This window comes from Phacochoerus africanus, chromosome 16 (genome assembly GCF_016906955.1).
Source record: "Phacochoerus africanus isolate WHEZ1 chromosome 16, ROS_Pafr_v1, whole genome shotgun sequence".
NCBI lineage: Eukaryota > Metazoa > Chordata > Mammalia > Artiodactyla > Suidae > Phacochoerus > Phacochoerus africanus.
In genome coordinates this window covers 25,994,458-27,107,443 of record NC_062559.1, presented here as the reverse complement: position 1 = coordinate 27,107,443, position 1,112,986 = coordinate 25,994,458, and the positions used below count along the sequence as shown (strand labels likewise).

Sequence of the window (1,112,986 nt, the reverse complement as noted above, 5' to 3'; positions counted from 1 at the left end):
GTTACTCATTTCCTGTGTTGTTATGTGATTGTCATCCCTGTTATCCCTCTTTGAATCAGGGAGAAGAATCTGTAGTTCTTACCATTAACATACACATATCCTTATCTCTTAAATTATTGTTGCAGTCCTGGCAGAATCACAATGCCGTTCAGACCATATATCAGGTAATATCAGCTTTGTTTAAACCAAAATTAATTGATACTGATTTTTCTTTGAATAAAAAGGGGTATTTCTCGAAGGAAATGCTGATTTTTTAATTTCATTTGAATTTTTAAGACTTCTTTAGCAGAAGCCCAAGGAATCATAACATCACTAATAAACACATTATCTTTTGCCTTTACTGTTACCCTTCCTATTTAGGAATGCAAAAGTCCATAAAACTTATGATGAGTTACCTCATTTTTATGCAAACAGTATCCTCTTTTTGGAGAAAGGCTCAATAGAACGTAAAGAAAAATTATTCTTAAACTGGAGTTTAGAAAGCAATGTGGCAGAATAAGCCTAGTGCAGGGAAAGCAGGTGGAGTAGTTTGCCAGTGGCCAGAGACTTCTTAGAACTTGGACTACAGCCATGGGAAGCAGCATCTTTCATTTTCTTAGTTACAATCCATATCTCTTCTTTTATGAAGTATCTGCTCAGATCTTTACATTGCACTTGGTAAAGTCATTATGTATCATCTCTATAAGTCCATAATCAATGTGTGTTTTGAAAATATTTTCTTCTGTCTCATCATTTAATTTTCAGATTCTTTCAAAGAGCTGAAGTTTTCAATCTTGTTGGAGTCCAGCTTTTCCTTTTATTTATGAACTTTGCTTTTCGAGTCCCTTCTAGGAAAGCAATGGTCAGTTTTTTCCCTATATTTTCTTAGAAAAGATGTATAGTTTTATGTTCACACTTAGGTTTATAATCCATTTTTTTGGTGTGTGTACATGTGTGTGTGAAGTGAGGAATTTGCCAAAGTTCACTTTTTAAAATATGTTTTTTGAGATGTTCCAGCACAATTTCTGGAAAAGCCTATACTTTCTACATGCAGTTTATTTCACAAATTCTCTGAAAATCAATTGACAATATATGTAGGGGTATCTTTCTGGACTCTAATTTCTCTTCCATTGATTATTGTGTCAATAGCTCATTGTCTTGTTTATGGTAGCTTATGGCAAGCCTTGAAATTAAATAATGAGAATCTTCTAAGTGTTTTCTTCTGTTTCAAAATTATGTTAACAAATTTAGTTCCTCTGCCTTTCTATACAAAGTTTTAAATACATTTGCATTATACAAAAAAATACCTCTGGTATTTTGATTGTGATTGAGTAAAATTGATGAGTTGTTTGGGAAAAATTGGTATTCCTATTGAGAATTTAATCCACAAAAAGATATATCTTTCCACTTTTTAGATTTTTTAAGAGTTTCTTTGATTCTTCTTATTGGAGTTTTATGCATTTTTGTGTACTGATATTACACATATTTTGTTGAATTTATGTCTAAGTATTTCATGTTTTCTGACACAATATTTCTTTATTCTTCTTTTATATCAGTAGGACCTGTAGAAGTCTGTCAACCTTTTAACTCCTGATGTTATAATTTGTGTCTTCTCTCTTTTCCTTCATCAGTCTGATGTTTCTGATCTTCTCAAAGAAGCAGATTTTGATTTCCTTGATTTTATCTATGGTATTTGTTTTATTAGTTTTAACTTTGATCTTCTGCTAGGTTGTAGTGTATGTTTATGGTTTGAGGATATGTGATTGAGTCAATCTAGTCAAGAGGTTGTGTTATTGCACTATGGTTACTTTCAGTGTAAAAATATCCTCAAATATTGCTAACATTACATATATGCTTACTTGAAAGCTGGAATACTAGAGGATTTATCTCAGTGTTTACACTCCTCCCCCAGATTGTGTCCTTACAAATTTAAATGGTGTTAAATAAAATATCATAAGAAAGTTAACAATAAAGTTGTTGATTTTAAATGGTAGTAATGAATATATAGGTTATACCATGTTGATGCAAAATGTTCCTTTTTCAGTGGAACCATGCAGCAATTTTTTTGTTAATATGACTATTTTTTTTCAATGAAGTATCATTGATTTAAAACGTTGTGTTAGTTCTGGTGTACAACAAAGTCAGTCGGTTATATATACATATATATATGATATTATACATGTTATATATATAAATGTGTATTTATATGCAATATATATTATATTAATTTGCAGTATTTGTGTTATTTTAATATTGTTTTCCATATGGTTTATTAAGGGATCTTGAATACAGTTTCCTATGCTGTGTAGTAAGACCTCGTTGTTTATCTCTTTTACATATAGTAATTTGTATCTGCTAGTCCCAAATTCCTAATTTATCCCTCTCCAACCATTTCCCCCTTTCGTAACCAGAAATTTTTCCTTTTTATCTGGGAATTTTTTTCTGTTTTGAAATTTGTCTCATATTTTAGATTCTACATATAAATGATATCACATGGTATCTGTCTTTCTCTTTCTGACTTACTTCATTTCCATCCCTGTTGTGGCAAATGGCATTATTTCATTCTTTTTTATACCACATCTTTTTTATGCATTCTTCTTTTGATGGACATTTATTTAGGTTGTTTCCATGTCCTGACTATTGTAATTAGTGCTACTGTGAACATAGAGGTGCATGTATGCTTTCGAATTAGAGTTTTCTCCAGATATATGTGCAGGAGTGGGATTTCTGGATCATATGGCAACTCTATTTTTAGTTTTTATTTAAGTTTTTAACCTCCATACTGTTCTCATAGTGGTTGTACCAATTTACATTCTCGCCAACAGTGTAGGAGAGTTCCCTTTTCTTTATATTCTCTCCAGCATTTCTTATATGTAGATTTTTAATGATGGCCATTCTGTCTGGTATGAGATGATACTTCACTGTGGTTTTGATTTATATTCCTCTAATAAGTAGAAATGTTGAACATCTTTTCATGTGCTTATTGGCCATCTGTATAAGATGGCTTTCAAGTATCATCTTTTCTTATCAAGACTAGCAAAGATTGCATAGATGGCACAGCCAGGATAAAGATATTTTCATAAGTCTCACTTGTAATTTGATTAATATTTATGAAGTGGATATTAAAATTTTATATTAAGCATATTCATCTATATACAAAGACCATACTTCATGTGCATGTGTGTGCGCGCACGCACACACACACACACGTACTCACACACACATCCCTATACATATATCAAGACTATTTAGTAGATGTTTACTTTAGTGCACAGGTAAGTATGATTTGTAATCATCATATTGACACATGATCAAGTATTACAGTTTCTGCTTACATTATAATACCCATGAAATTTCATTCACATTGAGATTTAACACCTTGAAATAATTTGAGAAACAAATGGAGCTAAAAATAAATGTTAGAGTTTTAGTTGTTTATATCAGTACTAAATCATGGGGTTAAAATGTCTAAAATGTTTTTCAGACATTAAGAACTAATAATTTTCCAGTAAGCAACTATGATGCAGGTATGGTACTAGCGAATGCTGAGTTGGAAGAAAACAAAACTGAATAGAAAGAGATGTAGTTTGCAGTGCTATTCTGAGAAAGTTTTAGTCATTCTATGAGAACCCCAGAGCAAGGAAACCCATTAAAGGATTTCTGTTTCGGTGGGAATATACCAGATATAGTATTTAATTCTCATAGTCATTATTTAGAAAGAATCTGGGGAGGACATAACTCAATTTGAGTGCTGTGATGGTTACCAAAGCTGTTATATATACCAAAGGATCTCTAGTAGCTATACACCTCAGGGCAGTTTTTTATTGATAGGAGACCTGAGGAGAACACCTCCATTTTTGCCATTAAAAATAATAAGCAAATACTAGAAAATTACGACTGACTAGACTAAGAAAAGTAAAAAATTATGTATATAAAGTTGAATTGTTGATGTAAGCCAGAAAAAATAAGGTTAACCCTACTATATTAACACTACTTTATTAAAGTGATTCATGGGCCAAAGCCTTACTCAGAATTTAAAATGTGTTCATTGAGTTATGCGTAAGTTTATCTGTCAGACAGCCATGAGATAAAACTTTCAATTGTTTCATAGGCTTTAAAATGCAACTTTAAATGTTTCTAGGAATTTATAATCTGTTCAAAACTAAATATTATGAATAACTTGGGAATAACTATATTGTGTTATCAGATATATGGGAGGATCATATTTTTTAAATGTTAATGCAGAAGAAAATGTTAAGAAATAGTTCATTATCACTCATGAATAAACTTTAAATCTTGGATACAATAAATGATATAAAATTTCTAAGAAAGGACAGATGTTTACACTGTTTATGATTTAGAAATCATACATTTCTAATGGTGCCATATAATATTAATGAAGTGAATTGTTTTACAAATCAGAATAAAATTTATGAAAAGTTCTTTTAACCTCTGGATCCTATGCAAAGTCTTGGGAAAAAAAAGATGGAAAACACTACTAAGGCTGAACACAGTAACTCTCTTTCTTGGAAATTATTCAAAGCAGATATTCAGTGCAAATACTGATGTATATTTATGAATAAAATAGGATATTTTTATTAAAGAAGAATAAAAATTATAAAAATAAATTATGGTAAAGCTTTTCCCTAGGGTATTTTGTATTTTATTTTAACAATTTAACATTTCAGTATCAATAAACTGTCTTTAAAAATGTAGGGGAGTTTCTTGAAATTTGTAATAATTGCTTTCAGATTTGTCTCATAATTTGTTTCAGGCACTGGATAGATTTGTTGTTTTGATAATGTGCTCTTTGGTAAAGTCAGGAGATACAACAATGTGTGGCCACCTACTTTAAATGCTCTCAGAACATGCAGATATTTAAAACTGCCTCATTTTACGGCTTGTGGGACAAATGAGCTCTCACTAGCCATCCCTGTGTTCTTATGGGGCCTCTCCAATAGCATAGGCAGAGGAATATCTACTTTGGGTGGCCCCTGGGGCTCTTACCATACCCCCTGGACATTGAAGGTTGTATTTCATGGCTCTCTTGCTGAATTCTCCTTGCCCACCCCTCACCACCACCATGACCCTTTTGTACAGGGTATATGATGGCTAAACCCACATGGATTCCTCTCTTGTGTCCACAAGAAGCATTCACCCACCCCTTGCCCTAACTGGACCAGTTCCAAAAGAGTAGCAGCCTTCGCTCTCTAGCTTTTTTTCAGAAGCAAGTCATCAGCCCTTCCTTTGTCCTTTAGAAGTACCCTACTGTCTGTCTGCTTTGTTTTTCACTGTTATGAGTCAGCCTGCTAACTGTGGCTAGTCCATGAACAAGGAATACTTTTCAAGCTCTTTGAGGGAACCCCTGCTCCATTGATAATTTTCACTTGTATCATTTACGCTATTGAAAAATTAATTAAACTGAGAAGGAAATATATTCTAGTATTGTTTCACTTTTCAGTAAGTGGAATAAACATAATATTTGGGGATGGTAGAAGAGGAACATTTAATTTACCTGGAGATAGATCATAGATTTTAATAACCTGAAGAATTTTCAGTAAAAAAATTGTGTCATCTGTAAATTATATATAGAGAGAGGTTATTGGTATATTTACTAATTACCAGAATGCTCCCATGTTTTGACTTTCATACCTTTTGGTACTACTGTATGTATAAACTAAATGAATTTTAAAGCATGTCACGGTTGACTTCTAAACTTTAAGCCACAATGACTATAATCATACTTTCTGATTTTATGATGTATTCAATTAACTCAAAAACAATGTAGCCATAGAGATTATGATATGTGCACAGTAATTTAATTTACTGCTTAAGACTCATTGCCCTAATCAAGAATTCACAGTCCATATTAATTTTTAGCTGAAAGACCACTTTCCACATACAGCTGCTATGAGCCTCAGTTATTGTTATTTTAATCCTCACCAGTAACTTTACTACAATTAAATTCTCATAGCACAGGGAAATGTATCTATAGAACAGGGAACTATATCTATAGCAAAGGGAATTCTATCTAGTCACTTGTGATGGAACATGATGGAGGATAATGTGAGAAAAAGAATATATATGTATGAATGACTGGGTCACTTGGCTGTACAGTAGAAATTGACAGAACACTGAAAACCAACTTAATAGAAAAAATAAAAATCATAAAAAATAATAAATTCTCATCAATGATATTAATGACTTGTTACCTAGTGAAAATTAGAAATTGGCTTTCTGAGGAAATTAGTAAATGCAATATATGCTAACTGGTTTACATATTTTGTTGACATACTCACCTTCACCCAGCATTAATTGGCCTAAAAATCTGTCAGCCTTGTATGAGTCTATATACACAGGCATCAATCCCTACGCTTGGTTGTTAAGGCCCTTAGTACAAAGAGTTTTGGTTTCCAAAACCAGCCTGTGAAATATAGTCCATTTGCCTTAGGTAATCTTTCATGAAAAGTTTTAAAAACACCCAAAGGTAAGAGTCCCTAAGCCCACAGAATAGTTTGCTTGAGTTTGATTCCTATTGACTGGTAAATGTCTGTGTAATGGAACTAGGTCAGACAGGCCATTTGCCTAACAGCTTTCAACTTGCTATCAACTCTGTCTGACTATTGAAGATCTACACACTGTAGTCTAGTTCAAAACAGCAGTGGAAGGGAAGAAGTGAAGGAATTGTGGAAAGGGGAGTGTCTAGCAAGGCTCACACAGAAGATGGTTTTTCAGCCAAGTATTAAAAATGATTAAGATTTTGCCAGTTGACTAGAACATATAAGGAAAATATTTAGCACATAGAATTTTTCTATGTAGATTAATTTTTCTATGTAATTTTTCTGTGTATGTTGAGGGGATGTGATTTATTCAGGAAACTAAACTATGGCTGAAATTTAAGGATTTTAAGATAAAAGTACAAGTGGGGGCTAGGGGCTGCACTATAAAGAGGTCTATGTAGTATACCTCAGTGTTTTTCAGACTTTTTGACTGCAACTAGTGCAGTCAGGAGGGGTAGGCCAGCAGCTGGTGGGCAGCACATGAGCTGAATCATGGAATCTGCGCTTGCCCTTGCCCAGCTGTGTGCTGCATGACACCTGCACATGCCAAAAGGAGAGCAATATTAAATAGCAAAAAAAAAAAATACATGGCAGGCTGAGAGAGAGACTGTGGAAGAAAGAAAATTGTATTACCTTTAAGAGCAATTTTACCTGCTTTTTAACCCGAAGTACCACATTTGAAATATTCATTTGGTCCCCAAATTATGTTATGTGCAAAAAGAACTATCCAATAGAAATACTGTGCAAGCCACATATGTAATTTAAAATTTCCTAGTAGCAACACAAATAAAAAGGAATGTGTGAAATTATTTTAATGTTTACTTAACTCAATATATCCAAAATATTAGCAGAATAATTAATAATTAAAATATAAAATATTAATGGACTATTTTACTTTTTTATTTCCACCAAGTTTTTGTGGTGTGTTATATTTTATACTTACAGATTATCTTAATTTGAACTAGCCACATTTAGAGGAGTCAGTAGTCACGTGAAATTTGTCATCACTATCTTGGGTAATAGGGCTCTAAAAAGCGGGGAATGCTGGGAGGTTTCATGCTAGTTTATGAGGTCCAATTTGATTTTTAGGGAGATCTCACTCTCTTAGTAGTGCAGAGAATGAAGTTGTGAGACCAGAAGCAAGAAAAATCACACATTAGCTTTTGCAATTGGGGGCAGGGCAGATTTGAGATGTAAATGGGTAGAATTATCAGGACTTGGACACTTATTTCATGTGTTTGTGGTAATAAAAAAGAGAAAATAAATAGATTAGAATGATTGCGAGGTTCGTGAACTTGGTGCTGTGTGGGGGGTGGAGGGGTGCCATTCATTAGGATAACGCATCCAGGATGAGAGCCACAGTACACTTTCAGTCTTTTTTTTTTAAGTTGACCATTTATAGTCTGTTGTTATCAGAGCACCTAAGATATTCCTTGATTAATAATGTTCTAATAAAACTAATCCTGGGCAATGCACTGGTGATTTAGAATTGACAACTTTGTAAGTTACTTGATCCAGTGGATTCTGCCTAACATAATCTCGAAGGGTTAGATTCAGAGCCAACCCCATGGATAGAACATAGCAATCATTAGAATGGACCAGCTTCTTAATGAACATGTAAGAAAATTAATCTAGTGAAATTGGGTGACTTCTCAAATCCTTTTTATTCAGACACAAACTAGAACTAAATTCCTCCCATCTTAGTGTTTTTCCCTCTTCTAGGACTTTCCTTAAAATTTATTCTCTGTTCTTGGCTTTACCTTATACTTTTACAGTAAGATTTTTTTTTTGTCTTTTTTTTTTGGCTATTTATTGGGCCGCTCCCGCGGCATATGGAGGTTCCCAGGCTAGGGGTCGAATCAGAGCTGTAGCCACCGGCCTACGCCAGAGCCACAGCAACACCGGATCGTTAACCCACTGAGCAAGGGCAGGGACCGAACCTGCAACCTCATGGTTCCTAGTCGGATTCGTTAACCACTGCGCCACGACGGGAACTCCTATTTGATCAAAATTTAGTTTCACTTTAAAAGCTCCACACTTTCACCTTTTATGTCTTCTTTCGATTCTCTCTGGAAGATGTGCCCTTCTCTTTGTGAGAACTAGTATCTTGCCCATTCTCTGGCTCTCACCGGCTTTTCATTCTTCCTAGATCAATTGTGTTGTTCCATTTGCTTTTTGAAATCAATATTTTGAGATGTCAGCATGTAGTCTGTAAAAACTTCTCTTGGTTATTTATATTGCTGCATATCTTTGTTTAAAGGCTACATTTCTATATTGAATTGGTCAAGGTGGAAAAAGAATAAAAAATGATCTTTAGCTTTGGGTAAAATATATATGAACATATTCTGAATAGTTCAGTTTTTCTACCTCAAAAAATACATTTGCCCCACTGAAATAATCAGTATTAAAATCCAGTATGCAAAAACAACTTAAAACACTGCAATGTAGTATTGAGGCTTATATTTGTTAGGTGCAAACTGTCGTGTGAGAATGTATATTCCTTGTGTGTACATGGATTTTTATGTGTTATTTAACTCTGTTTAATGTGATAGAGAAAATACAGACTGAACTATGAGTCTAATAGGGACATTAGAGAATGTCTATATAATGCACATTTCTACATGCAGTGAACTTAAGTTTTGAACAAGAACTATTATGTAAACTCTATTCTTTCAAAAACACTGGAAGCTAATAAACTTTCTGAATCCTTGAAAATCTAAAATATTTTTAGCTAGTTAGCCCACTTAATCATTAAGTAAAGAATCATAGGTTAAACTTAACTTCTTCAAAAACTTTTGTATCCATTACTCTGTGTCATCAACTTAAGCAGTTGTCTCCAAGCAAACTTAAACTTGGATAGCAGTAGAGGGAGCAATGATGATCTAAAAGATAAGAAAGGAATTTGAGAACAGAAAAAAAAAAAAAACAGAAACTTTCCAGTCTAATATTCCTATTTCAGGGAGTTAATTCTACTGAAGACTAGACAAACAAAAATAAACAAACTTAAGGAGCTTCTAATTCACTCACTTTTATTACTTTTTATATCTATCTGCAAGGTCTTTACAGATTTTATTTTTTCTTGACAATGACTGGGAAGGTTGAGGTGAGTGAATCCAAGATAGCTCCATCATAACAAGTATGACCTTAGAACAAACATTCTGTCTCTCTCCATTTTAATTTTTACAGATATTTAATGAAAAATATTTTCAGTGTTTCTTTTGACTCTTACGTTATGAGTCAGTATCTTGGTGTCTCAGAATGTTAGAATATCATCATATGTATGCAAATCATAGGACAAGAGAATTTGGAGGGGACAGATAGGGGTTGAATCTTGGTCTTATCATTTATCACACATATGGCTGGACAAACAGAAATCACATAGCCTCACAAAACCTTTGCTTTCTCATCTGTAGAACAAAAAAGTCATGTTTTACAGAATTTGTGTGGAATTTATTGATTATTCATTTAAAATGCTGAGAATTGTGTAAGTTACAACTTAGACACTGTAAAAAGGAGGTTTTTATAAATAAGTTTTGGGCTAGAGTTGAAGTTTAGGCCTTTATGTATCAAAACTTTCATTTTTAAGCATATATTATAAATATTTCTGCAAAAAAGATTGTGCTTTATGTCCTTCAGGAACACAGTAATATAAAGTGTCAGGATTCTACACTGGGTCTGAAGGACCCTGGCGTAATTAGGACTGTCTCAGAGAGCGGAAGCAAAGGGAAAGGAAAAATTTGCACAGCTCCCTGCTTAAATCCATACATTTTATGTGTATCCCTATTTAAACACCAGAGTTTTATGGAATTTTTGAGAAAACTGGGTTTTGCTACTTAAAAATGAACCAAAAATAAAACAAAACAAATGTTAGTGTAGAACACTTAATGAAATAAGCTTATTTAAAATGTACAACTTGGAGTTAAAATATGGCTCAGCAGGTTAAGGACCCAACATTGTCTCTTTGAGGATGCAGGTTCAATCCCTAACCTTGCTTAGGGGTTAAGGATCTGGCATTGCTGTAAGCTATGGTATAGGTCCCAGATGTGGTCAGATCTGTTGTTTCTAGGGCTGTGGCATAGGACTCAGCTGCAGCTTTGATTTGACCCTGGCTTGGGAACTTCCACATCCTGCAAGTGTGGCCATAAAGATAAAAAAGAAAAACAAACAAATAAATAATAAAATGTACAACTTGATAAAGTTGTAACATGTATACACTATGAAAGCATCACCACAATGTCAATAATGAAAAATTTATCACACTTTTGATAAAAAATAAATTTTTATTAAAGGCAGAAAAAGTTGAAGTACTTACTTGATATAGGAAATAGATGTTCATATTAAAAATCATTTTCCTCAAGATCTTGCTCTCTGTGTATTGTAGGTTTGTTATCGCTGATAGCCAAAACAAAATAAATAGTTCTACAGAATTTTCAGATGGCCTGCTTTTCTGCAAGATTTGCTAAAAAAATAAACATAATGCTAAACGAGTGATTTTGTTTGAAGTAAAAGGAAAGTTTATTTAATGTATCTTTAACTGAGCAAGTTCATGCAACATTAAACCTTTTGTAAAGCTCCCTGGAATTGGCTTGGTAATGTAATTCTGTTTACTGAGAGGAATTGGATTCAGACATCCTTTCCAGTTAAGGGATTAGCAGTATCACTAATGACTAGTCAGTTGTTGAGGTGAGCACAAATTTAAACCAAGAGTGATTGCTTATGTACATGGCTCAATTGCTGGCTCACATTCCCAGTTAGAGAAAGCACTAATGCATTAATTCTAATACTCCACTAAGCAATATAGAAGTGTTATATGCTTGTTATATGCTATATCAACTCTGGAGGAAAAAAAACTTTAAAGTACCAGTATGTGAATTTATTGTACTTCCTACTATTGCTTCTGCCAAGGGGCAAGCATCTATTTATCTGTCATGTAAATAATCACATCTGATTAGGCATTGAAATAGTATTTATAAACATTTACCCTTAAATTAAAATACTGAATAAATTAACCTCATGAGGACACCAAACTGCCCAGTTAAATTTGTTACTTAATCTGACCAGAGACTACTTAAAACAATAGGACCTAATTATATTTCTTGAGACTTCAGAATATAATTTTAATAATTCTAAACATCCACTTAATTTATCATGAGTTTTAATAACATTTTGTTCATCAAAACTTACACATGGATAAAATAGCCATCATAATAACAAAATGGTGCTCTCTATATGTTCTTAATCCATAGATGTTCTAAGATAGACATACATCTCAAATAAACATATAAAGAAGGCATGGACAATTCTAATCCTTTGTGCACAGATAACTTTTTACTTATTTCAGAGAATCTCTAGGGAAAATGTGAAAATATAGGTAGTATACTATGTGGTATGGTAAGAAAACCAATTTAGAATTCTTACCCCCAAAGATTGAATAACTATCTTATATCTGCATTATTCTTGCTTCTCCAAATCCTATTGTTATATTTAGCTCATATTATACTTTGTATGATAAATTCACAGAATTTTATGAACATATCTCTATGACTATAAATCTCTATGACCATTTTCAATAAATAGCTTTATGATTATAATTATAAAATCCAAAACAAATATTATACATGATGCTTATTAAGTAATATGCTAGACTATGCATAAGATTGAAAAAACAATATAATGAAGAGAAAGGAAAAGAGGAAAGAGGAAAAAAGGAGGATGGGGGAGGCAGGAGCATATATTGGCCCTGTGTACTAATTAATGGCTTATCTTCTAGTATGATATGATTAAAAACTACTTTGTGCCACTTTTTCCTGAATTCAAAAATAATAAGTATTAAATAATATATGAGATAGCAGTCCTCTGATATGGAGTGTGGTTCGAATTGACAAGAACAGGTTATTTTGACTGTAACTTAAATATTCAGCCTTTTCAAGTTACATGCATATTCTTTATCTCATCAATTTATCTTGTAAAAATGCACCCCAAAGATAAATTTGTACAAGTCCAATAGATATATAACTTTGGGGTAGATATATAACTACCCCAAATATAACTTATCACAGCATTGTTTAAAAATTAAAAAATATAAAACAATCTGTGAGGAAACTAATTCAGAGGGAACTGATTGTTACTCCTATATAATGTCATACTAAGTAACCATTTAAGAAATAAAATAGATTTATACATATTACTGTGAAAATGTCAAATTACTCATGATTAAATGGGAAAAAGTCATTTAACTCACATATAGAATGATTGTCTCATATGTAGTTTAAAAATCTATAGTCATGGATATGTTTTGTATGTATACAAAATTTGTAATGATGCATAAGAATGATGTAATGCCATTTCTTTGAGTACATAGGTGTTGGAATAGTTGGATATGAAATCCAGACCTTTTTGTTTTACTTCATAAACTTTTATTTATATTTTATAAGCATCAACTTTTTGTTTTCTAAATAAATATCTCTGTGGCTTCCAATTAACCTCTTGTTTTTATGATTGTTATTCTTCTCTGCCTAATCTTAGAGAGGAGGAAGAATTCCTTTGAAGTTGAATTTAGTTGGCATATTGTATCATGTGGCTAAAATAATGGCAATCATTTTGGTAATTAAAAAAGAGATTGAAAACAAGAAGTAAAGGATTCTGGTTCTTCTGCTATGAGATAAAACTTGTAACAGATATTCTGGGAGTGCCTTAATGAAACCAGGAAAGATTGGTAGAATAGAGGTATTTGGGAGCAATTAATAAACAGAACTAAAAATGATACAAATACAAAACACTATCAAAATTTAATTTACTACCAAATGTCTCCTGATGAAGCTGAATTCAGTAAGAATGAGCATAAGAAAAATGATACTAGGTAACTGTAGAAAACGTGTATGGAGGGGGGTCATAGGACCAGGATTTCTTAGTATTTTCTCAAAGGGCTATGAGGGTGCTCCAGAACTCCACCAAAGATCGCAGTGTTAAATATTTTAAAATAGATTAAATAATTTTCAATATCCTGGCACAGACTGTTGGTGAATTAGTATTAACAAAGTATCCCCAGTAGTGTAGGGAGATGCCAGTTATCTAAACAGAAATATTCCTAGTTTTGAAAAAGACAATTCATGATGCACTCATAAATAATTTTTTTTTTTTTTTTTTGCTAAAAATTTTACTCACAGATCTTGTAATTTAGATTCCTCCATAATGTATCTACTGGGAAAAATTAGAAATAACTGCCTCGGAGTTCCTGTCGTGGCGCAGTGGTTGACGAATCCGACTAGGAACCATGAGGTTGCAGGTTCCGTCCCTGCCCTTGCTCAGTGGGTTAACGATCCGGCGTTGCCGTGAGCTATGGTGTAGGTTGCAGACGCGGCTCGGATCCCGCGTTGCTGTGGCTCTGGCATAGGCCGGTGGCTACAGCTCCGATTCAGCCCCTAGCCTGGGAACCTCCATATGCCGTGGGAGCAGCCCAAGAAATAGCAACAACAATAACAACAACAAAAAAGACAAAAAAAAAAAGAAAAGAAATAACTGCCTCTTTAAATATATAAACTACGAATTAATACATTGATTTTCTCATTATAAGTTAGTTAAATTAAGCATGAGTTCAGTGCCTTTAGATCAATGGATGGTGTTGATATTTTAAATTTGAGAAACCTGAAGACCTGTGCTAAACTTAGAAGACTTTAATAAGATTCAAACACCAGATGATGCCTCCTCTGAGCAGCTGGTCAAACAGCCTCTCTCTTATTGCCAACTTATTAACAGAAAAATCCCAGACATGACCCTGGTAGAGTGGTATTTGAGATCTGTTGAAACTGTATTCAGTTTTCGTGGAAAAAAAAGTTTTCCTTCATAGCGCTTCATCAGTAGATAAAATGAAACAGGTTTATACTGAGTAAAAATAAGACTTGCTTCTACTGCTCAAGGTTTGATAAACAGTTGTGAACAACAGGATAAAACTAATATAAACTATGACAAGTTATTTTCTAATTTAGTGAAGAAACATGGAATTTTTAAAACTTACTCAAAATCAGATCAAATTTCTAGCATACTTTGAACATGCTGTCTCTTCCAAAATGTCAAGGAAAATCAATCCTTGTGGAACAAACTCACCTCAGGTGTTATGTCGGGGAACAAAGGAAAATATAGAGATGTGACCTGTCTACTAATATGTCAAATCCCAGATCCCATTTAACATCTGCAATGCCCAGTTTTTCTATGTTTTACGCTATGAAAACAACTACTCTAAATTTTTAATTTTTCAGATACTCTTCTGATTGGATGGGGGGAGTCATTTTTTATATGCAATGATTTTAAACTTTAATAATTTTCTATAAACAGAACACTTTAATATCCACTTTGTGTAATAATATTGAATTTTTATGTGATACATATATTCCAGTTAACCTAAGGAGTGCATAATTGGATGGATGGATGAGTATTTACAATCTCAGTTTTTCGAGGGGCAGTCATCTAAAATTATAGGCCCTTTCTTTGCCGATCATACTCTACCTTCACAAATTATAAAATCAGGTTTCTCAGGCCAATATTCATTATAAAGACCAGGTGTCTTTCTGTCCTGGCTATTTCACAACTAATCATTGCTATTCTTTCAGCATGGTAGAAGCATCACTCAGAAAAGTTGTTTAACTTTATTTTATTAATCAGAAGGGGTTATGAATTATATGAAACTGAGTATTGCATTACATGAATTAAATATTGGCATCTAATTAGAGATACTAAAAATTGCTCATTTTTTTACTATAAGGGTCAGTATTTGTTTTAATTACATTGAAGGAAAAATAATACCCTGAATGATATATAATATATAATAATTAATAAACATAACCTCAATTAAATAGAGTTGGGAGACCAAAAAGGGAAGCTCTCTTGCTCAGACATGATAGCAGAGCCCAACAAGAATTGGAAAGACTCTTTCCTAGCAAGCTCTCAGCCGGTGAAAAATACCATAGCTCCCCCACCTTCCTTCACCTCCTCTGTAAAAGTGCTCTCTGTAGGGGAACTTGAATGTGACTTGCAATGGTTGCAGATTCCAAATTGTGATTCTCTGCTGATTTCAAAGACACCCATCTTTGCCGGAGAAATACCTGGCAGTCTATTTCTGGCTAACAAATAAAAATTCAGTTATGTCTTTAATCTTGTTGTTTTTTATTTTTTTTTTAATAATCATGCTGTTTGAACCAAGTCATTAGATAATTTGATATGAGATAAATTAAATTCATATATCAAAGCTGTTGACACTAGAAATGTAAGCTGCTGTTCTCACTGCTGATGCTATAGTTTTATTATTAAGCACTGGAGATGGTCTAATCAGATAATTAACACAACAGTCAGTTATTTCTAGAAAGACTTATGGACTAAACATAAATTACTCTGAAACCATGTTCATTAACGTTAGTATATATGTCTTTAAAACATAATTAACTCAGTTCCTCACACTTTATATAGCATGTCAAACAATTCAATTGCTTAGTGTTACAGTTGGCATCAAGTTGATCTTTGAGGCCTTATCAGACCCATCTTAGAGGAGTTCACAGCCATGTTTCATTGTAAGGCCTTCCTGCACTTGTACATGGGCAAAGGCATAAATGAATGAAGTTCACCGAGGCTGAGAACAACGTGAACAACCTGCTGTCCAAGTATCAGCTTTACCAGGACAATACAGCCAAGAAGGATGGCAAGTTTGAGGAGGAGGCAGAGGTGGAGGTGCCTAGAGATGTCTATACCAGGAGAAGCATGGAAGCCATGTGCTGCACTCTCTTCACTCACAGCCTGTTCTCTGACAGCCGAGTCTTACTGTGTGTGCACTTGCACTTCTTCCTGTCTCAACATCACTCAAGCAATTTCATAGTGAAAAAAAATTTTTTTCACTTTCTTGCAGTGAGGTCAGATGTATTCCTATAGATGTTATCAAAGTTGTGCAGTAAGACACTGGTGTGAAGAATTGCTAATTTCTGAGAATAAGACCCAACAGTAATTGTGTCTGAAATTACCAGTGGCATTTTTACACAGAACTAGAACAAATAATTGTAAATTTTGTATGGAAACATAATAGACTCCAAAAAGCTGAAACAGTCTTGAGAAAGAACAGAGCTGGACGTATATCCCCTGACTGCAGACTATGCTACAGAGTTAAAGCAATCAAAGTCAGTATGGGACGAGCACAAAAATAGGTGCATAGAATAGAGAGCTCAGAAATACACCCACACACATATGGCCAATTAATCTACAATAAAGGAAATAAGAATATACAATGGGGAAAAGGTCTCTTCAGTAAGTGGTACTGGGAAAACTGGATGGCTGCATTTAAAAGAATGAAATTAGAATGTTATCTAGTACCATATTAAAAAATAAACTAAAAAGTGAATTAAATACCTGAATTTAAGGCTAGAAACCATAAAACTCCTAAAAGAAAACAGAATACTCTTTGACATAAACCATAGCACTATTTTTTTTTTTTTGCTCTGTCTCCCAAGGCAAAGGAAACAAAAACAAATATAAACAAATGATACCTAATTAAATTTAAAAGCTTTTGCTGAGCAGATTAAACCATTGACAAAACAAAAAGACAACCTGCTGAATGGGAAACAATATTTGCAAATGGTATGACTGATAAGGGTTTAATATCCAACTGTATAAACAGCTTATACAACTCAACACCAAAAAAACAAACTGCCTTACTAAAAATGGGCAGAAGGGAGTTTCTTCTCTGGTACAGCAGAAACGAATCCGACTAGGAACTATGAGATTTCGGGTTCTATTCCTGGCCTCGCTTATTGTGTTGAGGATCCAGTGTTGTCCTGAGCTGTGGTGTAGGTCGCAGATGTGGCTCAGATCCTGTGTTGCTGTGGCTATGGTGTAGGCTGGCAGCTGTAGCTCCAATTTGACCCCTAGCCTGAGAACCTCCATATGCCACAAATGTTGCCCTAAAAAGCCAAAAAAAAAAAATGGGCAAAAGACCTGAACAGACGTTTTTCCAAAGAAGATAGACATGGCCAATAGGTGCATAAAAAGATGTTCAACATTGCTAATCAGATAAGGTAGATGCACTTATTTTATAGTAGTGTTATTTACAAAAGCCAAGACAGGGTAGCAACCTGTCCATCAACAGATGAAAGGATAAAGAAGACATCAAACACACACACAGTGGAATAATACTCGGCCATAAAAAATGAAAATTTGCCATTTGCAGCAACATGAATAGACCTGGAGAGTATTATGTTTAGTGAAGTAAGTCGGACAAAGAATAAATACCATAAGTTATCACTTATATGTGGAATCTAAAAGAATACAAACAAATGAATATAATAAAACAGAAACAGACTCACTAGAGTGCCAACTAGTGTATACCAATGGGACAGGAAAGAGAGAGGAGCAAGGTTGGGTTAGAGGATTAAGAGATACAAACTACTATGTATAAATAAATAAGCTACAAGCATATATTGTATAGATTATATAAATTTTTTTAATTACAAAAAAAGTGCCAGAAGATACTGGTGTAAAGAATTAATAATATATGAGAGAGTAAGGCAGCAGTAATTATGTATGTAATCTTTAAAAATAATAATATTGAGTTCATCTGCTAAATACACAAATAGATTTTATGGAGCCAGTTTTACTTGGGTGCTGCAGAGTTAACAGATGTTTCTTGAAATGAATGATAAGTAGTATTAAATTGGGTTCTGTCCCTGGCCAGATGGCTGGGGATGAGACAGAAAAAGGCAGACAGGAGAGGCTTCAGTTGGAGGGGCCTAGCTGGGGTGAGCCATGACCCTCAAGGATCCAAGGGCATAGGCTCCTGGAAGACAGCACCTCTGAGCACCCAGGCAATACAGGCTAGGGCTGATTGTCACAGCCAAGTCTCAGTACCTTCCATCTGGGACAGCCACCCACTAACATGCAATCTAACAGACACATGGAAGTTCGTCTTACCCCCACCTCCCAGGCGTGCCCCTAACAAGAGTTTTAAATTCTAAAAACAGTAACCATTCTCCTTCGCCTCAATTTGGACAACTCTGAAGGGTCTCCCAGCTCCCTAGCTCTAATGACATAAGCTGAAGCCTCTTGTGAATGCATCACAGTTTAATGTCTTATCTACCCAGTCCCACTTCTGTCTTCTTCTCACTGGTGATGTTCCTGAGTGAGAATACTCTTAAACTTAGTGCCTGAAGGTCTCTGTCTCATGATCTATTTCCCAAGAAACCCAACATAAGAAACTTCTCTATAATCTAGTTCCTAAAAACACAAGAATCTTGGTAACTCATTCTGTCTCTGCATTCTAAGAATTATAAATAATTTTTGATAAACATTTATCTTATTCTCTCTAAAGCCTCTGGACTCATTTCTCCATGGAAATAAGGGGTCTTACCATTTTTGTGTTTGAGATATAATTATTCAAAATAATTTTCTACAATTACACTTAGTAGTTACAAGTTTGCCTAAAATAAAATACTTTATTATCATCAAAATAAGAGGACATTTATTAGAAATACTACTTTGATTATAACAAGAGAAAAGCATGCTAACTACAACCCATCCATTGAATTTCTGATCAATTTTTTTGACATCCGTAGATATTGGTAATACTGTTTAATCACTCTTAGATTTGATGGTCTTTCTCTTAGAACACACCAAATAAGGGAATTATATGTTAGGTCTCTGTTATTTGGAGAACCAGCAAACCTCAGTTTTCTCAGCAAGCTCAGTCTTCCTAATTTCTGTGCTAGCATAGTCCTGCCATTTAGGATAGCTGCTAAACCTTGCCAGCTGGATGGTAACAGCATGGGATGAAATTGTTCTTCAACACTAGCCTTTGTGAAAAAAAGAGGCCAGAATTTAGAAGTGAATCTGGAGATTTTATGTGGGAAAACCCAAGTTTTATCAGAAACTATTAATGACCCATATAATAAATAAATGACATGAGTTACTAGGCTCCTGAGTTTTATGACCTGTAATTATAGACACGTGGCTTGGGTTAGATTTCCTAGGAGATAGGTAAATATTGTGTAATTTACATAACATGTTTTGCTGGAATCTCACAAGAAGGTACCGAAGCATCTAGTCAATCTGAGAGTTTCTGAAAATTTGCAATTAAAACCATCCAAGGAATTAAAAGGAAAGTGATGTTGGATACAATAAGAAATCCAAAGTATTTATCTTTACAGAACCAAAACCAGCTTGAAACTAGTGCCATTTCACTAAGGTTTCAGATGTTGGAAAATATTCAAAATATATTTACTACTTGGAAGGAAAACCATCTGAGTTGTCTGTATGGGTTAAGCAAGTGACATAGACTCATATTGTGTGGGCTTTAATCCTGGCAAGATGATACTTCTTAGATTACTAAACCTGAAAGAAGAATGTTTCTCATTTGTGAATTATGGACAATAATAATACTTACCTCTTAAGTTCTTTGGAGTTTTAAAGTGATAACTATAAATTATTTATATAGCATAGATTCTAGTATTTAGTAGTCATTCAGTAAATTTAAACTTATTTTTAGTGCTAAAACAGGCCCTAGATCATGACTAATGGCCATTGTTTGGGGAACACTTCTTTTTTGGCTTTACTAATTTTAATACCCCCAAAATGTTCAACAAGTTATATGTTATGCATAAAGTATCACACATGCTCTGAGAAATTCATGTTAGAATACTCTATACTGCCTTAGGGCTTATGCTGTATTAAGTGGGGGAACAGGCAGCAGGTTTATTAGTGCAATAAAATGGTATTTTTTTTCTTTTTACAAGTTTTGTTTTTTTAAAATATGTGAGTCTAAGTGGTATGGGAGGACATGGATGGGTTTATTTCAATAAGGACATAAGAAAGGGCTTCATGGGATGCAACATAGAAGTGGAGTCATGAAGAATTATACTGTTATGTTAATTAACAAACAGGCCATGGATACTATGTTTCAGGTTTAGAAAATAGCACTAGCAAATACCCAGAGATAAAAGACAATATGGCCAGAGAACAGAAGATAAGTGAGGAACTTCTTGGGAAAAGACTATGGATAGGCAAACAAGGGCCAAGTCTTTAAGAACTTATAGTTCTTATCCATGTGGTTATCCATAATCTTGTAGTTATTATCCATGTGCGAAGAAAAAATAACCTTCTGTATGGTCTTAAACAGAGTTTAAAGTCAGATGATTAAGTTTTGAACATAATAGCATGTGATATATTCACTCTGTTGGGATAGTAAGTGGATGGGGCTTGAAGAAGTATAATTTGATAACAGGGAGATCACTTAGGAAAAGGTGATAGAAGGAAAAGATAAGTAATTCAGCCTGGGAAATATGAGAAAGCAGATGATTCAGGAGGTGAATAGAAAGTGTAATGACAGGAATTGATAGTTAACTGGAATTTGAGATTGGAATAGTGGAGTAGTTAACTATCACACATTTTTCAAAATAGTGTCATTCACTAGGGTAAAGAAAACAATTTGGGGGAGAAGACCAAAAGATCAGTTTGGTTATGATAAAATTATCAGATTTGCCAAAGGCAAGGTGGCCTTGTAGACATGCAAACTTGCCTACCTCTAACAGGGTGTGGGATGCATTTTTATTACATGCATAAGATAATCTGGTTTTGGCCTGCTTTTCTCACTGTTTCTTGCCCTATTCTACATGCAACTTGTGTTGAACCAGTATGACTCATGACAAAGCAAAACCCAATATTATTTGTTTTATCTTTTTTAAGTTTTGTTGTTGTTTTTTCCTTATCCTTGGAAGAAAGTTCTGGCCTTTTGCTTTCTCTTTTTATTCTCAAGTACTGCAGTAGGAGTAGCAATCTCAAAGTTGCTAATACATGAAAATGTCCAGTCCTGTGTATTATTTGCAATCTGCAACTTGAATCTGGGCTAAACCTTCTCCCCTCCTTCAGCTTGAAGGATGGAAGATTAAAGTAACAATGAAGATTTGATTATTTTGCTTTCTACTCTCACCTGGCACAATTCTAACTGGTTTTCTAGTTTGATTATAGTTCCAGTTTCCTACAGGAAGTAAACCAGAGGGTCATAGAGACAGGGCAATTCTGACTTGGCTGATGGCACTATAGCTATTTCTTTCAAAGTTCTCTATTGTGTTCCTTTCTGCTCTAACAATCCTGGTAGAGGCCTTATGTGACACTTTTCTCAATAATCTTCAAAACTTTCTTCTTTCTCTTGAGGATCCCATTCCTTCAAGGGGATCGAGGACGAAAGACAACTATACTCATCTCCCTTGCATTGTCATATATTGCCCACAGCACACTCACACCATGCCTTTACAAGCTTTAGGATCCCAGGCAAATAGCAAATCAGCATGGCTCTTTCAGCTCCCTGCCCTCCAGCATCTCATCAACCTGGCCCTTCTTTTATCTTCTAGGTTTTCATAGCATCAGACCCTAGAGTTGTGGTTTCGCCTTCTCAGTCCTGAGTCAGGCACCATTATGTTCTCTCCGCAGTAGATGGAACCATTTCATAACTCTCCAAGCGTTTCCCTTGAAACTTTGAGGTTAGAGAGTATGTTGCCCCAACATCTTTCCTCTGCTGTTGTTCCTCTGGAGAACAGTTGTTCTCCAGATAGATCTCTAGGACATTTTCACCATTTTCTCTATAAACCCCTGACGTCTGAGGGATTCCAGAGGTATGGGAGAGTTTTTAACAACCATTTCTCTATAGGTTTATATTTGTATTGGAAGCATGTATTTCACATACCCACAATGGTATTTTCTATATAAAGTCCATTTTAACATTATTTTATTTTGTGTTTTATATTCCTAAATCCTTTATTTAAAAGGATCCACACTATATACAAAAATTAAAAGCTTGAGCTACAAAGCTCTTTAAAACATAATTAATCTCTGTCCTTGAGATCTGAAAGATCGGTGTATGAAAAAGAGCTGTAGAGGCTAGAAGAGAGCGGTAAACCATGTGTTGTAGAACTAGAGTAGAAGAAATAGCAAATTCTTAAAGTAGTTTGAAGAAATTTCAGAAGCTAGAGCTATAAAACCTGTTAAAAGATGATTAATTTTTATCTTTGACATCAGGAAGTAAGGTATTTGAAAAAGAGGTATAAGTACTATAAAAGAAGCATGTACATTGAGTTATGAAAATGACTGAAGAGGAGTTCCTGTTGTGGCTCAGTGGTAAATGAATCTGACTAGGAACCATGAGGTTGCGGGTTCGATCCCTGGCCTTGCTTGGTGGGTTAAGGATCCGGAGTTGCCGTGAGCTGTGGTGTAGGTCGCAGACACGGCTCGGATCTGGCGTTGCTGTGACTGTGGTATAGGCTGGAAGCTACAGCTCCGATTAGACCCCCTAGCCTGGTTAATCTCCATATGCCTTGGGAGCAGCCCTAGAAAAGGCAAAAAAAAAAAAAAAAAGAAAAAGGAAATGATTGAAGAAATAGCAAATTCCTAACAGGAAATAATTAGATAAAACTTAAAGGCGAAAATAATATTTGAGTTGAACTTTAAAAAATGTATATTATTTCATTGGTACATTTCATCTCAGTTATTGGAAACATAGTCCCTTACTATCATTCTTAATCACCCACTTATGATAAGAACCTACTTAATTGAAATAATTCCAGACAAATCAATATGGCAGTTTAATTACAAAGTTGTTTTAAGATAAAACAACCCTTGTAACTAAGTATTCATCTTCAATTACTCTTTTTAAGGTATTTTATAATAAAAATATAAATTTCATAGGTGAAAAAGAAAGCCTCATTGTGAGTTACCTATAGTGAAATGGATCATTAAAAAATAATATTTTCCCAATAATGTTCCCTTCAGTCTATTTAATTACTGTTTACTATTACATTGAAAGCTATGTTGGTGGCCTAGCAGTTAAGGATTAGGTATTGTCAATTCTGTGGTTCAGATTTGATTCCTGGCCTAAGAACTTGCACATGCAATGGGCACAGCCAAAAAGAAAAGCTGTGTCACTGCTACCATTGTTATCATTTTTCTTGATTTTTAAAAACGCTAACGTTGAGGAGTTCACGTTGTGGCTCAGTGGTTAACAAATCCAACTAGGAACCATGAGGTTGCGGGTTCGATCCCTGGCCTTGCTCAGTGGGTTAAGGATCCGGTGTTGCCGTGAGCTGTGGTGTAGGTCACAGACGCAGCTTGATCGGATCCCACATTGCTATGGCTCTGGCGTAGGCTGGTGGCTACAGCTCCAATTAGACCCCTAGCCTGGGAACCTCCATATGCCGCAGGAGCAGACCTAGAAAAGACAAAAAGACAAAAAAAAAAAAGCTGACATTGAATATCTGTGACCTAAATATTACCTAAACTAAAAATTATTTTGAGGTTTCCATGTGTATTTGTTATAGACTAGAATATATATATATGTATGTATATAATACATTTTATGCATATATATGTGTGTGTATGTGTGTGTGTGTATAATAATGATAGCTAACATGTTCTGTGGATTTATTCTCGGCCATGGTTTTTGCTAAGGTACTTACATGTACTTACCATTCAATTTTCACACAATCTTTTGAATCCAGCTGTTATGATCATTCCCATTATACAGATTAACATGTGAGGCTCAGAAACATTAACTAATTTCCCAAAGTTATGTCAAATAATTAGGACCCAGGTTCTAGTACAGGCAGGCTAAGTCCAGTTCTATTTTCTTGACCACTACAACCTGTGGCTTCCTCTACTTTCCAACTCAGATCAACAAAATAGTCTGGAATTTTTATGTGATTTTTATTTTATATACTTTGCTTCATTCCATTGTTACTTCTTATGGAGTTAGATTTGAGGAAAATGTATAGCCTATTAGCAGAAAAAAAATACAATTCATAAAAATCCTCATAGACCGTTTCCTTTGGAGGAAAAGTACATTTTAACTATGCATGGTGAAACTAGAGATCTTTTAGCCTATTATAGTCAGTTCATAATAGTAATTTCACTTTGAAAAAGAAAAAATAATTTCACTTATAAAAATAGTAATTGTTCAAAATCAATTAAAAGCACTTATTATAGCATCAAGCTCAGTATAAGTGCATAACGGATCTGAATGGATAAGTGGATGGACGGGGTGAACGAGTGGGCCATGCTCCTTACGGGTTAATACAGTTAGTATGTGTGTGGTTGTTATGTGTGTAAATTGGATTTAATGTAGCTGTCCATGCACTTACCCCTGTTTATCTATGTGACTAAATAGCTGACATCTGTTTCCCTTTTCCCTCTCATTTCTTACATATTTAACTCTTAGTGTGTCTGTTTTTCCTAAGATATGTGTTTTTCTCTATTTCTACTTTCCCTTATATCTCTGCATAATTTGTGTATCATTAAGGAAGGAAGAAGGTGATAACCAATCTGTGTGTCTGCATCTGTCTGTCTGTCTCTCTCTCCTCATAGGCATAACACTGGTCATGAATACAGTCTTCTCCTATTCCATACCTCTTTGAAGTTAGTATAGAGCAAATAGTTAAGCATGATCAATTTGAAAGATATCAGATTTTTAGCCTGCTCAAGAGAACTGTATGTTTGGGTCCAACCCCTTGGAACAGGGCTCTGGGCAGCCATGTTGCACACCCTACTGAAAATGAGAACCTGTATCAGTTATTAGTAAATTACTATCAGGAATGAAGAAGACATGACAATATACGTACAGAGAAAAAAAAAAGCCTCCACAGATTTATGAAGCTTTTTCATATATAAAACTGAATAGACTTTTGGAGAGTGCTTCAGAAGAAAGTGTGTGTGTGTGTGTGTGTGTGTGTGTGTGTGTACAAATGCATACACATTTGTTCTGATATTCCAGTTGGTACAGGTAAGCTTCATTTTGCTGTTAATCATTTCTGCACAGGAAAGCTGGCTTATTTTAACAGTAATAAATCAGTAAAAGCTCTTTTTTTTAATCAATACTCAGAGTATAGTTTTGCCCACAGGGTAGAATACAAACCATCACATAAGAGGAGCAGCCCTATCCCAATAAAACAAAAATGGTATGTACTACATAAACATAGGTGAAAAATAAAATAAATACACAAGGAGAAGCAAGAAATGTCAATGTCAACTACTGACTCTCTGTGCAGTGGCTAAAGGTTGTCCAGCTTATATGAAATCTATGATTGATTCTCATTTACTTGGAAGAATTTTATTATACCCAAAGGGAGAGTTAAAGGATTACTGCTCTTATGGCAATCAAAACACCAGGAATAAAAGTCCCACTGGGGAAACAAATATTTTAATAATCTATTATATATCCACAGCAGTATCACTGCAGTAAAATGTCATGGATAACTGAGCTATTTCAACCTTTAATTTCCACACTGCTTAGGTTAGCATTCTAAATCAGACAACCAAGGGATCCCTAGAGCCCTTGCTATTAAGACCAAATGCATTTCAAGAAATTGCATCGCTAGAGTTTTACCATTCAAAAAGCATTTTACACAGAGTTTGACTGCGTTTCCATAGGTTTTATGGTTTCTCTCTCTCTTGCATCTTCTGTGGGGATAGTAAGCTATGAATATGACTGATTGTGGCACAATTTTGTAAATCCCTAACAAAGCTATCATGGCATTGATACATTACATTACATTAACATAGGCATGTTTATGTGCCAGTTCCAATTTTTAAGAAAATAATAGATACATCCATTTTCCTAGGAGTGGCAAAATAAAAAGACTATAAAAATCAGGTGGAGGAAGCCAACAAATAAGTGTTTAGGAGAACATTTAGAAAGTCTGAAAAATAAGAATGGAATTAAACATTTATCAATAATTCCTTCAAAGCCATTTTTAACAAAAATTAATACCTTTCAAGAAATTTGTTCTGGAGAATCAAGAACTTAAGAAATAAAGTTCATATTGTCTTGAACAATGACTTTTACTGTCTTTAGTCATGCATCTCAAAAAGCTCTTTTAACAAAGTTGATCAAAGTCCATCAATTCCTTTCACAAGCAATCCCTTGTTGCAAAATAGTGAAACTCTACCCTTTGCATGAAAGAGAGACCAAAAGAGCCAAGACAAGGAATTCTGGCCAAGTAGTTAGATCAGGTTGCAGAGGCCAAGAGCTGACTGCAGTATTTTGGAAACAAGTTTCTGGTTACTGAAACTATATAGAAATGAGCCAGTGTGTGAAATGTGCAGCCTTTAACTAGGTCATTTCAAAAGCAAAAACCTGAAATTTAAAAGTAAAAATTTATATCCCTCTGCTGGTGTTGAATTGTTAAGCATCCTTTACACTTGCATGAAGCAGCAAAAAAGTTTATCGCCTAAATCTATTTGTTTCCTCTCTAATAAGGGGATATCCAACTGAATCTGAGTTAAGTGCTCAGTTATAAATTTAAATGCCCCTTTCCCCCTTACAGAGGTATAGAGGTAGAATTGCAGCTACTGCCCAGTTCTGGAATAAGACTAGATGCAGCTTTTCCACCTGGACTCCTCTGCAAGGAAATAAAATTAACTGTACAGGAAGGGAGAATAAATCAAATAATAGGCTTTAACTTTAGGTTAAATAGGTAACTTTATTGCCACCAAGGAATTCTTACTCATGGCTCAGAGCGTGCAGAAGTCATAGGACAGATGCTAGAAAATAACATCTCAAAGTGCATCAGCTAAAATGTAATAACCATTGGAAATTATAAATAACAGGAAAAATTAGAAAATATAATCATTGAAATATATAAACTGCATCAAGGAGAGACAAATCTATTCAAATTATACTTTAGACTTCTCTGATGTATTTCTTTTCAGCTTCAGTAAGTAAACTGGCATGTGTTGCGGTAAAATCAGCAATGACACATATCCATTCAACCAAAGTCAGTCTATATGTCAGTTCAGCTAACAGTCTGATATATGTAGGCATCAACCATCACCTACAAAAATTAAAAACTGCCCATACACATAATATTAGAGCATATATCATTATAATAGAACTAGAGTCAGAGTTCTTTAGTTTGACATTCTAACTTATAAGAACCTCTTTTCCTAGAAATGTATGGACAATATTTCATAGAAAGTAGAGAAGTGATTGATTTAAACCATTAAGAGGATAAAACAGATTTCTCAACTCATGGAGTCATGTAGGAGGAGATGTAAACCACAAACTAGTGTTTACTTTCAACTATCATTACTAATATTTGTTCTTTTTAATAACACAAAATTCCCTGAATGAAACATATATGAAATGCTCAACTCCAACTTTTACATTTAAAGTGGGCCCTTGCTAACTAAACTGGCACCTACTTGGCAATTTCAACTAGGTGGACCCCACTTAAATTGTTAATAGCTAAATTCTTATCCTTATATCTGTCTCCTCTAGAGCATTTTCCCCTTGGTTTCCAAATGCACAATAAATCAAAGCAGCTGAAATTTGCCTTTAAAAGAAATTTGTCTGGCAGTAGTTAAAAGGAAAGATGACTCATGTAACATCTAGGAAAAATAAAAACAAATCAGTAACGTAAGAAAAAAACAGCCATTTCTAGTTCTATTATATGATGGCATCAATTTGCACAGTCCCACTTCCCTCAGTAGGTTTTATGAATATTTTAAAGAGTTAATAAGATGTACAGATGCAAAATGTTAAATCATTGATACATTTATTTATATTATTAATAAATTATTATTGAGAACCTATGTAGAAAGGGCCAGAAAAATATAATGACTAAGCCACACCAGATGTAATACAGACCTTTGTGGAACTATATAGTTAAGAAACTAGAGCGAGAGTGTAATATATTACCAAATCACCAAAAAAAATAAAATTCAAACTCTCCATGGATTTAAATAGAATGTAAGAGTAGGAAAATACTAATCAGTGAGCCCAATTCTGTCTCCATAAATTTTATCTCACCTTTGGAAGATTCTAGGTTACAGCTCTGGCTCAAGTATGAACAAAAATCTCATCTTCTTATTCCTCTCGATATAACTGAGAAAATCTATATTTTTCAGTCTACAGTATACAAAGAAAAACTGAAAATAAATATTATGAATAAAAACAAATACTTATTCCAGGTTACAAAATGCCTGTTTCTCATAACATAACATGTCCTCAGAATATGAGGATGCTTTGCCAACCTGATTACTGTCTGTGTGGTTTTCCTCTGTCCCTAAAGAGTTTAAAGTCTTTTACTTCCAAAACTCCTGCCCATTCTCCATACTGGAAGTTAACCATTTCACCAGCTCCTAAGCAAACTAGACATCTTTGATTTCTAAATTTACTATCAAGAGGTTCAGAATCTCATTCTTCAGTTCACTTTCAGGTCCCTTTCTTAGTTTGGATTCCATGAGTATTCTTCCCACAAGTACATTTTTGATGGATCCCATGAATAATTACACTCTCTTCTGGGACCTCAATGAATAATTTTTTTTTAAAAAAAGACTCTTCCCTCAGTACAGAGCCAACTATAAAACTAAAATAACAGTTACAACTGGCAGCTAGAGAGTCATTCCATTCTCTCATGAAGTCCTTCATTCTCACATCAAGCTAGACTTGTAAATAAAAAATCATAACACAGTTAGGCAGGGAAACATGATGGAGAGCAAAAGGAAGGAGCTGAGGGAGACTTTGCAGAAAGATGGACCAACCACCAGGTCATGAAGAACGAGGAGAGGCCCTGTAGTAACTGGCAGTGAAGAGCATTATAAGCACCGGAAATAACATGTAGAAAACAGAAGCTGCAGCTACACGCTTATGCCACAACCACAGCAATGAGGATCCGAGCTGCACTGTGACCTATGCTGCAGCTTGCGGCAACACCAGATCCTTAACCAAATGATTGAGGCAAAGGATCAAACACCTTTTTCTTTTTTAAATTTAGGTACTCAATAATCATTTCTATAATAATGTGCATTTGGAAAATGGGTATGTTTCATGTAGTTAGGATATGGCACAATTGAGAGGCTAATGGAGAAAGTAGAAAATCAAAATTGGTAGAGCGTGCTTGGATCACAAAGACTCAGGTCTCACTAAGTAATGTGCACTGTATTCTTTAGGCAGTGTATGAAATATGAAGGGGATTAGGTTTTGTGTGTGTGTGTGTGTGGTTTTTGTTTTTATACTTTAGCAAATATATTTTTACTTTTTGAAAAAAAATTGTGTTCAACTTTGTGTTATTGAAAGATTTCTTTAGGAACTGTAATGTACTGGTATGTGGAAATTCTTATGTACTAATTTGGAGAATTAAGAGGTAATAGCTGTAATCCAGATTATTATGCCTTGAATCAAAGAGGTAATAGAAGAAAATAAAGGGAAAAATATTAGTCGCTATATACATACATACATACACATACATGTGCGTGTATGTATATACATACGCACACATATATAACTCAGAATATATTATTTGAGAAATATACATTACTCAGAGTATATTATTTAAATAAGAATATTTGTTCATTTTGGAGATATATATATAACATAATATTTTGATAATATTTTTACATTAAAGGAAAGTATTTTCTCATTTTAAAGTCTTATATTCATTGTCTGAACTCGGGATAAATGAAGTTTGAACATATTGCATTATAATACATTTTATGACAAACCATTACATTTTGAGGGCATTCAGAAAATAGAAAATATGTATGAATCCTAACACACAAACACTTTTCCATACACACATATAGACGAGTTGCAAATCTAGAGAAGGTAGAAATAAAATTTAAAGCTAAAACTAAAAATTAGTAAAGTGCAAATATACAATAACCCTTAAATGGGTCATCTTAGAAAATAAAAAATTGATGTGTGGAACATACTTATAATTAGTATTTTAGTAATTATTATATTTTAACATGATATGAACTAATGTACATTCAAATCAGCTACTGATAAAATGACTTCCCTTAGAATTCCTCTACATAGAATAAGAAAAGAGATAAGCATGCTATTTATAAAATCCAACGTGAGCGGATTTCTAACAATAGGTTCTGCCTAACTCGTATTACATAGTCTATCCTCAGACTAAATTTAATCATGATATACTATCCTTCCAATTTAGGTACTCTACTCAGTGCCTAAAATACAAAGTTAATGAATAAGACATGGTGTCTGTCTTTTAGGATCGACCAAATAATGCCTGTGGTCAAGGTTGGGGAGGGGTGGTTGAATTAGATACAGAGCTAGCCTCATGTCCAGACTCACCAACAGACTGAAAGTGATTTGAACATTCATTGGATTTCTAGGCTGTTCAAAGACTATTAATAATGAAAATTTTTAGAGATAGATGTTTCCAGTCGAAATTATAGTCCCAAGAACATCTTTATGGTTTAGAATGTTGCCTTCTGCAAGTTGAACCAATTTCAGGCTTTCATGTATTAGAGAGCTCTGTTGTGTTCTCTATTTAGAGTATGTCATAAAGTTAATTAGGCCAAAATAGGGTGCTGACGTACCTTGCACATCTAAAAGCCACTCTTTAATGGTGATTTTCTTTCTTCCCTGACTGTATCCCCATTTAGATCAGTCCAAAGCTACAGCATTGGTCACAATGACAAGCATTCAGAGAAGTTGGATAATTCAGTATTATCTATCTAGTCCAAACAACTGGAAAATATTCAGACTGAAAATTTCCTAAACTTGTCCTTAATACAAGAGTCATATTTTTTAATCTTTACATGATATAGCACATGTTTATAGAAGACCCTCCTTGAAGGAAAGAGTGGAAGACCAGTAATATTATCTTCAAATATGAACAAACTACTTATTTCCTATAACCTGACTAGTTTCAGTGTATTAATTCAGTATTTTTAGAGTAAATATTTAAATGTAGTTTTGTTGTACTGTCTAAGGTTAGAAAATATCAAAGGTGCTTTCCTGTATTACTGGCAATTATCATCCCGGAGCAGAGTTCATTAAATAAAGGTGATTTGGGAGTTCCCGCTGTGGCACAGCAGAAACGAATCCAACCAGTATCCATGAGGATGCAGATTCGATCCCTGGCCTCTCTCAGGCGATCCAGCATTTCGGTGAGCTGTGGTGGAGGGCTCTGACCTGGCATTGCTGTGGCTGTGGTATAGGCCGGCAGCTACAGCTCAGATTTAACCCCTAGCCTGGAAACTTCCATATGCTGCAAGTGTGACCTTATATAGATAGACAGACAGACAGATAGATAGATAGATAGACAGATAAAGGTGATATGTTTATTTAGGTAGCTTAGACCTTTGTTTCTTAAGTTCTGAAGTCTGTTATCTATGCCAATTAAATATGCAAAATATAAGGTATTTATTTCCATTATGAGATTTCTGAGTCTATGCTGAAACTGTAGATTTAAGGTTTCTACAAGCCCTCTGAGGCATCTGGATTGGAAATGTTGAGTTAGAAGTGTTTAAATAACAATTAGTATTGAAGTATAATTTCTGTGGTTTCAAGTATCTGACCATATACTATGCCGATATCTCTAGTCAGTTTCCTTTGTTTCCTTTCCATTTTTGCCCTGTTAATGTCTTGGTTCACACAAGGGATTTATGTTAGAAAGGTTATTATTTGAGGAAGTTCAGGGAATGCTGGCTTCTGTACATGAAATATGAGCAAATGAATTGTTCCCTTTAGCTTCCTGCAAAGAGTCATATAGCAGTGCTACTCTGAACAAGAATTCAGCTCTCAGTAATGTGCCTTTGTCATTTATTGAATATTTCATTATGTATGAGGACATGTTCTAACTTTGTTTACCAGTCTGCTTCCTTTTGCTAAATTTCACAATCTTAAAAGGTCTTGGGAGTTGGAAACAACTGAACACTCTGTTGAGATTTGTGACTGTCATCCGTCTGGTTAGAATTACTCATAGATCTTGCAAGAGTAGCAGAGATGCATCCGTTATAACCGTCAGTCAGGATGGTCATTAAGCACTTTCTGCAGTCGAGATTGCTGTGCCAGATGGTACTTCAGGAGCAATAGACAATGCACTCCAAACTGCCAAGCATTTGTTCCATGCCATTTTAACTTAGGGCTGGTACAAGAATAAAATAAAGCAAAAGTACCTGTGAGAGTAAAACTAGAAATGGCTTTCTTACCCCAGGCTCTTTTATTTACATACAAGAACATTATCAATCCTTGCATTTTGAAATGTATATCATCTAATGATTTATACTCATCTGTAAAGACGTTGGTTAGTTTACAAAAATGTACTCTCTGCTACTACACTCCAAGATTTTTCTCAAGATGGCATTTTGTAGTTTAAGAAGAAGTTCCTTTTAGAGCAACATGAGTTTGACTTGCATTGTAATAACCAAATACTTAGATGGCCCTCCCGTAGTAAATGATAAATACTGCTTAATGGTACTCAGTGATGGGTAAGTGTTATTTACCCTTTAAAACTAAAATTATGCCTTAAAACCTCTCTGCGGAATATGCAGAATCCTTGGACATAATCAAAAGAATGAAGTGGATCCCATGGGGTCAAAACCTGATTTCTCATCTTCCAATGACAGCCCTCAGGTCTCTGGCTCTAATTAATAGAAATTACCTTAATTCTTTATGTTCTTTCATTCATTTTACCAACTCAATCACATTGTCCAATCAGTATCTTCACAGTTACTCAGATAGCTCCCATGAGGCTTAGTTACCTCCTATTTTCCTTAGTTTCCTAGGCCTATTTTCTTCTTCAAATACTCACTATTATATCTCACATGAAGTCCTTTCTTTTCAATGAAGGCTTCTCAATCCCCAATCCAATTGGACCTTTTTCCAGATCTGTTCATTCCCTTCATAACACTATGAAGAGAGAAATAATTATATTTTTAAAAGTTAAAAACCAAAGAGAAAAGAGAATGGGTAGTGTACTCTTGCAGACATCAATCCAATGATATCTGGCTGGTCTTCAAGTGATTTTTTTCTTTAAGCACCTTCACCCTTCTTCCAGAGATCTTGTTCTTTCTTTTACCCAAGCTCTGTTCATATCCACCACAAGAAGCGCCTCCTTTATTCACCATTCATCTCCCATGGTCATGCTGTTAGAATAAAGGGAAGATAGGCGGAAGGCCTTCCCTGGAATGTGTGCTCCCACTCTCTCCTCTGTCTCTCTCTCTCTCCCTCCCTCACCTTCTCTCTCCCTCCCTCCCTCTTTCTCTCTCTCCCCCCCAACTTCCTCCCCTCCCTTCTCTCCCTCTCTTCCTCCCCTCCTCCCTCTCCCTCCCCACCCCCGCCGTGGTCTCTCAAATGTGAACATAGGAAAGAAAATTCTCCCCTGTGAGAATTTAGGGTATATGAGTTTGGAACTAATGGTGGCCAAGTGTTCACCTCATAGAGAAGATAACCTGGAAAATAGAGTCAATGTACCAGAGCCAAAAATTAGCATACAATTCATACCATTCTGAGTCTAGTTCTAAGGTCAGATTCTTCCCTTCCCATATCTTGTGTAAGCTGTTTTGAATTTGGTTCTGACCTTTGAATTTTAAAATCCCTGTATAATACTCACCACAAAGGTCAACATGATTTCTGAACATAGTCCTTGGAAAACATTCCTGTAATTATGGCAACTGTGTTTTGGAAATTAGAAAACATAGTTTTCCTCATTGGAAATAAAACTTCGTCTAGCTATAAGAAAATAAAATCACTTTTGAATTTAGAGAATACACTGTGTAATATTAGGAAGTAAATATAGTAAGGTAATTCAAATAGCTATTGGTTTAATGAAGATAAGCAATTGCTGAGTTAATAAAATGAAAATGTATCTTAGTAGAGGATTTAGCTAATGTAGCATATATATACCTTATATATATGCCTTATGTATACCTCTGTGTGTATATACACACACACATATACACATGTATATATGTATATATGCATGTTTCTCATATATATGATAAAAATATAAAGATGCATATTAGATGAACCAGAAATATGACTGTGTAATTGTACAGTACATAGCCTTTAAATTATGTTCTATAAATATATTTTTTATATTCTATGAATATCTTTTCTATTGAAGCTTTAGGAGAAGGTCAAGGCTCATTAAAATTTCTCATTTCTTAACTTTTGTTCCTTTTCTACATATCTAGTTTGGTTTATGTAAAAAAATTATATGTGTATAGTATTTTTACAGTGATTTGAAAAACTTGCAAAAGATAGAAGAAAAAAGTAAAAAAAAAATTACTAATGATTCCACAACTGATAGGTAATTGTTGAGAGTTTTGCTGTTAAAAATATTGGAATTTTCAGAGAACTCAGAAATAACCTAATGATGATGCTCATCTGTCTTCCTCAGAATCATTACGAAGTATAAAGACACAAGGAAACAATATAGGAAACAGGGTTTGGGGGTTTATTACCTGTGTTTTGCCTAAGTCATATCTCCCTGATTGAATATATAGGAATATAGAGCTAAGGCGTAAGTAATGTCTCCTCTACTCCTCGGAACACATATTGCCAGAAGCAACAGATATGAAAACAATGACATACAAGACCCTTATTGAGTTCGTTACTTGCAAATATTTTATCCCATTCTGAGTGTTGTCTTTTCACTTTCCTAATCATGTTGTTTGAAGCACAAGGCTTTTAATTTTAAGGAAGTCCAATTTGAATATCTTTTGTTTCTCGTTATTAATCTCTGTACTTATGATATTTGTATATATTTCTTTTAATAGATCTATCAGTTTAATACGTCTGCTGTCTTCAGCTTATACCAGTGAAAATGTAAAAAAAAAAAAAAAAAAGGAATCAAGCCAACAGGAGTTCATTTACTCTCTCACATCCCTTATGAACATAATCTACAAAATTCTGGCTATAATATCTGTACAGAAGAGCAGACTGAAATTTTGAGGTGAAGCTGATGCAGACTTAAACATATTTAGGATATCTCTAGGAAATTGTTAAGGTAAGGTTGCTGGAATCATAAAGGAGTGTATGTTTTAGATAGTTTGATGGATAGCTGGTACATAGTTTACATTTTGGGGGGAAGGTGGAACCTCAGGGCTTGAGAGATGGGAAATCAAAATAGTGACCATTTTCATGTATAGCTTCTGAAAACCTATTGGTCATGCTTTGAAACACATTAAAAAATCTAAATTAAAAATAAAAGGTAGATTTGTTGAATAAATGAATGGATAAAGACATTGATAAACTTTAACCTGCCCCTTATTTTCTTCTAAAATATCTCTTAAGCATGAAAGAGAGAGAGAAAAGGGGAATTTCATATAGGCTTTATGCTTCTGTGGATAATAATTTTGGAGAGTCTGTAGGGATAGTTTAGTATGGTCTAGAGATAATACCCCCACTTTATTAGCTCCAAGGCAGCAATTCTCTTTCTTGTGCTATTTTTATCAATTTGATTTCAGATATATGCTTAATTCATAAAATGAGTTTAAAACCTCTCCACTTTTTTTTTCCTATTGAGGACCCTTGTCCATATTTTTAGTGTGGTACAGAGAACTTTTTCCCCTTATCTACCCTCTCAAGGGTCACTCCTGTGATTTTGTTGTGTTATGTGACACAAGAAACTTAGAATATGTAATACTCAAATTACAGTATTACTAAATAGTACTGATAAACTGACATAAAAACAGGAGATTATCCCAGGTTATCTGGAGTCTATCTTAAAGGAAGAAGAGAAAGTCAAAAAATGAAAAGAAATCAGGGAGATCCACCAGCAGGTGAAATCAGAGAGATTCTTGTGAAAAGGACCCACTGTTGCTTACCTGAAAATGGAGATGTCTGAGGACCTTATGGAAAATATAAGAGGGGAGTGAATTCTGCTAATAACTAGTGATTGTGAAATGGGACCCAGAGCCCCAGATGAGAACAATAGATCCAACTGACACCTGATTTCAACCTCTTTTGTTCTTTAGCAGAGAATCCCAAGCTGTGCTAGACTTCCATCCTGTAGAAACTGAGATACTGACAAAGGGGTTCATTTCAAGATGCTAAATTTACAGTAATTTGTTACATAGAAATAGAAAATTAATTGAATTAGCTTAATTCTAATGGAGAGAACTTTATGATATCTCTTACCTAATACTGTAGACATTCTTAGCTATATAGAGAGTGAGATCTTCCCTAAGAATTAGGAAGGAAATGTACATGAGTGAAATCAAAGCTGACAATTCCTCTGTGTTAATTAAGTACCAAGTAGCTAGTGAGGTGTCTGCTTAGCCTTACCTAGAGATCATCTTTTCCCTATACATGAACCCATGTAGCTCCAGACAAAGGTGTTCATACAATGACTAAATAATCAATTACCCTTTTCACAGTAATTAGAATGAGGGGAGTTCCCATCCTGGCTCAGCAGGAAACAAATCTGACTAGTATCCTTGAGGATGCAGGTTAGATCCCTGGCCTCACTCAGTGAGTTAAGGATGTGACATTGCTGTGAGCTGTGGTGTAGGTCTCAGACATGGTTCAGATCTGGCGTTGCTATGGCTGTGGTGTGGGCTGGCAGCTGTAGCTCCGATTCAGCCTGGGAACCTCTATATGCTGTGGGTATAGCCCTAAAAAAACAAAACAAAACAAAAAAGAATGAGGGAGAGCAGCCTGGCCCACAGTGCCTTTATGAAGGCTTGGAAAAATAACATTCATTCCAGACTTGGAATGGTGGAAATGTAAAAATCTCAAGACCTATGACAAATTCTGTTTTATTATGGGTGGATTGGTAATCAGAAGAGAATACTTTTTATTTCCTATGGCTGTTCAAACTTTTGTTAATGTACCTTTCCAAAACCTGACACAGTATTTTACACAATATTCCTGATGAGACTAGAGAAAGAGAAGAATGCTGTGGCCAATGGGACAGTATGCTTTGTACCAGGAGAAACATCCATTGTAACTATTTGATAACACTGAAGAGATGCATGGAGGTGCAGAGATGAGGAGTCACGTTTCAGTTGTGCCCACAAATGGGGAAGTATGTAAGTCAAGAGGCTGGGCATATAGGAAGCATCAGTTAGGCAAGTCCAAAAAGAGAACAGTTCAGATTCATCAGGGAAAGAGTCTCGCTGCAGCACTGGGTTTAGGTGCAGACAGATGGATAGAGAGGTTGGAATTTTGCAAGGTGGTGAATGTAGGGCAAGAGCTGCTAACTGGTCCTGTGGGGAATTCTGAGGTGAGAGAGGGGAGGCGAATATATTTATGGGGTGGTGGTTCAGAACCCATACCCTTGGATAAAACGGACCACAGCTTGAATGTAGGTTCTGTCGGCCACTAAGCTGTGTGTCTTTAGGAAAGCTCTTTACCTTTCTTATTTGCAGTTTTTGAACCTGGAAAATGAGGATAAGGATAAAATATTTGTCTTAAGTTTGTGGTGAGAGGAACAAAGATGCACAGACCACCATGCAATGACGAACTAAGGATCAAACAATTATTATAAGATAAATATGTGAAAAAATGAATTTTGTGAAGCTTGCAAAAATAAAAAGGTTTGTTAATATGAAGTATATAAAAAGGATTGTGACCATATATTTTATTTTTATTTTTAAAATTTTATTCAAATGTAGTTGACTTACAGTGTTATGTTAGCTTCAGCTGTGCAGCAAAGCGATTGTTATACAACACATATATCCATTCTTTTTCAGAAACTTTTCCATGTAGATTATTACAGAATATTGAGCAGAGTTCCTTGTGCCTTGTTGGTTATCTGTTTTGTATATGGTAGTGTGTATATGTTAATTCCAAACTCTTTTTTTATCCATCTGCCCAGAGTTTCTTGGTAACCATAGTGTGCTTTGGAAATTTAGAGTCTGTTCCTGTTTTATAAATAAGTTCATATATACATTTTAAATGTTACCAATAACAAATACAAAAATATAGTACATATGCTGATTAGGCCAAATAATGCCATATACTAAAGTTTTGATCAAAATACAACTTTGCTGCTGTACGGTTGGTTTACTCTCTTCAGAATGTTTTAGCTAAAGGTTAATTGCAAGGAATATCAATGTCTACCACTATAATTATTTCTTTCTACATTTTAATTGTTAAGAAACATTATCTGTACTTAAGGTGATTATTAATTTATCTTCCAAACAAGGACACTTAAGAAATTTTCAAATGTGTTAAAAACAATTAGCAGGTACTATTTGACTTATTTAGGGCCAAATGAGAATATTTAGGCAAATAGCTATCCTAGCTAAAGAATCCTAAATGTTTGTTTAGAATTGCTTGATGGATATAAGAAAAGTAAAATGGCATCAGTCTGACTTGGAGCTTCAGAATTATTTAAATTGTTTCAATACTACCGCCATTCCTTTGCACCCCACACCGTCACTGAAAACAATCATAGGCCATGTTTATGATCAGATTTCGTAAAAATAATAATTTTTTGCTTTGTTTTTAAAGTAAGTAAAATACAGAGGGAGTAGGGGGAAGGATTCTCTGAAGGTAGCAGCTCAAGTATTTCCTATCTTTTCTTCGTTTTTAACTCCATCTCATCTACATCTCCCAAGAAAAGCAGCCTTTGACCCCAACAGATTAGTGTGCTAGAGTTGGAATGAGTGAGTGAGACCTCAGAGCCTACTGGACTCTAATAGGGTGAGCAAGTACCGACAATTTCCCCCCTCCCCTCTGGTATGAATAAAAATGTAAGTGTTAGTTAAAGACCTAGAGTATCAAAAGGGAAGAAGTCATTGTTTCAACCGTGTCCTCAGAAATGAAATTCCCACAGTGTCCCTGGTCTCTGGACATACTAGAATGGAGAGAAGCACAATAAGTTTGCTATCCTCTCCTCCCTGGCTCTAGAACTGGAAGACAGTGTGAAGACCAGACAGGAGACAGTCCTCCTTGGGTCTGGACAGGCATTGGCCACCTGCCTGCTGAGCAAAGTCAGCCATAGATCACGGTCTATGGTGCCTTTAAGCTACCACGAAACATGATATAAGTCATCCAATATCAGGGCCCAATTTCCAAGGAACAAATAACTAAAATAAAATTCATTCAAAAAATGAATAAACATAAATCCATGTTTTTTCCTCTAGTCTAAAGCTAGAGCTTGGGGAAATCACAATTAATATCGCAGCTTTTCTCCCCTTGGTTTAGACTCAATTGAGACTGACAAAAGAGCACAAATGGAGAATAATGTTTTATTAAAAGTGCTGATATTAGAGGATGAAGTTTAGATGTACAGCAAAAATAAGCATGCTGATGTTGAAACCTCAAATTAGATAAACTTTCCTACGTACCCAGTGGACAAAGGCTAGGCTCTCCACATGAGGATCTTTTTTAAACTTGGGATTGACTGCAATGTATCTTTTCTATATGTATCAAACTCCCAAAAGGTAGGAAGATGAGAAAGCTGAATTACACAAGCCAGTTATTTCCAATATGGAGGGATCAGGTAATTCATTCCCTCTGTACAATTAAAGAATAAGTAAGGATGGGGCAATGGGTTAAGGGTGTTTAGGGGAAAATTCATACTTGGAATGTGAAAGATACATTCTTCCAGCATCCCACTGCCATAGCAGCCCTAACATTTAGTAATTAGCCACCTAGAAAATGATTTAATAAAATTTTACTTTCAAAAATGCCTAAACTAAGAAATAAATTTAATAAGAAAACCACAGTACTTAAAAACCCCCTCAAAAGACAATTAATTTGAATAATAGTAAGACAAACTTGAATGGCATATAAGGCTTTATTGTAGTATAACAAATTCAAATGTATCAGTTCAAAACATAATCCAGTTATTTCCACAGTTTCCTTCCTAGCCCTTTGAGCCTCAGTTATGATATCTTTATGATTTTGCAGAGTGAAGGGCCAGTGAGGCGTCACTCTGGCTTTAAAGGATGGAAGGGTTGGGCTTCAGGCAGGAGTTAGAAACTCTATAGTGCAGATATTGTTGATGATTTTAATTTCTTTTTCTTTCCATATAAACGTTATTTTATAAAATAAAATTTATTTAATAAATTTATTTTATTTTATTATTTTATTTTACTATTTAAGGCCACACCTATGGCACATGGAGGCTCCCAGGCCAGGGTTTGAACCAGAGCCACAGTTGCTGACCCACGCCACAGGCACAGCAACATCAGATAAGAGCTGCGTCTGTGACCCACCATACAGCTCACCGCAATGCCAGATCCCCAACCCAGTAATCAAGGCTAGGGATTGAACCCACAACCCCATGGTTCCCAGTCAGATTTGTTTCTGCTGCGCAACAACAGGAACTCCTCCATATAGATTTTAGAATCAGTTTATCAATATCTACAAAATAGCCTGCTGAGAGTTTGATCCATATTGCATTGGATCTATAGATCAGGTTGAGAAGAATTAGGATTTTAACAATAACGAGTCATGTGATTCATAAACATGAACTCTCTCCATTTATTTAGTTCTATTTTATCAGTGTTTTATAGTTTTTCTCATACATCCTGTACATATAGATTTACATATAAGTATTAATATATAAGGATATTTAAAAAGTAATTTTCCACCTCTCATTCTTTGTTTGAAAATAATTACTTGTTATGTCTGGCCAGCTGAAGGTATAGCCAGCCTAGAATAATCCATTTTAACTATGTAGTTCTTTTCTTGACTTCTTAATCAATAGCTAGTGGCATAAACAGGGCAGTTGCTTCATTCTGGAGGAAGCTGACTCTCGCTATGCCCATTTTCCTTATTAAATGTCAGTCATTCTGATAGAGGTGACTCACATTAGGATCAGGCATTTTTATTTTGGTAATCATAGTGTTTAGACATAAGTGATACTGATGTAAAATAATAATTCTTCATCTATTTGTGTTTCTTTTCATTATTGATTACCTATTTCAGAATGTTCCAATTCAGTCACCTTTTGTTCTTTCATTAAACTAGAACACATAGTTAAGTCAATATTTATGAAAATATCCTGAAACATAGTAATTCTCTCAGTGAACATAATTCAACTTTGGTTCTGTGATATCTATCAACCTATCTATCTAATCTATCACTTGTGACGTTTCTAGTGTTTAATTTCAATTTTGTCATTTTTGTTGGAGGTTATTTTATGTCAATAGGAAATCTAAGCACCCAGGCTTTCACTTTAAGATATTAAAAGAAAGCAATTTGATAGAATAATCAAAGCTATATATGAACCAGAAATTAAAAGGAAAATAAATATTCAATTACCAAGAAATTTTTTTCACCTTTTTGTAATTCAAATAAGACAAGTTGGCCACTTTTAAAAGGACTTAGTTCAAAGCCAAAAACAAGACAATAACAAAGAAAAGCTAGGTTTTCATTATGCAATGTTTGTTTCTTCTCTGATGCTGGGTTATGAAGCTGAAGGTTTTCTCCCCTGTTCATTTGCTATACATAAAAAGAATAAGCTAAAAACCTAGCAATGGTGAGTATTTTCTCCAGGGAACACTGAAAGTTTCTATTTTATGAATTTTTCTGTAGCTCTGCAATTCATCAAGATCGAATGCAGCAATGCAGATGGAATTTAGGCAATGCAGACAGAGTAGAGCTATAAGGAAGTAGTCAAGATCCATTCCACTTACCATTTAATGTGATTCTTTCACTTTTATTTTTAGGCTGTAGGCTCCTTTCTAGCACTTTTGTTCAACTCTTCCTTGAGCTTTATATCTGTTTTATGAAGTTTTCACTCCATCTTTGGAACAACTGATCTGTTATTTCCTTTATGAAAACTACTACTGAGGGAAATGAAGCTGTCCACAAACCAATAAGTGTAATTGTGGTCTCATTTTTCAATCTATAAGTTTCTCTGAACTTACTGTTCCTTTTCCTCAGCCCAGGTTTGATATATAAATGTATAATTATTTATCATGATAATGATAACTGAAATTGAGTTCCAAAGAAGTAAAGTGATATAGTTTGTTTCTCAAAATTTGTGTCTCAAAAGCAGACTGTTTAAAAAAAAGTATAAACCCACAATTAGATTGTTTTGATATTAAAACTTTAAGGCAAATAGGAAAAATTGATTCATGTGTCTAAAGATGACTTAGATTTCCATTTAACTCAAACTTAGCACAAAATCAAAATGCTAAAAATGTGAAGATATCAGGCTGAGGACTTTAAAAATATGGGCAATTAATTTATAGATGTTAGGTACCTCCGCAGTAAGAGCTAATTTGAAATTTGTTGCCTTTAGCTATTATAGCAAGTGTGTGTGATGTTGACCAAATTACCGAGTTTTTTGGCTAACAAAACTCTTAGGAAATAGTACTCTTTTTTCTGACACTTTCCTGATTCACTGAACGTCATTCAGATTACCTACAAATATTAATTTAATAAACCACTAGCAAACCACATAATTTAATGAGAGTCTTACAGTAATCTGGGAACTATGCAATTCCCACATGGATGCTGTCAAAAATAAATCCATCTTATAGGGATGGCGATTGCTTGCTAATGAACCCACAGTGCCCTGAAGCACAAGCATATGACCCTAGCAGTAATGGTGATGATGTGTTTAATCACTTTAGTCTAGTGGCTTTTAGAAAAGATAAATATAATGGGAAATGTGTTTTAAAATGTACCAAGGAGACATTTTGGTTTACTGAACATAGAATTTACATTTATAGGAGTTTTGAAATTAGTGTTTGCAACAGTAAAGTAGCTATTTAAGATTTGACATTCCCCAGAGCAGGATGTCCAAAGGGGCAATGTTTATTGCTAATAGATTTTAATTCCCTATATTTCCAAAGCTATTATATGCAGTATTGCCTCACAGAAAATGTGGACACAAAGCCCTTTCTGTACTCATTTTAATGTTGATATTGAGTATAATTAGCAGCAAGAAATTTTGGTTAGTTTCTTGAAGTCTAAACTAAAACACAAGAAATGAATTACATTGGATTTAAACTTTCACCTAGAAGGAAAAGTTAACCCTAAAGAATAACAATCTATGTATTAAAATCAAATCCTATTAGAAAAGGCACAAGTGACTCATAGATTTTTTTTTTTTTAAATCAGTTTGGGAATATTTCCTTCTGATCCTAGTTTACATTAGTGTTGTTTTATTGTGAATCGTGTTCAATTTGGAGAAGTGCATTTTCTGCAGCTATGGATAAAATTATATGATTTTTCTTCTTTATTTGTTTAATATGGTTACTGGCATTGATTGCTTTTCACATGCTACACAACCTTGCTTTCCTATAATGAAACTCCTTGGCATGAGTTATTTCCCTTTTTATAAATTGGCGTATTTCACTTCTATAACTTTATTAAGAAATGTGTTTCTTTGTTCACCAAATACTTTATTTTTGTGTGTAAATAATTTGCTGTTCTTGTAAATTTGTTTGGGGAGTTTGGAGGCATTGTTCTGCTGGCTTCTGAATTTAAATTTGGTTTTATTTCCTTCTCTGATATTTTCTGAAAGAGTTGACATAGGATTGTTATGATTTTTTCCTTAAGTATTTGATCAGATTCATTATAACGACAGTCCTAGAGTTGTATTTTAGGGAAGATTTTATTTTGTTCAAATTCAATTTTATTATCAGCTATGAGATTATTTAAAATCTTCTCATATCTGTTTTGATCATTTTTGGTTGTCAAGGTTTTTGTCCATTTCAACTAAGTGTTCAAATTTATTGGTATAAATTAGTTCCTAATATCTCCTTTTAATAAATTGAATATGTAATCTCTTGTGATGTACCTTTTACTTATTGTGAATTTACTTGGATGTGAAAAATTTTAGGCAAATATCCAAAAAGTAAACATGCATCAAAACATCCATGCAATGTGAGATTCTTTCTGTATGTTTTGATCAAGCCTCTGAAAAAACAGACATAGACAATGATAATGGAAGTGTGTGTGTGTGTGTGTGTGTGTGTGTACAAACACTTGTTGCTGTATTGGACAACTCAAGATGGCATATTCTTATGAAAAATCACTACTTCCCCCGTTAAATGTCTCAAGGTTAAAGGACCCTGGAATCAACTATGTCCACTTAGATTGTTCTCCGAAGTTAAAAAAAATAAACTGAAAATTTACCTTTATCAGAGTAGGCAATAGGATGTATTTATTCTTGTTATTCTATACTGTGTAATTGATCTCCTGTTCTGCATGAATTTAAATGGGAGTTTGTGAAATGTTTGGAATAGTCACCACTCCATAAAAACAGTAGAAACACAATTCACTAAAGAACATAACCCTTTATCTTTATTTCCCAGGGAATAAAAATAATCTCAGATCACTGATGCAGTGAAGTATCTGCTTTATTTTTTAAAGGTTTTTGTCTTTTTAGGGCCTCACCCACAGCATATGGAAGTTCCCAGGGTAGGGGTTCAATCAGGGCTGCAGCTGCCAGCCTATGCCACAGCCACAGCAATGCCAGATCTGAGCCAATGTCTATGACCTACACCACAGCTCACAGCAAGGATGGATCCTTTACCCACTGAGCGAAGCCAGGGATCAAAACTGCATTCTTATGGTTGCTAGTCAGAGTCATTTCTGCTGAGCCACAACAGGAACTCCTATATCTGCTTTATAACCTGAGGATTTTTAGTGCTATAATATTTTTTCCAAAATATTGTAAAGAGTAATTTTTTTTTCTAAAATACTTTAGAATATTTAGATAAAATACTTTATCATAGTTACACTTTTCTGTTCCTTTATCCTCACTTTATTTTTTTTTTACCCAGGTGAGTAATAGCCAAATGATTTTGTATTTAAAAAAAAAAACTTTTATTTTCCATTACCTTTGGAATACAATTTACATTATTTAAAAATGCAAAATAAACATTAAACTCTTTTTGTAAGAATTTTTTGCATGGAGGAAATCATATCTATTTAATCCAGACATTAATCATTTATTTTATCTTTAATCATATGTATAGTTTTTGAGTAGAAAAGCAAAAGGAGAATAGTTTTAATAGAGAACTATATCTGCATATACAAACAGATTTTAGGGAAAATATGTTTTTCTAAGAATAGGAAATATTAGCTATTTTTGAAACTATCTAATATTGTCTTAGCTTTCACCACCAATACATTTTGCCTCATTTACCAGAGCAGTGTGTGTGTGTGTGTGTGTGTGTGTGTGTGTGTATTGTTTATTATGGTCAAGAGATATATATACACAGGTATACATCAAGGGCTACATTTCTTTTGTAATTTTAATTTGATTTAATTTTTAAAATTTTTCTGAAGTATAGTTGATTTATCATGTTGTGTTAATTTTTGTTGTAGGGCAAAATAATTCATTAATTCAGCAAAGTATTCAAAGTAATTCAATATATATATTGAATACTATTCATAGTATTCACCGTTATGGTTTATCCTAGGATATTGAATACAGTTTCCTATGCTATACAGTAGGACCTTATTGTTTATCCATCCTATATATAATAATTTGCATCTGCCAATCCCAAACTCTCAATCCTGCCCTCCTGTCCACCCCCTTCTCCACCCCCTTCTCTTTGAAAGACTCAAGTTGTTCTCTATATCTGTGAGTCTGTTTCTGTTTCATAGACTTGTTAATTTGTGTCATATTTTAGATTCCACATATAAGTGATATCATATGGCATTTGTCTTTCTCCTTCTGACTTACTTCACTTAGTATGATGATCTCTAGATCCATCTATGTTGCTGCAAATGGCAGTATTTCATTCTTTTTTATGGTTGAGTAATATATCATTGTGTGTGTGTGTACATATGTACTCCATATCTTCTTTATCCATTCACCTGTTGATGGACATTTAGGTTGTTTCTATATCTTGGCTATTTTAAATGGTGTTGTGAAGAACATTAGGGTGCATGTATCTTTTCAAATTATAATTTTGTCTGGATATATACCCGGGAATAGGATTGCTGGATCATATGGCAACTCTATTTTTAGTTTTTTGAGGAACCTGTATTCTGTTTTCCCTAGTGGCTGCACCAATTTGCACTCCTACCAACAGTGTTGGAGGGTTCCCTTTACTCCAAACCCTCTCCAGAATTTGTTATCTGTAGACTTTTAGTGATGGCCATTCTGACCAGTGTGAGGTGGTATCTTGTAGTTTTTATTTGTATGTCTCTAATAATTTGTGATGTTGAAAATTTTTTCATGTGCCTGTGGCCATCCATATATCTTCTTTGGAGAAATGTATATTGAGGTCTCTGCCCATTTTTAAATTGTTTTTGTTTCTTTGTTGGTTCATTTGTTTGTTTATGGAGTTGTCTATGCTTTTTAAAAAAAATTTATTTTGGAATTCAATCCCTTGTCATTTGCATCATTAGCAAATATTTTTTCCCCAATCTGTAGGTGTTTTTACATTTTGCTTATGATTTCTTTTGCTGTGCAAAAACCTAAAAATTTTATTAGGTCCCATTTGTTTATTCCCCATTTTATATTCTCGCCTCCTTTGTCAAAGATTAATTGACCATAGTTGTGTGGGTTTATTTCTGGGCTCTCTATTCCATTCCATTGATCCGTATGTCTGTTTTTATCATATACCATGCTGTTTTGATTACTAAAGCTTTGTGGTATTTCTGGAGTCTAGAAAGGTTATGCCTCCAGCTTTGTTCGTACTTTGGTAATTCTTGGTCATTTATGGTTCCATATAAGTTTTATGATTATTTATTCCCATTCTGTGAAAAATGTTACAGGTAATTTGATAGGGATCACATTAAATCTATAGATTGCTTTGGGTAGTATGGCCATTTTAACAATATTAATTTTTCTATTCCAGAAACATGGGATATATTTTCATTTTGTTGAGTCATCTTACATTTCTTTTATTAATGTTTGATAGTTCTCAGCATATAAATCTTTCACCTATATATATAGGTATATATCTTTCAGCATATAAACCTTACCAAAATTGTCATGAGTTTATTGGCATTGGTAAGGTTTATTCCTAGGTCATTTTAAAAGGGATTCCTTGTTTACATTTCCTTTCTAATGTTTCATTGTTAGTGTGAGGAAATGTAACTGATTTCTCTATGTTAATCCTATATCCTGCTACCTTGCTGAATTCATTTATTAGTTCTAGTAGGAGTGTGTGTGTGTGTGTTTTGGATTCTTTAGGGTTGTCTATATGCAGTATTACGTTGTCTGTATATAATAATAATTTTATCTCTCCAGCCCTATATTCTTAAACTGGTAATATCTCGGTACCCAAAATGAATATTGAAGTTGTGTATTCATTCCTCATACTGCCTTATGGATGATGTTCATAATTTAATAATGATTGAGTGTATACAACTCATCATTTTAAATAGATCTTAAAGTCTTTAATATTATCAAGTGTCTAGTTCATATTTCTTTTTCTTATTACCTAGAATGTCATCTCACTCTTAAATCTAATGCCTGTAGAACAGTAAGTTTGAGATAGGATTTTGTAAAATTTTAGTCTTAGAAAAGACTTTGAAGACAATCTTGTTCATATGCCTCACATCAACATAAATTTCATATTTTTTGGTAGATGATTACTTGAACTTATATATACTTCTAGTAAAAAAAAAAGGATTCATTATAACCCTGCCCTACCTAAAGAAATCTAATACATCCATATCTATAAGACTAGATGTAGCCTTGTTACTTCACATCCTCCGTTTTCCACATCTTGTCCCACTTCCCCCTGTATTCTCCAAATATAGATCATACATGGATAACCTTTTTTTTGTTATGACTCAAGCAAATAAATACAGAAGAGTGCTCTTCAATTAGTTCATAACAATAATTGTACCAGCACAATCTTGCCAACACAGGATACTAAATAACCAAATGGTGCTGGCCACAAATATATTGTACATGCCACTATATTGGTGTATTCAAGCTAGATATCATTCCTGAAAACATACGAAGTAATGCTCAAATGGAAAATAGAAAAAATTTTAAAGATATATGTACCAAATGTTCTGCAAAAATCACATTTGATTTTCATAGCACACTATAAAGAAAATATTACTCTCTCTGTTACTCACACTAGGATACTTAGGCTTTGTGAGATAAAGTTATTTGTGAGTAACTTCAGAAGATAGAATGAGAATATAAATCTTGAATTCATGTTTGGTCTGTTTGTTACATCCAATACAAAAACTGAACAAAAAGTAAAAGAATTAACCTAATTTCATAATGGTCAAAAGACAAAACATGGGAGCTCTCTGGTGGCTCATTGAGTTAAGGATCTGGTATTGTCACTGCTGTGGTTCAGGTCAATGCTCTGGCATTGGTTCAAGCTCTGGCCTTTGATCTTCTGCATGCTGTGGGTGTGGCAAAAAAAAAAAAGATAAACAGTATTTTTCTTCTTCCATTGTGATTTTACTTCAAGGCTAATTAGAACTAATTTGGATTAAGAAAATTGTCACAAGCATTTTTGTACACTTTGCTTTTTTTTTTCTTGGAGTAGGGGGTCTTGCAGTAAGGGAGTATCATTCATAAAAATGAATGAGCCATGACCGCAACTGCAAATGGAGATGAGGCACATGCAAATGTGGTGTGCAGGAGGAGAGTTCTGCAGATGTGGCAATGTCACACAGCACCTGAGCTGTTCTCTGTCACCACACTTCTCTTCATTGTCCTCAGCCAGGCTTCCTATTGAACCCCCTCCCCAGTGAGGTATCTGGTTTTAGCCTAAGGTACCTCATACCTAAGAACACCTCCACCGAGCCTCAACCCCCATTATGCTTCCCACCAGCACACTTCACATTTTATAAATATGTCTTGTAATAGATACTCAATATTTCCACCCATTGTCTATTTTCTCCACTCTTTTTAACTTTTCAGAACTTTATTCAAAATATATTGCTTGTTTATAATATATATTTGTACTTTAGACAATAAAGTATATAATTGAACTTCTGGACAGTAAAATTCAATCACCTTTCTAAATATGAAAACTAGTGACTTTAAGAATACATATTAAATTTAAATATAAAACAAATCTAAGAATTTATAAGATTAGTAATATTTAGATAAGCTTTTAAATAGGACTAAAGTTATTAAAATTAAAATTTTATAATAAAAGTGTGATTTACAGAGGTTTCTAAGTTATTGATTTGGTTCATTTGTGAAAATCATGTTTCCTATATAAAAACAACTGCAAAACTCTCCGTAATTTTAGTTCATTTGGCACTCACTAAATCTTGCTAAGGAGCTATGTAGTAGACAAAATATGAGCATACATGGGTCCCAATAAAAACATTCTTAAGAAAAGCTAAAAATGTTTTAAGTATAGCAAATTTTATGAGTTTGGAGTTCAGTGCATCTCCTTTATTAAACATATTTTTGTAGTACAGTAATCTTGTGAGAAAAAATTATATCAGGAACATTCAAGTATATTTTATCAAGGCATTCAGTTTTTTTTTTGTAGCCTGGAAGAGAATGAGTTACAGAATTTCTTCAAGGCTGATGGAATTAGGTTAATGGTGAAACCTACAAAATAGTACGCTAGAGTCCCCAAATTCAAGCCTCATAAAGCATATTTATATGTGTTTACAAATCATGCAACATGATATTATGCCTGAGGGATGTGATTAAATAATTGTTAACAAATGTTAATAAGAAACTCAGGCATATAACTTGTTTTATTCAGCTGAAAAAACAGCGCTTAAACTCCAAATGTGCTCCATCCCCCCACTTTCCAAATATAGCTGATAGCTCTCCAGGGTGTTTCCCATCACCAACAAACAACTAACTACCTGGGTTTAGCCTCAGACTCCACAGGTTTAAGGGCTCAGTCCTACAAGCGCGCCCTCACGCAGATGCCTGTCCAGGTACTGAGTTCCCGGACAACCCACCCTTCTCGGGCTTAGCTACAAAGTCAGGTGTTTCCCAAAACTCTCCCCACCCCTGTGAGGTTGGTAATTTGCTAGAAAGACTCACAGAATTCAGGAAGACAGTTCACTTACAATTTCCAGTTTATTATAAAAGCCAGAACTCAGGAGCAGATAAGAGGCAGAAATACATAGGACAAGACAGGTTGTGGGGGGTGAGTGTGTGTGTGTGTATGTGTGTGTGTGTGTGTGTGTGTGTGTGTGTGTCTGCGCATGTGCAAGTGCAGAGTTGCCGTGCCTTCTCTGGGGGTTTGACAACTTTCCACCCCACCCTAGTACCTTGCAGTGTTTGCCAACCCAGAAGATCTTCAAGTCCTATTATTGGAGGGTTTTTAAAGAGCTCCATTTCCACGCATCCTTTCCCTTTCCCAGGGGAAGTTGATAGGTGGGGCTGGAAGTTCCAACTCATCACTTGGCCTTTCTGGTGACCAGCCCCATCCTGAGGCTATCTAGGAATTCCACCTAAATCCTCTCATTAGTATAAAGTCCACTGTAATCTGAAGGGGCTTACTCTGAATAACAAAAGATACTCCTGTCACTCAAGATTCCTAGAATTTCAGGAGCTCTGTGCTAGGAACAGATAATTCTTAATATACCACAAGGCCCCTTCAAATTTCTCAAATGCTTATTGTAATCACATACATAAGCCTGAAACAGTACTCTCACTGCCCAGCAAACCCCTCCCCCGCCGCTGCAATGTATCAGCTCTAGCAACAGCCCTGTGGCTGTAGTGTACCAGCTCCAGCAGCTCTGTGGCTTCAGTGTATCAGCTCTTTTACCCAGTGAGAAACCAACTGAGTTGGAGAACTCAGGTTTATTTACATCGGCCAACTCGGAGAAGATCGCTTTCCAGCATCTAGCCCTGAAGAAGGGTTTCACAGGCTTTTATGGGCTAACTCTTCTGGGTCCGTGGTTGGCTGGGCAGACCCAAGTAAGAACAGGCAGGGTTGTAATTGCAGAAGCAGCTGTACAGAAGCAGATGTGTGAGGGAGGGGCGGTGAGGGCCAGTTGGCTGGACTTTGCTTAGTCATCATGGCCGATCCTTTCTACCTTTTTCTCAGGACATTTTCTCCTTCATCACAAGCCTAATATTCGACATGATTACTGAGATAGTTACCATATTTATTATCTCCATAAAACCCCATATCTCTAACTCTTATATGAACAGGTTCAGTCAGGAACATGTATCCACCTTTCCACATACACACACACACACACACACACAATTTGGAAGTGATGAAAGTTGGGCTTTCAGACATTGTAGCTATTTGACTTCTGCCTATGTTTTTCTTTTCTTTTTATTTATGAAACTTAATCAAATAAGAAAAATTAGTTCAGAAGGTACTAATAAAAACATTTCTTCCCCTAAAATTAATGTGTCTATTTTCCTCTAAAAGGTGGTATGCAGTAAGATTTAGCAAATTCTTATTTAAAAAGATAAGAAGTTGAAGTTTGATTTTAAAATATCTATGGTTGAGCAAGTATATACTCCACTTATACAAATTAACTTTATAGCATGTTAATAATTATTGCATGATAAAGTAGAGATTCAGTTATTGTACATTTTGTGGAAGACTCAGAGTGGAAAAATATCAGAAATAATTTCAAAATTTGCATCTGTATTAATCTTATATGGCAGTTACTAATGAGATATCCTCTACAAATGACCTGGAAATCTGACTGAGTGGCTAAAAAAAAAAGGTGGGAGGTATTAATTGATAAATGCCATTGCAGAAGAGCAGATCTTTGAATAAATGTACAAAGTAGACATTTAGGGTGAATAGTACAATTCTTCTTGTGTCAAAAGAATCTTTTTTCAAATATTTAAACTACTATTGATGATTTGGCACCAAAAATGGGGCTGGCAGAAGCTACTTGGAGCCATTTGTTGGGCTCTAAGATTATATTTTTATGACCACAAACTCACCTTCTCAAACTGGAGCAAGTCATTTCAGCACCATTATATTTAACAAGCAATAGCTAAATGAATCAGTGTTGAATAACATGAGCCAACTTAAGACCTTTCAAGAGCAGAAGAGCTAGCTAGGAAATAACATTTTCTAACAAAATCAAAGGGAAAATAGCCCATCCAGTGTATATCCCAGCCCAATTATTGCAAATCTCCACGTGGCCACCTGAATGGAGGTGGCCAATCAATTTAAAAATGATCACCGATGTAAATATTACCCCTCATGTGTTAATGATTCTGTCATGGTGGGAAAACTAAAATTCACTTGTTGAATATCCTAACATTGAAACCATGTATTTGCATTCAACTTATGACTTGCACTAGGTGAATATTGTAGCTATCAATTAATTGCCTCTTTTCTTTTAGTTGGCAATGACTGTTTTTAGAGTTGTCAAAGAATTGCCATTAACTCACTTAGAGCCCTCATTTCTATTTATGTCAAGTATATATATATCTATATATGTCAAATATATATATTCAGTTTATGACACTTAGTAGAAGGTGATTTTTAATGTAAAAATCATTTCTCTGAGATAAATAAAAATACACTGTGCAAACACAAATATAAATGGTCACTTATTAAAAGGAAAAAACTGTCAATCATTACATTTCCAATTTTTAAAAAGTTTATTAATCCCATTTCAGGAAAGCTGCCAAATAAAGCCATTCTAAATTAGATTCCTAGTATGTCTTGCCCCTCTAAATTTATTTTTTCCTAAAGCTGTGCTTGAATGTATAATCCAATATTGCACAACAAAATAACACAAGAAGCATAGGAATTTCATAGTAGACTTTCACATTTTCTTTGATAAAAAATTTTGTTTTGTTTTTGTGCATTTCAACACAATCTTCAGTTAATGAATTATTATATGGGAAGTACCACCTTGAAATGTATGTGTAGGAAGAAGAAATGAATATTAAGTTCATTACTTTACAAACCTCATGCCATAACTAGGATTTGCCAAGGATTTTATTCAGTTTGTTATTTGTATGTAGTGACCATTCAGACAGTAGTTTTTTCATGCCACCTCTCAAACCCTCACCAAGTTGACTGCTTCATCTCTTTCTGTTTTGTCTGGCTCAAGATGTTAGAAGATGGAAAATGAGTGAAAGGAGTTTGTGGATGTAGAGATCTCACTCCGATCTAGGTGACAATGAAACAGCATCCATCAATACTTGCCATCTTCCAAAGGCCAACAATAAAGAAACCAGAAACAGTTGAAACAGTGTAGGATGAGATGAGCTATTTAGGGACATTGAGAAGAATGTTACCTTTGCCACTCTACTAAAGCCAGAGGTGTTAGAGTATGACAATGAGACATTTCCTGTGCAAAACTGATTTAGTTCCGTCATTCCAGTACCTGGTTTTCCTGGAATGTGAAGGACGGGTTTGATTGACTAATGTTAGTCATTTTATATTTGGTACAGAAAAATGGCCATTTTATATTCAGTGAGAAGGATGGGTCTGATGGACCAACATTAGCCATTTTATATTCGGTACAGAAAAATTCCCCCCCAGCTGATTTTAAGGATTATAAACTAATGCCAATAATTTTTAATAATTCTAAAGCATTTTACATATATTTTTTAATTACATAAACTATATATTACTTAACGTTTTAATCAGCATCTTTTGGCATGATACTTACGTAATGAAATATGTAAGGTTATCATTGTGCTTTTAGTATTTAAAATGGATTACCTGATTTTATGTTACTTCAGGATAAAAGTGTCAGTACCGCTTAGAATGATTTCACACACCTAAATGTGAATAAAAATGCAATGACTAGAGATAATTGTCAACCTTTTTTGTACTATGCAATCCACTATGGCAAATGTGACAACAACGTTTCACAGCTCAAAAAGTGCATTAGACCGTTCAGGACAAGATGACGTACTTCCAATCTCAGAGGCAGTGGCCATCTTTTTAAAAATCAGCTCTGCAGCCACCTCTTGAAGGCTTACATCATTCTGACTTCCTGTAGTCTAAACACTGTCATTGCAGGGCTGTTCTGAATGTAGCCTGAGGTACCAAGCAGAGAACATTTACTAGGCCTTTGCTATGTTTGGAGCGAATGAGGTTAATATTTTCCCTCAGCAGTGAAGAGCTGCAGGCCTCTGTCATTGATACAGAGACTGCCAGGGAGAGGGAAGCAGTGCAGGGAATTACTTTTCCCTTTTCCCTCTTTGCACAGTGTGACGGATATGTCTAAAAGGATACGGCGATTTAGCTTGGAAACTGGGTGTAAGATTAAATTTCGTACTTTTTCTCTCCTCTCTGCAGATTAAAACCCATCTGCTACCTTCAAGGCAACAACTTGTCTTTGAGATTCAATTCTTTATTTTCTCTGGGGAAATACAAACACTAACTTGATCTTTATTTAGCAGTAATCTCTAAAATGTAGCACATGTACACAATTACAATAACTTTGTAGCCGCTCTCTAAGGTTCCTCAGCACCTAAAGAGAATGCTATGGATGCTGATATTGAATTGGTCAGTTTACTATCATATCCCTTTATTCATTCGGTTCGCTTAGTCTCTAGCATTTTTGATCAGTAAGAATCAACTACCTGTCAGAAGTGTAGGTATCTGGGAAAAGTACGTAGATAATATATGGTTCACATCTAGGAGTGTAGGTCAGGGAAAAGGTAAACATATGAGCAAATAATCATAATATGACTCACAGGTGGAATGTCTGAAGTGTGAAAAAATAGAGCCTGAGGCACAAGTTTCTAAATCTTTAAATCCTATCCTTCATAGGCTACTTATTCTACATAAACATGTGTTATATAATAATTTTTATATTTTATATTGTTAAATTATATATATATATATATATTTTATATATAACCATGACAGTATGACAAGGTCAAGGAAACAGTTTCTACTTGAACTTTTTTGACTACTATCTTTTTTGACTAAAATGTGATGATAGACTTGGGGTGACTGACACTGGAACACACAGAGACGATCTCTTTGTGAGGTTCAGGTTTACATTAGGGCTGAGAAACAAAGCAGGTTTTTTGAAAAAAATATATATATAATTAAATTTGAGCCCCTTATATTTCAACACATTGGTAGAAAGACAAAAACTTCCCAGGAAGAACATACCATGCAGAAATCAAATTCAAACCCAAGAGAGCCAAGAAGCTTTGCCTCTTGCCTTGCAGAGTGCTAGGCTTCATTTCCTGGACCATTAAAGCAAAAGCATGGAGAACCAACCCCAGACTCATGTACTTCTTAGGCCTCATAGAAGGAAAGTTTAGGTAATAGAAGAGCAAGAGAGGAGAGGGTTGTTGAGTGGCTGAATGGCTCTGCCAAATTTCTCCAGCCTTTTAGGAAAAATAAAACAAAGAAGTCACTTAAGAGACTATTCGAAAGGCTAACCGTGGCACTTGTAAAATTCAGAGTGTTACTACTCCATATTTCAGAGTAGAATGAGATAGGAATGGGTTAAAGGAGAAAGTTGAGCTCCCCTAAAAGCCCACATATTATAATAGAGATATCTGTGGTGGTTTGAAGCAGGAAGAGGCTATAAATTAACTCTTGGTGGGTAGTTAAGAGAAAGGAGCATACAGGACAAACCACTGCCCCACAACTGGAGAGAGACTGGTGAATACAGGGAATACTGCTTACCAGAGTAAGTGTAAGCTCCACAGAAATGGTATTGGCGTGGGGAAACCCGAACTGTAATTGATGAATATCTGGAGGCTTGGGGTGAACAACAGTGAAAGTTAAAAGCTCCCTGGGGATCTATTCATACAGAGGCTCCTACAATTTTTTTTTTTTTTGAGATTTACTACCAGGTTCTTAACAGTAAATATAATAGAAAAGTCTCCTGATCCTTGCAATGGAGGAGTGGGGGAGGAACCATTTTGAAATACGCTAGAGCTCTCTGTTTTTTAACAAGGCCTGTCTCCTTCGGGAAAAGAACCAAATTAATCAAAGCCTAACCTGCCAGGCTATTAGCAGAGCATAACAGACATGGGGAAAGGGAAAAAACCAACCCAAGCCCCCTCTAGCCTTCTACGTGGGAGAAGGGAAATTTACATATTTTCATCTATAGCTTTCTTTTTTTCCAACTAAGGAAAAGAAAAAAACTGAGAGACACTTGTAATGTTCACAGTCCAAAGACATAGGCTTACTAAGAGACAGACCTAATCGTAGGTCTATAGTATGATCCTCCATCCCCACACTACTAAAGGCCTATTTAAGCATTTTCTTTTACCCAGGGCACCTTGTCCTGCTATCAAGAAAAATTACAAGGAATACCAGAGGTCCTAAAACAATATGAAGAGACAGAGCAAGCACAGATGCCATTCCATTTAATAGTCACATTCAGAAGATGGCTGTGCACCCTACACCAGTGCATGCTGGTAGGATAAGCTGATCATACCCTAATTATCCTTGACTCAATACCTCTGACTAAAGTGCTTAGAACTCAGCTCAGGTTTCATTAGCCAGTTATATAAAACAGCATAGGTTTTCTGTCATTTTACTGATTAACTCAGGCTGCCTGTAACAGCATACCAAAAACCACTTGGCTTAAATAACAGAAATTTATTGTCTCAAAGTTCTCAAGCCTAGAAGTCTGAGATCAATATGTTGGCAGCTTTGGTGCCTTCTGAGGGCTTTAAGGCAAAATCGGTTCCATCCTTCTCTCCTAGCTCCTGATGGTTTTCTGGCAATCTTCGTCATTCCTGGCTTGTATAATGGCAGTCTTACTGTGCCTTCACATTGTCGTCTTCAGGTATGGGTCTCTTTGCTTCATATGCCATTGTTTTTATAAGGACACCAGTTATATGGAGTTAGGGACTCACCCTACTCCATTGTGATCTCATCTTAGCCACTTGCATCTGCAATGACCCTATTTCTAAAAAGATCTTATTTTGAGGTGCTAGGGGTTAGAATTTCAATACAGGAATTTCACAGTAGCACAGTTCAACTCACAGCAGTTATCTTCCCCATCAGTTTGTTGTTCAGCATCTATTAAAACTAGCAGAATGTGCCTCAGGCCTAAATCGATATTTAAGGATTGCTTTGCCTTGCTTTCACAGAAAACACATGAGTATATATACACATATATGCATATATATTATGCATAATATTATAGAATATGTTGAGGTATTATTTGAATCTGTTTCTCTTCCTGGCCTCATTAAGACTGCTAGTGTGCCTTTTCATCATTGCTTCTTTTCCCAGAGGCAATAGCTTTCATCATGTAAATAAACAATAAGAGATAAAATAATTTTTAAATGAGAATATCTGCTCTAGTGCAATCTATTATTTAGTCACTACTAATACCTATATCTGTAATTTTCAGATTTTAATATGGCATATATAGTTTTTATATTTCTACCTAAGATTTATTTGCTACATAATTATAATAAAATCTATCATTTCACACATAGAAGAGTTCATTAATCAGCACACACTCTACTGCCTTCCTGATATATTTACTCTGGAGCTCTTAAATACCTTAGTTATGAGAATTAGAACATATTAAGCTAATAATTTTTCCTGGGCTCATAAAGTCATTTGATGACTTGTCCTTCAGAACATATTTATGACTGGTGAAGAATATACCCAAATACCAACTACTGCTTATCTATAATACCAAAGTAAATTATTAATAGATAACATTAAGACAAATGCTTAATCTACCAATGACAAAATTAGGTTGTCATGGTTATTTCCTTCACAGGTGCAGAGATATAAATACAAATGAAGTAAGAATGTTAATTTTTAAACTTTGAAATTGGTTTTCTATATTAAAAGAGTCTAAATGTCCTACAGAATTCAGTTCAAGGTTCATCTGTTTACTCAGTCTGTTGCCTGAGGGAGTGTGGAAGGAGAAAATTTATTTGAAAAGAAAATTAGATAATCACTGGGGGGAGTTGATTGAATGCTGCCAAAGTGTCAGCAAGTTGCTTCTTTAATTTATGGTTTTAATCATACAAAGTTGGCCAGAGCTGGGAAATGTGCACATATTTTAACCAATATGCCAAGTTTCAAAGATCTAACATTAAACTTTGCTCAACTGAAGTATTAATACTATATTCAAAGTTTTATTCATTTTTTTCATTGTTATCCTTTCATTTATTCATTTGTTAAATAATTATTGAACATTTGCCTTGTACAGTGCCTGGAGATCTGATTGCCCCACAGGTTAGTAATGCATTGGGAATACACAACAAGGGATTTGTTGTACAGGACGTCAAGAAAGCCATTTTAGGAGCTCTCTTCTGGTGTAGCTGGTTAAGGATCCTGTGTTGTCACTGCAGTAGCTTGGATCACTGCTATGGTGTTAGTTCAGTCCCTGGCCTGGAAAAGTCCACATGCTGCATGCCTAGGGGGTAAGGCCAAAAAAAAAAAAAAAAAAAATGAAAAGAGAGACAGAAGGGATTTTCAGACAAAATTATATCTCTGCTAAGTCGCTAAGTCTAAAGGGATGGTTAGGAATTAGCCAGGTAAAGTTGTCTGGGATAGGGGAAAAAATGTTGGATGAGAGAGGGAACCAAATATTTTAGCAGAGCAAATAACATATATAAAGATCTAGAGCAAGCAAGGACTATGGTACATTCTGATTTCAGCTAGCTGGCATGTGGGATGGAGGGGGAGCATGATGCAAGTAGGCATATGTAGCATTTCTGCCATGTAAAAGAAAATTAGAATATGTGATGATTGAAGTAGGAAGCCAATGAGGAGTTTTTATTTGTGAAAAATATAAGCAGATTAGCATTTTACAAAGATCACTCCAGCTATGGAGTGGAGAATGCATTGAATGGAAAAATAACTAGAGGCCAGAAGACAACATGGTTTTTCCTGTAAAATATTAGTGGTGCTTTGTGCCTGGCAACTAGGCTATGAATAACAAAGACAGGAAGTAATAGCTGTAAAAATACATATTGAATATTGAATTTTTGTGCTGTTGATGTGCATAAGAAAAGAAATTGGAGTCAAGAACATAACCAGCTTTGTGAGTTTGAAAAGAAGTGATAATTCTATCCAAACCAAGAATAACAAATCAATGTAGATTCAGACTAAGAAGGATTTTTGCTCATCTGTAATCCTTTCCTTCAATCTATTCAGGCCGCTATAACAAATAACCACAGGCAGGATGGCTTATAAACAACATTAAGTATATTTCTCACAGTTCCAGAAGCTGGAAATTCCAAGATCAAGACCCCAGCAGATTCAATGTCTGATAAGGGCCTGCTTTCTGGTTCATAGAAGGCACCTTCTAGCTGTAACTGCACATGGCAGAAGGGAAGGGGGAGATTTTTTGGACCTCATTTATAAGGGTACTTATCACCTCCCAAAGGCTCCGACTCCTAATACCATCTCATATGTTAGTGTTTCAAGGTATGAACTTTAGGAGGACGTAGACATTCAGACTATAGCACTCATGTTCTAAAAAGTGCCGTAAGTTTTAAAATTATGCATATGATGTTGGTGTTGGGTTCAAGAGTGGCAAGAATGCCACAGTTTTGTCACGCTCCCATCTCTCTTATTATAGACTTCATCAGAACCTTTTGTTTTCCAAAAAGTTCTGTGGTTTACATATTAGGAATTCACCTAAGTGTACAATCAATCTTGCCTTAGTAAATTTATAGGCTTATGTAATTATCACCATCATCCAGTTTAAGAACATTCCATCACCTCAAAAAAAGTTGCCAGTCATTCTAGTTATTCCCATTCCCACAGTCTACTCTATACAACCAATGATCAGTTTCTAGCTCTAAATTTGCCTTTAATGGATGTTTGGTATAAATGGAATTATACAATATATAATCCTTTTCAGTCTGGCTTTTTTTTCACTTTGTGAAACATGTTTTGATTCATCTATTTTGTGGCATGTATCAGTAGTTATCCTTTTAACTGTTATTATTCCCTTGTATAGATAAATCACATTTTTCATTCACCACTTTACTGACAGTTTTTGGCTGTTATGGAAAATGCTGCAAAGAATATTTGCAGGTATGTCTTTATATACATGGATATATACTTTATTTAACTTTATTTTTGATCCTAGAAATGGAATTGGTAGGTTGTATGGTAAGTTTCTGTTTGACTATTTAAGAAACTGCCAAATGATTTTCTAAGATGACAGCATCATTTTACATTCCTACCAGGAGTGTACGTGAGTTCCAGTTTCCCCACATGCTTACCAGTATTTAATACTGTCTGTCATTGCATTATAGACTCTGCATGTAAGAGTTAAATAATATTCCATGGAGGTTTTAATTTGAATTTCCATAATCATTAATTTTTGAGCATCTTTGTGTGTGTGTGTGTTAGTCATTCCTATATTTCCTCAGTAAAATTTCTAATAATTTTACTCATTTGTAAAATTGTGTTGTTTTCTTACTAAGTTGTGAGAGTTCTGAATATATACTTTGGATACATATCTCTGATCAAATATAAAACTATAAAACTTGGAAAATGAGATACATAATTTTATGCATCATGTAAAGTAAGAGTCAGTTCTTTTTTATTCATGTGAACATACATTTATCCTAGTACCATTGGTAGAAAACTCTACTTTTCCCCATGAAACTATTTTGGCACATTTATCAAAAATTAGTTTATTATAAAATAAAAGATTATTTCTCAACTGTCGATTCTTTTTTATCGTTTACTTGCCAATCCTTGCCCCAATATCAAAATGTCTGATTATTCTTGCTTTATAGTAATGAAATAAGGTAGTTAAGTGCTTCAATTTGTTCCTTTTCAACATCATTTTTGCTATTTTAGGTCCTTTGCATTTCCATATGCTTTTAAGAACAGTTTATCAATTTCTATAAGGATTGCATTGCATTTTTAGATCACTTTGGAGGAAAATTATCATCTTGACAGTGTCATGTCTTTTAACCTGTGAATGTTTATTCAGATTTTCATTAATTTCTTTCAGCAATATTTTGTTTTTAGTTTAGTTCCACATCTCTTGTTAAATTTATTTCTAAAAATTTATTTCTAAACATTTATTTCTAAATGTTTTCTTAATTTTATTTCTGAATTAAATGTTGCTACCATTTAGAAATACACTTGGTTTTTATAAATCTATCTTGTATGATCTTTAATTCTTTAAGATTATTTACATACAAGATCCTATCTTTTGCAAATAGAATTTTACTTCTCTTCAATTTATGTGCTATTTATTTCATTCACTTAATTTCACTGGCTAAAACCTCAAGTAGAATGTTAATTAGATCAAAGTAATGAGAAATAACCTCCTTCCTTTTTCCTGGTCTTAAAGCACTCAGCATTTTCAGCATCAAGTTTAATGATAGTTTTTGCTTTTTCACAAATGCCCTTTATCAGGTGACGGAAGTTCTTTCTACTGCTAGTTTGTAGGAAGTATATTGTTGTTGTCAAATGCTTTTTCTGCACCTGTTAGGATGTGATTTTTGTTCTTTATTCTATTAACATGATCAATAAATGATTAAATGATTTTCAGATATTAAACAAACTTTGCGTTCAAGTTGGTCATGGTGCCTAATCTCTTTTATATGTTGCCAAATGAATTGTTAGAATATTTTATTGAAGATTTTTGCAGCTATATTCATGAGGGACATTAGACAGTAGTTTTATATTCTTGCAGTATATCTGTCTGAGTATGATTTAAGAGTAATAAATATTGGCCTCATAAAATGAGCTAATTGGAAGATATTCCATCTTGTTTTATTTTCAAAAGGTCTTTGGTTATTTGGTGTTATTTCTCTGTCAAACATTTGGTATAATTAATAGAATTCACCAGTTAAGACATCATTTTTTTTTTCTTTGTGGCAAGGTTTTTTAATGACTAATTCAGCTTCTATGTTATATAGTGTATTCATGTTTTCTATTTCTTCTTAAATTTGTTTTAATAATTTGTTACCTTCTAGGAGTTTTTCTACTCAATCAAAGTTATCTAATTTATTTTCTTTAACTTTCAGTATTCCCAAATAATTATTTTAATCACTACATGCTGGTAGGGAAACCCTCTCTTTAATTTTTACTTTTGGTGACTTGAACTGTTTTATACATTATTCCAATTCAATCTAGCTAAAGGCTTGTTAGTTTTGATAATCATCTTAGAGGATGAAGTTTTGGCATCATTAAATCTTCCATATTTCTATTTTATTGCTTTATGTTTTAATCATTATTTCTTTCCTTTTTCTTCTTTAGTGTTGTCTTGCTTTTGTTCTGGTTTCGTAATCTGTAATCTTAATTATTACTTTGAGACTTTTCTCTTTTTCTGATACAACGAATTTAAAGTTATGAGTACCCAAAAAATTTGCAATGTTGCCTTTCTTTTAATTCATTCTAGTATTCCTTATAATGTCATTTTTGCCAGGTTACCCAGAAGTATTTTGTTTAACTTCCAAATATTTAGAGATAACCCATATTCTATCCTATTTTTAAATTCCTATTTAATTTTTGTGGTCAGAGCATACTTGGTATGATTTAAATTACTTCAAATATATTGAGATCTCTTTTATAGCCTAGTCTAAGATCTGTTCTGGAATATGTTCTGTGAGTGCTTAAAATAAATGTATATCCTACAGTTGCTGAGTACTGTATTCTATATACGTCAATACTTTACTAGTCTTCTTGCTGATTATAGTTCTAGTTATTTTGTCAGTTACTAACAAAGGGTATTGAAATCTCATAATTATTGCCAAATTATTTCTTTCTGCTTCCAATTTCTTTAGTTTCTGTTTCAAGTAGTTTGCAATTCTTCTGGATATGTATACTTACAATTATTATTTTCCTAGTCAATTGACTAATCATTATTAAATGCCACTCTTTCTCCCTAGAAGTATTATGTCTCTCTGTATATACAGGTACCCTATATATAGGTACCCCTGTATATATAGGTACCCATATAGGGTACCTATATTCTGTGTATATAGGAATATGTCTATTTTGACTGATAATAACAAAGCCACTCTAGCTTTCTAATATGTACCCCAATATATCTTTTTCCACATTTTTGCTTCCAGCTTCTTTGTATTTTGAGCCTATTGGATATATTTCATAGATGGTGTAAGTTGGATTTTCCTTTTTTATCCAATCTGATAATTTCTGCCTTTTGAATGGGATGCTTAGAACTTCCACACTTAAGATAATTATTTATATGGTTGGATTTGCATTTGCCATTTTGCTCTTTGTTTTTTATGTTTTCTCTTTTTTGTTTCTTTGTTTCTTCTTTGCTGCCTTCATTAGTGTTACACAATTATATTTAGTGTACTTTTAAAATTTCTCTGTAATGTTTTATGCTGTTTTTTAGTTACCTTTTAGTGACTTACCTAGCGATCAAAATATGCATTTTAACTTCAGTGTGGACACACATAGCTTCAGCCAGGAATATGTTTACTCCAACAAAGTTTCATCCTCAGGCTGGTAGATGACTCCTGATAATTTGCCATTAAGATCGTCACTTCCATCAACAGTGTCTCTGGGTGTAGGTATTTTTTGCCAATCTAAACTGCATGAGTCTTTTGTTGACTATGGCAATGATGCTTGACTGCCCTGTCCTGACAGAACCTCTGACTGACTGAGCTGAAGTTGGAGGGGACTTGAAAGGAATAGACCCAAAAGAATGTCACAAACTACCACTGTTCTTACTTGTACTTAAGCAATTTTTAAGAATAAATGTCTCTCGTATTATTTGTAAGACTTGGGTTGATATCCAGAGTGGTGAAATGGTTGTTTTTGTAAACTTTTTTCATCTGTCCTTTTTTTTTTGGAAAGGAATTATTGACCATTTCTCTTAGACATGTTAGAAAATCCCTTACCCATACTTTTGGAACATAGCTATAAGACCTTGGATAATGCAGAGTAACTGAGGTTTGTACTATGCTAAATGCTAAGGAAAAGATATAACTTTTCTGAGGGTAGAATACACAAAACAGCTTAATGAGATAGTCACCTCTTTGTTTACAGCAGCTTAGGAGGTAAACATTAAGTGTATCTGTAGATAAATCACATTTGGAAAATATTCCAAAGTATGATTATTACAGCTCTGTGTGTTATTTCTCTTGGTTCTTGACCATGTACAGCAAGGATTTGGAGCAGTGGGCTGTCTGGTGGGGGACCGTTCCCACTAGGAAGTGCTGCAGCAACGCTGGGATAGAGGCAATAGTCTATCCACACAGCATTAGGGAGGGAAGCAGGAAGGATCCAGGCCGGAGTGTTCCATTCTGGAAGGGAGGAGGTTATTCCCCTTAAAGTGACAGCATCTTAGGTATAAAGTTACAGCTCTCATTAGGGTGCTTTTAAAGGGGCAATTCTCAGTCCATCTCTCAGAACTAAAAGCACTGCCACCATGGGTTGCCCTGGAGATCACAATCAAGTTTGAATCAAGTTCACCAGAATAAAGTGTACAGCAAATTTATTCACACCTTCAGAGAGAGTGGTCCACCCTGAAGTAGGGACTGGCCCCTTTCACAATTGGGTCTTCCTTTATATCCCCATGCTGCAGACTTGATCGGGGACCTGATTTCTCCCACGCCAGGCCCACTAATTTCTCCTGTCCCAGACCCCTACACCATGTTTAAGGGCTGAATATTGTTTGATCTCGCTATGGCCAATATGTGATCTTCTGATTGCTCTTGGGCAGGAAACCTTATTTGCATGGGGAACAGGTTATATTGGGGGGGGGGAGCCAAAGTCCTTCCCTACTAGGGAGTGAGCAGGAGCAGGCCAGGTTGTTCAAAGTTGGGGAAGGGGTGATGATATGGGTCTGGTAATTCTTGTCTTGGCTAGAGGCTTTTGGTTTCGATCTCCTTGAAGGGGACTTGAAGTCTATAACATGATGACCTGTTCTTTTGGTCATGGTATCATCACTTTGTCAGTATTAATGTCTAGAAATGCTAAATGATATTTAAATTGGACAAGAATTTGAATGTTAGTTTCTGATACTTGCTTACTTGACGAATGGCCTATGCAATACTGATGATAGCTGGAAAAAAAAAAAACCAAAAACCAAAAACCAAAAACCACTGCCTCATTTCTTCAAATACCCACTTAGTTTCAAGTGATCAGTGGTTTGTTTGCAGACGGATAATAATGGAATAAGTTAGGGAGGAGAAATAGAGTTTGAACCTGAGTATGTTATCAGTCTACTTATGCATCTTGTCTTTATCAACATTTTTAAAAACATGACAAATCTACAGATAGGGATAAATGTATTGACAAAGACATGTTCATTTGGTCCTGCAAGTGAAGATGGATATTTTCAGGGTAGATATCTTTAATTCATATATGTGTCTAATAATTACGTACTGATGCCTAATTTATTGGATATTATGTAATTGTTGAAAGGTCTGGGAACGAATAGGAAGTAGTCCCAGCCTTCATGGGCTTTATGACAAATAAAGGACCATGTTAACCTGTTATTGCAATCATTTTGTGAATGAAGCTGTATTGGCAATCTGTCAGAGTCTTACTAGGAAGTGAAAGGAGATTGGCTAACTATACCTGGGTCAGGAGCAGATGGTCAGCAAGGACTCACAACATTATATGCTGTGAAAGGATTTGCTGTGCTCACATGGAACAAGGAAGTAAAATTTTCTTCACATAGCCACATTATGGACAACATCATCACCATTGTCACCATCTAAAATGTATATATTTATAAATATTGTGTATTTGATAAGTATATTTATGGCTCAGTTACTTTTCAATTCCTAAGTACTGATGCACAATTTCTCTATTGTTTAGAGTTTACAATTTGAAAGTAATTATAGGTACGAGAAATGCTGCTACCTAATAGCATTTGAGGAAATATTTTGCTTTATTCCTTTAGCAGTAACTATTTACTGAAGATACACAAACCATTTTTTTGTGCTGATTTGCCTTCATCTTTCAGTGCTGCCTATTTATTTTATTTCTGTAAAGAAAATAACATTTTTCCCAATTTGATTTTTTAGTTTAGCTTTTGGTGTGTTCCCATATATCTGTGTCATTTACAGTGATATAGCTTAATATTCAATCAAGCATTCAGAAATGAGATAATTCATTTACAAGCCAAATAGCAAATTTCAAGGACATTTTATGACAATCAAACCATTTAAAATTATCAAAACTATTAACTTCATTCTGGCATCTTATATTCAATGCTGAACAGCTTCTTAAAAGGCAATACTATTTCAAATTGTGATATCTAGTATCCAATTCAATACATTGTTGTTTTCTTTACATTTTCATTTATTTTTTTTACGGTAGTCTGTTACACCTTCCAAAGAGAAGAAATTTTCCGTTGCTGCTTACCAAGAGTGATGCAAATCATTTACATAAAGCATAATATCAGGTGATGCAAAACATCTTAAAACTTTCTAGCTAATTTTCTTTTAAAAGTCCTTGTATATTTCAGACTTCAAGCAACCATGTACTTCTAGAGGATTTTCTGTGCTCTATTTGGTTCCAAGTAATCATGACCAGGAAAGCTGGCTTGACCCAGCAAAATTAGAAATGTGTTAATGTTTCAAAGAAAGGCAGGCATAGTAAGATTGAATACTTACACCAATAGAAATTACAATTAACACTATGATACAAACTAAGCTTCAGGTGATGGTGATACAGACCATTCAAGTGCAAGCAATCACTGAAAAAAATAAAGTGACATTTAGCAGGTGAACATGACTCAATGAGCTGTGAAAATCAATTAACTGAAAATAGCCTCTTCCAAAGAAGTGAAAGGGATACAAATGAATCACACTTTAACCTTTAACCCATGTTTGTCCTGAATTATACCTGCTAAACAGTGCTCAAAATTTGTCATGCCTTTTCCCTAAAGGCTATTTTTGAGAGCTAAGTATATGTGGACACCTTCCCTACACACACACACACACGGTGCACACATATCCAAATACATCTGTCTTTGACATTCTTTGCCCACTAACTTAAAATTATCTTCAACCATAAGACTTTAATTACATCTAGACAAAATCTTGCTCCAAATTTAACTTATCAAAATGGGCCCATGTATACTTTTTGCACATCTAAAGTTAATGCGAATGTGTTCATTAGTAAGCTATTCTATGGCTAGCCCTACCTTGACTTTACAGAAAATATTAAAAAAATATAAAACAAGAATATATGCCAAGTCACTGAACTTTCATTTCCTCTACTCTTCCTCCTTTTCTATTCTACATTTATTTTTCCTTTCTTCTTTCTCTATTTTTCACTTCCTCTCTCCTTTCTTCTGATACTAAAATCATCATAAGGAGTCATACATTCTCATTGAGAAGATACATTTTATGGGGATTTATTGGTAGTTACCGTATGTGTAATATTGTGGCCAAAAAAGAATAGGTAATTGAATTTAACCTTAACAAAAAGAATTTAAATTTAGCTATTAGCAGTAGATAAATGAAAATAATAAAAATAAGTTTAAAAATGTATTTACTGTTTAGAAGGTTGTTTTATATTAATTGTAAACTTTCACATTTTTTAAGATTTTAAACTCAAAGTGTAGTTTAAGAAACAGTCATTACAATATAGTTGCTAAAATTCAATCGTAGAAAATTTTCAAGCATATATGATCCTTCATTCAGCAGCTAAAGACTCAGTGCTACAGTTACTACTGATTGCTTAGAACATCTTGCTAGAAAATATGTGACCAAAATTTACCAATTCAGAAGAATTACTTCCACTGAGCTATTGTGTGTGTATATATATATTATACATATATATATATTTATAAACTCCTAATCATAAGCATCAGGTTCAGTTTAACAGTCATTAAGTGCAAGGAAGAGAACATATATTTAAGACAGCTTACTATCCAGGCTGCTTTCTGACATCATACTAGAAGTTAGCTGTTCCAAGGTTGATCATTTTAGGGTGTCAGGGATGCTATCTAAGGCCCAAGGTCTTTCTAGGTTTTTGCCATTATTGGTATAACAACTTTATTCCTCAGGTCAACATCCATGGTTATAAATGGCTGCTGCAACTCCAGAATGATATTCACTTAAAAATGTACCTCGAGAGAGAATTTTTCTCCTCTCCTTATTCTTTTCCTTTTTTATTCTTATTTATCATTTTCTTGTTGACTACATTTTATTCTTTAATTAGGTGATTTTCAATGAAAATTTGCTGTACACATAACCTATATTATTGTTACTTTGTCAGATTGTGTTTGGCACTTTTTTCTCCAAATGATAAAAATAAGATGCTACCAGAATATCAGGAAGGAATGGATGCTGGGTTGATATAAAACAGTGCCTGCTATTGAATCCTTTATGTTAAAGACAAACAAGGGAACATATTTTTAGAACATTATTAATTTTTTTAAAAAAATTATTAATGCATAGTTGATTTACAATATTGTGTTTAAGGTATGTTGCCAAGTGATTTGGTTACATATACATATATATTTTTCCTATTATTTTCCATTATAGTTTATTATAAGATATTAAATATAGTTCCCTGCGTAATATAGTACATCCTTGTTTACCTATTTTATATATATTAGTGTGTATCCTTTAATCTCATACTCTCAATTTATCCCTCTCCCGCTGCTTCTACTTTGGTAACTGTAAACTTGTTTCCTATTTCTATGCATCTCTTTCTGTTTTGTTAATAAGTTCATTTGTACTATTTGTTAGATTCTATATATAAATGATATAATATGTATCTGTCTACATGACCCTTTTTATGTATTATTGGATTCAGTTTGCTAATATTTTGTTGAGAATTTTTGCATCAATATTCAAGAAAAATATAGGCCTGTAATTGTCTTTTTTGGTTTTCTCTTTAGTTTGGGTATCAGGATTATGGTAGATTCATAGAATAACTTTAGGAGTATCTTCTCCTCTTCAGTCTTTTGGAAGAGTTTGAGAAGGATGGATATATATTTCTCTTTGTATGTTAGGTATAATTTCCCAGTGAAGCCATCTGGTCATGGACTTTTATTTGCAGGGAGGTGTTTTTGTTTCATTCTGCTTTGTTTTTTATTACAGATGTTATTTCACTTCTAATGATTGATCTGTTCAAATTATCTGTTTCTTCTTGATTCAGTTTTGGCAAGCTGTATGTTTCTAGAAACTTGTCCATTTCTTCTAGGTTGTCCATTTTGTTGGCATATAACTGTTCATAATCTTTTCTTGTATATTTTGTATTTCTTCAATACTGATTGTCATTTCTGCTCTTCCACTTTTGTTTTTTCGGTAAAACATTTTTGTATTGATAAAGAGCAACTGATATTTATAGCCCTATACAGTAGTCATGCTAATCTCATATGAGAGGCAATGTGACCTAGCAAGAAAAGAATGGAGACAGAAACATGTAGGCTATGTTCTAGTCTATGAATATAAAAAGCTGAGCAATGACTTTCTCACCTATAAAATAGGGGAAGAAAAGGGTATGTGTGAGGACTGTTATAAGATATTCACAGAAATGCAGAGAGAGAATGAAGGGATTACTTTTCTAATGCAACACTTGGGGATTTTAAACAGATGGAAAAAACATGATTTCTTGAAAGAGCTGCCATGGAACTAGAGACTCTTGAGTGAGTGTTCTCTTTACAGTGAATTGTAGAGATGGGTGCTCTGTAATCTCTAGCATGACTAAATCAGGGACTTTTTAGGAAGGGATAATGGAATTTATAGGTTTAGCTCTAAGAGACAATGATGGCCTGGATGTCTTCCAACAAGAATCAGTGCTAGTGTTAACAGCAATTCCAAGCTAAGTTAGGAACAACAACTACCAGCAGGAACGGCCAATAGCTGCTGGCTTGCTGCCAAAAGCAACTGCTTGGATTGCTTGATTGAAATAGTGGGAATCCATTTGTGGGGCTGAAGGTAAGCCTCACTACTTTCTTTAAATATTCAGAGAATGTTACATTGAGAATTAATCAGCTCAATGCACATTCTTATTTGGGAGCTAGGTAGACAAAATGGTTGATATTTCTTTGTTAGCCTCAATAAAAAGAGAAAATTACAATTGCTTAGCAGGAGTCTATGTGGAATAAGAAACCCAAAAATGTCTATTGAGGATTTGGATTATCCAAATAGACTATAGTATCTCTCCCATTTTGCTGGACGGAAGCATGTGTCCTGAGGAAAGGGACTGTGTGAGTAAATAGTTAATTATTTTCAACACAGTTAGTTCCCATAATTAGACATGGTAATATGGAAATACTTTTAGTGATTTGGTCCACATTTACATGGACTCTGTAAGGTTTTATCGTCTTATAAAAAGGTGTGTTAAAGTGATGTTTTTAACAATACCAAGAGTGTTCTCACCAGAAAATAGTAAATTTTTAAATTTTCAACTAAGAAAATTAAATATATTAGCTCATGTTCATAGTGCTATTTTGATGAAATGAAAGTTAGAGGCATAAATATTAATGATATATGTAATACATATATAATATATATATTAATTTAAACAGAGTTAAGAACTCATTCAGGGATGTTTTTGGCCTTTTGAAATGACTTTAGGATAAGCTAACACTAATAATGCCAATATATTTGCTTTGAAAAAACATTATTTGGTGTTTTTGCTGTGGCACAGTGGGTTAAGGACTCAGTGTTGCTGTAGCTATGGCATGGGTTGCAGCTGCAGTTCAGATTTGATCCCTGGGCTGGGAATTTCCATATGCCCCAGCTGCAGCTGGGGAAAAAAAAAAAAGCTTATTCTTTATTTTGATTTGAAGAAATTAAAGATTTTGAATATATTTCATTTTCAAATACTCAGCTTGATTTCAAACAATATACTCTAAATAAGATTCTAATAATTGTTCAATGCTATTACTTCCCCTTTTTAGAGTTTCAGTAATCAGACATAGCTTAAAGCTACACTATCTTCTAATCCCTTGCTGCCTAAAAGTTCCAGTGAGACCTCAAAAATAAGATACAGTATTTCTAGTAAGCAATATACCTTCACACTGTGATTGTCAAGAGAATATTCACTTAGTTTGAAAAGCTTCACCTTTTCTAATGCATAGAATACTGCCTTAAGGACTTTCACATACTTTTGTCAGGTGAATTTTAGATGCAGTTATTGTAAAATTTAATAATGCAGAATACTTGTGAGTAGATGCATAATTCGTATTCTAGTAATTCAAGTACTAAAATGTGTAGGAGAGTAAAAAAGAAAAAATGACATGCAATTTGGCCCTTTGAATGTGTGATTGTTGGTAATAATGAAAAGTCAGGTCTACTGAACTTTATCTAATATAAGATGTCTTCTTTCTTTTTAAAGATATTTCACATGCATTATATCATTAATATTGCCATCATTATCAATAGCTTCAAAACTGAACAGTATTAATGAAAGTAAAATGTTCACTGTTGGAGTTTGATCCTAAAGAAATATACCAATATGTAAGTTTGCTTCTGAACATATATTTTATACATTCACACATGTATGTACCCCCAAAACTTCTAATTCATAGGAAATGGTTGATTTTCTCATTGTTTAGATTAGTTACTTTTTAGTTATGTTTGCTGAATGTGATCTAGTAACTCTTATCATAGCTTTTAATAGTCTACCAGTTCTGCTGAGGACCCACAATCTATACCATTCAGGTATTAAGCCTCTTGTTTCGTTTCTGTAAAAATACTTTTGTGTGGCAAGGAATCTTATTAGCCCAATTCATCCACTGCTGCTGGCATTCCTCCTCTCTTCCTCTTCCACTTCCTCCTCATTATCCTCCCTTATCTCTTTTTAAATCCAGTTGTGTTTTTAAGTGTCTAAGACCTCAAGTATATGAGCTGGGCATATCTGAGTTAAGGATAAAATTTGGTCAGGGTGCAGGAAGCCTTCTTTCTCCATGTAGGTATGGATGGATGGACCCTAGGCAGTTTGCTATAGGCCACTAGATTCTCTAGATTTGTCCTGTTATTTTTCATTAGCATAAATCCAAACACTCTCCCAAAGCTCCCTCATCATGATTTTAGTGTTCTCTAACTCGCTAGCCATTGATAATAACTGTGGGCTTTTCTTACCACAGCAGTTTACAGTTTTCTGTCCTGATCTGTGTTTTCTGTCTCTACCACAGTAACTCAATACTGATCCCCAGTTGTTCCAAGGACAATCTTAATGTACTTTCTTAACTATAGTTACTTATTTAACAAGTACTAATCTTGTCCAGTTTTTCATTTGTTTATGGTGAGTGGATATGTCTAATACCTGATGATATCTCATGATCCACAAAACATCTTTTAACACATAAGGACCTATGTTTAGTAACTGAGGCTCAGTTTTCGCAGTTTTATTAGGTAGAGAATGTAACATAGTATTGTCAGAATGATAAGGCAGATTTAGAAAGGAACTGGCATTTACTCATCATCTAGGACTTTTCGGGGATGGAAATGTAGCAACAGAGTAATATGACAAAATATAGTCAACAGGATAAGGCAAATCTCTACCCCAGGGTAAAGGAAATCATAAATATAGGTAGTGTTATCATCCTAGGGAGAGCCCAATTGCTTAATAAAATAGATCACTCATTACACCCCAGAAAGTTCACCGAAGTTAAAGCTTGGTTTTACATACTGAGGCACATGATGAAAACCTGTTCCTGAAGCACCTTATAAAGGCAGTCTTTGATACAGGGAATGATGTAGGAGTCCAGTGATCAAAACAGAGAGTTACATCCTTGCTTAGACCTAAATAGAAATAAAGAAACAATCAGCCTTTAAATTGAGACTTTTTTTAAAAGTCCTGCAAATAGGCTAGTCTGACAACTGTAATTTAGCTGAGGGCATGAAGGTGTTTAATAGCTGTGCAGGAACTAGGGAAAATGGATTCTGGGGTAATGACATGATGAGCTGCTAATAGCTCATTTTGGGGATTTACATTTCTTTAACTTAGGTTAGAATGTTTCTACATCCCTAAAACAGCAAGGGTAGATATTTACCTCCAAGATTCATTAAGTACACTTACTTGTGAAGCCTAGACATTGCTAAGCCTTTCCTTTTCTATTTGATGGTATTTAAATAATAAGGTCACTTGTGAAAATCTAGCCCACACACATGTGGCCATGGATATTTTATGTAAATCCTTTGTAAATCTTAGTTTGCAGCTGTCTTCAGTAGAGATCATTGGAGAACCAATATACAGGGTTTTTGTTAAATATAAATGAAAATGTGTTTATAGTGACTGATACATAGCCCTATATAAATATTAACTATGCCTAATAGTTGGAATATATGCCCCATGCAATAAAACTAAATTATTTTGTTAACATACTGATAAGTTGGCCTGATAAAATATCAGGTTAACTTAATTATTTTTTTGGCTTTTTAGGGCCATACCCATGGCATATGGAAGTTCCCAGGCTAGGGGTTGATTTGGAGCTGTAGCTGCTGGCCTGTGCCACCAGACACAGCCACAGCAATGTGGGATCTGAGCCACATTTGCAACCTACACTACAGCTCACAGTAATGCCAGATTCTTAACCCACTGAGTGAGGCCAGAGATCAAACCTGTGTCCTCGTGGATACTTGTCAGATTTGTTACCACTGAGCCATGATGGGAACTCCCAGGATAACAATTTTATTAACATATGACTTTTCTATGTCCTCTGAGTAGAATTAAATGCAATATTAAAACAGAAGAGCATGATATTAAAATATCACATATCTGACATAAAGATATTTATCCACTGCACACTTACCTCAAGAGGATTTTGGTAAATGATGTTTTTGACTCTTTCCTAGAGCGGTATGACATAAAGTAGAAACTTTTAAATGAAATAAAATATTATTACATTTTTACCTAAAAATGGAAGAAAAATTATAAAGCTAATTACATTTTGGTATAAATAGTTTATTCTTAAAAAAGACTACTAGAAAAATACTTTTAAGATGATTTTTAATCTTCTAGGAAATCAGAAACTCTTCTAAACTTTCTAAGGACTTTCTGTTACCATGACACAGGAGTTATTATCTATTAGGATAAAGAGTCTTTAATTTAAAAAAAAAAAAAGAGTCTTTAATTATCAAGAGTCCATTATGGAGTTTTCATTTTGTCTTAGCAGGTTATGAACCTGACTAGTATCCATGAGCATGTGGGTTCAACCCCCGGCCTCACTCAGTGGGTTAAGGATCTGGCATTGCTGTTAGCAACAGCATAGGTCACAGATGTGGCTCAGATCCTGAAGTGAAGGCCAACAGCTGCAGCATTCAATTCCTAGCCTGGGAACTTCCATATGCTAAAAGCCCTAAAAAGCAAAAACAAAAAAACAAAAAAACTGTCAGTTATAAATTATGTATCTGTACTTGCAATGATATAAAATTCCTTATATTTTTATTATAAATAATATAATTATTTAAATATTAACTTGGATATAAAAGTTTATATTGCTGAGAGGAAGAACTATTAAACAAACAAACAAACAAAAATTAGTTGTTACCCAAAGCAACTGAGGTCTTAAATGCTAGATAATTAATAAACTAATTTGTGTTAATAATTAAGGTGACTATTTTAACATCAATAAGAAATAGAAGAAAATATAAAATAAAATTTTCCCTAGATTAATATCAAAATGCTTTCTAAGGTTTACTTAACTGAGAAAAATTAAATTATTCCATGGTAGAGAATGATTAATTTACAAAGCAAACAACATGAGGACAAAGTTTCTTTCCACTTTTGATTCTATCAAAGATCCAAGCCCACATTTGACAGACAAAGCTAGCTATTTTCACTCTGAAGACAGGCAAATAAATATTCAACTGAGGATTTTCTTCTGATTTCCTGCATTTTCTTGAACAGAGTTAATAATGACATTAGTTTAACATTCTTGTATCAGAAAATATAAGTGAAAATAAGATCTTCAGTTACCATATTAATATTTATTTTTAAAGTGCATATATCACCTGTCAATTAGTTATTTTATTACTAAGATTTTAAGTTTGATTCAACAAAACCAATATGTTAGTATCTGTTTATTAAGTAATTATCACATATTCACACATACTTTTCAAACCACTAGTAAAATAGCTGCATAAATAGTCTTCTATACTAAGCTAATCTAAATTTTTAAATATTTTATTGTAAAATCAATGACAAATGAGATATTAAATTATGTTGACACAAATAAACTTGACTCTTAACATTGTAATTTTTCCTTTGTAAAATCCCTGTAAAACTAACAGAAAAAGAGTCATCCAATATCTAGCTGAAGGAAACACATTTAACCATCATGATCAATTTAGAAATATGCTCTATTACATGTTAGATAAAATCCAAGCAGATAATATATTTAAAATTTTTTCTTCCCTAGATTTTTAAAAATTAACTTCGTGATTATGGTATATTTTATGTCAATTGGGATTGACGTAAAATTAATAAATGTCTATTGAGCATTTCAAATAATTTACATCATCCTTCCAAGGATTGTGTTGCTTGGTGAATGTCAAAGACTGTGTTAGGGGATTTGGTATTGAAGACACCAAAGTAGCTTCCTGACTTTGTTTGCTTCTCATGCTAGTTGCTTCTGTAGAAAGAGCAAAAACAGAAAAAGAAATGCAAATTATAATATGTGAACATGGATTGAAATAGAGGGAATAAAAGAATGGCATAATTTAGGTAAAATTGTTAGAGATGAGCTATCTGACTTGTTATTTTAAACTGACACAAAAATAGACTTAAACATAATACATGGAGAGGAAAAAAAATCTAGCTAAAAGAAAAACCGTATACAGAGATATTGACTTATGAAAAAGATGGCTATTTGTGAAATTGACAGTTACATATGTGATGAAAATGTAATTGTCAAGTCAGGAGGTATGAAAGTACCTGAAAGTTTAGTCTACTTGCAAGCTATTAGATTAATCTGCCAGACTTGTATTGGTACCAACAGAAGACATGAGATTCCTGGGTCAGAGACAAAAAAGACAAATTTTTTAACAGCAGCATTTGCAGGTATCAGAATAAGTGTCAGTTCCTTAAGTCTCAGTATAACAGACCAATGTCCTGAGGGTCAAATGTTCCCTGTACACTGAGTGGGAAAGGAATGTTGATATTAGAAAGTTCAAAATTATGTAAGGATTGTTGGCAAACTTGTTTATACCCACACTCTGGAGAGAAATCTTACCTACTCTGGAATACCATGCAGATCTGTTCTAAGGGAGGGAGATATCTCTGTCCTTACCATCCAAGGCTGTCTGCTATGCATACATTCTTGAAAAGAAAATACAGAATAAATTAGTTATTAAAATCTTATTGTTCAGTAATGAACTGGCACAAAAGAGAGGGAAACTATTTGGATGGGGACAAATTATTTAATACTTTGTAGGCCATGAAAGTGAGTTAGGTTTTGTTTTTTTTTTGGTTGCATTGAAGGAATTTGCATTAAAAAGGGTTAGGGGAGTTCCCATGTGGCTCAGTGGTAATGACTCCAACTAGGATCCATGAAGACACAGGTATGATCCCTGCCCTTGCTCAGTGGGTTAAGGAATTGCCATGAGCTGTGGTGTAGGTCACAGACACACTTGGGTCTTGGCTGTGGCTGTGGTGTAGGCCAGCAGCTACAAATCCGACTCGACCCCTAGCCTGGGAATTTCCATGCACTGTGGGTGTGGCCCTAAAAAAAAAAGGATTAGGCATATTCCAATTTATATTGTTAGTAATTTTGTTGTTATTCAGAGAATCAATTGGAGAGAAGCAATAAAGAGGGAGAAGCAAGAAGATTAGTTAAAATGCAATTGGTTTATATGCACAAGAAATAATGGTAACAAAAGTAAAATGGTAGAGCTATAAATAGAGCAGAGGGTATGTATGTATAGATATAGTTTTTTCAATTTATTTTATTGAAGTATTGTTGGTTTACAGTGTGTTAATTTCTTCTGTATAGCAAAATAATTCATTATTCATTATATTCCTTTTCATATTCTTTTCTAATATTACAGAATATGGAATATAGTTCCCTCTGCTATACAGTAGACCTTGTTGTTTATCCATTCAATACATAATAGTTTACACCTGCTCATCCCAAACTCCCAATCCATCCTACCCCCACCATCTTTTGACCTTGGCAACCACAAGTCTGTTCTCTATGTCTATGCGTCTGTTTCTGTTCTTAGATAAGTTCATCTGTGCCATATTTTATATTTCCACAAATAAGTGATATCATATGGTATTTGTCTTTCTCTTTCTGACTTACTTCATTTAGTGTGATAATCTCTGTGTATCAGTTTGCTGCTCATGGCCCTATTTATTTCATTCTTTTTTATGGCAGAGAAATATTCTGTGTATGTGTGTGTATCAAATTTTCTTTATCCATTCATCTTTCACTGGGCACCTAGGTTGTTTCCATTTCTTGGTTACTATAAATAGCGCTGCTATAAATGCAGAAGTACATATTTTTTTGAATTATAGTTTTGTCTGGTTATATTTCCGGAAGTGGGATTGCTGGATCATATGTCAATTCTCTTTTTTTTTTTGCCTTTTCTAAGGCCGCTTCTGTGGCATATGGAGGTTCGAGGCTAGGGGTCTAATTGGAGCTATAGCCACCAGCCTACACCAGAGCCACAGCAACGTGGGATCCGAGCCACGTCTGCAACCTACACCACAGCTCATGGCAACGCCGGATCCTTAACCCACTGAGCAAGGACAGGGATCGAACCTGCAACCTCATGGTTCCTAGTCGGATTCGTTAACCACTGCACCAGCATGGGAACTCCTGGCAATTCTATTATTAGTTCTTTGAGAAACCTCCAAACTGTTTGCAAAATGTCTGCAACAATTTATATTCCCACCAACGGGAGAAGGGTTCCCTTTTCTGCACAGCCTCTCCAGAATTTCCCATCTGTAGACACTTTAATGATGGCCATTCTGACCATTGTGAGGTGGTTCCAAAGAAGATATATTTAAAAAAATAATATTGGAATCACAGAGTTGGGATGAAATTTTCATGAATTGAACACAAAGAGCAAGGAAAGAATAGAAAAAGAGAGGGAAACCAGAAACAGTATTATATTTGTGCATGAAAAACTAGGTGGGTAATGTTTCTATTTGATGAGAGAGCAGAATGGAACATTGAGGATACATTTGAGGGGAAAAGTATTCTTCAACCCTGTAAATGCTAAGATTTTTGTTAGACATCAAAATGGAGACATGCAAATACATTTGCATATTTAAATGTATATATCAGAAAGTGCTTTTAGTTTTCCAATCATCAGCCATAAGAATATATAAAAGTTCATGAGAAAGTGATCGAATAGGGAGAGAGAGAGATCAAACAAGATGGAAATCTGCAAAATAAAAAATATTAAATATTGTATAGAAAAAAATGAATCAGTGAAAAAGAGAAAAAAAGAAAAATATTTACAGTAAAGACAAGACATAATAGTGCCAAAGGAAGCATTATTCACCTTAATGTAGTAATTGCCCCTGAAAAATCAAAATGAAACAGGGACAGAGAAGAGAGAAGTGTGGTTGGGTAACCCTAACAAGAGTTGGCATAAAATGATGACAACATAAAATCATGGCTATTTCTTCTAGGAGTTTGCTGTTAAGAGAGAAAGAGAGGCCAAGGTAATTTTATAGTACAAGTTGCCATGTAATATGAGGGAAAGAAAGATATACTCCTGATGAAAATATCTGTGTCGGCTTTCTACAAAGTGTATTTTTTCAACTTTGCCAAGTATTTTTTCCTGTAATTGCATGTATATATAAATATAATATGGGATAAAATGGATACTTATAATTATAGATTCTTGAGGCATGCTCTGTATTTTGCTAGTCCTACTGATTAGATTCAGTATACCTTCAATCTTTTAAAACAGTGTTTATTAACATGATAAAAAGGTATTATGTTTCAGTTTTATATTTTCATGTATATCCTCTTATTAAACTAAGATTTTGCAGAGCATAAACATGACTTTTTACCTTTGTAAACCAAGTATAGAGTTCTTGTGATCTAATAACCTCCTGAGTAGTAACTTCTTAGAGATAAATAGATGACTGTATGAATGGCTAGCTGACAGTGACATTTTAAATGGAGATTAAAAGAGTGGAATGAGTATAAATGGAAGGTATAGAAGTAGAGTGAAGATAATTTTCCACTTAGCAGAGTACTTTGAGAAAAGGCTTAGGGATAGAAGACAGCAAAATATGTTATGTAAAATTATGGTGGCTGGAAGTAGAGGTACATGATGAAGAGAAAATGTGGTTCCAATTAAGATTGGAAAAATTGTAGAAACCAAATCAGAATCTTTAGGCAATGGAGTGTACTGACCAGATTTATTTTTCTAGGCAGATACAGGCAGTAGTTGGGAAACTCATAGTCAAGGCGTAATAATCAAAGGGGAGTTCAATGACTGGAGATTTAATGTTAGAACACTGATGAATACAGCATGTGTGAAAAAAGAAAAAAAAAACTAGCATGTTTTAGTTAAAGTTTGAGATTCACTGGAGCATTTATGTAATATCTGGTAGTAATTCTAAAATATGAATATGGGGTTTGGAAGACAAATTTGGAAGTCAGTTTCATTAACATGGTAACATTATTTCCTCTATTACTGCTGAGTATTCTAGAAATTGGTGCACCTTAAAAACTTAAATATTAGAGTATTTAGTTGAAAATCATTTAAACCAACTATTAGGTATCACTGTAATAGACACTGGAGATATAAATATGATTAGGAATCTTTTAATAAGCAACTTGAAGGGAGATGGTTTTCAAGCTTAAAGACCCACACGTGTTCATGTACATACATATACACACACTAAAATAATACTCTTATTTCAAATCTTACACATAAAGGTGATAATTTTATATGGTAATCCCATTTATAGAACTAATTAAAATTATAAAAAGTAAACATAAAAGAATACTAAGAGAAAATTATTAAAGGAGAAATAATTTCATAATTTCATAATTTTTGAGAATGTAGTAAGTGAGATGCACATTAACTATAGAGTTGAAATTTGTGATTGGAGGGTTGGCTTTCTCCACTAATTTGCTTTCATATTTTTGGGAGAGTAGAGCCAGTCAACATTATCACTGTCCTCTTCACACAATTTTTAACAGCTTCAGTATGCTTTCCAGGATAAATTGTGCCTGAGAGAGACTCCCGAGCTGGGAAGTTTTTTGTTGGCTGTTTCTCATGGAACAGATCAACAAATTGCCACTATTATTGGCCAAGGGTTTCTCTTCAATCATATTAAGTGATTGAAAGAATATCTGTAGGTCATTTGCAATGTCATGAGCATAACATGCTCTTTCGAAAGGTCAAAGAACATTTGATTTTTAAAATAAATTAATCTTTTAAATGTTCGTTTCTATTAGAGCTAAACTCATTACAATTAATGTAACCAACACTAGTTGAATTGACTGTAAAGAAAAAAGAACCTCAACTCATGTCTAATGTTTTGAGTCTGGTATTGCATATTTGTTTTCTGAATTGATAATGGGGCAATTCAATTAACCTTTTGCACATGATATGTGTTGGTATAAGCAATTTATTTTTGCCATCTGTTTCACATTACAGGATCAGATTCAGTGATGATATTATCATCATGTAGAAAGTATTTAAATATGCTAGGCAGTTGCTTAATTTACGTGTATTTTTAATGTTTAGAATAATTTTCCTGAGATTTTAAGTGCTTATAATCTTTGTTAGCTACATCAGTTAATGACAGCACAACTTCCGCTTGGTTGGAATACATATTTTAAATACCACAAGATAAATTTCCTCTTCAAATATACTAAATGACTACTGTAGAATTGACCTTGAAAATGATTTGCACTTTTTGAGGAACTGTTTACTTGGAGCATAACAGCTGTATTGATGGGATGCGTGTGTGTGTGTGTGTGTGTGGCAGGGAATCATAAGCCAACAGTAACCCTTTGATAACTTCAAGCTCTTCATAAGTATCTTGAGGGTATAAAAGTTAAGGCATTAGTGAATTCTTATCAGTATGTTTGTTTTATCATGATTATTAAACCTGTTACATTCAGTTTTAGTGAAATGTTAATTTTTGTACTGGTGAATATTATTTTCCTAAAATTCTCATCCATTGATCCAGATGAGACAAAATGTGACCTCCTTAACATCTTACTACTCCATCCTCTGACTTCTCTGTCCCAAGACAGGTTGCATCACCCCCATTACTAAGAGTTTTCAGAGTTACAAGTGCAGGTCTCTCATAGACACCCAGAGTTCAGTCCCAAACTTTATTCAGTAATAGGTCATTTATTTTAACAGTATTTCAAGCATTGGGATATATATTTGAAGAAATATAGACTTCTCAGTAATAGTCAAATAAGTCTATCCTCTCTGTCAATATTTATAATTTCTAATTTCACTAACCATCCCTCCAAAATATATTTACCTGAGGTAGTAACTATCTTAAAATTTCTTTCTACATGGCAAAACCCTTCAGATAACAGGTAACTAAATCTCTAAATTCGTTAAATAAAAATTTACCTGATATTATTAGGAAACATTGTGTCTAGTAATTTTATATAGAAAAACACTCAAAGTATCATCAGTATTTTGGAAATGTAGTATTTAAAGTCTTGTCTGGGGAGTTCTCGTTGTGGCTCAGCACCTAACTTAGTGTTGGTGAGGATGTGGGTTCGATACCTAGCTTTGCTCAGTGGGCTAAGGATCCAGCATTGCCACAAACTGTGGCATAGGCCACAGATGCGGCTTGGATCCAGCATTGCTGTGGCTGTGGTGTAGGCCTGCAGCTGTAGCTCCAATTCTGCCTCTGGCCTAGGGACTTCATATGTTTCAGGTGCAACCTAACCAAAAATAAAATAAAAAATAAGGTCTTATCATTACCAGTCAAAAAGGAAAGCACTAGGGTTTTTTTTTTCCTTTTAATATTTAAAATTTCCAAATGAATTATAAAATTCCTAAAATGATTTATTTATCAGAGTAGAACTTCATTTAATATATTTATATTATCTGCTTCAATATCTTAGAAGCTAAAAGGTAACTGGATCATGAAGTCTATTAAGGCATTATGATACTTATTTGTATGTTGTGTAATTGCTTTCGTTAATATAATTTATCATCTATAGAAGCCAAGATTCATCAGTGTTCCATGTTTATTATGAAAATAATTAATGTGATATTGGTCCTAACTCAGATTTTGACATTAACATTTAGCTTTAGCATTAATGTAAATTTTGGAATGATTTAACCAAATGACCCAAGGATTTTAATATGCTTTAAAGAGCATAGCGATCTCTTGTTGGCTTTAGAGACATATTCAATAATAAAATTAAAATGTATAAGTCCTAGACTTTAGGAGATTTTGAGAGCTTAGCATAAATAAGCAAATATGTTTTAAATGATGTCGTGACACAGCTGATATATTTATTACAACTTGCATTTTTGCAAATGCTCCACAGGTCTGGTGCCTGTGGCAGTAAATGATTTAACCATCAGCTTGTAAATGACTTTGGAAATTAGTTGGAGGTTAATTCTCTGCCTCATTGGCCCCCCAAAATGGACAAACAGTAATTGATTTTGATAGCATTCACCAAGTACCTTCCCTTATTGAATAATGGAGTAGTGCTCACAGAGACAGCCCCAGGATACAGGAACAATTAACTGGGTATCAATGAGATGTCATTAAGAGCTTATGCTTGTGCACTTAATCAATCTCTGCCTACCTTTAGCAGTTGTATTACTTTAGAGAAACTACAAAAATGTTTGTATTTTGTACCAAATATTTTACACTTAAAGTATCCTGGGTAGATTCTGGTAACTATTTAAAGTAGTTACCAGAACAGGGATCTAATTATAATAATCATCTTTATTGAAATAATGAACCTAATATATCTCATCACTACCAGTGTATATATATGATACTGAATTTATTAGAAATAATAAAACCAATATTGAATCCATCATAGGTATTGCGGTAGACATAATAATCCCTTCCTTACACCCAAAGATAGCCACTTGCAAATCCCCAAACCTTGTAACATGTGGCAAAAGGCCTTTGCAGGTCTAATTAGGAATCTTGAAATGGAAAGATTACCTTGGGTTATCAAAATGAGCCTAATATAATCATAGGGGTCCTTGTAAGTGAATAAGGGAATCAGGAGGGTTAGTCTGAGGAAAAGTTGAAGATGCTATGCTTTTGACTTTGAAGACAGAGGAAGGGACTGTGAGCCAAAGAATGTTGAGACCTCCAGAAGCTTGAAGAAGGAAGAGAACAGATGATCTCTGAGGTCTATGAGGGAATATAGCTCTGTCAAAAACTTGATTTTAGCTAAATGAAACCTTCATGCTTCCAACCTCCAAAGCTGTAAGACAATAAATGTTTATTGTATTAAGCCACTATGTTTGTGGTAATTTGTTACAGCAGCAGTAGGGAATATGTAAGCACATCAAGTTGAAAAATTTTGTGATACTCTTGATGACTGAGGAGGACATAATAAACCATTGTTAAGTCGTTACTATGTGCTAATCAGCATGTTATGTAACTTCTTTGTGTAATTTAGCAAACACTCTATCTATAGATTTGGTTGTCATCTCCATTTTACCTGTGTCAAAACAAAGATTATGAGAGTTTATATAAATTGTTGAGACAGATCTATGGCTAAATCTAGAATTCTAACAAGGGAAGTCAGATATGGAAGACAGTGCTCTGAGCCACCAAAATATTCTGTCTTCTTCTTATTGGAATTCAACCTAACTCTTCAAGACTCCAAATATTGTAGAAATATAATTTAAAATAATCAACTGAAAAGGAGTCTTCTATTTCCATGATATTCAAATAGGGATTATAAAGGTTACAAATCAAAAAGATATTACTCCTGTCCTCAGAAATGTTATGCTCTTTTTGAAACTTGTACAGTCTGGAGTATTCAGATGAACTTTTGTATCTTTAATTAAAATCTGAAATTGAATGCTAGTCCTTGGCCTAGTGTTTCTATATTTCAATTAAATAATTAGGGAGAATGAATGATATCATGTTTTGCAAAGTGTCCAAACAGTGAGGAGAAATATTAAATTGAATCTAGGTCCATCGTAAGCTCTCAGGTCTCTCCTACTTAAGAGGCTTGTTGCAATTTGTCATTTACCTCAATTCCATTTGAATATACAACTCTGAATCTTTCATACGGCGAAGGTTTGTGTTTGTGAAGTAGCATGATTGTCAGAGCCAAATTTACCTATGAATAATTCAAGATATGAAGTGTTTTAGGCATCAGTTTCCTCACTGGTAAGAACTGAGGTTCAAAAGACTTCCTTTTTAAGTTAGCATGTAATTTAAATGAAGTGGTGGCCATAATGCACCTAGGACAGTGCCAGAAACTCGAAAAATAATTACTACTATTCTGTATTCTGTATTTTTTAAAGTATTAATTAGCATAAGCTCTAATTTCATCTCAGTTTATGGGGTTTGTGAGATACAATTTAGGTTGTATTTCTGAAAGTCTTACCAACCAGATCTGCCTGCTTAAATTCTATGCCCTTCTGCCTTTCTGAAATTATTTTTGGGAAAGAAAGGGGGCTCTTCCTTCTTTAGTGCTCCTAATTCTCTGAACTGTTTTTGACATAGCAGAGTTCAGGGTCTTTAGAGGCTGGAGAGTGCTGCTAAAAGGTCTATTTGGCCTAATGGTTGGGGTGTAATTGCTCCTCAGTCCTACGGCTTTACTGGAAGACTATTACTGCTCTCTCAGAGTCAGAGCTGGCTGTTTAAACAATGAAATTTTCTCAACATAGGCCTTTACTGACAATTTTCCTCTCTGTAATTGAGGCTGCTGTCTCTGTGAATGCAGTTTATTTTCTTCTTTTAGGTGGTTAATGGCTATTGCAGTTCTTTCAGAGATGCTGCAAAGGGTTGAGTATAGTTTTCTTCTGCCCTTGCCTACCTCTTAATATGAATAGCAGTTGGTTTTCAGATATAAAATACAACAGGAAAACATTCTCAAACAATAGATTCTGACTTAAAATTTTTAATACTATGGTTCCTTTTACATTTCATCCTTGAGATATTTGGAAAGGTATTTTTGTTATGATTTCTATTTTATTATTTTACCAAAAAGTTTGCTTACCACATTTTATTTCTACTTGGCTACTTTCTATACTTTGTTGTGTTTTTTCCTTATGATTGAATCTTTTTTTTTTTTTTCAGGGCTGCACCTGTGGCATGTGGAGGTTCCCAGGCTAGGGGTCCAATCGGAGCTACAGCTGCCAGCCTGCGCCACAGCCACAGCAATGCCAGATCCGAACCGCGTCTGCGACCTACACCACAGCTCGCAGTAAGGCCAGATCCCCAACCCACTGAGCATGGCCAGGGATGGAACTCGCAATCGCATGGTTCCTAGTTGGATTCGTTTCCATGGCACCATGTCGGGAACTCCTGATTGAATCTTAATCTTGATAATTTATAAATATTTGAATGAATAAATGAATGAATAAAAACACAGCTAGAACATCCAGAACAGACTTAAAAATATTTCCAGACTCTGATCCACTTTGTACTTCATCCGATTACTGTAAAATTCTAAGTTATATTTTCCTAACAATAATAACAATCCATCTTTTATATTTGTCTCAACAGTATTCACTGTTAAGACCTTCTTTCTAGGTCTGGATCTCAAACAATGTGGAAAGTATCATTTCTATTAACTGTTTTAGTACCTGGAGGATGATGTTTCGGGAGATCATAATGGTATTTGTTGGAATTTATTAATGAAATGTTATTATGTATTTACTTTAATCTATTTTAAAATAGAATCTTCCCCAAGTAGCATTGCTTTCTTAGTTTAAATAGTGGTTTTTGATGATGTATAGTTGTCAGTTAACATATTAATGGATTAATGAACAAATGAGTGAATTGTGTAAATTTATATCAAATTCTGAAGAGTATTTTATATATGTAGTATATAGGAATTAAATTAGTAGATTCACAAAACAACTTTTATCCAATATACCTAGAGGCAATATTCCTATAATTTTTATATACTTTGCTCATCATATTAATAGCATAATTTAAGGTCAGTGTGATCATAGTTACTTTATAGATGTGAAAAGAGAGTAAAGACTCAACATGTATTCATGCTCAGAATGTTAGGTGGCAAAAATGGGGTGATTTCCATTATTGCAAGGATAATATCTTATCCAAATCAAATGTGACTAAGGAAGGAAGTGCTTTGATGAAATATCATTAATGAGTATAATTTTAATTACTAATGTGACACCTTGTTTTTCCATGTATAAGTGTAAGTGGGATGGTATTAAATATAGCCAGGCAAATTTCACTGAGATGTTTCCTTATCTGTATAAGGTACAATGTCAATACCTTCAGTTTCTTCACTTCAAAATATTTTTTGGTCTCTCAAGAGTATGTCACACAAATTATTCTCTTGTTTCCTTCTTCTCCAGTTTTTTTCATTGACTTCTCAGAAGCTACTTGAAATGGTTTTCCTGTCACTGCTGTTATCCCCATTACAACAATGAAGGATTCTGATTAAAGTTATTTTCTTCCTTTATATGTCCAGCTGCCAATCCATGTTCTCTTCCACAGAGAAGTGGATAGAAGTTAAAGAACTCACCTTTCTCTACCTGTCTCATACTGTTACTTGGGTACCAAAAATGTAACATTTATATTTCACAGAGTCCTTCATGAAATAAAGTTGCTTTGTTTTCTTTATACAGACATTATCTTTACAGATTTTCTCCAAACGATATAGCCATGAGATTGTGGTGACTACACAGTTTTGACTACATGAGAAAAACCACACAGTGACATCTAGGGTTTCACATAAGCCCACCCACAAAATCTTCTTTGTTCCAACAATAAACTCTCCATTAGATACCTCCAGGATGGCTCCATTTGCTATATTACATTAGAGAAGTATTTTGGAGCCAGAGATAAGAGATATGTTAGGCAGTATTTGCACTGAAACCTCACTGAAATTAAAAGTATCCATAAATGACTTTTGAAGTTGTCTTTTGTAGAACATGTGCAAATGCTAATGAAGAAAATTAACAAAAGAAGAAGTTCTTACAAAACATTTTTATAGCTGGTGCTTAGAATGTTTAATATTTCTCTGAATTTAAGTTTTTAGCTAAAAGGAAAGGAAAAGAAGCCTATGGGATTTATGGTCATTTCCATAATAGGCTGACTTGCTTAATCTACTCTTTTACTTAGTACTTTCAATAAGAAGGTAATTTTGTTTACCCTGGCAGCAATAAGGTCTAAAACTAAGATCAAGATAAAAATTATGTTAGACTCTTCATTTACTCTTATTTTTATATAAGTTGAAATTAAAGCTTATATTTTTAAAAAGCACAAGATTATTAATTATGCTCTAATGACTTTTTCTAATAATTTAGGGTATGCCTATGAATTTAATGAAAGTGTGAAAAATAATACTTTTCACATTAAAAAAATTGTATCATTTGTCTCAAAATATCTTTACATTCTCATTAATGGCTAAAGAAATAAGATGCGCTAATATATAGATGAGTCATAATTGGATAATCCCTTTATAACTTTTCATACAGGTGTCACAATAATACCTATTTTTTCTTCAATTTTAAGGTGCCTAGGGATATTACTAAGAAGCAATTTATACAAGCTCATAGTTAGTATACATATATATGGAATCAATCAGTCATCTATCTATCTACTTACCTATCTGCTTATCTGTTTATGTGTCTACCACTGTCAATGTCATTGAGACTGTAAACAGCAAGGAGGCTGAGTATAACATCTAAGTCACGTCAGAGAAACAAAATCATGGGGAGAAGAAACTCTGTGTTTTAAGTTGGAATATTCAAATAGGAGAAATAAAAAAGTGAAAAAGATTGCAGGATACAAATATCCACTCCTTCAAAACGTTTGTATGTTTTATGCATTGAACAAAATATAAATTAGCTTATTTTTTGTTTGAAATCATTGCTGTAGCTGCCACTAAAACTGTAGCATCACTTGCAATTATGTATTTTGTTGAATTAAAGAAAAATAGTCAAATAATTATTGTCTCTGCTTTTTGTAATGTAAATAATAAAACATAGTATTGGTATGTCCTTTTAAAATTAATGCTGGGTTTGACATATTTAAGTTTGATCTAATTGGATGACACACTGCAATTCAGACAGAACAAGGTACTAAAGTTTCACCTGAATTAAATTTAGAGCTGAAGGTGAGACTTACCAGCATACCTTTTTTCAGAAAAGTATAAGGCTTTTATGTATGTTGACATCTAATACTTTGCAGAAATTGCTCTGGGAAAGGAACCTTACTAATAAGGCTACATTGTCTTCTGTTTATTAGAAGTCTTGCTTCTAATGAATCCATCTTCACTTTTATTGTATTTTCTATAGAATAGAAAGAACTTAATGAATACTAGCTTAACATGTGCAATGTTAAGATTATTCAGATTGATAGAATATTTTAAATGCTATCTGTTGTTTGGCTTTATATTTTGCCTTTTACTCATGCATGAAATGAAGGTTTTAGAAAAAGTATTATTTCCTTTAAATAGGAAATCAATAATATGTTTGGCTGTTGTGTTACATTTGTTACAAACAATGATTTGATTGAGAAAAATAATAACATTGATGCTTTAAACATCAATGCAGACATTACTTTTAAAGAGATGTTGCAGAAATTTCAAATCTTTCAAATAAGTAAAGTTATTTTGCTTTTTTTTCCCCATGGCTCATCAGTAACTAAGCATAGTTATTCATTTTCTTTAAGTCAATCTTGAAAACTCTCTGAGCTCAAAATGATCAATTTGTGGCAGACATTGAAAGCACTTCAGATTATCTTTCTTTTGGATCTTAACTGAGTTTTGACATATGGCTCCTGAGAGTTTGAAAAAATAAATTAATTTCTGAATTCTGTTTAAAGTGCTGGAGTTTCTGAGTTTTGTTAACATTTAAAATCATTCCCCTGTTTTTGTTCTCCTTATTTCTGTAATATAGGATCTTTTTTAAATGAAATTGCTGTTGTAAAAACACAGTTAAAGTAACATACCTATAGTTTTAACTTGTCAAAACATTCAATTATACTGTTAAACATAAAATATTAACAAATATTAACATTAAATCAAGTGTCATAAATTAAAGTAAAATCAGGTATCTCAGTTACCTACCTCTTTATTTCATGTTGTCATCAATCACAGATAATCAATAATCCATCGGCAAGCTGAGCCACCACCTCTACTCAGCAATTGCAATGCTTGATGAGGCAGGTGGAGATGGGGCTAATCTCCACTAACTTTTACCCTTTCTTCTGGTGTCAGCAGCATCCTGTAGAAGCTGGGTCTACACATATTGAGCATCAATAAAGCTAAATAAGTGATTGGAAGTGGAGTTATTTGGCACTCTACCATTCTCCCTGACTTTTCCTGGTTTTAGCAGTGGCCACTGTGTATTGAGCTTACACCTGCATGAAAAGGTAAGTTGGTGCCCTACTTTTTCGGGGAAGGCGTTGGCAGGATTGATGTGTCTGAAGTCCCACTTTGCCTATCTGCAATGAGGTCAAGTGTGTGAATCAGAAGGTAAAGTGTGTGAGGTCAAGTGTGTGAATCAATGTGAATCAGAAGGGCTTCTCAGTGAGAAGCTGAGCATATACACCTACCCAGCTATCATACTGTACAACAAAAATGGTTTTCTTGTAAAAAAGAGTCATCATGTACAAACATCCAGGATACAATAGAAAAACACAACTTTTGCCAAGAACAAGACAAATCACACTTTAATGAGAAAATATAGTAAAATATGACACACCAAGATAATTCAGATATTGGAATTAACCACAATTACATATTTGCTTAAAATATGAAAAAAAAATCTCAGCAAAGAAAAAAATCATGGAAAGGAATCAAATGGAAATTATAGAACTGAAAAATGAAATAACATATTTTTCAATATTGTAGTAAATGTTCAATAGTAGAATGGAAAGGAAAGATGGTAAAATCAATGAACTTGAAGGCAGATCAAGAGAATTTACTCAATCTAAAAAACATAGAGGAGACAGACTTTTAAAAAGGACTGAGAAAATATTCAAAGAAATAATTAGAAACTTCCAGTACTTGGAAAGAGATGTATACAAGTTCAAAAAGCCAAGTGAACTTTATGTAGGATAACCAAATAAATCAACACCAAAACATCATAATTAAACTTCTGAAAACAAAATGCAAGGAAAAAGTATTGAAAGAAACCAGAGAGAAAGCAAATTACTTTTAGAGAGCCATCACACTGAATGAGAGCAGACTTTCAGTCTGAAACCATGGAGGCCAGAGGAAGTGGCATAGCATCAATGTCTGAAAAAGCACCGTTAACAGTGAATTTGTAAGAGATTCTTCATGAATGAAAGGAAAATAAATACATTTACAGATGCAGGAAAGTAGGAAGAAAAAAAAATATTGACAGTTCTACCATAAAGACTGGTTATAGAAATTTTTCTAAACAGAAAGGAAATGATAACAGAAGGCTTAGAGGCTTTTTAATGAGTAAAAAATCAGTAAGTATAGTAGACTTCTTTTCCCTGGATTTCTGAAATCATATGTACCAGTTGAAGCAAATATAACACCTATGATGGAGTTTTCATTGCATATAGCAGTAATATCTAAGTCAGTTTCATTTAAAATGGGGGAAAGATAAAAGTAATTAAATGCAAGTCGTTTCTATACTTCACTTAAAGTACTAAAATGACACTACCAGTAGACTATTATGTACATAATATATTATGCATATAATCTATTATCATTGTTTATACTGCATATAAAACAAATATGATATCAAAATTAAATTTAGGTAATCAACATAAAAATTAAATATAGACAAATCCGCAATCATAGCAGAAATCTAACAGACCTTTCCAATAGCTAGTATAACAAGCAGGAAAAAAAATCACCAAGGATAAAGAAGATCTGAACACTGATATATTTACACAATATGTAAACAAAGGACACAAAACCCAATAATAACAGACTTCAAATTCTTTTTAAGAGCAGAGAGAACATTTACCCAAACCAACCCTGTTTGGTTGGGATGTAAAACTCTCTAAACAAATTTAAAAGATTTAACTCATCAATCTCATGTCCTCTAATCACATGGCATTAAATTAGAAATCAATAACAAAAATATAAACAGAAATCTTAACTCTCTTGATATTAAATGACATATGCATAACTCAACTAAGGAAATATTTTTAAAATATTTCAGTGAATTACCATTGCATAAAGAAGTATTAACACTTATGAAATGTAGCAAAAGCTATGAACGGAAAGAAATTCATGGCCATAAAACAATTATTTAGAAAAATAAAATAAGAAATGAATATCTGTGATAAAGCATAAATTTCAGGAAGGAAAAAACTCGTTAAAAATTAGAAGAAAATGTAATGGTTTTAGTGATTTGCAGAAGTAAGTGAAATTGAAACAAACATGTACAGAAAATCAACAAAGCAAAAGTTATTTCTTTGGAATTTAAAACTGATTAAACTATTAGTAATTTCTACTGCACAGCAAAGTGATTCAGTTATACACATCTTATTTTTTGTATTCTTTTTCATTATGGTTTCTCACAGGATATTGAGTATAGTTCCCTGTGCTATAAAATAAGATCTTGTTGTCTATTCATTCTATGAATAATAATTTGCATCTGCTAAACCCAGATTCCTAATCCTTCTCCCTCCCATCTCTTCCTCCTTGGCAACCATAGTCTGTTCTCTATATCTGTGAGTCTGTGTCTGTTTCATAGATAAGTTCATTTGTGTTGTATTTTAGATTCCACATATAAATGATATCATATGATATTTGTCTTTGTCTTTCCCTAACTTAACTTTGCTTAGGAAAATAATCTCTAGGTCCATCAATGTTGCTGCAAGTGGCATTATTATTTTTTATGGCTGAGTAGCACTCCATTGTTTTATGAATATACATACATACCACATTTTTTTTCCCATTTCTAGGGCTGTTCCCACAGCATATGGAGGTTCCCAGGCTAGGGGTCTAATCATAGTTATAGCCGCCAGCCTACACCAGAGCCACAGCAATGCAGGTTCCCAGCCGCCTCTGAGACCTACACCACAGCTCATGGCACCACCGTATCCTTAACCCAATGAGCGAGGCTGGGGATCGAACCCGCAACCTCATGGTTCCTGGTCGGATTCGTTAACCACTGAGCCACGACGGGAACTCCCATGCCACATCTTTTTTATCCAGTCATCTGATGATGGACATTTTGGTAGTTTCTATGTCTTGGTTATTATAAATAGTGCTGCTTTGAACATTGGGATGCATATATCTTTTTGAATTATAGCTTTGTCTGGATATCTGCCCAGGAGTGGGATTGCTGGGTCAAATAGAAACTCTGTTTTTAGTTTTTTGAGGAACTTTCACGCTGTTTTCCATAATGGCTGCAACAATTTAAATTCCCACCAACAGTATAATAGGCTTTTCTTTTCTCCACACCTTCTCTGTAAAAAAAATGCTAGTAATTCTGATTTGTTTAAAAATAGAATGGATATAAATATTAACAAGTATTAGAGAGAGAATGGCATCTCTATTATAAATTCTAAAGTCTAAAAGGATAATAAGAGAAAAAATTCAGCAAATTAATTTGACGCTTTGAATGAAATACACCAATCTTTGGAAAATGCAGCTTAACAAAACTGATGGAATGATAAAAGAGGAAAATCAGATTGGCCCATATTTGAATAGTTTAATATCCAATATTCAAATATACCTACGTATATCTTTTAAAAAATTCCCTTCCTTCAAAGAAAACTCCAGTACCAGGTAGCATCAATATTAAATTCTTCCAAAAATTTGGCAAATAAATAATGTTAACCTTTTACATCTTTCAGAGGAGAAAAAGATATTTTTTTTCTGTTTTTATGAGGGTAATATATAAATGTAACTGAAATTGGATAAAGATTGTTTTGGGAGAAAACAAAATTTCATTTCATAATCAGTAATGCAAATTCTTAAAAAATAGCAAAACAAAATCAAGGATATATAAAAATCACATGTATCACAACTTGCATTTATTTCAAGAATGCAGTGGCAGTTCAGCCTTTGAAAATCATAGAACAGGAAGTAAAACAGCCATTGATAGATTGATTCATTTTTTTTATGAAAATTGAGATGGTATTTTTAAATTGATATGAAATTATAAAAAGCTAGGTATAGTCAAAGCAATAGTAAAGAAAAATAAATTTGGATGACTGTCAAATTAAACCCACTCCAAAGTTATAATTAATAAAATGATATGTTATTAGTCCAAGAATATAAATAGACAAAAACAATAGAGAACTTGTGTTTATCAATTATACCATTACGAGAATGAAAGGTCATGAATGTAATAGACATCATTCTCAGTTCATCCATCCATTAGGTCCAGTAGATTATAAAATATATCACAAATATCAATAAAAATGAACATAAAACTTTATAAATAATTGCAAAATTTGATTAAATACATTGCAAGTGAAATCACTCAAATTCTGATGTCTATAAATGTAATAATACTATTACATTGTGTTTAATACTGTTGTCTCTTTTGCTAAAATAGCGAAAAGTTTTGGAATTTAAGCCAATTTAAATAAAGATATTAATAGGTATTATTCCAATAGATTTCTCACTTGAGTATCTCCACATTTTACTGTATTCTCCTAACATCAGCACCATATAGTAATGTAAGAGCGTACTGACTATGTTTCATTTTATGTTGACAAGTTTTTGTCTTTAAGCACTTCAGATTGTCATTCCATTGCCTACTTGTTTACATATCATTTGATAAGTTCTATTGGTTATTTTGTTTGTTTGTTTTTTCCCCTATATGTAATGTATCCTATGTATTTTCTGACTTCCTTTAAGATCTCACTTTTCTTCATGGTTTTTCATAGTTTTAATTGAATATGTCTTGGTGTGTATTTCTTTGTGTTGATATTGCTTATAGTTCATTGAACTTATTTGATCCATGTGTTGATTACCTTCAATAAGTCTGGAAATTTTTTGAATATTATTTATTTAAATATGTTCTTATCCTCCTCTTCTACTTAAAAAAATTATATTAAGATATTTCAAACTATTTTATTTTTTCCTACAATTGACTTATTCTCACCTCAGTTTTGTTTTGTTTTGTTTAAGAAAGTTACCATTGACCTTTTTTCGGTTCAAAGATTATTTTCCTATGTTGTCCAATTTTGTGTTAAGCCTATTCAGGAACTTTTTATAAAATTTTAACTGTTGTTTTTGGAGATTTGGAAATTCCATATTTTTAATTTAAATATCTTATGTTTCTGTACTCCTGATGTTCATGTTTTCCTTTAAATTATTGAACTCATATCTGTTTTGAACATAATGCATTTTAAAGTTTTTGATCTTAAATTTCTATACCTATTGTTTTCTTGTTCTGTTTCTATTGGTTGGTTTTTTCTCATACTTCTGTGTTGTAATTTCTCCTTCCTTGAATATCTACTATTTTTTCAAATTTTATACTGAATGTTTTGGTATGTGCATCTGTGTGTATGTACACATACAGTCTTTTAAAAATATTTGCGGGCACTTAATTTACTATGTGCATCACTTTGAACTCTTCATTTTTTTCTAAACTTGTAGAGAACACCAAGAATAATTATTACTCTAGGACTACTTTTGCTATATCCCAGTTTTCAACAGTGTGTCTTCACTCTGGCTAATTGAGACCCCAACAACTCCCAGACGTCATAAGCTCTTGTTATGCTCTAGCTTATTGCTTCTTGATATTGCTCTCTGACTGTCATTGTCCAATCTCACTCTAATTACGTACAGAATCATGTTCCGCCAGACTGAAAAGTATTCTAATACTCTTAAAGATATTTCTTTTGCTCTAGGTTTAAAAACCTCTTACCTCTCTGTCTCTCTGGTACTCTTGACAAAAAACACAAACTACTTCCACTCCTCATCACTCATTAAACCCTCCCTCCTCAAAAAACCAAACAAAAAACAAAAACTCTTTTATACCCCTCCTGGCTTTGTGAACTGGAAAGTGTTTTGTCAGGTAGAAAACCTGTACTTTTATAGGGCTTAATTCATTATACATATTTTTTATCCCTTGAGAATAATAGTCCCAAGTTGCCAAATTTATTATGTTAAAAAATCTTTAAAGAAATTAAGAATTGGAATTCCTGTCGTGGCTCAGCGGAAACGAATCTGACTAGCATCCATGAGGATGCATGTTCAATCCCTGGCCTCACTCAGTGGGTTAATGATCCAGTGTTGCTGTGAGCTGTGGTGTAGGTCACAGATGTGGCTTGGATCCGGCATTGCTGTGACTGTGGTATAGGCCAGCAGTTACAGCTCCAATTTGACCCCTAGCCTGGGAACCTCAATGTACCATGGGTGCTGCCTTAGAAAGACAAAAAAAAATAAATTTAAGAATTATATTGTGCCCAACAGTTATCAAACACAGCAGATTATTTTTAATAGAACATTTTATGCCGAAGAAAACTAAAGAACAGATTTAAATTTAATATCATTATGATTTTCCTCATGTGGCCATATAAGAGTTAAATGTGAAATGATGTAAATAATGAAAATAAGCCACCTGAAAATTCTATTTTATTTACATATTTTTCAAATTTAGTTTTACTGCAAACTCAACAGAGCATAAAAAACATGGAGCTATTCAGTGAGGGGAAGATAATGTTAATGAGAGAAATTGAATTTCCTATTTATATATTGCCTTCATATTGAGTATATCTCCAACAATGTATGAAATATTGAATTACGTACTGGCAGCACAGTACAATGTCTTTATGCAGAGAAATACTAATTTGCCATTATTAAATCTATAGGCTCTTTACCAATTTTTTCATTACTTAAACAGTCGATAAAGAGAAACTATAAATACGTATAGATTGAGGGATAGATGGCAGAACAGAATATTTTTTAAAGGTCAGTTTTGTAGTCTTTTCAGTACCATAACTAGCATTTATATAGTACATTGCAGTTAACAATGTTTACACATGTATCATTTGATTTGAGACGCCTCTAAACTTTGTGAAGACTATTAATACTGAAATTGCACTTCATTTTTGAATAGTATTTGGGTGATGTTAAATTACTTATTCAAACTAGTATATGTGTTAGTAGCCAAAGTAGGAAAGTGTACCTTTCTTCTAATTCTGTGATGCCTAATAGTGCAATCACTATACAGATGTGTCTAAATTTAAATTCATAAATTTAAATAAAATTATAAGTTCTGTTCCCCAGTCTCAATAGTTATTTTAAAGTGCTCAGCCACCACATATGTAGAAAGCACTATGAGGAAATAAAAAAGAAGCAAGTAGGAGTTCCCATCGTGGCTCAGCAGTTAGTCAACCCCACTAGCATCCGTGGCCCCACCCAGTGGGTTAAGGACCCAGCATTGCTGTGAGCTGTGGTGTAGGCTGGTAGCTACAGCTCCGATTGGACCTCTAGCCTGGGAACCTCCATATGCTGCAGGTACGGCACTAAAAAGAAAAAAATCCAAAAAAAAAGGTAGAAGCAAGTAAGATAGTCTTGGGGTCTCTGTGAAACCTTAGTGATGATGTTTCTGCTGCTTTTGGAAAGTAAATGATTGTAGGCTATAGAGTGAAAGGTAGGGGAAAGACAATGTGTTCTAAACAGAAGGAAACGTGTGCCAAGTTGGAGAGAGATGGGCAAACTTGACCACCCAAGGCCCTGTGATATATTTAATACCAGCAGGGCATACCAAGGGGGTTGTGTATACAAGAAGACTATTATGAGGTCGGAGAGTTAAATAGAAGCCAGATTAGGAATGACTTTGCATCACGAACTGAAGATTTATGCTTTTTTTCCTTGAAGGCTATTTTTGAAGGTTACAAGTTGGAGTGTCAGGATTTAACGTATGCCTCCGAAAGATTCCTTTGGCAAGAGTATGGATAATGCATTATTGGCAGACAACACTGGAGGAGATGATCCATCCAATCATTAGGCTGCTGGTGTAATCTAGACAAGAGATGCCTTAGCTAAGGCAGAAAGAGCGGAGATGGATAAAAGAGGACAGTTTCCAAAACTATGTATAAAGGAATGAATCTATCAGTGAATACAACAGAGTGGGTTTTCTTAGTCTTTATCATTAAAAATTATATTCATTTTGTTTTAACAAGGTCTCAAAATATATGTTGATACACACCATTTTGCATATATAATGCAAAATATATGATTGTAAGGATTTATAAAAGTTCAACATTTTTCTATTATATACTATTTTTAAACATTCTGTTATTTCTCCAGAGCCAATTCTTGACTATACTGGGAAAACAATGATACGTATAACAAAGATTTGATGCAAAATTATTATATGACATTGGTAAAAACTGAAAACATGATGAGAAGAAAAATACCTGGAAGGCTGCCATACTCAATAACCAAGTATTTGGCCTTTCAAATCCGAGTATCCAAAGTCAGTTTAACAAGAGGGAGTAAAACTGAATTTGTAGGAATTAAAACATAAGCTTTCCAAATTTAGAACTGAAATTGAATGATTGCATTATTCATTTTACAAATATTTCACAAAGAATTTCTTATGTATTCTCTTCACCCAGAAACTAGATGTAAGTGATGCAAATATACTTTCCATTTTGATTCCATGTTTCTAGAACATCAGAATAGAAAATCCTCAATCAGTTTTACCAGGTAGATTTCAAAATTTCACTCAGGGACATTAATATAAACATTTTCTGAATTTAAAATTGAATTTGTGTTATTACATTATTCGTTTATTCTTGTGCAAATATTTATGGAGCCCCTGCTATGTGTACTTTTGCAGCCAAGAGCTAGTAAATGAGAATGAAGGTATGGTTCCTAACTCCATTGAATCTGCAGGCTGAGATATGGCTTCTATACTATCCAGCTAACTGGCAAGGAAGTCACTGAAGAATGCTGCATGCTATGCTAGGAGCTTCAAATATGTTATCTTATACAACTTTGGGTAAGGTTGATGTGATTTATGCATACAAAAGTTTTCTTTTAAAAAAGGAGAGGGAAATCCTGTGCAATGTCATTAATTTTAAGTGTTAGAGCTTATATTCATATCCAGAAGTAATTTTAATCTTTTCCTACACCATGTATTTTAAGTATCAAATTTACATTTTAAAGTTTATTATATTCTATATAATTATATAATATATGTGTACTTTTTTCAAGTCATTGATTCACCTTCACTTCTTCTAAATGAAAAGGAAATCTAAAATCTATAGAAAAAAATGCAGAAGCAATAGCAGTTCTATACAAGAACTTTGATAAGGTTTTGGTAATCTTATCTCCAAAGTTTTGCTAGCAATACTCACTTCCTTTCTACCATAAAATTGTCTGACAAAAAAGAAATCTGACATCTGATTAGCCAGATGGCCCTGTGGTGGCAGCATTTCAGGTCCAGGGCAGATCTGTTACTGCCCACAAAGTCACTCAGGTGGATAAAGAAAATATGCATTATTAATTTACTGACTATGATAGGCTTTTTACTAAACACTCACAGTTTTATTTGACTAAAATTACACGTGGAAATGCCAACCCATCTTTTTATAGGCAGCCTTTAAAACATTAAGTACTTGTTTAAAATGAAAGGAAAACGGAGTAATCTGTGCCCTGTATTCTCATTTACAAGGCAACATCCCCTGAGCAGAGACAGTTGGTTTGAAGGAATCTCCTGAGTAGCACAAAACACCAACAGACTAAAATTATTTTCCAGTACATCACCTTCAAGCTGGTGCCTAGTTCCTGTCACTTTACCTTATGCTTGCTTCTGATCTCCATATTGTGCCTGTTGCCTTCATTTGCCTCAGGAATTTACAAAAAAAAAAAAAAATCTGCTATAATTTCCCAAAAGTAATTCCTTGGAGGTCAGTTTTCATTGAGAGAGCTTATTTTTTTCTTCATTCTTATATTCTTAACAATTAATAATTGCATGCCAAGTGGACTAAATATTGATGGCTGTTAATATTTTCTCCTAGAAGAACACACTCTCTAAATTTCTAAGTTTCAAAATTCTGGTGTAGAGTGTGGTGTATCTTAAATGCCACATCCTTCATCAGTCACTCCTTGATTCTGTCCTTTGACATCCATATATCTTTTTTTCACTCTCTCAAATGTCAATTATTATATATTACGGTGTCCCATGAGAATTTATCCATTACTAATCTATAGTACCTTCAAGGGAAGATATTTATTTTACATTTATAGGCACCAATTCCAAACTCTCTAGAGCTACATTTTAGTAATAGTATATTGTCAATAAATGTTGCATTGAATGGAGAAACTTAAAATAATTCATTAACCATTTTAATTCAATTTTATTACTCTTAAAATGAATTTTTGAATGTATGGATACTCCAGAATATATTAACTGTATATTTTTCTTAATACCATAATTCATAGAGAATATATTCCACATTTCATTCTGCTTCAAAAATAAACATTATAATAGGATAACTTCACTTAGAACAATAAAATTCTAAATAATTTTGGGAATTATTTTCAGATTGATCATGAATAAAATAATGATATTTTCTTCATTGTTGTATTTGAAAATATGACATTGTAAGCCATCAAATACATTTTCCCATAAATAGGATTTCTATTATTTTATAAAGTTTGATCAGTTATCCACCAAGTTTGCTTAATTTATTACCTTGATTGAACTTAAATATGTCAACTGTCTTAAGAGATTAACAGTATTTGAATCAAAATTCATAATATAATCTGTGATTACCTATGTATTTACTCTGTGTAGTAAATAGCAGGAGAATAATCAACTCTTCTAAATGCCCTCACATTTTCTTTAATCCCATTTATAACTGAAAAAGTTACCTATTCTGCCCCTTTGCCTATTCTATATGGCTGATGATATTGAATAGTGTTGCAAGAATTGTGTCAAACAAATGTGTAATTCATGTATTTATAAAATTCCAATTTCCATATTCCTAAAATTTTATTCTAGAAGAATATTCTAATGTCAATTAAAATTAAATTCCTACTTGGGATCCATTGAAACCAAAAAGTCCAAATAAAAAGAGGGGAAAAGTCATCTAAAGATGGTCAGCCATTCAAAATTTCCAAATCGGTTAATAAAGAAAGTGGTGTCATTATTTCATGACTTGCTGGGAATTTCATAGTAGCATACCACCATTTTTAGTGAGAGTTTTGAAAAATTAGCAGTCAGGTGAAGAGAAAACACAATGCAAGGCATTCATTGCTTAGAATGAAATTATTGGATCTTAGCATCACTCTTGAGAATCAGGAAATTTGAAATTGAGATCATGAATGTTACACCAATGTGTAACAATCATTTGGAATCTTAGCCAGACCAGCCAGTCATCGAGGATTGATGGTTGTGTGCACTAGGTATAAAAATCCTTATTCCAGGGAGCATTCAATTTCATTAATATTATGTGAAGACTGAATGGAGTGGGAGGCTTAGAGAGCAAGTTGAGTAGTTCAACTGGGAAAACAATGTAATGCATAATGTGTCATTTTTATACAAAATAAGTGCAAATTTATTATGTAGAGGAAAAGAGTTAACATTAGTTTTTCTCATATGAAAATACGGTTTAAAATAAATTTCAAGATATAGGGAAAAGGAATCAAATTTCAGTTGTAATATCGCCCTTCTGGGATAAAATATATTTACTTGCTTCTGCATATGTTTCACCACAAGTATTTGTAAGTCACTGCTATAAAATGTTCTGATATCAAGGGATTGTGAATTTTCCCCATAAATGTTGAGGTTTAGTACATGAAGTTAATGCCCAGAATTATGGACAATCTGAAATTTTACCCTACTTTCAAGCTAACAAGTTAGCCTGCTGTTTGTTCGTGAATGCTAGAAGAAGACACACAACTCGTTGGTCAGAGTCAAAGAACTTTATTACTCATTGCACAGCAGGCAGCATAACCTTCATGTTCATGCCAGTTTCCCTTGTCCATCAAGTACCACAGGGGTGATGCAGAATGGCCCAGAAAGTTTCTGCTTATGCCTATGCCTGAACCTAACCTTTGCTCCAGAAGGAGACATTATCTTTCTTATACTGAATAGTAAATAAACATATATTCAGCTCTGTGATGAGGCAAAACCTCTTATCTTTTAAGTATTTTTACTATATCATTAAAAAAAAAAAGTCCAGAATAAAAGTTGACAGTGTGGCTGTTTACAAGAAATGCAAAACGCAAAGGGATCCATGGAGAATCGTTTCCAACAATACCCATCCCTCCTTTCTAGAATGTCTTTGTTCCTGGGGAAAATTGTCCTATGAGTATGCTCTTTTATTGCCCACTCTAATTAATCAGACTGAAACAATATAGGACACAATCACTTTAACTGTCTTATGCAATATTTAATTCAGGCTATTTATTAGCAGGACTCCAAGGGTAAAATGAAACAAATCTCATTTTGAAATTAACCTCAAACATGACTCCTACTCTCCCAGACCAAAACTGGTGAAAAAAATCAAATACTCTACCTTGACTCTCAAGCAGGAAGGGTAGAATAGTTCCTCTTATTTTTCAGGAACCTATGATATTCCCTTCCTAGGTGAATGGATTCTCTCTCCACTGTGCAAAATCAATGTGTCCCATTGCAGTACTTTGCACTTTACCTTTGTCTCACTCCTCATCACTTTCATCCATATTTTTTGTTCTTTTGGACAAAAACTTTGAGTTAATTGAAAAAAATGATCATGGCATTTTTACGGAATTTACAAACTCACACTGGGTATCCCACGTTGGACCGTATGAACCAATGGAATGGAACCTGTTGAGCAGGATTCTTAACCAAGTGCTCATGTCACTCCAACAAAAGAATCTAGGTAGCTAAGCCAGAATTAAGTTTGAATGCCCTAAGCTTGCTTTGGCTAAGCTACCACCCACTGGTTATAAAAGCCAAGATCCTGAGGTCGCCATTAAGTGAAATAAAGAAACATCATGGCCAAGAAATGCCAGATGGAATTCTGAATTTTCAAAACAAGGTGATATAATATCCAAAGCTTTTTCCTACTTTTTACACAGGAAGTGACTAAGACAATCCCTTTTTGGTGACAACACATTCAATGACCAGACTGCCTTACTTAGGTGCAGGGCAAGAAGAAATGAAGAAGATTGGGTCTGAAATCATCTCAAATAATTTTTTTTAGGGCTGCACCCTCAGTATATGGAAGTTCCCAGGCTAGAGGTCAAGTCAGAGCTGCAGCCACAACAACTCGGGATCTGAGCCACGTCTGTGACACACACCACAGCTCACGGCCTCACTGGATCCTTAATGCACTGAGTGAGACCAGGGATCGAACCTGCATCCTCATGGATCCCAGTTGGGTTTGCTTCTGCTGAGCCACAAAGGGAACTCCTCAAATTAATTTTTGAGGAGCTCATTCTAACATTCTTAACTAGAAAATGCTATGGATTGTAGGGAGTTTGGAATTTCCATGAACTACCTTGTCTGTTAGTCTATTTTTGAGTTGCTTTTCTGATTAAAAAGACAAACAAACATTATTTTCAGGCTAAAATTGATAATAAATCTGAAAATATGACATAGATTAGTTTCAGTGTTCAAAACAGTATGCCCAGAGTTAGTTGACAGGAATAGAAACACTATACCCTGAAAAATACACAGTATTTCTAATAAAAATCTATGAAGGATAGAATGAAGACATTTTCAGAGAATTTCAAGTTTCACAATGCGGCCACAGATGTAGATGGCTAAAATGATGTGTGAACAGTGATCATTGAAGATAGTAACTAAAAGGCAATAGTGTCCAATAGGACATCCATGTAGACTTTTTTATGTACCCATGACACTGGTATGAATACGCTCTAAGTGCCAAATCATCAGAGAATTTTAGGGAACAACTCAGTTCCCTGAATTAACAGTAATGAGAAAGGATAGTTTATTCAAATACATCAAGTTTAAGGTGGATTAAAAGCAAAATAAGCAGGGTATCTGTACAGGTTTAAAGGAAAGGTAAATGCTTAAAGGCAGATTTGTATAAGAAATATGTGAGAAGAAAAATCACAGTATAAATTGAGTATGATATGTCAGTGGAAATATAAGGCCTCAGAGCTATAAAGGAATTTTAATATCACCTCCTGCAATGCCTACATTAAACCTTGTGAACAGATGATTAAATAATATGTATATACTTTTTTTTGCCTACATGTATTTGATAGGCAAAATATTACTGGCTGATAATGACATCATTGTGCTTCTTCTCTCTGATAAAAATGTACAGGGCATTATCTAAATGATGAAACATATGTTAGAACAGCTGCTTCTAAGTTTAAACAAAATATAGTATAGCATTTTTTGCCTTTGAATACAGACAAATAGTAAAAATTCTGGTGATTAAGATGGATTATGCCTATTTTCGTTGAAAAGTAAAATGTCCTAATATGAAGTTGGAGTTGAATAGTAAAAGGAATTTAAATTTTAACTCATTCCAAAAATGTAGCATAGTCAAATATTATTTCAAATTTCCTTTAAAACATTTAATACAATGGAAAGGGCATATATGCACATATGTCACTTTCACAGTGTTTACTCTTTACTTTTTTTCACTTTAATATAAATTTAAAAATAGGATTTTTATTGTAATTTATTTAAAATTATAGCTAGGAAAAATAATTTATTATATGTAATTATATGAATTATATATAGTATTATATGTTACTTAAATCTTGCTTGGATCAAGTCTTAAAGGCTCAGGCTGTGCAAATGACTTTTTATTAAAGCTAAGGATTTATTATAGGCTATATTAACAAGTAATGAATTTGTCAAACACTGCTTAGATATGTATTGCCTGTTTTTTCCTTGGGTGGGAAAAATACATGAACATCACATGGATTGCAAAAGAAGGAATTTGCTGACTGAAAAGCAGTGCAAGAAGTAATATTATGCCTACACTAATAGATAAAAATTGCATGAGTTTTTGTGTTCATGTATACACTTGGGGAAAGATCTGTTCCAGGGTTCTCATTGTCTTATAAATAGGCATAACTTGTGCTAGAACTTTCCTCTATGTCTTTGTATCATTTTCCCTCTGTACGTGACTCTTTCTTGTCATGTGACCCTGGTTATATTTGATTAAGGGTCTACCCCATTTTGATGTATCTTCATCTTACCTAATTATATCTACAATGACCCTACTTTCAACAAAGGTCACATTCTCAGGTACTAGGGGTTAGGACTTTAAGATGGATTTCGGTGGGACTTAAATCATAACATTATTTTAACTGTTGAATTTATTGGCATGAAATTATTTATAATATTATCTTATTATTCTGTTAGTGTCTGCAGGACCTGTAGAGATGGTCCCTATTTCAATTTTGAAGTTCATAATTTATCCCTCTTTCTCAAATTTTGGAATATGAGTTTTGTTTACTTAGCCTCTGTTAAAAAGAAATATTTCATAATTTTTTGCTTCTCAAAAACCTATCTTTTAAAATTCCATGTAACAAACAATATATATTTTTTTCAAAAATAAGGGGAGAAAAGAAGAGTGATTATACGTGATTAAATTTCTTCATTACTCAAATATTTTTGGTGAAAGGCTTGCAGTGAGCAGGTACTCTTCTCATTGCTGATAGTTTCCTTAAACAATGTGATGATCTCATTAACTAAGTTTTCCTCTTTCTTTTCCCCATTAATCTAAAGGAATTTACTTTGCTCTTTAAAAAATAAGAAAGAAATCTCTATCACAAATATAATTTTTTCATTTGTGACAACCAAATATGTGCTTAAATAGAACATTACAGAAACACAAAACAGTCATGAAAATATTTTAAATAGTTCACTCACCATGTAATCCCTGATTTTCAAGGGATCTTCCACTCCATTTAATACTGCATGCGTGCACACTGTGTGCTCTAAAATGGGTCAATTTGGGCATGAGTTAGATGGAATTCTTTTCTGCACAATGATATTCATACGAATTATGACTATAAAACTTCACTTAGATTTAGTTTCTTTTTTATATTCTAAGTTTAAATGCATTGAAATGAAAGGTGACAAAAACTTTATCAAGACCTGTCAAAATTATTTTACTTGATTTCAATCAATTTAATGTTTTCTATTTATAAATGAATTGGAGTGAGTATCACACACTGAATTAGCTTCATTTTTGAATTCTGCTACAGAATTTAAGATAGTTAAATTGAATATCTGAAAATACTGTATTCAGCTAGTCATTAACCATGATGTATTCTTCTTAGTTATATATTTTATATATTTCTTTATGCTTCTTTATAAAGGAATGAGATAAAAGATTTTAATGAAATTCAATTAATATGGTCTGAGCTTTTTCTCCTGGTTAGAGTTAAAGGATTTGGGAGGAAAAAAATCACACTGGTAAACTGCTATTTTCGTCATATCATGCAAGATTATACTCTCTACATGATTTAAGATGATTGATGTTTACCTGATATTGTGCCTTACGTAGTTTTTGCCAGGTTTCTTTATACACATTTTTTTCTTCCTTTTTTCTGTGGGAAAAAGTTAAAAGGCATATCCCAAATTCAAGGAGATGTTATCCTTCTTTTCTTGTAGGATAGAATCTCTTCAAAATTTATTGGTTATCTTCTGCATGAGAGATTTGTCTCTTCATCATTTTAATTTACTTGGTCATTTACTGATATTAAAATGGACAGTTTTATTTTCAATTTTGGAATATTATTCTATAACCCATATAGACAGTCATGTAATCTTTGAACACAGACAATTTTATTTTTTTCCTTACCAATCTGTATTCCTTTCTTTCCTTATTTCACTAGCAAGGAGTTCAATTTAATGTTCAATAAGGAAGTGGATGTGAAAATGCTTGCCTATTTCCAGTCTTAGGAGGAAATCAACTAGGTTCTCACTATCAAGTATGGTTGTGTGTAAGATTTTTGGTAAATATCTTTTTTTTTTTTGTCTTTTTGACTTTTCTAGGGCCACTCCCATGGCATATGGAGGTTCCCAGGCTAGGGGTCTAATCGGAGCTGTAGCCTCTGGCCTATGCCACAGACAGCAACGCAGGATCCAAGCTGCATTTGCGACCTACACCACAATCATGGCAACGCCAGATCCTTCACCCACTGAGCAAGGCAAGGGATTGAACCTGCAACCTCATGGTTCCCAGTCGGATTCATTAACCACTGAGCCACGATGGGAACTCTGGTAAATATCTTTAATTAAGTTGAGAAGTTTTCCCACTATCCCTAGATTGCTGAATTTTTATTGTGAATGATTATTGGATTTTGTTAAATTTCTCTTCTGCTTCCACTAAAGTAATCACGATTATTCTACTTTAATATGTTGATATAAGGATGTATTGATTTTCTTCTCTTCTAAAAAACAATTTATTAAGGTATGATAGCTATAGCTAAATCTGTATGTACTGGATGTATACAACTTGATGAATTTGTGGGTAGATATACATTTATGAAGGCATCACCACAATCTGTTCCATAAACATAAGAAACACCTTTACAAGTTTCCTCTTTTATTCATCATTTTGTGTGTATGAGAGTGACAAGAATACAACATAAGATTGACCCTCTTAGTGAATGTTTAACCGTATAATACAGTATTGTTAACTACAGTCACTATGCTGTACATTAGGTCTCTAGGACTTACTTATCTTGCTTAATTGAAACTTTGTACTCTGTGATAAATATCTCCACATTCCCTTTGTCCTAACTCTTGGCAATCCCCATAGTACTCTCTGCTTCTGTGAATTTGTCTATTCCGGATTCATCATGTAAGTAATATATGATGATAGCGTTTGTCCTGTGTCCAGCTTATTTTAGCATAAGATTCACCATATTGATCCATATTGTTGCAAATGGCAGGATTTACTTATTTGAACACTAAGCGATATTTTACTATATGTATTTAGCATATTTTCTTTATCCACTCATCTGCCAATAGATATTTAGATTACTTCCATGTTTTAGTTATTGTGAAAATTTTGCACTGTGTATGGAAATGCAGATATCTCTTTGAGATCCTGTCTCAATTCTTTTGAATATATACCCAAGTGTGGATTCACTGGATCACATAGTTTTTTGGTGAACCTCCATACTGTTTTCCCTACTGGTTGCTTACATTCCCACCAACAGTGTATAGGATTCTATTTTATCTACAACACTTACCTTTTGTTTTTATTTTTGATAGTAGCCATGTGTGATAAGACATCTCATTGTGGTTTTGATTTGCATTTCCTTGAGTATTAGTGATGTTGAGCATATTTTCATATAACTGTTGGACATCTGTATGTCTTCTTTGGAGAAAATCAGTTTTATTTCTATTTTTGTCTTTTTCATTTTGTGATCAGATTATTTCTGGGTTAGTTGTTTGTTTCTATTGATTTGAAGGATTATCTTATTGATTTTGGTATTAACACTTTATCAGATATATGAATTTACAAATATTTTCTCCCAATTCCACAAGTTGCTTTTTCATTTTGTTGGTTGCTTTCTGTCCTGTGCAGGAGCTTTTTGGTTTGATGTAAACCACATACCTGTTTTTGCTTTTGTTTTCTATGCTTCTGGTGTCATACCCAAGAAATCATTGCTAAGATCAGTATCAAGAAGTTCTTCCCTTATGTTTCTGTCTGGGAGTCTTATGGTTTTCAATCTTACATTTAAGTCTTTAATCCATTTTGAGCTGATCTTTGTGTATGATATAAGAATACAGTTTCATTCTTTTTTTTTTTTTTTTTTAGTGACTGCTCCTGTAGCACATGGAAGTTCCTGGGCTAGTGACCAAATCCTAGCCACAGCAGTTAAAACCCACTATTGTACCAGGCTGAGAATTTAACCCATACCTCCACAGCAACCAGAGCTCCTGCTGTCAGATTTTTAACCCATTGCACAGGGACAGGGAACTCTCAGTTTCATTCTTTTGTATGCAAATATCCTGTTTTCCAGACATCATTTATTGAAGAGACTATTTTTTTGTTCCATTTTGTAATCTTGGCCTCTCTGTCAAGGATCATCTAATATTAGGTGTTGATTTATTTCTGTACTCTATTATGTTCCACTGGTCTATGTGTCTGTTTTTATGCCATACCATATTGCTTTGATTTTGTAACATATTTGAAATCAGGAAATATGCCTCCAGCTTTGTTCTTCTCATGCAGAATTCCTTTGGGTATTTGTGGTATTTTGTGGCTTTACATGAATTTTAGGATTGTTTTTATATTTTTGTTTAAAAATGTCATTGGAATATTGATTTAGGGTGCATTGAGTAGGTAGATTACTGCATCTTTAACCTCTTTCATTAGTGTTTTATAATTTTAAGTGTTTTATAATTTTAAGTCTTTCACCTCCTTGGTTAAGATTATTCCCAAGTATTTTATTTTGCTTTTTATATAATTGTAATTAGGATTGTTTTCTTGATTTTCTTTTCAGATATTTTGTTGTTGGTGCATAGAAATGTAACTGATTTTTTTTTTTGGATTTTTTTTTTTATTTTTATTTTTTATTTTCCCACTGTACAGCAAGGGGGTCAGGTTATCCTTACATGTATACATTACAATTACATTTTCCCCCCAGCCTTTCTTCTGTTGCAACATGAGTATCTAGACAAAGTTCTCAATGCTATTCAGCAGGATCTCCTTGTAAATCTATTCTAACTGATTTTTTTTAATGTTGATTTTTGTATACTCCAGCTTTGCTGAATTTGATTATTAGTTCTAATAGTTTTTTTTTTTTCATTGTAGAGTCTTTAGTGTTTTCTACAGATAAGAACATGTCATCTCTGATCAGAGACAATTTGTCTTGCCTTCCAATTTGGATGCCTATTATTTATTTTTCTTGCCTAATTACTCTAGCGAGGACTTCAAGTATTTAGTTGATATTTTAATATTGAACTAGACTTCTGAATGTCAAACTCCAAAGTGGGATAATTCCAATTTGGCCTTGGTATATCATTATTTTAATATGTTCAAATGCATTTTAATTTGCTAATATTTTTTAAAGATTATGTTTATGAAAGATATTGGTCTGTAGTTTTCCTTTCTTCCAGTGTCTTTATCTTGCATTCATATTACCATAATGATAGCTTAATAGACTGATTTAGGAAGTATTATTTCTGCTTCTATAAAAAACTGATATAATTTATTTATTAAATATTATGTATATTTAGCCACTGAAACCTTCTGAGCAAGGTTACTTTCTCCTTTTGAATGTTATTAATTATTGATCCATTTTCTTATATCTGGATCTACTCAGATTATCTGTTTCTGCTTACTTGAGTTTTGGCAGACTATGTCATTTCATATAAATTATCAAAATGTGAGCATAGAATTGTTCAAAATGTTAATTTAGTACCATTTTAGTACATGGAATCAATCACAATGGCCTTAGTACCTTTCTGATAAAAATTATTTGTTTTTCTCTTTTTTCTTGGTTAACATGGCTAGTTTTAATCAAAATCATTGCTCTTTCTTTTAATTTTGTTGATTTTCTTTATTATTTTGATATTTTCAATATATGCTCTAATTTTTATTATTTATTTCTTTTTGCCTATTTAAGTTTATATTTCTCTTATTTCTGAAATATCCTAAGGTAGAAACTTAGATTATGGATTTTATCTCTTTCTTTGTTTCTAAAGTAATTATTAATATTGTATTGAAATTACCATATTTGCAATTGTTTTGTACTTGTTTAACATTTCTTTTTTGTACATTCTCATATTCCTCATTATATGTTTAAATAAAGCATTTTATATGTTTCAATTTTCTTTTTTTTCTTAGCATATCAATTTTACTTTTAAAATATCTTAGTGGTTTCTTACAACTTACTGTGTGTATTTATAACTATGTCCAATGTCAAATAACACTGTGTGATTGATAGATAGTACAAGTACCTTATAACAAATTGTCCCCAATTCCTGCCTCTCATTTTTTATAATATTGCTATTATTCCATAAGCTATAATCAGACTAAATTACATTCCCTAAGAATGAGCTATAGTCCAATAAGCTTATATTTCATAAGCTATACTAGAATATATTTCTGTTCTTAGTATTTTAAACAGTTATATATTCATACAACTAAGAATAGGGAAAATAAAAAATTTAAATTTATCCTTATTCCCTCTCTATTGCTCTTCCATTGTTTATGTAGATTAGTTTCTGATGTATATCATTTTTCTTTTCTTTGAAAACCTTTTAAAATATTTCTTTCAATGCAGATCTACTGAAAACAAGCCCTCTGCTTTTGCTTGCTATAGGAAGTTTGTATTAGTTTGCTCAAGCTGCATAACAAAATATCATAAACTGGGTGGCTTAAACAACAGTAATCATTTCTCACAGTTCTGAGGGCAAGAAGCCTAAGATCAAGGTACCAGCAGGCTTGGCATCTGGCGAAGGCTTTCTTCTTGAGTTGCAGATGTCTTTCTTCTTGCTCTGACTTTACACTGCCTTTCCTAGGTGCATATGGGTGGAGAGAGAGAAAGAGGAAGCAAACATTCTGTTATATTTTCTGATAAAGGCACTAATCCCATTATGAGGGACCTACCAATGTGACTTTATCTAAATCTAATTGCATTCCAAAGACAATTACTGTCACATTGGAGATTAGGGCTTCCATGTATGAATTTTGGGATAACAATTTTTTCCATAACATTTTTTAAATCTCCTTTATTTTGAAGGATTATTTCACTGGATGCAAAATCCTAGGTTGATGGATTTTCCTTTCAACACTTTATTTCATTTTAATCTCTTCTTGCTTGCAAGTTTTCTGACAACAAATATGATGAAATTCTTATTCTTGCTTCTTTCTTGTTTAGTTACTTTTTTGTTGTTTTGTTTTGCTTTGCTTTTTTACTCCCTGATTTTTTTCATGATTTGCTTTTTGACTTTCTGAAAATTGAATATGACATTTCTACATGTAAAACTTTTTGAAATTGTTCTCCTTTAATTCTCAGTGCTTCTTGGATTTGTGGTTTTGCTTCTATCATTAATTGTAGAAAAAATCTCAGCAATCATTTTTGAAATATTTATTCATACTTTTCTGTCTTCCTTTGTTTTCAGATTATTCATATGTTACAACTTTTGTAAATGTCCTTCACTTCTTGGATGTTCTCTTTTATTATTTTTTTCATTCTTTCTTTTCTTTTTATATCTCAGTTTGGTAAATTTCTATTGACATATCTTCAAGCCCATTGATTCTTTCCTCAGACATTATTATTCCATTTATGAGCCTATCAAAGATGCTCGCTTATCTTACCTTTTTTTTTCTTTAGTCCTTCCTTTTGATTCCCTTGAGTTTCAATCTGCTTGTTTATATTACTCATATGTTCTTATATGTTGATATATTTTTAATTAGATCCTTTACCCTTAGTATATTATACATTTTTAATTAGATCCTTTACCCTTACATTTTTAATTAGATACATTTTTAATTAGATCCTTTACCCTTAGTATATTATACATTGTTATTTTAAATTACAGGTGTAGTCATTCTAAAATTCATGTCACACTGAGTCTGGTTCAGTTGCTTACTCTATCTTCAGATTTTTTCTCCTTTTAGCATGTCTTGTAATTTTTGTTGCAGGCCAGACATAATGTAATAGGTAGTAAAAATTAAGGTAAATAGGGCTTTAATGTGAGAGTTTATGGGGATCTTCCTAGGAAATACACTGTTCTTACTGTGTTCTGTAGCTATAGCTCTCTGAGGCTTCAATTTCTTCTGCTGGCTTTTTGTTTGTTTCTCCTGTTGTCTTTGGTTTTCATAATTTTTTCTTAAATATAATGTTAGCCTTATAGTCTTTCAACTGTTATCCTTTGTTATTATACAGGAGCCCTGTTGGTGTTTTGGTGAGAGGCAATGAAAGGAATGTGTTCTATATTTCTATAATTTGGTCCCAGTTTTTAGTGGTGTTTTGTGCCTAGGCTGTGATCTTCATAAGTACTTCTCGGCATCCATCTCCATTGTAGGTGATATAGCAAAACTAGAGGGGACTAAACTTAGGTATTTCTTTTCCCCCCGCATTAGTTAGGTTCTGGTAAAGTAGTTTCCCTTGAGGGAAGTTGAAGAACAGAAAGTTCCATTTATTTATTCCATTTATTTCAAATGGTTACTATTCCCCTCTCTGTGGCAAGCACAAAGGATTTTTCTCCAGTGTTCATCATACTGAGGCTCCTAGAGATAAAATTCATTAAAATGCGGGGCTTCCCCTGAGTCTAAGTGTACCTGGTGAAGTTTTTAACTCTTAAACTGAGAGTTTGCCATCTATGCTGAGTATCCAACAATTTGTCAGTTCCAGTTTAAGTGTTGCTGTCAGAACTGGATGCAAGAGTGGGTTTCTGCTCCTGGTTTTCTATTACCCAGCAAGCAGTGATTCTTTGTACTGCCTTTTCTCTCCAGTTTTGCTAGGTGACTTTGATTCTCTAATGGATCTAAGAAGAGATACCAATTTTTAGTGTGTTTAACTAATTTTGTTATAAGAATGAGAGCAAGAACTTCCAAACACTTTATAGAGAGGCAGGAATTGGAAGTCTCCAATATTTGAAATTAATGTGTTTTAAAATTTGTGTGCTATTCTATTTTGTCATGAAAACTAATTTTATCCAAACTTCCAAACTCCTTGCAATCAAGAGCGTTTCTATGGAAGACACCTATTACACTATGAAGAAACAATCAAATTTAAAATATGTGTGTGTGCGTGTATTATATAAAATTTATCAGAGCCCTCTTTTGCACCATCTCAGATACTCTGGGCCACCTTTGCACCTTTGCCTCTTTGTGTGTGCTGTACCCAACCTAACACATGTGCAACCTGATCACCTGTCACCTAATGCCCCTGACGCTCACAGAACTAAGTTTCAGTACTCATCCACACTTGCACAATATACAAGTTAAGAGGATTTATCCCCATGAGGAAGAGCTTTGAACAATGGGAGAAAGAGGCATGAGAATAAATTTTTCCTCCCTCTTCTCTTTGCAGGATTGTCTTAATAAGGGGTATATGTGGCTTCTTGAAACAGAATACTTCCAAGTCAAGCTGTCAGATAAACTTAGAAATGGTCAGATCAATAACGAATTCATGTAGGGCTCTCTCCTCCCATACTTTGTTCCTCTTATACTTCATTAATGTGCACCTAGTTAAAAGCACAAATATACTCTGCCTAATGCTCTTTCCCCAGGGGATCTCAGGACAAATAGATAGAAAACAAACAGAAAAAGAATTATAGAATGTTTTTATTCCTAAATGAAATCTAGTGATATTTACTTTGTGTAATGTTTGAATTTCTAAATACATGTGATAACTGAAATTAGATTTCTGCAATTAGCACCTTAATTTGCCTTGCTTTGAAATGTGGATCTGGGAATTATCACCTTCCAGATGCAGATTTTCTGGATTATACTGAAGAACAAAGATATAAACATATGGGAAAATGTTAATGTGAGACAATTATGTGCAAAAAAAACACCTTTATTGTAGATCTTTTTCTTTAAAAATTTATTCCTAATGCTTTATTTTAGAAAAATTAAAATAAATCCACACTTTATATCAGTGTGGATTTAATAATGCTTTGATGAAAATAAATAATTGCAAATGTGTATGAAAAATGTTAAAACCAATTCAAAAGAGTATTTTAGATACCCTGAAAGCTAATATTACTTTATTTTATGACTAAATTATGTAATAATTTATTTCTATTCCTTCAATGTTTTCACTTTTCATCTAAACACTTATTAGATTTTAATCAAGATTAGTATTATAATTATGGTTATGATATATGTTTTATTGAAGTCCTTAGGTCTTTAATATTACTCTCTATTCATCTTTCTCTCTACCTTTATATATTTTCTATTTCTTTATCTACTTATATATGCAAATAAACCTTGTCAATATGTAAGTTCAAAAAAATATTTTGAGGAGTCATCCAAATTGTTATATGTTAAAAATTTTTAAGAAAATATATATAATGAGAGTGATCCCTGGGGCTCTAGGTAGAATTGAATTATTTTCTTCATATCATCATTGCAATTTAATGTATTCTTATATTGATGATTTATATGCTGTTGGACTATATTTTATATACAGCAAATGCAGAACTTACACACCAAGTTCTATTTTATTTCCTTGTTATTATTTTAATTAAATGGGTATTTTGCAGTTTTAATATAGAGCTGTTTTCTTTTCAAAGTTTTATATAGCATGAATTAATTCATTAGCAAATCATAGTTAATAATGTAACATTTAACCATTGTAATTTATTTCTGTCTGCAGTCTAATTTTAAATTCTACTGCTTATTTCTCTTATAAACAATGGTCAATTTCTAAACTAAATTTAAGACTGTATTTCCCTAAGTCTGATATCTTATCTGAAACACTCTTCTATCCCTCGATATTCTCATCTTTTTTCAAAGTGTGTCAAGTTCCTCTGTGACTGATGACATCAAAAGCAAAAGGAAGTGAAATGAATAATGGCAATACCTTTAGAATGCTAAAAATTCATATAGAATTTTCATGTTCAGTAGATACCTACTTCTGCCTCCTTTTCTTACTGGTCTAAAAATTAGCTATCAAACATATTAAATGGAAATTTACATTTCTGGAGGCATTTATAACAAAATTAATGAATCTCAAACATTAAGAAAAAAAATCCAAACCCATAGAATTACATTCATATGGAATTTATACACAGCCCAAATTAGCTATGGCCTTAGAAATCACAGTATGCGGTGAGGGAGGGAAAATGTGGGAAGAGGAAAATTTACTCCAAAGAGGCAAGAGGGTAATATCCTAGATATATAAGATGATCTCTGAGGTGTTGTATGTCTGCTGTTTAAGCCATTCAGTGTGTGTTGTTTTATTACCTGGGCTGCAGGCCTACACCATGTCCACAGCAACACCAGATCCATCCGAGCCACATCTGTCACCTATACTTCAGCTTGCAGCAACCCTGGATCCTTAACCCACTGAGTGAAGCCAGGGATCTCAACTGCATCCTCAGGGACACTATGTAGGTTCTTAACCTGCTGAGCCACAACAGGAACTTCTATAACCTTAACTACCTTTTTAAAGGCCCTGTCTCCATATACATTTACACTGGGGATTAGAACTTGAAACTAAGATTTTGAAGGGTGTAGGGGGGTCATAATTCATTACATAGTAAGAGAGTAGAGCGGTACATTCAATTTTCAAACCCCACACGATAGATCACTTAAGAACTGTGCATTTTATCTTCTGCTTATTCGACATAATTTTTTTTGAGGGGAGGCGGGCAGAATGCCATGATGAAGAAATTCAGAGGTTGACATTAGCCATATGAGGGTATAGTCTTCATTTGAGTGACTTTGATATTTGTATTGTTTTCAAGATATGCAAAAACCTGGTCATATGTAAAGAATAACAAATAATATTGGAGATATATATGTGTGTGTGTGTTTGTCTGTATGTGTGTGTATTTTGCTGCTTAAAGATACTTTTATCTGTCAATGTTGATGGGCTACTCTTTGCTAGTGAGATGTTAAAGAGGACTTGAAGCCTTGAGATTTCGTATGTTGACTGAATCACCCAGCATAATCTGGGGTGTTATAATTCGAAATGTGATTTAAAAATATGAACTGGCCGAAACTTGCATATAAGTGAAATGGCTTACATGATCTATGACTGTACTATATGTGCATGAAATCAAGCGCCATAGAAGAAAAAAGGGTGTATGAAACAGTAATAGACAGGCTTGCGAGGCTTCCTTCTTCATCCCCATTAGCCACTCAGGTACAGGGCATTCAATGACGTATATTTTGCTGTTTTATTGCCAATTTTAATGAAGTGTTATAAAAGCTTTCTTTTCAGTTACAGGAAAGTCTAATGATTCGGTAAATCCAATAAATTTGCTGGAAATTTTTTTTCTGTTACAGAAAACTGTTCAGTAGCAACGCTGTAGGTCACCCATACATTGCACTGAAAATCCTAATCTGATTCTTAGCTCTTATCATGTAGGTTAAGAAAAATTCCATTTTATAACTGAGAGGATTTTCCATTAACACGAGTAAAAGTTGCTCATTAAAATGATGATTTGTATCTATTTGCAAAATAGTTAAATATTTCTATAATTGTATATGTTAATTATACTGTTTTCTTCATCACAGATCTTATGATGGTATCTCCAGGATATAGGGATCATTCACAAGAAGTATATATGTGATAATGAAAGTTCTAGAGATGTTTCCTGTGGTAGTCTAGAGACCAGCTCATTGAATGTTTATTTTTTATTTTATTTATTTATTTATTTTTGTCTTTTTAGAGCTGCACCCCCAGCATATGGAGGTTCCCAGGCTAGGGATCAAATCGGAGCTGTAGCTTCCAGCCTATGCCACAGCTACAGCAATATGGGATCTGAGCAGCATCTGTGACCTACACCATAGCTCACAGCAATGCTGGATCCTTAACCCACTGAGCAAGGTTGGGCGGGGATCGAACCTGTGTCCTCATAGATGCTAGTCAGGTTCATTTCCACTGAGCCATGATGGGGACTCCCTCATTGACTGTTTTCAGAGAGTATCTCATCCAAACTTATAAAGCTGGTATTTTCAAACTTGCTCTTAATGGAAAAAAAAAAATCAAGGTCCTTGTTCATCAGCTTGAATCCAGTATACTTTGAATATTATGTTATGATTGTGATGGTACTGTGTTTGTAGGAATAGGCACTTGTAATTCTAATTTAGTCTGTATTAAGAGGTATGAAGCATTCGTTTTTGGGACAATCAATGTAGATATGAGGAGAAGGCATGAAGAGATGATATATTTTATCTGTAGAACAAGTGTGTAACAATGATCACCAAGAACCTAATCTAGCTTAAACTATATGTGATACTCAAGCATTCACTATCAAACATGCTGGGAGAAATGCTGGGAAAGCTCCATGGCATAGCTAAAATCAATAAAATGTTGGCATTAATTCCTTGTGTATAGGCTAGTCAATCTAATAAATTAGATATTTAGCAAATATTTTAGAATAAATTAGCAAAAACACAGCTGTTTCTTATTTACAAATTACCATTATGTCTTTGAAAACTGAATGACATTGTATTTTATTTTCAGCAATAAAGGAGGTTTAGATGCCTTTGTTGGAGAAGAATACATTTGAAATACATTACATATGATGATAATCCAGTCTTGCTTTGGCCAGCCACTTTTGAAAGAAAACTGCCAAATTCCATGAGACTGAGTTGTAAACAATAGTTGTGGATGGGTAATGCCTTGTGAAGAATAGGAATTTTTAAATTACAATAACTGGGAATAATGGTTTGCCTCTACACAACAATAATGCTGAAATAATGTTGCTTTAGCTGTTTGCAAAACAGCTTATTTCACAAGCTAACTAGCATTAAGCAGAGTATATATTTAGAGTGCTGAGTAGTTAATCAGAAGAGGAGATGATGAAACTAATGAAAATTCAAACTGAAGGCATTGTGATGTTAAAACACATACCCAGACACTCCACACCCCTCGCCCCCACACATTGGTGGTGGGGGGGGTGTAGAAATAAATGTGTAGGTCTCCTACCTGAGAAGATAAAAATACCTTTATTTAGCATAGATTAAAAGGAAATTATGGGCAAAAAAAGTTTTACCCAGGGAGAAAGTAATTTCCATGGAAGATTTATACTTCTTTTATTCAAATGCTGCTCTGTAAAATCTTCTGTAAAATGCATTTCTTTACTATAAGGAAGCTGACTTTATAACCTGATGAACCTTGGTTCAGCATTTAATCACAAATAGATGAAGATTAAACACATCCTCTGCTGTTTATCTTATGTGTAATATTTCTGTTTTATTTCATTCATTTTAAAATGATGACTACCTTTCTTTCAAATTCTTATATAACTGAGCTTATCTCTAGAAATCTGGAAAGTAACCTTTGCCCTAAAGGCTTATATAATTTTTTTTTAAATGAAAAACTTGAGAGAATTGGATATATTCATAAAATATTTAATTTTGTTAGGATGAGTTTTTTCAGCAGTTTACATACCACCAATAAAAGATTAGTGCTCTGAGAGAAAGGACATCACATCAACCTAAACAATCAGAAATATGACTTTTTTATGCTTTTGCTTTTGTTCTCTTTACTCTTCTTTAAGGGAGGTTCCTATTTTGATACCCATGACATGGAATACTTTTTCAAATTTTAACGAGAGAAATGCATTAACATCAATTCAGAGAGGAAAAGTATGGCTTTGGCTCAGTTTGTTTTGTTTTACTTTATAATAATGAAGTTAAGAAATGCAGTGAGACTATAATTACTTTAAGTTTCTTACTTATTAGAGTCACAAAAATTCAGTAGTTCTGCTTTGGTCAAAAGGCTTTACTGGGTTCTTAATGAATGCCAACTCTCAAGTTCCAGTAGTGAGAGCAGGAGCACTAGCCAGAGAGAATTAGGAGAAAAGGGAGAGTTCCTGTCATGACTCAGCACGTTTTGAACCCAATCAGCACGTTTTGAACCCAAGTAGTCTTCATGTGGATGCGGGTTTGATCCCTGGCCTCGCTCAGTGGGTTAAGGATCTGGCTTCACTTTTAACTGAGGGAGCCTGCATTGCTGTGGCTGTGGCATAGGCTAGCAGCTGCAGCTCTGATTAGACCCCTAGGCTGGAAATTAAGGCTCTAAGATGCGGCCCATCAAAAACAATGCACTTGGGGACATTAGACCTGATATCTTCTCCTGGTAAAATTAATAAATCCTGTCTTCTGGTATATCTACACAGATATTAGATTTGCTCCCCTCCCCTCAGGTTTGCTGTGAAAAACAAATTAATCATAAGTGTAAGAATTTTATGTTGCCTAGATAATTACATTTTAAATTGTAGAACTGTTTTTAGAACAGAGGACTAGAAGTAACTCTGCCCTGGTAATCTTCCTGTTACTCATACAGAAGTTACACATAAATTTTTTTGAAAGGCCCAAAATAATGCTTAAAATAACAAGGCATGTTCTACTGCTGGGGCAGTGGTGGTATTCTCTGAAAGGAAATTCTGTGAAAAAGGTAGCAAATTGAAAATGTTTACATCTAGTGAACATTGGAAAAAGTGTTAGTTCCTATCTTTTCTGACGCTCTTAAAAAAGGCCATTTTTGAAAGATGCAGAACTATTTGAGTGTCATGTGATTTTCAGATATCATTCTGTGGGCTTTGTCCTTTCAGTCAGACCAAATGTTGTCCTCTACCTCCCCTATGGATCGGTGAACTAAGCAGTCATTGAAGATATTAACTAGATGGGAGCCTTCTCTGCATCCTTGCCTTAAATATCAATATATAATAATTCCAAAGTGAGAGCGTGAGGAAGAGGGGCATTGCAGTTGAAAATCTAAACCCAGCTGAATGAGAAAATGAGCTCCCCATGCTCCCATTATATTTCCCCTCGGCTTTAGCACAAATACTACCTTCACTATTCACTCAGAATTGGTGATTAAAAACCCCTTCCTGTGCTAGGACCCATTCAAATAGAGTGAAAAGATAAATCGTTTCCAGTAGTTGTATGCCTCTTTCCCTTTGGCTTCCTTATAGCCATGTAGACACCCCAACATATGATCTAAGGGAAAGCAAGCAAAGGGATCTGGCATTGTCCCGAGAATGCTTCTGCTCTCCTACCTTCTAGCTGTGTGACTTCTATTTTCTGTGTCTTTCAGTGAACTGAGATCAAGAATACTGCAACACCAGATGGATTAAAATGATGAAACCAAATGAAATAAAAACTATAAAACATAAATGGAGGGGGCTCCCGTCTTGTGGCTCAGTGGTTGGAGGGTCCGACTGGAAACCAGGGGGACGTGGGTTTGGTCCCTGACCTTGTTCGGTGGGTTGGGGATCTGGTGTTGCCATGGGCTGAGATGTGGGTCACAGACGGGGTTCAGATCCCAAGTTGCTGTGGCAGTGGCATAGGTCGCTGGCTGCAGCTCCAATTCAGCCCCTAGCCTGAGAGCCTCCGTGTGCTGCAGGTGCAGCCCTAGAAAGAGACAAAAGGACAAAAAAAAAAAGAAAATGTAAATGGACAATATTTTAACGTTTTCTGAAATGTTACACTGAGAACAAAATAATGTCAACTTATTGAGGGACATTAGAGAATAATGAGTTGAAATGGAAATCGGTAGACCTAGAGATGTGGATTTGAGGTTAGACACTGCTGCTGTTTCCGTTGTTGGAGGAAGTCAGTAAAAGCTGTTTTTCCCAGGGTAGAAGTGGATATAGGACCATCATGGTATCAATACACCTCCAAGCAAGTAACATCGTATAAGAGTTTAGGCTGCTCTGGCATCAGAAACTCTTCTTATGCTGTTCTTCATATTTAAGATGGGACAATGAGTTAAAGATTTTGTAAACCCACCTTTGCATAGCAGCCTTTACTTAAACATTCAAAACCTAAATTTATAGGCAAATTTCATTTCTGGGATATGCGCCTCTATAAATGCTTTATTAAAAACCTTTTAAACTCTTGCCAATATTCCATATGTTTTCCTTCAGACAAGTATACTGAAAACTTTGTTAGATGAACAGGAATTATAATATTCCTCAGTTTCTGAATTTTCCATTTAAGACAAGATATAAACACCTAACAAATGTGAAAACAAATCAAAATGTTAGCATTATATCTTTAAACAAGATATAAATAACGATGGTAGTCGAGGTGCAATTTCTTAAATTTCTGTAAAATTTAAATTACTGTTTATATCGTTTTCCTTCACCCCAAAGTGTTTCTTTTAGAATTTTAACAAATATGGTCTATTAATCTACACAGGAAAAATATTGACAGAATCACTATAACCTTCTTGCAAAATTATTTAGCTCTTTTATAACTCTAGAACAGTAGAAATGATTGAAAGCCTTGCACTTATTTCTGTGAGAAATATGTAAGTAGATATATGGTTTTAAATGGTTTAAAAAGTAATAATGACTAAAAAATTTCCCATTAACAGTGGACTCATTTCTCTATGTGGTGCCTAAATGTGGAGCCTCAGAGTTGTCACTGAAAGAAGTAGACCATTCAGGCATAAAGGAGTTTTCATTGTGGCTCAGCAGGTGAAGATCCTGACACAGTGTCCGCAAGGATGCGGGGTCAATCCCTCAGTGGGTTGGGATCCGGTGTTGCCACACGCTGAAGCGTAGGCCAGCAGCTGTAGCTCCAGTTCAACCTGGGAACTTTCATATGCCGCAGGTGCAGCCATAAAAAATAAAAATTAAAAAAAAGTGGTATTCTGCTTTTTTCTTCACCCTCTTGTATGGTTTTCTTTGCTCTGCTCTGTAGTGTTCAGGAATAATGCGTTGTCTCTAAAAGAAAGGGTGGGTGTAGGAATTGGGCAGGAAGGAATAGTTAAGCCATGACTTGTAAGTATACATAGAAGCAGAGAATATGCCATTTTCATTTTTAGCAGGAGACCACCTTTTTTCTTTTTTTAATTATCAAAATGATCCTGTTTCATTCTTTTATAATACGTAATTGTCATGGAGGTATGAGGTGTGATTTTACTACATATGCATTAATGATATTTCAAAAATAACTTCATTTCTCCTATATCTTACAAACCTCCTTATGCTCTAATATGAATAATTTGGATTTTATGTTTTGTCAGGTAATTACATCATCTTTTAGCTGCATTCAGATTTTGTGTTCATTAAATTTTATTATATCAAAAAAATCCACACTTGCTACATACAGACATCAGTAGATACAAATGTCAGTAACTTAACCGAAACTCCAACAGGTTGAGTCAGAAAATTCACTGTTTGAATTTAGGAATTGCATCCTAAGAGAGAAAGCGTCTGATTCCTTCAGCTTCCCAGCGTAACTTACTGGCCAAGCAAAATATTGTAATGAGAATATCTCCTGGAGCATTTGACTTTCAACTTTAAATTAATTCAACTTTAGTTCCTATTTTCCAGAATGAGAAGTTGATTAGAGAAAAATGAGTGTTAGTGCTCAGGGCAAGATGTCCCAAAATGTGACTTAATGGCATATTGATTGTTTTGAATTAAAGTTACTTCAGAAACCACCGATGCAAGAGGGACACTTTGACCATTCTGTCTCCCTGAAAGCAGGAAATAAATCTCCCACGTGAAAAGTACACTCTCTGCATCTGTGGGTCGCGCCCTTACCCCCAGAGATAGGGAATTTGGGGCTCAGAAGCCTCTAGAAACAAACTTTGTTACTTTTAAATTTTACTATCCTAAGCCCAGGCTCTGTTGAGAGTCCTCGCTAGTTTCTCTGTTCTGTCAGTTCCTCACAAGTTTTTATTTCTTTCTCTAAAATATATAAAAGCTACCAGCTTTGGTGACTGCTTGGGTCCCATTTCTGTGAGACCTCCATGTGCACAAATTGAAATTTGCTTCTTTTTCTCTGGATAATCTGCTTGTGTGAACATTATTATTATTCCAGCCAAAGGAACGCAAGAGCGGCCCAGGGAGGAAATTCCCCTCTCCCCAACATAAGGAAGGAATACTTTGGGAATCAGATGATCAGTATTCTCGGGACAATTATGTCACCAGTTAGTTCTTTGACATTGACCAGAATCCCAAAACTCTCTTCTTTGTATTTTTTTAAATCTCAAAGTGGACGGTTACCTTGTTTCACGTTTTTCACAGCACTATTATGAGAACAGCATAAGAAGTACTTTCAAGATCGTTGAAGTCTATAAAGGACTGTACTGACATCGAGCAGTTATTAATGAAAATACAGGACTGTATAATGTGCTTTACAGTAATTTGTTAACAATCAGAAATCAACATTAACTGATATCTCTAAGTAACAATAAAATGTCTCCAAGTAACAAAAATGTTACAATTATCTTCTCAAACCCTGATTAGCCTTCTGTATTAGAGCAATGTTAACTCTGTTTTACTGTATTCAGATTTTCAAATCCTAATGTTAATACTGAGGTCCTGGTAACATTAATTCACGAGCCATTATTATGCATGCAACACTGATAAAGCAATATTTAAGAATCAGGTAAAGAATCTGATGTACATAAATCAATATGCAAGAATTAGGTAAATAACAGATTATTCTAAAATATTTATTTACTGTCCAGGATTGTGCATGCACAGAGGAAAGAGGATCTAAAGATGCTGAGAAAGTAGCCATCTGCAAGCCAAGGGAGTGGCCTCAGGAGAAATCAAACCTCATTGTTACCTCGATATTGGACTTCCAGCCAAGGTGACAAGCAAGGTTTGATTTCTTCTGAGGCCTCTCACCTTGGCTTGAAGATGATCTTTCTTCTGTGCCTGCTAAGGATTGCTGGTTCCTCATTGTATGTCCAAATTTCGTCTTCTTACCAGGACACCAGTCCTGGATTCAGGCCCACAAGTGTGCTCTCATTTAACCTTAACTTCTGCTTTCAAGGCCCCATCTCCAAATACAGTCACATTCTGAGGTAATGGGAACTAGGACATCAAAATACACATTTTGAGGAGATATAATTCACTCATAAGAGTGTAAGAATGAAGCTCAAGCCTAAGATATGTAAGGGAAATAAAATTCAGTAAATGATATATATGTGAAGACTCTGAGAGTTACCTTTTAAATTGAAGCCTTTTATTGATATATTTTCAATGTAATTTCTGAATTATAATTACTAATTAATGTTTAGATTGATCATGTAATTATTTTGTTTTACTGTTTTTTTATTCTCTCATTTTTATCTTCTTTGGATTTAATCATATATTTTTTTTTATTATTTCAATAGTCCTCCTCTGTTGTCTTGTTAATGATTTTTTCTATCCCTTAAGTTGTTATCTGAAATATGAATACATTCATTTATCCTTGCCACTCTAGCCACCAAATAAGAATTATTATGTTTTCCATTTTCCGGTTGACTCCAGGATCTTTATTCCTTTCTACCACCCTTATTCTGTTTATACTCTTCTGGCCACGTATTTTAGTTCTACTTATAATTTAAGCCCTAGAATAGACCATTATTATTACTGCATTTTAAGTCAATAATCATTCATATGATCCATAATTTTGCCCTTCCCCTTTTAATTCCCATCTTTCTGTCTGCAGTAATTTTCCTTGGTGTGAAGAACTTTCTTTCTCATAGATATTTTACTTAGGAAAAAAACATCATGATGAATTATACTAATTACATAGAAATAGTTTTATTTATCTTAAGTTTAAAGGATAGTTTTGAAGGTGTGTAATTGAAGATAGTAATTCCCTTTCAACATTTTAAGGTATCTTGACATTTTTCTGTGGCTTCCATCTTTCTAAGTCAGCTTTCAGTACTTTCGGAGTTGTAACTTCTAAGATAATGTATTTTTTTTATTCTGAGTCTACTATTCTTTTTTCTTAGATTTTCAGCAGTTTTACTGTGATGTGCTTCGGTGTGTGTGTTTATCCAGCTTCAGTTCAGAACCAGTTATGTATATCTATGTATATAGTTTTGATCTTGTGTATCACTTATTGGCAAATTCCAGGATATTATTTAACTATAATTCATATTATTTTTTCCCTCTAACATGCTTCCAGAACCCAGTCATCAAATCTCATATGTGTCCAACAGTCTTCATATTTTCCCTTATTCCATGTTTATAGATCCTCCTTTGATTCAGTGTATCAGTGCGTCCTGCACCAAGGACGAATATCATTTGTCTCAGCTAGTGATGACATTCCCATTTTGTTTCCAGATTTTATCTCCAGTGTCCTCCTCGTACCAGAGATTTCTGATTCTTCCTGGCTAAAGAAATCAAGCCTCTTGTGGAAATAAAAAAATAACTTTTTGCCTCATTCCTTTCTTCCACTAGGAAGATTGGTGAAAGGGTATGATGCCTGGATTTAATGCAGCTAATTTGTGAGTTTGAAGCTAAAGTGTGAGAATAAAGATTAATATGTTAAAGATGGTTAGGTAATATATTTAAACATTTTGAACCCCTAATGCCATATAATGATTCAGCCACCAAACCTGTAAATATCCTCCTCTAGTCTTCTTGCTATGTTAAAGGACTTTATTGCTCAGCTATCATCAGTTATGTTTTTATGACTTAAAACCATCAGATGTAGATGAGGAGATGTCCAGATAGTTATGGAAAGATTTAGAAGGGAATGTATGTTCCCAGGTAGAATTGTCTGTTTATGCTAAGATACAAAGGCAGAAGGAAAAGTTATACTAAGGAACCTATGTATAACCCAGAACTGATGCTGATAGTAAGGCTGACTAGCACATGTATGGGTACTTCATAACTATAGATTTTCATTGTAAATGATCACCCTGGTGAAAGCATACCAGTGGGATGGTGCAGTGAGTCTACAAGTACAAAGGCTAGTTAGGATATTATGGCATTATTATAAGTTTTGAATGCAGGTGAACATAATGGAATGGAGAGGAGCTATTTGTTACATAAACATTTATTTTGTACTTGAACGGGATTTGGTTATTTATAGTGTTAAATGGATTGCTAATATAGGAAAGGGAATAATGAAAGGTATCTTCCAGATTTGTAACTTAAATAATTATGTGGATAATGATACAATTGATTAAAAAGGGAAAAGAATACAAGAAAGGAATAGGCTTTTTTTTTTTACTAGTGCCAGTGTGAAGTAGTCAAAAAACTTAGAGAAAACTTGTTTACCCATTTGTAAAATGAAATAGTGCTGGATGAAAATCCAATTTATTTTTCCAGCTTCAAATCTTTGTTATTCAAATATAATACCATCACAAATACATTAATTAAGTTTTTCTGTTTAATTTTATCCCAAATAATATTATCCTATTAAAATTACCAAATAATAGTCATACTTAGCATGCACTAAATAATAGTTATAATAAAATTTAATGCAGAAAATATGACTAAAACACATAATTAATCAATAATACATATAAAACTATCAATTCAAATATAGAAAAGTGAAAGAAACTGATCATAAAATAAATATACTACCAGCCAGTGGTAGCTTCTCCAAGGCTATAAAGAGAGTTAAAATTATAATCTACTCTTATCATCTTCTAGATTAATCTCCTACCTCCTTCTCCCTCTAAGCATTCAGAAATATTTTAAGCTCTAGTCACACAAAACTACTTAATGTTTGTAATTAAAACAAACTGGGGTGTGTGTGTGTGTGTGTGTGTGTGTGTGTGTGTGTGTGTATTATGTAGGGTGTGCAGATATTTTATTTCAGTTGGCTCTCCTAAACTATATCCATATTTTTCTTCATTTCATCTTGTGAACATCGTCTGGCAACTTGCTTCCAATAAGTGCTACACTTTCTCAAAGTCTTTGCTTACCAGCCTATCTGGAAGCTTCTACTCAGAATTCAAGATTGCGTTGAACATCTCTCCGTGGAAGACCTTCACAGATCTCCCTCCCCCATGTAAGATTGGCTACTCATTTATGTGTGTGTGTCTCATGCAACTTTCCATATTCCTCCATCACAACCCATTTCTTGCCATATTGCAAATCATGTTGCCCTGTGCCACCCTTATGAATCTCTAGGATACTTTAGTGAGGAGACTTTTTTTTCTCTTTTCGGTAAAGGCAATGAGGTAAAAAATAAGATTGAAACAAGGTGTTTGGGAGGACAGGATTGGCAATGGATTGGACAATTCTGTTGTCCATTCAGAAACCTCCAGTTATGCCTTAGACACTTGAACCATTTCAACATAAAAAATAAATAACTACCCATTCACCCAGTGTCAAATCATTCAATGTCCCCTTTTTGTTTCAGTAGCAAGTTTAACACTGACCCTGCTATGTAGGGCATTTTGTTTATTTTGAGATTGTGTAGGCATCCAAAACAGATTGTGTTACATTATCACATGCAAAAAGAATATATTAATTGTTCTTGTCTTTGCTTATTTTTAAAACTGAGATGTTACAGCAGTGTAAATTTTAAAGCAAAATACAATGTCGACACTGCAGACGTGGGTCTGCCTATTGTTATGGCAGTGTTAGGGAGTTTAATTTGTTTGGGACTTTAGTGATAACAATAGAAAGATTAAATATTGTTCATCCTATGAATTAAAATAACTCAAATATTAATAATTAACCCTCAGCTATTTTCAATGATACCAAAGACATGATAAATGTATGATAATTATCTTAATCATTTTTGACACACCACTGTAGCTTTATTTTTATTCTCACATATTACTACATCATTATTCTATATATAGGGAAAGAGCAAGTTCAGCCATTGCCTAAACTCCCACATGTCTGGACTAGAGCCAAGGAATATAGTATAATGCAGTTATATTTATTTAAATTAAAAATTTTGAATGAAGTGACAACGTTCAATAATAACGGACATCCTTTGAAATTCTCACTGCTCTCAATATTTTTAGCATGATATTGTCTTAGAATGAAAACTAAAAATAAATGAACCATCACAAATTGTATGTAAAATTATGAGTTCTTTTTATCTGGACAGCTAAATAAGAAGCATTTCAAGTAAATAGTATGTGTTACTCTTGTAGAGGAAAATATGCCTATTAATACAGAGAATGGATTTGCCCTTTCAGATTTGGCCATGTGTGTTACTTCTTAGCATAAATTAATAGAATGAAGTTTGGATAGTGATTTCTCATAGGAGGAAGAATGGGATTTTAAAAGAGTGAAAGAGTGGAATTTTATTTTTAAACCTATAATTTTATGAATGGGCTTCTGTTTTGATTTGGATCATTTGTTAATTCCTATTGAAATGTGGTAGAAAACATTGCAATCATTTAAATTAATCACTGAAGCTTGTAGTGTATTTTTAATGAACATGTGAGTATCGAATAAGAAGGAAGTAGGATTGTAAAGCCAAACAATTAACTTTTATTCAGGTATGTTTTTATTTTTATTTTCAATCTCTGGATTGAGTCTTCTTGAAGATGATTTATAATTGATTTGTACATAATATCTTCCTCTGCTTTTACTTCCTTTAAAGTCATTCACAACTTAGAATAGATTTACAAGGAGATCCTGCTGAATAGCATTGAGAACTTTGTCTAGATACTCATGTTGCAGCAGAAGAAAGGGTGGGGGAAAAATGTAATTGTAATGTATACATGTAAGGATAACCTGACCCCCTTGCTGTACAGTGGGAAAATAAAAAAAATAAAAATAAAAAAAACAAATAAAAAAGAAAAAAAAAAGTCATTCATCACTTAAGTAGCTTGTCCCACCTGCCACTGCCCATCATTAAAATTTATGCCTATATTATAGAAAGATAATAATTACCTCAGTTTTATAGAATTTCTTAAATGTCTTTCTGTATGATTTTAAATGTAATATTAGTTTTCACTACAAATGAACCTTCTCTCTGCTCCTTTATCATTCTAGATAAACTTAAGCTGTCTTAATGCATTCAACTGTACAATTTTAGACTGCTTTTGTCTTTTGAGTTGAATTCCTCTGTAAACTTCCTTGGCATATGCTATATTGAAAAGCCCAAAGAAAATTTAAATATGTTATTTTAAAATAGTTAATGTGATAGGCAAATAATGAATACCCAAAGATGTCTGCGTTGTAATCCCCCAAACCTGTGAATATATTGCCTTATGGGGAAAAGAGACTTTGCAAGAATGATTTAGTATTTGAAATAGGGAGATTATTTTGGATTATTTGGGCGGGTACAGTGTAATTATAAGGATCCTTATACTTTAGTCTATTAAAGTCTTATTCTTCAAAAACATAAAATAATTTTTATGTAATTACCTTATATTCAATTATAATGGATCATGGTCCTACAAACTTTTATATCTAATTTTGATAATATTCATCAATAATTATTCGATATTGATTACTTAATAGTTCAGACCTGAAAGATTAGGTCTTTTTGGTTATTAGCTATTAAATTGTCTTTGAAATGGATAAATTCCACTAAAAAAATGACAAAAATTTCCAAAGCTGTGTGGTTGAGAAGTAAATATCATACCCTATTTTGAATATTTGTAAATCAAAACTCTATAAAAATCAAGTTTATTTTAAAAAGGGAAAACTGTCTAATTGATTATAAAAATCCTTGATGTTTTATAAGGATTCTAATAGAATTTATTTATTAGAATGAAAGTAATCGGTATGGCTCTTTTGTTTTTTTATGGCTACACCCATGACCCATGGCATATGGAAGTTCCTGCGCCAGGGATCTAATCCTAGCTGCAGCTGGCAGTGCCAGATCCTTAACCCACTGTGCTGGGCCAGAGCTTGAACCCATGCCTCTGCAGCAACCTGAGCTGCTATAGTCAGATTCCTAACCCACTGTGCCACAGTAGGAACTTTCCTTTTTTTAAAAAAAAATTATGAATGTGCATTTTGATGAACTGCACTTAGTTCATGACCACACAACTCCCTATGAATTAGTCTGAGTCTGAATATAATATTTTTATATAAATGTATTTAAATGATCTGTATGTATGACTCAAGCTGAATTGGTTGATTTATTTTATTGAAATAGTTAATTTTAAACCACATGAAAAATATCATTATTTTGTCAATGTATTAGCTTCCTTGGGCTGCTGTAAAAAATTACCACAAACTGAGTGTACTGAAAGAAGAAAAGTTTATTCTCCTATAATTCCAGGGGTCAGAAGTCCCAAAGTAAGATGTCAGCTGGGCTATACTCATCAGTTGAACCTCTAGAAGAGATCCCATTCCTTGTCTTTCCTTGATTCTGGTGGCTTTCCCACATCCCTGGGCTTTTGTCTCTAGTTTGGCACTGTCTGCATGTAGTCTTTCCTCTGCTTGTCTCTTATAAGAATACTTGTCACTGGATTTAGAGCCTACCCAGATAACCCAGGATGATCTCACCTCAGATATTCTTAACTTAGTTATTGCAAAGACCCCACTTCCAAATAAGGTCACATTTATAGGTTCTAAGGATTGCCTATGGAAATATCTCTTTTTTTTTTTTTTGAGGGAGGGAGACATCACTAATAGTTTAACCATAGTCACTTGTTTTTAAGTTTCAAGCTCAAACTCTTTAGGAAATTCAAACAAAATGTGACTCCAACATCATCATCTTTGCAAAATAGACATGCAATTTCTGACCAAGGTAGGCTCAACATCCCCCTCAGCTTGATGAAACTTAGGTTTTCTCCTGACCATAGGGACTTCACCTCTCTTTTCTTGGATATTTATATTAGAACAATTGCAATTGGAAATTCTTTCTCTGCCCACTAAAGTGTATATCTTCTCTAAGATATCTTCTCTTTTGCAACCATCAAGAATGGAGTTCCCATTGTGGAGCAGCAGTTTCAATCCCTGGCCTAGCTAAACTCGAGCATTGCCGTGAGCTGTGGTGTTAAGTTGCTGCCTCGGCTTGGAGCCCACGTTTCTGTGGCTGTGGTGTAGGCTGGCAGCCATAGGCCTGATTTGACCCTGGCCTGGGAACTTCCATATGCTGAAGGTGTGGCCCTAAAAAAGCAAAAAAGAAAAAAAGAAAGGAAGGAAGGAAGATAGTGCCCCTATTTCCAAGGGTCAGTTAGCAAACACAGATGACCTAATCCCATAAACCAGCTCCCTCCTCCATTGTCTTGCACTGATTTTTCAGTAGCTCACTGTAGCTCTTCGAAATTCCCTCACCTTTTGTTACTTTAGAATTGATTTCAATCTTTCTAATTTCAAAGCTGTCTCTGCCTGTTTAACCTCTTTGTGCAACCTTTCTTTGACATTTCTCACTATACACGCAAATACCCAAGCTAATTACTGTGCTGAGTTCACCTGCTCTCTCTCCCCTTTATCTCCAACAACCAATCAACATTTTTCCAGTCAGTTTAGCCTCTTGCAAGTCTCAGATGGATCTTTTCCCCATGCTAATGCCATTGCCTTAGTTCATAATTGAACCACTCCTGGTCTGGCTGTCTGAAAAATCTTTGCAAAGTTTTCCCTACTTCGAGTTTATCTCTCTTACAATCAATTCTAATTTCCTGACTAGAATTCCTTTGCTAAAAACAAAATCTATCATCTTGTCACTTCCCTTTTTCAATATCTCTGATGACTTTTCACTGCATATTGTGTAAAGTCAAGAGTCTTGAGAACAATGTGGTGGTTTGTAATCTGTCACTTGTCCAAGGTGAACTATATTTTCCAGAATCCCCCTTCACTATATGTTTCTCTGTTAGACTTGGCCAAAAATTAATTTTGAGAAATATTTGCAAAGGCAGAAGCAACATCCAGCAAGTGAAGAAACAGGCCACCTTCTCTGAAGGTCATCATGCCTAGATGTATTGGCATGCAAACAAAGAAATGCTGTCCTTATTTTATCCTTACTCTACCCCATTCTGTGACCAGCTCTTCCTTCTGATTGCCAGTCCTGGTGAACAACAGCAGCCAGTAGCTATCCAGATGTGATAGCTTTCTGTAGGTCTCCTTACCACTTTCACTTTATAACCCTATTCTGGCAGATGGATATGGCCATCTTCCAAGATTTGCCTGCTAACTCCATGTCCACACGCACCATTGTTTCTGGAAGGCTAGTCAGTGCCTTTATAATAAATCTTCAAATTCCCCTTCTTAATTCTTACTTTCCCAACTTTTTCCCACAATTGGGTTAGGTCTATTACTATAATACTCACAATGTTTCTGCTTCCTTAATTGAACTTTAACTGTTAAAGATGATTTTAGAATGAACACAAACTTATCTTTACTTACTCTTCCAAACCCGGAAGGTCATATTATAATGACCTTGGTTCGTTTGTTTATGCTCTTCCCTTTACCTAAATGCAGATAATGTTTTTCTTACTTCCATCTTCTGCTTGGTGATCTCCCACACATCCTTTAAGATACTGATTCATATGCCATGGAAAGACATCTACCTATCCCAGCCATAGATGGCATCATTTCGCTCTACTCTTTTTTTTTTTTTTTTTTTTTCGGCTCCTTAGGGCTGCACCAGTGGCATATGGAGGTTCCCAGGCCAGGGGTCCAAAAAAAGCTACAACTGCCGGCATGTGTAATAGCCACAGCAACTGTAGGATCTGAGCTGAGTCTGTAGCCTACACCACAGCTCATGGCAATGCAGGATCCTGACCCACTGAGCGAGGCCAGGGATTGAACCCACATCCTCATAAATTCTAGTCGGATTTGTTTCCACTGCACCATGAAAGGAACCCTCTTGCTCTATTCTTTAAATTTCATTTTATTTTGTGTTTTTGACTTTTTTCTTCTTTTATTATGTCTGTTAACAAACAAGACATTAAGTATCTGACTCAGTGATACTAATACCTTATTTTGGACAATATGTTTCTTAATTATGATTGTTCTATCACAGTATTGGACACAAAGTCATTTTTCAATAATTTAGTCAGGTTTAAATAGCATCTAATTTTGTATTTGTTTAGAAGTAGATTTTTAAAAATTATTTAAAATTGCTAAAATTTGTGATAATTTCTCCTTTGAATATAATAATTTATATGTACATACTTTGTGAAATCCCTTTGTTGTGGTCATTTTTATCTGTGACTGATTTCCCCCACTAAATTAATAGTATTTGAATGAAGCACATCATATACATGCAAAGACCTTTTTGAATTACTGGAATGTTCACAATATAGAGTGATGTGTAAGTCTTATATAGCTTAGTTCAATCAGCAGGTTGAAATTAGACAATTAACTTTCAGAAGAAAACTACAAACACAGGAAAACTCCAGCTGATTACAACTTTTAACATGCTTTATTCTGTTTTCCCTAAGGTATCAACCACTCAAATTAAAATTATCCAGGGAGTTCCCGTTGTGGCGCAGTGGTTAACGAATCCGACTAGGAACCACGAGGTTGCGGGTTCAATCCCTGCCCTTGCTCAGTGGGTTAACCATCCGGCGTTGCCGTGAGCTGTGGTGTAGATTGCAGATGCGGCTGGGATCCAGCGTTGCTGTGGCTCTGGCGTAGGCCGGTGGCTACAGCTCCGATTCGACCCCTAGCCTGGGAACCTCCATATGCGGTGGGAGTGGCCCAAGAAAAGGCAAAAAGACCAAAAAAAAAAATTATCCAGCTGTTAAGTTCTGAATTCATCTATGGCTAGCACATATTCATCTAAGTTGAAAAGCTTTTTCATAGATGATTTTGTTTTCACACATTAGTTGTAAACATGTATGATGCTTTAATTCCTGTGCCGCCTTTAGGTAGCAGATGTTGTCAGTTGACCTTTGTTAACTTCTTCACCAGTTGTGATTTTGTGGGTGGACTGCTCAGATTTTGTTTCGGTTCAGTGGCTCCATAAATTTTTTTGAACCTGTTTTGAGAAAAATCATGTCCTTGATTCTAGACATGCTAAAGCCAGAACCAGATTTATTGATAGGAAAAATAGAAAAAAGAAGAGTTTGGTGATAATGAAAGCCTGAGAGCAAGAGGAAAAAAAAAAAATCCCTTATGTCAGTAGTTTCCAACCTGTGGGCTTTTGATGCCTAGGAAACCTTGAGCCTATTGCAATCAAACTGTAAATCAAACCATTCATCAGTCATCTTCTGTAGATGGTTTGAATAACTTTTCCTATGCATATATGAGTTTTCAAAGTATATAGATGCTATGACTGGTAATATGTACTTTGTTGTAATTGTGCATTTTATAATGCATTTTTCCAATGTACAGTTGCTAAAAGGAAAATTATTGTCTTGCATGATCTATTAAGACTGCCCAGTATGTGTCCTTATGTTTTATTAGATTGGAAAGTACTGCTTTATACAACTGAAATACCTATAGTGTGTTTACCATGTCTAGCCAACTGAGTAATAGCTGCAGAGTAAGAACTTGTAAGTAACAAATAATGTATGTTTGTAAATTCCTACTTAGAATATTACACATTACCCCTTAAAAATAATTCAAAAGAATACTTCCAAATAATAATGCCAAAATATGTTCACCAAATCCATTTTTTTTGCCATTAATTCAAATTTACCATCAACCTCAAACCCAATCATTCTGAAGAGAAATGTTCATGAACAATCAAATTCAAGACTAAGACAGAAATTTTAGGTATGGGACCCAAATGAAAAATGAAAATGAGGCAGGCATTCAATAGTCTATTTTCAAAACTTGGTTTTTTGCCTTTTAAAAAAAAATCTTTGTTTTAGCCTGTAATATCAAAGTTAAGGTAAAGTTTTATCTATTTATAAAAAAAAATTCTAACCAAGTATTCTAGAATATCTGTAATATATTTTTACCTTTCTTGTCCTTAGAGTTAGGCTCTAAACTGCCAACTTGTCAGTGAGAATCCAGTGAAGTTCATTGTGGAGTTTTGGATTCCATTCAGTTTAAATTTTTAAATACATTTAAGATGTCCTTTTAAACACACACAGTTGTAGTACATTTAATCATAGTTCAGGCATCTTCAAAAACAATGTCCCCTAAAATATTGCTTATTGAATCACATTTTGTATAAAAACAAAAATTGTCATATTTATAAAATATGGGTAAGTCCTCAGACTAAACGCAGACAGAAGGTGCTTAGGATATTACTGGAAGAGGGACCTTGACATCCACTCAGTAAATGACCAAAGCTCTAGTGCCAAAGGTCAATTGAAGTCCCTAGTGAGTGACTCATCTCTTCCATCTGTGCTGAATTTTCCATTGCTTTATTATATAAACAGGTCACTGTACCATTGTAACAATAGTTTATATCATGTCACATAATTATCTTTTGGGGGAGTTGGAATAAAGATCCAGCCTCTTAGCAATTTTAATGATGATAATACAATATTGATATATTCATTATCCTGTACATTAGATCTCTAGGACTTATTTGCTACTAGTTGAACATTTGAAAGAAATTTTAAAAGTGGGTTGTGAACTATTTCTTACAAGTTTTCCCCTGAATCATTTATGTATTCTAGCTCTTCAGTTAGCATGTCTCCTCCTTTATCTTTTTAATATACTTGGATTCCAAATAAAAAATCACATTTCAAAGAGTTTTACCTTTTCTTAAAATTAACCTGTAAAATTAATCTGAAAATTCCAACAAAAATTTTTAAGAAACTTGGCAAACTCTAATCCATGTAGAAAGGTAAATAAGCATTATACCAAACATTTTTTAAAAAATAATAATAAAAAATAAGTTAATTGTCCTATCAAATGTCAAGACAAGTTTAATAACTGTAGTCACTGAAATAACATAATATTGGTACAGATATGGGAAAATATATCAGTTCAGTAAAAAAAGTGATTCAGTAATAGAATTTCAGCACATGAGTACTATTCATTCTCAAATACAATACCTGATGTTGGAGTCACCTGATTTTTTCACTTTAAAAAAATGCAAAAAGGGATCTCCACTTCTTTATATTCTCATAACAAGAATCCAAACAATAAAATTAAACAATAAATATGTTAGGAGAAAATAGTGCAGAATTATTTATGAAGTTATTGCAGGAAAGAATTTTTAATACAATTAGAACAGTAAATAAATAAATTATTGGTATGTTTTCCTAAATATGTGTAACATCTATAAGACTAAGTGCATAATAAGCAAAGTTTGAAAAACAAATGTATACAGAAGTATAATTATGAACATATGTTTAACCTTCCTATTAATCAGTTTTACCAACAGCAAGTTACAGTTCTTTACCTATTTGATAATGTATTGGACACCCTTTCAGTTTCTTTCCATCACCTCAGTCTTTCTCTCTAAATAAGCAGTGGTTATTAAGAATTCATGGAAGGATTCACTTTCACCTTAAAGCCACCCTAGCTGGAATACCAAACTAAGCAAACTTCTTTGAGTCTTTACTTGATACTATGGCTTCCACTCACCCTATAGCTATCGGACTGAAAGGAAATGCCCCACTGTGGACACTGAGGTATGCTTCAGGAGTGCCCATCACAGGGCAAGATAATGCAAACCGTGGTTAAAAGGTGCTGCGAACTTCAGCAAATGAGGAAATTTGAGGTAAAAGAGAACCACACAAATAAATGTGTCCTCCTCTCTCACCACTGGGCACTGCTCCAAGGTGTAGTTCTTTTTTTGAGAATTTTCTAAGTGAGTAATGATCACATCATTTGAATGCCTTGCTCTTCTCCTTTGAAGCTAGTGGTAAAGAGAACTCAGAATTCTTTTCTGTTTCTGTTCCTACCTGCACACATACCCCTCCCCAGACACCTTTATTATAATTTGCTAGGGTTTGCCCCTACCAAATAAAACGTCCCCTGCTGACCTCTGCCCCAGCCTCTGCCTTCTGGAGAACCCAGACTAAGATAATACCAAGTATGCCTGAGGGGGTAAAAAATACAGTTCTCTGAGGCCATTCCAGATATACTCTTTCTACAAAGTTTGATTCTTAGACAGCCCAATAGGAGTATATAAATTAGTATGATCATTTTTTGGCAAGACCTATTAAAATTAAAACAATTTACTTATCCTGCAATGCCAGTACTGAATGTGCATCCTAGAAAGTAAATGTATGTGTACAAAAGTGGCCATATTTTAAAATGATGATTGATAAATTTTCCTAACAGAAAAACATGTAAACAATCTGAATGCCCATCTGAAAGAAGCCATATATTATCACTACATATTCATGATTCCATTTATATCAAATTCTGGAAAAATCAACAATATAGAACCAGAAAACAAAGAAGTGCTTTTAAGGGGTAAGGGATGACAGCTGGGCTTTGACTGCAAAGGAGCACAGAGAGTCAATGGAAATGTTCTATATCATGTTTGTATAGGTATTTCTATTATTATATACAAGCAGTACAACCAGGTTGAACACTTAAAATCGGTAGATTTTATTGCTTTATATTTCAATAAAGCTGATTAAAAATATAGAGTATGGTAATGATAAATATGTAGTGGGTTAAGAATCCAACATTGTCACTGCAGCAGCTGGGGTTGCTGCTGTAGCACAGGTTCAATCCATGGCCTGGGAATTTCCACAAACCTCAGGCATGGGCAAAAAGTAAATGAACAAATAAAAGATAACATCTTGCTCATTTAGGTTGTTGGATTCAATTTCATGAAGAGTAATAAGACCAACTTTTCTGTGTAATACTTAGAATGAACACTAATATTGCTTAGCCTGTGAGCTATTTATTGTGTTGTTCTATTTCTGCATCTCAAGGCAAGAAATATCACCCCAAGCATTTTATTTTTCCCAACTCTTCTAAGGAGAATAATAATAATAATATCCACTTTTAGAAGTTGTTTTAATAGTTGATGTTAAGAGAAGAATAAGAAAGGGAAAACATAAAGGGCGAGTTGCAAAAGCTATATTTAGATTCTAAAGACAACCATGAAAACCCACTGACATATCTATAAAGTCATAAATAAAGCATAAACCATTAAGAGAAAAAAATACAAATGAAAATTTTAAAATAAATAGGTGACCAGAGGAGATTATGATTGAGGGCTCAATTGTGTCTCTCCTCCAAAGGCCAGGGCTGAGGGTAGAAGAAGCTGTTAAAAAATTAAGCTCATTAGGCCCTACACATCCACCCAGATATCACTTCCACATTTTCAAATACATTTTTTGAACACACATAATCAATAGAACACCACATTGATCCTTTGACTCTAGAATAAGATCTCATGTAGTAAAATGTCCAACAAGTCCTTGAACTTCCCTAGTCAATATTTCAACATGGTACAGAGATGGCAGACACTATGGATCCACTAGCCCTGCCATATAACATCTAGAAGTTGCCAGTTAATAGTGATTAGTTGGCCTCTTAGAGGTGCAAATTAGATGCTAGCTTAAAGATGACATTCTGCATGTATGCAACACAGTTCTTCAGGATGTGACTACCTCTTATACTAATACCAGTTTTGTGGTACTGTGTCTCTAAAAGATATTACTTATGGGTTCAATAATCAAGTGGTACAAAAAAAAAAAGAAGTAGAGCTAATGACACTTACCTAATTAAACCCATTCTGAGAATTTGTGCTTTTCATCCCTCAACTTTAGTATAAAACATGGGTTCCTTGGTAAAATGTCTAGTAGTTCAATTTCACATTTGTTGTAATCTCTAGGTTTTGTAAGAGTCAGACTCATGATGAAAACATATCTCTGCATTTTTTAATTTCCTAAGAATTGTACCTTATAGTAGACATGAAACTTGGAATATGATCCTATAATGCTCTCATTCCCATTGGGTTTCACTTTCCTCATGTAAAAAATCAAAGACTTGGTTATTAGTAGTGGTCTTAAAACTGTGATTTTAATGAGTTTTATTCCTTGAGTTTAACTGGGGTATTCTGTGATCCATATTGTTTTTGTTTTTCTTTACAGAGAAATTAAGCTAATAAATAAAATATGCTCAATTTTGTTTTTCTCCCCATTTTGTCTTTAAAACATTAGCATTTAGTTCTTCTATTTTGTATCATTAAATACAAAGTAATCTGACTTGCAAAGATTATATCCATGATTATCACATTGATTGACTACATCAGTAATTCGTGATGTTCTTTAAGGAACCCTGTGACCTCCAGGTACTTTACCTCATGGTCAATTTTGAGAACAACTAAAACTCATGATTATTAATGTCCTTTCCAGCTTTACATTTTAATAAGAATCTGCCATCTGTTTCCATTTTTCACATGTTCTTATAGCACCTGCTGATATTAATAGTTCCCTCTAATGTAATGGCTAAAGGCATCTGTATATGTATTTGTGAGAATCATAATGCAAAGTGCCTATTTGAATAAGTCACTCGTTGATTTATCGTAAGTCTCAGGAGTTTTCCTGACAATGGGATATTTTTGTATAGAAATGTAGGAAAAATGTTCTTTCTTATATCCACACAAGATGGTTTTAAGGTATCTAGTATCATTTCTATTTGAACTTTTTAAGAAGTCTTTTTGAGATTTACTGAGAAAGTGATTACGATACATTTCCTTTCTTGTAATGGTGAAAATGTATATACTTTTCACATTCACTTAGCTTTAAAAGAGCTAAATAGATTTTCCTTTAATCCTAAAAGAAAATTATCTCAGAGTTGAATAAAATCATAGAAAGCTTATGCTGGGGAAGAACTTTTAAGAAGTTTATGACCCAGATAGAGAATTGTAAAAATAAATGTTCTATATCATTTGCTATCTCTAGTACACATCTGAACACAGATAGATTTGATATATCTGCCTGTGTTCTCATGTTATATACACATATCATTTATACTGAGTCCCTAATTTCACATGAGCATAAAATGCCATCCAGGAAAGAATTTTAAAGCAAAATGAATTAAGCATGTAGGCTAGGAAATGGTTTATGTGGTTATGGGACTGATTTTTTTTTCTTTTTTCTTTTTCTCTTTTTAGGGCTGCATCCAAGGCATTTGGAAGTTCCAAGGCTAGGGGTGGAATCAGAGCTGTAGCTGCTGGCCTATGCCACAGCCGCAGCAATGCCAGATCTGAGCCACTTCTGCAAACTACACCATAGCTCATGGCAACACTGAATCCTTAACCAACTGCATGAGGCCAGGGGTCAAACCTGCATCCTCCTGGGTACTAGTCAGGTTTGTTACCACTGAGCCACAATGGGAACTCCACTATAGGACTGATTTTATCAAGAGGTTATATCTAAATACCAGCTTAGGTCTATGCACAGTAGGCTGATACTAGGTCAAATCAGAAACCTAGGTTCCAATGTGCTATAGTTAGTCTATTTTAGTCTACTTTATTCATACCAGGCATTGACACGAACCATGAGTGGACTTATTATTGTTCCATTGGGAACTCAGATTCTATTGGATAATGTCATCGTTTGCCCTGTAATTCTTTCCATACTAAGGCCATTTTTTTTTTTTTGTAGTCAATTCTCAATTTGTTTGTGCCCCGTGTATGTCTTTGTGTAAACTTTTTATTCTAAATGTATTTGATCAGTGAGTATTCTTATTCATTCTACTCATTCAAGACTACGATAGATATAAAAATAGAGATTATAGAAGAGATTTAAAACCAAGAATTCAAGAAACCTACATGTTTGTTTTATTTGAGGAAATAACACATCAACTAAACACTTTCTCCACATGTAGTTGTTCCACGTGGTTTTTGAACTGTGGCCCTGAACAAGGAACCCTAATACAGACACTCTCTAATAGAGTGTGGAGCTAGCTGGAGAATAATACATGCAACACATGGCTGGCATGGTTTCCTTCATCCTCTTTCCTGTGCCTTCAAGTTATAACTGAGCCTCTTTTCCACAAATTACAAGCAACCAAATCTTCCTTTGAGGTTTAACTTTTAATTATCCCCAAGGCTTAGGATGCTAATAACTGATTCTTTCAAAGAGCACAGATCATCAAGTCCTCATTCTCCACAACTGTGCTCCAGTCTTAGCCTCAACCCCACAGAAGTTCCTTAAGGCTAGGGGCGGGGAAACCTTTCAGTACTTTCTAAATAAATGCTCTTAGTGTCTTGACCTAGCATTTGAAATTTTTCACTTAATTTTCTTCCCTAATAGCCCCACATCACAGCTAGGCTAAGCACCATGCCCCAGAAGAAAAAATAAATAGAGTAAGGTACATTTCTCACGTAACTCCATCATTACACAAGCAATTTTTTCTCAGTCTCCTTCTGGGAAAATTCTTTCTCCTTCTTACAGATTTCAGACAGAGTGAAAGTAGAATCTAATAATAATATGAAGGAGGAAAAAAAATCAACCTGCATGTGTGCATATGTATTCAAAGTTAAAGTGACCCTTGTTTTTCTAAACAGTGAGTGTGTAAAGCCTTAAAATTGTCCAAAATGAGAGCTTATCACTGTGAGTTTCCCCAGGTCAGTGGAATGATGGAAATTATCTCCTAACACAGGATCTGGAACATACAAATGAATGACGAAGTAATCAAATGCCAGCAGCCTTCCAAATACCAATTCTGTGTGTGCGTGTGTGTGTGTGTATGTACTTTCAAATAATATGGATGGTATTGAACTTCTCTTTCTTTCCCTAACTCAGCAAATATTTTAAGTCCCTACACTGTATCAATGCATTATGGGAGAGGAATAAAATGGCAGTTAATTAAATAATCCTTACTCTAATGTAACTTACAGTCTCAGGGGAGAGATATTAATATTAACATTTCAGTGAATGTCTCTAAGAGGATTCCTGGCCTCATCTGCAGAGTTAGCAAGGCTTCACAAAAGTGACATTTCTGTTGAAATCTGAAGAAAAGGTAGAGTTGTAGGCAAAGATGTGGAAAGATTTTTATACTTAGAGAATATCAAGGGGAAGAGCCAGGCAGTGTAAGGGGCATGGCACTTGAAAGCCAATGTGTTTCAAATGCAAGTTCAAGAAATTAAAGTAAGCGGAGTGAAGGAAATCAAGGAATGAAGAATGTGAAGCTAAAGGAGCTAGAAGAAGCCATACCATGCACAATGCAGGGCCACACATGTGAACTCCTCAAAACCTGTCCTCACCCTCAGGAATGTCTTACTGCTCCCCTGTGACCAAACTATGGGCACACATTTCCATTGTGACTAATGTGCACATTCTTGTTTGCATTGTTCTTTATTGATTTATGTTAGTATATTTTATTTGTTATGTTAATGTAATGATATATTTATGTTTCTTTTATACTTTTATTATAGTTGATTTACAATTTTCTATCAATTTCTGCTGTACAGCAAAGTGACACAGTTTTACATACATGTCAATTCTTTTTCTCACTTCATCCACCACCATGTTCCATCACAAGCGATTAGATGTAGTTCCCTATGTTTTACAGCAGTATGTCATTGCTTATCCACTCCAGATGCAATGGTTTTCGTCTACTAACCCCAAACTCCCAGTCCATCCCTCTCCCTTCACCTCCTTCTTGGCAACCACAAGACTGTTCTCCATGTCCATGAGTTTGTTTCTTTTTTGTAGATAGGTTCATTTATCTAGGTTCATTTATAGGTGCCATTCCACTTATATCTGGAAGATTCCAGATATAAGTGGTATCATACGGTATTTGTCTTTCTCTTTCTGACTGACTTCACTTAGTATGAGAGTCTCTAGTCCCATCCATGTTGCTACAAATGGCATTATTCTGTTCTTTTCTATGGCTGAGTACTAATCCATTGTGTATATATACAACATCTTCTTAATCCATTCATATGCTGATGGACACTTAGGTAGTTTCCTTATCTTTGCTATTGTGAATAGTGCTGCAATGAACTTAGAGATACCTGTATCTATTTCAGTGAAAGTTTTTTCAAGATATATGCCCAGAGGTGGGATTGCTGAATCATGTTAGTTCTATCTTTAGTTATCTGAGATACCTCCATACTGTTTTCCTTAGTGGTTGTACCAATTTACATTCCCATCTACAGTGTGTGGGGGGTTCCTTTTCTCCATACCCTCCTCAGTATTTATTATTTGTAGACATGCTAATGATGGCCATTCTGATTCATGTGAAGTGGTACCTCATTGTAGTATTGATTTGCATTTCTCTAATAATCAGTGATGTTGAGTATTTTTTCATGTACCTGTTGGTCATCTCTATGTCCTTTGGAGAAATTTCCATTCAGGTCTTTTACCATTTTTCGATTGGGTTATTTTCGTCTTTTGCTGTTGAGTTGTATGGGTTGTTTGTATGTTTTGGAGATTAAGACCTTGTCAGTTGCATTATTTGCAACTATTTTCTCCCATTCCATAGATTGCCTTTTTTTTTTATGGTTTCCTTTGCTGTGCAAAAGCGAAATTTGATTAGGTATCATTAGTTTACTTCTGTTTTTATTTCTATTGCTTTGGGAGAATAACCTAAAAAAAAAAATTGTATGGTTGGTGTCAGTGTTTTGCCTGTGTTCTCTTCTAGGAGTTTGATGGTATCTTGCTTTACATTTAAGTATTTAAGCTATTTTGAGTTTATTTTTGTGCATGGTGTGAGGTGTATTCTAGTTTCATTTATTTACCATGCAACAGTCCATTTTTTCCCAGCACCACTTGCTACAGAGACTGTTTTTTCCCCCATTATATTTTGCCTCCTTTGTCAAAGATTAACTGATCATAAGTGTCTGGGTTTATTTCTGGGTTCTCTAATCTGTTCCATTGGTCTGTATGTCTGTTTTGGTACCAGTACCACACTGTCTTATGTACTGCAGCTTTGTAGTATTATCTGATGTCTGGAGAGTTATGCCTCCTGCTTGGTTTTTTGTTCCTCCCCCTACCGCCTCAGGATTGCTTTGACAATTCTGGGTCTTTTATGATTCCATATAAAATTTTGGATAATTTGATCTAGTTCTGTGAAAAATGTCATGAGAATTTGATATGGATTGAATTAAATTTGTAGATTGCTTTGAGTAGTATGACCATTTTAATGACATTAATTCTTCCAATCCAGGATCATGGAATATCTTTCCATTTCTTTGAATCCTCTTTAATGTCCTTGATTAATGTTTTATAGTTCTTGGCATATGAGTTTCACCTGTCCCTGGTCAGGTTTATTCCTAGGTATTTAATTTTAAAAAGTACTGTATTTTTATATTCCTTTTTTTTTCTTTTTTTTTAGGGACACACCTGTGGCATATGGAAGTTCCCAGGCTAGGGATCGAATTGGAGCTGTAGCTGCCAGCCTAGGCCACAGCCACAGCAACGCAGGATGCAAGCCACATCTGCAACCTATACCAACCTTAACTCACTGAGTGAGGCCAGGGGTTAAACCCACATCTTCATGGATTCTAGTCAGGTTTGTTAACTGCTGGGCCACTAAGGGAACTCCTTTGTATTCATTTTATAATATTTTATTGTTAGTATACAGAAATGCAACCAATTTCTGAATATTAATCTTATGTCCTGCTACTTTGCTGAATTCATTGATCAGTTCAAATAGTTTTTGTGTGGAGTCCTTAGGGTTTTCTCTATTTAGTATCATGTCATCTCCATAGAGTTACAATTTTACCTCTTCTTTTCCAACTTGGATACCTCTTTTTCTTTTGTTTGATTTCTGTGGCTAGGTCTTCTAATACTATGTTGAATAAAAGTGGTGAGAGTGGGCATTCTTGTCTTCTTCCAGGTTCTAATTGGATGGCTTTCAGCTTTTATCCATTGAGTATTGTATTGGCTGTTGGTTTGTCATAAATGGCTTTGATTATGTTAAGGTATATTCCCTCTATTCCAACTTTGGTAAGAGTTTTTATCATGAATGGATGTTGGATTTTGTCAAATGCTTTTTTGCATCTCTTGGGATGATCATGTGGTTTTTGACTTTTCTTTTGTAAATGGGGTGTATGGCATTGATTGATTTGTGTGTTTTGAACCATCCTTGTGAACTTGGGATGAATCCCATTTGGTCCTGGTGTATGATCTTTTCTATATATTGTTGAATTCAGTTGGCTAAATTTTTTTTGAGAATTTTTGTGTCTATATTCATCAAAATATTAGCCCATACTTATCTTTTTTGGTAGTATCTTTGTCTAGTTTTCATATTATAGTAATGATGTCTTCATAGAATGTCTTTGGGATTATTCCTTCTTCTTCAACCTTTCAGAAAAGTTTAAGAAGGATGGATGTAAGTTCTGTGTGTTTGGTAGAATTTGCCTGTGAAGCCATCTGGTCCTGAACTTTTGTTTGTAGGGAGTGTTTTTACGACATATTCAATTTCATTTCTAGTGATCAGACCGTTCAATTGAACTATTTTTTCTTGATTCAGTTTTGACAGGCTATATGTCTCTAGAAAGTTATTCATTTCTTCTAGGTTGTCAAATTTGTTGGCATATAATTGTTCATAGTATTCTTTTGTGGGTTTTTTTTTTGTTTTTGTTTTTGTATTTCTGCAGTATCCATTAAGATTTAATCCTTTTTCACTTTTTATTTCATTTATTTGAATTCTTTTTCTTCTCTTCTTGGTGAATCTGGCCAGGGGTTAGTCAGTTTTGTTTATGCTTTCAAAGAACCAGCTCTTGGTTTTATTGATTTTTTTCTATTTTTTTAATCTCTATTTTATTGATTTCCTCTCTGATCTTTATGTTCTTCTTCCTTCTGCTGACTTTAGATTTTGTTTGCTCTTCTTTTTCTAATTCTTTTAGGTGGTAGGTTAAGTTGTTGATTTGAAGTTTTTCTTCTTTTTTGAGGAAGCCCTGTATCACTATGAATTTCTCTCTAAGCACTGCTTTTGTGGCATCCCAAAGATCTGAATGCTGTTTTCATTATCATTTGTCTCAAGGTATTTTTTAATTTCCCTTTTGATTTCCTCATTGACATGTTGTTTTTCAGTAGCATGTTGTTTACTCTCCATATAGTCATTTTTTATTCATTGCTTTTCAGTAGCATGTTGTTTACTCTCCATATAGTCATTTTTTATTCATTGCTTTTCCTGTGGTTGATTTCTAGTTTCATGCCATTGTTGTCAGAGAAGATGCTTGAGATAATTTCTATACTCTTAAATTTGTTGAGGTTAGTTTTGTGCCCCGATTTGTTGTCAATCCTTAAGAATGCTCCATGTGCACTTGAAAAGTGTATATTCTGCTTTTTTTGGATGTAATGTCCTGAAAATGTGAATTAAGTCTAACTTTTCTACTGTGTCATTTAGGATCTCTGTTACCTTATTGATTTTATGTCTAGAGGATCTGTGTCCTATATCTGAGTGCTCCTATATTAGGGGAATATATATTGACAAGCGTAATATCCTCTTCTTTAATTGATCCTTTTATCATTAGTGTCCTTCTTTGTCTTTCTTTATGACCTTCTTTTTCAGTCTGTTTTGTCTGATATGAACATTGTAACTCCTGCTTTCCTGTTTTATCCATTTGCATGAAGTATCTTTTCCCATCCCCTCACTTTCAATTTATATGTGTCCTTTGCCCTAAGATGAGTCTCTTGTAGGCAGCATATTGTAGGCTCTTGTTTTGTTTTTTTGTTTTTGTTTTTGTTTTATTTCTTAGGGTGACATTCACAGCGTATATATACAGGCTAGGGGTCAAAGTATTGCTGGGTAGAGTATTCTAGGCTGCAGATTTTTCTGTTTCAGAACTCTGAATATATCATTCCACTCTCGTCTAGTCTGTAGTGTTTCTGTAGAGAAATCAGCTGATAGACTTATGGGTGTTCTGTTATAATTAATGCTTTGTGTTTCTCTTGTTGCCTTTAGAATCTTCTCTTTATCTTTTGCCATTTTTATTATAATATGTCTTGGTGTGGGTATGTTTGAGTTCAACCTGTTTGGGGCCCTTTATGCTTCCTGTGTCTTGATATCTGCTTCCTTTAGATTTGGAAAGTTTTCAGCCATAATTTCTTCAAATGTATTTTTAATTTCCTTTTCTTCTTTTCCATCTGAATCCCTGTTATGTGTAGGTTGGCTTGCTTTATATTATCTTATATCTCTTATATTGCTTTCATATTTTTTCATTTGGTTTTCTGTCTGCTGTCCTGATTGGGTAATTTCCATTATTCTATCTTCCTAGTCACTAATTCATTCCTCTGCATTATTCATTCTGCTCTTTAAGTATATCTATTTTTATATTAATTTGAAAGTATATGTTTTTATTTATGTATGTATTTATTTATGTATGTATTTTATATTAATTTGAATGTATATGTTTTTATGTATTTATTTTTAATTGAGGTATATTTGAGTAACAATGTTATGTTAGTTTCAGGTGTACATCAATTTGATTCAGTTATATGCATATATTTTATCAGATTCTTTTCCCTTGTAAGTTATTACCAAATATTGAGTATACTACCCTGAAATATACAGTACATCTTATTAGTTATCTGTTTTATATATGATAGTGTCTATATGCTAATCCCAAACTCCTAAATTTTATCTCCCTCCTTTCCCTTTTGTAACCATAAGCTTGTTTTCTATATCTCTAGTTCTATATCTGTTATGAATTTCATTTTTATAATTTTTTTAGATTCCACATATAAGTGGTCTCATATGATATTTGTCTTTATGTCAGGCTTACTTAATAATCTCTGGGTCCCTCCATGAAATGGCATTATTTCATCATTTTTATGGCTAAGCAATATTCCTTTGTGTATATATAACATATCTTCTTTACCTATTTATCTCTTGGTGGACACTTTTTATTTCCATGTCTTGGCTATTGTAAATAATGCTACAATGAACATTTGGGTACATGTATCTTTTTGAATTATGGTTTTCTCTGGATATATGCCCAGGAATGGGATTGCCAGATCATATGGTTAGCTCTATTTTTATTTTTTTAAGGAACCTCCATACTGTTTTTGTAGTGGGTGTACCAATTTATATTCCTGTCAACAGTATAGGAAGGTTCTTTTTCCTCCATACCCTCTCTAGAATTTATTATTAGTAGACTTTTTGATGATGGCAATTGTGACTGATGTGAGGTGATACGTCATTGTAGTTTTGATTTGCATGTTTCTAATCATTAGCAATGTTGAACATCTTTTTTTTTTCAGTGATTACAATTATTTTAATAGTCTTGAAATATATAAATTTATTGAGAAATACACATAACACAGTGGTTCAATTATATACCTGATGAATAATACGTAGAAATATAACATTGCAGTTTAAAAAAATGAAAAATAAAGTTCTTAACAAACTTTAAGCTACATTTGAATGCCCTGGTTTCAGCAATGCAAGATCCTGATCCATTGTGTTTTCACATGAACACTCTGACCACTTTAACACAATGAAGAGCAAATGAATATCTTTTAATGTGCCTTTTGGCCATCTTCTTTGGTATGTCTTTAGAGAAATGTCTATTTGGATCTTATGCTCATTTTTTGATTGGGTTGTTTGTTTTTGTTGATATTGAGCTGTATGAACTCTTTGTATATTTTTAGATATTAATCCCTTGTTGGCCACAGCATTTGCAAATATTTTCTCCCATTCTTTGTCATTTTTTCCTTTTGTTTAAGGTTTCTTTTGCTGTGCAAAAGCTTTTAATTTTGACTAGGTCCCATTTGTTTATTTTTACTACTCTAGAAGATGGAACCAAAAAGATATTGCTGTGATTTATGTTAGAGAGTGTTCTGCCTATGATTTTCTCTAGGAGTTTTATAGTAACCTGTCCTACATTTAAGTCTTTAATCTATTTTGAATTTATTTTTGTGTATGGTGTTACAGAATGTTCTAATTTCATTCTTTACTTGTAGTTCTCAAGAAGTAATAAATAAAATATAAATATAAAATCAAATATATGTAAATATAATATATAAGTACACATTTTAATTTAAAAGCCCATTTTATTTGAGTATCCATGATGTGTATTTTAATTATTTATACTCTCTTTTCTCTACCATTCATTCTCTTACAATTTATTGCTATAAAATTCAGAAGTTAGAAAATTACAAATCTCACATTATCTGATAAAACACATGCATATAAGATATACAAAGTCCTTGAAAATCAGGAATAAGAACAAAAACCAAACTAAAAGTGGGAAAAAGTTCTAAACATGTATCACACCAGATAATATATGCATATGGCAAATAACCGTATGAAAAGATACTCAATAATATTTGTGACCAGACAATTTCATATTAAAACAACATTTATATACCACTACATGCAAATAAAATGGCTAAAAAAACAAAACCAGCAATACCACATTCTTCGAGGGTTAATAGAAACTCTCATTCATTGCTGGTAAGAATGCAAAAAGGTAAAGCTACTTTGGAAGATTGAATGACAGATCTATAAAGCTTCTTCTTTAGCTGTTCTATCATTGTTGGACATTTAGATTTCTTCCATACCTTGGCATTTGTAAAATAATGCTACTGAAAACATTGAGGTGCATATATCTTTTCAAATTAATATTTTCATTTGGGGGGGTAATCTATCCAGGAGAAGAATTGCCAGATCATATGGCAATTCTATTCTTAGTTTTTTTGAAAGACATTATTGTTTTCCACATTGGCTGTACCAATTTGCATTCCCATCAACAGTGTACAAGGGTTCCCTTTTCTCCACACCCCTACTAACATTTGTTATTTGTGGTCTTTTTGATGATAACCATTCTTACATGTTTGAGGTGATAGTTCATCGTGGTTTTGATTTTCATTTACTTAATGATTAGAAGTGTTGAGCATCTTTTCATGCGCCTGTTGGCCATCTGCATTTTCTCTTTGGAAAAATGGTCAGTTCTTCTGCTTATTTTTTAACCAGATTGGGTTTTTTTTTGGTATTGAGTTTTATGACCTATTTATATATGTTGGATATTAACCTCTTATCAGTCATATCATTTGTTAATGTTTTCTCCCATTCAGTAGTTTTAGACACTATATTTTTAAAACTTCTCTTTTTGTGAATTTAGAATGCAGTGCAAAATTCCTGAATATATTCAATCAATTTACCTTGTTTTAGGGAAATCTCATTAGATATGTCTAAATGACACTTTTAACTTGATCTTTATAAGGCCCACAGGGAAATATATTAAGAAAATTTCCACCCATAGTACAGACTAAAATTTTAATAGCAAGCAACAATATTATTCAATTAAAATAATATTGATTCAACATCAATATCAAGGGTAGGTGCCATTTCAGTTTCATTTACTTCTTTTTGGCACCTGATAGTGTTAAAATATTTTTTTCGATTATCTATCACAAATATTGTAATTAAATCTCCATAAGAGAAGGGTCCTTGCTTGTTCTCTGCTGAACTCTTCCAAGATAGAATAATGTATGTCATATTATAGAAAATGATGCTTAGTAAATTAGTGGCTTTATTTTTTTATTTTTAGTGCTAATATATTGGTTTTTTTATTATCACCTAACTTCAGTGTAAGTAATCTATAAGTGACCTGAGGATTACGATGGTAATTCTGATTTTGTTATGAATATTAACCCTACGGTAAGCCAAAACTCCTACTATTAGAATCTAGTAACTATGACAGAAGAATTAAAAACATGTCTTACTAAGTTGAAAGATAAGAAACTGCCTTATGGGGCGTCCCCCTTAATTTGTTCTATTCTGGAATCATTATGAGAGAATGCTCTTCTCTTTGAGCTATATTTTGTTCTGCTTTTTTTTTTTGGTTTGCATTTTTCATACTTTTGTGAAATTAAGTTTGATTTATAGAATGTCAACCCATAGGCCAGTCGAAGTTAATATTGAACTGAAGCGGTAAAAATAAATAGAAGTCAGAAGGAATTATTAAAGGGAATGGAAAATATTGGGAGTAAATGAGGATTAACTGATTCGTTAAGTGAACTCTGGTAAGAAAATAATGATGAGTTAATGGACAATAAGGAAAAAAGAGATGTTATGAGAGACCATGATCAGATACAGAAAATTCATATTCTTCTAAACCAGGCGAAATTTTAAGTGAAGATATCATCTACTTTCTAAAATTCTTAAAAAATCTCAGGTTTACGTGTTGGTAGGAATGTAAATTGACATAGCTGCTACGGAAAGTAGTATGTAGATTCCCAGAAATTTAAAAATAGAAGTTGCTTAAAGACTTAAATATAAGACAAGACACCATCAATCTCCTGGAAGAGAACATAGGCAAAACATTCTCTGACATCAACGTTACAAATGTTTTCTCAGGTCAGTCTCCCAAGGCAGCAGAAATAAAAGCAAAAATAAACTAATGGGACCTAATCAAACTGAGAAGCTTTTGCACAGCAATGGAAACCAAAAAGAAAACAAAAAGACAACTTATAGAATGGGAGATAATAGTTTCAAATGATGCAACTGACAAGAGCTTAATCTCTAGAATATACAAGCAATTTGTACAACTCAACATCAAAAAAGCCAGTTGAAAAAAGGGCAAAAGACCTGAATAGACATTTTTCCAAGGAAGATATACAGATGGCCAACAAGCACTTGAAACAATGCTCAATATCCCTGATTATTAGAGAAAGGCAAATCAAAACTACCACGAGTTACCATCTCACACCAGGCAGAATGGCCATCATTAATAAGTTCACAAATAACAAATGCTGGAGTGGGTGTGGAGAAAAGGGACCCTCCTGCACATTGGTGGGAATGTAAGCTGGTACAACCAGTATGGAGAACAATATGGAGATACCTTAGAAATCTATACATAGAACTACCATATACCCAGAAATCCCACTCTTGGGCATATATTCGGACAAAACTCTACTTTTTTTTGTCTTTTTGCCTTTTCTTGGGCCACTCCCACAGCATATGGAGATTCCCAGGCTAGGGGTCGAATTGGAGCTGTAGCCTCTGGCCTACACCAGAGCCACAGCAACTTGTGATCCAAGCCGCATCTGCGACCTACACCACAGCTCACGGCAACGCCAGATTCTTAGCCCACTGAGCAAGGCCAGAGATCGAACCCACAGCCTCATGGTACCTAGTTGGATTCGTTAACCACTGAGCTACAATGGGAACTCCCAAAACTCTACTTTCAAAAGACACATGCACCCACATGTTCATTGCAGTTCTATTCACAATAGCCAAGACATAGCAACAACCTAAATGTCCACTGACAGATCATTGGATTAGGAAGATGTGGTATATATACACAGTGTAATACTACTCAGCCATAAAAAGAACAAAATAATGCCATTTTCAGCAACATAGTTGGAACTAGAGACTCTCATACTGAGTGAAATAAGTCAGAAAGAGAAGGACAAATACCATTTGATATCACTTATATCTGGAATCTAATATAAGGCACACATGAACCTTTCCACATAAAAGAAAATCATGGACTTGGAGAATAGACTTGTGGTTGCCAAGAGGAAGGGAGTGGGAAGGGGTGGTTGGAGAGCTTGGGGTTAATAGATACAAACTATTGCCTTTGGAATGGATTAGCAATGAGATCCTGCTGTGTAGCACTGGGAACTATGTCTAGTCACTTATGATGGAGCATGATAATGCACGAAAATAGAATGTGTACATGTACGTGTAACTGGGTCACCATGCTGTACAGTAGAAAAAAAAATCGTACTGTGGAAATAAGTATTAAAATAATAGTAATAATAAAAATAGAGCTAGTATAAGATCCAACCTTTCCACTCCTCAGTATTTATACAAACAAAACTGGAATACTAATTAGAAAAGGTAACTATACCCCCTTTGTTCATTGTAATATTATTTATAATAGCCAAAATGTGGAAGCAATGTAAGTGACTATCAATAGATAAACAGATAAAGAAGGTTTGTGTATATACAGAAACACAATGGATTACTGAAAAAACCTTTCTATTTGTGACAACATGGATGAACCTAGAGGATATTATGCTAAGTGAAATAAGTCAGAAAAGGACAATTGCTTTTTCAACTATATATGGAATGTAAAAAACAAAACCAATTAACACAAAACAGAAACAGAGTTATAGAGAACATACAGAAGGTTGCTGGGGCGGGGAAGGGGGGTTGAGGGAGAAAAAAATAGATGAGGAAGATTAAAAGATATAAATTTCCTGTTGCAAGATAAATGAGTACTGGTTATGAAATGTACAGCGTGGGAATATAGTTAATAATTATGTAAATATGTGAATGGCAACATATGTCTCAACTTAATTGTAGTGATCATTTTGAAATGTATAGAAACATTGATTCACTATGTTGTAAAACAGGAAATATTATAGATTTGTAGGTCAATTATACTTAAAAAAAAATGAACTCATAGAAAAAGAGATCAGATTTGTGGTTACCAGAGTCAAAGTGTAGGGGGAGGGAAAATTAGATGAAGGCAGCCAAAAGGTGCAGAGCTTTCAGTTATAAGATAAATCTTACTAGTGTTGTAATGTACAACATGATAAGTAAAATTAACACTGTTGTATGTTAAGAGATTAAACCCTATGACGTCTCATGACAAGGTGATTTTCTTTCTGTTTCTTTAATTCTGTATTTAAGAAGATGGATGGTTGATAAACATGGTATGTGTAGGTCATATCATTATCCTGTATACCTTAAACATACAGTGCTTCATGACAGTTATATCTCAATAAAACTGGGAGGAAAAAAACTCATGTTTGATGAAACATCATAGGAGGAACTTTTCAACTCCAGTCAAGAAAGGATTGGTTTATCTTTAATGTTCAAAGGAATATTTAAATGTAGAGTCACCACTTTTACCTTAGAAGTGCTAAAATAACTAATTAGAAAAAAATTTCATTTATTCACAATAGATGTTTTATATCAAAGGTAAACTAACAGTTTTGGAAAGGAGAGGCATTATAGTGTAGCTTAAGAGAATGCAATGTTAATAGATTGACTGCTTGTTATGATTTCTAGATTTGCCACATTCAAATTGTGTGATTTTTGGAATTACCAAAACATTCTATGTCTCCATTTAATCAGCTTTGATGTGAGGGAATATTAGAGCACATCCATTTTGTTTGCTATGATAATAGAAATGACATATGTAAAGAATGTAGAATAGAACATAACACAAAATAAGATCTTAATATATCTTTTTTTATTGTTTTGCAAACAAATATTTGTAAGATTCTACCAGTCAAGGAATAAAAATAAAATCAATGCTTGTCTAAACAGGAAAAACAACTGATAATACCGCTTGAGTTATTCAGGATATGCAACAAGTATGCACAATTTAAAATTATTGCTCACTTTTTGTGCTAAGAACCCCAGAGCATTCTGGAATTAATCAAATAAATACATTGAGGGAGTTCATTTGTGACACAGTAGGTTAAGAATCTGGTATTTTCACTGCAGTCGCTTGGGTCCCTGCTGTGTCACGGGTTCAGTTCCTGGCTTGGGAACATCCACATGCCAAAAGAAGAAAAGAGACATTGAGTCACAAGTTCCAATATAATGAATTTGAGGATACAAAAATATTTTTATCATTTTATTCCAGGTATCACAAAATGTATTACTTAAATAACCATTATTTTCAAATAAAATTGGTTTGGAACTATACTTCAAATCATTCTGAATCTTCCCAAGAGGTGTCCTAACTGTATCAACTGTGAATCAATCTGATTTTGTCCCTAGGGTCTATTTTTTCTACAAAGAGCTTTCAAAAACCTGTGTGGGTTAGTCAACAAAGAAAACAGAGCCAAGATCAAAGGACTTTAAAAGACATTCAATGAATGTTTTAAAGAATGAAGTGAAATTTAAAAGTTAATCGCTGAAATATTATTAAGATAATTTTATATAATATTGTTTTTTAGACAATTTAAAACATTTTGTCTAGAACCCTATAACCAGCATCACCAAAACTGACTGATTATGTAAATCAAATGAAACAAATTCTTTCCTCTAAAGCTTGTTAAATGGTTTAAATCTCATTCGCATGAACTTAATATTGAAAAGTTTGAGACAAAAGTGTACACATGAAGGAAATAAAGAAAAAAGTAATGATAAAAGGTGTAATAAAAGGAAGAAATAACAGTATTGAAAACAGGAAGAAAACTGGGAATAAGAAGACAAATAGTAGGACAAGAAGAGAAAATAAGGATAGTGGAAATAGGTATATTAGAAAGGAGAAAAACGACTCTTGGAAGTTGTTTCTATGGAAACTGGCCCAATAGAATTTTGGCCTTGCAAGCCTCTTGAATCAGGAGAAAAAAAAAAAGAGGTAGTTAAGATTAAATTTTAAGGGATTCTAAAGTTTTTCAGACCCACAAAGAAGGCTTATTCTTACCACATAAAAATGCATCAGTGAGAATGGGTACTCCATCTCCAAGTCTAAACTCTGATGGCTTCACATTTAAGTGTCCTTAGTGAGGACAGTGTAAGCACACAAATTCCTCCAAATATTGACGGATTTTATATGAAGCATTTTATTTTGCATAGGTAATACATATTTGAAAACCATGTATTAATATTTAATGTTATTTTCAAATTTACATTTATCTACTTTGTAAATAGGTTATAACAAAGGATATAGAACATAACATTGCAACTACAGAAAACAGGTTTTCTTCCAAGACACCTTAACTTATGTTGGTACAGATATAAATCAAATTTTATGTCAGATTTTGTGTGTGTGTGTGTATACGGAAGGTAACAATCTACTCATTTCCTTACTTCACCTAATGACTTTTGAGTTCCTATACTGAATTAGACAAGGTACTATAAGAGAAGAATGAAATAACAACAACAGAAAAGATGTCAATATAATGAAACCTACAGTCTGGAAGAAGATGGGAATACTAATTTAGATGCAAAATAGCAACAGAGGCTCTATGAAGCAAGTATCGCAAGGTTTCATGAGAAGCCGTGTGAGAGTACATGACCTAGTGTGAAAGGATAGTGAAGACTTCAATGAGGAAAGGACATTTTAGTAGAGACTTGAAGGATGAGGCGTGAACAGGCAAGAACATGGAATGCAAAGATGAAAAAGACCAAGAACATCAGGATCACAGCAATTTTGTGGGACTAAAGGAAAGTCAGTGTGGCTAAAATGCAGGTATATGGTAGAGAAGCATGTAGGCAAAAATAGGTTTGAAGGGACCATACTGGATGGAATTGCACTCATTGATAGAATATTTGTGGACAGCTGTACCTTAAAATGATTGTGTATATTCATACGTGATCCAGTGTGGCTCTGTATGTATTGAGATCTTCAAAAATCTTTTGTTTTTAGCACAAAGAACTTGAGGATATTTAACCAGATTTGGCCCTAACAATTTAGTGCTTTTTGATGCTATTATCAATGGCAATTTTATTTGAATTCCCAATGCATTGTTATAGAAGTAAAAATTGATTCTTATACACAGGTAATTTTATCCAGCAGCCTTGCTAAATAATTCAGTTTGTGAAGTGATACCTAATACAGATCTTTATCTTTTTGAAATTGTCTATTCTTGCATTTGTTGTTTTTAATTCCAATGCTGGGAAGTTGTCATAGAATAAATATAGTTGGAGAACTTGTAATACCAGAACATCTCTCTCACTGCCTTTGGGAAAACTCCCTACAAACCCAGTCTCTGGTTGAGTTGAGCCTTGGTAAGGAACAGCTGGTCCTAGATTTCAGTAAGTAGACTTATGATCCCCAAGCTTCTTTTTCCAAACACAATTAAGCAGAGAACTGATCATTTATCCAGAAATCTATTGCATTGCAAACAGTTCTGAAAAATGTCTTACATTCGACTAAAATGGAAAAAAAAAATCTTAAATCCAAATGAGAAATCCTTTGATTGAATTAACTAATTAATTATTTTGAGTTGCTTTACCTTTCTTTTCCACTTTATAGTTTAAAACTTAAAATGTTCTGGTGTTTTAAATTGTTGTAAAAACTTGACAATGAAAATGTCTGCTCCAGAGAGAAAACAAAAATGTGTTTTGATATTTTTTTTTCAGAAAACATTATGACTATTATTGTCCAGTAAGATTATGACTTACCAGTTGTGTATAATTATTTATTGTGAAACTTAAAGCTTGTTACACATAGACAAAAATTCTAAATGTTTTATAGCGTGATTTCTTATTAATCCAACTCATTGAGACTAATACAAGTGTTTATCATCTGGTACTGAAAGTTAAGGGTAGGGTTAAACTCAAGAGGCACATGAAACCTATTATTTTAGTTTATCATTGTTATTATTTAAAGCTTAATTATAGCAGATCTTGCTGGCAGCATTTTATTATAGGCACAGTTTTTCAGGAGTTTATGACTCAATGGTTTGAATTCACATAAGAACAAAACAGCACACAAAATTGTCAGCCTGTATTTAATTTGTTTGCTAAAAAAAAAAGGAATTAATTGGGTAAGTTATTTTAAACACAAATTATACAGAAAATAAATGTGTATAAATTAATTCACATTTTTTCCAAGATCCATATTTTATTGTCACAAAAAATAAAAAAAGTTAATTTAAAAATATGAATTTTTTCAGTTAACTCCAGTCTTCAATTGCAGTTTTGTATAACTGAATTTTAAATAATTGTAATTACTATGATTATTAATAGTAATTCTAAAAATACTATTTTGCACACAAATATACCCCTAACATATGTTTAAAAGGACACTAGGTAGACACTGGTAGAATCATTGTTCCTCAGAAATACTTGAGACCTGTAAAATAGTAACAACCTGAAAGTACCTGATAATTTTATAAACCAAAAACTGGATTAAATATACCAAGAGGGTTATATATAAATTGTTTTGAAAAATCATGTTTTCTGCTGTATGAAAAAAGTCCCATTTATTAACATAATATTTTTTTATACTCTGACTTAAAATGTGACAGAATAATTAGGGAAAATATAGACCATCATTATTATGAAATAGAATGTAGCATAATACATGTGACTAGGATGCCTTACACTGTATAATAATTGTTGATGGCATTAGAGGCATTCACTCGGTCTCACTGCAATGACATTGCAGTACAGTCTATGAAAACACCAACAAATAACGACTTTTTTTAAAAGACAAAAATCTTTGAAAAGATCAATAAAAAATGGTAAATGTTTAGGAAGACTGACCAAAACAAAGAACTGAGAAAGAGAAGATACAAATTACTAACGTGAGGAATAAAACAGGTTATATCACTTTAGACAATGCAGACACCAAAAAAGATAATAAGGAAATAATACTAAATCTAAATATCAAAATTGAGTGATTTTTATAAAACAGGCAAATTCCTTGAAAAGTACAAACTGACACAAAATCATCCAATATAAAATAGATAATGTTATAACACTATAATTTTCAATTAAGACATTGAAATCATCATTTTAAAAATGCCTCAAAAATAAATCTCCTGACCCTGGTGATTTACTGGACAATTCTACCAAATATTTTATTTTATTTTATTTTATTTATTTTATTTTATTTTATTTTATTTTATTTTATTTTATTTTATTTTATTTATTTTGCTTTTTAGGGCTTCACCCACAGCATATGGAAATTCCCAGGCTAGGGATCAAATCCAAGCTACAGCTGCTGGCCTACACCACAGCTACAGCAACGCAGGATCTAAGCCACATCCGCTGCCTACACCACAGCTCACGGTGTTAACCCCCTGAGCAAGGCCAGGGATTGAACCCACATCATCATGGATCCTATTTGGGTTTGTTAAATGCTGAGCCACAAAGAGAACTCCCTCTACCAAATATTTGAAAATGAGTTAACAACCAAGTCTATACTACTTTCTCCAGAAAATAGAAAAGATAAATCTGCTTGCTTCCTAATTCTGTAAATCCAGAATTATCCTGACTTTAAAACCATACAAAGTCAGTCTAAAACACACACACATACACTCCTCCAAAACCCTCATGATCTATAGGCTAATATCTTTAATGAATGTAGATACAAAATTCTACAAAAATATTAGCAAATAGAATTCAGCAATACATAAAATTAATTATATACCATGACCAAATGGGGTTTATTCTTGGGATGCAAGGCTAGCTATATATTTGAAAAGCAATCAGTCTAGTCCAAAAAAACAAGAGGCTGAAAAAGAGAAAAATCACATAATCATGTTTCTTAATGCAGAAGAATCTGTTGGCAAAATTCAACATCCATTCTAGATAGAGAACAAATTTCTGAAAAAAAAGAATAGAGAATTTCCTTAAGTTGATAAAGTACATCTACAAAAACCTGACATTATATTTCACAAAGACTTAATGCTTTCCTCCTAAAATAAGAAACAAGGCAGTGATGTTCACTTTCACCACTCTTATTGGTGACATAAATGACATGGTATTGGTGCTTCTAGCTAGGGAAACAGAAAGGAAAAGGGAACAAAAATTATAAAGTTTGGAAAGGAAGAAATAAGGCCATCTTTTGTTGTTTGTTTTGTTGATGTCAGGTTATCTATGTAGAAAATCCAAAGGAATTATTTAAAAAATCTTAAAAATAGTGAATTCAGCAAGGTCACAGGATACAGGATTAACATACAAAGCTCAGTGGTATTTCTATGTACTGTAAATAGACATCAAAATCAAATAGTGAATTCAGCAAGGTCACAGGATACAGGATTAACATACAAAGCTCAGTGGTATTTCTATGTACTGTAAATAGACATCAAAATCAATAATACAATGCCATTCACAGTTACTCAAAACATGAAATAATTTGGTGTAAATCTTTTTAAAAACGTAGAAAATGTATCTGCTGAGAACTACAAAACATTAATTAAAGAAATCATAGGTCTAAATTATGAGAGATGAACCTTATTTATGGATTGGAAGACTCAATAGAGTAAAGATATCAATTCTTCTCACATTCATGATTAACACAATTCTTATCAAAATATCAGTAAGATACTTTGTAAATATAAGCAAGATTATTCTAAATGGATATATGTAAATGTAAAGGAACTAACTGCTGAAATAATTTGGAAAAAGTAAGGTGGGATAAATCACTATCCAATTTCTAGACTTAAATAGGTATAATAATCAAGATTGTGTGGTATTTGTGGATATATAGACACATAGATCAATAAATTATAATATATTCTAATAGCATAGAAAACCCAGAAATGAACCTGCAGAAGTATGGCCACCTGGTATTTTTGACAAATGTGCAAAAGCACTTTGGTGTAAGAGTAGATTTTTCAACAAATGGTGTTGGAACAATTATATCCATAGGCTAAATAAGTAAAATGAAATGAAGTAAAACCTTGCTTTACCATATTTTATTCACAAATTAACTCAAGAGTGGGTCACAGATTTAAATATAAGATGCAAAGCAATAAAACTTTAAAAGTTAAAGCATTAGAAAATCTTGAGGATCTTAGGCTTGGTAAAGAGTTCTTAAACATGACTCCAAAAGCACAATAAATAAAATAATTGATAAGTAGGACTTCATCTAATCAAAATTTTACTATGTGAAAGACCCTGTTAAGAGGATTAAAAAGCAAGATATTAAGTGGGAGAAACTATTTGAAACCACATTATGTAACAATAGGAAACATATCTAGAATATGTAAAGAACTCTCAAAACTCAACAGTACAAAAATCAAACAAATCCAAACACAAAATGGACCAAAGATGTGAAAAGATATTTCACAGAAAATTATATGCAGTTGGCTAATAAGCACATGATAAGCCTTCCAACATCATTAACCATAAAAGCAAAGCAAATTAAGGCAATGATGATATATCACTACACATATATTAGAACAGCTAAAATTTTAACTGAAACAGGGTAAGTGGCATCAAGGATGCAGATAAACTACATCTCATGCATTGCTGGTAGATGCAAGTAAAATGATACAGCTACTCTGGAAAACATTCTGGAAATTTCTTAAAAAGTTTAACATACATAGTAACTGGTCTTCTAGGTTCTGTTTGTTTGTTCCCAGAGAAATGAAAACCTATGTCCCCACAAATACTTGTATATAATTATTCATAGCAGTTTTATTTGCAATAGCCAAAAAAGTAAAAACACCAAAATGTCTCTCAATAGATAAAAAATTAAAAACAACTGCCATATACCCATACCATGGAATACTTCTAATAAATAACAAGTAATTATCTATGGATACATAAAACAACTTGAATGGCTCTTAAAGCTATTATGTTGAGGGTAAAAACCTGTCTCAAAAGTTACCAGTGTATGACTTAATTTGTATAACCTTCTGGAAATAACAAAATTATAGAGATGAAAAATACATTGTGGCTTGCCAGCTATTAGGAATAGTCAGCTAGGCATATGTTTGATTATGAAAGAATATCCTGAGAGAGATTTTTGTTTCATGTAATAGTCTCGTATCTACATTGTGATGTTGGTTATACAAATCTGTATATGTGACCATGACATAGAATTTTAAACATACATTCTATCAACGTCAAATTTCTTGTTTGTATATTGTAATTAGTAAGATGTACCCATTGGGGGAAACTGGGTAACAGGTACAAGACTCCTCTCTGTATTATCTTTGCAACTTCCTTTGAGTATATAAATATCCCCCCCCCCAAAAAAAGCAAATAAACCTACTAACATCTACACAGCTGGAAATGTAACTCAGTGCTCTTTCAGAGGTATTCTGGAGGTTCATAGCAGTTGAATAGTTAAATAAGAGTTATTAGATCTGAGAATTTTAAAAGGATTATTTTCCTAGTACTTGATTTGTAATTTTATGTAATTATAGAGTGTTACTTTATATTCTTTGTCAATTCCTACTATTATTGAAAGAATTTCAGTTGATCTTTAATTATAACAATTACAATTGAAAATTGTACCAGCATCTTAAAATTTATTACTGAAGTGCATTTTAATAAATTTAAGCAGATCATAGTTAAAATTAAATACACATTTTCCTTTGGAAAATCAAATCACTTTTGCCACAATATATTAAAATTTTTTTTAATCCAACATTTGATGAAATCAAAATTATCAATAAACCCAAAACAAAATAACATGTCTATATTAACTCAAGGATTAAAAGTCATAACACACTGAGGACAACACAGATGTTGCACTAAAAATGCAACATCTATCATAAAATGTGGAGGAATTCCTAGTATCTGTGAATATGCATGCAAATAAAAGCTTTGCAGCATTGCCAGGCATTGTGTGACAGCTGGTCTTGGCAGAATGCTGAATAAAATCTTTAGTTAAATTTAACTATGTGCTATTTTTTTAGGAAATGATTGTCGAATTCTGTAATACTAATAAGTCTCTTAGTAGATTAATAGTGAGTAATTCTTAGCCTTACTAAAAGGAAACATCTGTGGGATTTCATGCCACTGCTTGTGACAACTGAAGCAGTAATTTACGTTTTTACATCAGGTCTCTGCTCTTTTGAGATACATTCTTCTGGTCTTTTTCAAGGGTAGCATATCTTAGGATCCTTCATTCACTTGGTGGGCTTTTGTATTATACTTTGGAGGCCTAGATGCTGGCAAGGTGTAAGATTAAACTTATTCTCAAAAACAAAGAGAGAATATTTGTTCTAATTCTATTTCTTTCTGATATTGGTTTATTCTTTGTTTTCTAGCGTTCAATAGAAATGTAACTCTGTTTTCAAAAATGAATCTATCATTATGCCTAGTCTGTGCTCATAGTATCAAACTTTTGTTTAGCAGTAATCAGTAAAAATCTGACTTGTGAAGAGCTAATAATTTCAGATAATTGCGAACTAATCTTCTAGCTCTATATGAGAAAATATTCTATTAAAGAAAATTTATATAGCTAATAATTTAATGTATTAAGTACATATGTCTGAATTAAAGCTTTCAAATATATATATATATATAAAATGTCAGTCTGGTATAACTATGATAAATGAACTTAAATATGGTTATTCATCAAAAGTGAAAAAGATATAGAAAAGTACTTCAGAATAACTACAACTCAATATTAAACTTGCCTTTTTGCCTAGGCTGAGAAAAAAAAAAGCTTACCTTATAAATAATTTTTAAATGTCCTAGGGATTATTTAGCATCAGCTATATTTATTGTTAGTAATATTTTCTCAGTTTATATATAAAAATATTTTAAAATCACATTTTATACTGCTTATGAAGAAATCTAAAAGACTACATCATTAATGAAATAAGATTATGTTTATTGAAATAATGCTGATGGCGATTTTAGAAATAATTTTGTTAATGGGAGAGTGATTCACTGTTGGCGAGACATTTAGACCTCTTGACATCATCAGGGATGGCTTACTAGATTCCCCAGAGCTTCTTAGTGTACTCTTTGACAGTTGTATAAAAGTAGAGATAGTAGGAGTTCCCATCATGGTGCAGCGGAAACGAATCCACCTAGGAACCATGAGGTTGCAGGTTTGATCCCTGGCCTCTCTCAGTGGGTTGGGGATCCGGCATTGCTGTGAGCTGTAGTGTGGGTTGCAGAGGCAGCTTGGATTTGGCATTGCTGTGGCTGTGGCATGGGCCGGCAGCTACAGCTCCGATTAGACCCCTAGCCTGGGAACTTCCATGTGCCATGGGAGTGGCCCTAAAAAAGACAAAAGACAAAAAATAAAATAAAATTTAAAAATAAAAGTAGAGATAGTAATGTCTGCCAGTTATCTTCAAAGGAAATAGAGAATGTTAAATACAGTTTGGCATTTCAAATTTGGTTAAAGGAAAAGAGGACTGGTACAGATTTTTGTCCTTAAAATTCAATTTAGGAAAATCCTACAAGAAAAAAATAATTTCTAAACAGGAGTAAATAGGTAAAGTAATTTATAATACACAACAAAATAAGACACATTAAAGAGAATGAATCCATTGTACTTCTCACTGACTGTGTCAAATAACTATCTTAGGTAAAAATTTAGCATATCATGTTCTGCTGGAGTGGAGCGGGATTAGATCAGCTGGAAATTTGATGGACTTTTCTAAGTTATTCTGAAATTTTGTCTGATAATTAGCAATAAACTAAAAACAAAATCCACAATTACCAATAATTATATCTCACCCTCTTCTTCTCTGGTGACCAAGAGTTTACTCTGTATCTATGAGTTCTATTGTTTTGTTTTGCTTTTTAGATTCCATATATAAATGAAATCATACTTTCTTTCTCTGACTTAATTAGCACAATACCTTCTAGGCCACAAATGTAACCATAAATGGCAAGATTTCATTCTTTTTTATGGCTGAGTAATATTTTCATATATATTAATATATTCTATATACTTTATCCATTCATCCATTGATGGACTCCTAAGCTGTTTCCATATCTTGGCCATTATAAATAATACCACAATGGATATAGTGTTTCCTTTAGTGTTTTTGAAATAATTTTTGTGTTAATATTGTTTTTGTTTTTTCTTGTAGTTTTGATAAATACCCACAAGTAGAATTGTTGGATGGTATGGTAGTTCTTTTTGATCCAGTTTTCCCAGCACTATTTATTGAAGAGACTTCCTTTCTCATTGTATATTCTTGGCTACTTTGTTTTATATTAATTTTGTGTTTCCAGGCTCTCTACTCTGTTCCATTGATCTTTTTGTCTGTTTTTGTGCCAGTACATAGAGTTTTGATTACTTTAGCTCTGTCATGTAGTTTGAAAACAGAGAGTGTGATATCTCCAGCTTTGTTATTTATTCATAAGATTACTTTGTCTATTGGGGGTCTTTTGTGGTTTGATATAAATTTTAGGATGGTTTCTTCCAGTTTTGTAAAAAAAAAAAAAAAGCCATTGGTACTTTTCTAGGGATTGCATTGAATCTGAAGATTGTCTTGGGTAGTATAGACATTTTAACAATATCATTTTTTCAATCCATGAACATGGTATATCTTTCAATTTATTTGTGTCATCTCAAGTTTTCTCATCCATGTCTTCTAGTTTTCAGAGCACAGATCTTTCACCCCCTTGGTTATATTTATTGTGAGGCATTTTTATCTTTTTGAAAAAATTATACATATGATTTTTTTTCTTATTTTCTTTCTGACAGTTGCTGCTAGTGTACAGACATACCAAATTTCTATATATTAATTTTGTATCCTGCAACTTTACTTAATTAATTCTAATATATATTTTAGTAGTGTATTGTCATGTCATCTGTAAATAGTCACAGATTTAATTCTTACTTTCCAAATTTTATTCTATTTCTTTTTATTATCTGATTGATATTGATATCTGTTTCCAATACTATGTTGAATAAAACAGGTGATAGTGTGCATCCTTGTCTTCTTCCTAACCTTAGAGGAAAGATTTCAACTTTTCACTGTTGAGTGTTATGTTAGCTGTGGGTTGGTTATATGTGGGCTTTATTATGTTGAGGTTTGTTCCTCTATACCTAATTTGTGGAGAGTTTTTATCATAAATAGATGTTGAATTTTTTTAAATGCCTTTTCTGCATCTATTTAGAAGGTCATATGATTTTTATCCTTTATTTTGTTAATATTGTTTATCACATAGATTGATTTGTGAGTATTGAATGATCTGCATTCTGGAATAATCCTACTTAATCTTGGGTATCATCCTTTTAATGAGTTATTGAATTTGATTTGGTAATATTTTGTTGAGGATTTTTGTATCTATGTTTATCAGTTGTATTGTGTGTGTGGTATCTCTGTCTGTTTGGCATTAGGGCAATGCTGGCTTAGTAGAATGAGTTTGGAAGCATTTCCTTATTTTCAAATTTTGGGAATAGTTTCAGAAATATAAGCATCAGCTTTTTTTTTTTTTTTTCCCCTCAGTGGCCACACCCACAGCATATGGAAATTTCCAGGCCAGGAGTTGAATCTTAGCCACAACTGGCAATGGCAGATCCTTTGAAACCACACCTCTGCACCAACGTGAGCCACTGAAGTCAGATTCTTTACCCACTGTGCCATGGCATGTACTCCTCAACTCTTCTTTAAATGTTTGGTAGAATTCACTTTGAAGCCATCTAGTCCTGGACTTCTGTTTATTAGGATTTTTTGTTTACTGGTTCAGTTTCTTACTAGTGATTCGTCTGCTCACATTTTCTCTTTCTTCTTGATTCAGTCTTAGGAAATTGTACGTTTCTAGGAATTTGTCCATTTCTTCTACCTTATCCAATTTCTTGACATATAATGTTCATATCAATCTCTTATGATCATTTATATTTCTGTAGTTGACTATAATTTCTCCTCTTATTTCTGATTTCATTTATTCAATTCCTTTTTTTTTTTTGATGAATCTGGCAACAAGTTTATCAATGTTGGTTATATTTTCAAAGAAACAGCTCTTAGTTTTATTGACCCTTAACTTAAAAGTAAGGACTTGTTATGTCTTCCCTTTTAGAAACACCATTTTTTTTTCTTTTTAGTTCCTGGAGAATAGTTTATCTTATTTATATTAAATTATAAATGTGACTACTAAATATATACTTTCTGGTATCAAGATGATAAGACCAAATGGCATGATTTTAGATAAAGGAGTATAGCTCCAACCAGAAAACAATTAACCATATTTAGATATTTTACAATAAGCAGTGCCAAATTGTTATTGCTCATAAAGTTTAAAAGATGTGATTGTGATGGTTGCACCTAATAAGCAATTAATGAAATGCAATCTCAAGTCTGTGATTCTGAATGTAAGAAAAATACTATTCTATAATTTTGAATTTATGTATGGTAACTACTAATTAATTTCAGAAGAAAAAAATTCTTGTAGGAATTTTATTAACAGTGTATTTTTGCCTAAAAGTTCTGTATGTTTGCAATTGCTATTTGAGTCTATCTCCAGTGCCCATATTTCACATTGAAATATATTAGATCAAGTAGAAGTATACATTTATTATTTTCAAAAATATCAGATTATTTTATGTCATTTCTTTCTCAACTCTACTGAAAGCAGATCATTAAACAACAAGAATATTGTCACAAAAATTAAAAACAAAGTAGAAAGCAAAAAGTTGGTGTTGGGAGACTTTTTGGAAAGGTTAGTAGAACCAATTGGCTAAATTGATAGCTACTGAACACAAATACATATCACATCAGGTTGTGCAAAGAACAAGGATAAATGTAATTACTGTTATACAACATGTGCTCATTGTTGCAGGGGGAGCCAATTCATTTGTCAGAATCTCTGCCCATGCCCTTCTCTCTGGGCATCCTTCTGCTGCCTATCAGACTCTGACAATGTGCTGGTCACTATGAATGATCGCTCACTTCCCACTGGGATCAATGATAGGTATTCATTGTCAATTTTCCTTAGAACAATAATATATAAAGTAAATGTTGCTATGGTTTTACAAATACAAAGTCCCCAGAAATGTTCTTCCAAAATAATACTGAAAAAAAGACTAGCATTTATACAATGGTTTGCTTTGTTTTTTTTTGTTTTGTTTTGCTTTAAATCACATGTATTACCTAAGAGTTTCTGCTGCAGGAAAAACTGACATTATAGCAAACTCTTTTTTAAAAGGTAAGTTTTCAAGAAACAATAGTAAGAATTATTTAGTCTTATAAAAATACTATTTTCTAAAAGCATTTAACTGACTCTTTTCAGTACTCCTATAAGAAACAATGGTAAGAATTATTTAGTCTTATAAAAATACTATTTTCTAAAAGTATTTATCTGACTCTTTTCAGTACTCCTATGACTCAAATTTCCTTCAAAATCACTCAAATATTGAAATTCTCTTCAAAATCTTCTAAAGCTGAGAGTTGCCATTGTGACTCAGCAGGTTAAGAACCATAAGGATGTGGGTTAGATCCCAGGCCTGGATCAGTGAGTTAGGGATCTGGTGTTACCTCAACTTGTGGCATAGGTCATAGATGCAGCTCAGATCCTGTGTTGCTGTGGCTGTGGTGTAGGAAGGCAGCTGCAGTTCCGATTCAACCCGGGGCCCTGGAACTTCCAGATGCCGCAGGTGCACCCCTAAAAAGAAAAAAAAGGAATCTTCTAAAGCTATCTTCTAAGTCATTATACATTTACTGGGAGCTTAATTATAGTAGTGTCTATAACCATGAAAATATAGTCTTTGTGGAAATGTAAACTTCATTGAACACGTATTGTTAAAAACAAAATGTACAATATGTTCTGATTTGGAAGGAGACAATTTTTAAAGAATTAGGGGATATAGGCAGGTATAAAATCATGCTAAAGATAATTATGATTTTCACAGGCTATTCATAATATCTTGTAATATAAATATCTATAGTTTACATCAATTATAATTTCTACTAGGGACTAAAGTAAAATGGTTCTGCTGGAGTTTGTCTTTTACTTTTATTAGGTTTAGAGTTAATGATCATTCTTGATAAGTTAAAAAATTAGATGCTATTACAATATATTAAAAAGATGCCATTTCAGTTGTGATGTGTTTGAGATGATATATTTTATTTATTTATTTATCTTTTCTAGGGCCACATCTGTGGCATATGGAGCTTCCCATGGTAGGGGTCTAATCGGAACTGTAGCCTCTGGCCTACACCAGAGGCACAGCAACACCAGATCCGAGCCGAGTCTGTGACCTATACCACAGCTCATGGCATCGCTGGATCCTTAACCCACGAGCAAGGCCAGGGATTGAACTCAAAACCTCATGGTTCCTAGTCAGATTCGTTAACCACTGAGCCATGATGGGAACTCCAAGGTGATATATTTTAGAAAACAGACACTCACATTTTGAAATTAATTGCAGTGCCAGCCATGGAATGGAAGATGCTTTCTGAAGTTATATCAGTGTCAATATGAATGAAAATTACTGTTCACAACACATCATAGTGGTCCACAGATGGCCACAAGAAGTAGGCTAACCCCTAACTAGTCTCACAAAGCTTTCTGAAATTAGCATGAAATGTATTTACCTTCTCAATCCATTCATATACACTTTTTCATCCCAGAAAGTGTGCATTTAGTAGCCACCTTTCTCACTTAATTCTAATGGTATAAACTGTTCTCCAGGGAATAAAGAAGCAAAAAAGAAAAATGATGTTTCTAAAAGCAAAAACATTTAAATCCTTGCTCTTAAAATATAGATCACTCAAATGAAAAATGTTCTTAAGAGGAACTTGGGAATGACTATTTTTTTTACAGAAAATAAATATAAATCAGTATTACTGAAGATAGCCCTACATAGCAGAAAATACTCAGATGAATGTCTTTGAACATTAAAATGTAATAATTTAAGGTTATGGATCAGTGGCTAGAAACACACAGAATCCACACACTCCCACTCTATTTGTTCCAGTCACAGAAGAACCTATTAACTATAGTCTATCTGCTGGGATACCTTCCTATCAGAATATTTGGAGAATTCTGTGTGGTGGTTTTAAGCTAAAAATAACTGAGGATTTAGATTCTCCAGAGACCACCTTGCTTACTCACTATGCAAGGGTTTGAGAAGTTTTGAATCATTTGTGCTGACAGGCCCTAGATTTGCCCTTTTCAGGTCGAGAGTTTGTTGTCTTCTAAGTATTGTCCAATTTTTAATGGTATTTTTGTAATCCTCCAGGGACCAGTGTGTAATTCTTTGGTTTGTAAGGTCCTTCCCATGACTAAGGGTGATACACAGGAAGTTTATAATCTAGAGTTGGTTAAAGATGAAATATTCGGCATTGTTTTCTATTCTTTTAAAAACTCTGATAATGGAAGTGTCTCTAAGATAGAGTTCCTTAGTTTGATAGAGTACTTAGCTTTTGTAGCATTTTGTATTATCAGATAGCACTCAGAATTATTTTCATAAACTGAGATATAAAGCAAAAATAAAAATGAACTCGACAGTTCCCTTGTGGCTCAGTGGTTAACGGATCCGACTAGGAACCATGAGGTTGCGGGTTTGATCCTTGGCCTTGCTCGGTGGGTTAAGGATCCGGTGTTGCCATGAGCTGTGGTGTAGGTTGCAGATGTAGCTCGGATCCCGCGGTGCTGTGGCTCTGGTGTAGGCTGGCAGATACAGCTCCAATTCAACCCCTCGCCTGGGAACCTCCATATGCCGCAGCAGTGGCCCAAGAATGGCAAAAAGACCAAAAAAAAAAAAAAAAGGAACTCAAGGGTTCATATGTTAGGCAATCAGAAGAAATTTGTGGAAATCATAGGCCTGAGAAATATTGCTTATATTCTTGGGGGGAGAGCAGGGTTCAGCTATCATTTTTGGCAAAAGACCAAGTCACAATTTTGTGATAGCACATTGTTTGAAAGTCATGTTTGGATAGTTGGGAATAAAATGAAAGGTATAACTTCAAATAGTTATTTATGATACTAGTTATACAACTGTTATTTTTACCAGTTAAAATCTTGGGATTTAAGTTCAGGTAGGCTATCCTGGCTCTAAGAATGACCAGACAATATGGCACTTGAACATGTTACTTAACTGCATCAAGACATATATATGATAGTGAATGAAGATAAAAATCTCATAGGAGTATTGTGAAATTCAAACTTTACAATGCATGTGATGTTTCAGCACATATATAACACATTTTTTTAACTACCAACTTCATTTTTGGATTTCAGTGGTCTGAATTTGCACTATATATTTCCAATTCTAAATTGCTTATTTATATTTACATTCATCGAAATCACTGTTTATTCTTTAACAAACTATCAATACTAGTTTGTAAACTGAGTTTTTTAAACAAAATTTTATTGATATATAGTTGATTTACAATGTTGTGTTAGTTTTAGCTGTATAGCAAAGTGATTCAGAGTTGCTGCATCATATGGCAACTCTATTTATAGTTTTTGAAGGAACTTTCATACTGTTTTTCATATTGGCCCTACCAGTTTACATTCCCGCTAACAGTGTGGGAGGGTTCCCCTTTCTCTGCACCATCTCTAGCACTTGTTATTTGTAAATTTTTTGATGATGGCTATTCTGACCAGTGTGAGGTAATACCTCATTGTAGTTTTTTTTTTTATCTTTTTTCTTTTTTTTTTTATTTTCCCACTGTACAGCAAGGGGCTTATCAGACACAACTTAGAATAGATTTACAAGGAGATCCTGCTGAGTAGCATTGAGAACTTTGTCTAGATACTCATGTTGCAACAGAAGAAAGGGTGGGGGGAAAAAATGTAATGTCATTGTAGTTTTGACTTGCATTGTTCTAATAATTAGCGATGTTGAACATCTTTTCATGTGCCTTTTGGCTCTCTACATGTCTTCTTTGCAGAAATGTCTGGGTTTGTTTTTTTGTTTGTTTGTTTGTTTGTTTGTTTGTTTTCCATTTTAAATAGAAACCTGTATTTACAACAACATCCAACATGATCAACAAAGGAGTCATAGCTCACTACCCAACCATCTCATAAGTTATCCCATGCGGTTTGAATCCTCTGCAGTGTAAATAATGATTTAGTTTTTTTTTTTAAAGCAACATCTAATGTAAGCTTGATTAAAAGTGAATTCATCTGCAATACTCTAAGTCAATTCCTGAGTATTTAAATGTTGCTCTCAGAATGATATTTCCATCTTCTTCAAAAATAGGATATTTTTGGTACCTTTCAGCCTTTTTTTTGTTTTGATATTTATTCAGCAGTTAGTTGTAACTTTGGTGTTTTTGAGAGAGTAGGTGAGTTCAAGTCCTTCTACTCCACCATCTTGTCTCTGTTAATTATGAATCCATCATATTTGCAGGTAGATCAGCTTTCTCTTTTGGAATGTAAAACTGGACCTCACTGTGAGCCATAGAGTAGAATTAATTATGTTCAATTTCCTGTGTGGGCTTGTACTCCTGTCCACGTGTTATAAATTTGGGATGGTCTTTTGCAGGATTTTGTGTTTGCTCTGAATTAGTTAGTTACCAATAAATTGTTCTTCCTCTCCTTTTTTTTTTCTTGTCCTCTGTGCTGAGTCTAATCTCACTGGCACATGGGTGACCCATGCAGAACCCACACACCAGGCCATTTAGAACAAGTTCCTAGAGGGAAGGGCTGCACCCACACCTCACTCCACATCTTATAGTTTTCAGAGTACAAGTCTTTGCCTCTTTAGATAGGTTTATTCCTACGTATTTTATTATTTTCAATGCAATGGTAAATAGGATTGTTTCCTTAATTTTTCTTTCCAATCTTTCTTTGTTAGTGTGTAGAAATGCAACATATTTCTGTGTTAATTTTGTATGCTGAAACCTTACTGAATTCATTGCTAACCTCTCATAGTTTTCTGGTAGCATCTTTAGTATTTTATATGTATAGTATCATGCCATCTTTAAGCAGTGATAGTTGGCAAGAGCGAGAGTTCCTGCTGTGGTGCAATGCAAATGAATTTGACTAGGAACCATAAGGTTGTGGGTTTGATCCTTGGCCTTGCTCAGTGGGTTAAGGATCCGGTGTTGCCATGAGCTGTGGTGTAGGACACAGACACAGCTCGGATCTGGCATTGCTGTGGCTGTGGCTTAGGCCAGCAGCCGTAGCTCCAATTGGACCCCTAGCCTGGGAACCTCCATATGCCAGGGAAAAAAAGAGAAAAAAAGTGGCAAGAGTGGACACCTTTCTCTTTCTTGTTCCTGATCTTAGAGGAAATGCTTTCAGTTTTCACCAGTGAGTATGATATTAGCTGTGAGTTTGTCATATATGGCCTTTATAACGTTGACACATTTTTTTTCTTGAAATTTAGCTGCTATTATCATTGTCATCACCATCATCATTATTATTGTTATCATTTGTTCATCCTTTTATCCACTGTAAAATCACACATAGTAAACCTGCTCAGATAAATTTCTTCACATTTGCTAAGTTGAATAAAATATCAACATTGATTCTATTTTATATTACGTTAGGGGAATGTTACCCCTTCTTCCTACCTAATGTTTAGCATATTGGCAAACATCCAGTTTTGAAGATACTGATGTACAGGTCTCACCTAATGATACCATCTGTGCTGAGACTGATGCCACTAGATAAAAACTGCATTAAGAATAAACTTTAGAAATCAATGTTAAGAACCTACATAACATAAATAATATGTACATGTAATACAGGAGAATAATATGTAAAATTCTATTCCCCACAATTTTTTTTTAATTTAACTGAAAGAGCTAATTTTTCTTTTCTATAAAGACGGTGGCAAAAGCACATAATCTTAGCACTGAATGTGATGCAATGATATTTGGAAAAGGAAAAGAATCCATCATATTTGCAGGTAGATCAGCTTTCTCTTTTGGAATATAAAACTGGACCTCACTGTGAGCCATAGAGTAGAATACCTAATGCATCCTGTTATTTTATGGCATTGCATGGAAAGTGAAGTAACAAGTTCCATTTATGTGATTTATTATATGTGTGTATTTAATAAAATTCTTAATTTCTCAAAGCTTCGGTACTTTCAGCTATAAGGATAATCATGTGAATTTTCTAGCTCACTAGTATCAAATAACAAAACTGTCAAAGATCAAATAAGGTCAACACATTAAAGTATATAAAATATTAAGCAGGTGTTCTAATTATAGCCGATATGATATGATTTTAACTGTTTAATAACTTGGGTTTTTAATAGAAATATATATACTCTAAATTAAATATGTTCTCTTCCATCTTTATCCATTAACTTCTGTATTTATTTGTTTTATTGCTTTCTCAATGTCTTTTTGTATACTAGGGAGTTTTATTTTCTCATCTATATTTCTATTTTCTCCCTAGATACCAGACTCGTCCTTGTGAGATACTCATATATTACTCTCTGTCCACTGAGGCATCTGCTGAAATGACGACTTTTAGTACTCATGTCTTCTAGTTTGTACTATGATAACTTTAAGTCCTAGTAATATCTTACCATCCAAATTTTCTTTCTCTCAAACCCAAGGTTTATATTTATTCTCTTGTTATTTCTCAGTAACTTCTCCACTACACTCTAGAGGACTGACATTTGTCTGTTCTTCTCACGCAGGGAATTCAGAATTCTGAGCGACTGCCTTCAGGCATTTACCTAAACAACTTAGTGACCGATTGCCCAAGAGGGTTTCTTTTCTTTAGTCTACCCCATTTGGATCCTTTGTTTGAAGAGTTTGAGCTTCTTAAGGAAGAAACGGGAGTCTCTTTTAAAATAGCCACACAAATAAGGCCACCTCCATTAAATTACTGTCCTAATTTCCAGTTACCCTGCAAGCTGACTGACTCTTGCTTTTAAGCCAAAAAAATTCTATCTCAGATACATGCGATTTTCCCCACACCCTGAGGATGCACATGAAACTGTAAGTTCTCTGTTCAAGTATCAGATTTTACTTTATCAAAGCCAGGTTTTGAAATTGAAAAAAAGTGACCTTAATGTTTTTTCTCTCCCCAGGTCTCTGTAAATCATTTCATCCTTGCTTTCAAAATTTTATTCTATATTAAGATTCCAAACATCTGGTTAGGAGATCAATTGACTTCTTTGTACTTTCTTGGTTCTTTCATATCCTCTTTCCTAAGGTGAATGAGTAAGTGCCCTTGAAGTGAAGAAGAATGTCATTGACTGTTAGGAGAAAAGAGGAATTCAAAGGCCATGTACTAGTTCTCTATAGGGCTTCCATAACAAAGTACCAGAAAGTTGGGTGGCTTAAATAACAGAAATGTGTTGTCTTACAGTAATGGGGTATCACAAGATATTGACTGTGTTGGTTCCTTCCAAGGGCTGTAAGGGACAAGCCATTCCATGACCCTCTCGTAGTTAGTGATGATTTGCTGGCCATCTTTGGTACTCCTAGGCGCATCGCCCCAATCCCTGCCTTCCGATTTACAAGGCATTCTCCTTGAATATGTGCCCATGTGCAAATTTCTCCTTTGTGTAAGTACACCAGTCACTTTGAATTAGGGGCATACCCTACTTTAACATAATCAGTTAAATTGACCTCAATTTAACTGATTATGTTTGCAATGACCCTATTTCCAAATAAGGACACATTATGAGATGCTGAAAATTAGAGCTCTAGTGTATGAATTTTGGGGGGATAAAATTCTCATAATAGGCCTCAAGGACACAAACTTCCTTAGTATATCTGCATTCTGTTTTGCCATGAATTATCCTTAAGAGTTACTCAGCATACCTTTTCATTATCAATGTATACCCTGTAATTCTGTATAAATCTTTGCAATTTATAATAAAAATGCTGGGTTTTACCCTTTGTGTTCTCTTTATTCACCAAGAGGAGAGGATGCTCATACCAATCTTTTAACAAGGAAGCTACACTTACCCACAGATATCTATACAGGTGCTATTAAAAAGAAAGTCATAAAGGAGGGAGGGGGAGGGAGTGGGGTGGATTGGGAGCTTGGGGTTAATAGATACAGACTATTGCCTTTGGAATGGATTAGCAATGAGATCCTGCTGTGTAGCACTGGGAACTATGTCTAGTCACTTATGATGGAGCATGATAATGTGAGAAAAAAGAATGTATACATATATGTGTAACTGGGTCACCATGCTGTACAATAGGAAAAAAAATAATGTATTGGGGAAAGAAAAAGAAAAGAAAAGAAGAAAGTTATAATAAAAATAAAAGCAATAATGAATATATCATTTCTCGTTCCATACATCAGATAAAAATTAGCTTTTGATACTTTTGACTATTGTAAATTTCCTTTTTTGTTCCTAGTATTTATCATATAATAAAGAGCAGCAACTTTTATTTTCTGTGAGCCACACGGGAAGTCTGAGAGCAGCAACTTCTAGAAGAAAAGTATCTTCCTACACAAATTATCCTATTTCTCATGAAGTAAAGACATCTAAACAAACTATGTGTAGTTTGAAGAATAAAAAGTCTATTAAGATTATAACCATCCTGGAGTTCCCATTGTGGCTCATCAGGTTAAGAATCCAACTAGTATCCGTGAGGATGAGGGTTTGATCCCTGGCCTTTCTCAGTGGGTTAAGGATCTGGCATTCTCCCAAGCTGCAGCGCAAGTCATAGATGCCACTTGGATCCTGCATTACTGTGCTGTTGTGTAGGCTGGCTGCTGTAGCTCCCATATGACCCCTGGGAACATTCATGTGGCACAAATGAGGCCCTAAAAATTTTTGTTAAAAATTATAGCCATCCCAATGAGGTGGTATCTCATTGTAGTTTAATTGGCATTTCCCTGATGATTAGTGATGTTGAGCACCTTTTTATACACCTGTTAGCCATTTGTATGTCTTCTTGGTAAAAATGTCTACGCAGGTCCTTCATCCATTTTTCAACTGGGTTATTTTGGGGGGTGGGGGTTGAATTATATGAGTTGTTAACATATTTTGAATAATAGGTCATTATAAGTTATATGGTTTGCAAATATTTTATCCTATTCTGTAGGTTGCTTTTCATTTTGTTGATTATTTGCTGTCCATATTATTCAGTCATTCAAAAAAAGAAAATATTGCCATTTTCAATAACATAGATGAAATTGAAGTTTATGATGGTAAGTAAAAAAATGCAGTCAGAAAAAGAAAAATACTTTATGATCTCACTTTTATGTGAAGTTCAAAATGTCAAATTCATAACCACAGTGTAAATGGTAATTACCGGAGACTGTGGAGTGTGGAAAATGGGGAGGTGTTAGTCAAAGAGTATGAAATTTCTGTTATGAGATAAATGAGTTTGGGGGATTTAATGTACCATACAGCAACTATAGTTAATAATATTGTATACTTTAAATTTGCTAAGAAAATAGCTCTTAAATAATCTCACCACATTTTAATAAAATGATTGTGTGAAGTGATATGTGTTCATTAGCTTGGTTGTGGCAGTCATTTCACAATATATCATATATCAAATAGCAAACATCAATTTGTATGCCTTAAATATATACAATTTTTTCCTGTCAGTTATTCCCCAATAAATCTGGAAAAATAATGAAAAAATAATAGTTTATTTTAAAAGTTAAAATAGGTGTTAACTCAGATTTTCTTTCAACAATGTATATTTCTATTTATTACTCATTCTTCTTTAATCCATGATCTTGTTGTTAAAAAACAAAATTATTGTGCTCCTTCTATATACTCTATTATCAAAAACACTAGGTCTGTGTTTTTAATTTTACTAATATAGAATTATTTTTATAATGCTGTATGAATTTTCAATCCACATACACTACACATATTAAGTGTAAGGAGCAGGTACCAACTTTATCTCTCTCTTCCAAAAGTGGAGAATAATTTACAAAGAATATAAGCAAGAAAAACAGAATTTATGTACTCATAAAAATCACTCCATCTAGGTAATTCTGAGGAGATGGTATGAGGTCAAAATATATTTTTATATATTTCTGACTTTTTCTTATTTTGACACATGAATGAGAGCTTGGATGAATGCATGATTCTAGGGCCATGGCATTTTTCACAAGAATAATTAAAATTCTCTATTATTTTCTTTGTAATTGATATTTTGAAGGAATAAATAAGTGCCTGGCTAGATTTTTATTTTATTAAAAGTAATCTGATTTTACTTACATATACGTATGGAATTTATTCTGGAAAAAAGTCAACTGGCAAGGAAAAATTATGAAGATATTTGTTGCAGTGTCAGGAAATAATGTCCCATAAATATTTTCAAGTTACCTCACATTCAGGGCTTACTGAGCAAAGATTACTGACAACCTACGTGAAGGATGACTGAAGGAAAAATGAGCCTTGGAAGTTAAATATGGAGACCTTCTGAGAGATTTATAGACAGTCTGCTCTGGAGCCATTTGTTTACATTCCAGGGGTTTTAAACCTAGAGACCTTCCCCTCTTTCCAGAGAGTATTTATTTATATTCCAGAGCAAACATCAATTTCTTTCCATCTCTGGGGAGGCAGGTGTACCAGCCACTTTATATAAGCTCCCGGTTTCATATTCGGAGTTGCTCCCTTATGATATATACCTTACATCTGCTTTTATCCCATCACCCTGTGGTGATTTGGGACATGGAAGCTGGCACAAGGTATTCTGTGAATAATTGGAAGGCTGTCTCTGATCCCAAGGTACTACTGACTGATCCTGTGGTGTGTGTGTGTGTGTGTTATAGTAATGTACAGTTGTGCAAGTAGGGTAATATCTCAGAATCTGTCATAGTTTGAGACTGGATAACTACAATGGATACAAAATTTAAAAGTGTAAGCCCTATAAAAGTATGATGTAGAGCTGCATGGATCAGTCAACCTTGATGGTTCTAAAACATAATGTAGAGAAAGAAAAAGTTACCAAATAATACAGGGTTTTTGATATAATTTTCATTAAATGCAATTTGTATTTTTAGTATTATATGAGAATATTCAAATCTGCTCAACAAAACCAGAGAAAAACAGAACAGTGAAACACATAAGAAGCGAAGCAAATATAGAAAATGAGCTGATGGCTTTGTTCAGTAGACTAGTTAGCGAGCTATCCCTATAATCAGGACGACTTTACCTGGTATCTCTTTGACAGGGTAAGTATCCTTGTGCTGACATCTTCATCCTGTTGAGTTCCTTACTCAAACTTTAAATTTGGCCCCGTAAACCACCATGAATTGGGAAGATTGATGTGGCAGAGGAAGATGCAGTATATATTGTGTATCCCAAGATTCACATGGTTTGATCTTTCATCTTATGTCATTGCTTTCACCCTGCCTTGTGCTATATGTTTTTAACTGATATTATAAAATATGTGATTCAAAAATTTTATTTTGGCCTATTCTATAACCTCTGGACTAGATTGCCTTAGAATGTGCTTTGAGCCTTCCATTACTTAACAGTAATTTCTCACATGTTATTAAAATACCAAATAATACTATGTATTATCTGTTGGTCATGGGTTTTTTTGTTTGTTTTTGTTTTTGTTTTTGTGTTTTGGCTGTACCCATGGCATATGAAAGTTCCTGGGCTAGGGATCAAATCCAAGACATGCTGTGACCTGTGCAGCAGCTGCAACAATGCCAGATCCTTAACCCATTGTGCCACAGTGGAAACTCCCTGTTGGTCATGTTTTATTACATAAGAAGGGGATAAAGAAGGACATACTAAATGCATTTAAATGGTTATCATGAGAAAACATATAGGAGTATGGGATGGGGGTTCATATTTATAGAGAGACTTAATTTTACAAGTATTACTCTTAGTTCTAAGAAGAAGAATTTAAAGACATGGAAATAATTTGAGTCTTGGATAATTAAATCTATGCTGAACTGTTGAGATAAAATCATTTCTAGTGCATTGAGAAGTTGGTACAGAGGATATCAGAATAGTAAATATAGAAATTTTATTTCAGAAGTTTGGTTTTAAAGGAAAAGACAAATATTAGGGAGTGTCTGAAGGAAGAGCAGGATTGGAAAAAGTTTCTATTGGTATTTGTCTTGTTAGTTTTAAGTCTGGGAAAGCATATATAAATGCTATTCAGAATAATCTGATAGATAAAACTTTAAGATATGGCAGCATGATGGAATACTTTAAAGCAAAAGTTCCCTTGTGAATATAAAGAGGAGGGTGTACAGAGCAAAAATGAGAATATATTGCCATGAAATTTGAAGAAATGTACCTAGATAATTATAAGTCTGAAAGAAGAAAAATACAAATATTGTGATAGAACACTAAGGGACATATCCTTTAAGAAAGGTAAAAAGTTGAGGAGGTGGTAGCAGGTTAAATATTTCAAAACTATAGTGAAGTTTTTGCTGGTATTTGTAAATATTTAAAGCACTAAGTGATTTTTTTAAAATAGCAGGATTAGCATACTTTTGAGTCTTATTAAGGTTGATAACCATTACTTAAATAGGTGTGGAAATATAATGGAAATTTTTCTCCAAAAGTATTCAGCATATCAGGACAGCCATGAAGATAGAGTGGGGTTGTAGGCTTTTGTCACTTTAACATAAAAAAGAAAGTGGATGAAAGACCTTCAGGATACTGCCAAGAGACTATTAGAATGGTAGACATAAATTTTACACAGGAAAATAATGGATGGAGAAAGAGTAAAGTCATAGAATGTATCTTGTTTACTACCACATTATAATTAATCTTGATACAGTCTGAAGAAAGTCCCTTCATTTCTTCTCCAAATATTTTTTGTCTATGCTTGGATCATTGTTCTTAATATAAATTAAGGATTGTCATTATTCTTAATCCCACTAATATTCTTTTGGGAAATTGTACAGGAAATACTCCAAGTTTTAAAACTATTCTGTGATGACTTGTCTCCATTGAGCTTTCACATCCATGAATGCAATATTATCTCATTTGCTCAACTTTATTTTCTTGAATAATTTATAATTTTCTTAATAATGTTTTATACATGTATTTTGCTAAATATTTTTTACCTTATAATTTTAGTTGTTAGGCAAAGTAATAGTTTTTCTAAATCACTTTTTTAAATTTGTGGCCGACATATAGAAATGATGTGTATGTTTTGCTCACAAGTATAGCCCACTTATTAAATTTTTTCATAATTATTGCTGTTTTCAGATTTTTGAAATTTTATGTAGGCAAATCATGTGCTCTTTAATAATGACAGAAATTCTAATTAGAGTGGAATGTCTCAGCAATACACCCTGATAAAATGAAAATGATGTGTATAGGAACCTACCATTCGAGCAACAAAGGATGGGGACTATGAGGATGTTCATTTCATCTACGGACAATGTCATATCTCACAAGTTTCTTTTGTATTAATGGCTGAGCCATAGTAGAGTTAAAAAGCACTGACTTTGTAATATCCCTAATATCTGAGAGATATGTGGAAATAGTAATTACAAGGACCAAAGATCTTTGTGGTTTTTTTAAACTATATGTATTGAAGACAAATTTAGAGGCATAGAACAGAAAATTACTAACGTGATGGGTAAGGAAGAACCTATGGTAGGTTGTATAGAGACCCTCATCTTCTACAGTTTAAGGAGAGACTATGCTGAAGACCAGGCAAACAACTTGATAATAAGAGTGTCCAAATTTTAGAAAAGGCTGCGTTCACAGATTCAGCAAGTTTCTAACCAAAGCTGAGGCTCTTAGTGAAAGTAACTAGACTCCGAAGTTTGGGGTGAGGGCCCAAACCTTATATGGATGGGTAAGCTTGAAAATATTGAACCCCTGGAGTTCCCATCATGGCGCAGTGGAAACAAACCTGACTAGGAACCATGAGGTTGTGGGTTCGATCCCTGGCCTCGCTTGGTGGGTTAAGGATCTGGCGTTGCCGTGAGCTGTGGGTAGGTCTCAGATGAGGCTCAGATCTGATGTTGCTGTTGCTGTGGCTGTGGCATAGGCCGGCAGCTACAGCTCCGATTAGACCCCTAGCCTGGGAACCTCCATATGCCACAGGTGCAGCCCTAAAAGGACAAAAGACAAATATATGTTGAACCCCTGATTCCCATCTGCAATGCCAAATGATGGCATTGAGCTCCTCCTTGATTAATTCTTTGTAGATGCCTTACAAGATAATATTTGTCTTCCTCAAGACTTTGTCCCTCTTCCATCTTAGTCACTAGCCAATAACAAAAGGGTCTCAGCATGGTTCATTGGAGGATATGGACTAGTGCAGGCTCTGCTAAGGAAGAAAATGAATCATTCATAAAAGAAATAGCAGGACCTGGATAATGGAGAGTTATCCATTATGGAGAGTGTATAATGGAGAGTTAGTTGATGTAGGGGCAACTCCTGTTTCAGTTGCTAATGCCTCTGGAGTTTTCCTAACGAGATGCTGGGATGACACTTGGAATGTTGGAAAAAGTTATTGCTCATAATGTATGAGGTAGAAATATCAGAACTATCTTGGCAGACTTTTAAGGGAGGAATCAAATATACATTAGAATAAAACTATTTTATAAGACCCAAGGATTATATAAGATCCAGATGATTATGTTCTTTGGGAAATTCCAGAATTCACCCCCTTTAAGTGCAACAATAAGGAATTCATGAGTGAGTGTGTCACTTGCACTGTTTAGAAGTTCCTAAATGGTCACAATTGATGGTAGGAGATGCTTTTAATATCTGGGGATAACCAATGATGAACAAAGAGATTTGCAAATGAACTGGGGCAGGAACTTGACCTATGGGAATCTCTGTGAATATAAGATTGCATTTTCTAAAATTTCTTCTCACATATTTAAGAATGTAAGTATGAGATATTAGGAGATAGTTGATAATGGAAAAAGAGGCAGAAAAATTCAGAGAAGAGACAATACACATTAATATTACCACTAGTTTGCTCAAAATCTTCAGAGGACCCAGGATGGTTATCCAGTTGGTTGTGCTGCATTGTTTTTTGAATTGCCTTCCAGTTCAAATGAATCACTGTTTTGAGTTTATCTCCTTTGTAAAAGGCTTTGTTCAATGTATGATATCTAGTTTCATGGCTATGCTATCATTTTTCTTTATTTTCTTCCATCTGTTACAGTTAGTCTTCTTTCCATTATATAATTTAAATCTCATCTCTCAAAATATCCTACCTGCCACATTGTGTCATCTATTTCTGTTTATGGGTGTTTTGGTAAACGTCACAGTGTATCTACGGTACCCATATGTCTAGGCTTAAAGATGATGTTGAAACTTTATTCTCATTCCCTTAGAGAAAGGCAATGTGGAGATTCAATGTAAAAAAAGTCCCTTTAGAAATGTGTACTGTGTGTATGTATATATAAATTCATATATTTTGAAGAAAAGTTGTAAGCATATTTTTCCTAAAACATAGCTCATCTTTATATAATAAGAAATTAAGGGTTTTGACCATATGTGCTTTCTTCCTGCAACCTTTACTTCTGAGAGAACTGATATGACCTACTCAGTAAAAAAAGAGAAGCTTTGTGAATTTTCCTGTAAATTGGGATGCATGTCTAGTACTTTCCAGCTAATTTGACTATTGGAGTGGTATTACATGATCAGTCAGCTCTCTCAAACATTGCTATGCTGAAACATTGTGTTAAATCTCTGCAGCTACAAAACTGCAAAACTTAATGTGTAGATTTGAAACACCATCTGCATGATTCTTTTTAGGAATTTTTTTTTCCATTTCTTTTGTTAAAGTGTTTTTTTTGTGTTGTTCTTTTACTTCCCTAATTTAGATACTAAACCACATCCAGATGTCCACTTTATGTCAAATTACCATAGTCTCAGAAATACAATTTTATTGAAGTCAAAATTAGTTCTTAGGTGCTGAATAAGAATGCTTACATAAAGAAAATTATATTATTCAAAATAGCATACCTCTAATTATATTCTTAACATGTGATTTGAAGTTGTTAATATCCTTCTTGTACATATTACATTCTTACATTCATTTTTATGAAATACATTAATTTCCTCATTATAAAATATTTTGACTAGAGTGTAGAATGCATAGAAGAATTTTCTCAGCATCTTTTGAGGTTATACATGTAGTCGTCTGAAAATAAAAGTCTCATGGAGAGTCACCAATGATTTAATTGTTTATATAATAATTTCTTTTTATTTAAAAATAAAATTTAAAAATTTATATCCCTGAATTTAATAAAATATTGGTATCCCACATTTCCGTAATAAGTATGGAATTTATAATACATAAAATTATGCTTTTTTATTTTTTCCATTTAACTTTGAAATGCTGATTCCCCTTTCCCCACAGTCTCTCAATTCAGAAGCTCTGTATCATCAAAGTGAATCAGTTATTCCATGGAAACAACAGATATGCTATTGTGGGCTTCTTTTGCTACTACAAGAAATAAGAAGGGTGTAAAAATACCTATAAATGTGTAATGTTTTCCAAACTGGAAAATATAAATATTAGAAGAATTATCATTTTTAACAGAACTTTATTCAGCACCTTCAGGGGTCCTTGTATTACCATTATAGATAATGCAGATAATTTCCCTTTATGTTCCTTATTACATTGCCTGAAGAGATTTTTCCCTTTTAGAATTCACTTAATGAGAAACTTATAAAATATAAATTAAAAGGCTAATTAAGAAAGCAACAGTAAAGACAAGGATGTCCATTCTCACCACTTTTATTCAATATATCTTTGGAATTCCTAGCCATGGCAGTCAGACAAGAAAAAGAAATAAAAGGAATCCAAATTGGAAAAGAAGAAGTAAAACTTTGTTTTTTTGCAGATGACATGATACTACACATAGGAACTCCTAAGAGGAAACTATTAAAATTCATCAATGAATTTGATAAAGTTGCAGGATACAAAATTAATACACAGAAATCTCTTGCAACCTCTGACTTCAAACTATTCTGCAAAGCAGCAGAAATCAAAACAGTATGGTATGGTACAAAAACCAGAACTATAAATCAATGGAACAAGATAAAAATGCCAGAAATAAACCCACACACCTATGGTCAACTAATCTATGACAAAGAGGCAAGAATATACAGTGGAGGAAAGACATCTCTTCAATAAATCATGCTAGGAAAACTGGACAGCTACAGGTAAAAGAATAAAATTAGAATATTTTCAACACCATACACAAAAATAAACTCAAAATGGATTAAAGACCTAAACATTAGGCCAAATAATATAAACTCCTAGAGGAACACATAGGCAGAACACTCTTTGACATAAATCTCAGCAATATCTTGTTTGATCCACCTCCTAAAGTAATGACAATAAAAACAAAGGTAAACAAATGGGACCTAATTAAACTTAAAAGCTTTTGTGTAGCAAAGGAAACCATAAAAAATGCAACCCACAGAATGGGAGAAAATTTTTGCAAATGAAGCAAACTGCAAGAGATTAATTTCCAAAATATATAAGTATCTCATAAGGCTTAATATCAAAAAACAAACAACCCAGTCAAAAAATGGTCAGATGATCTAAATAGACATTTCTTCAAAGAAGACATAGATGGCCAAAAAGCATATGAAAAAATGCTCAACGTCACTAATTATTAGAAAAATGCAAATGAAATCACAGTGAGGAATCACCTCACACAAGTCAGAATGACCATCATCAAAAAGTCTACAAATGATAAATGCTGTGGGGATGGGAGGGGGAAGAAAAGAGAACATCGTACACTATTGTTGAGAATGTAAACTGGTGCAACCACTATGAAGAACAGCATGGAAGGTCCTTAAAAAGCTAAATATTGAACTGCTATATGATCCAGCAATACCATTCCTAGGCATCTATCTGGTGAAAACCATAATGCAAAAAAATACATGCACTCCAATGTTCATTGCAGCACTATTTAAAATAAGCAAGACATGGAAATGACCTAAATGTCTATAAACAGAGAAATGGATAAAGAAGACCTGGTTCATATATACAATCGAATATTATCCAGCCATTTAAAAGAATGAATGGATGGAGATTATCATACTAAGTGAAGTCAGACAATGTCAAATATCATATGAGATCACATATGTTGAAACTAATAAAAAATGACACAAAAGAACTTACTCACAAAACAGAAACAGACTCAAAGACTTTGAAACCAAAGCATTAGGGGAAGGGATAATTAGGAGTTTGGGATTAACATATATGCATTACTACATGTAAAATAAATAACAAGGACCTTCTGTATAGCACAAGGAGATCTAAATATTTTGTAATAATCTATATCAGAAAAATGAATGGATATATGTATATGTATAACTGATTCACTTTGCTGTGCGCTTGAAACTAATACAGCATTGTAAGTCAACTATACTCCAATAAAATTTTTTAAAAAACCATAAGATACCACTATACACCTATGAGAATAGCTAAAATGAAAAGATCGACCACAATATGGAATCACGGTCAAGGTGGACCTGCTGTATAGCACAGGGAACGCCACTCAATATTCTATGATAACCTACGGGGAAAGAATCCGAAAAAAGAATCCATGTATATGCATAACTGAATCACTTTGCTGTACAGCAGAAATGACTATGACATTGTAAATCAACTCTACCGCAATAAAACTTTAAAAAAAAGCAACAATAACAAAAATGTTTTTTAAATATAAAAATAATAGCAATTGGGTAAAAAATGATTCCTTTTTCTTGGAAATAAACTAAGTATTGTTTTACATATCTGCCTAAGAAACCCACTAAATGCAAATAATTCTCAGACAAGGTGTATCAAGACTTTAAAATGGTAAAGTTCTAAGAAGCCATCCTATTAAAAAAAATAGAAAATAAAAAAGATAACCCCCTTGAAAACAGTTATCAGATTCTCAGTTATCTCTATCTACATGGAGCAGAGATTTTAAAAATTAATATTGAAAAAAGAACAAAAATTATTTTAGCAACAACAAATGTAGTCATATGTTCTCTTAAACTTTATCAGAATGACCAATGGATTTCAGATTCTATCAAATATATTGCTTTAGGTACTTTTTTTTCTTCAAATTCTATACTCCAGACTTAGGCAGAATGAGTCTTATTTTCTCAGAGATGTGTGCTGCTGATTATCAGTGAAAAGCAGCTGAAGTCACATATCTTTGTCTTCTTTTTTCTAGTTTTCTTTCCATTTGAATATTTTAAATTGCTTTCTGATTAATATCTCTGTGTGCCTGAGTTTTAGGAATAATAAAAGGGAAACAGATAAATCAAGACTATTCTGATAAAATTTTTGTTTTAAACTATGGATACCCTATGGATTTTATAATAGCTGTTAGACAGGTAATGTCCATTTATTCTGCATGCTGAGCTTTTGGTGAAGAGATCCTATTGACCTTTAATTGAATACTGATTTTTTTTTGATGTTTACAAACTTGAATAATCCTCTCCCTGTTAGTGAGAATGAGACTTGTGACTTACGTCTAACTAATAAAATGTGACAAAGATGATGGGATTTCACGCCTATAATTATGGTATATTATGTAAGATTCAATCTTCCTAGTAAATTCACTCCCTCTATACTGGGGACTTCGAGCAATTTGTCATGAATTAAGTGGCCATGTTGCAGAAGTCTACATGACAAGGAACCTAAGATGTTCTAAGAGCTGAGTGTAGCCACAAAGAAACAAAATCTCACAGTTATGAAGCTAAAAGGAAATGATAACTGCTGAGCAACAGACAACTTGAAAAGATTCTTTGTCTAGAAGTCTGATAAGACCACCTCCCTCACTGACAGACAGATTGCATCCTGATGAAAATCTGAAGCAGAGAATTTGTTAAGTCATGAACAGACTCTGGCCTATGGAAACTGAGAGATGATAAATGTGTGTTGTTTTAAGCTGTGTGTGTGATAATTTTTTACATAGCAATAGAAAATTATTACACAGATCTACGTACATTAACTTAGTCAAATATCCAATGACTCTTATGAGTCAGTTGCCTACATTTTTCTAATGAGAAAACTAAGGATAAGAGAAACTAAGTACCTTATTCAAGTTCATAGAGTTAGTAAATATCTGAGCCAGGATAGCAAGGGCTGCTATCTCAATATTTCATATTCTAAACAACCTGCTATATTCTTTTGCTAAAATATAGTTATCAGAAATTTGACTTACTAGCAAAGAATACAAATTCTTCTTTATACATTCAATAAATGTGACTTATGAACTGTTACATATATATGTGTGTGTATATATATATACTATTGTTCCGGTAGTATAACACAAAAGTACAAGGTTGATTTTACCATGAAGTTAAAAAAATATAATTTAATGTGATTTAGTTCAAATTATTTAATAAAATTAAACACGTATTTAGAAGTAAGCTTTAATTATTTGGTTAGGTGGCAGCTGAAAATACTAGATGGCCTTAGGTGGTTCTCAGGTGGACTTCTGTCTCTATGCATATCTCAAGCTATTTTTACATGATAATCTCAGAGCAGGAAGAAAATGAGATCAGAAGAGGTAATGCTTCTTGAGCCCTTGCTTAGATTCACACCGGATTCAATTCTGTGAATTCTGTTGATCAAAGCAAGTTCCAAAGTCAAGGGAAGGGAAATAGTAATTACCTTTTAATGGGAGGAGCTTCAAATGATTTATGGTCACTTTAATATTGCACCCAAATAATCCTGAAGATGACTCCTGTGCCTGTGATCAAAATAAAATTGGTAGGAACTAACTACACAAAGGAAATCATTAGAGGAAGAGCATTCTTTCTAATCAGAATATAATAAAAGCAAATGGCGTATACACAGAAATTGAAGCTGCCTAACTTTAGAATGTCAAGAAAAAAATATGGTACATCATCTCCACAAGGTGGTGTATACTTTTTGGAAATTTGAGAAGTTACCTTGATGCAAATGTATATTCTAACCATACACTGAATTATTAAACAATATGGAGAGAATATCATGTGTGATCACAAGTGTTGATGTGCAAAATGAATTATGTGAACATATTTTATGAAAAGGAAATTATATTTGCGACATACTTGCATTACAGGGGCATATTCATCTTATAACTGCCTCCCATCCTACCTCTTTTCCATTCATTTATAAAAACACACAAATTCTAAAAGTTTTCTTAGGGCAGAGTTATTTTATACATAAATATAATATGTATATATGCATATGTATGTGTGTTTATAACCCACTAGGTATATATATACATACATATTTATTTATAACACTCCATAGATCTTAATACAGTTCTTAATAGAGTAAAGGTTTTTAACAAACATTTAGCCTAAATGTAATTGATATTTTTTAAATGGTAGAAGAAAGATCAAATACTTTAGAGAGGTTACTACATCACTCGGCAATGAAGCAGAATTTGGAGTTCCCATCGTGGTGCAGCAGAAACGAATCTCACTAGGAACCATGAGGTTGCGGGTTCGATACCTGGCCTCACTCAGTGGGTTAAGGATCCAGCGTTGCCATGAGCTGTGGGATAGTTCGCAGACATAGCTCAGATCTGGCATTGCTGTGGCTCTGGCGTAGGCCGGAGGCTACAGCTCTAATTAGACCCCTAGCCTGGGAACAAAAAAAAAAAAAAGAAAGAAACGAAGCAGAATTCTAAACTGGCCTCCCAAGATCAGTGCCCCTGGTATACGTGTCTGAATAATTCAAGATACTGTGAATCTGATGGATTTTATTCCCATGACAAGGATACTTCATATGTCATTATAGACTTTAAGGAAATGAGATTATCCAGGCAGACTTGACCTAATTGTGCGAATCTTTGAAATCTTGATCGAGAGGTCAGAGACAGGAAGTCAGAGATTCTAAGCATGAGAGGGATTCAACAATGTAATGAAATTACTCCTGGCCTTGAAGACAAAAGGGTAATCTCTCAGCCCACAGAGAGACTTAATTCTGCCAGCAACCTGAATAAACTTAGATGAAAACCCTAGCTCCAGGTGAGATGGTGCCTGTGACACATTAATTTCTGACTTTTGAGACAGTGAGCAGAAAACCCTGGTACACCAAGCTCAGTAGTCCAATTTCTGACCTATGGATCATGACCGAGTACCTTTGATAACTGAGTACCTCTGATACCATCACAGTTTCCTCAGTCCCTGTCTCACCTTAGCAAAGCATTGGAATGGCAGATGTTTTACAGATTTATTGTAGCCAACGTACATTTTCAGAGAGGGAGTGAGAGAACTCATGTGCGCTCGGGTTAAAAAACAGGGCCTGACTCATTCTGCAATAGTCTTTATATCCCACAATGGGACCTGAGAGGAGACCCAATTTGATCTTATGATTGGTCTTGGGCAGGATTCCTTATTTGAATGGGGAACAGGTTATAGGGTGGCCTGGTGAGGAATGGGAGACATTCCAGGCTGGTCAAGGTAGCGGGGAAGAGTATTATAATGAGACATGTCTAGAGGCTTTGAGGTTTAATCTCTTGGAAGGGACTTGAAGCCTCTAACACTTTGGTATTGTTTTTAGCTACCAAGTTTGTGGTGATTTGTTACAGCAGCAATAGAAAACTAATGTACCCAAGAAAGAATTAAATTAAAGGAATTAAAATACATAAATATGCTAAAATCATCATTCGTTGTCACCTTATTCTATAGTCTCTGCAAATTAATAATAACAGTTTTTTAGATGGTAAGATAAGTTAAATAATACGGAGTCTATTTCCTACATAATTCCTTGTCAATACTTATAGACTGCAAGGCAAAGATAACATCAGCTACTCTTAAAAAGTTATGTCAATATTAATTTAAGAGGTCTTTTGCACAAATGTTGGTATTGATAAATTGATTTTGCTCTTCTCATTCATTTAGTTTACAGACTATATAACATGCATCCTTTAAATTATGTATGTGAATATTTGTGTTTCTAATAGTTATCAGTCATTCGCAAGATGAATGTAAATGACAATTTCACAATGCATGCTTTAGATCTACAGAAAAAAAAGAGATAAAATAAAATATAATCTAGGTGACCAAAAGTTTTCTGTACTGAAAATACCATTAAATATTTATATGCTTTTGAGCAGAATGTGCTTCTGTCCCAAAGCAACTATTGATCTGTGTACTACTTTCTTCTAATAAATGGTTTCACCTTAAATTCTACTCAGTTCATGGTTTTACACAGATCACTTATCATGTTCATTTAAATGACTGGGATTTGTATTCTCACATTTCTCAAAGGTTTGATTAAATTTTGCCCTGAAATAAAGTATATATTTCATATCCATCTAAGTAAATTCAACGAGGTTATATTGATTTATAATCTTTAAGCACAGATTACTTCTTGTTTTCCTCTATCCTAAATTCTGCCCAGGCCACTGTTAGTGGGCAATTGCAGTGGCTAATGGCTTGATTCTTGTAGAAATGGAATTGCAGATAGTATTTAGTATTTAGTATTTTTTTTTTTTTTGGCTGGCATGCAGGAATTCCTGGGCCTGAGATCGAACCTGAGCCACAGCATTGACAACACCGAATCCTTAACCACTGGGTCCCTAGGGAACTCCCAGACAGTTCTTCTCTACATTCACATTTTATACCCTTCCTTTGTTTTCTTTTTCTTCAAAACAGATATCATACCTGAGTTTATAAATTACTTTCCTTTGTCTTTTTATGCTTTTGTTTTCTTAGGATGTAATTTCCACAAAGGCATAAACATTATCTTATTCTCTGCCTCCCCCCCCCAACGCCCCCACCTAGAATAGTGCTTAGCATCAAGTACACACTCATGAAAATTGACCAAACAACGTAATGGTTAAAATTACTTACAAATTAACTACGCTAGAGGCTGCCAAGAAATCAATGCATGAGAAAGTAAAGGTGGTGAGTGTGGGAAATTTTGCTAAGAATTTAGCTATGACAACAGAGTACAAAGGGAGGTTGAATTTTGCATCATGGAATATTACAGCACTTAGTACCTTTTCAGAAATGTTCACCGGTTGATGGAGTAGAGGAGTTACTTACAGGAGAATCAATTTCTTAGGCAAGAAGAATGGGGTCTCACTATAACCCAAGGCTCCATACTTCTAATGAAAGTGGAATAAAGCCAGAATTTGTAGGTGAGATGTAGGTAGACTGATAAATCTGAGGTGGAGAAATCAGGCTGTTATAGTACTGTTTCTATTTTCTTAGTGAAATTGGAAACACCGTCATGAGTAAGATTATGACAAAGCAGTTATAAGGTTATTGAATATCAAAGGAGAAGCTGTAACAGTGGAGAAACAGAGAAACTGAACAAGAGGAGGCAGTTACTTAGAAACACTTTTGAAGTTCATGGCCAGGAGCACTGTGATCCAATAAAAGACTGACTCTTAGTCTGATGATTATAGAATGATTCCCTCCCCCCACCTCTTGCGACCTATCAACATGGATCCAGAGTTATAGGAGGGGATTACCGCTGAAAAAGTGAAAATCTTCAACTTTATTTAAGAAGTTCTCAAACAAAAGACAACAGAGGAGGGAAAAACAAGGACGCTCAAGGAATTTGAAATCCCGGGCACCTACAGCTACAGCAAACATTTAAAACATCCCAGTTCCTAGCCAGGTTTACACAACACCTCACCCTAAAGGCAGTGAACTAAAAATGCCACCTGCCTGTCAGAAACAGAGTATGCTAACAGCCACTACAGCCAACCCTGACCGTGAGCCCTGAGGAAACTCAGGATGGAAAACATGCCTGATGTTGAATCATCAGACATTGCAGCTGCCTCCCACCCTTGTAGTGCACCCTGAGGAAACAGGTTAAGAAAACACAAGATACTGGCCCAGATAGTTGATATTAAAGGAGCCCAGTCTCTTGTACCTTCCCATACATGGAAAAGGGCTAAATTCTTGAACTTGGGACATCTGGTTGTCTTTTATTAACAGCACTCTTTTGATGTTCTGAATACCTAGGCTTTGCTGCAAAACGTCCTAAAAATCTTTGCTCCCCCACCTTGTCTCTTGGAGCAGTTCCTCAGAGCAACCTGAGATGCTGAGTCCCAGATCTTAAATCCTCCATTTTGTCCACCAAATAAAACATAACTCTCAATTTGCAGGTTGTAACTTTTTTTTTTTTTTAGTCAACAAGGCCTATTTATCTTAGAGCCTTTTACCCAATAGATTTAACAGAAAAATATAAAACATGAGAAATGGCAGATCTACATAAAGAAAGATCATCCAAAAAGAGTGAATGAAGTAAAATAAGGCTGACATGTTTCTTATTCTTAAATGATCTAAAGGCAGTCCCTTGTTTAGAATAATAATAGTAACAATATATTGGGTGAATATATCATATGAATAAAGGATATGAATATGACATCATATCTTAAGGGATGAGAGTGAAGAACTGAGGAAACAGTATCAAGTACCTTTATGACACTTGATGGTGCACTGAGTTTAGTCAAACACATATATGGGAAATTCTAGGGCAACTATTTTTAGAAAGATTTCTAAAAATTTTTAAAAAAATTAATATCGCTAAGAGAAAAATGGTATCATATAAAATAGTTAAAACCAGGAAAAGCCAAAAAAAAAGAGGATAAAGAAAAAGAATATAAGAAAACAGCTCTACACAAATATTACTCCAACCATATTGATAATTGCTTTAAATGTTAAAGGTATGAATATAAACAAAAATGCAACCAATAGAACACAATTACAGATATGGTGAATGTTAAATGATAGAGGTAATCAGGGTAGATAAAAAGAAACAAGGCCCAAGTATATGTTATCTTCATGAAACTGTTACTGTCACAGTTTCCTCCATCTGGTCCCTGTCTCACCTTATCAAAGCGCTGGAACGGCAGACATTTAACAAATTTACTCCATTTTCAGAAAGGATGAGAGGACTCATATGCACGCAGGTTAAAAAAGGAGGGCCCGACTCCCTCTGCAATAGTCTCTATACTCCACAATGGGACCTAAGAGGAGACCCAGTTTGATCTTCTGATTGGTCCTGGGCTGGATACCTTATTTGCATGGGAAACAGGTTATATGGTGGCCTGGTGAGGAATGGGAGACATTCCTTCTCTAGCAGGGAGTGAGCAGCCCAGGCTGGTCAAGGTGGGGGAAGGGGCATTATAATGAGACCTGTCCAGAGGCTTTGGGGGTTAATCTCCTGGAAGGGGACTTGAAGCCTGTCACAAAACCAAGTATAAATATAAAGAATCAGATAGGTTAAAAGCAATGGGATAGGAAAAAGACATACCATGCTAACACTAATTAAAGGAAAGCTGGTATAGTTGTATTAATTCAGATAAGACTTCACAAAAAAAAAAGAAAAAGTATGAGGGAACAAAAGGGACATTACATGATGATTAGTGGATCAACTGTTTAAAACATTTATAAAGATTTTTTCAAAGTGGAAAGACGGATATGGAGACTTACGAAGCGATGCCGTTACTGGTGATGATAAGTTCTAAACTAGGACCATGGAGGGATGGATGGCACCGTCACCAGGAATGTTGCCAGCAGTCTGATGAAGGGGAAGGTAGTGAGAGATGGGCTAAAATAGTCAAGTAAAGAACCAGTGGATGAATGACACAGGGATGGGGTTTGAGGATGAGGAGAAAAGACAGAGAAGTAGGAATAAGGAGCAAAACCAACAGATAATCCAACCTTTAGACATTTTACCTGAAATGTGGGAAAAAGGAAAAAATAGGAAAATGCTTATCCAAACTTGGAAGAAGAAATTCAGTGTACAGTGTGTTATTGGGCCATAGTTTTCACTTGGAGCAGAAGAGTGTTGGGAATATGGAGGAGAAAACTGGATAACTTTGGGGTATAAATGGATTATAGGGGACTATTAATCACCTGAAAGGCCTGAAATTTCAGTGGTGAATGAGATAAACAGTGAGGAAATACATATGAAATTAGTTCTGATGGTCTTTTAGAGAAAGATGATAACCAAGTTCTGCTTTTAGGCTTAGAGTTGATTAGGGGTTTGTAGTTTTTCCTGTAGTGGCACAAATGATGAATTCAGGCACAAAGATAGGTGGCAGGGTAATCTTTAGACCTTTCTTAAAACTCACAGAACTATGTGCAGTTTGCAGGCCTAATATGTGTGCATAAGTGTGCAGTAGAGAAATTGTATTCTCTTCATTTTAGGGTTCATATTTTAGGTTCATTATTTTAATTAAAAAGTGTCAATACATTAACTATCAATTGTAATAAAAAATACAGACTGGAGTTCCTGTCTTGGATTAGCAGAAACAAATCTGACTAGCATCCATGAGAACCCAGGCTTGAACCCGTCCTTGGGTTGAGGATCTGGTATTGCCATGAGCCGTGCTATAGGTCACAGATGCAGCTCGGATTCCACATTGCTGTGGCTGTGGTGGAGGCTAGCAACTAAGGCTCAGATTCAACCCTAAAAAGACAAACAAAAAAAAAGTATATGTATATATATATATGTATATATATATATACACAGAGAGAGAGAGAGAGAGAACCTAAAAATCTCTAGTGAGATGGTATCCATACAACTACTTCCTATCCCCAGCACACACAAGTTTAGCATAAACATCATTATTTATATGCATTCAGATGTATTTCACACATGGTTTTCTGAATAAACCTTAGCATATTTAAAGAGCTTTGTTTTCCTGCATATTACACTTGCATATTTGGTTATTTTCCTTCTGCTTTAGAATGATTTTTTATAGGTACAAGTAATAGTTACAGTGTTGTCTGAGAGAATAAAAAACATGATACTCAAATTGAAATAAAAGGGAGCATTTGATGTGGGTATGAGAAACTGAGATAATCATGTATATTTTCATTTGAGATAATAAATCAGGAAGATTTTTTATTGTTTCAAGGCGTGTTATTAGGGAGAATGCACAATTTCATTTTCTGGTATGGTAGTAACTGCCAATCCTGTTAGCAGTATGACTTAATTTAGTTTGATGTGAAAGAATTACTTCTGAAATTTGTCACTAGTCACCTTTATACCGGAAATTCTGAATTTGTATAAAGTCCTGACAAGATCCAGAATTTATTCTGATTTTACTCACAAGGAACTTAGAAAGGAAATTTCATCTCTCAAGGCTTAGATAGGCTTATTTTTTTTAATTCTCTATGTACTCAAATTTTTTTATATATTTATTTATTTATTTTTCCACTGTGTAGCATGGGGACCAGGTTATACATACATGTATACATACTTTTTCCTCCCACTGTTGTGTTGTAAGTATCTAGACATAGTTCTCAATGCTACACAGCAGGACCTCATTGTAAATCCATTCCAAGAGCAATAGTTTGCATCTGTTAACCCCAATCTCCCAACCCCTCCCACTCCCTCCGTCTCCCCCTGGAGCAGCCACAAGTCTATTCTCCAAGTCTATGATTTTCTTTTCTGTGGAAAGATTCATTTGTACTGTATATTAGATTCCAGATATAAGTGATATCATATGCTATTTGTCTTTCTCTTTCTGACTTATTGCACTCAGTATGAGAGCCTCTAGTTCCATCCACATTGCTGCAAATGGCATTATATGGTTCTTTTTTATGGCTGAGTAGTATTCCATTGTGTATATATACCACATCTTCCTAATCCAATCGTCTGTCAATGGACATTTGGGTTGTTTCCATGTCTTGGCTATTGTGAATAGTGCTGCAATGAACATGTGGGTACGATGCAACAGACAAGGGCTTAATCTCTAGAATATGCAAGCAACTTATACAACTCAAGAGCAAAAAAGCCAACCACCCCAATGGAAAAATGGGCAAAAGACATGAATAGACCATTCTCCAAGGAAGATATACAGATGGCCAACAAGCACATGAAAAAATGCTCAACATCCCTGATTATTAGAGAAATGCAAATCAAAACTACCATGAGATACCACCTCACACCAGTCAGAATAGCCATCATTAATAAGTCCACAAATAACAAATGCTAGAGGGGGTGTGGAGAAAAGGGACCCTCCTGCACTGTTGGTGGGAATGTAAACTGGTACAGCCACTATGAAGAACAGTATGGAGGTATCTTAGAAATCTATACAGAGAACTAGCATATGGCTTAGCAATCCCACTCTTGGACATATATCTGGACAAATATTGATTAAATAATAATGAGGGGAAAATGAACTTGTATTTAACCAATATTTTTAAAGTAAATTATATGAATATATATTAATGAGATAGAAAAAAGGAAAATATATGTATAGGCTTTATGATACCTAAATAGAATTTAAAAATAGATCTTTCAGTACTTAAATACATATATCTTAAATCTTGCAAAGTATTCAAATGCAACTTTAATTCTATTCAGTAAAACGTATGACTTAATTGTGTGATGTAATTAAAATGCTAAAGGTAGTAGCATTTTGAGGTGGAAGTTGTTACAGATGAATTAAAATTTAAGAATGCAAAAATGGCTACAAAGCAAGAACATACTAGAAATAAGAACCTTATAGAAGTACAGGCTAGGAAAATATAATCATACTTTTTTCGCAAAGAAAGGACGAGTTGGTAATCCTCTAGTGGCTCAGCAGGTTAAGAACCTGACTAGTATCCATTAGGATGCAAGTTCGATTCCTGGCCTCGCTCAGTGGGTTAAGGATTTGGCATTGCCACAAGCTGCAGCAGGTATGGGTCACAGATGTGACTTGGATCCAGTGTTGCTGTGGCTATGGTATAGATCAGCAGATACAGTTCCAATTCAGCCCCTAGCCTGGAAACTCCCATATGCCACAAATGTGGCCCTAAAAAGAAAAAGAAAAAAAAAAGATACAAGTTGCTAGAGAATCAGTCTACTTTTGGAGGAACAGAGTTTTGGGAATTAGAAGTCAGAAGACACAAGGGAACTGGGAATATCAGAAATATGAAATCAAAGGCATATAACATTACAGAAAAATGTATATTATGGAGTTATGACAGTCAATGATCCCACAATTTTTATTTCCTTAATGACAAACAGCGCTACGGCCATCTCTTTATATACTTATTTTACATCAGTGTATCTTTTTTGTTGTCATTTGTCATATGTTTCGCCCATTTTTAACAGGTCATTTGTTTTGTTATTAAGTTTTAACTGTTTGTTTTTTTAGTTTTTTTACATTCTGGATACAAGTTTATTAGATATATCATTTGCAAATATTTTCTTTGAGTTTTAGCTCCTCTTTTCATTCTGTTGAGACTGTCTTTCCCAGAAAAAAATGTTTTTAAATTTTGATAAAGATTGAAAAATATAATTTTCTTCTCTTATGGATTGTGATTTGATATTGTATCTTAGCTCCATTACCAATCCAGTGTCATACAGATATTTGCTTTGGTCTTGATAAATGAAGGTTTATAATCTATATGTCGGTCCTTCTACAATTACCACAATGTGTTAGTAACCGAAGTTGGAGTTAAATCATAATGAGTCTTATGGTTTTGTTTCTATATTTTAAAAATTGTTTTTGCCATTCTATTGCTTTTTTAGAATTTGAATTTCTGGAATTTTGACTGGGAGGGCACTGAACCTATATATTAAATTAGAAAGACTTGACAACTTAACAATGTTGATTTTTCTAATCCATGATCATAGAACATTTTTCCATCTACTTAAATATTCTTTAGTTTCTATTATTAGTGTTTGCATTTCTAAATATAGATCCTGCACAATTATTGTCAAATTTAGATATAAATTTTATGTATTAATTTCCAATTAATTATAATATATATGTATTTTAAATTAATATATGCACATTCTTATATTAAGGCATTAAAACATTTGTTTTCATACATTTCTATTGATATGAAAGATTTAGAATACTATTAATCAATTATTGTTTGGATTTGTAAATGTAAAATTATGCCTCCTGGAAAAATAGAATTACCCTTACTCAAATAGCCAACAGGGTTAGACTCTATATCCGTATTTTGGTTGTGACTTGAGTGGAATATATTGTCCTTATTATAAGCTTTGTCCTGAAATAACTATGATTCAAATGTGCTTATGGATTCACATGTATCTTCAGCATAATGCAGGTGCTTTGTACATAATTGACCCAGAAATTGGAAGAGGTCCCAGTTTCAAATATTTCAGGATTACAGCAGGTCATGAAAAGATTCCTTAAGATATGTAAGGCTTCTGGTAAAAAATTAGTCATATTAAATTCCCATTTAAAAATTTTTAAATTGTTTTCCTCTGATTCTACAATACAAAATAACAAAATTATATAATAAACTATATAAAACTGTATAATTTCCATTCTTTGAGATAAAAATATTTTTGGAAGCTGGCTTCTCAAGTTAGACCAGTATATCTTCCACTTCTTTTGCTTAAGGTGTGTTTGTTTCACAGCTTTATGATTATATTATGCATGAGATTACAAAATCTCATTTTATCAAGAAGATAATTGATTTAGATTCTCTTACTAAACATTTTTATATTTAAATCTTATTTCCCACTATTTTTATATATTGTTCTTTCTTTCCAAATTAACTACCAGCTAATTTTTATACACACCAAATATATCCCTGCTTTGAGGATTTGTCCCTGTAATTTCTTCTACCTTATCTATCTAGATTCTCATATATTCACTTCTATTCCTTTTCATGTTCAAATTCTTTCCATGCTACTAGACTCAAATCAAATGTAATCCCATTTCATTAAACATCTTCATGTGTAAAGGGAACAATCATTCAGCCATTTTATCTATCACAGAACTTTACAATTTCATACCACATTGTGACACACTCAACTCTCTTTTATAACTTTTGCATATAGATATATTTATATATGTGCTTTTATATATGGTGTATATATATTTTTCTCATCATATACTATAATATTCTTTGCATTAGAGTCCACTAAATTGTATGTGTATTCTATTGCATATAATCACACAGAGTCAGTAAGAATAAAGTATGTATAGATATTTAAGCTAGATGGCTTATGTAGGTTAACGAAAAAATATAGCTCTAATACTCAGAGGTAAAAGTAGCTCTAACACATGGAGAAGTATGGCAAATGAGTTGTTTATTAAACTATATATATATATATATATATATACACATATATATGTATACATATATATATTAGGGCTATATTTGTGGCATGTATATACACATATATATGTATATATATATATATTAGGGCTATATTTGTGGCATGTGGAAGTTCTCAGGCTAGGGGTTGAATCAGAGCTGCAGCTGGTGATGTATACCACAGCCAAAGCAACACTGGATCTGAGCCACATCTGTGACCTATGCCACAGCTTTGAGCAACACTGGATCCTTAACCCACTGATCAAGGCCAGGGATCGAACTTGCAACCTCACAGAGACTATATTGGGTCCTTAATCCAGAAATTTTATAAATATCTCCCAATACCACTTTATTACTTCTAGATATTACTAACATTTCTCTAAAAACAAATAAATAACATGGCACTAAATCACCCCTCAGGACCTTATAAGTGCTTTTTCGGATTGGATTAAATTTATTCTCATTGGGATTTGTTTTATACACCATAAGATCGCCTATTTAGAGGAAATACAGAGTTGCCATTAGCTATCCAGGACAGATTTTTCTCATCAGGACTCAAGCTTTTGTACCATTAGTCAATGTCAGGTAAAAAGCTTTAATGTTAAGACAGATAAAAAAGGAAATTTAGTGTTTTATTACTGAACAAATTCATGATAGAGTTCTTTATATATGCTATTTACCAATATTGTTCTTACCCACTGAAACCTAAAATAAATTTAAAATATCTTTGTATTTCATTTAATGCCATCATTACTATTTATAGATGCTTTTCGTTCAAACGTGAAAAGCATTTATTCTTTTTTTCTACGAACCAAGACCTGAGCTGTAAGAAATATAACATCAAGTAAGAGATTTTTTTATCTTCTAGAATGTACAGATCTAATGAGAAAGATAGTATAAGTAAATAATTGCTAAAATATAATAAATGCTGTTTTAGAACTTCACTCAAGGATTATGGGATATTAGTAAGGAATCAGAGTATTTAAACTTGAAATTGTTGGGCCAAATAGGAGATCGGAATAAAGGAAAACAGTGTGGAGCTATTTTATACATGAGACTTATTGAAGTTTTTAATAATATTTTAGTAAATTTTAAACGTTTTAGATATTTTGAAACTATTTCATTTATGTGTGTATGACCATATATATATCCATATATGTCTCCTATTTGATTCACTATTAGCACTGTTTTATGATATGAAGAGTTATCACTGTGTCAGATGAACTGGCCATCTGAATTTCCAATTTAAGATTCATTATCACCTTGTCATCTCTCACTTGAAGAATCTAGTGTATCCCTACTGCTGTTTGAACTTCTAGGGGAGTCATCAAGGCATTCTCTCAAAATATCCTTCTAAAAAGTACATTGATTCTGGTTGTTTATGTCATCAAAACATATATTTCTTTGTCTATTTCTTTAAAAGTTCTATAGAAAATGACAAATCACCTGTGCTAAGATGGCAGCAGTTTAAATTTTGATTCCAAATTTCCAGTATTATTTCTAACAATGGTCTCGAATGCTTTAACCATGGAATAATTAACAGTAGAATTTTCAGATTATATAATGATGATCCTTTCTGGTTAGTATATATGCTCAAAACACTCACAGTTAATCCTTTCTAAAGTTCTTTAAGTGCCAAGCACAAATAATAGCCACTTAGCAGGAAGGGGCAGGGGGGAGTGAGATATAGAAGAAAGAGTGCTTATCTGGGTTCACTTTCTGCATCTCCTTGTGAACTAAATATAGAATACTGATCAATTTGGTTAAACATTCTTTTTTCTTCACCTTGAGTATGAAGTATAGTTATACTATGAGATATTTTTATTGAAGTATAGTTGCTTTACAATATTGTAATCTCTGCTGTAGAGCAAAGTGATTGTTATATGTTTTATATATACTCTTTTTATATAATCTTTTCTATAATAGCTTATCATAAGATATTGAATAAGTCCTCTGTGCTGTACAGTAGGATCTTGTTTTTTATCCCCTTCATGTATAATAGTTTACATCTGATAACCCCAACCTCCAACTCCATCCTTGCCCAATTCCCTCCCCTTTGCAACCACAAGTCTGTTCTCCTTGTCCGTGAGTCTGTTTCTGTTTCATAGATAGGTTCATTTGTGTCATATTTTAGATTTCACATATAAGTGATATCATATGGTATTTGTCTTTCTCTTTGTGATTCACTTAGTATGATAATCTCTAGTTGCATCCAGATTGCTGTGAATGGCATGATTTCATTCTTTTTTATGACTGAGTAGTATTCCATTATATATTCTTATATTTATTAAGTCCCATTTATTTTTGTTTTTATTTCTCTTACCTTGGCTGTCCTTTAATAGCCACTACTGGCTTTACAAAAAAAATGACCCTTTCCCCCTATTTTCCTTTTTCTATCCTTTATCTTCCAATGTTTTAGTTACATTATTTCTACTTTGTCACAATGTATAACATTGCACATTATATTCCACCATCACCCTCACTTCACCTTTGTCTCATATGTACATTCATATATTTTAATGTCCACTATCAGTCCTATTGATGAAGTTTTCCCATCATCATTTGTCTAAATGAAGCTTACAATGTAGTATAGAGTTTGACAAGCTATGTTCTGGGTTAAATATGGTCCACCATGTATTTTTATGAATAGTGTTATGTTGGAATATGGTCATTCCCACTTGTTTACATATTTTCTGTATCTACTTTCACACTAAAATGAAAAACTTACAGAGTGGCAACAAAGAGCACACAACTGACAAAAGGAAAATTACTTCTTGTCAGACCATTAACAAAAAAGTTTGTTGACCTCTGGTCTCATATATTTCTCAGAAAAGCTAATTGGTTCAGAAATCTCGAAGTTCTTGTGTGTCAAAAGAAAGCTGATTTAATATAGACTTGATGCTTTAATTGGAGCTTAGATTGACTGCATGTAGAATTATGGGTTCACCTTTTTCTTTTTCTTTTTTTTCCCTATGCAACTCCTTTTTCCCCTTGCTTTCATGGTGGCCTTGAAAATTCTGGTGCTAGTATAATTTTTGTGCCTTTGCGTTATTTTATCTTCTTTTCCTAAAGGGTTTGAAGGAATCAATTTTTTAAATCCATAATAATGATTATTTCTCTGTCTTCTAGTTCCACTATTTAATCATATATATATTATGGAGAGAGAGGGAGGTGGATAGATAGGTGTAGATATAATCTCCTTTCATTTCATTATCTGATTATCCAGATGTTTTCTTGTGTGTCTTCAATTCTTTTATTAAAGTTTTCATTTGAGTTACTTCTCTCTTGAGTCATGTAATTTATTCTTCATAAGTGAGGTAATTTTCTCTTCTTCTATCACTTCTTAGAATTCAGTCAACTCTTATTTTCTCCTTATTTTTGTTCACTCTACTTTTTAGGTTTTTAAAATATAATTTGAAGTGACTTTCCAATTCCTTACATGAATGATTTCATTCTCCTACACAGTTGTTTCTCTTGGATAAGGGGAGGATTTGAGGTGTGAGATTGTATTTTTTGTTTTGTTTTCTAAAATAATTCCTATGGACTTTATTTTCCCTTTATTAATTTTGTGACACTGGTATGTTTTATAAGATTCCTGGTTTAATAGCACCCTTTTCTGTCAGTTTAGCACAATATAAGCACTTTAGTGATAACTTTTTGGTCTGTTTAAACCTAAAGTTACTTTTATATTGTAAGACACTAAAGTTTCCATTTTTTTTTCCCTGCCTTTTTTTCTTCCTTTCATTTTGCTTCTTCTTGTTCTTTTTTTTCAATCTTTCAGAGCTATGTATTTGGAAGACAGGTCTTTTAAAACATTCCTGTCTTCTAATATCACCTTTTGCTAGCAAATCTCTTCTATTTTCAAAGCAGTTTTTTGGGGAATATGTGCTTATTCATATAAGTTAGTTTACATAAAATTTTTATTTATATACATAAAGGTACAATATAATGTGTTAAAGACAGTTTAACTAATGGAATTACATTAAATACTTACATCAATTCTCATGTCATATAAATGCAAATTCTTTCCAGTCAGCAAAAGTGACTTTTACCTCTTCAAAGGTATTGGTCTTGTACCATGTCTTCCTATGTGCTTGCTTTAATCTGATTCTGGCTGACAGGTTTGCTTTTTTAATATTGGTTTTCCTCTTTTTACAGTAGTCCCACTATATTGTTTCTTTGGTAGTTGAGATACTCTCCAAAAATGTATTTTAATTTTATAATTAAAATGATAACCCTGTCTAAAACTGGTTTTTTTGAAGACAATTAATGTTGACTAAAAAAATCCTTGACGGAGTTCCCATCGTGGCGCAGTGGTTAATGAATCCGACTAGGAACCATGAGGTTGTGGGTTCGATCCTTGGCCTCACTCAGTGGGTTAAGGATCCGGCGTTGCCGTGAGCTGTGGTGTAAGTCTCAGACGCGGCTCGGATCCTGCGTTGCTGTGGCTCTGGCGTAGGCTAGCAGCTACAGCTCGGATTCGACCCCTAGCCTGGGAACCTCCATGTGCTGCAGGAGCGGCCCCAAGAAATGGCAAAAAGACAAAAAAAAAAAAAAAAACCCTTGGTGGATGTTAAAGTATACCATCAACAAATAAAATCCTACTGAAATAACTATAATTAGGATAATAATTTGCAAAATACAATTTTCAGATATGCCACATTTAGAAGAGAACAATACATGACAACTTTATATAATTAGAGACTTTGAACATTTTCTCTGTTTCAGGTGATTCTGTCTTTACACATATTAAACACTTGTAAAAATTAAAACACTGAAGAAGCGTATTCATAATTTCTTCCAAACTGGCCACTTTTCATTAAGTATATCTGACTTGAATATAAAATATACCATTTTATTATAATAAAATACACTTATATATTTGTTTGATAATAAAACCAATCAAGTTTATCAACACATCTACCCTAATGGTGTCTATTAAATAAAAGTTAATTTTTATTAAGTATATTAAACATGTATTCAAAATGATGCATGATTTTATATATCAAAGAATACTTAAATCATTCCTTACTGTATAACTGGCAGTGATGCCATAGTTACCTGTATGTCAAAACAAAATTCACAGGGTACCAAATACAGTACTTTTAGAAAGGTATTAGAAAATCCTGAAAAATACAAACCTAACTACCAGAAAGGAATTCCTTTATTTTGGGTTTAAACTTCATTAATTTCATTTTTCATGCAGATATTATTTCTATATTAATGCAGTTTTAGAATTACCATTTGTATAATTACATCATTTTTTTATCCTCTGACTATCCACATAGAGGTGTTGACTATTCAAAAATTGTTCTGCTTGCTAGAAGACCACCCAAAGCTGTGTTTTCCTCTTTTGTTCTATCTCTGTCCCCCTCACTTTTTCATGCCTCTTTCTCAATCATTTTTTCTTCAGATGCACTTTTTTATTCCTTTTCTCCATATTTTTAATAACTAGATTTCATTTAAAGTTCTCTTTGTGTTCTTTCAACTCAATAATTTTAAAGGAGGTCAAGATAGAAATCTAAAAGGATGAGAAAGGTATGCTGGTATTATTTACTAAAAATCTGTAATATTTATGTAATAAGTTATAAAAAGGCCTTTTAGGGATAAATTTTATTTGATTTTTTTTGTCTTTTTTTTTTTTTTTTTTTTTTTTAGAACCACACCAGCAGCATATGGAAGTTCCCACAGCAGGGATCGAATTGGAGCTACAGCTGCTGGCCTACACAACAGCCAGAGCAACACCAGATCTGAGCCATGTTTGCAACCTACACTACAGCTCAGGGCAACACCAGATCCTTAACCCACTGAGCAAGGCCATGGATTGTACCTGCATCCTCATGGATACTAGACAGGTTTGTGAACTGTTGAGCCATGATGTAACTCCAAGGGATACATAAATTTTAAATAAGGACGTATCTGACGGTTTTTTGTCAAAAACTAAAATATGGGGTCAAATGGCATAACATAAAGTGGTATTCATGAGATCAGTGTTAAAAATGATGTATTCTAAACCTAGAGAAATAAATAAATACAAGTAGAAACATCTTTATTTTTCCACATCCACTTCAAAGTAAGCTTTTCACCTAAAGTTGCATTTCAGTCATATCAAGAAAACTGCTAGAAACCATCTGTGACTAGATTACTATACCATTAGTTAATGCAGTTAATTTTGAGTAAGAAACACATATCAGGACAATCAATACAGAAGAGTAATGTTTCCTTATCTATGGCCATTCAATACATCAATATTAATAGACTTTAACTTACCCAAGTTAAGTTTTAGCCCACTAAATAAAGTTTTGTAAATTGTTGTGCCCAGCTTATTATGATTGGATATGCATTTATATAGCCCTTGGGCTGTTTATGTTGTCATATTCTCACTTTAATACATATACTCTTATGCCATTGATGACATGATCTTTTCAACAGCAAACATAAAAATAAAAGCAAAACAAAATCTCCAATATAGCAACCATTCGCTAACTGACTACTTCTCTGATTTAATATCTCTCTCAATTTCCAATTGAGCTTTGATCAATACAAATGAGATAAAATCATCACATGCTCTATCCCATGATAACAGGGAAAATTATTTAGTAGAACACTTTTGTTTTAGCAAGGTGTGTTCGATTGTATTTTCATGTCACTTATGTATGATGTATGATGTCTTTTGTTTTCGCATATCGCATCCTTATAGCTGTGACAATGTACAGCATGCGGACTGTAGTAAATACTATTGTCTTGGTTCCCAGTCAGATTCATTTCTGCTGCGCTGCAATGGGAACTCCTAATAGTATTGTCTTGGGTATTTGAAAGTTGCTAAGAGATTAGATCTTATAAATTCTCATCTCAAGAAAAAAATATTTGTAACTATTATGGTGACAAATATTAACTAGACTTAAAGAGGCCACTTTACAATATATAGATACAATATATATAAAGTAAAATATATACAAATATCAAATCATAATGATGTACACCTGAAACTGACACAATGCTCTATGTGAGTTATACCTCAAAAAAAGATGTAAGATTTTTGAGTGGGGATATATAATTATAGTAAAAATAATATTTCATTAACCCATGAATAAAGAAAAAAGGCAATGAATATGTACTTACTATACTGTATAAAAATTGGTTGCAATATATAGAGGAATTTAAAATATACATAGTACTAAACTACATGAAAATCTTGCAAAATTGAAAGGGGTAAATTAATTTAAAGTATTCCAAAGTTCTACTCTATTGCAGAATTGGTAAAATAAATGGTTTTCATTGACTACAACATTCAAGAAGGCATGTTGTACATCTATTGAAAATAATTTGAATTATGCCACTATTGAATTCAATTTTCTATATTTGTTAATTAGGCAAAATTTATCAGTGTGTTAGATCTTTTATAAACTGAAATAATACTTTTGTTTCTGTTGAGAGAGGTGCATTAATATCTCATACTATCATTGTAGATTCTTTTATTTTTCTTTTTAATTCTGCCAAGTTATGATTAATATCATTTAAAGCTATCTCTTATGAGTATATAGATTTAAAATTGTGATATCTCTCTGCTGAATTAGCTATCTTATTCTGAGATGTCCTTATTTTTCTCTATTAATGTTTCTTGACACAAAATTTATGTGTTTATGTTTGTATAGCAAAAAAGTTATCCCTTTGTTCTGTGTTTGCATTATAAATCTTTTTTCATTCATTTGTATTTGTTTTTTCTCAGTGTTTATATTTTGAGTGTTCCTTGTATTGTGTGTATATTTATTTTTTTTTCCCACTCTCAAATCTTAGTCTTTTATATGGATTAGTCAGTCTACATGTATTTTATCTCCTGATAATAGTTGTCTTTCTATCATCCTTCTATTTGTTTTCTTTTGTTTAGCAAAGTCAAGAACACGAAATGCTGATGTATATAATAATGAAGGTCTCAAACAATATCAAAAGTTTGCAATCACTCAGGAATTTTTCTTTGACCAGAAAGAAATTAAACTAGACCTAGGTGGAGTTCCCGTCGTGGCGCAGTGGTTAACGAATCTGATTAGGAACCATGAGGTTGCGGGTTCGGTCCCTGCCCTTGCTCAGTGGGTTAAGGATCCGGCGTTGCCGTGAGCTGTGGTGTAGGTTGCAGACGCGGCTCGGATCCCGCGTTGCTGTGGCTCTGGCGTAGGCCAGTGGCTACAGCTCCGATTGGACCCCTAGCTTGGGAACCTCCATATGCCAAGGGAGCGGCCCAAGAAATGGCAAAAAGACAAAAATAAATAAATAAATAAATAAATAATAAAATAAAATAAAAATAATAAAATAAAAAATAAATTTAAAAAAATGAACTAGACCTAGGTAATAAATCCCCTATTACATACACAATAAACAATATACATTTATAGAATGAAGGAACAAAAATAATTTACAATGGAAATTATAAAATAATTGAAAAAGAAGTTACTAAACTAATAAGTACAGTCAAATGTCAATTACTTTCTCCAATTTATAAACATAATGTAACATTAAATCTTTCAAATTATTGAGGAAAAAATGCTCCAAAGCTAACCTGATCTTATTTTATTTAGTCCGTTTTCATTCAATGTAATGATACTTGACATTATAAAATTATCAATAATGCTTACTAGAGTAGGAACTATGAAAAGTACGGAGAATCAAAAAACAGAAATAGGAAATTAAAAAAATAGTATCCGTAGTATCTTTATTGATTGACTATGAAGGAAGAGGAAGAATAAATGGTAAAATAAGTGATGGTGGCCTGGACTCCAGCATGGGCTCTTCATACTTCCATTGAGAAGGCATACTGGAAAAGCAAGTTGATAAGCTGATTTGAATTAAGTTGACATGATAAATTCAAGAAGAGATGGCCCGTAGCAGTCAGAGATATGAGAGGCAGGTCTAGTTGGTAGAAATAAATTTGCAAGTCATAAGACATTTATAGTAAATCAAGACGGTAAGTGAAGTCGGTGAGATGCTTAGAAAGTATTGCGAGTGAGAATACGCGTGTCCCCGAGGATCACTGCTATCTATTGTACATGCCACAGACGTAAGCATGCAAGTTTCTTGCAGAAGCAGAAGCCAATGAAGCATAAAGAAAACCCAGAGAGTGTAGTAGTCTGGGAGACAGGAGAAGGCAGTGTTTTCCAAAGTGGGGAGAGGCCAAAAGTGTGGAGTCAAGTGGTCCTATAATCACAGAATATCAAAATTTTTATGTATACCTTTCAAGAAAATAAAACTCCTTCCAGGCATTGACTCTGTATTTTCAAAACTGCCCACAACAGAGTTCTAAGAAATGAAATCAGTTCTTACATACACATATTTTTTTTTAATCAAGAAGACAGTCCAGGTTGCTAAGAAGTAAAGAAATGCACAAAATTATTTTTGAACTTTTCCACAAATGCTTAACTGAAAGAAAAAATGTAAGCTGATTTTCTGATACTTTGTAGCAAAATAGGAAAAGGAAGATTTATATTTATGTTCTCTACACTTTTTACTGCCTTTACCAATTCTTTTTTTTTTTTTATTTTCCCATTTTTTCGGTCCTCTCTGTGAGTTGAAATTCAATTTAAAGCAAAGTAAGGATGAATGAAGCATTGGACCCAACGAGTGCACTGCCAACATACACAGGATTTTCAATGGCCAATTTTTCACACTGTTTGAAGGAAGTGAAATATTAGTATTCATCTCACATAGGAAGTAAGCTGAAAAGGCACAGTTACACTTTTTAGTCTGCTTGTTGTTTTTTTGAAGTGTAAACTCACAAACTGTAGTTATAGAGAGGAATACAAAATGCATGGAACAGAAACTGGATTGTTTTATCTGTTAAGTGCAGGATCTATGCACTAGGCATCTACCTGAAAGGTTTGACATGCAGTTAAGAATGCCATCTATTTTAACTAGTTGATTAATATTCATAAAATGTATTGGTAAACTAAATAGATACTATATAGAGGGAAGTGGGGGTGGGAGGAGAGAGTGTCTGCTTCTTTGTTCATACATCAATCATTTGTATAAAAACAAGCTAAACATAACATTAGCCTGAGCTTCTGAGCCCTGGAAGACCTTAGCTGATATAGAATAGGAAAAAAAACTTTATAGAAAAATTTGGGACTATGCTTTGCAACCTCAGATATTGTCTATTTAATTCTTACATAAACATCTGGGGAAAATGTTATAGTCCAATTATTATGAGCCTCTCAACTTACAGAAATAACAACAACAACCAAAAAACCCTGTCTCTCCTCAGTTCCATCTATATATACCAATTGATACTACCAAAATAGAACAGGTGTTTCCTTTTTCTTTACCCATCATAATATGAGCCTTTCAATAAAAAAATTATATTGGCTTATTACTACCTTAAAAAAAAGAAATTTAAATAACATTTCCAAAGAAAAAATATTTCATGGCTAAAAAGGATACTTTTATTAAAGTGTTTAATTTGAAATACAGTGTGTTTAAACAAATGCCTAAAATAAATAGATCATTTCTGTGATTATTGAAGTTAAAAGTGATTCAGTTTATTTCAACTAATTGAACAAATATGCATTGCCTTTCAATAATACATATATGGCATTGTACTGGGTGGTAGGAAGATATTAAATAAGACAGAGACTTAGTCTTGCCCTCAAGAAGTTTATGGTCCAATAGGGGAGAGAAATTTTAAAGCACAGCTGACTGGAAAATCGCAGAAGATGAGACAGGTGCCATAACAGTGTTGCACTGATAAAGTAAACACTTATAGTCTGTACATTCATTCAATGTTTACATTACTCCTTTGTGTGGTCTGAGAGGACTCATAAAGTTCCTTTTCTTATTCCAATATAAGAGCCAAAAGGAAATGGATATAAATTTTTCAGTGTTATTTCTGGTGATGCTGACACTGGAAAATTTAATTTAATGTAAAAGCCAAATGGATCTGATAACCCCCTTCCATCGATATTACCACAGATATCTCACCTGAGAGATAATTTGGACCTGCGAAGTAACCACTCTTACCCAGATCATTGCCTAACCCGAGGCCAAGATGGAGAAGGAAAGCTAGACAATTACTTAAATTTAGCACACCCAACCATGAAATGTCCTCGATCAGCTAGGTGAATCCTTTGATATCCAATAAATGCATAAGAAGAAAAGAACAGACTATCAAGAGAATTCATAGAGAAAAACCCTCCACAAGAAAACAGAGGGGATGCTAAGCCTAGCCCTGAATGCCTCCCAGGATTTGGATCTCTTAAACATTGAAATTTAGCCTTAAGTCCATGTTTTTCCTTTGTGGAAATGCTCACATAAAACTAACCACTATTCCTTTATGAGAACTCCATGGACCATTTGTGGTCAAGATTATCTACTCCCCAAAAGATGATAATCTACTCTATATCAAATGCTACGTTCGTAATAAAGTTCAGAATTCTTAATTAAAGTACAAAAATTCTCCATGAGTTTTAGCATTTTTCTTACAATGAGTACCTTCTTGACAATATGAATTCAAGTTCAGTTTATTATTTGCATACAGCAGTACCAAGAGAAGAAGAAATAATGCCTTCAGAGATAGATATGGGATAAAATAAGTGCCTTGGAATACTTACTCTTATCAGTTTTTTCTCTTTAATTTTGAGAGATGAATCATCTAAGCAGAGCAGTGCCCTTCCTAAAGACATCTCCCCATGAACTCCTTTTGAATTTTCCTAGTCATGTTTACAGTGGAGAATTAATGACTAGTCTCCCAAAGGAATTCCACCACCCTAGGGCAATCTATGACAAATGCATCCATAAATCTGTTAGATTACTGCAGTGTTGATATTCCAGGTCTAAGCTGAGGAGATAAGTGTTATAGACAGAATTGTCTCCCCTACAGTTCATAGGTAGAAGCACTAACACTCAATGTGACTATACGTGGAGTTGGGGGTTTTAAAGAAGTAATTAAATTTATATGAGATCATAAAGGTAAAGCCCTAATCCAATATGATTGGTTCCCTTATGGGAAGAGGGAAAAAAACCAAGGGTGTATGCAAAGAGAAAAGGACCTGTGAGGATACATGAAGAAGATGGACATCTGCAAGACAATGATAGAGGCCCCAGTAGAAATCAAACCTGCCAACACCTTGATTTTGGACTTCCAAATTCCACACTGTAAGAAAATAATATTTATTTTTATGCCATCCTGTATATGGTATTTTGTTATAGCAGCACTGGCAAATTAATACAATAAATACTTGGCTATCCTTGAAAATCATTATGTTGCATGAAATATCAGAATTAGTAAACCCTTTCAGACACCAAATATGTGGAGGGCGCATTTTCACAGACCTAAATCAAACCTAAAGTCTTGTGTTTTTTTTAATTTTAAACTTTAATTGATATAAAATGTATATGTTTGAAATGCACATATCTAAAATATTCAAATTAATATTGTTTGCAAACATGTACACCGTATAACCTGTACCTCTATCAAGCTATAAATATTTTTATGAATAGAGACATTCTTTCTTCCCCCATGAAATCTTTTCCTGTACCCTGTAGACAATCCCAATACTTATCTTTTATCACCAAATATTAATTTTGCCTGTTTTTGAACCCCATATAAATAAAACCATAGAGGATATTATTTCTAATATATGGAATTCTTTTGCTCAGCATTATATTTCGTGATTCAATGAAGTTGTACAAAAGTAGTTTATTCTTTATCAGTGCAGAGTAATATTGCAATGAATGAGTGTACCAAAATGTTTATCCATTCTCCTGGGTATACTTTAGTGTTTTTCCCAGCTTTATGAAAAAAATTAACTTGTTCATTATTTTTATCTTTGTTTCTGTGCAAAAAAAAAGTTTTAAAAAATGTTATATTCAAGCTTATGAGTAATATTGCTTTGTATTATATATTTTTTTCTTGTAATGTCCTTTATAGGTCTTGATATTGGGATATGCTGGCCTCATAAAAGTGTTAAAAATTGTTTTCTCACCATATAATTCCTCAAAAATACATAAGTTTGTGTAAGATTGGTATTTTTACTTCTGGTAAAACCAACTGGTTCATTTTTCATATGGGAAGGTTAACTATGTCAAACTTAATTTCTAAACAGATACAGAAATATTCAGATATATTTCTTCTTGTGTCAATTTTGATGTTATTTTTTTCAAATCATTTTTTTCATTTATTTCAAGTTGTCAAATATATTGTCATCATAGTATCATTATATCACCCTAATAATATCCTTCTATCATCTGTAACTTTACCTCTTCCTTTCCTGGCTCTGATAATTTGTTCTCTATCATTCTCTCTTTTACAGAAATAGTCATTCTAAGGATTTATACATTTTATTAATCTGTTGAGTCAATAAATGGAAACTGGAATTGTTTCTGCTGAGTGATTGGATTTAAAATCACTCTAGGATTTTAATTGCACAGAGTAGAAGTAGCCCAAGAACTTGACCTTGTCCTGACAAACTGCTTTCCTTCTGAGTAAAAGAAATACCGCAAATGATATGGAATGACTTGAGTCTAGTGACAAAGTGAATTTCTTTCCACAATTTGCTTCTAAGTAGTAAAAATTATGGCCACTTGGATTGTATTACATTTCTATGTTTAATGCTTACACGTATAAGTATATCATTGTTGCTTTATAATGTATAAATACAGCTTTTATATTTTTAGGATTTCACCTGTACATCCAACAAACTCAAACTATTCTACGCTGAGTCCCATATTCCCTCAAGATCTATAACACAACAGCACATTTTCTTTTGAAAAGTTAAAAAATATGAAGTGGACTAAACTGATATGTAGTCTGTTTTATACTGTCTCAGTAATTATAGCATAAGGTAAAAATACATAGCTAAGATAGTCTCTTAGGCATTGATAACTAAAATCAAGGGTGACCCCCTTAAAATAGGCTTACTTTTAGTTCTTTCAAATATACAATGATGTAGAAATTTTAAAATACCAAGAAAAGTTGACTAGTTACTTTGAAAAGCTTTAATCTTCTATTTATTAAAAAATTAACATTCAAATATTACCTGAATTACCTTCTTAAAATACCCTTTCTTTTTAGATACATGGGGGGATATTTCAGAGTTACACCTAAGATTGGGAAGCAAGGTGTTTTAATCCCCTTTGTTACCTTTTTTTGATGAAAAATATTGCCTATGTTTAGATCTGCTCATATTAGTCACAAAGTTATTTCATTATTTGAGGTGGATACAATAAATGGATCATTTTCAATTAGTAATATTGGAGAGCAAGGTGGCACAAACGGAGTAGATTATTACAAACCTTACATATTGTATTTGTTGAAATAATATAAAATTTTATCCTTTCAGAAGAGACATTTATCACTCCGTGACTAAACAGTCCTAGAGTATTTTAATACTTAATTCTTTGTTTCCTATGAGGGAGAAAATACCATTGATTATAGAGTAGCTATTAGAAGACTTTAGGGTTTAAGAAATGTGACTAAGAGTCTTCTTGAACAAATACATATAATAAAAATGCATGACTTCCAAATTCATAATCTCATATTTTGAGCATTGCATACAAGACGTTCATGTTGTTGCAGAGTACCTGCATTGATTTTTATTTTGTAATATACAAGAAGTAAATAATTTTTTTGGTAAATGTGAGTAATCTCTTGGTGAGGATGAGTCAGCCACTACCCAAAAGTCTAGCTACCAAGTTAAAATAAATGTATGTCTAGTCAGATTGAATTTTAACCTATATCTAAACATTGATTATCAAGCAGGCATAAAATAATATTTAAATTTTTCTGTAATCTGGATGAAGTTCTAGCCACCTGTTGTTAAGACCACATTTTTTACTAATAATTTATTTGATGTGAACAAGTCCATATTCTGAAGGCACTTTGAGTTAACCTTATTAGTTTCATTGATCATCTTCAGAATCCTCCAATTCAAGATAATCCAAGAACTTTAAGAAACAAGTCTAGTGTGTTAGCCTAAGATTATAAACTTCACAATTTCTAAAGTCTTTTTATTCTGTCCTTGCAAAGGTAAAGATTGTTTCAATGACGTGTAGAAAATTCATGTCTTTGACTCTACTTATTTAAAATGTATACACAAAAACAACAACAAAAACATTTCTAACATCCTTTATTCCAGTCAAAAAGCCACTGCTGTTGATCAGATAGAGAGATAAATGAAGCACTTTCAGCAGCCACATATACAGTGGGATTTTTCTAATTAGAATGCTAACTAAATACCTCTCAGATATAAATTTATAATTAAGAAATCTGAGTAATCCTAGAATGCAACTTTAACTAATGAGTGTGTACTATTACATTGCCTATGCTTATTTTAAAGTACACTTCATACTTCAAAGCATCTGCCATTCAGGAATATAATTTTTGAGTCCATATAGACTCATGGGAAAAGTAACTTCTGTCACATAAGCTATAAAATAGTGAGCCTGGAAGGGCAACCATTTAAAGTACTGCACTTGGAATATATCACGAATGAAATGCATGGACTTTTACAACTTATTCTTAATGTTATAGAGAGATCACAGAAACCCAAACCATGGTTTAGGCAATATGTTAATGCTTAAATTATGTGTGGGTTCCACATGTTTTTCCAGAGATTTACCTTGTAACTTGAAATGTATTGAAAGTGATAGCTCGTGAATGGAGGACACATGGCAAGGATGACTAAATTATCCTCTCTGTTCGATTTGAGAACAGAAGGAAGCAGTGGGCAATTTTGTAACTATCCAGTTCTTGATATGAGGAAACAATCTCAGGCCATGCTTAGACCAAGACTGGTCTGGAGCAGATGAGTAGAATCAATCTTTGTCAAATGTCTATTACTCAGCCTTAAGAACATGAAAATGGACCACAATCTAGGCCATGTTGCACAGTTTTCATTCATATTTAGAATTTCATGTAAGTTTTCTTGTAAGTTTTTTAAGGTTTTGCTAAATAGGGAAAATAGAACAATGCAAAATCTCAGAGTATTTCATTTAATTTGGTATAAGGTTGTTTGAAGAAGGAGGAAGGAAAAAAAAACATAGCAAAGGCTATTGATTTAACTTCTTACCCACTTAATTTACCTTATTGAGGTATAACACATTTTTATAGACTATTTAAACATTAGTAAGAATTTTTTTTCCCATTCTCCCAGAAAGAAAAGTCATAGTATTGGATGCAGATAACAGTATGTTAATGAGTTCTTGGGTGAAAAACTAAATGCTAACTAAATGGCACAAGTCAATATAAATAGCCATATGTTTCAAAGGTTATAGAAACGTCTCACTATAGTTTAAATAATGAACAAATTATTACATGTGCTTGGGAGTGCCTCATTAATTTATTAAAATAAAATCCAGTCATTATTTCCAAAATCACAAGCTTGTTTTTAATTACTAAATAATTATAAAGTACCATTATTTGTACAATCTGTTTAAAAGGAAAGAGAGTTATGGGAGATCCTAGGATGTGTTTTTTAATTTTATTGGCATATAGCTGACTTAAAATGTTACATTACGAGTTCCCACTGTGGCATAGTATTAAGTAATGAATCCGGCTAGTATCCATGAGGATGCAGGTTTGATCTCTGGTCCTGCTTAGTGGGTTAAGGCTCTGGCATTGCTGTGAGCTGTGGCAAAGTCCAGCAGCTACAGCTCCAATTTGACCCCTAGCTTGGGTACTTCCATATGACACGGGTATGGCCCTAAAAAGCAAACAAAAACAAAAGCAAACCAAACCAAACCAAAACAAAGAACAGTTGCGTTAGTTTCAGCTATACAGCAAAGTGAATCAGTTACACACATACCTATATCCATTCTTTTTTCCTAGACAGGTTATGACAATCTATTGAATAAATTTCCCTGTTCTATAAAGTAAGTTCTTGTTAATTATCTATTTTATACAGTAGTGTGTACATGTTATTCCCATCCTCCTAATTTATCTCTCTCCCCTATGGTTTTCCCTATGGTAACCATAATTTGATTTTGAAATCTGTGAGTTTGTTTCTGTTTTATAAATAAGGTTTTTTGTATCATTTTTATTAAATTCCACATATAAGTGATATCATATGATATTTATCTTTCTCTGTCTGACTTACTTCACTTGGTGTGATAATCTCTAAATACATTCATGTTGCTGCAAATGACATTATTTTGTTCTATTTTATGGCTGAGTAGTACTCCATTGTATAATGTACCACATCTTCTTTATCCGTTACTCTAAAATGTACATTTAGGTTGTTTCCATATCTTGGCTACTGAGAATAGTGCTTCAGTGAACATTAGGGGTGCATTCATCGTTTCAAATTATGGTTTTCCCTAGATGACCAGTAGTGGGATTGCTGGATCATATGGAATTTCTACATTTTTAAGGAATATCTATACTGTCTTCCATAGTGGCTGCACCAATTTAAATCCCTACTAACAGTATAGGGGAATACCTGTTTCTCCACACGCTCATCAGAATTTATTGTTTGTAGACATTTTAACAACTGCCATTCTGACTGGTGAGAGGTGATACTTCATTGTAGCTTTGATTTGCATTTCTCTAATACTTAGTGATGTTGAATATATTCTCGTGTTTTTTTTAGCCATCTGTCTGTCTTCTTTGGAAAAAGAAGGTATATTTACACTTTTTGCCCATTTTCTGATTGTGTTGTATGTTTTCTTGATATAAATCTGTGTGAGATATTCGTGTATTTTGGAGATTAATCGCTCGTCAGTTGCTTTGTTTGCAAAGATTTTTTTCCCCTTTCTGTGTGTTGTATTTTCGTTTTTTTATAGTATCCTTTGCTGTGCAAAAGCTTTTAAATTTAATTAGGTTCCATTTGTTTGTTTTTGTTTTTATCCTCATTAGTCAAGGAGGAGGATCAAAAAAGATATTTCTGCAATTTATGTAAAGAGTGTTCTGCCAGTGTTATCTTTTAGGAGTCTTATGGTATCTGGCCCTATGTTTGTCTTTAATCCATTTTAAGTTTATTTTTATTTACAGTGTTAGAAAATGTTCTAACTTCATTCTTTTACATGTAGCCATCCAGTTTTCCTAGCACTATTTATTGAAGAGATTGTCTTTATTCCATTGTATATTATTGCCTCCTTTGTCATATATTAGTTGACCATAGGTGTGTGGGTTTTTTTCTGGGCTTTCTATCCTGTTCCACTGATTTATATTTCTGTGCATGTGCCAGTACCACACTGTATTGAGGAATATAGTTTTGTAGTGTAGTTTAAAGTCAGGCAGCCTGATTCCCCCAGTTCTAGTTTTCAAGTATGCTCTATTTAGGGTCTTTTGTGTTTCCATACAAATTTGAAAATATTTTGCTATAGTTCTGTGAAGAATGTTATTGGTAATTTGATAAGTATTTCATTGAATCTGTAAATTACCTTTGGTGGTATAGTCATTATGACAATATTAATTCTTCCAAAACAAGGGCATTTTTTGATATGTATTCTCTGATTTTTATACCCAAATGGGCTTTGAATTTATAATAGTTTCCATTTTCCTCTATTTTCTCCTATATCCGCCTCAGTTCCTTTAAGGATCTTTAATTGAAAAATAATTTCTTAATAATCAAGCAGGAAGTGGTCCATAAATACCTCAAAAACAGCCAATTTATAACCCGTAGTATATTGCTCCAACTGACAAATCCACTAACTTCAACACCAATTCTTATGTGATAACATAAAATTCTAAGGGTCTTTATTTCCAGTAGTTAGCAATTAACCATTAAAAATGGCTCCAGCACAAAAATGTCAAACCTGAATATGAAATTCAGATGTGGTCTAGCTTTTCAATGAATACAAACCCATTCTCAACCTATCACACTCATCAATTACAGGATGATGTTCAAACTAGTAATGTTGAATTCATAATTAGTTCCTGTGTGAAGGCTAAGGTACAATAAACTAGTCAGAAAACTTATTAGACAAAAATAAATATCAACCGTGGGAAACCATATTCAAAAGATGTGGAGAACAGGCAACTTGGTTCTATTCCTCTGGCATTCTTCAGATATTCAGAGGTATCTGCTGCCTTCAAACAGTTGAAAATCTTCACTGTACTTTTGTAATTTTGAAAGATTCCCCTGCTTTTCACATTTCTTTTTCTACTTTTATCCCATCTTAAAATTACACTTTGAAACGTTTGAACATGAACAGTGAGACCACAGGGAAATCAGGCCATGGATGAATTTTTCTTTCATTTTTTATTTAACCAAAGAAAACTTCATCTAGCCTCGGAACATACGGAAACTTAATTAAGCCTCAGTCTCCATGTCTCTGAAGCTCAAGGAAACTTAAAAAAAAAAAAAAAAAGGTGCTTACATGATCTGCTTCAGAGCTTTGAGGGTCAGCTGTTACATCTCTAAATTTCAAGTCTCAGGCAAATGAATGTCACAGAGGAAAAAATAAAATATCTTATAAGAATTGAATCTCTGTTATATGTAAACAATCTGGAATTTATAAGATTCTTTTCTGGAATATCAGCACCATGGCAGAAAGCGAAACCTCAGGCCCTCCTCACCCCCAACCCCACCCCCAACAGAGACATGATTCAACAACAATAAACAAAACAATTCCCTTTGTTAGAAATCCATATAACAGTTAAGAGGCTTCTACACTCTGGGTGAGCACAAAACGAGCCATACTGAAGTTGATAGGAAATTTTATGGTATTTATTTTCCATAGCTCTTCCCTTTGGCTAAGGGCTGCATGATCCACTGGAAAAAAACTCCCAGTTCCCAGCTTCTTGGAGAGAGAAGGGAAGACTAGAATGTAAGTTCAATGTGAAGACATGAGGGACTGGTTTCTGTCTTGCCTGAATTAAGTCACTGACAGAAAAGGGTGTCAGAATAACTGCTGAGAACAAAGGTGAAGGTTTGGCTTAGCATGTACTCAACTTACCTTAGTCCCTACCTCCATCTCAGTGTGGAATGGGTGGAAGAAACCCCCCAACTCCTGGTTTCTCCCTAAGTAACATGCTTCCAACAATCTGGCTTTTCTGAGGACTGCTCGAGGGACTGGTTTCTGTCTTGCCTGTCTTGGAGTGCTGACAGGATCCAATGTACACTGGGTGCCCAAAGATTGCTGAGAACGAGAGTGCTAGGCAGCTTGCTGTTGAACCAGGAGACCTGCTGTACAGATGATAGAATCCTTCCCATACAGCTGTGCATGTCCATATGCAGATGGAGGCAGAAATTAGAATAATGCACTACAGGCCAAGGAATATGAAGGATTTTTGAAAGGCAGGTGATGCCATGAGAGTCAAGAGAGGACTCTTCTTTGGAGCCTTCAGAGGGAATGTGGCCCTGCTGACACCTTGATTTGAACTTTTAGCCTTCATAACTGTGATAGTATAATTTTCTCTTCTCATCTAGTTTGTGGTCACTTTTATAGCAGTCCAGGGAAACTAATACCCCACCAAGTGCAATGATTATAAAAGTGTTGATGGTCCATTGGAGGAAATTTTTTATACTACTGAAATAAAATTAGTATTCATCCTAACTAGATTGTTTTAAGGTAAGTTGCTAATTGAAATCACAATGAAACCAGTGAGAGTATACTTCAAAAATATACAGCCAAAAAAAAAAAAAAACAGGTAAATTGTCCCTTACAAAACATCTTTTTAACACAAAAGAGAAAAATATTAGTGCAACAGAGTTTCAAAATATATAGAAAAAAAGTGAAAATACAAATGGCAAAGACAGCTTCTACTTTATTAGGAATTACATTAAATGTAAATGGATTAAACACACCAATCAAGAGGTAAAGATTAGCAGAATGGATAAATAAAATCTATATACTTATGGTCCCTGATTTAATATGTCTAGACATAATTTTAAACTTTACCATGGTGTGAAAGCAATATTCATTCAGAGAAAATTTACTTCAAATTTTGAATTTTGATCTTTTCTGAGGCTAGTGCTATGCAGTAAGATACTCTCTTGTGATGCTGGGCAGTGACAGAGAGCCATAGCTCTCAGTCAGCCATGTGATTCCATGGGTAAACAACCATATATTTATGACCAACCTGTACCCATACAGCCATTCTAGTTTTTGTTGTTGTTTGCCTGAAGCACAAGTGCTGATGTGGAAGCAGAAGCAAGTTACATGAGATATTCAACACTTTATTATTAAATAGACTTTGTTTTAGATATTTTTGCCCCACTGTAAGCTAATGTAAATGTTCTGAGCACATTTAATCTAGGCTAAGTTAGGTTCTGATGATCTGCACGTTATTAAATGCATTCAACTCACAGCATTTTCAATTTATGATAGGTTTATCAGAATGTAACAACATTGCAAGTCAAGGATCTATATATGTACATGAGACAGAGGAAGAGAAAAGTCAGTTGAAACCCATCTGGAGAGGACTCACCATTCTAGGTTTCATTAAGAGCATTCATGGATCATGGAAAGATGTCAAAATAGCAACATTAACAAGAGATTGGAAAAAGTTGATTCCAGTCCTCATGGATGACTTAGATGGGGTTAAGACTATAGTAGAAGAAGCAATTGCAGATGTGGTGGAAATAATACAAGAACTAGAATTTGAAGTGAAGCTTGAAAATGTGACTGAATTGCTACAATCCAGTGTTGCAATAGATGAGAAATTGTTTCTTATGGATGAACAAGGAAAGTAATTTCTCCAGATGGAATCTGCTCCTTGTGAAGATGTTGTGAAGATTGTTTAAATGACAATAAAGGATTTAGAATATTACGTAAACATAGTTAATAAAGGAGTACAAGGTTTAAGAAGATTGACTCCAAATTTGAAAGAAGTTCTACTGTGGGTAAAATGCTATCAAACAGCATTTCATGCTACAGAAAAATTGCTCATGAAAGACACAGACAGTCAGTGCAGCAGACTTAATTTTTTTCTGATTTTAAGAAATTGCCACAGCCACACAAACCTTCAGCAACCACCACTCTGATCAGCATCAAGGCAAAAGCTACCACCAGCGAAAAGATTACAACTTACTGAGGGCTAAGATGATAGTTAGCATTTTTCAGTAACAAAGCCTTTTTAATTAAAGGATATATTTTTTAGACATAATATTGCATACTTACTAGACTACAGTATAATATAAAGATGACTTTTTATGTGAACTGAAAATGAAAAAATTCATGTAATCACTTTATTGTGATGTTTGCTTTATGGAAACAAACCTGCAATATTGCTGAGTCATGCCTGTATTAGCTTGTTTCTGATCCAAGATTCAATCCACAATCTCAATTTGCATTTAGTTTTTATGACTTTTTATTGCCCTACATTCCTCTAAATCTTTGTCTTTCATGATGTTTATATATTTATATACATTTATATTTTGATTTTCCCTGAGTAACAGAACAGCAAGCATTCCCCTTAACCCCAAAAGGGGAAACTAAGGGGAGGGTTTCAGTGAAAGATCAGTTTAATGTTACAGTAGTTATGTTGCAAGGCCTAAGGTAAGCATATTCATTTTTTTGTGGCTATATTAAGTTACTACACATGGCAGGTAAAAGCAAAATATCTATATTATCTTATATTTTCTATAGGCCAGAAATCTGCTCACAGCTTAGCTGGATTCTCTGCTTAGAATCTTATAAGATTGTAATCAAGGTCTTGACCAGGCTACTTTCTTATGTGGAAGTTTGACTGGGAAAGAATCTGCTTCCAAGCTCCTTCAGTGGTAAGAATTCATTTTTTTGTGGTTCTAGGATTAAGATGCTCAGCTATGGGGGCCTGCAGTTCTCAGATGTATGGCTCTCCTTATAGTTCATCTCACATATAGTAACTTACTTTTTCAAAGCCAGCAAAGGAGAATCTTTCTCTCCCTCCAGATCGTCAAAACAGTCTTATATCACGTAATATAATCATGAAAGTGCTATTCCATCAGCTTTCCTGGGTAGCATGGCCTAATTAAGGGTAATATCTCATCACGTTTGCCACATTCTTCTACTTAGAAGCAAGTCATAAATCCTTCCCACACATAAGGGTAAGGGATTGCACAATGGTTTGAGCATCTAGAGGTGGTATTATTGGGGATCATGGTAGGGTCTGTCTGAGAAAAAAAGTGAGATATTGAATTATCAGTTACTTTCAAACATTTGGTTTTCATAGGATAAATTAAAGTTGTTCATAAATTTTGGAATCATTAGCAACTTTAAAAAAATGGTATTTGAAAACAAGAGGTCACTGAAGGAATTAGTTATATATTGAAAAGAGGGTTGAAGAGTACAACTCTATTCACTCCAACAAGGAGAAATGGAAAAATTAATAAAGGAACAGTTAGGTGGTAATACCAAAAAAAGCAAACAAACCAAACAGTGTATTAAACAAAGAGAAGAAAGGTCTTCTGAAGGGACGAGAGATTGTGGCAGGGATGCCTGAGTTTTAAAAGTTCACTCTTTTTTTTTTGTCTTTTTTTGTGATTTCTTGGGCCGCTCCTGCGGCATGTGGAGGTTCCCAGGCTAAGGGTGGAATCGGAGATGTAGCCGTGGGCCTACACCAGAGCCGCAGCAACATGGGATCTGAGCCACATCTGTGACTACACCACAGCTCACGGCAACGCCGGATCCTTAACCCGCTGAGCGAGGCCAGGGATCGAACCCGCAACCTCATGGTTCCTAGTCGGATTCGCTAACCACTATGCCACGACGGGAACTCCTAATAGTTTGCTCTTGATTGAGATTAGAATTCTGGAGTTGATTGACAGCTTCGAAAGGAGCTAGTACGTATGAGTACTGCTAATAAATGCCCAACAGAATGAATTTCTAAGAAACCATAAAGAAGGGAATTAGAGAAAGCAAGATTAGATGAAAATAATGTTGTTCCTCCAAACAATAAAAGCTTTGTTATATTTTTAAGTAAGATATTTATGGTTACAAAAATTTTTTAAAAAGAGTAGATGACACTTTCATGAAAGTTGTTTCTAATAGAGGAAACAGAGGAAGTGTGGTTAGAGAGGAAGTGGTGTCAAGAGAAGGCTTTTGTTTGGTTTTAAGAGAGAGGAAATTACAAGATGTTTATATGCCATTAAATATGACTTAGCAGTGAAGGAAATTTTGATGATGTTCATGGTCTGAATACCCCCCCCACACCCACCCAATTCATAGGTTGAAATCCTAGCTCCTAAAGAGGATGATATAAGGAGGTGGGGCTTTGGGAGATACTAAGGTCATGAGGGTGGAGTCTTCATAAACAGAATTAGCGTTCTTATAAAAGAGGCTCCAGAGAGAGTCTATCTGCCCTCTGCCATTTGAGGACATGGTGAAGAATTAGCAGGCGTTGCACTAGGAAGCAGAAAGGATCTTCAACCGGAACATGACCACGTTCGTGCCTTGATCTCAGACTTTGATTCTCCAGAACTGTGAACAAATTTCTGCTCTCTAAAAGCCACCCACTCAGTCTGAGGTATTTTGCAATAGCAGCCTTGGTGGACAATGATGTAGGGAAAAGAGTGAAGGGTAAGAGTGGAATGATGGCCTGAATAATGACAAGAAGAAATGTAGTGTCCAAGTGGAGGTGATGCCCTTACTTAGAAGGACAAAGTGTGACATGAGGGTTTTTATTACGAGATTTTCTAAGCATGAGCAGTAGTGGAAGTCAAACTGCAACAGAGGCAAAAAAAAAAATAAAATGTTTTTTGAAATTCTAGCCATCCTCGTCATTGTGAAGTGGTATTTCATTGTGATTTTGATTTGCATTTCCCTAGTGACTAATGATGTTGAACATCCTTTTTTGTGCTTATTGGCCATTTGTATAACTTCTTTGAAGTATGTCTGTAACTTAATTGCTTAAAAAAAATTCAGGAGTTCCCTGGTGGCCCAGAGGGTTAAGGATCCAGCATTGTCACTGCTGTGGCATGATTTCCTTCCCTAGCCCTGGAACTTCCATGTGCCACAGGCATAGCTAAATTAGTAAATAATTAAATCAAAAATTATTATTTTATGTTTTTACATTGAGAGATGATAATTTATTATATAAGTTGACTGGATCATCTATATTACTACTTTCGTTTATAGGCATTTTAATCATTCTCTTTTTATTATTCTGCTTTTCCTACACCATCCAGTCCTTTAAGTAAAACCTTATGCCATGTGTGCTTAAACATTTATTTTAAACTGTTTTCAACTCACAGTTATATTTTTCTATTATTTTTCTGTTTCTGTGGCTAGGCTCTGATCTTCCTGACATCAGGGAATGTAAACAACTTATTATTATATACACCTATTTAAAATTATTATTTATTAAAGTTAAATAAATTAACTTAGGACTTTGGTTTCAGATCATCTGAAATAACAAAATTATTACCCTCCATCTTAAGCAGATAAACTTGCTGGCTACTATCTCTCTGGAATACTAAGAGCAGTATCGCACAATCTAAAAACCGTTGAGGGAGAACAATTAAATAAAATATCTTGATACTGACTGAGTTTAGTAAAAAGGGCCAGAAAGGAGTAATAGACAAAAAAGTAACTCTGATAGTCTCTGAAAATAGAATCCTATACCTCACATTTATTTTGTGTAGATATCTACTGGCAAACATAGACGAAGTCTTCAGGTATTGCTGAAAGGTACATTTTTATTGATGTTCACCTAATTCTGTGTCTACAAAAAAAACTATAAAATGAAAGTGATAGGTAATGTGGAAATATAAAAAGGAGGGCCAGGAGTCCCCACTGTGGCACAGCAGGTTAAGGATCCGGTGTTGTCTTTGAGGTTGCATGGGTTTGATCCCTGGCCCAGTGCAGTGGATCCAAAATCACATGAGAACCAGGAGTTCCCACTGTGGCACAACAGGTTAAGGATCCGGTGCTGTTTCTGAGGTGATATGGGTTTGATCCCTGGCCCAGTGCAGTGGATCCAGCACAGTTGCTGCAGTTGTGGCATAGGTTGCAACTCTGGCTCATATTCAATCCCTGAACTGAGAACTTCCATATGCTGCAGGGGTGGCCAAGAGAAAAAAAAAGAGAGAGAGAGAGAGTGAGAAAGACAAAGTCAGAAAAAAAATTAAGATGAAATAAAAGAACAGTAAAAAAAAAACAAAAGAAAAAGGCAAATAAGCTAGAAAGGAAAATGAGAGAGAAATGAATCAATCTAAGGAAGTCTGAATAAAGATGAAGGAGAAAATGATTAATGATAATTACCATGTGTCTCAAACACCTTAGTGTGTCTGCCACATAGTAATTATTCAATAAGTGATAGATCCCCATCCCCTTTCATATTTAATTTTTAATTTTTTTTGGCTGCACATGTGGCATGCAGAATGATTAATAAAGTCTTATAGAAGACAGAAGTGAGAATTATAAAGAATGCTGCAGTTCAAGGAAACAAGCAAATGAAAATTCCTCTAGTCAAACAATCTCCATTTTGTCCTCTTACCTAAAATTAACCCTAGTAAATATTACTGAAATTATGAAATGAGGGGAGTTCTCGTCGTGGCTCCGTGGTTAACGAATCCGACTAGGAACCAGGAGGTTGCGGGTTCGATCCCTGGCCTTGCTCAGTGGATTAACGATCCAGCGTTGCCGTGAGCTGTGGTGTAGGTCGCAGACGTGGCTTGGATCCCGTGTTGCTGTGGCTCTGGCGTAGGCCAGTGGCTGCAGCTCCAATTCGACCCCTAGCCTGGGAACCTCCATATGCCACGGGAGCGGCCCAAGAAATCACAAAAAAAGACAAAAAAAAAATTATGAAGTGAATTCACTGTCATTTTGAAGTAGTTTCTTGGTAAAGAGAGACCACTGATATAAAGCAAAGCAAAGTGTGTTTTTAGTGCTGGTTCTACCATTTGTCAGTTGGGTAACATTTGGCCAGACACTTAAAGTTATGTTCTTGTTTTCCCGAGGGGGTGACTCTTTATTGCTGTAAATTTTTACTTATTTGTGTATATTTATTTGTCATTCTTTCACTCACACCATCATTTATTTTCTTAATTAAACAATCAAGGAATCTATCACCAAAACCAAAAATTGAAAACATTACTGATAATTCAGCTCTACTTCTGTGCTCTTTCCCACCTCTCCCGTTGTCTCCTCCCTCCCTCTTAAAGGCAGCCCCATCCTGGATTTTAGATTGATTGTGCCCTTGCTTTTCATTTGATGCATAGTTTTATGAGACAAATAAGTAAATCAAAAATTAACTATTATTCTTCCTTTTGCACATGGAAAACAGTAATCCATGAGTCACTGTCTTAATATTTTCTGCGAGTATCTTGTCCATATTTAAGGTTTATCTTTTCAATTTCTTTGAGGTGATTGATAAACAGAAGTTCCTATTTTAATGCAGCTAATCTCATTAATTTGGTTAGCAATGAGGATAATGATACTAATCATGCAACTGCGAAGTTTTCAATAATTAAAGTTAATTTTGTGCCTACCTTAGTGTCTGACACACATAGTAATTATTCAATAAATGATAGATCCCACCCCCTTTATTTTTTATTTTATTTCTAATTTTTTTTTTTTTTTTTTTTTTTTTTGCTGCACATGTGTCATGCAGAAGTTCCCAGGGCAGGGAACAAAGAAACAAATATACATTCAATATATTCATAATTCCACTGTAATTTATATACTTTAGGTTTTCAAATTATTGAGATGTGAGAATGCACCACACACACACACACACACACACACACTAGAAAGATGGGTTTTGTCAAAGACTGTTTCTTTGAAAGCTGTAGTGAGCAACTCATTAACTTAGAGAAGCAAAGATGAAGATGAAGGAAGAGTGGAAGGGAGAAGGTAGCAAATGAAGAAGAAAGCAAAATGGAATGAGAGAAAAAGGAGGAGGAGGAGGGGGAGGTAGAAGGTAACAACGTCCTTATATGTGTGTGTGTATTTCACATACATGTATATTTTCTTCTCCCAGAACCAACCCATTATAACTAATTGCCTCTAGTCTTCTTTCTAAATTTTCAGATGATCTTTTCAAAGTAGAACTACTCCTTACCATAACAACTGATGGTTCATTATACATGTTGTTCTTCTGGGAGTCTACCTTTGTGAATAATGAGGGAACTCACTGATAAAGTGGGTCTTTTGTGTGTCAAAATATTTGCCCATAACGCAATTGCAAATGTTCTTTTTTTTAACCTTAATAGCACTCTTTAATTCTATAGATTTGTATCTATAGAATTAATAATTATAGGTGGATAATTCTATAGATGGACATAGATGTTTTAGTTCCATAAATTTATTTAGGTTTGAATTAAATATTTTATAATTAAAAACTAAAGTTAATTAAAACCCTCAAACATAACATTTAATCTGCATTGAAATAATTCTCAAACTCTGAAAGGAAAGGAAATCTGTTCTCAAATTATAAATCTTTTTTTATTATTAGAACTTTTTGCTTAGTATTTGATGATGTATACTTTTTTGGTATAATCTCATAATTCTTAGATATTTCAAAATGAGAAAATAGACCTGCTTCATGTGGAAGAAATAAATACTCAGTGAGGCCACAAACTCTGGAGGAACATGTTTGAGGCATTCCTAAATTTCAAATGCTACATTTGTATCAAATATCACAAGAATGATATCAGCTAGGGAGACCTTTATAAAACACAAAACCTTCTGGTTAATAAAATGAATCAAACTAAATGGTGCTTTTTGACCTTTAGCACAATTTGGAGAACATTAATGCTTGTGGCTGATAACAAGTCAATCATTTATATAATGATATCCATTAGACCTCATGGGTATCAAAGGCATTATTCATGTCTATTAATCAGCTGCTTTGGCTAAGCCTAGCTAATTTCTTTCCCCTGTGCCCCAAGTATCGTTAGTAACATATTACTCCCATCACTCAAAAAGCTTCATGATGAACCTCTGCCATTGTTTGGTATGCGTTACCTCCTTGGCATTATTAAAAGGTGTTGTTTTATTATTTATATATGCAACCTAATTGTTTTTCAGCTGAGAACATTAAGAAAATAAATCTGTCATACAAATGTATGAAGGGACAAATAACTCACAACTGTTTTACAGGAATCAATTACCCTGATTACTCCAAGTACAGTATGTGACTTGGTAAAGGGTTTAACAAGGCCTATATTTCTTTTATCTGCTGGACTAAGGAGAGTTTTCCACCATTCCTTGGTAGAATTAAGTTCGATCTTCCTCAACTATTAACAGAAAAAGATTCAGTGCCATGGCTTCAAATATTCAGCGCATTTCCTACACTTGTTTACAAGTGATGAGTGCAGGTTTAACTAGAGAAAAGAAAGTTGGATAATGGTGACCTCCAGAAACACAAAGAAGTGATGAAGACTCCATCTTTAATAAAATTGAAAATATGTGAAAGTAGAAGTCCTTAAAATTGAATAGCAGAATTCTGGGAATATGGCTTATAGGCATATGCTGGAAGTTACTAAAATCTCCTAAATACAGTTCTCAAATGAATACCTTAAAAATCATTAATACAAAAGTCATAATCTTATCGCTGCTATTGACACATCAACCCATCTAAGAAGAGATTGCAGTAGTGATAGTAACATGCATTGCATTCTTACACTGATAAATGTTTACTTGCATTATTTCATATACTCTGAACAATCCTATTACATAGGCTGTGTTAATTTGCATGTGCTATAGATTAACAAACTGAAGGTTAGAAAAGTCAAGGTTCATACAGCTATTGACAGAATAGGGATTCAAATCCAGATCAGTCAGACTTCAGAGCCAGAGAACACTACATCATTCTTATCATTCACTTTGACCCAGTAATTAAAATTCTAATAATAAAACCAAAGGAAGTGAGAAATATTGAAACAGCTGAATTAAGCAATTTTAGAAATAATGCCACAATGTTAAGTTTTTAAGAACTAAAAGTTTTTTAAAAACTGTGAAGAATATTACCTTCAAAAAACTTAAAAAATTTGGGGAGCTCCCCCGTGGTTCAGCAGGTAAAGAATCTGGCATTTTCACTGCTGTGGCTCCAGTGACAGCTATGGTGTGTTTGATCCCTGGCCTAGGAACTTCTGAATATTGTGTGCATGGCCAAAAAAATTTGTGCATACATTGTCTTTATTAAAGAATACATATTTATTAAATCAGTATTGCTCAAGTTAATGTATATTTATGGATAAAAATGTATTGTTATCTATCTCTTAATCACTACAGCCAAACAATTTTCTCATGTAATATCTTAAAAATTGCTACTCTCTGTTAAAGATGGTTTAAAGTTGTTTTTTTCTGCAGAACAGAAAATCTCACAAGGCAAATATCAGACTTCCATCATTTATTTCCATCCCTCAGGGAACAGTTTCTTTCATTGCCTTGTGTCCATTGCCTTGCAAACCATTGTTTCATTTATTTTATTTGTTTTAATGGTGTTTAAGGAAGGAGAGTAAATCTAATCCCTGTTAATCTCTCTGATTCAGAAGTGAAGGTGGGATCGCTCTTTATACATCTCTGAGTCTCTGTCTTCCCTGTACTCTCTATAAATTTGTTTAAGTACCTGATACACTTTATTATCAAAGTTGTCAATAATTTTCTATTTGAATTAAATTAGGGTAATTAGTCTTCTAAATTACCAGTTTTCTTCTTCATAGCTCAGTTTGAGAAGAACATTTTATTTTTTATCCATTCAATGCGTATTTATTTTACTGTATACCTATCCTATATAACATGTTATAAGTGCTGATAAAAAATTAAGAAAAGGGAGTTCCCATTTTGGTTCAGCAGAAACGAACCCAACTAGAATCCATGAGGATGCAGGTTCAGTCCCTGGCCTTGCTCAGTGGATTAAGGATCCCAGCATTGCTGTGTGCTCAGATCTCACATTGCTGTGCCAGTGGGGTAGGCCAGCACATGCAGCTCTGATTTGAGCCCTAGCTTGGGAACTTCCATATGCCACAGGTATGGCCCTAAAAAGCAAAATAAATAAATAAATATAAAATATATAAGAAAAGATCCAATGAAAATCCTTGCTAAACTAGACCCGATATTTAGGAAGAGGAAAGGATGAAAAAATAGCACATAAAACTGAGTGAAATAAACAATGTGTTAGATGAAGATATGCAATGGTAAAAGGGGAAGATGTTAGAAGGTATAAATTTTTTTATGACTTTAGACAAAGGGGTCTGTAGTGGCCTCACAGAGAAGTTGACATTTGCAAAAAGACCCAAAAGATGAAAGGAAGTAAACATGAGGAAACCAGGAAGCATTCCCCTCGGTAGGGCTTTGTGCTCCTGAGGATAGGGTATGCCTGGTGTAAGTGAAAATTAATCATCAGGGATTGTCTCTAACCCTGATACACACAGCAAAATTAAAATTAATTGTTTTGCTAAATTTAAAATAAAGGTGTTGCTTTTTTAGAGGTGTGTATGTTTGTGTGTGTGTGTGTGTGTGTGTATACATATGTAATTGCGGAAACATTTTAAAATTGCTAACAAAAACTATTTATGGTGTTTTATATTAATACACTCTTTTACATACAAACATTTCACTTTATTTTAATAATCACTGTCTGTGTTTGGGTCTGGATTATTATTATCCCCATTTTTACATGGCAAAACTAGCACTCTGAAAGGTTAGGTGATTCAGGAATCTCACGCAGTTAGCAAGTATCCCATACGAGATTTCAACTCCTGTCTTCTGCCCTCAGAATCAACGTTAGTTCCATCTCCTGGTGTTGTCTCCATTGTTCTGTAATCTCTCTGCAAAACTTTATATCAGTGATACATTTCTGTACATAAAAAATCCTTACAGCAAAGAAGCAAACAGAATTATAAAGAAATGATGATACAATGGAAAGTGTATAGAACTGTGGTCATAGCCCTGTGATTACTCTCCCTCTTAAAGCTTTGAATTGACAGCCTTTTTCTAAGAATTGAATTCCTCCAGTGCATGGAAATATTATTCCTAATTACAAAAGAATATTATTCCTTTTCTCTTAAAATATCGAAGACTTGCTATTACTTTTCCTCGTTTTATTTTCTCTTTTATATCATTCTGCTCTCCATTAGCCAAATGCTGTCTGTTATCCTCCTTTTTTAGTGTTTGCATCTGAATGGGCAAATGTATTTGTTTTCCCCTTAACTATGGTAGCTTATTAAAATTCACATAGGTGTTCGCATTGTGACTCAGTGGCTCAGTGGGTTAAGGACCTGACATTGTCTCTGAGAGGATGCAGGTTTGAGACCTGGCCTCATTCAGTGTGTTAAGGATCAGATGTTGCGACAGACCGTGGGGTAGCCTGCAGATGTACCTCAAATCCAGTGTTGCCATAGCTGTGGTGTAGGCCTCAGCTGCAGCTCTGATTTGACTCCTAGCCCAGGAACTTACATATGCAGCAGGTGTGGCCATAAAAAGAAAAAAAAAAGAAACAAAAACAAACAAAATTAACTTGTATGTGTATGCATGATTTCTTTCTTTCTATTTTTCTTGTCTTTTTTAGGGCCATACCCATGGTATAGGGAGGTTCCCAGGCTAGGGGTTGAATCAGAGCTACAGCTGCTGGCCTACACAACAGCCAGAGCAACACCAGATCTGAGCCATGTTTGCAACCTACACTACAGCTCAGGGCAACACCAGATCCTTAACCTGCTGAGTGAGGCCAGGAATTGAACCTACATCCTCATGGATGCTAGTCAGATTTGTTTCCGCTGAGCCACGATGAGAACTCCATGATTTCTTTATGTATATATGAACCTTAATGTATATTGAAATGTTCTGGTTGTCATTATGTATATCATTTGGAACTATAGAGAATGGAGTTCCCGCCATGGTTCAGCGGTTAACTAACCCAACTAGCATCCATGAGGACATGGGTTGGATCCCTGGGCTCGCTCAGTGGGTTAAGGATATGGCATTGCCATGAGCTGGGGTGTAGCTTGCAGATGTGACTCGGATCTCACATTGCTGTGGCTCTGATTCGACCCCTAGCCTGGGAACATCCAAATGCCATGGGTGCGGCTCTAAAAAAGACAAAAGAAAAAAAAAGGGAATTATACAGAAATTCGTGTACTTCATTTAGTTCTGTACAGACGTTAATGGTTAATATACCATTGATACAAAAGAAAAAAAATATCAATCTTACTCTATCCTATAAATTCATTAATATTAATAATGATATCTGATCCACATTTGCTGTGTTAAGCTAGGAATTTCTTAAAATTCTAATTTCATATGTGTATTTCCCATAGATATATGAAACAAATTAATGAAAATATTTAAGATTTTATACTTACCTCCAAGAGCTAAGTAGAACAAGAAGGTATATAAGAAAACTCATGCATTGGAATAATGTAATTGTACAAGATAATGATCATTTTATTAGGGCTTTCTTTACCCTAGTTACTGCATTAAATGTAAATATTTTAAATGATAATTTGTTTCATGTTATTTGATCATATGTTTAGTTTTATGATTCTTGTGCATTGTCATATAATTATTTGTGTAAAATATATAGTACATTTGTGTGTGTATTTGTGCATGAGTGTGTTAGATTTTAACTCCCTTAAGTGCAATATTAAGTCCTGGCTGTCAATTTTTTTGTTTGATTTTTTGTCTTTTTTAGGGCCGTACCTGTGGAATATGGAGGTTCCCAGGCTAGGGGTCTAATCAGAACTGTAGCCCCAGCCTATGCCACATCCACAGCAATGCAGAATCGGAGCCACGTCTGCGATCTACACCACAGCTCACGGCAACGCCGGATCCTTAACCCACTGAGCAAGGCCAAGGATTGAACCTGCAACATCATGGTTCCTACTCGGATTCGTTAACCACTGAGCTACGACGGGAACTCCTATCAATTTTTTAAAATTTTTACTCAGTTCTTATTATGGAAGTTCCCCTTCTGTCCCTAGTATAATACTTAGCATGTAGTAGCAGTCACCTGACTTATGTTTCTCCAGTTGGAATTCTGATTTTTTCCCTACTTGGGAAAATGTATGTTTATTTAAAGTCTAATCCTTCTAGGATCAAAAATGAGCCTCAGGAATTATATAATACATTTGTGAATCTTGATGGATAATAGTAGTCTCTTCACATGAATCATGTAAAATGTATATGCAAAATATAGCAAATTCCCTCAAAATAGCATGTAGGAGTGTCCAGATCTAGGATTTCCACCCACAGAGCATGATTAGGTACAAGAATATAATGCAAAAGTTGAAATTAGACTTACAATCCAGAGAGTGAGTGAAGTACATTATTTTGTTAAACCATTTTATTGATGTAAAACTGATATGTTAAAAAGTTGTACATACTTAATATATACAACTCCATGAGTTTGTATCAACCTGTGAAACCATCACCACCATCAAAGACATAAGCATATCTATCACCTCCAAAACTTTCCTCCTGCTCCCTTTGTTATTTTTTTGCATGTGTGGTAAAGAAGAATTAGTGTAAGATCCAACCTCTTAGTAAATTTTAAAGATACAGTGCAATCTTGTAGCCACAGGTACTATACTGTACAGTAGCATATATTGTTCATCTTGTGTAACTGAAACTCTCTACCCTTTGACCAACACTTCCCCCTGCCCAGGACCCACAGTGCCTGGCCACCTCCATTCTATTCTGATTCTGTGTATGTGACTACTTAACTGAAACTTTCTTAGAATAACTTAACTCAAAACGTATACCATGACAATAATGATAATGAGAAATTTCTGATTTGTTAATAAAATAAGACACTAATGAAATATCCATGATCTCAAACTCTAAAACAATTAGAAAATGTTGTTTAAGGGATGTAGGAACAAGTAGGATGGCAGGAAGAGGAACAAGTTAATGCACCCCAGTGTTCACTGCAGCCCTGTTTACAATAGCCAAGACATGGAAGCAACCTAAACGGATAAAGAAGATGCGGTGCAGGAGTTGCTGTCGTGGCTCAGTGGAAACAAATCTGACTAGTATCCATGAGGACGTAGGTTCGATCCTGCCTCACTCAATGCGTTAAGGATCTGGCATTGCCGTGAGCTGTGGTGTAGGTCGAAGATGTGGCTCAGATCTGGTGTTGCTGTAGCTGTGGTGTAGGCTGGCAGCTGCAGCTGCGATTCAGCCCCTAGCCTGGGAGTCTCCATATGCTGTGGGTGGCCCTAAAAAGGCCAAAAAAAAAAAGAGAGAAGAAGAAGATGTGTTGCTTATATACAAGGGAATATTAGCCATAAAAAGCAATGAAACAATGCCATTGCATGATGGATGCAACACGGATGGACCTAGGAGCTATCATACTAAGTGAAGTTAGGGAAAGATAAACATCATATTATATCCCTAATATATGTGGGGTCTAAACAGGATACAGATAAACTTATTTGTAGAACAGAAACAGACTGTAAAAAACTTATGGTTACCAAAGGTAACAGGTGAGAGGGAGGAGGGTGGACAAGAGATTTGGTATTGGCTTGTCCAAAGGGTACCTGCTGTATAGCACAGAGAACTCTAACCAGTATTCTGTGATAATCTATGTGGAAAAAGAGTCAGAGAGAATGGATATGTATACATTTATGACTGGGTCATTTGGTTGTACAGCAGAAATTATCACAGCCTTATAAATTAATTATACTTCAATAAAACTTAAAAAAAAATAAACTATATATGAGTTCTGCAGCCAAAAAAAATTCTCATAACTTTGATAAAAGGGAGGCTTAAGGGGAAAAATAAAAGCTAAAGACCTCCATTATAAAGAAGTTACAGATTTAAGGTAAAAATAGACCTCTTTCCCTCTATTCCACTTCCTAGGTGTTAGATATTTCAAAGACTCAGTAGATTTTTTATTACTAGTCATTACCTTGAATTATCAGTTACCTCAAAGCATTAATGATTACAAATGCTAAAGAAATTTTGATAACCTCAATGTGATACAGCAACACTTTTCCAGTTTTTTAACTAGATTTCTTTTCTTTGCTAATGTCCAATTAAATTATTTTTACTCTCACTAATTTATTGTACCCATATTTTGACCTTAGATGAAGCTCACCTCTTACATGTATTTTCTAGACTAGACACCAATTTCTTGATTTTTTTAATACTTTTACATACTTAACCTTTGTTTTAATTTAAAAATCATTTATGCCAAAAAATACTGGTTATAATGTTAGATATATGTTTTTATTTTTAAATAGCCTCCTCTAATGGTTTTTCTGCTTTTAAAGTCTTCATCTTCTTCATCTTTTCCTCTCCAGTTTATAGAGTCAGAGATTTGAATGTCAATTTAAGGTATTTCAGACGGAATTTTAGAAAGTTAGAAGTAAGCCTGAAGTGTCCTAGAATGAGACATTCAACTTTGATATCAATCATCCTTGACTGTTAAAAATTTATTTTTGTTAATATCCTGAATTTTGTGATGACGAAGCTTAAAAACTTCATTAAAGAAATGCGTAAATCCAGAAAGAAGATGTATTAATTTATAGTCAAATAGAGTCAAGCAGACCACTTGACTGGCCCTGTACATTCTCCCCTCATAGGCAGGCTACGTGGAAAACTTAAAGATGAGAGAGAGTTTTGCTTGATTTATATTGACTCATAGCATTGTAAATATATGGAGGACATATTAAATGTGCCTTTACACACCGCTCTTCTTAAACACAGTTACTCATTCCTTCCGCTTCTGCAAACATACACATTCAGTTTGATATGCACATGTACATAAAAATGCACATAAAACATAATATACACATACAATTTGATAAAATTCTTAAGGTGGTGATAGCTTTAGCCTGGAAAATTTTCATGTTCTATGAGACATATTTCTAGTTACAGGCTTTCCCATGTGATGGCATTAGGAGGTGAGGCCTTTGGGAGCCGATTAGGTCCTGAGGGTAGAGTCTTCAATAATGGGATGAGTGCTCTTATAAGAGACTGTATGATTTAATATTTATCACTGTGGATCCAGTTGTTGAGTATTGAATTATCAGTTTTTTTGGAAGAAATAAATTTTGAGGCGGTGTGGGAGGAAGGAATATATTTTATAAAACATTACGATGAAGCTTATGACTGACCTTTGAAGTTTAAAGTACATTGTTAAAACATCCCTAAGGGACAGTTAAGGGAATTACCATACAATAAGAGAAACATGTGAGCATGACAAGGGTTACAGTGTAGATTTTGTCTTTATCAAATGAACTTAAAGGAACAGGTTCCAGAGTTTGAATGGAAGAGCCTGCAGCAGTTGTTCCGCATCTGCTTGTTGCTGTTTACGTTCCTTTCTTGAGTCCTCATCTTCATAAGATTTTGGCAGGTACCTGTTGAACACTCCTGTGTCATGGTCAGGACAGGATCAGAGGCCATCAGTTCTGACAACCTAATTGTCTGTTTTCTTCTGGCTTTTGCCATAACTACTGCCGCCTCTTGATTTACAGGCAAAACCACCTACAAAAATAAGTCTTTTGTGGCTTATCTAAGAATAATACAGAAAATTATGCTGTTACTTTTGGTGAAGAAAATCAATTTTGTGTAATTTCTTTCAACCTAAAGAAAACGTGAATTTTGTTTAGTTTTAAAAAGGAGAGACTATGGAGAGTTCCCTTGATTCTTCCCCCAGGTGAGGATAACCCTTGAGAAGTCCGATGCCTGAAAGAGGACACTCGTGGGACCATGTTGACCCCCTGATCTCAGACTTCCAGCCTCCAGGACTATGTAAAATAAATTTCTGGTTTTTATAAGCCACCAAGTCTGTGGTATTTTGTGATGACAGCCCCATCCACTAAGGCATTTTCCAATTTTTAACTTAATGCACAATTGTTTTACCTTACTGAGATCATGGGGAGCAGACACCGATGGGCAGGTCTTCATGACTGCAAAAGTTTTATTTTTGTTTTTAGATTTTTATTATATGTCAAATATTATTTTTTCCTCTTTCTACCTTTTTGTTTATTTATTTAATTTATTCACATTGTAGTTCTTAACATAGATATTGTTAATATAAAGATTTGCTGATAGCAGCAACTGAACTGATTTCATGACAACTTAATACAAACCGTGCACAACTAAAATCTAACTTGATGAAATTATACCTTCTTATTTGTGATTATTAATTTATCCTAATATTTAGTATTTTATTTTTTATTTTTTTATTACTCAAATGAATTTATCACATCTGTAGTTACATAATGATCATAACAATCTGATTTCACAGGATTTTCATCCCACAGCCCAAGCACATCCCCCACCCCCAAACTGCCTCCTCTGGAGACCATAAGTTTTTCAATGTCTGTCAGTCAGCATCTGTTCTGCAAAGAAGTTAAGTCTGTCCTTTTTTCAGATTCCACATGTCAACGAAAGCATTTGATGTTGGTGTCTCATTGTATGGCTGACTTCACTTAGCATGATAGTTTCTAAGTCCATCCATGTTGCTAAAAATGCCAGTATTTCATTCTTTTTAATGGCTGAGTAATATTCCATTGTGTATATGTACCACATCTTCTTAATCCACTCCTCTGTTGATGGACATTTAGGTTGTTTCCATGTCTTGGTTATTGTAAATAGTGCTGCAATGAACATTGGAGTACATGTGTCTTTGCGAGTCATGGTTTTCTCTGGATAGATGCCCAGGAGTGGGATTGCTGGATCAAATGGTAGTTCTATTTTTAGTTTTCTGAGGACTCTCCATACTGCTTTCCACAGTGGTTGCACCAATTTCCAATCCCACCCACAATGTACTAGGGTTCCTTTTTCTCCACACTCTCTCCAGCACTTATTGTTTGTAGACTTTTGGATGATGGCCATTCTGGCTGGTGTAAGGTGGTACCTCATAGTGGTTTTGATTTACATTTCTCTAATAATGAGTGATGTTGAACATCTTTTCATGTGTTTTTTGGCCACCCGTATGTCCTAATATTTAGTATTTTAATAGAAGAAAATTTTTTCATGTGCTTTCTCCTACATTTTAAAATCTATTTAAGGGAAATTTATTTTTCAATCTATTATTATGGGGATAAATGACTATAATTTGGCACAAGGGAGGAGTCTGGCAGTGGTAATGTTCTATTGCTTTATATGGAGAATTTCTATGTAGGGGACATTCTTTCAATCTTTGTAAATATTCACCAAGGTTTACAGTGTACATTTTATGCATATAAGTGATTCTTAAAAAAAATTATTTAAATACATTTAGGGGTTATCTGTAATTTATACAATGAAATCTTTACATGAATTTGAAGTTTATAAACAGCATCATTAATCTGAATATTAATAGAGGCAATTATATTTAGACTCATGTATTTACAGATTTTTTAAAGATGGAAAACACTAGAGTCATCTATTTTTGACTCTCAAATTATGTAAAAGAGCAAAAGGGCCTTATAAAAATTATAGAGTTAATTAGCAGAAGAACTAGAATTAGAAACTAACTCACTGGATAATATTCTCTTTTGATGTATTCAAAAATAATATCTAGGTTATTCTGCAATTTAGCTTACTTAGGAAAACAGTCATATAGCCACTCCAAAGAGGATAAATAAAAGCTTAGGTATAATACAAAGTCTGAAATAATTGGTTATCTCTCATTTTTTAAACCTCATTTTAATTTACTTTTCATAATTACTATGTTCTCCCTGATCTGAAGTTTTTACATCATGGGCCGCCATGAAGTAGTGTAAACAGTTTTGGATGGATACAATGTCATATTGTCACCAATTTCATGATTATGAATAATATTCTGAAGTTTAGATGACAACCAATTTATTAGAATTGCTGAAAGGACATGCACTTCATGTTGAAAGTACATTTTTATATATATATTGGTACATGAAATCTAATTTTATGTTCATTCCATTGATAAATTTACGGATTTAATTTCCATTCTACTGTCTCATCTTCTATTATAAGCCATGATCTCTATAATAGGATTAGGAAAACTCAGGCTGACATATAAGCTAGCACTATTTCTTCTGGGACACTCAGAGGTCACTATACCATTGTGATCTTTTATAGAGCAATGTATAATTAAACTGGAACTTTTTCCACAGAATATTATAAGAGATAAAATACTTAGTAAGTTTCCAAAACGATTAAACATTTATACAAGAATAGCATATGCTAGGCTAAAAATAAAGGCTATTAATAAAAGCTTTTATGCAGTATTGCTGTCATCAAATCCATCTGTCCCTGTGAGGACTCAGCATGTTCATTCTGGTGCCAAGAGAGTTGTCCTGTGTTGCAAGGGCATCGAATGACCTACCACCCCTGCATACAGTCCTATCTCTGTATTCTTTCAGTTGGATGACTGAGGCCTAACAGAAAGAATCCTGAGATCTTCATTTCAGGTGCCATTTTGTCCCAATGGTTTTTTTGAAGTTAAATATATCTTTTAAAGAGCTAATACTACTACTTACTCATATTTATTCATACATGGGATATCTATGGTAATTTGGAGCTCATCCTCCAAAGTGATTTACTCTATTATTATCTATAATTGTTAGAAGTGTTGTCTTATATTAAATCAAAATGTGTTGTCTTATTGTTTCTATCGAGTGTTCCTTAACTACCTTAGTTTACAAAGAATAAATTGCAACTTTATTTTCTACTAAATTTCATGGATAAGCATTTATTAAATGTCAATGAGATTATATAAATGTACATGATGATATCCTCAGTGGTATAATGTGGAGGACAGATATGAACATCAGTAATTAAAACATAATAGACTAAGTGCTATGTGGAGGTATGTATAGAATGGGGGAGGGGACAGGAAAAAACTGACCTAGAAAGGATTAGTGATGGAGAATGGTACTCTAATGGAGGAAAAAATATGCCAAAGACATGGGGCCTGGCCATATTCAAACACCTTAAAACATTTATATATTATTAATCATTTGATTCTGACAGTTAAAAAATGCAATTTTATAAGTCTGTTTTGTTTGATATGTTTTTAAGTTTATCAATAAATCTAAAAGATTTTCCTTTCATCATATTTTAGCTGGCCAATACCTTCTTAATTTGGGAGCCACATGGGACCGTACAGCTAAGGTCTTGCCTGGCATTGGTTGATGTAGAGATAAATACAGTATCAAAGAATTTATTACTGTTTGTTAGAATTTGAAGCAAATATGAAAATATTTGATAGGATTCATAACACTTAATATATATGTACATATATGTTGTGTGAAAAGTGAAGGTCTACAAGAGATGTATATTTTATTTTATACAAATTTAAATCCAGTTCATAGATTATGAATTCAAATCAAGTCATGAATGACTGATGGGAAGAAAAAGCTGAAATCTGTTTGAAGTGATATTAGAAGAGTCAAGGAATTTTAAAAGTATCTCTTTCTTCATGTATTTTATGATAACTTTGTATGGTGTGTAACATATAAAAATATTGAATCACTATGTTGTGTACCTTAAACTAATATAATATTGTAAGTCTACTGTACCTCAATAAATAAAATAAAACAAAAAGAAAAAAAAAATCTGTACAGGTAAACTCTAGACTGCTAGGAGGTAAATGTGAGTTGACCTGGTACAAGTAAAAAGGAATGTATTTAAAGTTTCTAGCTTATAATCATTTTCATTTGGGAAATTATATTTCTTCCCAGTTCCTCTCCATAAAAATTAAAGAAGCTTTTTTTAATGCAAAATAAATTACATAGTAAATATTGTAATTAAGTTTAGAAGGAGATAGGCTTTATTGGAAAGGTGATTTGTGAGTATTTCATGAATTTAATCCAGTCAAGAATCTGGCACTCAAGTCTCATGCAGAAGTTTTGATTGACTGAACTACCCATCAAATGGGAACTAATTTGAAAAATACTGTTACAACTGAATAATAAAATACCAAGAAACTATTAAAATGAGCAAGGTAAATGTACACTAAGCTCCTGTTTATGTATGTTTAATGTATTATATGTTCATATATATATGGTTATTTGTATTTGGCCAATTTAGAAGTAATGTACAATGTGTTCATGATGGATTGCTTCTCCAGGGATCTTAGAAAAAAAGTGAATTACTTTTTCATTGGCTATTACAAAGTCATCAGTAAGATGGCACCTTTTCTACTGTTTGCACTCTTACATTAATGTACCCTTTCTGTTTTGTTTTGTTTCTTAATATTCTTGATGAAAACTAACAAAAAAGAAGGAGAGGAAGAGAAGGATGAACTGAACTTTTCCATAGGGAGGATTATTGGAGAGAACAAATTCTGTGGCTGGAAGAACTTGGAAGTGAGGACAGTAAGAAAGATATTTAACGAGAATTTCAAATTTGCATCATGTTCAATGCTGTTTCTCCATGTGGACCTATAGATTTTGAAAAAGTGGATAGTTTGGGTATGATTTTATTTTTATTTTTTTGGAAGTTGTAAGAAGAGTTAATGTTTTGCCAAGGATGGTGAGTGAAAGGAAAGGAGTCATGTCATGAGGACCAGGGCTACAACAGCCATCTCTGCCACTGTGATGTTTGACTATTAGAGCTTTGACATTCCAATGACACTTCATGTTTTGTCATCATTAGAGATGGTAACCAAGAATATGGCTATCACATAAAGACGTGCATGCAGGAGTTCCCGTCGTGGCTCAGTGGTTAACGAATCCGACTAGGAACCATGAGGTCGTGGGTTTGATCCCTGGCCTTTCTCAGTGGGTTAAGGATCCGGCATTGCCATGAGCTATGGTGTAGGTCGCAAATGCAGCTCGGATCCCGCGTTGCTGTGGCCCGGTGTAGGCCGGCGGCTACAGCTCCAATTCGACCCCTAGTCTGGAAACCTCTGCTGCGGGAGCGGCCCAAGAGATGACAAAAAGACCAAAAAAAAAAAAAAAAGTGCACGTATACTAATAGAAGATAGTTTCTCCTTGATGTCTCTAAAATACATTCTATGTTTTAGCTTTAAAAAATTATTGGCTATAATTGAACTTTTCCAGTATGTTTTTACCACATATTCATCATGGAAAGACGATGTACTCAGAGTTCCCGTTGTGGTGCCCTGGTTTAAGAAATGACTGCAGAGTCTTGGGTGGCTGCAAAAGTGTGTCTTCCATCCCCCGCTGGGTGCAGTGTGTTAAAAGGGTCCAGCATTGATGCAGCCGAAGTGTAGGTTGCAGGTGCAGCTTGGATTCAATCCCTGGCCCTGGAACTTCCAGGCATGCCGCAGGTGTGGCCATAATAAATAAATAAATAAAGATTTTCCCTTCTGGGTTTTAAATATACTGCAACATTTACCATAGCTATATTACTGGAAAAGCAAAAGATAAGCAATAATATGAATATAGAGAACATCCAAGAAGGAAGGCTACAAGGTATAAATAAAAAAATAGAAAATAAATCATAAAATAATATGATTGAGTCCTTTATGGACTCAATTTATTGTTTTGCCATAGTATATTTATATACCTTTCTTCCCTAGCAGATTATAACATCCTCCTAGAAGGCAGCACCCTTGTCTTAATAGTGTTTATATCCTCATTATCTGGTAACGTTGCTACATACAATTTGTACAGTAAATATTTGTTGAATGGCTACAGATTACTTAATATAGGTTTTTAAGGAAATGTTTTTCAAGACTACGATAGGTGGTTACAACTGCACACTCCAACTCAAACAGATTTGGCACATGTTTCCATCAAAATATGTAATAGAATTAGATATTTGAAAATCTAGAAGAAACCCCAATGTTAAGTATATTCCACATCAGTAATATTAGAATAAAACATATCAGATATAAATTCTAATTTAGTTTTAAAATATGGTTTTAAAGCTGTTTTGTGTTGTATTCAAGTTGTTATTCTGCGTAAATGTAAAATATTTAGATTTGATGAAATACTTTTTAAGAACAAAAGAGTAAGAACACTGCCAGTTGCAATTAGTACATTAATTAAAGTTGAAAACAAACCCAAAATAAAATGAGAAACATTGATAAAAATTAATATTTTACCCATCTCTTGTTTCATGTATTTTTCCACCCTATAGGATTCTAAAAGACCTAAAAGAAAGTACAACGTGAAACATTGTATCTTTTGCAATTGAGTGAAGCTAAGATTTGGAGCCAAAGAACTCACAAGGGACATGAAGGTCTGGCTTCTCACTTCCTCTCCAGCCTTATGGCTCAGATTTTCTCTTGTGTATCTTATCTTCCTCCCAGGTCAAATTCCCTGTTCCCTCATCATATTGGGCAATCATTCTTAGATACTGTCCTCTCTAAATTCAAACTTCAAATTCTCCTGTTTCTCAGCTATGTTCCCCCAATTCAAACCCTTATGATCCCCCAAATTCCACATATGCTTCCCTCTGACATCCAGTCTTTTTTGCCAAGTGCAATCTCCGTTCTCTTTTTAGATCCCGTTTAAGTAAAACCTTTCATAGAAGCCTCAAGCAAGAGTTGTTTATCCACTCCAAGAGCCTGGACTTTCTACTTAGCACTCAGGCTAAATATCTTCATCATTGGTCTGCTTATCCCTCTCATCCATTAGACCTGGACTTCTTAAGAATAGAGTGCAGTGTTATTCATCAATGCTTTCCCAGGCCCAAAACAACATCCAGAACATAAAGGGCATTCAATCAATCGTAAACGCCTCTATGAATGATAAATGCACCGTTGAAAACAGTGTAGATAAACTTGGAACCCAGATTTAAATAGTGTGTAAGCAACTCAATAATACAGTTATTATAGCTTATGGAAAGAAAGGTCTTTTAGAAGATGGCTGAGAATAAAGAAGTTCAGAGGGGATCCATTTTCTAAGGATGTCACATCAAAATTTTAATGAGTCAGTGTCATGGGTTAAATTGCATCCCCTTCTCTCTTGAATTTGTACAGTGAAGTCTAACCCAAATAGCTCAGGTTGTGACCGTATTTAGACAAAGGGCCTTTGTAGAGGAAATCAAGTTAATGACATCATTAAAGTAGGCACTAGTCCATTAAGACCAGTGTCCTTCTAAAAAGGGGAAGTCTGGACAGAGAGAAATGAATATAGGGAAGACAATGTGGAGAGACATAAGGAGAAGACAACCATCTACAGCCAAGGGAAGAAGCCTGGGGTAGATATTGTCCTCATGCCTCTCAGGAGGAAATATTAGTAGGTCAGTCCTATGTTGATCTCAGATTTTTGGCTGTCAGAATGAAAACATTTCTGTTGTTTAAGCTGCCTGCTCTGGGGTACTTTGTTAAAGTGGCCTCCACAAACTAATACAATGAGCAATGACTTACATGTCAAAAGGATATAGTAAATGCCAATATTTGATTCTTGCCTAGCTTTGGTAATGACTTCCCCTTTTAGTCATCTAGAGTGTACTGTCTCAGGCCATAAATTAAATTTCACATATTTTTCCTCAATTTTTTTTTTGTTTTTTTTTCTCATTTCTGTCTTTAACATGTTGTAAGATTTGATTTGTTGGAACTGTTTCTTCTTTAGAAGTATGAACTGAATGACCCTGAAACAGCAGTGTTTGCAGCAGCCTTTGTTGAAGATTCTTAAGGAGAATGGCACTTGAAGAAATCAAGTAGAAGTCAGATATTTGCAGTCCTCAGGGATACTTTGGTGCCTTGTGAAAGTCCAATTATTTCTTCCTCTTTATAGAATTTTTCCTCTACTTAGAAAATGGTGTTTTATTTTTCTTTTAAATCACATAAATTATTAATTACAATGGAATTATGAGTATCTCAAAATTATGGCACTGCAAAACTCATTAAATGAAATTTCTCTGCTTAGTAATAGGAGTTGGATTGATAATGAAATAATTAAATAAGTTTTATAATGGCACTTACTATAATTGGTCAATGTATAAACTGTTGAAACTTAACTTTTATATTTTCCCATGATACTGAAAAGGTATCATGGCAACAGTTTATTTATACAGTCAAAAATATAGCAAGTTGAAAATGGCTTTAGATAAATCAGTTATTTTTGGCAACATCATAAAGTGAGATAATAAAGATACTATGAAACAATGTATTTTTTCTTAAATCTCTTAATTTTTTAATAACCAGATTATCTGCAAAAATGCAAAACTATACCATCAAGTCATCTTACTGTCTTTTAATTTTTCTTAATTTTATTGACTGTTATATCAGAGAATACAAATTTTATGCCAAACCGCCTATTTTTAATTCTAGTTATATGTGCTATAGATCAGTTGAGACAAACAGATTATTGGCCTTGAATAAAGTTAATAAACCTCATTAATTTGGCTTTCCATTTTAGTGGGTAATTCTCATAAGTCTGGGATATGGTGGTTGTATTAGTTTGCTAAGGCTATCATAACAAAAATACTACAGTTATGAATTAAACTACATAAATCTACTCTTTCACAGTTCTGGAGGCCAGATGTCAAAGATCAAGGTGCCAGTATGCATGCAGGGTGATATGAGAACTCTGTTCAGAGCCAAATGCGTTGAAATTAAGGAATGTTCTTTAACAATAGTTATGTAGAAAAAACATGGCAGAGCATTCTAGACCAAAAGGAATTCAGACTCAAATGATGAGAATGGATTAGATGATGAGACATTCAAGGATGCATTAGTGGGTCAGCATGCTTAGAACATTGAAGTAGAAAAGAGGATGGAATAATAGGCAGATCACATACACACGGATGTGTAAGTAATAATACATACTTTGATATCTCATTGAAGACTATTCGGAAGATGATGGTCTAGAGGAGTAAGTTGTTTCTGTAAATGATCAAAGATGAACAGATACATGAAGTATTTAGAAGGTAAAATCGGGAGTTCCCATCGTGGTGCCAGTGGTTAACGAATCCGACTAGGAACCATGAGGTTGTGGGTTCGATCCCTAGCCTTGCTCAGTGGGTTAATGATCCAGCATTGCCGTGAGCTGTGGTGTAGGTTGCAGACGCGGCTCAGATCCCGCGTTGCTGTGGCTCTGGCATAGGCTGGCAGCTGCAGCTCCAATTAGATCCCTGGCCTGGGAACCTCCATATGCCGTGGGAGTTGCCCAAGAAATGGCAAAAAGACAAAAAAAAAGTAGAAGGTAAAATCGATTTGACTAATTGACTGGACAGTTGGATTTTTCGTATAAACATGATGGAAGTTTCAAGGGGGAGTTAGGTAAGTTTCAAGGGTTGAGTTAGGTAAGTGGTTACTCAACCACTCTGTGTTCTTGAGAAGAAATAATTAACACAACAGGTCTGTTCAATTCAGTTCCTGATCATCTGTTACCATCATGATGGCCCTTGATCAAATGCTGAAAATTAAACTATTAGAAAGTTCTTATGATTGCTTGGCACTGGTGTGTATTGTTTCATGCCCAGAGCAGCAGTGGGTCAAGATGAATCAGGTTGTTACCATGATTAGAAAGAAACATGAGGATTCATTATCTGTACCTACTCACTGGTTTGGGAGTTTGCATCATGACTGTCTTGGACTCCAAGATGCAAGTGGACTTCCCTGTGCAAGGATATCTCACTCATTTTGCTGCAGATGGCAGCCAGAGAGACAGATGTGTCCATGAAGTTCCCACAAAGGAAGATAGGGAAAGCTCTCTTTTGACCTGTCTAATCTCAATCTCTATGTGTGTTTGCACTACCTTTCCTGCACTGTAGTCATTGCTATAAAAAATCACAGCTACAAGTATAATTTACCCTGAGACATGTGATTCCTTCCAGTGAACCAGTGAGTGAGCTGTGGTAGGAATATAGATATGGCCCTTGATTCCAACTCTACTTCACAGGTTTATTTTGAGAGTGAAAATAATTAATATACTTGAGATACTTATTAAACAATTATTTGGAAAATATATAAGAAATAAATGGGTTAGTTATTGTTACTTTTAAAAAACTTTTAAATTTTAGTGGCTATTTGCTCAAATAGATAAAATCCTACTATTTAAGGCTTTCTATGAAAAAAATAGCAAAATCTGAGCTTCCTGGGTTAGTAGCTTAAAAATATATGAAAAGGGGATGAACACAAAGGGAAAGCATTTCAAAGTGCACTTATAATTACTGAATTTATGTGAAAACCATGTTTTTTTAGTTTATGTTCACTGTTGGTTGACAATATATAAGTGGTTTCAGTATATATGCTGCCTATCCATGGAACTATATCGCTGTGTTAACATTAATAAATTCTAGGTTTGGCTTTATAGCCGTTAGTCTCTAACAGTGTGTTTTTATCATTTAATTAAAGAATAGTGAAAAGTGATATTAACCCTAATGAAATGAGCAAGTTTGTCTTATACCAAAGCTAAAAATGCAACTGTTGTAGTGCTGACAAGAGTTGATTCAATGAAATGAAAACACCATCTGTGCTGAGAAGACATATACCTGTTAGGATGATTTTCTTCTCAACAGCCCCTTGTTTACAGTGTAAGTGAATTTTATATCGATATAAAGTGTGAGTTTACTGCTGCAGAAGTCCATAACGTGGGAGATAGACACACTGAAAAACCTAAGATTGATTATCCTTGTAAAAGCATCAACACAGCATGCACCAGTGAACATGCTATAAAGGATGGAAGGGGTAGAAGCATATTTACATTCACCAGATGTAAAATCTTGCACTGTATGTTCTGGGGGACCATTTTCAAACCTTCTCCATATGAGAAATTTTAAAATGTCAAAAATCTAATAATTAAAGGTAAAAGTAGCATCTGATTTAAAAATTTCTAATAAGATATAAGCCATCATTCTAAATTCTTGTAATGGTGCTTTATGATACAGTGGTAGTAAGCAGTATCTGCATATCATTTTACAATGCATGTTTACTTTCCAGATTCATTCCAGAAAGATTAAAAAATGCTATATCGAATGAGGCATCACGATGGTGATAGTAATCATGATATAATCGCAAAGCAATAAAGACATACTCATACTCAGACCTAGCACTGGGAAGTATTTAAATACATTTAGTTTGTGAGTATATCATTTAATGGCCACCATATTCATGAGGATTAAGAAGAACCAACATTACCAAACTTTGTGGGGTCCTTCCTCTAAGCTCTAGGTTCTTCTAAACCCCACCTCTGCCCTGTTGCTCCCAAACCCTCGAATAGCTTGCTGCCTTCTGGAGTTACTATCTCTCTAGGTTCACCTTGGGATCTCATTTGCCCTTTCAGCTCTCCAATACCTTATTACCTAATTTCTTCTATAAAATCCCCTCCTTTGAATTCTCAGTGTGATTTCTATTTTCCTGCCTGGCCTCTGACCACTGCCGTCAGACATGATTGAAATCACATATTCCTTCTTAAAATTCAGTTCGATTCATTTCAAGAAGTATTTATTGAGGGCATAAACTGTCAGGCACCATTACACAGGTAAAGAAACCACAGTCCTCACATTAGACAAGCTGAAAGTAGATTGTCCTCAGCAGCCTGTGCAGTCTGCCTGCTCCTCTGCTTATACTTCAAGCCACACCCTTAAGGCACCAATACCAACAGTAATCCTCAATGCAGTTTTGAAACATAACTGCTATTATCGCCACCCAGTGAAGATATTTCAATACTATTTCTTCTAACCTCCTAATTTAATTTTATTCTTTGCTTTTTGAAGATATATATGTTTTTCAACTCAACTCCTTTAAGAAAAATATTAAATCTATTTTAGCTGAGAGGCAACCCATCCAAAATAAAAGTAATAAAGGTGAGTTTGGGGGGAAGATTTAACGGTCTTTAACCAGGCATATTTATGGTAACATATATGTAGACTTAATAGGAGTTGAGAATCATTATCTCAACTTAGCATTTGTGAAGATTTTATTCTCACTATTAATTCTGAATTGAAATTAATTTCTCTCCAATGAAATGGTCTGTTCTAATACCTAGTGAAGCTATGTGTAGTAAAAGAATTCATACTTTAACGTGTGTTCAGATCTGAAAGATGGCCAGCAAATAGCTACCTCTTTTTTCTGATTCTTTCAAACTCAGGGTTACTGATAATTGCTTTTCAAGTTCAACATGCAGAGTACTTGCTGGAAAATGAATTATCTTGGATTCAAGTGGCTGGAAACAGCTGTTTCCAGTGTTAGCTGGTTGGAGAACTATTTGGTATTTCCTTTCCTGTCACTTAGAGTACCAACCACTGTACCATGTCAGTGTCATGGCTGGCCAACTAAAGCTTCCATGAAGCCCACCGACATTGTCAATAGGAAACATGGTAAAGTATAGGTTAGATATGTAAGAAATAATTGTAGGAAAGAAATTGATTTATTGGGATGTTCTTGCTACAATGATTTTTGTACTTTTGTGTAGAGTAAGTCTACTGTTTATTTATGTGGTTAGTTATAAAAAAACTTTAATTTTGCAAGAATATCTTTTTGTAGCACTTACTTCAAAAACAGGAAAGTCATGTTTAATGTAAATTTAAATGCCAAATTCAATACTCAAGGAACTTGAGGATGGACATGTAACGTGCCCTTATTGCTATTTACTATTCTATGTAGGCATAGATATCACTTTTTTATGAACACCAGATGTCACAAATCTTCCTAAAAAGCATCACCATTTATTTTATAAGCTTACAGTCATTTTAAGAAGAAAATTTAATACATGCTGTTGCAGAAGGTTCAATTATATATCGCTCTGTGAAGCATTACTTTTCATTTAGATCAAATGGCTGTTCTTCTAAATCAATTTTGCTTCTTTCTGACTCCACATTTTCTTGTATATGAATAAAGACTATACAAGTTTTAGATCCACTAGCTGAGAATCTCACATACAGTTGAATGATGCACTGGATATTTTGAAAAGGAAATAGTGTACTTAGTATTTTTACCCTCTGTAATATATGCCACATGGGACAGAAAAATCCATGAAGTATAAGTAGAAGGAAAAAGGGAGTACGGAAAGATAAAGATAAATTATTGTTTCATAATATACTGTTCACATTGGGAAGGATTTTTAGTTTCTCCATTTCATTACTTCTCTCCCATTTCCTGCTGTTTTATTAACTGCTAAATCCTCTTGGTATCCTTTCTATTTCAACAGCTATCACTTGTGACTTTTAATACCTGAGGTATGTGCTATTATAATATCATTCAAATATTCATTGACTATAAGTAAAATGGACATAATGGCAAAGAAACATGAAGTCAGTGCTTAGAACTGTGCCTGACTCAAAAAAGATGTTGAATAAATATTTGATGAATGCACAAAAGGAGAAGATAGAATGTTGGGGGGAAATATGTTTTTAAAAATGCAATAAAGATAAAGCACTTTAGAAAGCACAATAAGAATCATTAACTTCAGGGCTGAAAGTTGTAAGTCAATGGCAAAATAAATTGATTTATACAAATTTCATGTGTGTGCATCACTGTAATTATACACAATGGTTTTCATGAAACAGTTTGAAAACAAGGACCTATTTTCATCTTAAGGAACCTGAAATATCATTCCTTTAAATAGTCATTTGTTTCCTATTACATCCACCTTTACAGAGCTGTAGATTTAGTTCACATAAATATAGTTCAATTGCTGATTCCGACTCAGTCTGTTGAGAGCTCCTGCTGAAGCTGGGGAAGATGGGCTCCTTTAGTTTTGATAATCCTCTACCAAGTGCTATATCTCAACTCTCACCCTCCATGTTCTAATTAGCAACCCATTATTACTACATATGGCTTTTAACCTTTATGGCCATGCATCATGTTTATTTTCATTGTTAAAACTGATAGTAATGCAAGCTCTTTTGATAGAGGCAATTCATTTAAGTGAACATACACATTCTTGATCTCGACAATCTCATGCAATAAATCCCGATTCCCTTTGCTTCTCTTTATATCTTTGGATCTTACAGCAATATAAAATCACAACCACAGTATCTACTGGCAAGAATAAAGAGAGAGTTGCCAGTTTTTCCCTATCGCAGAGGGAGGGTTACACACTTCCATTAAGTGCTCTGAAACAATCTGGGGGTCACCTTTCCATAAAGTTTGTACCGACCCCCTAAATCATGAGTGGTATGTCCTTTCAACTTATGTCTTCATTTTATTTCTATCTTGAATAAATCTGATTTGTAAGTCTCTTTTTTTAAAAAAAATGAATTCTTATTTATTAGAGTACATTTGTGAAATCCCTTTATTTTTAATTCAGTTGAAAAATACATGCCTTTAGGACTGAAACTATGTTTATATATTTATGTTCCTATCTCACAGCATCTATCAAAATAATTTTTACATATTAGCTACTTAAAATCTTTTTAATTAATAAATTGATGAATCAAAAATCATGTCTTAATTAGGCATATCAGCTTAGGCATGTCAGTTTAACAACATCTATAGTACTTAATTTTATGGTGACATTTATTTTTTTATTTATCAAAAATGTACTTAGTGCCTAATATATTGTGATTCTGTGGCATTGGGAGTTAAAAATACTAAACAGTAACAAAACATAATTTCATGGAGACACTGTGAATTCTTCCTGGTTCAGTGACAGCAGTTCTGCACTACATTTAAAGTATCTTGTTGAGGTAAGACTTTGTTCACATTATTGGGACAAATTATTTTTTCTCTGTCCTGTGTTGTGGTTGTGTGAAGTCCTTCTGCAGTTTTTGTGGTGCACTCTGCAAATTGGATCACCCACATTAATCCAAATTCCTTCTTTCCTTAATTTTTTTCTATGAGGAACCTGAAAGTTAAATATACAGTTTCTCAGCTTTGTTCTACACCTAAGGGTAGCCATATGACATAATTTTGAGCAAGAGGATATAAAGAAATAACTTCAGTAATAAGTTCTAGGAAATGTTTTCTTTCCCAACAAAAGGTAAAGAAGCAATTGAGGTTATCGTTTTGACTGTCCACTTTTACAGCCTTAAGATGGGATTTCATGATCAGAACCAGAAAAATGTCTTGTGATGGGGCAGTCACGGACAGTCGTCAAATGGAACCAAAAACCATGAAAAGCGTCAGTCTGTAACGGCATCATTGAACAGCTGATCCAACATCAGCAACTGCCTCCTTCAGACTTCCTGTGAGTAAGGAAAATAAAATCCAAGTTAGTTAAATCATGAGAGTTAGGTTTTCTTTTACTTGCAGCTGAGTACATTCCTACTGATTCACAGTACAATATGGATAACTCTTATTATTATTTTTAATCATTTCACACAGCATGGCATAACTAACTAAGGAGAAATCACTAATTTGCTTTGTTAGGAACAATAATATTGTCTCTAAGATGTCTTATAATTTATAGGGGAAAATCATTTTGCATTGTAGATTTATTAAAAATAACCAGAGTCAGAAATATGTCAGTTACAAGCAGCATTCCATCAATAAATTAAAGTCATTCTGATTTGGTAAGGAGGGAGGGGCAGAATTTTTTCTTCTTTAGAAGTACAACACTTATTGAAAAATGACAGGAGGTGCAAATACAGTGTGGCTGGTGATATTTTTCTCTTCCTCTATAAGAAAAGATGTATGAAACTACAAGCCAATTTTTCTTCGGTGCTGAGAAATTGAGACTGGATAGCTAGGGAGAGCTGAGCACATTCAAGCAGAACAAAAATGCCATCAAAAGACTCCCCAATAAAACCTTAGCAAAAGAAAGCAAGCTACAGGCCCAGGGATTTTCAAAAACGTATAGAATTACAAGGAAGCAAGGTGTTAAAATTTATTTTTGATAGAAGAAGAGGTAAAAGGAGAAAAAGTACATTGTTATCAAAGAATAATATTTGAAATAGTGAAAAGGAACCAGGCTATACCTTGTTATTTGTACTAACTTAAAGCAGAAATATATTTAATAATTTTTTAAAATATGCTAATTGCGGTTTTGAACAGAGTAGTCCTCTCTGTAATGACTAGAAATTAGTCATTTAATTTAAAAATTATGTCCCAGTAGTGCCTTACAAATACTCATACCTTAAATATTTTTAAACATAAAATATAAAAATATAGTTGTCTCCATTTAAGATAGGCATAGATATCCATTTTCAGAATTAAAAGTATATTTCACGTTTTATCCATGCTTAAGTAGCAAGAAGAGCAAATTATTATTATAAAGTTTTACAAATTATTCAACCCAGTTTTCATTAATATAAGACCTCTTTTTCCTTTATTCATATTTATCAGTTTGTATGTTCTTTAAAATACATAACTAATCATAGGTATAACTAGCATAGACAGAATGGTGTAAAAAATTATATACTAGGAGTTCCCATCATGGTGCAGGGGTTAATGAATCTGACTAGGAACCATGGGGTTGCAGGTTCAATCCCTGGCCTTGCTCAGTGGGTTAAGGAGCCAGCATTGCCGTGAGCTGTGGTGTAGGTCACAGATGCGGCTTGGATCCTGCATTGCTGTGGCTGTGGCTTAGGCCAGTGGCTACAGCTCCGATTAGACCCCTAGCCTGGAAACCTCCATATGCCGCGGGAGCAGTCCTAGAAAAGGCAAAAAGACAAAAAAAAATAAATAAATAAAAATTAAAAATAATATAAATATATAGCTGAACTAATGAGAGCATTGAGTCCATGGGCATGTTAGTAAAGTTATAGAAATAGTTCTAATTGAACAATTATGAAAGCAAAAGGGGTATTAACTGGATGGGACACTAGGAAGTAGATACAAACTGTAACAATCCCAGGAAAACCTGGAAGTATATTCACCCTATTAACTCTGAACATTCAGTATGGTGAGCATCCATTAACTTGTTATAGGTAAATGGGGTTGTAGGATCTGTTGTAGGAATTTGGAGATGCAAATAAAGGCAGTTTACTGTTAGGTGGTGTTATTTACTTTCAAGTTCATAGAAAAAGTTAAATCAACAGAGTTGCATACACATTTTTATGTGATGTGTATTCTGTTTACTTGTATAAAGAGTTTATGGTGGAATATAAGAAGCATAGTCATTTGAGTTGGATTACTCTTTTTATGTAATGACTTTTTTTTTTGGCCACACTTGCAACATGTGGAAGTCCCAGGCCAGGAACTGAACCCACATCACAGCAGTGACCCAAGTCACTGCAGTGACAATGCCAGGTTCTTAACCCACTGTGCCACAAGAGAACACCTCATTTAATGGCACTGACTTGAAATAACATGTAATTCACATTCCTAAAATGCTGCAAAGACCTTTCTAATTTTGTGGGTCATTCTATCCAAGAGAAAGGTCTTTCACCAGATGTTGCTGTTGTCTCTTTAAAAGGCTAGTAGCACAATCGTTCCTGAAGTCTACGCATCATAGATTAAGTGGACAACGTGTGTAATATGAGATCTGCTACAGTTCATCCACAAATTATAAAAACAATTTTAGTTGGAACTGGGCACAAGCGCTTCTTTTAGGACTAACTCAAATCAATTTCCTTTTTTTTTTTGCCATTTCCACCTGCCTTCAATCTTTCTCAACATTTTCACTCCTATAGATGTTAAGGTTGATGTTTTAAATGTAAATTGCACTGTATAAGATACTGCTTTTATGTTTCCTTTGGTTCTTACTTGAATAGTGAATGATTATGAAATGCATGGAAAATAAATTAAAGATTCATAGGCACAAGAGAAAGGAAAAGCAATCATTTAATCATCTAACTCTGTCTCACTACAAGAATGGGGTTTTCTCCTCATGTACTTTAGTCTCTCTTTTGTGACAATTAGAGATAATAATAGTTATAATTTTAGAAGTGCACCATTCCAGATTCTTATGTTTTCCCTTTTCATATTAAAAACAAGATTTCATGTCATTTTCTGGCGAAATTAAGATATTTAACTTCTCTCAAACCACTTCTCAGATGATGTTTCAACAGTTCGCTTATTCTGTGACAGATAATTCATAGGAATCATTTTGTTTACAGTTAAATTCTGCTTCTAAAAGAAGGGAGGCCTTCATTTTTTTCTGTTTTTTCTCTCACGTTTTCATTGGAATGTTCAAAATACATTTCACGTTTCTTTGTGTAAACTTGTCTAGTAGTAATTATCCAAACTCCATCTGGTAGAAAGATTCTGCTAGAACTGATGAAGCTAGAGTAAAACAGATTCTGAAGGATAATTTCATCTCAATTATTATTTTATAAATGAAATATATAGCCTTCTCCTCCATTCACCAATTAAACATCTCCCCCTCTCCCTCACCTTCTTCCTTTCACCTTCTTCCCATCTTTTCTTCCTCTCCTTCTGCACACACTCACTCACTCCACACACACAGACACACGTACTCTTAGCCCTGAAACTCATGAGAGCTGCTTGTAGGTACATGACACATCACCTCTAAATATTTAGAATATATCTGTCCACCCCCCCAAAAAAGACAGTCTCCTTCATAACCACAATATAATTATCAACTCTGGAAATGTAACTGTATCATTGTTAGTACTTATTATATAACAAAATTCAAATTTCTAGAAATTACCCCAGAATAAAAAAAAGGATTTGTCATGATTCTTCAGTCTCCTTTATTCCACACAGGTCTCTCATTTCTTTGGTATTTCATGGCATTGAAATATTTGAAGAATCAAGACTTGTTGTTTTGCAGCATGAATTTAAGCAGGTATATAGGATCGTTTCTTCATTATTATGTTTCTTCATTATAATCATTATTACTATATTCAGGTTAAACACTTTTGGCAGAGGTTCCACACAAATGGTACTATGTCTTCAATACACTACCTCAGAAAAATATATCTTTTTTTGATAGTGAGAACCCTGTTTCCAAAAAAAACCCAATATATTAACCTACTTGCTCATACAAATAGATTTGACTTAAAATAGTTTTATTATTGTCTCTCCAATTCTACAAACAACAGCAAGGCTAGTAATTAACTTCAAGATTTAGAATATATCTACTGAGAATCTCACAAGTTCCATGTTCAAAGATACTTGAATTAATTTTTTTCTTTTATGTAGTTATCAATTTTATATAAGGTTATATTTATTGTTTTGCATTTCTATTTAATTTTTAGGCATTTTTTTCCATTCTGTGCATTTAATTTTCCTTTTTAAATATGGAAAATGTTCCTATAATTTAAAAAGTAAAATTATATAAAAAGTTATACTCAAAGGAATTCCATCCCCTTTACTGTCCATTACCTACTCCTGCTTAACCTATTTGTTGACAATCAGATTTTTCCTGGTTTATTGCTTTTTTGTTTCTTTTTTTGCAAAATATACTTTTTGCTATACAGAATTATATTGTATATACATTTTCATAAAAATAGCATTATTAATTTGTCTTTAGCATCGGACAATGTAAGGATGATTGAAAAAATTTAAAACAGGTTTAAGAATTTGTGATATTGATCTTTTTCATCTCTCATAAATTACTCACACAGATCTAAGGATTTAAAAAAAAAATGTTTGCTAAAGGAAATGTAGTGTTCTAGTTCTCCTCTATTCACTAAATAGTTTAGCAGCAAAATAAGTTTCAGCTGACATTGGCAGCTACCTTGATGGATGCAACCTTTGAATTTTCTGTTTTGGATTCAATCATCTAGGCAACTGCATGATCCACCTTTGTTTTGTGCATTCATATCCAACACATGTTGAATGTGCCACATGCCAGGAGGGGCTAAGTTTTCTACACTCTTTTTTTTAATTTTTACAACAAATCTTAATTTTTCCTATCCTGTAATTAAGAAATGTAAGTCTCAACTTGGGTTTTGTTTTTCGTTTTTAATCAGTGAGTGCTTTTCTATTTTGCCTCTTCTGTAAACTGTAAGAAATTATTAAAATCCAGAAAGATTTGAGGCCCACTTGTTTTTAAACAAATGACAATTAAGAACTTGAACTACGAGCTGTGTGTTCATAGTAACAAAGTAGTGGTTGCAAAATAACTGAGTACTGAGATGTACATATCTCATACACTCCATGCAATCTCGGAAAGGGGAAACTTGAAGTACTGTACACTGTTTGTCTTTCTTTTATTTAACTCTGCCAATGGACTAGTCAAAGAAAATGAAAAGTGAGTAATCTCAGGAAGACAATACTTCCTTTGATAAGTGCTCCCAAATATGTATTCTGTGGTCAGTTAAACTTAAAATTCACTTAGAATATGTTTTTTTCAACCTCCTATACAAGGAAAAAAATTTGTGTTGGGACTGGAGAGTAAAAATAATTTTTTTTCTCATAAGGGGGAATATTTATTATTTATTTATTTATTTATTTATTTATTTTCTTTCTAGGGTCACACCCATGGCATATGGAAGTTCCCAGGAGCTAGGGATCCCAATACCACAGCCACAGCAATACAGGACCCAAGCCACATCTGCACCCTACACCACAGCTCATGACAATGCCAGATCCTTAACCCACCGAGGGAGGCCAGAGATCACACCTCCATCCCCTAGTCAGGTTTTTAACCCACTGAGCCACAATAGGAACTCCAAAATTTTTATTTTAAATGGATGAAAATATATGTAATATCCTATAGCTTTTATATAGGAATTCTACTTTTATGAATCTGTTCATAAATATATGTATACCTTTTTTAATGAAAGTTTTGTTTGGATATATGCCCAAGAGTGGGATTGCTGGGCCATGTGGTAGTTCTATATTTATTTTTCTGTGGTATCTCCATACTGTTTTCCATATGGTTGTACCAATTTACATTCCCACCAACAGTGTAGGAATGATCCCTTTTCTCCACATCCTCTCCAGCATTTGTTATTTGTTGACTTTATTAATGATGGCCATTCTGACTGGTGTGAGGTGGTACCTCATAATAGTTTTGATATACATTTCTCTAGTGATGTCATTATGCATTTCCCTAGTGATGTTGAGCATTTTTTTCATATATATGTCTTCTTTGGAGAAGTGTCTAATCAGGTCTTCTGTACATTTTTCAATTGAGTTGTTTTTTTTTTTTCCTGTTGAGTTGTATAATTTGTTTGTATATTTTAGAAATTAAGCCCTTGTCAGTTGCATCATTTGAGACTATTTTCTCTCATTTCATAGGTTGTCTTTTTGCTTATTTTTAATGGTTTCCTTTGCTGCGCAAAAGCTTGTCAGTTTGATTAGGCCCCATTGGTTTATTTTTGCTTTTATTTCTGTTGCCTTGGGAGACTGACCTAAGAAAACATTTGTACAGTTGGTGTCAGAGAATGTTTTGCCATGTTCTCTTCTAGGCATTTTATGGTGTCTTGCCTTACATTGCAGCACCATTCATAATAGCCAAGACATAGAAACAACCTAAATGTCCATTGACAGATGAGTGGGTTAAGAAGATGTGGAATACTACTCAGCCATTAAAAAAATAATAATGCCATTTGCAGCAACATAGATGGAACTAGAGACTGTCATTACTAAGTCAAGTAAGTTAGAAAGAGAAAGACAAATACCATATGGTATTACTTATATGTAGAATCTAATATACAGCACAAATGAACCTTTCCACAGAAAAGAAACTCATGGGCTTGGGGAACAGACTTGTGGTTGCCAAGGGGGAGGGGAGGGGAGGGAGTGGAATGGAGTAGAAGCTTGGGGTTAATAGATTCCAACTATTGCATTTGGAGTGGATAAGCAATGAGATTTGCTGTATAGCACAGGGAACTATATCTAGTCATATGTAATGGAAATCAATTATATTGGAAAAAATTAAAATCTTAAAAAATAAGTATATGTGAACAAAAGTTTATACTATAATCTATCTTTACATTAGGTTAATGTAGCCATCATTATTATGCAAATATTCTATATTTTTAAAAACATTTTTTCTCATATTTATAAATGCTTATCTTGGGGCATTTTTTTCTTGTTTTCGTTTTTATACTTCTGCTTTCAAATTATTTCTCCTTAGTTCATGTTAACATTTATGATTTAATCATTACCCAGTGACTACTGTGGATTGAATTATATTTCTCAAAATGATATGTTAACATCCTAACCCCAGGTAACTTATTTGGAAATACGGTCTTTGCAGATGTAACCAAGTTAAAATGAGGTCATGCTAGGTTTGGATAGCCCATAAATCCAATGTCAAGAACATTATTAGGAGAGGGAAATTTGTACACACTCAGATACTCATGGGGGAAAGATGCTCCCATGAAGGGAGAAGCATAAATTGGACTGATGTATCTGCAAGCAAGGGAAGCCAAGGTTGGCCAGCCGCTCCCAGAAGCCAGGAGAAGAAGGAAGGATTCTACCCCTAAGGATTTAAAGGGAGCAGGGTCCTGCCAAACTCTTTGACTTAGAACTTCTAGCCTTCAGAACTGTGAGAGAATTTTTCTGTTGTTTTCATCCACCCAGTATATGGTATTTTATTACAACAGCCCTAGGAAATGGGTATGGTAATTAATAGCCTGCTCTCTCTTGCTCTCAGCTTTTCATATGCACATTCCAAACACATTCCAGAATCTCTCTGTTTCTCACACTCCAGGCAATGTTCCCTGTCTGTCCAATCAGAACAATTCTGGGCAAAAACATTTCTCCCAAAATAACTGACTCACTGAATTCAGATGAACCAAGAAAGCAAAAAGTTGAATTTACTTTACAGCTTTTCCTCCAAATTCATGTGTCTTACCGCTACTTCCTATCTTAACTATCTCTCTTTTTTAAACAGCTTTGTTGCAGTATAACTGATATACAAAGAACTGTCTATACCAGTACAATTTGAAGAGTTTGGATATATGCAAACACTTATGATAGGATTACCATGATCAAGATAAAAGACATATCCAACGCTTCCTGGAGTTTCCTTGTGTGCATTGGTTTTGCTTTTATTTTTTACAGGTAACACTTTCATTTTGAATTCACCTTGAGACACTTGTTGCCTTGAAGGCTCCCCAGAGCTCATAGTTGCTATCATGGAACACAGGGCCTCTCAGATCCTGTGGGCCTCATTACAAAATGGCCTTGCCTTCCTGGCAGTGTCACACTGTGGAATATTGACCCTAAAATCAAAGTGTCTGTGCCACTCCATGCTTTTTGACCATTAACCATCCAGTGATGATGAAAGAGATTTATTTTCTATTCCTCCCCTCGTAATGTGAAAATAAAAGATAGAAAACAAAATGAATCATCCTTAATTAATATTTGCATTATTAGAAACCAGTGCAAATATTATCTTTACAAGTGCTACATGTTTAAAGAAAAGGTATATAGCTTTCACTACTAGGAAAAAAGCTAAAATTTATAGCACAGAGAAAGGTAAAATTGAGAAAAGTTGACATTAGAGAGTATCTGGGCATTGTTTGTCAGTTTCTAAATTATTTTTGCCTGGTGCATTCCTTCAAACATTGGACAATAGCAAGTAGGTATAATTCATGACACACCCTAAGGGGCTGGCTATTTTCTAGTAAATTAACCATAACAAATGGAAACAATAGCAGACATTCTCCTTACACAGATTCAGATTTAGAATGAAAGTCATTGACACACACTTAACATACAAAATAATATGAATGAGAATCTTCTATGGAAAATTAGGATAAAATGACCATATTTGCTGAACCACTTAGAACATTTGGTGAAATTAGAAACACATTTACATTTACCTCATTCAACTATGAATCCCACCAGCACTTTATATTTTGTGTATTTGATTTTAGACTATTATTTTTTACATCTGTGTTTGTGAACTTAGATTTCAAGTGAATTACAAAAGTAACAGAAACGACTGTTTTAAATGAACTTGTCAAATATCCTGAAACTATGTAAAATAATCTAAGCAAAATCTTGATCAGAATCAGGAGATGTGCTAAATAGAAGCATTTTGAAAATGAGCTTTCTCAGGACAGTGCAAGAGTCACTGTTTTATCAGTAGTAGCAACTTTCATTCCTGACAGTCTGTCCCCCCTGAGTTTGTTTCCTACAACAATTTCAGTACATTAGTACTCTACATCCTGTCATGAGGAATGTAATAACACTAAAAAGTCTTCAGTCCCAACCACATATGGTGCCCAGAAGCTTTGTATATATTCAGCAGCACATCGAGCTCTGTGTTACTGATATGAATCAAATGCTGCTTTTTCCCATGCCTTAGTATATCATTGGGCTTTGCAAAAATTGGTATTTATCTTCTGTGTTTATTTATTTATTTATTTTTTGGTCTTTTTTTTTTGCTATTTCTTGGGCCGCTCCCGGGGCATATGGAGGTTCCCAGGCTAAGGGTTGAATCAGAGCTGTAGCCACCGGCCAACGCCAGAGCCACACCGAGCCGCGTCTGCAACCTACACCGCAGCTCACAGCAACGCCGGATCGTTAACCCACTGAGCAAGGGCAGGAATCGAACCCACAACCTCATGGTTCCTAGTCGGATTTGTTAACCACTGCGCCACGACAGGAACTCCTATCTTCTGTGTTTAAAATGAGGTAAAAGGGAGAGAGAAACTATTTGAATCAATAAAATCTATGACATTAACTATTTAGGGAAGATAAATAATTATTAACCAAATAAGGTTAAGTAGAGGTCCTGTTGGTCGTACCTTAATGGGAAAAAAGGCTTTTACTTACTGTCTTTTTATGTAGAATGATGTATTGGGAAGCTCAGGCATTTCATCTGTAACTTTATATTTTGGGAATATATTTTTCTTTTCATTTTAGGGTTACATAAATGAGGTTTAGCTTGGTCATAATAGAATACACACTGATTTCTCATAACTAGATTCAGTTAATAATAATTTAAAGAATGTGTTCAGTACAGAGTCATTGGAGACTATTGAAAAAGTTCAACAGACATTAGTAAGAATATGTAGAAATCTAATAACTTAAGAATTAACTTATACTTTTAGTAAATTTGTTATAGTTGTAGCAGAAATTAATTCAATGCTGCACACGTGAAATTAATGCAATCTTCTAAGTAGACTATACTTCATTAAAACTTTTAAAGGGATATTTTAAAAAATATAATTCAAATTTTGGTTAATTTTTTTCTTTTTTTTTTCTTTTTAGGACCACACTCATGGCATATAGAAGTTCCCAGGCTAGGGGTCAAATTGGAGCTGTAGCCGCTGGCCTACACCTCAGTCACAGCAACACCAGATCTGTGCTGAGTTTGTGAACTACACCACAGTTCAGGGCAACACGGGATCCTTAACCCACTGAGCGAGACCAGGGTTTGAACCTGCCTCCTCAAGGATGCTAATCAGATTCATTAACACTGAGTCACAATGGGAACTCATGACTATGTAATAACTTTCTTAAAGTCAATTACGGAAAATATATACAGCCTTTTATTTTTTTAGCCAAGTTCATGAGTGCATAGCATATTATATCTGTTTGAATTGTTGAATTTTACCAGTTTAAACTGGATGTAAAGAGATTTTTAAAATGTGATGACAGTTCAGTCAAAGCAGAGAAATCAACATATAGAAAGACATGGGAAGGGAAAAGAAAGCCAATCATTTACAGTCTTTCTAGTTATTCAAGATGGATATATTGTAGAATGCATGGACAGACAATGCTTTTAAGAAATGAGCATTTCTTAAAAGATGTTAAAAGAGCATTTCTTAAAGGAGCATTTCTTGAAAGACATTACATGCCAAAAAACTGGCACTTTATCAAAGTGCTTTTATCAAAGGCTATGAGGAAACTCAAAGGAATTTAAGCAGAGAAGTAATAGAATCACATTTGCATTTCAGAAACATTAGTAAGATACCTTGTTAAGAATGGCTGTGAGGAGTAATTGCTGGTAGGAAGAGGTGGTTTGCAAGTTTGGGTAGGGCAGGATACTTTTTCTTGAGTTATTTTCCCTCCTTAAAAGAACTTGAATCTGGAGTAATAGTCTCAATTGCTTATATCTATAGCAAAAGTGTTCATGTGTTGATTGGATGGTTCAAAGGCTATATTCTAACCCCAGAATTCTGAAGAGGTATATGGCTCATCCCATTGTTTGCAATAAACCCAAGAAATATGGGAGCAAGCAGGCCTCTGTTAGTGTATATTATCTAAACAATGCAGATGTTATCGTAAATTCAGTGAGATTCTAGAAGTGCTCAGTTCAAGTGTCTTGAAGTGGCAGGCAAAATGCATTTGAAGAGACTCACAATTTTGTGACCATCCAAGCTCCAAGGGACCCATTGTTAGAGGTTCCAGGGACTGTTGTCTGTAACCCTAGGGCATGACACCTGTCAACAGTGAGGGCCAAATAAAACTTACTAAACTTTTGATGTATTCTCCTACCAACACATGCACACATTTTTGTAGATAATGGCTAGATTCTGCCTTGCAATATAAATGTAGGATTAGGAAAAAATGGTATTTACTCCAGTAAGAAATTATTGGAAGTCATATAGTCTCATCCAGACAAGGAATATCAAAAGCCTGGGACAAAGATACTCTTTGAGAAACAGGTTATATGCTTTTTGATATTATGTTCTTCACATTTTAAATTTCCCTGTTTTATGAGAGAAGGATATGCCTACAACAAGCAAATGTCCTGCCGATGCCAGATCTTAGGATATGCACATCACAAATACATGAATTAATACCAAAGAGTATTAATTCTTTAAGAAAAGAGCAAACCATTTCCTGGTCCTTGCATGAAAGAGGATAGAATATCCAGAGGGAGGATGAGATGTGAGATTCTTCTGTTTTTCCTGCCTTTTGTCATGGAGTTGTGTTATGCCACTGGCATGACATATAAAGAAGGTTCAGACAGGACTAGGTTTAGGGATATGACAGCTTACATGCAGCAATGACATGAGCAGCAGCAGAAAATATTCAGTAGACTATGTTGTAGCTTAAATGCTAATTTTTTAATTTATTTTTTTCTTTCTTTCATTTAAAAATTAATATGTTGACATCTCAATTCCCAGTATGTGACTTATTTGGAGATTTCACAGATGTGATCAAGTTAAAATGTGATTATTAGAGTGGACCCTAATCCAATCAAACTTTTGTCCTTATAAGGAGGGAAAATTTAGACACAGAGCAATGCATAGAAGGAAGATAATATCAAGAGACAAGGAGAAGATGACCATCAGCAAGCAAAGAACAGAAGCCTGGAACAAATCCTGCCCTCAAAGCCCTCAAAAGGAATCAATTCTGTCAACACCTTGATTTTGGATTTCTAGGGTCCAGAGCTGTTGGGATTTCTGTTTAAGGGACAGTCAATAGTACTTTGTTACAGCAGTGCTAGGAAACAGATGTAGTATCTTTTCTCCTTCTGTTTCATAAATAGTATCTCTCCACCTACAAGGGATTGAATTTAGTCATGAGCTACTTTTTCCAGTGGACCAAATGAAGCTCTAATATCTGAATGCATATTTATATTCTTTTTCATGATCAGTTTCATGGTATGGCTGTTAGTAAAAGTCTCCATCAAAACAGACGTGGAGAAACACAGAAGAGTTAAGGTAACTGTGAATATGCAGTCTAAAAGAGAAAAGACCAAGAGGTAAATCAGAATATGGTTGAAACTGAAGAATGGATTTTCCGTAGTAAAGACTGACCCCATACACACACACAGAAATACATATATATGCATTTAATTTACACAAGATTTTTTTCTTCATTAGCCTTTTATTATAAGCCATGTTCTTCTAGAACCATGTGTGGACTTATATGTGAAAAAATCAAATGCATCAATGGATAAAATACACAGCACAAAAAGCAGTATTGCATTCCAGTGTTCGTACTAGAGACAGTGAACACCCAGGGAAAAGCTCCTCTGGCCCGCAAACACTTAGAAGCATTGTTTAATTATTTGGTTATGTAAGTAAGTAGTTATAGATTCAAATATTTAGCTAGTTGTATTTACATATATGTAGAATGAAGGCAAAGGAAAGGAAGTTTAGGATTCATAGCTCAAGTCAAATCTTTTTTTCGTAATTTCAAATGTCCTAGGGAAATTACATTAAGTGTAATCATAAAGGTGAAACACTATGTTTCAGAATAATTGCTTTTTTTTTTTTTTTTTTGCCATTTCTTGGGCTGCTCCCGCGGCATATGGAGGTTCCCAGGCTAGGGGTAGAATCGGAGCTGTAGCCGTCGGCCTACGCCAGAGCCACAGCAACGCAGGATCCGAGCCGTGTCTGCGACCTACACCACAGCTCATGGCAACGCCGGATCGTTAACCCACTGAGCAAGGTCAGGGATCAAACCCGCAACCTCATGGTTCCTAGTCGGATTCCTTAACCACTACACCACAATGGGAACTCCCATAATTGCATGTTTTAAACCTGGAATAACAGAATTACCGTCTTAGAACAAGGAGAGCAGAAAGCAGAGGTAGAAACCACTAAAATAGTAGTTTGTAGCTTGAGCATAATTATCTCCATTTCATGAACTTGTTTGTGGTTTAAGTTGCTTGGTGTAATTATTTTAAGTCATTTCATTTTTTATTCATTTAGATATATTTTACATGTTGTGTATATAGAGCCAAACTAGCTAAAATTATGGAATTGTGCAAATAACTGATAGTGTATATCTGTGTTTTCCAAGTATGAGGTTTTTATTCCAACCCATTCGACATGAACATTGGCAACCAACTGTGTATCAGAAAATATTGTTGGAGATGGCAATACAGCAGTTGACAAAAAAGACGAAGATCTGTTTCCAGAAAAATAAATATGAAAAGAATTATGCACTGTGTCAGAAACCAAATTGAAAAGAGAAACATGTATTTGTTCCTTTTCACTCCAGAGTTTTTAATGTTCTTAGAAAATGTATGGATATTATGAATTCATAGATTAAAATGCAAATCCAGATGGAAACTGTAACCTGCATGCTGGGAATGCTAAGTACCAGGCTGTATTGGGAATTAAGGCCTGGCAGATGATGGATGGCTACAGCATTGTTTCACTTAATGAAGTGGCTATTGAAGCCTAAAAGTGGAAAGATGACAAGGGAGAATTGAGTACTTTTGTCTTTGGAAGAAGAAAAAGCTTTACAACGTTATAGCAAGAAGAACTGAATCACTACTTTTTGAACTTCATTAATCTTTTCCATGAAAATCTATCTCATTGTCAAGCATTTCAATAGCTACTTTGGGAAAATGCTTTGCTTCTTTATGATGGAACCAATGCTTTCATTGTCCTGAAGCCCCTGTGATGTTTAACCTTCATAGAAATACTGAAAAAATGTGCAATGCTCTGGAGAAACCAGTGTGAAGATTCCAAAAATGGTACCATAGGGACAGGCAAAACGTGTGCCTCATGGGGCAGATTTTTTTTTATTAATTTGTTTCTGAAAACAACAACACATGGGAGAGGAAAATAGTGTTACTAGGAATTTTCATGCAGAGATGTTTATTCTTGAGTAAAAGAAATAGCTTTTGAAATTGTTCTAGTGAAATATTTTCTGTAGGTTGATATTAAGGTTTAACAACACAAACTCTTAAGAGTAGTCAAAAGGCTAATCTAAATGTCATAACAAAAAATACATCATGAAAACACACTCCTACAGCAGTCAAAGCATTTTGCAGCCCCAATCCCTAAAGCTTTGCAGAATCCCAATTAATATCTATTTTAATACAAAGAAAGCAGGAAAATAATGCATGTGAATTACCCAAGACTCCTTCCTTTGGAAAATATTCAAAATCCAGCATTGCTTCCCTCATTTAATATTAAAATATGGACTTTAATAAACCAAAAAGCATTTTTCAAATAAGAATATATAAGCAACAAATTTATTTTAAATGAATACTTATTATTCATCTTTTTTTTTCTTTTGCAAACCAAAGGGAGACAGTTTTGAGTTGTGATATGTAGCCAATTAAATCATTTTGGTGTTCTAACATAGCTTGCTTGTATCATACTCTGCCTTCACAATGCCTTGATGTTTTGTCTTTAAGACAACTCTATTTCCTTTTTAATCACAGGTATTATTTTCAGCTTCATTTTCCCCCATTGGTTCCTGCATCTGTGTGGTGGGTGGAACTGGCTCTGTATCAGTTCCAACCCTTTAATGATAGGGATCACAGACTAAAAAAACATAGCAGTGTGGGGGAGGCAGAAAATGAGGACAAAGTCTGCTGTTGGCCTAATACTTTGCCTTAAAAAATATAGCATGGTGTTCCTGGAGGTTATTATTCTTCTAGCATTCAAAAGAGAATTTAGAAAATCTGAGTTACTGGTTGCCTTTTATTATTTTGATTTAGGCTCATACAAAGAATAGGCCAAATAGAAACACTACTTTCATCTGATTATAAATGTGAACATACCGAATAAATAATCTAGTGAAAAAGAACCTTACAAATGAGAAAAGAAAGAAAAATGTGTTTTAAAAAATTTTAACTGTTAGCCATATTTCCCCCAAATGTTCTTTGAAATATAACTGGCAGCAAGATTAATCCAGAATTTAGTTCTTTGGCTATTCACACAAAGGAGAACATAAATTATTAATTACAGAATTTCAGTTACAAAGTCATTTGAATCTAATTTTGTTTTGGCTTTTTTGGTTTTATTAGATCAACATGAAAAATACAACTAAACATAATGTTAAAGATTCAGGGACTTAAAATTAAGCAGATCTAACCTGGAAATTAGACAAAAGTAATTTATAAAGATTTCTTCTTTTATATTATTTTCCCTTAAAACTTTATTAAACAATTTTTAAATCTATTTAGGGTTTCTGTTTTCAGCTCTGACATATAAAGACCTTGGGAATTGTTACTCCCCTACATACAAGAAAAAGCTGGACAAACTAAAAATCAATGACTCTTCTTGAGCCAGAGAAGTTTCCACAGGCAAATGCAGAAAGTCACAGCTGAGACTTTTTTACCTGGAGCCAAAGCTTCTGAAACTGAAACCATAAACTGGTAGGTCACTTAAATGGTGATTTTGAAGAATTTCGGGGGGGGTGATGCTGCATGGCTAGCATCTGAGTGAGAAAGTACACTGATACTTTCCTGGGCTTTACCACCAGGAAACCAGGAATCCTAAAGTGTTCTTAGGGTAAAAATTCAAGAAAGATCACCTGAGGGCCTAACATGGGGGAGTAACTATTGTGAAATACCTAGACTGTTCTCTAAGACAAAGGCTTATTTCCCAGGAGAATCATTATCAGATCCTTGCCCCCAGAGCAGTAAAGGAAGGGCATTCTTGTCACTCTCTTTTTTTTTTTAATTTATTTTTTATTTTTATTTGCCCCAACACCCTTTTTTTTTTTCCACTGTACAGCACGGGGACCCAGTTACACATACATATATACATAATTTTTTTCTCCCATTGTCATGCTACATTGTAAGTATCTAGAAATAGTTCACAGTGCTATACAGCAGGATCTCATTGTAAATCCATTCCATGAGCAATAGTTCGCATCCACTGACCCCAAGCTCCCAATCCCTCACACTCCCTTCCCCTCGCCCCGTGCAACCACAAATCTATTCTCCAAGTCTGTGATTTTGTTTTCTGTGGAAAGGTTCATTTGTGCTGCATATTAGATACCAGATATGAGTGATATCATATCGTATTTGTCATTCTCTTTCTGACTTATTTCACTCAGTATGAGAGTCTCTAGTTCCACCCATGTTGCTGCAAATGACATTATTTTGTTCTTTTTATGGCTGAGTAGTATTCCATTGTGTGTATATACCACATCTTCCTAATCCAATCGTCTGTCAATGGACATTTGTGTTGTTTCTATGTCTTGTCTATTGTGAATATTGCTGCAATGAATATGCAGTTGCATGTGTCTTTTTTAAGGAAAGTTTTGTCCAAATATATGCCCAAGAGTGGGATTGCTGGATCATATGGTAGTTCTATGTATAGATTTCTAAGCTACCTCCGTACTGTTCTCTATAGTGGCTGTACCAGCTTACATTCCCACCAACAGTGCAGGAGGGTTCCCTTTTCTTTATAACCCCTCCAGCCCCTGTTATTTGTGGACTTATTAATGATGGCCACTCTTACTGATGTGAGGTGGTATCTCCTGGTTGTTTTGATTTGCATTTCTCTAATAAACAGGGATGTTGAGCATTTTTTCATGTGCTTGCCAACAAGCACATTCTTGTCACTGTTGCTCACTATCCTTCCTGTTCTGCCTGAGAGAGGGGAAAGCTACATAAAAGGAAAACATGTAATGGTCATAGACCAGAGGCAATAGTCAGTAAAAGACTGAGACTTAATTGGAAAACTAATGCTTCTCTCTCAGACACCTTACCTCTTCACCAATAGAGCTCCAGGGTAAATAGTAGATTATAGAGGAAAGAGATGTGAGACACAGCTGCACAGAAGGAGTGCTTAGGGAAGCCCCAAACCAAAAGAATTGATGAGACAGGAACATTGGAAGAATGTAGTTTCTGGAATATATATAGCTACTGCATATATTAAACAGTGTCCAAATCCTCGACACATTAACATAAGTCTACACACTAATGGCTCATTTACCTTAATCATTATCACTTGAAAAACATGTTTGGCTTTCAACAAAATATTACAAGGCACACCAAAAGACAGGAAAAGACAAAGTTTGTGAAGCCAAACAACCATCAACACAGAGCTTAGATATGACATCAGTGCTGGAATTATCAGAGTGGGAATTTGAAACAATGATCAATATGTTAAGGGCTATGATGGAAAAAGTAGACAACATGCAAAAAGCAGATGGGCAATATAAGCATAGACATAGGAATTTAGGAAAATAATATGAAATAAATGATGGAAATATAATACATTGTTAACAAAGAAGGAAAGCATTTGATAAACTCACTAACAGGCTCAACAAGACCAAAGAAAACAAAACTTGGAGATACTGCCGATAGAAATTTAACAAATAGACATGCAAAGAAAAATTAATAAGTGAAACAAAACAGAATATCCAACATATTTCAAAAGATAATTTCTAAAAGTGTTAGATGTCATTGGAGCACCAGCAGGAGAAGAATGAGAGAATAGAGCTATGAATATTTAAAGTAATAATAGCTGAAACATTTTAAAAAGAATTATAGCAGTTCTTTAAAATCGCTTTCAGAAAATAGAACAGAAAAATACTTCCTAACTCATTCTATGTGGCCAGATACAAAAATCTGACAAAAACATTACCAAAGAGGAAAACTATAAATTTATATCTCTCATAATATAGAGACAAGAATTCTCAACAAAATATTAAGAAATTGAACCTGACACTGTATAAAAAGAATTGTACACCATAAGCAAGTGGGATTTATCCCAAGGATACAAGGTTGGCACAGTCTTAAAAATTCAGTTAGTATAATCCATCAATCACATCAGCACATACAGAGAAGGCATTTGACAAAAATCCAACACCCATTCATGATTTTTAAAACTCTCAGTAAACTGGGAATAGAAATTTTCTCATTAGATAAAAACTATCTACAAAAATCCTATAGCTAGCATCATACTTAATAGTGAGAGACTCAAATCTTTCCCACTAAGATCAGGTACAAAGCAGGGATGTACCCTCTCCAAACTCCTTTAAAACATCATGCTGGAAGAACTAGCCAATCCGTTAAAACAAGAAAAGGAAGTTAAAAATATACAAATAAGGAATGAAGGAATAAACTTCCTTGTTCACAGATGACATTACTATTAGAAAATCTGAAAGTATAAAATAAATTAATTAAAAGGTATACAGATAGAAAAAGAAATAAAACATTTTATTTATGTGACATTTGTCTATGTATAAAATCCAAAAGAATCAATAAGCAACTAATGAGCAATTATGGCAACATTAGAGGATAGAAGGTTAATGTACAAATTTAATCATTTTCTAATATACTAGCAATAAACCCTTGGGATTTGAAACTAATAAAATAATACCATTTACAATAACAGTGAAAATGAAATACACGGTAATATTTAACAAAACTTCCAAAGGACCACTATGTGAAAAACTACAAAAACTGATAAAAATAATCAATGAAGATATCAATAAGTGGAGAAATGTTCTATGTTCCTGGATTCGGAGAATCAATATTGTTAAGATGTCAACTCTTCCCAATTTGATCTGTAAATTTAGTGCTCTCGGTCATAATCCCAAAAGCTATTTTGTAGGTATCCACAAAGTGATTCTAATGTTGATATGGAAAGACAAAAATTCTAGAGTAGCTCACACAATACTGAAGATGAAGAAGATAGATGAAACACCCACACTACCCAATTTTTAGACATATCGTATGTCAACAGTAACCAAGGCAGCATAGTGGTAACGAAAGTATAGACAGAAGACATGGGTAGGAGACTATAGAATATATTAGAGAAATCAGAAATAGACCAACATGAATATAATCAAATCACATTTGAAGAAGAGGGAATAATGATCCAATGGCAATAATACCTCTCTGCTCTAGATACTTAATGACAGAGGATAATGCACAATATAAAAATATTATTATTCATAGTAATTGGAATGTGGTTAGGTATTCTCAGAACTTATACATGTTTTATTTAATTACTATGACATCTTGGTAAGTATTAATGATATTATTATTACTCTGATTATTATGGCTTAAGGAACCAAGTCTAAGAATAGTTATGTAATTTATCCCATATTACACAGTTAATGGTGGTATCATAATTCATATCTAAGATGGACTATATCTACATTTCATGCTCTATATATGCCATTGTATTTAATAGCCAATTAAGAATTTCCCATTGTGACTCAGCGGTGATGAACCTGACTAATATCCATGAGGGTGCATGTTTGATATCTGGCCCTGCTCCCTGGGTTAAGGATCCCATGTTGCTGTGAGCTATGATGTTAGGTTGCAGGTGCAATTCGGATCCTGTGTTGCTGTGGCTGTGGTGTAGGCTGGCAGCTGCAGCTCCAAGCCTGGGACACATAACCTGGGAACTTCCATATGCCACGGGCACAGCCCTAAAAAAAAAGTCATTAAGCAGGTAGATGGAAGTGCAGAAAGGAAAAAAACAAAGTCGTGAAGTAGGACTGTACCCAAGGGCACTCTGGGTCAAACCTTGGGAGCAAAGTATGATAATCAGGATTTTGAATCCTGATGGGTGTTGAGGGCTTAAAATGATTCATACAGGATGATTGACTAGTTAATGTTACTGCTTGAAGTTCAGTATTGGGGTGGGCCCTTAGCCCAATATTAAGGTCACAGAAGAGTGCTTAGCAAAGAGGCGTGGGCACACACAATACTGGTGTCATGTACGTATTTCGATATGAAAGAAAGAAAACTCATTGGATAAAACTTAGAAGTATAGGTATTGCATAGTGTGCAAGTTAAAGGCAGAATTCACTTATTGCACAGAGCTATGTGCTGTGTCTGGTATAGCTAGATAGTATGTAGTGTGAATTATGCTCCATGGAAAAGCAATCCTACATCTTTAATTCTCAACAAACTTCTAGGGAAGGGAGATAAATATTCCATGTTACAATAATGACCTTGTTAGATAGTGGGTCTTCCAGAGAAATGATTTCTTATCAGTTTGTTTTGATATGACGATGCTGAGACATGTGTCCTTGTTAAGCAACTAAGAAAGAAGAAATTAGTCTAGGATATTCAGATTTGCCTTTCCTAAAAATAATGTCTTGAGTCAAATGCTTACAGCAAGCAATAGGCGAATGAAGCCAGAAGGCAGCTACATACACTCGATTAGGATGTGAATCCAGTAAGTCATTAATTTTATAGCTAGCATTCTCATTATCATCCTTGGTAAATTGTTGTAAAAAATAGATATTAGGGACCTCATAGTATAGTTAGGATATAGAAAAATCCAGAAAACCTTTGCATCTATGGTAACTACAAAAATACCCCAAAAGAAATTATTAGTCAAAATGTTTTATAACCTAATAAAGAGTAGTGGATACAATAAAGCATTGACTAAGTAAATTCCAGAGAGAAATAGTTTATATCTCATGGCAGTTTCCATTCCTGAATAGGTTTGCCTGGCTATATGTATACATGACACAAAGGAGCAGCCTGGCCAAGTTAGTAACAATGTTCAAAGAAAAGGAGAAACCATGAGGATATTAATAGTAGCAGGAGCTGGCAGAATATGGAAGAGCATCATGTATAAAAATAAGCAATGAGGTCTGAACAATCCACCCATACAAGGGAGAAGAAAGCAGAGAGAAATCACAGGATCCTGTACATTTTTTTTTTCTGCCCTTGAATTCTAGGATCTTACTGGAGTTTTATCCTTTAGGCACTAAAAATATCTGAATATTGCAGTGCAGATCTCCCAGTTTGAATACGTACGAGGTCAAGAAGCTGTTGAGGGCATAGAATGTTGAAAGTTGGCCTAATCACAGGTGAACTCAATCTAATTATAGTTCTGGGCCATCACTTTTTTTAACACAACTCTAGGAAGAATCTGAAAAATTGGCTCTTAACTTCAATCACAGTAAAGAGAAAAGGGCTTCCAATTCTGAGAAAGTCAACAAAACAAAATTACAATAATTATGTCTTTATTATTTTGTAACTAATATATGGATTAAAATTATGGAAACATATAAAATGTGCAAAAAAGCCTGAAAAGGAACACTTAAACAATTAAAGACATTGACAATAGAAATAGACTTATAGATGAAATTTACTTATAAACTTATTAGGATTAGCAGAGAAGATTTTAATGCACCCATTATAAATATGTAAAATAACTTAATAGAGGGAATAATAGATGAAGATTTGAAGGTTTCAGGAGAGGAATAGAAATTCTAAGTAAGAAAGAGATAGCAATTAAAAAATCAAAAATTAACTGAGTGGTTTAAGAACATATTGAAGACAACAGAGGAAAAAAATCAATTTAACAAAAATGTCACATACTTCCAAGGGGAGAGGAGAAAGATGCTGGGTAGAGAAATCATTGGAAATTAGTGACCTGTATTTTAAAACTTTGATGTATAACATCAACCAAGATATCTGGGAAGCTCTAAATATCTAAAGTAGAATAAATACAAAGCCAAAGGTATCCAGGGATATCATACTCAAATAGCTGAAAACCAAAATTAAGGTTAAACACACCTAGAGAAAAAAAAAAAAAAACTACATGGCAGGTAACAATAATGATGATGATGACAGACTTTTCACTAGAATTAATAGGAGCCAACATAAAATGCAGTCAAGTTTTTTAAATAATAAAAGAAGAATAAAAGGTCAAATACAATTAATTGAAAATTATCTATTTTCAGTGAATTTATCCATAAAACATGTTTTTTTCATCAAAATGTGGAAAGTTAATAAGGAATGGGAATCCACAGACTAGGAGAAAATATTTTATGAATATTGGTAATATTTATAATTTGTACATTTATAATAAATGAAAATATGTGGATGTGGCAAATAAATTATATTATGAATATATAAACAATTATATAAATGGATAACTAACAAACAGTCCCCACATGAGCAAAAATCTTGAACAGATGTTTCACGAATGGAAGTATGAAAATGCCCAATAAGCAGAGGAAGTTGTATATAGTCTTAGTAGAGAAATTCAAAATAAATCCATCCGAAGATATCACTCTATGTTCTCTCAGAATTAAAAATACCCCTGAAATATTAAAAAGCTTAATACACAAAATTTTAACAAGAGTGTAGGTCCATTATAACTCTCAAACATTAATGGTGGGAGTATAAAATAATATCATTTTGTAAGGAGTTTCTTTGAAAGATACCACTTTTAGTATCATATTAATTATCATTATCTCAAGGGAACCTAAATTCATATTTTGTAATAGAGTTTTTCAAACCAGTTTTTTCCTAAAAATTGACAGGTTTATCTATATGATGCATAAGTTAACAATTGCCAAAGCTATTTAGAAAAACGAATGATGATTTTGAGGAAAAAAAAAAAAAGGAATAGCATATGATATTCCTCAAAGCAAGAGTTAATATAAAGCTGTAATAATTAAGTCATTGTGTTATGGTTCATTGATCAACAAGTACTTTTAATAAATTAAAATAAAGGGTCAAAAAGACTTCTCATGAGAAAATTTATATGACAGGGATCAGGGGAGGCTTTCCAATAAATTTCCCTGAGTCAATTGGTTTTGCAGAAGAAATAAATAAATTCTGATTTAACACTATAAATAGAAAATATTTTTGGTTGGCATCTAATTCTAAATTTCAAAAGTGAAACTTTGACATTTTTGAAGAAAATCTTGTAGTGTCTTTATGACATAAATTTTAAAATCATTTAAAAACAGGACACATAATACACAGACCACATAGAAAAAAAATTTAGCTCCATTAGATGTATGAAAAATATCACCATAAACAATATACAAACCAAGCAACATACATATGGAAGTTAATTTGCAGTGCATTATTAACAAAAAGTGGAGCCAATATAAGAATATCTCATACACATAAATAGGAAAAATATATGACCCAATTGAAAAATTAGGGAAGACTACGAATCATCAATTCAGAAGAAAAACAAAAAGTCAAAATCTACAAGTGATGCTCACAGTCTTCTCAGAATCTGATATCCAATATAAATTTTAAATAAAAAATATTTGTGAAAAGTTGAGTGTAAGCAATAAGCATATGAGGTTTAGGTGTCAAATTATGGAAACTTCACATAGTAGTGGAAGAAGTGTAATTTTGTAGAGGCATTTTTGAGAGTGATCTCAAGAGTAATTTTAAAAATCAGAGTTCCCATAGTGTCTCAGTAGTAATGAACTGGACTAGTATCCCTGAGAATGCGGATTCGTTCCCTGGATCCTGCGTTACCAAGAGTTGCTGTGGCTGTTGCGTAGGCCAGCGGCTACAGCTCCAATTCGACCCCTAGACTGGGAACTTCCACATGCTGCGGGAGTGGCCCTAAAAATACAAAAAAATAAAAAATAATTTAAAAAGCACATATTACCCTAAAATTCCACCTTTAGGAGTATCACATGAACAAGAAAACATTTCAAGAATGTTTATCACACTATTGTTTGTAAGGGTAGTCACTTGGAAAACAGCCTACATTTCTGTCAGTAGGAGTATAGACAAATGTATATGCTTTTTACAATGAAATGATAAATAGCAATGAATATGAATGAACTTGAGCTACTTACATGTATTGATACGGATAAACTGATCCAGAATCAAATGTCAGTGAGGCAAGTTTCAGAGTGACGACAACGCCACAATAAAATATGTATATTTTATGGAGTTATACATATAGCATGATATGAGAATATTTTTGGAATAATAAAATTCAAATTTGGAAAAATTGATATTTTATAAGGGAGTAGAGAAGGGTGTACAGGGCCCTTCACATGTATCTTTAATGCATAAATAATGCATCAACAAATCAGGCATTTAGAGAACAAAATGTTAAAGTTAATATATCTGGATGGTAGGTTTGAGGTGGTATGTATTATTGTTTCCAAGACTCAATGACTGATAATTTTGGATTGAGAGGGAGAGAGATGGAGGGGAAGAGAGGGAGGGAAGGAGGGAGATAGGAAAGAGGGAGAAGAGGAGAAGGAGGAGAAGAAATAAATACGATAAAAGGGCTGTGTTGCTAAAATGCATCAGGCCACTCTATATTTTTTAACGCGAATAGGACGTCTGTGGCAAATATCGTGAATAGCTGCATTAGAGTCTGGTTTAACCAATCTTTGTTAAAGTTTGTAACATTGTATTACATGTAGAAAATGACCTCTTTTTTTTTTTTCCTTCGGTGTTTTAGGGCCACACTTGCGGCATATGGAAGTTCCCAGACAAGGCATTGAAGCAGAGCTACCACTGCCGGCCTACACCACAGCTCTTGGCAATGCCGGATCCTGACCCACTAAGCAAGGCCAGGGATTGAACCTGCATCCTCATGGATACTAATCAGATTTGTTTCCACTGCACAATAGGAACTCTGAAAATGCCTATTTCTGTGTAGGTCATCAATTCCAATTGAAATCCAGCTACATATTATATTGTTTAGCTACTTATGCCTGAATTTTAATGATCTTACTTTGTCATCCAGTGCATTTCTCAAAACTTGTTCCCATTCTCTTCAACATTTTTTCCCCTAAATTTAACCTTAGCCAATTTATATCCTTAATGTTCTCTGGAGTTTGGGAATATAGCATTCTGTGTTTCTCCTACAACCTAATTAAATTTTACTCAGTTCTCAGAATTCTTTCCAAATCCCATCATTTGGAATTAATATCTAACATAGCATTGTGTTTGTACTTCTATCAAAGCACTTACAATATGTCTGGCATTTAGACATATGTCTGTCTCTTGCATTAGTTTATGAACTCGTGGAGGACAAAAACTGCATTGTGTGATTTTATGTCCTCTGGTTTGCTTTGCACTGTGATTTGTTTGTAATGGTGTCCTTACTGGCTTACTGAATAGAGGGCAGGTGGAAAGGGTTCTATGCTACCACAAAGGTTTCATCGGTGTTGATTTTTTTTTGCCTTATAGGAAAAAGAGAGACATGAGAAAACTAACATTCAGTTTTTACACGTGTCATGGTACGGTGTATGTTTGGATAAATAATTTTCTAGAGAAGTGGTTTTAACATACTGAGACTATGTTTTCCAAAAATTCTTTGTACTTTTATCCCTTTGTTCAGTATTTAGAAAGAATTGATAACTTTCTGTATTCACAGGGCATATGTACTTGAAGTTGTAACCGCAACATCTTAAAAGAAATCAATAAAACTTAAGAGAATTTTTTGAAGCTTTGAGTTGTTTTTCTCTATTGAGAGAAATTTTTTAAAAGTGTTTCTGAAATCTAAAATTCTGTTCCAGAGGCTCAATGCTAAAACTTAATAAAACAGAAACTAAAGTATTTTAAATTAAAAAAAAAAAGTAGAGCGAGTAATACTATAAAGTGATAAAAGAGCAAGTGCCTGACTACCCAAGGGAATAAATCACCTTCTGGAGAGAAGTGAAAACGTAAGAATTGGGAAAAAGGAACCAGGAAGTGCAGAACAGATGTGGCCTATCCACAGGTGAAGATGTTTTCACCAGATAAAGGCACCTAAACCCCAACTTGATTAAGGGATCTTGGGAAGGTATAAAGTGTGCCCAAGTTCTAGAAGTCATGCAATGTGAAACACGTATTGTTCTCAGTTGCGAATTATCAAGATTCGTTTTGCACATTGCTATCAAAATCCTTCCAAGTTATTATTGATAACTTCTCCTTCCTTTTTCCTAGCCAATAATGCAAATTCAAGCCATTAAGAAAGCAGGAAAGGCCGTAAAATGGATTGAAAATGTGTTGGAAGACATAAACCCCAAACTATTTTTAGAAACAGATTGTGGCATGCTTGGCACTTAAAATTCTGAATGCATAAAAATGATAATTCCCAGAAATACACTGAACACTTTGAAAAGTCTCTTGAGATGTTAAGAAAAATACAGTTTTGATCAATTTGGTGAATTTAGTACCTGAAAAATTTGGAAAAAGTCAAGTTTGTTATATGAAAAATTTGTGATGAGGGAACTAATTAGATTGACATGGTGTTCAGGGACTTGTTATTAAACAGCTTTCTTTAGCACTTTGACATGACTTTCCTGGATGGCAGGTGGGTGTTTTGTTATAGTTTCCCCATAAGTATGGAGCCTCTGTATGATTTGTATGGAGCTGAGTCTCATTCTTGCTTTAATATACATATTTATCAATACAAGCTAAGTTTGGTATCTGAATAATCTCTTTGTTATTTGATATTATCTTGGTTCTTGGTAGGATGACTGATTTTCAAGTGAAATATGCATGTTTTAGGAATTACACTTGATCCTGCTTAAATATTTTAGCTGATTTGCTTTGACACCACATGCTGGGAAAAAGGAAGGAATGTGGTCTTATTTCTGCTGAGTGCAGTAAAACTCCAGCTTCTCCACTGGGCCTCCATTGACACTAGCGAGGGAAGAACTCCCCATTACCCCTGACTAGAAGTGGGCATTCCAGCTCCCATCAGGAATCCACTGATACCACCAGGAAGGAGGTTGACTTGTTACTGTAAGGAAGTGGGGAAAGTCTTAGCTCTCCACCTCTCCATTGGCTGCCTCTGGCCTAGGCCCCAGTTAGGAGGAGAGGGATGCTCCATTACAGACAGGTGGGGGTAGAAGTGCATTCTCTCCTTGGTCTTCCCTGACACGTGGTTAAAATTCAACTAGATGTTGCCATCTGTTTTGGTACTTCTCTGAATGTATGTCATTCTCTAGTAAGATATGCATCTTCCTACCACCTGATGGGCTGAAAGTCCTTACTTAGCACCTTGGAAACCACCTCAAAGAGGTGACTGGTGCACCTCATTATAGCCTGTTGAGAATGGAAGCCTAGGTCATCCTTGCTGGTCATGCATCAATGTAGATGGGCCATGAAACCTAGATACTTAAACATTCTGAATGTTCCTGTTAAAGTGTTTTGTTCTGTTTAGTTGTTTTTTGAAGTTAACATTTAAATAGGTAGACTTTCAGTAGCTCTCCCTCCATAGTGTGAGAGGGCCTCAGCCAATCAGGAGAGGGCTTGTAGAATAAAAGCTGACCTCGCCCAGGCAAGTGGGGATTCTCCTGACAGCCTTCCTTTAGGCTGCAACTCTTCCCAGAGTCTCCAGCTTGTGGGCCTACTCCATCAGATGTTGGATTCACCCAGCCTTCACCATCATGTGAGCAAACTCTGTAAAATAAATCTTTGCCTCTCTCTGTGTATATATAATCTTGTTTGTTGCATTTCTCTGGAGAACCCTAAGACAGAGTCCTGCTTGCTTCTGGGTAGGGATGAGAATAATGGTTTTTTTCTGTGGTGTTTGAATGGAGTAGAGTATTTTGTAAAAGTCTTCTATTTTGCTCCTTTAATGGCTACAGAGGGCAAATTTCTAATAAGTTGCTGAAATAGCATCAGTAATAGGTATTTCTCTGTAGGCAGTATTGAAGAATTTGGGTGGCTTCTCAGGTTTCTTCAGTGAATATTGTGGTTTTCTTTTGGTAAAAGTGCAATTTCTTTAATAGAGGGTATATTTTTTGGAGAGAATATTGTGTTTTCTAATTTATAGGTACTCTTTTGTTTCTATGGAACTTTAATCTCCTTCTTGCTTTCTTTTTCTCTTTACCACCTCCTCAAAGAATTCTTTCTCTTCCCTATAACCATTATCTTCCTTAGACTTCACTTCTAGCCTTCGATTCCCAGAAACTAACTTTTCATTCACTAAGATTCAGAGTTTTTCTTAGTGTTTTTCCATTAAGAATAGAATTCTCTCACAAAAGTGGTATTTATCTGCTTATCACCACTTGGCCCCCATTACTATCTCTGATAATCCATACACTAGGCTGGAACTCATTTTATGGTTTGGGATGATTATTTCTCTGCACCCATATATATCGAATATCATGGTATCCTTGTAGGTGAGGTCTGTGTAATTGTCTTTTTGCTCTCTTTGTTAACATGGTTTAAATATATGTGAAGGGTTTAATATTTAGGATAATTTATTATGATAAATTTATCAGTAATTATGATAAAAAGGAAACAGAATACAGCAATTTAAATTATTGCCGATAATAGTCACTTAAGACCTTTTAAAGGCTTTCTAAAAGCCTCATAAACTCCTTGCCTCTTTAAAAAACAAATAATCATTGTAACATACTTTTTAAAATATTGCTAGTACTTACAGGCACGACATATCTTTTCTATGATAAAAGTGAATGCTGTGGATGTTTTATTCCTGAGTCTGTTGGTCAATTAATAAAACTCAGAGACACATTTTTAATCACTCATTCTACTGTCCTTGTAGTTGCTTCAGTTCATATCTTTGATCACGGATTGTATTCGTCTTCTATTGCTTCCCTAATTTCTACAACCTTAGCAATTTAACATAACTTAAGATTCCTATCTCACAGCTCTGAGATTGGATAAACTGGTTGGTTACTCAGCTCAGGGGTTCACAGGGCTAATGTTGGCTGGGTAGGCCATTATTGGGAAGCTCTGAGAATTTGTTTCAAGCTCATTCAGAATGTTAATAAAGCTCCGTTCTTTGAGGCCTTAGGCCTGAGATCCTTATTCTCTTGCTAGCAAATAGCTCAGTTACGGCATTGAGTCCCTAGAGGCTTGTTTTTGGTCACTGAACCTAGAACCCTGCCTCTCAGAGCAGCAGTCATTCATCAAATCCTTCTGAGGGCTGGAGCATTCTGATTTCCCTTTCGACTCTTCTGCTTCCAGCTGGAGATGGTTCTGTTTTTAAGGATCAGGCATTATGGGATCCACCTGATAATCTAGGCTACTCTCCCTATTTTAAGGTCTGTAAATTCACTTTTTGCCTTGCCATAAAGCATTCATAGGTTATAAGAGACATCTTCGGAGACCACCTGTCTACCACATAATAAATTTTAGGCTGCCCATTTAAATAAATACCTCTCTGGTTTCATTATTGAAATCCTTCCAAATCCTCTAGTGGATGCTAATTGATTATACTAACCATTACCTAGTTAAGTCATGCATTGTCTCCAATCAACTAGTAGATAATTGCATATGGAAAAACCATTAGAAAATATTTTCCATAGGTTTAAAATATTCATTTAGCTTGACTCCCCTTTAAGCAGTCAGTGCATTTGAAAATTTAGTTTCAGTAATTATTTAGCTAGCTCCTTCCTTATATGAAAAAATGTATTTTCAATGATTTTTAGAATCTCATGTGATATTCTCAGTCTTTTCACCTATCATGTTTCAGTTTACACCTAATCACTCTAATAACACTCTATATTTGTATATTGCTTTAAAGTTCACAGGTGCTTAAAATACACAATCCAGTTCAGTCCTTAAATAATTGTGCCATTTTCTGGTAAAGACTGTCAGAGATGCAGAGAACTTAAAATCACAACTCTTAAATACAACTGAGGATTAGGCACATGTTTTGTTATGCCAAGTTAATGTATCATTAATCTGTAGTTAACTAAAAATGGTTTGCTTCTGTCCACTTAAGCCAAATCTCATTTTGCAAAACTTTTTGTGCATGCCACATTTTATGAAAACTCTGATACCTTGTATATATTTTACTTGAAATTTCAAACTATTTTTATAATGCCTATTGATTATTTCTAATTATATTATCAGTTATTTTCTAAAATTAAATATAGGTGAGACATTTATTTGTATTCTCAATATCATGTACTGTTTATCAATTAAAAGAAGTTCAGGACATTTCCCCACCAAGAAATTTCTCGAACAACTCAAAGTCTTATATCAAGTCAGTTTAATAACTATTTATTGACTATATAGTTATTTTAAGTCTTAGGCTAAAAGCTGGAAGAATTAAAGATGAGAAAAGTATGATCACTGCCTTCAAAAAAATGATCTTTCAAGAAACAGGTAATTGTATTTCTACCACAAAATTCTCCAAATTGAGGATAGGAACAATTACCATTCCATTCTCTTTGAAGGCCCAATTGGAAAACAAAATGTATCCAAGATATTAAAAGATATTGAGTCAGTTTTCCTCATAAGGTACTGATGCAAAAGCCCTACGCAAAGTAGTTACCATAAAAAAGCTATATACCATGTTTAATATGTCATGACTCTCTAAGGTTGATACTAGGAATACAAGGTTGCTTTACATTACAGAATCAATCAGGATTTTTTTTTTTTAAACTACATAACAAGATTTGGTCATCTCCCACTTTCCAGTAATAGTTCCCTTGCTTCCTTCTGAACTCAAGCCTGTTTTCCAAGTTCAAATTTCTACTCAGTCTGTTCAAGGCAATTTATATCTTCTCTATCATGCTCTTCAACATCCACCAGCCTCCATCCTATGCATGACTCAAAGCTACTTCCACAATTTAGGTATTTGTTAAGAGTAGCAACCCCACTTTCTGGTATCAAAATTTGCATTAACTTCTCATTGCTGTCTAACAAATTACCACCAGCATAGTGGTTTAAAATAGTACATACTATTTCATTTTTCTGAGCGGCAGTGGAGTCCTCTCTCTGCTTGGGAGTCTGTCAAGGTTTCAGTTGGATTGTGTTCTCATTTGGAGGTTTGTGTGGGAAAGAATCCATTTCCAAGATTGCTCAGTTTGTTGGCAGAATTCATTTTTTGTGTGGTTCCAACACCTAGGGCCACAGCTTCTTGCTAGCCTTTCCTAGAGGCCACATGCATTTTGTTGCATGTGTTTACTTTGCTAATATGATCCCTTAAACTAGCAATAAGAGTTTCTAGCCATCTGGCTGGCAAAATAAAGGAATATAAAATGCAATATAATCAGCGGAATGACACTCCATCACCATTGCCATATACTTTTGATTATCAACAAGTTATAGGTGCTACCTGCACTCCAAATAAGGGGATTTAATAATACCTGGGCACAGGGACTGTTGGGGATCACCATTAGTCTGACTGCCATACTTTGCAAAATGGAATTTTCTGAGACTTTTTATGCTTGAATGAATGTGTTGAATTTTGTCAAGTGTATTTACAAATTCAAATTCAGTACAAATTCAGTGTATTTACCGAATCTATCATAATTTTTTTCTTACTATTAATGTGGAAAACTGTACTGATAACTTCGTGATAAACAAATTTTACATCCTAAGATAAACTCACTTGATCAAGATATATTTTTTATATATTTAGATTCTGATTTTAAAATTTTGTTAAGGTTTTTTGTATGTAAGCTTCAGAGAATTATTTTTCTTGTGATAAGATGTCAGCTTTTAATATCACAGTTATGCTAGCATTATAAAAATAAAGTGGGAAGTAGGATATGTTTCCTTTTTCTATTTTAAAAAATAGATATAGGATTGGCATTCTCATTTTAATTGTTACTGGGCTTGACTTCTGAACCACTCCAGCCTTGGAGTTGTCTTAATGGGAGACTCCTTAATTAAAAATTTTTACACATATATACCATGCAGATTTAAAAATTCATTTTGTGTGAGTTTCAAAAAGTTTTGCTTTTTAAGGGAGTTTCTCATTTCATCTGTTGAATTTACTGACGTAAAGTCTCATAATATCCCCCTGTTCTTTAAATGTCTGTATGAATTGCAGTGATAACCCTTTGTTGATTTTAAATACTGATGATTTGTATCTGGTTTTTGTTTTGGACTGAATGCATCCCCCTGCAAATCACAAGTAAGGCCCTAATTCCCAGTCTGAGGGTATTTGGATGGGGCCTTTGGGAGGTAGTTAGGTGTAGAGGAGGTCATGAGGGTGAAGCCCCTGTGGTGCGATTAGTGCTTTTACAAGAAGAGGAAGAAACACTAGAGCTTAACCCTCTCATCTGTGTGAGGACAGGGTGAGAAGGCAGCCATCTGCAAGCCGACCATGTTGGCACTGTCTTCTGGAGGCTGCAAATCCAGGATGGTGCCAGCATGGATTTCCAGCCTCCCAGAACTGTGCAAAATAAATGTCCGTTGTTGAAGCCACCCAGTCTATGGTATTTTGTTATGGCAGCCCAAGCAAGCTAATAGAGTTTCTTCTTTTGAGTAGTATTTCTGGGGTCTTATCAATTTTAATAGTCTGTTCAGATAATGATTTCAAGCTTTACCTTTCCCTATTAGTTGTCCATTTTATTTTGAATACTGTTCTATGTTATTTTTTCTATAGTTTTCTTTAGGGTTAGATTTTATCTTCTAGCTTAGTTGGTTGGACATTAAAACCATAATTTTAAGTCTTTTGTCTTTTGTAATATTGATGTTTAATTTTGTTTTCCTCTAGTCACTGCTTTACTGTAATTGTTTCAACACAATTTTTTTTCTTTTGAAATAACTTATTTAAAATCATTAAGTATTTCTCTTCTGATTCCTCCTTGATGCATGTTTATTTAGATGAGTGTTATTTCCTACATGTATAGGGATTCCCACATGTTTAGGGAGTTTTTTTACATGACTTATTGTTAATGGTTTTTGGTTTTTAATTCTGACTGTGTTCTTATGAGAAATCCTTTAGAAATCTATTGAGATTTATTTTATACCCCTGAAAATATTCAATCTAGGTAAACAATCAAGTGTACCTAAAAATAACACGTATTCAACAGGTACTGAATAAAGTAATCCGTAAAGTTAGTTCAAGGGATTAATACTGGATTTTTAGATTTTTTGATATAGTTACCTTTCTGTTTATTAACCAATTAGTTATTAAGAAATGACTGTTAAATCTTCAGTATTGTAAATTTGTCTTTCTATGTTTGTCTTTTATTTCTGTCAATTTATGCTTTATGAATTTTAATACATGAACAGATATTTCACTTTCCTAGTAAATTGCTCCTATTATTATATAATATTCCTCTTAAGTGTTATAATACCTTTTACTTTGAAGCCTCGTATATCTGATATTAAAATAGGCCAGTTCTTCTATGCTTGCCCTTTGCTAGATGTTTTATTTTCCATCAGTTATTTTCAACATGTCTGTGTTTTTATTTAAAATTTGTATTAAAAGCATCTAGTTACATTTTTTTTAATCTAGTTCACAGACCATAAAATAGGATGTTAAGTCTATATATGGTAAATTCTTGCTTTGATAATAGAGAATTATCTTTACCATCTTGCTAATTGCTTTTTAATTCCATTCTATGGTGTTTCCCCTGTTCTTCCATTTCCTGTCTTCCTTTGGGTTACTGAGAATTCTGGAGTTCTATTTGGTTTCCTCTACAGTCTCCTTGGTTCCCCTTTGTATTTTTAGTTGCTCTAGACCTAACGATGTGCACCCTCATCTTCTCAGAGTCCGTTTTTGATCAAGTCTTCAAACTTTGCATTCCACGCTGACATTTCATGCTTCTCAATTTTCACTCAGCTCTTCCTATTTCCATTCCCTGCTTCCAACTTGCTACTTCACAAATGTAATGACCCTTAAACCCCATAGTAATTCTATTTACATGTCCCACATCCTTTGTGTGACCGTTATGTATTTTTAGCTTCCACACATATTTTAATACCATTTTACTGAACTATCACTTTTGGTTCAAATTGTTAACTTTCTTTCAAGAAAATGATAGTGTATTCCTCTGTTATCAGCCTTATATTTATCATTTCTTGTGTTCATTCTTTTTCACAGATGAGATTTTTCTTTTTGATGTCATTTGCCTTCAACCTGAAAGGCACCTTGTAGGTTTCACTATAGTGTATTTTCTGTGCTTGCAAGGAATATTTTTATGTTTGGATTTTTGTTTACAGTCTTATTTTTTTTAAATGGCTTAATATTGATATATAATATTGGAATTATAGTTTTTCTTTTTTTCACTTAGCTATTTTAAAGATTTTATTCTGTTGCTTTCCTAGGGAAGTCAGCTGTCATTGTTACCCCTGTTTCCTGGTAGATCATGTTTCTTTTATCTCTGACTGCTTTAATTTGGTTTTTCTTTACATTTGGTGTCCACCCATATGACTCTGATATCATTAGATATGATTCTATTTATAAATTGAGATATATAAAGTTTTGGAGGTTATATGTCATTATATCTTAACCTGATTTTCTAACTTTGTTCCCAGACATTCTGACACTCCAATTATGTGCAGGACAGAAAACTTAATATGTCCCATTGTTTACAAAGGCACTGTTAACTAATTGATATGCCTCCTGGTTCTTTGTCTTTTACCATTTCTAATCTATGGGAAGCCAACTCAAAAACTTTAAATTTCTGATAACTGTACCTTTCCAACCTAAAAGGTCCTATTGATTCCTTTTTTTTATAATTTATGTTACTCTGAAAATATTCTGCATTGTTTCACTCATTAAGAATCTATTTTGTCTATTTTCACCTTTACATAATCCTTAAACTGTAAAATCTTTATCTGCTATATTCATCATCACCTGGTTTATCCTGGATTCAGTCTCTGTTGCCATTTTTTGTTTTGTTTTTTTTCCGACTATGAATTATAGTTTAAATCTGTTAACTTTTGGATGAAACATTGGGCATTTTGAATAAAACATTGGGCATTCTGAATTTTGTTATTTCAATAATCTTGATTCTTAGAATAGCAGGCATTTGAAATAGTGGTTGATCAGTTTGGGCTTATTTCCCAAGCTCCTCTCCCTTTGCTGGGCTCAACTCCCTTGTGAATTTGGTCAGGGCTTCGTTAGGTCTTATTAATGCAGGTCTGAAATACAGTGCTGATTCCTAAGGTTCCTCAGAAAGAATATGGAGATATTAAGAAGATGTAACGATAAATGTTGACTATGATGCCAGACCAGATTCTGGCTTCTGCACCTTCAGCTTAGTGGACGTCAGTGCTCTGCTTGGGTTTTATTTCTCTGTGCCGCATGGGAACATTGTCTTAAGCCATGCAACTGTGGGTGGGCCCACCTCATTAGTGTCTCTTCTTTCAGACATTCATGGTCTCATACAACCTGTTGTCCACTTTTTAAAACTAATTACATAAGTTTTGAACAGTATTATAGCTGTTTATAGTGCATATAACAGTTTTTCCTTCCTGGCTCAAAGCAGAATTCTTGATCTTTTTTCACAGTTATTTGCCAAGTCAAAAAAAAAAAGGTGTTACTGTTTTCAGCAGTGATGATACCATTGATGTAAATATTTCAAAGTAACTAGTGATAGTAGTTATTAATATACTTGTAATTATCATTTTTTGCCACAGGACGTAGGGAATCACAGTAAAATAGTAAAGATTTTTAAGAATCCTGATAAGGGCATGATTTCTCTTAGGAACTGAAAAATCTGCTCCCATTACCTGCTTTGTAAGACTATCCCAAACCTTAATTCAGAGAGAGTAAGTTGGATTAAATGGCAGCTAATTGGTGGTGCCTGCTGGAGTGCCTTGTTAAGATCACTGAAGAAACATCCCGTATTATGAAAAGCATGTGACTTGCTAGCATGCAGCGCTCCAACAGTGTTAGTACATAGTACTTTATTACAATTCTTGCATTGCTCATCTACATAAATTATAGAGACAAAAGTCTCAATCATGCTAAGAGTATTTTGGATTTTTTTTGTAGGAAAATGTGCACCATTCTATTACTGGGTACTGTGAACCAATTGTTGAGTGCATAGTTCTTCCACAGTTACAGAAAATCAACCTTAAAAGGCTGAGAAAAAGATCCTTCTTAGAAATAAAAAAGGTATCTCAATCAACTTCAAATGCAAGCTAATTTCAGGACTTTTGGGTTCTGACAAGAGTCATCTCTACCCAGCAAAACCCATGGTGTATTGTAAGAATCTTCTTTGCTTCTTTTGTTTGAATCCTATTAACATGAATTCATGTTGGCAGTAATGTATGGGTTAGTATGTATGAAGACCAGTTGTGAACATGGTCAACTATCAGTTATTTGATGAAATGATGCTGGGATTAGAAAACAGGAGTTTCACAAATTGCCTCGAATGTTTCCGTTGACTATGAGAGCCAGCTAAAGGTAACAAAGAACAGAAGAATATCTGATTTTGTGCAGCTCTGTCATTTAAAAGTGTTGATACATGTTAATATATTTGACTTCACATTAACTCTGAGGGCAAATTGGTCAAGAATGATTATTTCCCTTTTACAGTTGAGCAGAGAAGTAATTTGCATTGAGTCTCCTGGGTTGGAGCGTTCATAGTCGAGATTCCTGAATCCAAATGCAGTGGTTCTTTTCTTTCTGCTATACTATCCCTTTACTCTAGCAAATATTTCCTTGCATGGGATTAAAGCATCCAGTGTTGCCACTGTGGCATAGGTTATAGAGGTGGCTTGGATCTGACCTCTAGCCTGGAAACTGCATATGCTACAGGTTGGGAAAGGGGGGAAGTGGTGTAGGGAACAGATGGGAAAAATAGGAGTCCATTCATTATTTCAATAGTTGGAACTCTGTGATTTGAAGGTTGGTATAATATATACATTTTTCATTACTTTAAAATAAAAATTGCAGATAGAATAATGTCGGTCATGTTTACTATAGCTAAAAAGAAAAAATTCCCCCAGATGAGTATACTTTAAAGTATTTGGAAACCGCAGTACCAAGACTCTACATAGAAAGAAACATTTTATTTTTGTGTTACTGGGTAAGTTGAAAGTGATATGACTGTGTTTTCTTTAAAAATATTATTAGCAGATCCACTAATATGGTACCTCCCATTAGTAAAATTCTGTGGAGCCCCCCGCCCCCCACCACCACAGCATTCCCAGCAGAGTTTAACTCTGAATAAGAATATATAGTTATTTGGGAGGGTGAAATTAGAAAGTTTGGAGGGCATAAAGTTAAAACCTCAGCTTTGCCACTTATAATTCATATGAGGTCAAGTAAATTATAGAATCTCTCTGAGCCTGTTTCAAAATTTTATTAAAGAAAAATGAAGTTAGTATTTAAGGATTTAAACCATGTTATCACATTTTAAGATACATGCTAAGTGCTTCTGATTTCTAAAAAGACTCAATAAACTATAGACATAATGTTTGTCACTGCTGACGAGTTGTATGACCTTTGAGAAACAAGAAACCAGGTTATGGTTTCTGTTTCAGTTTTCCTAACTATTTAATAAAACACCACCCACTTCCCTTCTACCTTGGAAGAATGAGAAGATCAGACAAGGTTGCTGGCTTGATGCCCAAACTCTTCACTTCAGTTCACTTGGGAATTAACAACCTTGATATGAAGAAAAAAAAGAAAAACCATTTTTCTCTCTGAAAGAAAGGTTCTCTAAAGCAGTATAACAGTATTCTCTTACCTGCTGTCGCAAGTAGCTTTTTACCCATAAAAAGTATGCTCTGAAGATTGTGTAATACACATATATAACACATAGGCAGATGCACAGACACATTCTGCAAATGACTTTTCTTGAGTTTTCAAAGCAGTTACTCATGGGAGTTTTCAAAGCAGTTACTCGTGGGAAAAGTATTTGAATGTAGAAGTTATTTTTATATCTTGTGACCAAAAAAGAAATAGTTCACCAAAGCCACAGCTGATTTAGGAATTTATGTAAAATGCCTGGTCAGCTATAGTTTAAAACATGTCTTTTTGTATGTTATCTTATGTTCCCAAGCAGTGTTTTATCCAGAAGATAAAAAGTTCCAGAATGCATTCTAGAGCTATAACACATATGGGAAATCTAATGTATTTACCATAATCTAATCTTTTAAAAATAGTTGATATGAAGTGCTGCTTTCTTTTCTTTTCAACATTCAACTCATTTCCTCCTGGCTTTATTGAACTGATGAATAAAAATTGTGTATATTTAAAGTGTACATTTTAAGGTGTTTGTTTTGTCTTTTTAGGGCCACACCATGGCATATGGAAGTTCCCAGGCTAGGGGTCTAATCGGAACTGTAGTTGCCCGCATAGGCCACAGCCACAGCAATGCCATGTACACTACAGCTCATGGCAAAGCCAGATCCTTAACCCCCTGAGCGAGGCCAGGATCAACCCATGTACTCATGGCTACTAGTTGGGTTCATTACCGCTGAGCCACGAGGGGAACTCCTGCATTTTGATGCTTTAATCCATGTGTATTAGGTGAAATGATTCCTACAACAAGATGACTTAACATATCCATTGCCTCCTTACCAATTTTATTTATTTTTTGTAAGAATTCTAAAGTTTTACCCTTGACATAATTCAAGTACACCATACATCATTCTTAAATATGGTAACCATGCTGTACCTTAGATCCGCAGAATTTGTTAATCTTATATCTGAAATTTTGTACCCTTTGACCAACATCTGCCATGTCCCCCACCCTCCAGCCCCTGGTAACTGTTATTTACTCTGGTTCTATGTGTTTGCCTTTTTTAGATTCCACATACAAATGAGATCATGTAGCATTTGTCTTTTTGTATCTAGCTTATTTCATGGAGCATAATATCCTCCAGGTTTAGCTATGTTCTTGAAAATGGCAGGATTTCCTTTTTTTATGGCTAAGATTCCAGTGTGTGTTATGTGTTGACTCCAGGATTTATTTATCCATTCATCCATCTATGGACATTTAGGTTGCTTTCATGTCCCTGGCTATTGTAAATAATGCCGCAGTGAACACAGAGTCAGATAACATTTCTAGTTAGTTTTTTTATTAATTATGGATAAATATCTAGAAATGGAGTTGATAGATCATAATTGTATTTTGGGGTTTTGTTTTTTGTTTTTTGTTTTTTGTTTTGCTTTTTAGGGCCACATATGGAGGTTCCCAGGCTAGGGGTCAAATCAGAGCTACAGCCACAGCAAAGTGACATCCAGACCATGTCTAAAACCTCTACTCAGAGCTTAAGTGCCGGATCCTTAACCCCCTGAGCGAGGCCAGGGATCAAACTCACAAGCTCATGGTTACCAGCTGGATTCATTTCTGCTGCGCCACAATGCAAACTCCTAATTCTATTTTTAATTTTTTCATGAACCTCCATACTGTTTCCATAGTGGCTAAACCAATTTACATTTCTACCAACAATTCACAAAGATTTCATTTTTTCCACATCTTTGCCAACACTTGCTGTTTCTTGTCTTTTTTGATAATAACTATTCTAACGTGTTAGATGATATCTTACTTTGATTTCTGTTTTCCTACTGATTAATGAGGGTGAGCATCTTTTCATGTACCTATTCCCATCTATTCAGAAAGAGTCTGTTTAATTCTCTTGTCCATTTTTAAATTTTTTATTTTTTGCTTTTTTGGGCTACACCCATGGCATATGGAAGTTCCCGGGCTAGGGGGTCTAATCGGAGCTGCATCTGCCAACCTACGCCATAGCCACAGCAACACCAGATCCAAACAGAGTCTGCAACCTACACCACAATTCACAGCAGCGCTGGACCCTTAACCCACTGAGTGAGGCCAGAGATCAAACCCATATCCTGTGGATACTGTTTGAGCTCATTACCACTGAGATACAATAGGAACTCCTCTTTTTTTTTTACATTTTTTAATTGGATAAGATTAGCTACCACAGCGTGGTCTTCACCTTCAGTGAATATCCTTGAAGTCGTCCATATGGAACATGGAGAAGAGATCAAGGGGCAGGAGCTGCTTGACTTGAAATATTCACATTACCTAAAAGCCAAAACCTTTAATACTTCAAAATGCAGTGTTTCTAGGGGTCTTACAAGGGATATGATCATTTGCAAATCACAAAGTCATTTCATTAGAGAATCTCAATTCACAATGCCCTAAGTTATCTGATTTCCTATATGCTTCCTTCCATTCATGATAAAGTTTACCAGAGATCATTTTTATGAAAAGCAATATTGCCTAGTAATCATGTTTATATAATGTCACCCTTATTATGTTAAATAGTTGGCCATTTAACTGAAGTTCAAATTCTTATACAAAAGGAAATCTGTCCTTTGCTCATAGATTCCCTATAGATCATATAACATCCAGGGAGAAAGAGTTCCAAGAAGAGGCAATGGCCAGTGCCAAGAATCTAACTCAAAAATAAATGTCTGGAATGTTTGAACAACAGTGAGAAACCAAGAAGTTAGAACATGAGTAAGAGGTAGATAAAGGTAGAAGATATTGGCCCTTATAGATAGTAGAAGACTTTGATTTTGACTTTAAAGTATAAAAAGAGGGGAGTTCCCGTCGTGGTGCAGTGGTTAACAAATCCGACTAGAAACCATGAGGTTGCGGGTTCGGTCCCTGCCCTTGCTCAGTGGGTTAACGATCCGGCGTTGCCGTGAGCTGTGGTGTAGGTTGCAGACGCGGCTCGGATCCCGCGTTGCTGTGGCTCTGGCGCAGGCCAGTGGCTACAGCTCCGATTCAACCCCTAGCCTGGGAACCTCCATGTGCCGCGAGAGCGGCCCAAGAAAAATGGCAAAAAGACCAAAAAAAAAAAAAGTATAAAAAGATAGCAAAAATGTTAAAGAAAATTATGAGCTTGTATTTCTATATTCCAAATAATAAGATTGTCATGAGGATAAATATGTAAGAAAAATGTTGTATTTTGCTTTCAGCTTAATCATCACATGTTGGAATGTTAGAATTTCTTTAAATTCCTTGCTTGGTATCTTAGGAACTTTTAAAAGTTTTGTTAATTGAGGTGTTGATTTACAATATTATCTTGGTTTCAGGTGTACAACAGAATAATTAAATACTTTTATAGATTGTACTTCATTTAAAGTTATTATAAATTAATGGCTACATTTCCCTGTGCTGTGTGCAATGTAAGTTATTTTTGTGGCTTGTTTTATGCTTGGGGGCATGAGATGAAGAGACGTAAATTTCTGTCTCTTCCCTTTCCCTTCCCTCTCTCTCCTGGGAACTACTGTCTTACACTGTATTTGTGAGTCTGTTTTCCTATATACATTCATTTCTTTTATTTTTTATTTTACACATATGACTAAAAACGACAAGTATTTTTTGACTTAACTAAGCATAATACTCTCTCAGTCCACCCACATTGTTGCAAATGACAGAATTTCATTCCTTTTTAAAAACTGTTTTTAATTGAAGTGTAGTTAATTTACAATGTTGTATTAGTTTCACTATATAGCAAAGTAACTTAGTTAAATATATATGAGTATATAAATATATATGTATTCATATTCTTTTCCATTATAGGTTATTATAAGATACTAAGTATAGTTCCCTGTGCTACACAGTAGGTCCTTGTGGGTTATCTATATTATATATAGTAGAGTATATATGTTAATTCCCCCAAATACTAATTTACCTCCCCATTCCCACTATCCCCTTCAGTTAGCATGAATTTGTTTTCTATGTCTGAGTCTATTTCTTTTTTGTAAATAGCTACATTTGTATCATTTTCTTAAGATTCCACATATATATGATATCATCAATATTTGTCTTGGACTTTCTTCACTTAGTATGATAATCTCTAGGTCCATCCATGTTACTGCAAATGGCATTATTTCATTTTTTTCTATGGATTAGTAGTATTCCATTGTATAAATGTACCATAGCTTCTTTAGCCATTCATCTGTCAGTGGGCATTTAGGTTGCTTTCATATCCTGGCTATTTTGAATACTGCTGCTGTGAACATTGGGGTGGGTATTTCTTTTCAAATTAGTGTTTCCATTTTCTTCAGATACATCTAGAAGTGGAATTCCTGGATCATATAGTAGTTCTATTTTTAGTTTTTTGAGGAACCTCCAAACCTCCATATGATTTACCATATTGGCTATACAAATTGACATTTCCTATAAACAGTGTGCTAGGTTTCCGTTTTCTCCACATCCTTGCCAACATTTGTTATTTGTAGACTTTTTGAAGATAACCATTTTGACACGTATGAGGTGATATCTCATTGTGGTTCTGATTTGCATTTCTCTGATTAGCAATGCTGAGCATTTTTTCATGTGCCTATTGGCCATCTATATATCTTCACTGGAAAAAAAAATTATTCAAGTCTTCTCCTCTTTTTTATTTTTTATTTTGATACAGAGTTTTATGAGCTGTTTATGTATTTTGGATATTACCCTTTATTGGTCACATCATTTACAAATATTTTCTCCCTTTCAGTAGGTTGTTTTGGTATCTTATTAGCTTTTATGCCACCCTTATTTCTTGTTCAAACATGAGCCTTAGGCACTCAGGATTGGTTTTTAAGGTTCAAACAGTTGCAAACTTTTTCTTCTTGAAAAGCAGTTTGTTTAGTAATATTGTAAATACGTAAGTAGTAAATATAATACAATAAATGTAAATGCTTAGTAGCCTTCTGATCTATTTGCTTTTATGAAGTTTCACATTATGATAACATTGTTCTCATACTTAACTTGTTCACTCATACCAATTTCTCTATTTCATTTTAAATATACCTCTCTCTAATCTAAAAACTGTAGGCTTGGGGGGGTGGGGAGAACGGCCACTGTAATATTTCAGAGTCACTTTGCTTAACCGAATAGTCCTAATTGGCCTTGGTTGCATAGATATTTTCAGTCTTTTTTCCACCTGTTTGGGGAATAGAAGCAAGTCAACTATCTAGACTCTTTTTTTTTCCATTTTTTTTATTACTCAAATGAATTTATCACATCTGTAGTTACATAATGATCATAACAATTTGATTTCACAGGATTTCCATCCCATAGCCCAGGCACATCCCATAAGTTTTTCAATGTCTGTGAGTCAGCATCTGTTCTGCAAAGAAGTTCTGTCTGTCCTTTTTTCAGATTCCACATGTCAGTGAAAGCATTTGATGTTGGTGTCTCATTGTATGGCTGACTTCACTTGGCATGATCGTTTCTAAGTCCATCCATGTTGCTAAAAATGCCAGTTTTTCATTCTTTTTAATGGCTGAGTAATATTCCATTGTGTATATGTACCACATCTTCTTGATCCACTCCTCTGTCGATGGACATTTAGGTTGTTTCCATGTCTTGGCTATTGTAAATAGTGCTGCAATGAACATCAGAATACATGTGACGGAGTTCCCATCGTGGCGCAGTGGTTAACGAATCCGACTAGGAACCATGAGGTTGCAGGTTCGGTCCCTGCCCTTGCTCAGTGGGTTGACGACCCGGCATTGCCATGAGCTGTGATGTAGGTTGCAGATGCGGCTCGGATCCCACATTGCTGTGGCTCTGGCGTAGGCCAGTGGCTACAGCTCCAATTGGACCCCTAACCTGGGAACCTCCATATGCTGCAGGAGCGGCTCAAGAAAAGGCAAAAAGACAAAAAAAAAAAAAAGAATGCATGTCTTTGCGAGTCGTGGTTTTCTCTGGATAGATGCCCAGGAGTGGGATTGCTGGATCAAATGGTAGTTCTATGTTTAGTTTTCTGAGGACTCTCCATACTGCTTTCCACAGTGGTTGCACTAATTTACAATCCCACCAACAGTGTACTAGGGTTCCTTTTTCTCCACACTCTCTCCAGCACTTATTGTTTGTAGACTTTTGGATGATGGCCATTCTGGCTGGTGTAAGGTGGTACCTCATAGTGGTTTTGATTTGCATTTCTCAATAATGAGTCATGTTGAACATCTTTTCATGTGTTTCTTGGCCATCTGTATGTCTTCTTTGGAGAATTGTCTGTTTAGATCTTCTGCAATTTTTTGATAGGCTTGTTTGTTTTTTTGGTATGGAGCTGCAGAAGTTGTTTATAAATTTTGGAGATTAATCCCTTGTCAGTCGATTCACTTGCAAATATTTTCTCCCATTCTGTGGGTTGTCTTTTTGTGTTGTTTAGGGTTTCCTTTGCTGTGCAGAAACTTTGAAGTTTGATTAGATCCCATTTGTTTATTTTTCTTTTTATTGTCAATACTCTGATAGGTGGATCTGAGAAGATGTTGCTGTCGCTAATGTTGGAGAGTGTTTGGCCTATGTTTTCCTCTAGGAGTTTGATAGTGTCTGGTCTTATATCTAGGGCTTTAATCCATTTGGAGTTTATTTTTGTGTATGGTGTTAGGGAGTGTTCTAATTTCATTCTTTTCCATGTGGCTGCCCAGTTTTCCCAGCACCACTTATTGAACAAGCTGTCTTTTCTCCATTGTATAGTCTTGCCTCCTTTGTCATAGATGAGTTGGCTATAGGTGCATGGGTTTAATTCTGGGCTTTCTATCCTGTTCCACTGATCTATATGTCTGTCTTTGTGCCAGTACCATGCAGTTTTGACGACTGTTGCTTTGTAGTATAGTCTGAAGTCTGGGAGCCTGATTCCTCCAGCTCCATTTTTCTTTTTCAGGATGTCTTTGGCTATTCTGGGTCTTTTGTGCTTCTAAACAAACTTTAAAATATTTTGTTCAAGTTCTGTGAAAAATGTCCTTGGTAATTTGATAGGGATTGCAGTGAATCTGTAGATTGCCTTAAGTAGTATAGTCATTTTGATAATATTAACTTTTACAATCCATGAGCATGGTATATCTTTCCATCTATTTGTGTCATCTTTGATTTCTTTCATCAGTGGCTTGTAGTTTTCAGAGTATACGACAAACCCACAGTGAACATCATTCTCAATGGTAAAAAGCTGAAAGAATTCCTGCTGAGATCAGGAACAAGACAAGGATGTCCGCTCTCACCACTGCTCTTCAACATAGTTCTGGAAGTCCTAGCCACAGCAATCAGAGAAGTAGAAGAAATAAAAGGAGTCCAAATTGGAAAGGAAGAAGTAAAACTATTGCTATTTGCAGATGACATGATACTATACCTAGAGAATCCTAAAGACTCTACCAGAAAACTGTTAGAGCTCATCCATGAATTCGGCAAAGTCTCAGGATACAAAATCAATACACAGAAATCGACAGTGTTTCTATATACTAACAATGAAAAAGCAGAAAAGGAAATTAGGGAAGCAATCCCGTTTACCATCACATCCAAAAGAATAAAATACCTAGGAGTAAACCTACCTAAAGAAACAAAAGACCTATACTCTAGACTCTTTCTTTTTTATAATTTATTTTTCCATTCTTTATTAGAGTGTAGTTTGTTTACAATGTGCCAATTTCTGCTGTACAGCAAAGTGACTTAGTAGTACATATATACATTCTTTTTTTAATTATTATTTTCTATCATGTCTAGCCCAGGAGACTGGATATAATTCCCTGTGCTATACAGTAGGAAATTTTCTTTCCATTCTAAATGTAATAGTTTGCAACTAGTAAATCCAAACTCCCAGTCCATCCCATTACTTTGGCAACCACAAGTCTATTCTCCATGTCTGTGAATCTATTTCTGTTCTGTTTGTGGTTGCATCATTAGCAACTATTTTCTCCTATTCCACAGGTTTCTTTGTTTGTTTGCTTTGTTTTGTTTTGTTTTGCTTGCTTGTTTGTTTGTTTGATGGTTTCCTTTGCTCTGCAAAAGCTTGTAAGTGTGATTAGGCCCCCTGGTTTATTTTCGTTTTAATTTATATTGCCTTGGGATTTTGACCTAAAAACATTTGTGTGGTTGATATCAGAATGTTTTGCCTATGTTCTCTTCTAGGAGTGTGATGGTGTCTTATCACGTTTAAGTCTTTAAGCCATTTTGAGTTTATTTTTGTCCGTTGTTTGAGGGTGTGTTCTAGTTTTACCGACTTACATGCGGCTGTCCAGTTTTCCCAGAACCACTTGCTTGAGAGACTGTTTTTCCCCCTCTGTTATATTCTTGCCGCCTCTGTTGAAGATTAGTTGACCATAGGTGTCTGGGTTTACTTCTGGGTCCTCTATTCTGTTCCATTGGTCCATATGTTTGTTTTTGTACCAGTATCACACCATCTTGATTACTGTAGCTTTGTAATACTGCCTGAAGTCTGGAAGCATGAGTCCTCCTGCTTGCCTTATTTTTCTTCAGGATTGTTTTGGCAATTCTGGGTATTTTATGGTTCCATATAAATTTTGGAATCATTTGTTCTAGTTCTGTGAAAAACATGATGGGTAATTTGATAGGGATTGCATTAAATTTGTAGATTGCTTTGGGTAATATGGACATTTTAACAACATTAATTCTTCTACTCCTGGAACATGGAATATTTTTCAATTTCTTTGAATCCAATTTACTTTCCTTGATTAATGTTTTATAGTTCTCAGCATATTAAGACTTTTACCTCCATGGTCAGGTTTACTCCTAAGTGTATATTTTTTTTGGGGGGGTGATTTTAAAGGGTTTTGTATTTTTATATTCCTTTTCTAATATTTCATTGTTAGTATATATAAATGCAACCAATTTCTGAATTAATTTTGTGAACATTTGCTGTTACTTTGCTGAATTCGTTGATCAGCTCGAGTACTTTTTGTGTAGCATCCTCAGGGTTTTCTAATATATAGTATTAACAGAAAGGTTTTCATATATAGTATCTGCATAGAGTGAAAGTTTTACCTCTTCCCTTCCAATTTGGATACCTTTTATTTCTTCCATATGTCTGATTGCTGTGGCTAGGGCTTCCAATATGATGTTGAATAAAAGTGATGAGAGTGGGCATCCTTTTCTTATTCCAGATTTTAATGGGAAGGCTTTCAGCTTTTCTCTGTTGAGTATTATAGTGGCTGTGGGTTTGTCATAAATGGCTTTTATTATGTTTAGATATGTTCCTCTATACCCACTCTGGTAAGAATTTTATCATGAAGGGATGTTGAATTTTGTCAAATGATTTTTTTTTGCATCTATTGAGATGATCATGTGGTTTTTGACTTTTCTTTTGTTAACGTGGTATATGACATCGATTGATTTGCATATGTTGAACCATCCTTTTAAACTTGGGATGAAACCTGCTTGGTCATGATGTGTGATCTTCTTTGTGTTGTTGGATTCATTTGGCTAAAATTTTGTTGAGAATTTCTGTGTCTATATTCATCAAAGATATTAGCCTATAATTTTCTTTCTTGGTAATATCTTTGGTTTTGGTGCTAGGGTGATAGTGGCATCACAGAATATCTTTGGAAAGGTTCCTTCTTCAACCTTTTAGAAAAGTTTAAGAAGGATGGGTATAAGTTCTTCTTGTATGTTTGGTAGAATTCGCCTGTGAAGCCATCTAGTTCTGGACTTTTGTTTGTAAGAAGTATTTTTATTACATGTTTGATTTCATTGCTAGTGATTGGTCTGTTCAAATGATCTATGTCTTCTTGATTCAGTTTTGGCAGCTATATGTCTCTAGAAAGTTGTCCATTTCTTATAGCTTGTCAAATCTGTTGGCATCTAATTGTTCATAGTATTCTTCTATGTGTTTTTTTTGTTTTTTGTTTTTTGTTTTCTGCTGTGTCAGTTGAGATTGCTCCTTTTTCATTTCTTGTTCCGTTTGAGTTCTTTCTCTCCTCTCTTTGGTAAGTCTGACCAAAGGTTTGTCAATTTTGTTTACCTTTTCAAAGAACCAGCTCTTGGTTTTATTGATTTTTTTTTTCTATTGTTTTTTAAATCTGTATTTTATTGCTTTCTTTCTGTTCTTTATGATTCCCTTCCTTCTGCTGACTTCAGGTTTTGTTTGTTCTTCCTTTTCTAAATCTTTTAGGTAGTAGGTTAAGTTGTTGATCTGATATTTTTCTTCTTTTTTGAGGAAGGCCTCTATCACTATTAACTTCCATCTAAGCACTGCTTTTGTGGCATCCCATAGATTTTGAATTGTTGTGTTTTCATTATCATTTGTTTTAAAGTACTTTTTTATTTCCCTTTCAATTTCTTCATTGACCTATTGGTTTTTTAGTAGCATGTTCTTTAGTTTCTTTATAGTCAATTTTTTTCTCACTTATTTTCCTGTAGTTGATTTCTAGTTTCATACCATTGTGGTCAGAAAAGATGCTTGAAATAATTTCTTCTATTCTCTTAAATTTGTTGTTAGTTTTGTGCCTCAGTATGTGATCAATCCTTAAAAATGCTCCAGGTGCTTTTGAAAAGAATGTATATTCTTTTTACTTTGTTTTTTCATTTTGATGTAATGTCCTAAAAATATCAAGTAAGGCTAACAGCTCTATTGTGCCATTTAGGATCTTCCTTGCCTTGTTGACTTTCTGTCTAGAGGATCTGTCTATTGATGTGAGTTGGGGTGTTATAATCTCATACAAGTATTGTATTCCCATCAATTTCTCCTTTTATGTCTTTTAGTATTGGTTGTATGTATTTGGGTGCTCCTATATAGGGGACATATATATTGACAAGTGTAATATCCACTTCTTGATTTGATCTTTTATCATTAAATAGTGTCCTTATTCATCTTTCTTTATGGACTTTGTTTTAAAGTCTATTTTGTCTGATATGAGTATTGCATCTCCTGCTTTCCTGTCATATCTATTCACATGAAATAATTTTTTCCATCCCCTCACTTTCAATTTATATGTGTCCCTTGCCTTAAAGTACATCTCCTGTAGACAGCCTATCATAGGCTCTTTTTTTTTCTCTCTAGTCTGCCACTCTGTCTTTCAATTGGGGCATTAAGTCCATTGACATTTAAGGTAATTATTGATAAATACATATATGTTGCCATTTTAAACATTGTTTTCCAGTTGATTCTATGTTTCTCCTTTATTTCTTTCATTTTTGTTTGGATGATTTCCTTTTACTTTATGCTTGTTAATTTTTCTTTTTAGTTTTTGTGAATGTATTGTTTGGTTTTGATTTGTTTGGCCCTGTTTTTCAGGTATGTTAACCTTTTCATATATCTGCTTGCTTTAGCCTGATAGTCAAATAGGCTCAAACACATTGTAAAAACAAACAAAGAGTCTAGATTTTCTTACTTCCTTCCCCACAATTTATGATTTTGATGTCCTCATTTAAAATCTTCATGTTTATCCTTTTGCTGTCCTTGTGTTTATTCTTGCTTTTACAATAGATCCCCCCTCCCCTTTAGATCTGTATACTGGCTTATTTAAGGCTATTTAAGGGTGGCTTTCCAATTGTGATTTCCTACATCCTATATCTTCTTATTTCTTTCTTATTTATAGGAGACCTCTCAGTGTTTCTTTTAGAATGGGTTTAATATTGCTGTATTCTTTAATTTTTGTTTATAGGAGAAATTCTTTATTTATCCTTCTATTTTAAATGATATTTGTGATGGGCAGAATATTCTAGGCTGAAAAATTTTCCCTTTTAGAATTTTGAATATATTTTGCCACTCTTTTCTGGGCTGTAGTGTTTCTAAAAATAAATCAGCTGATAGCATTATGAGGTGGGGGTTCCCTTATAATTAAGTCTTTTTCTTTTTGCTGCCTTTAGAATCCTTTCCTTATCTTTAACTTTTGCCGTTTTTATTATAATATGTCTTGGTGTGGGCTTGTTTGGGCCCTCTGTGGTTCCTGTACCTTGATGTCTGTTTCCTTTAGATTTGGAAGGTTTTCAGCCATAAGTTCTTAAAATATATTTTCAATTCCCTTTTCTTTTTCTTCTCCTTCTGGAATCCCTATTACGCATAGATCAGTCTGCTTTATATTATCCCATAGATCTCTTATATTGCTTTCATGTTTCCTCATTTGATTTTCTATCTGATCTCCTGACTGGTGATTTCAGTTATTCTATCTTCCACGTCCCATATTCATTCCTCTGCATTATTCATTCTACTCTTTAATGCCTTTAATTCAGCTTGCCTCTCTACAAATGAATTTTCTAATATTTCTTTACTCATCCTTATATTTTCTAGTTCCTTTCTAAAGTAACCTGCCTTACTCTTCATATCTGCTCTTAATTCCTTCACTGCTCTTAATTCCTTCAGAATTTTCACTATCACATTTTTGAACTTGGTGTTTGTTAGATGGTAGAGGTCTTTTTGGTTATTTGCTCCTTCAGAGGAATTCTCCTGTTCTTTTAACTGGGAATTGTTCCTGAGCATCTTCATTCTGCTTATATTTTTCTCATTCTGTGAGTTTAGGGAAGAAAACTACTGCAGTCTTGGAGGGCTATTTATATGCAAGAGAGCCCCTAGGTATTTTGTGAGGGCTTACCTTTTATTTTATTTTATTTTTTGGCATGAGGGCTTTTGGTTTGTATGCTTGCTGTCTCTTTCCTCAGTGTGTGCAGGGTGTTATCCCCTTGAAAGGTGTTGTGCTGGTGTACAGTCTGTATATGCTTCCTAGGAGATAGAGGCAATGGTCAGAGCTTGTAGCCAGTGCCTGGTTGCTGGGCCTTGATGGTGGCAAGGACCCATGGGGGAGATGAGCCAGCTGCTCCTGGTTGTAGGGTACTGGGAAGTGGCAGTGACATTCAGGCAGGTGTTGGCAGTGCCCAGAGCATTCGGCAGTGGCAACAGCAGGGTGTGTGCATTCCCAGGGGAGTGAGAGCAATAATGGGTGGTGCTTGGTTACAAAGCCCTTCTCTGTGGTGTCCCTGATGTGTCTTGGGCTGAAGGTGGTGCCTATTCATGGACCCCTCATGGTCCAGAGGTGGCAGTGTCAACCCCTGGAGTCTGAGATGGCTGGGGCATTTTGCCCCCACCACTTGTAGCCAGTGCAAGAGCCACCCTGTTGACTCCAGCCCATGCAAGAGGAGTACTGCCACCCAAGATCCCATGCAACAGGTGCCCTGCCACTTAAAAGTCTGTGCCTGCTCAGAAAAAGATATTCCTATGGTGGTCCCACCCCTCCTCCTCTCACCCTCCTCAGCAATGGCACTTTGTTTCTCCTGCAGGACAGACCTCCTCTTGCACCTTCTCCCTTGGCTCTGGTGCTCTGCTCCCCAGCCCATGTGTCCTGCCCCTTATCCCCTCAGGCTGTCTCCACACAGCCAATCCTAGTTCTATCCCCAGAACTGACATCTGGAGCCTGAGTCTCGGCATCTAACCCCTGCCCGAGTGTCTTGGGCTGTGGTGTCCAAGGGGCAGTGGTACTGATTGTCTACATGGCTCTCTCTCTGCTTTGCCCTCCTCAATCTGGCTGCTATGCTTTTCTCCGGGACTTTGAGGTTCCCTCTCCATCCATGGTGATCTCCCTGTCAGCCTCCCAGGGTACAGATTCCTTTCCTCTTTAACAGCTTCCTCTCAGGAGTTCTAATTCATTTCCTGATTCCTCTTTTTCCTCTCCTCTCTCTCTCCTTTTTTTTTTTTTTCCTTCTTTCCGGTTATGTGGAGAGTTTCTTGCCCTTTTGGAGGTTTAAGGTTTTCTGCCAGCATTTGGTAGATGTTCTTTGTGAATCATTCTACATGTAGGTTTTTTTTTTTTTGATGTGTTTGTGGGAGAAGGTAAGCACCCCATCTTACTTCTTTGCCACTGTGATCTCACTCAGAAACCAGTTTGAACTTTGAGAGAAGATAGAATGTGAGATGAACCCCACATTCACCCAGGTCTCTGTTCCAAGCCCTCAGGAAATAAAAACTGAGTGTAGGGTGAGGTAACCAAAAGATGCTGCAGGTAGCCCAAAGAGTATGATTGTCTCACAGGGTAGAGAAGATAGAGATTATGGTTCAGGGCTATTGATGAGGAGTTTGTGAGAAGGCATACTAAAATGAGAAAGCTGTTCACCTTGAGCAGAGAGTTGAAACCCAGATGTGCCATGATAAAAGATGAAGGGCCAAAGTCTAGAGTATAGAAGATATCTTAGGACTAAGGAGTGGTAGGTGGGTGGGGGGACTAAAATAAACCTGCATTAATATAGAAGAAATAAAAGCCTGACAACAATCAGGAAATTGATTATGAATTTACCTACGTACCTGAACAAAATTCAGTATCATTTAAATGAAGACAACACAAAATATATTCCCTAGCATATATCATATATAATGTTTGGCATACAATTAAACCTTACTAGATAAGTGAAAAAGCAAACAAATTTTACCTCTGAACAAATATATATATGTATGTGTGTGTGTATATATGCATATATATACACATACACAGAAAGAGTAGATACTGTATATGACAGAAAGGGATTTTTAAAGCAACTTTTATAAATACATTTACTGCCTTAAGAAAAGATGAAAATAATAGGTGAACAGATAGGGAAGCAAAGCAAGTAAATAGAAATTTTATAAATAGAAATTCAAATATAATCTTAAATATAAAATTGAATGGATGGTTTATAATAAAAATTGGAGCAGGTTGAGGCCATCAGAAGAAAATAACAGTGGTAAATGGAGACATATCATTTTAAATTATCCAAACTGAAGAGAAGAAAGCAAGAGATAAAAAGATGATCAGCAAACTGTGGGATATTATCACATGATCCAAAATATGCTTAATGGGATCAGAATAGGAAAAAAAGAAATTTCAACCTATAGTTTTTTAGAAGTCTGTGAAACCCAAAGAAGAAAGGTGATTGGGATATATTATAGCCAAAAACATGTATAAAGAAAATGTCTTAAGCATTTGCAGAAAAAAATATTACTGATGGGTGGTGAGGAGTCTGGGGAAGACAATATAAGTAATGGGTGACTTAACAAAAAAAGGGAGCTGGAAGACAATGAGATGACATGCTTAATTTGCTAAAAGGAATAAAAATTATTTCAATCCAGATACCTCTAAACAGCCTGAATGAATCTTCAAAGAAATGAGAGTAAAATAGATTTTCAAATAACCAAATGCTATAAAAATTTAAAGAGCAATATATATCTTTGGTGTATTAAATCCTAAAGATAATACTTCATACTGAAGGAAAATGGTAGCATAAGGAACCTGGGATCTCAGGGGAGGTGAGTAAGGGGAGAATGCACTGGAAATGGTAAATATGTGAGTAATATAAATGGCTTTCTTTACTAATTTCTCCTAAACTGACCTGCATCTATGATTCATAATGTATATAGAAATAAGTAACTGACAACACTAACACACTGGATGCATGAAAATAAGTTACATTGTCAACATTTCTTTATATTTTTTACAACATAATAAAATATAAAGCCAATTTCACTTATGGTACAAATGCCAATTATTTAACCAATATTAGCAAATTAAACTCAGCAATAAAAAGTAATGATATAATCCAGGGGATTATTCCAGGAATCTGCTGGCTTCTTTCACATTTTGTTTTTGGTTTTTACATTTGAAAATAGTTCATTACATTTACAGGATAAATAACAAAATCATTGATTTTAATAAATCAATAACAACATTTGAAAAAGCAATAAGCATAGTGTCTCTCAACTATCTACACAAAAGGAAATTCATCCATTTAATAATTACCAAAAAGCTCTTATAATATCATAAGACTGTTTTCCTCCATAAATTGGGTTCAAGACAAGGATAAACACTTTTATTCAACATTTTATTCAATACTTCTATTGAAAGAGTGAAACTATTTCCAATAAGATAGAGAATAACTCAAAGGATGTCAGCTCTCACTGCCATTTAATATTTTACTTTAATTCTAGCCAGAGAAGTAATTGAAAATAAAATTTATAAAGGACTATTAATTGTGAAGGTACAGGTAAAACTGTCCTGATATGCTGATAATGTAATTATTTCCCTAGAAGTACTAGGTAATTTTATATATGCATATGTGTATTTATATGTATAGATAATGAACTGATAAGTGTGGTTGCTTGGTTCAAGACCAATATAACCATATACATTGTATGTTTATATAAACGTTGGGGACAACTTGAAATAAAATTTTAAATCAATTCCATTTTTAATAGTATCATAAAAACCTTAGAAATAAACTTAAGGAAGTCATATTAATTCTGAGAATTTTCTGAAATTCTAAACATTGGAAATTTTAAAATGTTTACTAAAATAAAAAAACCCACCTAAATAAATATTTACTATTTATAGATTTAAAAACTTGAAAAGATAATGACATTTCTCTACTTTTTGTATGATCAACATGAATGCAAAAAAAAATATCCACAGAATTTGTTTGGAAGTTAGCAAGCTCATTATATAAACTATTTTAATACATAAAAGTTTTAGAATAGGAAACTTGAAGGCCTTTCTAATAAGCTAACATCAAATCCTACACCAAGAAACGAGTGATTGTATCCTCCAACCAGTGATCTCCAGTTTACTTGTTAATATGCATGACCTACTAAGTCCTAGTGGCATCCCAGTGAGGAATATATAAACTTGGTATAAATAAGAAAAACCAAAAAAAAAAAAACATTTTCTAGATTAAATCTATGACATCAGCAGTAAAAGTTTCAATAGTTTATCAAAGTAATAAGTTTAGTTTGTCCAACCTTACATTACCTTATATCTTATGTATTTTTTCTATAAATTATGCAAATCAAATTAATTATGTGATTTGAAAAACTGAAGGTAACTGACAATTATGAATATCATTATCCTCCTATGCATAAAGAAATGCATTTTATAGCAATACCAGTACTGAGTTGAACCTGATTTCATGTTAATGCAGTCACTTAGCTTTCATTTCACAGTGCTGAAGACATTTATTGAAATTCTTTCTGAGAGTATTTTTGGAATTTAAGAATTTAGAGGCCTAATTGATGAATCTACATGAATATAAAAAGTCTAAAAAATTAAAGATCCAATTTAACAGACAATTAGGAAATTGGAGCTTTGGTAAAAACAGGAAAATAGCTGAAATGTTCAAGGATATGCAAATATTTATTTTCAAACTGGATAGAAGGTCACTGCAAGAGATAATGAAAGAATGAACTTATTCTGAGCTGAGCTGCTTTGGTGTTACAGTAATCGTAGGTTTTAAAAAATTCTAAATTAAAGGAAACATTTTTATAGAGTTACAGATTTTATGTGCATGAATCACCTTTAAAATGTGAGTGCCTATAGAATATTTTTGCATATATCACAAGGTTCCTCTATGATGATTCAGTATCAAGAGGAACTGATTGACCTAGAAGTATATCATATGTCTCTACATAAACCCATATTATTTGGGGGTATGAATTGCATGTATTTGTGATAATGTGGCAAAACTCCGGATAATGTTGAATCTACATGGTTCTGTGAGCATATTTTCATGAATCTACTTGAATCAAACTTGAACAACCCTCAACCATACAACATATGTTAATACTGGAGTCAAAATTGTAATTATTCTCTCTACCTCTCCACATACACTGATAATAGTTCAGCATATAAAAATACTGTACCTAAATTTCTTCACTCAAATTGATAAATTCAGGATTCTAACATTAAACTTTTTAACTATTAAAGGTTTATTATGGCAATGCTAATTGATAGTTTATTAGCTAACATGCTATAGTTTATCACCCTAGTTATTTAGGAAAGAAGAGAGATATTTGGCAGATTATGCAATCAATAATGGCAACGAATCTCTTCTATAGAAGACCCATCTCTCATTTTACTATTAGAAATTTGACACTTAGAAATTTGGAGTGAATTTAACCAAACTCCTACAGTATAATGTTTACAGAATCATTCCTCCCACAGCACTGCTTATCAAATAGACTCATCCAATATGAGGAAGTGCTCTGAAATTACCCCTGATTGTATATCCAAAGAGAAAATTTAGCCTGTAGTAATCTAGAATCTTAAAAGAATAATTTTACTAAGATTATGTCTAATGAAAGTATATTAAATTTAAAAAAACACAAAGTTTAAATGAGAAGTATAGGTTAGGGCACATATATCATATGTGATAGAGGGCAAAGAGGGAGCTCTATACCTAAAGAAAAATTGAAAAATACTAAAAATAAACCTATATTTTCACCAATATATAATGTGAAAAATCTGGGGATTTAGCTTCCAGTATAACAGACAAGAAGCTGAGCATTCAAAGAAAGCCATTGATGACTTCAAGTTTCATCACACATACAGAAAGAACTGAATCCTGACTGCATATATTCATGGATATTAAAATAAGTGAGAAAATGTATTGGGAAATCATTAAAGGCTTTTGTGTTCCCTCTGCAGTCAACTCATTTTTTTCTTTTCCGTAGCAAGGGCCCTGTTTCCATGAGTACTAAAGAAGATACATTACCTCTGAGAATATAGGGGTTTTTTTGTTTTTTGTTTTTTTTTAAAATATCTGTCTGGGAGTTCCTATTGTGGCACAGCAGAAGCCATGAGGTATCCATGAGGATGCAGATTCGATTCCTGGCCTTGCTCAGTGGTTCAGGAATCCAGCTTTGCCATGACCTGTGGTGACTGGACCCATAGCTGCAGCTCTGATTGGACCCCTAGCCTGGGAATTTCCATATGCTGAAGATGTGGCCATTTAAAAAAAAAAGGCAAAAAATACATCTGTCATAGATAGAAAAGATTTTTTTTTTAATTGTGACCTGTATAGAGTCTCAGCTTAGGCTTATAAATCATTTGTTCACACATAATTTAGGGTTCCTGATACTAAATAGCTTATGGCTATACCTTTCAATATATATTTACTTCTTTGTATTCTTTGTCTGTACCAAAGTGAGCCATCATTTTTTTGAGCATAGTTCATTATATACATATACAATGAGAATCAATAACATTATAAGCTTTTAACATGTGCTGTGTCTGCTGCTCAGTATTTGGGATATATTACTGCATTATTGCATCCAACAAAGTGTGGGGCAGATGCTATTGTTAGCACCAGTTTACAAATAAAGAAAAATGGAACTTTGAAGATCATAGTAACTTGTCTAAGGTCAGAAAGCTAGTAGATTCTGGATTCAGGAACAGAGCTCATACAAACTGAACCAAAAATCAACCTGAAATCATTACGCTCTGTTCTATGTGAATATATTCATTTTTTAGTTGGACATTTTTTTTTTCATGAATCAGTAATACCTCCAAGCAAAACCCTTAAAAAGTAAACTATAGGTTTGACTGTATACAAGAGTAACCTCAAATTTATAGTAGCTAGTACAATTTTTACTCTTGCACGAATATAGGTCTAAGCCTTGCAGGGATGCTTCTGGCTATGCCGTGTCCAGAATCCCATAATGCCAGTCTTTCCCTTCCTGATTCCTAGATTATGAGGTTTGTTCTAATTTCCATGATATACAATGTCAGCCATATTTCCATATTCTCAGAAGCTGAACGAAAGAGAATGAAGATGAAAAAATGTTGAATTGAAACAAATAGACTGCCAGATATTTCTCCAGCAGAGATTGGTTTACTTGGGATCTGCAGAGAATTGTAGTTCAGGGTCTGCAACCATGATGAGCCATGTGTTAGTTCCAATATGACAAGTCCACCAGAAGCAACAGTTGAGATGGAGTTTAGGGTACAGGATGTTAATTAGCAATAATGTCTCTGAAAGGAAGAGGGAGGAAGCAGAATCAATCAGAGGATGAAGCCACACTGTGATGCAAATTTCTCAGAGATTTGATCAGTTTTAGTGAAAGATCTGGAGCAAGTATTGCCTGGCAGAGTTACTGTGTAATGATCTGAAATTCCAGACCTTTCTAGCTGTGTCTAGCTGTTTCTAGATGTGATTAGCCTTAAGAAAGGTGTGACTTGGGCAAAGTTGAGGCATTGGTCATCAAATATATTGTGTCCTCCCTATTTCTTTTTCTAGCACCCTAGTGGCTGGTCCATGGGATATATTTTGATCAATCCTTTGTGAACTGAATTATCTTGTGTGACTTCCAAAGTGGAGCAACACATTCTTATGTAGACCTTCCTGAGCTCTTTTTCTTCCCTCCAGCATAGTTATCAGCAGCTTATGAGATAATGGTTGTTCAATCAGTCTCCTTATCTGAAAGACTGTGGGGAGCGGAGCCCTCCACTGATCCATGTTAAACATACAAATGAATAAGTACACAATTCAGATTTGGAAATATCACAGTACATATTAATCTATCCTCATAGATATCCTCAAGTTTTCTTTAATAATAGAATTTTTTTTACATTTAGATCGACATATTCATGTACTTTCTCCCAAAAGATTGTGTCCAGATAGAAGACATACATTTTATGCATCTTTTTTAAAGTATACTTTAAAGGTCTAGTCCGATAAACCTTTTTTTATTTTCAAAAATTGAGGTATCATTGACATAAGATAATATTAGCTTCATATGTAGAACATCATGATTCAATATTTGTATGTTAAGTAATCATAATAGCTCCAGGTAACATCCTTAACAATACATAGTTAAAAATTTTTTCTCATGATGTAGATTTAACATTTATTATCTTACCACTTTTCAAATATACAAGGCAATATTATTAATTACAGTTGCCACACTGTATAGTACATCCCCATGACTTATTTATTTTATAACTGGAAGTTTGTGCCTTGTCACCATTTATCTTACCTCCACCTCCCCCACCACCACCTCTGGCAACCACCTTTCTATTCTCTTTTCTATAAACTCGGTTTTTGTTTTGAGGGGTACTTTTAGATTTTACATGTGAGATCATATGGCATTTATTTCTTTGTCTGACATTTCATTTAGCATAATGCCCTTAAAGTCCATCTACATGCCATGAATCACAAAGTTTCCTTCTTTTTTATGGCTCAATAATATTCCATTGTATATAGATATATATACAGATAATCTATAGTTATATACATATCTATGTATAGAAATAGCCAGTTTATTTATTCATTTATCAGTCGATGGACGCTTTGGTGTTTTCCATATCTTGGCTATTGTAATTAATGCTGTTAACAAACATGAGATACATATATCCTTTTGAATTAGTGTCTACATTTTCTTTGGGTAAATAATCAGAAATGGATTTGCTGGATCATATGGTAGGTCTACATTTAATTTTTTGAGGAGCCTCCAAACTGTTTTCCACAATAGCTGCATCAATTTATTTCCTAACAACAGTGCACAAGAATTCCCTTTTTTCCACCTCTTTACCAACACTTGTTATTACTTGCCTTTTTTTTATAATAGCCTTTGTAACAGGTGTGAGATGTTATCTCATTGTGGTTTTGATTTGTATTTCCCTAAAGATTAGTGAGGCTGAGCATCTTTTCATGTGCTTGGCCTTGTCTATGTCTTCCCCATGGGAAATTTTCTAAGTCCTTTATCCATTTTTAAATTGGATTGTCTACTTTTTTGTTCTTGAGTTGTATGAATTCTTTATATGTTTTGGATGTTAATCTTTTATCAGATATATCATTTGCAGATATTTTCTCCCATTCTGTAGGTTGCCTTTTCTTTCTTTCTTTTTTTTTTTTTTTTTGGTTTCCCTTTTTACACAGCTTTTTAGTTTGATGTTGTAGTCCCATATTTATTTTTGCTTCTGTTGACTTTGCTTTTGGAGTCACCTCAAAAAAAAAAAAAAAATCACCAGGACAAATGTCAAAGAACTTACTGTCTATCTTTCCTTCTAGGAGTTTCAAGATTTCAGATTTTATGTTCAAGTTTTTAATCCATTTTGAGGTGATTTTTGCATATGTTGTAAAATAGTAATCCAGTTTCCTTCACATTCATGTGACTGTCCAGTTTTTCCAATACCATTTAGTGAAGAGACTGTCTTTTTCCCCATTGCATGTTCGTGGCTACTTTGTTGTAAATTATTGACTATATATGCTTGGGTTTATTTGGGGATTCTTTATTCAGTTTCATTGATCTAGGTTTCTCCTGTTTTGCTTACTATAGCTTTCTAATATAGCTTGAAATCAGAGAGTGTGCTGCCTCCAGCTTTGTTTCTCAAGATTGCTTTGGCTATTAGGAATTTTTTATGGTTCTCTATAAATGTAAGGTTGTTCGTACTATTTTTGTGAAAAATGCCATTGAAATTTTGATAGGGATTGCACTGATTGCTGGGTGATATGGACATTTTAACAGTATTCTTCCAATTAATGAGCATGGAACATCTTTCCATTTATTTTTGTTTCCTTCAATTTCTTTTATCAGTGCCTTATAGATTTCAGTGTATTGGTTTTGCCTTCTTGGTTAATTTTTCCTAGGTATTTTTTTTGATGCAGTTGTGTATAGGGTTGTTTTCTTAATTTCTCTTTGAGAGGTTTTTATTAGTGTATTAGTCTGATAAGCATTTAAGCAAAATCCTAGATGTGATGAAGACAATAAGTGCAATTCTGAATATACAAGATAGTGCACACAGTTCAGCCAATTAATATGCATTGTCAGTGAATGTTTTTGAAAGGAAAGGAGATGGATGTTGATGTAGCATATGTACAAAAATATATATACTGGATCCACTGCATAGCACATAATCAAAGTTGAGACCCAAAACAATTTATTTAACTTTCTTTGAGAAGCATAGGAAAAACTGTCAAAGGGAGAATAGGAGAAATTAATAGGTGGTATGAGAAATTAAAGCTGAATAGGGAACTGAGGTGAGCCTATCAAACTCACCATTTTAACTCTTAGCTGAGTTCTGAAGAAACAAGACAGATGGGTTTTCCCCTCATTTAAATTCCTACAGTATGCATTGTCTATACAATTCACTTGTCAACTAATCCCTTGCTGCTTGTGAGCTTTCATATTGTCTTTAGAAGTCATTTATAACATGCATTGCACATTTATTTGTATCTTATCTCTTTTTCCTAAATAGGCAGCCATTTGAAAGCAGAAACTCTATGGGTTATATTGCCAAAATGTCCTGTGTTATATGACACAGAACCTAGTGATATATTAGAAACAATTTAGTATTGAAAGTCAGTATTTTTCTATATTCAAATACTGGCTCCACTATTTTATTCTCTGTGATCAGAAGTTCCATAGTCATGTTAACAAACTGTGTAGACAAAAATGGGTAAGAGAATGTGCTTTTCCCAGATGCCTTAACAAATGGAGAAGTGGAAGTTATTTATCTCATGCCCAAATTATATCAATAAACGCCTGTATTGTCTTTATCAATATAATCAGATGGCCATTGTGTCTCAATTCATCAACACAGAAAATGTGATTCTTGTATTACTGCTGACTTGGATATACTTGGGAAAGTCACTTTGAATTCTCTGATTCTTTGTTTTACATGTGAAAATGACAGAAAACAACATTAAAGCTTGTATTTTATCGCCTACTTCTCCATTTGTTCCTCAGAACAAAGTAAATATGTAAACAAACTACCTCTATTACGACTTCTATTTTTAAGATGAAAAACAAAGGCATTAAAGGATATGTCACTTACATTTCATAAGTGAATAAAATGGGATTTGAATTTAGGCTAAATCTTAAATTTCTTCAGTCTCTAAGTTAAATTGTTCTAATGGATGAAATTATCTATAGGTTTAAATATAACATGGATTAGAAAATAGAGAAAGGGCTGACATTTAAACAATAATGGTGAAAATAAATTAATTCATCTTTGTCTTTGAAGTTAGACTAAATCTAAACTTCCTTGTTATAATACCTCCAAGAAAACAGTCCTGTCGGGGCCTATGTTAGATTGTCCCCAAATGTATTCCAATGGCACATTTATTATTTTGAGGTAAAGTTACTAAGGAAATGGCCAAGGCAAAAGGGACATTCTGATCTGTCTCCCTGAAAGCAGGAAATAAATCTCTCAGGTGAAATGTATCCCTCCCACATCTTGAGAAAGAAACATACCCTCATCACGAAAGATGTGGAATTCATGCCTAGAAATCTATTTAAACAAACCTGTTAACTTTAATTTACCCTAGGCCCAAACTCTATTTAGATTTTTCACTAATTGGGCGCCCAAAACCTAAATTTCATTTTCCTGTCGATTCCTAATAAATACATTGTTTCTTTGTCTTAAAGGTATAAAAGCTGCCTACTTTGGCCACTTCTCAAGTCCCATTTCAATGGTACCTCCATACACGTGAATTAAAATGTGTTTCTTTCTTTATCTCCTGTTAAACTGTCTTGTGTCAATTTCATTATTAGTCCAGCCACAAGAAATCAAGAATACCTCTCCAGAGGAAATTTCCCTCTCTGACAGTTACCATGGAAAATAAATACATAATATTACCTGAGTTTTTAATATGGGCTATTTAAAAGAAGCTAACATAATCTAAACTAACATAATACAATACAAACCAATCTCAATTATATGAAATGAGGTAAATGATGTAAGATAATCGTAAAATAAATGGGAGTTAAAATAAGCAACAGTATGAGTATTTCTAGGGTACATTTTGTGTTCCAAAACCTTGAACTATGAGGTAATTATAATTATCATCCAACTTGGTGTTTTTTTGTTTTTTTTTTGAGAATTGCTGATATTTGAGTAAAGAACAGAGCTCCTGTCCTCTATTAGATTGATGAATATTTTTATATATACCTTTGACTTTTTAAAAAACAACTGCCTTTCTTCTCTAGGAGTCAAAAAATCTGAAACATATTCCACTAATTTAAAGCATTAAATCTTTGATATAGCGGCCACATGCATGTAGGTAATGTGAATAATTTGTAGGAAAATGAGTAAAAGTTGGTTCATCTCCTGTCCCATAAAATATGAACTTGTTCATGCTTTCATCTTACTTTGCAAAGTGAAAACCTGTCATTCTTAAGAAATGTGATAAACATGTTTATTTAAAACTTGTTTTTGAACATGTTGTTTTTGAGAAAAGTTTAAAAGTGGAAAACATGTTTTTACCTGAAAAGCATGTAACGTAAATAAGATGTTTGCATGGGAAAGAAAGCACAGGAAAACAGTAACAAGATCTATGCTATGACCCACTGGCTCCTGTGATCCCCCCAGGCCTTGGCTAAAAGTTATAGTATATGGTCTGCCTACTAGTACTCCCACTGAGCTTTGAGCACCAAACATTAACCCCCTTTGTCTCTAGTGGAGAATCAGATATTCTGTGGGTGGTGACATGTTAACTGTGAAGCAGTTGCATGGTCCTTTTCAAGACAAAAATAAAATGAAATCTTGCTAGTGCAGTTGTGACTCAAAGGTTGCTGTAATTCAAAGGTGATGAGAGGCTGACCATTCCTGATGATACAGTGTATCCCTATACCCTTCCTCTTCGTGAGTTCACTGCCTCAGCTACTTGAAGAAAATATACATAAATCTTAGACTAACTGGGTGTGCTTGTCATCAGGGGCATCTCTGATATTGTCTGCCTTTTTGTGTCTTAAACTTAAGCCTAGAGCCCTCATGTGATGATGATAGACAGATAGGTAGGGCAAAAATATGGTAAAATGTAAAAGCTTAACTGCCAGGAGATGACCCACCTGGTCTTAGTTCTGCAGATTGTCTGCCTGGTAGAAACACTAGTGATGAAGGGTCTCTGACAGCTAGAGCAATGATTTAAAGATTTTAAATAGAAGGAATAATGTAAACATAAAATATTTTAAATTGAAGGAATAACATCAATAATAAAATAAACATAAACAAAAGTTTCTATGACTTCGTATAAAAGGCATAAAACTTATCTCATAGCTTAGGGCAGAACTACAAAATATAAGGAAAGGATTCTGCTGTGAGTCAGGAGCATCAAAAGCTCCACTGGCCCTACTTATTTAAAGGAAGAAGATACTGATTTCTAGTGGATCAAGATGTAGAGCTAGAGATGACAGATACAATTAAAAATCAAAAAATGGGAGTTCCAATCATGGCTAAGCAATAATGAACCCAACTAGTATCCACAGGTTCCATCCCTGGCCTCTCTCAGTGGGTTGAGGCTCCTGCATTCCCGTGAGCTGTGGCATAGGTCGCAGATGTGGCTTGGATCCCGCATTGCTATATAGGCCAGCAGGTACCGCTCCGATTTGACCCCTAGCCTAAGAACTTTCTTATGCCACAGGGGCAGGCCCCCCCCCCAAAAAAAAAAATTCAAAAACGATTGTCACGCATAAAAATATCACCAAGTCTCTACGGAGGTGGGTGTTCAAAGATTGGAAACATGGATAGCCTAAGCCTAATAAAGCCATCAAAATCCATCATAGCAGCTATTGGATTAGTAACCATATTGATAGAATTAGATGGATATATATATTCATCACAACCAGAAGGGTATAGAGGAGTGACTTCTATATGTAGACAGAACAGAATGAATTTAAAAGATTGTATTGGGGTCTATATTACCAACAAACCAAAACTAAATTATGTAGCATTAGATTAAAGCTGCCCTAAAAAAAATTGAGGGACTGATAGATGGCTTTGAAAATGACTAAGAAAATGCTCAGTGTAAGTCTTATGCTTGAAAAATTAAATATAAAAAGAAAACATTATCTATGCAGACATACATGTGTGTGTGCACGTGTTCAGCCTTTATTTATGAAGAAATATAGAGGAAAAGCATCTTGAAACCCATAATTAATAGGAATAACCCTAAAGACAAAATGTTATTTACTTATAGATAGCATGAAGCAATGTTCATATATAATAAAAAATGATAATTCAGTGGCCAAAGGAAGAATGAAAACAAGAAAACACCCTTAACTGAAAACATTTTATGCCAGTAATACCTAAATACTGGTAGAAACCAAAATGTTAGAAAAAGCTATGGAAGTACTGCTAGAAAAGTCAAGAGTCTTATATTGAAACTGATGCTTGGATTAAAAAACAAGACAAGAATATAGGAGAAAAAAATAATATACTCTAGCCTTTAGGATTATAAGTCATTTAAACCTTCATATTAGGAAATAAATGACCTAGAGTTATGTTTGATCAGGTCAGTGGAATTGCCTCTAAACAACCATAACCATTTCAATTAAGTTCCAATATGATAAAGAAGAAAATCAGTATGATTGACAGATATGTAGAGACTCACATATAACAACAATTGTAGGGCAAGGTAACCATTGAGAATGAAAAGAAGAGCTAAAACGAAGGTTTCCTGAAGAACAATAACCAAACAATAGGAAAGTGATTAATGGGGACAGTTTTCAGGATGGCCATTAAAAAATATGAATTTGTAAAAATAGCAATTTATTAATGAATAACAGGGATGGATAGTATTTGGGGGGGAAAACTCAGGAAAACTGGGAATAAATAAAATTTAACAGCACATAAGATTAAAATATATACAATCTTATAGCCAGACTGTAAATACTCATCAATATAATATGAGGAATATTGAAAGATATCATAAAATAATATATCTTTTAGAAAAACTTTGAACAAGCATTATGTCCATATAACTCTCCATTTGGCAAACAAATGCCTATGGAAACTAGATAGTGGTTTTTTGGACCATTTTCTTTTACTATAACTTTTTCCTTTTTTTTCCTCTAAGTTTTTATCTATAAACAAAACAAAAGTATTGGAAACATATGCTTCAAATGGGGAGAAAGAGTTTTCTGTTGCTTTTAGGAATAAATAGAACATGTCACTGAAATAGCGGGCTCACTACACAAGGGATAATAATTAGACAGGCTTTCAAACAGCCCCTAAAATGCATGTCAATAGTATTTTTGTGCAGTGTAGATTTTGCAATACTAGTAGCATAAAAAAAAATCACGCCTACTTTGTTTTGCAAAGAAAGTTGCCTTATACACAATTACAAGATTAACATAAGGCTGTATAAGGAATCTAGCAGTTGAAAACAATCTATAGAGAGAGAATTTAATTAAGAATTAAAAAGAAAGTGTAGGGGATAGAAAGTGAGATTTTCTTGAAACTTCTAGGTTCTTGACTGAGACCCCTGTGATAAAAACCTGATTAAAAGGAGAAAAAACAAACAGAAGTTTCATAACATGTAACCTCCTCTTTACATGTGAGAGACCCAGGAAAGTAACTCCCTGAAATGGCCCAAGCCCCCACTCTTAAGTAGCATTTCCGGATAAGGACAAAAGAAGATGTTGGGAGGTAGAGGGGCAAGTTATAGAGAGCTATCAGGAAAAGCATAGTAAACAGAGGGTAAGGTTGTATGTATTTAGGTCAAACCCTTCTCTATTGATAAGGATGACTCAATCTCTAGAAACTCTTCTCTTTCTAGTACAGGGAGGGAGACACACTTACCAATGGAGTGGTCCCTTATAAATGTAAATTTCTCTTATAAAAGGGTAACTTCTACTAGTTTTCAGAGCTTTTCCTTTGTCTGCTGTTTTACATAATCAGCCTAAAATAGTTCCTATGCCAAAGATGCATATTTTGGGGTGGCAAATTCAGGATTGATAGCAAAATATTCTATTGATATCATGACCAAGAGTGGGGGGAATAAGCAGTAGATAATTAAGAAATAAAAGATAATAAGTGCCTGGCTACAAATTAGAGGTTAATATATATTACAAATGCAAATAAAATTGGCACAAAATATGATCAAAGCTTGGGAAGTTAATTTACAACTGTATACATAGAGAATTTGGGAAATTTATTTAACACTAAGAAGTTTGTGTTTCCATTTCAAGGGGAAATGAAGACAAACCTTAGAATACATCTTTAGGTCTTAATGACTGGACAGGCCCAGATTTATTTTGCCTTTGGGGAGATATATTTATATTCTTGAAGATAAAAGTGACAACCCTGGGTTCTAACCACTCCATCCAAGGAGCAAAGGATTTTCTCTCTCTTTTCAGAAGGGGTCAGTGGGAGGTAGCTATGTCTTTCTCTTGTAAATAGAGCAACCCACTTTCCTCTGTTGCCTATGACTTTGTGTCAGTAAAATATAAGACCTGGTTTTTATTGTGTCACCCCAAGTATACAAATAGGCCCATAGGAAAGCAGTGTCATTGTCTACTGAGTTTATACTACTGAGCACAATGTAAGAGCTATGAATTTAAGCTTATTCAGTATTCTACTGAGGACTATAGCCTGGGAAACAGCCTCTTGGTAACTCCAAGAGAATTGTTCTGTGGAGATAGAAGAGAAGCCAGGATGGATAGATGGATGGATGGATGGATGGATAGAAATATATGGATTTTGGCAGGCATCTCAGTAATAGTTTGCTGCTAGTCCCAAGGAATAGATATCTCAGTTAATGATTTTAGTGCTTTTACTATGTATAGGAAGATGTGAGAATCCGGGTTCATTAAAAATTCTTCCTGAGATTCATATCTATCTGTCTAAGGGGGCTGTTTTTCTAAAACACAGAGTGCCTCATATTATTTTTCATTCTGAATTCCTCTCAGGTGCACTACTGGTCAACAACCACAGTGGTTACTTGACCCCTGTAGAACTAGATGGTGAAGAATATTCTTTGTTTTACGTCATTATTTGCTTTTTTATCTAATAATGATACTATGCCCCGATACAAAGCAGTTTGTATGTACATTCAGGATAAAAACAATATGATGATTACTGAAAATACAACAAGGGCTCTTACTAAAGTCCAAGAGAAAACAATGTTAAGTATAGTAGATGTCTTCCCAGGAGTAGGGATACGCCACATGAATATCTAAGAATTATTCATTACCTACTTCAAAAGGATTAATTAACACTTTGGAAGTTGTCATTGGATAAAATTGTAGGTTTCTAATCACTGAGTCAGAACCAGGGATTTATTTCATAGCTAAAGTAGTTCAAAATTGGACTAACAGGGAGTTCCTTCCATGGCTCAGCCATTAACAAATCCAACTAGGAGTCATAAGGTTATGGGTACTATCCCTGGCGCCTCTCTCAGTGGATTAAGGGTCTGGCATTGCCCTGAGCTGCGGCGTAGGTCACAGATGAAGCTCAGATCCCGCATTGCTGTGGCTGTGGCATAGGCTGGCAGCTATAGCTCTGATTTGACCCCTAACCTGGGAACCTCTATATGCCACATGTGTGGACCTAAAAAGCAAAAAAATAAAATAAAATAAAAAGAATTGGATTAACGGAAATAGTATTAGGAGTTTTCCTTGTGGCTCAGTGGAAACAAATCCAACTAGTATCCATGAGGATATGAGTTCTACCCCTGGCCTCCCTCAGTGGGTTAAGGATCCGGAGTTGCCTTGAACTGTGATATAATTTGAAAATGTGCCTTCGATGGAACCTGCGTTGATGTGGCTGTGGCAAAGCTCTGCAGTTGCTGCTACAATTCGAACCCTAGCCTAGGAACTTCCATATACCACAGGTGAGGCCCTGGAAAAAAAATGATATTATGTGGAATTTGTACCTACCTTCTATCCCCATAGCAAAGAATAAAGAAGTAGAATGAGCTATTAATATAAAGAAAAAAATAGCTTCAAGATAAATTAATGAAAAATTGATGTAAATACTGCCAGATTTCTATTAAATAACTAGGAAAATATAAAAAGGATAAATTTACTTTCTTCAATATAGATCGTCCATATATTCCTGGAATTATTTCACCTTTGACTAGGAGAATTAGGTCCACTTAGTGTGTATATATATATAATATATATAAATTATGGAGTAAATGACAAAAATTATATGTGATTCCTGTCAAGATGATAGCCAGGGTAGCCATCCCCTGCCCTGTACAAGCAGGATAACAGTTGAAAAATAATTTTCTATAAAGAAGTGAAAATACTCTATGTTGTTTTCTAGACAGATATTTTCATTAAAATCATATTTTCTTTTACAAGCAACAATTTAGAGTTTTATGAGATTAGTTATAATGAACAACTTGCTGACCCCCAATTCTGAACAGTTTTGAAAAGTTTACATGATATAGTTAATATGTAATTGCAAATTTCCATATCTTGTTCCAAAACTGGTTATTAAACGATCATGCAGAAATAAAATACAATTGATGTTTTTATTAGAATGAGTTTTTTTAAACAATTTTTCAAATCTGGGTCTAGTTATAGACCAACATGTAGCAATTACAAGATTTGCGAAACTACCGACAGTCCTTTAGCATCACCTCATTTATATGTTGATGAAGCTTACTAATGTTTTGGAACAATCAAACCAACAGTTATATTACTTAAGGGAAACAACTTGTTTATTCCTCAACAGACACCCTAGTAACATTAATTTTTAATCACTTTAGTGATGACTTTAAATATTTTCAGTCACTGAAAATACAGCTAAATATATTACACTCTTTTAGGTACTATGTAGAAATGATTGCTCTCTCTGTGGATTAATTTCTGAAATACTGCCATCTTGTGGTATTCTTCACAGAACCTCTACGAGTCATAAGGACTTTTTCTGAAAACAAAAATTGTTCTCTAATGAGATAAATAGAGAGACCCCAAGAGAAACCTAGGGAGTAGAAATAACCTTTATCTTATCAGTTATGAAATATCTCTGTAGTACTCAGGTAGGTTGGGGGTTCTAGTTCAGTATTTCAGAAACAAACCAAAAAAAAGTTATTTGCTTATACATTTTTTAATAGGAAATAATTCAAGAAGTCAAATCAAAGACTAATATTCTCTGGAGAAGAGAACCTTCTGTTTTGTCTCAGTCCAATATATTTCAGTATAACAACCACTTATTGAGTATACTTTATATAAGTTTTACACATTATTTGGCAAACAAACAGGGGACAGTGGCTACATTTTGATTTCCTTTTGTAGTCTGGACAGTGTCCGGTTTCATTTGCATTGTGATTTGAGCTGTCAAGTTGCAGGGGGATATATTCTTAGTTTGACACAGTTGAAGTGTTTTATGATCCAGGATTATTTAAATTTTCTTCACTCTGTCTAGCCACAGCATATAGAGATAAAACTAATAGACAAGTTTTAGCTTACAGTCTTTCATTTTATCACTGAAATATGATTATTTTAGTTTAATTTAATTGTTCTCTTATTTACTAGTTTGACTCTAAATTAAGCTCAACTGTTTACAAAAAGCAGAGTTAGTAAAAAGATACTCAACATGATTTTGAAAACCACTTCAAAACTTTTTGAGAAATTACTGCCAAAATCACAGCCTCCATTTGAGTTTATAAACTCAAACATGTTAATTCAAATGATGTTATGTTCATTCACCATTTATTTTGTAGAGGTTCTTTGCTCCATAAAATATTAAATAAACATAATCAAACTATTGTCAAATTTTAGCTCAAGGAAGGAGAATTTCTGTGGCTTTAGAAAATGCACCAAGAGCATTTCTGAATTGAGAGCATAAGAACAACTTCTGTAAACACTTTTAAGATCGGATTAGGCTTCCTCCGGTAACTGAAGCAGAAGGAAGCATTTTCAAAATGATGCCAGGGTAAAATGCCCTTAAGCTTTGCGAATTGAAGCAGCTTTCACACAATAAAAGGAAAACTCCCTATGAGGCAACTTTGCCCTTGCTCTCAAGACACTCTTTCATTTTCTGCAGCAGAAATTAATGTGAGCACTATCAATGAACTCAACCTTGTAATAAGCTCTGCTTATGTCTTTGCCAAACGTTTTGTATATCTCTGCATCCCGTCCAAAAAATTCAAGTGCTTTTACTTTCCACTATGAAACTAACTTACCGAGAAACCTCAGTATTTTCCTTCAGCGTTGAACCCCTGACCCTGAAACATAATCAGGAATATTATTGCTCTTACTTTTCTTGTCTCTTCAAATGCTTAATTTCTAAGTAATCAATTTTAATAAGAGGGGGTATCCTACTGGTTTTGAATAAGTACCACCGTGGATATGGCAAGACCAAAATAATCTGTTTGCATATGAATGATACAGCCTCTCCACTAATGCTCATGATTGTTAATATTTTAGTTCAAAATAACATTTGAATATAATCCACAATGTGAAAGAAAAGCAATTTTTACAGATAATTCAAGCATGATTAGAAATGACAAAATGAATGAGAATCTTAGCAAAATGGCACTTGATAAAAACATATAATTATTTCTTTTTTTCCAGTGTTTTTGAGATATAATTGTCATACAGCATTGTATAAGCTTATGGTGTACAGCATAATAATTTGACTTAAATACATCATGAAATGATTCTCTCAGTAAGTAGAGTGAACATTCATCGTCTCATAGAGATACAAAATTAAAGAGAAGAAAAATGTTTTCCTTGTGATCAGAACTCTTAGGATTTACTCTTAACCAACTTTCATGTATAACATACAGCAGTGTTAATTATATTTACCATGTTTTACGATTATATCCTCTGTACTTATTTATCTTATAACTGCAAGTTTGTGCATTTTTGGCTGCCTTCATCTCGTTACCCCGTCCCCACCCCCTGCCTCTGGTAACCACAAATTTGATCTTTTTCGCTAACTTTGTTTTTCATTTGAAGTATAACTGACCTATGACACTATGTTAGTTCCTGTTATACAACATAGTGATTTGATAGTTCTACACATTTCAAAATGATCACCAGGATAAGTCTAGTTATGATATGTCACCATTCAAAGATAATTACAGAGTTCCCATTGTGGCTTAATGGGTTAAGGACCCTGCATAGTCTCCATGAAGTTGTGGATTCAATGCCTGGCTTCACTCAGTGGGTTAAGAATCCATTGCCACAAGCTGCACAATAGATCACAGATGCAGCTCAGATCTGGCATTGCTCTGGCTGTGGCATAGGCTGGCAGCTGCAGCTCTAGCTCAGGTTCGACCCCTAGCCCAGGAACTTCTATATGTTCCAGGTGCATCCATTAAAAAAAGGACGGGAGGAGCACAAGATATTACATCGTTATTGACTGTATTCTCTGTACTATACATTTCATACTCCTGATTCATTTGTTTTGCAAGTGGAAATTTGTATCTCTTAAATTTTCCTCATAGATTTTTCCTCCTCCCAGCTCTCTCACCTCTGGTAGCAACCTATTTGTGTCTACAGCTCAGTTTCTATTTTGTTATGTTTGTTTTATTTTTTAGATTCCATAAAAAAGTGAAATCATATAGTATTTGTCTTACTCAGATTTATTCCACTTAGCACAAGTAAAGTGGGTTCATCCATGTTGTAGAAAATAGCAGTATTTCATTATTTTATATGGCTGAGTAATATTCTGGTGTCTTTACTCATTGATCTATCAATGGGCACTTAGGTTGCTTGCATATCTTGCCAACTGTAGATAACACATCTATGGAAACTGACATACATATGCATCTTTACTAGTGATTGTTTTTGTTTTTTGGGGTTTTTTGGATAAATATCCAGGAGTGAAATTGCTAGATCATATATTAGTTCTGTTTTTAATTTTTGAGCATACACCTGATATTACATACATATAAAAAGGTGCTGTATTATATTATGGTTTGTGTAATATAAAGGTACATTATACCTCAAAAACTGCCTATATTAATTATGTTAATATAAAATATTACAGATGGAGTTAAATATTTCTAGAAAACATGAAAATTGTAAAATAATTTAAGTATCTTCAATGCAAGTCTTTTGGGAATAAAAATCTGTATATTTAATATATAGATATTAAGATACATGTAAGTTCTTTAAAAGATACATATATATTTTTTGAAACAAGTATTTTGTAGAAGTCATTCTGAACATAAAGCCGAGAAGATGCCAAAAAATAACATGTATTTAATTAAATGATAAGCAGAAACTCAAATATTCTCTGTTAAAAGGTAATCAGACATATATTAAAATGTTTGAGTTTGTGCATACATCCATTGGAATCTCACAGTGTCAAACCAAAGATGGTTAGGGTAGCTCCAGAGAATCTGGGAGAGCAGTTTAGATAGAGAAGATCAGGAAGCAAAGCAAAGAAATTGATTGGCTATAGCTTAAGCAATTGGCTCATTTAGTAAAGCTTAGTTAGTTGGTTGTGACTGTCCTTAAGTTTTATTTTTGAGTACATTAATTCTGACTTAGGTTTTGTTTTGCTTGCATAGGGTATCAAGACATTATAGCCACCTCGTTCTAATGGCCTCTTTGTTTAAATACTTTAAGAGATTTTAAGTCATTAAATGTGTTTTTTTTTTTAGACAGGATGGAAAAGTTTTGCTGAAATCTATCCTTAAAACTTTTTGTTGTTTGTTTGCTTGTTTTTGGTGTTTTGTTTTGTTTTTTCCATCAACCCAATAGTGAGAAGAAGAAAAATTTATCCTTCTTTGGAATAGATATAAACATGACCTGAAATTGTCCCTTCAAACGTACTTACAAAGACATGAAATGATTAATAATAATTATTTATGAGTAAATCACTATAGAAAAATAGTTCATTCTTTCTAAATAATTAGAACTAACCTAAAATAAAATAATTTCAGCTTATGTAATTATGAAGAAAATATCCACAGTGAAACATAGATTTGTTCATCCAGTCATGTAATATCATTTGTAATAAACATTTGAAACCTGAATGAGTTAAACTTTGCGACTGGAAAACCATTCATTGAAATTCTCTGATATATGGGACCTTTGTGGAAATACTTTATTAAATTTTTTTCTAAAATTAATGTTAACCATTGTGAATATAAATTTCAAAAGCATAAGAATTTTTCAAATTTAAGAAATTAGATCAGACTTAGTGAAACTGGCTAACTGCTTTAACTTCTGCAGTGTTCTAGCCCAGTTTCAAGTTTTCAGGGCTCAAATCTAGAGTGTCCTCTCTGCACTATGGCATATGGAGGTGACAACCACTTCAAACTATCCTGGGCAGGTCAACACATGTGTAGTAGGCAATTAATAGTGAACGAACAGAATTCTGGGAATGAAAGGAGAATGTGGAACTTTTCCTCTGTCTGGGCAGTTATTAAGCAAGAATTCAGGATAAATTCCATAAGGGAAAAGAAACAGTAGTAAATTTGGCATTTATTTATTAGTCATTCAACTTTTATATAGTACCTTTTGTGCAATAATTTATTCAGCTTTTAGAAAGCCATGTGTTTGGGAGTTAAACGAAACAGCATTCAGATTCTAACCAGAGCTCTTGCTTATATTTTCCTCTCTGTCAAACCTGCAAGTACTGCATTCAGATGGTCAATATCAACATAATCTTTAACAACCACAGGTGTGTCCTTGAAATAGACCAATTAACAACCATTTCCTCATCACATTTCTTTCCAGTGCTGAAGAGAATATGATGGTGGATACAAATGGAGATAATTAATTGAAAAACCAAACATTTTCCTAAAATTTCCTGTATACGTCCCTAAAATCTTTGATTTATGATTTTATTAATTGAATATTCAAATCCCTTCTATAGATTCTAGGAAGCATAAATTAAAAGTGGGGATAGAGACAAAGGACTTTGATTTTCATGTATATATATTTTTTCACTGTTACATTTTGTTTTAAAGAAAAATGTATCAATATGCTTGGGTAATTTTCAGCTTTGCAAATCACTGTACTTTATATAAATTCAAGCTTGTCTAGTAACATAGTAAAAGAGAAATAATATATCCATAATTAATTTTAAAATTTGGATACTACATGATTTTTTTCTAAGACCTGTGGATGTAAATATCATTTTCTCTAATGTTTACATCTGTAGTATTTAATAAATTGTTTTGTAAAGAAAGCTATATTTCTTAATGTTTATTTAATTTGTTAAACTATTCCTATTCTTTCATTTAGTTCAGAGACATATTTAGAATAACTTAGTAATAGGTATTTCCATTACTTAATATGTTAGTGATCCCATCTCTTAACAGTTTTTTTCTCCAAGCACTACCATGAAATATAACAGGAATGCGTGGGTGAAGAAAACTTTTGGGAAGGCCAGGGAAGATGCTTATGAGATGTAATTGCTGACCATTTTGCTGTGTTTGTTCCTGGCTTGGTTTAAAGAGTGTTGCCTAAATTTTCTCTGTTGTTATTTTTGGGTGTTAACTTCTGTATCTTTCTTTTTCTTTCCCACCATCCCAACTTTATGTAAAATAGCATCTTTCAAATACTGCATTTCTCTTTGCCCATAAATCTTTTAGATACTATTTATTTTTTAGCCTTTTTGCTTTTGCAGCATATTATGTTTAGTACTATTGAACTGGGAAGTATATCATGTTGTGTCAGATCACAAATATGTTATCAAATAAATTGCTTGGCATGGGTAATTAATATGGTATGTATTTAACATCATTAATGACAAACTCTGGGCTTTATAATGGTTTTCCATAAGGAAGGAAGAGTTAAGGAAGGAAGAGTTTTTGTATGTTCTGATTATTTATAAGAAAAAAGGCTATTAATTCTATTGATATCTTTTTTTTTTTTTGTCTTTTTGCTATTTCTTGGGCGGCTCCCACGGCATAGGGAGGTTCCCAGGCTAGGGATCCAACCGGAGCTGGAGCCACCGGCCTAGGCCAGAGCCACAGCAATGCGGGATCCCAGCCGCATCTGCAACCTACACCACAGCTCACAGCAACGTGGAATCCTCAACCCACTGAGCAAGGTCAGGGATTGAACCCGCAACCTCATAGTTCCTAGTCGGATTCATTAACCACTGAGCCACAACGGGAACTCCAATTCTATTGATATCTATTGATGATTCAGTGTTGAGATCATAGGACTGGAAATTGGAACTTCTGTTATTGGCATCATTGATGACAACGTTTTCCCTCAGTGAACAGGTCATTTAACCTTTTCTTGCTTCAGTATCATCCACACATGTGAAGACATGTCCATTTGTACAAGCCAATATAAAATGAATGTTAAGTTACAAATCGGCAATTTTGACCAACTTCCTGTTATCCATGGGTGTGATTTACACATAGAAAAGGAAGTGAAGTTAGTATCACTTAAAATAAAAATAGGAGTTCCCATCGTGGCTCAGTGGTTAATGAATCTGACTAGGAACCATGAGGTTGCGGGTTCGATCCCTGACCTTGCTCAGTGGGTTGAGGATTCTGCGTTGCCGTGAGCTGTGGTATAGGTTGCAGACTTGGCTTGGATCCTGTGTTGCTGTGGCTCTGACGTAGGCCAGCGGCTACAGCTCAGATTCGACCCCTAGCCTGGGAACTTCCATATGCTGTGAGTGCGGCCCTAGAAAAGGCAAAAAGGCAAAAATAAAATAAAATAAAATAAAATAAAAATATATGCAAGGTAAAATAAGTTAATATAAGTATTATTTGTATAGAATAGATTATATTACACAAAATACAAATTCATTCACTCACGAATCTAGAAAAATTGCCAGTGAAAATTCATCATTATATTTTCATAAAGACTGGTTATGATTAGGCATCTGATAAAATTAGTTTTTCAATGGTATACATTATTGCACTTATGACTTAACAGCAAATATAACCATGCAAACTTAGTTGAATTTTTGAAGATTTAATCATTTAGAACATATTTTTTGCACATTTCTCTTAATCTAAATAATTTGAATTTCCTTTCCTTCCCTTCATTTTTTAATTTTTTATTAACCTGGACAGTGGCTTAGAATATGTTAGCATTACAATTCTGTAAACCAATGTATGTGACAAATTTATGTGACGTATTTTTACTTTTACCTGCCCCAGCAAAGATGACTCATACATGCATGTGTATTTTGTTTGGGTTTATGGTTTTATGTTTATAAGGTATCTAGTTGAGCTAAAATTGGCTATCAGCATTGTTCTTATAATGAGTTTCTATAAAATCAAAATAATAGGAAACTTGAGGCATTATAACAAAAAAGAATCTTTAAATGGATTGTCATATACCTAAAACCTAGATTAGTTTTAAAATCCTCAGAAGCAAATTAAAATTAAGATTATAAAACAATAAATGAGATTAATGATTTTTTTAAACTAAGGTGATCAGAAATAAAAAGGAAGATAGATGAGCTGATAAATTTTTGGTTCAAAACTATCTAATGCTTTTAAAAAGTAAGTGGCAGGTTTTGCTTTTTTTTTTTCTTTGTCTTTTTGCCTTTTTCTGGGGCTGTTCCCATGGCATATGGAGGTTCCCAGGCTAGGGGTCAAATCGGAGCTGTAGCCACTGGCCTATGCCAGAGCCACAGCAACTCGGGATCCGAGCCACGTCAGCAACCTACACCACAGCTCACGGCAACACCAGATCCTTAACCTGCTGAGGAAGGCCAGGGATGGAACCTGCAACCTCATGGTTCCTAGTCGGATTTGTTAACCACTGAGCCGCGACGGGAACTTCAGGTTTTGTATTTTAGAAAACAGAATCAGTAATGTTGAAGGCAAAATTGAGAAAATTTCCTATAATGGAAAGGCAAAGCAAAATTTAAAAGGTACGAATAGGAAACTTAATACACAAGGATAACCGGTATGAATAAATTTGGACTTTATAAAATAAACATCTTTATTTTTTACCTCTTCAAACAAGCTTCCTTGAATATCCTTTTCCTGTCTCTTGTTGATACTTTGGACTTAGTCTACAGCTGTCTATTCATGTTCATTAATAAGAACACTATCCCTCTGGTAATTAAGACTCACTTTGTAATTAAAATGAGTTTCCTGTGGTCTGAGCTATCCCTTCAATCGTATACCCAGCTCAGTGTTTGTCCCTCACTTTATCATAGACTTGATTTGTGGCCAATACACTAGCAACAAGAAGGATTCTTTTCTTCTTTCCATCCTTATTTTTCACTCTATTTCGCACAACCTCCACCTTGTTTTGTTCTTCATTTGCCAAAGAAAAAATGAGGTGAGGGAAGGTTAAGGAGGCTGATTCTTCTTTTCTTTTTTTCTGGTAGGCGTTCCCAATATTGCCACAGGTGTTGCGTTTGTCTGTAGGAACTTACCCCATTGAAGAGTGTTCTGATATGGAAGATTCCCCTGGTTGTGACAGCTTGTTATGCACAACCTGCAGATGTCATTCTCCACAGTATATACCACAGCATCTGGCTACAGGGGACCAGCTGTCTGGGATGGAGCAATGCCAAGAGAGCTCAAGCTCAGCTCCTTCCTGTGCATCCACACTGCCTGTGTTAGGGTCATAACCATTTGCCATTCCAAAGGGGGGACTAGTGACTCCATCCTTGGATCCTCTCTCCACCCTCTTTATTACCCAGCCTCCCAGGAAGATATGTTAGAGTCTTCGCAGAAATCTTACCACACTTTACTCCCATGGCAGCTCCATAGTGAGACGCCTGAAATTTTGTGGGCATCCTCAAAAATCCATGAACAATTTTTATGGACTCCTCATGATTTGGCTTGAGAAGGAAAGAGCCATTCCTTTATCTAAGGGAAGAAGATGGGACGCAAAGCAAAAACAAAGAAAAAAAAAAGGAAAGAAGAATAATACTCTCAACTTGAATTCATAATGTATTTTGGTATGTAAAGTACAATCTAATTATGAGCAAAAATGTTCTGAGGACTTGCTAATGCCTAGTCCTTATTGCCAAGTGTAGCATTTTGCCCTGTTAGCACCTCACATTTATGTAATATTTTTCAGTTTTTAAAGTACAGTCAATCATCCCTTGGTCCTAGAACCAACACGGGGGATTGGTTCCAGGACCCCTGAGAATACCAAAATCTCTAGATGCTCAAGTCCCTTAGTAAATTGGAGTAGGATTTCCATATAACCTACACACATCTTTCCTGCATACTTTAAATCGTTTTTAGATTACTTACAGTACCCAATATAATGTAATGCCAGCTAAGTAGTCACAGGCATGTTGAAGACTCAAATTTAGCTTTTTGGAATTTTCTTAAATTTTTTTCTAAATATTTTGATCTGTGGTTGGTTGGGTGTGGAAACCATAGATAAAAAGGGTAAATGGTATATTCACTCTCATGGTTTCATGTAAATTTCACATAAAACTCTAAAAAGAGGTATGGAAGACATTTTTAATTTAAGATTTACAAGTAAGGAAATGGAGGTTCAGATAAATTAAGTGATTTCCCATGGCTAAGCAGCTACTAAGTCAGAAGGCAGCTCTTCCTAAATTTTGTATGCTATTATTTCCAATTCTCCCTCAGCTCAAATTAATTATAAATGTGATTCGTATAAATATAAAGCAATCAGATCCTATTTGAATGTTGAACTTCCATAATGCTAAACCAAGTATTCTAACATTTGTACCATGGGTTATATTTTTTTAAAGTCATAGAAGAAAAATAAATGCATTATATTATACCCATGCTTGATAAACAAGAGACTTGAGGAAGAGACTTCCTGCTTTATGCAAGCAAAGTTTCATTGCCCCAGTTAAATAGATACACTTGACTAAAGAGTTTCAAGCAAGTGGCTAACTCATTCTTTACTTTGCTTGTCATGCATTTGTAAGTATGTATTTATATATGTATGCATATGTATACAGTTTACATTATATTGAACATCCTTTTATTTACATATGAAAACTACATTTGGAAATAGTTATTTTATATTTAAAAAATCTGTCCTTTCAGACAAAAAATATGAAGAAAAAATTAATCTGCCATTCAAGACATTCAGAGCCCAGGACTCATGTTTGTACAAATCCCATTCCATTTAATTATATGTAGGGAATCACAAATACATTTACTGAATTAGTATAAAAAGAAATTCATCTATATTTTTAAAATTCTTAGATCATGATAAAAATTTTTTAGGACAAAGCAGTACAGTTTTTAAAATTTCTAATCAGTATTACCCCGAATGTATATTACACAAATGTAGCACATCTTTGTAGACTATTTTATTTAACTGTCTGGACAGAGACAATTTTACCAGAAATATAAAATCCATTAGATAGTGAATGAGTAAATCTTAGGAAGAAAAAAAACCAAATACACTGTTTGGCAATCTATGCGTCTTTTTTTTTTTTTCCTCTAACGTTAAAGGACAGCTACAACCAAATCACATATAGATATTTGTCTACTCATTAAGTCTGTGTGTATTTCTTATGCTTCAGAACAAATGTCCTCAAATAGTGCATGGTAATTGATAATTCTTGACCTCTTGCCTGAGGAGTTTCTGAACTAGTTGCCAGAGTAGGACCCTTACTTCCTCCATACTTACCACTCACTGCCCTGCCAGCTTTTCCACTTGACAACAGAAAGCTTGCCTTTGGCTTGTAAACAGTGTGCTAAGGCTAATCACATAAAATTGAGGTCCTCATAATACATCATGAGGAGATGAGTTTTAGTGAAACTGGTAGCCATTAAAGTGAAAGATTCTTATAAAACAGTTTGTCTGTGTGCGTGTGTGGGAAAGCAAAAGCAGTGGAAGTGCACAAAAAGCAAAAATCAAATTTGCATTCTTCTAGCTTTTCTAGAGAAGGCGTCTGAAACAAGCAAGTCATTTAAATTCCTAGGCTTTCTCATCCTAGAATTCTGTATTCTCTCAAACCATTTCTTATTTAACTAAAGTCCCAGAGGCTAGAAGACTGCCAAAAAGTATAGTATTTCTCACTCATGGACCTAGAGTAATTCCCAAATTGTACCATGTATTGCCAGTTGTTTATTGTAAACATGAAGATAGTGAAATTCCAACTACTATAAAAAACAAATTGAAGTCCTGTGAGGTTGAAGGTAAACATTACAGTTTCAGCTGTGTCCACCAGCTGGCTGGAGTGGACTAGCTGAGATGATTGATTTTTATACTTTTGTTTTTTGGCCTTCAACAGCATTTCTTCAACAGAGCCTTCTGTTCTAGTGTAAAAGTTAATCATTGGAATATTTTGAATATTCAAGTAAGATGTAATTATCATGTCTTCTGTGAAAATTAAAGAATATAATTTGCCCTTGGAGAAAATTTAGTCTTTATAATAAGTGCAAAACATCCTTTGTGACATTTGTGATGCCATTGAGAATTAGTATCTTAATTATATATCATATATAAAGTATATAATCTATATTTATTGTTGTTTATTGCTGATGTGATGGGTGAGACCATAGATAAATGAGGGTATTTCTAGATTGCTGTAATATATTCCTCTTTAGAAGTCTCAGTGACTTTAAAGGTTACCAACAAAGAAAATTAACTTCTATATCAAATCATTTTTCATGCTATTTTTTTTTTTTTTTGCTATTTCTTGGGCCACTCCCACGGCATATGAGGTTCCCAGCCTAGGGGTCAAATCGGAGCCGTAGCCACTGGCCTAGCCAGAGCCACAGCAACGCGGGATCTGAGCCGCGTCTGCAACCTACACCACAGCTCATGGCAACGCCGGATCCTTAACCCACTGAGCAAGGGCAGGGACCGAACCCGCAACCTCATGGTTCCTAGTCGGATTCGTTAACCACTGCGCCACGACGGGAACTCCATGCTATTTTATTTTTTACTAATTGTATCTCTCTAGTAACTAGTTGCAGGACATCTAGTTCACACCAGCTAGATCACTAACAGAATTTATTATCTTGCTTACCTAAAAAATCTAAAGGTGGGAGTCCCACCGTGGCTCAGCGAAAACAAATCTGACTAGTATCCATGAGGACACAGGTTCTCAATCCCTGGCCTCGCTTACTATGTTAAGGATCCCATGTTGGTATGAGCTGTGGTATAGGTTGCAGATGCAGCTCTGACCTGGTGTTGCTATGGCTGTGGCATGGGCCAGTGGCTACAGCTCCGATTCGACCCCTAGCCTGGGAACCTCCATATGCCACAGGTGTAGCCCTAAAAAGACCAAAAAAAAAAAAAAATCTAGGTAATACTGATTCAAATAGAGCTTAGTTCTTTGCTTAAACTTGATATAGGTCTTTTTGATCTTTTTATATTTCTGTTCAGCTAGCTTTGTACTCAGATTCTAAAACAGCCTCCATCTTTATACACATACAACCAGTAAAAACAAAGGACACTTTAAATAAAAACAAAAACAAACTACTTAGCGTTCATACTTTCTGCCTAAATACATTCACATATATCTGTTTGTGTATATATGTGTATATATCATATATATCCAAAAGGACATTATAATCTCATCTAGTCATAACATCCAGCTCCAAATCCGGGATTTTTAGGTGATGTTAAGCTCAGCTATAAGTCATAAACATCTGATAACTTAAAATTAAATTGTATATTTATTCAGCCACAAATGTAATAAATATCTAAAAGGAGAAAAATACAGGGTTAATTTTTTTTTAATTTAAGAAGAGAGGATAATAACCATCACATCACTTTATTAGTAATTCATATGATGTATGTGTGCATAGCACATATATCCTAAAATATAGAAATGAAGGAACTCCCCAAAATGGCAATGAACTATTTTATGTTTGTTGCTGTTGTTGTTTTGTGTTTTTCCATTATCTGTACCCCTTATTTATTCTTATTCATTTTGAAAATATCTGAGATAAACATACAGATGAACTTCCATTCCACCAAGTGTAGTGCTTAGTGGTCAATGTCTTCTAAGCATGGTTGGAGTGGGCAGGTGGAAAATAGCCTGAGGGTTTTGCTAATGCAGATATTTTGTAGACCAGCCTTCAAAGATATAATTTTGCTAATCTTTTGTCAAATATAACTTATGGTTTTTTTAATAGCTTCTTAGTTTATTTTGACTGAAATCCATTCTAATTAAGCAATGTTGGAGATCTTGCCCACTTATACTTTTCTGTCTAGAAATTTCTCTCTGGTCCACAAGCTTCTGCTCTGGTTATCCTGTTAGGATTCATGTTCTGGTTTCCACTCGGACTGATTGCTCCTTCTTAGCTTCTACCCCCATTTTAACCACTGACTTGGGAAATTCAAAATAATGGCCAAATGAGTTACACGGGGGCACAGACTGTATCTCTTCTATAATATAGGCAGAGAGTTTATGAAAGGAGTTTTATTAAATAAATCCAGGAAAATCCAGATTTCTTTCATATTATCATCTTATTATTATTCCTAAACTTGTCTTTTAATATTATTTTGGTTCCTAGTATTGGTCTCCTCTGATCTTAGCAGTTTCCAGGTTGAATTAAGTAATCTTGGATTGTAAAACACAAGAATAATTGTTTTCTTGTTTTATCTTTATATTTTCAGGAAGTTTACTTTCTTAGCTTTGATCCTCTGGGAAACATACTGAGTAAAAAATTAAGGTATAATGTTTTATTATAGGGGTTAATTCCAAAACTATGAGAAAGATGGTGAAAAGTGAAACAAAGGAAACATGTTGTGTCTCCATCCTCTTTTGCTACTTTCTTATGTGAACCTTTGTTTATTTTTCAGCAGGAATTTTTTCAGAAACAAAAATATTTCTAAGATTATCCATTAGAAGATTTAGGTTTCTTTTTGTAAGTTTAGTTTATTATTCTGTTTTAATTACTTATTATGAGTTTGTCCTTAATGTCTGTATTTAATGCATCACTATTTTTAATGGTTGCAATCGCAAGAGGTCCATTTCCAGAAAGAAGAGCTAAACGCCAGATTATAAAGCTAAAATATGGAGACCAGAAAATGTCTAAGAGTGGGCATTTCTTTCTTTCTCAACTTGCTTATCATCAGTGCTACCTTTGATGTCTGTCTTCCTCTATTTTTCTGCCTTATAGTGCTTAATGTTGATAGCCCTCTGTCTAATACTGATAAGAAGAGTTGCAAAAATATGTAGTTTTGTTTTTTTAATCTACCATAATCTGAAACTATAATATCTACGCTAAGACAGATTTTCAATGTGATGATAGTAACTGCCTCTTAAAGCTTCTTCTGTGTTCTATAAGGCTTAAATCTTTACTTGCTTTGATTTACCAAAACTCTCATCATTATCTTTCTTTATTTAAGGGTTTTGCAAGGCTATTGTAATAATTTGTTTTATGTGATGGTTTCTTTTATGGGAGTAGCGACAGTACAGGTGGAAAGGAATTGAAAGATTTAAGATTTATTTGGGGTATAGAAATGATAGGGTATAGAAATGTAGTAAGTACATAAGAGAAAGAAAGAAATTATTAGCTTAAGTTTAGGCTAATTAAGGGAATGGCAGTTCCTATGGTATAATCTTATTCATACTCACACACAAGTTGGTTCCATCATTACATTTCTTGATTCTAACATATTCAGACTCAATAACTACAGTTTTAAGTATTTGTGTATCTAGTAATCATGTCCTATATTATCATAATGATTTATTAACATTTTTGAAATTTGTTAAAATTGAATATTTTTATAAATGTTTCTTAGAATGGCATTATCTAATTTTACCTTAAAAATCATATTAAGATGTTTGGGGAATGATGATAAGCCTATAAATTAATATTTGTAAATAAGATATCTGATTTGCATCTCTAACTTTCTAAAATATTTTTTATATTTCTCAGTAATATTTTAAAATGTATAAGCCCCATCATTTTTGTTCCTTTTAAATAAATTGATTCCCCAATTTTTTCTCATTTATTATTGCTAGCATAAGGAAATATGCTGTTAGTCATTTATATTTATAGAATTTTTATACTTTTTCTCTCCAACAGATATCCTCTTTTTAACTGTCATCATTTAATTTTTCATCCTTCTGGAAAAATTAGTAAAAGATAATGATAGTAATAATAGGATTGTTACCTGTATTTTTATGTTGAATAAGAATACTTCAGGTATTTCTTATTTTTTGTTATAATCACTCCTCATTTGTGACTATTCTTAGAGTAATTTTGCAGAAACAGCAGAGTTCTCCAAAGGAAGAACTATTATTTTTAAAGAATAGCATTCAAATTATGTAAATAGCCATTCAGATGTAAGTATTTCAAATTATCAAAATGTTGATAACTTTAAGAAATAGTCCCTGGTATCCCCAATCTCAGTGTCCAAGTATAGTTTGGCCACCCTTTCTGAAGTTTTTACCACACCAGATTCTGTATCTCATGGTGCCAGGACCATAGAGTAATTTATCTGGAGCTGAAACCATTTCAGGCCACACAGATCTTTCAGATTACTGGCTAGGAATTAAAGAAAAAAAATAGAGGAGGAGTGAAGTGGAGAATATAAACTACCCAAGTGTGATAATTTAAGTGATGGAGAGGAGTATGTTTACAGACTCACTGAGATATATTTTCCGATGTGTTGAAGGAACACAGTTTGGCTAAGGGGGTTGAAAGAATAGCAGTAGAGCAAAGGGAATTATTTATGAGATCTCAGAAAGCTAGTGGTTGTTCATTTACAAAGCCCAACAACCTGAAGCAAACAACATGGAATTTCAGCCATAATAGTACTGGAGCTTTTGAATAAAACAAGAGAAATGTCTGATGACTCTGATGCACAGGAATATAAGCTTCAATGTTTATAAAAATCAGCGGGAGTCATTGAAATCAGGCATGAGATACACTTAATTCTTATGGAGAGTCTTTCTATGAGTAAATGGAGCCTAGATACAGAAAAAGGTAGAATTGGTTTTATGCTTAAGAGAATTATTTTTGTTGTTTACAAATAATATTAGTAGATCAATAGGATATTTCTGTAGGAATCTTGAGGGAATTGCAAAAAAAATGATTGAGAAAGTCCTTATATATAATTTCATAAACTTAGTAATAATTTTCTTTTTCACAATCCTATGCCAGACTCATTTTTTGTTGACTCTAATAAAAAAGATCTGTCTTTCATTATTTCAAATGAGAATATTTAAGAACAGAGAAGGAACATGTTCATGTTGAAAGAGCACCCGAAACTTGTTCAAGGTCACAGAAAAAGACTTAGAAACAAAAAAGATACCTTGAAATTTTCCTGAGATTTTAAATAGAGTAGGAAGAGAGGAGATTCAGTTAATTTTAATTAAGATACCAACACAAAAAAACCTTTTAATAAGAATGACTACACATATAAAATTTTCTTTCAGTGTTTGTTCCTATGTTCCAGACAGTGGCAGTGGCAAATCCAAGTTTTGTAGGAGCTTAAACCTAGACAATTAGGAGAAAAAATATAGGTTAAAAAAATTATTTTTAAAAGTTATACATGGTAAAGTATACTTAGCACAAATCATAATATACTATAAATTTAAAGTACCTGACACATGACACAAACTTAATAAAATTCAAATATTTATATTGATTCTGTGACATACTATACATTATTTTGTTAGTCATCTTTTAGACAGTTATTTTATGATATTTATACAGACAAAATAATGTTTTCCCCCCATTTCATTGATTAAAATTTGTTTTTTTATTTTTGATAATTGTTAAATTTTACTCATCTCCAAAACTTGTCAATGTCCTGAGAACATAAACTTCTGGTCATCGTGGAGTAACAGATTTACTCCGTCGTCGTCTTCTTTTTTTTTTTTTTGTCTTTTTGCCATTTCTTGGGCCGCTCCCGCAGCATATGAATGTTCCCAGGCTAGGGGTCAAATCGGAGCTGTGGCCCCCGGCCTACGCCAGAGCCACAGCAACGCAGGATCCGAGCCATGTCTGCGACCCACACCACAGCTCATGGCAACGCTGGATCATTAACACACTGAGCAAGGGCAGGGATGGAACCCGCAACCTCATGGTTCCTAGTCGGATTCGTTAACCACTGCACCACGACGGGAACTCCTCTGTCTTCCTAAATAACAAAAAAGCAGGGGAAAATGTATGAAAAGAATGGCCAGACACTGGAAAATAGATAGTAAAGACAATAGTTCCTGTGAGAAGGAAAGCTAATGAAGTTATCTGCGGATTATATCCAGCAGATCACCTGGGGAGAAGGCTTTGGCCACAGCAAAGGAAGTTTGCTGAGTTGTGGAAATAGTTCAGTGATTAGGGAAACCACTGTGGCAACAAATGAAAAAAGTCATTGGATGAGGGCCAGGACTTTAAGAAACATGAAGTCCTTTAGGTAAAATGAAAACGATACTAGATGGAAAGCTAAATCTACACAAAATATGATGATTACTGAACATGGTGTATGGTGAATATAAAATATTATTTTCTTATTTAAAAATTATTCTAAAAATTTCAAAGCTCATAGCAAATTTTATTTTTAACAAGTATTATGGAGTGTATGGCATCTGCTGAAGTAAAATATGACGACATCATGAATACCAGGTTAGGAAAAACGGAAGTATACTGTGGTATATACTTATACTGTATGTGAAATGAAACAATGTTATTTGAGCATTGAATATAAAACTAATACATACTGTGAGCCCTAAGATAACCAAAAAACCAAAACAAAAATATAAGAATAAAAAATGCAGTGACATAATTAAAACAGAATAATACAAATAATAAAAAAAAATGAAGAAGATAAAATAGGTGGAAAAAACAGAAAACATTTCCTAACATGTTGGATTTAAATCCAAATATATTAATAATCAGAGCTTGCAGTTGGTTTAAACATCCAAATTAAAAGGCAGAGACTCTCAGTTTGGATTAAAATATTTAAAACAACTGCTGTAAAAAAAGGCACAACCATCTGAGGAGTCAACTAGTTTAAGAATGGAAAAAGATATATACCATGCTTTGCCGAGACCAGCTCAGCAGGATGGGGCTGAAGAACAGGTGCTGTGGAACTTAAGGAAAAAAAGTTAACATAAAACAAGACACAGAGACATTTATCTTAAGTAAAGGTGGGAACTGGGGACTCAAGGTCTCAGGGGCCAAGAGCCCTGCCTCAAGAAACCACACTGCTTTTATTGTGCTCAAAGGAAAAGGGGGGTGTAGGTGCAGGATATAGGGGTTTTTTTTTATTATTTTATAAGTTCTTTTGTTATTTTAAAAGTCACTTAGCTGGTAGATGGTTAAACTTTTACTCTAAACTTTAGGCACTTAAGAATCATTAGCATTTGAGTTAGCTATCTATGCATAGCATTTCAGAGAATCCTCACTGTGCTTCTGCAAATGGCATGCCTGTTTGCAGCAACCCTTTGTGCATAGGTTTGCATCTTGGTTCTCTTTGCTAATGCATATTCTGCTAATGACCACTCATAAACCACTTGGCCATGAGGTTCCTCTTTCTCTTATACTTTAGTGGACATATCATGCTTGTGCAAATGGTGTGCCAATCTGCACAGGCTCGGTGTGCCTAGACCAATGTATTATGTCCTCATTCAGCTGACCCCACGAATAACCCATGCCTTTAGGTCTTCATTCTTAAGCTTAAGTCATTTACCATCACTGTGACTGTTTCTCAAGCAGGAAGATGGGACAAAGTAAGGAAGGACAAGATGGAGTTTTCAGCAAAGAGGCTAAGAAAATATTATAAAAACATGTCTTGCAACAATGCTTATACTAATGGAAATAAAATTGATCTGGCTATATTATCACACAAGGTATATTCTAAACTAAGGAGTGAAATCAGGAATTAAGCAGATTTTTATAGCAACATAGGAGTTGATACATCAAAAGAACATACAATTCTAAATGTTTATTCATCTAATAAAAATTTCAAACTACGTAAAAAGATAAGATCAAAAGGAACAACAGATAAACCCAAATTATTATGGGGCTTTCTCACCCTCCACTCAATAAAAACAAACATAGAAAAATTTTAGGACAGAAAATTTGAACAAAAAATGAACTGAATCAACTAGCAGATATTTGTCACTCAACAAAAGCAGAATATCCATTCTTTTCAAGTGCACACAGAGCACTTGCCAAAATAGGTTATATTCTGTATAATTTTTTAAATTATCAGTAATTGTAGAAGTTTTCAAATTATTTTGTGTGTTCCCTGCCCATGATTAAACTAGAAGAGAAAGAAAAAATATCTCCCAAATATTTGGACTAACCCACATCCTTATAAATTGCCAATGGTTTACAGAAGAAATCAGAGGGGACATATAGAGCATAATGACCTGAAAAAAAAAATGAAAATAGGATGTATCAAATTCTGTGGGCAGCAGATAAAAAAATTAGAGGAAAGTTTTAGGGCTAAATACTCAGAAAGGAAAAGAAAGTCTCATGAATACTTTAAGGTTTTTTTTTTTTTTTTGAACAAATTGGAAATGAACAAAATAAATCAAGAGTAAAGAAATAATGAGCAAAAATCAAAAACAATAGAATAATTAAGGAAATAGATAAAATCAAAGGTGTTTCTTGGCAGCTTCAAGAAAAATAAAAATTTCTCAATTAAGTGAGGGATATGGAGAGAAGTAACAGGTTATGATCAAGAATATAAAAAAGGAATTGCTACATGTTTTAGAAATATTAAATGGACTTAAATTTTTAAAAATATCTACCCTTCAGGAGCTCCTGCTGTGGCACAACAGGATTGGCGGTGTCTGGGGAGCACTGGGACACGGGTTCAATCCCTGGCCCAGCACAGTGAATTAAGGATCTGGTGTTGTCACAGTGTGCCTTAGGTTGTGACTGTAGCTCACATCTGGTCCCTGGCCTGGGAACTCCATATTCTGTGGGGTGGCCAAAAATGAAAAAAAAAAAAAAAATCTACCCTTCAAGGTTACCATTAAGATAATGAAAAAACTGGACACAGATTAGAAGAAAATATTCCAAAACACGTATTTGGTAAAATATTTGCATTCAGAATACATAATTTTCAAGCTCAATTTAAAAAGTATACTTTTAAAATGTAAGTAAAAGCATTTGAGCATCAATTTACTAAACAGCTATTAAGACAGCAAAGAAATGCATTAAAAGATACCCTCATTAATGCTTAAGGAAATGCAGATTTAATAAAAAAAATCACTAGATAGCTTTTCAGAGAGATAGCTAACAATAACAAAACAAAATTAAAAATCCCGGAGTTCCCACTGTGGTGCAGTGAGTTAAGGATCCAGTGTTGTTCTTGCAGTGGCACACAGGTTCAATCCCTGGCCTAGTGTAGATAGGTTAAAGGATCTGGCATTGCTGCAGCTGTGACGTAGATTGCAGCTGTGGCTTAAAGTTGATCCTTGGCCCAGTAATTTCCATATGGTATGGGTGCAGAAGGAAGAAAATATTTGCAAACACCAGTTATGGTGGAAATGTGCAATAATCGTAATCATATATTGTTGGTGGGAACACAAACTGAGGCAACCCCTTTGGAAAATATTTTGGTAGTTCCTTTTCAATTTAAGCATACACCTATCATTTGACCAAGTAGTCCCACAATTAGCTATTTATGTAAGGGAATTGAAAACATATGTTTACCAAAAATCTGTACAAATGTTAATAGTGTCTTTATAAACTCCCCCAAATGGAAACAACCAAAATGTCCTTTGAGCAGTGAATGGACAGTATTACACTGACACAATAAAATAGCACTTAGCAATAAATGCAAAGTCCATATTCAGTTTCAATGTAGATTACATCACAAATGCATTATGCACAGTGACAGAAGACAGACGTACTCAATGTTCAGATGAGTGTAAATGTACACTCATACAGTGCAAATGCATTGCCATTGTGCTTGTGTAATCATTGCTATATATTTTACTTCTACATATGCTCACATAATTGTTATGTAAATACATGGAAGTTATATGGATATGTAATAGTGTAAGTGTATGTCTCACTTTCTAGGAAACTTCCACTGTTTTCTCAATGAACTGTAATTCTCAACAGAAGTTTATGAGAATACCAATTGCTCCAAAGCCTTACCAATTCTTGGTATGGTCAATTTTGTTGTTTAATTTCAGCTTTCTAATGTATTTATAGTGGCATACCATTTTGGTAAAATTTTGCATTTCTCAAATGATTACATTCAGCATCCTTCTATATGGTCATTGCCATCAAATATAAATTATTAGGAAAAAGTACTGAATTTAGCAGAGTCACTGCACTCAAAATTGGTATTGTTTTGAAACAGCAATTGCATTTCTATGTATCAGCAAAAACACAAAGGAAAAACACCATAAACAGTGTCATCAAACAAAGAAACAAAAATGCAGTATCAAATATCTACAGAATAAGTTTAAGGAAATATATAAAGATCTTACTGAGAACTGAAAAAATTTGATGAGTGAAGTTAAAAATTTGATGAGTGGATATACCAGGCTCATGGATTAAATAATAATGTGGACATATATTTACCTCAAAGTCAATACACTTAACACATTCTGAAAATCTCAGCAGGTTTTTTGGCCGGGAGGGGTACAAAATTGGCAAATGCTATTTGTAAAAATTCATGTGGAAATGTTAAGAGCCAAGATTAACCAAGGTAATTTGAAGGAAAAGAACCAAAGTTTGGAGAATTACATTTACCAGATACCAAACCTAAAGCTGTAAAAATATTTTCACAAGGGTTCAATAGATTTGAGAGTTAGGATACTCCTCTTACTGTTATAATAATTAATAATAATCTGATGCTTGACAAAGGAGACATACAAGGGCAGTAGATTTTTTTTTTTTTTAAGTATTTTCAAGCTACAAGAGGCTATGTCAGTCGCATATGCCAATGGGTTAAAAATGAATCTTGGCTCCTACACCATTCACATATTGTTAAAAAAATAAGTTCAAGTTCAATTTAGTATTTAAATATTAAATTATAAATGAGAAAACATTTATAAAAAATTCAATGAATATGCTTCCATGACCTAAGATAATAATGGATTTATTAAAATATAAATAATGCTAAATAAAAAAGAATATATTGAAGTTAATATTAAGAACTTTGTTCATTAAATAATATCTTTAAGTGTGAAATATAAGCAATAGTATGAGAGAAGATATTTTAATAATTTAACAATAGTATCTGTATATTAAAAATATATGAAGTTTCCACAAATCAATAAATCAACAAACTCAATAGAAATATCAACAAATGATATGATCTTTTTTAAAAGCTTTTCATAGAAAAGGATATTCAAGTGGTCAAATAGCATGAAGTGATGCTCCACTTCATACAGTTATCAAAGAAGGCAAATGGTGATACAACTATATTACCCACCAAGATAGCTTAATTTTAAAATAGTAAAATCCAAATGTTGTTGATGACAGAGAACAAACCAATAACACTGCTGGTGGGAATATAAACACCATTTAACTCTTCCTCATTAGCTGGTAGAGTTGAACATATGTGCAATTTGTGGCATAGAAATTCCACTGTGTGTTTATATTCAAAGTGCCAAAATAAAAAGTAGAATAATCTGCTAAGATATCGAAATCTTCAGAGCCGCACTACCTATAAGAATCAAAAACGCTATCGACAGTAGAATGGAAAATTTAGTTCAGGTGAATCCATAAAACAGAATGACATATAGCAAATAGAATGAAAGGTTCACTATGTATATAAGGAGAGTTGAATTTCATAAACATAATGTTGACTGAAACATGCTGGGCATGAGGCAATATCTGTGATTCTATTATGAAGGGCAAAACCAGGTAAAACTAATCTATGCCGACAGACATACAAGAGCAGTAGATTTTTTTTAAGTATTTACCTTTGTGAGTGGTAGGTGTGCCTCCTGGGGAAAGAGGCACTCAAGAAGGTTCTTCTTGAATGATAGGAATAGTCTGCTTGTATTTTTATTGATGCCAGTGATGATTACATGGGTGTGTTTGGTTGTGAAGATTCATCTCCTGTTTTCCTCTTCTTCCTCCTCTGACTTTTCTTCTGTTTGCTAAAATATAATGTAGTATGCAAATAGAAGGAAATGCAAATTGATTTCTTATAGAGCATTTGGACATGAGGCACATTATCTAGAGCTTGATTAAGGGGACCATAGTGAACTGTCTGCTAATCTCTTGGAATATCAGCTATGATTGTCTCAGGTAATTTAGTTCATTCTCAAAATCGTTGCTTTGATTAGAGGCTCAGCATTCACACATGGATGTTAGAGGGAGAGAAGCCATTTTAAATCTATCAATTATTATTGGCATTGCTCAGCTATCTAGGATTAAATCTTTTCTTTGTAAAATGCATAGCTTCCATATAGTTCGTTGCATCATAAAACAAATCAAAATTAAGATTGAATATATACACATATGATTGGATACTAAATCTAAGGCCTTCAGGCACTTACAAGCTAAGCAATTATCTATCACCATTGCATTTTTAAATTATCAAACTTTTTGAACAAATTTTAATTATTTTAGAGAATTAAAAATATGCTATACAGATAAAATAAATTCTGTGGTCTGTATTTCATGGAAAGCTCCCCTGATACTCTATTTCATACATGGTTTGCAGTGATGTACACATTTCAGTGTCATCCTTTATTATTCTTTGAAGTATTCCTAGACATTGATTAATTTGAGCATTCAGTAAATTTAATAAATAAAAAATATTGAGAGACATACTGCTGTGGTAAGGGAATTTGCTATTTATATACCCATTAACTTGAGTTATGGAGTAACGGACTTTAGCTGGGTTCAAAGTCAAATCAATGTTATGCAGAGTGGGGCAGTAAAATTGTTCCCCATAAAACTCTTCTTGAATATCAGCCAAATCATGGAATATTTGGCAGAATTCCTAGTTTTCTTGCAGAATATAACTTCAGAATTTCTTAAAATGCTCATAAGCACATTTAATGTACACATTGCTAGTAAACTAGAAAACTGTAATAACCTTTCCTTATTCTGATATTTAGAAGCCAGTTGTTACATGTTCCAATAGCTCAAAATGCTTAAGTCAGAAAACAAGTTGAATTCTCTTAGAAAACAAAATTATCCATGTCGAAAGAGTGCACTGACCATAGTAGAGCTCCAGTTGTCCGGTCTGAGAAGTTTGCATGGGATGTGAGCGTTACCCAAGGCAGTGAGTTATTGAAACTGAAAGAAGGAGACAAATGAGAATTGAATGTGTGTCTATTGGGAGCTTAAATCCTAATTTCACAAATGTATGAGAAAGGGAAATGCAGATGGATAGAAGATTCTCAAACAGCATAGAAATCAAGGACACGAAACAAAAGAACTTGAAAGAATTTGAAGAGAACTAGGACAGATATGGCACTGTTGGGCCTAGAAGCCCCACAAGAGACTCCTCAGAAAAAATGATCGGTTTCAAAAATGGAGTCAGACAGAGAATACAAATTCCCAAGTTTGGAAGCAAGGAATTTTTAAACCCTTGCCAGTTAGAAATATTATCATGATACATGTAGATACTGTGTTTTCATTTATTCATGCTACTAAGTGCTTAGCTAACCGTGATATATATTTTTATTTTTACATTTTGCCAATTTTGATCTTCTCTAGTCTCTTCAATTTTTAAAAGTATGTTATTCCAGGAGTTCCTATTAGAAAAAAAAAGTTGGAAATTCTGTACCTCCATTCCAATGCCCTATGTCCCTGGAACTTTTCTTCCTTGTCATCACTGTGTGTTAGAATTGGTCTGTTGCCAAGTGGCAAGTAATTCACTCAAAATGCTTCAATCTATAAAGGAATTTTTGAGTTCGCATGAGTAGAAAATTAAGAGTAATACTGACTACAAAAGTGACTTGATTAAAATTCCCAGAATCTGATTCTCCATGTCACTTACCTCAGCTAAGTTTTTCTGAGTGTGTTGTCTTCCCAGAAAATATTTCTCCTTGTGATCTCAAGAAGGCAGCAGCAAAAGCTGCTCCAAACCTGACGAGGACCCCAGGAACTAAGTGTGAAGGAGAGATGGGTTTTCGAAAGAGAAGATATGCTTATCACAAGATTTAGAGGGTATGGGTGCTGCTTTGAAAAGAACAACAGCCATAGAAAGCACACTGTAATTTCAACAAATTCTTGGGCTCACTATTTTTCTCTGTAGTTTTTTTTTTTGAGTTTGCTCTTTAGCCCCTATTGCTAGGTTGCATGCAGCAGTAACTAGTCTGTGGTTTAGGGGGCTTCCCCAGGCTTCTGGCTTTCCTCTGCCACTCAGCCAGCACTTCCACTCTTCCCCTAAGTATCAAACTCACTGATCCTGCTAACCTGCTCACCATCATTAACTCAATGTTGATTTGCCTGCTGGATTCTACTCCAACACTCCACACAGTGATCCAAAACTTGTGTCAGTGGTAACCCTTGCAAACCACACCATTATCTTTTGCTAATCATTAGTGAATTCCTGCTTATTTGGAATTGTGGTTTCCCTTTTCATTCAAATCCATGTGTCTTTTTGTAAAAATATACTTTTTTTCTTATATCTTTCAGGTATTTCTAAGGATTTAGGTCAAGATAAAGAGACTATAGTCTCTTTATCTGCTACTCACTTTTCACATTTAGCTTCTACCCATGTTTATTTACTCTTTTGCATATGTGTGTTTTGCTTTGAAATATGGCTTTCATTTATTTTGTGGGCTAAAATTATTTCTGTAGGACATTTTAAATTACAGTAAATGTCAAGCAGTGTTATTAGATTTAAATTGATATGCCAACAAGTTTTCAAGAAAGTAGCCATATTTACAACAAGGAAAATGCGTTTAGTTATATAAATGTAATTGAATGTTTATTCTACTTAGTTATTACCTAAAATATTTATGTATTAATTGTCACAGATGCCACTGAATCATTGGGTTTAAACTTTTTGGAAGAAGGAGAGATGTGCTTCCTTCAGTTCTTTTTTAGCTGGTGTTCTATATTCTGTCCATGTTTGCTCAACTTCAGAATTCCAGAACAGTTTTTATATCTAGTACTGTGCTCCCACAGCAGGTGGGAGTTCAACCTACTCAGAGGCTACATTTGTGTAGCATTTAAAGCTCAGCTGGTATAATTTACAGTGTTCTGCAGTGTAGTTTCTCTTTGTACATGTATACTATAGAAGGTACTTGCCAGAGAGACTTTATAATCACATGAATTTTAAAAAGCATGAGCAGTGATACCATTGAATGCAATTATACAGTTATCACACACTGACTAATCTGCTTCTGGCAAATCATCAAAGACCCGAAAATGAATAAGTAATGAATGAACGGTTTGGCGGGGTCTATTGCATCATTTTCAATGCAGGTAGGAGAAAATTTAGTTAGAGTTATTATGACATTAATGACATGTATGATCACAACCAAAATCAATAATTATATAATCCTTTTAGATTATTAAAATTGGATATGTGATTGACTATTTCATCTACTGAAGCTACTCTTAATTCAGAATAAAAACATTTTGAAAAGTATTTTCTCCAAATGCCATGTGGAAAATAGAGTTTTACTGAACTTTAATTTCTATCTGGTTCTCAGATAACATATTTTAAAGCAGAATATGCCTGGGGTCTATCTGTATGGCTTATTTACTTATTGCAAAAGTTAAATTATGTCAGGTTTTCTGATCCATGCATAAAATAATCACTTTCCTGATTTTGTAGAGAATAAGTATGTCCACAGCCCAACTCTGGTGGAACAGATACATTGTCTTGCTATAAAAACACATGTGACAATCCTAAGTGGCTCTTAATTGTCTTCTAAAATTTTACTATTTAAGCCTTTAGGAAGTTGAATGTTTGTTAATAAAAATAAAGTTTTATGAGTGATTTTTTGAGAGCCTATTGACACCAAATTCTCATCTGCTCAATTAAGACCACCAGACTTTTATTTATATGAGCAAGATTGATCAGCCCAGCAGGGTGCATGCTTTAAGATTAGAATAGTGCTTTTCCCTGCTGCCCAGTGAGAAGAGCTATATCAAAACAAGTGAACTGGACTATGATAAATAAAAGACCCATATGAATTCTGCCTTTGTCATGCCATATATATATGTACATATATATAGTCAATGTAAAGTGTGAACAATCTAATCACATCACTATTTTGTGATATATAGCATAAAATAGCTAGTTTGAATCACTTTGATTTTCTTATTGAATTGGTGATTTTGGAAAAGGCAACTTAAGGAGAGCCATATGTTGACCTAAAATAGATTTGTTTCTAAAAAGAAAAGGAAAATGGGAAGCAAAGAAATAAAAAAATTTAAAAAACCTGAGCAAAAATAAAATTTTGTGATCCCTAATGGAAAAAAAAAAAAATACTGAGCCATAGAAAGGAGTACTGGTAAAATACCATGTAAGTTAAAACAGTAATTCATTTTTGCTTGACAAATATCTTAGATCAGCAGATGAAAATGCCTAAGTCTCTAAGTCCTTATGTGTATTTACTCCTTTTAGTGAAAACATGTCATTCCCATAGAAACCAGTAGCAGTAGAGGTACTGTTAAATATCATTCTGTGAATAAAGACCAAAGGAATGAAAGAACTGTTTGAACCTTTCCAGGAAACTTCCAGAACTTGTATCGAAAAGAGATGAAAGACATGATGATCTAAAACTAATTAGACCCTGTTAAAATGCATCTCTTTATTACCGGTTAATGGAAGATAGACACTTATAGCTGATTTGACTATGAAATGGAACCCCTTGCAGTCTTTTTGAAATGTTTGTCAACACTTCAGTGCAAACTCCTCCCAATAAACCATCTGCTTATAATTCACTTGAATCCCATTACCAGCAACCTGTATCACATCAGTGCAACAAGCAAGAGGATTTATGTGATCTGCCTACTGAGATATTGTACCTAATGTTTCTTAAACAATCACCTCTTAATAGTCATATACCTTATTTTTATGAATGGTGTAGCTGTATCTTTTTTATCTAGAAAGTAAATAACATAACACTATGAAATCATGATTTGCCAAATCATGCAAAAGTGTACATGCATTCCTTTACTCTTTTCACTACATAGTCCTCAAGTACATTTGAGCTTTGTCAGCTGGCTCATCCTGAACTAAAATGGCATACCCTTACCCAACCTTTAAAAAAAAAATTCAGTCTTCTATAACTTAGTTGCCATGTTCAAATACAATGAATCACCGGATAATGACCTAATCATCTGATACTGATTTTTGAAAGCAAGATACTGTTTTGGTTGCAGCTGTACTTTTAGTTTGTGAATGCAGCAGAAATCTGTTTCCTTTATCTTCATGAGTCCGTTGTTTCTGTATGACTCATAATGTTCCTACCATACTGACTGAGCACATGAGAAGCTGAGAGTAATGTATGCAGTGATTTGAACTTGGTAGTGCTTGGGTTATTAAGGATGGAATGGGCAGCATAGATGAGGCAAGGAAAGAGTAATTTAAATGTTTTTGATGCTACTATTTGGTGGTTAATTCACACAGGGCTTCACACGCCTATGTAAAACAACAATAGAAGAAAATATTTGAGAATCCTCATAGAACCTTTAGCCAGAGGTTCTTACATGTGTTTATAATTATAATATCTGAAGAGGGTTTTCTTTTATTAATATTTTGTTTTGTTTTGCTTTTTTTTTTTAAGAGAAGAGGCATTCTAGGGTCCCACTCCTAGAGATCTAGGGATTCTAGACACAGCACATTTATCCATCCTGTGGTGGGATCTGAATATCTATCTTCAAAAGCTCTTCAGATAATCTTTGCGTTTGGAACCATACTTTAAAGCCAAATCTTGACCAGTTAACGTGATGCTTTGGTTCATCAAGTATGTGTGTTTGATATTTAGAATATGCTATATTTCTGTTCTTATTTGACAGAAATTGTCATAGCATGGGTTTATCATATTATTTTTCTAACATGAGATGGGAAGATGACTAATTTTACAAAAATACATGGAAATAAATGTATATGTCTGTGTAAGGAGGTGTTTCCATTCAATATCTACTTTCAGAAAATTCTAAAAAATTTGGAATTTGTTACTGGAAATGGACTAGAGAAAAAATTTGACCATATCTTATATAATATATTATACTGCCAGATTTTGTCTTACTTTTCCTAATAATTCATATGTTATTGATTGAACAAATACTTTATGTAGTGTTTACTATCTGCCAATCTTTTCTTAGTGCTTTACAAATACTGCCTAATTTTATTTTCAAAATATCCCTATAAGTTGCTATTTTTATTCCTGTCTACAGATGAGGAAACTGAAGCACACATAGATAGGTTATTAAGTTGTTTTTACAAACTCGCAACAGCTGATAAATATTAGAACTAGGAGAGATGTAATTTCAGGAACTCTCTGGCTCCTGAGTTTAAACTCTGTGCTATGCAGCTATATTTGGCCTTGAATCATAGGTGGGACAACTTTTTAACATTCCAATGATTAATACAGTTTAAACTTGTAATGTCTAAAACATTTCTCTTTTAAAGTAAAAATTGTCAACTTGCATTTAATTCATAAATTAATGGAATTTAAACACATATGATGGCCCTATCAAAGGATCAAAGCTATTCTCCTAATTCATGTGTAGAGTTCCTGATTATAGCTACTACTACCCAGGGAGTCAGTGCAGAAGAGTAAGATCCGACCTACTGTCTTCATCTCTTTAGAAATCTGAAATGAAAGGTAGAATTTCATTCCTCGGTGGTCAGTAATTGATGTCATTAAAAATGATCAAATCGATGTAAGTTAATGGAGGCTCCATGACCTTATTCCTGCACCAAAAGAAAAGAGCTTTTTATCCACTAAAATGACACATATCGTTATATTATGATTCAAATATTTCTGAGAAACCTCTGACTTCTAGAATTCTTATTAGTTATTAAAGCTTATTAGTTAAGAATATAATTATTTGAGCAATTCCTGATTATTTGAGTCCAACCTGAAAATAGATTTTCATTTCCCTTTCCCAATTCAACCCTATACCCAAATGTGTGTATGTTGCATTTAATCGATATATTTTTTCTGAGTTTTATTTTTTAATTTTTATTATAGTTGATTACAATGTTCTGTCCATTTCTGCTGTACAGTAGTGTCCCAATCATACATATATACACACTCTTCTCACATTATCTTCCATATGTTCTATCACAAGTGATTGGTTCATATATACATTTTTTCACAACTGGAATTTTTTCACATATTGATATATTGGAACTTTTTTTGTCAAAGCATGTAGATTTATCTTATTCTGTGTAATTACATCCTCATATTCCTTTGATGAAATGTAACATAATTTATTATTACAAAATATAAGTTCTTTTTCCTAATATAATGATGATGTTATAGAGGTGGTAATATTTTTCAAAGGGCCTGAAGAATACAAAATTCAAAATAAAAGCCTTCACAAGGGCATCCAGTGATAACCGTTATTTTTCAGTCTCCTTTCATACTCATTACAATTGCTGATTTATTTGAAGTCACTCGAATGGTATCATTCTGGTCTGTATTTAATGTTATTCTTTGTGCTTCCTTCATTAACCATCCTCAACTTCTCTCACAGTAACTAGATTTCTTTGGCTTACATTTTTCTTTCTCTGTTGGTTTGGATGATATATACATCTACATAGACTTTTAGTTTTTTTTTTTTAATTTTAACAAATACATATATGTGCATATTTTCAGTAAATTAAAACTTGCTTTAATTTTCTTTTTGACTTTTTCTTTGCTAATTTCTATTATTACCAATACCTAAATTTTTAATTTTAAACACATAAAATTTTATTACTGTAATTACAATTTTTAAAATATAGTTAGATGGATTAGCAATATGCTTTATTATTTACTTGTTTACCCATTCTCCTTGGAGGTCACTACTTTCTTCCATGGTGCTTTTTAGTTTTCCTTTTGGAACATATTCATTCTCTGAGAGATCATGCACTTTTAGATAAACAAAAATATATTTATTTTCCTAATGATCAACAGGGTCTTACTCCCTTGTAGGTAATCAAATTCTTAAAGGTTATCTGTATTTTGGTTTTTTTGGCCTCTTTGTTTTTGAGTATTTTTGTTTAAAGATCTTTTCTCTTATACTCCATAAAGATGTCCCCTCTTGTTTTCAAAATGCAATAGGTCTTTATTTCAATATTTAATCATAAATATTTCCCTTTTTACAGAAGTTGTCTTCACATTTAAAGTTGGCTAGAGTATTGAGAATATTACAGTGGAGTATTTTGGCATTCCTAGTTAGGAAAATATTCAGAGAAGGTAATATTCCATCTTTTACCATGATACAATTTTACATCATCAAACACACTCAAAATACTGAATAAGTTTCCCTAATAATGTACAGTTTACTGAACTGTTTTTCCTTGTTCAAAAAATGCTAAAAAAAAATTTATTTCTTCTGAAGGAATTAAAGGGACGGGGAACTTCTTTTTTTCAGATATCAGTGTCCTTTCTTGAAAGACAACTCTTTTGTCCTCGTCCCCTGAAAAATAAGCTGAGGAAACTGAGTTAAATCACCTCCCCATTCCTAGTCTCATTGTCAACACCATTTCTCAGTTTTCCTTGTCTGCAAAAGCCAGTCCATTAATCGCTGCCTCTTGTCTAACAAATGGAGGAAATTGACCTTGTTTCAATCACCTGAATCACCAATTCATCTATATCTCCTGGAAATGCTTACCACTACCATAAGAAGTTCTTCAGGTCTAGGATAACCACATTATTCAGTTCTTTAACTTGCTTCTCTTATTTCTTATGGTATCTTTTGGATTCTCTTCATACTGAGTTGCTCTGTGCATTAGCCTATACGGCTGAGTGTATCAGTATTCCCCATGGTCAGTCTATTTTGTAGATATGTTAATAGGCAGAAAATATCCTACATATCCTAAAAGTCCCGGACTCTCACAGATTTGCTTAATTTCTTCTCCTTTAGAGAAGGAGAAGCATGTAAGTTGAATTGTTAACTACATATTTTCAAGTCTGAAATATTCTGATTCTTTAAATTTCTTATCTTACTCCATTTTTGCCTTACCTCCTTTCTACGGTTAATTTTATTTTATTCAACCCCTGCTTTTCTTTTCCTTTCAGTCTTCCATAACATTTATATAAGAAATCTGAATGTTCTTTAACATCGCCACTGCTTTTCAGCTCTCCTTTCTATGGCTAGAGTTATACGTATAGACAATTTTTTAATATTGAAAAAGACAGTAGCAACCATGTGATCTTCCACATCCCTTTTAAAACTTTGATTTTTACTTAACATAATAAAACCATGTAAAATATTGTAGCAGTGTCTGGATGATGCAAATCTACCCCAAGGGGTCATTTATTGACATCTTTGTGATAAGGGAAAGATTATTGAAACAGACATTGTTTTAATTTTCACAAAGAATTATTTAGGTAATAGAAGTTTGTTAGATGCTTGAAGTACAGTGCCCAGAAAATAATTATTACAGTAACAACTTCATTAAAAATAAAAATGAACTCATTTAATTGAATTACTTGTGATTACAAATCAATTAGAAACACATCCAAAAAGGTTATGGAATTCTTAGGCGTCAGGTTAGATAACTCTCAAGGGAGAGAAGGCTCATTAATGGTTCCCTATTTAAAGATGAAATAAATTAAGACCTAGGATTGTAAAGATCTAGACAATTTTCTTAGAGCATTTAAAAAAATATATTAAAAAAGGCATGAGTATGAAATAAATTTCTGCAAGATTCAAGTTGAAATACATTTCATAGCCAAACGTTACACAAATATAATTCCTAATAAAAATTATTTAACTTTTATACAGTATTTGTTTTTTTTTCAAAATCACAAAGTCTATCAGTAATCCAAGATTGCCCTGCAGGTAAAGTTTGCAATAAACCTGAGCCCCATATACCATGTTAACACCTCAAATACTATTTCCCTGTTGTGTGACCCTGGTAAATTTACATTATCTCTTTTTCCTGATCTGTAAAATTAGGTTAGTAATAGTATCTACTTCTCAATTATTTTGGGAATTACATAATATAGTATGAGCACAGTCCATGCTGAAGAATATATGGTAATTTTAATGGTTTCTGTTACTATTGTTATTCTAATAATAGTTAATAACTATTAGCAATTACAAATAATTTCTGCCCATTGTACATTTCCCTTTTTGGTTTACATATGTAGGACACTTTATCATCTAGAGCTTCAAGCACAATCCACAATTTCCCTCAGATACTTATCTTGTTCATCTCTCCTCTAATGAGGCAGCAAACTCTTGTGACCCTCCCATTGTATTATCTGTACTTCTGACATGAGAAAGATTTTTCCTATGACTCTTTCTAGTGCTTTATTTGTAGGGACTGTAGAGTTGAGAATTTCAAATGCCATTGCTAGCAATCCCCAGCATATACACACTTCGTTTATCCTCCATAATTATTTTTCTGACCTGAGAATCACTGCCTTTGAATGCATGTGAAAAATGGTAGATAACCAAAAGGTCAATACTTTGTCTGCAAGAAAAAGCATTAGCGAACAACCAAAACAAGCTTGGTTTGCTCAGTTTTCATGTCAGAAAGACTTTTTTTTTTTTTTTGACTCATTGGATACCCAATAGGAAAAATGTAAAGCATCTTCTGCCATTTCCCAAGCAGCTTCTGTATAATGAGAAAGAGAGAGAAGTGTTTAAAAAAAAAACATGCTTTATAATAAAGGGAAGCTCAGTAAGTTCTTCACAATAAAATTCCTGGGCCTTGGATAGGGGACCATATGACAAGAATCTGACATTATTCTGATTTTTAGAATCGTGGGTTTTCATATTTTCTATGTACTTATAAGTATTTTAGTGGAGTGGTGGAAGATAATATATTGGAGGTTGTTGATAATTTTATGCACCATACCTCAGTTCAAGACTTATGGAGCTTGAGTTGTATTTTCTCTGTAAGTGAAAACAACTGACTTAGCCCAAGCAGTATGTGTGATTTTACAGACTGAAAAATGCCTAAGGTGAGACAACCTTTTACAAAAACATAACCTTGTTAATCAATTGATACTATACCATCATCCTTTCATTAACTTGCAAAAGTAGCAAAGTTAGTAAAGTATCAGTTATGTACTGTTAGAAATATTCCAACTTGGAAACGGCCTGATACTTCTAATACCAAGGACTAATAATTAGATGAAAATAATGCCAACATATTTTGAAAAGTATCCGATAACATGCAGGCTTAAAGTTGTTGCAAAGAATCATAAAGTGGATTTACAGGTTAAGCAGCTGGATTGTCTTAGAAGAAAAGACATTTGAAGAGAATGTGTTAAAGTAGATACATGCAACCCAGGATTTTCTGAGCCCCAAGAAACCCCATGTGTGTTTTTGTGTTAAATACACTATGTTGTAGAGAAAAATCTTGAGAAATCTGTATGCCTCAGAAAAGAAAGTTTGATGATACTTCGGAAAAATTTTTTCAATATTTTCACCATTTACATTTTCAACACCAAGACTCAGAGAGATAGAATATTCAGTAGATAGATCTCTTGAATGAGAGAAAGAATGCACTTAATTGTTCATCATATGTTTTTTGGTATTGATTAATACTGTTAATGTTGACCTCAATCACCTTGCTGAGGTCTGGTGTATGTCTGGTTTCTCCACTAAGTTACTTTTGATCCCCCTGTACATACTACATTCTTGAGAAGAAAGTCACTCTAGGAAACACATAAAGAGTTGAGAGTTCTGCTGCAATTCTTTGAAGACCTAGAATGAACATAAATTACTTTAAATACTGTAGTGGAAATTTTTCTCTTCATGTCTAAAATTCAGCCATTTTTATACATTAGTAGGTACTCATGGATTAATTTTGGCAAATACTTTTTCTGCTTTAATTGATGTGATCATATGGTTATTATTCTTTACTGTTCATTCAGTAAATTATTTCATTTTCAAGTGTTGAACCTGTGTTGCATACCTTCAATAAATCTCACTTGTCTGTGATGTGATTTTTTTGTATATTGATAGATTCAGCTTGCTAATATTCTGTGATTTGTTTTCAAAAACATCATCCCTGGTGTATTTTATGCATATACGTTGATCAAAAATAGATTTATATAAACTTATTAAAATAGTTCAAGATCCCTATACCATACTTAAAGAAACCCATTAATCTTTAATATCAGAAAATAAAGTAAAAATAGGGATTATGGCTGTTTTAATATAAAAATATTCACTATAAAACATGTTGTTTTCAAAGAGAATATTCCATGGGTAAAGAAAGTAATTATGGCATACACTAAGACTAAAGTCCTTAAGAAATTTTAACTTTTTACTTTTTAATTCATCACTTTATTGTCATTAGAACTCTTAAACATCTTCTAAATTCTTTTCTTTCTCACTTTTATATCCTTGTTAGTAATATTATTATTATTATAACATATCATAACATTTTCTGTCTGCTAGGTAAACATTTATATGGGTTTTATTTTAAATGGACTCGTATTCCAAGCTTTTTTCCTTTCGATTTCTTTACTAGAACCATTTCCTAATTGATTGGATTTTGGTCTTGAAGTAGATACATCAAGAAAGCTCATGTCTGTTGTCATCCCTGAGTTCTTCCATAGTTGACACCACCTATTAGTTTATATCCTAAACTTGGAAAACATGAAAATGAATACAATTTTCTTAGGTTATTCTTCCTATCATTCAGAGTTTTCAGCTTTGTTTTTAAGCATTTGTGGTATTAGAGACGTTTGAGGCTTTACAGACTGGTTCCTCTTTGTATAAGCTTTTTCCCCATTTGGTGACCAAAATAGTTATTTCCTCAAAACTGAAGTTCTATAATGTTTCTCTGTAATGTAAATGGCCATAGCCTATAGATTATGCTATTAGTACCTTGTACATTCTGGGGTTTTTTTTGATATTTTGAATTAATTTTTAGTTTCCAAAATGTTATTTTTGTCCTTGATCTGATTTTTTGTTTGCAAAACTACATTTATCCCATTTTTTTCCTTTTACATTATCTTAGAGGTATTGTTTTTAATTAAAGTGGTATTACACTATTTTAAGTGTTTAAACCATTTGTCAGAAAATTTTCTTCTGTTTCAGCACCATAAAGCTAGTCTACATGTTGCATAATATAGTCCCTTGCCTTTACTTATATGAATTAGTTTTCATTGCTACTATTCTGTTTCTTTTTACTTTTTCCCTGCTTGGGCAACTTTGCCCACATCTTTTCTCTTCCCTTTGACCTGTCCTCACGATGACCTCACCATTTCTATATTGTTTTTCCTGCTTTCTTACTGCTTAGTAAGCCTGCGAGCATGACAGGTAAAGGAGAAAGCTCAAGAGAGGCAGTGTGCAATCCTTGTTAGAAAAGCTAAGCTCTGCTTTGGTTTCTGCAATGATATTTAAAACTCTTGCACTGTGTCCTCAATGCCTACCATGGAGTCTGGCACAGAAGATGCTCAATAAATGATTATTGAGTAAAAGAAGGAATAAATAGCTTAGACCATAATACCTGTCATGTAATTGGATGGTTATTACCCTTCACTACAGATTGTTTTTCCTATTCATTGTATATGTAATTCACACTTCAAGTAAAATTAGCAGACTCATGCAATGCTACATAAAACTGGAATTGGCACACTGTTGCATTCATTCATAATTTATTAGCCCAAACAAGGCACATGGTTGAGCCTGATATTGGGGAAGAAATATATCTGCCATCCTCAGGGAGGCACTGAAAATACCAATGGGAAGATGTGTTTGCTTCTCATTAAGTGAAGGGAATAAATATTCAGGGAAAAAAAATACAGTGGATCTTAAATTGTTCCACCCCTTTCAGACAGGCAGCCTTTCTGGAGCTCACCAACCTTAAAAAATGTAAGATAAGGACACAGTCTCGGACTTTAATTCTTTATATTGGAGGCTAATATCAAGAATTTTTCTATCCTCTGTTTTCTTATCCTATGTCCCTCTGGGTCTGTAGGCTTCAATAATCTTAACTGCCAACACTCTTGCCAGTTTTTCCAGTTTCTAGAACTATATGTTAATTGGCTTAGCAAACATTTTACAGGGTCTTCTTTATAATGTTCATTTGTTTTAACATGGAAAGAAAATGATAATGTGATGCAGTTCAATTCTGAACATCATCTTTTCAGGCTCAGGTTTTGGCCAAAGTCTCTAAAGCAGTACTATGTACTCTGTTCTCTCATACTATCATCTCAACATTTTGACCTTAGGTGTAAGGTAGTTTTATCTGTGCATACTTTCAAATATTTAATATATAATGCATTCTAGATGGTCAGTCTAGTGTTACCTCTGTTAATGTTTTCTTTATTACCGATTAATATGATACATATTGAAGATTAAGAATTTTATTTAAGGAGTTCCTGTCGTGGTTCAGTGGTTAACGAAGCCTTAGGAACCAAGAGTTTGCGGGTTCGGTCCCTGGCCTTGCTCAGTAGGTTGAAGATCCAGCATTGCCCTGAGCTGTGGTGTAGGTCTCAGATACAGCTCAGATCTGGCATTGTGGTGGCTGTGATGTAGGACGGCGGCTACAGTTCTGCTTAGACCCCAGCCTGGGAACCTCCATATGCTGCTAGTGTGGCCCTAAAAGGACAAAAAAAAAAAGAATTTTATTCAAGAATTTGATTTATATACGTCTTTTAAAAGTCGGGGAACAAAGACATTTTCTAAAATTTGACAGTATTTTAAATTTTACATTAATTTCTTCGCCTAGTAAACTTTTTTTTTAAGCCATTAAAGATTTTTTTTAAATGTATCCTTCAACTTAAACTTGTTTTGTGATATGTTGTGATATGCTGTCCTCCACATCTTTGACTTGTTTTGTTAGGATCTGTAAGAAAAGTGCTAGATGATGAGTCATATTTTGTGTATTAGAAAGCAGTCTCAGAACTTGTATATAACCAAAATCCACATCCTCACCACTTACTATCATTTGTCTTTTTGATGCCAGGCTTTTTAACAGGAGATGTAAGGTGATAGCTCATTGTGGTTTTTTGTTTTTTGTTTTTTGTTTTTTTCACACATCCATACATGTTTTTAATACAATTGAAAAAATTTGAGTGGAACAATACTTATTCTTATTCTATGAGATATAAACATTCTTCCTCTTCTATGTTATTTCAGGTTTTTTTTTAATTTTTTTATTGTTATTTCCTCAATACAATTTTTTTGGTACTATACAGCATAGTGACCCAGTCACACACACACACACACACACACACATATATATATATACATTCTTTTTCTCACGTTATCCTCCATCATGTTCCATCATAAGTGACTAGACATAGTTCCCAGCACTACACAGCAAGATCTCATTGCTAATCCATTCCAAAAGCAATAGTTTGCATCTATTAGCCCCAAGCTCCTAATCCATCCATTTTGATTTTCATTCGTTCAATAAATAAGCATGTTGAGCACCTCCTCATGTACCTGCTGGCCATTTAAATACCCTCTTTGGAAAATTGTCTCTTCAGTTCATTTGCCCATTATTAATTTAGGTTATTATTACTATTATTTTTGCTATTGAGTTGCATGAATTCCTATTTTATTATTAATTATTAACCCCTTATCAGATGTGTGGTTTGCAAATATTTTCTCCCATTCCACAGGCTGCCTTTTTCATTTTGCAGCTATTTCTTTTGCTGTGCAGAAGCTTAGTTTGATAGCCCCAATTCTTTATTTTTTATATGTTTTTCATGTCTTGGATGTCACATCAAAAATTCCATTGCTAAGATCCATGGTAAGGACCTTTCTCTTTTTTTTCCCCTAGGATCGTTATAGCTGCAGACTTATGTTTAATCTTTTTTTTTTTTTGTCTTTTTGCCGTTTCTTGGGCCGTTCCCGCGGCATATGGAGATTCACGGCAACGCTAGATCATTAACCCACTGAGCAAGGGCAGGGATCAAACCCGCAACCTCATGGTTCCTAGTCAGATTCGTTAACCACTGCGCCACAACGGGAACTCCTATGTTTAATCTTTAATCCATTTTAATCTTTTTTGTGAGTGGTGTAAAATGGTTTTTTGTGTGTATTTTATTTTTCTGTTTTCATTCTTATTCTGTTTTCATTCTTCTGCATGTAAATATCCCATTTTTAAAGTTAAAGATACTGCCTTTTTTCTCCATTGGGTATTCTTGCTTCCTTATCAAATATTATTTTGCCCCCTTAACTGTCTTATCTTTATTATATTACAAGATATGAGTTATCCAATTATTCTTTCTTTCCTGTTTAATGTATAATATTTTTTTTCAACAGAAGGCACTTAAATTTTATAATAGCTTACAAAAAATGTGGAGGTGTTTTATAGATGAAAATGTGTTATAGATGAAAATGTGTTAGCATTGTTAAAGCTAATGGCCCAAAGATTTACAAGTGAAGACACACTTAAAGGCACAATCATTATAGTAATTACTGCATTGAATGTTGTAGAATGCATTTATTAATGTATTTATTAAGAAATGCATTAGGGGAGTGTCATTTCTAACACATTATTTTTAATATGACATCTTCTAAACATTTGCCAGAGATGCCAAATTTATTATTGAGTATATATTTCTACAATTATTTATTAAATCATCCACAATCAGTGAAAAAGTTATTTCAACACAGATTATCTACAATCTAGTTAAAAGTATAGTTAGATTTTAATATCTGTAGCTATGAAATAGCTAAAAATAAAATGAAAGAATTTTACCTGGTTGAAAAATAATTTTCAGAAAAATAGGTTAGATTATTAAAAGAACAATACCACAGCCACCTGGTTTTATTTACGTTGAAATTTTATTTTATTTTTACAGAATAAAATACATATATTTAAACACAATTACATTCACACAGATTATTATATCATGGATCCTAAGAAACAGATTAAGTGACTCCCTCTGGAGAAGTGGAATGGAAAACATGCTGAGACAAATAGGAAATTTATTCTATACTTTATCCCATTTTGTATGGCTTTCATCCTTACTGTTTAGTATTATCTATTACATTTCAATCTTTCTTTAAAAATTAGCATTATATTAAAATTGTTAGATTATGCAACTAAAATTTATAAAGAAGAAAGCCTTATATACTATTAAATATTTTATATAGCATAATAAAAAGAATAACTTAACTGGTAAGAATAGCAAAAATAATACACCCTCTGAAAATAAGTAAAATATAAAATGCATAAATTGGTTAAAAAACAGTATAACTTTATAAATATGTCCTCACAATTTGTTACATCTTATTCATTCTTCAATATAGGCATTACACCATTCTAGGTGATGTGATAAACAAGACATCATAGACCTTACATTGTACCATGGAGAGAAATGGTTATTAATAATACAATTGTAGGACTGTATTATTTAATCGTACAGTGGCATTATTTAATTATAATTATCGTAAATTCTTTGATGGCGAGGAAATCAGAATCAGATGTAAGAAGACTTCAGCATTCCAAGAATGATGTCAAATGACCCCCTTCGGGGTGGATTGCGCACTTATTTACCATGAGATATATTTCTCCTCCAGAGATTCCTTGTTTGTGTATCAATTGTAGATTTTTGGTTTGCAGTCATTCTGAAGTTTTGATATAAGAGTCTATATGTATATGAGATTGTTTTAAGTTGTTGTTCTCTTAACGGCAAGTTCATCTCCAGTGTCCTGCATTTGTACCCACCTCTTTTCATGATCTCTGATTTTGGTGGTATGATTGTGCATGGATGACTTCATATCTTTACTGTATATATACCTTTACTGGTGAGCCTTGTCATTTGTGGCGTTTTTGTTTCCTGTTGCTGTCTCTTCTTTCCTGCCTAGAGAAGTTCCTCTAGTATTTGTTGTAAGGCTGGTTTAGTGTTGCTGAATTCTCTCAGCTTTTGCTTATCTGTGAAGGTTTTGATTTCTCCTTCAAATCTGAATGAGAGCCTTACTGGGTAAAGTAATCTTGGTTGGAGGGTTTTTCCTTTCATCACGTTAAGTATGTCATGCCACTCCCTTCTGGCCTGCAGAGTTTCTGCTGAAAAAACTGCCGATAACCTTCTTGGGGTTCCCTTCTATGTTACTTGTTTCTTTTCCCTAGCTGCTTTCAGGATTTTCTCTTTGTCTTTAATTTTGGTCAGTTTGATTAATATGTGTCTCAGGGTATTCCTCCTTGGGTTTATTTTACATGGTACACTCGTTGTGCTTCCTGGATTTGAGTGAGTGGTTCATTTCCCATGTGAGGGAAGTTTTCGGCTAGTATCTCTTGGAATATTTTTCCTGTCCCCTTCTCTCTTTCTTCTCCTTCTGGCACCCCTATAATACAGATGTTACTGCATTTAACGTTGTCCCAGAGTTCTCTGAGACTCTCATTTGTTTTCCATCTTTTTTCTCTTTTCTGTTCTGCATCCGTAATTTCCACTAATCTGTCCTCCACCTCACTTATTCCTTCTTCTGCCTCCTGTATTCTGCTGTTAGCTGCTTCTAGTGAGTTTTTTTTTGTTGTGGTTGTTATTGTATTTTGCATCCCTTCTTGTTTCAGTTTTATATCTTGTATCTCTTTGGTCAGTGTTTCCTGTAAGTTATCCATCTCTGCCTCCAGTTTATTTCCAATGTCTTGCATCATCTGTATCATCAACAATCTAAAAAGTCTTTTTCCTGGAGGCTGCGAATCTCCTCATCGCTTAGCTGATTTTCTGGGGTTTTTCCTTTCTCCCTCATCTGAGTTAGAGTTCTCTGTCTTCTCATTTTTATAGGTTTTTGGTGTGGTGACCTTTTTATAGATAATAGAGTTGTAGCCTCTCTTGCTTCTGGTGTCTGCCCCCCTTGTGGCTGAAGTCAGTATGGGGGCTTGCTGTAGGCTTCCTGATGGGAGGGCCTGATGCCTGCCCACTGGTAGGTGGAGCTGATTCTAATCCCTCTGGTGGGCGAGGCTTAGTCTCTGGATGGGATCAGAGGCGGCTGTGTGCCTGAGGGGTCTTTAGGTAGCCTGTTTACTGAGGGGTGGGGCTGTGATCCCACCTGGATTGTTGTTTGCCCTGGGGCTTCTCAGTGCTGACTGATGGGTAGGGCCAGATTTTCCCAAAATGGCCACCTCCAGAGAAAGGCAGCTGCTGAGTATTCCCAAGAGCTTTGCCTTCAATGTCCTTCCCTCACAACAAGCCACATTCACCCCTGTTTTCCCAGGATGTCCTCCAAGAACTGCAGTCAGGTTTGACCCAGATTTCTATGGAGACCTCGCTCTGCCCTGGGACCCAGTGCACGTGAAAGTCCATGTGCATCTTTTAAGAATGGGGTCTCCGTTTCCCCCAGTCCTGTGAAGCTCCTACACACAAGCCCCACTGGCCTTCAATGCCAGATGCTCCAGGGGCTCTTTCTCCCAGTGCCAGATCCCCACAGGTGAAGGTTTGAGGTGGGGCTCAGAACTCTCACTCCTGCAAGTGAGACTCTGTGAACCAGTTAGTTTTCAGTCTGTGGAGCTTCCCAGCTGGGAGGTATGTGGTTGTTTATATCGTGAAATAGCCCCTCCTACCTCTTGATGTGGCTTCCTCTTTTTCTTCTGGAGTAGGGTATCTTTTTTATGGTTTCTGGTCCATTCAGGTGGAGATTGCTCAGTCTTTAGTTGTGGATTTTGTTGTTTTTAGGAAAGGAGTTGAGCTCTAGTCCTATTCTGCCATCTTAATCCTGTCTCCCCACTTTTATTTAATAAATACAGATAACAAAACTTATAATTTTACAAACCAAATGCTTAATGGAGGATTTTATTTTTACCATTTAGTAAAGGATTAAAATAATTTAGGACAAATTATCTTTAGAAGGATAATTATTTAATTTAGAAGAATAAAGTATGGTTTTTTTTTTTTACTGTTTAGTTTCACACTCTAATGTGAATTGTAGCAAAATTAATTTACTCCATCCAAAAAAAAAAAACTACACTCTTCCAATTATTGAAATCCATTACGCCTATCTCCAGATAGTTGATGCTTAAGCATCACTCAGAGGGATGTGAATCTCAGGTTGAGGCTATAGGTGGCATCATTTGGAAGACCTGCTCTTAGTTTGAGATTTCCAGTTTGTATTGATCAAGATGGCCTTGATTTCCCCCCAATCCTCAGCTTCACTAAACTTGAGACAAGGCCTCTTCCTAACTATAAGCCTCTGACCTTCCTTTACTTAGAGCATTTACTTTAAAAACCTTGTAATTGTAAATTCTTCCTTTGCCCTTTTGAGATGTAAAACTTTTAAAAGCCTCTTACAACTTTTACAACCTAGGAATGTTTTTCTCAAGGAATCCAGAAAAATTTATTTTGAAATAGAATCATCAAAGTTGATAGTGTAGGCATACCTCCCTAGTTTTATTGCCCTTCACTTCATTATACTTCACAGAGAATGCCTTTTTTTTTCCCCTCAAATTGAAGGTTTGAGGCAACCCTGCATTCAGAAAGCCTATCAGGACCATTTTCCCAATAGCATTTGCTCACTTCACTTCTCTGTGTTACATTTTGGTAACTGCTTAAAATTTTTCAAACTTTTTCATTGCTGCTATATTAGTTACGGTGATCTGTGAACTACCATATTAGTTACGGTAATCTTTGACATTACTATTGTAATTCTTTGGCAGTGTCACAAACCATGCCCATATAAGATGGCAAATGTCATCGATAAAAGTTGTGCGTGCTCTGACTCCTCCACTGTCTTCTTGGGCCTCCCTACTCTCTGAGCCACAGAAATATTGAAAGTGGGCCAGTTAGTAACCTTACAATTGTCTCTAAGTGTTCAAGTGAAAGAGTCCCAAGTCTCTGACCTTCAATCAACCTAGAAATGATTCAGCTTAGTAAGGAAGACATATCAAAAGCACAGACAAGCTGAAAAATAGTCCTCTTAGGCCAGTCAGTCAAGTTGTAAAGGCAAAGGAAACCTTTTTGAAGGAAATTAAACTTGCTGCTCCAATGAACATGAGAATAAGAAAGGGAAATGGCTTTATTGCTATGATGTAGAAAAAGTTTTAGTGGTCTAGATAGATCAGACAAGCCACAACCTTCCTTAAGCCGAAGCATAATAAAGAGCAAAGCCCTAGGTCTTTTCAATTCTATGAAGGTTGAGAAAGGTGTGGAAGCTGCAGAAGAAATGTTTGAAGCTAGCAGGGGTTCAGTCATGAGATTTAAGGGAAAAGCCATCTCCAAAACATAATAGTGAAAGTGAAGTGGCAAATGCTGATGTAGAAGCTGCAGCAAGTTAATCCAGAAGATCTAGCTAAGATAATGAATGAAGGTGGCTACAATAAACAAGTTTTTCAATGTAGACCAGCCTTCTGTTGGAAGAAGATGCCATCTAGGACTTTTTAGCTAGAGAGGAAAAGTCAATGCCTGGCTTCAAACTTCAAAGGACAGCTGACTGTCCTGTTAGGGGCTAAAGCAACTGGTGACTTTAAGTTGAAGCCATTGCTTATCGACTATGCTAAAAATTATTGGCCCCTTACAGATTATGTTAAATCTACTCTGCCTGTGCTCTCTAAATGGAAAAACAAAGGCTTGATAATAGTTCATCTGTTAATAGCATGGTTTACTGAATATTTTAAGCCCATTGTTGAGACCTACTGCTCAGATAAATAGATTTCTTTCAAAAATACTGCGCCTTGGCAGGGCACCTGGTCACCCAAGAGCTCTGATAGTGATGTACAAGATTAGTGTTGGTTTTATGCCTGCTAACACAAAATCCATTCTGCAGGGACCAAGTAGTAATTTTAACTTTTAAGTCTTAGTATTTAAGAAATGTATTTCTCAGACTTTTGGTGTCATAGGTACTGATACCTCTGATGGATAATGGACAAAGTCAACTGAAAACCTTCTGAAAAGGAGTCACCATTCTAGATGCTATTTAAGGAATTTGTGATTTGTGGGAAGTGGTCAAAATAGCAATATTAATAGGACTTTGGAAGAAATTGATTCTAACCCACATAGATGACTTTGAGGGGTTGCAGACTTCAGTGGAGGAAGTAAGGAAGTAACCACAGATGTGGTGGAAATAGCAAAAGAGCAAGAATTAGAAGTAGAGCATGAAGATGTGCCTGAATTGCCGTAATCTCATGATAAAGCCTTAATGGATGAGGAGTTCCTTCTTATGGATAAACAAAAATCATGTTTTCTTCATATGAAATCTACTCTTTGTGAAGATACCATGAAAATGGTGTAATGACAGCAGAGTATTAAGAATGTTAAAAGCAGTGGCAGATTTTGAGAGGATTGACTTCTATTTAGAAAGAAATTCTGCTGTAAAATGCTATCCAGTAGCATCACATGCTACAGAGAAAGTGTTTGTGAAAGGAAGAATCAATCAGTGTGACAGACTTCATTATCATCTTAAGAAATTGTCATAAGCACCCCAACCTTCAGCAACTACCACTCTGCTCCGTCAGGAGCATCAATATCAAAACAAGACCCTCCACTAGCAAAAAGATGAGAGCTCACTGAAGGCTAAGATGATGGTTAGCATTTTTAGCAATAAAGATTGTATTTTTAGACATAATGCTTTTGCACACTTATTAGACTACAGTACAGTGTAAACATAACTTTTAAGTGCATTGTGAGATGAAAAAAAATCTTTTAAAACTTGCTTTATTACAATATTCACCTTATTGAGGTGGTTGGGAGCTGAACCTGCAATATCTAAGTTATGCCTGGACTCTTATCTTTCAGTTTCTGTAGAAGAGTAGGAATCTAACTTCTGCAAGTGCCTTGCTCCAAGTTCTGAGACTACTTTCTGTCACAAAAATATGACAAGTTTATTTTTCCTTTGGCTAGGTCAATTAGCAAACACAGATGACCTGTGGCCTATGGCATCCTCCAATAAATTTCTACCAGCTCACTCCAGCCCTGAGAAACTCTACCACCCTATAGTCCATTGGAATTGAGTTTAAGCTTTCATTCTAGTCACTCTTCTATTGCAGCAGCCCTGACTGATGTATTTGTTGCCCGATTAACTTAGTCCAATGCAATATTTGCTTTCACAGAATCAATGTTCAAATTATTTTAATAATTGTTGAAGGGGCCTATAACTTGGCTTATTTAACTGCACTATGGGAACCAAAACAAAATAAAATATCTGACCTTGAATAATATAATCTGGATTTGAGTCCATTTCTCCATTTGCAAATTATGAAGGGAGGTAGTTCATATTTTCCTATAATCATCAAGTAAACATTAGCAACACACTAAAGATGGGATACATTTTTTTGTCTTTTTTTTTTTTTAAGGGCTCAACCTGGGTGGCATATGGAAGTTCCCAGCCTAGGGACTGAATCAAAGCTGTAGCTGCCAGCCTACACCACAGCCACAGCAACACCAAATCCAAGCCATGCCTGTAGTCTACACTGCAGCTCATGGCAGTGCCAGGCGCTTAACCCACTGAGTGAAGCCAGGGATCAAACTCACATCCTTATGGATACTAGTCAAGGTTGTTACCACTGAGCCACAGAGGGAACTCCAGGATACATATTTTTTCTAGCACTTGCTATGGATTGGATATGTATGTCCCCCTAAAAAAATTATATGTTGAATCCTAATCTTCAGTGTGATAGTATTTAGAGGTGAGACTTTGGGTAGCTGATTGGGTTATGAGGGTGGAGTCCTTGTGAATGAGATTAGTACCCTTTATAACAGAGACCACCATCTATTCTGCCACATAAACACACAGCAAGAGCACAATGACTATGAACCAGGAAGTGGGTTCTCACTAGACACTGAATCTGCTGGTGCCTTAATCTAGGACTTTTCAGCCACTGTAACTGTGAGAAATAAATTTCTGGTGTTTATAAGCCACCCAGTCAGTTTCTGATACTTTTGTTGTATCAGCCGAAATGGACTTAATACCTTATACTTATTTAAAATTACCGGATTCATTTTTGTTTTCCTTCTAGTGGATAGACTTAGTGCTAGCACAATATATGAAAAAACTTAACCAAGAGCATGATTAAATTTGATCTGAACATTATTTTTCAGTATTTTTAAGATGAGTATCTCTGGGAAAAGTACAACATTTTCTTCATATAGTTTGATTGTAGTTCTAGCTAACATTAGCACATCTAAGGATGAATCAATTTAAATAAGAAGGAACACAGCAAGATTTATGTAAAAAGCATATGCGTATCATCATTCTAAAATGGTAAAGCAGAGCTTTTATGAATTTGCATAGATGTATCATCAAATTCAGTGTACGATCAGCAGTGACAGCCTGCCTTCAGTCTACATATTCTTCCTGGTTGTGTGACACGCCTTTGATATAATACTAATGTTATAATAATTATAATCACCTTCACTAATTTAGAGTTGCTTTGTAAAAAATATCTGAGTTGTATTATTTCACCCTGAGCTGCTGCCATTTAACTTAATTTTGATTAGGAAAGATGGCAAGAGAAAAGCAGAAGCTATCAAAAAAAAGGCCAGCAGATTTGCCTACAAATGGAGATCTTCTATATTAAAAATATTGCAGATGGAGTCAGCAACATCATTTAGGGAAAATAGTCTCAATAAATACAGAAGGCAAATATTAATATAAATAGAATTTAGTATTATTGATATAATTTATATAATATACTGTAAATATTAATTCTTAACATGAATATAATAAAAATGTCCTAAAATATGCATATAAAATTGGTAGAATATTAGACAAATTAAAGATGAAGCAATAGATTTTTAAAAAATAAAACAATCTATATTTTGTCAAAAAAACAAGATATTCAACAAAATCACCAAATTTTAATAAAAATTAAAATGAAGTCCAGATTATTTAAACTGTAAGAATGTTAATATATAGTACTATTGCTATTACAGTAACATAATTTTATCTAAAATGTTGATTTCTACAGAAATAGTCTAAATGTTTTGCCTATATATGAATGTTTACTGAAACACTGTCATAGTGGTCATATATTACTAATATTATAAATGTCCACTTATTAGGGAATAGTTAAATGATCTGTAATTCATTCATATAAAAGAAAATTATGGGAGTTCCTGTTGTGACTCAGCAGAAATGTATCCGACCGGTATACATGAGATGCAGGTTTGATCACTGGCCCTGCTCAGTGGATTAAGAATCCTGCGTTACTGTGGCTATAGTGTAGGCCAGCAGCTACAGCTCCGATTTGACCCCTAGCCTGGGCACCTCCCTATGCCACAGGTGTGGCCCTAAAAAGACAAAAATAAAATAGAATTCTGGGGAAAAGATTTTAACAAATGCAAAATAGTGAGTTGCAAAATTGAGTGTAAGAAAGTATATTTCATTCCATGTATGCTAAAAACAATTGTTTGTGTCTATACACACATAAAAGCACAAAAACATTTTGGATATTCATATCAAATTTTCCCTGATTGCTATGGGTTGATGAGATATTGGAGAATTCAAGCAGAGCTTTCACTTTTCACTATGCATGCTGCCTTTAATTATTCTTTCAACCTGAGAATACATTGATATGCTGCTAGTTTATTTATATTTTTTTAGTTCTAGAGTATGTCTTTGTAGCTTATTTTATACATAATATTTGTACCTCTTAGTCCTTTGCCCCTATATTGCTCCTTCCTCTTTCCCCCTCCCCACAGATAGCCTCTAGTTTGTTCTGAGTCAATGAGTCTTCTGCTCTTTCATTATATTCACTAGTTTGTTATATTTTTTAGATTCTACATATAAGTGATAGCATATAGTATTTGTGTTTCTCTGACTTATTTCATTTAGCATACTGCCCTGTAAGTCTGTCCATGTCTCTTCAACTGAGAATTTTCACTTTTTTATGGTTGAGTAGTACTCCATTATATATATATATATATACACATATACATGTATATATACATATATACACACACACACACACACACACACATACACACATATATATATATATATATACCAAATCTTTATCTTTTCATTTGTTGATGGACACTTAGTTTATTTCTACATCTTGGCATTTGTAAATAATGCTTCTCTGAGCATTAGGCTGCATGTATCTTTTTGAATTAGTGTTATTGTTTGTTTGTTTGGATATATCCCCAGAAATGGAATTCCTGGGTCATATGGTAGTTTTATTTTTAGTTTTTTCAGAAATCTTCATATTATTTTCCTCAGTTGCTGTACCATTTTACATCCCCAGCAGTAGTGCATGAGGGTTCCCTTTTCTTCACATGCTCGTCAAAATCTCCTCTTGTTGTATTGGCAATAAATAGAAGTACAACGGTGTCCATACAGGGGTAAATGCAAGTATTAATGAAAAGTTTAATACCTTCTCTTTTATAAATTGAAAGCAATCAAACAGAGAAGAGACATCTCTTAAAAGGCAATGAGAAATATGATATATAAATATAAGCTAAGAATTAAAAACATGCAGAGGTCTTAATAAATTTATAAGGAGAGAATTACTACTAAGTATGCCAGAAGTTTATACTGATCCAAGGTCTTTAGAAGTTTTACGCATATACTTGTTGCATTGTGTTTAATAGCAAAACTGGAATCCAAGTCAATCAATAGACTTGTTGAATTATGATAATCCCATGCAAAAGATACTAGTTATTAATTGGAAAGAATAAGGTAGATTTAGGTATATAGACATGGGGGAAAAATCTAACATATGATAAAATGAAAAAGTTACAGATTTTTATGTGTATATAAGTATGTTTGTGTATGTTAATGTCAATAATGGATGTATGGGGATGTATTTGTGTGTGTGTGTGTAAAGTATTTGTGGAAAGATATATGTATATGTACACATATATGCTTACATATAATTTTTTATGTTCAAAATATTTCTGGAATTATGAGACTGACATGCTGCCAACTGTGCCAAGACGGCAGATTAAAATATTTCTGGAATTAGGTAAGAAAATGTAAAAAGTGGCTACTCATGTGAACATGGAAGGAGAGAGTGAGAAATCAGAAGATTTTAAATTTTATCAGTGATCAGTTTAACAGCCTTTTAAAATTTTTGTCCTGCAGGCACATATTTTCGCATAATATCTTAAGGTTATTGAAAAAGTGTTGCTATTGTTTACTTCTGTGAGAACTTTATGTACATGGTTTCTCCCTATCACGTATAATAATACGCTTTTCATTTCTTTTTTTTTTTTTTTTGTCTTTTTGATATTTCTTTGGGCCGCTTCCGCGGCATATGGAGGTTCCCAGGCTAGGGGTCCAATCGGAGCTGTAGCCACCGGCCTACGCCAGAGCCACAGCAACGCGGGATCTGAGCCGCGTCTGCAACCTACTCCGCAGGTCACGGCAAGGCCGGATTGTTAACCCACTGAGCAAGGGCAGGGACCGAACCCGCAACCTCATGGTTCCCAGTCGGATTCGTTAACCACTGCGCCACGACGGGAACTCCTCGCTTTTCATTTCTGATGGAGAAAAGGACTAGCTCTTTCTCTCAGCCCTATACAGAGGAGGCCAAATAAAGCTGTGAGAACAAAGTGGAAAACAATACACAATGGGAAAGCAAGCAATGGAAATTTAAAATTTCCTGATTCTTGCTTCATGTTTTTATTTGCCGAAATCTCAAAGGACTACCCTGAGGAAGAGTGAAAACTGTAAATATAGAAGAAAATACTAGAAATGTAACTGGTGAAAGAGGCTAATTAAACTAAGTACTAGAGAAAAGATTTTTAAAAATCTTTTAAAAGAATAAGCTTTAAAAAAAGGAAATAATTACATAGAAATAGCTATCACAGCCCTTAACAGCAGGGCTGAGGAAAGCAAATACCAGTGTGAAGACTGTCAAGGCTGATAGCATCATATTGATCAAAAAGTTCATGCTTCTGGGAAGAAATGTAATGTATAGCTGTAATTTTTACTTCCATAACTATGCTATTTGGACAGAATGGAAAAGAGTCAGTGTTAGACCCATTCAAATTGTTCCTTCTCTGCCTGGGACCCTGTATTGTGGAAAACCAACCTAAAGGAAATTGTGCCTGGCTCTGCAATAAACCATTAAATCTCTCAATCAAAATGTTAACTTTGGAAGTTCTCCTGTGGCACCACAGGTTAAGGATCCAGTGTTGTGGCAGCTGTGGCAGGTCACAATTGTGGCATGGGTTTGACCTCTATCCTGGGAACTTCCACATGCCGTGGGAAAAAAAAAAAAAAAAAAAGTTCAATTTAAGGAGCAGGTTGCAAGGAAATTTATGTGAAACTAATACAAAGCCAAACTACATGTTTCTCTAAGTGCATGTGAACGTGAACACATCAATACACATAAAAAGGTCTGAAGTGTAGACATTAAATTTACCATGGTTACTTCTTAAGAATGAATGTATATTTGACATGGCGAGATATTAACTTATCTGGTTTTTTTTTTAGTTTTAATGATAAGATTTTATTATGATTTCATATATTATTTTTAAAAGTGAATAAAGAGAATAGATATACAAGTTAATGATATATAGCTAGACAAACATAACACACACAAAAAAAGTTTGATCTACCTAATTTAAGATTTTTATCTGGGAGTTCCCATTGTGGCTCAGTGGTTAACAAATCCAACTAGGAACCATGAGGTTGCGGGTTCGGTCCCTGCCCTTGCTCAGTGGGTTAAGGATCCGGCATTGCCGTGAGCTGTGGTGTAGGTCACAGATGTGGCTTGGATCCTGCGTTGCTGTGGCTCTGGTGTAGGCCGGTGGCTATAGCTCCAATTAGACCCCTAGCCTGGGAAGCTCCATATGTCATAGGAGTGGCTCTAGAACAGTCAAAAAAAAAAAAAAAAAAAGACATGCACACAAAAAATTTTCTCTTTTACTTTTAGTCTTAGATTTGAACTTTGAAGAAATATTACCCCTTTGAGAAGCTAAACAAAATGCATTATGTTTTTTATTAGCAATGCCAATATAGATACTTTCTTTTTTTTTCTTAAGCCTATAGAAGACAGATGAGTTTATCTGTTCTGCAAATCAAATTCCACTGTGTTGATCTGTAGTGTATACTTCAGGGAAAGAATTAGGATGTAAATCATTTGGTTTATAGTAATTTAAGACTTCTAATCCAGTCCCTATTGTTAATAAAAATCAGTACTTTTTCTCCATCTCTTGTCCATCTTAGTTCTCAGTTAGTTCAAAATTCAGAGAAGAGGGGAGGTGTTTAGTAAGCCTCTTTCAAGTGTTTTACATTTCATAAAGTATAAGGATACATGTTCTGCCTCCATGGAAATTAAGCCAAAATTGATCCTATTTTGATTAATAATTATAACCTCATAGAATTCCCCAAAATATGATACGTCATTTATAGTCTCTGACTAAAATGAAATAATTCTAGAAATTAAGATCGAGTTTAAAATTTAAAACCTACCAAAAACAACTGAAAATATTTTTTCTAAACAAGATATTATTGAAAAATAAATGTGTTATAGCTGAGTAAGCTGTAGAATGTTTGAATCAGTGAAAAAAAATATTTTAAAGCAACAGATTTTTACATTTCCAGAACAATCCATGCATCCTAAGTATTCTGAATTAATAGGATTTTCAGACAATTCATACAAACGTTTGTCTTGAACTTAGTATCCAAAAGAAGAGAAGGAAGAAGGGCTGACCTTAAAGTTACTAATATCAAGGTCACTTTTCCAAAGTTGCTTGGAATTAGCAAGGTAATAGAATATCAAACGATGACTAAAAATTAAACTGGCTAAGATTTATCAAAGCACTTATCTCCCCAAATAGTATTCTAATCTCTTTGTTTGTTCCTCATTGTGCTTCCTTAAACCTAGTTTATATTTGTTATACATGTGTGAAAACATTCCTGCTTCAGAGGCAAGTGTGTGATCCTAGGGGAAAGTTATAACTGGAAATGGTCTTTAAAGCTCTTTAGCAGGCAGAGGACTTGTCTTTACTTCTCAGGATTTCTGTAACCTTGGATGAAATATCAGTCAGGTTTCCATCATGACCCTCAAAGTGCATAACTGGATGAGAGTTTAATAAACACAGACATAGGCAGGAAAACACAGGAAAACACAGCAGAGTATCCTAGTGCTAGGAACAGTACACCAGTAACATACTGAGGCTTAAGTGATGGGCAGAGAAATTTGTGGAATAACCCAGACAGAGAGAGCTGTCATGGGACATAGCCAGCCAAAGAAGAGCCCAGGAGAGAACCTTGATTTGCCTTATCACCCTCCCTCTCTTGGTGCTTCTGCCAGTGCATTTTATTCTTTAGTCTTAACTGGAGCACAGAGGATCCCATTGGTGAAATCCATAGAGGCCAATCTCCCAGGGCATAAAGGTGAATAGAGAAGGCAGAACATGTATTTGGAGGGACATCCAAAATTAACCTGGCTCACATCTCGTGAAAATGGGAAATGTTATTTGCCATCAACACTAAGCCTCAGCACCAACAGACCTACATAACAATGTTTCATCTTTGAAAGCGCATACCACTCCCTCAGCAAAAAGATAAGGTAGTGAGGACACTGATAATATTGAACCAGAGGTGGAGTTCAAGGTTTTGCATTGCATTTGTCTTTCTCAGTAAGCCATCCCAAGAAATATGTCAGCATCTTAATAAAATAGATTCACAACCGAGTCAGGCAATTTAAGCATGGCTTTCTCCTTACTCAAGAGAAAACCTTCAAGAAACACAATGTGAAAACAAAAATACGACATCCAACCAAGATCTTACAGCACACACTTCGCAGAGGCAATTGTCTATTTCATGTGCCTCAGGCTAACCTCCTCCCCTGCAGCTATAGGAATCACTGTGTCTGTCAGAGTAGTTGCAGTGTGCTTCCTTTTTAAAGGAAAAGTGCCACAGAGATTTCATCAGTTTCTATTTGAGTACGAAGTTGCCTTAGATTATGCAATAAATTTGAGATAGGATTGTATAAATTGGCTTAAGGGATTAAGAAGTATTTTAATTGTAAGTATTAATAGATGCTACCACTTTAAATAAGTTAAGCATGATGCCCTAATAATATAATTCCCTGCTTTTTGTAATGTATCTGAGAAGGGCATAAGCCAAAGGAATGAAGCCCCATTCTGATCTAATCAGAGATGATCTAGTTGAGAGTTGTCCTCCTCTACCAGACAAAGTTGAAGATTTTATTCAAATTAAGGAACAAGTCTGGTATGGTAGGTTTAGGACAGAAGTTGCAGGGGAAAGGAAGACTAGTTTAGCATATATTTTGCTTGTTGTGACGATGTTTCAGATCCAACTTTAAAATGCATTATTATCTACAGCAAACATGGGGAAATTAATATAATTAAAAACGGTATAGTGAGATGGTCAAGTAATAGTCCAAGAGAAAACAATTATAATATTATTATAAAGCTGTCTATTTATGTATTTTTACATATTGGATGTATTGTGTGCTAGGCACTGACTTAATGGAGTTTCCATTCAAATTCCCAATGCAGATAATGAGTAAATGAAACAAATAGATGTATAACAAAATACAAGTAATGATATATAACATGAAGAAGAATGAAGGAGGATAAGGATATAAAGGCACTGGAAATTCTGTTTTGGATAAAGCGGCAAGAAGATGACATTTGAACATAAAGTTGAATTAAGTCTGAGAGCCAGTTATGCAAATACCTAGGGGAAGAATATTCTAGATAGAGGAAATATCAAGGGGAATGATCTTTAAATGGATTGATAATTGGCATGTTTGATAAATAGCAAGGTGTCCACAGTGTTGTAAGCATGGGAGAGAAGCAGGGCTGATAGAGAAGTAGTCAAGAGCCAAGATGATAGAACTATTCAGGCAAGGGGAAAGGGTTTGGATTTTATTCTTAATGTGGTAAAAGACCTTGGGGGATTTGGGGTAGAATAATGAGATGACCTGAGTCCACAGAAATGGTCACTCTGTAGTCTCAAGAAAGAATAGTCTAAGGGAGGCCAGTTACGGAGAGATTGTGGTAGTTTAGGTGAGAGATGATGATGATCTGATGCCCTTAGAACCGGGACCTGTCCTTTCAATTCCATGGATTAATTTATGCTTGTTTTGAAATCAAAACTGTATTCATTTCCATATTTCTCAAATAATCATACAATCTTTTCAATTAGAGGTAAGACATCCAATTGAAACATTGGGTCTGGAAAAATTATATAACCTAAATACAGTTTGACACCTGCAATAAGTCCCTGATGGCTTCTCTTATCACGTGCCAAAACATCCCCCAATTACTGCTCTGCATTTGCTTCCTAAGACTCAGCATCATCTTCTGTCAGCTCTGGACCAGCTGTTCTGATTGTGAAACTTCAAATAGTTTCTCTAATCACCAACCTCCCATGACTGTGTTTTAAGTTCTGAAAACAACCTGAGATAAATTTAGAAATCAAGAACAAAGTACATATGAGACTCTAGCTTTAACAGCTTGTGGCTTTTAATGGCATCTGTCATCATGTCTTTGAAAAGCTATTTATCACCACAATTCCCTACTGTACTGTTTTGAAATGGTGGCCTTTTTATCTTCTTCACCCTAACATTTCATGTGAGCAAAATCACTAAGATGAGAATAGGAATATCATGTTTGATAAATAACTGACTTCTCTGTACTTTGGGAAAACTTAAAGGTTTCCAGCATCAGATACTCAGGTAAACTTAAATATGAGATTTCCTCCAATATTTAAAATACTTATTTCCAACATTACAAGGTCCCATTACCATTACATCGAGTTGACTTTTATTGCTTCATATGAGAGTGGACAACATGTGCTATAAAGTGACAGGTAAGAGTAAGAGGGTCCATAGCCATCATTTATTCTGTGTCACTGGGCATGAGCGTAATCCACGTGGCTCCGATTACCTCACTTGAGAAATTAGAAATTTCAGTTACCAATATTTAAGTTCCCTTTGGATATGAACAGATATGTTTTTGAGCAACAAGAAAAATCTTCCAGGTTTAGTTTACCAACCCAAAGATAGCATGAATCACTTAGAAAAGGAAAGATCTTTAGATCTACTCATTCAATGCACTCCATTATCAAGATAGATGTCTACTCCTGAAGTGCTTATTAAATTAGTAACACACAATACAAAGTAATTTAACTTGGAATTTTTAGTGGATGCACAGTGAGATTCTGTTCTATGCCTTTAGCAAAATAAATCATGTTTTTACACATTTTAGGAACATGGGTCTGGAAAGATTTTCTTTACAATAAATGGCATTTTTTCCTCTCCCACCTACATTAATAATACAATTTTCCCCCTCCTCTCTTTTTTTCAGCATCTCCCTATTGTTCTTCTCTGAGAGTGTCAAAGTTAGTTTGGTAGCAGTAGATTATAAAACAAGCCAATCTCATCAGCATGAGGATATCATTGGGCTCAAAATCTTGCCTGCCTGTGGACAGACTTTCCATCAAATTCTCTTTGTCTGAAATGAAGAAGGCAACTCTGTGAAATCTCTCTCCGCAAATTCTCTTTGTCTGACATGAAGAAGGCAGCTCTGTGAAATGTATCATGCTGTTACTTTCTACCCATTCTGTTTATATTCACTTTGTGGAAATGCTCCAGGCCACATCAATTTAAACTAAGAATAAGCTCCATGTTATCAGGATGGATAATTCAAGACGTTTTTTATCTTGTAGGCAATTTCCCATCTATAGAAAATTAATATCTAATTTCACTGGGAAACATTTAGTACGAGTATGTGTCAATATACTATTGCGGTGTTTCCTGTCAATTTCCCACTCCCTGTTTTCTGAGTGATAGTGCTTGATGTATCAGTAGGACAAATCAAGGTACTCTACTCAGCCCTTCAGGCAGCTACACTGGCATCTTCCTGCAGTGAGATAACAGCCAGTACAGGCATGAGCACTAGCAGAGAAGAGAGTTTTTTCCTACAATTTTAGAAATACTGAGCTCAGTTCTTTCAAGGAAAAGACAAATCATCTGTTAGTCATAGTTATAAACATGTGCAGGTCAAAATTAACTTTTTAAAGCTTCACCCTCCCCCTCCCCCAAAGGAAAAGCAGAGGACCATTTGAGGCAGCATGAATGATATATCCATTACTATCCATTTCCATGACAAGATGTGTAAGTTATCCCGATAGTGACCTCACTTCACTTTCTTTTATCTGGTTAAATATAGCATTGTATGCATTGTACAAAAAGACATTTTGTTTGATTTTTTTTTTTTCCTTAGGAAGACTTTCTTCTACTCCTCATTATACTTGGGCACTGTGATGCTGGGAGACAAGAATATGACAAATACCCTTATTAAATTAGCTCACAAATTGCAGAGGTATATATGTAATAATGCAGAGGCAGTATCACTTCTATCAATTTCCTTGATTTAGAGTGGCTAGGTTTTATGGTGATTCCTACGTTAACTTCAGGTTTCAGCTGTCAACTTTACATTACCTCTCTGTACATATTATTTTCATCTGTTACAGCAGAGTGCCAATTATTTTGTACCATAGCTTGTTAGAATTTAGTAAACCTTAACTGTAGATGAAACTAAACAAGGAGAATTGAGGATTCGTGTGGCTTATGAATAGGTTTAAAGAAAAGTACACCTAAATATTATAAAACTAAATTTATCTGCTTACATATCTTATTTGAAGTGATAAGAATTGCCCTACAGTTTGCAAAAACCCCTGAGATTAGTTCATTAGGTCCTATGGCTCTTGAAATAACTTGAAATCTGAAGTGTGAGCACTATTTTCTGTCCCTTTCTTATCAGTGTGTTTGCTTTTAATTGGCTGTTTTTTAAAAATTGGAAATTGTTCGATGTGTGTTTATATTCTCTCAATACTTGATATAGATATTGTTATATTTGTCTTAATAATATTTAACCAAAACAGTAATTCAATTTTATCAGATAAAATTCAATAATTCAATCTATGTCTTGATTTGTATGGGTTATTGATGCATCCATGTGACATTTTTCAAATTTTTCTGTAAGCCAGTTTGGTCTGCCAGCTGCTATACTATTCAAAATTGGTTTTTAAATGTTCATCTTATTTCATGAGTGAAATGAGTCTGAAACAAATATATAAAATATTAATTAAGGTATTCACTTACTTCATCAAATTATCTGATTGGAGGGTCTTCTAGGGTCTAAAATTTTCATCTGTAGCCTGTTCTGTCAGTGTTAAAGACAAACTCAATCCATTTAGCTTAGCAAATTTTAATTTCAAAATCAATAAGCATTGTTCTATAGCTCAAATCAAAGTGTTCGCTGCTAAACTTAGTTTCTCTAATCTAGAAAATGTTTTAGATTTATCTAAATTAAAAGAATCACTTGTAAAAAACAAAACAAATAAATGTATATAAAAATGAAATGTTAGTTTAGGAATATATTTTTGAAATATTCTTTACCCTGGAGTGGCCTCAAGTGTGCCACTCCTATTTTATACCCCTTGGTATATACATGTTTAACTGCTCATCTTTTCCTCGTTTTATTATACTCTCAGGTGCAGAACTCTGAAGTTTCCCATGACTTACTGTCTCACCAACAGTTACCTCTAGAGTGCTGCTATATATAGACCCCTCATTCCTTTAACCACAGTGCCCACCTGAAGATTTATATTAGATTTAAGGACAATACTAAGTGCATCTTTATACATATCTTCATGTGACCATAACTTCAGAACGAAACAGCCATATACATGTTCTTACAAATGTAAAGATGATTTTTTGGGTACGTAAAAGCCTGTTTAATATAGGATTATCTTTGAATAGCCCAAAGAGAAAGAATTTGTATATTAGACCAGATGCAAATGAGGGCCTCGGGTCCAATCTGGGTAGTATTTACTTTCCAAATGTAGAAATACAAACTCAATTCTAATAATGGTCATTCATTACATCACTATATCACTTACATTCCAAGTGAATTATCAGACATTTAAAAGGCTTTTTATAAGAGTAGCTTTTTAACTTTGCTATAGATTTTTCATCATCAACTTGTTTTTTACATCTCAAGTTATAACCAGAATCTTTAGAATTACAGTATTCTAAAAAATGATTAGGCACCCATCACCACCCATGGCCTCACAGTTCAGGATGATCATCATTAGATAAATTAGGCTCCCAATTGCCATAAACTAGAGATAAATTAGAACTCAGAAACCATTTTATTTTTAACATAATTTGATCTCAAAAGGGTAATCTTAATGAGAGCATCAAAATGATACTTAAGAAGATTCCAATTAATTTACCATGTGAGCTGGAGGGGAATGAACTGCACTAAAATGAAGTGCACACACACAAAAATCAGAATTCATATAGCAAAAATTGTCATATCAAAAGCAATTACACTTATGTGTCCAACAGGAAAATATTAGAAAACCTCAAGTGACTTGTTAGTGGGTATGACTCTGGAACACATTTTTAACAATCAGAAACATAAGCCAGATTGCTTTTTCAAATTAATATTTATTTCCAACAAATGTATTTGAAAAAACTGGTTTAGAAAATTCTCTCTTGTGATTATTTTTAAAAAAGTATTCCTTAACACTTTTAAGACCTGTCTTACATCTCAAAGGCAAACACATCTAATATTTAACTATTTTATTTGGTACTTGTCTCCATAGGTCTAAAAAAAAATGAATATACTATTATATCTTTCTTAATCAATTTAAACCTCACCTGACAATTTATTGTAAGATTGTATAATTTTGACTCAGTTATATGTTCTATTTCCTCTCAATATAATTATACTTCAATTTTGCTTTAAAATATTTAATGTTTCCATGATGTCTTTTTAAATATTATTCAATGCTGAGCCAAGAAATGAACTCTGATTACATTTCCTTCCTCTACAATTTTTTTTTAAACTGGAGTTAAAAATTGTCCCCCTTTTGATTTGGTTTACTTTCAGCTTATGAATGTCACCCCAGAAAAACTCTGTAAAATGCCTCATTAAATTTTTTTCATATGTTCACAGCTTATATCTCATTTTCAAGCATATTTTATTTTTCTAACACCTGCTTGGTGGAAACATCTGACCTCCTACTAAATATGGCCTTTGTGCACTCTAGGCCTCCTGTGATAACCATCACAGGAATATTTGCTTTTTCCAAGGTTTTTTTTTTTGCTTTTTAGGGCCGCATGCGTGGCATATGGAGGTTCCCAGGCTAGGGTCTAATCAGAGCTACAGCTGCTGCCTATGCCACAACAACACCAGATCTGAACAGCGTCTGTAACCTACACCACAGCTCACGGCAATGCCGGATCCTTAACCCACTGAGCAAGGCCAGGGATGGACCTTGCAACCTCATGGTTCCTAGTCGGATTCGTTAACCACTGCGCCATGATGGGAACTCGGGAATTTTTTTTTTTTTTTTTTTTAAACCTCTGGGATAGATCTCCTGTTCCCCAGATCACAGCTCTTCAGTCTTGGTTTATTTCCTCATTTTGAGAGAAATCGGCCTCAGATAACTTCCTGAAAAAGGTACAGGAGTGTCAAAGTTACTTTGAAAGGCTAAAAATATTTTTATTCTGATATGTTTTAGATAATCTGAAGGGATGAAGAATTTTAGGTTGTCATATCGTTTCTATGCTTTCCATATTTAAACAGAAAAAAAGGAAAAATTTTCCTCAGGATTTTGAGAACATAGTTCAAAATTCTTTTTATTTTTGCTGCTGCATTTGAGAATCTGTTGTTCTGATTCACCATCCTTTGTATTGGACTTACCTTTGTAATATTTCAGTGTTTTAATTGTCTCCTAGTCACCCTGTTAGTGAGGGTAGATCTCACATTCTGGGGCTACAGGGATATCCGATCATATGACCCCTGACACTAAGAGAGGAGGTTAATAGGGTTTCATCATTCGGGTGCACTTACAGTCCAGGGGAGGAGAATTCATCAGGGAGGTGCCCTCGGGTCAGCAACCAGGGGCCACAGGATGTAGACTTTGTTACACGGAGAGGTTGGGCCTCCCTTCATCTCTGTGGGAGGGTGTTACTGGCTTGTTTAAATGATTCCCTGGGATGACTGGGAACCGAACCCCAGGGCTAGGCAGGAACTCAGCCTGATCTCTTTGAAAAGGAGGGTGTTTGGCTAGGGTATTTCATCTGCAGGAGCAGAGTGGGGTAGGGAGCAGACCCTTGAGGCCATCCAGATTTTACCAAATTTCAAGGCAATGAATAATTTTAATTTGAGGACTTAACACCCCTTTTAGAAACTTCCGCTTACTTTCTGAGTTCTAAAACTTCATGGTTAAGTGTTTTCATAAGGGTCTCTTCTTCATTCCCTGTGCCCAGCAATTTTTGGACCTTATCGCTCTGAAAATGCATGTACCTACTGAGTTTGTTTTGTTTTGTTTTGTCGTTGTTGTTGTTGTTGTTTTTAATGATTGCTTTCAAAAGTTCCTTTCCTTTAGTTCACTTTTCTCTTTTTGTTGAAGTTCTGGTGGCCAGATTTTGGATTACTTCAGTTTCTCTGTTAATTTTCTCACCTGTTTCATCCTGCTGAACATCATCTTGCCTTTATTTTCCCTAAGAGATAAGAGCTGACTTTTCTTGCAGTTATTTTACTGTTTTTATAGCAATTGTATTTAAAATTTCCAAGACCTCTTTTCTTTTTCTCTAAATGATTTTTAAGTGTCATTTAATACTTCTCCAATGTCTCTAAAGACATTACTAATATATATATTTTTTCTTTCATCATTGTCACCAGTTCCTTTTTTTTTTTTTCTATTTGCTTGCTTTGTTTAAATCGTTGATTCTTAAATGTTGGCAGCTCATTTATATTTACAAATGAGGTACTAAAAATTGATTGGAAGCCCTATGTGCACTGAACTTACTGAAAGGCAGTCAGGTGTCCTGCCTGGGTGCAATAAATCTAGTTGCTTTTTTTTTTTCCTGCATCTGCCTAGGCAAAACTAACCTAGTGCAAAAAATACACCCCAGCATTGCCATCTACATTGAGTATAAAGCCTGGGGGAAAAGATAGACTGCCCCCATCTTTTTTATCAAATTTCCACCAAGAACTCATTTTTTGAAATACTGCCCACACTCGCACAGTAACAAGCATCAGATCCTAAAACTTTCCAAAGGCTACACTGGGTTTTCCATTGGCCTGCCCATTTCTCCACCCTGACTCCAATTCGAGGGCAGTTAGGTAGGACCTCTTCTTTGCTCAGTATTTTATCATTTATTCTTCTGCCACATGTATTCAAATACTGTAGGACAGGTTTGCAGATTTATCCTTCTCTGGGTGTATCATCTTGAATTTTTCTCCTTTTTTGGATTTCCTTCTTATTAAGGGAAATATTCTTAAGGTTAAAATCAAAGGTCCTTAAGTTCAAAAATACACCTGTGCTGAGGTTGTCCCTTCCTTTAAACTTTCTGGGCCTCACTTCCCCCATATTTAAACCAAAAAAAAAAAAAAGAAAAGGAAAATATAATAATACAGGCATCATATACATATGTTCTGGGGATTAAATCTGCAAATCATTGAAAATAACTGTCAGAATGGTTAGCACACCCAAAAAGCTAAATGCCAATTTATTATTTCCATTTTCATTATCAGCACCATCATCTGAATCATTTTTATCATCAGTCCAAATATGTTTGTTCTTCAGTCTCACTTCTCTGTTAAGTTTGCTTACCCTCTTTCAGTTAAATATAGGCTTTCTAAATAGTAATATCATCGAACTTCTGTTTATAGTTTCTATGCTCTGAGTGATACGTTCATTGTTTTAATCATTTCTAGGTTGTTGTTTATTCCCAAAACCTCACCTCTAGAAATTACCTCTCTCTAGAAATACAGCCCTATGATTATGATCTTATTCTACCTAACTTTCATTTGCAGTTGAATTAACATTCCCAAATATCACTGCCCCCAATACTTTTACACTCTTTTCTTTTATACTTATAGGCTGATGACTTGTTCTCCTTTGAGTCCTCCAGATCAAAACCTTGGATTCAACATTGATTTCCTTTTTTTTTTTCTCCCTCAAACTCATTATTTTCATTACCACTGCCCTCTCGTAGATCATACCTTAATTTCTGCTTGATCTGAGAATTATAGTCTTAAGCTAGTTGAGTCATCTCTATACGTTTTATTCTTTTATTCATTAATAAAGCATATTTTAATTCCCTTTTAGGTGTCAAACACTATACCAGCTTCTGTAAATGTACGCATTGGTGGTGCTTTGTGAGGTGTGTGTATAAAGTGATTAACTCAGATTTGAGAGGCAGTACTCTTTAATCTACATAAAAGCCTTTCAAAAATAAATGAGTTGGAAAAGTGGTTCACACAAGTCATTCTATTTACAATGGCGAAATTGAACTTTCTGATTCATACATATACTTACTCAAAAAGTTTGTTTCTTCATTTCCTATCAAGTAAAATCTGGTATATTGAGCTTGACATTCAACCTATCGACAGTATAAACCCAATCTTACTTTTCAGCCTTTATATCCCACTACCTATTTAAGTGCTTAAACTATTTTCTACTGTACTTGGATTGCTCTTCATACACTACTGCTCTCTCATTTTTTTTTTTTGCATACTTTCTTTTTTATTTCCTCATTTGGGCATTTGCCTCAAGTTTTCTCCCTTGATGTTTCTTTTTGTGAAGCTGTATTCATTTCCTCATTGAAGCATTTTCTGATACTTTCCCCTTTTTTCCCACTAAATTAACCCACTGCATATTTTAATGTGTTTTGTAGTATTTATGGTACTCAGGTTTTTATTATGTCATGGTGGATTATAAACTACTTGAGAGCATTCTCTTTAACTATCTGTGTATTTTATAATAAACCGAGGTTTACTTAACAGGCATTCAAATATTTGTTGATTTACATTTGTTTTTCAATGCCAAGTTAGTAATATAATCCCTTCCCCCCAAAAAAAATTTTATTGGAAGTTTTATTTTCATAAATACTGTGTCTTCAGCAATTGCACTGAGCTTAACATCCGATTTATTTTTTTGCAAAGTAAGAGTATTTTAAAATGTTTTAAACACAATGAAGCCTCCAGCATGCAAGTATCATTACTGAGTTTCTTCAGAAGCAGGAATTATGATAAGTTATTTACTATACAAATTTCAATTTAAGCTGAACTGCCAGGAGGCAGAAAAGAAACACATTGTCTTCAAAGCTAAGAATTCATATATCTAAAAATCTATGCTCTGTTTTTATGCGAATTTTGTCTCATTAGGCATAATAAATGATTAATGCAGTTTATAGTTTGGTGTGTGTGTACAACTCATGCATACACTGTAATTTTTTTAATCCCACATAATACAAAATTTGTATTAAAAATTTTAATAGAAACTAATTTTCACATTTTTGTAACACAATTACATAGGTAATAGGAGGTATGTTTAATTTGCATGTTTCTTGTGGGGAAAAAATGTCTGAGTACATATAGGATGGCTTGGCTTGAGTGAGAAGTCAAGATCTTAAGAAAGGAAGGAAGGAATCCCTCGTATTTTCTTCCAGTCAGCACCTCTCCTGAAGTTAGATATATGCCATTCCACTTCCAACTTAATATATTTTAGCCACAAGAATGGGTGAATTTTGTGTCTCAGTCTCCATTACAATTTCTGTGATGGGACTATGGTATGGAAATGTTAATGGTTTATATATTTCTGACCATAGTAATCTACAAGTCTATTTTGACCTTTCCAATATGATACAGATCGATTAGCCGGGCACTTTATTTCTTCCTTTGTCTACTGCTGTAATAGTCTATTAAGAAAAAGGGCAAAACTATGAATCAATCAAACTTTCTAATATATTAAGTAACAGTACTCCAATTTAGCCTAGTTAAGATAGACCCACTTTCATTGCTTAAATACACCCATAAGTATCTTCATGTCAGCATAACATTCTATTACTTTCGAATATAACATAATAATTTTTTTCTGAATTTTAGTGTTACTTAGTAACACAATCTTATGCTTTCCATTGCCAGTTATGGATATTGAAAAAAATGAGAATGTAGCTTTTAGCCTCTAGTTTCTAGAAATTTGGAGTCCTTTTTTTGACAAAATGGAATGACTTTTCTAGGTATATTAAACAACGTATCAGGGCCCCTAAGTGTTATTTCAAAATAATAAAGGTCTCAAGGTTTTTGTATATACAAACAACATGACCTAGCTGAGTATTTGAATGCATAATTTCACATTATTTGCTTATGATAATGTAGACAGGGGAAATAAGAACAATTCAAGTATCTCCAAAGAGTCAACATATTACTGTGTAGTTTAAACTGATTGGTCCTTATTCATTCCATACAAAGGTATCTCTGTTCTGAAAACCAAACATTTCACTCTAAAGACTCAACGTGCAGTATCAAAATTGCCACAACAAGTGGGAGAGAGGTCTAATAAGGAGTGTCCTGCTGAGTCTGGCTCACTCCTAAGGAAATCAATTAATAGCAATACCATGATTAACAGCACTGTAGGCTGGGTTCCCAGAGTCAATAACTTCCATTTTCGCCACTGCAGGGATATCAGAAAAGAAATACAATCTGTTATCTTGAAGTTAAAACTAGTATTTTTGCCACCTATTTTGCAGCCTTCAAAGCACTGCAAATTACTGAGGGTCACTGCTTATACAGTCCAGGTGACTATTATACATTTGATTTCCACGAGGAACATATTATTTGAATATTTGGAGCAAAAAGTGTAGAGTGCTCCTTTTTCCAAAGGGAAATTTTTAAAAATCTAGTACAATCTTACTATTTGGGGAGGACATACTGTTGTTTGAGACACAATAAACAAACCAAAAAAAATTGCTTATCTTGTCCCCCAGGAATCTTTGATGTCCATTTGATTTTTCTAACACAAGGAGAATTAAAATATTTCATTAAAGAAAGGAAAAGAAAAGGAGTTACTGGCACTTGTTTGTGTTTATGTTTAAACAAATGATATAATAAAAGACTTCAAACTCATACCATGTAACCCTGGAATGATCCCTTCCTGAATCATCTCAGGAAGAAATCTAGGCATCAGCTTGATAACTTTCTCTATCACACCATCTATATCCAATAGATAGTCAGGGGTAAGCAGCTGTACTACCTCTGCTTCCTTTTATGGTCAACTATATTTGTCCAGTTCCCAACGTGTGACAAACTCTCTGTCTTGAATTTCACCTGGATTTTTGTACCTGTTTATGTTGCTCAATGCCTCTGTTTTAGCCTCATCCATGACAGTCACTGCACTGCCATTAGATCATTTTAATGTCTCAGATACAAGATTTAAAGGGATTCACATATCTTTTAAGGTTTGGATCCAGAAACATTAGTGTTATCACATAGTCATTAAAGAATTGGACACTAACTCTCTCTCCGATATAATCTTTTTTCTTTCACCTGGAGAATATTTTTAATTACCTAACAATATTCAGAAATAATATGGTATAGACTAAACTACATTGTTTGCATAAACTAATCTTTATGCCTGGCCTTTAACTTACTTGCTAATTGCTTAATTTTGTTCCACTTAACCTATTTAACATACCAATCTAGATTATGTGGCCCTACTGTGTGCCCCCCATGACAACTTGTGCCTCCTTTTATCTTAGCACTTATCACATGATATTTTAGTTTTATTTTAAGTAAACCTTTTAGTTTGAGAATACTGTAGATCCACACACTGTGGTAAGGAATGCAGAGAGACCTGTATTCCCTTTATCCAATCCCCTCCCAACCCCATGGTAATATTTTGCAAAGCATAATATTATAACCAAGATATTGACATGATTATAACCCACTGGTCTTAACTTTACTGGACTCTGTGTGTGTGTGTGTGTGTCTTCTATATAATTTTAGCACAAGTATAGCTTCGTGTATCACTACCACAGTCAAAACAGAACAGTTCCTATACCACAGAGGTTTCTCAGGTTGACCTTTATTGTGCTTAATTTCCCCCGTATTTTAATCTGTCCTAATTGCATAATAAACCCCATGAAATTGGGCCTATTGGATATTTCCTTATTAGATGTGTGTGTGTGTTTATGTGTGAATGGATGGATAAACATGTATATTTACACCTACATAAACATGCATATATAGTCCTTTGAATTGTTATTTTGTCAAATCGATGTTGATGAAAGTTTTTGGCAGTATGTCTGCTTCACACATCCAAATGTTCATTTCCTTTAATGCGATAATTGCTATTTAATGTTGTAACAAAGTCCATTGTTGGAAGTGTGTGTGTGTGTGTATGTGTGGGTGTGTGTGTGTGGTGACTCTAGAAGTTTGACCCTAAAAAGCTTAGTAGAACTTATGGCACACAGAATATAGTGTTTTTGGAAGCTTGGATAAATCATGAAATGTGTGATTTAGCACTTCTCATGATTACTGTGATTCACACATATTTGAATTCATGCTGATGCTCTGTGCTAAATTCAGTTAGGTGCCAAGATTTGGAATTTGGGTGCATCCACAATATTTTCCCCTTTTCTGTTTATCTGCTTATTGTGATTGGTGATTACCAGCAGCTGCTGTGCACATTTGCTGATAATAAGAAATGTTTAGAGTTCTGTATCCAGTTTCTCTAGCTTCAATCCTTCCATGATAATCAGCTTATCTACATTTGGCTTTCACTGGATAAGATTATCTTTCCCCTGTGAGTTTAGTTTTTCCATCATGGATATAAATCACCATGATTGGGCACACCAAGATACTGGCTAGAGAACAGGCAAGAATAGGCCTCATTCTGGCTCAGTAATTGGAATCAGCCCCCATCCCTTCTAGAAAAGATTAACAGTTGGTCATCAAACATGCTCATCTGCATATCCTCTCATTTTTAACTGGTCCCCAGGGATGGAAGACTGTTTCTTGACAATGCTTCTCCAAAGAAGACCCAGCCAACAGCCAGAACTCTGCAAATGGATGATCAGAGATTCCTCATATTTGGATGTTAGCATGAGTATGAAGTTACCAGAGGAATGTTTCAGAGATAGTCAGCAGGCATTCTTCTCTTCCATTTGCATAGTTCAGTCATGCTACATGATCCAGAATGGTGCATCTGGAAGCAGAGACTAAAAACCCACATTCCATGTTTCAGCTAATGCCCTTCTTAGTATCTTGTGCCAGAGCAGACAATAAAAAAGAGACTAAGACAGAGTGAGGCAAATCCATTGATTGAGAGGAAGTGGTGATTTTTATTCATCTTAAGATATGTACCTTCTTTAGCAAAGCTCATATCATTTAGCAAAGTAGCATGAAAAGATGGTTCCCCATGCTCACCTTTAACAGATTGTGTATTAAATTACCAATGTCAGCAGCATCTACTCAGTCATCTGAAATACTTCAAATGCTTCTAAAGCCATTTTTATTTAACTTTGGGTAAATGATTTCATTCTATTGGCTTCAGCTGAAGAAAGGATATTTATTATTGGTAGTACTCCACCTGAGAATGATTAAATACTGGTTCCTAAAATTTGTGTATATTAATATCACTTGGGAGAACTGTAACACCCTTGATGCCCAGGTAATATCCCAAACCAACTAAACCATGTTTCTGGGAATGGGACTCTGGCATCAGTAATTCTTTCAAAGCTCACAGGAGATTCTAATGAGCAGCCAAGTTTGAGAACCAGTAATTCATTAATCATTTTTAGGTACTTAGAGCCAATTAGTCACCTCCTCTGGTTTGTTGGGATAGAAAAAGCCTCTAAAGCCTCTTTGCCCACCTCTCTCATATATATATATATATTTACTCCTCTTTACCATCATAAGCACACACACACCTCTTTTCTGGTAAGGTCTGAATATTACAAAATATATTGTAATTTACAAAATTGGCCTCAGATTTCCTACTTCTGTGACCTAATATATCTTAACAAAACTCATGATGGCTTCTCTGTTAGTTTTCAGTGTTAGAGGCATATAATTACATGCAATAAAATGTGTACAGAACAGTTTGATGACTTTAGAAAAATGTGCACACACATGTAACCAACCTTCAATCAAAATGTATAATATTTTCACTGTCTTATTTCCATTTCCATGCAACTTAAATGACTGGATGCTTTTAGTTTGTATGGATACAGGTATGTTGATTGGTGTCCTATTGATAAACATTTGTGCTTTTTACATTTCCTCCATTATAAATTTAAATCAATGTTCACGTGCATATATATCTGTGCACAAGTACAAAATTCTTCAGCATTGATACCAAGGAGTACGAATGTTCAAAGTTCATATATCTATTTACTTTTAACAATACTGTCAAGTTACATTAAAATGTATGGCTTTGGATGGCAGGCCAGTTTTCCTTGGTGTTGTGGAAATAAGGATCCAGATGGTGACCCTTAAACAAAAAAGGGCTTTACTTGGAATATAACCATTATAACATGTTTCAGCAGTGTAGCTGACTTTTCTCCTTGTCACCCTTACCCCTCTATATTTATGGTGAATGTACAGATTTATATTAAACCTTGCTGCTCTGTCTCTCTCTCTGCCTCAAATAACCCCATCACTTTTTGAGTTTAGCCATTTATCTAGGGGTAAACATCACAATCCACAAAACATCTATTCCTGCAGACATGAGTAGTTGATCTATTTCTCAAGCGCTCCTTCAATTAAGTACCCATAATAAGTCAATACAATTGACTTTTAGTTGTTCCTAAATTTAGAGCTTCTCATAGCTTGCATGGCAAAGTGCATTCTAACCTATGCAAGAGTCCTATTTTGTGCCTATTGTGGCTTGTCATTTCTTTTTCTTTTCCAAATATGATCTCATTTCTTTTCTATCTTCTAGTTTGGGTTACCTCTACTATTTCTTGTTTTATTGATATTCTATATTTAAAATAAATTTCCTTTTCTGCTAAGCCAAAGAGATTGAATTGAAGGTAGGTAGAAGGAAGTAATAAGTGCAAGTATCCAGTCTGCCACCTAGAAGCAGCATTCCTATTTTGCTTCTAAGAATCACAACTCACATAGTCTTAATGTCTGTGATCAACCCCCAGTATGGAAATAATATCTTCTCACATTCTTATTCTCTTCCTGAAGCAAATAATTATTATACTATGTCGTTCGCCAGTCCTTAACATAAAAAAGGGAGGCAAATATTAAAAGAAAAAAAAGTAACATTATTTGATTTAAATTATTTGTTATTATTGGTTTACTCTTAGCATCTGAGCATTTTTGATTGTTCGTCTACATATGGATGTATGAATGGATCTATATGTGTTGGCATTCAGGTGGCAGTTTCAAATTAAAACAGTCCTTTATTCAGAGTTATTGATGAAGAACTGATGATGGGTGGGTGATTGATTCCATACACAGATTAAGAATCTGTGTTACTTTCTCTGCTTTTATGAGATTCCTTTCATGAGCTAAAAAAAAAAAAAAAAGATTCCAGAGTCTCGGAATCTATAGTCTCAGTGTCTATATAAGACACTTCTGCTCTTAGCTTCAGTTCAAGACAGGAGAAGAAATTGGAAGCAAGGGAATTTGATTTATTTGAAGGCCTATTTCCTATTTTTAAATTACATGTTAAACATACTATTGCATAAACTCTTTTTGCAGGAAAAGTGAGGCTTAATAAAATTCCTCTTTGTTAGAAGACCCCTCTAGGTATTTTAGTATTTTGATCATGGCTAACCAAAGAAAGTTTTTTGTTTTGCTTTGCTTATCTATACAAAAAGTAAGATAATGAAATGGGAAGAAATTTGTCCTGGCATATATAACAGAAACCCACAGGACTTTTCACATCCGTAGCTCTAGACAGAAGACTGCCAGAGACCTTGACCTTGAATGTTTGTGTTATAATACATACAGCTTCCTAAGTCAGAGTTCTTCCAAAACATCTTGGGAAATTTTAGTAACTTTAGAGTCATGACCAGTATTAATAATTTTCCAATTAGGTGCAAAGGTATTTTAATAATATACATAACTATGGCTTATTAATAGGTTTTACATTTTTTAAATGTTTAAAATTTTATATGAAAAACTCTGATAACTGTGCTTTGGAAGAACAGACTAAAATTCAGCATACTTATATAGTATGTGTTGAAATAGAGAAAATTTCAGGTCCAAATTAGGGTTTTATCATTTTGAGTCATTATTTTAAGAAATATAGAAAAGTACTTTTGATCTTATCAAAGGAGTTTAATTGATCAAGAGACAAGAAAATCATTGAAGGCTACAAAGTTTTGTTTACCTGTAATACAATAAATTTCATAAACACAGAAAGTGAATTTAGAGATTATGCATCAGGGTAGGATAAGTTACAGTAACAAATACATAAAATTTTTAAAGGCTTAAGCAGAAACCATTATCTTTCTCTTTAATAGTCTGGGGCTGGTTTTCCAGGTCAGTGAGAAAAGACGTATGTTTAAGTGTGGCAATAGTAGTGGTGGTGGTGGGAGGGCTGTTCTTGCTCCAAGCATTCATTTAGAGTCCTAGACTAATAGGGACTCTTCCATCTTCAACATGTGGCTTCTTTATTCTCACAAAACAACAATGAAAAGGGGAGAGGATTTTGAATATGGAAGGGTCTGCCTAGAAAATCTTAAAATTCTGTCCTAGAGGGAAGCACATGTAATTCCCTTCATGTTACTTTGTAACTTAGTTTTGTAGCCACGTCTAGCTACAATAAAGATCAGGATGGTAGTCTTTGCAGTGTGCCCAGCTGAAAAACAAGAGTAAACTCAAAATGGCTTAAAGACTTACATATAAGACAAGACACCATCAATCTCCTGGAAGAGAACGTAGGCAAAACATTCTCCGACATAAATGCTACAAATGTTTTCTCAGGTCAGTCTCCCAAATCAACAGAAATAAAAGCAAAAATAAACCAGTGGGACCTAATCAGACTGACAAGCTTTTGCACAGCAAAAGAAACCAAAAAGAAAACAAAAAGACACCTTACGGAATGGGAGAAAATACTTTCAAATGATGCAACTGATAAGGGCTTAAACTCTAAAATATACAAACAACTTATACAACTCGACAGCAAAAAAGCCAACAACCCAATGGAAAAATGGGCAAAAGACATGAATAGACCATTCTCCAAGGAAGATGTACAGACGGCCAACAAGCGCATGAAAAAAATGCTCAGCATCCCTTATTATTTACGAAATACGAATGAAAACTACCATGAGATACCACCTCATACCAGTAAGAATGGCCATCATTTTAAGTCCACAAATAACAAATGCTGGAGGGGTGTGGAGAAAAGGAAACACTCCTGCACTATTGGTGGGAATGTAAGCTGGTACAACCACTATGGAGAACAGTATGGAGGTGCCTTAGAAATCTATACATAGAACTACCATATGACCTAGCAATCCCACTCTTGGGCATATATCCGGACAAAACTCTACTTTAAAAAGACGCACCAGCATGTTCATTGTAGCACTATTCACAATAGACAAGACATGGAAACAACCCAAATGTCCATCGACAGATGATTGGATTAGGAAGATGTGGTATATATACACAATGGTATACTACTCAGCCATAAAGAGAGAACAAAATAATGCCATTTGCGGCAACATGGATGGGACTAGAAACTCTCATACTGAGTGAAGTAAGTCAGAAAGAGAAAGACAAATACCATATGACACCACTTATATCTAGAATCAAATATATAGCACAAATGAACCTTTCCACAGAGAAGAAACTCATGGACTTGGGAGAATAGATTTATGGTTGCCAAGGGGGAGGGAGTGGGATGGAGTGGGAGCTTGGGGTTAACAGATGCAAACTATTGCCTTTGGAATGGATTAGCAATGAGATCCTGCTGTGTAGCACTGGGAACTATGTCTAGTCACTTATGCAGTATGATAATGTGAGAAAATAGAATGTATACATGTATGTGTAACTGGATCACCATGCGGTACAGTAGAAAAAAAATAATGTATTGGGGGGATAAAAAATAGAATTTGATAGCTATGTAAGCAAATATGCATAACTAATTTCTGGATTCAAGTTTGATTCCTTTATGTCCAAGGATCCTAAATATTTGAAGAGACTACTTATATTCTCATAAACATGATCTGTAACTTCCTTTTGGAAAACTATACAACATGACTTAATCAGAGAGCAGCCTTTTAGCTCTTCAGTGTGCACAAAGACACACACACACACACACACACAGACATGTATGCACTCACAAACACACAGAATGATTCTGTACTTGGAACGAGTAAGAAGAAAAATTTGAAAGCTAAATTTTTCTGACCCTGGTGTACCAATTCTATTTGCTTTCATACAATCAGCATTGCTACATCATGCCAGTGAAAGACATGAAGACCAGAAATGAGTTGGGAGGCTGCAGGCTGTGGCACCAGAAAGGAGTAGCCCATTACCCAATCACTTGTGCTGTAAGTGGCTTGAACAGCTTTCCCTCTTATGAGAAAGTCTGCTGCCAAACAGTAGCAACTAAGGAATTGTGGGGAGTTAGGAGCCCAAGACAAAGTAAAACAGGCAAGAGGACTTCTGTCACCTTACAGCCATGGCCTTCTTCAACTTGTTTCCCAAATTTCTCTATCCTTTGCAGAGGGGTTTCTAAGGACAAAGATTTCTGACTGAGCACAGTTAGATTTCAAGCACTTAACCATCTATTCCTGGATTATCTTTCAAGAATCCTCAAACACTTTGAAGAATCTTCCTTCCTTATTGTCATCTTTTGCAATTCTTGGAAGTATTATAGCACATGCTTGGAACATTCTCTTCCTTTTTCTACTTTTACCATGCCCTCAAATCTTTTTAGCTAATAGCTGATTTCTTCAGATCCCAATAGTCTTGTTCTTTGAACATCCTAAACTGAATTAGCTCTCCCAAGTTGGAGTTGCTCACTTAGCCATCTGTATTTTACCTTTTAGACAGACACTGCGATTTTGTTGATCTGCTAAATGCTTGCCTTCGCCTATTAAACAGTAAACTCCTCAAGGACAAAGAGTACCCACATTGTACTGCTCAGGGCAGAGCACAGCCCTTGGAAACAGTAGGTGACAATAAATGGGGGGAGGGTTATTATATATTGTCCAATATATAGCATATATCAGTCAGTCATTAACATAGACCATTTACATATCTGAAGCAATTATTTTAACTTTAGAGTCCCTGTACTAATTACAGAAAACTGTGAGGGCTCAGAATTGATGATCTCTTGCTTCGTTCTAAAACTGCTTCCTGTGTTTCAGTTGACCAAACACATGATAGGTCAAGACTAAGGACACCAATAGGGTATCTTGCTAGTAAGTGTTTTTATCATTAAGGGTTATAAGCATGTGAAAGGAAATTGCAGTTCCATCACTATAACCAAAAAAAGTAATTTAAAACAAATATTCCATCTATGGTCAGTATATTCTCATGTTCAGAAGTGTTCACAGAACTATAAGGATAAGGTGTTAAGAAAGCAGAATTTTCCAAAGTTATAGAAAGATGACATATTATAGTAGTTAAGTAGATTCTAGAGCTAGATCATGAGGGTTCAAACCTCAGTTCTACTTCCTACTAGGTTATATTATGTATATATTTTGTTCCTTTTCCAACAATTTTTCCTTTTTTTTTTGTTTCTTGCTAATTTTCAGAGGCATTGAGTATAAATGTTACTGTTTATTTTGGGAAGCACCAACAGAACATGATTTCTGAAATTGTGCAGGAAATCATCTGGTGAAATAACTCTACTGATTTCTTAATTCAATATTATTTTGTATGATTACACTTGAGTAATGGTTGTATATATTGCAAAGCTTAAACCAATACCATGATTGTATTTTTTTTTTAAAAGCTACCCTATAGAAACTAAAATTTAGGCCCAAGATAATTTTATCAAGACTCTGGTCTTCCTCCCAAATGGAATAATGTTGAAAAATATTAATTATACCTAATAATAGATTTCCTATCTCAAATTAAGAAAACTGTTTGACCAAGCAGCATTTTGCTTTGTGCAATTTAAATTTTTCTTACTAAATGCTGATCCTTCAGCTTGAATCCAACCTGTAGATACTACTTACAACATATAATATTTTTCAAAGAATCTTTTAAAAATGAAAGGGAAAAAATTAAGCAGCACACAAGAAAAGCCACTTTTAGTACTGACCAGAAAATGTTATGTGTGAGATGACATGTGTAGTGATTAAAAGATAATTATGTTGCAACTAGAATGAGCCAACTGTGGGCACCAATCACAGCAGTGTAGCCCCGCTCTAATATAATATAATACAAAGCCAGCTACATAATTTGCCCTGATTGCCACAATATTACCTCTTAGTTTACAATTTTATGCACACTCTCCTGTGGAAGCATTTAATATTATTTTGAATGCTCTAGAGTTTTCCTGTAAGATTCATATGTACTGCAGAGAATTTGGCTACTGTAATTATAACCTAAAAGTCAATTACAATATGCCTTAATCTTAGCATCAGTAGCCTAGGCTTTTTTAGCTCACACTGTTTTGAACACCATTCTGACTGTATTTTTTAGTGTAGATAACCGGTAAGAATTATTCCACAGCATGCAATCATTCTGATCAATTTATACAGTCCTGCTTATGGAAGAAATATGTGGTCATCTATGACCAAGAGGGAGGGAGGGATTTTACACTGTAAATCTGGAAAGCATTCCTTCTTGGGAACCTAGGAACAGGAACAGAAAGAGAGAGAGAGATGGCTTAATAGTGTATAAATAACACTGGGAAACATAATTACTCAGATAAAATATCGATATTATATTTTCCCCAAATATATCTGCCATTTTACAACACAGACACTATCATGTGTGTCTTAAAGTCCAGACCTGATATTTTTCTTATAAAATATTGAAAACCAAAGTGTTATTTTCACAGCTTCAAATCCATTGGCTGCAGAGGAGTGTAACCATCCATGCTTCCTAAACTGCCTTGTGACTGAAATGTCTCATGGACACAATTTTTTACTTTGTGCCTATTCCCCAAATACATACACAGAATAATTTGAATATAGCATGGTGTCTATATCCTATTCTGTGATATAGGAAGCATTTACCGCATGCCTAATAAGAACTTGTTGCTTAAATCCTAAGTATTAGTAGTCTTATTTTAAACAAGAAAAATACAGTCTTCTTTACCAGTAATCATTCCACAAAACTTACACTTTTGAGTCCTAAGTAAAAGTCTCTTAAAATACTAAATCTATATGTGTAAGTTTTGTAGCTGTAGTGACGAAAGAATGAATATGGGAAAGATAAAATTTCAGGTAAAAGATTTCAAAAAGGGCAGTTCTGTGATATAAGTAATTTCACTTTTAAGCAAAAATCAATTTATCTTTCTATCTTTAAGCGCAAACTTAAAAAATGAACAGTTCTTATTTTAGAGTAGATTAACTCAGAATAAGCATTTAGAATTCCCTGTAAACTATTTAATCAGTATTAAACGGAATGATCTTAACTTTATTACATTTACATTATAACTAAGCAAACCTGCATGTTCTCAAGAACTTGTATATTAACAGAGCATGCAGCTGGCAAGTGTTTTTTTGATAAGGCAACCAAAATAACTTAGAAACTATTTTTCATGGATGATATGACCCAAATGCAGAAATGCATTAGAACATTCTCTGCATATTCCAGAGTTTAATGATTAATCTCATCTTCGCTAACCATTTTTCATACTTATGCTTAAAAGGATAGAAGTCATTCTAAAATCATCTTTCATACAAACACAATGTACCTCTACAAATAATAACAGCTATAAAAAATGCAAATGTAATATATTACCTGAGCAAACATTAGCCCCTTACCTCTGATGTTTCTTCACAGCTTTACATTTGAAAGGTACTACTAACTGCAGATCAGCAAACTGTGTGAAATCTTTTTTAGTGGAAGTGCACAAAATCCAGCAATTATTAAAGTTAAATACATCAAAGCTGCATGACGAACAGAATGAGGCATCTTTCTTTTAAGTATTTTTATTGGGTACAGATAATATATTGAAGTGGGTTTGTTTGGCCCTTTCTATTTGGGATAAAAACCCTAATTGACTTTGGGGTACTGAAGGACCAAATGTCACCTTGCCAAGTGGAGAGTGGTGAAAGTGATCTCCTTATCCAGCAATTAAAAGTCTCATCTAATAAGCAAATTGTCACAATGAAAAAAGAAACTCCATTTTGTATTTTTAATTTATAGGTTATGACATCTCTTGATGACAATGTTAACTGTGTTCTTTATGTTAGATTTTAAAATATGTTGTATTTCATAAGCGACTCTCTCATAATTCGTTTCAGAAGACTGAGTTTTGAGTCACTTTAGGAGCAATAATGTTTTTTACTAATTGATGTGTGTATATCTAACTTTCATCTAATCACCTCAGTTACAAACATCTTTCTTTTATGGACTAGATTAGAGCAGAGTTTTTTTGTGATTCTAAATCTTCTTTCAGGTTAAGGAGTATGTTAACCAAACATATCTTACAATTTATTATTACAGCACATTCATGTATTAACCTGGGGTAAGAGGTGAGGTATTTTATCCAATTCTCATGATTTGGGGTTTCTTTTCTCCTGAGCAATCCCAGCTCATCTCCAAACCTCTTTCTACTTCTTTGCATAAGGTAATGAACTGAAAGTATTCAACTTGGCAGCCTACTCCCTTCTGATTAGTCCAAAATGGGTTCCCCATCATTATTAGTCCTGTTCAACTATCTATTCAATTCCAGGATTGTGATAATGATGTTTTCCCTTACAGAGCTATTGTGTGACTTAATTAATGTTTGTTGCATACTTGGAGATCCTTGGAAGGTAGATGATATTCTAGTGCCAAGTACATTATTATTTCATTAAAATTAATGCCAAGATGAAGCATAATGTGGAAGGTGATGGCCTGGAAATTATTTCTTATTACCAAGTGGAAAGGATATATTTGTTTGGCAGTTTTCTAGATACAATGTAAGCAGGTGGCCATCAGCAAACTGATATGTAGAAGAGAAATATTCCATCTAAATAATTTAGATTTTAATTGAATTACAAAGTATACAAAGTCTGGGTTTTGTTTGCAAAGCGGGTATTTAGATCAATTACTCTGTAAGAGGACAAATAGAAACCTGTGAGAAGAAAAAAATACAAAACTTCAAATTAAAGTCACCAAAAAATGCTCACTTTCGTGTAGTGAAAGTATATGAGTCTGGAGTCAAAAGTAGATGGGCTAGAAGCCAGGATCTTCCATCAATGTTGAAGTTGCTCGATGCACAGAATAGATTGTCTTGTTCATTCCCACATTCTGGTAAATAAAACATATTGGGCTCATACCAGGGACTCAAAATCTATTTGTAAATGAATAAATGTGTGCCTGACTTTGGGTAAGACATGTAATAATGTGAAAATTGACCTTGAAGTTTTGTGAAAATCAACTTAGATAATGGATATAAATCCTTTGCAACAGTACTATGATATAAATATTAATAAAGTTTTATATTGTTCTAAAACCTTTTTATATAAAGTCTCCACAAGATTAAGAATAACCAAGTCGACTGACTTGGACGAGGATGCTTTTTGTTTACCCTCTCTAGTTTCAGTTTCTTCCTTTCAGTTTTAACTCAAGTCCAGAACCAGCCATACCATCTGTTTCTGACACAATAAAACATGAAACACAGAGTAATTTGTAAAATGTTGGTTATAAAATTCTAAAATCCACTAATATCTATCTTACAGGAAATGTAAAATACAGCAAAGGATAAAGAATACATTTTAAACTCTAATGCCACTACTTGGAAAAAAAAATAATCACTGGCATTTTCAGCGTATTTCTTTACTGTGGTGCACACACACACACACACACACACACACACACAAATACATAAACACGTGCATGCTACATATCCATTTCATATTCTCAATCATTAACTATTTCTCAAAACCCTACTTTGAGTGCCTACTAAATATACTTTGTATCAGTATTTATTTAAAAAATCAATATTTGGAGTTCCCTCGAATCCAACTAGGAACCATGAGGTTGTGGGTTCGATCCCTGGCCTTACTCAGTGGGTTAAGGATCTGGCATGGTCGTGAGCTGTGGTGTAGGTCGCAGACGTGGCTTGGATCCCGCGTTGCTGCTGCTCTGGTGTAGGCCAACAGCTACAGCTGGGATTCGACCCCTAGCCTGGGAACTTCTGTATACTGCGAGAGTGGCCCTAGAAAAGGCAAAAAGACAACAACAACAAAAATCAATATTTATCTCTCCAATGTATAATAAAAATAAATAATAGTGTGATAAAATACATACATGTAAAACTTCACAATCATAGCTTTTATTTCCTTAACATATGTCAATCAATGAGGAATTATTGTTTAAAAGAGCATTAGTAATCATTTAACGTTGCTGATACAAAATGTATAATAGCCCTCAAGATTATGATACTCTGCCATCAGCAGTTTCCTTGTACATATATGCTCATGACTCATTTCACATTTTTTCTCATCTAAGTGTCTGTATTCCCTGCCCATTTTTAGTGCTGCTCTTGATAGTTTTCATTTGGTTTTTAATGAATTTTATGTAAGACAGACCATGCTCTTTGTGTGATAAAAACATTAATTATTTGTCTTATGTCTTCCTATTTGGATCAAGGTTTCTTAGGCAGGAAACATGCCCAGAGTGTTAGAGGGAAAGGAAAGTGGCCACTTGAGAGGAAAGAAGCATGATGTGACTGTGGATCTTGTCTTAAGAAGAGCCTAAAAGGGAGGCAAAGCAAAAGCAGAAAGACAAGTTAGGAAATATTACAGCAATCAGGGGAGGGATGATGTTAAGTTTTAGAGAGAAGCAATGAAGGTATGAGAAACGTTTTAAATATTTTAAAGGCATTGCTAAAAGGATAGTTGATTAGACATTCATTTTGGTATGATGTTGGTGAATAAATATTTGAGTCTGGATTTCTGAAGAAAAATCTGAGCTGGAGAAAAATCTTAGAACTGCTAAAACAGAAATAGTACTTAAAGTTCTGGGAAGGAATGATATCCCAAAAGGAAAACAGAAGAGGAATATGTATTGAACTCTGGACCATGTATCACTGAGAGGAAAGAGAAGAGACAGCAAAGGAAACTGTAAAAGGGGTATGAGGTATGAGGAAAGTCGGGGGAAAAAAAAGTGGAAGAACTTGAATGAAAGAGAAGAGCAAATGCTAATTCTAAGTCAGGGGTGCTGATGATTTTACAATGTGGAGGCCAGGAACACAGTGTCTCCAGGGCAGAAGCCTAATGGGATTGGATTTGAAGTGAGCACTGAGTAGAGGAGAGAATGGAGAAGACTCCATTCTCAAGGATTGTTGCAACAAAATGGTAGCAAAACAATGCTTAAATAGCAGGCAGGGAACGTGAGTTCAAGAGAAACTTTGTATTTTATTTCACACTTAAAATGGGAGAAATGACATCTACTGGTAAGCTAATGAGAACTATCTAAGAGAAAGCAAACATCTGAATGTGTAAATTAAATAGGGAAGAATTACTAGAGCAAAGTTCCTGAGTCCAGGGGAGGGTATGGAATTTAGTGTGTCATGCATGGAGTCTGGTTTTAGGTAGGAGCAAGAACAGTTCATCTTGGAGCCATGCAGTCAGGTGAAAATACCGTAGGTGAATAGGGATGGTAATGTGAGCCTTTGGAAATTGCATTCTCAGTGTCTGATTCTCATTTCTTACCTGTTCATGTTTTTTTCGTGAGTGAACTTTCTAATTTTTGACTAGTAGTCCAGTTTTACTAATCTTTTCCTACAGGCTTTGTACTTTTCACATCTTTCATTAAAAAATCTTCCCTGGAGTTCCCGTCGTGGCGCAGTGGTTAACCAATCCGACTAGGAACCATGAGGTTGCGGGTTCGGTCCCTGACCTTGCTCAGTGGGTTAATGATCCAGCGTTGCCGTGAGCTGTGGTGTAGGTTGCAGATGCGGCTCGGATCCCGCGTTGCTGTGGCTCTGGCGTAGGCCGGTGGCTACAGCTCCGATTGGACCCCTAGCCTGGGAACCTCCATATGCCACGGGAGCGCCCAAAGAAATAGCAAAAAAAAAAAAAAAAAAAAATCTTCCCTTACTAGATGTGATTAAAATATATTCCTATACAGTTTACCCTTGAACAACACAGGTTTGAATAGTGCAGGTCTACTTATACGTAGTTTTTTCCTCATAAAGATGTATTGCAGTACTACAGCATCTACAGTTGGTTGTATCCGTGGGTATAGAACCACAGATACAGAGGGCCAACTATAAAATTATACATGAATTTACAGTGGCAAAGGATTCAGCTCCCCTAGCCCCCTGTGTTTGTTGTTCAGGCATCAACTATATTTTATTCTATAAATGTTGCTTTTTACATTTAATCCTTTAATCTCCCCAGATCATGTTGTTAAATTCAAAATTATAAAAGGCAGGAGAAACCTTAGTAGGCTAATTTGAATTTAAAACATTAAAAATGTATTTGGGGAGTTCCTGTTGTGGCTCAGTGGTAATGAACCCAACTAGTATCCACAAGGATATGGATTCAATCCTTGGCCTTACTCAGTGGGTCAAGGATCCGGCATCGCTGTGGCTGTGGTGTAGGCCAACAGCTACAGCTTTGATTTAGTCCCTAGCCTGGGAACTTACACATCCCTCAGGTACAGCCCTGAAAAGCAAAAAAAAAAAAAAAATGCATTTGGGGAGCAGTTCCCACAGTGTCACACTGAGTTAAGAATGAGACGGCAGTGGTTTGGGTCACTGGAGATGTGGGTTCGATCCCTAGCACTGCACAGTGGGTTAAAGGACCCAGTGTTGCCACAGCTGTGGTCTGGGTTGCAGCTGTGGCTTGGATTCAATCCCTGGGCCTGGGAACTTCTATATGCTTCAAGTATAGTCATAAATTTTTTAAAAGTATTTGGGAGTAATTAATACTACAATAGTAGTATTGTCTTGTAATAAAAAAATTATACCTTTTCATGCATTGTGGTGGGTTTTTGTTTTTTTTTTTTTTCCAGTGAAATACTACACATATTTTGTTAGACAAGTACCTAAAATAAATCTATGGTAATTCTATAAGTGTTACACTTTTAAAAACATTTATATATCTACTTAAAGTATTAAACTGGAAGAATACATCTGGAAGTGTCTATATTTTTATACAACAACTACCCTAAAATAAACTCTTTCACCTCCTTCCCTCCTCTCTGACCCACTGATTAGCTCCTGAGACAGAATCCATCATTTTCAGAACATTTTCAGTGACAAATTACCAAATTTTTTAAATTTTATTTTTATTATTTTTTACAGAATAAAATACGTATATTTAAACACAATTACATTTACACAGATTATTATATCATGGATCCTAAGAAACAGATTAAGTGACTCCCTCTGGAGAAGTGGAATGGAAAACATGCTGAGACAAATAGGAAATTTATTCTATACTTTATCCCATTTTGTATGGCTTTCATCCTTACTGTTTAGTATTATCTATTACATTTCAATCTTTCTTTAAAAATTAGCATTAAAATTATTAGATTATGCAACTAAAATTTATAAAGAAGAAAGCCTTATATACTATTAAATATTTTATATAGCATAATAAAAAGAATAACTTAACTGGTAAGAATAGCAAAAATAATACACCCTCTGAAAATAAGTAAAATATAAATTGCATAAATTGGTTAAAAAACAGTATAACTTTATAAATATGTCCTCACAATTTGTTACATCTTATTCATTCTTCAATACAGGCATTACACCATTCTAGGTGATGTGATAAACAAGACATTGTAGACCTTACATTGTACCATGGAGAGAAATGGTTATTAATAATACAATTGTAGGACTGTATTATTTAATCGTACAGTGGCATTATTTAATTATAATTATCGTAAATTCTTTGATGGCGAGGAAATCAGAATCAGATGTAAGAAGACTTCAGCATTCCAAGAATGATGTCAAATGACCCCCTTCAGGTGGATTGTGCACTTATTTACCATGAGATATATTTCTCCTCCAGAGATTCCTTGTTTGTGTATCAATTGTAGATTTTTGGTTTGCAGTCATTCTGAAGTTTTGATATAAGAGTCTATATGTATATGAGATTGTTTTAAGTTGTTGTTCTCTTAACGGCAAGTTCATCTCCAGTGTCCTGCATTTGTACCCACCTCTTCTCATGATCTCTGATTTTGGTGGTATGATTGTGCATGGATGACTTCATATCTTTACTGTATATATACCTTTACTGGTGAGCCTTGTCATTTGTGGCGTTTTTGTTTCCTGTTGCTGTCTCTTCTTTCCTGCCTAGAGAAGTTCCTCTAGTATTTGTTGTAAGGCTGGTTTAGTGTTGCTGAATTCTCTCAGCTTTTGCTTATCTGTGAAGGTTTTGATTTCTCCTTCAAATCTGAATGAGAGCCTTGCTGGGTAAAGTAATCTTGGTTGGAGGGTTTTTCCTTTCATCACGTTAGGTATGTCATGCCACTCCCTTCTGGCCTGCAGAGTTTCTGCTGAAAAAACTGCTGATAACCTTCTTGGGGTTCCCTTCTATGTTACTTGTTTCTTTTCCCTAGCTGCTTTCAGGATTTTCTCTTTGTCTTTAATTTTGGTCAGTTTGATTAATATGTGTCTCAGTGTATTCCTCCTTGGGTTTATTTTACATGGTACACTCGTTGTGCTTCCTGGATTTGAGTGAGTGGTTCATTTCCCATGTGAGGGAAGTTTTCGGCTAGTATCTCTTGGAATATTTTTCCTGTCCCCTTCTCTCTTTCTTCTCCTTCTGTCACCCCTATAATACAGATGTTACTGCATTTAACGTTGTCCCAGAGTTCTCTGAGACTCTCTTCATTTGTTTTCCATCTTTTTTCTCTTTTCTGTTCTGCATCCGTAATTTCCACTAATCTGTCCTCCACCTTACTTATTCCTTCTTCTGCCTCCTGTATTCTGCTGTTAGCTGCTTCTAGTGAGTTTTTTTTTTTGTTGTGGTTGTTATTGTATTTTGCATCCCTTCTTGTTTCAGTTTTATATCTTGTATCTCTTTGGTCAGTGTTTCCTGTAAGTTATCCATCTCTGCCTCCAGTTTATTTCCAATGTCTTGCATCATCTGTATCATCAACAATCTAAAAAGTCTTTTTCCTGGAGGCTGAGAATCTCCTCATCGCTTAGCTGATTTTCTGGGGTTTTTCCTTTCTCCCTCATCTGAGTTAGAGTTCTCTGTCTTCTCATTTTTATAGGTTTTTGGTGTGGTGACCTTTTTACAGATAATAGAGTTGTAGCCTCTCTTGCTTCTGGTGTCTGCCCCCCTTGTGGCTGAAGTCAGTATGGGGGCTTGCTGTAGGCTTCCTGATGGGAGGGCCTGATGCCTGCCCACTGGTAGGTGGAGCTGATTCTAATCCCTCTGGTGGGTGAGGCTTAGTCTCTGGATGGGATTAGAGGCAGCTGTGTGCCTGAGGGGTCTTTAGGTAGCCTGTTTACTGAGGGGTGGGGCTGTGATCCCACCTGGATTGTTGTTTGCCCTGGGGCTTCTCAGTGCTGACTGATGGGTAGGGCCAGATTTTCCCAAAATGGCCACCTCCAGAGAAAGGCAGCTGCTGAGTATTCCCAAGAGCTTTGCCTTCAATGTCCTTCCCTCACAACAAGCCACATTCACCCCTGTTTTCCCAGGATGTCCTCCAAGAACTGCAGTCAGGTTTGACCCAGATTTCTATGGAGACCTCGCTCTGCCCGGGACCCAGTGCACATGAAAGTCCATGTGCATCTTTTAAGAATGGGGTCTCCGTTTCCCCCAGTCCTGTGAAGCTCCTACACACAAGCCCCACTGGCCTTCAATGCCAGATGCTCCAGGGGCTCTTTCTCCCAGTGCCAGATCCCCCCAAGTGAAGGTTTGATGTGGGGCTCAGAACTCTCACTCCTGCAAGTGAGTCTCTGTGAACCAGTTAGTTTTCAGTCTGTGGAGCTCAGAACTCTCACTCCTGCAAGTGAGTCTCTGTGAACCAGTTAGTTTTCAGTCTGTGGAGCTTCCCAGCTGGGAGGTATGTGGTTGTTTATTTCGTGAAATAACCCCTCCTACCTCTTGATGTGGCCGCCTCTTTTTCTTCTGGAATAGGGTATCTTTCGTAAGGTTTCCGGTCCATTTGGGTGGAGATTGCTCAGGGTTTAGTTGTTTATTACCAAATTTTATCTCAGTAATTATAATCAATTCTGACTTCAGTGTTAAAGTGATTGTTTCAGAGAGTCCAATTTATTTTTGTTTTTCTTTTTAGGGCTGCACCCTTGGCATAAGGAGGTTCCCAGACTAGGGGTCAAATCATAGCTACAGCTGCTGACCTATGCCACAGCCACAGCAACGTGGGATCCGAGCTGAGTCTTTGACCTACTCCATGGCTCACGGCAACACCAGATCCCCAACCCACTGAGCAAGACCAGGGATCAAACCCATGTCTGCATGGATACTAGTCAGATTCATTTCCACTTTGCCACAGTAGGAACTCCTTCCAATTTTAAATCTCACTTTCGGCCCATAGATTTTTGCCTTTCCCTAACTCAGAGTTGACTTATGCCTTGGTGACTAGGAGTAGAATATTCTTTCACTGTTCCTTCTTTTCTCATTATTTTCCAAACCTCTCTGCAACTTCTGAGTTTGCCTTCCTTCCCCTGAGTAAGTGTAGTGTCAAAGCAAAGATTTCATTGGACAAAGTTAAACAGTCAAGGAAGATTTATTCAAGACTACTGCAATAGGGGAGAGAGGCCAGAGCTCAGTGTGAGCTTATTGCTGCTGAAATAAAGGGCTGGAGAATTTTTAAGAGCTGGAGTTAGAGAGTCTTAGGCCACCTGTGTTTGCTAATTGGCTTTACCCCAGGGAAAAGGAAACTTTCTTTTTTCTTCATTCAAAGAGAGGAAGCAGTTTTATAACTCGGAGCAAGGCTCCCACTGAAGTCTATCCTCCCACAGAGACTAGGAGATAGTAGTTCTGTCTTCCTGGATGATTACATTTCAAAGAATGGCTCCCAGGTCCTTGAGAAAGACATTTTAGGTAGTAAAACTGGCAAGAGGCTTTTAAAAAGATTTACATGTCAATGTGGCAGAGAAAGAATTTACAAGTACACTTTTTTCTAAAGTAAATGCTCTAAGTAAAGGAAGGTCAGGGCCTTGAGTCAGGAAGAAGCTTGTCTAAAATTTAGTTGAGCTGAGGGAACATCAAGGCAGCCTTGATCAGTAGGGTGCCTATTGCTTTTCCTTTCTTTGTGCCTTAGCCAAATTTTAGAGACAACAAGAAAATCCCCTTTTTTGCTTATAACTTTTTTAATTGTTTATGCTGGTGTTTAGAAACATAATTTATGTAAATTGACTTTTGAATTATTCCAGAAAACATACAGAACTCTTTTTACTATTGTTGTTGCCAGAATTCAGCCTCTGTCTGCTGGTGCTGAATTGAAATGCAATAACAGAGTTTTGGGTAGAGGAGAAAAAAATAGCTTTATTGCTTTGCCTGGCAAAGGAGGGTGATAGCAAGCTAATGCCCCAAAGACTATGCCCCCCATTGGAAATAATTGCAAAGAGTTTTACAGCAAAAAGGGGAAAAGCAGTTTTTCAGATAGGAATCAGGATTAGGACAAACATGCATTCTTCTTTCTTTGGGGGAATCTTAGTCATCAAAGCTGGGGTCAGGAGATCTTGGCATGATCATGATGGTGGTCTTCTGGGTTATTGCCCAGAATAACAGTACTTGTGAAAAAAGCGTATTCATCAGAGACTAGAACAAACTAGGAAAATTCCTGAAAAGCACCATATGCTAATAATATTTAACCCACAGGCAATTGTGCTCAGGATGCCTAATCTTTAGCTTATGGGTGATTGTGTTTAGGGTGCAGTTAAGTCAGGGAGAAGGACAAGGAGGGACTCTAAGCTGTTCAGTTTTAAAGTATTCATTTCTAAAAGAAGCATAAAGAATATGACTTTTCTCTTAGGTGTATAAGATGTTTGCATCATTATGGATACCCCTTGAGAGGGAACCACGATCCTGACACAAGGCTGCATTATTGTTCCTTGACTCTTCCTCCCTTGTCTTTGCATCCCTTCCCTTCCCTGATCAGTAACTGTCTGAACCTGTCCCTTCAAACTCAGGAAAGGTCTTGGAGGCTGAGGCCCATTTCCTAAGAACAAAAAAATGGGGGAAACAGAAAGGCTTTTGTGCCCAGGAGTGCCACAGCGCCCTGCTCAGTTTCATTATTATTTCTTATAAAGTCTCAGGTTTTGTAGATAAGCAATTATCTTGCTAGCAAATTATGACAATTTTCCTTTTTGAGGATGAATCTCTTTTTTCTTTCTTTGTGTGTGTGTGTGTATGTGTTTTAGGGTCACTCCTGTGGCATATGGGAGTTCCCAGGCTAGGGGTTGAATTGGAGCTACAGCTGCCAGCCTATGCCACAATCACATCAACTCAGGATCTGAGCTGCATCTGTGACCTACACCACAGCTCACAGCAATGCCAGATCCTTAACCAGCCGAGTGAGGCCAGGGATTGAACCCGCATTCTCATGGATACTAGTTGGATTCATTTCCACTGTGCCACAATGGGACCTCCTTTTGATTTTTTACTTTCTGTTCTCACCAGGAACTCCTTTATGATGTTCAGTATATGCAGTGATGGAAAGTCTTCTTTTCTTCTGCCTGACTTTAAAGAAAAGGCTACTAATAGCTCATCTTTAAAATTAAAATCTGCTCTAAGGTGTAGCGGAGCACTATACTGAAAAAAAAAAAAAAACCTTTATGTTTTTATTTTATTAAGCACTTTTACCTAGGGATTAAATTTTATAAAGGAACTTTCTGCCATTTTCATAGGTTTGGAAACATAATACTTATAAAATCTTCAAAGTTAGCAATGTTTTTTTCTTTCTTTTTGCTATTCATTTCTTATTTCAAGAGAAATGGAAATTCCCCAATGCTTCAAGTAATTTTTAAATGTTATCTTCTATATATAAATATTTAATGCCTCTGGAATTAATGTTGGTGAATGCTGTGCCATAGGGCTCTAGTATTTTTTTTCTCGTGTGTGATGTCATTAGAGTTATCTATAATATTTGGTGTTATGCTAAGACTGCTTTCTTGACACAATTCTTAATGATATAATGATGGATATCATAGGCTCCGGAGCCAGCACACTCAGGTTCAGGATCTAGCTGCTCTTCTTTTGCCTTTGTATCTTTGGTGGGCTTTTGACCACTTAGTACCTAGTTTACTCATTTGTAAAGTTGAGGTAAGGATAGTACTATGGCAGGGAAATTCTAAAGGTGTACCCCTAAGATCCTCACCTTCCAGTTATTCCATTAAGTGCTAACCTAGATACTGTGGTGGTGAGCTTTGCAGATGAATTAAGGTTACTTATCAGTTGACATTAAGGCAGAGAGATTATCCTGAATTATCCGTGTAGGGTCAATGTAATTACATTAGCCCTTAAAAGCAGAAAAGAGGAGTGGGAGGAGAGAGGTAGTCAAAGATATTTGGCTAAAGAAGCAGAGACGTGCAGTAGAAGGGAAGGTCAGAGAGTCTGTGTATAACAAGGATTTATCCCATGGTTGTTGGCTTTGAAGTTGGGAAAGGGGGCCACACCCAAGTTACAGAATGTGGGCAGCCTCGAGAAGCTGCAAATGATACCTGAGTGAGAGCCAGAAAGGAAACGGAGACCTCAGTCCTACAACCACAAGGAAGTTAATTTAGCCAATACCCTGAATGAATTTGGAGATGGTTTCTTCCCTAGAACCAGCAGTAAGGACCACCACCCTGAGACTCCTTGATTTTAGGCTGGAAAAAATCTTGTTGGACATCTGACCTACAGAAATTATGAATAATATATTTTTGTTGTTTTAAGCCACTAAATTTGAGGTAATTTGTCATGGCATCAGTAGAAAACTAATACCAGGACATATATGAAGGAATTATTATATTTGTCAAATGAGTTAATTTGTGTAAAATTCTAAGAATAATACCAGCTGATATTAATTGATGCATGAATTCTGTTATTAAGCTATATCTTTATAATTTAATTCATTCAAATCAGATCTTACTTTAGCATTACACTACATGTTTATATCTGGTATAAAATGTACTCTGGCATTATTTTTCTTGTTAAATATGTTCTGGGATAGTCTCATTTATTTACCTTCTCCAATCTGTCAAATTTAAATCACCATTGGAATTTTTATCAGAAATACTGTAACAATCACTTCTCGGCCTTTTGGCTAAGATCAAGTGTAGAAATACTGTAACATATATACATTTTATTGTATCAATACTTTTACTGATAAAAATCATAGATTTTATAACCAGATTATTGTTATTGAATATGATTATAGTTTATGCTTCCTCAATGATTGCTTTTGCTATTTTTCTTACTCTTATGTCCATGTTTATATTACCTTAGATCAGCTTTTCTTTCATTTTTGAGGATACATGTTCCATTTTGTTTAATTTCATTCTATTTTTCATATCTGTTATTGTTGTCACATCATTAGTGCCCATTATTTAATATACTAATGTTCTCTCATTCAAACTATTTGTCTGTGTTCCATAGATTATAAGAGACAGTCCTACAGTTTTTACCTAGATTTCTGATTCTAATTTATATAGTTCTCATTCAAAATAGATCAAGTTTTAGGAACTTTTTAGTTTTCCTTTTGATATTTTCATATCCCAGTGAGTGAAAGTCCTCTTCCTCCCTTTCTATTTCTCTCTCTCTGTGTGCTTCATTTTTTTATCAAAACTTTTGTTTGAATTTATTGTTATCTTCTCCTTTATCTATTCTTTATGGTCAGCATATTCTTGAATTTTTATAGTACACAATTATATTTTTCATATTTATCTTCATTGCTCTTTATGTTTTTATGTTGACTAATTAATTTTAGTAAAAAATTCAGATGCTCTTTGTTTCCCAGTCTTAAATGGAGAGAGCTCCAGCTTGGCTTAGGTTTTGACATAAACAGAATGGGTAAATTATTTCTGCCGTTCTAATTCTTGGAGTTAGAAAATAATCTGGATTGTAAAATATGTGTACCCAACTGTCTATGGTTTAAGGCTCATTTATCTAACATGATTCTACTGAAGTTAAAGGGCTTTCTTTTTTTCAATGACAGGAATTTATTACTGGAATATTTGAAGAAGAATGCAATTCTTTCCTTTTCAGAAACAGTACATCAGCTTGTGTAACCCCTCACACACCAACACACTCCAGCTTTTTCCATCTCTATCCTTCCCTAAGATGGACTTCACATCATAGAGTGTAACAGGTTGCTGGGTATCACACTCAACCCTGAAATAGAAATAAATGACAACTAGTTTATCTAATGTAGTCACATTCTTATTGAGGAGGTGGGGACAAGAATGCTACTCCTGTAAGGAGTATTCATGCATGTTTTGAGTGGATAAAGGAATAGATATTTCCCCTTTTCTATTCTGGGAAGATTTGCTTTCTTTGTGATTAGATGGAAATCTGCCATCATTTTTTTTTTTTTTTTTTTGCTTTAGGGTCTTATCCCTGCTATGGTTTAGAAGAGTTTCTCCAGGGACCTGGCAAATCCTTGATCAGTATGCAGTTTTTAGTGTTATAACTTTGTATCTCTCACTGAGTTTTCTTGGATACTTCAACTTGTAGTCAATTTTTCTTTGTTTCTGCTATATATTTCATCAAACCAACAGGTAGCAGACAATCATGTAAGAGTCTGGCAATAGATTGACTACTGGCTTTTCCTTGTGAGGCTGAAATTTTGGGTATCTTTTTGTAACATTACAGGTACTTAAAATATTTTATGAAAATTGGGCAATGCAATGTCTGGTGATACCTTAAATTCTGAATTTTATGGTTCCATTTTTCTTAATCATTACATTTCCATTTTTATGATTATCAAATACGCCTACCAGTCTTTCCATTTATTTTCAAATTATTTGGTCAAAAAAAGAAGATATTTTTGAAATACTGCCATGTTTAGTCACACTTTTCAGGGAAAAAGTCCTTTATAGTTATGTGTGAGTAATTAACCAGCATAATCAGAGAATGATGTGAATGTCCACAGGCAGTGTCTTATTTTGATGATGTTTTCCCAGTGCAATGCAACCACATAACAGAATTCTATATGTATGCAGACTAGGAGACTATGTTATTAAACTCATTTTGAACAGCTGAAGTCAAGAAAGCCTCGAATGTTTTGACCTGTTTTAAGTAAGTCATAAAGATACTTCTCACCCAACTTCTCAGTTCCAATTATCGTTTTTCTATCTTACTCTTTTGGAAATAATTGACTTTCATGCATGCTTTCGTCTTTTTAAAAGCTGAGGGAAGGCCTTTAAAAGAATCAGACTGGGGGGAACAAAAGAAAAGAAAAATGCTTCAAAGGAAAATTGAAGCACGATTTGAAACTGTGTCACAACACAGAGCTGCTAAAACAAAAAATATGAGCTCAGACTTATGGAGAGCTGCCTGCATGGCCCACGGCTTCTCCAGTAACTCCTTTGGAGAGTTATAAGCAGCCATGCATTCACTCTATCACAGCTTTGACCCTAGACCAAGAAGTATCTCTCCTTCAGTGCAGAGCTGCTGGTACTTGGCAGTATTCGGCCCTTTTCTTTAAGACAGACCTCTTATTTATATCATGCACTCCTGTCTTAGCCCTGCTCCTCTTTCAAAATGACAAACAAAGGAAGGGAAAAGGAAATATATCAGGGTTTTGGACAGGAGCAACCGTTCAGTGCTCTCTCTTTCTTCCAGTCATACCCAGTCCAAGTCATAGTGACAGCATATAGATATGAAATGTTAACTACCTGGAAAATATACAGTAGCTATGTACATAGTCAGAAGATTAAGCAGATTTTTTTTTCTTGTGCCCATAGAGCATGATCTTTTGATCTGCTGATAAGCAACAGACCACTGAACACACAAGGCTTTAAATAACCACCACTTTAATATGTCTCACTCTTTTGTGAGGCATAAATATGGGCACAGGCACAGGGGTGATTCTTCTGTTCCATGTGACATCAGCTCCTCGTTTATAGTATTTCGCTGGAACCTAGCCTGATCTGGATGGTCTGAGATGGTTTCACTCATCTGTCTGGCACCATGGGAGGGAAGGAAAGGCTGAAGGCTGAGCTCATCTTGACCCCTCTGTAATGTACTTTTAGGGCCTCTCCAAATGGTCTCCCCAGCCAAGTAGTTGGACATCATCCATGGTGACTCAGAGTTCCAAGAGGCTGAGATGGTACTTGCTACATGTTTTAGAGCTTAAGCAGTGTCACCTCTCTTCACCAAACATCCCCTCAGATGCAGGGGGAATAAGACTATACCTCTCAATGAAAGGGGGATTAAAAAATCTGTGGTCTTTTACCCATCTTAGGACACTACATATTTTCAGGGCTTAATAATAATATACAGAATATTTAATGTCCTTCAAGTTAGTTTCATGTGTGCATTGAGCTCAATAGTGCTTATTAATGCAATGCTGCAGGTGGCAGACAGGAATTTACATTTTAGTATAGTCACTATATATTTCCTATTATGTGCGCATGCACATACACACTCAGACATAAGTATCCTGTCCCCCACAGCTCCCAAGCATCATGTATTTTACAGAGTAAATTTGAGGCAGCTAGCCTAGGTTCCAAAGCATTTCATTTTATTTTTTGACCTTCAAGGGTGATATTTCATCATTCTGAAAAATCAATACTTTGAAATTCTTTTATTTTTTTAAAAAAATTGGAATATAGTTGACTTACAATGTTGTATTAGATTCAGGCATACAGCAAAGTGGAACAGTTATACATATAAGTGTATCTATTCTTTTTTCCCATATAGGTTATCACAAACTATTGAGTTGATTTTTCTGTGCTATGCAGTAAGTTCTTATTAATCATCTGTTTTATACAGTAGTATGCATGTGTTATTTCCACCCAATTCCTCCCTCCCCCCAACAGATTCATCTGTGGTAACCATAAGATTGGTTTTGAAACTTGTGGGTTTATTTCTGTTTATAAATAAGTTCTTTTGTATCATTTTTATTACATTCCACATACAAGCAATATCATATATTTGTCTTTGTCTAACTTCACTCAGTGTGATAATATCTAGGTCCATCCATATTGCTGTAAATGGCATTATTCGTGATTTTTTATGGCTGAATAATATTCCATTGTGTATATGTACCACTTCTTTTTTATCCACTCCTCTATTGATGGACATCTAGGTTGCTTCTATGTCTTGGCTATTGTAAATAGCGCTGCAATAAACATTGTTGCTTCATTGTTTCTTTTTGAACTATGGTTTTCTCCAGATATCTATCTGCCCAGGAGTAGGACTGGTGGATTATAAGGTAGTTCTTTTTTTAGTTTTCTGAGGGACCTCCATACTGTTTTCCATATCTAAACGTTTTTCCAATCTAAACATTTGACCAGGTTGTGATATAATGAATGGACCAGAGTTATTGGCTTTATTGTTACATTAAATGTACCATTTTATATCATCTTTGTAGACATCTAAGAGATGAAAAAATATTAAAATAATTAGGTATTTGATCTCAAGAGATAAAAGGTCCATAAGACCCTTTTCACTTCTTTTATACACAATTACCAACTTGGCTGAGGATATGTTTAAGAAAGGAAGGTAAGTAGTAACATATATCTAATGAATACCACACATTAGAATTAGTCTTTTCTTTTCATAATGCACCATTTCCCACATTCATCACAATGCTTATGAAAAAACAAAGCCACCATTGCCCTGTAGCATAACATTACCCATTTGTGTAGCAAAACTGTGACTTGCTTCCAGGCCTCTATTTTAGGAATCTAGAGTGAAGATTCCTTAGAAAGGCTATTCCTAGAACCTCTGGTCACTAAAAACGAAGCTACACAAATCTGTATTCGGGGTCCAAAGGCATCTTCAACTGAACATAAAGAACACCTTGTGAGCATAGATTAAAAAATACTTCATCTCAAAAAGAAAAAAAAAAAAAAGAGTTCCCTGGTGGCTCAGCAGGTTAAGGATCCAGCATTATCACTGCTGTGGCTCAAGTCACTGCTGTGGTGAAGCTTTGATCCCTCCCTTGGGACTGTCTACATGCTGTGGGCACAGCAAAAAAGCAAAAGAAATACATCATCTTTAATTATATACTATTTCTCTTTTATAATGTATCACATAATGTGACTGTAAAGATAAATTTTAGGAACATAAACATCAAAATCTTATGCAAATCTAAAAATGTAGCCTGACAGGTGTTACTGTGAAATCATATGTCTAATAGGATAATTCCAGGAAAATAGTTATGTTTACTTGACCATGATTTTGTGCTTGTTTCGTCAGTTTCTGGAATCAATATGTATAAATATTTTAAACCACCCTCTTTAGAATAACCCTCAAATTGTAATGGCTTTATGCAAACATTATTAACTACTATAAAATTTAACTAGAGCTCCTACTTGATGTGTGTGATTGTATGTATATACATGTGTGTATGTCATAGGTAATAACAACCTTGGAATGCCTGAGGCTTTATTAGTGCTATAACATTATGCACCTTATCAGTATTTTGAAATATTTATCTAAGGCAGTCTTTATCATGTATTTCAAAAAAGAAACAAGAGAGACTATATTTACATAGCACTGTTATTCTATTGAAGCTATCCCTGGAGGAAAGGTTCCCTACTATTTATTTAGAAGGTTCTGATTTTTCAATATTTGTTTTTTGATTCAGAGAAGAACAATCAAAAGACAGAAATTTTTTTAATTATACATCTCATAAATTAATTTTCTCAAAATTCCTTGATATTTGTACACCAGAAATACACTTTGTATAGGACATTTTAGAAACCATTTGTTTTGGGCATACTTACCCCTACCAATCACCAATTTCAAAAAAAATATCACTGTATTCAAAGCTTTCCTAAAACAGTTTCTATTGCAGAACATTCTCAATTTTTAGGATAATTAAAATTCCTTTATTTCTCCTCTCTGCACTCTGCAGCTAACTATCAAAATGTAAATACATGTGAGAGAGGAGTTCCCACCGTGGCTCAGCAGAAATGAATCTGACTAGTATCCAAGGGGATGCAGGTTTGATGCCTGGCTTTGCTCAGTGGGTTAAGGATCCAGCATTGCCATGAGCTGTGGTGCATGCTGCAGACTCAGCTCAGATCCCATATTGTTGTAACTGGTGTAGGCCAGCAGCTATAGCTCTGTTTTGACCCCTACCCTGGGAACCTCCATATGCTGCAAGTGTGGCCCTAAAAAGACTAAATAAATAAATGAGAGAAAAATGTATACAGAAATGGCTTGATAACAATTATGAAAAATAAATGCTAATATAATTTCAAGATATTTAAGTGCATGTACTTATACTTTGTAGAGATAAAGTACTGCATATTGCAAGTCTGGTGTTATGATAGGTACTGGAGATTTAAGAATTATGCATGTGCTCTGCTCCAGGAGTTCCTGTTATGGCTCAGGTGTTAACAACCTGACTAGTGTCCATGAGACACGGGTTCAATTCCTGGCTTTGCTCAGTGGGTTAAGGATCCGGTGTTGCTGTGAGCTGTGGTATAGGTTACAGACACGGCTCGGATACCACATTGCTGTGGCTTAGGCCAGCAGCTACAGCTCCAATTCTACCCCTAGCCTGGGAACCTCCATATGCTGGGGATGTGGCCCTAAAAAGACAAAGACAAAAGACAAAATAAAATAGAGCTTCTGTTAAAAAAAAAAAAAAAAAGAATTATACGTATGCTGTGTACACGGTTTGAGGTTTCCTGAAAGAACAGATTATTGAATTTGATTCAAAGTTGACGACATGAAATATTTAAAATATTCTTTAATTCTAAAAGAGGCTAAGAATTTTATCAAGAATCAAAGCAGGAGTTCCCGTCGTGGCGCAGTGGTTAACGAATCCGACTAGGAACCATGAGGTTGTGGGTTCAGTCCCTGCCCTTGCTCAGTGGGTTAAGGATCTGGCGTTGCCATGAGCTGTGGTGTAGGTTGCAGATGCGGCTCGGATCCCTCGTTGCTGTGGCTCTGGCGTAGGCCGGTGGCTACAGCTCCAATTGGACCCCTAGCCTGGGAACCTCCATATGCCACGGGAGCAGCCCAAGAAATAGCAAAAAGACAAAAAAAAAAGAATCAAAGCAAATTTTTAACTCATCATTTATCTCAAATTCAGAAAATTTATCATTTAATAAAACATTTCATATAATCCACTAATCCTTCTACATTATCCTTGACGTAAAAATTCAACTATTTAATTCAAGAGCAGTCTGTTTTCATTGTTTTCAGGCAACAGAATTGGGCAAACTTCTTACTTAAAATGAACAAAAACCTGCTGGTTGTCATTCCCAGGTGCTTGGGCAAGTGGGGGAGGGGGATGTAGACAATTTATCTAAATCCTCATTATTTATGTCTATATAGCTTTAAGTATGTAACCAAGTTTTTAAATTTTAACATCTTTATTTCCCAGTGGAAATAAGTTGCCTGATTTCTGATTCCTTTTCCACAAGAGGATTTTTATTGACTGCTGTTTTCCAAACATTTAGAACAGCTCCTTCCCAATAAAAGGTGTTCCATAAATATTAGATGAATAGATAAACAGAGTATAATAGAGTGTGGCAGATGCTGCGGATGAAGCAGCACATTGCCCTGGGCCATCCAAGCTCACCTGTAGCTACAGTTTCCAACATCCTGCATGCATCTACCTCCCTTTTCTGCCTGAAGGCTTTCTCCAGCATCAGGGACACTTACTTGCCGTCATCAGATGCAATTCTTTAGTGCGCTGGACTTACCACCCTTGAGAGTAAAGCTCCAGCAATGCGGGATGAGAGTTAGTAGATAAATACTAGTTTACCTTCCCTGCTCCTAAGGACAACTAAAGCTCAATCCTTCCTGGGTGTGAAGAACATCCAAAAAACATTGTGGAACAAAGTCAGGCAAAACAGTCCTGGGGTTTGTTCCACAGTGTTTTTTAGATGCTCTTCACACCCAGGAAGGATTGAGCTTTAGTTGTCCTTAGGAGCAACTGCCAAATTAATATATTCTTTATTAGCTTTTCTCTGTCCTACTCTCATTTCTTCACCTGTGCTTCTCACACTGCACGAGGGAGAACCCAAACTGTGGGTCATCAATGGTATTTCCTCTGGGGAAATGTTTATTATTATATCGAGTTAATGAGCAAGTGCATAAGAATAAACTTTATTTTGTTTATGTATGAATTAGGAAAAGAACAAACGTGGGAGTCATCAAAATTATACATTAAAATAATTTGATCAATTACTTAAAAAGTGCTAAAGGATTTCAAATATGTTTTGTACAGAAATGATTATTCACCTTTAGGCTTCATGTCAGTGCCTGCCAACCTACTAGTCTTAAGCTTCCTTCTGGATTTAAATTGTAGAGAAGGACCCATTTTAGGCAAAAGATAGAGTATATTTCATATTTAATAATTATCCTTCCTGAAGCTTAAATAATTACAAATAGTTAAAACAATGAAATCTTTAATCTGGTACATTATCAACAAGGACTCTCAGACTTTGTGCATAAATATTGAAATATCTTTTAAGTTTTATTGGAGTATAGTTGATTTATAATATTTTCAGATGTACAACAAAGTGAATCAGCTATACATACACATATATCCATTTTTTCCCCCATATGGTTTATTGCAAACTATTGAGATTTTCCTGTGCTATATAGTAGGTTCTTGTTAATCATCTACTTTACACAGTAGTGTGTATATATTATTCCTACCCTCCCAATTCTCCCCTCCCCCAACAGTTTCACCTATGGTAACCACAAGATTGGTTTTGAAATCTCTGAGTTTTGTTTTATAAGCTCCTTTGTATCATTTTTATTGGATTTCATATATAAGTGATATATTTGTCTTTCTCTGTTTTACTTACTTCTCTCAGTATGATAATCTCTAGGTCCATCCATGTTGTTGCAAGTGGATCATTCTTTTTTACGATCGAATAATATTCAGTTGTGTATATGGACCATCTTTATCCATTCCTCTGTGGATGGACATCTTGGTTGCAACACAAATGTCATCTTGAATATTGTTTGTTTTCAGTGAGTTTTCAACTATGTTTGATTTTTGAAGTATCTCTTCTTGAAAAGATTAACTTTAGGAAAGTAACATGGAATAACTCATTTTAACTTAAATGAGGAATATCAAAGTTGATATATGTTTTTGCATATACACAGCAGTGGTATTTTTTTGATGTTTGGTGTGTGTGTGATTTTGTAAAATAATGTAAATTAAGATCTGTCTTTTCTGTTATCAAAAACACTAACCTACGTCATGAAAAGAGAGGGAGTCTACATTTGGTGAGATGTTCTATCTTACCCCTTTACGTATGTGCTATTGAAATGACTACTCCTTGTTTCTAAATCAAATGACCATACTCATGTTAATGTAAGCCCCAAAATGCAGTGTTTGAAAAAACAAACAAGTTCATTTCACTTTTATGTACTAGTTCTAAATTAATAGCCAGTGTTTACAAGACAATTCTCTTCTGAACATTCAGAGACTCAGATATCTTCCATCACGTAGCCACATCTCACAAAGCATGGTCATTGTCTCAAAGCTGAATCACTGTGGCTTCTAGCTATTCTGTCAGTAGAAAGGATAAGCCCATCATCTTGAGGATTAAATACAGATGAGGAAAACCACTTCTGCTCACATTCCACTGACAATCAGTCAGTCATATAGAAACACTACACTGTAATGAAGTGGGACATTGGTCCAAGCATGTTCCATGAAAGGAAGGAAGATACATCCTGGATGACCACTCACTATGTCCTAAGCAAATGGTTAGGGCTTAGTCACCGGTAGATATAAAACCATTTCATAGAATTGTAGAATTCTTGAGACTGGTGTAGGTTTAAAAGACAGTAAGTATTGTATTCATCATCACTGGGTTTGCTCAGTAAATGTTGACCAACTTTTATGAACAAGGATTTTAATTTCTAATATACAAATCTATTTTATGACATATTTTAATGTAATATTGATGAAATGCAATTAGTAACTTGTCACTTCAAAGAAGCTTAGAAGCAAAACGTCTCATGTAAACATGTATAACTGCTTGAACATATATTTTAGAATCATTACAGAATCATTCTGACGCATAACATTGCTAGATTTTTTGCAAAAGCTGAAATATAGAAATTCCAATTATTGCACACATTCTTCCCTGGTGACAAAATTAATGGCACTGAGTGTGGAGACAAAGACAGCTTCATTTTTCAGTGAGCTTATATGTACATTAACAACATAAGAAATAAAAGTCCCAAACCCTCTCCTCTTACTACTCCTTAGAGACCCAAAAATATCTAGTAATTTCATCTTTCAACACAGCATAATATAAAGTTGGAGTAGCCAAGCAAACAATATTGTTAGAAACATTTACCCGACCTGGATTTTGTCAAACTTTAAATATTTATCAGTCTAATTATTATTTAATAATAATTGTCTTTGCCTTTAATTTCAGAAATATCAAGATTCTTTGCATTGTGCTATTACGTGGAGATTGAAAACTATAGAAAGTTGTTGGTTTGTGTACAAAACTATGGCATTAATTTTACAAAACAAAGAGCCCAAATGAGTCAACTTATTAGTAGTTTCATCTACCTTAGTGAAATACCTTTGGAAAATACTTTTAAAAAATTTTTATTGGAGTATAGTTGATTTACAGTATTGTATTAGTTTCAGGTGTACAGCAAAGTGAGTCATTTATGCATATACATGTATCCATTTTTTCCATATAGGTTAATACAGAATATTGAGATTTCCTGTAGTGTTTAATATGTTAATCCCATCCTCATAATTTATCTCTCCCCCCTCTGGTAACCATAAGTTTAATTTCAAAATCTGTGCATTTGTTTCTCGGTTTTATAAATAAGTTTTTTATCATTTGGATAGTATTATTTTCTGAAATAAAGTAGGTTAATGAAAAGTATATACAAATGAAAGATAAATACTAGATAAATACTAGTTTACCAGGTAGGTGGATGCATTATTTAATCATTATTTGTCCTCGCTCATGCCATGGTTTAATACAGAAAAAACAAAATTTTCCCACTGACTTTTGCCTTGGCCAGGTAATTTGACTGGTACAGGGTGGACAGAACAGACTCGGGTTTTCAGAGATATGTATTTCCAATCACCACTCTATTTTTTTCTGTCTTCTATCATGAGGCTATGTCTCATATCAGATGTACTCCTTCATTACAAAGCAAGGAGACATGGGAAACACTATTTCACCCAACTTGCATCCGACATCCAAGTCTAGCAAAGATTAAGCCCAGCCGAACTCTGAAGAATCACAACAAATTGCTAAACACTAAAGCAAGACAGAAATGCAAGGCATTGCAAATGTCAATGTTGTCAGCTAAATGTTACGCATAATTATAACAAAACCACGCTAATACAGAATTGATACTGGATATGGAATGCTGCCATAACAAAACCTAAAGTCTGTGGCATCAAAATTACAGACACACAGTGGTCAGCCATTAGGCTGTTAGTAGTATAGACAGAAAAATTTCAACCATGTATAATAGTGGAATTGAATTTGATAAAACTGAGTCCTGAAATAACTTGGGGTAGAAATGTTCCTAATGAGTTCCTGAATGAGCGTACACAAGTCCCTTGAGCTGAAGTGATGTGTGCTAATTCTGAGCAGAAACCCCAAGAGATATCACATGCTTTTATTTACCCCTCTTGCATTCTTCCCTCTTTCAGGAAAATTCCATAATGTCCCAGATGACAGGTGTTTCTTCAGGTTGTGTCCCACATTGAGGCGGCCTGTGGAACAGACGTAATCCTAGTACTCACCCTGTGGCAAATCCCAGCAGAATCCAGCAGAAGTAATCTCAGGAAATCAGTCCATATAGCTCAGTAGAGAAGCAGTCAAAAATGCATAGATCAGTGAGCAATGAATTGTTAGCTGCTCTGACCCGCTGGGTTTCAAGCTTATTTATTAATCAGCACCATCTCAGCAAAACCTGATGAGCTATATGAAGATGCCCTCCCTAGTTTAATTCCTTTTTATATTTAGCTTTGTGGACCAAAAAATGAATAACATAGAAGTTGTGAGTTGAATTTTTATTCAGGTCTTACTGAGGACTGTAGCCCAGAAGACAGCTTCTGAGGGGCTCTAAGGAAATTGCTCTGAAAAGGCAGGGGAGGACTGTTTATATGTGATTTTTGGCTGAGGAAATACATGCAGTCAAGCCTACATTTCCTGCTAGTCACAAAGAACAGATATCTCAATGATTTTAGTGCTTTTCTATGTATGGGAAGATGTGAGTATCTGGGTTCATTAACATTCTTCCTGAGATAAACTATATATGGGGTCTGTTTTTTCCAAAGCATGGAGTGCCTCCTCCTGTTTTTTGATCCCGAATTCCTCCATGGGTGCACCCTCTGTTGGTCAGCGACTGCAGGAGGTTACTCCTCAATACTTGTAGAGCTGGGAGGTGAGCAGTGCTCTTAGTCACCAATTTTACCTTATTTTGACCACTTTTTTTCTTAGAAAGTGTATTATTTCTTGACATTATTAACTCATACAAAAATAATTGCAAATAGTTTTTATGGGCAATACTTTTGAACACAAATAAGTATTTGAAAATAAGATGAATTCTGCTTTATTTGCATCCATCATAGTTCTTGTTTCTTGATGGAATCAAATTTGTTAAAATATAATCACAAGGGATCATCAGTGTGCATTAGGTATTCTTGGGTGTTCCAATTGTATGTTTAAAATTTTTTTAATGATGTTATGGATAAATTTACATACTCAATATTTCTAGTTATTTTCTCAAAAAATCAGAAACTTGTTTTTTTAGACAAAGTCATCAAAAATAGAAAATAATACACACGCAAGTTGAGAGACAGTTTTTTTTTTCCCTAAACTTATAATATATACGGGAATATTAGGTAACTTTAGAAAGGCTATGCAACTACTAATTTACTTGAAATAATTTAAAAGGTAACCTATATATGAGAAAATAGTTTGGCTTTTTGTTCTTTGGCAAAAATTTTACCTTTATCATTCTTGGTTAAACTGGAAGTCTTTGAATAACCTCATGGTCATTTTTGACCGTGAGGAATACAGGTATTATACATTGTGTATAAGAAAAGAGATTTACTACTCCACTTTGTAAAGAATCAGAGTACTGCCTCATGCATTCTTGGGCCATAGCAGTACACAGAGATCTAGGAAAAAAACAGACATTCACCTTCAACTCAAAACTTACCTAAATTTTATTTTATAGATATGGCATGGCAGATATAATCAGAAAATTTAAATTTGTATTACTGCCAGAAATGTATTAATTTTGTTAAAATATTTTGTAAACAAAAATTTAAAAAAAATTTTTTTTAATTTATGGAATGATTGTATTTGTAATCCATTTAAATTATCTTTTTATAATATTGTCTTTATATTGCTGCCCTATATTTTAGAGCCTTGATACAGAAAAGTTAATCTTTTTTTTTAAGTACTATTTCACCTAATAGAGATATGTGTCTGGGATAGCACTTTAGATTCCTGTAAGGAAAAATTAGTTGTAGGTTTGATTAGCAGTTGATCCAGTTTTTAAAAATAATATCTGCTAAATTATTAGCTGGTATTTGAAATGCATATACCATGATATTCTCATTAAAGGCACACATCAATAATTTACCTAGTGATAAAATAGTGTTTAAAATAGTTTAATGAATCACAGAATCAGTCATTGTCTATAAAAGATTCAATAATTTGCCTGATTTCTGATTCTAGGTTAGTAATTATAAGGTTTTAAAACCTACTGCAATCAGCCATGTGCCTCAGTATCTTTCCAAACAAAATAAAATGCTGTATACTAAATCACACTTTTCATGATGCTTAAAAAGGCAAAGATGTGTCAAAAATGAACATATTTATAGCTAATATGCAGTATTTTAATCTAAATTTCAGGCTATAAAAAATTGGTAATAAGGAGATGAAAATCTTGTAAAATGCTCCCTAAATAACTTCTGTATCCCTTTGGAGTAACCTGATTTTCCTGAAGATGGTTTTGTTCCTGTGTCATCTTCATATTAGGTCAATTCAGTAACTCATCACTTAGCATATTAGATTTACATCTCTCTCAATCTATTTATTATCAATTGCACTAAGTGAAAGAAATTCATTTTAATCTCTCATTTAAAGGTGGATAATAATGTCTCATTTAGTTATGAGTACAATCACTTAACACAGAGTATGTAGTATATAATAAAAATCATGTAAAGGTTTGTGCATTTCCATTTCACTGGGAAATCCTCATTTCAACCCTATATGATCAACATTGTTTCCAGACGTTTCATTTATTAGAAAGTTTTATTTTCATACTTGGCACAGCCTATAAAGAGCAGACAAAATATTCCGATGCTATATTATATAAAGGAGACCAGTATATATTTATATACATACAGGTTACAATTATCAACATGTATATACACAGCTGTATTCTTAAAGAAGTGTATATGGATGTGTTTGGGGGGGGGGAGGGGTTATGTATCAATATATTGTGAAAGAAAGGAAAGGATATACTTTGTAATAGATAACACAAGCTCTTGGAGTGCAAATGATAAAGTAACTGCAATAATAATGTGTAGATTTGATTTATTTTTTTATTTTTCTTGTCTTTTTTGTTGTTGTTGTTGTTGCTATTTCTTGGGCCGCTCCCACGGCATATGGAGGTTCCCAGGCTAGGGGTTGAATCGGAGCTGCAGCCACCGGCCTACGCCAGAGCCACAGCAACGCAGGATCCGAGCCGCGTCTGCAACCTACACCACAGCTCTCGGCAACGCCGGATCATTAACCCACTGAGCAAGGGCAGGGACCGAACCCGCAACCTCATGGTTCCTAGTCGGATTCGTTAACCACTGCACCACGACGGGAACTCCTGATTTATTTTTGAAATGACTTCTAAAATGTAAGTGGATCAAAAGTTTAGTTTATAATTAAAGGTCATGTTCTTAACTAAAGCCCACTTATTGGGCTGCAAAAATAAAAATGAGTACTAACACTTTTCGGTCCTGGGTTTTTCCCCAGAAGCAAGTCTCTTGCCCACTGTTTGCCGTGACCTCTGGCTCTGTACTTTGGGAAACTCCCCCTTATCCATGACTCCCCTTGGTCATATCTGAAGTGAGTATTTTGGAGCATGTCATCCTCAGGATTGTACTGCCTTCAAAGCTTACTGCTCATGTAAGACTAGGAGTTTAATGATTCTAAAAGTCAAAGGTATTTGTAGTTCAGCCTTCTGGTTTCCTTACTAATAAATTTCCTTCACAAATTTACTAGGCATTGCATTCACCACTAACCATACCCTAAGTTCGTTTTTAAACATAGGTCTCAAATTTGCCTTATTTTTTTTTCTGCCACTTTGCTCCCCTGTGTCCCACTTCAACTTGGTCATCAAAGTAGGGTCTCTGCTCCTCCCTCTCCCACCCCTTTTCTTTCTTACATATTGTACAACTAAGGTATTTTAGCAAAACTTTGGTTCCCATATCCCATTGTTTGGAGCTAAAGCCAGTGGCTTTTTAACCTTGAAAACACTTACCCCTTCATCTCTGACTGTAAATTGGCCAGTTTGTTCATGTGTTAACTTATTCTTTGCAACATTTTTTTTTTAATATAGCTCATAGAAACCAACACACTCTGTTAAGGTTTTATATAGGTTCTTAAGTCCTGCTTTCTAGACTCCTCCAGAATGGCTGACCCAGCATATGCATGGGTTCTTAATTATTGCAAGCAATGATGTAGTAAATCTTTTGCAGTTACAAACATGGATTGCCATTTTTTAAATCTCCAATATTAGTATCCTCACTTCCTGCCATCCAACAGCTGAGTCAATGCCACATATTTTTGTTCTTGCTAAGGCAGAACCCTACTTTAAAAAGTCACTTTCTATCTTAGGAAACTAACATTGCATATGAGTTGGGAACTATAATTAATAATAAGAAAGAAAAACTATTCATCAAAGACACGCCATCCTAGTATTTCAATGAAGTCAATAAGAAAGTTCAAGAAACCAGTTACTTTATGGTAAGTATGTAGAAAATGCAAAACATGAAAGGCTGCTTAAGAAATGATGAGAATGAAAGACAATGGAAATGATACGCCCCCCAGCCAAAAAAAAAAAAAAGAAATACAAGATGAATCATCTCTTTGAAAATACTTCTGTTGCACTTTTAAAAACTGTGAATTAGGGGTTATGTTTACATAACTAAGTCTTCCTCCAGATATCAAGGAGACAGATGAAAGAAAAGAAAGTCTTCAAATAGAACAAAGAGATTGTTTTCTTACTACAGAGCCAGCATCTTCATACAATCCTGACTTTTTAGATGAATAATAAATAACAAAGAAGCTGTTTAGAAATGGCTACTGATATATTTCCCTCAAATCTGAAAAGGATAAAACATTAGCTATAGGATAGAAGCTGTACATTTAACACGGGCTTTATTAAAGACACCCACAGCATTTTATTCAAGGTGGAGAGAGAAGCAAATTTGAGGGAGGATTTCCTAAATATATCGGGGTGGGGGAAAGGAAATTACTTTGTTAAAGGAATGAGCTTTAAGAAATTGATTTTTACTAATGATAATAAATAGAAATGTTCTCAAGAAAGCAAGTTCAAAAGGTAAATGAGTCCAGGAAATCACAATGCCAGTTTTGGAAATTATTCCAGCTGTATTTTCTACATGTATATAGAGAATAGGAAAAAGAAAAATAAACCATCCAAACTCAGAGCTACATAATAATGTGAAATTTAAATCTGCTAAAATGGAAATAGAAAAAGAACAATCAGGATAAAGGTACTTCAAAGATATACTTCTTGAATACAAAACAGAAATATCCTTTCAGATATATTTTGCATTTATGAAGAGAGAAAAAGCATCAATACTTTTTTGGAGGTAAATGGAATAGATACTAAAGACAGCAATTAACATGTATAATTCTTTGTACTGTTTTATTTACATTTTAATCTAGTTTTCCTTTGGTAACAGTAATACATGCAATATGGAAAAACAAACCTCTACCTTAACCCTTCCCTCTGGCTTCTCATTATCCTTCCATAGGCAACCACTGTTGTCAGTCTTTGCTCATGCTTTCAAAATGGTCTCAAAGATATTTTAAGTATACATAAGAATACATGTATATGCATATGCATTTTAGACATCAGAATGTAGCCCACCACATACAGCATTCTGAACACTGATTTAATTAGCAACATATCTTAAAAATTTTATGTAAGTACATATGCAGTGCTTGTATTCTTGCTAACAGCTACATGTGTAGGCATATATATGCAAACCCATGTATAGTACCCGTGTATCATAGTTACTGTCAGCCTTATAATTACACAATTCAAATAACACAATCGCTACGTCAGAGGGCATGTGGAATCTTAATTTTGATAAATATTTCTAACTGCTTATAGTTGAACTTCAAAACACCAAGTACAACAGTGATTAGCTCACTTTTCTCTAAGAGTATGTCATTAAAATGTGATTGTGTCTAATAAAACTATGAAAAATGGCATGATTGTAATGTTTTCTTTATAAGATCAAATATGCATATATTTGAAAGCAGTTTATATTGACTTTGAATTATCTGTCCATATGTTTTTCAGTTGTATTAATGGATATATAATGTTGACATTTCAAGTGTATTTAACAATTAATTAGATAATGTAGCCTTTTTCATATGATGAGTTCAAATATATTCCCATTTTCATGCATTTCTTCTTCATGCAGATATTTTAAATGTATTTGAAATGACTTTTATAATATCTAGATATTGTCAGGTATTTACTCCATATTATAAAATTATGCAATATTTTTAGAACTTTGATTTCTTGTGTTTAAATTTGATTCATTTGGAAAGTTGAAATGTATAAGAAAGTAGAAAAGGATGGAATTTTACTTTATTTCAAATTTTAGTAAGCCCAAATAATTTGTTTTTTGAAGTTTATTGACTGGCCTTTTTTATGCATTTTTAAGTTTCTAAATCCAAAAAAAATGTTTTTGGTATCTTATTAAGACCATAAAAAGTTACATGTAAACTTAGGGGAAATTAAACTCTTTAGGATGTTTAATAGTCCTATCAAAAACATGGCATGTTTTTCTATATGTTTACATAATTTGTATCGCAGGATAGCATTTTTGTCTCTTTCATTTTATGTTGTTTTTGTAGTTGAAATAATTATAGATTTATATGTAAAAATATTTTACCAGTTGGTATTATGTGATTATTTCATCTTTACCACACTGATGTAGTAGATTACATTATTTCTGAATGTTAAATCTGCCTTCTATACCTAGACTAATTCTGAGCTGAAGAGACTAACACACCGTTGCATTGCTGGATTTTATTTGCAAGTATTTTGAGACTTTCTGCATCTACGGTAAAGAAAGATAATGATCTGTAGTTTTTTGGTAATGAATTTATTTGCTTAGGTGTTGATTGTTGCATGAAATTATTTAGTAGATATAGCTCTAGTCATCTCTGATTTCTCCTTGTATGAGTTTTGGGAGTTTGTGCTTTTAATTGTTCTATTTCATCTAAGTCATTACATTTGTAGTCATGGAGCTGTCTGTATTATGCTATTATAACCCTTTTAAGGTTCATGGGGTTGGAAGTGATGATCCTCTCTCATTTTTAATGTTAGTAGTTTATGTCTTCTGTTTACTTGGTTAAGAGTTTTTCAGTTTTACTTATTTTTCAAAGAATTAGCTTTTGGTTTTGGTTTTTATTATTTGTTTTTATTTTTTCCAATGTCATGTGTTCCACATTGTTTATTATGTCTTTCCTTATGCTGGCTTTCAACGTAAAATTTCTCTTATTGCTCTGATATACTAATATGGAAGCCTATTAATGATTTTGGATCTCTTTTCTCATATATGCATTCAATGATATAAATTTCTCTCTAAGCTCCGCTTTTGTGGCAGCCCACCAATGTTTACAGTTGTATTTACATTTCCATTAAGTTCGAAATAATATTCTCTTGAGAATTTGAGTCATATTAAAATTATGTGTAATGTACAAATATTTAGGGATCTTCCAGCTAGCTTGCTGTTATTGATTTCTAAGTTAAATCAAGTGTATTCGGAGAATATGCTCCGTATGATTTCCGCTTTTTTATATTCACTGAGCTATGTTTTATGATGCAGAATGTGGTCTATCATGGCAAATGTTCCACATCAACTTGAAAATAAGGTTGTACTTTGCTGTTTTGGGGTCATGCTTTCTGAATCATTTTCAGACAGCAGGAATTTTTTGGTAGAAGTGAGATCCTTTATTCTTTGCTTCCCTCAAGCCAACCAAGAGCCACAATGTATGGTTGCTCCTCTATAGTTTCTTTCACCACACTTGCCTTTCTGCCTCACTGAGAAGATTGCTTCCTTCAAAGTTCCTTGTCTATGTAATTCCTCAGTAAACAGCATCTACTTTGCTTATCTTTAGAATCATCTCAGACCATGCGCTAATATATCTATTGTTTCAAATAAGATATAACTTGTTTTTCAGAGAAGGCACACTCCACTATTTGGTGTATGGAGGATCCTGTTGGTTCTATTGGATTGTCCAACATCCAATGATAAGTAGGTCAGTATACTGTGGTTAGTCAAATATTTCAAAGAGTTTGTCAGGCAGGGCCATTTATTTACATAAGAATTGCTTGATATTAATCTAATAAGAGTAATTCTCTAAAAAATTATTCTAAAGTAAAAATACTTGAAAAAATCAATTTTAAATAAATAGCCAGTGTGCTAAATATGTAAAATAAAAATTTGGGAAAATGTATTGATAAACTGCAGGGGACAATAAGCAACCAGAAAAATAATTTCTTGAACATTAAATAAGTACTTGGTAATTATATGCTAGTTATAACAGAACCAATATTTGAATCATCCATTGCATGTTTTGTATGAACTGTTTGTTATAATGAGTATAATTTATGTCTTTTTAGGGCCACACTTGCGGCACATGGAAGTTCCCAGACTAGGGGTCCAAGTAGAGCTATAGCTGCCTACACCACAGCGACACCAGATCCAAGTCCTGTCTGCAACCTATGCCAGAGCTCACGGCAATGCCAGATCATTAACGCACTGAGCAAGGCCAGGGATCAAACCTGCAACCTCATGGTTCCTAGTCAGATTCATTTCCACTGCACCATGATGGGAACTCCAATAATGAGTATAATTTAGAAGAAACAGAGTTCCTGTCATGACTCAGGAGAAATTAATCTGACTAGTATCCATGGGGATGCAGGCTTAATCCTTGGCCCCACTCAGTGGGTTAAGTATCCGGAGTTGTGGTGAGCCGTGGCATAAGTCACAGATGCAGCTCAGATCCCACGTTGCTGTGGCTTTGGCATAGGCTGGCAGCTACAGCTCCGATTTGACCCGGAGCCTGGGAACCTCCATATGCCATGGGTGTGGGCCTAAAAGGACAAAAAGAAAAAAAAAAAAAGACATTGAGGTAATGGAATTTAAATTGTCTCAGTATCCTTTAAGCAGATATACTCTACAGTCATTTACAAAATGTATATCAACTCCTATAAGCTAGAACTGTGACATATAACTGTTAATGTGGTAGAAATTCAAGTAGTTGGTTGAAAAAATATCTTTAATATTTACATAATTGTCTGATAGTGGAGTATATGTTTTAAATGAGTGTTATTTACTGAGTAATCTATAAAAAGTCATCTGATTCCTCCATACATTTTTCTCATGCTAAAGCCTATTAGAGTCTTTCTGGTGAAATATTAAACCCTTAGGTTATAAAACTTACAAATGAGCCATTACTGTCTATTAGGTCAGTGCAGGTGCTATGTATGGGCCATCTCTTGGTTAAAATAGCTTATGATATTTCAAAGATAAGAAAAATCAAGTCTGTACTGCAATGATTTACTATAAAAGATACTATAAAAATGAAATACATATTTTTGAAATACTTGAGATGTTTGAAAAAAATTCAAAAATTATACTGGAGCTGTACATTTTTTTAGAAAAATATATATTTATAGATTATTCAAATGTTATTCTAATTTATTCCCAATTATGTGGGTATAAAACTTATGGGATCATCCCAATTTATACCTAAGGCCGGAGGAACAAGACCAGAGATGGAAATGGAAAATTAGCAGTGATGGGAAAAGGAAAAAGCACAGAACTTAAAGTCCAGAGATCTGTATTACAATCTGAGCTCTAGTGGTAACTGGCTCTACTATCCTAGAAAGGCATTTTATTTGGTGTGTTTTTAATCTCATTATTTCTAAAACAAGGAGCCTAGTGCGTAATTCCTATTAATAAACTCTGGACCAAATTAAGTTCAATTATAAGTGCCTTATTTTTAAAAATTTGAATTTCAAAATCAAATGCAATTTTTAATAAAATAAACATATGGGTGGGTGCTTAAAATATCTAAATCTACTAGAAGAGCCTCAAACTGAGAAAGATCTCTAAATAAAGATCATAAGTATACATTCCTAGGAAATTAAGAAAGTGTAAGTTACTCAAAATTGAGGTTGACATTGAATTTGAGAAGTAGACCTATTACATAATTCCTAAATGCTTTAGTTAAACACATGCAGTATTCTGGTTTGAATCCTGGAACGAGAAAACGAACTTGCTGGAGTTCCCACTGTGGTGCAGTAGGTTAAGAACCTGACTGCAGCAGCTCAGGTCACTATAGCAGTGTGGGTTCAACGCCTGGCCCAGTGCAATGGGTTAAAGGATTGGGAATTGCTACAGCTGTGGCACCATGTGCAGCTGCAGCTTAAGATTCAATCCCTGGCCCTGGAACTTCCATACACTGTGAATGTGGCCATTATTTAAAAAAAAAAAAAAAAATCTTGCTAAAACAAAGAAAATACTAAATATGAATACTGGGTCTGTATTGTGATAAATGTTACTAATGTAAGATGTTGTAAGACATATGGATATTCTACCATTTTCAAAACTTTCCTATAAACCTATTCAAAAATTAATTTTCTAGATGAAAAATTTTATCAATTTTATTAAAATTTTCAAAGATCTAGCTTTAGGTTTCATTAAATTTTATTTCTACTCTAATTTTTGTTTCTTCTTGCTTTTGGCTTAAATTATTATTTCTCTAATTTTCTATGGTGAAAAGCTTATATTATTTAGATCAACCTTCTTTTCCAATGTATTTCATGCTATAAAATTCTTTATATCCACTGTTCTTGCTGTATCCCAGATTTTTACACATTGTATTTTTTCATTCATACTTTAAAATATTTTAATTTCTATTATACTTTCTTGAACTCATGTTAATTCCCAATTAGAGATTTTTCAGTTATCCGTTTTCTAGTTAATTTCCATTTTGTCCTGAGAACATAATTTAGAGAATTTCTATTTTTAAATTTGTTCAAGTATGTTTTATGGATCTCAAGGTAGTGAATCTTAATACTTATGAACTTGAGACTAATGTGAATATTGTATATTTTCCTGTTGTTGGATTGAGCATTCTATAGATGTCACTTAAAACATTTATATCGCTATATTCTATTGCTTTTGTTTGAGCTGTCAATTCCTGAATGAAAGATGCTGAAGACTCCAACTAAAATAGTGTATTTGCCTGTTTTCTTTTAAAAATCTATCAGTTTTTTCCTATGCATAGACATTTGGGGTTTTTATGTCTTAGAGGACTGAATCCTTTATAATTATTTAATGTACCTTTTTAACCCTGTTAATCTTTCTTGTTCATGAATGGGCTTTGTCTGACATTAATATAGATAATTGAGTTATTTTGATTACTATTAGCATAATATATTTTCTCCATCCCTTTGCTGTTCTATTTTTTTGTACTTAAAGAGAGTTATTTTTAGACAACACAGTTGGAACTTGGTGGCATTTTTTTCTAGTCAATGCTTTTAATTGACTTAGTCCTTAATGCTATAGTTGGAGATATATATATATATATATATATACATACTGTTTTCTACTTGTTGGATTTCTTGTTTCATTTCCCCCCTTTCCTTTTTGATTTTAGTTGAGCCTAAGATTGTATCCTAGTACATCAATTACACTGCTTATATTTGCTCTAGAGTTTTCAATACACATTTTTAAGTCTACCTTCAAATATTATATTGATTTATATGTGGTACATATACTTAAAACAGAAAATTTTGAGTTTTTCCTCTCATTGTTTTTCTATTACATACATCAACCCCAAATACTGTTACTAGAATTAAAGCAAGCAGGTACTTTTAAGATCAACTCATAAAAAATATTGTACCTTCACTTACTCCTTCTTTCTCTTTATATTGATAAAAATTTCTGATATTCTTTTCTATGTTGAGAGCATCTTAAGGTTTGCAAGACAAGTCTGGGTAGAAAATTCTTTCAGTTTTTGTTGGTGTGAGAAAAATCTTTCTCTTTCACTTTTGAAGGACTGTTTCAATAGATGGGAGCATTTTTCAATCCATAAATGTTTACTCCATTCTATTCTCTTATGGCTTCTGATGAGAAGTGTAATCTTTGTTCATCAATGGGTAAGATTGTTTTTTCCTTTGGCTTAAGATTTATCTCTACAGTTTGAGAATTAAATATTAGCTATAGTGTGTTTTGGGGAAGTGTTATTGTTCATACTGGTTTTCATATTATTCTGTTTGGTATTGTCTGAGCTTCTTAGTTATGTGGTTTAATGTCTATCATTAGTTTCAGAAATTTAGCTGTTATTACTTCAAATACTATCTTGATCATTTCTCTAATCTTTCTACTAAATCTATTTTTGTAGTGACCTGTTTTTCAAATCTATGACCTTCACAAGTGTTTCTCCAGTGGTATTTTTTTCTTCCTCTGCCACCTATTTCTTTTCTAGCTACAGGGTTCCAGAGCACTGTTGGCTCTGTTTTCTTCCCTCTTAGTTAAAACAGGAGGCTCTATGGGGCTGAGTTTAGGCTCAGAACTATGTTCTCCTAAAAAGTCCTTTCCCCTGGAGAGTACACATTTATTATGGTGGGAAGGCTCTGAACATATCACATGCTAATTACCCCTCCCTTTTCCTTTCCAGAGTCATAAAATATCTTTCTTGGATCCTCACCGTGAGAAATTGGTGGGATTCTTGGAGGTACCTGCCTTTCAAGACTGTGATCCTGAGAACCTTCTCATGTCCACACTAGTCAACGTTCACCAATCCATCAAGATTACCCAGTAAGTGTTCCTACCACTTTAGGGCTCCAGTACCAGCTATTCCCGGTAAGTAGTTCGCAGCTGTTCAAGCTCTCTGGATACACTTGTTTCTATAGATTTGGGGCTATGTGGCCTCAGTTCTCTGATGTGTCTGAGAAATCATTCATTTTCAGTTTTTGCAGCTTTTTTTTTTTTTTTAACGTAAGGATAGTGTGATGATGTCCAAGCTCATTACATGTAAGAAATGAGATGCAAAGTGTAATTAAGTGCTTTTAAGCATGAAATTATTAATCAGTGTCATTTTTTAAAAAAATCTGAATGGCTATATTAAGTACCATCCAGGGGAAAAAAAAATCTTAAAAAAACATTTCTAGAGATTATCTTTCAGCAATTTTTTGATCCAGATACCAGAATTATTGAAAACTACTCCCAGAATTATTGAAAACTACTCCTTGTTGATTCTTTTGTACAGCCAGATTATAGAAATTAATATTCTCAAAAATGAAAGCTACTTTTGGATTATTCTCTATTTTCTATCACTTTTAAATGTCTAACATACAGCCTAAAGCAATTACTATGATCTTGAATAGTCTTCATTTTCCTTCAAGAATCTGGCCCCACAAAATACTGTAATCAAACTTTTGCTTATCATAAATGGGTCTCAAACATGATTGGAATCAAGATATTAAAAGTCTAGAAATCCCTTCAAAAGATCATACACAGACGTTTTAACCATCAAGTTTTTGGCAGGAAGAGACTACCCCCAAACACATTAAATATTCTATAGTAGAAACTGTTTAAAATTACTTAGGAAGATATAATTGGGGGTTGGAAGTTTTGATATGTAAAGTGGAGCTGGGGACCATACTTAATATTCTATTAAAAATTTTTGAACACCTTCGACTGTCTGTACATAACGCAGAAGTAAACGTTTAAATAGAACCATGGAGTGTTTGATAAAACATTATCTCAAAATTGAGGCTCATAATTTTGATGTGAATTTTACTGTTATAAGCAATCCATGTACATGTGTATTTTCTTATCAGATTAAAGTAATAGGTAGAAAGAAATGAGGGGCACTAGAAAGCTATGTATGTGAAAAGTCTGTATTTTTATGTTCTTCCAGGTAAAAATGCTTAATGGAAGAGATAAACCTGGAGGGTGCTGTTCCTTTGATCTCTGAAGGTTTTAGACTTGCAGAGAAATGCTTTCTATCCTAAAACTTTCACATGGATGAGGGGAAATTTGAAGTCGCAGTTCGGTGCTACTAAAGTATTAATATTCTAAGTTTCAGAAGCCTGAGCAACAGATGATGTCGCTAGGCCACAATCTATAAAAAAAATCTTAGCCACAGTAGAGAATCCATCATAGTAATCCATAATAATACCTTCTTATATTCAAATATGTTAAGGACATAATGGAAGTAACCTTGACTTAAACATTTAGAGACCTGTGCCCTGTACAGATGCCTAAATCATAAGCAGAGTGTGTTGATGCTAATGTGGTGATCCACTTCCTAGTCAGTATTCCTCAGATTAGGGAGTTAGGATCCAATACAGTCAAGTATCCAAAAAAAATTTAAAAAGCAGGATAACAGTCATTTCTCCCTTTTTCCTTCTCCCATTTCAGGGGGTTTTTTGTTTTGGTTTTTTTTGGGGAGGCCACACCTGCGGCATATGGACGTTCCCAGGCTAGTGGTTGAATCAGAGCTGCAGCTGCTGGCCTGTACCACAGCCACACTAGATCCAAGCCACGTCTGTGACCCACACCACAGTTCATGGCAACACCAGATCCTTAACCCACTGAGCGAGGCCAGTGATCAAACCCCTATCCTCATGGATACTAGTCAGGTTCATAACCCTCTGAGTCACAATGGGAACACCTCAGTTCAAATTTTTTATATTCTCAAATACCTGACAAATCTGAAATCACTCCTCAATGTTTGACTCTCCCCTCCCCACCCAAATTAAATGCACTTTGCCACTGGGAGGAAAAGACGATATAGTGGGCTTTGTATGGTTTGCTGCCTGCCAATTACAGTTTTAACAATGAAAATAAAATGTGAATCCCAATAGCATGCTCGTGATTGTAAACTAACTGCACTGAGAAGATGCTTCACCTGACCCCACAGGGTAAGTACAAGCTCATTTAAAGTCAGCTTAGCTAGCAAGTTGTCCTCATGGTATGTAATTAGATTTTCGGTACCCTGGATAAGAATAAGGAGATAAAACTTAAATCATAGTACATGACACTTCAAAAGGTTTTTTCTCTCACCTAATTTAAGATTCATAACTAAAGCCAGGCTATGATTTTATTCTGACATTTCATCTGCTTAGCATAAGGAAGAGGCATCATGACCTCAGAATCTGAGCCAGCCACAGTCATCCTGCAATCTAATTTTATACTCAGTAGGCTGGAATACTTTTCATCATTCTGGAAATGTTCTGGTTCATCTAGGAAACACTGGTTCTTGAATTTTATCTTAAACAGATAATGGAGTAGTAGTGCTCATGCAGATTAAGTTCATTTAAATGGTTATAAAATGTAGATTTTTAAAATCGTTTTAATGAGAATAATCCTTTTTAGGTATTTTGCCAGATGCTTGGTAACAACTGTTCTGTAGTGCAATTTATCCTGAGATATTTGCTTCTTGAAGTTTTCCTGATTAACTGACTCAGAAGTACTTAGAATGCAATTTCTATTCCCTTTGGTTCTAGATTGATGTACAACACAAGTTGAATTACTATTAAATGCTAAACATTTTCATTTTCATGCTTTCTCAAATTCTTGCGTACTTAATACTTTCCCCCCATAATTTTGTTTTAATCTGATGCAATTCTATCTATTCAGCATATATAAAACTAGTGATGTAAGAATCTATAACTTTTTTAAAGAATTATATTTCAAGATTCTGGCTCTGCTGCAGGTAGGTGAATAATACATTTTTGAATGGCACTATTAATCCTACTAAACTCTAGATCAAAACTGAGGCCCATTTATGATTAACTGAAGCATCATTATACTTTGAGGGCTTAGGTAAGAGGTGAAAACAAATCAACAAGTTGGGTATTTGTGGGAAGATTTCTAAGGAAAAGGAATTAGGGAATACACTGGCTTATATGAAAATGCGTCTAACAATTCCATTGTTAGGAAATCACGTAGTCATTTTTAAAAACATTGTTTAAGCTCTCCATTACAAATCTCCATAGAATGGAATGCTATGGCAAAAGCAGGAACCCAAGGAAGGGAGGAATATCCTTTGAGCCAATTACCTGCTCATTTGCCTCTTGTAGTAGCTCTTGAAATAACCAAAGATTCTGGGTAACAGAATTGAAAAACTGCGATTTAAAATTTTTTCACCCTCCTATAAGCTTATCTGCAGCAGTTTTTCAAAATTATTCTTTTAGTATTATGTCTCTCAGCAATGCTTTTAGAAGTGTCTCTTTAAAGATGATGAGGTCAAAGAGTTCTGACATTTATTAATAATGTTTAAAAGGTCAAAACCATTGAGCATGTGAAGCATGAAATAGCATTCTATGGGTAGACCTATTAATACCTTACAGTTAAGAGCTGAGTTGGCTTGAAGGATGTTATCACTGAGACTACAGGTATAAAAAGACATAGAACCTCACAGACATGAACTAAACAAGATTAATAGTTCTCCAAATGTGATTTACAGGAAACTGGCTGTCCTCAAGGACATTGCTGGTTGTCTGCTGGCCCAGGTCTCTCTGTGGAATTAATGTCTATGTATTTAATTTATTCATATCCTGCCTAATTCCAAAGGCGATTTGGACTTAAAGTACATACAAGGAAACTGGGATAAATAAGTTAACTCAAATCCAAAAGGTGATACATCCATGGAGGTGTCACTCAATATAGGAAGTCCTACTACACATTGTAGGAATTAGTATAAAAATTAGGATGAGTTCACAAAAGTTGAACATAAGGAAAATAATTGTTAATTATAGTGTCCATGACACAGCACCTACCTTCACAGTGCTTACAGTCCAATCTGTGAAACAAATATTCAACTTCAGTCCACTGCCTAACTAGTATGATAAATTGGTTGAAATATGGCCAGGTGTAGTACAAGATTAGGAAGCAACGGTACACGTGGAATGATACTGGAGTAATCCAGGCAGCTAAGGTAGTTGTGGTGGTAATAGAGATAAAATGGGTGGAATTTACAAAATCTAGTGATTACCTGCATAGGGAACATGAAGAAAGAGGAGGAATCAAGAAAGAATAGCACCATGTCTTTGGTTGATAGCACCATTCTCCAAGATTCAGAAACAGGAGGAGGAATATGTTTTGAAGAAGAGTAAGTGAGTTTCATTTTGGACAAACAGGATTTGAGGCTGCTTAGGAGAAACAGAACTATTTCTGGAACTAAGGGCAGAGTGAATTTTTCCCCATGGGCCTTCTTTGAGAGAAGACAATATAACACTGAATAGCATCCTCAAAAAATTTTATAATAAATAATATTATAGACCAAAAATAGAATTTAAATATAGTTAAGTGAAAGCAAGTTAAAAGGTTTCTAAAAGTACGTATCACCCAGGTAGACAGCTTGAAGGGTTAGGCTGTGGATAATTTTCTTCTCAGAGACTTTTGCGTTATTACAATGGGAACTTCATTTTTCCCCGAAAAATCCTTTAGGGATTATTGGGAAAACTATTTTTGCCTCTCCCGTTACCCTTGTAACTATTTCTTCTCAGGAGGAGTGATTTATCTGATGGGTGGAATGACAAGAATCTCACAGCTATGGGTAACTCTGTCCTCCGCTATTAAGGGTTGAGGTGTTAAGAAGGACTGTTTCTATGTTATTTTCCCTTTTCAGCTAAATTACAGCAACAGATCATACCCATGGAATCTAGGATTCATAAAATAAGCATGGCTGGGTCTGTCTTTTAGAAGCAAGTTTGAATGGAAGGCCATGCCAGGACAAGATGGGAATAAAACAGATTTTTCTTAGGCCCCAAGCACAGCCTAAGAAATATCCAAGTGCAGACCCCATCTCTTTGTGCTCGGGTCACAGATCTGGATTTTGAAAAAAGTGGCAGAAATGTTTATCTTTGCAGCTTATCAAAAACTAATTTCCCCAGAAAGAAAACTAGATTTTGATACCAATCTGATTTGATGTTTGTGCATTTTAAATCTTTAAGAATTTATAACAATAAGTAGATGTATAACTTAAGACCATAACAGAAACATATAAATAAAATTATGACCCTTGCTCAGATAATTACCATCCTCCAACTTGATACTTCGAACATGGGACATTTCATAGCTATTCAAAACTTGAAGCTCCTTGAGATGTTTCATCCTTTCTTTTCCAATATATGCATTTAAACCTGTCTTTGTATGCTCAGCTTCAGCTACAACGTACAAGTTTTAATAAGCCATGGGTTTGTTTTTCAGTTCAGAGTATTTTAAAATTGTCATTCCAGGTTTTTTGACCCATGGGTTGTCTTGAAGTTTACGCTTGTTTTCCAAATATTTGAGGAGTTGCTCATTCTGTTGCTTTCTCGTTAATTCCACTTTGATCAGAAAATATCCTCTATATTATTTCAATACTTTGAAATTTGTCCATACCTCTTAAAAGTCTAGCATATAAATTCATTGTGCAAAGTGTCCCATCTTTACTACAAATCATGTACATTTTGCCCCTAGAGTGTAGGACTCTATAAATGTCAAATAAGACAGGTTGTTTTTAATTGTGTTGTTCACACATTGTATATCCCTTACACTTTGGTGTCAGCCTTTCCAATATCCAATAGTAATTTTCTTCTTATAACTTTAAATTTTGGCATCTTGCATTTTGAAGCGAATTAGGATTGTTATTATCTCCAGTTTCGAAGAACTATTTTATCCATGTAAAATGTCTTTCCTTGTCTCTAATAATATTCCCTATATCAAAATGTTTTATACTTACATCAAATTTATTATTTTTAGTATTGGAATATTTTCACAGTATAATTTTTGAAGTCACTCTCTACCTAAAGCATGACTTTTATAAGGAGAAAATGGCTCTTTGATGTTTTCATCCTGACAGTTTTCGCCATTTAGGTTTATGTCATCTAATTCAGTCACTAATGTAAGTAAATTTAAATCACCAGCTTACTATTTATTTTCTAATTGTTCCATATTTCATTTCTTCTTTTCTAGCTTCCCTTTGAGTAATCATATTTTATTATTTTATTTCCTCTATGCACATGTTATTTATACAGTTATGTATCATTATTATTTTAGTGGTTAGCTAGAAATGTAGAGTATTATTACAACCTTTCCTGCCAATTGTCTACCTTAAATACTTTTACTACATCTCATATTGTTTTGAGACTCATACACAACATTCCACTCCATTTACCTCATTCATAAACTTTGTGTTTTAATCATAGTTTTATTTGCTTTAAAACATTAATTTTTGCTTTTATAAACATACTTAAGTTTACCCATTTTTTGTGTATATATTTCATATTTTTCATTCTTTTCTACATCATGAAGTTTCCCAGTGGACTCATTTCCCTCTGCATAAGATGCACTTACAATTAATTCACCAAAAAAGTGTCTCCAGTGACTGTCAATTTCCAAAAAGAACAGGAATACCCCACCTGGAAGTTACCTGCAGATCTTGCCTCTGCACATCCCTGCCCACCCTCCTCCTCCTCCTCATAAAGGATGGGTAGAGTAAAAGCATTGACAATTTGTAGTACCCTCCGAGCAAAGGAACTATGCAAATGGACCAGAAGAACATCTAACAGAAAATCTCAATATAAAGAAGTACAATTAAGACTCAGCAAACATGGGGAAAGTCATTAATATGTTTTAGAGATAAAATTGGGTAGGACCCTGCAGGGTGTCCTGCACAACCCCCCCCCCCCCATGTCTTATGCCTCTTGTTTGTATAAAAAGTTCTCTTTTAGGCCTCCCTGAATTCCAAAGACCATGCTCAAGCGGTTAATTGTTTAGGAAGGGTGAGGAATGGGAACAAAGAAGAGGCAGTTGAGCAAGGAAGATTTTTCTTCGAAGACAAAATTTTCTGGGAACGCTGCTGCTTTTGGTAACAGATTACCAGTTTCTTTGCCTTTTAAGTGATCAATTGCAACATTCTATACTTGTCTTTGACATTTTCTATTGTTACTTTGGTTAAGTAAGTATTATTTCCTAGTGATTTATAATCCTGTTTGCCCAAGTGTTTTGAAACTTTTGGGTGTTTTGACAAACTTCCCAAAGATAAATTATAATTCAACTTCTTTTGACATCTAGCTAATTGAGTTTTCCAAAGGGCCCTGAAACATCTCAGAAAGAGAGATTAAATTAGAATTACTTGGTATGTTAAATTACATGGGAAAGCATTGCCAAATGAATGGTGATAAACCTTCTTAGGTTATATTACATTTGTAAATATTAATATATGTTCTGTAAATTACATGGAATTCCTAAAAATCCAGCATAACCTGGTAAAATGTTAGTAGTCATAATTCTAGCTGTTATCTAAAAATGTGGTGTATCATAGCAGTAACAAAGTTTCTTTATCAATTGCATTGTAATCAGATCTTTAACCATGCCTTTAAAGTCCATTGTCATTTATAGGTAGTTATTTTACTGTGATATTTTTGCAAAACTGCTTAGTCTTCAAGAAAAATCATATAAAGGACTTTTTTTCAGCCACACCCAAAGCATATGAAAGTTCCTGGGCCAGAGACTCTCTTCAAGCCAGAGTTCTGATCTATGCCACACCTGCAATATACCAAATCTGCAACCCACTGGGCCAGGGAGCAAACCGGCACCTCCATAGGGACAAGCTGGATCATTAACCCACTGAGCCACTGTGGGAACTCTGCAAAGGACTTCTGATAGGTACAAATTTCTGGTAACTTTCAGATCCTATTACTGAACTGGAAAAGCAATTAAAGAATCCTTCTGGAAAGCACAATGGTTTCATAAAACTTAACAAATGGACTAGTTATATAAGCCTGAGTGAACTAGTGAATGTGATTATAATTTGTATGGTTTTTGTCTGAAATATTACTGGCTCCTAATCTGTGTTTTCCAGATGTAAGAAAATCTTTCTCCTCAAGCTAATTATGACCCACAGAAAACTTGGCAAATTGTAAGCAGGACTGAAACATTTATCTTTATCTGATCTCTCTAGAAATTGAGGACTCAAGGTCCCAGCACCATTATCATGGAAATAAGGAAGGTCATCTCCTAGCAGGAGCAAGATTCTCAAGACATTTGGGGGCCCTTAAGAAGAGAGTAATTCCCTCAAATCTAAAGATAAGAGGCAGAATCTGTGACAAGCCCTTGCTATGGCTTTCCTGGCCCTGAGAGGCTTTTTAAAAATTTAGTCTGAGATTTCTTATGAAAAGTGTCAGCATAGCCTATGTGATCAATTAACCAGAATTATTTTGCAAATAAATCTAAATTTAGCTACTTGGTAGAAATGAGGGTAATTTTAGAGACAAAAAGATTATGTTTCAGTGGATATTAAATTCTAGTTTTGTTAATTGAGGTCTATATTCTACTGCCTAAGATATTTCCTAGATGGTGCCTTGTTACTATCTTACATTATGATAAAGTTTAATTGATTAGAGTGTTTGTTTCTAAAGTTCATCATAGGAATCTACTTTTGGATGAAGATTAAATCTCCATGACTTGCAACCAGGAGATTATGCATACTAGAAAAGGTATCATTTAAAGAATTGTCTCTAACCTAGATAAAAGGACACTTTCTAGGTACTCTTAACTACCTCATGCACAGTTAAAGAGAGAATTGCTCCCTGAATTTATATTCCCCACTTAAGAAGGGCCTCACAATGAACTGGTCTATAGAAAGAACTACTGACCTCAAATGACACCCAAACTAGGATGAAAGATGTTGACAGCAGCGGTAGGCAGCTGATCCAAGAATACAGACCAGGTCTATCCAACCCATCCTACTAACTCAGTTGAACTCTTTACCAAATAATGTTTGTCTGCCTAGCAGTAGTGAAAGTTACTGTTTTACTTCTAACCATACTATTGTCCTCAGTGTTCAGAATGGAAAGAAAACTCCCAAGAGAAGTTATCACAGAGTAGAACTACTCATGACATGTATCACTACTTGTGTTAGGTCTACCGCTAAAAAGCACATGTGCAAGTTTGTGTGACAATTGGGTATAACTGATAAAATGTATAGCCTATAATGTTTCCCCATTAGCATACCTCTAAGTTTGTCTACTGTATCTGATTAGTTTTCCCCAGTGTAGAAAACAAAGGAAATATGTATGTGTATACACACACACAAACAGACCTAGCACCAAAGAACAGCACAGGCAGCAGCCACCCTAGCACTAATGGACAAATATTTTGATTATCAATGCTTTCTATCAAAAGATTTGAAAACAAAAAGGGGAAATGATGGAAGAAATTTTCACATATTGAGGTATGGGGAAGTCATTTTGGCTTATATATGACAAACAAAAATAGCCTATTTTGTGGCTATCAAATATGGATTGCACATCTGCTTTACCATTACGGAAAAGAATCCATTTAAAAATCAAAATAGAGTAACTATGGTTCTGGCATTTACAGAGAACTTGAATTTCTGTATCACACTCAAGGACACCACCAGCCATTCTCAAGACAGTATCTGCTAGCACCTTCCAACTGCAGCCTTATGGTCTGAAGATCTCCCTTATAATTATGAAATCTCTTACTTTAGGACCTATAGTAGCCAAAGAGACAGCCCAAACCTCAGCCTGCCAACAGAAGGTACTAGGTTCTTTAGCCAGAATAGTACTAGACAATAAAACTGCTTTGGATTAGATTTTAGCAGAAAAAGTAGACATGTGTTTAGTGGCCAATAGCTCCTGTTGTATACATGTTAATACTACATCAGAAGTTAACACCTTCTTAGATAAAATTAGGTAACTGACTACCTAGTTACACCAGGTCTCCCCATAACTGGTTGACAGGTTTATTCTTCTGAATTCCTCCGGGGATGAGATTGTCCCAAAGATTGTAAAAATTCAGGTTATCACTCCTCTTCCTATTTCTAATCAAGTCTGTTGCACCAAAACAGTAGACAAAGGGTCTAAAGTATTAAGCAAGATTCAGATCCAAGACCTGGAACTCGAGAGTATTTCTAACTGTGTCCATTCCCAAATTGAGGCAGGACTGGGAACCTCTTTCAGCAGGACGTACTGAGAGTAGTCATCACCTCCTTCCCTCAAAGATTTGGGAAAAGTTAAAACAGGAGTGGGGATTGAATGAAATCCTCTCAAAACTGAGTTCCCTTGCCCAGCTTTTGATTGACCTCTACCCAAAATCCTATTCTCTTTGTTACCCCTTGTTCCCCTTAGGATTGAGGAGTATCAAAGAAAAGGGGGGACTGAAACCAAGCAGGACCCTGTGGAGCCCCCCAGCACAATTTTTCTGTGTTCCCCACCTCCTGCTTGTTGAGAAAGCTTTATATCCTAAGCCTCCCTGAGTTCTGATGATGAACAGGCTTAAGCAGTTAATCATTTAAGAAAGGGCATAAATAGAAACAAAGCAGTAGTAGTTGAGCAAGGAACCTAAAAGTCACATTACAAGATGGAGTCCTAGGACCTTGGCTCTCCTTTAGCAGAACAGACAACAATGTCTCATACACATTAAGTTGTTTTTACAGAAACCAAACCCAGACCAGGTGGAAACTGCTGATCTCAAATACATAGATCCAAGACTGGTTGGAGTCAGAAGGTTATTGGCCTGAGATTCCTGAAACACCACCCACTACCTTACCACCAGCCAATCAGAAAATTGTCCATGAGCTGATCACGCCGACAACCCTCTCCCCATAACATTGTTTTTAAAAACCCTTACCTGAATACTGTGGGGGAGTTCAGTTCTTTTGAACACTAGCTGCCCATTCTCCTTGCTGGACACCCTGGAGTAAATATTGTACGTTGCTTCACCACAACCTGGTGTCAGTAGGTTTGCTGCATGTTGGATGAGCAGATACAAGTTTTGTTCCATTTGGTACCATAGAAAGAAACCAAAGTAATTACAATTGCATAAAACATCATAAAAGGTTAACATGACAAAAGAATTAAACCAATCCCTACATATTATAACCCCATATTGTAATCCCAAAGTTTCAATTTATACTTCTTATTCTGACTCTACATTCAAACTTTCTTGCACTGGTTTTCATTATTTTGTTTTCATATTATATCTAGAGTAGAGGAAGAAATGCATTCACTTTGCCTTTTCAGGAGCCTAAGTTTTGATTTTTAGTAAATAAGTGTTCATAACTTTAAAGTTGAAATAAGTGACCTGTGGAATACTAAAATGAATGCAATTTTAAAGGAAGTATGACAATATAATCAGTAAGTTAGGATAGCTTATGAAAGAAAATATAAAGACAGTTGAAATTTTAAATGGTGATCGCAATCTTAAAATGGTAGTTGTGCTGGATTAACTTTTTTAAAGCGCTAAATAGCATATTACTTTCCTAAAATATCTAGCCATAGAATCTATCTAGAATGCAGCACAAAGTAAAAGTGTGGGGGGAAAAAGACGACAAAGGAGATTAAGAAATGGAAGCAGATATTATAAATCCCTCTAAAAAGAGTGAAAGAGAAAAGAGAAAATAAGAAATGTTCTCTGTAAAGAAGTAAGAGGCTAATACTCCAAAACTGAGGGAAAATGTGCGCAGATGGAAAAGACCAGGAAGTGCTGGGCAGAAAAATAGATACAAACATACAAAAATGTGTAGATTTGTTAATATAAAAAAAAATCTGGACCCTTTCAGACAAAAGAATATTAAAAATAAACTGGAATCAATCTGGCATCAGACTTCATCAAAATAAAATCTAAAACAATATTTTACAAATACAAAATATTTATGAAAATATTTAATGAATATTTGAGTATTTTTAAGAAGAAATAACAGTCTATACCTACAGCATATATGAACTTGAGGTTTAAAATAATTCAAGCATGAAAAATTCTAAAGAGTATATCACCTATAAATTCTTAATGAAAGAATTTCTAGAGTATATAATTCCTTGATGCAAGACAGAAATAGGTTTTGTTTTTGTTTTTTGTGTATTTTTTTGATGTTGTTAAATCGGAGCTGCAACTGAGGCCTATGCCACAGCCACTATGGCAACACTGGATAGTGAGTCGCATCTATGACCTACATCACACTTTGCAGGCACACCAGATCCTTAACCCATGGAGCATCCTTCACAGATACAATGTTGAGTCCCTTAACCTGGTGAGCCACAATGGGAACTCTGAGAATTGGATTTTAGGAAGAAAATGAGCAATGAAATTAGAAAAGCTAATTTGATGTATAAATACAAGTAAATGGGACAGATTAATAAATCTGGAAGTAAATTGACCAAATCAGCAGGCAAAGACAAGACTAATGGTAAGAAGTGACAACTAACCAAATTTGACACAAGATAGCTAAGAGAATCAAAGGGTGATTAGTCATTGTTTTTGTAAGAATACAGATGCCAATTAATTCTACATACACTTTGAAAATGTAAGTTTAAGTATGTGTGTACCTTTTTGAATTACGGCTTTCTCCAGATAGAAGCCCAGGAGTGGTGTCACTGCATTATATGGTAGTTCTATAGTTTTGAAGGAACCTCCATACTGTTTTCTAGAGTGGTTGCACCAGCTTACATTCTCACCAACAGTATAGGAGGGTTACCTTATCTCCACACACTCTCCAACATTTATTGTTTGTAGACTTTTTGATGATGGCCAGTCTGACTGGTGTGAGGCATTACCTCATTGTAGTTTTTGATTTGCATGTCTCTAAATAATTAGTGATGTTGAGCATCTTTTCATGTGCTTTTTGGCCATTTGTCCATTTTCTTTGGAGAAAGGTCTGCTTAGATCTTCTGACCATTTTTAATTGAGTATATATATATATGTGTGTGTGTGTGTGCGTGTATAAATATATACACACACTTTATATATATATATGTATATATATATATATAAAGCTCCATGAGATGTCTGTATATCTTGGAGATTAATCCCTTGTCAGTCACTTTTGCAAAAAAATTTTTTCCCATTCTGTGGGTTGTCTTTTTGTTTTGTTAATGGGTTCCTTTTATGTGCAAAAGCTTTTAAGTTTAATTAGGTCCCATTTGCTTATTTTTGTTCTCATTACTCCATGTGGTAGATCCAAAAAGATATTGCTGCAACTTATGTCAAAGGTTGTTCTATGTTTCCCTCTAAGAATTTTATAGTGTTGTCTTACATGTACATCTTTAATTCACTTTGTATTTACTTTTGTGTATGGTGTTAGAGGGTGTTCCAATTTCATTCTTTTACATGTAGCTGTCCAGCTTTCCCAGCACCGCTTATTGAAGAGATTGTCTTTTCACCATTGTATATTTCACCTAGATTAGTTGACCATAGGTCTGTATGTTTATTTCTGGGCTTCCTATCCTGTTCCATTGATCTGTACCATACTGTCTTGTTAGCTGTAGCTTTGCAGTATAGTTTAAAGTCAGGGAGCCTGATTCCTCCATCTCCATTTTTTTTTTCCTCAAGATTGCTTTGGCTTTTCAAGGTCTTTGTATTTCCATGAAAATTTAAAAATTTTTTTGTTCTAGTTATGTGAAAAATGCCTTCAGTAATTTGCTAGGGATTGTACTGAATCTGTAGATTGCCTTAGGTTGTTTAGTCATTTCAATGATCCAAGGACATGGTTTGTCTTTCCATTTCTTTCAACATCTTCAACTTTTTTCAACAGCATCTTAGTTTTCAGAGTACAGGTCTTTTGCTTCCTTAGGTAGGTTTATTCCTGGACATTTTATTCTTTTTGACTTGGTGGTAAATGGGATTGTTTCCTTAATTTCTCTTTCTGATCTTTCCTTGTTAATGTATAGGAATGCAGATTTCTGTGTATTAATTTTGTATCTTGAAACTTTACCAAATTCATTGATAAGCTTTAGTAGTCTTCTGGTAGCATCTTTAGGGTTTCCTATGTATAGTATTGTGCCATCTGCAAATAGTGACAATTTTACTTCTTTTCCAATTTTGTATTGCTTTTCTTTTGTAGCCAGGACTTCCAAAACTATGTTGAAGAAAAGGGGTGAGAGTGGACATCTTTGTCTTGCTCCTGATCTTAGTGGAAATGCTTTTAGCTTTTCACCACTGAGAATATTAACTATGGGTTTGCCTGATATATGGCCTTTATTTTGTTGAGGTAGGTTCCCTCTATGTCCACTCTCTGGAAAGTTTTTATAATAAATGGGTGTTGAATTTGTTTTTTCAGCATCTATTGAACTGACCATATTGTTTTTATTCTTCAGTTTTTTGACATGGTGTATAACATTGATTTGTGTATATTGAAAAATCCTTGCATCCTTGGGATAAATTCCACTTGATCATGGCATATAATCCTTTTAATGTACTGTTGGACTTCGTTAACATTTGAGGATTCTTGCATCTATGGTCATCAGTGATAAAGGTGTGCACTTTTTTTGGTTTTTGGTGGAATCTTTGGTTTTTCTATCAGGGTGATGGTGGCCTCATAGAATGTGCTTGAGAATATTCCTTCCTCTGCAATTTTTTTGGAAGAGTTTCAAAAGGATAGGTTTCAATGCTTCTCTAAATGTTTGATAGAATTCGCCTATGTAGCAATCGAGTCCTGGGCTTCTGTTTTTTTGGAGGTTTTTTAAACTCACTTTTTCAATTTCAGTATTTCTAACAGGCCTATTCAAATGTTTTGTTTCTTCCTGGTTCAGTCTTAGAAGGGTATGTCTAAGAATTTGTCAATTTCTTCTAGTTTGTCCATTTTACAGGCATATATTTTCATGAGTAGTCTCTTATGATCCTTTTTTATTTGTGCTATTAGTTGTAATTCTTTTTCATTTATAATTTTATTGATTTGACTCCTTTCCTTTTCCTTATGAGTATGGCTAAAGGCTGATCAATTTTATCTTTACAAAGAACCAGCTTTAACTTTCACTGATCTTTTCTATTGTTTTCTTAATCTTTTATCTCATTTACTTCTGCTTTGATCTTCATGATTTCTTTCCTTCTACTAACTTTGGATTTTGTTTGTTCTTCTTTCTCTAGTTGCTGTAGGTGTAAAGTTAGGTTGTTTATTTGAGATTTATCTTATTTCCTGAAGTGAGATTGTATTGCTTTAAACTTCCCTTTCAGAACTGCTTTTGCTACATCCCATAAGTTTTGGATCCTCATATCTTTGTTGTCATTTGTCTTTAGGTATTTGATTTCCTCTTTGATTTCTTCACATTGGTTGTTTAGTAACATATTGTTTAGCCTCCATGTTTTTTTTTTTCTTGTTGATTTCTAGACTCATGGTATGGTAGTTAGAAAAAATGCTTAATATGATTTCAATTTTTAAAAGTTTACTGATGTTACTTTTGGCCCTAGTTGTTATCTATCCTGGAGAATGTTAGGTGTGCACTTAAGAATCTGTATTCTACTGCTTTTTTATGGCATGTTCTATAAATATCAAGTATATCTGATCTAACATATCACTTAAGGCCTATGTTTATTGATTTTCTGTTTGGATGATCTGTCCGTAGATGTAAGTGGGTGTAAAAGTCCCCCAATATTACTGTATTACTGTTGGTTTCTCCTTTTATGGCTGTAGCAGTTGCCTTTCCATCATGTGGAAGGAGCACATATCTTTTACATGAAAAATGGACAAAAAAACAAACTGATCAGGAAAACATTGCTCAAACTCTTGTTGCTAGAAAAAACTTTTTCCTACAGAAGTCCAGCCAAGCCAGGAGCTCTAAAATCTGAGCTTCTCTAGTTTCATGGTTAGTCTGTCTCTATTGCCCTGCCTTTGTTCCTCCTCCCCACATACACTTTCAATCCATGTACCCTTGAAGTTAGCCTAGCACTGCAAAGGCACTGGAAGGAGACTAAGCATATTAATCTTCAATTTGTTAGAATATATATAGAAATATTCCAGTTCAGAAATATTCAAGGTCATTCAACATACTAACTTTCTAAAACAAGTAACTTACCTGAATTTTTTTTTTTTTTAGCAAAGGAAAAATGAAAAACTGGGTGAAGAAAACAATAAGAAACCAAGCGTATTTAATGGGAAAAAAATCTATGATATAAACCCTCTGAGACATGTTACAAAGAGAGCAAAGGAAACATGTTACCAATGACACAGTAGCTTATCTAATAAAATAGAATCAGAAACAGCAAAGGAGAATAGTTATTGATGAAATCTATATTCTCACTTCAAACACTGAGGAAAATGACAAAGAGATTAAAATGATAAGAATAAGATAATAGATACAAAGAGACTGATGATCCAACAGAAATATCTTAAAATGGAGAATACATCAATGGAAATCTTAAAAATGAATTCAGAGAAATGACACAGCAAAATTTCCCTGAAATGAAAAGTTGCATAAGTAGATTAAACATGCCAATTATACCAAAATGAATTAAAAGATAAAAATCAACATTGAGTTATATACTAGATGTTAAAAAGGTCAAATATTTTAAAAGTATACTTTAGGTAGAGAAAAAGTCACTCAAAGGCAAAATCAGGCTAGACTCAGACTCAGTCACAAAACCAGATATAGTACAGCAACGTTTTGAGAGTTATGAGGAAATATTGTTACCAAGAAAATTATGTTCACCCTAATTCATTCAAATATAAGAACAAAAGGAATATATTCTCAAATATGATGAAACTCAAGACAGCATTACGAGCCCTTTTGGAAAAATTGCTTATTGAAATTTAGTTAAGAAAAGTCAAAATACACAATTCAAATATACAATTCAGAAATGGAGAAGCCATTTAGAAGGAGTGGTGGTATTTCTTCACATAAATATAGAACAAAGATTTTGAAACATGGAGAACTTAAGAGACAGACCACAAATATAAGTGCTAAAAACTCCAACTAGGTACAAATAATTCTTTAAAAAAGTTGTAGGGAGGGAGAAATTGGAGGGAAAATTATAGTTATAATAACCTCATCTTTCCAAGTGGGGAGTTAATAATAACAATTATTACATATAAATATAGACTAGTTATCATAAAGAATAACACATTATTAGAAAACAGAAGTAGATTTTAAGAAGAAATGATTTCAACCCACTAGAGAAAAACTAGAGAAGAAGTTGCATAAGTAGATTACACATGCCCACTAGAGAAAAACTCTGAAAATGTCTGTTTTCTCTCCCGAACCTGACATTATCAGTCCTTTCCTCCTACTACCCCACAGGAACTGCTTTTGCTAACATCGCTAGTGAACTCTGTTGTTATCCTACCCAAAGGCCATCTCTCAGCCTGCATTTTATTTGCCCTATCTCTAGCATTTGACCCTTGGATTACATACTTCTGGCAAAACTTTCTTTACATAAGATATCAGAGTGGTATCTGCTGATTTTTCTTTGACCTCATGGCCTATAACTTCTTAACAGTTTAATGCCTCTTTCTCACTGTAGCAGCCATAAAGTTTATAGTGTTCCTAGATTATGTCCTTGAAAAACTTCTCTGTCTACATTGACTTCTTTGGGAATCATATGTAATTTCCTCAACACACATAATAAATTAACGCTTATATAGTGTCCATTTTACAAAGTTTGTATCCAGCCAAAACCTGTCTGAATTCTAGACTCAGATATTCAACCATTTCCTTGACATCTAAATTTGAATATCTAATAGACATCTCAAAATTAACATGTCAAAAGTGGACTCCCAATAGCACCCCATTCCCCTTTTCTCATGATATTGCTCATCCAGTCTTCCCAATATTAGTAACTGGCAACATTCTTTTTCATTGGCTCCTCTATCTCATCTGCAATTACTCATCAAATCCTGTTTGCTCTACATTTAAAAGATAACCATCTCTACTGCAGTTTATACAAACCACTATTGTCTGTCACTGTATCATTCCAGTGGATTTCTTACTGGCCTCTCTGCTTTTATCTCTGTTCCTATAATCTACTATCAGTAGAACACAGACAAAGAACCTATTAAAAATTAAATCATTTTGTTTTCCTTTGTTGCTCAAAACCAACATATTCCTACTGGTCTCATAGTAAAATGTAATAAGAAAATAATAATACAGCTCTCATTTTTTTTTTTAAGCTAATGTGAATCTGACCTTGTCATTGTAGTTAATAACTTTTGGTCATTTGGAATAAAGGGAAGGCCTCATTGAAATCAAGACTTTGAAGAACACTAAACCACTATAATAGAAAAATATGTAATGAATAACAAGAATGTACTGATTTGCTGGTTGTTTCTAACCATACTGAATCTTTTAGAGACAATGATTTATAAATTTGAAGTAAAAAATCTTGGCTCAAAATCTAACCAGGAGGCGAGGGGTTTCTCCAAGTTTATGTAAGAATTAATTGTAGCCACTGCATTTAATCTGCATTTCAACTCAATTATAATATCAGCTATATTCACAGCTTTGAGCAGATTCATATATGAAAAAGGCTTGTAAAGAGACATAGAGGAATCAGAGCATCACTTTGCAACAGAAAAAAAATCGTTTTCTATTTTATGAGATCTTAATACCTTCTTTGAAGATATGTGATGATGCATCTAAGTCACTTTCCTGGCAAAGAGAAGCACTTTTAATACATTACTTCAAAACAACGTCCAGGGTTCTAGAATCAGAAACCAGTTTTCCTCAAAGGAATATTATAAATTTAAGCCCCCCAAAAGCAAAAACTCAAATCTCAAGATTTCTATCACTTTATATACTTATCACTTTTTTGTGGTGGGAAACTTTCAAGTATATATTATTAACTATAGTCATCATGTTATACATTAGACTCTTAGACATTATTCATCTTATAACTGCAAGCTATATCCTATAACCACCGTCTCCCCATTTTCCCCATCCCCCAGCTCTTGGCAACTACAGTTCTACTGTTTCTATGAGTTTGGATTTTTAGATTCCACATATAAAAGAGATGATACAATATTTTTCTTTCTCTGATTTAACTTATAATAACCTCAAGGTCCATACATGTTGTCACAGACAAGATTTCCTTTGTTTTATGGTTCGATAACATACTCTGTATACGTGTGTGTATCACATGTACACACATTCTCTTTATGCATTCATCCATCAGTAGTCAACTTAGGCTATTTCCATGTCTTGGCTATTATGAATGATACTGCAATGAACATGGGGGTATAGATCTCTCTTTGAGAGAGTGATTCTTTCTTCATATCCATAGGAAGATGTGGGATTGCTGGATCATGTGGTAGTTCTATTTGTAATTTCTTGAGAGATCTCCAAATTGTTTTCCATAGTAGGTACACCAATTTACATTCCTACCAACAGTGTACCAGGTTTCAATTATTTTCATATCCTTGTCAGCAATATTATCTCTTGATTTGTTAATAGCCGTTCAAATAAATGTGAGGTGATATGTCACTGTGGTTTTTGACTTGCAATTCTGTGATGATTAGTGATGCTGAACATTATTTCATATGCCTATATAGGTCATCTGAGTGTCTTTGGAGAAATGTCTCTTCAGTTCTGCTGTCCATTTTTTCAGATTTTTTGGTTTTTGCTATTGAGTTCTTTACATACTCAACTTTCCTCTCTCTTTCTGTTCTTCCTGTGACATCTCTGAGGCTGAGCTCAGCCCTAAATGTAAAAGATAAAGTAATGTTTTAAAATAATGTTTTAGAAGAAAACAAAGATTATCTGCAGGCCTAAGGTATGCAAAGAATTCTTAGAGCACAAAAAGCTATGACCATATAAGAACTCATAAATATGACCTCATCAAAATTAATAAATTCTGTTTATCAAAATAAACCAATGATTATGCCATATAATAGATTCCATATAAACAGACTCACAGAGAACAGACTTGTGGTTGCCAAGGCGGTGGGGGGAGGGAGTGGAATGGACTGGGAGTTTGGGGTTGGTAGATGCAAACTATTACATTTAGAATGGATAAGCAATGAAGTCCTACTCTATAGCACAGGGAACTATAGCCAGTCTCTATACTGGCTATGTCCATCATCAATGGGACATTTTGGAAGATAATATAAAAAAGGGAATATATATATGTATGATTGGATCCCTTTGCTGTACAGCAGAAATTGGCTCAACACTGTAAATCAACTATACTTTAAAAATAAATCAAAAAATAAATCATTAAGAAATGATTAAGCCATAGATTTAGAGAAAACATTCCCAACTCCTATGTCTGACAAACCAACCCATATGCAGAATATATTTAAACTTAAAACTTGATAAATTTAGGACCATTTGAACAGGTAAAATTTCTGTGTTGACTTACAGTTAAGTGTAAATTGAATTTGGATAACTGTAGTAGACTTCATAAATAGCCTTCAGTCTTAAATTATCCTTTGCAATATGGCTTTAGAACCTTTCCCATTGAGAGGGGCTTGTACTATGACTTCCATTGGCCAATAAAATGCAGAGTAATTATGATGTGCCATTTCCAAGCTCATGCACCAGGGAACCTTGCATGGTTCTTCTCTTATGTAATTTTGGCTAGTTTCCATGGAAATGAGCTCAAGCACACCTGCTGGAAATTAAGAGACCACAAGAAGAAATGATCTTTCTCACTTTAGGCCCTCCTAGACCAGCCCAACTTCACCCACTCAGCAGCTGACTACAAATGCAAGCATGAGTTCAGCAAAGACCAAAAAACAAAAAACAAAACAAAAACCTACCCATCAGAGCCCAGCACAAATTGTTTACTCACAGAATTATAAGCCAAACAAATGATTGTTTTAAACCATCTTTTATAAAGCTAGCTCTTTATTTGTTAAAGATCTATTCATATATTCTGTTATTCTTCTTTAAATATTTGTTAGAATTCACCAGGGAAGCCATCTAGGTCTGGACTTTATGGGAGCAATCTCTCTTTATTGTGTTGGATTTGTCCCCCTACTGTATTTCCAGCAGTTAAAGCAGAATTTAGCAATTAAAATGCTCTCAGAACAGTCTCCCAGCAGGAAATGGGTGGCACACACAATATGAGATAATTGAAGGAATGTTTAATGAAGGACAAACTCAATAGATATGATGAGGTAGCAGGGATCATAAGGGATATTTTAGGTCTACATTTAGGTTCTAAGTTCTAGCAGCACTAATACTCGTATAACACTGATATTCAATGGATTGAGGGAATAGCGATTACTAGAATCTGGAAGAAGAGAGGAGGTATGCAGTCCTTTTAAGGGAAACACTCAGCCCAAAGAAACCAAACAGAGAGGGAGGCTCAATTGAACTTTCCTCCTTCCTGCTTTTCTGTCATGTCTAAGTTTGAGCTTAGTCGGAAACCAAAGGGTAGGGAAACTCATTCACATGGTTAAATAGATGCTCCTCTTGGGGCAAAGAACATGGCACAAAAAGGGTATATAAAGATATGGGAAAGCAAAATGATACTATAGCTGGTACAGCACTCAAGAAAATACTTTTTAATTATATATTTTAATGAATTGATTAATGGATGGATGTTGCCCTATAAACTACTGCAGTCACTCTGAAGGCAATTTAGAAGCATTCATTGGAATTTAAAAAATTTGATTTCATGTTTCAGAATCTAAAAAAGTATAGTACAAATGCACCAAAAGGTAAGTTCTGGCACAGTACTGAAGAGACATCTTTGGGTGCCATCTGGGATTAATGTAAACTTTAAGGAAAATCTTTACATTTATCTACAACTTTTTCTTAAAAATTAAAAGGATGTTTTGTACACATATTGTTTGGATAATTAAAATAATTTTAATTTTAGAGAAACTAATACAATTATTGTAATTGAGACAAGATGAATTAATTATTGCCATTAATCATTCCATCCATGTGGCTTTTCAGTTCCTGGCTTCCAAAGGAAAATTAACAGTATAAAAGATTACATAGTATTGTCTAATGAAATAGACCAGTTAAAATATTTCTACTAAGCTCCTCCCAGTATTCAATACTATGCTTCTATAAAATTTTTTGTATGAACTTCCCAGTAAATGACAGAAATAACATTCAGGTTACTATCTTATCAGAAGTATGAAAAAAATGCAGAAGCATTCTTCATGAAATTTTCTTTCACCAACTAGTTAAAATGATAGACATTACTATTTGACAGCTCAGTGAAGTAATTAATGTAATCCAGATACACAATATTCAAGTAATATAATCTGAATAAAGATACTGTATTTTCATTATTTTTATACAATATGATTTATTAAGGTGTGATAGGTACATAAACCTCACCTTTTTTATTAAACATTCTCACCAAAAACAACGGTAGTCCAAAAATAAAACTCACACTAAGAGGTAGTAGATGCTGTTTTTCAATTGTTCATCTTTCATGTATGGGTAGAAAAAGTAATTGATAAAATAACACATGGGCAACAAGATATGATTTAAAACGAGATTTTTCATTTTTTAAAATGTATCCACCTCTTCTCAGCATTGCAGTTCACATTTAAGCAATCCTTAATAGAATGCATTTCTAATATCTATAGCAGAGATAATGTTTTACAATCATTATGCATATTTTAGAATAGCAACATAACCAAACTACTTTTGGCATACTATACAAAGGCAATTATATTTTGATGGTCTTCAAGGGTTTTATTACTGAAAGCACCAGATGGAATTGTTGTTGTACTTAGAACATTACTGAAGCATGATTTTTTTGTAAAGGGTTGTATTTAATCTGCTTACAAATACGAAAAACACAAGTCTGAAAAACACAAATAGCAGAATATAAAAATGAGGTTCTCCCCTTTAAATAAAAAACATTAAGATTATGAATAATTAAGCTACAACTTTTGGATTTCTTACAAAAATGTAACTTCTCATATCCATAATTTTTGATTATATTATTTTGGTAATAGAATATTCTAAGTGCTAGTTTATCTTCCATGTCTACAAACATTTGCAAAAATATCAAAGTTTAATACATTAAACCTTTTAAAATTTTTCAGGTGCAACAGCCCACCCTCACCCCCGGTAAATGATCTTAGAAAGTGGCAAATCTACATTCATACTGCCTCTCTATACCCCCAGTGTATTGCCTCAGATGGCAAGGAATGTATGTATATCCTATCTTTTTTTTTAAATAGAACTTATGAATAAAGTCACGTCTGAAAGAATTTTTAAAAGTAAACATCGTAGAAAGTTTGTCTACTAAGTCAAATAAGCCATTATTTTAAATAGTCACATAGAGAAATAAACAAAAGTATAAATCAATTCGATAACTCACTATTGGAATTTCTAAAGATATAATGAAAGGACCAGAGTCTTTGCTGAGTCCTGATTTGGCATTGCCAAGAATGGAAAGATAAGAACATGGCCAGAATCCAAGATGTCAAATTCGACTGCATGGTGTCAGAAATCTACCCTGGGTCTGGTTAAACTGATGAGAGGGAAACCAAGATAGAGGATCTTCATCAGTGCAGTATGAGGAGGGCTGACTAGATTGATAGGGGCATTCAGTCAGGATGCGCTATTAAATTTTTTTTTAAATCAAGGTAAGAGAGTAGGTGGAGTAATAATTGCCCATTTGACTGGAAAAACAATTGTCCCAAGTCAGAGGCACTGAGTGAGAATGTGATGGGTTGAATGCTTTAGTACAGTAGGATTTTACTCCAAGGAGACTTAGAAGTAATCATGAGTCATCCATTAGTAATTACCTGCAGTTTCTTTAAAAATCCCTTTACAGATCACACCATGTCTTTATTCCAGATAAATAAAAAATGAATATTAACTGCATTATTGATGCTTGAGTCACTTCTGGAGGATGAGGTAAAAAAAATCTCAGCATCAGGAGGTTTTAACAGAATCTTGACAATTTCAAGTCTTAGGCTAGTGCCCAGGAGAACAGGAGTTTTTACATGACAATTGTTCTCCCACTCTAAAGGCAGATTTCCTTTAGGATTATTTTCCTTATAGAAAATACATTATTTACACTTTCTTAACATATGAACTCATTCCAAATAGCTTTATAATGTTGCATTATCTTCCCCAACTTGACACAAGAATCACTTCTTTGTCCCTGAGTAGATGTTACAGTCTCTCATCGTTTAGGAAATATGATACTCTTTATCATCTCCTTGCCATAGGAAGGAGATGGCTTATATTTCCCATTGTTTTATTTTAAATGAATCAGTCAGTGTACCTGACATCACCTGAGATAGTTTTTATCCAGATATTACAAAGGGCAGTGGATCACTAACTGGCCCAAGATCAAAGAGAAGGAAGGAATTTGTACCCATGTCTGATTCCAAAGGTTTTTCTTTTCTAATAAATGACAATTTCCAAATAAAACATTGAATTTAGTACTTCAAGCTAAAAATAATGTTTTACTAGATTGAATAGTGTCCCATAAAAATCCACATCTACCCAGAATCTCAGGATGTGACCTTATTTGGAAATAGAGCCTTTGAAAATATAGCTAAAATGAGGTTATATGGGTCAGAGTCAGCCCTAAATGCAAAGCTTTATATCCTTATTATAAGGTCATGTGAAGGCACAGAGATACATACACATAGCACAGAGGGAAGAAGGCCATGTGAAAACAGAGGCAGAAATTGATGCAGCTATAATTCCAAGGCATGCCAGAGATTCCCAACAACCCCCAGAAACTAGGAAGTAACAAGGAAGAATTCTTTCCTGGAATTTCAAAGGAAGCATGGCCTGACTAGTACCTTGATTGCAGACTTCTAGAATGTAAGAGAATAAATTTGTTATCTTAAGCCACCAAGTTTGTGGTATTTTATAGGCAGCTTTAGGAAATTAATACAAAGCCCAGTTAACAGAGAAGGTATGACTTGCCTATCATAGTGCTGCTAGAAATAAATGCTCTTTTAATAACTTAGAGGCTTTATGATCTAGTTATTTCCTCAAAATCATAATTAAAATCATTGATTACCAATCACAGTACTTATTGTTTTTTGTTGTCTATTGCCTCATTTGACTACCAGATTCCTCCTGTATAGCCAAACCCAAGCATTCAACCCAACACATTCTCAGTGCTCAAACATTTATTGGAGAAATGATTTAATGAAAGGTTGGCAGAATTTATCACTGAAACTCTCCGAGTATATGTACGGAAAAGCTGACTAGTTCAAAGTCTTAATAAAATTTTTGGCAAAACATTCTAAGCAAATATGGGACTTATGTCACTGACTTTTCCTTTTACGTAATATGAAAAACATAAAGATGATGAAATGGCTAAATAACTAAACTCCATCATTTTTACTCACAGCTACTGCCACTTGAAAGAATACTAGCCAAAGTGGCAGACAAAGTAAGAATGGAATATACGGTTTAAGAAAAATTAACTTTCAGATTGCCCCATCTCAGTAAAAGATAAATATTACTGGCAATAAATGCACACAGGAGTCATGCCTTTGGCACCTTCAATATCTTAGTAACAACAAAAGATGGAAAATTCAAGCTATTCAATCCAAGTTGATACATTTCTCCATAATATCTAAACTTTAAACAAATGCAAAAACAAACAAAAATATAATTCTTTGCAATTATGAAGCTTCTCTCATCCAAGGAGCTACCTGGGAAGATGTGAACTGGCTTCTAGAAGAGAAGTTGATTTCAAGAATAAAGGAAAAGAGCTCTAGACAGGACCAAGACACAAGAGGTCTCCATTGCCCTTAGTTCGGTAGTTATTTCCACAACCACAGCTTTAGATATATCTGTATGCTGGGTTTTTGTTTTCTTGCCTTTTACATTTATGTTTACATTATCTCTTTAAACACCGTGTCTTTCACAGCATGTGTTTTCTATAGTCAGTAAAACTCTTCTCAGCAGGCAACTCACCATCTTTAAAACAGGGAGAAGAGATCGGCTAAATCTACTCCCTACGCTTTTTCTTAGTTTTAGCCTTCTGTAAAAAATAAAAGAATCCTCTCTTCCATTCATAGATTGAACTTATGCAGTAGCCATCAGCTCTTCACCCCCCAATTTATCACTTTTAATCAATCTTGAACAAAAAGATCATATGTCATAACTGGACAGCTGATTTAAATTTTCTTCTCATTAGCCCTCTTGTTTCCATAGCTGCTCTGAACCCTAGGAGCAGAGTGTTAGGAGTCACTGAGTGTGGCTGACATCACGTTTTGTGGGTGTTCAGAGCATCCTTGATGCTAACAATGCAGGACAAGATAGATCTGTCCTTGTACACAGTACTGATCTTCACAGAGACAGATTATTTCCTTTTGTTTTCTAAAGTGCTATAAAACAATCTTCTTTAACAACAAGCTGTAGAAAAAATAAGTTGTCTGCAGTTGAACATTAATAAACACTCTACTTATATTTTATTGAACTTGATTAGATTATCTCAAAAGTCTCTGTTTTTGACAATTTAAATAAGAAAATCCAAAGTGGGTAAAATGTTTCATCTGCTTTGACATATTATACAGGTATTCCATAATTGAAATAAAGCAATGTATACAGACATTGCAATCAGTGATATTCTTGTGTAGAGAGCATATTAAAATAGCAACTGAAATCCACATAGCAATGTATTTAAATAGAATACTCGGAATTCCCTTTGTGGCTCAGCGGGTTGTCAACCAGACTGGTATCCATGAGAATGCAGATTTGATCCCTGGCCTCAATCAGTGGGTTAAGGATGTCATGTTGCCATAAGCTGTGGTGTAGGTCACAGATATGGCTTGGATCCAGCACTGATGTGGCGCAGACCAGCAGCTACAGCTCTGATTTGACCCCTAGCCTGGGAAATTCCATACGCTTCAGGTGCAGCCCTAAAATGCAAAATAAAAATAAATAAATAAAAACCCAGAGGACAACTCAGCTTATACATCTTGTACCACTTATGAAAATGTAACCTGGCAGCAGGATCAAGATCATGGAAGAGTAAGACATGGTGCTCATCTTCTCCCACAAACATTAAAAAAAATCTACATGTAGAATGATTGGCACAGAATAGCTACTGAACACTGGCAGAAGACCTTAAACCCCCAAAGAGGGCAAGAAACATTCCATATAACTGGGTAGAACAAAAGGAAAAAACAAAGAGAGAGAGAAGAAAAAGGGAATCAGGACAGGACATACCCTCCTGAGAGGGAACTGTGAAAGAGGAAAAGAACCCACACCCTGGGAGGCCACGGCCCCAGAGGGAGAACCTCAAAGCCTCAGAGAAAAGCCCAGAAGCTGGACTAAGTAGGGCAAAGCAGAAAGAGAGCCACACAGACCATTGGTACCACCACCCTCAGACATCACAGCCTGAGGCACTCAGGCTGGTGCTGGGCACTGAGACTCAGGCTTTGGAGGTCAGTTCCCGAGAGAGGACTAGGGTAGGCTATGTGGAGACAGCCTGAGGAGCTAAGGAGTAGTATGCCACAGCCGAGGGAACACAGGAGGAGACTTGGGTCTCCAGGAGAAGCAAGGTGCCATTGTTGGGGAGGGCAAAAGGAGGAGGGACAGGACCACCATAGGAACATCCCTCTTGAGCATGCATGTGCTCTTAGGCAACAGAGCACCTCTTGCATGGGCTATGGGTGGCAAGTCTCTTGGATGGCAGGGTACCTCTTGCTAGGGCAATGGGGGCAAACTGCCTTAGGCATCTCAGACGCCAAAGGTGGGCATTGCCTGCCACCACTAGGGGTCCATGAAGGCACTACCTTTGGCCCCAGGTACCTCTTGGCTCACCACGGAGGAAGGCACTATAACCGAGTGCCCCCAGTTGCAGTCGCTCCCCTGGGAAAGCACATGCCCTGTTGTTGCTGCTGCCAAAGGTTCTGGGAATTGCCTGCATACCCTTGAGGGTCACTGCCACTTCCCAGGGCCTGCAACCAGGAACAGCCTGCACCACCTCCCTGTGAGTCCTCACCACTGTCAAGGGTCTAGCAAGCAGATACTGGCTACTAGCCCTGTCCATTGCCTCCATCTTCCTGGAAGCAAGCACAGGCCTTACACTGTCACATCCCATATCAAGGGGTTAAGAGCCTATACATACTGAGGAAAGAGACAGAAAGCATCCAAACCAAAAGCAGCCCCCCTCATCACCCCCCCCACACACACACACAATAAGCCCTCACAAAATACCCAGGGGCTCTCTTGCATATAAAAAGCCCTCCAAGACTACAGAAGTTGTCTTCCCTAAGCTCACAGAATAAGAAAAACATAAGCAAAATAAAGATGCTTGGGAACCATTCCCAGTTATAAGAACAAAATTAACCTGAAGGAGCAAACAGTGAAACAGACCTCTGAAGCCAAACAGACACCAAGTTCAAAGAGGGGATAGTGAAAATTCTGAAGGAATTAAGAGTGAATAAGAGCAGTAAATCGGATTGCTTTAGAAAGGAACTAGAAAATAAGGAGGAGCCAAGAAAAATTAGAAAATTCATTTGCAGAGATGCAAGCCGAGTTAAAGGCACTAAAGAGCAGAATGAATCATGCAGAGGAACACATCAGTGACTTGGAAGAAAGAATAATGGAAATCACCCAATCAGGACAGTGGACAGAAAACCAAATGGAAAAAAAATGAAAGCAATATGAGAGATCTATGGGATAATATAAAGTGGGCCAATCTGTGCATAATAGGTATTCCAGGAGGAGAAGAGAAAGAAAAGGGGATTGGAAATATATTTAGAGAAATTATGGTTGAAAACTTTCCAAATCTAAAGGAAACAGGCTCACACCAAGACATATTATAATAAAAAGGTCAAAAGTTAACAAAAGGATTCTTAAGGCATAAAAAGAAAAACAGTTAATTAAAAGGGAACTCCCATAAGGCTATCAGCTGATTTCTCTACAGAAACACTAAAGGCCAGAAGAGTGTGGCAAGATATATTCAAAGTTCTAAAAGGGAAAAAATTTCAGCCTAGAATATTCTACCCAGCAATAATGTCATTTAAAATAGAAGGAAAAATGAAGAATTTCTCCAACAAACAAAAATTTTAAAAGCACAGCAGTACTAAACCCATTCAAAAAGAAAACTGAAAGTGTTTCTCTGAATAAAAAAGAGCTAAGAAGAAATATATTGGAGGAGATTGCAGCTGGAAAATAATCACTTAAAATAATCCAGTATAAAGATCTAAAAGGAAAAAAAAATCCTATTGTAAAAGCAGTGACAATGACAAGGAACAGCAAAAGGAGAAATAAGAAGATGTTTAAAAAAAAAAGGACATCAAAAATCAAAATGTGGGGAAGGGAAACAAGAAAATCTAGATTCTATTTTTTAGAATGTGTTTGAACCTAATGACTCTCAGGCTAAAGCAAGCAGATAGGGGTTAAATTACTTGAAAAACAGGGCAACGAGCAAATCAAACCAAAAATAAGCTCATAAGAACTAAAAAGAAGAGGACACAAGAAGAAAAGGATATCATCCAACCAAAAAAAAATAGGAGGAACAAAGAAGAAACATAGAATCAATTGGAAAACAAGTTTTAAAATGGCAATAAATACATTATCAGTAATTACTTTAAATGTCAATGGGCTGAATTCTCCAATCAAAAGACAGAGTGGCAGACTGGATAAGAAAAAGCCTACAATATTTTGCCCACAAGGGACTCACCTTAAGGTAAAGGACACACATAAATTGAAAGTGAGGTGATGGAAAAATATATTTCATGTGAATGGAAAATAGGAAAGCAGGAGTTATAATACCCATATCAAACAAAACAGACTTAAAAACAAAGGCCATAAAGAAAGACAAAGAAGGATACTATTTAATGATAAGTGGATTAAAGAAGAGGATATTACATTTGTCAACATATATGCCCCAATATAGGAGCACCCAAATACCATACGACAAATCCTAACAGACATAAAAGGAGAAATTGATGGGAATACGATAATAGTAGGAGATTTTAGCACCACGCTCACATCAATGGACAGATCCTCTAGACAGAAAATCAACAAAGCAGCAGCGTCTAAATGACACAATGGAACAGTTACACTTAACTGATATTTTCAGGACATTATTTCCCCCCAAAAATCACAATACATATCCTTTTCAAGTGCACATGGAACATTCTCAAGGACTGACCATATACTGGGGCACAAAATATACCTCAAAATTTAAGGGTTTAAAAATTATTTCAAGTATCTTCTCTGATCGCATGGCATAAAACTAGAAATCAACCACGGGAAAAGAAATGAGAAAAAATGATTACATGGAGACTAAACAACATGCTACTTAAAAAAAAAAAAAAAAAAAGAAAAGAAAAACAAAGAGTCAATGAGGAAATCCAAAAGGAAATTAAAAATACCTTGAGACTAATGAAAATGAAAACACAACCATTCAAAATCTATGGAATGATGCAAAAGCAGTAGAGGTAAGTTCATAGTGATACAGGCTTCCCTCAAAAAAGAAAAATCTCAAATTTATAACCTAACCTACCACCTAAAACAATTAGAAAAGAGGAACAAACAAAGCCTAAAGTCAGCAGGAGGAAGGAAATCATAAAAATCAGAGAGGAAATCAATAAAATAGATTTAAAAAACAGGAGTTCCTGTCATGATGCAGCAGAAACGAATCCGACCAGGAACAATGAGGTTGTGGGTTCAATCCCTGGCCTTGCTCAGAGGGTTAAGGATCTGGCATTGCCGTGAGCTGTGGTGCAGGTCGCAGACGTGGCTTGGATCTGGCGTTGCTGTTGCTGTGGCGTAGGCCAGCAGCTATAGCTCCAACTGGACCCCTAGCCTGGGAACCTCCATATGTCATGGGTGCAGCCCTAAAAAAGCAAAAAAAAAAAAAAATCAATAAAACCAAGAGCTGGTTATTTGAAAGGGTAAACAAAATTGACAAACCTCTGGCCACACTCACGAAGAAGAAAGAGCAAACCTAAATAAAATAAGAAATGAAAAAAGAGAACTCTCGATGGATACCACATAAATATGAAACACCATAAGATAACACTACAATTATATGCCAATAAATTTGATAACCTAAAAGAAATGGACAACTTTTTAGAGACATACAGCGCATAAAAACTGAATCAAGAAGAAATAGATCATTTAAACAGGCCCATCACTAGAAATTAAATGGAATAAGCAATAAAAATACTCCCTACAAACAAAAGACCAGGACCAGATGGCTTCACAGGCAGATTCTACCAAACATACAAAGAACTTATAGCCATCCTTCTTAAACTTTTCCAAAAGACTGAAGAAGAAACACTCCCAAAGACATACTATGAAGCCACCATCACCATAATACCAAAACCAGACAGATACTACCAAAAAAGAAAATGATAGGCTAATATCTTTGATGAATATGGATGCAAAAATTCTCAAAGTTTTAGCCAGCAAAATCCCAACAACGCATAAAAAGGATCATACACCACAATTCACAAGGATGTTTCACCATATGCAAACCAATCGACATCATAAACCACATTAACAAAAGTCAAAACCCACATGATCAGATCATCTTGATTGATGCAAAAAAATAAGACAAAATCCAACATCCATTTATGTTAAAAACTCTTACCAATGTGGGTATACACAGCCCGTATAATGCTCCATGGAGAAGCACTGAAAGCCTTCCTGCTAAAATCTGGAAAAAGACAAGGATGCCCACTCTCACCACTTTCATTCAACATAGTATTGGAAGTCCTAGCCACAGTAATCAGACAAAAGAAATAAAATGTATCCAAAATTGGAAGAGAAGAGGTAAAATTATCACTGTAGGCAGACAACATGATACAGAAAACCCTAAGGACTCCACACAAACACTCCTCAAACTGATCAACAAATTCAGCAAAGTAGCCGGTTATAAGATTAACATTCAGAAATCAGTTGCTTTTCTGTATACTAACAATGAAATATTAGAAGAGTAATATAAAAATACAATTCTTTTTTAAATTACACCCCAAAAAATTAAATGCCTAGGAATAAACCTGGCCAAGGAGGTGAAAGAATTATATGCTTAGAACTATAAAATATTCATAAAGGAAATTAAGTAGAATTCAAAGAAATGGAAAGATATCCCATGCTCCTGGATTGGAAGAACATCATTAAGATGGTCATACTACCCAAAGCAATCTACAGATTTAATACAATCCCTATCAAATTACCCATGGCATTTTTCACAGAACTAGAATAATACAAAAATTTATATGGAACCACAAAAGACCCAGAATTTCCAAAACGTTCCTAACAAAAAATTTTAAAAAATAGCAGGAGGCATAACTTTCCCAGACTTTAGGACAAAACTACAAAGCTACAGTAATCAAGAGAGCATAGTACAAAAACAGAAATATACACCAATGGAACAGAATAGAGACCCCAGAAATAAACCCAGACACCTATGGTCAATTAATCTTCAATAAAGGAGGCAAGAATATAAAATGGAAAAGACAGTTTCTTCAGCAAGTGGTGTAGTCAAAACTGGACAGCTGCATGTAAATCAATGAAACTAGACACCCTTACACCATGCACAAAAACACTCAACAGGGCTTAAAGACTTAAACATAAAACCAGACACCATAAAACTCCTAGAAGAGAACATAGGCAAAATATCCTCTGACATCAACTGTACAAATGTTTTCATAGGTCAGTCACCCAAGGCAAGAGAAATAAAAACAAAAATAAACCAACAGAAACTCATCAAACTTACAAGCTTTTGCACTGCAAAGGAAACCATAAAAAGAAGACAACCTACAGAATGGGAGAAAATAGTTACATACGATGCAACTGACAAGGGCTTAATCTCCAAAATATACAAACTACTCATATAACTCTAGAGCAAAAAAAAAAAAAAATTGAAAAGTGAGCAGAAGCCCTAAATAGACATTTCTACAAAGAAGACATACAGATGGCTGACACATGAAAAAATGTTCAACATCACTAATTATTAGAGAAATGCAAATCAAAACACTAATTATTAGAGATATGCAACATCAAAACTACAATTAGGTACCATCTCACACTGGTCAGAATAGCTATCATTAATAAGGCTGCAAAAAAAAAAATGCTGGAGAGGGTGTAGAAAAAAGGGAACCCTCCTGCACTGTTGTTTGGAATGTAAATTGGTATAACTACTTTTGGAAAACAATATGGAGGTCCCTCAGAAAACTAAATGAGAAACTACCATTGATCCAGCAATCCCACTCCTGGGCAAATAACCAAACGAATCTTTCATTCAAAAAAGACACATGTATCCCTATGTTCATTGCAGCACTATTCATAATACCCAAGACATGAAAACAACCTAAATATCCATCGACAGATGAGGGATTAAGAAGATGTCATATATATACCCAACGGAATATTACTCAGCCATTAAAAAGAACAAGATAATGCCATCTGCAGCAACATGGATGGAACTAGAGATTCTCATACTAAGTAATGTGATGTGAGTCAGAAAGAGAAAGACAAATAGTACATCACTTATATGTGGAATGCAATTTGTGTCACAAATGAACCTATCTACAGAACAGAAACAGACTCACAGACAGGGAGAGCAGACTTGTGTTCACCAAGTGTGAAGAGGAGGTGCAGGGAGTGGAATGGACTGGGAGTTTGGGGTTAATAGAAGCAAACTGTTAATTTAAAATGGATAGACAATGAGGTACTGCTGTATAGCACAGGGAACTATGTCCAATCACTTGTGATGGAACATGATGAAAGATAACGAGAAAGAGAATGTTTTATAGATGTATAAATGGTTTACTTTGCTGTACAGCAGAAACTGACAGAACAATGTAAATCTAATAAAAATTTTTAAAAAATGTAACCCTAGGCAATTTAACTTCTTTGAGACTCAAACTCTTATATGAAAACTCTGAATAAGAAGCTATGCCCTATCAAACTTTATTAACTCATAACTATGTTGTTAGCATTAAATAGGATGTTAATGACATGAAATAAATGCATACTTAAATATAGATATTTCACTATTAAAAATTTTTGGAGTTCCTTGGTGGCCCAGTGCTTAAGGATTCAGTGTTGTCACTGCTGTGACTTGGGTTTGATCCCCGGCCCAGGAATTTTCACATGCCATCAGCAAAATAATTTTTAAAAATAAAGCACATATTTAAAAAACTGACTAGTGTTCCCAACATGTCAAAAATAAGGATCTTCTCCATACTTCTCTATCCCTTAGTCTCACTTCCCAATAGTCAGCAATTAGCAGTGCTCTCATTCCTTCTGCCATTAATCTCCATATTTCAAAGTAATATGCTTATATAATTATTCCCATATTTATAAATGTCATAGAATATTGATATTCTGTTACGAGTCATTTTTTTTTTCCCTCTTATGGCCACACTCGTGACATATGAAGTTTCCAGGCCAGAGAGTGAATACAAGCCACAGAAGTGGCAACGCCATATCCTTTAACCCACTGCACTGGGCCATGGATCGAACCTGAACCTTCACAGCAACCCAAGCTGCTGCAGATTCTTCACTCACTGTACTACAGTGGGAACTTTTGGGTCCTCTGTTCTACCCTAGATTCTAAACCCCAAACTTACCCTATCCAAAACTTACCCTATCCAAAAGCATAATCTGTAAAAGCATAATTATTCCAAATCCCCAAGTACCTCAGATTCCTTTTTTTCCCCTTGGATAACCCCCTTCCTTAACTGTCTTCCTACTCTAACTTCTTTTGGTCAATATTAGGAATCCCTTCCACCGTTCACCCTGGGGAATATCTTGTTTCATAAATGCCATCTCCTTTATGTATTTTCCTTAACATATTTTCCAGTCTCTTCTAAAAGAGGGGTTCCAGCATTCATACTGTTTTCTGATTCCCTGCATACTTAAAAAATGTTTCGTTGCATCCTGTTGCTTGAGGGAACTTGGCCAACTACAGCTCTCTCTCTCCCCTTACTGTATGGTCTCTCTCCTCAGAGGCTGTAAGCAACATTCAGCTATTGAGCATGACAGTTTTGTTTGGTTTTGTTTTACCTTTTATTCTGTTCTACTGTACAGCATGGTGACCCAGTTACACATGTATGTATACATTCTTTTTTCTCCCATTATCATGCTCCACCGTAAGTGACTAGACATGGTTCCCAGTGCTACACAGCAGGATCTCATTGCTAATCCATTCCAAAGGCAGTAGTCTGCAGACTAGCACTACAGTCTTGATTCAGCTGATAAGTACACCCAAAGGCATGGACCATAGTGCCTTCCAGCATGAACCCTGTCCTTGCAGTGATACAGATAGGTGGCAGAAAAAGCACTGTAAATCTGCTAACATTGAAAAATGTTATACTCACCAGTCTCCATGCAGTGAAGGTAAAAATAGAGGTTTACAATACCCAGAAGTTCCCAAAAGCACAGACTAGAATTCTTCAGAAACAAATCATTCTTTCTGTCCCAGATTTTGACATTATCAAACTTTCCATCCAATGTCTCACCTAGGGTAGGGCCTCAGATCTTACTCCTCCCCCCAAATCAGCCTGCTCACTTATAATGTCGTAACATACTGAATGGGCTAGGGTTTTAGCTGTTTTTCATGCCTCCACAGTCATTTCTCATCATGCTGTGTATCTCTTTAAAAACTCTGCAGAGAAGGAGAACATCCTTCTCTTAATATATTATAGATGACAGCTCGTATTAAATGGAATCTTTTTTTTCCCCTACTGTCAGTACTTTGAGTACAATTTTTTAATGCAAATAATTTTCCCCCTTCAGATTGTTAGCATACCTCTAAAATGCTGTGTGAAGTTGAAATTGCTTAGTACATTTTATTGTTGATTTTACTCCAATTTCTTGTCCATGGTTTAAAAATGAAATACCTTCAGGGATTTGAAGTCATTATTCCACTGACTTCTAAGGACCCAGTATTGCTATTCCACTCCAATTCCTAGTTCAAATGTTTACTTGCTATATCAGTGTGGACTTCACTGAAGAGCAAGCAATAGTAAGCTGATCTTTTTTTAGAGGGCATCCAGAAACTTCAAGGTAAAAGGGTAAAATAAACCATTCGGATTTAGAAATATCTTTGCAAGCAGACCTTGGGTTTCAATTACTTCTATTTTTGCTAACTTAACCTTTAATATTTTATAAGTATACTAAAAAATAAAATTTATAAACCAAACACATGTAGACAGCAAAAGTGTTGCTTTAGTAGCTAAAGGATTCTGCATTTTCTAACTTAAATAGAAATATATATATATGTATACACACACACACATATATATATATGACTGGGTCATTTTGCTGTACAACAGAAATCAACATTGTAAACCAATTATACTTCAATTTAAAAAATTAAAGGAAAAATGTGATTTGTTAGAATAAAACTAACCTTTTATCATTAAAACATAAAATACCAATAAGTCTGGCTAAATTGCAACAAATATGAATCAAATCTGTTTATTGGCCTGTTTTCCTGTTTTTTTTATAATTTTTTTTTTTTTATTTTCCCACTGTACAGCAAAGGGGTCAGGTTATCCTTACATGTATACATTACATTTTTCCCCCAGCCTTTCTTCTGTTGCAACATGAGTATCTAGACAAAGTTCTCAATGCTATTCAGCAGGATCTCCTTGTAAATCTATTCTAAGTTGTGTCTGATAAGCCCAAGCTCCCGATCCCTCCCACTCCCTCCCTCTCCCATCAGGCAGCCACAAGTCTCTTCTCCAAGTCCATGATTTTCTTTTCTGAGGAGATGTTCATTTGTGCTGGATATTAGATTCCAGTTATAAGTGATATCATATGGTATTTGTCTTTGTCTTTCTGGCTCATTTCACTCAGTATGAGATTCTCTAGTTCCATCCATGTTGCTGCAAATGGCATTATGTCATTCTTTTTTATGGCTGAGTAGTATTTCATTGTGTATATATACCACATCTTCTGAATCCAATCCTCTGTTGATGGACATTTGGGTTGTTTCCATGTCCTGGCTATTGTGAATAGTGCTGCAATGAACATGTGGGTGCACACGTCTCTTTTAAGTAGAGTTTTGTCCGGATAGATGCCCAAGAGTGGGATTGTGGGGTCATATGGAAGTTCTATGTATAGATTTCTAAGGTATCTCCAAACTGTTCTCCACAGTGGCTGTACCAGTTTCCATTCCCACCAACAGGGCAGGAGGGTTCCCTTTTCTCCACAGCCCCTCCAGCACTTGTTATTTGTGGATTTATTAATGATGGCCATTCTGACTGGTGTGAGGTGATATCTCATGGTTGTTTTGATTTGCATTTCTCTTATAATCAGCTATGTTGAGCATTTTCTCATGTGTTTGTTGGCCATCTGTATATCTTCTTTAGAGAAATGTCTATTCAGGTCTTTTGCCCATTTTTCCATTGATTGATTGGCTTTTTTTGCTGTTGGGTTGTATAAGTTGTTTGTATATTCTAGAGATTAAGCCCTTGTCGGTTGCATCATTTGAAACTATTTTCTCCCATTCTGTAAGTTGTCTTTTTGTTTTCTTTTTGGTTTCCTTTGCTGTGCAAAAGCTTTTCAGTTTGATGAGGTCCCATGGGTTTATTTTTGTTCTAATTTCTATTGCTTTGGGAGACTGACCCAAGAAAATATTCATGATGTTGATGTCAGAGAGTGTTTTTGGTAATTGCCTCTGCTTATCACTTAACTTCCTTTTCCATGAATCCAACTCAAAGATACCTATGAGACTAAAACTATTTTAAACAATTGAGGAAAACGGTTAATTGTGAAAGAGAACTAAATATGAATATATAAAAGAAAATTCAAAATTAAAAAATACATAAAAGTACATGTCCAAAATCTTATATATTGACCATCTGAACAGTCTTAATTCACCAAACAACTGGTCAGATTTTAACCTCATTTTCAACACATTCTCACTGAGTAAGAGTGAGGGTAAGAAATTTCCAAGTTCCTGCCCTTTCTGATCCATTGATTTGATCTATGACCTTTCTGTCTTGACACTGTTGAACCCCAATTTTACAATCTATAAAACCATTCCTTCTAGATTTACTATTCGACAAAATATTCTGGTCTTCAGATACTTTAGAAAAAAATGATGCAACCAACCTGCCTCTTTATAGTATGCAGTTCAAAATGATGCATGCCTTCTGTATTACTTATGTCACTCGATGATCTAAAATTTATTATACTTCAAAGTTATTTTTATGTATCATATAACTAAAATATTGCATTAGTGGTGACTGCAAAAGAATCTTCAACCTAAATTTAAATAATTTAAAGTAGAATTGGAAAACTACCGAAAACATCATGAAATATATAATGCCCAACATTCCTACAATAAATTTTTTTCTCTTGGGAAAAAAGGTTTTATGCTAATAGCAGTGAAGAAAAAGATAATATCTAGAATTCTCATCACAAAATACAACTCTCATGGACACCTTCCATAGACTGATATATTTCTGCCTTTGATATTCTCTTTGCAGTTATGAGCATTTTTAGTTCTCAAATACATGTATTATAAAGCAAAGAAACTGAAAGGAAAGTTTAGGGATAATAAAGATTGGGCTTTTCCTCCCAAGATGCACAGAGTAAATATTTTGTATAAATTTGGTGCAAAATATTTCAAAGTTGAGATGTGCTATCCTCTCAACACTAGTCTATTCATGCCTTTGGATGACCTGTGCAAGCATTGTAATGGAGACACTTAGCATCTTCCCAAACCTTATTTGTCCTTCTACAATCCTAGTTATTACTACATGAATGTAGCAATATCACAAGAGGATTTAAAAATTATTTAATTCATAATTCAGGATTGTCATGAGATCAGTGTAATTTAAAATTTAAATATTAGACAGTAGCTTTATAATGAAAAAGCACTTTCAATTTTGTTAAAAAGTAGAAACTTCAACATTTCCCTTGTTTTAATCATCGATATTTTTTCCCTTGAATGTTAACTAGCTAGGTAGGATGTTAAATTAAGAAGGCAGAAAATAAGCACATATGCCCCCAGTATAACCACCATTCTACTTCAAGCATATTTTTGAGAAAGGCTTCCTCACTAACCATAGAAATAGGATTAAGATAGGCTGAACAAATTTCCTTACTTCACACAACTAAGTATCTGGAATCCTTGCCCCCGTCCCTAAGGAAACTAACAGTACCTCACGATTCTTAAAATATTTATAGGCCGTTTATTAAGAACCACAAAATTTCAGTAGGTAGATTGAAAATAAAAAGATATTAATGTTCAATAACTATGCATAATTTAGCAAGAATAAACTTGATTTCATAAAATAGACATTAACTAGGATATTAATTCTATATTAATTTTATAGTTAATGTATAATACATTTGTATACAGTTTATGCTAATACAAATACAACATAATTAGTACAAATGAAACACAACTGAGTCAAACAACTGAAATACAATACAATATAGATAGCTAATACAATATATTTAGTAAAAGAAATTTAGGGAGCAAAGCTTTCCATTGAGGGAAGTATCTCTGAGTTTAAAAATCTAAAATCATTTTCCTAAAGGGTTCCTCCTAAAGCATCTAATTGTAATTCTGTAACCCTAAGCAATAACATACCTGTATGAAATCAATTTTTATTTAAATATGACCCAAATTTGAGTCTTAAATATACAGGTACAGTACCCCTAGAATCTATATAATTATTTGTTTGAAGGGCTATCAAGAGGAATAACTATTTCTCTAAAATATAGACATTTTAGGCTGACTTTTCAAAAAGCAATGCTTTAGATTCTCAGAGATATTCTGCAGATTTCATGACTTAGATTGAGGGTTAAAAATATTTAGATACAAATGTTATACTACAATAAGAAAACTGTGAACAATGTTAAGATTTCATCACAATTTATTGATCCAAGATTCTTAGCTCTTGATTAAACGGTCAGGAACGTCCGTCAGTTAACCAGATGACTCACACATCAGGTTATTGATTTACTTTTATGTTCAGTGTTTTGATGTTGTTTCAAGAGTAAAGACAAGACGGTTCCTGGTAAATGAAATCCCAATTTGTAATTGTAAAATTGTGTGATTCAGGGCTGAGTTATCACTTTGCTTCATTTGACCAAGCAATTAAGACACATATTTTAATTGTGCTGGATACTTGCCCTCTTGCCATAACATAAACTAATGTCCTCAATGCTGCCTACATGGTTTTATCATCCTAATTATCAACAGCCTCAGCAAAGAGGCTAACCATTTACCATCTCCATATTTCACTTACGTTCTGACTTTTTGTGTACCCCCACCACATTTGAGACACTTCTGATAGAGGGATTTTTCTAGGCATCTCTCTATAAGCAACAGGACCACCTTAGGCCCTGATGTCTTTGCATGATGTATCTTAACAAGTACCAGAGAGAATAAATTGTCTGGGGTTTGCGTGTACAGCTACTATATAACATTAAGATAACATAAGGCTAGGCAGATCCCAGCTTTATATGATGTATGCCTAGCAATCAAGATTTTTAGAATCAGTCTACATTAGCTCCAGGTTGCAATTCCCCTGTCAATTGCATAAGATGGCAATTTTGTTGAAAATTTGGCAATTGTTTGGAATTTAATCTTTTTAATTTTCAGTGTTGATTTTGAATCTTCACAGATACTCTAGGGGGAAAATTAAATACCATAGAAGCAAAACTATCATAGTCAACTAGCTGTCGAATGGAGATATGATTCCTATTCCTATTAACTGATGCTGGCCTCAAGATTCAAGTACTATATTAACATAGAATTGGTTGATAATCTTTAGTCTGGGCTAATATTGGAATAGTTGTATGTAATGTTTTATGGAGTATACGATAGAAATTTCTTTTAAAACATTCACATGCATGTATTCACACACATCCACATAAAATGTTCTATTTTATATGCACTATATCTGAAATCCACATTGGAGATAGTAAATAACAAAAACATTTTTCTTGAATCAGCAGCTGTCATGAAGTACAAATGTGTGGATTTTTCCAGAATGGATAGGAAAATGAAAAATAAGATAAAAATAAACACAAGGACATCAAAGAAGGGAAATCAGAAAATTTCAAAATAATTACAGATTGTTTTTCAGAATACCTAGAAGCATACAGTCTATCCCAACTGAATCTTAAAGAAATAGAAAATCTGAAAAGACCCTTTATGAGTAAGAAGATTGGATTAGTAATCAAACATAGCCCAACAAAGAGAAATCTAGGACCAGATGGCCTCACTAGTGAATTCTATCAAATATTTAAAGAATAACTATTGTAAATTCTTTTCAAACTCTTCCAAAAATTGAAAGGTAGGGAATACATCCAAACACACTTAGGCCAGCATTACCCTAATACCAAACCCAGATAAGGACACTAAAAGAAAAGAAAATTACAGGCCAATATCCCTGATGAACTTAGATGCAAAAATCCTCAAAAAAATATTAGCAAACTGAATTCTACAGCATATTAAAAGGATCACACACCTTGATCAAGTGAGATTTATTTCTCGAAAGCAACTATGGTTCAACATTCGTAAATCGACTGACCTCATACAGGATGACACAGTAAGAAGAACTTGAATTCACCTCATCTCATGGGTATACCAAAATTAAAACTAATTTCAAAGCAATTATTTATGAGAAATATAGTCTACCAGATAGTATCTCCAAAAACTAAAGATATAAAGAAACTACAAGGAGACAGGTATAAGAAGCAGAGTCACAGAACAGTCAAGGCCCATACCCTTGGGTGAGTGACCCACAAATGGGAGAGTAATTAGAACTTCAGAGGTCCTTCCTAAGGAGTGAGGAGACTGAGCACCACAATAGGCTCCCAAGCCTGAGTGTCCTGCACGAGGAAAATGAGCCCCCAAAATATTTAGCTTTGAAGGCCAACTTACTTAGGCAGATGTGGAAGGATATGGGAAATAGAGATTCCATTCTTAAAGAGTTCACACAAAATTCTCACACACTGCAGGAACCAAGATAAAAGCAGTAATTTAGAGGGAGGCTGGGTCAGACCCACCTGCTGATACTACAGAGTCTCCTGGAGAGGCAAGGGTCAACTGAAACTCACCTTGGGGACAAAGAAAAAGGTAGGCTGCCGTTTTGGGAAGCTCATCCTACCATGTGGACACCAGTAGTGGAAAGTGACATTTTGGAGTCCTCACTCCAGATTTTTAACCTTGGGACACATCCTTACCCCCACCAACCAGCCTGTGGGGTTGTTGCTGGGAGGCCTAAAGCCAGACAACTAGCTGGGTAGGGCACAGCTCCACTCACCAGTAGGAAGGCTTGCTATAAGACCCCCTGAGCTCATAGCAACCCCCTAGACATAGTTCTAGCACCAGAGGGCCCAGCTCCCAGCCCCACACACTAGCACACAGGCACTAGACCCAGGACCCCCAGGGCCCTGCAGCCAGAGACCTGTTACTCAGTGCCACCCACTAGTGGGCAGACACCAGCAGCAGGACATCATTGGCCCTAGCACTACTCATCATCAGGCAGAATACCACCCCCAGAACCACAGCATTTGGTTTTACCTACCAGTGGGTGGCCCTAGGCTGGGGAATCTCCTGGAAACCAACCCTATACACCATAGGATACACACCAGCCCCAGAATCACAGCAGCCCCACAGCTTGGATTATCAGGACCCAGCCAACACACCAGCAGGCCAGCACCAGCTCCAGGACTCCCCAGGCTCCAGCCCTGCCTGCCAGCAGACCAAATCCAGTTCTGGGACACCTTGGCCCCTGGATCTAGGCCACCAACCAGCATTCTGACACCAAATTCAGGAGCCCCACGAGCCTATAGGCAGAGACCTTGGGCCAGGCCAACACCAGTCCCAAGACCCCCAGGTCTCTAGCTTCCCCACTATTAGGTCAACACCAGCTCTCAAATAGCTTCAATTCCTTAGCCAGCCACCCTAGGACTCAGTTCTCACTCATCAAAGTGCCAGCATGAGCTTCAGAACACCTCAGAATTTATAGCCAGCCATGTCAAGAAACAGACCCAGGAAAATCAGGCCAACACTAGATTTGGGAACACTACTGCCCCCATCTCAGAATGCAGCTCTCCCTTCCAGTGAGCCAGCACTAACCTGAAGAACCTCCCCCACAACCCCAGATTCTGCAGCTGCATGTCTCATGACCCAGCCCTAACAAACACTGGCTGGCAGTCTCCACACCAGGCAGAGCCCAGATACCAATTGGAGGGAGGTTAGCCATCCCTACCAGACAATCTGCAGTACTCAGACCACAACAGACCCAAACAGCTCACATAAGGGGCACCACTAGAGCATATAGCTCTGCTGGCCAGAAGAGAGCATGCTTCTGGGACATAGGGCTTCTCTATAAAAGGCCATTTCTCCAAAGTCAGGAAATGCAATCAACATACACCACACACAGAAACAGACATTGCAAATTAAGAGAAATGAGATGACAGAAGTTTATTAGACAGATGTTCCAATAAAGTAATAGGATAAAATCCTAAAAGAAAAATTAAGTGAAATGGGGATAGGCAATCTATAATAAAGGGTTTAAAGTAAGGGTCACAAAGGTGATCAAAGAGGTAGAAATTATTAAAAAATCCAAACAGAGAAGAACAATAACTAAAATGAAAAGTACATTAGAAGGAACAGTGGATTAAAATGACACAGAGGAATGCTGGAAGACAGTGGTGGAAATCAAAGAAGCTGAACAAAGAATAAAAAGACATGAAAACAGTTTCAGAGACCTGTGGGACAATACCAAGCATACTATCATTCATATTATAAGAGCCCCAGAAGGAGAAGTAAGAGAAAGGGGCAGGGGACATATTTGAAGACATAAATAGCTGAAAACGTCCCTAACCTGGTAAAGTAAGTAAACACCCAGGTTCAGGAAGGGCAGACAGTGCCAAACAGGATCAACCCAAAGAGGACCACACAAGAAAGACACACTGTAATTAAAGTGGCAAAAAATAAAAATAAATAGACTATTAAAAGCAAGCAAAAAGCAACAAGTTACATACAAGGGAACTCCCATAAAGGCAAGCAACTGACTTTTCATCAGAACCTCTGCAGTACAGAAGAGAGAGACATCATATATTTAAAGTGATGAAAGGGAAAACCCTACAACCAAGAATACTCTACCAGCAAGGCTTTTCTTCAGATTTGATGGAAAAATCAAACGTTTACTGATAGGCAGAAGCTATCAGAGTCAGTACCACCAAATCAGCTTCATAAGAAAGGATAAGGTGACTTCTCTACATGAAAAAGAAAAGGCCAGCACTGGAAATATGAAAATTAGGAAAGGAAAAAATATCTCATTGGTAAGGGCAAATATACAATAATGGTGGTAAATTAGCTACAGACAAAGCTAGTTGGAAAGTTAAAATACAAATGTAGGAAATCATCTGTATCCACAATAAGTAGTGAAAGGATAAACACAACAAAAAGATGTAAAATATGATGTTAAAAACAGTAAATCAGAGGGGGAGTAAAAATGCAAGGTTATTAAAATACATTTGAAGAGATCAGCTACTTAAAATAATCATACTTAGGGAGATTGCTGTATCTAAACCTCATGGGAAACGCAAACCAAAAATCTATAAAATATACGCATACAAAAGTGAAAGGAACCCACTATTTAAGACAGTCATCAAATAACAGGGGAAAAGAACTATAAAAACAACCCCAAAATAATCAACAAAATGGCAATAAATGTATATGGATCAATGACTTTAAATGTAAATGGACTAAGGCCGATGGCTTAAGAGATTTGTGTTCCATTGGTATGACCATTTAGCAGCTATTTTTGTACCTTCAATAGGATTGCTGAGTATTATCAGCCATATTTAAGCCTTAACAAAACCCACTCAACAGGCTTTAAATGACAGTAATCAGTCTATTAGCCTACTGAATTCTGAAGTTCCTATGCTGCCTTAAGTGACCTAATCTTGACATCTTCTTCAAAAATTGGTTTGGTATAGGAAGCTCTTTGCTTAAATGTTTACTTATAATTCTATTAATGTTATTAGCTATATTGTTTGTATTTTGCCTGTTTTAGAAGAGTATTGTTTCTTATATTACCAAATGTTTAGGCCTTCAACAAAAATAATAATGACTAGGTTACCTAAAGCAGTTGATTGAATATATAGTTCTTTACCAGATCAGTGATTTTAACAGTAAAGCTCTAAATATGGGAAGATGCAACAGAGGGAATATTTTCCTGGACCATAACAGACTAGTAAGACAGGTGGTCTGGAGATATTTCGCTACTATTAATAAGGCCTAGTCCAGTAATAGCACACTAAGTGGCCCATTAACAAAATCTTTGCCAGACCTAGGAATAAGCATTCCTAGCACCACAGGACAAATGGTCATGAAATGCATCCCAAACCATGGTGGAATTTGTGGGACTTTAGGGGAGCACTGTGAACTAAAGTTTGGCATTTTTCATCTGCCTCTACAAGGGTTGAATCATAAGCCACCACAGCTACTGACATTCAACACCCCCTGAAAGGAGCTCATGGTGGAGATGAAGAGTGAGGTACTCTGTGCTCTGCAAAAACCGACCTTCAGATAGTTATTTTCAGGAGAAGGCTTTATGAGCCCAATTCTTATATCTCTTCATATCTAGAGAAGCACTAAAATCCTTTATGACAACGTCTGCTCCTCATCACTAGCAACCTTCTGCAAAATGTATGCTTGGATTTTACATACCTCCCCTTCACCAAAATCACACATATACTGACATTCCCCCCTAACTCTTTGGAGTGGTTTTTCGCTATCTGAAATGCTGCCTCCCAGCTGAAGTCCTTGTTTTGCCACAAATAAAACTCAACTTTTAGGTTGTGCATATTTTTTTAAGTTGACAATGCATATATATGCTGCCTATAAGAGTCTCACTTCAGATCTAAAGGAAGACACAGACTGAGAGTGAGGGGGGTGAAAAAGGTATTTCATGCAAATGGAAATCAAAAGCCAGGGTAGCAATATGTATATAAGACAAAGTAGACTTCCACACATCAGCTGTAAACAAAAGACAAAGATTGACATTACATAATGATCAAGCAATCAATTCAAGAGGGCAAAGAACAGTCAATATATATACACAGAAAATAGGAATACCTAAATACATAAAGCAACATTTCATAGCCGTAAAGGGAGATATTAACAATAATGTAATAATAGGAGAGTTTAAAACCCCACTTACATCAATGGATAGATCATTCAGACAGAAAATCAATAAATATTAGCAGCCTTAAATGATACATTGGGTGAACTGGACTTAAAGGATATACATAAATATAAAACATTTTATCTAAAAGCAGAACACATTTAGGTGCACATGTATCATCCTCTAGGATTGATTACATGCTAGGCTACAAAACAATACTGGTAAATTTAAGAAAACTGAAGTCATATTAAGCATCTTTTCTGACCATAATATATGAGACTAGAGATTCCAAAGGAAAAATTGCAAAAAAAAAAAAAAAACATGAACACACAGAGACTAAACAGTATGCTACTAAACAACCAGTGGATTACTGAATCAAGAGAAAATTAAAAAAAAAAAATCTAGAAACAAAAGGAAAACACAACAATCTAAAATCTATGGGAGGCAGCAAAAGTTGTTCTAAGTTTTTTTTTTTTTGGGTCTTTTTGCCATTTCTTGGGCCGCTCCCATGGCATATGGAAGTTCCCAGGTTAGGGGTCGAATTGGAGCTGTAGCCACTGGCCTATGCCAGAGCCACAGCAACTTGGGATCCAAGCCGCATCTGCAAGCTACACCACAGCTCACGGCAACACTGGATCCTTAACCCACTGAGCAAGGCCAGGGATTTAACCCACAACCTCATGGTTCCTAGTCAGATTCCTTAACCACTTAGCCACGATGGGAACTCCTAAGATGAAGTTTTGCATGATAAAAATCTACCTCAGGAATCAAGAAAATCTCAGATAAAACAACCTAATTTTATACCTAAAAAAAACAACTTAAGAACAAAACCCAAAATTAGAAGGAAACAAATCATAAAGATCAGAGCAGAAATAAATAAAATAGGGACTTAAAAAAAAACTATAGAAATGATAAATGAAACTAAAACCTGGTTCTTTGAAAAGACTTTTTTAAATGATAAACTTTTAGCCAGACTCATCATGGGGAAAAAAAAAAAAAAAAGAGAGAAAAGGCTCAAATGAAAATCAGAAATGAAAAAGAAGTTAGGAATTCCCATTGTGGCGCAGTGGTTAACGAATCCAACTAGGAACCATGAGCTTGCAGGTTCGGTCCCTGGCCTTGCTTAGTGTGTTAAGGATCTGGCATTGCCATGAGCTGTGGTGTTGGTTGCAGAGGTGGCTCGGATCCCAAGTTGCTGTGGCGTAGGCCAGTGGCTGCAGCTCTGATTTGACCCCTAGCCTGGGAACCTCCATATGCCGAGGGAGCGGCCCTAGAAAAGGACAAAAAGACAAAAAAAAAAAAGTTAAATTGGACATCATGGAAATGCAAAGGATCATAAGAGATTACTATGAATAACCATACACCAATAAATGGACAACCTTGACGAAACAGATAAATGCCTAGGAATGTGTAATCTCCTAAGACTGAACCAGGAAGAAATAGAAAATATGAATAAACCAATTGCCAGTGATGAAATTGAGTCAGTAATTTAAAAATTCCCAACAAAAGTCCAGGACAAGATGGCTTCACAGGTGAATTAGTGAAGGGCAACAACCCTATGCAATCTATCCTTCTCAAACTATTCCAAAAAATTATAGGAATAAGGCCTTCCAAATTCATTCTATGAGGCCAGCATCACCCTGATACCAAAACTAGACAAAGTAATCACAAAAAAGAAAATTACCGACCAATATTACTGATGAACATAGACATAAAAAAAATCCTCAGGAAAATATTAGCAACCCAAATCCACAATACATTAAAAGGATCATACACCACAACCAAGTTTTATTTATCCCACTGAAGCAAGGATGATTCACCATCTACAAATGTGATGTATACATTAACAATAAAAATCATGATTATCTCAATATACGCAGAAAAGGCTTTTGAAAAAATTCAACATTTATGATAAAATTTTAAAAATTCTCCAAAAGTTGGTATAGAGGGAAGATACTTCAACATAATAAAGGCCATATATGATAAGCCCACAGCTATCATCATACTCAACAGTGAAAAGCTAAAAGTTTTTCCTCTCAGATCAAGACAAGGAAGCCCATTCTGACCACTTTTACCCAACATAGTATTGGAGGTCCTAGTCATAGCAATCAAAGCAAAAAAAAATAAAAAATAAAAGGAATCCAAATTGGAAACAAAGAAGTAAAACTTTTATTTTGCAGATGATACTATATATATAAAATCCTAAAGATGCTACCAGCATACTACTAGAGCTCATCAATGAATTTGGTAAATTCAAAAGATAAAAATTAATATACAGAAATATATTTCATTTCTATGCATTAACAATGAACTATCAGAAAGGAAAGTTAGAGAAATAACCCCATTTACAATCTCAAAAAGAAAAATATTTAGGAATAAATCTAAGGAAGTAAAAGACCTGTACTCAGAAAGCTATAAGACACTGATGAAAGAAATTGAAGATGACAACAGATGAAAAGATATACCATATTCATGCCTTGGAAGAATGCTATTAAAATGACTATACTGCCCAAAGCTATCTACAAATTCAATGAAATCCCTATCAAAATACTAATAGCATTTTTCACAGAACTAGAACAAGTAATTTTAAAATTTGTATGGAAACACAAAAGACCCAAAAAAGCAAAAAACAATCTTAAGAAAAACAGAGCTGGAGGCATCATGCTCCCTGACTTCAAACTTCTAGAAGCCACAATAATCAAAGCAGTATGGTGCTGGCACAAAAAAAGAGGCACATAGATGAATGGAATATTGTAGGAATTCCAGAAATAAACCCATGCACTTATAACCAATTAATCTGTGACAAATGAGGCAAGACTAAACCATAAGGACAGTCTCTTCAACAAGTGTTGCTGGGAAAACTGGACTGCTACATGTAAGATAATGAATTAGAATATTTTCTCACACTATATACAAAAGTAAATTCAAAATGGATTAAAGACATAAATGTAAACCTGGAAATTATAAGACCTTTAGAATAAAACATAGGCAGAACACTCTTTGACATAGTCATAGCAGTATTTTTTGGATCTGTCTTCTGAGGCAAAGGAAACAATAGCAACAACAAAATGGGACCTAATTAAACTTCTAAGCTTTTGCACAAAGGAAACCATCAAGAAGAAGAAACCAGATGAAAAGATATACCATGCTCTTGGATTGGAAGAATGAGTATTTCCAAAATGACTATGCCACCCAGAGCAAATCTACAGATTTAATGCAATTCCTATCAAATTACCAAGGACATTCCTCACAGAACTAGAATATTTTAAAAATTGTATGGAAACACAGAAGACCCCATATAGCCAAAGCAATATTGAAAAAAATAGCACTGGAGGAATCAGCTTCCTGACCTCAAATAATATTATAAAACTACAGTAATCAAAACAGTATAGTGCTGGCACAAAAGCAGAAATATAGATCAGTGGAACAGGATAGAAAGCCCAGAAATAAAACCAAGCACCTGTGCTCCACTAATCTATGACAAAGGAGGCAAAACATACAGTGGAGGAAGGAGAGTCTCTACAGTAAATAGTGCTGGGAAAACCAGACAGCTACATGGAAAAGAATGAAATTAGAATGTTCACTAACACAATAGACAAAAATAAACTCAAAATGGATTAATGAGCTAAATCTAAGGCCATATACTGTAAAACTTCTTGAGGAAGATATAGGCAATATGCTCTTTGACATAAATGGCAGCAATATCTTGTTTGATCCACCTCCTAGAATAATGACAATAAAAACAAAAATAAACCAATGGGACCTAATTACACTCAAAAGCTTTGGCATAGCAAAGGAAACCATTAAAAAGTGAAAAGACAACCCACAGAATGGGAGAAAATCTTTGCAAATTATACAACTGATAATGTCTTAATCTCCAAAATATACAAATAGCAAAAAACCAACCCAACTGAAAAATGGGCAAAAGACCTAAATAGACATTTCTCCAAAGACTACATATGGCAGGCACATGAAAAGATGCTCATCATCAAAATTAGAGAAATGCAATGAAAACTATGATAAGGTACCACCTCACACCAGTCAGACTGGCCATCATTAATGCTGGCAAGGGTGCAGAGAAAAGGAAACCCTCCTACAGTGTTGGTGGGAGTGTAAACTGGTACAACCACTATGGAAATACCTCAGAAGACTAAATACAGAACTACCATATGATCTAGCAATCCTGCTCCTGGACATATATCCAGACAAAACTATAATTCAAAAAGATACATGCGCCCATATGTTCATCACTGCACTATTCACAATAGCCAAGACATGGAAACAACCTCAATGTCCATCGACAGATGAATGGATTAAGAAGATGTGGTACATATACAATGGAATACTACTGAGCCATAAAAAAATAACAAAGTAATGCCATTTGCAGCAACATAAATGGAACTAGAGATTCTCATGCTAAGTGAAATCAGAAAGAGAAAGACAAATACCATATGATATCACTTAGATGTGGAATCTACCATATGGCGCAAATGAACCTATCTATAAAACAGAAACAGATTTGCAGACGTGGATAAGAGACTTATGGTTGCCAAGGGAGAGAGGGGAAGGAGTGGGATAGACTGGGAGTATGTTGTTAGTGGATGCAAACTATTACATGTAGAATGTATGAGCAATGAGGTCCTACTGTATAGCACAGGGAACTATATCCATCTCTTGGGGTAGAACATAATGGAAGACAATGTACATATATTTATGATTGGATCACTTTTCTCAACAGCAGAAATTGACACAACATTGTAAATCAACTTTATGTTAAAAAATTTAAAAAATAAAGACATTGCTGCATTAAAAAAGAAAAAAAGGCAACCTACCTGGAGAAATTATTTGCAAATTATATGACCAATAAAGGATTAGTATAAAAATATGTATAAACAATTCATACAACTCAATATCAAAAAACAATTAAAAAGTGGTAAGATTTAAATAGACATTTCTCCAAAGATGACAGATGGCCAAAAAGCACACGAAAAGATGCTCAACATCACTATTAGAGAAATTCAAATCAAAACTATGAGTCATCACCTCACACCTGTCAGAATGTCTATCAACAAAAAGACCACAAATTTTAAATGTTGGCAAGGATGCGGAGAAAAGAAACCCTAGTACACTACTGGTGGGAATGTAAATTGATGCAACCACTGTAGAAAACATTATGGAAGTTCCTCACAAAGCTAAAATGTTTAACTAATGTCTGATCCAGCAACTCCACTCCTGTATACATATCCAAAGAAAACAAAAACACTACTTCGAAAAGATACATATATCCCTAATGTTCACAGCAACATTCTTCACAATAGCAAATATATGGAAGCAGCCTAAGTGTCCATCAACAGATGAATGGATGAGGGAGAGGGAGAAAGTGAGTGAGAGAGGAATACTACTCGGCTATAAAAAGAATGAAATTTTGACATTTGCAACAATATGGATGAAACTGGAGGGTATTATGCTAGTGAAATAAACTGATGTATCTTATCACTTACATTAGAAATATAAAAATATATAATAAATGAATATTATAAACAGATACAGTGAACAAACAGCGGTTACCAACGAGGAGCGGGAAAAGGAGACACGCAAGATTGGGGTAGAGAATTAAGAGGTACAAACTACTATTTCTAAAGTAAATAAGCTACCAAAATGTATTCAGCAAAAGAATATAGCCAATATTTTATCATCACTTTAAATGGAGTATACTCCATAAAAATTTTGAATCACTATATTGTAAGCCAGAAATATATTCTAAATCAACCATATCTCAAGAATCATTTATATAAAATTTTCAAACAAATTAATGTGATAACATTAACAAAATGAAGGATAAAAATGATATAATGATTCAATAGATGCAGAGAAATTTGACAAAATACCACATCCGTTCATAAAAATTCAACCAATTATGTATAAATGGATATATCACAACATAATGAAGACCATATACGACAAGACCGCAGCTATCATCCTTCTCAATGTTGAAAGACTAAAAGTTTTTCCTCTAGGATCAGGAATAAGATAAGGGTTCCACCCTGCCACAATACTATATACAAAATAGTATTACAAGTTCTAGCCTGAGCAATTAGGAATGAAAAAGAATTAAAGGACATCCAAATTGGACATCTGTTTTCAGATGATATGATCTTTTATGTAGGGAACCCTAAATAGTCCACCTTAAAACTGTTAGAACTAATTCAGTAAAGTTTCAGGATTAAAAAAAATCAATATACAAAAATGTGTTGCATTTCCACACTGTGAGGACAAAAGAACAAAAATATATCGAATATTAATTGTTGATAGCAAATGCAGGGGTAGTGGGCAAATTTGTCCTATAAAATTTATCAGAACATGGCTGAATTTAAACTACTATACCAATTTCAAACTGCTATTCCAAACTACTATTCATGGCTGAATTCAAACTACTATTTTCTTCATTTTATCTTCTTTCACATATATTTGCATGATGATAAGATTTTATGGGGGAGGATGTCTATTGCTTTTTCCGTCTATAAACTTAAGCAAAGGCGTCTCTTCAAGGTAAACAAAGGGAATCCAAAAGAAACGACCACTCATACAAGATGGGGCTGGGGGCACAAAAGAGAGGAGGAGACTGGCATATTATTCTGTAGCTAGACTTAATATGCATTGTTATATATATAGGTATATAGCTGGGATTCCTGTAGGTCAAGTGTAGGGTATTGTGGCAATGGGAGGGGTGGCCTGGGGGAGTGAAGAAATCTGATCACAGACAAGGTGTAAAGATAGTGCGCTGCGCAGCTGGAGGTTCCCCATGGTCGTCCCATAACAATTATGCATGCTGCTCAGCATGTGGAACGTTGCCCCACAATGTGTCCTGTTAGATTGTTAGTGAAGTCATCTTTCTTTCCTCTTCTCCACCCCAACCTGCTGGAAAGGGGGGAGGCATCTAGTATGTCAGGAAGTGGACTTCCTTGCATTCCAGGTCATGTGAGCAGAAGTCGATGCAGATGGGAAAAGAGGCGGCGACAAAGATTTAAACTGGGTATGAGTTGGAGCTTTTGAACAGACTGAAGTTTATGAAAATTGTAAGATTTAAAATCTATAATACATTCCAAAGGCGTCACATAGGAAGAAAAATAAGGAACTTTGCCAGCATGATAAAAGGCTGTGATCAAAGAAAACTAAAACCATTTTTTTGCAGCCCACTGATTTCATAGTTTAATAATTGCTTAAAGTAACTGCTTGACAAGAAGATGAATAACAGAAAAATAGCCTAACATTAGCACCTGTACCAAAATGCCACATAATTTTGGCTGAAATCTAGGAAAGGACTGTGCAAAATAATTTCATTCAGATAGGTTACTTAGGTCAATTATTTAATAACCTAGGTATAAGGATGGAACTTTTTACAATTTGCATTTCACGACAGGCCCTAAGTTGTTAGGCATAATTGGTTTCTATTTCAGTTAAGGTAGCTAACATCTAATACCTAGCTTTAGAATTTTAAATACTAAATTGTTCCATCTATAACATGGAGATTAAAGTTTTTAACCAGTTATCTGAATAAATATAAAGCTATTTTTTAGGACAGCTTTGGCCTAGTCTACGGGCCTCCTTGAAACTTTGTTAGGTTAGAGGGGATAACGATTCCTAGAAGCAAATGCAGGCTCATGATTTTAGGACTTCATTTATGCCTCTGCTAAAGCACAGGCATCACCCGCCAGTCAGTAACTAGAACATGCCTTTACCCAGATCTTCATGATTCATGAGAGCACAGAAATCTGAGGCAACTCTCCTACAGCCAAACTTCCTGAGACAAAACTCCAGCTTTGCCTCTTCCAACAAGTTACTTAAAAACTGTATGCCTCAATTTCCTCACTTTTTAGAAAAGGAGCTGATAGCTATTTTATTTTACAGTGTTATCATAAAGGGGAAAATCAAATAATGTACAAAAGTAATTCAGAATATTAACCAACTAGTTTTGAATCTGGTATAAGCAGCTCTTGCCAAAATCCAAATAAAGTAACTATTTAAGACAAATAAGGGGGGAATTCCCATTGTGGCTCAGCAGACATGTCCGATTAGGAACCATGAGGTTGCGGGTTCGATCCCCGGCCTCACTCAGTGGGTTGAGGATCCAGCGTTGCTGTGAGCTGCAGTGTAAGTTGCAGACACAGCTCAGATCTGGCATTGCTGCGGCTGAGGTGTAGGCCGGCAGCTACAGCTCTGATTAGACCCCTAGCCTGGGAACCTCCATATGCTGTGGACATGGCCCTAAAAAGACACAAAAAAGAACGAAGGGAAAAGTGTATATAGTTCTACCTTCTTCTAAATTTTGTTTTCATTCTTATACCTACACAATATTATTTTAAACACCCTGACATCTTTTCTGGATTGTATTTCAATTCCTATTTGAGTATAAGAAATGGGTAATAAGGACTGCATAGGCATGTCCTTTTATAAATATGGACATGATACTTCTATAAATAGAAAATTATTTTTTTTCTCCTAGTGAAAGGGTATATACTACCTTTTAACAAGCAACAAGACTATGTCCTTTAAAAAAAAAAAAAAAAACCACAAAACAAAAGGGAGGAGCTCCTGTCATTGATTCAGTGGTAACGAATCTGACACTAGCATCCATGAGAATGCAGGTTTGATCCCTGGCCTCACTCAGTGGGTTAAGGATCCAGTGTTTCTATAAGCTGCAGTGTAGGTGGCAGACACAGCTCAGATCCGGCACTGCTGTGGCTCTGGCATAGCCCAGCAGCTACAGCTCAGATTTGACCCCGAGCCTGGGAACTTCTATATGCCATGGGTGCAGGCCTAAAAAGACAAGATTATGTCTTGTTCTTTCAGTTTGATAAATGGGGAAAAAAAAATATATTGATCAATTGAAACCTTTTTTTTTTTTTTTAGGGCCATACCCACGACATATAGAGGTTACCAGGGTAGGGGTCTAATCAGAGCTACAGCTGCTAGAATACACCACAGCAACTCCAGATCCGAGCCATGGCTGCAACCCACACCACAGCTCACGTCAAGGTGGGATCCCTAACCCACTGAGCAAGGCCAGGCATTGAATTCACAACCTCATGTCTCCTAGTCGGATTCGTTTCTGCTGTGCCACGATGGGAACTTCCAGATTGTAATTTTTATATAATAATCTCTCCCCTTCTTCAAACACTTTACATTTTATTATTGCAATTAAAAGAGTTTAAGTTAACTCAAATCCTGTTTTTGAAGCAAGAGGAATTTAAATTTTAAAAGTAATTTAGAGGACTATGTGTAAACTAATATTGAGGTAGACTTCCCCATTCTATAGACCTATCACTTTTTTGTAGAGTAAAATGTAGTCAATTCACATTAGATTACCAGTAATCTACATAAATAAAGTACAGATCAACATCTAATACAATTTGCCTATGATAAGTTGCCCAGCTAATTTTTCTATTTCTGGTGACCTAGAAATACACACACACACACACACTGGGGGGAGGAGAAAGAGAAAGGGGAGAAGGAGTTCCCGTCATGGCGCAGTGGTTAACCAATCCGACTAGGAACCATGAGGTTGCGGGTTCGCTCCCTGCCCTTGCTCAGTGGGTTAACGATCTGGCATTGCCGTGAGCTGTGGTGTAGGTTGCAGACGCGGCTCGGATCCTGCGTTGCTGTGGCTCTGGCGTAGGCCGGTGGCTGCAGCTCCAATTCAACCCCTAGCCTGGGAACCTCCATATGCCGCGGGAGCGGCCCAAGAAATAGCAAAAAGACAAAAAAAAAAAAAAGAAGAAAGGGGAGAAGACAGAGCTTAATGATTAGATTCAAATATCATAGATTACAGCTTCCACAGTCAGTCGTGGGCTACGGGTTAATGAAAATTTTCTTTTTGTCTCACTGCAAACTTCCTTAAGAACAGAGGCCTTGGGATTATTTTTAACTGACAGCATACAGTTAAATGGATTTGCTTTCCTTAAAAAAATAAACTCATATTTTTTAAAATAGTATTAAATACATTAATATAAGCCTTGGTATTACACAACCCCTGACTGAATTTCAACTTGTCCCTGGTTGGGAATTTCAAAGAAGATTCACAGGACACTTAAATTCAAAGTACACAAAGTAGTATAACATTCAGACAAACAGCAACCACATCAGGAATTCTTGAAACATCTCCGGTGCAGATTCCAAGCTCTCTGCTTCAGGAAGAACATTCCTTTGCAAGAGACGAATTGAAGAGCATGGGGACCACTTTAATTTAGGAATGGGGCCCCTCTCATCCCTCATCTAATAACTCTTCTTGGAGAATGTGCCAATTCCACACAGCTAAAACCCACCAACTAGAGGTTTAGCAAAGGAACACTTCTGATCCCTGAGTATAACCGGCTTGATACAGCAAGAACCAATTCTTAACTCAGTAATTTTCAGAAGGCAGAGGTGCAAGAAGGCCAATCCAGTCATATTGACAGATCTTCCTGGAGTTCAGACCAAATGAATGCAACACTGAAAACTAAATTCTTAAGAATTTAAGCATTACATACAGATTTTTTTTGGTTAAAAACCCCTAGACAATTTAAATTGAATACAAAATTTTTATTCGGGGTGCCTTTTAATATTTCAAACATCCTAAGCAGCAAATAAAACATACTGCAAAAACAAGACAAAAATACTTAAAATTTTATATATAACCATCAAATATACTTCATTATATCAAATATTTCATTCATAACTTTGTTTCTAGATTTTAGTAACTTTTATTGTTCTAATAACATAAATTAGATAATTAGATACTTGCTAAGGGCTTGCAATATTTTTACTAGAAGTCAAGGTAAAAGAATATCAAATCAATCTAGCCATGGTTCTGAGTTACCCATCTGCTGATTTTTGGTCAAAATATGGGATTATTTTTTCCTTGGAGACGTTTGCCATCATGCTGACATCTACTTTAATAGTGAAACTTACTAAAATATAAAATGTGGGCACCCAAACATGGAAAACAAATTCTGATGAGTGCTCGATAAAAAAAAATGTGTTAAAATTATTAATTTGTTAGATTTTTGTTCAACCATTATCAGTTGTGTTTTTTGAAACCTAGTCTGAATCTCAAAATATGTCATCTATACCCAACTTTGTTTTACCAGGATTATAAAATCCATTGCCCTAACATCATGATATGTTGACATGTGCTGCCAGCACCATTAAGATTATATTCATGCCTCATTAGTATTTTAAGATAATAGTATCATTTAGAAAATTCATCTCCTAGGAGATGTGGACTTTGTGTCTTATCAATTTTCCTTTCTTGAGACATTTGGCCAAGGAAGCACTTTGGTCAAAATATTTAAGCTTTTAGTATTTGCTCACTGTGTCAACCAATGCTGATTAACTGCTGGGGCCCCAGAACAATCTGTTCCAATTGATATTACCATTACTTATCAAGTTTTTCACCTGAGACAGTTGTGATTGGGACAGTTATACTCTGTTCCCAGTCTTTACTGGTTCATGCACGTTCTACACCTTTTTGTATCACAACTGCCTTCTGTAATCACAATTACTAGTACATCTTTCTATTTGAGTATGTACTCTCATCATGGTAAGTCATGTTAGCTGTATAATAAACAACCCTCATATACTGGAGGATTGACAATATAAGTGTTAACTGTTTGCCCATGCCAAAAGTATGAGATAGTCCTCAGAGTGTGATGAAAAGATTTTAACATGTGGAGAATTTCAGAGAGCCAGTACAACTGACACTTGCCCATTTCTAATCCATGGCTTCAAATTCACATCTAGTCAACAGACCACGAAAGAGATTGTGGAGCAACTCTTAACTGCCTTTACCATAAGTGACACCTCTCTTCTGCTTACATTTCATTGGTGGCAACCAGTCTTGTGACCCCATCTGTAATCAAAAGGACTAGAAAACCATTTGTGCTCAAGAAAAGGGAAAAATCTAATAAGGATCTAACCAATCTTTGACCCAAATTTCTCGTTCCAAATAATTATTTTTTTTACCATTATCTTGATAGAAAACTTGTCATGACATTTCCAGTGGAAGCTTTCATACCACTTCCTGAAAAGATGTTAAATCTGAAAAAAATCCTTTCATTCTAGGCAGTGATAAGATATAAAAGAACCCTACTGATCTTTTCTTTACTCAAGACAGGGATTCAGTTAAGCTCCCAATTCCTTTCAAATGGAGAATACTTGTAAAATCCAAGGTAAAGGCACCAGGGAGACCTGGGCCAAGATTGCTGCAACCGCTAGGTCAGTTTTAGCAGTGACATAATGAAAGACATGTATTTAAGATAATAAATGGAAATGTATTTTTAAATTTAATATATTCTGTCACTATACATTTTTCATATAGTAATAAGGTTTTATTGACGGCTAAGAATTTCTGCAACTTTTGACCATAGTTATTTTGGACTTTAGTTAAAGCCTTTCTGGGCTCAGTTGAGAGCATAATTAAAGTATTTCCCAGTGAATGATGCTTGGGTCCAGTCATTTTTGAAATATACCTTTCCACTTATGACTATAATGAGAAAGTTGATCCAACCCTGGTAGGTACAGCAAAACTGTTAAGATTTTCTTTATAAGATAAATGGTAAATTGTACTAAAGACATATCCCCTTAAAGGAAAAATGCAGCTTACAATGCTATCACAAGTTGTTATAAAATTCTAAAACTAAGTTTCTGGTTTCCTTTTTCCCTTCACACTTTGATCAGAAAAGCATCATCACTTATTTTTATTACTGAAGCCTGAAATTCTAAGTTATTTTGTGTATTTCACTTGCTGGGCCTTTTCTGTTCCAAAATTCATTCATATGCAGAATTACCCATGATATTCTGAAGAAAACAGGATGTCATTCTCTAAATGAAACACTTGGAAGGAGGATTATTTCTATTTCAAGCCGCCAGTTTATTTTAATTTATTTGCTGATGGAGCCAAGATCTGCAAGAACAGTCCCACATTCTCATGCTGATTCTAAGTGCAAAAATCTGCATCATGACCTTTGTATTAACAGACACAATATATCTTTAAAAATAGAGTATTCCAGCTGTATGTGCCAGGGCCCTAGTGGCTTCAAATCTAAACAGACAATATTACTACAGAAAAGCGTCAGTCTTGAGAAGAGTGGCTTTCACACAATTGAATGAGAGGGGGGAAAAAAGTGAACGCTGAGCTTAAAATACGTTGTCAGAGTACCAGCACCCAAAATAGAGTGAAAATGTATGCCTCAACTTAAGCAGTTTTTGTCTGTCATTCATTTCATGGTTTACCATCATTCTTGAGTGAATATTATCAAGAGGTGCTTTTGTCTCCATCTCCCCTGCATACCCTTCTGTATCTCCATGAACAATCCTCAGAGGTGTCTTAGAGGGAGCATTTGCTATTCACTCTTGGATTGCACAGGCTCCAGGGATGGGGGTCAAATCAATGATTTAGCTGCCTTTCTCTCTTCTCTTTCTTACTCTTCTCACTCTTCTAGAGCCACAGAAGATAAATAACTACTAGCAGGTTTAGAGTAAGTTATAGGACATCAAGATACAGCTGATGGCTTGTTAGAATATAGATTGTCACTCATATATTCTTAGAGGCCAATGTAATCATTTTAAAGAGGGAACTGTTCAAACTGTTCAGACCAAAGAGGTTCTTAAAGCAGTTTGGATCCTCTCAGAATGTGGGGAAATAGATGCCAATTACAATAATGGCTAACAGCATATAGCATTGTAGATAGGTGATTTCTCTCTTTCAATACATGAACCTTTTAAGTGAGAGGGCATAGGTATTACCTACTGTTTTCAGCTGAAGAAATGAAGATTTAGAGAATTTAAGTGATTTAGCCTGTCTTGAAGTTAGTATGTGCCCAGGTCGGCATTTAATAGAATACTTGATTCAAAATCCTATGCATTTTTTAAACACTATACCAGTGATTTTCAGACTGTATTCTGCAGTGATGCACGTCTCTAGAAAGGAACTTCGAGGGTCTTCATAAGGAGAAAGCAGAGGGAATCCAAGCAAGTGGGAATGCCAATATATCTTTCCTGACTTCAATCAAAGCGACACCATTTATTTTGTTTGTTTAAATTGGGATTTGATGTTAAGATTACATTTTCAAAATGACACAGTTCCAATAATACCAGTTTTCAGGAGAAAACATTATGTCGTATTTCATTTTCCCAATCAAGACTACCCAAAGTGATAAGGTAAAAAGTTCATCTATCAAGCTTACCTAGAACTCGACACCTTCAGGTTGTGAGACTTAGGCACTGCTGGCTACACCAAGATGGAAGCTCTAAGTTTACCAAGAGAAACACAAGAATTATTAAGATGAGGGTACTTTAAGGCTAATAAATTTGTGTACCTCTCTTCTGTGTGAGCCTCAAGATCAAGTTGTAGTTAATTTATTAGATTTAGCAAGTGTCCTAGGCACCTACCAGGGTCATGGAGGGGGGTGGTCTGCACATTAGTTCTCTTATGAGAAAAGCAATAGATCCTTCCATTTCAGGACCCTAAATCCTGGCCACCTCCGACTAACTTAAGGTTAACATATAACTCAACTTGGGTCAATTTCACAATTCCACATATAAAAACCAAGTAGATACAGCAAGCTGAAGCGGAAGTCACACTAGTAGTATTCCTTCACAAACTACAAAACTGCCCAGGTTTCTTCCCATTCTGAAGTTTTTTCAATGATTCCTTTGATTCATCCACATTCTCTTATATGTTTAAATTAGTTCAAGCTTTGGTTTTTCCCTTTTGCAACCAAACAATATTTTATCCAAGAGAGTAGTAATTAAAAAAAAATATTTGCGGAAGCAGTTCTGTTCTATGATTCAGGGTTTGTTTTTTTTCTTTTTATCCTCCCTTATTAATGAGCATAAGAAAAATACTTTTACAGAAAGTCAAAAATCCATCAACAAATTTAAGAATTTTCTTAATTTGTTTCCAGTGTATTTTTATAATAATTATGATCCAAATAAAGGTAATATCCTCTCTCTGTAAAGCCTATTAAATAAACCACAATTAAATGACAACTTTTTCAGATACTAAATTCAATTTCTCTTAACTTCTACCACTAATCCTAGAAATGCATTTCTGTATTTGAGGACTTTTTAGTTTTTGTATGGTTATTACTCTGCTAAAGTATTTGAAAACAGACAATCTACTTAATTTTTACAATATTGTCTCAAATATGATCATTACTGCATATGGCATTTTATCTGAGTACATTATCTAAAATAAGACTATACTGAAATGATCACCATATGAAATCTCATTTTTACATCACATTATTAGCAGAAATGTGGACCATACAAAGTGAGTAGTTGTATATAAAGGAAGGTTTTACTGATGATGATTAAACTTCTGAAATTATATTGTATTTCACAGTATATTATTTTATTAACATGGGGAAAAGAGGACACTTTGCACATCTTTTAGCACCCATCATTTTTCAATGAAGCGGACTATTTGAAAAATACATTTTACATGGGAAACTGCTGAACTGGGACATTCTGAAAGTCTTCTAATCATTTTTATGGTTTGTTCTTAATAGTTTTGCGTTACTGCCTCATATTCCCTTGGTTCAGGTACCTATCAGTTCTCAACTGGTAACGTCTCACCTGTCTTCCATATCTCTGTCTCCACCCTTTATTGTCACCCCAAATCCAATTCAACCAGTACCCAACTTCCAATCCTCATAAACACCCTATTCACTTCTCAACCTATTAAAAATACTTTAACATCATTTTAAGACAACAATTTGGAATTCCCGTAGTGGCTCAACGGAAAGGAATCTGACTAGCATCCATGAGGATGCAAGTTCCATCCCTGGCCTCGCTCAGTGGGTTAAGGATCCAGTGTTGCTGTGCTACGGTGTAGGTTGCAGACATGGCTCAGATCTGGTGTTGCTATAGCTGTGACATAGGCCAGCAGCTACACCTTCAATTAGACCCATAGCCTGGGAACCTCTCAATGTCGTGGGTGTGGCCCTAAAAAGAAAAAAGAAAACAATTTAACACTTTGGGAAGCATTCAAGAGTCTCGAAATCGATACTAGCTTTTCTAATACAAACTACATTTACAGGGTCAAGCATTTGTAATACACTTTCTCAAATCCCCATAATAAACATGGTAAGTACACTTAGCTTTTCCACTTTGTCAGCTGAAGAAAGTGAGGCCCAAAGAATGTAACCAATTTTCCAAAGTTAAATAACGGAATGCGCAGTGGCATCTTTTTGCAGCCGAGTACATCTGGATTCCATAAAATACTTCATTAAAAAGATTCCCAGTTCATATACATTTAGGAAAATAATGTATAACATATCTTGGAAACTCAAAGGTTTCATTAGCATTTTAAGGAACTGACTAGTTCTACATCAAATAATGCTTTTCAATTTGATTAATTCAGCATTTTCCAAACATACTGGATCTTTTTTTTTGTTCTCCTAATAGCGTCAATAGTAGCTTAAAAAAGTATTTTTGTCTGCCTAGCATACTTTCACATGCGGTTTCATGGCTTCACTATGAACTTTTTTCTCCATGTGGCCAGAGTTGTGCTGTATTGACACAACACTACCCAGGCTATTCAATGAGAGCACCACATACCATGGGACACAGCGATTACCTCAAAGCCAGCAAATGACCTAGGCAAGACCATGCAGAGTCTTTCTTAGGCATTTGGAAAGTTACCTTTACGAATCATCTTTATATGTGTATAGAATATTTCAAAGTCAAAGGATGCAGAGAGCAAGTAACTAAAACCCCCGAGGTTCAACTGTCTAAAGTAAACTTGACCCTTGAACGCCACAAAGGACAATGAATTTTCTCTTTTGGATTAAACTAATTTGAATTAAGTCTATCATTTGCAATCAAAAACAGTCCTGAAAAATAAAACCTTGTAAAATTTAGGTACTATCCAATGTACTTTGGCAAACACTGCATACTCTATGCTAAAAGTTAATGCTTTTAATCTTCAGAACATCTTAGAGCTCAATAACCAAATTTTCTAGATTATGTGTTTTCAACTATCATTTCTCTGTGATATGATACATACTTAACTACATATGAAAAAGCTGCTAGGTTTTTTTTGTATCATATTTTTTGTATCATTATATTTGCCTTTAATAAGTCTGAGTCATATTACCATTTAGCTAGTTCATACAACCTTGTCTTAGAGCAGATTCTCTAGAAGTTTAGTCCCTGGGTGGGAATTCTTGAACCAGTGATTTGAGATGATATTCTCAAATGAAACATCTTAATGGAGTGAGAAAGATGGGAAAGGGGAAGGAGCTCAAAACGTATTCACACATGCAGACAAAATCCAGCCTCAGTCTGATCTCACAGGGAGTTCCAACACAAGGATGTGCACAGAGTCATCCTACTCTAATGCAAGGTGCCTCCCACCTTCTACGGAGAATTCTAGGGAGAAGCGTTTAACTGCAACTGTTAGTAGCCAACACTCACAGAACTTGGGAGATGGTGACCTCTGACCAGTAAAGGGGATCTTGGTAAGGCAACAGCAGCCTACCACAACCACCAACTGCTCCCCAAACACACTTAAACTGCACAGTATAACCTAGAAAGGTTAACAGACAAATTCCAAGTTAAATTCTAGCTTTGGAATTTCTGGATTACACAAACAAGTTGCTTCACACCTCTTGGCCTAGAAACATTCCTTTATCATGACGCAAGATAATTAAAACTTTATGGTATATAGTAGATACTCAATAGCTAATCACTGTTAATATGTACATATAAAATCATGCACTTAGTCACTTTTCTAATCTACCAATTCAGAGACCATGTTGGTATACAAAAATTAAATTCTTTACAGCAGCCTCTCCAAAAAAAAAAGCCAAGATGACAAATAGGGGTTACATACTTGACGAATGCCAAAATGCTTTACAATCTTTATTCTTAAACTCTATTCTAAACTAAAGCAGAAGCAGTTTCTCCTAAAAGTCTCAGTCATTTCTTCTTCTGGAAAACCCTAAACTACCTCCAAGTAGTCTTTTATTTGGCCATTTTGAGTTTTTCCTTTGTATTAGTTTGCAAGGGTTACCATAACTAAGTACTAAAAGCTAGAGGATTTAAAATATATCTTCTCACAAGTCTGGAGGCTGGAAGTCTGATAACATGTTGGCAGGGTTGGTTTCTTCTGAAGCATCTCCTCCTGGCTCTTAGCTGTCTTCTACATGTTTCCACATAGTCTTTTCTGAGAGGTTTGCCCTAATCTCTTATAGGGGCACTAGTCACGTTAGATTAGGGACCCCCCCTAATTATCTTATTTTAGCTCAATTTTTTTTCCTTTTTAGGGCTGCAACTGCATATGGAAGCTCCCAGCTTAGGGGTCAAATTAGAGCTGTAGCTGCCAGCCTACACCACAGCAATGAGGGATCCAAGTGGCATCTGTAACCTACACCATAGCATGGCAATGTGGATTCTTAGCCCACTGAGAAAGGCCAGGGAACAAACGCACGTCCTCATGGATACTAGTCGGGTTCTTAACCTGCTGAGCCACAACAGGAACTTCTCATTACCTTCTTAAAAGCTCCATCTCCAACTACGGTCACATGGTGAAGTACTAGGGTTAGAACTTCAGTATATGAATTGGGGGACACAAGCTGGACCTTAACGCATTCACTTGTCCTGCAGCTACCCTGCAGGTCCTGAGACATACTCTGTTCTTTCCAGGGTAAATCCTATCAGCCTTTTAGGCTTCATGATATTGCTTGTTACTCTTGATTGTGATGTATAAAAGGTAGCCCAGGTATCAGTCTGGCAAAGGCAAACTACTGGGCACTTCTTGAGCAGATGAGAGTCAGCAATACGAATGGTCATGAATTAAAATTTTTGTCACATTTTATAGTAGGCTAAAACTGTAAAAAAGATCTTACAGTGAAACAACCGAGATTCAACATTGGTAGCGGTGATATGTAGGTTAAAACCTTACCAGGGAAGTGAGAGAGAATTGAAAGAAAACTTAGCCTGTGAACATGAGATTATTAGCTGAAGACAGTAGAACTACTTCACCTTTTTCTTGGACAAAGTTTTAATTTCAAATCCAGAGTGTAAAATAGACTGAACTCTTACAGAGACGTTATTTACTTTTTAAGTTGTTGAGAACCCTTGCAAACAGATATGATGACTGGAAAGAAAATTACTCGATCAAGATTTTGTTTACATATATATAATGTCATGGGTCTAGAGAGGTTAGTGTTACAGCTGCCTGAAGACAATGCCAGGCTGGACAAACACAGATCAGAGAGAGGATCTCTGACATTTTTTTGTAGTAGAAGAGTCAGCTACTGGGCTGCCTGCCAGGCAAAAGAAGTCACTTGTCTGAGGAGAACTGTGTATTCTGCGACTCAGAAGAATGGAAATCACTGTTGAAATAGCTTAAGGATCAAAATCCAGAGCCAAATAATGATGGGATGAGAGGTAGAGGCTATAACTTTACCAATTATTCAAAGCAGAGAGAGACCTAAGAGCTGTTATTAATGTTTTTATTGAACATTCATTTCTTCTGTAATGGAGAAATTCACCATATTTTCTTATTAAATAAGAAGTCTTCCAAGATCTGCTGGATTATTGATAAATAATCCAAAGCTTTCCATTCCTTTATTTCTTCCCAGTATGAATTTTTTAAAATGAGCTCAATGGCTCAGAACCCTCAGAATCATTAACTTACCAGTCTTTATTTATTAATGTTCCTTCTTTACATCTTGTGCTCCCTTTTCTCCCAAGTATTTGTAAAATTCTATTCTCTTCAAACCCTTTGGCTACCATGAATTATTTCTGCCTTTTTCTTGTACTGAAAACTACAAATAATGTAACATGTCTTTAAGTTTCTTTTTTCCCCATTTTCAACATCAGCTTTTTAAATAAGAACCATAATCAGAATTTTAGAAAATACTAATGATTAAATAGTACAATTTATCATAATTACCTACATTATCTCCAGGCTTTGAAAAATATAAACATTTGAGACTTGTGCAATTTATGATGCAAGCCTCTACACACATAAACTTATATAGAATGGTAATTCACATGTTGGTGACATCATATACTAATACTGGCAATATGTGCTGGGACTATTTTGACAAGGTATTTAAAACAGATCCTTGTCAATCTCCCTTAAAACACTTTCTGGGGTGGTGATGTGTGCCACCTAGATTCCCCTTCTAAAATAGGGCAAAACTTCCCCCAGCTGATTGGAATGTTGGCGACTGATGGCTGTTACCTGATTCCATCTCAGAACATTGTTCTCAGCTAAGAATATGCTTATTTGAGGTCCATCTCCCTCCTGAAGGTCAGCATGCAGGCAATGACTGTTGATGTTGGGATAGAGAACAGCTGGTGCCCTTGCCTCGTGTTGGAGCAATTCTAAATTTGTTCCATCACTAGAGCTCCCAAAGGATAGAATGAGACCTATGGGTCTCCATCACAGTTCAGTTCTTCTGTTTAATCTCATTTCCTTTTCTCTTCCACAGATGTTGACCCTGAGGGTAGTCCATTGTAAGTTTTCAGCCTAAAACTCTCTGCCTCAGATTTTATAATGTTTCCCAAGCAAACCACCACAAAACTGAGGGTACCAGGAGTGGTCAAAGGAAGCAGGCTCTCAAAGAGTTTTGGAGCTGGACCACCCGACACCCAGGTGCAAAAAATAAGACCCCATTGGTTGCTGACTGTTGCCAACTGATAAATTTTGCAATAGTATTTTGAGATAAGATATATACCAGCAGGTTTAATTTGTTCCTTATTGTATCTTAAATTTAGGTCCCATTTATGTACTGGAGGAGGATATTAAAAATCGGGTGGTTAATCACTGAATAAAAAGTGTGCAAGGTAGAAGTCCTTCTTAGTAGCATAAAAAGACTCTCATCTCCTAGAGCCAGAGGGCAGTAACGATAAGGAAGAAACCCATGACTTAATAATAAAGAGTAGTAGAATTCCAGGGAAGAAAGGAAAAAAATCTAATGAATTGGTTCACTAAGTAGCAAAGTTTAGGGAAGGTTAAGTATTAGCCCCATCTACATACCCCATGTTTGCTATGCCAAGTGTGGTGGGGGAAAATAGAATATTAAGACCTGGCTTGAGCAAACATGTTTTACTGCATTCAAAATCCTTGAGTCTCCAGAGTGCACTGAACTTCTCTGGACCTACCAAAGGGGACCACCCCTTAGCATCAGAGGGTAGAGCTACCTTCTTGTTAAAAGCTATAGCGGAAGCCTCTGGCTTTCAAAACATTAGGTGTACCCTTTCACACTTCCCCTCATGGCCCACCACCAATTAAAGCCAAGTCACAACAATGCCTGGGGAGAATCTGGACATTCTCCTACAATACAGGATAAAATGCTTTAGCAGGGGTCTCAGGAAACTATTAACATGCTGCTCTTGAAGTGGAGAATGAAATCAACACCAAGTTAAACAGAAATGCCTGTGGTAGATGCTGAAAGGATCCAGCGCTCAGAGGGAGGAATATTAGAGTGAATATACCATGTAAGACTAGAAAATCCAGTTGCAAACTGTTTTACTACTTGGGGTGAAGGGTACCTAAGTACTAAAATAGTACAGAAGGCACTAATGAGAGGAACATAGTATGACTGTAAATGTCAATGGTTGTTGTCCTCTGTTGCAGGGAAGAGAGTAGTACTGTTAAGAGAATCAAGCCCACTGATGGTAATGAGGATTGCACCCCCCCCCATAACAGAGGCCAGATGGAAACATTTAACCAGAAACAAGTAGGGTGATAGTTCTCTTAATGAGAAACCAGGTTGGAGAAAAAGCCAAGAAAGCCTGATTGCAAAGAGGAATGGATGTGCTTAATAGACTAACATCTCTAGGATCAGGAAAGTTGGTCACCCAGTGAGGTCACTGTTCAATTTACACAACAGATGGAGGAGGGTGAGAGAGAGACAAGGGGACACAGGGAGAGTGAAAGAGAGAGGGCGAAAGGGGGGAAGGAGAGATTTATCAGGAGAGTGAAGCCCACTATCTCAAAGTCATGACCCTTTGTCAAGTTTACCAACCTCCAGACTCAGATCTCACTCACAAAAAGTACTTAAAAGAGAACCCTGCAACACCACATCAGAAGCATGTAGCCTAGATCCTCACAGTACTTACCACTGTCACCCTCAAGTCTCTACTTTTCCTCTGTGGCCACATAGAGGTAGGGTGCAGTATCATATCCCCAGATGACAGAGGAGGAAATAGCCAAGATTGGTTCAGGGTTGGATTAGCTCAGTACGTGGATACAGGCTGAGAAGATCTGCTGCTGTACTCTGGGCCCAACTGAAGACAGCAGTAAGGGGAATTCTCTTATTGAGCAGAACTTCAAGTGGCATGTTTAGTTATCACTATGAAAAAGGGCCCAGAGTTCCCGCCGTGGCGCAGTGGTTAATGAATCCGACTAGGAACCATGAAGTTGCGGGTTCCATCCCTGCCCATGCTCAGTGGGTTAAGGATCCGGCGTTGCCGTGAGCCGTGGTGTAGGTTGCTGGGGTCCCGCGTTGCTGCGGCTGGGCTGTGGCGTAGGCCGGTGGCTACAGCTCCGATTAGACCTCTAGCCTGGGAAACTCCATATGCTGCTGAAGAGGCCCAAGAAATGGCAAAAAAGACAAAAAAAAAAAAAAAGGGGGGGCCCAATGTACAAATACCTAAAACACATGCAGTGACAAAGACTGATTTGGTGCAGGCTAGAAAGTAAAAATCCTGAAGATCAGAGATAAGGAGGTACAGGGAAGAGGCATGTTAATGGCATTATTTAAACTAGGCACAAAGGGTGAGTTTCCTCGTGTTTCTTGTTATCCTCCACTGAAAAGTATCCACTATAGAATGGGTACTAAACCAAGACGACAGAATTACTTGAACAGTAATTCTGATTTGATCAGTCAGCCTCTTTCATCGTCTGCCCGGAAGCAGGCACAAAAGATTCACCCAAGACTCATGGTGGTAAGGATGGAGGCCATGAGAGGACCAACTGCATAAACTCCGACTCAGCAAAGCTGATTTAGTGCTAAACATACAACTTGTCAGTGCCAAAGCCAACACTTGTGTCCTGCTACAGCACCCCCCCTGAAGGAAACAAACGTACCCCTTGGTGTTACCAAAGCAGGTTCCTCTTGGTGGAACACAGCAAGCTGAGATACCAAAACATCGAGGTTTGCAGCAACGTGAGGGTTTACTTACAAGGCAGTCAAGCAAGGAGACGGAACAAACCTCAAAACCACCTCCCTAAAGGCAAGGGGAGGGGACTAGGAGTATTTATGGGACGCCCAATAAAGGAGCAGCGTGGTTGGTGCGTGGAGAGCACGGGAAGCAGCGAGAAAGGTGATTGGCAAAAGGTGCGGTGATTATCTTTTTGCGCAGGCGTTAACACAGCTACCGGCTCTGCACTTTCAAAAGGTCCACCAAGCGGCCACTCAGGCGCATGCCCAGTTGGAGGACTGATGGTCCTATCCAGTCTTAACCAGCTCAGCAGGAACTAGGTAGATTCAGGTGATTCCACGTTCCTAGAACCTGGAAAACAATTCAGGCAAACATCATGTTGTTTAGGCTACCTGCCATTTGGAGGACATGCGATTCTTAAAAGGTCCTTGATGAGGTAAGGCAGGTGAAATGGGTTTAGATTTAACTCATGGTTTCAGTAACACATTGATTACATTCAACTCCTACTCTGAAAAACCCAAAAGTTAATTTTGAACAGAAAGAATATGTTTGCTTTTTCTGCACCACTATTTTAAAATTACTTAATCCACTGACAGACCCAGCATGGCATTGCATTGAACTTGGACAAAGGAACCACTTTATACCAAAGGGGTGCAGTAGTATGCACATAACTTTTGAATCCTCTGGTTTTATCTGATAACACACCTCCTAGCAGCTCTTGACCTGCTATGTGCTCAAGAGGTGTAATATATACATTTAGCAGCCATGCGTGGAAGTAAAAAACAAAAAAAGCCTATACATAGTCTCATCAAATGTTTACTTTTCATGTTAAAGAGTAAGTAAATCCTCCGTGATGAAACATCTAGAAAGAAGAGAATTTCAACCATGAAGTCTTGGACTTACCATTTGTCTTTCCACTATGCATCACTGCCTTTCCATATTTACACCAAAATCAAAGGACTTAATAAAGAGGCAGAAAAATAGCAGTGAAACAGCGTGCAAAACATTGAACACCTGAAACTGGTTTTGCTTCCCTGAAACAGGCTGTTGACTAATCAAACCTCGAGTTAGTTTACAGAGACACCACTGCGCATGTGCAAGACGGGAACTGTGTCTCCAAGATGACCCCAGAACCTACAATCTTCAGAATATGAAACTCAAGGAATAGAATGTTGCCACCTGAGCCCTTTATAAAAAGAGAAATTCCTCAGTAAGGAAAATCCAGTTTTCAGCAACCTGAGTAGCTTGAGTACCACGCATGGATTGATTTGAGACCAGCTAATCAGCTTCCGTCAAGTTTGAAATTTCCATAACCCCATAAATGTTACCCCGACCCTGGAGAGAGGAGACAGATTTGGGCTCTGCCTCCTATTCCCTTGCCTATTAACTTCACGTTAAAGCTCTTTTCTCAAAAGTGGGTGCCATAACACTGGCTTCTAGGAGCTTCAGGCAGCAATCCCTTGCTTGATATCAGCAGAATGAGAGCCTCGCAGGAATACGTGATCATGATTGTGCCTCAGGGCCTCATTTACATACAACAATGTTCATATTTATTTCAATACTGACAAACTGGAGTTAATCTAAATATCCATCAATAGGGAATTTGTTATATAAAATATGGTATATATACCTGATGGATAAGCATGCAGCCACTTAAAATTTTATTTTTCTACTGATTGATTTACCCAGATTGTACGTAGTTAGTGGTAGAACCTAGCCTAGAACACAGGGTGTTTAATGTCTGATCCAGTGAGCTCTTGACCATATATTTTGGACTGGTCTTGATCTCTTTAGATATAATACGCAAACACCATCACTCTCCCATCCATAATCCATTACCTATCCTTCCAAATTATGTATTTTTAGGTTGAAAGTCCTGATTAGTAATCATTTATTTGCCTATAATTCACAAATTTCATATCTTCCATTATTAAAAATAAATACATGTTTTTTATTGTTTCTCAAAGTACATAATGGCATAGTTATCACTATATAGCAATATAAAAAAGAATAAACATAATTTGTATAATATGGTCTCACAAACACTGGGTATGAACCATGATTGATAAAATTTGGTGAATATATTAGTTCCTTCTTATACTTTTCCATATTTTTCAAATAATTTTTCAATTGCATAATTTGAAAATAAGGACTATATTAAAACAAAAATTTTAAAAAGGAAGAAAGAATGCAAAAAAAAAAAAAAAGCTAAATGATATAAAGCCCTACCCAAGATCTCTTGTGCACCTGATTTCCAGCATTTTAAACACATTTTTGGAAATGGTGTTTCTCTGTTGAGCATATTTCGATAATCTCTAAGTGAATTGAAGTAAATAGCATTTCTTCTAAATGAATGCTAGCAAAGTTGTTCTCCAGGGGAAAAAATTTCCTTGAAGAAAAAGCAGGGCCCATTAGGATTTAGAAAGAACACACAAGTTAGTACACTAGGTCAAATGTAAGCAGAAATTGCTTGCCAGGCCTGATACTGCCTCCTTCAATCTCACTCCTAATTCTTACCAAAGAAAGAGAAATGGATGTTTGTCATGCTCTTTCTCAATTAACAAGAATTAAAGCTCCAGTTTGATATATCTAAGAAAGAAAGAAAGAAGGACTTAAATCAGGCAATGTATTAATTAGAAAGCCACTTTAGTCTACAGCTTTCTGTCTGTGTTCTACCCAAGTGAGTTACATTGAAAACAAAGCTTTTTCCTGCAAATTTTAAGCAACTGGCATAAATACTTAAACACACGCATACATACACACATACTACCCTGGACATAATGCATGATAATTATATGCCTCCTCTTTTCATGTGATGATACGTTGTAGCAGCTACATCAAAGAACCCAATCCTCTACTCTTTTACTTCACCACTTACATGAAGTAAATTATTGCATTTTCTTTGCTCATTTATATAATTAACAAATCTTGTCATATTAATAAATACTGTTACCTAAATAGCCACACTAAAGTTCAAAATAGCTTTGAAATTACTACCCATAATAAAACAAGCCATAAAATCAGAAGGCAAGGAAGTGGTTGTTTAATGTCTAATACACTTAATCATATTTTAAATTATTAGATTCCCAACAGAAATCCATTAGCACACTCAAACAAGGATATATCTCAAGGACTGTTTATAGAGGGGTTATTTATAAAAAAAAAAAAAAAACAAAAAAAAAAAACAAGCTAAGGATAGTGTAGTTACCCGGAGTCAGTAGTGAGCTTGGAGATCAAGGGAGGATAAAGACTTGTTGCTAGAATCTGAGGGGAAAGCAGCTTACAGAATCAATAGCCTTGGGAGGAAGAGAAACCTTCAACCGAGAGGTACAGCCAAGCGAAGGCATCCTGGCAGGGGCAAAGTTAGATTTAATCCCCTGATCTCACTCTCCGCCTTCCATCTGACTTTCTGCTTTGCTTGCCCATTTTCAAAATCCAGTCTGGTCCAGAAGGCAAGAAAGCTCATAGATACAATGTATAAAGTTCAGTTCTTCAGGGCAGAGAGCAAAGGGAGAGCATGAAATGTTTATCTGGAGGGACAGAAGGAGAACATCCCTCACAATCAGTGAACTTTCTTTCAACTTGAACATGAAAATATATAATGGATAATGACAATAATAACAGTTTATATTTAGGTAGATCTTTAGTTAATATATATGTATTTTTAGAGAGTTCAGACTGGTTTTTTATGATTTCTTCATCTAATACAATGTCATATGATATCCAGAGTGGAATTTAGTTTTCTAGAAGCCTCTTAGATTTCCAAGAACAAAGTCAGAAAAAAAAAAATTGTATGTTACATTTGTTTAACCAGCAAGGGAAAGTCTACATTTTTTGCTGCTTCTTCTTTTTTTTTTTTTTTTTTTTTTTTTGGCCATGCCCACAGAATGTGGAAGTTTCCCAGCCAGGGATCAAACCCCTGCCACAGCAACAACCTGAACCACAGCTATGACAATGCCAGGTCCTTAACCCACTGCACCACAGGTCAACTCCAAGAAAAGTCTATATTTTTAGGGGTTAGTTTTAATTGCTGTCAAAATTATTCATGTTAATAGTTATATAAAGTTTACCATGAAAAATAATACTGCCCGCCTCACCCTCCTCAATTAGCCCTCTTTTAGAATTTTTCTTGTTCTTTGTTGTATTAGCATTCTTTTGACTTCTTGATTGTCCAATTTCAGGTATTCCTTGGTAAACCAACCCCCACTTATCCTCATGTGCTCCAGTGCAAAGGTCTGCTGTTGTACCTGCTCTTCTTGGGGTCTGGGAATTCATGCCAGCTCTGATGAAGAGAGAGGAGATCTGTGGATCTCTGACTCTGGCTAAGATTTCTGACTGCTTGTGGAACAGACTTAAAGGAATCCTCCTTCTTTCAAACTCCTCTCACTTTCAGAAATACCACTGGGTCATGAGAATCCTTGAGAGTTTGGGGGATTGTATGATATAAATTGGATTACTTTTTGGTATTCCCCGTTGCTGAATTAATTGTCACTCTTGACAGCATGCTGAGTAATTTACCACTTGCCTTTCTGCATTTCAGCATTGAAAACTGTGTTGCTCAAGTTTCTTTTCCTTTTCTCCCGACTTTGTGATTCTGTGTCCTAGCAAATATGTCCTTTTATTGGTTTAGTGGGTTTTTTGGAGAAAGCAAAAGAATATGTGAGATTGGTTTGCCAACTTTAGCTGAATGTCTGCTATTTTTTTCTTGTTGTTTAAGAACTAAATATATTCATAGTTAGCAAAAATGCTAAAACAATGTTACAGTCCACTCAACAACTACCTTCCATATTTTATTTTGTTACTAATTTAACAGGCACAGACCTTTTTAAAAAAAATGGGGTTAAAATTCTCTCAAGCTCATCCTGCTTCTTTTCTTTTCTTCATTCATAATATGGGCAACTCTTAATATTTCTTACTATTTCTTGATAATGAGAATTATTGCCCTGAAGCTTAGTAAAGATAAACGTCACCCAGGTCTTTTTGCTAGTACCTTTTCATCTTTCCCTCCTCAAAAATACACTTCTACTCTGACCTTTGCATTCCAGGATCTCAGTATTTTGGCCTCATTGCAGTTATTTTCAAAACTTGCCAGTTCTTTGTGTTTGATTTTCACCTAAGTATGGATGATGTAATCACATTTATATCCCTCTCACTGGTCATACAACTTTACATTCACATGGCTTATGTGACGTTGCCATATTCAAAATAAGTATTGAATATGCTATTTCAGAATAAGCATGCACATACATTAGCTCCTTTTCCCTTCCAAGATATGTCTCTTTCCCTATCCATAAATTTTCCTTTAAGAAAGTATCATTCTTTGGATGACTGAGGTTGGTCGGTAGACCTTTGCTTGTTTCCTTCTTCATTTTGCTTTATCTAACATGCCAATCAGTCCTGCCATATGGTTCTTTTAATAGTCTCTCAAGATTTTCATTTCCTCTGCTTTATCGATATCACTGTTCTGGTTCATCTTCATGTCACTAAAATCCCCTCTCAGTAAACATGAGGCCATTTAATAAATTTGTGCTATACTGTCTAAATGATAGATTTTGCACCTACAATAACCCAAAGTGAATGTTGGAAATGTTTCAACCTCAAATTAAGGTAAAACCTGCTCCTATTAATTTAATCTATGTAAGTATCACAATTTATTGATATCTGAAAGGAGGAGAAGAATCAAGAACTAAGTGAACAAATAGTGTTTTATTATTATTACATCATCAATTTAATTCACATGGACTTTGGAAAACCCTTTCCCCGGTATCTATTAAGGTAAAAGCATATTAATATTAATGCAACACTGATTAATTTATTCAGTACCTACTATGTGTCAATTACTGTCCTGGGGTTTGGTTGTGCTTGGATAAGGGATAAATAATAAATAATTTAATAATAAATAATTTAAATAATAAAATTGGAATATGACCTCCCAATGTTCCAAGTCTAGCAAGAATGACAAGCTCTTACACAACAGGATGTTATATGGTGTCCAAAATAGAGGTAGGGACAAGTCAGATGGGGATAGAAAGAGGATAATTTTAAACTCCATCCAACAAGGTCCTGCTGTTAAGGAAGGCTTTCCAATGGAGGGAGGGCTTGAAGTGAATATGGATTATTATGGGGGAGGGCATTCCAAGCAAAGACATCAAAGAGACAGGATGACATGTTTACACAGCTGTGTATTAATTATCTTTTCACAATTCATCTTTGTATTTCTGTCACCTGGGATATCACAGCTCATACCTGTACTGATTAAAATGTTTTTGAAAATTTATTACATTTTATTAATTTAAATGGATGCACCATACATGCTAATTAAAAAAATATGTATATACTACAGGCTATTGCCCGTGGTTTCTTGATAGGTATAATTTCTCTTTGATCTTGAAACTATGCCCTGTATGTTGTAGTTCTCTCCTTCTGAATGATGAATCTCCCCGTTGAAAATGACTGAGACTCATGCAAATGGCACATAATAGAACAATCTGTACAGTATGTATGCAAAGTAGGAGGTTTTGTAGAAAGAGCTCTGAACCAGGAATCAAGAAACCTAAGTTCTATTCCCAGACTTCTCTCTAATTAGTGGAGTGACCTTTTTAGAATCAATTATCATTTGTGTCCCATGTTCTTAAAGAGTGACTTGCACTAGATAACGACTACGTTTCTTTTCAGCTCCTAAGTTACATATGTCAGTAAAATGACAAATGGACAATTTCCCTTGCCTCTACTCCTTCATAATTGTGTCTGGCAAGGTTTGACCTTTGTTTCTAAAGTCAGCACAGAAGCCAACTTGCTCTCTTCTGAACTCCCACAGAATTGTATTTCTAGCTCTTAAGGTTTAGTGTAGAATAAGATTTAGAGTACAGGCTCTGGTGCCAGACTGCCTGGTTTTATGATCCAGTTTTGCCACTTTCTTGCTGTATAATCTTGGAAAATTTTCTTAATCTGTTTATTTGTTTCCTCAACTATTTATGAGGATTCTAGTAATATCTACCTTATCAAGCTGTTGCGAGGCTGAAATGGGTGAATGTTCTCAAAGTGTTTAGAAGTGGCCTTAGCACAGAGTAACTGCTCAGTAGAGAATAAACTCTTACTAATTAAGATAACATTCACCTGTGACTGAGTGATAATGTACATGAATTTTTTTGACAGCTAATATTATGTCCTTTCACTATTTTTTTTGCCTTGGCATTAATCACTGTTTAACCTACCAGATATAATTTATCTATTATCTCTGTCCCTACTAGAACATTACTATTGCCTAGACATGTGCCAAGTGCACAGTAGATACTCGATTTCCATTTCTGAATTAATTTACAAAAACACGATAAAAAATGACACTCAGAACATGCCCTGTAAAAAGAACTGGTAAGTTGCAATGTAAACAGCTGAACCCATCTGTAGGTATACAAAACCCTGAAGTAAAATCTTGTTTGCTCCTGCTCCGTAGCACACATGAATTCACTCTACTTAGATGTCTGATGTAGGCATGTGGTGTCTACTCCCTCTCCCCCACAAAAAATCCTTGGATGGGGCCCTGATTTCTTTTTGTCCCTTGGAGTATCCAATAAAGGACCTTCATCTGATCATTCATCCCTGTATGTGAGGAAAAGCTGGGAAATGAGAGTCATGAACAGAACCAGCTACGCAATTTGTGGGCCCTGGCACAAAAATGCAAACACGGGACCCTAGTTCAAAAACATAGGAAGTTTCTAAAGTATAAAAATCTTTCTTCTGCTTACCTCCTCTTTCCATGCATATGCACCCACGCTGCATCAGATTTCACTTAAAAGGCACCAGTTCAAAGATAAAATTAAGAATTTCAAGACAGTTACAGCAGAGCCTTAAACCAGAGAATTGAAACCTGCAAATCTGCACAAGTGAGAGTTCCACAAAGGTGAATTTATAATTCAGAGAGAAAGAGAGAGAGGGAGAGATGGAGAGAAAGACAGGGAGGAGAAATAGAATGGAGAGGGAGGGAGCTGATGAAGGTGTTCTCCAAACATATCGACCTAGTGCTTTAAGGTTGCCAGGGTCTTGTGCTATTAACGACAACTTAAAGAGAGAGAAAAAGACATAAAATTGAGCTTAGCAGAGTTCTCCGGTAGCTCAGTGGGTTATGGATCTGGTGTTGTCACTGTTGTGGCTGGAATCACTGCTGTGGTTTGGGTTCGATCCCTGGCTTGGGAATCTCTGTTGCAGGCACAGCCAAAATTAATTGAACCTAGCATCTAGCATATTAAGTTCATCATGTAACTCTTCCCTTGTTCAGTGGTCCCCCAGCATATCTGGGTAAAAATCTAAGTTTCTGAATTAGTTACAACACTCTGCTGACCTGAGCCTCTTCTCTTACTCTGTCCTCAAGCCCTACCATTTTCTTCCTATTTCAGTCTATTCTGAGCACACTAGCCTCCCTCCTGTTTGCTCAAAAAAAGCCACTGCAGCCTCTTGTCTCCTGACCTTAGCATTTTATCTTAAATTGGCCTGGAATTTTTTCCCAAATGTCCACATGACCCATTCTTTTACTTTACTCTTATTTCTCTGATAAACTGGCACATGTTAGAGAAGTCCTCTCTGACTTTCCTAGCCAAAAAATCTCCCTCCTTCTCTGCCTCTTTTTCTGTCTCTGTCTCTATCACTCTCTATCTCTCCCTACTCCCTCTTGCTTCACCTCCTTTATAGCATTGATCACTACCTTTCATATTTTTATATTTATTTATTTATTTATTGCCTTATCACAGTAAACTCCAAGTTCCAGGAACCCAGAGACTTGACTTTATTCACTGCTATATCCCCCTTGCATAGAACTCTACCATGCAGTTGATGGTCAATGACTATTTTGAGGCATAAAAAAATCATATGAAGTAATATAGTCTATAGTCGCTAGAGCTTTATAATAAAGAGATAGACAAAAGAGGTAGTGAAATTTAAATAATATTACGTATCAGGTCCTGTGAGACCTGATGCCATCCACCTTAATAAGATTTTTTAAAAGCCAAATTACAACCCAAAATAACCATAAGGAAGGAAATAGTAAAAAGCAAAACCAACAAAAATGCAAATGAACAAGAAATAGAAAAAGACAATGACAAGTTATTTCCTGGAAAAATCCACAGAATTTACAAGCCTGTAGGTAGAATTATCAAGATAAAAAGAGATAAGACACATTTCAATATAATGAAGGAAAGAGGAAAGGTCACTACAGAGCCTACTGACATTGAATAAAATAAATATAAACACATTTATACCCAACAAATATTTGATTAACTTTTACAATATTCATAACTTCTTTGAAAGACATATACTGCTACACAAAGTTCACTCAGTATGAGAGAAGTATCTATTTAAAAAGTGAATTTTTACTTAAATGTCTTCTCATAGAGAAAACTCCATACCAAGATGGTTTCCTTGGTGAATTTTATCAACTTTTAAGGCAGAAGTTAAAATCTTTTACAGCTGTTATAGAAAACAGAGGAAAAGAAATCTCATTTTGGAGTTCACTGGTGGTGCCGCAGGTTAAGGATTCAGCATTGTCACTGCTGTGGCTCAGTTTATAGCTGTGATGAAGGTTTGAGCCCTGGTCTGGGAACTTCTGCATGACTCGGGCATGACCAAAAAGGAAAAAAAAAAAAGCTCATTTTATGAGGCCAGCATTATCCTGATAACAAAACCAGACATAGTTAGTATAAGAAAACTAAAGATCAGTATCTTTTCTCATCCTGGATGCATAAATCTTTACTAAACATTAGAAAATCTAATCCAGCATTATGTAAAAGGGAAAATAAACCATGAAGAAGTGTATTTTGGTATGGCATGTCAGTTTAACATTCCAAAATTAAATAGTGTATTTTATCATATTACCGGTACAAGGAAGAAGAATCATATTATTTCAAAAGACACAGAAAATTACTTTCACAAATTGAATATCCATTCATGGTAAAAAAAAAAAAATATCCAGCCTATTAATAAAAAGGAATTACTTCAACCTAGCAATGGTAATCCAGGAAAAATATGGCACTTAACATGATATATAAGGGTAAAGACTGAATGCTTTTTCTCCATTCATCAGCAAGGCAAGAATGCCCATTTTCACCACGTCAATTGAACATTATGTTAGAGACTGGAACTAAGAAAGGTAAGAAAAATAAAAATTTTACAAGTTGCAAAAGAATTCAAGTCATCTTTATAAGGAGACCAGAGCAACATGTACATTGAAAATCTAAATCAGTCAGTCAGTCAATTGATCAGTTAAATAAGCAAGGAAGCAAGCTACAAAAAAGCTACTAGGCTACTTAGCTTAGCAAGGTTTCATGACACAAGGTCAAAACAAATTAGACTGTGTTTCTATATACTTGCAAGGAACAACTGAAAATAAATAAATTTAGGAGTTCCCATGTGGCTCAGTGGATTGAGGATCCAGCATTGTCACTGCAGTGGTTGCTGCTATGGTACATACAGGTTCACTCCTTGGCCGGGGAACTTCTGCGTGCCATAGAGGTGGAAAAAAAATAAATAAATAAAACATTTTGCAATAGCATTCAAAAATACAAAATAATTAGGTGTGAATTCACAAAATTCTCTACAAATTACAAAACACTGAGAGAAATTAAAGGAGATCTAAATCACTGGAGAGTTACATTATGTTCATTTATTTTAAATTGACAATTATTCTCAATTGATCCATAGATTCATTGCATTCCAAAAAACAATTCCACAGTCTCTTCATGTAGAAATTAGCAAGAGAATTCTGAAATTTATATGGATATACAACAGATCTGGTGTAAGCAAAACCATTTTGAAGTTATGAACCTACTAGGAGGACTATGACTACTTGCATTTGAGACCTATACACTACCTATAATAAAGCTGCTACTGTAGTCAAAGAAGTACAGTGCTGCTGTTAAGGATGCAGATCAGCTACAGATGAATAGAACAGAACACAGAATCCAGAGATAGACACACATATATGACCAATTAATTTTCAAAAGGTACCAAGGTGCTTCGATTAGGAAAAGCACATCTTCAATAAATGTTTCCGGAACAAACTACATATTCATATAGAAAATAATAAACTTTGACCATTACCTCATGGTCACACACATGCTACACACACGAATTGGCTCAAAATGAGCCACATATCCAAATATAAAATCTAAAACTAAAGTAAAAGAACAAAATGTAGGAGAAAAACCACAAAACTTTGGAATAGGCAAAATTTTCTTAGGACAAAAAAGCATTAACATGAAAAGTAACTGATAGACTGAACTTCAATAAAATTGCAAACTTTTCAAAAGAATCTGTAAAGAAAATGAAAAGGCAAGTCATAGAATAAGAAATGTACAATACACGTATCAAACTTTTAATTCACATAATGAACTCTTTTAATGTTATAACTCAAAAATGAGTAAATAACCCAATTAAAATAGGCAAGGGATTTAAACAGTTGCCTTGCAAAAAATGTTAGAAAAGTGGACAAAATGTATGTGAAAATACTCTACATAATCTGTCATTAGGGAAATGCAAATGAAATCCACAATTAGATATAAGTACGTACTCATTAAAATGGCTAAAATTGAAAAGATTTACCATACCAACTGTTGGTGAGGTTGTGGAGAATCTAGACCTGAACCACTTTGTAAAACAGTTTTGGCATTTTGCTAAATAATACATATGTCATAAAACCTAGCAATTCCTCTCCTGACATTCATGCAAGAGAAATGAAGATCTATGTCCCCCAACACTCATGAAAAAAAAAAAAAATCTTCCTAGGGCTTTATTCAGACATCAAAGATATGTCCAATGAATGCTTTTTCAGGAAACTTTAGAAATGAGAAATTTAATTTATAATGAGAAAAACCAGATCAGTGATATTCTGTGGATGATTATGTATTTATAGGGGCTTTGAATTGACTGAGAGGATCCATGGGAAATATTTTTGGGTGCTGGCAGTTTCCATAGTTTGATTGTGGTTACTTATTAAACTACGTACTTGTGGGGAAATTGTATTGTATCTCAGTCAAACTGAATTTACTTTATTTTAAGAAGATTTCGGGGTGTGTTTTTTGCATATGATATTAAATGAAGTCAACTGATCATCTCCAAATTTATCACAGCCTTTCATATCCCATGGTGTGAACTTTGCCTAGACCAGCCCTGCAGCTAAGCTAGTCCTTTAGCCCCGTTCTTCAAGCCGTCCTTCTCTTTACTAAGATTCCAAGATGCCTCCTAATGGAAGTCTCAGACTTTTGGAAGAAAAAAAAATCCATGTCCTGGGAGTTCCCACTGTGGTGCAATGGGTAAAGAATCTGACTTCAGGGGCTTGGGGCTCCACAGAGGTGTAGGTTTGAGCCCCTGGAAATTTCCACATGCTGCAGGTGTGACAATAAAGTAAAAAAATTTTTTTTAATTAAAAAAATCCGTATCTTCACATGCAGCAGCATTTCTGATGTCGTATTTCCTCTGGAAATAAATTTGCTGATATTAAAGTTTGTATTTAGAAGATATATTCTGTTTAAGCTCTTCATGTACTCCACTGTATTTCAAGTGAGAATTATTCTGATTGAATATTTTAAAAACTGAAATGCTGAGAACTCTAGAAATAACCCATGGTTATATTCTATATAATCTGAAATATATTTCAAAGGTATCTGGAGAAATTTATAAAGAAATTCTATCAAAAATATAAATTTAAATTAGAATTATCTTCAAATGTTTGACCCTCCTTTCTCTTCCCAGAAATTACCTCCTCTGCTAGGTCCATAGGCATAATCATGAATTAGTAATTAGGCCGATATAGTCTAGACTAGACAAGTTGTGTAGTTATTAATCAACTTCCTGTATAAAACATTAATAACTTTTACTTTATTTCCATCAAGTATTTTTGATGGAAAATCCATAGGATTTTTTCTAATAATTATATTTGCCCTTATTAGAAGTATTTCCACTTTATTGTAAAAGGCAAAACTCAGATAAGTTTTTCTCATACTCCATCAGAAAGTGATGTAGGGATTAAAGTAGAACATATCCAGTTTCACACTCCCTAAAAATGAGAATTATGTGGTATGTGATGCTGGCTGATTCCGCTCTTTAACATATTACCGAACATACTACCGAGACAATTTATTGTGGAATTCAACTGAGTGATACACATAGTAAAGAGACGCTGTTGGACTGAGTGGCTTATATTCATTTTTGTCTATATGTCCAATTAAAATTAAATTAATTTCTAATCATTACTTCCTTGTTGCATATTTTAAAAATCTACATTTATGACTTAGTATAATATCCGTTCAATTTTTCAAACTCCCACATTGCCATTTTGTAAATTGTAGAATTTTTGTTTTATTCAAATAAATATAAAATTGCATGTAGCTGGAGATATCCCTATTGACTATACATATGAACAGGTTCAATAGCTTAATGGAATCCCTCTAAAGATTATGAGACTTTGCCTAGACATAAAAATGAGCATATTTTATAAACTGAAATTGATGAAAGACTAGATCTATGTAGAGTCTAAATACTTTGCAGCTTGTTATGTGAAGTCAAATTTTCTTTCCTCTCATAAAATATATACTTTCTGACTGTAAGTATCAACCCATTAATGATATTCTACTCACAAATAAAAATAATGCTGCCAAAAGTGTGGAGGAAAGAGAAGTATGTAACAGTCTAATGAATTCGGAAAATTATTTGCCAGCCCTAATTCCAATTCCAAATAATATAACTAATTATATAGCATAAATCCATATGCAAGCAATGCTTTAAATTTATATTGGTAAACTATTTTATAGTGCCTTCACTATAAAGTTCCTTAGTCAATTCTGAAATCTTTCATTAATATCTATGCCTATAAACATGACTTTAAATTGATGGCTAAAGTCAAAGTTCTTTTAAGATGGTGTTTTATTACCTTTTTGTAACTTAGCTTGTTTTAAATTATGTTTAATCACTTGATGAATGATTCTCATGTTTTTCTTTTCTCAAGGAGTAACGTGGAATGGAGCAGTAAAAAAACACTGTATTTAAGGGTAGAAGACCTACTATGGGTCTGTCAAGTGAGATGCAAATATACGGTGAATACCATTCCATCCTTGCAGAATTTAAAACAGAGTAAATACTATTATGCATGTATAAGAGTCTATAGAAGTAAAGAGGAGGAAGCAGGCAGTTTATGGCTTTAAAGAAAACTTTTAAATAGTCAGAGATACATAAGTTAGAAGTTGCCAGATAGAGAAGAAGGGCATTTAAATCAGAGACACAACAGACACAACAACAAAGAAATACAAAGAAAATCTGGAAATGGCAACTATCCTGGCAGCACGGGTGTGTGTTAGTGTTGTTTGCTGGTTATGGGGAGATAAGGAATGTGTGCAGATTGCAGGAAATGAAATGCAACCACTGCAGAGGGCACTGTGACTTTATGCGCCGGATAATGACGAGCTCTTCAAAGTTTAGCAGAGTTGTGCAGTACATGTTTTGTTCTGTTTTTTAATTTTTAATTTCCAATATAGCACTGTGCACTGTAGACTTTGGGTGGAAAAAGAACTTGTGTCAGGGAGGCCGGTTAGGAGACTATAGCCTTGGACCACATGGAAGAAAACTGTTCCTAGAAAGAATAGGGATGGAAAGGAGTGCCTGCATGGATTTGAGAATTACTTTGCACCTTGTTATAAGCACTTCACCTTTCCTCACAAAACTAGCTAGTAAACTTTTCATTGACTCAACACAGAGACACTGGACGTATTTCAACTCAAATTTTACCCTATTCAATTAACCTTTCTCATACACCCAAGGGCCACATTGTTGCTTCAGGAAGAAATGCTGTTTTTTTCCTCATCCAAGCTTTCTACCTCATATCTAAAAATGACTCCTCTTGTTAGGATCACTCACACTCTAATATATATCATTATGCTTCTCTTTATTTCCCCACCTACATCAAAATTCATTTCTCCTTCTTTGCTCCTGTGTATGAATGGCTTATACCTTCTGTTCTAGCTTTTATTTTCTTTGTAACCTTTACTATCTTATGGAATCCTTGAGGGTAGGGCTCCTGTTTTGTTTGACAAACTGTGACACAGATTTCTTTGATCATAAACACTGGATAAAAATATGTTGGAAAAAAAAAGTGACTCAAACTCAATCCTAACTTCATCATTTTATCTTCAAGTGATAAAAACTGCCACATGATACCTGTGTTATAACACAGAAATCCCTAGTCTATGGTTTTTATGGGTATATTTATCTTTATTCATATTTATATACAAAAGATAAGCATACTTTGAATTCCATCCCTAAATGTGAGAGTTAACTCTTGTTCTCAAATATGTTCATGTATAATCTTTCATATTTATTTTAATTTTGACTGTATGAGTTTTTTCATAATATCTAACTTTTACATTGATTTATTCAAGTTATCATTACTGCCAATAGCAAACTATTGCTCATATCAAGTTTGACTACATTTAGACAATGTCATTTCAATGACTAAAATAGAACACTAGAATGAAGTTTATACTTAATTGTATCATAGTTTATTTAACAAGACTTGAGTAATTAATCCTGACAAGTTACTCTAACTGTACCTTCATTATAAAGGCTCTTTTGATAGGAGACCTTTTTTTGATTTTTTTTTTTTAATTCAAGTCTTTCATAGAAAACAGCCTTATGGTTACCAAAGGAGAAAGGTGGGGGGAGGGATAAATTAGGAGTTTGGGATTAGCAGATACAAACTACTGTATATAAAGCAGATTAAACAACAAAGTCCTGTTGTATAGCACAGGGAACAATATTCAGTGTCTTGTAATAAATGGTAATAGCAAAGAATATGAAAAAGAATATATATGTTCACTTTTATAAGAATATATACATCACATATATAAGTGACATAGTACATATATACTTATATATGTTCTTATATATCACTTTTCTGTACACCAGAAAGTAATACAACATTGCAAATCAGCTATACTTCAATTAAAAAAAAATTATTCAAGTCCTCAACATGTGGCCATCCATTATTTCATAGACACTGCAATACTTTATACCTCAAAAATGTGGTAATGTTTTCCCATACATTACAGTTGTGATATTTTGTACTTTTTAAAAGTGGCTATAACAACATTTTTAGGCCCAGACAATCTTCTAGTATCTTACCCCTCTTGCATCAAAGGTTGGAATCTATGTCCTCTTCCCTTGACCTTGGAAGAGCCTATTGAGGCAATAATAAAGTAGAGGAGCACGATGTGACAGCCAAGTTGAGACATGAAAGCAATAAAGCTTCTGTCTAGATCTTGTTCTGGATGCTTGCCCTGGGAATCCAGCCATCATGCTGTGAGGAAGACCTGGCCACACTGGGGAGGTCTGCATGTCTGAGCCCCCAACCAATAACTAGCACCAACTGTCAGCTACATGAGTTTATGTCACATGGCTTAGAGACAAGCCTTCCTCGCCAATCCCTAACCACATTACTGATTTATGAACAAAATAAAATGACTGTGATTGTTTGAGGCCATGCAGGCTTGTTAAAGAGCGAGAGTATCATGGAAAAAAGTAAGTAAAGCATTTATAAGAGGTACATCTTTCATTATAGAGCATCTCCTTTTAATGCGAATGTGACCTCCAGAACCTCAGTGTTTACTCTGTTCGGTTGGCTTCTGTATTCTTGGTACTTAGAGCAGGACTTGGCTCAGAGTATTCAGTACATCAAAGAATAATACATTTCTGATGAGATCCATATAAATCAAGGATAATAAAGGCTTTTGAAAAATATATGCAAGCAAAAATATTTGCAAAGTGAAATGTGTCAGAATGTTCCCCCAAATTCATGAAAATGTTAGGATACTTAAGAATCAGCAAAAAAAATTTTTTTTTGTATATTTAGGGCTATAAGAATCTCAAAATACAGCACATATCCTTTACATTCAAGTCACGTTTTGTTTCAAATATATATTACTTAGGCTTACCCTCAACAGTACTGCTAAGTTGGTATACCAATTTTTGATTTTGTTATCTACATTTGTTCATTTAATATTTTACTAGTACCCGAGATATAGGAATTTATTTAAATATCTTTAAAATGTATTTTCGTGTGCTCTTTCAAATATCAGGTAATACCTGTAATTTTGATTTCAATGTGCCATTATCTTCCCAGAGCAACTATTCTTCTGAATTCTTGATTTGTAATATAGGTTGCAAGGTAGGTGTGTCTTTCTTAATGTTTTCTCCTAGATGAAAAGGTCCCTGCAGATATTAACCAGCCAAAGTCTCAGATTCAGCAAAGATTCAGGTTTTCAGCCTTGTGTTTTTCACTTTATTGACTTAATGCAAAACATATCTTCTCTAAGCAACACCAGGCTTTAGGGAAAAATTCTGTAACTATGAAAAATGTTTTATTATTTACTCTGCATTGTGATGCAGAACTCATTCCAAGGATGATTGACAAGCACAAACATTAACTAAATAGGCAAAGGCACATAAAACTCGGTGTGAGAAAAATTATTGAGTAAAAATTCATTGAATATGATATTATAAGCCATTTTATATTTCTATAATATAAATTTATCTATGATGAACCTTAAAAACCTCTCACAAAGATATTCAAATATGTTCTAAAAAATAGCAAAAGTATTCATTGATTTCTTGTTGTATAATAATTGGGCTCAGTACATTCAGAGAAAATTCTGCAATTTAAATATTTTTAACTGAAACATTAAAATATCAGAAGCATCATCCTACTTATGGAAATACTTTGTTGAACAAAAGGAAATATTCATGAATTAATGTAAAATCTTATTGAAATATATTTCTTTTTTATGTTATTCAAATAATTATCTAGATATGCAAATTCCTTAAAATATGTCAAATGACAAGATTTGTGTTTTAAAAACTAGAGAGATGGTTAATGTTAAATTGCAAAGTTCATAATGTTTCCCTTTGCAATTATCTACTTTGGGAAGTTTATGGAATTAAAAAAATAAAATAAAATAAAATAACAACATCAAAAGCCTACCACATTTGGACTTAGTTCTAACCTACTGCTCTTAATATTTTTCCCCAGGTGGTCTAGCAAATAATGATGATAAACAGCCCTGTTTTTCAAAGCAAATGTTTAAGAGCCTTAGCCATACAGACACTATATTTTAAGTTGTTGGCACGGTACTTTATATTGCATACAATATATGTGACAAATTTCATTTTGTAGATGTATTATATTTGGAAACATATTAAGGTGATTCTTAAACTGACAGATACCCCAAAACACATAAGACAAAATGCTAATATCACTAGTAAAGAATGGTGAATTTATTGCCTCTTCTAATATTTATCAGAATTTATGAATAGGATAAAAATGTACCAGTTTACTGCAAGGAACTATTAAGTTGAAGAGAACTTCAATATTATTCTCTTTTAGAAAATGTAGACTACTGGGAGTTCCCCGTTTGCACAGCAGGTTAAGATTCTGGCGTTGTCAGTGCAGTGGCTCAGGTCACTGCTGTGGCATAGGTTCAATGCTGGGCCCAGGAAGGGAACTTTCACATGCAACAGGAGTATCCAAAAAAAAGAAAAGAAGGAAAAGAAAAAGAAAGTGTAGAATGCTAAATAGTTAATTGGCTAACAATTTTCCAGACTAATAATTTATTAATAATAACATAAATAATTTTACTCAAAAAATGTGAAAAAGGATAAAAACCCCTTATTCTTTTACTGTCATAAGTATCAGCCAAAAGCCACTGAATCTTTCAATTTTATTTACTCTTTATCCTGAATACTTCATAAAGTATTAAGAAGTGATACTAAATAGAGGGGCTTCTGAGATCTACTTTCTGCTTGGTATTTTCTGACACAGCTTCCCTTAAACTTACTGCTTAGGAAAAAAAATGAGTTGTAAATCCTCATTTTTTTTTTCCTGCTAATCTTCCAGAAATGCTCTGAATACCTCCTTCACTTGACTAAATTTGACTCAGGGAACTTACAATTCAGGACAGTGGTGTGTTGGGTATCTCCAAGCCCACGCCCACCATCAGAGATTGACTAGAAAGACTTAACAGGAGTCAGCAGATAGGTGTACTCACCACAAACATTTGATACAGCACCAGTGTTAAGACTGCACGGCTGGATCATATGGGAAAAATGCATAGTGTCTGGGGGAATCCTGCGGTGGCTTTCTTATGTCCTTCTATTCCCTGAGTTGCCACACAAAGTATCCTCTTCATCCTGTAACAAAGTACAGCAACACCCTGTGATGTTTCTGCTCGTAGAAGCTCACGAGAGACCTAGCTGGAGGTTGGTCACCCATACACCCTCTGCCCAGCATGTACGAACACTTCAGACACCCAGAGGAAGGATAGCGTTCAGCATAAATCATATTTTTACAAAGTCTAGACAGGGTGAATCTTTTAACTTCTGACTGGGGACCAAGTTTCCAGATGCCAATCAAAGGCCAATTTTATTTTTTTTAATCATTTATTTATTTCCTTGTTTAATTATATATTTTTGGGCCATACCCATGGCATTTTGGAAATGCCCGGGCCAGGGACTGAACCCGCACCACAGCTATAGCCAGAGCTATAGCAGTGACAGTGCTGGATCCTTAACCTGCTGGGATATAGGACTCTTATTGTCACAGAAAGGCACTCCAACCATGGTAAGAAAGATCAGAAAGCTGGGCAGGAGCATCAGAATGAAGTCACATCTGGTAAAATGGAGAAAGAAAGAGACAGAGAGAAAAAGACAGAAAGATTTACAGGTATATATTTAAATTATTTATAACTTAATAGGTTGCATATTTATTGCTATTCTCCATGGTACTACTATTTGAGTATGAGAGAATTTTAAATATTTTTAATGTCCCTTAACCAAATGCTTCACCAGTTATTTTGATGAAAATATATTTCTCTATTAGGGAGAGAGAAGTTATTTAGGAACTAGAATATGAGCCCCAGTGAAATGTATTATGACTCTTAACATCTAACACATTCTTAAAGTTTTTTATTTTCCCCCTTTTAAGGTTAAATTCACTGCCTCTGAGAGAATGAGAAGTGAAATTAGAGATCTAGAACAGGATACTAATATCCAAAAATTTAATGTCAAAAAATAATAAATTTGTAGTACTGGAACCATCATCTCTGGTCTTCCATTAAAGCCATACTATCTTGTGCACAGAAAGCCTACTGAAACATTTGTCTTAACATGCCAGTGTGGAGGTTAGCTTCTTCTTTTCCTAAATAAAATTTCCTCCTATTTTCCTATTTCTTATTTTTATTTTCCCATTTACTGGGCACAAAATCAGTGTCACATATCTTTTCCTCCTTAGTTTACCATGCCCGGCATTCAAATAATCATATTACTACGTTTTTTTCTCATAATTTGCCTTATGTCCATCCTTCATTTGCTATTTTATTGTACATTTTATTTAGAGTAGCTGTTTTTTTCCTATCAATTTCTTCTCTTTTTATCTTTCTCCTGCATGCAGCTATAATGAAATAAACATATTTGGTATTTTCTCTTTAAATCAATTATAGAGATAGGCACAGTCAAGAAAAGATGGAATATCTCTGAACTGTTTTCTCCTCTAACTTGGCGATTTCTTTTCCAGGCAAGCAATACCTGCTTCCCCTACCTTCACCTCACATCATGCATTATTCAGCTTCATTTGTCATATTTTATGTTTTAAATTTATATATTGTAAAATATGTTTTAAATATTTATGTAATTCTTTATGCTTCCTTCTTACTACAAAATCTTCTGTTAGGGTAGAAAAGCTGAGTTTCCCAAATTTTCCTCTTTAGTACAATTCACAAAAAACGGTACTGAAAATAGACCCCTTGGAGTTCCCGTCGTGGCACAGTGACAATGAATCCAACTAGGAACCGTGAGGTTGAAGGTTCAATCCCTGACATTGCTGTGGCTGTGGTGTAGGCTGGCAGCTGTAGCTCCAATTTGACCCCTAGCCTGGGAATCTCCATATGCTGTGGGTGTGGCCTGAAAAAAAAGAAAAAGAAAAAAGAAAAAAAGAAAATTAGACAACTGTATATCAAAACTGCGAAGGCAATTACTTAAAAAGCATTCCAAGCTTGCAGCCCTCCCCAAATCTATATCCCAGAACTCTGGATTGTGATGATCATTGTACAACTATAAATGCAATAAATTCATTGAGGAGTTCCCATCGTGGCGCAGTGGTTAACCAATCCGACTAGGAACCATGAGGTTGCAGGTTCGATCCCTGGCCTTGCTCAGTGGGTTAAGGATCTGGTGTTGCTGTGAGCTGTGGTGCAGGTCACAGACGCGGCTCGGATCCGACGTTGCTGTGGCTCTGGCGTAGGCTGGTGGCTACAGCTCCGATTGGACCCCTAGCCTGGGAACCTCCATATGCCACGGGAGCGGCCCTAGAAATGGCAAAAAGACAAATAAATAAATTCACTCATTCATTCATTGAGTAATTAAAAAAATAAAGAAAAAAAAAAAGAAAAAAGATTAAACAATCCCTTAAAAAAAATAAAAATAAAAAAATAAAGTCAGTAGGAGTTTTGCCCCAACAAAGGCTTTACACAAGGAAAAGAAAAAGAATTTAAATATAAATAAGTAGAACAAACTTTAATAAGCTGTCTCAGTAAGTAGTTACCTGAGGGACTGGAACAGCTGCAATGTAAAAAGCTATTTAATAACCCTCTATTAAATAATTTTCTTTATTTAAATTAAAACCAAATGCAGGCGAAGTTGTAAACAAACAAGATTTACATACTATCAATTTCTGAAAGTAGGGCAATACAGCGATCATCTATTAACCAAATATTTAAAAGTATTGTATTGCTCTGCTTTTATTATGCTCTACTATTTTGAGTGATTTATTTGTCAACTACATAATTGTGTATAGAAATAATGAAGCAAATATACTTTGTGTAGCAAAGTGGCTTGCTAGAGCATATCAAGTAGTTTTAAAGAAAGTAAACAAATTAATTGCTAATTTTCTCACAGAATGTGGCTTCTTAAATGATAAAAACCTTACAAGACTTCTTTCAAATTTTCAATGACTATAAACTATAGAGAAGTAATTTATCTTTTTTGTCAGTGTTAATAACATATGCAAGAATTTACTTTTCTCCAGTTTCAGATAAATAGGACTTCTGTTTCTTCAGAACTCTTGCTGCTTCTTTCTCATTTGTAGTCACAATTCTCAATTTATGGCACTGGAATTATTCCATAGCAATTAATCCCAAAGTTATAACTATGATAATGAGTTCAAGAAGCAAATTTATACGTTCCCTCTTTTCCCATTTTTAACAAATAAACAGTTTCTCAGTGTGGGGGAAATACTCTGAAGTAAAACTCACAAGCAAGGTTACCTTCGAATTGAAAGACATTTCCACCCTTTTTTTTCATCCTAGATGTCAAGCTTCCTGAGGGCAGGCTGACCTTGAAGAGCTTGGGGTCATACCAATGTCCAACTTGATGCCTTGCCCATTGTAACTGATCAATAATAACAATGTGTTAAAAACTAATTTTTCCCTCTATTTTGCCCCCTGCTTTCTTAAATCATAGGGGCAACATATGCATCACCGCTCATGAGGTCATGAATATTTTAACAACAGAAGTATAAAACATAGTAAGACAACCGTTCCTTCATCATAGCAGGCACCCCATGAGACAGAATCTAATCTCATGAGGGTTAGATTTTGTACAGCTATTTACAAAATTTGTTAGCTTTCACAGAGTTCCAGTCACATAGAATGTGACAGGGTTTCAGGGCAGCATAGTGGGAACTTCGAAAGTCTAGTCTTTTTTGTGATAAAAAATATATTTAAGATTTTCTGTATATGAGGAATAAAGCTCCTGAAAATGGGTTGCTTTTAGTAGAAGATGTTCAAAGTCTAAAACCTAAAAAGGGGATGATCCTTTGAAGAGGAATTTGAAAAGGACACTTTGACAATACAATAAAGGGAAAAAGAAGTTAAGCTCAGGTTGTCAACTTATCTTTTAAATAGTGGTCCAAAAAAAGACATGGGGTCATTGCCCTTTCCTTGATGACCATATTTTGGTATTCTGGGGACACTGTGAGGTATTTGAAATCACAGGTGTGTTTTAGGCATTTAACTAACTTTACCTATGCTGTGACTTTCTCATGCTCCCTTTATCTTACTAGTATGTCAGCTTTTATTTCTTAGAGGAACAAAAGCCAAAAAAAAAAAAAGACATCTGTACATCTGTACATCTTCCAATAAATAAAGAATCCAAACCAGAATTACCATTGGATAAAGTAACGTTGCTAAACACAAAATAATATGGAACCTAGAAAGCTGATAAAAATAAACCATGTATTTTTCCACAGAATCATAGTATTTGTGAATTTGCAATTTGTAATCACATATTTCAGGATAAAAATGTTGATTATTTTCTTAATACTTAACACTAAAACAAATGTGTTGTTTTTAAAAAAATTCAACATATAAAATTTGAAGCTGCTAGACCTTAAGATTTAATTCACAAAATTTCAATTACTGGCTAAAGGTTTTGCTTATTTTACCTGTTGGTTGAATTTCTTAACTCAGGACTTTTTCCTTTTCCATATGACATGATACTATGTCAAAATAACCTAACAGAGGGTTATTAGGAAATGAGTGGATGTATTCAAATGGTACATACGTCCATTTGTTATAAGTCCTGAAGTTATGATGTGCAGCATGATGACTATAGTTAACAACATTGCACTGCATATTTAAAAGTTGCAAAAATATAAATACTGTATAGTTGCGAACAGATCTCATCACCAGAAAAAAATTATAACTATGTGTGGTGATGGATGTTAACTAAACTTATAAATTTATTTTGTAGATCATTTCACAATATATTCATAAGTTGTTCACTTAAAACTAATACAATGTTATATGTCAACTATATCTCAATAAAAACATAAGAATTAAACAAAATAATCTAATATACACTCAGAGCTGTCTCAGAAGAGGTTCTAAGAATGTAGCATGATATACTGAATATCTATCTGTCTCTCTAGATAGTCTAGATTTTAAAAGTTGCTTATCACTCTGGAAAGCTGACATAACTGGTTACAATATGGGATGAACAGCTGCAGTGCTCTCCCCTCTACATGGTCACTGACTGATTTCCTGCCCTGACCAGAGACCTCACAGAGATGTGCCATGGGGGATGAGTGAGAGAGTAGGGACCTGTGCAAATTCATCCTCAGTACTGAAAAACAACAAACTGGCAAAGAGAATTAACTGCTGCAGATATTGGTGTGTTTATCGACCTAAAAGGATCTGTGATTTAGAGTCAGAGGGCCTGGGGATGAGTCAGCTTCTGTGACTTAGATGTACAACATAATCTTATAAAATCACTTAATTTCTCAAAGAAGTTTCCTTTTGGTTAAAATAAACTTAAGAATAACATCCACCTCACAAAGTCTTTTTAAGAATCAACTATAGTAAGTACATTGAGAAGGCAGTTTTTCATAGCTATACAAATGGAGAGCATTAGTCTCATTGTTAAAGTAATTTCTATAGTACATCTTGGTATTAGATCAGCTTGATTCTCTATGAATCTTTTGGAAAGTTATTATGATAATCTATAATGGAAAAGGGTACATGTTAACAATTATTTGCTCATTCATTCATTCAGCATTCACCGTATTTCTACTGCGTGCCAAGACAACAGAAGATACAGAGATGAAAGACCATTGCCTTTCTTTAAAGAGGTTAGAGTCTAGTGGCTAGGAAAAAGAAGGAAAGACACAAATCTTGTCTAAGCTGTTCTAGTCTCCGGTGGAGCTTTTGAGATGGACATCACTTTGAAGGGTTTAGGAAATAGTTCCTGGAGGACGTGATTCCTGAGCTGATTACTTGAGACATGGGAAAGCGAAGCATGAATTGAGATCCAGATTCCAGATAAAATACACCTAATTCTGAAAACTAAAAATAGCTGAGCAAGACTGTGACTAAGCCAGTATTAGACAGCCTGCGATGGGGCTTAACAGGTAGAGTAAGCTGAGAACCTGAAGTGTTCTAGATTCTCTGCTAAGGACTCATTTCTTAAAAAGGTGGAATACAATGGAAAGCAGTAGTGACATGATTAGAAGTGCATTTTTAAAAAATCCTCTAAATAAAAGACATGCACACTGCAAAGGAAGAAAAAACATTGACTTTGTCTTCCGGTAACATTAATTGTCCACGTAAAAAAACCCAAGAATTAATATGGAAGTGCAACAAAATTGCAGTTACAAAATCAATACACAACCAACTGCATTTCTATACACTAACGATGAACATATAGAAACCAACATTTTTGAAAACATACAATACTATTTATAATTGCCTCAAAGAAAATGAAATATTTAGTTATAAAGACAATAAAACATGTACAGGATCTGAAATGCTGATGAAGGAAATCAAAAAAAGAGAAAGAGAGACCTAAATAAATAGCGAGACAAACTGAGCTCCTGTATTGAAAGATTCAACACAATAAATAATCATGTCCATTTTCCCAAACTGATTTATAGTTGTAATTCAATGCCTATTAAAACCCCAGAAAGATTTTTTTATAAACTTAAACAATTAAATTTTAAAATTTATATAGAAAGGCAAGGACCTAGAATAGCTAAATCAATTTTGAAAAAGTATAATTTAGGTAGAAGGAATAACTTTACTTGCTGTTAAGAGCTGTGGTGGCTCAGGTTGCTATGGAGGCATGGGTTTGATCCCCAGCCCAGCACGGTGGGTCAAAGGATCTGGTTTTGTCAAGGCTGTGGTGTGGGTTGTAGCTGAGGCCTGGATTCAATCCCTGGCCCAGAAATTTCTTTATGCCATGAGGCCGTGAAAAACTAAAAAAAAAAAAAAAAAAAAAAAAATGCAATCATAATAGTCAGAAAAGAGTGGTATTAGTGAGGGGATAACACATATCAGCGGAAGAAAATAGAAAACCTAAAAATAAACCATAAAAATACACCCAACTGATTTTTGAACACGTTGCAAAAGCAATTTGATACAGGGAGGAGATGCTTTTCAAGAAATGGTGTTGAAGCAATTAGCTAGCCATGGGGGGGAAAAAGAATCTTATCCTAAACTTTATATTTTATACAAAAATTAACTCAAAATAGAACATGAACTTAAATTTAAAATGTAAAACTACAAAACATTTAGAAAAAAATAGAGAACTTCTTTGGAACATAGGACAAGATAGAATTGTTACTTTTGACACCAACAGCATGATCCGTAAAAGGAAAAACAGCATGATCCATAAAAACATAAGAAAAGGAAAAATTCATTATACTATTCTCTCTGTTTTTATGTATGTTCACAATTTTCCATAATGAGTTTTGGAGTTTTTTGGTCTGCTTTACAAAAAGGAAAATTTGATATATTGGACCTTAGAGTTAGATCAAAAAATTTTGCTTTGCAAAACTTCCTGTGAGGAGGATGAGAAGACAAACTATGGACCAGGAGAAAATATTTGGAAACAATATATCTGACAAACGACAATTATTTAGAATATATAGAAAGCTTTCAGAACTTAGCAGTCAAAAAAAAAAAAACCCCACAAAAAAACTAAACAAAGCAAAAACAAGCAATCCAATTAAAAAATGAGCAAAAAACAGGAACATACATTTTGCTGAAGAATATACAGATGGCAAATACGTGCATAAAAATAGTTCAACAAAATCAGCCATTAGGGAAATGCAAATTAAAATCACAGTAAGATGTCATTAAACACTATCGAATGGCTAAAAAAACAAATAGAGAAAATGCCAAATTGGTTAGGATGCTGAGAAACCTTATTGGTGGTATGTACAATGGTATAGCTACCCTGGGAAAGATTATAGCAGCTTCTCAGAAAACTAAGTATATACTTTCCATACAACCCAGCAATTGCACCCTTGGCATGTAACTCAAAGAAATGAAAATTTATGAACATATGAATGTTCATAGTAGCTTTATTCATAATAGCCCCATACAAGAATCAACGCAAGTGTCCTCCTGTGGGTGAATGTTTAATCCAAGTGCGATACCAGTTGGCAATGAAAGGATTGAGCTATTGACAGAAGCAAGGACTTGGATGGATTGCAACACAACTCAACTGAGTAAAAAAGACAACCTCAAAAGGTTACATATTGCATGATTTCCTTCATTAACATTCTTGAATTGACACATTTTAGAGGAGAACAGATTACTGGTTGACAAGAGATAGAAAAGAGAAAGTGAGGGAGATGGCTGTGGTTATAAAAGGGGGCCCTTGTGATGGAAATCTATGTTGACTGTGACAGTGGTCACATAAATCCACACGTATGATACATTTAGACAGCACTGAGTATAAACACACAAAAACTAGTGTATATAAAACTGGTGAACTCTTAAGTTCTATGGATTCTATAAATGTTGATTTCCTGGTTGTGAAATTGTACTATATAGGCAAGAGGTCACCTTTTAGGGAAACTGTGTAATAGGTACAAGGGATCCCTATTATTTCTCACATTTGCATGTGAATCTATAATTATCTCAAAATAGTTTTTAAAAGTCAGTAAGTGTAGTATAAGGATAGAATGGTGATGAGCATGGAATATACAAAGGTCCTTGGATGTTTGTGTTTATTGGGGGCAAGTACTGAAAAACAGGACATGATCTATGGTGACAGTCAAGTTTCTTCCTTGAGCTTTATTCACCCCCAGGAGAGAAAACGGGAATATAAGACTAGAGAAGAGAAGTGATAAATTCAATTTTAATTTTGGTGTGTTTATTTTCTAGTAGCCAAGCAGAGTGTGTAAAACGATAATACAAGAAGAAAAAAAAAGGAATTTCTGGACACGGGAAGAATATACAGTGTTCTACTGTACTTTGTATATATACATTTCATATAGCATTTCTACACATGAATGAATATAAAAATATCGGCTACCTATAAATCATGAAAGGGGGATTTTTGAACTCAGAGGCAAGAGTAAATGTATAGAAATATCCTTGGGGATTTCCAAAATAGCTGGATAAAATGAATTGCATTTCCATTATGCATTAAAATTAACAGGAACTAAGTTATTGTCCATGTGTACCAAGCTCTACATTGGTATTCAGAAGTGTTATTCTGCTTAATCCTGACAATAGGCCCAAAATGTTGTCTTATCGTTTATAATTTTCAAACAGAGAAGTTAAGTAATTTGCCAAATAAAACAAAACCAAAGAGTAAGTTATTGGGCTAGGATTTGAATCTAACCTTTAAGCCCACATCTTTCTACTGTTTCAAGAAGCTAGTGGAGAGTTGGGGAGAGCCGACCATAAAACCTTTTTAAAAACTGTGGGCTCTATATTCTTGCTTTCTTAGGGGTTTTGTAGGGTTAAACATTTTATTTATAAGTGTTCAGTTTCCTACAGAGACATTTTAAAGGTTCTATTTAGGTCACTTGCCTCATGTCTACAGGACGGCATGCCACTTTGGCATCAGTTGATTTTTCATGGCTTTCCATTCCCCCAATGTATCTGTCATGTCTGGGTTAGGAAGGAGTTAGTTTTCTTATATTAATAGCTAAGTTGTTCCCTTTTTTTATTTTCCAATTAACATGTTGTTGCTGTTGTTTTCAGGTATGCAGGCCATATAGATTCATTAACAAGCGTCTTTCAGCTCAACTAACACAAACAGATAAACAGTGGATGTCTTCAGTTCTCTGTTCTCAAACTTACATGGTTCTTTAGTTCTGACTCCATTAACTACTAACTTGGGATTCCCAAAGCCTCTTCATCAGTAAACAAGTAAACAAACAAAAAAGATCTTTCCATCTCCGCAGAAAATCTTCTGCATTATAAGGTTTGTTTTTCTCCGTCTCTGGTGATTTTCTATATATGCCGTTTTTTAGTTCGCATCTTTTCTTTGAGGTATTCTACTTCAAATTTTTAAGGTGGACACATTATGCCTAAGATATTTAGGGCCTGAAAGTCAATTCAATTTACGACTATACACAGCCACTTTACAAATCAAGAAGAGTAAAACCAAGCCTTGAAAAGGTAATTTTCAGATAGAAATTGGGCTTCTCTCCTTAATCAACATATATGAAGCTCTACTGTTTTCAAACACTTATTTATATTATTACTATTATTATTACTACCGTCATCATTACCACTACTGCTACTACCACCACTCAGTGATCTAGATTTAATTTTAAAAGGCATTTCAACGGAAACTCTCCACGTCTCATTCATATCCATCAAAATGCAGGCTTAGGCCTGACTAATATACCTTCTATAAGTACTAAAAAGGAGTGGGGAGTGGATTTGAGGATATTTATGTGATCTGATGCTCTGGTGGGTCAGTTCATTTTGATCCTTCACCTTTCTAAAGCGTCCAAACCTGAGATGTCGATTTAACTTCTCGCCGTTTTCGCCATCTAGTGGTTATAAATGTTAACACGTTTGGTTTTAAGGAAGATTCCTAATGATTGGGGGGCGGGGTACACGAAAAACAAAACGGTTGGCCGGGTACACGAAAAACAAAACGGTTGGCCGCGACAATTTCCTAGTCACTCACATCACTTACCCCTCACAGGGACACCTTTAACTACTTTAACCATTGTAGATGTGCGCAGACATATGCAGGGAGAATGAAGGGGACACACACTTACGGAGACACACGGCCCTTGACGCTGACATTTAGAAAAGGGTTCTAAATCCTTCCTGTCATTTGCAAAGGACGGGAGAAGGAGTTGTGGAAAAACCTAGACCAAGGAGACTGTCTGACTTTTCCGCAAGTTGGACCGAGGACATATTAACTTCTGCAACGTTAACATCTGGTCTGAACAAATAAAGAGAAAGAGGAAAATGCACTTAAAAATTCTGCCGCGGGGCTTTGCAGGTCTTGCTACCCGGTAGACCCCAGAAGACAGCCAATTCCTGCGCGTTCCGCTCCGCTCACCCTCCTTCCCAGCCTCTCTCGCTTTTTTTTTTTCCTTCCTTTTTTTTTTTTTTTTTTTTTCTTTTCCCACGCTCGCCTTGAACCGGGACCCAGGGAGGCAGAAGCAAGGCACCGGTCCCCTTCCTCCTCTCCTCCACCAAACCACCGCAGCCGAGCGCGTCAAGCTTCCCTTTGTTCAACGAAGCTCCTTCTCCTCCCGGCAGATCCACCTGGATGCTCTCCCTCGGTGACATTTTGCGCCGGGGCTGGTGGGTGGCTGGGGTGGAGCGAGAGGAGCCCGAGGGGGCGGGGGCGGAGAAAGGTCAAGCTGAGGGAAAGGCAGGAGACGCCTTTCATAACCCGCGTGGCAGGGCGTGCGCGCGGTTATTTATTTATTTTCTCCTTATTTGTTGATCGCACGAGCAGAGCGGTGCGGGGAGCCCGGGGAGATGCAGGACCACCCACTGGCGGGGAAGCAGCTAGCAGCCCTCCCGCGCCCCCGCGCTGCCGAGCGCCTCTTGCCTCCGCGCTCGGGTGACTGCCCGCGCCCGCCCCGGCTCCGGCCCCGCCGCGCCGCCGCCCGCCCGGCCGCCCCGCAGCCCCGCAGCCCCGCAACCCCGCACCGCGCCGCTCGGGCCCGGGCGACAGCCGCGGCGCAGTAAGTTGGCAGGAGCTAGTCCCCTCCGTTCTCGCCTCCCCCGCACCTTTTGAACTTGTTGCTGCTGCTCTGCTAGCCTGCGCCTGGCTTTTGGAAGGTGAAAAGGAGGAGGGAGGCACGGCAGGATGGGGGAAGGGGAAGAAGAGCTCGCTTGAGCTTTATTTATGCTCCCCCGGCGCATCGGATTCGGCTGCTCGCGAGCTGCTTTCTGGGCTTTTCCCTTTCCGGGTGCACGGCGAGGAGAAAGTCTCTATGCAACTCAGCCCCGGCGCGCACTTTGCCAGGTATGTACCGCGGGCGAGGCGCGTTCTACGCGGAAGCAGAGGCTGCTGCCGCCGTTGCCGCGGCGGCTGCCAGCTCCCGGGCTCTGTAACTGCCACACTATACCTGAGCTGAACTTGAAAAGAGAGTCAAGGGGAGGTTGGGCGAACGTTTTTGGCTGACACAGGGGGTGCTTGTAGATGGAGGGAAGGAGGATTTATTAACGCCCCCCAGCCGTGCCCACAGCACAGCATCAGCACCTCTGCAAATACGGCCCGAGGAGTAGAGACGGCGACCGGCTCCCAAAGAGACATGGGGCAGCGGCTGTGACCGCATCTCGGAAGCTACAACAACAGGTCGCCTCTTTGAGACTCCTTTGGCGGGAAGGGCCACTTGGAAAGGGAGGGTTTGAAACAGCTAAAAGGGAAGGTGGAAGGGCTCTCTAATTCGTCAAAAGAATACCACTGACTGTCCTTCGTCTCTTCTCTCTTACACGACACATACTGACCCCACATTATCCAGACTGTCAGGGGAGAAATCAAAGACACCTGTTTGAAGAAATTGCGGTATCTAAAGTCATCTTATTTGTACTTATTTGTGCCAGGGGTGGCCTGGTCCAACTGCTGGAAAAGCTTTGCTAAGGTTCCGTCGGGGTGATTCTGAGGACATTGTATTTTTTCCCCTGTTACTCCAAATACCTGTCTTTGAGGGAAGCTTGCCCTTCTGCAAACTGTGACTTCACCAGGGAGCCCTATCTTGGAGTAGGGGTGATCTCTCTGGACCACATTTCTCAGTAGTAATTTGTTTGAGGGGAGGAAGTGGGTGATTGTAGCTACTTTGAGTGACCCACTGTAGAGGCTTGCGTGCCCTTCTGGCCTCCACTTGAAGGAACCATGGCGGCGGGGGTAGCAGCGTGGCTGCCCTTTGCAAGGGCAGCGGCCATTGGGTGGATGCCTGTGGCCTCGGGGCCCATGCCAGCTCCCCCAAGGCAGGAGAGGAAAAGGACTCAGGATGCCCTAATTGTGCTGAATGTGAGTGGCACCCGTTTCCAGACATGGCAGGACACTCTGGAACGTTACCCAGACACTCTGCTGGGCAGTTCTGAGAGGGACTTTTTCTACCATCCAGAGACTCAGCAGTATTTTTTTGACCGTGACCCAGACATCTTCCGCCACATCCTGAATTTCTACCGCACTGGGAAGCTCCACTATCCTCGCCATGAATGCATCTCAGCTTATGATGAAGAATTGGCCTTCTTTGGCCTCATCCCAGAAATTATTGGCGACTGCTGTTACGAGGAGTACAAGGATCGGAGGCGAGAGAACGCGGAGCGTCTTCAAGATGATGCTGACACCGACAACACCGGAGAGAGCACGCTGCCCACTATGACGGCTCGGCAGAGGGTCTGGCGGGCGTTTGAGAACCCCCACACCAGCACGATGGCCCTGGTGTTCTACTATGTCACAGGGTTCTTCATTGCTGTGTCCGTCATCGCTAATGTGGTAGAAACAGTGCCGTGTGGGTCTAGTCCCGGTCACATTAAAGAACTGCCCTGTGGGGAACGGTATGCGGTGGCCTTCTTCTGCCTGGATACAGCCTGCGTCATGATCTTCACGGTTGAGTACTTGCTTCGCCTGGCGGCAGCACCCAGTCGTTACCGTTTTGTGCGTAGCGTCATGAGTATCATCGACGTGGTGGCCATCCTGCCTTATTACATCGGGCTGGTGATGACGGACAATGAGGATGTCAGTGGCGCCTTTGTCACACTCCGAGTCTTCCGGGTCTTCCGGATCTTTAAGTTTTCCCGCCACTCTCAAGGCCTGCGCATCCTGGGGTACACGCTGAAGAGCTGTGCCTCGGAATTGGGCTTCTTGCTCTTCTCTCTCACCATGGCTATCATCATCTTCGCTACAGTTATGTTCTACGCAGAGAAGGGGTCTTCGGCCAGCAAGTTCACCAGCATCCCTGCTGCCTTCTGGTACACCATCGTCACCATGACAACACTAGGGTAGGTGCCACCAAGGGAAACGGGGTGGCGGTTGATTACATATGAAGTGGTTGTGGACCCATTAAGGTTATGTAATTATTCAGAGGAAATAATTCTTCTCTTTCTTAAGTGGGTTTAAGAAGGTATTATCTAGATGGTTTTGAAGAACTCTTTTGATGGGTGAAATGAGTATGATACAGTGATTGAGGTATTTAGGAAGTTGCTGGCAAATGTTGAGTACTGATGCTTGAAAGTGATAAATATGCAAAGAAATTTTAGAATTCCTGAATATAGGGAATGATCCTCGATATTAGATGTACAAATACATAAAGATATAATGAATGAAAAACACAAAATTTCTGTCCAGTTAAAGGTATGAAAATACACACTACATTTTGAAATGCCTAGAAAGTGCTTTAGTGTATTGCAATGAAAAGTTTACATGTATATTTGAAGTATTATTTTCATATGAATACTTTTGGCAGTCCTTTTCCATCTGAGAACCATAATTCTCATTTTACAGCATTTTAAAACGTAGGTTATAGATATTACCAAAGGATTTTGTAATATATATGCACATATTCATATACATATGCATTTTAATTATGGCTGATAATTATGCAGTGTTTTAGAATATCAGGGCTGAAATTGATCAACTCTACAAAATGCAGTGGAATGATATTTGCAACATATTTAAGATTCTAGGTTCATAGTTTCAAATAAGGAAGCACATGACTGCTATCCATACACTGCTTTTTTTTTTTTTTTTTTTTAAGAAACTACAGATCCCATCAGGCAATGGACTCATCCCCACTAAATACACATAGAAGGCATAGCAGCATCTCTTGATGTTCACTAAGTGCTGTTTGCATTATAGAATTTGGAAGCCTATTTCCTTCTAGAATTCTTTTCTTCATTATTTTATTCGGTGGTAATGGTGTTCTGCAACCAAAGGGACACATTCTGTATTAATGTGGTTTTTTCAAAATAAAATTTAAGCTAGAGTGAAGATTTCTAGATGATTGAAGAAAGATGAAATTATTAATAATGTTAATCAAAAGTGCAGCAAAGTAGCAGCATTTATATATTAGAGAATCTAATAAAATAAAATGGTAAGAGCCTTTTACTGTTAGGAGTTTCTTGGATAAGCCAGGTAGTGATGTTAGGGTCCTTTCTACAGCTTTGTGCTGCTTTTCTTGCATAGTTAATCAGTTCAATGAGGATTTGGTAATGGCTGTAAGAAAAAAAGTTATACCCAAGGCTGCTTCTTAAATTTTGTGTTTCTGGCTAATTTAATTGCCTTCTTTAAATGACAGTGTGGTTAAAGTCAACTTAATTTTATTAGACATATTGTGTTGAACAGAATTTCTCATGTTGTCATATGGCCAATAATGGAATATTTTATATGTGAAGAAGTTTTGGCTAAGTTAATTAAGAAATTATGGTAAAGTAAAACATAATGACTTATGAGTTTGATCTCATCTCATGTATTTTTGAAGACCTACTGGTGGCTTTTCAAAAATTAATTAGTGAAAATTCTATGTCCTGCTGCTTATATTTCCCTTTTATCTTGTTGGTAATTTTGTGACACATTTTGAAGAATATGCAAAATACCTTAGCAATGTAGGTACTTGGTTCTAACTAAGAGGTTTGTGTGTATATATTTGGTCTTTGTTGTCTTTATGTCATTTGAAATCTGTATTAAGGACAATTGGATAGTGCAAATCATTATCAAGACTTCAAATTAGAAGTACACATGAATTAAGAGAGAACCTGTGTTAAGAGGAAATAAAGGAAGAGAATTGAAAGGAGATCTGTTTTTTAAAAATGTAGTGTCTGTGGCAGAGTTTTTCGTGAAGTATCAGTAAGTCATTGTAATACTATACTCTCTATATGATTGAATATAGACATTATTAAAATAAATGTTGATGCGATGCTAATTTTATCTGGCTAGAAAGTTCTAGACATGAGAAGTTAGTATTATTTTAAACCTTGTTTTCTGAAAGGACTTGCAAATTTTCATTTTATTTTGAAGTTTATTTTTGTTTTCAGGAAAAAAAATGAGGAAATGTTAGCCATTAAAGACAGTTTTTATAGTATAAGTAAAATCCTTAGAAGCATCTACTTTTTGAAATGATTTAAGAAACTGAATCATAATACCTGAGTAAAATCTATGAAATTGTTTTAGCCTACATTTTCTATATGTTGGTATGTAAGAAGAATTAAATATATACACTTTCTCAGAACTTGGAAGCAAAATGGGAGTTACTTTTAATACTTAAGTTCCACTGAGGTTGAAAATTTTAATTTTCAGGAAATTGAGCTAATTAGTGATCCTGATGAAATATAGCAGTCATACTATTTTTAGATTTAGGAATGTTGGAATCGAGATACAATCCATTTATTGGAGAATATATATGAGTATTTTACAAAGCATATGCTTTATAATGTAATAAAGTTTCCTCAGAAAATGTCTTCTGTTTCTCATCAAAATATATTTATAGTGTTTTATACTTTTCTTGGAGAGAGATTTTTTTTTTTCCAATTCCTGCCTTTGTGGTAGCTTAACTTCGGTTACATTGTGACTCAACAGCTTTATTTAAGAATAGAATATATTCAACAAAAGCAATGGCTTGAGTTTATTTTTTTTACACTGTAGTCTAATATGAGGAAGTATAAGATACAAACTTTTTAGGCAGTAGTTGAAGCTAAAATCAATCTGTGTCTGATTGATGACCAGGAATTTCCAATTACACTCTATGAGCTCTTTTTACATGGCTATTATTTTTAATGGAGCTAATGTTCATCAATTTATGATAATAGGAGTGAGAATGGAATCCTAGACAGTAGTTATCAAAAGTTCCAGTTCACACAGAGATTATCTACATGAGAAGAAAGAGCCAAGAATTTATTAATTTGGGACTGGCAGAATTATCTGCAGCCTCTCAGGTCATTATAGACAATATTCAGTTGTTTTTTTGGTCTGAAGAAATGAGTGGGTCTGTCTTACTATTACATGTGTATTCATCTAATCATTTTTGCGCTCTCCTGAGATAGCAAATATATCATTATTCTCTTTTAACTATGCTTATTATATAAGTAATTATTTAATTTACCAATAAAATGAATGCTTTAAAATATGTTTTTAAGCCTACCCCTTTCCTATTAATTCAAGTAGGAAACTCAAAAGCATAATTTTAAAAATCAGTGAGAGAATGTCAGAAAGATTTTTTAAAACAGTGTTTAAATTGAATGGCTGTGCGTATCTGTTCTTCCATTTCATCCTTTCTTTCTGAGCATATTTCTTGACCTGCATGGGGCCCTGAATACTGCCTCCCTCCTTTGCATAATGTAAATTCTAGTTACTGCCCTAAACTGCTTTGGAGTAAGAACCTGGAACTCTTGTCATTATGACCTCTAGGCGATGATATCACTTTGTTATTTTTTATTCAGGTGGTAGTATGTAAATGTTGTCAAGTTTCTGAAATTTCCAGAGATCAGCAGTAATCAAAAATGATTTTGCAAACATATATTTAACAAGGTCCAGCTTCAGTTTACCATTGTACCTTAGGTTCATGACTTGTGAATTAGAAGTGGTACCAGGAGACACATTAAATATTCAAGGGGCTATTATTTTAGGCAATTCCTGCATTCTTGGTTATGATTACTAACTGTTTAGACTCTTTTTAAAAACAGCAACTGGGGAGTTCCCGTCATGGATCAGTGGTTAACGAACCTTACCAGTGTCCATGAGTTCAATCCCTGGCCTCGCTCAGTGGGTTAAGGATCTGGCGTTGCCTTGAGCTGTGTAGGTTGCAGACGCAGCTCGAATCCGTGTAATTGTGGGTTGTGGCATAGGCCGGCAGGCAGCTATAGTGCTGATTGGACCCCTAGCCTGGGAACCTCCTTGTGCCACGTGCCCTAGGAAGAAAAGACAAAAAAAAAAAAAGACAAAAAACCAAAACCAAAAACAGTGATTGAATTTACTCATGACATAAAACTTAAGAAGTTGAGAAATGTTATTTCTGCAGTCCAGACCACTTCAATTTTAAAATGAAGTTGTTTTCATCAAAGTTTTCCAAATGGGAAAGAAAGATACTACATGGCATTTCTGTAAAGTTTCATGTTTAGAATGAAATTTTATGATTTTAACTTCATACATCACAGATCATCATCTGATTTCTGGACAGGTATAGGAAATTGAAGATTTCATTTCATTTATGGTGTACATTCATAAGAAGTAAATATGGTAGAATTATATCTGTGCTTCTAGAAAATATAGTGTAGTTGTCTACTTATGTGACTCTCAAAATTATATTTTACTTTTAATATTTTGGTAAATTGCTACTTTAATAAGACACAAAAGCAAAAAAAGTTTTTTATTCTAATTTCCCAACAATGCATCAGAAAAATAACTCTTTTTATTTTTATTTATTTATTGCTATTTTAGGGCCACACTTGTGGCATATGGAAGTTCCCAGGCTAGGTGTCAAATGGGAGTTGCAGCTGCCGGCCTACACCACAGCCATAGCAACATGGGATCTGAGCTGCTCCTGTGACCTACACCACACTTCAGGGCAACACCAGATCCTTAACCTAATGAGCGAGGCCAGGGATAGAACCCACATCCTCATGGATCCTAGTTGGGTTCATTAACCGCTGAGCCACTAAGGGAACTCCTGGAAAATTCCTCTTTTTAGAATGACATAATTGGAGGGGGATTATATAGATATATATATAAAATATAAAGTATATATGAAATTGTGTATTTACCAAGATTTCTACTTTTTTCTATAAGCATTTGCTTGGTTGCCAGAGAGAGATACATCAGGAAGAGATGATATGTGTTCTCTTGGCATAGCACCCTAGAAAATGGGCCATTATCTAGTTTTCATTGGATCTCTTGTGATATTTTTTTTCTTTTTAGGATTTCCCTTTATACTACAGGTTAACTTGGTCTTATACATATTTTATTTGTATAGTTACTTCATTTAATTCTGATGTCATGTATTTTGTATTTGTGTAAACTTTCCTCCAATTATACTTATCTTTGAAAACAAGTCAATGATGTTCAGATTTCTTATTACTTAATTTCTGAATTCTTGGTGGCAGGAAACTTAGCTGTTATCTATTTAAAATCTATCATTTTACACATACAAGATTTTTCGTGATTTGCTCATAGTTACATTATTAAGTATCAGTACTTTTTGAAATATCTTTTTTTTTTAAACTCATTTTTTTTTTTTCCTAAAGACATTATCTAGGAATGCACCATAATAATTATCTGGGGATTACTGCTGATGCTATAGCGATGAGAAAGGGCATAGATTTGTTCTTTATTCCATTATCATAATGCATTTCTCTTCTAGTTCTGCTCGCTGTGACTCACACTTTCCACATTCCTCAGTATCACTGCTAGCTCTGCATTTATTCACACAGTAGGAGGGTCTATCATGAGGTGCTCAGCTGATAGAACACAACCATGTGTTCTCATCTGATGAACTTTTAGGCCACTTGGGGGCAAACTACCTGGCCAGATGGGGAACAAAGTCAGTTATCTTGCCTGGAGTTCCTCCCGTGGCACAATGGAAATGAATCTGACTAGTAACCATGAGGTTGCGGGTTTGATCCCTGGCCTCGCTCAGTGAATTAAGGATCTGGCGTTTCTCTGAGCTGTGGTATAGACTGGCAGCCTATTCAACCCCTAGCCTTGGAACCTCCACATGCCATGGGTGTGTCCCTAAAAACAAAACAAAACAAAAAATTATTTTGCCTGAATTACCTAAAAAAGAGTTGGCCTGTGGATTGTTTAAACTGTACTGTTTAGGAGTTCCAGTCGTGGCTCAGTGGTTAACGAATCTGACTAGGAACCACGAGGTTGCAGGTTCGATCCCTGGCCTTGCTCAGTGGGTTAAGGATCCGGCGTTGCCATGATCTGTGGTGTAGGTCGCAGACGTGGCTTGGATCCCGAGTTGCTGTGGCTGTGGTGTAGGCCAGCAGCTACAGCTCCGATTCAACCCCTAGCCTGGGAACCTCCATATGCCGTGGGAGCGGCCCAAGAAATGGCAAAAAGACAAAAAACCAAACAAAACAAACAAAAAAAACTGTACAGTTTAACTTCTCTTTTACTGAAAGATAAAAGAGGTATTATTCTTCCTTCACATCTGTAAGAGTGATTTCACTCTCCCCCTACCCCTGACTCTCCAATGTCTTATATTGTTTTCTGAGCATGAATCTGTATCTGTCTATCTATCTATCTATATAGAAATCGACATTGTTCTTTCACTAACTTCAGCAGCTAGATTTGACCTCGTGAGGAATGACCTGGTATTGAACAGACACCCAGGAGTGAAACGCCATCTCTGCCATCTGTACATTTCTGTGTACATTTGCCATTCTCCTTGCATTAGTAGATTCCGTTTGGAATTTGTGCCCTTTAGTTTTCTCCCTTGAGAGCCAACCTTTATACTGACCTTCTCCATGAAGCCTTCTCAGCCTCCCGAGCCTGCATCATCTATAGTTGGAATTACACATGACATTAGTAAGTACTATTTTTTATATGATTTATGGTTTTACTTCTTGCCTGCCTAACTAGACTGAAAGGCTTTTGATGTTTGGGTCTTTACCTTTTGGGGACTCATTACCTCTTTATTGTGCTGCTATTCAAGGTGTGAGATGATATGTGCAACCCATGGAGAGGTCCTTAGCCATGGACCAGTGCCATCTCAACATTAGCAAGAATCGACTAATCTAATCTTATGTTAATGTTATGTTCAACAAATCTGATGTTCAGTGTTAAAAAAAAAAACCCTTGAAATTTATTATTTGAACATTTGGTCTTTGAATGTACTACTATCCATCCGTTTTATTTTATTTTTTCCGCTAGGATGGGCTGTAACTCATTCTTCTCTGCAAAGGTTAGAATTAATGGCTGTTGATGGCTGTTTCCTTAATCAGTTTGCTTTCTGGTGAAGACTGGGTAACTGCAGGGGCCTCCAGGAAGCGTATGGAGATATTGTATAGTGGAAGTGAATCTGCATTGAAATTTATTGCCTTCTCTTTAAAACTCAGTCCCCTATCTAAATATGAGTAGCCTAAGGGGCCCATGGGTCAAAAAAATACCTGGATACCTGGATGACACTAAGATACTAGATAAGTGTTATGCATAAAATGAAATTGTTTAAAAACACAACTATTGTCTCTAAATGACATATGGATGATGTATTCTCTGTCCAGGAAGACGTTCTCATTCTAAGCGGTTTAAAGACAGGTATATGAAACATAAATATACATGTAGATACATATCCTGGCATGGTGCGATCTATTTTGCATTGGAGATTTTGACAAGTCTATTATGTAAAGAAGGTCTGAATCATAAAAAGTGTAGGGAGGGTGGGAAGTAAGTTATCAGAAGTTAATAATGAGAAAAAAACAACATAAAACAGTGTGATGACAGTTGAAATAATGTCAAATGGAATGGGAAGGTTTTGTTCTAAAAGTAAACAGTCTTGTCTTGTTTACTCTTACATGGGCCTGATTCTTCCATCTTCCTCACTTTCTTTACTTTTAAGAATACTAGTGAGAGAGCTTTTGGGAACCCAAACCTTACCAGTAACTTATGCTCTCAGGAAATCAAAATGTGACTCATATAGAGTTTAATTTAATTGAATAGACTTTTGCTTTTCACTTACTACCTTTCATTGACCACAGCCATAGCATGACTGCCACCTTCCAGACCTTAAGAACTGTGTATCTTGTCGGAGAGGGAGAGTGTGGATGAAAATATATATTATAATTCCAGGTAGTGGTGGGTGCTATGAACAAAATAATTTAGAGTAAGAAATGTGGTAGTTTGAATAGGGGACAGACAAAGCCTTTCCCAGGGGAGTATTTGAGCTGACAGCCAGCTGAAAGACCAAAGGGATGCCTGTGAACATCTGGATGAAGAATTTAGGAGTCGAGAGAAAAGTAGTACAAAGACCACAGGTGGGAGGAGGCTTGCTATATTCTCCCAAAGGCCAGTGTAACTGACACAAAGCCAAGGAGGGGCTTAGCAGCAAATACTCTCTGAAAGGCAGTTGTGATGAGATGAGGTAGGACATTGTAGATGATAGTAGAGAACTTTGGTTTCATTTGAGACATCCTTCAGAGACACGAGACGGTTGTGAGCATGCTAGGCATAGGGTGTGGTTTCTATATTAAAATGAACACAAGCCTTGACACCTTTAAAACATTTTAAATCCCCATTTTTAACATTAATTTCTTTACCATATATAAATTCTTTTCTTTGCTGGATCCATTATACGTATCTTAACTTAAAATTTATATCCAATTATTCATGATATTTTCCAGAAAAATGGGGTATTTTATGAGTGCATGCTTAGATTTTTGCTACCTGACGAAAATAAATCTTGTTCAAATGAAAAAACTGAGTCCACATTTTAGCTGAAAAGACAAAATTGGTTCTCTATAGAAATAGAGCTAGTTGGGAAATGACTGAAGAGAGTTCTTTATTTTGAATATAGATTTGCAGAGTTGTCAATTCTAATGTTAGTGTTTAAGAATCTCACATATGTTTTGGATTCTAATTAAAGAATTTTCGTTTCTTTTTTTTTCTATTTTGCAATAGGTACATATATATCTTTTTCAGGTGTTTGTTATTTTTGTGAGTTTGAAAGTAAAAATGGTTTACGGGTTTTGAAATCTGTGAAAATTACCAGAGGATATGTATTTTTAAACCCAAATTAAATAGGGCCCTGTGTGTAGCAAATGTATAATGAAAACCAACAGAGGCGCAATGCTTTATTAAGGTTCGCTGTTCTAGAGAGTAAAACATAATCATGAATGGATAATTGGACAGAATTTGGGTTTGGGAGGACAGAATTGAATTAACAGCATAAAAGTTATATACATATATAAAAGTTATATACATATAAGATACATATATATGCACATATAAGATACACACACACACACACACACACACACATATCTTTTATGTACGTAACTTTCCCAGATGAGCCACTTGTGAAAATATTCCCTATACCTAAAGGAATCCAGTGTGACATCTCACTTGGACATGCTGTTTTCATTAAAATATTTGCCCTCCAGATAATTCTGCATCCTACCCAGAAGTTCTACCCAGAGGCTTGATTCCTGATGGAGCAAACTAGGGTTCATGGGGGCTGTTACAAAGGAAGAAGTCCTAGAATATCCTATCCTTTGCATTGATGAAGTTAATAATGCCAATCACACTCTCATAATTGCTATCTTTTATATATTTTGAATGAAGAACTGGTTTCCTTTCATTGTGCTACAGAAGTTAAGCTTTCCAACCCTGTAGCAATTTTAATGTGTTTTGGAGAAAAATCCCTATGTATATTATTTTGGATAACTCTTTGGGACTTATGAAAATGTTTCCAGTTCTTATTAAATGTGATGTTTTTGGAATGAAAGATAACCATATGTGCTTATATTCTTCTTAAATTAGATGAACCCAGAAATAGACCTTAGGCACTTTGTTGGGTCAGAAAAGAATGTACTTCTGGACTTTCCCTAATGTCTGATTTTCTGCTTTGGTATAAAGGTATTAAAATCGTGGAATGTTGATGTGCAGTGCTCTTTGGACATCATCTTGTAGAAATTTCTTTATACTTGAGGAAACTAGGAAAAATAAAAATTACAGAGCTAGCTAGTGGAAGAATATAAGCTAGACTTCTGGGATCCTTTGAGGTCTCATGCTTTTTAGAACACAATGGATTGAAAGTCTTTTTTTAAATCCATATTTCTCTCTCTACTGTGTATCTGTTCTTATCATTAAATAAAATATTACAAACAAAACCAAATAGTATATATGCATGCTAAAAAGGCCTGTAGATGATTATGGAGTTTCCTTATAACATAATTAAACCTCTAGTAATGACTTCATATTATATATATGTATGTGTATATATGTATATTCATGTATATGCATATATATAGATTATATTTCATAGTCCCACATAGATTATAAGTTATATGTGTAAAAATGAGTGAGGGGATTATGAACTAGTAACTCAGATAATCAAATTCATGTATTCTGTCTCATTTTATCGTTCTTCCCCTGGTAATTACTAATTGTTAAATCTTGCTGAAACTGAAGAAAATTCGTTATTGAAGTTTCAATTTGGAATTTTAGACAGTTATCTAAAGCTATGTTTTTGTTGTTTTTAAAGTCAGTGATTTTGAAAGCAGTCTGTGAAGCTAATATCAAGTTGTTTGACTTGTTTTGGTCTGAAGAGCAGAAATTGAAAATTCAGAATATAAGATACATTTATATTTTCATCTGAAAATATGTTATGTTTTATTCATTACATGAAAATACATAGTAAGGCTCACATGTAATAATATTTTAAAATATTTTTCAATTGAACATTATAACATGGAATATATTTTAAAGTGATACTATCAAGCTTGTTTGATTAGTACATTTCTACTCTGAAAAACATATACAAATTTTGTTTTAATAACTGGAATTATTAAGGGGAAAACAACCCCTCTAATTCCCTCACATTTTCTGAAAGTTAATATTCTGGAAAATTAAGTAGTAAGCACATACCTATAACACTTTACAGGAAGTCTTCAAATGAAGCTAAATTGATAAACTATAAGAAAGAACCTTCCATTTCTTTTTTTTTTTTAAATTGTTATTTCCCCAATACAATTTTTTTTCTACTATACAGCATGGTGACCCAGTTACACATACATGCATACATTCTTTTTTCTCCCATTATCATGCTCCATCATAAGTGTCTAGACATATTTCTCAGTGCTACACAGCAGGATCTCATTGCTAATCCATTCCAAAAGCAATAGTTTGCATCCATTAACCCCAAGCTCCCAATCCATCCCACTCTCTCCCCCACCCCCTAAGCAACCACAAGTCTATTCTCCAAGTCCATGATTTTCTTTTCTGTGGAAAGGTTCATTTGTGCCCTATATTAGATTGCAGATATGTGCTATCATATGGTATTTGTCTTTCTCTTTCTGACTCACTTCACTCAGGATGAGAGTCTCTAGTTCCACCCATGTTGCTGCAAATGTCATTATTTTGTTCTTTCTAATGGCTGAGTAGTATTCCATTGTGTATATATACCACATCTTCTTAGTCTAATCATCTGTCGATGGACATTTGGGTTGTTTCCATAAAGGACCTTACATTTCAATAGAATTAAAGACTTAAGTCTTTGATGCTAACCACTTAGAGAGCTAAGTCAAGATATTGCTTTTATTTTACTCCAGGTACATAGAATTTAACTAATTTTTCACTTCTATCATTCATCCATTCATGATCCTCCTTATTTTATTTATTTAATAACTTTTAATGGTGTAATATGCACAGGTGAACCTACTATCAAAATAATGCTATGTTTTTGATGTTTATCTACCACTAATCATAAGTACTTCCTCTCCATTCTGTCTCATTGTGCTATAGATAGCCATCATCCTGTATCCTGTATTTATCATTCTAAAAGCTGTATTTTTAGTTGGAAGATTTTATTAACTTTATAAAAGGATATCATACTACATGCACTCTTTTTGGCTCTCATGTGTAATGTTATATAACCAAGGTTCATCCATATAGTTGCCATGCACTACAATTCATTTCTATATAAATTTTTATTCCATTGTGTGAATATACCACAGTTTATTCAACCACTCTGTTGATGGTATTCGGTTTGGTTCTAGGTTTTTCAGAAGAGTTCTGATATGCAAATTGTTGACATGTAAAAATGTTTCTCTGTTGTATACAACTGTGTATATAGATTGGTAGATCATGGGAATGATTGTACAACTTTTTTTTTTACAATTTGCCAATAAAGGCAAATTTTTCCAAAGTTGCTGCATTGATTGACACTTTCACTAGCTAAGGATAAATAAATAAGTAAATAGATAAGCAAGTAAATAAAATTTCCCAAAAAATGACTTCGATGAGGCAGCGGGACTCAGGGATGAGCAGACGTGGATATGGTTAGAGGTAGGTTAAACTGAAGATATTAAGATATTAACCACTTAGAGAGCTAAGTCAAGATATATTGCTTTTTTTTCCATTGATATTGCTTATAACTTGATGGTTTTGGAGATTAGAAGTCAATATAGTTGTAGCAATTGTAACTGGCATTTTATTAAACTACTTGACTTATGGTTGGATTCTTTTTACTTCTTAGCCTGAAAAGGTTTACTCTGATAAACATTGCATTCATATTTTTATAATGTGAAATACTTTATTAACTTCAACTATGTGTTTGAACTCAAGGCCAACCCATATCCAAGCCAATAATATGAAAAACATAAAACCTGAACATATCTAACTAGGCTTTGCTTTACTCATCTTTGTGAAATTAAAAATGAGTATTGAAGTTGATATTCAATTGATTTTTCTGATATTTCATAGTATTTAAAAAATGTTGCATATAACCTTTTGCAAACATATACCATCAAGAAAGAATTCACATCCTTTCCATTCATATTGTCCAATTTATCAGAACATTGCTGTAGTTAGAAAAAAATGTGCTAATTTCAGGGCATCTCTTAGGCATTCAGAAGGGGATACATCATTGTGAAATCAGATAGAAGAATAAATGTCAACAGGAAATTACTTCCATTTCAGGAAATTCTTAATTACGGAAATCAAAATGAACATTATTTACAATCCTTCATAGATAACCTTGTAATTTTTTTCATGTTTTCAGTAAAAAGCACTTGTTTTGAAAAGCATAATGAATTTACAGTGTATTCATGTTCATCTCTTTTTTAAAAATAGAGCATTGGTGCTTTAAACTTTAAAATTACATGAATTTGATACAAAATGTCAGAAGACATCGCTTTAAATATTCTCATAAAAATGTAATTTAGAAAATGACTATAAACTTTTCTTTATGGAAATAGGGTACTTTATTCAGGATTGGCATGGTCCAAGGGTAGTAATAAGTAAAGTGTCTATTGATTTCTCAAAGAACTTTATTATTTTTGTGTAAAGCATCCAGATATCTATAATAATCACTAAATGAAAAGTAAGATTCTTTTATTTCAAAAAATTAAAGAGAAGTATTTTTTTTAGTCAAGTAGTAAATTTTGGCACTATGTTATGAAATATATTAAGCCAAACTTTGAATAAATTAAGAAATCACTTTACAGACCACTCATTCCTTTTATTCTATCTCCTTGTTATTTCCCACATCATTCGGTGCCCAGTTTCTGGATTGATATTTATTATGTTAAATATTACCAAGGTATGTGTGAATGCATAATACTCATATATATTTAAGAAACACAAATATGTTCATCAATGCAAAATGTATGGATATGTATGTATCATACACATGTGCATATGTTGACATGCACATACTTCTTTTATTTTTCTGGGAGGACACAAAATTGAAAATCGACAAAAAATCTGGACATGTGGGATATAGGAAGAATGATTTTATATTTCATTGTTTACCTTTTGTATTACATTTTTTTCCATTAGCCTATAGAATTTCTCTTTGAAGAGGGCTCTCTTGTCTTTATTTTCACGTTTTTCTATGTAAAAATAATACTAAATGTTATTTAGAATTAGATACCTTCTCTTACCATAATTTTTTGATAATTAACAACAGAAAAAAACTCTAATATATAGACTGTTAAGTCAGAGCCAGCTTGGATTTGCAGTGATATTGATCAAGTTACTTAAAATCTATCTGAGATTCCCCATCTGTAAAAATAGGTTAGTAATAGCTGCCTCATAGGACTTTTATAAAAATTCAGTATAGATATGTCAAATTCTTAAAATGTTACCTTCTATATAGGTGCCATACAAGGAATTGCTACTATATTACTATTATAAATATATGATATTAAGTATATTATTATATGTATTACATATTTTATTGCATAAGAGAAAGTAGTAAAGGAGCAGGAGGAAGCTTTGGGAGGGTATGAGTATGTCTGTGGCCTTGGTGGTGACAGTTTCATGGGTATATACTTATCCCCCCAACTCATCAGATTGTATATATTAAGTATATACGGTTTTAACGAGAGAGAGAGAAGAAAAGGGGGAGGAGGGGGAGAGAGAGGAAGAAAGGAAGGAAGGAAGAAGCAAAGAAAGAGAAGCTCCTGATGAGAAAAAGGAAAAAAATCTCTAATGGCTCACCCAATAAATAATTAGGCAGGAAGTAATTGTTGAAGATGAGGAGCTATTGATTGAAGACACACATTAAATAGAGAGGCATTTTCTATTTAGAAACTTGAATTTTGAGTCACCTATAAAATGTTTTGTTGTTGAAAATTTAATAGGTAATAAATTTTAGTTACCAAATTGTAAAAATCATCTCTCTCTGGCAAACTTGTTTTGAAATTATAAACTTAATCAATCATACCTTTATTCTTTTTTACTTTGCCAATTTTTAAAGAGAATTTGAAACAATTTAGTGTCAAACGGACCAAAAAGATTAAATAAAGAAGTGCCAAGTATTAAAGATGAAGGGGAAATGATGGAGAACAGAAAACTCTGTTAAATAAAGCTTTACTAAGCATAAATTCAGCTCTGGATTTCCTGGCAGCCAAAGAAAGGAAAGGAAGTGTTGCATATTTCACAGTTTTATGTAGCCAAGAAAGGAAAGTATCTCACTTTATAGGGTTTTTTTCTTTTGTTTTTTGCTTTTTTTTTAGAAGAATAGAGTCTAAGAGCAGTTTATCATGTGGGTCTTTATAAGCAGGTTATTTATCAACATAATGATCAAAATCTGCACCAGCAGTTTCACAAAATATTTAGAAGTATTTTTATTTGACCCTATAGTATATACATTTTTATAATGGAAAGTATCTAATAATATCATAAAAACATAAAGGTATTTTCATAGGAAATTTAAATTATTTGATAAAATATATAACTTCTAGATAATTGCAAGATTCATTTGTAGAGTTTACAAAATTCGGAGTGATATTTTCTAGTGTGGATGCAAGACCAACAGAATTAGGACCACCTGGGACACTTACTAAAAATGTAGACCCTTAGCGTTCACCTGATAATTTAAATAACGCCTGGAGGTGGGAACCATGACAACTGCATTTTCACTTCTCAAATAAAATTTTAAGAACTGGTGATCTGGAAGAATATATGCTGAGGACATCTCTAATAGTCTCATCTGGAATAGTATTGACCTTGAGCTGGTATTTTGAAAGGAGGTAAAACCACTATTTAAAACAAAGGAGCAGAAGTACTAGTTTTCAATATTACATAATGAATATATATTAGAAAGATAGATAGGAATTCATTAATCTTCCCTAGAGGTGATAAATGGATTCTTTTTTGCAAAAGCCCCGTCCTGTCTTGTGCCAAGGAACAAGGTTTTGTGCATAATGCAGAACTAGGGTTCTGCAGAGCAATGGGAATAAAGAAGATACAACTCTTTCCTTTCAGGAGTCTGGGATTGTGAGTTTGTAAAGTCACTGATTCCTAAATTATCAGGTAAGAGGGGATTGAGCTTTGCTTAGTGAGGGCACAGCTAACTGACCAATAGACATAATGAAGATAAGGAACATGGGAGTCTTAGGGAGTCTTAGATCAGAGTCTCTGAGGAAGGAAAGCGTTTATGAGAAGGCATGACAGTGCCAAGTATAAATCTCATGAGACTAGAATTTTCTTTGAGTGTACTTTTTCTCCTTTTCCTCTTTTTTTTTTCTTTCTCTTCTATATAAGCAGAAAAATGATTTGAAAGGATTTACTTTCCAAAGAGGATAATTTTTAATCACATGTTAGGGATTTCAACTGTGGAGGACCTAAAGATAGAAACAAATTACTAGTGCATTCTTAGATTATAATTGAGCATAAAGGAAGTTTTATGTAAAAATCCCCAGAATGGCTGATTTGAAGTTGAGTTTTCTAATTGGGTTTTCATGGCTGCTAGCCTGTCCAAAATGACTTCATACTCTTTCCTGGTAAATTTAGGGAAATATGTATGTAGTAAACCTTTTCCCATGAGGTCTAGGTGCAAAGAGAATGGTCTTGTGAAAGGCTGATTGAAGATTCAGATGGCCGGGAATTGAAATTCACTTCCCGTCTTTGGAGGGTGCTGTCCAATTAGCTCGGCTATAGGATGTCTGGTTATTAACTTTGGTAAAAGGAAGAAAGTTTTGGTCAAAGTTATGACTCAATCATAAAAGTCCTGATACATGTAATCCCATGGAAATTTAAATGTCCCTTAGTGTCAAGATCAAGAGACCTGCCGTGACATTTCGAAATCTTGGTTTGAAGTGAGATTAGTTAGAAGATGCAGGTTTATTCCAAGTCAGATAAATAGGAAGGACAGTCTTATAAACTTTCTGTAATGTCTCTTTTCCTGAACAAAATATGTATGGGGAGAGAAAGGGAGAGAAGGGACCTGGGAAAAGAAAGAATGAATAAATGAATGAATGAATGTGTAAGGAGATAATCTGACTCTTATAATGAGACAGGGAAGAGTCTATTGGGCCCATACTCTGTGGCAGGCACCACCTCCATAGACATAGCAATGCTATTTTTTTTTTTTTTTTTGGTCATGCACGGTCTGTCCTCCTTGCTTTGTCACATTTTCATTCCCATTGGCAAGAATGATAAGTGAAAATAAGCTAATTATTCAATGAAATGGAAAAAATGAAACAAAAGTAAGGCCTCTCCTTTAAAAGTGTGTTTTAGTTCTGACAGCTAGAACTAGCATTAAAAAATTAAGCAAAATTTTTTTTGGTTGAAATAGGAAGATGGAACCAAAAACAATAGAACATGTTCAAGAAGCAAGTCTGAATTTGGATATGAAGTTCTTCCAGGAGAAAATCAGAGAATATTCCATAAAAATTCATGTTCCTGATCAGGTATCCCAGGAAAAGAACTTCATGCTTCTACCAAAGATTTGAGCCTTGAGCCATGAAATAAACAAGTCTTTTTATTTTTCTGCAAAAAGGATCAGTGGACTGGCAAGGGCAGCAGCTGTCCTTTTCCTGCCCCATAGGCCAGGCATAAACATCAGGCAGATATCACACACATACCACACGTCAAAGTTCTGACCTGCTATTGAAATCTGAAATATTAAAAAGCAAAATGGAATTTAAACTTTTACTCCAGAATGTATTTTAATTGTGTCTATAATTTTTGGTCACCTTTATTTTAGTTGATTTAGAAGAATCTGTTTTATTAAAGAGCTGCCCATGCAATTTATTTTTAATAATTTGTTTCTAAGCTCACACTGTATTTCTGTTTATTTGCAGTATCCCCAGGAACCAATTAAAAAAAAAATCCACGGATCTAAAATGCTCTACGTGTAGCCTTGTGTGTAAGGTGCTTCAGTATGCCTGCTGACAAAAGTGCTCTCGTTAAAGAACCTCAGACGTTAGTGGAAATCTCCCCTGCAGGTTTTATAACAATGCCTAGAACATTGCTTGCAGATCATAGATCCTGAATAAAGATTATTTTTTTCCTTTTTACTGTAGTTAAATGTCCAACCCACTTTAGGTGCTTAGATCACTCGCAATACTTTCTAGCTACTTCTCTCTCAGCTATACATTCTCTAACAAACATACATCTGCATCCAGAAATAAAATTCTCACAAACGCAGTCTTTAGCTCAACATACATTTAAAAAATTACACATGAAATAAACATATACAGTGTTGACACTTTTGAGTATGCTGATATATTCCTCTGTAAAACAAATTTTCCAAACCTGTATTAATTTTCCTTAACCTTCTAAAGAAAACCCCTACTTTCTCTACTATTTCTCATCTCGATGCTGTTAACTGATAGCTATACATGTCTACCCTGGGCCATTCTTCTGCGTTTGTGACAACAATTTTCAGATTTATGCCATCAGGAAATATTATGGTCTTGGCTTTTACAGACAATCAGCATAAGAAATGGCCATATAGAGAATATTTCCAAATCTAATGCAAAACCATTAGGCATAGAGTATTCTCTAGCTAGCACATTACTCACTATCCCACATTTTAAGAGCTATGGAAGTATTATATATATATATATTTTTTTTTTCCTTGTATGCTAACTCCATTAGAATTTGAATGTTTCCTGTATGACTGATGAGAAGAGTTCTCAGGCATGTCCAGGGTCACCAGTAATGGGTGCCATGGCCAATTAGTGATGTCAGCCATAGTGGGGCATAGAGGAGTGTTTCCTTACCTGGCATAAGTAGTCTCAGTGGCAGAAAAATGCAGAGTGTATTCTGGGCATGGTGCATAGATTCCTTTGGCACTCAACTATCTGTTGAATGTTGACTCAACAAAAATCTGGAATCACTTGTCACATTTTGAATCTTCATAAATTCTGCCATAAATGAATTTGAAAGTAATTACTGCAGCACAAATAATAACCCCTTTACTTATAAGTTATATTTGGACTCATATTTGTATTCTTACTTTTCTTATGTGTTTTGACCCTCATAAGGGATCAGTAAACATTCTTGAAATAATTGAAAGAATAAATTAAAAATATTGATCTGAATGCATAGAAATTCAACTCATTTATGAAATTCAGGAAATCATTCTAGCAGGAGGTTGGAATAGAGATTGAATTAGATGACCTTTGAATCTTGTTTTATGGTCTTTACACAAACACCCCATATAATCTGTGACACATGACATATAAGTTTACCTGTCTGTAATATTGTTCTCTGTAGCTATCTCGCCATCACCTCAGCATTGATATTTGTCAGTAATCTCTGAAATTGGTGTATGTCAGATGTTGGATATAGTTGGACATGCTGGAACATTATTATTTGACAGAAATAAATATGAAAAACAGAAAAACACATGCACAGCCCAGAAAACAGAAAAGCACGTGTACAGTCGTATACAAAACCTAGCAAATAAACACAGAATCCAGCTCTCATTTAACGCAATTTATTGACTATTGCAATGTGCCAGGCAATATGCCTGGCACTACGGAGAAAAGATATACATGTGAGAGAATAATTTCTGGGCGCGAACTGGGATTTTAAATCCTGGCTCTTCTCGCTGGCTGACTCTACAGAGCCTGGATGCAGTTTAAAGATATATTTGTGTTTGCATGATATAAAATGTGTGGGGAACTTTCTAATGCTCTGAAATGAGCGATTGTTTGCCTGGGTTGGAAGGAACAAAAGTCAACCATCAATCCTTGTAGTTGAGTTAGAGTCTGGAGCATATGAAATTGCAAGGATGTTTGGCCATAGTTATTCTTCTGTCAGAGTCTCCCCTCCTCCTTTGAGGCTTGTCCTAGTAAGTAGGGAAGAATGACTAGAATGCATGGAAGTGAACCTTTGAGTTGATTTCTGTAGCTGTTGTTTCTGTCTTAAGTTTTTGTTGGTGAAACGTAATTGATATGTGCTTTTTTCCAAATGGTTTAAGATTGCCTATATCCATGGTCGTTTTATTTATTTATTTATTTATTTATTTATTTATTTATTTATTTATTTATTTATTGTCTCTTTGTCTTTTCTAGGGCTGCTCCTGCGGCATATGGAGGTTCCCAGGCTAGGGGTCTAATTGGAGCTGTTGCTGACAGCCTACGCCAGAGCCACAGCAATGCTGGATCTGAGCCGCGTCTGGGACCTACACCATAGTTCATGGCAACGCCAGATCCTTAACCCACTGAGCAAGGCCAGGGATTGAACCTGCAACTTCATGTTTCCTAGTCAGGTTCTTTAACCACTGAGCCACGACAGGAACTCCCGTGGTTGTTTTAAATGATGCAAAACGTAAATTGATAAATAGTGCAGTCTTACCATTAAGAATATCATCATATTTGCTCTCTAAAATAAATACGTTGTTTCAGAGATAAGTACACTGGAATATATTAACTGTCTTGACTGTAAATGTTCTAGTTATATTTTGAAAGACACATTTCTATGAAAGAAAGCAATTAATTAAAATATGACTTTTCGATTTTCCTAGTGCTTCTTCTGTTGTCCTAATTAGCTTTTACTCATTGGCAGTGGTATCCAAACCCCTCTTGATTTCATGTTATTTGTTAAGCCATCATATTCCAGGATACTTTCGTAATTCAGTAACACGTTCTTAGATATAGATCGTATTTAAGTGAGATTTTTCAAATAGTATTTCTTTACATTCTTAGAAGCATAGACTCTTGACACCAAAAATTTCCTCGTAGGTTATTTGGCACAAATTTCTACTAATTGAAGGCCTCTCTTTCTAATTTATTTCTATATTTATTTGGCCTTCTGTGACCTTTGTTGAATCTTCTGTGCAATTGGAAGTTTAAGGCAGCCCATTTCTTTGCAGCACAACTCACATTTTTATCATTATTTTTTTTTTAAAGTTGAGCTGACATGGAACACATTCCTCCATCACCCATTCATCCAAATTAGGTTTTAGAGAGTGAACAGTGTATGTTTTCTTTTTCACATCCTTTCCAGGGCCCTACTTGAAAAAGAGATATCACGTGCCCCCTTAGGCTTTTCTCTGCTGGGGTGAACTTCCTTAAGTCATTCAAACTTCGTCATGTAATGTGATTTCTGGACCCCCTGTTTGTCTTGATCTCAGATCCTCTGGAGTTGATCTGACTGGAGGAAAGTACATGGAGATCATGACCTACAGTGACACTAATATTGTGTGTCTTTGAATAGACCCTAAATGCAGTGACTCGTATCCATCTTGTGGTAAAATTACAGGTCTTTTACTTGAAATGTTATAAAACCTCTCTTTTCTTTCTTTATACTATTTACTACTTAAGGATAAATTCTACCAGATTTTTTTTTAATTCTTGCTAAATTTCATTTTGTGAGCTAATAAAAATGCATTGTTTGAATGTTACCTAGCTACATGGCTCAAACTTCTCCATGAGTCTGTTTAATTGTGTTATAAAAAATGAAACAGAACACACAGTAGACAGTGTTCTTCCGGGAAAGTTACAAAGGAGTCCTTCTCATCAGTGGAAGTATTTATCCATATCATTGTACCCCAAAGCATCTATCCAGTGCAAATAGACATTTCGAATCCAGTAGAGGAGGCAGAAGAAAAGGAGCAAGTACATTAAAAATCATAATTGAATTGTTCCAACACCCAAGGGCTCTTCTGGTTCTGTTTGACCAGAGGCTGAGGTACATTCAGGTTTCTGATGATTTTTCCCTTCACTTCCTGGGAGGATCATCAATAATGAGCCTATTAAGACACCTGGAATGGAGAGAGGCAAAGGGTCAGACACAGGCAGCGTTCTCCAGTTCCTCCTTATGTGATCAGATTCATTCCAAAGGAGAAAAAGGAGAGTTTGTCGTCATCATTATCATGACAGAAGCTTGCATGTAATGAGGAATTACCCAGGGTCAGGCACTATGCTCAGGTCTGTTTCACATACACTTCTTCTTACTCCACGTCATTCTCCATCATAGGCATTACTCTTATTTCACAGGTAAACAAAATGTGATTTAGAAAAACGTGATGCCGTCTCCAAAACATATATTATCCACAGAAACCGTAGGTCTAGAAATTACTTATATTTGTCAAATAGCTGGGACTATAAATGTTTTTCTAGAGGTAGGAGTGCTGTAGAAAGGTTGGATCACCCTATGTCAGGACCAGCACTGACAAAACTAAATTTCCTGCCCTTGAAGTTTATTTACAAAGACTCAGAGTGTTCTAGGCCTGTGTTGGTTTGTGACTTGCAGTTTTCCTAATTGGAGACTCTCAAGATGAAACACGGTCTTCATCCCAGCCTTTCTCAAACTGTTTAGTGAAAAGGTGGGTAGATTGTAGAGCCTTGTTTACTTTATCTTATTACAGAAGGAAAAAAACACTAGGATGTTTTCTAACATCTTCTGTTTGAAGTTGTCATCTAAGCATCTTTGAAATAATGCATGACTGAATAAAATATGCATTCAGTAAAGCAGAGAAGAAGATTATGTCATTACTTTAGAAATAGACTTATGTTGGCTACAAGAAGCTAGTTGTAGGCTCTCATCTGACTGGCTTATTAGTATGTCATGTCAGCAGTAATGAACATACACTGTCAAAAATGATAAGAATTTACACTGACTGAGTGGACAAACAGGAGTTCCCACTGTGGCTCAGCAGGTTAAGAACCTGACATAGTGTCCCTGAGGATGGGGGTTTGATCCCTGGGCTCGCTCAGTGGGTTAAGGATCTGGTGTTGCGGCCAGCATAGGTCTCAGATCCAGTATTGCAGTGGCTGTGGTGTGGGCCTGCCACTGCAGCTTCGATTCAACCCCTAGCCCAGGAACTTCCATACGCTGCATGTATGGCCATAAAAAAGAAAAAAAGAAAAAAAAAGTGGACAATTTTTTCAATAATCTTAACTTTTTTATCTTTCTGAAGGTAACTTATTACATTATCTCTCATTTGTAAGATCACTAGATTATTAGTGTCATATAAAATAAAAAGCTATGATTACAAAATATATAAAGACATCTTCATTAAGTTAAAATTTAGAGACAACATACATTTATGCTATAAAAAGCATCTTAGAATGGTTTCAAACTTTGCTTAAAATTAATTAGGATTTGGAAGTTCCCATCGTGGCGCAGTGGTTAACGAATCCGACTGGGAACCATGAGGTTGCGGGTTCGGTCCCTGCCCTTGCTCAGTGGGTTGATGATCCGGCGTTGCCGAGATCTGTGGTGTAGGTTGCAGACGCTGCTCGGATCCTGCGTTGCTGTGGCTCTGGCGTAGGCTGGTGGCTACAGCTCTGATTCGACCCCTAGCCTGGGAACCTCCATATGCCGCAGGAGCAGCCCAAAGAAATAGCAAAAAGACAATAAATAAATAAATAAAAATAAAATTTAAAAAAATTAATTAGGATTTGATTAAAAGCCAGTCCTACAATGAAACAGTTTTTAAAAATCACTAATATAGTGAAGATTTGCAAGGAAAATATGATTGTTAGGTAAATGCTTTGTCCTGATACTGTATATTTAACTTCTCTACATTTCTATTATATATATTGTAGCTGTGTACATAGATGCACACACACACACACACACACACACACATAAAAAATATGTTTGAAAGGTGTCTATGTTTATTTATCTTGTACTCGCTCTTCCCTGTGTTAAACACTCTTAGGGGTCAGGACCTGTATCTAACTTAATTTGATCTAATACTCAGAGCACTGAATACATTTTTTGCTGATTTTTGTGTTGGTTTTGATTAAAATATGCAGTATACTATTTATAAAGGGAAATTATCTTACTTGGAGATAATGATTTTCAATATGTAGCACTAAGAATTCATATTGATGCCAAGGAAGCAAACTCAATAAAACATTAGTTTAGTTCAGCTTTGGCTGTAAGAATATTAAAATGTTCTGTTTCAGTAGTTATTAAAAAATATCAAGATCCTATCCTTTCATTTATTCAGCAAATATTTGAGTGCCTACTCTGGGCATGCTCTTACTAAGTGTTAAGGATACAAAGATTAATGAGGCATAGTTTCTGCCTTGAAGGCATATGTCACAGTGTAATCTCTCCCTCTCTCCCTCTACACACACACACACACACACACACAGACACACACACACAGACACACACACACCACCCCCTCCCCAAAGAAGATAATTGTCTATTACAGTGTAAAGAGTACAGTGTTAAAAGTTAAGCCAAGGAATTATAGGAGCCCTGGAGGGGGACATCTAATCTAGCTGGGAGTTTCATAGAAGGCTTGCCGATAGTCTTGAATGAAAAATTTAGGGTTAAGTATGGGCTATGGAAAGAAATGAGGGTAGAGAATGGGAAGATCATCCCAGATTCAGGGAATAAGAAAACCAAAGGCATAAGTAGGGCATTTTAACAGTAAAATAAATATTAGATATTAGGTGTTCAGTAGTCACCATGACAGTGGTTTTACATGGGTCCTCTAATTTTTGTCTTCCCAATTGGAAACACTGAACATTCAGGTGTAACCTAAAACAACCTAACTTTTTCCTAACATATAGTCCTAAAGATTTAATTCTGTTTTTCACACACTGAAAAGGTTGGCATAACTCTTTCTAGTGCTGGAGTATTTATATATAGTCATCCAGTCTCCTTTTGGCAGGTGGGGATTGCATTCATGTACAGTATTTAAGAAGTGTAAGTGTTGCATTTGGAGTTGATATTTCTTCCAGTTGTGGAAAGCTGGGTTTTTACCAAACATGTTCTTCTGACTGAAGGGTTAGAGGTTATACTTACTAATTGTGACTTTTGCCTCACGAAATTTCAAAAAGAGTCAAAGTGCTGGATCTCATTAAGTAATTCCCCGGACCATGGAGAGAAAATCTCTATTTCAATTTAATGTCTTACACGTGAATTTCTGAGCGAATTCTCCTGAGAAACACTTTGTCCTAATACAGTTTTGTATTATCCTTCATTTTTACAAACACAGAACTCAGTGTATGCCTATACAGCGATCATATGGGAATATTAATTGTTTACTTGAGAAAACCTCTTTTAGTGCATAGTGAAGTGGTCTAAGAGTGAATTCTTCATGGTCATCCTAATTATCTGGGCGGTACTCATGGCATACATTTGGAAGGATACTTTGAATGCATTACTGTACTCTGCATAGTTACTGAGAGAAGCCGTTTCCTAATACTTAGGGAAATGAAGACTCAAACATTTGAAGTAGTCTTTGGATCTGTTGGCTAGGGTAGAGGAAACCAGAGCCAGACGTGAAAAAGAGACATCAATTCAAGGAGCCAAGAAAGAACAATTAGAATTCCCAAACACTAAGCCTTTCATCCAGTTAGCAATTATTTTCTAAGAATTTTTGGTTTGACTCTTGGTTTTTAAGAATTATAATTTTGATATGATAAGGAGACACGATCCCACTGTTCTTTTTATGAGTAGAAAGCTCTTACTTGACATTTATATTTCCATGATGCCTCTTTGAAATCAGATTATTTTTAAAATGCCTTTTCTGTATCTCTTCAGAAACTAAGTTTTTTAAAACATTTCTATTCGTGGCTAGTTTATGGATAGTGATCATTTCTCATGGAGTTTCAAGCCTCCTGGCCTATAGCTGAAATATTTTGGATGCTGTGTGTGTGTGTGTGTGTGTGCGCGCGCGCGCGTGTGTGTGTGTGTTTTCTGGGTTTGTTCTATTGAGTAAATGTTCTTAAATTAATACTCTTTCAAAGTGTGGGTTGATATGTGAAATTTCAGTTCAGTGTGGTCCAGTAGTACTTTCTGTGATGATGATGTTCTGTATCTTTTGTTTAAAACAGTAGCCACGAGGCCCATGTGGCTACCGAGTACATGCAATGTGGCTAGGATGACCAAGGAAGTGAATTTTTAACATTCTTTAATATCAGCTATTTAAAATTTAAAAAGTCATATGTGGCTAGGAGTCTCTTTTATAGAGCAGTTCTAGTTACTGCATTTTAACTGTGTGACTAGTAACATTTTGTATTTCTAAAGATGTATCATTGAGATATTAATTTAGACAGACAAGCACATCATAAAAAGGTGTCTGTAGACTGTGTCACATGCTTCTCCAAGGACTACCCTCTCCCTAGGTAATTTTGTTTTTTGTAAAATTGGAACAATCACCAAAAAGGGAAACTCATTTAACTAGAACACCCTGATTACGCCACTATGCTATGTTGTTGAAAACAGAAAACTGTCTCATTGAGAACAACCAGAAATATGAGCTGTATCAGTCCACTGACTAAAATTTTCTGGTCACTTATGCTTTTCAGTCTAGCTATTTAGTGATTGATGAGTTCGTGATTTTAAATTGAATATTCAGTGTGATTCAGATGATGAATGATTGAGAATACCTCCTTATCTAGCCATACATTTTTGGTACTCCTGCTAATAAACTCTAAAAATAAGTGTTGAGAACCAGCTCAAAAAAGTTTTCTGAGGGGAGGATGTTAATTTAAGCTTGTCTTTTAATTTCTGCTTTAATGCATTTAAAACAAGTTAGAGCAAAGTAGGAAATGTTTCTCTAAGAGCCTAATCTTGGAGAAACCACACAGAGGATTGAGACCCATTTTTATTCTTCTCATGCACGTTAATAGTAATTGACTACTGCTATTAGAAAGGGTAGCTCTTAAGCTATGTCCATATGGCTGTTAGCTCTTGGTCCATGTAAAAGGATTAAGATAGATTTGCTGGTTGATGTAGTATGTATCATTTAGCCTTACCTGTTATTACTATTTGGTTCTGTTTCATCTTGTTTTCTTAGTAATACTTCGTACTGTCAGTAAAAGAAACCATCAGGCAAATGTCATTCATAAACATAACTAAATAAATGAGTCACAATCAGTGAGTTAAGAGCTTAGTAAGGAGTAAGACTGTCCTAGCTGTTACACTTTCATCTTTCTATGTTGTGTTGTGTGTATGCATGTGAGAGAGGGAGAGAGAAGGAGAGACAGAGAAATTTGCATGTGAAAATTCTCCTGGGTAGCTGAGGTTTTCCCTATCTTGTTATTTTATTAATATTCACTCATTTTTAAATATCACCTTCTTAGATTAGATTGAGACTTCGATTTAGCTATGAGTAACAGAAAACCTGAAATAAAAATGGCTTAAAGAAGAGAGAGATTTTGTATTTCTCAAAGAAATGAAGTCAATATTCCAGTGCTATTCTGACTATTTCTTCTTCAGAGACACAGCCTTCTTTTAATCTAGTTCTTTACCAAATTTAACAGATGGCTTCTACTTTATGTTCAAGATGGCTATAGCACATCTGCATTCCAGAGAGGAAGAAGAAGAAAAAGAAATGGGCGAGGTCCTTCCATTCGGTGCCTTTCAAGAACTTCTTGATAGTTTCCACAGTCAGTTTTTGTTTACAGGCCTGAATATGACCCCCCCTCCCTGTGAGGTAGCTGATCAAGGGCTTTTGAGAAAAGAGATGGAACATTTAGCTTCCAATAATAAGATTTCCTTTTGAAGGTTAATGTTGAACTAGCATGACTTTCCTGCCTTATTTTAGAAATAGGCTATTATTTTGGTACATACTAGAACTAGTCATGATATATACAAAGCTCTGCAAATGAACATATAGAAGTGGCTCTCTGCTGTAGCAAAGTTGGCTTTAAGAAAGAGGCACTGTAAGAGGGATTGGTCCCATTAAGGGGAACAATGAACCCTAATAAAAATGTACTTGATAACAGACAACTTCTCTTAAAACAGTTGGAAAAAATTCACTTTGCTAAGTTGAATTAACTTAGAATGGACTAATTCGTGTTTGTAGGGTATTTATAAATTTATAATTCCATTATATTGCATCCAGAAATAAGAGGCAGTGATAAAACTTAACACTGATGATGAACTCCTCGCAACCAGTAAATAAAAGAACCAAATGGTGTTTCCACAACAAGGAATCATAAATTCATATAATATCCTTGAGTATGGGATTTGCATTCTGATGCTGACTTGGCAGAAAGATTTAGAGAATAAACTAAGGGCATTTGGATTGCTATTTAAGAATACTGGTAAGTGTTTTCATTTTGAAATTATCTGAAGCATATTGTTTATCTTTAAAATATGTAATGAACATGGAAATTACTCAGGGAAAAAAAACACTGAGTGGTGAACATATGTTAAAATTATATTTTCTTTTAAAGTTATTTTTATAGTGACTTAGCTATTGTAAAATACTCTCAAAAATTTAACAACACAAACTGTATTTCAGTGAAGGTCTTCATTATCATCTAGGAACTTAACTGCTAAAAACTATTCTCTCTCCCATATACTCCAAGTACACTAAGACTCTGATATCTACAGACCACGTCACATTAAGCACAGTAGACGAGGTTCCTATGGCCCACATTACTTTTAGGGGGTTCATGAGAATGATTTACTTACTTTTAACATAAGAAGGAAAAATGGAACTTTTAGGTTAAAAATTTAAATATTTAATATTTATATATTTATATTTATACCAACAGTTGTAAAATGTCATTTTTAATTTTTTTTGGTCTTTTTGTCTTTTAGGGCTGCACCCTCAGCATATGGAGGTTCCCAGGCTAGGGGTCGAATTGGAGCTGTAGCTGCTGGCCTATGCCACAGCCACAGCAATGCCAGATCCAAGCCTTGTCTGCGACCTACACCACAGTTTATGGCAATGCCAAATCCTTAACCCACTGAGCGAGGCCAAGGATCGAACCCATGTCCTCATGGATGCTAGTCGTTTTTGCTAACCACTGACCCATGACGGGAACTCCTCGTTTTTAATTTTTTTAAGGGAGGAAGGGGCCAACGAAAGTTATAAAGTCCACTTGGATAATCAGTTAAGAATCTGAAAAATACCTCCATCCATTGGACATGAACAATTGTACATAACAATCAACATAACAAACAATAGCTAAAGCTTCTGTAATGTTAACTACCGAGCCAGTGATGTTGTGTTTTATATTCATTAACTCATTTCGTCCTTACAACAAGCTTCTGGAGCAATTAGTGTTATTGTAACTGTTCTATTTTATGTGGTCTAGGCCACTCTTTGACTTCTAGGACATACCTGCTTCTGAGCAATAAACATAAAAATCCTGCAACCACTGCATTATTATCTGCTCAGTAAGGCAGTGATGCAGAATTAGTCATCAGGTGAATATTTAATTTTTCCTTCTGCATTTTCCAAAGATCTCTTTATTTGGGGGTACATTGCCATCCAAAAGCTTAAACAGGCTTTAAAGTTTTTTTTTTTTCCTTCTGTTGTTTATGTAATGAAATATTAGAATGATTTTTACTAATTTATTAAATCCTGACATCCCTTACTTTCTTTATAAAAAGTACTATAGAAGTTCCCATCATGGCTTAGTGGTGAGAAAAACTGACTAGCATCCAAGAGGACAGGGGTTCAATCCCTGGCCTTGCTCGATGGGTTAAGGCTCCAGCATTGCCGTGAGCTGTGGTGTAGGTTGCAGATGTGGCTTGGATCTGTTGCTGTGGCTCTGGCGTAGGCTGGCGGCTACAGCTCAGATTAGATCCCTAGCCTGGGAACCTCCATATGCCACGGGTGCGGCCCTAAAATAAAAGACAAAAAAAAAGTACTATAAAAATTACTTACTGCCACTATTTTGGGTCCAATTTCATGGTAGCTCCGTTTCTTCAGAGGAATAAAATATGGCAACTCTGAAAATGAATTATCCCAAGGCCGTGTGAGTTTTTTCAACTTAGAAATTTTGCTTGAGTTGTGTATATAAGGAAGTATTTGTATAAGCTCAGATTTAAATAGAGAGTCTAAACTGAATGTATTTTAATTAATCAACAAAAATGACATGATTGTGCTGCTGTCATATTACGCATGACCCCCATAATGCTTACTTGAATAATAGAACAGGGCAAGCTGAAACAAGTAACTAGATGACTATTTCTTACTAAGATGTGTGTTTGCTAGAATCATATTGTGTAATTTCAGTATTCCTGCATTACTTGTTTCATCTCTAAATATAGCTTTAATTTACTGGTTAGGAATTAGAACACCAGAGCTACACAAGAGCTAATATTTTGACATGTTGCTATGAGGTTTTATCTTATATATTTACATTTATGATATACAGAATACAGGGAACTATTTATCTAGTCAATTCACCTGCAATAACCAGTGTCACTAGTGAAGACTCCCTAAAAGTTCAAACTAATTCTCTAATAACTTATCTAGCTGCATTATTACTGTAATGGAATGAATTATTGAATATTCTATGCACTTTAAAAAATAATAATGGAACACAAAAACTACTACTAAAAAGTCTTACCATGTTTTATGTATGTGAAATCTTTAATCTAAAAGAGTGATGTAAAAAACAGCATATTAATTTTGTTCTACCAGAGAGTGTAATGTCTTCTTTAGAACTCATGCACAGACTGAATTTAAAAGCATATTTCTGAACTGAGAAATATGGAGTGTGTTTTAATCAGAAACCATCCCAGGATCACAGCCAGTTTATCAGAATTAAGCATATATTTGGAAAGCTTGAGCAGATTTTTGGAGGTTACCTTGTCTAATGCTCTCATTTTACATATGAGCAAAATAAGATGCATAAAGGTGAGATGGTCTTTCTAAGGTTGCACAGCTGTTTAGAGGCAGAGCTAGAGTAGAAGTAAAAACTAGATATTAGAATTTCAGTCTCATCCCCATCCTTTACAGTACACTTCGATACTTGTGCTACATGTTGTCCAATTCAGAGTGCTGTTGCTAATATATTTTACATTGTTTGGCAAACATGTGTTATAAAGAAAAGATGAGAGATGGGACATTACAAGTCAAAATGACTTGAGAGCTGTCTTTTGGCAATAAAATTTCTGTAGATTATAGCAGGGCGAGATGAGGCAATTACTTCATGAAAGGAGGTATCGTTTTCTGGAAAGGTAGATAATGAGGTTTATTCTCATAGATCTATGATCAAACCTCTATAATTGTGAAGAAAACAGCTAGTCTTACCTCTGTGGATTATGAATCAACTAAATTGGTAATCTTTTCCCATAGAAGTAGAGAACTGCATTTCCAAACAGAGCTACTATTTACTTCTTCTGAAATAAGAGGTTTTCGGAGGCTGAAGATCAGATCATTAAATACTTGTCCTTGAAAACATAGAAAATTCATTACAGTCAGGCTTTCATATCCATGGGTTCTGCATCCGAATACACAATGCCATTTTATATAAGGGGCTTAAGGATCCTCAGATTTTGGTATCCACTGGGGGCCTGGAACCAATTCCCAGAGGATACTGAAGACAAGTTTGCTTATTGCTTCTCAATACTCTTCCAAGGACAAAGTTTTGATTTTGGCAGAATTAAGGAAATGTCTTTTATGACTTCAGCCTCTCTTTGGACATTCCAAGATTTAGAACAGTTTTCATGAATATTCATCTGGAGCAGGAGAAAGTAAGTTCAGTCTCTGTCCTCCTAAGTGTCCTGAGATGGGTGAAGTAGAATATGCACCCTTCTGCTCTCATTATGAACACACACACACACACACACACACACATCCTTCTTCTGTCTGTCAGTGTCCCTTTAAAATAATGTCTGTGTAAGTGAATAACTGAAAAATTGATCTGACCAAGAAAAAGCACAGTGGGATTCTTTTTTTCTCTTAAGGCTGTTGGGAGGATTAAATATTGTAACACATGTAAAATAAAGCACTTAGTCAAATGCCTGGCACAGAGTGAGTGCTCAATTACTGTTATTAATTGTGGTTGCAGTGGTACCTTTAGCTGTTGAGTTAATAAGACTTTTTTTTCACATAGCACCAAAAGATATTCTGCAACAACTGAGCCAAACTATACTTGCACTAGCAATGAAGGAGAATGCCCATTTTATCTGTCACTACCCCATCAGCATAAATATGCACTGCTTTCTTGGGCTTTTTTGCACCTCTGATAAGTAGTGAAATATGAAATAAATCCATTGAATCATAGCACAAATATAAGTAATAATATGCATACTATCCTGTGCATAGGTAGGAGAAATTCAGTATCTTGAAACAAAATAATATAGCAAATACAAAGAATAATGACTTTTAGGAAGAATGGTTATTGAGACAAATTTTCTTAGTAGTGTAAAGAACAAATCAAATAACACTTTTTTTAAGATTCCATGTAGATGGGGACCTAGAGCAGTGTTTTCAAATTATGGTTCCCCAGACCAGCTCCACTGGCAAATGCAAACGCACATGCTCCATCCCAGAAAGTCTGCCTTAAAAACTGGGAGTTGGGGGGGTGGAGTTCCCATTGTGGCACAGTGGTTAACGAATCCTACTAGGAACCATGAGGTTGTGGGTTCGATCCCTGGCCTTGCTCAGTGGATTAAGGATTAGGTGTTACCGTGGACTATGGTGTAGGTTGCAGACGCGGCTCAGATCCTGCCTTGCTGTGACTGTGGTGTAGGCCGGCAGCTGCAGCTCCAATTCGACCCCCAGCCTGGAAACCTCCATATGCCGCGGAAGCGGCCCTAGAAAAGGCAAAAAGACAAAAAAACAAAACAAAGCAAAACTCTCCAGCTTATTGATGCCTGTTCAAGTTAAGAACCACTAATACGTAAAATCGCCTCTCTCACTCCCTTCTTCCTTCCACGTCTCCCTTTGAGCCTCCCTTTGCTTTACTGCCATCTCTTCCTCTCTCTCTCCATCCATCTCCCTCTTTCTCCCTCCATTCTTCCCTTTCTGTCCCTCCTATCCTCCTCCTTCTGTGAATTGGTGATCAGATCTAGGCAGTTCATCATTGTTAAACCAGAGAAGTTGACTAATTTGACCTAAATACTCAGCCGATAATTAAAAGAGCCTGGCAAGGAGTGTCTGTCTCCTCGCCTTCAGCCCGACATTCTTTTCACTGCACCAGTCTGTTAATAGGTTGAAATGCTCTTGAAGAAACCTCCTTCTATTGTCAATATTATTGTCCTTGGAGACATTGTCTCTCTGAATATAATAGAATTTCAAAGCTTACTGATTTAATCTTTCATGCTTCAGATCCAGACACTGTGCTATATTCTAGGTGAAAAATTGCTATTTCTTTATTATTAAGGGAGGAATTGTGTCTTCCTAGCTATAATTAGTTACATCAGCCTTCACATCAAAAGGGTAGTAATTTTCTGAACCAGAGCTTTGAAAAGTAGCAAGAAAATAATTTTACAAGTGTCTTTTTCAAGAGCATGAAAATTATGAGGCTGTAGGTTCAAACTGTTCAGTTGAAAATGTGTCCAAGTTAAGCCAGACATAAATTTATACTCTTTCTAACTTTTTTTTCTTCTTTTGGCCCTTACTATGTTGCTGTGACATTTTATCTTACTCTGAAGGAATCATGAGGAGATGGCCAGATAAGTAAAAAAGTAGACAACCTGTAATAAAGGAAATAAAGCAGGTGACATCTTCAACCCAGAGACAATAAGAGATTTTTTTTTTCTCTTAAATCTTAATGAAGCAACGATAAAGCCTTCCCTGACTTTGTGCTTCCCACTTCAGTATCCTTTATGCTCAACCAAGAGCTCATTGTTCTCAAACAATTCCACTTGCATTTTCCTGCTCAAAATCCTCCATAGCTTTGCAACATCGATGGGTTCATCACTCTACCTTCAACCCTCCAAAATATTTCCTCCCTAGATTTCTATCTTTAAATTTAAATTCTCTTCCCCTAATTGAAGCCAAACTTGTCAGTACCACGTTTAGCCCATGTTTTCCTGGAGGCATCTTATAGAATTAAAGTCATTGTAAGCTCTTAGTAATAAACCTTGTTACCGATAACTTAACTTTGATTTTGTGAGCAGAGGCTTAAATTCTGAATTTGAATGCTTTTTTAGGGCCCAACCACTGGTGGCAGTCCAGTATGTAAGACTATTCAAACTTAACCTGGTTTTCACCTTTGGCAAGGTTTGTAACATCTTTAAAAATGGTACTAATATTAATATGTGGGCAAAAATATTTTTAGGGTTGAGAAGTTTGAAGATTGTTGAAATGATATATGTAAAATGACTAGTGTATAGTAGACCCAGACCTGTTCCTCCACCAAGAATTTTGTGGCCCTTTCCTTAGTGTTGGAAACCCTGTGTCACCTTATAATCAATTTTCAATATTTCCTCCATAAAACACCATTTAGACACTGCCTTACAAAATATACAGATATTTTTATGACCACACTTCACTGTATTTATTACTAATCAACTATGTTCTTTTCCAAACCCAATTAATGATGTCTTATTAAAAATTAATATTTTATGGAGTTCTCGTAGTGGCTCAGTGAAGACGAATCTGACTAGCATCCATGAGGACACAGGTTTGATCCTTGGCCTCGCTCAGTGGGTTAAGGATCTAGTGTTGCTGTGAACTATGGTGTAGGTCGCAGACGTGGCTTGGATCTGGCATTGCTAAGGCCGGCAGCTACAGCTCCAATTGGACCCCTAGCCTGGGAACCTCCATATGCCTCGGGTACAGCCCTAAAAAAAAAATTAATATTTTTGAACAGTCATTTAGTCATTGTTTTGCACTCTTTATGATACCCTTTTATAGAAAATAGTCAATAATATTTGATGAATTAAATGTTATTATTACATAAGTAAAATTTACATAGCAAAGTTTTGAAGACAGTGAAACAAAACCAGTTGAAGTATTACTTGGCGCTCTCTACATAAATGAAATATTTAGCACAAGTCCGTTGCTTCTGTTTCTTATCACCATTGTAAAAAACAAAGCTTTTTATAAAAAATATTTTTAACTTAATGAGGCCATATTCTTCATCAACTATATAATTATCAGATTCCTCAAAAACATCTATAAACCTCCAGGTTTCTGTGTGTGTATGTGGGGGAGGGAATCATGTGTATAGAACTTTTTCAAATATTGACTTCTAAGACTTCTGCATATTTTCCCTTTCCTTCAACCCCAATTTTTGATGTTTATAATTACTTAAAAAAATATGGCAAGGCATGAAAAAGCATCAGGGATAGCTCCAGATGGGACAGAAGAGATACATCTAGGAGTAGGATAAAGTAGAGAAATAGAGAATATTTATAGCACTTTTTAGATGGGTAGCTTAATGCTTTACCTTCCAAGATATTGTATTATCATAATCTTCAGCTTAATAAAAATGACTAGAAAGTGAAAATTTCAAAGATGGATAAAATAGTAAATCGCAAATCACATATGAGTAGCAACTCTTAAGATTAGGGATACATAATAACACATAATCCTAAAACTGGAGTTCCTGCTGTGGTGTGATGGGTTAAGGATCTGCTCTTGCCTCTGCGACAGCTTGAGCTTGACCCCTGGCCCAGCTTCGTGGGTTAAGTTTCCTGCGTTGTTGGAGCTGTGGTGTAGGTCACAGGTGTGGCTGGAAAATTGTCCCTGGAAAAGGAACTTCCATATGCCATAGGTGCAGACAAAAAAAAAGTCTTAAAACTGATAAATAGTTCTAAAGTAATAATAATATATAATCCTAAAACTAATAATAATCCTACAACTAAGACCTATGGCTTCTGATATTTCTAAATATCTGAGATAGAGTTTACAGAAGAGAATTTTGTAAAACAAAAATTTCAAAAATACTTTGAAATGAATGAAGGGATCTTAATCATGTTTAAGTATCAATTATTTGTATTTAAAATGGGGACTCTTTGAAGAACATAAAATAAAATGGTGTAATATATAAGCCATTCTATATTAAATTGTTAGGCTATCTAGTTGACTTTATAAATGAGTTAGGTAAGATATTATTAACTATTTCTATAACAGAAACTATACAGAAATATTAATTACCACCCTGATGAAAGTCTTGGTCAAAACAATATTTATGGTCATGGTTATTATTGTATCCACTGGTAAAAAAATACATGTTTTCACAATTGCCTAAATGTATGTTTACTACTATTAAAATCAAATAAAGGTGGTAAATATTCATTTCTTATATAATTGACTAAAAAAAAGGTAGGGTCTTGAAAGTTACCTAACTACATGTTAATAACATTAAATATTTCAGACAAATCCAAGGGAATATTATTTGTTCATAAATGATACACATCAAAATTATTGAAACATGCATGTACCAAATATCCTCCAGATTTTCACAGTGTAGTCTTTCATACACATTATTAATCTGAGCCAATATCCCACCCCAACTCTGGCAAAAAATAAAATATTTTTTTAGAGGAAATCAAACTGCATTTTAAATAGAGAAAAATACTCACACCTAACACTATGGTTTGATTAAAATTAAGGTTCATTTTCATGGATTCACTTTTAAATCCATGATGTTTTTAAGATTAGAAGTAAGTTTTCATGTCTTCTCTCATATGTTTCTTTCCTCCACTAGACATTTTTTTTTTTCAAAATCTCATGTCATCAGATAAAGAAGCCTATATCCTTGGGGGGAACTTCACTTTTACAGGGGAAATAAAATTTTCATATCAAATAAGGGGGGGTGTACATTATTATAACTAGCCTTTTCCCTGTATTTATTTCTTTCAACAATGGAAGTTGTCGGGAAAAGATAAGTGATGTTAGAACATAGCTTGTGAGAATTTTTGTCGTTACTCTTTTCCAAGGGGGTTTCAAAGCATAGAAATATACAGACAGTGAGGTGCGTGCTTACTCTGTGCCTCTCATAGGTTTCCTGTCACTTGTGCTGAAATACTATTATCTCCTAAACATAGTATATTCATAGCATCTTTGTATTTGGGTTAAAAACTACAAGCATGATATCTTTCTCTTTTTCTTGAAAATAATTCCAAGAACTGGAAATTCTGCAGCCACCTCCCTTCTGAAGTGAGCCAGTCTTGCCAGTAACAGAAGAGGGTGGAACAAGTGGAGAGAGGTGTTTAAACATGCCTGTGTGTCCGGTATCTGTTGTATCACAGCATGCGTTACTCGTGCTGCATAATCTACTCAGGAAGCATGCCTCAGCCATCTGAGTGCAGCATATCAATGTGTAAAAATTGGAGTTGCTCTGTAGAACTGCAGCAAGCTTTAATAGATGCTGCGCAAGCTTCTGAGACCAGGCACCGTGAAGATTCTCTGGGCTATTTCATTAACAAATTGTATCTCTGCAGCCTGCATTTCTCTACTTATTTATTGAACAGATAATAGGAAATAACTACTTTCTTTGTGAAGTCGTAAATAATATGGCAGAAGGATATTAAAGGCACTGAGATGTGACAGAAGAGCTAAAACTTGTGGGTTTTGGAATTTTATGATGCAAGCCTTTTTTTCATGAGTACATGTAAAGTAAACAGATATATTTGAGTTGTTTATGTGGGCAATTACCAATTTAACATTGCAGCTGCTGAAATGCCACTATCTTAAACCCAGAACTTCTTCTTGTACTTTTTCCTGGAATACCACGTGCTGAAGGGCTTTACTAAAGAGGGGGAAAAAAAGTTATCTCTTAGCCTTATCCACAGTCCAGCTTCAAATGGTATAAAACCTATTATGATTATAAAGGTGGTTTTATGTCTGTGCTTCTCATAATCACTGTATGGCTCCTATAAAGGTGATAGGAGGGCACCAGCTCTTCTGGTCTAACATAGCTTTATCCTGTTTACTGAAATAGTTCCAAGCAGTGCCATGCCGAGATGATACATTACCATTCTCACGGCTACCAGCATGAGCGCTCTTTTGGTTTGTCTTCTGAGGGCTTAGTGGATTTTACAATTATTTTTTAACAGTAAGGGACCAAAAAGTCAAGTAAAGGTAAAATTATAGAATTCCGGTTTCAAGGGTCCTAGGCATTGCATTTTTTATTATGAAAATTATCTCAAATTATATTGGTTCTCATAATTTGTTGATTCAAGCATTGTTTTTAGTTGTTACTGATTACTGAAACGTGATCTTAGATGTGAGCATTTCGGTTTCCTTATCAAGAAGTCGTATTTGTTTTGTTCAAAGAAGTATGGGATAGGAGAAAAATGGCCTTGGAGGTAGGTAGTGCATCTGAAATTAATTTTGTCTTTGCTGGATAAATGACATGTTACTTAACTTCTCTGAGACTCAGTTTTCTTACCGGAATACACCCAAGAAAGGTTTCTAGTAGAAGATTTATCTCTACTCCTTTCTGAGACCTCATTCAACTGAAAGCAAAGACTGGGAGAGGAAGTGACAACCAATGAATGTTTATTACAAGTGTTATGGGATGGGAAATGTAGGGACAGTGGTAAATGACTCAGTAGATCAGGTAAGCTGAGACCTAAGTGTTTTCTAGAAGGAACACCAGCAGAAAATAAACCAATGTGGGGAAGAGGAAGGGCTTGGGTGGGGGTGAGTGTGAAAGGTCTTTCTTAGGGATGGTTGTGAAGTACTTAGAACAGAGCTTGAGACAAACAAGCAGATAATAAATAAGCAGACAAACCAGTACTTAATATTATATTTGAACTATCCACTAGAGAATCTCTCTCTCTCTCTCTCTTTGTTTTTGTTTTTGTCTTTTTAATGCAGCACCCGAGACATATGGAAGTTCCCAGTCTTGGGGTCGATTTGGAGTTGCGGGTGCTGGCCTATGCCACAGCCGCAGCAACACGGCATCTGAGCTAGCAATGTCTTCCCCTTACACCAAAGTTCATAGCAACACCAGATCCTTAACCCACCTATCGAGGCCAGGGATCAAGCCTGAAACTTCATGGATGCTAGTCGGGTTCATTACAGCTGAGCCGCAATGGGAACTCCTAGAGAAAATCTCTTACTCTTATGCATGTTACTTTCTTTTTTTCTCTAGGGATCTATCCAGTTAACATTTAAAGTACGATTTCAACCTTCTATAAATGCTTTTCTTTATATGGAGCCTTACTTCTATTCTGTTGCACCAAGCATCTCTTTTTATAAAAGTTTTCTGGATGAATTTCCAAGGAGAATAATTATCTTACTTTTTTCTGGGATCAAGAAGGAGTAGTTGCTTGGATGCACTGCATGAAACCTTGGGATGGAAGGTTAATGATTCATGTAATCCCCAGATCAGCCTTTTGAGGTGGTGATACTCATTGGTCTCCTACTTTCAGAGTAACCTAGCCCCTCTTAGTCCCTCTAATCCCACCTCTTGCCACTTTCTAATTTAAAACTGTTTAATAACAATTTTGTGTATACAAAAACCCAACCTTTTTATTTTGGCCTTCAAGAAAAGCTCTTCATGGTCTGCATACCAGCCACAGGTAATTCTGTACTGCAAACAAGATTCTTTCATATGTTTTTGTCTTTATACATGCTGTTTCTTCTGCTTTTAAGTTTTTAAATTCTTGTTCACTTGAAAGATTTCTATAATTTCTTCAAATCGTATTTCAGTGTTTTCTTCTTCTATGACTGCTTTCCTTACTTTCCCAAGAGGAACTGATGGATAGTTTTTTTTTTTTCTCCATTTGCAGAGCACATGGAACCTTTCAAAGAAAAGGAGAGAAAATGAGAAAGAGAATAACATTAACAACACACAATGTTAATTTTAAGATTAAAAAGAGCTTTAAAATGTGTAAATAAAGAATAAATGATGTATCAGACACTAAGTCATTCGCATTAACCTAAAATTTTGAAATTTATAATTCTCTTTCAGCTGGGAGCACGCCATGTATTATTTATAGTTTCTAAGGACAATGAAGAACAATTTAACCTGGTTTATCCTCCATTATATTTTTCTTTAAAAGAAAAAAAAATTTTATACATAATTGAGACCTGCCAACTATTATTTGCAAAAAGCTCACATTGATATCTGGCTTAAATTATGCAAAATGACACAATCAGAATATTGATTCTTTATGTGCCTTTATTTCCCTCGGTAGAATTACTAGTAAATATAATTGTGTTTAAATGATGATGTGATTGAAGAAAAGCTAATGTATATTATAGAAAATTAAAGTATATATTGCAATTTATATTTTGCTTGGTTAGTGGGTACCTTAGACTCATGGTATTCTTATTTTCATAGCATGTACAGTTTTTTTTTTCTTTTTTTCTCTTGTTTATTTAGATTCCTGGTAAACAGCATAGAGGCATGCCACATCCTCTCATTTAGCAGAACTGTGCTCTTTGGGAAAATTTGCGAACAAGTCCATGATTCTTAGTAGAAATTTTAAGAAGTTGAGATAACAATGCATATTTTAAATATCTTTTATGTGTTTTGTAGATAATTATTCAAGTAGTCTATGTAATAAGGAAAAAAATCAGAGAAAACAATGTAAATATTTTAAATATGTCAGAATGTCCCATTATAATGATAGTAGGTATTTTAATTAATTATAAAGACAAATGGGATAGAATGGGACCTTTTAATTTGAGGAAGGCTTAGGAATGAACCCAAGGTTTCTAAACTGTCTCCTTTTGGTAACAGCAATGACTGATACTAGGTAAACACCTACAGTCTTGCTGTAACTGTCTTGAATGGATTATTTTATATTCTTAGAGCTCTTAAGCTACAGGGACTTCTTTTACTCACATTTTTTAGATGAGTAAACTGATACATAAATTTAAAGCAATTTCTGAGTGCCTGCAGTTAGAATGTGCTTGTGTAGAAGATATTTAGAAGGGGTCTTTGATTCAGTTGTGGATATTAAAAATTGACATTCATGGGTATGACAACAAACATACTTACATAGGACCTCAAGGGATTATGTAAATGCTTAACTAACTTTCTCAAGTGTCATTCATTGCCTAAATCATTAAATGATAGTTCTGGTTAAGTCTTGAATAGATGAGCAAAAAGAAGCATTTATCACCATTGGATTAACAGAAAATCAACTCAAATGAATTGAAAATGATAGTAGTAAGCATAATAACCACAAAATAATGTTGAATAAATGAATATACATGAATGGTAAATGGATAGGTATATGGGTCTCCATCAACTGTTTTAAGAAGATCCAAAGGGCACTCTTTCTCTCTTTTTTTTTTGTCTGATGGGATCCTTCCCAACATTTTCACAAATCTTGGGTTTCTAACTCTGACAGCATTTCCTGATCTAGAAAGATCTAACATGGCACAGGGCAGTTAAAGACATGTTAGGGACTCTTCCATTGTATACATTCGAAAAAGTGAATTTACTTACGGTAATTTGTTGACTCATTTGAAACTTTATTAACCACCTCTGCACCCAGGAAGCCAAGAATTATATGCTTATGTACACATTTCCATTTTTCTTTGTGATCACATGAAAATTTCACTGAACTACATTGTCTGGTTCAGCAAAATGTTGCATTGAAGTATACTTGCATATAGATGCTTGTGGAATAGAATTTAGCCTCTGTTACTGTTGATTGGGAGATTATCATAAATGAATCAATAAAGATAATTGTTCATCTTATTCTAACAGATACTATACTTCTATTGTATAAGTGTATACATTTATGCATGAAAATTAGTGAATAGCTTGTTTCATTATTAAGGGAAGGAATTTTGGGGACTAAAAGCAATTTGTTCTTAAATGTTTCCTTGTGAAAAGAAATATATCTAAAATTTTTAAAAATATGTTGTACGTCATACACCACATTAACAAAAGAAAAGTCGAAAACCACATGATCATTTCAATAGATGCAGGAAAAGCATTTGACAAAGTCTAACATCCATTCATGATCAAAACTCTTACCAAAGTGGGTATAGAGGGAACATACCTTAACATAATGAAAGCCATTTATGACAAACCCACAGCAATTCTCATACTTAATGGAGAAAAGCTGAAAGCCTTTCCACTAAAATCTGGAACAAGACAAGGATGTCCACTCTCACCACTGTTATTCAACATAGTACTGGAAGTCCTAGCCACAGCAATCAGACAAACAAAAGAAATAAAAGGCACCCAAATAGGAAGAGAAGAGGGAAAACTGTCACTGTGTGCTGATGACATGACACTATACATAGAAAACCCTAAAGACTGAACCCAAAAACTACTTGAACTGATCAACAGATTCAGCAAAGTAGCAGGATATAAGATGAACATTCAGAAATCAGTCGCATTTCTGCATACTAACAATGAACTATTAGAAAAGGAATACAAAAATACTATACCTTTTAAAACTACACCTCACAAAATCAAATACCTGGGAATACATCTGACCAAGGAGGTGAAGGACTTATATGCCGAGAACTATAAAACATTAATCAAGGAAATTAAAGAAGATGTAAAGAAATGGAAAGATACTCCATGCTCCTGGGTTGGAAACATTAATATTGCAAAAATGGCTATACTGCCCAAAGCAATCTACAGTTTCAATGCTATCCCTATCAAATTACCCATGACATTTTTCACAGAACTAGAACAAACAATCCAAAAATTTATATGGAACCACAAAAGACTCAGAATTGCTAAAGCAATCCTGAGGAACAAAAACCAAGCAGGAGGCATCACTCTCCCAGACTTCAGGCAATATTACAGAGCCGCAGTCATCAAGACAGTGTGGTACTGGTACCAAAACCGAGAGATAGACCAATGGAACAGAATAAAGAACCCAGAAATAAACCCAGACACCTATGGTGAATTAATCTTTGACAAAGGAGGCAAGAACATAAAGTGGGAAAAAGACAGTCTTTCCAGTAAGCATTGCTGGCAAACCTGGACAGCTGCATGCAAATCGATGAAACTAGAACATACCCTCACACCATGCACAAAAATAAACTCAAAATGGCTTAAAGACTTAAATATAGGATAAGACACCATCAAACTCCTGGAAGAAAACATAGGCAAAACATTCTCTGACATCAACCTTATGAATATTTCTCAGGTCAGTCTCACAAAGCCACAGAAATAAGAGCAAAAATAAACCCATGGGACCTAATCAAACTGAGAAGCTTTTGCACAGCAAAGAAAACCAAAAAGAAACCAAAAAGACAACTTACAGAATGGGAGAAAATAATTTCAAATGAAGCAACTGACAAGGGCTTCATCCCTAGAATATACAAGCAACTTATACAACCCAGCAGCAAAAAAGCCAACAACCCAATTGAAAATGGGCAAAAGACCTGAATAGACATTTTTCCAAGGAAGATGAACAGATGGCCAATAAGCACATGAAAAAATGCTCAACATCCCTGATTATTAGAGAAATGCAAATCTACCATGAGATACCACCTCACACCAGGCAGAATGGCCATCATTAATAAGTTCACAAATAACAAATGCTGGAGGTGGTGTGGAGAAAAGGGAACCCTCCTGCACTGTTGGTGGGAATGTAAGCTGGTACAACCACTATGGAGATCAGTATGGAGATACCTTAGAAATCTATACATAGAACTTCCATATGACCCAGCAATCCCACTCTTGGGTATATATCTGGACAAAACTCTGCTTAAAAAAGACACATGTACCCACATGTTCATTGCAGGACTATTCACAATAGAGAAGACATGGAAACAACCCAAATATCCATTGACAGAGGATTGGATTAGGAAGATATTGGATATATACAAAAAGAATGACATAATGCCATTTGCAGCTACATGGATGGAACTAGAGACTCTCATCCTGAGTGAAGTAAGTCAGAAAGAGAAGGACGAATACCATATGACACCACTTATATCTGGAATCTAATATATGGCACAAATTAACCTTTCCACAGCAAAGAAAATCATGGACTTGGAGAATAGACTTGTGGTTGCCAAGGGGAGGGAGGGAGTGGGGTGGTAGGGGAGCTTGGGGTTAATAGATACAAACTATTGCCTTTGGAAGGAATTAGCAATGAGATCCTGCAGTGTAGCACTGGGGACTATGTCTGGTCACTTATGATGGGGCATGATAGTATGTGAAAATAGAATGTGTACATGTGTGTGTAACTAGGTCACCATGCTGTACAGTAGAAAAAAAATTGTACTGGGGAAATAACTATTAAAGTAATAATAATAATAATAATAATAAAAAAGAAGATGTGGTCCATATATACAATGGAATATTATTTCACCATGAAAAGAATGAAGTTCTGCAATTTGAAGCCACATGGATGGACCAAGAGATGATCATACTAAGTGATGTCAGAATGAGAAAGACAAATACTATATAATATCACTTATATTCTACTGGAATCTAAAACATGGCACAAATGAACCTGTCTGAAACTGAAGTGGACTCAGACATAGAGAACAGAGTTGTGGTTGCCAAGGGGGAGGGAGGAGGCTTGTGATAAAGTGGGATTTTCGTGTTAGGAGATGCAAACTATTGCATACAGGATGGCTAAACAACAAAGTCCTACTGTATAGCACAGGGAACTATCAATATCCTATGATAAACCATAATGGAAAATAATATGAAAAAATACATTGTAATAATATTAAATTTAGAAAGCATAGCAGCTATATAGTTAATTGAACTCCAGCCACGTTTCTGTCTTCTGTTTTTCCTTTCAGTAGTAATTATAAGACATAGATAGATAGCAAAGATAGGAAGACTTCTTGAAGTGGTAGCAGCTGAGTCTTTGTTGAATTCCTGTTGGTTTTCAAATTGCTTCTAGGTCTGTACCTGCTGGTAGCCTGCCTAAGTTTTGTTGTTCTTTAGAAAATTCTGCTCAAGATATCTACAGGGAATTTTTTATAAATTTAAATAACAGTGTCCTTCTTTGGAAATATGCAATATTTTTAGAATCCTTGATATTATACTGTAAGATATAAGCCAAGAGTTTACGCATCTCTGTCTAGGAAGTTGAATAATAAGTATTCCTGGGAATTTAAACCTCTATTTTAAGCCTTGGAAAGGACACTCTCATTTCTTTTGTATAAATTCAAAAAAAGCATAGCCTGATCTTTGACTTACTTCAAAAAGAGCCCTATAGCAGGGTAGAAAAAAATGAATGAATAGAGGTGGAAAGAGCATTAGTTAGATTGAGTGAACTTACTTCCTATTTTTTGAAATTGCTTTTGTAAAAGATTATAGGTAATACGGGAGATATATTTGTTTATTTTCCAAATGAATGTTTTTGTTTTTGTTACTTGATCGTTTAAGGTCAAATACAAGCAAAGACCATATGGACCTTTTCCTTTTCTCTAAGTCTTAGTTTAAAAGGCTAATTAGTAAGATAGGTAATTTATAGACAGTATGAGGGAATAAATGCATAATCAAATTAATACTTAGTAATTCTTTGGCATTTCATATATTTTACTCTGATTAGCCTACAGTACCATAAAGAAGAAATTATAAATCCCATTTAATGCATGGGGAAACAGACTTTAGAGGCTTGACTGGCCATTCATTCAGCTAATATGTGTCAGGACTGGGATAAGCAATGGATCTATAAACGACATAAAGAATGCCAGAATAATTACAAATTTGTTGCCTCTATACATTGCAGTGTAAACCAGTGCATGGTTATAGCCAATCACCAAGATATATGTTATGTGGCTTAAAATCCATAATAATCTCTATGTAGAACACAAGCAATCTACACTAAATATGAAAAAGTGAAATGTTATTATAAAAAGTCGAGTGTTTTAAAATTGCATCTGCCCATTAGCTAAGCTGGAAGCTTAAGTCTCAGAGCTCTTATATCCCTACATGATCATCACAGATAATCACCATTTTAAGGGAAAACACATACTTTCTCATACACAGACATACACACAAGATGTATGGAGACTATGAAAAGTAAAATTATTGAAAAATATATTGAAGTAAATGATCAATTTAGTAATTGTTCAAAACTTTGTCTAATATGCATTGCTTTGTAAAGGGGGCAAAAAGCATCTGTTCATAAGATTTATTTCAGATCCATGCAAGCTTGAAAGAATTGAACTTTGCTGGGCATCTCATTAGGGCTTCTGCTGCTTCCTTCTCTGCCCCCTACCACCATACATACCTGCTTGGCTCCCACTCACAAAAACAGAATTGAGCAGGCTGAGAATTTTCTATGGAAACTGGTGCATTCACAGGAAACTGTGTTTGAGTTAATAATGATCATCCTTTAATCTGAAAAATTCCGGTTATACATAGCATAGGATATTCTCAAGCTCTTTTAAGAGTTTAAGCCTTTACAGAGTATTTTAGGGTGACACAGCAAAATGAAACAAGGGAAAGCTGTGATACTTGAATATTCCACAGTAAAGTGGAAGACTCAGAAACAGAATGGTACCTAACATTAGTCTCCTCCTGCAGTGAAACTCGATATCAATCACTTAGCTAGACATAGAAAATAGCATATTTATAAGTGTCTGAAATATTGTGATGCATTCTGGTGCCATTCTTCTGGCACATACTATTCAGCAATAGTCCCTGAAGCCCTCAGAATGAGGGAGTGCCTCTGACTCTGATAATGTCTCCTAGATCACCACGTTGGAGCTATCATGGCCCTCAACCACTATTGCAAATTTAGGGAAAGTCAAGCAGTGAGGCATCCAGTGCCTTGTAGTCTTTTCTAGTCTTTTCCTTGAACTCTTTCTTTCTTTCTTCTTAATACTTAGTATTTTTAGAAATATTGACGAGCTTCAATTTGGGAGTAAACAGATTACTAAGATCCAATAACAGTACACATTTTAAAGTGCACTAGGTTTAAATCAAAGGAAAATTTGTGCAATAAACTATGGGTCTTTGGCATCTCTTAGCCATTTAGTTTATTTTGAACCAGTGGACTTTGTATATTTGTTAAATAAATGTTTATACATAATTTGTTTACCTCTCAAAGGAGTATTTCTAGATATGAAGATCCAGGTAGCATATAACATTGATGATATTTTAAATGTCAGTATTTAGCATAATATTTATAATTTCCTTCTCCTCTTACATTTTCACACAAATTACCCTGTTAGGTAAATTATTAAGTAAATTTAAAATTATATTATTCTCATTGAAATTAGATATTTATTATTTTGTTAGATATTTTAGGTGAATAGACAAATTTAAATTAAAATCTCTGGGGTGAGTTTACAAAACTAAATGATCTTATCAATGATGGATTAATAAATATATTTCAAAAGTGATTAAAAGAATAAATGAATAGTACCTAAATTTTCTTCCAAAATAATGTTGTCAGGTTTTATTATCAAGAGTAGCATGTGGGTTATGACATAATTTGGGAGGTATAGCAATAAGTTCATAATTCTGATTTATATGATGTAGTACTCAAATGGAAAACAAATGAATTCATCAATCAAACCTAATTTAAAAAATTTTTCAGACTCTGAAAATTCTTACGTCTTCCCTTCTTTGAGTTTTTCACCATAGTGCCATTTGTAACCAACAGTTGCCTATTCTAATTCCTAGCTGACTGAGAAACAGCAAATACTGGTGAAAAGCTACAAAGTCACTCTTTTTGCAGGGATTCATACGATCAAAGAATTTCATGATTCTATCTCCCCAAGTAATTGGGAAAAAAAAGATTCTTAGAGCTATAATTTGATATTGTCACCTGGGATTTCATATGCAAACAAATGAATATGGAGGTAGGTAATGCTGATACACATTCTTAGATAAAACTGCTTTCTCTGAAAGTACAAATCAAACAACTAGGAGAAAGAGGGCTTATCAGGATAAATCTAGTTTTAAAAATAAAATACGGTTAAGTTATTTTCTCTTCATGTTACATCATTGTAGTTCTTTATAATGGCAACAATTTTGATCTATTTTTGACTTTTGATGTTAGCAGAAGTAGTTTCAGTGGGATTGCGAAAAGTATGTCAGAGCTCAAGACCTTGTTCCTTTACTATTTGGAGAGAACTATCTAAGCTGAAGACTAGCAATTCATTTCTATAAACATTTCTACAAGTTAATGAATATTGTTCATAGTGTTCATAACATACATGAGCTTTGATCTCTCATAGTTGGAGAAAATGAATTATTTGAACTAGTCATGATTAAAAATTTCATATAGCAGTTTTTCCCCTTAGGGAGAATTTAGCAGTCGTGTTTGCTAGCCTTTATCTGCTCATGCAGAGTTTTGGAGGGATGATAGATTAGCAGATGTTGGGATTTTTATTATATTTGGTATGGATTTCTGAACCTTTGCTTAACATACTGGAAATTAGATGATTCAACACGCCCTGAAAAATTAGTAAGATTTAGGACTGCCGAATCAATATTAGATGAAGAAAGCCAACTAGAGAAGTCATCAGACTACCTGATAATCAAAGAGTAAGAAAGTACAATAGGATGTGAACAGATTTCAGCAGCAATAAGACTTCCTGGAAAACCATCAGAAGAGAATGTATGCAGTCTCACCCAATTCTGGGCAGGTTCATCATAGTAAGTGGGGCAATCTAAGTACATAGCATAGAAGCTGCTAAAATTGTCTCCTGGACTAGTTTGGAAGAGATAATAGCAACATAGTTTTTCCTAGACTATTCAGAATTCTGGGCCCTACTGGAATTCTCTAAGACTCTCAGTCTTTCACTTCATTATGCATATGTGTGCTTGGCGACATAAGCATAATTTTTCTAATCAACTACTCTCTGAGACTATTTTTCTCAAGCACTTTTCACCTAAGCTTAAATGTTCTTATATAAGCTTTTGTAAATCCAAGGAAACCTAGCAGACATCACATAGCCTCATATTTTGTGTCACGTTTTTCATTGTTGTCACAGTTATTAGAGTGTGAACCTGGATTTCCTATCACTTGTTTGGCATGAGGCTAAGAAATATATCCATTGCAAACTTGCAAGAATTGAAGATGATTGAACCATTAGGTAACATTGCCAAAGCAGTTTTTATAGATACATCAAAATACTAGACATCTGGAAGGAGTAGGTACTCCTTGAAACACGAAGAAGAAAAATATAAAGAAATAAATGCATCAAGATATCAATCATTGGTTTATGTAGCTCTGAGGGGGAAAAGTTGGAAATATTATTTGTTTATTCCAAAAACTTTAAATATATCCACAGTTGATAAAGTCATAGTGCATTATAAAAGAAAACTAAAAGTATCTCCAGTTTTAGAAATTTAAAAGATAAAACCATATTCTTTTTTGTCTGCTTTAATATGTCTCTTAAGATATGGAAATCCAGGTGCTCCTGGCTTCCATACCACTTTTCTTTGCACCTATTAAAATTCCAATTTTGCTTTGAGAGAAAGAAAAATGATTCCGCTTTTAGGATTATTTAGCTAGCTATGTGATGCAAAGGCAATTTTCAGATTTACATTCTTATCACTGCTTCTGTAAGCTCAATTATTTTAAAAAGGTTTTTCCAATTTCCCCTAATGTTTTTCATAACTACCTTGAGCTTACATTTAAATCAAAACTCATTTTTGAAATAATTTATTTCTCCTAGACTTTTTAAAGCTTTCAGCATCGTACTCATATGAAGTTCCTGTTTCTACATGTGAAATTTGGTATAAAGATTTTTTTCTTCCAATTCATTTACTTGAGCCAAACTCATTAATGTAAATTTTAGGTTTACATTTAATAGGATATTTTCAAATAATTGGCTCCTTATTCTGGTTCTTATGAAGAAAGACTAACTAAACTTTAAAATGGTAAAATTTCAGTTTTGTAAGATTAACAAGTTCTAGAGATCTGCTTTACAATATAGTTTCTATACTTAATAATATTGTGTTACACACTTAAACATTTGTTAAGAGACTTAATCTCATGGTAATTGTTCTTGGCCAAAAAAAAAAAAAAATGGCTATGGGTAAAGCTTTTTATTTGGCAAAGAATGGTATAGCTCTTTATTGTACTGAATTATTATGTTTTATGTCTGACATTTTTAAAAAATCAGATTTTTGACATACTAATTGCAAATAATTTTTGTAAATCATTTATATATTCAATGCTTTATTGAGCAGAATATTATGTGTCTCAAACTTCTGTAAGAAACTGTTAGGAATACTTTTATATCAGTCTGTTTTATGGTGAATGCTTAATGTTCTGAGAAAAAGCCATCAAAACATGGCATCTGATCCTCTAAAAAGCATCAATTGTAAGTTAGACTATTTTATATTAATATTTCACTAACCTTTAAGATATTTCAACCACAATATATGTGCCATACCTACCTAACCCATGGCAAGTTTGTGTCCTTACTTGTAATTACATTCTTCAAAATAAGGATTGCAGATGCTTTCTGCATTCAGCTGTCCACAGTGTGAGTTATGTATCTTTTTGCTGAGAACATCTTGATCTAATTAAAAATACCCATTTACAATATTTGGTCCTTAATATGACTTGCAAGTTACAAGTCATCAAAGATTTAAAGACAGATTTATAGTACTGCAGTGAGACTGTTTTTCATCCTTCAACTTCATTCCAATTTTTGGGGGGGTCTTTTATCTTATTTTAGGGCCACACCTGCAGCATATGGAGGTTCCCAGGCCAGAGGTCAAAAAGGAGCTATAGCTGCTGGCCTGTGGCACAGCCACAGCAACATGGGATCCAAGCCACGTCTGTGAGCTATACCACAGCTCACGACAACGCTGGATCCTTAACCCACTGAGCAAGGCCAGGGATCGAAGCCGTGTCCTCATGGGTACTAATCAGGTTCATTAACCACTGAGCCATGACGGGAACTCCTTCATCCCAATTTGATTTGTGCGAATTTATGATTTGGCTGAGATTACAGTACCTGGCTTAGAAATTAAATAGCCTTTGGAGATTATTGCTACTGTGCATGTGTAATTAAAGTGTTCTCATTATTGTCTATAAAGCTGTACAAACCTGCAGTTTTACGGGAAGAGTGTAAAGCCAGGTGCTTTCAAATCAATCAGTTGGAGAAAATTCTGAGATGTTCCAACCATTGGTTTTGCGAGTAAGAAATACAGTCTTCCTGCAGTCAGGCTAGATGGATAAAGTAGTAAAAGCTATGCCATATTAATTAAACAAGCATTCATTAAGCACTGTGTACTCTAAGGTGCAAGGGCTGTGATGAGAGATGTGAGAGGGTTAAGGAATGTTAGATTTGGGAAGAACTTTAGGGAAAATCTTGGTCCAATTTTCCTACTTTATTGCTGAGACTTGGAAAATGTGAGTGACTTAAATTCTCACATCTAAAATTAGGGTAAGGACTAGAATTAGAATGCACCAGAGAAAACAAAGCATGTGAACCTAAGAACTCAGAGTAGGTGTTGCGTTCACTAAAGATAGTAAAGTGTAACTGTACAAATTACATAGCGATACCAAAGAAAGTCAAGGAATGATTCAATATAAAATTCGTTTTTATTATTATATCTAGATCATACTCTTCATCTTTTTCAGAAATAATATCAGTCACTATCCCTGGTTCCCTATGAAAGAGAAATTCTCTGTTAAGGTCTTTCCTAATGACTAAAACACACACTGAATGAATTAACACTTTCATAATACTTTAAATTTAATCGTAACATTAACACAACTCTTACATGTTTATGTAGCATATCTGTTTACTCTAACGGCAATGCTTACTGCTCATTTGACTTAAAAATACCTTGAAATAACTCCCTAGTGGTCTAAATCCAGAGATTGAGAACCAAATAAAAGCTGATGAGAAAGCTCTTCCTTCAATGGTACATGTAACATTTTTAGGGCTTCAAGATTGTCTTCCAGGCCTCACATCATGAAGAGCAAGGAAACACTTTTTTATCAATCCAAACAAAGAAAATTCACAGTCAGGACTAGCATGGCAGATTCAAAAGATGACTTTCAAAAACGAATATTGCTCATTGAAAAAATGCTTTAAATGTTTATAAACAGATCATTAAACATATACCTCAGAGAGGTCTGAAAATTAAACAAACCAACCTGATGTCAGTATATGGTAGACTTCAAATTTTATAAAGTTTATTTGTTTTTTAAATTATTCACCTATAATTTAGAGACAATTTTATGCTCTCGTTATCTGTTAGATAATGTCCTTTCACCTGTTATTTTTTACCCTTCTCCCTCCCTATAGCATTACTACATGGGAGCATTGGAGCATTTATTTTTATGTTTTCTGAACTATGGTTCCCTTCCATTAACCTAGTTAATAGAGATGATTCTAAACCTTTCTTCCTGAATGAACCCTCGGTTTGCAGTTGGGTCTTTCTCTTGTTTCTTATAGGGATCTAAATATAATACCTGGCATTCCTCCAGAATCACCATAGAGTAACAAGGGACTAGCTGTAGAGCTATATTTATTTTTTAAGGAAAACTTGTAGAATGGGCATACACTGTACCAAATTACACTTTTACTTTTCTTAAGCAAAAACTAAGCCAAAAATAGGACACAGACTTTACATTCACTCCTCTATTCCATAAACTTCATATTTTACAATTGGCTTTGTTATTTACATCACACATGGGGTTTGAGCATTTAAATTTCTTTGTAAGGTAGAAAAGCTTTTCAAAATATTGGTTTTGAAATTGAAGGAGAATGGACGCTAGAAGGAAATTCCTTCTCTAAATTCTTTCAATTTATAAATTCTTTCTCTACATCCTTTCAATAAATAACACTATAGTTAATCCACCTAAATGCGTTATGTTTTTCATGTCTTCTCTTTTTCATGTCTTCTCATTGAAACAGCAAAATCATGTCAAAATCACTTTGAAAAAATTAAAAAAAATCTTCTAGACAATTGTGTTGTTAAGTCAATATTTTAAATATTTCGAGAAACTAGACAGGTTTAATATAATTATATTCTTTATTCCATGAGGTGTTCCTATATAAACATTTTTGCCCTCCATTTAATGTAGAAGTCATATAATCAGTATTATACTCGATGTTTCTGTCTGTTTATTCTAAATAGCATCATGTTATATTTTAAGACATGAAGTATTTTCCTAACATTCAGATTTTAGTTGGTCAGCATCCAAAAGGTTCTGACATGGGTTACAATGAGTGTATGGGGGGCGTGGGGGCTGTTCCTTCCACACTCATATATCAAGCAATGCTGCAGACACCAGCTGGGCGTCCTACAAACAGATTCCGCAGGTTGAGGGAAAAGTCCTACAGGACTGGCCCCCCTCTTCCTGCTTCTTTTGATGCCGGTCAAAGCTTAGTTTGTTACTGTATTTAAATCAGATGTTCCCACGACCCCCTCTTTAGGTTTGATTAATTTGCTGGAGTGGCTTGCAAAACGTAGAGAACTTAGGGAAACATTTTACTTACTAGATCACTTTTTCTTATAAACGGTTATAATTTAGGAAACCGCCAGATGGAAGAGATGCCTAGGGCAAGGTATGGAGAAAGGGTAAGGAGTTCGCATGCCATCTGCAGATGCATCTCCTTACATCTCCAAGTGTTCACCAACCAGGAAGCCCTCCAAACCTATTCCTTCCAGGGTTTTATAGAGGCTTCATTACAGAGGTATGGTTGATTAAATCATTGGCCATTAATGATTGAACTCAATCCTGGAAGTTAGAGGGTGAGGCTGAACGTTCTAACAACCCTCTGATCACATAGTTGGATCTACTGGCAACCAGCTCCCATCCTAGGGCACTTTCCAAAAGTCACATCATTAACATACAAACAAAAGGCACTTTTATCATTCTCAACACCTAGAAGATTCCAAGGGTTTTGGGAACTGTGAGCTGGGAACCAGAGGAAGACCAGACATATATGAGAAATCTACTTTGGTCATCTGAATTAACGAATAAATGTTTTTTTATAAGTCACATATTATAGTATTAAACATTAAAGTTCATATATTACTTTAGGCTCTGCAAGTACAAAAATAAGAAAATCATTTTTTTTAAATTTTAATAGGAAACGTACTGAAATTAAAACTCATCAAGTCACCCAGCCTACCTGAGTGATTCTTTCCCCCCTAGAGCTTTGTCAGTTGGTACTACCTGCGTAATAACAAACACTGAGTCATTTTAGAACATATGTGCCAGTCACTGGAGATACACAGAAATTAAGTACCTGACAAACACATTAACATAGTAAGGTAAGTGCTGTAATGGATTAAATAGAGATACAGGAACATTGCAGAGGAAAGGGTGGTCATATCTGCAGAGGGGGATGAAGGAAAGATTCACAAAGGAAATGCCACTGTAGTCTGGCCGGTAGAAGGCACATGACCCTGCCAGGTATTCAAGATTGGAAAGAACAGCCAAAGACTAGCAGATAAGTGTGAGAATTTGGTCTGTCTGTGTGGTTCAGGGTATATGTGAAGTTTATAGCGCAACCAGGGTGAAGACTTGTAGGCTGCAAATTAGGGCGATAACTCTACTCTGTACCAAAGGACTTCTGCTTCGTCCTGTCAAAGATAGGGGCTCACCAAGGAATTTCAAGTCAAGAACTAACAGTGTGGTTGCACTTTGGAAAATTGATTGAAGTCGATCGAAATTGAAAGCAGGAAAGCCAAGTAAGAGTTTATTGTAATGGCTGAAATGGAAGAAAATGAGAGTGGAGATTGTAGTAAAGGAGAGAGAGACGCATTTAGAACGTAGAAGCAAGGGGGTAAAGTGACAACCTGAAAATGGGTGTTGGGAGGAGGGAGGTGGTTGTTCTGCCTCTGACCTGATGGGGTAGAATAAGACAAAGGATGTGAGAGCAGCAGTTTCCTTGAAGAGGAGAAGTTCAGGCTTGGTTTGGATATAGTAAGACTAGAGAGGTTGTGGAGATGCTTTGGTACCTAGAACATAATACTTTCTGAATGAGTCAAGGATTGTTCAGTGAGCCTGTGTTGCCATCCTTAGAATTTATGTCCAAAGTGCAGGGTTTGAGACTGTTCACTCCAGTGTTAAGTATCATCATTTTCATTCGTGTATTCATGCATTCATTAGTTCATTCAAGAAATATTCATAGATTTTGCTAGTTAGATATGTAGATGCATCATTAAAAGACCATGGTCTGGTCTTCTGCTATTGGAATTTAGCAGGGACTACTAACAGGTAAACTAACAATCACAGTGCTGTGTGACTTCATTGGGAAAGGTAGTTTTTTGTTTAATTTGTACTTAACGTGATTATAAGGACAGACATTCAAATGACTATTATGGGAGTTTTATTTCTATCTGTGGTTTTTCTGTATATGTCTTTGGACCATCTATTTGTTAAAAAGTAATGAATTTACACATTTATCTCAGGCCTTTATTTTTGTATTATTAACAAGTTTTGTTTATTGAAAGTTTTGTTCTCCATATTTTGTATTTGATTATTATCTGATTTTATTCTGTTATAAAACTACTAGGACGTGTTTACACTTTAAAAAAATACTCCGGGGAGAGATGGAGGTTACATATGTGAAAGTACGTTGCATTGTGCCTCACAGAGAGTTTGCATATCCATGCCTTTTTCCTCCTTTCTTTGACTTTTCTTTTAGTCCCTTTCTTCACACACACAATCTAGTTATATCTAACTCACTCTCTCTTCCATACTTTATTATGTCTTTGAAAGAGGAAACCAAATTTTGGATATCTTTCTGTGCTCACCAATCCCTGTCACAGTCAATCATTCACACAAGAAGCATTTATTGAGTGCTCAGAGTATAACATTCTGCAGATGTTAAGATACATAAAATATGCCTGAAGTGCACGACAGAAGCTCAAAAGAGGTGACATTGACAGTAATGAGAAAAAAATGAGTAGAAAATTGCCCCCCAAATACCCAGAAAAAGTGGGTCAGGATATTACAAGCAGAAAGACTAAGTTGAAAGATTCCTAAGCATTAAATAAGTATATTACAGGCAGTAGAAGGTTGTCTTTGGCCGGAGAACTGTACACACAGAAGAAAGTCCTGTTGGGTGGGAAAGGTAGCCTAGGTCAGATTGTGAAGGGTCTGCTGTGTCTTACTAAGAAACGTAAGGTTCTTTTGGATTTTTGGTTGTTTGGCCTTGAGAGATGCCTACCATTTAAATCAGGAGAATGATACGGATATACATTAAATGTTAAAAGGTGCCTCTTTGCATGTTAGAGGGAATGACTAAAGTGGAGTGATGCTGAACATATTAATACATGGTGATTTTACTGCAAGATGGAGTTTTAAACTATTTTATTTGTGTGTCATGTGTGTACATGCTTATATGTGATTTCTGAAAAATGCCTATTGCAAAAGTGTGGTTTGTCGGGAGGAATTCAGGGTATCTGGTAAAGATGCAGAAATTTTATAGAAAGTATATTAAATTTGGACAATTTATTGCCTATCTGTATTGATGATGAAAAATGATTATAGAATATTGAGACTAGGACATCTGCTGAAAAGGAATGGGAAGATGAGAATCATTTTTCTTCTCTAATCTATCTTTGATTCTAACAACCCTTTTTTTTTCCATTAGTATGAGTACTGTTAAAGGATAATTACTAGTAACAGCGAAAATTTTGTGTAAAAAGAGTTAAAGTAGATGCAGTCACTGAAATGTATGTTTTAAAAATTGAAAACATAGTGGAGTTAATAAAGTGCACACTGGCTATAGATGTAAAAATTAGCAATGACTAAAACTAAAACAAAACAAAAGCCAAGTATTTGTCAAGTAACAGAGTCGTAGAGTTAATATTTCATTTTGGGAGTGCCAAATATGCTTTTTGTGAGATTTTATATTTTCAGAAATGTAAATGATAAATTGAGTTTGATCAAATGTGTACAAGAAACATTTTCGGAGTATCTCTGAGTTGAAAGAGGGATATGAACATGGAGTAAGAGATTAAGAAGTGGAAGAAGGCAATTTAGACATTAAAACAGGAAGAAAAGAAGCAGGCTGATGGAATAGTTTAATCCCACACTAGGAAGGTTTTGGAAGCTAATCTCTTAAATGACATTTCTAAAAGGTCCTAAAGAGAAGCTATCATAAAACATCTTGAATATCTGTGAAGTTACCATTTACTGGAAAAGGAACTAGGAATGGGAGGAGGCAGTAGTGGCTAAGTTTGGTGGCTCAAATTAATTGTTCCTATTTTATTTATTTGGTCATTCTTAAATTTTCCAACATGATGGCTTGGGAAAGAATCTTTGCTACTTTGGGAACCAGCTCCAGTTTTTATTGTAGACCTGAGTGAGAAATAATCTAAAATCTCCATTTTACCATTAATTAGTTTTCATTACTAAGGAAAGATCTTAATTTTAGATGAAATGAATCATTATTGTGGTGAAAAATTCTTTTAAAAAAGCGTAATTGGAATCAGTGGGGTATGTAAATTGGTCTAGTTCTTAGCACTTGTTAAAGTCAAATATAAGGTACCTTTATAGGCTTATAAGTTTTAGACTTTTAAGAAAATTCAACACTGAATTGTTCTCGATTCCTTACTTTGCAGTTGAGGAAACTAAGACTTGGGAACATTAAACACCTTACACGAGATAGCATTTCCAATCAGTGACAGGATTAGGAGAAAACCCAGCTTCCTTCCCTTGTCCACGGCTCTTTCTGCTACGCAGCGTGGACAGGGTGTCATACATTAAAGGTCAGAGTATTTTAAAGGAAACAGCTCATAAAATGAACAAAATTATTTCTAGTTATTATAATTTTACTTATTTGTCTTGAGATTGTTATTTTAGTCTTTTTTTTTTTTTTTTTTTTTTTTTAGTTTTGCCACTGACATCATCTCATATTTAGAAAATTTCCATATCCTGTTCGCTGGGTGTTCGGTCATTGTAAGAATGAAAGATGGCACTCCTCTCTTTGTGAGCTAGTGAGTTGGTAATACTTTCTATGACTCGAGTAACACTCAGAGGTATCATTGGCAAGATATATAATGGCTTTGTCTTTTGATAACAGATAATTTGTTGAATAAATGACTCAGGTGTTGGATCAAAGAACACTTGGCTTTATATCCTGTGCCATTAAACTGAAAGTTTTAAACTAAATCCTAGATATTACTAAAAGTAATATATAGTATAAATATAATTGTCTGATTTATAATAAATTATAAAACAATTCTGAAACAAAGTCAAGTCATTAGCACAGTGGCTTTAATTTAGGTTCAAAAGAAAACCTGGAAGGGAAACTGTTACTATTTAAAAATAGAATTGGCTGTAGGAGAATAACAGTGTCAGCTGCGTGTGAGATCACTGGAGATTAATATAGATGTAGAGGGTTGACATGTGCTGCGATGTGGGGTCGACCTTTGGTCATAAAGGGGCCCAGTGCTCACAGCAAGAAAAGAAAGCTGACATCAAAGGGAAAACAGGAGAATAATAGTTCAATTACCAGTGAAATTAGGAACCCTGGTTTTCAAAGTTTTTCTTAATTGCACAAATTGATTTCTCTGAAGACATGAGTTTGATAAATACCATGTGACTGGGCCCACATAAAAACTTGTAAAGGAGAGACTCTCTCAACACATTTTCTTTTCTTCTCTCTCTCTCTCTTTTTTTTTTTTTTTGCTTTCTTTCTTTCTTTTTTTTTTTTTTTTTTTTGCTTTTTAAGGCTTCACCCATGGCATATGGAGGTTCCCAGGCTGGGGGTCGAATCAGAGCTACAGCTGCAGGCCTGCACCACCACAGCAAGATGGGATCTGAGCCGGGTCTGCCACCTACACCACAGCTCATGGCAATGCCAGATCCTTAACCCACTGAGTGAGGCCAGGGATCAGACCGCAACCTCATGGATTCTAGTTGGGTTCGTTAACCACTGAGCCACAATGGGAACTCCACATTCTATTTTAAGTTAATATATTATTAAAATATTATTTGTGTATAAACTTAAATATTTATATTGAGTAAATATATGACTGTTTATTCATATGTTAAATATGCACTTACTTGATTGGAAAAGACTGATACAGATCACATCTGCTCACAGATGTTACCTACTCTTCTTTTGAACTGCCTGAGAGGAACGCTCTGATAAATTGATTGTAGCCTTTTTAGTATAGTTCGTTAATAAATATTTAATTACTTTATGATAGAACGGAATAGAAAAATGATGCATGTTTTATACTTTGATGATGGACATCTGTTCAAAAAAAAAAAGGGTGGGATGTTCTAACATAAACCAAAGGGTTCAAAAGGAGAGTGATTACATAGAATATTCCCCATTAATCTATTTTTAAGTGACTTGTTCAGTCACAAAAACAATCACAAATGTGCCTAAACATCCATGTTTATTATTCCTTAAAATCAAGAATAATTGGTGGTCTTCTAGTGTAGGAAAAACGTCTTTATTTTGATTTCAAAATGGAGAATTAGGAGAACTCTTCAAGACTGTTTTACAGACAATTATAATCAGATTCTACCAGCATAAGAATATAAAATAATAAATCAAAATAAATATTCATTTTGTTCTCTCACATATTCTGCAAGTATGTACCCAGGGACTATGTGTTTATCCCCTGTGCTGCCCACAAGAACATAAACTGCAGGAGAGCAGTGACGTGGTGTGCCTTGATTGCTGCCTTATACCCTGCACCCCTAACTGTGCCTGGACAGCAACAGGCATTCAGTAACTTTGATGAGTGAATGAATGCCTGGTACCGAACTGCATGACAGGTCTATATTGGTAACCCACACAGGCCTAGCTGGCTGCCTTAATGTCCAGCTGAGGGAGTGAGGTCGGATGAAAAAAAAAAATCAAATAGTTACATCAGTAAATATTTCATGACAGTTGTGCTAAATGCTGTGAAGGAAAAAAAAAATGCCTTTTTCAGATTTGAAAATGTTATTTTGTTGAAAATAAATTTCTCCTTCAGGTGGTCATCAAATATGCAATTGACAAGGCTTAGCCTAAGTTACTTAAATTTAGCCTTGAAAGGAGAAAAGACAAAGAAAATGGAGTCTATGACATTTCTGGCAGTTTCTATTCTAGAACTAAGGGTGTGAGTTTGATTGAGTATTGTTACCCATGGTGACCTGTTAGCATAAAAGGTCTTTAGAGATTGAAGTTGGTATTACACAGAAGCTACATCAAACCTTTAAGATGTAGATGTCCCACCCAACATGAGTTTTCACACACTCTAGGAGGAAACTTAAAAGATCTCTAAATTCAGGATGTGTTTGTAAATGTTTCTATCTCCACATTTATCTAAAATGTTTCTTATATGGTCTAGTTAACTTTAGAATTCCGTCTCCCTCTCTTCCTGTATCAAGAATTACTCTCCTAAAACTTTAAATAGGAGGATTTACCATTTCAAGACTATAGATAAAACTTTCTTTGCTAGAATCAATTCCAATTACGCGACTAAATGAATTTATGAATTAAGGTTATAGGAAATAATCAATTTTAATATGAGGCACATAATACACTGTTTGACATGTTTATAGTCTTCCTTTCATTTATTCAACTGTTTCATCACAAAGGAACAGAAAATATGCAAACTCGAATTATTATTATTATTATTATTTGTTGGTCCCACCCATGGCATGTGGAAGTTCCTGGACCAGGGATTGAACCTATGCCACAGCAGTGACCCAAGCAACTGCAGTGACAAAACTGCATCTTTAACTTGCTGCACCAGAAGAGTACTCCACAAACTCTTTTTGTCTTCTTTTTTATTTTGCTTTTTAGGGCTGCACCCATGGCAAATGGATGTTCCCAGGCTAGGGGTCTAATCGGAGCTGTAGCCGCTGGCCTATGCCACAGCCATGGCAATGCCAGATCTGAGCTGCCTCTGTGACCTACACCACAGCTCATGGCAATGCTGGATCTTTAACCCACTGAGCAAGGCCAGGGATCGAACCTGCATCGTCATGGATGCTAGTCAGATTTGTTTCCGCTGAGCCCTGATGGGAACTCCCTCTAGCTCTGTCTTTATTGATAGAGTTTTCATTGTTTATTAGTTCTGTAGAATACTACACAACTCTTATGAGATGTTGTTATAAAGAGACCTCCTAAGTGCTTCGATAGTCAAATCATTATTAATTTTTACTCAGTATTTGATAATGGTTTTGAACATTAACTTTGTTCCAGGCTCTGTATATTATCTTCTTTAATTTCCAGAACCACCCTATTGAGTAGATACTCTTATTAGTCTCACTTTACAAGTGAGGAAGCTAGTGCTTATAGAGAGAAAGAGTGCCAACAACCATACAACTAATAAATATCAAGGTTGGGAATCTAAGATGATTGTTTCCTAAGTAAGCTTACTTAAAGACTGTGCTATGAATAGATAGATCTGTTCAATTATAGCATCAAGAGGAGACATTTTATCTTAGATAATGAATGAATGAGTGAATGAATTAGTACATAAAATTTATTTATCTCAACACTAAAGAGAAGCAAGAAAATATTAAGAAATGTGGTTCAAATTTTAATCTATAGATTGCTTATCTGTTATTTTGAGACTTGGGTTCTTAACTTCAAAATGGGAAAATAATTTTCTGGGCTTATGTAGAGGATGTATGGGCATACTACAGTCTTAATTTCCCTCCTAGTAGTGAGCTTAAACATACATTCAAATTTGTTTTAGTTATGTGTTCTTTACATGTAAAGTATGTGAGTTAACAGATGATCTTTCAGCAGGTATGTATGTGATATCTGTGAAATTCAGCTTTCAGTACTTTTGAACACATCATGTTTTTATCTTACTAAAATCATCTGGGAAATACCATAAAAAATACTTCACCACGAATTGTTCAATTGGTTACTTATTTGCCCTGTCTTAATTCAGTTATGAATCCCCTTAATCTAGCTAATGGGCAGCTACTGCAATCTACTGTCATGGAAATAAAATAATATCATGTGGTAAGATGAAGCTACAAGATAATGAAAATATAACTAGCTTAGTATGTATTTATACCCACGCATTCTTTTCTGATTCAGAATCCTAATATGAATTTTCCTTGCCATTTCAAAATTAAGTTAAATCTCCCAAGAGTTCATTCTGATGCTGTTTTCATGAAAATTTCAAAATTTAATGAATTTTAAAGGAAAGAATTCTTGCTTTTCCCATAGAAAATGGATTTTTTGTCCAGGGAGAATGAAGACATGTATTTTAATTGTCCTTTTGGCTTTTCTGAACTAACCTCCCCCCTGCTTTCTCAAGTCCATTTTGACAATGACTACACCATTTTGAGCTCCAGATTTTGCAGTGATTTGATAAAAATCTTTCAAATTATCCTTAAACTGGCCACTCTGGGTGCCAAATAACTGATTCTGTGTATGGAGTGAAGGAAGTTCTTTTGGTTATTATCCACACAATTAAGAGTTTTTTTAAAGAGTCCAGTGAATTTTAGAATTTAGAAAAATATGGAAAATGCTTGCTGATTGTGCTGCACATTTGTCCAGGACTCAGGTTGTTTAATTATTTATGACTTTAAAAATGCATATATTATAAAGTTTTTCATCCTCAATGATTATTAGAATGCTCTGTTAATATTCACCATGAGAAGTGTTTTTCCTTTTGTAGTTTCCTTTGTTTTCCTAAAACGAGATCTATAGGGAGAGTATATTGATCCAGTCTCTAGAACGATATGGCCTCAGTTGAAACTCCAGCTCTCCATTGAGTAGATAGGTAAACTGTGGGCAAGTTGCTTAAACTTTTTATGTGTTACTTTCTTGGTCTTTAAAGTGAGAATCACAGAAATACCTACTCTAGATGGAATTTGAAAGATAAAATAAATCTATTTTAAATATGCAAAAGAGTGCCTGGCATATTAAAAAATACCAGTATGCATTTACTAACATTACTATTCTCAATATAGACTTTTTCATCAGACATAAACACAAAAGCTGCTGAAATAAGAAAAAGGCACAAGAAACTGTGGTCACATACTCATATCAAAAATGATGGATGAATTCCATTTTAGAATGTGAAAAATGGTAGAACAATCATGCAGGTGCAGAGACATTAATATATGTAGATATTTGGCCATTTCGTTATTTTTCTGCTACTGTTTCTAAATAAAGCATGATGCTTTCAAAACCTCAAAGAGGATTTTAAAAATAGATTATAAAGCATCAATGTCGTTAACTATGTAAAATCCACATACATATTTAACTAAAATTAAAATGAGGAATGAAACAGGTTCCAAACTGATCTGAAGATAAAGAAAACAAGAATATTAAGTTGAAAATAACCTTTCAATGAAAATTACATTATGTGGCTTTTTTGTTCTTTTATAATCAGTTTTCAAGGTTTCTAAACAGTATTCATTTTCCTGTGTTTTAGCTTTTTACACTATTAGCATTAACAGCTGTACAGCATGAAACATTTAAGGAAATAATATTTTTCCAGATTTAAATTTTAATCATGTGTACTATTGAATTTCCTGCCTTTAGGATTAGAGATAGATAGTAATAGTCAAGTAAATTAGTATGTTTTATTTGTAATGTAGTCACTTTTATGATTCAGATTGGCTATGAAAAAGGATCAGGTAAAGACCCTTTGCTTTTACTTTTTTTCCCCCTTATCCTTTAAAAAAATTATTCTGTTTTTAATGGTAGTATACTTTCATCTCGATAGTTTTCAAAATTATATTGTCCTTGGTCTGGGATCTCAAGAGTGCTATTTCATTATGAAATATGAAAAAATAGAGGAGAGAAACGTGTGTATTCAAGAGAGGGATTAGAAAGGTAGATTTTGCTGATATTTATCATATTAGTAGAAAGAGCAGAAAAGTGTTTTTACTTTGTCTTAGCTTCTTTAGCATTGTAAGTCATTGAATAAATGAACAATGATTATAAAATAGTAACTATGCTGGTAGTTTATCTCCTAGAACAACATATAAATGTATAAGATTTTTTCATATTAAAAGAAAAATGCCGCCATAGTAAATTATCTCGTGGTTCTTCAGAAGGCAGTGAAAGAATTCATGGGACTCAAAAATCACCCTGATCCTTTGGCTGGACATTTAAGTACCATATTCCAAGATTTTAGAATACCTTGATTTTATCCTATTCTCTCTATTCATAGCCCCCTCTTTTGCTTTTTGGTTCTCCTTTAAAAATTGTGTTTGTGTCCCATTCTCTGCTCTACTTTTAAAATCTCCACCCTATTATCTGCTCCTCTTTGGGGATGGGGATGTTGTAAAGGCTTTCTTCTTTGTCTTCCTACTACCTGATCCTTCTGCTGCTTTTAACCTTTAAAATACCAGCACTCCCTCCACCTGCAGTCCTAGCCAGTTTAAATTGATAGCATTGATTATCCCTAGTAGCTACTGCAGTGATATTGGTAAAATGTAAAGTCGTGAGCAAGTTAATATCAGAAGCAGCTCTTTCTCTTCCACCAAATTAAAAAAGTCATAAAATATTTTTCTTTAAGATAACAAAGAAAGGCAAATATTCACTTGTGGAATCATCTCGAAAATGTTCTTAACATTAAGCCGATGATCAGCTCCTATTGCAGCATATCCAAACTGATTTTTCAGCATTGCCTGATGTGAAATATAAGGCAATTCGCCACATACATTTTATTCATGCTTAAAAATCAATGATACACTTAGGAAACAAGTTTGAGGGGACTAATTATGCCGCGTAAGGAAAAGTAGGTAGATGTGGCTGACATTTCATGGAAGGGTCTTTATTAAATGTAAGAAACCCAAATGCAGTTAGCTTTTCATTTAATCAAATAGTGTTTCCAGTATAAATGAATGGCTATTGAAGCCTTTATATCCCGTACTTTTTCTTAAATGCTTCACTGAATGTTTAATAGCCTGGCATCCCAGTTTGGAGCTTCTTTTAAAGGAGTCTTTCATAAAACTTGGGACAGAAAGCTGCTCTAGACGACCACATGGAGAGCTGTACAAGAGAAACAAATTATAAAAGCTCAGTGTTCTTTGTTTGCTTAAAATTTCTTCCTTTCCTCTTTTCATTTTACAAATAAATCGATATTGATCACTCACCTCTTTTGGCTTATAGAGCCTAAATAGTTGACAATTTTATATAAAGGCTCACATACAGTCATTTCCTAATAAGTGAAAAGAGAACTAGACAGGTCTTTTGAAATGAAGCAAACAGGAAATTTGCCAACATAATAAAGACAACTTATTTAGCAGATTCAGAATCATTTCACTTCACATACCCATTTTAAGTTTTTTAAATCAACACACCCATCTACATCTGATGTGAGCAATCTTTGGTGGTTTGGGTATCTTCTAGACTTCATCTTCATAACAAGCCTTCCATACAGTATTGTCTGACGAGTGAAAGATCATGAGGCTGGAGAACAGATACCTGGGTCTTACTGTGCTTCAGTCACTTATCATGCTATTCCTGTGTGTTTCAGAAAATTGAGGTTCAGGGGGATTAAATTATCTATCAAAGAGGGTTAACAATTCATTCCTTGAATTCTTCGCAGATTTCTTGCAAGAGTTAATTGAAATATTGTTTGTTTTCAAATTATAAAGAGGTTATAGTAATCAGAGATTATTATAGCTACAGATTAATTGATGTAATTATGTTCAAATGTGTTTTCACTCCCTGGCTGGGTCTTATGAAAGCTGAATTTCTTTTTACACTCAGATCAGCCACCCTGCAGATGGTTGCTGTCAATCACCAGAAGAAAAAGATGATAAAATGTGGACAGATTCTTAGAATTCAACCTTATTTGTTGAAAAGCAACCCAAACTTTATTCAAGCCAATGAACACAGCTTCTAATGAAGCATTTTAGGACCTTTGCCATAATGGCATAGTTTGCAGGGTAAGAAAAACACAATTTAAAAGTCATGGAAAGAATTTAAATACATATTTTTTTCCAGAAAGCAATCCACTCATTGCATAAATTTTGACTCTCTGAAACAACTAATTATATTATAATTATTATTGTATCTTGATCAATACAGATATTTTAACCTGCCAGTTCCATCCATAACAACACTTTGGTACAGGATTCAGTAGAATAGCTATTAGCATTAATAAAAATAAATTATTGTTGCCAGAATTCTTCTTTATTTCATGTATTTATAGACAATTTTTTGAGAACCATCTTCCAGAATACTTTGCCAAACATCTCTTGGTACCTTAGATCTTAACAACTTGTTAGTAAGTTTAAAATTTTTAATTTTAAAATGTCATATAATCATTTTTATTTTATGTAAATTGGTTATAACCAGAATTTTCCCACTATAGTATAAGGATGAACAGAAGCTAGGTTCTTGAGATAATATATCTGTTTAACATTTTAAGCTACTTTTATTTTGCTTTTCTGTTGCAATGGACAGTCTTTAAGAGGAGCAGAGGAAAATCTAGATTTAGAAGAGGAAATAGGAGGTCTTGAATCCCTATCACACTAACATCAATAGGGGTAAAATACTGTGACATATTAGTCTAAGGGCAGAATATCGAAGCATCAAAATAAAAATTTTGTTATTATATTTATCATTGTATAAACATCATCACAACCTAATTTTAGAACATCTCCATTCTAAGCTCCTTATCCATCCCTTCCTTCACCCTACCTGTCCCCTTTGGTAACCATAATTTTTTCAAAGTCCATGAGTCTGTTTCTGGTCTGCAGATAAGTTCATTTGTATCATCTTTTTAAGATTCCACATATAAGTGATATCATATGATGTTTGTCTCCCATTGTGTAACTTCACTTAGTATGATAATTTCTGGGTCGGTCCATGTTGCTGCAAATGCCATTATTTCTTCCTTTTTAATCTGTGCTCTAGTAAGTAAAGAAAACCTAGTTTTCCCCTTCTTCCCAATTCTTTTCCCCGGGTAGGGTTCTGTCATGGTTCAAGAACCTATTTTCCATGATGGATGTGACAAGCACTAGATCTGGAGATGGCTACTTGAGGATGACAGCTTGACTATGCTAAGTCCCTGTCAAGTCACACCGCTCCCACTGGGGAGGTGAAGACTGGGAGAGTGGGACTGGGTTTCAAGAAGGAATATAGATAGGCGACATAAATGGCCCTGTTAGCTAGTCAGGGTGCTTTTTTTTTTTTTCTTTTCTTTTTCTTCTTTAATTTACTTTCTCCTTCCCTTCCCTAGCAGCATGGGGATTGCCATTCAAGAGTAAAACTCCCCCAAAGTTACTGCACGGGAAGCACAGTTTAATTGCTACATTCATTTTAATCATGGGTTTTCCTATTTAACTCAAATACTTAATCAAACTTAGGGAAGCATAAAGAAGCAGTATCACAACCAGTATTGCTAAGAAGTGAAAATTTTCTCTACTGCACAAACTCAAAGCCAGATATTGTAATTATTTTTTGCTGACTCTATTGTTAAAGATGGGTTAAAACATAATTACTGTATTTAAAAAAATTCTGATCGCATTCATTTATCTCAAGAAATATTCAATCAGAAGCCAAAAAAAGCCTTGTCAAGAATATTATATTACTTATTTCAGGACAGAGTGGGAAATAGTATTGGATAATGGCTATATATTTTTCCAAATCTGTGAGTTTATGATTACGTTGATAATCATCCTACTGTCCCCCTCTAGTCTCCTAACCTTGAGCTTCACCCTAGATTGTCATACTGCCATCAAAGTTTTTTTTTTTTTTTTTTACATTTTACATTTTAGTTTGAGCTCTTTCCTGGTTCTTTGATACATTCTGTCTTGTCCTTGCATATGTAACTTACTTCCCTAGGAAGACATTGTTCTTTGAAATCAGGTTCCATGCATGGTAAAATTTTATATAACTATTTCCTACACTTTACTAGCATAGGGGTGTATTAGTAGCAATAATATTCATGTTAAAAATGGATAGGTAGGAGTTCCCGTTGTGACGCAGCAGAAATGAATCCGACCAGTAACCATGAGGTTGTGGGTTCAATCCCTGGCCTTCTCAGTGGGTTAAGGATCTGGCATTGCTGTGATCTGTGGCGTCGGTTGTAGACACGGCTCAGATCCCACTTAGCTGTCGCTGTGGCGTAAGCTGGCAGCTGAAGCTTGGTTTGGACCCCTACCCTGGGAACCTCCATATGATGTGGGTACAGCCCCCCCCCCAAAAAAAAGGATAAGTAATTACACAAATCATTGTGAGTTTTGACCAAGCCAATAAAATTCTCTATATGTAGAGGCAGTTCCAGTTATTCCAGTTCTTGAATTAAGCACTTTTCTGAAACAATTCATGTAGTGGTAGAGGGCAGACAGGATGAGAAAAACGTTTCTTTTAAATGAATAGATTCGCCCAGTGCATTCATCCAGTACCAGTTGGTTTCTTGTTAAGATCTCCAAGTAAGTGAAGATGGGAGTGGAATTGACAAGACAGCCCAGACCTATATTTTTTCAAAGAGTTGCTAGACAATTCTCATGAACATTAAAATAGAAAAATAAAATAAAATAAAACAAACACTAACCTAAGAACTTATTTTCTCTCCAGCAAGGATTTGCTTACAGTCTCAAACTCTGTGTTCCCACTTGAACAATCACAGTTGACTATGTACCACACATAATTTTGTTAGCACTATTTTGGTCTGCTTTTTCAGTTGTTTCCTTTGTAGAACTTATAAGAGAAGGAAAAGAAAGAAAAAGAATAGGTATCCTCACAAATATACATACTTACCACACTGCAGGATGTGACCCATATCTTTAAAATAATATTTAGCTTTGAAATACGAACAAGCATATATTACTGTTTTTCTTCACTTAGCAAATAAACTGCAGTTCTTTTATTTAACTTCTGCAGGTAGGTAATTTAAACCATGAATGATACTGTGAATGAATCTCCATGGAGGTAAGAATTTTTGCAGTGGAAGTTCAAGTCATTTTTTAATTTATTTAAGCAAAGATCTTCAAACCTAATATGTATATGACATGAAACATAAGAATCTATCAAAGATTCTGTTTAATGTGGTTCTCTCAGCTTCATGTATATGGTGAGAAGGGTAGAGTACTAGACTGCAGTGAGAGTCGGGAGACCTGGCTTCTGCTGATGAATTGGTTTTTAACTTTTCTTCACTTCTCTTTCTCCCTCAGTAGAAGCAGGAGGTTGACATAGATTCCCAGTAAATTCCCTTCCCATTCTAAAGTCAGTTTCCACAGCTTTAACTTTCTAGATGCAAGAAACTAGTATTTATATGTGTATAAAAGATATGTAAGCAAATGCACGTATATAAAATATGTATATAATGACAAAACAAGAGCACGAGTAGGAAAAATACTGGAGAGACTCAATTTACAAAAAATTTAATCAGGTGTGTTTTTTGTTTTGAAAACTAAGTTTTCCTGTTTTCTAACGTGGAGTCAATAACTTGGCTCCTTCTGAGAAATGATTCTAAGGCACTGTGTTCTTTCAAAGTTTTTAAAGTTTTTATTGAGCTGCACAGAATAAAGTCTGTTTGAACATGATATGCTGTGACATGGTGCATCAAAAATGTCAAGCTGTTTTACATTTCGGAGTCTCAGGGTAATAAAAATTGTCCTTTTATCCATTAAACGTCCATTAAATATATCATCTTTACAGAAGAACTCTGATAGGACTATCTTTAGAAATTTGAACATTAAATTTAGAAATTTAATGATACCACTGAGCACATTGAGTTTGTTATTCATGATGGCTGTGTGTTTTTAGGCATCCTAATTGTAACTATTTCATTGTCTCTTATAATTTTATTACTTTTTTATTCATTTGTATCATACCACTCTACAGTGAGAAGTCCAAAACATAATTAAAATATGAAAAACTTCACAATGTAGACATAGTGTGTGGGTTTGGGTTTTATTTCTTTCTTTTTTTAAGTACTTCTTTTAGAAGTAGAAAGTACAGTGACTTTTCTAAATGATATACTCAGCCTTTGAATTATTTTGGGAGGGGAACCTTAAAGAGCGTTTTTTATCTGCATTATATCTGTGCTTGCTTTCATTCTTGTCTTCATCTTTCTAATGTGAACAGGGATTCCTTAGAGCACAGTATAATGGTGTTTTGAAGTTGCCAGTGGAATTTTCTACCTCAGATATTTTGTGAATTCTCTTTCCCCACGCTTAGGATCACTTAATGGTACTACTTCATCAAGCTCATTGCCTTGTAATGAGAAAAGTTACCAAAAGATTTCAATTTTAAAATGAACGAGTGTTTTCCAAGTTTTTTTTGAGGGTTGTCTTATATGTAGAGTCTTGAGGATGCTTTAGAATTGATTCTAGTTATATAAATATTTTTAACTGTCAGTTTTAAAGAGGTCATTTGGTTTATTTAGTAAATTTCGTTTCTTTATTTATATTTATTTTTGTGTTTTAGGGCCTAACCTGAGACATATGGAAGTTCCCAGGCTAGGGGTTGAATCAGAGCTGAAGCTGCTGGCCTACACCACAGCCACAGCAACGCCAGATCCAAGCCCCCTCTGTGACCTACACAGCAGCTTATGGCAATGCCAGACCCTTCATCCACCAACTAGGCCAGGTATCAAACCCGCATCCTCATGGATCCTAGTCAAGTTCATTGCCACTGAGCCATGATGGGAACTCCAGTAAACAAATAATTAAATGCACTAAAGGTTTTCTATACAGAGTTGAGTGGGATGAGAGCACTATCTAGTAGGCAAGAGACTTGGTTTAGGAATCTATCATTTCTAGTTTCTTTAATTGCTGTAAAATATTGGGCAACATTAACTTACCTTGACTTTCAATTTTCTCATTGCAAACTATGCCAAAAATCCCCTGTTACTGCATTATTCAGGAATAGACTAGAACATTACTACTGGAAAACATATAGAAGAAACATAAACATCACATACATGATTGGATTAATCACCTTTAAGGCTCTTCACAATTTCAAGAGTTTTTTATTCTATGCACAGAATTATTAATTATCCTTTAGGTGTATATTGTTTCAATTATCAGGGATAAATTCCCAGTTCTCTTTAGAACTCTGTGTGTGTGTGTGTGTGTGTATGTAGGGTGTAGTCTGACCAAGCTTATACTTCGTTATTTGGTAACATTATTTTATGTATTTTTTGAGCACATCCTATATGTCTGTACTATTCTAGGGACTAGGGTTACCTTAGGGGAATGTACAGACACACAGAGACACAAAATATTTAGATGACAGAAAGGAATAGATTCTATTGAAAACATAAAGGAGAGGCAAAGGCAAGTAGGTTGGGTTGCATTCTTCACTTAAAGGGTCAAAGCTGGCATCATTGAGAAGGTGTTACCTGAGCAAAGACTTGAAGTAGTTCCGGGGAATAGGCAAGCAGATATCTGGAGGATAACATCCAGGAAGAGTTATGCTAGTGCAGACCTTAAAATCCTGCTCAGTACGTCTGGTGTGTTCATTGAGTAGTAAGGAGGTCAGTGGCTAGAGGTAAATGAGTGAGGGAACAATTAGATCAGAAAGGAAGTGCAACTTGACCTTATAGTCATGGTAGTGCCATTGGTCCTTGTAGTGACTTGAGTGTCACCCTAAGAAAAGGAACAGAGTTAGGAACAGAGGAAAGATTTGATCGGATTTAGATTCTACAAGGATCACTAGGCTATTGTGTTGAAATCGTTTTACATAGATGGAAGCAGGAAACCATTTAAGAGACAATTACAGTAATCATTGAGGTAATAATGATGGCTTGATATCAAGGTGGCAGCAATGAAAATTTTGAGGAGCGATTGAGTTCTGGATGTATTTTAAGATATTCTAACAGGATTTCCAAAAACTGGGATGTGGATGTGAGAGGGCAGAACACTAGAATGAAGCCAAGATTTTGTTTCTGCAGCTCAAAGTATGGGCCATCCATTTAAATGAGAAATAAAAGACTTTGAGTTGAGTAGGTTTGCAGGGACAAAGCAATGAGTAGTTCAGTTTAGACATGCCACTTTGTGTCTAGTTTAACAACTCAGTGGATGTGTCAGGTAGGCGATTGCATACGTGAGTTTGAAGTTCAGAAGACGTGTCTGGGCAAGAAGTATGAATTTGGGTGACTTGAACATGTTGTTATTAAAAGTTACATGTTGACTGAGGTCGCAGTGTGGTGGATGCAGACAGAGAAGAGGAGAGAATAAGGGACTGAGATGGGGGAACTCCAACATTAAGATCTGGAAGAGGAAGAGAAACTAACACAGAAGATTGAGATGTCAAAATAAAATTATTAGAAGAGAACAATGGAGGGTGTGGTATCATGGAAGCAAATTGAAGAAAATATGGCAAAGACAATGTAATTGATGATGATAAGGATGATAAGAACTGAAAAGTAACCACTGTATTTAGCACTTTAAAGGTAATTGATGATCATGACAAGAATAGTTTTGGTGTAATGATCAGGGGAAATCCACCTAGAGAGGACCGAGGAAGAATAGGAGAAACGGAATTGTTATTACTGAGTTTAGTCAAAAAGCTCAAGATATTTTGCTGCAAAAGGGAGAAGATAATCAGAGTTATAGCTGGTAGGTGAAATGGAGTTGAAAGGAGGATTCTTTTCGATTGGGAAAAAAATAACATTTTTGCTGGCGGTGACTTGCTCTACTATATAAGAAAAATTAATAATGCAGAGAAAAGTGAATCAATTCCATGGTGCAGTTCTTGGAGAGGTGATGGAAATTGTATTTAGTGCACAAGGGAAGGTTTTAGAGAGGAGTACGTATTTATCCCCAGAAACTTAAAAGAGAGCAAAGTGTATCGGTTCAGTTGTGGGTGGTTATATGTGGCTGTGAGAGTTTCTGAAGATTCTTTCTAGTTGCTTCAGTTTTCTCAGTGGAGAAAGAAGCAAAACCATCAGTTGAGAGAGTGTATTAGTATAGAGGTGTTGAAATTTAAGTACAAGGAGAAGGTATGAAAAATCCGTTAGGGGAGTGGAAAGTACATGTACCAGTGAAACACAGTGTGATTCCGGGCAGCCTTTGGGGTCCTCCAACACTTTTTCAAATTGAATTTAAAGTGAGATCCTTCAGAGTTGTGTGTTTCTGCATGCATATTTAACTGTTCAAGTGTAAGTGTTGAGGAGGCAGAGTTAAATTCCAGCAGGAGTGTCATTTTGCCTAGTGAAGGGAGTTGAGGGACATTGAGATGTGTATCGTTCAATTGACTGAAGATCCCTGTGGGATCAAATGACTGTGAAGAGTTGAGATACTCGAGTAAATGAGCTGGAAAGGGAGGAGATGATGGTCAGAGAACCGAATGCATGAAACAGAGATCGTGAAAGTATGGGCATTACTTGTAATGCATAGATCTAGAAACAGCCAGGGAGTTAATTGGCTAAGATAATAGGGAGGACAAAATGTTTAGAGGAAAGAAGGTGAAGCAATCAAGAGGCCACATTTCAGGAAGGGCTGTACGTGTATATTAAAGTTGTTGATAATTAAATCAAGACTCAGGCTGGAAAGGGTGATAGGCAGGAGCTAAAGTAGTTGGAGAACATGGAAGAGTTAAATGCAAGCTCATTAAATGACTGCAACAGTGAAGGGAATGAGCAATACAACCAGATGACAGGAGATTAAAAGCCAGGATGTGCAGAGAGGAGGGAAGACAAATGGTACAGAAATGATCGTTGTAATGGAAGTAGCCACCTTTCATAAAAGAGAATCTCTTATGTGATTTTCAAAACTTTATCTAGCATAGTGTTGAGACTCACTAAATAATTATAACTATTTGATTTATGTGTTGATATTTAGAGTAGAGAAGTAAGTACTTCAAACACAGTGTCATGAGAAAGTACGTAGATGAGAGAATTCGGTGCTCGAGAGAAAAAATATGAAAGAATAAGGCAGGTGTGGGTTCCAATCACGGCTCTACCATTTGTGAGCGGAGTTCTTCGTTAAGGTGTTTTATCTCTGCGATGAGGGTAAAAATAACTGGCTCACAGAGTTGTTGTGAGGGTTAAGTACCATGATTTATGTGAAGCACCTGGCACAGAATAAGCATTCAATTAATGTTAGTTCCCTCCCTCAAAGTAGAGATTCAAATATTGAACATATTTACAGGGTGCTGTAACAAAGATAGACTTCTGAGGGAAATAATTTCTATTTCTATCACCACTGATAAATGATTCATGAACTCATTCATACACCAACTGTGTGTTATTTCAGTGACTTGAGAATGTGTTCATGGACTCAGAGATTTTCTTTTTTTCAAATTCCAGTTTTATATTACTTCTTATAAATAGCATCTAGAGAGAACACCAATCAGAAGAAAATCTGGCCATTATTCTGTTTTATTGTGAATACTAAGGCAAATCTTAATTTTTTGTTTTACTTTTTTAAATTATATAGCTGTATAATTAGCATCATCATCGACTAGTATGTACATATATGAAATAACTAAATATTAAAAGGTTTTATGAATGGAATTCATATAATGAATGATAACTTTAAAAACAATATGCATTTTTTATTAAATGCTATTAAATAATTGTGGTTGCTTTTGCTTATATACAGAATTTTAAAAAGCATTCATAATATTCCCAGTCCCTTATGATCAATGAGGGAAGTAAAACACAACCCAAGAAAAACAAGGATACCTTTGAAAAGTGTACACTGGGGCAGAGGGAAGAGCTTAATTCCATTCCTTCATTCATGGAAGTACTTATGACTTTTGCCTTCACCTCAAAATTTATAGTCCTTGTTAGATCCAGGTCGTCCTAGCAAAACACAGCAAGTTTGGCTTGTCAGGAAAAGGTCCAGTATGTTTTTCAAGATTTAAAACAGGGGGAGTAGGAATGAACTTGTATATTTCAAGCAGTGAAATAAGTCTGAAGGGGAAATTGGATTTAATTACTAAGGCTTGAGGAATCCTCATCCATAGAAAGGATAGATGAGCTGGACCAGGCTAATGTCTATATCGGATACTAAGATGAGAATTTGTGTGATGATTGAGAAGCTATATTTGCAGCTATGTTATTTGAAATCATCAGTAATATAATGTTGACAATATATTTCATTATATTTATAGCAAATGCAAGTGTTGTTCTGAGTTGTGCAGTTTATTTTTTTATTTTTATGTTAATTGAATGGAGAACTATTTTAATGTGATACTTAGTGTGGTTTCTCTTTTTGATAAAAACAATGCATAAACTGCTGAGTATTTATGCTTATTTCCAGGCAAGGGTTTAGCACCTCAACTATCATTTTAGACATTACTGATAAATTCATAATTTTAGCCTTGGAAAGAACTTCTGAGGTAGTCTAGTCCTAAGGAGTCAAGTGACTTTTCTAAAGAAGAGCAATTTATCCTAAATCTAAATCTAGAGATAGATCTTCTAAATTCTGCAGTTTAAGATTGTTATGAGGGAAATCATATTTTTCTATCATCTTAATTATACCAACTAACATGTGCATATCTTACATAGAGAAGGTCTTGACTAGATTGTCTTATTACTTTGAAAAATAGCTTCATTTAGCTGTAGTTTAAGGAAAAATAGAATAACTAATATGACACACAAGTGGATATACATTAGAAAACAAATTATGGAGAACAGACTATACCGCCTACTCGAAACTGAACCAGACAGGATAAAGCATCTAAGAACGGATATTGCAGTAATGAGAGCACAGCTGCTTAGGATTCTGTGAAAATGTAGGAGACATTATTCATGGAACAAAGAAAAGAAACTAAAGAAAACAGCTTTAAAGCAGCATCTTCATATTTAGCCTCATACTGGATATTTTACATATTTTAATTATATCTCACTTCCTTCCAAAATGAACGTGATCGTTTATAACAAGATAATGTTACAATAGTGTGATGCAAGGATAAGACAGGATGGGGTATTTGTGTAATAATACCAGATAACTCACACTAGATTACTAATGCTAGGAGGAAACTTTTCTTTAGGACAAACTTTTGGCATTTGACTGCTTGGCATTCAAATCAAACAAGAAAAAAACTATATATTTTATTTTTTGGTAAAATAATATATTACTCAGTAAAAAAGAAGGAGCACGTGAGCTTTTATCTCCCGTAGTTCTGATCTGTAAGAGGATTTTGCAATTATTTAAAGACAGTCTCACAAGAAATAGCTTCAGCATCATCCCATAAATAAATAAACTTTTATTTCTTGCCTGACTCTCTGGGGAGTTCTTGAGACACACAGATGAACGGGAAGCATCCTTACCCTTAAGGAGCTCACAGCTAGTAAAAAGGTAATTGGGAAGAAAACTCAATAAATGAGTTGCTTGTAAGACATGCGAGCCCAAAGGCAAGAGTGGTCAGCACCATCGGAGAGAGAAGACCTCATGGGGGAAGAAATGTTGAATCCATCTTAAAGTGTGAATAGATCAAAGATTAAAAGAGAAATGAGCAGAACTTTGTCTTAAAAATGCATAATTTTATGCAAATATTTGTGAGAGAATCTGTGAAGAAGCAAAACAGTATAGTCGGATGCCTAAAGTTTAGGAGAATGAGTGGATTAAAAAGTATTAAAATTTGAGGAGTGAGTGTTTGATTGGTCCCTTTGACCTCATCTGAACATAGGTGGTCATTATTTTTCATCTAGCGCTATGCTTTTCCACCACATAAGTAGTAATATTGAGAGATTTATGTATATATATATATATGTATATGTGCATATAACTAAAGCATGGGTTATTTTTAATATGAAAAACTACAAATTGCTTTAAATTTACCATAGTAATTATTTTTAAGTGTAATATTCACTATCTTTTTCCAAAGAAATATCATATTTTTATTAAATATTCAAATTATATTGATCCAGACCCCACATTCTTTTTTTTATTACTCAATGAATTTATTACATTTGTAGTTGTACAATGATCGTCACAATCCAGTTTTATAGTATTTCCATCCCACACCCCCAGTGCATCCCCCCACCCCGCAAACTGTCTCCTTTGGAAACCAGAGGTTTTTCAAAGCCTATGTCCTTTTTTCGGTATTCGTAAATATATTTAAATTGTTCTGCAAAGAAGTTCATTGTGTCCTTTTTTCGGTATTCATAAATATAAATAAATTGTTGTGCAGCCAATCCGCAGAACCTTATCATCTTGCCAAACAAACTCTATATCCACTAAACAGCAACTCCTTTTCTCTTCCCTCATTCCCTGGTAACCACCATTCTACCTCCTATTTGTATGAGTTTGATTACTCTAGGTCTCAGGATATAAGTGGAATCATATGATGTATTTTTTGATTGACTTATTTCACTTAGCATAAGGTCCTTAAGATTCAGCCCTGTTGTCAGAATTTCCTTCCGTTTATAGGCTGAATACTATTCTGTTGTATGCATATACCACATTTTATTTAACCAACCATCCATCGATTGACATTTTCAACTTTTAACTACTGTGAGTAGTGCCTCAATGAGCATGGTTTACAAATATCTCTTACAGACTTTACTTTCAGTTTAAATAACATATCCAGGAGTGGAATTGCTGAATATATGGTAATTCTATTTTTAATCTTTTAAAGAATCACTATGCTGTTTTCCATAGCAGCTGTACCATTTTACATTTCCACTAACAGTGCCGAAGAGTTAGTACTTCTTCACATTCTCCCTAATACTGATTATTTTGTGTTTTTCTGATAGCAGTCATCCTGATGGGTAAGTGATACTTTATTGTGGGTTTGATTTGCATTTTCCTAATAATTAGAGATGTCGAGCACCTTTTCATATGCTTCTTGGCCACTTGTAATACTCTATGAAAAGAAATAGCTACTAGACTTCTTTGCCCATTTTTAATTGAGTTATTTGGGGGATTTTTTGATTGTTGAGGTTTAGTTCTCTATATATTCTAGATATCATCAGCTTCTTACTAGATATATGATTTGCAGATATTTCCCCCATTCTCTAGGTCGCCTTTTCATTCTGTAGATTGTGTCACTCAAAATGTTCTTTGAATAAGCCCAAAGGAAGTCTAGTAGTTGAGGTTCATGGACTAGGGAAAAAGAGTCCTTGTCCTGAAAGGATAATGAGAGCAGGAGTTATTACTTACTTCTTCTTTAGCATATTAGTTATAAATGCTCATCTTGATAAGGATGAGATTATGGCTTTTAAGTCCATAAACCCAGAGGAGATTATGTTGCCCCCATGCCATATTTAACTAAAATAAAGACAATTTAAACTGTAAAATTCTAACTTTTCCAAATATGAGAAAAGTATATATTTATTAAGTAGTTTCTTCAAAGTTTTCTGCTTTTACTTCTCTTTATCTCTTCTCTCTCAATTCCTCTCCCTCTCTGTTTCTGTCTCTCTCTCTCAATTTCTCTTCTGCTTTTTTTTTTCTTTTTCTTTTTCTTTTTCTTTTTCTTTTTAGGGCTGCACCTGTGGCATATGGAGGTTCCCAGGCTAGAGGTCCAATCAGAGGTACAGCTGCCGGCCTACGCCACAGCTTATGGCAACACTGGATCCTTAACCCACTGATGCAGGCCAGGGATTGAACCCACAACCTCATGGTTCCTAGTCGGATTCGTTTCTGCTGTGCCACGTGGGAACGCCTCTCTCTAAATTTCTTTACACTGCTCCTGCCTTACTACTGCGTTGGTCTCTCTATTATGTAGTGTGGCACACTGTCTTGATGAAAAAGTGAAAGAAGCTCCTTTTAGATATTTCACTGACTGGTATTATTGATAAGCACTGTCATTTACTTAGTACATACTAAGTGCTATTTTGTGCTCTGCTCTGGAAAAGAGAAAGGTATGTGGTTATTTCCTCCGTAGTTCTTTCCCTCTAAAGGCTTAGTCCTGTGAGGGAACGTGAGACAATAAAACTGGGCAACATATGTGTGTGGCCTTTATTGTCCCATAACTGTATCTGATCGAAGCTATCGTATGAGCAACATTTATCCTACTAGTTAAATCCAGATCTTAACACAGTTTGGAGTAAGTTGTTTCTAAGAGGGCTTAAGTTCAGAAGTATCAACTTGCATCTATATCATCTGTTGCTTTGGTGATTTTCCAAATCCTTGTTTTTATCTTCCAATAAATAGCTATTAAACTCACAATTGGGCTGTGAGTTAACAGGCTTGGGGCTGTGTATATACAGTTATGAAAACAAAGAGGCCTCATTCTTACCCAGCTTTTTTAACTTCTGCATCTGGGCCCTTCACTTATGTGGATTTGTAAAACTCAGGGGCAGCTGCTCTAAGGAGCTGAGAAGCCACAAGAAGGAACCTCTCACATTTGATACTAAAAGGTACACTTTCTAGATGAAGATAAATAGGAAATAATCAAGCACTTTAATGCTGCCTCTTTGATTTCAAATATGGTGAAGATTTAGGTGTCCCACAAACCACCTTTAACAGAATAAAGTGATTGTTAAGGATGGGTCTGGCCACAGTTTTCTTCCTGTTATGGGCTGAATGTTTATGTCCCCTAAACATTCCTGTGTTGAAACACTAACTCCTCAGGGGGTAGTATTAGGACGTGGTGCATTTGGGAGATGATTAGGTCATGCTGGCAGAGCCCTCATGATTGATATTAGTGCCCTTTTAAAAAGATACCCCAAGGAGTTAGATCACCCCTTCCACAATGTGAGGGTACTTTTAGAAGGTGCCATCTGGGAACCAGAAAGCAGGCTCCCACCAGACGAGTGTTCAGAGTTCAGAACTGTAAGAAATAAATTTTTGTTGTCATAAGCCATCTAATCTGTGGCATTTTGTTATACCAGCCTGAACAGACTAAGCCGTGTCTCTAAGAAGGCTAACAGTAGCATGGCTTCTGGAGATGTTGGCTTCTCTTGGGCATGGGGAGTAGGGGAAGGGTCTTTCTGGATGGAACTTTAAGAGGTCTTTGGTTTCAGAGTACAGGTCTTTTGCCTCTTTAGGTAGGTTTATTCCTAGGCATTTTATTCTCTTTGATGTGATGATAAATGGGATTTCCTTAATTTCTCTTTCTGATCTTTCATTGTTGGTGTATAGGTATGCAAGATATTTCTGTGTATTAATTTGGTACCCTCCAACTTTACCAAATTCATTGATGCACCCCAGTAGTTTTCTGGTAGTATCTTCAGGGTTTTCTATGTATAGTATCATGTTATCTGCAAAGAATGATAGTTTTACTTTTTTTTTTGTCTTTTTCTGTTGTTGTTGTTGTTGTTGTTGCTATTTCTTGAGCCGCTCCCGAGGCATATGGAGGTTCCCAGGCTAGGGGTCTAATCGGAGCTGTAGCCGCCGGCCTACGCCAGAGCCACAGCAACGCGGGATCCGAGCCGTGTCTGCAACCTACACCACAGCTCACGGCAACGCCAGATCGTTAACCCACTGAGCAAGGGCAGGGACCGAACCCGCAACCTCATGGTTCCTAGTCGGATTCGTTAACCACTGCGCCACGACGGGAACTCCTGATAGTTTTACTTTTTATTTTCCAATTTGGATTCCTATTATTTCTTTTTTCTTCTCTGAATGCTGTGGCTAGGACTTCCAAATCATATTGCATAAAAGTGGTGAGATTGGACATCCTTGTCTTGTTCCTGATCTTAGCAGGAAAGTTCTTAGCTTTTCACCATTGAAGAATGTTATTAGCAGTGGGTTTTGTCCTATATGGCCTTTATCATATTGAGATAGGTGCATATATACTGTAGAATATTACACAGCTATAAAAAAAGAATGAAATAATGCATTTTGCAGCAACATGGATGAATCTAGAAATTATCATACTAAAGGAAGTAAGTCAGACAAAGACAGATATCATATATGTGGAATCTAATAAAAAATGATCCAAAAGAACTTACAAAACAGAAATAGACTCAAAAATTTTGAAACCAAATTTATGGTTACCAAAGGAGAAATGTGGGGTGGGAGAGATAAATTGGGGGTTGGGATTGACATGTACACAGTACTCTATACAAAAAGATAACAAGAACCTACTGTATAGCACAGGGTAACCTACTCAATACTGTGTAATAATCTATATGGGAAAAGAATCTGAAAAGGAATGGATATATCTATGTGTATAACTGATTTTCTTTGCTATATACCTGAAACTAACACAACTTTCTAAGTCAACTATCCTCCAATAAAATTTATTTAAAAAGATTGAAGCCATTGCTGCTGGTGTTACTAAAAGCTCTCATGATTATTTTTGTTGTTCAAGTGACATTAGAAATTGAAAAGGCTATCAATATAGAATCCAAAAATGTGCGTGATTGCGCCTTGATAAAGATAATATACACCTTGCTGGATAAAGGTCAGGTCTTCTTATCTGAGTCAGGAGTTTAGCACTAACCATTTTTGTACATGCAAGATAGCTGAGAAATAGTTCCCCTGATATGAACAGAGATCAGAACAGCCAGCCTGCTCTCTCCTCCATAAAACCTGATGAAAACATACCTTACAACCTCATTATGAGTAAATGCATTCTTCTAGTTCTGACATTCATTCTAGCAAGGAATATGAGATGCCAAAATTAAAGGGTCCTATCTTGCTGCATCTAAGGAATACTGCTTTAGCCATTATCAAAGATATGCTGAGGGATTAATCATATCTCAACTTTTAAGAAATATAAGAGTGTATATTTCTAAGTTTGTATGTATTTATTTAACTGTTGCTACTTAATTCCCATAGTTTAGTTTTATGTCTTTAGAAGGCAGGTGCCATGCCCTTACTCATTAGCATAACACTGGCAGTAGAGCAGGATTTGAACATGAATAGCCTGCCTAGAGAGCCCAAAATAATACACCAAAATAATCAGTATTTGTTGAATATGTGAATAAACATGTTGAGATACATATTTATGCTATAAGTTCCAAAGCATAATTTTAATCAATCCCCTCTAGGATGGATGTCATTCCACTCTGCTAAGATCTCACCACATCTCCCATTTATGGGCAACTAATACTAATGTCCATTTCCTCTTTCTCAATCCTCTTAAGAGATTTAATTTCATTCTTCTTTATCCACCTAAAGAAGACTCACCATGCTTTCGTGATGCCTCTGATGTGATTAATTAGATGGACAACTCAAGAAGTATGAGAAATATGAGACCATGACCGTTACCACCACTGTCACCATATGTCTGTCTGAGCTAACAGACCACACACACACACACACACACACACACACACACACACACGATGTTTTCCCTGGGAATGTGGACATTGTAATGTCTTTCTTTTATTTTTATTTTTGGTAATGTCTTTATAAAATGAATACAGCACAGAGTTCCTGTTGTGGCTCAGTAACGAATCCAACTATTATCCATGAAGATGTAGGCTCCTTACCTGGCCTTGCTCAGTGGGTTAAGGATCCAGCTTTGCCATGAGCTGTGGTGTAGATCACAGATGCAGCTCGGATCCCATGTGACTGTGGCTGTGGCGTAGGCTGGCAGCTGCAGCTTCTTTTGACCCCTAGCCTGGGAACCTCCATGTTCTGCACATGTAGCCCTAAAAAGAAAAAAAAATAATAAAATTAAAAAATGAAAAAAATTCAGGGGTCTTTGATGTTTAGCTCAGTGAGGTAAACTATGAGTAAAATGGCTTAAAGTGCAGCCGCTGGTCTCAGGCAATCCTTAAATAGATTTTCATTGCAGAAATACTGGATTTTGATTTTGTTTTTCTTTTTTTCTCTGGAGTGTGGGTTACTACGCTGGTTACTCAGATTTGCCCTGCTGCTAAAACTTTCTTAAGGAGCCTGTCTTAAGAGGAGCTTTTGAACACCTATGTTATTGACGATACCTTGAAAGTTAATTTATTCAACAAATGTTTTTGAGCATCTGTTATAGCCCAGACACGTTCCATATACTTTTTGTATCATTAAACAAACCTACGAAGACTCTTGCCTCCTTGGGAATTTAATTTTAAATTTTATTTATCATTTATGTTGTTGTTTTGCTATCTTTTACTCCTTTTAGTCTGTATTCCATTACAGATGGCATAAGAACAGTGGAATCTTGATGTTATTTATTAATCCTTCAATCTAGTGCTTTTTAAAGTTTCTTTACAAATGCAATAGACAGTAATTGAATTAATTATATATTTGATGTGTAGACACTACATTGTATATGAATCTGTCTCCATTATTTAATGAACAAGAATTTTGATAACTTGATATAACATCACATGAGTGAGATTTTACATATTTTGCAGTTAGTAATAATATTTTATAACTTTATATTATCATTTTATGAGTTAACTTTATTAGCATTTATAAAACTACTGAATTATTAAAGTCCTCATCTGTTGCCTTTAAATGCAGGTACTCTAAGTGTTTCATTCAGGAAAACAGGCATCATTTTGACTGAGTGAGCATAGTTCATTTTCTCAACCAGTTCATTTATTACATTGCAGAATCTCATGCTAATACAGTGTTAGGATTGTAGATTCCAACCTTCATAATTCAAGAAAGTAAAAAGTTAGAGTCTTTGTAACAGAATTAATTTTCTCACATTTCTTATGCCTTATAATAAAGTGTACATTTAGAACCCCTATCAGCAATTCTGGAATTATATATAATCTGTGTTGGACAAGTTAATGTTACTAAGAGGATCTTAACTTTCAGATTCTCTGATTTGTTTTTAAATTTACAGCATTAACAGTGCACTAATGGAAAGATTTTGCTTTAAATTTTCTGTTTTATGAAGCAGGCATGAACAGATAATGAAGGTAGAAAAGCTGATAATGATTATTTCAGCATGATGACTATTTTATTAAATATTTTAGATAAAACCTTGTGAATTTTTAATCACTGTGTTTGATTTCAGAATGTTTGCGCTTATAACATGTCCATGTTATTTCTACCTTAGTGCCTTAGAAAATTTCAACTTAGAGAGAGATTTCTATTTACATGATAGCCTGTAACTGAACACTTTTTAACATATACTATAAGTAAAATCAATTGCCAACTCCTAAATTGCAGTTTCATTCATACTTCTATTTTGACAAATAGTGATTTAAGCAATGTATATGTATTTAGTCATTAAATCACTTATAAACTTCAACCACAGAAAAATGAATACAAAGAAATACCTACCTTAACCTGGTATATCCCTATTAAATGTTTTTATAAAGATATTTAAATGTAGTTATTAAAATACAAATGGGTTTTAATTATTGACAGAGAGTAATGGCTTCAAACAAATGATATTTTTATTCAAGTCTTGTTATTTATTTATATTAAATATGCAAATTATTCTATTATGGTAGAAAAGCCATAATATTTAGAAAATATTTTTATGTATTATATATTACATATCATATAAACTTTATATTGCATCTTACAGTTTACATTTTGTTACATGTTGTTTTATGATGTATGTTTATAGTGCATATCATGTTATATATATTATATGTATGTTTTAAAAATTTACTCATTAGTTTAAATTGGATCACCTAAAAAAATCTGGGAGAATGCAAACACACACACACACACAAACACACACTCACACAATCCAAGATTATGGTCATCAGAGACTCTCTCTAAGCCCCCTGCAGTGTTGGCAACAAACGTAAGGTACACTCTGAAGAAGCATGTAGCAAAATTGACACTGTGATTTAATGATTTTATTTATTGGCTCTTGTTCAGCATTTCAGGCAGTTGGGATCAGGGCTGTGGATTTCATGTGATTTTCATTTTCAAAGTTTAGATAAATGCAGAACTGGTAGGCTGTTGTCTTCATTGCATGAGTTGATTGTTTCCAAAAAGTTGCATGCTGATAAATATATCTCCACCTGTCTGCCATGGACACAGCCAACTCCTGGTACCATATTCTCTGCCATCTTCTATAATAGTGGTTATTTACTGGGTCACAGATCTCTTTTGAGAATGTAAAGAAAGCAATAGATATTTCTTCTGTCCAATAGTTTACATGGATATTCACTAAAAATGGCATGCAATTTTATAAACACACCCCTATCCATTCTCAAGCCAACCAATGAACATGATAAGACTTTTTGCTTTTGTGAATCTTTAGAAGAAATATGTTTTTAAAATGGCTTAGAATTTTGCCAATTGGGGACAATATGTCAGCAGGTTAATCCTAGTATATAATTTAGCTTATATGTGTTTATATATTTACAATACATTTTCATATGATAATGAGGTAGACTCTTTAAGAATTGAGACATATGACAGAAAATTTAAAGTCTACATTTCTAGATAATTTAGAGAAAACTTTGCAGTCGTTAACTGATAATTATTAAGCATCAACTGTGTTTCAAATGCTGTGCTTTGCCCTCAGATAAAGTGAAGATAAATTAAGTTTCTAACTTCAAGGAGATCATAGTCTAGCAGTGAGAAAAACATGTCAGATAATGTTCATAATAAAACTGGGAGAATTTTAAGGAGGGAATTAACAAAATACTAATCCATAATATTTATTAACAACTTGATAGATGTCAGGCTATGTAATTTCTCTCTCAACTCATCTAGGTTAACACTCTGTGTGGAGTATCTCATTCTATCTTTGCAACCATGTATGATAAATATTTTTACTAATTTTTTCTTTTACAAAGGTGAAAACATAATGCAGAGAGCCTGCCTAATTTGCCAAGGTCGCTCAGCTGAGCAGTGGCAAAGAAAGGATTTGAGGCCAGTATATGTGACACAGAGCCTCTGGTTCTCAAAATTCATCATCAAAATTTGCTTTTTCAAAAACCAGCTTTAGTAGGAGAATAGAAGAATGAATAGGAGGAGAAAGAGCTTAGGGGAGGGAAACTAGCTAAAGGGAAGTTTTTTGAGATGTTGAAGGCTTGAACGGACTCAATTTTTATAGTATTGTACAGAAATGAATGAATGTATGAGATTAGACTTAGTGACTAATTAGAGGAGATGAGGTGTGTTCCGGGTGGTATGGCCATAGACATTAGTGACTAATTAGAATAAGAGGTTTAAGAGGAAAACAAATCAAGAGTGACTCCTAGGTTTCTGGCTTGAGTGACTTATGTAATTATGGTATCAGAGCTAGGAAGTAAAAGAGGAGCAGCTTAGGGCAAAAGGAAGAAATATGACCAATAATCAATTACGATTCTTGAAACAGCCATGCTTATGACATATGGTAGACCTTTGAACATATGGGTTTAAAGAAAGGGTTTTGAACTTATGCAGGGTGCTCAAATTGTGCTTCGCAGTCCCCTGGGGATCGCTGAGATATTCTTAGGGAATCCATAGGTCAAACCTTCTAAATAATGTTCTAAGACTTTGTCTTTGTCACTGTGTTGATATTTGCACTAATGCTGCAAAAGTAATCATAAGACGTGCCTCCACACAAATGAAGGCAAGAACATCAAATCTTCACATTCTTCATCACCACCTTTTCACTGTTTAAAAATGAAAAGCCAGTTTTCACTTAAGGATATGGAAGTGGTAAAACTTACTAATTTTATTAATTTTCAGCCTTTTGAGGTTTTTACTATTTAAATAGTCTGTGTGATGAAATGGCAAATATTACAGTGTCTTCTATTTCCAACAAAAAACTCTGGTTGCCTCAAGAAGAAACATCTGTGCATTTGTTCAAGTGGCAAGATGAAGTAGATACTTTTTTCATACAATACAATTTTTTTTTGAAAGAACAATTGACATGCCTCTCATGGTTATCAGATATGGTATTTGGCAGACATTTTCTCAAAAAATGAGTAAGGTGAGCCTGTCATAACCATTACAATAAGTTTTCCGGCTTCCTAATACTTAGAGACTTTTCTGATAATGTTGGTACCAATGATGAAAATGTGTTTTTTTTTTTTTTAAATTTGTTATATAATGAAATGTGGCAAGATTTGAAAAACGAGGGGAACTCATATTTTACAAGTGTCCAGTGCAGGATGTTAACAAAATTATGCATGGGCAAAAGATCCTTTCAAAGTGCAAGACAGAAGAATAGATTTTAATGTAAGAGAATAAAAAAAGTTCATTGATGGAGTTTGAGATTCCTTGCAACTACTCTTTTAGAAACCACCTTCACCTTCAATTTTAAGGGAATGTTAAAGCTTAGACGCTCACCACTGAGGTTTATTTTATGTAATCTTGTGGTTCTTTGCATGTGATATCCATTGCATAAATGTGCACACACACAAGCATGCATATAAAGAATCATGTGGTTAAGAAAATGCTTATTTGGGAGTTCCCGTTGTGGCTCAGTGATAACGAACCCGATAGTGACCATGAGGATGCCAGTTTGATCCCTGGCCTAGCTCAGCATATTAAGGATCTGGCATTGCCATGAGCTGTGGTGTACGTTGCAGATGTGGCTCGTATCAGGCGTTGCTGTGGCTGTGGTGTAGGCTGGTAGCTCCAATTCAACCCCTAGCCTGGGAACTTCCATATGCTGGGGGTGCAGCCCTAAAAAAAGAAAAAAAAAAAAAAGAAAAAAGAAAAAAGACAAGAAAATGCTTTTTTGATATAGAGAAGGAAATGCTTATTTGATATGGGGAATATGCTCTAAGGGACTTTTTATTTATTTTGCTTTAGTAACTTTAATTAGTAATACTCTAGAGAGAACTAATAACAGACATTTTATATATGAGATGTACCTTACATAAACTGTAATATTCTTTAGTTTTTGTAAATATCCAAATATATGTTCTAATGAATAATATTAAGACATATTTTTGGAAGGAATGAAGAAATCAAGTCAATATCCTGGTAAACTTATTCATTCTTATTAAAACTTTACCTATCCAAATAAGCAGGAAGTGACCCTCTCTGCCTTGTTTGCTTTTTTATTAAAGCTCACTGACATACATGTATCTTTTAGTAGGAAATTCATGCAGCAGAAACAACATCTTTATCAGTTTTTATCATTATTTATAATTTCTGAAGAAATTTTATTTGATAGTATTTCCAAAGCCTCCCTGAACTTTTCTTATAATAAATGATCTCCTTCACTTGAGCAAATTTGCATAATTAATTTGTGCTCAGATACTTAGAGAACATTGTGTTTTTGTTTTTCTGAAGTTCTTATAGTAAGGAGCATTTAAAGTGTTATATTTTAGAAGTAGGAGCTTCTAGGATATCAAATAATTCATTTAGATGAGGAAAAGTTATGAGAAAGGACAAACCAATCTCAATGGGAGTATGAATCCCGTGATTCCTGCATGTTAACCTTGAACCGAGGGAAGGCACCGAATTCTTTATGCCAACTCCACATCAGTAATGCGCTAATGGAAAACCACTGAGATGTTATATACTCTCTAAGCAGACAGAATGCCATCCCCGGTGATTATTTCATTATAGCATTTCTTACAAAATCATGAAATAATGTGTGCTCCCGGAGGTATGCCATTAACATCATATAAACTATAATTACACTGCTGAGAGTGTAGCTACTTTAAGGATAATAGCAAGTAGTAGGCTCTTTCTTTATAAACATAAAATTTGAAGACATTGTAATGGGAATTCTAAATCAGAGATGAGTATTTTGAATGACCACAGGTCCTACAGTGGTGAATCTTGATAATAGGCAAGATATGAGATGATCATAAAATTGAAATCCTGTTGCCATGACTTAACTGAAAACATAGCTGAAAAGAATATAAGACTTCAATTTGGCTCAGTGTTTGGGTGTAACCAAGTGTGGAATTTTGAAAAGCCATAGTATTGGTAAAGCCAAGAAATTCCTGAAATGGGAGCAGGGAAAAAACTCCTTGATTTCCATTTCCATGTCCTCCCTGGCTATCAGCTCTTTCTGGCTTGCCTTATTTTCTTATCCAGCATGGACTAAGAATCTAATATGTCACAATACTTTCCTTCTCGCTGTATCTTCTTTTATTTTGGCCACACTCTTCAAACTGATCTCAAGTCCCTTGTGAATCCAGTCATTCTCTTTGATGTTATTTCCAGGCTAGTTAGCATTGCTGGAAGAAACGACATGCCCCTGTGGATAGATATCTTGAAAAAGTTAGGGAAGCAGACCAAGCTGCGTTTTTCAGTACTGATTTGCCTCCAAGTAAGTCTTTTATTTTTTGTTCTCTGTACTTTACCTGCACCTATCAGACCTCTTCATACATTGACCCCCATTTGTCAGGTTTATTCTTTCCCTAACTTATTCTTTTTCTAATTATACTGTGTAAAATTGTCAAAATAGCCAACATTTATTAAGCAAATGTCTCCAGAAATTAGAGTCAGTGCTTAACAATTTCTTTTAATTCTAATAATACTGGAAGTTAAGTGTTATTGTCATCTAATTTTTAAATGATTAAACTGAAGACCAACCTACATAGTTATTAATTGGAGGAGCCAGGATTCAAAGACAGGGTTTTATGACTCCACAGTCAAAATCATGTCCATTACAGTGTGCTCTTCCCGTGTTATACTGGGATTCTTCTGTGATTTTCCCTCTCCTGTCTGAGGAGTAGTTTAAATCTTCCTTAAAGAGTACTTTTCCCTCATTCATGTTTACAAACATTTCATCATCTAACACCATTACAACAAATCAAATATCCCAAGCAGTAGGAGAGATTTTTTTTTAAAATGTATAATTTTATTTCCTGCCTTGCAGAGCATCACAGTCAAATAAGGGAGATATGAAAAGTATTCAGTAAATGCAAGTCATGTATTAGTTTTCCAGGGCTGCCATAACAAAGTACCACGAACTGGGTGCCTTAACCAGACATTCCTCTCTTATGGATCTGTAGGCTGTCATTCAAGATCAGGGCGTGCACAGTGTAGCTTCCCTGAGGCCCTTCCCCTCAGCTTTCAGACACCTGCCGGCTTGCCGTGTTCCATGTGAGCTTCCCCTAGGTGTGTGTACTCAAGATGTCTCTTACTCTTATGAGGCCCAACCCTTTGATTTAATTTAACTTTAAGTATGTTTCTATAGGCCCTATCTCTTAATAACATCACATTGTTGGGGAGGGAGAAGTTGGGCTTCAACAGATGGATTTTGGGAGGACGTAATTCAGTGCGTATCAATGATATGATAATTGTCTTGGGTGAATTTTAAAAAAATACTATGGGTATTTAGAAAATGGAGTTAGGTATAGTGCGGATGGAGGTGATTTTGACACATATGCTAGAGAAGAGGAGATTGAAAACTAGAACGTAATGGATGATTATAATCTGAAGAAAATTTGACACAGGAGAAAGAATATTTCTTATGGTGGAAATTGGCTATAAAACAACATACTTCTGGAGTTCGCCAGTGGCTCAGCAGGTTAAGGACCCAGCTATGGTGCAGGTTTGATCCCTGGCCTCAGAACTTCCACATGCCATGGGCATGGCCAAAAGAAAAAGCAACATCCTTCCATAGGAATTAGTGAGGTAGGTATTTAACAGGCCATGAAGATGCCTAAGTACAGATGGTGATGGCTTTGGAAGATCCTCTCACAGTTGGCATTCAGAGAGTCTTCCATCCATAGCCAAGTCTAGCTGAGACCTAGGGTGTTTTGTTTTTAATATCAATGCATAAATCTAAATTGGATTGATCCAAAGCTAAAATGATCCTTTGTTGGTAGATGAGGTAAACCAAACAGTTGCCATTGTTGCATTGAGTTCACACTTTTTTTCCCCCTTTTTTTGTCTTTTTAGATCTGCTCCCACAGCATATGGAGGTTCCCAGGCTAGGGGTCAAATCAGAGCTGTAGCTGCTGGCCTTCGCCAGAGCCACAGCAATGCCAGATCCAAGCTGTGTCTGTGACCTAACCACAGCTCATGGCAATGCCAGATCTTTAACCCACTGAGCTAGGGCAGAGATGAACCTGCGTCCTCATGGATGCTAGTCACATTTGTTTCCACTGAGACAGGACAGTTAACTGTGAGTTCACACTCTTCATTTTAGTGCTATAATGACTGAAAGGTAAGGCTTCATCTTGTCTTTCGTGCATTACCTCGTTTCTCCTGTCATGAATCCTCTATTTCTACTAGCTAAGTATCAGCGGTATCCTTAATGTGTAGACCCTGTATTGAAGTCTCCCCTTTTGCATTTCTCATGAATTTATCTTGCCCCAAGTGCTCCACCCATCTCCTCTTCATTCGATTCATTGTTTGGTAAAGGCTGTCTAATTGTCAGCTTCTGTGAGGCTGAGCCTTGCCTGAGGTTGGTAATCAGTGGATTCCTAAACTCTATTTAGCAAAGTATTTGAGAGTATGCTGTTTTGCACATATCTTTGGATATTCCCTGGAGGTAAATTTTGTCTCACAGTTAGAAGCAAGGATCAACATTGGCTCGATCATACAATAGACACACTGTCTGTGGCCTTGGTCAGATACTTAAAAAGAGAGAGAAAAAGAGACCCTCCCTAACCACAAGTGGCATTCATTCCTTGTTCCTCAGTGTTTTATCTTTCCCACTGTGCTTCACGAGGGATTCGTAGTAGTGGTAATTTACAAACTGCAATAAATCAGGTTGTGATACTTCACTGCTTCCACAGTGGAACAGATTGAGCTCTGTTTGAAGCCTACCTTATCAATGGAAGCATTGGGAAAGATTTTACATCCTGTGCTTAAATAATTTCTTGAATTTTCTACCAATAGATGTGCCCCTCCTCTCCTAATAACACACCTTCTGTATATTACAAGTAAAGTTATTCAGACAATATGTGAGAAGGAGGGAAATTGTTTTACATTTGCCTCTCTGATGATCTTTTGAACAAACAAACCATGGCTTGTACCTCCACCAGTGTAGCCATAAAATGCTTGACATCTCCAAGCATTTCAGATATTATGAGACTGCATGATATTTTAAGATCTTATGTATCATCACAATGTTGAGTGTCCATACAATTTAAAAAAAAAAGGAGTTTCTGTCATGGCTTAGTGGCTAACGAACCCGACTAGTATACATAAGGATGTGGGTTTGATCCCTGACCCTGCTCACTGGTTTAAGGATCCAATGTTGCCGTGAGCTGTCATGTGGGTTGCAGACACCACTCGGATCTGACGTCGCTGTGGCTGTGGTGTAGGCCGTTGGCTACAGCTCTGATTCTACCCTAGCCTGGGAACCTCCACATGCCACGGGTGCAGCCCTAAAAAGACAAAAGACAGAAAAGACCCCGAAAAACAACCACCACTACAACAAAAATAAAACAATATGTTACATCTATTTTGTGTAAATGGTAAATTTTAATTCTCATTGTTCCCTTACCTTTTTCCCTAAAAATAATTACTAGTACAAATAAGAAAGGTAGACTTTAAGAATGTTTCCTTTGAAGATGAAAAGTGCTTAATTTGGGAACAAGTTCTGCATCCTCAGAGCCCTTAACCAAATGCTCTAAGGGGGGAAATTACATAAATGCGGCCTTTTCCTTTGGAGGCAGTGTAACTCTCCGTGTAGAATCCCAGTTAGGCTACTGGGGAAGATGGCAGTGATTACTACCATCAGCTTGTATTCCCTGTGTCAGCTCAATACGACATACATTTCTACTGGCCTTAATTATGTATCAAATCTCTGATAGGTTTTGCAGGGAAAGGGCAAAGGGGTACCTGTCTTGATCTCAAAGTGTTAGATGAGTCTATGTTTTGGTCTAATAATGTTCTGACTAAAGATTTTGGTAGATCTTCTAATAGTGGAAAGGTTTATCAAAGCTATCTCCACCTATCCATCCTCTTATTGTATGTGCCACCCCCTTATCACGTTATATCATAATTTAACCTCTGATCTGGAAGCTTTGAAAAACTATCAGATTTAAAAGCTACATGAATTTAACAGACTCTAACCAACCTCTGTACAAAGATGATGCCTTTGTGCCAAATTATTTGGCTCTATATGGCATTCACTATGAAAGTAGACTGAGTGGCTCTAAATAAATTTTTAATTAAACATCTGATTTAGATGATTTGAGACAGAGTGAAGCTTAATTTCTTTTCTCTGTCTCATTAACTCTTTTTTCCCCATATCCTTTCATCATTAAAGGAAATGTAATTTGGTCCTTGCCTTTAAGATGCTATTATTGCATGTATTTCAATTTAAACAAAACTTAAAGTTTAGAGACAAGAAAACAGCTTTCAGAAATGGAAATAGCTTTTTATCCATTTCACTGCATCAAAGACTTAAAATGATGTGTTCAATTTTGCTTTCCTCTTTTTACTATGCATTATTTATAAGCCTATTGTCTGTAAGCAACAGGTAAGGTCCCTTTAAAACACTTGTGCAGACAATATCATCTATCTTTGTTTAAATAAAATTAAGTTCAGCTCAAATACCCACCCTTTCCCTATAAACACACATATGGCAGGACTTTCTATATTGGTCATTCATTGCAGCAGGAGAATCCATGCTTATCTGTGTGACTTTATGCAGACTTGGCAGTGCTTACACAATCCCCAAAGTGGTCCTTCTATTTAGACTGTCACAGCAGCCTTTATTTCTCCAGGTTGAAAGTTACTATGCAACCTAAGTGTACAATGAATGCCTGTCTTAAACCTTGAAACTAAAGGCTGCTTAATGAGTTGCCTTTAGCTCATTCTATCCTAAAAATATTTCTTTCTATCTCTGGAAAACAAAATAAAAATCTTTTTTCACTCCTCGGTATAAGGAGAGCTCAGTCCCTAGAAATAATTTCTTATTGCATTCTTGAAGATAAGACAGTTTCCTGTCTCTTTTTTTCCCCTAATGAATATAGCTTAGAAATAAAACGTAAGTTAATTTCTCTGTAGATTATCTGCCTACATTAAATTTTCAATAAATCACCTTCCTGTGCTTAAAAGGACAATTTGTAAAAGCCATTGATTTGGGGCCGGAGACTTGGGATTTGAAGTGTTCAGGGCAGAAGAAAAGAATGAGCAACACTATCGTGTGGTGAGTGAGTTGCATGTTAAGCGTGTGCGTGAAAAGGACGAAGCCGTGATCGAAGACTGAGAAGCAGAGAGGCGAAAGCAGAAGTGTCTGAAAACACAGCTTCAGAAATTGCACATACTGATTTGCAGTAATCGCATTAATCCCTCTTTGGCTCATTAATGTAATAAGAGAACCCGATTGAAAGGAAGTTCCCAAGTAAGTTCTTATTCTATTTTAAAGATTATTGTGCAGCCCACTATTTAATTACCTTAAGGTAGTCTAGTCTATTTCTCTACTGTCAGAACTAAATAGAAGGATGTACAGTTCCTGAAAAATCTAGTACCTTCTTTGTGAATCCAGCAAACATAATGGCTATGTGAGGATTTCATGAAAAAGATAAAGTACAGCTACAAATGATAACCAAACCAATAACCTCCCATTTTATATAACCATAGAAGGTTATAATTAAAGCTATACAGTATTACTTAGCTAGGTGGTATTTAATCTATCTTTATTTTCACTTGATTCCAAATTCCTCAGTATGAAATTAAATCTAAACCTATAGTAGATGAAAATACTGTTGTAAATTTTTTTTCTAAATTATGATAGTCCAGTACTGTATCCATAAATAATTTTTTGGAACTATTGTAATGTCATGGTTTTTATATAGCCCAACTCTACTCATCTAAATGTCTTTAAAAGCTAAAAGTTACAAGTTACATTTTTTTTTCTGGTTTAAATCCCAGACCATCTCATTGGTGCAAATCATTTATCTGCTCGATGTTTTGCAGTCCATGGTTCTATTCATCTTGAGGTTAACTGAAGGTCTCGAAAGGCATTTAATTAGAAAGGAGAGGAAAAGAAAAAGTTTTGTTTTCAAGGCCAGGAAAGCGGTGACCCTATGCTAATGGCCTGGTATTTAATTATATTTCCAAATAAAAATATGTAAATAGAATGTGAATGCTGCAGCATGTGAATAATGGCAAAAGCAGGAAATCAACTGAGAGGCTGTGTGCTCTAATAGCTTGCAGGGTCTCTGGGTTCTAGCTCTAGCTCTATAATAACTAGATGACTGACCTTTTGAAAGTCATTTATCCTCCTTGGGCTTCAGCTTCCTCAAGTATAAAATAAGAGGTTGCTGTAGATTCTGCATAAGTTTCCTAAAAGTCTTTAATTCTCTGACATAGGCTATATGTTAATGGGTTCCCGTCAGAATCAGTTCAACAATGAAGTATATTTTATCTTTAGAAATTATATAATGTACTTTCTGCTTTTCTATTAAACACTACCATAGGTTGGACCAGTGGTAAACAGAAACAGGAAAGGTCCAAGCAGAGTATTTTTCCCAAAGTTTATTTACTAGGAGAAAGAAAGGGGAAGAATGAAAGTGGAGAAGAGAGTTGTCTAAATTTTTACAAGGTAAAAATCCTTGAGTGCCTAGTAAGTATCTCAAACTACCTATGTCCAAATTTTAACTTCTGATCTGCACAAAATCTCCGCTAGCTATACCTTAGCGATCTCAGGTAGTAGAAACCACATCCTTCCAACTTCAAGGTGAAGCATCTTGGATCATTCATGATTCCATGCTCTTTCTCACAGGTCACATGTTATCTGTGACTCTGTGTTCTAGATATATCGACAAAGCAACCACTTCACATTGCTCCCACACTGGTCCAAACCATTGTTATCACTCACCTTCATCATTGCACTGTCCACTTAACCAGAATCTCTGCTCAATCCTTGCCGCATTTCAGTGGCCAGAGTTATCTTGTCCAAACCTGAGTTTGGAAGTTCTCTTATGGCTCAGACATTGTCATTGCTGTAGCTGTGGTTACAGCTGTGGTGTGGGTTTGGTCCCTGGCCCAGGAAATTTCACACGCCACAGGAGCAGCCAAAAACAAACAAGGAAAAACAACACACACAGAAACTTAGTTTGATCATGTTACTTCTTTGCTCAGATATGTGCAGTAGCGTCCATTTGAAACGGAATAACATCCAAAGTCTTTATAATAGTCAACAGGACCTTACCTGATCCTCTCCCATCCTCGCAGTCTTCTCTGGCGTCTCTTTACTTTTCTGCCGTTATGATATGTCTTTTGCCCACTCTGCCTCAGCCTCATTGGCTTTCTTACTGCTTTTCTTCCTCCTGGAGCACACAAGGGGCCTTTGGACTCACTGTCCCTTTGCCTGGAACACGTTTTCCCAGATATCCACTTGGCTAACTGCATCACCTTCAGAATTCTGCATTGTCATGATACGGCTTCCTGCACCTTGATCTGGTTTGTTCACTGATGCATCCCAAGCATCTAGAATAGTTCCTGGCACAAAGTAGATACTCAGGAAAAGTTTGTTGAATGTATTCATCTTAGGTACTATATTTCTACCAGTGGAGCTTATCTTACTTTCTTAGTTGCTGATCTCACCCCCAGTGTGTCTAGTTTGTAAATTCAGCCTTGACATCATCAGCTCTGTACTTTGTTTTGCCAAGTTCTCGTAGGAGGACCTCACCATTGCCCAGTGTGTCATCCACAGCTAGGTATTAAATGTTTCCCAGAAGGCAGCCTGGTCTAATAAATGGAAGCATTTTTGATACCCAGGTTTCTCTGGAGAAAAGCAGTGAAATGGAGAGTAGATCAACTTTCAAAGCAAAACCATCCACAGACTAGGAGACACACCTTAAGAATGGGATAAGCTAAGAGGAGGAGAATGAAGATCGTAAGAAGCAAAATAGGAAAGTTACAAATTATGCAGAGAATATATAAGAATACACAGTTGCTATTATAGACATAGGTATAAAAAGAGACCTTTAAATGTATGACAAGATGATGATGTTATGATAAAGCTAAGGTAAAATTCACAGCTGTTACTTATCATCTTGTATTTTGCTTTGAGATGGAAAGGAAGGAATAAAGGAAGGAAGAAGGTGCTAATTGAAGAGTAACTGACAAAGCCTGCTTTTGAGATGTATCCTGAGCCAAGGGGTTGCTTTCAGCCGTGGCGGCAGTTGTCCAGGGACGGGTAGTCAAGACCAGACATCAGACCATAGCAATCCAGCAGCTTTTCGCATTGGGTCAGGACCCAAGGGACTAAGAAGACCGAAAGGCCAGGTACAACACAGGCCGAAGGTCAGTGTTTCAGCTGCAGATCCTGTTCCTCTCTTCAAATCTCTACTCAGAGCTTGCAGAAGATGCAGATATGTATTGGCCTTTATTGCAGGCATGGGTTTAGTCGGTGCCCTAAACAACCCTGCCCTCTCCTGACGGAGGTAAGGGCCGAGGGTGCTGGGCCTGTAGGAGATGAATGCAGAGATGAGAAAAATACTGGCATGTCCATTTTGCCATCACTTAATACTTTCTGATGTGCTTGGTTAAGGTTACAGAAAAAGAAGTGGAAAAGGGACTTGCAAGAAAAGATAAATGAGTTTTTTCAAACTGGATGTATGTGCTGTAAATAGAAGCTCTAAACACAGTCTTAATGTACATTTCTGTAAGTATGAAAAACATTTAGGTAAAGACTCTTGCATGTATTAGAAACAGCTTGTAAACAAGATAGTTGTGGTGACCGTCCCTGTGCTAGTTAACATCTCCCGGGCAGCCCAGCCTGCGGGACTTTGCAGGCTGCAGACAGAGCATGGCGTGGCCACAAGGTGAATGACAAGTCAGAAACCCAAGCAGGCAGGGCCAGAAAGGACTGAACTAACAACCATTACCAAGCCTCAGATGTGGTAAACTGTGAAAGGCTGCTTTCAGCTTAATCAGGGCTGAAAAGAAGGCAGGCGGCAGACATAAGGGAATTCGATGGTGGGCCTGTTGTTAAAAGAGTTATCATCTGGACTTCTCCCCTTGATCAGTTTTGGTTGACTTTTCTGGAGGACAGCTTTGTGCAAAGAGGGTGAGTCGCTGAGAGTGGCCCCAGCTGCTTCCACTCTACAGCCCCACAGCATCTTCTGCAGGGTTCTGAGCCCCATCCCCATCCTCATGGAAGGCGGTCCACATAACACACGCCCATCCTTATAGATTCTAGGAACCTCCCAAAGGAGACACTCATGTACCCAGGTAGGGGCACTGTGCCCGATTCTCTACAACATTGTGTCTGCGTGAAAGAGGAGGTACCAGAGAGTCCAGAATCCCATCCTGGCTCCTCACAGCTTTTAGATGGTACATCGAGCAAAGGCCTGTAGGCAGAGGGGCTAATCCTTAGACACTTGCTAGGTAAGGCACATGTTATAGCCTGGGAAGAACTTCATTGGTTTAATACCCAGGCAGACTGGCCCTCAGACACTGTCTGTTGAGACGGACTGAGGGACCCTCATGGACCATCCCTCCTAGGAGTCCCAGCCATCACCTATCTGCTGAATCCCATCATCCTTGGAGGCCCGGTTCAGTTCTCACCTAACTAGGTAAGCCTTCTCCAAAGCCCATTTCTTTCTAGAGGACCTGCAGTCTGTCCCACTCCCTTGGCAATAGTCACACATGCCTTCAAAAGGAGTGGTGTGGCCTTCGTTCTTTCTCCCAGGGCCATGCGCTGCACAGAGTAGGTGCTCAGTGAACATCCGTTGATCTGTTTTGGTTTTGTTTTGGTATTTGGGGGTTTTGGTGTTAACATTCAGTAATACCACATTGATTTAGTCCCTAAGGTGTCAGAAAATTGAGACGTGGTTTGTGGTATAAAGTGATTGCTATTTGGTACAAATTAGAGTGTTTTTTCCTATTTCTAACTCCAGTAAATAGAGCCTGTGTGTTTAAAGAAATATTTTTAGTTTGCCGTGTGTGATTACATAATGGAAGCCTAGTAATTTTTTCATTAACATTCCATTTTGTGTCTTTGTTTCTGATTCAGGCTTGGTTCAGGGTATTCAAATGACATTCCTTAAAACTAAGTTCTGCAGCAGACTTGAACCTGGTGTTCCCCTCGCCTGTATTTCTGATCTCCCTGTGCCTGGGGCACTTCACCTAGTGGCTTCAGCAGGTTGTCTCCCACTTTACAGGTGTGTTAACAAAGCTGTGTTATCAAGCAGGCCCCCTGTGGTTCAGCCCTTCCGAGGGAGGCAGTATGTGGCAAAGGGATCAGCAGCATGGGTGAGGTGTCTGTGGGGTAGGTGTCTGTACCAGAACTACAGGTGTGAACTCAGAAAATTTAACCTTGCTAAGCCTCAGTTTCCTCATGTGTAAAATGGGGATACTAAGTGCAAGATGAGAAACAGCACCTGGCACATGGCTGGTGCTCAGTAAGTCATCTTATTGTGCGAGGGGGCCCATGTAAATGTCGGTTGGGTGCCTTGCTTCTTCTTCAGTTGACTTCATTCCAGAGGGAAGCCATATCTACCAAAGCCAGAATCCTAAGCTCTAAACAAAGACCGACTCTTTCCCCGCCCCCCCCTTCCTGCCCAAGTCTGAGTATAGGGTGGCACAGCAGGAATTAAAGCAGTCCACAGAGAGGGTAATGGCAAGCAACAGCAAATGTGACCCAGATATACATTGCAAAAGATAAAAATGCTAAAAAGAAGGCCTGCTAAAGAAATGGTAAATACACTCAGCCATATTTGTGGCCAGGATAGCCACACCCTAGGAATAAACTACCTTGCCCTTAGTAAATACAGATTCAAGCTACAGCCCGAGACCCAGAGGGAACAGAAAAGCACAAGCAATCATGTTAAAGAATAAGAAATGACAGGGTGACCAAGCCGCTGCTGGCCAGGGAAGATTTACCCTCTCTCTCCCTGGGAAGGAACCCATGGTCAAAGCTAAATTCACACATTTCTAGTATGTGCGTAATTAGTTGAAAAGCTCAATTTAGCAGTTTGGTAAATTCCATTAGCAGTTTATGTAGGGTATGTAATTAAGCTAGTTTCAAGCAAATCCTTTTTGGCTACAGGCTCCAGTTGAGAATCCTAATGGAAGATGATGGTACATATAATACACCTCAAATCCATTCAGATTCTAGAAACCTGGAGCAGATACGAATGTAAGCGTCAGATCTGGCCATACTTGATTCTATATGAAATTCCCATCTGATTCTGAAATTACTATGAACTTGGGCATGTTACAGCTCTGATGCTGCTTCCTCATCTACAAACAAAGGGTGGATAATAATAAGTGCCTCCTAGGACTGTTGGGTGAAATATATGGGGTGCTGTATAAATGGCTTAGCACAGAGCTCAGCCAGTAGGAGTGTGGCCTCATAGAAGCGTCTTGGCTGAAGTAGAGAATTAAAACCAGGAAGTAACAAGAAATGAGAGCGGAAAGATTGCCCAAGTGGGGAGAGCATCACATGGCAAGGCCACTGTGCAGAGGAGGGAAGTTGAGACAGAGCAAGACTATGAGACTTTTTGGAGCCATGGTTAATACCATACAAATCCTGTCAGTCCAGAAGATGAAAAAAGTTCTGGTGGTGGTAGTGACGGTGGTTGCACACTGTGAATGTTCTTAAGGCCATTGAACTATACACTTAAACATGGCTAAACTGTACATTTTATGTTATATGTATATATATATTTTTTTTTACTCCGGTGGAAAAAAGACCAAGATAAAAAAAACCTTGTAAATGTAATTGAAAGAAATTAAGTGTAGAATTTTGCACTAATTTCAATAGGAGTAAAATAAGAATGTTTAATAGATGTTCAAAATTATTATTCCAGAATTCTTTTAAAATGTTCAAATGGAGAAGGAAGGTGCTATCTAAAAAAGCTGGTAGAGGTTGACAACCGCCCTTACTTGTAAGTGATTTTAGACAACTGTTAATTAAAGTAGAGATGGTTCCATTTAGCAAATAGCATCACAGGGAATCACATAGTCCTCTGGAAAAGGAAGTTGTGTCTTGACAGATGATGAGCTGTGATGATTAAACACAAGCTGGGTAATGTGTCTGAGGAGTAGTACGCTCGGAGTCAAAGAGATTTTCATTCTGAGTCCACTGTAATTTTTGAGGAAGGAAAGCCAGGGGATGATGCTCTGTCAAGTGTATCTCCATCTAACTGACTTTTGTATTCCTTTCCCATGGAATTTTCAGCACTGAAGCCCAACTTCCAAAACCAAGAGGTCATTTGGTGTCCTGAAGTTAGACTTCACCCCTGAGGAGTTACAGTGTAATAACTACAACCAGACACAATATTTCAATGTACCATAGACAACTTTATGCCTTGGTGATTTTATCTTTTGACTTCCTCTCTTTCGATGAGGCAGCAAGTTCATCCGTCTTGATATGGCCCTGAGATTGGAAAGGTGGGGAGTCTTAATGGAAATAGAGGCAGAAAATGAGAAAAGAACAGTGTGCTGAAAGAAAGAGAAGGTAGAAGAGAAGGGACTCAGCCCTAGTCTGCACTGTGCAGCCAAGGCCCTGCAGACAAAAGTGTGGCTGTGCTGGATTGTCCGGCTGGCCAACTGGGTGTGTGATGAAGGCACCAGTAAAGCAGAAATTATTTTAACAAATGAAATTACCTTTGTTTTAAAGTTTTTAAGTAAGTGTTAAAAGGATCATCCTGGTCTCCTTGGCCTAATTTTAGGACTTCATGCTGTTTCATGATGTTGGATTCTGTAACACAATTACATATGTGATCACTTTTTCAGTTCTTTAGGGTGTGGGCATGGAAAGTAAACAGGGTTTGGGATTTGGGGAGAACCCCTTGACTACTCCAGAATCATGGAAAGACCTTTTTTTCCCAAGCTCTAAGGGTGAAACATCCCCTATATGCTGCCCCATCTCTGCTCCTTGGCTGGAACCCAACACGTGAGGAAACAGTGGGTGTCGTTAGAAGACAGCTGTCCTAGAAAACAGTGCACTGGTTTTATCTAAAGTTCCCCAAACTTTTATCTATTCATTTGCTAAAAGCATAGACAGAGCCAAATTATTTCCAGAATCTGAATCATGGTCATTTCTCTATGACCTTGGGTGGATTACCAGCTTTTCTATAATGTTTCCTCATCTGTTAAATTAAGTGGGCTACTAGTTGTTAGCCTCCCCCATCTCTCCCTCCCTTCCTACTTCCTTCCTTCCTTCCAAGTGAATTGGGCAATGCGTGGGATAGTACTTTAAGAATTCAAAATGTGGTGTATAACTTCAAGGCATTATTTCAATGTCTAAGGGAGTCTAGGTTAACAGGTATCGAATGCATGTTGTGTGCCAAGCACATACACGTGTTTATAATGCATGTGTTTAAAACATTGTATATTATATCATATAATTTATAATATATTGTACAGGCTTATTAGTACATTGACAAAGCAAATCCATTTGCTACCTGGGATTCATGGAAGTAAGGGGATATATTTAAGGTCAAAACATAAATAGCTGAATTCAGAATTCAAACCCAGGTCTTCCTGATGCCATTCTGTCAAGCTTGTTTCCTGTGGTTTTCAGAGAAGCAGATTCATGAGGTGAGCCAAAAGGATCAAGGCCGCTGGGGTTTTCCTGTTCTGTTCTGGTGGAATATAATGGCTGCTTTTCTGTTTCCTTTGAAAAAAGACAAAAGGGGGTCTGAATAGCTGCTTCTGTGGGGTAGAGCTAGGAGATAATTTTGGAAATGCTGTTTCTTTTCCTTTATGATATCAGTATCACTGCAATATCTCATCTAGAATCTGGAAGTTTTAATAATTGTTCTAAAGTAAGTGTTTCAGGGGAAGTGCTTCTATGGGGGATTTTAGGATATATGTATTTTTAAAAAGCCCCACAGATGATTTAAACGGACCTTCCTTCCAATGAAAACTTCTATTCTGTGGGTTAAATAATTTTTAAAAACGCAAGGAGCAGGCAGATGTCCTTGTGAAATTTCAGAAGCGTCATTCTGATTATTAAATAACTATGGGATGGAGTCTCAGAAGAAAGCCCAGAGACTCAGTGTGTAGGGTCAGAAAATAGTGACCAGTTAATTTCATAATCATTTTCAAAAGGACCACGTAGCAATGAGGACATTGCTGTTAAGAGCTAAATCTTTCTCTTTCATTGTCCTATCAAGGTGACCAGGGAAGGGCTGCTTCATCAGTCCTGACAAATACCTGCTTTAAAGGTTTAGGTTCTTTTGGCTTTTTGTTGCCAGAGTGTAAAAAAGCCTGGGATAGTTGTTTTATTTGATACTAATTCAGCCAGGCAAGCCATAACCAGGAGTGTCACATCTCAATGTCTGAACAGGCTGCTCATCTTCTGCCGTGATTGGTTTCAGATTACAGTACTATGTCAAGGTTCATTTGGTCCAGAGCATTTCAGCTTTAGCTTTTACCTATCACTAGCTCCAATGAAAGAAATTTCTAGAATGTAAAGGTTGGGAATTTCCTAACCTTTAATAATTTTATATTACTCTTCAGATCCAGAGATAATTTTTCTCATTCGTGTTTAAACTGCTAATTGCTAGGTGAGACTAGGGTAGAGAGGTTTTTTTTGTTTGTTTGTTTGTTTGTTTTAGTATAATTTTCTTGGGTTTCAACGTATTTCTTGACAATTTAAATATTTGTTGTGTGGAAGCCAAACTACCACATTAAAAAACAACAATTCAGGCATCCTTGGTGTAAATTTTTTAAATATACTTGAAGTGCTTTTTAGTAAACATGGAAATGACCAAATATCTTCTCTATTCTGAGAGTTAACTTTGTCTGCTAGAGGAAATCTGATTGTAACTTAAGAATCTTTGATAGCATTTTTATTTCTAATAAAATTTACAAATTAAGTCTTAACCAAAGTGTATAAGCTCTCCATACCTTCCACTTAAATTTTCAGAAGCAATCATTTTTACGAATTCTCCTTTCCCATTTTTAGTTTGGTTAACAATCCAAAGGTGTTTTTACAGCAAATTTGACTGTAAATCAGATCTCTTGGAAGTAATTATTAGTTTCCATTGAAAATTGAAGAGGGGATGAAGACTAGAATGAAGACACAGGATGCTTTCCTGGAAGAGGAAGGACAGAACTAAATTAAAGAAGGTATTGGGGAGAAACTGCACCCCTAACGTGCTCCTCACATGTCTTTTACTTTCTCAGATTTCAGTTATTCATTGTCTTTAAAAGATTGTGCTTTCTGTGGATAAACTGCAGCTGCTCATTTCCTAAAGGAAACTGGAATTACCTGAGTATGTTGGTTCCCCTCCTTTCCCCACAGTAGAGTTGATGCTTGGTGTAGGTTTTAATTCTTTTGGTTCCCTCTTCTTTGATCAATGTACATGAGCTAGAGTTTGAGAGTTGACAGTATTCGGGGGGTTGAGGTAAATGGGTTAAAATGGAAAGAAATTTTGAAAAGCATAATACCTTCAAATTCATATTTCATTAGGATCAACTCCAGCTATCCAAATGTCCACCAATCCACTTTGTTATTGCCTCAAAAACACCCCAAACCCACAAACAACCTGCAAAGCATGTGGCTAATTAGTTAGCTCATATTTTGCTTCAGTTTATTTTCAGCTCTGTGAAGTTAGAAAGATGTCACAGCAGTGACTTGTTTTATAAGAAAAAAGGCACTATTTTAATCTTCAAAACACAACAGCTTGCGGGGGTCAATCTTTTAAAGTATATGCTTCACTGGTTGCAATTATTAATCAGTTTCCTTCAGGAAATGTATGAAATTAAATATTAAAGTACAGATCTAAATAGTGCTATCGTCTCAGGGCTTCTGAGAGCATGATTTTCTTATTAGCCTGAAATAACTGACCTTCCTCAATCTAAATGTAGAATCTGCATAAATACAAAATCCCTCATTCTGTCTCTCTCCCTCATCATTCGGACTTTATTTACCTGTTAACACTTCAACTATTTTAATAGGCACAGTTTCTTAAAAGCTAACTTTCCATGATGGCAGAGTTAACTGCTAAATAAAGGTTTTTGTTTATAAAAAGGAGGCTTTCACATTTTGCTCATTTTGTTGTTGGTTCACTCAGCTAACAATATTTATTTACCACCTGTCTTGTGCCAGGCACTGCTCAAATTGCTTGGAATCAGTGAACAAAACAAAACAAAGCTTGCCCTCATGAAGCTTATCTTTTTAATGGAAGATAAAATATATGACTATTATGCATATATCATAAGCAAATGACATGGTTTGTTAGGAGGTGGTAAGCGTTGTGGCAAAACTGAAACAGAAAATGTAGACAAGAGTAAGGGGAGTCTCAGGTGCCAAGTGCGTGTGAGGGTTGGCAGGAGAGTTGCAGTTTTAAGGAGGATGATCTGTGTGCCTTATTAGGAAGGTGGCATTTGGAAAAGGATTTGAAGGAAGTGAGGCGCTGAGCACTGGGGATACCTTGAGAAAGAACATTCCAGGCAGAGGGAGGAGCTAGAGTAAAGACTCAAGAGCAAAAGCATTTCTGGATGGTTTGAGGATGAGCTGAAGACAGTTTGCAGGGAGTAAGATGAGCAAGAGGGCGGTAGCCGGAGATGAGATTAGACAGGGGCCAGAGGGCTGTGGCCCCGGGTAGAACTTGGAGGCCGTAACTGGCTATGTGGGGACCTAATGTTTGCTCTGAGAAAAATCGAGAAGCTACTGCAAAATTTTGAGCACTAAATAATACCATTTGATCTATTTGGATTCTGGATACATTCTGAAAATTGAGTCAATAGGGAATTTCTAATGGATGAGAAATGAATTCAGAAAGATGCAAAATTACATGTATTACCTATTAAAATCAATAATTTCAGAGCAAATCGTAGTCATAGACCTGTTTCTTCTGAAGGAAAATAAAACAAACATACTCTCAAATGATGGCGGTGGGGGGCGGGGGTGGGGGGCGGGGGTGGGGGATATCTGAACTTTAGCCAGCTGTATATATCTCATGAAGGAAGATAATAAATAACTAATATTTTACTATCGTATCGTTTATCCTTTGTTAGAGGACATATGTAGTGTCATATCAGTTTGCACATTTCTCCCATGAGGTAGCAGCTCCTTGAAAACAAGTCGGGTGTATTATCTGGCAGCATGCTTGGCAGCTAGAAAATAAAAGTCAGTATTCATGGAATGAATGAGTGAACAAATGAGTAAATGAATGAACTGGCTAACTCAAAGCCTGGTGACTTTATTTGATCAAAGATGTCCTGAAAGCAAGCGGTATCCCGGTCATTCTAATAGTTAAATTTTTTTTTTTGCGTTTTTTTTTAGGGCTGCACCTAGGTATATGGAGGTTCCCAGGCTAGGGGTCCAATCGGAGCTACATCTGCCTGCCTACGCCACAGCCACAGCAATGAAGACCTACACACCACAGTTCACAGGCAAGGCCAGATACCTAACCCACTGATCAAGGCCAAGGATCAAGCCCTCATCCTCATGGATCCTAGTCAGTTTAGTTAACCATTGAGCCACAAAGGGAACTCCCATTAATAGTTTAATTTTTGGTCTTGGTGCTTCACTCCATGAAATCTTGAAAAAAACTACTGAATGAAAGATTCTTTAAATTCTTTTTTTTTTTTTTTTTTTGGTCTTTTTAGGAGGTATTCAGGCTAGGGGTTGAAGCAGAACTATGGCTGCTGGCCTAGCCACAGCCACAGCAACTCGAGATCAGAGCCTGTCTGTGACCTACACCACAGCTCATGGCAATGCTGGATCCCTAAACCACTGAGTGAGGCCAGGGATCGAACCCACATCCTCATGGTTACTAGTTGGGTTCGCTAACCTCTGAGCCATTTTGGGAACGCCTTTTTTTTTTTTTTTTAAGATTCTTTAAATTGTATAATGCTTCACAATTTTCAAAAGTTTTGCACACATTTTAAATATCCCATAATAACTTTTTTACCCCTACCTCCATCTTTCCCCTCCTCCCCTTCCTTCTCCCTACTGGTAACCACTAGTTTGTTCTCTGTAGCTGTGAGTCTGCTTCTTTTTTTTTTTATTCACGAGTTTGTTGTATTTTTTAGATTCCACATGTAAGTGATTTGGCTTATTTTGCTCAGCATAATACCTAAGTCCATCTATGTTGCCGAAAATGGCAAAATTTCATGCTTTTTATGGCTGAGTAGTTGTCCATTGGATATGTGTACCACGTGTTCTTTATCCATTCATGTACTGATAAATGAGTTGCTAATCCCTTGACAATTGTAAATAGTGCTGAAGCGAACAGTGGGATGCACGTATCTTTTTGAATTAGTGTTTTTGGTTCCTTTTTGGCTCTTTACCCAGGAGTGGAATTGCTGGGTCATATGGTAGTTGTATTTTTGGTGTTTTGATATATCTCCATACTGTTCTGGACAGTGGCTGCACCAGTTTACATAACCACCAACAGTTTACCTAACCTCCACTTCCTCATCCATCAACAGGTTCAATTTGTGTTCTTTTTGATGATCACCATTCTCACAGGTTTGAGGTGATATTTCCTTGTGGCTTTTTTTTTTTTGTCTTTTTTTGCTATTTCTTTGGGCCACTCCCACAGCATATGGAGGTTCCCAGGCTAGGGGTCGAATCAGAGCTGTAGTCGCCGGCCTACACCAGAGCCTCATTGTGGCTTTGATTCACAGTTTCCTGATGATTAGTGATGTTGCGCACACAACTCAACATAAAAAAACCCCAAACAACCCAATTAAAAAAAGGGCAGAACCACTTAGTCTTTTTTTTTTTTTTGGCTCGAGGGCAAGCAAATGGCCACTCCGTGAAATCATGAATGGATCTGTGGACTTGGTTCTTCTCCACAGAGCAGGACTGTGTGCTAGAAGGCCTTCCACTGGAGTGGGCTGCCTAAGGGGAAGTGGCTATTCTTGCGCGTCATTTTTTCTGGGGTTCCTCTTGTAGCCCAGCAGGTTAGGATCCAGCATTGTCTCTGTGGCAGTGCTGATTCAGTTCTCTGACCTGGGAACTTCCATATGCCAAGGGTGCAGAAAAAATATATATATATTTTCTATGCCAGAGAACATGTGTTTTTTTGCTTGTTTGTTTGTTTTGCTTTGTTTTCTTGTCAGAGTTGCTAATGTGGTTAGTTGTTAGACAGAAATTCCAAGCTATGTGGTAGAAATTTTCTTGAGATTTAGGATAATTTTATGATACTTTTATGATAATAATTCATCCCATTTATTTCTTTATTTTATTTTGGCCATGTCCACGGCATGCAGAAGTTTCTGGGCTAGGGATCAAACCTGCTCCACAGCAGTGACTTGAGACATAGTAGTGACAACAATGGATCCTTAACTTACTGAGCCACCAGGAAACTCCATACTGTTTAGTTCTTGAAGTACTTGCTTTGCTAAAGATTCTCCACTGCTCAAGAGACTCAATCTAATTTTTCTTTAAACTTCATGCTTTTCCCAGTCCCTCATTTCTTATACAACTAGAATTATTATAAGTCAAATAGATCTGAAAAGGGAAAAAAATGCAGAATTCTCTTATGAACAGTTACTTTCAAAATTTAATATCACTGTCATTATATCACTATGTAATGGATAAATGTTAATACTTAAAAATCTGAATTTATTTTATTTTTGTGCATTTACTTCAGTGTATATATATGTGTGTATATGTATTTTGTTTTGGTTTTTAAGTTGAAAAATTGAAAACATCCTCTTAGTTTGTAGATCTAGGAAAAGAAATCACAAAATTTGGAAATATTTTCAATTATTTGCAAAGAGTAAACTGTCTAATTGAACTGTGGTCCAATTTTATAACAATTCTCTTTTGCTTTCCTTTTTTGAAATTATCAATCTAGAATCTTTGCCCAAATAGTTAAAACTGTGAATAGAAATTTATCTTTTTGTTATTCTGATACACTTCAATCCTGATAGACAATTTTTCTAAGGAACAGGACTGCTAAGTTTGGCACTGTCAAATACTCCAGGATCAAAGCTCTCTGCTCAGTCTCCAAAATGGAATAGCTGCCACCAGCCTTTCAACTATTAGTCTTTATGAACTTGGACTTTTTGGACCCAAGTTAGAAGTCTGTCAATTGAATCACCTTTGTAAAGTTTTACTTTAGTTAGGTGCCCTTAGCTTCATTTCCCCTCAGGGATTCTGTAACTTCACTAGAATAGTCTCTGAAAAAAAAATGATACCTTTTCGTGAATTGTGCCTGAGTTCTACTGGAATTTTCATATTGGTTGCCAATGCTCTAGTTTCTTCCTTCCCTATCTAATTAATTATTAAAATTCAGGATATAATTTACTTGATTTTTATAGAGATTATTTCTATCCTGGCAATTTTTCATCTTATTTTTGCCTTCCTCTGATACTAGTACTGGATTTTTTAATAGAACATTGGTTTACTTCCTTTTTCTCTTATAAGTTAGAAAATGACAGTAACCTGATCCTTTTGCTAGGTGCCCAGGAGAGCTTGCACCTAGGCCCTCTTCTCATTTCTGACTGGTATTAAATGACACAGAATAACTAGTGTGCATTCATCATCTCAAATTAGGAAGCAGGAAACTCTTTTGTAAAAAATGATTCATATGCACATCTAAAAAGCTCTTTATCCTCTCCTTAAAATTGATTTGAGTTGCCTCTTCATTTTTATTTATTTATTTATTTATTTTTGTCTTTTTGCTATTTCTTGGGCCACTCCCGTGGCATATGGAGTTCCCAGGCTAGGGGTCAAATCGGAGCTGTAGCCACCGGCCTACGCCAGAGCCACAGCAATGTGGGATCCGAGCCGCGTCTGCAACCTACACCACAGCTCAAGGCAACGCCGTATCGTTAACCCACTGAGCAAGGGCAGGGACCGAACCCACAACCTCATGGTTCCTAGTTGGATTTGTTAACCACTGCGCCACGGCAGGAACTCCGCTTCTTCATTTTTGAAAGTTACAATGAACTTAATTGTTCTTCGGGCATATCTGTGCTACTGTTAAGGAGGAGCCTTCCATAGTTTTGGGTTTGAGCAATAGCTAGTTCTACGCAGGGAAGAAGTGGTCATAAATATAAACACGTAAAGCTTTAAATATCTAGTCCTTTGTAATTTGAACATTTAGATCTATAAATAGATTAAGTAGTAGACAAAATTTACAACTCCGTATGTTAACAAAACTTGTTTGGCTGGCTTTGTATTTAAATATTTCATCACTTCTGTGGGTTTGGTAGGGAAGAATAAAATAATTTTCTCTCTATTCTTCCAGGTTCTTGGCTGAGACCCCCCCTCCCCTCACCCGGCCCTGGGTAATCAAAGACAGATTAACAGAAGAAAAAACAGTGGAAGTTTTATAACATGTATGTCTCCTCTATACATGGAGATATTCAGCAAAGCCAAGTAACCTCTCAAAATGGCCCAAGCCAACACCTTAAATACCTCCTCCTGTTAAAGATAAAAGATCTTAAAGGGTAGGGAGCAAGTTATGGGAGGTTTTCAAGCAATAGCGCAGTAAGCAAGTATATGATTGTTAGGTAGATTTAGGTCTAAACCTTCTCCATTGGTAAGAGTTTCTTAAGATTTAGTCATCTTTCCCTTCTGGGTACCAAAAGGAAGACATTCTTATACATGGAGATTTCCCTTAAAGATGTACATGTCTTTTATAAAAGGGTAACTTCTACTTGATGTTCAGATCTCCTGAGTCTTCTGTTTCTTAAAAAATAACCGGCTCAAGATAATCCTTATGCCAAAGAGACATATTTGGGGGTGGCAAATTCTGTTTCCATTCAGTATGAAGTTTCAGCTCAGAAAAATGTCATGGGAGTTTTGCCGACACGTTTTCCTCTCCACTATTGAGGAATTGAGGCAGTGTTATTCAAATTAAACAACTCTGAGGTTTTTTTATCTTTATTAAGAATTTTACAGAAATATTTGAAATCATATGGAAATTAAATATACGTATTATGTTCTATAATTTATAGACCCGGATAGTTGATAAACCCAGAAGTAATTTTGTTGAAAGTTCAGATTGAAACTATTTTAAAATGTTGCCAGAAGTATAAACAATTGAAATATTTGATCCTACTACTGGCTTATTTCTGGTTAAAAATGTTGGTTTCATGATCAGCATAATTTTGTTGGAAGTTCAGATTGAAACTATTTTAAAATATTGCCTAACATTGCCCTTTTGAGCAAGTTTTTAACCATATTTCCTCTGTCCTAAGGAGAAACTTGGTTTTTTTTTAGCTTGTGATAGTATTACTTATATTTTAATTAAATGTAACTTTTGGCAATTATCTCCATGATTATCATATAATTGTTTGACCTTTATATTCTTCTACAATAGTTACCCTGTAGTTGATATTCAAGTAGCAAATGTTGAAACAGAATTTTAAAGGGAACTAAAAGGTATATATTTGTGACCAAAGAGATTGTATTTTAAATAAGCATTTTATACTTCTCCTTAGTTGATTTACTTCCTTCTATAATAGAGTTTAGTGTAGGGGATGAAAAAGAAGAGAGATTTGAGCTAAAAGTTAGCTTAATTAATTATATTTTCTATTACTATTTTAAGATATTTCTTAATAAGTTGAATTATTGCAAGTAATTACTGTATAGGTCTATATAGGTCTCTCTTTGCCTTGGCTTGTGTCAATTTCATCTTCCAAATTGCCAACAAGTTAAGCTTCTTAATATATACTTTGATCTTAATTAAGAGATTTCTTTAAAGATCACACATTACTTTTCAGATAAATTTAGAATGTTTAATAGCAACCTCAGTCCTTTCTCATATGCCCCCTTTCTCCTTTCTTTTATCCTCAAAGCCTGCAGGGCATGTTCTAAATTACTAAAGCAGTTTTCCCAAAAGCACATAGCCCTTCGCTATTTCCATACCTTACACATTGTATTCCTCTTGCCCAAAGAACATCTCTCCCTGCTTTTGCTCTACTATATTCTAAGTGCTTTAAGATATAAATCTAATAGTTGAGCCTACCCTCCATATCCCCAGATGTGAAACCCATGGATAAGGAGGACTGGCTGTACTGTGCCGTCTTATGCACCCCTGGATTGTGGTATCCATGGGGCTCCTGGAACACTGTGTGGGGGTCCAGGAACCAATCCACCCTTTGACTGTATCTGTTCTGGTGAGCCTCACCAATCCTCATTCAGGCCAAAATGAAACTGATAGCACTTACGACCCGAACCTAGCCAGATCCCAGATTGGGACTTGAACCCACAGTTTTTAAATTAGAATCACTGACCCAGTGTCTGGACTTACAGGTTCAGGTTCTTTGTGCCTCAGTGCAGAAGGAAATCAGCAAGGAACAAAGTTATAGGCAAGAAGTAGATTTATTAAGATAAAGTGCTCGTGAGAGATGCAGACATGGAGGCTCTGTCCCAAGGCTTAGGTGAGCTATGGTTTTATAATCCAAGGGAAGAGGTGGGGGTGGGGAGACCACCTCTTCCTTTTTCAAGTAGCAGCTCCTCCTTGGTATCTGGTAAGACAGTATTTGACTGTATAAGGTCAAACTAGGACTGTCATGGTGCTTATTCAAATCAGCAGAAGGGTGGTCCTTAAACACCTGCCCCTGCTCTGAACCTGAATGCAGACCTCCCCCCATCCCTCACCCAATGACCTGAGGCATATTTTGTGCCTCCACTAGTCAGGCAAGCCTGCTTCTTTCTGAGCAGTTAGTAACTTACAGTGATCTCCCAAAGTCCCCTAGGTTTCCCTCTCTATCTATGGTCCCTTTTTGGGACTTCTGCAACTACCTGTATAACTCTCCTGCTCCATCCCTGTCAGAAGTACTAGCTCTTTTCAGTGTTTACAGTGCCTTGGCCCTTCTTGGAATAGGAGCTTCTATCTCTGTATTGTAATTACCTCTCACATTGGACCTGAGCTTCTTTAGAAGAGAAGTCACTTGCCATGTGCCCAAGAATTGGCATAGGGTTGGGAACCAATTAGGTGCACAATGCATGGTTTTGTTTTGTTTTTCATTTTTTGTTTTGTTGGTTTTTTAATGAACAGTATACAATTTCTGAATTAAAATCTCAAAGTGTATTTATAATTTGTGTAAACACTGTTTCAGTGGAGTGTACACTTTTGAACGCATAAGGACACCTATCCTTTTCTTCACAACGCACTATTAAAAATAACACCTTGTTAAGGATTATTATCTGAGGACTTCTGTCCATGCTACTTCTAATCGGAATATACTTAGAAATTCAGATTCCTTTCAATCTCCTGTATGTAAATGCTTTGTAGCATAATGCTTATCACATACCAGAGAAAGTCTTTTTAGAGTGAAGAATCATTGTTCAGTTCTATTCCTTGTCAGTTTAAATGTACCATAACAATGGAAATATGCCTTTTCAATATGCTACATGAATTTGAATCAAGGCTTGATGACTGAACTGTCAGAAATTCTAAATTTGTCAGAGACTGCATTATTTTTATGTAGATAAAAAGATACAGTTCTCCATTCTGTTATATGAGTTGTCATCATAATATTATAGTTATAGCTAATGAACCATTCTCTGGCATTTGAAAAGCCAGTTAAGGTAGAGTTTTCCTAATGAAGCTCAAGTTTATAAAGGAATTAAGGTCTGTTTGAGTGTTGTGATGATCATGAAATTATTTCTTAATATTCTAAAATAATCCCTTTCTGCCCCCAGTTAAAGCTGGCATGACCTACAAAAAAGTAACAAGTCATATTTGTTTAATCAAAATAAGTATGTAGGGCTTTAAGGGAAAAATATAATCCTGTAAGGAAAATTAATTATAATAGCAAATATTTCTTATCGAAATCTGAGTACTTGGCTTAAAATAGTTGTGGGTTTTTTCTTAATCATTTAATCTCAACCAAACCAATCCTTGGTATATATTTCTAATATAAGTAGAAGTACCTTCACACTTGATATGTTCTTTGTGTCTCTCAAACAAGATACTTTTTAAAAAGTATCAAACAAAAGTTCCCAGTGACTTTTTAACCCGTATGCTGCTCCCGCTTCTTGAAATTCCACTGCATTTTAGCTGAATTTCAGTTATCACAAGAAGTTGAGTGGAAGGAGGTCACACTTACATTGTGAATCAAGAACCCAGTTACAAATAGACAATTCTTACAGAAATTGTTTAGCACCTTTTGAAGAAATAATTTTAGATTTTCCTTGCCTTATTTAGAGAGAAAGTTATTGAAAATCTCACATATGTTCATGTAATGGTAATTGTTATCTCCCTATCATTATTTTTTCAAGACTTTCTTTTATTTTTTAAATAAAATACAGATATTTAAATATAAATATGAAATAATTTATAACATGACTATAAATGGAAAAGATACTACATTTTATAAATATATATATGAATTATATTAGAAGCCCTAGACCTGAAGTCATCCACTTTAAAATACAGACTTTTAGTCACCACCTGTTGACACCATTTATTTCAATTTATTAGCTAATTCCACCTTCCAAGAATCATGAAAAAATTTGGGCTCTATTAGTTTTATCTCAACAAGCCGCTAAAATGACCAGGTAAAAAATTGCATCCATCTTGATTTCTTTTCAAATTTCTACGTTTATTGTTTCTTTTAAAGCATTTAGACAACTCACGAAATTTTTTATTTTCGTTCGGCTGGTAGTATTGGCAGCATTTACAGCTCAGGATTTTTCCCTCACAGAGGAGATGACTTTTTGTGGATCTCTTATTCAGACAGTGTCTCTTAACGTTTTGATTCATGTTGAAGTCAGGCTGTTTTCGAATTAGAAGTAGGTTTTTTTTGGTTTTTTGTTTTTTTGGTTTTTTTGGTTGACATTAGATATGGTGTTGAAGGAAGTGATGAAATTGAAATCTGAAAAACAGGGTTCAAATTCTGGCTCAGCCCTATGTTAGCTTTGTGGTTTTAGGCCATTTGACTTCTGTAAGAAGATAAATTTGTCCTCCTAAGCCTGAAAGTAATCATATTGACTTAATTCCCCCTGAGAATTTTTAGAAATATTAGAGAAATATGGGATATTGATTTACTTTCAAAAGCAAATTATGACATGTAAATGATGCATTTGTCACAGAATATTATGGTTTATACCTTAATTCGATACCTGGAAAATACATCCAGAAAAGGCAAACATCTAGACGTGTGGTGGGCTCAAGGTTTCAAAGGCAGGAGGCGTTTATGTTAGGATTATTAAAAAAAACTTTTTTTGGCAGTGCCCGCAGCATGTGAAAGTTCCCTGGCCAGGGATGGAACCTACACCGCAGCAGCAGCCAGAACCACTGCAGTGACAACACTCGGATCCTTAACCAGATGTGCCTCAAGAGAACTCCAGGATTATTAAAATTTGATTTTCTCACACCTTGACTAGTTTTCTATAATATATCCTGTTTAATTTCCAAAATCAGTGAGTAGCATGTTAGTAATTTTCCTAGACATGACAGAATTTTTAAAGATACTGATTTTACATGTTGTTCCCTACTCCTTGACCTTAATAAAAAAAAGAATGTATAGGATAAGAGTTCACTTGTGGTGCAGCCAGTTAAGGATCTGGTATTGTCACTGCAGCAGGTTGGGTTGCTGCTGTGGTGCAAGTTGGATCCCTGAACCAGGAGCTTTCATATATATATATATATATATAAAATTCAAGGCAGTTTTTTATTTTTATTTTTATTTTTTGTCTTTTTACCATTTCTTGGGCCGCTCTCCCGGCATATGGAGGTTCCCAGGCTAGGGGTCGATTCGGAGCTGTAGCTGCCAGCCTATGCCAGAGCCACAGCAATGCAGGATCCGAGCCGCGTCTGCGACCCACACCACAGCTCACGGCAACGCCGGATCGTCAACCCACTGAGAAGGGCAGGGACCGAACCCTCAACCTCGTGGTTCCTAGTCGGATTTGTTAACCACTGCGCCACGACGGGAACTCCTCAAGGCAGTTTTTTAAGGAGTCAAACATAAGTTTATATTCAGGCTTGCCATATAGATTCTTAAACTCTGTCTTATCTTTATTTGTAAAAATAGGAGCCAGTATTATTATTTTGCACTACTCTTTTAAAGAGCAAATAGTCTAGGAACTTCAGTGCTCTGTGAAAGTTCCATGGCTTTGTACATGCCGTCCTGCCTAGCATACTCTTAATCTATCCACCTGGAAAACGTCTATATTTATCCTTTCAATTTATCTCCTAAGGTCTGGCATCCTCAGTAATGCCTTCTATGAGGCAGTCAGACAGCTTCAGTGGCTTTCCTGTGCTCACATGACAAATGAAATGCGGTCCCAAATAAAACTGTTAAATAATTGGTTCATTGCTCTCTTTTATTTTTCTTACCCTTTCCCAAATAGACTGTATACTTTTAAAGGAAAGAAATGATGCGTAGGACATGTTAGATAATTAGTAAATGAATGAACAGAGGAAACACCTAAACCTAACATTTAAGGAAAACAAAAGTGTAAGTTTAACATCGCCTTCCTCTTTATTTAAAAAAAAAGAAAAAAAATATATATATACACACACCATATATCTGTGGTTAAAATTATATACACATATGTATACATATGCTATATATCTATATAATTTGAATTTTGCAATAAATCTTTAAAATTATTTTTATATGCAATAGTTAAAAATGTGCCTTATGATTACTACATGCCATGATTAACATTTTGAGGAATAAAAAGGTGATCTGTTAAAAGTACAGAAATCCATTTAAAAAAAAAACGATGCATTATGTTGATTTCTTTAAATAAGTACAAATTTTGACAAAGATATTTGTAATATGAACTTTAGACCAGCCTCACAAAATTTGTAGATCTCTTTTGATTAAATTCACACCAACTGAATTGGAGGTTTTTTCCCATGTAATATTTTGTGGGGATTGGTAATAAGCTACCTAATTGAGGTATCTCAAAAAATGATGCATCTAAATTAGGAATTTCTTTAGCAACCCTATTATTTTCTCTAGGGACGCAATTCATAGGATTTTAAGTGAATACGGTAGCTTAACTGAATACAGTATGATGCAGAACAATGATTGTATAAAAGTCTTAACTCTAAAAGATGTTTGAAATACTAGGTATTGTTAATAGAACAAAACTGCATGCAAAGCAGATTCTCAAGAAATGGGATTTTTTTTACTGGATTACCTAGCCATATAAATCTTAGGGGTACTTTCTGCTTTAGCGATAACTTTAAGAGCTCATTGTTGAGTAACAGCTCAAAAGTGCCAACATCTCAGAAGTGTGGCAAGAAATATAGAAAGTTTCTTTGAATAATTTGCTTTTTGGTTTGATTCTTACTTTTTAAACAGTATGAATATCATATACTGAAACTATTCTAGGCACCAAGAGGGTGATAAAATCTTAGTTGTAATATTCTATTTCTCAGTAGCAAATGGCTCATGTCTTCTCCTGTAATCTATGTGGGAAATTTATGTGCATGTTTAAGAGGAGAACTCATTTGTTACTGAAAATACAATAAAACTGAAATAAGTGGCCAGGAAATGTTAATCGTTATTTAAAAGCAGGCAGATTTCTACCCATACAAATTTTTGATTTAAGAAATGTTTAATATGCTTTTTCTTCAAGGTTAACTCTTTCTTAGGAATGGAATAAGAAAGACGCTTCTGACACATAGCATAGTTCAGGAAAACGAGACAGTGTATATTCTGTGAACTGTGGAATTTCCAATCTAGTAAGATAGCTGAGTTTAAAAAATACCATTGCTAATATTTTGGTTATTGGCATGCAGCCATGGAAAAAGTCCCTCATCCATATGTAATAACATATGTTAAGGAAATATAAATAATTATTGAATTATTATTATTGTTATTATTATTGCAATTATTTGTTTGATGGAATGGTGGCACAGAAAAATTAGATAAGGTGTTAGGCTTTAAGGTCACAACTGATCAATTTCAGCTTAAATTTCATGACCCTAACTTCCTTTCCAGTTGACTGTACTGCTTTGAAAAATGATTTGTTAAATAGTTTATTTCAATAAAATAAGATCTACACAAGTATCTTTGGGTGGCTGCCAGAGAAAATTTCAAATTGGCCTTTTTTGAAGTCATGCTTAATCAAAATCCCCACATGCACAATCCATTTCTGTCTGTGGTCTGGAAATCTTTCTAGAAGATTTGTTTGTTATTCCTCCTTGTTGAGTACACATGAAAGTGGATTTTCCAAATGTCTCGAGTTAGTCAGACTACATAATGTTCTGCCTAATAAAACGTAATTGGGGGAAATATGTGTGACATCTGGGCAGGGGCAGGGAAATACTGCTACCCTCCCCTCTTAGCCAGATTCTCTCTGTTCTGCTGCTGCAAACTGAAAGTCTCCTTTCCAAATGGCGGAGGCACAAAGTCAAGTTGGCTTGGATCACTGGGTGTATAGCATATACAGTAGCCCTAGGGTACTATAGACACTTTGAATCAATGAAATATAAATTTCTCATTGACATGACTTATGATTTATGATACTAAGCTTTGGGGTCTGTTATCACAACATAACCTATACTGTTTTGACATATACCTTTTTTTCTGAAGGAAATTGACAAATGATAATTATAATAAATACATTTATCTTGTATGTGAAAATATGAATTTATGAGAAAAGTATGGCAAGCAGGCAAGCATCATGCTAGTGGTAGATCCCTTTTGTAGATCCCTTTTAGAAATGCCTACTGCACAAAGCAAAGGACAGTGATAGACACAAATATTTTACATAGGAATATTATAAAACCTTACAGAATGACTTTACCAACATCCTTTTAATAGCACTAGAACAGGACCAATAAGGACCACACTTATGTGACTGTGTGTTGTAGGATGGCATTGTCTTTGTCCATTCATCTGTGTCTTTCCTCCACTTGTTTATAAAGTACTGTATTTGCTCTAAAGTGAGTAGGATCTCTAGGTGGGGGGACTGTGGGGGTGATGAATTGGGGCCTGACAACGGAAGATCTGTGTTGGTTTCTAATGCAGCACAAATTCCTAAATAGTATGACTTTGGGAAATGACAAAAGTAGAAGCTAAGACAATACACAGGAATTGAAAGACTCAATTAATAGGTTTGCAAACCCAAGTTGTCCTTAGGTGGAAAATATTTAATAAATTTCAGTTCTCCTGTAGAGTCACCATGAGTAAATTTTAGAGCTACAGACATTCTCATGACCTAATATTAAATATTTTTATAAGGAAGATATCTAGTTTTCTATAGGCATTGACCACTTTAGGGTTAAATCACGGACACAATACACAGAAAACAGTGACAAAGAAAAATAGATATAAGTCCTTTCCCGAAACCCAAACGAGGACAGTAATCTGTCCTACAATATATAACCAGGTTTGCAGAATTTAAATATGCATATTTATTTAGTATTGAAAATTGTTTTAGATGTACCTCGAGAATATTAACAACTTACCAACAAGAGTGGGTTTATTAAATAGATTATTTTAAATTCACAAAATGATTTCTTCGGGAGTTTTCAAGAACGCCAAAGATTTAACAGCGTTGCTCACAGGAAGTTTGAAGATTAAAAAAAAAAATTCTCAGACTTTATTGCTAAAGAAATCAGGTAACAAAATATTACACCTAATACAATTCTTATTTCATGAAGGTAATTATATACTGTAATTGGTTTTTGCTAGAGGGAAGTGATTTCAAGTTTTATTGTTAATAATATGATACACAATGAAAATAAGACATGACAGATTTATTTGTGGCTACATTCTGCCAAAGTCTGTTATCTTCTTAATTTGATATAATGGAAGGAATGAAAGAAAGCCTTTTTTAGTGCTAGATTAAAAAATTAATAGTAAATTAATGAGGATAGAATAATTCATAGAAATATTATTTATCATTTCAGATATAACTGAGGAAAATTCAGCTTTCCTCAGCAATAAGATCCTTCCAAATATTAGCCAAAAATAGAGATAAAAATTATGAAGAAACAAAGTATGTTGAAATTATGAGTAAATAGTTTCTAAAATGTGCAATGGTAAGGTTTAATTAGATTGAAATTTTATTTCTGTTAGAAAGCATTTTTAGATACGTAAGAACAATTTATATTTAAATAGGACTATGCCATTAAATTTTAAGAAAGAGAAAGGAGAGAGCTAGTACTTTCTCATTAGAGTTAATGGAAAACTACCTAAACAATTTTGAAACTCAAAAGTTAATTTTTGCATTTATAAAGATAAGAGTATAGTCAGTGATTTTATGTGATTTATTTACTTTGTAGTTGGTCTAGAATCCAATCACCTTTGTCATGCTGAACACATTTTCATTTTTCCTTAAGGAGCTTAAAAAATATGTAGCTGATTATGAAGCATACTCCAACTAGGCGAAAGTTTATTTTTTAACATTTTTTTAGTTCAAGAAAATAGAGAAATGTTTTATAATCTAAAAATATCCGGTTTTCTCTTATTCTCCCCACATAAGCTTCTCATTGCACAAAAATTGAATAGGCAACTGAGCTCTTTATTGGTGAAATATTGATTAGGTCATTTAAGAGCATAAATGAAAATTTTATATAGCAGAACTTTCCATGCTGGAAACAAGAACACGGTAAATTTTGTTAAGCTACTGGGAGAGTGTGAGCATAGGAAAGCATTCATCTTAGAATGCTGGTAATACATTTTATATCCCAAATGAAATACTATTACTCACCATTATTAGAATTCAAATATAAACACGTAGTAGCTTGGTGATATTTTTAAAAGTTCTATTGCATATGTTACTAAAATTTCATTTTGGAACAGAAATATCTGCTATGTTATTCCCATTAACTTCTTACCTTTTGCTGGCTCTGAGTTAATGATCAACATTAACACACAAAGATAAATGTAAGTATCTTCCCATGAGCATATTTTTCTTGTCCTTTTTTGCTTCCTTCACTTTTATTGAGATATAACTGATGTACAGCATTATATAACTTTGATGTATAGTGTAATGAGTTGACTTATAGACATCATAAAATTATAATTACAATAACTTTAGTGAACATTCATGATCTCATATAGATATAAAGTGAAAGAAATATTCCCTTATGATGAGAACTTTTTAGGATTTACTCTACACCACAGTGTTAATATATTCATCATGTTATGTATTACATCCCAAGTACTTATTCATCTTAAAACTGGATGTTTGTGCCTTTCAACTACCTACTACCCACCACCACCTCCCCTCCCAGTCTCCTCCCCACACTCTCCTTTTGTGCCCGCAAATCTGATCTCTTTCTTCTTTGAGATTGTGTGTTTGTTTTTGAAGTATAATTGACCTACAACACCATGTTACTTTCTGGTACACAACAGAGTGATTTGATATTTCCATACATTTCAAAATGGTCACCATGATAAGTCTAGTTATTATTCATCCTTTCATATAACTAACAAGTAGCTTTAGGTAAGTCATAGTCAAATTGAATTATATTGTAGTATTGGAAGACTTTGGGGTACTTACTGAAAAAATCCTGTGGAGAAATTCCAAAGATTATTCTTGAGTTAATGTTTTAGAACCTTTTTCAGTGTTCTTAAAGAATATTTTTGGTTTTAATAAACAGTATATGTTGCCCATCATCTTTCTTCTTTCCTCATATTCAGTTTGAAATTTAGCGCTGAGTCACTCAGTGGATGTGTTTGCCAGTCTCACCATGACTCTCATCTTAAATGACACTTTTCTGACCACTAGTCACATCTAAGTTTGCAACTCTGACCTGTAACCTGCATGATTCTAAGGTATATGTGTGACTTAATTGTTTTTCTTCAAGAAAATATTTTAAATGAGTTCAAAGGTTTAGGTGTTGAAGAATTACTCTAGAATTAGTTTTGAATGATATCCTATCACAGTTCTTTCAATAAAATCATTTTCTCTTGGGCTCTTAATGCATTATTTAAGCTTTTACTTCTCTTTCTCTTCCTTTCTCCTTTCTTTTCTCTGGCCAGATTTTCTTTTGGTCTTGTTAAACTCTGTATTACCCAGTAGAATCCAGGCTGCTTTTATACTTGAATTTATAGTTTATTGTCTTATTATCTTTTCAGCACACTATAATTCTTTATTTTTTTGAACAGTTTACTTAATAAACATATGTGAAGAGTTCCACTGTGGCGCAATGGGATTGGTGGCCACTGGAGTGCTGGGTCACAGGTTCAATCCCTGGCCTGTCACAGTGGGTTAAGGACCCAGCGTTGTTGTAGGCTACAGCTGTAGCATAGGCAGCTCAGATCTGATCCCTTTCGTGGAAACTCCATGTGCCATGAGGCGGCCAATAAATAAATAAAATTAAAAAAAAAACCACATGTGAAAAATATGAAGATTAATGTTTTCTTCTTTTTGGTTAGCAAGTGGTTATTATGAAAATTACTGGAGGCTGGTAACTGTATGAAAAGCTACATAGTGCACTCATCAAATTAAGCACTTAATGTGCTCTAAAATTTATTCAGAAATCACCCACCTGTTGACATATGGTGGCAAAATGAGTGACATGACTTGACCTTAGCAAAATATCGTTGAATATATTAAAATAGACTAGACAACATTTGACCCTGAATTTGATGTTGTATAAGTATATACATGTAAATAAATATATGCGCACATATATACACACACACAGATGGGTTTACCATATTTTCCTGTATATCTCAACTCAGAAGAAAAAATAGTAATGTGAATTTTAATTAAAGGGACATTCTCTAGCAGTATCACCTGATATTTAGTTATTAAGATGAGGGGTTCCCATCGTGGCTCAGCAGTTAATGAACCCGACTAGCACCCATGAGGACGCAGGTTCAATCCCTGGCCTCGCTCAGTGGGTTAAGGATCTGGTGTTGCTGTGAGCTGTGGTGTAGGTCATGGACATGGCTCGGATCTCCCAAGTTGCTGTGGCTCTGGCTTAGGCCAGCGGCTACAACTCCCATTCGACCCCCAGCCTGGGAACCTCCATATGCCACGGGTACAGCCCTGAAAAGACAAAAAAACAAAAAAAATTATTAAGATGACAGAGTGTATATCACCCTTCATATTTTACTCCAAATCATTGTACTCATATGCTGGCTTACAAATATTCCTCGACTTATGATGGGATTACTTCCCAATAAACCTATTGTAAGTTGAAAATGCATTTTTTTTTTTTGGTCTTTTTAGGGCCACATACCTACTGAGCAAGGCCAGGAATTGAACCTGTGTCCTCATGAGCCTCGACAGGAACTCCTAAAATACATTTAATACACCTAGCATATTAACATCATAGGTTAACCTAGCCTGCCTTAAATGTGCTCAGAATACTTAACATTAGCCTGCAGTCAGGCAAAGTCTTCTAACACAAAGCCTATTTCATAATGAAGTGCTGACTACTTATATGTAATTTATTGACTATGTACTGGAAGTGAAAAACAGAATGGTTGCATAGGTACAGAATGGTTATAAGTGTACTGGTTGTTTAGTCTTATGATTGCCTGGCTGACTGGGAGCTGTGGCTCACTGCTGCCTATCATCCCGAGAAAGTATCATACCACATATTGCTAGCCTGGGAAAAGATCAAAATTCAAAATTGGAAGTATGGTTTCTACCTAATTGCTTTCACACCATCATAGAGTTGAAAACTCTTAAGTTAAACCGTCATAAGTCGGGGACCATCTGTATCACATTCTGTCTTCTCAGTTATATACCCACTGATAACTTTTATAAATATATATAAACAGGAAGCAAAAGACTGTCAACAAAGCTAATATTTAAGTGGTGGTACAGGAGTTCCTGCCATGGCGCAATGGGATCGGCTGTGCCTTAGGAGCACTGAATGCAGGTTCAGTCTTGGGCCTGGCAAGTGAGTTAAGGATCCGGCTTTGCCACAGGTGCTGTGTAGGTCACAACTGTGCCCTAGATCTGATCCCTAGCCCAGGAATTCCATATGCCAACTGGCAGCCGAAAAAGAATACATACATACATACATACATACATAAATGATACAGTGTTAGTTACTAGACCCACCAGCACAAATTACTCCCTTTCTCTCCTTCCATGACACATTCTTTCAGTGTGCATCTGATCATTCTATGCCTCAATAATATGCTCTATAGTTTTACAATGAATTTTTGTGGGATTCTTTTTTTGGAAGTTGGGTATGTATCAGTTATCTACTGCTGTATAACAAGCAACCTGTAAAACTTTGTAGCTCAGAACAATGATCATTCTTTTTGCTCATGGATCTGCTATTTGGATGGGATTCAGCAGATCTGTTTGGTCTACTGTATCTTGCAGCAGCCGGGGCATCTCCATTGGAGGCTGGAGGGGCCGTGTCCTAGAAGGTGCCTTCACATGGTTGTGAACTGGTTCAGCTATGCAGAGTGCTACATACCACTTGAAAAGATCCACTGGATGGCTAAATCTAAATATTTTACACAGACATACAAAATCTTTTTAGAACTTCAATATTCCTGCTTTGGAAGATATTAGACACAATGTAGGTAACAGGCTAAGTGAATCTTTGCTGAAAAATAATATTCCCAGCCATTTTGAGAGCAACATTCAGAGCAGGTGCATATCACTGCCACTTGTATTGAGTGGTCAGAAATTAATCACATGGCCATACTTAGCTGCAAAGAAGGCTGGTAGTGTGATCTTAAGCAAAAAAGGCCTTATTCCTGTCCTATTCTTATGCAAGAAAGAAAGAATGAATATTTAGTGAAAACTAGCAGTCTTTCCTAACTTCCTAGAGTGTTTATTCTTTTTTTGTGTAAACAAAGACATTAGTACATAACTTCACTTAAAGCATAGATCCTACCACTTTGTAAGGATGAATTTTTTGAATGTGTAAATTCCCTATGTATCTCTGAATATCCCATGCCAAGAGCTATGCATAGTCAAAAAAAAAAATAGGTGCTTAATAAATATTAGTTGAATGGATGAATTTTTCAACTTTCAAAACATCCAAGTTATCACTAATCATATTTACCTATCTGCAGCTTAAGGAGAATTAGCAAATAGATGAATACTGAAAAGGGGCAAATTTAACTTCTAATTTGGCATAGAAAAAAGACTACTCAATTCCTCCAAATTCTTAGTCTGTAAAAAACAGCCATTGAAGCCAATAACTCAGGCAGCAAAAAAATATACAGTTCCAAGGGATATGATGTTTTCATTTGTAGACTCATTACTGTTCTAGAAATAGCTGAACTGTGAGCCATGCCTAGCCAAAGACAACATTAAAGGTTTTGAGGAAAGAAAAATGTTCTTGATATGCACAGTTTTATCAATCCTATACCAGTATTTTCATATGTTTCTCCTTTTCTTTACAATTATAGCTCAGTTGGCTTCTGCACTGGTTTCTAGTCATTCTGCATTGAGGTATTTTCATTCCAGCACAGTTATTTTTGGGCTTAACTGGAATTGAGTGCAGTGACCACCTGATGATACTGATTCCCTCTAGCCTTCTTTGTATTCCAAGATGCAGCACACATTATTTTTGGTTGACACTTCTTTGTATAGGTCCTAAGAATTCTGTGCATGCCTCTCCTTTTTTGTCCAGCCTCAGGAGTCTGTCAGAATGACAAAGCCATTAAAATATAGGTTGGATGGTAGGACAGACAAAGTCAGAATCATTTATACATTATTTCCATCAAGAGTCTTTGCACTCAGATTTCAGTTTGGAACATGACACTAGACTAGTTCAAGACATGGATGTATTTCTCAAGAATTGAATCATATTTATTTATTTCTGAGGTTATTTATGAGATCTTTTATATGATCCTGTGTAATTGATGTATCACAGGTTAATAGTTTCCCTTGCCAACAACTTTCTCCTCTGGCTGCTGCCTTCCTACCTCTCCCCCTTAGTGGCTCTTTGGAGCACAGGGTTACCCAGGACTTCTCCAAGTATTTCAGGGCTGACTGGAACTTCAGGAAGGAGTCCTGAACAGTTCCGTGCAAAGGGCCCAAATTCATTTTGTTCTACCCAGTTATGTGGAGGGTTTCTTGCCCTTTTTGGAGGTTTAAGTTTTTCCAGCATTCAGTAGATGTTCTGTGCGAATCGTTCTACATGTAGATGGGTTCTTTTGAGTGTGCGTGGGAGAAGGGGAGCACGACTTCTTACTCCTCCGCCATCTTGATCCTTCTCCCAAAGGGCCCAAATTCAGAGTGAATATGGTTTCAAATATTTCTTGGTAATCAGTTAGCAATACTTCTTTCTTTAAAAAAGGCAAAAGAGTTAGAATTAAGGTTTCCCTTTCTTTTATATTTAGAAATTCAGAAATCTTTATGGAATCCTGTCTTCCTTAGTTTTTTTTTTTTAACCCAAGAAATATAAACCATTTACATTTATATTCTACTGACAAATCTGAACATTTCCAGAAATTACACTGTTGAATGAAACATCTGATCATTCTTACCTCCTCAGAAAGAAGTGTGTCTTGACATTCATAACATTGTCTTAATATTGCTCATTTTAAAGCTATTTTCCAGAAATTTCTGACAAGGAAATGGAGGAGAAAATATGGAGGAATTATATCCTACTCAATATTTTCATAAGTATCTACAATCAACGTATGGTAATAATTAAAGGCTATTTTTGTCCTTACCAGCTTCAGTTCTTTATTCAATATAATTTTTCCAGTGAGGCCATTCTAACTGAACTAAATCACATGCCCATCACCACTCACTTAATTTTTCTTCTTGGCAATTGTCACCAACATACTACGTATTTATCTGTTGAATTGCTTGTCATCTCCCTTCTCCCACTAGAATGTAAGCTCCTTGAAAACTAGAGACTTTTATTCTGTTTTGATTATTGCTAAATTCCCAGTGGCTAAAACAATGTCTACCACATAACAGACTCTCAATAACTATTTTTCATGTAAATAACTGAATGACACATTGAATATTATATATATGATATTTATTTAAAATGCCATGTTATTTATGAGATATTTAAAGTCATAGTCAAAAAATTTTGATACTGGAGTTCCGGCCGTGGTACACTGGGTTAAGAATCCGACTGCAGTGGCTTGGGTTGCTGCAGAGGTGCGGGTTTGATCCTCGGCCTGGCAGAGTGGGTTAAAGGATCCAGTGTTGCAGCAGCTGTGGCATAAGTTGTAGCTGTGACTTGGACTCAGTTCCTGGCCCAAGAACTTTCATATGCTGCGAGTGTGGCCATTAAAAAGAAAAAGGAAAAAAAGAAAAAAAAATGGTATTAATTAAAGTTTAGTTGACTTTATTTTGCCTCTTAAAGAAAGATAGTGACTTGGAAAAATTACCAAAAATGGTAAAAATTATAATTTTTTTCTTTTCTAATGGACAATTTAATGAAGAGTATATATTTATTTTTAAACATTTTAACATTTGAGTGGCTATATTTTTGTTTGTATGTCATTGCATTAGCCAAATGGGGACTTTTGCATTAAATTTCTAAGCACATGGTATTCCTTGTAGCTATACCACTTCTCCCCTGGGCCTTCTCATTATGGAGGTTATTAAGAAAGCAGCATGAAATTCAAATTGTATTTCATAGGCTGATTAGGAAAATAATTTTTCAAAATGTCCTTTTGCAAATGACAAAGACAGGGAAACCTTGATCACCAGAAGTTTAGATTAAATGAATACTTTGTTAACTTTTATCCTTTATCAGTTGGAAATTTATTTTTTCAGTAAGCAGTGAAACTTCTATGTGTTTTGACTTTATGGTGCAAAAATAACCTCTTCTGAGTTAGTGCCTATCTAATATGATGCTGGAGATAATAATTAGTATTTTTACAAATTTACTATTGCTATCACTAATGATAATTTTTCACTGTCTTTTTGTCATTATTGTAGATAAATAACAGTCATCAACATACATTTATACACTCAAAGAAAGTATATGAGACCCTTAGGGTGAAATTCTGATATATTTGTGCTAACTGGCTGTTGCATGTTTTCCATAAAGCTAGATTATTGTAAATGTGTATATATTTTTAAACTTTGACATATTTACTTTTTTATTGAGTGGGGTTTTTTTTAGGTGTTTTTTAATTATTTCTTGGAAAAATGGAATTTTAAAGCATTTGGTATCTGTTTCAAATTATTGGTCAAGTAGAAAACTCAATGGTGATGTAGAAATTAACCTCTGACAAAATTAATTATAAATTATAATTAATTTATAATTTATAATTAATTCTATTAATTTAATAGAAATGAATTATGAAAAGTATTTTTACATAATTGAATAAAAGCCAGCTCTTAAATTTAGTTGTGTAGAGTTCTCCATAATCAGTGAAATATATCTGCTGATGCAAATGACAATTTAGTAAGAGACATTTTGACCTAATAGTATTTTTATGTTTAAGATACAATATTAAATAACGTAGTAATCAAAAGATAATTTAAGATAATATAAGCAAAGGATAATGGTTATGATTTTTAGGTTTTTTTCATTTTGTTTATCAATAAATACGTCTTGGTTCATAACTTTTTACTTGTTTAATAATAGATACGTATGAAACCTAGATCTCATTCATCATCCCCTGGATAATCCACATTTAATATTTGTATGGATTAGAAGTGGAAGGTGTTGCCCTTTCTTCTCTATTCATCCAAATATCAAATATCCAAAATATAAAATATGAAAAACTTAGTTTTTAAAATGTTACAATGTTTTAAAAGAGAATATCTCTTTAAAGTGAGATGTATTAATAGTTTCCAGATTCATTATGTGAATAAAATGAGTATTTTTGCCTTATATTTTCTAATTTGTCCTCCAGGCTCTTTTATGTAAAAAGATAGTTGTCACAACAAAGCCAATGTTAGCGACTTTCAAAGTGATTTCCCTACTGGGCTGATTCTAGAATTACTCTGCCAGAACTGTCATAAATACCGTTCTTACTCTTGTCATGTTTATGTTACAGTCAGTTAGTTCATAGGCACAGAACTGATTGTTCTCATCTAACTGTGTGTAGGATACTAAAGTTGACAAATACAAATATTATAGAGTTTAGGATATTTTATAATCCTAAACTATTTATCAGACTTCTCTGTCTTATATAAAGTCCAGTGGTAAGAACATATGTTTGAAAAATATTATTTATCATATAAAATTCATAATTATTATCATACTATGTTGCTTTCACTTTTTTTTCCCTCCAGACACTGTAATGGAGATGTTCAATACTCAGTATGAAAAATGAAAGTTAATAGGATAAATTTTGATAACCTCAATTTCTTCTCTGTTGTCTTCTTAACTGTCCAGAACACCCAGACCTTTTGGATTCATGGACTTTAGAGTTCATTTCCTATCTAATGGAATTTAGTATATGACCTTGAAAAATATTGAATTTTTTGAGCCTTAGGATAAATATGTAAAAAATGGGGTTAATAGTACATAACTGAGAGACTTGGGAGAAATAAATCAGATACCAGTATGTTAATTGTCTAGCATAGTAAGTACCAGGCTCAGAGAGATACTGTGAATATTCGTTCCTGTTAACTAATAAGCATTGGAAAATCATTTAAAATTCTTTATATTTACCTCTTAATCTTAGATACCTTCAGAAGGAGAAACTTCTTAGTATCTAGAAGTGCAGTGACTTCTCACATCTCTTTAAGCAAGTGAAATGCACGTGTACTGTTCAAAAGTTTTACATGATGTTTGCAAAGTTTTATATAGTTTCATTCCTTTTTATCACATATCAATGTATCCTTGATAGTCTATAGTTTGTTTAAATATTATGTATTTTATGATATTTGATTAGGGAAACTTGTGAAGATTTAAGATTTAGACATTTCAAGCCAATTACTTTGTTTTGGTGCTTAGGTTACTTTCAGCATTTTTCATGTGATGATTTTCTCACAGCACCTCACTGGAACATCTCCAGAGAAAGCCATCAAACAACATGACAAATAAGGCCCAAGCCTTTCTACTTCTGAAGTTTGACATTTATTCTTAGACATTTCTTGTGATTCTGTTGTGTCTAGTAATCCAAAGAGAGAAAATTCTCTAATCCCCAAAAACTACAAACGGTGAAATTTTTGAAAGGAGAGCAACTTTTTAAACTACTTTTCAGAAACATATGACTTCAAAAGGGAGAGAAATGTGATAAATTAACAGAGGCAGGTAATATATTTCAGGCATATGCAATTGTTCAAGTTTATGCTATAATGAATTTATATTAGGAAACATAATCAGGAATGGAAGGGACTTGAGTGCCTATCTGTTAGAGCTTCCTACTGTCAAGTCACCACTTAAACCATCTAAATCAAATGAAATGTTCATATATGTCTTAAGATTAATGTGGCTTTTACCTGCCTTTGGCTGAATGAGAAGAAAAGGAGTTTCTTTTAACTCTGTTGGAAGCAGGTAGATTCTTCTTTGGCTACTTGACTGTCAGAAACATGCTGTTGTATGCCATTCAAATTAATGATACTGAGTTTAGATTCCCTATTCTTGAAACTCTCTTACTTACAACTCCTCAAACCTTTATATACTGGATGTTTAGCTATGCAGGAGTTTATTGCCAAAGATTTCTAGTTTCACCTGTCAGTGGAAGTGACATTATTTCTGCAAGAATTTGGCTTTTTTTTTTTCCCCATCTTTTAAAAAAATCTTCAATATATGGTAAACTCTAAAAGACTATTCCACCTTCTTTAGTTATAATTTTACATTGTACATAGTAAACATATTTGAGACAGTTTTCAGTAACTATTCTAATATTTAATTTCAAAGTCAGTATAACTCAAAATGTTTACTCTTGAAATGCCTCCAGTTCTTTGACTTCTTATTTAATTTTTAAAGGAGGGACTTTAGGAGTTCCCGTCATGGTGCAGCGGAAAGGAATCTGACTAGGATCCATAAGGATGCTGGTTTGATCCCTGGCCTCTCTTAGTGGGTTAAGGATCTGGTGTTGCCATGAGCTGTGGTATAGGTCGCAGACACGGCTTAGATCTGGCATTGCCGTCGCTGTGGTGTAGGCCAGCAGCTGTAGCTCCAATTCGACCCCTAGCCTGGGAATCTCCATATGCCTCAGGTGCCGCCCTAAAAAAGAAAAAAAAAGGGAAAAAAAAGTAGGAACATTAACACTGGTTTGGAGTATTGAATGTGTATTTTTTCAAATAGCATAGAAATTCCATTTTTTTTTCCTCCCTAACAGTCACACAGAATTTTATTCTCTCCCTGTAAGTAAACTGCCTATTTTTTATGGGGCTGCCTTTTATGTTCACTTACAGAGAAAATCCCGGAAGTTAAGCTATACATTGAGGTAAGTAGATTACCCATATTTAATAGCTGAACTTCCAAATATAGACAGATTAATACGCACAAGTCCACAGTCTGATCTGGCCAAATGCTGGTAATTACTTGTTTAGTTTGATCTATGTAGATAGCTAAGTTGGTCAATGTCAAACCCAATATTCACTCTTTGACCTAAATGTATATTCTGTGTTGGTCACATTTATTATAAGATCAATTGGTTTTCCTCCTAATTGTTGAGGACATTACATGAGGTTCTGTATAGAGCTTCACAGAATCAACCGGTGTGCCCCGGCTAATAGTTTCCTGATTTATATCCTCAGGGTCAAGAAGTGTATTCTATGTTAAATGTCCAGGACACCCTGCTGACTTAGCCTGGAACAGTACCAAATGATTTATTCTTTTGGACTGGGTATAATAGTTAGATTTTAACCTTAACTATAAGACTTCATTACATGATTTCATTTTCAAAAGAACAGTAGTCAGCTACACCGAATTTATATTTTTCAGTGAGTTTGTGTTTTTAACTAGCTGGATTGATTATTATGTGTGAATTCTTATTAACATCAGGAAGGAGTGTGACTTCCAGCCAACTCAGTTAATTAGAAGATAAGTGTTTAGTGTTCCTGAGTTTAATTTAGCTTTGGTGTGTATGTGTGTGTATGCGGGTCCTAATATAACACTCTAAATAATTTCTGTATGTTTAACAAACCTGAGGTATTAGTCATAGGGAGATTCAATGGCAAAAGCAAGAACCCTTCAGGTTCATCTCCAACATACCACAGAGTACCACGACCAGATGATAAAACAAACAGACACCGGTGGATTTTTGTTATTGTTATTTTACTGAAATGTCCTGTCTTGCTACATGAATTTAGTGTTCTATTGTTTTATCAGTATTTAGCAGGCTCCTTTAGCTTTGGAAAGCCAAGCTGTCCACATGTTATTATTTTAATTTGCTTTAAGTTCATCTTTCTGAGTTATTCCTGCATTGCTTCTTTGATTTTTTTTTTTTTTTGGCTTTTCAGGGGCACACCTGTGGCGTGTGGAAGTTCCCAAGCTAGGGGTCGAGTCAGAGCTGTAGCTGGCGGCTTACACCACAGCCACAGCAATGTTCAGATCCGAGCTGCATCTGCAGCCTACACCACAACTCATGACAATGCTGGATCCCCACCCACTGAGCAAGGCCAGGGATAAAACCCACATCCTCATGGATACTAGTCACTACACTGCAATGGGAACTCCCTTCTTTGATTTTCGTTCTGAGTTTACATCTTCCTAGGAATGAAGGCGCTATATCTATGTACATATTCCATTCTCCATAGAATAAATAATAGAATGTTACCTTAACTCTTCATTTTGTTGTAAGAGACTATGTACCAGCCAGTATAAAAGTGCCCATTTTAACAGCTAAAATTAGAAAAATTCAAGTTCAATTTGTAGTCTTCTCATTAAACTCATTTACCAAAGTAGAAAATATCACTTTGATAAAATTTAAAGCATATCCAAGAATATTACTACAGGCCCTGGCATGTACAACTGTGTATTTTGAACAGTCGTCATATGTTACGATGACATATAATTTATCCAGACAGTAGTTGGTACTCATCCAGTCAGTAGTTGGTATTTCTTTCCCTTATTCCACTGTTATATATAAGGAATTTTGATTGCAACACAATGTAGAAGACAAAGTTAAAAATTCTATGGGATGTGTTTCCTTCTCTTGTATCATGGTCCTGCCAAGTCATGTGCTTTAAAGCTCTCAATGGTGGTACCATAAGCAGTTTCTACATTTGCTAGGTTGAACAGTGCTCTTCATTTTCTTTAAAATGGGCTAACAACTAAATTATAACTTTAGTTAGTCTATTTAGTTGGCGACCGAGGCCAAAAGTCTAATGAAGATCAGTGGAATGAACATATTCATGTTGTAGATTTAGCATTTCTGTTAGATGAATGACAATTATGTCCTGATAATTTATATTTGTAAGGGTTTCAAATAAATATAAAGTGGTTTATAGCTATTGGGTTTTTTGGTTTGTTGGTTGATTGGTATGAACAAACCAAGGTGATTTATAGAAAAATAAATCTCATCCAACACCTCTTTCTATTGAGAAATAGAAAAAAGACGTAGATTCAATAATTTGAAAACTGCTTTGAAGTTGAAAAAAATGTCATTAAGGATAAAATAATAATCAATTTCAGGAGTTCCCGTCGTGGCGCAGTGGTTAACGAATCCGACTAGGAACCATGAGGTTGCGGGTTCGGTCCCTGCCCTTGCTCAGTGGGTTAACGATCCGGCGTTGCCGTGAGCTGTGGTGTAGGTTGCAGACGCAGCTCGGATCCCACGTTGCTGTGGCTCTGGCGTAGGCCGGTGGCTACAGCTGCGATTGGACCCCTAGCCTGGGAACCTCCATATGCCGCGGGAGCGGCCCAAGAAATAGCAACAACAACAACAACAACAACAAAAGACAAAAAAAAAATAATAATAATCAATTTCAATATTAGATGCAGCTGTGTTATTATAAACTGAGTTTGAAAAGTTTTGTTTATAAAGAAAAATTTATTGGCAGAGAAAGACTTCATATAGAGAATATCGTAATAGCCTGTTCAAATAATCATGGCAACTAATATGACACCCAAAGTCCTCAGTATATTCTAAACAAAGAAAAATAAACATTATTAACTAAGTATTTAATTGATTTTCATAGTGATTATCATGGTAGTTGTGGTCAGTTCATATTTATTGCTGTTGGTCATCCTTCCAAAATTTCTCATTTTTTACCTCTCTACTAAAATCACCAACCAAGCAGCCAATAAGCCAGTCAACCAGCCTACCCACCTACCTTCCTACCTACCTATCTATCAGGTAAGCAAACAAAAAATTAAAACATTTTGTGCTAAACACACAAACTAAAAAAGCAGTGTCTAGCACTTTATTATAAAGGATGAAAATGCAAATTAATTAGTGTGTATTTTGTTCACTTTTGCCCATTTTTGTTTTCCAGAGTTATCTCCTTTAGTTATTAGGGTCAACACAAAACCAGACACAAGGGATCCTTTACTCTTCTTATCCAACACCTCTTTAGCGCCTCCAGTGCCTCTGTTCTTGCTGCTCCTTTTGGAACATTGATTTCCTCCTCCAACAGTTCAGCTTAATTCATGCTTTAAAAACCAGTTCATCTCAAGTCTCCAAGCTTTCCCCTCCTACCTCCATAAATTTCCATTATACCTTGTAAATACATGTGGTTATTTTCCTAGGTGCTGTTTAGTAGCTAGAATTTGGGATTCATGAGGGCAGTAAAATATCTTGATTATTAACAAATTTAGTGCAGTATTTATTGACACCTATTAGACTCATCCGTAGGTTATTGAATGAATTAATGAAAAGAATGCCTGAAAGAATAAAATGGTATGATTGCATTTTTATTAATAATTTAAAGTTCTGGAGGTTCTCGTAAAAATCATCATTTATCATACATCTGTACTTATTTTATGACACATAAAATAAGTATGGCATGTTTTCATTAAAGTTTTACACACACACACCCCATTCTACAGCTAATGCTTGGAAAAATAATCACCGGTTTTTAAATCTCTCACAGTGAAATGGGTGATTTGCTGTGCAACATATAAAGAAACATATTTTGGCAAGCACGGGGACCACTTTCACATATTCCCCAGTGCTTAATACTTTTTGTAATGATTCCTAAATGTTTGTCCACAGCGCCTCCATTTATAAAGCATTAGGAATATTTGACCTTAAAATAGGATGCATCAGAAGGAATAAAATCATTCTTTTACCCTTCGCTTTTTTTCTTTTGCTAAATTATTCATTTGAGATCAGAGAAAATGTGAAGCATGGCCTGATTTCTAAGCGTGTTTTATTTAGAAATCGTGTGGTGGATCTTATACATCTATAGAGTCTTGCAACATAACATCTACTTTAAGTGATAGCAGATTGATTTTATTATCAAACATGTGAGTGATGTCTAACACCATTCTAATTGTTTGATAACTTTTGACTTTATAAGATTTCTTTCCTTTCCTTTTCTTTTTAAAATTTCTTTTCTTTTTTAATTGGTCTTTTTAGAGCTGCACCCATGGCATATGGAGGTTCCCAGGCTAGGGGTCGAATCAGAGCTGTAGCTGCGAGGCCAGGGATTGAACCCACAACCTCATGCTTCCTAGTTGGATTCATTTCTGCTGCTCCATGATGGGGACTCCTAAAATTTGTTTTCTAATGTTGTTTTCTTTGAAGTATCTTCCTAGGCTCCACAATGTATATTTTAGTCAAGTGTCTTTCAATCCTAGTATCTCTATTGTTTCGTAACTCAGGGTTTGCTTAATATATAATTAACATTTCCCCATATGATTAAATATTCTACTGTATTATCATGCTTGTTAAGAATTTCAGATATCTTAAGCTTTTACCAATTTAAAAATATTGCTGTACTAAACAAGATTAGGGTTAAATAATTAAATACAATTATTTATGGTGAACAACTTTCTAAAAACTGAATCATTGCTTCCAAGTACTTGAACTGTTTTGAAATATATATATGTGTATCTTTCCTTGCCAAATATATTTTAAGTAATTGTATCTTAACCAGCTTGTTGTAAAGTTGGCCATTTTCTGAATGCATAGCAGTACTGGGATAAATGTGAGTTGGTGTATAATTTCCTTTAACAGTGAAATAATGACAGTGTCCTAGTAGAAGTGATAATTGAAAGTAACACCAATAAACTTTGAAAAAGCAAACTAAGAAAAAATGTACATTGAGAACTATTATAGAAAGAATACAGAACTTCTAGGGAGTTTCCATGTGGCTCAGTGGTAAAGAACCCAACTAGTATCCATGAGGACACGGGTTCAATCCCTGGCCTCACTCAGTGGGTTAAGGATCCAGGATTGCTGTGAGCTGCGGTGTGGGTCACAGATGCAACTCAGATCCTGAGTTGCTGTGGCTATGGTGTAGGCCAGCAGCTGTACCTGCAACTAGATTCCTAGCCTGGGAACTTCCATATGCCTCTGGTGTGGCACTAAAAAGAAAAAAAAAAAATCTGTTCAATGAGTATTCATTCATTCAGCATCCATTTGCTTTTGTAAAATATTATTTACTAAACATATGCGGTATTCCAGGCACTGTACTGGGTGAGTGGGATAAAAAGATCAATGGACTGTGAATTTAGCCTTGAACATCTGTAGAGTCATTTACTTATGTAAACAGATTCATTTTTGTAAAACATGAGTGCAAGAGATGCCTGAACAAAGTATTCTGTGAGTAAGTGAGTGAGTGAGTGGAGAAGTTGAGGGAGGCATCATAGAGAAGCTATTTGAGCTAGCTCTTGTATATGAGTAGGAGTTTATCAAAAAGTAAAGGAAAACATAAGAAAAATAAACACAAACAAATGCATATAGTACAGATAATGAATAGTTATGTGTTTGGTTTTAAAATGAAAGAGAAATGTGATTTGGACCCACATTGTAGAATCCTGAGTGACCCATCTCTTGCTAAGAAGTTGCATAATTAGTGTAAAAAGCAAACAAAATGTTTTTTTTTTTACTTTGATACATTTATATATTGTAGTATGATTGCTATTGAAGCAATATGTATCATATTACGTTATTATAGTACGGTATTATTAACTATATTTGTTATACTGTGCATTAGATCTCCATGGCTTATTCTTTCCTACTAGTTACAAATCTGTACTCTTATTAAACACCATCAATCTTACTCTCCCATCTGCCATCCCCTGGTAACCACCATTTCACTCTCTTTCTTAAAGGCTTGACTTTTTTAGATTTTATATATAAGTTATATCATATACTTCTTGTCTTTCTCTGTCTGACTTATCTTTCTTTTTAGTACAGTATACTCAAGGTCCATCCACATTGTCATAAATGATAGGATATCTTCCTTTCCCATGGTGAGTAATATTCAGTGTGCATATATATACCACAGTTTTAATCCATTTATCCATTCGTGGATATTTGGGTTGTTTCCATATCTTGGCTATTGTGAATAATGCTGCAATAAATATGGGTGTGCCTATATCTTGCTGAAATCCTGTTTTCATTCCCTTTGGATATATACCTAGAAATGAAATTGCTGGATCATATGGTATATCTGTTTTTAATTTTTTGGGGAACCTCCATATTGTTTTCCGTAGTGGTTGGTCTAATTTACATTCCTACCAATAGTGTATAAGGGTTTGCTTTTCACCCATCCTCGCCATCATTTGCTGTTTCTTGTCTTTTTGATAATAGCCATCCTAACAAGTATGAAGTAATATCTCATATAGTTTTGGTTTGCATTTGCCTGATGACCACTGATGTTGAGCATCTTTTCAGGGGCCTGTTGGCCATTTTCATGTCCTCTTTGGGAAAATATCTAATAGATTTGTCCATTTTATAACCAGATTGGGGTATTTGTTATTAAGATATGTTAATTCTTTATATATTTGTGGATATTAACACCTTATTCAAAGTATGATTTGCAGAATTTTTTCCCACTCTATAGGCAGTAATTTCATTTTGTTGAATGTTTCTTTTGCTGTATGGAAGCTTTTGAGTTTGCTGTAGTTCCATTTGTTGATTTTTACTTTTTCTATTTTTGCTAACAAGAGGTTTTTAAATAAGAAAGTGACAAACTGTTCATATAGTAAAAATACTCTAAGACAATGTGGACTAGAGAATAGACCAGAGTGGAGGAGAAACTGTTGGCAAGAAAATAATGAGGAAACTGTTTAAACAGGCTACGTGATGGAGGCCATGTCTTAGTGGCAGGGGCAGTGGTGAGAAGCTAATTATGGTACCCACTGAATGTATTGGTTGAAGAGGAGGGAAGAAGGAAAGGTTGTGCAAAGAAACCTTATTACAGAATAAGCTCCTTTACCGTTGTACTACCTGTGTTCTCCTGTACCATCCTCTGCTGAGATCCTGAGATAAAGGGATCCCAGGAACATGAGAGGGCCAGTGAATGCACTGAATTTAGGGACAGTGACTTGGAGAGATGAATATCCATAGTCTTCATCAGATTCTTATCTCAGATTCATGGGCAAACTTTTAAAAATTAAGTCAATGTATTAAATAGGTACTTTTCTGGGAAGAGACTCCATGCTTTTTTATCAGATCCTTTTAGCAGATTATAACACCAAATAGCCGAAGACCGTTGGTCTCTCTGAATACCCTTTTGTTTTCACAGATTTTCTTTGTACTTAGGTCCAGTGATGAGGGCAGGGGTGCAGGGCAGTGTGGCAGAAAAACACGTAGATTTAAGTCAGAGAGACCTGGCTTGGCACTCAGGGCCTTCAGCAATGCCGAGTGACCTGGGAACAATTGCTTAATCTCTCATAACTGCAGTTTTTCATTTGGCAAATGGGGAGGGTAACATCTAGCTCAACTATGGGGATAGTCATACGACCCTGTTAGCCCAGCACTTAGTTGAATGGCTGGTCAAGAGAAGGCATTCAGTAGGTGACAGCAACGATGAGCGCTGTTGTCCTTATCATTACACTTAATAAATGACAATGCTAAGGCTCACCTCAGTTCTCTCCCCTCCATGAAGCTTTTTTCACTCCCATCTAAAGTCAGTTTTGTCCCTGCGTCACTTTGCTGTCGAGCAGAAATTGACAGAACATTGTAAATCAACTATTAAAAAAAAAACCTCCTTCCTGCATAAAATAATAAGATCAATGACTTTGAAAGTAGAAAAACTCTACAGAAAAATTGATGTAATCCTTGCAAGAAATATAAAAGAATTTCTTTGGGACAGAAATTATATAGGTCAGAAACTCAGATCTACATAAAGAAGTAAGAATGTTAGAAAATGAATAAATGAAGGTAAAAAGCAAAAATAAAATAAAATAGAATGAAGTTAGTCTTGCCCTTTTCTAAGCTCTTTGCTTGTACTTCCTCTTGACATCTACCTTACTTTTACTGAGATTATAATGTATATGTCTTCTGTCTCATCCAGTTTTACTGGATATTAGGGCTTTATTCTTCTTGACTTCCCTTTAGTGTTGGCTATCAAACATCCTTCATAGTAGAGGTACAAAACTTAAATATTTTATGTATAACACCATATTCAATACTTTCATCTTGTATTTGGTTCAGTGGCAACTTGTCCTTGATAACACAGTGGATTCTGTGGGCAGAATCTATTATATATTCATGGTGTTTACATTACATTAGAGAAATAAGTTCGATCATGGGCTTCTTGCACTTGAGAAAACTTGGGTTTTACTCTTTAAAAAATAAATATTAAATGTCCTGTCACTTATGTTTTATTATATAAAAATCTTAAATCTGTATATAGTGTTAGAAGTGTTGTATTAAAATATCCCGTATTTGCTAAAACCTCACATACCTCAAACACCTGGAGAAACCTAGCAACAAATAATGTAGAGGTAGTTCAAAAATTTGGTTTTTACAAGGTCATTCGTCACATAATAATTTTCATATATATTTTCCAGTAGGCAATTTATCCCAGCATAATTATGTAAATTAAAATTTCCATAAGGCTGTGTCTCTGCAACACTAACAACTCCATTATATTATCTCAGAACAGTATACAGCACCTCACTGAGTAGCAGCAAAAATGGAGGATAAGGCATTTTGCTTGTCTTAACTTGACTCTTCTGTTTTGATTTTTTAAAGTTACATCTGAACACAAAAATTTTCCATATCGACAATTATGCCATTTTAAAATCTCTATATACAAAAGGGCTATGTAATAGGGAATAACACTCTGGGCTCATTGGAAAATTTTTAAAGAAATGTTTTATGATTTTTTTTAGTGTATAAAGAAAATAGCAAACAACTGAGACTTCATTAAGACAAACTCATGTTATCACAGTGCACAGCTGTCAAACAACTTTTCAGAATCATCTAAGCCTCTCATGGGCTCACAAGAGCCCTGTGTTTATTTGTCATAGCACCTATCACACTCTATTTCAACCATCTATTGACTTGCCTCTCTTCCCCACTGGAATGCATTACATTCTTTACAAACTGTCTTTACATTCCCAGAGCTTATTCCGTACCTGGCCCAGGGAAAGCAATAAAGTGTTGTTTACAGAATCAATAAATGAAGTAAGTAATTATTTAATTCGTTAAATGACTTCTGTGTTTTCCAATGTTTTTAAACTTTACTTTCAGAAACCTTTGCTTGGGAACCTAGTTTTTAAAACTCCAAGTGCTAACTCCTGCACACATGGATTTCTACTTCTATAGGTGACACAGCCCGAGAACATGCGTCTCAACAGGGCAGCCAGTGTTTCTGACTCAAGAGCAAAGATCAATCTTTAAAAACGTTAATAAGATATCATTCATGTGATTAAGAACTCTTCTTGCTCAGATAAACTTGAGCAAAATCCCTGGGCCTTTGTTCACGGATTCTGAATTGAGAGAGTCAAAGTGAGCAAGGACTGAACACAGTGTAATAAAAGGCCCGAGGGGATCTTGGGCACACTGGTGAAAGCCTTTGCTCAAACTTCCCTTGCTTCTGTGTCTGTTAGATGTTTCAGGTTAGTATAAACAGAAGGTAAAGGTAAAGACAAGTTTGACAATGTGAGCAGTTGGCAGGACAGCCTAAGGATCTGGATCAAGTCTAGTTTTGCCAGTTGGGCTGCACTGGGGTCAATATCCAATGATTCGAACCAAGAAATAAGCAGGGAGCAAAATCGAGGCCAGATAACAGAAGAGCATCTCAAGATACAGACCATGTAAGCATTCGGACACCAGAAAATAGTATGAGTATGACTTCTGATACCTGGACAGGCCCATTCTTCCTTAGTTCCTATGTTAACTGACTTTCCTGTTGTTAGTGGCTGGGAGCTAGCACAATGTCTGCTACTCCCAGAGCTGGATATACTTCTTAGGTACTGGGCATGGTGGAAGGTTAGATCTTTTAAAGCATTTATATTTTCAGATTCACTAGAATCTTTGAGAAGTATTAGTCAAATTTTTGGCTCTAAGCCAGATCTAATAAACCAGTATCTCCACACAAAACACAATGGGAAGTGATTTATGAACATTCTTTAAGTGGTTCAGGTGATTGCTGGTGTGGGAGCCGGTGTCTTTGAAAAGACAGAGATACATCTTTTTTTTTTTTTTTTGGTCTGTTTGTCATTTCTTCGGCCGCTGCCTCGGCATATGGAGGCTAGGGGTCGAATCAGAGCTGTAGCCACCAGCCGACACCAGAGCCACAGCAACTCAGGATCCAAGCTGCGTCTGCGACCTACACCACAGCTCACGGCAATGCCAGATCCTTAACCCACTGAGCAAGGCCAGGGATCGAACCCGCAACCTCATGGTTCCTAGTCGGATTCGTTAATCACTGAGCCATGACGGGAACTCCAACAGAGATATTTCATAGGTATTTCATTAACGAAAAAAATTTAATTATATTTATAAGGAGCCATACCCACCACCCCCGTCTTTAACCCCACATTTCTATCTCCTCTCCTAATCTGTCTCTTTGTAGCCTCCTGTCCAAAATTACTTTGTCATAGACCTGCTTTTTTTTTTTTTTTACATGTTCTAACCCTCTAACCATAAGTGTAATTTCCTCTATGCTGTTTCCATTAATTTTCGGCCTAAAGAATTGTTTTTCTCCCCTTTATTCCTACAGCACAATTTATATCCTAAAGCACTTTCCAATTGCATGTCATAATGTTATACACTCTCTCCCACCCACTTTTGCACACGTACCCACATAGGTAAGGCGTTAGCGGGCCTACATTTCTAAAAAAATCAGGAGTCAATGATTCTGTTTGAACAAGTGAGCAAGGTCATTATTAATCTAAAAAGGTAAGAAAAAAGTTGTAGACAAAATTGCTTGGAAGGGCTCAGAATTGAGCAGGATGCCTAAGACATTTTACATTCTGATTTGTTTTAACAAAATTCCACAACTTTGCCATTCATTTATAGATTGGTTATAGCCTCCCATCGGCTCAGTGCTTCCGTGTATTCAGCAACTGTAAATAATAGGCAGCATCCAAGCTTTTAAAACCTTCAGATAAAAGGAACTAAATTAAGGAAGATTCCTGTGTGCGTCTCTGTCCCACGAAACAGATGCTGACTAGAATTCAGAAAGCAAGGGACAGCGAGCACAGTGTCCTGAGCCCAGTCACCTGCTGCAGTCCAGCTTTTTGAGAACCCCATGAATGCTGATGTTCCATGCATTGAAAATCGTTTTTTCAGTAAATGTTTTTTTTTCAATTGGAACATAGTATGCAGACAATTTTATTTTAATGCGAGATATTGGAGAAGGCACTGTTAGATCAGTTATACCACGTGGATCAATGCCACAGTAGTTCCTTTCTTTGGTTATTGCAAGCTAGTTGCTATTTTAAGGTTATTAGTCACATACAACTGTACCTGAGAGTGAAAATTTTCATTACCATCCAAAGATGCTTCAGTTTATTGATTAACAGGGGAAACAGATAAATCAATTCCAACACTTTTTTTTAATGTTCCTAGGGACTTAAAAGATACCTGCAATTTTTAAAATATTATTACAGATTATCTTCTGTATCATTTACTTATATCTACATATTTTAAACTATTAGACAATTGAACTTGCAGTGGATGAGGTAGTAATCTGAATAAAATGCTTAGTAAAACCTTCTCATGATATTGCAGTTGAGTTATGGAACCAGCACTCACTCCTCTTGGCCAAGGGTGTTTAATTAGATCAGCGTGATAAATAAAATTTGGAGGCATTACTTGAAATATAGAATATACCTAATTTAGATTACAGTGGATTTTCAGTTAAAAAATTTGTATTTGAGCACTTTGTCATTTAATCATTTTATTATATTTGATAATGTTGATATTTATTACTGCAGAAGCACAAACAAGATTGCCTAAGATCAGGTTACTGCTGGGCATTGTATGGGGCATGTTCTCAGCATTCCAGGACCCCAAATTGCATTTGGTCAGACCAAGGATGGATAGATAGATAGATAGATAGTAGGTAGGTAAAAGAAGAGGTAAGATATAAGGCATTTATTTTCAGTAACTCATCTCACACTTCTTATTTTTCATACAACTCAGCTGACAATTATTTATACCACGTAGTATCCCTTAGTATTCATGAACTTTTTTTTTTACCTTAGAGAAGATTCATTTTCTTGTTTTTGTATATTTATTTTCTAGAATAATTAGATATTGTAGATAAAGGGAAGTCCTTTTAAGTGCTAAAGTGTTCATTTTATTCCTCATTATCATTGTGTTATTTTCAGACGTAAGCATTTTAAAATGCACTGTTTATTTTGTTTGTTGATGTCCTGAAAAGAATAAATCGAGTTTTTTTTTTTTTTTTCTGTTTGGAGGCATCATTGTGTGTATCAGGCTTTGTGATAATTTAAAAGGGAAATTGTCAATGTAGAATGGATATGATGGAAATCTCCTGGTTTCCTGGAGAAAATGCCTTCTTGATCTACTTTTGTGTTATTTTAATTTTTTCTCCTAAAAATGTGTGAGGCAGTTAGGTGATTTCCTGCTCTCTTTCCACTAAATTACTGCTAAATTAATGAGTGAATGAAAGGCTAAAGCGTACTTCTTCCAAGGGGTAATCTCATTCCGTAGAAAAATTATTTATTACTGTTATATCAATGACCCTGAGTTTGTCAGTATCCTTTCTGATGTCATCTCAGAGTTCCTCATCACCAGTGTGAAGGCTCACCTACAGCATTGCAACCCTCCTCTCTATTGCACTTGCTTTGATTTTGTTTCCAGTGTAGGAAGAAGTATTTTTAAGTTCTGTAGTTTTTGATAGAGAATTACAGTCTTAGGGGTGAAGAGCTGGAGTGTGGGCAGGGTTTTTGTGACATATCAAAAGGTTCATAAAATTAGAAATCCCCTACTTAATTTTATGGCAATAATAAAATTAATAACTATCTGGTAATGTCATGTTATCCTGAGACACCTTCAATGTAAATTATAATTTCATTTGTTTTGTGAACATTCCAGGAGTCAGGCTGTATTAAGAAATGAGTCTTCAACAAGATTCATGAAATTCTTTTAAAGCCTCAAGGTTTTGCTTACTATCTTTGTTTAAATGTCTGATGTAATTACTCCCTTTCAGATGCTGAAGCTTGATTTCGTGACTAATACAGCTTAATAAGCTGTATCTACTTATTTGTAAAATGCTATTTTAGTGAATGTGATAGCAATAGTAATGGTCCCCCCCAAAGATGCATACATCCTAACCCCCCGAATCTATGGTTATGTTATGTCACGTGGCAAAGGGTTGATCTTAAGACAAGTAGGTTGTCTGTATTCTCCTGTTGGACCAAGGGTCCTTACAGAGGGAGGAGAGAGGCAGAAGGGTCAGAACCGGATGTCATCCTGAGAAAGGCTCCAATCATTGCTGGTTTTGATGCTAGGAGGAGGTCATGGGCCAAGGACTTAGAGGAAACTTCAAGTCCCTGGAAACGAAAAGAAAATGGTTTCTTTCCTAGCGCTCCAAGAAGGAATGTAGCCAAATGAGATCCATTTCAGATTTCTGACCTCCAGAAGTGTAGGATGATACATTTGTGCTGTTTTCAGCTTCTGGGGTTTGGCAATTTTGTTACAGCATCAGTAGAAAACTTAAAAAGTGAGTATTGGAGTCAAAAATAGGAGCAATATTATGATGTTTCATGGAGAGTCGGTTATGCAAAATGACTGACTTCCCATATTTGGGGGATTGTGTGGAAGGGTGCTGCTCTGAAATTCTGCATCATTCAGAATCTTTGAACTTATAAATAGCTATCCTTTCTGAAGCCTAACGCAGAGATGAACTCTTCCGATGAACACATCAATATTTTCCTATACTTCTTTTTTAAAGTAAAATTATGCAAATGTTTTCCTTTTTTCCATTTATATTGACTCTTCACTTTATTAGACATCAAGTTAGAAGTCTTACAAATTTTTTCCTTTCTATAATATTCTTGTTATAATATAGTATGGTTCTTCTAGCTTAGTATGTCTGCTATGGCATACAAGTAAATAGACCATGGTGCCAGTTCTGAGTTTTGGCTTATTAGTGTGTCATGATGAAATTTCGTTAAGCCTTCAAGAACCACTGACAAGTCTCTGAGGCTATTGAGATACAGTTAGTTTGGATGCTACATATGCAGACTAGCCATATGCTGAGAAGACTGATACATAAAAATAACTACAGTGGCTAAATGTGCCAGTTGGGAAATGGACCTTGACTCAATTTAGGATAAGTTCTTCTTACCACAACCCCTGTTCAATATCTGAAACTAATTTAACTCTACAGATGAGAACCATGAAGACTGTGACTTGGAGTTTGGAGATTCACCATGAAGTAACTCTACTTTGAGTTTATTTATTGGTTAATAAATAGGGTTTCTCAGCTTCAACACTGCTAACATCTGGGTCAGACAATTCTTAATTTTTTTTATTATAGTTGATTTACAATGTTCTGTCAATTTCTGCTGTATAGCAAAGTGACCCATTTACACATATATGTGCATTCTTTTTCTCATAATATTTTCCATCATGTTCCATCACAAATGATTGGATATAGTTCCTTGTGATACAGGACAAGACCCCATTGCTTATCCATTCCAAATGCAATAGTTTGCGTCTACTACCCCCAAACTCCCAGCCCCTCCCACTCCCTAACCCTCCCCCTTGGCAACCACAAGTCTGTTCTTTATGTCCATGAGTTTGTTTCCGTTCTGTAGATAGGCTCATTTGTGCCATATTTTAGATTACACATATAAGTTATATCTTATGGTATTCATCTTTCTTTTTCTGATTTAGTATGAGAATAATCTCTAGTTCCATCCATGTTGCTGCAAATGGCATTATTTTGTTCCTTTTTATGGCTGAGTAATATTTCATTGTGTATGTACCACGTTTTCTTAAACCACTCCTCTGTCGATGGACACATTTAGCTTGTTTCCATGTCTTGGCTGTTGTAAATAGTGCTCCAATGAACATAGGGATGTGGGATGCATGTATCTTTTTGAATGAAAGTTTGTCTGGATATATGCCCAGGAGTGGGATTGCTAGATCATATGGTACTTCTGTATTTAGTTTTCTGAGGTACTTCCATACTATTTTCCATAGCAGTTGTACTAATTTACATTCCCACCAACAGTGTAGGAGGTTTCCCTTTTCTCCACACCCTCACCATTATTTGTTACTTATAGACGTACAAATGATGGGCATTCTGACCAGTGTGAGGTGATACCTCATTGTAGTTTTGATTTGCATTTCTCTAATAATTACTCTGAAGTTGAGCATGTTTTCATATGCCTGTTGGCCATCCGTATATCTTTGGAGAAACATCTATTCAGGTCTTCTGTCCGTTCTTCAATTGGACTGTTTGGTTTTTTGCTGTTGAGCTATATGTGTTGTTTATATATTTTGGAGATTAAGCCCTTGTCGGTTGCATTGTAAGCAACTATTTTCTCCCATTCCATAGGCTGTCTTTTTTTTTTTTTTATAGTTTCTTTTGCTGTGCAAAAGCTTATAACTTTGATTAGGTCCCATTGGTTTATTTTTGTTTTTATTTCTCTTGCTTTGGGCGACTGACCAAAAAAAACATTTGTGTGGTTGATATCAGAGAATGTTTTGCCCATGTTCTTTTCTAGGAGTTTTATGGTTGTCTTGTCTTATGTTTAAATCTTTAAGCCATACAGTTCTTTATTGTGGGGGGGGGGGCTGTCCTGTGAAGTGCAGGATGTTTATAAGTGTCTATGGCCCCTGCCACTAATTAAGAAGATGTCACTAACAAACCCCTACTCTGTTTGTAACAGCCAACAAGGTTTCCAGATGTTGCCAGATATCCCCAAAGGGGCAAAATCACCACTGGTTGGGTTGCAGTACTTGAGCACCTAACCTTTTTTGTGCAACTGGATTCAGTTTTCTAACACAGTTTTTGTACCTGGACTCCATCTTAACAGCACCTTTCAAGGTACCTAAGTTTTTGTCACAAATGGGACAGCCCCAAATGTAAATACTGTATTTTGCCCAGATCTCAGCCTCCACGAGCAGTCACGAGATTGTGCACTATTCTCCCTCCATCTTCATTTCCCATGAACCATCTATCTGTAAAACTTGCCTGATTAAATATTCTGCCCTGCTAGATTTTACCCACTGGCTTCTGGAGGTATCTTCCCTGATGGACCCAGCCTGATGGATACCCATATTTTTTACCCCCTTTTCATCTGTAGTTTGTCCCATTCTACCAGACCCTTATTTCTGGAAGTCCGATTTATTAAAAACAACTGACCTGTCCTCATCTCATTTTCACATATACACCACCACTACCAACAGCAGTGGAGGCCTGCATATCAAATATGACTCTATTTACAAATAGCAGAAACCAGGTTTGAGAGAGCTTAAGTAGAAAAGCAATACAAAGCAAAACAAAACAAAACAAAACAAAAAAACATAGGAATAACTGATTAAATATAAACTGTCTTAGAAAATCAAAACATGCAGAATGTCCTCAGGTTTTCATTCAAGAATTGAAAAATGGTCAAGACCTTAGGGAATGGAAGACCATCCTTCTTGGGTCTCTATCTCCTCCACATTCCTGATCCTCTCTTTTTTTTTTTTCTGCAGACTGGCTTTTTCTCAGACACATGGCAAGATAGCTGAGCCAAAGCTCCCAGGAGTTCATAAGATCTACTTTACAGAGATTAAACCAAATTGAACTATATATTTATGACCGTAGGTTTATGAGGGACCCTTCTCACAGCCAGGTGAAAAGATGCCCCAGAGGTGATTGATAGTTACAGACTGGTTCAGAAATTTACCCAAATTTTCTGGGCACCAAGACAAAATATAGTTCTCCGTTTTTTTTTTTTATGATTGAAAACAATTCTAAATGCATACAGAATTTTAACTGTATGAAAGCAATCAAAGTAAGATATATCATCTTTGGGAAAAACCACATTAGTATAATTATGTATCAATACTCGTATTTCCAATTTCATTTATCAGAGACATTTTAGAGGCCGTTTTGCCCGGGTGCAAAAAAATGACTGTTTTCTGTTTAGGGAAACAGAAATTTAATTTTTCTTCTACGTAGAAATGAATAAATAAAAATATCGAGATATTTGAAAAGAATTTCTAAGGATTGTTGAAACTAATGTGAAAATAAAAATTTATTTCCAAGATAAAAAAGGGTAGTACAACCTTTGTGTGAAGCTACAAAGACGATTTTTTTTCTGTAAAGCCTGTTTATTCAGACCATGCTTGAAAATGAGTATTTCAGCAGAGAGCATACAGGAAATTTCAATATATTAAGACAAAAAACTGAAAGTTTGGACCTTTATGTTTCCTAATAAGGAAGCTGTGTTTTATTTTCTGACAAGTTCACTGACAGAGCTTTAGAGGTAACGTAACAGTATCTGCACTTACCTGTCAGCCGGGAATGAGTCACTCCTGAATTTACTAAAAATGACATGATCAACACGGCATAGTAATGAACCCTGGGGAGGATTTTAAGACACTATATGCCGCCAGACCCTCTCATTAGTGCCATGGGTCTTATTAGTACATGTCTTTTTTCTAACCTTTGTGTTGCTGGTAGAATACAGGAAACACTGAATATCTTTACATTTGTGACATCTCTTTATGTCACATCTCTTATTAAAAAATACTGTTTATAGCTTGTTGAATTTTCTAAACATGTTTAAAGATGAGGAAATAGTGTAAAGCAAGGAAAAGAGAAAAATCCATAGACTTCGTGGGGGGAAAAAAGCGTGCTAATACGCTGGGTGGGAAGAAGTGCTTGCTCCTGGTCAGTCCTTAATATCTGGGGAGGCAAGATCCCATAGGGGCAAGAACCTGTGATTCAGGCTAGGGTTCTAGACCCAGCTCTGCCAGCAATAACCGGTGTTTCTCTTAACCTCTCTCAGAATCATTTTTGACCTGTGTGATATGGGCAGAGTTGTAGGATTCTTTGTTTATTAGCCTTGGTCTTTTTCAGGGCTCATTGTGAGTGCTTCCTCTTGTATCCCCCTCTCTCCTTTCCTTCCTTCTTTCCTCCCTTCTCTCTCTTCTTTCACAGATATCAGTGGATCAAATAACAAATGCCACGTGTAGTGATAGGCACTGTAGTTAAAATCAGGGACGTCATTCCATATACGTAAAGAGAGAGATAATATTGTAATATGCACGTGGATTCATTCACCCCAAATTCATACTTGACTGTATAAAAACATCCTTTGGAGCATGGATTTAACAAAGTTTGCATGCTGTTTATTTGCGGTTCCCAAGATGTTGGAGAGACGCTGCAGGATTTGTGATTTAAATGCCTCCATCTAAATTTCATAAATTTTCTTGAGAAAGCAAAGGATCCACATTTTTCCAAAGGACCAGAGATAAAAATATTCAGTAGAGCTTTCGTATTTTAAAGGCCAAAGCATGCCACAAAGATTGTGTTAAAGGAAGTCCAGTACATCATTGGTTATTTTCAGTTTGAAAGTTAACATTTACCATGTGCTCCTTCACGCCAGCTTGACAAAGCGTCACTGCCAATACGTCGTGTGGCCAATCCAATCCCAGGGGAGTCCTGAATGACTTCTGATATTTCCTCAAGGGTGACTGAGAGTCGGGCAGGTCCAGGTGTTACTGAGCGGTGTGGATTGATATGGATACAACGAAGCCTTAGAAACAAGGAAGAGCAATGGAAAATATATCTTCTTCTGATGACGTGCCCAAAATAAAAAGTAGTTCTTATGTAAGATTAAAGGAAAAACATATTTCCATGTATATTTACATATATGCTTCAGGTAAAAATGAGCAAATAGGCACTAAAATATATCATTTACATGCACACCATTATAAGGTTATTTCTGCCAAATGCACAATAAATGTCACCTCAAAATCAAAATTAAGGGAACAACAGATTTTTAAGAAATCTGATTTGTCAGGTAGTTACTGAAGTACCTGTCATCATATGACTAATTTGTCTTTCTAAAGGCATAATCATGACAGATATTAAATGTAGAATGCAGGTAGGAGTATTCAGTATTTTTCAAGGTAGTGCTTTAGACATCCGGAAAGCTCCCGAGGAAATACCATATGTTAGTGAGACTATAAATTGCATTGAGTGTTTATTGGTTCCTGTTATGGTATGGTAGGTATTGGTTAATGATAAAAATGAAGGAAAATTCATTTGTTGGTAGCTTTCCTTTTTCAGCTATGTGCTTTCTGGTAGGTGTATTTGTCTTGTGGAGGAGGCAGAAAGGTGCTACTTTACAATTCAATTCTAATCACAGACAAAGTATTTTAATGTAATTTATTTGTTCTCTGGTGGAACAGGGGAGTTATAAAATATCTGATGGAATACTTATGATGCATCAATAGTTAACTGTAATGGATGAAATTTGTTTTTACTTCTTGAATACAGTTATTTTTCCCTCTCAAAGGATAATTATTTCAAATACAATTCAAAGCCTTATCTTTAAGATATGCATTATTTCTTCAAGGAATCTCAAAGTCAACCTAGTTTGTACAACATGAAATATGTAAATTCCCCATCATTTGAAATTCTTTTTCACTGCATTAATATAAAAGCTTATGAGTTTAGCAAATCCCTTCTGCTGGTGTAGAAGCAGCAACAAAAGATTAGCCATTTATCGTGTGCCTGCTGTATGTACTGCCCTGGATGAACAGAGAGAGAATATAGGTCAAAGAGTTTAAAGATATTTTTTTGAAAAGCAAAACGTATGCATGCTAAAAATGTAAATAACTTTCTAGCCAACATGCTAAAAATGTAAATAACTTTCTAGCCAACACAGAAATATGTGATGAAGTAGTACATGATTAATAACAAAAGTAATGGCTTAGACAGTAATTGCTAAAGGAGTTCATAGGAAAAGACCACTTCACTGAAGAGGTGAGCCACACATTAATCCAAAGGTAGGAATTGAGCTGAGTAATAAAGGATGGGTCAGGGCCAGAGAGGCATTCTAGGCTAAGGGAATGCCCAGAGCTCAGGCAGAGAGATGAGAAGTAAAAATTATTTTTTAAGATAAGAGTATGGGTATGTGAAGAGTATCTGTATGAGGTAGAATGACTAGAAACAATTAGCTTATAGTCAGGGAATTATAATTGTCTTTTGAATGTCCAGCTAAATGACTTTTTTTTTCTTTTCTAGGCCCACACCCACTGCATATGGAGGTTCCCAGGTTAGGGGTCTAATCAGAGCTATTGCCACCACCGTGTGCCACAGCCACAGCCAGAGCCACAGAAATGCCAGATCCAAGCCGCGTCTGAGACCTACATCACAGCTCACAGCAATGCCGGATCCTTAACCCACTGAGTGAGGCCAGGGATTGAACCCGCAACCTCATGGTTCCTAGTCGGATCTGTTAATCACTGAGCCACAAAGGGAACTCCGTTTTCTTTTTTTTTTTTTAATTTTGGCTAAATGATTTTGATTTATCCTTAAAGTAAATATTTCTCTAAATCACAGTCATCAAAACTTCAAAAAGTTCTACAAGATGCAATTGCTACTCCAGGGGATGGAGTAAAAATGGGGTGAAATTTAAAAGTTCTGTATATTTGGGAAATTCTCAATTAGTAAAACAGTAAACAAGTTCCCATATAACAGGTTTTCATAGAGCTCTTAATATATTAATGTGCACTGTGAGACTACAAGAGCAGGATATAGGCTAAATGAATCCCCAGACATGTTTATAAGATCCCTTTCTTGTGAGGCATCCCACAGAATGTATATACATGGAACAAAATTTAGGAAACACTGGTGTTGATTGTTGTTGAATAGGAAGACAAAAAAATGTTTGATTAATTCAAAGTTTATTCAACACTACTGTATGCCAACACTACATTAGGGAGTAAGAATGTAGAGATAAATTACATGTAGACATTATCTTCAAAGAGCTCCAGGTGTCGTCCTAAACTAAGAAAGTAGTGTACCATCACTTAATGAATGCAATAATAAGACTATGCAGAGGGCAAGACAGCCATACTGTAGTGTCTCGCTTCTAACCAGTTTGTGTCTTTGGATATAGTACTTGCCTTTCCTGCAGCTCCATTTTTCATCTATAAGATGGAGAAGGTAATACCAAATTCATATAGTTACTATGAGGATTAAATGATAATGCACACAAAGCATCTAAACAGTACTTGTTATATAGAAGAGTGCTTACTATGAATAGAAATTACATAATTAGCATATAATATCAAAGCATAGCAGAGCAGTGACATCCACACTTCTTTTGGGATGTGGGATAGAAGTTCATGAAGTGAAAGGTAAAGAAGAAGTGTCAAGGCTAAAGCAGAATCAAGGATGACCCTGTAGCGGCACAAGCATGTGAAGCACCTTAATATATTCTAGATATTTAAAGTAATTTTATATTACTGAAGGGTATTATATGAAAAGGTAAGAAGTAAAAGTTGAGGAGGTCTGCTGAGAGTTGTAACTTGATCTTGCAGGTGATGAGGAGTCAAGGAACAGTTATAGGAATATTGTCATATCCAGATTTATATGACTGGAAATGAAAGGTCATCCTGATAACTAGACAAAGATGTTCCTATAATCATTCATTTAAGAAATGGGAGCCTAAATCAAGACAGTGGCAGCAGAAATGGACAGAGAAGGTCTAATTCAAAAATATTTAAGGAATATAGTCCTAAACTCTTAATGATTGAAGGGATATGAAGGACAGGATGGATCTGAGAATGAACGTTGAGCTTGTAACCCTGGAGAGTGAATGAAAAGCAACCTCACTAGTCAATTCAGAGAACAAAAGAAGAGCAGAATGGGGTGAAGTTTAGGAATAGTGCAGGAAGACAATGAGATGAATCTGTGGTGAGTGTTGGGTTTGAGGTCCCAGTAGTACATATAGAGGAATCTATCTGAGAGATATTCAGACAAACATATCTCTCCCTTGAACGATCAGATCTAGAGATAAAAGTTTACAAGTCACTAAATGCTGGGACACAGCACATGAGGACTTGAGTGATGATGAGAACTTATACAGACTATGTGGTGAGATAGAAAGATCATCAAAGGAGATCATCTGGGGAAAATGAAGAACATACAACAAAAAGAGATTAAGACTAGCATTATCAAAACACAATATTTGAAATTGGTCAATACTTGTTCAACTCAAAATAGGACTTCCTCTTCTTTCATGAGTCAGTTGTGACCAATGCTCTCTCCACCCACACCTGCCCCCCGCCCCCATGCACAAATACAGACTTTGGTGCTCTTCTTCACTTAGGAGTGGAATCAGATAGAGATTGATATTTTTTCCCTTCTTGACATTATTATATGGGTTTATTAAATAATTCCCTAGTACATATTTGAAAACTATTGTCCACCAAACTGCCCTTGATGTACCATACATGGATTCTTTAAATCACATGACCTGAGCTCACAAACAGGAGCAAAAATGCATTAGAAACAAGAGACAATGGTATGACAGAACTACTTGACTCATGTTTCCTAAGAGGAAGAAAGACTGAGATGCCGTTCTAAGAGCAAATGCACATACTCCTTTTTTATGTGTTGTCTTTTAATCAAGACCAAGGCAATAACATAGTCAATATTAATTGAAAAGACAGTGAGCTGCTGGGTGACAGTATGACATTGTGGAGTGAGATGGAGTTAAATAGGTCTGAGGTGGATTTATAGGATGGCCCCATTCTTGGTAAGAAACTCTAGACAAACCTCCATGAGTCTGTTTCCTCATTGGAAATTTCTTATGAAATAATAACTACCTTATGGGGTATTTAAGATGATTGAATTAGACAGATAAAGCACCTAAAACAATCCGTGATGTATTATTGACCTCCCAGGGTATGGTGGTTAACAGGTACAGATGTGCTGAGGTAGGAACTCCCAAGCCTTTGAGCTAATCCATGCTAGGACTGAGGTGTCTGCAGGCCACATGCCTGTTACCAACAGATTAAGCAGACTGAAAAATATTATTTCTTATCAGTGCCATGACATAAAAAGGCTAAAAGCATAATTATATGAATCAAAATATATAATTTTTAAAAGTTATGATAACTTAAACACTACACTGCTAGTCTGAGTAGGTGTCTGATAAATGTATTTTCCGTTGTGCTATTTTTAGGGCAACTACTGACATGGAGTTCTGGTATTAAGATTACAGAACTCTTTAGAATTAATTCTCCTGCTTGAGATCCTGCTCTGTCGATTTGAAAAAAAAAATCAGCTTTATTGAGGTTTAATTTACATATAATAAAATTAATTAATTTTAATTGTAAACGCTGTTGAAATTTGACAAATGTATACTCCTTTACCCACTATTCTAGTCCTGATAGAGAGCTTTCTATCACCTCCCAAAATTCTCTTGAGCTCCTCCCACCAAATCCAAAGCCAGGTGACCATGACTAGCTTTCTATCATTATAGAATTTTTATAAAATTTTCTGGAATTACATATAAAGGAAATCATATGCTATATATTCACCTATGCCTGTCGCCTTCAACTTAGAATAATGTTTCTAAGGTTCATCCATGTTGTTGTTGTGTCAGTAGTTTGTTTTCATTTTAAGGATATACCACAATTTGTTTATCCATTCACTGGCTAGTAGTCTTTTCGCTGTCCTTTATAGCATATTATGCTGCTATGAACGTTTGTAAACACACTTTTGGTAACTATATGTTTTCACTTCTCTTCAGAAAATATGTAAGTTTAGGATTGCTGGATTGATTGTGTGTTTGACTATACAAGAAGCTGCTAAACTGCTTTCCCAATTTTTTGGCCCCATTTTGCATTTCTGCCAATAACATATGAGAGTTCTAGTTGTTGTAACATCCTTACCTTTACCCAAACTTGGCATTGCCAACCTTTGTAATTTGAGCCTTTCTAATGGATGTGCAACAGTGTTTCCTTGTGATTTTGACTTTTTCCCTAAGGGCTATTAATTTTAAGTATCTTTTTATGTGTTTTTATCTGTATGTATAGTTAGTTTTGTTGAAATGGTATTTAGATTTTGCTCATTAATTTGATTGGGTTATTTGTCTTCTAGTTATTTAATTGTAGTTGTTCTTTCTATATACTGGATACAAGTTGTTTTTTGTTTGTTTTTAACAAATGTCTGTTCTGCAAATATTTTCTCCCAATCTGTGATTTTCCTTTTGATCTTCTTAGTCTTTCTAAGGGCAAATTTTTAAAATTTTATTCAAGTCAGTTTATCATTTTTTTCTCTAAGATTTTTTTCTTTTTTTTTAAAGAAATATTTGTCTAACGCAAAGTTACATTGATCTGATATATTTTTCTAGGAGTTTTATGCCCTGATGACCCTTATGTTAATTTTATAATCCATTTCTAGTTACATTTATATTGTATGAGATAAAAACTCAAGGTTATTTATTTATTCGAATATGGCTGTCTAGTTGTTAAGAGTGCTTTTTGTTAAGAATACTATTCTTTCTTTTTTTTTTCTTATTAATAATTTTTTTATTTTCCCACTGTACAGCAAGGGGGTCAGGTTATCCTTACATGTATACATTACAATTACATTTGTTCCCCCACCCTTGAATACTACTCTTTCTTATTGAATTACCTTTGCTTTTTGTTGAAAATCATCTGGCCACACATGTAAGAGTCATTTTTTAGATTCTGTATTCTATTCCATTATGGACTGCCCTAACAAAAATGCCTGTCTTTATTGTAATTTTACACTTATTCTATATCCTTATAGTATAGCATTATACTGAGTTATTATTTTTTCTTTATTTTAATTTTTTTTATTGTTTTATACTGAGTTTTTAAGTGAAATAGTATAATTCTTCCAATTATGTTCATTAGAATTCTTTTGGCTATGATAGGCCTTTTGTAATTCCATGTAAATTTAGATTAACTTTGTTACTTTATACAAAAATTCCATTTGAAATTTTGATTGGTATTTCATTGAATATGTAGATCAGTTTGGCAAATATTGGCATCTTAACAATAGTTTGTCTTCTAGTCCACGAACATAGTATACCCCCAAACTTACTCAAGTGTTTTTTACTTTCTCTCAACAGTGTTCCATAGTTTTCACTGTAAATATCTTGAGTATATTTTTATGTTTATTTGTATGTATTACATGCTTTTAGATGCCACTATAAATGGCATTTTTAATTTAAAGTTTCACTTGTCCATTATCCCTGAAGATTGTTGAGACAGTACCTATGGGGGAAATCACACATCTCTTTGCTCTTGCTTTTCTGATACCTGGTTACACGTTAAGGAATTATTTTTTTGCTATCACTATTTTCAAGAATTTTGCCTCAGATGTAAATATTAGTAACCTTAATACTTTTTTTACAGGTCAAATTTAACAATACTAGAAGAAGTTAAAAAAGAAGAAATATTTCTGTTCTAACTACAGTTGTCTATCAAGTTAGCCTAGTCAGATCCACTCTTTGGGTGTGACTGTATGTCTTTAAAAAGTTAGCTGAGGGGATGTGTACACAGAAAGAAAAGACCTTGTAGGAAGAGGAAGAAAGAGCACCAAGACATCGAGGAAGTATTTGAAAATTTACTAGCAAGAAGATAACATCTAGTATTTGGTTTTCACTTCTATATTTTCTTAGTGCATGCTCAAGTATCTTGTAATGTGCAGGTTGTGTTACTTATTTTGCAGAAGAAGAATATTTTGGAAATTTTAAGTAGCAAATGATGTAGTAGTATTTGGGCCTTGTGAATGCTATCTCTTTTGATTGTACTGTTTTCCTCTCAGGTTACCTAGGTAGGGCTTTTGCAATTCATGTAACTAATTGCATAAAAGATATGCATAATTATCCCTCCCTGAGTATGATCTAGTAGCCAGATGGTCAGCAGATAAAACTGGATTAATGTATTATACTTCCAACAATATCATGCAACATTTTATTTTTTATTTATGTTCTGCCTGGTCTAAAAGAATCTTAAGAAGAATATCTCATTGGGATTGGTCAATCAGGAGACAAGAAAAAAAGGGATTGATTTATAGTAACTTAATCCCATAATGGATAAACTTTATAATTAAAGATACACATTTGGTTTTTTTATTTTTTTTGTTTTTAGGTATTCATAGAATAGTTTTAATGAGTTGTTAGATGAACATTTTATCAATGATCCAAAAGCCTTTGTTATATAATTTTCAGAGGATAAATTTAAAAATAACATATATAACTTAGCATCTAATAAACTAATGTCCTTCTGAAGTAGAAATCTTTTTTCATATTTTTATTCACTCTTTCCTCACTGATAGTGTTAAGAAGTAATACATTTAAATCAAACAAACATATAAAAGATAAATTCAGAATTGGCATGAGCATAGTTTTAATATCATATGTAAGTAATAACGGTTGTCTTATGATTTGCTTAGTCCCAGTTCGGCTCTCCTCTTTTCAAAGTCTTCACACACCATTTCCTTATCATACGTGTTACAAAGAGAGCTTAAATTCTACTATACTTTACTAGGTTTGCCACTGATCTGTTACCAAGGCTTTAATTTTTTAATCTGGATTCACCTTCATTCTTTATCTTTTCTTACTCCTTTTAAAAAATTCACATATAGTACATGCAATACACCACTCCTCATGGTCTCCTTTATATTTTCCTTTCTGTGCTTTCTGTTTTTCTCCTTTACACCTGAAAATAACTGTGTGGCTGATGCCACTCTATTCTGAACTCCCCACCCTGGGTGGCTGCCAAGGGTCGTTGTATTGCCACCTTTTTCTAAGACAATATATTCGCTGATGCTGTTGGAAGTATATTCCTAGTGTTTTCTGAGCTATTAATTTCCTCAGGAAATTCCACCTGTTTTGGGTTCTGCATTCACATGTTAAGTATAAATTCCCTGCTTTTGGTTAGTTCTGTTGAAATCCTAACTAATGAAAAAGCTTGCAAATTTCCTGCAGTAGAAGTTTGATATGATATGGGTAGAGTAGGAATTGTAACTACTAGCACCATCCTCTCAAAACTATAACTAAGAAGAATTTTTTGAAAGAAGTAGGATATTTAAAGGAAGATTCAACATTCACAGTGTCAATGTTGGTCATGTTCATAGTGGTTAGTTAATGGAAATCTGCTGAACAATCTAATGAAATGGTAAAGCACAGGTGAGTAAAATAAAAATTTTAAGAACTGTTGACGACTATGATTAAGCTATCTACAGCACCAAACATGAATATGCTATATAGATAATTTTTTTCAACTAGAAAATAAATAACTTTAGAAAAGTTACCAGTTGCTAAATAAACCATGATTTCTTCTGGGTTAATTTGCCCAGATCCATATACATTTGCATGTTATTAGAGAAAAATATATGGTTAATTTTTGACACGTGTTTCAGAAATAATATCAATAATTGTTCACTTTCCCAATATGTATGTACACGCACATGCATATACATTTATGTATCTAGAGAAAGAATAATCTCAAGCTATTCAGCACAACATATTGAAATCATATTTTAGTAGCAATTTGATCCTTTTTGTGTAAGTTATCCTTGAAATCTGAAGAAGCACTGTACTACGGTCTGCAGTAAAACAGCAAGAAAAAATTCTTCATGTAGATAGGAAAAGAGAAATTCATGTTATTTCCTGTCAGTTGACATTTCCTATTTGAATATTTTGAATAAATGCTTCTAGGTGATTAACATTGGCTAGCTAGGGTTTTTTTTTTTTTTTTCTGTAGAAGATTTAGATAAATCAATGCTTCCAGGATGCTTTTTTTGGCATTATAATATATAGTATTGTTTTATTCCTTAAACTGATTTATGATGTTTCAGATATTTCCTAAGGCAATTTCCTTTTTTTCAGAACATGTACAGTAAGTTAATCTATTGGACTGAAGTTCAATTTTTCCTCATGTATTAAATCTGATGATGCAGTTGTAATTCTCTCCTGTTAGAGAAAAATAGACAATACAGAATGAAATTGGAGTCCTCAGTTGGAAAAACTTCTTCATTCTTTATGATTCTTGATATTTTTTATTTCATATTGAGAATAATCTAATTGTGCCATACCCTAAAAATAATAATAAGAAAGCCTCATTCTAATAGTTTATACAGAAAATAGGGTTCCAAAGGCAGAAACTTAAGATATTGTACTTTAAAGTGGTTTAAACAGATTATTCTCATTTCACCTAGATCAAAAGCCATTTGGGATTATTCCAGAAAGTTTCCAAGAGTCACAGAATAATTACCAATTATCCTGTTACCATTATTCCCATTTGCCACTATGGCTCATTTAATTAATATTTATTGAGTGCCCTTATTTCACTTTTCTTCTGCAGCCCTATTTCTGCATTGATGGTTGGTGCATGTTGATATAAATGACCCTCATGATATCCTAGTTGCTAGAGTCTAGTGCCTCCTTTTAACCTCCTCATCTCCCGCCAACTTTTTGCTGTAATTCAGGCAGTCAGCCTCAGAACCATGCTCCCTATCTCTCAAAACCATATGCATACTGAGGTACATGGAATGATTGACCAGTGGAGACCTACTGTATAGCACAGAGAACTCTACCCAATATTCTGTGATAATCTATGTGGGAAAAGAATCTGAAAGAGAATGGATGTATGGGTATGTATGACTGAATCACTTTGTTGTACAGGAGAAATGACCACAACCTTGCAAATCAACTATACTTCAATAAACTTCAAAAAAAATCACCTCCACTAATTTAAGCATCTTACTTTGGGAGTCTACCTTTAATTATTGACGTATTTCCACCATATGATGATTTTCCACTTGAGTCACCTCAGCTTCCTTGCTGTTACTGTAATTGTCCTCTCTTCATTTATCAGCTTAACTGTTGCCGTCCCCCCATATGATCATTTTTCCACCCCATCAGGACATCTGGCACCTTCTTAATAAGAGGTCTCTCTTTTTTCATTAGCTGCTCTCACTCTTTCTTCCTATTTTCATTTTTCCTCTTAACCAGCTTGAATTGCATGGATCATCATGTCACTATGTTCATGTCAATACCCCAAATTCCCTTCCCCATCTTTGACCTTCTGATCACCAGCCTCCAGTTAAGCCAGCTATTTGTTTTATCTGGCCTGTTTCTGTGCAGCTGGGCTCAGTTGGATAAGTAATCATGCAGGTTAAATTAGTGCCGTTAGAATTAGTCAGTATTGATTAACTTCATCTGGATTGTCATTGCCATGTAATCCTGCGACATTTTCCTGCTCCCACCATCTGAAAAGGTTGTTTCAAGTCTGTTCTATTCTCCACAAAATTCCAACATCACTATTACTCTCTTCCTTCCCTGTACATAACTTAGTCTAAACAAGAAAAAAAAAAAAAAAAAAACCTCTGGATGGCAACTTTCTCAAAACCTTACTCTCATACTCTACCTGCGTTTACACTGTTCACTCTTTTTTTGTCTTTTTTTTTTTTTTTTTTTTTTTTTTTTTTTTTTTTTAATGGCTGCACCTGCAGCATATGAAGTTTTCCAGGCTAGGGGTTGAATCGAAGCTGCAGCTGCTGGCCTATGCCACAGCCACAGCAATACCAGATCCAAGCCACATCTGCGACCCACACCACAGCTCACAGCAATGCCAGATCCTTAAGCCACTGAGCGAGGCCAGGGATGAACTTGCGTCCTCATGGATACTAGTCAGATGCGTTTCTGCTGAACCATGGTGGGAACTCCTCTCAGCATATTTTTACATCCAAAGTTTTGGGGTCTTCTGCTTAGCTGAAAACACCTTTCTTCTTGCAGCGCTCTTTGTTTATTCAATACCAACATAATTCTGTTTGTTTTCCTCCTACCTCTTTGTATCTACCTTGTCAATGACCTTTGCTTGCCTAGTTTCCTCTACTTTTCTGTCAAATCCTGGATTTTGTAGGCTCAGTCTAAGGCCTGTCCTTCCCTTTCCATTCTATACTTCATCCTAGGTCAATTAACCCAATGAATGGCCTCAGCTCAAAACAGTTTACTCATGCCAATGACTGAATATATTTCCAGTCCAGTTTTCTCCTGACCTCTAGATATTACCAGTTAGATGTTCAGAAGGACATCAAATTCAGTGTGTTCAAAGTTGTACAATATTGCACGCCTGCCTTCCTTCTGCGTTCTGTTCCTTAACAGAAGGGACAGCCATCTTCCTGTTTGCAAAACCAGAAACTTGAGAATTATTCTGAATATCTTTCTTTTATCTTTTATTCAGTTCTTTAGCAAGCCTTGTTGATTTAGCCCCTAAAAATGTTCGAGTCATTCCATTTCTCATCACACACCCGAGTACATCTTCTCATGCCTGGACTGCTTCAATAGTATCCTGTCTGGCTTGCCCACATCTTCTGTTAGGGTTCTCTCTTTTTTATACAACAGCCAGAAATAGTTTTAATTATTATTAACCTTTCTTTCTTTAAAACTACTCTACTCCACTTTGTGCTCCAGCAACACTGTTTTTTGTATTTTGGGGGGTTTTTTGTCTTTTTTTTGTCTTTTCAGGGCTGCACCCCTGGCGTATGGAGGTTCCCAGGCTAGGGGTCTAATCGGAGCTGTAGCCACTGGCCTACGCCAGAGCCACAGCAACTCGGGGTCCATCTGCGACCTACACCACAGCTCACGGCAACCCACTGAGTGAGGCCAGGGATGGAACCCACAACCTCACGGATCCTAGTCGGATTCGTTAACCACTGAGCCACGAAGGAAACTCCAACACTGGCTTTTTTATCAGTGTATTTAATGTGTCAACCTCGTAACAACCTTAGAACCTTTGCACACACTCTTGACTCTATTTTAAAAGTAACCTCTCCCTGCCCCCATGTCCCCCCCACACACACACTCCTCGCCTGTTTGTTTTTATGGTCTTAGCTTAAATATCAGTTCTTCATAGAAATTTCCTTTAGCACTCCAGATACTATTTGTTTCCTGCAGTTGACTTTCACAATTTCTTGTACATGTTTTCCATAAAATCTGGTTTAACAACTCTAAGAATGTATTGAAATAATGACGCAATTTCATGAGAAACAATTAGATCCATTCAGCAAACATTCACTGAGTGTCTATACTGGACCCAGTCTGGCTCCGGGAAATCTCGGAATCTATCAGAGAAGTCATCCACATTTTAAGAAAATAAGCGAAATTATACTTTCAAAGAATCATACAGCCCTTATTTCAATTGAATGAATGTTTTCCTAGTACTTACTATATGCCAGGCACAAAGGAAAGGCATAAACCTGGCACTCAAGGGACTCCGATCATCAGGGAAATCCTTTTTAAAAGTTATAATATAATGGACTATATATAATGCAGGTACTAAGAAAGCTTTCTGTTGAGGGATGGTTGGGCAGGCGTGATAAGCATTTTAAAATAAATACCCTCCTAATAGGACATCTAGTTCCTCAATCCATGTTATCACAGGAATGATTGTGCTCCCCTTGGCAAGAAAAAGTTTAGTCTATGGAAATGAAATTTCAAAGGGACTTGCACAAAATCATAAATGTGCTTTTTTGGTTGTTAGAATAAATCTGAGCTAATCATGCCCCATCCCCCTCACTCCTCCAAGCCTTTCATTTTTTCAGATGACTGAAAAGATTTATTGAGACCTTACGGCTGTTCACTCCCTAATAAAGTTCTCCCTCAGTCATCCTGCTAATTTGGTTGACTGGTCTATTTTTAAAAATTAGCAGTTTTCAGAAACAGCCTCCAGTATTGTGGCTGTGAAAAATCTGTTGAGAAGAAATAAAAGGCTAAAACAAAATCTAATACTGTAAGCAAGTATAAATTTTTTGGAATGATATACGATGTTGTGTTGTGCCAGTTTGGTCCCTGAGGCAGAAAAAAAAGCAATCTGGTTTTCTGAAACATTCAAATTTCTCACCTAAGCTCAGCTAAGAATACATCATTACGGGAAGCAGAGTGGAAAGTCACCATTTTATCCTTTAATTTACAGTGTCAGTGGGAACAGCACAACACAGAATCCAAGTTCAAAGAAAGAAAATGATCTGGCTTATGGTGGATATAAACTTAATTTCTTTGTGCCAGGTATCCAGGCCCCGCTGTGTAGATTTAACACTAGGCATTCTAGACTTCTTTTAATGGCCTTTTATAAATTTTAGAAATATAATAAAATATTCACTTAAAAGAAACCACTAAATAGCCACTTGGTAAAAGCTGATGCAAGAAAAGACTTCAGTTGGATTATGAAGCCCTTCACTTGTTTTAAGATAGAACAACTTTTTTTTAGATTGTCCTTCATTTAATACGAAAGGTCACTTCTACTTCTACCTCGGTTGTGATATTAATCTCTCTTTTTCTTTCTAAATCCTATTAAGAGAGCATAGGAGCTCAACTTTATCATCTTAATGCCAAGATCTCAGCAAGCATTTATCTAGATATAAACAAGGATGCCTTTCAGAAGGTTATGTTCTCATTGTGGTAATGAAGAAAGGGGCTCATACATTAATTACCATGATTTCACAAAATACAGTGTTTGGTAAGATTTATAAGCACCTTTTATTATTTTCCCAACCTGATAAGCAAGAGGAGTTAAGGAGAATTTATCTTGTGACTAAAAGATTCAGCTCAAGAACAGACTATGTTCAGCAACCAAGGACTACCTTGAACTGGACTTAAATACGCATGTAAGACAGCAACTGATCTCAACCCTAGCAACTTGTTAGAATCACCCTGTAAAGGAAGAGGGTAGCTTTTAGAAATACCCATTCCTCAGAGGCCTGACACACAGAGCTTCTAGTGAAATTGATCTCAGATGGGGCCCTGACATGGTTAATCTTTGATTAGCTCACCACACGATGCTTTTAGCAGCCAGCTAGGCTTGAGAGCCATTGGCAAGATGCTTGACCCCAACTCACCACTCTCAATTAATTGAGCTCTCAGCAGCATTCGGGTTGAAGAAACAACTTAGAGTAACTGAAACTCAATTCTCAGCATGCTGTCTAGCCTCCCACTGCTATCCCCTAGAGTTGGACTGTTTTTTTCACTTAATTGTTCCACCAAACAAATCCATTGCTTTAGTATCCTAACCATTGCTAAAATAAGTCATTAATTTATTCAGGCAGGAAGGTTGTTCAGTGAAAAAAAAAAATCATGAGTTAAATCACTTGCATAGCTAAACTGATACTTGTTCTCTGCTGAATAAGTCAGATAGCCCTTCCTCAAATCCTCCGTTGGTGAAATAATTTATCACTCTACCACCGAATCCCTCCGCCTTTTAAAAAATATATAATTGAATATGAGTGACTCCCTGCATTATATTTTCTTCTAAAAAAGTGCTGTTCCTGTTGTCAAATCAGAACATATTGTACTTCCTATATATATCACCCACAAGTCATTTTTAAACCTGGATCACTGTCTATCCTGAAATAAAAGGTCTACTACTAGGGAGGGGCAACTTTTTCCTCCTGCATCTTAAAGCTTCAAATTCCCATCTGCTAAGCATTGCTGAAGGGGCTGCTAATGAATTTCTCATAGTTTCTGCATTTTTTAGGAAGCAAAATGAAACTGGCTGGTCAAAGAAAAGGAAACTCTTTATTTATAAATGACTTCTGTTAAATCTAAATATATTTAGAATACAGACGATTCTCATTTGTCCCGGCAACATGTCACAGGCATTTGTATATACAAAGGAATCTCCTGTTAATGCAGTTGACTAAACAGTAGGATCCAATAGGAAGCCTCTCTTGGAGCTAATCCAAAATATGTTCTTGGCTATTGGAGCACCTCGACTGACAGTGCAGGAAATGGCGGTGATGGGAGATTTTCTATATATAGTTGACCCTTGAACAGCATGGGTTGGAATTGCATGGGTCCATCTTTATGTGGATTTTTTAAAATAGTAAATACTGCAGTACTACACATCTGCTGTTGGTTAAATCCACAGGGGCTGAACTTCAGTTACAGAGGAACCACAGTATATAGTTTTTCCTTTGTGTGAGACACAGCTCCCCTAACCCCTTCATTGGTTATGGGTCAACTGTATATGTATATGTGTGTGTGTGTGTGTGTGTGTGTATGTATATATGCGTTTGTATGTGTATGTGTATGTATACATACATATATATACACACATTCATATATATACACATATGTACATACGGGCATATATACACATACGTGTGTGTGTGTAGTCCTGTAATGACATAGAAAACTTGAAACTGAAAATACCATCATATCTGATGGCCTTGACCAATACCAGTAGTCAGCGTCTACGAATGAATTCCACTAATCATCAGGTTTTTGGAACTAGGTTAGAAAAAATAAACATGGTTGACCTAAATAAACTCCCAGTGACCCTCACTGCCTGAAAGACAAATTGTAGAAGGATGTTTTTTTCCCTTCCTGATCCCTACCATCCAGACCCTAGGAAGAGAGTCAGGAACTGAAGGTCATTGGTTTTGCAAAATGGTAAAAGTATAGTTCTCTAAATTTGAGTTCTGGCTTTTCCAGAGTCTTGCAGTTTGACCTTAAGAAATTTTCATATCTCTAAATATCTGTTTCTTTTTTATAATTTATGACAAAAGAGAGATACATTAGTGTTGTTACGAGAACTGTATGCAATTAATCCATGCAAAGCCTTTAGTTAGTGCCTAGCATAGAATAATTTCTCTATAATTAGTAATGATTAATATTTCACCCTAAGAAAGATATTTTTGTAAGTACACATTATACCCATTTTATTTTTATGTCTATTTAAAGATGAAAAATTACAGGAAAAAAGAGAGAAAAAACTTATAAATAGGAATCCACCACCTCCTTCAGTCAGTAGGTCAATAGAAGAGACAGTATAAGATTGCCTGATTGGTTGAAAGTGGTCAATAATTATTTGCAGAATTAATGAAAATAGGTTTGATAGGAGAGGAAAGGGCAAGGGTGAGTTTGGCTAAGGTACACCTTTAAAGAGTAATTTCCCGGGTACTTAATGAGATCATCTTCGGAGAACTAGTTGGGAGATGGTCGTACCTACAACTGCAAGCTCAAAGTCAAGGACAACTTCAGTAGAAGAGGTGCATATCCATCTGGAGTGGAGAGAGAGAAGTGTCTAAAAAAGACATATGATCAGCCTGCCAGTAGACAGTGAAACAAAATCCATAATCTTGTCATCTTGTCTTCTTGATGACTGAGGAGATGGGATGCATTTTCATTTTCTGAGGATAGGTAAGAAAGAAAAAAAAGAACCAAATTCAAATTAAAAAAAATAATAATGCTATAAAGACCAAGGAAAGAGAACAACATCTTCAAATGATTGCTGGCAAATATATGCCTCTGAAAACTATTAACATAGGAATCAAGCATTTACTGTATAATTTAACATACTTGAAATCATGAGCTATGTGAGATAGAAATTTATAAAAGAACAAATTGGAGTTCTGATTGATATTGTTATATCAATATATAGCAGTATATTATACTTTTTGCAATAACAATTATAACTTGATAAGTATTTGATCCTATCAAAAATACAGTGTATCAATAAAAATGCCAAAAAATAAGAATGAGATATCACCCCAGTTCCCATTGTGGCACAGTGGAAACAAATCTGACTAGAAACCATGAGGTTGTGGGTTTGATCCCTAGCCTCACTCAGTGGGTTAAGGATCTGGCATTGCCGTCAGCTGTGGTGTAGCTTGCAGATGCAGCTTGGATCCCGTGTTGCTGCGGCTGTGGCGTAGGCCGGTGGCTGTAGCTCCGACTGGACCCCTAGCCTGGGAACTTCCATATGCCGTGGGTGTGGCCCTAAAAAGCAAAAAAGAAAAGCAAAAAAGAAAAAATCATGAGCTATCACCAAAATACATTTCAGTTATGAGATTATACTTGACATTGGTAGATTTCTTAATCATGGCGTATGCAATTCAAGTATCTGTGGTTTTAGCTGGTGACAGGTATGGCTCACCCAGGGGTGGTGCTCAACCATCAACAACAATAATGTCAATGTCCTTTATATGGGACTTGAGCACTGTTAATATTGTCATGGTAACTGTAAAGGTAAATAACCACCTCTCTTCTAGAGATGATGAAACTTTGTCTCAGAAAGGTTAGACAATTTGCTTTGAGGTAGAAGCAGAGGACAAAGCCCCTGTCTGTGGCCTGGACACAGCAGCCTTTCCAGGCACGTGACCTGCACACGTGACACCTGCACTGAAACTCAGATTTCTATTTTGGAGACTGGAGTGCTGGATGTGTTCATCACAGCACTAATCTGTAAGGAAAACAGTGTGAAAGTGTTTTGAACATTTTACCGTATCATTGGGTCAGACTGTGATGCCCCTGGGAATCTTGCCCCAAAGATCCATGAGTGATTGTTCATTTTCAGCCAGGTTGAGAGCTCCCCATTTAGAAACGCTATTTAATGAGAATTAGGCATGAGCCACTCAAAATCGCATACTCCTCATCTCAGTTTATACAGCATTCCTGTTTTGAGTTACAACCCTAGGAATACCCATCATCATTTCAGGTTTATTTCAGATATCATTTCTGTTTATTGAGGTACTATGCCTTGAATCGCTAGGCCATTCTGCTTCTTATAGCCTAGATAGCAAGGTAGAATCCCTCCATCTACCATCCTGGTACCAGCCAGCCCAAAACAACTGCTCCTCGTTAGAAAGTGGTGGAAACAGTGGACTCACAAGCACTTTTTAAGGAGTCATGCATGATGGGGGGGGGGGGAGAGAGAATCATGTGTCAGAAGCATGGTTGCTGGGAGATTTGGTGTAGAGATCCAGCAGGGTAGCAGGATGGCAGAAGGCTGTTCAGTACATCCTCCTTGCACAATTTTTAGGAAAAGTACTAAGTTCATGAAATGCTAAATGTGGAAAAAGAGTGAAGGGGCGGATCCTCTCATCTGGGCCTGACATATGTACCATGGTTGAAATTTTGCACACTCTGATGCAGATATGCCAAAATCTGTACCCTATTTATGTTCTATAAGTGATCTAAATATCCTCATGAGCCTTACCATTCTGGCTGGTAGAAAATAAATACAAGCTTCTCAAGCTTTCCTTATTTAAAACCTTTTTGTTGTTCTTCAAAACATTTCGGAACAGTCTCCAGAAAATATGCAATCCGTTCAGATCCCACTCAGTGAGTGCTGTTTTTCCCCCCTTTCCTCCCACCTTCAGTGCAGTTATCCTTACGAGATTAGAAAATGATCTGTTATCCTTGGGCTAGTGTCTGGATCTGTGCTGGTCTGACCCTCACGTGGTATATGGTGGCTCATGTGATACGGGGTGCTCTCTTCCGTGTGTATCTGGCCTTGGTTTCTGCCAAGGCCTTTCTCTCCCTCTTTAGTTCTCATGATCTCCCTGTTAGGAAGCCCCACCCCTTAAACCATCTGCTGGGAATAACCGTGATGTTCTCATCCTTCTCATCTGGTTCCCTGGACTCCACCTCCTTTTTCACAGATGCTGTAAAACCTAAGAAGCTAAGAACTTTCCATCCAATTCCTGCTTTGGGTTCCCTGGTCAGTAGCCTTGGACCCTGTGAGATGGAGGGCATTTTTTCTCGTCCATGAGTCAAGGGAGAACATCAGTGTCAATTTACCTCACTGCCATTTGGAATCGGCTCAGGGCGTGCCATGTTTGCAAGGAAGCACACGGAAAGGCAGTCTATCTCAGCCCTCGTTCTCCACTGAATATTCCCTCAGTCGTTTCTGAACTGCTTCCACGTAGCTTCAGTGCCCTGCTGAATACAGGACTTCTGTCAGAAGTCTTGAAATCATTGTGGGTAACGCCTTGAGAAGAAAGAAGCATCAGCAATAGGACTCTCCCAAACTCATCTGCCAGTCTCTACCACCTTCTTGTTTTGACCCTAAGTGCAGACCTCGGTGACCAACCTCTGCCTAGACTTTTTCTCTGCCCCCTGCTACCTCCTCTAGATCAGAGGGCATTCATTTACACACCTTCCTGTTTTACGAAATCCCTCCCCCTTAGTCTCCTTGCCTCCTCCAAAAGCAGCAGGTGGCCTTCTTTCCAATTTGGGGTCATTCATTTGGAAGGGTTGCTCGTCAAGATGATTTATTCTTCGGCTTAATACTATTTAAAAGGGTTTCCTTGTGGAAATGACTCCACATTCTCCATTACTTATTATTTATTGTATGTAAGTGTATTTAAATAAATTGTTGGATTTTTTTTTAAAAGGCCTTCTTTTTACGTCGGATTTAAAGCTAGAATCTGAGAGAGGCAGTTCTTTGGCAGTGTCAGAAGTAAATTGTCAGGCTAAATCTTCAGATTAGCCCCAAAATAAGAGCATCCTACAAGGTGTCAGTCTTATGGATCGCATCTAAACTGATGCTTGGCTTTGTTTGTTTCTTTGTTTTTCCTCCCATAAAGCTGCTTACAGAGTCTCCTTATGGTCTGGCATAAGAATCTACACCATTTAAGATGGGATACAGTTGAAACTGGACTAACTTGTCTTCCTTTACCTTCTGTGACCGACAGGAAATATTTCTTTCTCTGGAAGAACCCATTACACTCATGCTGCATTACTGGCTCTTATAATGCAATGATACATTTTATTGCCTTATTTACTAACCCTTCCTGTTCTGGTACACACTGCTGGCATTTTAAAATTTGGCTTTTTATCAAAATGAAACTGCTTCTGTTAGTGATTTTACGCTTTATTTTCTATCAGAGCATTTTGACTCAACTTGTACAAAATAAGATATAATAATTTTGTATGGAGTTCCCATTGTGGTGTAGCGGTTAACGAATCCGACAAGGAACCATGAGGATGTGGGTTCGATCCCTGGCCTTGCTCAGTGGGTTAAGGATCCAGCATTGCCTTGAGCTGTGGTGTAGGTCACAGACATGGCTCAGGCCTGGTGTTGCTGTGGCTGTGGTGTTGGCCGGCAGCAACAGCTCTGATTTAACCCCCTAGCCTGGGAACCTCCATATGCCACAGATAAGGCCCTAGAAAAGACGAAGAAAGACAATAGTAATAATAATAATAATAATAATTTTGTATGTAATCACCTGAGCCTTTTAAGATAAACTTGCTCATTAGGTTTAACTATAAAGCACCTCTCTTAATTCTTCCCATTTGATAAAAATATTTAAAAGGTAGGTTATCCTCTAGGCTTTTGAGCAAATGGTCAGTTACTCTGTATTTCCTTTAAGTCCTGGCTATAGCTGTGCCACTGACAGACTTATGACTTATGTTCATATTGATGACAAAGTTAGTATTATTTCATCAGCAACTTAAGTCTCAGGTTGGTGGAGATTAGTAGCTACAAAGAGGATCTTTGGGATCTGAACTTTGGGAATTCAAGTCCCAGCACAGTCATCTTTGGGTTTGGGACCCTGTGTGTATTAATAATGTCTTTAAGGTTGTCGTCTCCAAATTGCAGGTGATATTTACTACTTGACAGAACTGAATGGAGCCCTGCATGAGATAAAGTATATAGCAGACTTTGGTTCAGCATAAGACCCGTACGAAAAGAGTGAATATGTTATCTAGTGGTTTGTTAGATACAGTTTGCGGCTACTAATTAAAATGGTAATATCAGCATTACCATGCAAATCAATCACAAGGAATTAAAGTGGTGGGATATTTGGGTCACAGATCACTTCTAGTAATGATCATGAGCCTAGCTCTGGGAGCCAAGAACAGATTCCAGAGGAAGAAAGATGTATTTGATCTGGAGCTACACAGCTTTTTTTTTTTGGCGGGGCCTCTGGAAATAGATCCCTGTTTAATAAACAGCACATCCGCACAGATGAGTTTGACCTCATCTTCCACTTTATAGGCAGAGTGCAGGAATCAGCCCTGTGTGAGAAATCTGAACCTAGTTACTGAAGAAAATAACAGGAGGTATAAAAGTAAGTGAAGTTACAAATAAGTTGCCAGCTTACTTGACAATAGATGTGAAGTCAAGTTTAATCCATCCCTTAATATAAAGACAAATTAGTGAAGGACATTTTTTTTTCTCCATAGCCTTAAGACAGAACTAACTATATTTGTGCTTTAGTGTGACATGCATTTCGCTAGTTTATTTTCACAATTAACATCTGCTGCTATCATATATTTGGCTTGGAAAAAAAATTTCAAGGCAGAGTTTACTAAACAGGAGAACAAATTGATTCCATTTTTCTAGTAAAACTTCAGAATTGTTTCTCTCTCCCTATTCTTTTTCAAAGATGTATATAATTAGTTTTCTTTGTATTGCATATTTGTATGTTCTTTTTCCTCTTCCTTATGCTCTTTTTGTTATGTTTGTATTTATATAGCAAGTGCAAACTGAGCATATAATGGGATAAAAAACACAGTAATAAATAGTCATTTCTTTGCTCACCCCCTCCATCTAGGTTACTAAAAATGCATTTTTGCCCTACCCACTCCCATCACGTAGAACATTTTGCCACTTTGCGAAGGGATATTGGAATGAATACATAGGATAACACACACACGCATGCGTACATAGTACTGCCCAGGCCACAGATATGTAATGTTTGCACAAGACAATGATTTTCAACATTTATTCAATCTTCAGCTATTGGAGGGAGAGTTAACATGCAAAGGAATATGACATACAGTGATGAAATAGTTGAAATAAATACGTGAATTCTGTCTTCATGGTGACCCCAGTGCCAATACCACCTATTTAATTTGCACCTCCCACTGGTATATATTCTAGCTCCTTTGATATTGTAGAAATGTTCCATCCTCTGGCACGGGGTTTTCTCTGTAACTCAGCTTTATTCAAATTCTCCCTTTGTTATTTAGCATAACAGCACCTTGCTGGGAGCGTGCTGCAAAATCCCATCTTATGATTCTAGATTACTCCATTCATTGAAGGCACATTATTCTTTTCAGAGATGTGCTGGAAGCACGTTAATCCTGGCTCTATTGTCATGCTGGATCATATTTCCACCTGGCTTGTGGGGAGCAGACAAATCAACCTTCTCAACCATTTCATCTGCTACACTGCTCTTTTGTATATTTTTTAAAAAATTCCCTCCTAAATTTCAGCCCATTTCTCTTATATCCCTCTCTGTCTCCCTTGCATTCTTTCCCCATTCCTGTTGCCTTTTAATCATTTTTATATTGCCAATTTCATCTTGGAAGTAAGAAAGTGACCTGTAAATAATACTTAACTTCTCTGTTTAGCTATAAATGATCTTAAGCATATCAATAATTGATCATATCTTGTAAAATGTATAGGAAAATATCTCCCAGATCTAAAATGAGAAGAGCACATGGTTAGGTTTGTATGCAATTATAATGCCTCCCTAAATGAAGGGAAGAAATAAAATAAAATTTAAACTCTGTCTCTTATACTTATATTTTCTTTCATTGAAATATATTTTTTATATGTTAACCTCTCAAAAAGGTAAAATCTTATCTAAATGTCATATTCATAACTTTTTTATGGATATTCATTTAATAGAAATTAAATGGAAGAGAGAATTTAGGGTTTCTCCCTGTTCTAAGAGACTTATATAACATTGAAAAGTGATTTACATTTTTATGTTTTCAAGATGCCGATGATCAATTTAATCTTGGATTTGACTCTCAAAAGTTAAATAACAAAGCTAAGTTTAAATGCTGTAATCAGATTTCCTGCAGCCTTAGGACACACTACTCTCTTTGGAGAACTTCATAAGGGGCAATGTACTCTTTATTTGCAGGTCTCCCTTGCATTTATAATACTACTCTTGATAAGTGGAAAAGTCTCCGTGGGGAATGTCTTCATTGCCAAGTGTGTGGGATGAATACAGAAAAATGCCAGATTGGCATAGTAAGCTAGCCATCTTCTCTCAAGGTAGCGTTGATGTCGAGAGCGGTCTCCGAGCAAATCCCCCAGTGTTTCCCAGTGCCTCTGTCACAGTTCATTTCATGTTTACTTCCCCCGAGTTAGTGTCATTTTACTGTTTTGATCATAAACCGGCATCTGCCAATATTTCACACAAATTTAAATTACCTTAGGACCCCACATTCCTAAGGCGTAGCTCTTTCTCCCAGCCCTTTCCCACACCCCCTGCTCAGGGATACCCTTGTGGAAGCAGGGGCTTGTCACTCTGTCCCTGTGGACTGCACTGCACATTCAGTCATTCAGTGGACCAGACATCATGGCGAATTTTAGCCCGAGCCTTGGACTGACCACATTTGTTCCCCACGTGGGAAAGATCTTCAGACCATGAACATCCACGGGTGGGAAGGAGCGAGCCTGGCGTATCAATATTTCACCACTACTCTAGTGGCCTTAAGTACACTGAATCAATAAATGGATTATTGCAGGCTGGCAACAAATGTGTGCTTTTTACATGTGAAGCAAATATAAAAATCTAAGAATATGAAATAAAAATATAATATTGGTTTTTTCCATTTAAAAACTTGAGATTCTTGTTTTGTTTGCTACTAGAGTAATTTTTATTGCGTTGCTGCTGTGACTCTTTTCTCAATAGAGATAACAGTTACCTAATACTTGAAAGAGGTGCCTCTATTTCTCCCTCTTTCTAGTCTTTGACATGTCCAAATGTCTTTCAAGATTATACATTTTTGTAGCAATAATAGCCTTCTGCGTGATCATAAAATTGCCCATTTCCATTTGTATAACAATGAGCTGCATTATAAGGTAAATCTGACAAACTTTAGGGTAATTAAGTTAGCTTACTTCTTATTTAAAAGTATTGGGAAAAAAAAAAAAAAAGGAGTTCCCGTCGTGGCGCAGTGGTTAAGGAATCCGACTAGGAACCATGAGGTTGCGGGTTCGGTCCCTGCCCTTGCTCAGTGGGTTAACGATCGGGCGTTGCCGTGAGCTGTGGTGTAGGTTGCAGACGCGGCTCGGATCCCGCGTTGCTGTGGCTCTGGCGTAGGCCGGTGGCTACAGCTCTGATTCAACCCCTAGCCTGGGAATCTCCATATACCGCGGGAGCGGCCCAAGAAGTAGCAAAAAGACCAAAAAAAAAAAAAAAGGTATTGGGAATAGAAAAGGTATAAATATAAAGCAATTCATATTAAATTCTTAAAGCTGCACTTCTTGGTTTGAATATTATAAATGCTTGAACACAGGGAATTAAAATGAAGCATATTTATCATATTCAGTTTGATATTTTATATGATATATATCAACCCATTCTTTAAACTTCAGCTCTGCAATTAAAAATCTATAAAACTAAGTCAACAGGTAACTGCCTTAGTTGATTATGTGATGACACTAACTGTGCTTGCTCTCATATTGCTTAATATCAAACAGGGGCTACATACGATGGAACAGTAAATTCCAATATCCTGTGATAAATGATATTTGATAAAAGAGGCACTGATGAGATGGAAGCAGAATTGAACAGTGTGTTGAAACCATAGCATAAAGGGGGTGAAAGTAGGAAATGAATATCAGGAGAAAGGAAAGAATGTTCTACTCAGAGAGGATAACACACGTGATGGCTGCGAATCTGGAGAGAAAGAATACCATGATTAAGAAACTCAAGATGGGTTTGACTTTATCATGAAGTCTGATGTAGATGTGGTAGATGACAAAAGAGGAAAAAGTTAAGGAGGGTCAAATTAGAAAGTATTAAACTATGAGAAAGCATTTGAGACTTCATATCGAGGGAAACGGAGAACTACTAAAGACTTGTGAGTGAATCACCGACCTCTGGCTCTAGGAGGAGGAATTAACTGGAGGGAGGCAAGATTAGTGCAATACATAATGTTTAGACACAGATTGAAATAAGTTGATTGAGGAGTTCCTGTCGTGGCGCAGCGGAAATGAATCCGACTAAGAACCATGAGGTTGCAGGTTCGATCCCTGGCCTCGCTCAGTGGGTTAAGGATCCAGCGTTGCCATGAGCTGTGGTGTAGATCTGGCATTGCTGTGGCTCTGGTGAAGGCTGGTAGTTATAGCTCCGATTAGACCCCTAGCCTGGGCACCTCCATATGCCGTGGGTGTGGCCCTAAAAAGACTAATAATAAATAATAATAATAATAATAATAATTTGATTGCGAGATGTTTTCTAAAGTAAGAGCAGCAGTGATGGATTTTCAATCAAAAGAAAAAATCAAAATTAATTTATAGCTTAGGTTTTTGCCTTTAATTCAAGACTCTGAGAACACATAAGCCGCTGTAATATTTCTTAAAAGTCCTGTTTTGCCTCCAAAATAGTTTACATGAGATTCCTTCTGAGTCTGCATCCCTACACCCCCAAACAGAGAATTCAGATGATTCTAGACTGCGGTCTTAAGGAAATATGTATGTGGTGGTACCTACCAATGAGAGGAGAAGTCGGGAGAAGCTCAGTCCTAGAGGGAAGAAAATTACATCAGTCTTGGATCTTTTGAATGTTAGATTTCTGGGGAACAGTCAGACTCAAGGTGAGGTTCATGGACCTCTCGGGTTCCCCAGAACATTTCTGGGGATTCCCTGGGTCAAATCTAGTTTTACAACATTATTAAGATGTAATAGTCTTTTCCCCCCGCCGTGTTGGTCTTTTTATTAATGGTGCAAAAGCAGTGATGGGTAAATTCTCTATAGTTTTGCAATAGTCACTTGTAGTCATTATATTCCTCACTTGCAAAAGAAACCTTTAAAAGCCAGTAAATTACTAATTGTAATAAATGTCGACCCCTGGGTATTCATCTTTTTAATAATTTTGCAGCCAAATGGGAGGTATATAAAAAGAACTTACACTTCATATAGATTGTCTCCAGAGAGGGAAAAAAGAAAAAAAAAGTATTTAATTATATCAGTTGTGAGTTGAGCTAGTGAATTTTTTTCTTGTAGCACTGTTTTCATCTGAAAGAACAACTGATAGACAGACTCTGATTGTTCATATTTGGTTATCTGGCTAACATATCAAAATTAAATAAAATGGGCCCTTTACATCAAGGAAAACTGCTGACAGTTTTTGTTGTTGATAATAAAATTCAAATTTTCTGGTAAAAACCATAAAGTTGGAAAACTGGTGTCTGTCACTATAAGTGTAACATCTAATAAAGACATTTGTGATGAGATTGAAGTAGTTTTAAAAATACGACTTTTTTATTTGGTATAATGAAACATGTCAACATTTAGAAAATCTGTGTGTCTCAATGAAGTAATATTTTCCAAATGCCCTATGCAAGATTTTACAAAATTATGCACAGATAATGAATCCATTCAAACAGAAGCTGAACCAATGGATTTTAATGTTACCGAGTCCTAAAATTTCATCCGTGTATTAGTTTGCTGGGGCTGCCACAACAAAATAGCACAGGTAGGGTGGCTTAAACAACAGAAATTAATTTTCTCACACTTCTGAAGGCTGTGTGTTCAAGATCAAGGTACCAGCGGATTTGCTTTCTCCTGAGGCCTCTTTCCTTGGCCGTGCTGTGCCCTCTCACAGCCTTTTCTCTGTGTACTTGCATCCCTGGTGTCTCTCCCTTTCTTCTAAAGATACCAGTCATTTTATTTTTTCATTTTTTAAAGTTTTATTGACGTACATTTGATTAACAATGTTTTGATAATTTCTGCTGTACCAGAGTGATTCAGTTATACACGTATACACTATCCATTGTTTTTCAGGTTCTTTTCCCACATAAACTATCACAGACTATTGGGTAGAGTTCCCTGTGCTATACAGCAGGTCTCTGCTGGCCAATCGGACCCATAGACCACGGTGTGCATATGCCAATCCCAAACCTCCAGTCTCTCTTCCCCGCAACCTGCCCTTTTGGTAGCCATAAGTTTGTTTTCAAAGTCTGTGAGTATGTTTCTCTTCTGCAAATAAGATTATTTAGGATTCCTATCATTTTAGATTAGGTCCTCATGTTTATAACCTCATTTAATCCTAATCGTTTCTTGGAAAGCCCCACCTCCAAAAATGGTTACATTGGAGGTTAGGGCTTCAACACATAGATTTGGAGGGGGGACATAATTTGATCCATTACAGTCTGTTTTGAGATTCCATATTGAAATCAACTTTTAAGCATCTACCACTTGCCAAGTTTTGGTGTGGTATTAAAGAAAATCCATAATTACCTGACAAGGCTATTGAAACTCCCTTTTCCAAGTATATATTTTTGTGAAGCTAGAGTCTCTTCACATACTTCAGCCAAAACAGCATATCATAAAAGATTGAATGCAGATACCCAGCTGCCTATGTTAAGCCACACATTTGCAAAATGTACAAAGATGCCACTCTTCCACTAAACTTTTACTTTCAAAGATATGTATCATAAAAATATGCTTTAAAATACACAGAATAATTTTCACTATTATTTTTAATGGATTGATAAATTTCTCTATTAATATCTAACATGGTAAATATCAATAAATACAACACGCATAATCAAAAGCTCTTTGGGTTCCTCATAACTTTCTAAGTGTCCAAAGGATTACTGAGACAAAAAGTTTAACATCTGCACAGATGTTAGCTATGAGAGTTTAGGACTTGTGTGATTCATCAAAGTGAAAGAACAAGGAAAAAGAAATCAGCAACTGATTTTTTATATTTTATAATTATTTTATGCTTTTTATTTTTTCTATTATAGTTGATTTACACTGTTCCATCAATTTCTACTGACCGGCAAAGTGACCCAGTCATACACACACACACACACACACACACACACACACACACACACACACATTCTTTTTCTCATATTATCTTCCATCATGTTCCATCACAAGTGACTAGATATAGTTCCCTGTGCTATGTAGCAGGATCCTGTGTTTTACAGCAGGATCTGATTTCTTAAAAATGCCTGAGAAATACCTGTATTAAAGGCCAGACACAGATGCTGACTCACAGACATTGAAAAACTTATGGTCTCTGGAGGAGACAGTTTGGGGGTTGGGGGGATGTGCCTGGGCTGTGGGATGGAAATCCTGTGAAATTAGATTGTTATGGTCATTATACAACTACAGATGTGATAAATTCATTTGAGCAATAGAAAAAAAAGATGAAAAAAATTAAAAAATAAATAAATAAATAAAGGCCAGACAGAGAAGAATGAGCTGGAAAAGAATGACAAGGAAGACCTACATTTTGTTAGATGCTATGCTGAGATCTAGGAACACAGAAACAAACAAAACAAGCATGGCCCACGCTTTTCACTGAGCTGATAGTTCAATAGGAAAAGTGTGGACAAACACCTCCTTTTTGAAGGGCCAGGAAGACTAGTTTTAAGGAGGGAGTGGTGAGTGTCAGTGACCACAGAGAATTGGGTTAATTGACAGAAAAGTACTTCCTGTGGCATCAAGGAGGTTGGTTATGGTGAATTTGTTGAAAGCAGAGTCAGTGGGTGAAGAAGGAGCACAAGACCCTGCGGCTTCTGCCTTTTTCAGCATTCAGGGGATGGATCACCTCCCAGCCCTGCCCAGAGTCCTGGAGGAAAGGGAAGCTCCTGGGTTACTCAGCCTCATCATTTTTTGCTCCCTGTACCCCTAAGTTATAACACTTTAACCATCTCTCCCTCTCTCTCTCTCTCTCTCTCTCTCTCACACACACACACACACACACACAGTCCTCCATCCCCGTCTCTTCCTGAGAACTTAAATTGGTATGCAGTGGATAGAAGGGTTATTGCTTCATTCAACAGCATAAATCCCTGTTGATCACGTCTAATTCCTAAAACACATGGCCTCAGGTTGAATCTGCATTTAACTCGACTAAATGTATGCTCATTCATCCTAGATGAATCCTAGAAGATATTTTCTGAATCAATCAAAACATTAATATTTTCACTGTGACAGACCTTCAAATATTTAAAGACAATCATTACTTATTCTTTAGTATTTTGTTCCCCAATGTAAATATCACCAATTCTTTCAAGCAATTCCCAGGCTACAAGATTTTTTATTACTTCATCCATCCTGATAGCTCCCCTCAAGACATGTCTTGGTATATTAATGCTTCTATAAAGATTGCCCAGAATTGCATGCTGTATTTTTTCAGATGTGTCTACAATTATATATGTACATTGGAGCTATTGCCCCTCTTGACATAAACACTGTATTTCTCTTAATAGCTTAAAAAAACATCATATCAATGTACATTTATTTGTCTAGCATGGCAAGGGTAATGCTCAGTTTTGTAGTCATGTGTTTAAATGGAATACTACTCACACCTGTTATAGGAGTTCCCATCGTGGCACAGTGGTTTAACGAATCCGACTAGGAACCATAAGGTTGCGTGTTCGATCCCTGGCCTTGCTCAGTGGGTTAAGGGTCCAGCGTTGCCGTGAGCTGTGGTGTAGGTCGCAGATGTGGCTCAGATCCTGTGTTGCTGTGGTTCTGGTGTAGGCCGGTGGCTATAGCTCTGATTAGACCCCTAGCCTGGGAACCTCCATGTGCCACATGAGCGGCCCTAGAAAAGGCAAAAAAAAAATGTGAGTGTACCTATCATACATATCTATGTATGTGCGTATACACTGACCGTTCTTAGAAAACCACTTGAAAATATCTTTTAAGAGAAATGGAAATAGCCATCACATTTTACCATGTAACACTATTCCTGATGATTAATTTTATAGTGATGATTTTAACAAAAGGAAAACTCCTCTGCAGTTGCCTTAGTTTGAACATCATCGTCTCCTCCTTGGAGAATTATTCATCTTATCTGCAGTCCCTTCCTTGTTTGTCCACTGCATCATTTCCAGGCCTCTTATTCTAAGTTGCAATTTAATCATCTCACTGAGCTACTTCAAAACCCTTCATGGTTCCCCAACAATTGCAAGGCCAAATCCCCTAATGTGATTTCCGTGGCCTTTCACAATCTGGATCCATCCTATTTCCACTTCCATCTCCTACTGCTCCCCAACTGTCCCTCCAGGCTTCAAACATGCCAGTCTTTCACCTCCAGCTGTGACTTTTCAGACATGCAGAATGGGGATTGGGGAAGGTCAGAGGGGGTTAATAATCAGTATTTTCTGGAGGCTTTTTAACTGTAGGTGCTCCTCTCCCATTTCTCAGAGATGTTCCCATCCCCCTACCAGGGGTGGTGACACCTTGTTGAGCATGGCTATAGTGATAAACCATTGTTAACAATGCGAGAGTGCCATGACCGCCAATTGAATTAAAATAGGTGAAAGCTGGAATAGCACCACTCTCCCTGTCTGTGTGCTGTGTAAAAACCAAATCTTCAGAATTTTGTTCAAATATTACCTCTTCTCTGAAGCCCTGTCTGTCTCCTGTCGTTAGCGGCTCTACACACATTGTATTCACCTATATCAAACAGCTGTGACTTGGTCATTTTGGCTCTCAGGAAACTCACTGTGATATGGTTCAATCTATTAGCAGATCTCTGGGTACACATCTCACTGCATTTAATCCTTCATTTATAAATAAGTTGGTCTTCCACTTAGACTGTTCTACTCTGGAGTGTAAAAACCACATCGTGTCCCTGACAACCAGCACTGTGGCCTGGGATGTAGTAAATGCTCAGCAAATGAGCGTTGAAGGAAATGATGACGAGCAAAAATATTTAACCTGATACTCAACAGTAGAAGATATAATAACATTTTATAATCATCAAAATTAGTTCAGTATTGAGAACATGAGCAAACATGCAGTAATACTTAAAGCAACAGGATTAAAGTATAAGAGGACAGTTTATGTCAGTAGACAAAATTTGAAAAGAACCATGAACTGGTAGGGTAAGGGATGAGATTATGATTATTTTTCTAATTTAAAAAATGTTTTTTAACTTAATATGTGTGAAAGAAATACATTTTTAAGCTTGCACTAAATACCAGTTAGGTATGTGTCATACTATTTGTTCACTGTTGAGGGCCTACGATGTTTTAAATCTTTTCCTCTCCTTATGATTTCATAATGCAGATGTGTTATAGGTAATCAGTAACCATTTGTTAAATGAATGGAAAATTTAAGTGTCCAAAAGATATGTAAGGGAAGTAATTGCTAGAAAATATTTTGTTAAGGGGTTCCAATGAGCCAAAGCAAAACTCGTTTCATTGCATTTAGAAGAAGCACGGTGAAGCAAGTAACGGTGGGTCCAATACTGTTGGATGCCTTACCCCGCAGAACCCCCATGTGTATCTTAAGGGTGATTTTGAGGCCAAGCTTCATGGGAGAGTTTGATTAAACCACAGGAGGGATCTACCAGAGAATAGATGTCAAGTTCTCATTAGTTTTACTTTTCACTCTTTTCCCCCTTTTGTGCAGTGGGTAAAATTATCAAAGGAATAAAAGCAGGTGTGTCCTTGCCTGGAACTCCCATCTTTTTCAGCGCTGCCAGTGTAGAGTTTCCATAGAGGCCTGGGGCCCCTGAAGAATCATGCATCTGATCCCTGGTTGTGAACACCCTCTCTCACAAGCAGGGCCCTGTAGTACTGGGGTCTGAGCAGAAGCTATGGTTCTAGAAGAGAGCATTTCTTCCTTGTTTCTCTTTCCTGCATCTTATTCGTCCCCCTACACCAATTTTCTCCTCTGTGAACAATGCAGGAATTCATATGCAATAAAACACAAGGGCAGCTGCAATAAAAGGAGAAAAGGTTGAATCAAGAACTCCTTTGGTGGTTGACTTTATTGCTTGTTTGCCTGTGGACAGTAGCCTCTTGTGGGGACACAACTAGAGACAGTCAAAGCCCATGGGTCCCAATATGATGCTTTGACCTAATTAGTTTATTTTCACTGCTGGGTAAAAAGATCTCAGAGAAAAAATAGACCTTTCCAGGTGTGAGCTATTACCCTGAAATAGCATTTCCCACCTGCACAGGTCTGTGATCGTTGTCCATTAGTAGATGTCAGAGGACACATTGTCTTCTGTTTAAGACTCACAGGGCTGGCAGATTTTATTTTTTAAAAAAGGAATGTGATATCTTTGCATGATAGAAAAACTATTCACATCTAATCTGTGGGGAAAACATGAATAATTTATCTTGCAAATATTAAAATTCACACATAGAATATAAAAAAATACATTTTAGGCTAGCTACCGTCCCATTCCTTCTAGTTCACATTATGTTTTAGAAAGCCAGTGCTTCTTAAACTTTGAAAGTAACTGGAAACACAGTAAGGAAATCATCTCATTTTTACAGGAAATAACTTAAACCACAGTGTAATGATGGTTATAACAAATGAAGACCCTTATTAAAAATTAATTGTGCATTCATACAATTTAGAACCAAATGAAACTTAGATTGGACATTAATAATACTAATAACCTTCACAAACACAACAGAATTCAAAAGGGATCTGAATCACAAAACTGAACTGCAGTTCCTTCTGGAATATATAACCATTGTATAAATGTATAGCTGGTCTCCACAGAGCCCATCACGTCTTCCCTTTCCCATTTTTCCTTTTCTCAGTGGAGTATGTTTGAATACTGGAGCAACGGAAGCGTTTGTCCTAGCAGAGTTTGCTGCACCATTAAGGCACTGTGCATTATATTAAGGAAAATTAAGATCTAGAGTTTCGATCTGCAGCTATGTGATACCTGGTCTAATCAGAAGAAAATGTTAGGAAATTGGTCTAAGAGTGAAGTATGAAGGAGAAGTGTTGACCATGATAAATGACAATAGGACTTCAGACTTGAGACTCACAGTGCTGAAAACCAAAATAAAGAGACAAACAGGAAGAGAAAGGAAGACCATCACACTTTATTATCCTTCAGAGACTAATAAACTATTGCTTGTTATATATAAAAAGATTACATTATTTCCAGTAAAAATTAGCTGTCATCACTGTTGACAAGCTTAAGGGGAGTATAAAAAAAGAAAAAGTAGAGAGGAAACCCAGGGAAGAATAGACAAATATTATCATGATAGGTTTTAATATGTTTAAGGAATGAAGGGTAATCTATAAATAAAATAATGATACGTAGTCTTGTTAGGCAATAGATAGTAAGTAAATAAAATAATTCATCATAGTATGTAAATGCAATAATTAGAGTGCAATATTTGGTTAATAAGAATTGTCCTCTGTGTCAGTCATAGATTCATAGCAGAGAGAAATATCGGCGTATAAGCTCAGGGTTCAAGTGTGGAAAAAAACAATTTTCTGTATTTTTCTCTAGCTGATCTTAATTTGTATTCCGGGCTCCCGTTCCATCAAATGACTGAAACTCAATCTCAATCAGCCTTAGCCGATTCTCCTCCAGGACAGTGTCTACAAATTGCCAGGTGGGGGGCCATCTGGCCCTCCGTGTCGTCAGCTATCCTTGCTGGCACCCACTGAGACGTCCTTCTTCCAGTCTGGTATGTGGTCACTGGTCCTTGCAGGTTGCCACTGCAGCCTCCTTGTCTTCATTCCAAGGACACGTTAAGGCTGCTGGCTCTCTGTGCATTTTTCGCTGGAGAAATTTTGCTCCTCTTGTCCTGCTGTAGACTCTGGAAAACTCTGTGAGCTGCTCTTAGCCCACACCTAGCCAAATCTTGCTTTTAGAGAGCCCCAGTTCGTGTGAGGTTTTTGTCATTATTCTCCCAACCCTGTGTTTGTTCAGTAAAGAAAGCACTCTTTCTCAGTGATGCCACAGACATTTTGATTCCTTTTTTTTTTTTTTTTTTTTAACCTCTGTCTCTTTTTCCTCCTAGCCTATGGAATCTCACCCTGCGGAAGGGGCTGACATAGGGAGAATCACTTTTTTTTTTTTTAACTCACTCTGCATTCTTCGAAATCTTTTGAATTTTGAAACTCAAAATCTAGTAGCTAAATATTATTTCCTTTTATTTCTAAAATGTTGTTACTAATTGATACAATGAGAATGGAATAGTCTAACTATCTAAGTTAGGGGAAAAGGCATAAAATAAAAAATAAAAAAAAACAAATACCAGAGTTCTCTTGTGGCACAGCTGGTTAAAGATCTGGCTTGGGTCTCTGATATAGCATGGGTTCGATGCCTGGCCCAGGCCACATGTTGCTGATGCAGCAAAAAACAAACAAACAAACAAATACTGAGAACAAAAGTCACATTGATAATATAATATTCTAACTGCCTAGAGAAAATTTTTAAGTAATCAGATAAAAGTAAATATATATCATGTATTTACAGAAATGCTACTGAACAATATAGTTATATACTTATTTCGCCTATTGCCATATCAGATACTGAATAAAATACAGCAAATATGTTTCTAGATTTGAAACCATTTTTTCTACAGTAACCACTGGAAGGAAACTGAAGCCATCAAATTAGAATGTAGCTCTGTGTTGTCAAAATCTGAATGGCTAGGAATTCCTGTTGTGGCTCAGTGTGTTATGAACCCAGCTAGTATCCAAGAGGGTGCATGTTCTATCCCTGGCCCTGCTCAGTGGGTTATGGATCCAGTGTTGCCATGAGCTGTGGCATAGATCATAAACATGGCTTGGATCTCAAGTTGCTATGGCTGTGGCATAGGCTGGCAGCTGCGGCTCCAATTTGACCCCTAGCCTGGGAAAATCCATATGCCACTAGTGCAGCCCTAAAAAGAAAAAAAAAAAAGTATGGAGTATCTCAGAAAACTAAATATAGAACTACCATATGAACCAGGAATCCCACTCTTGTGCATATATCCAGACAAAGTTTTCATTGAAAAAGGTACGTGCATCCCTATATTCATTGCAGTGCTATTCACAATAGCCAAGACATAGAAACAACCTAAATGTCCAATGACAGATGAATGGATTAAGAAGATGTGGTATGTATACACAATGGAATATTACTCAGCCATAAAAAGAGCAAAATAATGCCATTTGCAGCAACATGGATGGAACTAGAGACTCTCATACTAAGTGAAGTAAGTCAGATGGAGAAAGACAAATACCGTATGATATCACTTGTATCTGGAATCTAATATATGGCACATATGAACCTTTCCACAGAAAAGAAGGAAACTTATAGACGTGGAGAACAGACTTGTGGTTGCCAAGGGGGTGGGGGAGGGAGTGGGATGGACTGGGAGTTTGGGGTTAGTAGATGCAAACTATTGCATTTGGAATGGATAAGCGGTGAGATTCTGGTATAGCACAGGGAACTATATCTGATCACTTATGATGGAACAGGATGGAGGATAATGTGAAAAAAAAAAAGAATGTGTATGGATATATGACTGGGTCATTTTGCTGTGCAACAGAAATTGGCAGAACATTGTAAATTAACTATGATAAAAATTTTTAAAAATCTGAATAGCTAAACAAATGTGAGCCAGCTTATCCAGTACTAAATTTTAGAATGTATCTGGGAACACATGTCTCTTAGGTAATACTCCCTAGAAATCACTGGTCTGACTTGATGAATTAGAATTTGAAGAGCAGAGATTCTCAACTGTGCTACATAATGAAAGTCTGAAAGACTTGGCCTTTGTTGCTCATAGAAGGTAAAGTATATGCTTTGGAAACCAGAAGAGCAGCTTTCATGCTCGGCAAGTTATTATGAAACTGAAGTGACTTTAGAGTCACTTCAAAAGTGTTCATAGGCAGCTTCATCTTCTCCAGGAACAATTTGGGGTGTGTGGCAGCAAGTGCTTTATTTAGTATTTATTAGAGGTATTACGTGTTTAATTTAGTACCCAGAATCGCACAACATAGGTAATAGCATTAAGTGAGAAAAATTCAATCTAGATGTTATCAGGAGTTGGCCATAGCGAACATCTTATACTTGGTAAGATTCTTGGTGTATCCATTTGGTAGCAATGTGTTCACTTTTTTCAGCTTTAAATGGAATCATTTTCATATAGGTGAATTTAATAGTGTTAGTTAACGATAAAGACAATAATCATGTGTAGAATATTTATGCTAGAAAGGCAAGGAAAAAGGAAAGAGGAAGGAAGGAAGGGAAGAAAAAGGAAGAAAGATAGATGTTTTTGTAGCCTTAGACCTTTAGGTAAGAATGTGACAGGCACTAAGACCAGATTGTTTTCATCTTGGCCACTTAGTGATCAAAATAGTAATAAAACCATGGAACATACATTATAAAAGTTACTGCCGTTCAATTAAATATAAAATAATTTGTAATCATAAAGTCCTACATTTACATATATTGTGAGACGAGGTCTGTCAGGACATCCCTCTGTCTGCCTAGATTTCTGTGTCCCAGCATTAAAAATAAGATTTTGGAGTTCCCGTCGTGGTGCAGTGGTTAACGAATCCAACTAGGAACCATGAGGTTGCGGGTTCGGTCCCTGCCCTTGCTCAGTGGGTTGACGATCCGGCGTTGCCGTGAGCTGTGGTGTAGGTCGCAGACGCGGCTCGGATCCCTCCTTGCTGTGGCTCTGGCGTAGGCTGGTGGCTACAGCTCCGATTCGACCCCTAGCCTGGGAACCTCCATATGCCGCGGGAGCAGCCCAAGAAATAGCAACAACAACAACAACAACAACAACAATAACAACAACAACAAAAAAGACAAAAAGAAAATAAGATTTTATTGTGTGTATTCACTCTAACTCATAGCTTGTTTTTGTTAATCTTCAATTCATTTATAGACAATTATTGAAATTATAAACCACATTAATATTGGTTTAAACAGCTTTTCCCCCCATAATATTCATGTACTCCTCAATTCACAGATATTTATTAACCTTATTTTTGTCAGAACCTTGTTTTAGAAACTTAAATTTTGTTCAGAGTGGCGGGGGTCTTAGTTCCAGAAGGTCAATAATGGAGTAGCCATACCTGATGCTGCTTTGCTCTGTATATGAAATATTGGCCTGAAAAAAATAAAACCTTCATTTAATTAAGAAAGCAGACATTATATATTGAAAGAGATTGCACTTTGAATTGCCTTTTAGGGGAAATTAGGTATATACTGTGCTTCAAGTACATGCTGTAGGTGCCATGTTTAAGGAAATAACTGAAATAGATTTTTTTCAAGATCTAGATCCTATGAATTACAATAGGATTTAAAATTGGTTTTGAGTCAAAGGATCTTCACCTAGTGTTTTGTTTTGAAACATTTAATCAAAATAATAGTTTTAGGGAGTTCCCCATTGTAGCTTATCGGTAACGAACCTGACTAGTATCCATGAGGATTCGGGTTCAATCCCTGGCTTCATCAGTAGGTTAAGTATTTGGCATTGCCATGAGCTGTGGTGTAGGTTGAGATGTCACTTGGATCCTGCATGGCTGTGACTGTGGCATAGGCGAGCAGCTGTAGCTCTCTGATTTGACCCCTAGCCTGGGAACTTCCACGTGTACTGCATGTGTGGCCCTAAAAAAAAAAAAAAAAAAAAATCAAATAATAGTTTTAGGAGGAATAATTGAGTTCCAAGCTCAGATGCATCTTGGCTCTATAAAAGTAGATGCATTAATATAAACCTCTGAGAAATACTTGAATTTCCATTCTTTAGCATCAGTTCAGTCATTTATTCATCATTACTAAATAAATACTAAATATTAATTTCATCCTTGTTCTGTGTTGGTCAGACTGGTAGACCTGGGTAAAAAAGTACCAACAAGACCTCTTCAGAACTTATCCTCTTGGTTTATATATATATGTACCTGTGTTTTCCACAGTCGCTCTCCTGAAATCATACCATAAGAATGTACCATCCTCCTTGGTTTATCAGATATTTCTATACTATAGAATTTTAGGGGAAATACAAACTTGGTAATGAGATTTGCATGTATTTAGTTCCTACAGAGGCTCTTCCAGGTTCTCTCTTGCATGCTACTTTGCCAAAAAGGGAGTGTGTATGTGCATGTTGGGGAGCTTTTATTTATCTCCAACTAGAAGTTAGAATGGCACAAGTTAACATTCATAATTCAAACTATTTTAAATGCAATTCAATCATTGAAGATTCAGAAGGCACAGAGGCTTTTATAGGGACGCCTTCATCCTTATGAAACATTATTTTCAATCTCCTGTAGATGTCCTGAATGTTAGATAGTAAGGAATTCCGTTTGATATATCATCAAATAAACCATATCGAATTGAAATTGAATTCTCGGATTCCTCGAATCGTGTTTACTTTCAGTATAGAACTATATTCATCAGGACCCAGTATAGAAAAAGAAATTCTTAAACTAGTTCCGTGATCATTGTTAGCCCTCCTTAAAGAATTGTTGAAAACAAATATTATTATATTTTATACACATGTTCTAAGGAAGGAAGAGTAACAGGGATAAAATAAAATTAAATCTTTGACTTTTAGCTGAGGCTGTTTACAAAACTAAAGCAGATGGCTAGTGATTTCAGATGAGGGATGATAAACAGTTTTCAAAAATGCAAGAATTTATCTCATTTTATTCATCCAGATAGAAATCAAGCTTTTATTTCCTTACTTGTAAGTTTCTGAATTAACTTTGCCGCGTAGACATTGAAGGAAGAAGGCAGGTCATGAAACACTAATAAATTGCTTTAAAAGGAGAGTAGTTAACCCGAAGTGTGTCCTTAGATCTTCTACCTCTCATGTATTTTCACTCATCTTCCTCCCGGACAGGCACTTCCAGAGCTCCTTATGTAACCAGCTCCCTACCTGACCTCTGACCCACTGAATTGTCCTCACATATGCCCCCTCCTGAAAGGACTATAGAAATATTTTCTGACTTTCTGGATTTCTGTGACCCTGGTGAGCTTTTATATATTCCTGGGTTAGATCTTTCCGGGATTTCTCTTCTTTGAAGCTACCTTGAATTTTTCTATCCTTGCAAAAAAAATCTCCTTCACTCAAAGCAGTTTTTCCATAAAGCAAGAACCAAAAATGCTCACATTTTGAGGGTATGCTTTTTCTGTGTCCTTACTTATCCTTCCGTTGAGTGAGAGGTGGTCAGAACCTTTGTGCTGTTCATTCAGCTTCCGGTACCCACACTGATGGGTTACATGGAGATAAAATAAAACAAGAGCATGTCACATTACACTACAACTAGCAATTTCACGGAAGACCAAGTAAATCAAACCAATCACCTGGCTTTGGAGAGACAAAACTAGTTAATGAAGGAAAGGATAATTTTACAGATATCTTGAAACTAAATCACGTTCTGTAGTACCAAGGGGACCTGCATTTGTATCCTGAGTCTTTGTAGTTGTGTCAAATGGTCCAAATTATGTAACTTCTCTGTTACAGTTTGTTCACCTATTTTAATAAAATATACCTAAATGTTAATAGAAAAATTAAGTTGGTATGAAATTTAATTTGTGATTATATGGGATGTATGTGAATATGTGGCACACAGTAGGACCTTAATATATATTTCTTTCATTTGTTGCAGAACAAAGGCTATAATTCTGTTCATTTTATTCTTCAGAAAACAGCTCCTGATTTTGAGTCTCATTTATCAAAGTCAAGGTTTGCTTTTAATTCTATGAAAAAAATGGCAGGATGGGCTCTATTTACCTTTTCTTTATGTAAAGAATGAATATCAGCTCTATATTCATCTATAAAATAATAAATGACTTGTGAAAATAAACGGGTATCTAACAGGCGACCCAAAGAAAATAGAAAATTTGGGGGTATAGAAAATATTGGGGTATAGAAAATTCTCTTTTAAACAACATGTGACTATCATGTAGAAGATTTTCCTGCACCTAGTGAGACAACAACCACTGCAGAGTAAGTTTGACAAATGGCTCATTATGGAACTAAGGAAAATATCATTGTGCTTCAAGGAATAAGCTTATCAGAAAATAATGTATGTTCTCAAGATTTATAGTGACTCCACTGTGCCCATGGCTGTAAATTTCTTTCTGGCACCTTGACTATTGTTGTAGGTTTGTGTAAACTACCAGCAAGTTGGCAGCCAGATGATAGCCAAGAAAATTCTTCCCAGTTTCCATGTCTTATCTTCTCCCTTCAGTTAACTGACAGTCAGGGAAGCCCATTCAGAACTGAGGAAAAGGGCCAGTTCTTGGTAAAGTGTATCACAGACATTGGAATATACTTTCTTCCAACTGAAACAGAGACTGTATCACCACAGCTCTTTTCCAGATTCCACAGTGGGGACACTGCTTATTACTAACAAAGAGAATCTCCCCTGGACTGTACTCTGTGGAACCCCTGTTAACAATGAAATAATTGAAGGAAGGAAGCATTATGATCTGGGATCTGAAGCTTGCAGTCTGTGGGTCTGATGCAGCCAGCACAGACCTTACACTCCTCCGGCAGGGTAATGGTTAATGACATTGCATGCAGAGAACTTTAGTCAAGGGTACTCCGTCACGTCTGCTATAGTCCCCTCTGCAACCTGTTATCTTAAATTTGTGGATCTGAGTTTGTATCTCTTGATGTAGAACCAAGAGTTGCAAACTCAGCTCCTTCTTTTATTGAGTTAAAGAATGAAACGTTTCTTTAATTGAGTAGAAAAATAAGTAGAGCTATATAGAATTTTATAAAATACAAAATGCAATACAAAAAATAAGTGGGATCCTAAAAGTCAGCAGAGTGAAAAAAAGAAAATAGCAAATCCTTTTTGAAGCAATATGTAATTAACCTATTGAACATTGTGATTTACATAGTGGGAAAGGAATTAATTGCTGGGTGTATTTAACATAACCCCCATTAAATTTTTGTAGGCACTCATCTAAGATGTCACAGAACATCTTTAAGAACACAAAGTGGCTCTGTGACTGGTTCCAAACGCATACCCGTACAGAGCCATCAGAGTCCTCTGCGTAGAGCTGGCCAGTGTGGTTGGCCATGTGTGTCCATCATCTCCAGCTTTTGCTTTAAAGCAAACTCAGGAAGAAACAGTCTTAAGGCATTTGAATTTTTCATTAAAGATGAATTAAATTAAAAGAAGAAAATTAAGGTCCATACATGTTTTCAGGATTATTAACTGGCCACCTGTGTTTTGTTCTGGGAGAGAAAGAGTTTACAAGAGTGTGTGTGCAGATGTGTGCATGCTTGCATGCACACATGACTCAGTCTATCACTTCCAAGTATTTCCGGGCTAGTAGCTCTTAGTCATGAAGAACTGGAGCTGTGTCAGGTTTGACAGACAACCTCAGGTGTGTAGCCCCACAGCACCAGCTCCTGTGCTTGCTTTTAACAGCTAATCAGGGTGAGGTGTGCTGCTGAAATTGCATTTCTGATGCTTGCTTTCCCGCTATCTCCCTCAAGGCAATGTTATTGTGACAGACTAAAGAGTAGGGTGGAAAAAGTTCTGGCTTTGAAAGATTAGATAGGATTTTTTCCTCTTTTCAGGCCCTAAGCCATCAGAAAAACTTGAATGTTTTACTGGTTAACAATTTCCAAACGTGGGGGGAGGGGGAAGGAGTTGTCCTACAGAGGAAAGTTCTTAGGGTCTCAGCCTCTTTCCATGGAGAAAGGGACATGGCCATCCTTTACCCTTATTCCTTATCACTGCCTATAAACTGCTCCTGACTCACCTCCGCATTGCCAGTTGTCCTCCAACTCAGTCACCTGGCCAATGAATTCCAAACTCATCTTGTTGAATCATAATATTCCTTATTCTCAACACTTTTAAAGACCCATCCTATCATTCCTTAATTATGAAACTTTCAGACTCCCCACTGTCAACCAATTAAGACGCACTCATTTGTGTGGCATCTGATGTCCTGGTGATATGGGAGCCCAATTTCCAGTTTCCGTTTCTTACTGCTTCTTTACATACGCTGTCTTTTTCAGTTTTTCTCAATTGGAGCGCTTTTGGCATTCTTGCAGGGACATTTATTGTGTGGCACTGGTGACAGACTCTTCAGCCTCTCTTAATACCAACAGCACCCCGTCAGTTACAGAGACAGAGGGAAATGCCCCACCCATTTCTACACCCTCAGTAGGAGTGCTTCTCTCACCTTCCAGATCTGTTCTTGAACTTCTCTTGCCTTCCTATCTTCATTATTCATGCTGCTCCTTGGCTTAAAATGTCCCTCCTTGTCTTTGTACCCTAACTCATGATGCTTCAATGAAATTACCTCAATCCCTAGTTCAAAGAGATTTCGCCTCCCTGAATTTCCAAGGCAATCCATATTCATTGCATGCTTACACATGCCAGGCAGTCTTGCACTTGCTTTATATGCATAATTTACATTTAACTTTGTCCTTCTTGGCTCACAGTGAATGGTATTGAAACTTACTCATGTCACAAAGACCCAAAGGCTCCCCCTCCCTACCATCCCTATCTCTTCCGTCTTCTTCCCACCAGAGGGCAAGTTGGAGGTTAAGTGTAAGCTTTCTAATCTTGTTAGACCTTTAACATTCAGCAGCTTCTATCCTAGGTATGAAGCATATTTTTCTAATTTTCATAAAGGCAATATATTGACATCATTGCCTAAACTTGACGGTTTCTTTTCTTTTTCTTTCCTTCTTTCTTTCTTTTTTTTTTTTTTTTTTTTTTTTTGGCTGCACCCATAGCATATGGAAGTTCCCAGGCCAGAGATCAAGTCCAAGCCACAGCTGCAACCTACACCACAGCTGCAGCAGCACTGGATCCTTAACCCACTGTACTGGCCAGGGGTCAAATCATGCCTCAGCAGTGATCTGAGCCACTGCAGAGACAACACCAGAATCCTAACCCACTGTACCACAGTGGGAACTTCTGCCATTTTCTTTTAAAAAATTTTTAATTTAATTTTTTTATATTGAAATAGAATTGATTTACAATGTTGTGTTAGTTTCAGGTGTACAGCAGAGTGATTCAGTTATACAATACATACACATATACCCATTCTTTTTCAGATTGTTTTCCCATATAGGTTATTATAGAATATTGAGTAGAGTTCCCTGTGCATGGAGTAGGTTCTTGTTGATCAACTGCTTTATAAATAGTAGTGTGTATATGTTAATCTCAGACTCCTAATTTATCCTTCCCCCCACCTTTTGGTAACCATAAGTTTGTTTTTGAAGTATGTAAGTCTGCTTCTGTTTTATAAATGGGTTCATTTGTACCTTTTTTTTTTAGATTCCACATATAAGTGCAATAGTATGATACTTGTCTGTTTCACCTCACATAGTATGATAATCTCTAGGTCCAACCATGTTGCTGCAAATGGCATTATTTCATGCTTTTTTGTGGCTAATATTCCATTATATATAATAAATACACATACACACATATAATATACACATATAATATGTATATATACACACATATTATACACACACACACACACACACACACACACACACCCCACATTTTCTTTATCCATTCCTCTGTGGATGGACATTTAGTTGCTTCCATTTCTTGGCTATCGTAAATACTATTGCCGTGAATATTGGAGGGGGTGCACATATCTCTCCAAATTATGGTTTTCTCTGGATATATGCCCAGGAGTGGAACTGCTGGATCATATGGTAGTTCTGTTTTCAGTTTTTTAAGGCAACTCCATACTGTTCCCCAAAATAGTTGTACAAATTGACATTCCCACCAATAGTGTGGGAAAGTTCCCTTTTCTCCACATACTCTCCAGCATTTATTGTTTGTAGACTTTTTGGCGATGGCCATTCTTACTGGTGTGATAGACTTGCCATTTTCATATCTTATCTTCTCTATCAGACAGTTACTCCTTAAAGTCCAGGCATCTGATTTTTTCTTATTTTCTAAGGGCCCTACTATAGTACATGGAGGTCTCAAAAAATGTTTACTGGTGAAATATGGATACCAAAAAAATGACTAATGTTTCCAGTGTTAAGAGCTTACTTTAAAATCCAGAGAAGTTAAAAAAAAGATCTGGAATATCAGTTTATTGATAGGGGTGGGGGTGGTTGGGTGAGAACGCTTAAAAAATTAAAACTAAAGCAACTAAATGAAGATAACTTCAGCTTTTCTAACAAACCCATAATAACAATGTCATACTATAAAACCAACATAAAATGCCAGTAAAAATTTGATATTTTGAGGCTGTTAAGGGTAACGATTCAGAGCACATTAAGAAGGGCAGTTGCACAATCCTCATTACCATCAATGAAACTCATATGGTAAAATTCACACCTCCTTCAGCGAAAGTATGACCTCAACTGTCATCGGATATGTTACATTTTGTGGTGTGTGATTTTCTTCTCTAATTTGAGGCAATTTAATTTTCTTCCCACTTCATGAAGAAATGTCAGGCTGAAAGACTAGAGCATTGATGTTGAACATCTTTCTTCACACATTATATTTACAGTAAAATTGATTCTGTTACCCAAGATAATACCAAATAAAAAGCAAAAAACTGCAGTATTCTTTAATATATACTCACATTTGAAAATCAGAATTTGTACACAAATTACAGTCATACTTAGAGAACATATTAGTAGAAAGTTAAAATTTTAAAAACAAATTTTAGTAAACAAATAAGAAAATCCATTATTGAAGAGCAATAATATTATGTTATTTGTCTTAATCTAAAATTTAAGGATGGAGTATATATTGGAAAAGAATGAAAACTTGGATTCGGTGTTCATTTTAAATTTTATAAATCAAATACAGAATAATGGTTAAAAGGACAGTCTCTGGAAATAGATCATGTACAGACTGGCTCCACTAGTTACCAGCTCTGTCATCTTAATTGAGTTATATAGCACTGCTGGGCCTCAGTTTTTTAATTGATTAATTGAAAGTGCAAGAATTCCTATCTCATGAGATTGTAAGATTAAAATGAATTAATACATTTTCAGCACTTGTAAGAGTGCTTGGCTCATGGTGATGTCCAATAAAAATTAATTGTCAATATTATTATCGTAAATATGATTATTAATAATTATCTTATCATAAATATAATTGATTAATTAAATATGATAGATTTATAGATGCTATTATAAATTGGAAGACATATAAGATAAACAAAATCTTATATTTGCTTTGTTATTATGGTCGCTCAAAATATATTTGCAATGATTCTTCTCTTTCATTGTGTATTACCAAAAAGGATATCAATGTATCATGTATGTTATAGAATTATTTTACAGGGCTCTTAATTTCTAAATATCAATGAATAAGCAAGAAAGGGACTCATTGATATACACACAATTTTTTATTTACCCCCCCTTAATCTAACACAGGCATTCTATCTAATTGCTTGAGTATAGAGACCTTTTCTTATTGAATTTTCCCTTTTTAATACCTAACTCTGGCCTCAACACATAGTAGGTACTCAATAAATATTAATTTAATCAGATCTTTTTCAACACGGATATTCCATTTTATTTCTGCACTTCTGCATTTAGCCAATACACCCAGCCATCCTTAAGCATGCCTTTGACTTTTGTCTTTCCCAGCAAAGGAACAGTTTGAGCTCCATCACCTCCTGATTTCTGTACAGTTTCTAGTCTACCCTAATCTACCTCAACTCCTTCACAGCCAGATTCAGTGCAATCAGATTTAGCTCCTCATTTATTTGGTTTCATGTTGAATTTGACTCTTTGACTAGAGTATATGTAATATGAGGACATAAAGAAATTTAAAGTTTTAGTGCAGTTAAATAATGCAGTGTTTTACTATATAAAGTGGAAGCAATTTTTAAGTAATACCTATCTTTAATTGAGATAGACATTATCTTATCCCCATTTATATAGATGAGGAAACTGAAACTCCAAGAGGTTAAGTAATTATTCAAGATCACATAGGTGAGAAATGAACGAGCCAGGATTCAAAGCTGAGAAGGTTGGCCCCCACAGCCCCCGTTGTCACTACCATACCAAACTGCTGGCAGACCCCATAAGTGCCATCTCCTTTTTTCTGAGAGCCCTTCTGTGTGGTAGTCACTTTCTTGGTCTCCCGGAAGGCAAGAATGGATTATATAACCTAGTTCTGGCCAACAGGATTAGAAGAAATGCCTTCTGGGTCTTTAATGTTCTACACTGGCAAAAAATAAAAATAAAAAGATGTGTTGAAAGAGGCCCAGTTTTTTCCCTAATTTTAGATATTGATGTGTGAGGATGCAGTGCTTAGAGCTTCTGTAGCCATCTTGCAACTGAAAAGAAGGTCAAGAGAATGACAGAATCACTCAGCAGCTGTACGTATTTGGGCTTGTGTACCAGCCCTTTACCTCCTTTCTTACAAATGTCTTGTACTGTGAGACTAATATATATTTTTTTACTTAAGCTACTTTTTGTTGGATATAGTTACCTGCCGTTCAAAACCTCCTAAAAGATTAAAGTATACATCTCTGTGATTCCTTCCACTTTTAGATCTTGTCAAAAAATATATATTTACTTGTTTTAATTAGCAAGATTAGTATTCCTTTTCTGAATATTTATGAGCATCTTAAGTTCTTTCAGGTTTTTAAGATTGTATTTGTAAGACTTTTTGCCCTATATATACCAATTCTTTTCATTCTTGGCCGGACATGAAGTAAATAACAATAATTTTATTTTTTCCGGTTTCAGTTTAACTAGTTATTAGATTAAATCACCACCTAGAATCATGAATTACTAGTTTTAACAAATGTTCTAAATTACATTGGCAAATTTGACCAAGCCTTGATTTTTAAAATGTGGATTCATTTGAATTATTTGTCCTTTTCATATCATATAATAATTACTGATAGGAAAGTTAAAGTGTATCTCAGTTTCATCCCCTTCTTTCTATTTAAATTGAACTGAAATTAAACTTGTATTATGGAGTTCCCCTTGTGGCACAGCAGAAACAAATCCGACTAGGAACCATGAGGTTGCGGGTTTGATCCCTGGCCTTGTTCAGTGGGTTGAGGATCCAGTGTTGCCGTGAGCTGTGGTGTAGGCTGGCAGCTACAGCTCTGATTAGACCTCTAGCCTGGGAACCTCCATATGCTGTGGGTGCGGCCCTCAAAAGACAAAAAATAAAAACAAACAAATAAATAAACTTGTATTAGTATGTTAGCATCTGTTACGTCTGTTATGTCTGCCACATGGACTTCACCAGCCCCCTCTCACCCAAACAAATAATCATACATGAAGAACTATATAAGTCCTTCCTTCACATGTAAAAAATTTGGTTTTCAAACAACACCATACCTGTCACACTGCTCTACTGGCCTTTCCCTGATCAGATTGAAAATAAGAATTAATCACTAATTAAGATTTTAGATTCTTTCTAAGATGATATAGTCCCAGTTAGCTTTAGTTTTTTTGCTCATTTTTATAAAACATTGGTTCGTTAACAGCTAAACATTTTTCATACTTGAAAAATGGATCTTCATTTAAAGCTGAGTTAAATTTCATTGTGATAAGCTAGGATGTGAAGACTTAGATTTATTAGCATTAATAAAAGCAAATGCATAATTTTTCAATTGTTAAAACAAGAAAACCATCCCTTAGGGACAATTTCAACTGAAGAAAGCAAAAAAAAAAAAAAAGGAAAGAAAAGAAAGAAGTCCTTAATTAAGCCCACCATTCAATCTATAATTTACCTGCATTGCCGGTGACGTCAGAGTACATAACACTACAACTTGCCGAGCCTGTTTCATATCTGAATCTGTAATGACAAAGTGCCAGTTTCAGCCTGAATACAAACCATTGAGCAAAACTCAGAGGCTTAACTCTGTCACTGCAGTCACTCTCTATAATATGAAATTTTGAAAAAACAAATCCAAATAGGTAAGAATTCCCACAGTGAGACATGAGTGTCCTCTGAAGATTCCATTGCGTGTATTACTTAATTATGTGTTTGACTCAAGTGAAGGACTACCCGTTCTCCAGCGGAGTACATCATAGGGATTCAGTAAAACTTTGCTGTTTCAAATGTATGATCTGATTTCAAGGTACTAGAAGAGATGGAGGAAATACAGTTTGGCTCAGGGTAAATATAAAAGCATCTGCGGTCATAGGCTGGGGTCATGTTTGGGATAGAGCACATTTCTTTCATCTCATATTTTCATAAGGAGATCGAGACTTCTGACCCATTGCCCAGGAGAGAGGATAATAAAGTGAATGTTTCTGATCCCTCTCCCTGCTTTGGAGAGGAGGGATACCCTGAAGAGGAGATGAAGGGATTTCTCTGGAGCCTGAGGAAGCTAACATTCATTGCACCATGCCCCAGGAATGGGTGGGATTTCCTTTAACTGAAAGTAGACAGCAGTCCTCTGCAATTCTCACTCTTACTTGCACTCTTCCTTCTTTTCTCACAGCCTCTTTCCTTCTCTTTCTTGCCTCTTCCAAGCAAAGTATATCCCCTCCCCTTTGCTTCCTATCTGCCTGTAGCTCAGACAAAACTTTTCCATTGAAATGGTCCATTTGGTTTGAGGTAGGAGGCCTGAGTTTTCTATTGTTGCATGTGACAATAGCAAGAACAATGCTGTATCAGATTGTTGTGTGGTTCTCTGTGTCTACTTGCACTTGGTTGGAATGTAGGAGGAAAAGGGTTGGCTTACCGGAAGATCAATAAATCAACAAATCTTAGGGAGCATCAGCTCTCAGGGAAAAAAGATACATTTAGAAGATACATTCTGTGGACAGAATAGGGAATTTGAATGACAGGCGCTTTTGTTATATATTTCTGTGCAGAAGTAAGACATCAATAAAAGTTTTGTAGCTTATGTAGAAGTTTCTTACACAAATAAAATAATAATAAAAAACAGTAGATGTTATTGATATGTGGCCTGCCCACATATAGGGAATTATTATTTTTTAATAGAAGAAGAGTTGATTTACAATGTTTTGTTCATTTCTGGTGTACAGCGAAGTAATTCAGTTATACATATATATGCCTACTCTTTTTTATATTCTTTTTCATTGTAGGTTACCACGAGACGTTGCGTATAGTTCCCTGTGCTATATATATAGTAGGATCTTGTTGTTTATCTGCTTTATATATAGCAGTATATGTAGTAGTTTGCATCTGCTAATTCCAAACTCCTAATTTATCCCTCCCTGTCTTTCCCTAACACTAAATTTGTTTTCTATGTCTGTGAGTTTGTTTCTTATTTGTATATAAATTCATTTGTATCACATTATAGACTCCACATATAAGTGATAGCATATATTTGTCTTTCACTGTCTGACTTACTTCACTTAGCGTGATAATCTCTAAGGCAATTACTTTCATCAACTGTTGCATGTTAATCCCAAAAGGCAGGGGTTATAGAGTGTAGAGCCTTCAAACCATGCTCCTTAAAGAGAAGACTGACAGTCTATGCTTTTATCCCATTCATATGCCTAGATTTGGCTATAAAATTTCATTTGAGCAAATAGTAATATGATGCTTTTTGTTTTAAAATTACTGGCCTAGAAAGGCTATTCCTCTGTAAGTAATGACTAGATGAGTGACATTGGGTGATTTCTGATTTCTCTGAAACCCATTACTATAAAATAAATGGCATTGGCTTGGATGATCTTTAATAATCTGTATGATACTCAAAGTCTATTCTTTAGTTGGTATTAATTTTTAGCATTGATTGGCACTTCAAACTTTAATCGATTTACCCTTATATTTGGTTTTCCCAATATTAATATCTTTATATCGATACAGTATCCAGAGAAATTCAACTATTTATTTCTATGTTCCTGGCTTACATTCTCTCTGGGAATATCACAATAAGTAAATGCAGTTTCATTACTATGAAACTGATATTAGTTACAAATTTGAAATTTTCATGTTAATAATGTGTATAAAGCAGCATCATAAATACAGATTTAATCTTGTACTTCACCTTGAAGAATGTGTTATTGAAAACTGTATAGCATTTTATCAAAGAGCATTTGCTCTCACTGAAGTGCTTATGTGCAGTTTTGTATGGAAAGAATCCATACTCTTTATCAGGTTCTCAAATTGTCAGTGGCCCCCAAACCATTACTTCTCACATACTTCCTGTCAAATCTCACCTGACCTGCGTTCTTTCCCTTCAGTATGTTCCTCCATAGTTTGCAAGTGATGAATAGGAAGACAGAAGTAGGGATTGCAAGCCACTATCTTCTATTTCATTTCAGCGTAGTGCATATAAATTTCTAAACTGTGATATTCATTGTTTCATTAAATGATTATTTATTGAGCACTACATTGGTTAGGATTCTCTACTCTAAGTAACAAAATCAAGTTTGGCAATTTAAGGAGAAATAGATTATGAAAAGATACTCAGACACTAAGAAGTTTAGAGAACCAAATGTAGGGCCAAGAATTACACCCAAAACCATTCCTCAGAACTAGTCTGATAAGGAAAAGGCAGTTAAGGAAGGGGCATGCTAACTGTCCCCTGCATCATGTGCACTAACTCTCCAGGCTCTGTTCTCTGTGGCTGTCTCTGCAAGGAGGACCTCAAATCACAAGTCTGGTCCCAGGACACAAGGGACCTGGAGAAGCAAATATTTAATATGTTACCTTCTTCACGTCGGACAGTCTTTAATTAGCAACCAAGACTCATTAGATGAGAAAGTTCCCACAACCTGGAAATGGATTCAGATGCTAGGAGGCCAAAATGGATAAAAGCGTTTATTATTCTATGTCTACCATAACCACATGGCATGTATCAGGTCCTGTCCTGGCCCTGAGAAAATGAAAATGAATAATTCATGTCGCTCGTTTTTAAGAGGAAGAGGGTCTAATTAGGGTGATGGGCAAATGAAAAAATTGAATCTTACATGATGGGAGCTATGGGACCACAACCCCAGACTGAAAAGATGAAAATACATACTGGAATGTTTGAGAATTGTCCAGTTATTAACTTTAAGTCAAGAAAATGAATGGAGCACTCTTTTTACATAGAAAATCCTTGGATTTTTCATCCTTGACTCGCTCTTTCTCTTATACTGGTGTCTGATTCACCAGCAAATCCTGTTGATCTTCCTTTAGCTTGTGCCCAGAAAAGTATTATTATTATTTCCTAACTTCTACAATCTTTGCAAATCAAAGTGAACAATTAAAATGGAAGTCACAGCATGTCCCTCTGAACATTCCAGTGGCCCTCAGTCTCTCCAGAAGAAAATCCCCAGTGCTCAGTGTGGCCTGCAAAGTCCTGTAAGACTTGGTCTGTCATCGCCACTACTGCTGCTCTGGCCACTGCCCTCCTCATTCCTGTGTTCTAACCACTTTTGCCTCCTGGCTGTTCTCCCTGCATGGGAGGTGTGTTGCTGCCTGGGGTGCTTGATTTCACTTTGTGCTTGTTTATTCCTACTTCCTAGAATGCTGATTCCTAAATGATCTGCATAGCATGTCCCTTTACTTCTTTTGGTCCTTACTCCCTTAAACCTTGTTAGTGAGCCATTCTCTGAACACTATTTACGATTTCATGGCTATCACCACCCCCAACATGGCACTCCTCGTATCACTTCCTTGCTTTACATTTTCCCATAGCAGTTATCACTGTCTAGTGTTTTACATCATTTATTTATTTTGTGTTCATCTTTTATTCCTCCTCCAGTTAAAGGTAAGCTCCATGAGCGCAAGGATTTCTGTGTGCCTGGGTAGCATGCCGTCTGCCGTGCCTAAAACCCATTAAGTTCTTAGTATACTGTAAACACTTAAAATTATTTGTCAAGTAGACGACTGAATAAAGACCCCAGTTGAAGGGTAATAGCACATACAGAGTTCCTCTCCTGCCATAACATTTTCTCCTTGTGCCTTAGAGTTTATTTTCCTAGTCATTTAATTTTAGAATCTTTTATTGAACATCCTATTTCTGTCCTAACCCCTATGAACTCACAGTCTAGGAACTGTCCTTGTCTCCCAAATAAATATCCTCTTTTCTTGTCCTCCAAGTATCAGAGATAAAAGAACAAGGACATAGAGCAATTAATAAACTGAGACCATATCCTCCTACTTGTTTCTCTCTGATAATGATAATCATCCTAGAATTTAATCTAGGCAGAAACATAACTGCTTCCAGTTAGGAGAGAAGGCTTCCCTTCTTCACACTTGGGAAGAGGGAGATTCTTTTCCTAAGTGTGTTCTAGGCCACCAACTTCCTCCATAATTAAACATAACATTATTATGTCTGTATAGACTTAGTTGAGCTCTCCTTAGAGGATTTTATTAAATGAGGACTATAGACTAGGCACCCTTTAGGAGCTTTCAAAGTTGTAATGTAATTTAATTCTAACAGCAATGTTAGAGCTCTAAATTATTATCCCCAAACTGCAGTTTAGAAAACTGAAGTTGGACAAAAATAGGCATTGTGCCCACGATCAGCTCTCTAGTGATGGAGCTTACATCCAAGCTCACACCGGCTTCCTTTGCCACTTTCCTGCATCCTGATTGCAAACATCTCTTCATGCAGCCTCTCTCCTCTTTCATCATTCCAGTTTTATTCTCAGCCCTGTAAGGCATCCTTAAATTACTGAAACACCTAAGAGAATTTGTTTCATCGCCAAGACCTTTAGGTTTTTATTTTAACATTTGTAATTAGAATCTAGAATATAAACCTCAGAAGCAATTATCCATTTTGAACACATGAAGGAAGATGAGTTACAAAAAAAAAAAAAAGAAAGAAAAGAAAGAAAGAGAAGAACAAGAAAAAGCTAAAAACAGCCCCAGTGGAAGTATCAGGGGCATTTATTTACTGATGCTGATTGTATTTTACAGATTAAGGAGAAACTAGAGGCAATCACCCTAATTTGACGGTGCAGCCTGCCCCTGACCACTTTACTTTCAATCTAAACAAAGAGCATAAAGAATACAAAAACTTTTAAGAGGCTTGACACTCTTCTTTACAAATTCAACCATGACAAGTAATTCTTTTTCTCATGTCTACTGGAGGAAATTAATACCTTCCCAGATAGTTAATGGATTTTTTTTTTTTTTCTGCTGCTTTGATACATTGCTTGGAAAAAAGTCCTACTCCATGCTGGATTGTTAAACCTAATGCCTGACTTTTGTTCTCTTGTCACCCTGCACCCTCCTTGTTCCTGGATGCCAAAATACACCAGAAACAATGCGATGCCTGGAGCCTCCTTGGTTGAGGTTATGGTGTCATCAGCACCTTCTGCCCCAGGCATCCCTGTTTAAAGAACTCCTACAGCTTCTACAGTGATCTGTACCATTGACAGGCTAGCAGCTAATTAGCCTTGGTGGGTTGTCAGCTGCCTCTGAGGTCACTCACTTCTGTCCTCTCTGTGGAAAATAGCCACAAAAGCAGGTGCTTTGTCACTTGGGCTCCTAGAGTAAATTATAATGACTTTTTTTCTCTCGGATGGAAAAAAAAAAAAAAAGCATTTTTTTTCCATCATCTTTATTAACTTCAAGTAGCTGGGAATTTAAAACATTTTGCCATCTTGCCTCCCCCTCCATCTTCTCTGCCCCCCCTCCCCCGCCACTCCAGTTTCATTTTTAAGAGGCACAAATTTTTTTCATCAGTACCCCCTGTTAAAACCTACTTGGCTCTGTCTCTTAGTTTCCTTTTCATTCATGTTATTCTTTTTACCGTATGTATGGTTTTAGATATTTGGGGAGGTTGCTAAATATTTGAGTTGCTATTTGAAGTTATATAATTGACAGGGACTTCTACTAACTGTCAGAGTTTTCTAAGAGGTGCAGGATGCATCTTCAAAGAAGACTATAAATATATATGTAGATTAATGGAAATTGTGTTTTTCTGGCAATATAGAATTCTATTTTTGGTTTTTTTTAAAAAAAACAACAGATTTCTGCCCTCATTTATTTCTGCTTTTGTCACCTTTATAAAATCACAATCTTCCCACTCCTGTACTTGTGGTTTTCCATTGCAGATCTAACAAATCAGTGGGTATGCTTAGTAAATTCAAGAAATTTTAAAATGTGCATGAGAAAGTTGGAAACTATCATGCATTCCTCTTTAAAAATAACCAAAAAAGATAATTATTTTCATTAACCTAAAGTGAAATTAAGATACTTAGTATATTAAAAATGTCAGATATAAAATAATAACTTAAAGTTCTTAGAGTGGCCTGGGATATGTAAGAAGGCACCAACAAAATTTTAGTAGTGATTAAACTCTCTACAAATCATTTCATTAATGGTGTTTCCTTAGCACACTTCAAAATGTATTATGCAGGAGTTGCCATTATAGCTCAGCAGTAACGAACCCAACTAGCTTCCGTGAGGATGCAGGTTCAATCCCTAGCCCCACTCAGTGGGTTAAGGATCCTGCATTGCTGGTGAGCTGTGGTGTAGGCTGCAGATGCAGCTCGGATCTGGTGTTGCTTTGGTGCTCTGATTTGACCCATAGCCTGGGAACTTTCATATGCCATGGTTGGAGCCCTTAAACAATAAAATTAAATTTTAAAAAATGTATTATACAAAAAAAGTGCCAAGTAAAAAAGGTGGATTTTTTTTTTCTTTTGTATGCAATGACCTACAGAGTTCAGGTCTTTAGCAGATACTTAAAATTTGTTATCTGAAGTGAAATCCTATAAACAAGGTTAAGAAACCTGATAAAATTAATGCAAATATACTCATTAACCTTTTAAAAGCAGATGGTTCAACATGAAAACTCACTACTCAACTCTTTTTTTTTTACTTTATTATTTTTTTGCTTTTTAGGGCTGCACCATTGGCATATGGAAATTCCCAGGCTAGGGATTGAATCCAGTTGGAGCTACAGCTGCTGGCCCACTTCAGAGCCACAGCAAGGCAGGATCCAAGCCATGTCTGAGACCTATACCACAGCTCTCAGTAATGTGGATCCTTAAACCGATGAGTGAGGGCAGGGATCGAACGTGCAATCTCATGGTTACCAGTTGGATTGGTTTCCACTTGCCACAATGGGAACTCCCACCACTCGACTCTTGTATAAAGTCTAGATTCTGAGACTCATTCGGCTTGCCTTCTTGAGGATTTGCAGTTACCAGAGCATTTTAAAGAGCACATACAGTGAAAACTCAAGCTATAATCAGTTCTTGCCAGGGAAAAATAATACTATTTGTAACAATGCAGTTGTAATTAATTAATATTTATGATTATATAAAGCATCAAAATGCTTTTGAAAATATATCACTATAGGAAGTAGAAGAGTATACACCTTCCGCCCTAAGCCCTTTGTCTTGTTTGTTTAAAAAATTGTCTATCTAGTTAAAATGAAAAAGATAGAAAATATTTTTTTAAAAAATCTACCTTGTTATTTTATTTTGTATTAAGTAATAGTAATTCCTCTTTTATCTTATAATGTACAGCTCTTTTCCATGAAAGGAAGTAAGATAAAAACATAACTAGTAGAAAGGTACAAGAAAGGAAAAAATGAACTTTATAATAAGAACCGTAACACAAAATCATACCATTGTAATTCATTTTGATATTTTCAGTGGAGTTACAAATATTGAAAATAAAAATAAATAAGTGCACAAGTTGTTGCTCTGCTTTAATCCTGTTTTCTATTTATCTATTCACCCCTGCTTACTTTCTTACCATCTGTATGTCAAACTAATATAGGTCATACTGCTACTAGTTACAAATCACAAAATCTCAAGCTTAGCACAACATAAGCTTATTTGTTCTCCTGCGAAGCTTTGTGGAGATGAGTGAAAGTAGCATATAACTTACTCATTTGTTCCTATAGCCACTTTTTTAATGTAATCTTTCCCATACAGGCTGAGATAATTGAATCATGACTTGATTTTAAACTTTGGCAATATACTGTGTCCTTCAAGACAGAGGAATTATGTCTTTCCTTTTCAATTATAATGATATAAACTGGAGGAATGCATTAATTAAATCTTTCTTAAATATATCAAAGTAAATGCAACTGATGATATTCTTAAGTGTTCTCTTTTAAACTGATTTTGGGATTAATTTTTCACATTTGTAATCTGTAAGGTCAGATACAGAGGTGTGTAAATGAGCCTTAAGTGTTTATTTTTATTCTTCAGATTATTTTATATTGCAGTGTTTAAAAGGTAATACGTTGTGTTAAACATTCTATCTGGTTCTCTCCTATTTTGATATGACCTAGTCTAAAATGAGAGACACATTCCTTAAAGTGGCTAGTCCGTGTAGTTTAAACAAAATCATTCGGCTGTCAGTCTTCTCTTTTTACTCCTGGGTAGTAAATTATAGGTTGAATTTACCAGGAGCCACAGTATTTGATTTGCAGAAAGAAACAAAGGCGGCATCTTTGATTGCAACCTCTCTTTACCATTTATATCTTGCTTTATCAAAATTGAAGGTGACATTGCTGATTATATTACTCTAAGAAAAGGACTGCTGGTCATGGGTTGGACTTTTTACCACACAAGTTAAATCTTTGCACAGAGGAGATAATGCCAGTTTCTTCTTGAAGGGTAAGAATTGAGGCATGGATACTGTAGTAGAATATCCTGACTGAATACATGGGATAATGCAAAGGTTTCTCATTCCTTTCTCTTGCACTTGAGCCTGTTTTTTCAAGAAGAGCATGTCCTGAGTTGCCCCAAAGTATATCACAGAACTGCCTGGTTTTCCCCTGTCAATTAGACTACTCTGCTATATCAGATTGGGTTGTCAGGCGTCCCGGCTCTGGCTGGGTCCATTCTTGCAATCTAGTTGTATAGTTTTATTTGCCTAGTTAAGGTTATAAATTCCTTTCCACATAGCCGAACCAATAGTATGGCTAATTATTTGTCACATGAAATTTTTTATTTCATTTGTTTATTCCTTAGATAAACTGCAATGCCTACCTTTAGGAGACTTAAAAGCTAGTGCTTGAGGAAGCAGATGCATTTACCTTAGCCAGGCAAATCAAACTACCCAACTAGCTTATAAGAATGGACCTGCCAGAGCCAGGAGTCCTGACAACCCAATTTCTTTTTGGTTTTGTTTTCTTTTTTTAGGGTCATACCCATGGCATGTGGAGGTTCCCAGGCTAGGGGTCGAATCAGAGCTGTTGCTGCTGGCCTACACCACAGCCACAGCAACACCACATCTGAACCATGTCTGTGACCTGGTTCACAGCTCACGGCAATGCCGGATCCTTAACCCACTGAGCGAAGCCAGGGATTAAACCTGCATCCTCATGGATGCTAGTCAGAGTCATTCCCGCTGAGCCATGGCAGGAACTCTGACAACCCAATTTAGCAGTGTGGTCTAATTGACAGCTAGGGGTAACTGTACTGTAGTGTAGAATGAGGAGTGATGGAGTGATTGATTCACTGAAATAACAGAGGGCTGGGGCTTGCTTAGCATGTTAGCTTTTTGGGTTTTTTAAATATTTTTATTGCTGCATAGAAGATCACCACAAACCACAACTATTTATTATCTCACAATTCTCTAGGTTTGACGTTCCATTGGGTTTGCCTGGATTTTCTCCTCTAGGTCTCACAAGGCTGAAATAAGATGTCAGCTAAGTTTGGCTCTTACCCAGAGGTTCTGGGGAAGAACCTACTTCCAAGCCTCTCAGCTTGTTGGTTGAACCCAGTTCTTTTCAGCTCTAGGTCTGAGCTCCTGGTTTCCTCACTGGCTGTGGACCTGGTGGCTACTGTCTGCTCCTGGAGGCCACCTGCTTTCTTCCTCATGGGGTCCCCTTCATCTTCAAACCCAGCAATGGCATTTGAAGCCTTCCTGCTTCGTAGGTCTCTGACTTTTCACTTCTGCTACCAGCCAGAGAAAACTCATTGCTTTTTAAGCGTTCGATTTAATACTTAGATTAAACTTAACTGGATAATTTCTTTATTTCAAAATTAATTAATTAGCCATCTTAGTTATAAGGGCAAAATCCCTTTTACCACGTAAGGTAACATAATCCCTGGAGTGACACCAGGGAGCAAAGGTTGTGGGGCCATTCTAGAATTCTGCACACTGAGTTAGAGAAGCCTTAGTTACAGAGCTAAGATTGAACCCCAGGATCTGGGAGAGAAAGGACAGAGACAATGGAGCACTAAAGTTTAGATCACACCGTGAAGGAAACTGGAAAAGCTAAGTGTAGCTATGTGGAAAGGCAATACCCATATTGTATGGGGAAGTGTTACCCAATTGCATAGACTTTAACTCCTGTGTAGCAAGGTGCTAACACCATGTGGCAAGCTGTGTAACTGATGAATTAAGAGGAGGATACTCTAGCACATAAAGAATGAGCAGAGGAAGGGCATCCGACTCAGCTCTCAGTAGCTGAAGGTGTCCAGAAAGGTTTCTATGAAGAAACTGGAACTGAATTTTGAAGAATAGGCACATCTTCCAGGTAAGTGGGTGGGGAGAATGAGTGGGACCACGAAGAGAAAAACAGAATATCCAAGAGGGATAGGAAGTGGTATGTGCAAGAAGAAAGGGGAGTTTCAGTATTCAGCTGGCGAGATCAGTTTGTGTAATGTTCATTTGGAGATGTGTGAACTAAAGAAGTAATAATCCCCAGCAGTCAGGCCTGCTTTTGTCTGAGGTTTGGAGTTAGAAGTGGCTAAATATAAAGATGTGAGCATCACCTATGTATTGATAGTATTTAAAGTTAGGGGTTTAAAAGCATCTTCCCAAAGGAGTGCATGAGGGTATAGGAGTTGAAATCAATGTGCTATAGTAAAGGAATAATGGAAAGTAAATAGGGGGGACAATATGAGTAGAGGCTATTCTTTCAAGGAGCTTGGTTTAGAGGGTAATGAGTGTTACAGTATTAGTTAAAGAATGATGTATCTTCTCGAACAGGGTTTCTCAACAGCCAGTAGACATTTGGGGATGCATAACTTTGCTATGAGGAGCTGTTCTGTGCATTTTCAGAAAGTTAGCAGCCATCCCTGAGCTCTACCCACTTGATGCCAGCAGCATATCCCCTGCAAGCTGTGACAACCAGACTATCTCCAAGCATTGCCAGATGCCTTCTGAGGGCAAATTTATCCCCAGTTGAGAACCATGGCTCTAGAAGGCGTTCATTTTAATTAAACAATCAATAAGCATAACTGCAATTAGAAGAGGATACGATTGAATAGTGAGAGGTGCAAGGGGGAAAGAGAAGCAGTCTGCTGATGGGATCACTGGGAATAAGAACTTTCAAAGACAGAGGAAAATAGACTCGGGAAAAAATGGAGAGTAATACTGTTCACAGGGTTAGGAGGAAAACTCAGAGAGGCTGCCAGCCAGTGATATCATAGCTTGTGATATTCTTATCATTAGATATGTTAAAAAGGAAGCCAGTTGTCTCTGTTCCCAGCTGAAGACAATCCTCCCACTTGCGTCCTGGATTCCTACCTTTCTCACCTGGTCGAGATCGTTGCTCTAGCTGCATTCCGTCACTGTTCCTCAGTAGCGGACGGTCCCTCTCTACAGATTATTCCTGTCGTAAAATGATTCAAGCTTCCATGGAGACAGTTCTTGAGCCCACAAACAGGAAAGGTTAAGTGCAGTTCTTTCTTATTACTGCTGTAACAAATTGTTCCAAACTTAGTGCTTAAATCAACAAATTTACTTTCTTAACATGTTTTGCAGCCGAAAATCTGCAAGGAGCATTACAGGGCTGAAATCATGGTGTCGGTCAGTGCCGTGTTCATCTGAAGGCTCCAGGGCAGAGTCTCTTCCCTTGTCTTTTCCAGCTTCCACAGTCTGTCTTGATCCCTTGGCTTATGAGCTCTTGTCTGTCTTTAAAGCACATCGTTTCAGGAGTTCCCGTCGTGGCGCAGTGGTTAACGAATCCGACTAGGAACCATGAGGTTGCGGGTTCGGTCCCTGCCCTTGCTCAGCGGGTTGACGATCCGGCGTTGCCATGAGCTGTGGTGTAGGTTGCGGACGCGCGGCTCGGATCCCGCATTGCTGTGGCTCTGGCGTAGGCCGGTGGCTACACCTCCGATTCGACCCCTAGCCTGGGAACCTCCGTGTGCCGCAGGAGCGGCCCAAGAAATAGCAAAAAGGCCTAAAAATAAAAAAAAAAAAAGCACATCGTTTCAGCCTCTGCTTCCGTCATTCCGTCTCCTTCTTATGACTTTGACTTTTTGGCCTCTATTTTAGAAGGATCTTTTTGATCACGTTGAGCCCATATGAATAATCCAGGATAATCTTCCCATCTCAAGATCTCTATCTCCTATCACATCTCCAAAATTCCCTTTTACTGTGTAAGGTAATATATTAGAGTTGCCGAAGATTAGGATGTGGACGTATTTGGAAGGGCTACTACTGTATGGTGAAGGGAAGACTATGACGAGGTGATAAGAATTATGCAGGTTAGATCCATGAGATGGAGGAGGAAGAATTACATCTGGAAGGCATTTTGACTAAAAGTAAGACAAACCTTGGTCATGATAAGTAGAATAAAAGAGATCAGCCTATCCATCTGTTGCTTGGTTCTTAAGACTGAACTAGAATAGGACCAGGGTCCCCAAGGACAGGTTAATGCATGGTGGTAGTTAACATTCACTCCATTTCATTCTCATTTTTATCAATCTACTAGAAAATCTAGCAGTTTAATTTCTGGTGCATTTGGAGGCCATCAGGTGTTCTTTAAATGCAGCCTCTCAAGAAAATAAAGTTTCATCGGAACCATCTGGCAAGTCTATGTCACAAGGGAACAGAGTGGCAGACCCAACCTGCTTAGGATACACATTTCATGCAAATGTGTTAGGGCAGAAATGCTACTGATCTCACATCTCAAATGGTCAATGGAGGTCGCTTTATTGCTATGCCTTCTATTATTAGCAATATGAAATTTCCAATCCGTTTACTTCTCTTTGTTACCTGAGATCAGTTTCACAATAAGCTACACACAACATATTCTACTAAACTCTGACTCAGGAAAGAAAATGATTGTAACCAGAAGTGGGTGTTGATGTCTAATCCATGTAAATGTAGCAAAAAAACCATTAGACAATGAAAGTTAGCTCCCAGATGGTACTACCATCTGGAACATAAATCCATAAAGGTACTTCTGTAGTATTTTTGCAATGAAAAATCAGGCCTTACTGAGAATTTTTAATGGCCACTTACGAAGTTCACTGTTAACATTAGTGTTGATAAATGACAATTATGCATGTATATACAAACTTGCATTCGTCAAGGAAGATCTAGAAGCTCCTCTGTTAAAGAAAAAGTGTGTTGTAAACTAATTGGTCTCTGGGAGAATGCATGCAGCTGCTTTAGTAACTGGGATGTGAAAAATTTTAATTCCATGTAAGTGCAGAAAGCAACATTCATCTATTAGGACTTTTTTCTTTGTTTTGTCTTTTTAAGTCTTTTGCAAATATTAACCAGGTACTTTACTTAATTCTCTTTTACATTCTCATTTCACAGATAGATGAGTAAGAGAAAGACAATTAGTAATTTATTTGCAGCTTTAACGTAAATAACACATGGAGTCTCCCTGCTATAATATGATTTTCTCTAAAGCAGACAGGGAAATGAGACTGGCTTTGTCTGCACGCTATTAAGGAGTGTCCTTCTTAATGTCATTACCTCATCTGTTATCCATGTCTGCAGCATCACCCAGGCAGTACTGTAGTAATGGTTCTTTCTACTGATTATTTGCATGAAAACTCCTTAATTTATACTTGTAACACTTCTTTATGTAAGAAAAAAAAAATCAAGTGACTTCTACTTAGAAACAAGTTTCTATAGGATGTTTTTAGGCAATTGTACTCCTTTATGGATATGTAAAAGGCCACGTAAAGGCAAGCTGATCTATATGCTCCTATTTTATTTACATATTTATGTATTTTTTAACAATGAATTGGTTCCACTGTTGCTGTTTTCTGTGGGATGAGAGTTGAAGAACTTTAGGGCTGAATTTCAATGTGATCTGAGAAATGTGCAATAAATAGCAGACAGATTGATTTCCTAGAAACCTGTCATAATGAGATTGCACAGAATATCGGGCCCGGCTTCAGGCTTACTCTTCATTGATCCCCAAGTGATATGGCTGACCATGAAATTCCACTTGTTTCCGTGTTAGAACCTACTTAGGAAACATGGCCCCTGGATGATAATGGCAGATTCGGAAAAGATCTTTATGTATATAGTGTATAGAGACACATACAACACAAAGTGCCTCTTACCTCAAAGTTCCCCTCCTCACCTTCACCCCCTGTCTTAGAAAATTCAATTGAAAACTTACTAACTTTTGATCCCTTATGCATTTTATTGTTATAAGTTCCTCCAATGCCAGACATGAGTAATTCACAAAACATAGATGAATTGGATCCTCTCATTTGTGAAGCTCGGCAGTTCATCTTTGTCATACCTCTGTAATGGAATAGGTTTAGTTATTAGCTGAATATAATCTTATAAAGATGTGTATTTGAAAGTAAAATGGAATTCGTGTTTTCATCCATGAGTGGCATATTTAAATTCTGTTCACAGTGAAGTGCTACATATAATTTCATTTTGGAATTTTAAATGTCCTTAGTGGATGCATAGCTTTTAGCATTAAATATGTGCTGTGTGTCCATTCTTAGCTCTCCAGTGCCAGAGAACTTCAACAGAAGGATATGGCAGAGTCTAACCACACTAATATTGTTAGGGAAATCATCATTAGTCAGTGCTCTATTTCAGTGGTAGAGGATTGGGAGTTCAAGTCCCATTTCCGTTTCTGTCTGTATTTAACTGCCAGATGCATAGGATATTTCCCCAGAAAGGTTCAGTGGAATATGAAAGAGTCAGAAACCAAATTAGCAGCCCTGGACTGTGGCCATGAACTGGGGTGAAATATAGATCAGCACAAATGTCTCCCATCTTCTCTTTTAGACCAATTGTGAGTGTTTTTTTGATTGAAACAATTATAAAACTGATATGAGTTGGCGAAATTGAAAACTACCAAAATAACTGCATGGCACTAGCTTCGATATTCCTCACATCGGAGACTGAAAATCTATCTTCTGGTTCATAAAGTAAGAAAACGTGAGCGCACTGAACTTTTAGGTCCTATTAGTGGTATAAAAATATCACACTTGGCATTTTGGTTCATTATACAGATTAAGAATATTGGACAAGCATTACTCTGAGATCTGAGATCATGGCTAGTCATTTATCTCTGAGGGAAAAGGGTGTAGTAAATATTCATTTCACTTTGTTACTGAGAATTGAGCATAGTTTCCTAGAGTGACATGATATCTGAAATTGTTTCCCTTTTAATAATAACAAGATTAATGTTCCTTCTAGACTTGTGTGTGATAACTGGTATACATAGTAACTCTCTTCCTAAGAAACACTCATGCTATCACAAAATAATAAAGCTCAAACTTTGCATAGCACCATTTCACCACTACCACCACCCACTCTATCTACTCAAAAGAAAGATATAAAATCTATTTCCTGTGTGAAATGGATTGTGCATTGTTAAATTTGCGCCAACGAGGAATATCCAGAAGTCTGGGCCTTTTATCCCCAAAAGCTCCCATTTCATTTTCCACTCAGCTGTCAAGCATTTTAACATAAGTGCGTTGCATGTGCTCTGCCTGTTTGTCTCTTCTCCAGATGAGCTCATGTCAACTTTTTTTAAAATGCAGATTAAGAGGTCTTACGTCCTAGATCTAACCATGACATTTTTTAAAATTTAGGCATGCAAAGTCTGTTCTTTCTTTCATGGATGTTTCCTCCCATCGTTCCTCATCGGATTTCCATCAACTTTTGAATTAGAGTATGTGATTTTGGTGGTGGTAGCGATGGTTGTTTTTGCTTTCAAAGGAAATGGCAAATAGAAATGAGATGGAGCTAACTCCCCTTTAACTTACTCTCCAAAGCTTAGAGAGTTTAGGAGCTTATGATTCTATAAGAATTAATAATTGGAAAAGGCATGGAATGGGAACTACCATAGTAGACAAGGAAGAATAGAGAGGGAGGAAGGATGTTGTGGTAACTCAATACATTTGTTATGATATCATACATGTGCTATTGTATGACATTATATATGTAATATATAATATAGTCAAAATGCATCCAGTCTTCCTGTATGAATTGAATTTGATGTTCTTGGTAACAGTTCACAGTTAAGCCAATGTTTGAGTTAATCACAGAGCTTAATAACTTCCCATATGCATTCCATCGTGGTGCAGCAGAAATGAATCCAACTAGGAACCATGAGGTTGTGGGTTTAATCTCTGGCCTCGCTCAGTGGGTTAAAGATCTGGCATTGCTGTGGCTCTGGCGTAGGCCTGCGGCAACAGCTCCGATTAGACCGCTAGCCTGGGAACCTCCATATGCCACAAGTGCGGCCCTAAAAAAAAAAAAAGAAAAAAGAAAAATGTGTGTGCATAAATATGTATATTCCCTTTCCTTATTTACATGATATGTTTCTATATAAAATATTAATTTTACATATTAAAATTTAATATACATATAATTATATGTATTATATATATCATATAAACAAAGAGATTTTTGAATGAGCCACTTGTTTTAATATGATAAGAAGGATTTATTTCTTTATTAGGAGTACTTCTTGAGAATCCAATGGAAAATTATCTTTTTTGCCTACCTACTATCAACTCAAAGGTATTATTTTTTAGATCTTATAAATATTCAAAGATAAATCATTGTGGCAGATGTACAAATAATAGCAACTTACGGTTGTCTTAACTGGAATTATGCATTCCTCCAAATGTTTAATTGAAGGAGAATGTTCTTTTAAAAATATCTCCAAGTTATCCCTAAATAGAAAATACAAGCAAGAAATATTGACCCCATGGATATGGAATCATTTGCATTTGATACTCCAAGGCATACCTTTTTTGACTTGAGCAGCACTCTAATAATGAGTGTTTAGAAATTTGAGCTCCTTATGGTCACCGTCTATCCATTTCACTCATAGTCTAGTATTTAATCTCTCTGAGACTTCAATTCACTATCACCTTATAATCACTGTCCTCAGAGACTAATGTCATGAGGAGACTAATGATGGCAAAGTAACATTATTCTGAAAATTAAGCCTATCAGATAGGATACTGAATTCTACTCTCAGGTACAGAATAGCAGCATGTACACCAAACATTCCTTGCATACTTTTTAATATTGAGTAATGTAAAGTGTTGGAAAGAGTTGTAATGATACGGTAATGTTCAGTAAAGCAAAATATGGGAAATAAATTACTTTCAGCTGGATGGGAAGATTATGAATGGTAAAGTTTTTAGAGAACATGTGGCAGGGGGTATAGCCCAGTGATAGGGCATTCGACTACAAAGAACATGTGGCCAGTAACAAAACAACAGACTAGAAGAATAAACATTTATTGTGTGTTGAATATTACCTCAGTTAATCCTCCCTATATTACTGTAATTATTATCCTCATTTTAGAAATAAGGGAATCAAGATTCAGGAAAGTGATGTCATTTATCTGAGGTTTTATTGCTGCCAAGTGGCAAGTAGATGGAGGTCTTGCTGAAAGGAATATGCCAGGATAGTATGACCTCAGGAATGAGTGAACAGCAGGCCAGGAAAAATGCCAGAACAGAGAGTACCTGGAGTAAATGTTTGTTGTCACAGTGGAAAGCGCATCAGCTTTGGAATAACATTGTGCTAGTTGTAAATCTCTGTCATCAGCCTGTGATAGGCAGTTTAATTTATCAAGCTTCAAGTTCTTATAAAACAGTAATAATTATATATTTTTCTCATTAGATTGTTGTGAGGCTTGAAATACATACACACACAAACTCACAGACACATAGAAACACACACACACAGTTTGTTTTTTATTTGTTTGCTGGTTGGTTGGTAGGTTGTTTCTTTTGTTAACTTTAACGGAGGAAGCTTGGAGTATTGTGAAAAGTTCAAGCTTTAGAGCAGCCATAACAAGACTCTGTAAACTAGACTCTTGAAACTTAGGAATCATAAGGATTCAGAATGCTGTGAACAATGGGAAATCCAAAACTGGCAGTAATGGTGAGTTTGTGAAGACAAATGGTGACATTAGGAAAGACATTCAGGACCAGCTCTAGCCTTGGACCTGAGAACCACCATGAGGTTAAAATTACAAGGAGTGATTAAGAGTTGACAAAGAATCATGAATAGTTAATAAAACCAAGAAACAAAACCCAAAAGAAATTAATTTGTGAAAACATAGGCAATGGTGGTTAGGGGTGCCCTAATGGCAAAGTGGCTGGAGCCTGACTCAGAATGTGGAACTTTCTGGTCACAACAACCCTTAAGCCTGCACTGGGCAAGCATGCAGGCCCAGGCTTGCATGGAGGCAACAGTGAGGTTCGGGGATGGAAAAGAAAAAAAAAAAAAAAGAAAGAAAAAAAAGGGCTCTGAGGTACACATGAGAGCTGGGTGTAGAGCTTGTGATTGTGCCTGGTGATGGATGGAAGATGAATCGAAGCAACAGTGGGTTATGGTTAATGTAGAGGACTGAACCTTGCATGGCCACTCTCACAAGGAAAAATGTATCTGGCAACACAACAAAAAGCATCTTTTTTGGAAGGCATCCAGGTCAGGTCTCATGACTCAAGGGCTCTGCACTTTGACTGAAAAACTTTCTGCCATGATGATTCAGCTAAGTCCTTCTAACCATTCAATGTACTGTCCCAGTGCCGTCTCCTTGAAAGGGCCTCCTCTGATCACCACGCCTAATAGCTCCTCTTCCTCCACCCTGGGTTATTTTTGTATCAGGATAGCAAATGTCACTCAACACCAACTCATAGTCAGAGGTAACATAATTTCTTTTTATATCTGTAATTAACCTAGCCCTACTTTATGCTTACCCTATGCACTGGTTAGCAAGGAAAAAAATTTAATCCAATCAAAAGGGTTTTTTAAAATCAGTAATTTTAACAATGTGGATGACTATTCAGCTTTTATGGAAAACAATGCTCAGTCTTTCAGCAATTCCCCCGTAACCCTGCTTCTCTTCTCTAGTCACTGGTATATTGGGGTAAGGAGGAGGCTTTGTGACTGTATCATGAGAAGGGAAAGGAAGATGTAGTATATACATTCAGTGGACTATTTATTACTCAGCTGTTAAAAAAGAATGCAGTAATGCCATTTGTAGCAACATGGATAGACCTAGAAATTACCTTACTAAGTGAAGGTAAGATAGTGAAAAGCAAACATCATATGCTATCACTTATATGTGAAATCTAAAAATAGGACACAAGTGAACTTGTTTGCAGAACAGAAACAGACTTACAGACATTGAAAACAAACTTATGGTTACCAAAGGGAAGAACTGGAGAGGAGGAATCACCGGGAGTTTGAAACTGGCATGTGCACACTGTGTTGTATGGAATGACTGGCCAACGGGGTCCTGTTGTACAGCACAGGAAACTCTACCCAATAGTCTGTGATAATCTATACGGGAAAAGAATCTGAAAAAGAATGGATGTGTGTGTGTATATGTGTGTGTGTATATATATATATGTATATGTGTGTGTGTGTATATATATATATATATATATACACACAGTTTCTCCAGGAAAGAAGTGGTGGGGGGTTCAAGATCATTTACCTCGCTACATATTCTCATTCTAGTCGTTGCCCAGTAGGACTTCCATCATCTCCTCACCTCAGGGCCTTCACTTTTGACCATAAAGGACTTGATTTTAGACACATTTCACTCGATGAAAATTATTTCCATAAAAATGCTAATTCCTCCCAGACATTTTTTACTCAGAAAAGTCTTATGTTCAGAAAGGCAAAGAAAAAAGGGGGATTAAGAGTTTCTAAACACTATGCCCTTAAGAAGCAAGAGGTAATTACATTTTTCTTTATTTTCTTTGATTTGATTCTTAAAGTTGTACACAAATACATAGGCATATATTCCAGTGTATATCAGCGGAAAAGATAAACCAGCATTTTCCAGGGACGGCTATGCACCAGGTGCTGAGCTATCATTTCATTTTCTCCTCCCTTAAGGAGGATCTTTATAATGATCCCACATACTGCTTACTAAGACGAGGCTGAATGTCTTGTCCCGTTCTTTACAATTATTTGTGGCTGAAAATTTGAATACTTTAAAAATATCAGAGTTTTAATTACGTTTTCTCTATGAGATCCTCACGTCAGTCCTGTTGGCACGGAAGAAGGTTGTTGAGAGCTGTGTAGGAAGTGGAAATGGAGATTCACAGAGTTTAAATGACTGGATTCAATATCAAATAACAGAGCATGGTCATAACCAAACTAAGACGTGTTTCTTAATGCCATGAGAAAAGAATGCATGAGTTTTCGGAAAACAGTTGTTTCATGAATGTTAACCTTCATTTCTATGTCTTTCTATGTCTTCAGCTATGTAAATGGTTGCCAGAACACGGTGTGGGAGAAATTAATTCTAGTTCCTCAGTTTTCTCATCAGTGTTAACAGTTTATCTGATGAGGAGGTTGTGAGATTTAAAACACATAGACCAACTCAAACAGTGCCTGGCACAGAGCAAGAAATAGTTAGCTGTCACTAGAGTGTAAGCTCCTCAAAGTGGACATTCTTGTCAGTTTTCTTCACTAGTCTATAACAGTATTTAACCTGGAAAGATACTTGCAAATTTATAGCAATTAATTAAACACTTATTGAATCAAATAGGTAAATGAGACAATGTGGAGCTAACCAGCCCATCCCATTCTATTCATACTATGAAACTTCTAGGTCAACTATTACTTTTTTTTAGACTTGACCTGCCCTTCTTATTAAATTGTTGTTATTCTGGTATATGGTGAGGGTGTGTGTGTCTTTGTGGGAAGGATGAGGGGGGCAGGTGGGAAATAGAGCTTTTGTATGTAACCTTACTAGTTGTATCCTTACTCGTCCTTTCAAAATATCCATCATACCCTTCCCCTTTTCCAAAGAGATTTGTGTTGACTAATGTTAGAGGCCACCACAACCTGATAAAATAGAAATAGGAACATTTCAATCAGTGATATTTGAGCATCACAATGGACTCCATAAACATTTGTGCAGCCTTTAACCTTTACAGATGCCATCCAGCAGGACTTGCCTCATCTCATGACCAAAGTGGTGATTAGGTAGCCATCACCATGGGACATTTTTTGAAAAGTAGTTAGTTTATTCCATCACACCAGCATATTTCTCCCTTTGGCCTAACATCAGCATATGAATGTAAAGATACAGATACGTGAGAGGGTAGCCACATGATTACTTAAATTTGTTTATAAGGACCTCACTCTAGACTACTACCTTACTAAAAGCTGTCTAGTTTACTATATGCTAACTCTCTTACTATGTAGTAAGTAGCTTAGTGAAGCATTCTGAATGTTAGCATTTAATTTTAAGAGAAGAGAGAAAGAGAATTGCACAGAAATCTTTTTGGTCTTCTATGGTCTGAGGCAGGTACTGTAGAGGAGCAGGCTAGACAAGTTGGGATGGCATTTATCTAGAGTTGGGTAAATTAAAATAATATAGGGCCAAGTAAATATTTTGGCAACATTTGTTGGATTCCTCCTTCGGACTTCATACTTGTGAGGTCAGCATGAGTATCTCTAATTAGTAGAGGACACATGAATTGGAGTCAAAACTAGTAGTAAGAGTTGCTTTCTTTTTCAAATTTCTGGTCACTGGCCTCTTTATTTATCGCTTGTCACTAGCTTTTCCCTTCAAAATACCCTTTTATATAAATGCTAAGAATAGAATAGTAATTACTATTTTATTCATTTATTTAATATGCATTAGACATTAATTCATCAAACTTTGTAGCAAAAATAAACAGGAAATAAACCTCATAAAGTCAATTACATTTATAGTCCTTATGCTGTTAGGATTGCCCCAGATGTATCCAAAATGAGAAATATGTCCTAAAACATTTGCAATAGTTAAAAGCATACTACAAACATAAAAGATACTGTGCTGTCATATTGTACTTGACATTTTTAAATTGTGTTTTATCACACATAAGTTTTCACTTTGTCATGCATTGAAATTTACCTTTCATCACCCGTAAATTATCACTTAGTCATACTAGCTATCCCATTAATATCAGCAATAAGTTCTGCTGATTTTCAAGTAAGAAAAAAACTTATCAATGAAGTAATATTTTCACTTTACTGTAGGGATGTTACTGGAACCAAGTTTTGCTCCCATCTCCATTTTTTCTTTATGCCAAATGCCCATGGAAAGAGTGGAAATTAATTTATCCTCTAATATGAGAAAAAGAATGTATGTATATGTGCAATTGGGTCACTTTGCTGTACACCAAAAATTGGCAGAACATTGTAAATCAACTACAATGAAAAATTTTTAAAAAGAAATTAATTTATCCTCGACTTAGGAAATGAATCATGAAAAGACTTCTTTTCCTGATGTAATATGAAAAAGAAATTTAAAAATATTTAAATCTAATGATCTAGGTAAATATTTGTATAATTTTTTGAATAGTATAATTATAGCTCTAAGAAAAACCTGAGTTGGGAAAAAAGACCTACTAACAATTCATATTTCTGACTCTATCACAATTTCTTGTACTGGCCTCTGGCAATAGTGTTTTCTATCAGTCTCCAGAGACAGGCTCTTTTATCTCTGTTTTAGACAACCCAGAAAAATAACCATACCAGGATTTTGTAATTATATCCAAGTAAAATAGAAGGAAACTTGAGCCTCCCTAATTTAATAATGTATTAAACCATTAATATTTTTCTCCCTCATTATGCATTTTTATAGGAAGGAGAGTACCTTAGAGTCATCTTCTTGATTCAACTGATAAAATTCATTTGAATTTGATACTAACCAGGGAAATAAGTATTTTCTGCATCTTTGCTGTAGGGAACAATTGAAACAAATGTATTGAAATTCATGACTCACACTTGACTACAGGCAATATCAACTTAAAATTCAAGGTTGGAGTGTGGCAAATGTGTTGTGAGGCTTCGTGCATACACTTTCATCAGCAAGAAACAAAGGAAAAGAAAAACCTCATAAATTTTTTTCCTGAGAAGCTTAAAATACATCCTTTTAATGCATAGGTACAATGTGTTTGTTTATCGGAAAAACTCTAAATATATGTTAGAGATTTGTTTGTTTTCGTTTCAAATATGGGATATAGCGTTACAGTAGTGCTTCAGTTTTAATTACAGAGGTAGTAGATCACTGTTACCCTTTACATTTCACCATTGTATGTATGCTGGTAGAATATTGGTCATCTACTGTATAACAGTAGGTTAAGATGAAAATTATACTATTTATAAAATTTCAGCATTCGTATATCATAAAATTAACCTAGTATTTTAAAAAGAGGTATAAGATCAGAGCTCTCATTGTCGCTCAGCAGTTTACAAACCCAGTTAGTATCCATGAGAATGGAGGTTTGATACTTGGCCTCTCTCGGTGGGTTAAGGATCTGGAGTTGCCCTGAGCTGTGACGTAGGTCACAGATGTGGTTCGGATCCCATGTTGCTGAGGCTGTGGTGGTGTAGGCCAGCAGCTACAGCTTTGATTTGATCCCTCGCCTGGGAACTTCCATATGGCCCACATGCAGCCCTCAAAAAGAAAAATAAAAGCATATTATTAAACATCTAAATCTGGCTTTATCAACCCATGGAAATGAAATGGTATATTCTTTAGCTTGATTTTGAAATAGTTTTTAATTTAGTAAGTTTGTGAGTAAGTATTGTAAGTTCAATAGTAGTAACTTTTTATGGAAGTGGAACTTCAAGAAATATTTTAAAAATATATTCTAGTGTTTTTCCAGGGATTTCCAATTTAAAAAAAAAAATTTTTTTCCATTATAGCTGGTTTACAGTGTTCTGTCAACTTTCTGCTGGACAGCAAGGTGACCCAGTCACACAAACACATATATATTCTTTTTTCTCATATTACTCATGCTCCACCATAAGTGACTAGATATAGTTCTCAGTGCTCTATAGCAGGATCTCATTGCTTATCCATTCCAAAGGCAATACTTTGCATCTATTAACCCCAAATTCCCAGTCCATCCCACTCCCTCCCCCTCCCCCTCCCCCTTGGCAACCACAAGTCTGTTCTCCCTATCCATGATTTTCTTTTCTGTGGGGATCTGTTTTATTTTTATCTCTACATTTCCATGTTAATTTTTTTCACAAAGATTTTAAAGATAACTTTTTGACCATTAAAAATCATTAATTGATAATATGCAGGCATTTGTCATACTTGAAATCAATTTAATTCTCTAAACTCTGTGCTAACTTTAACATTTCTAACTTTAGAAATATATGGGGAAATATGTCTTGAGTTCTTTTTGGTAATTAAAATAAACTTGTGACATTTTTCAGATACCTAAAAAATTATGTCTAGGAAACTCTAAGAAATCCATAAGCCAAAGTCTTTTCTTCTTCCTTTTAAAGGCCCAATTGATTTTTTTTTCACATTCTCATTCATTTCTCATTTCACACAGCATGTAAACTTGAGGTCCACATACTACTCAAATTTGTTTTAAATGTGAATCTAAGGCACCTTCAAATAAGATTTTCATCATATTTCTTGAGTTCAATCTATAAACTTATCTATAAATGCTCTTTTCTTAGAAGTAATCACTGGATAACTTAATTGCATTAATTAAGCTCTACAGTTGATATAATCAAATCTGATTGATTAATCTTGCTAAACTTGAAACTACCATGGTCTTTGGGGCAGTGAAGCTTAGTTGCTTACCTGAAAATCCATTCTTCTTTCCCCTTACCTTATTCACTAAAAGAGCTATTTAGTGAATAAGGTAAGGGGTCCTGGTCCCCAACTAAAAGAGATATTTCACAGACTCCCTTGCAGCTCTATTTTGAGAAACGCAAGTTAGATAACTTTGAGGAAATATTTTGAAAAAGAGAAAGTGTACCTTCTTACTGTTATTTTATTGCCGCTCATCCTATTTCTTGAGTTCAATCTATAAATTATTATTTTTCTCCTGATCTAAGGATAGATAAGATGTCTCCAGCCCAAACTGCCTATACTTGGGAACATTCCCTATACTCAGATAATTGTATTTATTGGTAATAATAATACTCATTAGTGGCATGTATTTGTGTTCTGAGAACAATGATAAATTGCTTATGATTATAACAAGGTTACTTAGGACTTATAATTGTCTAAATTATGTTGTATTATTATTTTCATTTAACATGTGAGAAAACCAAGGCTTAGCAGGGTTAAATGGTTTGAGAAAGTTCACAATGTTGCTAAAAGGTATAGCTGAGAGATAAACCCAGAGCTGTCTGACTTGAAAGGTTTGGTTCTTAACAACTGTATGGCAGGGCTTTTGGAAATAATATTTTATTTAGGAATTGACTTTTTTATAAAGAACTTTAATTAGCCCTTTTTACTGACTTGATCAAAGACTTTAAGAGGAGTGTCGTGTTTTCACGAGGTCTTGAAAAAATGTCTCTTCAACAAGGGGAAGGTGTAAGAGAGAAACAAAAAAAAAGAAATAGGATGATTTAGAATTTGTGCAGATTGTGTTCGAGATGCCAGAATGACAAGCAGGAGGAAATACTCAACAGGCAACTGGAACATGAATCTGGATCCTTCAATTTCAGACGTATATATCTGAGAGTTATTTGCATGGAAGTTATAGTTCTCAGTAGAAATATTTGAGATTATCTGAAAGGAGTAGTAGAAATCTAAAAAAAAGAAGACTAGTAAAGGAGTCTTGAAAATATCTGTATTTAAAGAAAGGGAAATGAAGGAGGTAGCAGTGATAACTTAGAGGATTCATGAAAGTGAGAAGTAGACCCTTGAGAACGTGAAGTGTAAAAGTTACCAAGGAGAGAACGAGTGAAGAAAAAAATAGTTACAGAAAATGTTATGATACATTCAATAGAGTGGGATTCAGATGTTGAAAATTAGAAAAGTACTGGTAATCTTGAAGAAAGCCAATTTCAGCCAGCTAGTAATCTGAAAGGCTGATCATGTTAGTTAAGTATATATCAGTTGAAGAATCAGACATACCAAATACAGAATGTTATTTCTAGAAGTTTGACAAGAGTGGGAAGAATGGTATGAGCAGGTATCCGAGTGGGAAGAAGAATCCAGAGAAGATAATTTTGTTATTATTGTTTTATTTTGCTTTTGAGAATTTTGTTTAGCATGGAGAAATTTGATTATGTGATAGCTGAAAAAATAGTCAAAATGTTTAAACGTGAAGACAAAAAAAAAGACAAAGTAGAAATTTATGAGGAGCAAGGTAATTCATTAGATAGAGGAAGTGAGGAAAAGGCAGGTGTGGATACAGAACACTCATGTGACTGTTATGAATCTGCTTCTTTTTGAGTTAATTATCAGCTAATCCTTCCTTTCTGCTTCTAGATTTGAAAAGGGCTTATAGCGTGCTAAGATTTCCAGGAGATGGACAGGTGTCACTTGTCTTCTTGAGACCACCAATTGTGGAGTTGTTTTCTATGATTCTATAAAGGCTTTACACCTATTTTCTTTTATGCAGCTATGGAATCTAGTTTATTGCATAGGAGGAGAAATATATACCTCCCAGAAGCAACAGATTTCTAATATGGAATTCACTGCTGTTGAAATACATTCCGACTAATTTTTTCCCCCAAATTAGAATAGTCCTTTTCAACATTCTCAGTTGAACTTGCTTACTATACTTTTTAATATATTTCTACTCTAAGTGGTTCCTATTTTTTATAATTTGTTTTTATGTAACATCAATATAATATAAAGCTCTTGGAGAACCTTCAATTAAAAGATGGAACCTACCATTTTATTGTATAAACTTGTCAAGGTTTTAGTGTTAAAAGAAAAAGTTATCAGTTTGAGAGTTTTACACCTTTGGGGTTTTGTTCTTCATAATAAAATAAATTACACATGTACCCTATTTCTAAAACACAACCTTACCTGCATTTTGTGTATGTATGTATACGTATATATACGTATTTGTATACATGTGTATGTGTCTCCACATGTATGTATACTTTATATACACATATAATATAAATATATGTAAAGAAAAATTAAAACAAATTAAAAATGTTTTATTAGAGACATTTTAATCAACATTTTGAAGATGTGTGATGTTTATATTTTTAGTTTTAAATAAACTAGGAAATAATCTTTCATTTAATGTAATACTTGTACCTGTTAACATTTTATTACAGTAATTGGTGTGGTTAGTAGTATATTCATGGTGAAGTTACTGAGGTAGTATTCTGGATGTTTTTTCTTCACTTTATAAGACTCTCATCTAAATCTCAAATTTTAAATCGCCCAGGGTTAATTATCCAAGAGTAAGGAAATCTCCATTGTCCCTTCAAATAATGCCAAGAAGGAATTGACTCCATGACAACATGAAGTATCAAAGTGTAGGAATGAAATACAGTGCCTGCCCAGGACCTGGACATTGACATGTGACCATAGCTTTTAACAAAGCAAAAAAGAGAACAGTAGTCCCTGATTTGCTCAGAAAGAAGAGTGACCTTGAAGTGTTTCACAGAGGACTTCCCTTGACTGGATTGCCTATGGACAAAAGACAGGTACTCTATGTGTGGCAAACACTAGAGAATTTTTTTTAACCAAATAGAGAATAGAAAAGGGAAAACTGATAACAATTGCCACTCATCAAAGATGCTGTCTTTTCCATTCTTTCTAAAAGAGTAATTTGCAGATCCTTCACAAATTTTTATTCTTCTTCCTAGATGTTGTTAAGGGCCACACACTGTGTTTCTTTGTTTTTGTGTTTTCCATCTCCCTTCTCCAGAAAATAAGCTAAATGAGCAAAGGAACCTTGGCGTTGTTCACTGCTGTATTATCAGCATCTAAAATATATATAATGTGTTGAGTAAATATTTTAAATGCATAAATGAACAAATCTGAACTATTTGAATTCATTCATCCATGAGTTGATGCATTTTTGATGTATAATATAATAATTTGTGACAAGCTGACTTTAAAAACTATATGATAATGGAAACTAATATATTTTCATGCTATAAACACAAACTTTGAGATATATTTCTGGGGGAAATTTTTTTGGAAATTAACACTAGATATGTTTGGTATAAAGGAAGATGTATGTTTAGCTCTCCCCCATCCAGAAGGTCTTCCAAGGTTATAATAATATAAAATAAAAAGGCATAAAACTAGGGAAGTCAAGGAGAATTGGAAGAAAAATGATGAATGAGAAATATTGTAGGAATTTTGGAAGCCCAAAAGTGAACAGAGGAGTGGGGGTTGAGTCAGAAGACCAGAAAACATGAAACCTAAGCCTGCAGGAAGAAGCCAAGGTGAATGCTGCAGAATTCTGGAAACACTCAGGAATTGCCGCTATCGAATGCTTCGGAAAGTGGAAGGGTGATGTAAGGCAGATGGATTGCAAGTTAAGTTAGGGAGGAGTTCGGCAGCCGACAGGGGTACTAGACAAGGGCCAGTGGTGTCCTTTCCACAAAGGTTGAATCAGAAAGTCATTATGTAGATTCGTGGACTGCAGATGCAGGTAGAGCATCAAAATGAAAACAAAGAGAATGAGTGAAAATTACCATGCTTGAAAGGTGAGAAATGCCAGGCTGCTTCCTGTCTCTGGCTCACTTCTAGTCTTCTTTCTGGTTTGGATAACTCACCTGGTTTGGATAACTCACCAAGTTATATGAGTCTGTTACAGTAATTGAGACAGTGCAAAGAGAATTTGTAAAATACTACCACCTACCAATGCTGTCCTTTTAAACATATATATAATAAGACTGAAATATATGGGACTAGAACTTGAGGAATGCTAGACATTAAAAAGCAAAATCAATGTTAACTTTCAATCCTAATTTAAATGAATTGAACTATTAAAAAAATCACAGCTGCAAAGGCAACATGCTACCACAGAACAATTTCAGTGCTCTTGACTGACATAAGCAAATTGGAAGTATATGAAAGATCAGGGCTGCAAATGGCTGGGAAAGCCATAAATTGTAAAATCAATACGCTAAGCTACTGGAAGCCAACCTGAAAAGCACGGTCCAGGAGTACTCTAATGATCAGCCCAGCTCCCACCAACGCCTGGCAGCCATGGTCTATAAATTGTATTTCAACAGGTTTGGCCTTCTTGCCAAATAGGCCTACAGCTCTTACTAGAAGTAAAGGTATGTTCCTTAAGTAAAGGAGGATAATAAAAGAAAGATACCCTTAATATTAGAGCAAATAACAATTTGAATCTCACTATCACAGACTGAGCTAACTCACTCGTCTCTGTGTACAACTAAGCCCCAAAGTCAAGATAGTAGAAAACGAACAACTGTTTAAAATATGGAATATCGAGAAGAATGACAGAACTGGAAGACATGAGGTAGAATAAGAAAAAGCTGGAGAGAAAATAGAAAGTCTTCAATTATCTCCCAGTGTCACTAAATTTTGCAGAACTTAAAGACTAGGTCTGATTGCATGGGTCATGCGTTGTCTCCCAAGCCTTCCTAGTCTGTGGGGTTATGTGGAAAGTCTGTGTTTGGGCAGCATCACTGTCTCCCTGCTTGATATTTTTGGAAGGGCAAGGTGGTGAAACCACTCTCACCTCAACTGCCTAGACATCCCCTTAATTAAGACATGTTTCAAGTCGTATGGGAAGGATCTGAAGATATTCCATATTAAGTACAAAAACAGATTCAAAATTAGTTGTCCATCATGCAGGCACCCATACAAAATATGTGCAACTAAAAAAGGGGGCCAGGAAAGTCATACCAGTGGCTTTATTTTCATAGAAGGATTAATAGTATACTTTGTTGTTTAAAATGTTTATAAATATTTTATTTATTTATCAATGCTTTAAAGATATTGTTTGTGAAAGATATTATTTAAACATTAAAATAAGATTTGTTAAGGTAAAATAAAATAAAATCTATTTGGAAAAAAACATTACCCTCATTTTTTTTATTGAACTTAGTTCACATTTATTTATTAATTTTGTGTTCCCGTTTACAGTAATAATATAATAATAATGTCTTTTCAGTCATTATTCCATATTTGTAAAGGAAAACAAATAAATTTAGAAAACATTATTATCCTTTAAATATAAGTAATATTCATAGGAAAGCCAACAGACTCACTTGTGACATATCTTAGGTATCTAGCATACTAATTAAAGCCAAAGTATATTTTCCAGACTTTTTAAAAACTAAACAAGCACATACTCAATGTTACTGTAAATAATCTGTACAATTTTCCCCAACCATTTGAAAGTACAGAATGTTTTATCATTAGGATAAAACAACAATTACTGCTAAATGTTAACGAGTATCCTAATTAAAATTACCACTCTGGTAGAAATAACTTCAGTCTTTTCTGCATATACATTAATATTTTGTGTATTAAACACAAGCCAAATAATCCTATATTCCCATCTAGAGTGGTTTATATTTGTATGATTAATACATCATATCTAAAATATTTAGTCTAAAGAGGAACTAGTAAAAATGACCTATATATCTGTAGATCATTTTATTATTGTTATAAGTTCTCTTTCATTGATACATGAATGAGTCAGATATGGGTATAAATTATATATGTTAATGTTATTTACATATTATACTTATACAATATACAAATTAAAGATTAATGACTTTAATAGAGATAACAGTTCTATTATTTGCTTAGTCAAATTTTTGTTTTTCTTTTGAAAAACAGGCATTTATACAGTTGATGCAGTCATACAAATCAAGCCGAAACCTCCAATTGAAATAAAACTCATCATAACATGCTCTAAATAAGTAACTTTTACAGGAATTCCACGTCCATTTCAGAGATCTCCTACCCCTCCCCAATGGATTGTCCAACTTGCTGACAGAGGCATATTCTATAAAGCTATTTTTCCATGTTGCATTAACAGTGATTTCAATAGAGATGAAAATGCTTTCATTTCAGTTGCTGTTATTCACTCAGTCACACCCTTATCAGAATCAGTGTTAATCTGAGAAGCGGTAGTATTTTACATAAAGCACTTGGCTTCTTGTCCCATCCCAGAGGGACATATGAGTATCTGAGATTTAAGGTAGTAAACATTGTGGATCTTAAAAATTTAAGAAATTAGTAAAGATTGCTTAAATTTCCATTGTCTGTGCTCTATGATAATTTTGCTAGAAATACAGAAGATATCTGAAAGCATTTTAGATGGCAACTCTAGTACCCACCCTTATAGGTGGGCTAACCAGATGAGCAAAAAAAAACAAAACAAAACGGGGAACTTGGCAAGTCATCGTGTTGTTCTGTAAACAAAGAATCACCCTTAAGAAACTACATGTAGGAGTTCCCGTTGTGGTGTAGCAGTTAACGAATCCGACTAGGAACCATGAGGTTGTGGGTTCAATCCCTGGCCTTGCTCAGTGGGTTAAGGATCCGGCGTTGCCGTGAGCTGTGGTGTAGGTCACAGATGTGGCTCGGATCCCGCGTTGCTGTGGCTCTGGCATAGGCTGGCGGCTACAGCTGCAATTAGACCCCTAGCCTGGGAACCTCCATATGCCATGGGAGCGGCCCTAGAAAAGGCAAAAAGACAAAAAAAAAAAAAAAGAAAGAAAGAAAAAAAAAGGAACTACATGTAAAACCTAGGCTTTGTCAGGGCCACCTGGAAGCCCGAACCCCTAGGAGGGCTACCAGCAAGCTCTGTATCCCCAGCTCCCCTGGGCAGAGGAGAGTCTGGCTTGGAGCATATGACTCTCAAGAATCAGAGCTTTCAGCAACAGCCTAGCATCCATAAGCTTGGGTAGAGAAAAAATTACAATTTCATTTACCCCCAAATCTCATTTATATTTAGCATTTTCCTCAACTGTGAATATGAGCAGCAAACACAATAGTATCACTCTACTGCTGTATCATCACAGCACATTGCATCATGGTTGTTGCTTTCATATAGAGTTAAACTCATCACTACTTTGTCATCCAGGTAGTTATTAGAACCCAATCCTAGATATTTTATATGATTTGTTACTAACAAAACATATCGTGATTTTAGTTTTTAATGAATGTATCGCTGACCTTCAGTGTTACTGGGTTTTGCTGTAATCCCATGTATTTATTATATGCATTTTAGGACTCTATTGAGAATAGGAAGCCATATATTTCATTAAAATTCCAAAAGAGTGCATCCACATAAACAGCGATGATGTTCAAAATGCAGACCACAAGCTAAGCAGCAGCATCACATCACATCAGGTCTAGATACTGAGTGATTTTTATGCCATACCTGTGTGGCTCTAGTCTGTACCTAAAGCACTCCCTAGGAGATTGCAAAAGTGCTAAATAGCCACAAAGGGATTTGGAGTGATTGCATGAAAGAATTATTTACAAAAACAAATATGGATAGCTCAGGAAATAATATTTCTCTCCATATTCAGTGTTAGTCATCACCATCTGGCATAAAATTTGCTAAAGCAAGTAAATCTGTCATCTCATTGCTGGAGTTATATGGGGTTTCAGAGAATGATTGGACAAAGTACATCGGCCCTATCTACAAACCAAAACAAGGGACTTAGTGAATGCTTAGTGAATACTAAAGACCAAATGACCAAAGAACTTTTATTATGCTTTCACATTGATAGCACATAGGAGAGAAAACTTGCCACCCATGCTTCGAATATAGGATTAATAAAATACCTCCAAATCCTCAAAAATAAGAAAGCAGAGGCTTTCACATGTGTTCATCAATAAACTGCTGAATCGTGTTTAAGAAATATGGGGCACATATCACATTCTAAGTGTTGATTTCATTGGGTTGATGATACTATGGAGGACCAAGAAAACGTTCTTATTGGTCGTTAATATAGTCTAAATATTCTTACACTATATTCCCTGAAGTGTAAATGTATCAATTTATTATGAGACAAGTAGCAAGTGGGTGCCAACTATTGGCAGGGCACTAATGTGTCATTCCTACAGCAACACTGTAGACATATAATTACAGACATACTAGTATCATAAAGAAAGGTTTTCTAGTAATATAGAGAAATTTTTCTTTCCTTTGAAGAGATACTCTGGTGGTAGCCCATAATTTATAAAGGTAACCTCTTTTTTATGTTTCATGGAATTACAGTAAAAAGGCTCACCTAAGGCATATGGGAATAATAGTTTATATTTCTAATATTTAAAAGAGAAAGTTCTGTGCAGATTCACAGGCAATAATCATATCTTTAAGTGTTAAAGCCATAGAAATAATATCAAATCTCAGCAAAACATCATGGTTTTATTTTAAGTATTATAAACACATTAAATCGTTTAAAAAAATTCTGCTATCTCTTCATTTTAAATTTAGTTTTAATTCTCCTTTCATATAGAAGCAATTAGGAAATGTTTGAAAGTGCTACTACCTATTTATTTAATGAATGCTATTATGTAATTAATGTAAAGAATTATAATCTAGCAATTATAGTTTTGTTATGTTTTAATAAAATATAATGCTGAGAGATTTCACCTAACAGTAGGTATTTTAATTTACATCTTTGGCCATTTAAGTCATGTCTAATCAAACTTTCCATGAATAGTGCTATGCAAAGTAGCAGTTAGAATTTCAGGTTTTCAAATGGAAAAATGTCTTCTCTGTGTCTTACATTAAGCCCATTCCAAACATCAGTATTTTCTCAGTCAAACTATTTTCATGGTCTTCAATCAAATAAGAATGTAATTAATTTCTCTAGATATTGGAACACTTCAGTTCCCATCTCTACTTATTCTTCTGGAATGAGAATCTACTAAAAAGACACACAAGCACGCATCTTATTATATACTCTTTATAGCTACAAAATCATAACACAATGTGTGATTTAGAAAGAAAGTCATAAGGTAGGTGGATATCTTGAATTCACTTTATAGACAAATTAGTGTGTATCACACCATAATTTGGTAGCATCTTTCTACTAAAATATTGTTCTATATACATGTATATATGCATATTCACATACAGATTATGAATGTGTATTATATATATGTATACAGATATATATATACACACAGACTTCTGTTTCATTCCCACATCTTCCTATCCCATCATCCCATAAGCATCCTATAAAACAATGATTAATCTTTTCCCTTCTTTTCTTAATGATTTAAGAAGAAATTTTAGCAAAAGAAACATGCTATCTGCAAAAGAAAGAAATATATAGTTGAACCACAGTGATGATCATTGGAGATAAAGCAATAAAGGAAGTGCAGTCTTTCCTTTCAAGGAATTGAAAGTTTAATAGGATGAAGATAGACATCTGAAGAAACACTATATGATTTCATAAAGAATTTATGCAAATACAAAAGAAAAAAGCAAATAGAAAAATTTACAAAAGCCATAAGCAGACCCTTCTTTTTCATGGAAAAAGAAAACACAGAAATACCATAAAGCTATAAAAATGTTCTCAGTGCTATCAAAAATGAGAATACAAACGAAAACCACAACAGAATAGCATTTGACACCCACTATTATTTGCGAAAATTAAGAATTTTTATAAGGCCAAAAGTTGATGAAGACACGAAACAATACAAACTCATCTATTACTCATGAGAGTAGAAATTGATACCATTACTTTGGAAACTCCTGAATATTTGTATCAGGAGAAATGACCCAGAGTGCTCATAGGAGTACAGTCGGAGTAGTGTTGAAACACCTCAAATATCCACTCAATAAATAAATCACCATGTATTTATACAATGGTGTTTTAAGTCAGCAGTAAATATTACTGACCTACAAATAATTACATTCAAAATAGATGGATCATAAAATAGTAAAAAGATAAATAAGTAAAAAATATTGGTTGATTGTGTATGGAACAGTGTCATTTTTAGAAAGTTTCAAAATCAGCAAATGGAGCAATATATTGTTTAGGGAAACATGTATGGGGAGAAAAAGCTAAATTTTAAAGCAGTAAAATCATAAGATAAAGCTTAGCATAGCTGTTTCTTTTGGTGGGGAAGATGGAAGAGGGCATCCAGAAGGAGCAGTCAGGCAGCACCAAGGAGCGATAATGTCTAGACATTAAACTAATTGAGGAGTTTTCAGGTGTACATTATCATTAAGCCCCTTCTTTACTCTGCACTACGTATGCTTTTTTTTCCCTATATATTATGACGTCATGTTTAAAAGGAAATAGTTTAAATAAGATATTTACATCCCATGAAAACATGTCTCTAAAAGAGCAATATTTAGAAAGTATTGCAGAGGAGAGAAATCACCTGGAAAGCTATATTTAGGTCTAACATAAAAATAAAATAAAAATTAGATAGTGCATGGGTCTGTATTGGAAAACATCTCATGGCTTATGGACAGTTTTTCTTTACCTTAAAAATGCATTAATGCTCTGAAGAAAAGCCCTTTAAACAATTCTAAAAATACCCAGATTCCCTACTAAATAGCCCTGCTGTGGAAGCCAAGTGGTGTTTTAGTCTTCTAAAATATGGTTGGGGATGTATTCTAATGCAATTTAAATTCTGCAGAAATTTGTGCACATGGCATGCTATTTTATTTTTCAGAGCTCTAGACGAATGCGTCCGTATAGGAAATGATTATATCACTGCATGTTAAAGTGGATAACATGTCTCAAAGTAGTCAAAATATATGTAAATCAGTATTTCAAGTAGGACCTAATGGAACCATTTAAACAGCTTGTTGAAGTTTGACCCATAATTGTGATTGTACCAGTGTGTTGTCAATTTTACTTCCCACTGCTAGTTGATCACCAGAGGACGTAAATAGCCATGGAGTGTATAATTGGTGCTGTGTTGCCACAAGTAGTTATTTAAATTCAGCTTCTCTCTACTCCCCTGAAATCATGTGCATTAGTAATAATAAAGCTGCTGAAATAAGTAGATGTTTTGGAAATATAATCAAATCTTTAAAGCATGTTAGTTTTATTTATTTTTCTCCCCAGTATACTAACCTGGAGACCCTTCATGTTTACGCTTTATAAAAGCTAACATCCAAACCTATTCTACAAGCAGTAGAAAATATTGGTTGTTTTTAAGCACGGTGTTGTTTGGAAAATGAGTGACATCAAGCATTCTATTTCAAAAACAAAAATATCACCAACCGACTCTTGGCAATTTTACTGCAGGGTTGAGTGACAACTGTTTTTTAACCAATTCAATATGATTTCCTCTTTGATAGAGACCTACTTTATCATTGTGAGATAAGAAACAAGCCTGTCAAACCAACTTGTCCAGGTCACTGTGTCCCTTTCAATCAGGAAAGTTGGGGCTGTAATGTTACTGACCCAGAACTATGCAAATTGTTCATTAGCATAATGGCTGATGAACCTAATGCATTTTAATGCCATTAACTTTTCCCTGTCCCCAGGAAGGGAAAGAAAATGTAAAAGTCACAATTTTAGATCTGTCTTGGGTAGATTTTTGGTGGAGATTCTTTTTTTTTTTTTTCTGAATTTCATAGACAAAAAGTCACTCCTAGAACCTACTTCACTTGTTGATGAAGTTGAAATTGAGATGTGGGTTACCGGAAAGAAAGGTGACGGTGACAGTCCGAAACACTCTGCCCATGTCCTGCTCCACCCACCTTAGGAGTGGGATCTGCCTGATATGAGGCAAAAGCAAAGTCTCAACTCAGCAACTGTATTTAAAGCAGCAAGAAGGATAAAACCTTCCCAGGCCTTGAGGAAGCAAAATATTCATTCACCCTGTTGTTTAACAGGTGGCAGGCATGTGACATAGTCAAAGAATCGCTAGAAGGAGATGATTTAACACAAGAGACGGGCAAAATCAAATAAAGTAAAGGTCAATAGAGACAGGTAGCTTCAGAACAAATTACAAGTAAGAGGAGTCATTTGCAAAGGTATGGAAATCAAGAAGGCAGGCCAGTTGCCTTTCGAAGGGGCTGTTTAATCAAGAGAGGAAAGGGGATCTTCTCTGGCTTAGAGACCTCCTTGGGCAAAAGCTGTTCTGTAAAGCACATCGCTCTAAGAAGTTTCATTAATAGATAAATGTTGGAGGACTTGGATCTCTAATCTCAGACTGACTTGGCAGTGTCACTTGTTCTGAGTTGGGGGAGGCCATAGTGTCAGATGAGAAAGGCCATGTATTCTAAACTGACCTGTGGTTGCACAACCTGTTATTGCCACCTGCTCCTTGAAGCTTTTCCTAATCCCTGTCCACTGGCTCCAGCCCTTCTTTTCTCCAAATCTCTGTTGTACTTTATAGCAGATTTTGTACTCTGGTTTATGTTTTAAATATGTTTGGTTTACCTTCTCTATAAGATGCTAACTTCCCTATTAGTTGGAATTAGAGGTAATTTGTACACACACCCTGTACTACCTTGTATAATCACTGGTTGAGCTGAAGAAAATTTATTACTCAACCCAATGAAAAGCTATTAATCTGACTTAATGATGATGATGATGGCATTTGAATTTGACCAGGTTCTTTTGAAGATAAAAATAATTTACAAGAACTGTCATTATCTGAGACTATAATAATATCCTTTCTCTGTTAAGTGTTATGTGTAGCATGTAAAAATACTGATGAATTATTCTCTTTGTTAACCAGACTGAAATGTGAAGTGAAATTAAAGGATACTGCTAACATTTAGAGATAAAAAAAATAATAAGCACAGGAGAGCCTCTGATTCTATCAAGATCTCTTTATTAGCATATTTATTCACTGCCAGCAAGTTTCAATGGTTCCTTTCCTATGATGTATATTTTAAGAGCCCGTCTTGTCCTTAGGGTCCCTTTGGAGGTCAATTTGGCCAAAATTGGAAAATGAAATTATTCATAAGGGCAGGATACTGCTCGGTCTAAGAGAAATTTTGAAAGAGGTAAGTCTTTAGAAAAAAGTTGTGTTTCACAAGATTATATTCACATGTTTAAGTTAGGATTGTGTTAAGAGGATTTTAAAAGATTGCAATTTATACTTCCCTTGTGTTAGGAGGTAAATGTGACTCTTCTTCAAAGAGTCCTCAGGGACCCAGGCACCTTCCAGCCAGGCCGGGTGTAACCATCCTCCTGTTCCAAGATGGCAAGTGTAGCTCCATCCATTACACTCAATGTCCACTGACCATGGGAAGAGTGGCAAAGGTTGTAACACTGCTGTGTTTTAAGGAAGGGTCTCAGAAGCCCAGAAGCACAGGACAGTTCCAACTGTATTTTATTGACCTGAACTCATTACCTAGTCAAACTTAACACACAGGAGCCTAGGAGGGTAGTTTTATTTCAAATAATTATATGCACTCAGGTAATACTCAGGGATTTGGCCTTGGTAGGAAAAGAGGAGTATGGCTATCAGAGGACACCTAGCAGCCTCTGCCACAAAAGAGTACCCATTAAAGATTTTTAGAGAAATAATGAACAGAACAAGAGCAGAGGAAGCAATGAGATCTTCATAATTTTTGCAGTTGGCCATAAAGATTCTTATTTAATAATCGCTTCAAAGAAATATCCATTTATCAACATTTTTAAGTATCAGTTACCACTTTGAGACAGGCACGTGATAAGACCAGGGGCTATTAAAAGAGCATTTAATAAGCCAGATGAGGACAGTATATTAAAAGGCACTCTGGAAACCCAACCAACCCTGTTAGTGCCTATCCAGAGGAAATAAATTTTGCCCATAAGGCTTAGGTTAACCAGTGTATAAAGTTTTTGCGCTTTTTAATTGTTTTTAAAGAGGCCAACTGTACTGCAGAAGATACTCTTTCCCTGCATGGTCACTTGAAGATATGGTAAAACTATTAATATATTATATTTTGGCTTCAGAGGAAAATGTTTCTTTGGGACTAGCCTAAGAAATCTGTGATTTTGACTCGCATTCAAAATTATGGGCAGGAAGCAGTTCACCCGCATGAAGCATGTATCATAAATTACATTCTAATTGCCTAACCTGTCAGGTTTCTATACTGCTAAATATTCAATTGAAGCAAAGAGAGGAAAACCTCATTATACACTAAGCTGTATTTAGGTGGATTCTCTGATAAGGGAAATTTTAACAAAGCCTGCTCCAACAAACTTATGGAAATTATGAACGTTCAAATTATATTCATGTGCTTTATCCTAAGTGAATTATAACTCAATTAAAAAACAAATAATAAATATATTATCCTATTAATTTTGTTTTATATGTAAAGATCCAAAAGGAAAGAGAAAACCATATTTCCTCATTTTTATCCTCACTAGCAAAAGACATTTCATTTCTGATTTTTGTGTACTATATTGGGGGATCTGTACAAAGTACATTTTAAAAAGTGCAGTCTTATTTTTCAAGACTGTAAAGCCTTTTTCTTTTTTTTCTTCTTTTTTTTCCTTTTTGCCTTTTAGGGCCGCACCTGCGGCATGTGGAGGTTCCTGGGCTGGGGGTTCAATCAGAGCTACAGCTGCTGGCCTACACCTCAGCCGCAGCAACGCAGGATCCGAGTTGTATCTGTGACCTATACCCCAGCTCACGGCAACACCAGATCCTTAACCCACTGAGCAAGACCAGGGGTTGAACCTGCAACATCATGGTTCCTAGTTGAATTCGTTTCCACTGCACCATGATGGGAACTCCAGGCCATTTTCAAGTAATAATTTTCATCACAGAAGTCCTTATTAGTAGATTGGAGTTTTTAATCACATTTTTTTCTTTATTTAGAATGTCCTTCACTTTGTTCCAGGCCCTTCTGCCTGTGCCCCCTCAGTTAGAGCACATCCTATTTTCAGAATCCAGTGTACATGCTGTCATGAAAATATTTTATGTTGCCCCCACCTGCTTTCCACATGTACTTGTCTGATTTATCGTATAGCACATACTTTTTGGTATAGAATCCTGACTTCATCTTATCTCTTGTATTACATGACTCATTTTTTGAGCACCAAATCCATATTTGATTAATTCCAGTACCACCACTTGGCCCCATGTAGCACCAGGTACCCAGCACATAGTGAATTTCAAAGAATGCAATCATCATGGATTCAAAAGATATCAGTACTTAAATAAACACTGGACTGTACTGGCATTTTCATTACACTATGTTTTGTACGTGGAGTTGTTCAGTTTCAAAGAGTTGATTTGCTCTGAGTGTTTCCTTATCATTGTTTTACTAAATTAGATACTGTTCTCAGAAATTAGAGAAGGTTTCTAACCTGCATTTTTGGCAGTTTTTGGTGTGAGTTAAGAAGGTTTTATTTAGGAGTTCTCATCGTGGCGCAGTGGTTAACGAATCCGACTAAGAACCATGAGGTTGCAGGTTCAATCCCTGGCCTTTCCCAGTGGATTAAGGATCCAGCGTTGCCATGAGCTGTGGTGTAGGTCGCAGATGTGGCTCAGATTCCATGTTGCTGTGGCTCTGGTGTAGGCCGGTGGCTACAGCTCCAATTGGACCCCTAGCCTGGGAACCTCCATATGCCGTGGGAGTGGCCCTAGAAAAGGCAAAAAAAAAAAAAAAAGACAAGAAGGTTTTATTTAAACCAACAACAAAGGCCGGAAATGAGAAATGACTGAGTACCCTGTAGTTCACCAAACCCTAGCAAGGAAGGGCCATGCTAGGTACAGCTCTGTTTAGCACATCATCTCCAACAATTATCTTAAGCATAAGTCAGTGTTCTTGTCCCATGAGCACTTTGCTTTTCAGGAACTATATTAAGAGTTCTTACTATTTTCTTCTTTTACCAAGCAATAAAGTACAGTGTGTTTTCTAGGGTATCTAACTTGCTAAGCCCTTACTCTGGGAACATTATTGCAAAATTCATGAGGAATATCATACTTCCCAGTGTTGGAAGTTCTCCTCAGGTGCTTGTACATCTTTGATATTCTTCCAAAGAAGTATTATTTTGGATCAGAGGTTTAGAAAGACTTAAAATATCCTGGGGTAATTCAATCCAACCCCCTTAAAAAATTGAACGAAGCAAAGAATTGAACAGACAATGATAGCAAAATAAAACCAAAACTCTAGATTATGCAACTTCCCAAAGGAAAGCAGAATTTCATCCTTAGGTTAAGTGAATGTTTCCCTCATTTCATGGCTAAACTTTTTTTTTTAAATCATATGCATCTATGAGTTATGATGAATGTGAGTGTAAGTATTACTACTGAGAATATTCTCCCTATAGGGCCAAAGCATGTGAATAAACAATGTGACTTTTGATTCACTTTGTTTTACCACACATAATGGTTCAATTTGCATTTGATGTCTGGCTAGAATTTGTTCTTTTTGTGTGAAAAAAAATGCAATGCTAAATTCGCTAGGCTTTGCAAGAAAGCATCAAATGCTAGCTTAAAACCTAAAGCCATGTTTTCAGTATATTTTCTGGGTAAGATAAGTTACTCCAGAATCTGTTAGTCCATGTTCTTTGTTTCTTAGTTTCACCAGTCTTTGTACTTTGACGTATGTCATCTTGGGGAACAAACTCACAGCACAGTAATGACCTTGCCAAGGACCAAGAGGTGTGTCTTAAAGAATTATAATCTCTTGTAACTCGATTTATGTGATTATTGTGTAAAACAGAACTTGTTCAGCAATGATGGATGGCAATGCTGCAGGTATTGACTAATCTTTAGAAATATTTATATGACAGGTCCCTTAAGGTTTTGTGCATTATAGGAGAGAATAACTGCACACGGAAAAGGAATGAGCTGTGATTCAAGTTCTTGAGCAATGCACTTAATTATCATATTTCTTCCATGCCCAGTCTAAAAACTGGGTATTTGCCAGTTCTGAAGAAACCAGTGGCATGTAAATAAAGGACCTCTGCCCTTTCATAGCATCAACTTTATTAAAAACACTATGATTTTGAAAAAAACAGAGAATTATTTGTATAGGTAAAGAACTTATTTCAAATCAAAATCTACTTGAATTATTTAGCTTCTAAACTCAACCTGTTCTCTTACACATTTCCAGACTGGGAATATGCAGGCAGACACAGACACACAAACAAGAAACTGGCCTCTACTGACAAGTCTACTTTGTTTTGGGAATTCCAACTCTTGTACATGAAATTATGCATTTCCTTCTGTGGCTTTCGGTATTTCCCTGGGTGTTTCAGATTTGTAAAAATCTTACTTTTAAAATTTACTTTCTCTTTATTATTCACTTCAAGTAACTAGAAGGAAAATGTCTTGACAAAGTTGGTTTTTCAAAACATATACTGCTAAAATGTTTCATTAAATCTATTAAAGGATAGTCACGATCTGTAAAAATGATAAAATGTCTGTAAGCAGTGGTTCTTTTTGTTTTGTTCTGTTTTTGTTTTTGTTTTTTTGTTTTTTGCTTTTGTCTTTTTGCTATTTCTTTGGGCCGCTCCCGCGGCATATGGAGGTTCCCAGGCTAGGGGTCGAATCAGAGCTGTAGCCACCGGCCCACGCCAGAGCCACAGCAACACGGGATCCGAGCCACGTCTGCAACCTACACCACAGCTCACGACAACACCAGATCATTAACCCACTGAGCAAGGGCAGGGACCGAACCCGAAACCTCATGGTTCCTAGTCGGATTCGTTAACCACTGCGCCACGATGGGAACTCCTGTTTTGTTTTTTATTAGTGCCGCACCCACATATGGGGGTGCCCAGGCTAGGGGTCGAATCAGAGCTGTAGCCACCAGCCTATGCCAAAGCCACAGCAATGCAGGATCCAAGCCGTGTTTGCAGCCTACACCACAGCTCACAGCAACACCAGATCCTTAACCCACTGAGCGGGTGCAGGGATCGAACCCGAAACCTCATGGTTCCTAGTCAGATTCATTTCTGCTGTGCCACAACGGGAACTCCTATAAGCAGTGCTTTGAATAAGCCAGATAAATTGGTATATTCAAAAATTACCTTTATTTTTGTAGCTGCTGTTCTTTTAAAACTTAGTCGGGAGAGGTCTCTAGCCAGTGGTTGAAATGTAAGAGACCATAACTGTACCTTGTTTAAAGCAAACTCAGTCCCGTGTAAGAATCCGTTCCATATGATAATCAAAATTTACCCTTATTTAAGGATAATTTTCTTATCTCCCAAAGCTGAGGCCTGACTGAGGCTGGCTACTGGCTTGGTGAATTTAAGATGCTGCCTTTCCTATCTCCTTCTCCTCTCCCAAGCGTTCGTTCCTCTTCCACCACCTTGTGAGTTAAATTTTCAGGCCTCACCAGAGTTGCGGAAGAATGGAGCAAAGAGGAGAGGTAGAGATCTTGATTGGTAGATGGCTTCACCTTCCTTGAGCCTGGCAGATATTTAGACTCTTTCATAGGCCACTTAACCTGGGGTCTGTCATCTGAAGTTCCCTGAGTGTGGATGACAGCTTCTCTACTTGCTGTTTGCTTCCTGCTTCGGCAGCAACTAGGAATTCACCAGTCCATTTCTGGCTTTGGTTGGCTGAGGTGGTCCCATCAAATACCGTAGGAAGCCAAGCTAATTCCAACACAACAGCCATTCTTCTTCAGTTCCTGTCTTATCTCCTGGCTGGAAGTTGATTCTGGTTCTTTGTATCTCCCAACTTTAGGAAAATGTATAAAGGTTTTCCAAGTGGTCACATTAGACATTGTTTCTCCTGACGTGCATTCTCCCTTCCTCCTTGGTGGAAAGAAGCTCTCAGAGTATTGCTCTCTAGGAAATTTGCTCTGTAAACCTCCCACTTCATATCTCCTTTCCTAACTATGTTACGTGCTTGATGTAGGTAAGGCACAATTGTTTTTCCCAGTTTTTATTTATCCATTTTGAATTTCTCGCAAGGTGTCACCTCTTACTTGTCTGCTACCTATTGCCATAGGGTCGGGGATGAAATCCATGTTAACCTGTTGTTAAAGCAAATGTAATCTACTGATCTGCAGCCACTTAGCAGTTCCTTTGCAAGCATCCTAAAATGGATCAAATTCATGGAGGAAAAGAGAGAGGAGGAAGGGGAGGTTTCTATGTTGAATGCATATCACGTGATTTTTCTTCAATTCCTATTTGATTTATAAATAAATAGTGGCATATCCAAGATAAAAGTAGCAGTGATGTATACCAATATTGCACAGTATGTTTTAAAACTTGAGATTACAAATTCATTTCTAAAATGAGAGCGTCGAAAGCTGCGGCCAAAAAAGCCCGTGAGACTTGTGTGTGGTCTTCGGTCCTCACGACACAAATGATTTTCCCCATAAGTTTTCAAACTGTCTACACTTTCTTCTACCGTCCTCCCACATACTCTCTTCCATTCCTCCACCTTCTCCCCGCCTCTTCTCTTCCCCTTTCTGCATGTTGTCCTTTGCTCCCCTTCATTTGCTTCTGAAGTTCAGCTCCTCATTCTTCAGTATTCTTCCGCATTTGGTCCATTCTCAATCCTAAAGCCCCAGCTATTTAAAGCTGAAGAGATGTCCAGATGTTCTCACTTATACACAGGTGGGTCCGCTTTGTATGAAGCCTGAAGCCTGATTCAGTTTGGGGCGAAGAGGACATGATGCTAAGCAGTAGAAATAAAATACAAAATAATGAGTGTAAAGTTCAGGACCTTGGAAAGGACGCTTGCAAGAGAAGGGCCCTGAAGCTTCATTAGCTTTGCAGCAAATCCGCCTCTGCCTCCGTGCATAAAAAGCCTTGAAAAATCTTTAGCTCCTTTCTTCTGTCTTTCTAAAACAGTCATAATTAGATAGCTGCTTCCCTATGTCTTTCCCTTAGGTTATATAAGAATAAATAATGAAAGAAACTTGTTCGTTCAGATCTTCAAGATCTGCTTCTTAAGTGGGTGTTAAATATAAAAGCTACATCGCAGTAATTAAGTACCTCTTTTTTGGTATGCACAAATATATTATAGTGTACAAAAACATAATTTTGGCTCATTCAACACCCTCACACTTATGTAACTAATAACGATGCCAAAGTAATATTACTATGTCTCTTAAAATAATTCTTTAGTTCAAAACATGCAATAAATAGAATAATTTTTGAGTTCATAGGCAGTTCCTTATTATGCTAACAAAATCATTTCAACACATTGAAATATGGAAAGTGTTAGCTTTCTATTGTTTCCTCATTATTTTACATAAATCTAAAAATATAACCTCAAATATATGGATCTATTTTTATCATTCATTGACAAAAGCCTTTCTGTTGCTTCTTATTGTAAATAACTACATTTACAATGCTTGTCCCTCATGTTATATTTGATGGCAGTTAATTGTTAGTTGGTTTTAATTATACATCATAGTCTTTGTTCTGGAGACAATCCAAAGAGTAGATCATCTTGGTGTGTAATTTACTGAAACAGTTTCTAGGCAAGCTGCCATACTAAAGACCATGTGGTACAATTGTCATTAAAATTAGAAAAATATTGGTATACATGTTTGAATTAAGGATTAGGGGGTGGTTCTATAAATTATGGAAAGCTCTGCAAAGTATTATGAAGGTTTGAGTTCAGCCAAAGGCCTAATTTCTAAATATCATTGCAATACACAGATGTCCTCCTTGTACCTGTGGTAAGACTTTGATAATCGCTGCTTCTGCTGGTAGAATTTTGATGAATATTGATAGAGTTTTGTTTCACAGGTGAGTAAGTGGGTAAATATTGTTAGCATCTGGATATTGGATAAGACACTAAGGAAAGTGTCTCGTTACAAAATACAGATCATTTTACCTTTTTAAAATAGAGGGCTCAAATTCTGGTTAATATTCTTTTCCACTTAAAGATAACATTTTACCCAATTTAAAAAATGGTAAAAAGCTCAGGCAGTATTAATTTCATAAATGTATTCTTCCAAAGTATACAACTGCTCTGCTGGCTACCATTGAATAACATCATTAGATGCTATTTTATTTTTATTATTTTATTTTTGAAACTCAGTAAGAATATGTCAGACAGAGACTAGCACAAGCTGACTGAAGATAAAAACACTATGCACTCTTTTGAAATAAAAGATGTGTCTTCCCTCTCCTTCTTCCTCTTGACATCTATCTTAGGAATCTTCAAAAACAAATCTCAGGGCAGAGAGCAAAAGAAACACAGCAAGACACAGAGACAGAACTTGGGTTTGCTGAAATAAAGCGTTGAGCTGCAGATACGACTCTGAAAATCTCAATCAGTTGTTTTTATTTTAGTGTTTGCCAAAACATTATTCTTTTACAGTAAAACATGGGAAAATATAGAGAAAAAGTGTGTTTGCAGTAAAATAACAAAAACCATATTTGGTCTAAAATGAAATTTTATCATGGTAATCGGAAATCTTAAGTTTCAATAAAATCTCTCTTGTCCCTGGACCTGTCACCTTACATACTCTGCAGCTTTGACAGTTTCCCCCCCAGGCCTTTCTAAACCCAGGGAGATGTTTACATCATATATGAATAGCTAGCACAGTGGCAAGAATTCTGGACTCAGAGTCGATATAATAGATAAATGAGAAAAACGTACTGATGGTGTCAGGTCATAAGGACTGACCTGCTTACTCATGTCTAATTTGATCCACCATTCAGTGTCTGGGTGCTATTTGCCTTCTTAACGTCCAATTCATTTTTTGACCTTTTAACCAAAAAAGCACGTTTGACATTAAAATCTGTTTTCTTATCAGGAAAGGTAAATAAATTATTTCCTTTCAAAGGTTTTATTCTTTGAATTTAAGAAAAGAATTTTAAAAGTCATTTCTCCACTATATTTGCTTCCAATAAATTAAACTAATTGTGCATTTGAATCCATGAAGAGGAAAAGTGATCTTGCGTTCTCTTTCAAAATTCTGTTTCTTAAAATTTTTCCCCCACAAAATTTGGAGGTAAGAAGAAATACAAAAAGAAAGCATATATATTTTAAAGTGAAGAGTATGGAATTATAGTTTTATTCAGTAAATATTGAGCTCAATTCATGTGCCAGGAAATGTGCCAGTACAAAAAATAAATATGATTCCTGCCCTCGAGCAGCATATAGACAAGGGCAGTGGCTGGTTAATTGATGGATTAGAGCATCACACTAAATGATGCCAAGATCCATAGATTCCACTTATGGACCAATTAGCTTGTCTTTGTTCTATGGCCAAAGATTGCATACAGATTAGATACTTTCACGGATTTCTGCATTTCTACTCTATCTCTTGCCAAAAAGAACTTGAAAGAGCATGCAGTAAAGATATAGAGAGTACAGAAACTCAGTGAAAGAAAATGAAAAAGGCGTTTTGATATTGTACTTCATATAGCCATTCAAATATACAAAAAATGCATTTCTGTTTAGCCCTTGAAACACATTAAAACCAAAATATGCTGATTAATTCAGTAGTCCGGAAAATTTTTGTAACAACAAAATGGTTTTAGTAAAGAAATTTAATAATTCCCTATTTCATTTATTTGAAACTACACCTTAAATATAGACTCTAGATTTAGGATAACAAATATAAATATCCAAAGATAATAATGTGCAGATGAGAGATTTCTTAGTTGTAGCTATACTATCTGTAGAAGCATTTTCCACAATAGAATTACCAGTTAAGTCCCTTTTAATTTTCTAATTACTATCTACATTATTTGCATGTCTTTAATTATTGTAGCAATCATAATAATCACCATTTTAGTTATTCATTTTCTGAGAAAGCCCACAAATGAGAACTAAGGATGGAACTTCTGATAAATATCAGAGTACCTGTCTACGCATTTATATGTACATTACATGTTAACATGTTACATATACATTGTTTTATAGTAAATTAGGCAGTTGATTTAATTGGTTCAGGTAAACATTTATTCAAAATAATTATTTGACCTGATTTAATAAGACTATGTATGATCATAGGCCTTATTCCTCGCCTTTTAATAAAATGCATTAAACATTTTATGAAAATAATTTTTCTTATTCTTGTTCTTCTAGAGCAGGGACTTGGAAAGGAGGAAAAGATTTAGACGGATCTATAACAGATTCTTTTATGAATTGGATTTCTACTTATTAACCAAATTTGTATTGAATGGGGTTGTCAGTTGATTTTTCTGTATCCGCATATGTGGCAAAGACTTCCAGGTACCCTCAACATCTGTCCTCTCCTTCTTCGTTACTAATACCACCCTGACTTTCAGTTGGGAGCATGACCACATGGAATAAAGTCCACATCTTTCAGCCTTCACGAAGTTAGGTGGGACAAAGAGATGAAGTTCTGCTAATGGGTTGTTAGCAGAAGTCCCAAGTTTGCAGTTTATAAGAAATTTCCGGAGTTCCCGTCGTGGCGCAGTGGTTAACGAATCCGACTAGGAACCATGAGGTTGCGGGTTCAGTCTCTGCCCTTGCTCAGTGGGTTAAGGATCCGGCATTGCCGTGAGCTGTGGTGTAGGTTGCAGACGCGGCTCGGATCCCGAGTTGCTATGGCTCTGGCGTAGGCCGGTGGCTACAGCTCCAATTCGACCCCTAGCCTGGGAATCTCCATATGCCGCGGGAGCGGCCCAAGAAATAGCAAAAAGACCATAAAAAAAAAAAAAAAAGAAATTTCCCACCGGTCCATTCTCTCTTCTCCTCTGTGTTGGTTTAAATGCATATCTGATGACTAATACTGCAACAGTTACCTTGAAATATAAGGTGGACATTGAGAAGAGGAGCTTGTGGAATATCAAGATAGAACGTGTCTGCATCTTTTTTATCACAGTTTGAGGGTGAATAAAGAAATACATTCTTACCTTACATAAGACAATGGGGCTTTTTTTTTTTTTAGATTTTTTTAACTTGCATTCCAAACTAATTATACTTAACTTATAAAAGGATTTTTGACATGAGATGACATTATTATATAACATGTTTAAGTTGATTTTCATAATATATAAGTTCATTGGGGTAAATGTCAAATCTTTGAAAGTTTATTTTGAAGCTACATTGCCTTTAATTTAATAAGCTTGTTCTCTTAAGAATCATTAAGTGGTATTACGAGTCTGTATTGATACTTGATTATTTTAATGAAATTCAGTTTTGTTTCCTTATGAGCCACAATGCAAACCAGTGTACATCTATGAGATTTTAATGTTTTTTATTAAAAAATCAAAATCATCAACAGAATTGATAATTTTTAAAAAATATTTTTCTTAATAGCTTTTTTTTTTCCCTTGTCTTTTTAGCGTTGCACCCATGACATATGGAGGTTCCCAGGCTAGGGGTCGAATTAGAGCTGTAGCCGCTGGCCTACACTCAGTCACAGAAATGTGGGATCCAAGCCACATAGGCAACCTACACCACAGCTCACTGCAATGCCAGATCCTTAACCCACTGAGCAAGGCCAGGGATCAAACCTGCGTCCTCATGGATACTAGTCTGATTCATTTCCACTGAGCCATGACGGGAACTCAATAGTTTTTAAACAAATCAAACTTGTTTCTTATAATTACAAAGGTCACTATATATTATGACCATTACATCCTTTGCTGATATACACAGTTTTACATTCTATTAGAAAACTGATTTAAAAAAAATCAATTCTATATTTCTGTTCTCTGGGGATCCAAGATTTCCAGTCAGAAATGAGTATTTAACATTATCTAAAACTCTAAACAAGAACTCTTTTTTTTATATTATCAAAAACGATCTGATAGATTTTGAAGATTTCATACTCAAGGGTTAGGTTGCTGGAAAGATGATGTCAAGGAAGGTAGGAGGAGGTAAAACTCTTCCATTCATTCTGCCCTCTGGCTGCCACACACCACCATTCACAGCAACATGGAAAGAAATTAAATCATGTTTGGAAATAAATTACATCTTCCAAAATGATTCCTCCAGCAGTCTTTTCCTAACGGTCTTTCACTAATGGTCAAAAAGAAAGCCAAGGTGATGGATGTTAACTAGACTTATTATGGTGCAAATATGTAAAAATATTATGGTCACTGTCACAGTCAAGACGAATCTAAGGAAAAATGACTATTGAATGTAATGTGGTATCCTAAATGGGATCCTGGGACAGAAAAAGGATATTAGGTAAAAACTAAGGAAGCCTGAATAAAACATGGCCTTTAGTTAATAACACTTTATTAATTATAACAAATGTGCTACACTAATGTATTACTAATTATAACAAATGTGCTACACTAATGTAAGATGTTAATAATAGGGGAAATTGAGTGTGGGGTATATAAGGGAACTCTCTATACTCTGCAGTTTTTCTATAAATGTAAGACAGTGCTAAAATGAAACGTAATTTAAAAATACATTAAAATATTATGTTGTCTAGAGGGAGGCATTCCAAAAGAATCTCTTATTTAATGTTGGACTTCTCACTTCAGTTACAGGATTCACAAGCATCAAACGTTTACCTCTTTTAGCAACACACTAGAGGGATCCTATGGCTTGTTAAAGATCAAATGGCATTTTAATTTTTGGGATATTGTTTTTGTATTTGTGTGTAGAATGACAAGTTCACCCAATATATTAATAAGTGGCTGCAATGTCATTTTTATGTCATTGTTTGGGGAACTTAAAGCATAAATCCGAGTCCAACTTTAACTAAAAGTCCTTAAAGCTCTTTAGCTCAATTCATGCATTGATAAATGTATGCAATTTAGCAAGATGCCAGTTTCCCAAGGACTGGTTGGGTAGGGAACTATTTGACATCATACCTTCTCCATGAAATTTGAAAATTCTCTACCCAATGAGCACTAAATTCTTTCACACATTCCAAAATTAGTTGACAACTTTAGCTTTAAATATATTAATTTTCTAGAACCTTTTAAGATGTTGGGCATACCATTCACAGATAACAGATTTAGCCACCCTAACCAGTTTCCCTACCACCTCTTAAGCCCCTCTCTGTCAATGCTCCACGCAGCAGCCAGCAAGTCTTTGCAAACCTAAATCGCTGCTCTACCTGTACCTTCGAAAGACTTCTCATTTTCAGAAACAAAACAAAACAAAAACAAAAACAAAAAACTTATATCCTAAATTGCTCTAATTTAATTTATCACCTGCACCCATCTCTCTCTCACACACACACAAACACAGACTCTGAGTGCACACACGCTTCTCAGAGCTTCTTCTCCCTTGTGTACTCCTTACCAATCATCTCATTATTTCTTGACGTGTCAAGAATGCTCCAACTCAGGGCATTATAGTCCTCTCTCTGCAGCATTTCTTCACCCGGAGAACTCCATGGCTCATTCTCACTTTTTCACATCTCTTAAAAAATTTTTTCTAAGAGACTTTCCCCAGTCCTCGTATGCAAATCTTTGTTACCATGCTTTGCTTTTCCCCCAAAGACTTGTCATCATCCAGCATCATTATACACTTAGTATTTTATTTCATTTTTGTTTGTCCTGCCCGCCCTGCAGGTATGTAATCTTCTTGAGGGAAGACATTAGATTTGTTTACTGGCTATCTCCAGCACTTGGTCCATTACAGAGGTTCAATAGATATTTGTTGAGTGAATAAAGGAATAAATGAGTCTAAAAAGTGTTATATACCTTATGCAGTATGTAGTTGGATACACTTACCAGTAATATTTCTATTCTTCCTTGGCAATTTATACATTCCAGGAATGGTTTCTACATTATTTGAATGCAGTAAATTGTTACTATCTCAATTTCTGCACAGCGGAGACATATGACTTTAAGTTTTGATAGTGTCATTTTATTAGTGGGGCTGTGTGTGTGGTTTTTTTGTTTTGTTTTGTTTTGTTTTGTTACTTTTTTGAGATCATGTCCTCAACTGTAATATGGAGATGGTAACATCTATCTTGCAGATTTCAGTGAGGATATAATACCTAAAAGACATTAAATTAGAGTTTTATAGAAATGTCAGGCTAATATACAGCTGTTCATCATTAAGAGTATTTATGCCCCTAACAGAGGATCCCAGACCAGCCCACTTGTATGATATGATAACAGCCTCACCTCCCCACCACTTCCCAAACCTGGCACAATGGAATTTCTTTAGTTATGCTTCCTTTCCATTCAGATGATTGGAGCAACCTGAGATAAATTGCCTTTGCCCTAACCCAGATGTGTGAGTTACCAACTAGTATTATTTATTCATACCAATGCTCCCTTCATTGACATTGAATAATTGAGTGTTGATTGTGTTTAGGAAGATCAACAATCCCATAGTACAGTTCACTTTTCAAAGCAGAAAACTCGCCAACCTTCAAAAGAACAAAGACTTAATGCATTTCAAAAACACTGCAAATGCAAAATTTTCATCTACATTGAAAATTGGTAATGATATTAATGAAAAGTACAGATTAAAAATAAGGATTCATAGAACCGTAGAAAGATCTGTGATTGTATGTGGTTGTTAATTTTGTTACAAAAATTAGATATTAAAGATTAATTAACTACAAATATTAAAAATTTAGTTATATTGGGTTCAATTTTTAAAATTTATAAAAATTTGTTAATAGAAAAGAAATATTGACTCTATGGGGCTACATTAGCATCACATTAACTTCTTCTAACCTTCAGAAATTAGGGAAAGGTAGCAATTATACTCTTAGCAATTCACTTTAGAATCAACCAATTAATCATTCATTGCCCATGGCACTAATAAGTCATTAGTCTTGTGGGGGCTCATTATATGGAGCAATATGTAGACAGGTTCATTTAGGTAATCCTTTCTGAATGTTGATGAGGTTATTTGTAGATGATACATGCATGTTAGGATCAATTATAACAAATTAGTGAGGGTTTTCTTTCTCCTTTTTATAAAAGCAGGAAGAACAGAAACTCTCTAAACCATTAAGAATTAACGGTCTTGAGATATCTCTGAGGTTTCTTTAAAGTAGATGAATGGAGCAATTTTCCAGTGAAACCCAGTTTTTATATCTTAATCTATTAACCTGTGCAGCTCACAAAATTCAAATGATTGTACACACACATTCTTTTGAAGTATGTGATGAAAAATGCACATTTGGAAGGTTTTAACTCTAGACTTTGCAGCCAACCACTACAGGCAATCAATAGTGGTGACAGTGCATCCTATTTTCCCCACACACATTGCACATATTTGTTTTTATTATCTTAATTCCTTTAACTTTTAAATTCTCTTTGCCACTTATGATTCAGATTTAGATTGTATCTGAGATTAAATAATTTAACATCTTTATAGACTCAAGTACTCCATTTTTAAAAACAAGTTATTGGACTAATTTATTTCACTGAAGTGACCCTTCAGTTTCATTAAGTTCATAGAATTAACCAGTTGCTTTGGTTGATTAATATTAGGTAAGTAAATGAGTATAAAAATAGAAATAGAACCTTGTTCTATTTTAAATATTTGTTTCATTCAAGTGTTATTTTTTCCCTGATCGCTACTCATTGTTGATCTATTTGCATATGTAACTGTAGAAAATGCATCCTTAAGATAAAAATTACATTTAAAAATGTTCATTTAATGTGAACATTAAAGGTCCTGCAAATTAAAATTACTTCATACTCCAGGAACTATTTTGAAGACAGTTCGAATTAAACCATACCATTACTCTAGCAAAACACCAAAACTAACTTTTAATGTGTTGCGACTAACAATTTAAACTCACTAATGTGAATTCATTAATAATATTGGCCTAACCCTGCCCTTGGATGCCCACATGTTGCTTCCTTTGAGGTCAATGGAATATAGATCGGAAAGACCAAGCAACTGATGAAAGGATTTATTTTTTATCTGTAGCATAGTCACACTTAGGGAGCTATATTTTCTTTGAAAAGAAGTTGCAAATATAAACAATATAAGCTAAATCTCATTTTCACATTCAAAACCTGGTATGATTGATGGTTTTGCTCATGACTGATGACCTGCTCACATTCTTACCTGTCCACACCAAAAACCTGGAAGGCAAGGAATACTTTGTAACTGTCAAAAATAGGAAAAAACTGTCAAAAGAACATGAAATCAGTTGTGAAGCAGAAGTCATGGTTCAGTTTGCTCAAAGACAATATATAAATTGCAAATGTCCAAGTTATAAGCACCCCACTAATACATGTCACACTATGCCCTGGGGACTGATAGTTCTTTCTTATAGATTAAATCAAGCATTACATTGAGTCAATTATAATTTATAGTCCTAGCTAATAGAAATATTTATAAAGTAGTTTTAAATGGCACATCCCAGTAGCCAATCATTTGGCTTAAAGCCATAAAAAACTTCAGCTTATTTACAGTTTATTTTATTGCAACAAATTAGATAGTGAAGTCATATGCCATGGGAGTTATTGAAGTCAGGGAGTTCACTCCTATTTAAAATGTACTTTTCTTTCATTCCACTTTTTCAAACCTGTTGTTCTCTTTTTACATTATTTTATAAGATCAAAAGGCCTCCAACCAGTACCTTGTGTTTTTTGCACAGCAAAAGGGATGGGTGGTTCTGAATTGCTCTTGCTCTTGTGTTCACTTGCCCTTCCTCCCACCAAAATGACCTCCTCATCTTCCCTATATGGGCTCCTGCTTCCTCCTCTCTTTTCCTGACCATCAGTCTCAACTCATGTCAAAGTTCCCACCCAACGGCCCAGCAGAAATGCATGTGTTTTGTGAAGTCTCCCCTGATCACTGCATCTGGAAGTGTTTGTTTCTTTCTCTGAGCTTTTATTGCTGTATCAGTTGGGATCCAGTCAGAAACACAATCCACACCAGTTATTTTCCCAGAGAGAGTTTAATTGAGTCTTTGAGGGGAACGTGGAGGTTATGAAGAGACGGTAACTGCAGGAAGGAGGAATCACCATTAGGGGTGGGAGAACCTAGCCCTAGAGATTGGCATAGGAGGACCTAGAATTTTAGAAAGTCCCCATGGGAGGGGACCCACATCTTCAGGAGGGGACATGTTTGGCCACTGCTGGTGGCTCAAAGGAGGTCCCCCCAGAGAATTAGGACTTGGAATCCTGAGAATGAGACTTCCCAACTGGCTTCACAGATTGAGAGGGAAATGGAATATGGAACAATGTGAGGTTGTTATGGTGGAGAGTCCCCTGCTGCAGTGATGTTGATCAGAGCAGGAAGCGAAACAGTGAGCTAGCATTTTTCTTCTCCCTCCTTCAGCCATCCACTCTTTTGATTGGAGAAAACTAACAAGGAACCAGCTGGGGAGTTCCCAAGTGGCCTGGCGGGTTAAGAATCCTGCATTGTCACTGCAGCGGCTCAGGTCACTGCTGTGGCGTGGGTTTGATCCCTGGCTGGGGAACTTCCACATGCTGAGGGTGCAGTCAAAAAAAAGAAATAGGAACCACCTGGGAAGAGAGAAGCCAACTCAGCATCTCAAAACAGCAGAGAAGGTCAGATTCGACACTGAGAGTTAATAACTTAGTAACCAGCACCTTAGCATTTTAATTATACCTCTTTCAAATACTCAGCATTTTCTTCCTTCTAATACAGTGTTCTGAGCTATCTTATCTCCTATCGATTTCTAAGATCCTTGAGAATAGTATCTGGATGTGGTTCATATTTTGATCTTCCAAGTTTCAAGTAAAATTGTGATTATGTGAATTCCCCCAAATCAAAGGCTTTTCCTTTTCAATTACACGTGCTGAATGTTTCTTTATAAAAGAAGATCATAGAAGATCAGCTTTTCTTTTCCTTGACACTTCAAATAATTTCTCTAGGATTTTATTGAGTATTCTTATGATAATACATGTAGCCAAACAACTGCAGACAAGAGAGTGTTCTTTTTGAAATTAATCTTTTAGTAGTCTATATAATGATGCAGATACCGCTTCAACGTTTCAAAAGATGTATTGTTTCTCAGCCCAGCTTTGCCCCTTTCTCCTCTTTGTACTAAGAGAAAGAGCAGAATCCAAGAAAGAGACACTTAGGGTGTTCCAAAGCTGAGCCAACTGAAGGAAAAGGCTGTGTAGGATAGAGCATAAAAAAGTTGGGGAAGAAACTGAGGTTCAAGATGGAGAGCTGTATGCTACTAACATCCAGAAATGATTTACTGGCCGAAGTCTATGAATATACTGCCTGACTCTCCAAGTACTAAAAATTGAGCACATGAGGGTGAAATCAGCTGAACTCTATTAATATAAATAGCCTGTATTTAACTTGACAGAAAATGGAAACTCTGCTGTTGACCCACAAATAAATATTCACTTATACAAAATACATAAACATAGTCTCAAACATGTGAGCCGTTACATATTACACTTCAGAACTTCAGGAAGATTTTTTAATGGATGGAAAGGTTTTAAAATGAAGTCTTTCTACAACAGCTAAAGAAGTGTTGCATAAAATTCTGCATAAAACTCTAGAGGTTCTGAAGTTATCCTGAGGTATGAAATCAGAGTTATAACTTGTCAAAATTTTATTCGCTCCAAAGGAAACCATTGGTTCCAGTGAAATAATTTTATGTATAGTATGTCGGGTTCTAATCTACAAAACAATGACAAACTAGGAATTGATTATTCATTTTACATATTATTGACTACATAATTCCTTTTATTAATGTAACCTCATTGCATATCTTAAAAGCAATTCCATTTATCAAAATTGGATTTGCATACAATTTTATAGATAATGATTTTTCGTGAATTGATCTGTATTGCAAGAGGCGCAATCATAGCTAAATCTGATGAGAGTTAGTCCTTGTTAATAATATATGCAATATCCTTTAAAAAATAAGGCAAATGTTATTCTCGGTATAGTTGTTGAGTCCGAATATCATATTCTATAACTGTTTCTGTAACTGTTGTTCACAAATACTATCCATAGCTGAAGATCAAGTTATAATTAATATCAGGAAGCTGTGAAGTGTCAGCAGAATCATTATTTAGTATCCGATTTCTAAAAGAAGCAGTGCAGGGTAACAGTAAAATAGCATAGGATTTGGCTGAAAATACAGTCTCCTTCACTTACTAGGTATATGACCTCAGAAAAATTATTTGACTTTTCTGAACATCTCAGTGCACAAAATAAGGGGATCAACATCCACCTCTTAAATTTGTTATGCAGATTTTTAAAAATTAGGGGCCCAAGTGTTTAGCACACAATTTCAATAAGGAGTGGTTATTACGAATACACTGTGACTGTCAAGTTTAACTATTTTTTATCTGTCGTCATTACGTATTCACACATGAATAACATCATATATTCATTTCAGGATTGCATTTAAATATACAGCCTCTTGTATTTCATAATCAATTTTTAGTATATACCTCTCCTTACCTGAAATCTTAGTGTGCTGGTCAAATAGCTAATTTTTTAAAAATTTACACTAGTATGAGTTACAGGTCTTCCAAGAAGATTCAAGCAGGTGTTTCGCTCCCTGTATCTCTTACACACTTCTCCTCGGGCATACTCTTTTCAGCCGTTTATTGGTTGCATGTTCTCTGGACTCTGTCTGCATAGCTCAAAAACATGCAATCATCTATGCTTAAAGAAAGAGCTTGTTAAATGGGAATTGGTGACCCTGTCTCTACAAAAGAAGAGCATCAGCTCTGGGGATTAAAAACTGGACAGGAAATTGACCTGATGCAGCATTATACTAGACCCTTTGTGTGTGTTATCGCACGATCAAAATTTATTATTCTGCTGTAACATTTTTCTAAGGCAAATCTATACTACCCTTTCCATCCAAGGATTCTTTCCTAGCAAAAGAAAATTGACTGACTACATAGTGTTTAGTCATAATAAATTTCATTATAAAAACATGTTTAAAAAATTCAGTTGAGGTAAATGTTCACTGCTTAAAAATAAAGTAAGCTAAAGGGGGAAAAATGAAGCCAATAGCTTAGGCTTCATTTAAAGACTAAGGTGTTAAGTCAACAATATCTTATAATTTTTCCCTTTGTGTCATCTGGAAAATTATCACAGTTCTTAACATCTTTTGAATTCAGTAGATTTTCCCTAAAACTCATCAATGCACTAAACCATCCACTAGAACAAATTTCAAGAATGAAGTTGTATGTATAGATTATATTTATTTACTCTACAAACATGTGGATATGAAGTGGAAAAATAATGAATCTGAATTTCATTATAGGTAAGAAATGTGGAATCTGAACAAAATAAATCAACATTGAAGAACGGGAATGATTGGTTTCAAAATATGATAGCATTCTATCATAGGATAGACATGGCTTCCAGAGATGGCCATGCTCCAATTTTTGAAACTTTTGGATATGATGTGTTATATGGCAAAGGAGAATTTGCAGATATCATTAAAATTAAAGATATTAACCTGAATTATCCAGGTCAGCCCAATCTAATCACATGAGCTTTTAAAAGCAGAGTGCTTTCTCTGGTTGGAAGAAGAAGGAATGCCACAGAAGAGAGAGGCTGAGAGACAGGAAGCATGAGATGGACCGGTCAGGCTGTTGCTAGTCTGAAAAGAAGAGGCCCACATGGCAGGGAATACAGGTGGCCTTAACTGAGCACAGTTCTTAGCTGACAGCCATTAAGGAAAGAGGGACCTTAACCATACATCAGGGAACTGAATTCTGCTTGTAATCTGGATGAACTTGGAAACAGATTCTTCTCCAGAACCTCATAATTGCACATAAGAGCCTAGGCCAACGAACATCTTGATTTCAGTTTCGTGAGATCAAGAGCAGAAAACTAGCTAATTCCACCTGGGCTTCTGGCCAAAGAGAACTGAGATAATATATTTACATTGTTTTAAGCCACTAACTTCATGGTAATTTGTTGAAGAAGCAATAGAAAACTAGTATAGATATATATATATATGTTTCCCTAGTTCTCCTTCATATGAAAGTTATTTCTTTAACAGGATCAGCAGACAAAATAAAACTTTTCAAATTTTTTAATTTTTAAAATCTATTCTTATATATCAGGAGTGTTTACACTCAAGCCTGATTCATTTCCTTGATATTTATTTAAAATAGTTTCTAAAATTCTTATGTGATTGAAGTTAATGCAATATTTATGCAATCAAAGTTAATGTTAAGACATATAATGATTTTATCAGGTAAGCCATGAATATAAATTACAAATTATCATAATTATTTAAAATCACAACATTTTCCTGGTGAAAATATTTTTTCCGAAGTAATGATTGTTCCTACTAATTTTGAAAGTACACTTTCACAATGAATATATCAACAATAGTTCTTTATAATGAGTAAGTAATAATAACCATTTAAGAATAAAAGTGATTACAACATGGGTGGAAATTCCTTGTTTAAATGGTTCTGTCTGCCATTTATGCAAAATATGAGTTAGCAGTGGATATGGTATTTAACAAATATTGTCATTTCAGTAATCCTAATTCTAAAAACCTATTTTAATGAAATACTTCCAAATATGAAAAAGTTATGCATAAGTATAAGTATTATATTCACTAAAATATCGCTTGTGATAACAAAAATATTGAACTAGGCTGTAGGGAAATAGCTAACCCAAATTCTGGATACAAAGTCAATAAAAAATTATATATCTAAATAAAAGAGACCTATGAGTAGATAGAAAATCCTAAGATTATGACTTAAGTGAGAATATTACTTAAACATTATTACAGTTACTTAAAACTTTTAATATTTGAAAATTCATACAAATATTAATAGCTTTTTGAATAAGGGAATTATAGTAAAAGCTCTTTTGTATTTTCAAACAATTTATAGTTATAATTTTATGATTTTATTTAAATACATTAAAAATTGATATCATACCTATTTCTTAAACTCTGTAAGTCTGACTGACATCTTTCTTCTCACATAATTCTATAGCTCAGTAGAGTCTAAGCAAGCTTGGGCAGAAATGGGTTTACATTATGCTTACAGTAAAATATAAAAAAAAAGTTTGGAGAGCAGACTTATGGTTGCTGGGGAGAGGGAGTGGGATGGACAGGGAGTCTGGGGTTGGATGTAAACTGTTACATTAAAAACAGATGGACACTCTGTAAACCAGCTATAATGGAAAAAAATAAAAATCATTATTAAAAAAAAGAAAAAATAAGAACTGACCAACAAGAAAATAGAAAAAAAAAAATGGATGGGCAGTGGGATCCTACTGTACAGCACGGGGAACTGTGTATGATGGGTCACTTTGCTGTACAAAAGAAAGAGAAGTACATTGTAAGTCAGCTATATTTTAATTAAAAAAATAAAAATACATGTATAACTCAATGATAAAAAAAACTTGAAAATGAGGGAGAGAAAACTGACCCTTGACATTTTTCTCATAGAAATCAATAAGAGACCCCTTCTCTCCTGCTTATCTTTACCAGTCTTACCAGTCCTGGTCCAAGCTATAGCAACAGTCACTCTGTCTTCCTTCAACCCATTTCTCACACCTCAGTGTAGTCAGGGTGATGGATTTCAGAAGGAGATCTGCTCATGTCTCCCTGCTTACACTTTGTAATAGTTCTCCTTGGCTCTGAGGTTAAAGGATAAAATTCTTTGCTTGGCTAACAAGACTGAGCACTGCCTGCCCCCCGCCAGACTTTCTAGCTGTCTTTCGAGGCCCCCACATTCTCACTCTCTCCTCTTCAGCTTCATCGTCCTTCAGAGAGTATCCAAACATGGCAAGTCCTTACTCAGACTATTCCCCCTCCACCCCTTCCCAGTCTGTTTTACCCAGTTATCAGCTCCAACGCCCAGGATCTCTGTTGTATATGCACTTATCTAAGGCTCATTCCTTTGGAGCCTTCTTTAAATTAGTTTGTAATTATACTTTCATTTTTGTGATTATTTGACCACCTGTCTCCATTAACATAATGAGATCGCTAGGAAGATTAGGTTTGTCTTTGTTATCTGGTGCTTAGAACAGTCACATATAATAGGTGCTCAGTAAATGTTTTTGAATGAAATAATGGGTAAGTGAGTGATGGAAAGTGATACTATAAATTAGCTCATATATTAAAATCAAAAGCACCTTTAAGTAAAAATCAAATTTCTAGTATAATATAGCAAATGAGTGCTGAAATACTTCAAGTATTAGAGTTTCATTGGCACAGTTAGCATTATTGCATAAATGGCTCCATCAGACTAGCTTAGTCTAATCCCTTAAACGTTTGAATCAACAAGTTAAGTTTTTGTGTTCCTTTTCCGATAAGTCTTCGGATTCCAAGTTTGCTTTTGAAGTGATTAGGTTTACAGGAAGAAATGTGATGGGAATAAAACATGAATATGCTGGCTCAGTTGTCAGTTTTGCTCATGTTAAACAAGTTAGTATTCTGATTTTATATAACATTTTATGTATGTGATATGGCCCTAAGAGGTAGGGCTGTTTCAACATTGTGACAGAATTAATTTGGGGGATTTGGTGGGTTTAGCCATAATGCTGAACTGTGAAAAATTTACTGAACAAAGATACTTTATAATTTCTTACTGGATGTGGTCACCTGGCCTTTCTCAAACCATGCACAACCATTTACAATGTGCCTTTTAATGTGATATGCCAATATTCACTGGCTTCTACACAAGGTGAGAAAAATTTCTATGTATCTATATGTATAAAAAGAGAAGTATTCATTTAACAAACATTTCCTAAATGGGATAGAGAGATGAAGAGAGTTCTTGACCTTGAGAAAGTTAGAGGAAATAAACATGAATCAGTGAAATAAAAAAAAAAATGCAATAAAAAAGCAACAACAGCATATGTGCTTGAGAAAGCTTCCGAAAAAAGAATATCGAAAACATAAATTCTGAATGAAGAAGTGTGATAATGTGATAGCTACTGGATTATGTGACAGACATGAAGCTAAAATTATTTTATTATATTAGACAAATGATCAGCTAAACCAATGATATATTTAATTTTTGTTGGTGATAAGACGGTAGTAAATGAAGGAAAGAAAAAAAAATGAAGAATCCAGAGCAGTTTTTTTTTTTTAAAGCAGAAGAAAGAGTGTGTATTTGGATATAGATATTATTTAAGATAACTGTGGATGCGCTAACAAAAATCTTCACATTTTTAATGGATGAACATAACAGACGTTTACTTGGCCTTCGCATGTCAAGCTGGGTGTCTTTCCTCCATGTAGTGATTCAGGAACCCAGTTTCCATCCATTTTTGATCTTTTTCTGCTTTTAGGTGGCTGAAGATAAAACAGAATGGAGAAGGTGTGCACACTTAGTAAATAATCTATACGTATTCCACTGGCAGCAGCCAGTCGCAGGGTCACACTTGGATGCCAGGTAGACTGACTGGGAAATGTAGTCTGTAGACAACATTATAGAAGCAGGGTCTTTATATGAGAGTCATTTTCTACCAATTAAGCTTTGTGAAAATTATTGATGCCACGAAAGCAAAACCTCTCCTCTTAGCAGCTTAGCATAAGAATACTGTAAATGTGATAAAAAGAAAATAAATACATTCTAATTTAAATAACTTCACCCCCGAATGTACAATTTTTCATTTCAAGAAAGCCTGAAACTTAAGAGCTTTGCTCTTAGAGTATAATATAAGGTAGTCAATTTTAAAAAAATCATTTCTGGGGTTATGTTCCAAATATTGCCCATAATTTTCACTTTAATTATGAATTTAAAAATGCAGAAATAATTACTAAATCTATTGAACAAGCATCTTTTATTTGGAGCAGATATATTTTATAAGTATAATTAGATAATCTTAAATTTATAGAATAGTTTTATCCTCCTTGGACTTTAAAAAATTTTAACCCATTGTGTTTGATTCAGTAGCGAAAATATTTAGATATGGTGTCACATTCAGCAAAGGAATAGAAAAAATTTAATTTTTAAATGTATTTAATTAATGTTTTGGGGCATTTGTTTCCCTTTATCTAAAATGAGCATAGTAATGTATGTCTCACGTATCTCATAGGACTGTCACAAGGCTCAAATTAATGGTATGTGAAAGTTGTTGGGACATTAAAAGTGCTTTATAAATACAGTATCCATCTATTTATCTATCTATCCATCTATCTACCTGTCCATCTACCTATCTATCTGTGTGTGTGGGTGTGCAGTTTGTGTGTGTGTATACACATATATATACACATATCATGTACACACGTGTGCACACAGATATTCTAGAGTGTACTTGAAAGGTAGTAGTGAAACAGCAGAATAATCTATTAGATAAACTGGAAGAAAGGTCTATTTTCTTATATGAGTCTTGACATCCCCCTGTCCCATATCATCAGCTAATTAGCTGCCTAAAGGCAAGTATTGCACCCAAGGATCTCTCAGGGTGCCATCCATCTCTATTATTCCATGAAAAAGTAAAATCATAAGATATGGAATTGCACTTGACATACAAAGTTACAACTCACCCTTTTTAGTCTCCACTTTGATTTTTTTTTCAGCTTTTGTTCTGTGTTTCCACTAAACAGTGTTCCTGTCACTCTTCCTAATCACTCTCTTCTAAGCTCCATTTGCCCTTCTCTTCCCCAGCCTGTTGTTAGGAAGTGAAATTATTTTCTGCTGTAGCCCTCTATGTTAGATTTCATTTGAAATTTTCGGAAAAGGTCTTGCGTAAGCACTATTCAAAAATCCAAGTTAATCTAGCCATTTGGACGCAGAGGGCAGATTTAGAACAGAATGCACAAGGATTGGCTCCTCCACCCAGGACTTATGGCGTGACCATGAGTGAATCACTTAATCTTGTCAGGCTTTAGCTAAGGGAATTACCTTAGTTACTCACTCTAGGATAGAGAAATTGAAAGATCAATGGGATAATATATGTAAAGTGGTCTTTGGAAAGAAGCAGAAGGGTAAACAAGACTTCTTCGCATCCTCTCCTGCTTTTAGAAATGAGTCACTCTAATGTGCTCTGTTACGATTGCCATGTAAGTGGTTCAAACATTGCTACAAACCCTGGGAAAAATGATTGTTCAGCGTGTTAGAATAACAGTACTAAGAATCATCCCTGATGAACCAGAGAGGTTAAATAAAAGTCATGAATATTCAGGTTCTTTATGTTCTAAATGCCACTTTGATAGTGCTGCTTTGTAACGTTGGACAGATCACCTAGTGGTAAGTCTCAGGTTCTGTGTCTCCAAAACCTGGTAAATTTAGTGCTGGTTTCATGAATAATAAAGCAAATCTCTGTAAAGTGCTCATTTTATAGGAATACTAAATAATGAAAGAATTCCTTGTATTCTATTTTCAGCAATGTTTCTTCCCTTCATTACTTAGACACACTTGCCTTTTTATTTTTATTCTGAACTCATAGTATTTTTTTTACTTGATTGTGCCTAAATTGAAGCAACCAGAGATGGAAAAAACCCAGAGCCTATGTTGGTGAACCATACAGATGAGGAGGATAAAAGAGCCTCCAATCCATGGGCTTCTGGAGTACCAGGAAATGCCTTTTAAGTGCTGGCTGTGCACACAAATAGATTTAAAACACAAAGCCACTTGCAAAGCTGAGGGAAGCCAAACAGCCCCTACCGGAAACCAGCAAGGCTTAAAGTCCTAGCTACAAACCGTCCGCTAGACCTGGAACATTTTCACAAATTATTATATTAGGCTGGACCATGAAAAATAATTTATGGTCAGGAACAGATCAAAGGGTGGCGAACAACCCTGATTGCCAAGAACACTTGTAAATCTTGCAACAGATACACAGTTCAGAAGGTTTACTACCCTCTATTTCTCCCCTCTTCATCAGCTAGGTTGGTAGGATCGTAAACCTAATCATTTATGCTAATTTATTTCTCCTGCCTGCACAGCTGCACTTTTCTAAGTCCTGACACAGGAAGTGATTTGAGTGTGCCTGGGTTTCACCAGTCTGACTATCTATCTAATCAGGAATGCCATGGTGTCAACTGTAGCTTTAAAGCCTCCTTGCATCTTCATCTCAACATTTACATCTTTAAAGATACCAATGCTTTCTAATATAATACTGGTTTTTAAATTCTAATATGATACTGGTTTTTAAATTCTAATATGATACTGGTTTTTAAATTCTTATTATAGTTATATATAGCTCTTATCATCGTTAACCAGATTAGTAAGTTACTCCTGTATGTAAATTTGAACTACCTGAACCACTAGATACAAAGACAATATAGGTCCAAATTCCTAGCTCTGTTCAGGGTCATCTCAATGCCAGATCTTGCATAGAGTGTTTCCTGATTCTTGTAGGGAAAAGGAATGGCTAGCCTGGAACTGCCAGAGTTCTCCCTGAAGCAAACCACTTCCATCTCATTTTACAGTTATGTGTACCTATCTCTTCCACTTCCACTAAAGTTCTAAAAGTACAAGGCTCTGGTTTATTCATCCCTGATTGGTTGGAGAAAACAGAATTTTCCGAACACCTGCATATAAGATGAAAACCAGACTTTTATTATAATTTATAAGTAGAGTGGACATAGCATTTAGTTCACCTTTTTCAGTGAAAGGAGGCATTGCTGCTAATTTCTTTTTTTTGTGGGTGATAAGAATCATACACCACTGTTGTCCTGGGAAAACTGGAAAGTATGGTCACTGTACTTAACCCAGTTCTTTGTGTGATGACTCTCACATGTCCAAACCTCTCCAGAAGACTCGGCTAAAATGGCAGTTCTCAATAATCCTTAAAAAAAAAAAAAAAAAAAAAACTCTCAGAAGGAGCATTAGCTCTCTAGGACTGTGTATATCATTAATTATGGTGTTCAGAGTAAGAGCTATCTTTGAAAATTAGTTAAAATCCAAACTGGTCCCAAATATTACATTCTGGTCTAAATATAAAAATAGGACATAAAATTGCATGGCATCAAAACTGGCCTCAAATTTTCTCTCTCTAAAGTGACCAGTGGGTGACCTTTACACCCAAACTCATCAATAATGTTTAATAAATTATTAAAAGGTAAGCAGTTAAACACCTGAGAAAATCACCATCTGTCCTAAATTAAGCCCCAAATATTTCAGATGTGGTACAATGTATTGTGATTGTGTTGTTTCCATTCACCATGTTAGGTGCGCGTTTCAGTTGCTAGAAATTATGTCCTTTAACCTTACTGCTCTGTTGTAACTGGGCTTGGTTTTCTGCTATTGAACAGTTTTCTGCAAAAATCCGGGAGACAAAACGTTATATGTGCTTTGAATAATGAAGCTGATTTGCAGACACTTCAGAACAAACTAGTCTTATTTTGTTGGGTATATAAAATATTTAAAATACAAATGATTTTATCTGAGTACATAGTAGTCTGTGTATATGTGCTTGTATCTTTAAATGGACAAGCAGTCTATGATTCACATAGTTTTTTTAAGCTGACGTGATTTTTACATAAAATAATAAGCCAGGGTATACCAATTTAACACTTAAAAATATCTCAGTGAAAAGTGGAAATACTGCTGTTTTGGGTAAGACAGAAAAACTTGTTGCATAAAGAGAAGTGAGAAATGAAAAGCAGAGGTTTCATCAGAAAATTTTTGAAAATCAATATTTTTTAAATTACAAAAATTAGAGCATCAGCTAATGCCCTAAAAGGCCGAAGTCCAAGGGAACTAACAAAATGTGCTGAGAATAATAAAGCAGCAGGTGCTAATAGGAGTAGAACCTGGTAGTGAAACAAAGCATGCAACAGTTACATTGCTTTTAAAAGTTTTTGCTTCAGTTCCATGCTAGCTTTTAAAATATATCCTAAAATGCTTTTTTCTCTGACACCTAGTCTTCAGACTGTACTAAATATGAACATAACCTTCATTTGTTTAGAAGCATAACTTCATTTTCCATAATTACCATCCTAACTGCTATTACAGTCAGGCTTTGTGAATTCATACCAGTGACAGGGAGACAATGGCTAAATTTTTGCAAATTACTAAGTATGTGAACAAATATAATAAAAGTCATGGATAGTTCATCTCAGGATGTACTTGATTCATTTATTTTGGCAATTTTAGTGTAGCTCTTAATTATCCTGATAGTATTGGGAATAGTCAATATCCTGATGCATATTTTATGCAACTTAACATACAAGAGATGCTTTCTTGACACAAAATTGCTTGAGTTAACTGGTTTAGGACACCAAATTATCCTGAGATAGTTAATAAGATTAACTTTCTCAAATAGGAGTGTATTCAGCATTAAGATTACAAAGCCATTGTATACAATACTGGCCTTTGAGGACCTCACATTCTAGTGTGACTTGGAATTTGTATTTGTTTTTAAATGTTTCACAAGCTTCATTTATTCCCAATTTCCTTCTTTATTCATTCTAAATTAATGAGGTATAGTTGTAATTTATCTTGAACTATGTTTTAGGCTAAACACCATTTATCTCATGTTACTATTGGTATTACTGTTAGTTTTAGGTAGGATAAATTCCCAGAGTCATTGATACCTCTTAGATCTTTCCCTAAATGTTTATTTGCTGTTCTGTACAAATTTAAGTTATCACTTGAAGAAAACCTTTAAAATCATATCTATAAACTATGATTTAGGGCATAAGTTTTAAAGTTTACAGCTAAAAATGAAAATTGAGATTTTTAGATTCTAAGCCTGAGTCATAAAATGTACCAGGGCACAAGACCTACCCCCTTTGAATCTCCAGAATTGTAATTAGTTTCTAAGTTCATACCTTACTCACTTTCTGGGAATGTTTTCATATTATTTCAGAGCACTAACTTTTATTCAGAATGCCATGACTGTATAGCCTTAAATCAGCATAATAGAAGCTGGTATAAGTGAAGTAAGTTCAAAATTCCTGCTTACAATTCTGAGGGCACAATTAAATATCTGGCAGGAAATCTCTGTCTTTCCCCGAAGGGCCACACACTTGGAGAATTCATGCTTTTGCAAGATTTGAATTGACTCACAAATCTGTCTATACCCTTTATGTATTTTCCAACGTTACACAATCTTTACTAAGGCAAGCAAACACCTTGTGTAGAGCCATTTATCCATTCAGTCATCATTTTCCAAATTAATGAGTGAAAAAAGAAAGCCTATCAAAAATGTCCTGTTGGCCCACACTACCTCAGCAAAGCCAAACTGAGACCTCTTATATTTGTTTCTATGCACACAATCCTGTCTGGTGTTTTATTTTCAATTTTCCCATGTTAATAAGCTCATTATAACCTAATTGTGTTTACTGTGTTATTCTAATACTCATCGTCTAGACAGGCATGTTTGCTTCCTCTTTTCTTCTGCCTTAACAAATGACCATCTCCCGTGATGATCCTAGGATTTCCTGAGGTCTATAAAGCCTTCTTCATAGGAGAACAGAAGTCACTACCTTTTCCTTGACCCAACATGTTCTCATTAGGTCATACTTCTTACCATGCTAACATACGAGTGTGATCTATATACAGTCTCTTATGAATTTTTAAAGTACAATTCACCTGTCATTATTTCCTGATTCTGATTCAATTCAGAATTCAACTAATCAATATGGACTGCACATTTTAGAGACACAGTGGGATATAGAAGAAGAAATCGATCTTAAATGAAAAGGTTTCAGATGAATCTCGACTATGAAATGTATGTCGCTTTGAGGAGAAGTAATTTCATTAAACTATCCTAAGGTTGTCTCCTCACCTACAAAAAGGAGATTATACTTGAAGGTAAAAATGTAAGGATATATAACATTACCTTGCAATAAACTTTTGAGAGAAGTTTCTATTTTCTTTTGTTCTGGTTATACCTAACAAAGGACTCCAAATACAATGCTCAGTACCCCTGTATACTCCCCAAAGAAAACAGATGTAATTAGTCTGAAAATTTTGATAAAAGCAGCCTCATGTTTTGTTCATCTTTTTTTCTTTGCAATTTTTAAAAATATCATGAGGAATCTGAAAAAAGGACAGACTGAACTTCTTTGCAGAACAGATACTGACTCACAGACTTTGAAAAACTTATGATCTCCAAGGAGACAGTTTGGGGGGTGGGGGGATGTGCTGGGGTTGTGGGATGGAAATCCTATAAAATTGAATTGTGATGATCATTGTGCAATTATGAATGTAATAAATTCATTGAGTAATAAAAAAAAGCATGTGTCCAACAAACCAAATAAATAAATAAATGACGTAGAAATGAAACTATTGTAGAGGGGAAAGATTTAATTGAATCCTTAGACATCGTTTTGATATTTATTTATTATAGAAAAATGTTTAAATTTATAATTATTCTACTTCTTGGTTTTTAAGTGCCACAGCATTCATACTGGCCATGCTTCTTTTTCTCAAAATAGGGATTTGATTTTTTTTTCAGTCTTTCAATTTCTATTGACATTTTATTCATTGCTAGAAAGACAATACGCTGCACCCCAAAGAGCCCTCCAGAATCAATTTTGAGAAGGTAATGCCTCTTTCCTATACCTAAGAACACATAAAATATTTGACTTTAATTCAATAATAACAACAACAGATCAATTTAACTTTCGTAACCAATAGAGCTTGTGATAATGTAATGAAGTACATCAGATTCTTTGAGTAATTACGATGGCACTTTATCAGCTCTGCACAATGTGCTGGCTGAGGAGTCACATCAATATATTTACCCTAATATATATTGTTACACAGTATGCAATAAATTCTCTATTTTATGGCCTTCTGGGAACTGAGGGAAATGATTCAATTAGCAAGAACACGTGAACTGGGGGAAATTAAATCAACTTTAATAAAAACATCTATAAAACATGTTGCAAGCAAAGTATAGTGGTCATTAGGGACCTCATTCCTGGAAATCAATAAAACATTTCAAGGGTCATATTTTTATAACTTCTTCTTGCATGGTAGTTGGACTCAGCTCAAGGGCATCCCAAAAACTGAAGACTGCCAAAAACCCCAAGACTCCTGATGTTAGGGACACCATAGCTCAAAGACGTTGCTCGGTAGGCATTAGCCGTGCAGCTGGGCCTGAGAAAGCGTCACAGCACGTGATCTGTGAATTTAACACATTGTTGGTTGGAAACACGTGCAAGTGAGATGGAACTCACAAATATTTTGTTTTCCCTAGAAACTCAGTTTCCTTGACCAGAAATGGTTTTCATCCATTTTTACCTATTCAGATCCTGCTCCTCATTCATGATTGTGGGAGTGTAGATGGTTTCTCTTGCCTTTTTATACATTTGTGTGTTTTTTTAAACTTTCCTAAAATACCTATGTATTTTTGATTGCCATTACAAAATGAGTAAATAAATTCAAGCATATTTTAAACAAAACGAAAATGCAAATAATAGGAGTTCCCTTCGTGGCGCAGTGGTTAACGAATCCGACTAGGAACCAGGAGGTTGCGGGTTCCATCCCTGGCCTTGCTCAGGGGGTTGGGGATCCGGCGTTGCCGTGAGCTGTGGTGTAGGTCGCAGATGTGGCTCGGATCTGACGTTGCTGTGGCTCTGGCGTAGGCCGACGGCAACAGCTCCGATTCGACCCCTAGCCTGGGAACCTCCATATGCCGCGGGAGCGGCTCAAGAAACGGCAAAAGACAAAAAAAAAAAAGCAAGTATAGGCATGTCTTCTTCACTGCTTCTTCTTCCCCTCACCTTTATTTTTGTTTCTGCTATTTCCTCTCAGGTAATTGCTATTCACGGTCTATTTAATGGTCTTCTAGAAATACGTCAAACTTATATAGAGAGAATATATGTATATTGTATGCTACTATATGTATGTGTGTGTGTGTATGTATTCTTCATAACTGAGATTATATGCATGGAATTCTGATGTTTTCCCTACTTAATAAGATATATACCACATTCTTATAATAGCTCCATTTTATTGCCTAGAGTAAATATACTGCAATTTCTTTAACCACTTAGGCAAATGATTTGGGTATTTATTGATCCCAAGATTATACATAATTTCCCTATAATTTCTTAATATATTTATATATTGTCTTCTAAGTCGACAGTTTTTAATAATCAGACTTTTTTGGGAGGATGCAGTGAGGTTGTCTTGGTATGAGCTTACTTCAGTATTCCAACATATGCTAATTAAGAATTCAGTAAAAAGCCCATGGTCTTTTTCCCTTTTCTCTGACAACTGCCCCCATCTCCTTCCTCCAAGAAGGACTTTGGTTATTGAAGTTTCTTCAAGGGGACTCAATAATGTTGGAAGTCATGTCTTTCTTCCGTGTTGAGCTGCACATTTCCGAGCTCTGATGGACTTTGTGATCAGTGTGTTCCCGGCTGAGTGATATCTGCTAGAAACCCTTCACAGTCATCTCTTCGCAGGATGTGTTGAAGGCACATCCTCCCCACCTTAACAGGACTTAGGAAGAAATTGGCTAGACCAATAGAGATAAACCGGAAAGGTCCTTTTGCAGACCTATTCTTACATTTCTTCTGCCACTTCAGAGAAAGATAGGCAATAAGCCATCTTAAACCAGTGTCTTGTATTAGCTTTATAATCAATGCAGGTTATTAAAAAAAAAAATTTAAAGCTTTATGCATCTTTCAGGGCCCAGTTCAGGGAGCCACCTGCCCCTAGAACATTTTTTTGATCTTCACCCTGGCCAAATGGACTTCTTGTTTTTATGTTCCTAGAGTTTGCTAAACTTCTACTGCAGCATTAATCGCATCCTGCATTGTCTTATTAGAGTATACGTATGTCTTTCTTCCACAGGGGACCCTTGGTTAATTAAAGCTCAGAACAATGGCTAATACATCTTTACACTGAGTCACACTCACAGGAAATATAGGGACATATTTAATAAATGAATAATGGATGGATATATGGCATATCTATGAAAAAGAGTGAATAATGGGTGCTAAGGAGCAGGCAGGTTTATAGAACAGTGATATTTATCCATCTGTTTGATCACAGAGAGTTGCTGTGACCTAACTGTGGAAAGCGATAAAATAAATACATCTTTAAATGTAGCCATGACTTTTATTATTGTGCTACACAATAGCATATTACAACAATTCAGATATACTTACTTTTGCTCTGTGATTTTATTACTTTTCTGCTACAAAGACAAACATTGTTCCAATACTCTCAGACCCTCAGGGAAGGAAGAATGGTTTTCACAGTAGTTTATACAAACACAGCTCTTTAAATTGGATCAGGAAAGCTTCTTTATAAATGACAGCAGTCATAGAATTTAGACTCTCAATTGCAATATAAAATTAAATTTTCAGTTTTTCCTAGCTGCAGAGAATGATTTAGAGGTTAGATTGGAAAGGAGAACTTGTTACATATGTAGAAGAGGTTTTAAAAGCTATTCATTATAAAAAACAAATTGATGACATTTTAGAAGGTCATTTCACAATGAGTTATTCTAGTTTGGGGTCCTTGAATCAATCCACATGTACAATTAGGACAAAACATTAATTCAGGCATGTAAGCTAGTATGTGTCATTTAAAAATAAACAAAATTGTGGTAGGAGTCAATATCTTCAATTTTTTTTTTGGACTCTCTCCATCTTAATATACTCAGACTAGCTGGCACCTTCCAGACCATGGGGCAGAAATTGGCGCACCTTATTCAGATAACTCACAACAAGCAAAGGAAACAGAAAGATGATGCAAACTTCCCTGAAATGATAGCACTGTTCTGTGCAACCATGGCTACAGTATTACAGAATTTCCTCACTCCATACTGGAGTCAACTCCTTGGCAGTAATACATATGATAACCCCCTGTTCCAATTTGACTGCCGTTCCCATCTTCATTGCTTCTTAACATTGACCTCCATGCCACGTGAGAGAATAAAGCTATAAGATTTAGGGGACCTTCAAATTGACAAACATGTTTATAAACCTCGGTAACTAATTACTTCCTTGATTTTTTTTTCTGCTAGCAAATAATACAGAATTCAATGCAAGGAAGGTAGATTATGAATTGGATGTCTCTTGAAAACAATATTTGGACAAATTCTCTGTTTAATATTTTTCCTCCTTGGTTGTTGGTAGCTTTCACAATCAAAGGACTTCAGTGAAGGTGGGGTCCAGCCAATGTGTGCAGTGAATGTTTGGGAGCACATTGGCCCTTTTTGAAACTAAGTCTGGGGCATGTTTTCTGTCTCCTGCATGACCTGCCCTTCTGAGTTTCCCACAAGTGTCAATGGTATTAAAATTTGAGGTTAGACGGCATCTACATCTGCGCTAAAGTGAGAAAGATGTTCTCCTAGTGGCTTATTCAGCAATGAGACTGAGTATCTGAATTGTTGGAATGTAAAAGATACCGAGCCATTTCACCTTTACCTTGTTCTTCTCTTCTAGAAAGCTTTTCATGGCAGCCCTCCAGCTGCTTTTCTTCCAGTTGAATTGGAAATGCTCTATTACATTGGCTAAATTTCAACTATGTCAATAAAATCCCAAAGAGCAAATCAAGCTAGCAGCAAAAGTGCCTTTCCTAAATAAATAGACTGCTGACCCCCAAATATGAGAAGAGACACCCTAGATCAGGATTATTTCATAGCCCGTTGTAATAAAGGCAGTTATTTTCTTTCCATTGTTTAACTCAAGTGGGAACTTAGTTTAAAGGAGAGTCCTATCTCCTTGGACTGAACACAGTTCATGGCAATATTTGAGGAGTGTACACCTTGTGCTGCCAGTATGGCCAGTTGTTGCTCTAAAATGCCAGAAACTGGCCTCGAAAGGGAGGCAACCCAGGTTCCCCTAAGAAACAATCAGGATTGAGCCAACCATATCATACACCCTCTGTCATCTCAGCCTCTATTAAAAACAAAGCAAACAAACAACAACAACAAAAACCCTCCACTCCTTTCTCTTCTGAAACAGACTAATCAAAGTTTGGGGTTTCTGTTGATTACATCCACCCCTCTTCTTTGTAGTAGCTAAGTAATGTTGTCTTCACTTCTGAAGACATCACTCATTGAAAACACCTCCTGTCATCACTCTTGGTGGAGGTCTTCTATCTAACACCCAGAACCTTGGTCATCTCTTCTAATGAGCTAGTCTTCTGTCCCCCTTTCTGCACTTATTCCCAGAGTCTCCTTAGACCAGTCATTATAGGCAACGTCTCTTAAAATTGCAATTTTGAATATTTCACTATCTGACCATGACTTATCACCTCTCCACCTCACTTCTTCTATTAGCCCAATTTCAAGTATTCTCCAACCCTGCAGATACCAGGCATTCATTGACCCTACTCATTTTTTGCTGTCCCTCACCCCCACTTAACCTTACTCACTGCCCTATACATAGGTTAGATTCCATGACTCACTATTATAATTGTTACTCCCTTGCATACTCCCTCATGTTCCTTGCCTGTTTGTTCCCTTATCAAACTCACCTGTCAAACCTGAGCCTTAGTTAAAAATCCATCTCTCCTCCTACTGCCAGCCCACAGCTGAGCAGCTGAACATGGTTGAAGAAAACCAACGGTTGTACTGACTGAAGTTAAATATGAGGTCACAGTTTTATGACTCAGCACTGCCCAGAAATCCTGCTGCATTTCAATAGTTCATCCATGCTCCCACCCTCTGAAATCACTGTTTGATTTCTTCTCTTCTCACTTCAAACCTCAGGTGTCTCATCCCCCATCCTAACTTTTTCAGCTGATTACCTTGATTTTTATATCCTTTAAAGAAAATCCATCAGGTGGTAACTTTCTAATTCTTCCACCACAAAACTACCAACCTGCCTTTACCCATATACTCTGCTTGTTCCTGTTTCAATGGAAGAGCTGTCCTGGTGCTACTGAAATACAGCAACTTAAACTGCATCCCACCCCTTTCTCATGCACCCAAAGTTTGTGCTTTTGGAAATAATTCCATTTGCGGAATTCTGCACCAATTAATTGATTATTCTCATCAGCACACAGACTTTCTGTAATATTTCCACCACAGGGGGAAAAAAATCACTTGATCAAATATCCCTCTCCTGCTGCCACTCTTTATAGAAAAAACTATTCAAAAGTTTTGTTTGTATTACTTTATTTAAAATTTTTTTTTTAATTTTAGTTGATTTACAATGTTCTGTCAATTTCTGCTGGATCTAACACTTTCTGTCTCAATATTTTTACAGATCAGATTTCAAGTTCACTTTCCTCCCGGAAAGTTCTATGTTGTAGGTTTCCTGTGAACATCAGCCATGCTTAGCTCTGGGCCGTTCAGGCTCCATTTTATTTGCTAGTTCCTCTTGACACAGTTCATTACCATCCCTTGCAAAAGACCTTCTAGATTCAGCTTCTATGCCACATGTCCCTGGTTTTCATCCTATTTGACAAACTGCACTTTTAATCTCATTTCTTGGTTCTTTTTTCCCTTTCTAAGAAATGCTGGTGTTCTGCAGCTCTCTGACCTTGGGCCTCATCTCTCTCTAATCCGCATTTACTCTCCAGGTGATCTTATCCGGTCTTGTGGCTTTAAATATTGCACACACTTTAAGGCCTCAAGCTTCGAATTCTTTTCTGAGTTCCGCATGGCGGTCCAGTGGGCATATGGAACAGAACTCGTGATGTATGGGATGTGGGGATTAAGTCATGTTTTTTAAAAACCTGAGAAAAGGCAAGGAGAATGGTCATTCCGCTCACCTATGCAGTGATTTATCCATTATATTCTAAAGTTTTCTCTGATTTCCATGAATCATTGTTTCTTTTAAATTAAAAAATATAAGGTATGATAATATTCTTTGAAAATGTCAAATATCAGGAGTTCTCATCATGGCTCAGTGGTTAACGAACCCAGTTGGTGTCCATGAGGACACAGGTTTGATCCAAGGCCTCGCTCAGTGGGTTGAGGATCCCACATTGCTGTGGCTGTGGTGCAGGCTGGCAGCTACAGCTCCAATTCAACCCCTAGCTTGAGAACTTCCATATGCCTCAGGTGGGGCCCTAAAAAGACAAAAGACAACAAAAAAATCAAGTATCAATACCTGTGGACCATGTGTCATGGCTATAGAGAAATAAATCAAATTGGCTCACATCTAAGCAAGTTATAAAGTACAGATAATAAATCTTTAAGTCACTTAAACCTAAGCTAAATCATTGTTTTAAATATCCTAATATAATTGATGTAACATTAGAATTGTTATAATATCCTGGTTCTAAAATCGTATATTCTTTTAATTAATAAAACCATTATGTCACATAGTTAGTTGTGACATATCAGTTTGAGAAAATCAGTATTAAATACTCACAACAGAAAATGATAGTGCCCACTAACTGAAATAAAATGATCATGTATTCCTTTCAAATTACTACCAAAAAAAAAAGCAAGATTACTGAAATTTAGTGGGAGGATAATGCATAAAAGAAGCTTAAAATAATAGTAAAAACATGACAAAAAGGTAAGATGAAATTTATCAACTATAAAAGTAATTGATGTCTACTCAGGTCCTTTGCCCATTTTTCCCCAGTTGGTCTTTTCTCCAATTGCTTTGTTGGCTTTTTTGCTGTTGAGTTGTTTAAGTTGTTTGTGTATTTTAGAGATTAAACCCTTGTCAGTTGCATCATTTGGAACTATTTTCTCCCATTCTGTAAGCTGTCTTTTCATTTTCTTTTTGATTTCCTTTGCTGTGCAAAAGCATGTCAGTTTGTTTAGGTCCCAATTGTTTATATTTGCTCTTATTTCTGTGGCTTTGGGAAACTGACCTGAGAAAATATTCATAAGGTTGGTATCAGAAAATGTTTTGCCTATGTTCTCTTCCAGGAGTTTGATGGTGTCTTGTCTTATATATAAGTCTTTAAGCCATTTTGAGTTTATTTTGTGTATGGTGTGAGGGTATGTTCTCGTTTCATTGATTTGCATGCAGCTGTCAAGGTTTGCCAGCAATTCTTGCTGAAAAGACTGTCTTTTTCACATTTTATATTCTTGCCTCCTTTGTCAAAGATTAATTGACCATAGGTGTCTGGGTTTATTTCCGGATTCTCTATTCTGTTCCATTGGTCTGTCTGTCTGTTTTGGTACCAGTACCACAATGTCTAAAAAAAAAAAAGTAACCGATGGAACAAAATGCTTATTTAAATATGTATGTATGTGAATACATTTTATATGTCATAAGTAAGACAATATAACACTAAAATAATTATGGATAGTCATGAGAAAGGATACTCACAGGCAATGTAAAATTAAGATACATGATAATCTATTATGGTCATATTATAATAATATCTTGAGAATAATGCCTATGAAATCACAACACAAACACACACACATATTCCCCTGGGAAGATATAAAGTACTTGTTTGCAGTAATTGATAAGTTATTTTGACTCTGCTTTTTTACATCTCTGTATTTTATACTTTTGTTGGTAAATATTATTTTATTGTCAGCAAAGGTTAATATCAATTCATTATTTAAAATAATTATGGCCCACCTTTAAACCTTTAGTCTCTGCCCATTTGCAAAGTATTTCATCTTGAATTCAAGGACTTCCAACTCCTCCAATTACCAACTTTCCAAACGTTTTTCTGATCTATTATGTGAAATCTGCTCCAACCAAAGAGGTCTGTCTTCTGATCTTCAGTCATTGTGCAGGTTTTTACCTTTAACCAAACATGTAATGCCTTCAAAGTCCAGCTCACATTTTCTTTCCTCCATCAGCGCTTTGAGACCATTATAACCTTTGGAGATTATTCTCTCCATAGATTCTCAGAGCATTACCTATACTGTCCATCTGACACTTTACAAAATATTTCTGGCATAGTTTTTTTTTGTTAAGTAATTATGTTGTCTGAGTAGTAGATATGTGCTTCTAGCTCAGAGTTCTACCTACGAAAGTCCTTAACAAAATTTGTATTGTTCTATATGATGATATGTATATGAGCTAACATAATCCATTACTCATGTTTGAAAATAACGTCTACTAAACAAAGACTTGTATTTGTTCAACCTCTGATAAATGCGAAATATGTTGGTTTCATAAGAAACTAGGATCAGTCATATTAATTGGATCTGTCAACATCTCATCCTTACTTCTTCTTGTCCAGATCTGTCCTTTGTCCTTTCCATCTTGACTATATGAATGTTTTCATAGATCTTTCTTTCTTTTTTCTTTGTAAGGCTGCAGCATATGGAAGTTCCCAGGCTAGGGATCAAATCGGAGCTGCAGCTTCCAGCTTATGCCGCAGCCACAGCAATGTGGGATACGGACTGCATCTGTGACCCACACCACAGCTCACGGCAACGCTGGATCCTTAACCCACTCAGCGAGGTCAGGGATCAAACCCATGTCCTCATGGATACTAGTCGGGTTCATTACCACTGAGCCACAGTGTGAATTCCTCCACAGAGCTTTCTTTTCAATCCTTTAGCCACCATAAATATGGGGAGTTAATAGCTTGAATGTCAGTTACATAACTCTAGTTAAAACACAACTGATGCAGAATAATTAATGGTCTCCTTTTTGAAAGTGACTAGTTCAACAAAGGATTGAAAAATCCTGGTCATAAAAATGAAATGGTAGAGCCAAGAAAAATTCTCCATCTCCCTGATGCACTATGTCATTCATAGCTCAAAGATTTTGAAAAAAAAGGTCTCTATTTTATTTGATACCATTCCATGGTAGTCTAGAAAATGGATATTAAAATGTCATTTATAAATCTCCTATCCAAAAGCTGTCCGAATAATTTATGTAGATACTCCCTGCTCAAGGAGGGAAGTGTAACTCCTCCCCCTCGATTGGTGGCTTGTTTCGTAACAGTGGAGTATCTACAGAGAAGGGTCTAATCATATGTTGGAGAAACATGAGAAGCACTATCTCAGACATGTCATCAAGGTCAGCGTCATCAATAGAAGTCTCGTTGATAGCATGTATCCTGATATGATGAGATGAGAAGGGCATTTTACTTCTGTGGTCTTCCTCCCCCAAAGCCTAACATCACTCTATCCTCAAGAAGAACAGCAGACAAACCTAGATTGAGGAACATTCTGCAAAATACCAATTCGTATTCCTCAGAACTGTCAAGGTCATCTGAACAAGGAAAATCCGAGAACCTGCCCCTGTCTAGAGGAGCCTAAGGATACGTAATGACGAAATGTAAGGTGGTATCCTGGATGGGATCCCAGAGCAGAAAATAGACATTCGGGAAAAACTAATTAAATCTGAGCAAGGTGTGGACCTTAGCTAATAGCAGTTGCCAGCGTGGTTTCTTCATCATGACAGTGTACTGTAGTAATGTAAGATGTTAGTAATATTTGAAAGTGGGGGATGGGTCTATTGGGACTGTCTATTTTTGCAACTTTTCTGTGAATCTAAATCTATTCTAAAATAAAAAGGGTCATTTTAAATTTCTACAGTCCAATATAAAATAACACTTAATGTTTATGGGAAATATTCCACATCAGGTAGAGTGATAAAAGAAATAATTTTCAGTCTTTGGTGTGTAATATTCTTTAAAGGAAAAGTGTGCTGGTTAAGAAAGAATGTATTCTAGAAAGTCATCCTATCACTACAGCAAGATTGTGTTTTATATATAGTCTTTGGTTTTAAAGAGTTGTAACTGCTACAAATACAGCTGAAATACATGCCTCAATAAATAAGAGGGGAAGTGGATGAATCCCAGTAAAATCTTACTATTATAGGAATCTTTTGGAGAATTATGGGCTATCCTATATCCTTTGAATGTCTCCATTCTGCAGTAGCTAAAGCATGACTTACTCCCGTCATTATTCCTTTTCACAAATAACTATATATACACATTCTGTGTGCTTGCCTCATCTAGCATACAAAGTTCAGCAATGCAGGTTTATTCTGCTGATTTGTATACTTTGAGTTTTAAATGGCTTACTAGTATTTTCCTCTCTGTTGTTCCATTACAGTATTTGGTTTCTTTGAAAACAAATAATTATTGGTTAGACTATCTTAAAAACTCCTACTTAATAAATGTTTTGTGTAACATTTAGATGAGGATATGTCATTTATTTCTAGTAGAGTTTATTTTGGAGCTGGAAGGTAACATAGAGTTCACTTGCTACCAAACCTTTATTCTAAAAAGCAAAAAAAACAAAACAAAACAAAACCCAAACAACAGTAACAAAAAACTGAGGCTGAGAAGGGTCATTCATTTACCTACGGGTACACAGTTCATTGCAAAACAAGTACTGGAAACCTGACTTCTGCTGTTCTAACACACTTGTCACAAAGTAGTATTCACAACATTTACCCAACGTTTTGGATTTTTTTTTTCTTTTTATGGCCACTCCTATGGCATATGGAAGTTCCCAGACTGGGGGTCAAATCAGTGCTGCAGCTGCAATCCTATGCCACAGCCACAGCAACACCAGATCCTTAACCACCTGAGCAAGGCCAGGGATCAAAGCCACATCCTTACAAAGACTCTATCAGGTCCTTAACCCACTGAGCCACTGTGGGAACTCCTGGATTTTAATAAAGTTATTTAAAATTATAGTTTTCACAATTTTTGACAAAATATGTCGATACTAATGTTTTTGACAAATGGAGCAACCAATCTAAAATGCTACTGTGTTGTTTGCGGATAATAATAGTATATATCCACAGCAGGCTGAAGGATCCAGCTCAAGATAATCCATGATCCCCAAATCCTTCAGCATGTTCCATAATGCTGAATTGCTGCTGGGTTGCCTGCACACATGTGTTGGGGGAACAGCTGAAAGATAATGGAGGAGAAAATACAGTCCACTATTTTTTGTCTTTCATTTATTGTTGTGGCTAGAAATCCCTAGGTACTATGGCCACTAGTTAGATTAGCCATCCACTGAAACAGACAATGATTATATATATTAATTATAAGTAATGTAAATATTACATATAAGCAATATATAAGTAATATGCATCAATCATAGGTAGGTAAATCCATAGGTTTCTTACAATTATAGGTAGATAAAGCCATAGGTAAATCCATGCATATCTTATAGGCGAGAGCAAAGGGGAGATAATTACCAAAAAGTCAAATAAGTTAACATTCGATAGCTGTTATAGAATGCATATACATATATCTTTAACTTTACTCTTTCTCCTAAGCAGTTAATTTGCATATTTGCCTTGGGAGTTTAGGGACATCTATAGCAACTAGCTGGGTTTGGTTGCCAAAAGCCTCTAAAGGCATGAAACCAGTCACCTCTGAAGAGCCCTTTGGGGCTTATGATCAGTTTGCTGATTCCTTACAAGACGTATCCGTTTCTGTGATGCAGTTGATAAAAAAGCAAGGTAGTCACTGCAATCCTGCCAAGAAACAGTGAGCACAGGCAGGAGGACCATGGAAAGATCAGAAAACGAGGCTCTCAGAGGCGCTGACTGGCATGCCCATGTAATTCCTGAGGCTACAACTCAAGCCTCACCCCAGATGGAACCCACTGACAGGGACATGGAAGCACGTTTTGGCTGTTAAGCCTTAACCCGAACTGACGATTGCACAGCGAGGCATCCCTGTTAACCCTGGAGTCTTCATATCACAACTCAGTGATGTATAGTGTCCCAGCGATGAAAATAAGGAGAGGAGAGAGCTTGCTTCTCTCTTCAAGAAAGTGCCTTCCACAAGAAGCGCAAGCTTCCGCCATGGTGAGCCTGATGGAATGGGAGTTAGAAAACCAAAGACCTGAAGCATCAGATAAAAGCGTTTATACTTGTAAAATGTTTCAGCAGTAGCAGGTGTTATATAACAAGTAAAATGCTATTTAAGCTTACCTTATGATACAAAATTGTCAAAATTTCTTTAAGGCTATCTTTGTAAATTGTGCAATTTTAATATGAGTATAGAGGTATTGATAGATCTACATATTTATGATGTATTTTTATATAGGCTTTAAGTTTTATGTCTTAATATAGTTTTTTAAATATTCTCCAGCTGGTTTGAGAAGACCCATATATATCAACATTTTTTGTCATACCTTGTTGATATATTAGTTTTGACTGTGTTTTTAAAATATGTCAAAATTTAGGCGTGATATTACAATTTTTCCTAATTAGAGCCTCAGACATTTGGATGATGCCAAAAGCTTAGATAAATATTCATATATGGAGTAGTGCTCAAATTTCATACATTTCTTAAGCAGGCAATGACAAGAGAAGTTATACACAATAAACACAATAAAGCTGCCTCCTAGGAGGATTTTTGTGTCCACAAGGCAACTTTCATCCACTGCAGTTTATAAGTCAATCAAAATAATAATCAAATTCATCAAAATAATACATTGGCTTGACTGATTTCCTGGAATGGGATTGAATCTACTTCGCTAAAAAAAGAAATGATAACAGGAGTTCCCGTCGTGTTGCAGGGGAAATGAATCTGACTAGGAACCATGAGGTTGTGGGTTCAATCCCTGGCCTTGCTTAGTGGGCTAAGGATCCAGCGTTGCCATGAGATGTGGTGCAGGTTGCAGATGCAGCTCGGTCCTGGCGTTGCTGTGGCTCTGGCGTAGGCCGGCAGCTATAGCTCTGATTAGACCCCTATCCTGGGAACTTCCATATGCCACAGGTGTGGCCCAAAAAAGACAAAAGGCCAAAAAAAAAAAAAAAGAAATGATAACGGCTTTCATTGATAAATTATTTAAATGGTCAATGTCTGTCTGTATAGCTAAAAAATATTTTCTAAGATAAAAATAGTAAATTTACTGACTCGATAGTTTTGAATTAATTTGAAATTATTTTATTCCTTTAATTAAAATAATCCAGGATGAGAAGTTCCCATCATGGCTCAGCGGTAACGGTAACGAACCCAACTAGTATCCATGAGGACTCAGGTTCATCCCTAGCCTTGCTCACTGGGTTAAGGATCTGGAGATACCATTAGCTGTGGTGTAGGTTGCAGATGCAGCTTGGATCTCACGTTTCTATGGCTGCGGTGTAGGCTGGCAGCTGCAGCTCTGATTGGACCACTAGCCTGGGATTTTCTATATGCCGCAGGTGTGGCCCTAAAAAGACACACACACCCAAAAAATTCAGGATGGTATAACTTAGAGTAAACTTGTTCATTATCCTCTCTTCACCCCATCCTGTGCTCGATTTCACTCCCTCTGCTACTTTTTTCAAATGTAGTGAAAAATAGTAATAGGAAAATAAAGACAGAAAATGCTATTATTGGATCCAGAAGTTATGAAAGTACTCATCAAATTGCCATTAAATTTCTCAGCCTGTACTCTCAGTTTCTGTCCTTATCTCAACTTAAATGTGGGGGAAGGGGAGAACCCTAGCTCCTTTGAGTATCTCTGCTATAGAATAGATCTATTGTTCCCGAACCTGGCTGATCATTAGAACCGCCACTGGGAAAGCTATATAAGGTATCCTGTTTGAGTTCATTTATTCAGATGATGGAGGAGATGGAGAACTTTCCCATCTTGACAAGAGTGTGGAATGTACCTTCTGCTCACACAAAAACTAGCTGCCACATGACCTCATGAACTAAAGACTGGAGAGCTTACAAGTCCACAGTTCAGAATCCTCAGCCTGCAGGAGGGTTTTCTGAGCTCATGCATAAGGCTTGCATATTCTAAGCATATAAGGCCTTAGAGTTGGCAGCCACCAAGACAGGCCCTAGTCAGCTTACTTTCCAGCTGCCTCTGGCCACAAGCCTGGAAACACCAGATGATCTGAGAGCAGGAGGAGGCTCTTGGCCTCAGTGGTTTGCATAAACATGGGGTGTGTGATAATTCTTCTGGTCAGGAGGAAAGACAAACAGGCCATATTATGTCATTAATCATCAAAATTGTATGTACATGTGTGTATTAGATAATAAATTCACAGGCATGGGACAATTCATTTTAAAGTATTTTACAACCAATGTCATGTTGGGCCTTCTATTTAGCATTTTTCTTTATGGTGAAGGACTAGATCATTATAATATTCTGAATATTTGACTTAAACACATGTCCCATTTTACAACCATTTATTGGTTTCAGGAGTTGTTTCTGTGACCTATTTTATTAAATATTAGAAATGTTTTGATATCAGGAACATGGGTCAACTATTTGCTTATGACAACTTTATAAATTAATGGAGCCAGAAATAGAACTTAAAATTTTAGATTCTCAGGATTCAGTCCTCCAATATGAAAGGCAATAAATAAATCAAAGACAGTCTCAGCCATCAAACAATAATATCAATATACTGGATTAGACTCAAATTCATTGTAATAAGCATTTATTGTACATTGGGTAATTTTATTTCATTTTCAAGTGTCAACACATTTTAAGTGCTTTAAAGTCAGTTTTATAACTGGCTTTAGGAGAAATAGTCACAACACTTGACACTATTCACTTGGCTAATTAGCATGTTGTATTATGAGAGTGAAGCAGTTTTAAAAGAAATTGACTCATTTATTCCTCTCTAAATAGCACAGGATTTCTAATGTATTGATTCTCTATAACTGTGAGAAAAATAATAACATTACCCCCTAAAGTGTCTCAACTTCTAGCACAGCAACAGCATTAAGAGATTAGGACCTAATGCTAACCTTGTCCTAGGTCAAATGCCCTAACCAACCCTTAGTGTTCTTTTCAGTTCACTTCAAAATATTTCCAGATTTTTTTTTTTAATGAAATGTGGCCTATCAGTGTCTGATCCCTCTGGGAGCCAGTGGGATACACTTACTCCTAAATAACATTAGAGAGATCTTTACGTTTTCCAGGAATCTACTGATAGCATCTGATACGATCTGGAAGCCTGAGCACGTGGGTTAGGAAACATGGCTAATGTTGCAGTGTTGTCTGTTTTAACAACTCCTTGCATTAAGATGCCACAAATGGCTTCAATTTATTGCTCCCTTGCTATGTGTCAGGCAAAGTAATAAATAATTCTAGTTGTTGTAGCAGGTCCTGCAAGGCGAGAATTATTCTGGTTAACCCGGCCATTTGAACCTATTTGCCTCTGACCAAAGAAAAAGATAATATACAGGAGCTCATACACACACACATACACTGCCCTAATACTGGTCTTTAAAGGTATTGAAAAGTATCATAGATGTTCGTTGATGTTTTCTTGCAGAGTGTGAATGATCTTCATTGCATATGTTAACAGAAATTCTTCTTGAAAAATCTAAGCAATGTTATCTCCAAAATTTCCAATCTCTTTGTTCTTCCAACATCAGGCTCTCTAACCTGGGCTCTCCTCTTTCCACTCCCCTCTCCTGTATCCTCCTCAGTCCAGTCTCCTGCCCTCCAGGATTCCTTTATTCCTCTTTAGTATAGCAAGTCTTGCTTTATCCTCTCAGTTGCCCTCTTACTATCCTTTTCCAGTTCAACAAAAGGCTCGCAACTATCTGCTTTAGGAGATAGGGGAAGGAAGGTGTGTGAACCCTTATATTCTAGGGTTCTTTGTCACATGTGAGAAAAATGAGTTGCTTATAAGGGAAGTAGCTCATTCAGTTGGTTAAGTAGTTACAATACTGCTAAGTATTTTACATGAGTTTGAAAAAAGAAGTGGTTAGATTTTTCAAAGCTATGTTTTTCCCTACTGCATAACACTGTCTATTGTGGTGGAAGTTATATCCAGATATATGAACGTTTAAAAACCAAAGATAGTTGTGTGTCCATATGGGATGTGTCCTTTATATGAAGCTCCTATTGATTCTCAAAATTCTATCAGTCCCTTTTATTTTATCTTTCTTTTTAAACCAAAGTTGCACAGCTTACTTAAGTGTCTAATTTGAAAAGAAGCCGGGGAAATTTTTTCTCAGCCAGTCCACCTTCTGAATGATAAATATCATTGAACATAACCAACTCCTTCATTTCTGATTAAGAATCTGCATTTTAAACAATTATCTCCTAAAGAAAGTGTCACCTTGTATGAGGTTTTTGGTAGCATGCGTGGTTGGGATAGATCATCACTCTAAGCAACTAACCTGAAAACTGACAGGCAATGGACAGGGAAATGATGATCTCATGACTCCTGAGAAAACAAATATTAGTGATACTGCCTACTTCCGTGACCAGTTTGAATTGTGGGTTTTGATAGGTAAAAACATGAGCATGCATATGGAAATGTTTATTTCTCCCTGAACTGGCTACCTCCAAAAAAATGTTTTGATTATGACAGGAGCATATTATAAAAAATAAATTTCTTAAAGGGATAATATTCTGGGAGGAGGCAAATTATAATAGGTTAGGAGCCGTAGGAAACAGGAACACTAAAAAACTCCAGTTGGGAAGATTCGCAGAAATTCTAAGGAACAGTTCGTTCTTGGATTCCATAAGATGTGTAAGATATGTAAGATAAGACACAACCTTATCTTACATACAGTTGTGAGCAAGGATGTCATTTAATTTAGATATATTCTTCAGTATTTTTCCCAACAATGGATTTTTTTGTTTTATCTAAATTTTCTATAAAGAAATATTTTCAGTCAGTAACCATTTATAAATTAATAATCCCTATGCCACCACAAGATACTGGAAGTATTTTATAAAGGATTAGAATCAACCTAAAATTATCAGTGGTCTCTTGACCTTGGCTTTGCAGTTGGTTGATCTTTAAATATATATATATATATCTATGAATCATGGCTCCATCTGCAACATCAATTTAATAATGCCAGGATCAAATTCTCAGGACAAATTTTGCTCTCCTGCATTTCTGTCCTTGATAATAATTACATGTGTTCCCACAAACTCATTCTCAATGACTTTTGCTCATTTCTTAATTCCTTAGTGACTGAAAAAGTTGGCGTTCAAAATCACCTGATTTTCTTGGGAAGTCAAGTGATAAAAGATGATAAGAGCTGCTATGCGTAAGTCTGCTGAGAATTCCCTAAGTTACCTAAGGTAATAAGAACAAATCTGAATATCAAAAATAGAGATAACTCCTACTTATAGAAAGCCTCTGAGAATATTCAATATGAGGAGCTCCTTCATGGTCCTGAAAACTATTTTAGAGATCTTTTCATATTTCTATAAACTTCTTCCCTCTTTCCTTTCCAGTCAGACAGTGCCATGGGTGTAAACTAAATATTTAGATTCTAAGACTAGACATGTCTCTGAAAGGAAGCTTGTCTTGCAAAAGTAACTTGACTTATGCTGTCAATATGTGCAGAAATTACTTCTGCTTCCCACCCATCAATCTCTTCCTTTCTATATGGCTACCCCTGCGGGAGTCAGACACTGAGAATGAGATAGTAGAATTGAACACCAAGGCAGATATCTTTGCCCTCACTGAAGTTAAGCCAGATCTCAGAGAAAGGATTGGAGAGCCTCTACTGATACAGAATTATTTGAACATTTGAGTATTAAAGCCATGTCTTACAGGCTTTATATAAATAACAAAGTGGGGATTAAATATCTGGAGAAAGATTTTCATTATGTAATTTATAAGGCTAAAACTTCCTTTCCTGGTTTTGTAAGGCTTTACTCTTTAACATAAACTATTTACCATGACAAAGTTAAAAGGAAAGAATCAGAACAATTCCTGTGATAAGTTAGCTTTATAAAGAGAAGTCACTTTTCTGACTTTAACTTTTTCTCATTGGTCTGATTTAAATTTTAGGTGTAATCTATATAGAGTCTCTTTGTGCCTCTAGTTTGCAGATAACAGGTGAACCAACGTAGGATTGATATCCTAGCAAATGAAATGTGGGGTTTAGTAAGCATGACTCTGAAAACAAAGTAGGAGTTATGGGTGTTGAGCAGTTTAAAAAAATACCCAGAGTTATAGAAAAAAATGACATTCAGAAAATAAATGAAGAACATGTTCTAACCTCTCATTCAGCAACTATTGTTACCAAAAAAAAAAAAATTGAATTTGAAATAAATCTTCCTTGAGTAGTAAGCCGTTAGAACTCAAAAGTCATTGTTTCTAGAATCCAGGGTTATTAGCTTCTTGACTCTCTAGCTGACCATGTATCAAGAAATATGCTTAAAGAAGGGGAAAAAATCATAATCTACAAGGAGGGATTGCTCAAGAAATTTAAATAAAACATGCAAAACTAAAATATACAGTAACTTATTAACAATAGATATAAATATTTAATTTTCTTCCCCAAATTTTGGCAAGATAAATATCAAATGGCATTTTTCTGGCCTCTGTCTCTGCCTCCCAGTGGGACCCAATATTTCAGAAAGTAATGATCTCTGTTTTGAAAATCCAGTTAATTAGTGGGTCTCAATAACAGTTCTGACCTTGTTAAGGCAACAGTGTAAATGGGTTGGGAAGGAGGAAATAGATGAAATGGGGATTTCAGTGGTAATACTAGTCTTTTGAATTTCAGAGAATGTGTGAGAGAGAAATCGTCTTTCTGCCATTTTCAAAGTGATTTATAGCCATTATGTCACTTAGTTCTCTTAATAACCCTATGGATTAGAAGGAAAATTTACATACTTCTGTTTTTGAAATTGGAGTTCCAAGAATAAAACATTTGAGTTAATTTCCCCAAATAACATGACTACTGAGTCATAGATGCAAAAGTAGAAGCCACCAGGTCCTTATGACTGTAAGTTCAGGTCTTTTAAATTCTCTGACTCCTGGAAAACATCTCCCCACACAAATTCACACTGACAGTTTCCAAATTGTGAGTTGGACGGTTGGGTTGATAAATAGTTCCTTGAGTACTCAGAAGATAATTGTCCACATGGATAGGAACGCAACACACAAAACAGATTGAAGTTACATTTAGCGCAATAAGAGAAATTATCCATTCTACACTCGCATCTAGTATACTATGTATTTCATGTTATCTACAATGTAATCTTAAATATAAATCTCATGTCTTTAAACACTGTCAATTTAAAATAATACTCATATTTTTCCATTTTTATCCTCTCATTCTTTCTATGAAATCTAGATCTGTTATCAAAACCAGAAATAACAGTCATCTTATAACCAGCGTTCTTCAGTAATTACAACTATAAGCTCTGGCACTAGAGTCAAAACAATTAACTGAAAATTAAGGAGTTCCTGCTGTGGTGCAGTGGGTGAAGAATCTGACTGCAACAGCTCAGGTCGCTGTGGAAGCCTGGGTTCCCACCTGGCCCAGCGTTCTGGGTTAAAGGATCCAGCATGGCCACAGCTGTGGCATAGGTCGCAGCTGCAGCTCAGATTCAATCCCTTTCCCTGAACTTCTGCATGCCACAGGTGTGGCCATAAAAAAAATAAAAAGAAAAAAAAAGTAAAAAACAGGAAATTAAATATACAGTATACATAGAGTTAAAAGAAATCCATCTGAGTGCTCAGTAGTTATTTAATTCTGTTAAATTAAAATGACACTTAAAAAGCCAAAGAGAGAGAGGCAGATTGTGAAAGGGTCCATTTTAGCCAGCCTTGGAGTTGGCCAAAATCCCTTGGACTTTCATCATGAACTTCAGTAAGAGCTCAGTGACTGAAATCATTGTCCATTCTACTTTAACAGTATTGGAGGATGTTCTGCCTCTGATTTCACTTTCTAGGAAAGTGGGGTTTTTGTGGGTCATGGTGTCCCTAAGCCTCCATTTTCTTTTCAGTTTTTACAGCAAAAGAACCTTCCCTTTCTCTATTGCTCTGGCAAAATGACACACAGAGACTCAGGGATATGCTTAGTGCAGTCCCATAGAAGCTATTAGAACTCTCAGTGGCCTCTGCTTTTTCTTTTTGTTGTTGCTATTAAAGGGTCCAGAGCATCCAGGGGCGATATGGATTTCAAGGTCAGCCTGAGGATGTGGATAAATTATTCACTCATCTTAAAAAAAGTACTTTACTTAAAATAACTCTAGGCAGCAAAGAATTACACTGCCCTTCTATGCTTAATTTTAAGCGCAGAAAAAGACTAACAGGTGCTTCCTGAATGTTCTTCGTATTGTCAGTGGTATAGAATGTCATCACGTGATTGATGTTACGTGAGTACTGACTTGAGACTTGAGTGATATATTAAGAACACGAGGCAGTCAGCTTTGTTCACCTTTGTGTGTCCTACAGATGTTTAGATACAGAAAAGCCTACATTCTTTTTCAAGCATGGAGGGAAGCAGCAGTATTTCAGACAGAGCTCTGGCCTCAGCCTCTGTCACCAACAAGTTGTGTGACAGTGACCAAGAAGCCTACACTCTTGGGGACTCCGTTTCACATTTCTATATTGAAGCAGCTGTTCCACCCTTATGACTTTTAAAACATCCTCCAGCTTCCTCAGTTCTATAAAGAAAAAATGTTTCTCTAACCAGCCACTGGGTGCACCTGAGAATTGGCTGAAAGAAGTGGCTGGTAGGATTTCCAACAGAGCATGCGTTTACTTGGGTCATCAAGCCCTAGTTCGGGAACCATCAGAGGAGACTGGAGACTCATTCAAGAGAACCAAGCACTCACTTTTGTGGAATCTGCTTTACTTGTGGGTTTTTTCCGTAGTGTGAAATTTTGTGTTGGAATGAAACTGACCCAAGTCAGTGTCAGGTGGAGGGGAAGGAATGGAAGGAGGAAGTAGAAACTTATTTCTGACTAGATGAACTAATTAAAGCGCTACTACTAGGGAGAGGAGCAGGATTCTTCCTCAGTTCCAGATGATGGTATCAATGGCTGGGCCACTTTGCTGTACAGCAGAAGTGGGCACAACATTGTAAATCAATTCCAGTTTTAACAAAAATGCTGTCGTCAGTTTCTGGGTTGGGGTGAGTTAGGAGAATCTGAAACCTGGGCTCCTCCAGAATGGCTTCTGTTTTCCAGCCTGCCTTTCTCCTCCCACCCAGCGCATATTTCCCAAGGAGACTGATTTTTCCGAGATCAAACAAGGGAGGTCTTGCCTCCATAAAGCTCTTAGTGGGAGGGAAGGTCCCACGTCAGTACCTTAGCAGTACATGTTCATTAAATATTTGTTGGATGAATGAATTAAAAAGAAATGAAGGAACAGGGCTGTTGTAGCTTTCTCTTGGGAAGTATGCTGTCAGATTCAGTCATTTTACCAGAGCCTGCTGAGGGGGAACTGATACAGAAGTTATATTTCAGTGAGAAAGGAGGAGGGGAGTGTTACCAGTGGCAAGTTCCACAGCTACATGTTGCTGATGAAGACTGTAAAGGGGGCGGGACTAGGAAGGCTGGCAAGAGAGGTGCTGAGTCCTGGACAGGAGGCAAAGCAAGGGACACGCCTTGGAAGAATGACCACAGAGGGACATTCAGCTCATCTGCACTGTGGCGACATTTCACTTCAATGACCGTTTCTGTTTGGTCATGGCAGTTAGATGTCGTCTTTTTACTAGACTTTGAATTCAAAGGAAGCATTCTGTTGCAGGGATTGCATTTTAACAGGGTTGGTGTCTCAGGGAAAACTGACCCTACATCCATTTAGATGCCAAAAGCCACAGAAACAAGGGCTGACCCTTTCGAAGTGAGAGCAGAAGTGGCCCATCAGCTGTAGACGTGGAGATTCTGAAGAGAGGCACCATTCACACTAGATTATAATCAAGCCATGCTGGCAATTAGAAAACACACCATTTTAAAGGGAACCTCTATCCTGATTATCCAGTTTAATGAAACCCCTTCTCTCTCTGTTCTAGAGATCAGTCACAATTGATAGAAATTAGCCATTTGCTGTGGAGGACACAGGGGGAATATGTAGAAACGTTACATGGGGAGAGGACGAAGAGAAAGCAGAGAGATGGAGAAGAATGATGTTCTCTAAACATCATAGCACACACCCGCTGAGGCTGGAGACTTTGCACACTTGGTGTCTGTGTGTGTTGATTAACAGAGCTATAGTGATCCGTTATTACTTAACTGATGTGTTGCTGCAAATTATAGCTGGAGCACTGTAGTGGGTTACAGATACAAATAACATTTAAAATAATTTCTTTCCTTTATACCTGGAGGAATTGTGAACTCAACAGCAGGCTTTCCCTTTACTCTAAAAGCATCCATCCTGCTAACTGAGTAAAATAGCTGTTTTTTTGGTTCATGCTGAGTTTTAAATGTAATGTGTTAGAAGGTGTTTATTCTCTCACCGATTAGCTCCCATTATCATTAATGGGAGTTGCCTGAACAAGTGCTCCATGAAGGAGTGAAAATATTATCTTCTCAAGGATGCTTTTTAGGGAGAAGCTTTCTTTCAATGAATTCTTTTCTTAAACTCAGCTCTCATAAATGTGACATCCTTTGTTGTCCTGTTAGGCTTTTTTTTTCCCCTATGGTATTGGCAAATAAAATAGAGAGCCATATCAAAAAAGCGATTATAATAAAAGGCATAAAGATAATAAAGGAGAGTTGGAAGAGTAGATTGAAGCATGGATAATTTAGCAATCTCCCCTGAGTGCACAGCCAGTCTCATGCAGAGCTGGAGTTAGAAGCTGCCTCTGCAGAGGGATTTTAGGATTGCTCGGCACCCGTCTTCTCACCCTCCGTAACCAGCTCTTATTCATTCTGCCTGTTCTGTTGCCTTTTGGGAGGATAATATTAACACTGGAGTTAATTTTTTTTCCTTTTTTAAAGTTTAAATACCCATAAAAAGCAAAATATATTATCAAAATGTTTTAGTGAGGCGTGCAAGGAATAGAATTATTATTCCCATTCTACACGTGGAAAAAAGATTCACTGACATGTCCAAAATTGGTCAGAAATGATTATCTCTTAGCCTGGTGATCAGAATAAAATGGTTAGAATCATCCCATGACTTCATTTCCTATTTTGCTTGAAGCAGGGAGACCCATAAGATATGGCCAAACTAAAGAGAATAAATAATAATCATTTGGTCAGGTCTCATAGTGGGCTGATGGATCTGCGGATTTGCCCAATGGTATTTGACTGTGCTTGATTCCATTGCATGTTAAGAAACAGGAAATGGTTTTGCAAGCAAGCACTTTGTAGTCCACCACAGGAAGCGCGCACTATTTGTATTCACAATGCTCTCCAGGGTCTCCAGGGAGCCCTTTCAGGATAACACATGCCTTCATAAGACTCTGCCTCTAGAGTAAGAACAATTTGCCTTTATGTTTGTGGAATCTTCCTATCAGTTTGAGAGAAAGCACATTCTGTGGAAGGAGGCAAAATAATAAGTCCCTTTCCTATGGACTTTCCCAGTCAAATAAGCACATGAATGGAATTGTCAAGAAACAAAAACAAAAACAAAAAACAAGCTCGAAATAGCACTTCTCAAATGGAACTACCTCATTGTAAGATATTAAATGGAGGTGTTGTGATCAGCAGTGGACCAGCTCTAAGGAAAGAATGGTGTTGTGTTAGAAGCCCACAAGGAAAGGAGAGTAAAGAATAAAGAGAATTTGCAATGATTTATTGTACAGAACCCCAGACTGGGACACGCCAGTCAATATTCAAGTACAAGAAAAGCTCGTAAGTTTCTTTTCTATTCATTCAGAATCATTAATAAACTGGCAGGACTCATATACCATTCTTCATTATGCTATGTTCAAGAGAGAGACTCTGGAAAAGAAAGGAGACAGAATAGTTACTTGGAAATATTTGAACAGTTTAAGAAAGAATGATTTCCACGATCAGTAAGCATATTTTAAAAAATTCTTCTAAAGTAAATCCTGCACAATTATGAACCATTCCTATCTATCAAAAGCAGATCCCTAGGAATCCCTCTTAGTGAAAAACTCAGCGTATGGCTACATTTCTCCTACATTTCCTTTATTTGTTCATATATAGTTACTCATTCATTGATCAATTGTGCCAGACCCTGTATGAGCTATTAGAGATATAAAATTGAATCATGCAGTGTGTGTGGAAAAATATTAATTGCATTTCTATCTGGTGATAATATTGAACCTGGGAGTTGTGGCTTTTTATGGGATAGAACTCATCATTTTTTTCTCAGTGCACAGGAAGACACACCACCACATTTTCTTCATAGTAAGTTAGCTTCACACTAAAAAAAAAAAAAAAAAAAACACAGACAACTGTTGTAAAAGCCACATGATTTCCCATTAGTTAAAGCAGTAGTGGTATAGATTATTTAAGGCACTCTTACTTTTTTCCTCCTGTCAAATTCTTTCTATGCTATGAAGGATAGCAGTGTTTGATGGCAGTAGCCTGTAATCTGTGTATCTGGTCATTGATTCATTAATATTCATTGGATGTTTGTTATGTGCCAGGCCCTTGCTGTGCTCAGGTGCTGAAGAAATGAAGATGAGTGGAACAAAATCCTCACCTTCAAGTAGGCTTTGGAGTTATAGAACTTTCAGGAAGCCACCAGATAACCAGGAGACAGCATGTTAGTGCTGGTTACAATGCATTTCTCTTTGACCTTCATCTGGGCTCACAACAGCCCAGCAAACAGTCAAAACACAGAATATAAGAAACCAAATGAGAAATAGACTCTAAGAAATTAGACTGCAATCGCTCTCTACCCTCTAGGGAAATAAAAGTTCTATATAAGTATATGCAAATCCTAGAATGGAATGTTTCCTCATAATCCCAGATATCTGAATTATAGTGAGATTCAAGTGTATTAAAATTTCAGTTTTATTGCACTGAAAGAATTCACAGACGTTACCTTCTATTGCATTAAGAGAATGGGCAGTGTGTCTATTTATTGGATATAAAGGAGTAATTAATTGTGAGAGATTTTATAAGTCCACATTTTTACAACTCATACTACTATTCCTGCCATTGGCCGCCCTTCTGAACAGCTTACTCTTTTGTCTGTAATTTTTTTTAAAGCTCTACTTTGTTTCTACAATTACATTGTAGGTCCCTTGACTTTGTGGCTCCCGTACTTACTACAATATACTCTGTACCCTGGGTACTCAGGATGCTGTTTCTGCTACTACAGCTGCTGATGAGGCTGATAAATTATCATCTCAATCCATCTCTAAATAGAGAAGCGGCCTGCATCTGTTGGGGATGATTTTAGACCATCCTGCGAGCACAGAGATTAGATCACTCTGTAAAGGAAAACGATTCTCATAGTATTTATTGGCTGAAGTGAGATTTTTAAAGAGATGGGCTGGAATTAAATACAGAAGAAAAGGAGATTCTAGCAGTTTCTACACCCATGCTATATGGCTCAGAGAATACTGTGAGTGCAGGCTCCCATCCTGGACATTGCTAATTTTCCTTCTCTCCCTCCATAAAAATATAATGTGCAGATGGCTTAGGCAAAGGCTGGAGGTCTTCTGGGTCATCTCATCCTGTGACTTATTGGCCTTGATAAGCAGCTCACACCCTCATGGGCTTTTACATTTAATGTGCTTTGCCTGGGAATTATCAGTGTTTTGCTATTACTCCCAACAGGATTAGCCTACTTTCCTGCTGAGCTGGAAAGGATTCAAAACTCAGTGTTCACCATAAGTACATACCAAAGAGTAGAGTAGCTTAGGACCCAACAGGCAGTAACTCGCATAATAGTTTAGAGAAATAACTCAATTAGATCTTTTTAGAGTAAATATAATATGTCCTTCCTGCTACTGTTATCAAACCAAACTTGGGTCCATTCACCTGCTGCCAGTAAAGCCAATCTGGTGACTCTGGGCTGTGATGAAGGAAAGTTCAGTGATTATTGTAGGCACCAGACCAGGAATTCAGGGCAGCTAAAAGTCAAAAAATCCAAACTTTCCAGTAGGCTTCAGGGAAAAGTTTCTAAGGACAAAGTAAGGGAGGGGAGTCACAGAGTGTATGATCAACTTGTGCACAGTTTTATGATTAGCTAATGGTGAGTTAAAAGGGCAGTATCACATGATCAATTCTCCATTTCCAGCCAGTCTTAGAGACATGTGCTCATGGCCATCATGTAGTTAACTTCTTCCATTTCGTGAGGTTTTTAACAACTGTAAGAACCTCAGAAACTGGCATAAGATACCATTGTCTGTGTACTTCAGGGAGGAACTAAAGATTCTGTGACTGCCATGTGGCTGATTTACTGTTACCGGTAAATTGTTCTCCTAGCCCAACTGCTACTCTCATGGCTACATGTTCACATCCTTTCAATCATTAATTCTTGAGCCAGGCTTTTGTGATTCATGGGAGACCAGGGAGACTACAGTTTTTCCACAAATGAGAGGCAGGCAGAGACCATGGGGGATCTGTCTGTCCCAGGAAGGCCCCATAGGGTTCTGCTCAGGCTTCTCCTGGTCGTTTTCACATCATCTCCACTGTCAGTCAGAGCCCTGGTTCTCAAACTTTAACTGACATCAGAACAACCTGGAAGGCTTATTAAAACACAGATTGCTGACCTCTACCCCCAGAGTTTCTGGTTTAGTTGTTTTGGGGTGATGCCAAAAATTTAAAATTTACATTTCTGACATTCCCGGAAGAGGCTGATGTTTTTGATCTTGGGACTACACATCTAGAACTCCTCCATTACAGAAAGAAATTCTAAGGATCTTTAGACACAGAAATGAAACCTAGCTAGCTAGCTGCTGCTTCTTACATGACAAGTTTCACACTCTTGCCTTCATAGTTGCCTGATTTTTCTTGATTTCTCCTAATGTCCTTCCATCCATTCATTTACATACTCAAAGGCAGCAGTGGATCTAAGAATGACATGGTAAGAATCCACGAAGTCCTGATTGATCGTGCATTTAGATGTATGGTGTGCTTCTTTCACTAGAATCTGAATTTAGGTGTAACTGTGTGCCAAGGAACAACATTCTGTACACACACCCAGAGATCTGCAGGCCCTTTATCTTCTGATTCCCTCAAGGGGACAATGACACCACATAGTCCCGGTGTCTGCTGCCCCCTAGTGGTTAGTGATGCCATCCCCTCCACCTATATTGATTTTAACAAACTGTGAACTGGGGGAGGGTTATGGTTTGGGGTGATGGTAATAAGATTGACCAATTGTTTTCAATTTGAGGGAGGAAACATAGACATATTACTTTTGCCTGATTTATAATTTCTTAGTATAAAGTAACAATGATTGGCAGTCTTATACTCCATGGAAATCAAATCTGTCAGATCAACTTCTTACAAATTCAAGGCAGTGAACTTTCTACAAAATCCAACTGTTTGCTCAGGATTTATCTTCTTATAACTGTAGAGATTAAAATCACAGTGTAAAGGAGGCTTTGGGTGGTTCAAAAGGAATGTAATTTAAAGGCATATTTAAATAGGTACAGTGTAAATCAAATGGGAAGATAATGACACTTGTTTCAGGGACCATTTAAGTCAGATTAAGTTTCCAATTGAGTTGCTCAATATTCCTGAATATGAGCCTATCTGCCAGAAAATTTGTACAGTACATAGTTGTTAAATGAATATACCCATAAACAAATTTGGAGATATTTTCCCTTATGGACAAAGAAAATGGCTTAAAATGCACTAAACATACTCTATTGTTAATATTCAGGAATTCTAATTTTTAATGTTCAAGCAAGTGGGAGTTTAAAACGGAAAAGAACAGCACTGGAAATCACTGGCACTTCAGCAATTCTTGAATTAAAGGCAAACCGGAATGGACCCTTGTGAGATACAAGACAGTGCCGATTACGTATACAAACTCTTCTATGCCATCATCTCATAAATGACTTCAAAGAGATTGATACTAAGTGAAAAATAGTGACCCCCCCCCCAAAAAAAAAATCTTCCAACATGATTTGTTGTCCTCCTATCCCTCCATGGCTCAAAAATGAAGGGTATAAAGAACACCAAAATGAAATAAATTCTTCTGGTGAGCCACAAACTTTTTTTTTTTACAATGAATAATCTTTATATCAAGCATCATTGTGGCTGCACACACAGAGAGCCTCCAGGTTCAACTAGATTAAGATGACCCATTGTTGTGTGTATATCATGAGGAAGAAGAGAACAGAAGCCATCCGGGCAGGCTCTCCTCAAGGAGCACGAGAGCTGTGTGCTGGGAGAGCAGAGGGGTCTAGCTAGACGGACACCGCGGCCACCTTGAAGGCTCTCCCCTCAGGACAGCTTGATCACTAGCAAGGAATTTGCTTCTATTTTATCACTAGTTCAAAGTCTTTTTCTGGCAGGTTCTTTTAGGATCGTGTCAGAGATGTGGCCATTGTGCTTTATTCACGATGACATTTTACTTTATTGGGATGCAGATTGGGGACTTGCTACTAAAGCACAGATTTGGAAGAGAGAGAATTTATGGCACACAGGCACCGAGAAACACTATTACCTGAAAAAAAAAATATGTGCTGGAAAACGACCTAGACTTACAATATTAATAAAACAGATCTACCTGTATAATAGTCATGAAATATAAATCACTCTAAGGAATTTGTAACATATTAGCATTGCATAAAACCGAGTTACCTTGGCAGAAGCCTATCTCTCTATTATCTTCATCCTAGCCAGAGATCTTGCAGTGTTGTTCACTGTATTTTACATGTGTTGATTCACACATATTGTTAAATCAACAAGTGCGTTAATCTGTAAAAGGTCTCAACTCTTGAACATTTGTAACCCAGGATTTTATTTCTGAATCTTGCAGGCTGGCTGCTAGGGTTTCATTTTTCCTATGTAAAATAACAGATGGCTTGTTCCTACCAATGAGAAATTCTTTCCAATCTCTTTCGTATCATTTTTAAAATGTATATAGGTATCTTTAAAACCATATATGAGATGATAGTGTGAAATGATTTGTATAAGTAATACCTCAGAATCTCTTCTGTACCTTTAATCATGCTGTTGGTCTTGCTTGAAATGTCCCTTCATTGCCTCCTTCCAATACAGAGTCATCCTCTCCAAAGAGTACTCCTAAACCTCTCAATACGGACACTTTTCTTGTTTTTCCTACTAATAACCTATTTACTGTACTAATAACATACGCACAGCTATCCTACTAAACTACCTCCATATTTTTAATCTGCATGTCTTTCCACCTATAGCTAAGCTCCATGAGAGGTTCAGTACTTGGCTCTCTCTGGTTCCTGAATTCCACCTAACAGAATATTAATACTTAATAAGTGCTCAGTAAAAATCCTTTGCGTTAAATTTCATGTCAACACCCAGCCTAATCCTAGTTTATGTGGCAGTTGTAGAGCTAACAAAGAAGTAATGAGCAATTAAGAAAGAATAATTCTTGTTCTGTGGTTTTTTAAAGTACCAAACTCCAGAAGAAATATAAGATTTGAACATCTGTAGTTGCCCTAATTGGCTAGCTTCCTACGACCTGGCTGAGAAAATTAACAATATAGGCCTCCTAAATTTTTACTAATGTTTTCCCCCTGATGCTTCTGCTATTAATATTTTTCCATAGCTCTACAAGCTATTCAGAGGCCTTTAGGAAATTATCATATAGAAGTTCACAGCATGTTTCATTGTTTTCGTATCATTAGGAACCCAACTAAAGGGTACACCTTCAAGAAATTATGATCTGATTATTATAAGGTAAGATTTTTTTTCCAGGATTAAATAATAAAATTAACTGAAAAACTGTGCAAGGATGAGAATATAAATGGCCCTGATGAGTCACAAAAGGAGAGAAGAGGCGTTGCAATCATAGGTACTAGGATAAGACAGTGGGTGAAGGACAACTATCACACCCTTAAATTATAGCATGCTCGGTGACATTCGCAGCTCTGAAAACCTTTCCTCCTACACACAGACACATCCTCATCCTAACTCTTCACCCTCATTACGGGGGGGGGGGGGGACATTAACACGTTATTTTCGGCTCAGAATTAAATTAATTTTATCTATCTATACATAACTAGAAATTCTAGGAAGGACTAAATAGGATCTGTAGGATATATGTGAACAACTAATTAGCCACTCTGTTTCGTACAATGTCTTCACTTGAGTGATTCTTTCATTGAAAATAATGGTCTATGTCCTATGGTGAAGCAGATTGAGTCGGCTGTTTCGTGAGCTTTTCAAGTGATGAGCTGATGAACTTGTCTTTTATATGCAGGATAATTTGGGCCTTAAATTCCTTTTTTTTTTTTAACAATTGTCTGTTACTTCAAAATACCTACTCCCTTTGTCTGTGTAGACACAGCTTAGTCTGGTGAGAAGCACAAGCAAATACTTGGGAAATCATTATATCCAACAGGGCACAATCATTTCAAAGAAGGGAGGAAGTCCAAAACCTCATGACAAGACCCTTTCGTTTATAAATTATCTGAATAGATAAATAATTGATAAGTGATATAGTCTGAGTTCACATAGTAAATACTTTTTTCTTTTGATGGACATGTAAACCTAAATACTGGTTAAAAACATTGAAAATGTAACTACATCCCTCAGAAGTTGAGTCACCTTTTATGAGGTTATGACTGGCCTTCAGTGTATAACTTTGTTCCATGATGAAGTGCTAGTCATTATGCTAACTTATGTAAACATTGTATTAAAAACATTTTGGGAGTTCCTGTCTTGGTTCAGTGGAAACGAATATGACTAGTATCCGTGAGGACACATGCTCAATCCCTGGCCTCATTCAGTGGGTTAAGGATCTGGCATTGCCATGAGCCGTGGTATGGGTCACAGCTTGGACCTGGACATTGCTGTGGCTGTGATGTAAGCTGGCAGCTACAACTCTGATTCGACTCCTCACCTGGGAACCTCCATATGTTGTGGATGCAGCCCTGAAAAGACAAAAAAAAAAAAAAAAAATCCAAACTTTGAATTCTACTTTATGATGAGAACCCTACAAGTACTAGTACTGGTACTACTACTGTTAATTGTTAGGGTTGGCAGAGTACTTTCCATTTTCCAGGCATGATGCACACACCATCTCACTTTTGAACTGACAATTTCAAGGAGTCAGCACTACTCCTGAAGAGTAATCTTCCCATTCTGCAGATGAGAACCCAAAGGCTTAGGCAGATGGGAAAATCCTCGCAAGATCCTACAGGCAGAAAGAAGACCAGGAACTCAGGGCTAGTTATCAGCCACCACCCTTATTTTCTAAATGAAAAAAATTAGGCAAATGAGGTAAATGGCCTGATAGGGACAAAATATATTCATGAGAAAGTGGGACCATATGTTTGAAATCGAGACTCGGTTGGACAGTTATTGTTGCCGGAATTTGGCCTCCATCTGCCGGGGCCAAGTTGAAATGCAGAGACAGAGTTTGGGGTAAAGGAGAAAAAAAAATAGTTTTATTGCTTTGCCAGGCAAAGGAGGGTCACAGCAAGCTAATGGCCTTAAAGACTGTGCCCCCACCCCTGAAACAATTGTGAGGAGTTTTATAGTAAAAAAGAGAGAAATAGGTTTTCAAGTAGGAGTCAGGATTGGGAAAAACATGCATTCTTCTTTCTTTGGGGGAATCTTAGTCATCACAGCTGGAGTCAGATGTTCACGATGGGGGTCTTCTGGGTCATTGCCTAGAATAACAGTACTTGCGAAAAGGGCGTATTGATCAGAGATTAAAACAAACCAGGAAAGTTCCTGAAAGACATCATGTGCCAATAATCTTTAACCCACTGGCAATTGCGCTCAGGTTTCCTAATCTATAGCTCATGGGTGATTGTGTTCGGGATGCAGTTAAGACTCTAAGCTGTTCAATTGTGAAGTATACATTTCAAAAAAGAAGCATAAAGAATATAACTTTTGGAGTTCCCGTTGTGGCGCAGTGGTTAACGAATCCGACTAAGAACCATGAGGTTGCGGGTTCGGTCCCTGCCCTTGCTCAGTGGGTTAACGATCCGGTGTTGCCGTGAGCTGTGGTGTAGGTTGCAGACGCGGCTCGGATCCCGCGTTGCTGTGGCTCTGGCGTAGGCCGGTGGCTGCAGCTCCGATTCAACCCCTAGCCTGGGAACCTCCATATGCCGCGGGAGTGGCCCAAGAAATAGCAACAACAGCAACAACAACAAAAAGACCAAAAAAAAAAAAAGAATATAACTTTTCTCTCAGGTGTATGAGGCACCTGCATCATTATTACTGTGAGATACCTGTGTTTCCAGGCACGTGGTGGACTCAAGTCAGAGATGGTGAGCATTCGGCTTTAGTTAACTGTGATCTTTGGAACTTGATATGCTTATCTCCCACATCCAAATTTGAGTTCATGAATTAATTTTCTAATGCTATCCATCAGAAGATTCATCAACACCTTAATAAATAGTAACTGATCACCTAAGGAGGTATTGTGAAATAGCCACGGTCCTCTGGGATAGAAAGTTCTCAGATAGGAGTTCCCTTTGTGGCTCAGCGGTTAATGATCCCAACTAGCATCCATGAGGATGTAGGTTCGATCCCTGGCCTCGCTCAGTGGGGTAAGGATCCGACATTGCCATGAGCTGTGGTGTAGGTTGTAGACACAGCTCGGATCTCACGTTGCTGTGGCTGTGGCATAGGCTGGCGGCTACAGCTCCTCCGATTCAACCTCTAGCCTGGGAACCTCCATATGCCACAGGTGCAGCCCTAAAAGACAAAGAGAGAGAGAGAGAGAGAGAGAGAGAAAGAGAGAAAGAAAGAAACAAAGAAAGAAACAAAGAAAGAGCTAGTTCTCAGATGAAGGACAACACTACATAAAATAAACAATTTAATGTTGCACTCAAAATAACTTTCTATGGACCACGATAGAGTTGGAATGACTTGCTTATTCCTCTGCTGAAATGATAACGTGACTGTCTTTCATAAAAAATAATTTTAAGCAAAGAATGCATGTGGGGCAAATTGTTGGGTCGTTCTCAGTTAAAATTTAGCATTAATATGACTGACTTATAAATAATTCAACATTCATATAAACACTCCTGATTTCCACAGGAGAGCCTTTTTCCCAGGGCCCAGAAATCATTTTTGCAGTCCATTTTTTTTTTTACACAAAAGCTTGCCATAGATTAATCAGCAGAAGAAATTTTAGGTATTCAGTAGTTTTAAAAGGCTATATTTAAAAGACTTGCTACTTGAAGTGGAATGATGAATCAGATTTGATTTAAAATATTTGCCATTTAAAAAACCTCCAGTCGCATAACCACTGGGAAAAGTGACAATAAAATATTGGAACTAATCATTTTTAAAAGCCAATATCTTCTTAAATGATAGGGATTCAGTTTCTATAGAGTGCTTCCTGGGCTCAAGGTCAAAACTTTAATGTGGTAACCGGCTTAAGCTAAAATCTTTTGCATTTTTTGGAGAGAATGGTTTGGGGTTTGAAATAGATACAAATGAATGCTAAGATAGGGGAAATCTTGCAGAATTAAATTTAAAAAGCTGTCTCAGAAAATTCTGTCTACCAGCCTGTCTCATTGAACTAAGCAGCAGGCTGAGAAACCAAGATCATTCATTTACTATTCCCCTCCCTGAAATTTTCTCCATGATGTGTTTCCCACAGTATCTAATATTTGAAATGTTGACTAATTGCTCAAATCTATTGAAGTCATAAATGTTAAATAAATGCTAAAGAATCATTGGGATAATTCTTGTCCAACTTACTAATTTTAGTGGATAGGAAAAAGGATCAGAGAAGCTGCATATGACCTGCCCAATGTTACAAAAATAGTAGGAAGCAGCATGTTCAATTATGATGCTAAATGTCGATAAGCCTGTGAGTCATTAGTAATATCATATCAGAGTACCTTTACAAAGAGTAAGACTGATTAACAAACACACCAATGTGTTGGTGTACCAGTGATGCATCTTTCAAAGTGATTACCTTAAGAGGATATACAAACATTGCAGTGATTGCCAAAAAGGGTTTTGGAGATCCCTTTTCAGGGCCAGTTTTTGCAATATGTGTGCATCGATTTAGTTATTCCTTAATAATGACTGGAAAGCTACTATGCATCAGGCACCACAAATAAAGAGGGAAAAGCCACTATGTCTTTGTTCTTAAGGACAGAAGTAGAAGTAAAGATGAACAAAAGGAGACAGTAGGAAACGCGGTTAATAAAACTGGAAGATGGACTGGAATTAAGGCACACAAGAGAAGGTGTAGGTTAATCTACTGTGTCAGGCATAGTTCTAAGGATTTATGAAAATTAATTCTCAGATCAACATATAAGACCTACCCATTCTCATCTGTATTTTACAGATGAGGAAACAGACTCAGAGATAATGAACTTTCCCAAAGTTGCAGAGCTGGGATGAGAACCCAGGAAGTTCAGCTATGGAGTCCACATTCACAATCACCAAGCTTTTACAGAATGGTTTTGATGACTTGACCACCTAAGCAAACAGAAGTATTTCTAAGTTGGGTATGAAGGAGTATAGCTAGTTTTATAAGGAAGGGGGAAAGATGGTTTTGGATTTTGGTTTTTGTTTTTTTTTGGGGGGGGTTGGGAAAGATTCAGGAAACTGTTATGGAGTCAAGCATCTTTACATAGTGGTCAGGGCTGCAGGTATCTTGTTGGGAGTTATCAGCACAAAGGTAGAAGTTGATAATATGGGTGTGGCCAAGTTTGCTCCGAGAGGGTATACTGAGTGATAAGTGAGATTCTCTGAGGTACAGACACCCACAAGTGAGGAAATAGAGAAGAAAATAAACCAGCAAAATTGATTGAGATGGGAAAGTCAGGAAGAAAAAGAATAAAACATGAGCATATTGTATTAAAAATTCAAAGATTAGAACATGTTCCACTGTGTCAGCTTCAAAAGCAAGTCAAGGAATTGAAGGATAAAAATATAGGCCCTGAAATTGATAACAAGGAGGTAAGGAGTGAAAGAATAAAGAGCCGTTGTGTGGTAGGGTGAACCAAGAATTTGTGGTGATCAGGAATTAGTGATCAGATGGACTCCTTTTTGAAAATAATTTGCTGTGAAGTGGAAAAATAGTTGGGGTTGAGGGAAGCAAAAATGTATTGTTTCCCTGGATAATAACATCTTGATTTTGATATAAAAAGACTTAGTCAAGTTGTTCTCTCACTTATAAAAGACAGGCTCTTACATTCAGAAGTAAAATAGTCTCTTAAAGGACAATTCTTTGGCATCATTTGAGACATTAAAACTATGAATTACAAACTCTAAGATTAATGCCATAAAATAAAACAGATATATGTTAGCAAATGTACATAACCACAAGCACTGAACTTGACCCTAAAGATGAGCAAATATGGGCATAATGGAAATGATTTGGTGAACAAAAGTAAATACGTTGAATTACTACAAGATAGTTAGTGACAGGTACTGTGTGCTATTAGTAAATTCAATGAGATGAAGTATCTTTGTGAAAAGGTATGTGGAAGCTATACTAATATTGAGGGGGAAATTTCAGCCTCTCCACAAAATGAACAAATTTGAATTTGAAATGTCAGGAGATATGAAATGTGTGTATTCTCAGTTTACCTTAGACCTTAATCAAGCCATGTATTTTTTATCACAGTGAGAGGTTCTAATATTTCTTTAAAATAGAGCCCTCGCATATATATTAGAGGAAAGTTCTCTATAATTATTTTCCCTAGTAATCAAAGAATTCTCCTTTACATGAAAATATCACCTCTTAAAAGTTGAAAATTCTGTAAGGATACATATGCTGTGATAAAGAAAAAAAAAAATAGGAGTGCCTGTCTAGCTCCATGAGCTCAGTCAAGAGCTGTTTGAAAAATGCTGTGACATGTTACAGCCACATCACCCTTAGAAATGTAGTTAAATGTTCTTCCATTTCCACTATTAGGAAGATTATGCACTTAAAAAGCTCAAGAATAATTTTGAAGAAAAATATTGTAGTAGTGAAGGACTTTTCTCTTACCATAAAAGCCTTTTCTCTTGACTTTCCTATAGCAGGTTGCAACACTGTTCACTTAATTGCCCAGCATGTGACATGCCCTTCTGTACTCCTTATTTCCCCATCACCCACATCAATCACTAAATCCTTTCAATTCTATTCCCTTTCTATAGGCTACACCAATCTATCATCTCGTGCTCCACTGTCCCTACCTAGACTGGGATGATCATTTTGTAAGCCTTCAAACGGGTTATGCTGCCTTCAGTTCTGCTCTTTTCCCAATCCATTCTCCACCAGGGTAGAGATCATTGTAAAATGTAAATGTCGTGTCTTTAGTGTCTTAGCATCACCAGAAGATTGAAGTCCCAATTCCTCAACATTATATACAATCCTTCATGATCTGATTCCTGTTTTCTTTCACCTCTACATTCACACCAAACTTAACTACCTGCATTGTTTCACATAGCCCAGGCACACTCTTAACTTCAAGGTTTTGCTGGAAGTTAGGAACTTTTCCCTCTGTCTGGACTACCCTAACTGCATCTTTCCCACTTCTTTACCCAGCTAACTCCTACTCATTAATTTGTCCGCACAAGTGTCTTCCCCTTCAGGAATCTACCCCATAATGTCCCAAAGCTGAGTTTGTTATCTCTTATAGGCTCCTCATTTCAGTCTGTACTTACCCCCCTGGAATATTTCTAAAACTACATTAAAATCACCTGTTTATATAATTACGTTTCTACTTGTAGCTACCTAAGGAGTGTGTCTCCTTTACTTTTAGATGTGTTCTAACAGAAAAAAAGGGAACGAGTGAATGAAAACAGCCCTTCATTTCTATACATAATATACAAAAATAATTGGACAAATAACTTTCTCTCTGCAAGCCTGTGTTTGCTCCTCCATAAAAGTACAGGATTCCTGAAAAGATCAAAAGAAATAATTAAGCCTGAACTCATTAATAGTAATAAGGCAAATATATACTGTGTGCGATATTGGTGTAATTTTTGTTCTTGTTAATGATTACTTGTGAAATTGATGCCATGGATACAGCTGCTTTTATGATCAACTTGAGACAGCAAGCTCTATTCTTCTTGTGCAGAACTGCATATTGCAGTTCTGGGCTCTCCTATCCACATTTTGACAGCCCATCAGTCAAAGGATTCCCTGGAGAGAACCACAATAGTAGCCCATGGATTAATGTCTGGTTGCTAAAAGTTTGCATCAATAAATTAGAGCTGTTTGATTAATAAAGATGTTACTCAACAAGGATATAAATACAAGTACTTCTAACATACAGTCCCTAAGAGAGAGAGAGGGAGTAATAGAATTAGACTTAATCTCAAACACATCCGAGTTAATTTAACTCTTTAGGGTTTTCTCCATACTTGCGGTTTGGAACTTTCAACTCAGGAGACTTTTCATACATTCTAGGAAAATATATGCTAATATCAAGGGAAAATATATTTGTTATAAAGCATGAGAAATGTCAAGACTGTCTCCAATAATAAGTAGGTAGTTGTGTAAGGCCTTCAACATCTGATTCTCAATTTTCCTGTGCCTAATTATTATGTAAGATTTATAATAAAATATATAATTAATGTTCCTACTGCTAGAAATTCTGATTCAGTACTCTAGTTCAGGGCTGAGGAATTTGCATTTTAATGAGAACCTCAAATGATTCTGATACAGGTTTTAATCAGTTCATCCTTTAGAATCCTCTCTACAAAATGTACCCATCATCATTCTTATTTTCTCACAAAAGTCTTTTTAATCATACTTAATATATTGCTGAACATGCCTGTTCGTGTAGAGTGACATTTGTAGATGGTTGCAATGGGGGGTGAGGTTTTCATTTTCAAACCTCGTATTCATCAGGCTCAATTTAAGTTCTAATAATATAAATAAAATATTTCTCTTACATTTTAAGTAGGATTCAACATATTATGAATAGGTACCCACGGATTAGACAAAGACAAAAATCACTTTCTTATGATTATCATCCTACTAGTGGCATATATTAGAACACAGAGTAGAAAGACCTAAACCGGACACGAGATCTGCCGCACTACTATTTCTGTGACCTTGGACGAGGCACCTCTTGGCTGTAGACCTCAGTGTTCATATCTGGGCAAGGAGAATGTACTAAATACTCTTTAAAATGATTTCTGGATTGAAGGCTATGGACGTTTCATTTTAATTTACAAGAAAAACTTTTTTACATCTGGCAGTGATTGCTAACCTAAATTTAAGGAGGAAATGTAAGATATTTTGAAAAGCATCCCTGCTTTAGACATCTTATGTGTTACTTCTAGTCCATCCATCATAGAAAAGAGAGGAGATAGGACAGTAAAAATGGGCATTCTTGTACTGAAACAGCCCCTCTGATTGCGTCTCCAGTAAAGAGAATGGTAGCAAGGCCATACTGAAGATCCACCCAATGGATAAAATGATAACTTCATAATATATTTGTGTTCATAGTTTTTCTGTGAAAAGCTTAATTCGGATACGAGTACGTTCTAACACAATTGGTTTAGTGAATTCTCTGTAAGAACCTTTCTGCAGTCATAGATCATTTTCTGAATAAGAATGAGGCTTCCTGAGATTCCTATGATTTCTAAAAATGAAATGCATGTCTGTTAAGTCAGGAAAAAAGATCCTCGGGATTCTCATTGTACAGTGTTCCTTCTTTGAATGATAAAAATGTGACTGTTTATCCTTGCAGAATACCTGAGAAGGAATTTTCGAGACTCTGCTTCTGCTCTACCTAGGAAATCAAAGTCTGCGTTGTTGACAAATGCTTTTAATTTTCAGGAGTTCTGTCTAGGTGAGAATGATCGGTCAATTTTCCAGTGATCTCCCCAAGGATTGCAGAATTATTCTCTAATTCCTGACTATATGTGCCATCTTAATCATTAAAGGAAACCAAAGGGACTTAATATGGAGGGCTCTCAGACCAAAACACCTGTCCACAGGGGATAGCTGATGGTTGTCATGGATAGAAAGAACCCCTAGGAACTTCTCCTAAAAAAGCATTCTCTGTCTCTGGGGCTTGTAATTTTTTTTTCTCTTACTGACATGTGTATGTTGAGGGTGTCACTTTGGCATTTGTATTCTTCTACTCTGGAATAATAGAGCATTGCATGGATTAGGGGAAAGTGAAATAATTAAGAAAAGAGACATAGTTTTCCTCATTGTTCTAAATTACTTGATGTGATATAGTCTAGATATGAATACATCTTAAAAATATTTGTGTCACCTCTTTAGCAAGAATATCTGTTACTATTTTATAAGACTCGCTGAGGCTCAAGGAAGTTTAACGAATCAACACAACAGAACAGAATACACTCACATGTACATACACGCACACATATATATAAACACAAAATTGTGGTTTCCAAATCTCATTTCCATATATTTTTTCTTTCTATTGTTATTAAGACGTTGTTTCTTCCTAATGTTTAAGTTATTCATCTTTTCACACGTGACTTTCACAGAGAACTTTATACAAATAAATTTAAATACATTCATTCCTAAACCCCTACCAATGGACTAAGATGCTGGCTCATTTTGAAGTTTATGAATATGCTTTACTAATGAGTGCATTGAAAAACACTAAACATTTTGTTTGTATGTAAGCCTGTTTTGCATTTTTAGAAATAGGAAATCACTTTTCATCAGAGCATCTATTATCAGACATTTCTCTAAAGGAGAAAGAAGCTATAAAATAATCCCTATGTTCTTGCTCCTGTCGTGCTTGTCTATGTTCAAAGACCATTAGAACCAACCCTTTTATTATCTCTTCAGCAGTCGTGATGATTGCTGTGCTTTTGAGTAGAATATAAAGGTTCTTCTTTAAAAAGAAGAATTCTGTAATAAATATTACTATACTCTGCTACCTGATCTGTGAACAGCCGTATTTATTTGTAGGCAGTTAATGTAATTCCTTACTAATCCAAAATTTCAATAGAAATAGTATCCAGTTTGTATTTGCTATATCATTCCCTCCACTTGATACAAATGACTGCCTCAGGTATATTCATTGTTTTGAGATCCATGTATCTGTCATCTGAAAAATAGCCAGGGATCAGAGGAGAAAATAGATTTGTCACAATTTTGAACTCGGAAGTTGATTTTCTTTCAGGTATACCCACAAAGCTTAAGCTACAGTTTTCTATTTCAGAGAGCAATATAGTAGAGCACGTTCAGAATTTCAGGTCCCAAGGTGAAGCCCCCAAACTCCCATGAACTCTTGCAATCCCTTGTCGTTATAAGCAGATATTTTCAGAGAAACACAAATATCTAAAATGAGTAAATGCTTCTCTCCTCCCAGTGTAAAGCATTGCTTATAATGGCTTCCTGACATGATAATTATGCAGTATAACATTTTCATTAAGATTTATATTTCTGCCGGCCAAGCTGGTTGCAGATTTTAAATCTTGCACGCCAACATCATGCTTGCCATCATGCAGGTAAAGAAAACCAACGCTTGTGGAGGAAAGTTAGATATTTGTAGATAAGATTGCAATCTATAGCATCAAACCAGGTAAGCACTAATTCCTTTCATCTTTCCAGTTACAAATAGGATGCATCGATGATGAACATACTGCTCTTGAGTTTCACCAATGCACCCATAAAGGATTAATTTAGCACTTCCCTATGTATGTTTTTGGTAATAGACCTACATAAAAAATGGTTGATACAAATCAGTTTCCAATTTAAAGCATTGCAAAAATATCCAGGAACATTTACATAAGCCTGCTCAACATAAGTGGAGGAACTAAGTTTAATGACTTTGATGCAAGCAGCAAATAAACCCTTTTTTAACCCTGAAGATTAAGATTGCAGAAAATTCAGTGGGGTTACATGAAAACTGCTCCATATTCAACTAAAAATCTCAGGCTTAAAGCTCTGTAAGTATTTTGTGATGACTTCAAAATCATTTGACTCTAGAACTACTGAGTTTCTAAAGAGACTAGCCAGATTCCTTTTTATCCTTAGCAAAATGTGCATTCTCATTTTTAGGATAAACCGATCAAGAAAAAACTATTACTGAACTTCAAATAATTCAAATGACCGTAAATGAATGAGAAATTAAGAGAACGCAATTCCTTTCAAGGCACATTTGTATCTTACTTTAGGACAAAGATTTTATTAAAACTAAACCCCAGGACTTTCAAGAGCGTTATCTAAGAAATGTGATGCATGTCCCAATCACAGAAACATTGCTTGGAAGTACAATGAATAGTCAGGATCAGAACAATTGGTGTTGAGAGGTGGATCCAAAGTGTATGAATCCTGGGCCAGGCTCTCTGGTCTCTAACATTCTTTGATTTGTTATCTTCAGGAATCACCAAACTCTCTGTGTCTTCAATCCCATCACCAATAAAATGGAGGTGGTAAGAGGACCTCCCTCTTTGGGTTGTTAGGAGGATAAAATGACTTAATTTAGTAAGTGCTACCTAAGTGTTTGCTGCGGTAAAGGGGATGAGGGTTATTACGAATTTTGCGGCATTTTGGAGTTGATTCTTCATCTCCTCCATAAAGTCAGGGTATGGCAGGGTCTTTTTCTTTTTTAATTTTGTTGCCCCTGACACTTCCTGGATAAATACACAATAACTTTGGCTGAGTGAGTGAAAGAAGTTAGCGTCTTCCTTAACCATAGTGTTATTTAAGAATCTTTGCAAATAAGTGGATGCTCTAATTCCGGACTTCATTCCTGGATTAGTCAGTTCCTGCAGTAATGATAAGAGAAGCAAAATACCCTCCAGCACTGTATGCCTAACACTATCATTTCTAATTGTTGCCTCAGAAAATTATTTATCTAATTATTTCCTGAGTGCATCCCCTTATTTATGAATAAAACCTAACATCCCAAATCATATATTTCACTTTGGGGGATATTATTATTAGTACAAATCAAAATTAAGAACTCGGGCTGGAGTAAAGAAACCTTCAACGTTCTTATTTACCACCTTCTGCCGCCCCTCCCCACACCCACGAAGAATGCTCCTGCATCACCAAGAAGGAACACAATCACTATTTTAAAAACAAAACTGACTTTGCATCAATAAACACAAAGTGCTGTCATAACAGAAAATTTTCCTGTGTTTGCCAATTATATACCTAGCAGGCATTACTTAAAGACAATCCAGTTGGGAGAATAGAAAAAAAGGCTTTTTTTTAGCTTAAATGATTTTTCCAGCGAAATACAGTATGATATCTCTCTAAGGTAATTTTGTAAACTCTTGTTTATAAATTGAGATTCTAAGATAGAGGACAGTGGAGGTTGATGTGCAATTGGAGAGCAGCCTGCTCTGGCCCACAAGACTGACAGGTTGATTGAGCTGTAATGGAGACAAGGGACCTTTCAGTTGGGGGATTGATTTTTATTTGACAAATGCTAATGATGGTTGAAAAAAGGTGAGTGAAACACTCTGAGCACTGTCTCCATTAGGTAATAAATTAAGGATGTTTAGAGAAGTGCCAGTCTCCCTGTTTGGGTAAATACCTGTTTTAATTGATGTTCCTCCCACCTCTTAACCTTTGTGTAAATAATTTGTGTTTGTTAGAACAGAATTTCAGAAAATCTGCGTTGTACAAGGAAATTAGATTTTTCGGAAATTGGTGACTGAATTCCAGCGATATTTGAGTCTCCCCCTTTTCTTCAGTTTTTCTATATTTCTGTTCATCTTCATGTGATCTCCACATTTTTCACTCGCGCTCTCTCAAACGATGAGTTTATTACGAAATCTTGTAATATCCTCTTCTATATCCGTGAATAAATAAGATACTACTTTTCTCACCAAAGATGCTTCTCCATTAGTTAAGGATTTGACCATTCCTATATTCATTATAGTCTTGGCTCTATTATAGTTTCCTCACGTTGTTTTCTTCCTCTTCCAATATCTTAAAATTCCAATCACCAGGCAGTATTTTTTCACAAATATAACATCCGTGCTGGTCTGAACACTAAATGTAAGTTTTCCTTTCCTGGCTAATATCCAAAGTGATGTAAACAGTTGGTATTTCCTTAAATATGTCTTGTGTTGGTAATGTTAAAGAGGTTTGAAAAATAGAAGTGCCACCGTGATACGAAATACTGTTTCAACTTGGCCAATTCTAAGGACTTTTATCTTATCGCTCCTGTCCTCCTTACCATTTCTATGACCACACCTACTTCCATTCCTCTGCCACTCACACCTCACCTCACCTAATAGCTTCGTCAAAGCAGAGCTTATAAGTTCCTCTCCATTGCCACTCATATTCAGATATTTGTGGTAGTTGGACTGTGTGTCCCCAAATATCTTTGCTCAGCTCAGCATTTTGTATATTTAGCCCTTATTTGTAATGAATAAGTCTACCTATCTCCACAGTTTGTACTGAAGGGAGAAGCCGAAATATGAATAAAATAGAGACAAAGGATTTAGAAAATAAACATTATTAGATTTAATAAGTGAATTGATACTGAAATCGGATAAATAATATGGACTCTTGGCTCAACGTGGGCACAGTTCTTTAGGCTCTGTGCAAGGCATAGAACAGTGATTCAATGTGTTTGTGGGAAGGAGGGAAAAAATTTAGAGTGGAGGAGGGAGGGCAGAAAGGAAAGACAGAAAGAGAAAGGCAACAGATAAAGCAACCTGGCTTTTTGGAATCAGTCCTAGATTGAAGACAGACTAGCTTTCCAAGCCTCTCTCACTCTATCCTAGGGAAATGGATGGAAACAATTCAAGTTTAGGTCTTTATTTTACACAAAGCATCATGGCAAGAACTCCTTAGGGTTCCTTTGCCTGTTCAACATCTGTTTTCTCTTTAAAAGCTACATAACTCTTTCTCAATGAACCATCTTCCACAATATGCATCACCTAAACATCTGGCTAAATAAAACCAATTATACTATTAAAAGTAAACTAGAATTTGCCAACAGTATGATCCAATTGCCCAGTCTTCTTCAAAGGCATTTGTACTCCAAACACCATCGTATGTTGTATGTATATTGCATAAGCTTGTTGAGTATGTTTTTCACCTAGAATATTTTACCTCTTTCTTTTCTATGATGTCTTTTCACTCTTACTCTCTACCCTCAGAAACCTAATTAGAATGATAAAACTAGGGAATAGCGGCAGAAAGGGGAATGATAGTGAACAGAAATGCTCAGCTTCCTAACCAGGATTTTTCCAGTGCTGTCCTCCTGATCAGCTCCTTATTGGTGGTGTTTGTCTGCTTTACCTTCATCTTTGTGCTGGTTGAGTAAGTGAAAAGAATGACGTCCCCAATTCTTACCATCTAGGCTTAGGCAGAAGCTGAAGATGGAGCTCTTACTTGATTTTCCCCGTGAGAACGACGTCTGCTTCAAGTAAATGAAAATACAGTTCATTGATTACTTAAACAATGTGCAAAGACCATCTGTTCCAAAAATATTTTTTTATGTTAATAGGAGAGCATTAAATATCTAGGTGCATAGACTGTGGTATTGGATTGGAAAATGAATTTCAAAAGCAATTCATTGTACACTATCACTATTTACAAAGACAATGTGGATATGTTTTCTACACACAGACCCTCGACTTACAATGGGGTCAAAAATGCATATAATACACCTAAATGACTTAAAATCATAGCTTAGCCTAGCCTACCTTAAATAGGCACAGAGCATTTGCATTAGCCTGCAGTTGGGCGACCTCATCTAACACAAAGCCTATTTTATAATAAAGCATTGAAAATGTCATGCAACTTCTTGACTATTGTACTGAAAGTAAAAAACAGAATGTTTCTGAGTGTGCTGGTTGTTTGCCCTTGTGATTGCATGGCTGACTTGCAGCTGCCGGGCGCTGCCGCTGTCCAGCATCACAAGAGAGAAAATCTTACCCCAGATGGCTAGCCTGGGCAATGATCAAAATTCAAAATGCAAAGTACAGTTTCTGCTAAATTGGCATCGTTTTTGCACCATTACAATTTGGAAAATCACAAATCAAACCCTTGTAGGTCCAGGAGCCTCTTTATTGAGTTTGTATGTGGTTTATTATTTGTACAAATGCTTATGTTTACATCAGACATTATATTGCCTTACTTGATGCCACACCCTGTGATGACGGTTACAGTTTAGGAAAAGTGTGAACATCATCTATACAACCAGTCTAATAAAATGGTTTGGAATGAGAACTAAGGAGGCACATTAATATTTGTATACACACATAGGCAAACACATTTGCACACACACAAAAACGAAAACAAAACCAAGATCTTTTTCCTTATTAAAAATACTATTATCCTTTTTATTGAAAAAGTATTTACATGTTTAACATTAAATCCTTCTTGATTTTGATGACAAATGATTTGTTAGTTAGACTGAAAGAATTCCTTCTAGGTTATGAGTCCCTCAACATAAAGTATTCTACCTGAAAAATTCTGTTTTCTTCTCAGTTATAATTCTTTAAATTCTATCTTTAAAACCTTGGAGAAAGCAACAAAACTGTATCACTTTATTCTCCCACAACAGGCAAATTTATACATTCAAGCAAAATAACTATATCACATATTAATAAAATGCTTCGCTTTTTTTCATTTTTTATATTACACATTATCAAACAAACTTCAGAAGAAATTGTAGAATGTTCATTGGAAGCTAGCCTCAAGTTTTGACTGAAATGTTAAAAGTCTACCAGAAACACAAGAAGAAACAAAATCTCCAAGCTTGGCTCATCTGACGTTTCCTTAAGCACTGCAAACTGAAGTGAGGATTTTTCCTGAAACAATGGTTCTGCCATCTCTCTTTTTCCCCTTTAAGTTTATTTGACAATTACCATTCTATACTCACCCAACAAGGGCTGCTTCTAGTAGTCCAGGGCACCTAAAGACATTTTTCATAACAAATGATGGGAGAGGCTTTGGAAAACATATCTTCAGTTGACATTTGGAGAGAGGTTTCATTCATTTAAAAAGGCTTTTCGGTGCTATCAATTTGTGAATAATGTAAAAGCAAGGAGCCTTCAAGGGTAAATAAATATCTCTGTCAGAAAAGGAAAGAGCTATTTGCATACCAGATATGGTCACAAAGCCCAAACCTTAATATGTAGTCAAGCGAGATACCAGACACTGAGCAAGATAGCAGCTCTGTAATAGTCCACTTTGATAAATTAGAATCGAGAAGTTATTCTGAAATTAAATCAAGAAAATTTAGAATCCTGTGATAAATCCTATCTTCACCTTTCTGTATACCATTATCATTTTAAATAACTTAAATATGGGCATTAAAAATACATGTATGTTGCCTTTCTGCTTCAATCTCTGTGAGGTGGTCCTTATGCTAGTATTAGGCATTTAAAGAGAGGCCAAGTTAAAGATCCTCTTAGAATGAGGAAAAAAATAAAACTAATTTAAGTAAATCTTAGGAAATATTAAGTTTAAGGTCCGTGACTTTTTCGTGTTCTTTATTATATAGAGAATAATATTTATATTTTTCCATCACAGAATTTAATCTCGAATGTTAAAAAAAAATAACACCGTGGGCAGTTGTTTATAATGTAGTTAAAGGTATTCAGTTTTAAATAAAGGATTACCTTTTAATTGCCTCCAAAAGGAATTGATGTTAGGTGTACATTGACCAAGGCAGCTTGAACTCAGTCATAGTCAAGTGTATTGTGACCATGCAAATGAACAGAAATACTTGACAACAGTCGAGTTCCACATATCACATGTGAAAATAACATGAAAGGTGATTAAAAGTACTTGAGCACTTGAAAAGGAGCGAATGAACACCCAAATGGCACTTCCTGTCCTTGATAAGGCCTTTGGTTACAATATCTGATAAATGACCCAAATATTTAAAAGAGATAACTTGGACATTGAGTAAAAGGCTATTGCAGCAAAGGACAAAGTATCAAAGAACTAAAATAAGTGATCAAAAATTTTACACTGGTGGTTTTCAAACCTGGCTGCACTTGAAATCTCCAAGGAAGCATTAAAAAATACCAAACACCAAGAGTTCCTGCTGTGGCTCAGCAGGTTAAGAACCTTGGCATGGTGTTCATGAGGATGTGGGTTCCATTCCTGGCCTCGTTCAGTGGGTTAAGGACCCCGTGTAGTCGTAAGTCAGCAGCTGTAGCTCTGATTCAATCCCTAGCCCACCACTTTGATATGCTGCAAGTGTTAGCCTTAAAAAAACAAAAACCAAAAAACAAACCAAAAAAAAAAAAAAGCAATGCCTGAGTCCTACTCTCAAAGACTGTTTTTATTGGGCTGGGGTGCAGCCTGATCATTGGGATTTTTATAGCTTCTAGGTGATTCTAATGTGGTACCAGGGTTAGAAATCACTGCTCTAGGAGTTCCCAACGTGGCTCAGGGGAAACAGATCTGACTAGTATTCATGAGGATGTGGATTCAATCCCTGGCCTTGCTCAGTGGCTTAGGAATCCAGCATTGCCATTAGCTGTGGTGTAGGTCGCAGATACGGCTCGGATCCTGCTCTGCTACGGCTGTGGTGTAGGCTGGCAGCTACAGCTTCAATTGGACCCCTAGCCTGGAAACCTCCATATGCTGCAGGTGCAGCCCTAGAAAGAAAAAAAGGAGGAGAAAGAGAGAGAGAAAGAAAGATCACTGCTCCAGATTGTTTCTCTAATCATACTCACTCTTTCTCATTCTTGCTCGTTCTATTCAAATCCATTTTTGCATGTTCAACAAAACAGTGATAGTTTGATCTTTGGAGGGACTATGTGATAGTTTTCTGGAGTTGTTTTTCTTTGAGTATCCAAAATGTCCTCCCTTATAAATAGAGCTGATCCTTAGTATAGGATGGATTCTTCACTCTTACAAAGAGATAATATTAAATAAATAAATAACTCCTTATAAAGAGTCTCCTTACAAAATGAGTCTGACGACTTAACATCTCTGCACCTGGCCGTATGGTGCTGAGTTTCGGGAACCTACACTTAGAAGAATATGCTCTTATTCAGCCCAGAATCTCAAGCTGTGTTTGGACCAGAAGCAAGCTGGTGACTCTGGCATCACAAGACAGACAAGCATACTCCTAACTCCCATGCCCTTGGAAGAGTCTTTTCCCATCTCTTCAGCTTTCTCCTCTCTAGAATAAATAAGTTTGCAAAATCATGCCTATAATTCTTAGCAAGTCTCAGCTCATACACTTCATTGTTGTCACATTTTAGTGAATTTCTTTTCCTTTGTATATGCATATATGCATTGCTCTATTATTCACAGAGGGTCATGATGTATACAAAGTTTCCCCATTGTCTCCCAGCTTATATCATGGCTGGTTGTGAACACATTATGCTTATTTATCATGGCAAACAGAAAAAGTTAGGACAAAATATTTTCAAATATCACACAATTTTAAAGTGCAATATTTTAATCACTGAACAGTGTTATGTCTTAGAAGAGAATTAGCTCTTATCCTACTGTTAAACATTTAGGTTGCTTCCCATGTTTTTGTATTCATTAATAATGTTATGAGGGAAACTTGGTGCCTTTGATTACCTCTAATTATTTCCTTGGGCTAGATTCTATGGGATTGCCAGTTCAAAGAGTATGAATATTTTTGGAGTTCTTTATTCATATTGCCAAACTGGATGTCAAAAAAATTTGTTTGCAAATGTAAATTTCCTCTAGCAACTTGTGAAAGAGCCCCAGATAACACACTGTCATAAAAATGAGGTATCTTTTCTGTTCACTTGAATAAAGTGAATGAAAGATTTACCTCTAAACCTGTTTTCTTCATTCTCCCATGAGATAGACTAGTCCATCCTTAAGCAAGTAGTGGAAAGTGAGATGACTCCACAGGTGATTATAGCCTGATAAGGACTGATGTGCTTTTTCCACAATATCTTACTATTAAAAAAATAAAGAGGATATTGGTCTCAGTATCCTTATGAAGAATATATTAAAATGCAATAAGAATTTTTTTATTTCGCCATGGGAGATTTTATTTATTTTATTTTTTTAATTGTAGTGAACCGTTATTCCCCCAACACATTTTTTCCCCTACTGTACAGTATGGTGACCCAGTTACACATACATGTACATATTGTTTTTTTGCATATTATCATGCTCCATCATAAATGAGTAGACAGAGTTCCCAGTGCTACACAGCAGGACCTCATTGCTAATACATTCCAAAGGCAATAGTCTGCATCTGTTAACCCCAAGCTCCCAATCCATCCCACTCCCTCCCCCTCACCCTGGGCAACCACAAATCTATCCTGCAAGTCCATGATTTTCTTTTCTGTGGAAAGGTTCATTTGTGTGTATATTACATTCCAGATATAAGTGATATCACCTGGTATTTGTCTTTCTCTTTCTGACTTACTTCACTCAGGATGAGAGTCTCTAGTTCCATCCATGTTGCTGCACATGGCACTATTTTGTCCTTTTTTATGGCTGAGTAGTATTCTATTGTATATATATACTACATCTCCCTAATCCAATCATCTGTTGATTGGGTTGTTTCCATGTCTTGGCTATTGTGAATAGTGCTGCACTGAACCTGCGGGTGCATGTATCTTTTTTAAGGAAAGTTTTGTCTGGATATATGCCCAAGAGTGGGATTGCTGGGTCATATGGTAGTTCTATGTATAGTTTTCTAAGGTACCTCCATAATTTTAAATGATCACTTTCATATTTTAAGAAAAACTAAATGATAATTATGGGAAATTGGGAAGAACAATAATAGCATAGCTGGAAGGTCATTTTGATTCTTTCCTTTTACTTTTTGTTCATAACTCTGAATGTGTCGATAGTGAAACTGAACTTGGATCTGCTTGCCCACGCAGTAAACTCAATTGACTGATGGGGTTGTGGTGAAGGAAAGTGCAGCGTTTATTGTAGGGCACCAAGCAAGAAGTCCAGGAAGCTAGTGTTCAAAAGATCTGAATTCCACCAAAAGCTTCCAGGGAAAGGTGTTTAAAGACCAGGTAGAGGAAGGGGCTGCTTAGTGTGTGATCAGCTTGTGGATCTACTTCTGACAGGTTGGCAGTGAGATAACTGGGAGTCAACATCATCAACCTTCTGGTTCCAACCAATCTAGGGGTCTATAGGCTTGTGGGCAGCACACATTAACTTCTTCTATCTGATGAGGGTGTCAGTATCTACAAAACAGCTCAAGGATATGGCTCAGCATATTATCTATAGCCCTTGAGGAGGAACTCAAGATCCTTGTCTTTGTTTAATGGCTCAACTCTTGTTATGTTGTCTTGCTTGATTGTTTTCCTGTGTGAATCTTCTCATTTCTCTGACTAAAGTTGACTAAAGCTTTTCTACAGACAAAAGGCAGATGGAGGACATGGTGGGGGTGGGGGAGTCTGTTCTGGGAGAACCCCAGAGGGGCTTGAAAAGTGACTTTCTCTTGGCTGCAGGGATGAGAATGAAGATCTACTTGCCTTCTATGTCAGCCCATGCTGAGCAACACTTAATTAACTATGCCTTTCTGACCTCTTATTGTCTTTTAAAATTTTTTTATTTTTTACACCTATAAATGTAATACAATTCATTAAGTAATTAAAAAAAGAAAGACAAAAGCCTTTCTGACCTCTTAAAAAAACAGTATTTTCAAGAAAAAAATCCTTTCAGATAAGTTTTTATTCATTCACAAAATATTCTCCTGTGAAGCAATGAAACTCCAACTTAAAATTCAAACTCATTTTATATCACCATAAAAAGATGCTAATCTAGCATGTTAAATCTTTGCACTTACAGTTGCCCCATGAGCCTACAGTTAGCCAATAATTGCTTTGTAATTGGTTTCTATCCTCAGCAACGTAAGATATACCATTCGAGAAATAAAGTTTATAAAATCTACATTTGTTCTTATAAAATAAAAACTACCCCTAGAGATCCATTCCAAAAGGAGCCCTTTAATAAAGATGTTTTCCCAAAGACGTACAGAGTCGATATATTTCTAATTTTGCTTCAAGTTAAATAAAAAGCATTTATTTTAGACATAATAAACCAGAAGTAAACTATAGAAAGTGTGTAGTATAAAATTGACCAATTTCCCTCTGTGCTAAGAATGCTAGAATGGAAGAAAAGTTAAGCATTGAGAGAATGCTGGAGGGGGCCTAGATGCAGGATATGCCAGCAAGTCTGGAAATGCTATTAGTGGCCTAAGGCTGAATGTGCTGGCTCAGTCTTTGATACTGAGAAGCATGTGGTTGAAGACTGAGTCTTAGAAACCTCTCTCATTCCCTTGATTACACCCATGCCCGCAGATAACACTTCACATGAAAATCCCACTGTCTCCATTCCATCTCTCATAGATATTAATCAGTGCTACTATTTCCATCAGGGTTTATGCATCTGTAAACCATAACCTTTCTCAGTACCGTAGGCAAAGCTAGAGAAAAAGAATAGGAGAAGGAGAGATGGTACAGAAAACAGGTGAACTGTCCGTCTCCTCTTCCCAGTTGTCTCCCCTCCTCTTCCCCTGGTTCCCCCCTCCTTCTCTTCCCAAGAGAAACAGTCAGCAAGGCAGACCTAAAAATTGAGAACCAGAAGAACTCACTAATAAGAACTAGGACACTGAATCCTCTAAGTGATAATTATTCAGTCTTTTACTGTTTACAAACACCTGCTCCTGTTCCAAACGTCTAGTGTTTTCTTTTGATGCTTGAACACATTCACAATTCAGCCTTTTCTTAGAACTTGTGTTCTATTAATAAGAAAGACACAGTTTTCTTTTACATTCTAAGAAGCCATTTCTTATGTTTGACAAACTACTTTAATATCTTATGCTCTCTGCTTCATAATTTGCAGCCGGAATCTTAAAATAATTTCCATAACTTTACTGTATGGGCTTGTTTATAATCTGAGAGTGATCTACCTGTAAAGGGAGTGAGCTCCCCATCTCTCAAAGCATTCAAAGAAAGGCCAAATGAACTTCATGTTAGGATGGCTGAGCATGGAATCCTAAGTCAGTAGAAGACTGGACTAAATAATTTCTCCATTTTATGTCCACTCCAATAAGTCACTTAAGACACTATTTCCAAAATCATTTGTGATGACATACAGCAAAATACCTACTGTTAAGTCTGCTAAGCTGGAATTTGAAACTAAAACTTTTGAGGACTCAAGACAAATGATTCCTAATGTAATGCCTTATTAGAAGGAATAATAATGAGGAGTACTTGGCAGTTGTCTAAGCCTATCCATGCTGTTCTGAACAAATTTGCTAAGTGTAACAGTTGTCAACAGATTGTAGTTTTTATAGTCCGTTGAAGTTCTCTTTCTAAAAGCAAGTTAATAGATTGTTTCTCACTTTCCTATAGAAACCCTAATGAAAATAGTTTCTGAATATGGTGAAATTTATATCACAGACAGCCCTGCACCCTGTGGGGACTGTAAAAAAAAAGTGTATAGATGGAATTGAAGAGCCTGGGACAGAACATTCTCATCGCTCCATGCGGAATGAAATATAAATTCTGATGGATATCTAATTAGAGTATAAAACAAGGAGTAAAATACAATAACAAGGGGCAGAAATAGCAACAATTCAGCTCTTCACTGTGTAGAGAGAAGCAATCCTCCACCTACTTTTTTCCTCACAGAAGAAAAATGTGGCTTGGAGCTTTATTATTCTGCTCAAATCCAGAGGAGGCATGATGAACAAGCAGCAAGCTATTTGCCTGGAATCCCAAACTGGTAGGTCTTAACAATTTATCAACGGGTAAAAGAAAAAGAAAAGAAAGCCCTCAATACCCTTACTATTTAAGGATAATATATATCACTCTTCATCTAGAAAGAGCAGTGTAATTGCCTCCCCCCCATCTCATTAAATTTATCGGAACCTGGCCCACGGCCTCTCCCAGCCCCAATACTGCAGCAATGTTGATCTTTCCCTTCTCGCTGCCCCTCAAAGAGCCAAACACCTCTCTATCATGGTTTAAAAAAAAAAGCGTGTGACTCTTCTCCTACCAGCTCCTCTACCACTTTTAAAAATTATTTCTAGCAAATCTAAACTTTTCAGTTAAGGTTTCATTTTGCCATCATATTTACCTTCTGCATTCAAACATTCTGCAGTTAGGCTTTTTGTCCTCATCCTGTACTGATACTGTTTTAAGGACACACTTGATCATCAACTCATTCAATGAGTCTGTGTTTTCCTTCACCTTTTCTGCTGCCTTTTCTATTATTGGCCTCTCCCTGCTTCTCCCATGCATTAGGTTCTGTCACATCGCAAGGCCTTGGGTCTCTTCCAAGCCCTCTGACTCCTCCTCCTCCTCTTTTGCTAGTATTTCTCTCTCCACCCATTCTGTCAAGTGCTTTTTATCCTCAAGGTATTTGCCTTTGTCCTCATTTTTCTCTTTACCTCTTCATCCTCAGAGATCTTATCCACTTCTGAAATTCCAAAGATTAAGTCAATGTCCCAGCAAATCTTTAAAGAATGAGAAAAAATACAAGTAAAGAGATAAACACATTTCCCCTGAAAGCGTCTCTTCATCTTTTGGTCAATTTTGGTCTTATCCTTGGCCCCAATTCTAACCCAACAGGAGTTTTACTTTTTATGTCATTCATTTGCTTTCCTTCCTTTCCAGGCTCACTTTGGACTCTTACATAACCCACAGAACTTTGAAAATGGATTTCTAGAGTTTTCTTAGCTTTTAATTCTGGCTTCTTGTCTCTCGTCCTATCTGGTTTTCATTGCTCTCTCTTTTTGTGTGTGGCTGCATGTTTTGTGTGCACATGCCTTCTTTCCCGCAAGCTCCTGGAGGGCAGAAAGCATGTATTTGCAGTATAACCTGTAGAACCAGCAGAGTGTCTTACGCCTTGTAATATTGAATAGGTACTTGGAACCATGACGATACATGATAAGACCTCAGTCACTCTTAGGGTCATGGTGAAGGAATATCCTGTATCCTTTCCTCCCTTACTTTAAACCCCTACACTCATCAATATGCTCCTCCCACCATGCGGGACCACTCCACACTCATCATCATTATCTCTAATTCTTCTTGATGACAATTTTTATTTATTTCCCAAATTTGTATTTAAAAATATGTTTGTTCTAATGCATCTTATATTATGATAGAATGGTTTTCAGCTTTTGAAATTGAACTTTGAACTCAGTTGGAGCAAATATGTACATATGTCTACACACAAATATGTAGGCACATGTGTAAATATGTATTTATTATGTTTTGTGTTATTTTGCTAGTGCTGCCATAATAAAATACCACAGACTGAGCGGCTTACACACCAGAAATTTATTTTTTCCATTTTGGAGTCTAGAAGTTCAAGATCAAGGGGTTGGCAGTGGTGATGTCTTCTGAAGTCTCTCCTTGGCTTGTAGTTGACAGTCATCTCCCTGTGCTTTCACTTGGTCTTCCTTCTGTACCTTGCTGTGTCCAAACTTCCCCTTCTTATAAGGACAACAGTCATATCGGATTAGGGCCCACTAAAATGACTTCATTTTAATGCAATTGCCACTTTAAGATTCCCACCTCCAAAGAGTCACATTCTGAGATACTGGGGATGAGGACTTCACCATATGAGTTCCAGGAGACTAACATTCAGGCATAACCACCGTTGTGTGTTGGGGGGGAGTGCGTGTGCATGTGTGTGTGTGTAATGAAAGAAATTCAAGTAAAAATATGTGAAGATAGAATGTATAAGAAGACATTAAGCTTTAAAAAAGTAAAAGAAGAACCACACAACAATGTAATCGACCATTCAGGCTAATGTCTGAAGAATTCAGCTGGGAAGGGGTCAACTACAGGATATCAGGGAGGTCAAGGGAGGTCACTGTTGTCATCTCCGAAAGAAAGGAAAGTGGCTGATAAATCCAGTGGAATTTCAGAGGGTGTTAATCATAACAATTTTTATTCCCTTGGGAAATTCTCATGAAACTGAGGTAAATATGTGGAATGCACAATTGACAGAGACATATGGAGCGCATGCTTTCCTAACATGAATAAGCTTTGTATCCCCTTTGGGAGCATAAGTTACATTTTGAATTACCTCATAGCACATATGCTGCCCTTGTGTATCAACAGTTTGGCATTCCATGCAGATCCATTTCCCACAACTGTCCCTAGACTGTGGGTCATTTATTGATTGTGTTTGGTCATGGCTTTTACTGATCATTTTTCAGTTTCACATTCAGGTGGCTCTTACAGCACATTTTAAAGTTTCCTTGCTGATATCCCTGCTGTTATTTCTTAGGTGACTCATGTTGTAATTTTCCAAACTGACTCTCGTAACAGAAGAAATGCATTCACTCAGCAAAGATGGATTTTATGTTCAATGCCATTCTAAACTATCAGTGAAAAAAATTGAATGTGTTAGTATTTGAAACAAGTCTATTGGGAGCAATATAAAAGGCCCCAGTTAGGAATTACGTCCCTACAGAACATCCTCCTGTTGGAAAGAGTCACCCCAACTCCCCCCAAACTCTCACAAAAACATAATGTGACTCTCAACAATCCTAATCCTTACTGGTTATCTTCAAGACAGTAATCCACTTGCTTCCACATCTCTGTTACCCACATAGACACCCTTTGGGTGAAAGATGAAATATTAACTAAAACAATAAAAACTGAAAATGTGCAGTTGTATTGGGCTTGTTTAAAAATATCTTATTCATTCTCCTGATCAGCTTTGAAAACAAATTCAGTGGCTGAAAAAGGCGGGAACCATAAGTAGCCAAACTTTCTTCAGTATGTTTGTATGAATTAGAGCAGTGACTTTCTCACCTGGCTGATACACCCTTTTCATGATGGCAGGATAGGAGCACATTTGGGTTGGGTAGGGCTTTTTTCAACCTGCGTATGTACCTCAGAGTTCCTGATACATACATAATGCCCCTCTCCTTCTTGGGAATGACCAAGTAGGACAGTAACATAACTAATGCTTCCTTTTTGTGCACATGATGGGTGGGGACCTAACGAAGAAAACATACCGGATAATATTAGAGTAATAAACATTCACTTTGGCAAAGACATGTCTAGCCTTTGGATGACTCACAAGGAAACATGGAGGGAAGAACTTAGGCAGAGAAAGAGGGGCAGCAGGGAAAGTAAGGAACGTTACCATAGTTGACAAGCTTCGATGTCCATTTTGAAATTCCTAAAATAGGAGTTCCTGCCATGGCTCCGTGGTTAAGGAATCTGACTAGTATCCATGAAGAAGCGGGTCTGATCCCTGGTCTTGTTCAGTGGATTAAGAATCTGGCGTTGCCGTGAGCTGTGGTGTAGGTTGCAGATGCTCCTCAGATCCCATGTTGCTGTGGCTGTGGTGTAGGCTGGCAGCTGCAGCTCTGATTCAACCCTTAGCCTGGGAACCTCCATATGCTGTGGGTACAGCCCTAAAAAAAAAAGACAAAAAAAAAAAAAGAAATTCCTAAATTATATGGGAAAGTAGAAGTTTGTGAATGTGCTCACTAGGTAGGCACGGCTTAGGCAGACAGAATAAATAGAGGGAAAATGCAGAGAAGCATGTTGTCCCAAGACATGGTAGAGGAAGCCAGGATGTGAAATTCAAGTAGACTGGTAGAGGCTTAGTTTGTAACATATTCAAGGAGATAAGACAGTGAAAGACAAACATCATATGATATCGCCTGTATGTGGAATCTAAAAAAAAAAAAAAAAGATGCAAATGAACTTATTGGCAGAACAGAAGCAGACTCACAGACTTTGAAAAACTTATGGTTTGGGGATTGGCACATGCACACTGAAGCATATGGAATGATTGGCCAAAGGGGACCTGCTGTACAGCACAGAGAACTCCACCTGGTAGTCTGTGATAATTTATGTGGGAAAAGAATCTGAAAGAGAATGGATATGTGTATATGTAGGATTGAGTCACTTTGTTGTACAGCAGGAATTATCACAACCTTGTAAATCAACTCCTTCAATAAAAGTTAAAAAAAAAAAAAGGAGGTAAGAGATCACACACTAGGCAAGAAGGAGAGAAAGGAGGGTAGGAGATGAGTAGAAGGCAAGTGCCATACGTAGAAGCAGGTAAAGAAGGAACTTCAGGAAGCAGGGCAGGGAATCAAGAAGCTGAGCCAGGGGACTCCAGACTAAACGTGGTCAGTGATACAGATCAGTGCTTAGCTGCTTGAACCAGGGACCTTTACCAAAAGTCATATTTGGTAGCAATGGTAATGAATCTTAATCCCTTACCTGTTCATCTCTAGTAAATTAAATGATCCTTCCTGAGGTCTCTGAGCTATCACTGCACATCCATTTAGTCCACATTAATGAGAAAATTCCCAGGTTTCACGGGGTTGAATTGGCAGCTTTTAAAGATTGATCCTTAAACAGCCATATGGTTCAGTCCAGCTCAGTCTGTATGTTCTGAGCTCATTCTTAAAATCTTTCCTCAAGAAAATTACCACAGGCTACTCTCCTTGATTCTATACAATCTTTTTATTCCAATATAAGTATTACATGATCATATTCCTAAATATGTTAAATAGCATACAATATAAAACTTGTGGTGGCTATAAACACTCACATGTGTGCCCCATAAAAGCCAGGCAATTACAAAATAATACTATACCTTCCTCCTTTGAAAATCACACCTATATATTCCAAAATTAAACTAGTGATGTTGGCTGTTATTTAATTTTTTGCTGAAGACTTTTACATTCCCATTTTCTCTATTAAACACTGAAATTCTTGTCATTATTGGGTTTTTTGGTCTCTTATTGTCAAAGGACAAAAGAGATTTTTGGTTACACTTAACATTTACCAAAATCTTTATTTATAATTAAACTTGTAAGATATGGTATTATTATCAGAATTACTATAAATCGAATCCGTATCAGAGATTATCAGGTACAAATAAAGAATGTTCTGTCACTTTTAAGCAGTTTTTCCTTTTCTCCACTGTTGAAAGTCTATACATTTGTGCATTTTGTAGACTGTCAAATCGCGGAAGATATCAGTGATTTGCAGTATTTTATTGTTAAGACTTTCACTGCTTTCTCAATGGTTTCTTGACTTTCAGAGGATTTTTTTCTTCGTCTTCTTCTCACTTCCTACCAGGGTAGCATTTTAAGTAGATGTTATAAATCTCTGCCAAAGGCACATTCATAGCCCTGCTTGAATGGTTTCATTTAGACTAAGACTCCCCTTACTTTTCAAGTCCCTTCAAGATCTTTATCTTGATGAAATAACACTTTGTTTTCATTAAAGGATTGAGTGCAACTTTCTCAAAAAGCCCCCAGAATAACTAAATATTGATGACTTCTTTGATTTTGGAATAGATCCAATATCATGCCGCATTATTAAATTAATTTCACATTTCTACATGAAATCCAAACATAGCTTTTAAGTTAGTTTTTTTTTTTCCCCCAAGGAGAGAAGGGGACACTTTCTGAATATATACATTATTAATACACCTACTATTTTGGCTCTATAAGTCAAACACACTTGATGCCTGGATGCTGTAAACATTTTCTCTAAAGGCAAACGAAATTCAAATATCTTGTTTTGCAGTTGTGGTCAAATATTTTCTAAGACACTAGTGATGCATTTAGTATTTTCTTAAGCCTCCGAGACCTCTAATTCAGGCCACAATTTTTTTTAATATGCATCAAGTCTAGCTGAGACATGTACTGAGTCACAAATTCAAAAGGGAAGAGGGAAAGAGAAAACTCTTTCCCAAATTCCATCCCTAACCTAGCCAAATAGACAGCATGAATACTATTTTTTGAAAGATGTCATAATTTTTCAAAATTTCAGCCTCAAGGCAGCTATATACTATTCTTCTTGATCTGTTTTACAATCAGTAAGAATGGTTTATTCATGTGGTCATAAGTGACAGGGAAATGCATATCATAATGACTTACAGAATTTTTTTCCCCAGGTGAATAGATCTCCTAACAGATATATCTATCTTTGGGGCAAGAAAAAAAAAATCAAGTGAATCACAGATGAGGTAACCTCTTCAACATTTCTTTTATAACATCAATCACTCTGTTCCCTCCATATAATGATGAAAAATAACTGCTTTCAGTTTTATAAAAGCTCCTACCTTCACAATAGCCCATTTTCATGAAGTATTACACTGTTTTTGTAATAATTTGTGTGGTCCCTATCACAGCTCCTACTCTGTGCTGTTGCATTTATTCTTCTCACTTTAAATTTTATTGTTTCAATAATAGAGAAAATAATTTAGTAGTATTTACAAATGCTAATTTAGAGACAACGCCTATAGATTTTGCAGCAGACTCAAAGAGCCTCTAAAGTCTTCAACCTATGTTGGGGAGGCAAAGTGTTTTACATATAGTTTAAAAATATGTTTGTATTCATGTTCATTTCTGAGTACTGGAATGTCATTCAAAGAAAAGATATCCTCTTTGCCCAGTAAATAACAAAACTCTCTGTTTTTATTTTAACACATGCCCTCATCTCCTTAGCTGAATGTTTACGGTTGTCATTTGTAGGATATGATTCTGTGGTTCTTAAGTAATAAAAGCTCACATGAAATTTAATGAGACTTTTAGTGAAGTAAAGTGAGGAATTAGTGGCATTTCTGATTTTAAGTGCTTGTCTTATTATTTCATTATATTCTAACAGGTGTGTATAAAGTAATGCAAAATCCCTATCTCATTGTAACTCACATTCTGTGATGCTAAATTCCAGAATTAAAATGATGCAAATGATACTGTGCCCCTTTGAAGGGCAAGGACATATACAGTAATCATTGATTTTTATTGTACATAGGGATAATAGAGGGGACTAACTATGTAAAAATTATGTGTACAAATTAACACATACACATACACAGACAGGAATCCTTATCTCTATCCAGTATGTTAAAAGCGAAGTGGTTCAGATGAAGCCCAATAGGCAGGAGACTGGATTCTACACTAGGAGCAAAGGGCTTCAAGGTCTGGTTTAGTTCTAGGATGTCTCAGAATTGGTACCCAGGGCCCTTGTGGAAACAACGCTGAGCATGTTTTTCCTGAATGAGTGCCTCAGACTGGAATCTAGGATCCGAACCTCAGACACCACTTGGTTTGGGCCCATCATCTTAAAATTGAATCTGATGGGAAGTTGACTGTAGAAAGCAGTGCAGACACCGTCCACCTACTGTTTATTGGCGAGGATGAAACTTGGTCTGTTTCACAGCTGCAGTCGCTCCCCGCTCTGCTTGGTATCTGTGGGTTTCAGAAACACAAGCTTACGAAGAAAACTACATTCACTCACTAATTACAATGCAAAGTTTAAAAGGGTGTGGAGGATGGCATGGCAAACTAGAAACAGGAAGAGGACTGAATTAACCTCATACCATCGTATATTTATAAATCATCCTTACCCAGTTTCTTTGGGGTTGGGACCTAATTATCCATCGCCTATCTGGCAGTATTTTTTTCACTAATGCTTCACATAGCATTGTTGTGGGGCTTCAGAGTATTATGTCTTGCGCTATGTTTGAAAAATCCAAATTAAAATGTCATAAAGTAAAACAAAATGTGTGTTGTCATAAAGCAAGGCAGTAACACATTCATCAAAAACACCTTCTCACAAGCCAGTCCAGAAACATCCTTCTGAGGACACAGAGTAAAGATGACAAATATTTAACCTAAAATTAAGAGCTAGTCACATGTGTAGGCAATGTTTATTTGTACAAAGCTGAACTTAGCCATGCAATAGCTTGAGAATCTTCTTTCTTTCTAAAATGAGAATTTAACTTTAATAATGGATAATAGGTTTTAAGTGCACACTAGACTGTGTACTACAATATGATAAACTTATAGTATGAAATAAAGATCTGAGGTACAGATGAGTATGTATAATACAAAATAAATAGAAATTTAGACTTTAAAACTTAATTGTTACCACTCTTACCGTAATATATATTTAATATGTAATATAAATATATAAGTATATTGAAGAATTTAATAGACTGTTTTGAGAGGTGAGACTGTAGGTTTTTTAAGCCATAGAACCAGGAACATTTGACAACCATTTACTACAATGAAAGCATTTGAAAGGGACGGTGACTGTGGAAGTGCTTTCCAGCTCACTGAGCCTAAAATCTTCAAATGCTAGGACAAGGCAGCAGACAGTAAAATGAAGTTTATGACTGTTACTTTTTATTTTAATATCCATTTTCATGCAAAAAGTTTGCCTTTTATGAGTTCAGTTTATTTTAAAATAATTTATTCTCTAGGAGAAATAAACACCACAATTTTATTTTTCCAGCGGAGAACTGAAAACTTTTTAAGTGAATTCTTTTAAGTCAGGTGTCCTGTTTGGAGTGAGAACTTGGGCAAGTCACTTGATCTCACTGTGCCTCAGTTTATTCTTAGGTAGAATGGGGATAACGATCGTACTAACGTCATAGAGTTGAGTGGACAGTTGAGTGAGAACATCTGCAGACTCAATATACGGTTTTATCATGACTGCTACCATTGTTACTGTTGCCATTTTATATACTTCCAGGCACAGAGAGGCCTCTGAAGTTTAGTTGTGTTCCTTAATTTTCAGGGTCTCTTAACTTCCTTCTCTTCACAGTAGATTGTTTCTCCCTTTGATTATTTACCAAAAAAAGAAAAACAAAAAACCCAGACTCTTGTCAGAGATGTCAGTCTTTGAGTCCTTGCTGTGTATCCTTATCAAAAGCCTAATGTTGGCAAAGATTAAGGAGAGATTGAAAAATTCTTCGTCCATTTATTGGAGGGATTCTGAATATAAGGATTAAGCTTCTGGAAATACAGAATTCCACTAGACCTTTCATTTTTAAAAAGAAGCTTTTTTTTCATTTAATATATTAAATATATTGAAACTGTAATTTTGTGTCTATATTTTTGGAGAAAGAGGTTCCAACACAGCTTTAATCTGATTCTTAAAAGTATAGGGGGCTCCAAAGCCACATTTTTTTGGTGAGACTTTCTAAATACTCTGATTTTACCATAGGATCAGTTCAGACCCCCATAAAATTATATAAGTAGACTGTAGTGGTTTGGTCTTTCGCAGAATTTTTTACTGAATTAAATTTGGTGTTATGTCATTGTCATCTAGTTTCAATGGTATTTATTATGTAGATCATTTTTTAGGATTATCTTTACAATAACCTTCATGATAATCTTATTATGAGGACTTGCTGAGAGAAATATTACTTATGTCTCAGTGTCAGAAAATGTTCTGAAAAGTTGTCTTTGTCTTTCTCATAAGAAAAGTAAATATGTTTTTCTTGAAATGTTATTAAAGCTCCACTGCCATTTGTATACAGGTTCTTCATGTTAAATTAATTATGGATGGATTGTTTACCTAGCATGATACTGCTTCACCTGGATTTCTCATACAATTTCTTTGAAAAAGCCAAAAATGAGTAGCCCTTTCCCCAGTATATACCACTGTCTATGTCCAATGACTTCTAGTAAAGTTATGCCTCAGATTTCTACCCATAGACTTATGATTACTAATGAGACATTTCTCTACAAATTTAGTAAATGCTCATGAGATAGTTGGGGATTTGGAGTTGAAAATATGTAGCAATATTAAAGTGTACTCTTTTGGTGAATAAAATAATACAGCAGAAAGTATTGTGAACATACCATAGAATTACAAAACATTGACACAAACCATAATTTAACGAAGTAAATTTACCCAACTTTCTTGCTTAATAAAGAGTCCCGACCACACTCAACCTTGTATTTTTCACCTGTGGTTAAAGAGCTCTCAAGCAATATAAGTTTACTCAGTCTTTTATGTAGTCTGCTTTGACCATCTATTAGTCCCACGATCCTGGGACGTCTCAGAGCCTGCCTACCCCTCGGTCCTCTCACAGCTTGTTGAGAGGAGTAAATGAGACAATGCCTGGAAGAACCTCTGCATAGTGTTTTCCTTTGTGGTGCAGTTTGATAAATCTTAGCCATTGTTATTAACATGTAATTCCTTTGCCTTGTCCTTAAAGTTAACAGGCATTGCAAAATGAAAACCCATTTCATTAAGCTGAAATACATACACTGAGGGTGAACGGTTTCATATCCTAGCAACTGGATTTTATAAACAGTAATTAATGAGATTCTAGGCACTGAGTAAAATTTAATGAAAAAAAGTTTTCGTTTAAAAATTGCTGGCCAAAGTATCCTAGTCATCCAATTTTAGTTTAACGGCAGCGGATGCAACTGAGGGCCTTTCAAGAGGCAGCTACTGCTGTAGCTGTGTTGACAGGTGTGTTCAGTCACCAAGCACACTGTCCAGCTGTACACACAAGTGTAACAAAACACAGTCTTGCAACAACAGAGCCATGGTTTCCTTCTTCCATAAAGAAGCAAGTGGAGTGGAAGGCTTCATTGTCATTTTACTTATGTACACAATTTTAGAGAAAGTGGGCAAAGTTTCTTGTAAAATTACAAATTAACATCTTCAGTATGCATGCGCCTTTATTCACGATCTCTTTATTGCAGCTTTAATATAGTTCAAAATAATTGTACAAATTATAAATATGAGAAAATATTAGTATGTCTAGCCCTAATAAAAGTAAGTTCATTTTGATCTGAAGAAAATTAAGGTGCACAGTCATTAGCGTACTTGTAATGCTACTCAGAATTTCTTCACTAAATTCATTTGTTATAAGTATATCTTAAGATATTTATGAGTGTTGAAAGGAGATAGAAATGTCTAATGGGATTGCAATATGATTTGTAAACACTCTTTTTTTTTTTTGTCTTCTTGCTATTTCGTGGGCCGCTCCCGCGGCATATGGAGGTTCCCAGGCTAGGGGTCGAGTCGGAGCTGTAGCCACCGGCCTACGCCAGACCCACAGCAAGGAGGGATCCGAGCCACATCTGCGACCTACACCACAGCTCATGGCAACGCCGGACCCTTAATCCACTGAGCAAGGGCAGGGACCGAACCCGCAACCTCATGGTTCCTAGTCGGATTCGTTAACCACTGCGCCACGACTGGAACTCCCTGTAAACACTCTTGATACTAATATTTTCTGGGAAAATACTTACCTGTTGTCATTATCCATTGAGAAATATTAAATATTACAAGCAAATGTTTTTTGTTAAAATGTTCATAAGAAATGGCTATCTCAAATACCAGAAAGAAATGGACTACAAAAATTCTTTCAAAAAGTTCTGTGCAAACTTTGCTTAGTTTAGCTAGATACTAAGGTGAAATGAAAGAAAAGCTCCTACCTATCAAATATTCCTTCCCAGAGCAGGCATTGGAACCCAAGTAAGACACAATATGTGACAGCTGATCCAATCACATACTAATTTATATCCTCATTGTTTGTAAAGAATACTTGATTTGGAGTAGAATAGCCTCCTGATTGATTCTCCAAACAGAATTAACTTCAAAATGCACAAGCAAGGAGCTAAGTAAATTTCTTTACCAGGTGAGGTTCATAGGCATTGTCCTTTTATATATTGGAGGAGAATGTCACAGAAACCTTTCAAGTATAAACTCCCTGTCACTTCCCACAGTTATTAAGACCAGGTCAAGTGGTTGACTGGGATAGAAAAACCACTTCCTAGGCACCAGAACCCTTACCAATAGCCAGGTAAGAAAAATTCATACAAACGGTTTTGGCAGCAAGAGGATTCTCCTACCAAAAATCCTATTACTGATGTTCTAGAGCAATAGATTTATTGAATCATAAAATGGAAGGATGATGTGATTATATATGATATATATGTGATATATATGATGCTGTATGTATGTATGTGTGTGTGTGTGCGTGTGTATACATATCAGACATAAATAAGCAAAAGATGTAATAAGACCATTACCTACATCCAAAGTACAAATGTGACACCACTGAAACCAAATGGTAGTTCTGCGATCCCACCTCCACTTCATTAGAAGGAAATCAAAATTTTGGCCTGCTGTCTTGTCTGTCCATCTAATTATTCTATGAGGATGGACAAGGGAATGTTTTGTCTCCTATCACCAGAGCAGCAGTCCTTCTATTTGAATGTTCCACTGACCACTATTGCACCTGCTACCTCTGTCCAGTTGCCCACACTGGTACCAGCCTCCGCCAAATGGCCAGCCTGTCACGCTTCTCTGTGACTCATGGGGATCTTCCATTTCTCATAATCAGATAATTCAAAGGGCAGAGGTTTTGGAACTCTAATACCTAAGAATATTCTCCCAGCGGCTCCAAAGCTCTTTTAAGCCCCTTGGGAGGATTGTCTTATAAAACCTTTTAAAAATAGACTTGAGGATCTGACCACTCTCAAAGTAGATCTCATGACATCTGTGTTTGGAACAAGTTCCCCACAATAAAGACATTTGGTAAGAGTGCAAAAAAAAAAAAAAAAGTTGTTCAATTAACCCCTAGGCAGATAGCACAACCCTAATACCCAGATTGGTTTTTGGAAATCAGAATTTACACCACAATCCTTTTCTTCCTGTGCTGTGACACCTACTTCATAGCCCCAAACATACAGAGAGAGCAAAGAAATCCTCAAACATTTGATAACAAACCTGAGTTTGTTGTTTCAGAAGTCGACAGTGTACCTCTAGGGAGAGATGTTGCCCAAGACTCCTGCATCCCAGGCAGAATAATCTCACTCCAGTTCCCACCAAACCCGTAATAAAAATCAGTACTTTAAAAATCCCTCTTAAAGAAATTGGTCTGGAGTTCCTGTTGTGGCCCAGAGTGGTATCCATGAGGCTGGGGGTTCGACCCTGGCCCTGCTCAGTGGGTTAAGGATCCAGCATTGCCATGAGCTGTGGTGTAGGTCGCTGATGGGTCTCAGATCCTGCATTGCTGTGGCTGTGGCAGAGGCTGGCAGCTGTAGCTCCAATTCAGCGCCTAGCCTGGGAATTTCCATATGCTCTGCATGTGCCCTCCCCCCAAAAAAAGAAAAGAAAGAAAGAAAAGAAAAAGAAATTGTTCTATCATTGATAATATCTCAAACAATACATTGATGCTTAAATGTCACCAAATCAAAACAATACCATTTATATGTTTTGATCCCATCTTTAAAATGATCAGATGAGTTTCCCTTCAAACTACAGTGTGAGTTCCTCAAAAGGTAGGGCTTTGTTGCTACAACACCCAGCCGCATAGAAGGAACTCAAATAATATGATCTGGAAGGAAGGAATTCAGGAATTAGAAAAGAAGGAAGGAAGGGAGGGGAAAAGGAAGGAGGGGAAAGAAGGGAGGGAGGGGGAGGGAGGGAGGGGAAAGAAGGGAGGGAGGGAGGGAGAGAAAAGTAGAGAGACTAAGGGACAGAGAGTAATCTCTGAGTGAATGAATGAAGGACGCTTGTTAACATAGACCTTGTATTTCCGTTTTTTGAGAATCTATCTTTATGAAGCCAGAAGGTAAAGATTCTCACCCTCTTCATTTAACATTAAATGAATTTTTTTCCAGATAGTCTCTTTTTGATAATTGCAACTCTGTCTTTTATTTACTCAGATTCACGTATTTCTGAACAATATAAGGCAGGATGTATCCAGTTCTCCCTGAAGAACTCCTTCATAATTAGGTTAACTTTGGGGCTTTTTAATGAATTAAATATTAGCCAAACTATTGCCAAAGTGCTATTCATGTATGAAAAGTATGATACCAGCCAATACATGCTTAGAAAACAATAAGGCAGAGATAACATTGGTTCCAAAAATATGTCAAGGAACCATGTGCATGGTTGTCATGCCAATTTTCCAGGTAAAGAAAGGAACTGCAGCACAACCTTGTAAATCAACTATACGTCAATTAAAAAAAAGAAAGCAAGCAGAGAAAGAGGCTGAATCTCCATTAAGGCCCACCAATCATATGTGTCAAAGCCAGATTTTGAACTCAATGTGTTTGACTTAAGCGTATGTTCTTTCCAGGTGAATATTATTAGGAATCTGGATCAAACTGAAAAGTGCATTGGCATATAGCAGATAAATAAAATCCATATAATGCTACCTCGTAAATATTTATTGCAACATATTGTGTTTCCCATGTGTTAGTTCCTATGTAGTTGCTACATAATCAAAAACCAGTAAGATCCAGTGTCTGTCCTGAAGAAGTCCATGTTCTTCAAGTGGAGGCATAAAACGATGCTCATATGATTATACTACATTTTGTTAAGACCTTAGAGGGCGGTACATAATTATAATTAACATGTGCCTAGAAATTCTATTTGCCAGGCACTGTACCAAAGACTATATATGTCAACCTCACAGAAACCCAGAAAACTGAGACTTAGAAACACAAAATAATTCATCTGAGACTGCAGTTCAAACTCAGGTCATCTATTTCGGGTGCTCTTGCACGTAACTACTGCATTTCTCCCAGTTTAGAAAGTAAAGAGACTGGAGCTTAGCTAGGGAACTCAGTTAGGTTACTGCAGTAATCCGTGAGAAAGAGGATGAGCACCTGAGCTCGAATGGCAGCAGTGGGACTGGAATGGAATTCCACGAGAGACACTTGAGAGAGAGAAGTAAGAGCACTTGATGCCAGACTGGATATGGACAGGAGGCCACGAGAGGTGTTGATAAGAGAGAGGGAGGAGTCGAAGATTGAGGGCTGTGGCCCAAATGAAGAGAAGAATGATATATCCTCAACAAAAATAGAAATAAAGGGTCAAGAGAGATTTGTGGGGAGAAAAATGGGTTTAACCTTTTTTAAAACTTTATTTTTTAATGTTTTTCTATTTTGGCTGTCTGTGGCGTATGGAATTCCCAGGCCAGAGGTCAGATCCCTCTCTGAGCCACAGTGTAACCTGTACCGCAGCTGCGGCAAAGCCAGACCCTGAACCCACTGTGCCAGGCCAGGTATCAAACCTGAGTCTGTCCCACTTCCACATGAGATACTCCAGAGATGCTGCAGACCCCTTTGGCACCACAGCGGGAACTCCTAAAACTTTTTTTTTTAATTGAGTAAAATATTCTTTAAATTCTATAGTGCTTTACAATTTTCAAAAGTTTCATACACATTTTATATAATTGCATGATAACCCTTTTTTACCCCCTACCCCAGGTTGCCCCTCCTGCCTCCCTCTCCCCACTGGTAACCACTGGTTTGTTCTCTATATCCCCGTTAGTGTGTATCTTTTTTGTCTTATTCACTAGTTTGTTGTATTTAATTTTTCATTTCCACATGTTAATAATATCACACAGTATTTGTCTTTCTCTAGATTTAACGCTACATGTTGAATTTAAATAACAAGTTTCATAGATGCAAGAAGATTTCTAATCATTTAAAACTCGGGAATTAAAAATGACCTCAAAGACAGATCGAGCAGGCAAGTCTGCTGTTAAAGATGCTACGGAAGGACACACATGTTGTTTAGCTGCCTTTAATGAAACTCTCTATCACCAAATCAAGTGTATTGCTCAGAGGGTCTTACACCCTTGGGGTGTGCAGAACTTCCTGGACCTTAAGGGGCTCTGCAAGTCTCATTACATAGAAGACCATCTTTTGGGAAAGTGAGACAACCTAAATCATTCCCATCCTAAAGATCCTGGGAAAGGTTCTCAGCACTCGACTGTTCTTTTTATTTTAAATTTCCATACTGATGGTTCTTGGGGAAGTATAAATACTTTTAAATTTCGTGAGAGTCAGAGTCTAGTCAGTTCCATGAATTGCCATGTTCTTCTTAGAAGACAGCGTGTATTAAGTTGCAGAAGCTGTGATTTAGGTAGGAAAACATCAGCCTCTGTCTCTAGGGGACTCTTCTTTCAGTCAAGAGGACCATCTGGCCTTAGTGTGGGAGATCTGTTTCCAGATACTAAAAACTGCCTCCTCAAAAGCTTTCCGCCTCCTGTGAACAACATGTAAATTTTCCTCCAGAGAGAGTGCTTCCACCCTAAACCGGCAGTACTTCCAGTTCTGAACTAAAGGGCTTTATTTATTATTTCTTTTTTCTTCATAGCTATCTAAATTGTTGTTCCATTGGAGAAAAAAAATTGATCTTTCCTCTGTGACTTAAAGTTTAACATGATTGAATCTTGTGTGAAAACGTAGGACCATTGGTGGGAATATTTGTTAGCTCAGACTCTTAAGAGGTAGTTCCTTTTACTATGGAATAATTATCTCAGTGCTCAATAAGGTTAATGGCTGATGTGATAGCTCCATATTCTCACTGTTAACGTATCATTTTATGCAGGGAAGAAACATGCTCTATGTAGTTTTTTAGGTGGGATTGCTGAGCCATTTGATAGCCCTATGTTTAAGAAACTAACAACTTTTTCCAAAGGGGTTCTGCATTTTGCATGTTAACAAGCCATGGAGAAGAGTTTCAGGTGATTCACTCTCTTGTCAGTGCCTGGAAATGTCAGGTTTCTTTCACAGGGAATATGGAGGTTGTTTTCATCTTCAAATTTATGTTCACTTTAGTCAAATAGTTGTTTGGAACTTTAGCTCATTTTTTACAATTGGGTTGTTTGTTTGCTAATTAGGGAGAGTTGAGAATTGTCCGTATATTCCGGATGGAATTCTTTGAGTATTATTTTCCTACAAATATTTTCTCCAAGGCTCTTGCTTACCTTTCATTTTCTTAAACGGCTCTTAAGCTTTAAAAGTGGGACTTTTTAGCTTTTATGAATACCAATTTAGGTAAGTTTTTATCCCATTAACGATCATGCTTTTAATGTCATGTTATTGAAATCTTTCCCTTACTCAAGCTTATGAAGATTTTTTTTATGTTTTGTTTCACAATTTTTTTGTTTTACATTTTACATTTAGTTCTCTGATCCATTTGAGTTACATTTTGTATGTGGTGTGAGGTATAGATTAAGGCTAATTGTTTTGAAATGTGGGCATCCAATTGTTCCAGCACCATTTGTTCAAAAGATTGTCATTTTTTCATTAAATTGCCTTTTCACCTTCACGGAATATAAATTGACCATGTATGTGTGGGTCTGTTTCTAAACTCATCATTTGGTTACCATTGTTACATTTGTCTGTCCTTTTGTGAATACCACACAGTCTTGATTTCTGTAATTTCAAGGTAGGTCTTGAAATCAGACAATGAGTCCTCTAAAGTTGCTTTTCTTCTTCAAAATTATTTTGACTATTCTGGATTTTTTGCATATGTACATAAATTTTGAAATACTCTTATTTATTTCCACAAAAATCTTCTGCAGAAATGTTTACCAGGATTACACTGAATCTCTAGACAACTCCTGGGGAGAACTGACATTTTAACAATACTGAGTCCCTCAGTATGTTTCTCCACTTTGATTTCTTTCATCAATGCTTTGCAGTTATAAGCATACAAATAGTGCACAATTTCCTAAATTTGCTCTTATGTATTCCATGTTTTTTGTGCTATTTTAAATGGTACTCTTTACAATTTTCAGTTGCTCATATGTAGAAATGAAATTAATTTTTGCATATTGACTTTGCATCTTGCCACCTTGCTAAATGCAGTTATTATTTCTAGTAAGTTTTATGAAAATTCATTGACATTGTCTATGTAGATGATCATAACTCTGTGAATAGAAGTTTTTTTTTTCTTTATTTCTGATCTGTATGCCTTTTTTTCTTGCTTGATTCACTGGCCTCCTGCAAAATGATGAAATGGAATGACAGGAGCAGACATTTTTACTGTTTTCTTTCACAATTAAGTATGGTGTTGCATCTAGATTTTCAGTAGATGCCCTTTCCTAGGTTGAGAAAATTATCTTCTATCCCTACATGCTGAGAGTTTTTATCACGTGATGATGTGAATATTTTCAGCTTTCTTTCCTGCATCTATTGAAATTATCATATGGGTTTAATTTTTTTCTTTTATCTATTGATACTCTAGTAGAACTTTGTAAAAGTTCATATTGGATAATCACAGGATGAAAGCTTCATGTCAGAGAAGGGAATCTTTCCAGAAGTTTACACACTGCATATTTATAGGGTTAAATCAGACTTCAAACATCTAGTGACACTCCACTCTACTAAGCAAACAGATACTGAAAAGCCTTCTTAGTCTCAGTAAATCCTAAAGAAATCACCAAATATTAATTTTAATCATTTAGTTCTACTCTTTCAAGTTCAAAATTTATAGTAACTAAAATTAAATGTAATTCCATTAACTCATAGTTTTATTGGATGTGTAAAATATTCAAATGTATCTCATTGAAATAATTTCCTCTGAAACCTTTCTGTGGACAGAGTACAGATATTTAAGAATGCCAGCATTTCCAAATGGATCTCAAACTTCATTAGCTTTTAATTTCATATAATCTACTAAGTGTTCATTCAAAAGAAAACCAGCAGACTGTGAAAGTAAATTGTAAATTGATTTTTCAAAATAGAGAGGACTAACAACGATGTGTCTAATTACCAGATGAGCATCATTGCTTCTATTAAGACATCATTTGCCATCACTTATTATAAATTTGGGAAAGTTGATTGTAAATTTCCATTTTTCCTAATTCTATATAATTTCACATGTGATTTTCAGAATTTAGCATAGTATTCAGAGATGGGAAAATATCTTAATGTAGTTTATGCATTATTTCAATGAATGCTCATTATTTTAACAACTGAATACATCAATGAATTGTGTATCCTTTTTGCTGAAAAAATGTAAATATTCCATTATGAATAATTGTCTAATCTCTGTCCAACTTTATTTTTAAGTTTTTGCTTTTGTATATTTTTAACTGAGTAACCCTTTTACTTGATAAATCAGATACATGTTTTTAGTACTATATAGTCAATCAATAAGTACTTAAGTAGTTTTTTCCCTATGCAAATTCCTATGCTAGTTGCTATGAATGCAAAGATAAATGAAACACAGTGTCTACCATCTTGGAATGAATTTATATGCTATTCTACTGACTGAATCAGATGCATAAATTACAGTTACAATGATAGTCCCTTTCAGAGTAGGGACTGCCTATATTTATTTATATTTATGGCCATTGTGTTAAAACAATACACGTTGCATAGCACGCACTTATATACCTAATGCCACACTAGTAGAACCCTAAAAGAAATATGGAGCGGACTCAGAGGATCCAGTGACCAGTTCTTCCTAGAGAAGTCTGTTTGCATGTGGTAGATGCAAATGATTACGTTTGGAATGGGTAAGCAAGGGGGTCCTACTGTACGGCACAGGGAACCATGTCCAGTCTCTTGGGTTAGAACATGATGGAAGATAGTAGAATAAAGAAAAAGAATGTATATATATATATATGTATGACTAGGTCACTTTGCTATACAGCAGGAATTGAAGGAATGTTGTAAATCAACTATACTTAATTTTTTAAAAAAATTTAAAAACAAATCTGTTTAGAGATATTGGAAAGAAAGAGAAAGAAAGAACGAACGGAACGAATGAACAAACGAATGACCAGCATAAGCAAAGGTCCTGTAGTACTAGTAGACTCAGCTGATTCTGCAATGTAAGACAGTTGTTGCAGAAACTGGCTGTTAACAAGAGCTAAACTGTAGACAGCGATTGGACATTTAACCTTCTTCCTTAGGATCCACTTCTCTGCAGGAAATGCAGATGGCAGCAAAGGAAATCTAAGCATATATTAAATTTTATATTATAGAGTGTATTAAGCTAGTGACATATGATTTAAGAGTTGTACATTACAACCGGTTTTTAGTACTTCAGAACCACCTGATCAATGCTTTCTGCATCTTCCCTTTAAAAGTCCCCATAATAGAGCACTACTAAAAGCATTAAAACTTCTCACCAACAGTGAACCCTAGTATCCCCAAGAATACATAAACTCTTCTTGCTTAACTAATTTATAGGTCCAGCTGCTCACATGTGAGGCCAATGTAAAAGTCCATTCAATGATTTTTTTTGCAATTCGATCACCTTGAAGAGGTAGATAAGGAAAAATTTTCCAATATAAAACTGTCCAGCGAAGATAAGAGCATATAATTTAGGACACTCAGCAGCAGACAGCGTTAGTTATTGCTGTTCCCTATGCACTGAACAAAAGCTGCAGAGTTCCATTCCTACTGACAGAATTACGGCCTCCACTTCAAGCCTTTTGTGGTACAGATGTAAATAATAAAGTCATGTAAACAGCAATAAGGGGAAATTTCAACATTCTCCACGTTGATCAGATTTTCTCATTTTAGAGAATTCATAGGTGTTAAATGTGTTATTGGACCTCAATGATCGTTTAAATGTGTCAGAATTCCTGGTGTTGAGATTCATCTGTCTGTTACCTCTTTTTTCCTACAAGTACACCACCAAGCTTCCACAGACATTTTCCTTGTTTGTTTTCTTCTTGGTCATTGCACACCACCTGAGTGTGCTTCCTGCCATCATATGTCCAATATGCCTGGACAGAGCTCTGCGGTTCCCAGATCCCATGACTCAACCTCAGCATTAGGAAGTTGTGCAAATGCTGAGCAGAGAGAGGGATTAAAGCAGATAATATAGAATGAGGGCATCCTAGTTAAGCTATGATAACAGAACTTGAATATTTTCTAGTCTATGGAATGTTTCATTAAAATCGTAGAGTATGAGTCTGCAACCTAAAACACTCAGGAGATATGTGGAGACACAGTCCCCTTTAGAAATGTATCCTGGCTCCAAAAAAACAACTGTCTCAAATCTTTTGAGGAACAAGTGTCCAAAATTCAGAAAGATATCTACTGAAAATGTTACATAGCTCATCATTTTATTCTCCAGTTGTTTCTATGGAAACATTTTAGAGGAAGTCTTAAAATAAACTAGAGAAGATAGAAATAAAGACACAGATTCTGAAATAGTTTGTGAGAGTAAATATTGCTCTTAGAAATCTATTGAAATGTTTCTTTCTACTCCTGAGAGAAAGATGAGAAGGAACTCAACACAGATTGTGTGACGGGTTCACTTATTATTAACCTACAAAGAAATATTTAAATAGAGCAAAATCTTTCCTGGAAAAAATTATGTAGTCCCTGGACAATCCTGGTATCACGGAGAGAGTGGTATCTACATTGGAAACTAAAAGACCAACATTTTCCCGTTCATTGACATGTGACCTACTTGAATTTACTTAAATTCTTTAAATTTTCATCTCTTCATTTATAAAATTAAAGCATAAAAAACCCCTCAGTATGAGAGGGGACATTAGTCCTATTTTCAGACAATAGATCAAAAGGGTAATATACCTTTCTAAGATTATCCAGATACAAAGTATCAAGAGCAGTATCCAAACTTAAATCATCTGTGTTCTTTCCATGGTATTTGGCTTTAGGCACTTGAAAGTCTTGAAAGTTTCTCTGGTCCCTGTCATATGAAACCATTTGCAAAATGTTCATTAATAGTGATTTTTATCGCTGCTGTCAAAGACGGCATTGAAAATTCAGCTCTACGTGATAGGAAATACAATATAAATCATACCCTTTTCCCTGCACTGATTCTTAAGATTTAAGAATTTTTGTTTAGTTTTAGTGGGAAATTGGTATAATAGATGGGCTTTGTAATTGTAATTAAACAGGCCACAATCTTATCACATGTTGCCTGTTTGTCCTGCCTCTTATTAAACCTTAGTTTCCATAGCTGTAAAGTGGGAGTGATCTCTTGAGCCATACCTAATAAGATCCTATAATTAAATGCAATTTAAACAGGCAGTGCAAGGCCTGACACATTTAATGAATGCTAAAATGTAAATGATTACCATAATTCTGTAAGTATTATTCTGTTAGTGATTACTGTTATTCTTATTAGGCAAGCCTTGATAAGGATGCTTTACATTTTTTGTCTTTTTACCTTGATATTTTTAAATGAAGGTGATGTCTCTTAGAGAATCCAATTTATATGCAATGTTCTTTCTGGCAGTTAAAGCAGAAGCAGGTGCTCCTTTCATTCTCTTGCCTCAAGTATGCAAAAGTTTGATTTATTTTTATTTACATAATTGTGCTTTACTCATTGTGGAAAACAGACTGAATACTTTTCAGTACTGTGTTAAGTACAGAATGTAACAGGAAAATGATCTCTCCTATGGTACACCATCTTTCACCTAATAACTGTAAAAAGAAAAACATTCATAAATGTGACCTCTTAATCATTCTAGCATACCTTTGACTTGGGTAGAATATTACTTATTAGTCACATAATTTATCTGTCAAATTATTCCTACTATATCCATTTGAAATTTGCTCCTAGTAATTTTTGGAATGACATTAATGCAACTTTTTGTTCTACATTTCTATTTAGAATCATTTAATAATTCCTCCTTGAGATCTTTTCACATCAATACATATAGGTCTGTATCAGCAGTTCTTCACAGGCCAGTTTGACCCCCATGCAACATTTGGCAATGGCTGGAACAGCTGCACAACCATTATCTAATTCCACAACGTCTTTATTATCCCCAAAAGAAACCCTGTACCATTAGTAGTCATTCCCCACTCTCCCCTCCCTCAGGCCCCTGGCAAACACTAATCTACTCTGTCTCTGTAGATTTGCCTATTCTGGACATTTCCTATAAATGGAGTCATACCATATGTGGCCTTATGTTTCCAGCATCTTGCACCTAGCATAAAATTTTCAAGGTTTATCCATGCTGTAGCATATATTCATACATCACTCAGTTTTATGGCCGAATAATATTCCATTATGTGGGTATACCACATTTCGTTTATCCATTCATCAACTGATAGACATTTGGCTTGTTTCCACTCGGGGGCTTTTATGATTAATTCTGGTATTAATTAGCATTCATATACAAGATTTTACATGCACATATCTTTTCAGTTCTCTTGGGTATATAATTGAGTGGAATTGATGTGTCATATAGTAACTCAATGTCAGACTCTTTGAGGGACTGCCAAATTGTTTTTCAGACTGGCTGCAACATTTTATCTTTCTGCTAGCAAGTGTAAGGGTTCCAATTCCACAAATCCACATCAACACTTTTTATTTGTCTTTTGTATTAGAGCCATCGTACTAGGTGTGAAGTGGTATCGATTTTCATTTTCCCTGTGGTTAATGATGTTGAGCATCTTTTCTCATGTTTACTAGCCATTTGTGTATCTTCTTTGGAGAAATGATTATTCAAATCCTTTGCCCATTTTTAATGGAGTTTTTAGTCTTTACTACATTGTAAGTGTTGTTTATATATTCTAAATACAGATTTAACAGATATATTTTTCCCTTATCAAATTTTTCTCTCTTATCAAATCATTTTCCTCCCATTCCATGGGCTGTCTTTTCAGGTCCTTGTTAGGGCCTTTTGAAGCACAAAACTTTTCATTTTGATGAATCCAGTTTATCTTATTCTTTCCATTGTCTGTGCTTTTGGTGTTATATCTAAGAAACCGTTGCCTAATCTAAGATCATGAAGATTTACACCTGCATTTTCCTGTCTAAGTTGTGCCATTTTAACTCTTATATTTAGATATTTGATCCACATGAAGTTAAATGGTGTATATAAGGTACAGAGGGGTCCAGCTTCATTCTTCACCTGCATGTGGATATCCAGCTGTCCCACTACTCACTGAAAAGATCATTCTTTTCTAGTTGAATTTCCATGACATTCTTGTGGAAAATCAATTGATTATAAATGTAAGAGTGTATTTCCGAACTCTTACTTCTGTTCCATTGATCTACACAGATCTATCTTTATTCCACTGCCTTACTGTCCTGATTATTGTGGATTTGTGGTGAGCTTTGAAATCGGTAAGTGTTAGTCCTACAACTTGGGCTTTGTTTTCAAGATTGTTTTGACTATCTTAGGTTTCTTGAATTACCATATGAATTTTAGGACAGCTTGTCAATTTTTGCAAAGCAGCCACCCGGGATGCTGATAGAGATTATGTTGAATCTGTGGAATAATTTGGAGAATTTTGCCATTTTAGCAATCCAAACACAAAATGCCTTTCTATACACTTAGGTGTTTCATTTCTTTCTATGATGATTTGGAGTTTTTATGATACAAGTCATGCTTTTATTGTTAAATCCATTCCTAAATATTTTATTTTTTTCAAAGCTATCGTAAATGGAATTGTTTTCCTAATTTTGTTTTTTGGATTATTTATTACTAGTGTATAAAAGCAAAATTGACTTTTACAGATTAATCTTTTTTCCTTCAGTCATCAGACCTTGTTTACTGGCTCTAATTGTGGGTCTGTGGGGGTGTGTGTGGATGTGTGTTTAAGGCTTTCTGTATGCAGGATCCGTTATATGCAAATAGAGATAGATTTACTTCTTCCTTTCCAGTATGGATGTGTTTTATTTCTTCTTCTTATCTAATTGCCGTAACTAGAAATTTCAGTAAAATGTCTTTTTCATGATCTTAGTGGGACGTGTTCAGTATTTCACCATTAAGGATGATATTAGCTGTAGGTTTTTCATAGATTCCCTTGATAAGGTTGAGCAACTTCCTTTCTATTCCTAGTTTGGGGAGAGTTTTTATCATGAAGGAGTAGTAGATTTTGCTAGATGTTTTCCCACACCTATTGAGATAATCATTCATTTTGCTCCCTCATTTATTAACATTGCTTATTGCATGATTAATTCTCAAATGTTAAACTAACCCTGCATTCCTGTCAGGCTGCTAGCTTTCACTGTGATTACTGTTGGTTTTAAAGCCTTCTATGAAGCTGGGGAGAACAGAATCGGAAAAGATGAGTTAAAAACATGGAAAGGTCACTTTTCTTATGGAGAGTCAACCATTTATTTTCCCTTGAATACATGCTCTCCAGATGGTTGCAAGCCTTTGGATAATTTCCAGACTTCTGCAAAAGTGTATTTTGACATCGTTTGTCAGTGGTGTCATTGTTTTTATGAAGGTGAGATTTTCAGAGGTCTTACCTTGCTGTCCCACTGCCATCACTCTATTACTGCAATCTTTTTCAGAAAAATTTTTTCATCCAGTTTATTTTTTCTTCCAGTTAATTAATCTTAGCAGTTTAATTTTTTTATTCTAATTTTTCTTCCATCTTAAGGATAATATCAAATATTCCTGAATATTCCATTCAGAATATCTGTCGGGTAAAAAACCTACAGACTATCAATTTTATTTTCTGGTTCTATCCACTCTCTCATAAACCACATTACTACTTACCTCTGTTTATTCCTTTATCCCAGGTAAATATTCATTCATTATATCCATTCTCTGAGATGTTTTTTCAGTGAATTCTATGCTTAAGACACTGTGATGGGCTTTTTAGTGTATACAAGATTATTCTCAACATGATAAGACGTGTGCAACTAAAATATATATCAAACATGATAAATTCTTGAAAAGAGATACAGATAGTGGGATTTCAAAATAAGGGTGAAGGACTCTTGTTCTCACCTGAGAGAATAAGTAGGAGAGGTTCCACAGAGGCTGGGCAGTTTATTTTGGACAAAGCATGCATAGGGGTGAAATGTGCAAAATGAAGGAAGATTTGAGACAAAGGAAACAGTGGAAACAATGGCATGGACATTACAAAAACACTAGTCCTAACCAGGGAAAGGAAGTAGGTCTGTTTGACTGTTGCTTAGAGCATCTGAAAGGAAGCAGTGATAAATAAGGTTGAAGAAAAATTAAGCCTAGAGGAAGCACTGCATTTTATACCAGTTTAAGGAATGTGGGTTCTTCTTTTTTCTGTAAGAGGCATAGAGCTGTTGAAGATTACTTGGTTAGATCCATACTGCAGAAAACTTAATATTCATCTGTCTATAATATTTGAGAAATTTAATTAGAGGATACACTGTGATCAAATATAATTCATCATCAAGATAAGATATAGTAGTATAAAAAGATGGGAAATTATACACAAAATCTAAAATAGCATAGTGTGTAGGATGAAGAAGACATGGAGGCACCAACCTCCTGATTATTTTACAATCTAATTGTTTTAGATAGTATGTGCTTTTCAGAGGTTCTTAAGGACCTATAATCTTTCATTACACATATAAGCACAACTGAAAGTCCCAGACAACAGGATACCATGCAGAGATAAAACTATCCAGGCATTTCTTCCATGTGCAAGTATATAGAAAATCTTTTTTTTTTTTTTTGGCTTTTTGCCTTTTCTAGGGCCACTCCTGAGGCATATGGAGGTTCCCAGGCTAGGGGTCCAATCGAAGCTGTAGCCACTGGCCTACACCAGAGCCACAGCAACACGGGATCCAAGCCGCGTCTGCAACCTACACTACAGCTCATGGCAACGCCAGATCCTTAACCCACTGAGCAAGGCCAGGGATCGAACCCACAACCTCATGGTTCCTAGTTGGATTTGTTAACCACTGTGCCACGACAGGAACTCCTAGAAAATTTTTTAATGGTATTGCTACATTTTCTATTCACAGGGTCCTTGGTTGTAGTACTTCTAGCTTTTCCAGCCTAATTCAGTGTCTCTGATCCAGCACAATAGATTAATTTGCCTCTCATCTTTTGTTTGCAGCGGTTCAAAGCTGAGCTTCAATATAAGCTTCGAAGTCCTCTTTCTCTGGTTTCTTCTGTTATTTCACTTCGGCTGTTTGGGCTTCCTGCAATTTTCTATTCTTTACTCCCAGCCCTCCAGAGTTACACAGTTTCCAGCCCTTTATTTGCTCAGCCACAGCATCAAGAAGACTAATAATCTTAACAATTAACATTAAATACGGCCACCAACTCTTCAAAACACCTGAAGCTGAAAAATCCTTTCACAGTTTGAACTAGTGGCTGATACTGTCACTCTATCAGACTTCCAGAGGTCTGGTTGGCTATCATAATTAAACTGCCTTCTTAAAAACAAAACAAAACAACTACACAACACAAGTAACTGACCAGTTAGATGGCATGCCCTCTAAGGAGTCACATCTACACAAGCTAGTTGTCTGCTATACAAAGGAACTCTGGCTCTTTGTGGGATGCTTCCCTACTTGGGCTCAGATGTGACCTTGGTTTCCAGCAGGTTAATCATCTCAAAACACTATTCTGGTAGCGCAAAGCTGTTCATAACATTCTGGATATTTTTCTTCTGCAGTTAAGAATGCAATAATTCAAACAGCTACTGAATCCCTGTCTTGAGGACTTTGATAATGTCCACAGCATATTAAGTTGAGGGAGACTAAAATCATGTAATAAAAAGGCTCCTATTTCCCCTGTGATATCTGAGAGCATATCCAATTGACTGAAATGCTTAGCTTACATTTTTCTCACTTTCTTTGATAAGAATGAGGGTTGCACAGCATTCTGTCAACCCTGACATAACTGTTCACACTATTTTGGAATAGCCTTGGGAACTGACTAAATATTTCCTGGCAGTCAGATTTACTGAGACTTTGCCAGAAACAGATCCACCGATGGGATCAAACCAACACTGGGGAAGGCCAATGCATATAATTTGGATATCTTGATGTCACCTATTGTTTTTCTAGAATTGCTGTGCCACAAACACTTTTGTGTTTGAGCTTTGTGAAGTTTTGAACCTTGACGACCCTGCATATTTTGTAGTACACACCATTTCTGAAGACTGCTCCCATCTGCTGTGTTTGCAATGGGATAACCTGAGGCCAGGATTAGTGGTTCCAGTTTAAGAAATCTGCTTACCACTAGATTTCTTCCACAGAGGTCCAGCTACATAATTTTCAAAGTGAAAATGCAGGGCCTCTTTTACAGAAATTATTTTTAAATTTCAGGACAGTGATAGCTGAGCTTTAAACCATGTGTAGGGCTATTCTAAGCATAAGACCCTATATGATGGTACATCTCACATAGCCATAAAGCCACCTTTCTCCCATGTACTCTTTTTCTATAAATGAAGAACAGAATGAGAATCATCCACCTTGGACTTGTAAAGTCCACATCCTGATTGTAGAAAGGCTGTTTAAATATACAGTCCTGCTGTGCAATGATTTGGAAATAGTATAGTCATTATCCCACAAATAACAGATACCTGTTTGTGTGCTCCCTGCTTTCAGATATATTACCATATTTACTTTTTACAAAACTCCATAGACTCAATGGCATAAGTGGCTAAACCACCGAAGGTGTGTGACTGTATTGCATTTACCTTGAAGCTGCAGGAAGGATAGTGAAAGTCTGAGGCAGGCCTCTGCAGCATCTCTTAGGTGAACCAGCTCTACTGCTTGGTCTCCCCAAGGATGGCAGAACCATTGTTGAAATGTTTGAAGAAAAAGAAGCCAGATCCATCCTCAGTAACTGAAGAGCTCACAGGGCTAGAACCAAATGTTTCATGCAGGGCAGCTGGATTTAACCACCTCTATCCCCACATGGAAGTGAAATGAAGAATTTTATGGACTGGTGTTTGTCCCACTCGGACATGCACATGAATCACTGGGGATATCGATGAAACGCAGAGTCTGATTCCCTTGTGGAGTGGGACCTGATATTCTGAATTTCCTACAAGGTTTCCAGGGATGCCTGCACTCCTGGCTGCAGACTGTGCTTGAGAGGCAAGACCTGAGAGGAAACAAATCAATCACCTGCCCTGAAATAAACACAGGATAGATATACTACTTACTATGCTATCACTATTCATGAGGAAACTAATTACTCTCAGAGCTTTGTATAGTCATTCCACGGTTATATCACTTTTGAGGAAAAGGCATTTTGCTCTTTTTTTTAAAAAAAATGCATGTCTTCACACTGAAGCGGAACATAACAGCATGGTGTTCATCTGCTCACCTTGTTCTTATTGCTCGGTTATGTAGATAAATGTCTATTTCTAGGATTCGGAACCAGCCTGCCCTTGTATTCTCTTCACACACTTAGCTATTGTTCTTAGAACAACTCCAGCCCCCATCTATCAAAAGCCATATCTCACATAAGTTCTGAAAATGCCCATGTTGCCCGCCCGAAGAAATCACACACCATCTAAGTTTTACTTTGGTCATTAAGGGAGGATAATTGCTTACTGGGTACCAGCCCACAGCAGACATCAGCAGCGCTCTGGAAGCGTGGAGCCCTGCCGTTAAATGGCAGTGGGTGGGAGACAAAACTGCTGAAGACAAGTCTCTGGGGTCCTTTATGCTGTGTGACTTCATAAATTCCAGTTTTCATAGAGTGTTGAATTATTGCATATATAATTCATCATTGTACCTTTCCGTGCTTTTCTAAAATGTGAAGCTGCAGTTTTGTTACATATTCAAAACTTCATGTTAGGAAACAGAATCTTAAAGAAAGCTGAGATAGTCAAGCATGACCTTTCAAGGTCATTTGCAGCAGTTCATAGACCTCCCCCAGCCCAGCCGTGGAGGGTTTGTGATTTGGTGCCCTGTGTTTTCAGGGCATGCAGGGTAGCACTGAAAATATTTTTTGCTGAAAGGATGTGAGTGGGTTTGGGATATTTATTTGATTAGAGTTGGGGTGAAAGGGCAGTGGAGAGAATTGCTCTTAAAACTCTGGCCTGTGCCCAGAAAACCCTGATTGAATTGTTCAGATTAGAAAGGAACAGATGAATAAAGAGGCAGAGATTAAAACCTGAGAGAGAATATAAAAAGATTTAATTTCCTTTCTCCACAATAAAGTGAAGAAGGGACTTTTTTCCAAGATGAGTCTCTCGATAAGATGACCTTTTAAGACTTCCTTTTAATGATATTTAAAATATCATCAAAGGTTACAAAACCCTAGAATCATCACAGTGGTTTTCCTTGAGAAAACCACTCACAGAGGTTAGAAGAGAAAAGGAAGTTTCTTAGGAAGAAATCTTTGGCCCATGGTGTTTAGACCACATTGGCGGGGATCTGCAGTAACAGCTCTGTTGAATTTTTTTCTTACCAAAGAGACTGTTCACTCACAGCCTGTCCAGGTTCTCCAAACACTGAAATGTGCCTCATCCAAAATGAATGCGGCCACTTGGTTTTTCCAGTTTTCCCAATCGACACTATATAGAACATTTAGCCAGCAGCTCTCTTTACCCAAGATGTGTCTTTGGTGAATTGCTGACTACTAATGAGCAGGTAGAGAGCTATTGCTCCGTTGCTAATTTGTCCCTGAATTAGTATTTAAAACATTGATAAACAACTCAAGCTGAATCTGAATAAGCAGCTATATCAGAAGAACATACCACAAATCCCCTCTGCCCAAACACTTAAGCTTATAGTTCATGAAATAAAGAGCTAATGTTACCCTTCAGTTCCAGAGACCTGTCTCCTCACAACACTCATTTTGTGTACAATAGTGTTTCCTATTAAATAAGGTAATTAAGAGTCATTCAGCAGTGAAGGAAATAACACATAAGATGTGCTGCAAAGGTGCAGAATAAATTATGAAGGAATATGTGAAAGAGAAAACAGAAGTATCTGTCTTCCTGCATTTCGTGTGAGACATGCATATTTGTTTTACAGACTTTGTCACATTATTCCTCAAATAATTAGGTTTTTTCCCCCTTTTATAATGTTACCCTGAATACTCAGGCTAATTACCAAAGCCATATTAAGATCATTTATAATTCATTGGCAAAATATAAGTCCTAAGAAACACGTTATTTCAATCATGGAGGTGTAGTTCCTAAGCGAATGGAGCCCTTCTTATTGTGTATCTATTGATTTTTGGTTACTAGCCTTTATGATTTTTTTAGTCTATTAAGAAACCTGACAGGGAGTTCCCGTTGTGGCTCAGTGGTTAACAAACCCAACTAGGGGCCATGAGGTTGCAGGTTCGATCCCTGGCCTCGCTCAGCGGGTTAAGGACCCGGCGTTGCCGTGGTGGTGTAGGTCACAGAGGCTGCTCGGATCTGGCATTGCTGTGGCTCTAGCATATAGGCCAGCGGCAACAGCTCTGATTGGACCCCTAGCCTGGGAGCCTCCATATGCCATGGATGCGGCCCTAGTAAAGACAAAAAAAGAAAAAGAAAAAAAAGCTGGTAAACTCATGAGCGTAAGTTTATGAAACTATAATCACCTGTCTCAGTCAGTTACTTCTTTAGGCACTTGAAGAAAGGTGTTAAAATAATTGAATTTCTACTGATAAATTAGGAAAGAGTTGCATGTTATTCTCAGACTTTGTTTCACAAATCATTTTATAAATTTCAAACAAACTGCTCATTATAACACAGTGTGCATATGAATATAAGAAAAGCAAAAAATAGCCATGGAATTTGAGAGGAATTCAGCACTTTATATAGTAGGAAACTGGATGTTTACCTTAATCTTCAGATCCTTTTCTGAGACCATGATTTGGGTTTCAGGGACATCAACCAGCTATTACACAGTGATTCAGAAAGGCAGCACACTGTGGATACTCAAATGGTCAACTGGTCTACCCCCTACCACTAGCTAGCTAGAAAACTAAAACCTCAAAAAGAAAATTACAACCATTCATACTATTAAAGACAGTTAGGATTTGGCATTTGTTTTATTCCTTCCCCTCCAGAATGAACGAATCCCAATTTTTTGAGTGGCTCCTTGTATTATACCATGATATAATTCATCCCTGGTGTAGGGGGGATATTCTGGCTGATCAGGCAGGTACTTCATTTTGATCATTATGGGGTCTTTTGTCATTTTCAGTAGTAGAATCACAGTCCTCTCTTATTTTCTTGGTGGTTAAAATTTCTAAAAGGCATCTCCTACTTCCCAACAAAGATACTAACCAAAGTTGAATTCTGCATTTCATATCCCAATACATTTAAACTGAAATATATACTCCTGTTGTTGCTGGAATCTAAAAATTATTTGTGTATAAAATGTTTTTTAGGTAAACAAATCTCTGATAAAGTATTTTAACTTTTGTTGGAATAATTTTAAAATATTGTACTCAAAGCTCAGTGAGTTGGCACAAGTGCTTCAATGAGAATCATTTTGAGATTTGCTTCATTTGAACCTCAGGGCCCTTTCATCTATAGATGAAAAGTCTATAGAACTAAAATTCTACCTCACTAATTTTATTTGCAGTTGTAGATTCTGCTGCTTCATTCAATGCCTTTGCCAAAAATCTTCCAGATATTACCTCGCAATGCCCTCTCCCCACACACACACATTCCTCCCCACTTATATTTATATGTTCTTTAGCTGAACTCAATTAAAATGTGATGAATGTTGGATTAAAACTTCATTTGCTAACCTAATGTGTGCCAGGAGGTAGTCAGCGTCACAGGATAAGCATTGTAAAAATGTTTTCTGTATCGATTTTTTTTCTAATGTTAAGTAATTATATTCAGCACTTTGAACTAAAATGAACTAGAATGCCTTATGGAGAAAATACAACATTTGCATAATTTTTAAAGTAAAACAAGAAACTTCCAGAGGGAGAAATTTACCATTTTCTGCCTAGGAGAAAATGTAATGGGAAAGTTTAATAAGTGCTAAACTTATCATGTTTCACCTTGACCTTTCCTTTTCAAACAATGTACACGAACAATTTAAACACATTTGTCATAGCTGTATAGACTTCAGAATTAGAAGAGACATGTAAGATCCTCTAAACAAGATTTCACATACAGATGAAGAAACAAAGTCCTAAAAATTTGAATGCCACTTTTAAAATCAAATTCACACAACTAGATAGCTACAATGATAACCATTTGAGGATTTGTAACTGTGATTCTGATTTCTCTTCTCCCAACTACTGCATAATGTTTCGTGGACATGTTTGTTATTCTATGCTCTTGCTTCAGAAATCGGCAAACAGAAGGATGACTTAGCCAAATCATCATGACAGAAACTGGCCTTGCCATTGATAGTCCTTCACTGAAATCCGACTCCAGGATCATTTATAAACAGAATTTAGGTTGGCAGTTTGCAAACCCCACTGAGAGTGGCTCCATTTCTGAAGGCCAATGGTCTAATTATAAGATATTCTTATACGAGAATGTTTTGCTAGCCTAGACCAGGAAAATAATTGGAGTAAAGAGGTCCAAAGAGATATTGTCTTAAATGAGAAATAGCTAACAAGAAACACTCTTCCTTTCAAGGCAATATGCCCATTGTCTACCTAGAGGTTGACACTTGTAACTTTCCTGGGTGCGTCCTTATTGGTTAAGGAGCAACTCCAGCTCAGAGTGACAAGATGCTAAAGTGCTACTGTTTCTTCCTAGTAGCCAAGCTCCTCTCCACATTGTTTATTGTTTTTCCTTTAGAATTTATCCTATAAATTCTGTGTTTACTAGAATTTAATTCTATATAAATCACCTTTTTAACTGCCTTGCTATTGTGCTAGAAAATAGGAGAGAGTAAAATGCAGCAAATAATTGCTTCTCCAGAGCTTGAGTTCCCTAGTATTGTCATTTCGTGGCATAATCTGAAAGTGCGTCAGTCTACATGGGTCCTTTTCTAAAGGAGCCATTTCCTTCTCTCAAGACTAAATCCTTTGCCTTGAAGCCACTTGATATTCAAGGATGACATTTGAAATGACTGTGATTATATTGCCTTTAAAAGTGCAGGGAATTCTTATTTCTTGGAATTTGGTTATGTATCCATCACACAGGTTGAGTTTTTCAGTGAGTTGAAGTAAACACATTTTGGGGGCTAATGGCAAGAAATATCTGGGATATTATTATACTGGACAGCAAGTTAGTTCAGTAGATCAGTATGGCTGGAACACGAGGTGTAATAGGATAGAAATAATCCTGGATAATTTTGTGGGTCTTGAATTCACTCTCATTGGAATACCTCTGACTCTATTCTATGCTTAAGTGAAACATAGATAGTTTGGAGAAAATAAAATGATAATACCCTCTAGTCAGTTTTGTGAGGATGAATGGTAACAGGTAGAGGTTGGGGAAATAGCAAAATCACCGGGTAGGGGGGCATTTACCCTTTACAATAATAGAGACAAGAAACAGTGGTACTCATTCAACAAATGTTTTTATATCAATTAGGTGACAGATTCTGTGTTTGGGTTCTATGATGAAGAAATAGACTACTGTGACTTTTGTCTTTATGGAGTTTACTTTCTAGTATCCAATAATAGACAAAAAATAAAATCCAATTAATGCTGGAAGAAAATGAACAAATTAACAGAACAGAAAGTAATCTAGGAGAAAAAACTTTAAATACGATGATGAAGAATGAGCTTTCCAAGAAGTTGGTGTGTCAGCTAATGGGATGAATGGGAATCTCAATAAAACCAAGGAGAAGAATACCTCAGAAGAGGGAGAGAAAGCTTTGCTTGTTCAAACTACTCATAAAGGATCAGTGCAGTTGGAGCTCAAATGATTCTGGAGAGAAAAACAAGAAGGGGAGGGAAGTCATCCTGTAGAGTCATCCAGGAGATGACAAAGACTTGAGATTTCATTCTAAGTGTTATAAAATGCAATAGAAAGGACAAATTGCAATAGAACCTCATCCTTAGAGTTAAGATTTGCTTTTAAGAGACCCTTTGCTGCTATTTAAATACTGGTTTGTGGAAAGGAGATGGAAAAAGAGAAAGAGGCAAGGTAGTAAATGTTGCAGTGAGCTGAAGTAGGCTCATAAAAACAGACATGAAAAGAAGTTCTTGGATTTGAGGTTGTATCTTGTAGATAAAACGATGATGATTCAGAGTTGTATGTTTAGAAAAAGGGAGTAATCTCAGATATCTGACTTCAAAAACTGGGTACATTTATTAGGAAGAAAAAGAATGGACATGTTTAAGATTATGTTTTCACCATATTAAGCTTGAGGTGTCTAGATACATCCTCAGAATGAGAGAAGCACCATCACTCATGTGATGACCAAGGGGCTGGGAGATACTCTCCCAGTTTCAGAGTTTCTAGAGCCTCATCCGTCCCTGCACTCAGTTTTCTCTCTTCCTCTGTTTGTATGACAGAAACATTCACCTGGGACCCCTCAGAAAGTTTAGACATCATTTTTTAAGTCATGTCGACTATGCTAAAATGAACATTACGGCAACATTAGGAATACATCACGGTGGAGATGAAGGTTTTTTCCTCTCCTTTGCATATTGTTAAGTGTTTGAAAATGTCATGTTATCATAGCAAAAATTTTATCAACATTATCAGAACTTACATATCCAAACACATACTTTCCCTTCAAAGTAATCCCATTAGGAGACTGCATATTTTCTCAAGAAGTGCTAGTTTTATTGACACTATTTCTGGAAACTTCCCTTGAAGTTGCCTTCGGAGCTTTTAGAAAGACTATTTTTAAATGATGTTTTCTTCTCTAAAGATTAATTAATTTTCAGAAACAACCAAATTTTCCCTAAACAAAGTATGGTGTATAAATTGAGGATCAAAATTAGACAAAGGTTATAAAAAGCCTGTATAAATCAGATAGACGCATTTTCCCATATGGCTCATAACTGGCTGAGAAGACAATTACAAAAGAAGACTAACAGAATAATTGAAAGCAGTTGCAGTGTCCCATATTGACTCTTGGTTTCTCCATAATAGTTTGACATTTTCTTAAAACCCTAATACTTTAAAATCACACCAAACATTTCAATGAATAACACTAATTAGAATCGATTACTGTGAGATTCTTCACCTTCATGGCACATATGCCTAATAACTATAACCAGTGTTAGCCAATTCTATTGCAAAGATGTTTCTATTTAAATTTATATGAAATGGAAAAAAAGGAAAGTAAGCCCTTAGCTAACAAGTGGAGTTCTCATAACCACTGTAAAGAGCAATTTAGCCTTGAATGACTCTTTGTGGAGTTCTCTGTTTTGCTGTAGTTCTGAATCTTTGTTATACATATTGTCAGAGAAGTTGACGGGCACATTGTGAATTTCATGAGTTACACCCAGACCTGGAGAATTTGACCTTTGATGCAATGGGTTTTATGGAAAAGAAGTGCCACTCTATACCATCTCAGCCCTTTATTGCAGACCAAGACACTACCAGTGGCTGGTGAAGATTTCTCAACAGGTTGCAACTATGAGCATTTAATCTCATTACTGAAAACAGTAACCGTGGAGTTAATATGTGAGCACTCAAATGCACCTTAGTCCTAACCAAGGACTCTCCAAGGTGGCTCAATGTGCATTGTACCCACCAGTCTACTACCAAGAATTTCTGCATGTGCTAAGTGTGGCGCATTCCAGATGCAGACTTTGAACCTGCCAGGTCTAGCATTGCTTCCTGGTTGGTAGTGAAACTTTCAAGAGACTTATTGTCTAAAGGAAGAGTTGCCTTAGTTTCATGGTCAATTTGTATGTATTTCTGCTTTTCTTTTATTGTGGTGTTGAAATGTCCCTCAGCCTTGACTTCTCTTTATCCTTCACTGGACTATCTATGGTATCAGGGCAGTCTTAGTTGCACTTATGTTTTCAGTGTGTGGCATAGAGCAGGTTGCGAATAAATCCTTTGGATGGAAGGAAGGGAAGGAGGGAGGGATTGGAAGTTAAGTTTACTTGATTTCACAGACTTGCAAAAAAATTAAATCAGGCAGTCTGGGTCAGACTGCCTGTATTAAAACCTGTTTGCCATTTACTAAGTAATCTAAGGAAAAATTATTGTCTCTCATTGCACTAATTTGCAACTAAAAGTTTTGCAATTTAGTTGCACTTATTCCTGCAACTAAAAATTTGGAATATTACTTTTACCAATCTATAAAGCCTATTGTAAGGATGAAATGAGATAACACATATAAAGTTGTTAGTATAATACATGTGCACTGTGTACTGTTCTAACTGTAAATAGCTGTCTATATTTTAGCTTTTATCTTGAGAGGATGTCAGAATCTATTTCAGTATCTGATGGATATGGACCATCTCCTCAAATTATGTCATGATTTTATTAAGACTTTCAAATCTCTCCATGTATTATTAAGAACCATTCATTAAAATTAGTCATTTTTTTCAAATGAAGTGAAATCTACTTATTTTGTAGGGGCCAGGAATAGTTTTAATGAAAGAGAATAGAGTAAAAAATAAAGTAGGAAATAGCTTGTTTCTCATTTAAATGACATAAACTAAGGTAAAGTTTTCATGAAACCTCGATTCAGGGATGTGGGTGTGTGTGAGGGTGTGTGTGTGTGTGTGTGTGTGTGTGTGTGTGTGTGTGTGTAGGGTAGGTTATGCTATAACTTGCATCCTTCAGACTCTAACGCCTAATCGTCTTCTTAGAACTTCCTGTTCTTTGTTCCACCCTCTGTCCTTGAGACTTAGCTCTTTCTGGTTTTTTTGTTTGTTTGTTTGTTTGCTTTGCTTTGTTTTGTTTGTTTTTCGTCTTTTTAGGGCCATACTGGTGGCATATGGAGGTTCCCAAGCAAGGAGTCAAACTGGAGCTGTAGCCGCTGGCTCACGCCATAGCCACAGCAATGTTCAGATCTGAGCTATATCTGCGACCTACACCACAGCTCATGGCAATGCTGGACCATTAACCCACTGAGCGAGGCCAGGGATCAAACCTGTGTCTTCATGGATACTAGTCAGATTTATTTCCACTGAGCCATGATGGGAACTCCTGAGCACTTTCTGTTTTTAGTTCCACCTTGTCTCTTGCTTCACAAACATCTGAGCACAACATGCATATGCAGCTAACCATAGGGTTAATCATTAAAAAATGAATTAGCTAACCCCGGTGATCACATTAATCATTATATATTAACCCCACCAGCCACATAAATGTCATGTTTGAAAAATAAGGTGTATGCATCTGAATCCCAGATGTGCCATGTGGCTCACTTACGCTCCAGAGTTTTCACTGTCATACTACCCTGAGGCTCTGACCTGGGAGCATGTTGTACACGAAATGGGTATAGCAAGTAGCTTCTAGCAATATATTCTTCTGGATAACATCCAGAATACCAACTGTAGTCCACACATTTTGCCTTAGAGTGAAATCGTAATGAATATATGTTCTAGAGTTTTGTAACAAAATTGCTTTAAGCCAATGTACCTACTTTCCAACTTAGAACCAGAATCAATCTATGATTCAACCATGAGGCAAGTGATTCTTCTATTAGACATAATTCCATTTCTACATTTAAAATATTTTATATTTAAACCTTAGGCTTAAATGTATAATATTGTGTCCACAAAAGTCTAAAAAGTTTTTAGATGATGTAGACATAATTTAAACTCTGCCTGAATGAACATTAATCCAATTGTCTTCTTCCTAAAAAATTATCTCATCAAAAAGTGCAGTTTTTCACTGAATCTAAACTGAATTATAGCTACATTAACTTTATGATCCCTAATTATAAACATGTATTATTTATAATTTATAATTAACATAATTAACACTTAGTATTTTTAAGACTTCGGTTGTTTTACAAGTAAAGACATAAAATTATTTCAGAAAAAAAACGCAAGCATTTATTGTCTTTCTTCTAGTATATATTTTCTCTAATTATCACATTAGTGATTGATTTACACTGAACTAGGATAGGCTTTTTCAGTTACAGTTTAATTTAGTGTAAATGAACTCTAGTCAGCAAGATTTTGCTATATCTCAGGCTAAGAGACATCAGTTTAAAAAAAAACACATAAACCAAGTATTTCTGATGTCCTCTGTTCTCACATTAGCGATTTTAGGAAGATTTGCCAAAGGAATCCCAGAAGTAGAAAGTCATTTTTTATTCGCTTTCTCCTATCTTAGATGTTTGTTTGAAGAATGAAATAGTTATCACATTAGGAAATGAAAACATGACTAAACTTTTTACTCTCACATCTCCTGGCCTATGGACCAAGGTATGGACGTGTCTTAAGGGTAAACATCTTCAATCAGCTTCAAAACATAAATGTTCAAAATGTGTGACTTCATATATACTATGTAAATGGTTGAAACAAAACAGCTACCTGTTCATGCATGAATTTAAGAAATCAGAAAACCAGCCAGTGGTGTAATAAATAGTATTTTGTGCATGTAAACGTACAAAATATAATTTACAGGTACAAAATAGAATTTGTAACAATGGCAACGGAAACTAAACAACCAGAATATAGTCACATGATATGGTTCCTTAAAGAGCATTAGTCCAACAGTCAGGAAGCCTTAATTTTATTTTTCTCATTGTCAGAACTATTCTTGGCTTGTTGTAATCTTTTGAAAACTGAACATAGAATTATGAATTTGTGAAACAAATACAAAGGCAAGATTCATATCTGCCCTATTCAAGAGAGTATGTAGGAAAGAGGAAGCTGAAAGGGATTTGTTTTGTAAATAAATATGGTTAAGCTGTGGCTTTATTTATAAAGCTAAGATTTAAGCAGTATAAATAATCTTCTGATGTCTTAAAAATGATCATTTCTATCTAATTACATGAAAAAATGTTTATATTACCTCAAATGATGAGATTCTTGAGAATAATTTTAAGTACAGAAATGGGTCTATTAATTATGAAAAGAAAATAATACTTAAGTAATATTTTTAAAATGGTACCTTGAATTTTCATTTAAACGCTGTAATTTATTCTCTCATGTGAAAACTTGGCAGAATTATAACTTCAAAAAAAACCTCTTACTGTTAATAGGCATTTAGTCATTTTTCATTTATTTCCAATCTATAAGGTCTTATCCATGAAAGAATATAATCTAGAGATTAGAATAGACATTGAGGGCATGGAGCATGCTTATCTTGCTCACTGCTATATCTCTAGCACAGTTCCTAGGAGCCAGAGCTCAGGTAACATGTCTTATTCACGTATTTTGATTAAAGTAACAAAATTAAATCTAAGAAAAGCAAACATGAAAAATTATTTATGGTTTATACACAGAAGAAAAAAATCCCTACCAAGTATTTCCCTCCAAACATTCTATTGCATAAAACTTTACATTTCTTGGGAAAGCTAAGTAAATTTGTATCCAGTTTTTGGCTGGGAATTTGTAAAGACTCATGATTTTAAGAAATCGACTACTCTCCACTGAAGGAGAAGAAACTGACATGCTAAGTCCTAAGTTCTTGATCCAAATAAGTTGAATGATAGTGGGCAAGTAAAAACCCTCTTTGCAAAGGCCTAGGTCCTGGGTAAACCTAGACTCATCTTGGGTAAGACTGAAAAAGAGATTTACAATATATCCCTATGGTGTCTGGTCACCTTCAGCCTCTGTCATTCTGCCAAGTCACTCAAAAACATTTCATCTGTGCTTCTTTTAAACACAATGAAGGAAGAGGTGCCAATTTTTGCAGTGATTCTGGGGACAGTGCTCCTGCCTCTGTTGCTTAACCCAGAGACTCACAAATACACTCTGAAGTCTATGATAAATATTTTAGTTATTTTGTGAGCAAAATTAAACAATACAGACAGTAAAGCGAGCTTTTAATTAAAGTATTTTTTTAATTTTAAGGTCTACTCTTTATTAAAAATATAATTTCTTTCATAAAACAATGGTGATAGTAACTGTTAGGGTTTTATTCTAAAAAGTAATAAAGTTGCTCTTTTTTGTTGTTGTTGTTACCAAGTACAAATAATTCAAAACAGACAGAGAGTTGGTAGTAGAAAAGCACATTCTGAGACAGAATGAAAAGAATAAAACATAAACTGTTTCATAGCTTTTTTTTTCTTTTACATCTGTACCTGTGGCATATGGAAGTTCCTGTGCTAAGGGTTGAATCAGAGCTGCAGTTTCAGGCCTACGCTACACCTACAGCAATGCCAGATCTGAGCCGCATCTACAACCTATGTCACAGCTTGCAGCAACATTGGATCCTTAACCCAATGAGTGAGGATCAAGCCCACATCCTCACGGCCACTTAACCTGTTGAGTTACTTGGGAACTCCTGTGGCATAACTTAATGCAAGAAGAAAATAAGATTAAAGGGATAACTTTTAGTATCTCCATTTACAACTGCCATTGACTGCTGAAGTCAGAAAGTCTAGGAGTGCTATGAATGGAGTTCTTTCCTTTTTTGTTCATCTTTTCTGAATAAGTCCTGCTGCCTCTGATCCTTCTGTGAAGAATGGCATTCAGCTGTATAATAAATGAAGGGTTGCCTCTTTTTTTTTGTAGAATGAAACTAGCCTTCTTTCTCAAAGACTTCTTTCTTTCTTTAATTCATTATGACCTGACCAAGTTATAAAGGAAACTCTTACAGTGAACTCTATATGCTGTACTAGATTATAAGAAAAAAGAAAAATTCCATTTATTCCAAAATAAATAACCCTCTACTTAAGTAAATGGCGTCTTGCCATGTTATATTGGATTTTAAGCAGCCTAGAACTTATGTGTCTGAGTTTGTTTTAAAAGAACTCAGCATATGTTAAGCCTCTGTAGAAAAATATTTTAATTATTAAGACATCAACTTTAAAGTTTAGAGATCATGAAAACTAATACATTCACGTTTGTAGGATTATTTTTAAGAGAGGAAGTCTGACATGTTGTCTATGGGACCAAGGGTCATTAGGTAATTTAATTAATAGTAAGAAATTCTTGAAAAAGTATTATGTATTCAGTCTCATCATTTCTGTTAATAAGTAAACAAATAAATTTATTAATAAAACATGTCCCAACTTCCTACCATAATCAGGAGATTATAACATAATCCTAGAATACTCAAGCTCGTGTCATTTTTTAATTCTCTAAGATTTTAAAATAACTCTTTTTACACACACACACACACACACACACACACACACTTTAGACCCCATTCCTTTACAGCTAAACATTTTTGGCTAAACTGACGCAGTATATACCTTCTTTTGTCAAAATTGCAAAAATTATCCTCTGGAGAATTGTGAATTTTCAGATATCAATGAAATATTTACTTGATACCTTCAATCAGTTCTATAGCAAAATCAAAGAAGCATAATGGTGAAGACTTAAAAGTCTTCAAGATTGAGTTGGAGAAAAATAACACATATTCAACAGAAAAGGTAATACATGAGTAATGAGATCAATGGCAAGTTTAGGAAGGGGAGAGTCCAAAAGAAAGAGCAGAGAAAACAGACATGGATTTAAATCCTGGCCTGGATGATAGCTGGCTAGCATATAATCTCTTTGAACCCCCTTTTCTTCCATGTGTGAAATGAGGATACTAATAATGATATAGCATGATCATTGTGGGACTTGGCCTAGCATTGGACCAAGAATATGCACTAGAATCAGCAAATAAGTGCTTTTTGTTGTTAATGGTACTTCATGCCATAAATAGTTACATTTGGTTGTGATCTTCTCTTCCTTCAATTCTCCCCCACCCTGGAAACTTTGTTATGTTTCTTTCATGACCTTTGCTTTCACTCTGCCTTGACTATTTAAGGCTCTGCAATTAGTGGGGAACTCTATGAGAGCTAGTGTGATTTGCTCATGTTTGCATCCTTCATAATGGTGCTCTTCCAATTTTAATTACCGAGGGATCTCGTTACCAGGAAGACTCAATCCTGGCATAGCAGAATCTCGGATTCTCAGATTCTGCATTTTCAACAATGCTTCTGGTTTTTCTGACCACACTCTTAGTACCAAGGCCCTACAGCACTTAAACCACTGCCTTGCATAGGGAAGATATTCAATAATATTCCTTGGGTTTAAAAGATAACATGAGACACATGACTTAAATTGTCAAAGTACGTACAGAAACAGTCACTTTTAGGATGTTCAGAGGAAGGAACTGCAGAAAGCTTTATGAGTATTTACCCAGGCCCTGAATACAAAAATATGAATAGTCAGGATGGAGGGCGAGCAATCTAGGCTCATGGAAGAATATGAGCCAAATTGTGGAGGGGGTGAAGCACAAGGAGTATTTGGAGATTAATATAACCAGTGAACCCAAAGCATAAGATTTAGTTTAGGTTGAAAATAAGTTGGAACATGTTAGTTGAAGCAAATATTTGACTAATAAGCAATGAACAAATAAAGAGTTCTGGAGCAGATCGTAAATTGATCACTATGCTTTTAGGAAAGTTATTCTTGGTGGTGGTGTGTAAAATGGTTGATGAAGAGACAATGGAAGATGGGCAGTTCAACAAGCTCTTAACTTTAGCTTCCAACTGTGTGTTCAGTTAAGCTTCCAGGATGTAACTTTGACATCAAATGAAAGACATATTTACATATCATTCCCTTTGTATGTTAAGTCACATTTTAACTAAGCTTGAACAAAATTAGCCAGAAGTATCAGTATAGTTTGGTGTCAAGATAAATTTGATTCATGGATGCTTCTACCAATAGAAATCATTAATTAGGGGGCAGTTTTCTTGAATTTGAGCATCTCTAGACTTTCGAGATTTTCAGCAATTTCACCACCAGAAAGGTAAATGACAAAAATAACTGACTGCATTCTATTGGGAGATTCGTATTTGGTACATACAAGTATTATTCTCTCACATATAATAATATTATTATAAAACATGAAGAATTATGAAGAACCTATGGGAGGGGAGTAAGCCAATCAGACATCTTCCATAAAAAATTAAAGTGTAAAAAGAAAACATGGCACTGTATAATAATATATTTAATGATAGTAGTGATATTGCGGAAAACAGTTTTATTATACTGTAAAAGAATCAACACATATTTTGATCAGATTTATAAAGTTAGCAGCTGAGAAAAATCACTCATTAATGTATACCTATTCTTTTTAAAGGAAAATTAAGTTTGTTTATTAAAGAAAACTAGATTTTGTTCCCACTAAATAATTTTTTGGATATTCAAGATGTATCATATTTTAAATCCCTGACCATTATTTTGCTTTTAGGTAATTTATAGCTGGTGTGGGTGCTGATGATTTTCTTGTACATAAGAATATAGCTGATAAGAGAGGGTCATAAGCATAATGTCCTTTTTTTGTATCACTGGGTCTCCTTTTCTTTTAAGGTGCATCATTTTTTGTTGTACAACAGAACTTGATGAAACATTCTAAATCAACTATCATAATAATAATTTTAAAATGATGCAACTAATGTATATCTAAAAGCATTTAATTTCAATTTTCCCTAGTATGGGATTTATTTCCTGGGGGGAAATAGAATGAAACTTAGCCCATATTGTTTGGTCTTAACATCTAACTCTAGAATATAGCCGCCATAAAATTAATGGAAAAGTAGCCTCATAAGTGATGTCTAAGATCAAGTGATTTAGTGCATTGCATCACTTAGAACCAATGAAGCAGAGTAAGTAATTGGCAGCAAAAAAATTAAAAACATAGTAAAATAGCAAAGCAGAGCAGCTGCCATTAACAGAAAAATGTAATGATCTCATTAAAGACATTGCATGCAGTCTCCATTCCAATGTTCACATCTCTGGATTTTTCTATAAGATTTCCAAAAATATATTTACTATCACATAATTTTAACTTAATTTAAATGTAAAATAAGAATATATTTTAGAACTTTATTATAGGTTTCATATTTATGTTTCAGTGTTCCATATCGACGTTTCAATTGATTTCTTGCCTTGCCCCCTTTTCTTATCTGAGATAAAATCATTCATTTAATTCAAACTGAGAAGTCTTAAAGTAAGGATCCATTCATCTGTACTATATATGAGGAAGAAAAATTTATTTTACTTGTGGAAAACTCAGTAGACATCATGAGGAAATTCGAAGATTATTGGAATTAAGGCATATTTAGAAGCATATCTAAGCTTTTTTAACTGTGAAATCTGAAAAGTTCATGATAATAACTTTCTTATGAGAAAGTTGAGAGAATCATGAATGTGATAGATAAAAACAAGAACAAACATAAGAAACTTGAAAATTTTGGATTCATTGGTGACTTCAGTTTCACATTTTTACCATCACTAATTATGATAAATCATCAATATTTTGTCCTAACTGCAAATGGAGAAAGAGAAGTTTTTAAATTACCTTTATAAAATTTCTTTGAGAAGATGCAATTTTAAATATGTAGGTAAAGGACATATGGAAGGATAAAGGTACACTTTAAATTTTGTGGTATTTTTTACCTAAATTGAGAATTTTCAATTGTTGTAACAATTACCTTTTATAGCTTCTGTTTTAAATTTAATATCACTGTTAAGAATGTGTGGTCCGGAGTTCCCATTATGGGGCAGTGGAAATGAATCCAACTAGGATCCATGAGGATGAGGGTTCGATCCCTGGCCTCGCTCAGTGGGTTAACGGTCCAGCATTGCCATGAGCTGTGGTGTAGGTCGCAGATGTGGCTCAGATCTGCCACTGCTGTGGCTCTGGCGTAGGCTGGCAGCTGTAGCTCCAATTAGACCCCTAGCCTGGGAACCTCCATATGCTGCGGGTGTGGCCCTAAAAAGACAAAAAAAAAAAAAAGAATGTGTGGTATACATTAATATTTAATCATTTACTTTTCTTGCATTTTCTGTTTCATTGCTTTATAGATAGTTTGTAAATTTGCCTGATCTATTTTTGTTTATACATACTAAAACAAATTCCAAAAAGATTGTTTATGCACTAGATATATAATAAATCTTTTAAAATCTCACATTGCCATTAAGTATTATGGTGGAGAATCCATAAAAGAAAAGACATAGCTTCTTTTTTCGAGTATCATCTAATCCTTTCACGATGATACAAGGATTCATAAAAGTAAATGCCAGTTGTCATTCTGTATATTAGTGTTTATTTCTAATGAAATTGTAGGTTAAAAGAGTAGTCATAACTAGGTAGTACTACCAAGGGGATCCCTCAAGTTGATGAGTTTTGCATACGGTACATGGATGGGTGCCATAAGGTGGTGGCACTTACAGTCTAAGTGCCATTGTCAGTCAACACTTTTTGATTCCAAGAATAGTATCAAAACCTGGCATATCTCTGAATCAGTTCATAATTAGCAGCACCAATCTCCTCTGGAATATGGGAATTTATTTCAAAATAAATGTTACAGTAGCCTCCATTGCACATTAAGATGCAATTGTAATTAAGATTTGAAAGCTGATTCACTGTGTAACCTTGGGCAAATCATTGCCTTTCCACTTGTAAGTTTTTTGTTTTGTTTTGTTTTGTTTTTGCTGTTTTTTTGTGTTTTTTGGGGGGTTTTTTTTGTTTGTTTTGTTTTGTTTTGTTTTGTTTGTTTGTTTTTTGCCATGCCCATGGCCTATAGAAGCTCCTGGCTCAGGGATTGAACCCATACCACAGCAGTGACAATGCTGGATCTTTAACAGCTAGGCTGACGAAAAACTCTTGATTTTCTTGCTATTTTTAAAAAAGAGATTACAGCTTCTGTCCTATGCAACCCATAATGTTTGGAACTCCAAATGAAGCTCACAGTAACTATGCTTTGAAAAGTGTAGTACACCAAAGAAATATATCTCTGTAAGAATCTCTTAACTGGGTCACCACGCTATACAGTAGAAAAAAATATTGTATTGGGGAAGTAATTAAAAAATAAATAAATAAAAGAGAAATAAAAAAAAGAAAACTTCATGCTTATTTGCTCATGATCCCCAAGTTGCCATCCAGTGCTGTGACATGCACTACCCAAAGTCTTGGTCTCTTTGACTGTGTCTAATATTGTGTCTGGAGCTTGTTGGCATCAACTCCCATTTGTGCACAATACTATTTTCATCATACACCACAAAGCTATTATATTCCAGTATAACTTCAAGTAAGCACTTAGTACAGCAGGAACCTAAATGGAACTGGAAATTGAATCCACTGTTTCCACAAACTCTTATTAAAAATCTGCAATGTATCCAGCCCTGTGCTTGTCATGGGAGCACAGAGAAGAAAGACAGTGCCTGCCTTTCTGGGTCTCTTCCCCTTGTTGGAGAGAAAAGCAAATGAACATAGAACATCCTTCTTTCAATACAGTTATTTCAAAAATGGATAAAGGAGACATGCATATTTATTTTAACAAAGGTATTTGATTTGAAAGGTTACAATATGATTCAAAAATGTTGATTTATATCAGTTTTTCAAATAAATGAGTGTTTGAAAGGTAAAGTTCCTGTGTTTCCCACTATGGTTTATTTTAGTTCTAAAAGATTCATCCTTTAATTTGATTCACTTCTCTGTGTCCTTCTAGCAGTCACATGAGTAAGCTCCTCAGAAAGCTCGCCTCTTGTGTTAATTAAAGTGGTATGTTTTGATCTATACTACAGCTTAAAGTGGCAAGTTTATGGTTATGGCCTAAATAATTTAATCAAAGATTTTAATGCCTATGGAATGGTATATACCCACTGTGCAGGTGCATTTATAATAGATCATGTATAGTATTATAGCCATATATTAATTTATTATAAATAGGTGGATCCTTTTACTTGCAGAAACACCTAATAATTGCTGTTTCCATCACCTTTGCTGGGAAGGCTTAAAGAATCCAAAGTTAAAACTTTAATCTACAATAATTAGTAATTTGAGAAATTAAAGAAAAAAGTTTGCTAGGCCTGTAAGTTTGATACAAAAAATGCACCCACTGGTCCAGAGATCTTTAACCTCTCCTGAGTAGAGAATGTACAGAAGCTAAAGGTGTAAAACCAAAGTGCAAACCCAAAACCCATGCTATTTTCTGAGCAATGGGATCTCCTTAGGTGTGGAGCCCAGATACTCTTAGGGGTCAAGATGGAAGCTGCAGGTTAGCTGCAAGACTATTACAATAGAATGGATGAGAACTGTTTGGCTGACACTGAGAGAATGGTTGACATGGTTAGACCAGACAAGATTCTGTTGGGTGGACTGTGGTATGAGAGAGAAGGAGTAAGGGATGACTCTAAAATTTTTGGTCTGAACAACTGAATAATGGAGCTGTGTTGGAGCAGATGGCTGGAAATTAAGTTTGTTTTTTTAACATATGAAGCTTGAGATGTCAATTGAGCATCTAAATGGAAATGTTAATTAGGCTATTGGATGTGAGTCTGGAATTGAGGGGAGAAGTTGGGGCTGAAGTTATAAATGTGGGAGTCATCAGTGTAGATACCATAATTAACACAGGAGGGAGTGCATCAAAGGAAAGAATTACCAGCACCGACATTTAAAGGAGGTAAGGATGAGCATATGATCTTGGCATTTCTCTCATTAAGGGGGACATTCTCAAAGGATGGTAAACCAGTTGTTTTGCTATGCTAAGCAATGAACCGTGTGTAGATAGGCCATTAGCAAGTCGCTTTCACAATGATGTGGCAGACCCAAACATTTCTGACCCCCATACACTGAGACAGTTACTCTTTGCCAGTACAGATTCATTAACATGTTGGAAATGATCAAGTCACTCTAGTATACTCACACGAGTGTAATTTTTATAAAAGGAAACATGATACAGAATCTGGATGCATACACAGTGATTTGAAGAGTCAGAGTTGCCATTGCATTTTTTTTTTTTTTGGTCTTTTTGCCATTTCTTGGGCCACTCCCGCGGCATATGGAGGTTCCCAGACCAGGGGTCTAATTGAAGCTGTAGCCGATGGCCTTTGCCAGAGCCACAGCAACACGGGATCCAAGCCATGTCTGCAACCTTCACCACAGCTCACGGCAACACCGGATCCCTAACCCGCTGAGCAAGGCCAGGGATCGAACCCACAACCTCATGGTTCCTAGTTGGATTTGTTAACCACTGAGCCACGACAGGAACTTCCTGCCATTGCATTTAATGGGTTAAAAGTTTTCTTTTTCTCCAAACGACCCAAAATTTTATTTCCATTGTTCTAATTATACAAATATCCATGAAATTCCCATCGTGGCTCAGCGGAAATGAATCTGACTAGTATCCATGAGGACGCAGGTTCAATCCCTGGTCTCACTCAGTGGGTAAAGGATCCAGCAATGCCGTGAGCTGTGGTGTAGGTCACAGATGAGGTTCAGGTCCTGCACTGCTGACTGTGGTGTAGGCCTGCGGCTATAGCTCTGATTTGATCCTTAGCCTAGGAACTTCCATATCCTGTGGGTGTGGCCCTAAAAAGAGAAAGAAAGGAAGGAAGGAAGGAAGGAAGAATCTAGTTACGATTCAACAAATCCATTCCTTCAGCTATGAATGAAGTATCTAATGCAAGCATCAAATATGAATAGTTCATTTTTTTAACTTAACCTAGAAATGAGGGTTATAGACTCTTCATCATAAAAATGTATGCATTCTTTTTGGAAAAACCCTTACAAAGGAATAACAGATAATGGTTAAAATGATAGATATCTTATATGATAAGTATTGTCCTCATTTTATTCATGTATTCAGTCAGTATGCAGGTAGAGAAACTGTTATACCCAAAGTTCAGATCCTTTCTTTTCATAACAGCTTATTTTAAATATTTTATAAAGGAACTATTAGGAAAACATAGTAAATAAAAGTATCCATATTATACTAACAAAATTACATCTTATTGCTCATATCATTAAGGAATTCCCAAACTACTAGGAGAATGAGAATTGTGATATCTCTTAAAGGCTACTGAGTCATATGTGCTTTTCACAATATGGTTTTCTAGGATGAATGACATAAGTTCTAAAATGTTTAAGTTAAAATGTTGCATTTTCACTTGTTCTTGTGTTAGTATGAAAATGATTCTTGCCAGAGGCAGACTAGAACAATATTTTAAGGAAGGAATTGAAATTAGGTGTACGTGCTTACTAATGTTATGAGAATAGTGCTAAATACATCTGCTAGCTAAATCTGTAAATTAGAAAATCTTTGGTTTAGTGAACACATCAGCCTTAAGGATCTGCAGTTTAAAAGAGATTAGATGTATTTCCAACAACTGCTTCCAAAGCTGTTGTTAGAAAAGGAAATGAAGACTTATTATCTTGAGAAATGTCTAAAAATTTTTTCAAGGTAATTTTTTGATCCTTTTTTCATTCAAATGACGTTAAATCAAACATAAGGTATCATAAATTACTGCTTTTATAGGTTTAATTAATATATTTTTACCCTCTTTATCAGCTGTATCATTATTTATCCAACTCTTTTTTTTCTGAGATGCTGATGTATTTGTCTAGAACTAAAAACATGAATACACTATTCAAATTAGCCTGGCATTCAGATAGTTTCAACATTTCCATTTGAGGCCCAGTGATTTTGAAAATCAAAACTAGTGTCTAAAGTTATTGAAACTCATTGCTTTGCAAATGCTTAAAATAATATAAATGTGAGAGGCCACATTAAAAATGCAAGTGCTTATATGAATATTTTTCACTTTTTAGGAGGATACACAATCAACATTAGAGTTTTCCTCTGGCAGGAAATAAAATTGCATAGTCTTACTGTATGAATGCTTTTTTTTTTTTTCCTTTTTAGGGCAGCACCCCCAGCATATGGAGGTTCCCAGGCTAGGGGTCAAATCAGAGCTACAGCTGCCAGCCTACACCATAGCCACAGCAATGCTGGATCTGAGCTGGGTCTGCAACCTACACCACAGCTCACAGCAATGGATCCTTAACCCACTGAGCGAAGCCAGGGGTTGAACCCGTAACCTCATGGTTCCTAGTTGGATTCATTTCCTCTGTACTATGATGGGAACTCTGATGAATACTGTCTAAAAGAGCATGTTTAACTACTTTATAGAGTTAGAATTCTGGACAAAATTGGAAAAGAATAACTATTGCTTGGACAACATATCACTATGCCTTGTGGTGTTTTATATCTGTAAGTAGAAAATCTGGAAAAGTTACTTTATGTATGCATAATTAATTTTATCAGTTCCTAATACAAGCATCAAATACAAATAGTTCATTATTTTCAGTTTAACCTAGAAATGGAGATTATGAACTCTTCATTATGAAAATGCATACATTCTCTTTTGAAAAATCCTTACAAAGGAATAATAGAGAATGAATAAAATGATAGGTATCCCATATGGTAAGTATTGTCCTCATTGTATTCATGTATTCAGTATATTGTAGACTTAAAAAAACAAGTCGTTAGGTCATTGTTTCAATTCATGATGCCATGGCTCTCAACTCAATTTCAGGTTCTTGTCATTACTCTAAGACCTAAGCTTTCTTGAGGATAAATGGATTTTTATATATTTTTATAACCTCTCTGGGACATAACATAGTTTCTATATGATTAGAGAAGAGCAGTTCCAGTAAATTATACTCACAATGCAGCATCTGCTATTAAAGTCTCTCAATTTTCTATTTCTAAAAAATGGTACAGAATATATCATAATTCTGCAATTTGCTATCATTAGAATGTAATTTCAGCAATGTATATACACACATGCTGAACAGTAGGAAACAGGGGCATACGTCCAGAAAACAAATAATTCTGTCTTACATTTGTATATACCTTACATCTAAGAAATCGAAAGCAGTTAAAAGAAATGGAATTTCAAAGCCAGAGACAACAACTTGTAACTTCCATTTACTACTTTCTTTAGAGAGATGAAGTCCATCACATACAGAACCAGAAAACTGGCTCTATCTGGAATTCTTTGAAGAGTGAAAGGAACATTCTGAATACATACATGGTTTACTACTGACATATGAAGGCCTTTCTTTTTTATTACAAAATGATAAAAAAAAATTACACTTGACCAAAATTTCCCACACCTGGGAAAATTTATTTTATTTATGTAATTCATTTGATTTTTCTAAATAATAATAATTGTGATTTATTTATTACCTTCTATATTATATACCTGCTACATAAATTAGACCACTAAATCCTTACAACATCATGAGATATTAGTTGCCATCTCACAGATGAGGAAATGGATGCTGAAATTTAGGTAGCTTGCCACAAACCACACAGTGAGGAACTGGGGTTAATATTCTGTTTTTCTACCTTTAGCAGAGGCCTTTGAAGTTAGGACTCCCTGTTAGACAGGCCAGCATCTATCTGCTTGTCTGTCTAGAGTCTATTTGCAAAGAGACACCAAGATTCTCCCATGACTGACCAGGCAGGACTCACTTTCTTTAACTGAATTGAGGTGAATCTCAATTAATATAAAGAGAGACTTTATTATTATTATTACTATTTTAATAGTTATTTCCCCAATACAATTTTTTTCTACTGTACAGCATGGTGACCCAATTACACATACATGTGCATATTGTTTTTTTGCATATTATCATGCTCCATCATAAGTGGCTGGACAGAGTTCCCAGTGCTACACAGCAGGATCCCATTGCTAATCCATTCCAAAGGCAATTGTTTGTATTTATTAACCTCAAGCTCCCCAACCACCCCACTCCCTCCCCCTCCTCATTGGCAACCACAGTCTGTTCCCCAAGTCCATGATTTTCTTTGCTGTGGTAAGGTGCATTTGTGTCTCATATTAGATTCCGGATATAAGTGATATCATATGGTATTTGTCTTTCTTTTTCTGACTTACTTTACTCAGGATGAGAGTCTCTAGTTCCACCCATGTTGCTGCAAATGGCATTATTTTGTTCTTTTTGATGGCTGAGTAGTATTCTATTGTGTATATATACCACATCTCCCTAATACAATCATCTGTCGATGGACATTTGGGTTGTTTCCATGTCTTGGCTATTGTGAATAGTCCTGCAGTGAACATGCAGGTTGCATGTGTCTTTTTTAAGGGAAATTTTGTCCAGATATATGCCCAAGAGTGGGATTGCTGGGTCATATGGTAATTCTACATATAGATTTCTAAGATATCTCCATACTGATCTCCATAGTGGTTATAGCAGCTTACATTCCCACCAACAGTGCAGGTGGGTTCCCTTTTTTCCACACCCCCTCCAGCATTTGTTATTTGTGGACTTATTAATGATGGTCAAACTGACTGGTGTGAGGTGGTATTTTGTGGTAGTTTTGATTTGCATTTCTCTAATAATCAGTGATCTTGAGCATTTTTTCATGTGCTTGTTGGCCATTCCTTGGAGAAATGTCTATTCAGGTTTTTTGCCCATTTTCAATTGGGTTGTTGGCTTTTTTGCTGTTACTTTTGCTCTTCTGACTTACTTCACTCAGTGTGAGAGTCTCTAGTTCCATCCATGTTGCTGCAGATGGCATTATTTTGTTCTTTTTTATGGCTGAGTAGTATTCCATTTTGTATATGTCTTTTTCATTCTCAGAGAAAAGAGAATTGAGAGGAGATAGGGTGAAGGATTTCAGTCTTTCATTTGAAATTAATCACCAATTTTCTCTTATAACTGGTTGTCCTTTCACTAGAGCTTTTGAAAGGAGAACAATGCTACTAGTTATAAAGTTTCTTATTTTCTGGCACGCTTGGCAGGTAGGTCCAAAGGTATTAGTCCACTTGGGGAAGGTATTTATCAATACAGAGAAAATCAGTTTTCAAGCATATTGAAGCACAGACTGAATCTACAGTGTATTTATTATTAGAGAAAACAGCTCTAATGCTGGCATTCAATGGATGGTCAAGAGAGAGCAATAAACACTTGAAAGAAAAAAAGACATGCTGTTTCCTACAATGCTGGCCTATCCAGATGGTAATGAAATCCAAACTTAAGTAAGCACAGGTTTATCGGAATTATCTCATTTAATTCCCCCTCCCCAAATTCATGAGTGAATTATTCCTCATTTTATAGATAAGGAAATGAAAGTTAAGAAAGTTTAAGTGCTTTATGAAAATTGCTTGAAGACTATGGGCCTAAGATTGAAACCCAGAGGATTTAATTCTGTAACCCATGTTCTCAACCATTTTATTCCCCTGCTTTCATCATATGGTGTATAAATGAGAAAGCTAAGTAGTCTCTTCTTACAAAATGTCAGTTTTTTGCATTACTGTCAAATAAATATATGTCTGACCTTAAGTCAACCTTAGGTTATTTAAAGAATACATTCGAGTTTTAAATTGGGTAAGATAGCAAATTTCATCTTTGAATTTCATCATTGGGCAAGTATTTTGAAGTTATTTGAGTGTAAGGGAAACAAATTATTATAAATGCATGAAAATATATAGTTATAAAGATAAGATCAACCTTCTAAATAGCATCTAATATCACCATGATCCTTGATATTTGTAGAATCTTTTTAATTTGGACAATATAGTATTGTTATAATAGACTATAAAATTTGAAGCTACAGATTCTAGGCTTGTAATCCAACCTTTGAGCTAGGTTATATTATTTATAAAATGGGAGTATTCAACATGCAACAAGTATTAATTGAATAATAATGCTTATTATAATGCCTTATTACATCAAAATTTTGTTTCTAGGTTTAAGTGAGAAAACATGCTGTGAGCACACTAAAATTCTATCCAAGGATTAGATGGTATTACTTGTCAATTCCAGAGACTGCTTCCTTGTCTTCTCTACTCAAAGGTCTCAAACACATTTCATACTTAATAAGACCAACACCGAATGACTCCATTAGCCATGTCCCCTGGCACAGGAATTTAAGGAGACAGCTGGCTAATGCTCAAAAACCCCAGGTTCTTCTAAGGGTTTCAGCAAAGCTCTTTCAAAGGCAAGGTGAGGGAGGGGTGTGGTTAGTTGCAAACTTGTCTGTGTCGGAATCCTTTGTTCTTGCAGCTGTTCACTAGGTCATGTCTTGATGTTCCTGTAAACCTCCACAAGACAAGTGTTATTCTCTGTTCTGCAACTGTATATCTGTAAACGAATGGACTCCTAAAGGTCAGAGCCCTGAAAATGGGCTGTCCTGTATATTTCAGGCTATAGGCAACATTCATTTACAAAAGGTGCAGAGCCAGCATGAGAAGCACAGGCAGCAGAACAAATCTGATATGGAGTCCAATTAGTTCTTCCCTGTAACACCACCCCTACCATCATTTCTCATCTGACATTTATAGTAACTCCTGAGAGCCCTCTCTGGCTTTTTCTGACTCACCTTCTTTCTATTCTTCACTTTGCAGCCAAAGTGAAATTTTAAAATTACAAAAGTGACCATGTTACCATCCTACCTAAAAACCTGTAGTAGTTTCCCACTGGCCTTAGGGTAAAGTCCAGTCATGATGAGTTTCCCACGACTCTCCCTGCCTCCAGTCCCTCCCCACCTCAGACTATTCTCCTACCTCCAGGTCTCGATGTCAGTGACTTTGGAATTGCTGCAGAAACCCTCTTCTTCACATCTCAGGCACATCATGCTGCTTCCTTTTCCTGAATACTCCTACCTCTTCTTTGCTGGAATGATACCTATTGATCCTCAAAAATCTGCTTGTTGACATCATTTCCTTAGCAAGGACTTTCCCAGCTCTCGAACCAGGTTACATCCTCCTGCCGGTGGAAATCTGATACCTTTTACTTCCTTTATGAAAATCGTCATGATATTTATGTTTCTTAGTTTGTAAATGTGCCTGCTTTTGTTGGTGCAATTCCGTGACCCAACACACAGGTCAAACGAAAATGTCAGAATTTGGAGCAGAGAAACGTTTATTGCATGACCATGCAAGGAAACTGGTGGCCCATGTCCTCAAAATATTCCAAACTCCCCAAAGCAATATTACAAAGCATTTTTAAAGGCAAGGTGAGGGAGGGGCTTTGTTGCTTGTTGCAAACTTCTTGGGACAGAAGTCCTTTTTCTTATAGCTGTCCACAGAGGTCAAGTCACCATGTTCCTGTAAACCTCCAACAAGATATGTGCTAAACTTCAAGAGAGGAACTAAAGCAGAGGATACGGGAAGGGCCTGCCCCGGGAAGGCCCCTAGGGTCCTGCTTGATTACACCTTGTTCACATATGTCGCCGTAGAGTCTAAAGCAGGTCATCCATAAGTATATTGATATTCAAAAACTAACAGTCTGATATAAGAGACAAATGGATGAATAAAATAATCATACTATGTAGCTGGGTCACTTTGCTGTACAGTAGAAAATTGACTGAACACTATAAACCAACTGTAATGGGAAAAAATGAAAATAATTCTAAAAAATTTAATCATATAACTTTGCTGACAAATAAATAAATAAATACAATAATTATACTAAACCTTCAGTTAACAAGGATAGGAATCAACATATTTCATCCTGAGGCCCTTTACAAGGACTAAGCATTGGCTGTGGGTGCTACATTGACTTGTCAAGATATTAGTGTTTCATATAATGTTTGCAGGCAGGGATAGTACCTTATTCTCATTACCCTGAGAGTCAGAAAAATGCTGAGAACATGATAAGTACTACACAAATATTGATAGTTGTTAAGGAAAGGGTGAGCTTGTTTGCTAAACTGTGAAATACTGACAATACAATGGAGATCACATAACCAGCTGGCTGTTACCTACTTCAGAGTAGATGCCCTGGAGCACGTATGTTTATCCTATGGATGTTTCCACTTTTTATGATACTTGAGACTCTTTTTAAAAAATTATATTCAGGGGGATAAAAACTTTCTTTGTAATTTCTTCAACAATTTTAAGGTATTTTAACCTTCAAGTGTATCTTTGAATTTTTAAAACCATTCAAATTTAAGAGCTACAAATGGTAATATAATTACAAAGATGAAATATTGGTTTTGAGCTTAGGGGAAAAAAATAGAAAAATAACAAAACCTTATTTCTTGGATGAGTCTTAAAACTCTCCAGGAACAATTCCTCAAGAGTTTCAAAAACATTTAAAGCAATAGAACAGGAAGACTTCAAATGATAATATTCATTTGCTTGCCTAGGGATAGTTATGTTTATTTAAAAATCAATCCTTGGACCAAAAGCATTTATTGTTAGGCTCTAAAACACAGCTGTGGTCTTTGATTTCAGAAGCTACTATCTTCTGTCTGAGTAAAGTGGTTCCTGGGCTTCACTTCACATTCCATGGCAATTCTCTTGATTGATGGGTTTATATAGTAGCTGATTTATTCACTTGCATATTTAGTTATTCTTTTTTTAATTTGTTTTATTTTTTATTTTATGTATTTATTAAAAATTTTTTTTAAATTAAAGTATAGTTGATCTACAATGTTATGTCAATTTCTGCTGTTCGGCAAAGTGACCCAGTCATACATATATACACACATTCTTTTTCTCATTTTATCTTTCCATTGTGTTCTTTTTTTTAAGTACTTAATGAATGTTATTACATTTATAGGTGTACAACAATATCACAACCAAATTTTACAGCATTTCCATCCCAAACCCTCAGTGTATCTCTCAACCCCCAACCTGTCACCTTTGGAAACCATAAGTCTGTATCTGTTCTACAAAAAAGTTCATTGTGTCCTTTTTTTTAGATTCCACATGTAAGTGATAGCATTTGATGTTGGGGTCTGATTGTCTAACCGACTTCACTTAGCATGGTAATTTTTAGGTCCATCCATATTGCTGCAAATGCCGTTATTTCTTTCCTTTTAATGGCTGAGTAATATTTCATTGTGTATATGTACCACATCTTATTTATCCATTTATCTGTCGATGGACATTTAGGTTGTTTCCATGTCTTGGCTATTGCATATAGTGCTGCATTGAACATTGGAGTACATGTGTCTTTTCAAGTCATGGTTTTCTCTGGGTAGATGCCTAGGAGTGGGATTGCTGGATCAAATGGTAGTTCTGTTTTTAGTTTTCATATTTATTTATTCTTTTATCTAAAAAATATGCAGTGATCAGAAAGTACTTTTTAGAGGAGGGACATATAAAAATACCCTTCCCCAATTTTATTTTGTGGGGTGGGAGTCAGGATAGGATCCAAGGTTATAACCACAGACAGCAGAAGTCAAAGCATATAATAGCATTTTGGAGGTTTAGTGAAAGAACTCAAGCGAGCTGCAAAATCTTCATTACTATTATATAATAAGCACTCTTCCTCATTATAAAATATTTATGCTTGCACTAAAGAGTCTAGAGCATGTTTCTTTGTATTTTAATAATGCTTCATGGGCTATGTTTGCTGTGAATGCTCTTATTTTTTGCATAATTAAGTAATGAAGCAATTAGCACAGCAGGCACATGTCAACTAGATAGTGGTTAAAATTTGTGATTAACTAGATTTTTTGCTGTGTTTGCCAATATCCTTCTTCTTACCAAATGAGGCTGAACTTTTCTTGCTAGGAAGAGATTGAGTTCCTGCATAGTTGAAGCTTTGCCTGGATAATAATGTAACTAGACGCATTTTTGCAAAATGTCTTGATGACATGAAAGACTGTATTAAAGAGCCGTCTGTGAAGGAGACTTCTAAGAACATCATTTAGGTTAAAAGTTTTTGAGGAATAAGCATTTTGCAAGATATCTAAATTGGCAGCTTAGTCCTCTATAATCTACAGAGCAATAAATATGGGTCTTCAACTCTTTTACACAACACCTATCCGCCCTCCAGCAAATTGACAACCATTACTGTACTGTTAAGGATTGAAGAATATGAACACAACAACTGGCACTTATAAATTCCATCTTTGTGGCTCCCTTATGTAAACCAGAGAGAGAAGACAAAGATGAGTAAGAAGTGGTATCTTCCCTTGAATAATATACAGTCCGTACTGAGTAACTAGATTGATTCATAGGTTTAAGTTACATCTCAGAACATGTAATAAGTGCCAAAATGAAAATATTTGCTAAATTTTGATGGGATACAGGAATTCTTAAATCGAGTTTCCATAACCTGAAGTGCAGCTTCCTTTTTCCCTTTCCATAGACTTCAAAAGAAGGGTCCAATTAAATAAGAACTTGGTAAAGATAATGAAAAGACATCCAGCATTAAGTCTGAAAATCAAGTTGCTCCTCTGCTTCTTGTTGGGTAAATCCAAAACCTCTTTGAGCCTAAAATATGTGGATGATAATATTATCTGTTCTACCAAAGTAACAGGGAGTTGTAACCAGGCTCAAAATAGATAAAGAATTTGGAATGGATATTTTTTCCTTTTCATTTTATTGAGATATAATTGGCACACAGCACAGTATTAGCTAAAGTGTATAGCCTCATGATTTTGCTTCCATACAACATCATGTGATTACCACAAGAGGTTTAGTAAACATCCATCATCTCATATGGATACAATGTGAAATAAATCATTTTCCCTCCTGATGAGAATCAGGATTTTCTCTCTGAAGAACTTTCATTTATAACATATAGTGGTGTTAATTATCTTTACAACATTGTACGTTACATCCCTGGTACTGGCTTATCTTATAGCTTAGAAGTTTGTGCTTTTCAACTACTTTCATCTAATTCCCCTCCCCACGACCCCTGCCTGTGAGTTAGTTTGGTTGTTTTTGAAGTATAATTGACCTATGATACTGTGGGAGTTCTTGGTACACAACATAGTGATTTAATATCTCTATACATTTCACAGTAGTCACCATGAGCAGTATTGTTGTCATCTGTCACCCAAGATATTACATAATTACTGACTGTGTTCCCCACACTGTACGTTTTGTACTTGTGACTCATTTACTTTGTAACTGAAAGTTTTTAACATCTTAATCTCCCTCACCTGTGTCTCTCTCTTTGAAAATTACTGTTCAGATGTTTTTCTGTTCAAAATTATTGTTTGTTTCTAAACTATTTCTAGGTGATCATCGACTTAAGGAGTAAGAAACAAATATAGTGCAGTTCTTTCATTGGGCATCAAACACAAAGATTTCATTTCTATCCATTTCTAATATAAGCATTAACCTAAAGCCACAATTTATCTGGCCCTTTCAATGCCTCTTTTTATGTGGATAAGTATATTCACTTGACGTAATCACAGTTTAGGTGAAAGTCCATCTGTGATGACTTTCTACTAAGTCAGAGTTGGGAAAATATGTTCTCTAAATATCTTAAGATAATTGAAATGCTTGAAGGGTCTTTATCCCTATCAATAATCCAGAAGGGATGATAGACATCACAGAGTTTTGGGACCTGGTTGGAAGAGATTAGCTCCTGGGTGGCTTTGGCCGAGAATTTGAAAATGAAGACCCATTGGAATGCCTGCCTCAAACTCAAATAAAGTATAAAGGAACAGACACTGGAAGATAACCATTCTTCAAAAATACAAACACAACTGATACAGGAAACAGTAAAATTGAGATATTAAATCATATTGGCTTGTGAAGTAGAGGAGAAATAAATTGGCTACAGTGAAGTTAAGGTCAGAGCAGAAAGTTTGACAGGTGAATTTAGGATGAGGGTCTTCCCTCGGGATTTCTTAGATGTGTATTGTTCAAGAGGATCTTTCCTACAAGCTCTGGAGCTGTTTTTAATCTTTCTCATTTTACTGTTTAAGCCCAAAACAAAGTAATGAAGAGCTGTAAAACAGCTCCAATGTGGTCTGTCTGTGACTAGCTCTCTATCTGAGTTTCCAGAGATTTGAGATCTGTAGGACACACTGAACCACAAACCACCTGAGGGACAGACATGGTCAGGGAGGGAAGTTTAAGATTACTCCTAAGTAAACCTCTAGAGATATGCCAGTTCCATACATAAGAGGTGTAGTAGAAAACTACTTTGCAAAAAGGAGAATTTTCCCTGACATTTGGGGAGAGATTTGGATTTTCTACGTAACTAACACCTAAATATTGACTTTACAAATGTTCGAGTTTATTCTCGCCAGTGTTAAATTTCGTGTAAATCCTTAAAGGACCCTTTGGACAGAATATGATCTTACCCCTTAGGAGAGGGATAGAAATGATGTATGTATATTTCTCAGTGTGATGGTGAATCATTTCTTCCCCAGGATTTTGAGAGTACGGGTCCCATTTGTAAATAGTGCTTTCACACAGAGGAGGCTTACATACCTCCCTCCACTTCAAAATGGAAAGTTCTCTCTGGAAATCAAAAGAGTACTTGCTCCCAGCAGGTGCTTCAGACATGCTTTAGGCTTGTATAGAAATGAAAGGGACCATTAAAAGTGCCATAAAGGTACAGATTATTTACAGCCAGGCCCCCCTCCCTTGAGAGAGGGCATGTAATGTTCGTGTGTGTGTGTGTGTGTGTGTGTGTGTTTGTAGAGGGGGGGGAGAGAAAGAGATTGATTTATAAAAGTAAAAATAAAAAATATATAGGTCATCACTTTGCCAGATTCCTCTGTAGAGATGTTCTGCTGAGAGTGTTTTTAAGCTCATCTTCCCAGAATGAATTTTATAAAATAGTTTTCCTCTGGTGCCTCATTTATACTTGAAAGAACTTCAAATGCTAGCATCCACACACACCTTGGTATTACTGAGTAAGGCCTGGAGAAGAAATACCACAACAGCTTTGATGGCATTGATTTGCAGAAGAGATCTCCTTCTTGATGGTAGAAGACAGCAAATTCTATCAATTTTTCTAACTTTATTCACAGAGCAAATGCAAGTGAAAAAGAAAAACTCTGGAAGATCACAGAATCAGTAGGTCTGTTTTTATGGTGGAATCTTAGGGAACTTCACCTTTCAATATGATACATTTTAAGTACCAGAGAACAAAAGAGTTCCCCTCGTGGATCAGTGGAAAAGAATCTGACTAGCATCCATGGGGATGCAGGTTCGATCCCTGGCCTTGCTCAGTGAATTCAGGACCCAGCATTGCCATGAGCTGTGGTGTAGGTCACAGACGTGGCTCAGATCTGGTGTTGCTGTGGCTGTGGCATAGGCTGGAGGCTACGGCTCTGATTCAGCCTAGCCTGGGAACCTTCATGTGCCCTCGGGTGCGGCCCTGCAAAGGCAAAAGGCAAAATAAATAAATAAATAAGTACCAGAGAACAAAGCTTAAAAAACAGTTACGCTGGTCTTTTATAGTGAATAAAACAATTCTTTCCAAAGGAAGAAGAGGCATAACTATGGGCCTCTGTTCCTTTGCTTTAAAATATGCTACTTTCAAAAAGTCAGGAAAAAAAGACAAAAAAAATGTGATACCACATTTGTGGAACCTAAAATATGGTACAAATGAACCTCTCTACAAAACAGAAACAGATTCACGGACATAGAGAACAGACTTGTGGTTGCCAAGGGGGAGGGGTGAGGAAGGGGGATGGACTGGGAGTTTGGAGTTGGTAGATGCAAACTATTACATTTAGAATGGATAAGCAGGGAGTTCCCATCATGGCACGGTGGAAACGAATCCAACTAGGAACCATGAGGTTGCGGGTTCGATCCCTGGCCTTGCTCAGTGGGTTAAGGATCCAGCGTTGCCGTAAGCTGTGGTGCAGGTCGCATGCTCAGATCTGGTGTTGCTGTGGCTCTGGCATAGGCTGGCAGCTACAGCTCCAATTAGATCCCTAGTCTGGGAACCTCCTTATGCTGCAATTGCGCCCTAAAAAGACAAAAAAAAATAGAATTGATAAGCAATGAGGTCCTAGTGGATAGCACAGGGAATTATATCCAATCTCTTGGCATAGAATCTGATGGAAGACAGTATGAGAAAAAAATATATATACATAGTGTATGACTGGGCCATTTTGCTGTACAGCAGAAATTGACACAACACTGTAAGTCAACAATACTCTAATAAAAATTATCATTCAAAAACATTTTTAATATGCTTCTCTCAGCTCTAGTAGGAAGCAGTGCAACTCAACTTCCTGGGGAAAAAAAAAAAAACTATGTTTCCCCCATTCTTCCTATAGTATTGACCATTTACAACTGCATGGGCATGGTACTTTTTTTTTAAGAATTCATGTGAATACTTATCCATCATGCTGGAATAGTATACACATAAAGGCAGTTCCAACTCAGGAATGGGGAAATATAAGCATACCTCACTCCAATCTTCAGTAGCAGATATAGGAATGTATCTAATCCAACTCTCCCATCCTTAAAACTGAAAAGTGTGTCTGCTTGTTTTGTTATATATTTAAGACATGTTGGCAGTTATTCTGTGCCACTTAGCAAGTGTGGGCACTGGAATATCATAAATGCCTCACACAAGAGATGTTTTCTACCTCCAGGGGTAGAGTTTGTATCAAAGGCTTAGCAGCATTAATATCCCATTGTATTTTTGATATATTTTTGTTTACCTAATAATCTTAATACTGCAAAATAGAAAGAAAGGTAAATGTTCTGTATGATTTTCATACCCACACATTGCATCATGCCACTTCCGCCACATTCATTTTTCAGACTTACGGATATTTTAAATGTAGCTTTTTTAATAACATTGAATGCTCTCAAAGATTGATTATTCAGCAGTATTTCTTCCTTCCCTCTGTGGTTTTAGCCTACCCTGTGGAGTGTGTTGATGAAAAGCCTTGTAATATATTGAGCCTTCACTGAAATTTATTGTCCTTTTTAGATGACATATATAAATATCCTAAATGAAATGTTGGCACCACCATCAAAGTACTAAAATATGTCATCATTCCTCTCCAGCAATTTCATATTTTACGTGTGTTTGATGTTAATGTGAGTGTTATATTCAGGCTTAATAAATACATGGTAGGAAGAAAAGTAAATGTCAATAGGATCTTTGAACCCTTTCATTAAATGGTTGTGTTGCATAAAAATCCATCATAAACATAAGAGGTATTGTAAATCTTATCAACAGTATATACAGTTCCTTATATTTAAATGATTTATATTTGTATAAATGTATATTTCCATAGAGAGCAGGCTAAAGTTATAGTGCAAATTCACAAAAAAAAAAACATGTCTCACAAGAGGAAAAGTTTTATGTCCGTTGTTTTGTGAACTTGGTTCTTACTAATAGCTCGCAGTGTAAATCCTTCACTTGACTTCCTGCTCTGCAAGAGGCTGCCCAGTCCCTGGCAAGATCTAGCTGCGGACCAGGCTGGTGATATGATTTGCATGTGTTGCTCTGTGGGATACATTTCTCATAGGAGGATTATAGAGTGAGGGCAAGGGAAAGAGAGACAGCTGAGAAATGCTACCTCTGCAACCTATGTAGGATATCTAATTATCCAGAGAATGAAAATGGAATCTGATTGAAGTCCTCGGGGCTTCGTCTAGGCCAACTGCTTAGTTAACCTAGCAGATCCAATTACCTAGACTCTGTGTAGATCTGGCATCAGCTCATTCAGGGTCTGTCATTTGGCAGCCCCCAGCTAATCCTGTAATGTTGAACCCAAGGAGAACACATGGGGGAAATGAAATGAGATAGTCTTTCAGGAATGGCTATTCCAAAATGCCCTGTGCCCTCCAGATTTCCTGGAGACAAGCAGGCCAGAAGATTTCCAGCCAAGCTTTTCCCCCACTGGCATGCTTTTAGACACCCAACTGATCTATGACTTTGTGTAAATCACGCTGATAATGGACATTTTCCCCAAGTATCTGCCTCCCTTTTCCCCTGGGTACCTGAATCCTACTGACTTATTGAACTTCTGAGTGAGCATCTCAGGAGAAATGCCCCCCAGATGCAACGGGCTGATGGATAAAACTTCAAAGTGTCCTGCTTAATATCCATGCAACGGCATGAAATGAAATGTCATTATTAATGTCATTATTACATCACTGAATTGGATATTCCTTTTAATGGGAGAATCTTATTAAAACTTTTCTGAGCATTTTTTTTCCACTTGATACTTAAAAGTCTATTTATAAAAATTTCCTAGAAAGAGTAACTAGTGTTCTGTGTTATGGAGCATAAAGATAAAAGATATTGGGGAGAAAAAAAGAAAAGCATTCATCTACTGACATGTAACCTGAAAAATCAGCCATTGTCATTCACCCACAAGATAGACGTCCTAGGACTTCCTTGTCCTTATGGCTGCTGGGATGTTGATGCCTTAGTTTAAGTTCATATAACAAAATATTAAATCAGAATTTAGTGAAAATATTCTTGGATGTTTGATATTGAGAGCTTTTTTTCTAAAGGACTTCATTTTCTCTATATCTTTCTGAAAACTGACTATCACGATTGCCAGGTTTTTTCTTTATCCTTTCCCTATTTGTATCACACAAATATCCCAGGATCAACTATACTGATCTTGCCCACAAAGAGCAATCTAGATCTAGATATGCACATTCATATAACTTAAAAATGCAATTTTTTAGTGGATAAAAATCTTAGCATACATATAATATATAATATAAATCTATGTGCAATATTTTATATATTGAATGTTTATATTTTGTAAAATGTCTTCTTATATAAATTTTTTATCATGTAAAAATACTATGCAGCTTCCATTAAACACTTTATGAAGAAATCAGAATGTTTCAGTGGATCTTATCAGGCTTTTTTCTCTTCTGTTAGGTATTCCATCTTTTTTTAACATATTTTTGACACTCTTTTTTATATTCTTTTCCATTATGAATATTGAGTAGAGTTCCCTGTGCTATACAGTAGGGTCTTGTTTTTTATCTTTTCTATATATAATAGTTTGCATTGGCTAATACCGAAACTCCTAGTCCATTCCTCCCCCACCCTCCCTTCTCCTTGGCAACCACAACTGTTCTCTATGTTAGTGAGTCTGTTTCTGTTTCACAGAAAGGTTCATTTCTGACATTTTTAAATGCCATATATGTGATATCATATAGTATTTGTCTTTCTCTTTCTTACTTCACTTTAATATGAGAATCTCTAGTTCCATCCATGTTACTGCAAATGGCATTATTTTGTTCTTTTTAAAGGTTGAGTAGTATTCCACTGTATATATAGACCACATCTTCTTTATCCATTTATCTCTTGATGGACGTTTAGGTTGTTTCCATGCCTTGGCTATTGTGAATAGTGCTGGTATGAAATAGGAGTGCATGTATCTTTTTGAATTATAGTTTTGCCCAGACTATATGTCCAGGAGTGAGATTACTGGATCATATGGTAATTCTATTTTTAATTTTTTGAGGGATCTTCCTACTGTTTTCCACAGTGGCCGGACCAACTTACATTCCCACCAACAGTGTAGGAAGGTTCTACTCCATCTCTTTCAGTTGAGAACCATGTTTCATTATAATAATTAACATTTCTATACTACTCAGAATTTACAAATCATTTTCACATACATTATCTATTTAAATCTAACTATCTCTCTCTGAAGTGGTCATTATAGATTAAAAAATCGAATCTCAGAGAGGTCAAGTAATTTGCAAGATTACACATCTAGAAAATAAAATACTAAGACTTGAATCATGTTTTGTGATACCAAAATTTCATTTTTTCCATAGTATATATCAGAATTTCTATAATACACTTTTCAACTCTATAATGATCATTTCCACTGTATGGCAGACTCCGGCTTTCAGAGCATGTTTTCCATAATATCTGTCATAAAAATACTTCAGATGCAACTGTATCAAGCTTTTGCAAATAGTAACTGTGAAAAAAAAGTTTGCTAATTAAAAGAATGGCACATTAAAAGCAGTATATACTGGAATATTTACTGAATATGGCACCATTTTGTAAAGCCATTCTGTAATTCATATACAAATATTTTTTGTGCCTAAGTAGGAAATTAAGAATATTAGCCATGGGAAATGCAATTGTAATCTCATGAGTGACATTAACCTAATAAGAATAAAATGTAAAAGTAGGAGTTCCCATCATGGCGCAGAGGAAACGACTCCAACTAGGAACCATGAGGTTGTGGGTTCGATCCTGGGCCATGCTCAGTGGGTTAAGGATCCGGTGTTGCCATAAGCTGTGGTGTAGGTTGCAGACACGGCTCAGATCTGGCGTTGCTGTGACCGTGGTATAGACCGGCAGCTACAGCTCCGATTGGACCTGGGAACCTCCATGTGCTGTGAGTGTGGCCCTAAAAAGACCGAAAAAAAAAAAAAAGTAAAAGCAGGCTTCATACGTTAGGCTTTGATTTCCAAATGTTAACTTAGAATGAGAAATATTCTGATTTGTAAAGTTAAATTTATCATACAGTATTGAAACTTCCATATAGTTCTCAAAACTATTAACTTAGATATATATAATATTCAATTATAAAAGCAAGCTCTATTGCTACAACTGTGTATGATTTGATCAAAGTAATAGACATTTATGTCTTTGTAGTGTTTCATTGTAAGTGTCTACTAGGTGTTTTAGGAAAATAGATGCCTCACAATTTCAGGGTTTGGGGAAATCATTTCGACACCTTAGAAGCCAAAGTCCTTTTAAAGACTTTGCTTGGAAGACTGGCAAATAAGGATCACAATAACTTTTATTTCAAAATCTGCTTTTAAATGTACCTCCTATTCTATATATACCCACAGTACACTATAAAATAATTGTACAAGAATGCCTTATGGAAAAATTTTAAATACTTTACCCATGAGTGAAACAGAAAAATAATTATAACTTACTCTCAAAAATGGAGAATGTTTACATGGCATTTTCATTTTTAATGATATAAATTCAAGGCATATTTAAAGATAAGTACTTCATCATATAACAGTAGTAAAATATTATTCGTTTTCTATGTTGTTATTATTATTATTTTGTCTTTTATTTTTTTATTTTTTTTAGGGCCATGCCCACAGCACATGGAAGTTCCCAGAATGGGGGTCGAATGGGAGCTGCAGCTGCCAGCCAACACCACAGCCACAGCAATGTGGGATCCAAGCCACATCTACAACCTACACCACAGCACATGACAATGCCAGATCCTTAACCCATTGAACAAGGCCAAGGATTGAACCCACTTCTTCATGGATACTAGTCAGATTCTTAACCCACTGAGCTATGTTACTGTTTTTATTAGCTACTTTGGGGACATTTTATTAGGAAAAACATAAGTAATCTAGGCTTATTTCCTCATGTTATCTCACTAAAAACCATCTCAAAATGAACTTTGTGAAAGTACGTATGTTTTAAAAGTGAGATATATGTAAATGTTAGCTAACTTATATCCTAGTTTTTGAAAAACTAAGTGAAATCCCTATAGAGACACAACCTACCATGGTTGAGAGGTTAGAATAATACTTAAAGGCTAGGACAGGAATTTCAGAATATTATACATAGAGAAAGATAATATGATAAGACTATCATATGACTGTTATATATGCAAAAACCATTCATTTCAGGAACATTTCTGTTTTCAGCTCTACTGGAAAATATATTAGTCACATACTAGAGCTTATTAGTTCCATTTCTAAGGCCCAGAGATTCCAGCCAGGTTCTATTACCAAATAAAATTTGATGATTCTAGAAAGGTAGATGCTATATATGATAGACCTGTTAGCTTTACCAAGGAAACTGCTAGGATAAGTGATTTAAAAATCAATTTCCAAACTCCTAAAAAAGAACATAGTGCCAGGAACTGACCATATTTAATTTCTGTAATACTAAATAATGTTAACATAAAGTATACCAAAGCAAAGAAATCATTAGCAAAGATTTTATTTCTGGCCAGGTTGACAGCATCCAGTTTCATCTCAGCTAGATTAAATATTCCTTGTGGGCACAAAATGTTTGTCTTTCCCACAAAGTTAAGGGTGTGTACATCACAAAAATTCATTTCATAATTTCATAATGGCTTTAGGTTCTGTTTACTAATAAATGTTCATTACTGTTAGAAGCTATTAAGAACGCTTTTACTTAAGAGTGAGACCTCCAGAAATTATTTGTGTATCTGATATGTGCCCCTCACCCTGTACATCCTAGACCGGTAATAACTTTTGTTGATAGTTCTTCTAAACCCTTGCAGTGGTTGTGTATGCTGGCTGGGATTGGATCCTAAACGTATAGGCTAGAATCAGAACCTGTTTTGGCCACATTTGCATTGACAGTTCACAGTGTCTGGACCAGGATGAACAATGAGTATTTGTTGAATGGATCAGTTATTCTACCTTATGTGTTGCTAGTCCCTATGAAGTTGTTCTGCCTCTAAACTTTGTCTGTGTCCTATATCTTCCTTGAACTCTCTTTGTGCCTACTGCAATGATCTGCATTTAAGAGGGCATTTGTTATATTGGTTAAATGACTCAGGAAACTGGTTTAGTAAAATAGATCCAAGTTCAGAAGTAGTTCCAGTCCTCAGAACTAAATGAAGAAATCAAGCAGAACTGTAGCCCTGGGCTGCAGTTGCAGATCAGCTGGCCACGTGATACATGTCAGGCTAAAAGGGTGTTTGTGTCCAATGGCTGGGTATCCTACATTCATTTGTACAAAACCATAAATTTAAGGGACACCTCGCAAGGTCTGTTTTCCTTCTCTTTTAGGAAGAATTGGAAGCCCTTGCATTTAGTGAGGTGAGCACATAGATATACCATGTAAGCATCCATGGTCAGGATGCAGCTTTGTTATCTTTGGTGCAGATCTGTTCCATGAAATCACTTCTGCAGCAGTAGGAAATGAAACTGGGACCTGCCAGGATTATTTTGCAGTCTAGACATTTCCCTGTGACAGTCTGACCCAAGATTTTCTTCCTGCAATCACATGTGACAAATTTAACACAGACCAGTAAATGACTCTCTTTTTCTTAATAAGCAATGAAAAGAGACCTGACAATCATTCATCCAAGGACGACCATGCTATGGCCTTGGCATCCTGGATCTCCAAGGTCTGACTCCTGTCTAGTTCCTGTCTTTCCACGATAATGGCTCCTGCTTCCCTTTTCCCAATAGCCCAGCCTTGTTTCATTGTTGGATGCAATCATAACCGAAGACATCTTTAAAATTAATTATTTCTCTATTAGTGATTTTGTGGGTTGTAACATTTAAAATTAGATATCTGCCTTTCAATTTTGTTTATTTTGTCTCAACTCTCATATTTATATTTGTTTGGTATGATGCCAGATTTTTCACCTTTTTATCTGATTTCTGCCCATACCAGCATGCAGTAAAAGACCTTTCCCACTCCAAGATTATATGAATAGCTGCATAGCTTCCATTTTATGGGGGGGGGAGGGGAGGAAGGAAGAAACTAGAGCTAAGTATCTAAATGATGAAGCTATTTAAGCAAAATACAAGGTAGTGTACATATATTGTACCAGTGAGGAAAATAATTAAATCATTTTGTTTTCATCTCAGCAACAAGATTCAAGACCAAATTAGTGTAAACCACATTCCTATAGACAACAGTAAGAAAAGTACATTTTTCTGAAAACCAAAATACAAGCCTCACTTTTGTTTTTGAACTTTCCCTTTTGATTTTATAAGCTCAAGTGTGTTTGAGCCTATGGAAAGAAAACTCAAAGGACCATTTTTTATTAAACTTTCAGATTCATTTCTCACATACACAGTTTTAAGAAACAGCCAAAATGGTAAAGTGTTCACTGAAAGCGATATTAGGTTGAGAGTATTTCTTTTATCTGAAGCATTGTGAAGTAATAATCTCTATACCAGGTCATGAACTTGACTTCCCCTATGATTTATTTGCTTTTCTATTTTCAGCCCTACCCTCGTATAGTGGTGCTCCCCATTGATTGAGTATATCTGAACTCAAAGGCTTGTGATCTTAATTTGCCTTCAGTTAAACATCATATCAAGCTCCAGGGCACAGAGTTTGCTTTCACTGTATCAGCCCCAGGCTACCTGACTGCCTTGAATGCATTGAACCCAGCTCTCTATGGCTGGCTAGAGGCGTGAGGATAGTACCTTCAAAGAATTGAATCACAACTGCCATGACTTTTAGGAACAGAGGAGGCTCTGTCACCATGGGCAGTCCCTGTTCTACTACTATTCCACAGCAACCCATGGACCACATGCCATTGTTTTTATTTCACTCCTGGTAAAACTGTCTTCTGTGTGTCATACACACCAAGGTCCCCCTCATCTTTCCATCCCCTTTACAAACACCTTAATAATTTCTTAGGAAAGCAATCTAATTAGTTTGCTCTCATATTGAAAATAAAGCTCCTTTTCTTTCTAGTTAAAAAGGCAAGAGTTTGTTGAAAGATTTGGTTTTGGGAAAAAAGACTAATTATTTTTATTTACATGAATGACCTATCATTCATGCCTAATTGTTGTTTAGTACAATGCTATGAATAGTATTTGTCAGATTAACTTTGTTGTAAGTTTCCATTAATTTTAATACTCAATTCTGTCTATATGTGTGTATATGTGTATACTTTCTGCTATTTATACTTTTGTGTTCACCTAACATGGGAATCTATTCACAACTATTAATAAATTTAGTGGAATATGGAACAGAATATATAGATTTTATTCACATGCATGTGATATATATAGACTTAGGTATGCTCATTGATATGGATATGTTTTTTTGTGTATGTATAGAGAAAGATGCATACAAGAATCTTACCTTGCTTATGCAGGCATGTCTAAGTACAGTCATATTAGCAATGGCAGTTATATTTTATTATTTATTGAATAAGTGGATGAAAGATTTCATACTTTTAACAAGAGATACGATTAAAATATCTTTTTCTTCTGTCCTAAATTACCAGTCTTTTTATCTAATATTTCTTCCCCATGGAGAGAGACAGAAAATGTGATGGCCCATAGGAAAGTCCCAATCAATATTTACAATTAAGATAATGAATAAGTAAATGTACTAATAATCACAGGTTGGGATGGATGAGTATGTATAATGCAGATCCAAAAAAAAAAAAAGGAGTAAAAAGATAATGAAGAGACATGGGGCTTAACTATGGAATACCCTGGAAATGGAAGTGAAAACAGAATGCAGCGTCACAAGTAGAAGGAAAAGAAAAGAGAGAAATTAAGGAATATATTTTATTGGAAGGAAATAAAAATCAAGGAGAGTGAGGAGACAGACATAGGAGAAGGCAAGGGCATAGTCACTGCAAGACGGAGAGAGGAAGAGAAAGGGTCTGGAAAGGAGCTGGAGGCACACATAGCGGTGACAGGCACAAGCAGAGAGGAAAGCAGACAGGGCGAACATGAAAAACACCCGTTATTGTGGGAGCAAGGAACACTGTATTAACTCTGTGCCTCCAATATATGCACAAGGCTTTTGGTTGATTTTAAACTTCAAATTTGACATTTTCCTTAAGCTTTTAAAAACAAGAACCCATGGTTATTAGAAGCCCTAAAAGCCATAAAGAGTTAGACTTTCACCTGCACCATGTATACAGACCCCTGCAGCAACCCTAAGACAAAACTTCCCTATGTATTCCAACTGGAACAGCATTTCCTCATAAATGACTACTGTGTTTCTTATAACTTAAATTTCTGAGAAATACTACAGAGTCACTGACAACTGTGCTTGAATTTCTTAAAAGTCATTTTTAATGAGATGATATTAATGTAATTTAAAAATTAATATACTATCTAATCACATTAATGAAGCTTTTGCTTAGCAAGTTGAAATGCACCTCTTATAAAAACAAGGATTTTCATAGACTTATTGACACTGGACGAAAAGATCTTAAAGATAGACTCATCTTAATCCCTCATTTAAATGTTGAGGAAAGTGAACCTCCAATTGCTAAGGGATTCTCCCAAGGACATATAACTAATTAGTGGCAGAATAATTGAGTAGAACTCAAAATAAAACTTCTTTCTTCAGTTACAATTAAGACATGTAGTCTTGTGATTCTTTTTTATATAGAGCTGTGTTATTATCTAAGAAATACATCATTACTCACACATTAGCACTGATAAGATTCTTTTTAATCCTATGACATTTTTTGTAAATAGAGATAATCGAAAATTGAAATTCATTACAAAGAAGAAAAAAAATCTTCTAAGTCAATAATTTTCAATGGATGAACAACAGGATATTTCGAGAATGCTTACTTTAAGTCGGAAAGTGACAGAGAGGGGCAGAGAGGATGGGGGTAGTAGAGAGAGAGAGAGAGAACCCTAATAAACCATATTTTCTCCAAAGGGCAAAGATATTTCATTGAGAAATAAAGTAAATTAATTAGCATTGGACTTAGATTGAATTGTTTCATATTTATGAATTCATGAGAATCAAATAAAGAAAAATATATCACTGGGATTCCATTTGACTAAGGTTTCATGTATTGAGTGTGAACTTTTAAAGGAGAAATTAAAACTATCAGAGTTTTGGGAGGTCTTAAATACTTTTAAAACTTCCTTAGTCTACAGAAATTATTCAAAATTTCTTCTGTGATATTCTGATCTGGTTCACCTAGCCACGTCATCGTCTTATGGGGGACAAGGGTATATTTCATAGTAGATCTGGCTTCTTAATTATTTTGATGGTTACTCATCTAGACATTTTGATCTAGTTGTGTTAACACAGTTTACCAGTGTGGTTAAGAATTCAGAATCAACAATCGATCCAGAAATCTCATAGAGCTATGACCTACAGACCTATAATGAATAATATAAAATAAATATTTGATTTCTTTGGCATAGCTTGATAAGCTTTGTATAGTTATTTCACATTCAGGACTTTCATAACAACGCAGTATAAGTAAGAAAAATCTCAATTTGAAAAAGAAGTTAGACATAGGTGAAGTGATTTGCCTAAATTAACATAGTGAGTTTGTTTTGAAGTTATGATTAGAATTCAGTTCACCGAATTCCTAGCTTAGAGCCTCTTCCATCCAGGAGAAGATAAACTCCAAGAAGGCAAGAAATATTGTATGATTTGTTTATTGATGTATCTCTACCAAACTTCTGAGCTCATTGTGGGTGTTTTAAAAGTTCCATGTTAAATTCATGACTGATAAATCTACATCATTCTGCTTCTCATAGGTATCCTGTTTCCTGTTTCTAAATTTTAAATTTGAGGTCCTAAATCATTTTAAGAAAAACAATTATTACAGGTACTTTTTCCTCCACCTTAAAATTAGTATCTTTTTTCGAGTCTTCCCGAAAGGAAAACATTTGGACCCATGAACACCTTGTACATTCCTGATGAGTCTGCCTATTTTTTGGTGAATAATATGTTTCAATCCTGCTTCTCGAAGCAATTGGAAATGTATTTTTTTTTTCTTTCTGATTATGTTTGTGGCATGTGGAAGTTCCTGGGTCAGAAATCAAACCTGAACCACAGCAGCGACCAGAGCTGTAGCCATGACAACGCCAGATCCTTAATCTGCTGAGTCACAAAGGAACACCAGGAAATCTATCAATTTTAATGTAAGATAAATTGCCCTCTCTACCCCCAAATTATTCAAAAGCCCTTCTGTCACAGATAATGCAGTCTAATTGGACATGGATCAGAGTAAGAAAAAGAAGAACTAAAAAAGTAGAAAGACAGTGTGTTGCTGCTCTAGATGCCCTCCTGCCTCTTGACTTCAGTTCTCCCTATTTCTCAGTGATTATAAAAACAAAGAAAAACATTGGAGAAACCCATAGTTAACCCATAATTTAGAGACTGTGGTAGTAGAGATAACTAATCAAAAGCCCAGATTTCCTTATGGAGTCCAACAGATTGGACCTTGAGAACTAAGAGACATTTCTGAAAATGATCTTAGTTGAATTATGTTTGGGGTAAATGGAGAAGGACTACCTCCATGTGGTTCCATGAGCTATCTTCTAAGGTTGATGTTTGGAAGGCTCAACTTCAAAACCATTGTCCATCTCAACCCTAACTTCAGGTCTTTCTGCTAAAGAGAGGAAACTAGCTATGGCTTGAGTTTGGAGGGAGGAAGAGATTAAGTATCATACCACAAAAGAAAAACAACTTTTCAGTTTTTCAGAACCTTTGTCATTTCCTCATCTTGTTATAATGTTTACCCCATCTTCTTTCTCCTAGTGATTAGGCAGGAACCCTTAGGATGTAGAGGATGTATTTTTGGTGACAGCAAGAACAGATATGACTGGAGAAATTCACCCTTTCTACAGTCATTCTTTATGGAGAAGAACTTCCAGGGACAGCAGAATACTCAAATCTCACGAAGGGAAAGATTTGAGATGGATTCTCAGTGACTCTGCAGGGCTAGGGTAAAAGGACCACTCAGTGTTCTAAATCAGGCCTGAGAGGTGCCCTCATTAGTTCATTTGTTCCCTAGCAGGCAGTATCTTGCCTCATCCAAAGCTTGAAATCGGTATATAAAAGTTTTAAAATGTGAATTCTGCCTTTGCAACTGCCTAGTCATGTGACCTAGAATGAACTATTTCTTATAGATGCCTATCAGCTCATCTAAAACAATACTGTTATTTACAGTATCATAGACTTATTGTGAGGATAAAAAGATATGTTGCCCAGCATCCATTTATTCATAAAACAAAGAGTAGTTAACACACCTACTGTGTAGCAAGTATTGTGCTTTGTGTTGAAGATACACAAAAACTTGAATTCCTGACCTGAAGGTCTTTCAGTCCAGAAAGGTTCCTGAGGGGTCAATAGATATACAACACACAGTGAGAAGGGGCACAGTAGAAATAGAGCACTGTGGGAATTATCTATGGGAAGAGGAAATCATTAATTTTGCTGGGGAAAGGCAAAAGCCATAGACTTTTAAAAGACATGTTTTTGTATTATTCTGTCTACCCAACTTTATAAACTGCGGTTTAAATGTATTCAGACCATGTCCAAATCTAACTTCTCAGTACAGTGTTTCTTATATGGTTAGTGTTCAAAAATGTTCATTATTAGCAATTATTTTAATGTCCTTTTCTATGAAGTTGTGTTGTTTTATTACAGAGGGATTGAAATCCCTCACGTGGTTCTTCAGCCAGTTTTAGTAGCAAGTTGTACTTGATTCTTTCTTCAAATCCTAGGATGACTCCAAGAATGAAGGTTAGGTGATATTTTCAATAAGAAAAAAGTATTTTTAACACAATGCAAAGTATCATTCATATTTAATTAAACAGGTATTGACTGGAGATACAGTATTTTCAACATAAAAATACTCTATGAATGTGAGGAGTAATAGACACTTGTATCCATTGCAGGCTGGCATGTTAAGAGGTACAATTTATAAGGAAAGTGATTTGGAAATATCAATCATAATTTATAATTCACAGAATATTTGTTTCATCAGTACTAATTCTAAAAATGTATTGTGCAGGAGTTCCCATCATGGCTCAGAGGGTTAAGAACTCAACTAGTATCCATGAGATGCAGGTTGAATCCCTGGCGTCATTCAGTGGGTTAAGGATTCGGCATTGCCATGAGCTGTGGTGTAGATCACGGATGCAGCTCAGATCCTGTGTTGCTGTGGCTGTGGTGTAGGCCGGCAGCTGCAGCTCCCATTCGACCTTTAGCCTGGGAAATTCCATATGCCACAGGTACAGCCATAAAAAGAAAAAAAAAAGTACCATGCAGACATATTGGCCATTTGTGAAGTAATATATGTATAAGGATACTTATTGTAGTGGTTGTAATAGCAGAATATTTGAACCACATAAATGTTCAGTGCAGTAGCAGACTGGGTTATTAGATAAATTTTAGACACTTTGTCAGTGTACAGACAGTAATGCAATGGAATACTATGCAATGATTAAAAAGAATTAGCATAATAGGCACTGATAAAATGTCAAGCAAAATGGCAAAGTGCACAACTGCACATGTAGTATAAAATCATCAGTGCAGAAATATATACCTATATGGGTATAAATATAGATATAGCCTTTAAAAATCAACATGGATAAACACACATTCATTTATACTTATGTATTAATAACTTTCACAAAAGGATAAACAAAAAATAGTTACAGTGATTACAGGGAAGGAAATAAAATCAAAATATTCACTTGTCATCACATACACTTTTCTTATTTTTAAACATGCTGTTATGTATATGTATTACCTATTCAAAAAGCATTAAATGAGTTAGCAAAAAGACTCACTTAAAACACAGAAGGTCTCCCCAACCATATTTTTAAAAATTACCATGGTGGAAAGTTTGTCTGCAAACTCACAAGAGTTATACATGTTAATCCATTTTATATTTATGTAGAAGAAAGTTTGAATTTTTTCTAAAGGGAGAATATTTTTAAAATTCTTTAAATTACTTTTTTCCCCCAGGAAGTCAATAAACTCCAATTACTCTACTCCAAAACAACAGCATCAGCTATAAAAAAGGGATGAATCCTATATTTGATAGCATAAATGAGGCATAATAATCAAAGGAAAAAAACTTTTGAAAGGAAGAATATGTGAGCTACTGGATCCTTGGGACGCCAGCAGTAATTTACATACCATTACTTATTCAGGGTTGCATTCCTAATGACTCCTTAGGAAAAAAAGATAATTATTATACTGTAGTGATTACTCCTTTCATCATACAAGAGAAACAATGCTGAATAGGCACATCTTAAAGAAATATGACTCTAGTCTGTTGATATAATTATTTATATACAATTTCTAAGGAGACTATATTAACAGCAAAAAAAATTTCTTAAAGGAGCATTGAACTTTTCAATAAACTCTTGTGCTCAAGTTTTTCTAGAAAAGGTACACAAAGTTTAATTCTAGATTCGAATTGTTCATAATCTACTAGCTTTCTCATGGATACTTATTAAAGCAGTGTTACTGAACTGTGCACTTAAAAATGATGAAGATAATAAATGTTACGCTATTTTTTAACCACAATATTAAAAAAACTATGGAGGGTGGGAAGAATGAAAAAGGGGAGGAAAGATTTTATCTTTATTGTGAGTAATCAGCTATACCCTAGTTACAAAAAGCCTATAACACAAGCATTAATATTTGCCTACGATTGTAATTGCCATTATCTGTCTATATGTCTATCTATCTAATCGAATCAATCTAATTTTAGAGAGCAATACTAAAGAAGAAAGCCTATGCCTTGATTGCACACTTCAGACCACAAACTTCTGGTATTTTAGCTGTTTGAAATTATTTTAGTTCATAATTTTGCAGAAATATTTTACCAAAGAGGGGACTTGTAATATTCCATTAACTCTTCTTTATCCACTTACAGATGATCTGTATCATGTCTGTAGTAGTAAATGGTGTTCTATACCAGCGTGTATCTCTTCATGGCTGATCAGACTTTCCTGGCCATCACTTGGGGTATATTTATAAATATAAATTTATTAATATTCCAATCCAAACAAAATTCAGAAGGCGAGTATGCAGAAAATACTTAAGGTTATATTCTAGAGGCCACAATATGTAGATGCTTTTGAGATCAGGCACATCGCTGCCTCTTTACATTACCATGGGCTGGATTTAACTCCCAGGTATTTAACCAAATGAACCATAGAAAACCATTTCCTTCCATAATTTGTCACTGTAAAGCAAATACCTCAATCTGAAAGGGAAGGAAATGGACCTTTCATTATATTTTTAAATACACAGAGATGCTGAGATTGAGTATTTAGAATTCACATCCAAGTATATCTATAATGTATTTTAATAAGGTCATGAATAATGAAGTAATTTTATAGAATGTGGAAAAGCCGTGAAGTGTAGCATTCAAGTGATATTTATCTATGAGGTGTATCCATTTTATGGCTCTCTTTTCATAAATTTCATTTCCACTTGTGGAGTTGTGTCATATGCAGGCTAATTAATATGACTTATCCTGTGGCTAGGCAGGAATGTTTTTCACTTTTCCTTTATCCATTCACCTTGTGCAAAATTATTATTCCCTTCAGCACCTCACTTATCTCTCCCATTCACCCTTGGGAGCCTCTCGTGCAGAACAACTAGGAGGTGTATACAGGGGAACAGCAATCTGGCAGCCTCATCATAAAATGTGATATGATAGCCATTTCCCTTTCCAAGGGACCTATCCAGCTGAGACTGTATGAAACCTCTGGGCGGCACATGCAAATGCAGCAAACTCACATCCCAAGAAAACTTTTTGCCGAAGAGGCAGGAGGAAATAATACCTCTTTAAACGAGCTTACACAGCGGGGCAAACAACATTCTATTTTCTGGAAGTTCGTCTTGTTGGAGAAATAACCAGCGATAGCCATGTGGCAAGAGGAGATATTTTTACTGGTCCAGATATACATAGAAATGGAATTCAGTTCCATGCATTCTTTTTTATTATAATTATTTTTGGCCAAGCCCACGGCATGTGAAAGTTCCTGGGCCAGGGGTCAAACCCATACCACAGCAGCGACCAGAGCCAGGGCCACTGACGTGACAATGCTGGATCCTTAACCTGCTGCTCCACAAGGAAACTCCCAGTTCCATGCACTCTTAGTGCTAATTCTAGGAAGATTATTCATCTCTAATATGCAAAGGCCATTTTGGAAAATTGAGTAGATACTGTCAAAAAACATTAAAAAATGTAAGCATATGTTATTAGAAACATTATTTTTGCCCATAGCAGATGTGAAAACAAATATTGATATACAATATGTATACATTTTTCTCTTATATCATGTTCCTGCCCTCATTTTAGCCTATAGTTGGCTCTTAGCAGATAGGACTGTTTTATTCTTTTTCTTCTCATTTATTTATATATTTTTTTTCTACTGTACAACATGGTGACCCAGTTACACATACATGTAGACATTCTTTTTTTTCACATTACGTGTTCCATCATAAGTGATTAGACAGAGTTCCCAGTGCTACACAGCAGGATCCCATTGCTAATCCATCCCGAAGGCAACATTTTGCATCTATTTACCCCAAGCTCCCAGTCCCTCCTTCTCCCTCCCCTTCCCCCTTGGCAACCACAAGTCTATTCTCCAAGTCCATGATTTTCTTTGCTGTGGAAAGCTTCCTTTGTGCCATATATTAGACTCCAGATAAAAGTGATATCATATGGTATTTGTCTTTCTTTTTCTGACTTACTTCGCTCAGGATGAGAGTCTCTAGTTCCATCCCTGTTCCTGCAAATAGCATTATATTGTTCTTTTTTATGACTGAGTAGTATTCTCTTGTGTATATATACCACATCTTCCTAATCCAATCATCTGTCAATGGACATTTGGGTTGATTCCATGTCTTGGCTATTGTGAATAGTCCTGCAATGAACATGCAGGTACATTTGTCTTTTTTAAGTAGAGTTTTGTCCAGATATATGCCCAAGAGTGGGATTGGGTCATATGGTAGTTCTATGTATAGTTTTCTAAGATACCTCCATACTGTTCTCCATGGTGGTTGTACCAGCTTATATTCCCACCAAGAGTGCAGGTGGGTTCCCTTTTTTCCACACCCCCTCCAGCATTTTTTATTTGTGGACTTATTAATGATGGGCATTCTACTTGGTGTGAGGTGGTATCTTGTGGTAGTTTTGATTTGCTTTTCTCTAATAGTCAGAGATATTGAGCATTGTTTCAAGTGCTTGTTGGCCATCTGTATATCTTCCTTGGAGAAATGTCTATTCAGGTCTTTTGCCCATTTTTCCATTGGGTTGTTGGCTTTTTTGCTGGTGAGTTGTATAAGCTGTTTGCATATTTTAGAGATTAGGCCCTTGTCAGTTGCTTCATTTGAAATTATTTTCTCCCATTCTGTAAGTTGTCTTTTTGGTTTCTTTTTGGTTTTCTTTGCTGTGCAAAAGCTTCTCAGTTTGATTAGGTCCCATTGGTTTATTTTTGCTCTTATTTCTGTTTATTTGTGAGACTGACCTGAGAAAACATTTGTAAGGTTGATGTCAGAGAATGTTTTGCCTATGTTCTCTTCCAGGAGTTTGATGGTGTCTTGTTTTATATTTAAGTCTTTCAGCCATTTTGAGTTTATTTTGGTGCATGGTGTGAGGGTATGTTCTAGTTTCATCGATTTGCATGCAGCTGTCCAGGTTTCCCAGCAATACTTACTGAAAAGACTGTCTTTTTCTCATTTTATATTCTTGCCTCCTTTGTCAAAGATTAATTGACCATAGGTGTTTGGGTTTATTTCTGGGTTCTCTATTCTGTTCCATTGGTCTGTCTGTCTGCTTTGGTACCAGTACCACACTGTCTTGATGACTGTGGCTTTGTAATATTGCCTGAAGTCTGGGAGAGTTATGCCTTCTGCTTGGTTTTTGTTCCTCAGGATTGCTTTGGCAATTCTGGGTCTTTTGTGATTCCATATGAATATTTGGATTGTTTTTCCTAGTTCTGTGAAAAATATCATGGGTAATTTGATAGGAATTGCATTGTATCTGTAGATTGCTTTGGGCAGTATAGCCATTTTTGCAATATTAATTTTTCCAACCCAGGAGCATGAAATATCTTTCCATTTCTTTACATCTTCATTAATTTCCTTGATTAATGTTTTATAGTTCTCGGCATATAAGTCCTTTACCTCCTTGGTCAGATGTATTCCCAGGTATTTGATTTTGTGAGGTGTAGTTTTAAAAGGTATTGTATTTTTGTATTCCTTTTCTAATAGCTCATTGTTAGTATACAGAAATGCGACTGATTTCTGAATGTTCATCTTATATCCTGCTACTTTGCTGAATCTGTTGATCAGTTCAAGTAGTTTTTGGGTTGAGTCCTTAGGGTTTTCTATGTACAGTGTCATGTCATCAGCACACAGTGACAGTTTTCCCTCTTCTCTTCCTATTTGGGTGCCTTTTATTTCTTTTGTTTGTCTGATTGCCGTGGCTGGGACTTCCAATACTATGTGGAATAATAGTTTATTCTTAATTTATATTCATTAGCCATGTGCTTTGCCTTGTGGCTGATTCTCAATATTTGATAGATCTATATAGGCTTATATAACCTGGTTTTACTCAACCAGTAAAACACATTCTGAAGGATCTTGCTAATATTTATGTTTAAGCATGTTATGGAACCAAGAGAAGCTAATTGGCCTGGATGCTGATTAACCTAATCCTAATCCATTTTCCGCTGGAAATTGATCAGTACCTTGAATCAAGTTCATATGATATTTTAGACAAGAGGCTTTCAATGGGAAGAGTTATGTGAGTAGTGATAGTTGTAAGCCTCAAACAAGCAAGGAATTGAGTCTGCTTTGTTCCTACTATATCCCCAATATCTTGAATAGTTTGTGTGTTTGTACTTTTTTGTGATTTAGATATAGACCGCTATGCAGAATGATCCCCAAAACATGAAATCATATGAGTGATTTCATTGTTTTAACCAATCAGAATAATTTGACAAATATGTATGATACACATAATGTCTACTCAGTGACATTGCATAAATGATAAGCAGTTCATTACATATGTGATTGAAGTTAGCATTAATTTAAATAACCAAATCAGTTGTTTTTTGTGTGTTATTCTCCCTTCATTTGACCAGTTTTGTGGGGTCTACTTTGAGGGCTGTTTTCCCTGACATTATGTGAAAATTAAGTCATTATATATATCAGCAGTGCCATCATATACTCTGACATTGAAACCTTAAAAGAAAAAGGTCCTGATTCTTTATCTTCAGACAACCAGGGATAATTTGACGGGATCCTAGCTCCACCATGCCAAGATGTTTCCTTTGCTCCAGGATTCACTCTCTTAACCATTACTATAATCCTCTTACTGCCTTATATTAAAATGTTATGTGACACATCATAAAATATTTAATTGAAGGTGTGCTCCTTATGTACAACATTCCAACATTCATTCAACAGTTGTCCAGTACAGTACGTGATAGGTACTGTGGGATGGCTCAGTAGTAGCAGGAATGTGTTGAAAAGATACAAAGATGAACAAAACTGAATCCTTCCTTCAAATGTAAACACCAGTAGGAGAGGTAAAATATAAACAGGAAACCTTCCTGACTTTGTATGAAATAACCCTCAATACATATACTAATGGAATGAGTAATGACTTAGTCCATTTGGGCTGCTATAATAAAAGTGCAATAAACTAGGTGGCTTCTAAACAACGGAAATTTCTCTCTCATGGTTCTGGAGGCTGAGAAGTACGAGATTGAGGCCGCAAGACATGTCTGGTGAGAGCTCCTTCCTGGACATAGATGACCATCTTTTCCCTGTGTCTTCACATGGTAGAAAGGGCAAAGGAGCTCTCTTGGGCTTCTTTTACGAGGATACTTACTAATCCCATTCATGAGGGTACCATCAACATGACCAAATCACCTCTCCACTGTCCCACTTCCAGATACCATCACACTGGAAATCAAGTTTCAACACATGAATGGTGGGGAGGGGTGATATAAACATTCAATCAATAGCAGTAATTTCCAATGAGATTGGGGATTTATAAAACACGAAACCGCTGGGTGCCTAAAAGTAAAGGGTGGGAAGGGAGGAGAAGCAAATATGGCAGCAATGGGGAAAAAGAGAGCAAAGATTACTCAAAGTTGAGACACTTCCCAGTTTCTCTCTGGCCCTGTCGTATCTCCATCCGTGCCAAGGTATGTAGAAGTTATGTCTGTACCTCTAGGATACGGGGATCTGAGCTTCCTAGTATCCTCCAGTGTAGCTGAAGGGAGAGCTCCCTCTCTCAAATTCTTTTCTAACTCACCTCTGAGTTATAAGTACAGCTGTAGTTGACACAACCACACGGACTCCCTGATCAGAGACCTTAATCCAACAAACATGGCAATCAAGGCACCCCCTGCAAAGAGGTATTTACGTGTGGAATTATGTGACATATTTAAATTCTGTGTATACAAGGGTGGAAAATGCCTGGCACATGCATGGTTGCCTCATACACTTAAATTATGATTGTGAAACTCTTCTTTGATTAAGATGTTGTAGTGTTGATTGCACAGCATGAGGAGAAAATAGTAAGTAAATTTGCAACTGTCCTTGTACGTCAATCCAATGAGTCATTTATATTTAAACAGAAAAGTAATTTCTAGAAGGCAAAAATAGCACAAAAAAAATTCCTTTTGGATTTTCTAGTTGCTTCAGAGATGAGTAGAAAAGATTATCACCCCATAGAGAGTCTGTAGGTTCCTTGCGGGTGAGATATTATGAATGGTCGTGACTGGTATAGTGTGTTACAAGGTACACATCTTCTTGTTATGGACATGGTATAATTTTAATTATGTCATTCAGATTCTACTATTTTTTTAAGTTGGTAACCAGTGTCCAAAAGGAAAGCAAGTTTTTACTCTCATCAGTCCCAAAATCTTTCTTCCAGTTAAAAGCAGTGAACATTATACATTCAGTCTTTTGATTAAAATGCATACATTCATTCTTTTTTAATCTTCAAAAGAGGAACAACGACTGATCATGTAAAGAAAGCTTCCTAATCAAGAAGAATGCCTTTTCTCTAAATTAAAAAAAAAAGTAGATGTAAAAAGGAATCTTCAATTAAGAACGGATCATTTCTTTTCCCTATGTATCTTGACCTCCTATTTCTTTCCAGTTGGTTGGATTTTAATAGAAATAACTTTATGTTAAGTTTGTTTAGCCTTAATTTGCTATGAAAACTCAAAACATGATATTATGTATTATTGGTTAGGATAGGGCTGCTAGAATGGCTTTGAGAAACCATTATACACCAGCAAACTCAGACCATTATAATGCGAACAGAGGCTTGCTTGCATACAAAAGTATCAATGGTTAGCCATTAAAGACTTTTAAGAAGGCTATGTTGTAATAGCTTTGTAATTTCAATCAAGAATACATTACTTTCAGATTTGATTGAAAGGTGTATTTGTAAAAAGTGCATTTCTACAGCTTTTTTGCACTCACCATTTAAAAATGAACTATCCGATAGGCCTTTTTTCTAGAAACTGAGAGGGGTAAGAGGAGTGATACGGATTACTTTCTCTCAATCCTATTTTCTAAGGGAAACTTTCTTAAATGGCATTTAGATGATTCTTTTTCTCTTTAATACAGTTTATAAAGCAAGTGGGCTCAAAATATCTGAAACCATATGATGACTTTGGGGGATTGGCATGCGGAGAGGATTGACTTTCCTAACCTACAAAATGTGTGATCTGCTTTGCTCCTAGAACCACAGACAAAAAGCTACCCAGTTATATCTCTATTTGTCTAAAAGTTGGCTGCCAAGAGACAGTTTATTATTTCATTTGAACACAAAGTATTCTATGATGCTATTAGTAATAATACTCATGGCTAAGCGACACATGGTAGAAGAAGGAGAGCAGCAGGTCCACGAGACCGTGTCACACAAGACTTTGGTGGATGACTCTTCAAACCATCTCCCTGGTGATGCCTGAGTAAATGAAATAATATGGTAAAGGATTTCTTGATGATGACCTGCTCTGCCTGGACTTCAATAAGCTTTCACCCGTTGTTTGGACAGTTCCTATAGAATGTTCTCTTGTGTGACCACAGTGCTTTCCACAGAGAAAATTGATAGATGCTGCAAACATTTATTTTTGGTAAAAGTTAATTGAATAAGCATTGTAATCTTTTAAATTGTGTACAATTTTTTTAATTTTTTAAAAATTTTATTATAGTTGATTTACAATAGTCTGTCAATATCTGCTATATAGCAACATGACCCAGTTATACGTATACATACATCTTTTTCTCACATTGTCCTCCATCATGTTCCATCACAAGTGACTGGACATAGTTCCCTCTGCTACACACAGGATATCATTGCTTATCCAATCCAAATGCAGTAATTTTCATCTACTAACCCCAAACTACCAATCCATCCCACTCCATCCCCCTCCCCCTTGGCAACCACAAGTCTGTTCTCCATGTCCATGAGTTTGTTTTTATTTTTTCAGAGATAGGTTCATTTGTTCCATATATTAGATTCTAGATAGAAGTGATATCCTATGGTATTTGCCCTTCTGAATACTCTACTTAGTATGATAATCTCTAGTTCCATCCATGTTGCTGCAAATGGCATTATTTTGTTCTTTTTTATGGCTGAGTAGTATTCCACTATGTATATATACCACATCTTCTTAATCCATTCATTTGTCAATGGACATATTTAGGTTGTTTCCATGTATTGGCTATTGTGAATACTGCTGCAGTGAACATAGGGGTGCATGTATCTTTTTGAATGAAAGTTTTGTCTGAATATATGCCCAGGAGGGGATTGCTGGTTCATATGGTAGTTCTATATTTAGTTTTCTGAAGAACCTCCATACTGTTTTCCATAGTGGTTGTACCAGTTTACATTCCCATCAACAGTGTAGGTGGGTTCCCTTTTCTCCATACTCTCTCTATCATTTGTTATTTGTAGACTTATTAAAGATGGCCATTTTGGCTGGTATAAAGTGGTACCTCATTGTGGTTTTTATTTGCATTTCTTTAATAATTAGTGACGTTGAGCATTTTTTCATGTGCCTATTGGCCATCTGTATGTCTTCTTTGGAAAAATGTCTGTTCTGGTCTTTTGCTCATTTTTCAGTTGCATTGTTTGTTTTTTTGCTGTTGAGTTGTATAAGTTGTTTGTATATTTTAGAGATTAAGCCTGTTGGTTGCATCATTTGCACTATTTTCTCCCACTCAATAATTTGTCATTTTTTTTAATGGTTTCTATTGCTATGCAAAAGCTTTTAAGTTTGATTAGGTCCCACTGGTTTATTTTTATTTCTATTGCTTTGGGAGATTGACCTAGGAAAACATTTGTAAGGTTGACATCAGAGAATGTATTTCCTACATTTTCTTCTAGGAGTTTTATGGTGTCTTGTCTTATGTTTTTGTGCATGGTATGAGGATGTGTTCTAGTTTCATTTATTTATATGCAGCTATCCAGTTTTCCCAGCACTACTTGCTGAAGAGACTGTCTTTTTCCATTTTTATATTCTTGACTCCTTTGTCAAAAATTAGTTGACCATAGGTGTCTGGGTTTATTTCTGGGTTCTCTCTTCTGTTCCATTGGTCTGTATGACTGTTTTATACCAGTACCACACTGTCTTGATCACAGTAGCAGTGTAGTAAAATTTACCTGTGCATCATATTATCCCCAGAAGAACTTAAATTACAAAAAGAAATTTAAGACCTGGAGATAAGGGTACAAGAAAGATCTAGACCGGATCCTGATCTCTGACACCTATTTATTTTTTTCAATGGACTCCAAAGACTTTTAGCTTACTAAATGACTGCCAACACATTGACTGATTCCTTGGAATGCTTTCAGGCTGGAAAGAAATTTTTGCAGATGCCCTGACTTCTTTTACAAGGATGACTAACTAAGTATATAACCAGAACTATTTTATGGATAATCAGAAGTGCTTTGAAGCTCTCCATATCATCCAAGCCTGACCCGAGCCTATGAAAAAGCAAGTCCCTCTAGACTAATACCTGATATATTATGTGAGTTGCAAGGATGCTTTGTAAAATGTGCTGGGACATGATGAGTTGGAAGTGCTTTAATTTCTTCCTCTTTTAATTTCTTGAAGCACTTCCGAAGTACTTATAGAAATAATCACTTATAACTTTTTAAAAAACTACTGGAAACCATTTTCACTCCATATCAGTTAACCATATTAACAGAAAGGAGAGGTTACAATGAGATCAGTTTATGATCAAGTTTCACTAATAAACAATAAAAAGAGCAAAATATTTTTTGATTTTTCATAAAGTGATTTTATGCCTTCCTTACTTGCTTCATCTTTAAGTGTTTTTTTAAGTTTTATGAAAGTGGACAATTAAAGAGATGACAACCCTATTACAGTCCTCCAATTTTATGATTTTGCTAGTCTAAATAAAAACTTTAAGAACAAAAGCAAAATGTTTTTAAACTTTTATTTTTTTTTGAAATTTACTAAATTTTTAAACTTAAGAGCAAAACAGCTAGATATAACAATAAAAATGCAACATATAAAGAAAAATTTGAATCATTTATCCTCGCCATTCTCCAATCCCATCTTTCTGAATTAACCAATACTAATGTATCTATACTTATGTTCTCACTTTTCTCAATGTTCACAAGAATGTGTTTACATACATACATATGATTAAAGTACATGCCTACTTATCTGTACTGTGACATATGTTTCTAACTTAGTGCTACCTCATGGATAAAATTCCCAAGTTAATGCAGCTATGAAAGAGATTATCATGAAAACACTTGCTTTGCAACATCTCTTAAACTTCCAGGACAGCCTCCACTCTGTCTTTCAAGAGTCAGCAATTAATTTCCTCACCAATATCCACCACAATTTAAACTTTCAGAGCACATTACAGCATTTGTGTTCACTGATCCAATTATGGTTCCAGAGTATTTGTGTAGGAGAATGAAAGTGAGTTAATGTCTCTGTAACTTTGATGACCTAGTGTAACAGCCTTCCTTTCAATACGAACCACCTTTCCAATATAGACACTTTTATGCAAGCATATATGTGCACACTTGCACACGTGCATGCATGTACACACATACACATTTTGATTTTCAGATACATAATTTTAAACAATTTAGATTTGTCTAAAATATAGTCAAATTTTTTTTGTTTTTTTGTTTGTTTTTGGTTGGTTGGTTCTTCAGTCTTATAAATAGTTTTGCTTTAAAAACAATCACTTCTACTTTCTCAGCGTACCAACCTATTTATTCTCCTGCCTTGATCAAAATTGTTTGTAAATCAACCCATCAAAGCTTTGTATGAAGGCATCGTATGAACGCCTTAATTCTTCACCAGACTGATCCAAATTTGCATCTTTGTATTTTGAATTTAATACATTGCTATACTCATGGCAGGATTTCTATAATAACTTACTGAAGGAAGGAGGGAAAAAAGAAAGTAGAACAGAAAGATGAAGATATAAGCCATAGAAAATGCACATTTAGCATTAACACTTATAAGTTGTCACTGTAGGTTTTCACTGTGTGCTAAGGATAGTTACATTAATGAGAAAATAGGGCTCATGATCCCCTGGTTCTAGCCCTAAAGACTTGATTCCACTTCATCCAGGACTTTTCAAATACTGTGGCTGTCATTTTAGTGATTCAGTGATCATTCAAAGCCAGAGATCTCTGTAGGAGAGATATTTGAAGGTGGTTAAACTCTGTAGTAACTTTCAAACCAATAGTAGTGAAAGATTTATCAATTGAGCTTTTTAAAGTCTCATGCCTCATTCCCTAAAAAAAAAAATAAGGTCATCCATCTTCAGAGACACTGAATATCATATTTAATTAGCATTTGTTCTGGATTACTGCTTTTTGGTTGACAAGATCCTTGAAGCCCTATTTTAATTAGCCAAAATTTAAAGCCTGGGGACCCCAAATGCTCATGTTTCCAGAAAAGTTGTTTTGTGTGGATGTCAGTGGCACTCCAGTTCATAAACTTAATTGCCTTTTGCCACTCAGATTATTGAGCAAACAAGTGGATATGTTGAGGGGATGGTGGAGCAGAGGGGAATAACTTTGTGTATCACCATAATAAAATAATCTACTGAGTCATTACTGGTTTGTTAGTGAGAAGATAATGATTTGTCTTTTGTCATTTTATGTTTTAAAAACACACCAGATGTTTAGGTTGAACGTGACGCATCTACCTCTCTCCTAGGCAATACCCACGCTCAATTCGTTTTATGCATACAACTTTGCTTGATATGTCAATGCACTTTTCATTATCTTAAATTGAGTTAATTCCTCGTTAACCAGTTTACTGAGTTCCGTGCCTATATAGCACAAAAACAGATTCAAGTCCCTTATTTTCTTCCAAATATTGTCAACAGCTTTTATTCCTTCAGGGTACAGAGGAAAGGTGTTGTGTTTGCCCGTGGACTTGCTGGCAATAAAGCCAACATAAAATTAGTTAAGGAGGAAGAAAGGGAATTGGGAGGTTTTTCTGTGCTGCCTTTACGAATCTAAAAGAAATCACTGGAGTCATTTACTTTCCATTCTCTTTACGATAATTGACTCACACAGCCCATCTCTTTTTCTTCAAATACTTCTACAATGATCAAACTAGATTGGATCTTTCTGTAGTTGTGTCTTATTTTACAAGCACAATTATTCAGATACCAAATGGGAAAATCATCCATAAGCCTGAATACCAAATCAAGTATAAAGCTGCAATTGGTCTATTAGTAATTACAGATAGTATTTCAAACGTGGCCCATATTTTTGCAAGTAACCGAATATGCTAAGTATTAAGTTCTTGATTAGACAAATAAAATTTCAAATCAACCAGAAAATAATACTGGAGGGGAGGACAGAATTATTAAGAAAACTATTATGGGGTACAGGTCTCTCAGAAGTATGAAATAATTTTATTTTTTAGAGGTCCAGCAGGCTTGACAGTTATTCACTTGTGACTGCATAATGCCAGTCTAGCATTACATCACAAGATATTTTAAGTATTGAATCAATCTGGTAAATTGTTATTCATACATATAAATATGCCATTTAGGGGGAGGTTGGGAGGGAACATTTAAAAAACGTTGTGATCCACAGCATTAAAAAACAGAAATGATTTTTTTAAAAAATACCATACTCAGCAAGAACAAAAAGTGCATCCCTACCACCAGGGATTGAGAACTGTAGTTGGTCAATTTTGAATACCTACTATGTGCTAGGTACCCAACTAATGTCTAATAATACTGAGTTAATTTACTTGAGGAATGTACAATGTAGTACTTACTAGAATGTAGTTCTCATAAAACAGGGCCTCAAAATGTAAATAACACCTTAGGTCACCCTTGGGAACTTCATATTGAAGTTTTACCTCCCTATTTACTCAAGGATAAATTAGCACATGTGCAAGTAAGAATGCCCCAATTTTCCTGTTTGTTGTCCAATACGAGCTGTATGTAAGCCCTCGTAGGAGCATTTCCAGTGCCTACCCAGAGTTGCTAGACGAAGTCAGCACAGTTAGCGTAACTCTTAACCACCAGGTCCCTCCACTCCATCTAAGAACGAACGCCATCAAAACATAATGCTTCAACTTGTCTCTCTTTATTTACCAATTGTACCAAATGCTCGGGGTCATTCAAGGGGACACAAAAGCATTAATACTTAGGAAAATAATGGTAAAGAAATTTTAGGGTCAAATTTACTCACTAGATATCTAATGTGTTCTTTTTAACTACTCAGAGGGAGTGAAAAGGAAAAACTGAGGAAAGAGTAGGAGTATATAGAGAGGAGGAAACAGAAAGAAATAGAAAAAGAAGGCTGTGTCAGTCCTGAAGAAGATTTCATAAGGAGAAAATACATCACAAGCTGAATCCCAATCAGCTATCTACTTACTATTTGGGCTTAAAATGGCTGGCTAATTTTAAGCTTCACCTCTTTTTCCCTAGTAGAACAAGGCTCTTACTATAGCAAAGAGCATTATGTTGATGTTTCGTTTCTAATCTTATATGGAAAACCTATATGGTTGCTAGTTTGAGCAAAGTTGTCCATTAACAGAGATTCCTAACTTTGTGGGACATTTGAGGTTCTGCTAAAACCTGCCGATCTCCCCAGAAAACAGATGTACATACATGTAAAGAATTTTGCATATAGCCTTAACGTGGTCTCAGAATCCATGCAGCCATTGATGGATCGAGGTGTGAGTTAACATGTTTTCTATCATAGGTGCATTTCCAATTAATTACTTACAGAGTAGAAAAAAATATGAATTCTAAACTTTGTGCATGTAAGTTTCACAAGTAACATAGTCACATTCTGGGTCATATGAATGTTTATGTATAATAAGAATCTAAGAAACACCACACGGGGTGAGATGAATGGGCTTGTGGCCCCCATACACAGTTTCTAAGAGTGGTCTTAAGAAAAAAAATTGGAGAGCATGAGAAATACCCCACAATTCCTATTTTATCTAAAATACAACAATCCCTCAAATATATCTAACCTCCTAGTTATTCATTTTCTGTCTCTACTTAGCAGACATGAACACATTCAAACTTATCTCTTTATTGAACTTCAGAAAAAGGGGAACAAAATAAGAAGGGAACAAAGAGACAGCTGGGCACAACACATCACTTCACTTCGCCCTCAGCTTCTTTCCCTCTCAAAAATTACAAATCCTCTTCTCAGGTGTGAGATGATGACATAGGAATACCAAAGATGACATGTTAAACCACAGTAAACATATTGTACACTGACAACGCCAAATAGAAGCAGAAACAAAGTGCCTTTAAATATCTCAGTAACTAAAAAGTTTATTATTATACCCTCGTGACCAGAGGAAGAATATACACATTAAAATATGTATGTCTCATATCCTCCAAATAAAATCAAAATTCACTGAGGCACTTAAATAATGGCTTACTAGGGGGAAAAAATGTGTTAAGAATAAATGTTTCATGGGACAAAGTTGTGCATTTAACCAGTGTGCCTGTATTACCAAAAGGAATGGGTTTCTTCCTTGAAAAATTTCACACATCAATGATAACGTAAAGTTCAGTAATTATCTTCTATCTTCTATCTTTCTAACACTATGTGGTGCAGTAATTCTTCAATGTCAAGATGTAAAGCAGCTGGGAATTGAGCAAAAATTAACACACATTTCAGATAGGTCATGATCTGAGAGTATCTGAGCTCAAGTGAAAAGAACTCGGGGAAAAAAAGAGAAGAGATTGTCTGAGAAAAGAAAGTCATTATTTCAATGGGCCTTTAAAATAATTATCTCTGCTTTTAAAATGCCCCAAAATAAAATTCTAATGAATTCTATTAGTCCTTTTAGAAAGTGTTTCTGATTTTTAAAATGTTTCTTAACATAAAACAATCAAGGTGGCTGGTTGAATAGTAAAATTACATTGTATCAGTTTCAGGATATTAGTTCAAGTCTAATAAAATTTTAATAGAAATATGTTCAATGACTTTAACTTGCTTCTGAATGGATAGTACTCTGCAGGATTTGATGGTATATGACTCGAGAAAAGATTATAAAGAAGACGTATAATGCACTTTTATAAAAGATATTTGCAGGAAACCATTAGATGATACAGAAAATCAATAATGCCCTAGTGCCAATTTCAGCGACACTAAAATTACAGTGCTCGTTGGTATTTATGATGATAGAGCTACCAAATCATTTCATTTTAATCTTTCACTACATTGGCATTTTTCTTTGTTATTTAGGACCAGTTGCAAAATTTGATCAGTTCCTTTTAAAAGTGTTTTATAGATGATCCTGTTTCTAAACAGCTCTTCTCAAAGAACTTTTTAACAGTCCATTCTTTGATGTTCAGCTTATAAATAGACTGGTAAAGTTCTTTCCTTTTAGGGAAGCCGCAATAATTGTAAAATAGTAAGACATTCAAAATGGATCTAAGCAGAACCAACTAAATAGGATTTAATAAACAGAGTTATTCAGCTTGCTTTATTTCCTAAAGGAAAAAAGTAATGATAGTCTAGCATCATTATCTCCCCTGTGTAAAACTGAGGTGAGAGTAATAGTACTGAATTTTCCAAGAGGAGAATTCTTTGTAAGCTACAAATAAATCTCTTGAATTTCATCCTTGTCCTTCTCCAAGGTCACTCAGATTATCATACAAAGAGGAATATCCAGCTTACGTTTATTTGGCTTCTAAAGTAATCTTGTGTGTTTCTCTAGCCTGCTAAAATATTACCACCAATGGAATTTAGATAAACTAGAACTAAAAGAGAAAATAACGGATGTGGTGAAATATTGTCACCGTTTGCTAAACTGGTGCTCTGACAATAGGAAAACTGGAGCTATTTGACTACGTACCTCTGTTACTAGGTTTTTTCTGCAGGTGAGGAGATATGAAGAGACAACCCACAGGAACCCTGTCTAGAATTCCTACCTCTAACTTGTAAAGGACAAGAAAGACTTTAATGATTTCCCGAATTCTGAGACTTTCTAGTTGTAGAGTATAGAACTAGCAGCTGCCAGAGGCAGTCTTCTCACTGGTGGCTTCCATTAATTGTGAAATTGGCGGTACTCATAAGAAGCTGAGAGAAAACCTTCAGATCTTATCCTGCACCGAAAGTCCCATGAGTCATCCTTTTTTCCATAGTAACCAGTCTAGTATAGTCCAACTAATACAAGAGCCTTTCTTCAGCTCCAGAGCCCTTAATATATAGCATTCTTTTGTATTGTATTGTATTGTATTGTATTGTATTGTATTGTATTGTATTGTATTGTATTGTATTGTATTTGAGCATAGTTGACTTACAACAAGGTGCATCAGTTATGCATATGTCCACATATATTCCCGTAGAGGTTATTACAAACTACTGAGTGGATTTTCCTGTGCTGTGCAGTAGGTTCTTGTTAATCATCTATTTTATACAGTGGTGTGTATATGTACCCACACTGCCAATTCCTCCCTACCCCCAACAGTTTTACCTATGGTAACCATAAGATTGGTTTGGGAATCTTTGAGTTTGTTTCTGATTATAAATAAGTTCTTCTGTAAATTTTTTATTAGATTCCAGATGTGAGTGATATCATATGATATTTGTCTTTCTCTGTCTGACGTGCTTTACTCAGTATGCTAATCATTATGTTTTCCTGATGGATTGATGCTTTTCATCACTATGCAGTGTCCCTCTTTGTCTCTAGTAATTTGCTTAGCTCTCAAGTCCATTTTGTCTGATATTAATATAGCCATGTCTGCTTTAAAAAAAAAAAAAACTAGTGTTTTCATGGTATTTCTCTTTCCATTCGTATACTTTCAACTTCTATGTGTGTTTTATATTTAACATTTTAATCTATGCAAAATTTATTCTGCATTAAATGAGAAGTAAGGATGAAATTTTATTTGATTGTTTTTTTTTTCAAATATTCTGTATTTCAGCACCATCAGCAAGTGACTAATCTGCTCTGAAATTATATATATATATATATATATATATATATATATATATATATATATATAAAATTATAGTTGTCCCAAAGTGGATGTTTTCTAACTTCCCCCCAAACTAACATGTTCAAAATTAAAGTCACTGTATTTCCCACAAAATCTGCTTCTTCTCTTCTATTCCCATACTGATGATAGGCATCTCCATCTAACTGGTTACCCAGCCAGACATCTAGGAGTTGACACTGATACATTGAGTTTCTTCAGCTACCATTCCTATTTGTGTTAAGTCCACAGGTCTCAAATTCATCCTCCTTCCATATTATTATTTCACACTTGAATGCTTCATCAGCCTCCCTTATGGGTCTCCTGTCTTGTGTTGCCTTGCTCTAATCAATTCTTTGCTCTGCAGCCAGAATGAGCTTACCAAAATGCAAATCTTATTATGTCCATCCCTTGCTATAAATCCTTCAGTGGTTCCTCATAGCCTACAAAATAAAATCCAAGTCCTCATTATGGCATTAAATGCCCTCCCTGTCCTAGGAACAACCTCCAAAGTTATCAGCATTTCCCAGTCTATATTCCAGGCTTTCTGAATTGCATGAGTTTTTGAATGTTTCTTACTCATTCCTCCTGCCTTTATACAGCCTTCCCTTCTTTACCTGCCTAACTTTTTTCCTTCAAAGGCAACAGAGATTACACATGTAAAACCCCTTACTTAAATGACCTGCCCCAGGCCAGCCTGATCTAGGTGCCCCTCTAGTGGCAGCCAAAAGCATTTTATTTATAGTCATTCCATCATAAACTATGATGGAATGACTATAAATCTATGAATCTAAGGCACTAGATTTAAAGTCTGAAAAACCTTGAATTTTTATCTTAGGGTCTTATGTGAGTTCAATCAAGGTAAATTGATAGAATAATAAATTAAGGAATGAAGATATGTTCAGGTCTATTCATGTTAAATTTTATCTAGAATTTCCTGAGGGAAAGCCATTAGTAGACCTAGTTACAGTCTACGTGTCAGAGAAATTTTTAGACAAATATTTTCAGATAAACAACCAATTCCCCCCAGTTATTAAATTTTCCCTTCTATTAAAAAAAATGCAGCCACATCCTAAAGGTAATTTATTGGTATATCTTCCTAGTTCTACAATTCCATAAACTTCTAGCTACATAGTCAACCACATGTGCCCATAAGGCCCAATTTAATTTTACTACAGTTTACTTATATTCTATCAAGGGTATTTAGATCGGGGGGGGGTCTCTTCTTTTCTTAAAAAAGTAAAATAGTCAAGTGTGTCTTTATGATAAAATTGATTTCAAAATAAATACGCCTTCAATATATGCCACTTTAAAAAGCAATTCCTTAACTTTTACAGAATTTTTGTGACCACTTACTAACTTGATCTTATCCAAGCCTTGATTAAAATTTTTAAAAAATGAAATCTTTTCTAACCCGCAGCTTTTTTTTTTTTTTTGAAATATGACTTTCTTCTTTTCCTACAAATCTTTTATCAAACTACAATTTTTCACCTATCTAGTTAATTAGAATCAATACAAAATTTCCACTTGGTTCACACTACTGAAGCTTGCTAACTCCTAGGGTTTTTAATCTTACAATTCTTTATTGAGTAGTTACTATTTTGCTGTGGTGAATGCAAGCTTATGTGCAGCATATGTTTGAGTCTCTGGAATACGTATAAGGATGAATCTTAGAGAGACTTCCCATATGTCATATACCTATTTCTATCTCATACCTATCTGCGTGCAGCTGGAACTGTTGACGTCAGGAATGAGAACAACCTCAAAGGTCATTGCACTCTCATAACACTTTGCTTATTCCTCAGTGATCTCATTTATCATAGTATTATAATGAGCTGTATATAGCTGCCGTCCCCTTGACTAGTTTGTAAGTTATCTGAGTGTAGCATCCACTTAACTTATTTTTCCATTCTCATCACCAAAAATAACCTAGCATTTAGAGTGCTCAATAAATGGTTGTCGTATTGTTGGAACAATTTTCTTTGATTTTTTTTTTTTTTTGGTGGAGCTTATCTTTAAAATCTTCCCTTTCTTTTTTGCAATTAAGTAAAATCTTATCATTAACTGAAAACATAGTTTGGATGTATTTCAGTTTGTTTAACTGCAGTTTGGACATCATAGAGTCCCTCTGTGCTCAGCTCTAAATCATTGAACTTAAACACATTGACTTAGTTTCTAGATGTCTTTAAATCGTATGGATTGTTAATCTTTTCTCAGTTGTAGAGTTACCTGTGGCATTTTCTGTCTTTGGCTTAACACTAGATTCATTCATTTTAGATCATAGGAATTCTACATTGGCCACATATTTCTTTTTTTAATAGTTATTTCCCCAATACAATTTTTTTCTACTGTACAGCATGGTGACCCAGTTACACCTACATGTGCACATTCTATTTTTGCACATTATCATGCTCCATCATAAGTGACTAGACAGAGTCCCCAGTGCCACACAGCAGGATCTCATTACTAATCCATTCCAAAGGCAATAGTTGTATCTATTAACCCCAAGCTCCCCAACCACCCCACTCCCTCCCCCTCATATTTCTTTAATAATATCTTGAATATTATAATCTGATTCATTTGAAGATAAAGATACTTCAAGACATAAAAATGAGTTAAGAGGTGAGCAAAATTCCTGATCAATTATTTACATTTCTCTCGGGAAATACCATGCATATATTTGCCATGGCAACCAGGCTTATTTTCTAGTTTTCTTCCAACATTTCCTTCCCTTGTGTCTCTGGCTATTTCAAAATACAGTGACTAAATTGCTTACACATCCAACTGTTTGATGATGCAGAATAGAAAGCAGAAAAGAGGAGTCTGGGTGACCACAATCTACATAAGAACTAAGAATGCTACCTTCTTTTAAAGGACTTATTTGTCGTAATCTAATTTGCTCTGTTATTGAAGGACAGAAACCTGAAATTATAAAGTCATAACTAATTAAGTTGGGTCCTGATTAAATAAGCATCCTGTTAATCCAGAGGGTCATCACTACGGAAAAATCAAGCAATGCATGGTCACAGTAAGTTGAAAACTTCTATTCTTATCTTGAAGGCTCTGATAGTGATCAGGCTGCCAGGATTTAGGAGCAGAGGATGACTATATAACAGTCTTTGGAACTGAGTAAAGGCAGAAATCACTGCTACTGACTGGGCCTGGTTAAAAAAAAATTAAGGCTTGATTTTTAGTAGCAATAGAGACACTGCTACCAAGAGGATGTCTGTAGGTAAATGGAAATATACAACGTTTACCTGACTGACATCAGAAGAGCTATGAGTAGCCAGTCACCTTGGAAAAAATCAGTTCCAGGGAAGAATAAGCCAATAAGACAAGAACTGATAAGATCCAAGAAAGGATAATGAAACAGACCACTTGTGAGTCCCAAAGACTCTCTATACAGCTAGATTTCCTGAAATAGTTAAGGTCAGAGGTGGGTCTGCTATTGAATTCAGTTTCCATAACCATCTATAATTGGTGATGAGAATCAAGTATGTATAAAATATCCAATGCTGATCTAAACATCACTTTAAATTACAGAAATTTGAATAGCCAGCAGATAGGAAATAGGAACCCCTACTTCCAGAGACAGTCAAGAGCATAAATTAGATGAGGCCTGTCAGTCTTTGGGACATCCTCTCCAGTTGTTATGTGTGATATTAGTACTTCCGTTTTCATTTTCAAAATGCTCAGATAGTTCAAAGACTTTGACAAATGTAATCTTATGTTTTAAAAGGAGATTTAAGAGCATTTCTAGGTCAGTAAAAATATGTGTAGCAAATATTACTTTAGAGTTCATGAAACTCATCAGTAGTTCATATAGTTTAATCAGTGTTTCATCTATATATTTTATTGGAAACATCATCATTAATTTGTGAACCATTTTGTTGAATTGTCAGGGTAATAGATGGCCTTAATAAATTGAGACCAAGGCTGATCCTTCACTCCATTTACTGAAAATAAGCCTTATCTGAACAGAACATATGCCCCGTGTTTGCATGGGTTACATTTAAACTTCATTGTGATTCTTGAATATTAACTCTAAGATGGTTAGCATTATCTGACCTTAGCAAGAACATTACTTACATTTATACCAGCAGCTTAAATAAATATTGTTCATTTCCAATTCCCTGTTGTATTTGATGGTACAGCATTTAGTTTTACAGTTTTTATTCCCTAGAACTCTTAGACCATGTATATGTATTATATCTGTGCATATGAATGCATTTATTAAAATTTTCATATTTATAGTTGTTAATATGTTTATATATTCCCTCTCAATAAGAGCATATTATGAACATAAAAATCCCATTTGGGGTATGGGTGTGTGCATGTGTGTTAGTTCACAACATAAAATCTTTTGAGACTCGATCCAGTTGTACTTGACATTAGAGTTACACTTGTAAGGCAACAGTGCTTTATTAAAAAAAGTTGTATTGCTGCTAAACCTTAAGCCCTTCAAAAGGGTAAAATCTGGTAGAGAATATACACAAACAACATGACTAGGCAGTTACACTGCTTACATAAACAGTGAAGTTTCCATACTTGTATGAATTTCCAACCTATATATATTATTCCATCTGGTAGCCTACCCTCAGGCTTCATTTTATCACCCAACTTTTCCCATAAAGTTTCTTGAGATTTTTATTGAAAGAAACAATGAAAATGCTAATTAGTTATATTTTTCATCATAATCTTTTTTTTTTTTTTGTACTGAAGGAGTTCTCTCCTTTTCTGTTCCTACTTCTGTCCTCTACTTCCAATGAGTTTCATTGCCTCAAAGCTATCATTTTCAGGCTTCTAATATTGTTTTTTGTTCACAGGGCTTAATAACTGCTTTTTAATGGATTTTGTTTACCTCAGAGGCAGGCATTTTAGAGAATTCAGCTTATATTAGGGCAGGATTAAAAACTTCTATGTGGCTTTGGGGGCTTCTTCCCTCAGAAAATTAAAATGGTTTCATCTTTTGACTGAAAGAGGAAACTGGAATGATTCCTTTTAAAATGAGACACTTGGGATTTGAAAGGGATCACAAAAGAAGACAACCCTGTGTGTATTTAAATCCATAGATGACATATTTTATGCACATAATTAATTTAGGTTTTTTTCTCACCTGCTTAAAGAAATTACTGCCTAACCAAGCACTAGAAGCAGAAGTTCTTTTGTTCCACTAAGAATAACTATGGAGACCAAGTGGTACATTCTTTTTGAAAGCTTTTTTTTACATCTTAAATTTTTTCCATGTCTCTGCTCCCTTTAATCATGAAAAAGTCCATTTCATAAGTGACTTAAATAATGCCAAGTTCAATGCCCAGAAGGGATCCTATCATTTATTCATTTGCTCACTTAAATATACATTGCTCATGTGCCCCTAATAAGTACATAGACGGATGGGAAGACCCAGAGTCCTCTCTTCATTATGTGGCTACTTGTAGATTAAGATAGAGGGAGAAGTCTGAGATGCCTTAAAGTGGGGTCAGTAGATACATGTAAGAGGATTAAAAAAGAAAGGTATTCAGTTTTCGACATGATTCCTTCACGTGTGAGTTGTTGTCACCTCCAGGACAGTTACAAGGACAGCAGTCACTAACTGATAGAATAAAAATAACAATATTCAGTGAACAGTCATCAGCTAGAGCAAACTTCCATAGTACAAACAAGGCATGAACAGAGGAGGCATGTGTGAAGAAGTTGAAATACAAAGAAGAAAAATGTATTGTCCCCACTTCCTTCATGTGTTTGGGAAGACAAGATTAATAGAAATGAGCATTTTCTCTTCTTTTTTTTTTTCATCTTCTGAGCTCTTTGGCGCATTACTAATATTTCTTTCCCACATTCATCAGTATCTGCCTTGTTTTAGTTTTACTACATATAACGTGTTAATATCTCTGATCCTAGACTGTGAACCCCATGAGGCCACAACTTGTGACTGTCTCATCCAGGTGTAATGCCAGGCCCAGCATGCCTTACAACAGCGGGCACAGCACAAATCCTCGATGAAGGAATAAAACAAATTACGAGGCAAAATAACTCATGCTAAGTGCCCCATACCTGAGATCTTTGACCAAATGTCATGTTACAGAGTACTTCTCTGGCCAGCAGACCGTATTTTCCCCCAACCCACAATCTCTCTAACCACTCAATTTGCAAAGTTCTTTTTGCTGCCTTTCATTATATTAAATATTGATGTATTTTCAGTCTAATCAATACCACACAAGCTCCTTGGGAGAATGGAATTTGTTTTATCCACTGCTATGAAAATCCCTTCATATGAGAGCATTGCCTACTCCACAAAGAAGCTTCAATAAACACTCCCTTGAATAAAGAAGGGAAGAAATAAGGTTGTAGGGAACAATGATAAGATTAATTTTGGATAAAATAGGTTTAAAGCATTGACAAGTCATCCAGATAATAGTTGCTCATCTCTGAAAGACTACATGGAAGGGAACAAGTCCTGGAATTCTCCTTGTGGTTCAGCAGGTTAAGAACCCAACATAACATCAGTGAGGGTGTGGGTTCATCCCTGGCCTTAATCCCTTAAGGATTAAAGATTCCTGATCCTTAATCCCTGGGTTAAGGATCCAGCATTGCCATGAGCTGTGGTGTAGGTCATAGATGCAGCTTGGATCTGGCATTGCTGTGTTTGTGGTAGAGACCAGAAGCTGTAGCTCTGATTCTGCCCCCAGCCTGGGAACTTCCTTATTCCACAGGTATGGCCACAAAAAGAAAAAACTAAAAAATAAATAAAAAATAATAAGTCCCCTTCATTCTCGAGGCCCCTGATCGATATGCCAACATGGTACTAAGTGTTGGCATAGCTGCTGGACTCTCAGTCACGGTGTACCATGCTGGTTAGTGCTTTTAGATGAAACTCCGTGGTTCCCATTCAAGGACAGAGATTAGTTTCACAGCTGGAAAAACGTGTTTATGGCTAGTGCATCTCAGGCTATATAAACAAGCAGTCTTCCAAAGGAGAGTTATTTCAAAGTGGCACTTGGATGGCTTGCAGGGCTCCTAACCAGTTCACTGCCCGAGACTGTTCATTTCAGAGCACTGGCCTGAAATTAGAAGTTCTGAGACTTCTGCTGCTACTAAATACTGGAGGGGCCTAGGATGTCTGTGTTCCAGTTTCCTCCTCTCTGAACGGACGTGTGGAGCGGATAGAGGTGGCATACATGGATTATAAAATCCCTTCCAGTTGTAATGCTTTAGATTCTTGTATCATCACGGAGAAGCATTTTGAGAGAGAAATGGGGAAGATGGCAGAAAGAAGCAGGCTGATCATGCTCTAACTAAATGCATTCATGCTGCAAGTACAATTCTTCACCTGTGCCGACATCTGGTGACATTTTTTTAGGAATATATTAAGTGTATAAGTAACATAATTTCTGTATCCACTTGTATAAAATGAAGGAGTAAGCGCTATGGTTTTGCTCGAAAGTTACTAAACTTCTGTCTACTCAATTTTTATCCAACTATCCTATGCACATAAATGAGTTTGGGGCTACATAATTTCTCTCTATCTTTTGGTTATCACTATTTGCATTTTTATTGTTGACTATCAAGAAGCCTATTTGTCAGCAGAATTGCTAAGAAAAAAAAGGGGGGGGCGAGTAGGTGGATGCTGGTTTTATATCAGAGACTGTGGATTCTTTTAATACCATATATGGAAATATCCTTTATTGAATGTCCATGTGAAAGGGTTTTATTTATCTCATAATAACATAATTAGGCTAACTAAGCAGCTAAGTTAGAGATAATTAAATGAAACTCCCAAAAAGGCATAGTTAAATTTTAAGTAGATAATAGTGCAATGGAAAAGATACTAGTTTTTTTTAATGATAAAATCCTACATAATATAATGAATGTAAATTAGCTTTAATTGTAGTTTATTGTCTCATTTTCAAAAACATAATCTCAAACTCTGCTAGAACATAAGTTATCATAACTTTAAGCAATTCATTTCATCAATGCAATAGTAATCTTCCCTTGTTTTCCTTTTTCCAAGTTAAGGGATTTAGTCATAATTTCACAAGATTTCTGAATGTTTTCTCTAAGTGTAGGTTGTTTTCATTACATCAACTATTTCCCTCAAGACATGTGGAGGAATAAAAGATAATGTTAGCAAATATGAGAACCATAATATTCCATAATACATCTATTGCTGCACACGATAAATTATATTATCAGGACATTTAAAAATTAAAAATCGTCAATCTTTCAGATGCACTTTCAGTAATGGTCACTTTTCCTAATTAATAGAATACAGAGTAAATTAAAATCTAGGACTGTGCATTGAAATAAAATGTAAAATGGCTTAAGATTCCTATGATGTGCTGTTCCTTCTGTAAAACACCAGTATACGCAAAAAGCACAAAGACTTCATGGAACCAACCTAAAATGACCCCAGCTCTCCACTAATGATATACAAACTGATATTGATTAGCCACTTTAATGATTATTGGAAGTCACAGCAGTCTTTCTTTTATAACTACATTATACAGCTAAAGCTGGGAGACTTCAGAATGAAGCAGTGACTGAGGATTATGATAATGGGAAACATGGTTATAGCTATATCAAGATAAGATTTTTATGTAACCAGCTAAAAGTACTTTAAGACATATTTATTGTCACTCTCTCAACAGGAACTCTGGGGTTAGGCGCTTCCATGTTTGATTTAGTAACTTAAAAATGTTTGTTCCATTTTCCTGCTCTGTCTTCTTTTGGTGTGTTGATATTTTCCCTACTTAGGGTTTTAAGATAACTATAGCAGCTCTAAGACCTATGTCTTCATAAAACAACTTCCAAGTGAATAAAGAAGGATCAATTTTATCATTTTGGGGGAACTCCCAGCAAGCTCCCCTACTATCTCTTTGGCCAAAACTGCCTCCATCACCCATCTCTAAGCCAACTATTGGTGGAGACAAATAGCATCACCATGGCTGACTTAGACTACCTATTGGTTTATCTCATGAAACACTGGTTGGATACCACTTTTTCAGAGAAAATGTTGGCCCATCCCCGAGCAAAACTGGACTTCTGGAAAGAAGAAGAAAGAGGCATAGCTGCAAAGAAAACACCTATATCTGCCACCAAAAATGAATACAGGTCCAATTTTTCACCTGAAAAATATAATTAAATTCTGATCTAATATAATGAAGTTCTGACTTTGAGTCTATCCGGAAAGTAGAGAAGCTACCTGAGGAAATTACTTCCTCCCCCCAGCAACCTGAGCCAAGTTTTATATCAAACACTAAGCATAGTGCCTGTCATTCAGGGCATATTTGATGAATAAATGAAGAAGCCCTCTAGCTGTTGATTTACTTTCTCTGAGGATAACACTGCAAATGGAGACAAAGGAGAAACTTTAGTCTACTATCGACATACTAGTTGGCATTTCTTAACCAAGTCAGCAAGAGGACACACAAATAACCATGTGTCCTAGAAACTCTGTAGGGCATCGCAGTGAAAGATGTCGGGGGAACTTAGAAGTGCTTTATCCTCTGGGAAAAGAGAAAACCTCAAGAGAATTACTTGGAAAGATGCTGGTAGCATTTTTATAGTCAGTGCAAGAAGCAAGCACTCAGAATAAATGTGAAAAGTTCTGTTTTCTAAGATATAACAGAAAGAGTAATTATTTAAACTATTTAAATAATGTTATAACTGGCATTTCATACATGTACAATTTGAACCTCTATAACACAGTTAAGGCATGCTATGCTCACAGGGAAAAAAAAAAAAGATGACTAATGAGCAAGAAAATTGGAGGAGAGCAGTGTAATCCATGACCAGATCAGAGTAGCATAGTTATGACAGAAGCAAGTGCTAGTACAGAAACTTTAGTAAAATGGAGGATGATAACTGAATAATCAAAAGTTAAATCCCTTTGATTTCTCTTTAGGAAGAAAAAGAAATTAGAGGTGGAAATAGAACTTAAGAGACTCAGCAGGCTTGATGATGGAGACCTTAACTGCAGAATGGAGTAAGGGTAGGAAGTGGTGAAGCAAACACAGGTGATTCCACTGCAGCTTGTTTTAAAATACCTTGTACTTTTTAAATGTTTGGCTGGCTTCTGATTTGGGTCATTGCGATAGTAGGGGTCATCTCTAAGTAGACCTTTTATGTAGTAAAATAGTTGTAATAAGAAAATGGAGTACTTCATCATCCCCTAAAAGCCAAAGGGATATTGCTGACTAACTAGAAAGTCTCCGTCAAGACAAGGCCTAATTTTGTACAAAGGATTGAACTCTGTGTGCACGCCGGTGTGGGTAGCCTTACACCTGGGGCCTTCCATATAGCAGGTTCATCTTTACTAAAACACTCTCATGAAATTCAAGTGAGCACAATGCATCTCAGTGCCTCGGGCCTCTTGGCTTATGCAATTGCATGTAAGTACAAGTTCTTTTTAAGGAGTTATAGATTAATAGAAAAAGTTATAAGAAGCACTCCTAGAATATCCTCATAGGGTATGTAAGTTTCCCTCTTAGATGAGCTCTGTAGCAGACTGGTTAGTAGTTTTCCTTTTAATCCCATTAAAGTTAGAAGTTTCACAGGTCAAGCCAACTTTCAGCCACACAGGAAGTTGTCAGGTCTACCCTGTATTCTGGGTAGACCTTAAGTATCTCTGGTTGACTTTCTGGTAGGCTTCGAAGCAATTCACAGTAAGACCGAGAGGTTGCAACGTAGATGAACGCTGAGAAAGGTGGAGTGCCTGCGGGTGTCTCAACCAAGACTGGGAGAAAAGTGACCCGCTCCATTCTTCATGGGGAACATCACTTGTTACTGATTTGCTTGTTAGAAACTGGGCAGCTAACTAGGCATTCAGAACGTGTAAGCGCTGAGGGTTCTTCAGCATCATGAGACCTCTCATGGTTCAATACAGGCCCCGAAGCAGGAGTCTGTCCAAGTTCTCACAGACACTTCCTTCACATCAGATTAGGCGTCTAGGAACAATTATCTGCCAAAATGCGTGGAACAGTGAGAAGTTGATATGGTAGTGTCAGATGCCACAGAGTCAGTGGCAGAATTTAGAACTCTGAGATAAATGCCTGATCACACAGCTGAACGCAGAAGCATTCAAATTCAAGAGTAGCCAACTCCTCTAACTCCTCCTCTATTTGTCACTGCAGGATCTGGTCTCATTCAGCATTGCAGTGTCAACTCTGTATCTGCTGTCACCAACGCAGTTACGTTTCTACTCCACGGCTTTGTTTGAATCCTGATAAAATATGTTTTGCTCTACGTAAAGACGAAAGCTCTTTGAAAAAGCAGTTTCTAAGGAGGAGTCCAACAAGCCAGGTTTTTTTGTTTGTTGGTTTGTTTTTTTGTTTTTTCAAATTTCTCTCCTACTAAGACAAAGTTAAAAGTGATGCCCTTCAGATGGAAAGAGAACCTTTCTTACTCTCTTCCCTGGTGGTCAGATGTTGTCCTGTTAGAATCTGTTTCTGCCTTTGCTCGGAGTCCTTTATAAGGAGAAGAGGCAAGAATCCTGGATCTCAGCAAACACATTCAAGAGACTGAAAAGATTAATGTTCCCCTACTCCCCGCACACACTCCTGTAAGTTGAGCAGAAAGCAGTTAAAAAAACTTTCTCTCTAGCAAAGTTCAAAACGTTAGTTCCCGAGGGATATAGCCTGGAGATCTTTACATCCAGCATGTTTGCATTTCCGGAGCCCCACGGAAGTATATGTGGATTCTAAATAAGATTAAATGTAAATTGCCCCAAGGAATATGCTAATCAATGTGTTCTCATAGGAGGAAGGGCACAGAAATACATCATCCTTCCAGTGAGTGAAAGAGGGATTGAAGTTTACCTTTTAAGATACTTCACCTTTTAAAAGAGTTTACTTCTTTCAAAAGAAGTAAAGCTTCAGTTATTTAACTGTAATTTTAACAGTGAAAAAGGGTAGACAAATGAATGTTTCAGGTATGGAAAGCTTGCAGCCTTTCGTCTGGATGGTGAAGCTGAATTCCTACTAAAGTCTGGAAAAAGAATTCCCAAATCTCAGGGTCAGACAAGTATAAGGGTGAAGGTAGCTTTGTCAAAACTTTGGGCTGCAAACACAAAAGGTACCAGATATATTTACCCTTGAGTTTATAATCGAACGTTAAGAAATTGCAGGTGACCCATGTGTCAGTTTAGGGAAGAGTTGCTTAAATTAGACCAGGAGTTCACAAAACTTTTCCTATAAAGCACCAGGGAATAAATATTTCAAGCTTTGCAGACCATACACGCTCTGTCGAAACAACGCAGCACTGCTTTGTAGCATGAAAGCAATCCCGGAAAAAACAAACAAAGCGAGTATAAGTTCCAGTAGAACTTTATGGACCTTGAAATTTGAATTTCATACCACTTGCTTGTGTCATGAAATATTCTTTTGATTTTTTCAGCCATTTAAAATTTTAAGAACCATGTTCTTAGCTTGCAGGCTTTACAAGAATATGATGTAAACCAAACTTGCTCATGGATTGTAATTTGCCCAACCTTCCTCTTCTTGATGGAGGGTTTCCCAGGCCCTGGAGATCCTACCCAGAGCCATGAGAATTCCTTGTCCTCATCTTTGAGCGTCTTAAAACCATGTCTGTCATCCTCAGTCTTTGCTTCATTTTGAGACGTCATCTTCATTCCATAACATAATCTTTAAATAGAAAAAAAAAATAAGAATAATTCTCAAGCCTGGTTATGAATTTAAAAATAGAACTACCTGCACCATTCTGAAAATACTTTTGTCTGTAGTTCCTGATGTGCGTACTCTCAAAAAAGATCTTGTATAAGACAGAGTGTGAGGAAGGGAAGTCTTACCCATATGCCAATAGCCAGATCCTGAATATGAAAAAAAAAAGGGGGGGAGAGATGGGGTTGCAGATGGGAGAACTCAGGGATGTATCCAGAAGAAGACTCCACGTAGTAATCTTCTCTTCCACCTGGCACCCCCTCTGCTTTACCATTCTTCCAGATGCTGCAGAGAACCCAATCATGGTTATAATCCACACGAAATTTCTTTCTATTACAGAGCCTTGTTTTATGAGATGTTATGGGACCAGTAGCTCCAACAATGCAAAATAATGGACCTAACTCAGATATTCAAGTTGTACTTTCACTTCCTATATAAGAAAAATGCAAATTGGGACACAAAATTTGAAAAATTCAGTAAGCACTATATAGAATGCCATGAAACATTGGTGTTATTTTCATTTTTGCTTGTCACCAATTTTGAATTATAGTAAATAATACTACAAAAAAATTTAATTCTCCTTTTTTTTAAATGTTTACACCTTACATACTTACCTTGAAATAGTGTTTAATTTTGTCTTGGAACTAAAATAGTTCTAGCTCAATGATCTAATTTCACAGTTTCCTGTATTTGTATTTATAAAGACTGTGAGCCTAAAAATCACCACCTGTGTAATTTTGACCTAATATTTACTCAAAATATATATAAAATAAATCCCAAATCATAAAATTTATGATGCAGGTTGCCTCTCATTTTATTTTTAGATCAATATTCTGGTTTAGTAATTATGATTTATATAACACCTTGGTCATAAATCAGCACTATTCTTTTCTCTAAGACTGCTTGGGTAATGCATTTGAAGATTACAAATTGCAATAACGTGCTTCTTTGTAGCATGGAATTTGTGTGAGTTGACTTCATTTTGCAGCCTGTTTTTTTTCTCCTTAGAGGGAAGTAAATAAATGTGTGTAGAAGTGCTATTCAAATCAACAAATACTTCCAGATACTTCCTGATCTTCTCCTTGGCAGCTTGGAAATCACAGTGCAAATTTTTCTACATAAGCCTGGCATTAGAAAATATTTCATTTTTTTCAACAATTTTTTTATCAAAAATGAAAATATTATCTATTTTCAGTAACATTCAGTAGACAAGCATGTACCCTGGGACTCGTCCATGAAGAGCTAGTATATTATATAAGTGTGAGACCTGCAGAAAAATACCTTCTTTAGAATGACTTTTAAATTGGCTTTATTCTTTTGAAAGTAAAAACACAACATGCATTCACGCAAAGATAGTTGTATTACTGTTTCATGTAATATTTCTTATGAAGGAAAGAAATTTCCACATCACTCCCAGCAAGGTCTTGATGACATTTAAGTAAAGACCTACTGGCCTTGGATACCTAGAGAAAGAATTCCAGGCAAGTGCAAAAGCACAGAGTCAAGGGCACATCTGGGGTTTATGAAGACTAGCACGGAGTCCAAGGTGTTAACTGGGCATCAGATAAGGTATGCTTTGTAGACTCCCCCAGTGGCTTTGGTTTCGCCCACTGTGAGGTTAGAAGACAATGCAGGGTTTTAGGCAGAGCAATAAAAACTATAAGACATTTCTAACATCTGCTTTATCAGGATCTCTCTGGTTACTACACTAAACTTGACTGTGAGGGACAAGGTACAAGCAGGGAGACCAGTAGGGAGGCTATGGCAATAATCCAGGAGAGAGAAGACGGTGACTTGAATCAGAGTATTGGCCGAGAAAATGCAGAGAAGAGAATGGGCAGCAAGTATTTTTCAGATGTTGAGCTGACACGGGTTTTTTTTAGCAGATTGGACCATGAATATAAGAGAGAGAGGCTCTGAGGTTTTTGGCCTGAGCAACTTGAGGAATGATGCTACCTTTAAACTGCAAGAAACAGGGAGCAACAGAACCAGAAGGGAGGGCTAGGAGTGGAGTTTGGGACACGTGAATGTTGAGATGCTTACTGGACATCAGATGGACAGGACACATAGGTGGTTGGTATGTAAGTCTGGAATCCAAGGACAAGATCTAGTTTGGGCGTCATCTGGGAATAAATGTTAGAAAGCAGGTCATGATACGATCACCAAGAGAGTGAGTATGAGTGTAAAAGGGAGGTGGTGCTGGTGCTGAGAGCTGGGTGACTCCCCGGCAAAGGGGTCCTTGTTACATGGGAGCTGAGGAGCAGGGTTCAGTTAAGAGAAAAATCAGCAGAACACGGGGTCCTAAAGCCAAGTGAAGAAAGTGTTTCAAGGAGGAGCGGTTTCATCTGTGTCAAACACTGATTAGACCAAATAAGATCAACACTTGAGTTAACCTTCAGATTTAGCCACTCAGAGGACATTCAAAGGAGCAATTTTGGTGAGGTGGTGGGGAAGGAAGTCTAATAATGAAAGGAGATGCCGCAGGAAAGCCCAAGGAATGTTGTTGTAAAGGGAAGGAGAGAAAAGAAGAGGCAGCCAGAGAAGGAAGCAGAGTCACGAGGGTCTGGGATTGACGTATGCACACTGAGGTTTAAGGAATGATTGGCCAACAGGGACCTGCTGTACAGCACAGAGAACCCTACCCAAGATTCTGTGATTATCTAATGGGAAAAGAATCTGAAAGAGGGTGGATGTGTGTATATGTATAACTGAATACTTTGTTGTATAGCAGAGTTTTATCACAGCATTGCAAATCAATAAACTTCCATAAAACTTTAAAAAATAAAGAGAGGGGCTTCTCTTTTGTTTGATAATGGGTAGTTGGAGGAGAGATAATGAGTGTGTGTGTGTGTGTGTGTGTGTGTGTGTGTGTGTGTGTGGTATGTTACATGAAAGCCAACTCCTAGTGCAACAAAGTGCATAGTTCAATAATCTGTTCCAGGAGTGACTTCTGAAATGATGGTCTTTGTGGTGCTCTGTGAATCACTTAATTCCAGATTTTTTTCATTAAAGACCTTTGGACGCTATCTTTTATTTTTCTGTCTCAGTTTTATCCATAAAATAGTCACTGATTATAAGGAGAGTAAATGGCACCCTAGATTTTATGTTTATGTGACTGACAGGACCCCAATTCTCCAGCCTTGGCAGGCAGGACAGGTGAAGAAAAGAGATTTCCCAGACACGGCCCTTTAATATAAAGTTAATTTTTACCCCAGACTCCAAGACCTCCTGCAAGGAACCCATACCTTCTAGGATGAACAAGGAGAGAATTATTATCCAATAAGAGAGTGTCTTGCTGCTTGGGACTGCTGACTTTTGTCACTTCATGGCAGGAGTTTTCATGTAGATTGGGACTTTGAGTTCTCTATTCTGTCCAAGCCACAGGGCTTGGGGGAGGCTTCAGCCCCTACAGGGCATCCCATACTGTGAAGCTGCCTCAGCTGTATTCATTACGATGAAACTCCTATGAGGGAAGAAGCTTTATTTTCTATCCAGTGGTTGTAATGTGATTGAACATGGAGTTTCTGGGCAACCCGCTGTTTTGAACTCCGAAGTACATTTTTTCCCCCAAAGGAACAAAGGAATTTCTATCATTTAATCAAAGGAAGAGTAAACCTATAAAAGCCTACTAAAACAAGTACTGTCCCAAAAATGAGCCAAAGAAGCATAAAATACAAACATGAAACAGAAATAGGTTTGGTTGTGATGTCTCTCATTCAAGTTACTGACTGATTCCCAAACTTCAAAATGCAGAAGTACCAACACTGATGCGTTTTCAAGATCAATTCACCAACAGATAAACAGTTACATTTCCTATCAGCTCTGTGAGTTCTATTCTAGCGTCGTCTTTCTGTTTATACTTCTAGAAGAGGGCAAAGGAAAAGATAATCATAATCCTATTATTCATTTTCATAACACCATCTACTCCTGCTTTATACTGAATAGTTATAATTGTTTACACTTGCTGTGTCCCACTTTGATTAATGTTTATCTCTTTTATTTGTTAGGTAATCAGCTGGTGAGGACAGAGCTTGTTTTTCCACTTTGAGGTACCAACTTGTCCTCAGTGACATAGTACTTAGCAAATGGGAAGTGGCTTTAAAGTATTGTGCAATACATAGTAAAAAAAAAAAAAAGAATGAGAGGAAGGAGGCAAGGAAAAGAGGGAGAGGGAGAAGGAGAAATAAAAGAGGAAGAAATAAAATAGGGAAGTAAAATGTGGGACTAGTGCATGTCTAGCTCTGTATCAGCTGTTTTTATATATGCCGCCTCAAAATGTAATCTTCACAAAAAAGTATTATTTTTCTAACTCAATGAATTTTATTATATGTATAATGGTACATGCATCATCGAAACCTAGTTTTACATTTCCATCCCAAACCCCCAGCCCATCCCTCCTCCACAAACCTGTCTCCTTTGATAACCATAAGTTTTTCAAAGTCCATGAGTCAGTGTCTGTTCTGCAAAGAGTTCATTGTATCATTTTTTTTTTAGATTCCATGTATAAGTGATAGCATATGACATTTGTGTCTAACTTCACTTAGTATGATAATTTCTAGGTCCATCCATGTTGCTGCAAATGCCATTATTTCATTTCTTTTTATGGCTGAGTAATATCCCATTGTGTATATGTACCACATCTTCTTGATCCACTCCTCTGTCGAAGGACCTTTAGATTGCTTCCATGTCTTGGCTATTGTATATAGTGCTGCAGTGAACACTGGGGTACATGTATATTTTCGAGTCCTGGTTTTCTTTGCACAGATTGGATAGATGCCCAGGAGTAGTAAAGTATTATTGTTCCTATTTTACAGAAGAGAAAAGCTGAGGCTCAGAGACATTAAGGTCACACAACTGGCAAGTGGCAGCTCAAAAATTGTCCTAAGTCTCTTTCCCTTTTACTCTCCTGGGACAACAGGAGTACCGATATGACAGAGAAAGACCAGAAAGGAGATGAAATATCAAAATATTTGAAAATGGACAAGAATGATCTTCTCTCTTCACTTACTGAATGAGACTCAGAATCAAATCTTGGCAACCCATGTTGATGCCTCCTTTCCCAAGTTCATCTGTGCTGGTGCCTCCAACTTGGTACAAGGATGGTCTACATTTCCCCAAACTTTAAAACTTGGTCTCTCTTTCCTATCTCCATCTTGGCAGGCAGGCCCACCCCAGCTTGATATTTTGGAGAATAGCCCTTCCTGTTAGACACCTTTACCGAGGTACGGTCCTCACAGGAGGCCTTAACAAAGTATTTTGCCTTCATGTGAATGGTACAGTCTGGTGCCTAGGATTAAGTCAGACACAATCTGTAAATCAATATGACATCTAACTCCTTCCTTCTATTGGAAATGGCGAGACACACACTCAAGCCAGAGGATAACTCTCTCTTCCTTTGTGAAGCAGGACGCAATGTCAAGTCCATACTCAGCTGCCTTCTGTTCCTGTAGACCTATTGATAGTTTTTCCATAGTAATGTTGCACAGCCTCCAATTATGAACAAGACTAAACCTACCATGAGTTAGGACCACTGCAATTCTATTTCTTATTGATAGTACCGCCCATCATGATGCCTAGAGTTCTCAGAGATGTTTGTCCTTGCCCTGGACTGGTTAGGAGAGGACTGTGAAATTGCAGCTTAGCATGGGGAAAGCTTAGAAGTCACATGACTTGATGTTCCAAGTAAGAAAATCTCGGTAAAATGCAGATTTCATATATGAACTTAGATTAATAATGCTTCCCAAATCACCTGCCTTTGCATTCTTAACAATCAGCCCATTTTCTATTGTGTTTATCTTTGCCAAAGAGTTTCCTCTAGGCTGGAAGGCTTTTAGTGTCCCTGCCATCCTTCTCTTTTTTTTGTCTTTTTTGTTGTTGTTGTTGCTATTTCTTGGGCCGCTCCCGCGGCATATGGAGTTCCCAGGCCAGGGGTCGAATCGGAGCTGTAGCCGCCGGCCTACACCAGAGCCACAGCAACGCGCGATCCGAGCCGCGTCTGCAACCTACACCACAGCTCACGGCAACGCCGGATCGTTAACCCGCTGAGCAAGGGCAGGGACCGAACCCGCAACCTCATGGTTCCTAGTCGGATTCGTTAACCACTGCGCCACGACGGGAACTCCCCTGCCATCCTTCTTAAACCTTCCTTAACTTTCAAGGTCTTGTTTACATCTCATCTCTCTCCACTGCATTTCTATAGACTTTTTGGTCTTCCCATCACATTTTAGCACTTTATAAACTGGATTGATTTCTAGATTCCTGCCTCCCTTCAAAATTTTCAAATTCCATGGGGATTTCTTACTTAGTCTTTTATTGAATATCATGATGCTAAACACATGGTAAAACATAATTTTGTTTTATTGCAATGAAAACAAGAAAAGATCAGCTCATACCACATCTATCCCAGAAGTTTTCAGCTTTATTGGTTCATTTTCATTAAGAAACAAAAACCTATTGCCCTTGGAATGGATTAGCAATGAGATCCTTCTGTGTAGCACTGGGAACTATGTCTAGTCACTTATGATGGAGCATGATAATGTGAGAAAAAAGAATGTATACATGTATGTGTAACTTGGTCACCATGTTGTACAATAGAAAAAAAAAGTGTATTGGGGAAATAAAAATTTTTAAATACACAAAAAAATAAAAAGTAAAAATTCAAATTTAGTTGGAAAAAAAAACCCAGATGCAGAAAAAGTGTGTTTCACTCTAATTATAATTACAAGAATTTTGACAACAGAAATAAGTTTAATACTTTATATTTTCTCTGTTGACGAAACAATGAGATCTCCCACTTAATGTCAGACATAGTTTGTGAGAGAGGGCAAGTGTAGGAACCCACAGGATCTGCTGCTTTTCAGGGAGAGGAATAGGCTAGATTTAAATTAGCATGATCTTGGAGTTCCCCCTGTGATGCAGTGGGTTAAGAATCCAACTGCAGCAGCTCAGGTTGCTGCAGAGGCACGGGTTTGATCCCAGCCCTGTGCAATGGGTGAAAAGATCTGGTGTTGCTGCAGCTGTGGCTGGGATTCAGTCTGTGGCTCAGGAACTTCCATATACCATAGCTGTGGCTATTAAAAATAAATCAGTAAAATAAAATAAATTAGCATATTTTTCCCAGTGAGATTAATTAAAAATTTTTTGCTTAGAAAGCAAAATCTCTCAAAAATTCATATGTGGACGATGTCAGTGATAACCAACAAGAGTGAAGGAAGGACATATTTATTCATAGATGGAAATAACTAGAAAAGGGTGAAATACAGTACCCTTGAGTACTTACATTTAAAATTATGATTTGTAACAAACACAGCATTTCTTTTTTCCAATTTTATTGAGTTGTAATTGACAAGTAACCTTGTATACATAAGGCATAAATATGATGATTTGATATGTGTATATATTGTGAATGATTACCACAGTAAATTTAGTTACTATCCATCATCTCATATAGTTACAAATTTCTTTTCCTTGTGATGAGAAATTTTAAGATTTATGCTCTTAGCAACTTTCAAATAGACAATACAATATTGTTAAATATAATCATCATGCTGTAGATTATATCCCCAGAACTTGTTTAATTATAATTAGAAGTTTTTATGTTTTGACCACCTTCATTCAAATCCTCCACCCCTCAAACCCTGCCTCGGGAAGTCACCCATCGGATCTCTATTTCTAAGAGTTTTGTTTTGTGAGATTCCACATATAAGTGAGATTGTACAATATTTTGTCTTTCTCTGTCTGACTTAGCATAATTCCCTCAAAGTCCATACATGTTGTCACAAGTTGTGGGATTGCCTTCTTTTTTATAATTGAATAATGTTTCGTTTTCATTTTCTATATATATGTGTATTTATATACACGTATGCGTATGTATATTTTATTATGTGTATACATTTTCTTTATCCATTCATCTATCAGTGGCTACATGGACACTTGGGTTATCATTGTGTCCTGGCCATTGTAAAGAATGCTGCAGTGAATATGAAGATACAGATAGCTCTCTGACAGAGTGACTTCGTTTCCTTTGGATATACACCCAGAAATGGAATTCCTTGATCATGTGTTAGTTCTATTTTTTTTAATTTTTGGAGGAACCTCCATACTCTTCTACAGTGGCCATACCAATTTACATTCCCACCAACAGTGCCCAAGAATTCCCTTTTCTCACATCCTGGCCAACATCTGCTATCTCTTGTCCCTTTGATGAGAGCCATTCTAACATGTATGAAGTGATATATTCTGGTTTTGATTTGTATTTCCCTAATGACTAGCAATGTCGAGTGCTTCTTCATGTACCTATTAGAAAAATATCTTCTTTGGAAAAAATATCTATTCAGGTCCTTCACCTATTTTTAATTGAGGTATTTGTTGTTGTTTTGCTGTTGAGTTATATGAGTTCCTTATATTTTGGATATTAATTCCTTATCAGAGGGTTGGTTTAAACATACTTTTATTCCATTCCATAGGTTGCTTTTCATTTTGCTGTTTCATTTTGTTCATTTTTTTTCTTTTCCTATGAAGAATCTTTTTAATTTGATGTAGCCCCACTCATATATTTCTATTTTGTTGATTGTGCTTTAGGCATCATATCTAAAAAGTTATTGTCAAGACCTGTGTCAAGGAGGTTTTTTCCCCCTGTGTTTTCTTCTAAGAGTTTTATGGTTTCAGTTCTTCATTTAAGTCCTTAATTCACTTCGTGTTAATTTTTAAGGGCGATGTAAGATAGGGGTCTCATTTCATTCTTTTGCATGTGAATATCCCATTTCCCTTATACTACTTACTGATGAAACTGTCTGAATTAGCATGGTTTTAATCATTCTCAAATGTGCATGCCTTCAAGTGAAACTATAATGAAGAAAGAGCAGAAATTGGCAAGCGCATGTGTGAAGCTATTAAATTCATTTATCGAAGATGATGATGTTGATGACCAGGATACTAGCAGTGCAAATGGAGAGTTCGTTTTCTTCTGTTTATTCACAGAGTCCTCTGCTTTCTCCCTCTGCATTTATAGCCCTTTATATATTTATTTTAGTAAAGTTTAAGACTAATAGCCCTTTATATATTTATTTTAGTAATCATATAAGACTAATCAGAATACATAGGAAGTATCTCAAAGAAGTTCACTGAGCAGTTTATAGATGGACGTTAATTGACCACACTGCCATGAGTTGATTTCAAAAAGAGGTGCAAAAGGAAGTGCCGAAATAAATCAGAGTCAACACTCCTCATACAAGGAGAACCTCTGACTGGAGTTCCGTATCATATCAATCCTTTGACTTAATAGTCTCAATAGGAACCACTTCTGGGAGCATCAAACAAAGCAAGCAGCCAGAAATGTCATTTTTCCCAATCAACTTTTCTATTGCATAAAACTACCTAACTCAAACTGTAATTTACTTTTAGAAAAATCTGGTTTTATTTTTCCTAGACAACCCAGTGTGATGTTCTTTTCCCACTGGGTTTCAGACACTCTCGGTTAGTGCTGAATGTGTAAAAGAATATCATTTCACTATATGTTTTTTTTTCCTCAACAGAAAAAAAAAAAAAAAAAGCTTGGCAGAACTGAAGGATAAATTACCATTTTGTTAAGAGTACCAGGACCAAGTTAAGTTAGCCACTCCCATTGCTAATTAGGAGTGGTCTGCAAAGGCCCCACCCAACATGTAATATTTTAATGAAAGTATATTGTGACCTCTTGAGTCATTTTTCCATATTAAAGTTGGCTATGTTACAAAACTGTGTGAACCAAACCTAAACCTTAAATTGTCTTACCTGATGAGTAAGTAAAATGCTTATAGATTATCAAGCAAATATAACTACTTAAATATTTGAAATATACATTTATGTACTTTTGCAAATAGTGACATTATCTCTCTTTTAAATCTTGAGGATATTCTGTTTTTATAGAGCCTTGAACTGCTGAATCAGTGAAAGTGTTATCATTCTCACATAAAGAGTATTGAGGGGATCAATCTTCCCTAAGTTCTGAAAAATGAGTGAGTTTGCATTCTAATTACAGATATGGTTTATGCATGTTCTTCTTTCACGTGAGATTACCATGAGGTAAAGTAATCAGAGGAAAACGTTTTATTCGGCATCTGATCATTTTTGCATTACTTAACTGAGCATCTTTCCAGTGTTGATTTTTCAAATGCCAACCTCTAAAAAGTTAATAATTTTTTCTGTCGAAATGAATAAAATAATTCCCCTTTAGATTTATCTTTGTGTGAGAGGAATTTGTATTACAATTATTTGTTTTGGAAGCTAAGGAGAGCTCCAGGATATTTTTTTTAAAAGCACGAAGATACCTCATAATAAAGAGCCCCTGGTCTGATATGCTAAACAGGTTTTAACAGCTTTTGCAGAGTATAAATTTTTCCTATGGACTCTAATATGTAAGTCATGCATACAGTGATATACAGATTGTCCTTTAGAGAGGTTTCATAAAAACGTGAGAGCATGTAAAATGCAAAAGAGTAAGGAAGCGATAGCTCTAGCCTCGTGGTCTGACTGCAAGAGAATGACAAGTAGAAGCTGAGAGGCTAATGACAGGAAAATGGTAAGAGTAACAATCAACAAAGCCATGAAATATAGTTAAAGTGGAAGTAGCCGCCACTACACAGTAAAATATAGCCAGCAGGGCCTACCACTGAAGAAATATTTTTAACATCATATATCAACTACTCTCAAATAAAATTACTGGACATTTTTAGAAAATAATAAAGAGCTTTTATTTATAGTTCACCCAATTGTGGTTGTGGATTTTTAAATGTCACTACATTTTTACCTTGAAAAAATGGCAACGAATAATTATTTAGATTACCTATAGCTCTCATATTTTAGGGAACCAGATTTGTTTACAGAAATTTAAAGATATATTTGGGAGTTCTCGCTGTGGCTCAGCAGAAAGGAACCTAACTAGTATCCATGAGGATGCTTGTTCGATCCCTGGCCCCACTCAGTGCATTAAGGATCTGGCCTCACTGTGAGCTGGGGTATAGGTTACAGACACGGCTTGGATCTGGTGTGGCTGTGGTGTAGGCTGGCAGCTGCAGCTCCAGCTGGACTCCTAGCCTGGGAACCTCCATATGCCCTGGGTGCGGCCCTGAAAGGCAAGTATCTACATTTGCCCCTTTGTTTATCACAGGGTAACTACTGCAGTTTACCTAAGAATGTGCACGCTGCAGTCTGCCTGCTGGACTTAACTTTCCAGTCTTCTGGCTACTGGTGGTAACATTTTAGACAAGTTCCTAAACCCCTCTGTGGCTCAGTTTCCCAGGTCGTTTCATGATAATCATCACCATTATCATCGTCATCATCATCTGCCTTATGAGGTTGTTAGGATTAAATGAGATAATACATACAAAACAATAAGAAACAGTGCCTGGCACACATTATGGCCTCGGTAAATGCCAGCTATTCGTAACTACTGTGAGTTATAACTTAGTCCACATATTATCTCAGCTTGAAATAATGAAGTCATTTGTGCATAAAATCATTCAACAAATATTTAATGGGAACCTATGGGAATAAATCTTAACATCAGACCCAATAAGTAAGCTGGGTTTCTAACCATAAGGAATTTGGCAACATGTATTTCTCCCTCACTACCAGGAAAATAGTGTGTTTTAGGTTCAAAAGATAGTGAAACAAGAAAATACTACTATGATTCTTCTGCAGTTCTTTCCTATACACCTAGATATTTCTTTAATGTAACAAAAATCTCTAAAATTAATAGGAATTTACTTAGAAAAAAAAAGATCAGTTGAGGTAGGAGATGATTAAAGTTTAACAAATGAAAAATGGGATGAAATCCATGGATAATGTATCCAAACTAGGGCTCTGTTTGCAAAGGTTAAGGATTTATTTATTCAAAAGGATTCCTTCTGTTAATTTGTATGAATCACTGTAGCAGATTCCAAAGACACAGAGACAAGCAACCCAAAGCCCAGTTCAAAAGGAGTTAACAGTGGCATGAGGAAGATTTATACGCAATTTAATAATGACAACACAGGGTGAAAATATTAAACACAAGTAAGACCTTGACGTTATGGGGGTAAAGAACAGGAGCACAAGAGAGGGAAAATCCTCCCCCTTGAACTCAGGACTCTTTCTTTCAAGGCAGAGATGAAACTTAAAATTAATCTTAAGGGATGAATGAGTTGTCCAAGGCAAAGAGGGATAGACGAGGAAATCGAGGCTGTCATCACACAAGAGCAAAAACTGTTGGAAGAGAAAGTGGAGGCAACAGCTTGACGTTTAGGTGGAGGAGTTGAGGCTTAGATTTGTGGATTTTTTTTAAAGATTACAGAAATACAACTCTAAACTTCAGGAAATAGAATGTACAATTATGAGTCATCAGAAAATAGATGGTATGTGAAGTGAGAAAGAAAGAATCTCAAGATAGAATCCTAAGAAAAACAATGTTTCAAGCATGGAGGGAGAAAAGACAAAAGTGACTGAGCGTGAGGGGTGGCTACTAAATTGGGAGATCCCGGACAAGAACCGTCGTGGGAGCTGAGAGTTAGCAGAGCTCCGAGGTGAGGTTCAAAAGAGAGGTGGTCAAGAAAAATTAGAACAGTCTCATCAAAGTGAGGCTAGTGAGCTTACACTTACCTGTCTTGAAGTTTATCTCTGAAGGAAAAGACAGTAACGTAGATGGACATTGAGTGTTGAGAAGAGGTGGGGGTTTTTTGTTTGTTTTATTTTGATCATGTGTATTTAATGCAAATAATGAGCCTTGGGAGATCCCATTGTGGCTCAGTCGTATTGAATCCAAGTAGTATCCATAAAGATGTGGTTTGATCCCTGGCCTCACTCAGTGGGTGAAGGACCCAGTCTTGCCATGAGCTGTGGTATAGGTCGCAGACACGGCTCAGATCCCATGTTGCTGTGGCTGTGGGGTAGGCCGGCATCTATGGCTCCAATTCAGCCCCTAGCCTGAGAATCTCCATATGGCACAGGGGTGGCCCTGAAAAGCCAAAAAAAAAAAAAAAAGCAAATAATGAGCCAGTAGAAAGAGAGAAGCTTTGTATGGCTAATTCATGTAAGACTAATTATACTTCAGAAAAGAACATTTTTCTCAAAAAGAAAAATTCAAAGAACTATTACAAAGTTATCTGTATGCATACTAATTCTTTCCCTCCAGGTAGCACCATGCCTTATGGAAGCTGTGTGGGACATTATCCCAGAGGGAGAGCCCTTTCAATTTACAAAGCCACATTTTTATTTATGACCATCATATGAAATTATGGCATGATCAATAAGCTATTTCTCTTCATTTTTTTTTCCTCTTTAAAGTCAATATTCCCTTTAGATATGACCTTACAATGACGACATACATCATAATTAACACATGATGGCCCCTGTCAACATGCAAATTTTTGAGCACTTAAAAAATACAAAAATTGGTTTTTCAAAAGTTGGCAACAGTTTTAATCAGGGTGGCAAGGCCCTTAGTAAAGCAAAAAATTTTGAAATCAGTGTTTTCCATTCTGTGAATGCAACACAAAACTATTCTAGGGTAGTTCAAATTCATTTGCTCATTAAAGATTTAGTGAAGGTAAAAAAGCCCACAGGGTCCTGCAGAGTCAGGAAGGGGAAGTATATAGCTAATAAAGGTAAAGTTAAAAAACAAAACTTCTGTCATGTCCATTATGATCTTTGTTAAAATTCATCTTGACTGTGTAACTTAAGCAAGATAGAAGTACCTTTGACCCTGAGGATAAAGGTAAGACACAAAGGCTGGTACAGAGACTCTGCAGTCTTGAGAGACACAGTCTCCTTCGAGACCACTGCTCCCCCATCCTTAGGATGTGCACTTGTCCTCATGGCCAGAGAAGTTGCTAGAGTTCCATCTTCTACATTTATGTTCCAGGCAGTAGAAGGTAGGGAGAGAAAAAATAAAGATATTCCCTTGCATTTTAAAGGAAAATCCCCCCCAAAAAAATTCTTTCCAACATATCTGCGTTTATTTCACTGCCTAGAACTTAGTCACATGGACATATCTCGCTGAATTAATGACGAGTTGAATGGCTATAATACATGGCAAAAAAAAAAAAAAATGAGGGTTCCACATGCCTACATTGTTGGTGGAAATGTAAGTTGGTGCAACCATTATGAAAAACAGCGTTGAGGTTCCTTAAACAACTAAAAATAGAACTACCATATGATCCTGCAATCCCACTCTGGGGCATATATCCAGACAGAACTGTAATTTTAAAAGATACGTGCATCCTGATATTCACAGCAGCCTTATTTGCAATAGGCAAGACATGGAAGCAACCTAAATGTCCATCAACAGAGGACTGGATGAAGAAGTTACACACACACACACACACACACACACACACACACACACACACGACTATTACTCAGCCATAAAAAAAGAATGAAATAATGCCATTTGCAGCAAAATGGATGAACCTGGAGATTATCATACTAAGTGAAATAAGTCAGAAAGAGGAAGATAAACATCATATGGATCACTTAAATGTGGAATCTAAAGTATGATACGAAAGCACTTATTTGCAAAACAGAAACAGACCCAGAGACATAGAAAACAAACTTATGGTTATCAAAGGGAAAAAGGGGTGGGGGAGATAAATTGGGAGTTTGGGATTAGCAGATCCAAACTGCAAACTACTATGTATAAAATAGATGAACAACAAGGTCCTGTCGTATAGCACAAGGAGCTATATTCAGTATCCTGTAATAAACCATAATGGAAAGAAAAGGAAAAATTATATATATACATATATATATGAATCACTTTTCTGTACACTAGAAGCTAACACAACATTGTAAATCAACTATACTTCAATAAAAAATACAGTTCTGGTTCTGTTACTAAGGAAATATTAGCTCCATTGGCTTTATAGCTGTTTCTACTACATGATTCCATTCACAATGATTAAAAGCTTCCAAAAGTCCCTCCCTGCCCAGGAGGAAATGAGACAAGAAGTAAGGCAGGCACTAGGTGAATTTAAAATGGAAATCAGGATGGGGGATTGGTTATGTTCTAAAGGAGAGCTCATTTTCCTAAATCAGTTGCCTGCCAAGTTCTATCATTTCACTTTGTGATCATCCTTTGTCTGAGCTCTCTTTGCACAATTCTAATATAACCATGAAAAGACTAGAACTCTTAGGCTCAAGTGTGAAATGTGGAATCTAGATGTTCTAGTTGGTCCAGTGAATGGGGGAGCTAAACTGGCATTATTGCGAAACTCTTGAATGGCTGCTGTCAAAGAGAAAAAGCATCTGAACATGAGTCAGATTTTCACACATGCCAGTTTTCACTAGAACATGAGCTGAGTACAACCATCACTGCCACCAACTGCCTATTAAATTAACAACAAAATGATAGCTGCCTCTACCCCTCATCAGCAACTTCCTTCAGGAATTACCCAAGGTCAGTGTTCTTCCATTTTTACTACTTCATGACAGGAGTCAGCACTGAGCCGTCACCCTCCAGATGGTGATATTCAGGACCTTGGCAAGCCGCCTTTCAAAGGTTGTGAACCCCAGTGGAGAATAATTACCTGGCTATTGAACTGATTTTTTTTCACCCCTTACAGTTAAAATTATTGAGAGCAATGTGGCTATGTTCACAGAGTGTTTGGCTGCCAATTTCTTTTTTCCTATCACTACAAGTGGAGAATGACACGTGCCTGCTCATCTCCTGTAGTGTTCAGAAGAACAGCTGCCACACAGCACTAGAACCGAAATTGGGGCCTTAAGTTCAAGAAGGAGAAAAGGAAGTGCCTTCCTAGAGCGAGAAAGTGGGTCCTTATTAGAGGTGTGTGGGACTTGCAGCCGGAAAAGTGCTGATCCATGCAGGTGGCACTGGCCACACTGTAGTGTCAGCAATGTCGCATCAGCAGGTCAGATCAAACGTCCACGGTAATCGACAAGGGTTCTGACATGGCTGACAAGAAGCCAGGAGGAAACCAAATCCCACAAATCCTGTCTTGTAGCTACACAAAGCCGCTTTATGTCACTACCAGCCTAGCACCGTTGGATGTCTCGTGAAACCTTGGACAAAGTGCTGTGTTCATTTTAGGGAGTCATCCACACCTCTGATGGTTTCCCTGTTGTCTTTCTACAGCCAATAATAAAAATAGCAATAGCTAATGCTTATTGAGCTTTTACTATATGCCAGGCGCCGTGCTAAATTTATATTCATTTCATTGAACATCGTAATGGCTATCAGCCAAATGCTCTCCAGTCCTGTGTACGTTCCTTCTAATAGAATCCTGATTGGAAAAGTCTAGGTAAAGAATATGACCTTTCATAACCTCTATCTGTTTATTCAAGAAGAACAAAAATCAATATCAGTGTAATCAACCATCACATAGCCAAGTAGCAATTTTTAGAAAAAGACACTTCTAAAATATCCAAATTTCATAATAAATTCTGGTTTATTTTTGGATGATGCATGATTCAGGATGGTCGAATCCCTAAGACATTTTCCCCCTAGGGGCTGAAGTAAATCTTGCAAATCTGTGAACTTCAGTTTAAAATACAGAAATGATTCTTAAATTCTAAAGCCCTAGTCAGGTGTGCTGTTTTTCTTATACCATATCTTTTCTTCCAAGGCTATTCGCATTCAATGAGAAAATGCACAGTCTTGAATATTTACGTACCAGGTTCTGTTCAAGGAATATTTAAAAGCTATTGACCAGATATTTGATTTCAGTGGCAAGGTATAATCATTCTACAGATGGTAAGAAACATGAGATAATAAGAGCATAACATAAGCTATGTCTAAATGCCTATGTTTTGAATTTTATTCATATTAACTTCGACAAAATTTATAAAATATTTACTTTTTGTAGTCAACCAAGGTCTAGGTTAAATCCTATTTTACCCTTTATCATTTGGGTGGCTCCGTGTAAGTTAATTTATGTGAATTTCATTGTCCCTATATAGATATCATACCACTTTATGCATGGATTGGAAATAATATATGGAAAACACAGCAAGTGTTGTGGATAGCAAGTATTATTGTCATTTTTCTGCTTTTGACAAAAAGCAGAGAAATGACAAAAAGTAAATCTTTTAAAATGAATGAACATGTGGGATAAAGTTAAACCATTTTTTAAAGGAATTCATATTTAAAATTCTTTAATATCGCCTATTAATGTATTCTTTTGGAAACAAAATGTGGATTATTAGATGTGAATTTATCAGATGAAGCATTTTTATTCAAGCAGAAACAGTATTAAACTACGTCCGGGATTCTCATACACTATCAGAATGGGTAAAATTTAATGGAAGGAAACCAAGAGATCCCAGTTCTTGGCTCTGCTCCAGCACTTATTCTGGAACTTTGAGCTGTATCATCTGTAAAATGTCAATGACTTTAAAGTAAAAATAAGGGATTGACTTAGATGATCTCTCTGGCTTCTATCAACCAACAGTCACGTGTTCAAAATCACGTATAAAATTCCATCAGCAGAAATTAATTCCTTTGGCTTTAGACATTGGTAGGCACAGTCGTATAGCAGGTAGAAGGCAGTTTGAAGTCAGACAAAGCTGAGTTCCCATCCAGCTTTGCTTTCCAGTTACATGATCTTTAGCACGTTACTCATCTTCTCTGAAGCCATTTTCTCATTTTTAAAATGTCAATGAAAGCTACCTGCTGGGGATGCTGTGAAGTCGAGGGATGGCGGAGGTGCTCAATAATGGTGGTATTCAATTAATCATAGCTCTTATTTTCCAGAGTCCTCCAATAAAATGCAAATTCATTGAGAGGGATGATTTTTCAGAGTTTTTTCTCTGCCAGGAGCAGAGAGCCACTCAGATAAATGAGAGATGGGAAGCAGTGGTGTTAAATGCTACGGAGAGATCTATGGATTTCAAGACAGAGTATCTTGGAATGGGGGACAGAGAAGGAATAAAGGTCTTGCTCTCTCCCCTTCTCTCTCTCTCTGCTCACATGATGTGTACCCTTCTGCTCAGTTTCTCTCTCCTCTCTTTACTCATTCCAGCCCTGGTACCCACAGGTCCCTGGAACCCCTTTCTGTCTCTCTTATCCCGTAAAAGTTTCCCTACTGACTATCTTCTATTCCACTTACAACTGTGGACTCAAATGTAGAAACAGAGGCTGCAGTCATGCAGCTTGCTGTTTACTTTACAGAGTTGGATGGTAAAAAAAGACCCTTTGGAAGGGGTATATAGCGGAAGCTAGTACCCTACTGCAAAACTAGTACTAAGCCTAACGTAAAATGCTTGTTAGCACCGTAATGTTAATTTTCTGATGACGTGTAGAGATGAAGTCAAGAAGTGATATAGCCTTTGGGGTGCCTAAAGATTACATAATTTTGAAGACCCTTTTAAGACAAATATGCAAAATGAATGCAAAATTTCATAGAGAAGTATTTATTTAGAATTATGAAAGTATAGCAAGTTATACATTTTAAGAAAATTGAATAGTAACATAGATCACAAAATCCAGAAAATATTTCTATGATTAATTGTTTAACACATATCTGTAATTTTTCCTTGCATTTTGGGGTTGCATACTTGTCACCCACTTCTTTGCATAATAATATTATTTGTAGTATTTTCAACAGAGAGAATACAAACAGAATTCAGTCTTTTATTTAGCATAGTTGATCAACATTTGGTTTGATGTAATTGATAGTTGAGGTGCATAAAACAGACATATTTATAATTTATAGTACTATTACAGATTTATTTCCTAAAAAGACCAGAACTCTGTCTTTCTAGAAGTGTAACTAAGTGCAATTCTACTTTAAAATTCCCATTAAAAATGTATGAGGCAGTGTACCCTGCATTATCAAGTCTATCCTTGACAAGAGAGAACTTGTCTTCTGACTTGGCATTAATGGAAACAGAATTTTGTGCTTACCAGTTTGCACATGTGAGGATTGGAAGAATTTTCCAATTCTAGCCAATTTTCCAATTGGCTAGTCTGGAAGAAGTCCACCTATTTCTGTTGCCAGGTGATGTAGAACATATTTCTATATTGATTCTGATTCTAGCCTTGCACCTTCAGGTCACATACAGAGAGGCTGGCACAGAGGGTCGTAGGTATACTCCTGGAACAATTGCAACCCCAGAACAGCTATAGCAATAGTAACTATTCATGGAAGTGGCTATGAATCACGTAAATGTAGCCACCAAGTTCAAACTAAATATATATGCAACTTAATTCTTTAGCCAGGTCCCAAAATGCTCCAACACTCTCTGACCACAGGGGAAAGATGAAGGCTGGAAAGTTGAAGTAGAGAGAGACAGCAACACTAGGCTGTGGTGGGTTCAATATCTTACTCTGGAAAATGAAACAAAAATATACTCAACCCTGTGAACACACTGGTAAGCCTCCTTCAGAGCCCTGAAGTTCATGCTTTGGTATCTGCCTCGGGTTGGGGTGAAAAAAAAAATTGTCAAGAGCTCAGGATGCTGCAGAGGAACAAGACATGCTGAAATAGAAGGAGACTATTCCATCATCTCGAGGGCTCTGAGGGATCAAGGAAAGAAGGCTGTATGAGAGCTGGGGACGAGGGGCAAAATGACAGCAAAGACCCCCCTTCACCTATGACAGTATTTTGCCCAGGAATAGTTCTCCATTTGTTGATATTTCCCAGATGTTTTTTACTTTGGCAAGAAGCTAGCTAACTTGACCTCAGACCTGGGATTCCATCAGGGAAGACGACACAGAGCCTCTTTTCAGATAAAAGAGGCATATGGGAGACACTAATTCCATGATTGGCAGAAAGGGAGAGACAAAAGTGACAACTCAAAGAGAAGAAAGACACTTTTTTTTTTTTTCATTTTCATAACTGTTGCTAAAATCAATGACAAGGAAATGAAAACTAAAGACAGGAAGGAGAGATCTTCACTAGTTTTCTTTAATTGAAGTGCTCTTGTGCCCAAAGGGAGGCGTGCTGTCACAGCACAATGAAACAAAACTGGGTCGGACAACGTAGAGATTCAGACCATGAACCACCGGCCTCCCAGGTAAATCCATTAGAAACCGATATGTGAGTATAAGAAAGAGCTTTGCCGAGAAGAGAGAATTAATAGAATGGATCTATTCCATACTTAAAGTAAAGGTCAGCTAAATATCATTAAATGAGTGAGTATATTGAGAATGAACTTTCTAGAAAAATATTTACCTACACATTGCCTAATATGAATGGGTAATGAGAATAAGGCTAAAACTCACCTTATAGACTGACTGGTATCAGCCTTCTAATAATGATAAAGCTCTCATGTGTTCACTATTTACTATTGCCAGGACTGTACAAATGTTTTTTATGTATATCAGACAATCTTCTTAGATGCCTTATGAGGTAGATATTTTCATTTCTTTCCTTGCCCAACTCTTTTCCCAATTATCTCCTACTCATCTTCTGTGTCTCAACTTAAATATTTCACCACTCAAAATAAATTAGATCTCAACACCCTCTCCAGTTTTCTTTTTCAGAATATCCTCATTTTTCTTCCTAGCCCTTATCATAATGTGTAATGATGCATTTATTTCTTTGCATTGGTTTAATTTCTGTCTTCCTCTCTACCATGTGTGTTCCACGAGGCTAAAGAGAGTCACTTGTGTGCTTTGCAGTATACCCAGTAAGCTCAATAAATAAGATCGATTAAATAATTAAATGAGAAAACCGAGGCTGAGAAAAGTGAGGCCATGGCTAAGTGGCAGAACATGATTTAAATTAAGCAGTTGGTAGCTTCATAGCCTTTGAAATTAACTACTCTGATACTGTGTTCATGCCACTGAGGCTACGTAATTCACAGAACCACATGCAGAATAAAAATGCAAGCTTCTATTCAAAAACCAGGGGGAAAAGGTCCCTTAGATGTGTTAAAATATAAAGCTTTTCCCCGTCTTCCAGTTTCCCTGCATTTGTCATTATTTTTATTTGCTACTTAATGTGGTTCTAAATAAAGAAAACTTACAACTTAAAATTATTACCATGATTTTTATTGTTCCTCTTTATATTGTGCAACACCAGCGTTAAATATAAATATGACTATTCACTCTTATATGCAGAAACACCCACTGACACTTTTTGTATTTTATAACTCAAATATACGTGTATTTTGATTGTATAAGAACCGTGGACGTGCTGCAGGAAACTCACTGAATTGTTTTCATGTCACTTCGTGACTGTGTTCACATCATACCAACACTGTCTACCTTCAGTTTAATGATCGAGGAAGGGCTGAAGGGAAAAGCTTTGGGTTGTTACGGGCTTTCCTGTCTTTCCCCTTTCTATCTAGGTCATCATTTTCAGCATCAGTGGCTGGCGAATGGAGGAAAGAAACAGGAGTAAAAGGAGATGTGGTGGAGGTTCTTTGCTTGTTCACACTTCTTAGAATGCCATTTCTTCTGTGTTTGAAGCACATTCTGGTTCAGGAGCAAAGCGTGACTTTTCCTGGCCATCAGCACCCCCACTTCCTCCGGCGTGGATGTAACACTCATCGCATACTTGCTTTGAGTTGGTTGAACTCCCACATGTTGTGGATGCACCAGGATTCTGTGCTCATGGGACCAGGGCTCTATGCAAATAGAGCAGCAAGGAACAGCTGACGCCCATGCTGTGTGCCTCTCCCCTGCTCTGGCACAGGCTCCATCATCCCACAGTAATACACGTACAAAACACAGCCACGAAGATAGAATTATTAAGAATTTCGAGGTGGCAGCAGCAGAACATGAAACCAAGCAAGGGGCCTTTGTGAGCACATGGCTGTGTGCAAATACAAGGTCACACACCTGTGAGGTCGGCCCTGCATACTCTCCGTATCTACTGTGTGTTGTTGCTTTGTACCTGCTGGCCCTTTAATCACACTCCACATTCACAGTAATGAATCATATTATAATAAGATAAAGATCCCTAATTTCAGGACACTGTGAGGACAAGGAAGAATGACAAATAGTCCCCACGTCTCTTTTCAAACTTGTATTGTAACCCATAAGGAAGGCAGATGCATATGTTTGCACCCCAGGAATAAGGAATTATTTTTATTTGCAGACATTTATAATTGCTTTGCCATTGACGGAGCTATTAAATATTCAAATCTGAGCAGGGAGCAGGTAATTTAGTGCAGCAATATTTTCTCCTCTATCTCATTATTAAAATTGAATAAAAGTTAAATTATACAATCCTGCAATTGCAAATATTTTAGCCAGGAGGACATTGTACTCTTCAGCCCCTTTGAAAAGAGAGACAATCATAAACAAGGTCAACTATCGTCACAGTCCTTGGGGCCTGGGTTGGTTTTGCATTTTCCCCCGGTTTCTCCCGACATGAATCCTAGGTCTGAAGGCAGATGCACTAGAAACCACACCAAAAACAAGTTTTTTGCTTATTTACCATCATAATTTGGGACTGTCTTGGCTTAAGGAGCCATTCTAAGATTGGTACTTAGACGGTCTCAAGAAAATTAACAGGCGTTCCCATCGTGGCACAGCAAAAACGAATCTGACTCAGATCCATGAGGACACAGGTTCCAACCCTGGCCTTGCTCAGTGGGTTCAGGATCTGGTGTTGCCACAAGCTGTAGTGTAGTTCACAGATGTGCCTCAGATCTGGCCTGGCTGTGGCTGTGGTGTAGGCCAGCAGCTGCACCTCCAATTCAACCCCTAGCCTGGGAACCTCTATATGCCATGGGTGCAGGCTTAAAAAGACCAAAAAAAAAAAAAAGAAAGAAAGAAAGAAAGAAAGAAAGGAAATTTAGCAAACTGAGGTTTTCAGCTCTCTTTGTCTTATAAACATTAGGTAATTCATACAGAGGCTACGTGGCAGCAGTAGGATTTGCACCCAGGGCTGCCAGAACATGCGGTCTAACCCAATTCATTGTCAATATGCTCACTAAAGCCAGAGATACAGTAATGCTAATATCTATATGCTTTCGCAGAATAGAGCTATTGTACACATTCCCCTCTTTGTTCTGGTTTCTTAATGCACATTGGTCAGCTAGCTATGTTCTTAGGCGTGTTTTTAGTCTGTCTACACTGTTTCTCATGTATTTTCTGCTTTTTAGCCACTATTTCTCTGAGGATATACACCGTATATTTCTGTAAACTATACTATGATGAAAATTTTATACTAAAATTTTATACTAAACTGTTTCCTTAGTCATCCACATGCACGACACCAAAATATAAAATGTAGATAATATATTACATTCATACACATTTTACTGTATCATATAGAACATACAAATACTTACCTAAAAATGACAAAGTCATTATCAGTTGTCTAAGAGGTGGCATATCCTTTCCTCAAAGATACTGATTCCAGTACTTGGTTAAAGATTCAAAAGTATTGATCTCATCAGTATAGTACATTTAGCTAAGTTTATATTCCATATGCTGTATAACGTTTACTACTTATTTAGGAAAACTGAAGGTCAGTATATGTAAAGCAATGACTTTAACATTATATTTGAATGATGTGAATTTACAAGGGTTCTGAAAACCACTCAGTTGTCCGTTAGCTATGAAGATGTTCTTTTCCAAATTTAATTTAAGAAACATCAAAGTCTTCATTTTGAAAGAAATTATGTTTTCTTATGAAAACAACTAGAACCAGAGAGGCCATAGGAAGGGTCATGCCAGCAAAGGGACCCAATAGGGCTCCCTAAATTGAATCACAGAAGGAAATAGCCTTTCTTGTCATTGAGGATTTGCCATAACTTCTTAGGAATAATTAAAAAGATTTTAAATGGTTTCTGTGCTTGATTCAAGTTCTGTTCAGATTTAGTTCAGAGAATATAATGGTTCTATTCCTCAAGGCTTTGGTTTCTGGGCAAACACAGTTCATAACAGATTTTTAAGAGCAAGTTCAGAGTTCCCTTCGTGGTGCAGTGGAAACAAATCCAACTAGAAACCATGAGGTTGTGGGTTCGATCCCTGGCCTCGCTCAGTGGGTTAAGGATCTGGCATTGCTGTGAGCTGTGGTGTAGGTCGCAGACACAGCTCAGATCTGGTGTTGCTGTGGCTCTGGAGTAGGCTCTGGAGTAGACCTCTAGCCTGGGAACCTCCATTTGCCATGGGTGCAGCCCTAAAAAAAAAAGACAAAAGACAAAAAAAAAAGAGCGAGTTCATTTTTTATTTTGATTTATTTTAATATGAAGGTTCACCAAGTTCTGTATTTAAAGCTAAGAGCATGATTACTTTTATTTAGTCTCAGGCTATAATCAGGCAACACAAGAAATGAAAAAATAAAAATACACAAGCTAAAGTGGACAGTAAAAGAGCTTATTGTGTAATAAAGACTCCAAATAAGGTTAAGGAAAATTAAGAAGACTAAGTGTTTCTGCTCTAGAGTGAATAGTTGATGTCTCAGGTGCTTCCTCCCAATTTAAATGATTAAAAGTTGATGTGATCAGGCTTAGCCAAGGCTTCTTGCTCTACATTTTGTCCACATGGACCTTAAAAGGACTGAGATGGAAAGCTCTCTTTCTTTTGCTACGATGTGTCTAATTTGTACTTGTATCTATGGAGCCAACTGAATTTTTTTAAAACGTTGGTTTTGTGGCTTTCCTTTGAATTTTAGATTTCTGAACTGCATTTTTTTAACTTAGCTTTATAGTCTAAGAAGAATATAAAAAAAGAACAGAACAATGCCATTTGCAGCAACGTGGATGGAACTAGAGACTCTCATGCTGAGTGAAGTAAGTCAGAAAGAGAAAGACAAATACCACATGATATCACATATCTGGAATCTAATATATGGCACACATGAACCTTTCCACAGAAAAGAAAATCATGGACTTGGAGAACAGACTTGTGGTTGCCAAGGGGGAAGGGGAGGGAGTGGAATGGACTAGGAGTTTGGGGTTAGTAAATACAAACTATTGCCTTTGGAATGGATAAGCAATGAGCTCCTGCTGTATAGCACTGGGAACTATATTTAGTCACTTATGATGGAGCATGATAATGTGACAAAAAGAATGTATATATGTATGGGTGATTGGGTGACCTTGTGTACAGTAGAAAATTGACAGAACACTGTAAACCAGCTATAATGGAAAAAAATAAAAATCATTAAAAAAGAAGACTATAAATGAAAAGGATATTAGATAAGGAGAGCAAACAGAAGTCCATATTGAAAAGTGCAAAGACATTTCCATCTAAGATAATAATTTTTTTAATTTTAAAATAGAAAAAAAACAAAAGGAAGGGTGATCTTAAATTGGAAGTTCAAAAACAAGCTACAGGTCCGTGAAATGACGGCTGACCCTAAATTTCCTAAACAGATTCAGGATCCACCCCCATTTACTTCTTGAAAGACAGGTATTTCACCTGCAAGGTCCAGAATGCCTGGGTTCAGATTTCAGCTCTGCCGCTGATAAACATGCAAGGCATCCTTTGTGAAAAGGGCCAAAGAGCACACCTGAGCCCCTGACGGAATGTGAGGTCAGGCTCACCTAACTCTTTTCATGTCTCCTGTGATTGTCCTCGCAGGCACTTAGCTTCTTGAGGCTTTCTTTCTTTTATCTGAAAAACAGGAGTAATAATAATATCTACCCAGAGATGGGCTTCTGAACTTTATAAATATGATTTATAAAAATATGATTTACTAACTGATCTCCAACAGCAGAGTCTGCCTGGACGAGATGGTTTAGAGAAATAACCTCCCTCCCCAGCTGGGAAATACAAAGGTGAATATGCTCATCCCCACATTTTACAGATAAGCAGATCGTCTCAGAGAGGTTTGACTATTTACTCCGTGTCCACAAGTCTAGTAGGAGACAGGGCTGAACTTAACTGACCCCCCGATTTGTCAAGATTAAAGTGAAATATCCCACAGTCTTGTTGCTTCAAATAAAATGCCATCAACTAGGAAGCAGTCATAAGGGACATGATATGCGAGTGTTTGATAATCAGTAACAGTAGACTCTCTTTAGCAAAATCTGTGCAGGTTACAAATCTGGGCAAATGTACCGTCAGAGATGGACATGAATTATGACAAGCATCTCCACATAAAACCCTCATTTAAATGATCCTGTCATCTCTTACTAATCTAAAATTTCATTGCATCTAATTTTTCCTGAAACAAACAGAAGTGCCAACTGGGGCTCACAGACCTCGTTGTCAATGGGAGGTTTTGCTGTAATGTCATTAGTTATATGAACTGCACAGCTAATATGTGAGGGGAAGGGCTTCAGAGGGTCTGGAGTGCAGTGAGACATTATTCTTGTTTTGGTTTGGTTTAGTTTTTCTGGACTATCAGAAGCACATTCAGACCTTGTAAATATGAAAAAAAGTAACAATATTGGCTTGATAGCAAGCATTCTCCTCTGTGCAATAGCTGATTCCAGGAAAGCTAGAGAGTGAAAAAGGTTTTTGCTCGTATTTGGATAGTAGTAGATCTTGTACAGTACTTTCTTGAGCATATTGATCATTATTAGCCTCTAATGATAACAGAAAACTAATTTAAAAATATCAAGCATTTTATATACAATTCTGAGTGCTACAGTCATTCAGTTTCCATAAATAAGCTTCCTACATGCCTCCACTGAAAATGGTACTAATCATCGAGAATTTTAATTTACCATCTAGAGTTAATCAGATAAAGCTTTATGTGATAAAGAAGTTCTGACAAAGAAAATAAATTACTGTTTTTATCTGATTATGTAAGCAAAAGCATGTGTTGGTTATAAACGCAATGCAATTAACATATAAAAGGTGTTCAGCTATAATTCATAGATTTGTTCGTATTACAACCCAGGATGAACCTACATTGTGCTTGCAAAGGCAAATAGCTATCCACGGAAACAACTAATCACACTGGTGTAGCTTACTGGTGTAGTTATTATTTCTGTTCTTTGAACTCCTATTTCCTGAATTGTATATTATTTCGTAATCATAAGAATTTAGCAATATTCAGATGCGTTTTGTCTTTTACTTCTGTTATCTAGTTTGCTCACATTTGATATTTATGGAATTTACCTTCCTCTGGGAAGGGGGGTATGTTGCATAGCGAAATAGAAGATGAAAATGAAAAATCTCATCACAATGGCCATTTCTAACCTTTGAGAATTGAGACATCTTTCTCTTCTTGTTTTGATTTTATAACATACACCCATTTTTAATAAGAGAGCAGAATGCCATCAATACACTCTTCAAGCGAATTAAATATAAATTAAATCACAAAAAAACTTTTTGGAAATATTTCATAGCTCTTGACATAATTAAAGACTTATTGGGATACCAGAAATCAGTGATTTGTGAGCCAAGATCTAAGAGCTTGAAGATGATGCAGACCAAATATACTAAGTAGAACTCATATTCATCTCTTTGGCTTTCCTTGGCGTTCACTTCCTGGAGCTTTAGAAATAGAGCCACTGCCATTGCTGAGCAAACTTGACTGACTAGAGAGGATCTTGGCTGGTAGAAGCAGTTACTGTGGATGATATGTCTCTGCTTGCATATGGCAGGGATTTAGCAGGGTGTTCAAAGTGAGAGTGTCTCTGTTGTCCTGGGGTTAGTTCTGTTTTGGTTTTTGGTTTCTGTTTTGGTTCAGTTTGGTTTGGTTTCAAAGTTGATAAAGTTACTTTCGAGGGAAAAAATAATAGAAGTTGTGTAATCAGATAAAGGAAGACAATATTCATGGGTGGTTTTGCCCCCCCCCCAAAACTCCTGAACTTTACATACCCAATTCGTGAAAGAATAGGAAAAATTACTACACTTACCTTCTTTGCTTCCAGTGAATAACCTTTAACTGCTGCCTGCTCTTTTTATCTGAATCCTTTACTCCATGAGAGTGAGCTACTCCTGTTCTCAGAAGAAGACATGACCATATGAAGATCGGATGTTATGTATACAGAGGCATGAGAACAACTAAGACAAACTCAGTAAAACTATCCTCAAAGTCACTTACTGTGTCAGGACCCTGGAATTGCAATTATTGCGACATTACTTTTGTTTCTGGGTAGGAAAGTTGAGAAGAGGTTAAAACAGCACATCATATACATTATGAAAAAGGCCATAAAACTTAAAATTAACACAGACCACCCCGGCCCCACATCTTCTTTCATGAATGCCACCATGTTCCAGCACGTGTGTAGTGACAACTCTTGATAGGCATCAAAATACTCTCTGACTTGTCATGAAAGCCAACGTGTAACTTTCTTTGTATGTTCTCTACTTGCTGTCTTTCCTAAAAACTACTTGTACTTTTGCCATTAATTAATTTTCTGTTTTTGTCATTAATTAATAATGAGAGTTAAACTTATATTTTACCTAATCAGTTTGGTTTTAAAAAATAAAAAGACTTCATTTTATTTTATATATGAAATTTGTTTGACTTCATTTAGGTAAATAATTAGCTAAGAGAACAGTCTTACTTTCCCACTCCCCTAATAAGCTGAAACAAAATTCCACTTGAAATTATATTACTCGGCTAGGGGGAGCTCGTAATTACCTAGTTTCATTCTTATTTCAAACCTGTGTAATCTTTGGGGTTGTTTCAACAAGGAAACCTCACTAAGGTGAGAAAAAAAATGTTTCCACATCTTACTCCTTCTAAAACATAAAATAATTAGCATCAAACTATGAATTATCAGTAAATTAAAAACCATGAATAAAGTTGGGAAGTTATATTAAAACACTTTTTCTTCTGATTTCATTTCATCAACTTTCATTTAAGAAAAATGAAACACATTGGCCACGTTTCCTTTTTGACCTCCCTACATTAATTTGTTTATTGGGCTCTCTGCTCTCTTCTTTGCACTGAGCAGGTTTCATAAATGCATATTGACATGCTAGTATAGGCTTATGCGGAAGGGAGAATTAATCCTCCATTGTGTAGCAGTCAAGTCCTATTTAGTGGTTTGTCTGCAAAGATCAATACAGGGTCTCTAAGGCATAATGGCTGCTCCATTCACTCTTGCTAGACAAACAAATGCCCTTTTAAAAGTCAGTTCACGAAAAAAGCTTTTTCTAGGCACAACCAGCCCTGGGTAAAACTTTTAAACAGTTCAAGTTTGGATTTCAGTGCTGCAGCCTTCATTGCTGGGCCTGATTCCCTTCTTTGAACATGACTTCTCCCCAGCCTTTCCTATTAAAGTCTGGCTCCAATAAAAAAATGTATATTTATGTATATAATAATGTTAAGTGTATATTTATATATTAAATTATACATATAATAATTAAACTATATATAATTATTAAATATATATATATTTAATCCCAAAAAGACACAAATGAGTTCAAAGCCTTAATATGTTACCACTCTCAAGAATAGTTGCACTTCAGCAAAGAGAAGGACTCTTGGGCTCTAATTGTGGCATTTAAGTAATTCACAGAGCATGAGAGATATGAAATTGGCAGGAAGGTATCTCAGTGTCATCAGAGGCAGAAACTTACTCCACTTACTTGTAAGACCATCCCCGGCTGTCTAAACAATACAGTCTTTCTCTTTATCATTTGGCTCACTCTTTTTTATTGTTCTAAGATTTAATTCCAATCTGCCTCCTTTCCAAATACTTGTGGAAATATTTCCCAAGTACATGCAACTCCCCAAGGAATCCCACAATTTTTTTCTATTACAGCGGTATTGGCTTAACTATTTTCCTATGTAGCCTCTCTTCCTACTAGAAGTCAGTAAGGGCAAGGACTACTGCTTTTCGTCTCTGCCTTCCCAGACCCACAGTATTTGGAACACAATACATCCTCTTCCCAACCCCTGTACCAATATTACCTAATGCATAGACAGCAACCAGGACAATCAACTCATCTTTCCCTTTCAGCTGCTATACACGCATAGACAGACACTAGGCGTCCAGTGGTGGCAGAGAGGGCTGTGATAGGAACAAGGCAGATGACCTGGTATACAAAGGTTCCTCTACTCTCTTCCCTCCAGAAGGTGTGTTTCCTAAAGTCAAGAAATTACAAAATGTTTGAAGAAATGCGTTTAACAGTATTAAGCTAATGTTTCCTTGCATGGTTTCTAACCCTCCTACAGGAAAACAACACTTAACCTTTCCGAAGTGAGTTGATTACACAAAGAATGGCTCTGCAAAGTCAGAGCTTGATCATCTACGACCCACAACTACAGTCCATCTCCCTTTTCTGTACCACTTGCAATTTTAGAAGTGTATTTACACATCTGAGTGGGTAGGAACAAATCAAAAGAATATTTCTTGACACATAAAATTGTATGAAATAAAATATATGAAATAAAAATCTCAGTGTTCACAGAAGAACACTGACATTTTTATTGGATTATAGTCACCCTCATTCATTTATGGATTATCTAGGACTATTTTTGCACTAAACAACAAAGTTGAGTAGTCATGACAGAAGCCATACGTCCTGCAAAGCCTAAAGTATCACCATCATACCCTTTACAAAAGAGTGCTCTAAATTAGCATATTAGGAACAACATAGGCAACCTAATGCAATGATTTACATCTCCTTTAAAAAGTAGTTCAGAAGCAATTGCAAATGAGGAAAGGAGATTCATTTAGGGTTGAAGAGAGTCAACCAATGGGCATCCCTTCTTGGCGTGAATAGGAGAGGTGTAAACAAGATAATTAGCAATGTTTCCAGGAGCAGTTAGATCAGACAGAGCACAATGCAAACAATAACCTCAGGCATCTTGGAGGTAGGAGGCAAGTACATAAATATTTAGAAATCTGAGATAATGAGAGTTCAACTATTTCTCTATTGCTCTAACTTCCTTCCTTAACTGTGAGATCTTTGGGGAGGGTGGAAGAACCAAGTATTGAGTTTATTACCAGTATCAAAGTACGTCACTCATTATAGGAACTGGATAAATTTTTGAGTAAGAAAGGAAGGGAGGGAGAAAAGAAAGGAAGAAAATATATTTGAGAGGCATATTTGCTTTTAGCTTTTATCATTTACTTTAACTCATTTTTCTTTTTTATATGTGGAAGTTCACTACTTTAAGTGCTTTTATCTAAGCAATTTTATTGGTATGTATAAAACCACCAGCAAATGTTTCAGAAAATATTTCAAGGAATGTTACTTCTGCTGTTGCAAGTTTCAGCCTCATTTTCTCATCATGAAAAATCAAGCACCATTGATCACATGGTGACTCCTCTCAGAGGTTAAGGCGCTGTGTCGTAAAGGCTTTACTCTACAACTGTAAGTAAACAGTTATCATAAACCCTCATTAGTGGTAGAAACAGCAAGTTGTCAAGCAAATTTTAAAAGATTATTCTAGCTATCCATGTTAATGCATCTATAATGGAAACATTATGTTCTTTCTTATTTTTAATTTAAAGTACACATAGTGTATTACCATTTTATGGCCAAAACCCTCATCTACAATCTTATATTCTCCTTTAAACATAAGAATATCTTTCTTTGCTTAAATTTATAACAGCCAAGCTCTGATATGTTTAGCTGTAGACTTTCATTACTGTAATAATAAATAAATAAATAACAACTGAAGCAGATACTTCTGCAATGAACAGGTTTGTGAGCAACAAAACTAATTGTGGAACTCTATCCATTTTTGAAGGCAACTTGATTTTACATATATTTACCTGTCATTAAAATATGCTTTAATTTATTCCTAATGGCATTCTCAATGATCTGTCGAAGGATACAGCTCTGAAATGATTTATTCTAATTAAGAGCCTCTTGTCAGCACTTACTCACCACGAGGCTTGGAAGCCCCAAGGGACCAGCTTTCATTACACATTGTGCCCAATTTCATACAAGTAGAACATTTTACAATCATCAGATCTAATTGGACATGTTTATAAGATTGCTTTGTGTTTGGCATTTTTTTCCCTCACCCTTTCAAAACAGATATTTTGGTCCTTTTGCTTATTCTCAATTTACAGTGAATTGAAACACACATCTTTAACAGACACTGAAATGCCTCCAGCTTGCTCTGGAAGTTCCAGTTGTCCCTTAGTCCTTAAGGTAGGAAGCCTGATGTGCTTGTGATGTTTTCAGAAATAGGTTGGCATGATACATGGCACTGCTATCCAGAGAGGTCCTATCAGCTTTGCTACCAGGATTCTAAGTCTGCTAAAATGTAATTTTCTGCTTTTAGGAGAGTGCTGGAGTCAATTAACCAAATAACAGCTCTGCGTCTGGGTTATAACATCTTGGAATCAGAAGGGACCTTAGCAGTGAGCTGTGGTGAGGTGGGAAGAGACCTGATTGGGGGGGGGGGGCAGGGAAAAGTTCTGGGTTCCAATTGGATTATGCCTTTTACTAGCTAGACCCCAGTGGGCTGCATTTCCCAAGCTGGTCTGTGATCTGATTTTCTGACAGTTTGGCCAATGGGAGATTGGAAGGGGTCAGGGGGAGGAGCCTGGTTTCCTTCTTTGCATCTTCTAACCCTCCTCAGTAGCTCAACTACCTTCTTATGGTCCTGGTGAGAATCAGCCTCCATCAGGTACTCTGCCCTTGAACTATCAAGTGTTCCCCTCCCTGGTCCCTGTGACCTCATGGTGGGCTGCCTCCAGCTGCTGCCACCCTCTGGGTTAGCTTCCTGTCTCAACAAAGCCTCACTTGTGAAAAGAACTCCCTTCATGTAGTCCATTAGGTTGGAAATACTTGAGGTGGTTTCTATTTCCCTGACTAGCTAGACCTTGAATACAAACAGTACTATTTTTTAAAGTAAGATGTTGTGCCTATAATCTATCTGATTTCCAGGAAAATTAAGTAGGTAGGAACATACAAAGGGATGTTTAAAAGTATGCATTTGGAGTTCCCGTTGTGGCGCAGTTGTTAATGAATCCGACTAGGAACCATGAGGTTGCGGGTTTGTTCCCTGCCCTTGCTCAGTGGGTTAACGATCCGGCGTTGCCGTGAGCTGTGGTGTAGGTTGCAGACGCGGCTCGGATCCCGCGTTGCTGTGGCTCTGGCGTAGGCCAGTGGCTACAGCTCCGATTGGACCCCTAGCCTAGGAACCTTCATATGCCACGGGAGCGGCCCAAGAAATAGCAAAAAAAAAAAAAAAGTATGCATTTAACATGCTTGGAATGTGAGATACATTCTGGAATTTTTTTAATTTTAAATTTTTAGCTTCAACTTATCTTTACGTAATTTGTTTCTTCTGTTTCCTTAAAATGAAATGTCAGGAAAATAATGTTTTATAGAAGTTTCTTTTTAGTTGTTATATGTTTCAACAGGTGCAGCCTTTTGTTTCATTTTAATTTTTTGAAGCCAGATCCTATCAGAGTGCAAACACAGGAGCATTTTCATATAGAAATCTGACCATTTAGAACTATAAAGATAGGGACATGTATTTAAGACCTTCCTCATTCATGTTTATTCAGTATATGCCTTAACTCATATAGGTAAGAGAAAAAACTCATTTAATCAATGCCTTAACCTGGAGAACCTTGAGATTCTTTACAAAGAATCTCAACACGGAATGTATATAGTATCTTCATTCAATTTTAGGATATAACTTTGTCTCACATTGAACAGAATAGAATTGTTCTCCAAAAACATCTCTAATGTAAATATAGGCCTTTGGATTCTCATCAAAAGCAAAGTTTGTTTAAGGATATAGAAACTTTCTAGGTTAAATTGAAAACCGGAATTTTAGCAGAAGTGCCTGGCTGTCTTTGGGAGGTTAAAGCACAGCTTCTCCAATCTCACTTCCTTTTGTATTTAAACAGCTGTGACCATTTACATGAGACATAATCACACTAAATTATTTACACGCAAAGAATTTTGGAATTTTTAGCAGGGAAGAAGTGACTGTGCTGCTCAGTGACTGGGCAGAGTGATGCACAGTTAAGGAAGTTACAAGGCAGGCATCCGACCTGGCTGGAAGACTTGTGAGAAACCGCTCTGTGTTGGTGAGCTCCAGACTGGATTCCTTCCTTCACCGCAAGACATGAGAGGCCCAGCCTCTGCCCAGGATGGTCAGCTGAGGGAGGGGTGTCAGGCATTCATGGGATTGCTGTTAGATCATGCTATAGAAAGAATGTGCAACCCCCCAAAAAAATCCACGTGTTAAATCCTAACACTCAATATGATGGCATTTAGAGGTAGGATCTTCAAGAGGTGATTAGGTCATGAGGGTGGAGCCCCCATGAATGGGATTAGCGCCCCAAAGAGCTCACTGCCTGTGCCGCCATGTGAGGACATTGCAAAATGACAACCATCCATGACCTAGGATGAGTTCTCACCAGACACTAAATGTGTCAGCACCTTGACCTTGGACTTCCCAGCATCTAGATCCGCAGAAGTGACACAGCTTGTGTTTGCAGCACCACCATTTCATTCAGACACTGCTACTTCCAAAGCAGAGCCTAATTCCCTGCCCAGAGAGAAGCCAGTCTTATCTCCAGTACAATTAGAATTGTGTATATTCTTTTTTGTAAAATTTAAGAAGTAGGTAATAGTAGTCCACTCTCACGACTCTCCATTCCTTTCTACTCTCTGTCTTTGCCCATCTTCCTGACCCTTCACCTGCTGTTCCCATTTCTCTGCTCCCTATCCTGCTGCTCCCAACCACCTTGTCTCTAGTTCCTCTGTCCCTCTGCCTTTGCCATTAGAAGCCTACTTTTGGATCCCTGAACAGCCAGCAGGTTTTAAACTAAATTCAGGTGGAAAAAGAGGAAAACTTTCACAATGAACATCTCCACTTCATGCTTTTATTTTGCCCAACTGAATTCCCCCCTAAGACTGGCACTGCGGGTATCTTCCTGGGGATGAGCTCCCCCTTCTTCCCATGGCAAAGGCTCTTCGGAGTCTTTGAGTGGATTGTGAACAATGAATAATTTGGGTGGTGTCAGCAAATAAGATACTGGTTGGTTGTAGGACAACAGACGTATGAGCTGAACTGTGGAAATGGCATTGGGACTTGGAAATGGCCTTGGGACTTGACTCCTTGGGTGATGGCCTGCAGAGGAGCAGCAGTAACTTGGAACCATGCACAGGGGAGAGCTTCCTCCAACAGGGTTACCTTTCAAAGGACGGGAAGAAATGGAAGCCCCATCAGTAGGGAACGGAAGAAAGCGCCCAGTGTGAGGGCAGCTCTGACAGCGTTGAAGATGAAAAAAACCCTTGGAATGCAAACCCAAAAAACGTGAAATATGGAAGCTTGTATCATCAGGTCAAAGCCAAAATGACCAGGTATTTGCTGGGACCTTGACTTGTTTCATGAATTAACTCTTCTGGTGGAAGACAAGCATACCTTCCCCAAGACATTCCCAGGGCTTAACCAGAAAGGACCTCATTAAGACAAATGAGTATCAAACAATGAAAGTTTTAGAGAATTGCTAACGCTCACTATCTAAGATTAGCAGCACCCGTGAAAAAGCTAGAGAGATAAGAAAGACTCAGCCATTTCCAAGGATGATATGTAAGATTCAGAGACGCATGAGTCATATTTGTTCAAATCGTTGGACACTTGAGGATTGCAAAATCTGTCAAATTTGAGGGAATTTGTATTTTTTAAGTCTGGCCAGATACAAGTTGTTTAAGCATGTGACAATGGAAAATAGGTAGGAACTGAAAATTGTCAGGCCTCTTGACTTCTCTGTTCATTTAAAATCATGAAGGTTAAAAATAATGTCTCTGGGTATAAAAAGTAAGGTTAATTGACAGTGTAGAACTAGGTTATTCTGGGCATATCATCTAAGCATCTGAAGAGGAATTTAGACAAATTGAGGAGATGAGATGCTGCTGGGCCTGGAGAAGAAAAGGAAATCGGGTTAAGAGAAAAAGAGTGATAGAAGTGTATTCTCCTTCACTCCCTCCTATATTTATTGTTTACCACCAGACCTCTCCCTGGAGGATTTATTTAAGCCATAAACACTTATTGAGTTTTAGCTGTTTGCTCAGCACTTGGGCAAGATCTGTGCTGGTCTTGGGTTTATAATGATGACACGACCCTTGGCCTCCTGGACCTTCTAGTTCAGTGAGAAAAAAAAAAAAAAAAAAGACCTGCAAAAAACTGCTCCAATATATTCCCAATTGTGCTCTATTGGTTGCAAGCAGCATTGGAGGCACTGAAGAGGGAGGGCAGTACTCTAACCGGACAGAGAGAAAATTGTCAACAAGTGCTTCAGATAAGAACCGATGCCTGAGCTTCATCACTGTAAATTAGACATTCACCCAGAGGATTTATGCAAAGGGGCGTATTCTGGAACAGTGTATATAAAGGCATAGAGGAATGGAAAGAGGAATGGAAAAGATTCATTTCAGTAATAGAAAGGTATTTGCTCTCATCAGAACATAAGGTGTGTGTGTTGCAGGGAGGGGTCATTGAGCGCTGGAGGATGGGATGGCTGAGGCATGAAGAGCTGTGTATATCATGCTAAGAAGCTGGAGCTTTTTCCTGCAGGTGATGGAGAGACAAAGAAGGCTTTCATGCAAGAGAATAACATGACCAGACTCTAAGACATGTGAGGGTGAAAGGATAGCTCCAAGCAACAAAGGCTAGGATCCGAAAGCAGGGGAAAGTATTTCCGATGATCCCACAGCTGGGCAAGCCAGCTCCAGGGACGTGTGTGTGTGTGTGTGTGTGTGTGTGTGTGTGTGTGTGTGTGTGCGCGCGCGCGCGCTTCACTATAATCTATTGTACATATATTTTCACAACTTTGTTTGCAATGAAGAATAAAGTAAGCGTACGAATGTCAGCTCTGACAAAATACTTTGAAAAAAACAAAATGTTCTTTAAAGAAGATTAGAAAGACTTTTACTAATGATATTAATGTACATTAAAAAAGTTTCATTAGGATATTAGATCATATCCATATGTTTTCTTTGTAGCCTTTAAAGTCTCATTTGGTTATTTCATAGGCTAAAAACAAGAGAAAAAAAATAGAAGACAGAAAAGAATTTTTTTGAAAAAGGCACAAGCTAGAGAAACAGTTAGTAAGCACCACTGAAATCTCGTGTGGAGAGCTTGGTGTATAAATGGGAGTAAATATGCTAGAAGCATCTCAGTCCTGTCCTCAGCTTTCCCCTTCTCTGTCCACAAACCCAATCCTTTCATTTCCCCTAATTTTCACAATGAGGGTCTTGGTTAAAAGGTTTCTTATTTAAAATAATGCTTCGGTGACATCTCACATTGCAGAAGTTTACTTATCTTTCTCCAAGAAGTAGAAAATGCTGTCAGAATTCAGTTCCCTCTTTTTGGAAACACCTTAAAAAATAGATCATCTATGAAATTGGTGAGGTTTTTGTCCGGTTCAACTCTTTCCAGGGGAATAAGATGCACATAATATATCCTAAATATTGAATTGTGTGGGCGAAGATAAGGAAGAAGTACAGTCAATTTACTGGAAATACTGCTCTCTCTCCCTCTCTCAGCTTGTGAAAACCAAAAAAGATTCTGGTTTGTTCCCAAACTTTCATTTAGGTTTTTATGCCCCCTAGTGGTCATTCAGTGTTTCTGCAATTGTAAAATGCTGATAGCTTTTGCATCATTTCCTTTGCGCCCTGTGTGTTCAAACTGTTTATACTGACAATGGATATGCTCTTAAATATTTCAACTATAAATTTTAAACAGTATTTGGACCATTCCACTTTGGATAATTTAATTAAGGTTCTGAAAACTTTTAAGAAAATTCCCGTGAAGGCAGAGGTTATCATGGAGTTCCCTGACCCACATGATTTTATGTATGAATTCCTTATTAATCCGTCATCTCCTGGCTAGGAATCTCCAATTAAGGGGTTGGGGGTTCCTCTAGCTGTGCCTTTCATTTAGTAGACACTAACGTTATTAATGTTGTGAACAGTGGGAAAAAGTAAAAAAGAAAAATACACTTTAAAATATTAGCTCAAAATTTGGCTTAGCTTTAAACAAGAGAGGACAGACTGCTTTAAATTATATATTAGCTAATGCAAAAAAAAATGTCAGGCTTTCAGCACAGCTAGGATAATATAATGATTGATCCTACAAGCACAAGAGGTGGAAACAAAATCAAGGCAGCGTTTTAGGCAAACATTGATTTTAACATGTCAAAGAGAAATCTGTCTATTGTCAAAGTAATACCAGGGCCCCTCTGGCAAACAAGTTCCGTATCGCAAGCAGGTGTTATATAGCAACACTTTAAAAAAAAGCTGTTTGCTATTTGCAAACATTGCAGCTACTATAAAAAAAAATTATCCATCAAATGGATCCTCCTAGAATATTAAGTTGATGGTAGAAAAATTCATGAATAACATAGTTCCTGAGACCCTAAGGGGTAGAATTATTAGTTGAGAAGTGATCCAGATTTCAGGTCAGAAGAAATTATTTCTCAGCCTTCTCTGACTTTAACAGTCAGGTCTAGAAGAAAAAAATCAAACACATAGGTCAGTAATTAAAACACACGACACACTCACACACAATCAATGCTTTCACCAGGATGTTATTATACTTACTTTCATCTCATTATTTGAGGGCACTGCCTGAGTCCATTTGGGCTGCTATAACGAAATAGCACAGATTAGGGAGCTTATAAGCAACAAAAATGTATTTCTCAGAGTTCTGGAGTCTGAGAAGTCCAAGGTTATGGTGCCAACAGATTCGGTGCGGTAGCTGGTAAGGGCCCATTTCCTATTTCACAGACTGCCCTTATTTCTGTGTCCTCACACGTTGGAAGGGGATAGAGAGCCTTGTGGGGGTCTCTTTTTATACAAGCACTAATCCCATTCATGAAGGTTCCACCCATATGACTTAATCACCTTCCAAAGTCCCCTAACATTATCACAGGGGAAATTAGGGTTTCAATTTATGCATTGTATGTGAAGGTTGGGGGGGCTTCAAATACATTATAATCATAGCAGATAGCTGCTTTTCAAATACTACCCACAAATACTGATTTGTGTCCCACATGAAATTGATTTTTTTTTCACACTAACAGAGTAATTGAAATACAGTATTTATTGAACTAGCACCTTTCCTATACAACATGCAGAGTGTGCTGGCCTTTGGTGCAGCTGAACGGGATCCATTCACTCTGTCCCTTACACCTAGTAATTTAAGACGTTCGCATTGTAAAAAAAGAAAAAGGGAAAGCGATTGAGTTACAGTAAGCATCGAGCTTTATCTTCAAATCAACATTTCCTTCTTGTTATATGAAGATCTTTTCCACTTTCATAATTACGCATAAAATTCCTGGGTTTTTGTTTTCTTTCTTGGTATCCATGGGAAAGAGTTTCACAGATGGAAAGTCATGCCTTCGCTGGGGAGGTTTGCCTTATATAACATTTCTCCTTTATCCAATGAACTTACATGTATACTCTTCAAATGAAAAGAGAAGAAAAAATAGAAACTACATGAATAGAACTAGGAAGCTAGCAGTATTGTGTTCGCGCTGGGTGAAAAATTCAAGGAAATTGTTCTCCATTTGAGATCTAAATGTGTTTAGCCATATAATTTCTGGAGAAGTGCCAAAAACGGAAAATTTGAGTAGATATTAGTAAAATTTAGTTTACAGTGCATTCTGTTTAAAAATTATGCGCACTTTCAACCATTTCAATATTACTTGACAAATTGGGAAGATGGATAGATAAAGGATAGATAGATAGATAATAGATGATATTACATTCTACTTGATTGTCTGAATTAACCAGATTTACTATTTCTTTTTCTTTTTTTTTTTTTGGCACTGAGTGCACACTGGAATTCAATTCTTAGCATGCAACTTGTGGAGAATATTTGAGTTTAAAATCTTGAAGAACCAACTATGGAAACTTTTCCAAGGAATTGGTCCTCCACTCAATATGATCTTTAACATATGGCAAAATATGCAATTTTAACCAAGTAGTTTTGGGTAGTAAGTGCAAATTTAGAGTTAATGTTTTTATGTGAATGACACCTTCATATTGTACCTTTTTAACTGCTGTAAAGAAGAAAGGGAGCAATAAACACAAGGTCTGGCAGATGTTCGGGGTGAAAAAGGAGCAGCAAGAAACTGGAGGGAATCTATAGCGAATGTAGGAGGATGAAGGGAAAGTTAGAAGCAGCTGAGGAACGTGGAAGTATAGGGACAGCTTCCCTTTAATTAACAAAGTTTAATTCTGCTCACGTCTATTATGTAAAACTTCCTGGTAGTTATTCTTTTATATTATGTTATCCTCTGTAGAGTTTTCTTCTGCCTTTTAACAATTCAATATTTATTTTATTTGACCTTAGTGGCCCCTCCGAGTCGTTGAATCAATTTTATTTAAATATAGAGAAAAAATGTCTCTGAGGTAAGAAAACCACATCCGCATAATATTTTAGTGTAGCCCTTTTTGAAAATGGATTTTAGAAGACTTGAGACATAATATTAAATTCTGAAGAAAAGCAGAAAGAAGAGAATATGAAATACTGCTGGACTGAGCATAAATTTAAGAATAAGAAGTCAAGAAAAGGAATGCATGTTTTTACATGGGAAATAAAAAACTAAAATACCAACCAGTAAACAAGTTGGCTAGGATAAGAATAATCCTTAAAAGATGGCCGTATTGTAGGCAACACACAGACTAGAAATGATCATTTAGCCACAATAAGTGTCGCTTCTCATTATGCAGCTTCCTGTGCTAAGCCTTTCTTCCACTGAACTTCAGAGAGACGTGATTCCTGATGTCTGTGATGTTATTTTGCTTCTCACTACCAGTTGGAGTTTGAATACTAGTTGAAAAATCCTTTGTTAAACAAAGGAAAGTGTCTGGGTTTGCCCATTCCTGGCAAATTCTGTGCCCCATTACAAGTTTGCAGATAAAAAGTCCCCATTTCGATTCTCAAGGTCATTCCCAAGTGCAAAGAGAGACCAAATGGACAATGGAAGAAGAGATGCAGATCACGCCGTACCTTTGTTGTGATCCTCCAGCATTGTCAAACTAGTGAACTCTGCTTTAAACCTTACAAATAACAGCCATTTAATCTTTAAAAGGAGAAGGGGAAAGAGGGAGAAGAGCGGACCGATGGGGTAAAATATCCAGTACCAAGAGGTGTGTGGAAGGAGGCAGCAGGTGCTCCTCTGGAATCAGCCACGCCTTGGGCTGTCCTTGCTGGAGCAACCCTAGGGCAAGCCTGGACAATCTCAGCACCCTGCCGGTTCTGCTCCCTTGTACTCTCACCATCTCCCTCTGCCATGGGAACCCTCCTAGTTTTCTACAGTGTTGGAAAGATCTGTCTTTACACACAAGAGTAAAAAGATAAGAGAAGACATTGCTACCAATGAGCATTCGGTTCCCTCTGCCTCTTCCCACCAGAATCTTTGCAGTCCTGGCCAGACGCCTCAAGTGTTCGCTTCCGCCTTCTTGATTGTGAAGGAAATGTGGATTCTAAAACAAATGTGACAAAATAAATGATAGATAGAACTGCAGTCGATGCAGATTAGCATAGCTTTACGACCTTAAACCACCCCTTTTGTATCTGTCATCTCTTTTCTCTTCTGGAGCCTTCTAAGCTGGGAATTTGCTGCCTTTCAGCAAGCTGATTCGTATCCTAACTTGCTCCGTTTTTGTTACAACATGACCAAGATATTTCATTTTACCCATTTTCCCCCCTCTGAGGAACAAGTTCATTTTCTACTTTATTTATTCAAATTACAATCTCTGTTTATATTCACAAAGGATTTGCAAAGATTATCTTTCTAGTTGAATCCCAGGCACCTCATCAAAAGTTGCTTTCTCAGGGAATCCTGCTTCATCCATCGGCCCACAATCCCTTTGACGGAATCCCTCCAAATCTCTTCTCTGTCTTCTTTTAGGTGTGGCTTTTCTGAGGACGTGCTTGCCCTCCTCCCTATCACCACCACAACCTGCTACCTGAGTTTACCAATCTTCAGTCTCTTTAAAGTCTTACGGAGTTTGGGTCCAGATCACACAGTTTAGCGCTTCATTTTCCTTAGTTATTATTTAAGTATGCTGGCCCTGCATCCTCTGTGACATCATGAGGCCAGAATGCAAAAAGTAGCTGTTTCATAAATAGTAGGTTTTAAAAAAAAATCTCTCTGAGGGAGTTGCCTGGTAGCTCAGTAGGTGAAGGATCCAGCTTTGTCACTTCTATAGCTCAGGTCACTGCTATGGCACAGGTTCCATCCCTGGCCTGAAAATTTCTGCAGGCTGCGGTCACAGCCAAAAAAAAAACAAACAAACAAACAAAAAACAAACAAAAAAAAAACCTCTTTGAGAGATTCAGAAAAAAAACTAACTCTATGATGTTTCATTTGAGAAACAGTTTCTAGACCCTAACTGTTAAACAGTAAAATCAAATCACTTTTTTGAAGAGCTGCTCTTATATATGCATGATGTACAGGAGGATATGTGTGTTACAGACTTCTCCAGAGCCTACTGCAGAGTCAGTCAAAAGGGAAAGATGTTTATAAGATGTGCCCGGGCACTCAATGGGAACTTTGGAAATTGACTCATGTGCACACAGCATTGTTTAAAAAATTGGAGTTCCCGGCGTGGCGCAGTGGTTAATGAATCCGACTAGGAACCATGAGGTTCCAGGTTCGACCCCTGGCCTTGCTCAGCGGGATAAGGATCTGGCATTGCCGTGAGCTGTGGTGTAGGTCACCGACACGGCTCAGATCCCACGTTGCTGTGGCCGTGGCATAGGCCAGCGGCTACAGCTCCAATTCGACCCCTAGCCTGGGAACCTCCATATGGCATGGGAGCGGCTCTAGAAAAGGCAAAAAAAAAAAAAAGACACACAATAAATAAATAAATAAATAAATAAATAGATCTTCCATTCCATTGACATATCTTTATGGTAAGAAAGTCCTCTGGTCTTTTGTGCTCACCTTGTAAATTCTTTTGACTGTTCCCTCACTAACATAATCTTCAGAATATGATTTAGCTTCCCCGATGGACTATTTATGGAAAAAGACCCTGTTTCATACAGATGCAGTATCCCAGTTTGGGGGTTGTTTTCCTAACTATAAATTAATCCTGTCATTCTGATGGCAAAACCGGGTGGAAATTTCAGTTACAGTGAATTAGCACAACTGCTGATCATGCACAAACACTGACAAGAATGAGTCCCTGGGCCTTCAAAGCAGAGAGGACCAGAGCCTGGAATGGGGTCACCAAATGCAGTACTAGTCCCTATAGCCTGCTGTCACTCTTGGCCTTTCCTGGGCCAAGTTTTCTGCAACTTCCAACTCTGTATTGACACACTGGTGTTTTCCCACAAAAATCAACTTAAGTGGAATGATGGCTTCCTGAATCACCCTTCAAGATACGGTGTATCCCCATACCCCTCAACTCCCTGAGTCTAGGATCCAATATCTGAGTTCCTCTGAACCCTGTTTCTAAGGCCTCAACTCAATGCACTGATGTGAACAGGGAGAAGTTAGAGCTCCACAGATGCAGCTGGGTGGCTTCTGCAGTACCACCATCAGAAGATCTCCTTCATGCCATTTGCTGGTGATCCGGTGGATTAAGGATCCATCGTCCCTGCTGTGGCTCTGGTTACTGCTGTGGCACAGGTTCAATCCCTGGCCCAGGAACTCCCACACACTGTGGGCATGGCCAAAAAAAGAAATTAGAGGATCTCCTTCTTGAAATAAATAGAATATGCCACGTATATCTCAATAAAAATGTATTTATCAAATCAATATGTTATACACCTGAAACGGATACACTGTTATAGATCACTCATATTCCAGTTTTAAAAAGACCTCTCTCTTCCTTGTCCCCTTCCCAGGGAATGAAGTCTTAGAAGAGCTGTGTATCAGTACAGAGGAAATATATTCATTTAACCAATAGGTATTAAGAACCTGCTTTGTGCTAGTGAGATACAAAATAGAGCAGCTCCAGCTTCATCAAGATTATATTCTCATGTCCGTGGGGCATGCGGGGAACCAGGGGATAAACTCGTTACCAAAGCAGAGAGTATCGTGTATCAAGAAGTACTTGAAGTAATCGCATGGGAAGATGTTATAGCAAAAGACGGGGCACGCAAGGAGTAGTATCACTGTGGGTCCGGTGGCCACGAGATAACTTTCTGGAATGGAGACATTCACGTCTCAACCTGAAGAATGATGATCCGCGGGCTACACATGTAACAGGAAGCCAGCTGGCCAGAGTGGCCAGAGGACAGGGAGCTTGGTGGAAGACGATGCAAAATACAACCAGAAACTAAATGATGTAGGCCATTGGAGACAGAACTGAGGAGTTTGGATTTATTTTAATTTCAGGTTTATTAGAAGGTTTAAGCAAAGTAACAACAGTCCAGTTTCCATTTTTAAAACTATAACTCTGGCTGCTATGTTGGTGTGAACGGTAAAGTGGGAAATGTAGAGACGAGACTTCAGGAGTTCCCATCATGGCTCAGCGGTAACGAGATCTGATTAGTATCCATGAGGACAAGGGTTCAATCCCTGGCCTCCCCTAGTGGGTTAAGGATCCAGCTTTGCCATGAGCTGTGGCGGAGGTCAAAGACGTGGCTCAGATCTGGCATTGCCATGGCTGTGGTGTAGGCTGGCAGCTACAGCTCCCTCCAATTCGACCCCTAGCCTGGGAACTTCCATATGCCATGGGTGCAGCCCAAAAAGAAAAGAAGAAAAGACACTTCAAGTAAGATGTGCTAGTCATGGCTCTGCTAAATGATGATGATGACTTGGATGGTTGTGGTAACATGGGGATTGAGGAAAGAGATCCAGATGGAGTATGGTTTGGTCAGAGACCATCTGAGAAGTGAGACGTGTGGACGGAGGGTGGGGTGGCTCTTCATAGAAATAGTGTATCAGCAGCATAGACATAGTTTTAAGCTATGGGCTTGGATAGTATAACATAGGAAGAGGGCTTATATGGAGAAGATAGAGCCTGAGACCCAGATTTCTCCAAGATGTAGAAATCAGATAAGGGAAAAGGATTCAGAAAAGAAGATGGAGAAAAAGCAGCCAATGGAGTATAAGGTCACTAAGGGAATTTGCTACCATCAAAGCCAACAGAAAGGAATTTAAGGAGAGAAAAAAATTAATCGAATACATATATGAGACTGAGTAAGAAAATCTTGGGGAAACGGCCACTGGATTTCACAAGTGAAGGTTAGTGGGACCTTGGAAATTTCGTTTTTTAGATATTGTATCTGATGAATGGAATGTGGTGTACCATTTTTTCTATTTAAATCTCATAACCAGTCCAATGTTAAAAAAATTAAGTGAAAAAGGGTGCTGTCTGGACTATAAAATTCAGCTTGGAAATATTGAATTTAAATAAATGTAAAGAACAATGTCACGTGATCTAAAGGACAAATTGAACTGCTCTCATTTCATCATCTGGCTTAAAATATTTTCTAATCAAAGCAATTTCTAAATGTTGGGATCAGTTTCTGCAAGGTTGAGAGGTAATTTTTGTATTCAGATATTCATAATATCTGGTTTATTAAAGTCTTAAGCCATGTATATTTTAGCCACAAAGTAGCGATAGATTGGTCCAAAAACTCGTTCGACTTAAAGCTAAAAACTATTCGTAGGAGATGGAATTAACTTTCTGTGACTTAAAACAATATATCTTTTTCTCTAATCCAAGGTATGGTGACATGGTACCAAAAACCATAGCAGGGAAGATTTTTGGTTCCATCTGTTCGCTGAGCGGGGTCTTGGTCATTGCTTTACCTGTCCCAGTGATTGTATCCAACTTCAGTCGGATCTACCACCAGAATCAACGAGCAGACAAACGGAGAGCACAAAAGGTGTGTATTCAGTTGTGTACAACCCTGATTTAGCCTCGCCCACTTTTACCATGACGTTTAAAAATCCCCAACTAGCTATTCGGTGTTCCACATTTGGTCAATAGTTGCCTTAGTCAGCACAAGCTAAAATTATACTGCAGTAAAAAAGAATCTTAATATCATCGTGGCTTAAAACCACACGGAGTATTTCTTCATCAGGCTCCAGATCCTTACCGGTGGTGTCGTAATGGAAACTCCATCTTGACAGTGTACTTCGGCAATGATTCAAGCAGGGCTAAAAGAACGCGATGAATCACATGCTGACTCCTAAAACCTCCTCCTGGAAGTGGGCCAAATCACTTCCATTTCTACTGTGTTAACCAAAGCAAGTGACACAGTCATGTGTAACCTTAAAATGGGCAGGGAAAGACAATCTTCTCATGCCACAACAGAAAAAGAAAAGGAATATTTGGTGAAGAGCCCTACTGAGAGTGGTAAAATCATAGATGGAATCTTGGCAAATTTATCAGAATCAGATTTCTAGGTCTGATTCATCTAGTCTTTGTCCATCAGGGACCAAGCTGGTTCCAGTAGATCGGGGCTATTAAAGGACACCAAAATATGTCTCGGATATCCTACACAGTTGACACAGGAAGTGGGAGACATCTGATCATTAGTAGCGGAGTTTTATTTTTGGCCCCCAAGTTGACTGCTTCTCTGAACTTCACATCAATTAACTAACTCCTCTCAGAGTAAACAGGTTGTATACTCCTCTGCGAAATGGAAAAAACAGTACGTACCTCACAATAAGATTAAGACTGTATGTAAATGCATGTATATCTATATAAGCAGATCATAATATTAACAATACCTAACCTTGACTGGTGGCTTTACTGTGTGCCAGGTATTGGTTTGATTTTTTTAAAAAAAGTATTCATAGAGTCTTCTCAACAAGTCTAGGAGTTCATTACTATTATTATTCCTGTTTCATAGATGAGAATTCTAAACTACCCAAAATTTGAAAAAAATCTCAGGTCACTCAATCCAAGGGATCTGCCTACTGGGTTCATAACTTAAACACTGGGATGCACTACCTCTCAAAAAAACTGACTAAACGTGAGCACGCTTCCCCTCCCCATTCTTCGTCTAAATAATCTCCTTGAGAGTCAGGACCCTTGTTGCTCAGAAATAATTACAGAAATCTTTTATAGTTTCCTCCAGGCTATGCTACCAGATTTCCCAGCTTCTTCATGGATACCATATTATATCCTATAAGAAGAGATTGGGGTTTTGAAATATCCAAAAGCACCACTCATGGCCAATGACTAAAGTGAAGGCACAGTCACGGTTATGTGGCATAGCTATAAAATATCATGAGAGATTTTGGTGTGGTTCATATGTGGCTTTCTGGGTAATTCTGGAACAGGATTTTAACATGCTTTGATCATCTCTTTACTAAAGCAGAAAAGTATAAAATCTCATAAAATAACCCTTTGGAAAGTTCAGGTTCATCCATATGGTCGCACAGCATACTAATTATCCAGAGAACTTGTTTACAGCCATTGTCAGAGATCTGCTGCCTTTAGGAAAGAGTCACTCTGTCAGCCTTGTAGTTTCCTGCTTTACAGAATCCCCCACCTTTAGACAAGTATCTGGCCTTTAACTAATTGCTGTAGAGGAGAGTGATAAATATAAAAAACCGGATAATCCAGTTAACAAGGAGGGGTAGAAAAAAGGCACCCTCCGGGCAGTTGTAGCCTTGTGCACCACACCCTTGCGAGAGCAGAGATTGAAGGAACTTTGGCCACCTTTGGCCTCCATGAGGGATCCGGGCACCACAGCTGTGGCTCTGCCCACACACTGCAGTCCCTCTATTGGGCACACATATGTGTGTTTAAAATAACAGAAATCCTACAAATAAGTTAGCTGTCCAGCCTCCATCCATCTCCGGTCTTGAAATGTCTTCTTTAATATGAGCTACCTATCATTCATTCTCTCAATGCCAAAAAAGAACTACCTGCACAAAAACAGTAGGAAGTACAAATATGATTTAAAATGAACCGGTCTTCAAAATATCTGTATTTTTCTCAGTTTTGTCCTCTGCAACAATCTAATCAATGAAGAAAATCTTAGAATGTTTTGAAAGTTTTTTTGTCGGGAATTCCTGTTGTGGTGCAGCAGAAAACAAATCGGGCTAGTATCCATGAGGATGCGGGTTCGATCCCTGGCCTTGCTCAGCGGGTGGGGGATCCACTGTTGCAGTGAGCTGCGGTATAGGTTGCAGATGCAGCTAGGATCTGGCATGACTATGGTGAGGGCCAGCAGCTGAGGCTCCAATTCTACCCCTGGCCTGGGAACTTCCATATGCCATGGGTGTGGCCCTAAAAAGCAAAAAATTAAAAAAAAAAAAAAAGCTTTTTTGTCTAAATAAATTTAGAATGCAAAAATAAGTAAATATATTTTAAAAGTACACTAAATTAAAAAGCATGTCTTATGAATGTTTTTATGTATCTTTAAAGTATCTCCTGTATTCTGTTTCTGCCATAATGCAATGAATTTGATATATCATGACTACTAGAAAAATTGACATAATAAAGCCAAATATAATCATCTAATGTGATATGTCCAGTAAATAGTCTACGACCAAGAAACTAAACATTGTCTTCTAAGAAAGAACAGTGGATATGGAACTAAATATGTTACCAAGGGATATTTTCTATTTTCCTTCCCAGTAAAATAAAAAAAAATAAAAAAAAAAAACAGTAAACACTCATTAGGCTAAGGTAGTTTAGATTTATCTGGAACTGGGTGATTTGACAGGTATCAAAGTTAGGCAAAAATAACCAGCTAATTCAGTCAAGCAAGATGTTCATTCAGAGATAATATTAGTCAAGTTGGATAATAATATTACAAAATATTTCTTAAGCCTGAATTTTGCTATTTAGTCCCACTGCCAGCACAAACTCAAGCAAAAAAAAATTATACAGAATAAAAAATAGGTGCTCAGAGGAAAGGTTTACATGCTTTTCAGAGATTTTAAGTAAAAAAAAAAAAAAAGACAGTCATGCATATTTGCACTTGATCTTTTCAATGAAAAGAGCAAGTGTTCAGTCTCTTAAGAAAAATGTCTTCTACACACACACACACACACACACACACACCCCAGAATGTACGGGCTGAATTTGAAGAGACGTTTAGTCTCTCTTCTTACTCTCTTTCAGATTTCTAAGTCTTACTGTCCCGAGTCTTGCAACTTCAGTGGAACCTTCCTTTGACAGACCAGGTCATAGCCATGCCTCCCTTCCTCCCAAATCTTAGTTACTTGCTGTATCTGTTCTTGGTTTGGCAATTCTGTTTGACTTTATTTTGACTTGTATCTTTTTATGAATGTTATCTTCTTAGCCAAATTTTAATATATCTTGAGAGCAGGTACCATGACTCATATTTTAATGCCTTTTACTTATTTCCATTTATTCATCTACTATTTCTGGTATTCTAGTTGAAGGCTGGCATTCAACAGACATTTGGCACAGGGCTCCGCAAGACCATACAAACCAATTTACTCATGTAATATTGTAGTAAAATGAAAGAAAAGTCATGGATTAAACTGAGATGGGAGGTTCTTTTTCTAACCCAGTACGTGACTGAGCAAAATAGCTATTCTGTCTCTAAAACAACGGCTTCTTTTTTCCCTAAACTTAGAACTGCCTTGCTGGTAGGGGTTGCTGTAATATGTAGGTTCTCCATTATGGAAAATATGTCATTTTCTTTATTGGACAGTATTTTTGGTTAATGTGCATGTCTCATTTATGAAAGAACTATTTCCTAATACTGAGGCTAAATGCTTGGAGAATGACATAGGTGAGACTAGTAACTATTCTATAGGCACTGTAATTACATGCAGTGGTTGCAAAAAAAGAAAGAGAGGAAGGGGGAGGAAGAGGGAGGGAGAGAGGAAGGTGACGAGAGGAAGGGAACCAAAAAAAGGCATTGAATGTTCCAGGAGACCAGTGAGACTTTAGCACCGAAGTCTCAAACAATAACCCCTTTCTGGAAACCAAATGTATATTTATATTACTTATTTCTGAATTATTACGTCAATTCTAAGTCATTCTCAAATGTGCTTGTCACTTCCCATTGTTTTATTGAGTCTGTGCTGAAATTTCTGGCTGCAATGCACAGCTCTTGAAGTTAAACATTTTCCACCTTTCAACTTCATTCTCTAGTATTGTCTCAGTATTTTGAGTGATCTAAACACTCTCCCACCAACAGAGTGAAATTTCTCTATTTCCTCCATCACTGATAAATATGATCTTTGTACAGAGTATTATTTTAACCTGGAATCAGCACACAGGAAGAAGAAATTCATGGAGGAAGAGAGAAGGGTTGGGATCAAAGCCAGATGGTATCTTAATTCCATTTTGAAAGCTTCAAATGTCTCAGTGCTACTCTCAAATGCTGGGGAGGGGGCACTTTGGTACAACTTTGGAGGGAAGTTTGGTAAAACTTTTTTAAGCAAAACACATACACAACACCCTTTGATCCAGGAATAATTCTGCTTCTAGAAATTCTTCTTGAAGATCAGCTCATCGTGATGTTCAAAGCAGCCAGCATTGCTTGTCATAGCAAAAAAAAAAAAAAAAAAGCCTTAAAAATTACTTTTGGTTGGCTTGCTAAATAAATGATGCTTCATTCCTACAGTGGCACGTTACACAACCATAAATAAATGAGATGGTTCTATATCTATAGATACAAGGGGAGTCCCACCTGTATTAAATGAAAACAGCTAAGTGCAGAAAAAGTGTGCAGCACATTCTCCCGAGTAAAAATGTGTATATATTACTTATGACTATATATAAACTTGCTTTTATATGCCTAGAATATTCTGGTAAGGTTCTTTAGACATTGACTCTGAAGGATGGAGTAGGTACATCCAGAGACATCCTTGTTTTTCTTGTACTTTTGCAGTATCAAAATTGTTTATGGTACGTATATGATCGTTTTCCATTTTAAAAAGTCTAGGTAATTATAAGTGTTTTATTAAAAAGAAGATGCCAGGGCTAGAAACTAAAGGTAGTCTTCCTCTGATTTGTTTACAAAGGGAAAAGAAGGAGGCATTGTAGGGTATTTTAACAAGTACGTTCTTATGCAAGGCATTGCTAGATGTGTGTCCCACGAATAGAATGGTTCCCGGACAGTGCTTTCTAGGAAATGAAAAGCAGACTTTTACCATAACTGTCTGGGGCAGATATGCACCAGCAGTTTTAACGTAGAACAGAATCTCCAAAGTCCAGATAAAGTCAGTTCACTCAGTCATATCACCTGGGGGACCTCACTGTAACTATGAACAGTTGAAGGGACCCCCCAAATGAATTAAAGAGCATTCTCTTTGCCTAAACGCTTTAAAAATGAAAACTAGTAGTACAAATCTTTTAGAGTGGCTTGCTATGTGCCTCATTTCAACAAGTTCAAGAGAGAAATGGAAATCAAATGAGCATGCTGTCATGTGAACCTGTGCCAGTAGACAAAATGGAAACATTTTAAGAGATTTTTATTTTTTAAGAGATACCATTTTGTTCAGTACAGGGTCTACATTGGCCAATTTAACTAAATAATTGCAAAAACAAAATTTGATATTTGATGATGCAGATACAACTGAATATGGTGTGTATGTGTGTGTGTGTATGTATTTTAAGGAAGGCCTGAACAAAGGAAGGGAGGAAGGAAAGAAGGAGAGGCACAGGGAGGGAGGGAGGCAAGAAAGAGAGAGGGGAGGGGAGGGGAGGGGGTGAGAGGAATAGACAGAGAAAAGAAAGGCAGTAAGTTCCTGGAACTTAATTACTAAATTTTAAAAAGATACTAGTTTCAGTGGAAAGAAGTTGGCAACTGGTTTGCTGATCTTCATTTCAGTAAGTTACTCAGATTGGGATCAGTGAAAATATAAGCAATACTGCTATTTTTCCCTTGACACAATTGACAGAAACAACACTGAAACAACTCGATCTTACTGTAAAGACTTAATTCTTAAATGTATAACGCAATGCCAAAGTGGTTGATTGATTCACTGGTAAATGTTAACTAAAATAAAACACTCAAATGGTGAAAGTTTACTTTTCAATGGTTACATGTGAAAAGCGGGTGTGCTTTTTAAAATCCATGTGCTGATTATTTAAGAGTGCACTCCCTGTTTTAAGAAAACCAGTCATAGATCTTAACAGGACCTTTCTTTTTTTTCTCCTATAGAAAGCCAGACTGGCCAGAATCCGGGCAGCCAAAAGCGGAAGTGCAAACGCTTACATGCAGAGCAAACGGAACGGCCTACTCAGTAACCAGCTACAGGTACAGTCAAGCATTTTACTTCCTTTAATGTTGTTTATTGGTGCACTGTTGACTTGGATTTACTTAACCATGTGATTTTATTGTGAGTAATTGCGAAAAGGGCTATGAAACAACCCAAATGAGATCTTTGATAATCTAGCCCTGTACCACCTTACTGGCTATTTCAGACTAGAAACTGGTCTATGAAATATTGCCGGTGAATCCTGATTGATCAGGCAATATTTTTGCACTATCTCCTGTAAACATGGGGAAAGGTCAAAAATTCTCAGGGACTCAAATTCCTAGTTTGTATATATTTTTTTTAATTCCAAAATGATGTCTGTTCCTTAAAGTTCATTTGGGTGATGAATGGGGTGGGGGGGGCCTGAGGCAGTGACGTGATGTCTTGTTTTACTCCTTGCTGGAGAGGGAATACCATTCAGTGTTATAAAGTTCACTGAGTATGAAATGTGATTTGAGAAACTTTTCTTTTACCTCAAAACTTCCCTTTAATATTCAGGATTCTAATCTTTCCTTACATAATGGCTTTTGTGTCGGTGAGTATGCTGGTGGTTTCAGGATTATCCAAGTCCTAGATTAGATATTATTATCCCCAAGTAACAGGTCCCAGTCTTTCAAAGGTAATTGGTAGATGAATGAGTAAAAGAGAATTACATTTCCAATTCAGGGAGGCACGTCTAAAAGGCCAGCCCGCTAATGTGACGAAAAATGTAAATGCCGATTATCACACACAAAAGCTACTCTCCATTTGATCCTTTTTCGTTAAATAAATTAATAAATAAAACGCTGCCATTTAATCTCAGGAAGTAGGCCAGATCTCTCTGTGGAAATATGCGGCTGAGGTTCTCATTGTTTGCAAATAAAATAGAAAGCCCTTCTGTCTTCTCCATGTTGACAGTCCTCTGAGGATGAGCAGGCCTTTGTTAGCAAATCCGGCTCCAGCTTTGAAACCCAGCACCACCACCTGCTTCACTGCCTGGAAAAAACCACGGTAAGGAAAAGGCAGGACTGCCTGCCTCTGGAACTCAGACAGTAATCCCCTCGGGGGTTTTTTGTGACTACTTAATGCTTCCAAGTGGTATTTTACTCTTTGCATTATTGGAAAACATACTAACCCTCCCACACACACAAAAGAGTCCTCAATTATTGAAATTATTTTGAAAGACTATAGTGATATTTCAACTTAGAAAGTATTTTAGAGGCTTATTTAAAATGTTTTTATCCTCAGTGGTGAGCTTAACTCTCGTCTAAAATATCCATTTAATGCTGATGGCAAATTGTCTTCCAATAGCTGACTGTAAGTCCTATAAAATATCTTGTTCTCCTGATTCTTGAAATGCTGATTAAACAGAAAAAAAAAATGACATTTAAGTGTTCCTGACATCTGGATGAAGAGAAAAGCAACAGCAATAACGAAAGAAAGAGAGTCACCTAATATACAAAGGTATAATAAACAGAGATAGAAAATAAATACTGTTTTCATAAGAAAAATGACCCATTTAAGTATTGGCATAGCCCCTTGGGGCTGAGGATTGAGGCTGCATCTCTCCACTTGGAAGCTCCGGTTGGACCTCCCTTTTTAACAAAGGTGTCTGTTCCCTGCTAGCGTGTCCAAAGGGATCATAGCCTATACCCACAGAGCAGAATAAAACTTTCACCGTGTTTGAATCAGGTCTGCCTTTTCACTCACTAGAGACACACATTCGTATTCTCAATTCCAACGTACTGTCATCCATTTAGTCATTTACCTATATAGTCACTCTGCAAAGAGCTATTCCTTGCCTATTACATGCCAGACAGGGAGCCAGATCCAAGACACACCGTGAAGTCAGGGGTGGCTTCTGCTTCTTTCGTGCCTCCAGGTTTGGGACAACACGGATGGTACTGGAGAAGGACTGTGGGCAGGGGAAGCAGCTTTGGGGCCACAATGGGGGGGGGGCAAAGAGGGCAGAGCTAGAGGGCACAGGATGAGGCAAGGCATCCTGGAGGTGCTCGAGTTGAGGCCCACAGGACGGTGATGAGTTAGGCAAAGAAATGAAGTGGCTAAAAGTTGATAGAAGCACTTGAGAAAAACTGGAACTTGGCCTGAGAGGAAGGAAAAGAACCTGAGGGCGGCCAGGAGCATGTGCCCTGGCACCGTGGAGGCGCGAGGAAGGCAGCGGCCAGAAAACCTTAGGTGTTTGGAGGCATGTGAAGAATGTTGATCTTTGTCTCATAATACATGGAAAATTTTTTGAAGGCTTAACAGGGTAGTTACTAAAATTATGTTTGTATTTTTAAATAAAGATCTATATACCTTATTAGGATAACTCTTTGAAAATTTAATGCTAACAATAATCAAATGTATTTATCCCTCATGTTCTTTCTTATTATTTTCATTTTTTTAACAGTTTTACCTTTTAGGGTTTTTTTTTTTTAATCAAAACTTATTTACACCAATTGATGTAATTTAAATTGAGCCACCTACAAAGATACATGGTAACCAGCCACAGAATGACTCTCCCCTTCCAATCACTGATGAGATAAATTAGAAGTCATGTATTATAACTTGATTATGTTTGTGACATGTGCATTGTAAGAGAAGAAAACAGATTGTGAATCCTTTGTGAGCTATATTTTTCGATAAAATTGAATATTTAACGTGAAACTCTGTCTTAACTGATCACATTTCCTCTGGAGTTTAAGTGGAATGTTAAATTTCCTTTTCTTCAAAATGCTTGCCTCAGCAAAGAAATGGCAAAAAGAGTAACTAAAACAATCTATTTCCTATCAGCCAGTAAATTTCTTCAATTGTTTTACGAAAATTTTAGGATGAGAGACGGTTAAGTGAAATTTGGCATGTGCACAGCCTTCCATGATAAGACCGTTCCCACCCACACAAAGAAAAAAATAGTAATTAAAGACATTCTTAGTAGTTTAGACCAAACTTGTTTTCCCTCAGATTTTTGAGGCAAAAGTCTTGCCTAGGCAATTCTTTATTTAATATTTTAAATGAAATGATGTCCATCACTCTTGGCTTCCGGGTTAGAAGAACACAGGCAGAGATCATGGGTCCAGCCAGTGATATGTCACAGACATAAGAAGGGAGCCCTCAAAATTTCAGTGCTGGTTCCTTCTGGATCAAATATAAAGTGATACAGGTTGATAAATATATTGTTCTTATTTAATAAGCCATATTTTTCTACACACTGGGAAATTTAGAGGAGCATATAAAGGAATGGAAAGTGTCTTAGGTATCTCATTTTCTAATTAAAAAATATTTTCAATCCCCTGTGAAAATATTTGCTAATACATAACAGACAATCTCACTTGGAACATTCTATTAAAATAATCTCTTTTCATAACTTCAGTCTGTCAGTTTGTTTAAAAAATAAAGTACATGTGAATTTACCCATACCCCATGGGTATTATCCGTATTCATTTTCTAGGGTTTTTAATATTTCATTTATAACTTCCAGATTTTATGTTTAAATTAATAAATGATATTTCAAGATAAAGTTAGTCTATAAATGGATATTAAGTCAGCCTGTGTGTATCAATCTCAAGGTCTAACTAGAGAGAGATTATTTTCACACAAACCCCAACCAGAAGTAGCTGTGATATTCTAATTACTATGAAAATGGTATTTTTCTTCCCCGTTAGATAGTCTAAATGTATGTGGGCATATTTGAGGTCTAAAAAGAAAACTATTCAAGCTTTTCTTTAAAGGTAAAAATGTGATCATATTGTAAGTCAATTACACGTTAGTAAAAAACAATAAAGAAGTTTTTTAAGAGTTAGTGTGTTTCTGTGCTTTCTTCACATTTCTCCCAACCACGGAACAGAATCACGAGTTTGTGGATGAACAAGTCTTTGAAGAAAGCTGCATGGAAGTCGCCACAGTTAATCGTCCTTCAAGTCACAGCCCCTCTCTCTCTTCACAACAAGGAGTCACCAGCACTTGCTGTTCAAGACGACACAAAAAATCTTTCCGCATTCCAAATGCCAATGTATCAGGAAGCCACCGAGGCAGCGTGCAGGAACTCAGCACGATTCAGATTAGATGTGTGGAGAGAACCCCGCTGTCTAACAGGTACCTGAGATTAATCTGTGTGCTTACACATCCCCGTGCTGCTTCTCCCAGCACACCCTGACCCGCTGCCTCCGCAGCCTCCCAAGTCTAGGTCCTTGGGTTTAGAATGAGACAAAACTGATCTGAAACAATTAGGCAAGTGGATCTACCGTAAGGTTCCTTAAGAGTCAAAGGTCATAGCTGTGTCCGTCGTAAAAGAATAGAAAGGTGCTAAGAAGACCAGGCACACGTGAATGCATTTCTACCTCTTCAACCTCACAACTCTCTTGCCTTAAGTAGATATCTCTATACTCAGGAGTCCCCTTTTTCACACCACCAAGAGAGACAGATTACACTGGCATTGAGATGATTGAAAAGTACTCCATGGCACCCCCAAAATATATCAAAATAGTCATGGAACAGTGAAAAATAAAACTATACCCACATGAATCTTTTGAATCAATATACGGTTATGGTCATAAAAGTATTTTTGGCCTCGACAAGCATAAAAATCAATCCAATACCAGAGCTCCCATTGTGGCGCAGCAGAAACAAATCTGACTAGTATCCATGAGGATGCGGGTTCGATCCCTGGCCTCTCTCAGTGAGTCTGGGATCCAGCATTGCTGTGAGCTGTGTGGGGGTCGCAGATGTGGCTCGGATCTGGCATTGCTGTGGCTGTGGTGTAGATCCGGCAGCTGTAGCTCCGACTGAACCCCTAGCCTGGGAACTTCCATATGCCAAAAAAAAAAAAATCAGTCCAGTACCAAAAAACATAAGCAAAATGCTGAAATTGTTTACTTCTTGTGAGTTTGTAGATAATTTAGGTGAAATTTTTCTATTCATATTTTCCCTTTGCTTCTCCTTACGTGCTTCTTGTTTTTACCAAAATCATGTATGTGTAATAACAAGTAGTACATTTCAACTAGACAAATCATGAAAAAGATCAGTTTCTACCTAAGTAATTTTCCTTTGTTCTTCAAATTGAATACATTACCTTTTTGGACTAACAGTCCATTAATTCAGTATGTTTTCTTTGTTGGCATCCAGCAATCTTTGTGGAAAACCCGATGAGATTCTGAATTCAGGCTCTGTTGATGTGCATAAACCGATGTCTCTGGAACCCGAATATTAAATGTCAGAGCCACGAAAGATTTCTGTCTCTGAGATATCCTACCTCTGTGTTGTTTTACATGTATGACAAAACAACGTAGAGGATGGAGAGGTGTTCTAAAGAAAATCTTAGAACATAAACATTTTATTAAGTTTTCTTTGAAAAAATAGTTAAAACGCCTTTACCTTCCCTCCTTATTCCTTTCCCCGTTCCGTCTCCCTGCACAGAGTATATAATTTGTGCGAGAATAGCTCTTGGGGCAACTTTTAAGTAATCGTAATGACTAACCTTTTTGAGTTCTTAACTTTCGGCTGCGGCTAAGGGGAATGCCTTCAGGACATCATGTATCGCACAGAGATAAGACAGTAGAATGCTTCTGTGGTCAACAGAGTGCAGTAGTGCAGTGTATCTGCAGGGTAGCCCCTTTTGCGATGGGATCCCAAACCTCTCAGAGGTCCTGTCTTAAGGAAAAGTATTTTACGTTGCTGCATCTGCACGTTGCAAAGCTCACCTCTTGAATTTTTGTAGAAAACACTTTGAGAAACACCGATTGAACCAAATCGAGCTGGCTTAGACATTCATGTAATGTTAATGGGCTAACTAATATTCGCATTACTATCCATTGAGGTTTGGCGTTTCAGTTTTTTTAAATCTTGTCGATTGTTCTTAGACATTTAAAATGTTACTTATAAACATGAAGACATGTATTCCTCAGGGGTAGGGGAAAAATTTCCAAGTAAACAACTTTCTTAAATCTATTTTTTCCCTCATCAGCCGATCCAGTTTAAATGCCAAAATGGAAGAGTGCGTTAAACTAAACTGTGAACAACCTTATGTGACTACAGCAATAATAAGCATCCCAACACCTCCAGTAACCACCCCTGAAGGCGATGACAGGCCAGAATCTCCGGAGTACTCAGGAGGCAATATTGTCAGAGTGTCAGCTTTGTAAGACAGTGGGAATCAGGTCTAAGAATTTGAACCCTGGCTGTGCAAAGAATCCCAACGTGGAAGAAAGAAGAAACCAGAAACGTGTTGCAGACAAAAACGACAGAGAAAGAAGGTTGGTAGTGAGACAGAAACAAAACTTCCAGACTTGAGGATGGAAACAAAACCACCAAATGGCATTTCTAGACAGAGTTGGACCTATTATACAGAGAAATAATCTGTGGTCCTTTGACTTTGTGAATGAGCACAATGAAATGCCGCCTATTGATGCTTCTTATGATCAGAACTCTTTTTTTAATACAAAAAATAAAATGAATCTTTGAACAGAAGGTTCCAGTTGAATGCAAAACAAACAAAAAAAAATACGGAAAACATTTTGATAAAAATTTTTCCTGTTAAAACCATAAACATTGGCTATGGTGAAGATTATTACATACTAAAAAAAAAAAAACAAAAAAAAAACAAAAAACAAAAAATTCATATGACACATTTGTATTAACTGAAGGAAACCATCATAGTGCATGCTAGAATTCTTTGGAGCCGTGATCTCAGTTTCCTTATGTTGTCTTCAGAATAGGCATGATAAACTATAATTGTAGAAAGAGGGAATTTCTGTGCACTTACAACAAGCTGATTGTTCATGTTCCATGGTGGGCTGTGCAAATAAACTCCTTTTAGAACTGCAGTATTTCTCATGGGGTTGCTCACTAGTAATTCTAAAGTGTTCGGATAGTTCAGTATTAATTATTGTTTTACCTTGCACCTAGATACTGTTACAACTGCAATAATTCATTGTACACCTGTTGTATCAGGAATCAGGATTTTTTGTTGTTGCTGTTTCTCCAGATCTTCATAGATACAGTAAGAGCCACAGAAAAACTTCTGGTGTGGCCAGGTTTTAGATAACTTTTTAATCCAAAATCCCTGTGCCATAAATGTTTTTCTGTAACCTTCTTTGGTCCACTGTATTCCTGTGACAGTGCATTATTTGTTCTTGTATTTCTATAGCACCTTCCTTTTGGGTTTATCATCATCAACTGAACTAAGGTTTTGTAGTTCAAATGACTTTCCTACTTTTGTATTCCCCAACAAATTACCTTATAAGTAGATTATCATCATCAATCCCCTTGTCCAAAATTAGAAAAAAAAGGAGTTGACATCTATGAATTATCTCTAACATTTTTGCTCTTATGGAAAAGCCCAGATACTGGATATATCACTGTGTGTTTCATGAAAAGAATGGACTGGGACTAATATCACAGGATCAGTGATCCCAGAATCTCACTTGATATTTATTTTGCTTTAGATCTCGAATACATTTTGAGGATAACTAATGAGAATTGAAATTCAGATATAGACTGAAGTGCTTTCCGTAGCAATATTTGATGAAAGCACGCTTTCTACACTGTTGGCGAAGGCAGCACAAATTTGTCTTAGAAAAGTTCCTGTATATTACAAGGAGCAGTTTTCTCCTCTAAATCAGGAGGACAGGCATTTGATGATGCAAAATTGATCTCTATGTACATTTAAGTGAAAAGTCTTGATATCTTTTCGCCTTTAAAATATATCAGCAGACATGTCTGCACGTGATAGTGTAAAAAAGTTTTATGTCAAATGAAAAGCTTTGTTCATTCCAGACCACCACTGTAAGGAATAAAATTTAGCTTCGGTACATGAAAAGAGTTAATAATTATCCCTCTACTATAGAGATTTTAAAATGCTTATCATAATTTATCATAAAAAGGAATTAATCCAACCATTTTCAAGTAAAGCCAGAAATTCTTGCTTCCCATTTCTAGAATAGCTTCTAGAACAATGCTGTGCATACAGTAGATTTATAAACACTTGCTGAATAAAAAATAAAATCTATTATCTATTGGGAAGAACTGGCTTTATTCCTAGTATGTGTTTTTAAAAGTTACTAATCTTCCTAAAGTGCAAATATTAACAATTATATTAACACCTGCCTCATGTCACTTTATGCTTCTAGAGCAAATATATAGTGAAACTTCTTTGATGGCACTTGTTGAAAAACATTTTTAAAAGTAAGCTAAAAAAAAAAAAAACCACAATCAGGAATACTTAGGTCTTTTGAATCCCAATGAAAAGTTCTATTTTCATGTTCTTAATATTACATTTTAAAAATGCAGTTAGATTATTCAGTTGACAATTCTGCCTCCTTTTCAACTTATCATTTATCCAAAACCATTCATTTCTTTAGACTTTTGGAAAAGGAAAAAAAAAACCTTTTTGGTGTTTTCAGTGATTTAAAACTATACTGTGTTGGTGGTGAATGACTATTGATGACTGTGTTAAGTGCATCTGTATTGTAAGTGAAATGTAATTATTTCTGTGTACCATATGGAGTAACCAAGGTCATTGTTTTTGACAATTTTGTTTGAAATTCATATATCTTATTTCAAAGGATAGCATAATATCTGCATTATGCTGGAAAAAAAATAGACGTTTGGAGAATACTTAAATAAAACATGTGCATGCTTGAACAGGACAACATGTTGCTCTTTTTTCTTAGATTTCCTTCCTTTCCAGAATCTAAGGTGTGCCACACTCTTCCTACATATTTGGGAGAACTCTGTAACCTGGGCAAACTCAAAGAATTCATTGACCGTGAGTGACACTTAAATCTAGTCTAAATGATGAAGATAATAATTTTCTGCCACCAATGGGAACTTAGGCAGAGACTTCAATGGAAAAGTTAATATCATTTAAAGATAAAAGAGTGCCACTGCTTTAAATGATCATTTTTCGAAATGACCATGGTAGTCTTGGCAGTTACGCCCACGGCATTTGGAAAATCCCTGGCCAGGGATCGAACCCGTGCCACAACAGTGACCACACCAAATTCTTAACCCACTATGCCACAAGGGAACTCCCTTCTACTGTTTGTTTTTTTTTTTTAAGATAGTATAGTTAAAATCAGTTGTTTTTTTATGTATGATATTTTCAAGTAGAATGCTTTCTTCAGTGTGTGACCCAGAGTTTATTAACCTGTACCTTAAATGCCACTTGCCTGTTGCACAGTGTGAACAAGAATGAAGTAAGGCTGATGTCTAAACTTTATATGCTTCTTTTTAAAAAAATTTTTTATTAAAGTATAGTTGATTTACAATGTTGTGCCAATTTCCACTGTACAGCAAAGTGACTCAGTTTTGTGTGTATGTATATATATATATATATTCTTTTTTATATTCTTTTTTCATCATGGTCTGTAACAGGATATTGGATATAGTTACCTATGCTATGCAGTAGGACCTTGCTGTCTATCCAGTCTAAATGTAATAGTTTGCCTTTACTAACCCCAAGCTCCCAGTTCATCCCTCTCTACCCCTGCTCCTTCTTGGCAAGCAAAATGTGTTCTCTGTTTCTGTGAGTCTGTTTCTGTTTTGTAGATAGATTCATTTGTGCCATATTTTAGATAATACATATGTGACTTCACATAATATTTGTCTTTATTTTTCTTATTTCACTTAGTATGATGATCTCTAGTTGCATCCATGTTGCTACAAATGGCATTTTTTTTTCATTATTTATGGCTGAGTAGTATTCCATTTTATATATGCACCACATCTTCTTACCATTCCTCTGTCAATGGACATTTAGGTTGTTTCCATGTCTTACATGCTTCTTATTCACCACTGCTTGAGTTAAGCAAAGAGAAACTCTGAGGTGATAACTTTCGTCAAAACTCAATTAGATTCTTTGTCAAAATCTCTTTTCTATCTCTGGAAACAGATGACTTATTTGTCTAGCTATATATGCATGTCTATATATGTGTATGTGTGTATTAATATTTATACACATATATGCAGATTTTTATTAAAAAGTATATGAATACTGAATGGTTTCTCTTCAGTAGAGGACCAAAAGTGAGAAAAGGTTAGATCATTAGAAGAAGGAAAATAGTAAATTATTTAGGACAGAGAGTGATTTTATCTAGTGATAACTAGTGATCCTCTTCGTGGACAGTCTCCATTTCTTAAATTATTTTCCTTTACATCCTTGCTTTATTGAGTCACCAGTCTTGCACTAAAAAGGCTCAACACACCTCCGTATTCCTTCAACTTTCAGAGTAGGCCTGGAAATAGCCTCCAGGGAGTTATAGCAATGTCTGCCAGCAACATTGCTCAAAAGAATAAAAACAGTTCTTGATAGATGGCTCCTCAGAGTTTCATAAGAAAGGCAACTCCTCTTCCCTAGGGTGTTATTAAAGCATTTGTTTTATTAACTCATAAGTACAAGAAGGGTTATCAGCAGGCACTTTGTAAACTTCATCAGAATTGTCAACACAGTCATGCAGGCACACCATAATTTTGCGGAAAAAAAAAAAAAGTTTAAACTATCCACCTGAGCTGGCTATGTTTTGGGTGGTAAAACATCCTCAAAAAAGTAAGGTTTTGTATTTATATGGAATTGTGATTTTTGAATACCACATTTGCTTGTAAGATGTATTTATCGCAGAAAGCTTTTAGTAGAAATAATTTTAGATCCATATTGTACTGTCTACTCTTGTGCCCTGTACTCACTGCCATATCTTTCCCCTCCTTTCTCTTCAAGCACTCATCACTGCTTTATTAAATTACTCTCCCTCTTTCCCTAATCATTTTTTCTTCTGGTTTTCCTATGGAAATCCACTAGGTAACTACCGTTCATTCTATCTATAACACAAATTATTGAGTGCATAGGATGGACGAGACATTGTGATAGATGCTGGAGAAATAGAGATTAGGAATCCAGACCAAATCCTCCTCAAGGAGTCATATAGTGAAAAACAGCTTGGAGTTCTGCTTTACTTGCTATTCAGAATCCTACACCACAAATATTCTCTTTTCTGCCATATTGATAGTCATTTTTCTACTTAGTCTCCTGAAGATCTCTCTTCAACAGAGTTTACATCAAGATGGTGTTCTTTGAGGTATTTTCTAAAATCTTCCCATCACATCATTAAAATCCACTTTCTGTAGGTCATGGCCCTCTTTCTGCAGGGGGAAAGGGAACATAAAAAAGAATACATGTGTATTTCTAAAGAATAGAAAGCAAGATAAGACAAAGCAACAGAAAGGGATACAGAACTTCACATTTATGATATGAGCAGCCTTTTTCTAGTATCCACTCTGCTCTTCCTACCATAGTTTCAAAGGATGTGAGGAAAGTTATTAAAACAGTGCTTCTGTGAATCCCAACACCATACCTCAAATGAGCCCATCTGACTAATCCCACTGAGATGTGTGTGAGACCGGCACGATGGTGCAGTAAGTCTAGAAAGGGCAGTTTATAGTTAGTGGCGCTCACCAAAAAGGTGGGCCTAGGTCATCTGTGTTAGTTTCAACGCATGAGGCTGGCTGAAGAGAGGTATTAAAGTGTGGGCACCAAAGATATGGGGAGAGATTTGGAGGAACCCTAGAAGATAAGGGTGGATGCATGACAAAGGCTACATGGTGATGGAGAAACATCCCTGGGCTCTGATTCTAATTGAAAATCCAACAATTTTTGGTGTGATCAAGTTAATTCTTTTGTTAGAGCTATATATTGTAACACCAAAAGATATTTATCTTAACCTATTATCGTTTTTTAATATTCAAGCATTGACAAACTACTCAGGGATCTCCCAAACTCTGCATATAACAGAGAATGTAACCCTAAAAAGGAAAATAAAGGAACTGACACTGACAGATGGGAGGGTTGAAAGAGCCAAAGCATGGACCTTGGCATTGGATAGATAAATCTGTTAGATTTCCTAATCAGACAGAGGCACTGGATTCTTGGGCATATATCTGGACAAAACTTTCACTGAAAAACAACATGCACCCGTATGTTCATTGCACCACTATTCACAATAGCCAAGACATGGAAACAATAACAAGACATAGAAAAACAAATGTCCATCAACAGATGAATGGATTAAGAAGATGTGGTATATATACACAATGGAATACTACTCAGCCATAAAAAAGAACAAAATAATGCCATTTGCAGCAACATGGATGGAACGAGAGACTCTCATCTGGAGTGAAGTAAGTCAGAAAGAGAAAGACAAATACCATATGATATCACTTCTATCTGGAATCTAATTATAGGGCACAAATGAACCATTCCACAGAAAAGAAATGTATGGACTTGGAGAACAGATTTGTGGTTGCCAAGGGGTGGAAAGAATGGGATGGATTGGGATTTGGGGGTTAATAGATGCAAACTATTGCATTTGGAGTTGATAAGCAATGAGATCCTGCTGTATAGTGCAGGGAACTATGTCTAGTTACTTGTGATGGAACATGATGGAGGATAATGTGAGAAAAAGAATATATGTATATATACATATATATGTGTGTGTATGACTGAGTCACTTTACTGTACAGCAGAAATTTATAGAACACCGTACATCAACTATAATGGAAAAAATAAAAGTCATATAAACGTAAAAAATAAAACTAAATAAAAACGAAAAAATTAAAATTTCAAAAGGAAATATGTTGCATATGTTACAATCTGACGTAGGACTTAAAATGGACTTCATGTGCTTTATTTTTATTCCCAGTCAACCTGGTAAGAACTCCATGTACAAGCCACAGAGGGAAAACCGTAAAGCATTCTTTTCAACATACAGCTTCTTTCTTCTATAGATTCATAATGAGCATTAAATAATAATGATTGTGACAACCACGAAAAGATAACTACAGTAATAATGACTGATAACTTTTATTTAAACCTAGCTATAAGCCAGTCAGTGTGCTAAGCACCTTACAGGTGTCAATCTTTAGGTAATTGTATTGACCACATTCTAGGTGAGAAAACACTGAAAAAGCATGGGGCTGAATTTTCTTAATTCAGATCATATAAAATTTTAACTTAAATCATAGAGTTCTATTTTGTAGAAATATTGATGCTATTTCTTCCCTTATTGTAAAACAGAAACTAAAAGAAATGGGGGAACAGAAGGAAGCCTAATTACATCCCTGCTCGAACGGTCACAATGTCATTGTCAAAGATAAACCATTTTTCTCCCCATTTTCTTTGATCTAAATTTGTTTCTTATCCTGAAAAAAATGTGCTATTAATAGCTATTCCTGATAGACGATTGGTGAATTAACATTAAAATGGAACCCTCGCTGGGAAATAGATTGCTGTCCTAGTTGACAAAGATTTTCTGACAACTCCGTATCAGCAGGGCAAACACATGGAGTTCATTTTCCAGTAACAGAGAGAACTCTGTATGAGAACATCCATCATCTCTCCTTCGCCCCCCGCCCCCTTTCTGAACAAGGCCTGCCAAAATTCTCAAGGTTGTTGATCAAGGCTGTAGTTATATGTGCAGCATCTAATTGGCCCACAGTCCACATCCTAGAGGCTTATAATAACAGATCAGCATCATTTTGGAATTAAGGTCAAAACCACAATTCCCACCCTTCATTATATTTTGTATCTTCCTCAAATTCTTGCAGGCCAAAATTTGGAGGATGATAATGAAGTGCCTCTTGGCATTTAATACCACATGCAAAATAAGGCACAGAAAGATTCAGAGAGGCAAAGAGAGTGCATAATTCAGGATCCCAAATTAATAAGATACAATGAAAAATATTCTTGGAGTTTTTCCAACCTCACAAAGAATTCCAAACTTTTCTGTAGGTAGTTGATAGTTTTTATTTTCCCCTATAAAACAGAAAGATTCAATAAAGGTGTAAACACAGACATTTGATTTATATGGACCTGTAGAAAATTTAATGTACCTTTTAAAATGGTACTTGGGATATAACTGCTCATCATAAAACTTCTTTGGGTTTCATCGTTTATGTGTTTTATGCTCCAAAATAACACTGACCTATTAATAATATCTCTTTACCTTCCACCTCAATCTTTTCTTTCCTACTTCCCAAAAGCTAGATGTTTTATTCATTGGAAGTATTAATGTTGTGTCCAAAACTTCCTTTACATGAAAAATTAAGGTGCAATTATGATTAAAAAGAAATGTAAGCAAATTAATATTACATGTTTTAGCATTTTTCAAAACCTATGGAACATGATGCTAAATTATAAAAATTTGCTTCAGCGAAGTAGTAAAACTCCAAATTGTCCTACAGAAAGATAAAAATTCTTATATCTGTTCTTTCCAAAGTAGGAATATACAGCAGGTAAATTCTAATATAAAATTTTTTAAGATATTTAATATTTTATGAAATATTAAAAGTGTGAGAAGCAACTCAAGAAAGTTGTTTTAAGCTCCTTTGTTGGATAGTTTAATGCCTGCAGCTTCAAATCAGATACATTTCAAGAGATTTTTTAACAAGGAAGAGAGTTTTCTTGGGAATGATTCAGCGATGTTAGTTCTGCAAAGAGGCATAAGACACTCAGGCTGGAGAGGTAGCCATTCTATTAATTCATTTTTTTTATGAGATACTTTGTATGGTCCATGCAGTGTATTAGATTCTGGGATAAAACAACAAGATTCTGCTCTTGTAGGCATTGCAGGAAAGGAAAAGTCATTTTCTCTCTACGATTCTGAGTCCTTGGCAAAGACGTCTTGTATCAGAACACAGACTAACAGGAGAAAAAGCAGCAAAGAATAAGCAATTTATTGATATATAAACATCTCATGTATATATGGGAGATGCTCAGAGAAACTGAGTAAGCCTCAAGTGGCCTAGAATTCAGGATTCAGTACCATCTTAATAGGGAAAGGGGAGTGGGAGGTAGGCCTCTTTGTGGAGAGTAAATGACATTTGGGAAAGATAACTGGGCCCTTAGAAGAATGGGTGGTACGTATGATCTTTTTGGACAAAGCGTGTCTGGGTGGGGTGTTGACGTCTTGTCTCCTTTCCTGTGACAAGAATCAATCCTCCATGGTTGATGAAATTCCCCAGGCAGGGAACGGATGACAACTGATCTGCTTCTGCAGGCTCTCCCTCTCGGCAGATAAGCGGAGTTCAGAGAGCATCTCTCCCTGTCTTTGCTGTTTTTCAAGTGCCTACAGCTCCAACTAGGCAATACACCAAAACAGCATATTTTGGAGTGGCAAGTCCTAAGCTCTTGCAGTCACATTTTGGGGTGGCATGTACTGCTACCCTGCAGTATTTATAGTCTCTTGTTGGCTTGGACCCAGCACAGGTAGAAATACTATTAAGCAACTGAAGATAGTGACAGACACTTTAGGAAAGAAGTATAGAGAATTCATATCAGCAATAAAATGGTGGAGGGGGAGAGGTTGGAGGAGGGATGCTTAATATGGTGTTGAAAAAAGGCATCCAGGAAAAAGCATGTGAGACTTGAAGAAGGAAGAGGCAGCCATGCACAGAACATCCCAAGCCTGGGAAGCACACATGCATTTGCCCTGGGAGTGTAAAGAACCAATCTATTTGACTTCAATAAAGTCGATGGGTTTTAATTTCCCCTTCTATTAGAAATGGTTTCAGGACTGTGCATGATTTGAGAGCCAGTTTTTTTTTTTTTCCCCAGGATATTTTAAATAAATCAACAGTTTGTCATTCTTGGTTCCTATTTATTTCCCTTTTCATTGTTAAGTGCCAAAAGAAAGGTCTTTTCTTGAAAATGACAGCTAATATTCATTCCAGGAGCAACCGGCATGAGCCATTCATTTCAAGTCCCTGCAACAACTTTGGAGCTGGAGTTAGAAAAACCACTTTCCAAGCAAGGGAACAGAGGTAAAGGGAAGTTAAAAAAAACTCGCCCTGGGCCACCACGATATCAGTTAGTGATTAAGATGGATGGGAACCCAGGTCTGCTGCAAAGCTCCTGTACCTCCCCCTCTAACAGAGTCTTTGTAGTAACAAAATTAAATAGTACCCAATCTGCATATAAGGGAAATTCTGGATTTCACCACTTAATAAGTTTAGGAATATCATGTGACTTGCTTCTATCTGTGTGACTGTGTTTTTGTCGCTGAAATGTCTTGGCGTCAGCTACAGTTCATTCATTCACTTTATTAATTCAACAAACATTGATTAAGCACTGCCCTGCTGGGCCCTTGAGATAAAACTGTGGACAAGACAAATACGATGCCCATCCTTACAGTGTTGGCATCTAGTTGAGAAGACTATCATTAAGCAAATAAGAACACAGATAACATATAATTGCAAATTGTGGTAATGCCATAATGGGAAATCACAGGGTACTATAAAGAGAGGACAGAGGGGTCCTTGTTGAGATTCAAGTCTAGAAATTTCTCTTTGAGGAAATGACATATTCTGGGCTCAAAGTCAGAAGTGGGAATTCTCCAAAAAGGGGTGAAAATATTATTATCCAAAAAGGGATGAAAAATATTCCAGGCAGTCTCAAGAAGCAACATGGACATTCACAAGATAAAAAAGCTCTCAAAACATTTGAGAACCTGTCAGAAGGGCTGTGTGGATGAGCCACAGGGAGTGAGTGACAGGAGGAGTGAACACAGGTTGGAACGCCGATGTGGCAAAAGTTAGGTGCAAATTTATAGGTCCTTCCTCTTAAGGATTTTGGACTTTGTCCTCAGTCCAGTGGGGGGAAATCGTGAGGAATTTTGAGCAAAGGAGTGACAGGATCCACTTTTTTTTTTTTTTTTTAAAGATCACTCTAGTTGCTATGTACTGAAGAATCCGTTAAAAAAGAGGGCACAACAACAACAACAACAAAAAGACAAAAGACAAAAAAAAATAAAAATAAAAATAAAAAAAAGAGTTCCCGTCGTGGCGCAGTGGTTAACGAATCCGACTAGGAGCCATGAGGTTGCGGGTTCGGTCCCTGCCCTTGCTCAGTGGGTTAAGGATCCGGCGTTGCTGTGAGCTGTGGTGTAGGTTGCAGACGCGGCTCGGATCCCGCGTTGCTGTGGCTCTGGCGTAGGCCGGTGGCTACAGCTCTGATTCGACCCCTGGCCTGGGAACCTCCATATGCCGTGGGAGCGGCCCAAGAAATAGCAACAACAACAACAACAACAAAAAGACAAAAGACAAAAATAAAAAATAAAAAAGAGGGCAGGAAAGGAAGCAAGAAGACCAATTAGGAACCCAGGTCAGTAACTCAAGTGAGAGATGAGGCCTAGCTGATTTAGAGTGGTGTCTCAGAGAACAGGATGACATAAGGAACATTTCAGAGTTAAAGTCAAGGAGACGTGGTAATGATCGCTGTCCCCATAAGAAAATCCTAGGAAAGCTGTCAATTTCTGATTTCAGTAGCTGGAGGAACAAAGTGTCATTTGCTGACACAATTAGGTGTTTTGCTTTGAACATGTCATGAATCATCTAAGGAGAGGGGACAAATAATAGCAGTAAGAAGAATTGGTAAATATTTATTAAATGCTTACTATATACCAGCTACGGTTTTTAAGTGCTTTAAATGCATTCGTGTATTTATTGTCAGACAAGCCCTGTAATGTATAACTATTAGTTTCTCTAATTTATAGATAAAGAAGCAGAGGCAGAGAAATGTCACATAACTTATCCAGAGTCACACGGCAAATAAATTGCAAACTTGGGATCGAACCCCAGGTTTCTGACTCTGAAGCCTGAACACCTAACAACCCCAGGATCTCTCTCTCTCTCTCTTTGGTTTTCTTTGTTTTGTCTTTGTTTTTTGTGGGCCGCACTCACAGCATATAGAAGTTCCCAGGCTTGGGGCTGAATCAGAGCTACAGCTGCCTGCCTGTCGAAGCCACAGCCACAGTCACACAGGATCCGAGCCCCATCTGTGACCTACACCACAGCTCACGGCAACGCTGGATCCCCGACCCACTGAGCAAGGCCAGGGATCGAACCCACATGCTCATGGATATTAGTCAGATTCGTTTCCACTGCGCCACAACGGGAACTCCCTTTCTTTGGTCTTTAAGTAAACAGTTAGATATAGGACTACACAGCATAAAAAAGGATTGAAGAGTTGTTCATTTGGGAATTAGCATCGAGGCGAAGTATTTAAATGCAAGAGGAGGGAACAAAAGGTAGAATAAGAAGGACCCCTGGATTGTGACCCAAGGGGAGGTACAAAGGAGTCTGAGAAAGAGAAGCCAGAGCGGCCAGAGGAAGCCTGGCAAGTGCGGAGGGATTTCAGGAAGGGAAGGGTCAATTCATCAACTGCTCCTGAAATGTTGAGGAAGGTACAAACTGCAGGAATTTGGGAGATCTGGCACCAGAGCGGGCATCATTCAAGTGAACAAAAGTACCTGATGTGATGTGGTGAGAGCGAAACACAGACTGCATGGGAGACAAGCTGTAGAAAACATTCTGGAGCTGCTGTCTCCAACACCCGGCTCAGAGAGGAGGAGATTTCTAAGAAGACTATGGGGGCGAAAGGGGGTGGGTTTTTAATGTTCTCAGCTTAATGGGATATAACGTAACCACATTCCAACCTTGGTAAGAGAGATCTAGGAGATAGAAAAATAAATGTTAGCATTGCAGGAAAGAGAGGAGAAATATACAAAGTGAAGAAAGGAATCAGAGTGTGGCAGACGGATGAGGCCCTGGATGGGAGGCGGGCTGCTCCCTCTGGGGCGCCGGGGGCACCGAGGGCACCTCTCTGAAAAGTTCCCTGGGTGGCCGTTTGTGACAAAGGTGGAACAGTGACCGAAAATGCTTCCTTGCTGTCCTCTTCGTGTGCATCCAAGGAATTACTGCGTCTCCTGGGAACAAGCTTGCCTTTCCACTGTTCTGAATAAAAGGAGGAATGGCTTTAAAGAGTACCCAGGAGTCTCTGAAGCACAAAACCATGCCAGGCATAGATGGCACTCAGCAAAATCTGGGAACAACTGACTTTTTCATCATTTGTCTTTTCTTTCTATATTCTCTGAGCGCTCTCATTCTGCCCTGTTGAGAAGGAATCCCTGTGATCCAGGGAGATAATTCAGGAGGTGTCATCTGAGTCAGCAAGCCACCCACCTACCCCCTAAGGATCCCTGGGTCTCCTTTCCTGATGCCCCTGCACACTGGGTCTCATCGGTGGTTGTTGTCAGCAAGGGCTGGGAGGAACACCATCTAATTATCATAACTCACTCAGAGATTCAGATGATGGATGTAACTCCCAGGATATTTGCAATTGAAAAGAAACCACTCAAACTTAACGGATCTCTAGAGAAATATTAATATTGAGAGAAAAGATGTCTGTGACCCAGAGTTTTTTCCAGGGAATTGTCTATCCTGTCCAATCTGCCTACCAATCAAGATGGCCCTGTATACATGAGACATACCACATGCACACAAAGGCACACACACACACACAACATATACTCAGACATATTCCAAGACACACCCTAACATATCGAGATACACATGCATTCTACACACATAGCATCCACCCAAACACACATATACACACAAACACACACACAGATACAGATGCCCACCCGGTGTACACTAACACACCTAAGTACTGTGTATGGTGAAGAGTAGTATAGCTGGCTAGTGGGCAGGGATGAGAAAATGTCAAAAAGACTGAGTCAGAGCACAGGGTTTGGGTTCATTATTTTAAGTGGACAGGAAAATCTAAGTGTTTTAAAGGCAGGCATGACAAGAACTGATTTTATTTTCAAAATACCATGGTGGCTAACTATTGAGAATTCTTCCAAAAACCAGAGAAGAAGCAAGGAAACCTCTTGGGAGGCAAGTGCAGGTGAGAAGGGAGCTAGCTCAGACTAGCGTGCACACAGCAGAGGTGAGTTTGTTAGATCTGGGAAAGACACCAAAGAAAGTGCAGACAGGTCTTGCTGAGTGATTAGATGTGAGATAGGGAAGAGCTTAAACAACTGGGTGGATTTACCAAGAGAGAGGCCCAGAGAGAACTCTGGAATCAAGTTCTGTTAGCCAGGGTATGTTTTTAACTCTTGGGATCCTTGTAGAAATGTCAAGAAGCAGCTGGAGCTATAAAACTAGAATTGCCAGGAGAGGTCAGGCCAAAGATAGAAACAGGAATTGCAAGAATAGGGATGGGGTACAAAGCACGGTGCCACAGGACATGAAGTGAGTTTGCATGTAAAGAAGCAGCTCTGAGCAGCTGGGGACCCTGCAACATTTTAAGGCAAAAAAGAGAAGAACAGGTAGCAAAGGAAGTGGAAGAAAAATCTCAGTAAAGAGAAATAGCAAGAGAGTTCTTACCATTTTTTATCAGTTTTACTAGTATATGAACCAGTTGAAAAATAATGCATCTATTTTACATACTGTCTTTTTTTTTTTCCTCTTTCAGACACTGTTCCCACATAGATTATCATGGAATATTGAGTAGAGGTCTCTGCCATACAGCAGGTCCCCGTTGGCCAGTCATTCCGTATACCTCAGGGTGCATATGCCAGTCCCAAACCCTCAGTCCATCCCTCCCTCCCCCTGCCTATTCCCTCTGGTAACTCTAGGTTTTTCAAAGTCTGTGAGTCTGTTTCTTTTCTGCAGCTAAGCTCATTTGTATCTTTTTTTGAGATGCAAATCCTTTCTTCTGTGAAAGCTCAGAATTTGGGCAAGGCATTGTAGTGGTTTTAAAGATATGTCCAAGAATTCCTTGGTACGTCTCCCTCCAAGAAGTAGAGCTGAATTCCCTCCCCTTGTGTGTGAGCTGCATGTAACGAATCACTTCTCATTCATTGGATCTGGCCATAGTGTTGGGCTAGGACTTCAAGGTTAGATTATAAAAAGATGCAGCTTTCATTTGGGCTGATCGTTCTTGCTCTTTCTCCTGCTCTCTCGGATCACTTGTTCTACATCCGGCATAAAGCTGGATGCTATATTGTCAGGTGACCGCTGTGGAGAAGACCTGAAAGCCCATGGGCCCGATTTGCCAGCCATTTCAGTGAACCCAGTAGGGAGTGGAGCCTTTGGTCTCATTTGAACTTCCAGATCAAATGCTACCTCATCCAGGGGAGCAGTTAGGGTTTGTCAGAGACACTGACCTAGAACCACCCAGCCCAGCAACTCTCAGAAACTATGAGATAATAAAAGTTCGTTGCTTTAAGCCATTAAGGTTTGGGGTCGTAGGCTGGGAAGCAATAAATAACAAATTCCTCAGCATCTGAAGACAGGAAATGCTCTCTAACTATGTACTTATCTTCCCTCTACTGTCCTTACTGCTTGACTCCTAAGAGGGAAAAAAAAAAAAAATCAAATCTCTTAAGAATATTTAGAGGCCAGAATTCATATTATCTTTGGTCCACACAGAAATGAGATCTTGTGGTATGGATCCATGTATGGTTACCATCTTCACCTTTTACCTAGGCACCTGTTTTAGTCAAAGCATACCTTCCCGCTCTAGTATTTCTGATGAAACACAACCCTGTAGTGTCAACATACTATGCATTTCACAAAGTATTGACCAAAGGAATTGCTTAAACGTTTCCCAACCTCCCTAAAATCAGAAGGTCAAGGCCAAGAAGGAGAATGAAGCCTCGGTGAGCTGGAAAGGAAAAGCCCAGAAGCCCAGGCTCTCCCACCCCCTGGCTATGAGATCCAGGAAATATATCCAGCCTTTGCCCCTCAATGTCTGCATCTCTGAAGTGAAGTTCTGTCTATTTCACAGTGAGAAGAGAGGGTTAAATCAAATCAAATAATGAAAAGCCCTTTTATTTTATTTTTTTAGCGCCACACCCATGCCAAATGTAGGTTCCCAGGCTAGGGGTCTAATCAGAGCTGTAGCTGCCGGCCTACGCCAGAGCCACAGCCACGCCAGATCTGAGCCTCATCTGCAGCCTAACAACAGCTCACGGCAACACCAGATCCTTAGCCCACTGAGCAAGGCCAGGGATCGAACCCACATCCTCATGGATACTAGTCAGGTTTGTTAACCACTGAGCCACGACAGGAGCTCCAAGCCCTTTTAAATGACACAGTTTTAAGATCATAACATAAGCCGTCCTGTGTCTTCCGCTAGTGGTGTGTTGATAGAAATAGCTGGAGAGAGGTCAGTGGTTTGTTTGAGGCTAGAATACATTTATTCAGGTGACCCTGAGTGTTCCTCTTTCAAATTGTTCATATATTGTATGAGCTCAGCACATTTTACCCCAAAGCACACATTTCTGCTGAAGGGTCTCCCTGTAGCTTCATACACCTGATTCAGCTATTCTTCTATTTTACTTTTATAAGTGATTTTTAGAAGCTTGTTCTTCTTCCTCTTTGATAATTCTTGGAGTGAGCTATTTTATCAAATTAAAGACGCAGAAAATCTCAGGGAATAGCTGTCAGTTCTGAGTCAGATTAGCTGGTGTTTTCAGTTTGTCCTCTCATTTCTCTTGGCTAAAATCCTTGAAAAGATTCACAGTAATCACAGCCGTCAGGGGTAAGCAGAGGATCATATTAAAGGCCTCTTAACATAAAACCCACTCTCTGAGAAACCCCTTAGAGACGAAATGTGTAAAAACAAAATATATGTGCTCATGGTTGGTCATTGAGATAACTGTGGCCATCAGACTGAAATGTTTCTCTTTTATTAGCTTCCTCCTCTCCTAACCTTTAATATAAAGGCAAAGGGCATCCCCAAAGGAAGCTGCTGATCACTAGGAATGAATGAATGAAACCATCATAATGGCAAGATTGAGCTCTCTAGCTAATCAAAGAAACATGCAGAATTAGCATCTTTTCATTAAAAAATGTTAAATTAGAACATGAATTTCATCTCTTTCTATCATTGTCTTCTTGGGAGTTATTTTTTTTAATCGATTCTTTTTAAGGGTCTTTATTTTAAGAATCACTGTTGTGAACGCCTGAAATGTGATCTGTACTACAAACATGTTTACTTGCAACTCTTGGCTTCATCCTGATTGTTTGGGATTCCGGGATATTTTTACTATGAAATATTTTGAAAATACTGAAAAATACTTGTGTTCTCACGCTAAGATCCAACAAATGTTAAGGTTTTGCCTTATTTGTTTCAGATATTTTTATTATTATGAAGAATGAAGTATTAACTGTTTCAGATATAATTATTATTGTTCAGAAGTGAACCATTAAAATTACAGGTGAAGCTTTTCAGATTCCAGTTTCCTCTTTCCCTTCATGCACAAACCTTACCCCGAGATTTGTATATCACCCTGTCCACGTAAGTTTTAATAGTTGTTTTATATATATACATATATACACACACACGTGCACACACACACATATTATATATTATATATAATATATAAGGAAGTTAAATGAGGTTGAGATGCCAGAATATCTTTGGTTTATTGTAGATGAACACATTTAAAGGCTTAGGGAGACAGAAATACGGAGTCAATTTATCATGTGTGTCCCATTCATCAACCCAACAACTCTAGTCCAAGCGAGTGTTCAGAAAATACTACACTTACCAACACATTGAGAAATATGCTGGTAAGGGAAGGACCGACTTTCTAAAAAGCTCAGGGGGCTTCAGGCCAGCAATGATGATAAGAGATGCTCCCTGATGAGTTAAGCGTCTTGATTCACAACCTTAAGGGACAGCTGGGGGTGATGAATCAACATGGGCAGCAGGATGAAAGCAGTGAACAAACCAGCTTAACACACAGAGGTTTTTGGTAGTGGCTAATTGATCATGGTGTTCCTAGAAGAAATACAGTGAATAACATAAGACAAAAATGTAATCTTTAATTCTTATAAACAGTCTTGACTTTAACTTGCACCATGGAGAGTCACAACTTGTCACTCAGGGAGTTCCTGTCGTGGCTCAGTGGTTAACGAATCCGACTAGGAACCATGAGGTTGCGGGTTCAGTCCCTGCCCTTGCTCAGTGGGTTAAGGATCTGGCATTGCCATGAGCTGTGGTGTAGGTTGCAGACGCGGCTCGGATCCTGCGTTGCTGTGGCTCTGGCGTAGGCTGGTGGCTACAGCTCCGATTCAACCCCTAGCCTGGGAACCTCCATATGCCGCAGGAGCGGCCCAAAGAAATAGCAAAAAGACAAAAACAAACAAACAAACAAAAACAACAACAACAAAAAACTTGTCACTCAATTCCCAGATTTGAGCCAGTTTGTAAACTTGGCCCCATCAATGAGAGGAGAACCAGATTCCCTTAAGGATCGCCCTGGCCATACTACCACAAAAAAAAAAATTGTGCAAATCTTCTTCCTTGAGATTCCCAAAGGTGCCTTTGCTGGTGTGTCTGAGGAATACTCAGACTTCTCAGATATTATCGTGTTGGTTCAGAGCTAACACTAATCTGGGGTGACCCTATACATCAGTGTATCCTGGACTTAAGAGGAGGGACTTAAAGGAGTCAGTGACCTACATGAAACGGTGTTGAGAAGCCAGGAAAATATTGTAATACAGAGAAAGGAATGCAAAAGTCAGAGTCCCTCTCACAGTGGGTCAAGCGAGTATGTGAACTCACCTGTGCTTACCTATGCAGCTTCTGAATTAAATCACACATTCAATAAGAGGAAATGTACCCACCGCTGCTCTTTGATCCATGGAGTAAGGACTGTAAAGCAGGAAGGATCAAAGGAAAGTGGTTGCAATACCCCTTCCCTTCAAAAATCACCAATAATACCTCAGAGATGAGTGCCACTATCAAATTTTGATGACTCTGCCATAATAATCTCAAACTTGAGTCCAAAACATAATCTTTGCAACAGTTCCACCTCCTAGCTGCCTCTTCTGTCCCTGGGACAGCGTTTTCCTGAATCTTTGACTCGTAAATCAGGAAGTCAACTTTTATTTCTTCTTCACAATCTGTGAACTTCATTGTTTTCTACTTTCCATGATTGGTTTCTTTTTTCTCAACACAATGAAAACGTAATACCTCAAGTTGGCTTTACCCAGTTTCTGTATTTCAACCTTCAGGACTCCCAGCCTTCAGAGTACTTTTCTTTCAGTCTATCCTACATGTTATGCAAATGTAGATTTCAAAAAATAAGGCTCTGCTGATAAAATCTCACGTGGGGTTCTCTATGTCCTCAGAATAAAGTCCGAAGTTCTTATAAGGCCCTCCATTATCTGCCCCCAACCTCCCTCTGTCTAGTCATAATGGGCTTCTCTCTGCAGTAGACACACGCCAGGCTAACGCCCATCTCTTTGATCTATTTATAATGACCCTAACCTGAAATATCCTTCTCATTTTTTACTCATTAAAATTTGCTTCACCACGAGGTGCAATTTTCCCATGATGCACCAACACTTCAGCTTACTTTGATATCCTGCTATTTCTGAAATCCAATATCTGTACCACACACTTTGCATCTAGCCTTCCATTATTTTTCGATATTTTAAGTCAATCCACATATTAATGAGGACCTTCAGTTGCCAGAAACTGTACCAGGCACTGGTGAACTAGTCCGTGTCCATTTGCCTGATCTCTCAATTAAACTGTGAGTTCCTTGTGGCAGGGATTACAACTCTTTTTTTTTTTTTTTTTCTGATCTTCGTGGTGTCCAGCTCAATTTATTCTTTACAGCAGATGTTTGATGGATCTTCCTAAATTGAATTGAATTGGTCTCACACTTGGCAAAAGAAAAATAAGAAGATGAATCCCAAAGAAAATGAGGAGAGAATAGAAGGGAATTAGGGACCATCATTAGACATCTGATTGTCAGATTGATTCATATTGAACCTTAAGCAGAACAATAGCACATTATACCTTCATCACAGCAATTTGCTTCTCCAATTTTGCCAGAGCACTGCTTTCCAGAGGGAAATAGATTTTTAAGCTGCGCCTGTGTGGAGAACTTAACAATGCCAGGGCAGTTAAATTTTCACACACTTACCTCATAATATATAAAAGGTAATAGCCCAAAGCTTAATTTTTAATTCTAGAAAAGGCATCTATTTTTCCCCTTTAACTATTCAAGCTACAGGACTGGGCTCTTTGACAAGCATTGGAACGATGAATTCTAAGACAGTAGCAAATGCTTTCTGTTTTTCTTACTAGATCAATCAAAGATATTTTTGGGAGTTCCCGTCGTGGCGCAGTGGTTAACGAATCCGACTAGGAACCATGAGGTTGCGGGTTCGGTCCCTGCCCTTGCTCAGTGGGTTAACGATCCGGCGTTGCCGTGAGCTGTGGTGTAGGTTGCAGACACGGCTCGGATCCTGCGTTGCTGTGGCTCTGGCGTAGGCTGGTGGCTACAGCTCCGATTCGACCCCTAGCCTGGGAACCTCCATATGCCGTGGGAGCGGCCCAAGAAATAGCAAAAAGACAAAAAAAAAAAAAAGATATTTTTGAGCTTATATAGTTCAACCTTCTTTTAAGAATAAGAAAGACTATATTCTGAGAGCATAGTAGAGATGGCCAGGGTTGGAGCAGAGTGAAGTCCCTGAAAGACTGAAGAGATGCTACATCTGATTGCCTAGCTTGTGGCTGAATCATTGCAAGGCCCTGACCAATCAGGCTGAGGAGCAAGCTCAGCATTTGGTTTGTTCAGCTCTCTCCAGGCCAAATTATCTTATAACGAAGCAGGAAAAACTATGGCAAGTCCTAATAAAGTGTTAATGACTAGACACGGGAGGTTGTAAATTGCTCAAATGCTCAATGAAGAAAATGTGAGCCACACTCAGGTCAGGATTGAGAAGAGCCAGTTCAAGTGGGAGCCACGTAGGAAGTGAACCACAGTCCAGACAAGGCACTTGGGGACCCAGCCTATGGCAAATGGGGTTTCAACACTGTCAGGGCTTGAGAGAGCTCTTAAATTTCCTAGCTTCCCCATGACAGTTTCTCATGCCTGCTTTTATTCCCTCCCTTCCTTTCCTCCCAAAGCCAACCAAGAATCTACTTTTGTCACTATAGATTGAGTTGAATTTTGTAGAGTTTCTATAAATTGAATCACATGGAATACACACACTTATCTATTGTTTGGCTTCTTTCATTCAGTGTCTTTCACCAAGTATGAGTACTTTGAGATTTATTGACTTTGTTGCATCAATAGGACATTCTTTTTTATTATTGAGTAATAGTCCATTACACAGACATCGTGTGATTTGTTTTTCCATTCACCTTGTACATTTGGGTAGTTTCCACTCTGAGGCTATTGCTAACAAAGCTGCCAGAAACACTCATGTACAAGTCATTGTATGGAAATATGCTTTCCTTTTGTTTGGGTAAATGAATCCCCAAGAGCAGGATGGCTGAATCATGTGTTAGGTGTAAGCTTAATAATTTAAGACACTAGTCAGTCTAAGAATGTATATATGTATGTGTGACTCGGTCACCTTGCTGTGCAGAAGAAAATTGACAGAGCACTGTAAACCGACTATAATGGAAAAAAATAAAACTTATTATAAAATTATATTAAAAAAGATACTGTCAATCTGTTTTCTAAAGTGGTTGGGCCATTTTGCATTCATATCATCAGTGTATGAGTGTTCCAGTTAACGCTCCCACCCTGGTCAATACTTGGTATGGTCAAATTTCTTAACTTTAGTCTTCAGCAGGTTATAGATTTGCTGTGGTTTTTATCTATTTCCTCAATGAATAATGAACAACATTTTCTCATGTTTTTATTTTTCATCGGCACATTTTCTTTGTGAAGTGTCTGTTAAAATATTTTGTCTTTTTTTTCTGGCTGAACTCACGGCATGTGGAAGTTCCTGGGCCGGGGATTGAAACTGCACCAGGGTTGCAGCCTGTGCCACAGCTGCAGCAATGCTGAATCCTTAAACTGCTGTGCCACGCAGGAACTTTTTATCCTATCCATTTTTTAATTACAGTTTGTTTTCATATTATCAAGTTTTTCATATATTCAGGACACAAGATCTTTTTCAGGTATATGCTTTCTAAATATTTTCTCTCAGTGCTTTGTCTTTCTAGTCTCTTAATGTCTTTCACTGAACAGTTTTTAAATTTTGATAGAGTCCAATTTATCAATTTATTATTTTATAAACTTGAAACTGCCTATTTCGATGTTACAAATTTTTCTTGTATCTTCTTCTACAAGTATTATTTTAATTCTACATTTATGAGAGTTCCCATTGTGGCTCAGTGGATTATGAACCTGACTAGCATTCACGAGGATGCAGGTTTGATCCTTGGCCTCACTCAGAGGGTTAAAGATCTGGCGTTGCCATTAACTGTGGTGTACATCACAGATGTGGCTTAGATCTCAAGTTGCTGTGGCTGCGGTGTAGGCCAGCAGCTGTAGCTCTTATTCAAAAACCCCTAGCCTGGGAAATTCCACATGCCCTGGGTACTGCCGTAGAAAGAAAAAAAATTCTGCATTTATGTCTGTGATCAATTTCGAAGTACTTTGTTCATTGTGTGAGCTATGGAACAAAGTTTGAGGGAAGTTTTGATTGTTTTTCTGTATGGATATCTAATTTTTCCAGTACTGTTTGTTGAAAGGACTAGCCTTTTATCACTAAATTGTTTTTTGCCACTGAACAGTCTGCGCTTTACTGCTGAACTGTCTTTGCACTTTTGTAGGAAAGCAGTTGTTCGTATATGTAGGGTTTATTTCTGGGCTTTCCGTTATGTTTCATTCCTCTGTCTGTTTTGATATCAGTACCACACAGTCTTGGTAGCGTATCATAATAATTTTTGAAATCCTGTAGTATTCATCTTCCAACTTTGTTCTTATGTTTCAATTTATTAAAAATTTTAATTCTTTTGCTTCGTTACCTGAATTTGAGAATTAGCTTGTCAATTTCTACAAAAACACCTGCTGGGATATTGATTGAGATTATATTGAATCAAAAGATCAATTTCAGACAAATTATCATTGTAACAATAATAAGTCTTCTGAACCATGAACATGCTATATATCTTCATTTCCTTGGATATTCCTTAATTTCTCTCAGGAATATTTATACTTTTCAGTGTACAAGTCTCTCACATCTTTTTTTCCTCTAAGAAATATCCTTAACTTTTAGCATTTTAAGGTAATTATAAATAGTACTTTTTAATTTCAATTTCTGGTTGTTAATTGCTGTGATATAAAAAGTGAGTTTTTCATATTGACTCTGTATTTTGCATTCTTACTAAAATTGTTTAGTAGTTCTGGTAGTGCTTTTAGCAATTCCACTGGATTTCCTACATCATATTGTCTGCAAATAGAGTCCATATTTGTATTTTTTCTTTTTCTTGCCTTGTATCATAAGAAAAAACATTTATATATTTACTCATGTAGTAGCCCCTCCACTATCCTTTAGCATTTCTTGTAGTTTGGTCTGCTAGCAATAACTTTTTTCATTTTTGTATATCTGAAAGTCTTCATTTATCTTCATTGAAAAGATTTTTTTTTTCTGGGTAGAAAGTTCTAGTTTGATGATTTTTTTCTTTCAACCCAATGGCTAACCTGCAGATTTCCTGTGTATCACTGGTTTTGAGCAAATTGATTATTTTGTCCCTTGGTGTAGTTTTCTTCATGTTTTTATCACTGGGGCCTTATGATATTCTTGTATCTTTTAATGTCAACTTGGAAATATTTGCAACATTTTTTCTTCAAGCTCTTCTGTCGCCCCTTTCCTTTGAGGACCCAGGTTACATGTATGTTAGACCCCTTGAGGTTGTCACAGCCCGGTGCTGCTGTGTTCATTGTTTCTGATTTGTTACCAGCTCTTAGATTCATTCTCCTTTATTACCTGCCATCCAAGGTTGTAAAAAAAAACCATGTTTCACCTTGCTATATATTTGAAACTAATATTGGAAGTCAACTCTACTCCAACAAAATTTATAAAAATCAGTCAATAAATAAAATAAAAACTATCTTTCGAATATTGTGTTACTGTTGTTTATTTCAGGCAGGAGAGCAAATTTGGTGCCTGTCATTCTATCATGGCTGGAGGTGGAAGTCCTATTTTGCATTCTTCATGTTGATAGGGATAGACTAAAGATTTTTTTTTCTCACAGAAATAAAGAGGATATACACCTTCCAAACATTTAAACTAAAATAAAATTTTAAATAAATAAATTTATTTAAAGGACACTAGCTTATCCTTTACTTATATCTATCAAAGATAAATCTGTCATGTCACACACATAAGAAACAAATAATATCATTTTTAAATACATACACAAAATTTCCAAAGAAGTGCAAGTTAGTAAAATTCAGCAATATATTAAATTAACAATATGCCATGACCAAGAAATCAAAAATAATTTAAGGAATCTGTTAACACAGCTGCTCTCTTATAAAGTAGTTAAGAGCATGGATTCTGAATTTAAACAAATCTTTTAAATATCTCAGCAATGACGTATATTATTTTATACGACCCTATCCTTGCTCCTTAATATCACTGATCCACAGTTACCTTACCTTTATTATAAGACTGCCTTCATTGGGATTATGAGAAGCGTGAATGAAACACACTCAGAAAAAAAAAGTTTTGGATACCACATATTTTTTTAAAAGTCACTTTGTGGAATTTGTAGGGAAATTGCAAAGCTAGCAAGTGATCTGCTCCAATCTCCAACTCTCCAGAGATTTCTTCAGGGATGTAGACTCAGCTTTTGCTCTGTACACTCTAGGTTAAACAAATGTAGATTTAAAAGTTAAAGGATTGGGGGTTAAGCATAAAAGCATTTTATAAATCTAAGACACTATTATTAGACCACAAGTACAATTTGATAGCTCACTCAGACATTTATAAGACTTGGCTGAGCTCTAAATGCATCCTACCCATCCACTCTACATCCATTTATAGCTAAATAAGTACTTAGCCTTTGATAACCCAGTGTCCAATCTCACTCAAGAACAGAAGACCTCCTTTAGAGCAGCTTGGACTCGTGTTAGACAATGGCCTTTGATTCACTTAACTGAATCACAGTTCATGCATCTATTAATTCACATACATAGTGAATAGATATATAACTGACACATAAGAAACACTATCTATGCAAAATGGTAAGTGGAATACAAAATAGAAAACTATTTTCTCTCAAGAGACACCAGATATGCAAAGAGAAAACACTAATCCGGTACATGAAAAAATTGTAAACTAGAAAATTCGAGAACCAAACTAACAACAAATAAATAATACTGAGCTCAGAGGAGGAAGGATTGCTGTGGGGTGAAGTGGCCTGGGAAAGCTTCACATAGGAAGTGGCCACTGAGCTGGGACCTCAAGGCCAAGTGCAAGGTGAACTTATGGAGAGGAAGGTATGTCAGGGAAGCACCATGATGTGAGCAAACTAGAGGGCAAAGGATATGGGGAATGTTAGAGGCAATGGCTGGACACGGTTGGCCCATCTGGTGGTGTAGAGGGACAAGTGTGAACAATTTAGGGACCGGTTTGGAAAAATACGTTAAGTAGAAGATTTTATTCTGCAGGGACCTAGGAATGCAGCAGAGATTGCTAGTTGAAACAAACACCCATTTGCCCCCCTTTTTTCCTTCTTTGGCTGCTCCACAGCATATGGAATTCCCAGACCAGGGATCAGATCGAAGCTGTAGTTGCCACCTAAGCCACAGCTATGGCAACCCCGGATCCTTAACCCACTATGCTGGCCTGGGATTGAACCTGTGTCCCAGCTTTCCCAAGACCCTTCTAGCAGTGCGATGTGAATGAAAGCAATGCATGCTTCTGGGTATGTCCTCCAAAGGAAGAAGCATGCCTCCCCGCCTTCCACTTTCTGCTTTCTCCAGCCTGCTGCCTGAAATGTGGAAGTAGAATGTGCCATTTGGGACCAGATGAATAACGAGAACACCTCAGCACAGCAGAGCTTCAAGAGAGGAGTCTGAGTCCCTGACAGCCTCAGGCAGTCAAGCCTTGGACTTCTCCCACATGTATGCTTTATGAAATACAAAGTCACTTCTACTTTTTTTTAAGCCACTGTATATGGCAGCCAACCGTGCATGCTGAGCTGTGGCTTCCCTGTGGTCCTCATTTAGCCAGGCAAGGCCTGGGATGGCAGTCACCTCTGACCTTCATGTACCTAATGTGCTATATAAATGACATATACACGAACGAATTGGCGAGATCTGTCTGAGTTAAAACAGGGGACCCCTGGAAGCGTTTCAGTAAGGAAGGGACATGATAAGAATTGTGTTTTACAAGAGTTAACTTGAGGAACATATAGCAGATCGGTGTTGTCTGGGGCTTGAAGTGGGTTTGGAAGGATTTATGGCAAAGGGGCATGGTAGAGCTTTTTGAGATGATGAAATTTTCTGTATTGGATTATGGTTTAAATCAGTACTTAAAATAGGTTTATATATATCCTCAATAAATTGATTAAAGAAATTAAATTGGCTCTATGTGAGAAATAGAACAATGGGAGGAGACAAGAGGTGGAGAGAAAGAGTTCCCGTTGTGGCTCAGTCGGTTAATAGCGTGACTAGTATCCATGAGGACGCAGGTTCGATCCCTGGCCTCACTCAGTGGGTTAAGGATCCAACGTTGCTGCAGGCTGTGGTGTATGTTGCAGATGCAGCTCAGATCTGACATTGATGTGGCTGTGGCGTAGGCTGGCAGCTACAGCTCCAATTCTCCCCCTAGCCTGGGAACTTCCATATGCTATGGGTGTGGCCCTAAAAAGAAAAAAGCTGAGAAGAACAATTTGTGACTTCAAAAAAAGCTTTGGATAATTTGGACTTGTTCTAGGGAAAGAGTGGTGAAATGACATTGACAAAAGAGTCATTTTGAGGGAGGGAGGAAATAACAGATTTTGGAGACAAATTGGGCCTGGACCTATGGATTCACATGTGGGAGGATCTGCCTTTTCTATGTGAGGCATGAGCTGAGCTTCCTCACAGGCTGCTGAAGACACCAGGTTGAAAAACGGAGAGAGGGACACAGAGTGCCATCAATTACTAGTTAAATATATTAACTCAGTCTCTTCGAGTCCCTTTTTTCATGTGTAAAATGAGGTTAGGGATGCTTATAGATTGCAAAAAGTTGTGAAGAACAGAGACAAAAATGTGGCAAACACTTGGCACCCTCTGGCTGGGCACCTAGTAGGCACCCGTGAATGCATGAGACACAGAATGGTTGTAATCACATATTATAATGAAAACAAAATAAACTTTCAAGAGGATATCAAAGACTCCCCTACATGTGTTTCTAGGAAGTGCTTGGATGTGAGGAAATAAGAACTCAGTTAGTAGGAAAGACAAATCCACTTGTAATCACAGGTTGATGGGGGGGGGGGTCAGGTGCAGCAACATGGCCATTGGCAGTATTATTTTAAAAGGAGGCAGCTCCTTTTGCCACAGACGTTTCAGTGATGTGCTCATTTCTCTTTTCTTTACCTCCCTTGACTCACGCACAGGAGTAGCAGTTGAGACAAAAAGAAGCTCTCTCGTAGCCTGCTGCTTAAGATTCCCCTCAGATTAAGATTTGGTGCTCAGCCCATTTCCTGTCAGCCTTCCTGAGATGGGAAAGCAACGCATAAAAATCCTCAGGCTCCGCAGTGAACACTCCTGAGCTCCAGACTGAAATTTACAGCCGCCTGTAGACACCTCCATCTGCACGCCTGGCGGGCACGTCCAACCCAGCACAGCCCAAAGCAAATGAATAACCCTCCCACACCCCCATCCCCTCCAGTCCTCTATGTGGGTTCATGCCATTGCCGATTGACCAGGTTCAAACTAGACAGTGCTGTTTTTTCACTTCTCATCTCACACTCCCCCATATCAGTCTGCTGTCAATTTGTGTGGATTCACCCTTTTGTTATCTCTTCTCTGCATGATGATTTTTTTATTTCCATTGTTCTGGTGATGCTTATTCTCTCTCCTGGACCACAGCAGCAGCAGTCTGGCCAATCCCCCGCCAGAGGCTCCAGCATTCTCCTAGACCAGGCAGAGGATGGCCCACGCTGGGGAGTCGTGTACTGGATGGACTTGTCCCCTGTCCCTGGTTTCTCGCTTGGCTAATCCAGTTAAATTTCTGAAGCATAAATCACTTCTCTTCCTGAAAATACTTCACGACTCACTATCGAATGCACAAAATGAAGTCCCCAAGCCCAAAGTTAACCTATTTCCTTTCCCACAGTATCGCTTCAAGCATTCTGTGCTGTCTAACCATCTTAAATGGCAGGCTCTGTCCCCCAAATAATGTAACTATTTAATCTCAGAGTTGCCATGGCTCATGGAGTATCTTGCATGAACTAGATAAGCCCCCCTCTTCCTTCCTGACTCGGCTTGAAGGCCCATCTCCTTTATCTCATGTCCCAAGGCACACCCTCACTGAGTAGTCCTACATTAATCTGACCGATGGGTAGCTCAAGTGGCACAACCAGGTTTTACAGTGAGTGCCAGAGCACAGACACTACCTCTGCTGTCATCTCTGAATCTCCAGGGCACTTTGAATTGACTAATTCAGCAGTCTAAAAATAATTTTCTTAATTTCTTATTTTAGGAAATGGTGTTTTTGGTTTTTTGTTTTTACAAAAGAAACCTTTATAAAAACAGCAAAAAAACCCATTTATTTGTTTGCCATGTACCCAGTGAATTCCCTCAGCTCTACCATGTTAAATACTCTTTTTAAAGTCCCTCGCAGTTTTATTATTCCAGGTGCACTGCTACGATAATAGGCCTTTGTAGTCCCGAGCTATAAATGTCATTTGTTCCCATTAAGCAAGTGTCTAAAAAGTATATGAGATGATTTCTAAATTTATGTTGACTATTCTAGGGAGGATTAAGTCAGGTAATATATCCAAAATGTAGAAACTGACTATAATTTGAAGAATTTCTTTTTTTCACTGAGCTCAACACAACGTATGCTGCTTCTTTCTGTGATAGTCAGATATGTCAAAAGCAAAGCAGTCAAATTTAACTGTTACCCAAATAATTCACATACTAGAGCTGTCTCAGTTACTTGAGCATTTTAAGTGAAATTATGAAGTTGGGGGAATCGAGGAAACAAGGAAAAGGGATGCTTTTGGTTCTGATTAATGAAGTTACCTACTAGATTTTTTTAATTTAATTTAATTCTTATTTTATATTGGAGTACAGTTGATTTACAATGTTGTGTTAGTTTCAGGTGTACAGCAAAGTGATTCAGTTGTACACATACGTATCTATTTTCCTTTTCAGATTCTTTTTCCATGTAGGTTATTACAGAAGACTGAGTAGAAGTCCGTGTGCTATACAGGAAGTCCTTGTTGATTAGCTATTTTCTATAAAGTAGTGTGTAAATGTTAATCCCAAACTCCTAATTTATCCCTCCCCTCCCACCTTTCCCCTTGGTAACCACAAGTTTTGTTTCAAAGTCTGTGAGTGTGTTTGTTGTGTAAGCAAGTTCATTTGTATCCTTTTTTAGATTCCACATAAAAGCAGTATCATGCAGTATTTGTCTTTGACCTACTTCACTTAGTAAGATAATCTCTAGGTCCATCTATGTTGTACAAGTGGCATTATTTCATTCTTTTTTGTGGCTGAGTAATATTTCAGTGTGTATACAGGCACCACATCTTCTTTATCCAATCCTCTATTGATGGACATTTAAGTTGCTTGCATATCCTGGCTATTTGAAATACTGCTGCAATAAACAATGAGGTGTATGTATTTTTTGGAATTCAATTTTTATTTAGATTATGGGAAAGATGAAATCTGGCAGTTGATTTCAAATATTGTATTTCTTAGACTCATTTTCTTTTAAAAATTACTGTAGGAAACTGGAATGTGAAAACCTTGAGAAGATAAGTTGACATAATGGGCATATTTTATCAGACAAAACATTATTTATCATTTAGCTCAAAAAGAAAATTTGAAAAGTAAATGGGTAATTTTTTTTTGTCATTTCTCAGTGAAGATGCATACTCTTACAGATTCGTTCCAAATTTTGGAAGTGGTAAGTATTCCTTTATTCAATAATTTTTCTCATATTTTCCCCCATTGCTAATCTTTCTGAGTAGTGAAAGTGCTTATTACGTATAAAAATTGACACAAAAAACTTTTACTCTCTAGAAAATATTTATTGACACATTTCAATTTTCTTTCCATTTTCTGAGAAATAAACATAATACACAAAATACAGTAAAATGCACTTTTCCCATTTCAAATAAATATAGTTTACTCTTGTAAAAAATTTAATAATCTGTGTAATTCACCACAGTATCTTAATCAGTGAAATAAGGCAAAGAAAATCTCTAGTTAAACGGTCACTTATTTTCATGACTCTTAAGAGTTTTTGCTGGAGAAAAGGAAAACTATTCTCTGTAGAAGTATCTGGAGACTTGGAGACTGCTGTGTCTTGTTTGGAGAAGGCAAAGATAAGCTCCTTTATAAAGTGTTTAGTGTCAAAAATGAGTCTCAGTTTAGCAGAAAAATAGCATCTAGGTCTTTGTTGAATGACCTAAGTTATGTGTAAACTTTTTCATTAATACTTCCTAGAGACCAGACTATATTCTGAATTATAATGATTCTCTGCATCATGCTAGTAATTTTTCAAAATTAGTGGTTAGGTATATAAATTAACAGTTATGCATGTAATATAAACCCAAGACAGAATTTTAAAGCTCTATAAACAGGAAAGGTTAAAAATAACGGTGCTATACAGGACAAATTTATCCTTTTCACAATTGTTATTCTTAATGTTATAAGAATTGAAATCTACTGAATTATACAGACTCAACACAGACTCTTATATACACATATATCCCTGATCAGTTTAAGACAATGTTTTAGTTTGCTCTTATAAGTAACAAGAATAGTTTTAGTAACCAGCAAAAGTCACATTTAGGTAGTCACCAATTTTCAGAGTGTACTTACGTGTAACCTATCTACCCTCACAAGAACAGATCACCAAGTAATAAAAGTCATTAGTACTAACTTCCTATGTTAGCAGTTATTTGGAACTTTATATACTAGCAAGCTTATGGAAGTAGATCAAACTTTACTATATAGCTCCAGTCCCACCCTAGCGTGGCTTGTTTACATGGACGCAGAAATGTAAACTACATTTCTACATTTCAAGCTACACCAAAGCATAATCCTCAAAGGGTAACTGTGTTCTGTAAAAATTTTACACAGGCTATAGACCTGGTATTAGATCTGCCCTCAGCATTATAAAGGGCATCAGCTACCACCCAGGTGATGCCTTATATAACACATGGAACTTTTCCCTCTTTCTTTTCAAGAGTGGGACATTATGCACTTGGGTATCCTTTTATGGCCACATTTTTATTTCTACACATTTCTGAAACAGTTAAGTTGTGTGCTCAAATAATTCACAAGTCCAATAAAATAAATCTGTGGTTTCCTTCTCTGACATTCTCTATAATTCCTCCATCTCAAAGTGTGTGTTAAAGCTGTTTGCCATGGATGTGTGTTCAAAGATCCTTGACAGGCTTGGTTTCCACAGTTCCACGGAGTGGCAAGGCAGGTGCTGAGTGGTGTCATTCTTCAGGGACATCATTTGGTCTGTCCCAGGCTCCCTTCTGTCGTAGTAGAGAGCCCAGAGCAGAGTAATGGTGAGAATCATGGCCAGGATCTGTGTCACTCCAATGGAGATCCCCAGAAACCTAAGCACCTGCAGCTGTTTGGTGCCTCTCAAGAAGGAATACATTTTCTTGCCGCAACCCTGAAAAAGAAATAACACAGTCCACATTACTTTGGATGTGTTACAGAGAGGCCAAATAGGGAAAACAAATCACCTGTATCAGTGAGTGGAACCAAACGACTTGAATTAAAAACTTGAACGCAGTGACTCTCCACAGGGAACAGCTAGAAGCAGCTGGAGGAAAGCAGGAGGTATACAGTCTTTGGAAAGCTGCCCACGTACTTCTGAGGAACCTACTCCTTCTTCTAGCTTCCGCACAACCTGAAATCAAGAACCACTGGTAAAATACATCGAGAGCAGAGGCTGGCAAACCTGTTTTTATAAAAGGCCAGACAGTAAATCTTTTAGGCTGTGCAGCTCACATAGTCCTTACGCCCCCGCCCCCCCACCCATCTCTGCCACTGTACCCTGACAGCAGCCGTAGATGGTATGTAAATGAACGCACGTGGCTGTGATGCAATGAAATTTCACAGACACAAAAGACAGGAGGACGTACTTGAGGCTCAGGCCATATAGACTGCTGACCCCCTGATATAGACTGTTCTGAAATTTTTGAAAATAATGCGTCATCATTACTATTATTGGTATTCGCTGTTAGATGGTAGCTCCTTTGGTCAGAGACTTTTCCCCAAGGATCAAAAATGCTTCCTCAGTCTGTTGCTGAAACATGCCAGTGGGTGGACATCCATCTGCTCCCCTCCTACTTCACACATGCACACACACTTCTGTCTATGGCAGAAATACACGTGGGGGAATTTCTGGCATGACACCAAGTTTTAATGCTACTAGGTAAGGGTCTGAAAAGTATCTTTAGCTCCCCTGAAGGCTAAAGACATCAGATTTAAAAGATTAGCAAGGTTTTTGTTGGTGCTTCATTTTAAGTATAAAAGGCTAAGGAGTGTCTATGTTAGACATAGAAGACAATTCAGAAAGAAAAGGAGAGGAAGGGAAAAAAAGAGAAGGAAAAGCCATGGCCAAAGAAAATGAGGGCAAGAGGGAGCAAAAAAAAGAAAGTAGAACAAAACAAACAATTGTCATAAGTCACCTATTAGATGACCAGCACTTAGGCTACTGGCCACACCACCCTGAACGTGCCCAATCTCGTCAAAATTGTTTCTGCCCCTGAGACGATAGGTCAGGAGTCTCCTCATTAAGCAAAGAAATATTTAACATAGTTTGGAAAGAGACCTTCAACAATACTTAAAAAGGTTTAGCTTCAGATGTTTGGAAAATTAACTTATAGGAACACATCACTTCACATCATTGCTAAGTAACACGGACACCTAATCATCACATCCATCTTTAAAGAAATTGATATGAAATGGCTTTGTATTATTTAGTTGCTTCCTTAACTCTGTTTTCAGTACTTCTTATAAATATGGATCTTTAAAGAATAAAGAATCGGCATGGGCATACCAATATTTTGGTGATAATAATTACAATAAATTCCACAATTAAACATGAACTACTCAAGACATACGTATGCTAATGATTCAACCCTGTGAAGTGCTATGAGTTAACTGTTGGTTGATTTTTACCTTTTCAGTAGTCTCTGGTGCTTAAATTTTACCCACATAGTTCTTTCTATTGGCATAAGATCTCCCCCCCCCCTTTAGGCTAAGTCACTCTAAGCTGAATAACTACGGAAAAGGTAGTATTTCTTTTTAAAATATGTGAATTACACAAAGCAGAGATTGATAACTAAGCTATGGTCTACTGTGTTTCATATTTTGTTCTCAGGTAAAGTTTGTTTCAATTTTATTTTAAACAATCACATTTTTTTAAAATACAGTAAATTATATCACCTAGGATGGTTTGGGAATGTTCTAGAGTGGGAGGGGAACTTGGAAGTCAATACACTCAACTTCTTAACTTTAAAGAGTATGGCTAAAAAGCACTTCTAGAATGCCACCCGCAAAACTGGCAAAGAAAGGACCTCTGAATAGTCTCTCCCCCATAGAAGCAATGAAAGTACTAGTGAAAATTGTCAGAAGCAACTTTTTTTTAGAACTCTGGAAATTAACCAAATGCTTGCAGCAATCTGAGGAGCATTTATTCAAGGAAAGCACCTGCACCTCAGTAAGAACAGCAAGCTTTGTGGCATTTTAATTTGCTCTACTCCCATCTCCCCTCCCCTGCTCTGCAGGAGCCTTGAAAATAAACAGCCCACAATTATGGTAAAAGCCAGTGGTCTGGCAGCCACTAGAGGCAACAGAATACGGTTGGAGCTCCTTCAAGGCCCCATTCTCAGAGAATTCTCGTTATATATCCTATCTGGTGATTCCCTAGAAGAGCTCACTTGCAAGGCTGTCTTTATTTGACTTGACTCACAGATCAACCATGGCAACAACCTTTCCCCTGGGAATATTTGTCAAAAGCATTTAGAGGTAACTGTTCAACACCGAGGCGTCTGAGGCAGTGGATAACAGTTGCACACAATGGGCTAGTCAAAAGCTTAAAAGGAAAAGCTAGAGAATGTGAAGTCCATAGGTGCTTTGGCAAAAGCTTCCTGGAGATCTAGAAAGTTACATAAGTGAGTAGGGCTGCTCACGCCCAGGGCTGTGCATATATTCAGGAAAGACTCTCACCTCTGGCTAACCCTGAGGCTCCATGCACCCTTGGCAAAGGGTGGAAGACTTACTGGTTCCAGGTATCTAAGGAAATCTCTGCTCATTCATTAAGTGACCAACTAAGCTAAGTGAGCAGAGATTTCAGTGGCCACACATATCAAAAAGTACAGACTATACAGAACTACTTCAGAAAAGTAATTAATGAACAAACACAAACAACAATAAACTTTGAGAAGCCAGGAATATGATTTCCATAGTTGCCATATTATATTATTTTAAATACCCAATTATCAAGAACAACAAAAATCACAACACATGTAAAGAAACAAAAGATTCTGGTTCATACACACAAAGGTGCATTCACGCACGTGCAAGCACACAGACACAAATCCATTAAAAACTTAAAAAAAAAAAAAACTTCTAAAGAGAACTGCCTGCATCACTAAACAGCTCTTTCCACGTGGAGACACCACTGATTCTTAAGTGTTTCCTTCTTGAAAACTGTCTTCTCAATAAGGTCCTAGTTCTGCTCCTGATTGACCTCTTCTCCACAAGGTAGAGAGCCAGAGCTGAAGAGTCGTCATTTTCCCTTTAACCAGTCTCTTCTCCAGGCTAAACATTCCTAGTCCTTACATGTTTTCAAATATATATACTTTGTCACCCAACGATTCTTCCTGGATTGTGCTGATTTTGTCAACGTTTCTTTGAAAATAAAACTGATTTTTAACTTTAAAAAACTAGAAAATGCAATAAAATATTAAGACAATCCAGGCTATTGTGGATCATTTTGGATTCCAGTGAAAGTGCCTCCAGAAGAGTGGACTTGGGATTGTGTCACCATGGCTCATAGCAGGACCTGGTCTCCTTAGAGGTCACGAGGGCCAAAGGTCATCTCAACGTCTAAGTGGGCAAGTGTGGTTTATTCCAAGCAAAGATTCAAGTTAGCCTCCTCAATTCTTACAAGTCAGTCAATCTTATCACTTCCTCATTTAGTTTACAAAGCTAACCCCCAAACAAGAAGAATGTTAATATTTAGTTTAGAACTACATTTGTAGTCAAAATGCATTAAATTATATTTTATAAGAGCCTATTATGAGTCCTTCATAAAGAGATGTTATCTATAGATTATTTAAAATAAATGAAATAAATTGATGTCTCTAGGTATTCTAAATTATACCCAAGTATCAAACCAGACCACTATACTCTGCCAGGCTAGAATATATTAACCTGTGCCCTTCCATATTATTTTCCACTGAAGGGTACTCTAATGATACTTACTGAAGAACACTATAAGAAATTGCTCTAAAAAAATTGTGAAAAATAATATTAGAGATTTTTCCTACATAACTTAAGAGTAGTAGATAGTCCCACTTGAAAAACATGCTTTAGCATTTTGCTCCCTCTGAAAAACTGGAATACTTACCCTCCAAACATTAAAATGATGCAGATAATTATGTCTCCTTTCACCTGTGTATTCAGAAAGCTCAGGGGCAAATATGAAACTCAACATCAGTAATCCCATTTGCCTTCATGTTAATCATGTCTAATGACTCTTTCCTTAATCCAGACTTTCATTAGCTAGTTATGTATTTTCCCTTCCAGTTTTATTGAGCTATAGTTGACATACAGTCCTGTATATAAATTTAATGTGTACAGCATAACAATTTGACTCACATATAACATGAAACTCTCATCACAATAAGTTTAATGATTATCCATCATCTCATATAGATACAAAATAAAAGAAAAAGAAGAAACATTTTTTCCTTGTGATGAGACCTCAGGATTTACTCTCTGAACAACTTTATATATATATATACCATTCAGCAGTCTTAATTAGATTAATACATCCCTAGAACTTGTCCATGTTATTTTCATTCCTAATTCACTGTGTTCTTTTGTTGTATGCTACACTACATTATTTAGTTTAAAAAAAGACACAAGGTGTAAATATATAAATAAAAGCCCAGAGCTCTCTATACTTTGATAACTCAGGGGGCACTACCGAAACTTGAAGTACATTAGATATCATGCTAAAGTTAAGGATTAACTCTCCGAAAGAATATTGTTCTTCTTGAGAAGACAGTATTTTTCTAGATTTCTCTGTGTAAAATAATTGTCTGCCTCGGCCACTCCCTAGTCTTCATAGAAACAGGTCCAGGGTTCGGGGTCCATTCTGCATCACCCCCTTTGAAGTGATTCGATCTGAACACAAATTGTGAGCCTATTTTGAGCCAGTCAAATAATTATGCAGAAGGTTTACACTTTTCCATGTAAACTTGGACATTTTTGTTGAAGACACTAAGTCAAGAGAAGAAAAAAATGTAGATGTGTCTCTATATAATCTATTGGACTATTCATAGATATTTAGTCGCATAAACAAACATTTCTGTTGAGGGAGTCAAAAGAGGAAATACACGTTAGAGTTCAAAACTGCATTCCATTTCACAAAGGTCTTTTTTTTTTTTAATTCAAAATAGGAAAGAACCGAATCGCCCTTATTTGCTTTTCTCAAAATAAAACGCTCTGAATTAATTTGCCTTGAATATGTTTTCTCCCTAAATAAAGCTAGGTTAGCCCTACATTAATAACCTCAGATAATTCAAAGGTATGAAATAGACAAGTTGGTTAACCCACTTTTATTTGCTGCAATATTAAAATTCTGGTCAATTGTAAATAACAACACTACCTTTTTATCAGAGAAAAATCACTAATCCCTATATTTCCTGGAATCTATTTGAAGGCATGTCAGGATGCCTCATTTCACTTGAGGAAATTAGACACTTGAAATTATTCTCTGATCTATCTCCAAAATGAGTTTCTAAATTTAGAAGAACCCCCGCGGCTTTACAGTACTCAATATTCACAGGCCACATCAAATAATTAGGCAGACTTCTAAGGGGCTTATAAAGATAAAGTATAAATAAAATCTACATGCCAATATATGCCAGTGTTGATATTTCTGTAATTTATTTTTCATAATAAACATAATACTCAAGTCTGAAATGACCGTGTTAATTATCAAGTCCAAATATACAACACCAGTCCTATTTATTTTAAAATTGAAAAACTGAGTCATGGAAGTTCATGAGTTCATGAACTTCAAAGAGATTGGAGCAAAAGTTCGTATCTTAAGCTATGCAGGGAAATAAAATCTTGCTTTAAAAAAATTAAACATCAGGTAATAAAATGCACAATAGGACTTCCTGTTCTCATAAGAGTGAGGTTAGCTACAGTGTGGAGGTTCCTCAAAAAACTAAAAATAGAACTATCATATGATCTACCAATCCCTCTCCTGGCCATCTATCTGGAGAAAACCATACTTTGAAAAGATACACGCACCCCAGTCTTCACAGAAGCACTAGTTACAATAGCCAAGACACGGAAGCAGTCTAAATGTCCATCAACAGACCAATGGATAAAGAAGACGTGGTACATATTTACAATGGAATACCACTCAGCCATAAAAAAGAATGAAATACTGTCATTTGCAGCAACATGGATAGACCTAGAAATTAGGGTACTAAGTGAAGTTAGACAGTGAAAGACAAATATCATATGATATCCCTTATATGTGGAATCTCAAAAAAAAAAAAAAAGGAGAGAAATGAAGTTATTTGCAAAACAGAAACAGACTCATAGACTGAAAAACTTATGGTTACCAAAGGGGATGGACTGGGGGTTTGGAATTGGCATATGCACACTGAGGTATATGGAATGATTGGCCATTGAAAACATGCTGAATAGCACAGAGAATTCTACCCAATATTCTGTGATAATCTATGTGGGAAAAGAATCTGAAAGAGAATGGATATGTGCATATGTATGAGTGAATCACTTTGTTGTACTGCAGAAATTATCACAACCTTGTAAATCAACTATACTTCAATAAAACTTTGATTTTTTTTTTAAAGAGTAAGGTTAACCAAACCCATACGTAGGATATGCAGTAAAGTCTTTTTATATTTCAAAAAGTGACAGGCCTTCAATCTAACTTAATCCTCCCAAGATCCCCATTAGAAAGGCAAAATCCTTAAGTTTAAAAGGCTGCATTTATTGAACATTTTTCATTTTTACCAAAAAATATGTGGTTATGAAGAAACTGGCATCAGGAAATCCAGAAGGTGGTATTCTCCATAGGGAGGCCAGTTCCAGGAGCGGGCATCGCCTGCCTGACTGAGCAGACCATGCACAAATTGCTCACTCAGACGCTGTCTCTCTTTTTGTTCACCTAAATGTCCACCTAAATGTCCTTAAGTGGGAAAATGTGAAAACAAGCAACGTAGGAAACCACAGAAAGTCCCCCAAACCTCGACCTGAAAAACCTCCCTTTAGCCAGTACAAATATAGCTAGAAAAGGCGTGTTTTCCTGTCATTACCACCAAATTAGGGGCCATTTGGTTAGTTACAAATCTAACCAGAGATCACCGATTTTTCTATTTAGTTTAGTTAATCAATATGTGAATCAATTCCTGTTCTTACTGTCATTATTATCACTAGCTTCTACCATGCACTGAAGATCTGTGTTTATTTCATGTCTAGTAGTTTGCCAAGGGTTTCTTACTAAGTAGCTCTATATTTGTAAAATTTTGAGATAGGTTCTATTATGATCTCATTTAATAAAGAAGGAAATTGAAGTTTAGAAGTGAAATATCTACAAATACTCAGCTCGCTCCTCACCATATATTCCACATCTTGAAATTTTAGTGTCTAAAAGCATAGGCTTTGGAACCAAATATATCGGATTTCAGTTACTGACTAGCTCTACAAAATTTGACTGGGCTCACTTTTTTTTTTTTTTTTGCCTTTTGGGGCCACACTCGTGGCATATGGAGATTCCCAGACTAAGGTCTAATTGGAGATATAGCTGCCAGCCTACACCACAACCACAGCAAGCCAGATCTAAGCCACATCTGAACTTGCACCACAGCTCATGGCAATGCTGGATCCTTAAGCCACTGAGCGAGGCCAGGGATCAAACCCGAAACCTCATGGTTACTAGTCAGATTCGTTTCCATTGTGCCACAACGGGACTCCTGTGCCTCACTTTTCTCACCTATAAAATGGGAGTAATAATACTGTATCTTCACAGAAATATTTTAGGGCCTCAATGAGGTAACACATGTAAAATACTTGCTCATAGAGCTGTATACGTGTGTCTCCTATTTGAAAAATTCCATGTGTACTTTTCAATCCCTAATTTACTTTAACTCTCAGCTACCTCTGTAGGATATACTGCAAACAGGTACTATTCTAAGGGTTATAAACATGCTAATTCACGCTCCCAATAACCTGAGATGGGGATCCTCATTTTACAAGTGATAAAAATGAAGCACAGAGAGGTTAAAAACTTGCCCAAGATCACACAGCTAGTAAGGAGCAGAGGGGAACTTAACCCAGAGAGTCTAGCTTTGGAGCCTAGTCTTAACCTCTGAAGCTCACCTCCTCACAAAGGAAAACTCATTCCTAAAATCCTCTCCTTACCTGCCTTTCAGGACACTGCTTTCCATTTCTTCTCTGCCTACAATAGGTGCCTTCTCCTCTGTCCTTACAGGTTGCCATTCCCCCACTTCTGTTCTCAGCTGCATATATTACACCACCTGCATGTGTGGTCTTACCTCCTCCTATGCATTTATTGCCTCATACACACTGATAACACCTGTAAACTGTTAGTCACCCCATCTGTCCTAGTCTGTTCTCCACTCTTCACAGTAAGTAGAATTTTCTATGGGAACTCAGCCTCCCTGTCAGAGACCATATTTCCCAGGCTCCCTTGCAGCTAAGCACAGCCATGGGAGCCAATGCATTGTGAGCAGAGGAGACGAAGGCAAAGCTTTATAGACTGCATGTTCTCTTTCCCACCTCTTCCTTCTCCCCTCTGACTGGACCTGGAAGAAGACAGGACCAACTCTGGCAGACAGGTGTTAAAAAAGGCAAAGCTGTCTCTCCATCCTGAGCCCCTTGGATGAACTTGGGCAGCACGGCGGCCTGGCAGCCTAGATCAGCCGACAGGTGTACACCAGAAATAGAGCCCCACCTACCTCATCCATGCCATTGTATCTGGAGTCAGCACTGTCCCAATTAGTATAGACAAAATCCAGATCTCCGGCTGAGTTCTGTCTCCTGAGCTTCATATTTCCTTCCGGGTTTCTGCACATGGAGGGCCTGACGGGAACCTTAAACGGAACACTTCCAAAATGGAACTAATCAAGTTCAACTGCTCCCCTCAATAAATAGCTTTTTCCTCTCTCTAGGGTCCTAGCCAGTGTCAGGCGTCCTTGTCCTTAGAGCTTCCCTGTCCCTCACTCCCCACCCCCACCCCCGTCATTATTCTGTTCATTTTCCTGCTTCAGTATCTTTCACCTTCATCCACTCTTTTCCTTCCTCAATGGCACATATGCACCCCAACCCTTCTAATCACTCACTTGAATTACCTGCACCAGTTTTCTACCTGACGTCCCTGCCTCAAGACCTAATTCTCACCTCCACTCATGCTCCACAACGCCCACGGAATGATTCTGCAGCACGAATCTAAAACTATTACTTTGTGAGGTCAAAATACTATAACAGCTTTTATATTATACACTCTAAAGTCAAAATTTGCAAGTCTCCACTAATAACACACAAGAGGAAAAGTTGTTTGAATAGTGAATCGGTAATAGGAAACTCACAGTTGAACCGTGTTTGAGTGAAAGAAAAGAAGAAGGCATTTGTATACCTGAAGCAAAACTGGCAGAACAGTTCAGGGCCTGATTAGATCAAGCCAAGCTGGAGGATTAGAGGGATGTCCCCCCCACCAAGCCCAAACTGGTCCTGCAGGGCTTTGAATGATAAAACAGATATCACCCCCAAGTCCAAGTCAACCTGATCCTTGCCAGCAGTTACTGAGAGATAATGAAGTCAGCAGAGAGGCAGGAGGGAATGTCTTTGACTTTATATAAAAGAACCCCGAGAATAGAATTTCATGGGGATATTCCATCTGAATAACCACTGAGCTTGAAAGCTGCCTCCTATTTACTATCTGGGCAGGAGCGTCTATGCATGTTTATCTGAGAATGGAGCTTCATTATGAATAAACCAGATCCCACGACGACTCCATCCTAAGCCTTCCTTCCCTAACAATGCCGTGAATTTATGAACATGTTTGTCTTTTTATTGGGCCACTATTTTCAGCATAAAATGTGTGCCTTAGCAGGACATGTAAGGCTCTTCACAAGCCAGCGCCTGCCCTGTCTGGCCCCCCTCAGGCCCATGCTCCAGCTGTGCTGTCTTCCTTCCAGATTTAACTTTGCACCATGATCTCTCTCCCTGAAATGCCCTTTTGGGCCCCATGCTACCCAAATGTTTTCTACAACTGGCTAACACCCACTCCCCCTTTAAGATTGGAGGCCCAGGGAATCACCACCCTCTCCACGTTTTCCCACGGCACATCTCAATCATAAAGACACGGGCAATTAAGCATTGCCCGGAGTTCCCGCTGTGGCTCAGTGGTTGCGAACCTGACTAGTATCCATGAGGATTCGGGTTCGATCCCTGGCTCCGCTCGGTGGGTTAAGGATCCAGCTTTGCTGTGAGCTGCAGCATAGACTGCAGAGGCAGTTTAGATCTGGGGTTGCTACGGCTGTGAGGTGGGCCGGCAGCTGCAGCTCTGATTCAACCCCTAGCCTGGGAACTTCTACATGCCTCGAATGTGGCCCTAAAAAGCAAAAAAAGAAAAGGGGGATTGGCCCCCCCATGCCAGGCTCCATGTTGTGCCCCAATTCAATTCAAGATCAACTCATTGCTGCCTCTTGTTCTAGCCACTGATGTGCGGATCTGACCAACTTCACATTCATGTAACTGGGCAGTACATGTCACTAGCAACTTAAGAGCAGAATTACCTGGGAGGAAAATCATCAGTCCCGTAAGTAGGTAGAGCTTGCCAGAAGGCCACCCCCACCCCCGCATCCTTCGGTACCCACAACGCTCTGTTTCTTCCTCTGGCTCAAAAGCTGAGATAACATTTATGCATCTGGGAAGTGTGTGCGTGAAAATTATGAGTTGTTTCTCTTTCTCAAAACAGACATATAGTACTGGCTAACCTTTCTAATTCTAACAACCACGTTCACAGGAGAGGCAAGGTTAAGACAAAGTGTGGAGGGCTGGGATACTGCCCAGAAAAAAGAAAAAAAAGAAGAGAAATGTACACAGATTATAAAACATCATTTGCCAAGGACAGCAGGGTGCAGAGGAGATGGGTGAGGCCTGGGCCTCCAATCTAGGTGATGGCTAATATCTTACTCTCAGCTCAGAGAGAGGTTAACACACGACTGAGAGAATAAATGCCTCCAACAAGTCATCCCACATGGTCACCATGAACTGCCCCCACCTTTAGCCCAGGGGAGCAACCCCACATGTCCATTTATTTTCTGTGATCACTGAAGACCTAGACACACCACCATCATTTGGGCATTTTGTCCTGCAAGTCAGGCCTCAGAAAGAGCACAGGGCCTACACACCCACACTCCCGCCCTTCTGTCTCTTTATTTGTATGTAGACATTTTCCATTACTCTAAAAAGAAAGAAACAACCATCTAAAGAGGCAGAAATGCTTTGGGGAAAAATTATCTCCCACAAAGGAAATTATTAAGAGTATGTGATATTCAAACCCAACACCACATGGAACATATCAAGATTAAGGATCAAAAAAAAAAAAAAAAGAAATCCCAAAGGCACACAGCTTCATGGAAAACAGCTCTGTCCGGCCCTCCTTACATAATCTCTATGAATAACAACTTTTCTGAAGAAGTAGTCAATATCTTTTAACAGTAGTCTTTCTCCTAACTACAAAACAAAGAAGTGTGTCTTTGGAAGTATATTTCACTTGACTCTCTCCCTCATGGTTTTACCTTTCAAGTTGGTCCATTTGAAGAAGGGTCTGTTGTAAGCTTGTTTACATCCAGTTATCTCTCTCGAGGTGGCACAGAGGAGGAAAATGGCACTGTAATTTCTTTGAGGAGATGTGTAAGCTCCATTCCCTATTTGAGACAGCAAACACTGTAACTTCCCTAACCTCTGGTTCTTCCCATTTTAGGGATGGATCCCCAAGACACGCTGATAAAAGCTATGGATCCTAGTCACTGAAAAAAATGCATATCAAATAACAAAAACAATTTCAGCCTTATCGCTTTTCCCTCGAAGCGCAGGCCCCTGGAAAAAGGGCTGGCAGTCCCCGCTCTACAGCAACCTCTTCCTCTACCAGCCTCCTTGCTCCTCCTTTCTCTCTTCTCATTCTCCAAGCCAGACTAGAACTTTCGTAAGGGCTATGATGGAAAACCCCGCAGATGAGAGAAGGAAGAGACATGTCTTGGTCCTGTATTTTACCAACTGAAATTCTGAGTCTGATGTTTTGGGGAAGCCAAATCTCACCTGTAGTATTTAGAGAGTGTGGTTACACCAACAATCCCCAAGACCAGAGTAGGAAGCAATCAGGAGTCATTGGCGCAGGTCACCTGCAAGGGGGCTTTTACACTACCAGTTCCCTAGGCTAAAAAAATACCAGATCCTTGTGTGGCTGGATCCTTTGTCCCAGCTGGTCTCTGTTCAAATGTCACCCCCTAAGAGAGCCTATTCTTAAACATCCCATCTTAAGTAGCTCCCTCAGCAATAAAGCTATTCTTCAGCACATGACCCTATTCAGAGGGTTCAAACTGCTTTACCACCATCTGAAATTATTCTTCATTGCTGTTATTTTTTCTTGTTAAATGTCTATATCTCTACCTAGAACATAAGTAATACTGGAGGAGAATTTTTTTTGTTTGCAGCATTATCCGCTGTATCTTCAGCATTCTCAACAGCACTTGGAACCCAGTAGGTACTCAAAACATTTGGAAAGAATGAATGTGATAGAACAAACCTGATGCTTGGAGATATTTTTCCTGTGAATTTTTAGACCCATACTTTCATACTAGTGTATTAACTCATTACAGATATCTGAAGAGTGGTGTGCCAAGCCCAACAGTATCTCTGACGGAAATGTTTTTTAAATGCTCGATAGTTGCTATATTTCTGCTCTGTCATTTTTCACAGGTTTAAATATGTCATAAAATATTATTGGGTCAGGGACCACGCAGGCCACCAGATGGTTGAGAATGATTTATTTCCTTGATTGCAGACTACTGAAGAGAGATTACAGGAAGAAAGCCAGTTCTTATCTCTAAGCTTACAGAATACGAAAGATAAAAGGGACCTTGAAGTTCATCTAGTCCGGATTCACTCTTAATTTAAAAACCTATTCTACCCACCAGTGACAGAGTTATCTGACCTTGACTTTAATATTTTTAGTGATGAGATGCACTATTTTACAGGAGAAACTTTATCACAATTGGATGGATTTTGATGACCAAGGTCTTCCTTCAATTGATTCAAAATTTCCTTCCTGTAACTTCTGGCCCTTTGGAGCAACAATGAATAAGTCTAGGTCCTGTTCAGAATGATGAATTTGAAATATCTGAAGACATCTAAAATATCTCCTCTTAGTACTCACTACTTCAGGATAAATATCCCAAATACCAAGAGCTGTCCCTCACCTGTTTCCCCTCTTGGACTCCCCATCTTCCAGGTGGATGATCTCTGGGCACACTGCAATTAGGAAACATATGTTCTCCAGGGCAAAGTGGAATTAAGTCTTATTTTCAATGATGGGTTTAATTGTACTTGTGCCATAAAGTTACTAAGCGATCTACTTTTGTAAGTCAGCTATGCATATAATTATGCACTATACCATTACCAATATCAGCATCTGCTATTAATTGTAAAATGCAAAAGCAGATTACTCGGATATAATGAACCTCTATCTCTGCGGGAAGCCCATCTAAAGAACTGAAATCTCATAACTGATAATGCCAACTTGCTATTGAAAGTCTTTTGATGAAAATATGAAAAAAAAACCTTTTAAAATAATATGGGCCATCAATTTGCACATGTATAATGGTGTGGCTTCCCTTAACGTTAAAATTCATGTAACCAGCATTTATAGGCATCCTGAAAGGAAAGTATCTCATTATAAATACTACTAGTAAAAGTGAATTCTGCTTTTAAACAAAAAAAAATGTATGAAATGTTTAATTGATTGCTTTTCAACTAACTAATAAAACTGAAGTGAATATATCCATATTCAGACTTTGTGGAAAGATACGGTAAATTTATTCATGTTTTGTCATTCTCATGATCAATATTGGTTATAATTATATTATCAGTATTAATCACTAAAGAAGGTAGAAATTATTACGTACGTAGCCCAGTAATTTCCCATATTGACTTGCCATTCCTGAAAACTAACAAATGGATTAAGTTTACCCTAGGGAGTTGATAGGTTTCAATTCACATGTCTACACTTATATCTATACTGTAATCATCTGGGGGTTTTTTGCTTTTCGTTTTTTAGATTTTTTTCTGCAAAATGGTTCATTATCCCAGGAGGAGGCCCTCTCTGGGGCTCACGTCCCAATAAATGTCTGTCTGTCTGTAATCATCTGTTTCTTTAAAAAATCCTCTTGAGTTATGATGAGTTATGATGTATCTGAATATATCCACAATTATGTCCATGATTAATATCTTAGAAATATTAAGTACAATTTCCTGTTTTATGAAATCAACAGGACTTTAACATTGAACTTGTTAGTTGATCATCCCTACTACAGACACCAATCAATATTCAGTTTCACCTTGAAAAAAAATGAGGGAGTATAATCACTGAGGAACTGAGACACCGATCCAATAATCCTTCATTCAATATATAATATCTTATACATGCCTTTTCATTCAAAGCCAAAATGTTACTAAGCATAATATGTTTAAAATAACATCCAAACACAATATCAGTAGTGTGAGGCATGACCACAATTATTTCGATGATCTTTTAAAATAAACTACCTGGGTTATTCAGTGGCTTCAATGATTCTGATTACAAGTTAATTTTCCTTCCCTCCGAATGCATATGCTGAGGCTCTAATTCCCTGTAACTCAGAATGTGATCTTATTTAGAAACAGAGTGAGTCTTTGCAGATATAAGTAGTTAAGATGAAGTCATATGGGAGAAGGGTAAGCCCCTCGTCCAGAATGACTTGTCTCCATATGAAAAAGGGAAATCCAAAGACAGACGCACACAGGGAGAATGTCACGGAAAGATAAAGGCAGAGGTCTGGGTAATGCTAATACAAGCCAAGGAACACCAGTGACTGCCCAACCACTGGAAGCTGAGGGAGAGGCCCAGAACAAATTCTTCCTCACACATCTCAGAAGGAACCAACCTGCTGACACCTTGGTCTCAGAATCATAACCTTCAGCACTGCAAGACAATAAATATCTACCATTTGAGCCACTCACTTTGTGGTACTTTCTCACCCTAGGAAGACTAATACAATTCTGCATCTCTTGAAAACATGAGGCACTTCACTTTGGGATATGTCTTTGGAGCCCAAACCCTTTCTTTTGGATATCTTTCAACGTCGCATAGCTTTGTCCCCGATGAATTTTCTTAGCAGCCTAAAGTTACCTGTATCTAAGACATGAATCAGATCAAACATTGGCGTGGGTAATCCAGCATCATCTTCATATTTATTAATTTACACTATAAACTAATAAAACTGATTTCTGTGCAATTCCACAACTGACTTCGGCAGACAGCCTAAAAAATGTTTTGAAGGATAGGAGTATTTCTAGAGAAGAACATATATGTATGTACGTGTGTGTGTGTTATATTATGACTGGTATAAATTGCTACTTTATATTAAAATGATTTGTGGTACCTATATACTTGCCTGGGAAATGATCTCAGGCCATCAGCCTGAACAGCCTCCCTTTCACCTGATTTACATGGTGAACCTACATGCTAGATCAAGACTACAGCAAAATGTCTGTAAAGATGGAACTGTCTTATATCTGCGTTGTCCTATACAGGAGATGTTAGTCCCAAGTGGCTATTGAGCACCTAAAACGTGGCTTGCGCACAGGAGGAAATGAAAAATTTAGTTTATTTAACTTTAATTTGAATATCTACACGTGGCTACTGGCTACTCTACTGAAATGGGGTACTTCTAGATTTTAATATCTCCTGCTAATAAAGATTGAAAAGCAATCTTAAAAAAAAAAATGAAGGAATAGGAAAACTTTTTTTTCTTTTTTGACCACCCTCCCTCAGCATATAGAGTTCCCAGGCTAGGCATCAGATCCAAGCTGCAGTTGGGACATAAGCCGAAGCTGTGGCAACACCAGATCCTTAACCCACCGTGCCAGGCCGGGGATTGAACCCGCATCGCAGTGCTCCAGAGAGGTTGCCAATCCTGTTGCGCCACAGCAGGATCTCTGGGAATAGGAAAGCTTCTGCTAACAAAGGAATAACTGGTGATTTTGATAAATTCTCCCAGAAAGCATAAGTACGAAAGTTCCTTGGCCACTTGACAACTGATTTTAATCCCAGCGAGCACCTAACTTCTCTAAATCAGTTACTAAAATGAACATCATGATCATTAGCCAGTAGGGGGACCTGAAGAGTTGAGGACAGCATTTTCTCCGGAGAGTGGAGGTTTTTTTGGTTTTGGTTTTTGTTTTCCCTTACATATGATTTAATCTATGTGGAAATCCTAAAATGTATATTCTGCTCAAGAACTCTCAACTTTGTCTCCCCACATGGCCAGAGTGAGTCACATGCATCTGTTTTCAAAGTACCCATAAGAGGCGGCAATAGAGCTTGGTTCTAGAAAATACAATTCAAAGTCCAATTAATTCCGAACCCTAGTTCTTTCCCAATTTTCTTTGTTAAAATGTGATTAGCGTTCAGATTTTTATACTGATTTTTATCCTTATCCTTTTTCTCCGTAAATCAGAGGAAACGGTTCAGATCCTTTTTATTTGGACAGAAGAGGCAAAATGCCCTGGCATGTTGTTGATTCTTTACTTAAAAGTCATTGCAAGAAAAGTTTTATGCGTGATAAGTTAATGACACATGGCCTTTACCTCTTGATAAAGGTCACTGAGATCTTCCTGGTGGGCTTGTTTAGAACATCCTGGGAATTCCTTAACACAACAAGAATCCGGGGGCCAGTCCATCTCTGTCATTTCCAGCCAGTCGGTGAAATACACAACTCCACAGCACTTGAACTGCCAAAGAAAGACCGGTCAGGCGCAGAAACTACAAAAATATTTTCTTACCTTATAGGAGATTAAATGTTAGATTTCTTCAAGGTTTGTACCCAGAACTAAAGTCAGTACCATCATCACCTAATGATATATGTACGTTCTCCACTGACGACAGAAATGTAGGAAAGGCCTCCGTCAGGGAACAAGTCTGCACACTAATGCCCATAACATGTGAAAAGAGATCAGACATGATGGAGTCTCACCCCCAAAATGTGAGCTCCTCCACAAGGGGTCATACAGGATAAAGTTAGTGCACACGGTAATGAAACAAACAGCTGAAATCTCATGCTTAATATTAAACCTCTAGCTACTAGGGAACAGTTGATCAATCTCTTTGCACATTGCCTAGTTACCAATTTAACTGCTTAACAAATTCAAATATTATATGAAAAGTTTCCATCATCTCTGTAAAAAGATTTGTTGGCCAAGAGCCCACATCACAAAGATTATCTGACTCAGATTCATTAACGGGTAAATTTCCCAAAAATGTTGAGATAAAAACAGGTGTGGCCAGCAAAGTTTTATTTAGCTGAGTGAGAATCTTGAAAAAAAAACCCAAACCTTATACTCCACCACCATAATCTTAGAAGAAACAGTGTGTCTTTAGCTTAAATAAAGTTGGATTTAAGACAAATTATATTGTCTTTTTCTTTTTCTTTTTTTTTAGTCTCCTTTGATGAAGTATTAACAAAAACTTTCTCTGGCCAAGGTTTAGAAACACTGCTTAAGGACATATGTAGATTAGATTCAAAATAATTAACTATGACAATTTTCTGCCCTTGGGTGGGGGTTACTTTTCCTTACAGTCCAAAGCAAGGACTATGGGGCAGTCACTGAGAGGAATTTTGCCAAGAGTGACTGGCTTCGCAAATGATGCAGCCCCAGCAGAACAGTCTGCGCTCAGGGTCAACACTGTATCATAAAATATCACAATCTACCATTTCAAAATTCAACTAAAATAGCCTTTAAAGAATTCTGAACTTCTTATGTAAAATGAAACCAAAAAAAAAAGATTTTACAGTTTTTCATTTGCCTAAAGATCTAATTTTTAAAGAGAAAAAAAAATCTATAAATGATGAGTGACCAATGCTATGAGAGATACTAAAATTTTCCAAGAAACTTTAAAAATATTTTTTCGTATTTTCCTTTCATAAACTTGCTCGAAAAGCCACAAGTATGCCACAAACATCACAAATTAAGTCAAACATAATGTAACATCATGTATTTTACAGAAGGCGTTGAGTAGCCATAAAAAACACGTGTAGTAAAAAGATCACTTTCTAAAAATCATAACCTACATTTCCAAGTCAGTCTTTTTAAAGTCCTTGCACACAGAGAAAACCTAGCTCTCTCATTTCCTAAAGACGTGTGTTTTTCTAGGTTGATGACAGAAGGACCATTCTTAGAATATTCTAACTCCGTCCACAATAGAACAGTCCATTTATCTGGCCTTGTCAGGAAATGAGGTGCTCCACAGAAATGACTTTTCCAAATAACTACAGCATTTCACGTTCAAGGCCAAACACTATTTTTTAACAAGTAACTGAGATTTTTCTTTTTCTTTTTACATAGCTGTTTTTCTTCATCAATAGAAGATACTGGGAGTTCCTGTTAGGAACCCTGCTAGTATCCATGAAGATGTGGGTTCAATCCCTGGCCTTGCTCAGTGGGTTAAGGATCCAGCATTGCCGTGAGCTGTGGTGTAGGCTGCAGATGCAGCTCAGATCCAGCGTTGCTGTGGCTGTGGTATAAGCTGGCACCTGGGGCTCAGATTCCATCCCTAACCTAGAGAACTTCCGTATTCTGCAGCTGTGGCCGTATATAAAAAAAATAAAATAAAATAAAATTTAAAAAAGGAAGGTACTGAATTGGTGCTGAAATTTTTCCTGAAAACTTCCCTCGGCAAACCCATTCTTATGCCACACAGGACGGTGATCTATGTCTCCTTGGAGTGTTCCTGCCTCCTTCAAAATCACACTGCGAAATACGGCCACTCTTGCCAACGTGGGGTCACACCGGAAAGTTCCACCAACATTTTGCACAATCTTCATATGGAATTTAAACCCACGCCATAGCAGCGACCGGGTTAAGGGTCCTGCTTAACTGGAGCCGGTTAAGAGGAACCCTTAACCCGCTGCGCTACAAGAGAATTCCTGTAAATACATTTCTTAGCATCAGGGTTTTTCCCAAGGTATTAAATAAACATCACCGGAGCTTCATTGAGAGTCCACGACAGTGAGGTACCTGCCCAGAACTGCACAGAATGAGGAGTCAGGTAAACGGGTGCCTGACAAGGTCAGTTTTAGGGATGAGGTGTTATTAGCTGAATTTTCCTCCCACCCCCACCACCAAAATTCACCTTGAGGTTCTAACCCCTAGAATGTAACTCTATTTGGAAATAAAGTCTTGACAGAAGTAATTAAGTTAAAATAAGGTCATAAGAGTGATCCTGATCGCATATGACTGATGTCCTTACAAGGAGAGGAAATTTAAACACTGACACAGAAGGAAGATGACCTGAAGAAACAGGAGACGAGAGAAGCCTCAAAAAAAAAAAAAAAAAAAAAAAGCAATGCCCTGATCTCAGACTTCTAGCCTCCAGAGCTGTGGTACTTTGTTATGGGGCAGCCCTGACAAACTAATCCAAGGGGCTTTTAAAAACTCTTTTAGAGAGTTCTCTTGTGGTGCAGTGTCTTAAGGATCTGGCATTGTTACTGTAGTAGCTTGGGTCTCTGCTGTGGCACAGGTTCAATCCCTAGCCCAGGGACCTCCACATGCGGCAGCCAAAAAATAAAACCTCTTTCAGGATGCCCAGAGGTCTCCACCACCTCCACCACCTTCTGTGCGAAACGGGCCTATGATATGGTGGAGGGAACTTACCATACCAAAATCTAAATCTAATAATACGCGTGCTATTACTTGCAGTGCTCTACTTAGGTTGAGCCCCTCATTGTACCATTAGGAAAAAAAGCTCCTTTTGTTTTTTAACCTGGATTATCATGGTCTACCTGACAAATCTCAGAAAATCAAGAGCTTTAGGCAGTAGCTGAACACAGCTTACTATAAATCCCCTACTGCTTCACTTATTTTTCCCTTCATGTTGTTTTTAGTATAAATGAAGAGTAAACAAATGAAGCCAGGAAGCATTTAAATAAACAGGAAATCTGTGTTGCAATGATAATTTTCACCATCTCAACAACTGCAACACAAAGAGCCAGATTTGGAGATGAGCCTGGACTTGAACCTCTGCCCGTAGCCAAGACAGTGTAACTGAGCAGAGAGCTGGCCATCTACCATGCGAGACACTGATTCTCAAACGCTTTGTGGTGCAACTTTAAATGACATTAAAGGAAAGAGATATACTTGGTCATTGGAGAGTGTCACTCCAATCACAAGGAAACTGTTTGGGAGAAGAACCTGGCTTGAATTAATGGTTAGCTTCAAATCACCAGATTTTAAACATCTAAACAGAATCCCTGTTTGAGAAGACGATGGGACACAGTGTTTGAGGGAAGTTAGGTAAGGAAAGCTAAAAGCACCTAACTTTGCAACATTTCTGTTAATAACCATAAGTTAAATGAGATCAAACTTATGATCTCATTTGACCTTCACGATACCCTGAGGAGCCAGGTACTTTTATTAACCCCATTTTACAGATAAGGAGACTGAGGCTTAAGGACGTTAAGTAAATTAAAGAAGCTCATGCAATGGTAAGCAGTGGAGTCCAGAATCTGAACTGAGGTCTTTCTGACTAGAAAGCTTGTGCTTTTAATGATATACTGAGTCCTAATTTCCAAATGAGACCCATTATTTTAAAATTTTAAATGATGTTTAAATTACAGATAGTTCTAAAAGTCATGAAAAATTATCTATTTAAATAGAGCTTGGGTCATTTTCAGGGAATTCTCATTTAAAAAGGAAAATTTATGGTAGTTTAGCAAAATGGCTTTTAAGAAATTCTAAAATAGATGTGAGTCTGATCCTGTACAGCAGAAATTGATACAACATTGTAAATCAACCATACTCTAATAAAAATAAAATTTTAAAAAATAGATGAGAGCCACATGAAGCGAAGGGGAAACGGTGAACATGGGAAGAAAAGCAGGGTCTGGAGCTTCTTGAAGTATTTCTCCGTAAGGAACGAGACCAGTGGTAACTGAATCACGGGTTTAACTTTTCAGCCCAGAGAAAATGACCAAAGGCAAAGCTTTGAACACGTGTTCTGAGAGTGTGCCATTTACTCCATACCCTCTACCTCAGAAATTGCAGCACTTACCTCCCTCTGAAAAAAATTCCAAGCATGAGTAAGCCACCGATATCTTGGCAAGCCATAATTTGTCATTCTGGCTTTCAGAGTGACCATGTCTGACCACTGTACTGGAACCTGGAGGGAAAACACCAAAATATCAACAACTGTAACATGCAAATAGCCACATTCAGACACATGCATCTTCACACTTTCACAAACACGATCACTCACAGACTCATTCGCATACTTGGAAGGTACTGCAATTGCCAAACACGATTTTTTTGTCTTTTTAGGGCCGCACCTACAGCACAGGGAGGTTCCCAGGCCAGAGATCGAATCGAGCTGCAGCTGCTGGCCTATGCCACAGCCACGGCAGCATTGGATCCAAGCCGCATCTGTGACCTATGCTGCAGCTGGCGGCAACACCAGATCCTTAACACACTGAGGGAGGCCAGGGATCGAACTCATCCTCACAGAGACAACGTCAGGTCCTCTACCTGCCATGCCACAACAGGAACTCTGGCAAATATTATTTTAAATTTATATTTGTTTGTGGTCTAAGTTAATCTTGGGGTTATTAAACACTTATTGAACCATCTTCACAGCAGATTTTTTGGTACTAAATGAGGAAGTACTTCATATTAAGCAAAATAATGTGAAATCACTGAATGCCAATATCAAGTTCAAGGAAATCACAAAACTAGGAAACTCTATGTCCCATAGATATACCTGAAGAGCTCCTCATAACCAACCATCCCTGCTAAAAAATGCCATCGGATTTGATTTCATAATCCTATAAAATTGTTCTTTGAAGTGAGTGCAGATTATGGCGCTAAAATAAAGAGAGAAGAATGAAGATGGGAGAGAGAGGTCAGCTCCATACAAGCCTCATTCTAGAATAAGCTTGTAAACACCCTTCCAAAAACTGGGTTTGCTAGACTTCTAGAAAATGCTAGAATGCTAGAAAAAATAATTCTGAAATTAAAGTAGTTTTTGGTGCTTTGACTCTCAAGGCACCTACCATGCATCCTTTGACAGATGTTTAATCATGACATAGCTTCAGATACACAACACAACAGTTCGCTAGAAATCTAGTCAGCATCTCCTGCTATGTTTGTTGACAGTGCCACAGGAGAAATGGGGTCAGACAAATCCTGCTCTCTCCACATATGCGGTGTTAAAGTAACTCTCGGTTAACCAGACAGACCTCCACATCTGGTCTTTGAAGCAACACGGGCTGGGCTTAGTCAAGCAAATTGGACACTAACTCAAGATTAATATTATTTTGAGATCTCATTTTTAAAAATCTGAATATCAATAGTAGTTGAAAAACTCCTGACCACAAGAGTTATTTCCTTTGTTAATTTTCTCTTTTTATTACTTGGAAATGTACAATAGAAAACACCCCCAACACGTGGGCACACAACTTTGTTCCCTAAATAATGAGCTAACTGGGTATATTTTGTGTTCATATGGTTTAAGCAAAGTTCAGAGGACTAACTAACCAAAGTTCAAGGACTCACTAACCAAAGTTCAAGCTAGTCACCATAAATTCTTATTATCTCAAGTCCTTTTGAACATAAAGTAAATGGAAGTGAAAGAAATTCTCTAGAAATGTATAATCTGAAATGGTTAATATTATTGACAGATTTTATCTAGAGAAAGAATGATGACTAGGTGAACATATATAAAAAACAAAAATAATGGGCCAAGAGGTTGTGTGATGCCAAATCTCTTGATTTGGTTATTAGAACAGACCTATTTTTCATTTATTTACCAAAATCGGTAGACGTTGTTTCCCCCTTGTGACCACAATCGATCTGAGACCAAATACGGCAAGAAATAGAGGCGATCTCGCAGGTTCTGGCACAAAATGCCCTGATCTGGCCATAAAGGAAAACACACGTGTATTGGCTCCTTGCATGGAACAGCTAAGAGCACAAAGCCCATTCTATGCAAAGGCTGAGTGCTGCAAATTTGGCAGCTAGTAAACTTTAACAGCACTTTTCATTCACACTGCTATTAGGGCAAAAGCAATAAAAGAAAAAAAAAACTCTGACAAACTTTTTTCCTAAAGGACTACTTTCCACACTTCACTTTTAAACAGCCCTTGTTTTATTCTGGTGACTTAACGGGGGGAAGATTTATTCAAGCAAAACAGTGACGTGTGCCCTCCGCTGACATGGCAGCGTACACCCACCTAGGACCACTGCGACTCTAAGAAAATACTTTGCAGATCGCCCCTTCACAGAACAGAAGAAAGTATCTAAAAAGGATAAATTTCTTTCCATCCCCTCAAGTTCCTTAGAATTATACTAGGATCAAAATATTTCCTTTCAGATACCTTAAATTAATTCACTTCGAATGTGGTGTAACCTAGGAGATGTATCAAATATCAGTATGATATAAACACTATACAAACCATTTTAAAAATCTACTAGACGGCCCAAGAAATAGCAACAACAACAATAACAACAACAACAACAACAACAACAACAACAACAACAAAAAGGAGTTCCCGTCGTGGCGCAGTGGTTAACGAATCCGACTAGGAACCATGAGGTTACGGGTTCGGTCCCTGCCCTTGCTCAGTGGGTTAACGACCTGGCGTTGCCGTGAGCTGTGGTGTAGGTCGCAGACGTGGCTCGGATCCCGCGTTGCTGTGGCTCTGGCGTAGGCCGGTGGCTACAGCTCCGATTCAACCCCTAGCCTGGGAACCTCCATATGCCGCGGGAGCGGCCCAAGAAATAGCAACAACAACAACAACAACAACAACAACAACAACAACAAATCTACTAGAAAGCAACCTCATTTCTAAACATCTTTTAATGACCAAAAAGAACACAAAAGCTGAGATGGGGAGATCAAGAATTAATTACACAATTTACTATTTATTGCTTGAATGTTAAAGAGATCCATGTTTTTTGAAAACAAAACAAAACAAAAAATTAGAAAGACACCGAAATTGAGCCCCTAGAACCGATTATTTTTTCACTCCCTTAATACACCAAGCTTCTAGGGATGGTGCGAAAATATGATTCTCAAAGGCGATGAAAGCATTCCCATTTTAATGGGAGATTTCGTTAGAACCTGCCCTGACTTTTCAATTTTTAATAGAGAAAAAAGCAACCATAAATTCTCTCTTCTTACTGAGAGTTGTCATACACTGAAAGGAGCAGGGTTTTTCAGAGGGGTTCAGCCGCGCGCGGCAGTGCCAAAGCATCGTTTCCATGTAAATTGAAGTATGCAGAGGACCCACTAGTCTGTAATTACCACTTAGTATTCAAACAGAGTGTCACATACAGTAGCAGATTCACCTCAGAATCCTTAACAACTGCTCCGGTCCCAGAAACGTCTTCAATTTTCTTACGCAACTTCCACAACGCCGCTCAGAAACAAATATTAAAGAATCTCCTTCTCTTCCTAAGAGCTCTTAAATTTTAAAATGTTGAAGACGCACCCAGGGAACTTGCCACAAATGCAAATGCATGGTCCCTGCCTCTCCCTCTCTTTTGACTGAGCAGATCTGGCCTAGAGCCCTATCGTGTGCATTTTAAAGAACTGCCCTGGGTGACTCCTGCGGTAGGCAGTCCAAAGACTACGTGTGGGGAAAACCATCATCTTCCTGAAACAGAATCACTCTATGAGGCTCTTAGTGGAAAAATCTGACCTGCCACCATGAACACAGCCAGGCTTTACAGACTTGTAAAGGTGCTGAACCTCATTGATGATCAATGCCCCAATTTTCACCAATGAACCAAGCAAACATTAAATAAGTCACAATGCTCAATGGCGCAGAGGTGAAGTGTAAGTGGTGAACCCAGCATGGCTGGTAAAATCTTAAGGTTAAGAAATGCTTATTGTCCATTCTAATGCACACTTCTTTTTTTTAATTTTTTTATTGTTATTTCCCCAATACAATTTTTTTTTTCTACTGTACAGCATGGTGACCCAGTTACACATACATTTCTTAATTTGGAAGATGGTTCAGCTTGATGGCAAACAGAAGGTGCAGGCGTCTTAGCCATTAGGATGCAGCTGCGGTTGGCAGCTTAGAAGGTTTTTATATAGATTTTCAAGCTTTCTCAAGTCCGGTTGCAAATGTAAATATTTCCTATTATATACTCAGAACCTGGTGAAATTATTTTAGGACATGTGTTATTTTTAGCCTATCATATCCATGTTTAAGCAATCTGTGGAATTAAGTTCACGTATCAGAGTAGAGCAAATGAAATATTACCAATTAGGCTCTGGAACTATGCTTTCGACTTAGAAGAGAAAATGGTATATTTCAGAAGCATTGGGACTATCCATCGTTACCATTCAGCATAAAAATATTAATAACCATGTGCCAACAACCCCAGGGTATCTGATTTAAAAGACGGAGGGAATATTGTTTCAGATTGTGATTATATTACATTTTGAACTCACCATGATTTCCTGCTCGTATGTCCAAACACCACAAGCCAGTTCTACACAGAAAATGACAAGCAAACTTCCAAAATACTGTAGAAGAAGAGAAAATGAACACTGTTAGGATAGAATCAAAGTAAAATATGGTCACGAGAGACAAGCTCAATATTATCAGTGTTGTTTATTCAACAGACAAGAAACCAGAGGCACATATTCAAGAGCTCTCTCCCCCAAGAGGAGATGGGGGCAATTTTAGCAAACTTTGAGACATCTGCAGACAACAGTTACTACTCACCTAAGCAGGCCCCTTGGACAGTGCTCTATTTATGAAATACTTTCATGATTAATTCACTCAATGGATAAGACCACCTCATCTTACAAATGAAGACATTAGGAAAAAAGAAGACAGCATGATATGATTTGCTCAAGAATATGCATAAGAGATTTTTGGAGTTCCTGTCGTGGTTCAGTGGTTAATGAACCCGACTAGCATCCACGAGGACATGGGTTTGATCCCTGGCCTCGCTCAGTGGGTTAAGGATCTGGTGTTGCTGTGAGCTCTGGTACAGGCTCCCAGACACAGCTCAGATCTGGCGCTGCTGTGGCTATGGCATAGGACAGCAGTTGCAGCTCCGATTCGACCCCTAACCTGGGAACCTCCATACGCCACAGGTAGGGCCCTAAAAAGACAAAAGACAAAAAAAAAAAAAAAGGGCATGTGCCTAGAGATTTTAGAAACCTAGACCACTGCAGCTGCGTTCTTGGTGCGGGTTGGCCCTTGCCACTTCTCCAGCTTTGGAGGCAAATCGTAGAAGGGTGAGAAAGAATGGGCTCTTTGAAAATGCACTCATTCCGGCAGAATTCCAACAACGCCACGGCTGCCATGACTCCTCCCCTCCATTTACAGTGCCAGCCAGGTTCGGGGGGACCAGGTAGTGAGGATCACTGGTTATTCCTCTTCCTGGAACGACAGCTCTATGAAGGGCAGGAGCTTTACTGTGTTCCCATCTCAAAGAAGGTGCTCCACAAATATTTGGTCCACAATATATGAATAGGTAAGAATACATGAAGACAGGAGTTCCCCCTGTGATGCAGTGGGCTAAAGGAGCTGGCATCATGGCTCAGATTTGATCCTTGGCCCCGGGAATTTCCATATGCCACGGGTGCAGGGGGTGGGGGGGTAGGGGAACAAAAAAGAGTATATGAAAGAAGACTAATAGGATGGGAGGCAATTGGGAGCTGCCTTGGACTGAGGGATCAGGACAGGCTGCCTTCGGAAGATGATCTTCAGGTTGTCCGTGCTGTCATAAAATTGGGTTGTGACAATTGTCGCACCACTATAAATGTAATAGACTTCATTCAATAATTTTAAAAAGTCAGTGCTGTCAAGGAGAAGGCAAGGCTGCTAAGATTGTGGGAAAGTAATCTAGGAAGAGGAAAGAGCAAGAGCAAGGCCAGGGCTCGGGTGAACTAGTTAGTTAAGAACTCAGTGGTGGGGGTTCCCGTTGTGACGCAGGGGTTGGCAAGTCCGACTGGGAACCATGGGGTTGCGGGTTCAATCCCTGGCCTTGCTCAGTGAGTTAGGGATCTGGCATTGCCATGAGCTGTGGTGTAGGTTGCAGACGCAGCTCGGATCCTGTGTTGCTGTGGTTCTGGTGTAGGCTGGTGGCTATGGCTCCGATTAGACACCTAGCCTGGGAACCTCCATATGCTGTGGGTGCAGCCCTAGAAAAGGCAAAAAGACCAAAAAAAAAAGAAAGAAAAAGAATTCAGTGGTCACAAAAGCACAGGACCGGGATTGGGTGGGGGTGGGGGGGTACAGTGGGTGCAGCAGATGGACTAGAAGGTACAAAGAGCCAGATCTTCGTGAGCGTGGCAAGAATTTTGGATTTTATTCAAAGCGAAATTCATTAGCAGGTGACATGGTCTGATATATGCTGTAAAAACATCATTCTGGCTGTTTTCTGAAAAATGACTTATAGGAAAGCAAGCGTGTGCTTAGGGAAACCAAGTAAAAGACTACTGAACGAGGGTCATAGCAGGGAAATGGGAAAAAGTGGGCTGATTGAGGATCGTGCGCCGTCAAGGTTTAAATGCTGGGTTTCTCTGCTCGTAATTCTTGCCAAAAAAGGGAAGGGGAAAATAAAAGAGACAGGAATTTGAGCTGATTTTCTACTGCTTCCATGATCCATCCCTCATGATTTAAAAATACAAATTACTGATATCAGTTTTAATAGGCTTCTTTCATATGCAAAATAAAGAAAATAATAGCTATAAAATCTCTTAGACAAACATGTTTAAAAATAATAATTTGATACAAAAGATACAGTAATGGTTTCTTAAGAGGATCCCATTTTATAAGCCCCTTTATTTTCAGCACATACAGGACTCCTGATCAGCTTCAATCTACTCAGATCTCATTTCCAAGTATTACCTGACTTTGAAGATCTTAGCCTTAAAATAAGAAGGAGAAATTTTGTGAACACAGTCCTCCAAGTCAGCTTTTCTCCACATTCTCCTTGGTACTTTGCTGAAGAGATGTCTCGACATGAACAATACTGCATTCACGCCTTATGTTACAAAAAGACCAAATGTTCAATAACTGTATGCTGGATAAATTTTCTTATCTTTGATAAGTCTCTAGGAGAGAGTGAGATTCTAGGAAAAAAAATTACACCACGGGATACTTTTGCCTTCTCAGATCTCTAAAGTAAATTCTTTTCAAAATTGACTTCTAGTTACAATGAAAACCAAGAAAAACTGAAAAGGTAGGATCTGTCCAAAGAGGAAACTTGGGCATGGATGTGAATTTGACGTTGCCCAGGGACCACCATGCAGATTTCTGGATGGATTTTTAAGCCTTTTACATTCCATTTTCATTTCTTGTCCCCTGACTGAAGATGTCTCTGTTGCACCAGCAGAAAGGCATAGATGTACATATACGTGAGTGCCGAAATGTTGCACATACGTGCAATAGCTTGTAGCTGTCCAGGCTGGTGGATTCAAAAGACAGTGTAAACTACAGGCATGGCATCAACATGACTTCCGAAAGTAAGCCTTCCAATGAACAAGCAAAACCATAACATAAGCCACTCCAGGAACGCATATGTAAAGCACGTAGATTTAAAACAATGTCTCATTACGAACTCAAAGCTAAGATGATCCATCGTGGGAGAGAAGGGGTAAACGTCCATATGAGCTGGACACTCTTTCAACTGGGAAAATGCATCTTTCGGCTCTGATGGTCTCATGTGAAATTCATCCCATATAAAGCACTTCCTCTGTCTTTATTCTACTTACATTCAGGGGCACAGATTTATTAGACCTTGAGATGGAAAATACAAGTTTCCTCAACATTACAAAATATCCTTGGAGCAAATTAAGTCTAAAAGATGTAATTCGACTAAAACTTTTTTGCAGGTGGTGCTACAGCTTCACGGTCAGCTGTCTTTGCTCTGTCGACACTATATTGGTCTCCTCCATCCTGTCTTCTGATTTCAAGGAAAATTTTAAATGTCAAATCTATCCTTAATACAAAATAGGTAGATGGGAGTTCCCGTCGTGGCGCACTGGTTAACGAATCCGACTAGGAACCATGAGGTTGCGGGTTCGGTCCCTACCCTTGCTCAGTGGGTTAAGGATCCGATGTTGCCGTGAGCTGTGGTGTAGGTTGCAGATGCGGCTCGGATCCCTCGTTGCTGTGGCTCTGGTGTAGGCCGGTGGCTACAGCTCCGATTGGACCCCTAGCCTGGGAACCTCCACATGCCACTGGAGTGGCCCAAGAAATAGCAAAAAAAAAAAAAAGACAACAAAATAGGTAGATGAATTGCATTTACGTCTACAGGTTCTCTTTTAGTGAGCTCTGAGCCCTAAATAAAGTCAGCCTCATATTTGATCACTGCACAGAGAATGCAGGCAGTCACTGTTTAGTTTAAGGGCTGGGTCTGTCTCAGGCATCTATAAAACCTGGTGTTAATCCACAGTTTAAGTAGAACAAAACCAGCAAAGAATTAAGCAACAGCTCCCGCTGTGCTTCGTTGTGGTAGGAAGTGTACACACAGATCATATTGCACCACAAAACCGTCTGTTGTCCTCAACATGATTGAAATCTGTGCCTCTCTCGCCTAACTGATGTCAGCATGTGTCTCTCAAGCTCTTCCTTTCGCAGCACAGGTAGTTTGTTGAGGGTCTGCACCAGCCCTTCTCCCCAGTGAGCGCTGTCTCAGAACGGTGGCAAGAGCTCTGAATCTGGAGTCAGTGGATTTAAGTTCAAATCCAGCTCTAAAACACACTCTGTGTTCTCTGGAAAGTCATTAAGCTGACCTACCATCAGTCTGCTCATCAGCACGATGAAGCTAAAAATAGAGCCTTCTTCTCCATTACCACCAAGGTTGATTTGACACATGGGAAAGTAGTTTGGAAAATTTTTAATTTTGAATATGTAAAGCGTTATGCAAATGCTATTCTGACCTGGTTTGTGAAATACAATCCAATGGGGACTTGGCCCTTCCTACTGGATATGCCCTTCACTCCCTGTAATGTGCCCCCTTGTTTTCCAGTGTCTCATCTCTTGTTCTTTACTGTTCTCCTCCCCCGCCCCACCCCGAGTATCAGGGTAGCTCTGTCTCCTGTACATCAAGTCTCAGGGGCTTTGGCTTTTAATCAATTGGCTGCCTCACCCACAAGTCCCTATTCTCACTTACTTGCCAGGCCATCGGTTCTGGCTGGCAGGGATCTTGTCCTGAAACATTATTTTATCTCCAGTGCCTGAGGAGAACCTGTCACCCAGCAGGTGTTCAATAAACGTTGGTGGAAATAATGATCAGTTTACCAAGTGGGGAAAAAAAAAAAAATTTCAGATGGCCTTCAATTTCTCTAATTTGAGCTCCAAGTTTCTTGTTAACATTAGACTCCCCCGACTTCTGCTTACACATTTCCATTTTAAATACTGCCCTTCTGTTTTACTACATGTCTTTTTGGAGGGTTATACTATGATAATTCAGTGCACTTTTAAACATTAAAGACAATTTACATAGTTAAAGAAAAGGAACAATACGCAGACAGGCCCCAGCTTTCCTGAGCTACTATCAGCCAAACATTTTAAACAAATGAAGCCTGAGAAAGCATGTTTATACAAGGAAATTAGAGTGCAATTATTTGCATTACAAACTATTTTATTTGTTTAAAATGTATTCAATACAGACTTCCTTAAAACAGCTAAGTTCTTCTACTGTAATTAAACTAAAATTTGCATTTTATGAATGTTTAATCCCAAAACATATGTTCATGAAAAAACTGCACCAAGTAAGGCAAGATGATAATAAGATATATCCTCAAGATGATGCAATTAATTAGTGATTTTTTTTTCCCATCAACCTCTCAAGCTGAGAATAATTACCTTTCAGTTCAAAAATGAGTGTCCTCACTGGGTGAGATAACAGAAGATGAGATAAAACACTATATGTGAAATTGCTTTGTTGACTTTTTTTTTTTTTCAGCTACTCAAATAGAAGAACATGAGCTTTAAAATAAAAAAGACTTGGCTTCAGATTCTGGCTCCTTTACACACCAGTTGGATGACCTTGGGCAAACTACTAAGCCTCAGTTTCCTCATTTGTAAAATAAGAATATTAAAATTACCTTGCAGTGTTGCACTGAGGATTCTTTTTTTTTTTTTCCTTTCTTTTTTCTTTTTCTTTTTCTTTTTATGGCTACACCTGCAGCATGCGCAAGTTCCTGGGCTAGCTCTTGAATCAGAGCTGCAGCTGCTGAGCTACACCACAGCCACAGCCAGGCCAGATCCGACCCACATCCATGACCTACCCCCGGCTTGCAGCAATGCTGGATCCTTAACCCAGTGAGAAAGGCCAGGGATCGAACTCACATCCTCACAGACACTCTGTCAGGTTCCTATCCTGCTGAGCCACAAAGGGAACTCTGCACTGAGGATTTAATCAGGTAAAGCACCGTTCCACAGCAAGCCCTACCTAAAGGTTGCCTTTATTAACCATATCAATATAAACTTCAAGAGTACAAGAGGTATCATTAGGTTTTAAATACTTAACATACTGCCTGGCATGGCACACATACTCAATGCATATTTCTTGGATGGGTGTAACTGTGATTGGGGAATGACAGTGAACAAAATTGTTCTTGTCCTCCTAAAGATTATCAGTGACACTTCCACTAAAGGACATCTAATCCCACAAGCTATTTGGTAAAATCTTTAGTAAAATCCCTGTCCTGTGAGACGATGGCTGGTATTTTTCAAAACATCCTTATTAGGAAACTAAAGCAGGAAGGGTGTGGAGGGTAGGAAACCTAACTTCTGCTTTAAAAATACTGAAATCAATTTGTCTGTTATGTTCAACTAAGGTTGACCACAGACTACCAAGAACAGCACAGTTTACTAGTCCCTTTGTCCACTAGAAACATTTGAGAGGATAAAAGCATGAAATCCCACCTCCCTATTTAACCCTTGGTGACCTGTAAGTAAAGCATCTTCCAACAGAAATAAAGGTGATTCATTTCCCCTTTCAAAGATTATTTCATTTCCTTCTATGTGTGCAGACAAAATAGTAAAATCTCAAGGAGACCTTTTCTTAAAGAAATATTTATTTGTAAAAAGGATCTGGTTCCCTGACACCTCTCCCATTCCCCAGGGTTTCCCTCTAAAGAAGGTAGATTAAATATGTGCCCTTATCCCTTTTCCCCCTTGAAACTTCCCTAGGGAATTCCCACTGTGGCTCAGCAATAACGAATCCCACTAGTATTCATAAGGATAGGCAGGTTCGATCCCTGGCCTCACTCAATGGGTTAGAGGACCCAGCGTGGCCATGAGCTGTGGTGTAGGTCACAGACGCGGCTCAGATCTGGTGTTGCTGAGGCTGTGGTGTAGGCCGACAGCTGCAGCTCTAATTCGACCCCTTGCCTGATCTCCATATGCTATAGGTCTGGCCCTAAAAAGAAAAAACAAAACAAGTAAACACACACACACCAAAAAATGAAACTTCCCTAACCCAACAATAAAAGGATATTTTAAAAGACCTAACCTCGGAGAATAAAGGTAAAGGAAAAAAACACAAGAGCAAATACATTTCAGAAGGAACAAGGCAAACAAGGAGTAGCAAGTTTTCCCGCAGTCCCCTAAAAGCTGAGTGCTTAGTCAGGAGTGGAGCAAGTTAGCAACAACCCAATTCAAACTGCAGAGCCCCCCAAAAGCTCAAGTTCCACCGGAAGCCCTGAACATGTGTGCAAGTGGATGAAGATAGGGCTAAAAAGAGGGTGACTTTTGAAAAAGTTTTTAGGAAGAAGTTAGAGCCCTCAGGTCCCTTTCCTACACTCTGTAGCTGGGTGATGACCCACCTCCATCTGTAGAGTTGGGGAGTTACTCTTTGAAAACCATCATACAGAGTCTCAAACCTGGGAACCCCAGGTACACTTGAGGATAAAGTAGAGTACTGCAAACAGAGACTTGGAGTTTAAATTTAAATACCTTTTCCACAAAGGTTCAAAAGCCAAATAGCATTGGGTTTCTCAAGAGAATACTGGAAGCTGGAGGCAGCAGGAGAATGTTTTCAAAATTCCAGAAAAAAAATGATTTCCAACCTATAATTCTATAGCCATCAGAATTAACATGGAAGGGTATAAAGAGTCATTTTTAGGCATGCGGTCTTTTTTAAAAAATGTATTTCCCATGTATGTTTTTTCAGGAAACTACTGGAAGATATGCTCCCTAAAGCGAGAGACTAAACAGAGTCGGACAATGACTCGGATTCCAGGAAACAAGGGATCTAAAACAAAAGGGAGGCAAAGGAAATCTCAGAAGGGTATTAAAGGGATATCCCATGACGGCAACAGCTTCCCAGTCTAGACTAGAACGGGTCTAGAACGTGCCGAGAGATTTCCTTTTAAAAAAAAATAGCATCAAGAGAATACGTAAACCATCTGAACACGTGAAGAGAAAACCCACACCAGCGGAAGTTTCGAGTTGGACTAAACAGAAATACATAGGAGAGTTATTCATTCTCCCCCAAACCCCACAGTATTATTCCAGAAAGAAAAGCAAACCTGGCCATTGTCCTGGCTCAGCTGTGAGTAACGCTGACATAGTCCTCATCATGTCTATGATCTAAGCAAAGTGATGCTGATGTGCTGTTCTAACCAAAGGGGTGAGGACACACGCGTTGAGGTGAGACGGGAGGTATGCGTGGGGTGGGGGAGGGCAGGAAAGGATGCCAGTGCCGCCTCGTCCATGTGGATGGATGGTCAATGCATAGGGACGGCGGACGGCTTCAAACTAAAAGAATGAACAGAGTTAGATACAGCTGTGATTTAGAGATATAAGTTCCAAGGGAACTGAAAACGGCTGCTGCTTTTTAGGAGTGGAAAATGGTAACAGTGGAAGACTACCATTTTTCCTGAGAAATATTTTAGAATTAAATTTACCCTGTATTTTGTGTATGAAGCACGCTGATAAAAGTAAAAAAAAAAAAAAAATTAGAACAAGCAATAGCCCTGCCCCTGAAGATCTGCCACCCAAGAGAAAAAACATAAAAAGTGTATACTTAAACGTGATTTACGAACCCCACCTAGAGAGCTCTTTCTCTAGACCGTGTTTGGAAGTTTGAATCTCTCCTGCAGTATTGCTCATTAAAATCACACATAGCGGAGTTCCCGTCGTGGCGCAGTGGTTAACGAATCCGAGTAGGAACCATGAGGTTGAGGGTTCGGTCCCTGCCCTTGCTCAGTGGGTTAACGATCTGGCGTTGCCTTGAGCTGTGGTGTAGGTCGCAGACGCGGCTCGGATCCCGCGTTGCTGTGGCTCTGGCGTAGACCGGTGGCTACAGCTCCGATTAGACCCCTAGCCTGGGAACCTCCATATGCCGCGGGGGCGGCCCAAGAAATAGGAAGAAAAAAAGACAAAATCACACATAGCATTCTGCTCAAATCAGTGTGAGGTGGAGTATTTTCTGTGAGAATTCATTTTGGTCACAAAATTGTGAAGCTTAGAACTCTGTTATGGACAATTTAGTTCAATGAGGGAGGCTTAGATTTAGTTTATTTGCTCAAGAGACATGTGGTTGTATGCATAATCAGTACTGTGAGTATATAAAATTTAAAGTATATGAAAAGTATGTAAAAAATCGAGTGTACTTATATCTCTGTGTATATGCAAATGTAGGTATGTACACTTATTATGCCAGAGATGTACCTACATTTTATAATTTACTCCTTAAAAATATTACAAAAACATCACCATTAGCTCTATTTTTGAAAAGACAGAATGGAGCTTGGCACAGCACACTGAGAGGCAACAGAACACTAAAGTTTTCAGAGCACAATTCCTTGAGCCAACCATCCTGGATTCAGACTCCAGGTCGACCTCTTAATAGTTGGGCAAATCGCTTAACTTTCCTATGTCTCAGTGTCCTCATCTATAAAATGAGATAACAATAATGGCAACTTTATAGTACAGCTGGGAGAATTTAATGAGTAATACAGGTAAAGCACATATAGTGGCTGGCACACAGTGTGTATTATATTAGGAATGGTGCTGGTGGTGTTAGCAATACCTCAAAATCCATTATCTGTAGACCCCCAACTACTGAACACATATGCACACAAGTTCATGTTCAGATGGGTATTTACAAAATCTTTTTTTTTTTTTTTGGCCACGCCCACAGCGTGTGGACGTTCCCTGGCCAGGGATCAAACCTATACCACAGCATGGACCTGAGCCACTGCACTGACAATGCCAGATCCTTAACCTGCTACACCACATGGGAATTCCCTACCAACCCTTTGAATTAAAACACCTATATTTTCATCTTTGAGGAAAAAAAAAGACTACCAATAATATCAAAATTTTAGGATGGCAGAAAAGTTCCCCTTTCCCTTCACCTAATAATGCCTAGTTAAAGGCACAAATGCTGCTTTAACTGCTATGTCAAGTTTCTTGACAGATTGTATCGCAACTGCATCTTTTCTATTTATGTTTTAAACTTATATTGTCAGTCAGATCAGCTTCTTTTAAAATTAATAGTAAAATTAATCTTTGTTCTTACATTTTAAGATTTTTATGAGGAAATATAGTTCCACAGCTAATGAATGCCTAACAGCTCCTTAAAATTCCATAAAAACACTAATACTGAAAGTGATTTATCATCTTTTTTCATCTTTTATGTCTTTGCTGTTAATAACTGATTTGATAAAATTTGTAAGAAAGTCATATTTGCTTTTGTATGAAATAGTTTTAATAATTTTCACTTTGGGGAAATAGATTTATTCAAAATTTTTCATTTCTAACGTCTATCAATCTAATGAACACAAAAAAAGCCATCTGCCTCAGTCAATCAATTTATTGAGTGCTTGCATTTATTGAGAATATTAAACTTTATAAGCAGTTGAGAAACATAGGAAAAGATACTTCCAATTATTGAGAGTCTTCTTATAGGAAATATTTTCTGTTAATATAAAACTTATCCTCATCCTATCCAGCTTTATGGAGAGAGGGCTCGGAGCTACTACTATCTAAAGAAAACAAAAATCCTATATCCACAGATGACAAGACAGTTATTGTCTGAACAATTTTTCTACACGCATGCTAATTTAAAAAGAAATTTTACATTAAAACAAAACTGTAGTGTCCTCCTTGAACCCTTTTATGTAAGTTTCTCGGTGCAAGCCGGGCAGATGATCAGCCACGTAGCACAGAACCTCCTTAGTAAGAAAGCACTTCACCAAGAGAAAAGCAAAAATTATAAACACTGTAAAAGTTATTTTAACCTGCTCTTCTCTCAATTTATAACCCAAAACTCCAACTGCTTTTTCATAAGCAACATTTAACATAATTTGAAACCTCAAGTCAGATTGGCTTATCTTGGAAAATTAATCCCACCTGAGATTCACCTCTCTGCAAATAAAAATTATTTCAAAATATACCATGCTTTACTGGACATTTTAATATTTTAAAAACACTGTGCCTTTTGACTCCTATCTACATGCTACATAACCAACACGTTTAATAAACAAAAAGTTTGATGAAAGGTCTGCAGTCACTAAATGATAAATGATAAACTCCAGTCTCTACCCTGTCAAATACTCAACTCTGCAAGCTTTCAGTGCTAAGTATCTCTATGTCAGTTGTTTATTTTTCCTTTCCTGGTGATTGGAGGTTTAAAAATATTATATTACTTATAGTTAGTAAATAAGAGAATTCCAGTGCCAAATATTTGTACAAGATAATGGAACGGCCGACGTTCTGTTAAGAATCCACCGGGACGAAACTCCTAACAGTCCAAGAGCACTTGTGCTTAAAACACACATCCACACAAAGCCTCTGTTTTAGCCCAGTCTCAAAACAATGTCATAGCAGACACAGGCTTGGTACTTTCCGAGGGCCAATTATTCAAGACGTTCTGAGTCTTTACACATTTTGCCAAGAAAAGGCAACGTTAAATTTCTTTTAAGAACTATAAATGCAATGAGCTAAGTCTAATTGAGAAAAAGCTAGAACTATAAATCAGTTTTTGAAGAAACAAAGTCTTGTCATTCCCAAGCCCATGTAGAAAATTGAGCTACAGTAAGAAAGTGTTGGTATGCTGTGGTCCTTTGCTCATGCTTACATTTGAATAAATATACAGAAGACTCTAATAATGTATCTTAATTTACTTTCCTTTTCAATTTTCTTTACACTGGTCATTGTCGAACTAGCTTCTCTATCAAAGATGTGGGTGAAGTTCAGATTAGAATATGACTGCTTCATACGCTGCTCAAACTCTGAGACCGAGAAAGGTGTTATGCCAAGATGAGAGGGACTTAGCCAAGGGCGAGGGGGTTCTCGGGGTCAGTGATGCATATCATGACAGGTAAAGCACTAAGGGCGAGTCACTAACGCAACTGGAGATGCTAGACAGGTCACTGTGTATACAGTTTCTGTGCCTTTGTAAGCCAGGTCAGCTAAAGTCTGCATGCCCAGCCCTACTGCGAAAGATATACAGGGTGTTACTGGTCTCGGAAGAGGCGGTCTCTACGTATTATTGGGCCATTCCTTAGAATGTCAGACAGGGGTCCCCATCAGCAGAACCTGGGCAGGTAAGTGCACAGGAAATTTCCTAAGCCGCACAGCCAAAGACCAGCAGACCGAATTCTGATCCTGATCCAAACTGTGCCTCTCATGCAGACCCAACCGAATGTGGCCGGATCCCTCCCACACCCGAGAAGCTCCTAAGTCACAGGCACCTCGGTGACATCATTTACAAGACAACACATTAGGAAATCAGACATTTTAAAAGACTTTTTTAGAGAGAAAGGGAATTCATACTTTAGTATCAGCAACAACTTTTGAATCTACCTATACTTTGTGACAGTATCTTCTAAAACACATTCATTTTTTTATGTTCATTAAAGTATAGCTGATTTACTATATTGTAAAATCACATTCTTTTAATTACTTTACCTTTATTTTCAGACAAGGTACACATTTTAACTTACTTCTGTATATTGTCCAGAAAATCCACAAACCTACCTTCTAAAAGAGTATTAAAGGGAAATGTTGTCTTTAAATATTATAGATCCATGAATATGAATATTTATTACAAAGTGAAGAGGTGTGTTCCTTTTTTTTTCTTTTCTTAATAAATCTATTCAAGCAAAAACACTTTCCCCTTGAACAAAAATATGTATATTTTCTTTTTTTAAATGATCGAATATAAGAACACAAGCCAATTCACAGTCATGCTTAGTGTTCAAGGAAAGAAAATCATATGTGAATAATGATAAAAACACTAAACTGTCACCAAGATTGCCCAAACATCACTAATTCAGTCTCATTGGTAGAAGGAACAAGTTGAATTAAATAACATGAATTACAAATCAATTTTATAGAAAAGCGTATTTTTTACAACAAATATTTTAGCTGTAGGGATGTTAAAAAGCAGAGATCCTTGAAGCCCTGCTTTTGTAAACAGATTGATGATTATCTGAAAGAAGCCTATCCATCTTCTGTCGGTAAGTGCTTCTACCAGGTTTGAAAAGTTTGCTCTCAAACAAGTTAAGCAGCTTTACAACAATCCTCCGATACTAGTCAATTGCTTATGGACCTTTTTTGTCTCCCCCCTCTGCCCCCCGAATCTGGGAAACAGCAGCAGGATTCCAAAGAACTACCATTCTAACTCTTCCACAACAGCCCTCGGTTGGCTGGCCTCCCCGAAGGCATCCTAGCCCAACACTCAGTTTCCTGGTGGCTACGTCAACCTGGTAACTATATTTTTGCTATTAAGTCGGAACTAAACACATCCAGATTAATACAATTTTATTTATGATGTACATCTGGGGGGAAAAACTCTAAAACATTAGCAAGACGGCCCCACCAGAAGAACGTTATTTCTTCATCAGTAAAGGCACACATACGTCTTCCACTCTCATCTGTCATTAAAAGAGCTTCTCTAAATGTGAGGCCCCCTAAGCCCAGAGTGGCAGGACTGTGCAGCTATCCCCCTTCGGGTTGATGAGAGAAGAGCCCACAAGAAAGCCAGAACAGACACTGCTGCCAGGGTTGTGAAGCAAAAGATCTGATCACATCACTCTTCAGCTCCCAAAACTTCCAACTGCAAAGTATGTACACAGGGTATTTAAGATATGCCCATAATTTGGCCTAAGATCACACAACCAACTCTCAGCCCGGCATGCCTGGCACATACCCATCCTATGACATACACGTGCCTTTGGCCAGGCACACCATGAGCTTCTGAGTCTTATCACGAGTGCTCCCTGCACTAGGCTTTCAGTTCCTCAAAGTACCTTGCCTCCCCAGCAATGACCCTTCTGTCAACCTTCAACCACCTCTGCCTGAGCCATTAACCACCCTTCCCCTCAGATCTCGGCTCAAACCCTTCCTCCTGTCCCTTTATTAAATGCTCTCAGTTAGACCAAGGCTGTCCTTCCTTATAGAATCAGAAAAGGAATGGGTCTATGTATATGTATAACTGATTTACTTTGCTATACACCGGAAACTAACATAACGTTTTAAGTCAACTATACTCCAATACAAACTTTTTTTAAAAAGATCCTTAAATAACACAAAGAGAAAACTTAGCATTAAACTATTTCCATTATAATAGGCAAATCTTTCATTACAGGTCTCATAAAAAGACTGTCTTCAACTCAGCTGTGTGAACCCTACAGAAAACTTGAAAATTGTAAATATTTTAAATGCTTGTTTCCTAGAAGACGCACTGAAAAGATTCATCCTTTTACTTAATAAGAAATAATTCTTTTTTTTTTGTCTTTTTTATGGCCGCACCTGCGGCATAAGAAGAATCCCAGGCTAGGGGTCATCGGAGCTGTAGCGGCCGACCTGTGTCAGAGCCACAGCAACGTGGGATCAGCCACGTCTGCGACCTACACCACAGCTCACAGCAACACCAGATCCCTAACCCACTGAGGGAGGCCAGGGATCAAACCCACAACCTCATGGTTCCTAGTCATTTTCGTTGACCACTGAGCCACGACGGGAACTCCAGAAATAATTCTTCCATTGCCATAGATCATCTAAGAAAATTCCTTAAAGATGTTTCTAAAATGTCTTCATAATTGTAACCATTGTGAGGAAATTTGTAGTTTCCAAATTTTAACGTTTCAAAGACTAAAATAATGGTAATCTAAATTTAGGGATAATTATTTATTTCATAATAATTCAAATGTACTGCTTAAGAAGAGTAGTAAATGAATATCTACTGCTTTACCTTTGCAAAAGGAAGGCAATAGACTGACAACACTGGAAGCAGATGTGAAAGCAAAAACTCTACACAACTGCTGAATTAGCCTCTACACAGCATTTGCCGAGCCTGTAACCGCATCCACAACTGGAACAACCCTTGCAAAAGCATGTGCTGCCTGGGAAAAATCAGGCATTGAACTCTGCACAGACTAGGGACACTCACAAAATCAATGAGTATAGATCCGCATGGCTTATATTGAACCAAAGTCATCGCAAATGTGTATATTAAGAAACAATATATAACAAAGCTTAAAATGCTTACTATGACAGAGTACACCTAAATTATACAAAAGTCAGAAATACAAAAACTTGAGCCATTCATACGTCAAACTTTAAAGTAAGCAAAAGGTCTAAAGAACACTCAAGATCCTGTCACGAAGACCCAATACTAAAGGCATGAATGTCACATTTACTTTCAATGACATCTGCTTATGTGCTTTTCTAGGGTATAATTAGAGGCAGTGAAGCCAACGTCACTTACAAAACAGAAAGGTTAATGGCAATATGTCCCAGGCTTGTGGTGCATACTAAAACAAGACGTGCAAACTGAGCCTTTGGATCCAGCACCGCCCACATCATCTCCAGTTTCCTCTGCTTCAAATTTTTATGAGTTTAACAACGAAATTAAAAAACAATAGCTTTAAAAGAATTCTAGTTAACATGTCAAAATAAAACGCATGTATTGAAGGGTATGTCTCTGTTACATGAAAAACGCATAAATAGTGAATAATACCTCACTTCCCCATGTCAGGTAATACAACATTCCTATCATGTGCAAAAATTCTATCTCAGCAAGGTCTGCTGAATTCAGCAGCCCTCCACCCACTCCCCAAAGTCTTAGTCCAGATCCATCCATGGCTTCCGAAGACTATTGTATAACCACTAATCAGCCTTCCCAAAGCCTCCAGCCCTGACTGTTACCATTTCATCAAAGGCTGAAAATTCTCACTGGCTCTCTATAGTCCAAGGGGTAACATTAGACTCTCCTACAAAGACCTACCCGTTTGGACTACTACACATGCTTTTCCCTGACACCACAGCCACACAGAATCTCTAAGTTTTGCCCAAACTCGCCCTGTTCTTTTCCTCCTTCGTGTCTTTGCACACACTCTTCATCTTGCTTCCCTTCTCCACTAGAAAATTCATCCATACTTTCAACATCCAGCTGAAATAAAGATTCTCCTGCCAGGGGGTTCCTGTCGTGGCGCAGCGGAAATGAATCCAGCTAGGAAGCATGAGGTTGCGGGTTCGATCCCTGGTCTCGATCAGTGAGTTAAGGATCTGGCATTGCCGTGATCGCAGACGCAGCTCGGGTCTGCCATTGCTGTGGCTGTGGCACAGGCCAGCAGCTGTAGCCCTGATTAGACTCCTAGCCTGGGAACCTCCATATGCCACGGGTGCAGCCCTAAAAAGGACAAAAAAACAAAACAAAACAAAGATTCCTGCCAAACCTTCGGAAAGTTTCCAACAACTCTTTATTCTGGGTCCCCACGTTAATTTATTTACTTTTTTTTTTTTTTTTTTGTGGCTGTGCCTGCAGCATATGGAAGTTCCAGGGCCAGGAATTGAACCCAGGCTACAGCAGCAACCCAAGCCGCTGCAGTGACAACACCCTATCCATATTCTGCTGTGCCACAAGAGAATTCCCAATTTATTCATAATTCTAACACACTGCATTTTGCTTTGCAGTCTCCCATTTCATCTTTGTATCTCAAGTTTCTATCACAGATGGGGTACTCGATGAAGGTTTAAGGAGGAAAAAGGAAAGAAAAAGGAATGGGAAGGGAAGAAGGGAGAAAGCAGAAGAGAAGCAATTTGATTCCTGAACAGGATAAAGGAGAACTATGGTCAGATTTTTAGAGTTCCTTTTATTATAAGGATGTTAAAGATCAGCTTTCCTGCTGTGACATAGTGGGTTAAGAATCCAACTACAACAGCTCTGGTCCCTGTGGAGGGGCAGATTCGATCCCCCAGAGTCCAGCAGCAGTGGGTTAAAGAATTCTGAATTGCTGCAGCTGTGGCGTAAGTCACAGCTGGAGCTCAGATTCAATACCTGGTCCGGGAACCTCCATATGCAGAGGATGCAGCCATTAAAAAAAAGAGATCATATTTTTAAAAGTGAAATGACTACTGAATACCTTGGAATTATAGGTGGTGCATATTTATTTCTTACAGAAATAGTACCAGAATTAATTAAATATATTCTAATAGTAGGGTGGTAAAGTGAAACATGCATAGACTTGGAGTGTAAACTGTGTCTGAATGCTAATGAAAGCAATTAGAAGATGTGCATCTTGGGGCATCCTGCTTGCCCTCAGCTGTCAAATAAGTCTAACCATATACAGTTGCTATCAAGTATGTTCTGAGAAAACAGGGTAAAACTCTGAGCAGATGCTGAATATGATGGATCTTGATTTAGAAATCAAGGTGCTAGGCCATCAACAAAACTAAGTAGAAAATAATAAAGGTATTTAACTTAATAGTTTAATTTTAACTTAATAGGTGATGAGAGGCTGTATAATTATTAAGTTTACAACTGCTTAACAGGAGTTCCCGTCATGGCTCAGTGGTTAACAAATCCGACTAGGAACCATGAGGTTGCAGGTTCGATCCCTGACCTTGCTCAGTGGGTTAAGGATACAGCTGTGGTGTAGGTCGCAGACAAGGCTCGGATCCAGCGTTGCTGTGGCTGTGGCGTAGACCCGTGGCTACAACTCGGATTAGACCCCTAGCCTGGGGAACCTCCATATGCCATGGGTATGGCCCTAGAAAAGACAAAAAAAAAAAAAAAAGGAGCGAGAAGAACAGAGTTTGTAGAAAATTACTATTTAAAGCCTATTTTCAGTTTTGTGTTATTAATTTAACGACAGAAAACTGAGAATGGCTAATTTCTCCACAACCATTAAAAATGGACTTGCTTACCATTAAGAGGATCATGTCAAATCTGGCTCAATCACTGTAAATTTTAAAAAAGCTTTTTACAAAGCTTTAAAAATTCTTCCATAAGGATAATGTGAGAAAAAGAATATATATATATATACGTATATATATATATACGTATATATATAGTATGACTGGGTCACTTGGCTGTACAGTAGAAATTGACAGAACACTGTAAATCCACTATGATGGAAAAAATAAAAATCATAAAAAATAAATAAATAAAAGTGCTTCCATACAATCACTAGCTACGTGCAAATTCTCTGGAATAATAAAAGTAAAAAAAAAAAAAAGAAAGAAGAAAGAAAAGAAAACCCTCCCTTTTAAATACAAGATACAGTTCTTAAATATGTAAGGTGCACGCAATGTAATTTCTGACCAGGGCCTGACAAGTTGTGGTTTACTGTCAGTGGATCATATATTAGCATCACACTCTGACAAATGACGATCTCCTGATGGTGACATTCAGCTGCTGTCGATATTGTAAACATGTCTGTTCAATCTGTTTACATTCCCCTGAGCTGGCACCACTCTCCTAATGCTTATGCTAATAGCAAGGTAGAATTGCGATAACAAATGAATTTCATTTAGTCTACAGCTAAATGCCTTGGGAAGTACCCATCTAAAGTTCAAAACCAATTTCCATTTAGCTTCAATTTCTTTTTTCAAGAGAAAAGGAATGTCTGCTACTGAAATTACTTTGAAAGTCATGGCATATCCAAGTTTATCTTCCTAGTCATTTTGGCTTGTTTTCCCAATATAATTAGAATTTAATTACTTGTAATCTCCTCCTATAAATACATAAATGCTTCTATTCTACGACAGTTTCACATTTATTAGAACAAATCTGATTAGAGTAAGGTTGCCAAATTCAGTACATAAAAATACAAGATGCTCATTTAAATCTGAGTTTTAGATAAAAAAAATAATGTTTTAGTAGATGTATATCCTAAATATTGCACAGGACATACTTACATGAAAGTATTATTTGCAGTCTATGTGAAATCCAAGTTTAATTGGATGTCCTATATTTTATTTAGGAAACTTAAATATAGGGTGTTTTAACAATTTGCATCTATAATTCAACCAAAGAGTCAAATTCTTGACCATGATTCACCAGAAATGCTTTCCTACAGGCAGCCTCTTAGTCTGCAGAGTTGGTTTTTGGCATGGGTAGGGGCGGGGGTAGGAGGCAGGTCGGTTATAAAGATGTTTTGAGTCTCTCTCACTTTTTATTGATCAGTCTGATGAATCGTGGCATTTTGATTTTTGCTTTACCAGTACCATGGCCCAGTTACCTGCTCTTTTTTTAGTAATCATTCAAGTGGCTCTCAGAGGCACTGGTTGTCTTTTTTTTTTTTTAAAGGAAAAAAAAACGTTTCTTCTTCTTAATCTGGTTTACAGGTCCTAAAAGCAAAGCATGATTTTGAATACAGGGAAATGGACAAGTTAGACTGAAAGCATTGGGCTTATTTAGACATTTATATCCAAAATCAAGGAACCTCCTAATTTTAAAATTAGGATAAAAAGCTAAAGGACACAAGGAAGAAACCATGAGAGTTGCCTTGCCATTATTTGCCCAAGACCTAACATCATGTCATATCATGCATTAGTGTTCCCCTTTGATTATTTTATTTTAGTTATTTATTTTTAGGGCCATACCTGTGGCATATGGAAGTTCTCAGGCTAGGGGTCGAGTTGGAGCTACAGCTGCAGGCCTACACCACAGCAACAGCAACGTGGGATCCAAGCCACGTCTGTGACCTACACCACAGCTCTCAGCAACACTGGATCCTTAACCCACTGAGTGAGGCCAGGGATCAAACCTGCATTCTCATGGATACTAGTCAGGTTTGTTACCGCTGAGCCACAATGGGAATTCCGGGTTCGCCTTTTAAGAAAGCATTACCCTTTGTTGTCTAAATCTACCTAACAGCCAGGCTCCTCCCTTGAAATCACCCTCTTCACTGCCTTCCAGATACTCTCCTCCATCTAAAGTGCTGGCCACTTCTACTTGCACTATTCTAATTTCCTGTCTATTACTCAATTTCTTAAACAATTATTAAAGCCATAGGGAAGATGTTCATATTATGAAGTTGTTTGCAGTTTGATAGTTTGAGCTGGTTATAGAAAGGAAATGCATAATAGGAGAAATGCACTGAACCCCAAAAGCTGAAACATATCTGTTAGAGACATCAGTAAAGGCCCAATGAGAATGAGCTTGGCAGTCAGAAACACTGAGGTCTGAACCAAAGCTTTGCCTATTAATGCTGAGTGACCTTGGACATATTACTGAACCTATCTGAGCCTAAGATAATTATGTAGCTTAGATGCCTGCTAACAGATTGGAAATGAAAGATGATAGGGAAAATGTTTTATACAATGTAAGATACTTAATCCTTAAGATGTACTATTAACAGCTAAACTCCGATAGGTAAGCACCATAAAAAGGCAGAAAATATACAGCAAACTAGTGAAGTTGTTGTGGTTACGTTGTTGGAACTAGACCACAATGATCTGAACACCATATGCTCCACTTACTGGCTATGCAAACAGGCAAGCCACTGAGCCAATCCATAATTGTCTATATTATGAGAAAAATAATAGTATCTATCTCATTAGAATTATGGAGAGGGGAGTTCCCGTCGTGGCGCAGTGGTTAACGAATCCGACTAGGAACCATGAGGTTGCGGGTTCGGTCCCTGCCCTTGCTCAGTGGGTTAACGATCCGGCATTGCCGTGAGCTGTGGTGTAGGTTGCAGACACGGCTCGGATCCCGCGCTGCTGTGGCTCTGGCGTAGGCCGGTGGCTACAGCTCTGATTCAACCCCTAGCCTGGGAACCTCCATATACCGCGGGAGCGGCCCAAGAAATAGCAACAACAACAACAACAAAAAGAATTATGGAGAGGACAAAACTGATGAATGTAAAACTTTATAAAAATTTCATATAAACCTCTGTAGCCCACAAGCCTTACAGTTTGTAAGCACCTGAGAAACGTCAACTACTTTATCATCATCATTTTGTCATTATTACAATTCCAGGAGGTAGTATTTCACATTGTAATAGGCTGATCGTATTGGAGCAAAAGCATTAAGAAGAACTTCCCAGCTAAGGGGATAATAGGAATAGGAGCAGAAAAGAAAAGAGCACGTTTGTTCAAGAGCCAGAAAATAGAGTTTGACCAGAGAATAATGAAGTAGGTAAAAATGGCAGATGAAGGTCTGCTTGCAGAAGAGCTTGGTCCAAGATTAAGGCGTCTCTAAACACTTTGTTAGCCAACCAGAAGTCTTTCAAGGTTTTGGAACAGAGGAGTAATTGATCATTGTTGCATTATATTAACCCAGCAGTGCTGGTTTGTGCCATATCAGGAGACAACAGAGGCGAGAAGTTTAGTTAGGGGGCTCTGCACTGTTTCACCGAGTAGCTGGAAGAGCCTAAACCTGGGCATTCCAAATGACAACAGCAAAGAAGGGATGGGTGCCTGAGATTATAAAACTAGAACTTACAGGACTTGGCAACTGTTTAGAGGAAGAGTCCATGGAAAGGAAGCCAGAGAAGAAACGGCCTGAGAAGCAGGTCAGACGCAGATTGGTTATGAGTGACAGGTAATTGGGAATTAAGAACATTCTTCATTCATTCTTCTGACAAAGGAAAAGCTGTGCTGGGTCTAGACAGAGTGACATCCAGAAATGTGCTAGGAGGAGAGAGGCAGCCAAATGGGAATGGGGAAGACGCTGCCACAGACAGTCAATGGGAAGGAGCAACCATGATGTAGATGGCAGCCAGGGACACACGGAAAAGCAACACACCCAAAGCTGCTTTGCAGAAAAGAGTCCATCCACCAGCAAGAGGCGGCGGATGGGATAAAGCAGTACCAGTCTAGGCCAGCCATCCTCCTGGAGGAGGCAGAGACCCCTTGGACTGAGCTGGGAGAGGCTCTTCTCCAACTACTCAGTAGTCAGAGCAAATCTTATTAGAGGTCTTATGACACCACTGGTCTGAAGGCCAAAGCTAAAAGGGTCTGTATTCTCAGTGAGTGTTTGAAGAATGAATGAATGAAGAAATGACCGACCCTTAGAACCTCAATCCTCCATGTCGCCTTTGCATCACAGGGCTCTTTCCAGCATCACACGCTGGCCGCTTGTGCACAAGTCTCTCTGACTCATCCTGCCCCAAGGACAGCCCACATTACCTAGTTATCTGTCAGCTTGTTTTATTAGCATTCAAGCAGCCTAACAGAATGCATAAATGGTTTTCAAAAAACGTTCCTAAAAGTCTTTGAGATTCCCTGAAATCCACTATCCCACCCCATCCCATCCAGGAACCACCCAGAATCACAGAAGTTGAGGGGAGAAGGAAGAAGAGCAGCCATACTTAAACTGCTTGTATAACCGGAACATCACTGTAAGACTGTGGTTGTAAAAAAGGATTCTGAAGGCTGTGTTTTGTTGCTTTGTTTTGTTGTTTGTTTGTTTTTAGGGCCACGCTTGCAGCGTATGAAAGTTCCCAGGCTAGGGGTGAATTGGAGCTGCAGCCGTCGGCCTCTGCCACAGCTCAGGGCACCACCAGATCCTTAACCCACCAACCGAGGCCAGGGATTGAACCCGCCTCCTCATGGATTCTAGTCGGGTTTGTTACTGCTGAGACATAACAGAAACTCCCTTAAGGGTTTTTTAAGTTTAAATACTTTATCCATCCTTTAAACTCCAAGTTTTATATAGAATAAGGCCTCTTATTTATGTTTAAATGATCATTCAAATGTCTTCAATTGCAAACTAAGATTCCAAAGCCTTCCACCTCCTCTCCCCTGAAAGAACAACAACATATTATCAGTAAAATATAGTCAACATCCTTGTATTCCAAAGTGGAGAGAAGTGAGGCAATGGGCATGTACCCCTTCTCTGAGAGTGGGTTATTTTCTGCAGCATTTTCTGTTTTCCAACCATGGACCTTATGTGTTCTCCTCCACTAAGCCAAGTAATACATTAACATAGGTTGTTCCTGTGAAAGGCGAAGCTTTTAGTTCAGCTTCACACTAAGATTCGCTTCTAATTGGCTTGGGACGGGAGCCAGTCGGGCCGGGTATGCAGACACTGGCTCCTGAGAGGCAATGTGTGCTCACCTCAGCCCAGCTCTGCATTCAGTGATATGCTGGTAGCCTGAAATCAACCTCGCGTGAGTATCTGCCCCACGGAAATCTTCAAATGCTACAAATCAGGGTTTTGGGAGTTTGTTTGTTTTTTCTGCTCAGATATCCAGTGTATCAGACACTGTTAAAATGATTAATTTTTTTAAGTTCCGTACAAGACATGAGTGCACAGCTACCATTGAGAATTACAGCAAAGAAAGGCATATACTCAATGAATTACTGTTTAGGAGTCTGACATGTCTGGATGATATGTTACCATCCTCAACTACTTGATGCCGTTTATGACATTTTATACATTCGATGAGCTTCAAAAATCTATATGTAAGCTGTATTTCCAACTGACTCAAAACTGTAATGTTAAAAGAGCGTTTGCTTATTGGGAATTACAGTCCGATCACAGATGGTGGAAGCATAGAATCTGAGTGCTGAAGGGACTTTAAGAATGAACTTAGTCCAACATTTAAAAAAAAAAAAACAAACAACTAAGATTATAGAAACTGAGGCTCCTCAACCTATGCAAAGGCAGCGGCAGGATTATGATGTCTGTCTGCTATCTCACCAACCTGAATTTCCACATGGATGTAAGTGGGTTTGTTTAAAACAAGAAAAGAGAGGGAGAAGCAGAGTTCTATTCTGATTTCTCAGTTCTAGACCCGAGGGGCCTGCTGGAGTGGTTATTAAGGTCGGTGACACTAGAAAAAAACTCCGACTTCAAAAGAAAATATCAACACGTAGCCCGCGTGAAATCATGAAATAGCGTGCATATTTCTGCACCTCATCTTCTGAGGACAGCAAACACTTGTGCCGAAATCATCTCTCATGGAAAGAACGCTTCCCTTCTCACAGGATGTTGAACAATGACTGCAGATTAGGGGACCACTATCGCAGTTCCCTAAGCGTGGAATCTTGTGCAACAATGAAATGAGCCAACAATACACTACTGGCTGGTCTTTTAACCACAATAAAGAGAAGATATAAACACCGTACCCATGCGAGAAGCAACAGATTTCTTTTCACTGTTCCACAGTATCCTAACATCCCCACGATGATAAGGAAACAGCACACAGCAATCATGACCGGATGAACCACAGGAAAATAAGTCAAGATGACAGCCTCCTCTACCCTGAAAGAAGAACAATAATGTCATATTAGAATACAAGAGAATCAAAATGCACCCAAGACAAAGTACAAGACCCAAGGGATTTGTGTTAATAAACCTTGAAATCATCATGCCTCAAGGCTGGCGACTGACTCTATTTTTATTTTCAAAATCACTGTGTCATCACCAATTTGCTTGTGTGTTTTCATTTTTTGTCTTGTTTGGTTTAGTTTTTTATACAAGTGGTAGCCTTCCTACTTTGGCTCATTTTAAATACAAGATAAGGGAGTTCCTCAGTGGCTAAGTGGATTAAGGATTTGGCATTGTCACTGCTGTCTTTCTGATTACAGCTGTGGCCCTGGTTCATTCCCTAGCCCAGGAACTTCCAGGTGCATGAATGCAGCCAAAATATAATAATAAAATAAAATAAAATAAAAGGATCCTCAGTAAAAAAAAATCTATCTAATATTAGCTCTGAAGCCTTAACCTGAGGAAACCACACGAGACCCTTCACTATTTCCCAGCTGAGAAGATTCTCCCCTCCTTTTGCCTGGCCTAGGACCCCACATGCAGCATGCACTTTCTCCCCAACAACTGCCCTTAAGGATGTGAAACACTGCTGTGCTTGAAACTGGTCAACAGTGCAGAGGAAAGCAGGGAGATGCTTTCTGCCAACAACCTATGAAAAAATGATTCACTAGAGCTGTCCCCGTAAGAGTAATAATAAAAAATAATAACAAACGGCCATTACTAAATGTGCTCAGCTCCATCATGTCAACGACTCCACAGAATGCAACCCAGTTAAGCCTTCTGAAAATTCAGAAGGGTATATCACGCATTCCCCAATCAGAGATGAAGACACTGAGGCTCCGAGAAGTTAGTAATTCGCCCTTTGTGATGTTAGGGGACCAATCCTTGACATCTGAGACGCAAATGACATTTCGGGGGTTTGGTTTTCAATAGCTCAGGAATAGGAAAGCAAGACGTTTTGTTTGGTTTGGTTTTTTCTCAAGGAAAAGGAGTTATGCTGTCTGTTATACACAAATACGACCCAGCTGACACACTGCCTGGAAGACAAGCGAGTGGTCTTCCCATAAGGGGACGCGTCCTCTGGGACCAGGGTCACACCTTAATAAGAATGCTAGAAAATGCAAGGGTTGCCAAGGGCAGGAAAAACTTCCCTATGAACCCAGAAGAGCACACCCATCTAAACAGCGGGGGGCAAAGTTACTTAGAAACTGGTGTCGGAGGCACCCCGATGAAAGCAGCCAGTCATTAATTATAAAGCCTACCTTGTTTCTGCAGTCAGAGTCAGAACGTTATTCAGGTAGTCCCTCATCCAAGCAGAAACCGCCAGCACACTGATGGACATTAACTGGGGAGGAAGAAAAGACAAATTGGGTACCCGGGATTTATGCAACATTCTCTGCAAGACGAATAATAAAAAATTACAGACCATCTTCATAAAAGAATTATGCTTTTTCCTAATTTCTCCTAACCACCTGTCAAAATTTACTATTCCTATAAATATCTGCCATTCTGTTTTGTAATCATGTCAGAGCCACTAAATACCATGACACTAAATAGAATACAGAGAGAGAGCTAAACAATTATTATGGCTCTTAGGAAATAGTTCAGAACTGGAATTGCACAAGATGAAGAGGCCCCAGAACAACTAAATTATCAAATGTACAAGATAAGCCTAAAACACAACATAAATGCAAAGAAGCAGTTAAGGACTACTGATGTTTTAAAAAAAAAAAAAAAGTCACAGAAATTAACTTGACAGGACTTCCATTGGCTAAAGGTGAACAATTTGAGCATCAAAATAATCGTAATTATAATATTAACAATTGCAATGGTTTAAAACATCCAATATGCTAAAATCTGTGAACTCATCATAATATTTAAACAAAACTAACCAGCTTTTTAGGATGTTGGATATTCAACTCATTATTCAGAGAACCGATAAGAACCCAATCTTTATACAATCTTTCCTACAGAAACTAGAGAAAGAACCAAGGACTTAATGAAAGTTTTTATAGGAGACTATCTGCTAATATGTGCAGAAAGCCTGAGAGAATATCATTATTTAACAACTCTTTTTGAAATAATGGATCTCTAGGCAAAGATTCCCACTGGCTGCTGAAATGATCAGGTCAGTGGCTCTCAGTCCTGTCTGTACATCAGAATGACCTAGGACTCTAAAAACAATTGTGGAGCCCAGATCCACCCTGGACCAATGCTTGGAACTGGGGCCTGGGCATCAGAAATGTGTAGAGGCTCCCAGAGATGTTCTCTTAGGTGGTCTCAGATGAGAACTGTTGTATTAAATGAAAGGCTGATAGAGAATTCAGATTGGAAGATCAGGCTGACATAAAATACCAGACACCCCCCCCCATCAATCTCAGCATCACAAAAAGAGACAACCAGAAACAAAGTCTCCCAATGCAATACAATCAGAACACAATCAGGTACTCAGAGATACCTTTGAGGTATTTTTACCAAAAATCAAACCCGAATCAAGCCTCCAGCTCTATCTGTCTAGAGAAAATACAAGGAATAGGTAAGTTTAAACTTGTTAAATGCCACCATGGGGATACAATCAACAAACTCAAGCATATAAGAAATTTTACAGAACAAATGGTCTGGCGTCTTCATTTTAAAAAGCTGGCAAGTGAAACAAAAAGAAGGAAAGAGAAACTGCTATAAATCAGAAGAGATTTAATAGATTGCCCAATGCTGTATATTGACCTGGTTTGGATTCTGATTTAAATGAACCAACCACAAAGAGACTTTTATGAGATGACTGGGGATATTTTAACATGACTGGATATTTGAAAATATTAATAAATTATCATTTGTGTTATTGTTTACTATTGTATATATGACAATGGTATTAACTGGTCTTTTTTTTTTTTAAAGAATCTTTACATTTTAGAGATATAGGGTGAATGTTTAATAAATAATCATGATATCTGGGGGTTAAGTGGGAAGTGGGGGCTATGTTGGTAATTTGGGATTGATTACACTGTAGTTTCTACTTTGGTATGTTTTAAATTGTCCGTAATTCAAAAAAAAAATTTTTTTAAACAGCAACTATCTAGAACATGTTCAAAACGAGTCTTCCTAGGACGGTTTTCTAAAAGATGAAGATTAACCCCTAAGTTCTGAAGGTCTTATTTGAAATTTTTGGAAATTTTTTTCAAAATGTGCCTTATATTTATTTATCATCAAGCACAATACAGTGAATTTCAGCTTAACTTGTTTGTAAATAATTTCTGGCATCTTAATGAACATTAATTACCATTATATGTGACAGGTTAGCTTTAAATGCTGAAATAGTGAACATACAGGATAGAAATGAGTGGCCATAAAACATGTTTTCTGGATAAGGGCTCCCAGGTAAGCAGAACACCTGGGGCTCTGTGACCTCTTGCACAGTGAAGGATGCCCATCTGCCTGGAAGGTCAGCTAATGAATTCACTCATCCGTCATGCAGTTGCAAATACAGCATATCCCCCCTTATCAGAGAGAAATATCTTTCAAGGACCCCTGTGGAAACCTGAAACTATGGATAGTACCAAACCCTCTATAGGCTAATGTTTTCCTTAAAATAATGGGCAGGGAGCATTCGCAGCATGGATACCCTGGACAAAGGGAGGATTCAATCCTGGGCATGACACTGGGAGATCTCATTACTCTTCTCAGAACCACACACAATTGAAAACCTATGAATTGTCAATTTCTGGAATTTTCCATTTAATGTTTTTGGAGCAGGGTTGATGGCAGGTAACAAACTGCAAAAAGTGAAACCGAGGATAAGGGGAACTACTGTATTTACTCAGTCTCTACCACCTGCCTTGTGCTATCTGTGCTGGAGTCACAGACCCCTCAAGGCACAGAAGAAGCAGGGTCTCAGCTTTGCAGAGCTTCTTGCAGGACCCATATGTAAATGAGGTAATTACAGAGTGTAAAAAGTTACATGAAGAGTGAAGTAACTTGTTCAAAGTCATGCAGATTCTAAATGGCAGAGGCGGATTCAAATCCAGGCCTTCATCTTTGAAGCTTCCAGCTTAGTCATAACTGCCTTCCACGTTTAGAAATGAGCATGAAAAGATCCACAGTGAGCAGATGAGCCTGCACAGCATGCAGGGGTCCTTTAAAAAATGGGGGCTGGGGAGGTCATGTGTAGGGGTCAGGCTCAGTCTGAAGGTCTGAACTACAATCTCTGCTGGATGAGGACTCCAGGATCAATGGCCTAGAACAGGTTAAGAACCCTGGGATCACAGTTCAGAGAAGAATTAGGTCAATTATGATATCCTCATTCCTGTTGGGAATGAAGAACAGATTGTAAACCTAATAAAAGTTACCCAGTGGATCAACCACGGTGTATTAACCATGCTTCTAGCTTCTGTAAACTTGATGTTTTAAGAGCTGTTCTACATGCTTATGCAGGACACACCTTGGCCTGGATACACCAGTAATATGCCTGAGTCACTTTATCTGGGCCACCACCTTCCACCCACTCGCCTCCTACCTGCCCTTGGGAGGAGTCCTTCTCCAGGGACACAGTTTTCATTTTCAAATACAAACCAACCAATCTGGAGCCCATGCTCCCAATCTCCCCTTTACTGAGCACTCTCATTCCAGGCTACTCGACACCTGCCCTAATCACTGCAAGGTCCAGATGCCAGACAACGAGGGATAAAGTCTGCCGAAATTATTCAAACTAGCCAATCCTAAACCTACTTAACCTACCTAGCTGCTCCCAATAAAAGTACTTACCCAAACCCCTCTCCTCCTGCTCCACAATGGACCCCAATGCTTCCCCTCTTGGCCTGCCACGATGAGACCTTGGGATCTGTGAGTGTAACAGATTATCTTTCCAATGGCTGTTGTCGCCTGATCTTTGGCATAACCACACCTAAATAATCAAAGAACCTATTCAAACACACAGGACCAGCAGGGGAACCATGGACCACTTGATTAAATTTGAGGCTATAAAGGTCTCCCTCCACTTGGCTATATGTGGGTCTTAAAATATCTTACATGTTTTAGGGGAACAGGAAAGCTATTAATGTGCTATTTTATTTAATTATCTTAAATTCTTTGGCAGTTACACATAATTCTCTCCTTTCTTTATCATTCTTCAACATAACAATGGATCTTGGTTTCTCCATCCTTTAACCTCTTACAGGCCATTTAGTCAATTTTCAGTATCATCGCTCTAAGGTGTCAATACATTCTGGGAATCTTCATTTTGTAGAGTATATTATCCGTGGTTGCCATATACACACAGTTTTTCCATTCATAACACAAAAATGTCCATTTTTTAGAAAGGTATGTTCCAAAACGTTTCTAGTATGGTAAACTGGTTAAGAGCGGGGGCTCTGAAATCATTCTTTCATTCGGAAAATAGGTATTGATCAGCTTCTCCGTGTCATATACTCTGCGGTGTGCTGGAGACACACTAATTGGCAGTAACAGGCTCAACCTCAATTCTATGGTGAAATTTATTAAGTGAAATTTATTTAGTCAACTCACCAGAGGTATAAATGTTAGTCAACTCACCAGTAACTGCAAACTGTAATAAGTACTGGGAAAGAATAATACAAATTGCTGAAGGTACTCCTTTGGGTGTGACCGACCTATTCTATGGGGTCAAAAGGACTTCTCCAGAGAGCTGAGATCTGAAGGATAATTATCAAGTTCACTGGAGAAAGGGAGATGGAAAAAACATGCCAGTCAGAAAGAACAGCAAAGGTCCCAAGTGGAAGGCAGCTGGATACGTTCTAGGAAAGGAAATTGGCATGGGGCAAGAATGGAAGGCCAGGCAGGGCCCAGATCACACCCATCTTAGAGGTCCTTGTAAGGCATATGGTCTTAACAACAACGACCATAAGAAGCCACTAAATCCAACAGCCTTGGTTTGAATTTGGTTTCCAGCTCTGCTCCTTCTCATCTATATGACTCTGGGTGTGTCATTTAATCTTCCCTAAGCTTCAGCTTCCTCACATAAAATGTTATAACAGCAAGTCCAACTTCATAGAAGATTCATAGGATGAAAAAAACAAGTAGGATTCTTGTACATATCACCTATTGCTATCTCAAGTCACTTTTAACCTCAGGGCATTCTCTCAATCTTTCTCTGTTTAGGAGACAAGACGAACCCTAAATCAGTTTAGAAATGGAATCTTTGGATGACTGCAGGTCTAACAAAGGGATGGGAAAGGCAGCGCTGCGATTTAACCGTCTATTGAACTTCCATAGCCATTCTCAGTTTTGACATCTCTAAAACTGAACTCATCATCATTCCTCTCGACACCTGTGTGTCCCTCCCACTGTTTTTCCTACCTCAGTAAATGGTATAATCTACACTTCAATCACATCCACTGGCACCTTGGCAGGCAGCCTGAACCTCTCCCTCTTCCTCAGTCCTACATCTAATTACTTTCCAGTCCTACAGATTGTTCCTGCAACACGCCTGGTGAATTCCTCCCCCTTTCCTGCCACTTCTGGCTAGTTCAGCCCCTCACTCTCTTGCCAGGCAATTACAATCACCTTATAATAGAACGCTCCAGCTCACAGAGTCCACCTCAAATTCACCCTTCAGTTAGCTTTATAAAACACAGATCAAATTCTTCTGCTTACACAGCTCTAATAACTGCCCCTTGTGGCTCCTCCCAGCCGTCACTTCCACTTCCCCCAACGCTCTCCTAGAGGATAAAGTTTAAACTCTATAACAAGACACACAAGCCTTCATCAGTCACCCCTTGACCTATCTCTTCAACTTGTTTCCGGCCAGCTCCTTCCCACACACATTCTGTCCTCAGATGACAAAAATCTTGATTGTGCTTCTCTGATGCGCATCAGTGCAGACCTCCCGAAGCCACTGTGTCTTTGCCCAGCAATCCCTCGGCATGGAATGCTATCCTGCCCACCCTTCCATCCTCACGAGCAGAGCAACGTTAGCCTTAAAGACAGTCAAATTTCAGCTAGAGCATAAAACTTTTCTCCCAAATCCCTCCTTACCCACACTCCTCGCTCTTATCTAGACGTCGTGGGGCAGTTATCTATCGTTTTCTATTTTTACCCACCCATCTCTCTCCACTAGAGGACACAGACCACTGCCTATAGCCCATCTCACGGTAGAGGGCCAGGCCCAGGAGTGAAACCTGACACATTCTACATGAATGAATGAGAAAATAATTAAAGGAAGATGATTTCCACTTGCCAGACAAGCTAACTATTAGAGAACTTTAGCAAACTTAGATGCTTCAAGAAGAACGGAGCTTTCTATCACTGGAAGTTTTCCAGTAGAGAAATGCTTGCTGAATTACATGATCAAAGATTTATATATCAGGTCAGAAGCTGGCTTAAGTGTTCTCAAAAGCCCTTTAAACTACAAATGTCACATTCTACTTGGCCCTGCTGTTTTTTTTTTTTTTTTTTTCACTGTAGCTACCCAAGCATCGTAGCTGTGCACAGAACATCCGTTGAAATAAATAATATCAACACAAAGCTTTATCTCATAGTAAACAGGCAATTCTGAAAATAAACTGCTTTTTATTATGACATTTTTTCCAGCTGCATTAAATGTCTGAAACAGTTCCATTCTCCAAAGAGTGATTTTACTCACTGAGATTGAGAAAATTATAAGAGTAACAACAAACACAGTGCATGTTATAGCAAGAACTAAGCTCAAATGAGACAAGGTCACCTCAATAACTAATCCTGATGTTAGTAAATCTAGAAGGACAAATTATGCAAGCAATTCAGGACTCCTTACTAATAACGGTATTTTCTACTACTTTTCCAAATTAAAATAAAATAATTTTTCAACTGTCAATCATGATGATTAAATTATTAGGCACATTGCAGTTATCATGGTTTATAGCTCCTTATATCTTCTCTAATATTGCAAAATATTATTTGTTGTTCAAGGAAATATTTAGAAAATAGTACAAATATTATTTTAGAGAAATACATGCAATATACTACTTGGCAGGACATTTGCCACATTTTGTGTAGCAAATCATTTAGAAAATGCTACCTCTTTTCTTTTTTTTATGCTGTTTAGGGCCACACCCAAGGCACATGGAGGTTCCCAGGCTAGGGGTTGAATCAAATCGGAGCTACAGCTGCCGGCCTATGCCGCAGCCACAGCAACTCGGGATCTGAGCCGAGTCTGTAACCTACACCACAGCTCAGGCAGCGCCGGATCCTTAACCCACTGAGCAAGGCCAGGAATCGGACCCGCGTCCTCGTGGATCCTCGCCAGGTTCATTAACCGCTGAGCCACAAAGGGAACTCCATAAATCAATTTTTGATTATTTGGAGGCTGGGAGCCCAATGCAAGTACCTTCCCAGGAACATGACTGTTTCACATTCCCATGCCTACTCCCCCTCTGCCTCCGAATCAGTTCATGCCTTAACCAGAGTCCCTTGGGGCGGGGCGGGGGGGTGGGGGGTGGGGGTGGGTGGCAGGCAGGAAAAAGAGCACACATAAAACCATTTGCAAACGCTCTGAAAGAACAGGCGCTGTAAATGATGGCTGAAATGAGTTCCGGAGATTACCTGTGGGTATCATTTAAGCATGAACATCTACTAATTAGGGCTGAATAAATCAATAGCACCCCGGAGCTGTGCTGACTAATAGGATTCATAGATCACACTGCTCTGCAGACAGGGTGACCATACATCCTGCTCTGGCCAGGATGGCTCCTCTTTAAGCCTCTGTTGTCCTCGTATTATTATGATGATGATTATTATTATGATGGCCATGCTGGCAGCATGTGGAAGTTCCCAGGCCAGGGATCCAGCTCGTGCCACAGCAGAAACCTAAGCTGCTGCAGTGGATTCTTACCCCACTGCGGCACAAGAGAACTCCCTTGCATCATTATTAATAAAGACAAGCCCTTTAACTTCACTCTCGAAATTGTCCTGATTTCCGCAATAAATGATCTGGTCACTGCACAGGCACAGCAGGCAAGAGAAGGGTGAAAAGTCTCCCTATCCTCTGTGGTTTCAGCACAGACCAAAGGCCCAGCTGGTGACTGGCTCCAGCGGGGACAGATGGGTGGGGGACTTTCTACTCCAGTCTGCTGCAGGACTGTGCCCCCAAGAAGCTTCCACACTGCCTCAAAACACTTCCTTAAGAAGCATGCAGTGGCCTGTCTTTGCTCAGCGGAGCACACTGCATAAAAAAAGTGTACGAGCTTTGCCCCTGAGACTAAAGTTTATTTAAAGTTTATTTCCAAAAAGAACTAACATTTGTCGGAGGGCTCTCCCCTATTCCTTAGGAAAAGGTAAAATAAACTGAAATGTCTTTCATAGTGGAGGCGGGGGGGGGGGGGCGCATCAATTGAAAGAGTAGGATTTTAGTATGACTCTATAAATGTTGTGTGAATGCAAACGCTCGCTTGCCAAGAATCTCTTTGGGGTCTGCATGGGTCAAACACCTTAAGGTTCACTACAGAAGGCTGGAAAAAAAGAAACAGAACATTGAGCCTTCTGTTTCTTTGTTTTGTTTTGCTTTGTTTTTCGTCTAGCCTGCATCTATCCCCAAAGCCTGAACCAGATTTCCTGTCTACTTTTTAGGCTTTCTTTTATAAGTTTCTTATTTAATCGAGGGTAGTTCCTCTCTATGGCTACTAGTTTTGGTAATGGTAAGTAGAAAAATAATGGCTCTTATCCGCAGGTGAGAAATGAGAATTTAAAACTACAGATGGGATATTATACTACTTTTAGAATAGAATAGACAAACATATTTGATGATCGTTTAGTGTTCACCAATTTCAGGTATTTCCAGAAAGAACCACATGTAGTCACTTTGCCAACAGCAGAAAAGTACCGTCTGAGAACGGCAAACATTCATAAACATTCAAACACATCATAAAGCCACAGAAGCTGTCTTCGAAACGGAGGAAAGCTTGCATTTATGAAATAACCATGGCATTTAAAAAGTAAAAGTGTGATACACTTGAAGTAAAAATAACCCATTTCCTTGCTCCATCATGGCCAGAAGGTGAATCACACAGTCTCCAGAGAGTTCTTGGGGCAGGTTACTCACGTGCGCTGTGTCTCATGTGCCCTTTTCCATTACAAACCCACAAAACTCACGACAGACCTCCAAGGTCCAGCATCTGTCTGCCAACCTGATCACGCTTCTTGACAAGCGAAAGAGCCACTCAACAGATGGCAAGTCAAGGTGACCAGATCCATAGCAATGAAAAGAATGCAGTGCATTTGTGACCTTGAATTGAATTTTCCTCCTAGACTGGTCTAGGCCTCCCACTTAACAAAATTAAATTGCAAGACAGACCTTTTTACTAAAAAAAAAAAAAAAAATTCACTGCTTGATAGCTTGATATTCAACTCCCAGAACAGAAAAACAAAATTGTATAGGTCCTCGGTGTTTTTCCAAATAAAATTTATTTTTTCTTTCCTTAAACTCCTTGTTGTGTGGAGAAGGGGAGAGGGTTATCAGTCTAGTAGAAATACATAGGAAAACGTCTATTTTTTTACAGCCGCATGTGCAACATATGGAAATTCCCAGGTTAGGGGTCAAATCAGAGCTGCAGCTGAAGCCTATGCAATGGTGGATCCTTAGCCCACTGAGTGACGCCAGGGATCGAACCTGCATCCTTACAGGTACTACATGGGGTCCTTAACCCACTGAGTCACAACAGGAACTCTGGAAAAAGTCGATTTTAAATGCTAGATGAAGACTACAAGGACACAGCTTTTCATCCCACGAGTAATGAGGGCACGGGTTCAACCCCACAAAACCAGAGACCAGAACAACTGCCTCTCCTTACTCAGAATGAACACAGGTTCATGTCACACTGGTTGGTCCTGCTTCTAATTCCAACGAGAACTACAAGCAAGGACAGACACTTTCCTCCCTCAAGCGCAGCGCTCAGACCAGCAGCCTCGGCATCACGGAAGGGCTTCTTAGAAATGCAGACCCTCAGGCCCAGCCCCAGACGTACAGGATCAGAATCTCCTTTTTAAGATGCCCAGGTGATTCTTGTGCACAGGGAGGTTTGAGAAGCCCTGCTCTAGAGGACTGGGGATGAGCAGGTGGACAGCTAATCCCTTTCTACTGAAGATGTTTACTGCTCTGACACAAATAAATTCACCACTGTTTCTAACAGCACAACTTCCACTGCACTTAGAGGGGAAAAAAGGGGGACGTCGATTCTCTGTTCTGCTACTTCCTAGCAAGTTACTGAACTTCTCTAAGTTACTTCTTTTCACCAAGCTCCCAACCCCCATTTTCCAGGGCTGTTATGAAAATCAGATGATAGAGCAGAGTAAGGATGCCCAGGAATGTGTGAGACACAAGGCAGAAAACTGCTTCTGACTCAGTAAGGAAATAGAGGATCTGAAAACACTGCTTCAGCCCTGAAAGAATAATGCCAACACCCCCAAAGTTAGCATACGCATGTCATACGATTCCAACAAAACTTCTCCGCAGATATTTTTTAATTGTATAAAATTATACAAAAGTCCATAAGGAAAAAGAAACTTGAACCAAGACAAGAAAGGCAGGTGCCTTAAAAGAACAGAAGAATAAAAAAGAATGTATAAATTTCTAAAGAGAAATTCTATTGAAAACAACATATAAAAATCTGTTTCTATAAAGCTATTTGTTTGTAACGCTCATTGCTAGTGAGGGAGGTAAAAAAAAAATAACAGTGAAATAACACTTTGCATCTTTCAAATTGGTAAAATTTTAAAAGCATCATAGCATCAGTGAGATAGCAGCAAATATTTGTGTACATATAATGGAATGTATTGGTGCTTTGATTTCCAGAGCGTAGATTCCCAGGACAGGGTTGCTGGGTTGAAGGAATGCAGAGCTGGTAGCAATAGTAGCAGTATTAATCATATCAATAACGATTACCACTAATACTACTATAAGAATTCCTTTACTCAACAAGCCATCTTCTGGTAATCTATTTACTTTGGTAGATTATTACTGAGTATCATTACTGTAGTCGTAGTAATGGTTGCAGGTGCTACAGCTTCTAATGCTACTACTGTTACTCCATAGATAATAGCACTTACTAAATGCCACTGTTTAAGCACTTCACATATATTAACTCTAATCCCCCTAACAACTCTAAAAAAATAGGAACTCCCATTCCTATTTTGCTGACTAAAAAACTAAGACACTAAATGAGCCTGGCAAACATAGTTAGAACTATATAAACATTAGCTATTTTTGTCATCATTATATATCCTCTAACACAGCAATCCTACTCCTGCAACTCTAACCCAAAAGAGAAAAACAATCTAACAAAAAAAATCATGAATGTATATATGTGCTACATGAACGAGTCTATGTGGACAGGTATGAGTAAACACACCTTTGTACGACATAAAGAAAAATACAGAGGGATAAACACTAGGCAGTTAGCACAGATTATTTTGTTGGTGGGAGATGATATTTGGAGAAGAGGACAACTGGAGAAACAGAGGAGCAATTTCAATAAATCAGAAGATGCGGAAAGTGAGAATGCTGAAGTACGGGATAACAACAAAGAAATCATATTTTATATTCTTTGGATACACAAAGAGCCCTGGAGGAGTTTAAGGAATGGGTATTTTGAAGAAAATTTCATTACTCACAGGAGAAATATTTTTGTTAAATGATTTAGACTCCCCTCCCTCCCCCACAAACATACACATATAATACAAATTATTGAGAAAATTTCCAAAGCAGTCTTTGGCGAACAACAAAAAAAAGTCCTGGCAATTCCAGGATTCAAACACAGTGATTGTCCAGGTAAAGGCACTGTCAGGGAGCAAGAAGCTGAGTTCTGCTCCTGGCACCATCACCAGTGGGCTATGTGACCTTCGGCAAGTCACTGACATACACTAAGTTTTCTCATCCCCAAAGTAAAAAAGTTCAGCCAGATCATCTGTAAATCTCCTTTTAGTTATAAATATGTGATGATTCTATCATTAAAAATCATAAAGTAGAAAGGAGAAAAGCTAGTAAACAGGAGTGACATTTATTACACATTTTAAAGAAACAAAGTTGGAAACTTTAATACTTTATAGCTAAGCAGGTAATTTAATGGGCTCACTTAAAAATGTACCTTTAGAATTATAAACTGCAATAAGATCAATTAGGGATTTTACATTTCTAAGTGCTGAATATAACTACTTAATGCTTTCATTTTCACGTTGAAAAAAATATATATTGTTTAGATATCTTTCAGATTACTGGCTGAAATAAGGCTTAATTGGACACCTTAAAATGGAGCCATTCATAAGGAGTTCAACCAAAATGTCATCCTCTAGAGACCACATGTCATAAACCTATGAAAAAAAAGCTGGTCGATGCCAGCTAGTCAACCAAATAAATAAATCATGCACTGAAAAAATTCTAACAGAATTATTTTGAATATAAATTATTAATAGAACACACAATTGGTAAAACAAAAATTTATCTGCTTAAGCATGACAGCTTCCTCAAGCAACATTCAAAGTTTTAACTTTTATTGTGTCCTCATAAGTTTTACAAATAACAACGTGATTATTAATAACACTTAATGAACATACATGCCTGGGTGCAAAGCATAAAAAGTCACTAGCTCATAGGGCATAAAGATTTCCATGAGCTTGTTAAATTTTATGTATTTTATTTCCTTAAATGGTTATGGGATTTTCCAAAAGCATACACAAAATTCCTTAAAACTTTGCCAACTTAGAAATAGTTACATAAAACCACCTTTTCAGACTGTATAGAATATCCCAGAAAAATCTACTTAGTCTTTTGATAGGATATCTGGTTATGAATTCCTCCAAAAAAATAGTAAGGCTTCTTGCCCCAACCAAATTTTATAGGATGACGTCAGGAAACAATTTATGGCTTGCACAGTTATCTGAAATTCCTGAAAACAAGTAGTTCCCTAAGTAGTATGTCAAATTTTTCTTATCTACAAGCACAAGCACGTGCATTTATTTATATCCCTAGATTAACTTCAAGTCTAATTTTACTGCCACTAGTATCCAGGGGTGGATTTCTTTTTTCTAATTACGAATGGAACTTGAGCTAGATCAAAGGCATTTAAAGGTCAAAATTTACTTCTCTGAAAAATAGAGGGTGTGAGCCCATGTAATTAATTAATGCTTAGCCATGCCCTTTGGCGCATTATGTGGTGGCTGTAGGAAACCGAGTCCAGCCGTCTCCACCTGTTGGTGCACTGGACTCTCTGACTTACCCAAAAGAGCAGATTGAGTGCGTAGAGCAGGCACCTCAAGCATTTCACCGAATCTTCTCTGGCCATTGTGAGCCCAGGGAGGGAGAAGCCCCATCCTCTCACCACATCCTACCCCCGCGGGCCAAACAGCTACGATCTGCAGAGGGCGGGAGAGAACGGGGGACTTAGCACCGCGCTCCCCACCCCCAGCCCATCCCTCCTCCGCCAGCCAGGGTCTGGTCTGAAGCCTAGTTCATCCGAGATATCCCTTCATCGAAAATCATTTGTTAAAGTTATCATAGTAACCTAAACTCTCCAAAGTTCCAAACCGGCTTCAGATAACACCTGCTGGGAAAAGAAAAGGCTGTCTCCCTGGATGAATGAAGGCGCGCAGTACACTCCGGTTCTCAGGGGACGCGCGGCGGTGTCCTCTGAATTCTGATGAGACGCTCTTTAAAACCTCCCTCAGTCCACGCCCCTCCTCGGGGACAGCTCTGCTCAGAACTGTCCCGAAGTTCTGAAACCACACTACCCCCCAGAGGTGTCACAGAAGCCGCCGGCGACACCAAGGGTGAGAGTGTCCCTCTCATTAGGACAGTTCCCTCGCCCCCCCAACCTCGTACCCCCCCCCCCCCCACTTCCCTATCCCACAGCTAGACTTTGAACGCGGGGCACTGGAGCGGGCGCAGCGCTGAGCTGGGATTCCGCCCGACGACTAGGGTTTCTCAGGGAGAACGTGAGAAATGATGTTTCGGCCCCGGAATGATGGATTAGCCGGGGGCGGGGGGGCGGGGAGGGGCGCAGGGGAATTAGGGCCGGTGCAGCTGTGCAGACGCCGGGTTAGTCATTCACGTCCCCCTCCCCCGGCCCCGGCCCGGGCCGCGACCCCGCGCTCCCAGCCGCCGGAGGAGCACAAAGCCGAGCGCGGTCAGCGGCCCCGCCACCCGGACGCGCGCCCCCGGCAGGGCGCGGAGGGAAGCGCTGGCGGCGCGGAGCCCCACAGCCACAGCCTCTAAGTAGTTTAGCACACAGCGCCGGGGGCAGCCACGGCGGGCTGGCGGGACAGCGGGCAGGAAAGACGAGAGACGCGCGGCTACTCACCGTCGGCTCTGGGCTCCGCGCCCCGATCCCGCCGGGGGACAGTCGGGGACGCACGGCGGGGGCTCATCGGGGCAGGGACGCTCCTCCCGGAGAGCCGCAGGGCTGCATTGGCTCAAACTGGAGACGCTTCCTTCTCTTCCTCTCCCCCCACCGCCGCCGTCGCTGCCTCCTGGGAAAAAAGAAAAAAAAAAAAAAAAAAAAGTCCTGGGCAGCAGTTGCTGGAAAGTCTCTGCTAAGCCACCTCCCAGCGCCGCTGTCCCTCCCAAGTCCTCGCCAAGTCCGGACGAGGCAGCGGCGGCAGCCAAGGCCAGCTGCACACACTCTCAGCGCATGCTCGGGCCGCTGGCTGCCGGGGCTGGATCCGAGTGGGTGTTTCTTGTCCCTTCACGCGGCGGGAGCCCCCGAAGGGACGCCTCACCTCCACAGCGACCAGACAGAGATAAAGCCTGGGGACTTTGGAAGAGTCCACGCAGCAAACCCCTTTAAAATGGTGGTGTCAGCGGAGGGGAGGCTGGGTTATAACCGTAGGGAAACAGGCTTTTATTATATGAAAATATTTGTGTTTGCGAAGGGGGGTGAAGGAGTGGCCCAACCCAATTCCTGCAATGAGAAACCAGTTTTCACAACCTTTCTAGAGCCACCTCCTGTGATTTGTCACTAACGTGGTGCCCTATGATCCTTCTTATTGCTTTGTGGCCCTCCCTGATTTTAAAAAAACAGTTCTTTCCCGCTTCCATGGTGCACTTACAGTATTTACTTACACCCCAGAGTAGACGTGTCGGGATCTGACACTCAGATTGGGAAGAACACGTTTAACTCTTTCACAAGTGATCCAAAGTTTCCAAAATTTTCTCCAAAGATTGTGGGGATTTTAACTGGGTGATTTATCTTAAAATGTGCATATAGTAATGGG

General features: G+C 36.0%; 2 protein-coding genes and 1 pseudogene across 5 annotated transcripts; 2 read left to right on the top strand and 1 right to left on the bottom strand.

Annotated features, from left to right (window-relative positions):
* Positions 1-408,441: 408,441 nt before the first annotated feature.
* LOC125117856 (uncharacterized) lies at positions 408,442-408,520 on the top strand (annotated as a pseudogene).
* A 124,739-nt stretch (positions 408,521-533,259) lies between these two features.
* KCND2 (potassium voltage-gated channel subfamily D member 2) lies at positions 533,260-1,018,558 on the top strand. The gene is made up of 6 exons (XM_047763680.1): positions 533,260-534,374; positions 1,003,465-1,003,627; positions 1,009,850-1,009,945; positions 1,010,844-1,010,936; positions 1,013,770-1,014,017; positions 1,015,885-1,018,558. The coding sequence occupies exons 1-6, from the start codon at positions 533,260-533,262 to the stop codon at positions 1,016,060-1,016,062; spliced, it is 1,893 nt and encodes a 630-aa protein (XP_047619636.1). The 3' UTR covers positions 1,016,063-1,018,558.
* Positions 1,018,559-1,045,761: 27,203 nt separating this feature from the next.
* On the bottom strand, positions 1,045,762-1,112,592 carry TSPAN12 (tetraspanin 12). 4 transcript variants are annotated; one of them, XM_047763311.1, is made up of 9 exons: positions 1,112,492-1,112,592; positions 1,112,074-1,112,242; positions 1,110,994-1,111,129; positions 1,098,043-1,098,125; positions 1,096,639-1,096,774; positions 1,072,797-1,072,871; positions 1,068,393-1,068,500; positions 1,063,934-1,064,077; positions 1,045,762-1,047,389 (listed from the first exon to the last, which is right to left on the bottom strand). In XM_047763311.1, exons 3-9 carry the CDS (start codon positions 1,111,057-1,111,059, stop codon positions 1,047,084-1,047,086), a joined length of 918 nt encoding a protein of 305 aa, XP_047619267.1. In that variant the 5' UTR covers positions 1,111,060-1,111,129; positions 1,112,074-1,112,242; positions 1,112,492-1,112,592; the 3' UTR covers positions 1,045,762-1,047,083. The 4 variants fall into 4 exon arrangements, with proteins under 4 accessions (XP_047619267.1, XP_047619271.1, XP_047619270.1 ...); XM_047763315.1 differs by lacking the exons at positions 1,112,074-1,112,242; positions 1,112,492-1,112,592 and adding an exon at positions 1,111,318-1,111,526; XM_047763314.1 differs by lacking the exons at positions 1,112,074-1,112,242; positions 1,112,492-1,112,592 and adding an exon at positions 1,111,279-1,111,525.
* Between the last annotated feature and the right edge of the window lie 394 nt (positions 1,112,593-1,112,986).

Excerpts from the sequence above, each read along its gene's own strand:
- TSPAN12 (XM_047763311.1), bottom strand. The coding sequence starts at position 1,111,059 with ATGGCCAGAGAAGATTCGGTGAAATGCTTGAGGTGCCTGCTCTACGCA. Across the intron at positions 1,098,126-1,110,993 it reads CACTCAATCTGCTCTTTTGG|TTAATGTCCATCAGTGTGCT; the intron begins GTAAGTCAGAGA and ends CTTCCTCCCCAG. Across the intron at positions 1,064,078-1,068,392 it reads GGAATTTTTTTCAGAGGGAG|TTCAAGTGCTGTGGAGTTGT; the intron begins GTAAGTGCTGCA and ends TTTCTTTGGCAG.
- KCND2 (XM_047763680.1), top strand. The coding sequence starts at position 533,260 with ATGGCGGCGGGGGTAGCAGCGTGGCTGCCCTTTGCAAGGGCAGCGGCC. Across the intron at positions 534,375-1,003,464 it reads GTCACCATGACAACACTAGG|GTATGGTGACATGGTACCAA; the intron begins GTAGGTGCCACC and ends CTCTAATCCAAG. Across the intron at positions 1,003,628-1,009,849 it reads ACAAACGGAGAGCACAAAAG|AAAGCCAGACTGGCCAGAAT; the intron begins GTGTGTATTCAG and ends TTTCTCCTATAG.